At 36.6% G+C, this 1000993-nt stretch overlaps 3 protein-coding genes and 1 pseudogene across 8 annotated transcripts in view; 1 reads left to right on the top strand and 3 right to left on the bottom strand.

Moving 5' to 3' along the window:
• NPAS3 (neuronal PAS domain protein 3) overlaps positions 1-67942 on the bottom strand; it is an 846643-nt gene extending 778701 nt beyond the window's left edge. The window contains 1 exon segment of the mRNA XM_079127214.1: positions 67176-67942. Coding sequence (XP_078983340.1) covers positions 67176-67333 — 158 coding nt within the window. The 5' untranslated portion in view covers positions 67334-67942.
• Positions 67943-156859: 88917 nt separating this feature from the next.
• Positions 156860-638454, bottom strand: AKAP6 (A-kinase anchoring protein 6). 2 transcript variants are annotated; one of them, XM_079127203.1, is made up of 14 exons: positions 638248-638454; positions 530101-530458; positions 434324-434575; positions 426467-428233; positions 399833-399955; positions 381284-381380; positions 379996-380162; positions 308665-308813; positions 293226-293346; positions 256665-256811; positions 253395-253619; positions 214332-214547; positions 166124-169541; positions 156860-161063 (listed from the first exon to the last, which is right to left on the bottom strand). In XM_079127203.1, the coding sequence occupies exons 2-13, from the start codon at positions 530422-530424 to the stop codon at positions 166167-166169; spliced, it is 6963 nt and encodes a 2320-aa protein (XP_078983329.1). In that variant the 5' UTR covers positions 530425-530458; positions 638248-638454; the 3' UTR covers positions 156860-161063; positions 166124-166166. The 2 variants fall into 2 exon arrangements, with proteins under 2 accessions (XP_078983329.1, XP_078983330.1); XM_079127204.1 differs by having other exon boundaries at positions 379996-380159; positions 638248-638447.
• Positions 638455-793867: 155413 nt separating this feature from the next.
• ARHGAP5 (Rho GTPase activating protein 5) lies at positions 793868-868581 on the bottom strand. Of its 4 annotated transcripts, none has more exons than XM_079127212.1 (7): positions 868557-868581; positions 851968-855852; positions 827493-827640; positions 805698-805775; positions 802519-802650; positions 800702-800807; positions 793868-796803 (listed from the first exon to the last, which is right to left on the bottom strand). In XM_079127212.1, the coding sequence occupies exons 2-7, from the start codon at positions 855685-855687 to the stop codon at positions 796476-796478; spliced, it is 4512 nt and encodes a 1503-aa protein (XP_078983338.1). In that variant the 5' UTR covers positions 855688-855852; positions 868557-868581; the 3' UTR covers positions 793868-796475. The 4 variants fall into 4 exon arrangements, 3 of the variants coding, with proteins under 3 accessions (XP_078983338.1, XP_078983339.1, XP_078983337.1); XM_079127213.1 differs by lacking the exon at positions 868557-868581 and adding an exon at positions 868180-868343 and having other exon boundaries at positions 827493-827637; XM_079127211.1 differs by lacking the exon at positions 868557-868581 and adding an exon at positions 868180-868342.
• LOC306654025 (phosphatidylinositol N-acetylglucosaminyltransferase subunit P-like) lies at positions 846864-847464 on the top strand (annotated as a pseudogene). The gene has a single exon. The product of its transcript is annotated as a phosphatidylinositol N-acetylglucosaminyltransferase subunit P-like (transcript).
• Positions 868582-1000993: the final 132412 nt, after the last annotated feature.

Below are 1000993 nucleotides of genomic sequence, written 5' to 3' on the forward strand. Positions count from 1 at the left end.
TGATATAACAGCAAACAGTTTCATTAGTCATAAGAAGAAACCATCTAATCTGATCTGTGTGTGCTCATTAGGTATGGAAAATATGACTGAAAATACCATGCTTTTTCAGAATTCTCTTTACTGAATTAGTCTATCTTTTCAGTAAGGGAACAAATCTAGTGAAGTAGACTAGACCATTAGGATCTGTTATCCTACAAGGTTTTGAACATTTTGAGTCAGAGAACCCAACCATTCTGACTGTGTTCTCAGCCTTTAAGAACACTGAGACTGATAACCATCACTTATGCTACTAATCAACAAAGTTGGACTCTATGTTCTGTTTCATGCTTTGCCACTGTTTATATATAAACATGTTGACCAAAAGATATGACTTCAAGGCTTAAAATGTCATACATTTTTCCTGATAGTGTTTAGTTGGAAGTTCTCATAGGTCTAAATCAGAAAAGTGAAACTCTCAACTAAAGGAAAGATTTATATTATGTTTCAAGAAGCAGAGTTCATAGCATTTAGTGAGTTATTTGTTCTCATTTAACTTTAGCTATATTTTACTAATACGGCATTCAAGACTGAATAGAGTAGGTAGCAACTAAAGACTTTGTTTCATGCAAGAAGAGGTCTTAATTATCTTCAACTCTCCACCCCAACTGAAGTTACTACCTAGGAAAGGAAAAACATTAAAACCTATACCAGATGGGTCATAAAACTCACAGTGTCCCCATATCATTAATAAAATTATAACAGACAGGTCAACGCTCTATACAATTGTCTTCTATAAAGGCCTGAGTGTTGAATGGAGGACATGGGAGGAAAAAGAAAAACAAGCAGAATTAAACATCTGGACAACTGGGCACAGTGGCCCACACCCATAATCCCAGCAACTCTAGAAGCTGAGGCAGGAGGATCTCAAATTCAAGGCCAGCAAGTCCAACTTAGAAAGATCCCATCTCAAAATAAAAAATGACTGGTGATGTAGTGTAGGGGTAGAGCACCCCTGGGTTCAATCCTTAGGACCTCAGTAAGTAGATAGGTAGGTAAATAAATAAATAAGTAAATAAATAAATAAAAGTGAAGGCAGGCACAGCCTTTCAACCCAAGCAGTGCCTTTCCTATCTGTGGCATGGACAGGGATTCTGTGCAAGTGTTAATTGGGGGAAACCGGCCAATTCCTCAGGGAGAAAAAAGGAAAAAGAAAGAAAAGAAAAACGTTTGAGAAAAAAAAAAAACACATGACCCCAGCTTTCTGACCTAGGAACCTAAATTTTTGATTATCTGTACCACAAACGTGGAGTATTATTTCTCTCTGGAAGGCCACCTCAACTCCCCCAATCTGCAATTCATTACAGGTAACACACATACCAAAAATAAAGACCAAAAAAAAAAAAAAGGGGAAAAAAGAGCATGACTAGGTTATAATTATTTCCTAGGCATAAGGAGGACATACAGATTCAAGCTACTAGAAGAATAAATAGGAAAAGCAGGACTCTACTTTAGAAATGGCTGGTTTCTTATAAATTATTTATGGACACATCTTAACATAAATTGGTTCAAAGTTAATCTAACCAAGAATTGGCTGGCCCACTTCTCACTTGGACTCCTGAGACTTAGAGATATTGTTCCTTCTACAAAGCCACCGCCACTTAGCCAAATATAATATACATGCAGTTAAATCTCAACAAAGGTAATAAGGCTTCTCAGATCTACTCCCTGGTCATGAGCCACATCTTTAAAGCAGTTCTCCAATCTAAATCTAAGTAGAGAAGTCCATGCTCACCCTATGACATCACCATCATCCAGCAGAACCAGTGTAGAAACAATTAACTAAACTGGTTGTTTGATGACAAGTTAACAACATTTTACTTATGAAACTCTAACCATATGTTGTGTTCTTTTTGCCTGACATTCTCTCACTATCTCTCCTAATCCATACAACCCAGTTATTAACTCTAATTTCTGATGAAGTAACTGAATCACAGAATGAATGCAATGCACCTTAGATACTATGTTTCCAGCACCTTTGTTTTATGATAGAGGAAAATAAGTCAGGTGGTTATTTAATGTCAGAGCCAGCACTAGATTATAGTTTCCCACTGGGTGAGCCTAGCCTTTGGAGGTTTGGAATTTGGGGGTAGACAGCAGCATTTACATCTGGCTTCGGCACTCACCAGCTGAGTGTTCTTGGGCAAGTTATGTTACTTCTGTAAAGCTAGTTTGTTCTCTTTATATTAAGAAGAGTGATTCTATGGCCCTGGGCTTAGTGAGGATGGGAAAAAGATGAGTTGTGAAACAATTCCTTGCTGGCATAAAACCCTTGGTAAATAAATAAATAAATAAATAAATAAATAAATAAATAAATAGGAATAAATAAATAAATAAATAAATAAATAAATAAATAAATAACAACATGGCCCTGGTGTTCCTACTAATATTTACGCTGTCACTCATAGCTCATTACCAGCAGCAGCAGGTTAGTGTCAATAACCTGCTGCCATCATCACCAAGGTTACATCATTCTCCTCCTCAGGAGATATGGAAAGCTGCTCTGTCACTGCTGTTGCTCAAAGGCTCCCTTCCTTTTGAAACCAGCCTCTCCATCTCCCCTCTCAACTCAAACTGCACTGAGACACAACTCAAATCACAACTCTCTTACAGAGCTGTCCCTCACCTACCAGCATCTGTTCCTTCATCTGCTTTTTATATTACTAGATTTTCAAATTGGCCTCTGAAAATGTGATGTCTTAGGGTGTTATCTAATTTCTTCTTCCCCCATGAAGTGGGTTGCTCTTTCAGGAAGGGGGGCTGTCATTCACATTTCTTTGGTTATCACTTACTTTTTTAATATAGTGAGGGTTCCTAGTAGGTCTTCAACAAATACTTGCTAGATTGAAAACAAAGCCTCTTCTCAGCTATGTAAGAGTCTTTCAGTTTTGCAATCTATCCTAGGTCTGGATTCACATAGTACATTAGTTTATAATAGTCACATTTTAAAACAAAGTGACTCCTAAATTACAGTACACTGGCAACAGATTCTCACAGATTTCTTTCTTTAGAGAAGGTAGCATGCTGCAAAGAGTGTTTCTCTATGAAAGAGTGGCACTAGCACAGGTAAAAATTCCTAAGGCCAGACTGACCATAACATTGACATACAGCTCATAAATTGCCAAGCACTGTGGTTAGTCTACTACCTTTGCTAAGTTATTGAGTTTCTAAAATTTCATAAAGTCCAAAGAATTTCTGTAGATCCAAGGCCTATGTAATAAATAAATCATATGCCCATTCTATTGGAGGTAGAGTTCTTACCTAACATTCATTTCCTATAAACCCCTCAAAATTATAAAGACTATATTATAATTTCATGTGCTATAATTTTAAACTTAAAAATTACAAGTCCTCATTCTTTATACTTTTTTATAATATAAATGTCTAGCTTTTATTTTGCATGTTATTCCCTAATGAATTTTTTAAATTTGTGGTTTCATATCCTCTTTGACCTTTGACTAACACTCCTAAATCTAGTTGCTACCAAGAGATAATCACTTGTATGAGGTTGATGTGTGTTCCCCTAGAGCTTTTTCCTATAAATTCACAAACATATATTTATATCCACAGAGAATATGGATACTCTTTTGAGATTTGTTTGTTTAGTATGAATGCTGTCATGTTGTACATATCATCCTATAAGTTGCTTGTTTATCCTGTAAGAAATGGTGCTGGGGAGAAATTTACTTGCCAATTTTAAAAAATACATGTGACTCATTCTTTTTAGCTGGGTACATTTTCACAATTTGTTTAACTAGTTCTTTATCAATGAATATTTAGGCCATTGACAATTTTTTGCTACTACAAATTTTTTTGCTATTTTGCAGGGATAATCCTTGCTAATGTTTCTCTATTACTCTCAATGCCATTTTGTTAAGAATTATTTTTATAACGCATACACCCTAATTATATACAACCCCTCAATAAAAATATAGTGTATTTTTCTTTATTGTTTAACTAGAATAAATTTCAACTCTGGCTTTTATCTATACTAATATTAAATTTAGAGATTTATCTTCACACTAAAACAGGAGTGAGCAAACTACAGACCATGGGCCATTCCCATCCCTTTTTTTTATATATAAAGTTTTATTGAAATAGCCACAATCATTCTTTACATATTATGACTGCTTTTCTACTACAACAACAAAGTAGAATTGTTGGAAGAGAGACCCTATGGCCCCCAAAGTCACAAACATTTACCGTTTACCACAAATGTTTGTGGACCACTCAACTAGAACACAAAACATTATTCCTCAAAAATTTTTTTTCTATTTCTATAAAGTGCCAGTATCTTTACATTTAAAGTATAAGACATGTAGAAGCACTTATTTCTTTAAAAGGCAAACAAAAAATCCATATCTGCTGAATAAAACAATATATTTTTTGAGCTCCATAATCAAAACTACATAATATTAAGCCACATCTGCCCTGGATCCTTCATAATTTTTGAAGATATTGAATGAATTAATTAAATTAAGGATTCTCCTTTAAATAGCAGGTTATCCCTCAGCCTGACAGGAAATTTAGGTCACCATTTTGAAGAAAAATACAAGTTTTTAGAATGATTTACCTATTATGATTTACCTGAGTGGCATGTAGTAATATTTGAGATGAAATAAGATTACAGAATGAAGTAACTAGTAGAAGAAGCCAAGGGGCTCGTGCTTCTTGGCCTCCCTGCAACCTTTGGCATCTGGGGTGGTTGTATTAGACCCCACTAAAATCCTGGTTAGTTTTCACATTTGAAAGCACTTACAATTCGTGCGTAGAAGGAGATACTTCTAATAGGAATTTTATTTATTCAAAATACTTAAATCTATACAACATTCACAGCAAACTCTATTCTATGTTGCCACTGACTGCAAAATTTATGCTAAAGTTGGAAAACAGGTCTCAGTGGATAATAAAAATATATAATTTGAGCTTAATCTATGCTCATATACAATGAACTGACTCTTAAAGAGTTAATCACTAATAGTGTCTACAACTTAAAATGATATAAGGAGACTCAAAGCAGCACAGATGAATTTGTTGTCATTAGAAATCTAAATGTTTTGAACTCAATTTGCCAGATAGTGCTACACTTGTACTGAAAGGGAACAGGGCTTCCAGCCACTGTCCTATGTAAATTTTAAAATTCTTTCAGCATTCCTCATTATGAAATGTTATACACAGTATAAAGAAGGTCCAACAGTTGTACAAAGCACCAAATTCTCATTTTATTCTCCCCTATAGAAAGAATAGAGAAATGAGTTCACTGGTTTTGTTTGATAAAAAATAACAGTAATATTAATTACTTCGCAATTATTTGCTGATTTACAGTTGGCAGATTTCTTGTAAACCTCTCTGGTAAGCTGTCTGCTTAGTCTCTTAGGTGACTAGGCTATAGTAACCCACAGTTGCCCCTCTTCCTGAAAACTAGTTTTAAAAAATTAGTGCATTAGCAATTCCTATTAAAATCCCAATGACATTTTTCATAGAACTAGAAAAAACAATCATGAAATTCATTTGGAAAAATAAGAGACCCAGAATAGCCAAAACAATCCTTAGCAAGAAGAGTGAAGCAGGAGGCATCACAATACCAGACCTTAAACTATACTACAGAGCAACAGTAACAAAAACAGCATGGTATTGGCACCAAAATAGGCAGGTAGACAAATGGTACAGAATAGAAGACACAGAGACAAACCCACATAAATATAGTTAGCACATGCTAGCCAAAGGCGCCAAAAACATACATTGGAGAAAAGATAGCCTATTCAACAAATGGTGCTGGGAAACCAGAAATCCATATGTAGTAAAATGAAATTCAACCTCTATCCATCACCCTGCACAAAAGTCAACTCACAGTAGATCAAAGTCTCAGGCACTATAACAGAGACCCTGCACCTAACAGAAGAAAAAGTAGGCCCAAATCTTCATTTTGTAGGTTTAGAACTTCCTTAACAAGACTCCTAAAGCAGAAGAAGTAAAATCAAGAATCAATAAATGTGATGGATGCAAACTAAAAAGTTTCTTCTCAGCAAAGAAACAATTAATAACATAAAGAGAGAGCCTATAGAATGGGAGAAAATCTTTACCACACACACTTCAGATAGAGCACTAATCTCCAGGATATATAAAGAACTCAAAAAACTTAACACCAAAAAAACAAATAACCCAATCAATAAATGGGCTAAGAAACCAAACGGACACTTCACAGAAGAAAAAATACAATCCATCAATAAATATATGAAAAAAACGTTTACCATCTCTAGCAATTAGAGAAATGCAAATCAAAACTACACTGAGTTTCCATCTCACTCCAGTCAGAATGGCAATCATCAAGAATACAGGGGTTGAGGATTTAGCTCAGTGGCAAAGTGCTTACCTAAGGCATGCAAGGCCCTGAGTTTGGTCCTCAGCCCTGAAAAGAAAAAAAAAAAAAAAAAAAAAAAAAAAAATGCAAGCAACAATAAATGTTGGCGAGGATGTAGGGAAAAGAGTACACTCATTGCTGGAGGGGCTGCAAATTGGTGCAACCACCTATGGAAAGCAGTATGAAGATTCCTCAGAAAACTTGCAATGGAACCACAATTTGACCCAGTTATCCAACTCCTCCGTTAATACCCAAAGGGCTTAAAATCAGCATACTATAGTGACACAGCTAACATCAATGTTTACAGTGGCTCAATTCACAATAGATAAACTATGAACCAACCTAGATGCCCTTCAACAAATGAATGGATAAAGAAAATGTAGTACATATACACAATGAAATATTACTCAGTGCTAAAGAAGAATAAAATTACAGCATTTGTACGTAAATGGATGGAGCTGGAGAATATTGTGCTAAGTGAAATAAGCCAAACCCCACAAACCAAAGGCCAAATGTTTTCTCTGATAAGTGGATGTTGATACATAATGGGGGCAGAGGGTAAGGAAGAATGAAGGAACTTTGGATTCTGCAGAGGGGAGTGAGGGGAGAGGGGTGTAGAGATTGGAAGGACAGTGGAATGATACAGACATTATTACCCTATATACACGTATGACTAAACTACCAGTGTGATTCTGTACCAAGTGCAGCCAGAGGAATGAGAAGTTATGCTCCATTTGTGTACAGTGTCAAAATGCATTCTACTGTCATGTATAACAAATTAGAACAAATTAAAAAATTAAAAATACATTTAAAAATACATTTAGTACATTAATACATTTAGTGTATTAGTTTGTTGGTGCTGTAGATGTGTGGGAAAAGAAAAAAAACAAACAAACAAACAAAGAGGAGAGGTAAAGAAATAACTGATTTTCCCTACAAAAGTTTAGGTCCAGGTTGGACACAGGACCCAGTTTGCGCAGGATAACCAGGTATGTACCAGGTTGCTCTATTGTAATTATGAACATTCCTCACCACTTGACAAATGTCAGAAATTGAACTATAAATTCTGCACTCGATCTCACTAGGCTCAGCTCCCTTCATTTTTGCCTCCTCCAGTGTCTTCCCTCCATCTCTTCTTCGAGAGTTCTGATTAAGAAGGAAGATATTGAAAGAAGGGAAGCACTGGATTGGAAAAATCAACAGAATCAGAAATGAGAAGGGCTTCAGAGATCCAGAGAGCAAGAGATGAGGAAAGTAGTGGATGCTACGGAGTGGGGTGGGAAGTCTGGGGTCAATGACAGTTTCGCTTTGCCTTCTGGTTGGTCAATCGGGTCAGGGGAAGGGAGTTACATGCCTCCATGTGTGGCTGAGGGTGAGCGTTAGGGACAGAGTTTCTGTGCAAAGACTGTCATAGTCATAAAGACACTGATCAGTACCATTAGAACAGGTTAAGGAACAAACAAGAATATCCTTGTTCCAAGATCTAAAATGACAGAAGAGACTCTTTCAGTGCCATTGTGAAAGCTGATATTTGAAAGTCTGAATCCTGAAGACCCAACAGCCAAAAAGTGCGCAGGCAACCGCTGGTTTATCAACTTGAGGAAGAGTTCCATAGCCTACACAGCTAGACCAACTCCCCTTGAACTCTCGTCTGCCCCACCCTCTCCTCTAAACAAAGGTTCCCTCTATTTCCTGATCCAGATGATTTCAGAGTGAGTTTTCTCCTTAAGTATGCCCTGCCTAGGTGAAAAACATTATCTGGTTGGAGTTCCAAATTTCTCAGGAGCTAGGGATCCAGCTCTCAAACCTACTTCTCACGCTGTCATCAGTAGGGTACTGGGCAGCTGAAGGACTGTGATACTATGTGGCTTGTGCTCCCAAGTAACCATAACAGACACACTAAGTGATTACAGACAAACAATACTAAAAAGTATTATTATAGTGGTTTTATAGCTAACAGTTATTGTTCTGTCAGACTTTATTCTAAGTGCTTTACCATTAGTAATCCATATGATTTCACATAGTCCTAAGAATGATGGTATTATCCCCATTTTATACATTAGAAAACTGAGGTTAAGCAATCTGCCCTAAGTCACATGGTAATAGCATAACCAGGATTCAAATCAGGGTAATTAGGTTCCAGACATTATACACTCAACCACTTTACTCCAGTGATCCTCTCATACAAACTCTTTTGAAATCCCAAGGTAGGTGAGATCTTAAAACCAGTTTTCGATGCCTAACTTTTAGAAACCACTTTGTCACAATTGTTATAACCCAAAGTCATTCCAGCAAATCGTACACACTATTCACTATTCTTGAACTTTTCCTCTTGAAAACTAAAATGTAAGAGACACAATGCCTTGTAGTTTCCCAAATTCCTGTGAAAAATAATGATCTTAAATCTTTCCAACTGTTTCATTGCTTATACTATGAAAATCTTACTTGGATTTCTTCTAAACTGAAATAACCTGCCAAAATATTCAGGGAAGAAAGCTCATGATGGTGTTATATTCCTTTTTTGAAAGCTTCATTTAGACACCTACTAGAGATCCCTTCATGGACACAGAAAAATCTTAAACTGTCTCTATTTGATTGTGCTTGCCTTAGGCATTAAGTCCAATCCACCATGTCTCACCTCAGTAACTCGACACAGACTAGAAAATTCTTACAGTCAGCTTCCCCAAGGGATTTGTTAAGTTTCACATGCATTTAGTCGTGCAGTTGCCCTGCTCAAATTGATAAACTTGTAGCTAAATTCTTTCTGCAGCAATGGGCTGTTGGGCTTATGTTTTTTATCACCAAGAGAATAAATATTGCAAAAGAAGCTGTTACTATGTGTTAGTGTTACCCATTAGTTTTTAGCATAATTGAGCTTACATTCCAATTTCTCAGTAACTGATAAGTATTTATTTTGTGGATGTGGTTAAAAGGTGAAAGGAATTAAAAAGAGCTAATGCTGAAATATATTTGTAGCAAAAAAAAAAAAAGAAGGAAATTTGATGTCTTAAAGTGAGCAACCAAATGAAACAAAAATTGTGAATAAAACTATTATTTTTATGAAAACTCTCTAGTTGGTATGATACATGGCTATACAGGGGAATTTTTTTCAATGAATCCACCCCATAAAAATGATCTAGCCTAACTTGTTTACATTACACAGAGTTCCAAGGTCACAAACCCCAATGACAACAGAATCAGGACTAGATCATTGGTCTTCTGACTTTGCAAATCATATGATTCTGACCACTTTGGTAAACATATGCCTCTGAAAGTCCAGTTGCAATCAGAAACTGAAGGTATATTAAATCAACACATTATAGTCATTCAAATCATCATTCATTCTCAATCTGTTACTCACACTATTTTTCTACTATCAGAATTTATGGGGGCCACTTCTCTACTTTAGTCTCCTGGGTCAATAAGTGCTATCATTTATTTTATATACTATGTTCCTCAACTAGAAAGCCTTTCAGGAATTGTCCCAGGCTTCAGACCTCCACCTCTCCAATCCTATAGGACACAGAGCCACTGCATTATCTGCTTGAACAAGGAGGGCCTATTGCTTTAACTCCATCTCTTCAACTCTGTATTTGTCTGTTTACAATGTCTCAGGATCCTACACACAACTATAAGCATTTTCTTCCTGAGTAATTTTTGATTCCTGTTCTCAGAAGCCTTCAATGGCTCCCAATTGCCTCTTGAATCAAATGAAAACTCCCATCCAAATGATTATCTTCACACCTAAGTACCTTCATCTTCATTCAATACGTTTATTCAGCAAGTATTTGTTGAGTAATCACTTTGTGCCCAGTTAGATGCTAGGCTATGTAGGAAATTATAAGATAGATGATACAGTTCCTGCCCTTTTGGATCTTAACAATCAATCTGAAGAGACAAAACACGCTCACATTAAACATTTTTATAGCAGGAAAAGGCTGCCCCTGACCATGCACTCATAGAAGTGAGTGGAACACACAAGTCAAAGTTCACTGAGAGCCAGCGTATTTGTGTGAGGCTTCCTGAGCTACACATGAAGTGAGCGGGGCTTGTTTCAGGATATATGACAAAAGCACATTTTCCTGGGCCTCCAGGGTAGGAATAAGGATTCTCTAAATTCAGAGACTAAGTGACCAGTCTGCCTGAAGTGGAGCCTTCTTAGGCTTAGTAGTCAGAAATGAGGCTAGGAAGTAGTCAGAAACAGAATAACAGTGATTCTTTAAGTATATGTTGAATAATTTGGAATTCATCCTTGCACAAAAGGGAGGAAAAGGGATTACTGAGTGAGAATACAGCAAGAAGAAAGTGATTATTTTTCTAGTAGCAATATCCAGGGTGGAATTTTAGGTAGGAAATTATTAAGCCAATGCAATGTTAGGAGATAAGGTCACTAACAAGAGCATACATAGATGGAGGAAGAAAAAGAAGACAGACTGAAGAGACTTTCTGAAGGCACACTATTAATACATTTAAAAAAAAAAAAGGGCAGCCAGGCAGAGGGGCTCACTCCTATAATCCCAGCAACTCAGGAGGTTGAGGCAGGAGGATTTCAAGTTCAAGGTTAGCCTCGGCAATGTAGCAAGACTGTCTCAAAATAAAAATATAGAAAGGGCTGGTGATGTATCCCGGTGGTTAAGCACCTCTGGGAGGAGGAGGAGGAAGAAGGAAGAAGGAAGAAGGAAGAAGGAAGAAGGAAGAAGAAGGAGAAGGAGAAGGAGAAGGAGAAGGAGAAGAAGAAGAAGAAGAAACAGACAAACCCAGGGGATTGCAGTACGTGCTAAGGTAATATAAGAAGAAATTTTCAATAAAAAAATAACACGTAATAAAGCAAGGAAAGAAGGGAGTGGTGAGTCTGAAGTGTCAGCAGGGCAGATTGAAGAGACTAGCCTCAACTTCAGATAGGAAACAGGGATGTGATCTAGAGTCATAAGATACTAGCATAAAAGTGATAGCAGGAGACTGCTATGCATTTCCAAAAGCTCATGACTTTTTCCTGCTGAGCATTCACCTCCTTTACTTTTCTCAGGCTCTTGCCTGGAGTGACAGCCAAGTGGAATGTGGGCAGGGTTACTTTTAAGCTGGACCCAAATGTACTACCACATATTATCCTGTTGTCTGTCCCTTTCACCAGTTGAATGAAAATGGCTCTTTGAACCTACAGGAAGACTCTGAGAACCTAGGATTTGGCTGGACAAAATGTGAATTCTTTAAATAACTGTATAGAATAGAGACCCATACACATGGAGAATCCCACTAAATCTGATAGAAAAGATATAACCTTTGGTTGTATTAAGTTGCTGATATTTAGAATTGTTTGTTGCAGCAGACAGCCTACACTAATATGGTTGGCTTTCCAGAAGAAATCTATGTCCTACACAAACCCAACTGTTAAAGCAAACCCTATGGTCATCTGCACCTTATTCAATGCCCACTCCCTGTTTTGTTTTTTCACTTCATTCTACTTCCTAGAATGATTTCCACCACACTAGGCCTTGTCCTTCCTGGCCTTAATATTTTTGCATAAGTTTTACATCCTGTATTAAAGGAGCTTCTGATTTACCCCAGCTGACAATAGTCACTGCAATCATTTTCCCAACCCCACAGCACTTGTGCAAATATCTCCATCCATCTGTAACTGGTTATGACTATGTTTTTATGTTTATTTTATCTGTTATCATGTATCTCCATTTATATTTGTTCCATTAGATTATAAACTCAATATGAACAAAGATTGTTTCCTATTTCCTTTGTAATTTCCTACATGCCTCATATATTGCCCTACACTGTCAGTGCTTCATAAACTCAACTAATTGAAGTTCAAACTTCTACTCATATACTTGCACCAGATGCATAACCACTCACAAAATCTGTGCCTACAACATAAATACATGCACAGTTTTGCAGTAGCACCCTCGTTTATCCAGTGTCATCAGGGAACAAGCTGGCCCACAGAGTTAATCTTAGCAATCAAATATAATGCAGCAGGGAAGAACACAGTGGCTCAATGACACAGCACGCTTAGCTGGCATCCTTGCCTAAAAAGCTCTCTAGTAAATCGCACTTTGACAATAGTCATTAAAATAGATCTCTACTAGACATCTGGTAGCAAACAAGTTCAAACTGGTTAATATCAGTTTACACTTGTCGGACTTGGGCAACACTTGATAAAATATTTTACATCAAAGGCTTTTGACACTCCAGATATCATTAATCTTGCCCACAATTCCCTAAGACTTAACTCACTAACATGATACCCATGCCACCCAGGTCACCAGGAGAGGGAGGGGCTCCCTCCTTCTTTGTACTAGGTCATTTTGTATAAATGTCAATTACAGCATTCATCACGCTATGTGGTAATGATGAGCTTTTCTACCTACTTCACCCCAACCCACTACAAACATTTTGAAAACAAGGTCTGCAAATTCCCAGTGCCTGTGTAGCAGTGCAGCCTCCTAAGTTATATTATTTGTGATATACTTTTACTATAAGCAACAGAAATCCAAGGTAAATATGTGAAAGAAAAAGAAACCACATGACAGTAAGGATAACTGAAACTAGGAAAAAATAGATCCCCAGTAGATTTCCCTGCCCAAGTACATCATTTTGGAGCATCTTTACCAAAGGTAAAAAGTTTTAATTAAAATTGTTTCCCTCCCAAAATATAAAAGGAAATAACTAAAAAACTATACATAATTACTGGAAATAAAAATACTGGAAATATGCACTGGATAATCATTTAAAAAATGCAACTGTGCTAGACAAGAAGTATAACATTTATAATAAACCTCATCTAATTCTTCATGTATGCATTCTGAAAAGCAAGGTACAGCAAAGTTCAACTGGACTTTTTAAAAACCAGAGTCAATAATTATAATCAAAGAAGCAAAAATTACTGTCTAAAAAACAAAATTGCTATTTAAAAGTAATCTGTGTTTTCACTATGTTCCACATCATATGGACATGAGGAACACAATATGAATAGGATGTCGTCACCACCTTAAAAGAAGACAGTGCAATGAATGAAGAGGCAGGAGCACCAGTACCAGAGGAGTATGAGCCATGATCTGGTCAAGGAGAGCAAGAAAGTTGGAAGAATGCTACTGCCTGCCATATGGCAACAGTAGAGGCTATTTCACAGAAAAATTGGCACTTCTGTCCTTTGTTAAAGAATATAGTTGAGAGACAGGAGGAACAGCATAAACCAATGCAAAGAATGATACAATATAGCATATTTAGAGAAAAAAAAATTATCTCCCTATAGGTGGGGAAAGATTATAGGAGAAGTATTAGCAGGTCAGAAAAAAGGAAATGAGGTTGCAGCCTGTGAAGGGCCTCCTAGGAAGCTGGGGAACCTGGAGCTTCACTCTGTACACCAGGGGGAGCCAGTGCAAGCTTGTTGTTGGTTGTTCCCGCCCCCAATTGAGGGGAAATCCCCATAATATAAAATCAATCATTCTAATATGAATAATTCTGTGGCATTTCTGAATGAGGTATTCAACCACTGCCTCAATCTGGTTCCAAAATATTTCCATTGCTCCCCAAAATAAACCCTGCACTCACTTAAGTAGAAGCTCCCCATTCTCTGCTTCCCCCATCACCTGACAACAACCAACCTATCTTCTGTTTCCATAGATTTACTGATTCTGAATATTTCATATAAAGGGGACCATATATGTGTCATTTTGTATCTGGATCTTTTATTCAGCATAACATTTTCAAGGTTCATCCACATTGGCGTATGAGTACTTCATTCCTTCTCGTGACTGAATAATATTCTATGATATGCATGTAACACAATATCTTTATCCACTCATCTGATGGCATCTGAACACTCTTTTTTAACTTTTTGTATGTGTGTTGAATTGTGCTGTTATGAGTATGCAACTACTTTTTTTGTGTACCCATTTTCAAATCTTTCAGATATATAGCTAAAAGTAAAATTGCTGGGTCATACAAAAAAATTTATATTTAACTTTCTGATAAACTACAAAATTACTCTCCCCAGTGGCTGAATCCTTTTACATTCCTACCAGTACAAGTCTTTAAGCAGGCAGTGACACCCAAAGAATGAGGCAGTTAAATGGCCATTCTGATGGTGTAGATGAAAGATGGCGGTGCCTGAGCCAGGACTAGGTAGTGGAAAACATGGAAGAGCTGAATAAAGAGCACACAGAGGAAGGAATACCATGGAAGGAAGAATCAGATACGACTCCTAGGCTTTGATCTTTAGAAAGCGAATGGACAGTTAGTTCAACCATCAATGAGGTTACAGAACAAGAAGCAAAACCAAGAAGAGAAGGATTTGGGAGATTCCAGCTGCTCCCAATGACATTAAATGGGTCATTAGGAATTCTGGTCATGGGATGAGGTTGAGTTTCACTGTAAGTCTAACAGTGGTTAAGAAAGAGAGGGTAGTCTAGTCAAGGAGTTATGCAGAACAAACTGGAGATAGGTAGAACAAAGTCGTTCAGAGAGTGATTTAGAGAAGAGAACCAAAGAAAGCAGTTGGGAGGACACTCACAGTCAGTGCAACATGAACCAAGACCATGAGGGTAAGAGCAGAGGAATGGGGAAGTGGAGACTCAGAGTGCAAGAGTCAAAACTAAGATTTCAAAATTCTTTATGGTACTTCATTCAGAAAGACTGGATCCTAATTCATGGTTAGTTCTATATGGGATTATTTCCACTTCGCAAATGACAATCTGATGTTTGGAAAAATGCACTTTGCCAAAACACACAGCTAGTGTCAGCACTAGGATTTGAATCCAGGTTCCTTCTATGCACTGAGTTGCCCCAATTTCAGTCTCCCACTGAAACAGTCCTCTCTTCTTTAAAACATTTTCCAAGGTGTGTTTCTCCAATAAAACGATAATTGTTCCAAAGACAGAATCCTGTTTCAAGGAATTCAAAGTATTTAAATATTAAAAACATATACTAGAATGGCTATCCAGTTTTTTTTTAATTTAAAGTTCTAATAGCAAGCACTTATTGTGCAGACTTTCTCAAAGACTTCATGTAGCTTCTCATTATATGAAATAATTTTTGTTTATTTAATTTAACATTTTTAATGGAGAAAAAATATTTTGTGCTCTAATATGTAATTGACAAGGGTTTAATATAGTTTTGATGTATTATAGTTTGCATTTTGCTGAAAGATAAGTATAAGTAGTATTAACCTAGCTTATCTTTTGTTAACAGGTATTAATTTAATATACAGGAAGTTAGTCTGGAAGTATCTCTCCTAACAGAGAGAATGGTATAGTATGATGGAATGCCACAAGCATTTACATTCTTTCTTAATAGTGTTCATTAAATACAAATATAAGTACTCACATGTTTATAGTATTCATGGAATTCATAATACAGTATTTCAAACAAAATAATAAATAACTTCCTGCCCCAGTCCATTATACATACTTGCTTTGCCTTCCTTCCCCACAAAGTGCCAGGCTCTATCCCCTTTTAAAGGAGGATATCTGCAAACTTGCTGGTACCCCTTCCCTAGGGTAGAAGGTAATTAATTTGACTTAAAATCCTCCTCTTAAATTCCTTCTGGGGTATGATAAGCTAAGATCCTGTTTATGTAAACAAAAGTGCTTAATTAAACAGAGTATGGTGATAATGCCACAAAAAACTGGAAAGATTTTCAAGTCACCATTTTATTACTAAAAATTGACTATATCTAATGGAGCTTCCATGAACATATATCTGTTCTTTAAAAGGTAACAATATTTAATTTCCTAATACTTTAATTTCTTTTTTCAAAACTTACTTTGCTTCAAGTTAAAACTAAGTTCTATAAAAATTTATAATAGAATGATTAATTTCTGGTGGGAAATAAAGGCCACAGTCTATCAGTAAACCACAGTAAAGTGGAAAACAATGCTTAGTTGAACTAAGGCAAAATACAAAGAGGTTACAAAATGACCTTTTTATCTTCTATGACACTGTTATCAAATTCAATAGACATTTTGAGGTATAAAATCTTTTTACCTTGTGCATTTGCTTATAATTTTCTGTTAAATTTCTTACCACCTTAAATCTTCTGACCCTACACAAAGCAGGGAATTTGATTCTATTTTCCTCTAGAATTCCTCACCTCCTTGGGTCTCCCAACCCTGTTCTTCAGCTGCCTCCTTGAAAGTTCCAATTTTATTTTCTTCTTGGAGTCTATTATTTCTCCTACTTTCAAACCTCTAAGACTGGCCAATCAAACCTATACTCACTTCCCTGTGCTGTCACATAAGCTCCAACTTTTTAAGGGCCTATGGGCATTTTTAAACACATCAACATCAATTCAAATGCAAGAGAACCATCATTTTCCTTGCCAAACCAGCTCCATATCTCAATCTTCCAATTTTGATTATTAACAATACCATTGCTCTAGTTATGCAAAACTTTGAAGTCATCTTTAACTCATTTCTCTTTCATACTGAATTTAATCATTTCTTCCTTATAATTTTTTTTTCAATACAGATGTTTAGTGTCTTCACATGAAGGTATAAAATAGCTTGTGCTTTGATACTTGGCTCAGAAAACATGGTCACTATATCTCCTGGTTCCCTACTGTCTGCCATACAGTACTTCTAAAGCAACAATTAAGTATAGCAACTTACCTGCAGACAATCTCATGTCAGACTTAATGACAGATTCTGAGGCCAGAGATAAGCAAGGTCAGTCACTGCTGATCATCCCTGACTACTTCAGTTCTGGACACTCCCTGTACCTGAGAGCTGAACAGTGGCATTCTCCAAACACTTGGAAATTAAACCGACCTATGAAATTTCTGCCAAAATAATAATATATCAGAGCAGAAATAGGCAAAGTCATTTTAAAGAAACAATGGAGCTCCATGTGGTGGCCCATGCCTGGCACTTCTCAGGGAGGCTGAGGCAGGAGGATCACAAGTTTGAGGTTAGCCTGGCAACTTAGAGAGACCCTGTCTCAAAATAAAAATTAAATTTAAAAGTCTGGGGGTATAGCTCAGTGCTAGAGCATTCGTCTAGCATGCACGCAGTCCTGGGGGGTCAAAACAGAATGGTTTCTATGCCACCAAGATTTGAAAATTATTTGATCACCTAAAGAAGGAATATGATGCTCACAAAGGTTCTTTAACTACAAGTACCGCTTAGGAAATGAGAGCCACAGAGACAAATGCTGGGTGTGCCCTTTCACTCACTATCCCACAGATAAGACTTTAGAAGTCCTGGTGCTACTGAACAGTCCACGTGCAGCTGGCCACACTAAGCTGTTCTAGTTTGATTCATCCAAATTCCCTACTCTGGCTCCACACTCAGTGGGCCCCTTCTGAGTATGATCCAGTTCTCCACATTGGAAAAGAATGTTTGGGAACTAGTAAGACAAGTGTTCAATCTGTGACTGGGTTTGTCACTGTAAATGAATGACTTGGAATTCTGATTTTATTAGCCTCATGAATGTGCTTAATGTAAGTCCACCTAAGAGAGATGGATCTGCCCTCAGTGCTGACAACATTAGACTTATGCATTGGCTAAACTAAGTAACAGACACTGTGTTACAAACATAATCAAACTAAAAGGTGGTGAACATCTTACTATCAGGCACAAAGGGAGATGCAGCACAATTTTTTACCTGGTCCTGAATGATATTTGGAAGCACTGAAAGGAAAGGATAGCATTTACAATCCAAATTGCTTTGAACTAGTCATGGGTTATGATAGGAACAATGTAACTTGAGCAACGGAAAGTAACTGTCATTCAATTTTTTTGTCTTCCAGTCATTAAATGAATGATGTGAATTATTTTTTGAAGTTTTCCAGAGCCAGAGGAAAGAATTCTACCTATTTTTGGTCTCTACTGCCATTATAAGGATAAAAATAAGTGATCTCAAACACCAGTACCATGTATAGTTTCAAAGGAAGGTGCTGCTAGTGCTGCTGGGGAAACCAGGACAGATAGGCAGCCAAGCTAAAGACATCAGGGTATGTTTTACCAAAGGCTCCAACTGAGAATCTGCATGCTTCCAGAGCAAAGACCTCCAAGTAGTCTTGGAGGGGACATTACCCCTACTGTCTAGATTATATCTTACATGGAATTCGATTCAGCTAGACTTATAGCCCAATTAACATGCAGGCTTTCTGAGAAAGCATCAAGAGCATCAACTTTCATTATGAAATGGTCACAGATATTCCTCTACAGGGTCATATATAACCTTCCTGTACCCAGTTAATTGATTTCTGACCAGCCTTCATTAATAAACCTCACCAAGAACAAGTTTTGAATCCAAATGGATGATTCTCCAATTACCTTAATAAACTATACACTCTCTTATAGTTTTCAAGTCTTTTCTCAGTCACCATTCCTCTCGTTGCTGAATTTGTTCCCTGGAAGCTTTCCATTGTTCTTAGGACATTCCAAAAATAAGCAGTGAGGGGAAGTGGAAGGCGGTGGCACTCAGATTAATCAGCTCTAAGTACAATCATGTACAGCACATTAACTTGCTTGGAAAATTTTAAGCAACAAAAGCAATTGTTTCTGCTATTTATTCTTTTAATTTTATAATTGGAATGCTGGTTTTAATAATTAGAATATATGGTTTTAAAATCATTACAGCAAGTCAATAATAGCCATTTAAAATGTAATGAATTGATGGCTAATCTACACACTTATTCGATCATTCAACAAGCATTTGTTTACCACATACAATTATTTTCATATTTAGGATTAGTCTGCAAATGCTTAGGTTAATGCTATTTCACTTTTTTAATGGAAGACCTCCATCTCAAAACAGGCCTCAAATCTTCTCCCTTTTCTCTATTTGCTATTTCAGGGACCAGAAACACAATCCACTGGGTCAGAATCCTTTGCACATCATGGCTCCTTCCTTCTCCCTCGCCCCTCACATCCCGTAGTGAATTTGTGTAGATTTGTCTTTATTATTTATCAAGTGCATCCCCATGCACACTGCTTTTGAGCAGGGTACCACCTTCAGTCTGGAGGACCGAAGCAGCCTCACACTGGTATCTCCTCCCTTTGGTCCCACCTCTTTTCTCTCTCCACATCGCCAGCAGAGTTAGCTTTCTAAACTTAAAATCTAACTAGCTCAATCCCAAGCTGGGCTTCTTATAACTCTTCAGTTTAATTCACAAGCACTGCGATAGGATGAAGATACAAGAGGCAAAATTAATTGCATGAAATACAAGTTTTAATGACTTCATTAAATATAGTTTTCCAGTCTCATTTCCTGTCCTGTGACTATTTGCATCCAGTCACCACAGTCTATAAAGAATTCTCTATGATTTTTTCTGCCTCTGTGCCTAGAATGTCCTTCTCCATTTTATCCACCTCTCTAGTTCTTTCTCATCCTGTGAGACTTAAAGGGTCCCAAAGCCCTGAAGCCTGAGTTCAATCACTTCTGGGCCTCCACAATAAGTCTGATGCCCCAACCCTATGCCTCCAGAGTATCCAGTACCTACCTATTCCCCAGCATACATCATGCAAGTTGCGACTGTTGTTTGTCTTCCCTCCTGCCCCTCCTCACATTCGGACTGGGAGGTCCCAGTTGCACGGTGCCACATCTAGATCATTGGTGGTCTCTAGCACCCTGCTCAGTGACTGTTGTACAGCAGGCACTCAATCAGTGTGCTGAATCACTAGATGTTGGGAAAGATTCCTACAGGAGTTGTGCCATGGGTTCAAACTGGAAATATAGAAGAAATAAATGAAGAGGAAAATATAAATTGAAAAGTCTTCTTGAGGAAGAGATTTGGAGAGATTAAGTAAACCTCAGAAAAGTTTTGGAGAATAGGAATTAAGTGACATGACTGGTAGCGCAGTGAAGACAACAAAAGAAACTCATGTTCCACTGTGCTTGCTACTCTGGTTGGTGACACACAAGGTGACGCATACTATTGGTGGTATAAAACCAGATTCAACTTCCAGAGTCCTCATAAAAAAGGTATCAGATAAATACGAGATTTTCTCTTTCTTCTTATACATTAATAGACCAGTTGAAAGCTTATGTCTTAATCATGTTTATGGATTAGTCGGGTTCTTACTCAGGACAGTACTTAATCATTGTTAACAATAAGGGGTGTGTCTGTTTCTAAAGGACTGTCATAAACTAGAAGGAATTACTTTTTATAACTTTTTTCATTGTTAAGGAGAAGAGGAAAATTAAAGAAAATTGAGTCTTCTTTGACAAAGCTTTGCTGTGGACATGTAGCAAAGGCAGTCTTTCTGGAGTAAAAATAATCATCTTTTTAAGTACATGATCACCAGATTATGCCAAATGTTCAACTAGGAGGGCTTTATTCTATTGTTCCCAAAATATCTTAAATGCTAAAAATCACTATAAAATGCCCAAATGCTTTATAATGTAACTACAAAACTGTAAGCACATACTTTTAGGGAAATTAATTAATGGAAAAATCCATTAGAAGTCAAGTCAGAGGCAATGACCAGTAAGGACTAAATGTCTTCAATCCATAGTTCAGCTAGAAAACATATTCAGAAGCATATCAAAGTTATTTGCTTTATCTTCTGCATCTATAACCCTTTCCATTGTGTTTTAACGTTAAGTGGCTGTGTTCTTGTCTCCCTGGGTATGGGCCCAAGACATGCAGCACAAGGGAGAGATGAGTCCAGTCTCAATGTCCTTGTCATTTCTAATGTTCCTTTTCCAGGAAGCAAATATAAAAACCAGACAGAAGTTGCCTTTTGTTCCCCTCTATCAGTTCCAAGACTTCAGTTAGGTGAGCAAATTCTCTCTTCTCACCAACCTTCCTGCTCACGGACACAGCACACTGGCCTTCCCTGTGTACAGGCTACGTGACCCAGCCATCTCTCTTTTCTATTTTTCTTTCCCTCAGTGTTTAATGTTTTTCTTCCCATGCAGGCAGAAATCCTTTGATCCATTAATACTTTTCTTGATGTAAAGAGCTTTACCCTCTATTCCATAATGATTAATTTTCAAGCCATAATTTAATGGAGAACTGTAGTACACAGACATTATAATTCTTAAACATATAGGCAACACATTACCAAATCAATGACAGTGACTTCTTAAATATGATTTGAATATTTTTCATATTAGCATTTTGATATATTTTATTGAAACTATACTTGTTAAAATTTTTTCCCAGAACTCCCATTTTCTTCTATTGATGTAGAACTAACAGGAGAAATTAATAACAATAATTAACTTTATCTATAAGTGTTCTGATAATTTAAAAATAAAAAAAGAAGAATATTCCTCTCATATGTTGATGGACAAAATTTTTGATTACCATTTTAATTAATATGCATTTTATTCAAGAACAGAACATTTTGTGAAACTGTTCCAAATTAAGTCATGGTAAAGACTAAACACAGCAAATAGGAATTAAAAGTATTTTTGACATCATTCAATATGTCTTATAAATTCATAAAATTATAGTGTCTAAAAACAAAGATTTAGCATTGAAATTTACCATTTTAAGTCTGTGACTTTTTTTTTTTTACAAAATTTACAACTTTATACTGTCTTACTATAGTTACTGTCATAAATTACTATCACTTGTTTTATGAAGACAACAGCACATTTTCTGTTTGAGGAAAAATGCTGTATCATTAGTGTTCAAAATCTGATTACAGTTTTGGTTTGTCTCTAGTCACGGGAAATAACAAAAACTTCTGTAAAGGTCTAAACCCAACTCCCCACTCAGGGATCATCCTTAATTTTTAAATCTATCCTGAAAAATGTAACACTTTTTCAAGCAGCTGATGCTTTAAACATGCTGGACTGGGCTGAGCATTCCTTCGTCCTGATGTCATGCACCAGCATTTTGTCTCAGAAGACATCTTTTGTAGTTGCAACCAAAAGGCAAAGAAATCAGAGCTGTGAACAGGGAGAGGGGCAAAGGAGGAAAACTGCTTAGACCAAATCACTCAAAAGAATTCTGACACAAACCTGTATGTTTTTAGTCACTCAACATGCACACTTTAAAATAAAGCCTTCCGACTTTTATAAGGTATTGTGTGTATTTTCACACTATTGGTTTAAAAAATACTCTCTGCTTTATGGTAATGTGTCACAGGGAAGTTAGCTATAGTTTCATGAAAGACGTTTTCATCCCTGACTGGCATCTTCTCAATAGCTGGGGCCCAGGCACACCGCGCTCTTCCCGGCAAGCCCTCTGCACTGAAACAGTGCAGCATTCATACGTATTCTCAGCACCGCGGGGCAGCTCACAGAAAAGCTTCTCCAGCCTAATGGGTTACATCACTGAAAAGTCTTCCATTGGCCTAGGTGAAAAACATGAATGCATGCCTCATTCATTTCTCCACCTTAAAAAAAAATCAAGTAAAATCATATCCACCCTAAATCAAAAGACTTGCATTCCCACAGCCCAGCTCCATCAAATCTACAACTAAATCATGCAATGGTACGACTAACTTGCTTAACTACCACTCACCTTCAAAATGATTTTTACAACCTGTGCCACTATTAAAAATACTCAGTAAGGTACCAAAAATAACTTGAATTTTTAATGGAATAATCTTTGATTGGTGCTAGCATTGCCTTTAGATTTAGGTCGCATTTTAAAAATATACTTTACATGCAGTCATGGAACCAAAAAACTCACCCTTTCCACTGACAACAGCACCATAAACCTACGTGCACAGAGGTTTCCACTTCTTCTTTTTCCATACTTTTCCCAATGGTCAAAAGAAATCAGCTGCGTCCAATGCTTTTCAGAATGTGCCAAACATCTATGATTCTTTGGAAGGTAGACACCCACTAGTGTATCCAAAATATTTTAAATTGAAGAGGACACACACTTCCCTCATCAGAATACGCTTTTTAAGGCTAACCCATAGTTAATGGCATGAAAATATTTTGACCTTTTCCTCAAAAAATAGATTCAAATGTGAACACAAGTAATACTTGGGGGGGGGGACCCATTGCTCATATTCTGTACTCTAAATCATACAAATGAAGGAGCTGAAGCTGTCTGGCTGTGTTTTACAAAATGATGCCAAATGTCCAAAACTACAGTTGCACAGAGATGGTCTAAAAGGCATGTAGTGTTCTGTACTGAGAGCATGGAATCCTTACAGTGGTATCCATGTGGACTCACAGGGTTGCTGTGACAATGGCAGCAGCTCCATGTCCTTACTGCTGTCTGTCTAAATGACAAGGGGAAGCCATGTCAATTATGAAGAATCGTGAACTTTATGACTAACGACTCACTCAAAGCCATTTATATCCTTGATCGTGTAAATCCATCCTTGCTCACCAATCCATGACATGATAGAACTTTATAGCTTCTTCTAAGTCATTTCCGTGCATCATGGGGACTCAGGCTGCCATCACCCATGTTCAAAATCTGCCTAAACATCCTTGTGAAATGCTCACAGAAATCAACTCTGCACTCCTATGCAGCTAAGAACTTTTTTCTGCTTTCTTTTCCTTTCCATGGTATGTCCTTTCTTAGAAGTTGTTGATTTTTTGTTTTACAAACATAATCCCTAACTGGCAACATGAAAAAAAAATTCTTCCGCAGAAAGTCTACACTGAGAATTCCAAAAGAAGCTGAATTCTAAAAGAAACTGAATGCCTTTACTAAGCATAACATATATCTTTAGCATTAGATAAACTGTACAGAACACAAGTGTAAATATTAATTCCTAAAACAGTAGAAGTTCCAATTTGCATAGGAATGGCCTAACAACGAGGCAGACGTTTTTATTAACCGAAGTTCTCCTAGTTGTGTTATATGTGCAATGTAGATTTTTGTGTCCTGTAGATTTCTGACTTTGCAAAAACACTCTAAAATATGCAGCCTCTAGAATGTGTAGCCATATTCATGCAAGCCCTACCTAAAACAAGATACATAAAGGCCACAGTTACCAAGTCCATCAATAGATAATATTAAGTGCAGTATTTCTCTGCTCTCCATTTTCTTTATCAATATATAATAGTTGCTTATCTGACTATAAGTGTATCTTGTTCAGAGAGGATTCTTACATGTTGTACTATATATACCCCCATAATTTCTAGTAATTATCCTTACTATAGTTTAAACTCCCATTATGAAAGAATAGATATAATTTGGCCCTCGAATTCTTTACATACTTATACACATTATACCCGAGACTTCATAGTTTGCAAGATGGACATCAAGTCAGAAAATGCCCCTTGCTGCAAGCATCGTTAGCAATCTGAACTGTAGAATATAGAAATAGCTAAACTGAAGCTACAGATTTGGTGGCCATTCCTCAACAAACTCTTTTAGAAGACAGGAAAAATTCACAGAATATTCACATGACTAAGGATAATCAACGTCAACCATTTCCACCCTGCAAAAGAAAATGGAGCTTCTGTTAAGAATGAACAATAAGGACATTATTTTGGTTCCATTGTGTTTTTCTGAAGGAGTTCCCATCTCTAAAAAGTACACGCAAAAGCAACAGTATTCCAGCTATCCTGGCATTCTTCAATTCAATGATGATGCCGTTGTAAAGGTTTCTGTAAATACTAGAAGACAATTAAAAACTTCTTTAAATGTTATTTCTTTTCAAAACAGCACAAGAAAGGTTTATAGAGAATTGAAATAGAAATACTTAGGGAGTTATTCAACCGGGATGGTCACATTTCTAAAGATCAATGAAACAGAATATTGATAAAAAGAATATTAGGCCTGTTATAGTTGATCCCTTTTCCTTTTTTTACTTAATGCTTTTTGAACATTTTCATATCATAGAAGCCCTAAAAAATTGGATAAATATGACATTCTAATCCAAATTAAAGATACTTGAAGAGAGGTATGAGGAGGAATCCTCACTTCACTTAGAGCTTCATATAAAATATAACAGGGATTAAACCCAAACAAAAATAAGATTGAGCCATCATAATATAGGTTATGGATACATCTAAAAAGTATGTAACTCATTTCCAGAGCAAGAGACAAGATATAATATGCTATTGCTGAATCTAGTCAGTTAGACTGCATTTAAAAACCACATTATATTGAACAATTTCTCCTCTAAATGAGCTTTGCTGTACAACACTTAATAATTCTATTTCATGCAATAAGTTTTTATAAGTTATATAATTATAGCACTGCATCACTAATTTATAGCCACTTTAGAGAAGGAAACCCAGTACATATCATATAGTTTCAACCACATAAATTTATAGCATTTGACAAAGACTTTGGGAATGGATACTAGTGTGCATTATTTGTTTTTACTTTTTAAAGAAAAATTTTATAATTTTGGAAGAATGAAAATTTGAAATACCAGATAAAACTGTTCATCTCAAAAATTAATGATTCGATACAATTGACCTCCCCGGTCAAATATTGGGAATATAAGCAGACTTTAATATAATAAATTATCCCATCAATATAAAGCACACCTGCACACATACATGCAATTTAGTGAAGTAAGGAGTGAAATCATTTTTATAGTCTAAAGAAAACGTAAAATTTCACTTTCTTTTTGTTTTTTTGTCTTACAGTTAGCAGTAAAATTCCCCTTGACCTATTCATATAATGTACTGGATAGAAGCAAGGGATTGTGCAGACTACAAGTGTATAGAATTCAGGAACTAATTGGATTTAAGAAGGCAGGGGTTGTCTCAAATACTGCCAAATCTTTTTTTTTTTTTTCTTACTGGGGATTGAACCAGGGACAGTGAATGACTAAGTCACATCCCCAAGACTTTTTAATATTTTATTTAGAGACAGGGTCTCAAGGATTTGCTAAGTGCCTCACTAATCTGCTGAGGCTGGCTTTGAATTCTCAATCCTCCTGCCTCGGCCTCTGGAGTTGCTAAGATTACATGCATGCACCACCCAAGCCCAGCCCTGCCAAATCTTGAACATGTATAACAGAAGTAAGAGCAGGAAGGGAAAGGGGGTGGTGTTCTAAGGATAACAGATAGAGATTATTTTAAGTGGCATCTTGTTTTGGAATTTCAGATGTAGCGATTTGTCTTGAGAGAGGAAACCACCAGGCAGTTAGAGAGATAAAGCAGAAAGATACAGTAGAAACCAAGGCAATTGATGGGGAAAAGAGATGAAATGGAATAGGACATCAGCAGAGGCCTACTACTTGACACTTTAGGAAGAGCTATCTAGGGATAAAATGCACAGGGAAGAAAAAATGACCTGCACTTATTAGCACTTGTGCATTGAAGAACTGAGCCTGCAATGGCTCTGCCCATCAAGACAGTGTGCTGTGGAGATCCCACAGTTCTGCACCAGAAGGTGAAGAAAGACACCTGCCGCCATAAGAACATCTGACAAACATCTATGGGACACCTTAAGAAGATCCATTTGGTTTGACAAAATAACTCAACAGAGATTTGCTTTTCTTTTGTTTTGTTTTTGTGGTGCCAAAAGTCAAACCCAGATCCCTGCATGTTGGGCAAGCTCTCTCCCACTGAGCTATGTCCCCAGCCCAAGATTTACTTTTAAATAGTCAACTTTCTGAGTATTTTTCTAATCAATTATTTTTCAGTAAGAATAAAAATTAAGTGTAATGATTTTAATACAAAATGTAACTTATAAAGTTATTCGGCAAAACTTTTGCCAGAGACACACTGTGCTTAATATGTGCCCTGTTAAGAATAATTAAATGGCTGCCACATTTCACCCCAGAGGTGGATTCATTTCATTTCCATATTGGACTCAAAGATCACTTTTCATAAAGTAGTCTCAAGATGCATGCTCCGTTTACAAAAGCTCTTCAGATGAAAGATGTTTTTGCAAATGCAAAATATGAATTATTGTCATCATCATCATTTTTATTGTCCTAGGCATGTGAATGGATTTTGCATCTGGTGGCTCTAAGGTTTTACCACAGCAGGGTGGCTGGGTTAAAATCTAAATTCCTGAAGCAATACTGTAATACTTTGAACCATAGTGACATCCAAGAGGGATAATGACTTTCTGATGAAGTGAGCATGGTAAGAGGAGAAACACCAAACCTGGAACCTGGTGCAAACTCACTGCTAACTCCTGACAGAAAGTGGATAACAAATGGCTGCAGGCTTTCTTAGTTCTTCTGTGTGATCTCCTAACAGCAAGAACCACTGCAGGTCACAATGAAGAGCCCAGTGATTTGAAAGGGGTGTGTGTGTGTGTGTGTGTAGCTAAAATATTAAATTGAAATACTATTTTCTAAATACCTTCCACAACATAAGTGGCCTGTATCGTCTTTCAAGACAGAGGATCACAGTTTATTTCAAATTAGAGATACTGGCCTCGATTCAAATTCATGGCAGTTATAGAAACCAATGTTCCGTGCCTTGATTCAGGTGGCAAGCATTAAATCTTTTCCGGCTGGTCATGCAACAACAACTTTAATACAAATTAGCACTGCCAAACTCACTTTCCTGGGCTCAGAGGTCCTTGATGCTAGTCCGTGAATTTTATTCAGACTTGCACATTAACTGTGTGCTCTTTTGAATGAAATGGTAGCATATGAGAAGAAAATCTAAACAAAATACAATTTAATTACTCCCAATTCAGCAGCCTAATTTATAACTCACTTCAAAAAAATTATATATCCCCTTTTTGTTATTTTGATTAATGGGAAACTTACTCGTTATATCATATGTTAGAATTTTCTTATATGCAAATTCCATTTGTATAACTGAAATCCTCCTTTTAAGCAGTTAACATTGAATAGAAACCTGTCAATTAATACTAATTCAAATATAGTGCTTGTATTAGTATCTCTTGGTTCTGAGTCGAATCTTCCAATACTCACACCCTGGGAACAACAGACCAAAATAAAGAGAGCTGCCTCTTTCCTGGAAAGACAGGCCCAATTAACGTAACCTGACACTCCAAACAACTTGGGAAGAATTTCCAGCTAAGGAAGATCTGACAGAGAAACATTATTTCAACTAGGCTAGTATTCTTCTTGTATCTTAAATTGGTTTTTTTAATTAAGACACCCCAGGGGAAAATACAGTGATCTGATAGGGTAGTTTTAGCTTCCAGGTTTCTGGATATGTGACATGTTCAAATCATGATCCTCTGACAAAATTTTAACGCTAACAGAAACGTCAGTTAACTGATTGCAAATTGATATAATAGATCATTACTTTTATTTTTAAAAAAGTTTTTGACAAATCAATTGGCATACTCCTAAAAATAAACTGACCTCCTATCACAGGTGAGTAGCTGCTTTTACTTATTAACCACTTCAAAACATACAGAATGGGCAATGTAACACTAAAAGAACCTCATTACAAAAGTTGACCAAATTACTCTTTTTGTGATGTTAGAAATCCAGGACTCAATAGTTTTAATCTGAACATTATAATAAGAAAACAAAAACAGTCTGAAAATTTTAAGAGAGATCTTAGAAAATTTAATTCCTTCTAATGTTTATTCCACTATAATGCATTTACATCCCCAAATAGAGCAAATGAAGTCTATCCTAACTTGCAGCCCTCAAGGCTCAAAGAAAGAGATGTCACAATAATGGCCCCACACACGTGCATGGTCCTTCTAAATGGCCTTAGAGACTAAGTAAAGGAATATGGCATGAGATTACACACTGCCTATAACTACTTATGGTGACCTTAATCTGAGATCTTTACCCCATGAACCCTGCTCTTCTGAACTACTAAATGAGTACAATGGTACCTTACCCAAGGATGTTTGCAAGGATTCAATGAGATAACATACATAATTTGGTGACACATAAGATATACACTAATAAGTATTAGTTCTGAATCTTACTGAAATTTCACATTAATCAATGGTGTGGACAACAGTGTCTCTATTTTGCAGAATAAGACTCAGAGAGCTCAAGTAGTTTGAGGGCACACAGGTTTTAAGTGGGAAAGCCAGGAGTTATTTTTTAAGAGACAAATGGCAATAAACAGAATGATAATGTTATTAGTAGTATTGTGTGCTTACAATGTGGCAGGCACTTCACTAAACTCTTTGAAGATATCATCCAATTTAATCCCCATAAAGACTCTGAGATTCATACTATTTTTCCCATTTTATATATAAGGAAAACTGAGTCTAAGAATGGTTAAGCAACTTTAATTACTTAACAACTATTTTTTGAGTCTTTATGATGTCCCAAACATGGGGCATACAAAGACAGACAGGATTTCTCACCTCTCACCTAAATACAGTGATCTGATAGGTAGTTTTAGCTTCCAGGTTAAATCACACCTAAATACTCTTTAAAAACTGTGACCTTAGAGACTGAGGAAAACATCAGCCTAAAGCTCAATACAGTTATTACCTGACACTTTGAAGGGGGAGAAAAAACAACCAACCAGTTGAAAACATCTGGGTCACTAATCCATGCAATGTTTCTCCAGAACACAAAACAGTGTTTCTCTAGAACATAAAACTATCATTTCCATTGTAGAGAGGAGCAAACTGAGATTTAAAAAAATATAAATATATATATACACATATATATAAATAGAATATATATATAAAAATACATATATATATGTGTGTGTGTATATATATATATATATATATATATACATATATATATATATATATTATGCCAGGCATAGTGGCATATGCCTGTAATCCCTGCTTTTCAAGTTGTACACCTATGGTGCAGCTCCCTATTGTGACTTGGGGTTTCTCCTTGTGGGTAGAGTAGATTGAGTTTCTTATCCCGATGATGGTCAGTCTCCATCTCAATTCCCAGTGTGACAAAAGAGCCAGGCCCCAGTCACAGCATGAAGGCATATACTAAGAAGCAGAGCACATCCACAGCACCCAAGAACAGAGCCTCTGGCATCTGGACCAGCTTGTTCACTTACTATCTGAGTGTCTCTGAGCCAGTTTCATCACCTCCTCAAGTCTCCATTTCTTCATCTGTAAGATGGATAATAACAATAGCACCCACCTCTAAGGGTTAATATAAAGATTAAATGAGATAATAAAGTGACCAGCATAGTGCCTGGCACATGTGCACTCAATCAATATCACTAGTAGTTATATTTATTATCATTTTAACTCAAATTATGTTAATACTCTCTTATTTTCTCAGATCCATGCAGTAATAATACTGAGAAATATCAAGGGGGAAAATAACATTAAAATATGTCTTGACTGGGGAGGGGCTGGGAATTCAACCCAGGGCCTCAAGTATGCCAGGCACGCATTCTATCCTCTATCACAGAACAACATCTCACTCCCAAGAAATGAACTTTAAAAATGAGAAACAAAATTGGGCTTTAGAACTTCCTATACTGTATGGATTCCTAAAACACTGACAATAAATAGCTGAAGCTTTTCAAACCAGCAATTTTGGTTTTTTCTCCTTTGCTGGCAATTCAACTGAATAAATAATTGTGTGTGAGAGACAGAGAGAAAGAGAATGTGTCAGAGACAAAACTTAAAATAATAATGGCCCCAGGCCTAGAAACACTGACTAGAAGAAAATGGATAATCTTGGATATTACAGATCTATTTTAAAGAATTAAAATTATGAGGAAGCACAATTAATGGACTATATTCATAATCATGGTGAAATTATGGTAGTTTTAGTTGTAAATCCAAAAAAAATCTTTAAAAATATAAGTTATACAATGAAAAACAGTTTTCTTTTACCTTGAATAGAAATGCTTTATAGGAAAGTGTCCTCTGTGAACAGAAGAGAATGGGTTAAATCTAGGCTTTAACACAAAGGATGAGGAAAGTCTCCAGAAAACCCACATTTATTCATATCCACTGATAAGTGACACAAGTCACCAAGCCCTACTAGGAACTGTAGTGAGAGACAGACCTGAGAGAGCTAAGTTACCTTGATTCTTTTCTTCTGATGTCTCAGTAGGTTTTTTTTTTTTTTTTTTTTTTAATAACAGTATCTGATCAAAAAACTAACCTAATACACAGATATTCTTACCGACATAAACTGCAAAGTCCTGTCCTCTCAATCTTTTGCTATGCTCTGTGTGTATGCATATCTAATAAAAGAAGCCTTGAGTAATGTCGATATCTAAATGAAAAACAATTAAGAAACAACAAACTCTTGCACAGAGCTGGAAAGGGGTATGGATTTTGGCCTTGTTAATCGTTTTAAGTAGTGATCTCCAAACTTCTTTGATCACGCATCACTCTCATTAAAGCATTTTCTATTTTTATTTTTTTGGGGTGGGGTGCTAGGGAATCAAACCCAGGGCCTTGTGTTTACAAGGTGAGCACTCTACTGACTGAGCTATCTCCCCAGCCCCCTAAAGCATTTTCTAAAACAGACCTTTAATAGATATATATGCCACTCTATTTCTAAATTATAAATATGTGCAACAGTATTAAAATATCATGTACATTACAAAACACAAACATGAAATAAATTTTAAAAGGTCAAGTTTAAAACAAATGAATGTAATAAGAAGTTCCATTATTTTCTTCCTAAATCAAAGTAAGTCTTTCTGCAAATCATCTGAAATACACACATCCATTTTGGAAAACCCTGCTTTTGCTCTCAGGAGTATCCGAGATGCACAGAGACCTAGTGTGGGAGGCTTTACTACCCTTCCCACCTCACTTACTGTGTGCATGGGTTTCTTGAAGTGAACCCCAGGAGCTGCCTCCAACACAATTATCTGGATTACCTTTAAATTCCTAGTCCCCACTCTTACCTGACTTCATAAATCAGTAGGCCCCTAAGCCTTGGTGTCTATCAAGCTCCCCAAAGGATTTTTATGCACACTAATGTTTGAGGTATGCCAATCACAGGAGTTGATTGCCTTTGTTCCTTCTTGGTTGTGGTCCCCAAAGAGGCCAGAAAAAGAAGAAGTCTAAGGTTAAAGTAGTTCATGCAAAACACACATACACAGACAAAACCACGTATATGTACACACAGAGACACCACTACCACTACCACCACCAACAACAATAACAAAACACTGAAGAAGAAAATCACCTTTAGGAGGTAGAGATACTATAAAAACTGCAGAGCTGTTTGTTGTGTTTTTGTTTTATTAACTATAATAAGTACCAATCCTCCCATCATCTGTTGTATTTGTAGTCTTTCTTGCATACAAAGGACTTCACATTTTTCCACTAAAATTTTTTTAAATAAAATACCTGACATAATACTAATTTAATAAGAAATTGTAAGCACACTTTCCTCCACCACTCTGTTTTAATGATTTAAAGGTAACAAAGATGATTGATTCTTTGTAAATTTCTGTTGACAACATCAACAAAAATGACCATGATCATTTGAAAGAAACAACAGAAAAAGAAATTTAAAAAACCCATCCCTACTTCCCTAAACGAAGATGAGGAATTATCCAAATGATAATGCCAGTTGTCTAGGCTGATGGTATTAAAAGACTTGATCTGGAGGTGAATGGTTCTTTATTCTGATACCCTCATCCATTACGTCTTTAATCATTCCAGTGGCTTGTTGCAGACATTTATGTTAATTTTTTTGCTAGTGTGATACAGTGAGACAAACTTATTCTACCAATAGCATCCTCTCGTAAACACAATCTAAAGAACATGATTGATTACCTACTAAATTCTGACAGATTACTTTATTGATCGGATACTCTTTCTATATGTTATTCTCATTAGTAACACTAAAGAGAGCCTTGTTTAGTTTGTTCTTTTGTGTTCTGTTTTGATTTTGCCTGTGTTTGATTTTTTTTAACACATCTCTAATAGACTTTGGATGATACCATAATAATGACACCCACATGGCCCTGTTCTACCAGTGAAATGCAAGTAGAAGTCAGATCAGAGTTTTCTGGGAAAGTTTCTACTTTTCTGATAAAAATCTTGAAGTTTCTTCTTCTTTTTTGGTTTGTTTTTGGCTTTTTTTTTTTTTTCCCCCTCTACTTGCCCCATGCTTTTGCCTTGAGAGCTGACATGATGGACCTGGTTAACACTAAAAAAAGAAGACAAGAGAACCAGGGAAGACAGCTACTCTGTCTCTGACTGTTTTTTGTTGTTTGTTGGTTGGTTGGTTTTGTTTTGTTTTGTTTTGTTTTGTTTTGTTTTTATTTTAGTTGTAGATGGACACTTTGTTTTATTTATTTATTTTTATGTGGTGCTGAGGATTGAACCCAGTGCCTCAAGAGCTTGTGTGCTAGGCAAAGAGCTCTACCACTGAGCTACAACCCCAGCCTTTGATGGTTAACCAACATCAACGTTCATCTACCTTTATGCTTCTAACTATGTGGAGAAAAAAATAATTTTTTATGCCACACTGACCAATTTTTCTGATGTCTGGAAATGGAAGATGTCCCTTAGTAATATGAACAGTGTGCCCTCAGTATCTGTAGAGGATTAGTTCCAGAATTCCTTCAGATACCCAAATACATAAATGTTCAAGTTCACTACATAAAATGATATAACACAGGCATATAAACTAATGTACAATCCATGTGTATACTTTAAATCATGTCTAGATTACTTATAATGATCTAATTCAATATAAATGCTATGTAAATAGTTATATACTGTTCAGAGGGAATAATGACAAAGAAAAAGGTCTGCCATGTGTTCAGTACAGGCATCATTTTAAAAAAATATACTCTCAATCCAAGGTTGAATCCATGCAGAACCATAGATCTGGACCCCATGGTCCTCAGATATAGAGGGTTATTATATCATCTTTTTCTTATTGCATTTCCAAGTTCAAATTTCACCAACACCTGATTATTCTTATTCTTCTGCTCTACAAAAGCACTTCACGTGTATCTTAGTTGTAGCCCCATCATGTTCTCATATGTTATTAGCAACACCATTTTCCAGTGAAAAGTAAACTCCTGAGGGTAGAGTCCTAGTTCATTCACCTTGGCCCCACAGAGCCCTCAGTACAGTGCCTGGCAATCACAGGCATTCAATTAAATACTTATTGAGAGAATTAATGATTAAAAATAATCTCCTTTGTCACTCAGATGACTATAATAAAATTCACAAGTCTCCCCATGTATATGACCCCAGATAGATTTTTTTAATATATATTCTGTATGACAATTCCCTCACTTATTCCTCAATGTTAATTGATCACTTCATATGTGTGAAGAAATACACTATGTACCAAAGGAACAAAAATTCATTTGATGTAGTTGACTTCAAATAATTAATAGAAAACTAATTTTATATAGAAAATAAAGATAAATTCATTGAAGTTATATTCTGGGACTAAATTAGATGTCAGCACTTGAAATAGTTATTTAATCTAGGTGTACCTGCTATAGAAATGGCATTTGGAATTCATAGTATACTTCTAGAACTAAGAACTGATTTTCATTTACAAGCAATTTCAAATTTATGAACAAATGAAATTCTAAAAGTACATTTTTATATGAAACTTGGAACACTTTTTCAAACAAACAGCTTTTCCAATTGTGGTTAGTTGTCTGATCAGGCCCAGATGCATATTTAACCTTAATGTGACAAAATTATGGATCAAGTATTCCCAGCATGAGTAACAAATTCATGAAAAAGAAAGTTAAGATATTTGGATTTTAAAGAACATAAACCCCATTCTACTCCACTCCTTGTTTGGGTTTGGAGTTAAGGCAAAAACTTCAAACAGATGAATATGTCCTCAGAATGCTTGCTTTATTTAGAGTTTGCTCTTTCCTAGAAGATACTAAGCTGAAAGTGCCTTTATTCAAATCTTAATCACCCTTTCCCTATATCATAGAAGGATTCCTTAGCATCTTCACCTGCCCCACCCTAACACCCCAAGTAAAACTCACTTGAGAATAAGGAAGAAGGCAATGTGACCAAACTAATCTGCAAGAATGTCTTCCAGTAGTACCCTACTATTAAAGCAAGATGGGCAGTAACAGGCCAGTAACAGTAAAACAGGCCTGCAGCAGTTTTGTAGTCTGGGAGTGGGATGAGTAAATGGCCTGGACTGACACGTGAAGGTGCAGCCCTGTCCTAATCCTCCCATCACTTCCAAACAGCTTCCACTCCTGAACTCATGGTTCTCAAAAACCCTTCTAAAAACATTTTTTGTTCAACAAAGAAACATGAAGGATCAGTTCTGTGGCAAAGTGTTTCTTTTCTTCACCTTCCTTTGGCAGGTTCCACAGCAGACATAGTCAGGGTTTTAATAAGGGAGAGAGCGATGGGTGAGCAGGGGCAACCTGCTGGATTTATTATGGGTCATTTGAAATTTGGCAACCATCTGTATTTATAGGGTTGAAGATTTTAATTAAAACAAAAACATGATTACAAAGAATTTAAATGTTCTTTTACGCTACAGACTTTAGCAAAGGTTCTGTGTGTGTGTCTGTGTGTATGTATTTTTCATTGAGCAAATTTGGTCTTTAGGAATCTTCAAATATAATGACAGGTATAAATTATTTTAATTTTTTTAAACTAAGAAAAGTCTCATTGCTTAATAAAGCTTAACAGGGTAACTAAAACATTAAATTTCTTTGCTTTTAACCAGCATTATTCTGGCAGAGTTTTACTACAGGGATATGTCCAGCTGACTAAGAGTCCCATTGATAGAAAACAGCGAGACTTGAATAAACATTATATACAAGATTAAAATATTTCAAAATGGATTGAGAAGAAACATAGTAACTTGAGTCCTTTATGATGAAAAGTATAGAAACCATGATCATGGATTTTGCTGCAATATGAACAAACAGCAGAAATAAAGTACATTCCAAGATGTTTTTATGGATTTTAGTCCTCAATTGAGAAGGCAAAATATATTTTTAAAAAAAATTAATGTGATTCAAAATGGAGCTCAGAAAATCACATTGTCTATTTGGCCTGCTGAAAGTTACAAGTATTATCTTAGAGTTGTTTACCCTTTACTTGCAGATGTAGGCATTTTCAATAAATATTATCCCAGGGAATTGCAAATAAAATTATACAAGACATATAATTTCCAGTCCCACTTCTTAAAGCATACACATTTAATTAAAAGAATCTTAAAAGAAAGCTATCTTTATGTTAGAGATGATGCACAATTGGTAAGACTACAAAGAAAAACACACAGAAATCATTTTCACAAAAGTCCAGCATTGGCTACCACAGGGGGGGAAGAGAGCACACACTTAGAGGTGACCATTTCTGATATGATAATTATTTCTAATAATATCTGCCTTACTCTGTGTAGGTGCTAAAGGGGGAATTGTGTCCCCCCAAAAGATAAGCTGAAGTCCTAATCACCGATAATTCTGAAATTATAACACAAGGCCACAGAGATGAACCCTAATCCAATAAAGCCAGTATATTCATAAAAAGAAATTTGTGCATGGACACGCACATACACGTGCACAGGGAGAGACACACAAGTGCACAGGGAAAGTGCCATGTGAACACAAAGGCAGAGATCGCTGATGCATCAACAAGCACAGACTTGCCCAAAACTGTCAACCAACCTCCAGAAGCCAAGAAAACAGCATCAGATGGATTCTCCCTCAGCCTGAGAAGGAACCAAACCTGCTGATACTTGGATCTTGGACTCCTAGACTCTAGAATGATGAGACAATAAAGCTGTGTTGGTTAAGTCATCAGCTTTGGGGTATTTTGTTACAACAGCCCTAAGAAATGAATACAACGGAACTACTTTAAAATTGTACACAAATGTCATGTGAACTTTTCTGAATGTACATTTTCATTAACGGAACAAGGAAAAACTACTACTTCTGTAGAAGTAAGAAAACAATATGAAACGTCGTATAAATTTTTTTTAATGTTCATATTATGCTATGTCCCTGGGTTAGAAAATTAATCAAGTCACACAGAGCTTGAGGGTAACAGAAGCAACTGAAAGCAGCAACAAAACTGTGAGAACAAACATTTTGCCTTTCCCCCCAAACCGAGAATTTTCAGACATTAATTTAATCTATCTCTAACCTAGGATAAATTGATAAAAAGAATCAAGTTCAATTGCTTTACCACTAAAAACTTTTGATTCTTTTTAAACCTATTTTATAATTCCCTCTGGTTTTACAGTCTTTTTTTTTTTTTTTTTTTTTTTGGATGCTGGGGATTGAACCCACGGCCTTGTGCATGCGAGGCAAGCACTCTACCAGCTGAGCTATATCCCCAGCCCCTACATTCATTTTTATTAATATCCAAGTATCTCAATTTGCTTTAAATTTTTTTTCTCCCAACTATTGCAAATGCTTCCAATAAACAGTTTAATTTTTATTTCCTTATTCAACCTCTAAGTGGGTATCTCTTTTCTCAATTAGCCTCCATTATGGTTTAGATATGAGGTGACCCCCAAAAGTTCATGTGTGAGACAATTTAAGTATTTTCAGAGATAAAGTGATTATATTATGAGAAGTTTAAACAGGGAATTAATCTACTGATATAGATTAACAAGGTGGTAACTCTATGTAGATAGGGTCTCTCTCTCCTTCTTCCTCTCCCTCTTCCCCTCTCCTTCCTGATTGCCAAGTCCTGAGCTGATTTCCTCAGCATGTCCTCTGCCATGATGTTCTGCCTCACCTCTGGCCTGCAGCTATAGAGCTGGTGGACCATGGACTAAACCTCTCAAACCATGAGCCAAAATAAACTTTTCCTTCTCTATATTGTTCTCGTCAGGCCTTTTGGTCACAGCCATGAAAAAAGCTGACTAAAAGAGCCTCATTGTTTTCAGTTATTAGTAACACAGCTTTCTTTTCTACTAATTTGGTTAGCAGAAGCAATCCTACCTCACATTCTTGTCTGACTAATGGTAGAGCCCTAAGAATTGTGTCAATTGCATCTTTTTAAAAGAAATGTTTCTGAAGGTGAACATTTATTTGTGTACTCATCTACAAATTCCACTACCTACCTACCTTTCTTATAGATAAGAAAGCTGAAGTTCAGAAGTGGCACCATGGACATTTGAATTCAGTACCTATAATTCTTCCTCCATAAAAATTTACTTTTAGTCTGATATAACAAATTCCATCTAAACCTACAAAATCACTTCAAAAATATCACCAAATACTACTCATGTGTAAGGCAGGAAGAGAATTTGGCATAGACTTTTTTTTTTAATGATGTTTGTGGTATAAAAGGGGCAATATAGCCTCATAAAAACTTTGGGACTTGGGCTGGGGGGTAGCCAAAGGCAGAGTGTTTCCCTAGCAGGTACAAGGCCCTGGGTTCATCCATCAATGAAAAATACAAAAATAAAAATAAAAAAACACTTTGGGACTTCATCAACACAATTTTTTCCTAAAGAAATACTTGCAGGGATCAGTCCCCAGGATGGTTCCCAACAATCCCACCAGTTACCCTGGTTGTAGATCCCACCCCCACTAGACCAGGACTGGTATCTGACCAACAGAATATGGTATGGCAACTCTCCCCGCAACTCTCAGTCAATTGCCATTTTGAGGACACCCAGGTGGCCTATGGAGAGGTCTAGGAGGTGGTGAATTGTGGCAACTAGGCAAGAGCCACAAGGAACACCAGGATTGTTAGCAACCACATGAGTTGAGTCATCTTAGAAGTAGATATTCCAGCCTCAGCATTTGACTTCAACCTCATGAGAGACCCTGAGCCAGAACCAGTGAAGTGGCTCTCAAAATATCTCCCCTTCAGAAACCATGCTAGCTAATAAATGTTGTTGTTGTGAGACAGGGGCAAATGACAGGTAGCTGATTATCAAAGAAAAGGAATGGGTTGCTTATAGACTAGCTCTGGATGGCACTTTCCCCAGCTCAACCTTTGCTAATACCTCCAGTCCTGGGGTAGGGCTTTCTAACCCAAGCAATTACCCCCTGGGACTGCTCTTTCCTGCCTTTGTGCACATTCTCAGGAAAGAGAGGATGGGGGTCTATAAAAATCAAGACACATCCCCTCCCTCAAGCACCAGCTCTAGGTCCTAGCTTCTCTCTGGAGAAGTCTACCATCTCTGTTCTGTCTCCTAGATAAAACTTGCTTCCTATGCTTGTCTCAGTGTTTCTCTGGGTGTTGAATCTTAAACACTGGGGAAACGAGAACCTGATCTTGATTTCAAAACCTGTTATTTTGTATAAGAATTTTAGCTATGAAAAGTAATGTAGTTTAAAGTATGGAAATGTACCATGATTAAACCATATCACTAGATTTAGGAAACAAGTAACTCATAATTATATTCCAAGTATAATGATAAATTAATTGATATTATAGTTAAATACATATATGACACAATAGCTCGGACTGTTGAAATTTTAATACCAATAGTTCAAATAAAAATATTTTATATACTTATATTTTATAGCAGGTACACTAAGAGTTTTAAAAATAGTCTGTTTTGTTGGACTTTCAAAAATTGCTATTTATTTATGTTTCTCTACTTAAATGCTTTATAACATACAAACTTTCTCTGGCGGAATAAATAAGCTACCTGATTTATAACAGATGTGTTCATTAAATCTTCAGAATTTCCTCTGTTCATATGGAATCTTAAATATCTTCATTGAGGTATTTCATTCTCTAATACAACATATTATATGTACCTATCTAACTATTGGATATTTTGTTAAAAGAATGGTCAAAATAAGTGGGGGAGATGCTGAGTGCAATGGTGCACACCTATGGTCCCAGCCACACAGAAGGCTGAGGCAAGAAGACTGCTTGAGCCCAAGAATTCAAGGCCAGCCTGGGTAACATAGCAAGATCCTGACTCAAACAAACAAACAAACAAACAAAGGGGAGGGGGTGTGGAGAAGTTCAGTACATTTGACATAAAGAACATGGTGTACCAGACAAGAACCTGGGATCTGGAGTCCAGGACACCTGAGCTAGAATCCTGGCTACAACATTTGCTAGCTGTACATTATCCAATTCACTTAACCTGTCCTTACCCAACTTCCTCATTTATAAAGTGGCTATAATAAAATCTACCACGTAGGACTGAAGAAGAAATGAAGTATACATAAAACATTCTTCGCACAGTCTAAAGTAAACACTAAATCAATTAATGTGTATCATTTTTAGTGCAGTATAAAGTGGAACAAAGAGCTGAAGGAGATTTTCCATTGGAGACACTACTGTTTTGGATATTATTAGCCATTTCATCCATATTCTGACCATTGTTGTAACTATGATAACTTTGGAATTTGCATTTTAGTAAGGGCAACATTAATTTTTCTTTGAATACTATTAAGGTATATCAAGGAAGAACAGACAGTTAGAAAGAGTCTTCCATTAATTAATGGTGTTTCAGACCTCCCAAACCAAGCTCCTCCCCAGACTATTTTTCTCTTCCCTGTAACAATAACAAAAGTCATAATATTAAAGGTCAGGGTTATCTGTACCATGAACTTATCATATTACTTGGTATTTATAGAGAACTTAAGAATCTGTAAAGCACTTTCCCATGCATTATCTTACTAAATCATCTACTAAGTTCTAGTTGAATACTGAATATTAATTCCAAATGTAAAAATTAATTTAAACATAAAATGGAGAACTCAATGCTTCCTAACTTCAAAGTCACTCGTGCACTAATGACTGTTTGTTTCCTGGATTATTTGTCTGGATAAGAAGAGGACAGAATGGCCGGAAGATGTGGAGTACCAGGTCAGTAAGCATGTGGGGAGGCTACAGTCTGCCCTCCTGTGTCAACTAAGTCATGCCCACTCCACCCACTCCCCTCTCAGTCAGCACTTTGTGAGATAACAGAAGAACCTTCCTTTGAAAAAGATGAGAACCCAGTTTCAAAGTTTCACTTGTCTATTTTTCCCCACGAATTGCCTTGGAACAGCCTGACCATTATTTTATTTTTTTTTTTAGCAGCTCATTATTTCAATTTAATGTCCTTAAATGCTATCTTCCACTTGGCAAAACTCCTCTTATCAAACATTATTTTGTATTTAAAATCCGCAAAGTATGGGGCCTATTACAGCAAACACAGAAAACACCCTATTTTTCCATAGTGTATTTGCATTCTTCACTGCTTAAATTTCTTAAGCAATTTCTTTGGCCTCACAAATTATAGACTTTTATCATTAAATTCTATCTAGATCTAGGATCATCAGCTATCAACACTGGGAAAAGTCACTGGGTAGAACGAAGACCTTTCAAAAGAGAAGTAGATGAAGGGACCCTAAAATAGAAGGAAATAAGCATTTCTGTGGTATGAATTCCCAAATCCAGTATCTTCTTATATTTCATATAGTGTTAGTAACCTATCTCTTATTGATACCTACATTTTAAAAAGTGCCGTTTATAGGCATAATCTCTTATTAAGACAATATTTTGTTCATCATTTTTGAAAGGTTTGGTCAGTGGTTTGCCTAGCTCTGCCTTCAGGCATCTGATGGAACTATTTATACTTGCAGGTAGCTAGGAGTGCTTAATTGTTTCAAAATTCATTTTTAATAACAAATAATTTTAAAATCTCATCTTTTTTGTTTTTCAATTTAAACCAGTTTTAATCAACCAACTAATTTTTAGTATCCCCTCTACAGGTTGGAGGAAATTCTTCAAAATATCCCATTACTCTCATGTCCTCTACCTCCCTTTAAAACAGTAATGCCCTAAACTGGAATACAGATATAATTCCTCACCAATATCAAGAAGCAACACAGCACTGTACTGAAATGTCTTTTAATTCCTCTTCCTTTTTTTCTAATTGTTCCTTTCAACTCCATAACTGCAAAATTATTGGTGGGGTTTATATTTGTGCTTAATTATTTGCTTAGGAGAACTTTAACTTATGTAACAGCATATCGTGTATTATTGTTTTTTTGAACTTCTGAGCCACTCTTCCTTTTCCTAACTCTTATTTAGCACTAAAATATAGCTTTCTAAGAAGAATTTAAATAAAAGTGTGACTGAGAGCAGAGTTCTTATCCACCTAAATGACTCAGGTCCTCACCCATAGCATGGGGATATGAGAGTTTCCTCAGAAGTTACTGCAGGAATCTAATGAGGTGAAGTGTGTAAAACTCTCAGCACAGTTCCTGAGATAGAAGCTCACTGCATGTCCAATTCATGATGACCACGAAGGTGAGGAACAGGGAGGAGGACGAGGGTGTGACACTGCAAGATATCACACAGTACTCACACTCTCAATGACCAAGAGGCCTTCCCAACTGGAGATATGGAGCCATTTATCACAACACATTCTGCAGACTGTGTGTGAAAAAAAGCAGAACCAGTAAAAGATGGCAGCACTACAATGGTATGAATTCTCCTCCTTCAAAGAACTGTTATTAGGTTTCAAATAAGGTTCAAATTTTACTTTGAGTTTTAAATATTTGTTTTTGTAATGGGAATAGTCACAAAATATTTTTTTGTTTAAAAATGTTTATTTCAAGAACTGCCATGAAATTACGTGGGGAATTAAGCAGCACAAACATTTCTGTAAATACTTCCAGAGGTTAGTGAACATGTTTAAACACATATGCTGGAGTAAACAAAACAACCCAAACACACAGCCTGCTCTCAGAGTCCTGATGACTAAATGAAGCTATTCTAGTGCAACTTTTCATCTCCTTGTTTCTTAAATGACCACTACTAGGTTTTACATGAAATCTTTACTTTTTCCTAATTCCACAGTCAACTCATAAGTATATATGAAATATGAACAAAACTTAAGGAGAAGAAATTATTTCAATCTATAGTAAGAGACCCAAATAATGGTTAAAAAACAATAAATTTATGACTACATTTGACTAATCAGTAGTGAGAAAATTCCATTTTTATTATTTCCCAAGTAATAAAAAGCTATTATAATGTATAGAATAACAGTGCCCCCCTCCTTTAAAAAAGGGTCTGTGATTTGACCTTTCATGGTAGCATTCTCGGTGATCTGTCTACTGTGCTCCCTCAGCCAACATCCTTCAGGGCACAGAAATAAATGTGTCTCTGTAGTCTCTGTTTTCATTTGAACAGATTCTTTTTATATTAAAGCCTGATTTTGCTTTTATTCTTCTCCTGTTTCAACAAACATTCAAGGATATAAAGATATAATAAGTTATGGCTTCTCCATGGCTACTATAATAAATACTATCTTTCCTGCTTCCCTCCCAAACTTAGTACATGAATTTGGTACTGACTGTAAAGAATATTTACATCAATGAAAAACACTATGTATATACGAAGAAAACATGAAAGTTAAAAAAAAAAAAAAAAAACCCTCTTGGATTGAACTTCTTTCTAAGTTCTAGATGTCTGACTTACCATCTTATAAACAATACATTTCTCTGAATATTCAAGGTTCCCTGACCCCCCCCCCCCCCATACTTTCTTTAAAATCAATAAATAAATAAATAAATGGAAACTCGTGTAAAATCCTTAGATCATGGTGAAATCTCCTTACACAGTGTGTCACAAAATATTTATGATAGTCTATACCAGTACTCTGACCTCAGTCAAGCATCTCCCTTCCTTCTGGAGTATGCTTTAAGGAATACAGATATTTTCACTGACTACATAAATATGTAGTATTGGATAAAATTCAACAAACAATGGGCTTCCCCTGCAAACCCTCGGGAACCTCACTCAGAGCAGTGATGCTGTTACAGAGGAATAAGAATGTCCAACTAAACCCAGCAGGTGAGCATGTTCACAGAGCTCACACTGAAAGGCTCCACTTCTTTACCCTCACAGTTGCTAAGTACGTCTACATCCATCAGAACCTCAAACACAGTGCACACAAGCTAGAGAAGATTTCTTCAAAGAAAAGAAGTTTAGAAAGGGTAAAATGATAATCAAAGAGCATATGAAGTATTTACTCATGTAAATGTAAACATAGGTCTGAAGGGTAGCTATTTAAATGGTCTAATTTCAATATTTCCAGACACAAGGTCATGCCTCCTCTTTGGAATCTTCACTTGAGCATCAGTTAAGTGTGCATGTGCACATGTATACACCACACATACCACACACACCACATTAAATATCAGGTATTCCCTAGCAAAAGTCAGACCAGATCTAGGATTAAAGGTTGTTGTTTCTGGAACATAAGGAAAAAAGCAAAAGTTTAGGAACAAAACCTTGAGGCAGAAGTTAAAGAGTGCCAAGGTCATTCAAAATAAATAAGTACTGTGTCTAAAAACCAGTAGGTCAAAGAAAGATTGGAAAGATGGGACAGATTTCAGTGGTCAGGGAAGACCAAAGTTACACGTGTCGTAGTTTGGTCAGAGTGAGATCACAGTACGACTATCAATACTTTGGCATAAGCCTGTTCGGGGACTAGTTTGTTTTCTAGATTTTAGGGTATTTTCCTGCTCATGCATTTATTTATTTACTCACTCGTTCATTTGACATATAATATGCTGAGCACATACTATGTGCCAAGTACTGTACTCTTCAGTAGAGCCCATGTAAAGAGCTGTGGATGATACATAGCTGTATATATGGATTTAGAAACCAGGGGAGAGAGCTACTGGTTGAAAATGAGCAGCTACGGTGTTGTCAGCTCTTCGGGAAGCCCAGGAAATGACTGCCAGGGTCCTGAAGGGAGCACAGAATCAGATGAGAGAAAACAAAGACAGAACCACAGACATCAACAGAAAACTGAGGGGAACTCCAGAAAAGCATAGTAGCAGACCAGTCCAGGGAACAGAGTATCTCAAAAAGTATCAACAGTGTCAAATGCTGCTAAGAGATCATGGAAGATAAAGACTGAAACTGTCTTTTGGAAATGGGTATCCTCATGTTTGGAGATCTACAAGGAAGTTGCATGTAGCTTGCCAAGGAAAAGCTGAAGGCAGTCATGGGCTCGTGGACTAGGGGGAGAGTATTAAAATTTCTGGAAGAATTCAGTTTGGAGAAAAGAGGATTCATTGTAAAGATAAGGGGAAAAATCAAGGTAGAGAATAGAGTGTTGCAGACTTAAAATTAAAAAAAAAAAAAAAAACAAAAAAAAAAAAAAAACAAGACTTTAGGTGATAATTTAGAATGGAAGGGCCCAATTTAAAAGGGAACTTATTAAGTATTGAAGGAAATACTGAGTTGAGTCTGAGAGAGAGTATAGCAAAGAAAAGTGCTAACCTGGTATCCAAGAGCTAACCTGGAATTTTTCTGTACTAAGTTGGAGTGGGGCCAAGGGCAGTGAATGTAACTATAATGTTTCAACCGCTAGAGTTTCTACATGTGTGCTACAAAATGTCCCTTACCTATGAAACTGAGAAAATGGGAACTTCTGTAAGCCTATGAAGCTCACTGGGATTTTACCACCAAATTCAGGATTTAGAGATGCACAATCCCAAACTGAGAGACAGAGAGAATCCAAAGGATAAGAGAGTAACTCAGTTAAATGAAATGGAAAAAATAAAAAATCTCAGCATTCAAAGTTCTGAGAATAGGCAAAGCAAAATAAAAATCTGGACTAGAAAATAAATGCTTATAATGAGAAATATTTAAAGATAACAAAGATGAGTTACAAGTTAACAATTCAAGTGGTTAGAAAGTTTAAGATAATGTGGTAAAGAATTTATCACTGTCTGACACATAAGAGTATGATAAACAGTAATTATTAAAATATTATTATTAAAACAGGAAAACATGTTATTTGCCCAAATTTTCCATGAGGGGTTGCACAATACAGAAATGGTAAATGTTTTTTAGGAAAATAACAATCTTCCCATATATACTGGGAGTAGAAGTCCAGTTTCATCTGAAATTGGGAAACCAGAATGGATCTGCACAAATTAACTAAAAACATTGTCATGCTAAGTCACCTTGGCAAATAGTCATTCACAGTTATATTTGTTTCTGGAACTTGGTTGTCCCTTTGGGAAAATAGAAAGCTTTTCTCCATTAGAATGGACAAAATAATGTTTTAATATTAACACTAAATAGAATTTCGAATTGTGTTATTGGTTAGAGATCTGTTCGCATGGTGTATATGTTGGGGGACAAGCATGTTTTGGCTTTGCATTCAAACAGACTTAGGTACATATGTCAGGATGTTGGTTGTAATTTTAGTTTCACAAAATTGTCTCCTTGTCTGTATCTACCAATAAATTGGAAGTTAAAGTTTATTCCAAAAATTATTCAAGACACGTTAATATGTCTGAATAAAGCTAATATGCATTGAAGACAAAATTTAGTGTCTACAGATTATAAACTTTGGAGAAAGTAAGCACTGTTCAGAGTAAAGACAAAAAGGAATAAGTATATTTGAACTACTGATCCACTCTTTCCCTGGAGTTATTAATTATTTCATTTCTTCTTACACATTAAGTTCAGGCAAGTTTATCAAGTTTTAGCCCTCCACTAATTTATCTGATGAAAGTAACCATATTCACTACTACTAATCAATCAGGGTGAAAAGCTAAATTAGTCACAGTTATTCAGCTTACCCTTACAAGAGATTTTTTGTGCAAAGATTTTTCTTCTACATACTATGTACACAAGGACATGTGATGGCTGAACTGCACCACCAGAGGCAAGAGACCTGGAAAAATGTCAGCTCTCTTTGCAACCTGTTCTATTTTATGACTGGATTTTTCAATTTTGGTCTAATCGACTTAAATTATTATAGGTACAATTTGTGAAATATAAAATTAATGGAATTCAAATTTTATGGAATTATAATTGACTATAAAATGGGTTTAATATGATCCTAATTGGAAATATAGTAGTTCATTGTTCCAGAATTCATCTATTTGGTGGTATCATTTGGAGGTTTTAAAAAAAACTATCAAAGATATATTTGGTTCTAATTGATTTTTCTTGATTTCTTGCTTAATAGAGAGATACATCTTGAAACTAAAACTATTCTCTGTAGAGTTACAAAGTATAATGTCCAGGGAATCTACAAACAGACATGTAAATAATTCAGCTTTGAAACCTAGAAGGCACTTGAAACTACTCAGCATTAGTAAAAAACGTATAATTACAAAGTCACCCCCCAACACACACAGACACACACACACACACACACACACACACACACACTTCAGACCTGAGATCATGGGTTATGCTGAGGCTGCTTGTAGATCTGACTGAGGGGAATTCCTGGGATGAAACATAAATAGGAAATAGGCAAAGTAAAACTGGAATTCATTCACCAGTTTATTAACTGTTCTTAGAATGTATTTCAGCACTGGACATGCAAAATGGACACCAATATATTCCCTTTCAAAGAAGTAATGATTTATATAGAAAAACAAGTATAGAAGAAAACTATAATTTCTTGATTTGAGCTTGCAATCCTCCTGCCTCAGCCTCCCAAGACACTGGGATTATAGATGTATGCCACTGTGCCTGGCTATAATTTATTTCTTCACCATATATCATTTTGGTTAATGATCCTCTATGCTGATATGAATACTTATTAACAATAGATTTCAATGGTAAACTATGATTTTCTTCTCAACAGACAATTTGTACATTTCCTTGTCACCTCTTTATGAGTATCTTGCAGTTTGATATCTTAGCCTGGTCTCCACACATTTGACTGGCATGCAAGTAGTTCCACTGCAGAGAATAATTGTGTAGTGTATCCTAGAAATAATATTTGGGTTCAACCCATTAATAAATAATGGGTCTCATTATTTAATTATATTATGCTTTGATAATTAATTTGTATTAAATTATATTGATATACATGTTATTGTATCATATTAAGATAAAAATTGGGCCACAAGACTTGAAAGGGGAAAAACAGAACATCAAATCATTGACCATTTATTGGAAGTGAATACCTAATTTTATAATTGGATCTGAGTTGACCAAAAATCACCAGTTTTTTTAGCCAAGACTTTCATGTGAACTATATCAACAAATTATTATTTATAAAAAGTAATGTTATACAAAAAGTAGGCATATATTATGACAAAAAGAGTGATCATGCTACCAAAACTCATGAAATATATGTCTCTTCTCAGGTGAGTAGTCTATAAAAACTATGCAGGAAATAGAAATCACAGATTATAAATTGCCCACAAACACATTATAATTTCCTAATAACAATCTTTTAATGTAGTACCTTAGTATTATGCTAGGTGTGATCTCCAAACATTTGCTTGATCTATTTATGTTGTAATTACAATTGTTAGCTTGAGAGACGGTTATTACAAACTCAGAAGATAAGGAAGGTGATGATTTAGTATAATTTCAGGTTGCAAAATGACTATCCTACAAGTTCCTGAGTAGTACTGAAAAGCAACAAAGAAAAGCAGAGTCAGAGAATCTGCTGGCCCCATATTGGAGTAAAGAGGTACAAGAAAGAGAAAAATGGTATGATGCAGATAAGTAATGTGGGAAAGTAGAGAAGTCCCTGAAGAAGGAATGAAGAGAAAAAGAACTCTTAAAGAGTCAGAAGAAAGTTCATATGATAAAAAGGACGTCATCCTCATTAATGGAGACACTAGCTAGTTTAATCCTTACCAGATATTAACTTGTTGTAAAATAGGAAGATTAACAGACCCCACTTTTCTGAGTTATGGATAAATTTAAATGATGTGATACAAACACACAAGGTGAATTTTCAACAAGTTAAAGTTTATGGATAAATACAGCAAACCAGGAAGAGCAGGCTTACAAAACAGGACAAACATATATTATGATAAAATATGCCATGAAAACATGAATATATTAACAGTAGACTTCTCCACCATTGAATCAAATAAACTTACATGATCTTGATGTTCTGTATCATATGATTCATGCTTAAGCAATTTGGGCATGATTACATGTTTGGAACCTCTTGTCATTTTCTGTCTTAATCATTTACTTCACTTTTTTTTTTTTTTTTTTTTAGGTTCAAAGAAGCTCTAAACTATGGGACTACCAGATCCTCTCATCCCTCTATAATAATCTCCACATATAGTGACTTCAATTGTCAAGCAACAAGACTCCACTGGTCTCCCAAATTTCTGCATATCATGCAGGCAAAATACGAAACATCCTTGGTTATAGACTCTCCGTGTAAGGCTGCATGTATAGAGAAGAGTCTTGGATAATAGAGATAGTATCTCCCTCCAAAGCAAAAGGAAGACATCTCTACTGCCCATCCTAAAAGATTCAGGTTCTCTGAGCTCAGAGTTCCTCCTATAACCAACTCCTGCATATATGGATATCAGTTGGCCTTCTTCACATCACCCTGTGGGAACTGGGACTCAAAGAATTAGCTTAAATGCTAATACTCTGGCTACTACTAATGCTGTAATAAATTGCCCTTCATTTCTGACCCAGCATCCTTTAAAATGTAGCAAGTTAACCTGTTAACTTGAAAGTAGGATAAAAATCTCAGAGACTTCTACAGTTCTTGACACAGATTATAAGGGAAAATATAATATAAAAATAGTATCAAATAACAGATAAAACATTATCAATATGCCATTTCAGGAGACTTTCAGATCCCCTGAAGTCTATTTACTGATCACTGTAACACAAATGAACTGTAAGACAGGAGAAACTACACTCAATCAGAGCCTACTGAAAGTTTTTGTGACCATGCATGAACTTAATGCTGCTGACAAATGGATATAATGGATATAAAATATAACTAGATGTCTGTCTTTGGAATAAGACTTAAGAAATGAAAACAACTACAGAAGGAGGAAAGGGACTGAATCTCGTGAAATCTAAGTTTGTTTCCTCAACCCACTCTAAAACCTAGACTTCTTTTTACAAAGAACACTATAACCATCTATAAATGCCAAATATAAATTCTGTTTCAGAGTGAGCAGATATTTCCAACTTTGGGGTCAATACATATTACTCAATTCTATATTTCTTGACTTGGTGGTAGATTTTTGCCACATTTAGAAACCTTGAATTAGATAGGAAAATGGTTACCAATGAACATATACACAACACATGTATTTAAGCCAACTCATATAATTTACCCACTTTTATCCTCAATAATGTTACAAAATTAAAACATTTTTTTAAAAACAATGTCCCTCTAAGACACTGTTTTCAGAAGAGATGTGTCAAGGTACTGACTAATGCATCTATTGGGAAGGGATAGATGTGTATGGCAGAGTGAGAAAGAGCACATTACAGGTTCCCCAAGTTCTATTCATTTTAAAATGTACTGTTATAGTTCCTTTAGAAACTGAAGGTAAGGATAACTCCTAATCAGGAATTTTTCTAATCATTTAATCCCCCAACACATAGTCCAAATTAGCTTTGAAAAATAGGATTTTGATGACTGAAGAGAATGGGTGATTTTGATGAGTGAAAGGAGTTATGAAAGTATAGTCCACATGAAAACATTTTTAAAATTTTCCTAAGTACTCATCATTGAAAAGCAGATAATCACTTTTTGAGCAACTAAGTATTTTTTTAGGGAAAAATATTTCATAAGTGGTGTTCAATTATCATTGAAAAGGGCACAATATAGGTATCGGAACAAAACATTCTTAACTTACATAGAATACACAGAATATATGTATAAATAATCTACATATAGAGAGAAATTAGGCAAACAAGTTAATTACCTCATAGGAATATACTTGCATTTCCCATTAAGTATCATTAATTGGAAATTGCCAAGAAAATAACAAGTGATTGAATGATACATTTATTTAAAAAGTCATTAATCTACTCTAAGTAAAAAATCTTATCTCATCACAAATCTTTAGATCTGTCTACACTACAAACATTAAATCAATTCACCTTTACAAGTGAAAGAGTAGAATTAGAAGAAAGCTATTTTGAAAAACAAGGTTAAAAAGAAATAACCATTGTAGTTTAGATAAATATCTTACTACAAAAATGTATTCTTTTATAAATGTTTTAAAACACACAAAATTTTCAGATTAGTTATTCCCCTACACACTTGCCTATCAAATATCACATTGATAACATCTTCTTGAGTATATCATCTGATTTTCAAGTACTTCAAGTTCTACTGTCTCAGTTGAATTCAACAAACAAATGGATTTATCTCTAAATTCTTTTAACATTTTTTTTTAGTACTACATTGAGTCATATGCATACCATGTCACTTTAAAATATAACTCTAAAATATAATGTCTGCTATTGCCCCATTGCTTCCACACATTCCTCTGGACATTCCCCAACAAGTTTCCTTTCAAAGATGCTCTCAAGAAGAAAAGATTTAAACATCCAATATTTCATTGACAGAAATCTATATAACAAGCATCATAGTTGATCTGAAACTTTTAAGAGTTTCATAAATAAGGACCATTTGTAAATGTTAATGGCACTAGAAAAAAACACTGTACATGTCAACTCATTATTTTGTATTATATATTCAGGAAATCATGTAATCATAGATTTCTATAGTTGGGAATGTTAGAAGCTCAATATACAAATGAAGAAACTGAGGCTCTTAAAGGACTTGTGTATAGTTTCTTACAAAGATAAAGGAAGAGTGACATTGCTGCCCAGGATTGATGCCATTCCATGCTTCTGTATCAGGAGCAAGGAGCAAGTAGCCAATGGAAATTCATAACTTATTACCCTGACAATCTCAACATCCAGGGGCTCTGTCATTCATATCAGTTATCATTGAGTAATGGAACACTTCTTGCTTTTTTGCCTCCCAATTGTTGTACAAAAAGATTGACACACTTTGGTGCATCTTGACTTTGGGGGCTTTCTATTGACTCCTACCCTGAAGTATTTTACTGGCAGTTTAAATATCCTAATTCAGCAGTGTTATATAACATCCCTGTTATGGCCATCTTTTAAAATATACAAGCCACATTAGTTAGAGGATGATGCCCTATCATAAGAGGGTGCCACACATCAACACAGAATAGAATTGGGCCTCAGGACATTTTTAACATTCTGAAGAGAAATACAAAGATATGGAAAATTTTTTTCTAAGAATGTTCTAACTTGCTAGTAGTTGTATCAATTCTGAAATGAATTTTTAAAACACAGACATACTTAACTTTACAGTTAAAAGTTTCTCTACACTAATGGGAAATCATTCACTTTATTTTTTAAATGATATTAATTTTCCTGCCCTAAAAACTAAAACAACAAAAAAATACTGCATGAGACTAACTGTATGGATTGAAGCACATGCTAGAGCAGTACAGGTTGTGGGAAAATATGCCTTCATGATGTCTTCTGCTATCTGTGCTGCTAACTATAACTCTTGCATATATAATTCTATTATGCTTTTATAATTCAGGGTTTTGAAAATGCTTTTGAACCATTAATATATTTTCCTGGTTAAAATTCTTTGAGATGTTCTTAACAAGAGTCTTAGATAATGAATTTGGGCAAACTCTGGAACAGTCTTTACAGTATTATCATTCTCATTAATTTTCAGAACTACCCACTGTGTTGAGATGATTGTCATGGGCCTAAGACTTCAATTTGGCTAAATATTTTTGCATATATTTCAACATATAAGTAACTAACAGATGTTTAAATGTTAAGTTCATATGGAAGATATCATTAAATGTATTTAATCTTATGATTTCTTTGCCACACTAATTCTTATTATACTATTTATGTTTTACATAGTTTTCTCTATACTTTGGACTACAATGGACCAATAATTACAAAATCCCTTTAAAGATAACAATCCTTTAAAACACTCTGGAATTTAAGCCATTTATGCATGTATAACATTTAACATTTCTAGTATCACTACTTTTTAAAGAATACCTTAAATAGGAACTCTGACATTTGATTTCATACATAATATGATATAAAGTGTAAGACTATACTTTTCCTTTCCTTTTCTTCCTTCTTCCTTCCTTTTTTTAGTAGAAAGAGTAGTTGCCATTTTTATTCTTATTTGTCTTTAGCAACCTGATGTACAATACTGTCCTGACCTGCCAGGGGGGGAAAAAAAAAAAATATATATATATATATATATATTTTTATATATATATATATATATAAAAATATATATATATATATATATATATATTTTTATATATATATATATATATATGAGTAGGAAACAAAAGCCACTTTAAGAGAGTTAATGCAGTACACAGTTCCATACTTTTATCCAGTTTATTCTTTTCTTCTTTGCCTTTTTTGGTTATCTCTGAAGACTGCTTCTGTTTCTATTGTTTCATCCTTTAGCATTCACATATCAGAGCAATAAGTATTTCATTACTGGTTTATCTGTCCAGAGGCTTGAGAAGCGGTAACAATTAACCCTCCCTTCACAGTGATTGATACAGGCTTTGCTTTCAATTTGTTCCACTACACAGATCATGAAATTCTGAATGCAATCATCCTCATTGACCTACACTTTCAAACACACAGCTACAATGAGACGAAAGTAATTATTAAAAGGAACACAGGACCACTGAGATCTGAAACAAAGTCTTTTAAAAATCTGTTAGATGACCTTCTGGTAAAATTGGCAAATTTTGATGCTCAGGAAAATGATAGCTCTGTGTCCCTGTCTGGAAATTTTCGATGCAAGTTGATCAATGTATATTATGGTGATTGCACTGGGTACAGTATATACTTAGAAAATGTATCAAGCCATTCTAGAACTGCTACAAACAAATAAACTGTTAACATTGTAGCTTAAACTGCATAATTTTTTTCCCAGAATATTAAACTTCCTGATTTGTGTAAAAAAAAAGAAAAAAGCTTGACCACAGTAGAAAATCCAGGCTGGAAAAGCAACAGTCACTCTCGAGGAAGAGCTGCATACCTGAGATCCTCCACATTTTCTCTCTCCCCTCCCTTTAGATGAAGATTCATGGTAAGAAATGAATACATTTTTCACAAAGTCTGAAAAATAGCTTCAAATAAATATTAATCTACTGCAATCGATATATATGAGGAATGGTGAGGAGCTGGTAGAAGAGTGGTGACTACAGAACTATATTAAAACAAGGGTTGCAGTTAAAGAAAATCAGGGCGGAAAGCAAGGCAGCAGGCCTGAGGCTCTAATCACAGAACAGAGTGATGGAGATGAACCAATACTGCATGGATTAGCAATGAATTATTTTGAACTGTAATCATATGCCTGCATAGAAGAGAGGCAAAAACTAACCATTACTCATAAACTGATCTGCTGATTGAGAGACAGAGAGAGAAATTCATATGCTATACTAATTCAGAATAATGAAAACCTAAAGATGTGGTTACACTTCAAGTAACATTTTATTTTTAATGTCTGCCACTTACTACGTAATATAGAGTATTTTGAGTATAAACTGTAAAGTGCTTTGATTCAAACAGTATAAAGTCAATCATTTCTTCCAAGATCAGGATGTGATATAGCTAGTCCTCTCACCATTCTTTCTTGCCTACTAAAACCATTTCTGGATAACTTTGATACCCCCCAAATATGAAAATCTTTAAAGTATTTAGTTATAAAGGAGAAACAGCACTCAGGGAATTAACTCCCTTTGGAGAATCTGAAAATTCATATCAATGAAGATTCAATTGTTAGAACTAATTTTGTTAGGAGAAAAAAAAATCAAAACTGCTGGTTGCAAGAGATTCCTGAGATTCTTATGAACAGACTGTTTAAATGAAGAGCACTTTAATCAGTAGAGGAATCCTCACGTTTCTAATGTCTTGCTGTGCATTCTGCAGGTTATAGTAGCAGCTGGTAGAGGTCATATATCTTTTGTGAGCATCCCAAAAAGGCTCACTGCCAGACTGTTAAATTATGAATAAGCAATGAACAAAAGAATGCAGATACGGTGGTGACAAGATAATCCAAGCAAATTTATCTATGACAAATTTCACAGGATTAACAAATTACATTTACACAGAACAATAAAAATGTGCAAAAAAATGATGAGCCTACTTTTCCTTACAGCATTAGGAAAAACAAAAAAAAAAAAAAAAAAGTCACCAACCCAGTGTATATATTTAAATTTAACTCCATGTAAAGTAAGACATTTATAATCCATTCAAGATATCTTTGTTAACACTTTTACACCTTAGGTAGACACAGAAAAACATGGTATATCTGGTATATATTTTATATGTAATTTATGTGGTATACAATGTATATATGTATGTGTGTATGGCTTATAAACCATATATACTATGTATGAAAACCTTGTACAAAACAATCCCATTCATACATATGAATAAAATGCATATGTTTTCCAGAGTAGATTCTGAGGAATAAATGATTTTTATAGGGAAAAATGCTCCCTCAATCAGTGCAATACATGTAAGCTACTAAAATATCCTTATGCATTGATATCTCCATTTTCCAGGAACAGAGAGAGAGGTTCTGCAACCAGTTTCAATCACTCCACTTAGCCCCACCAAAATATTTCAATCTCTCAGAGTAATGTGCTTCTGAATAAAGTTTAAAACTAGCACCATTTTCTGCAGTATTACAGCAGAAAGGAAATTTCAGAGATTTGAGAAAGAGGATGTTAATTTCAGCTATATTCACATATAAGCGACCCTTTATTCAATATTCAACTTTTCTTTTATAATAAAATTTTTATAAATCTTTTTACAAATCTCACAAATGAAAAAGCTGTAGACTATCATATGTAATAAGATATTACTGAAATGACCTATGATTCTTCAAAGTGGTCTTAAAATGCAATGTGGCACTACATTTCAAAATATGTGATATAAGGATTTGTTAAGTTTCAATGTTTTATGCAAGCTACCCAAGTCAGAGCTCTTTAATTCTGCCATTAGTATGCTGATGATAATAAAATACTGTAATCAGACGTAATTTCTTTTAAGATGATCTAACTGCTATTTTAAATTTATACTTTTTCATTTATACTTCCTATTGACTTTTGTGTTTTTTTCTTTTAGTGAAATATCTCTGTAAATGAGTTATTACCAATTCATTTTTTTTCAATTTTTATTTAAACAAATTTGCTGACTGTGAAAGTGAATATCTAATTAAGATATACAAGCAAAATATTCAGTCTTTCAACCAAAAATACTCAAGCACTGCTTATCTAGTCCTTTGAAGTCCTGAAATTTCTACTACATTTTTTAAAGAAGCTATTTGGTTAACAGTATTACATCCAAAAACGTAAAGATAAACATGGCATGCTTGTCTACTACTGCAAATACAACTTACATTCTGCAATGAACAGCCTGGAGTCAGATGCTACAAAGTTTCCTAAAGAATAATTTTTGTCAAAGAACTGTTACATACCAGAGACCTTTGGTTCCTGGCATGGAGAAATAAAAATGTTACCAAAGACATTTTCTTCTTAAAGATGCCTGATGTATGTGTGTGTGTAAATTAAATAACAACCTACTATTTGTGTACTTATTGTGGTCCATTACTAGCATGTTATATTTTTAATTAAAGGAGTTAGCATATGTAAAGGCCTTAGACTATGAAAAGTCCTTAGAAGAATACCTGTGTATTAGCACATAGTGGTATATAAATGTTTGCTGTGTTATTATAATGCCTGATAATTTGGCCAGAAGCCAACTTGTACAATATATTTCAAAAGACAATACCCAGAAATAGAGGTAGGCACTAAAGTATGTTATTCAAAAATCCCTGTGAGGCTGTTTCTACCTACTCAGTGACAAAAAACACTACAAAATAAAAAAGCTCAACTGTAGTGCTCAAACAGAGGCACACTGTGAGGCAATGCTATGTGAGAAAGAGGGCCTTAAGTGCTGTGTGTTCTGTGACCAAAGGTACATGTCTGCAACAAACTGATTCTTCTGAAACCATTCAACCAAACACCTGCCCTAAAGTACATATCACTGAGGAGCTTCCCTCCATAACTACTGGAATGTTAAAGGAAGAAGAAGGCCTACTTTAAATAACTGATTCCTCCTATAACTTTATAAACTATATTTCTTAAGTTCTGCAAACATCAGATGAGGGACCAAAATAGAGGAAAGCTAGTTCATTATCCACAACTTAACCATTCTTGCTGCCATTGGAATTCTCTGTGACTGGTTCAGAAATTTCTGACTCTGGCAAGTCCAAAACTCCAACCCCCCCCCCCCCACTACTGTTAAGATGCATTTCTACAAAGATGACAGTGCCCAATTCCACATCAGCCATAAACCTGAACTCAATCTCTAACTCACTTTCCTTGGGAATAGTAAGCTTCTTATTTCCTTATCCATATGTAGAAACCAATAAGAAAACTGCTATGAAGTATAAATATAGGATCTGAAATATAGTGTCCAATCAATGCTTTTTATTATCCTACATAATCTCTTTTTAAATCCCATAAAAACATCTTTTCTAACATTTGCTACAATTTTGCTTATATTTAAATAGTATGTTTCCACTATCTTTCCTCCAACAACTTCTAATCACTTTATCATCATTAATCACCATATTTTACAAATTGGACACCTGTCCTCCCAGAACACTAAGTTAGTGGAAGCAAATAAAGATAGAGAGCCTTATAGTTTTAGTAATCTATGCTACTCACTCTTAGAAAAGTGTGTTTTCTGACAGTATCATGCTTTCCATGTCCAAAATAAAGGCCATTCAATAATCAAAACAACTGCTCTTACAGTGTACATTATTCACTACAATCCCAAGCACAAGTGACTATGGTCCATGGTAGAGATTCAATAAATAAAGCTGAATGGAAGAAACAATCAATAACTGCAGTCTAGGGCCAGAAGCACTGTGGGCCATAGAAACATGGTATTTTCATCTTGCTTCTCATGATTTTGTACACAAGATCACAAGTATTCCAACTAATTCACCAACATGTTTTACAAGTGTACACTGAGGACAACTTCACAAGCTCTTCAATCCTGCCTTTGCCCTCGTCATTTCAGATACAGTAGCAGTCACTTCATTCTTACTAAGTCACATCCTATTTATGCACTGTAGTATTACTAATATTTCTACAAATTATTCTGTGTAAGGTTCTATCAAACTTAATAGTGCAAACATCCTATTCACACTAATGAGGCCCAGCGTTGTAAAAATACCATTCAGTTACAGTTGGTTTATTACACTGTCCAGTGAGGGGAGGAAAAAAAGGCCACTCTTTACTGTGAAAATACTGACATCATTTAATACAGTTCAATAACTGAACTTTCCTATCAATTCTAGAAGTTTTAACCTAATCATAAGTTTAAATATTCCACCATATACAACCATTGTATGCATTCCATTATATGCAATGTAGAAAAAGCAGCCACGTAAACACAGCATGGAGAGGTTGGTTAGCTCTGTGGCTTTCATGTGTGCTTAGTTTTCTTTAAATTTAGCAGCATTATGCATAAGAAATGTTTACAAGAATTAAAAAATAAAACCAGACTAAGGTTTACATTGGAGTCATTATTAATAGTGAAATACACTTGAGGAAGTTTTTAAGGGAACATATTACTAGGAATGATTCAGAAGTTTTTGTAATATATTCCCATAAACATCCCAAAATAAGAGGATCTACACATTAAACAATAACTAAATTGAAGCTACTCTAAATCCTCACCCAAAGTGTTGCTTCACAGAAGCCTAAGTGTGCACACACACACCCACATGCACACACACAGAGAATTTTGTCATCGAGAATCTCACTACAAAACAGGACATCCTGGACAGCAGATCTTGCTTCAAACAGATGTGATTTTAACATGCCAGTGGGCCTCAGACTAAAATCTGGGGCAGGGAAAAAGAATTGAAGGGGTCATAGAAATTCTGGCATTCCTATAAAATAGCTCTGTTATAGGGGCAAACATTGTAGAGAACTGCAGGGGAAGATCAAAATTCATATTTCTACAACTATCAAATTGTTCTCACTTGTGGATTGTACTTAAAAGGCAATGTAATTCTCTCAATTCATTATTGAGAAAGATGTTCATTACACATAACTTTTAATCAAACATAAAAGTTCTATTTTTAAAATCATATATAGACACAGGGACCAAAACTTTACTCATAAAAACACTAAGTGCTATAAAGACCTTATGTAACTTTTTTTTAAAATCAAAAGTATCAAATAATGTTGAAATCCAGTTTGCTCACTGTATCAAATCAAATCTAGTGATTGGCATATTGCACATTTGGAGTAGCTATATATCCCTTCATTCATAAATCAGAAATTAGAAATCTGAAAGGATGCTATAATGTGGGAGGGTCCTACGTAATAAAGGTCATTATAAGTCCTGACTCTGGAGCTATACTATCTAATATCCTCTCTGGTGGAATCTATGATATGCCCATGCATTACAGTTCTTGTTGACAGTCTGTTGCCTTGGAAATATTTCATTATTTCAGTTTTTCCATTTGTAGACCCTTGGCCTTGTGATATGAAGGCCATCCTATTTCATATTTTCGATTATCATTTAAGCAATCTTGTGGAGCTATTTATATATATAAGCAAGTGTTAGACAATGCATATCATCATTTATCACTGTTTAAGCTTATACTGTAGAAAGAAATACCTCCAAAAAAGTCTCCACCACCACCTTTACACTTTCAGTCAAAACCATGTGCTAGTGGAATACGCTTTGCAAACCAGCATGGGCACATCACATGCTTGACACTTCTCTCTAATTTTCTTGGTTATATATCCACACAGTGGAACAACTCTGTGGCAGTGCTATATAATTTGCAGCCCACTGGAGTTTAAAGAAATTCAAACAAGTTTATACATACAAGGTTTTCAACTTGTTCTTTCAAGTTCTAAAGAAGCATTTTGTGTATGTACAATTCAGAGAAATTTAAGGAATACTAAATAGTATCCAAAGACATTATCAAGAGTAAGCTTCTTTACTTTGTAAACATTGTAAGGAAAATGATTTTTGGACTGTATTATCATATGCAGGCCACACACTTTGTAAATAAGACAATTCAAAAGTTACATTTTTTCTCTGTAAGTTTTGATTATGGGTATATTTGAAAAGTAGTAAATTATCAAGTGCCCATTAACACTTTTGTGAAATCAATGGTTTGGGAATCATTTTTTAAATAAATGAGAAGATACAATTTACATCCACAGAGTCATCTTTTATAAACATATCTGTGGTTCTACCATATTTACAAAGAATATTATTAACTAGCAAGTTCCAGGCACAAAGTGCAGATGAAGGTGGAATGACTTACTTAGTTGAAGCAAGTAACTATGAAAAACAAGCCCCTCCTGAACAAACCATCTGACTTCCCATTTCTCATTACAAAACCAAATCAACTTACATGTGTAATGTTTACACTTAAAGTGCTAAGAGCATTTAAAACCCTGATAACAAAGTAAACCCTTGGGGCATAAAACAACTGTTTGGATAATGGACCAAGTTTGTGGTTATTACTGTTTCTAACAGTTTAGAACTCCTTTCTTCCTTTCCTCTATAATGTTCCTTCTGTCCCCCACCCCCTTATTACTCCTCCCTCTCCCCATAGGTTAAACTTTTTCAGATCCAACCTTTAAAATGACAGCATCCAAGCTGAACAAGAAGATGCTATTAAAGGGCATTAAATTAAATACAGTATATCCTCCTACAACTTCAATCAGAATTTCAGACCAAGTGTTATTTAGTTCAGCTCTCAAGTGGAGCAGAATAACAAATCGCACACTTTGATTTACCTTCTTCGAATGCCAAATGGAGACAGGTGATAAAGAACGCACTCATGCACAGGCTATGAAGTTTCCCCAAGAAATTAATTCTATCTTCGAGATTCCTATCTCAGAGAAATTCCCAAAATGGCACACAAATAGGCCTCTGCTAGAGAGATTACTGGGGCCATCCCAGTAAATACATTTACTACCAACACAACTGGGAAAGGAGGAAGGAGGAAAAGAAGGAAGGGAGGGTAGGAGTTAGAAAGAGGGAAAAGCAGAAAGGAAATCAATTATACCTTCTAATTTCAAAAAGTATTCACCATGATGTTAAAGTAATTATCAAAAGCCTTGCAGGATGCACTTAGAAATAATTTTTCTCCCATAAGAATAAAGTATTTAGTATGTGAATTCCTCATGAAGCACTAATACTTAAGAAGGAAATGTTGGGTTTTAGCTATCACAAGAGTCAGACATGGGGAGTGATGGTTGATGTATATGCATAACATTTAACACCTTTAAAAAACTGGATTACGTATGATTAACTCTCTGATATATGATTTTTACAGAATTATCTAGAATTAGTCAATTACGTATCTTCTTAAAAATATTTCCTTAATCCTGATAATTCTGCTGTCCCTATTACATGAAGGAAACAAGCAATAGTACAAAAGAAGCTTTTTACAGCCTAAGTGTCTCCCTATTTTTTTCTTGATGTATGTTCTATCAAAAGCTACGTTGTATCAAAAATAAAATTGCCTGTGTTACAATTAAATTCTGCAATTAAGCACTTCCCTGGGCCTCTTTACAAGTTCTCCTAAGCCTGAGAGGGAAGTAAATGTCCATGCTTGGGGGCTGGGGGTGTATTTGTTTTCCTTATGAATCAATGGGTTACGTTTCATACTTCCTACTGAACCTTTCCTCTTCGGAAACAGAGATACTCACTTTGCTCAAGCCGATATGCTATATGCAATTAATGTCATTAACGCTGTCAATTAATAGCAAATAGGATTCCAAACAAAGTAGGCAAGGTGGACAGCAGGAGGGGAAACCACGTTGGGGGTGGGGGGCGGGGTGCTTAGTTACTCTAACAATGCTATTCACGTAGGACGATTAGGGATATTTTGAACACAAACTCCTTTTCCCTTTGGCCCTAGTAGTTTAACTAACTTCAAACAGACATGCTCGACTGAGCCCCTTGCCTAGATATGCAATTCTCCCCAGGAACTTTTTAAAACACAGATCCCCAAACAGTAACTAACGGGGCATAGATGCTCCAACTGCTGACACATTTTGGATCTCGCTGTTTCTTTGCTTATTTGGATTTAAGGGATTTCTTCTCATTTATATATTTATTTATTTATTTTTCTGGGAGGAGAGGGAGAGGAGGGAAGGATGAGAGCAGAGGGCAGAGCAAGAGACCCACAAGTTGCCAGGGCTGAGGGCACAGCCCGGGCGGCGGGGAGGCGGCGGCGCGCCTCGCTCCGCCCGGCCCGGCCTAGCTGCTCCGCGCGGAGACAGCCCCTCCGCGACACATTCCGGGCCTGGCGCGAGCTCCGCGCTCCCCGCCCCCGGCCTCCTCCTCCTCCTCTCCTCCTCCTCCCCTTTTCGCCTGCCTTCCCTCCCCCTCCCCAGCCTCATTCCCTTCCTAGAGAGCAGCTGCCAAGGGACCTGCGGCGGCCCCGGGGATCCCCCGGCCCCCCACCCTCACCGCTGCTTCCCGTCACACAGCAGCGCCTTCTCTTTTTTGTTTGTTTCTTTTTCTTTTGCCCATTTTCTTTTTTCTTTCTTTTTTCTTTTCTTTTTTCTTTTCTTTTTCTTTCTTTCTTTCTTTTTTTTTTTTTTGTCAGCGAGTCACTCTATTCGCCAAGCCGAGGAGGTGCGACTGCTCGGAGAGCCTGGCGCCGCTGCCGCCACCGCCAGAGCCCGCTCGCTGCCGCAGCCGCCGCCGGGCGGACAATGCGCGCGGGGACCGCGGGCGAGCGCTTAGCCGCAAGCCCCCAGACGAGGTCCCCGCGGGCTCGGGGCCCAGGAGGCGGGCTGCGGAGCGGGCCCCGCCACCTCGGCGGCGGCGGAGGCGGCGGCGGCGGCGGGAGCAGCAGCCCCGGCGGCAGGTTCAATAAACAGAAAAGTGTTACCGTTCTCGCCTGGAAGGATCCTGCTGAAAGCTGGGCTTGGTGGGCGCCATCTTCCTGCTATTTTTTTTCCTCTCTTACTTTTTGCCTCTCTCCCCCCTCCCGGGGTGGGGGGCGTGGGGAGGGCGGGGGGTGTGCGTGTGCGTGGGGTGGCGGGAGTGAGTGCGGGCGTGCGCGGCGCTCTGCTGCTGCCCGGCGGGCGGCGGCCGTGGCCGTGGCCGTGGCCGTGGCGGCGGCGGCGGCGGCGGCGGCCGTGCTGCTGAGGCAGGGAGGCTACGGAAAAGTAGTGGGGCCGGAGCCTCGCCGGCGGCCGGCCGTCCCCTCCCGCCACCGGTGCTCCCAGCCGCAGGTCGCCGCCTCCTCCGCCGCCTGCGCCTTCTCCTCCCCCTGCTCGCCGGGCGCCGCCGTCCATGCGCCGCAGAGCGCCCGCGGCCCGGGCCGCTCCGGCTCCCGAGACATGCCCAGCTCGGAGACAGGCGACCGGTGGAGGCGGCGGAGGAGGAGGGGGAGGTGGTGGCGGGGGGAGGCGGCCGCGCGGCCCCGCGGGCAGCCCGGCCCAGGGCCCCGCCGCCTCCGGGTTCTCACCCTAGTGCGCCGCCACACACACACACACACACACACACACATACACACACACACCACAGTCATCCCACTACCACCACCACCCAGAGCTGGCCGGGTGACAGGTGGGGCACACACTCTCCCGGCGGGGGGTGGCCGGGGCCTAGGCTGGGAGGGACAGGGAGGGGGAGGACACGCAGGGGGTTCCCAGCTTGACCGCTGTGAAAGTATTTCTGGGCATTTTCCAGCTGCTTTGCTCCAAAGCGCTCTCGCACGCAGACACACACACCCCTTCTCTCTCTCTCTCTCTCTCTCTCTCTCTCTCTCTCTCTCTCTCTCTCTCTCTCTCTCTCTCTCTCTCTCTCTCGTAAGGGGGACTGGAAAGCTCGGCTGCTGGCGCAACAACGCCACTCAGTTGCAGTTTCAAACACTTCCCTTCTCTGGAGTATCGCAGCCAGGAGGAAGGAAAGAAAGAGAGGGGAACTGGGAGGCCACCAGAGTGAGCTTGGACAGGACACGGTCCCGGGCGCACCTTCGGAAGCAGCGGAAATAAACGTGGGGCGGGCACAGGGGCTTTCGCTGGCCCAGGCCAGCGGCCCAGATAGTCCGGCGGGCCCACGCAGCTGCAACCCAGGCACCTAGTGGCTCTGGCGTTCTCAGCAGAGCCCCTAATGCCGGAGCATCTGCATTATTCAAGCACGTAGAAATATGCAGACCCCGGGGTTTACAGGTGAATCCCCAGCGGTTAAAACGCAATTATATACAAAGGCTTCTCCCAACTGAGGTCCTGTACCTGGGATCGGACTGCTTGCGTCTGGGGATCTAACCCAGCCGCTTCCCCATTTTACAGCTCAAGGCCTAGAGAAAGAGCGATTCCGAGCAGGTCCAGCGCTGGAGTCGTGTTACCTGGATAGACCCTGGTCAGTGCGTTTTCTCCGCTAAGCCACTCTGCAGTATGAGAGCAGTTTTCTACCTAGACTTGGGTCAGTCATATGTCAACCTGGCATGAAGAAAGAACTCCCAAAGCTTTTCCACTTTGAATAAATGAAAGAGACTGATGGAAAACATCAGTCCTATTCGAGATTTTGCCTTTTGCTTTAAACTTCAGGAAAAATAAATAAAAGACCTGAAAAGGAGTCCCCTGTGGTCCTACCATTCAGTGAAGTAGGGCTGGAACTTGGAAACTTCCATCTAAAGCATAAGGTTTTTTTCTCGGGGCAGAGGTGTTTAATTTTCATGATGATGTTTGAGTTCTCTTTGGAGTACACTCTACAGGTAGGAGAAAATGAGAATGATTGAGAAATGAACTAGAGTAGAGACTGTTGCCTACAAGATACAACCTGACTGGTAGAGAAGGGGGAAAGTTGCCAGTTGGAAGCTCTAGCTCCAGAACAGTCATCTAGGGCATTTCTGCCCCAAGATGACAAGTGAGAGAAGCTCGTGTTGTCCCAAGAAGCAGGCCTTCTGCTTAAAACTCCCCACTCTTATCACTCACTCTCTCATCAGACTCCCCAAAAGTACTTAAAATGTGTGTGTGTGTGTGTGTGTGTGTGTGTGTGTGTGTGTGTGTATGACATGCCGTGTTACTTTAGCACACATATCCAAGTCTTGAGGTAGAAGATAAGTCTGATCCTCAGAGTTCCTGAAGCCTGACAGTTGGTGGCCCACAATGCTGGCTCAGACCTTACCTCAAACACCTGCCAATAATCTTCTTGTCCTACATGACTCACTCTTCTGCCCCAAATTTAAAATTAAAGACAGTAACAGGTGTCATCATATCTGAGTAACACCACCAAAGAAGACAACATTTTTCACAGCATCTTCCCTTCTGTCAATATAAGAGAACATAAAAATCGAGGGAGGGAATAATACATCCCAAAGGCTAGAGTTCAGAGTTGATTACTTTTATCTTTATAACTATAGTGGGACTCAAATGTTTGACAAGAAACCCAAATTCAAAGACAGAAAGGTGTAAAGTTCCAGAGAAGCTTTCAGTATTGAGATGGCAGAGACCATGGAGAACTGCCCCTGGATGCTCCTAACTTGAGGAAAAATTACCCCCAAGATTATCTTTGCTGAAGGACAACACCAACACTCAGAGCAAACCTGAAGGCTAACAATTCATAACTGCCCCCAATGTATATCTTTTAGGTTAGCTCAAGTTCCCTGGAGGTCCCTGAAATCTTCCAAAGGTCATCTGACATTTCTGACCCTTGACTCCCTACTTCACAGACCACACTATTGTGACTGTTGCCTGCACTTCCCAGTTAAAGTGATCACTAAATTCTATTGTCATTTAAATGTTTTATAAATGACAAAAAAAAACCTGACCATAAAAAGGAAAAATCTAATTCTTTTCCAATCCTTCATGTTTGAAAGATTCCCAGATCTTTTGTATTAAAGGTTCTTGTCATCATTGAAGTAAAAGAAAACTAAAATAATTTAAGTAAAAAATCTCTTTGACAAGGAATAGCCCCCTTTTGAAATATTTTTAAGACTCCTTTAAAAACTTCTGACAATAAGCAGAGCATATAATGAAGTCTTCTTTAGAATATTTGCAATACTGTGCATGAACTTGAAAAACTGTGTTATGCAAAATCTGCTCTGGTCACTGGGCCCTTGGTTAGAAGGCACAAAATATGGCAATGATAGATTATCTTAACCTTTTCAGTTTAAATACTGTTGGTTCAAATCAAAGGTTCTCAAATCAATGAAGTTTCAAATACAAGGTAAAAATAGGAACTGTTATTTGAATAATGCATTGTGTATATTTTAAGTTAAATGCCATTGGCAAATCTCTCAGATGTTTAATCGTGGGCAATCTGGGAAACACAAATATTTAATTTCACACTTTCGTGTGCTCTTTTTTCTTCCATCTTCAGTCAAATTGAGCCTCACAAATGGAGAACTTACTTTTCTTATTACATTGTTAGTTTTTCTCAGCACATTTTTATGGATTACATTTTCGATAAAATCTTGGACCATCTAAAGCTGTCCTTATGGAAAAACCTCAGGGTTCCAGTGCTGGTGGCTGTGGTCATTTTTCCCTCTTTTTTTCCTAATTGAATCGAATAATGTTTACTATCTCAATGTCATGTCCATTTTTTAAAAATCTACCAATATATTAAACAGAAATGCACACAAGTATTACTTTAAAACTTCCACCTTACCACCTAGCTTACTTAACTTTGCAAAATTTGTTTCCTAACTTGTATCTTTGAATCTTATCCATTTGCATTATAATACGTTTAAGATGAATACTTAACAGCGCCGAAGAGACTCGGATTTCATGCTGTATTTCCCTGTAGTAACAGGTGACATGATAACACTATTATGTAGAAATCCAAGTCTACCGCTACACGTGAAAATCGTTTCTATTTTGTTTGGAAACAAATGATCAATCAGCCTCCGGTGATCAATTGCCCCCCTGGTTGTTGGTCAGCGCCGATTCGCACCCGGCAAAGGCATTGAGAAAATTCTGCTGGAAGGGGAACAAGGATCCCAAACTTTGCAAAAGCACCTTGTGCGGCGTCTCAGACTTCGCTGCAACTCCTTCGCTACTCGGGATTGGGGCTCTAGATTTGGGGCTAGGCAGAGGGCAAAGGATGATTTCACTTCGCCAGTGCACTGGAGTGCTTTTCAATTCGGACTGTGATTTTTTTTTTTTTTTTTTTTTTTTTTTTTTTTTCTTCCTCTTCTATAGAACGAGAGGAAGGCAAAGTGAGCCCTGGTGGTGTGCATGTGTGTTGTAAGGTACAAAACAGGAGCAAAGTGAGTCCCACCCTAGCACCCCGGGGCGGGGACACTATCCCAGCTCAGGCGGGACTACTCACCGCTGCTGGTAGGAGGTGATGCCCTGGACGTTCTGCGGGGTACCGTTGGCGGCGGCGCCGGCCCTCCCCATGCCCGCGCCGGCCGGCACCCCTGCGGCCGCCCCGCCGGCCGCCGCGGCCGTCACCTGCACGCTGAAATCCGGAAAGATTCGGATCATCGCCGCGACTTCGGCCCCCGGGTACTACGACTCTGAGCTGGGGCTGGCGGGGGCTCGGGTTCGGGCTCGGGCGGCGGCGGCAGCAGCAGCGCGAGCAGCGGCGGCGGCAGCAGCGGAGCCAGGCACCAGCCTGCAATCCCATTAGTGAGCCGCGGCCACTGTGCGCGGCGGAGAGGCGCTTTGATGTGCGCGCAGCGGGCCGGGGGGGCCTCGAGCGCGAGGAGGAGGTGCGGGGGGCGTGCGAGGGACTTGCAAACAGCAAAACGTGTCAGGGTGGGGCTTTTTTCCCTTTTGGGGGGCAGTGATGCTCCCCCCTCTTTCCAGGATGTTGCTCTCACTGGCTGCTCCGGCTGCGCCGCGCGAGCCCAGCTAAGGGAAGAAGGGGAGGGGGTAGTGGAGGAAGGATGCACCGGGAGGCTTGGCTAGGACTTGGCCGGTGCAAGGGAATGACGGGCAGTAGAGAGTGCATTTCTTTCCCGCCCCTCTACACACACACACACACACACACACACACACACACACACACACACACTCGCCGCGCACTTCCGACCCAAAGTGCTAGACTGAGGCGCGCTCCCTCCCCTCCTTTCTCTAGAGAAATAGCGACCATCCAGGCAGGCTCGCGCCTCCGGTGGCTTCCAGCAACCTGGACTCCAGCCCGCGTGTGCAGGAATGGGGGCGCAGAGCCTCCCCTCCTGCCCCGGACCGCTCTTTGCCAGTCTTCTGCACACTATGCAGCGCGAGCATTGCCAAGCGCAAGTTGGGCTTCTGGAGAACTTGATACTTATCAGGGAGAGATGGTGTGCGAAGGCTGGGGGGGGGGGGGGGGGAAGGAGTCGCTTTTGTGCAACGAAGAGTTTGTTCCCTTTATAAGAAAGGGCTCTTCCCGCTCCTAGTGGGCGGGCGGGTTGGTCCTGGGCAAACTCGTGAGGTGGGGACTGTAGGACCTGCCAGAGGGATCCGAGTGTACCCTGATGACCCACCTCCACAGGCCCCTTTCGACCAATGAAACGAATAAATTAACAGCCACAATTGTGAAGAACTCTGCAAATTCCAACCACCAGGGAAACAAAAAGAGAAAGCACGTGCATTTATTTCCTCGCGTCTCACAGTTACTTCTCCACATTGTTGCAATAGTCCTTATGAGATGAGGAGGGATTCTTTATGGTTTGCCTACGCCTTTTTAAGTGATAACTTGCACTCCTTTCACTCGGCTAAGCAATGGGACAGTGGGATTGATCATTTCTTCCACCCCCAGCCCTGGACCCCTGTTGCCCCACTTCCTCCTCTGTCTTCCGGCTAGTGAGCGGGAGCGAAGTTGCGAGCAGTGGGCGCAGCCCCTGAGGGAGCAGGGCTCAGGCTTCCCTCCCCTTGCGCTCCCACACTCGCTGCCTGGCTTTGCTGTTGCTGCTAGTGGTTCCCCTTCTACTGGTCTCCTTTCCACTCCTCCCACGCCAAACCCCCGGAATCACAGCCTGGGGAGGAGTGGTCGCCGCACCCTCAGCACAAACCCAAATTGGGCTCAGCGAAGCGTAGTGACCGCTGCCGCGCCGCCCGGGCCCTCGGCCAATAGCGCCTCGCCAAGCGAGGCACCTGCTTAACCCTTTGAGCCTGGGGCGCAGCCGGTCCGCCGGGGCCCAGAGGGACAGAATAGATTGGCCAGAAGTTGCCAAGACAGAGAGTAGCAGAGGCCGCTCAGCCCAGCGTCTCTGCACACGGTCAAGGGTCTAGGCGCCTGCCCTTACAGCAGACCCGGGCGTCCCCTCCCACCCTGATGACTCTGGAAAACAGCCAAGCAGCACAAAGGCGAGTCCTCGCCCCAGCGGCGTCCCGCGCCTGCCGGGGCAACCTCTGAGCTTCCCTAACCCAAGTCAGTTTCCGGAGGAGCCTCCCGCGCCCAGCAGCCGCAGCGAGACAGAGCGAGGGAGCCTCAGCTCTCGCTGGCCGGGCCCACGGCGCAGCTGCGTTTCCATTTTCCTCTCAAAGAAAATGCTTTGGACGGCAGATAATACCAGGAGATATGAAACTGCTTCGTCCCCCACGTGTTGCACGTAAAAAGAATCGTAATGAGCATCTGTGGCTTGTGCGGAGGATCCCACGAGTTAGTTGAAGACCTGAGCAAGGTCCTGACTCCCTCCTTCCGGGTTATTTTCTAGCTTAACGGGGATACTTGTTGAGAAGCCAAACGCGAGGTCCTTGGAGCCCGGGTTGAGACCGCGAGGGCGGGGCGGGATGGGTGGAAAGCCGCCCTGTAAGGATCACAAAAGTGGGTGGTGGTCCCACGCCGAGCACACAAGGACTAGGCGTCGCGGGATGACTTGAAGGTCTGCGCTCTCGCTCCAACGCCTCTCATCCTCAGGGCAGGATCCGCAGAGATTTCAAATAACACGCCTCGGCCCTGGGCAGGTTTTCCTGTTGAAAGAAATGGAGTTCATACCCATTGTAGACAGGTCAGGAAGGTTTTTAAGGGATGGGGAAAGGTTCCTTCTCTGCGTGAGTCAAGGCCGGCGGTATCATAGGCCAAAGGAAGCCTAGTAAATGCCTGATGGATGAGGCTAAAAACGAACTCGTATGCTAGCCGTGGCTTTCTATAAAATACCATTTGTCTGAATTATTAGCCCATTTGTGGGGTGGTGCTGAGCCTGCCACCGATGTCTACACCAACCACTTGCTTCCAGCAAGTGGCTCCTGCCTCCTTGTGACTACTGCCTTCGTGCACTATTTCAGGCCAGGTCCTGTTGATCCAGAGACTGCCCCAGTGTGCCAAGTGAGGGAAAAGGGAGAGAAAACTCTCCTTAGCCAAAAGAGCAGAATTTTTAGGACATTGGTTTCCCTTTCTGCAAATCAACAATAAGCTGTATTTATGAACAAAGAATATCACCTCTTTGTTTCAGTTCAACACTATGACTAGAAGTCATAGAAATTTTTATTTTCCTTATGTTTTACAGAATAGTTGGTCAGCAAGTGTATGATCTTGTTTCCCTTCCTTTTTGGAGGGTAATTTTTACTTGGAAAACCAAAGGGCAAAATTGTCCTGTTAGAAAGAATATGTGAGATATGCTGCCAGACGTTTAAAACTACATACAATGAAGTCTCTTCAATTATGCCTTACACTATTAAAATAGTTAAATGAGCACATTCAACTTCAAAGTTCTATGCTTTCAATTGCCCGTATTTAAAGGAATTAATATGACTCCTGCTCTCCACGATTTTATTTTTCTAAAACAGAGACACACAAAATAATTAAAGAAGACTTGCACAATAGGTTACCTTAGAATACATATGTAAGTCTGTTGCAGTATTTTATCCTTACATGTATGATTTCAGAAGGCTGGTTTGCATGCACAAGAGACAAATTCCTTACTGGATCTGCTTATCTCCATGTTCATTAAGGACCTTAAGCAAAATATAAGTTTATTCTCTCATTAGTAATTCAGATTCATTACTCTTTTCCTTCAGTTAAAATCTTTACATGCTGGCAGCTGTTTTGAAATATTTTGAAAGTTGCTTTGGCGTTCGCCCAACCAAAAGGGCTCCAGTTAACACTAAACTGTATGATTTCTCATTATATATCCTCCCCCACCCAAATCTACATATTAGTGCAGGTAGACATATAGATAAGAATTGTATGTTTTAACTCTGAATATATACATATGACATACTCAGCTATCACAATTACACATTTAAATCTTCAGTCTTTGTACAACTGTGCCTTTTACCCATATGAATAAAATATTTATTCTTGAGACATTTATTTCCACTTACATGGTTTGATTTGGGATTTTTACTATTTGCTGTCAGAAACTGGCAATGACAGGTTAGAAGAGAAGAGCTTGATTGTATCTAATTTTTATTTCACTTTGGACATATACTTAGAAAATATAAAATAATATACAGAGATTAGGGTAAGATAAGGCAAAACAGGAAATAAATAGCATAAAAATCCCATATGAAATGAATAAAGGTAAGAAATGCTTTGCTCAGAAATGTTGGATTTTTCTTATTGAAGTGATTGTGCTGCAATAAGGGATTTTTTTTCTATAAAGAAACTTACATGATAATATGCAACAATCTGGAGACTTCATTGTAGGAAGAGCCATGAGCTAGTATTACGGTCCCACCATACCACGTGAGGGAGATTTTACATTCTATAGAAGGGTTACATATTTGATTTCACCAATTTTCCATCTTCACTCCTCAATCCAAATTGAATTCAAGCTCTTACTGCTAAATTTTCCATGCTACTAATATGTTTTTTTAGACCATTTGAAAGAAAAACAATGCCAGGGGAGGGAAAAATAACAAACTTAGCAATAGAGCCTTTCTCAATGTTCTAGAAGGAAAACTAAGAAATTAAGAGAGAATAAGTCTTTATTTATATTATAGGTATGTTCACATACAAGAAGAGTTCTGAGGACGTTTTCATCTTAATTGTACATATGTCAAGCACTAAAATATAGTAAACTATTATGCTAAACTAAGTCTCAGAGGACGTTATAAATATATAGCTAGAAAGAGAAGAGGTTTAGTTAAAAGAAAAGCCTTTAGCTATATATATATATTTTTTTAAACTCAGCAGCAGGTATTAGGGGAGGAAGACTTGTTGAGAAAAAATAGTGTGATGGGAGAGAGTCTCAGAAATCCATATTTTTGTTAAATATTCACACATTATGGCACATATTATTCCAAAGCATGTACAAATCAATAGAATCTAAGATAAACTTAGACTTAAAAACAAAATGATGGAATATGCTCAACATATTTAATAGCTAAATTTGACTTTAAGCAACAATGTTTTGCTTTTGCTTAATTTCTAATGTACTGCATTTTATTTCGAATTTGAAAAAGTTCTATATTTTAAGGAAATAGTTTTAAATCTACTTGTGATTATAAAGGACTCCCAATTGCTGGTGCTAGTTTTGCTTCTTGTTATCATCAGCATAATTGGAATTTGCATGGAACCTCTACTTGCCCCATAGATCCAGCATCCCATGGTAGTTTTTTTTTTCAGTGAAAATTATACACAGTACTAACTTAAACTCTTGTTCCTGTTTGACTTAGTTCTTCCAGATAAGCATTCATATAACCAATAAACTCTGTCTTCACTGAATTTTTTTATTGATTGCAAAATTATTAATTCAGTACTTGATTGATTGAAGGAGTAGTTAATTGGTTTGGATTGAAATTTTCTTCCAAAATGAAAACAACCATACTAGATGAGTTTTTACATGAATTTTTCATTTTCAGAAGGATAGGATATTGTATAAACCTAATCACACAGCAAATCAAACGAGTAGTTTTATTAAGCTCCATGCTGAGTCAACTATTCTGTTTTTATTAAACTGTTATGTCCCTTCACCTAGAGGGATGGTTCTCAGACTTCAGTGTGTATCCGAATTACAAGAAGAGCTTATTAAAACACAAATTTCTGGGCCCTGATTCCATAGGACCTTAATCCATAAATCTGGGGTGAGGCAATCATTTTCATTTCTAACATATTCCTGGGTTATGTGATACAGTTAGTCCAGGCACCTTATTTGAGAACCACTGACCTAGTGTGTTTATGACAGAAGGTCCTGACTTTGCTACATACTGAGTGGTCAAGGACAAGTTATTTAAGCTTTCTTTGTTTCAGCAATCTGGTATTAATTTTGTCCAGGAAAACTGAATTTGTGCTATTGTTGGGAATTCAGACATAGTTCCTTTCTTTGGGGAGCCAAGAGTTTATAAGCAGAGGTAGATATGTAAGGAAACTAACAGCAATTATCCCAAGTGCAACAATCAATTTGTACAAAAAGCACAAAAGTGACATGGGGATATGGAAGCTAAAGCAAATGAGGAGTAAAACATGGCCAAGAACATGGGGTGAGAATCCTGTCCTGTAAATGGTTCTACCATTTACAAGCATTGTGACTTCCGTGTATTTACTTTCTCTAAGCCCCAGTTCCTTTATTTGTAAAATAGCAAGACAGTTCTCAAAGGATTGTTGTAGGAATTGCTATTAAGTGTGTAAAGTACTTACTAAGCGCTTGATCCTGTTAATTACTCAATCAATGGTGGTCATTCCCATCAGAACAATTTCTACGTTCTCTTGAGTTCTCTTGGGTAGACATGTAAAATGTTTTGATTACCCAGACAAGTTATGAAATATCTTTATGTTCTATTTGTGAATGTTGACAAGCCTAAACAGTCTTGTTTTTTTATTGTAAACAAACGGGGTACAACTTGTTTCTCTGTTTCTACATGAAGTAGAGGCATACCATTTGTGTAATCATACATTTACATAGGGTAATGGTGTTTGATTCACTGTTATTTTTTTCTTCCCCCCCACCTCTCCCACCCCTCTTTTCCCTCTATACAGTTCCTCCTTCCTCCATTCTTGCCTCCCTCCCACCCCCCCTATACAGTGTTTTATTCTAATCTATATAACTACATATCTGAAATCAAAGTCAAGAAAGACATCAGATAAAATTACTGTAAGTGCTCCGGAAAGTTGAGAGCACTTTTCTGGAGATTTCAAGTTCTGCTTTACACAAAGGGCAGTAAACTTCTGACATTGGTCATATATAGAAAGTACAGAGACATAAAATAAAAGAGCTTCACAAAATGTAAATACAGTTATGATAGCAGATCCTCTATTGATGATTATTGGAAACAAGGATGCTTGCATTTTATTGCTAATCTTTTAAATCAATGAGAGTAAGGATAACTGTGATTTTTCACTAGAAGATCATTTGATGCAGTGAATCACAAACATTTTTGTCTCCAAGTCACCTTTGTTAAACATTTTTCGAGCCACTAAAAGAAATTTGGGTTATTTATATCACATTTATAAATATTTACTCTATTCAAAGTTAAAACACATATGTAAGAACTCCTTATTAGTCCATTTAAAAATTACAAATGAAATTCATTACATAACATCAATAATATTTAATACAGATTAATTACTTTTATTCAAAACAAAAAATAGAAAAGCAATATTTTTTTGGCTCTCTTTAATATAGCTTAGAAGGCAAGCAGATTCCTATATCTCTTCTGCATTCAATCTGTTATGGAGTTAGGAAAGAGATAAAGTAAATTTTAATTACATTTTCAAATAATTATGAAGATTCTTCTTTGCTACTATACCAAAACTCAACAAGAGTAGTTTCTTAAAAGTTAGTAGTAAAATGGAATTTGAAATCATACTAAGAAACTTTTCATACTATGGTCATTAAAATTCATTCATTAAAATCATTGTGGCACTTGCCTGGCACGTGTGAGTCACTGGTTTCAATCCTCAGCACCACATCAAAATAAATAAATTAAATAAAGGTATTGTGTCCATCAACATCTAAGAATTTTTTTAAAATTCATTGATCTGTGGATATTTTTCATCCATGTGTGATTTTTATATTATCATGAGTTGATAATTTTCAAAACATTGATTAACTAGGTTATGCAAATCTTCTAAATATTCACACATTTTATTAGTAATATCAACAAATCAGATCTGTATCAATCTTATCAGTAAAGTCTTTAAGCATTGAGAATTGTCATGCTCACAGTGTCAGCTACAAGTTTCTTAAAATTCTAATTTTCACTTGAAAACTCAAGTATTATTATTATTATTGGCACCAAATATTGTCAGTTGTTAAGTGACAGACACATTTTATTCATTTTCAAGAAATTTGGGAGATGTCAAACACCCCAGATTGAATAACCATAGCTTTTCAGTTTTTCTTTCAAGGGTAAGTGTCACTCCATGAAAAAAAGTGGTTAATTCAGTTTGCAATGCCAACAATTGATTGTACAAGTGATCTTTTGGAGACACTTGTTGTAATTAGGTATGCAACAAAGTGCTTCATGTGTACTTCCCAGTTCATCACAAAGAACATTTTAAAGATGTGTGCTTGAGTGTCTAAATTTAATAAAATTAATATTTTTCCCTGCTTTATCAAGGACATAATAAAGTGAAACTGGCAACCTTTTACTGTGAGTGAGTGACGGGAGAATACCGTGACAACTAGGACAGTTTGGTCCCTCTACCTTGATTCCTGCTAATTCCCTAGCAGGATTTGTTGTTGTTGTTGTTGTTGTTGTTGTTTGGTACTGGGGATTGAACCCAGGGGCCCTCCATCACTGAGGTACATCCTCAGCCTTTTTAATATTTTATTTAGAGACAGGGTCTCACTGAGTTGCTTAGGGCCTCTAGTTGTAGAGGCTGGCTTTGAACTCATGATCCTCCTGCCTCAGCCTTCCGTGCCACTGGGATTACAGGCATGTGCCACCATGCCCAGCTTCCTAGCACTTTTACACACCATGATTTTTGTATCATCAGTGCAAATGTCCACAGTGATAAAGGCAAATAATGTCTTAATATTATTACAAAATAGTTTTGAACTCCTGGGTACAAAAAGTGTTCTAGCCCACACTTTTAGGACCAAGTTCTTATGATGCAATTCTCATGTTATTATGACAGCTAAATAAAACATCTAAACTCTCTTTCTTGCTAATTTTCAAAGAGTGAAAATATCATTTGCAGTTATGTGTTGCTTTACTATCAAATCACAAATGGGTTATCACCAATATTGTACTTAGGATTTCAGTTTTAAATAAAACTCGGTATAAGTGCTTTGTTTTCTTATAATATCACTTAGGAATTAGTACAGTTTTGAACAGAGCATTTAAAATAATATTGGGCTGGGGTTGTGGCTCAGTGGTATAGCGCCTGCCTAGCACATGTAAGTCACTGGGTTCGATCCTCAGCACCATATAAAAATAAATAAATACAGTAAATGTATTGTGTCCATCTACAATTAAAAAAAATTCTTTTAATTAAAAAAAATTATAATACTTAATGTTGAAGACCTGGGATCAACAACTTAATTTTTTTCTCAATACTCTGAGAAAGGGATGGGAATACAGGAATCAATATGATATTCCAGAAAAAGGAAAAGATGAAATATACAAGGAGCTAAATTTCCATGTTAGAAAGAAGCTTTCCATCAGTCAGTACTGAAGAGGACTTCTGAGGTGCTGGCCTCTCTTACTTAGAATATATTTTAGCAGAACAAGATGAAGACTTTCTAGGAATTTGGATGAGAAATTTTGGCACTGGGGGATCTGTTGGAGTCAATGTTCCCTAAATTTACAATTAGTATAGACATACTCTTTAATCATATCCTCTCTATGACATGAGCAAAGCATTACAACACTGTACTCAAAATGTGTGATCTTTCCAACATGGTCTTCACAGGCAGCCACAAGTGGTTTCCTTATTTTTTATCACTATTCTCAAGCAAGAGGACTTCAAAGTCTTGTTCAGAATAGGAAAACAAACTGAATTGCAATGTAAAGCATCTTTGCTTTCTCAAAATAAAATGGGGGAAATCTGTAATTTAAGTATTTACAATAATTAATTTTATTTAAGTACCCTGGACAGCTGCTCGAGATACCAACCAAATAGGCAGAGAGAAACAACCTTTGGAAGTTAGAGCGCTGCTTGTTATTAGTGATTCATAATCAAAAGGAAATCTCATCATATAAACCACTGAAGAATTAATCACCCAGTACATAAATTAGTGTAATCTTGTCCAGTAATTATATCCTGACTGTCAAATATATTCTTGATGAGTTCTAGAAGGAGCAGCTTTCTGGCCAATTTATTTCTAGACAACACTTTTCAGTGTTTGTTTCAAGAGAAAATAAGAAAGGTATATATGAGATAAATGGTATCTGTGTATCTTTGCACAAAACTGAACAAACTGTTTTAATTATACTTATTTTGACTGAGAAATAATTCCTCCTAAAAAGTGATTTGTGTGTTCATAGTCAATGAAAACTAGGCACTTGAGGAAGAATCAGTAAGAATTATAACATTATATATATGAAGGAAAACATCTAAATAAATTGTTCAAATTTAAAACTTTTGCCAAATTTGTTTTGTTTGATTTAGAAGAGTGATACAATGTATTTTCATTTGGAAATTTTCTTTAAGATTTTGGCTTATTAAGATTTCCTCGTATTTAACTTTTCTAAAAAAGAAATATTAAATAGCATAGAAGTAAAATGTACCATATGTCAAATCACTTTAGATTTGTATAACAGAAGCACAAGTTAGAAGTTGCTATGTAAGATAAAAGTTTATCTCTTCATCATGTAAATGTTTAGAAGGCGGATTACTCCATATTGAAGAACCTGAGTTCCACTGTGTCAGGGGCAGTGAAATAATCTCCACAGTCCAAGATGAACAGCTACCTCATCCAATTTTTAAGTAGTAGGATAGAAGTACATTGACTGAGGGACAGAAGGGCATATGTTTTCCCTTAAGAACATGCTTTAGAGGTGGCACATAGTTCATTCATGTGTCTTTGGGCAACACTTAGTCATCTGACCACACTGGCTACAAGATATGCTGGGATATGAAGTCTGTATTACAAAGAGTCACGTTGACTAGATAAAAATCAAGAGTGCTAGTATTGTAGAAGGGAACCATTCAATGTAAAAATTCACTTGAAACTAAAAGACAAGCAGAGATCCAATTAATCTGAAACTAAAATATTGGAAGTAACTTTTTATTGAAGCTAATGAAGATTAATTTCAACAGTATTTATTTGAAATCTAGTAATAACCAAATTCAGAGTGTTCATTCACCTATGGAGCAGATAAAGATGCCTTTATGATTTTTAGTGAAGCCAAGGGGAAGGAATATAAGAGTGAAATGTGGTGACATTTTTCCTTTTGTTAAAAGGAAGGAGGTGACAAATTTCTAAGAATTCTAGTATAATAAATTTTGTATTGTGAGGTATAATTTTCATTTGATTTATGACATGGAATTTAAATGAAGCAAATATACAAATATTATTTATTCCATTGTAATGCGGACATCTTTTTTATTTTTCTCATGTTCAGAATATGAAGGAGAGAGTTCAAGGATTAAAATTATCTCATCACCATGTCAATACTTTGTGGTCTTTAGAGGAAGGACTCCATGATGCTCAATCACACCTTGTTGTGGAAGAGGCTACAGGCCTTCAACAGATTAAAAATAAGAGAACTCCTGATGATGATCTCAGATGTCTACACTCACAGTCCAGTTCTGCAGGAAGATCCAATTCTGCCTACAGGAGACCCTGTTCCCCCTACTGTTCTCTAACAAAAGACACTCCTGTCTCAACTTGAGTACATTTAAAACTTTTATCTAAACTACAAGTTTCTTTTCAAACACATTTTGATATACCACTCACTGTTGTTATCATTTGAAAGTTACAAGGAATGTTATAAAAATGCCACAAACATTACTGGGTGCAGTGGTGCACACCGGTAACCCCAGGACTTTGGGAGTCTTGCAAGTTTGATCAGCCTCAGCAACTTACTGAGACCCTGCTTCAAAATAAAAGATAACAAGAGCTGGGGATGTAGCTCAGTGGTAAAGTATCCTTGGGTTTAGACCCCAGAGCCAAAACAAAACAAAAACCAGATATTTTTCTACACAGTATTTTGGGGTCATTAGGGGGAAACTTGGATCAGAGCACTTGGATTTCAATACTATCCAGGGACAGACATGAGATGAATTATCTAACCTCTAAAAGATGGTTTCCTTTCATTGATTCATGAATTCATCTGAAGGAACATACACTCCATGAGCAACTACCATAGGCCAAATATTATTTTAAGCAGCAGGGATATAGCAGGGTAAAAGAAAATAGGAAGCTCTCTCTATATGTAAGAAGAGACAGCAATGAACAAACACCTGTAAAAGCTCAGAAAAGACAACTTCATAGGGTGGCTATTCCAATGAAATAAGGTAAAAACAATATAAATTGTTTAGCATGGTGCCTTACATGCAAACATAATTCTAGTATGAGTTACTATTAATAGCATTACATGGATTTGGGAATAGTGTGAATCAAAAAATTTTGCGTAGTCATTATGGTGGTATGCAAATATTGTATCGGATGTTCATGAGATTGAGGCAGGAGGAACACATGAGCCCAGGAGTTTGAAGCCAGCCTGGGCAACCAGTGAGATCCTGTCTGGAATAGAAATAAAAAGAAAGAAAGCTTGATTTTAATTTTACAATAATAGTCCAAAATAGTGTGACTCATCTGTATTGAAAGTTTTGTTCCTTTGGTCTTATCTCTATTTCGTAAAAATAAAAAAATTAAAATCCCTAATTCCAATTCTTGCATTATCTAATGGAAAATAATCCCACATTTATCACAATTTGTATCTCCTCCTCTCCATTGCATTTGGCTTTGCATCATAAAAAATATTTTTAAAAAATATGGCCATAGGAAGTATAAAGGAGAGGGTTAGGGAGGGTAGGTAGTAGGGGGTGGATATGTTGGAAGTATGTTAAATGCATGCATGAATATGCCACAATGAAACCCATTATTCCATATAACTATTATGTGCTAATAAAAATATGCCCACAAACAACTAAAGATGTTAAAATGTGCAAAGACAAGAAAATGAAAAATGAATATCTCTTCATTATGTACTACTGGTTTGGTGTTATTAGGCATTCTAGACATATATTCTCTTTAAATCCTCATCACAACCTATATTAGACCCAGGTGGAAAAATTGCTATAGACGCCATCAATTGCTACAGACTCAAGTAAATATATGGGACGATTAAAGAGTTCTCAACATAGCTTTTCTTTTTCAGTTTCCAGTTACTGTTCTACAAATAATTGGTCACATACACTTTTTCTGTAAGAAACAAAGGAACACAACACTGTCAACCAAAATGAGAAGATAACTGACAGTTTTTATATCTTTAAAAAAAATGGTTTATCCTCAAATAAAGCAGGCTTTTTTCACTTTCTCTATTTCTGGGTTCATTTAGTTCTGATATAAAACAATCTTAGTACTCCAACTCAATTAGGAATGCTCATAGAAATTTCAGTCTTTTTGTTTGTTTGTTTGGTACCAGGGGTTGAACCTAGGGGCTCTTAACAACTAAGCCACATCCCCAGCCCTTTTTATTTATTTATTTATTTATTTTTTATTTTGAGACAGGGTCTCTCTGAGTTCCTTAGGGCATTGATAAGTTGCTGAGGCTGGCTTTGAACTTTTGAACTTGTGATTCTCCTGCCTCAGCCTCCCAAGTCACTGGGATTACAGGTGAGTACCCAGGACCCAACCTTCTCTTCCCTTCCCTTCCTTTCTCTTCTCTTCTCTTCTCTTCTCTTCTCTTCTCTTCTCTTCTCTTCTCTTCTCCTCTCCTCTCCTCCTCCTTTCCTTTCTTTCTTTCTTTCTTTCTTTCTTTCTTTCTTTCTTTCTTTCTTTCTTTCTTTCTTTCTTTCTTTCTTTCTTTCCTTTTTTTCTGTTGGATAATGATAGCAATGGCATGGATCAGTGGTTCTCAGAGTACAGTCCTCAGACTAGCACCACCATTTTCAACTGAATTATTAGAAATGGAAATTCTCAGCAGTCACCTATTGAATAGAAAATCCTGAGAATGGGTCCAGTCAATTTGTGTTTTGAAATACTCTCCGGGTGATTATGATATAATATAAAGTTTGAGGATTGTGAGTATGGATAATTACTGATACCCAACAAAGAGTGCTACAGATCATTACAATACTATTTTCTCTAAGGCAAGACCCTCCCTAGCCAAGAAAATTTATGTCATTGGTTTCTTCCCTATAAACAGAAAACAGTACTCCTTTAAAGATCCAACATTTCAGGAAATTTCTAAGTGTCACCAATTTGGGAGCTACACTGCTAGTAAAACGAAAGCAAACATTTCAAAGACAACCAATATCCAATTTTCTTTCCAAATTCTTCTGCTTGTAACAGGGTAGGGAATGTATTGCAAAGAGCCACGTACAAAAGAGCAACCCAAAAGACAGGGTGAATAGAAAGCGTCACAATCATGCTTTAGAGTCTCAGTTTCCTACCTGGAGGGTCTGAAAGAACGGTTCCTGTTCCATATGTAGAAGGCCAGGGAGCAGGATTGGTTTGTTAAGGCTGTCACTGAGATTAGAGCTTCCCGAAGCTCCTGTCCTAACATCAAGTCAATTTCTTGCTAAACTCATTCTCATTTTAAATGGGAAAAAGATTAGACTGTTGAGTGCTTGGGGAAAAATATAAAACTGGCTGGTAGGCAAGCTTTCCTTTTTAAAAGAAAAATTCTCTTAGCCTTCTGAACTCAAAGATAGCTTAATAAAAGCAACGGAAAAGACTAAAACCAGGGGGAAAAAATAAGAAGACAAGAAAAAAGGAAACCAGATCCCCTTTAAAATCAGTGTTCATTAAATGCCAGTGAAAGAAAATGCCTTCAAAGTTCTTACAGAGATACTGTTGGGACAGAGGAAGAGACTAACAAACACTTCAAAACAGCGTCTGGAGTTTTTCCACTTCAGAATATCACGGGAAATCTATCACCTAAGGAGGCAAAAATATGCTTAACCCTAAAAGTATCCATATTTCTCACATGTACAATGGCCCTTTTGTGGTGTGGATGCTGGCTTACCATCAAATCAGAAGCGCCTCTGATGGAGACCTGTTGCAAGATATGACTGGAAGAGGGCAAAAAAAAAAAAAAAAAAAATCTACATTTTACTTTCTTACAAAGGTAAAATGTAGAATTAGAAAGGGCTCCTGAAGGTGAATGTTTCACCCAGTCTATTCACCACAAAGCTATAGTTTGCACTATAGTTTTGAGAAATGAGACTAAGTGAAAGTTCCTGGAGTTGCTGATGTACCTGAATGAGGTCCTGGGGAATAATTGCCATGAATTAAGCTGAAGGAGAGTTCAAATATGTTTGAAGTATTTGGGCAAAGTAGGTTTTTAGCCCCAAACCTTCATTTCATCAAGTTATTTAGTTGGTTATCACAACTGGAATGGAATGCTAAGATGAAGATAATGCCAGAAGTTTTAGGGAGGATGAGGAAGCTAATAATACCTACAACAGAGAAAAGGAAAGGAAGCAAATTTTGGTGAAGATAGCCTCTAGAACAGGATGTAGATCTGAGACTTGTGGAAAGAAAGCAGGGAGGGAGCAGAACCAGACAGGGAAAGTGGCAGACTGTGGCACAGTTAGATTGTGTGTTTGGGGGATTCTGGGTTGAGTATAAGTGGCCAGCCTGGTTCTCCCACCATGCTCAGTCATTGCTTGAGGACCATCAGGGAAAAGCATGGCTTTAGTTCAATAGCTGTCACACACTTGGAAGGTTCTGCCACTGATAGACTGTCAGCTATCTGCACCCTTCACAGCTGAATGGGAAACCCATACAGTGTTACTCCATGGTGAACACAGGCCACCCTGTGCCACAGAATCTACTTCTCCTGGATTCCAGGAATCCCTGTACCAAAGATGAATGACAGTCTTTCTTGCAGTTGGAATTTTCCACTCTCCACTTTCCTTGGTTTTTCCAAAAGTATACAATTCTCAGACTACAGTTGTAGCTCAGTGGTAGAGCACTTTGCCTAGCATTGTGAGGCACTGGGTTCGATTCTCAGCATCACATATAAATAAATAAAATGAAGGTCCACTGACAACTAAAAAAAAAAAAAAATTTTTTTTTTTAAAGTATACAATTCTCTACTGCACAATTCTCTGGCTTAGACTTGTTTCAAAACCCTAAGGATCTACAATGGGATACTAACTGGTGTTTGCCACAAACTCCATTATCCCTTTTTCCACCAGCGACATCATAGAACAAAATCATAGGTTCTGCCTGGTCATTTGGTTCAAGCTGCAGCAGAGTTGTTTGCACATTCAATCTGGTCCTTTCCTCAGGTATTTGAACAGTAGTAGCCTTCCTAGGAATGAACCAAAAGAAACTTACCAGGGATCTCTTATGACTATACTATGACAGAGACAACAGAGCCCAAGGGTAAAGTGTCAATATAAATTGTTGTCCATGCCGTATAGATGTGGACTCTATCTGTTCCCCTTGCTTGCTTAGAAGAGAAAGTAACATGTTTGCTAAATCAAAGGTGCATATCATGTACCTGAATTTCTCACCAGATAAATCCTATATTCCAAAAGCGGGTACTTAAGTCTCTCTGCCTCTGGTCCTATGTTCTGGCCCTGTTTGTCAAGTACTCTAAAATTCCAATGCCAGGGGTACTTTCCTGGGTTCCACTAGTAGATTCTGATCAATTATTGTAACAACAGTTGTAGCTTTCTCTGGCATCAGGCCCAGCACAGGTGTGAGTTGCATGGCACCCACACTTGTGTTGGGTCTGATGCCATCGACATGGCAGCCAGAAGTGGTAGAGATAAATAAATCCTGAGGGGGAAGAAGTCCCCACAGTGTCCTTCCACATGGGGAGATTTCTAGCTCTCAATAGGGATGGGTGGGCTTCCTACACAGTCTGTGAAAGCTCAGAGGGGCCCAGATCTTTAGGTGTTCCCACACAGACTCTCAGGTCAGGTTTCCTGATTTTTTCCAACTAATGCTCTGACCATTAGCCCTGTGTCCACTGGGCATTCCATTCATCATCCAAAGCTCAGTGATTCTGAGTTCTGAGAATGGTTTTCGGCTTTCTCTCCTTTCCTACTGCAGAAGATAAAGACTGTTTTTTAAGCTGCCAAAGAGGCCCCTGGGCTTAACACTTAGTTTTCAGTTTGCTAACTGCCCTTAGCTTTTCATTATCCTTCTGCAGGTTTCCCAGTCAATCTAATAACAGCAAGCCAAATTCACTGTTCTTGTGAGCTTTGTTTCCCACCCACATCTGACTCAGCACTTTTCAAAGTCCTGAGTCACTGTAGCAATCAGGGTCATCTCCTCCACTGCAGCATTGAACTAGGCCACCTCCTCTGAAAGTTTTAACAATGGAGTCACTACCTTGTGCCAGAAACTACATCTGCTCTGTTTACCACCCACAATAGGATCCTCATTGCCAGATAAGTGCTGAATGACCCAAGGCTTGAAGCCCATCTTGCTGTCAGGTTAGGTCCTGGGAGGTAGATGCTGAGACAGAGTTAGGAATGTGTACAATTCAATGGGAGGTCTAGCATCTGTGAAAGATAAAGGGCAAGGAAGCAGGATTGGACAAGGAAAGCTTTCAGACTGAGATGGGGACCTGAAAGTCTGAATGGCAAGTAGGAGGAGGCAAATAAGGAGAGCCTGACTGCTCTGCAGACCCAGGAGAGTCTTGGCCAACCCAGTGGGAAGCTTCCAGTCCAAGATTGCCTGTAGAGGAGTTCAGCACTGGGCAGAAATGGCCAGGCCCTAGAATCCCACCACATCAATCATTGGGAAGTAGCTGTGCAGAAAGAGGGTGGCCTTGGTTCAAGTACTATAATCCTAAAGTCACTACAGCTGGAACCTGGCTATTAGCCACTTATGACTATTGCACTTTCATAGTGCCCTTCATGGTTTTTTTTCCATGAGCATATATTTATTTCTTCTCATTTCAAATAACGGTGATAGGTTTACTAGGAGACAAGAGATGAGTAAATACAGTTCTTGATTTTCAAGAAGCTGGAAGATAGTGATAAAAAACATTCATGTCACAAAGAAGTGACCCAAATTGCAAAGGTGCCAGAGCCATCTGTTGCTTTTGTCTGTTCAGCATCAATTTCCCTATAATGGAAACAGAAAGTCAGTTTTCTTTTGGGAATGGGCCCTTCCGAGTTCACATGTCTGGGGAGCTCTCCTGCCACATCCTGTGTAGATGAAGAAAAGTTTCTGTCGGATGATGGTGCCAACTATCAATTAATCACTGAGAAACTTATCAAATCAAATAAACACAAAAGCCAATAATCTTTTCAAATGGAAGGGGGTGTGACAGACTGGGCCATGCCAGATCTGGCCTCCAACAAGACAGAGAAGCCCACCTTCCCTTTATTTATACTTGCAGGTAAAGGGGACCAGGAGGGGCTTCTTCTGTGATAAACAGGATGGGGTGGAGTTAGGGAAGCCATTTGCTTAGAGAATTAGCATTTCCTCAGACGGTGAGCCAACTCTGTACAGGGTCACCTACCCCAGGCTGTCTGACTCAGTCTCTCATGACTGCCAGTTCCTGGGAGTCAGACCTCTGTATCCCGTGACTCAGCCAGGCCTGATTCTGCTAAACATGGATGGCTTCCCACACACATAGAAATGCCTCCCTGTGTTCCCTCACCCCCATCGGTTACTAGAGAGGGTGTAACTCAGACCTGGTCACTCAAGGCTTTGGTTGGAAATACTGTGTGCTCTTTTTCCCACTGGTGTTACTTGTTGTGAGGATGAGGTAAGCCTGAGTTACTAGAGAACACCATGTGAACAGAGCCTGCCGAGAGTGCAGCCAAGTCACAGGGAAGCGGTGCTGAGAAAAAGAACTTGAGAAACTGGATTTCCATGGGCCCTTGGAGCCCTCCAGACTTCAAAATCTAGGTCTATAACTTTCAGTTATGTGAGCAAATAAAGTGTCCTTTTGACTGTAGGCTATTTGGGATGGGTTTACTGTCAACTCTTGATACAAATTGGTAGAGGAAGGGCTGAGTCTAGAACAGTGGTATGTTTTAAGGCACACTCCTCTTTAACAGGAGCCCAAAGAAGAACCACTGAATACTGGAATTTGAAAAGATTGTACCCAGCCTTCAGTCCAGCCCTGTCGCTCTAAAAGAGTCTATGAAGGATGACTCTTCTGTCATTAGCTACTTGATAAAGCACATTTTTTGAATCTGTGGGTTTCAGGCCACAGTTGTTTTCACTGTGACACTGTGTGTCCCTTGAGAGCAAGATGAAGATTACATGCTGTTTAAATTCACAGAATTCACAGAAACTGAAAAAAAAAAATTAATTTATAAACAATGGCAGTCAGCTAATGCTAATTTAGTATTTAATGCCAGTAATCCTGGATAATGTGGCTATTGAAGAATAGTTACTAACGTGGGCTTCATACTATAATTTAGCATTACTTAAGTAAGAATAAGATCAAAATATGCACTTTTGAATGAAGTGTGGGAAAAGTCTAATCCTTATTAATTTTTCTTTTTTGTGACTTGCCTGAAAATGTTCCTTCCTTTTGTTTGGCAAATTTTAATTCTTTATACCTTATTCTGGAATGTTGTGAGTGGAAAATAATTTTGGAAAATTAAAATTAATTTTTCTAGTGCATTGTTATTTACTTCACTATTGCAAAGAACTTCAAGGAGACTTTTTGCCTTGAGACTTGTTTTTATAATGTATTATTATGGCAGCCTTTTTTTTTTTTTAATCAGCCTTTTTAGATTTTAAGGCTTAGTTAAAATAAAAGCCAAAATTTTGAATGATGACTCTGTCTACATAGCATATCTAAAGGAAGAGATGAAAGAGACAAAGATGTTTTACATTTATGTGTACTTTATTTTTTTAGTTTTTTTTTTTTTATTCTTTAGAAAAGTGCTTATAAACCATTTGGGACTTCATAGTTTAAGAGAGGATTTATTGGTAGGTTTTAATTTGTTTTACTTAGACATTACATTCTTGAAATTATTCCTAATTTTAAAATTGAATTTTTACCCATACCATATTTTTGGGGTATTTTCCAGACTTTTCTAAAAGTAACATTATGATCAATCACATGCTCACCATCACATAATTAGTTTAGTGCCTCAGTTTTACACACTGAAAAACAGAAACAGAAAAGACCAGACGAATTTGAAAAGAAGCAATGAGGAGAATTCATTCCTTCATCCACATATCATTTTGCAACTCTGGTCCTCTATTTTTTTTTTTTTTTTTTTTTTTTTTTTTTTTTTTTTTTTTTTGGTACTGGGGATTAAACCCAGGGTCACTTAGCCACTGAGGCACATCCCAAGCCCTTTTAAAAAAAATATTTTATTTGGAGACACAATCTCACTGAGTTGCTTAGGGCCTCACTAAGTTGCTGAGGTTGGCTTTGAACTCGTGATCCTCCTGCCTCAGCCTCCAATGCTGCTGGGATTACAGGTGTGCAAGATCATGCCCAGCTTGAGCTTCTACTTTTTAAGATAAATTTTATTTCAGGAAATGTGTTTATAATCTTTGATTCAAAATCTGTTGTTCATTCTCAGGATGAATGAGGCAAATCTTCATGGCATCATAATTGCAAAAGATGGTGTTTAACATGTATATAAAAGAACACTCATTGCAAAACCTAGTTAAAATATTAATGGCAAAGAAATAAAGAAACAAAATTTGAGCATATGAATAAGGCAGGAGAGTAGTAGCTTTGTATTTCACTACTAAGGAAAACCTGTTTTTGCCTCCTCAGAGTCAATAAATTCTTTTACACATTCAAGAAATATTCACTGAGCATCTATGTTCAGCATAGAGGAAATGGAGATGAAGGGATGAGATTCCAACCCTGAGGGGTGTGAAGAAGTGGGGAAGACAGACATATATACAAATGACTGAACGACTATGGGAGAAACAGTGCAGTAGAACTTTGTGATGACTGACATGAAAACAGAGATGAAAAGGTATTATTACCTGGGCAAATCAAAGGGAAGCCAAAAGAAGCCTTTGTAAAGGAGTTGTAGAAGAACAGGGCATTCAAGGCCAGCATTTTCCAGTAGGTGTGTGGGAGCAGGTGCATCTCCTGCAGAGAATGGAGTTTGGTTAGAGAGTAGACAGGTTTGTGGTGGGGCATGGAGGTAAAGAAGCAAAGCATAATGAGCCACAGGAAATTATATTCATGTTGGCAGGGTGGGCAGGTCAGATTTTAAAGACCTTAAATGCCAAGTCATGAAGTTTGGATTTTTCTAATTGTCCACAGACAGCCATCAAAGGTCTTTTCATTTTGTTCATTTTGTTTCATTTTGTTTTATTTTAGCAAGATTGTAATATGATCATCTTATGATATAGGAAGATAAAGTCTGCAAGATGTGGATAGATTTGTGAGAAAAGAGACTAGAACTCTGAACCTCTTTAGAAAACTGTTCTAGGAGAAAGTGGAATGGAGATGAGTACCTGAACAGGAGTGAAGGGGACAGAAATGACACTTGGACCAAAGTGTGGAGATTGGTGGTATTAACTGGGCAAACTGATGAGGAAGAGCTTGCTGGTAGATGGCAGCTGGAGAAGTGGACAGGAAGGACATGTTGGGTTTGGAACATGTCAAGTTGAGGTGCCTGTGGTTACTGGGAAGGAACTGTTCAGAATGTGAATCAAGAGCTGCTGAGGAGTGTCCAGCTACTGAACCTGGCTGTAGAGCAGCTTTAGCAGACAGAAGATGACTGAAGTTTATGTCAGTGATAAAAACAGAAAGTTGCATTTGCATCCTAATTGTCTCCTGGGTGGCTGGAAACGAATGAGAAAACATTTGTGAGCTCACATAGCTCTCATTTCACTATTGTAGAACAGGAGCCCAGAGAAAGCAAGTGACTTAACTCAGCCCCACAGCTGGCTGGTTGTAGTACCCAGAAGAGAATCCATACCTCCACGTATCAGACATTGTGTGGGACACCTCTCAATTTCTGCTGGCAGAGCTATAAATTGGTACAACATTTTGGAAAACTGATATTGTCCAATAAATCCAAACGTGTATACATTCCAATAGTCCAGTCTTTCCTCCATAATGAAATACACAATAGAAACACATATATCTATTAACAAAGAGTCATGCATGAGAACATTCATAGTAACACTATTCATACAACACCCCACAAGAGGAAATTTCCCCAAAACCCATCCTGATAAATAAATGAATTAAGGCGTATTTACCACAAAATAAGAATGAGCACAGCATCATGGTACATGCCTGTGATCCCAGTGGCTTGGGATGATGAGGCTGGAGGATCACAAGTTCAAGACCAGCCATAGAAACTTAGTGAAACCCTAAAAAACTTAGGGAGACCTTGTCTCAAAATAAAACATAAGGACTAGGACTATGGCTCAGTGGTAGAGCACTTGCCTAGCATGTGTGAGGCACTGGGTTCAGTTCCCAGCACTGCATATAAATAGATAAAGGTCCATTGACAACTACAATAATATTTAAAAAATAATAAAATATAAAAAAGGCTGGACATGGTTCAGTGATTAAGCAACCCTGGGTTCAATCCCTGGTACCAAAAAGGTATTTAAAAAATTTCCCAGTGTCTAACATATGTTTAGCATTGTCTCTGAGTAAAAGTTATTTCTGGATATTCCTACATATTTGCCTTCTAATCATCATCTATTCTCCATAATGGCATACCTTTCTGATTAGTCAGTCCTCTCTGTAACTTAAATGGTTTGTTGTAAAGTGAAAACACTCAGGTTGTTCCTCACTGGCCATGACTGGCAGTGTTTCCTAATGGACACTGAGGTCCTTGCACATGGAACTTGCTTGCAAAATACCAGCAAAGGGACAATGAAATATTTGTCCCTGAACATAAAATAATAATAATCATAATCAACTAGGTTCTTGAATGAATTGGCAAGTAAATAATTTTTTATAAAAGAGTTGATTTGAAAGTATTATATAAATACACCCATGCTTTGACCCTCTTGTATATTGTTTCATTTCCATCATAACTTATTATAGAAAAGTAATGTTGATTCTCTTTTAAATGGTGCTTCCTAATTATTATAACCTGATAGGAGTGTGTCCTATGTAATAGAGGACCGCCATGCTAAAAATAGCAGGCAGTTTTATTAATTAAAACATTGAGGCAGGAAAACCAGTACTTAAAATTGTATTGTCTTACAATGTACTATTGTCAGAGGTTTAAAGCCATGAAAACTAGGGGGGAGGAGTTGGAAAATTGTTTCATATAATGAATATTTGTGATGACATAAAAAAATCAAGTTTTTAATTTTTCTGTGATACTTAACATTCATTATTTCAACTTTAGTTTGTATAAAATTAAAGGACTAAGATTGGAAACTATTATTTCTTAAGCTTGAAAGAATATTTAACATTTGTTAAATGAATTGAATATAATAGTCCCCAAATCTTCTAATTCTCTAGTCCGTTTTCTTTGTCTAATTAAAAAAAAAAAAAAAATTATTCTAGGTCCGAAATCCCATAATTAACTTCCCATATGACTTTATATTTACAAACCATCTCCTTTTTTCTTCTTTTCTCTTGGGACAGCATCTTGCTTGTGTTGTCCAAGGCTGACCGTGAACCCCTGGATTCAAGGAATCCTCCTGTCTGAACCTCCTATGTCGATTTTACATTAACCTTTTTCTTCTCTTAAGTAGTGTTTGCTGTCTGTCTCACAATGGTAGGGGACTGGTGATGGGTGTAACTTATTTTTGGAATCCTACTTCAGTGATGCTGTTGTGAAAAAAAACTTGAAACAAAAACAAAACGAAAAACGCAAAATGCTCCTGAAGGCCTTGGACAGTGAGGTGAGTAAAGAGAATGGGAGATGACAGGAGGAGGTAGGGATGCCACTGCAATGTCCTTGCTAATCAGGAGCTGGCAGTCACTAGAAGCAGGCCAGTAACTGGGACTGCGGGTCCACCACCTCGCTAGCTACAAACTATCTATAGGTAAGGGAACCCTTCTCAAAAACATCACTTTACATTTCTTGCAGGACATAAATGATTTAATTACAACACATTCAAAGGACAGAAGACAATGGTGACAGAGGTATTTGAACAATAGCCACTGGCAGGAAAACAGGAGAAATGACATGTGAAGTTATTTGTTTTAAAGGAGGTTTTTTTTTTTTTTTCTTTCTTTTTTTTGAGGGGAGTGCTGCTGGGGTTTGAACCCAGGGGCATTTAACTGCTGAACCACATCCCCAGGTCTTTTTTATATTTTATTAGAGACAGGGTCTCACTGAATTGCTTAGGGCCTCACTAAATTGCTGAGGCTGGGCTTGAACTCCCAATCCTCTTTCCTCAGTCTCTCTAGTTGCTGGGATTACCACTGCGCCTGGTCCCTTCCTCTTAGCCACATGATTGCCTCTTGAGTGTTTATCATACGCGTGTTGCAGGACACATCCTGTTATTTAGTTTTCCTTAGTGGCCAACAGAATGCTCTGGGGAGGACATTTTCAGGGACCTGGATTTATATGTAACTGGGCATGGTTTTATATTTACCCGAAGAAACCTTTTGATCACTTGCTTCTAAGTGGCCTCCAGCTCCTGGTTAGTGAGGAGATTGCAGTGACATCCCTACCTCCTCTGGTCCTCTCCCCTCCTCTTCACTCACCTCACTACCCAGGCCTTCAGGAGGATTTTGTGTGTTTGTTTGTTTGGTTTGGTTTGATTTTTGTTGCAAGCCTTTATTTCACAACAGCATCACTGAAGTAGGATTCCCAAAATAAGTAACACCCCTACATTGTGTGACAGAAAACACCACTTAAAAGGTTAATGTAAAAATTACAGCTTTTACAAAACAACCACTAATTTTCAGTTTTAAAGGAAATGTGGAAGAGGAATGCAAGTCTTAGTAAATAGAAGATTGTAGTGTTAAAGAAGAAAGTGAATAGCAGTTTAAAATTGCAAGTCGAATCACCATCAGCACCAGAAAGTAATGGCAAAATAAAGGTTAAAAAAGAAGGTGACAGATGTGCTGAGTAGAAATGATCTTAAAAACAAGCTTCCCTTGAATGTGAAATGGAGAATCCAGAGTTGGGATTGCCAACTGTTTACAAAGAAAAGATTATTCAGAAGAACTACGTGACTTAAACAATAACAGCTTTCAGATTCTTCTGGGAAGATTGGTAGATAATATGAAATTTAAACTAACATTTGGACTTTGTCCATTTTGTGCACAGTGAAGACATTTTTGGCATGCTATTTAAAATATTTTCATATCAGTTTATCATTCCAAAATATAGTGAAAACACACTTCTACAGTTGCATTCTGTGGCATGGAAAAAAAACAATGTCAGAGGCAGAGGCCACATTACCTTATATAGAAATAAATAATTCCCTGTATCTAATTTACACTAATTTGCACCCTCTTATGCATGCAAGGTACAATTCCAAAACTTTCTTTGTCAGACCAAATCATATAAACTTGAGCAAATTACTGAATCTCCTTACTATACTTTAGTTCCCAGTCTAAAAAATGGAGTCAACAGTGGTAAACATTTCCTTCAGTTAATGTGAGAATTGAATGGACTGATACCTAAAAACCACTTAGGACAGTCAAAAATAAAGAGGAAAATACTCACATCCACATACGCACAAACATATGAGTGAGGCAATCCTTATTGTTTATAAAATGATTGTTATTAAAACATTTGTAACTGCTAGAAAAAAATGAATATGTGACGAAGACCATATGAGGCCTACAAAGTCTAAAATATTTACAATCTGGCCCTTTACAAAAGTATTCACCAAGGTCTGCTCTAAATGGTAATCTTGACTACAATAGGGATCTTTAGTCAGTGTAAGTGAATAATATAAATGGAATGCCAGCAATATTTAGATTTTCTCTGGGGCTACATAGCATTTACCAAGATTAAAAATTGATTATATAACTAAATTATGATTTCTTATATAAGTTCAAATGTTACCAAAATATTTATCAAAGGAAAGCATTCTAAAGTATCTCTGACATCTGATGCCAATGAACTGTTAGTCAGAGTTTTTGTGTTTTGTTTGGAAGCTGGACCGATGAACACAACCATCAGGAGCTTGCAGAGATGCATGGATACTTCAAGGGTCTTCTTGTCACATTAACCTCATTCGAGGCTGTAGTGATGCACAACTCCAGGGGGGCATCAATTACATCATGTTCATGGGAAGGAATTATGCCTTATGGTTACCTTTGGAGAAAAATACAATAGGAAAGAAGCCCTCTGAATTGTGCAAAAACAACAGTACTGACTTCAGCTCCTTTCTTAATTGGCATTAAATTGGCAAATAAGGAAAATAATTCAGATGATATATTTTTGTTTAAATAGGCTATTTGACAATCTCAGCCTTGATATCTTCTTGTCAAGGAAGAAAAATATAGCTTGGATATTAACACAATAATTTAAGTAGATTGAATAATTTTTTCCAAAGATTTTAAAGATTGTTGACTGATGGATGCCAACTGGTTGGAGAGACTGCCAACTGGATGCAGGAGTGGTGGCCTACACTTTGGTATTGGAAATTCAACTTAGTTTTAATCTATGATCTAAGGGAGCATATAGAAGCTATCCTTATCAAATTTGTATATGACATAAATTGGGAGGATAGAAGATAGTAGTTATAGTTTCAAAAAAAATTAACATGGAACCAAAACTAAACAAAACAACACAATAGAAATTTATCCTTTGCAAAAAGGAACTCTCTAAATCATGGCTTTTTCAATATTTGTAATTCATTGTTGAACCTAAATGTATTTTGGCTTCATAAAACTCAGGGAGTCTTAAAAAGATTGAATAAGTATGATTATCATGTAAGTATAGTTATCCTTAAATATTTGGCTCTTTTCTTTACTATATAATTTTAATGTATTGTTTCCCAAAGATAAAATTGTGAGACAGAATTAAACTCATGTTTAAAAACTGAAGGGCTACAAAACAGATATAATCCATGAATGTCTTTTATTTTACTGCCCTCTCCATTATGTTTCAGTGAACATTTGAATTAGTTGCCTATATTGAAAAGCCCCAAGATTTCATGCACACATCTGGATCTTTGGCTTCTCTGGGGTAACAGGAAGATCTACTGCACTGACCCTTCCTTGAACAGTGGCTACCACTCTCCTAAGGCCAGACCTGCACCTTCAGGCCACCACACTCCTCCCCATTCCCTATGGTGGCCCTACCTGGCCTGCTTACTTATTGTTCTACATGCCTGACCCCTATGCATTTGACTCGGTGTGACCCCTATAAAGTAAAATGATGGAGACATTTTGAAACTATGGAATCTTTCTTCAAATTTGTTGGGTTGCTTTGAGAGGTATGAAGCTTCCATCCCATCAAGGGCAGCATCCTTTAAAGCATAAGATATGGATGTTACTGGAAGGATTTCTGCAAGGAGTTGGAAGTTAGACTGGATCGATATTTCTCAAATTTCTTTTTAAAAGAACGACACAAGTAGTGTTGCTTGTTCAATTTTTACTCTGAATCTTAAACAGCCATGTGAGTTAAATTATTATGTTTTAGTTTTGATTTAAATGAACTCCAAACAAATATTTAAATTCCAAAATTATTGCTGTCAAACAGCTCTGTAAAAACTTTAAAATGTCTTTTCATATATTGAGTGTTTATGATGTGTAGACACAGGCTATATTTGTGATACTTCATCATCTATGTAGTTTGGATGAACATTTTGGCAACTGTGCTTAGTTGGAACTATAAATTTAGGGATGATTTCCATGGTCCAAAATTCCTATGAAGCTAGGTCATGCACAACCAACATTTAGAGAAGAAAAAGAAGATGATCCTGGTTATAACAATTCATTCCACTTGTGAATTCTAAAGTCCTGGTTATATTTGAGATGCAGATGCTCACATGTAGATTCCTTTTTCAAATGGGAAGCTCCGACTCACTGAAATTAAGTCAAAGGATATCTGTAGTAAGTATTTAATGAGTAGCCATCATTGCTGGGACAAAGAAAAGAGTATGTAATATTAAGTCCTTGCTCCTTAGGACTGCACTCTCTTGTTGAAGACAAGTCACAATCACAAGAAATAATTAAAGAATAATAAAAGTAGTACCTAGAGGCTGGAGTTGTGGCTCAGCGGTAGGACGCTTGCTTGTCATGTTTGAGGCTCTGGGCTCGATTCTCAGCACCACATAAAAATAAATAAATATAATAAAAGGTCCATTGACAACTAAAAAAATGTTTAATTTTTTTTAAAAGTGGTACCTAGTTAAATATGCCACAGACTACACATAGAGTAGACATTTGGAGAAGGGACAGAGGATCACAAACTGTGGTAATTGTAGAGAATGAATAGAATGTCATTTAAAGGATAATCCAAAGAAGAGGAAAAGATAGGCCAAGCAACAGTTACAGCATGTGCTAAGCAACATACTCCTCCTACATCAGGCAGAGGTGTGAAGCATATGTGGGCGTGGGAGAAGCCTGATCATGGAGGTACTGAATGTGTTTAAGGCTGGATCCTTGAGCATTCCTTTAATTATTGGTGAAAGGATAAAATGAGGCAATGAATGGGACAGCGTGCTGAAGGTCAGTAAAAAGGCTGGAGCTCTGGCTCAGGTGGAGTAGGAGGAGGACTCTGCCAAGAGGAGACAGAAAGGAAAATACAGTTTGTTTCTAATGGTGAGTGCTCTGCAGGCAGTCACAGGTCGGTGTAGCAAGATGGTGACAAATCAGAGAGAAGTGCCACTTCCATTGCGAGGGACTGTGAGCATGCTGGCGTGCTGATGGAGATAGCTGAATAACGAGCTCAGAGTAGAGCCTGTTGCATTTTGTTTGATATCGTGGCTTTAAAGAGTGGAATTAGCCTTACAAGGAAATGGTCCCATTTTTCTCAAAGATGGAGGCAACGTAAGAGCTTAGATAAGGCTACAAATAGTTAGGTGGACGTAAGAGAAGTGGAGGGGGGCTTGTTTTTTAATGTCTTAATTATTTTTTCAGTGAAGTAGGAGGCAAGGACATCTACTACTGAGAATGAATACATAAGACTAGGGAGAGAAGTGTAGGGAATGTGAAAAAGGCAAGCGAGGAATGCACTAGTCTGGGGATTCGAAAATCTATAAATAAAATAAGGTTGCTATTTAAGCAGAGATGAAAGAGCATGGATTTGTAGCTGAGCCTAGTATCATGGTTTTGAGAATTTTTCTCAGTAATCTTTGATAATAACCAAATTTTAAAATGAAATAAGAAAGTAGGCAGCAGGTCAAAGAGGCATGAGATTTTAGGGTGATAGGCATGAATGACACGGTCGTTCTTATCAAGGAGTCCAGCCTAGTTAAGGAAGTAAGGCAGGTCCACTTGCCAGGATAAGGGCCAGGAAGAAGGGGGGCATTGGCAGCACAGCAGAACAAGAAACGCAAAGGGGATGAGGAAGGGGACAGGTTGTGTACGAAGAGAAGAACAATAATAAATTCCTGCATTCAGGATTTACAAGTGTAGAAGCCCTGGGTGATTGTCACCACAGGTGTGGCTGTGCTGGGGATAACTGATGTTTAGCAAGGAGAGAGAAGATGAGACGTGAGGCCAGGGACCTAACTAAGTATACTGAAGCCATGAAAATGGAGGCAGAGCACGGGCTGTTAAGGAAGATGGAGGATTTACCGCCACCATCAGTGAGGAGGTTGGAACAGCATCTTGGTGACTGGAAACTGAGGTGAGGGTGAGAGCAGTTTAGGGAGTTGTCATAGATTCCAGAAGAGGACTGTTGACTGGGAAGGCTTAGGACAATAGTGGACCAAAGCAGCGATCTAGGAATGGGTTGCCCCAGTATACAACACTTTGGGTGCCTCTCTTCGAATCATCCTGCTTATTTCAGGAATTGTTGCAGCAATCAGCTTCACACAAGTGGAACCTGATTATATCTCAGTTTGACCACACAGCTCTTATCTTCTGCCCCAGGCTTTCCTGACAATGTAATGTGGCACTCCAAGCATGCAATCTAAACATGGAGGGGGCTAACCCTGATTGGGACAGCACTAGACTGACCAGCAATTAGCTGGGGAACCAGTGTTCCCACTTAGCTGGGGAAACAGTGTTTCCATCGGGCAAACAATTCTGAGGCGCTTTCTGAGGTTCTTTGGAGCACTCCAGACGTGTTGCTCTTGAGTTGTGCACAGCAGTGCTAAGAGTAGTAACAGCTTTGTGCTAGATTTGCCTCCTTCCTGGCTTCACTCCTCCCCATTCCCTACCCTATTCCCTGTGGTCACTTCTTAAAATACATGACCTGAATGCAAGGGCTAGTTGTAGACCAGATGTCTGGGAGGAACTTAGGTCCCTTATCTGTGAGTGAGGCTGCAGAGAAATTAGGAAGATCGCATGTTCAAGTGAAAGCCAGGTTTCAGTTCAGTTAAAGAAGAAGAAGCCTTGAAAAACAGGAGTTTCTGACAAAACACCAATTTCAAAAGAATCCTCCTGGATTGGGGACAGGTCAGAGCAAGAGCAGGGTTGATGGAGATGAAAACATGGGAGGAAAATGAGGAAGGTTAAATATGAATCATGTACATTAAATGAGCTCCTCTGTCCCAGAAAATAGATATACTAATAAGCATGAGCAGCACGTTTTAGACAGTTGTATTTATTGCTGGAACTTTGCATTTGCCTTCATCTTCATTTGTTCTGTCCCGGGCAGAACATCAGACAGTCTAGCCTTGCTGTGTATCTCCTTTTCCTGCCAACATGCTGAAGTCACCCTGTATCCAGCCCTTAACGTCACTTCAGTTCACATTCACATTCATGTCTTTTGTCTTTTTCCTTGGTGTCTAATTTACTATAGTTTCAATGAACTTCCTTTTCTCTGAGTAGGACACATGGCCAACTCATCTAAAATGTCAAGAAATCATAACGTGGAGTTATGTCCTTTGGAGAAAAAAAAATGAAATATACATTTACATATAATTAAATAAGTTAAATAAATACCTGTGGATTTTAAAAAGCACACAATTTCTGACAGAGTACAAGATACTTAGGGCAAATTTTTGTAATATCCCCACCGAATTTTGCTATATCCCTGAACTCTTAAAATTTGAACCAGAAAGTCATAAAAATACTTTGAGAATATTATTCTGTCCATTTTAGACATTTTGGTTTAAAATACTAGGTCATCAGAAGCTTCTGTAATAAGTCTTACCAGAGAAAAGGCCTCTGTCACTATTTCTTGTGAGTCACAAGCCACATGCACACACTGATCCCTTCAAACCTGTATCAGACAACAGGCCTGGGAGAAGAGACCACATGTTTGACATTGGACTGAACCTCGAACTGTTATTTTTTAGAAAGAACTTACATAGGAGACACATTCAGTTTGGAATCATAGAAAACAGAGACAAAAAAGAACACTCAAGTCATGGGTGCCCACTTCCTGTTGGTCATCCACACTACTGTTGCTCTTTACTTAGCCTAGACTTAATTCCCTTCACATATGGCCTTTTAAACAATTATTCCCAGTGTAATATTACTGATAAAACTATTACTGGTTACATTTGTAGTCTCTTGCCCAAAGCAAAACTAGGTCTGATATTTCCTGTGCGAAGTTTTGATTACTCCACTTCATCACCTTCTTCTCTTACCTGCCCACATTTATGCACATCAGAATCATCTTACCCTCACAGTCATATCTTAATTATACAGCTTTTAGAACTCATCTTCTATATCCAGGCTTTTTCATTATTTCTGCTATTTGTTTTTAAATTCCTTCTATTTTACCTCTCACCTCTCATTGATCAAGTTTCAGCAGATATTTTTTTCTTTAAATATAATTCATCATCAAATCATCATAGCCAGTGGTATCAGCCTATGGACTTAAGAGCACAATTCTACAAAATGTAATCTTAACCATCCAATAGACTCTAATCCATAGAAACAGTTTGGCTAGGCACCTTTCATTCTCTTTTGAACTCTCCAAAAGCTATCTGACCAAAGCAGAGCTAGTACTTAAGACTAAAATGTGTTTATGAAACACCTATTGGCAGATGCTTACTAAGCCCCATGTAAAACAAGCTAGTTTTAATGCTCTGTCACTGGGAGGCTGAAACCTAAGATTATCTATGTAGACAGCTAGTTGAAAGAAAAATGTATTTAAATAGCATTATTTATGTGAAAAGTATAATGTAGTAGACATGGACTTTTCTACGACCAACATATTGATTTTTTTGGGGGGGGGTGGAATCATTCCTACCTGACCTGGATGTACATCTCTCAACCCATACAAACTCATGCTGATATACACCCTTATGTACTCATTCATGTGGTGTTTGGCAGGGGAGCAGGGTAGACCTGACTCTGGCCTGGTCATTCAGAGTATTGTATCCACTGGCCATGGAAATTGGTTTGTGAATGGGAATATGATATAACTCAGTCCAATGAGGCTGTGTCACGGAATTTTTATAGAAGAGCATATAAACACAGAACCATTGATGACCATCTTGCCAACTGTTAGAATTCCTAAAGGAAATGACTTACTGGAAAACACTCCCAAAAAATGGAGAGAGAAATCAGATCCTGACAGCATCTTTGAAAGTTAGCAGATAGTCCTACTTTAAAGCCAGTTCTACCTCTGTACTTTTCAGTTCTATGAGTTGTTAAACACTTTAGCTCTTCTTGAAACCAGTTTGATTTAGGTTCCTGCCATGCAGCTAACAGTCTTTACTAATGTATGTAGTTTGCCAAATAACAAATTTGACCAATCCCTTTAGAGCGATCTTTTGCATTCCAGTGCTTCCCAAAGTGAGAGCTGCATACTGCTCATTTCAGAATCACCTGGGATGCTTGCAAAATGTAGATTTCCTGCAGTTCCCCAAACATCATCAGAATCTATAAAGGTGAGGCTCTCATGTTTGACAAGCTACCTCTGGTGATTTTATGCACATGAAATTCTGAAAAACACCACTGAAGTCATGACTTTAGATTAGATCAGCTCAGATCAAGCTGTTTCTTAAATCAAATTGACCCTTGGGTTCAGCCAAACAGCAATTCTTTTCAAATAATTGATCACCAGATTTTAAAATGTCAGCATTGATGTAACTAGAACACAGAGTAAACACTTCAGGGCGTATGTGAAGTAACTGTAATGAAAACTGTGATGTTTAAATGACTGCAGAGTTCCTTATCACCTCTTACCTGTAATCTAAGTGGCATTAAAAGACACAGCCTTCTACCAGAAACAAGGCTTGGCAACATTCACAGGTAAAGTAGAAAGAAGAAAGTAAGTTTACCTTGAAAAGGTGCAGAGTCAAGGGAGCTCATACTGGAGATATGTGGCTAGTGTGTGTCTTTGTTCTTTTAGCTGTTGAATGAACTTTACACCTCTCCAATATGGCATTAATTTCCCACACTTGAATAATTCCTCATTTCCCAAAGAGCATCAGTACAAGGAAAATCCTTCATTTGTGGGGACCCTATGGACCCTTTACTTCTTCGGACCTTTTAAAATACATTTAACTACAGATGTGTCTAATTAGCTAAATCTTTGGTCAAGACATCTTACAACTCAAGGAATTCACTTCCCAGTGTCACAGGAGATGGGATTTTTGGAGCAAAAACATGAATCTGTCAAATCTTCAGCAGATAAATACATTGTGGTATAAACTCAGTTAAAAAAAAAAAAAGGAAAGAAAGAGTAATATACTTAACCGGACTGATTAATCTATAAAACATTAGGCTAAGTGAAATAATTAAAACACAGTAGGGTACATACCACATGACTCCTGTATGAAATTCTAAAAAGGCAAATCCACAAGGGACAGTAGATCAGCAGCTACTTGGAGCAGTGAGACAGGAGAAAGCTTCTGCTACACAGAGGTACAGAGAGTTTTTTAGGTTGATGGAAAAATTCTATATCTTGATTGTGGGGAAGCTTACATGACTATATATAATCATCCAAGTTTATCAAATTGTCTATCTCAAGTGGGTGAATTGTATGTGAATCATACCTCAGTAAAACTATTACTGAACAGAGAAGTTTAGAGGCAGTGGGAACTGATTTTACCAGAGCAGGAAAATGAAGACATGAAAAACAGTTCTAGAGAGGAATGGGCTGAGGCCTATGGACAGTGTAGGGTCTGGGGATGCAGGCAGGTTCCAGCAAAGGCAGAACCCTGGCGGCCAAATGGGAAACTCTTGGGGTGGGAGCTTCCTCACTTGGTCCAGTCTGTTGTTGCTTAATCATTTCAGCACCAGAGTGCCTTCAGCTCCATGAGGCTCCAAGTTCTACCTGAAGGTGACTAGGCAAGAAAGCGGTCTTGGGAAATTGCTCACTGACAGGAACACAGAGAAATAGGCTGGAATAGAAGGGAGTGACACAGAGTGACTGACCCCCAGGGTGGGCCACTGTGGCACGCAGCTAAGAGATGTCCCAGGATGAAGAGCACACTTTCTAGTCTTAATAGATATTTATCTAGAAGCCAAAGACCTTGTGTGGTAGGTTAGTGCCCTTGGAATTATTCTAAAGATGTCAACAGGTTATTTACTCCAGAAACAAAGTTCCAAGCCACTCCCAGGTAACAAAGTGCAAGAGACTAGTAAACATCTATTGAGTTAGAAAGTTATTCTCTGGGGGAAAATATAGGAAAAACTATAAAATATAGGAAAAATTGCTTCTGAAAAATTGAGAGCATTTATCAAGCAAGCTTGATTACAGGGACTTTACCTTCCAGTGAGAATGGAAGTTTTTTTTTTTTTTTTTTTTTTTTTTTTTGAGTGCTTCCCCATAAATATCCTGTCCACATGCTGAGAGAACAAATGAGAATGGTAGAATTTGGCCCATTTTGTGAACCCCTTAAAAATAAGAGGATGCCCCCATCAGTAGTGTTTTATGAGCAAGAGGATGCATTTGCGCTGCCAAGTGGGATAAGGTTTTATTTAAACCCTAATTTTCTCTTTCACTCGTTTGCTGTCATAAACCAAATGAAATTTGGCTTTTAAAAAAAGTGGTAACTCATGTGAAGAAACAATTAGAGGGATTATTAAAAATCCATAAATTATATTAAATTTATAAAAAGCTCTTAGTGCCAATAAATAAGTCATGTCCTTATCTAGACACATTCAAACTGGGCATCCATAAAAAAAGCACAAGGAAATGAAAAGTTCAAATGGAAGAAGAATCACTAGATGAATTACTTCATCCTAAATGTTGCAATTGGCTTCTTTTACAGGAACAATTTTTTTTCCAGAGGTGATAAACGCAGAACCTCATCAATCTAGCTCTTTACCCTTGGCGGATACTTGTCTTTCTATATGCATATATTTTTTTTCCTCTTTGGCTCCAGACACAAAACAGAGTATCATTGTGATCCAGGATTTGTTTGAAGAGATTTCATCTGGAAAGAAGTCAAGCAGGGCACTAGCAGGGGAGCTTTTACAGATTATGACCTGTAATCTGGTTAATACTCTGAAACACAAAGATCCGAATGTGGGGATAAGGTTACTTCATATGTGGCCATGTGCCTCACCTCCCCCAGCCCCTAGGAAGTCATTCCAGAGGCTGAGAAGGACCTGGCTTGTGCATGCTGGCAGGTTAAAAGGGGAAGATAATGTAGCTATAATGCACATATTCCAAATCTAGCACAGAATAATCACCCAATAACAGTATTCACTTATTCTGCTATTATTGTCATAGGAATCAATTTCCTTTTTAGTTTGGGATTTATACCTGTGATCCTTGATTAAGAGAAGATGCTGGAGTTGAGTGTAAGTGAGACTTTATTTCTACTCTGATATTTAGGCTAATCCCTAAAATTTTACTTTTTTACTAAAAGGTTGTATAAAACCAATGTTTAACTTTACATTTTCATTTGGAGACCAGTAAATTTTAATTCACCCTCTTTTAGAAGCCATCTGCTGAAAGTAAATCTTCATAGCATCTAAGTTAAATTGTGAATATGCTTTCCTTTATCTAAACACAAAGAAGTTTCTGGAAGATATTAAATGATATAATTTTTTAAATCCAAAATGAAAGATTAAAGTTTACTTTCCAATTTGAATTTGAATTTTTTTAGATTGCATAGTTTATTTTAATGGCCATTTAAAGTCCCAAGACATTATTTCTGCTTGAAAAATAATAACCGCTTTTGTGCAGACCAGTTTTCCAAGACATTCACTTGCATACCCATGCCTGTGAACAGGAGGCTTAGGCATCTCAGTGGTGAGTCCCCAAGTAATAAATACTCAACTTAAGAACAATTTATATGCAGAACAAGTTATCAGAGGAAGCAAACCCCAAGCACCTAGTTCCTATGGGCATCATCTCTTTGTTCCCCAGTAATACATGGGGAGAAACACATTTAAAGGAATACTTCAGCTTGCAAACATAATAACAGAGATGCTGACCCTTGGTAATATCTATCCACCTGCTTTTTGAAGGAGTCATTGTCCTCTGAATCTGTTCCCTCTCATGCTGATCCATCAAGGCAGAGAGAAATGTGAGAAGTTGGTTGCTACTGTAAAAGCATTACAGTTCTTGATTTACTGTGGGTGAAGTGTTTGCAGACTAAGTAGGGTACGGAGTTGTATTTCTAATAATATTGCTCAAGAAAAAGTAAATTCCAAATTTCAGATAATATACTGATTAATTGATTAATATACTAACTGTTGGAACTAACCCACTCATAAATCAGGAGCTTCTGGGATGATTTTTGTGAGGTTGACTATTTGCCATATGAATTGAGAAACTGAGGTTAGGCTAAGTAACTTCTGCCAAAGTTTCAGAGAACAAAAATGATGAGAGTTACCCAGACATATGTACTATACAGATTATTCATCTCATTCATCCTACAGAGTAGTTCTGTGTTTTTTTTTTTTTTTTTTTTTTTTTTGGTTGTTGTTCATATGTAAAATTACTTGCCAAAAAATAAATGAGCCAATCTTTGTTTCAAGTGAAATTTTAAATATGAACATTCTTTTAAAAAAATCCTTTTGGGTAGAAAACCAGTAGATTTAACTCTCCATCCTTTCATGGCTCCGAGGAAAGGAAAATTTCTAATACTCCCTTCATACCCTATGGTGTTCAAATAAACCTCTTTTTTCAAACAGTTCTGCATGATTTGTACTTAAAAAGTGGAGAAGAAAAAGCAAATGGAAACAGGGTGTTTCAATCTGAAGATGAATGGGTGACTGGCACTCAGGAAGTTTCTTTGCCCTATTTTCTTCTATGGATCCTGCTTCTCAATGCATTTTTACATGGAAATTTTTTAAAATAGATTTATTTTAGGAGGGAAACAACAGAACAAAATTTAAGATACCATTAATATCGTTCTGGGACAGAGAAAAGTGTTAATGCAGAAGGAGCATACATTAGAGAACATGCGACCTTTCTCAGGATGAACTTCGCACATAAATCCTTTCCTTCCTCTGGAGGTGGCAAGACAAATACCTATGCTGTCAAACTCAGAAGGCTTTTGATATGGGGCCTGGGGCAAGTGATATGGTTTTTAATACCATTTTCCTCATTTGTAAAATGAGGTTACTGATACCTTCTTATTCCATAATACTATGAAAACTAAGAATTAAAAATTTAAAAGTAGTTCCAGTCTTACAGAGGTACACTGAAAAATCAGCCTTTAAATTTGAAGACCACTGGGCCATTTGGTGGTGACTTTTAAATGCCTAAACAGGGGAGAATTGATTCTTTTGAATATCCAAAGCTTTTAGTCCTTTAATCAACAAGCTTATTAAGTTTGTTATTTATAGTGTACTCAGAAGCCCACCATATACTTCCACATGCACTATTTCATTTGATGTCCACAGCAGGTCTATGAGGTAGAAGTGAATTTTTTTTTTTTTTTTTTTTTTCCCTGTGAGGAAACTAGAGGAGAGGCTAATATCTCACCTGAGCCTCATGACCTGGAAACAATAGAGGTCAGCCTTGAACCCAGGTCTGCTGGGTCAAACTGTCATGGGGCCTGGGCAGGCTCATGACAGGCACAGTCAACTCCTCCTCAGGGAGAAGGCCATGCTTTTCTTTATCCCTTTCAAACTCAGAGCGGCACTAACACCCATCAGAATAATGGGATGAATTCTCAGGAAGGGACACATATATGTGCACATCCCAAGTAGAATGCAGATTCAATACAGGCAGCTGCAGAGTTTCATATAGTTCAACTAAGATTTGTGAATCATTAGTCCTATACTTTATTTGTTCCAATTTTACCCCCTCACAATCAACTGGGGGATGGGATCAGGAGGGAATGAACAAGAGAGAAATGCCAGTAATCATGGTGAGTAGCAGTTGTAGGGGTAAAGTGACAGCTCAAGGCTTTATTGTTGTCATAAAAAAGTGGTGCAGTTTTAGAGCTTTAAGATGAGTAAATCTCTGGGGTCTATGTCCACTGTGGTTCTAATAGCATTAGAAAGGGCGAGTTGGTATAAACAATAACAAGATTTATGTTAGTGCAAACTGCTGACTATTGACTCTGATTTTGAAGAGAGGAGAAAAGAGAAAGTGAAACTAGACCAGATTCCTGTTATATCCCTATTTATGGGAAAGTGAGGAACTTGACCAGTTCTAGTAGACATTAACAATGGGAAGACAAGTCACTGATTCTACGCCTTAAGATTAGAGTCAATAGAAATAAAATGAAAAAGTGACAAACAAAAAAATCTGTGATGTGGCTCTTTTGAACTGAAGATTTCTAACAGCAAAGAGGAGCTGATCCAGTGGTCAGACTGGGATAACTGTATACACAGAAGAACAAAGATTTTGAAATCCTACTTTGTGAAACAGAACATCTAACCTGAAGTGTTTCACCTGTAGAAAAGAAAACTTAAAACACCCTTTCATTCATAACTTGTCTCTCGGTTGGAAGCAAAAGACCAAAATTTATCTCTACTAACTGGATGTGAATTTAATGCATATTAGTATATGAGGGAGGTCATCTACTGTCTTTTTCCCTTTAGTCAATAAAAAGGACCCGTGCCTGATTCTTCTCTTTTCAAAATTATTATCAGTGAGAAGAGATACTTTTTTACTCTGAGGAAACTTCCCACTGGCTTTGTGATTATTATCAGGCTACTGAAAACATTTTGGCTTCATCAGTTTATATTAACAACCTCATTAACTTAACTATGTTTTTTCAGAAACCAAAAAATGTTCCTTATTGTATTCTTTTATATGGGAAGTTCAGCTTCTTAAAAACCACTACATGATTACAAAAACATATAGTAAAGGAATCTTCAGCCACAGGAGGGAATTTAACCAAAGTACCATTGATCTTAATAAAAGAAAAATCAAGCTTAAAATAGAGAATTGAATACTTGAGCACAAGATCTGCTCCCATAATCTAGGAATTTTATGACCTCCCTAAAGGAAAGAGTATGTGGTCTGTTAAATCTGATCATAAAATATCTCCTTGAGGCCTTAAAATGTAATGTGTCGGATGTTCAATCCATCCAGTATGGGCCAATTGTGAAGCTAAGATATCAGCCACCAGTTCCCAAACAGTCCTTTTGATGTTATTGCCCGTCTACAGCCTTTGGGAAAAGGGTGGAAACTAAAAAGCTGAAAAAATAGTACAATTATTTGGATAGAAATATACTTTCATTATATATTTACTAAATGTACTTATATATCATATCTATATGCCTACTTTTCTATGATACCTGGGAGAACACAGATTAAACTCTTAGGTGGTTACTGACGAAGCATATATTAGTTAAGAAGCAGCATTTACTTTTTTGTTTTGCATATTAGTACATTGCATGAATTTTGTAATAAGAATTTATTAATGTAGCAAATAAAAATTAAGTCAACGTGATTTTTCTTAAAGAACACCTGGGGTGACAACTTTTTAAAAAATCTAGTAGTCTTAGACAAGTTCAATGCAGTTAAACCCAGCAATTTTGGGGTGATCTTGTGGCTAAAGCAGAAATCACAATGTTAGAGTGCTATTTTTATATTTATTAGTATGGTTCTGTAAATGAACTAATTCATCTTAATTTTTTATTGCCTTTGAGGTACATTAGAATCAAGTAGTTAGCAATTATTTCTCCTCAGAAGGAAAAATAATTACCCTAGGTAAGCCACTGATTCATCACTATGAGTTCATCCCCACCAAAGAACATTCTGGTAGACTAATTCTAGGGATGCATGTTGTAAAAAGATACACTCTTGGGGGTTAGGATTGGGAGCTCATGCTGAAGAAGTAGAATAACAGCAAGATTGTAGCTTTTGAGTAATAGTAAGCAATCCTATGCCACTTACAAAGCTGGGACGCTCTGGCAGAGAACCTCTGACGTGTGCAGTCTCACACTGAACAAAGCAGTGTTTAAATACATGAGTCCTGTGAGAACAGAGACCCATAACCGGAGGGCACTTTGGCTTATTTGTTTGCAAATATTTTTCTAAATACATAGTAGAAACCAGGGACCTAATGTTGAGGCCCTTACTACATGGAGGGACAGGATAGGGGTTAAAGGAGGTGGGTGTGCTTAGAATTTCATAAATTCACTTATAAAGGCATATGAAGTAGAAACCAAGTTCATGAAAACCCAGAAACTGATGATTTGCCGAAGAGACACACTCTAAAGCAATTGAACAAGGAGAAAAAGGGCAAGAAAGAGATACTTCATAAAGCCAGGTCTAAACTAATGCTTTTTGCCCTACACCTTCACATTTACACTTAACCTAAAAAGATTAAAATATCATAATAATTCTGAGATTTCTGGCTCTCAAGATTTCCATTATGACACATCAATAAAGCAAGGCAAGGTGACTGAGGAAGAACGGCCGGCTTTCATTTCCTGCTCATTTGAAGGTCACTTTTGGAGATAAAGATTATATTTTTGCAGAACCAGAGGATACACGAACATTTCTAGAAACTTGTAACATCAGATGTTCTGAACGAGCGAAGGAAAATGAATGATCCTATTAAGATACTTCTGACCATAAATCAGAGGTGTTAAGCTCTGACTGGCTAACTTCAGCTTCCCATTTGACTCATTTGAAAATGGAACTGATGTGAATATAGATTGAGAAAAGATGCTCAGTACCATTAGAGGTGGCTCATAAGCTACTGCTCACGAATCTCAGATTGAAATACAATGTGCCTAGCACCCAGGGACAAATATTTGCATCCTTTCATTGTTAAGTGACTTCATACGAATAGCAGAAAAATGGGTGTCATGCTTGTAATACAAAAGAACTGCTTGTGTTAAAACTCACAGGCTCTCAGGGAGGAGTAGTGAGCAATTTAATGACTGACACGTGGAAAGGGTGATCTTGTTTTCAAGCTCACCCCTCTTCTATTTGCAAAAGCATCTATTTCTCGACATGTGCTGGTGTTACAATCCTCCCTCACTAACACTTTTAGTAATATTTGCTTCAACCGTTTAATGGAGTAACCTTTCAGCAAGGAGGATATGGATCCTTTTTCTGCCATTTTTCCGAGTTCTTAGTTTCTAGGAACTTTCCCCAGGCAAAATGGTGAAGTTCTGCCACTCATGGGCAAGTGGTTTAACCCTCCTGAGTCTCTGCTTTCTCATTTGCAAAATGAAGCTAAAATAATTCTCATCCCACAGAATAACTCTGAGGCATAGAATTGGATTTGTTAAAGTATATAAAATATCTGGCACAAAATAGATGCCAAATGTCATCTACCACCTACTGAAAGGGTGCTATAGGTAAAGATGAACCTTGACAACCAAAACCTCCAAAATCAAGGGATGCAAATGAATATTTTTCATTGCTTAAAGCATTGAATGTATTTACCTTCTTTTTTCTAGGACTCCATACAGTGGTGCATACTAGGTAATTATATTTGCCTTGTAACTATGACTATAAATGGCCTCTATCATTGTGAATAAATCAGCTATTTCAATGCTGAAGGTGGAAAAACATCAAAATAGTTTAAGAAGTGCTGTCAGCAAGCATCTGAAATTGAGGCAAGAGTTAGGGAGATTGGTGAACACCTGAACTGCCTCTCTTTTGTAGTAGGTGGGGTCACCATGCCCTGCGTGCCACTTATCAATAATGACTCAGAGGAGAACATTACAAACAGCTGTTTAAGGATTGTGTAAATATCACTTTTAAATATGAACTAGTGACATATACACTTGTATCTGTAAATAACAGAGACATCCAAGCCATGATCTTTAAAAGAAGCAAAATTACCATCTTACATATTCTGATATAAATCACAGTTAATACAACAGGGAAACTACTCTTCACTAGGACTCCTAAAGCTCAAGAAATAATACCAAGAATTGATAAATGGGATGACATCAAATTAAAAAGCATCTGCACAACAAAAGAAACAAGAATGTAAAGAGGGAACCTATAGAATGGAGATAATTCTTGCTAGCTATTCTCTAACAAAGAATTAATATCCAGAATATATAAAGTACTCAACAAAATAACCTTCCAAAACCCTCAGATAACCCAATTCATAAGTGAGCAATGAACTAAACAAACATTTCTCTAAAGAAGAAATAAGAACTGGGCAACGAACATATGAAAAAGTGTTCAACATCTTTAGTAATTATGGAAATGCAAATCAAAACTACACTGAGATTTTTATCTCAATCCAGTTGGAATGGCAGCCATCAAGAATACAGTCAGATGCTGGAGGTGCAGCTCAGTAGTAGAGAGCTTGCCTCCCACGTGGCAGGCACTGGGTTCAATCCTCAGCACCACATAAAAATAAAAAGATATTGTGTCCCTCTACGTCTAAAAATTATTTTACAAAAGAATACAATCAATAAAAAATTCTGGAGAGGATGTGGGGGAAAAAGAACACTTTATACTGCTTCTGAAATTATAAATCAATCCAAACACTACAGAAATTAGTATGGAGATCCCTCAAAATACTAGGAATGGATTGACCATATGACCTAGCTATACCACTCCTCAGTATTTATCCTAAAGAATTAAAGTTATCATACTATAGTTCGATGCAACCCAATTCTCAATAGACAAACTATGAGAGGTATCCATCAACAGATAAATGGATAAAGAAAATGTGATTATAAATACAATTGATTTTATGCAGTCTTAAAGGATAAAATTACATCATTTCAGGAAAAAGATGGAACTTGGGAGCATTATGTTACATGAAATAAGTCAAACTCAAAGTTTTTTCTCATATGTGGTCGCTAAAGAGGAAAAAGTAAAATAAAGTGGTGTTGGGGGAAATCTCATGAAAATAGAAGGGAGACTAGTGAGAAAAGGAACCAAGGGGAGGGACGAGAGGAAGGGAAGGGGAAATACTGAGGGATGACATTGACCAAATTATATTGTCATATCATGTGCATGTATGAAAATATAACAATAAATTCCACTATTACATGTAATTGTGCACTGATAAAAATAAAAAAATATATAAAAATTTTAAAAAATGAAAAAAATCCAATTCTAGAATTCAAGTATAAAGGCAAATTTATGGCTAATTATATATTTTTTAAAACCCTAAGAAAGTCTCTGCTTCCTGGTACCATGTTCTGAGCTGCTCTCCTCTACCATGTCTTTCTGCCTTGATGTTCTGCCTCACCTCAAGCCCAGAGCAAGAGACTTGGTCATCTATGGACTAAGACCTCTGAAATGTGAGCACAAAATGAACTTTTTCCCCTTAAAAATTACTCTTGTCTGGTCTTTAAGTCATAATAGTAAAAAGACTGACACCTGACTAAAACAGAAATTGGGTAGAGAGGTGGGCCATTGCTACGCTGTGGTTCAGAAGCTTTGGGAGCTTTCTGGAATTTGAGAGAGGACTTTTAAAAGTTTACACGTGAGCTTTAGAATGATGTAAGTGGAGTTTAATGGGTGATTCTCCTAGGAGTTCAAAAGACCGGAATCCCAGCCCGGTATGGTGGTGTACACCTGTAATCCCAGCAATTCTGGAGGCTGAGACAGTAGGACCAAGAGTTCAAAGTCAGCCTCAGCAAAAGTAAGGCACTAAGCAACTCAGTGAGACCTTGTTTCTAAATAAATGCAAAATAAATACAAATAGGGTGTGGCTCAATGGTTGAGGGCCCCTGTGTTCAATCCCTGGTACTCCTCCCCCCACCAAAAAAAGCAAAACAGAATTCCACAGGACTATGGATAGTAAATACTGGGCTCATGAGGTTTCGGAGGAAGAAGACTCTGCAAAGTGGACTAGAGGCCATTCATGTTACATTCTGGCACAGAAGTATCTACATTTTCCCCATATCCTGAGACTTTGAGAGACTTAATTTGAAGGTGATATACTAATTAAGTTGGTGGAAGAAATTTTGAGGCAGCACACCATTCAGGTGGTAGCATGGATATTTCTGGCAGCTTTTAACCAAGTTTACTGTGATAACCAGGGGCAGAAAGCAAAGCAGAAAGATCTGAAAAACTTGGAGTTTGGTCAAAAAAGTGCTAATGAAACTGTGGTTACACAAAGTATGGTTGTTAAAGATATCATAGCCTTTAGATACTAAATACTTTGAAGAGAGACAATAGGAAAGATGGCTCAAGTTCATCTCAAGAATTGGCATGACGACACCCATTTAGAATCAAAGGTGTAAAAATAAGAATTCCTTTGAGAGGAGAGTGGGAGCACTCTGCTTGCACAGGAGGATCTAGGAAGTTGCTACATCATGCTTAACTGCCCAGGCACTCAGAGGCTCCCTAGAGGCTGGCTACTGCTTGAAATGGTGGCAGACTTTGGCATCAACCATGGAGTACTGGTTCTGTAGGAATGCAGGATGCTGGAGTTAGGGCGTCATGGATGTTTCTACTAGGATTTCAAAGGAAGGCCTGGGAGACCAGGCAAAGTGTAGCAGGGTCAGAGTTCCTGTGGGTTGCCCCTGAGAGAGCTAAATGTGAAGTGAGAAGGAAGCTGAAGCTCCAATGGAGACCCCTGAGGTTAAGTGATACCAGTACCATGGACATCTGCCAAGGAAACCTGCAGCAACTGAGCAGAAACAAGTCAAGAAGAAGCCACATGGGCCACAACCAGCAAGACCATCGGAGCAGAACTACTCAAACTCTTTGGAGAGAACATTACAATGCCATGTGCCCCGGGGAGCTATAGGACTTGTTGGCCCAGATGGCTTTCAGTCTTGATTTGATCCCATCCCTTCTTTCTGTGCCTCTATCTCTCTCTTGTGGAATGGAATGTTTGTTCTGTGCCTTAATATATTGAATACATATAACTTACTTTTGATTTTTATAGGAGAAAATATCTAAGGGTTTGTCTTGAATCTCAGAGGAACTTTGGTCTTAGACTTTTGGGTAATGCTGGAACTGTTAAGAGACTATGGGGACTCTTGAAAATTGATATATGTATTTTGCATTGTGAGATAGGCATGAGTTTTGGGGGGCCAGGGCCAGAATGTTATGGTTTAGATACAAGATGTCCCCATATGTGAGACAATGGCAGAAAGTTCAGGGGTGAAATGATTGGTTTAACCTAATCAGTGCATTGACCCACTGATAAAGATTAACTTGGTGGTAACTGAAGGCAGGTAGGGTGTGACTGAAAGAGGTGGATCACTGGGGGTATACCTTTGGGGTTTATTTTTTGTCCTGGTAAATGGAGTGCTCTCCTCCCCATCTCTCTCCTTCCTTGTTGCCATGTCCTGATCTGCTTTCCTCCATCGACTGTGATGTTCTGTCTTGTCTTGGGCCCAAAGTGATGGAGTCTGCTGACTATAGACTGAGACCTCTGAAAAAGTGAGCACCAAATAAACGTTTCCTCCAACAAAGTTCCCAAACCAAACACACACACACACACACACACACACACAAACAACTAAGAAAAAAGAGATTCAACCTATAATGAAGGCAGTTTCCTAAACTGCAAGTTGTTGAGAAATAAAACTAAATATTTTTCCATACTTAAATTTTGAATTATAAAGTATGGCCCTTTAATGCAAACACACATTAAAGAAAAAAGAAAGATACTGAAGTATAATTCTATAGTTTTTAATAATGAATTTTTGACAAGTCTATACAATTCTAAAAGAAACATTTCAGATTAAGCAGGACCTCACTGAAAACCCACAGTGAGTATGAACTGAGATTTTTTTTTTTTTTTAGTAAATAAATGATCAAAACGTCATGTTAGAGTGTCTAGAATCTCTATTTCTATCTCCCAAGAAATTCCTTGAGAGGATACTCTAATTGTGTCTTGACATGTTTTTTGGTGCTTGTAAGGATGACTTTTGCACTTCAGTACAAATATTGTAGTTTGTAAGGCTTTGAAAGTTATTTGTTTCTTTGTTCACGGGCATCCAAGATTTTCTTTCTCTCTTTTCACAAGACTAGGCTTTCTTCATTCAAGTTGGAAAATTAAATGAACATAATTATCAAATATTTCTCATAAATTCTGAAACATTCACTAATGTAACTTGGTGTCGGTGTTAAAAATCATAAAATATTTTAAAACTAGTCTTTCTAACTTACCATGTATGAAAGTGTTTTCAGGGTTTTCCAAAGTTTATTAAATAAATGGAAGAAGAGAATATCATTTTTTGTCTTTATCATGTAGTAGATCATTGATCACATACTCCAAGTGCAACATTTACAATTTCCCACGTTCATCCATTTGCTCATTTAAGTGTTCATTCCACAATATTCTCTACCCTCATGAGCTTTAGGAAAAAAGTCATACAAGAAAAATAATTATGAACCATTAAGTTTTCTTTAAAAAAATGGATTGGGAGCTATAAAAGCACAGAACGAGGCATCTGATCTAGTTTGATGGTTCAAGGAAGAGTTCCCCGAGGTGAAGATTGAACACTATTGGTCAGTCAGATGATGGAAAAGACTGAAACACAATGCTGCCTTATCAACTTAGTTTAAAGATTGTGAAGAATCATTCTATTTGAAGTGAGTGGAAAGAAGTCTAGTGTAGTTAGAGACTTTGGAGCAATATTTTCCAATCCTGGTGGAATTCGGGAAACTTTAAAAGAATCCAGGGGCCTGAGACCCATCCCCAGAGATTCAGATATACTCATTATTGGATGGTTCAAGAGTCTGGAATTTTTTGAAAGTTCCTTAGGTAATTGTAATGTGTAGCAAAAATTCAGAATTACTGTGGTAGAGTTAGGGTGATATGGCTGAAGAGTGTGGCAGAGGGAGGCAGCTCACATGATGATCAGGAAGCAGAGAAAGACTAACCTCAGGTAACCAAATACCCCAAAGGCACACCCCCATTGACCCCCTCTTCCAGCCACACTGGACCCACCTTCAGTTGACACTCAGTTAATCCCTATCAGGGGATTAATTCACTGATTGGGTTAAGGCTCTCATAACACATTTCACCTTTTAATCTCATTTCACCTCTGATTGGTCCTGCATTGTTTCACACGTGAGCTTTTGGGGGACACCTCACATCCAAACCATAACAGGGGTGCCTCAGGGGCTCACGTGCCCCCAGTCTTGGCTCCTAGCCAGTAACACTGTTGGGAAGTTGTGGCACTTTAAGAGGCGGAGACTATGGGAAGGTGTTTTTGTGATTGGGGCAGGTCCTTGACAGGGATGTTGGTATCCTCGCTCCTTCTTTCTCTGTGTCGTGTTCTGGCTGTGAAGTGAATGGTTTTACACATGCTACTGCCACGGTGTGCTGCCTTGCCATACATCCTTTCAGGTCTATGATTTTTTTGTTGTTCCTGTGTTTTAAGTTCCCTTATTAAACTACTCATGTTTATATTATTAAATATCCCCATTTATTACTGATAATATTCCTGTTCGGAAATCAAGTTCTTCAGTATCAAGAAATATTCCAAATTTCTTGTTTAGTTTTGTTCATATTATTTTTCTCTTTACTTTTTTTCTTTTTTTTCTTTATTTATTTTAATTAAAAATCATAAATTTACATAGGGCAATGTTGTTTGATTCATTCTGTTATTTTTTTCCCTTCCCCCCACCCCTCCCACCCCTCTTTTCCCTCTATACAGTCCTTCCTTCCTCCATTCTTACCACCCTCCTTATCCCTAACCCTAAAACTAACCCTAACCCTAATGCTAACCCCCCTACCCCCCCATATGTCCTCATCCACTTATCAGCGAGATCATTCGACCTTTAGTTTTTTGAGATTGGCTTATCTCACTCAGCATGATATTCTCCAATTTCATCCATTTGCCTGCAAATGCCATAATTTTATCATTCTTCATGGCAGAGTAATATTCCATTGTATATAAATGCCACAGTTTCTTTATCCGTTCATCAATTGAAGGACATCTAGGTTGGTTCCACAATCTGGCTATGGTGAATTGAGCAGCAATGAACATTGATGCGGCTGTATCTCTGTAGTATGACAATTTTAAGTTCTTTGGGTATAGGACAAGGAGTGGGATAGCTGGGTCAAATGGTGGTTCCATTCCAAGCTTTCTGAGGAATCTCCATACTGCTTTCCAGAGTGGCTGCACTAATTTGCAGCCCCACCAGCAATGTATGAGTGTACCTTTTTCCCCACATCCTCGCCAATTGTTGCTTGTGTTCTTGATAATCGCCATTCTAATTGGGGTGAGATGAAATCTTAGGGTAGTTTTCATTTGCATTTCTCTTATTACTAGAGATGTTGAACATTTTTTTCATATATCTGTTGATTGCTTGTACATCTTCTTCTGTGAAGTGTCTGTTCATTTCCTTAGCCCATTTGTTGATTGGATTATTTGTATTCTTGGTGTAGAGTTTCTTGAGTTCTTTATAGATTCTGGAAATTAGCGCTCTATCTGAAGAAGGAGTGGCAAAGATATTCTCCCACCCTGTAGGCTCTCTCTTTACATTACTGATAGTTTCCTTTGCTGAGAGAAAGCTTTTTAGTTTGAATCTATCCCAGTGGTTGATTCTAGCTTTTATTTCTTGTGCTATGGAAGTCCTGTTAAGGAAGCCTGATCCTAAGCCAACAAGTTGAAGGTTTGGAACTACATTTTCTTCTATGAGATGCAGGGTCTCTGGTCTGATTCCGAGGTCCTTGATCCATTTTGAGTTGAGTTTTGTGCAGGGTGAGAGATAGGGATTTAGTTTCATTCTGTTGCATATGGATTTCCAGTTTTCCCAGCACCATTTGTTGAAGAGGCTATCTTTTCTCCATTGCATATTTTTGGCACCTTTGTCTAGTATGAGAAAATTGTATTTATTTGGGTTTGTGTCCATGTCCTCTATTCTGTACCATTGATCTACCTGTCTATTTTGGTACCAATACCATGCCGTTTTTGTTACTATTGCTTTGTAATCGAGTTGAAGATATGGTATTGCGATACCCCCTGCTTCGCTCTTTTTACTGAGGATTGCTTTAGCTATTCTGGGTTTCTTATTCTTCCAGATGAATTTCATAATTGCTTGCTCTATTTCTGTATGGTATACCATTGGGATTTTAATAGGAATTGCATTGAATCTGTGTAGCACTTTTGGTAATATGGCCATTTTAACAATATTAATTCTGCCTATCCAAGAACATGGGAGATCTTTGCATTTTCTAAGGTTTTCTTTAATTTCTTTCTTTAGTGTTCTGTAGTTCTCATTGTAGAGGTCTTTCACCTCTTTTGTGAGATTGATTCCCAAGTATTTTATTTTTTTCGAGGCTATTGGAAATGGGGTAGTTTTCCTAATTTCTCTTTCTGAAGATTCATCACTTATGTATAAAAATGCATTGGATTTATGAGCATTGATCTTGTAACCTGCTACTTTACTGAAAGAGGGGGTATCTAAGAGTTTTCTGGTGGAATTTCCAGGTTCCTCTAAATATATAATCATGTCATCAGCGAACAGGGGTAGTTTGAGTTCCTCTTTTCCAATTTGTATCCCTTTAATTTCTTTGGTTTGTCTAATTGCTCTGGCTAGAGTCTCAAGAACGATATTGAATAGAAGTGGTGAAAGAGGGCATCCCTGCCTTGTTCCAGTTTTTAGGGGGAATGCTTTCAGTTTTTCACCATTTAGAATGATACTGGCCATGGGCTTAGCGTAGATGGCCTTTACAATGTTAAGGAATGTTCCCACTACCCCAATTTTCTCGAGTGTTTTGAGCATGAAGGGGTGCTGTATTTTATCAAATTCTTTTTCTGCATCTATTGAAATAATCATGTGATTCATAACTTTTAGTCTGTTGATATGGTGAATGACATTTATTGATTTCTGGATGTTGAACCAACCTTGCATCCCTGGGATAAAACCCACTTGATCGTGGTACACTATCTTTTTAATATATTTTTGTATGCGATTTGCTAAAATTTTGTTGAGAATTTTTGCATCGATGTTCATTAAGGATATTGGTCTGAAATTTTCTTTCCTTGATGTGTCTCTGTCTGGTTTAGGTATCAGGGTGATATTGGCTTCATAGAATGAGTTTGGGAGGGTTCCCTCCTCTTCTCTTTTATGGAATACTTTGAGAACTATTGGAATGAGCTCTTCTTTAAAGGTTTTGTAGAACTGGGCTGAGAACCCATCTGGTCCCGGACTTTTCTTTGTTGGTAGGCTTTTGATGACCTCTTCTATTTCATTGCTTGAAACTGATTTATTTAAGTTGTGTATATCCTCCTGGTTCAGTTTAGGTAATTCATATGTCTCTAGAAACTTGTTGATGCCTTTGAGGTTTTCTGTTTTGTTGGAGTATAGATTTTCAAAATAGCTTCTAATTATGTTTTGTATTTCACTCGTGTCTGTTGTGATATTTCCTTGTTCATCCTGAATTTTAGTGATTTGAGTTTTCTCCCTCTTTCTCTTTGTTAGTGTGGCTAAGGGTTTATCAATTTTGTTTATTTTTTCAAAGAACCAAATATTAATTTGTTAATTTTTCTGATTGTTTCTTTTGTTTCAATTTCATTGATTTTGGCTCTGATTTTAACTATTTCCTGTCTTCTACTACTTTTGGTGTTGGTCTGCTCTTCTTTTTCTAGGCCTTTTAGCTGTAGTGTTAAGTCGTTTATTTGTTGATTTCTACTTCTTTTGTTGAATGCACCCCATGAAATAAATCTTCCTCTAAGAACTGCTTTCATAGTGTCCCAGAGATTTTGATATGATGTCTTTGTTCTCATCTACTTCTAAAAATTTTTTTATTTCCCTCCTGATATCTTCTGTTATCCATTCATCATATAATAGTGTATTATTTAATCTCCAGGTATTGGAGAAGTTTCTGTTTTTTATTCTGTCATTTATTTCTAATTTCAATCCATTATGATCTGATAGAGTACAAGGTAGTATCTCTATCTTCTTGTATTTGCTAACAGTAGCTTTGTGGCATTAGACATGGTCTATTTTAGTGAAGGATCCATGTGCTGCTGAGAAGAAAGTGTATTCTTTCTTTGTTGGATGGTATATTCTATATAAGTCGGTTAAGTCTAAATTGTTGATTGTGTTATTGAGATCTATGGTTTCTTTATTCAATTTTTGTTTGGACGATCTACCAGCGGTGAGAGAGGTGTGTTAAAATCACCTAGCATTATTGTGTTGTGGTCTATTTGATTTCTGGAATTGAGTAGGATTTGTTTGACGTACATGGATGAGCCAATATTTGGGGCATAGATGTTTATGATTGTTAAGTCTTGCTGATTCATGCTTCCCTTAAGCAGTATGTAATGTCCTTCTTTATCCCTTCTGACTAGTTTTGGCTTGAAGTCCACATTATCTGAAATGAGGATGGATACTCCAGCTTTTTTGCTGTGTCCATGTGCATGCCATGTTTTTTCCCATCCTTTCACCTTTAGTCTATGGGTATCTCTTTCTATGAGATGAGTCTCTTGCAGGCAGCATATTGTTGAATCTTTCTTTTTAATCCAATCTGCCAGTCTATGTTTTTTGATTGATGAATTCAGGCCATTAACATTCAGGGTTATTATTGTGATATGATTTGTATTTCCAGTCATTTGACTCATTTTTGTTTTTTGACATGATTTGGTTTCCCCTTTATTTGGCTATTCCTTTAGGCTAGTTCCTCCCGTTGCTGATTTGCATCATTGTTTTTCATCTCTTCCTCATGGAATATTTTGCTGAGAATGTTCTGTAATGCTGGCTTTCTTTTTGTAAATTCCTTTAGCTTTTGTTTATCATGGAAGGATCTTATTTCATCGTCAAATCTGAAAGTAAGTTTTGCTGGGTATAAGATTCTTGGTTGGCATCCATTTTCTTTCAGGGCTTGGTAAATGTTGTTCCAGGCCCTTCTAGCTTTTAGGGTCTGGATTGAAAAATCTGCTGATATTCTTATTGGTTTCCCCCTGAATGTAATTTGATTCTTTTCTCTCGCGGCTTTTAAAATTCTGTCTTTATTTTGTATGTTAGTTATTTTCATTATAATGTGCCTTGGTGTCGGTCTGTTGTAATTTTGTATATTTGGAGTCCTATAAGCCTCTTGTACTTGGTTTTCCATTTCATTCTTCAGATTTAGGAAATTTTCTGATATTATTTCATTGAATAGATTGTTCATTCCTTTGGTTTGTTTCTCTAAGCCTTCCTCAATCCCAATAATTCTTAAATTTGGCCTTTTCATGATACCCCATAATTCTTGTAGATTCTGTTCATGATTTCTTACCATCTTTTCTGTTTGGTCAACTTTGTTTTCAAGATTAAATATTTTGTCTTCAATATCTGAGGTTCTGTCTTCCAGGTGTTCTATCCTATTGGTTATGCTTTCTATGGAGTTTTAACTTGGTTTATTGTTTCCTTCATTTCAAGGATTTCTGTTTGGTTTTTCTTCAATATCTCTAACTCTTTATTGAAATGATCTCTTGCTTCCCGTATTTGCTCCTTTAACTGTTGATTGGTGTGATCATTTAATGCCTGCATTTGCTCTTTCATCTCCTCATTTGCTTCCCTGATTGTTTTAATTATGTACATTCTGAACTCCCTGTTGGACATTTCTTCTGCTGTGCTGTCATTGGGTTTTATTGATATAGTATCTAGGTTTGTTTGGGACATTTTCTTCCCTTGTCTTCTCATATTGGTCAGATGTCAGTGGGACTTTGTGATATTGCAGAATTCTTCTATTGGCTTATATTGTCCCTGTAAATTTCCAGTGTATCACCTTCCTGCCTTCAGTAGCCTGAAATCTTGGAGTAACTTGATAATGCAGTGCTTCCAAGGAAAGCTGCCCCTAGTCCTCTACTGATTCCAGGACTTGGAGCTGGCTCTGTGTGGAAAGGCTCTCACTGGGGGGGTCTGCTCCGAGAAGCTAGCCAGGAAAGGCGCTTCCCGCCAGAGGGGGCTGGGCTGCGGGCTGCTTGGGGAAGTCCCTGGCTGCCCTGTCCTGGTCCCTGAAGCATCCTGTGGGCAGGAACTTGCCACCCCAGTTCAGGGAATTGAAGCTTGGTTCTGTGCAGAAAGGCTCTCACTGGGGGGGCCTGCTCCGAGGTGCTGGAGAATCTGGCACTGTGGGAGGAGCCCACCGCCAGAGTGCGCAGGGCCATCTAGGGAGGACTCTAGCTGCTCTGCCCTACTCTAATAAGCCACCCGAATCCGGGCCTGCCGCTCGGGCAGTGCTTCACCGGGTGGGGGAGAATCACCCCAAGGCTCTAGAGTCTCTCAATGCCTCCCCTTCTTGAATCCTGGATTCTGGAGTGACTGGAGATGCAGTCACCCTCTAGTCCGCCATCTTGGATGGCCCCGTGGAAAAAGCCTGTGGCCGGGGGGGGGGGGGGGGGGGGGGGGGGGGCGGAGGGCAGGTCCACCTGGAGAGGTCTCTGGCTGCCTTGCCCTGGTCCCAGAGGCTGCTTACGGGCCAGAGGTCACCGCTGGCTTGGGGACTTGTGGCTGGCTCTGTGTGGAAAGGCTCTCACTGGGTGGTCTGCTCCGAGAAGCTAGCCTGGAAAGGTGCTTCCCACCAGAGGGGGCCGGGCTGCGGGCTGCTTGGGGAAGTCCCTGGCTGCCCTGTCCTGGTCCCTGAAGCAACCTGCGGGCAGGAACTCGCCGCCCTGGTTCAGGGACTTGAAGCTTCTCCTCTTTACTTTTAATCTTTTCCTCAATATTTGAAGTGACTTTCTTATAGATTCCAGTTAGTTTAGTCTTGCTTTATCATCCAGTGTGAAAATTGATGCATTTTAATTTCTCATTTAGACCATTTACATTTAATGATTATTGGTATTGTGGTTTTAAATGTTCATCTTGCTACTTATTTTCTACTTGTCTCATCTCATCTCTTGGCATCTGTCTATCTTCTTGTAGGCCTTAGGCCTCTGAAAGCCTACAACAATAACTTTACTTTGTGATTTGTTTGTTTGTTTTTCTGTTTTTGGTCCATGAAGGTATTTATTTGCATATTGTAAGGTTGTATCAGTCAATGTGTTCTGCTATATTTAAATTTTTTATCTTTTAATATTTTATGTTTCATTGTTATATATTTGCAGCTTGTGATAAACTGCAAAGTGTTACATCAGAGTAGCATCTCAGCAGGAAGTACTCCAATTTTATTTGTGTGGAGGATTAGAAGGGAGAAAAGACAACTCAAGAGAAGGCAGAAGAGCAAAAAGAAGACAATTGCTATAGTCAAACTAAGAGGTGATAATGGCTTGGAGCAGGGAGGTGTTCTAGATATTTGTTATGGCTTAACAACTTTGTTATATGTAGTGAGAAAAAGAACCATTTTATTTTGTTCAAGTCAGAGCTTTGAACAGGGCAAAGTGTGCAGCACATTTCTGCTGCACAATGTCTAGGGCCTCATTCAAGAAGACTCACTCACTGGGTGGTGGAATGGCTGGGGGTGGAAGGAATTTGGAGCTCTCCCTCCTTCACATGTCCAATGCCTGACCTGAGGTGATTCAAAAGGCTGGCTCAGTTGGGGCTGTCCTCTGGACTGACACATAACTGCATGTGGCTTGGTGTCCTCACAGCACAACAGCCTCAGTAGCTTTGTGTTGTTCACATGGCCACTTGAGGCGCCAAGTACAAATGTTCTGTGACCAAGGCAGAGCTGCATTGGCTCTGATGACCCAGCTTCTGAGTTTTGTTTTCTGAAGCAGTTATAAGCCCCCTCAGATTCAGGGGAGGGGATAAACTCCCCTCAACAGGATAATACTATTTACAGTCGTGCATATGTAACTACATGACGTATTTGTGTTCCCAGTGGCTGAACTAAAATGTCTATTGACTGCCAAAATATTTTAGGTTGATGAATTGCTCTGTATTAAAAAGTAATATAATTTGAAATTTTGATGGGAAAGCAGATCCAGATATTCAAATTTGCAAGGAGAACAATTTCTCATTGAAATATATAAAGAAGTTTTTACAAAATTCCAAAATACAGTGTTTTTTTCTTGAACAGAGGTACCACAATAAAGCATATAAAACACACGTGGAAAATATACAACTTGTCTACTTTGTATTCATTAGAAAATGTGCTCTGTGCCTGGTCCAGAGTTGAGTTTGCACACTCGAGGTTTGCTGATATTAATTCCCACTCACAGGGATCTTGGAGACTGGTAGGGAAGATCAGCATGCAAAACATCAACATCCTGAAGGAGGGCTGCTCTAAGGAGATGCACGCTATGTGCTGTGCAGGTTAAGACGCTTACAGACTACAAAGGGACCCTCCATCATGTCTGACAGGATGAGCAGTTTGGCCCAGAAACCAGCAGGAGCCTTGGTGCTATAGTCATGGGAAGAGGTGTAGGTGCAAAAGGGAAAGGTTAGAAAGGTGTGTGAGAGAGAGGCACATCCGGAGAATTCCAGGGCATGCTTTCTGCATAAAGGCAGATTTAGACAGCTTTTCCAGTCTATTGAAGTAAGAGCAAATCATTCCTGACAGATTTTGGTATTCTTCTGGCACATTATTCTGAAGACATCAAGGAGGCAACTCTTACCCTCTTGTCCTAATAGTTAAAGATTGGAAGGAATCAAACCCTGCAAGTTACTTTGGCGAAGGGTTTAAAACCACCTTACAGAATATTTTTTTGGTACTAAATGTTGGAATTAACAAAAAAAAAAAAAAAAAAAAAAAAAAAAAAAAAAAACTTTCACGTGAGAGTATCAGATCTACATTTACTATTGTCTACCATGCTATTTACCAAAAGTAATTCTAGATAAAAGGCTGAACTTAGTAACAATCAAACATTGCTATAGCTCAGTCAAGTGACTACAAGCTTTAATCTTAAATTTTGAAGAAGAAACTAATATAAGTTGGGTTTCTTTAACACCTGCTACATATATGTTAGATTGCATGTAAGTCAAATTTACATATATTAATAACATATAAACAATGCTAGGAAAATTTCAAGAAACATGTATTCGAGGTCTCTTCTTTTAGGAATGACCAGAAAAGTAAATTGTGCTGGAGGTACACACTAAATAACTTGGTGCTTTCAGGAAATATTATTTTTTATTCATTAGAGGAGTGGCTATGAAGACCTTAGTCTCACAAATAATCCTAAATTCCAAAGGGAAACTTCCTTTTTACTCAGTGTCTTACCCCATTTGGGCTGCTGTTATGGTTTGGATGTGAGGTGTCCCCCAAAAGCTCACATGTAACACAATGTTAGAATGGTCAGAGGAGAAATGATTGGGTTTTGAGAGTCTTAACCTAATCAGTGAATTAATCTCTGGTGGAATTAACTGAGGTGTTAACTGGAGGAAGGTAGGGTGTGGCTGAAGGTGGGAATCAGGGCGTGGCTTTGGGGTATATATATTTCAAGTGGAGTCTCTTTCTCTCTCTGCTTCCTGATCACTATGATATAAGCTGCTTCCCTCCACCACCCTCTCCTACCATGATGTTCTGCCTCACCTTGAGCCCCAGGGAATGGAGCAGACCTTTTATGGACTAAGACCTCTGAAACCGTGAGTCCTCAAATAAACCTTTCCTCCTTTACAGTTGTGCTGTTCCGGTCATTTAGTCATAGCAGCGAAATAGCTGGCTAAACCAGTTGCTAAAATAAAATACCAGAAACTGAGACGGTTATAAACAATAAAAATATATTTCTCACAGTTCTGGAGGCTGGGCAATCCAGGCTCAAGGTACCAGTAGCCTCAGTGGCTGGCAAGTTTTCTGGCTCCCTGAAGGCTAAGTCCTGCTGAAGAACTCCCACAAGCCTCTTTCATAAAGAGCCCTTTTGGAGGCCTTTGCCTTCAGGACTTAATGACTTGGCAGAGGCCCCCCCCCCCCCCACTCCCCCCGTAATGCTATCGCTTTGGCAACTAGGATTTTAACATATAGATTTTGGGGGGAGACAAAAACGCAGACCACAGCACTTGGTGTTTTCTTCAAAAAAATAACTATGACAATTTGATCCAGATTTGATTAATACTTTTCTTCTCATCAGCGAAAAAAGAAAGATGATGATCTGAATTTTTCTGTAAGTCAGATTCCATTTTCTGAAGTTGGGGCTGCACGGCTTCCTGAGAGAAACATCCTTTTCCACACTGAACATTCATCACTGTCATGTTGCGCAGTCATCACTTTGAGTTTCAGTAAAGTTTCAGAAATCTCCCTTTTTTCTATCCAAGCAGCATAAATAACATGGATGGTGTTTCCACTGTGAAAATGACCTGATGGTAATGATGCTAATTTCCCCCTACAGGTCTGACTGCTTCTCAGGAAATGCCACCTGAAGATGTTCATGACAACATCCAGGAGCAGAAGAGACTGGAGGGAGGTTTCCAGTATCGCTTTGGTGGCCTGCTTGGCAGCTGAACGCAGCAAAGGTGGTGTTGGAACAGTGGAAGTTGAGGGATTTCTTCAGTGTCTATGCTAAACAATAGTTTCAAAGCATCCAAAATTTCCGAAATTCACCTCCAAGTTAGCATTTTGAGATGAGTGAGGCTTATATTCTCTGGAAGACTGTTTTTGAGCTTGTTGATGATGAGCTCTATCCTATATGGTAGTAGGTTCAGAGTTGATGCTACCGGGCACCATGCCTATAATTTGCTCTTTTAAGATCCTGTCACATTCCAGATGTAAGGGTGTTACAGTCATTGTGCACAACAGTAGCTATATTGTTATGAATCTAGCACCTGATCATTGTCTGGGTCAAGTCCCCTGTTCAGATGTTAGTTTTCCTCTAGAAACTCCAAATTATTTTTAATAAAATCTCTAGAAAGAAACAGAAAGATGAGGCCCAATCTCTCCTTTATTTGCTGTTTTAAGTTCTTAATGAAGAATGGGCATTTCCAGGAAAAGAATGCTACAAATTACAAATATGAGGCTCCCAGATTAAAATCTAAGAAGTGTGATCTTAGGTAGATGGTAAGCAGGGACAGGTGGGATTGCTGAGGGTAAAGTGAGCTCATTGGAGAGTGAAAATGAGAACTTAAAACAGAAAACAAGAAAACTGTGACACTTGCTTCAAAAGTTGTCAGGTGATTTGTTTCAGGTAGCAAGGGGACGCCTAAGGCTTGTGGATATATATAGGCTTTGAATCAGATTGATTTAGTCTGGTTTTATCACGAGGAGCTAATGTGAAAAGTTCATCAAGTGGTGCTAATTAATAGAACAATCAATCGTGGACTAGTTCAAGTTGATCCTTGAAGACTTTGGAAGGCAACCTCTAAGATGGCCCCCTACGATCCTGGCCTCCTGGGAGTCATGTCTTTGCAGTCTCCGTCCCCGTCTAATCACACCTGGTCTGTGACCAATGGCAGAGGTGACCGTGTGCAACTTCCTAGGCAAGGTCATAAAGGGCAATGACGTTTCCACCTTGTTCTTAGATCATTCTTTCTAGAATCAGCTGGGAGGGTGTCATGAAGACAGTGGAGCGCCTCTGTGGAGAGACCCATGTGAGGAGAAACTGGGGCCTCCCTCCAATAACCAGCACCCACTGTCAGCCACAGGAGTCAGCCCCCCTCAGAAGTGGGTCCTCCAGTCTCAGCAAAGTCTTCAGATGACGGCAACTCATTAGAAACCCTGAGGCACAATTACCAGGACAGCAAATGGATCCTGAATTCTCAATTCACCAAAACAATAAATAAGTGTTATGGTTGCTTTAAGACATTAAGGTTTATAGTACTTTATTACAGAACAGTAGTTGCTAGACTTCATTTCCCTACTTTCCATCGGATTTCTACGGGTTTCTAGATGCTTCAAAGACACCTAAACTTGGAAGCTAAGCCCCACTGAGGACATGTCTCTGTGTGGACAGTGAGTTGCTCAAGAAGTCTCTACCTTGACTCCCTTTTTAGCCTCCCCAGCAGGTAGGTGGGCCATCTGATTGCAATTCAGGCCAATGGAATGTAGAAGGTGGTGTGACTTCAAATGTGGTCCTTGAAACCTCTCAAATGTGCCCTCCCACATTCTTGTCATTTCTGCCTGAATGTAGCCTCTAAAGCTGTGTGTTGAAGATGACATTTCCACTGGGCCTGTGTCCCTGAAAGATGTGTGGAGCAATGGGAACTGTCATAGAAGCAAGAAATGAAGGTTCAGGAGTCACTAAGTTTTGGGGTTCATTTGTCAAATAAACCAAGCTAATTCTAATCTAGTCAGTGAAGCCCATATTCCAGATTCTTTCTGGAATCTTTGTAAAATCTTTTTCCCATAAAATTTTCCTTTCCTGGGTTGGAGTGTAGCTCAGTGGTGTAACTTGCCTAGCATGAAAAAAACCCTAGGTTCATTCCAGTACTAAAACAATAACAAAACAACCCCACCAAAAAACCTCTTTCCTAAATATATCTACTATTTCTTTGAAGATAAGTTTTTCCATAAGCCTAAGCAAATCTAATGTGCTCAGCAGGTGGGCTTGGATTAAGGTTTGAACCCTATAAAATAGTATATTGCAATTTAACAAGATCTGGTGGCAGATAGCCAATGCCAAAGAATTTCAGGCACTTCAGCAAGCCCCTGAGATAGATGTTAGGGGACACAGTGATTTTGAGTGACTAATCACAGCACCCTCTTGTAGGATGCTGGAACTGTGAGAAATAGAAAGTCTGGTGATCCATTTTCAGAATATAGTATTTGGTCTTAAATGTAAAATTTGAGTATAAGAAAGGCAGCTGGAGGCGAGAGCAGACTGGAAAGTTACAAGCAGTTAACACTGGGGTGTCAAAATTCACAGCCCCTTGCCAAACAGGTGGGAGGGAGATGAGAGGGTGGAGCCCAGACCAACTACATACTTGCCAAAAAGCACTCAATCCCAAGGGGCCTTCCTGCCACAACAGAACAAAGGGGTGGGAACAAATAAAGTTCTATTTCTTTAAATAACCATAGGAGAAAGTAAAACCTAGGCGGATGTTGGAGGAGATTGTGTAACTCAGTACTCAGTCAAAGAGGAACCACGGAGGAACCTTGCATCTAGGAGACAAAATGCTGACTGTAAACATTCGATGTGCGCTTGCTCCCCAGACATCCCATCTTGCAGGGCTGTCAGTAAACCTTTGCTTTTAGCTACGCCTGGTGTCTCTTAATCCACTCTTTGGGTTTGGACAGGTGAACATGTTTCTCACAGTACTTAATTGTAATCTGGCTGACCCCAGAAAGAAGAGATTTGGCTGTAAGCTTGATGTGACCCCACACCCTTGAGGTCCGCACCCTCAGAGCTGGCTCTTTAGTCTTGTTTCTCATTTACAGTTATTTATGACTGAGATTTGTATCCTCGAATGTTTTCCATGTCCCTTAGACACCAGCAAGAGGAGGCCAAGTATAGTGATCTGAGGCTTTGTCACATACTAAGATATTGAGGGAAGTCTCTGTAGTTCTTGAAGAATGGCATCTTAGATTTTGTGTGTTTGTGTTTAGTTGTTGCACACTAAATATACTATATGCATGTATATGCATGCATGTGTGTGTGTGTATATATATGTATGTGTATATATCTATATCTATATATATATTTTTTTAATGGATGGAAATAAAAGAGTAAGGCAGAAATAAAACTTGCACACAGTGTTGGCCACCCCTGAAAGGAGTGACTGGAGAGTATGTCACACTCTCGCTTATTAACTTCTGCAAGTGGCAATAGAGCAGAGTAAGACCATCTTTATGTAAATCATAATATGAAAATATTTCTCCTGTAATGGTGTCTTAGGATGCATCCCCCTGAGTAGGGCCTGGGGCAAAGATTCTATGTGCAATTCCTTTCTCAAGAAGTGCAGACCCTGGGAAGCAGAGACAAGGAACCATGGCAGAATAAAACAGAAGCAGGATAGAGGGGAGAGGCCTTGATCCAGGGGTTCCATCACCCATTGGTCAAAGATTTTCCCCACAAGGTGGTGTTAACGCCTTTGAATTCCCCGGTGGTGGGAGGGTAAGTGGGACAGGGCACTACAGACTCATTTGTGTTTTCCATAATGTATGTAAATGGAATCAAAATATATGTTTGTTTGTTTGTTTTTGTACTGGGAATTGAACCCCAGATTCCCTTTACCATTGAACTACATTCCCAGGCCTTTTAATTTTTAAAAATTTTGAAATTTGAGACAGGTTCCCTTTAAGGTGCTGAGACTGGTCTCCAATTTGTGATCCTCCTGCCTGGGCCTCCCAAGTCACAGAGATTACAGGAAAGCACCAAGACTCCCTTGTGGCAGTATATATTTCTTGTTTGCTTCTCCATCTGTCCCCCAACTAAGCATAATGATTTTAAGTGCCCTGTGTTGTTGTGTGATTCAGTATTGTCATGGAGACCATGGAGGTAGCTGCCAATAAGTCCTGCCCTTTTCTAAACCCCCCAGGATGGGTGGGACCTGTGACTTGCCTCTTGCCAATAGAATGTGGCAAAGGTGGTGGGGTGCCAGGCTGCTACTTATTTTATTTTTTGCCTTGCTATTGGATTCACCTAGAATTTATTTTGAATTATGATGTGAAATGAGGTTCTAAAATTTAAAATAGCTTGTAAGTAGTCCCAACAAATGTGATTTCATGTCCTTACATTTTGTGGTACCAGTTTTATCATATATATTAATTTCTTATATCTAGAACAGATTCTGGAAGAGTTAGGTCTAAAACTGAAGAACAATGAATGAAAAAAATCACAAAGCACATATTATGAGAAAAAGTAAAAGATAAAAAGAAATTAATGGTGAAGGTTTGGGGTCATGGAAATGGGGAAAAGTTTGATTTACTGATTATAAACTTCTTACAGTAGCCTGTGTAAAGAAATTTACAAAAGAAAAAAAAAAAAAGAGATTGAAGAAGACACAAATAAATGGAAAGATGCCTTGTGCTCATGGATTAGAATAGTTAAATTGCTAAAATGCAAATTATGGAAAGCAATCTGCAGATTCAATGCAATCTCTAAAAAATACTCTAATAGTATTCTTCACAGAAATAGCAAAAACAATCTAACATTCACATGGAACCACAAAAGACTCCAAGTAGCCAAAGAAAACTTGGGGGAAAAAGAAAAAGGCTGAAGTCGTCACACTATCCGATTTCAAAAAATACCTTAAAAAATACCTTGGGTAGTCGAAACAGCATGTATGGTTCTGGCATAAGGACAGACACACAGACCAGTGGAACAGAGTGGAGAGCGCAGAAATAAAGCCCACGTTCCTGGTTGACTGATCTTCAACAAATGCCAAGACAAACAATGGGGAAAGGACAGTCTCTTCAGTAAGTGTTGCTGGGAAATCTGGTTATGCAAACAAAGAAAAAAATTGGACTCATTCCTCACCACAGCTAACAATCAACTTAAAATGGATTAACACTTAAACATAAGACTGGAAACTGTAAAACTACTAGAAGAAAACATAGGGAGAAATCTTCTCGTATTGGTCTAAGCTATTATTTTTTGGATATGATCCCCAAAGTACGGGTGACTAAAGAAAAATGGACATGGGATTTTAGCACACTAAGGAGCATCTTCAAAGCAAAGGAAACAATCAACAGAGAGAAAAGACAACCTACAGGAGAGGAGAAAGTATTTTGAAGCCATACATTTGATAAGGAGCCAATATCCAAAATATATTTATTAAAAAAAATTCTTCAACTCATTAGCAAGAAAACAAATGACTTGATTTAAAAGTAGACAAAAGGTCTGTATAAACATTTCTTGAAAGAAGCTATACAAATGATCAACATATATGAAAAAACACTCAATGACAAATAGCAGATTTTGTCTGAATGTGAAGTCCCAAACTAAAATTTAATGTATCTCTCCCATTGCCTCCAGCAACAGAACCTTGCTTTATTACCACTAGTATCTTAATCAACACTGGCTTTCCCTTCTATTTAAAGGTTCCTGTGTTCTTTCTTTGGGATGCTTCTCCCTGAGGGTAAGGATCTTGTCTGTCTTGTTCAATAAACTGACCCCCAAACCCTGAAAAGTACCTGGCACATCATGAGTGTTCAATAAGCATTTGCTGAGTATATGGGCAGGCAGGTGGATGGATGGATGGATACTGCTGTGGCAAAGGCAGAAAATGATGGTGGTTTGAACTTTTGCCAAACAAATGGGAGAAAGTAAAATTTTTTTTTTTTTTTTTTTGCATATAGAATCACTAGGACTAGGACTTAGCAAAAGGACTGAATATGAGACATGAAGGAACATTATTAACCACATTGATTCCAAGAATTCTGGCTGGAGAAACCTGTGTATCTTCACAAGTATTTAGTTTTTAGCATCCAGCCTAACACATAGTGGGTGTCCCACCAATGGTTGTTAAATCAGTGATTAATCTGACCTTGAACTTTAATAGATTAAATTAGTAGCTATGAAACTGAGAAGTACCTCTACATATTCTGGCTGCCATTTTCCCAAATCTTCCCACACTCTTGACCCTTGATGCCCACATTCTTTTCTTGGTGGCTGAGCTATGAAGGCAGAGGCTGCCTACTGGCAACATTGTACCTTGCTGGCTTTGGAAGAGACACAGGAGTGTGATTACCATTGCTCACTGAACTGTGTTTTCAACCAGTTGCTATGAAGGTAAGTGGTTTGCAGTTTCTCACCCTCTTCCCTGGAGAACAATGAAGAGCGTTAATTTAGAAAAAAAATGTGGCAAATTTTCAGATTAATTATTGGAAGAGTATCTGAACCATGAAAAATTCAGTTTCCAAACGAGGATTTAAAAAGAGCATACGGCACTAATTGTCATAGAGTCCTTGCTACATTTTAGGTATTTTTCACTTTGTAAAAGCAGCAATTCATTTAAAAGAAAAATTTGAACAGCAATTTCAGAAAAAAAGTTAAATTAATACAGACATTAGCCTAGAATCTACACGTGCGATGCTGGCAGGTTACATGCAGCTCTTGTTCCCACAGACAGCGCCCAGAGCAAGGCAACCTCCAGATTTCCTTGCTCCTAAAGCCATTTGTTAGAATGTGAACTCTGATGTGTCCTTGCCCCTGAAATTCATTACGTGGGCTTCAAAGGCCTGCTGGCCCTCCAATTAGCCAAGTTTCCTTGCCTGATTTCTTAAGAAAGGGACAAAGATATTTGAATGCAGCAGTATCTTGCACAATATGGAGCCTTTATCATTTTTCCTCTCTCAATGATTTTACAAATAATGATGTGGAGAGTGGAGGGAAGAAAACCACTACAGCATGTAGCCACCAATCATCTCTTATTGTTTTCAAAGAATGGGCAAGTGTTATTCTACACTTCAGGTCAAAAGAAATTTTTAAAAACCCACTAGAGTCAAATGCACTCATATGTAGAAAAGTTTCATTTCAGAATTAACACAATCATGGTAGCTTTTCCTAACTGGCTGTTCTATCAAGTCTCCACTGCCTGTAATGATTTGGAAATGCCACAAGCCTGATATCCTTTCCCTGCCCCTCCATGCCCCCACACTCTTTGGTTCTACAAACTTCAGGTGGCCAGCAGGACAAGACAGGTAAGTGGGACAGTACTGGGCATTGGAAGAGATGGGCTTGACTTTTGAACATTGGTTCAGCCTCGTCATCACTGTTTGACAGGAAGATGATGTGTCTTCGTCTGCAGAATGGGTTTACTGCTAATTAATTCTCAAGGTCAGTGTTAGAGATGGTACCTATGTCAGAGACGGTACGTGTGAAGCTCCTGCGATGTCACGAGTGAGCCTAGTTGTCAGTGGCCTAAATATCCATAGCACCTGATTTGCTTATTTTTCAGTAGAACTACTTTCCCTTGAGTTCTGCATTGTGAAACTATCTCTTATGTTCCATTTATTAAACATTTCCTTGTCTTTTCTCATTTATAAGTTAATAAGTATAAGAAACACACTTATCTGTCCAAACCCCAAAAATGAACTAAGAGACACAAGGTACAGCTAAAAGTGAGGTTTCGATATAATGATGGTCTTGCAAGATTCAGTGCCTGGTGTTCAGGGACCCCCAGTTCAGGTACAACCAGTATTCTATGCCCTAGAGCACAAGATCCCTTCCCCAGTTCCTCACTGGCTGAGTTCTATGGGGTGCACAGTCTTCCAGAATATCACCTAGGTTTTACAATCTCCCATTGTGTTACTTTAAGAAATATTCCTTTACCTGTCCCTACCTCCCTTTGTTCTAACCTTGGACTGAGTGCCTTTTGGCACATACACAATTTATCTTTGTTGGTCAGGTCAGGCCCCTTCCTTCTCACCTCCTGTTTATCAAGGGGCTATGGATTTTTACACTCTGGTGTTAACTGCTTCTAACTTTTCATTAGGCTTTCCCTCCAGCTGCCTTTCCTACATCCCAGGTCATTTTATATCTCAAGCTAAATACTGCATTTTGAAAATGGACCACTGGACTTTGTATTTCTCATAACAAGTAAGAACTATAGTTTATGATGTGCAGATCAGACACCAATCAAACAGCTCTGGAAATCTCCGTGCCTCTTAGAAGACTATGTCAAATTGTCTTTTGGTGTAAAAAACATTCCAGGCATCCTTTATTTAAATATTTAAATGCATATTTTAGTATTGGCATCAATTTATTGAGTGCCAATATGGTGTTAGCATTAGAAGACCAAGATAAAAACCAGTAGGAATTTGTATTCTAATAGTTAATTCAGTAGTGGGCAAAGTATTTCAAACAAGTACTTTAACAAACTTTTTTACAATTTAAATCTGGTATATACAGCTTACTATCTCTATTGTGGGAGGCCATATAAGACCTGAGGAATCATAGAAAAAGAAAAGTGTATCTAGTATAACCTCCACTTTATGTAAGCTTGGAACTTCTTGGACAGTACAAAATATACCATTTTTATATAGGGCACCCAAAACAGTTGGCTCCTCAGTTATATCTAGAAATAAAAGTCCCATTTTTACCTGTGACTCAGTTTTCATGTTCTCTTAATCTCTGAACTTTAAAGTCATAAGTAATTTTTGTAATCACAAATATTCTGGGAAGACATTACAGCCTGTGCCTGGTTCTCTGGGGGAGTTCTGAGACACAGTATTGATGACCCGGACCTTCAAATAGTATCTCCACCAGTTTCCATCAAAAGTTCTAATGCTTTCTCCTGGTGAACTTTCAGCCAGAACTACTAACAATAGAATCAGAAAGAGAATGCTAGTTCAACACAAGGGCTGCAACAGGAAGGATTTAGGAATGCAGGAGAGGCTAGGAGGCTCTGCCACCCCGGAAGCAAGCAAGGCCATGGCCAGGAGCCTGCAGGGCCTGCTCTTCAAGCAGGCTACACAGCTACAGAGAGGAGCCAGAAATGTCTGCAAGGTCCACTCACAACCTTACAACGGGAAGAGTCCCAGTTTGTTCTGTGAGTGTCATTAACAGCCCACCCTGAGGAAGCTGAGCTACCCACTGTTCTGCATGCTTAGAAGACCACACCGAAAATTCCCAGAAACTGTTATCCATTTAGTAAAAATTAAGGGCCCACTGTGTGCAAAAGCTCTAACCATAATCTAACATTTTGCATGACCTTGATTCTATTTTTATTCTCCTCAAGAGATTCCACCAGAAAATCTTGTTGTTAGGAAGAGAAAAGTGCTCTGTTTGTCATTTCTGTACTGAAGAGCTTCCATCAACCTTGAATTACAGGAAAAGACTCCCGTACTCAGCTATTGTTGGCATCATCATCGTCATCATTATTCCAGGCTCCTGAAAGGGAGCTAAGAGTGCTTCTTTTAATGCCAACTGTGATTTGCATGTTCATAGAAGGTTTGAAGTTTCAGAAATTAAATGTCGGGGTGTAAAATTTTCTTGAAGGAAGAAAGTATGATTGCATCGAACTTTCAAAGTACAATCAAAGTCTAAAGGAAATATAATTATTATTGTCGGTTTATCACCTCAAACATGTTGTTGTAAATGTCATTATATCAGATGAGTTTGGTAACAGGTTTTCCATTTTGCACTTTATTTGACAAGGTGATTCATTGTTTAGTGCAGTTTAAGATGTCAGTCCTTCTGGAAGGAATTGAGCTGAGCTGATGTGCATAAGAACATTCTTCCATCAAAGTATATGATTAAAGAAGGGTTAGACTCCTGAAATATTGTTTCCAAACTTGCTTTGAATAAGAGTGGTTTCTTTGTGGAGATATAATTCATCACAGTTTGTTACATCTGGGAAAGTGTGCAAAATCTCTACATGCTGTCTGGGGTGTTTTGTGCAGCTCTATGCCTGGGTGAGAGAATCCTACGTTGGACAAATTTGTTTCTTTCATGGGAGCCTATCCAGTAATTGCAGATGTAATTTTTGTTTTGTTTCAAATAAAATATCTCACAATGAACCAAGATAGCAGAGAATACTGTTTTACCCCACATCGTTGCACACAGTATGTGGGATCACTGTGTGTTCTAGGTGTTGGTCATCCAATATGAAACACTTCACAAGAAAGCACCCAGCTTTTGAGTTCTGGAAGGGAACCAGGGCCTTCTTTTTGCCATGCTGATGATGTCACAACCATTTCCTTTTTCTCTTTTTTAATTTTTCATATCAAAATGTTAAATAAGAACATAGATCTTTGGAATAAAGACTGCTTTTTAAATATATGTACTTGCAAAAGGCCAGAAACCGGGATAATTGGTGTATTATCTCACGTGTTCAAAGCAATCTTCTAATTTATTTGCATCTGCACCCTAAAACTGAAGAAACTAAGGCTCTGAAACAGTGACTAATTTGCTTAAGACAAACTGACCACAATGGCGGAGCTGAAATTCCAAGGGAGACTCTGGGACTCCAATACCAGAGCCCTTTCCTTTCCCTTGGTTGATATGTGTCTCCACAACACATCAAACTTATCATCTTTTTTTTTAAGCAGCTTGGCCTATAGGTTTTAGTGCTATCCTAGGTGATGCCTGTGATTATAAATAGAATCTTTTAAAATTCTATTTGATATCTGACTTACTGTCTTATTTTAGGTGCTATGGCACATAACACATACAAGCTGTAAAAAGAAACATTCTTTTCTTCCTTCCCCCACAGTGAAATATATGCTGATTGCAACAAAGGTTAAAATGTCCTAGGCCTCTTACAGTGAAATTAGATGTAAAGGAACTCCCTAATGTCTTCCAAATGGCATTTTAAAAATTTGGCCAAGTAGAGGGTATCGCATGATAAAAATTCCTTGTTTAAATTGAACAGTCCTTTTTATGAAAGATGCAATGGCCGATATTTGAGAATATAAAATAATAGTCAAGTATTTATGCAGTTGCCATTAAAAAATGGCAAGTAATGTCTTCTTGTGATGAAGAAAAACGTAGACTTGACACTTAGCATGGGTTCGAGGCTGAGACATCGTCAAGCCCCCTCAGTCCCCTCAGTTTCTTTGAGGCTGAGAAGTCCAGGGTGATCTTCAGCACTCTGCAGCTTGAAGTAGGAGTCCACACAATAGACTTGGATATACCTAGAATCTCAGGTGTTCCAAACTAGGTGAAGAGTTTTGGTTACTTCCTGTTTCTGTTAGTGTACAAGAAGTTTGAAACTTGTGTGTCTGACCATAGGGTATTTTTACTTGTATTTCAATGAGTCAAACCATCTCTAGCTAAGAGGGCTTGTTTTCATTTCACTGAAAATTTTAAAATGTAAATCGGTATGCACATAGCATCTATCTACACATACTCATCAACAAATACACACCTTATGTTTGTAAATTTCTTAACAGAATTAAAATGGTCATGTACTGTCCATAAATAGCTCATCGCTCAGCCAGTAACATAGTGATTCTGATCCAGGTCTCTAGTGCCTAGGTTCAGAGCCCAGTTTTAACCCCACTGTTTCTTACCCCTTAGGCAAGTTTTTAAATATCTGTCCCTCAGTTTCCTCATTTTCAAGTTGTACTTAACTCATAGGCTTATATGAATTCATGTTTATAGAGCATTTAGACACATAGTGACCACTATGTAACTACTGGTTTAATAAAGGTTTTCCTAGAAGCAATACGATCAATTACGAAAAATATGTTTAGAAGCATATTTTGAGAAACATTAACTCTTTTTGTAATTTTAGTTGGTTCTTCTGAGGAGTTGATAATATTTGAAGATCAAAGTCCCTTTTAAAGTGAACTGTCATCTACAGTAGGGTAAGTACAGGAAAAACCAGTATTATATACACAGCACAAATAAATGTGACCATTATTATTCTGTTCTTGGAGATGGTAGGTGACCATGATCAGAGACTCAATCTGCTTGAATCTAAGACTGACCTTGGACAGGTTAGTAAATGTCTCTGAGCCTCAGAGTTCTCCTTTATAAAATGGGAATACTACTATATCTACCTATCAGGTTGTTATGAGACTCAAATGAGACAACATTTGTTAAACACTATTAACTCAATAACAGCTATGATTGACATTAATATTGACAATTTTGTTATTCAAGTCTCTACTCACATTATTTTTTCATCTCCTTGTTAGAATAAATGGAAGTGGTATCAATTGATTCCACTTACAATGGAAATATATATGAAAACAATGGTGAACGATGGTTAGAATTGAGGAAGCCCCTGTGTTCATAAACTGGGGTGGCCAGATTGCTATAGCACATTTTGTCAGGTTTTGATTTGCTGTATTCTAAAAATATGTGGAGAATCACAGTGAATATAGAAACCCAAAAAATGAAATATTGAAAAAATAGGAAATCACCCGTGAGAAAAAGGATTTGTATTATTTACATGAGAAGAGAACAACAAATGACTTGCTCAAAGCTTCTTCAAAAGATAGTTCTCATGAGAATATTGACTTTCATCTATGAGAAGATAAAGGAGCTGATTTTAGACAGTAGACGCAAGTTGGATGACATAAGGACTTCTACTCGTGAATGGGTTCCCACAGCAGGACAGTTTCTCAAGAGAGAGGGTACGATCACCACCTCTAGAAATATTTAAACAAAGGATAAACAATTACTGTCCTTGATGGTTAGCATAATTGAATCTTATTTTGGGGCATGAAAAGGACCTGATAACAACTTTTGACTCCAAGTTTCTATTTTTTACGCCATCAACCAATGTGTAAATCCTCATTGGGTTCTATGGTATACCAGAATACAGAGCTGAGGCTGGACTCAGCCCCCACCAAGAACTCCCGTGGTCCCCAAGAGCGACCTCCTCCATTTACTCCAGGATATGAGTGTGAACTGTGAAGTAAAAATCTAGAAAATTATTCACTTGGTTGTGTAATGTACTGAAAAAGAGATGGTATCTAAATTAAAAGAAAAAATGTTTTCAATCAACTAGAAAACATTTGGAGGCCCAGAACAACTCCTTGATACACATGTGTGAGCCAGATGGAATTGAGAAAATGAAGGAACTTAGAGCTTTCATTATTCAGTCTGGTGAGGTGTTCTTTGGGTTTTCCCTGCAAAAGAATACTACAGAAATCCAACAGGAACATTACAATGACTGGGTCAATGTAACAAGGTCTTTATCTACACAATAAGTGCTGATGGAGCCTGCCCATTCTCTAAATTCATACCTTGAAACTCAAGTTATATGATTCCAAATTTCCTTAATCAGAAAGTCTAAACAACCTTTCAAGTTAAAGAACACAGATCACATTCATCATGTTCTTTGAATTTTCATCTCTTTCTTCTGTGTCTCCAAATTATTTGCTTAGGAATTTTATATTTGATCACAACCAAAGAAGGAACTATTAAACTTCTTCAATCATCCAGCATTCGTTCTTTCAAATAGTAAGTATTTAGAAAATACATATGCTTAACAGAACTACTGCTTAAAGCTTTGGATGATCCAATAAAACAAAAAATTAATTCAACCTTTAAGACATATGGAAAAATAACTATAATGCAAGAGGATGTATAAGAAGATACATAAGAATAGATTCGGAAAATAAATTTTGGACAATTGGGAGATGAGAAATCAGCATGCAGCATATATTTCTGAAGATAAAATGTGGCCTCTCAGGAGCATTTTAAGAGGTTCCATGGAAAAGTCTTATTGATTTATCACTGGTCATTGAATCCATAAAGAGGAATAAGTGTATGATCTCAACATAGATTTAAGGTTTATATTTCTCTCTGGGAGCCATTACTGTTGGCCAACATGGTACAAATTAACATGGATAGGAAACCTTCTTCTTGACAGATGAAATGTCTATTTTAAATGGCACAAAACAGGACTGAATCCCAAGTGCACTTCTTTTAATTTTATAAATGAACAAATTGGTTGTCATCTGGTGACCTAGCCTCCGTAGGATAAGCACCTTTCATGTGTCGATGACATGCATTCTTATATGGTTGCAGAGTGACTTTGACAAGATAGTCAACCTCTTGGCCAACTTATGTCAGGAAAAGCTGTAAATGTTAGTTCTTCTAAAACCAAAATGATCCATTTTGGCAGGTATGCTTTGATTTCCAGAGATATTGAACTAGTCTGCTCAACTGATGGCCACATTTAGTTCCTAAGGGTCACAGTTTGTGATTTATGTGGTCATAAATCACATAAGGGGATGAAGTTGATCTCCAAATTAAACATTGTACAGGATTCCTGTTAAGGATCTTCTGTGGTCAACAGAGACCTCTGATATTTCTTATCCTCAAGGTCTTTTAGACAGGCTACATGTTCTGTGCCTTATGGTACAGAGGCCTGGTGTTTCCCAGCAACAATTTGTGAAGACATTGAATTGTTTTGGGAGAATTTCCATGGATCTTCATTTGGCTTCCTGTTTTACAGAGGGGAAGTGACTCTCCATTAAAACAAAAATATCAGATAAATCCTTTTATATTCACAAGGAAACATCTTTGTCATCTGTACATCAGATTTTTTTTTTAAATCAGCAATGTAGACCACCTTTAAGTACAACTGGATAGTAATCTCATTTTGAATATTCTTTTTCTGTCAAAAGCCTAGCCAAGATTGTATAGGAGCCACCAATCATTCATCTTCAAGATTCTCCCAAATAAAACCATATCATGTCCTCAGTTCTCATGTAAGCTTATTATAAGAAGTAGTTCTATGTGGACTTTTTGTTTAAAGATTTAAATTATTTTATGTTATGCCCTTCAATGGTCTGTAAATAAAGAACTATAAGACAGAAGTTACTTCCTTTATCAGAAAATATTCTTGTTCATCACATATTCTTTACCTAGATTGCTGAGTTCAGAGTGAATTTTTATACTTGGTTTCAGAATTTTTCCTTGGTCCAAATTTTCATATAGTTATTCCTTTTATCATTTTTGTTTCATGTGTCTCTTATTATACCAATAGTTTCCTATTTCATTGTGATATCTTTTTTGGTTGTAAGCTGTGTCACAGTATGCATTACTTTTGGAAGAAGGGAGTTAAAAAATACACATGAAAAATATAATCACTTCAACATGGTACCCGATCAGGCACTGCCTTGAGAAATGGCTCAGAAGGTATGGCCAGTGCAAAATAATAACCTGGGATCTGTGTTCCATAGATTCTTACCTTCTATTCCATATCTTTTGGATAAGAATCAAGGTGAATATGGTAGTCTTTATTTTCACTTTTTCCTCAAGTGAATCTTGTACAAATAATAGACCAAGAACCACTGACCTAACATCATTCTCTAGTTGATCCCTATGTGCGACTGTATCTCCCAAAGTTGGTAAGCTGCCTTGAGGAGAATGATAGACCTTTTGTTCCACCAGCATTATCTGCAGCTCCGTGGGGGCTTGAATTCAGATATTCATAAAGAACTCCATTGAAATGGCTAAGGCAAAGTGGTAAGCACTGTGAGTGACCCCAAAATGAATGAAGAGTCAGGAAACTATTGCTCTGAGCCATGGTTGAGTCATGGGAGTCCTAGCATCAAATGACAGTGGGAACAGAAGATATTTGATAGGACTTCATATTGTAGGGAAGTGTTATGGCTTAGATGTGGTATTCCCCAAAAGCTCACATGTGAGAGAATGCAAGGTTTGGAGGAGAAATGATTGAGTTATAGCCTTAACCTAATCGGTGAATTAATCTCTGATGGAATTAACTGAGTGGTAACTGGAGGCAGCTGGGGTGTGGATGGAGGAAATGGTTCATTGGGGGCGTGGCTATCAGTCTATATCTGATGAGTGGGGTCTCTCTGCTTCCTGATCACCACATAAGCTGCTTCTGTAGTGTTGTTCTGCCTCACCTAGAGCCCAAGGAATGGAGCTGGTTTCTATGGACTGAGACCTCTGAAACCCTAAGCCCTCAAATAAACTCTTCCTCCTCTCCAGGTGTTCTGGTTGGGTCTTTTAGTCACAGTGGTGAATAGCTGACTAAAACAGGAAGGGGATGGCCAGGGCCTTTTTCTTTTTTAACTAATTAATTTTTTTATTAAAATCTTTTTTATTTTTACAGACTGCATTTTGATTCATTGTACACAAATGGGGTACAACTTTTCATTTCTGTGGTTGTATACAATGTAGATTCACACCATTCATGTAATCATACATGTACATAGGGTAATACTGTCTGTTTCATTCTAATAGCTTTCTGTCCTCCACCCCTCCCACCCCATTTTACTCTACACCATCCAAAGTTCCTGCAATCACATTTGGAAGATGAGAGAAACAGAGGGAGAAATACCCCAAATTTGAATATGGAACAAATGGGAAATGTTAATGCCATTATCTGAGATAGGATATGGTATAAAAGATTGTGAAAAATTATACATTTGGCTTCAAAATATGAGGGCCTAGAGAAAGTGCCAGGTGGAAGGACAGTTGGATAAAGGACCTATACCAAGAATCACTGAGAAAAGTCAAACTTTAGAGACAAAGTGACAAAGAGACAAAGTGTTGGAAAATTACATACCTAGAGGTGAGTTGAAATTATGGGAGTAAAGAAGTAACTTGGGAACTGTAGAGAGAAAAGACAGGCAAGCTTTGAAGGAAACCTGAGAGAAGACTCGCTGTAGAGAGGGAAGGAAGAAGCCAGGTGTGTTTAGAAGTAGGATGGAGAGAAGGGAATTTCAGGCTTCAGAAATCAGAAGAAAAATGACTTTTAAGAAATATCATCACCCACTTATCGGGTGGAGTGAGACAGACATCATTCCCTTATGTGCATATATGATTACATGAATGGTATGAATCTACATCATGCACAACCATAGAAACTAAATGATGTACCCCATTAGTGTACAATGAATCAAAATGCAGTCTGTAAAAAGAAAAAAAAATTAAATTAAAAAAAGAAATATCAAGCATCAAAGCTTTTTTGCTACTCAGTAGGACCATAATATCCTGAAGAATTATAGTGGTTCTGTTTCAATAGAATAGAAGGGGTGGAAAAAAAGGCTACAGAGGAAGAATGAATGGGAGGGACCCAGCCACTGTAAAGTCTGTGAGAAGTCTGATGAGGAAAGATGGTGACAGGACAGGGAGGAGAATAAGGGCAGAGCTGCTACTAGACTTTGGTGCTATTTGGAAAATTAGGAAAATGTGTCCTCTTGCTCTGGGTATGCCTGTTCCCACGTGAGTGCTGATGTGACGTGGTCAGCAGGAGACCAGGTGGATTTCACCATGAATGACTTACCCAGCTGGGAGTTTTCGTGCATTGAGCAAAAGAGAAAGCTTTTATTATTTATATATTTATTCAGTAATTTTTCACTTTTTCTGTACCAGGCACTGAACTTAGGGGTACTGAGTTACATCCCAAGCCCTTTTTTCATCTTTTATTTTGATTCAGGAACTAAGTAAATTGCTAAGACTGACCCTGAACTTGTGATCCTCCTGCCTCGGCCTTGAGAGTCGCTTGGGATTACAGGTGTGCACCACTATCTCTGGTTGAGATAAAGTTTTTCATGACAGCAAATATTTAAGCACATTTCTAGACCTAGGAAAATTTGCTAGTTGTTGATATAGGTGAGGGGGCATAGTCTCTTGTATTTAAGAGTCAAGAGAATAAGGAAAATCAAAGAGAAGCATGAAAAGCTGGATTCAATACACAGTTGCCCCTAGACAATGAGCAGAGTAGATATGGCCATTTATGCCAACACCTTACCTGAAAATTTTCTCTCATGTCATTAATTCTTTTGCATAATACAGGCATGTAATGGAATCTAAATCTCCTTTTGTATTTTTTAAAGAACCTCAAAAAGTTATCAGTGTCTAGTGTCATATAGTTATCAGTTTCAGTGTCATATAGTTACAAAAACTGGAGAAAACCTCTATCAACTAATACGCAGTGATTTCCAGGGATATTAAATTTTAAAAAATCAAAGGCAAAAGATACACAAACTATGATAACTGTTGGGCCAGAAAGAAGGGAAGATAAGAAAATATCCATTTTCTTATTACAGAAAGAAACTTGGAGAATAAGCAGAAGACAATGGATTTGCATACTTCCAAGAGTCTGAAGGAAAAGGGATAGGAGGGATGGGGAAGTAAGGGAGCCATTATTTTGGGGGTATGCTTTTTTTTTTTTTAATATTTTTTAGTTGTAGACAGATGCAATGCCTTTATTTTACTTATTTATTTCTATGTGGTGCTGAGGATTGAACCCAGTGCCTCACATGTGCTAGGCAAGTGCTTCACCACTGAGCTACACCCCCAGCCCCTGGGGTATAATTTTGAATAGTCTCAACTATTCAAAATTATTCTACATGTTAGAAAAATAAAATTAGGCCAATACGAACTGAAGGGAAGAAAAATAGACTAAATGAAAGGAACTGAAATAAATGAACATAATTTTGAACGAACGAATGACATAACTATATTGAATGGAAGAAATACTGAAGGGAAGAGAGGAAGGGAGGGAGTACAAAACAAATCCATGAAAGGAAGCACTTGGAAACAGTTTAACCATGCACCTCAGTAATGAGCTGGGTGGAGATGTGGGAAAGGGAGGATGGGCTACAGAAAAATTACCAACACATCCTGAGCTCTATATGTCAGGTTGTTCATTGTGATGGTTTGGAAGCAATTCCAATACCATTTTAAATATATTATATTTTATTTAGCAAATGAGTAAATGTGTTGATGTTGCAGTACCCAGGGTTTTCATGGTGGAAGAAGAGAAATACAAATATGGAATTAGGGAAAGTTCAGAAAGAATCCTATGGGAATGGTTTGAAATCAGAGATACTGGAATGAAGTCCTGATTTCTAAAATAAGTTATGTGCATGTATATTCACATTGGTGTATGTGTGTGTGTGTGAATATGCCTTTGGAATATACACTTGTGTGTATGTGTATGTACGTATACATGTATGTGTACATACATTTCCTAGCTCTGTTGACTGAAAGGGTCCAAAAGCAAACATACTTCAGTAGCAATAGCACATCAAGGACTCAGATCTTGTTCTTTAATCCCCAAAGAATGAAGACGTCTCAGAGAAATGGCTGATTCAAGGGCTGGGATATGGAGCCTAGCAAATAAAGTGCTTGCCTTGCTTGTGAGGCCTTGTATTTGATCCCCAACAACACACACACACACACACACACACACACACACACACACACACACAATTTGTTTAAGGGCTAGAACCATGTAGGTATACTTTTTATACTAAAAAGTAAGGAGTTGCTTAAAAAAATGCACAAGAATACAAGAGCCAGATTGAAGAGGCTCCCACTGCCCCATCTGGGACAACTTAAGCAAATACAATTAATAAAGTCATAAACTACAAATAATTGGGGACAAAAGGAATTCATGAGTTCATGTTTATGACAAACAGTTAAACAGGTAGGGATAGAGGGAAGGATTTTATTTACTATGGGATAACACCAGTGGCCAACTAATTATGTGAAAAGAGGGTTAAAGTTAAAAAATAATAATTTTACCATCATCTTGGTAAGAATTAATTAGATAAGAATTATCAGTGGATAGCCAGGCACAATGGCACATGCTTATATTCCCAGTGTCTTGAGAGGCTGAGGCAGGAGGATCACAAGTTTAAAGCCACCCTCAGCAACTTAGTGAGGCACCAAGCAACTTAGTGAGACAGTGTCTCAAAATATAAAATGAGAGGGTTTCAAGATGGCGGCCTAGAGGGTGGCTGCATTTCATGTTGCTCCAGGACTCGGGATTCAAAAGAGGAGATATTGAGACACTTGGGACCAACTCAAAGCAGCCGGGTGACTCTCCCGTTGGGGAGGCGTCCCTGATGGGACGGTAGTCCCGGAACGCAGAGAACTTTGTGAAGTAGAGCTGCCGGCGAGACACCCCTCCCCCCGCTGGAGCAGTGAACTCGGACAACTGGGAGCTTCATAGAGGAGGCCGCTCAGCACAGCGCTGGGACTCGGAGCAACCACTGGGGCTCCGGAGGCTGCCCAGGGGAGGAGTGGCGAGGAGAGCTGTGTGGACTCAGAACACCGGGGCCTGCCCTGAGGAGGAGGAGGAGAAGGAGCGTGGCCGCTTGGATTCGGAGTGACTGCACCAGAGCTACAGGCGGTTGCCAGAGAAGCTGCGCGGCGAGCTGTTTGGACTCTAAGTGACCGCTTCTGAACACCGGGGCCTGCCCTGAGGACGAGGAGGAGAAAGAGGAGCGCGGCCGCTTGGATTCGGGGTGACTACACCAGAGCAACAGGCGGTTGCCAGAGGAGGGGCTGCGTGGCGAGCTGTTTGGACTCAGACCACTTCTGAACATCGGGGCCTGCCCGGAGGAGTAGGAGGAGGAGGAGGAGGAGCACGGCGGTCGTTTGGACTCGCAGTGACTGCATTAGTGCTCCAGGCGGCTGCTCAGAGGAGAAGGTGAGTGGTGAGTTGTTTGGACTTAAAGTGACAGCTCCTGAACACAGGGGGGCTTCCTGGAGGAGAAGTGCGGTGGGTCGCTTGGTCTCCAGTGGCTGCACCAGAGCTCCGGGCGGTTGCCCAGAGGACGTGTGCAGCAGGTCACGTGGATTCAGAGACACTCAGAGCGACCGCTCCTGAACACCCAGGGGGTTATCTGGAGAAGGAGGAGGAATGGGGAGGGTCACTTCGACTCAGAGTGATTGATTGCCCAGGGCTATGGGTGGTCGGTGGGAGGAGGAGGCACGCAGTGAGTTGCTTGGACTCCTAGTGACTGCACTGGAATACTGGGCGGCTGTCTGGAGTAAGAGGCGTGTGGCGGGTCTCTGGGACTCAGAGCGATTGTACGGGGCCCCAGGTGGCTGCTCAGAGGAGGGGCCGCATAGCCAGGCGATTAGGTGCAGAGCTGGGTCCCAGGATCTAGGAGGCGTCTGGGTGGAAGAGCCGCACAGAGACAGGCTTAGGGGCGGAGCGAAGGTTCCAGGCCTGCGGGCAGATTCTCTGAGGAGGGGCAGCCTAAGGAGATTCATCTGCGAAGGGTAAGGCTCCCAGGCCCAGGAGGTAGGGCCGGGCCCCTGGGAACTTTGCAGAGGAAGGCAGCCCAGCCAAGGCGGTAGCTGTAAATTGAGGGGAACCTCTAGGAGGGAACTGAACAGCGAGACCTCCCCACTGGGTGAGTCTTCCCTGCCAGGTGAGGTTTCCCCACAAGGACGGTAAAACCAGAGACTCAGGCCCAAACAGGCCTTGCCTCAGCCCGCAGCCTAGGTCCCCTTTGGATGACCATTGGTCAACAAGTGGAGGCACCTCTGCCCACTAGCAGGGAATATACCCCACCTGAAGGCCACCACTCCTAGAGAGGCAGCTTCCTTGTGGAGCACCGCATTATCAACTTCCTCCAAGACTTCAGCCTACTGAAGGCTAAGGGAGGATATATATAGAAATCTTCAGGGACATTGTAAGTCAATAGAGGAAATCTGCAATAACTCAGCGGTCCACTGATACCTGAACAATATGAGAAAACAAGGAAAGAAAATGCTGCAAACAAATCTAGATGTTACATCAATAAAACCCAATGACAGCATGGCAGAAGAAATGACAGAAAAGGAGTTCAGAATGTACATAATTAAAATGATCAGAGAAGCAAACGATGAGATGAAAGAGCAAATGCACGCACTGAATGATGAGATGAGAGAGCAAATGCAGGCATTGAATGATCGCACCAATTGACAATTAAAAGAGCAAATACAGGAAGCAAAAGATCATTTCAATAAAGAGTTAGAGATATTGAAAAAAAACCAAACAGAAATCCTTGACATGAAGGAAACAATAAACCAAATTAAGAACTCCATAGAAAGCATATCCAATAGGATAGAACACCTGGAAGACAGAACCTCAGACATTGGAGACAAAATATTTAACCTTGAAAACAAAGTTGAACAAACAGAGAAGATGGTAAGAAATCATGAACAGAATCTACAAGAACTATGGGATATCATGAAAAGGCCAAATTTAAGAATTATTGGGATTGAGGAAGGCCTAGAGAAACAAGCCAAAGGAATGAACAATTTATTCAATGAAATAATATCAGAAAATTTCCCAAATCTGAAGAATGAAATGGAAAATCAAGTTCAAGAGGCTTATAGGACTCCAAATACACAAAATTACAACAGACCCACACCAAAGCACATTATAATGAAAATACCTAACATACAAAATAAAGACAGAATTTTAAAGGCTGTGAGAGAAAAGAACCAAATTACATTCAGGGGGAAACCAATACGGATATCAGCAGATTTTTCAATCCAGACACTAAAAGCTAGAAGGACCTGGAACAACATTTTTCAAGCCCTGAAAGAAAATGGATGCCAACCAAGAATCTTATACCCAGCAAAACTTACCTTCAAATTTGACGATGAAATAAAATCCTTCCATGATAAACAAAAGCTAAAAGAATTTACAAAGAGAAAGCCAGCATTACAGAACATTCTCAACAAAATATTCCATGAGGAAAAGATGAAAAACAAAGAAGCAAATCAGCAAAGGGAGGAATTATCCTAAAGGAATTGTCAAATAAAGGAGGAGCCAAGTTGTGTCAAACAAATAAATAAATAAAATGTAAAAAATGAACTAAATGACCGGGAAACCAAATCATATCTCAATAATAACCCTGAATGTTAATGGCCTGAACTCATCAATCAAAAGACAGAGACTGGCAGATTGGATTAAAAAGAAAGATCCAACAATTCGCTGCCTGCAAGAGACTCACCTCATAGAAAAAGATACCCATAGACTAAAGGTGAAAGGATGGGGAAAAACATACCATGCACATGGACACAGCAAAAAAGCTGGAGTATCCATCCTCATTTCCGATAATGTGGACTTCAAGCCAAAGTTAGTCAGAAGGGATAAAGAAGGTCATTTCATACTGCTTAAGGGAAGCATAAATCAGCAAGATATAACAATCATAAATATCTATGCCCCAAACAGTGGCTCATCCATGTATGTCAAACAAATCCTTCTCAATTTCAGAAACCAAATAGACCATAACACAATAATACTGGTGATTTTAACACGCCTCTCTCACCACTGGACAGATCTTCCAGACAAAAATTGAACAAAGAAACCATAGATCTCAATAACACAATCAATAATTTAGACTTAACGGACATTTATAGAATATACCATCCAACCAAGAGCGAATACACTTTCTTCTCAGCAGCACATGGATCCTTCTCTAAAATAGACCATATATTATGCCACAAACCTAATGTTAGCAAATACAAGAAGATAGAGACACTAACATGTATTCTATCAGATCATAATGGATTGAAGTTAGAAATAAATGAAAGAGTAAAACACAGAAACTATTCCAACATCTGGAGGTTAAACAATATGCTATTATATGATGAATGGATAACAGAAGATATTAGGAAGGAAATTAAAAAATTCTTAGAGGTAAATGAGAACAAAGAAACATCATATCAAAATCTCTGGGACACTATGAAAGCAGTACTTAGAGGGAAATTTATTTCATGGAGCGCATTTAATAAAAGAAGTAAAACTCAACAAATAAACGATCTAACACTACAGCTCAAAGCCCTAGAAAAAGAAGAACAGAACAGCACCAAAAGTAGTAGAAGACAGGAAATAGTTAAACTCAGAGCTGAAAACAATGAAATTGAAACAAAAGAAACAATACAAAAAATTGACAAAATAAATAGTTGGTTCTTCGAAAAAATAAACAAAATTGATAAACCTTTAGCCACACTAACTAAGAGAAGACGAGAGAAAACCCAAATCACTAAAATTCGGAATGAACAAGGAAATATCACAACAGACAGGATTGAAATACAAAACATAATTAGAAGCTATTTTGAAAATCTATACTCCAACAAAATAGAAAATTTCGAAGATATCAACAGGTTTCTAGAGACATAGGAATTGCCTAAACTGAACGAGGAGGACATACACAATTTAAATAGACCAATTTCAAGTACTGAAATAGAAGAAGTCATCAAAAGCCTACCAACAAAGAAAAGTCCGGGACCAGATGGGTTCTCAGCCGAGTTCTACAAAACCTTTAAAGAAGAGCTCATTCCAATACTTCTCAAGGTATTCCATAAAATAGAAGAGGGAGGGAACCCTCCCAAACTCATTCTATGAAGCCAATATCACACTGATACCTAAACCAGACAGAGACTCATCAAGGAAAGAAAATTTCAGACCAATATCCTTAATGAACATCGACGCAAAAATTCTCAACAAAATTTTAGCAAATCGCATACAAAAACATATTAAAAAGATAGTGCACCATTAAAAAGATAGTGGGTTTTATCCCAGGGATGCAAGGTTGGTTCAACATCAGGAAATCAATAAACGTAATTCACCATATTAATAGACTTAAAGTCAAGAATCACATGATTATTTCAATAGATGCAGAAAAAAGCATTTGATAAAATACAGCACCCCTTCATGCTCAAAACTAGAAAAAATAAGGATAGTGGGAACATTCCTTAACATTGTAAAGGCCATTTATGCTAAACCCATGGCTAATATCATTCTAAATGGTGAAAAACTGAAAGCATTCCCCCTAAAAACTGGAACAAGGCAGGGATGCCCTCTTTCACCACTTCTATTCAACATCGTTCTTGAGACTCTGGCCAGAGCAATTAGACAAACCAAAGAAATTAAAGGGATACGAATTGGAAAAGAAGAACTCAAACTATCCCTGTTCGCTGATGACATGATTATATATTTAGAGGAACCTGGAAATTCCACCAGAAAACTCTTAGAACTCATAAGTGAATTCAGTAAAGTAGCAGGTTACAAGATCAATGCTCATAAATCCAATGCATTTTTATACATAAGTGATGAATCTTCAGAAAGAGAAATTAGAAAAACTACCCCATTCCCAATAGCCTCGAAAAAAATAAAATACTTGGGAATCAATCTCACAAAAGAGGTGAAAGACCTCTACAATGAGAACTACAGAACACTAAAGAAAGAAATTAAAGAACACCTTAGAAGATGGAAAGATCTTCCATGTTCTTGGATAGGAAGAATTAATATTGTCAAAATGGCCATACTACCTAAAGTGCTATACAAATTCAATGCAATTCCAATTAAAATCTCAATGATGTACCTTACAGAAATAGAGCAAGCAGTTATGAAATTCATCTGGAAGAATAAGAAACCCAGAATAGCTAAAGCAATCCTTAGCAGGAAGAGTGAAACAGGGGGTATTGCAATACCAGATCTTCAACTCTACTACAAAGCAATAGTAACAAAAACGGCATGGTATTGGTACCAAAATAGAAAGGTAGATCAATGGTACAGAATAGAGGACACAGACACAAACCCAAATAAATACAATTTTCTCATACTAGACAAAGGTGCCAAAAATATGTAATGGAGAAAAGATAGCCTCTTCAACAAATGGTGCTGGGAGAATTGGAAATCCATATGCAACAGAATGAAACTAAACCCATATCTCTCACCATGCACGAAACTAAACTCAAAATGGATTAAGGACCTTGGAATCAGATCAGAGACCCTGCAAATTATAGAAGAAAAAGTAGGTCCAGATCTTCAACATGTCGGCTTAGAACCAGATTTCCTTAACATGACTCCCATAGCACAAGAAATAAAAGCAAGAATCAATAACTGGGATAGATTCAAACTAAAAAGCTTTCTCTCAGCAAATGAAACTATCAGCAATGTGAAGAAAGAGCCTACAGAGTTGGAGAATATCTTTGCCAATCATACTTCAGATGGAGCACTAATCTCCAGAATCTACAAAGAACTCAAAAAACTCTACACCAAGAATGCAAATAATCCAATCGACAAATGAGCTAAGGAAATGAACAGACACTTCACAGAAGAAGATCTACAAGCAATCGACAAACTTATGGAAAAATGTTCAACATCTCTAGTAATAAGAGAAATGCAAATCAAAACCACCCTAAGATTCCATCTCACCCCAATTAGAATGGCGATTATCAAGAATACAAGCAACAACAGGTGTTGGCGAGGATGTGGGGAGAAAGGTACACTCATACATTGCTGGTGGGGCTGCAAATTAGTGCAGCCACTCTGGAAAGCAGTGTGTAGATTCCTTAGAAAACTTGGAATGGACCCGCCATTTGACCCAGCTATTCCACTCCTTGGCCTATACCCAAAGGACGTAAAATCAGCATACTACAGGGATACAGCCACATCAATGTTCACAGCTGCTCAATTCACAATAGCCAGACTGTGGAACCAACCTAGATGCCCTTCAATTGATGAGTGGATAAAGAAACTGTGGTATATATATATACAATGGAATATTACTCAGCCATAAAGAATGATAAAATTATGGCATTTGCAGGCAAATGGATGAAATTGGAGAATATCATGCTAAGTGAGATAAGCCAATCTCAAAAAGACAAGGGACGAATGATATCGCTAATAAGTGGAGGATGACACATAATGGGGGGGAGGGAAGGGTTAGTGTTAGGGTTAGAGTTAGGGTTAGGGAGCGGGGCAAGTATGGAGGAAGGAAGTACTGTATAGAGGGAAAAGAGGGGTGGGAGGGGTGGGGGGAAGGGAAAAAATAACAGAATGAATCAAACAACATTGTTCTATGTAAATTTATGATTACACAAATGGTATGCCTTTACGCCATGTACAAACAGAGAAACAACATGTATCCCATTTGTTTACAATAAAAAAAAAAAAAAGGAAAAAAAATATAAAATGAAACAGGCTGGGGGTGTAACTCAGTGGTTAAGCAACTCTGGGTTCAATCCCTGCTACAAAAAAAAATTTAAAAATTATCAATGAATGTTAAAAAGACTGTGAAGAGAGGCAGATATTTGCACACGATAAGACACCCTGAGAAAGGCAGAATACCAACTATGCAACTTTTTAGTTGAGAATGCATAATTTTAATCTAATCACAAGAAAAAATTGGACAAACACAAAATAAGGACCAATCTATTTAAAAAGGTGAGGCCTATTCCTCAAAATTATTAATGTCATAAGAAGACAAATAAGGGCTGGAGTTTGGCTCAGTGATAATGCACTCTCGCCTATCATGTGTGAAACACTGGTTGAATCCTCAGCACCACATAAAAATAAATATATAAAATAAAGGCGTTGTGTCTGTCTACAACTAAAAAACATTTTTTTAAAAAGACAAATAAAAAACTGGGGAAATGTTTCCAGATTAAGGGAGGCTAAAGAGACATGATACCTAAATTCAATCCATAAATCATATACTGAAGGATAAAAAAGTGCTACAAAATATAATAGGAAAACTGACAAAACTGGAAAGATAAATTAGATAAAGACATTGTATCTTTGTTTATGGATATTTATGAAGGTTATAGCTGTTTTAGGGTTATGTAAGAGAATGTAGCTATATCTCCATTAGAAAACATACAATGAAGTAATTTGGGATAAAAGACCATGATGTATGTAACTCACATTCAAATGGTTCAGAGAAATGAAAACCAAACAGAAAGAGAAAGAGAGAGAGAGAGAGAGAGAGAGAGAGAGAGAGAGAGAGAGAGAGAGAGAGAAGAACATATGGGATGAAATATTAAAAATAAGTGAATCTGGTTAAAGTGTACTACTTTTTATTTTTATATTATCCTACAAGTCTGAAATTATTTTTAAATAGGAAGTTAAAAAACTGTTGCCTCTTCTTACTTTAAATGTTTGTAGTTGCTGGGTTGCCAGTGGTAAAATCCAACAAACATAGTCTAGGAAATAGCTCTTGAATATAATGAAAACTTTTGAGGTAAATTTTTGTAAACTGAGACCTGACTATTTACTCTTAAATCTAGAATACCCTGGAGGAGACTAGGCCTATATGAAGAAAAATCACATAAATGAAGCTAGAAATCATAGAAAAACTCACATTTTATGTCATTAAATTGAAATTAATTGATATTTTATAAAATTGTCTTTCCCTACTACCTTTTTCAGAAATGAAATAAAATACATGGATGGGAAGTTACATATTTTAAAGCATTCCTCAAGCAAAATGTAATGATAAAAATGTATGTTCCCACTAGAACATTAATCTCGTCCTTCATAATTAACTATTGCGTTTTTCTTTCATCAGGCTCTGACCTTTAAGGTGTTCCTGTTGTGTGTGTTTTTAATGCCTAACTTTTCTGGAAAATGTGCAGAGGTCATAATGAGGCATAATTATATACAGTATATAATTTTCTTTGGCCTTTTTCAAGTGCTAATTTAGCTATCATTTCTTCCTATAGAATTTTTATAAAACTACTTTCTAAAATGAAAGTCCTTTTTCAGTTTTGGCATGAGTTATATATTCAATAAGTATTTAATACAGACAGGAAACTTAAAACATGTATATGGTTGTTAAGTGAACACTATACGATAAATTCTTATTTATTTGGATGGAAAATGAACTTTAAAATTAGCCTTTTCCCCCTCCTTGCACTCCATTTATGAAAAAGCACCAAATAACCAATCTACCTCTCTAGTCCTTCATTTCCTTATTATAAAATGGGTGTTATCCCAATCCTGAAAAAAATGGGAATTTTGTCAACTATAGAATATATTGAGGATTAATTACGAAAATTGCTTAGCCCATCACCTGGCATAGAGTAAGCACTCAGGTGATAACTATTTATTTTACTATTTTTCAGATTGATCAAAAATAATATCCAGAGTGTTTATTTAGACTGATCTCCTATGACTTACTCATCTCTGGTACTAAATAATTGTTAATCTATGAAAATGCTTGACCATCAAAGATTATATTTTGTTTTAAAATATATGAGTTGCCATTAAATCGTTTATGAATTAAATATTCCAACCCTTAGGTTGATAGGAATGGTCTGTTTTTAATCATTCTGAATCAATTAGAACTTGTATATTTTTTTAAAAAAATAAAGATTTTTCACTCTTACAGAAAATACTTCTATTTGTAAATGATTAATAATTTTACTTTTAAAAGATATTTAAAAAGATATTTTGCATGGAAAAACATCATTGGTATATTAGAAGAGAATATTTAGAAATTTATGATGCTGATTGAAGTATTTAGAAAAGTGGCAAATGGTGAACATGTAAAAATGGAATTGTTTCTTGAAAGTTAAGAAGTTTTCACTTTATGAAACCTTGCCATTAAGTATCATTAGTCATTGAGCTCAGCATGGATGAGAGCATAAATATGAAGACTGATTTGATTTTCACACCATTTTAATGACAAGATAAATTTCACTGACTTGGTTTTCTATCTTAAAAGATACTTTAAAATAAATGAAACATATTTGCTAGGAAGTAAACACACAGAGAAGAATTATTATTTGTTTTGAATTGCTGACTTAGTGTAAGTAACTTGATCAACTAATAGAACCAGACTAATTCTATAAACCTCTGAGTATATTTTATAAACCAGTGGTTAGGGAATATTAGGATTTAAAGAGGATCTTAAGCATTTTTATGTTCCTAATACCTTCAATCATTTTAAGTCCTTGAATAAATTTTGCTGAATAATACTTTATTTCTGTAATGTTCCATTTTTTTTTATAGGGTTTGGATGTTTTTGTTGTTTTTTAGTGGCAAGTTAAGAGTACATAAAGACAAAGATATGTTTTAGTAATTTCAGCATACTTATTACCTCTTGCATTTATAAGTTTGTATTAAATTGATAAAATTCACTATTATATGTCCTCATGGTAGAAGAAAATTCCAAATTTAACTCTGGAGATTCCAGCCGAACTCTCCCATATAAAATGAATGAAGAAAGCAAAACAACAATGGCAGTCTATAAAGTTCATAAGCATGACAGCTTAAATGGTAGAGACAAAAAAGGCTTTGTCTTCACCTGGAAAATGTTGATGTTTCATGTCTTCATAGTTTCATGACTCCATAGTTAACAAGGGCAAAGTTACCTGGGCCAGATCATTAGGACTGGCCAATTTTCTACCATAAATGAGGACAAGTTCTATGGCATTTTACATTTGCTTTTTGAATTCACTTTTTTTCTGAAGAACATACTCACCAGAAAGCTTGAGTTCTTTGTAGTTGGAGATCATTTAGGGCTGGCCATACCGAGCTGTATGGAGTTGAGCCCATTGTTCTTTAGGAGCCTTTTCACGTGTTTTAGGACACCTCATTTCAAGCAAGAAAGTGTAAACGTCAGATTCAGTGGTTCTTAAACTTAAAATTTAAGGTTTGTAACCAATAATAGAGTACCAAAGAGTAATTTTTTTGTTCAAGTATGAATTGGATGGGCTTCAAAGTTACCCTTACTACAATGTCATTGCAATCCTCTGCATTGACACCCTTTCTTGAGTGGGAGAGAAGGAAGCCAAAGATTCCCTGCACTGAAAATTGCATATTAACTTTTGCAAAAGACTGGAAAAATTGTCTCTCCTATGGTCTTAATATCTGTTATCTCCCTGAGATTCATGTTGAAACCTAATCCCCACTGGGGTAAAGATTTGGGAGTCTCTGGAGGGTGATGAAGTCATGAAGTGGAGCTCTCCTGAATGCTATTAGCACCCTTATAAAAGATGTCTGAGGGGGCTTGTTCATCAATGTTCTTCAACTATGTGAGCATATAGCAAGTTGGCATCAAGCAGAGAATATGCCCTCACCAGACACTGAATCTTCCGTTGCATTGATCTTGAACTTCTCGGCTTTCACAACTTTAAACTGCACATTTGTTTTGTTTATAAATTGCCTAAAGTATTTTGTTATAATAGCCCGAATAGCCTAACAGTCTCACACATGTGAGCACCTCCCAAGTTTTGTGTGCTGTGATGGAAAAGAACCTGAGTAAAGTTGCATTATGCAAACCCTGATTTGCTTTAATACACAAGGGCAAATAAGCTCTGCATAATTTCTGTTTTGGTTAGAGTCCATTAATTAAGGGTCAGAACAATCCCAAAGCATTGGCCAAGATGCCTTTGGTAAAGAAACCTATTGTGCACTTGACCAGCACAAATCACTTTATTATTTTACTCTGGACAGGCAAATATGTGGCAAGTCTCATATAAAAGTTTATTATTATACGAAAGGTATGTGGTTATTTTTAAAGAGGGGGCTAAAAGGCTTCCTATGGCTAGTTATGCAGCAGTGGGAAGGGAGCAGTGCTGTCACAACTGACCAAGAGAAAAACAAAAAAGGATCATTTCCATTGAAGATCTTCTATATCCAACAAGAGTGTTCACCTGTGGGCATAGCAGGGTCTGTGTTGAATACTTATGTCCTTGGTACATTCAGATTTTTATTTATGACCAGCAGTCAGGAAATAAAGGTGTATCGTATATAATATTTTGATCACAAATTTACTTTTATTTGGGTTGAAAAAACTTTAAAAGTTGACTGTGAAATGGCCCAGTTTCATTCCTTGGCCTGCTTCAGGAGAGTATTCAGAGAAAAGATTTCAATTTTTTGGTGTACTGACGTGAACTTAGGTTGTATCAATTTTTCTGATGGTTTTGATTGAACTAATTAGTATGTAATTGACTAACCCACCAAAACAATCAGTTATAGTTAGTGAACTAAATAGTTTAAATCCTTAAACTATGCACATGGAGTGATCTTTTAGTTTATGAAACAAGGCACACTTCATTTTTCTAAAGTAATATGAGCTAAGAATGCAATAAAATCTAGAAAGAAAAAAACTATTCCAGTTCTTCTATGTTACATTGACTTTGCAAATTGAAATCTATCTAACTCCAAGAAAATGGTGTTAGAAATTGAAATAATATGAACCAGGTCAGAAAACTTTCTTCAGTGAGCCGGACAGTAAATATCTTTGGCTTTGCAGACCATATAGCTTTTTGTTGCAAGTACATAATGCTGTAATTACAGTGCAAAAGTAACCCTATGTAAACTAATGTGTGAGCTTGTTCCAATAAAACTTTATTCTTAGACATCAAAATTTGTATTTCATTTTATTTTTGCATGCCATGAAATGCTCTTTTTGAGGTTTTTTTAACCACTAAAGAATGCAAGAATCATTCTTAGTTCACATGTCAAAGAAAAATAGGCAGGGGACTGGTTGTGGTGGCACATGCCTGTAATTCCAATGACTGAGGCAGGAAGATTGCAAGTTTTGAGAACAAGTTTTGAGGTCAGTCTTAGTAATTTAGCGAGACCCTGTTTCAAAGAAAAAATAAAAGGGGCTGGGGATGTAGCTCAGTGGCAGAGTGCCCCTGGGTTCAATAGAAACAAAAACAAAAACAAAATAAACAAACTAGTGAACTAGATTTGACCTTTGGGTCTATGTTTTCCAACCTTTGCTTGAGACTAACAGAGCATGAGCTGTTAAGAGTAAATTGTGAACTTTGAGACACATCAAGAATGTCAGTGTTTATTCACTCTTATTAAGGAGTTGAACACATCGCCACCTAGGTGGTACACTTGACATAGAAGTTCATCCTGAGTTTAATAATGAGAAAACAACTGGTTCCATGCAGATTGTGGATCATTCCATAAAACTGGTGTGGACTCTTCATAATGTCAATTTTATGAAAGATCAAAGAAAGAATAAAAATTTGAGACTAGACTAAGTTGTTTGAGATTAAGAAGACACAGAAACTTAAAAGTAATATGTGGTCTGTCTTTAGAACCTGGATTAAAATAATTGAATATGAATATTATTTGGGCATTTGGAAAAATTTTAATATGGCTATCAGATAGTATTATGGTATCAATGTATGTTTCTTGAATGTGAGATGGAATTGTAGACTTGTAGAAAACGCCCTTGTTCTCATATGATAAAAGATGAAGTCTTCACAGATTTGTGTGTGGGTCAGAGGTGGGGGATATGTAGACAAAGGAAGTAAATACTACCAAATAGTAACAATAAATGAACCTGAGTGCTGAGTGTGCAAATTCATTTTACTAGTCTTTCAATAGGTCTGAAATTATTCAAGATAAAAATTGGAAAAATTAAAATAGAAAGAGGAGATATAGTAGTAAATTTAGTTGGTTCAAATTATAATTGAAATATAAGAATCATGATACTTGAAAAATCAGTTTTTCTTTAAAATTCCAAAATAATTCCAATGTCATTTGGAAATTAAAGCAATTTTGCCTGTGAGAAATAGCTGGACCATTTCATTCTATATTGATATTTTCATCTAGTTTGTTCCAAGGAATTATAGAACAAGAAAAACCTAAACTAGATGAAACAAACAACAAAATCATTGAACTCAGTTTATACAAAGCCCTAAATTTAGATTGTTTTCTTGTTATATAAGATGCATATTTACTCAGGAACCAGAAATCTGAAAAACGCTTTCTTTTATGTAATTAAAACCACTGTACTTCTAGAAGTCAGATCTAAATTATTTTGTATACTACTTTGCACATAAGATCTTTGCAAATGTAGAGAAACTTGGTAAGAAACAAAGTAAATGGGATCATAATTTAGAGAAAAGTCATAATCATTCCACCCAAGGATATGAAAGGCACTTGCAAAAGAAAACTGTAAACCCTTTGGGGACGGAGACTGTGTGTCTGTTGCCTTTGTGTACCTGTTGCCAAACAGTGCCTTACACAAGGAGCCATGTGTTTGGTGTGCGTTGAATGACTGAATGACTAAATGGATGAATAAGCGAAAGGGGACCCTGTTTTACATGGATACAGGTTGTGTTTGAATTCAGTGTAAAGATTCAAGATGACTCCAGCACTGTACTGGGCCACTGAAGGAAATAGTGGATTCTTATTTATTTACTTATTTATTTATTTATTGAAATTTACAATAATAGAATAAACATATATCTTGAATATATTTTTAGAGAAAACTTAGCACTTAAATGGTCAGATAGTTTTCTACATGTATGATGATGAAGACAGTTCCTGGATTTCAAGGATTCTGTCTGTTAACATTCAGTCAGGTTGAAATAGATCTGAAAATCATGACATATGAAGGGCAGTTGGAGGAATAGTGGTTGGGAGAGAATGAGTAACTGGCCTCAATTATGTTCAAGGTTGCCATGAGAAATAGGGAGCAGATATTCGGAGCTGCTCCATAAGACAGAGCCTAGGCCCAGTAAGCAAAATTAAAGATGAGGCAGGGGGAATCTGCAGACGTTAGCAACCAAAGAAAGAGCATTCTAACAAAGAGGCACAGCCAGCCCTGAAACAGTTTGCCTTAACACATAACAAACCACTGTCCCTGGAAGGTGTACAGGCAGAATTTGTGTGGCTGTTTTTAAGAGTAACTGGGGAGACAGCATCTATACAGGATGTAAAATTGAGGCTCTTCCATCTCTTCCAACCAGAAAAGGCATTGTTCAATAAGCCTAAAAGTCAATCTAAAAATTCGGTGTTAACACTAAACAGATAATCAGTAAATACTTTCAAAACCTCAAAGTCTTTTATGAGCATGTAAAGAGAACATATGGGCAATTCATTCTTTGAAGGTTTTATCAATAGATGCAGATTTGACATCAGTTACTACCCAAGAAAAATTTAGGTTGTCTCAGTATATAAAATAATACCATATTCCAACAGAGGTCCAAAATACTCATAGGTCCTTCAAAGACTCTAGGATTTGTTCTTCCTCTATATCCCAGGCCACTATCCCTGTGCACTCTATTATGTCTCAAATCTAGCTTATTTACTATAGCTGCCTCCTAACTAGACAGTTGTCTCTAATCTCTTTCCTCTGTAATCCTTTTGAATATAGCAACGAGATGTCTGCCTAATACCCCTTTGGAACAAATGACTACCTATTCAAAAGCCTACAATGATTCACTCATTCAGAGTTATGTATGGAAAAGATCAAAAGTGGGCATAAAATACAAATAGTTATTAAAGTGGTGTAATTACAAATAAGTAGTGTTTAAATGTTCTTGGTGCAGTGCTAATAAAGTTCTGATTATAAATAAAATCAGGTGAAAACCAAAGAATCTACAAGGTTTCCTTATCCCCTAGCATACTTCACACAAAAGCTCTGATTTAACTTTTTACAAGACCTTTCATTAAGTCCTCCCAATAGGAGGCCTTTTCTTCTATTATCTTTGCACCAAACTCCACTATTTTCTTGTCTGATCTCTTCTTATCCTCTTTCTTCTTCCACATCCCTCCCTGCTGCATCTTCCTTTGTCCCTCTTTCACTCTTTGCTCTCTTCCTCACCTCCAGGACAACTACGGATGTTGTCTGGATGTTCACTTCATTCCTACCCTAGGTAAGCTTCCTGAGGGCAGGGCCTTAGTCTATTTGTTCATCGTTGCATTCCCTGAATCTAGAATAGCGCCTTGCAGATAAAAGATGTTAATGAATTATGCATTAAATGAATGATTGTCATTTCTGTGACTACACGAACCCATAACATTCTTTCCCTTTCTGAAATATGATATAAATTGATTATGTATTGTGTGTGATTTCATATTGCATTGTATCTTTTTCTAGCCATGTACATGTTTTAATGTAATTTTCTCAAAATGAAGAGATATGTCATTCATGTTTCCTAATTTGATACTCCAATTCAAGAAAATTTTTATTGAATACCTACTGTGTGTCAGGCACTTTAGTAGGAGTTACTATATAAATTAAAAAATGCATTTAACAAGCATTAGTAAGGACCAAATGGAATATTTCTCTGCTGATTTCCTTTACACAAAATAAATATACCTGAAATCTATAGTCTAAATAAAAATAATTGTCAAATTTTCTATACTTTTCTGCCATCTTTCTATCAAACCCATTTGAAAGAATTATTTAAAATAAATTAGATATATAGGATATTCTGAAATCCAACATTAAACCATTAATGATAGGTGGAAATAAAATTAGTATACATTTTTATTGGTTTAGGGGAACTGGCCTTTCATCATTTTCTATTTCAAGATCTTTACAGTGGCCAGGAAGATTTTGAAAATTGTGTAGGTTTCATGTCTAGTATGTAGTTCAAGTAATTTTATGCCTTTTATGCAATCTGGATACTTTGGAAGCTGCTACATGTTATATTTTCCAGAACCAGATGAAACAATTTGGTAAAGAACACAGGTAGAAGAGATCACTAATTTTCCTTTTCCCCCAATAAACTATTTTTATTACGCCAATTTTAATTACCATGCAATCTAATGGATTTAAGGCTTATATTTTCCACATCACTAGACATCACAAACATGAAAGCATTTTATACTGTCATTATACATCAATGTTTGTACTTGGTTATACATATATACAGAAATTATTCACACATCTTAACCTTGCTATTTCCTCCTTTCAAACTAACATAATTTTACCATGAAAGCAGCTTTTTAATAAATGGTATAAGAAATACAGCAAGGCACACTTTTTTAAAAAACTTTTTTTCTCATTACCACCTCAAGAAGCATAAAAACAAAAATGTTGTACATAATTGAATAGTAGAATATCACCAGTTTATAATATACAACACTGTTATAGCTGTGTCTTGAAGTGCTGCATAGATTATTATTAAAATGAAATAAATAGAATGGCGCTTTTAAAAATTGCTTAATTTTGAGAAAGAAGGACCAATGTTTCTTCTCTATGATACAATCAAATCAAATGTTAACATTTTAGGTAAACCTCTTTCATTAAACATAGGCATCATATCATTAAAAAAAACATCCAGATTGAAACATGAAATTGGTCAAGTACTGGCAGGGATGTCATTCCAGACAGATGAATTTAATGGACCATCAATTTGGTGAACTGCAGAACTTCAAAGAATGGATAAAGAGGAAAGGAGGCAAACAGAAAAGTCTCACTGGAGAGAGAGGGTTGGTAGAGGTAGCCTGGGACAGGAATCCATGGGAGAACAAGCAGCTTCGCTGAACTTCAAAGACGATCACCTAAAGAGAACCAGTGCACACATCCAGATCACAAGGCTCATGTGGACAAACCGCATTCAGAAGAAAGATTCATCTTGGGAAAGTCAATGTGACAAAGGCAGTGACGACATGATGGAACCAGAGATCAGCCCAAGGCGGGAGGATGAGGCCAGCCCTGAGTTGCAGCCAGACTATCTACAAGAAAGAAAAAAAAAGGCAAGAGAAGGTTTCAGAAATATCTTTTTCATTTGCAAAACAAAGCCTGTTGAGGAACCACTAAAGTTTGCCATTTGGGGACTACCTGACAATGCTCTGAAATAAAAGGATGCATAAAATAATTCTTTTAATAGCTCGAGGTTCCATTATTTACAGAAAACATTTTGGTAGAGATGTGAAAAATACATTTTTTTTAATGACATGGTTTTGAAGGAACAAAAACCTCAAGTTTGATCTTTTCTCTGGATCATACACTCTTTTGCGGGTGAACTCAGTTTTAAATACTCATGATAGCTCAAATCTGTATGAAAATGTGAGGCAGCTGTTACAAAGTGATTCAGCAAAGTATTACCAATGATTTGGAGACTGAGAACACAGGCTCTCAGGTTTACCTCTTCCTTCAGTGTCTTTATGTGTGATACTGAACAATTCCTATATTATACAGAGGTAAAATATTCATAACATTGTGATGATCCTAAATGTTTTAGCCTCTTTTATAGAAAAGGATATAATTAGGACTTCTAGCTCAAATACTAATGCACTTAATTTAAGGTACTAACAGCATTATAGAAATGAAACTGATTCAATTATTTTTGTACATCTGATGGCAGATGCAAATTTGTTTCAATCTGTTCTGCTTATTTCTAAATGGCTAAAAGCAACAGGTCAAATGTGGGGGAATATCTAAATTCCAGTTTTAGGCGATACAGGATACAGTTACTTTAGGTCCTCTAACCAGTTCTAAAATAAAGCAAATTTTTGCTTGTCTGGGTTTAAACTAAGTTCTAAAGTCTGATATTAGGTAAAACTAACATTCTCATTCTGTCTTGCTGTTGCCTTCTTTTTTCTACAATCTTGCAACTTTTATGAGAGCCAGAAAAACTTTTAACAAAAAGTGGTTTGGCTGGAGCCACAGGAAGTTGGGGAAAGACAAAAAGTTAACAGGAACAGGGGAAGACAAACAGACAGGAACAGATGGGACATGATTTGATGCAGTAACTCAAGAAAGCACGGTGCATTGTTCAAACGCTGAGGACATGACTCATCTGAAATCTGGCTACTGAGTAGGGAATCCTTAGGTGAGGCAAATCTGGTGTCACTAAAAGCTGGCATTTAAATTCTTTCTGGATAATCAATTATTTCAACTTGGCCTACTTGGAAACAGTCAGACCAAACTGGCTGAGGCACAAATCTGGGGTGTGTGTGAAAGAGAGAAAGATAGGGAAACGAGAGAGAGGGGGAGAGAGAGAGAGAGAGAGAGAGAGAGAGAGAGAGAGGGAGAGAGGGGGGGGGAGGAGGAGGAGGAGGAAGAAGGGAAAAAAGGCTATGTCAAATAAAATCTTTGTTATTTACCATGGCAGGGTTATTATTCAGAAGTTCTGGATAATTAAAGATCGTATCCAGCAGAAACTTGATTTAGTAAAGTGATTTTAAAAGTAAATTTGATAATATAATACCTGTGATGTTTAGTGAAAAATTAATACACAATCCCCAAAGATAGTTTCTTAAACAGATTGACCAGCTTTGGGGAATATCAAACACTTAGTGTTAACCTAACTAATAGAATGAGAATCTGTGCTGTGTACATGAGGAATGTTTGCTCTTACAGCTTTCTCAGTTTGTAAAACTGAGAAATAGCATTTTAAACTGTACATATGTATATATACAGTTGAGTATATAACTACAAATAATTGCCTAAAATCTAAAATCTGCAGGTTACTAACTATCACATTTACAGACCAGTAAAGCAGAAAATACAATGAAACTAAAAGTTCTAAAGGAATATAAACGCAGCTCCTTGCCCCATCCTCAAAACAAGTGCATGAAAGCACACAGGCACACACGGATGTACACATACAAAACCCCTAAACCACCAGAGCAAACCAAAAAGAAAAAAACAAAAAAGAGTACATACTGGCTGCATGTGATGAGTTAAATTTTTATACCACAGGATTTATCCAGCCTGAAGTTTAGGGTTAAACCATTCATCAAAGATCAGAGGCTTATGATGAGGATTATGAAGAAATAACTGTCAGAATACAGCAAAAAGATTAGTGCAAAGTACATCTCTTAGGCAGGTCCTAGGAGGCACTCCAGACATACATTATGTGCTTTCCTCCAAATTAGGCAGAAAGAGCTGGATCTATCCAGTTACCTTGCCTTTGATGTGATTTGCTGTAACTGACCTCTCTATTTTTATAGAAACATGACACATAAATGAAAATAGTGAAAAGCACAGCAGTGTGCCTGGAAATCAGTGCAAATGCACACTGTTAGATCACGTTAAAGCTTCTCAAGCAGTTTCAGTGGGTTTTTAATTAGAACACAGTAAATAAAAACCTTTTCAAAATTTTTTGAAAAAAAATTGTGTTTTTGTTGCAGACTCTATTCTAAATTATATTTCTTCTGGATGGATCATAGTCATTTATTTCTGATCATTTCATTAAATTAATTGTATTTACTTTAAATCAAATTTATTTCTAGGGAGAAAACCCCAGCAAATTGAATTTAGTTAATTTTAGAGTCTTAAGAGTACCCAAAATGGTGGTATTCAAATGGCTTTAATGAACCAAAATGCAATCTGTAAAAAAATTTTTTTTAATTTAAAAAGACAAAAAAAGCAGAGTTTTTTTCTTTTGCTTTTTTGAATCTTATAGAAAGAACAATGACAACAAATAAGCTCCTATAGGGATGAAACCTCATATTTACCAAATATCTTCATTGTGTATTCTTGACATTAAATTCTGAAAGCTGGTCAACATTTTCAGATTAAATAACTTGCCTGGGTTGACAGTACATTAATAATATGTGAGTATTGACACTCAGGTACCTAATGCTAATGATGGGAAAAATTTAGGCCTCTGGATGTTTAGTCCACATGAACTGAAAACAACACCACCTGAACAGGACCAGTAAACCGAGCTATTCAAATTGCTCCAGGCTGATAACAAGTCACTTGGGGGCGATGTAAGTTCTGCAGAACTAAAATTCAAGCTGCTTCTGCTTGTGCCCAAGATAGGACCATTGTGGGGGCTCGACAAAATATTGCTGACTGGCAGGCAGGCTGGCGGATATTTCATACTGTTCCCGTGTGTGGAACCTGAGGACTACACGGATCCATCAGCACACTCGCTTTCCTCAAGTCTAAAGATGGAGCAGCTCATCATTTATATTTCATTCCAACTCTAGGTCTATGTAAGGCGGAGAAGAAACTCCTAGAGGACTGAAAAGGGAGAGAGTGTCCCAGAGGCTTCTCCAGTGCTGGAGCTTCCCCTGCTCCGGATCTCAGTCTGACTGGTGACTTGAGGGTCACAGTCACATGATGTCATGCTCAGAGTGGTGTTGCTTTAGAGCCTTTATCCCCATTTAGAAAACAAAATCAGCCAGGCTCTACTGGCTCTTCAGCGAGGTTAGCAGAACCCCAGTACAATTGGTATTAATAGAACTTGTTTTGAAACAGTTTATAGAATTGCAGTTACTCTCCCTTAATGGTCAGTTTTACTGCATACTGATGGAGAATATGATTATAGGGTGGACACGACTCACAGAAAATACATTTCTCTCCCCTATTTTTGTTCTCACTTGCAGCCAATTGTAAATAGAGTCTGAAACACAGAAAATTAGTTGAGCTATATTAGTAAGTAGGATGCCTTTCTTCAATTTTGCATATTGAGTTTATTTTTAGGGTATATATATGGTATAGATTCCCCCCTCTCTCCCCATTTCTAGCAGCTCTACACAGAATCACACATTTTAATGAGCTTAGGGCACAGGTGTTGCAGGAAAAAAATAATGATGTTTGCCATTCATCTTTCAAATTAAATAATGTGTTTTTAAATAGTAACTTTTTTCATAATACATTATGGGAACAACATTTATCTGTCACATTTTAAAAGATGTATTTGTAATAAATGTAAATTACTTTTAGAAAATCAGTAATTAGGCTCATCAAAAAATAAACAATCTGCCACAAAAAAGATAATCTTTAGCATAGTTAAGTATAATAACTGTTATTTGAATAAGTTAACAAATTAGGGTAGATTGCTTCTGTAATTCATTTCCTATAGCACGAGTTTAGGTTACAGCATTAGGCTTCTGGAGTAGGGGGTGGAGATGGCATTAGGCACCTCATACTTTGGCGAAATATGACTCTCACATTTGAAAATTTTCTTCTTTAAACTTGATTGAGAAAGCATATTCATCACTGGGGCTTTGAAATGGGAAATAACAGAATCTTTGTGTCACTTTTAGAGATACATCATCATCTCAGAATTATCAATCAATAGCTGTCTTATTAAATATGAAGAGTGGAATGACTTTCTTAAAAATTTTGATGGAAATCAGCCTGTCACCTTCAGGCAAAATTCAAAAATTCTGTTTTTATCAAGACACCATTAACTTGTCATGTATTCTCTCTGCATTTGCTTTCTGTGCCTATTCTCAATCTGTGTGTGTGGATAAATAAGAGCCTCTTCTTTAACATCAACGTCCCCTCCTGTTTGAATTTGCAGACATGGCCATGATTAGAAGCTGTGACAGCACAGCCTTCCACTGGGGAAGCAAATTGATGACAACTCCATTGGAGGGAAGCATGAGGGAAACCCCAGCTGGGAGCTGCAGCCTTTAGCCTGCTCGCGCCCAGGTCCAGGCACCGAAAGGAAGCAGTGGCTACGCACAGGGAGCCAAGTGTGGAGGGTGCATTTTTATGATGGGGTATTACTGCAATTTGGATAAGCTTTTTCCTCCCTCAGTGGAAGAATTTGAGGTCCTAAATCGTTCAGCTACTTCCTCAAATTTTGTATTTTTCTTGCCAAAATGATGGAATAAAGATAATGTCACTGAAAATGTCGATTTTTTCACTATTATCCCCCCTTTTTCTTCAGTTACTTTCATTGTTGGAATTATTCCTTCTCCCTAACTGCCTTATTCAGATAAATATCTGCCATGATCGGTCACTCTGACTGACCTTTTCTTCTATCCTGATTTGTTGATGTCAACACATATTTTTAAACACAAATGGAACGAGGACTGATACATACCTTCCAATGAGATGATTTTCATGCTTGGGGAGGGTGCTACATTCTATCTATGCATATTTGTATGTCGTTCTTCATGAAAGTTTAGAAGATTTTCTCTGCAGGTTAGAGCCTTGGGGCTGGGATACACTGCAATCTTGTCTTTGGGCTGATTCGCCTTCAAGGACAGGTCTTGAACTTTAGATTTGGCTGAAGCAGCATCATATTCTGGCATTCCTGACTCACCTGGCTTTTCTGAACTCTCCTTTTCACTGCCTAGCCTTGAAGGACTAAACTCTGAGCTTTCTGCACAGCCAGTGGATGTCTGAGGGAAATCACATACTTCCTTTCCCGTGTCAGCTCCTTTCTGCGGGGGAAGACTTGAAAAAGCCACTGTGTCTGCATCATCAACTGAGGGAGAAACATCACTGGACTTAGAACAGCTTGCTGTTGTTTGTAGTGGCCCCACAGCCTCACTGGGAACTGCAGATTCGTTTGGAGAAGCACTAGGGAAACAGGGCTTCTCTCCTTCAGGGTCATCCTCAACACAGGCCTCAAAGAAGCACTCTATGTCCTCTTTGTCATCTAAGCCAGAATCGGTAGCATCTAGTGGCAATGGAGTGTTGCTCTTCTCTTCTATGTAATTGGTGACCTCCCCACAATCACTGTCATGAGATGAAAGAGACAAGTAGGAATAAAAGTCCCCTTTTCTCAGCTGGATGGGCCGGTGAGAATGCTCTAACACCTTCTCCTTGATTTGAGTTAATGAAGTGGGAGCAGCCTCCTCATTTTCAGGTTGAGATTTACTTTTTAGGGCAGTTGAAGCCATGTCAATGATTTCCTTAACAAAGTCATGTACTGAACAATCTTCAGCATCTTTTTGATGGAAAACATCTGGCTCACAGTGGCAACAGGAAGTGTTGTCGCTGATAGAGGCATTTTCCTCTGTTTCGTTTTGTTCAAGTGCTAAGCAGCAACTAGCAGATTTTCCAGCCTCACTTGGTGCATCATTAGATGAAGATTTCAGTATATCACAGTCTTGTCTGCTGTTAACTCTGGTTTCTGAAGCCAGTTCTGGGCAACACTTCTCAATGGGAGTGCAATCAGCAGCTTGATTTTCAAAATGGTGGTGATTTGGACATTTCTTTGGAAGATGTCTAATGTTTTGGGGAACGAATTCCTTTCTAGCAATATTTGAATCCTCTGAACCATCCATAAATGCTTTACACTCACAGTGCTCACTTTCTGAAGCCTTTTTCCCATCTGAACCAAGATTTTCTTGTGCCTTTGAAATCCCATTTGGTTTATCCTTTTGCCTTTCTGGAGTGCTTTCAATATTGCCATTCTCCATATCAGCCACATATGGATCTTTACTAACTTTGAAAATATTTTTCTTATTTTCACCCTTTGTCCCTAACTCACGTGTATGAGATGAATTTTTCGCATTTCCATTATTTTCAGAGAGACATTTTATGGAGCCATTTAGAAGGGCCTCAATGTTTAGGGTATCAGAGGGATTGGTCATTTCACCACTGCTTACATCTTGACTGCCCTTTATATCATCACTGAGATTGCACCGTTTCTTATCTTTTGTCAAGGAAAATTTTGGCCTAATCCAGGTCTGCAATTCATTCTTTATGTAGTCCAGCCCTGACATCAGGTTGCATTCTTCATAAATCTCATCATCGGTGGCAATACTGGAGTCATCGTCCTCATCTTTGATGCACAGTTCTTCTTCAGTCAAGGTGAGGGTAGAGCTGGAGAGGAGGTCACTGTCGTCTTCATCATCAGTGCAAGCAGAGGTACAAGAGACATTAACGATCATGCTGACATTCACATCGCTTTCATCAGCCACAGAATGATTCAGACGCTTCCTGAAGGATGCATTTGATTCTGGGATCTTGCTCTTGTGTAACACAATATCCTCTGAGCAAAGAGAGACTTCGTCACTGCTACTAAGTTCTGTAAGAGATGCTGCTGAGTCTTCATTGATAGAAGATGCTATGTCTAATGACATCGGGCCAGCAAAGGACATCTTTTGGGAACTGCTCTGGAGAGTGATATCAGAAACACTTCGTTTTATCTTTTGCTCTGAGGGACTCTGAATATTCTCCAAACGATTCAGGAGATCTAATGTCCTTTTACTCAGTTCACCAACTGAGCCACTACTCACACTTAAGTCCCCAGAGCTGTGACAGCTAAAAAGATCCTCATTGCTTTTATAGGATGTCAACCAACTTTCTAAAGAAGTGCTTCTCTGGAGGCAGTCACTGCCATTTTTAAAGATGCCCAATCCAAATAAATCACCCCCTGGAGAAAGGGACTCAATAGATGAACTACGAGACAAAAGGCAGCGTTGTTTGGCATTCTGAATGCCAGCGAATGTCTTCTCTATATTGCCACTTTTATATGAATTGCGATCCATTTCATGGGGAGCACTTGCCAAAATCCTTTCATGGGGAGGTGCATCTGGTTGTAACTCTGAAGCCTGATGTTTAGATTTGCAGGATTTTTTATCAAAATAAAAACCACGAAGAAGGGGATCCTCCACATGTGCCTTTTCACTTTGTGACTGTTTCATTATCATTGGTAATTTGAGTTTTGAGCCTTGGAGGTACGAGTAATCATAAAATGTAAACACATCATGTTTTCCTTGTAATTCTTCTCCCAAACAATCGGGGGTATATTTGGTAACACTGTTTAGGTCTCCAACTTTTCCATTTGCACAACTCACTGGTGAAACGGATGAGCGAGAGCTATTTGGAAGCTTACCGCATTCTTCCTCATCTTTAAATTTTTGCTTTAACATGTTAACTGCCTCTCCCACTTGTGCGTCCAGATGTTCAGTTTCAGGGTTACTTGGGGACCCATCTCCCACATTGAGCAAGTACATTTCAGAGCTGGTAGTCACTTCAGTGTCTCCTTCACTGACAATTCCACTCTCACTACCAGAATTCTGGCTCATGTCTCCACTGTGGCATGGGCAGGGCTTTACCAAGTTGGAACTACCTAGAAGATCTGGCAAAGATTTGGTAGATGAAAATGAAGAGTCTTTACTGAGACTCTTCGTTAAAACACTAGGCTGTGTCATGCCAGTAAACTTTGGATTGTTTTTCAGAAATGGTATGTGGCTGTCCTCATAGAGTTCAACATTGTGGAGGCTGTACACTTGGTAAATGTGTGGACTGGAGGGTGCAGTGATAGTTGAGGCATACTGAGATCCCCCATGGTCACCTGCCTCCTCCTCATAGCCAGGGTCCTCACTACTTGTCTCTTCAAGCTTCAATGAAGGCATGACAGGTTGGGGTTGTTGATCAAGGTCATTTGATTCTTCATTCAAACTAATTAACTTGTTGCTTATATCTGTTTCATCCCATTCCAGAGCATCCTCACTCATCCCGTTTAGGTCCATCAAGCCAGGATCAATCACATTCAGAGTCTCCTGGGTAGGAAGAGAGGGAGAAAAAAGAAGAATTAGGGACATAAACAGGAAAAGTTTGCCCATTTGAAATCTCTTGGAAGAGTTAAAAAACTGCCTGAAGCATGGATTTGAAAGATAGCAAAATTATCGCCTCTGCTTCTCTCTGGAATAACATCCCCAAATTACTGAAATAGGTTTTTCTATCAATAGTAATTTGTCACTGAAGGCAATAACATAGATTAAAATGCTAAGATTATTAGAGTCAAATTGTAATTTATGGAATTAATCATTTCCTATTGATTCTTCTACAGTTTAAATCTTGGATTAAGTGAAGATAAAACTGTCAGGTAAATGAAGGTAAAAAAAGCACAGTCTATGATATTTCTTCAGGTACATTCACCCTCATATTATTTAGTTCCCAAGCCCATTGTGGGATACTACCTGCAGCCACACATGGCAAGCTCCTTTTGCCTCTATTTCTGGGGTCTCCACTTGAAGTGACTTTTGCTTGCAGAGTTAATTATAGCCATCATAGAGAGTCATTTATGGGCCAGAGGCTTTTGACTGTCTCTCCCTTCCCCTCCTCCCCTTTCAGGGTTATGTCTCTTCACAACTTGGCCCAGCTCCCAACTGGACCCAAGATGAGCAACAATGACTGGTTTCCTCACCTACATGTTACTGGACCCCAGAGTGTTCTAGGAAGTGCCTTGATCACAGTTTTCTCTGCCCCTCTTTCCCTAGCCTGTCTCTATGACAGAGATTTCACTTCTGTCCTTGTTCTGATCTCACTATGGTCAGTCCTGCCCTCTATTTCTTACAGGCAAGACTCTCCCCTTCCTGACCATCTCCAGCCCCAAAATGATAACCCTCTGAAGACTTTCCTGACTCCCAAGGATGCAGAAACCCCGATCCCCTCACACTGCTCTCTGCTTGCCCATGTGGGATACGTTTTATTCTTCCCTTGGACTTCTTGGTTTTGCCCCTTCTTAGGTATTGATGCATTCTGGGATACAGTAGCTGGACAGGCTCCTGAATCTCGACTAGATTCCTTCACCATCCTTACTTGCTATCCAGCTGTCTGGATTCATGCTAGAACCAAGAAAGTATATATGTACTGCAGGCCCTGACAGGCTCAACCATAGACTGAAACATAAGCCAAACAGCATTTTAGTATGTGCTCATGCTGGATAGCCAGGCAGAGAGCTTGACTCTAGAACTAGCAGACTAGTTGAAGAGTGAATTTTGCTGCTTACCAGCAGCATGATCTTAGGCAAGTCACTTGACCTTTATCTCATCACCTATAAAAGGGAGATAGGACTATCATCTGTCAAGATTATTCTGAATATTAAATGAGCTAACAATTGTGAAGTGTTGAGAAGGCAGTCAACATGGGGTAGCTAAAATTCTTGATGTATAGAGAATGCAAAATTGCTCTAGAGTGGCCTTGAGTCAAGTCATGAAGGGTTCTCCCTGCTTTCCTCATTCTCTCCTTGCCATTCCTTCCAATTTGCTATTAAGACCACAAAGAATTCATGCATGATAGAGAGAGGTGTCATGCCTATAACAGGACAGCATTTTTGCATTACAAGTCAGAAATATTTTAACTGTTTAATTGAAAAATAGGCCATGATACTTTTATTCCTCAGTTAGTGGGAAGAAAGCTTCACCTACAGCACATTAGCAGAACTTTCCTAAAGCTCTCAATCCTTCCCAAAACTGTTAGAGGATACCACACAACAAATTAAGTATAAATACCCATTAGCACTTTATTATACTGGACATATAGGAGATTATCTGTATAGTATGCTTAAGTTTAAAGGAGTCCAGTTACAAAGTAAACATTAATTAAAGGGTATTTTAAAATTTCCAAACAGAAATCTTTCCTGCTGCCAGTGTTAGAGCAGTTAATCTAGTACACTGGCAGTCATCATAGTTGCTTACGTATGGAATACATTTACTGTGATGAATTTTTATTAGAATTCCTGTTTATTCTTTGCTTGATGATAAAGGGAAGCACTAATGACCAGTTTGTATGGTTAATGAATGTTAAAATCTTCAGTTGTAGGAACAATCAATCAGTCTAATCAAACAGTATATTAATTTCAAATACCTTAGCTGACACTGTACTCTGACAGAGCTAATAAATAATTGAACTAGACTTTCAAAGGAGCTCTCTTTGTAACTCTCAGTTGACTTTTAAAGTTTAGCAGCAAAGATCTTGCAGAAGGGTCCCAAATCTTAGGGCTCATGTATATATACAGGAATTGTGCCATCTGGATGTGCTGGGAGCAGAACCCAAGTGTTGCCTGCGACTCAGACTAGTCTTCCACGACACGTCATGTTCAAACACTGTCTTTATAGCCTTAGGAATCCAAGCCTAAGAAAGTACAAAGCTTACAGCAGCACCTGAAGGAACAAATCTTTTGCTTAATAAAATAGTTGGAGTGGAAAATTTGCATAGAATGTAATTTTTTCCCCTTAACTCTCTTGTCCTATACACCTCTTAATTTCTTATGATTTCTAACATTTTCTGGTATGTCAATTCCAAGGAATATCTGACAGGATCCATTAGGAAATGATTCACATTAGACTTTGAATTTTTTCCATATTAAAGAAGTGCTACTCACTCTGTTCTCTCTCACTCCCTTCTTGTTTTGTATTAAATTATGTCAGCATTTTTAGCAAAATCTCCATTTCCTCAGGATTTAATTTAAACCATAAAACATAGCCCTGGGGCAAGAAAGTGGGAAACATTTCCAAGAGGAAGGACATTGGGATATTTATATAGCTAAGAAAGTTGCCTTTAGGAAAAAATGCATATACATAAATGGAACTGATAGGAAATTATTTGGTCAAATGCTATCTTTGATGACAACCCAACACAGACAATAATGCTCAACTAAGTAAGCATCTGTTTTGCTGTTGTTTTCCTAGACAAAATGCTTGGAACCTTTTATTTTTCTCCCTTCTTCTTTTTTGTGGTACTAGGAATTTAACCCAGGGGCACTTACCACTGAGCTACATCCCCAACCCTTTTTATTTTATTTTTAGTTTTAGACAGAGTCTTGCTAAGTTGCTAAGGCTGGCCTCAAACTTGCAATCCTCCTGCCTCAGCCTTCTAAGACCTGGTAAAGAGTATCTAGCAGAAGAGGCCTGAGTCACCATGTCCAGCTCTTATTTGGTACTTTTTAAAAAAGGCACAAATGATCTTGTTGTTGATGAAGTGATGAGTCCAAACAGGGTTAGACAAAAATCTGAGTATCTGAATGAAATCAAAAGAAGGTGGGTAGTAAATGAGGTTCCAGTGGAGAACCTGATATTCCAGAAATAATTCTGAATTAAATTAATTCATGCAAGGATCTGTCATTCTGTCATTCACTAACTTGCTTCATGGATACAGAATTTTGTTCTAAACCAAGGTATTATATAAAAAAAATCTCTCTCTCTCTCTCTCTCTCTCTCTCTCTCTCCCTCTCTCTGTCTCTCTCACACACACACTTTTCTGCAGATCTGTTCAAGAAACAAATAAAATTGGTGCTATTTATTTTTTTAATCTTGAAAGCAGGTTATTTATAGAAACACAATATATACCAAGAAAGGAACTAAAAGTGGCTACAGAAATGATGATGAGGACGATGAGGATGATGATGATAATGATGAAGAAGAAGAAAGAACCAAGATTCCACCTAAAGCAAGCAATAATCTGAACCAGCATACTGAGTAGTTTACAGCTTTGAGTTGCCTCTTCCAGGACTGTGTTTTCAGGATTTCCTTAAAATTTTAGGTGAAAGGGTTGGTGTTTATAAGAAATAAGAAACATATAACCTACAGAGTAGAAATGAAGAAACCAGACATTCTGTAAAACAACAACCAACAGATCTGATACAGCAACCTCTGGATGTCTTTGATTTCCTTTAAAAAGTAGTGCCTCCTGAAAGATTTTTCCTAAAAAAAAAAAAAAAATCTCAAGAAGATTAGGCTGAACTGAATATTCTAGTCAAACTTCTGGTGCTGGGAATGGCAAAATCATTAGGAGGCCTTGTAATTTGCATTCTCCCTATTTATTCCAGATCCAGGATGATTTGGTCAACTTTTTCACTGCTGTGACCAAAAGACCTGACAAAAGCAACACAGATGAAGAAAAGTTTATCTGGGGCTCAGAGTGTCAGAGGTCTCAGTCCATAGATGGTTGAGTCCATCGCTGCAGGCCCGAGATGAGGCAGAACATCATGATAGACGGGCATGGCAAAGAGAAGCAGTTCAGGACATAATCATCAGAAAGCAAGGAGCTCCACTCACCAGGGACAAATTGTAACCCCCAAAGGCACACTCCCAGTGATCCACGGCTTCCAACCACTTCCCATCTGCCAAGGGTTATGATCCAGTTAATCCACATCAATGAATTGATGCACTGATTAGGTTATAGCTGTCATAATCCGCCAGCGCAGTGGTGCACCACTGTAATCCTGGCAGCTCGGGAGGCTGAGGTAGGAGGATCTCAAGTTCAAAGCCAGCCTCAGCAAAAGTGAGGCACTAGGCAACTCAGTGGGACTCTGTCTCTAAATAAAATACAAAATAGGGCTGGGAATGTGGATCAGTGGTTGAGTGCCCCTGAGTTCAGTCCCCAGTATCAAAAAAAAAAAAAAAAAAAATTGTCATAACCCAATCATTTTATCTCTAAATTTTCTTGCATTGTCTTACACATGAACTTTTGAGGAACACCTCATATCTAAGCCACAACACAGGACTTTAATGAGCAGTACCACATCAAAACCTGGGAGGAGATATTTATCTGTCGAAAAGAGGAATATGATTTTAAAATAAGCAAAATTAACTATAACTGAATAAAGATGTACTTGTTTACCCTATGGTGAAAAGCAGAACACATGGAGATTTGAGGGCACAATGAAGAAAATCATATGTAGATAAGATTGAGGAAATCAATCTAAATGAGAGAAATTCCAAAATTCATGCATTTACTCTTTTTTTTAAATTCTGCAATATTCTGTCTAGTTCCTCCCCCAAACCTATAACTGAAGTGTCTGAGCATTGAGCATGAATTAGTTTCTTAAATTAGATTTTACTAAAGAAACAAAAGCAACAACAATCACAAACAGCTAGTCTTCAGAAAACAGAAAGAGAGTTTTTAAAAAAATCCTGTGTGTCATATTCTGCATCTTATTGAGCTGAGAGAGAATGGATTCAGGGTTAGCAAGAAAAACATCGAGGAAAAATAAAAAAATGTTCACTGTTTATCAGCCACTTTTGTGTTGGGGGTAGAAACTAAAACAAATCTGGGTTTGAATCTGAATCCTCTTCCCCCATGTTAACTGTGGACAAGTTAGTGAACTTCAATAAACCTAATTTCAAACATTTGTATATCTGAGATAATTTTAGCACAGAGCATCTACCTTATAGACTGTTAGGAGCTTTAAAGAAGAAAATATAAAATCCCATAGGGTGGGCCTAGCGCACAATAGGGGCATAATGACTCACAGCTATCACAATATATTTCCCATTTTGAACTGAGAGGAAGATAGCATGGCTGAATGGTAAAGAGCATAAGTTTTTGTATGTGGTTTGGTTAACTAATCTCTTTAGTACAATCACACGCATGGGATTCAATAAAATAAATATTGATTAGGCCCATTCTTGCACCCACTGTGCTGTAAATGGGGATGGGGTCTGCTTTTGTCTTGTATGCCCTAATGGGTTTATCTTGCAGGAATAACCAAGTCAGAAAGACGCCTGTCTAGACCACAGCAAGGTCCATAGCTCAAGGACTTTCTATTTCCTGAAAATAATCTTTTTTTTTAAAAAAGGCAGGTCCATTGTCTGTGAAATTCTATCACAACTGACACATTAGAGCAATCAAATACTGCTCACTATCTATCAGATTGACAATAATGTTAAAGTAACTTGTCTCAGCTCAGAAAATGCTTTGAAAGTCTATCTCACACTAATGATCAAAAACTGTTCTAGTGAATGCTCTTTTTCAATAATAAAGCTGATCAGAAACTCAAAACAGACAAGTAAGATCCAAAGTCATCTCACAAATCTTACCAAAATGAGAACTGACATGGGGCTATTTCCTAGCCTTGACTACACAGGTAATTCTGAAATAGCTAAAAATGAAAAATCCATTAGATGTTGTTCTAAAATAAGTTTTATAATGGTAAAAATTGCCTTTCTTCTCAATAAGGACTAGGGAAAAGGGAGTTCAATGATGGAAAGCAGGGGTTTTTCCTTCCATAAATAAACTTCACAGGGGCAGGGACTTTTGTCTTTTCTTCCTTATAACCCCTAGCACTTAAAACAGTGCCTGGCATAAAGTAAGTTATCGACTTTTTTTTTTTTTTTAACTGAGTGAATTGAAGGAAGACTTGCCCATGGTCTCATGTACTACTGAAGGGAGCTAAGGAAAGGTCCTGAAGTTAAACTGTGCTGTGGCAAAACCACTTGGAGAATCTCTGACTTTTAAGCTGATGCCACCTCTCAATTATAAAACCTAATAGACTTGAAAACTTGCTCAATAAAATAAGCCATACACAGGTCATATATAGTCATTCCTCAGTGTCCATGGAATATTTGTTCCAGGATACCCACATCCCTAGGATACCAAAATCAGTGCATGTTCAAGTATCTTACATAAAATAGTATAGTATTTTTTAATAACTGATCATATTCTCCAGAATACTTTCTAAAAATTCAAATACTTTAAGTAATACCTAATATAATGTGAATATGATGTAAATAGCTATTACATTATATTGTTTAGGAAATAATTGCAAGGAAAAAATTCTGCCCATGTTCAGTACAGATATATATCCCCAATTCTTTTGTACTTTATTTAGAGACAGAGTCTCCCTGAGTTGCTTAAGTCCTTGCTAAGTTGCTGAGGCTGGCTTGAAACTTGCAATCCTCCTACCTCAGGTTCCTAAACCACTGGGATTACAGGTGTGTGCCACTACACCTGGATCTTTCAAATATTTTTGATCCGTAGTTGGTTGAATCTATAGTCATGGATCCTATGGATTGATATGGAAGGTCAACTGTATTGTCCACTTCCATTTTTAACCAGAACTGGTAAATATTCTGAAATAGGTAATTTCAGAAAATAACCAGGGACAGAATAAAGATAGGTGGTTGCCAGGGGTTCTCAGGAGGAATGGGAAGTGACTGCTTAAGAGGTATGTGATTTCTTTTTGGAATGATGACAACGTTTTGGAGGTGGTAGTGAGATGGGAGTCTGGAGATACAGAAAAAGAAAGACAGACAGCCTTGAAAAAGAAGCACCCATGAACTGTTGAAATGCAAAACAAACATTGCTGAGCAACCAGGCCTGCTTCCGTGACCCACGCCCTTGCCAGCAAAAAGTAACACGTGGGCAATGTGCAAGTGCTGGAGAAACTGGAGTGAGATTGTGTAACTGTCCTAATTCCGCTAGTCCAGCCCCTGGCCATTGTCCTTCTATAAACATTAACATCCCAGACTAAGGGGTTGCTGTTTCTCCATCTGGAGATGGTCTGCATTTTCCCGTGAATGTGTATTTTTTACTTCACCCCAAAAGATGTCTCTTCCTTGAGAGAACCTGCATTCTCCCTTGATGTATGTCTGCTTTCCTAAATAAATCTGTCTGTGTGTCTAACTAGCTCATGCTGAAATTCTTTTCCATCTCATATGCCAAGGATCCCACTTGTCCTGAGTTGTGGTCCCCCTCTCAGGGAACTCCTCTGGTAGTTGGTTCAAATGAATTACTTACTTTAAAGTTATTAATTTTGGGGGAATTAAAGAACTACTGAATTTAAAAAATCATTTGTAACCTTAGAGATGGCAGGTCCTAGAGGTTGGCACCCAAGGAAACAAGTATTGAAGTAGTAGAGAGCAGCCCGCAGGAGTCCAGGATCCGTGGCAAAACTGCAATTCAAATTGGCAGCATGTGCCTACCAAGGTCATTTACCACTTTCTCGTCCTCTAGTACCAGTCTTGGAAGAGAATGGAAATGGAGAAACCATGAAGGTCACAGAATGTATTGGAAACTCTTCAATTATTCTAACACCTCTTCCTTCAACACCAGACACAGTAGCCCCTTCCAACTATATTTATTTAACAATCAAAACCCTACAAAATGCTGTTTTTGTTTATTTCTGAAAAATAGGTTGCTGAGAAATTTAATGTTTAATAAAAAGAGGGATCCTCAGGCTGTAGGAAAGAACTCCACAGAAGAAAGCAGAATACACAAGATATAAACATTTTTTCTTCCCTTTCTATAATTTCAATTTCATTGAAGGGTCTGCTCTAGTGAAGTACTATTTTGATTAAGAAACTATGGTATAATAAGAAATATATTTGGACTTTGGTCTTTATTCAAGTTTTCTAGCACAGAGCCCTTAAAACCCTCAGAATTTGCTGATAGGAATGTCTTGTTAGTCACAAAAAGTCACTTTTGATTACACCTGAGTTTATGCTAATGAGGTAATTTAGGTTGGACCCCTAGGTAGTCTGACAGGCTGGGGCTGGTCACCAGAAAGACCAACTGATTAGAGGGCTGGAACTTTCAGCTCCACTTACAGGGTCTCTGGAGAGAAGGGTGGAGCTGGATATGAAAAACTTTGAAAAATTCTTGAAGAAATTTGATGAGCTTCCAGGTTGCTGAACTCCTAGCAATGTAGGAAGGGTGGTGCACCTGGAGAGGCTCAGAAGCTTTGCCCAGTCCCCTCATCCTGAGCACCTCTTCCATCTGGTGATTCCTGTGTTGTATCTCTTTATAATAATTTGGTAAATGTAAATGAAGTGTTGCCCTGAGTTCTGTGAGCCACTCTAGCAAATTATTGAGCCCACGGGGGAGGTGGTGGGGATTTGAAGTCCTGTCAGAAGTAGAGAGAATGGTAAGATTGGCATCTGAAGTGGGGGAGGTCTTGTGGGACTGAGCCCTTTACCTTGAGAGATCTGACACTGATTTTAGGTAGATAATGTGAGAACTGGATTAAATGTTAGGACACCTGGCTGGTATGCAGGAAGTAGAGTTACTTAGTATGGAAAAAACTTACACATTGCTGTCAGGAATGTTGTGTGTAGACAAACAGTGTTTTCATAAAGAAGCAATATACTGAGTAATATAATGAGTGCTAATAAGTTAATGTCCTTTAAATACTTCATAGTTTCTAAATATTTCTTAGAAATTTGGCATTGATGACAGTATTAAAGCTAAGTGACAACAGATGACCAAGTTGTGTTTCTCTTAAGTGAATTGTATAAATAATTTTATTTATCTCTGTTTATGTATGTATGTATGTATGTTTCTATCTATTTTGAGATGGGGTCTCACTGTGTTGCTATGTTGCCCACACTAGGCTCAAGGGATCCTCTTGCCTTAGTCTCCAGAGTAGCTGGGACTACAGGTACAGGCATGCAGCATGTACCTGAAAGAATGGACATTTTTTAGGCTGTCTGTTTTATCTCAACTCCCTAAGGTTTCCCTCCCAGTAATGGGAACAAAGCCCTTAAAGCTGTTCTTTGTTCCCAAACAGAGAGTAAAAGAGTAAATTGAGCCTGATAGCCAGATAGTGCTCAAACAGTAGGATTACCAGAAACTATTGACCAGAATCTACAGCCTGTTGTAAAACATTGTGAAACATGTTGTCAGCAAACCCAGACCCCCTTTGAAATTTTCTGGCAGCTTTGTTCCCCCTTTTCCCCCTTTCATGTGTGACCCCTCCCGATGTGTGGTTTCTGCCTTTATAAACCTACAAGATTTTCTGCTAGGGACTCGACTCCTCGAGTTGGGTCCCAGCGCGCTGGAATAAACACCTCTTGCGGTTTGCATCAAGTGACGCCTCCTGCGGTTGATTGGGGTTGCCGTCCATCCATGGGACAGAGTTGGGGTTTCCTTTTTGGGGGCCTTACATTTGGGGGCTCGCCCGGGATAAGATGGCCCCCCCTCATCCGCGGAGTCGACCTTGGAGGTAAGAAGGGGTACCCCGAAGTTGTCTGTCTTTGTCTTGTGTTTTGTTAGTTGGTCTGGTTCTGTGAGCGCGCTTTCGGTTTCGGTGGCAGCCATTCGGTGACTCGTGAGAGTGGCCGAACAGTGGCCGGCAGACGTGCGTGGGGGGCCACAGGTTGCAGCCCTGGGGGACGCCCTAAGGGTGGAAGGAGAGCCAGGGACGCCTGGTAGTCTCCGTCGGTAAGGGCGCTGATGGGGTTCAATTGGTGGATCAGAGATTGGCACCCGTCTGTATCTGGTTCTGTTGTGTGTTTGTGGCGGACAAGGTGGAGGAAGGGTTGGAACAACTGTGGGGTTCTCGGCCCGGGCTACTCTCGGGTGGACCCCAAAGGTTCCTTCTCTGGACTCCCCCTCCCGACAGCCCTGAAGGATAACTTAGCAAAGTAGCTTCAGTCTCAAAAGTAATGAAAAATAAGGTCTCATAATTTTAACATCCAACCTGTCCGGATGAGGTGGCTAAAATGCCTTAGACACAGAGTTTCTGTTAAAACCTGTTAGATCCTTCCAGATCTCAGTCAAGGCTTACATTGAAATATAAATAAAAGAAGCCTAAAGGCTTAGTAGGAGACCGGTCTCAAACCCAGGGAAAGAAAAGGTAAAAAGAGTCTTTAAAACTCCAGCAAAGTAAATGCTATATTTTTAATTATATGTTTTTTTTGAGCTCATGATTTTTTTTTTTTTGATCAGTTCTATTTTTTTTATTCAACTAGAGTTTTTGAACATCTGTTAAACTGCAATGGAGATTCACCTATAAAGTTACAAGGGCTTGATTTTGTGTTATTTGTATGTTGTGCTGTCTGATGTCATGTTTTGTCTGTATCAAAACTGAGCGCTCCTAAAATTAAAATTTAAAAATGGATCCAGATACTTTTAATTCACGTGATTTAAAAAGGTTCAAATTGGGTAAACTTAATAAAAGTAAAATGTCTTTGAAAATAACTTGCAAGTCTCTAGGTGGTCAAGCTAATAAAATATTGATGTTAATAAAATGTCTAATATCAATTGTTTCTAGGACTTTTCTTCAACAGGAAAGAGACAGCAAATACTGTACAGAACACTTGTCTGATATCTTGGTTTTTACAGAATAAGTGAATTAGAGTTAACATGTATGGGATTACTCTAATGTGTTTGTAGAGACATCTGATTAATTTACAAAGTTAAAATGCTAATTGTTAAATAACATCGAGTACTTTTAACTCCTTAAATTCCATGGGGTATCATACTTAAACATTATTGGTGTTTTCATAGGTTGGTAAATAAAAGGGTTTAAACTTGCTTTGTGTCATCACTAAACTAAAAACAAGGTTACTAAGAGTTATGTCCTAACAAGTGCAATTCTATATACAAAGGGTCCCAAAAAGTTTCAACTGTGTTTCAATTAGAGTACTATAAATAACAGAATATTTAATCTTATTAAAATAGAGTAATTTATCTAAATTCAGAAATTTCATAAGAGTTGTTTCAGAATGTGAACAAAAAGGGGACAATGAATAGGAAAGAGAAAATAAAAGGTTCTGGGTATGGAAATATATTTAGTAAAAGGAAAAAGGAAATGTTTCTGGGTAAGAAAGTGCTTGTGTGATGAAATACATGAGGGTCTAAGTAAGAGCTAAGAAAGTCTGTGTAAGTAAAGGGCAAGTTTCAACAAGTTTGTGTGTAACTAAGTTGGTTATATGTATGTGAGACAGCTGAAACTATTGAAGGTTTTTCCTAAGGTGAAATACTAACGTTCTGATATAAACCAAAGTTTAATCTATATGGTAGAATGACATGGTAAAATGACAAGAATTTGAAACACTAATTTACTCTTAACTTTGTGTCTATTAAGTTTATTCTTTAGAACAATTAGTCTTAAAAATTGGGGTGTATACAATTATGGTTAAACAACTATTATAGAGTATTGTACTTTGTTACAGAGTATACATTTCTCTTTAAAAACTCAATTTGGTAAGATAAAAGTGTCAAGGTATTTGTGAAATGGTCACTATTTGTATATTAAATGTGTTCATATTTTTCAGGACCACAAGTTTTTAAAGCAAGGAATTTATTAAGCTCTGCTATCCTCCAGATTAAACTTGTCTGTAATGGTAATCTTAAACTTATAAAGAGTAAATTTTATTGGGGATTTATTTCTATCATTTAATGTTCTATTATAGGACCTGCTATCAATAGGGTATGTGTAAAATTTGTTACTTTTTACACTGAGATAAAGAATTTCAAGTGTAAATGTATTTCTAAACATTAGAGTCTGATTTGTTTAAAGGTTAATATTGTGAAATATGAAAGAAACATGAAAACATTTTGCCATTTAATCACAAAAGGAAAGTTAAAAGCTCTCTCAGTGCAGGCCATTTAGCTCATGTCGTAGAGTTCCTGACTCTCAAGCGGGAGGACTGGGTTTGAGTCCCAGCACTCTCAGATTGTGGAAATAACAAAAGCTCTCTCAGCCTTTCTTTGATTCATGTTTTAGATACTATGTTAAATTGTGTTAATTATAAAGTTTATATAGACTCAGGAAACAGTATATGTAAACTACTTAATGGTATTTAAGGAAAAGAAGCAAAGATCAACATCAGAATTAGAACACTTAAGATCTGTAAAGAGCCCTGCCTTACCTGAGATAAGGCTCTGCCTCCCACCTTACTGCATGTTAGAGTGACTCCAAAATAAGCCAGACTTCAGCTTATTTAAAGTTATAGTCAAAATATTGGTTCTTGTTGTAAAAGTACTGTGATCTCAAATAGGGGATAGAATGTAGTTCTCAATCAAAATTCAAGATAGCTATTATACAAGCTGAATATATTTTTACTCTTGCTAATTTCATTTTGTAAAACTGTTACCTGTTAATGTTTTGCAGAAGTAGCTGCTCCAAGAACAAACAACCTAGGTAACTTGTGATAATAAGCCATCACCTATAGAATAGATAGTGGTAACTTCCAGTACTAATGCAGACTCCAGTTAGATAAAAGGGTAAATAACTGTAAAGTTATGGGCATTAAAGTTAAAGCCCATTACTCTTAATTTATGACTGGTGAGACTGGCTTGCTGGATAATTAAGATCCAACTTAGAAATTGGAGTTAAATACAGAGGTCAAGAAAAGTCCATATTTGGGTCTTGCCCTCAACGTTAGCCTGAACCCAGGGAATAAGAGAACTTCTCTAAGGAGCGTTGCAACTCTGGGTCACACAACCTCCTGATCAAGGAGATTGTTGAGACTAGAGGATGAAAAATTATCCAGTGCATCTGCTGCAGAGGAGGGTCATGGAAAAGGGGAAACATCCCTTGATGTTTCTAAAGGAAGTCACCTCATCAAGAGACCCTGCCTAATCAAAGTCACTGGTGGAGCTAAGGAGCCGCTCTTAAGTTCTGTACGAGTGACCCCTGTGGGAACTCAGCTGACTCTTTAACAAGACAGGAACCAGGTCAATTTGACCAGCTTGATCTTAGATACCCAGCAAAACAGTTAAAACCAAAATATAGCCATTCTTGGGCATTTAAAGGAAATAATGATTAAATGTAACTTAAGATGTACACTTGTATTAGCCCACTAGAATAAAGGCTGGAAGCTACAAATGAAAGAAAGATTCTTCAGCAAATGTGCCTGATAACTATCAAGAGAAACTGCCAGAGTCAGAAGTTTTTAGTCAGTTTAAGACCTTCCTAAGCTACACAGGTAGACTTAATCTATGTTTGCTAGTATGATTATCTATTCCTAAGTAACAGAAGTATAGAGATCTCTAGTAAACACAGGTTATACCAATAAAGGGATATTCTACAAAATCAGATGACATTAAGTAGCTTAACTATATTTTCTGGGGACATCTATGACAATGTTAAAGTCCCCAAATAAAGGCCTTGTTCTCTCCAGCCTTTGCTAGGCCTAGTTATGGGAACAATTTCTCAGTTCTTTCACCTCCTGGTGAGAGATTAACTTCTGTCATTTTCATGATACTCAGTGGCATGTTTCAGATGCTGCAACATTTACTTTGTGCTAATCTCATTTCAGTACTCATGTCTTTTTGTTCTTCTATCATAGAAGCAGCTGCCCCCAGATGACTTTACAACCTGCTCTTCCCCAACCAGGCTTCTTCCTGGGACCCCTTGATTGACCCGATTTTTAGAAAAGGAACTCCAAGCTGCTTGCCCCACGCCACCCACTTCCAGCTCGAAGAAGCTAGAGCGGTCATCGACCTCCTTCCCCAGCAGCATGGAGTTCCTGAGATTAGAGGGGGGAATGAAGCCAGAATTGGGAACAGGTAGTTAGTGTAGAAATAGGGGATCGGGTCAAATCGAGGAAATGGCCATAAAATCATCTGCCTCTGGAAGTTGGAGACTGCCCCTGGAAGAATGGAATGTCAAGGATCTCCGGAGCCCATTGATTACCAAATTTACCTGCCTTTATCAAGGACTGTTTATCAAGGACTGCAAACAAGGGGCTGCTAATTGGTGGCCCGCCCCCTGGGCTCTTGCCTGCCTGAAATCACCTAGTCACCTTCATCAGGGAAAGAGTAAGTGCTGTACAGGTACTAATGCTCAGGCAACAATACCAGTCCCTCCGCCAAGGAAATAGCTTTGGAGAAGAGTATATAGAGACAGAAGTTCCATGATTAGAACTTACCAGAAAAGAAAATGGGGAAATGAAAGAATGGACATTTTTTAGGCTGTCTGTTTTATCTCAACTCCCTAAGGTTTCCCTCCCAGTAATGGGAACAAAGCCCTTAAAGCTGTTCTCTGTTCCCAAACAGAGAGTAAAAGGGTAAATTGAGCCTGATAGCCAGATAGTGCTCAAACAGTAGGATTACCAGAAACTATTGACCAGAATCTACAGCCTGTTGTAAAACATTGTGAAACATGTTGTCAGCAAACCCAGACCCCCTTTGAAATTTTCTGGCAGCTTTGTTCCCCCTTTTCCCCCTTTCATGTGTGACCCCTCCCGATGTGTGGTTTCTGCCTTTATAAACCTACAAGATTTTCTGCTAGGGACTCGACTCCTCGAGTTGGGTCCCAGCGCGCTGGAATAAACACCTCTTGTGGTTTGCATCAAGTGACGCCTCCTGCGGTTGATTGGGGTTGCCATCCATCCATGGGACAGAGTTGGGGTTTCCTTTTTGGGGGCCTTACATACCCAGCCCATATTATTTGTATTTCTTTAACACACGCTGTAGGAAAAAGTTATTTTCCCACCCAACTCTCAAGGTTTTACTAGAAAAAGAATTTATTTCCACTAGCAAATAAATTATTTTATCTTGGCCGTTGCTTTATATGTAAACAACTGAAATCTTTAATTGTATTTAGAACAGCATGAATAGGAAAACCGTTGCTTCCTCCTCTGTCTCTCTTCTGTGTTTCCTTGGAATTTTCTTCCTGAATTTCAAGAAGTTCCTAAATTTTTAGTTATTTAAAAATAAATTTTTACCAAAATTTAGGAAGAGGTTTTTACACAAAAGGAAATTCTCTTTCTGATCTCTACAATACTATGCAGAACTGAAACAAATAAAAAGAAGTTCAAAAGAAAAATAATCTCAATGAAATTGTAAAAAGCCCACATGCAATAAAATGGTATTTTATTCTCTCCACCGCGTAGTAAATCTATCCGGGCAAAAATGACAGACCCACATGCCGGTTGCATAAATGATTTTCCCCTCGAATGCTAACATCTGGCCTCAGTTTTCTAGCATTGTTCTAACTCTTTGGTGTTTGCTTTCTGACTGTCAGGAGTTGAGATAACACTTGAGTTTTGTGCCTCTGGTTGTAGTTTTTGTACCTTTGCCTTAGGGAGAAGTATACTCTTCTTGCTTCTTTAAAAAGGATCTTACATTAATAAAAACCTACATTTTGCTCAATATTGGGGACTGAACCCAGGGCCCTGCAAATGCTAGGCAAGTACTCTACCACTAAGCTACACTCCCAACCATTTTTAAATTGTATTTTGAGACATGATCTCGCTAACTTGTCTAGGCTGACCTTAAACTTGTGATCCTCCTACCTCAGCTCCCTATGGGTAACTGGGATTACAGGCATATAATAGTGCACCTAGCAAAACACACAGTTTTTAAAACCTACAAAAATATTGGTAGTAAAGAGGAGGTGAAGAGTCATTTAAACAAGTGACATTTTCTAACACACCAGCTTTTCTGTGAGATAGAATTAAGCTCTCAACTTTCACACTGTTTTTTTAAGAACGTAAAATTCATGTTATGATTCTCAGGTAGCCTCGGGTACGAGGAGAATTTTGTCAACATGCCAAGGTCTGCCTAAAAAGGCACAAATCAAATAACAGAGCTTACCCATGTCCAGGATCCGTGCCCTTTACAAAGTACCCACTGGAGTGCCCCCTTAAACTTCAGTTTTGCTTTCTGTAGTTTCAGTTACTCAAGGTCAACTATGGTCTGAAACTATTAAATGGTAAATTCCAGAAAGACAATTCTTAGGACCTGAATTGCATACTTTTCTGAGTAGCAATGAAATCTTGCTCAACTCTGCCCCATGCTACCTGGGACATGACTCATCTGTTTGTCTAGTGTAGCCATTCTGCACACGCTTACCCTCCTGTTAATTACTTAGTAGACAACTTCATTATCAGATCTACTGCTGTGGTATAGCAGTGCTGTGTTCAAGTAATCCTTATTTTACTTAATAATGGCCCACAGCATAAGAATAGTGATGATGGCAATTTGGATTTACCAAAGAAAAGCCAAAGTACTTTACGTGAAAAGCTGAAAGTTTTCAATTTAACAAGGACAGAAAAAAAAAAGTGTATGCTGATATTGCTAAGATTCACAGTGAGAATGAATCTTCTAATGGTGAAATAGTAAAGAACTAAAAAGAAGTTTGTGCTTTCAAACTTCTTTCAAAGTTCTCGCTTTCAAACCTCAAACTTCATTGAGTGATAAATGCTTAGTAAAGATGGAAAAGACATTAAATTTGTGTGTATATAGGAAAAAAAAAAAAAAAAACAGTATACATAGGATCGGATATGCTGGGGGCCTCGGAACATATTCCCAGAAGATGAAAAAGGAAGGTCTACTCTATTCATTGAGAGAATTTTTTATCTATTCATTCTCAAGGAGGATATACATCAACAGCTAACATTGTATCATTATGGCTTTTAATTGCTAACTCCTCTCAGATAAACAAGGTGTGATTTTTGTTGTTTTTTTAATTTTAAGTCTATGATTATACCTCATCATTCACAGAAATTAAAAAGAATAAAACATTAACCAACTTGGATTAGGAAATTATGAATGATCCAAAATGGCATGTAATATATCAGTTTTTTTCTTTTTTCTTTCTTTTTTTTTTTTTTTTTAATTTTACCTATGCCAGTCACTATGCTTTTCTAACATTTATCATCTGATTGGCCCAATTTTATCTGATTAATGGGCAGGTTGGCTATGATTCATTTTCTTGAGATGGTTTAACCCTTGTTTTTACATTTGATTTTATTTCATTTGATTTATACCACTGTTTTAATAGACTCCCATAAAGATAACTGCTTTTAGACTCAGAAGGAACTAGAGTCTCAGAATTGCTAAGAAACCTCCCTTGAGCTATCACTGCTCCCATCACAAAAATGACGAGAGTTTACAAGCTACAACTGATGCTCAGAAGGTTGCCTGAAATTTCAGGATGAATCTTCCTAGGAGGGAATAAATATTTTTGAAGTAGGTTTCCACAAGATTTTATACTTCTGATTCCTATCCTGGAATCCTTAGATATATTAAAAATGTAGAACCCTGGGGGATTTTCTTTTTGAGATCTCATGAGAAAATACTAAATATTCTAAAATGCCATTAAATTAAAACTTAATTTTGACTGGAAACTCTGATTCTGGGGTCTCTTGGAGACTCTTGAGAGTTTTAAATGTCAGGACCTTAATTCAAACTGTAACCCAAATCACAGATTTCTAAATCAAAGAAATGCAAATCTCAACCTAAAGGAAAATGATGTCAAAATTTAAGTTTATTTTGTAAATTAAAAAAAAAAAAAAAGAAACATTAGGAGTTCAGGGTCATTTCAATCCCTTAAAATTCTTTTGCAATGTAAAAATTAGTCAAAAATAACAATGAGCCCTAAACTCTTTGGCTCTTTAAGTTGAGAACTAAGAGAATATGCTGATTTTATAGTGCAGAGAGGCAAGGCACTGAGTAGCCAGTGAAGCTGATTACCTGGGTCAAACCTTAATTTACTACTCTAGTCACTTGACAATGGTAGCATTTGTGACTGATATCTCTGCTTTGCTTGCATTCAGTGCAGGGTAGCATACTTTGCACTATGTATGACTTGGTTTTTTTCCTCTTAATAAATAGAAAGTAATCAGGGAAATAGACTGCTTAGATGACCTCTACTCTTACCAAACCAGCAATAGTTTTTAAAGGTCTCTCTGTAAGACATTCTCCTGGCAAACGTTTTTGCTGCTCTTAGGGAGCAAAAGGAATTTTTGGATAAATGTAGAGATCCCTATGTGTACCTACAGATAGGTTCCATATTAAGCTGACAAAGGCTTTATTTTTTCTTCAATATTAAAGACCCCACCACCACCAAATTAATCATTTTCTTTCATTATTTAGTAAAGTATTTGATGAGCTGTGACTCCATAAACTTTAGGAACTCATTTATTATGTTGCCTGATCAGACCTTGCATTTATTTACACATCGTACCCATAAAACCCAGCTTTCATTAGTGCTGGGGAGGAACAGTCCTGCTTCCTTTTCTGGGGAAGGTGAAGCTGGAGAAGATAATTAACCATGAAACAATAAGGAGGCTTGCTGGGTAAGCAGTAGTGTGAAAACAGTTACTCCTCACAAAAGAGGGGAAATTAGCTTGCTGGATAAAAAAGGAAGTGTCAGATTGAAGACTGAAAGGCCTGCCAACAGAAGTAGATAGCTCTATGCATCATTAATGAAATTTTTTAACACTTAAACACCACAGCTGTCCACATTTAAATGCATGTAAATGCCATGTGTTTCTAGAGATTAATATGCATGTTAAAATATTTCTTTCCTCCTTAAACTTCTAGATGTTGTCTCTGTCTGTTTCATTTCACCTACTTTCTTTCTAAGAATAAAAATGCACCAGTTTTCTCAGCATTGTGTCCTCATTTCCAGAGCCCATGTACATGACACATCCTGGAGATGGGCAGCATGCTCATTATAATTTAACAAACACATTATTTTACATTCATAATACTGATATTTTAGTAAACAGAAAGTTTGTTTTGATTTTGCTGCTTCACAGAGTGAAGACTTATGATGTGCATTTCCTTTCAAAACTTCCTCCTGGAGCATTAGTGTTCCCTGAAGCAGCCCCATTTTGGCAGAAATTCAGTTCTGTGCAGTGCCAAAAGAAATAGAATAAACAAACACTGCTCCATGCAGCTGGTGAGATAATTTACATATTACTGCACACCAAACATGAAGACCTGAATATGGATTAGAGCTACGGTGATGACACAAATGTCATATAGATAAAGAGAAACAAAATCCAACACATCGTTGTTTATTTTACCACTGCTACTGTATGAATGCTGCCCAGAAAAAAAAAAAAAAAAAAAGAAGAAGAAGAAGAAGGGAATTGCTTTTGAAAATTGGAATCCCTTCTGTATTTGAAGTGGAGTTCTTTCAGACTGTAACACAGGAAAGAAAGAAGCAAAAAGGCATAGGTTATTTTGGATTCCTGAATCTTCCCACTTTTGCCTTGTCAGTTAAAGCAATTTTCAAGTGCATAAATTGGGATGAGATGGCCAGTGATCACACAGGGATAACTTTTAAAATACAAAGATACCTGAATTCCTATCTAGCCCGTTCTCTACCCTTGATAATTTCAACTGAACATTGAGATCTTTGAGAATGAGGTTCTTGGTTAGGGTGTTGGAATAGGCAGTGTAGGTCCATTAAAGTTCCTTCAGGAGGTGCCATTCAGTGGGCAGGACTTGCCCAGAGTTCTCAGCTAACATGTCTTCTCTCCTCATTCCTTCACATGCAGGTTACTGCAAATCAGTTGACCCTTCCTGACCTCAGCTATATTTATGTACGGAAGAAGGGCCACCTCTCTGGATACTTACTTATGTGACTCTTTTTCTTTCCCCATCCTGGGGATGAAAAGAGCATATGAAGAGATAAGAAAGTTAACACAAATAATGATGGTGGTGATAGGGTGAAGAATAAAGAGAAAGTGAATAGTTTTAGCCCCCACCAAATTAAAAATCTTTTATCCCAGATTAGACAAGGTTGACTTTTTACATTCAAAACTGCTTTTGAAGTGGGATAGTTCTAACAGCCTTTAGCCCTTTAATATTTAGAAGTGATTGTCATGAGTACTTTTGATTAAGTATAAAAACAAAGGGAAGAAATTAAGGCCATGTGGGTGAATCTACTTAGTTGACTATCACTAAATTTTAATAATTAAGGAATGTTCTTTAAGATTTAAGGGAAAAAACATTTGAGAAGAGTTAAGACAATTGGTGCTATTTCACCAGGTGAAGAAGAGACTACTTTTTTCTATAGTATTTGAAAAGTTACTCTGATATGGACAATGAAAATGATCTCTGTTTCTACAACTCAAACCCAAGAAATGGAATTACAGTGCAGCAAGAAAAAGTAGGTGAGATACACAAGAAGGATTTCCTATTTAAAATGCAATTAAGCCTTCTCATTGATTCTCATGAAACATTTTGAAACCTTATCTTGAAACTTAAAAAAAAAAAAAAAAACAGAAGAAACAATAATGTGTTAAATATGATCCTACATATCATTTCCAAACCAGACTTCCTAAAATAAATTCATTCATCATATTACTTCCCTTGTTAAACCAAACCAAACTTCACCCCCCCACTCATATATACACAAAACTTCTGGTATATATCTTATCTTCTTAATTATCTGGACTGACTTTTAAGGCATTCCATAATTTGGACACATAAAATGACTGAAATTCAATTCATAGTGCTCCTGTGAAGCTAACCTACAGTATAGCAACTCCTATTCTCTTTGTCACTATGCCTTTGTTCACAGTAGGCATTCAATTAATATTTTTGAATGAATGAGTGTTGTTTCTAAAGGCCCTCACACAAATTTCTTAAAAGTATGTCATAAATTCCTCTTAAGATTTCTTGGTTACTCAGCCCTCAGAGGTCTTTGTCTCATTTGATTTGACAATGTGATAGAACCACATAATTTAGCACTTACATTTGTTTATTCATTCAGCAAATGTTCACTGAATACTTAGTACATGCCCAAGCACCGAATAAATGCAAAGATGACTCAAGTACAACTCATCTCTCAAAGATTTTGCAGTTTTGTATTAGTTTTGCAATGTATGCCATTGCTTTCATCCCAGATTTTTAGCAAACTTACTGTCTCATCTATGTTAGTATTATCTTACTATTATAGTTTGCAAATTCCTTGAGAATGAAGATCACATTCTGTACTATATCTCTCCAGGCAAATCCCAGAATAATACTGAGTATATAGCAGATACTCATGGGGTATATTTTGATCGTTTACTTATAGTTTCAGTTTCTTCTAATCATGACTCAATGGAATCATACTAAAAGTAATCCATGCAAATAGATCAAGAATTCAGAATCCAATACATACTTGCAGAATCATCAATGATATGTGGATGGTATTATGATCATAGGAAGAATATTTAATCTATGTTAAAATAGCTTTGGTTTTTCAGATCCTGGGCCTATGGACTTACCTGTACTATTTTATACTGCTACTTTCTTCTATGTAAAATTACCTTTACAATTTTGATATTTTAATTTAAGCCCCTGAATGACTAAAACAGTGTATTTTTTTGATATTCAGTAAATGCTATTATTTATATATTAAGGAATCATAAACACAATTCAAAGAAACTGACTGATCTAAATATCAGACCTGAATGTAAAAGAAAATCAGAGGTAAATCTGATCTTCCTGTAACAGGGTAAGAAAATTATTTGACCCCCGTGGCATTTACACTTAAATGTTTTCTCTTTAATCAAAATTTAAATGTGACTATTGCTTCATGATCAGCAGGTTGATACTGGGGTTTAATACCTATTATTTCTAGACGAGTGCTTCCCAACCTTTTTCAAGCCATGGCACATAGGAAATGCTAATAGACTTGCATGCTCAGAAGAAAGAAGGAGACAGTTCATTGCAGAAGGCCATGAGCCTGGACTCCTCCCAGTTCCCCTGTTTCACATAAGGGTGTCAATATCCTCGCCCATGTCTAACTAATTCAGGGGACACGACTGGGCAGTTCTGCACAAGATAACTATAATTAGAGATTAGAGGTTTCTTTGATTGGTAAAAGTCTGAATATATGAGAAGGTAGAGAGGTAGTTCAACAAAGACTAAATGGCAGACTGAGATAAAAAGAAAAATTAAGTCAGTAAAAGACCAAAGCAAGTTATTATGAACTTTTTTGACAAACTCATTCATTCAATAAATATGTATTCAGAAAATTTATGTATTCAACACATTTATTGAATATGAGGTACCAAGTAAAAACAGATAAGGCTGACTCTTAGGATCTACTGGATCAGAGTATAATCTGACATGATACTAAAGGTAGATCTGATTTATTCTAGGATGTCAGGAAGAGTTTACCTGGGAAGTGTCTTTTAATTTGAGTTCTGAAGGATAATAAGAATTTTCTGGGAAGGAACACAGGGTGTTGATGAATGGTGAAAGCAGAAAGAATGAGACTCTGAGGCAGGAAGAGGAATGCTGCATTTGAGGGTCTGACAGCAAGCAGAGGGTCTGGCCTGCAGAAAGACAGGGTATATGCCTGGAAATAAACCCCAGGGAAGCAGGTAAGGTGAGATAATCAGATTAGTGTTTTTGAAAGATTATACAGACCTCAGGGTAGAGACCAGACTGGACAGGAGCAAAAGTTGGTGCAAAGAAGGCAACTGCAATGGTACAGGTAAGAATATGCATAATAACATTTATTAAATACATTTTTTTATGCTCAGCAGTATCCTAAATACATATTACATAATTTATAAGAGACTCAGCTTGGACTAAGGTGGTGATAGTGCACTTTTGGAGAAAAATGAGTAGATAAGAGGTCTTCATAAAGTAAAATCAACCAGACCTAATGAAGAGCTGGATAGACTGATACTGAGTAAAGAGTCAAGGATGACCATGTGCTTTGGCTTAAAACAACTGAATAAATTTTAGTATATTTCCTTGAGATTCAGAATATTAGAGAAGGATCAGGTTGTCAGGAAAGATTAGGAGTTTTGTTTTGAACAAAATGAGTTTGAAATATCTTGGGGAGATCACAGGACAGCTGTTCTGCTGTACATTTGTGTGCCTAGAGTTTTTGAAGCTATGGGTGGGGCGAGAGCACCCAGAGAGAAAGAATGAGATGAAAAAAGCATCCAAACTGAAAAGCTAGGTAAAGGGTGATGAATAAAAGAAGACAAAAGATCACTGCGGACCAGAGTAGTCAGATAGACTGGGGAATAGGAGGTAATCTGAGATGAACTCTAAGAGTTAGGTGTGATCTTCACAACTATTTTTCCATAGGAATTTTTTAAACCTAGAAGCATATAAAGAAGATACTAAAAGTCATTCTTAACAATCCCTGGAAATATTTTATTTAATCCCTCATACATATGAATTTTACAAAATCATGACTATAATTATGCATATAATAGATGATCAGCAATGCATGCATGTCCTGTTCTTTTTTTAACTGTACATTGAATCTAATTTTTTAATTCATAAACTATTTCTGAGAACCATGGTATTAATGATTTTAAATCTTTTTCAAAGTTTTCTTATAATGTATATTGTTGAAAATTTATATTCTTTCTAATTTTTGTAAGGTTTTACGAATAAAATAAGGTAGGCATTTTCACATGAATAGCTCATAGTATTTGCTGAGGGAAAATTTAAGAAAGATAAGTATTAGGTCAAAGATTGGGAATACTTTTCAGGATACTGAAAAAGAGTTAAAGATTATACCAGTTTTTAACCCACTCTCCCATTTCTAACACTGAAATTTGTTGTTTCCCTCTTTTTGATGGATTAAAAAATAGCAACTACTACCTAAAGTGCTATACAAATTCAATGCAATTCCAATTAAAATCCCAATTGTGTACCTTACAGAAATAGAGCAAGCAATTATGAAATTCATCTGGAAGAATAAGAAACCCAGAATAGCTAAAGCAATCCTTAGCAGGAAGAGTGAAACAGGGGGTATTGCAATACCAGATCTTCAACTCTACTACAAAGCAATAGTAACAAAAACGGCATGGTATTGGTACCAAAATAGAAAGGTAGATCAATGGTACAGAATAGAGGACACGGACACAAACCCAAATAAATACAATTTTCTCATACTAGACAAAGGGGCCAAAAATATGCAATGGAGAAAAGATAGCCTCTTCAACAAATGGTGCTGGGAGAATTGGAAATCCATATGCAACAGAATGAAACTAAACCCATATCTCTCACCATGCACGAAACTAAACTCAAAATGGATTAAGGACCTCGGAATCAGACCAGAGACCCTGCAGATTATAGAAGAAAAAGTAGGTCCAAATCTTCACCTTGTTGGTCTAGGACCAGACTTCCTTAACAGGACTCCCATAGCACAAGAAATAAAAGCAAGAATCAACCACTGGGATAGATTCAAACTAAAAAGCTTTCTCTCAGCAAAGGAAACTATCAACAATGCGAAGAAAGAGCCTACAGAGTGGGAGAATATCTTTGCCAATCATACTTCAGATAGAGCACTAATCTCCAGAATCTATAAAGAACTCAAAAAACTCTACTCCAAGAATTCAAATAGTCCAGTCAACAAATGGGCTAAGGAAATGAATAGACACTTCACAGAAGAAGATCTACAAGCAATCAACAAACATATGGAAAAATGTTCAACATCTCTAGTAATAAGAGAAATGCAAATCAAAACCACCCTAAGATTCCATCTCACCCCAATTAGAATGGCGATTATCAAGAATACGAGCAACAACAGGTGTTGGCGAGGATGTGGGGAGAAAGGTACACTCATACACTGCTGGTGGGGCTGCAAATTAGTGCAGCCACTCTGGAAAGCAGTGTGGAGATTCCTTAGAAAACTTGGAATGGAACCACCATTTGACCCAGCTATCCCACTCCTTGGCCTATACCCAAAGGACTTAAAATCTGCATACTACAGAGATACAGCCACATCAATGTTCATAGCTGCTCAATTCACAATAGCCAGACTGTGGAACCAACCTAGATGCCCTTCAATTGATGAGTGGATAAAGAAACTGTGGTATATATATACAATGGAATATTACTCAGCCATAAAGAATGATAAAATTATGACATTTGCAGGCAAATGGATGAAATTGGAGAATATCATGCTAAGTGAGATAGGCCGATCTCAAAAAGCCAAAGGACGAATGATATCGCTGATAAGTGGAGGATGACACATAATGGGGGGGAGGGAAGGGTTAGAGTTAGGGTTAGGGAGGGGGGCAAGTATGGAGGAAGGAACTACTGTATAGAGGGTAAAGAGGGGTGGGAGGGGTGGGGGGAAGGGAAAAAATAACAGAATGAATCAAACAACATTGCTCTATGTAAATTTATGATTACACAAATGGTATGCCTTTACGCCATGTACAAACAGAGAATCAACATGTATCCCATTTGTTTACAATAAAAAAAAATAAAATAAAATAAAATAAAATAGCAACTGACAAACTGTTACTTTTTATTTCTTCAGTTACTAGTTAAATTATATATTTATTCATAGTAACCATTTATATTTGTTACTTTGTGCATCACTTCGTCATATCTTTTGCCCATTTTTCTTTCTATTTAGAATTAACTGGATAGACTACTGTTTTATGCAAAAACTTTATATTTCAGATAGCATCAGTCTATGGAGGTTTGACAGTTTATAAATTTGACTTACTAGCAAAACAGAACTATGACATATTCTTTGATGAGTAAGATACCATAATTATAATAGTGTTTCAGCCATTTAAGCCAAACAGTCATGTGCAGAATGGACTGGAAGAAGTACTTGGAGATAAATATACTAACAAGGAATTTAGTCCAGCCATCGGGTGATTCTGACAGAGGAAAAAAAAGACTAACTGTTGTGAATATCCAGAATACTCATCATATGTAAGGGCCACTCTTCAGTGAAAAAGCCTTTATAACACTTCTGTCCCACCCAGGGAAAAACATTTCTCTGATTCTTCCTGTCTTAACAAAGCAGGTGGCAAACTAAGACACTTTTGAAGGTGTCTTCCCCATTCCCTATCACCACATCAACAGGGCTGCAGTATAATAGTGTATAAAAGGCAAAAGAGATAAAAGATATTTGAGGAAAAGTTCTTTGGAAACCCTAAAGACAATAAGAGAGACAAAAACAAGAAAAAGGAATTTGAAGCTGAGCATAAAAGAATTACAGTTACAGCAAACACAAAATGCAGCTTGACTCATAGGCAGATTAACATAAAACTTATGAAAGGTCTATTTATCTCATTTTCTATTACCTGATATCTGTTACCTGTTCATCATTCCTAGTTTTCAACAACAAAATTCCTACATATGCTAAAAAGCAAGAAAAAAAATCTAAAGAGAAAAAGTAATCATCAGAACCAGATTCAATATGACACAGATTTTGAAATTATCAGAAAGTTTAAATAAATACGATTAATAAACTAAGGGCTCTAATAGGGAAAGTAGTGAATATTTTAAAATAGATGGGTAATGTAAGCAGAGGGATGGAACCTTTAAGAATAAATCAAAAAGGAAATGCTAGAAATAAAAAAATGCTGTAAAAGAGGCAAATAATGTCTCTGATGGGCTTATCAATGAACCTGAATAAAGGTCATTAAAAATGCAGAAAGAAACAAAGTGATAAAAATAAGTAAAACATCTAAGAAATGTGAGACAATTTCAGAAGGCATAAAATATGTGTAAATTGGAATACCAGAAAGAGAAGAAACAATGGAGCCAAAGAATTAATTGAAGTGAAATTGTCGAATAATTATGGAATTGTCAATATTCCATAATTAATGTCAGACATCAAATCACAGAGCCAGGAAGCAGGATAAATATCAAAAAATCCATACCTAGGCTTATGATATACAAATTGTAGAAAATCAAATCAGAGAAAGTTTTACAACTTTGAGCAAAAATTTAAAGGAAAAAAATGATACGAATTACAAGGAACTTATCAGAAAACATGCAAAGCAAGGAGAGATTAGAGTGAAATATTTTATTAGAAAAAAACCTGCTAACCTATAATTCTATATTCAACATTATACTTTAAAAGTGAAAAAGAAATTTAAAAAATTTCTCTAAACAAATGAAAACTAAGGGAATTCACAGCTAGCAGTACTTCCTAGAAAGAAATATTAAAAGTTGTTTAGGGAGAAGGAAATGATTTGTGTTAGAAACTTACATTCACATGAAGGGAAAGTGTTGAAGAAGGAACAAATGGAAGCAAAATAAAATATTTCATTTTTCATATTCTTAATTGACCTAAAGGATAATTTGTTTAAAGTAATAATAGTACCAATGTATTGGGTAGTTTTACTATATGGATAAATGAAATGAATGATAGCAATTTCATAAAGTCTAGGAGAGAGGAATTGAGAATATTCTGTTTTAAATAGCTTTCACTTAAAGTGTGAAGTAGTATAATAGCATTCAAAGGTAGACTTGGATTAGTTTAAAACACTCATTGCAAGTTCAAAGGCAACCTGTCATTTTTTAAAAATTTATAAAAGAGGAAACAAAAATGAAGTCATACATGCTCAGTTAAAATAAAAGAACGCAGAAAAAGGAGAAACAAAGAGCAAATGCAGTGAATAGAAAATAGGTACAAACATGACAGACATTAGTCCAACAAATTAATAAAATTTAAACTTAAAATATAAATTGTTTAAATATTCAATTAAAATATAAAGGTTGTGGACTGGGGAGATAGCTCAGTTGGTAGAGTGCTTGCCTCACAAGCACAAGGCCCTGGGTTCAATCTCTAGCACTACAAAAAAAAAAAAAAAAAAAATTCTAAAGGTTGTTAAGCAGATTAAAGAACAAGGTCCAACTATATGTTATTTATAGAAACTCACTTTGAAACAAAGATTTAGGTCAAGAAATTAAAGTGATAGAAAAAGATACAATGCTAACACTAATCTATAGAAAGCTGGGGTAGTTGTATTAATTTCAGAAAAATCAGATTAAAAAAAAGGGAAAATTACAATAAAATAGGAATTTACACAATATTAAAGAGGTAACTTTTAAGAAGACATACAACTCTGACATGTATACACCTAACAACAAAACATCCAAACCTGTGAGGCAACTATTGACAGAAAAACTGAAAAGGAAAATAGAGAAAACTCATTGTAGCTATCTATTTCAAAGTTCCTCTTTCAATAACTGATCAAGCAGGCCCCAAATTTGTAAGACTATAGTTGACCTGAAGAGCACTATCAATCAACATGATCTAATTGACACTTACAGAATACTTCATCCAACAACAGAATACACATTCTTCTCAAGCTTGTATCAAACAATAAAAACACATTACAACTGTACCCATAAAACACATCTTAACAAACTTAAAAGAATAGAAATTATACAGTGTATGTTCTTAGACCATAATGGAATTAAAACTAGAAATGACAGAAAAAAATAGTCAGGAAAATAACCAAATATCTAAATAACACATAACTTAAACAAAAGATTTCAGGATAAGTTTAAAGATGTTTTGAACTAAATAAAAAATTAAAATACAATTTATTAAGATTGGTGGGATTCAGCAAAGTGGTGCTTACAAGGAAATTAAAGCATTAATTTATAGAATTAAATGTAGACATTAGAAGAGAGATTTGAAATTTGGTAATCTGAGCTGCCATTTTAGGAAATTAAGAATAATTTAAGACTAACTCATCAAGCAATAAAAAAAAAAATAAAAATTAGAGCAGAAATCAGTGAAATGAAAAACAAAAGAGCAACAGAGAAAATCAACCACCAAGAGAGATGTGTCCAAGATTAATTCAACTGGTTTAGCTTAGCTCCCTTCCTTGCTGAAAAGGATAAAGATAAAGATGGACGGTCATGTCGACCACTGAACCCATCACTTAAGACAGAACTTCAACATTAGGTAACTTCTCAATCATTTCTTCGTGCATTTATTAAGCAAAAATATATTAAGTGCCTGCTAGGCCAGGTAATGCATTACATCGAGACAATTACAAAGATACTTAGGTCTTAGTTGCTACAGCATACAAAATAATAGCAACTAACATTTATTGACTATGTGATGGCGTCTATTCAAAGCACTTTTTACACAGTAATTAAATTAAACCTTACATAATATATGCCATAGGTAGTATTGTTATTTCTATCTTCCAAATGAAGAAACTGAGGCTAGAAAAGTTAAATAATTTGCCATGATCACACAGTCACAAAGTGGGAGAGGCTGACCAGCTTTTCATGACCATATTCTTTAGCAGTCGTCATGGAAATTCCCTTGAAAAACCTCTCTTTACTGGAAATCCCTCACATTAGGAATATCTTGAATTTGCTATCAAGCACTTCAACTGTAATTTAAACTCATTTCTTCCTTTTTTGGCTATGATAAGTAGAAGGAAGAAGGAGTTCTTGTAGATCTCCATATAACTTACTGTAACATATTTGAAGATCAGCAGTAAGGGATTTATAAGAGAAAAGCAAAAATATTGAACACTACTGTTAAAAGAGCTTTTTGGTATTTGAAGCTTGGCTAGAAATCCTCTAAAGAAGAGAGCTGTTTTTGACATGTATAAAGATTTTTTTTTAACAACCATCTCTCTTGTAAGTAATTAAGTACAAGTAATTACATAATTACTTGATTATGTAGCAGCACTAAAATTTTACAGGAGGTTTTTCACTTAAACTCTAGCCTTATAAAAATAATTGCCACAAGTCAAAATTATTTTCTAAATGCAGTAATTCTTTCTGCTTATAATTTTTTGAAGGGGGGTGGTGGTGGAATCTAGGTCTATTTTTGTTTAGCAAACCGAGCCAGAGAAGTGTATAATTTAATAATATGTCACTGTGTTCAGACAGTGGCTTAAAAACTTGGAATGAATCCTCAAGTTATGATGGGAAGAAACAACTAGAGGGAAAAGAAATTTATAAGCCAGTGTTACATTCTAGAGGATTTCTTCAGTCATAAAGTTCTAAAATCAACAGATTAGGATGAGAATTCTATTACCTTAGTCAAAAAATAACATTTAGAATATTTAGTTTTTCAAAATCTATCAGCAAGTAATAAGATTGAGAGACAGGAGAGGTATTAGATATAAAGAAAACTCACAAAACCTCACTTTGAGTAACTTCTGCTTATAAGCAAGAAGCTTGGGTAATATAATGTGTGGGGTTTCCCCCTCCTATTATTTCATTCTTTCTTTCTTTCCTTTTTTAAAGTGAGCTGTCTCATCATTGCAAATTTTCTCAAGTTCTTAGAACTCTAATTAAAATGTGGTAATTGGTTATGTTACCTCAATTACCATGATGCATGGACATTGATGCAAAGTGACACCAATTGAATCCCTTGGGTGTTTTACCCTGGGGCCATCCCATTTATCCTGGCCTTATTATTTTCAATTATGTGGCTAGATGGGTTGCATACTCTCAAGGCCAATAAATGTGTAAGGTTTTTCTGGACACAAGGTTCTGTTTTCAATGCAGACCTCTGGAGTGTCAGGCAAAAAGGAAAATAAATTGTGAAGAAAAAAATCCTAAAACCCTAAATTCGCTAAAGTTCAATTGCCAAAATAAAGGTATTCCAAAGTAATCCAGACTTTATCTGTTTAAAACATTTGTTTAAAAAGCAAGAGTGATTTCTTTGCTACTAACTACTCCTCTTAACAAAATAGTAATGGGGCCATTCAGAGTCCTCATGAGAGTTAAAGGGGTAAGGATACACATTCAAAAGTTAAAAGTTTTCTTTTAACTTTTAACATCAGATCTCTAACAGAGCTAAGTAGAGATGTGCAGAATACTTTTCAGATGTATGTTATCAGAAATCTGTCCTCAGCATTAACATAAAAGTAAGGTGCTATGGTTTGGATATAAATTGTATCTCAGTAAAATCATGTGAGAGACAATGCAGGAATGTTCAGAGATAAAATGATTAGATTAAGAGAGCTGTAATCTAATGGGTGACCATTTGATGGATTAATAATTTGAAGGCTTATTAGGTGGTAACTCTAGGTAGGTGGGGCAAGGCTGGAGGAAGTAGATCACTGGGAGCTTGCCTTTGGGATTTATATTTTATCCTTCGTGCTCCCTGCCTCCCACCTCCCCTTCCCCCACCCCTCAGTTTCCCAGGTGCCACAAACTAAGCAGCTTTCCTGGGTGACACTCTTCTGCCATGATGTTCTGCCTTATCTCCTATCCAGAGTAATGAAGTCAGCTGACTATGGACTGAACCTCTTGAAACTGTGAGCCCCAAATATACTTTTCCTGTCAGGTATTTTGTTCACAGCAATGGAAAGCTGACCGACACATAAAAGCACTCTGAAATGATTATTCAGTATTTGGAATAAGTTGTTTTCTGCTGGGGATACTATTGGCATTTGTGGGAAGTGTCTGTTTAAAGGATTGGTCCACTCATTTTTGTTATCTTCCCAGACTCACCCATTCAACGTCAGTGGTATCCTCAGTGGTTTTGAACAACCCCTGTACATTCTCCTCAAATAGCTGGGAAAAAAATAGGGCATTATCTGGGAACATCACCAATAAATATAAAGTGATACTTTCTCAAACCAGTTTAATTTTCTGAGAATGATCCTTGTGCCTTTACCAGCTTTTCTTAATTTTAGCTTTAGATTTTTGAAAACTAAAGAAAATTTCTGTCCTTTTTCTTATTAGTTTATGTCTTGATTTGGTTTGCCTATCTCCAAATAGGTAGAGCATTGAATTGGGAAAATTTGAAAGAAGGCATACTTACAGAGATCTTCTAAACCTGGCAGAGCTGGAATTATTTATGGCAGAACTGCAGGCTATTCCCAGTCAATACCCGAAGAGCCTTATGTTCCCAACAGTTTGGATGTACTTTTTCAACTGAGCCTCATCCATATTTTAACTGCCAGATAATTTTTTCCTGTATTTTTGTCTTTGTGTTTAAGACATTTTTACCTAGAATTCATTCTATTATTTTAAAAATACTTTTGAAGTAAAAAATATTGAATGATGATATATAAAGACCTTATCTAAAGCAGTTCATTCATAGAAAACATTTGAAAATCTAAACTTTACTAATAACTTATTGTATTTGAGTTTAAGTTTTTATTTCAATTATTCAAAGAAAAAACTTTCACTCAATAGCTTTACTTTTTTCATTCAGTGATTTCTCATTGTTTGGTTTGAAATTTTCCCAAATAATACCCAAACTGAATTCCATCCATGAATTTCTTCTGATGAATCCAATCATTTACATAAGAACTGATGGATGAATGTGGAGGGAAGTACTGGCCATATTTTCAAAAGGTGTTCCCTAACTGAATACAATCTAGCTGTAGTCTTCAGACAACATGCATGAATTCTTAGAACTGATCAACTAATAGAAAATAGCCTATTAACAGAAATTACTATGATGTCATTTCATTACATGATTCTTCTTGTATTCATTTCAAAAAGAAACCCACGCAGTTTCCAATAAAAAGAAAAAATAATAGAAGTCATTATTACAGAATATAGTAACCAACCAAAGAAGTCTTGGTTGGAAGAAAGTCAAGAAATGTTATCAATAAATCTTTAAGAGATAAAAGAGCTTGAAGTTCTAGAATAGATATACCTGAATCCAGATCTTCCATACTAGCAGTATGATCAGGGTATTTTATTTAATCTTTCATCAGCAGTTGTTATGAAAATTAAGTAAGAAAAGTGGTCATAGTGACTGGGATATGTTACATGCCTAATAATATTAACAACATAACAGCCCTATTCTCTTGGTGATGACACTTGGAATATACTACCTGACTCTTTAAAGGGATCTTTGCTAAAGTATTAAAATAACAAAATTAGTATAAAAATAGAAAAATATGGAGAAACATATTTTCTCACACTCTATGACACCCTCCTGTGTTAGCAATTTTGTGGGTTCCCCTGAGGGAATTAGTCTATACTAGACTGAACCTGTCCAGAGAGAGAGAGGTTTATTGAGATGACATTTGAAATAATAAACTTGATTTGTGGTATATACAAATCACTGCTGGAAAACTGGCCTTACTACAAATCCCATGAATGTCAGGAGTTTCTGTGAAGCATGTGTGAATTTAATAACTAAGAAGCCTCATGTAGTTAGAGGAAATGCTTAAATAAGTGTCAGTGAGCTCTCAGTGATCAACCAGCATACATGGCAGCCCAAATTCTCTCTTATTTTCTCTAGCACTTTGAAAGGGAAAATGTTGGCATAGTTCTCTTTCTTGACATTCTCACAAGAACTTACTGATTTTTCTAGAACATTTAGATACGGGTTAATTTTTGTTGGTTAAAAATTATTCATATATCAAATGGCAATAAAGGAATTTAATCCATAATTTCCTAAACTATATTGGAGATGTAGAATCACCTAATTTCCAAATCTTGTTGGCTTAATTTGTATTTATAAAAATTTTTATTCATTTATTTACAGGTAGTTGCTGGGTATCTTAATGGCAAAATACCTGCCTAGTTGTGAAAACCCTGGGGTCTGTCCCTAGCAAGGCAAAACAAAACAAAATAAAACCTGAAGATTTCATCTTAGAGAGGCAGCTTGGGATATTTATTCAAGACATGGACTTTGTAATCAGAATTCCTAGGTTCAAATCCCACATCAATTATAAACTAACAGATAACTTTGGACAAGTTGCTGAGTTGTTGTTTCGTTTTGTTGCCTCAATTTTTTTCTTGTGCGAAATTGAAAAGATAAAAATAGTGTATATTATATGGTTTTTAAGAATGTTAGGTGACTCTTAGTACATCAACTACTTAAAACAGTGCCTGATACATATCAAGTGCTATGTATTAGCTATTGTTACTATGTTTGGCTTTTCAGGAAAATTATTTCCATTTTCATTTACTTACTCTAGGGCAAGGATACCCACTGCCAGGTTTCAGGGTAGTCAATCAACCCCTTTGTAATTAACATTCTGAATATGCTTATGTAAAATTCTGAATATGTTCATGGGTTTTTAAAACAGTTTTATTGTGGTATAATCTGTGTAAAATAAGCTGCAAATATTTAAGATGTACAATTTTGTTCTGATATATGAACATACAAAATCATCACCTATAATCAAGATCATGACTACTATCACCCCCAAAATATTCCTCATTGCCTATTTTAATTCCTTTAGCAGTCACGAAAATTGTACCCTATGATTTCTTTCCAATTTTTTAAACATTTTACATTAAGGTCAAAGCTCACAATCTGAGCACATAGAAACTCAATTGTTCCAGGATCATTTATCATTTTCTCCATGAATTGCCTTTTTACCTTTGTAAAAAACCAATTGATCACCTATGCTTATTTTCTGGAATATCTGTTTTGTTCCATTGATTTATTTGTTCACTTTGGCACCAAGTTTGAAGACATAGTTTGATTATAAGTCTTGATATTAGGAGGTGCAAGGCCTCTAACTTTACTGATCTGTATCAAAATTGTTTTAGCTATTCTAGGTCCTTTGCATTTCCAGATGAATTTTATAATCAACTTACAAATTTCTGCCCCTCCAAATCATTGAAATTTTCATTGGCATTTCATTGACTATACAGATAAATTTGGTGAGAATTGATATCTTATTGATGCCTTTTGATCCATCAATACTTTTAGATTATTGTTAATTAGGTAATTTATTTCAGCAATATTTTGTTGCATTTTTGCACAAAGTTATTTGGTTAGATATATCTCTAAGCACTTCATAGGTTTGCAGCTATTGTAAATAGTATTATTTTCAATTTCAACTTCTGATTTTTCATCAAATAGTACGTAGAATAAAATTGATGCCCATATATCAGTGTGAAGTTGATGGAAATGAAAATGTACATCCTTGTTTTGTTCCTAAAAACTCAGTCTTTTAATTCTAAGGTTTCTTTTTTTTTTTTTTTTTTTTGACTTTTTTTTTTTTTTTATTGTAAACCAATGGGATACATGTTGTTTCTCTGTTTGTACATGGAGTCAAGGCATACCATTTGTGTAATCCTAAATTTACATAGAGCAATGTTGTTTGATTCATTCTGTTATTTTTTTTCCCTTCTCCCACCCCTCCCACCCCTCTTTACCCTCTATACAGTAGTTCCTTCCTCCATACTTGCCCCCCTCCCTAACCCTAACTCTAACCCTTCCCTCCCCCCCATTATGTGTCAACCTCCACTTATTAGCGATATCATTCGTCCTTTGGCTTTTTGAGATTGGCTTATCTCACTTAGCATGATATTCTCCAATTTCATCCATTTGCCTGCAAATGTCATAATTTTATCATTCTTTATGGCTGAGTAATATTCCATAGTATATATATACCACAGTTTCTTTATCCACTCATCAATTGAAGGGCATCTAGGTTGGTTCCACAGTCTGGCTATTGTGAATTGAGCAGCTATGAACATTGATGTGGCTGTGTTTCTGTAGTATGCAGATTTTAAGTCCTTTGGGTATAGGCCAAGGAGTGGGATAGCTGGGTCAAATGGTGGTTCCATTCCAAGTTTTCTAAGGAATCTCCACACTGCTTTCCATAGCGGCTGCACTAATTTGCAGCCCCACCAGCAGTGTATGAGTGTACCTTTCTCCCCACATCCTCGCCAACACCTGTTGTTGCTCGTATTCTTGATAATCGCCATTCTAATTGGGGTGAGATGGAACCTTAGGGTGGTTTTGATTTGCATTTCTCTTATTACTAGAGATGTTGAACATTTTTCCATATGTTTGTTGATTGCTTGTAGATCTTCTTCTGTGAAGTGTCTATTCATTTCCTTAGCCCATTTGTTGACTGGACTGTTTGAATTCTTGGAGTAGAGTTTTTTGAGTTCTTTATAGATTCTGGAGATTAGTGCTCTATCTGAAGTATGATTGGCAAAGATATTCTCCCACTCTGTAGGCTCTTTCTTCGCATTGCTGATAGTTTCCTTTGCTGAGAGAAAGCTTTTTAGTTTGAATCTATCCCAGTGGTTGATTCTAGCTTTTATTTCTTGTGCTATGGGAGTCCTGTTAAGGAAGTCTGGTCCTAGACCAACAAGATGAAGATTTGGACCTACTTTTTCTTCTATAATCTGCAGGGTCTCTGGTCTGATTCCGAGGTCCTTAATCCATTTTGAGTTTAGTTTCGTGCATGGTGAGAGATATGGGTTTAGTTTCATTCTGTTGCATATGGATTTCCAATTCTCCCAGCACCATTTGTTGAAGAGGCTATCTTTTCTCCATTGCATATTTTTGGCCCCTTTGTCTAGTATGAGAAAATTGTATTTATTTGGGTTTGTGTCCGTGTCCTCTATTCTGTACCATTGATCTACCTTTCTATTTTGGTACCAATACCATGCCGTTTTTGTTACTATTGCTTTGTAGTAGAGTTGAAGATCTGGTATTGCAATACCCCCTGTTTCACTCTTCCTGCTAAGGATTGCTTTAGCTATTCTGGGTTTCTTATTCTTCCAGATGAATTTCATAATTGCCTGCTCTATTTCTGTAAGGTACGTCATTGGGATTTTAATTGGAATTGCATTGAATTTGTATAGCACTTTAGGTAGTATGGCCATTTTGACAATATTAATTCTTCCTATCCAAGAACATGGAAGATCTTTCCATCTTCTAAGGTGTTCTTTAATTTCTTTCTTTAGTGTTGTATAGTTCTCATTGTAGAGGTCTTTCACCTCTTTTGTGAGATTGATTCCCAAGTATTTTATTTTTTTCGAGGCTATTGTGAATGGGGTAGTTTCCCTAATTTCTCTTTCTGAAGATTCATCACTTATGTATAAAAATGCGTTGGATTTATGGGCATTGATCTTGTAACCTGCTACTTTACTGAAATCACTTATGAGTTCTAAGAGTTTTCTGGTGGAATTTCCAGGTTCCTCTAAATATATAATCATGTCATCAGCGAACAGGGATAGTTTGAGTTCTTCTTTTCCAATTCGTATCCCTTTAATTTCTTTGGTTTGTCTAATTGCTCTGGCCAGAGTCTCAAGAACGATGTTGAATAGAAGTGGTGAAAGAGGGCATCCCTGCCTTGTTCCAGTTTTTAGGGGGAATGCTTTCAGTTTTTCACCATTTAGAATGATATTAGCCATGGGCTTAGCATAAATGGCCTTTACAATATTAAGGAATGTTCCCACTATCCCTATTTTTTCTAGTGTTTTGAGCATGAAGGGGTGCTGTATTTTATCAAATGCTTTTTCTGCTAATTCTAAGGTTTCTGAGAGACTTTATGAGGAAGGATATAGATTTTGTCAAGTGCTATTTCAGCACACATTAGGATAATCACGATTTTCCTAAGTCTATAAATACAGTGTTACATTTTTTTCCAAATGATTTTCCAAATAATTTGTATTTCTAGGAAAAACTCCACAATTATATATTGTTGATTTCATGTGATAAAATTTTAAGAATCTTTTTATCTATATTAATTAGGAATTTCAGTCAGTCTTTAGTATTCTTGATTGTCTTTGTCTGGTTTTGGTATATAGGTAATACTTGCCCAAAGAATAAGAATGGAAAATTTTACTTCTTTTCCAATTATCTGGAAGACTTTGCATAAAATTAGTATTTCTTCCCTTAAACATTTAATATAATCCATCTAAAGAGCCATCTGTTCTTGGAGTTTTCTTTAAGGGAAGGTTTTAAACTAATAGTTCAATATATTTGGTAGTTACAAAGTTATTCATAATATTCCCTTTACATTCTTTTAATATTCGTAGAAACTACAGTGATGTCTGTTTCTTATACCAGATATTGATTTGTCCCTTATCTCTTGTTTCCCCTAATCAGTCTGACTGGAGGATTATCAATTACATTAATCTTGTTTTTAAAATCCAACTTTTCACTTTGATTTTTTTTTTTTCTCTATTGGTTTTCTATTTTCTATTTCAGTGATTTCTGTTCTGATCTTTATTATTTCCTCTCTTCTACTTTGAGTTTAATTTGTTTTTCCTTTTCTAGTTTCGAAAGATAAAAGCTAAGATCAATGTTTTGATGGCATTCCACATCAAAATGTATGTGCCGTTTCTATTTCTATTCAGTTCAAAATATAGTTGGTCCTCCATAGCCATCAGTTTGGAATCAACTTCATATCAAACACACTGAAAAAAATTGCATTTTCAGACTTATTTTATTGTCATCATTCCCTAAACGATATAGTACAACAACTATTTATATGCATTTGCATTGTATTAAGTATTACAAGTAATCTAGAGCTGGTTTAAATATTCAGGAGAATGTGCATAAGTTATATGCAAATACTATGCTATTTTAAATATTTTTCTATTTCTTTTTAATTGACATAATATTGTACTACCATACTCTTTTATACAAGGATTTTGGCCATCTTCAGAGTTGTATATCTCTGGGGGTCCTGGAAATAATTCTCTACCCCACCCAGTGAGGACTGACTTTCTAATTTACCTTTCAAAATTTTCTTTTATCTCTGTATTGTATATAAGTGTGTTACTTATTTTCCATATATTTGAGGATTTTTCAAATGTATTTCTATTATTTATTTCTAAACTAATTGCATTATGATCAGAGAACATACTTCGAGGATATAAATTCTTTTAACTTTAAAAGACTTTTGTGACTTAGAAGTCAGTTTTGGTAGATGTTCTGTGTGCACTTAAAAAAGAATGTATATTTTGCTGTTGTTGGATGACATGTTTTATTAATTAACTTGTTTATTTTTATTTTATGTATTTAAGATGTGCAAAATGATGTTTTCTGTGTGTGTGGTGCTAAGGATTGAACCCAGGGCTTTGCGCATGTGAGGCAAGCACTCTATCAACTGAGCTATATCACCAGCCCCAAAATGATGTTTTGATATAAATAATGAAGTGATTACTACAACCAAGCAAATTTATATATCCATCATTTCACATAGTTACCTCTCTTTGTGAATGTGTATATAGAAAGTACCTAAAATCTACCCTTTTAATAAATTTCTAGTATATAATGCAATATCATTAACTACAGTCTTCATGTTGTATAATAAATCTCTAGATTATTCATTCTACCATAACTGAAACTTTGTATTTGACCTACAGCTTCCCATTTTCCCTGTTTCCCCACCCCAACTCCAGAAAACCAGCTTTCTATTCTGTTTCTACATTTTGTTTTAAGATCCCATGTGTAAGTGAAATCATGTAGTAATTTTCTTTCCATGTCCTCTAGGATTCTCCATGGTGTTGTAAATGGCAGAACCTCCTTTTCTAAGGCTTAATGTTACACTCACAATTTCTTTTTCCATTCATCCATCAATGGATACTTTCACTTTTTTCACTGTCTTGGCTGTGGCAAATAATGATGCAATGGACAGGGGAGTACAGATGTCTTAATGAGGTGGTGACTTAATTTCTTTTGTGTATAAATCCAGAAAAGGGATTGTTGGATCCTATAGTAATTGTATTTTCAATTACTTTAGGAACTTCCATACTGTTTCCCACCGTGGCTGCACCAATCTATTTTCCCACCATTGGTAAACAGGTTTCTTTTTTTCCATACCATCACCAACACTTGCTATCTATCTTTTGGATGAAAGACTTAGTTGAAGTGTTTCAAATGCCCATTAGGTCAAGTTGGTTTATAACATCATCCAAATCTTTTACATTTTTACTAACTTTCTGGCCTATTGATTATTGAGAAATGGTGTTGGAATCTCTGCCCTAACTTGTCTCTTTTTCTTGTCTCTGCACAGGTGTATTAGCTTTTGCATAGTACGTTTGTAAGGTCTGTTTTAGACATTTAATAATGTCATTTTCTCTTGATTAACAGGAACTTTTCACATTAAGAAATGTCCTTCTTTATACCTTATGATATGCTTTGCTCTGAAATCTGTTTATTCTTAATATAATAATATAATATTAATATTTAATATAATAGCCACTGACTCTATTTTGATTAGTGTAATCTTAGCATTTTTTTTTCATTCCTCTTCTTTTAACCTACTTTGTCTTTATATTTAAAGTGGATTTCTTGTGGACAACATATAGTTAAGTCTTAGGTTTTTTACCCAATCTAACAAATTACTTTCTTTTAATTGGAATTTTAAGTTCATTGTTCATTTCCATTTAATAGGATTATTGCTACAGCACTTAAATCTTTCATCTTGCGTGTGTGTGTGTGTGTGTGTGTGTGTGTGTATATATATATATATATATAGAGAGAGAGAGAGAGAGAGAGAGAGAGAGAGAGAGAGAGGGAGAGAGAGAGAGTGCTTGTTATATCTGTTTTGTTTTGTTTTTGGTATTGGGGATTGAACCCAGGGGTGCTTAACTGAGCCATATCCCCAGCCCCTTTATTAAGAAAATATTTTATTTAGAGATAGGGTCTCACTGAGTTGCTTAAGGCCTCACTAAGTTGCTGAGGCTACATTTGAACTTGTGATCTTCCTGCCTCAGCCTCCCAAGTCTCTGGGATTTCAGGCATGTGCCACTGCCTGGCATTACAACTGTTCTTAACTTTCTTTTTCTTCTTTTTCTGGATCGAGATTTTTTACAAAATGATTTACTTTATTTCTTTTGCGGGCCTACTTGTTACAGTTTTTTTTTTTTTTTTTTTTTTTTTTATTGTGGATTTAGAGGATCACAGTGTACTTTTATCTTATTACAGTCTATCTTTAAAGGATATTATACCACTTCACATAGAATAAAAGCCAATACCATTTCTTGCTTCCTGGCCTTTCTCGTATTGTTGTCATATATTTTACTCCTACATGGTATAAATCCTATAATTCACTGTTATTATCTTGATTTCAACAGCCTATTACCATTTAAAGAGGTCTAAACAATATAAAAAGTTTTATTCACTAATCCACATGCTTACCATTTCCACTGTTCTTTATCCCTTTGTGCATATCCAGGTTTCCATCTGGTATCATTTTTTATTTTTATTTATTTTTTTGCTCAAGGACTTCCTTTAAAAAGTCTTATAGCATGGATTTGCTGTGATGAGTACTTTCAGATTTTGATATTTAAAAAATCTTTATTTTTATTCCTTTTTGAATGATATTTTCTGTGTGTATAATCCTGGGTTAAGTTATTTTCTTCTAATATTTTAAAGGTGTTGCTCCTCTATCTTTTGCCCTTAACATAATTTCTGATAAGAAGTCTACTACTCTGCTTCTTCTTATTCTACAAATAATGTATTTTTTTTCTTTTAGATGCTTTTAAGATATTCTCTTATCTCTGGTTTTAATCAATTTGATTATAATGACCACTGGTGTATTTTCTGTTTATTTTATTTGAAGTTTGTTGAGGTTCTTGGATTTGTGAGTTTATAGTTTTCATCAAATTTAGAAATTCTGAGTATTTTTTCTTTTCTCTTTTTCTTTTGGGGGGTGGTGAAAGGGGTACCAGGGATTGAATTTAGGAGCACTTGACCACCAAGCCACATCCCCAGTCCTATTTTATATTTTATTTATAGACAGGGTCACTGAGTTGCTTAGCGACTTGCTGTTGCTGAGGCTGGCTTTGAACTTGTGATCCTCCTACCTCAGCCTCCTGAGCTGCTGGGATTATAGGCCTGCACCGTGATGCCTGGTTCTGGCCATTTTTTCTTCAAAACTTATTTGTCCCTTCCTCCTTTGTTTTAGTGATGCTAACTGTATGTATATTGAACTGACTAAATTTTTCTCACAGCTCACTGATGCTGTTTTTTGTTTCTTTTGGGGTAGTTTCTATTGCTATATTTTTAGGCTTATGAATTATTTCTTCTGTGATGTCCCATTGGCTTCTAATCCTATCCTGGGTGTGTGTTTGTTTATTTTGTACTGGAAATTGAACTGAGAGCCCTCTACCACTAAGCTACATCTCAAGCCTTTTTACTTTTTATTTTGAGACAGGGTCTTATTAAGGTGCCAAACTTAAATTCAAATTTGCAATCCCCTGCCTTAGCCTCTTTTTTCTTTAATATTTTTTTAGTTGTAGATGGGCACAATACCTGCATTTATCTATTTATTTATTTTTATGTGGTACTGAGGATTGAATCTAGTGCCTCACATGTGCTAGGCAAGCACTCTACCAGTGAGTTACCACCTTCCAGTAATTGTAGTTGTGTGCCTCTCCAAGGACTCCAGTGTATTTTTTAATGTAAGTAATTGTAGCTTTAATCTTTAGAAATTTTATTTCAGGTAGGTATCTTCAATGCTTTTAGCTATTATGCTCAATATTTTTTTAGCATCTTGAATATATGGAATGAAAGTATAACTTTTAATGTTCTTATCTACTAATTCTATCATTTATATTATTTCTTGATCCATTTATTTTGGTTGATATTTTTCTCCTCATTAGCTAAATTTTCCTGCTTTTGTTTGCATGCCTGGTAGCATTTGATCAGATGCCAGATTCTAAATTTTATGTTGTTGAATACTGGGTATTTATATTGCTATAAATATTCTTGAGCTTTATCCTGAATATAGCTAAGTTATTTTGAAAATGTTTGATCCTTTCTGGTCTTGCTTTTATATTTTTGAGAAAGACCAGAGCATTATTTAGTCAAATTTTACTCAGTTATTGAAGCAAAATCCTCCTTAACACTGTATCACATACTCTATCACATGTTCTGTGGCTTTCTTATGACTGAAAAGAAAGGGAACTATTCCTTCAAAGCTTGTAGAAGCTTTTTGTTTTTTAATATTTGTTAAGATTTTTATTTGTAGAAGCTTTGAAGAACAATTCATAGATTGTTCTTTCTTATCCTTTCTGGTGACTCCTTCTGCTGAAGACTCAAGAGGATCCATTCTGCAAATATTTATCAAACACCTAGTACGTGCAAGGATATCACAGGCCCTGAAGATACAGAAATAGAAGTTGGAATCAGTTCACTCTATTCTTCCATCCCTTCCTGAGAGTGACTTTCAACCATTTTTTTAAGCACAGAAGAACTTAATTTGCTATCTTCGTCATCCAAATAACCTATGTATTCAGCAATGGTGAGCCTTTGTCTGTAACTTGTATCTATCTCTACATAGTAACTTGAATCTCTAAAAAACAGTCCCCACTTCTCAAAGCTAAAACTTGCCTGTACCATAGAAGTAGGATAAAAATGCCTACATTTGGTCTGTAGAAATCTAGTCCAGTATCCCTTATCATATGATTTCAAACAAATCCTTAATGGAAACCAGTTTGTATCTTCTAAACCAGTTTGAATACTTCCAAATGTCAGAACTTTCCCTGCTGCAGCTGGATTTTGCCCAAGCTTATTATCACCAATATTGAACTTACAGGCTTCAAAGCTTAGAAAAAAATATTGATAACCTCTTGCCCTTCCATATACTCTCAAAAAAGGAAAAAAAAAAAAATAAAGAAAAAGAAAAACATGCCAGTTAAATAGCTTCAAAGCAAACAGGTCATTTTAAGAAAAGACATCCAATTATGTAGACTCTGATTACTGGTATAATTTAGAAGTCTTAAGAAATTCAACAACTTCAGCTCAAAACAATGAAACAGAAATGTTGAAGGGAAAATCACCCCTAAACTCAACATAGCTACAGATGCAAAGAACAAGAAGGTTTACTGATTCACTATTCCTTCTGTTCAGAGTCCCTAATGCCAAAGATCTGAAACTAAATATTAAAGCAAATACTGCTTTGTAAATTAGAATTCATAGGAGGAAGCTATTTTTCGATGACAAGATTTTTACATTTGATTTTTCAATTTTTTGAATCCTGAACTTTCCACAGACATAGAACTGAAAATATAATCCTATAAGGAAAACTTTCCATTCTATGTCATACATATTTTGTTTATGTAAGTCAAATATGAGAGCTGGCCCTTCAACCAATAGCCACTGATTTTGAGGTCATTTGGGGAATACGATCTTTTTATCAATAAATTATTTCTCATAAGAATAAGAAGACTTTCTGAACAATACATTTTGTACTATAATAAAACAACTTCTAGTCTTATTTCTTTCATCTAGCAACAGCTTGAAACTGTGCGCAATTTGGAAAATCCTAAAAGGAATGACTACCCCCATTGTGATCATGACATTAAAACTCTAAGAAGAAACTTGCCAGTTCTCAGCAATTTAACTCTGTTAGAAGGAGCTACAAGTAGAAACGATGGGGGATTCACATACAAATAGATGGTGTTAATCCATATCAAGTAAGGGAAAGGTAAGCAATATACATCAGGTCACCGCATTGTCTGCCAAACACATAGGTTGCTCAAGAAACTGAGAGTGTTAATTCACCTCCTACCAAAATACTCATGGGGCATTTTTTATGATTAATGAATATCTTCATTAATGAAGGAATGACTGAAAGAATTAAAGGCTTAGGTGGTAAGGTGAAGTGAAATCTCCACTTGATTTTTTAAAAAGAAAGACAATGAGGGGAACAGTTGGACCATTTGAAGTATCTGCACTCTGTATCCTATTAATAAACTAAAATAAAGGAATAAAAAGGGAAATGGGATATCCTAAAAGGCATCTCAGTAAGACAAGTAACTCTTGTGTTATCACAAATGGAGTTTCACTTAATGGGTGAAACTAATCTTTAGTTAGCAAAATCACTTAAAAGACAAATACATTTTCCAAGCTGTGAGAAAATTATTTTTTTCTAAAACATAATCCAAGAGACAATTACACTAAAAAAAAAAAAAAGCAATTCACTCACAGATTCCTTTCCCATCTTCTTTTGTAGTCGTGTTTGCCACTGGACAGCTTGCATGACTATGGCTTCCCACCTTCTTTCAAGATTCACAATGATCAGCTGCATGGGCTGGTGGTCTGCATTCAGATTGCAGGTCTCACGGTCATCCAGTAGATGCTGGCATAATCGCAAAATGGAAGCCACTCCTCGACGTCGCTGCTTTATTTCACGACAGAGGGACTGCAACACAGAGAAAGACCAATATCTGAAAGTTTACAGGGCAGAGTTCTCTAAAACATGAAATGCTCACTTCCACCATAATTTTGAATTTTAATGATAAGCTAGTTAGAAACACAGGACAAGAAGGGCCCTGGAGTCTCTATAGACAGCTAACTAATGCTGGAGAAATTAGCTTCATTCTTTTCCTCTTCCCTTTTTCACTTATTTCTTCCTCTAAAATGTAGGTTCCCACCTTGACACCTAGGTAATTAGCAATTTCTGACCTAATGAAGTAAATTATTTAGGGCATGTGAATGCCAAACAGATTGACATGCTTTCTCAAGGTCAAAGGAAATAAAAAAGATTGAAATATCCTCCACAATAAAATGGACTTTTTCCAAATTAATTTCTAAATTCTTTGAAAAGAACAAGTTCAGTTTTTTACTGGCTGAGAGTAAATTAAATAAGGGTGCAAATAATTTTTATATATAAAAGCTATTATCTGAAAAAGAAAAAAGATAAACGGTATTTGTCTTCCGAAGCTTGATTAACAAAGCAATAATGTTCTGAAAACAGAAATTAAGATACTGGATTATTACTGCACAATTTGTTGGTTGCTGTGTTTCTTTTAATAGACATCACACTATTTAAGAAGGATATGCACGCATCAAAATAGCATTTTGCCCCCAGAAGCATTTGTATTGCTGCAGTGACCCTAAGCTGAACAATTCAAGCAAAATAGTGGGTACACATGTCTAAAAATATTATATCCTTTCTTTGCCTAAGGATAGTGTGTAAGTGATATTCTAATTCAAAGCCTTCAGGAGAAATGATGATTATATCCACAAACATCACTGAATTACTAATCTCCCTCTACTGCCACAATTGGACTGTTCTAACAGTTAACAGATTGCTTATTAATCAACAAGGGTAAACAAGACAATGCAATTTCATTTAGTGTGAGAGTTTTAATGCCTGAAAGTATTTGTGCTTAAAATGTTAATCTAGATAAGGCTTCATTAGAAGAAGTCTTAAAATGATTAAGTGCAGTTCATTGAAATGTGCATGGAGTAGGGGTAGTAGATCAGCAGGTGGACATTTCATACAGATGTTCCACTTATTGATATAATGCATGCTATAGCCATTTAAATGACCGTAACTCAGTAATAGCTGGAATTCTATTATTTCTATAATGAGAGAACCCTGTACCTTTAATATTTCTGAATTTTAAATAAGGTGAATGACAAATTCCTAAACCTCTATTTATGGCAAAATATGACGAGGAATTTTATTATTCAATTTATACCACTGCAGTAGTTTCAGTTACGTTTCCTGGATTTACCCTTATTTATTTTCCTACATTTCATTACAATTTTCCTATATAACTCCTGATATAAACACCAGGTCTGACAAATTTCTTTAGTGATACTATTCATTAGTTCACTGCTAATTGAAGGGAAACTCCTAGACATTCAAAGATAAAATTTGAGAGCCCATTAAAGCAACAACATTGTTTCCATCTCCTCCTCCAATTTTGACAGCTGTCCCTTCTCAATCCACATGCATATTCTCTCTCTCTCTCTCTCTCTCTCTCTCTTTCTGATACACACACACACACACACACACACACACACCCTACACATCCTATACACTGTTACTCAACAACAGCTGTTGAGCATTCCAACCTACAAAGTCCACCTCATACTTGTCAATTTTTTGGCCCAATACTGAATACTTCAAGATAATATCACCAGTTGAAATTGGTTCATATGCTTCCTAAGGAAATGCATACTGAGAATTTTGCTTTTTGTTTTGTGGTTAATTTATTAAAAGTAAAGGGCAGGAAAAATCAAAAGAGATGTTTTGTGTCATGGTCCTGGATTTTTAAAATGACTCTTTGAAGTTAAATAGAACAGTTACTGCATTTTTCAATCCAACAAAAAATCCCAAAGTTCTTAGCCTAAGGAAAATTTACAATGAATTGCAGTAAAGGTGTATATGGAGTCAGCACAGGCCATACAAGGTAACATCTGCAAGTGCCCATATGGGCTTCATTCACCCTCACAGGCATTTTTGAAGTTCTGAAACAGGACACCTGAGGTTGCTAGGGGAAATTTTTATAGATATCATTGGCCATAATCTTTGTAAGTATCTAGAATATATCAAATATCTAAATATTCAGAAAACCCCCACCCCTCATCTTAATTTACATGAATTAAGATGAATATGGTGGTTTAAAAATGTAAAAGCAGTTACTATTGATATTCACTATCTGATTTTTGGATCTTCACAATTCTACACTTTTTTTAACTTTAAATATCTAAAGGGTTTAGTCTACATTCTGGATTAATAAGTTATTCTATATGTGTACTCTTCAAAAGGAGAGGAAAATTGAAAATTTTACATGGTCAAATATTTTCAGTACTTTTTTTTAATAGGAGTTATAACTGACAAAATAACATTCTTCTACACAAATGTGTTTCCATGACAACATTAAAATATACAAATTTATTTATAATCACAAACACATACAAATAAAATCAGTGGATTTGATGGTGATGTTTCTCAGAATCAGTAGTTTACATTACTTCCATGATAAACTATGCACAGAGAAATGATAAATATAACTACATAAGATTATTATGACTATTTTTGTCTTACATTTCAGAGAGATGTGCTTCTAAACAGAAAACCAACCTAAGCAATTTAAGTAAGGCACAGACATAAGACAAACTTGTCTTTATCTCCCTCTTCTCTGCTACTCTGACCTCCTCAAATATGTACTGCACCTGCAATTTGCAAAGTACTCTTTCAGGAATGAAGGTTTCAAAAATGAACAAGCTACTGCTCCTTTCCTCAAGGAGCTGAAAGTCTACTGGAGGTGAACTATACCAACAAGTATAACCATAAATTCAGTATAACACAGAGATGGAAGGGACTCTGTGCAGGTCAATATTGGAGGAACTAATGAAATCTTTAAGGAAATGGTAGAATCCAAAAGGTCCAAGATAAAAGATGGGTGATAGTAGTTGTAGGGATAGAAGACCCAGAGACATATGAAGGTGGAAAACAAGCTTTAACAACTAGCTTTGGGTGCTTCATATGTTGGGAAAAATAAGAGAACAAAGTGGATGGAAAAGGAGTTATAGCATAGAAAAGTTTGGAATGCCTTCTATTATTGGTAATTTTGAAGCATTCTCCTTAATATCTAATGAGGTCATACTGGTTCCTATGCATGGTCATATTGCCCTCCCAGAGAAGTATAAGACAAGAAGAGGGAAAGGAAATTCAAAAGAAAGAAAAGTATAACTAATATCAATATGTCAAAGAAAAGTTTTCCAAATATATAGCTATCTTTTGGTACCCTTTTGGCAATTTATTTCTGCAAGGCTACCTCTGTTAGTATAGAGGTCAATTATCTTAGCGTCATCTCAGAAACCCAATGGTTAGGGTGTAGTTTGGTGTGCTACTTTTAAATTTCTAATGCCCCTTTCTATTTACTTATGTTTCTATTCATTTTCCTCCTTTTTCTAAAAAAGGCAGATTTGCTATAAAAATGAGAAGCATAAAAAATAAAATAAAAATTCTTACGTCTATTTTTCCTTTACAAAGATCAGATCTACACACTCTAAACACATTTTTTCCCATGGGAAGGGCTCACATTATAAGAGAGTTGCTAACAGGAAGATTTTTGTTTTACATTTATAAGCTGTCGATCTGATTTCTAATTCACCAGTGGTGGTTTACAAGGGTGTTTTTTGGTTTATCTCCTGACATCCTTGGTCAATTTTTCAACTGTTTAAATCATTCATATACTGAATCAAACGTGACAAAATTATTACTGATACTGGATTCAGTATAATGTCATTGAAGGGACTTTCAGTGCCGCTATTTTATTCTTCATTATATCTCAATTGTATCACAAATGCTAATGTTTTACATAAAAATATTATATTTACTTGTAGGTACACGTACTTGACATTGAACAAATGTAATCTACTTCACATGAAGATGTAAATGAACTTACAATAAAAAGAACAACTACAATTAGTTCAAGAACTGTTAAAATAAATAAAAGAGAGAGATGAAGAGGAAAACAATGGTTCAAAAACACCAAAACTCAATATACATTAAAAACAGAAAAAATTCTGAGAAACTCCACAAAATTTGTCTCCAAAATCTCTTATGTAATTTTATTCAGCATACTAATTTAATATCATTAGGTAGGTCAATATAAAAAAAGTGATAGGACTTTAGGTAATATGAGATTTGAAATGGAAACTATGAAGCAGTTCCATTTATAAAGGCAAACATTACTTCTAGATTGATCACTTATTTACCAATACCTATTTTTTTAAAATTTGTTCTTTCTAGTTAAACATGACAGTAGAGTGTATTTTGACATATTATACATGCATAAGAATAAGCATAACTTGTTCCAATTAGGATTGTTGTTTATGTATATGATGTAGCATTATTTTGTTTTTAAATTTTCTTTTTAGTTGTAGATGGACATGATACCTTTATTTTTTATTTTTATGTGGTGCTGAGGATCAAACCCAGTGCCACACATATGCTAGGCAGGCGTTCTTCCACTGAGCTACAACCCCAGTCCTGATGTGGAGTTACTTTGGTCATGTATTCATATGTAAGGATAGGAAACATATGTCCGATTCATTCTACTGTCTTTTCTATTTCCATTCCTGCTCCCTTCCCTTCATTCCCCTGTTTTTATGAAATGGGCAGTTGCCTTCTCTTTGTCTGCCACCTGTGACCAAATTTTCTAGAGCAGAGGCCCTCAAAGTCTTATTCCCAGGTCAACGAGTATTAGCATCACCCAGGAATTGTTCGAACTGCAAATTCACTGGGGCCACACCATATCTTCTGAATCAGGAACTTTGGGGTGAGGCCCAGTGAGGTATGGTCAAACAAGCCATACAGGTGGTTCCCCTACATGCAAAAATCTGAGAAGATAAGTCCACAGGAATAGAGAAACTTAGTTTTCAGATAAAAGCATCATGTCAAATAGATACTTTTATTAGTATAAAAACAGAAGTTATAAATTCTGATTCCAAAATAAAACTGAGATAAAAGTCAAAGGACTATGATAATGAGTGATTAATCTTTTTCTTATTGTCATCAAATGAGAAAAATATAAATAAATGAATGAATCAATGCAATAGTTCAGATTTTGAATGTTCCCCAAAGACCCACATTTGGTTTGTTCTCTAGGGTGATACTCCTGGGAGGAGGTGGGGGCCTTTAGGAAGTGGGTCAAGTGGGAGGCCTTTACGTTATTTGGGGAATGCCCCTAAAGAGAATTGTAGGACTTTTCCTTGTTGTCTATTTGCTTCCTGGCTAGAAGGTTTGTGGTTTTGCTCCATCACTTGCTAACATCTAGTGTGCTGCCTTGTTACAGGTCCAAAGCAATGGGGCTAACCTGTCATGATCTGGAACTTCCAAAACTGAACCAAAACAAACCTCTTTTAAGTTGGCTATCTCAGGTATATAACTTTTTGTAACAGAAAGCTAACTAATGCAATCAGTGAATAGGTCTTTTCATCTAAACATATCTTTATATTATTAATATTTTCTTGATGATCTCCAAAATTTTCAATGTAATTATCACTGAACTTGTGTTATGTTGTTTTCATCCAATATTAGGGCTTTTACTTCAAATGTCATTTGCTAGTTAATACCTCCAACACATGTGACATTGTGCTAAATTAAATAGAAGCCCTGCTAACAGAAAGTTTACACAGTAAAACATAACAATGAAGATGTCCAGGAAGGTAAAAGGGATCATGTGCAGATAATGTTTATGCCTGCAGTCAATGGTCCAATCAGCATGTAGAGGAAGTGGGGAAAATGAGAGGCTTTACTGGCACTCTACACAATTTCAGAAGATGATTTTGATTGGTTAGTTCCAGATCATTATTTGGGGGGCAAGTTTAGCAACAGTCATATGAATGATATTTCTTATAGCAATAAACATAATTGAATATCAATTATGTGCCAAACACTGTACTTTTCATTACAGGATTAACATTGATGGATGAGAGGCATATAATAAGAAGAGTTACCTCTTCTTAAGATCTTATAATTTGGCTAGAAAGAGAAAATGCTGATTCTTCAAAGTGAGAGGAATAAATGCAAAGCAAAGGTTTTTGATAAGATTTAACTCATCAGGTTGTTATAGGTTTAAAATAAGGTAAGGGAGGTGAAAATGCTTTGTGAATATGATCCAGTGTAAGGTGCAATTGATATATATGCTATGTTATGGGAATTTACTTGGGGAATGAGGAAGTCCATTACTTGCTGCAGTATATAGATTAGGATGCACAAGTTAGAACTAAGCTGTGTACGATGCTGAAGATTACAAAGGAGGAGGGAAGCAACTATAGACGTCACTATGCACAGAAGAAAAGGTCAAGAAACCACAATTTTTGTAACATTTTATCATGGAAGTGCAAGTGGGTATTATGATAATCATTGTTAAACCATCCATTCATTCATCTCAATGTACTTATTGAGTGCCTTATACCATGCCAGGCATTGTTCTCAGTGGTAGGAATATAGTAGTGTACAAAGTCCACAAGATTTCTTATTCATAGAACTTACATTTTAATGTGTGCAGGTGTGGGAAGCTAGAAATAAAACATAAATAAATATTTTAAAATATCAAATAGTGACAAGAGCTATAAAATAAATTGGGGACAACAGAAAGTAGATGGGGAGTTACTTTAGATTGGATCTAAAGTAACACCATACAATAACAAGTTCAGATGTAGAAACAAAATGTGACTTAGTGTTGTGATGCTGCAATAGTTTAGATAAAATAATGTTTATAAAATCAAGGCTAACATATTTCATAAAAGTCTTATTTTATGATTAAATATGGGGTGTTAATGATTAAAATTGAATGCTTATCAATAAAATAAATGAAGTTTAAAGGTTATTGGTGCAATTAAGTTACGAAACAATAGTCTTTACAAGAAATGGTGCCGGGACAACTTATCCACATGTAAAAGAATGAATTGAACCCCAACTTTGTACCACATGTAGAACTAACTAAAGACGAATCATAGACCAAAATGTGAGAGCTAGAACTATAAAATCAGAAGAAAAGAGGAGTAGGTGTTCATTACCTTGAGTTAGTCAATGTTTTCCTAGAATGACGTGAAAAGTGGAAAAGATTTTTTGACTTCCTAGATGTACCACCAAAGTACAAGCAATTTTTGGATTTCTTAAAACTTTTGAATTTCAAATGACTCCATTGAAAAAGTGAAAAAGCTAGGTGCAGTGGTGCATGCCTGTAAGCCCAGCAGCTTGGGAGGCTGAGGCAGGAGGATCGCAAGTTCAAAGCCAGCCTCAGAAAAAGCAAGGTGCTAAGCAACTCAGTGAGACCCTGATTCTAAATAAAATACAAAATAGAGCTGGGGATGTGGCTCAGTGGTCGAGTGCCCCTGAGTTCAGTCTCCTGTACAAAAAAGCAATGACAACAACAACAAAAACAGTGAAAAGACAACTCACAAAATGGGAAGAGATATTTCAACATTATATACCTGATTAAGGATTTATATCCAAAATATATTTTAAAATTCTTACAATAAAGTTGTTTAAATGGGCAAAGTATTTGACTAGACATTTCTCTGAAGACATAAAATGGCCAATAAACACATAAAAAGAACTTCAACATCATTAGCCATCAGGAAAATGCAAATCTAAAACGTACCTAGATAGTATTTTGTCCCTACTAGGTTGTCTAAAATAAAAAAGACAGAAATAAAGAGTGTTGACAATACTAGAGAATTTGGAACCCTCATACATTGTCAATGGGATTGTAAAATGGTGCAGCTACTTTAGAAAACCGTATGACATTTTGTCCAAAATTTAAACACAGACTTACTTTAAGATCCAGCAACCCCACTTCTATGTATGTACTCATGAGAACTGAAAACGTATGACCACACAAAAGCCTGGGCACAGTATTTATAAGAGCACTATTCATAATAGCCCTAAAGTATAAACAACCCAAACATCTATCAATTGATGAGTGAATAAACAAAACATAGCATACTCATATGACAAAAAATTATTTGACAATAAAAAGGAATGAAATATTGACACATACTACAACATGGATGGACCTTGTGAACATTATGCTAAGTGAAAAAAGCTACACACAGAAGGTCATATATTACATGACTCCATTGATATGAAATAAATTACGTGACTCCGTTTATACCAGTCATTATGTTTCTGCTGCCATGGGTGGGTGCAAGGATTAATACACTTACAAATACAAACTTAGAGTTTCCCCCAACTTTTTTTTTCAACTCTCTTTCAGATCCAGTCTTCTTTGTATACTTTTGTGTTTGTTTTATGATAATTCTAGAAGTAGGACAGCTATATTAAAAATCGCACTTCATTATTATATAGCAGAATGCCTACTTCTCATGTTATTGAAGGAAAACACTGACTAACTCAAGGTAATGAACACTTACTCCTCTTTTCTTCTGATTTTAATAGTTCTAGCTCTCACATTTTGGTCTATGATTCATCTTTAGTTAGTTTTACATGTGGTACAAAGTTGGGATTCAATTCATTCCTTTACATGTGGATATCCAGTTGTCCCAGCACCATCTCTTGTAAAGAACATGCTTTTCTGACTTGAGATGGAATCTTAGGGTGGTTTTGATTTGCATTTCTCTTATTACTAGAGATGTTGAAAATTTTTCCATATGTTTGTCGATTGCTTGTAGATCTTCTTCTGTGAAGTGTCCATTTCCTTAGCTCATTTGTCGATTGGATTATTTGCATTCTTGGTGTAGAGTTTTTTGAGTTCTTTGTAGATTCTGGAGATTAGTGCTCCATCTGAAGTATGATTGGCAAAGATTTTCTCCCACTCTGTAGGCTCTTTCTTCGCATTGCTGATAGTTTCCTTTGTTGAGAGAAAGTTTTTCAGTTTGAATCTATCCCAGTTATTGATTCTTGCTTTTATTTCTTCTGCTATGGGAGTCCTGTTGAGGAAGTCTGGTCCTAAGCCAACATGTTGAAGATCTGGACCTACTTTTTCTTCTATAATTTGCAGGGTCTCTGGTCTGATTCCGAGGTCCTTAATCCATTTTGAGTTTAGTTTCGTGCATGGTGAGAGATATGGGTTTAGTTTCATTCTGTTGCATATGGATTTCCAATTCTCCCAGCACCATTTGTTGAAGAGGCTATCTTTTCTCCATTGCATATTTTTGGCCCCTTTGTCTAGTATGAGAAAATTGTATTTATTTGGGTTTGTGTCCGCGTCCTCTATTCTGTACCATTGATCTACCTTTCTATTTTGGTACCAATACCATGCCATTTTTGTTACTATTACTTTGTAGTAGAGTTGAAGATCTGGTATTGCGATACCCCCTGCTTCACTCTTTCTGCTAAGGATTGCTTTAGCTATTCTGGGTTTCTTATTCTTCCAGATGAATTTCATAATTGCTTGCTCTATTTCTGTAAGGTATGTCATTGGGATTTTAATTGGAATTGCATTGAATCTGTATAGCACTTTTGGTAGTATAGCCATTTTGACAATATTAATTCTTCCTATCCAAGAACATGGAAGATCTTTCCATCTTCTAAGGTTTTCTTTAATGTCTTTCTTTAGTGTTCTGTAGTTCTCATTGTAGAGGTCTTTCACCTCTTTTGTGAGATTGATTCCCAAGTATGATTGTATCTAGTATTGATTATAACAAACCTACAAATTTTGGGATAAAGTCATTACTACAAACCTATAGAGACATTCTGCTATATGATAATAAGGTAGTACAATTTTTAATATAGTTGTCCTATTTCTAGAAATATCATGAAACATAAACAGAAAAGATACACAAAAAAGACTGGGTCTGGAAGAGTAGTTGAAACAAATGTAGAAAATGAAGAATCTTAATTAAATCAAATTATTTCAGTGAAGAATTTCATACATGATTATTTACATCTTATAAAACTGTACTCTGTTGCATTATTGGTGTCAGTTCAAAAATGGGAGACCTGACACAATGGGTGTACTTCATGTAGTTTACCAAAGATCATTCCAAGTTGATTACATGTATCCAAACCAAAAGTAGATAAAAACAATGCTATCTTCAACTATTTCATCAAGACTTGCTTGAAAGCAAAAACCGACAATCATTGGAATTTATCAATTACTATAGCACTATTCTTAAAGAATTTTCTTAAGTTATTTTCACTCCCTGTACTAATGAATAATATTTTTTATGTGTAAGTGCCATGAATTTTTAGGTACTTTGTATGTATTGACTCATTTAATCGCCACAGCCACACACACACACACACGCACACACACACACACACACACACACACAATGTATGTGCATGTGCACACACACACATACACACAAACACACATACAGAGAGAGGGAAAAAGAGATTATCATCTAGTTTACAAATAAGGAATTGGAGATGAGGGGAAGTTAAATAACTGATCAGAAGTAATAAACAGCAAAGGCAGAATTTTAACCCAGGAAGCCTGAATTCAAAGCCAATTCATTAAAAAAAAAAAAAAAAACTATGATATATAATTTTTTCTCTTCATAAGAAATATGAAGAAGTTTTTAAGATGCCTACATTTTCAGACTAACTGGGTCCTGTCTTCTAAGTAGATGTGGCCACAGCCATAAAGTGGCCAACAACCTCTTCCTGTAAACATTTCAGAAACCCAATCTTTTAAAGACCCATTTCTAGGTCCTCAAATACACAAGAGCTAGTTATATGCACAATACTTAAACCCAGGTGACTATGAGAGCATGGGTAGAAAAAAAATCAAATCATTAGTTAAACAAGTATGTATGGCATACATATTATAATGGAAACTATTCCAAGTGCTTGAGAAACATCAGTGTACAAAACAGGCAAAACCTTCTTTTGAGGACCTCATATTCTAATAGGAAACATACTATCTCTCAAAAAAGGTATAAATTATACAAATAATAAAGAAGAGATTGAACAAAGGTAGAAAATGTTCATTAGGAAATGCATTTTCAGCAATGGGTAAACAGTTCTTTTGATACCAAGAATACCACTCTCAAAAAAATTATGTGCTTAACTATATGTAGATAATATAAAATAAGAATTTCCACCCTAGAATTGTGAAGAAGTAATTATTCAAAACAAACAAAAAGTTAAAGTACTTCAAATGAAGTATGAATGATGACTTGCATATTTTTTAAATATAGCAAATGACATCTGGGTATCTTAACTGATTCCAAACTTAAAAAACAACGTCAGCCAATATAGAGATCCAGTTCAGTTGCAAACTCTGGGACTTAATCTATACTGAAGCTAAATATTCTATAAGCATGCAGTGAAGTGCAAAAAATAGCAATTGAAAAATGACATGATTAAATGGCACGACATGCAATCATTTGCTCTCAATTATATCAATGTATCTTCTTCATTTCTAGGAGTCAGGCAGAAATATTGTTTTTTAAATGCCTCTATTAAATTGGTCACCAATAATAAAATAGATGAGAGTCCTAATAAGCTCATTTACATAACATACATCATACAGTACAAAACTATTCTCTCCAAACAGTTTTACTCATAGATTTGTCTCCTGGTTGTCATGAGTCTTTGCTACATTAGCAGTTTTTTAAAGCATAATACTGCCTTCAGGACCATTTGTAGAAAAATGTTTATGAAACTTTTCTAGTTAACCCTTGGCAGGATCCTTATTGCTAATTATGGAAAAGGTATTGATATAATATCTTGGCTGTCACATTCTATTATGGTGATGGTAGAAGCAGAATCTAGGTCTGACATTTTGGAAATATCATCTAATTGCAAGTCAGAAACAGAGAATGACAGTTTTAAGTAGATTATAACTTCTTTCAAAATAACAAACTGGTTTACTTAATATAAAAGCTAGATTTTAAAAATAGTATTAAAACCTCCTGAATTCATTCACCAAGCACATCTCTATCAGCTCATTGGAAAAGAGCAGGTTGAGTGTCAAAACAGTTTTGAAACTGTACATGACAGTATAAGTCCAGATTCAAACACTGAATTATTTCTTATAACCACTTGAAATCAAAATATTTCCTGGGAATATTTTCATTTTTAAGAAAAATCACCTCCCCTCTATTCATTCACCTTGTCAGCAGAAAAGAGAGGCCCAAAGACAGTAAGGTCACCTTCCAGGCCCTGAAAAGCCAGCCCTTTTGACCTAGAAAAAGATTCTACTTCTCTTGCAATCTAGTATACTCACCAATCAATCTGAATCACTAAAGGTCACCAGGAATATTAATTAATACTGTAAATTCTTGGAGACCCCTCGATAAGTGATGTTATTGAGGGAAAGATAATTATTGTTTTATAAATATTCATGTTTATGTTTAATAGTTTGTACTTTCATCTGATAGAAAAATATATAGTAAATTTTACTTATGAGGGAACATTGTTATACCTCTTAGCTTTATTTAGTTGTAAGATAAAATATAAATATATAATAAGCATTCTAAAAATGCAGATCCCGTGTTATTCTATGAAAGCTGTTGTTTTATCCCTATGTGGCACTCCTTAATTTCTTTGTTATTTTCTCTATACTAGGTTAAGTACTTTTAAATATGTTTGTTTTTAAGAATCAAGCTCAGTGGTTGTGTGCTTAGTTCATATTCACATGTAATTAGTAATATGTTATATACTTCCTTTTCCAAATTAAAAACACTATTAAAATTCCAGACATACAAAACAATATGAAGATTAAGTTACTCTAAAGAAAACTGTAATAGCTTACAGATTGCTTGTATCATTACTAAAATGCTGGTACCTATTATGGAGTCTCCCTGGAATAAAGAATGTACTTTTGGCAATAATCTTTTAAAAACATGTCCATTATGTTAAGATGCTAAACTAGTCTGCAATTACAGAAAGGTAACTTTTAGCAATAAGGGGAAAAGGGTGCTGGATATAAATGCAACTTAACCATTATACTACAAAATATCTTTTTTCAACTCCCACAATCATTCTTTTCATAAGCAGATAAAGCATTAATTGTCATTTATTTTTACCTATTATATTTACAATACCCACTGAGGTTTTCTCTCATTGATTTCACAGGACTCATTTCAAAGTAATTCTTGGGGATGGATAAAGGTGATTTTTTTTCTCTAGATTATCTATCTATTGGTCCCAGCTACCTAAAATCATCTTTGTTTTTAGTGGATCTAGAGAATTCACTGGCCAGATCAAAGGATATCCAGGACAGACTGGAGGAAAGGAAGGAAAGAATTCTGTATAACAACATACAGTGCAATACTGTATCCATTTTGTAAAATCTTTAAGAAAGGGCTTGTCATAAAGCCCATACCTGGAGAATGAAGTAGCATTAAGAAGGAAAGCTAGAAAACACAGGAGCAAGGGTGAACCAAGGGGAATTTCCAAGGATAATGTGAAACACACAGCCAACCTGACTCAAGGGGAAAAATAGACTATTCAACTAATTAATTTCATGAGTTGCTCAACCATACTGCATGGTATTTTTCTCACTCTCATCTGCATACAGTTGGCTATACTTCACCACTCTCCTCTTATCAAGCATGTTTCTCCAGACTTGCCTCTGGCTTTTTAAAATTTCCTGTGAAGACATTCCTGGGCTCATCACAAAGCTCAGTCTTACCTGAAGTACAAAAGTTAAGAACTAATATTTTAGGGAAGCATTCCTAGGATTCTAGAACCTTATAGATGGACAAAATGGGATTCAAGAACTCGAGGAGCATATGAACAATGAGGGAATAAAGTCAGATTTGGGTAATAAAATTTCTAAAGAGGAAGAAAATGACACTAGGGAGAAAAACTCAACATTAAAAAAGACCCCCTTTTTTAGTAGTCATTTAATATTCCTGATCTAGAAGTGCCAAAGGCATAGATGGCTTTATAAATTTTATATTTTTTATTTTATTTCCATAGCACCTAAAATACACAGGACAACTTCTTATGAGTTTGGACCACTCGGAATTTGCCTCTTAGCCCCTTGTTTTGCATTTGTGGTAGAAGCCAGGGCATCTTGACTTCTTTTCATAGGTTTTCAGTATTCCCAGATATGTAGTAATACTAACCACACTGTCAGGGTCATTTTAAAGTTCCACTAATCTATAACAGCAAATCACTCTTCCACTACTACGTTAGGTGGTAAAGAGACACTGACTACATAGTAGCCACCAGTAAATTGCTATGATGATTATTTAGCTTAAAGCAGCATTCCAAAAATTTGTGAAATGGAAATGAAAGAAATTCATTCTTTATCTCATAGCTAAAACAAACTGGAGGTCCAAGAACATTTTCTTAAATGAAGCCGGTTCTCCTTTTAAAGGAATATATTTTATTCTCTTCTGGGAAGAGATACCATATCTCCTGATTGTTGTTCTCTCATCCCCTCCAAAAAATTGAATACATGGGGGTAGTTCTCTTATTCATTCTATGTAATATTTTGTCAGCAAGACAGACTATTTAAGTCATCTAATCACAAAGGTGTTTTAGTTTATATTCAGTTTATATTTAGAAGCAACTTGGAATAAGGAAGAAACCAAAACTTAGGATCTCCACTAGTTTGGCAATAACTATTTGTGTGATAGCAAGTAAATCACAAAACTTCTTTGTGTCCTGAATATCCTCTTTTTAAAATTCAATGATCCTTTGGCCTCTAACATCTTCTGGCATTGGCATTAAATACTGTATAACTTGTACTGGGTCAGGAAAAATATCATATGGTGGTCTGTGAAGGACATTTGGGAGGGGTTACTGAGGATGGAACCCAGGGGCACTCTACCACTGAGCTACGTCTTCAGCCCCCTTTATATGTTATTTTGAGACAGGGTGATCCTGCTACCTCAACCTCCTAAGTAGTTGGGATTAAAGGTGTGTGCCACCACAACCACCCTGGAATGGACTTTTAAAAAAATTATAAAATAAAATTTTGAATGCCTCTACAATAAGTTACAAGGTGATTCTCATCTTTTCTAATGAACTTCTAGGGGGGGTGACAGAATATTAATTTCATTTTTATGCCTTTGTAATTTTCTTTTATTTTCCTTTTCGATGACTTTAACTGTGGTCAGCTGCTTTAACTGGATAGGTATGAGGTGCAGATAGCCGAATAAAATGACCTCTCAGATTCTACTCATGTCATGGTTATGTTCTAACATCTTCGAAGTCTAACCAAATAACTTTATAATAAGAATCACACACCTGAGCAAAGTACACACGACAGAAAATTTAACTTCCACTGTTGTGTTGGTAAAACGTTGAAGTCTGTTGTACCAGTATTTTATTGAGAATTAAGACAACATGGTTGACTGGGTACTCACTGGCCCTCTTGCTTGTGGTCCTGACTGACAAATAAAGGAATGAATGGATCTTCAACTATCCCTCCGATTCCTAAAAGTCATTTCTCCTGGTCATTTTTAGAAAAGGAGGATGGCAAAAAAGGAAAGAGGAACTTGAGTTACTGCCCTGCCTGTGCTTCTCAAAGGAGCTTTCAATATAGAACTGTCAGTCTCATTTTACATTTATCCTCATGACATTAAATTCAACAAAGAAAGAAAAATCTCCTTGGGGAAGAGAGTGTGGTATTCTAAATGTACAGTGTATAATTTAGGATTTAATCAACACTTTAGAGCATCAGTGAAATTAAGAGAGATAAGTTAGGCTATTTTTTTTTTTCCAGATGGGAATAATGATTTATGCCTCCACCCTATCTTACAGAGGTTTTGGGAGGATTAATGAGCTAATGTCTGTAAAGCTCTTTAAGCTCCTCATATGGAGGCGCAACATAAACACAAGGTGAAAAATGATAGCAAACTCTGTACGCAATTGAGCTCCCAAGGGTAAAGCCCCTGGAAATGAGAAGCTGTTGCAGGTCGAGATGGTAAATACATGAGTTCCAATGCCAGAGGAGTCTTGGTTTGTTGTCACATATATTTTTAAATCTGTTTAAAATAGTCCTTAGTACTAGTAATAAAGCATTTCAACATTTCCTACTTATCACAGTATCCCTCCTGATGATCATTTTTACTTATATTTGTCAAATGAGATGAGAGTGTTATCTGTATTTTACGGAGGAAAATTGGAATTTGGAAAGTGCAAAGGCATCAGTGACAATCCTGCACAAGAAATCACTGGCTTGGCAATATTGGATTGTGGCTTTGATTGGGATTGGGAAGATGCAGACTGCCATCTGGCTTTGCCTGTTTTGTCCTGGGTGAGTCATTTAATTTATCAGACATCTAGTTTCTTTCTCTCTCTAAGGAGGCTGAGCTAGCAAGATGATCTTAGGTTTTATCCAGGGATGAAATTCTACAACCTGCTCTGTACTTTAGTATCTATCTAGTGACTTCAAGGCATTGTCTATGATATTATGAACGACATGCAAAAGAAATAAAACTTCAAGATAGTTCCTACTATTAAAGCTTATATTAGTCTGTTGATAGGACACATAATGCACATTTATACATGCTTGAATGAAATAAATAAGCACACAAAACAATACTGGAACTTTTTTAATCATTTACCTCCAGGACTCCATACATGCACATAGTTTTCTTTTCTTTGCCCCAACTTTACTTCAGATCTGAATTTAGTCACTTACTCTAGGAATTTCCTCATCTCTCCCCATGAGAATATACATGTCCCTCCCCAAGAACGTCCTATGTATATATTTACTTCTATCAAATCACAAGCTGCATCCTGTTCTATTTTAAACTGTGTGTTTCTTGGAAGTCATCTCTGAATAGTTCACCACAGTATCCTTAGTGCCCATAATGATACTTGACAAACAAGTTTACTTTAAAACAAAAGGTGTCCAATAAGTGAAAAATATCTCTATCCACACGCCCAGGATAATCTTGAACTGGTTCTTCTTTCTAAACATCAAAATCCCTTCATCTTTATACACTTTCTATTATTTTTAATGCCTTTGTTGAAGATTTTCATTTCATTCACAGGGGAGTAGAGGGTGATACAGAGGCAATAGGTATCATTCCAGGGAGAGAGGGGTTCTTTGTAGGAGTGAGATCCAAGAAGTCCTCTTCCCTCTTCCACACCCATACCAGCAAACAGTTACCAAGTCCTGTCATCTCTAACCGTAATGCCTCTTTTATACCTAGCCCCAACAAAGGATGTCAGCAAGATGGTAAAACAGGAATTTCCAGTGCTTTTCTTCTTATAGACCTTCAAAGGAGTTACAAAAAAAACAGAGAGATTATAGCACTTAAGTGTTGCAAAGAAATAAGGAGAGAGACATTGTAGATGGGAGTGAGGTTTTGGTTTCACTTTTCCAGTATCACTCCCCTCTCCAAACCTAGGCAGGACATCACAGAGAGATGCTGTCTACTAAGGAGAAGAATGAAATAAGCCATTGACTTTATCTGAGATTCTAGTGTCAGGCCAGGCCCCACAGTGTCCCCACAGGTCCTACCAGACTAGCCCCTGCAGTTCCAGACTATAGTCTGGGTACTCATGGACCCAGATACCATACTGACTCCAGTCTCTAGGCCGTCACCTAAGTCCCAGTTGTATCTAGCCCTATGCCAGTCCCTGTGACCCCAGGATTCATGCCAGCACAATCCAGAAGATCAATGGTCCAAATCTATGTCAGTATACCCTAGGGCAACCTCATGGACTCAGTCTTCAGGCCCATTCTAGTACCAGGGTGGCTGGTGTGGCCCTAGACCAGACCTAGAGAACTAGCCTCCAGGCCACCCTCCCATGGACCAAGATTCTAGATCAGCAGACATAGCCGTAGGCCAGAATCTGCTGACCCACACTTCAGACAAGCCTCTGGACACAGACTCTAGGCTGATGCTAATGGCTTTAGGTTCTAGTGGACCCAGGTTCCGGATACATTCTAGCAGACTCAGGGTCCAGATCTGCCACTGGATACTCCATCATTACACTGGTTGTTACATACTCTGGCTGTAGGACTACCTCTATGAACTCAAGGTAGAGGCCAGCTCTGGGATCAAGTGCACCCCGTGGATTCAGATCTCAGACCTATCTCTATGTTCCCAGGTTCCAGGCCCATTCAAGTACTAGGAAAGCCCTCACACATAGTCGCAAAACATATGGAACACAGGATCACCTCAGTGGACCTAGTTTTAGGCCTGACCTTATCTCACATATCCATGGTCTAGGTCATCCTGCTCATGAATCCTACCAGATGTCCTACTCTAAGGACAGTATGCCTACTGATGAAGCCAGTCTGTAAAGATGAATACGTTCCTATCTCTTCAAATGTGTAGGCACCAATGCATGACTACAAGAATCAGAGATAATCAGGAAAACATTACACTACCAAATGAACAAACTAAAACACTGGCAACTGATCCTAAAGGGCTGGAGATTTGTGAATATAGCCTGGCAAAGAATTCAAAATGATTGTCTTAAAGAAATTTAGTGAACTATAAAAGGCCATGGAGAGGCATCTACACAAATCTGGAGAATATACAAATAAGGTAAGATCTCAAATATATATATATATATATATATATATATATATATATAGTAAATAGTAATAAAGAATTAAGTAGAAAAAAACTCAACTCAAAGTGGATCAAGGACTAGAACAGAGACCTTGCACCTAAAAGAAAAAAGTGGGTCCATATCTCCACCATATGGGCTTAGGAACTGACTTCCTTAACAAGACCCCTTAAAGTGCAAGAAGTAAAATCAAGAATTAAGAAATGGGATGGAATCAAGCTAAAAATCTTCTTCTTAGCAAAGAAAACAATCAATAACATGAAGAGAGAGCCTACAGAATGGGAGAAAATCTTTACCACATGCATCTCCGATAGAGCATTAATCTCCAGGGTATATAAAGAACTCAAAAAATGGGCAAAGGAACTGATCAGACACTTCACAGAAGAAATATAATCGATCAACAAATATATGAAAAAAATGTTCAACATCTCTAGCAATTAGAGAAATGCAAATCAAAACTACACTGAGATTCCAACTCACTCCAGTCAGAATGGAAATTATCAAGAATACAAGAGACAATAAATGTTGGTAAAGATGTGGGAAAAAAGGTACACTCATACATTGCTGGTGGGACTGCAAATTGGTGCAACCACTCTGGAAAGCAGTATGGAGATTCCTCAAAAAACTTGGAATGGAACCATAATTTGACCCAGTTATCCCACTCCTTGGTTTATACCCAAAGGCCTTAAAATTAGCATACTATAGTAACGCAGCCACATCAGTGTTTATAGCAGCTCAATTCACAAGAGCTAAACTATGAACCAACCTACATGCCCCTCAACAGATGAATGGATGAAGAAAATGTGGTAAATATACACAATAGAATATTACTCAGCCTTAAATAAGAATAAAACTATGGCATTTGCAGGTAAATGGATCGAGCTGGAGGATGCTAAGTGAAATAAGCAAATCCCAAAGAACCAAAGGCTGAATGCTTTCTCTGATATTCAGATGCTAATTCACCATAAGGGTGTGGGACTAGGGAAGAATAGAGGCACTTTGGATTAGACAGAGGGGAATGAAGGAAGGGGAAGGGGAAGAAGAGTAGGAAGGATAGTAGAATGAATGAGACATTATTACCCTATATGCATATATGATTACATGAGTGTGTAACTCTAAACCATGTACAACTAGAAGAATGAGAAGATACATTCCATTTATGAATAATGTGTCAAAATGCATTCTATTGTATGTATAATTAATTAGAACAAATTTTAAAAAAAAGAAAAAGAATCAAGCAGATATTATGGAGCTACAGAACACCTGAACTGTGCTTAAAATTTCTACAGAGTGCTTTGAGAGCAGATTTGATCAAGCAGATGAAAAAAATCAGTGAGCTCAAAGATAGATCATTTGAGATAACCCAATCAGAGACTTAAAGAGAAAAAAGAAAGGAAAAAATGAAGAAAATCTACAGAATTATGGGACATCATGAAGTGAACCAATATATACATATGAGTTTCAGAAGGAGCAGAGGAAGGGCAAAGAAGTTTATTTAAAGAAATGATTACATAAAACCCCCCAAATTTGGAGAGGGTCATAAATGTTGAAATCCACGAATCCCAAGAACCCCAAATTAATTAAATAACAGCATCCCCAAACACATAATCAAAGTCAAAAGTCAAAAGCAGAAAGAATTTTGAAAGCAGCAAGAAAAAACCACTCATCACATGCAATCGAACTATCAGTAGATTTCTCTTATAGAAGAAACTTTGCTGGACAGAAGAAAATGGAGAGATATATTAAAGTTTCAAAAGGGAAAAATAAAAATTAAAAAAAGAAAACTAAAATAGGACCAAAAAAGAACTTCCAATCAAAAATATTATATATGGCAAGTATTTCCTTCAAAAATAAAGGAAAGGTAAGGATTTTTCTAGAGCAACAAAAGCTATGTGAGTTTATCATCACTAGACCTGCCTTACATAAAATACTGAAGGAAATTCTTCAAGTAAAAATGAAAGAATGCTAATAAAGTGAAAACATATGAAAATATAAAATTCTTTGTAAAGTTAAGACTATAGTCAAATTCAGAATATTCTTCTACCATAGTGATGCAGAAATCACTTTTAACTAACATAAGAGTTAAAAGATAAAAGTGTTAGCAATACTATGGCTATAATAGTTTGATAATAGACAAATGATATTTAAAAGATGTGAGTTATGACATTGATAACATAAAATATAGAAGGAGAAGTTAAATGGTATCATTTTTTATGCAATCAAAGTTGTTATCAGCTTAAAAATAGACTGCTGTTTTATGTAAGGTTCATGGTAACCAGAAAGGAAAAAAACCTTCAGTAGACACATAAAGGAGAAAGCAAAAGTAATCACTACATACCACTACAAAAAGTAATCAAATCACAAAGGAAGACAGCAAGAGAGGAAGAAAGGATCAAAGGAACTACAAAATAGTAAAAAATAAAGAAAATTTGCTATAGTAAACCTTTACCTATCAATAGTTACTTTAAATGTAATGAATTAAATTATCCAAATAAAAGATGCAGAATAGCTGAATGAGTTAAGAAAAACAAATCTATTTGTTGTCCAAAGAGGACTTACTTTGTCTTTAAAGACTCACAAAAGCTGAGAAATAAGGAATGGAAAATATAGTCTATGACAAAATAAAGCAAGGGTGGCTATATTTATTTTAAACAAAATAGACTAAGTAAAAAACTGTCATGAGAGACAAAGATCATTGACAATGATAATAAATTCATCCAGGGCATGTAATAATTATAAGTACCTAAATATATAAAGAAAATATTAACAAAAATGAAGGATAAAATAGCAATACAATAGTAGTTGCAGACTTTAAAACCTCCACTTTCAACAATGGATTGATCATCCCAGACAGAAAAATCAATCCATGGACTTGAACATTATAGACCAAATGGATCTAATAGACATATACAGGAAATTCCATTCAAAAGCAACAGAATACACATTCTTTTTAAGCACACAGAAAAGTTCTCAAGTATAGATTATATGTTAGACCACAAAACACATATCAACAAATTCCAGAATACTGAATTTATATAAAATGTTTCTTTTTAACATAATTATATGAAAGTAGAGATCAATAACAGGAAGAAAAGTGGAAAACTCATAAATATGTGGAAATTAACACACTCCTGAACAACTAATAGGTCAAAGAAGAAATCAAATAGAAATTTAAAAATACATTTAAAAAAATGAAAGTGGAAATGCAATATACCATAACTTATGGAATGCAGCAAAACAGTTCTAAGAGGGATGTTTATAAACACTGGCAGTATGAAGAAAGATCACAAGTAAGCTATCTAATTTTGTACTTTAAGGAATAAGAAAAATAACTAAATCTAAGTCATTGAAAAGAAGGAATAATAAAAATCAGAGCAGAAATAAGTGAAACAGAGACTAGAAAAACAATAGAAAGGATCAATGACAGTAGGTTTTTCAAAAAGATTTTAAAAATTGACAAACCTTTAGCTGGAGTAAGAAAAGCACATTTCAAATAAGTAAGAATTGAAAAGGGGGATATTACAACTGTTACTGCAAAAAATACGAAGGATTATAAGAGAGTACTATGAATACTTATATGCCAAAAAATTGGATAACCTGGAAAAATGGATAAATTCCTAGAAATATACAATCTACCAATTCTGAATCATAAATACGAAATAGAAAATCTGAAAAGACTAATAATAAATATGGAGATAGAATCAATAATCAAAAGCCTCCCTCAAAAGAGAAGATTAGAATATTTTCATGCCTGTGTTATACTAAACATTCAGTGGATGAAATCCAATCACTTTGAAACCCTTATAAAAACCTGGAGAGGAGAAAACACTGCCAAACTTATTTATGAGATCAGCATTAGTCTCATGCCAAAGTCAGATAAGGGCTACAAGAAAAGAAAACTACAGGCCAATATCCCTGATAAATACACATATAAAAATCTGCAGCAAAATAATATAAGACAAAATTCTATAACAAATTAAAGGGATCATACACCATGATAAAATGGAATTAACCCCTGAGATATAAGAATAGCTCAATATATGCAAATCAGTAAATGTTACATACCACATTAACAGAATCAAGGATAAAAACCACAAGGTCATCTCAATTGATGCAGAAAAAGCATCTGACAAAATTGACCATTCTTTCATGGTAAGAAATCTAAATAATTATGTATATATGGACTGGTTCAAAAAATAATTAAGGCCATATATGATAAGCCCAGAGCTAACATCATATTCAATTTCCCTGAAAAAGCATGAACAAGTTAAGGATGCTCACTCACCACTTCTCCTTGACAAAGCAATTGGGCAGGAAAAAGAAATAAAAGGCATACCAACTGTAAAGGAAGAAATTAAAATATCTAAATTTGAGAATGACATAAGTCTTTCTATAAACCCCCCCAAAGACTTCATCAAAGAAATGTTAGAAATAATAAATGAATTCAGTAACGTGCAAGATACAAAAACCCAAGTAAAATCAATGACTTATTCAAAAGGGAAATTAAGAAAACAATTCCATATACAACAGCATTTAAAAAACTTAAAGAATAAATTTAACAGAAGTGAAAGATCTGAAACAGAGAATAGAAACAAAACATCGGTGAAAGAAACTGAAGACATACAAAAAAATGGGAAGGTACCCCAAGTTCATGGGTCAGAAGTAATATTATTAAGTGCCCATAGAACCTAAAAAAATCTACAGTTTCAATAAAATGCCTATAAAATTTCTAATGACTTTTTCACAGAAGTAGAAAAAAAATCTAAAAATTTGTATGAAACTTCAAAAGACTTCAATATAGCCAAAGAAATCTTGGACAAAAAGAACAAAGCTGGAGGTAACACCACCTGATTAAAAAATAAACACTTCATATCTAGGCTGGGTGTGGTAGCATATACCTATAATCCCAGAAAATTTGGAGGTTGAGGCAAGGGGATCACAAGTTGAGCACAGCCTGGGCAACCATCTAAAAATAAAAATGGAAAGGCCTGATTATGTAGCTCAGTGATGGAGTGCCCCAGGTCCGCAATTCATCAATCAATCAATTTAAAAAAAAGAAAGAAAGGTAGAAAAGAAAAAGAAAGAAAAGAAAAGAAAAAGAAAAACATTACAAAGCTACAGTAATTACAACATCATAGTACTGGCATAAATACATGCATATAGTCCAATGGAACAGTAAAATCAGAAATAAATGCACATATTGATGGTGAATTGGTTTTCGACAAGAGCGGCAAGAACACACCATGGGGAAAAATAGTTCTCCTCACTGATCTAAGAAAAACTGGATACCCATATGCAGAATGAAAATGAGCCCTTTTCTCACTCTACATGCAAAAATACCTCAAAATGGATTATGGACTTAAATGGAAGACCTGAAACTGAAGAACTACTAGAGGAAAACAGGGGACAAGCTTCTTGACATAGGTCTGGACAATAATTTTTTGCCTATCACTTCCAAAAGCTTAAGAAACAAAAACAAACAAAGAAGACAGATTACTTTAGATTAGGTAGAGGAGAATGAAGGGAAAGAGGGGGCATGGGGGTAGGAAGGATAGGAGAATGAATCAGACATTATTACCCCATGTACATATATAAGTATATGAGCAGTGGGATTCTACATCATGTATAACCAGAAGAATGAGAAATTATACTCCATTTATATGATGTATCAAAGTGCACTATACTGGAATGTATTACTAATTAAATCAAATAATAAATAATTTTTTTAAAAAGTATAAAATTCACAGGTGTCTATTAAATACCTGATCTGAAGTACAAAGTTTCAGAACAATGGAGTACTATACGTAAAAAGAAAAGATATATGAAAAAATTTTCAATATCACAAATCACCAGGAAAATGCAAATCAAAGCCACTATGAGGTATCATCTCCAACAAGTGTTGGCAAGGATGTGGAGAAAAGGGAACATTTATACATTACTGATGGAAATAGAAATGAGTATAGCCATTATGTAAAACAGTTTGAAAATTCCTCAAAAAATTAAGAAGAATTACTATATGATCCAGCAGTCCTACTTTAGGGTACCTATTCTAATAAAAAAAATCAGCATATCAAAGAGATATCTACATTCCCATGGTTAATGCAACACTATTTACAATAATCAGGATAGGCGATCAAGCTAATGGATAGATGGATGAATAGATAAAGAAAACATGGTAAATATATACATATAACACAACACTACTAAACCTTTAAAAAGAAGGAAATCTTGCCATTTGTAACAACACAGAGAAATCTGCAAGACATTAGACCAAGAAAAATAAGCTAGGCATAGAAAGAAAATAATTAGTAGGAGCTACTTACATGTAGAACCTAAAAAAGCCAAACTCAGAAGCAAAAAATAGAATGATGGTCACAAGGAGCTGGGAGAAGGGAGGAAAGATTGGTTAAAGAGTACAAAGTTTCAGTTATAAAGATGAAAAATGATACTATGTGAGGTAATGAATGTTAGTTTGACTTAATCACATTACAACACATACATATATTAAAATATCACATTGAACATTATAAATATATACGAGTCTTATTCTTCAGTTAAACTTTAATAAAACTGGGTTGGGGGGAGTAGTCCTGCCTCCTTCTTCCTAATAAAATTGCACTATTTCAAGTCTCCAGAATATAATATCACTTAAGTTATAAAATAGTAACTTCCTAATGGGTCTTTCCCCTTCAGGATTGGTACAGGCTCTCCAAGCCTACTCTCTTGTTCAGAAACACTGAAGACATCCCTGTAGGTTCCCTGTTCTGCCTTCACCCTCACCCAATACTGCAGTATTGGTCACCCATATGCATCAGTATCAATATACAAACTGTCACTCCATATATATGGTCTATACTTTATCATCCCTGAATTTCAAACTAAAGAAAATCTAAATCTTCCTTTTTTTTTTTTTGTCTTAGACTGAGATATTTGTACAGGGAGCAATTTATATACTCTCGAAGAGGACCTATTTTAATACTTAGTCCTAGATAACAAAAACTCTTAAGAATAAGTAGATATGGGTATATATTTAAAGGAAATGAAACCTTTATACCAAAAAGATACTTTCCACTCCCATATTTAGTAAGAAGCAGTACTCATGAAGCCAGAATTAAGGACAGGTAGTTAGTGTAGAAATAGGGGATCGGGCCAAATCGAGGAAATGAAGCCATGAAACCATCTGCCTCTGGAAGTTGGAGATTGTTCCTGGAAGAATGGAATGTCAAGGATCTCCAGAGCCCACTGATTACCAAATTTACCTGCCTTTATCAAGGACTGGAAGCATGGAGCTGCTAATTAATGCCCCCTGGGCCCTTATCTGCCTGAATCACCTTGGTCCTCTCCCTGCCCATGGCTTCTCACTTAATGCAAAACCAGGCCTTGTCACTTAGGCAGAAAGGAGAGATAAGGGGGGAGAGAACTGGAGAACAAAAGAGACTTTAACCTATAAAAGATGTAGGGTGTGCTCACTCCTTGGGACTTCAGAACATCAGCCATGGCTCACTTCTTCCTGCTGGGAGAAGTCTGTATTATTACCTTTAAATAAAACCTGCTTAATATGCTTGCCTTGGCGTGCTTCTCTAGTGTTCAAACTTCAACATTAGAAGGAGCAGAACTTTTTACCGGTGAACAGCGGTATCACTCACAATAGCTAAAATTGTAATCAATCTAGTTGCTCTTCAGTGGATCAATGGATAAGGAAAATGTGGTATATCCATATAATGGAATATTATTCAGTCATAAAAAAAGAATGAAATCTTGTCATTTGCAGTATCATGGATGGAACTGGATGTCATTATTACCTGAAACAATCCAGACACAGAAAGACAAATACTACATTCATTCACTCATTTGTGGATAGTAGGAGGTCAATCTTGTAGAAGAATGGAATGCAACAGCAGTCACTATAGACTGGGAAGGGGAGGGTGTGGGGAAATGGAAAGAAGTTCAATAAGGGGCACCAAAACACAAAGTATAGGACTTGTTTCTGTATCTTTGGCCCAGTAGGATAACTATTGGCTAAAAAAAATACATGCTATATTTTAAAATGACTAGAAAAGTATCAAATTCTCAGCACATAAAAATGAATAATGGTTGAAGTGATTACCCTGATTTATCACCCTAATTTAATTATTACAAATTGTATACATGTATTGAATTACCATAATATACCCCTAAAAGATGAATAATTATGTCTCAATAACTACTATATACTTGAAAGAAAAGGATAAGTAGGAAGAAAACAACAAATATATCAATAGATGCAGTTCAAAAGGGGACCCAATTTGAGGACTCAGAGCAATATATCACTTTTTAAATGAATGGATACAGAAAAAGAAAACCTTAGAAAAATTTTTTAAAAATTTAGTTGTAGATGCACATGATATCTTTATTTTATTTATTTATTTTTATGTGGTGCTAAGGATCAAACTCAGTGCTTCACACATGCTAGGCAAACATTCTACCACTGAGCTACACCCTAGAAAACCTTAGAAAACTTTACTTCATTTCTTGAAATTATGTGCAAGAACATCACATCCACAAAGGCACTTTTGTAGATGGAAAAAGTAACATCACCAAAGATTATACAAAGATAAAAAGAATTTATGTTGAATAAAAATTGCAAATGGGCTGGGGATATAGGTCAGTGGTAGAACTTTGCCTAACATGTGCAAGGCCCTGGGTTCAATCCCCAGTGTAGAAGAAAAAAGAAAAAAAAAAAAAGGAAAAAAAAGAGCGAGAGAAAGGAAAACAAAAACAATTTCAATAAAAACTGCAATAAAAATTTAAAAATCACAAAGTTAAGTATTGCAAAAACAAAAAAAGAAACTTAAGAATTCTAGAAATCCCTAAAGTAATGAAAATAAAAATAGTTTTTTTTTGTTTTGTTTTGTTTTGTTTTTAAGTGGAGGCAATGTGTACAGAGTAGGACTTTCAAAAGGGGCAAACATATGGAAAAGTTGTGCTAATCAAATAATGGATGATAATCTGAACTCACTCAGTTTTCAAAATGCATTAGGACTAGCTATGTTACTAGCAACAAACAAATAATAACCAATCCTAAACAAAATAAAAATAAAATTGAGTAATTGACTATAAATCTAAAAACAAAACAAAAAACAAAACAAACAAAAAAAAATACCCACAAGAAAACAATCATCAGGTTTTGTTTGTTTGATTTTGGTTTTGGTACCAAGTATTGAACTCCAGTGCCTTGACCACTAAGCCACACCCCCGGCCCTTTTTAATATTTTATTTAGAGACAGGGTTTCTATGAGTCGTTTAGGGCCTCTCTAAGTTTGCCGAGGCTATATTTTAACTCACAATTCTCCTGCCTCAGCCTCCTGAGCCACTGGGATTACAGGCATGTGACTGCAGCCGGCCCATTCTCAGTTTTGAAGACAAAAAATTTTGCTTCCTAGAGCAAAATTTTATATTCAGGCAGGCTATTTTATGTGCAGTAAAATAAAATACATTTTTAGATATGAAAGGGTTTGGAAAATATAGTAGGACAGTACTTAAGAATGTACTTTTCTGGGAAAATTATTAGATGATCTAGTAGCCAGTACTAAGGATACACACACACACACACACACACACACACACACACACACATTATTTTTTTGCAGTATAGGGGATTGAGCCCATGGGCCTCCAGCTTGCAATCCTCTTGCCCTTCTTCTGAGGAGATGGAATTACAGGTGTGAGGCACCATATGCAGCAGAATTAAAAAAAAAATTAATGGAAAATCATGGTATAAAAAAATTGAAATCAAGCAATGAAAATACTATTACAAAGAATTAACCCTGAATTACTTTTAATATTCTTATAAAACATAATGCAAGTGTTAAAAAATTCTTGAACAGAAAAAGGTTGTAGTTGTATTAGTAAAATGACAACAATAGTCAATAATTAAATTCAAAATTATATCAAAAAATGGAAAAAGAGGGTGAAGGATATAGAAGGAAAACCAAGTTCAATTTTTTATTTTAAAAGTGGGATCAATAAGTAGCTGACTCATTCTTGATGTATAAATAAAGCAAAAATTTTAACAAGATTTTCAATTCATTAGAGTGAAAATGAACAAAACAAAACTCCATATAGCAAAATATTTTTAAAAATAACAGGGTAATCTTGTGTTGCTAATAACCAAGCCCAGTGCTTGCTGCATGGTACATATCCAATAAATATTTATTAAATGAATAAATGAATGAATGTGACGAGATGAAAGAAGATCTGATAATCTTAATGAAGAAAAAAAGTATAAATGAGCTCAATCATTAAAATCTACAAACTGTTAGATTTGATTATAATGTAATTTATAAGAAAATCACCTAAGCTAATATGATGGTGAAAATCTACAATAAAAGGACAGGCAAGGATACATTGATTAATATTAGGAAATACTTCAAGTCACTAAGAAATGAGAAAGTAATAGTTTAGGCCTATGAGCGAAGGCTTTCTAGTTAGTTTTGTTAGATTTAAATCCTCTGACTCTTCAGCCTGGTCATTAATTTTAACCAAGAGTTTTCTGTCTCCCATTTTTAACAGATCTGTACAATTTCTTGTAATCATGGCAACTGGCAGTTTATCAGAGTATTTCTTTGTATTTAAAAAATGATTCATAATTGCTTGCTCTATTTCTGTAAGGTACGTCATTGGGATTTTAATTGGAATTGCATTGAATTTGTATAGCACTTTAGGTAGTATGGCCATTTTGACAATATTAATTCTTCCTATCCAAGAACATGGAAGATCTTTCCATCTTCTAAGGTGTTCTTTAATTTCTTTCTTTAGTGTTGTATAGTTCTCATTGTAGAGGTCTTTCACCTCTTTTGTGAGATTGATTCCCAAGTATTTTATTTTTTTCGAGGCTATTTTGAATGGGGTAGTTTTCCTAATTTCTCTTTCTGAAGATTCATCACTTATGTTTAAAAATGCGTTGGATTTATGGGCATTGATCTTGTAACCTGCTACTTTACTGAATTCACTTATGAGTTCTAAGAGTTTTCTGGTGGAATTTCCAGGTTCCTCTAAATATATAATCATGTCATCAGCGAACAGGGATAGTTTGAGTTCTTCTTTTCCAATTCGTATCCCTTTAATTTCTTTGGTTTGTCTAATTGCTCTGGCCAGAGTCTCAAGAACGATGTTGAATAGAAGTGGTGAAAGAGGGCATCCCTGCTTTGTTCCAGAGCAAGCAATTATGAAATTCATCTGGAAGAATAAGAAACCCAGAATAGAATAAAGCAATCCTTAGCAGGAAGAGTGAAACAGGGGGTATTGCAATACCAGATCTTCAACTCTACTACAAAGCAATAGTAACAAAAACGGCATGGTATTGGTACCAAAATAGAAAGGTAGATCAATGGTACAGAATAGAGGACACGGACACAAACCCAAATAAATACAATTTTCTCATACTAGACAAAGGGGCCAAAAATATGCAATGGAGAAAAGATAGCCTCTTCAACAAATGGTGCTGGGAGAATTGGAAATCCATATGCAACAGAATGAAACTAAACCCATATCTCTCACCATGCAAGAAACTAAACTCAAAATGGATTAAGGACCTCGGAATCAGACCAGAGACCCTGCAGATTATAGAAGAAAAAGTAGGTCCAAATCTTCACCTTGTTGGTCTAGGACCAGACTTCCTTAACAGGACTCCCATAGCACAAGAAATAAAAGCTAGAATCAACCACTGGGATAGATTCAAACTAAAAAGCTTTCTCTCAGCAAAGGAAACTATCAACAATGCGAAGAAAGAGCCTACAGAGTGGGAGAATATCTTTGCCAATCATACTTCAGATAGAGCACTAATCTCCAGAATCTATAAAGAACTCAAAAAACTCTACACCAAGAATTCAAATAATCCAGTCAACAAATGGGCTAAGGAAATGAATAGACACTTCACAGAAGAAGATCTACAAGCAATCAACAAACATATGGAAAAATGTTCAACATCTCTAGTAATAAGAGAAATGCAAATCAAAACCACCCTAAGATTCCATCTCACCCCAATTAGAATGGCGATTATCAAGAATACGAGCAACAACAGGTGTTGACGAGGATGTGGGGAGAAAGGTACACTCATACATTGCTGGTGGGGCTGCAAATTAGTGCAGCCACTCTGGAAAGCAGTGTGGAGATTCCTTAGAAAACTTGGAATGGACCCTCCATTTGACCCAGCTATCCCACTCCTTGGCCTATACCCAAAGGACGTAAAATCAGCATACTACAGGGATACAGCCACATCAATGCTCATAGCTGCTCAATTCACAATAGCCAGACTGTGGAACCAACCTAGATGCCCTTCAATTGATGAGTGGATAAAGAAACTGTGGTATATATATATATATATATATATATATATATATATATATATATATACAATGGAATATTACTCAGCCATAAAGAATGATAAAATTATGGCATTTGCAGGCAAATGGATGAAATTGGAGAATATCATGCTAAGTGAGATAAGCCAATCTCAAAAAGCCAAAGGACGAATGATATCGCTAATAAGTGGAGGATGACACATAATGGGGGGGAGGGAAGGGTTAGTGTTAGGGTTAGAGTTAGGGTTAGGGAGGGGGGCAAGTATGGAGGAAGGAACTACTGTATAGAGGGTAAAGAGGGGTGGGAGGGGTGGGGGGAAGGGAAAAAATAACAATGAATCAAACAACATTACTCTATGTAAATTTATGATTACACAAATGGTATGCCTTTACGCCATGTACAAACAGAGAAACAACATGTATCCCATTTGTTTACAATAAAAAAAAAAGAAAAAAAAATGATTCAAACGAACAAGTTCTTGTTGATTTATAAACAATTAAAAATATATTATGTTATCTGTGCTGCCATGCAGACTGGAATTCAGAACTAGGAAGACTTTCTTTTTCCATTTTAGGTCAGCATCTGTATTCAAATTATAAAGATATTATAATGTTGGAAAGGAAATTGGTACAAAAAGAAAGCTTGCTTCCACAGTGCCAAAGGCAATAACATTTCAACTTTGGTTTAAAAGATGCCTTTTGAAGCATCGTTTTCAATGAAGTAAACATGGATGCTGGGATACAGAATTGGCTGGATGCAGTAGAAGTTTGTGCCAAACCAAAAGTGTTGTTTAGAGGAATTAAATGGCATCTATAATTGAATAAATCTACCAATGGAAAAAGATGGCTATTACAGAAACATAGAATGTGAGAATCAGAGGGAATCCAGAAACCAAACCAAAAATAATGAATAAAAATTTACAAATAAAGAAGACCAGGCAAAGGTAAATTATTTGCCAGAGAGTACACATTTGAAAGTCCTAGATCATAATGTTATCAACTAACAGAACCCATTAAAAGTGCTCAATAAATACTATTAACCGATGAATTATAAAGACATGATGCTGTAGTAAAGTTACAGAAGATGATTGACAACTCAATATGAGCATTAAAAATTAGTCTTGTTTCTTTAAATGAAGATCAAATTTGTGTGTGTGTGTGTGTGAGAGAGAGAGAGAGAGAGGGAGATAGAGAGAACATAGTCTGTGTGTGTAGAGCATTAATCTTGGAGACATATGAAGATGTAAAAAGAGTTTACAAAAGGCAAGGGAGACAGAGGGGTAGGGAAGAAATGGGCTCCACCTTAAAATGGTTTGCCACCTTACTCAAAATCTGAAAAGTAGTAGAAATGTGGAGAATTGCCCTTTATTTGAGACTTAGTTTTCTGTACCCCAAAAAGAGCTGTCCTTTCCACCAATGTGAAAACTTGGGAAGTGTACTATCTTCTCTTTTCCTCTAGTCTTCAGAGGAGAAAACAATTCTCTTGTGGTTTTACCTAGAAAGTAATAGGCCAATGATCCAATTAATAGATAATTCAGTTCCTATAAATTATATAACTCACCTAATGTAATTGAAACGCCAAGGAATTGGCTGTATCTATTTACTACAACTCTTACATATTAAATATAAATGCCTAAAAACATGTACAAGTTCATGCTTTAGTAATTATAACGATGTCAGCTAAAATATATTTGAGCTCTCACTAGGTGGGACTATTTTAAAACATCTTCATATATATTATCACATTTAACACTTATAACTACTCTTTAAGATATTATTATTATTATTATTATGTGTTTTTAAGATGAAAAACCTGGGGCTTTAAGGAAGAAAAAGGCAGAGTCAGTATAACCCAAGCATTGTGAACCCACATGCTTAAGCCTCTACACTATGGTGAATCAGATTCACTGTTCCTGCCCTATACTTGCTGAAGTGGAGAGCATGGGAACACCTTTGCAATTCTGTTCTCCTAGTTTCATCCTTATCTAAGTTTATTAACAAAGAAAATTACCCTGAAGTCATGTTAAGAGATCACTTAAGAACCTAAGAATAGACACATTCATCACTCTAGTTTCAGAGCCAAATCAGTTATGTCTGATTTTCAAGACAATAAAGAAAGGGTGCATGAGTTCTCCCCTTCATTTTGCTAGACTAGAAGGCAATCTTTGACTTCCACTCCTATCTGGCTTCCCCAATAACAACAATACAAATGATGCATATGAAATGAGCACACACTTGTATCTTTGCATCCTCAAATTAGGGACAGAACTTCCCACTTCAAAGGAATATCATTCAGCATCTTTTTCTCATAAAAGGTGTGATCAGAAAGAATTTGGCCTTTATTCCATTTTCTTTTGTGTTAGAAAACTGCTCTGGAACTGCCTATAACAATTTCCTTTGGGTCTTTCTACCACCCTCAGGCAATAACATGAATAAGATTTATTTAAATCTAACATTGAATTTTAACCTTAACCCAGCCAATTTTTATTAGGCATCAGTTCTGGATTATATCCAATTACTCAAAATTATTTCTGGGAATATATTAGATGACAAATTTTTTTTTAGGAGGGGGAAAATCTGATAAGAGATTTTTTAATGAATACACACAGTTTTAATTAATATATATGATTAATATAATAGCTTCTTTAAAATTATTCTAAGACCTATAGAAAGGATTAAAATTATCCAATGTCTATTGATTTTGGGTGTTTTTCTTGCTTTGGGTATAACCAGATTACATTACTGTAAATTCTTTGTTTACAGCTTTGTTAATAGCATCATTACAAATTTTGTATTGTCTCAGGATAGAGTAGCAGAGATAATTCAGGCACCTGTATGAACCAAGTCTATTTTTCTCACATATCAAAATTGTCAAAGCATTCTCTTCTCCTGTCTTTCAATTTAATCTCCTTTAAAATGTAAATTTTGGTGCTATAGGAAGTGGAATTATTTATGATGCCAATGAGGTTGGTTACAGTAGACGTGGGAAATTTTCTCTAAATGTCATGATCACATTGACCTTATTTTTACTTTTGGAAATTACGCATTAAGATTTTAGGAGATATTCCTTAAAAGTATGAACTGTAGTTACATCTTTTATTCCTATGTTTTGTAAAATTATGTTAGTGGTATTTCTTTTTAGAGTAAATAATTGGTAGTGCTGTGCATTTCATAATCAATGTGAATCCTCTTCAAGGTTCTACTCTATGAATTTGAATGCCCAAGATTTAAAACATTGACTCAATGACTTCCTTTAGCCAGTTGAAAAGTATTCAAAAATGGGAAGGAACAATAGAATGTTACCAGCTGATGTATTTTTCTCTTTCCAGAAATAGATCTTTGACCAAGGGACTGTCATGTTTACAAGGTAGTGGTCAATTGTGGAATGATTTATAGGTCTGGATATTAGTTCTATCACTTACTAACTGTATAAGCTTGAGTAAGTTACTTCAATTTCCTTTCTTCAGTTTTTGCATCTGTAAGTAGGAGATAATAACACCACCTGCCTCAGGATGATGATGAAGAATAAGCAAACAAATGAAGGTAAAACATTTAGAAATTGTGCCTCATACCTCAAGAGCACTCGGTCAGTATTAGTTGTGGTCACAATTACTAAACGAGTGCTTCATCCTTCTAATGCAATTCTAGTGTAGTCTCCTTTTATTTTTTTAAAGGAGATTCAGATAGCAGCCATTTCCACATTTATAATAAATTTTGTAATCTAGATCAGGGTCAGAAAACTATAGTCTGGGTCAAACCTACCCAATGCCTGGTTTTAAAATAGTTTTATATTTAACTTCATTGAATATGGCTATATCTCTTCATGTGCATATTGTCTATAGCTGCTTTTGCACTATGATAGCAGAGTTGAGTAATTGCAAAGCAGATTATATTATCTGGTCTTTTACAGAAAATGTTTGTCAACTCCTGGTTTAGAATAAAACAAGTTTTAGCGTTTCTTTGAAAGGTCATCAAATGACAGTGGGAGATTATTTGAATTTATACCAAAATGCCATTGCTTTCACTCTGTTGCTAGTTGCCATGTGGATTCAAATCAAGTCACATTTACTTTCCACAATTCAAATTCTTCATTCATAAAAATATGTAAATACATATATAAGAAGGTGATTATAATTTTCAACTTATAGAATTATGGTACATGTTAAGTATAATAAGATGAATAAGAGTACATGGTTAAATTAAAATTTCTAAGCAAATCCAGGGCATTAGTAACTGATAGGGTTACCAGATCTATCCCATTCATTCACCTTCATCATGACAGAGTCTTCTAACATGTTTAAACTTGCCTTTCTCAGGCTGGTTTTGAGTCAGGCTAGCACTGCAGTCTTCTTCAGCTATAGTGATAGATAATTTTGCTCCAATTTAGAGTCTTTAGAATAATGAATTTGGTTTTGGGATCCAAGAACATATAATTAAGTAATTATATTCTTTTCTCTCTGAAGGGTCATCGTTAAAAAGCAGTGCTTTCTAGCCAATGGCATTGAAGCTGCTCTACAGTGCCCTTTGCCAGCTGGCCTCATTATGTCCTTGACATGCTCTCCAGCATTTTGTTGTCATCGTGTTCACTTTTGACAATTTTGCATTTCTGTCCCAGGTCTTCACACCTTTATGTTTCTCCTCCTTTGCTGGACTTCAACTCTTTCTTTATCATGTAGAATTTTCTCGTGTCTAATTCCACATTTACCATCCTTATTGCCTTAATGAAATTGCTTCTTCTTTTCCGAAAACTTAAGATCCTGATCTTTACTTCCATCCCAGACCAAGCTCTGAGTACGAAATGCAGTTGTCTACAGAGTGAAGCACTTTCCTTTTGATCTGAAGCACCCTCTCTCCTGCTCTCCTGGAGAGTGCACTGTGATTTGTCTATCATTGCTCTGGGTGTCACATAAAGGAATTCAGTTCTCTTAAAAGCCTAGGGTTTCAGAGAATGGAGAGTCACAAAGTTAAAGCCTATGGATAAAGTCTGCCCTCTTTGTGACCAATGACGGCAAGGGATGTGGGAACCCACAGGAAGAGGCAGAGCATGACAGTTTCCAAACATAAAGACTCTATACTAACTCTCACATTTGAGCTATTTTATCACTGAGAAAGGCAGAGGGTATCTGTTCTTTGGATTTACGGCAAATAAAACGTTTTCATTCTGTATATGCTTGTTACCAATTATGATTTTGACAGGTTATAAACATATATTTCATTGTTATTATTGTATTACAAACATTGGTTTTATTCTTTCAGTGAATGTGGTAAGACAAAGAACACTTGATTAATCATACACAAAGCAAAGTAACTTAGAAATATTTAAGATTCTGACTATGAAAGACATTTATTCTAACAGACATATAAATTTTTCTTTTAAAACAAGAAAGTGCTATGCTAGATCCCTTTAACTTATCTGAACAAATTCCTTAAGGTCAACTTTAGAAAGGAAGTAGAGCTTCTGGTCAAAAAGAAAAATTATCAGGGCTCCATCACCTCAAAAAGTTTGAAAAGTTTCAATTTAAAAAATGACCCAGCAAAGAAGTTTACATTGATATAGTACAAAAATTCAAGCCAAAACCTGTCTCTAAATACCTTCAATAGTTAAAGCTAATTTGCTACTCTGGCCAAACGGCTGAAGATGGTGACTGATAAATCTGCCACAAAGAAACAATGAAATCTAGTTCTGTCCCACTTTTCTCTCTGAGTCATCTGACATGGAAGAATACTCAGTGACTATCAATAAATACCCATTTTGCATAGTAGTTCAGAGAATGGGCATTATAGTCTTTGGCATTACTGGACTTAAATGCCAACTCTACCACACATTAAAGGTGACCTTGGATACAGAAGGTCACCTGTGCCTGAGTTGCATATGAAAAAAATCAGATCTAAATAGCAACCCTATGTTACTATTAGGATTAAATGAGATACATGTAAATCCTCAAAATGGAATATTATAATTTCCAAATAAGTTAACTATGATACTCAACAACATGAATAAATCTTGGCATTTTATTAGCTAATGAAAAAAGGCAATTCTGAAAGATAACTTATAATAAGAATTTTTTTGTAAATTAGAAAATAACTTAAATAAAAATACTCTTTCCTATAAAAGGGAAGCAAAAGAATAATCAATATGGGGTTCAGGACTGTGATAAATTTAGGAGAAGAAAACGGGGATGGAATATGGATGAGGGACCACATGATTAGGTGCACATTATTTTAAGGTCCTGCCTTTTTTAGGGTAGAAGATTCTCTGTGATAATTATGTTATTTTAAAGTAACTAAATAAAATGAGACATAAAAGTTTAATGAATAGTGACACTGAAAACAAGAATGTTTCAAGGTAAAAAAAATATATCTGTGAAGAAGAGAAACAGAATGTCAAAAGCATGTGGTGGTCTCTACTATAGTTTAGAAATAAAAATTCTGTGATTATTTTTAGGTACAAAAATGCACTTGGTAAATATTGAATTAGGTGTAGTGACTATTCACTTGGCGGCTAGAGAGTGATAGTGTAACGTTAGCAAAAGACTAGAATACCTCCCACCCCCACCTTTTTATCTCTCTCTTTGTTTCTGAAGTTCTTTTAAATTTTTACTGGAACCTAATTAAAAATGATGTTGTCACTATACAAAGCCAAAGTATAAAGCTAATGTCCTGTGGAAGCAACAACAATATCAATGTGGAACCATTCATGCTTCCATCTATACTATAGTAATAGCAAGTAACGTCAAATGGTCTATGTATAAAACATAAGTAGGTAGGTTGACAAATAATGGTAGTAACAAACTTCTTGTTATTTTCAATTGTTATATAACACTTTTGGGTGGGACAAGTAAAAATGAAATGGCAAACTGTGTGAGTACTATTAGCTTTTAGACTATAAAACCCACTTGCCTTGTCAAGATGTTTTCACTTAATTTTCAGTTTGCTCTTGTCAATTAAACAGCAGAAGAGGAGGCTTTTAATCAAAACAATGTATTGTGTAATGCAGACAATGCATTGGGAAATACTGTGGTCTTATCTTTGAGGGTGCCTCTTCTTGGGGTACGCCATGAAACAAGATGAGCCTGCCTAAATGGCAAAGGGAAGGTGAACCACATGGGACTAAATTCTCTAACAGATTGCTGGATGGGGTGAGATGAATAAAACCTGACCCTGGAAGATTTTGAGAAGAAATGGTTGCTTGGTCCAAGAAGTTCTTTGTTTCTTAGCTGTCCTGTTTCTCTTAATACCTTTCACACTGGTGTTAATATGCCACTAAATTCATATTCTTACAACTCCAAAGCCTCAGTCAGAACACAAACAATTATAACCTTTACAGGAGGGTTCAAGCAGTATGGGCTAGCTAGGGCTATAAGGGAAAACGTTCAAATGTTAAACTGCTTTTGAGTGGATACTGTGTAAAGAATAGAAACAAACCAGGGGAAATGCTTCTCCATGGACATGAACATGAAAACAGCTGTGTTGCTAAGGAAAGCATTATTCTACAATGGGATATGCTATTATGTAGGAACCTCTTTTACTTTATTCCCTCCATAGTTGACTCTTCCATATGTAAAAATTATGTTTCTTTCTGTCAGAATTAATGGTTTTCAATTAAATCATGTGCTTTTATCATATCAATTTATAGAAGTATTTTTAGCCAAGTTATTTACAGAACATTTAGGTCTATCTTTCAAAGTCCCCAAGTAATGATTGCTGATCTGCTTTTAATTTACCAAAGTCCTCCTTCAATAGGAAATGCATACAACATACAAGTAGCAGAGACTTCTATACAATGTGTATTTGATATGCTTGATGCTCATCTTTATATGCATATAGATGTTAGCATTTAAGAAATGTGGAGGGCATCTATAAATTCAAGGAAATATTTAAGCAAACAGTGATCCATAGATACATGGGCATAATACTTTATGTAGTTGATAAATATTTCATCTCTACCATAAAGAAACCTTTTTATCAACTTTGATTGTTTTTTTATTACCTTAAAGTATTGCAGTTGTTTCTCAGCATTCATTGTTCCTTCCTTTTCTTGTCTCAGGCAGGAATTGAAGATGAAAAGCTCTGTATCTCTTAGCCACCCTTTCAGTTCTTTGATCCTGACCTCCAGCTGCCTTACCAGGCTTCCGCTTTCAGGAGAAAGCAGGTCACGTGGACCTGACCCACTGTGCCCTGCCATTGTGTCCTGGATCTTCTCTCCTAGGGTTTTCTAATGTATCAGATTCAAAAACAAAAACAAAACAAAACAAACACCAACAACAGAAACAAAATCATGGATTAGCTTGGGTACCAAAAAACATCATAACAATAGCTACCTTGAAGTCCAGCAGTATCTTCCACCTTACTACTGATAATTAGTTTAGGTCAGCTTGCTATTCCATTTGGGATTCAAATTCTCAGACAGTGTGCATTTTCCTTAAAGCCAGTGGATACTTAAGAAAATCTCGTTCACTTATACTTTCCTTTTTAACAGAAAGGAGATTTAGTCCAAAACTTCACCGTGGTCATAGATAAAAATTCATTTGAATACTCAAGATAAGAATTTACAGTAAAAAGTTCTCTACATAACACATTCAAGAGATAGAAGTCAGAGTTTAATCACTGTATGAAAGAGGCCAAGAATAGATTGTGCAGAGAATGAAGTTCTTCTGTTTTGTGAAGTACAGTTTCCCAAACAATATGACAGAGGACATTTTTAAAAAGAAGTAGACTTCTTAGTGCTGATGTTGATTTTTACTTGACTGGGAAATTGTTCAATCCCACACTTCTTCTCATTTAGCTTTTGCATGTCAGATGCTCTACTTTATGTGTTAAAATAATGTCCAACTCACTGTGCTAGAAGCCTACTTAGATTAACAACTGTGGCGTGAAGGTGCCTTGGAACTGGTTTCCTTTCCTTATCCACACACCCCCCCTTTGGTGGAATGCACTCTCTTTGTAGAATCAATAGGATTTAGTCTATAATGATAAATTAAACCTACAAAAATAGCTTTAAAATACAAATAAAATTAAATCAACAAATATTCATCTGCTATGTAGTGTTCTGTAAATAGTATTTTTAGAGATTGTAACAGAAAAATAGCCTTTCTTGGCAACACCCTTGTATTTTCATGGTGCAAATATTGATAATTTGAAGACCCTCAGTGGAATCCAGATTTAGCTATTGTTTTTATGCTGTAACAAAAGTAGCAGCAGGAGGTGAAATCAATGCCCTTGGAGGGTAGGGTCACAAAAAAGAATTTATTGCCACTTTTTTGTTCTGGAACAGTTTGCAATCATAAATTCTTCATAAACAGAATACTTCAGAGAATGGTCCGTCTTCATAAATATACGACAGAGGACATCAATTTCATTTAATTCACAATTTGTGTCAGCACAGCAGATGCCAATGCCTGCCTTGATAGGGTTGTTTAATATGCAATTGAGACAGAGTAATATGCAGCACAGGGGACAAAATTTCACAGATTAAACTGTACGCACCACTGACATTTCATTCTAATGTATTTCCATTCCACACTGTTCACCTTAGATGAAAGTAATATTAAAACCCATATCCCTCTATTTTACTATTGTTAGAAGTTAAAATCCTTGTCTTTAATTTTTTTCATGCCAATTAAAATGTAATCAAGCCAATTAAAACAGTATGCCTGGGTGGTGTTAGTGTAGCACAGGTTTTTGTATTATAAAATCTTCCTCCATCCTACTCTCTCCCCAAATCACTGCAAAACTGTTTTGTATTTGAATATTTTTATCAAAATTACAAGCATTTTAAGGCATCTGATTCATAAATGATAAATAGTCTTTTTTTCTTCAATATAATGCTGATTTAAAATTTTCGTGGTGGAAGCAATATAAATGACATACTCTGAACAGGTTTATAAAAAATGTTAGTTATCAAATTAACAAAAGATATATTAAAATGCAATGTCAACAGATTATCAGTTTATTGATGAAGCAAATAAAGTTGCTGTTGTTATCTATTTAGTAAACAACCTTTTAAAATGTCATAGACTAACCACATTTCTCATGTCTGAGATCAGTGAATTCTATAAAATTTAGTAGGTTATGACTTACATCACCATAAAGTGAAAGACATTAATTACTATTAAAAGGTAATGTAACAATAGATTAGAGTAAGAACTTTACATTTTAAGTTACTTTGCACAACTGCAGAGTGTAGAGAATTTAGATGAGAACCAAGGACTTAAAGTTGCAGTTTTTTAATCACCTAGATTAAGCCTGACATAAACTGAACACTGGCATTTCTCCAAGTCATCAAGGTACATGGAATGCTTCTAATTCAAAATATTTTTGGAGTATTATTTCTTCAAAAATAATTTTAAAGAGGCAGAAAAACGGAAGGCATGAAAAATTAGGCTCCATAACTAACACCACCCATACTTAGATGTTCAAATTAATCATTTAGGTAATTGACAAATTTAGCTTACCCTTGATTTGAAGTGAAGGCAATTTAGGAGAGAAGCTGATGAAAAAATACAGGTAAACTTCTCTCTCTGCTGTCTTCTAACAAAAGGACAGCACTGTCTCCTGCACAGTGCCACCCTGGTCTCTGGGTAACAGAATCTCTAGATTGCCTTTTTGCCAGATTCTTGCATTTCAGTCTTTGGCTGAGACCCAGCCCATCATTGCGTGAAATGAATTACATGAAACTTTTTTTTTTTCTTTTCTTTTTTTTGCTTTTGTTAAAAGTGAGCTGGAAATTGAGGCACAAAACAGAGACTGATTTAATTCTGCATTTCAGAGTTAGGTCAAATTTGCATCTTTGTTTTGGTGCTTTAGTGTGACTGGAAAGCTGTAGTGACAACTCCACTTTTCATCTTAAGGGTACAGTAAATAGTTAAACAGTAGATGTCTCTAACATGTACCTTCAGAATAAATTCTATTAACATTCACTCAAGCATGACAGTCAGTGTATATCAGATATACTGTATTATAGTTGATTTGGTGCATGCCCATAATACATGGCATATTTTACTTACTTTTTTATGTATTAAAGAACCAAAATTATTAAAAATCTGAGAGGAGACAAGCTCAGAATTAAAAAAAAAAAAAATCAACAGAAGAGGAAAAGCAGTGTTTTCCCCATAATAGCATGAATAGCTTGTTTGAAATGTAGGTAGTGAATTGAAAGAGAGAGATATTTGTGCCTCAAATTAGAAATCAGACAGATAGAGTACTTCACTACACAAAAAATGTACACATAACCTACAAACAGTAATAAAAATGCAAATACCCCAAGCAGTTCCCATTTTTCATTAATTGAATCCACTTTTTCAAGGAGATCATTTGGTAGTAAAACGCCACCTTTCTTCAAAGCTTCAACCTTACTAAGCAGCTCCGTCTTTTTCAGGTGCCTGATGGACATTTCCACACTGTATCGCTAAAATGAAAAGAGAGAAAGAGATATCATTAGGAAGACAGGTGTTCTTAGAAAATCTTTGAACAGAGCATGTAATGCTAATGGGTGTGAAAGTTTTTATTTCCAATAAAATTTGTAAGGATAATGAACCTGAGTACCTTGAGTGGTTGAGAAATATTGCTGAAAACAATTAAAATATATATTACACACACATACATAAACATCTAATATATGAATTGAGTTGACAAAGATTTACGTCTTTTTAAATCAAGTTTACACATGCATTTGATCTTTAATTTAAAATATTCCAAACAAGATAATACCTGGTTTGGTAGGATTTAATATCACAGTTAATTTTGGTCAATATTTGATTCCAGAGTGCTGCCCATCTCATCCCTGTCCCCAAAAGAAGAGTCTCAGTGGTTTAAACAAAATTGTCCATAAGATTATGTGACTTCTTTCTTATAACTTGCCTGAGTTCTCAATTAACATTTTGTTTCCAATTTGCTTTTACTTAAAATCTCTGTGTGGGCTTAGGGAAGAGATTCATACAGAAAGGAAAAAGAAAGTCAATGCTTTGGGAACAGTTACAAGCTATACCTCTTTATTGATTATTGTAAAGTGTTTCCAAATATTACAGTGATTATAGAACCCTATTCCTCAATATACACTGTATTCCAACAAATTGCCAAATGAGTCTCTCCTAAAAGATGCTTTGCTGGAAATAATGTAAAAGCTATGTAATATGACAGTTACTATAGTGATTCTCTTGAAATAACTATGTTTGTATAACTTCATAGTTAGAAAGTCTTATGGACAGCTATAAACAACTACAATTGTATTTTTAAAACGCATATGTAAAAACACCTTTGATTAGAAAAATTATCTTCTCTTTAAAATATTAAACATATTTTACATTTTTTGAATATTTTAAAAATATAATGGTAACTCCAAAACTTCTTTCTTTGAAGTGCCAAAGTTAGGTCACTGAGTTCCATGGTAGCACTGCTCCTTTGCCCCAACTGAGCAAGAGTTCCCTAAGGTAAGCACCCTCATCAGATCTAATAAGAAACATTTTTGTGTGGGAAAAGTAGCATTAATCAGTGAATTCAAAACATACCCAAGCACTTGGGTAATTTTATTCACCTTGAAAACATGATATTATATAAAATCCAAAACTAAAATACAATTGGAAGCAGCTTAAAGGAAAAGAGGGTATGAAATTACTGTTTCAGTTAATAGATTTTCAGCATTTGCGTGCATATGTTTGCATACTTTTAGTTTCATATTTTAATCTTTCATTTACACTAAACATGCACATCATTTGTATTATGTAAACTTCTCCAAATGTTAGTCATTTGTGGATCACAGAACAAAATGTTTTAAATGAGGTGATTTAAAGCATTTCATATTATTAATGAATGTTGATCAGGATGTCAGAGTATCCAAAATTACATGAATATGCATAGTGAAGAAAATCAAGGGTTGCTTTAGAGCGCTTTCAGAATTTGGCCTGTGATACACGGGAAATTCTGATTGCATTTTCTAATGACAGGCAATTACCAGGACCACATTACTCTAATACAGAAAACACACTGTCCACTCGAGATTTGGGGGCTCAATACTCACAAGTATTCTAGAAATTTGGACAGCATTTTATTTGTCACAATGAGAACTGGAGAAGAGGCCAATATGCTTTATGTAATCAGATTCCCATGTAAAGATTTACATAACTAATTTGGTAAGACTTTGATATAATGTTGGGGGAACCAATATTTCAGGGAGGCAGAAGAGTCCTACTCAAACCTTTTACTTATGCCACATGTGCTAATTGATAGAGGGAGTCCTCTGGCTGTGACACCTGGCAGTGGCTTCTATCAGTTGTCATTTTTATTTGTGACAAGCTCATTTCTCTATAGCCCAACTTTGAAAACCTCCTACTTAGCAAATCTGTCAAGAAAGAGAACAGTTTAAATGTATCCCATAAAAATCACAGTTTTATAGTAATAAAAATATAAAAAGCAAGTAATTGCCAGGTACAGTGATGCATGCCTATAATCCCAGCTCCTTGGGAGGCTGAGGCAGGAGGATCACAAGTTTAAGGCCAGTTTGGGCAATTTAGAGAGGACTTGTCTCCAAATAAAAAAGGGCCAAGGATGTGTCTAAGTGGTAGAGTGCCCTGGTTCAATTCCCAGTACCAGAATAAAAAAAAAAAAAGTAATTAATTTGAAATGTGTTATAAGTAGTTACAGCAATAGCTACTAAAACAGTTATTTCTTAAAAAAAAAAAAAAACAACAAACTTGTCTTTATGTATGCTCTCTTTGTCCCTATGTAACCTTCTATATAAATAGCCTGATGAAAAATATGATTGATGGACAATGTCTTCAAACTGTAAAAGCTAAAAGAATCTAGTTAATGGTTAGATGTATTGGTATATGAATGAAAGCATGTCATGTAATTTAAGGTGAAAAATTTATATTTTAATTTTTGAAGTACTCCAAAAGCTAGATTTGGTAAGATTTAGGGCCTTAAGTTATATGTCTAATAATACCAGGAGGGTTATATTTTTGTTGATGATAGTATGTTTTTGTTCTTCTCTACCATCTTTTCAGAAGCATTAGAAGGGGAGCAATAACTGCCAGCTCTATCTATTCTCAGTCATGCTATCAAGTAGGGCTACTTTATCCTGTGGTGGAAAGATAATTTAATCTTCATATTCATTCCACCCACAGCAGTAAGTGAGCAGAGGCTGCCCTATTGTGTCCTGTAGTCTGGGGATGTTATGATATAGACTACTCCTCAATAGCCAAAAATGAGATTAGCAAAGTTAAAGTCAGATGGCTTTTCTTGAGTGCTAAAGTAAATAAGCATCCAGTATTTAATTTCCCCATAGCACCTGCTGTGGGCCTCTCTGTCTAGTCAAAAATAAAATATACTCTATTGAAAGGGCATATTTACATTATTAAGTGTATTTGCTTGACCAATTCAATTTTGACTAATGAATCCTCCTAATAGATTTGTGAATGATCTAAATTAAAGACACAGGCCACTACTGTCCTAAATCCTGATCCAGTTTATATAACTATAAAAAAACTTTTTAAAAAAGAGTTAAAAATAACCAGAAATAGTATTTCACTCTTCTAGCTAAGAATTAAAGAAGTTTTTAGGAAATTCTTACTGACTTTCCTTTTTATAAGCACAAATGATAAACTAATTATAAAACGAAGTCAGCAAAACCAGGGATTTCTGAAATAAATATACTTAGAAATACATGCAGACTTGATTGAGATAACTTTTTTGACAGTTATGCTAAAGGCTTTTTTTCCCTTCTAAAACCTTTTTTTTTTTTTTTTTTTTTGTTAAAAATCACACCGAAAATTCTGCCCAAATGGAGACTGGAACAATGCCTTGAAACAGTGTTAATTGTCACCATGGAAACCAGAAGAATAAGCCATTTTGAAACTGGTATAGAAGGCACACATTGAGCAACTCAAGCATTTTTCTGCCTCCCTCAATGTTAAAGAACAAGATGCCTTGTCACTGTGAGGTCAGAGAAAGAAAGCATCATGAAAGGGTTGTAGATGCTCACCGTCTAGTAAATAAAAAAATAAAAAATAAACTATGTACAGCTAATGTATAAGACTCTACCAGTGAATCTTTTTGAAATAGAAAGATCATCAAAAGATGGCCAGGATTGGGGGATGGCTCCCACCTAAGCAAAACTTCAGGGCTATATTATGTGAACCTTGCCCCCAAAGCTCCCTGGGAATTCTGCTGTTGTAATAAAACTTCAGAAGAGGAAAGAAAAAAGGCAGCATGATGGAATTCAAAATAATGCTCTAAAAGCACACAGAGAGATTAAGACATCCATTGTAAGACTTTTGTATGGTGCTTCTGTTGGTTATGCTGAAAAGAGACCAGACATTGCTGAGCAGAGAGTGAAGCTCTGGTTACAAGAAACATAAGAATTAAAGCAAATAATTTTCTCGATTATTAGAATAGGACTGTCAAATTCTGTGTCATCAGGGTTCGAGTATTTACATCATGCAACTTATTACTTTTAACTGGCTTCGTGTGACTTTATATTAGAAGAGTTAAAACAAGGAAACTGGTCTAGTTATAAAAGTATCAGATTTGAACATCTTTCCTTATGCAAATTAACACTTCAAACACCTGAATATTTGGTGGGATCACCTTTCCCATATACACGATAGGCAGATAGATGGAAAAAATATACTGAGAAAATAAAATATCTTAGTCTACTAACAAGACAGCACATGCACAGAACACATAAAATACAAAACTACTGGCAAAATCATATGTGAAAATATGCATTTTTGCACAAAAATGCAAGGACGTGTCTATGACTCTCACATTGTGTTCTCTGGCTAGTGTTTGCCCTTCTCATTGGAGGCTTCATGGTGGCCCCTCAGCAAGTCCATGCCTAATGCCATTCAGTGATGAACAAAGAGTCTTTTTATATGAAAGTCCAGGGTCCACAGCTCAGCTGTACTGCTAGAGGCCAGTGTTGCCTTTGCAGCGGTTCTTGTGCTGCCTCCTTTTTTTCTGAAGACCAATGTCCAGCATCTCGCAAAGCATGTGATACTTCACAAGGAGTCAGGATCACCAACACTTGGGGAAGATGTTCAAAATTGAAGAAGAGGGTTCAGCCCAAGACAAATAATAGTTGTCATTTCTTGCAAACGACTTGTATTTTACCATTAGCATTTATGGCGAATAATTGCACAGAGAAATTATAAAGACTCCTACAATTGTCCTTGTAAATTAATAATAGGCTTTCTTGATTGGGATAAATTTGCTGCTGAGCCTTTGGAAAAATTAAAAAGTGCAATGTCATTTAAAATTGCCAGAACTCGCACAGCAAATTACATCTGAGGTTAAGAATTGAGTTTCCCCCCTCTTCTAGCTTATTCCATTTGCATGATCTGGAAATCACATTACATTGGCCATGTATTGTTAATTGGACATAGATTGCATTATCTTTAATATAAATCAAACTACAAATATTAAAATGAATTGCAAATTCCCTAATAGAAGATCATAAAACAATCTTTTTAAAAGTATCTCCCATTAATAATTTAATTCCAATTATATCACTCAGGAAACTTAAGTAGGAGATCTAGCAACTTATTTCTCCCATCATTTCTTTTACATAACAAATATCTAAGCTTTTAAAAATAAATATAGCCAGAGAAGAATTTTTTATTATAAAATAAAAATAAAAACACAAGCCTGAAAACTTTTAGTGTCAATTTCATGTAAAGTACTGCATAAGAACAGCAAGCCTGCTGTCTCTTCCCTTCCCAACACTTGTCAAGGATGAGAAATAAACATATCCTATAGGAAAGATTCACAAAGATTAAGAAATATTGTGCATATACATTCTAAAATTACAAAACTGAAAATTATTACTCTATTTATTTTTAAAAAAGGTTCTCTAGCCCCTTAAGATATTTCTATAAATTTGATACCTTTTTGAAGCCTTTGCATGGCCTTTAATGAGTTTATATTAAATATTTAATACTGTTTAGGGCATATCCACTACTACCAAAAACAGTTATATTCCCAGCAGTCCCACTGTTTCAGGCAGAGGACTTGATTGATCCTCCTAGCCTGAATTGAGTAGAATGAAAAGAAGCAGTTGGAAAATAGCTGCAATCATTTAATGCAGATGACCTCTGACAGCCTCGCAGCTCTTCTATCTGAACAGAAATTTGCATGGGGTCTCTGTGCAGAGGAACAATGTAACCTAAATGGTAGACAATCTTTATTCTAATGAAGTGGGTGTCAAGGTCAATGTAAAACTGCAATGATAAATGGTGCACCACTAGGCAAGAGAAGTTGCATAGGCATTGTAGTGCTTTCACGTTAATTGAAGACTGAAATGCACTGCGTGAAAAGCACAAGCCTCTCTTTTCACCATAATGTGTTAACGTGCCAATGCTGAAATGATTTCTTCAAGATGTTTGCCTGTTGACATGTATCTTATTGCAAAAATAACACAAATGTAGAATTATGGCCAAAAATGGACATTTTTAGAATTTTGCATTTTCCTGGTACAGAATCACAAAAATTAAGTAAAGTGTCCCCAAACAACATCCTGACACCTAATGTAATTCCTTTGATCCCTTTTTCTTTTCTTTTTCTATTTAGACCTGTCTTTAATTAGTTTCAACCAAGCAACCTTTTATAGAACCTTCATTGGGTACTTTCGTGCTGAGCTGACTGTAAAAGAGGACAGAAGAGAATCATTTAAATATTATTTTTCTCCCTCACTTTTAAGTTTGCAGCTTAGTCTGCAGTCAAGATCTTCAGGTGTTATTTGTTCTAAATGAAAATATAATGAAAAGCCTGTAGTTTATAAAGGACAAAAACCATTTTCTACTGAGGAAACTAGAAAACCATAATCTGGTCACTTGACATTGCCAAAATGACTGTACAGCAATAATTACACCATTTCTTCAGTTGATCAATTTTGTGGCATTCAATATTATTTTTCAGCCCATAAAAATAAGGACAGTAAGCTGCTTTTTAAAAATCCTGATCTACTTAAGCCTGTAAAGGGGACACTGTTTGCTAATACACTCATTAGCAGCCAAGCACGTTAACTTCATCAATTAAACAGGAAATAGAGTTGCACCATTAGTTTCACAATTTGCTAAAATACTGATAAGAGCATATTACTAACCATTTGAGAAACATTTCCAGGCTCAACTCATAATAGGTTATAAACCAAATGCATTTTTATGGTTGACATTTTTTTGATTCCGGTAAACTCTGTGATATTCCAACAATAAGCTTCCTACTCCAAATAGATTTTAATAATAAAATTACAGTTTTACTAGTCAAGAATGGTCTGTAGTCTGTAGTCTTGGCAACTAGAAGGCTATTAGTATATGCTAGTGTAAAATAAATGATACTGCTAGTTTGCAACTCTGATGTAAAAACAGTCTCAAATAGAAATCAACAATTCTTGAAATGGTAATTCAGAGAAAAAAAAAAATCTTACCATGAAGGAGGATAGTGAAAAAGAAAAAAAAAAAGTTACTGATGAAACTGTTTAAAAAACTGTACAGCTTCATCTGTGTGTGATTTGTCAGGTCTGAAGCTTTGACGTGCCCAAGGGGCAGACCCCAGCGGGGAGTAGGCTGCCGAGCTAAATAGCTGTGAAAGAAGTCTTAATGTAGGATGGAATTCAAACTAACCTTGACATGACCTCGGGAAAAATATGCAAAAAGTAAAATGAATGCTCTCTGCAAGATACATCCTAATTTTGTGGTGGAGCTGGTTAGTTTTACAAACATAACTGAGACCTTAAAAGAAAACAGAAAGCTAGTAAAAGAAGAAAACTTTAGAATTCAGGCAAAAAAACGTAAGCAAGCATGATGTGTTACTGTGAAGGCATGTGAACCATTTGGAAGGAATCCAAATAAAAACCCACACTGAACAATATTGTTGTCAGCCTGTCTATTCAGAAAAATTGTTTTCTTTTTTTTTTCTTTTTTTTTTTTTTTTTTAGGTTGAATATAAATGACACAAAGCCAAGATTACATCACTGCATTACAAAGTCTGTTGTGGCTTTTAACTGAACAAGCCCAATGGATCTATTGGTTTAGGACAGTAATTCAGTAAGGAGGTTTTAATGTGTTATTTTTTCCCCCAGAGTCAATAAAAAGAGTAGAATTTAAGAAAGAAAGATCCCATGTGCTTTCTAGTCTATTTCTTGCTTTTGATCTGTATTCTATGAGCAAAACTCCAGTTTTCATTGATGCATTTAGTTCTGATTTGACTCTATTATAAATTTTGCCTGTTTTGAAGTGAGCAGCTTAGTAGGAAGGCATTTGCTCTAGTTCCCGGGACAAGAACTGGCTAACTCACTGGATATATGGAAATTTTAATTGAGTGTCAACTTGTGTAGAAATTCAATCCTATTACCGTCTCAATGCAATTTTGTAGCAATACCAGTTATTTACTACACTACTAACCAGATTTTAAACATAATTAAGTTGCTGAGAACATATACCCAAAATCTAATGACTTAAATCCCTACAGCAAGGATATGAATTCATGGATCAGGTGTATGAACTTCCATTAGATTTTCATAAGTATAAAGTGAGCAGAGGAATGAAATAGCTTAGAAGCACAAAAGTGCAGGAATTTTTGCTGAAAACCTGTTGAACAACATAAGTAAAGATCACTGCTTAATTATATGTTATGCTCTAACAGGTGTCTTCTTTGGTCCAGTCTTATTTAGTATCTTAGGTAAAGAAAACATGAATGTGCTATGTTGATCAAACTGACAGATTATACTAATCTCATTGATCGATAAAGAATAATAAATAATTAGCTCAGAGATCATAAACTCATAAAAATACTTATATGCTAATATAAACTGGTTCTCTGGAAGAAGAAAAAAGAAAAAAACAAAGCCCTAATTCTAGTGTTTGCCATTTTCCCTAGTATAAATAATCCCACCATGGCAGGTTCCAAGCCATCAGTGGTTAGTAATACTAGCAAAATCCAACACCCTATTACCTGGCAGGTAATGTAAAAGAGATGAGTGGGGTAAGCTGAATTCCTCTTCCCTCATCATATTCTCACTATCGCTACTATCATAGAAAAGGAAAACTACTTTCTCTATTGAGGGAAAAAACAGTGCGTGAATGTGATTACTGTTGACATTTGACATAATGATGAAATATGAGTGGAGAGTGTGATCTGTGGTGGATAGGAGAGCATATACCCCACCTAAAAGGGCAACTATGCCAACGTAGCTATGCCAATTATTCCCACATGAGATTATGGCTTTAACATGGCTTCGTATGACTAGGTGTGTTTTTTAAATGAAGGCAAAGTACACATTTTTATGTGAAATCTATAATGTTTATATTTTGCATTAAAACTTTTTAATACTGTACAAGCCAAACTATGCCTTTGACTTGGATGTGAATCCATAGGCAAATATTTCATATTTCAGATGATAATATGAGACTCTAAAGGGAACAAAAGATGACGGCATATTGAATTAAATCTAAGAAGGAGAAATGACAAATGTCAAGCCTTGCAGAATTAATAACCACCCTCATCCCATCCTACCCTTGACGAAAAGATAAATATGTAACAACTGTATAAAGGACAGAGGTGACTAGGTTTTAATTGCTTTTACGTTCAATATGAATCAACAAACAATGGAAAGTATATGTAAAAAAAAATTGGGGGCTGAATTGAGACAGAGAGTCAACACAATACATTAAATGTCCAAAGGAAGATCTGACACTTCTGCAATGGGAAAGCTATTGAAGAAGCTAGAACTATCCAGAAGACATGTTAGCTGGCTGAATATTTAGAGGCCTTTTGCATAAAAAATATTAATTTGTTCCATTTGGTCTTACAGGTTGGACTAGGGATCAAAGGTCAAAGCATGAATAAGAACACAGCATGGGAGAGACAGTGAGTTCCCATTTACCAGAGGTGTGCAGGCAGAGACCAGAAGTCTACTTAGCTGAGATATTTTATGGAATAATAAGGCACTGAATGAGAAGTGGCCTGGAAAAGAGAGTTTAAAGTTTCTCCCTGTTTTAGAAAGTTCAGCTTCTTTGAGTCCACATCTACCAGATCAACCATAATAATCACATTATTTGATACGGAAGAAATGTCAAGATCAAAACCCACCAAATAAAGATGCCACTTGTTGGAACAAGATTCAGATATAAGATTCTAATGCGGGAAAACCTGGGAGAAAACAATGGAGCAATGGACAGAACCACATAAAATGTAAACTATACAATTTAAGTCCGAGACGTAGAGAACCATAAGAAAGAGCAAGGTTAACTAAAAATTTTGAAACAATCTTCAATACATCCTACTTTAGTGAAGCATTTCATTGGATTTGAGATATTGAATGAAAATTTTTAAGTTCTTTTATTTGATAAATAAGTGCTAGGAGCTTTCTATTACAGAATTTAGGAAGTTTGATCCTTATTTCAGCAAGGTTCTTCCTGAGATATCTTTTAAAAACACATACACTTCCAAATGCCATTCTCAAAAATTTCTTTCCACCAATACAGACCTTTCTCCAAAAGATATCTAAGAAATGAAGTATAACCCTTGATACCACCAGCAAGAGCATAGTGGTACTCTCTTCCAGGCTATGAAACTTTGTGGTCGTGCAATACTACATTCCAAATCACCTCATCTCAATAAGTTTTCTGTGCATTCCAGTGCACTTCAGTGATGATGTGGATCATTGCCATAATACATCATGACTGTTCTAATTATGGTTTTATTATGATGTACCATATCAGAGCTGTTATAATGTCATGTCAGCACATAGTAAGAATTGTTATGTAATTATGTAATATCTGTTAGAGTATGCAACATAAGGTGGGGGGAAAAAAGACCTGGGGAGTAGAAATTAATGTAATAAAACTTAAGTTTTCTCCTTTTAAAAAGGTTCCAATTTAAAATAGCATCCTTCGTTTTCTATTCCCTGCTCTGAACGAATACCTCCAAACACATCTATTTTTGCTTAATTGGGAACTATATAATTTAATGAATTTCTTAAATCAAGCAAAAAAGAAGAATTAAAAAGGAAAATTCTAGATTTGAGCTGTTCTCCATATGTAGCAAAAGAATTTACTTAGTACATGCTATAAGACATCCAGTAAAAATTTAAATGTAGCAAATTAAAGTCCACTGAAGGTTTATCATTATCAAACTTCGACACTGCATTCTTATATTCACTGCATTGACGTCTTGTGTAGACACAGCACTTCTTGCTTCATTCCCTGAAATTTGACTGACCAGCCATATCCTATCAAATAAAGTATGATGATAAAATGAGATAAAGCACCGATAACCTTATTTACTTCCCTAAACTCTGACCATGAATATTCCCTCAACTTTAGTCTATCTGCCAAAAATCTACCCAATTATCTATAAAAACAAAAATCTTGTTATTTGTCTTATACATTTGAAGAATAAACTCTCAAAGTATGAGGGCTCTGTCTTCTTTGGCTGACCTTGGAGTATTCTGAATGTTTGAGGCTTTTGGAAAACACTAAGCCAATGCATACTTTCTCAAACTAAGTGATACATGAACTGCTATTTGTTGTTTTAACACACAATCACAGAAGAATTTATATATCAAAGCTAACCCATATCTTTATAGATGAATGATAGGCCTGTTCAATGCAAGTGTTTATAATGGAAATGCTGATGAAGCCTAAACTATGGATGGGTATGATGTGCAGCAGCAGCCATTTCAAATATAGATATATTTTTAGTATTAGGAGGCACCAAGTTTGTTTAAATCTGGATTTTTTTTTCTACAATTGCAAGTAATGTTAATAGCACACTGTAAATGTTAAGGCTAAGTGTGCAATGTCAAAATAGATTGGATCTCTCTGAAAATTGGAAATTCAGGCTTTTCAAACATAATCCAGATGTTTGGCTTTTATTCAGATTTCAAGAAAGAGAGAACTAATATGATATAAAATTCATACATGCATATTTCATTAGTGCCTTTTGTATCGCTGAATTAAACATTCTGAAACGTGCTTTTCCCAAATCATGCAGAGTTTTAAACCAAAGCAGTTGCCAAGATGTTGTGCACCTCAAAAAGAATGCCAAAAAGGCCAAATTAATTTCATAAGGAAGAGACTATATATTTCTTATGTTGACTTTGTTGATAATGTTTCCTCAGAGAGAATATCTTGTTTTCTCTGTAAGAAAAGGGAGAAAAACGAGAACACTGCACCCACTGTAGTTCATCAAAAATGTGTTGCTGCAGAATACAGTGACTTTCAAAATTTATGTGACCCAGTGGCCTAAATGAAGGCCAGAATCCCATATTTTTACCATCAAAAACTATATTTTCAAGTTTAGCACAAATGGGTATTCCCCAGGGACTAAGGACACCAGCAATGAGAAGCTGTACCCAGAATTTACCACATGAATGGCAGGTGTTAAGACACTGCTGATTAAAGCTTTTCCAGGGTTCCTGTTCCTAAAACACAATGGAAAAGTCATGGTAACCTTCACATTGTGACTGTGTGTCTGGTTTAACTTTTCAAAGGTTTTCACATCTATAATCCATTCCCCCAAACCCCTTTTTCCCTGGTGCTAGGGGTTGAAACTGAGGCGTCATACATGCTAGACCAAGTCTGTTGTCTACATCCCTAACCCTTCACATCTATAATCCTAATAGATCCAATATGTGGTTGGGTTTTAGTGGTCATTGCCCAGTCCCTGCATAAAATATTTGATGTTTTAGGCAACTTTTTGAGGGTATCTTAGTGCCTTCATTTAAGATGAGGACAAATGTGGCTCAGAATTAGATTATAAAATCCTGCAATAACAGAACACTATGAGGTCAAGAACCATGAATTATTTACCCCTTATCTACTCTATCTCTTAGCCTTATGGCGTAGATGTGTAAGATAGATGAAAAATATGTATTCATTTGAATTTATTCCCAAAGACAGGTCAGGTGGGTTTATATCAACTGTTGAAACATATATGCGAGGTATAGTGTCAGCATGCAGAAATGAGGAGAGTGTGATTGCCTTATTTTTGAACTACATTGTCTATGAAAACTTATTTGATAAAACATCTAATACACGAATATTCTGAATTTTCAGATACAAACTAAAAACAAACTTAATTGCTTCCCATAGCCAGGGAAGGTTAGCATGTACACAAAAAGCTTCCGTAAAATGCATGGAAGAAAAAAGGAAGGTGACAGCAGTTCACTTTAAATCTCTAAAGGTTTAAGGGCACCTGTTACCAGGTGGTGTTTCCTCACAGAAAGAACATTTATTAGGAATGCAAAAGGCTAATTTCCAGTTCTAACACCAGTTTGCTGTAGACTCTCAAACCTTCTGTTCTAGGTTCCCCTTTATGTTTCTTTTGGTGTCTGTTCATAGGAAGAGATTTTAAGAAAATAAATTTGAAAGACTTCAGGTTTTAAGCTTTAAATTCTATTGCTTCAGCCTCAGAAAGCTTGATTGTCATTTCAATAGATTTTTTTTTTCCTCTTAAGGGAAGCCTATGGTGAAAATCAGTAATCACTTCCATCTTAAGGTGAAAAATTGTACATAGACGCTAAGTGACTCATCCAAAGCTGGTTAAGATAGTGCTAAAACCCAGAAATACAATTTCAGGGGAAATTTCAGCTTAGTTTGTTAGGTCATATTATTTCTCTTGAAAGTGTATCTTCAGATATCAGTTCAGAATCTAAGGAAATTGGTGGATCATAGGAACATAATGTAAATAAGGTCAAGAATGTCATTCAAAGTGATTTTTGGAGTAACCAAAACACAGTTAAGAACCCCAACATTGTAGCTTCCATGGCCAGATTCATTTTGGCATAGGCTCAATCCTCCAGAACTTCATGAATTTTGAATAGCATGAGGCTGAGTCTAAAAGGGCAGAAAGAAGAGTTCTCACTGATAGTCATGCCTGTCACTCCGAAGACAAATGGTTCACAGTTTAAAGAAGTTATAGGGTACAGGTGGGAATTTATTGGTATATATCAAGACCCCAAACAACAAATGCTGGTTATAACCATGTTGAGCATGTTTCCAGCTATGTAAGGGAATTGACCATAAACATTCAAGAAAGTTTATTAGAACAGTTCTACCAAAGACAAAAAGAATGTGTGTATGTATGTGTGGGTCCAATCACAAGAGACAAGAGCAATAAAGTAAGGAGGAGGAAGAAGTGAAGATTTGGAGAACAAAATAAAGTAGATTCACAGACAATGAAGAGAAAGTAGCAAATGAGGAAAGTTAAAAATGTTTAGTCAGAGGAACAATTACTGGACTACAGAGAATAAATCATAAAAATAAATAGCATTGTAAATAAAAAGGAAGAAATCATGGCTAGAAAGAAGGTCTTCTTTCTAAAGAAGGCCTAAAATAATGAGATGAAAATATATAATGAACATACATAATAATATTAACTTATAAGGGCTGAAAAAATTCTTTAAAAGGAGACTGGAGCTGGGTGTAATGGTGCATGCCTATAGGAGGTTAAGGCAGGAAAATCACCAGTTGGAGGCCCGTGTGGGAAACATAGTGAGACTATATCTCAAAAATAAAATAAAAAGGGATGTGGATGTGGATCAGTGGTAGAATGCTTTGCCTAGCTTGTGAGAGGTCCTGAGTTCAATCTCTAGTACCTAGAGACAGAGAGACAGAAAGACACACACACACACACACACACACACACACACACACACGCACACACACAGAGAGAGAGAGAGAGAGAGAGAGAGAGAGAGAGAGAGAGAGAGAGAGAGAGAGAGACATAAAAGTATTTTGATTGAAACTAAAAGAAGCAGAAGAACAAGGATGTGGTCATTTAAAATAGCCTACAACCACAACAAAAGATAACTATTCAAGAAATAGGTACTAAAACTTGTGACATCAAGGATTTTCCCCAAGCACCATTGAGAGGAAACCCCTCCACCAAGTCCCATTCGTCCTGTACTGTTTGTCCTGCCTTTGTTCTGTCGGTGGCTTGCCACATAATCCAAGAGAAGTAATTTCATATTTCCCTGGTTATCCCATCTGCAAAACAGGAACAAAACTATACTTGCCATTTATCCACCACAGATATTTTAAGAATAGATAATGTTTTTAAGAATTTCAGATATCGATGTAAAGTGCACCAGTAAGAAAAAGTCTTTTTTTAATTAAAAAAAAAAAAGTCTTCTTACAAAAATACTTACGTAATAAGATTTGTTGGGCTTACTTATTTGCAAGTAAGACCGATTTCTCATTGGTTTTTGTTTTCTATCTTACAAATATTGTGTTGTAATTATTGTCTGGCCACATTAGAGAGTAAAATAAATCACATCTGAGCAGAGTCACTGGAAAGATATACATTATATAAATGTTCGATTCCTATCTTTAGAAATACATCAAGTTTTACTATTTTTCTCTACTCTTAATGAAGAAAGGAGAGAACATACTGATATCACCCAGTAATAGTACTTCTTAAAACCTACACAGAGATAACCATTTAATCACTCACTTCTAAAACTGTGATGGCAGAAAAGGACCATGCCCAACATTTTAATTTGTAAATTAATGATATTGACAATAAATAAATAAATACCTGGAATCATACTACACATGTTTAAATTTTGCTTGTCTTGCTTACCAGTTATGCCTTCCCAGTGCCTTAGTAGCTTACCTAGGGATATTATTAATACTTACTTCAGAAGGCTCCTATGAGGATTAATAAACTAATATGTGCAAAGATCTTAGAATGATGCCTGTTACATAATAAGCATCATATGCAGGGCTGGGGTTGTAGCTTAGTGGTAGAGTGTTTGCCTAGCACATGTAAAGCATGGGGTTCAATCCTTAGCATGACATAAAAATAAATAATATAAAGCTATTGTATCCATAAAATAACATAAGCGTTATATACAAGTGTCGGTTCAAACTTGATCCAAATGTTGCATGCTAAGAAAATATGACTTTGGCATAACTTTTATGGCACAAATTTGTATACTGGTGTATATAACTTCACTAAACGAAACAGTGAATTTAGGAACCAATATTCAATAGAATGCAAAAATATATTGAACACATAAGAAAGTTTGTCACTAGTTTTATTCTTTCTCTCTTGTGTCTTCCTGGTTTTGGTAAAGTCACAAGAGTATGTCAAACGAATTTCCAGATCTAAGGTTTTCTTCTGATATTGCACTCTTCTGCAAAGCACCTACCTCTATTTCACTTATTTATTTCACTTCTATTCAACAAGGTCCACTTCATGTCTCATTTCTTATGTAAAGGCTTTCTTAAGAAGACTAGCACTTAATTTTTGTACATGCAAATTTGTATCTTTACTATTAGTTCATGTTATTTGATTTTATTTTCTAAATGGATTATAATGTCACTTAAAATAAAGGATAATCTTTTTATTTGGTTTTCCATAGCATAATGCAATATCTAACAAATTTTTATTACTTCATCCTCATATAGTTACCAATATAATGTCATTTCCTTCTCTTTTAAAAAGAAATATTAAACCATAATTCCTAATATATGTATTAGGACATATAAACCTAGGAAAATTTTCAAAATATATTTGAAAAAATAAGGGCATGAAGTTAAATGTTTTTGTGCTTAGGCATACAAAAATTGATGCAAATTTCACAAATTACTTTTTGGATTTGATACCAATTAATGCAGTTTGCAAAGGAGAAAAACTTGCAATCAATTTTTTTCCCAAGCAAATAAGACCCTTCAATCATACAGCTCTCCAGAGAAGTAGCTCCAGTAGGGAATTGGGGATTAGAGTGACTGCCTGTCACTAGTCTCCCAGGGCAGACTTTTAATTCAAATGTGAACCTACTTTTTTTACAGCTTTATTGAAATAAAATTCAGATATCATAAAATTCCTCCATTTTAAATGTACAATATAATGGTTTTTAGTTCACAGAGTGGTGTAACCATCACCACAATCAATTTTAGAACATTTTCATCACCCCAAAAAAGAAATCCCATAATCATTGGAAGTCATTCCCAATTTATTTCCCCCTCAATCCCCAAACCCATCAATTACTTACCTTCTTTCTGTCTCTATATATTAGCCTATGGTGAACATTTAAAAATTCTTCCTAACTATAATTATATATAATCTACATGTATGTATGTATATATATCTCCTTTGACCAACATTAATCCATAGCACACTCCCCTGTAACAACTTAAGCCTCTCATAACCACCATTCTATTCTCTAGTTCTATGAGATCAACTGCTTGAGATTCTACAAATGAGTGAGATCATGTGTTATGTGTGTTTCTTTGTCTGGCTTATTCACTTCATATCATATTCTCCAGGTTCATTCATTCTATTGTAAATTATAAAATTTTGTTCTTTTATGACTCAATAGTATTCCACTACACTGGAATGCTACTGTATGCACTGAAAAAAAAAATACATATATCCCCATTTTTCTTTATCTATTCATCTGTTGATGGGCATTTAGAATAATTAGGCAAGACGAAGAAATAAAAAGCATCTCATTTGGAAAGGAGAAAGATAAATTGTTCCTATTTGCAAATAACATGATCTTACATATAGAAAATCCCTAAGATTCTACCAAAAGTAAAACTGTAGAATACAAAATCAACATGTAAAAATCAGTAGCATTTCTATACACTAATGGAAAACTATCTAAAAAAGAAGTAAAGAAAATAACCCCATTTATAATAGCTACAAAAAATAAAACACTTAGGAATACATTTAACCAAGGAGGTGAAAAATTTCTATACTGACAATGTTAACATCAGTGAAAGAAACAAAAACAAACACACAAACACACTCACATACACACACACACACACACACACACACACGAAAGATACCCCATACTCAGAGATTAGAAAAGTAAATATTGTTAAAATGTGTATAGTATCCCAAACAATATACACATTCAATGTGATTCCTATCAAAATACAAATGGTATTCTTCACAGAAAAAGAAAAAAAAATCCATAAATCTGTATGAAAACATAAAGGACCCCATGTGGCAAAAGCTATCTTAAGCAAAAAGAATGAAGATAGAGGTATCATATTACCTGTCTTTAAAATATACTATAAAGCTAGAGCAACCAAAACAGCACAGGATAGACATAAAAACAGAACTGCAGACTAATGGAACAGAATAGAGTCCAGAAATAAACTCACATGTTTACAGTCAACTGATTTTTTTGACAAACCATGGGGAAAGGACAGTCTCTTCTTCAGTAAGTGGTTCTGGAAAATTGAATATCCATGTGCAGAAAAATGAAATTAGAACCTTATATCTTACCATATTTAAAAGTAACTCAAAATGGATTAAAGACGGAAGACATAAAACTATGAAATTACCAGAAAACATAGGAGATGAGCTTTTCTTTGGGGAGTGGGGGTTTGCTGGGGATTGAATCCTGGTTCTTGTGCATGCTAGGCAGTTATTCTACCACTGAACTATGTCCCCAACCCCAGGAAAAGCATTTTTGACATTAGTCTGAGCAATGATTTTTAGATATGACCTTAAAAGCAAAGACAATAAAAGCACAAATACATAACTGGGATTACATCAAGCTACAAAAGCTTCTGCATAGCAAAGAAAAAAATCAACAGAGTGAAGAGACAATCTACAGAATGAGAGGAAAATTCACATGCTACACTTCTGACAAGAGGTTAATATAAAACATGTATAAGACATCCAAACAGCACCATAGCAAAAATATGAAAATCTTGATTAAAAAACAGGCAAGAATCCTGAATAGACATTTCTTAAAAGAAGATATAAAAGTGAACAAAAGGCATATGAAAACAAATGTTTAATATATCTATGCTTTAGAGAAATCCAAATCAAAACCACAATGAAATCACCTCACTCCAGTTAGAATGGCTATTATCAAAAAGACAAAAGATATGCATTGGCAAGAATACGGAGAACAGGGAATCCTCACACACTGTTGGTGGAAATGTGAGTAAATATAGTGATGGAAAAGAGTACAGAGGCTCTTCAAATAATTAAAAAGAGAATTGCCATATGATCCATCAATCCCACTACTGGGTATATCCAAAGGAAATGAAATCAGTATGTTGAGGAGATTATTTGCACTCCCATGTTTATTATAGCACTGTTCACCCTCATCACCTGCCAAAAATACAAACACTTAAGTAAGTCCTTTTTTTTGTTTACCAAAATGCTTTAAGAAGTATTCAGATCCTTTCCTCATAGACAGCTAAATGATTTTAGCTGTATTCACTATGACGTCTGATGTAACAAATACATCTGATGTATAAACTAGTGATGTACATACTGCAATAGAAGCAGAAGGTAAGAACAGTTAGCTTCTCTAATAGGTGAATCATCAGTAAAGAGAGACACCTAAACACCATTTCACTGAATGTCCCTTTTCTGCTCCCCCAAACCTAGCCAAGTGAAGGGAACAATGACAGCAAGCCTGGGCTGGAAAGTCCAGATACATATTATCTTGGAGGACACTTGTGCTTCTCTTATGCACACTGGGAACAAGGGTAGGGGTTATCTGTAGACAGCTACTTTCTTGGATGTGCACCAGGACAGTTGCTCCTTACCATGCTTGTCATACAAGCAAACAAAGCAAGCTAATGCTGATGATGTCACTGCTTCCACAGCCTAACCCCTTTCTGAGTGGGGACCATGGAACTGAGGGCACCGTGGAAAAAATACATGTCACTTGTCCAGTCAGCAGCCACAGTACAAAATACTGTGTGGGAGAAGAGGCACTGTTTGACAAAGCACTGTGAGTGATAGAGGTGTTATCTGCTCAACCTATAGCCATTGAACTCTTGGAGCAGTCGCAGATCTCTTGTAAGTTTCCCCTGATAAATCTTACGTCTCCATGCTGTTTCTAGACACTTTCATTTGTTTTCCTGCAACCAACCCCCCTGCCTTGGCACAATAAGGTTGTGGACGTGACAATATGAAGTGACCAATTTTCAGTGGAAATATAGATGAATATATTTCTTCTATTCTGTGAAAAAAATCAAATATTTGTTAAATGTCTATAGAAAAATGTAGGGAAATTTAAACGTGTGGAAAATCAAACGTCAAAGACAAAGCTGAATTTCTATGACACACATAGAAAAAGACACTGTACAGAATGCAATTGAATAGTTACCTACCATTGAATAAAAGTAAAATGTAAAGAAAAGGGTCTAAGATGCTTCAGGGGGAGAAAAAAAAAGGTAGGTATGATACTACCTGAATTGAACAACAAACACTGTGGCATTTAAAAATTATACTTCTTATGGTAGTCTAAAAAATATTATATTTATCCCTAAGTTTGTCGTCTTTGGAATTGTGCTCCTAAAATGCTGATTTTGCAGATTGCTAACAGGTGAATTGAAGCTATCTTTGATAGTTTCCAGCAAAGAGAGAATGCTGAAGTTGAAAGGGATCTTATAGCTACCCATTCCATCCTCCTGGTTTCACTGATGAAGAAAATGAGACCTGAAAAGATAAAGAGTCATTGTCCAAAGGGAATCTTGCATGCTTCTCCAGCGCTTTATCACATGGATTCTCTACACTGGTCTTTAGCAAACCTTAAAAATAAGCTTAAAGAAACCTCAAAAGGGGATCTATAGAATAAAATATAAACTGGGGCACTGAGATGAGGTCCATCTATTCCCTTTAAAGAATGATAACCAAGATTATTTTTAAAAAATTATCTTTGGCGTATGTGTGTGTATGCGTGAGTACGCATTTAAATATATTTTTATTTTTACTGTTTTAATGGTTTCTAACTCTGATATAGAATTCATTTTCTAAAAATTGTCAGTGTAAATTTACTTTTGTTTCAGGGCCAAATGCAGGGTTCGTATGGCGATTTCAGAACAGTTGAGCTACCAATGAAGAGTTATAATAGCATAGCAACAGCCAAACTTGCAAGAAATATATCAGATTCACTTCCTATTTTCTTTGGGTCCCACAAGCACAACAGAGTATAGGAGGCCACCTGGTGGTGAAATGAAACAATTAACCATTTACCGATACACTGAAAAGCAAGAAAACAAGAAGAGTTTTGAGTTGTTACAAAAGGAAAATTAGAACCCTGGGCAAAAGAATGATAATTAACAGGCATTGCTAAAATACAGCAGACAGAAAAGTAATTGGGGAATCACACAAGTCTGACGACTCATATATATTTCTAAAGTGTTGCCATAGTAGTTATTATTTTTACCAGGGATTAGCAAACTTTTTCTGTGAAGTTCCAGGTAGTAAATAATTTAGGTATGTTGGTCATATGATCATTGTTCAAACTAATCAATTCTGCCATTGTACTATAAAAACAGCCATAACTACATAAATGAATGTGTGTGAATGTGTTTCTAAATAAAACTTTATTTAAAAACTAGGGTGTGGGCTGGATTTGAACTGCAGGGCATAGTTTGTCAATGACTGATTCCATATTAAGTACTGAGCACATGCAATTTAACTGAATACCAGGTGAATCCCTTATATTAATTACCTCACTGAATATTTTTTTTTTGGCAGTGGTGAGGGTGGGTACCAGGGATTGAACTTGACCACTGAGTCACATCCCCAGCCCTGTTTTGTATTTTATTTAGGGACAGGGTCTCACTTAGTTACTTAGTGCCTCGCTTTTGATGAGACTGACTTTGAACTTGTCATCCTCCTGCCTCAGCCTCCCAAGCCACTGGGATTACAAGCATGCTGGCCACCTCACTGAATCTTAACAACAGTCTTTCAAGGTGAGTATCATCCAATTTTCTAGGTTTGAAAACTGAAGCCTAAATTTATTTTTTTAATTAGTGGAAAATGTACTAAGTTCCTTCTGACTTAGAAATGCTTCCTGTAGCTCCACGACCATTTTTATTATGAGATTGAACACACTTGTTCTGACCCTCCTTCCCATTTATCTTCTAGAGAGGCTGTTTTCAGTTTCCCTCGATGGTGACTTTGCTCCTGTATCTCCACCTCATGTTCCCTTGAAATTCTGTCTCTTACCATCCCTTTCTCCATCACTTCTTTCATGTTTAAAAACTTTATGTCAGTTTTCATAACAACAGATGTAAGCAAGCATGAGAAAGAGACAAAAGCAATGTATTAAAAATAGGTAGCCACATATATAACAATAAGCCAAAGAAACTGTCATACAATGTATGCTCCAAGTGGAAATGGAGCCAAAAACATGATACTCACTCTTACATAAATAATGTATTATGCATCTACTGGGAGAAGAAGCAGCTCTGTCCCTAAGTGAAAGAGGATTTGGGGGAGGTTCATTCTATGTCATTTTTGAAATCTTGTTTTTAAGTATACACGATAAGTCAAAGCATCTCAAGCCACATTCTTCTTCCAAACCATCCATGAACTCCATTATTAACTGCTAATATGAGAGAACTGAAAAATCTGAGAGAGAAATCCATGGAGCTTGTTAAAGTTCCTCAGATATATGGATTTACCAGCAGTCTCTCAATATTAGCATGTTCACCTACAAAAGAGGGTGAAAGCAGGTTCAGTTAGATGAGTATAGACAAAACTGAAATTATTCAAAGATTTTAACTTGAAAAGAACACTGCAAAATCTTGAGGAATGGGACTCCATGTAAAAAAAGAGAAGAGGGTTAATTACAGAGCATGAATTCTGGCTGATTTGACAATTAAACAACAGAGGGGATATACACTAGCTATAAGAAGACATTTAGGGCAGGGAGAGTTGTTAAACATTTTAATGGGAGGTTGTGGAATTCCCTCTGGAAAGATTTTTAATGGAGGACAAATTTTCTCCTATCTGGAATGGATTGGGGGAAAAAAAAAAAAAAAAAAAACAGTCCCTGAAAGAAAAGGAAATGAAATGAAGGTGCTTTGGAGGTCACTTACACTTCTGAAACTCCACTGACTTCTTACTTTCCATGGAACAAAGTAACTGTACAAAACCTCTAAGAACTTTAGAATATTCAGCAGAAAAGAGTTAATAAGCAGGTGATTCAATTCAGAAAGTATTTATTGAGTGCCAAATATTACCTGTCCCCTGGGGGTGTCCACCCCAGCAAGGCACAGGTCTGAACTGAACAGCAGTGGGGGAAATAGGGAACACAATTATTTCCCTCGGTTAAAAATTTAAAGCAAACAAACAAACAAACAAAAACTTTTGTTTTCCAAATCAGGTTTCTGGAACTACTTCCTGAAATTGGTGAGCTCAAAACTCCCACCAGAGCTGGCTGTCACATGAGATTTCTGGCATTACTCATGGTATCCCTGGATCTTTTTATAAACAGAAAAGGCTTCTGACAGTGTTTCCATACTTTATTTCTTTTTCTAGTCCAAACTTGGACGGATGGAGCCTTGTGAAACTATCATCAAGACATGGATTATAAAATGCTAGCCAAATTTGAATTCTTCTGCTATATTTTCATGTTGTAGAAAAAGATTTCAATTAACCTGAGAGATTCATTTATACTTCAACTTTAGTGAACACGAAGATTTTTTGCTTGTGGTCTATAAGACAATCAATATTTCACAAAATGGGTCTTTAGAACCACCAGGCAGATGACAGTGAGGGGAGAAAAACAAAATCATACAGACAGGAATGTTTTCCATGCATGTTTTCAAATCTCAGGGTGTCCTAGCTGAGGAAAGCTGAAGAGGAAGGACAAAGTTCAGTGGTAAGACAGTAAACCCCAAAGGATGTCAAGGTAGACACACACAGGGCCAAGGAATGAATTCATTACAAATCTTTATCAAATTTTCATTTTACATGGTGTATCTTTTAATCCTTTCTTAATTAAAATCATTAAAATTCAGAACTGTTAAGTAAAAAATTAAAATATCCATATATATAATTTTTTAAAATTATGAATAGTGTAAACATTTTGATAAATGAAAATGTAAAAGTTTAAAAAGCATGTTTCAGCCCTCTCTTGTCATTATAGCAGTGAAGTTTAATTTTTAAGTTTTCACATTCTGAATTAGCTAAGCTCTGGAAAGGTGAGTTACTCTTTTAAACTTTACACACACACACACACACACACACTCACACACCAATCATGATGAACTTGGATTAAAGAGTTAGTTCAAATTCCTTATTGTATTTCTCACCCTCTTTATGACTACATTTTTTGAAACACACTTACCTCAAATCAAGCCTAATTTTTTTTTCAAGGAGAAAGATTTTTGGTTTTATTTTATATATAATACAAATGGAATTTTATACTCAATTACCATAAAAAGAAAATAGAATTATTTTCTTGAAAATTAATGAAATTATAGTATAGTTCTGATTAACAGAGTTTAATTATTAGATAAACCTTCTTGGGAATATAATCTTCAAAATATACTTACTGAGTTTTTATTATGCCAAGCATTGGCTAGGGACTAGAAATATATCAATAAACCACAGACACAACCCTCCCAACCTTGGAAAGTGGAGTCTAACAAAAATTATAATCATTCATTCTCAAATATGGTCAACAAAGTCCAAATTTATCATCATTATTTAAAAATATGCATTTAATTAATAACAAAGTGCTCACAGCTTAATTATCCTCAAGGAGGGCTTTCTCAGAGAGGCACTTGTGAGTATTGAAAGGGATAGTATTATTGTAATGAAGGTAGCAAAATCTAATATGCCAAGATTTATAGCACAGAAATGCTCCAGACTGAAACTTGGCATACATGAAGTAATTTTGCATAGTTATTTATAAATGCATGATTTAAATGTCTTGGGACTACCAGCATATCTGATCCAAAGAATCTGGCTTCATCCAAATTCCATTATGATGAAAGATTTTGTAAAATTAAACACATACATGAATGGGTATGTGTACACATGTAAATATATGTGCAAAAACACATTCATGTGTGTAATTCCACAAATTTCTGTTTTTAATGGCTAAAATGACAAAGGAACTATCACAAATTTTATCACAAATTATTATCATAAATTTTTTTATACAAATGTCTACTAGCATATGGATTCAACTACTTAGAAAAATAACTGAAATAGTCATTTCAGATGGGTTTCAGGAGTGTATAGATATCCTTCTGGAGAAAAATCTCTAAGAAAGTTTAGAGGTAAAATTGAAATCAACCCCAAAATAATAAAGGTATTAGCCTGGTTGGCTCTTTCCTAACTTGGGAAAAAGAAATATGTATGTGTGCATGTGAGTTTTGTGTCTTATGTAAATGAATTAAGGTTCAGCAGGAATACTACTCCTTCCTTCTTAGCTTACCCCAGTGTGCCTCATTAGGGATAGAGTGTCACAGAAGTGCCTAGTTTAAGAATGTATGAGCTTGACAAATGCCCACATTATTAAAAATATGCTTGTTTCTGAGAACTGAAATTGCTTCCTTGACAGGAGTGGAAAATGGTTTTTCTACAAATGATATTCCTATTGAGTATCTCTCCATGGGGACTCTTCTTCAGTGACTTCCTTTGGCAATAACAGGATCCATGAGGTTGAATCCTCCTAGGGCAACGTTGCCTTTAATGCATCTCCAAAAAAGCATATATTTTTCTTTCTTAGCTTTCCTGAATCTGACAGAATATAGGAGGACCCTGTGAGGCTCAATATAGCAAGCCTCCTGAGGGTGCTGAGGTGCTTATGAAAGTTTGGTGGTTTTCGCAGAACAGCCTGATGATTGGCTAAAGAGCCAACCCAAGTCCATCATGTTTTCTTTGCAGATGTTCCATCTAAAATTTAAGAGCTTCTTCTATCTATCTTAGCACAAAAAAGCTCATGCAGAGGGAGAAAAAAAAAAGTTCTTTCAACAATTCTACCTGTTAGAGAAGAGGATATGAGGCAACAGTGAGTAGGTAAGCGGCATGTGAGAGAAAGACAATGGGCATTAGAGCTACCAAGACTGAATTCCAAGCTGGATTTATTCAGTTAGTTCTTGTGACAGTAACTGGTACAGTTCAACAAATATTTCTAGCTGTCAGCCTTTCAGGCACATGGCAGGGCTGCATTTCTTTACCCACTTTGAAGTTGGTTAAGACATGTGATTCATTCTGGTCAATGATGTTGGGTGTGTTGCAGTTTGGATCTGGAACATCCCCCAAAGGCTTACATGTTTAAGACTTTGTCCCCAGTGCAGCAATGTCCAGAGATGAGGCTTTGGGGAAGTTATTGAATCTAACCTCATCAGTGGAATAATCTGTCGATGGATTTATAATTTGATGACATTATTGAGAGGTACTGTGAACACGGTGCCAACTTGGAGGAAACAGCACTGGGGATGCACATGAGTATAGGACTGGGTGTAGGACATGGGGCCTACTTGGAGAATGGGCGTGTGCCCTGAAAGATTATATGTAGTCCCACTCCCTCGCCCACTGCCTGGCTCTCTCTTTCCTAGCTGCTATGAAGGTGAGCAGCTTTGCTCCTCCATGCCCCTCTACCGTGGTGCACTGCCTCACTTCGGGATCCAAGATCATCATGAGCATGGAAACAATGGAGTCAGATTACTATGAACTGAAGTCTCTGAAACCATTAACCAAAACAAATCTTTCCTTGAGTTATTTTTCTTAGATATTTTGTCACAGTGATGAAAAGCTGACCAACTTGAGTGGAAGGAACTTGGTTCTTCTCCAGGTAGAAGGTTTTATGATCAGAATGAGACTCTCCAGAAATCCTTTTATTCTTTGCCACAGTGAAGGAACATTTAAGTGAGGTGGCTGCTATGTAAGTCTGAGTCACGAAGTGAAAACAATGCCAAGAAGAGCCAATAGTCAACCTGTGATGAACATGTAGAAGGTATGAGAAATAAATCTTTGTGGTTTTAAGCCTCTGAGGTTGTTTTGTTTTGTTTAATCTCAAAATACCCTTGACCAGTATGACTAAAAAACTAATTCTGTGTCTTTTAGGCTAGTCACTTAACCTCTGTTTTTCAGGATCAGAGTCTATGAAATAGGGGAAATAATCTAGGATCATAGTGAGCATTAACTAAGACAATGTGAGTAGGCCATGGTACAGATAGTAAGATTTGACCAATGTGAATTTCTTTTCTTTTCATCCTACTCCCATCCCACAAATACATACACACAAACACATTTCCATTTTTATCAAATGGTGGAAAAGATATCTGTTCTTAGTTCTTTTCCTGGATTTCTCTCAGCCAACTGCCTTCCTTTCCCATGCTTTTCCATTTAAGCTAGATGTTAAGATAGGTATTTGATTCAATTATTGCTCTCCAACATCCCTCCATATACTATCAGCTTCTAGTAGAGTGTATTCTTTCCTACCCCAAAGAAATTACTCTTAAGGACAGAATTTAAGGTAGTACAGACATTAAGAAATGGAGATAGTTGGATTGAGGAATTCCTAACACTCCAAAGATGATGTCCCTTGGACATCACAACCTATAAATCTACTTCCCTCTATAGATATGGTTGTGAGGTAAGGACAGAAAAGATAAGGTTAATGAATTTATATGTGAAACCACTGTGGTTGAGCTTATCCTCTCAGTGTTCACCCCGATTCTGAACAGGTACCAGAACTTTTTCTGAAATAATGAAAACATTATCTAGGTAGCTTCTAGCCCCACCTTTCTTTCACTTCAGGATTGCATGCATGGAATTCTAATAAGTTGTAAAAACTAGAATAATAATAAAGACAAAAGATTTGAATTCAGAAGCATATATATTTAATACATTTCCTTGTGGTTATAGTTATGATAATCAATGTCTTCCTAAGGTAATTACATGGAACATTAATCCTAATAATTTATTCTTTTTATATCAATACGTCTTTGTCAATGAGGATACTTGGTTTTCATCTTTAAACTTTGGTACCATACTCTTTTTTAAAACAAAACAATAAAACCCAATCCATATCTTAGCTGTCTGTAAAGTTGAATCCCATCATACTTTTCCCAACTTCACACCAAATAAGTCTAAATATAAACATAATCCCTAAAGATAAGTAATTTCAAAGTAGGAAATACTAATAAGTAAGTGGGGGATATTCCATTAGGTTATTAACCAGAAATATATACACAGTATTGAGTAGTTCAAGATCCAAAGACAGGAGTGAACCAAAAGCCCTTTCTTATTGGGAGTTTAAATGTTCCTCTAATTTATCTTTTAGAAATCAGAAAGAAATCTACAAATATCTGGGGTTAAAGCTAAAGCTCTCATCTTAATGAAGGAAGGAGCACTGTATTATGCCCATTTAATTAAGTAAAATTTTTCAAAAAGTTAAAGGCTGATTTTTTTTGGTAATTTAAACCAAAATTTTATTAATGAATGCTAATGATTATTCCTGATTGCAATTAATAAAATCTCCCTAACAGGTCAACTCATTTAAGTGCAATCTGTAATCATTTGGACTTTAACATGATGGTTATTACTTATTACCCTGAAACCAAGCAGCACAATGAGATATTGATTACTTTTAACCTTTAGATCCAAGGATTCAAGAAAGGTCAGAGGAGGGGAACACTCTACTTCTCTCAGCTGGTAAATGGATAGCCTTCAGGAGAATTCAAATGATTTCCATTGGCCAGGTGGACCCAAGATTAGTTTATTCTCTGGGCTGACAGGAAAAGATGATACTTTTAAAATAACAGCACATATGTAGTAAAGTATTACATTTATATAACCAAGGGCCTCAAATGCACTTTACATCCCTGCAAGTTTCAGGCTGTGAGCCCTTTACCAAGTTTTGTTTGAGGAAACATCTTTGTTTGAATGAGATATTAAACATAGTACCTTTCATTAGAATAGACTCATTTCATCAGACTTAAGCTCTCTTGGTAGGTTCCCAAAGGTTGAATACAATTATTGGCCACTGTTGGTCACTTGCATTTCTTTTGGTTTCCTTTTTCCATGACAGCATTTAGAAATATTTTTCACTTTTGTGCTACTGAAAAGCAAGGAGTTCTAGGCAGGGTCCAGTAGAATCACCAGCAAGAGAAATATAACTGTTATGTGTTAGATTAATTTGCAGAACACTTGGCATTATTATTGCCAAGTCGTCAAATTGTTCCAAGTTGTTCCGGAAGGTTGTTATTAATAGTATGTTTTCTGAGGAAAGTTCTGTCTACTTTTGGAACTGCATTTCTGTTGCCAAGGAAACTCCTTTAAGCAGAGTTTTCTAGGAGCACACTACTGCTTTTGTTTGCCAGTGTCCTATTCATATTATCTAAGTAAGCATTTTACATGCACTAGCCTTTAGTCCCAAATGTTGAAGTTTTAGGGCATTTAAGTTGCTTTTTCAAATGCAGCTAAATGCCTGCTATGATTTCCCTCTCTCCCTTTCTCCCAGCTTCTCACTTTCCTCCCTTCATCCAAAACACCCTCTCTGTCCCCACCTTCTTCTCACTCTCCCTCCAATATGACCAACTCTTACTATTCAAGGTTTATTTTTTTTAAACAGTTGCATTAAAGCAGATAGTTTTCATATGTTTCATGAATTAGCTTTAATTTGAATAATAATTCCATAGGTGGTAGCATTAGTCCTTCAAGTGTTAATTATCTTTTCACTCTAAAATTAATGTAGTCATTTCTTACTGACTCCTCTACCCCATTTATTGAAGTGCTGAGGAAAACATGTCATTGAGTCCTGAGCCAGCCCTGTTGTTGTGATTAAGCTGGTCACATGGCCCATCTCTGCCAAAAGGAGGGCCCTGAGAAAAGGTGACAAAGACAGTGATTTCCTGTCAGCAAAGAGTACGACAGGGCTGTCTAGAAGTGATGCAAATGAGGGAACTTTCCCCACGGCTTGTTTGATCCACTCCAGGCCAGAGCCGGCCAGGCCAGGGAGAGAGGGAGCAGCACAATGCCGCAGAGGCCAGCTCAGAGAGCCAACGCACCTTCCGGACAGTAGCTCACCCACTAGAGACAAAAACTGCTGGCGGGGCTTCCCTTCCTTGCCCCTCCAAACACAGAGCCAACTATTTCTTGGCATCCTATTCTCCTAACATCTTTTTTCTCCCTTCTTTTTAAAAAAGTGATTCAAATAGGAATTATAGGCTCCAACATAAGCAGCATTTCATGTGACATTCAGAAACCACATTCATCTACCTATTATTTTCCTAAACAAACATTGCAGGATGTTTTGCCCTGTCTCACATTAAAAATAAAAGGAAAAGATACATATATTCAAGTATTCATACTACTGATTCATCAAAGCTCAAATTAACATAACAGTTAATCTAAGGACTTTTTGAACTTTAATAAAAATGGAACAACAAATTCATTTCTAGATAGTAGTGGAGAGAGCCTAGGTTTTTCCATTCTGATCACTTAAAAAATGACTAGATAATGTTATTTGAAATATTATAATGATTTTAAGCATATTCTTAATGGAGTTTTAATCTAACATACAATTAGGCTATACAATTAATCTACTGAGAAAGAGGTAAAAATTATCATTAAGTTCCCGCACTTGGTATATCTACTACATTTTTACCTTGACTACTTCAATAACTAATAATTTGTTTCATTTTGGACAATCAAGGTAGAGATATAAAACTTGCTGAAATTCCAATATAAGACCTAATTAGCAGAATTTAATTTTCAATGCATATTTCTATTCTATACACCAATATACATATACATATATATAAAAAAAACTAAAGTTAATGGATTTTCCCCCTATTTTAAGGCTAGCTACTATAACCTGGACTAAAAGCAGAAAATGTTATATTTTTAAAAGTTAAAGTTCAGTCACAAAGGTATCAAGACACATCTGAAATTATTTAGATCAATGCAGTCCAGAACAAAATGAAAGCAATCCAATCCAGAGGGTTGAAATTTGTGAATTTATAAAATATAGGCATAGTATGATTAATCTGTTTTCTATAATCAGTTCATAGCTATGACAACATCATTTTGGCATCGATAGTGATAAAATAACAAGTCAATGATATCCCATTTATCTTTTTACTCTACATTTCTTATTCTTCAAAACATCTAATTGTATTTCATACACATTTCTTTTAAAAATAATGATGTTTGCCTTTAACACATGCCCAAATTCTCTAGAGTAACATTTTTGTCTACTCCTTTAAAATTTATCCTTTCCTCTGGTAACTGTTTCTAAGCCAATTTTTCTTTCACTGCTTAGTTTTTAAAATTTATTTGTATTTTTTAGCATTGTCTTACCTATTCATCTCTCTACTTGCTATTTTAATTTGTTCCTGTGCTATTTTTTATTTGATTCACTTTGTATTAACTAATTTTAACTGTTTTCCTTTTTATCCAAATGCTTACAGATCCCTCTCACTTTTCTGATATTCTCTTCTTTTCCAACATATAATGTTGACATCCTCTCTTAATTAATCCCACCTGGCCAAACTATCATTGAAAGGAGCCAACTTTTGGTGAGAGTTCTACAAAGTTTCTGAATATTACCTGGCAACAGAGACAGAGAAAACTAATTGGTTCATGTGCTAGAAGTATTATGGTTACACATTTATTTGTAAGAACTATTTTGGTTCAAAATTTGCCTGCTCTCTTATTCTAAGCTATATAAAAATCCTAAAAATGTTTTCATATCATATGTTAAATATCAAAATAAAGTTAATTTTCTCAAAGGAAGTTATGCTTTTTCTCATGGAAAAGGTAAACTGTGCAACTGAGCACATTTCCCCCTTTGTTTTCACCACTAGGAAACTCAAAATAAAATTTTAAGATCATCTTTATTGGCCATATATGACCTTACAGTCTATGTATAGGTATATCAACTCTTCTCACAGAAGTAACCTTAATCTCTATATTTTCCCTAGCTCTGATTTGTTTGTTTGTTTGTTTGTTTTATAAACGGTCTTACTATGTTATTCAGGCTGGTCTCGAACTCCTGGGCTCAAGTGATCCTCCTTCCTCAGTTGAGACTACAGGCAATGCACCACAGATCCCAGTTATAGTCTTGAAATATTTTTATTATTTTCATGTGAATTCTTAAGCTCAAATTTATAGCAAGGTAAAAATGTAATTAATATGTTTAGTAGTCATTGTATTATGCAAAGTGAATGGTTCTTTTCCTTTTACACATAGGACATGTTTGGATACTACTTATATCTACGGAGGAAAATAGAGAAAACTTGCATTTTTCCCATAAAATGCAGAACCATATCAGTAACTAACCTTAAAATTAAATGTACCATTTTCAGTATAAGTCTCCTGCAATTATAAAGGTCTTAGTTGAAGTGGGTACTTACTTCATATTATTTTTAAGCTTTAACTTCTTAGAAATCACATTATCTAATATTTTATTGATGAGGAGCAGGTAAGGAATTCATTCAATGAAAAAATATATATATGTGGTGTTTAAATAAGCTTCATGCCTCCTCAAAACAATTCCTATTTTCACCAGAATGTAACTTCTGAATTTGGCCCCTGAAATTAACTGCTGGACTCTGGAATCCCACATCAACCCAGGATCACTAGGAGCTCTGCAATCGGTGCTTTGTAGGTAGCAGAGAACTGGAAGTACTACTTTGTGCATAGGTAAGGAGCCCCTGACAGGGTGCCCCCTTAAAGCATTACAAAGCCAGCTGTGATTGCTAGGGACCACATACATCAGTGATAGCAGTCAGAAGCAGCCTGAGCTACAATTCTCTGATCATTGATACTTCCAGGTCACTCAATCTATAAAATTTATAGGATGGGGGAGGAGGTGACTGAGCTTCCCAGAGCCCAAGAATAATGCAACCTTTGATCTGTAGAAATGAAAAAATGGAGTTTTTCCTTTGCAAGTGGGTTTTAAATATTTCTCCATTAATAGTTAATGCACACACAGATCAGCGGAGTGACAGCTCCCTGTGATTATGAATTCTGGCTTCGTAACTCTAGTCCAAACAGGAGCTGAACTTTCAAAATCACAGTGGTTACTTTTGACAAATTAAATTGTCCTACTTAGGAAGGTAGAAAGAATGACGAAAAAGAAAGTGAGAGAGTGGGAGCAAATTCTCCTTGGATTCGATTCTCAGATGGAGGAAGGAAAAAAACAGGAAAGGACAATTTTGTATTTTCTAGACTGATGATACTGCAAATGCTTATTAGAAAGTAGGTACAGAAGGTTACTATTCAGATATAGAGTAAGACAGAGAAGGGGGTAGGGAAGATGTTGGTAGTATAGTTCAATGTTTCAAAACAAGGAAGAAGGGATGGAGTTGTGGCTCAGTGGTAGAGCGCTTGCCTCCCATGTGTGGGGCACTGGGTTCAATCCTTGGCACCACATAAGTAAATAAAATAATGGTATTGTGTCCATGAACAACTAAAAAAATATTTTAAAAAAACAAGGAATAAAATATATTTAAGAGCATGGTTAATTTTCAATAAGAATTAGGTGGCTCTCAAAACCCTGTAGTTTGAAATTAATTAGGAAAAAAGTCTTAAACATCTAACAATCTGAAAATAACAAGAAATGGTTTAAAGAGAATATGCACCATATAACTCAATGTAGAATTAAGTTTTCTAAATATTCTTTTTTTTCTATGTGTGCCTGTGTATTTTGCAGGATTTGGATAAGCAACAAGTGCTTCACTCAGGAGGTCTGCTGAATGTATGGTCTACAGTCTGGGGTATTTATCTGTAGCTCCATATCTATGAGTTAAGGTCAGTTGATTTTCTAGCAGAAACCAGAATATAAAAATAAATAGAGTTAAGAAAGTAGTATCCAATGTCAAAAATAGTAAATAAGCTTTACTTTCTGTGACCAGTAGAAAATCTTATTAGATTTTTCTCTACCATGACATTTCTAATGTATACCTTGGGGATCAACTTGGGACTGTACACATACATAAACCTGGATCTAGACATAAGGATTGTGCCAGCGAAGTTGGGTGCTCAAATATAGTTACCCAGGAAGAGAACAAAAGTTTCCAATGCAGCAAGAGCAGAAATGATGATTCAGTCCTAGCTCATAGATTCCTGAGATTTTTCTATTGCATGCTCAATTGAAGATCTCCCTTAAAAGTTTTACCTTTTCATTCTTTCATTCATACCAGATGTCAGCAGCTTCTTTTCTATTGGTAAATTCTATTTTTCTTTTCGTGCTGGGGATTGAACGCAGGGGCTCACTCATGCCAGGCAAGTGTTCTACCATTTAGTTACATCTCTAGACTCTCAATTTTTTTTAAACTTAACAACTATTAGCTCAATATCAACTATGTATAGAATATACAGGTATAGAATACAAGTGCAAAACATGTCAAAATCATATTCACATAATTTACATCACAATTAATAGGAAATCATCGAACAAAAAAGTGCAGTCTTCTTTTTCTTGTGGTTTCCTTGTAAGTGCTTTGTCTTAAGTATTTTAAGAAATGAAGATGATATAAATAGGTTATGATGAACTGGAAATGCTGGGAAATGGGTTGGGGTCCTGTTGAATTGTGACAATGACTGGGAAACATGACTGGAAAATGTTCTGTAGTGCAAGGGATGGTACCACAAACTGATAAAAAGTTGCCTTAAGAAACAATGATACTTTAAAAAAAAAAAAAGGTTCTTTTTAAAAAAACTATTTTTAGTTGTAGACGGACATAATAGCCATATTTTTAATGTGGTGCAGAGAATGGAACCCGTACCTCACGTGTGCTAGGCAAACCCTCTACCACTGAGCCACAACCCCAGCCCCTCAATGCTGTTCTTAATAAGAAATGTTGATCAAGTATTTACATCTTTGGGGGGCCAATAAATATAATAATTAAAGTGATTAAGGCAGTCCCAAATGGTATTTAAAGTCTAGGAAGGGCTGGGGACCAATTGAGAAGCTTTACTCCTTCAGGGGTCTCTTTGATCAATAGGCTACAAAATCCCCTCCCCCAAGTCATCAGATTAGCCAATTCCTGGAAAAGCAGATTTAAACAGAGGAATGGGATATTAAAATGTTGACCTAACCTGGGAATCCTTGGGGATTCTTTGGGAAGAACTGAAATTAATTCTCCTCAATCAGTTTTTCTAATTTAGAAGGCACCCTACCTTCTAAATGAATCCTTAGTCAATATTCTCAGGATTGCTTTGGAGGTTTCCAAACCTCTGGAATAATTTTGGGCTCTCATAGAGAAAGATACTACAGACCTATAGTATCTGCCCTTGGTTTCTAGCTTAGTCTTTGATTTTGCTTATAACTCAAAGCAAATTTAGTGCTGGTCTATGTTGAACACCAAAAGCAGAATAATGGTGATGGGACATGAGTCACAAATGAAAAAACACAGTGTAGAAACTTTCTGGAAAAATACTACAACCCAGAAATACTGAGTGGGTGGAAGAATGACCTTCAATATGGCAGAATAGGAATTCTCAGGCAAAGCACTTACAAGGAAACCACAAGAAAAAGAAGACTGCACTTTTTGTTCAGTGATTTCCTATTAATTGTGATGTAAATTATGTGAATATGATTTTGACAAAGAATAGCACTGTTTCTGAAAAAATAGTGGCATATGTGCAAAATACAAAATGCATCAAGATGAAAAGAAATGTTATTTGGCATCATACATGCAATAATCTCTGAGATAATGGATTAGGAATAAAATATTTTCTATCACTAAATTACTATATATTTATAAGCATTTTATATGTAATTCCTGATCCTGACATGAAATGTGAAATCCCCTAGTTTTACTCTAACAATATGTTATGCCAGAAGATGCATTAGATAGCTTTGTTATTAATGTGGACAGTTATCCTTATAGGAAATAGCTAACAGTCAACAAACTTAATCAATGTTGGATAGAATTCTTTAGAGAGTTAAGTGTCCCCATGTGCTGAGTCCTTGGGGAGCTTATATTTTCTCTTAACTAAGATGATTCCCAAGGGACACTAATTAAAGTCAACCAGACTCTTGAAAAGCATAAATATCTCTATATAGAGGAGGAAAACATTAAAATAAGTTCTTAAGGAAAGGTAACTTAAAATACTAAAACTGGAGAAGAAAGAAGACAACTTTTATTTGACCTTGAATGTACTTCTTATTCTATAAGAAAATTTAAAAAGCTAGAGGGTAGTTGTTTCTTGTCATTATACTGTTGCTGATTCTGTGGTTAGTTATTAATTTTATTTTTTATGATTCACAATCTGCTCTTTGAAATATGCCATATGCTCAAAGCAATTCAAGGATGACAACTGTCAGAATTACTCCAATAAAAATTGCCTAAATGAGGAAGATTTACTGCAGCCTGATATTTCAGTGGAAAGTCCCTCTTCTCTCCCGACAGCTTTTTCAGGCCCTGTGAATCTTGCAACCATTTTTTCAGTCAAAATCACTGTGGTTGTTTTGTAAGAACTTCTAAGACTATTTAAATTGAATTGGTTAAACATACTAGGTCAAGGGTGAATTAGCAGACATAGAAAACAATACGGATAGTTATCAGATGGATTGCCTGCAATCAATATGAGGTTCTAAGCCAGTTTTCTTAAATCACACAAAAATGTATTGACTTAATATGACAATGTCTGTTCTATGTATCACTAATAAACATTAAATTGGATGAGCCCTGTACTATGTCAACAACAAGCCAAACTGAAGGCAAATTTCTTTTTTCTCAGGAAAGATCGGAGGGGTGGAAAGAATCCACCTGAGTGCTCCAATCAAAACACATTTTGTTAAATGTTACCATTCCATTTATCCTTTGTTTTGTTTTAGTCTATTTATTAATGCAGTTTCATTTATTGCTATTCATCTTGAAGATAAATCTTTGTCCTTCTATAGAATTACACCAAATAGAATGTGATAAAGGGAACTTTCTTGCAATTATGATGTCGGTGCAGCCTGTCAGCACACAAGGGATGGAAATGAGTTTGGGGACAGGGAAGGGAATTCTAATAGACACCATGATACATACAATAAACGCAAAGATATCCTGTGAGAGAGAGAGACTTGTCAGGCTAATCAGATCTTCCACAGCAAGGTAAAGTCAGGAAGGGTAGCTCTAACCTTGTAAAGATGCTGCTGCTGCTCCTCTGACATCATCAGGTCGTGGCTGTCCATCACGAGGGACTCCATGTCAATCAGCCAATCCCAGAGCTCCTGATATTCTGAATCAAAGTCCAGGAGCCTGAAGATAAGGCATAAAATGTATTATGCATAAATACAGTGTAGTTGTTAAAATCTCATATTAGAATAATATATTCTTGAAAAATCATGATGTTCCTAGGTGATATCTATAAAAAAGAGAGGAAAAAATTCTGTGTGGTTACACAATGGACAAATTAGGAACTCAAGGCTGCAACACTGACACCTCCTAGATTCTGAAAACAAAACATGTAATTCCAGTGCTCATACCTGAGACATGTCATGGCTACTTCCATTTACTGACCATTTCTGAAGATTTGTAGCACTTGAACAAAATGACCATGACCATGTCCTTGAAAAAGCATGTTGCCATTTAACAGATTGTGAAACGGAGGACCAGTGATTTGTTGAAGGTTTCATGGTCCAGAATTTTGAGTAAGAACAGCACTTTCAAAATTTAAAACACTTTCCCATCTACTAGATTTTCCATAGATGATGCATCTCAATAAATTTATGATTAAGAATATGAACTTATATTTCTACAGTGATAATATATTATCAGATCTCAAATGTTGATTTCACTGGAAAATGACTCAATCACTTATCTGTCCTTCTGCTGTCTATCTGCCTATCTCTGCAAATATATATCCTACATTTATTGTCATGGATGAGTAGCCAGCATTTCAGCTTAACACTCAGAGATAGGCTTGAGTGACTCTGGTAAGCCAGTGAGAACCAGTGGCAGATCCAGTATTAGACAGGTGTTCCCCACAGACATGTAGGAAACAAAGGTAAGGACAGGAAGTCAAAACAATGAATCTTTGAATAGCCAGTAATCATTAAAATTCAAAGGAGGATCACTATGGTTTTCAACAAAATAAATCATTAGAATAAGGAGCTTAAAAGGATTAATGTGATTCTCTATTGAAAGCCTGGTGAATAAGTAAAGCCCAGATTCTTCTAAAACACTGTGATCAGAAAATGAAAATTCAGGATGAAAAACTATGACTTTGTCCACCCCCACCCCAAATCACCCCCCTAAAAGAAGTACTACAGTCTTATCAAACAGTAACTGAGCAAAACACTATCAGTACTAATGCAGCAGCAGTCTCAGGTAGGAATCTGGATTTATCAGTTGAATATTGAATAACAACCTTGTTTCTATCTCTCTAAAAGTTAGACTACTTTATAAAAAATGACTATTCACTTCTAATAACTTTAGTCTTAATAAATCTGTCAAAAAATTAAGATATGCCTGGTGATAGGGAAACTGGATCTAGAACTGTCTATTTTATTTTAATTACTTTACCACAGTTTAAAGATTCTTGGTTAGGAACATAAGCACCCAAGGACAGGGTGGATAACATATGGAATTGATTAATAAGTATTTACTGAATGCCAATGCTGGGTATAGCTAATGTCATAAACTTCAGTAAGGTTATGGTGGCCTAGAGCAATGTTTTTCAAACTTAAATGTGTACATGGCACCACTGAGAATCTTATTGAAATGAAGGTACTGATTCAGTAGTTGGGGGTGGTAAAAGCTTGAGATTTTGTGTTTCTAACACGTGTTGGCAATGTTGTTGGCCCATGGATCAACCATACTTTGAGTAGCAAGGACTTCCAGTATCCATGTGAAATCTGACTAGTACTCTATTTCAAAATACTGGAACAACAACAAAACCAATTACTATAATGGGTCAAATAAATCACCAGTCTTTCTTTGTTAGCGCTGTGACTAATAAGGAATGACTAATAAGCATTTGCTGACATAACAGGAATAACCATTTAGAAATGCCTCCTGAATTATGGTCACCATTACTCTTGCCTTACACTTTCCCATATTTTAACTATCAAGACATGGGAAAAGTGAAATGACACCCACAAAATTAGAGAAGTACGATCCAGGGGAATATCAAAAGCAAAGGGAAAAGCTCACTTCACTTTAGTGGACTTGGAGAATAAGAAGGAAATAAAGGCAGGAGGAGCAGGGACTTTTAACATGTGTCTTCTTTTCTTTGCTGAAGACTTAGAGAGGAGGCACCTGAGACAGGATGAGGGGAAAGCCAAAAGCACAAAACTGTCAGCTCCACTTCCTGCTAAGAACTCTAGGGTGAGATTGCCCTACGGGATGTCCTTAAAATAAAGTGAAGCAGGAATGTTGTAGTCAGAGAAAGCAAGCACAAGCACTTTGGTAAGGACTACCTTTGCTACCATTCCGATTCCCCAAGGGAAGACTCCAAGATTCCTAAAAGTTCACCAGGTAAAACCGGCAGAAGCGTTGCCATGGCAACAAAAGCACAAAAACCCAAAGACAAACAGGTAGATCTCTGAAGCAAGACCTCAAGAGAGCTGGTAGGGCCAGTGAGGGTTAAGATGTAGGTTGGTCAGGAAAAGATTCCACTGGGGTCTAACCAAGCCAAGAGATAACAAAAACTAGACCAGCCACAACCCTCTACCATATGTGCCCTGGATACGACCCATTTCAACAAATCCAGTCAGACTGTATCCAAGCACAGTGTTAATTTAAGCTAGGGAGAACCCAAAGTACCCCAGAATCCCAAAGTCATATAAACACCAATTTGCTCAGATATTATCTTGGAGAAAAGAATGGGGAAGAATAGGAAATCTGAAAAACTGAGCATTGACTCCAAGAAATTATTCTATAGAGAGTTTATTATCTACAGATAATGTTCATTAACTAGAGAGGTAATCATGTGTTTAAGAGCCTGAACTCTGAACTTTTTTGTTGTTATTGTTTTGGTAGTAGGGAATTGAACCCAGGGCTGCTTTATCACTGAGCTACATTACCAACCCCTTTTATTATTATTATTATTTGTTTGAGACTGTGTCTTGCTAAGTTGCTTAAGGCCTCCCTAAGTTGCCGAAGCTGGCCTGGAATTTGAGATCCTCCTGCCACACCCATCCAAGATGCTAGGATTATAGGCATACACCACTATGCCCAGGCTGAATTCCAATCTTAAAGCAAGTTTTTGTTTTATCTTGTCTTCCCAGGAATATATGAGTATAAGGTTAAAATTATCAATCAGCAAGAGAACATCAAAGAAGCTTGTATTCTTTTTGTATGTTTATAGTAGAGAAAGAAACTTTGCTCATGATCAAGTAATTCAAAAGCAAGGGATAATGAAGGTATTATCTTTGCACCTGCAGTGTCCAGCATAGCACCTTGATAATGATGAATTAATGTAGATGATGAAATAAAAAACTTTCAGTAGAGCAAGGATGATTTCAGAAGAGCAGTGAATGATGGAGATAATAGTATCTCATCCCCCAAATCTAATGCCAAAGCAATCAGGGCAACATGGATAGACTCTTCCACTCATTGTGTAGGTGAGATTTTGTGTTCAGTATATGGTAATGGCACATATGCTGACTTAAAATAATTATATGTAGTGGATGCTCAATTAATTAGTTGTCTTCCATTCCTTTCACCTCTTCCTCTTTTCTACACTGAGAGTTAAAGGAGATTTATGAACAGATAATTACTAATGAATAAATTTCAAATAAATGAAAAATGTACGCAGGATAATAAAATGCTCTGAACCACGGAAATTTTTTCTACAGGCTCTTTACCATGCCTTTATATCTATTGAGCTGCTCCTTTCTATTTTTCTCCTTATCGAGGACCTGAGAACAAAAGACATTTCTTTCCGTTGAATGCACCAAGAGTTCTCAGACAGCCTACACCTGATACCTGCAAGTAGTGAATGAGCCTAATACAGATACTCACCATTTCTCTAGTATAGTCTATTCTGTTTTTATCCTAGCTAAAAATACTTAGGCTTGATATTTAATCTGCTAGATACAGTAAATGCTTTGGAATCATATTTTGATTTATTAATGAGGAATCAACACCAATATTCCAAATAACAAATGCTTACAAAGTTCTGATACAAGAAGACAAAAAAAAAAAAAATCTTAAAAATAAACAAACATTTGCTCCTGAAAATCTTGGCTATGTGTTAATTTGGAAAAGACCTGAGATTTTTTTTTTTCCAAATTCAATGAAATCAAATATATAACTTTGTGACAAATCAGAAGTAAATTACTAAATTTCTTTGTTGATTTTTGTGAAAGCTTCTGAAATGGCCACAATTTTATATGCACAGTATTTCAGAAAACTGCTCAGGTAAGGAAGTAGATAACTTTTCTATGTTCATATTTCTGCAAAGGTAATATGTTTTTCAAGTGATTTTATAAAATACAATGCCTTCTAGAAAAGTGCTAGCTACTATACAAGTAAATAGAAAAGATCATAGATGAGTGATTTTTTTATTTGTATTTTTAAAAAAATTTTGTACAGGGAATTGAACACAAAGGCACTTAACTACTGAGCCTTTTTTTAAAAGATTTTATTTAGAGACAGGGTCTCACTAAGTTGCTAGGGCCTTGCTAAGTTGCTGAGGCTAGCTTTGAACTCATGATCCTCCTGCCTCAACCTCCTGGGCCACTGGGATTGCAAGCATGCACCATTGTGCCCAGTCAAATGAGTACGCTTATCAAGGGTACTATGTAACTGGTTAGCAACTTGATATCACACCAAAGAATACACCTATTTTATCAGCTGAATTCAGAACCAGATTCTGTTCTTGAATTTCTAGTGACAAATGCTCTAGTCCCTCTTTTTAGAAGGAAGAGAGGCAATTGATATTGTGGCAAGTAACGGGGAGTCTTAGGGGATGTGAGTGTATAAACTACTCTTTTAGAATGGCTTTCCTCATAAAATATACTTTGTAGTTGCGTTTGGGTTTATTGCATGAACTCATACACTAACACGTGATCTCTGATTTTCAAAGGTCTAAAAGCATACCTTTTAGGTATTCTGCAAATATGTTACATTCTTTATAAAAGCATTTACAGCAAATTCAAATATACTATATGAAAGTGTATATGAAAGCAAACACACCACCAAACTTGTATTCTTTCTGATACATTGCCTGAAGTTTACCATATACTTGATCTTAAATAGGCTTACAGTAAAAGAGAAAGGTTTTATTTGTTTGTTTAGTTTTTGTGGTACTGGTGATTGAACCCAGGGCCTCATGCATGCTAGGTAAGTGTTCTGCCACTGACCTATATCTCCAGCCAAAAGTTAGACATTCAGTTGAAGGTATAATATTCTCATTTTAGAAACTTTAAAAGCTCAATCATAGGAAGAAAAAAGTCTTCTAACTCAAAGTCAGTTTTTGTTAGAAAAATAAAGAATTATGAATTTTTTATTTTATAGTCTTAGAATCTAATAGAGACAGAGATAAGAGACAAATCTATAGAGCAATAGATGTGCAATATTTTATTTAGTGTTTGGTGTAACTACTATGAATGATTGCCAGAAGTATTTCCTAGCATATTGCCCACCATTCTACCATGCTACTTTAAGGTTAAAAAAGATTCTAAGACTTTTCATCAAAGAAATAAAATAGTAAAAATATTATTTAATATCATTTTCTAAGATTGTATGGCAATATATTATTTGTGAGGCTGGCATAATTTAAGAAATAACTCTTCTTCTAAACCCTGGTGGGAGTTATGTTTGACTACCTAAGTATTTGAATACATAAATGCATTCAGCCTTTGGTATTTAAAGTGAGCATCATTAACTCAACATTTCAACTTAAACTTTGCTTAAACGATAAAGTTTCACCCAAGTGAAATCAATGGGAGGTGTGTGTGAATATATGAGGTTTCAGCTTGGCCCACTGAGGAATTTTGATTAAAACAGACAACCAAATTAAGAAATCATCAAAATAGAGCAATTATTGGTTGAAGAAAAGATAACACTAAAAAATCCTCACAGTTTTTCCACCTCAGGCTGAATACACACACACACACACACACACACACACACATATGCATTTAAATATCTATCTTTTGTATGCTTAACGGTTCATTTCATACTAACCCATCTAAAAACATCAGGCTGGTTCCTGAAATACCACCTTGCCTATACTGGGAGTTCTATTAAATGATCCAATTTTCCTAGCTTCTTTAGCATATTGATTCTTTCCCCAAATATTCACTAAGTATTCACTGTTCACATTATTTGAGCAAGGAAGTTTGCCTCTGGTTTTCAAAAAAGAAACTAATGGGAGTGGTAAAATCTTGCAAAAATGTAGTTTAAGTGTTTTCCTGAAGTAAAATACAAATAATAGATCAGAATTTCCCATCATCCTCTACTTCATGTGGGATGTAAGCAAGAAGGGAGATATATAACTGTGGCACCTAGCCCAATCATAATATCATTAAAGAATAAAATTTAGCTTTCCAGACATGGAATCTGATATGCACAGTTGCATGCAGAATCCCTTTCCACTCTAAACATATTAAAGTGTGGACACTAATTTACTATTTTGAATGAAAATTCATGAGCAACTTCCTCATGAGAAAAGCAGCCTGCCTTTGCCATTAATAAATAAAAAGGAATATGGAGTTCTTTCCAGCAGTAATTTTCTCAATTTTTATATATACCCATGTACATGTGAAAATGTTGAAGAAAAATAAAATCATGCCTACAAACTTGTTAATAACTGGCCCCACTTTCTCATAGACCATCTGTCCACAAACACCTATCATTGAAATAAAATGCATAAAGTACCAAAATAATCCATAAATTCTTACCAACAGGATTATTCATAAAATTAAAAATATATTTCTGGGTATATCTTGAGGATTCTGTTAGGCTGTCAGGAACTCAAACCCTTTTCCAAATTTTCAGATAATACACTGGACTAAGTTCTAATCCAAGGAACTAGGAAACATTCTGAAAATTTTTAGAATCAATACTTGAGCAAAGAATTGAGGGACCTGCACTACAGAAGACAAAGCAAGAATTAACTTTCAGAAAGAGAGAGAGAGAGAGAGAGAGAGAGAGAGAGAGAGAGAGAGAGAGAGAGAGAGAGAGAGAGAGAGAGAAGCTGTCCTACATCATCTTCTATCTATATGTTAAGTGGACACAAGATCCAGACTTGCTACTGGCACACTGGTATAGGTTCTGGTATAGGTTAGGCAACTCATCCTTTTAGAAAATAGGTCTTTCTGGGCTAAAGGAAACAAACAAAATCTCATCAGTATAAATGGGTCCAGTAGTACATTTAAACCCATTGGATCCATTTAAACCCATTGGATTCATCTATCTGGGCCCAATTTGTTTTCAAAGATTTAATAGGTGATAGAGAATATTTACTCTTTGTGTTACAGAAGAAATAAACTGAAACTAACTCTCTGTTGCCCAATCTCTAATAAAAGCCTAGTAGCAGAAGTCACCTGAAGAGTTCTCAACAGAATGTTCTCTCCTCCACTGAGACTGGCCCCACCCAGAGAGTGCTATGCTGAGACTGGAAGGCTTAGTTACTTACAAAACTGCTTTTACTGAATTATGCTTAGACATCACTTCTGCAGCCCCACATCAAAAAATTACTTTGGGGATTTGGTTCCTCTTACAGAGTATCACAGACACCCATCTTCTCCCTAAAGAATTAGAGAAATTCCTCCAGGTCTCAGTGGCATGAAATTTCTGTTTTACCTGATGTATATTATTTTTAATTTTAGTACTCTATAAGAATTTGATGATGAATGAGATTTTATTATTTTGTTTTGGGTGTGAAAAGCTTAATGCCAATCATAGCCCTTCTTGAGGGCATGCATAAAATATGCTTTTCAAATTTTTCTTTGAAATTTTTACTTTGGGGCTGGGTATGGAGCTCAGTGGTAGAGTGCTTTCCTCACATGCACAAGGCTCTGAGTTTGATCCCCAGCACCACACACACACACAAATTTACTTTTGCCTAAATTACTTCAGTCAAACATTTATTCTGTTTTATTGTCAATATTTTTGTAAGTTGACTCAAATCCTTTGTGGAAGGAGATAGGGGAACAAATAGGGGAATAAATGTTAAAGAAAGGAGCTAAACTCTGCACACTAAATTGTGGCAGATTAGATTTATCCTAGGTGTCTTCTCATTGTCTCATTGTCATTCTTTCCCTCTTCAAAGGGCCCCATCAACTCTCAGAATCAGTACAGAAACCCATCACTTTTATATACAGATTATATATATAGTTTATATATATAGTTATATATACACATATATTATATATATTAAATGTATTTGTTACACATACATTTGTAAAATAAACACACACACATACATATATTTGTTTTTGTTTTTAGGTGATACCACTGTTAACTGTGAGGTCACACTTCACCAGAAAGCAGTCTTCTGCCTCTCTGGTTTGCTCTTTGTTGGCTCCTGGCATTAGATCACTGAAGTGGAAGTCTATCTAGGTCTACAGTCAGTTTAATGAATTTGCCCATTAAAAGAGTATAGTATCATAACCCCAGATTAGTACATTTCTATTGGTCAGATTTTGTTTGTTTCTTTGAGTCCAGAAAAACCTGTTTTAATAATCACATAATAGTCAGAATGTCAGTTATTTAGGAAGTAAGTAGTCCTGTACTTTATGTTCTTCTTTTCTTTTTTCTTTCCTTCCTTCCTTTCTTTCTTTTTTGAGACAGAGGTCTCATTATGTTGTCCAGTCTAGTCTTGAACTCTGGGGCTCAAGTGATTCTTGAGCTTGCCTCAGTCTTCTAGGTAGCTGGGATTACAAGCACACACCACCACGTCTGCCTACCTTTTGCTCCTTTTGATTGTATGCTGCATTGTTATCTTGCTATTTAACAACACCAGAAATAGGAAAAAGGGCCTGAACTGAACACTGAACTTCTAGCTGTTCATTAGATTGAGACAGGGCAAGAGTCAGGAAAAGGAAGTAGAAATGCAGGATGTAAATGTTTATTTAGGCTATCTAGTGACTTAGACATCTCAACACTGACACATGCAGGAGATAGTACTTCTTTTATATGGCTGGTGTGTACCCCAAAGAAAACATTTTATGTAGCAATGCTCCAAAAATACCCATTGAGAGATATTTTAAATGTTCAGTACATGTGTGTTTGAGTGAGTGTGAGTGAGAGAGACGATGAGTGAGAATGAATGTTCATTCAGTTACCCAGAGATACTTGTGGCCTGTTGCTCAAATGAAAATCAGAACAATCACCCTGCAGCAGTGAAATCCACGGTGATTATATCCCTTCTCAGGTGGTTAAAGTCACTCGGCGTATCTTATAGCTCAATTAATTTAGAGAAACAAAGTTGGTCTTTAATCAAGCAATATTTTAAGTACTGATTTATTTATTTTCACTTGTCAATATCACTTCTCTTTGGGGATGTTTTATATACATTTGCATGTGTGTTTTCCCACCAACCCAGAAGTACATCTTTCCCTAAAGGAAAATGAACTCATCTAACCTGCCAAACATTAAGCCTTTTTGTCTATTTAAAGTTCCTTTGATTCAGTCTATTGTCCTAGGAAATAAACTATATATAATGTTTGGGTTTGGGAATTTATGCTAAAACCTTGCATGGTAAGTGGTGACTTACTCCCATATTCTTAGATATAAGACAAACCTCAACTGCATCTCACCAAATTCCTACAGACATTGCCGACTTCCTCCACTGTCAGAGAAAGCCTTGCATATGGCTGATGAGACTGAGGTATCTTATAGAATTTCACCAGATCTAAGAACCCCCTTGGGGATCCTTCCTGATCCCAGGATGCAGTCAGGTACTCTGCATGCCTCTACTTCAATAGCATCATTATTTGTAGAAATTTTTGACATACGACCTCTACATAGTTACTGTCTTATAGCTGAAATCCTCACCCTCCCTCTCCCTCTTTTAATGGCTAAAATTTAGGCATCTTTTAAGATAGCTTAAGTGTTCTCTCCTCCATGGCCCACTTCAGGCAGGCTGGATTACATAGTACTCCTCAGTACGCCGTAACACTCTATATCTTGAATTTTGTACATTGTTGTATAAGGCTATGTACACTCTATATCTTGAATTTTGTACATTGTTGTATAAGACTGTGTTGTGTGTGTGTGTGTGTGTGTGTGTGTGTGTGTGTGTGTTTGAGAGAGAGAGAGAAGGAGAGAGAATGAGACACTACACTGAGTATATGAAGACTGTGGAGATTAAGTCTTATGTATCTTTTTAATTCCTAGCATCTCTACTAATTCTCGAATTAAAACTCTCCAATGTTCCAAGCACTGTTTCTCAAACTTCAGCATCAGAATCACTTGGAAGTCTTGTTAAATAAGGAATGTTGGTTTCTACTCCCAGATTTTGTAATTCAGTATGTCTGGAGTGGAACCTAGAAATAGGATTTCTAATAAATTCCTAGGAGATACTAATGCTTCTGGTACAGAGATCATACATTGAAAATTACTAGAGCAGGTTCTCAACTGGTGATGAGCATTACACATAATCATTATCATCTACTCACACCTACTAAATTAGAATTTTCAGTAGGGTGGAACAGGCACACTTTTTCTTCCTCCCTTCTTTTCTCTTTCTCCCTCTTTCTCTGTACTCCTTCCAGTTTTTTTTTTTTTCTCTCTCCTTCTTCCCTCCCCTCTCCTTCCTTCCTGGCTTAAAACCTTCACAGGTGATCCTGGTTAAGAATCATAAGCTCAAAATTTAACTCCAGGATCTGGACTTTATCTTCTTCCAAAGCCTTATTTTTCACACCTCCTCCAACTTTCTACCCTGTTCTCTAATCCTATGAAACAGCAGGCAATTGAATGTTTCCAGACCTTTACTCCTTCTCTCTTGGCCCCACAGCAGTGTTAGTTATTAATTCATGCATACATTCATGAATCCAAGCACACTCTGAGCACCTAGCATGTGTCAAGCGCAGCACAGATGCGGGGGAGAATGTAGAAGTGAACATGATGGATGCAGCTGTGACTTGAAGAGTCCATCTCATTTGTTCTAAGCTCCAGGAGCACCCGCTGCTCCTTCTCTGTTACTATGCAGGTAAATACTGACAACGTTACACTCTCTTGTAGATTGTAAATTCCATGAAGGCAGGAACTATGTCTGTCTTTGTAAGTGAACAATAAATCTTTTAAATAAATTTTTAAATAAATAAATTGAAAAGCACTTTCTCTGATATAGTTCTTTTTCTAAGATCATTTCCAGAGCGTTCTCTCCCTGCTGTCTGGTCTGACCTGCTCCCCCTCAACACAGTTGGAATTGAGCCCTGCCTTAATGAGTCTGTGCCCTAACCCACAGACTCAATACTTAAATTTTTTTATTTTATTTTGTTTACAGATTTTGCTCCTCCTACCAAACTGAACTTCTCAAAGGTTGAAACCCTTTCACTTTTTGCCTTATTAATCTTTGCACTTTCATATAGATCCTAGCATAAAAAGGGAATTTAAGAATGTTTGCCAAACTAATGCATGCATGGGCTTCCTTCTGGGGGTTTTGTTTGTTTTGTTTGTTTCCTTTTTACTGGTGCATTATAATTACACATAACAGTGGGATTCATTGTTACATATTCATACATGCACACAAGATAACAATAGAGTTTGGTCAATTTCATTCCCCAGTAAGTTTGTTTGTTTGTTTGAGACAGGGTCTCACTGTGTTGCTCAGGATAGCCTTGAACTCCTAGGCTCAAGTCATCCTCCTGCCTCAGCCTCCTAAGAAGCTGGGACTAGATATGTGTGTCATGACAATGGCTCCAGATTGTCTTGACTTATACCTGCTTTGCAATGTTTTGTACAAAATTCCTTGTAGTTTTCATAAAATCTTCTTAAAATGCTTTCATTTGTCTATAGTAGGAAGATACCCCAATTCAAATTTCATCAGTTACAATATATACAACACAGGATTTAGAGTCAAAGGTTTGTCAAGGATGTAGTTGAAATCCTTAGAGAGAGGGCAAAGTGCAACTTTTTGGAATGGCTTTTGCATTCTTGACACAAAGTTCAATTGAGGTCTTAGCTCCATCTTAAGCCTTCTATCCTGGACAAGTGAGGCACCCAGTCATTTTGCCTTTTAGGACTCTAACTCATTAAACTGATAAGATATTATTCTTGGTCTTAGCCAAAAGGCTGAGAGGCAATAGGCATCTAACTCTGACATGGAACAAAAGACATGGTTTTTAATATATACTAAGTTTTGACAGAAAGTAAGAGGCTATTTAGTTAATTAACTAACACCTTTGAAATTCATTTATAAAATGAAATCAGACAACTTCTTGATAGGAAGAGGTGTCTGAAAAAGAGGTTGTTATGCTCTACAAAATACAAAGAATATCAATGTTCTTAACGAACTATGCTCAAAGCATCATGTCATGCACATAGTAGGCCCTCAATGAATATTTATCAGATGAAAGAAGCAAAACAATAAGTGCTTTCACCTCAACCTAAAAGCACAGACTTCTGTTACTGTTGAGAATCACCAAAGACTCACACATTCCAAATCCTTCCAGGAGCCATGGTTGCACTCCCTGACCCTGGAGCCAGTGCTAAGTGTCTCCACAGGTGAACATATTCTGCTACTAGAAGTCATGCAGCTTTACCTGTGTTCAGGGACATCATCCTGCCACACATATACATGACTGCTAACCATATAGTTCATAAATGGATATAAGCTGATATATCGCCTTTTTCATCAAGCTGGAAAAGTTATAAATTCATTTCTACATGATATTATGATTATAAAAATTTTGTAGAAATTTAAGATCACTACTATATACAGCAGTTGAGTCTTCCTTAAAGTAGTCTTAGATATTTTTCAACTACATTATAGTACATATAATCTTAGCATGCATGTAAGCACATATGAATTTTACTATCAACTTCATTTTCTTTGTAGTGTATTGGATATCTGTATGTAATGGAGACCCTGGAAAGCCCACACTATTCCCACAATTACTTATTGGAAACAATGCTCATTCTATGTAACAAAAGGAAGGGTTAATGAAATTTATGTATCATTGGAGCAGATAATTTTACAAAGCTATATTCTTAAGGCTTCAGAATGAAGGATTTGACTGTGGGAGCAGTGAGTCTTAGGGGCAGGATACACCAGATAACCTCACCCACATGCATTTCTCAAACAATGCTTTTCTGTATATAAACAGAAAATAGAAAGAAGTATATGGTTTTTGTCCTTATTATTAAGTATCTGGCTTTTCTTCAGTGCACTCTTAAATTTCTGCACAATGCACAGCCTTCAGCACCCCAAGGAGCACAAACAAAGGATATCAGGCAAGTTCACCTACTCCCACTTCACAGAACAATGCTTGTTGTTAACTAAGCAATTCCCAGGGCAGATTTATGATTCATGGAGCCCAGAGTAAGTACTCAGGTTGGGTCCATGGAATCTGGGGTCAGAAGCACGTGGTACCACTCAATCCCCAGGGCTTTTAAAAAACATGAAAATGTGACCTAAAGTTTATGCTTGCATGTATACCGGAGACTATTTAGGCATTTAGAGAAATTAAAGCACATAAAGACCTCAAAACAGTTTATTGTTCATGGTCCAAGATTTAACCTTTTTTTTCTTATTTGCTGCTATGGTTTTTCTCCAGTGAATAAATGTCTACTGAATAAATAAGAAGAAGCAATTATAAAATATATATATGTATATATATATATATAATCTTATAAAAATAGACTGATAAAAATAGGTAGTTAAACATGAAAATTTTTAAAATTCATCTTCATTTCATAAACAAAATTATGACTGTGATTCTTTTTCAGTATTCTTAGACCCTGAGTTTTTGTAAGACAGAATTTGTAATCTGTATACTTAATTTAACCCAAATTTTGCATGAGAACTGTAGTTCCAGTCAGAAGAGAAGTACATACAAAGGCTTATTTTATCCTGCCTTTTCAGGGAACCTTCTGGTTAGAGTTACATCCTATTTGGTTTGGATGTGATATGTCCCCCCAAAATTCATGTGTGAGATAATGCATGAACATTCAGAGGTGAAATGATTGAGTTATTAGAGCCTTAACCCAGAGAATTAATCCCCTGATGGGGAATTAACTAAGTGGTAACTGAAGGTGGGTAGGGTGTGGCTAGAGGAGGTGGACATTGTGGACACGCCTTTGGGGTATATATTTTGTATCTGGCAAGTGGAGTCTCTCTCTCTGTCTCTCCGTCTCTGCTTCCTGATCATCATGTGAGCTGTTTCCCTTCACCACACTCTTCTGCCATGATGTTCTGCCTCACCTCAAGTCCCAAGGAATGGAGTCAGCTGTCTGTGGACTAAGAACTCTGAAACTGAAACTGTGAGCCCCCAAATAAACTTTTCCTTCTTAACATTGTTCTTGTCAGGTCTTGTGGTCACAGCAACAAAAAAGCTGACTAAAACATACCCCATAGTTTTATATCATGCTACAAATATTTAAAGTGACTTTTTTTTTTTTTTTGGTACCAGGATGGTTAACCACTGAACCACATCCCCAGCCAGTGGGGTGTTTGTCTGTCTGTTTGTTTGTTTGTTTGTATTGAGACAGGGTCTTGTTAAGTTGCTTAGGGCCTCATTAAATTTCTGAGGCTGGGTTTGAATGTAAGATCCTCCTGCCTCAGTCTCCCAAGCTGCTGGGACTAACGTAGCTTGAGAGTCTATTTCCTATCTCTTGTTGTCTGGCTCAAGTATAAAAGAGAAATTGGGTACTGTTTCCATTTTTATGTGTATGATTTTATCAAGCCACTAAAACTATGAGATAATTAAATTCTATCACTACTTTTTTACTCTTTAATGATCACTTATTAAATATTAAAACTGAGCCAGAAAAGAGAATATAAGAATATGCATATAAAGTGTATAACAATGTTTTTATAACTTTAAAGAAATTTAGAAATGATTAAATACATGGCTTAATGGTTGAAAAGCATGAGGAGCTAGTACTATATAACACAGCCATGTGTCTCAGGCTAAATGAATTTCTTGATGGGTCAGTGAAGGTATTGGGACCTTTCACATACGATAGACAATTCAAGTGCTAGTGAGGGTAAGTGGTTATCCCATGGCCTCTAAATAATTATTATGTTTCTGAGGAAAATTATGTTCTACTAAGTTTCCAATTAAATTCTGGTGTTTAAAGTTTCTATAAGTAGACTTTAACATAAACCATGAAGCTTAAAAAGGGGGAAAATACAATGAAAAAAATTTATATAAAGAAGAGACTGATACTATTGACACAATGTATTCTCAAAACACTCATAAAGTCACCAGATTACTTTCGACAAAATAATAACAGTTAGGAAGTTTTGGATTAAATGACAAAATCTGACAAAAATCCACAGCCTTCAATTCTGACATGAATGGAAAAGAACATAAATGCCTGGTCTACTGAGCTTTTCCTTGTCTATTAGCTAGGGAAGAAATGCCTTCCCAACACCTACCAGCAGAAGGTCAATGAAAAAGTAGATTAGTGAGAATAAAACAACAACAACAACAACAAAAAACAGTCCCCTACCCATTGCTTCCTACTGAATGAACTTTTGACATATCAGCAAACTCTTCTTTTCTCTTGCTGCTGCTGGTATACTGTTCGCTGTATAGCTTGAGGGACATCTGCTCCACAGCATCTCTTTGTGCTTCCAGGTAGCATAGCTGAACCTCAGCCTGGAGAGAGAAACAAAGAGGAATGACTGCTTTAATCCAGAAGGAATGCATTTCAAGTGAGGTGTAACAACTCAAAAAATTGGAATTGTTCACATCATTATATACTCCTTTTTGGGTTGGATTTAATGGGATCAATTGGGCATATTACAGAATTATATATTAGATCTGAATCTTGTAAGTTCTTCCTTAAAATATGACCTGAATAAATGAACTCTCAGAAGACTCAGTAAATACCACAAAATACCCCTGATATCATAATACTGTATGATAAAACTTTACATAAAATTTGTGAAATTCTTTAATAATATTCTTGTTCACATTGTCACATGTGTGAATGGTTCTTTATTTTCTTCCCTAGAAATAGAGAGGATTTTTTAAAAATCCAGTATTAATTCTAGTACTTCTCCAGCAGTGAAAATAGACTTCCTTTATTACATTTTTTTCCTTTTGATTCTCTGTATTGTCTTAATAATTTTAAGTCAAAGGAATAGTAATTTTGCTTACATGCAGGTTTGAATTGTTAAATCTTTCATAGTTACTTGTGTTCCCTGTAAAGAAGAGGTAGTAAGTTCACTATGCTGTTTTCTATCCAACCAATGCATTCAAAAGAATGCTGAATAATATTTGGCATGGAAATGTATTAAATAGACGCTTTATTTATTGCAGCTGTTATAATCCCTCTGGCTTTAGGGTTCCCTAGAATGCCAGATGAGACTGAGAATGAAGTCTCCTTGGGGCAAACTTGTCCATAGTAAAGAGGAAGGGGCAATGCTGAGTTCATGTACACTGTGGATCAAAAGGAGCTTATTTTTCTTTTAGTGTGATTCACTAAACCCAAGTACATCCACTAACACTTCTAATAAACCTTAATACTTCTCTTTTACAATTTTTATTAATAGTCTCCTAAGAAAAACAGTTGTGGGTCAGCTGTTGAGTAGTCACCAAAATTCTATAAAATGTAAGAAAAGTCAAGTAAGACATGACCTCTTCTTAGTCTCCAGAGACAACCAAAACCTTTTACCTGGTCTCTAGTTTTATAGGATAGACTAAGGAGAAAAAGTGTTATAAAACATTGACTGCTTTATTAAAAGACTGAATTAGGATTCTGAAAAGAAAATGGCTATCTTATGAAAAATAAGGTCTCAAACTGTTCTAGAACTTCTATGTTATTGTTTTTTGCATCCAGCTAATTAGGAGTACTCTTCATTGCTGAGGAAGGACTTAGAGAAGCAATGTTAAAATATTATGGTTACATAGCTCAAGTTTCAGAAAGTAAAAACTAATCTGTATATTGGTTCATGGAACTTTTCTTGCTTAAACCAATTGACTTGAATAAGAATAGACACATCTGGATTAAGAATTATGTCTTAACAATATAAACAAAGGATAATGTTACATGGAGTATATTCAGTTGGGGATAGGAGGTGTGGCTGGTGAGAAGGACAAAGGAAATGCTAAATCCAGTGTTATTTTGCATCTTTATTAATGATGTGGAAGAGGAGTATGCAGAATGTTAATGGCATACATAGAAGAGTGCCAGCTAAGAGATTTGCAAACACCATGGGACCTGGAAGAATTATACCTACTGATCTAGGAATAAATTTTTTAAAGATAAAACAATATAAAGAGTCAATAATTAGAAAAACAATATATTTTTTAAAAAAGCATACAAAATTTTTATGTGACAAATAATAGAGATATTAAATAACAAATAGTTTTAAAACAGTATTCTTCCCATATGTTGTCCCCTCCCTTCCACTGCAAAGTTGTAGGCACAATGAGAAGGTCATCCTATACTAAGTATTCCACAGGAAACTCAGTTACAATAATGCATCTGTGCCATTAGAGGCATGTTTGGTATGTAGATGTCTCTGTTAGTTTTTAACCATCTTAAGTAACATGCTAGACCATGGTTTATTCAGGGTAATGATCTCACATATGTGTGCCACAGGTCACTAAAAGGATCAAAAAGAGAAGCAATGCCACTATGTAATTATAATCAGCGATCATTCCTTTGTGATCCTTGGTTATTTCTGTGAACAAAGTGAAACACCTTTCACATGTTGGGATATGTGAAACAGAGTTTAGAGAACAAAGCTGAGAACAACTCAAAAGATAGTTACTTAACAAAAATGACTGAAACGTTGTAATCTGAGACTTTATTGCAGAATATTCCACAGGCATTTGGCATAGAAACTTCAGTACACTAACAAGGAGATGAATTACATGGCCCAGGTCTTTCCTATCCATCTCTATTTCTATTCCTGCTCCCAGTGATTCATTCTTAAATGTGCTGATAAAAATAGAACCACAGTAGTTCCTTTTGCTAAGGTTGAATGACTTTTCCAGTCTAAAACTCTCTGCAGACTGTTTTAAATTTTTCTCATACCATATCTTAGTCTAAAGATGAATTTAGGAGAAATAGTTTTAAAAATACAGTTCTTAAAATACAACAACAATTTCCCTATTAAAAGAATTTTATTATCATCTATGATAATGGTGGACACTTTTACAATATATTTTACATATGGAAATAATCTGATTAATATTAATGACAATAATATTTGTCAACTTAATCATTAAAGAAATAAAAAAGAGAACAAGACTCTGTGACAGATCTACCTCATTTCTAGGCTGCTGAGAGGTGCCTTCAATTGGAGTAAGAACGTAAGAAGAGCAGAATGGGTAGATGGAATGAATGAGCTAGATTTGATTCTTTTAGTTTGAGGTACTTGGTGGGACAATTAGAGCAAGATGTTCAGCAAGTATGTAGAAATATTAGGATGAAAATACGAACCTAGAGACAGCAGATGAAATTAGATAAAATGAGAATATCATGGACAGAGTGTAGGATGAGAAGAGAAAAGGACCAGATCTCACATCACCCAACTTTAGGCCTGCTCACCTACTGCCTGACCCAATACAATAGACTCTCAATTGTTCTACTTCTCTCCTTCTCCATCACCCCCAAATTCATTTTATGTATTGTTCACTGATTGACTTTTTTGTATCACAGCTAAGTTTATTGGTTGTGTCAGAGCTTGATTCTGGAACTCTTTATATCCTCATTCATTGCTTGAACTGCCATCTATACAGTCATGCCTTCTAATTTTGTCCTCTGAGCTTCATATTAAAATATCCAACCAATCATCTGCCAACACGATTTGGATTCCTTTAGACCTTACTGTTCAAAACAGAACTCTTCATTCTCATCTTTACCACCCCCCAGAGCTTTTCATACTTAGGCCTTTCCATTTAAATAAATGGTATCATATATTGTTCAGATCAGAAACCTAAGAGTCATTCATGACTCTTTCTCTTCCTCTTCATTTCTCACAATAAATTATTCTCTAAGTTGTTGATTCATCTTCCAAAATGTCTCTCCAGTTTGTCTCTCTAATCTGCACTGCTGCCAGCCTAGTCCAAGCCTTTATCACCTCTCACCTGCAGTACAATTATCTTCTAACATGTATCTCCTCTCTTGATCACTCCTACCCCTCTGCTCTCACCCCAATTAATTTCCTAAAGGTTGGTGTGGGCAGTAAAGGCTTGATAGAAGTGGTATTTGAGCCAGAACTGAGATAATGGGTATGACTTTGTCAGGAGAAGAATCAGATAGTTTTTCCCTACCCCCAGACCTGGGGATTGAACCCCAGAGGCAACACTTAGCTACATTCCCAGCCCTTTTTATCTTTTATTTTAAGACAAGGACTCACTAAGTTGCCAAGGCTGCTCTCGAACTTGTAATCCTCCTGCCTCAGTCTCCTGAGTACCTGGGATTATAGGTGTAGACAGATATCTTTATAGGCAGAGTAACTCTTTTTTTTTTTTTAAGGGTCCAAAGTCATGAAAGGATGTAACATGCTTAGAAAATGGAGAACGGAGCTTTGAGGCATTTGAATGAAGAAAATAAAGCAGAAAAGGACAGACTGGAGAAAATCAGGTTAAGGAATTCAGATACTGGGGAAATGCCACCAAAGATGTCATTGTTACTGTGATAGCCTTAATCTTCCCCCATTCTCTTCTTCTGTCTTGACAAAATAGTCTTCTGATGGATTAAAACAAATATGCTTGCATAGCTCCTGCCACTTATACTATGAGAACATCACAGTGAGAAGGGATTGTCAGTTCCTATGAGGCTGGAAGCCCAGCCTTCCAAACAGTGGGAATGCCTAAAAGATTCCAGTAACTAATACCTCTAGTAAACCTTTAACATATGTACTGAATTATGTCCCCCTTACCTCCAAATTCATATGTTGAAGCCCACAGCCCCAACATAACCATATTTCAATATAGGATCTTGAGGTAATTAAAGCTAAATGAAGTCACTTGGGTAGGGCCCTAATCCAGTAGTACTGGTGTCCCCATAAAAAGAGAAGTCATGTTTGAGTCCAGATGATACTTTGAGAAGATGGCCATCTATAAGTTAAGGAAAGGGGCCTTACCAGAAAGAACACTTGCAGACACCATATCTTGGGCTTTCAACCTTCAGAACTGTGAGATACAAATTTATTTTATTTAACCATCTGGTCTGTTGTGTTTTTTTTGTGGCAACCCAATAAAGTTAGAAATGCTGACTTTCATCTAAGGTTTAATACAATTGCTTTGCTTCTTATCATTAGTAGCATGTTTCACCCCTTTATTTTGTATGCACCTAATGCCTAAATCACAAGAGATACCCCTCCTCGAATTTAGACTACAAATTAACAATTTAATCAGGGCACAAGACACAGTGTTCTAAAATATTTCGTTTAAATTTGGCTTGGTATGTGGTGATCTAAATTCAATGCTCTTCTTTGGGACCTGAATAATTACTCAACTATAAACTTCCCTCTGAAGTTTCCCTCTGACTAATAGCAAAAGAGCCCATGGTACATTTTGGGGGTAGAGAAATTTCAGTCAATTTAATAATCTTGAAGGATTATATACACAATCACCATTATAAACACATATAGTCATATGTCTTATGTTTGTCCTTAAAAAGCACTGATTTAGTTAAGAAACCTCAATGATTTCCTTATCATGCATGTTCCAGCATCCTTTGTTGTGTTATTATGTATCCTGGAAATATTAAAATTAATTTTACTCTTCTTAATTCATATCATTGCACAGCTTCCTGCTTACTACACTAAACTTTATAGGTTTCCACCAAATCATTCATTTATCAGCTACCTAGATCCAGGTCCTCTACTTTCCTTTCTGTTTCTGTGGAAGCTGTCCATTTGTCTATCTAAAGTCAATCACTCCATTTGCACCAGACCCCCTTCTATCTGCTCAAAAGTGATCAATCATGAAAATCATCTTTCTCTCCTGAATCAATTTTTTTTTACTTTTTTTTTTTTTATTTTTACAGGCTGCATTTTGATTCATTGTACCCAAATGGGGTACGACTTTTCCTTTCTATGGTTGTGCACGATGTAGATCCACACCATTCATGTAATCATCCATGTACATAGGGTAACGATGTCTGTCTCATTCTACCATCTTTCACACCCCCGCCCCCTCCCTGCTCTCATTTCCCTCTTTCCTGAATCAAATTTTTATCCTCTATTGTATTATTCATATTAGCACATCATCCATCCTACCCTCCCCCAAAACTGTTACTTTCACCATAGTTAAAAAAAAGGAAAAGTAATTCCTGAATAGCAATTGACACTGGTCGGCTCTCCCCATTTTCCTGTTCTCCACTGTGGCAAACCCCTTGCATTATCTGTACTTGCTGATTCCAGTTTCTCTCTTCTCTTCAACATCCTCCCATCAGGTTTTCGCTCATATTCCCCATGCACTGCTCTTTCCTCAGTCCTCTACCCATTACCACCTGCTCCAACAGGGCTTGTAGGCATATTCTTGAGGGCATTTGCTCTCATTTGCCTGACAGCTCAGTCTCTCACCTCCTCAGGTCTGCTGAAATGTCATCTTGTTATCCAGGTCTTCCCTGACCTACTATTAAAACTGTAACTTACTCACACCTCTAGCAATGCCTGTCTTCCTTTCTACAAATGTACCATATGTAGCCAGATACATTATTAATTTTATGTTGTCCATCCTGCTCCAGTGGATTGGAAGTTCCATGAGGGCAGACTATTCTGGTTACATGTTTACTTCTGTATCCCTAATACCCTTCATGACCCATGTATATGATAGATATTCTATACACATTGACTCAATAAATTTACTGAGTTTGAATATTTAAAATGGATTAAAACTTACAAAGAAATAAAATTTGAAGGTTGTAGCCTCAGCTTGACATTTTAAATTGTTAGCTTTGTTCTCCCTCAGAAAGGAGACTATTTTTTCTTTGGCAGAAAAGAAAATTATTGAAATATATAACTTGTTTACTATTCTCTAGAAAAAAAGAGAAAAGAGAAAAGAAAACCTTCTTTAATTCGTAAGTTGTGTGGGCATTTGGCGGTCATATTGACAATGTCATGTTTGTATTTGGAAGACTGTATATCAGCTTAGGAAAATCATGGGTATTCTTTAATATGATGGGGGATAAACTCTACTTTTTCTGGCAATAATGTTATTATTTGGGGATATTTTTCTACTTTTACTACTAGGTCTTTAACCCTCAGTGCAGTATAGCAAAGCAAATACCTTTTTCTTTACTTCTTTAACAAATATTTACTATGCCTCTCCTCTTTCCGCTCAGTAGTATTCCTCTTCTACAACTAACCCAGATTGCTTCCTTTTTCTGAAAACACCATCAGGTCTCAAGACCCCCACAGGACTTGCCAAGAACTTCTAGGGTTGATTAGAATCTGCACTTGGAAATCTTTACTCATTTCTTTGGCAGAGTTCTTTACACTCATTCCAGGATTTAAATTTCTCACCTTTGCAGCATTTTTCCCTAAGATGTGTTTAATTTTTTGTATTTTTGCTTTTCTTGTCATTATTGACAGTTCATAATTTCCTAAAATAACTCACCTTTGGGACTGAATTCAAAGTGCATTTCCTTTGTTCAGAAACAAGCTTTCTATGAAAATTAACTTGCATATCCATGATTAGCTATATTCTGGCTAAATACAAATAGCATTTGTCATCACAATGAATAAGAATCTCATGTCATGTCATTCTTTCAGCCTTAAATGCACAACTGAGTAGAATGTCAAAACTTCTTTCTGCATAGTAAGAACAGGGAAACTTAGTAAGTAACATTTTTTTTTTCTTTTTTGAGTAATTTGGTTAAGGGCCTTCATTTATTCATTCAACAAATACGTTTTAAGTGTCTTATGTGTAAGACACGGTACAAGATACAAATGTGGGTCAGACACAGTATCTACCCCCAGGGATAATATAATCTATAATCAAAGAAAACTTAATGGTATGTAAAATGAGCTCAAATATTCATTCAAAAATAAGACTAATATTAAAAAATTTTTGCCAAAAAAAAATAAACTTAAGTATTCTTTTTATTATTGGTTAAGAGAATTAGAAAAGTATTAAAAATATATTTCCCTTGTTAAAAATTAAATATATATATATACACACACATATATATATTTAACAAGGATTCTCTAAACTTTTTTTAATATTGTTAATCATCAAAGACTACTGCATATACTAATCTTTGTACATCAGTAAACAAAAATATGATCATATTGGTAACTTCAGAAAACCGCTTTAGGTTCTCAAGATTTATTATAGCTCTCATGTCTATATGTGAAAATAACTGATTTAAGTCAAAATATTATATTTATATCTATAAAAGATTTTAATTTTTATTGACTTGTTTGCAAACCATTAAAAACTTTCACTATAATATTTAGGAAATTAAATTTCAAAACTACATCCTTAATGATATTTATTAAATGGTAAGCATTTAAACAAAGTGGAGAGATTAACAGCAATACTATTTTCATTATCCCTTATGTATTTGTGTATAAAGAAAAATGTTCTCTCCCTCTATTTTAATGACAGATGTTTACTAAAAATACAACAACAAAAATACCTTCATCTGACAAACATAAAAAATAAACATATCACACAATTGCATTTGTGAATTGTGGAGGGTTTCATCCATCACTCCCTCTATTTTGATAATGCAAATAGTTAAACTCATTAAAAATTCAGCATTTTATGTCATGAGCTAGGGTGGAAAGGAAGTGTGATTACACTGTGTGGACTGGAGGGGATGATTAGAATTTTCAATGTCTCTCCATTACCGTTTCCTTGGCAAATCTCTGCACAATGACACAGGCATCAGACCTGTATGTATATTCTACGGCACTGTTCTTATTCCCATCTTCTAAATTCCACTAAGGAAAAAAATCCTTATTTACTTTCTGGCAGAAACTAAAAATTAAAAATGTATATTTTGAAGATACAATCATAGTTTCTTTTGCCCTGCAGGACAGGCATTTCCTTCCCAAGTACAATTATGCTGGCAAATGCTACTATTAACTCTATAACTATGACATGCACTCCAGTTTCTTTGAAATTCTATAAAATAGTTACCCTTAGATGGTGATGGAAAAAAGGAATGAAGCAGGAACAACAAGAATTATTTTACATACTAATAATAACAATTTAGTTATCAAAACAGAACTGAACAAGTGTGCCTTTATACTGTTCTTTTAAAAATTTAGCCTCCTAGGGTTCTAATAATCAGGGCCTATGGTTCAGGAATGCATGGTAGCACTCAGGCTCAGTGCCTATATCCTCATTTCAAAGAGAATCATTCAAACCGACATCCACCCTGTCAAGAATCTCCACTTTGAGCTGCTAATGTAGAATAAAAATCAATATAAATTTTGATCATTTGATGAATATTTACTTCTTTCTTTAGTGTTTGGGGATTTAGAATTGAAAAGTGCTGAATCAAGTCATTTTATTTTTTTGTGTTTGTGCCAACACCAATTTACTACCCTCCAGAAAGTTCCTGAACAAGATGTCTCAGGTGGCACGCATGTTGGTTTTTCCTGTCAATCATAACAGTATGTCACTAGGGAACCATAATCATTTCCCTTTCATATTCTTAGTGTTCCAAAGAGGAATATTTTGATTACTTCCCTGGAAAAGGTAAACTTTCTCATTTAGACACACTATTGTAAGGTTAGATGTCTGTTGTTTTTGGCATTCAGTTGTGCCTAACTTGATTCTATTAAAAGTCAAACACTTCATTTTAGGCTCTAAGGGTCATGCACAATAAATAGAATTTACAAATGGGTTTCTCTATAAGGAAAATTCAGTATCACTCCCAAGACAAAGAGCTTTTATAGAAGCTGCCATCTTTCTCTATGCATCTTCTAAAAGGTAACAATATTAACTGACTGCTCTAATCAGTAGAAAGGCTTCACAATAAAAGACTTTACATTTCTATTATACATGAAAGAAAATACACTGCAAATGGCATTAAGAAAGCTTCACAATTAAAATGTGATTCCTGTGTGAGGCTAGTTACTTAAGTAAAACAGCATGCCACCATTTTTACTATGGTACTTTGAGATGTACATATGTGTGTGTGTATAACAAAAAGCTTAAAAGCTTACTATTCTTACAGAATGTTTCCATAGTGATTTTTAAAATAATGGTGTATCCCAATCTGACAAAGACTAAATTAACTGCAAGCACCAAAGAGGTAATCTATTCTCATTTTTTAAAAAAATCTCATAATATATAGTGGCAGAAGACTCGATACTAAGAAGGCATTTTTGTTGGTTTCCTATAAATTAAATAAAAATGGCAGCAGCTGCCTTTCCCAAGGATGATATAGCCCTGGACAATCACTAGATATTATGTAGACAGATGTTTTAAATAAAATAAAGTATTTAGATTGCTAGATACCTTGCTCGATATGAAGGCAATTATAGAATGTCTTTGTTAAATTACATTTTTCATTTTTGTGAGGAGAAAAAAGAACTGTCCTGGAAACAGTACCAACAGGAAATGATCCTATATCTAAAACAGCTGGAGACTGTAACTAATATAAATTTACTTGAAAATAAAAATGCTGTGTGCCTCTGGAGACATGCAGTAACATGCCATAAAAACAGATGAGACTATAGAAGTATTTAAAAGAGAGAAAATGTATTTTATCTAGATATTAATCTGAGATGTGATCCATGATAAATGAGAAATATTTGATGAAGAAGAAAAGAAAGAAAATCAGAATTCATTTTAAAAACTATAACAAATATTTTATTTAAAGTTATATTTGTAGAAATTTTTTAATTCTTAGAAAAAATAGCTTTGGTTTTTATATAGTGGTTATCAATCAACTTACTAAAGTCATAATAATAATGCAAAGGCAGATACTGTATTTGATTGGGAATTCTAATGGAAGCAGAGAAGGTTTATTATGAGTAAATTAAGGACCCTAAATGTTGGCAAAAATATTACAGTAATTCTCAAAGCTATATATAATAGCCTTAAACACAAAGACTCCCCACTACCCTCGTCCAACCCCGGATTCTAACTCTTGTTAGCTGTTGAACTAGAAAGACATCTGATACAGTAATTCACAATACATAATCATAGACATTAACATCATAACATAGATTACTTCCAATTGCACAACTTTCAATATTTTTCACTTAAAAACTGAGATGTATTAATCTACATGATAATTTTAAGAAAAGTTGTGGGCAGAAAGCTACTTGTACCGTTGTGGTGGGGAGAACCTGGATAAGCACACCCAAGTTTAGGGTGTCCACTTTTCTCATCTCCTAAGACTCTTCTTGGTTCAGCCCTTCAGGGGTCTGGGCCTCCAACAGGAGGACACTATGTGAAACTGGAATTTTTCAGGGGGTCTCCATTTATATATACATATGTCAGCTGGAGAGGAGTATTCAATGAGGGTGGAGGGAAGAGAAAGAGGATAAAGGCAGAGTGGAAAACCAAGGGAAGAAAGCAGGCATGATGAATGTGATGAGCAGTTACCACAATAGTGCCCACAAACCCCAAAATGTAATGTTCTTAAACCAGATCTTGACTTAAAGTTCTTTTGTAAGTTGATGTTGCAATAATATCCTCAAAGATAAAACTCCAAAGCTTAAACTAAGACTACAACCAAATTCAATACTTCTTCCACTTTCTACAAGTTGTCAAATATTTTTTTCTTTTATCAGTTCCTTTTAGTTATGCATGAAAGTAGAATCCATTTTGACATAATTACACAAGCATGGAATATATCTTATTCTAATGCTGATTACAGTACTCTCTTTTCCCTTTCCTTTTTCCACCTTCTGTGTTTTACTCAGCTTTTTCCATGCTGTGACTTAAAGACCTAGCCAGAACAACTGCAGGGGAGGAAAAGTTTATTTGGGGGCTCATAGTTTCAGAGGTCTCAATCCATAGATAGCCAGCTCCATTCCTCAGGGCTCAAGGTGAGGCTGAACATCATGGAAAAGAGTGTGCCAGAGGAAAGTGGCTCATATGATGATCAGAAAGCAGAGGGAGAGCTATCCACTTGCCATCTATAAATACATACTCCAAAGCCATGCTCCCAATGCTCCACCTCCTCCAGTCACATCCCACCGGCCTTCAGTTACCACTCATTTAATCCTATCAGGTGATTCATTCACTAATTTTGTTAAGGTTCTCATAACCCAGATCACTTCTCTTCTGAACCCTCTTGCATTGTCTCACAAATGAGCTTTTGGTGATACCGCACATCCAAGCCATAACATTCTGTTCTCTTCCCTCTACTGATCTTTCTTCCATTTACCCATAGGTTTTTTTTTTTTTTTTTTTTAATTCATTTCTTGTGGATGTACATGACAGTGAAGATTCACTGTGCTGTATTCATATATGCACATAGGAAAGTTAGGTCAGATTCATTCCACTCTCTTTCCTTTTCCTATTCCCTCGCCCTTCCCTTCATTCCCCTTTGACTAATCCAATGAACTTCTATCCCTCCTCCCCACCATGTGGATTAGCTTTCACATACCAGAGAAAACATTCAATCTTTTGTTTTGGAGGATTGACTTATTTCACTTAGCAAAATAGTCTCCAGATCTATCCATTTACCAACAAATGTCATAAAGTCATTCATCTTTATGGCTGAGTAGTATACCATTGTAAATAAATGCCACATTTGCTTTACTCATTCACCTGTTGAAGGGCACCTAGGTTGGCTCTATAGCTTAGCTATTGTGAATTGCACTGCTATAAACATTGAAGTGACTGTACCACTGTAATATGCTGATTTTAAATCCTTTGAATATATGTCCAAGGAATGGGATAACTGGTCAAATAGTGGTTCCCTTCTTAGTTTTTTTGAGGAATTTCCATACTGCTTTCCAGAATAATGCGCCAGTTTGCAGTTCTAACAACAATGTATGAATGTACCCTTTTCCCCAACATCCTCACCAACATTTGTTGCTTGTATTCTTGATAATTGCCATTCTGACTGGAGTTAGATGAAATTTCAGTGTAGTTTTAATTTGCATTTCTCTAATTGCTAGAGATGTTGAACATTTTTTCATATATTTGTTGACCATTCATATTTCTTCTTTTGAGAAATATCTGTTTAGTTCCATAAATACAGTCATCTCATATTAGACAAAGGTGATAAATACTTACATTGGAGAAAAGATAACCTCTTCAACAAATGGTCGGGGAAAACACGAAATCATATGTAAATTTAACCCCTACCTCTCACCCTGCACAAAACTCAACTCGAAGTAAGTTAAAGACCTAGGAATTAGACCAAAAACCCTGCACCTCCTAGAAAAAAATGTAGGTCCAACATTCCAACATGTTGGCTTAGGAACAGACTTTCCTTAACAAGACACCTTAAGTACAAGAAGTAAAATCAAAAGTCAATAAATGGGATGGCATCAAACCAAAAAACTTCTTTATAGCAAAGGAAACAATCAAGAGCATGAAGAAAGAGCCTACAGAATAGGAGAAAATCTTTGTCACCTGCCCCTCAGATAGGGCATTCATTTTTAGGATATACAAAGAACTCAAAAACTTAACACCCCCAAAATCCAAATATCCCAGTCAATAAATGAGCAAAGGAACTGAACAGACACTTCTCAAAAGAAGAAATATGAATGGTCATCAAATATTAATAGGAACTAATGGGGTTATTTTTCTGGTAGGCTTGCAATGAGGCATGCATACACACACACACACACACACACACACACACACACACACACAAAACAAAAACAAAACAGTGATTTCCATGCAGTGTATCTTCTTTATAACTACACAGATTGATCATCACTGCTGCTTACTGTTTGTAAAGCGTGGTGTGTTGCCTTTTTTTTTTTTTTTCCTTGAATTTTCTTACTAGCTACATGCTATCCCATCTGGAGACTAAGAAAAAAATAAAAATTTTTCCTCCTTTTTGTTGGTTTAGTTCCTATCTTTCAGACATACTGATATACTAAGTAAGGAACAGATTAAATGAAATTTTATGTACTCCATATTTGGCATCTATCTTTACATTAGGGTCATACTGAAAAGATAAACTATTATAATCTCCTAAGCCAAAAGATTAGTTGTGAAAGGGTTCCTAAATATTGCTCCATCCAAAGAAGCCGAATTTCAATAAAAATTGCTATATGATTTTTTGCCCTTATGTAGTAAGACAATGCAATGATAGGTATTAGATGTCATGCTCAAAATCTATTTTAAGTGAAAGATTGGACCTCAATCTCAACAAGTGTGTTACCTACATATTGCTCCTTGGCACTGATCAGGGAACTGCCTTGTCCATCACTTCAGCCTCCTCCTGAGCTGCTCTCACCCTTGCCCACACACTCTGGCTATACTCAGCTTCTTTCAATTTCAGTTCCTCAAATGAAACTAACTCCTTCCGACCTGGTACATGCTATTTCCTTCTCTCTTTTTAACATGGCTAACACCTTCATATCTTTTTTTTTCTTTAGTTGTAAATGGTATACAATACCTTTATTTTGTTTATTTTTATGTGGTGCTGAGGATCAAACCCAGCACCTCACACATGCCAGGCAAGCGCTCTACCACTGAGTCACAACCCCGGCCTTTCATGTCTTTTAAGTCTCAGTTTAAATGTTACTTCCTTTCATGATTATCTTATCTAAGGTAGGTATTTTCTATTATTTTCTCTTTCTGATCTTTATTTTCTTCTTAATATTTATTACAACTAAAAATCACATTTATTTGAATGAGTAGTTTTTGTTTTATTTTATTTGTGTACTTGCTTCTTTTAAATCCATATCTCACTGAAATGGAGATTCTACAAGAACAGGGACCACATCTTTTTTGTTCATAATTGTATCCCCAATGCCTAGAAAATGGTGTGTTGAATGAATCAACAAGCTATCTTGATAGTTCTAGGTTAGAAGAGGTAATAACCTTGAAAAAAGCAGAGATCCGTGCTGGGCATGTAGCACATGCCTGTAATCCCAGTGGCTCAGGAGGCTGAGGTAGGAGGATGCCAAGTTCAAAGCCAGCCTCAGCAACTTGGTAAGGCCCTAAGCAACTTAATGAGATCCTGTGTCAAAATAAAAAATAATTTAAAAAAAGGACTGGAGATGTGCTCAGGGGGTAAGTGCCTCTGGCTTCAATCCTGGTACAAAGAAGAAGAAGAAGAAGAAGAAGAAGAAGAAGGAGGAGGAGGAGGAGGAGGAGGAGGAGGAGGAGGAGGAGGAGGAGGAGGAGGGGGAGGAGGAGGGGAAGGGGAAGAGGAAGAGGAAGAGAAAGAAGAGGAAGAAGAGGAAAAGAAGAAGAAGAAGAAAAACAACAACAACAACAATGAGGGGGAGGGGGGAAGGAAAGAGAAAGCAGATATCCTTGTCCAATACTGAAAACACCTTGGCTTCCCAATCTGAGAAATAAACTATGCATAATAGCATCCAAAAGAAAGGGTTGCTTTGACCAAAATCTCCTGAGATTCCTTCATTCTAAGCAATGAGTTGGGATTACCTAAAATTTGCAAATTAGAATCATAGGGTCTATTAATCCTCTATGTAACACATTTTAATTTAAAGTGATGATGTTTAATTTTAGTGGGTCTCTCTGAAACTTTAACTGTGAATATAAAAGAGCCAGCTGAACTAAGACATGGAGAAAATATATCACATTCCAGAGCATAGTAGGAAATAGAGTTCTCAAAGTCATAATAGAGAAAAATGGTTAAACAACACAAAACAGGGCAGAAAAGCTCAAATCACAAAGGAACCAAGGGAAAATGAAAATGCTTATTAAGTGGTCAAATTTCATAAGGTGTTTCTCAGAGACTCCAAAACATACCTAATTCGGCTATCAATTATCAAAGGGGACAGGATGCAGCAATTTATCTCTTGAAGTGCCAATATTTTTTCTTTGAATTTCACTTTCCATTTGGGATGTGAGTCTGAGATATTTCATATCCCTAAACAGAATTCGTTCTATGCATGACTGTTAAAGTACAAACATCGATTACAATGCAATTATACTTTCAAGTATTATTTGGGTTGCTTTTTGTTACCCAGAATTTCTTTAAACCCAATGATTTTCAAGTTCTAGTTTCTGATTTTAAAGTTTATACCCTCCATTACCTTCAAAATGGAACAGCTATTTCTTGCAATTCCTTATTTTTTTTCATTGGTGGGGGAGGGAGATGCTGGGAATTGAACCTTCGGGCACTTTACCACTGAGCTACACCCCAGGCCTTTTTATTTTTTATTTTGAGACAGAGTCTCGCTATGTTTCTGAGACTGGTCTTAAACTTGTGATCCTCCTGTCTTAGCCTCCCAAGTAGCTGGGATTATAGTCATGCACCACCATATCCTATTATTTCTTACAACTCTCAATGTGACAGATCTTATTAGCTTGTCCCACCTTACACATATGTTAAATTGATGTTAAATTAGAAACTAGGCAACTGAAGTTCTACTAAGTGTATGAAAACCAAGAGTAAGGAGCATCAAAATGACCATGAGAGCATGAGAAGTCTCTTTTCAGTGTGACCCCTAGGCTTTGATTTTCAGAAGCATTTTTATTGTTTAGGTCATTTTGCTCCTCTACTATAGCTCACAAAATTAAAATTTACCATGTAAGAGATCCATGGAGGTATAACTTTACCAAGATTTGGAGAAAGAACCAAGAATAAAGGTGTTTTATGCTTGGTAGACAGATATCTGGTAAGTATGGAATTTCTCATAGTTATGGGCAGTTGAATCAACCCTTATTTAAACTTTTTGTGACTTGCTGTAACACAAATAATAGGAGTGGCTAGTACCCTTGTAGTTGAGCCATTATACCCACCCACTACTGGCCAGCTTTTACAACATCCAACCGACCAGCTGTATGACCAAAATTCTCCTTACGATGGCCCGCATGAGGAAGGGCCTTTATATGAGGCTTCCCATGGCACATTTTCAGTCACAACATTGTTCTGATTTTAAAATAAAATAACAACAATCAAGAACAAAAGCCTTTTAGTGGTTACTATTTTCTTCAGAATAAAATTGAATATCATACCATATTATTTAAATGGATTTCATGATTGGATCCCAGTTCACTCCCATGTATTCTCCATGACTTCCTTTTCTGACAAATGGCAAAATCCACCTATACTCATGTTAACCTGCACTGTGTCCTCCTGTGTACACAATTTTTCCATCTCTGCTTTTCAAACTTTACTCCATTTCTGTAACTCCACATTCCACATACTCCTTTAGGACCAAGAATTTCCCCCTCTCACCTGAATTTCCTGGACATATGAGCTGTCTCTATAGTATAAAACATATCTCATTCTACTATTACATTTTCAGCTTTCCCGAGTGGGATATGAACCAGATTTATTTTGATGTCACCCACATGTTTCTGACACCTAGTAGACACATAATAAGTAGGAGCTAAATGACTGAATGAATGAGGCAAAGAGAGAAGCTGGTACAATTTGTTTCTATTTAAGAAGAGCTGAAGATACCATTTTAAAAAGTCTTTTAAAAATTTGGGGCAGAAAAAGTCCAAAATGAGCCTGGGATATCTTCTAACAAAGAACAAACAAGCAGATTATCTATCAAAAGCACACAGGTGCTAACATGAAGAGACTCTTTTTGTTTTTTGCAAATCTGTAAAATATATGCATCAAAATAAATTATTGTAACTAATTATTGCATAGTGAATAAAGATCAATTAGTCTATAATTACACTCTAAAGAGAGAAAAGAAAGAAAATATTTTAATTTGATTTAAAGTAAAGCAAAACATTCCATTTGCTTATTTGTTTTTTGTTTTTGTTTTTTTTTTTGGCACTGAGGATTAAATTCAGGGGCAATCTGAGCTATATCCCCAGCCCTATATATTTTTTTTTATTTTGAAACAGGGTCTTGTTAAGTTCCTGAGGCTGGCCTTGAACTTGGAATCCTTCTGCCTCAACCTCCGAGTCACAGAGACTATAGGTGTATGCCACCATACCTGGCTTCATTTGCTTTTTTAAAAAGGAACTGTAGCTCATCTGAAGTTGATATGAGAAAGTATTATAGGTTTAAAAATAATGCCAGCTAATAAAGTACAAAAAGTGATAGAATTAGGAAATCACCATTTTGTAACTCCCAAAGAAATAATGATTATAGCAAGAATGATCAATGGATTCTAAAATCTTAGGGTAAATCTTTAACAGGGAACTAAATATTCACATGATATCCAAATGCTGCCCCACAGGTTATCTGTTAATTACAAAGGAAATCTCATCTATATAAAGAAGGTATTGGACTGTCACCACTTTAGCATCACAAACAAGTCTGACACGAGGGGATGCCATTTGAAGTACATGTGTCAAAAATATTTAACCTGAATCCTAGCAAGCCTCCAGGCCAAATTTCTAGTTCATAGGAAATAGGAAATAGAGGCAAAAATTATGAGATACCATGAGGATATAGACAAATCTAGAACACGAAACATCCTGTACAATGATTCACTTGGCTTCTTCAAATTACTATTTTAAAGACTGTTGAAACCTCAGTTTGAGTGAGGTTCTGACACAGAAAAAAAGTATCAGATTAAAAAGACAGCAATGAGAAGTCCTTTTGTACTGACATTAAATACACTGCTGTCTTTAATCTGCTACTTCACAGATTTAGAACCAGCCCTAAGAGAGAACTGCATTGTCCAAAAAATGATAAACATCATACTACTGCTAGTCATATTTCCACACTTATAATGAACCTCTCTGCCATTTCACAGAACATTTAAAGAGAACTATAAACTTTTATATTTTACATAATTATTTATATTTTATAGTTCCATCACAAATAATCTATTATACTATGAAATAAGTATCCATTTGTGTTCTAAAACAGTATGCAAATTAACAGATTAATTGGATGTAAGTTCACTATCACCTAGAGCAGTTCATTATTGGGTATCTAGATACATGCTTAAATTTTGAGAGAAACATTTTGCTTGATCAGGAATCACTTGCTAATAAAGTACTGATACTTTTGATAAGACATTATACTTTTTTGGCTTATGATTTCATGTATATTATCTTATTTAATAATCATAGCAACTAGTAGATCAGATATTATTATCCCCATTGGATAGAGATCACATAAATTAGTTTTTCCAAAGTCATATAGCTAATGAGAAGAACAGCCAGGGGTTTCTGGCTCCAAGTCCAGGGCTAAGACTACTAACCATCCCAGGTATCTTCTATAGCCAGCAGTCCTGAAACAATGGTTTCCAATTCCCAGTCAATCCCTGAGGCTGCCAGCACAAAGACAATTAAAACAGCTGACAGCTATGATATGACATCAAGTCTACCGTATATGGTCCACAATTCAGTTACTTTTTGCAAGGCTCAATACACAATATCCTATGAATCTTGGAATCATTTGAATCTCCTTGCCTCTGTTGCCTTCAGAAATGACACTGATTCTGCACCTTTGGTGTCTGTGCACCACCACGGTGTGCTCCTTGTCTATCTACCCTGATTACCTTGCCCTGTTACAGATCACACCACTGTCCTTCTTTCCCTTCATATATCCAGAGAGTGGAAAGTAATGAAACCTAACTGTGGGGTTATTTTTCTGGTCATTTCTTAGTGCTGACTCCCAACCAGGCACATGATTTATTATCATTATCATGATTTAGAGATTCACAAAGGGGTTATGGTAACTTCAGAAATTTAGAGCTGAGGTTGCAGCACATGTTAAGCTTTCTCTCATTTTGCTTTCCTACTATTCCTTTCTGGAAACGCTATGCCCGTCCCCCTCTACCCTCCTTTCTGCTCATTTGCCAACACTTTTCAAAACTGCCTTTCCAGGGCTTTCATGCATGTGCCATTCTGACTGAATAAGTTCTCCTTCACCCACTTCCTCTCTAATCTCTGGCTCCTTACTCTTGTTCCCCTCCCCTTCTTCTGTAGTTGGATTTCACCTGGCCCTCTGATCAAAGCAACCTGCTTTTTCTAAACAGAACATCTGGACCCTAGTTGGTTGGAAACTGAGAAGGTGAGACCCTGCTTAATGGTAAACTCTTCTCTTTGTTTTCCTTTTATTTGTTTCTTTGAGCCTGGAGCCCAAAGAAAGGACAAATACTAAGACAAAAAAAAAAAAAAAAGTGAGGGTTGAAGGGATTTGTCTGGTAATCTGTGAGATAATCTACCTTAGTCATGTAATGGGTAGCAGTGCATTTTGTCTCCCCAAATTCTACATATTGGTTCCTTAAGGAATTCTGACTTCATGGTTCCTTTATTTTGTAGAAAATTAAAAGTTCCCAAAATAAAATTTCATTCTATAGTGAGCCTTAAAAGACAGAGAAGTTATGAAAAATTAAGTGATCCATGTGAGCAATGAGACATTGACAGTCAAGGACAAACTGCTGTAGTGAGGAAAAGGAGGAAGAGGAGGAGGAGGAGGAGGAGGAGGAGGAGGAGCAGGAAGAGGAGGAGGGGGAGGGGAGGGGGAGGGGGAGGGGGGAGAGGAGGGGGAAAAACAGCAATACAGAGCCAGATAGCCAAAAAGCCTTTTTTATATTTCATCCAGGTTCCAGAAAAGCCACAGGTAGTAAATTCAGAGTTGTTAAATAATCCACCTCCCTTAGCCCAGTTTAATTAGTTTTCCATATTCTCTATGAATTTGTAACTTTTCTATATGCCCTCAAAATCCCATGTTTTTATATATTATTCATAATTTGGTGTTGAAATAAGTATCTTCCCAAGGTAGATTACAGGTCCATATATACTTCACAGACTCCTTTAGAAAGTTCGCTCTTACTTAGAACTTGGGGGAAAGCAAATTAATGCTCTATAAGTTATTTGTCAGGCTCTAAAGTCACTTCTTTTCAGAATTCCCTCAAATCCCTGAACTAGAGCTTATTGCTCTGGTCAACTCCTTTCTCCCATCAACCAAAACATCAAAATTTCTTTCCAGGATTTCCAGTAATTGCCTCACAATTAGGCACAGCCCAGCATACCCATTAGGTTGTCACTTTCTACCAGATGTTTTCCAGCTGTTCTCAATGTCTTTCTGCTAATGCTCTGCCATCTGCCACCTTAATGGTGGTACAATGGGGAATGGATGCTTTGGTGACTTTGCTCTTTGAGTTGTAAAGACTTGGCCCATTGCCTCATCCTAGAAAAGTCTGATATGCACATTTGTCACATTTCTCCAACTAGTTATTACATTTATTCTACCAGCTAACTAACCAGTATCAAACCCATTGTGACATGAAATATATGGGCTCTCACTATCACATCTAAACCTGCATTGGTCTTCATTAATTAGTGCATTTATATTTCATTTTCTGGTTATCACATGTTCTGCCATAGGACAACAGTTTATATATACATACACATTTTTTTTAACCACCTTGGCAACAGCATATCAGGACAGTAAGTAGTTATGTACCTTTTGTATAAACTTGCCAGTTATGTTTTACATATGAAGATTTTATGCTTATTTTATATTTTCTAGGTCTGAATGATGGAGATTAATCTTGGCCCTCTGAGATCAATGGTCAGTTATCAAAGTCTGCTAAAGCATAACAGTTACTGATGCTTATTCCTAGGGACCAATATTCAACTGTAATCTATTTGTATATACTTATTGAGATTATTGCCCCCTTCAATTATTCAGAGTAATGGAAATTATTTTTCTGAAACCAAGATTACACTAGATGTCAAAAAGGTTAGCACCATTAGCTCATAATCCCTTCCAAAGATCCAATGGGAATGGTTATTATTGGAACTTGAGCAAAGGCAAGAGTAAATTCAGGAGAACTGATATGCATACTGATTGCAATGTACCTGTCTTCAATCATCTGTTTAACTATATATGTGTGTGTGTGTGTGTGTGTGTGTGTGTGTGTGTGTGTGTGTGTGTGTGGGGCTGAGGATCAAACCCCAGGTCCTCGTGCATGCTAGGCAAGCACTCTATCACTAAGCTATATTCCAGCCCATTTATACTTTTAATTTGGGTCCTCATCACATGACAACCCCATGTGTTACTTTCCAAAATAATATAAGCTTCTGTGGCCCTTAAGTGAGTATCTTATTTAAAGTATTTGTGTTTATGGTTACAAACCAGATTTCCAAATTTGCTTGTAGGTCAGATTATAAATATGGTCCTCAAAGAGAATGTTAACATTATTCCTACCAAAATAGGCACATGTTCTCTGGTCTCAAAACATAGACTTATCTTGAATAAAACATTCTTCCCTTTAAGGTCATATTTAACTGAAATTAACAAAAATATCAATCATATTGACAAGGTAATAAATATCAAAAAACAGCTTCATGCTTTACTTAAAGCAGTCATATATGTAGCATCAATGCAATAGGCATTTAAACATTCACTCTTTCTGCTCTAGTCAGTAAATGTATTTAGTTGTTTCACGAATATTTAAAGAATGTTTTCAACTTATAAAACCTGTTAGTATCTTATTGAATATGCTGGTCCTTGTAAGGAATGAAGACAAGGAGTTTTCAGTTAGCAAGGAACATAAATTCTAACAACTAACTATAATACAAAGCAGGATGGTATACAAGAAGTAAGAATGATATACTGAGGCATTAGTAATTAGTTACTGAAAAATGCTTCATGGAAGAGACAATGTTTTCACTGGATTTTGATGGATGAACAGAATTTTGACCAGTAGACATGAAATATATTTAAGTTAAAAAATAAGTCTTTAAAAGTGAACCTACCAAACTCCACCACACTTCATATAATCGCTGCTATTTTGCACCCCTAAGAGTGTTATTTAAGTTTTCAATGCAGTTAATTGAAACCCTACTAGATGCAAATCAAAAGTTTCAGCCTTAATTGAGATATTTTGAAAATTGAACCCATTGCTTCAGGCAGGTGCTACATGAGATTCCATTAATATAGGTAATTAACATTAGCCTCTGCTTTAATTAACATGCACACTTTAATTAGCAAAGCATTAACCAACATTAAAAAATCTGATCTTCATGCATCACAAAAAACTGCAAAGTTATGACTACTATGTTATTTTTCTCCAAGGTTGTAAATCACAAAACAGCAATCACTTTTGAAGTACACTCCAAATTTAAAATATTAAACAGGAAGATATATACAATATGAATAAAAACTCTATCAACATGAAAAATAACACTCTATAGAAAATATAGAGCCAATGACTTTCACATTTAAGCATGAATTACATTATAATCTTTCAATGATCATTTGGAAGCCAGACTTTACTTGAAATATCCTCACAGACTGTGACTTTCCTAGTGTATGTGTATATATATATATATATATATATATTAAACAAATGACTATGCTAGAGTAACATTATTGATGTGGTCATCTATCTTCTAACCTCTTCTCATAGATTTGTAAGCTGATTTATTGTTTTAAGTTGTTACTAACATTGGAACTATTTGTTTCCAGCGACTTCAAAGGGGTTTGGGCTTCTCTCTTGGTCCAACTGCTGGCCACTTGACCACAGCTACCACAGGGTCAGCATGAGTCAGCATCTTTACCCTTCACTTTCTGTTCTTCTTTTAAGCTGACAAATTGGAAAATGAATGCTTCCTGGATTTTCAAAGCCATCCTCCAGGCTGTTACAGGGAATTTCTTGGCTCTTTTCCCCATGGCAAATCAGAGCCTGGGCTCCCAAGAGACCATGCAGGAACCGGGTGTTCTTCCTGGATTGGCACTGAGGACTGTGCCCTGGAAACAGGTGCAAGGGCACCTCTCAATTTTGTTTAAGTGCACTCAAGGAGACTTTATCAAATTCTTCTCCTACTCTGTAGATTGTATTATGACAAAATATGTTGGATTGTCATAGATCAGTATTACCCATGCTCTGCTCATTAAATTCACTTGGGCTTTCACTCAAGAAAGGTACAAGCAGAATAGACAGAGAGAAGTATTTAAAAGAAGCACAGAATCCTGATTTATAAACGTGCATCAAACCCTCACAAACATCCCTCATTTTTAAGTTTCTGGGACTTTCATTAGAGAAGTTCATTCAACAGCATCGAACTCTGAGTCACTTGCTTAACTGCTTATAAATATTTTTAATTAATTAATTTCTTTTTTATTTTTACAGACTGCATTTTGATTCATTGTACACAAATGGGGTACAACTTTTCTTTTCTATGGTTGTGGATGATGTGGAGTTGCAAGTTGGTGCAGCCACTCTGGAAAGCAATATGGAGATTCCTCAGAAAACTTGGAATGAACACACCTTTTGACCCAGTTATCCCACTCCTCAGCTTATAAATGTTTAAAACAATTGCCAATGAGTGAGAATTCATTTCTCTACTACATTGATATCTTTCTTCGTCATTCTAGAGAAATATTCTTTCAGAAAGCAGTCCTCAGATCATGAGCTTCAGAATAGGCTGGTTTGATGAAATGCAGATACCCAGGCCTGGTTAGGATTGAATAATCTTAGTTTCTGAGGGTGGGTCTGTTTTACTCAGCACTTCCAAGTGATGATTATTCAGAAGAAATCTGTAGAACAACTGAGAGAGTGAAGCTACAGTCTCCTATTTACCATGTCATAGGAAATGCTATAAAAATGAGGAAACATTCCGTACCTAATCTTACAACTCCCTTATAGCTTAACATAAGAGAAGAAAATATGTCTTGTTGGCAGAAAGCATTTAGTCAACTTTGATAATGAACAAAATTTGATAGATAATAAAAATCACATAAAATATAAAGATTTATATTTACTTTTAATATACTTTTATTGTCTTCTCTGTTGTAAAGATTTCTTCATAAATGCATTTTAAGCACGGTTTTCAAACACATTTCTTAAAAAGTTCTGTTGGCAATCTGCTTTTAACACTCTTACTTTGCCAATAGGTGGCTAGATCTTTATCGTGTTTCATGTCAACTAACTCCTTATGATATTCACTGAAATATCTGAAAGAGAGGTGTTTATCTTGAGAGGAAACAGATTTATCTTAAGAGAGCAAGATTTAACATACAGTGACATTCTTTAGATTTCTGATTATATTCCACGTGACATGATCACCATAAATCTGGTACAATACAGTGAAATTCACCTACCTAAACAAAAAAATGTTAGGTTGGCCAAAATGACTTTCCCCAATCTGACCCCAATTTCCTTTTAAATCTTATCTTTCATTACTTTTCACACAGCCTCCTTCCCAAGCAATTTGTCTATTCATCACCATCTCCCAAATAATAGCACTTCCTACCCAAGTCCTTTTTTAAAAAAAAATTATTTATTTTTATTGGTACATCATGATTATACATAATAGTGGAATTCATTATGCCATGTTCATGCATACACATAAATTTGTACTGCATGAAATGCCACCTCTAATCTGCTCTCTTCAGTGAAACCAAAAAGTCCTTTAAGGACCAAAGCAAACACCTCTTTCATCTTCCCTAACTCTTCTGTTTCTATTCATCCCCTGTGAACCACTGACCACCTTGCTTTCATAGAGATCTGTTTGCTAAGTGTGTAAGTCATAACTTCCTAACTAAATCTTGAGTTCTTAGAATCAAGGCATCTCCTACAGTGATTAGGACCCTGCCTCAAACATCAGAGTTACTTGAAAACTCGATGTTAGTATTTTAAAAGATATACATAGATATTTTAATAATAAACTGTTCAAATATACCATAGGATTTAGGCCTTAGTATGGTTTACATTCTTCCCCTACAATCTATTGGAGAAATTAGATACAATTTCATGTAGATGTCAGGAGTCACCAAGGTAGAAGAAGAATAATAGAATGTTAATGACTAGGTATGTAGGGCCTTTGCATCTTAACTCAAAATCCATTTTTCTGATGATATAAAAATCTCCACCACAGTCATCTGTTTCTTAATCTGCTGCATATTCAATCTTTCCCTGATACTTAATATTTCTATTTCAGTAATTTTACCCATTTTATTTCCATTTGATGATTTTTCTGAATTTGATTCTCAGTTGAGATTTCCTCATCAAAATATTTTATCAACCCAAAATTATATGCTAAATAAGATTAAAGTTGCAAATACTACAGATTATTTTGTGAATTTATATAAATCCTTATAGCATGATTCTTTGTATCCTTTATATGTTGTATAAAAATAGTTCTTCATACTATTTCTAATTGTGTATAAGGTATCTTTTTAAAAGACTATTGGTGTGGCATAGCTTATTCCAATTAATCCACAAACTTTGCATTTTGTTTTTATTTAATTGGTGTGTTTCATTTGTGATTGAGTTCTCAACACACTTCCTCACAGAGAATAATATTCTCATTTTAGTCAGTGCCATTTCATTCTTTGATAGAACATCCCCTAGGGTATCCCTTAGGGTATGAGAAATAAGCTGTGGGTCTGTGTCAGAAAAACAGACCTAGAATGTCAGTGGTGCAGTCTTCAGAGTCCAACTCATGTGAAACTAGAGTTTGTAATGGCTTCGCAAAACTCCCCCAGCCAGTTATAAATGACATACCAATATTAAATTGAGCATGACATTTTTTGAAAGAGGAAATTATACAGCAGATATATAGCTGCTAAAAATTATGGGAATTTTATAGGGCAAAGTCTCATTTTTAATAAAGATCTGAAATAATGACTTTAAGTTTGAGCAATTAGTAAGAGTTTAAGGTACAATGGTTTCAAATTAGACTTGTGCACATGGCAGAAGAACCCAAATGGCCCAAGACGTGAGTCTTCTGATTTGTTACCGTGAGTCTACACAGGTTTTTTTATAGGCAGAAGCCTGGAAATTACTATTCATTCAACTTAAATGAATGTGAAATGATAGAATTCAATTATTCTGTTTTTCTGTTTTACATATAAATTCATGAGCATAAATTAAAATGAGGTAATATTTTGTTTGCTTTAGTTTTGTTATCACAAAAACCAGAAAAAGCAAATGAACAAATTCAAACTTATTACTTAATACTATCAATTTTATTATGCTCTTCAAGGTAAGTATTACTATTCCCATTTTATAGATAAGGATATTGATCCATAAATTTTCCTTATTGGTTAAAAGGGAAAGAAGGGAAAAAAATGACCAAATATGGTATCTAAACTTTTAATGGTAGGATACTTAAATTGAGGCCTAATATACGTCAATTAGCACAGCAATCTCCTCTGCTGTAAATATTATGACATGCAAAGTTGAGTGGGAGTAAATCAATGTTTAATTTAAAAGCTTTAGAGACATGTATTCAGAAAGGGGAAGTGGAGAAAAATATTAAGTGAGGACAAAAACAGAAGAACTAAGAGGATAACAGTAGAGTTTTTGCTTGAATAGAGAACAGTCTTCTTGACTGAAAATAAAAAATAATTTGGTGCGTGACTGGCAGTATCTTTAAAGGAAATCCAAAGCACCTTTGATTTTATCCAATAGGTATGGTTATAATGCCTGGAATTTCCTTTTAAGAAATTGAGCTTTATAAAGATCAGAAAGGCATATAAATGCTTCAAAATAATACAGTTCCCTGATTCTGGGTTTCTAAAAGAAGGAAGGAAAATCAGGCAAGAGGCAGGTGGAGTAATATAGACATAAACAGATAGAGGCCTAGTTTCCTATAACAGCTAGGGAAATAGAAAAATATGATCCCAAGAGACCATGGCAAGGAAGACTCAGCAGGACTTGAAGGTTGATGGTTTCCATTTTGGAAACAAAAGAGAGAACAGTGAAAATAACTTTTAGCCTCTATGGCTGAGGAGGCTGGTGCATACTGGCAGGTAATAAGAAAAACAGAAAAGGAAAAGGAGATAAAGTTCGTTATTATGGAAAGGTATTATGTCAAGAGCATGTAAAACTGGTAATATTCAGCCAGGCATGGTGATATACACCTGTAATCCCACCTCCTTAGGAGGCTGAGGTAGGAGAATCACAAGTTTGAGGCCAGGCTGGGCAACGTAGCGAGAACCTCTTTCAAAATAAAAAGGACTGGAAATGAAGCTCAATGGTAGAGTACCTCTGGATTCAATCCCTAGTACCGGGAAAATAAACAAATCAAACAAATAAACAAACAAAAAACTGGACCTCTGTAGGCAGATAGAACCTCTGTAGGCAGACAGAACCAGTCTGTGCAAAGTAGGCAGATAGAACCTCTGTAGGCAGATAGAACCAGTCTGTGCAAAGTGAACAGAGATTAAACTGAAGATGAAGATCTGGACATCATTGCTGATGATGGTGGTTAAAACTACCTCCAAATAAGACTTCTAAGGGAATAGATACATATGAAGAACAGATAATCTAGAATTCCTCATCAAAGGATGTCAAGAAAAGAAGCAGTCAATAAAAAATAAATTTAAGAAGTGAATGGTCCAAAAGAATATTACAGTGATTTGTTAATAATCTCTATAGGAAGTTAAATCTTCCACAATACACATTAGAAAAATGACCCCTGCTGTGGTTTCAATGGTCGTGTCTCTTCCCAAATTCATGTGGGAACTTAATCCCCAATGCAACAATATGAAGAGGAATGACCTTTGGGAGGTTATTATGTCATGAGCTCAGCCTGAGGTTGAAGGAAATCACTCTTGCTCTTCCATCCCTTCTGCCAGGTGAGGACCACATTCATCTCTCCAGAGGATGCAGCAACAAGTGCTATCTTGAAAGAGGAGGTTGAATCCTCACTACACACAAAACCTGCTGGTGCTTTGAACTTGGACTTCTCAGTTTCTAGAACTGTAAGAAATAAATGTCTGTTCTATATAAATGACCCAGTCTCAGGTACTTTGTTACAACCCTACCTACTATAGTCTATCTAAAACAATTAGACATTTCACAGCTATCATGATGACAAAGAGCCATTTAAAATTTTTTAGAAGGGAAGAAATCATTAAACCCAGGATCCTTGGCTGCTGTGACACATATAGTAATTGTGGGCACCTTGTTTAAAGATTAGAAAGTGGCTAGGAATGTGGAGGAGTGAGCAAAGCAGACACTGCATGGTTTGCAGGTATGGGCTACTAGATACTGAAGGAACCAGTAAAATGTATATTTAGGAGCAAAGAGGGACTACTGAACAAATCCCTATGACTGGTCAGTATGAAGAGCACCAAATAAATCATACAAATACTGAGACCCTTTATGTCCCTACTAAAGAGCATCCTTTAGTAGTTTTTCTAACCTAGTCAAAAGTGGAATAGTTAGGTATCATGGATAATTTTTTCCTTTGTATGTCTCACCTTATGGCATGAAACAAGAAACTTTCATAATCCTCTTAGGTTGAGTCACAGGATTATATTCATAAAAATATAAAACAGAGGAAAGAGTTCTTGGAACTATTTACCCAAACCAACCTTCCAAATAATTTTCTTATTTTCTCAAAGTATTAGAAATCTATGTATAGTGTAGGTGAATGTAAAACACCAATATTAATGCTATTTTTATTATGATTTCACATTTATGGGGAACCCTGGTCTATTGAAACAAGTTTGAGCTGGTAATTGATTTATTTTTCTTTTTTAAGGTTATCTGAGCTTTTGCAAATTAATGTGTTTAGCATTTAGAAGCTAAGATAAGTCAAACTACAAACTACTGTAAGGTATATTTAGCTTCTTGCACAGTACACAGCTAAGGTGACTTAGGATAAAGAACCACAGATCAAACTAGATATACTTATTTGCATTGCATACTACTTTAACATTAGGGAGCTTCGTTTTAAAAAGGAAGAACAAGACCCTTAAACAGGTTACGTTTTTTTTTTCTCTCTGAAATTTATAGCTATGAGACAAACTCAATTCTACAAAATTAAAATAAAATTCTAAACCCTAGATAATGATTTCAACATCTATGCTGGAGAAAGAAAAAGTAAGAGCCTTTCTCAGGCTCTATTTTTAAAAGTGCTCTATATAAAATATGAGCTGTGTGTTCTGCTTAGACAAACCCAGTGTCACTATCAAAGATAAGGAATGTGATAACATGTTCTTTGTGCCTTCTCTTCATTTGTTAAGCCAACTTAAAACCACTTACCAACTAATATGCAAACCCAGCTTAGTGACCAACCAGCTATTATTTTTATATGATTTTTATGAAATAAAGATCACTTCAAACAAGGGACTATGTAATATTACCCATAAATTATTAAAAGTAATTTGCTTACTATTGCATATTTCTTCCATTTTTGCATCCTAAAACATATATTTTATTGATTCATATTATAAAAATAAGTAATTCATGACATCTATAGTAAGAAAAAAGCACGTCTCTTTAAATTTATGAGATAAACACAAAAATAAAAATAAAAATAAAATTACATTGAAATCTACTGTAACCTTTCAGTTCATGCCTTAGAAACATAAAGAAATTTCCAGAAATTTAATGAAAACTTTGCAGCACAATTAAATGTAAAATAAGTTTTAACATGCATTTCTCCTGCCAATTGGCATACATAATAGAAAAATGGGAGAGAATAGGTTAAACAGTCTAAAAGGATTTTAACCTTAAATTTGACAGAAGTTAAATGGCTGTGACATTGGGTTCTTCTGCTTTATTCCAGCTAGTAATCCACCCTCAAAGTTCCTGTCAGGTAAATGACCTTGTATTTCATTAACTGATAATTAAATGGATTTATTCCACTAACGGTTTTAATTAAAATGCTAGAAATATTGATTACCCCTCTCATCCTTATTCCCCCAGATGAAAAAAAGGTTTTAGGAATGTTTATTTAGAGAAGACAGAGAATTAAATTAGATTGAATCTCTATGAGACCCGAAGACTGGTTCTTTCATTTCTGCTGCTCAAGCAGAAAAAGGTTTCAATTTTTTGATGTTTGATTAATTATTTTGAAATCCATTTATGCTTACCTTGGTGTTTAATTAAAAATGTCATTTTTAGCATAATTAAATTGGCTATCTGTGGAAGACTAACTTCAAACTTATATTTTAAAAATTCGATGGCTTTTTTTTGGTAAAAGAAACTTTTTAGTTATTTGCTTTTTCAGTAGAGGTGCTGCCTCATGAATGAAAAACTAAGGAGAGCAGGAGCTTAATTGGATTTCCTACATTTGAATATTAGGCCACATATGCTTATGACTAGTCTAAGTTTATTTGGCTGTACTCTTTAATCCATTAGTAATTCATTCATTCTAACAAACACAGAGTATGCTCTTCCAAATGTGTTGGATTTCATAGTGTTTACACTGACAAAATGTACTTAATAAAAACTGTCTCCAGCATGCCTGGATGCCTTTCTACAGCACTGATTCAAGAAGTTAAGATACAGTTTCTACTGTCAGTCCTGTCAAAGCACATCCAGGCAATTGGAAACCATTTTCACTAAACATCAGACCAGATAATGACATAGTGGGAAGTGTAATAAACAGAAAAGGAAGACCCAATCCTTCTTGCTCAAGGTGCTCTACCAAAGGAATGCCTTCATATAGGCTCACCAAAAGACAATTCTAAAAGTGATCACCATTATTACTTACAAAATAGTGCTAAAATACTAATTTCCACATAGGCAAAAAGTAAGTCATGTGAAATCCACAATCGGAGCGGTAACTAATGGCAATCAAATTTCACAAGAATAAATATTTTGATGTAATTTTAAAACCGAAACCAGTTCAAATCAACATTTTTTCTGAAATGTCTCTTTGGGAAATAATTCTTTCTAAATTCTCCTTTAGCTAAGTTTGGGCTTTAATGCATAGTTCTGACCTGCTAAAGTCACAAAGATAAAAACACATGTGATCCTCATGCTTATGTCTACTAAGGCCTTAAGAACTAATAATGGTTATTTGCATTATTTTAAATGGAAAGATAATAAAGGGAGAAATACTGATCCAAAGACTCTAGATAAATTCTTACTTTGGTGCAATTCCATATCTTATAATTTGTCTTCTTTATAGCTTAATGGCATATCTTTTTAGGGTACACCTACATACTATCTCTTGTGATACAGAAAGGCAGTATAATCACTCTGATAATATAATATTTTGAATTCTTCAGTGAAATTCATAAAGGATTCTGAAAATGTTTGTGCTCTGAATAGCAAGGCATATTTCATAGAGTTAGGCAGACTGGAAGCATGGTAGCCCAGTGCTCCATAAATATGAAGCCCTGAGTTTCAAGTGCTCAAGTTATATGTTGTCAAACATCTACTGGCTAGATTTTAGCAGTCTAACATCAATATTGTGGCTTTTTTTTTTTTTCAAAGACTGTTATAAATCATTGGTGCAATTTCATTCTGTCTTACTATCAGAAGAAAATCTTGTCCAAAGCTTTTGCCAGAGAGCTGCATTCAGAAACTGAGAATGCCATTTAAATTCTGCTCAATCTTCCTATTACAAGATAAGGAAAAAGAGCTAAACATTTTTGTTAGCAAAAACAGGACTATAAAATATGAAAGAAAGAAGATTCCATCATTCTTATCAGTAAAAGGAAACATATATGGTCATATACCTCGGTTTTCTCATCTACCAAATGGGAACAATACCTAAGGAGGGGATTGTTCTATTCTGAAAGCACTGGCATCTGCAGATGTGAAGACCAATGAACACCATTTGCAAAATAATTGTATCAGAAGTTTGAATTTGCATAGAAGAATAAAGACTCACAGATAAGGGATGTTGGCTTGAAATATATTATACCTGAAAAATGTCACATTTCATTTTCATAATAATAGAAGCAGGGTTTATCATAATGTCTACCATTTCTGGTATTTAAACAACAACATTTGTCAAGATTACTGATAGTTCTATCACATACGCTTATTTTCTTGACTATTGTTTTGAGAGATAACGACATGGTATTTCCTCAGATACATATGGAAATACTTTCAAGACACCAATAGAGTTTTAGTGTCTTTCCTATGAACTTTAAGAAACTAGCCAAGATGAATAACTTCAATTTTAACACTGATATATGACATATTTTAACCTGTCTACATACAAGAGTAGTGCTGTTAACAATTGCAACTTTCTTCAAGTATGCTATGAATCACTGTATTCCTTTTCCCCTTTTTCATGCACCATTGCCACTATCTTACCTTCAGCGATTTTGCTAGATTTCAATGAAGATGGAACTAGAGGGCACACATTAGAATTTTATATCAGTTCAAGAAGGGGAGAAAAGAAAGACATATGAAGCCAGAATGACATTCATTGAAGGTTCCCTAGGGAAGATAACACATGTTTTTGTCTCTCACCTGCTAGGCATGCTAAATCAGTGCAATGATAAGCTAATTTATAAAATATATTTCATCAAAACCCAGACATTTTTACTGTTGCTAGTTCAGCCATTAAAATTTTCTAAAATAATAGCAACCTAATTTTTAAAATGTAGAAGACTTGAATTGTCTGATATAATACTTGTAGTAGATCTTATATGCAGCTTAATATTTCTAACTAAAATAATTGCTACCAAGTGGTTGCTTGGTCAAAACTCAGAATCTTTATGCATGTCTCTCTGAAACTTGTCATATCAATGTTAAATACCATTATTTTCATTTCACTGTTAAAGTGATTGAGTTTTGGGGAATCTAAATATATATGAATATAGCTATTATATCATTATGTGTTATCAGAAGCACGATGGCCATTTAATTATTTAAATAATCTTTAACAATGCTTTACAACTCAAATGTCCAAATTTGACTTTTCACCTGCCTTTCTAATACCTAGTCTTTACCCAAATTTCTTCAAAATGACTTTAATAAGGCTATCGGGCAGTCACAACTAGAAGAGTAGCCCTACAGATGCTATAGATGACTCCAGAGGTATGTGCTTCCATGTTTCCAGGTGGGCACCGTTAAAATACAGGGCCAAGATGGTAGCCCTTGAAACCAATCCTGTTTCATTAGCAATAGAGCAGATAGTTTTTCATATAATCAATGGCTTCTCCAAGGAATGGCAAATTAAATGTGGATCAAATTAAAAGCATCTAAGCATAAAATTAGACTCAAAACAAGAATTTTCCATTAAAAAGTGCTATTCAGCCTTGTGTGATATTTTTCAAAGACTTTTCCTTGCCATGCTCTAATCTTCCTGCCAGGTTTCCAAGAATTACGCATGAACAGTATCTGACTCTTTTACTGTCTACCTCTTCCTCTTGCCAGACTTACTTGAATTCAACATAGACAGCCCCATTTGAGGCATGGAAACTCATCATCACAGGACTGAATTCCCTGCTACCCATCATAGACAGTGCCATCAAGAAACATGCAACATTGGAGGAGGCCAGTTATAAAAGAGAAACTGTCTGTTTACCCACACTTATATTGGCAATCAGCAATGATGGGAAAGGAAATGCAGCAAACATTACTGATAGCTTAATGGCATTTAAATAAAATATTCAAGTTAGAAAATTTCCTCAGTGCTACCTTGCTCTTTTAAGTGTTCTCTTTTTAGAATGAAATAGCTTTCCCTAATACTCTGTATACAAATAAATAATTTGTGTAAATAGGTTATTTATTTAAAAACCTAATTTTCCTATGCACAGAGCCAAATTTAAGTCTAACCCTTTGAATTAGGTTACTGTCAAAAGTACTCTTTTTATTTAGCTGGATAATAGCATTATGCTAAGATTTGTGCAGATGCATATTACAGCAAAGATGATAAAAGATGTAGGTTTGTTACAGAAATAAATCCATAATTGGTAGCTTACTGGTTTGTGACTTTTGTGTTTGATCAGTTGATTAAAATAAACATATCTGTTAGTCTGTGAATGACCAGAAGTACCATGGTAGTTTTTTAGAAAAGAGGAGCTCTCTGTTGAGAATTTTGGGTGTGAAACTGAGGCATTAAGTAAGAATAAATTATATATGTAGGGAAACATAGATGTTTCTGTATGTGAGAGTTGTTGAGGAGGGAGAATAAAGAAAAGGGAACTAAGGCAGAGAGAAACAGAGAGGCTAACATTGTGGTCCTCAAAATACAATAGAGAACTAAAGTGATCCAAGGACTTATTTATATAGACTTTGTGCCACTTTATAGCAAACTCAAAAAGACTATTGAGTACTTAAAAGCTTTTTCTTTTTCTTTTTTAACTTCCTAGGCCAATAGAACTCTTGGGAACATCCCAGAAACAAAACCCCTGGGCAGTATTTACAAGAGATCAAATGAATGTTCAAGAAACCAGCTTTATGTTAGAGTTTCTTTGCTCAAAGTTCACCAGATACAACCCAGCTAGGTTAGAAATTACTGACAGCTTTTCTTCCTAACATTATGTCTGGAAACACTTCACAGGAGGAAGAAATAACCTTCCTAGAAAGAAGGTTTCTCTGGACATTACTTGACAAACTTTGGAGTTGCAACTTCAAATCATCAGAGCAACCTCAGCTCCTCTGGATTTAAGATCTCAGCGGTCACTAGACTTATAATGCCTCTGCATCATTCTGTAGCAAATGAGGATCACTAGACTAAAGGGGACCATTTAAAATCAAATGACCTATCAGAAATGGTCTAAACCAGAAAACATTTCATCCTCAAGGGTGTACAAGTGAGTAGCTTTACCTAAGTCAAAATGATATGCTCTGTATATATGTGTACACCCATGAATGTCTTAGGATTCATCAATATTTCAGTGCATCAGGTGAATATTTCTATGAGAAAAGGGGAAAAGAGGCAAATAACTGCTGTCAGCATTATGAGTATGTTTAAGATATGGATTAAATCCTAACTGAAGATGAAGAACTATGCATTTTTAATTCCTATTTCAGATGGCTTTGCTCTGAGCAAAGAATCAAGACTAGAACCAAGTTTATTATAGTTCAAATGTCCATTTAGATAAAGGACATGTCTTTTATCTTTCTCCATGATGACGTGGCACACAGAAAAACCTGCAATCCCTCTTCAATAGCTCAAATGTCAAAAAAAAAAAAGGAAACATTCATGAATCAGTAGAAAGAAATAAGAAAAGAAAAGGAAAGGATAAGAAGGAGAAAAAAAGGAGAAAAAAGAATATAGGAAGAAAATGAAAGTGGAAAGCAAAGAGAGAGAAAAAGGAGAAAAAAGGAACAGGAAAGGAGGGGGAGGAAAGGAATAAGAAACACCTTTCTCAGCCTAATATCCATTCTGGTAGATGGGTTTCACCATTGTCTCCTACTTGACATTTTCAAGTCTAAAAAATTTCCAATATCTATTGGGAATGGCAAGAAAGTCCCTTTTAAGAGATTCAGAGCATTAATCTTCCTTATTACATTTGTTGCCTAAGAGTTATATTGACATCTACAGATTTCTTCTAGTTGTCCTAGTAAGTCTGGATTTATCCTCTTATACTGTCATGAAAACTTTATCCTAATGAAAAAATTCTAATACTATGTGGAACTTAGTTTGTAATTGTATTGCCAGTTTCCTCATATGGTATTCCCATGACACAGTATTAACACTGATATACTTTAACTGTGCTTCCTGTATAAATTTATAAATACAAAGGCATATGCATTTTTTAATGGGATTTACCTGAGTAATGCTAATGGGGAGCCACATGTAAATCCTTGTGCATCAAAATGAAAATATATCTCTGCATGTTCTCAAATAAGGTTTCTTGGGGGTTCATTTAATGTTTATAAGAAATTCATTTATATTTGTAACTAATTCTAAATCATCTGAAGGTCACAGCATGTACCTATTTCTAAAGTACATCCTCTGTGGTGAATAAATGGGATAGACTATGTTCAAATTTGCTGCTCTCCTCGGAGCCCATTTAAAAATTAGATGCCTAATTTTAAGGAGATTCCCCCCTACTTTAAAACAACTTTGTGAAAGAAACGAAGTATATACAACTGCCAAGTATATATAAGTTCAAAAGTTTTTCTATTGCCTGAAATAGAGATGCAAGAAATTACATTAAAGTTTTAAACAGAAACAGAAATTTTCAGCCAATGTAGATCAAAATCTATTAGAGATAAAATTGTTTTGACAAAAACTGTGTAAATACAATGCCACTGGCTGCAAGCCTATTATTGAATGCAAGTGGAAAATAAGAATAGCACTCCTGAAGGGGCATTGCTAAAGTGACACAAAATAAACACAACCATTTCAGTATAATTTTTCACATTAATTATGTTCTCTTATCGTAGATGTATAACTAGCCAAGTATAACAACAATAACAAGATAGCACTGAAGTTATTTTGCAAACAGGAAAAAGCAAATAAAATAATACTGATATGCTACTTATTAGATTACTAGCCTTTTATCTTGTGAAATAGCTTCCCTGAACAAAAAGACTATATTAATCATTTCTGTTCCTCCAAGTAAATGATATTGCATTTCTGGGAAAAAAAAAGTTAACAGTTTTTTCCCTTAAAGATACTTTCATTTATTTGCTGATTTGCCATTCCCAAATCTTTAGCTACTGAGGACATTTTCAAAGACAATACTTCTGGCAAGTAGTGTTCTACTATGAACATAGACTGACTCTCTCTTGCTCTCTCACTCTCCAGTTTAAAATTCAATTTCCTAAAAATATGTTTGCCATTTTTCTTAAATGGACACCTTATACTGGTAATTTATATTGTTTTAAATGGAGGAACTACCTACAAATTCCACCAGTTTTAGTCTCCTGAAGTAAGCTGTCTTCATGTTCTAATTGCAGCTCTTAATTACTTCTAACTGAGTGGCCTCCAGGGACCACACTGAATTCAAACAACCTCCATTGGTGTCTTCAGTATCTGTCCATTACTCTTAAAAGCAAGTCCAAAGCTGAAGGCTGGTAGATTTGGTAAACATAAGTCTTCCAGTTTTTACTTAGAAGACAATAAGATATTCTCTTTGTCTGGAAGGTCCTAGCTTTCTGATTTTCTTTTTGTTAAATTGTACATTATTGAACATTCTGCTTCCATATACATAATTTATTTTCTTCTTTTGCATTCAGATCTACCCTTCTGTACATGAAGGATGCCAGATTTAATCGACTACACACCTGATTACTCATTACTGTAACAGACAGTGTATTTTTCTTCACTAGTCCCAAAATATTATTTTCAGTGGAAAAAAATTCAAAAGAACTTTCCAGGGAGTAGAAGAGCAGTTATATGTTTTATTGCATTCCCATTAAAGATATTATCTGCTATGCACCTTGAAGAAATATAAGAATTCTTTGGGTAGTATATCCAATACCAGTGGTTTATGGAAACATGCCACCAAAAAAGTTAAGACAGGGAAGTGGTGGGTGTGGTGGCACACACCTGTAATTCCAGAGACTTGGGAAGCTAAGGCAGGAGGATTACAAGTTTGAGGCCAGCCTCAGCAACTTAATGAGGCCCTAAGCAACTTAGTGAGGTCCCAGGCAACTTAATGAGATCCTATGTCAAAATAAAAAAACAAAAAGAACTGGGGATATAGTTCACTGGTAAAGCACCTCTGGGTTAATTTCCCAGTACAAAATTAAAAAAAAAAAAAAAAAAAAAAAAAAGGAAATGGCAGCAGCTACTGATCCCTTCTTATTTCACATTACTTTTGTTGTACATTTTTGATTTGCATATTTCTGCAACAGAGTCCCACATCATTGCTATATAGATTCTAAAAAGTAGCATTTCTGTGTCATTTGTGAATCATATTCTTTGAAGTTTAGCATTCATAAGGTTTAGAATCTTGATCTCTTTGGGGAGTAATAGTATATTAGAATATACTACCAAATGTGAGATTGTCAATCGATTGAGGGTTACCTGTGAGGGCTAAGGTGAGCACAATAAGATTGCACTGGTCTCTACCATATGAGGCATATTGAATAACCAACTTATTGTGAAGATTGATGAGAACAGACACTTTGGTTTACATTTTAGTTTTGCAGATATTTATGAACTATTAGAAAGAAAATGGTTTCTTTTCATCATCTTAGATTAACTATGAGGAGAATAAAGAAGATATGTTGAGTGAAAATTAGAAGGTCACAGATCCTAAAAAGAAAGAAGAGAACTCAATCTTCTGTAGGGTCTAAATCAAAGCTCTGGAGTGATTTTAAAATGTTTTAAAAATGTTTTTTAAAAATGATTTAATATAGTGAGTTGAGATACATTACATTAGATATAATTAGACCTAGACAGGAAAGGTGGTTCTGAGAAGCTAATGAAATATCATTAAGGTTGAATATAAGATCGTTGATTAGGATAAAGCTAATCCTGATTAGGATAAACAAGATGGGAGCTACAGATCTTATTTTTCCTCTTATTTATTTTGTAAGTGAAGAAGTGTGCTATCTTGCTTTAAGTGGAAAGAAAACATAAAGAATATTATCACTTTTATATTCTGTTAAAATATTCTATCACGACAATGTTTTTCCCATTTTATTTTTTGGAAAAACATTTGCCTTGAGATGTATCTCTATTAAGGTAAAAGATATGAATAAAAATTGAATTTACCTGCTGTATATTTTGCCTTCAGAACAAAGCACTGCAAGACCCCAAGCAGTCTGGCTGCTCCCTCTCCCAGTCTTGCTCCACGCCATTGCACTTCTTGTACTCTCGATTTCCACATCACTGTCAATCTCTGGTTTTACAATCACCAATACTGCCTCAACCCAAAGATTTTCAGCCACACCCCACCCCCACCACACTTCCACCCTACCTATTTAAAGACTACTCATTGTTTTAGAGTTTCCTTCTATTTTGCTCCTTCGATAAACTCTTTCTAACTTCTCTAAGTCAAACCAACTAAAGGTTTTAATACTCTGGAATTCTCCTTCATGGTATTTTTCATAGGTACAATTTTATTTTTATTTGTGAAAACATTTGATTATGCTCCCTCTTCCTCAAGTCTCTTGTGCAGACAAGTTATGTCTAGTTTTGCTCACCATTGTTTCTCCCAAAGTGTGGTGTGGTTTCTAGAACATGGGAGGTACTCAATAAACATTTGATAACTGAATGAGTCAATGAACAAATAAACACATGTATGATTTTCAGTTTTTATTGGAATGATTCTGCTGTACAGACACAATTAATCATTAGTTCTAATCTGGAGATAATGATAGCTGCAGTATCTTCTCTATAAAAATTTGAAATATACTTGAAAACTTCTCTACTAGCAAATGTCTCTATACGTTAAGCACATACATCAATGATTAAACACAAGTTATAAATTCATGTTCATTCATAAAAAACCAACCTAGATACTTCTGTTATCAACTACAGTTCCTTTAGTAATCTTCAGGGCTTATTCCTTAAGTGTCAATAGAGCATAATATTAATGTGAACCATTCAGTAATGACAGTATTTAAATATATTATGGATTGCATGTATGTCAGTTATTCCTTTTGATGAAAGAAAACCAAAGTAAATCCTACATATATGAAATCACTTAGACTTTGAAATCTAGGGAGCATTGTTGCCATATCAGCACCAAAATTCCCACTAAGGCACAAAAATTTGTAATACATTTCATATTAGTTAATTGCTCTTCTACACTTCCATAAGATCAATTATTCTCTGATTTTAGTTCATGTTTTATGGTGGCATTATAATTATCTATACTATCAAGTTTATTTACCTTATCTATAACAACCTTAGGAACAGGAATCAAGTTCTATTCATTGTTTATCATCTCTGACACTCCACCAAGAACCAAGTAAAGTGCTTTGGTAGTTAAAACTTAATATATAAATGTGTCTTAAATAAAGGGAGGGGAAAAGTAAAGGAAGAGGAGAAAGGAGAATAGAAAAAAGGAAATATAGAAAGTCTTCCCATTTATGACAGCATTTTGATTGGACCAGGCCATTATATAATATCAACATTTTACAGCATTTCTTTCCCAAAAAAACATTTTTTAAAAGTTTCATCACAATATGCAGTCATTCACTAATTAGATCTTCATTTCTTTTCATTCTGTCTCTCTCTCAATTCTCTGGTTGAAATGCTAATAATACACAGTGAAATCAGCAAAATGTTGGATGTGATAGAGAAAAAGAAACAAATGGAGTTGAACATGTTGTCACATATCCATTAGGTCATAGGTTGCTGATACTTTCCAGTGCCTCTGCCTGTGCTAGACTGGAAGTTTGGGACAATTAATTTTACCATGCCTCTCATCCTTGTCATTTCTTAGCCACTACTCAAAAGAAAGACCCTTTTTTATTGTCTTTTTACTTATTCTCATCCCAATAATTTCCCAGAAAATCTTCCCCTTGACATTCCCACATGCCCTTTCCTTAGAAGGAGAGGTTGCTCATTCTTCCTCTCTCCACTCACCATAATGTACAAAAGAGCATCAGTCTTCACGTTCTTACAGTTTTTTCCTTTAACCTATTTTTAAAATAAGTTCCCTGAAATCCATCCTAAATCTCTCTGTGTAGCTTATTACTCCTGTTCCTCATCCCCACCCACCAACTTATTGGTTGAGAATTATGGCTCCTGGTTCAGGATCTTTGTCTCCTCCATTCTACACCCATTCCTGTTCTGCTTTGAACAAATCCAGTGTAGTGACTCTTTCCACATTCCAGTTACTTGACTTCCTCAATGCTAATGACCTAGACCATTCTGCAACCCACTCCCATATCCATATTCTTGCCATGACTAGAATGTGAACATAAACTCCCATGTTCCACTCTCTGACCACAAATTCTGACTCTCCCATGTGTGCATGCTCTCATTTTCTGATGTTCAGTGCATTAACTACACATACAGCCTAATCAGTTCTAATTTCTGCCCATGTATAAGTTCTTTTCTGCTCTCCTGTTTTTTCCAACTTAGACCTCAGGGCTCACTATACTAACCACTCCCTTGCTACTATTTTCTAACTTCTGACATAACTGAATCTAGGCTTACATTATAAACAAATTATACCCAAATTAAAAAAAAAAAGAAAGCCTGTATCAAATACCTCCCTTTAGCTATTATCTTGTCTTACTCTTTCCTTCACAGTCACATACCTTGTTAGTCTATCTTTTCTTCAATTCTTCACTCTGAACTTTATTTTTGAATTCCCTACAGTCTTGCTTCTGCCTTCTGAATCGATACATCCTCCACAATGATCTATCTCAGAATACACTATTTTCCCATTACCTCTTCTAAAGCCTATAGTTACCTATGTTCTTCTTCTCTTTCCATGAGTTACCAAGTTCTGCTGATTTATTATGACATATCATAAATCAATATTTGCTGAACTTGTGCTAAGTGCCAGACCCCATCTTAAGTGCTTTACATTTAATCCTCACAAAAACCCTATGGGGTATATAGTATTATTATTGTTACCTTTTACAGATAACGAAATTATAACTAGAGATGATAAGCCAAGTTAAGGTCCTCATACATCCTTAACATCCCTGGATCTATCTTCTCCTCTCTATTTCCACAGAGTGAGTTGAGTTTCCATCTCTCACTGCTTTCTCTGGTTCCATTTTGTGTCCCCCATAATCTTCCCCAATTCTAACAAAGTCCCCTCTAAATTGCACAACTGCTCACACACATTCCTGCTAAATACCTTCGGAAGTGCCCTCAGCTAACAGACTAAATTTCAATAGTTACACTTATTACACAAGTCTGTTTGTAGTCTGCTCGTTGCCTGCCTCCCAGTCTCATCTTAGGCCATTGCTTTCTTTCCCTACACTCAGAGAAATTAGTTATAGTTTCCTGGCAGTGTCACTAAGTGGCTAATGCCTGAAATACACCTTTAAATGACTAATTTTTACTCATTATTTAAAACTCAGTTCCAGTCCAGTCTGTCCAGAAAGTCATCGTGTTCCTTGGTGTAGACGCCCTTCTCCACCATTGTGAGTTACCACACTGTACATCCAGCACAGAGTTATGTGTCACTCCCTCACAGTCCACTAGAAATTTCTGTAAGAACTGTGACTTTCTCAACTTTCTCAACTTTGAATGGCCAGTTCCTGCACATTGGCAGGAATTCAAATATTTACTTCTCAATCTTTTTCCTAATTCAGCTGTCTTGATTTGATGTCATATACTGAGTATTTTTGAAAATCTATAATACTTCTAGAGAAATTTTAAAATTCATTTTCCAAGTACAACAAATGATGTTTTGATAAGCTAACACTCCTAATAAATTTAGTAAACAGATACCATTTGTTTGTTTTGAATGGCAAGTCATTTGCTTGCCAGCAATTACATTGTGTGTTTGTAGGTATTTCTGTACGTATACCATTTGCAGCATTTCAAAATCTGTTATTTTTCAAGTTATATAGGTTTTGTCTACTAGATATTGGGACACTTTTATTTTAAATAATTTTGAAAGTAAGTGCAAAACATTTCTGGGCACAATACAAAGTCCTTACAAATACTAGTCTATAAAACAACTCAGAGAGGAGACCACTATTTGCATGTAAATCAGTAAGCTTAATGGTGGATTTCAGGTCTCTTGAGAACTATCTAACATAAAGCAAGGAATAAATTGAATGGTGCCGCATTGCTTTCACAAAAGCTAATAAACATGGCTTTATAACACCCTATTCTTTGAAATAATCTCCTCTTCTAGCATTATTTGACTTAACATACATTCCTATAACTTTCACATATAAAATCATACTTTAAAAGTTAGGTATTATAATTAATCATCAATTTTCAACATTCTTCAGAATGTGCCAAGCAAAATATATCCATTGAACACAGTAATTTTCCCACAAAAATATTTGACATTCTTTTCCCCCACTATAATATACCTTGACATATACACTGACCATTTTTATCCGTGTTCTTCAATCAGTTTTTGTTATAGCCCATTCATTTAATCTAGCTACAATACTAGCTCCTAGCTCGTAGTAGGAAGACAGCTTCCTACTCACATCTAAATTAATAGGGTTCTCTGTTAAGGATAGTACTTTCTAAAATTACTTTCAATTTAATAATTATGAATGGATTAGTGATGTGATTGCATCATATGATCCTTTTTTAGTGAATGATACAAATTCAAATTAAAATGGACCATAAAATATCCATACAGAATCCCAGCTACTTATTATGTACATAATTCATATATACCTTTTCTCCTGAAGAAAGACTATTTAGTCTGATCATGACTTATATAGCAATTTCCCAAATTCCTTCTTTTTCACAATTGTATAGTATTGGCAAGCTGCTTTTCCATGCCCCCATTTCCTCACTAAAATAAATTGACTCCCAGAGTTTCCTGGAAAGGATATAACTTTATTTTCCAATTTGAAAACAATTAACTAAGTACTCAACAGTGAGTCTCAAATAATACAAGACAGCTTGGCCTTGGCAGAACATACTTCATTTAACTAGGAATAATCTTCCCTTTCAATACTCTCATAATTAAACTCAGTAATACTGTGGTCACTCTTGAGATTTACACTGAAAACTAAACTTACTATCTGGGTCTCTCTTCCTTTTTGCTTTGAATTTTTGACGTGTTTTTATCTTAACACCAAACCTCTTACTATAGGATTCTTTCAAGTTGGAGGTGCATTTGAGAAGAAAACTGAATGATGTGAGAGATTAACCATTTCCAGAGAGGTCTATAACAAATATTCTGCTAAAACTGAGCATTTCTATACTGATTATCCCTTCTCCTCTGGTCTCCCTCCTTCCCAGGCAAAAAAGAAAAAAAAAAAATAATAACTGCTCTCAAAATGAATAACATCAACAGGGAAGCTATCATCAATTAGATTGGACAGTCATGATGTCCTGAGAATATAGGAGGACACAGAATAGGTTTAACTCATAGTTTGAGTGTGTTCTAGAAGATTAGAACCAGAAAAAAGAGCCCAGTTTACTAAAATAATAATGAGCACTAAAAAAAAAAAAAACTATAATAGAAGACTTCATAGAGAAAGTGGGCTTTGAACTCACTCCCGAAGTTTGGTTATAACTTCAAGTTTGAAGACAACAGCATAGGGGCAGTTAATGTTGAGCATTTACTCTGTGACAGGTACCACATTAAGCATTTTACAGGATTAATATTACTTAATAGTACAAAAATTATCCCCATTTTTCTATGAGGAAATTGCTGTTTCAGTAGTTTAAGAAACTTGTTCAAGGTCAACTAGCTAGTCTGTGGTGAAACTAGAATCCAATCCGAGGCTGCCTGAATCCAGAAACCACTCTCAACTATTAGTCAGAATGACTAAAATGTATTTGTAGAGATTGTGGGACAGTAAGGGAGTTAGCCCAACTAGTGATAGAAGTTGTGTTTGACATATGAATGAAAGTAGGAGCTTTATTGGATATAGAAAATTTTCAAATTTAAAATAAAGAGTCATGAAAAATTTGTGAGAAAGAACAATGCTAGAGGAAGACTTATGATTGGGGAGACATGCAGAAGTGAAGAGTGTTTGATGAGTTTGGGGAAATACTTGGTATTTGGTATCAAGTTTTTGGTAATTGCATTGGTAAGCTCTGCTGCAGTAACACCACTCAAATGTCAGAGGCTTATGCAAACAAAGTGTTTGCTTCTCATTGACATTACATACCCATTAAGGATGGCTGTGAGTGAGCCATGGGTTTTCCCTATGTCTTCTTCATTTTTGGATTGAAGCTGAATGAGAAGCTGCTATTTGTACAGGCTATTCTTGTGGCAGAGGGAAAAGAGTCAGGTCACTGGAGAAGACATGCAATTAATCTTAAAGCATCTGCTTACTTACCATTATCTAAGGAAAATCACACAGCCAAACTCTATGTTGATGGTGCTTGGGTACATCCTCCTCCACGGAGGCCTGCAAGTCACATGGTAATAGCCAGAGTGTATAATCCTTTTACAGGAAAGGGAGTGAATCGTGGGAATAATAATGTAATCTACCAGATAAAGCCTGTGCTCTTTGCAGATGCTGTCACTATTCATTAAAGCAACAGACCGAAATGAGTAAACTTCATAGGAGGAGGTGAAATCTCTTGTTCTCCCTAGATAGAGGGTTCTGTCCTAAGGAGAACAACTGTTGTCCTATTTCCATGCTTTCTGATGTAAAAGCCTAATGCTGTATGATTTTATCACGCTGCAGTTAAAATCTGTTAAAGACTGAAATGTGAATCAAAGACAGTTTATATGAATTGATGGAGAGGATGTGAACCCTTTATACTGTTTCATTACAATTAAAATGAAATTAAATTAGAAAAAGTAAACATAGAAAGGACCCAGTTAACATGCCTTTTTCCTTTTCCTAAATGGCATTATGTTCAAGATGATTTTACTTGTTGCCTCTTTGTGACTACTGGCCTCATAAACAATTCCAATCCCATATATGTGATACAAATGAGGAATAGTTAAAAATGAACTAAGTATATTTTGGTGCTAACAAGTCACTCCCAAATATGCAAATGATTAAATCAAATAAAAAATCATGTAGTGGTATTAGACTAAGTCATTTCTAAGACTTTATTTGGAATATTATTGAACAAATAAAACTAAAGTCTGAATTTATCTTCACACTGTCTCTTTGGTTTTCTTTCTCAAGTCTCTGGCCCCTACTGGTCATTTCCAAAAGGTCTTTCCATAAGGTCACTCTTTATCTGGTCCAAAGACTGGCTTTCTCTTCTCCTTGCAGTCCCCATCAAACTCTCCTGTTTGAATTCTTAGACATACTACAGATGTAGCTCTTTGCAAATTTATCATTTCATCTGAGCATAACTTTTGCTGATACCAGTACATTTCCATTAAAGATCAATTTTGCCTGACATTCAGTTAGAAAATGGTTTGTCTCTTTCCTTTCTTGCAGTTATACCAAATTTTTATAAGGGAAGCCCAAGTTTTTCCAGATCCCAAATCTTCAAAGTCCAAGGAACACAATATATGGGATATGTGATAGATATTAAATATTTGTAGAATAAATGAATAGAAAAGTAAATAAATAAATCAACCATTCTAGCAGATAAGCCTCTCCTGTGTAGAAAAAAATAAACATTTATTTAAAGATATTTAAAGAGAATTTCATATATATTTTTTATATAACACATTCAATCAACATTATTTGTTTAACTAAGAAAGGAGGAAAAAGTTTGGTGGTTCATAGTAAAACAGATGTCCTAATCACGATATCACTCCCTACTCTCCATCAATTTCTCTTAAGGAATGTTTATAACCCTTTTATAATACTGAAAATCCTAACATTAGGAAGAGAAAGTTGTCTCACTCCCATCTTCTAAAATGTCTTTTTCTAAAAACTTAGAATCCTATTAGAATGTCATCAAGATCTAAAAAGGCTTATTTTGTGTTGTAATAATCTACTACACATAATTATGCTTATAAAAGAACACAGACAACTCAAAGCATAAGCATATCCACAGTATCTTGTATTTGCTTTTTAAAGACCATTAACTAAATTGACAATCAAAATGTTGCTGTAAATTTTTAAATAATTTTAAGCACGTCATTCATGTGCCAATTCAACAGCTTGGTCTAAGGCTACTTTTGACAGAGGACTCAAAGAGTCTTATGACTTCCATCTTACTGTGAAATGTGGAGTGCTGGGTTCAATCACAGCAACAAACTTTGAAGCAATGGAAGAATGTGAATAGACTCCCATTCCCTTATGCTGCAATCACTACTCTTAGGAGATCAGTAAATGTATTTCTCCTAGTTTTGTATGACTACACAACTATAGTATATACCAAGTCTGTTTTGCTACATTTGTAAAGTCTATTTAACATCTAACCAATCTCAATCTTTAACAAATCATAAACTATTCAATCATGAAATTATAAACTATCCAAGAAGGCATTCTGAAAAGTGGAAAACTGGTAAATATAAAACCTGTCATTATAACATTAGGAGTTTATTTGCATAAGCACAGAAGTGGTGCTAATCTCAATCTTATACACAAATAAAGGGTGCTCAAAGAATAACTTTCTAAAAATAAAGTGGTAAACAGTAGATGGAATGTTTCAACTACAATGTAAGATTTTAGTAAAATAAATACAGGAGCAGACCTTTCAAACAAAATAAATTTTTACGTGGAAAATGAGATAGGGAAAGCATAGTTCTTAATAGAAAATAAAAAGTGTAAAATATCTTGATATATTTCAAATCTTTCTATATAATTTGTAAATTTAAAAAACTGGGCCCAAAGTATTAGCAGTAGAAAAAAGACTAGAAGGAAATATACATCAGAATGTTACAGTCCTTGTCATTCAATGTTGACAGTTGTGACTTTTATTTTCTGTACTTCCCAATTTTCTTCAGTAATCATCTATTATCATTAATATCAGAAAGAAAAACATAATTTTACAGTATTAAAAGAACTAACCAACCCCTTAGTATCAGGAAAGGGTTACACTGACTTTAAACATGCAGTAAGGAAGGGCCTACTTTTTCCTTAGATTTTAATAAACACTAGAGGCTTACATATCAGGTAAAAATTTCATTTATATTAGAGTTATTACTTGTTTCTAAGTCCAAGCAAGTGACAGCTTTGATAGGAATATTTTCTCTCTGGTCCAAAAGTATCTTACCTTTTATCCCTGAACTATTGCAAAAATTATTACAAAAATGTCTGGGAAAAAAATCAATGCTGCTACTCAACTCCATTGCATTAACAGGTTTTTCATCAAATTCTACAAGAATGCATTATATTGCTTTCTTCCACAACAGCAACATGAGGTAATTTCCATTATACTGCTTTTATAGTTGAAAAAATATCTTTCATTTTCTAAATATTGAACAATATGCTAAGCTCTTATACTCTCATCTGGGACCTAATTTCTAATTTAAATTTAAAGATGGTTTGAAGTAAATTAAATGGACCTATGAAACAAGATCTTGTCAAAGCCCAAGTTGAAAATGAGATGAGATCTTTGATAAAAATTTTTCGCACATTAAATTGTAACAACTTTTGTAAACGGAGACAGGAAAAGGCAGTTGAGGGCTGCAGCCTCAGTTTGCATATTGGAATACAAATGTTCAACTTATTCAAATAATTCATTTCCAGGAATTACACAGAAATGATCATATGAACTTAGCTACTGGGAAGCAGTTACATCAAGGTAATTTCAAACTAATACTTTAGTTAGTCAATGAATTATTGGAGAATATTAGCATTGTTACAAAAGATACTATTTTAAGTCACACTCAAGTACTGAGTTATGTTCACAAAACTGGGTTCTAGTCCTTCTGGTTTCCTGTCAGATAAATGCTTATGTGCAACCAGCATCCCTGGAACATGTCATAATAATACATATATATAATTCTCTTATTAGAAATAAAGCTTGGAATTGTCTTCTCACATTTACAAAAGAGGTCCAATTTATAACTGGGCATCCAGAGATGTGGGACTAATTTAAGGATATATTTCTACAAATTATTCAGGTTAAAAAAAAAAAAGAAATCTGAATGGTTGTCTTTTTTCTTTCTTCTTTTTTTCCCTTTCCTTTTCTCTTCTTTCTCCTGAAACTAGCACTTTGGCAAATCACATTGTTGTGCTGTGTTATGATGCATGATGCTTTCTTAGTAATGCAACGTGTCTAAATGACAAAATGCTGGCTATCTCCCAAAAATGTAAAATAGTTAAAATCGTTTTTCAAAGGAAAAGAACCCATTATCAATTCTTTTAACAAGATTTTTTGCTGTAAATGGAAGCCAACCAACTTAACACCAAATCTTCATAGAGTTTATGATTACAAAGAAACAAAAGAGTTTTAGGTATGGGTGATTTTGTTTATGAAATTGTTCACTACCCATAACTCCTTCCTTCTTGGCTCAAAGAACCAAATTACGAACCTTGAAATTGTCTTCTGTCTCTTTTTTTAGAGATGTAGTAATAGAAAATTCCCTCCACAAATCACATGTCCTTTTCACTTCTTGATTTGAACTGCAGGTCGCTGGATGTTTTTATTTAGAAAACATTTAAAAATCTTGATATCAAAGTCCTGACATTAACTTTCATTTCTTATGGTTCAACTTAAATATTTTTAATGAAGTGCTTTGTTTCATTGTCTTCTCACAGATACTGATAACCCTGATAGAACAGGTAACACACAGATGTACTGAATTTCAAGAGAGATAAATTTCTTTAAAATTTCCTGAAAAAAAAAACAAACAAACTCCCCCCCTCCTTTTTTTTTTTTTCTTTTTGATTTTTTTCTAATTCCCATTTAATTGGAGAGGAAGGAAGAAAAGACAGGAGGAGAAACAGGAGATGTATATTGTATCTAAAAGTGTGGCAAATGCTTCTAAACCTTGCCATATAAATGAACCTCTCTGCCTTAAAACATTTAAAAATTAAAGCAAAAAGCACCCATCTTGGGGCTGGGGATTTAGTTCAGTTGATAAAGTACTTGCCTCATGTGCACAAGGTCCTGGGTTCAATTCCCAGCACCACAAAAATTAAAACAAAACTAAATCACCTTATTTTTGCTCTTTTCTTCTTTTTCTTTTTACCTTTCAGTGGTCCAAGTGAAAATATTTCTTGGAATCATTCACCCAGCCCTAATTCTAATAGAAGACTTCAGAGTTTGTGTCTAATAACAGCTCTGTGGAGGCCCTTGAAATTCTAATAAAGACCCATCAACCTATCAGAAGAACATGTAATTTTATGTTCATTACTTCCTGGTGCCTGACTACAGAATTTGGATGGTTGCACCTCAATTAAAAGTTGAATTGAAGTTAATATCATTTAAATAAAAACTTCAATAAAAAGTTAAAGTTCTTTTCTTAATAGCATTAATACCCTTTAATGACCGCTATGGTCATTACCACCAGATAACTGACCTCCTTGACCCTTTCCTCACTGAGAAATCTGGTAACACAGACAATTATATAACAGTAATGAGCACTCCATGGGAGATTACTGTGTACCCATGTACCTTAACTTACCATTCTGCTACCTCCATTATTTAACAAACGTTGCATTTTTCCATTATAGGTTTTTCTGTTTTTAAAAAGAAAACTGCTCAGGCTTCAAACTCACACCCTCCCTTCACCCTGCAAAAGTTCACCAAATAATTGGCAAAACCTTTAGATATAATTACAATGGTGTAAATTAGGTAAGTCTACTATTCTTGAGTAGTGACTGATGCCTGTTAAAGAACTTAATCTTTACCATTTGAGACCAATCTAAAGAAGATAAAAAGAAGGCTTATAAAGGAAGTTGAAGGTGACTTTCTAGGTCTCTAACTAGGCTCTGCATATGCTGTTAAACTTAGAAGTATAAGAGACAAAAAAAGAAAGGTCCAAACAGGTGATTTTTAACAGGAGAGACTTCACAAATTAATTCCTGTTTTCCTTTCCAGTAGAATAACACTAATAGGGGGTAGTGCCAAGAAGAAAGGGAAGAGACACTAGCCCAATTTTCGGCTAAAATAATGACTTAATAGGCTCAGTTGCTGAGAACTCTGAGAAATCTTATTCCATAATGTAAGTTAATAGGGGCACTGTTTAAGGAAAAACAATATGAACTTCTTGCTATGCTCTATAATTTTATATCTTAATGATCACATCAAGCTAGTAAAAATAATTCTAATTTTTACAGCAACTGCAATTCACAATCTAGAAAAGTGAAATAATACCAAATATTGATTTACAACTAATTCTTACTAGCCAAATTGGACTACAATTGAATTTAAGTAATGCTTTATATATTGAGGTACCCATAGTTCCAAGTTCACTTATTTTGGTTCTATGCTTTTCATATTGAGTTTTCACTTCAATAGGAGATTATTCAAAGAATGAAGGCAAGATAATATTTTATTCCTCTGAGGACAGATACAAGATGAACTGAGCATTTGATGGAACTTTCAGATGTAAGCAAAAGAATTTATTAAAAAGAATTTTGCACTAACATAATTTGTTGCTTTGAGGAGATTATATGATCTCTTTTTTCTATAAGTCTGTCAAATAAGTTTAGGTTTATATCCACATCCATAAAGTCTGAACAAAAGTGGGGAAACTGAGTTAATATCAGTCTAATAGTTCAATGTTTCCCAATTACTTCAAGCTTAAAAAAAAGAAATAACAAAACAAGAGAAATATTATTCATTCATTCACCAATAAAGCAGTACCTATTACATACTGTGAAATGCATTGGTAAGAAAATAATCAGACATAAAGAATAATAAAATTATGGCATTTGCAGGCAAATGGATGAAATTGGAGAATATCATGTTAAGTGAGATAAGCCAATCTCAAAAAACCAAAGGACAAATGATCTCACTGATAAGCGGATGATGATACATAATGGGGGATGGGAGGGATGCAAGAATGGAGGAAGGAGAGACTGTATAGAGAGAAAAGGGGGGTGGGAGGAGTGGGGGAAGGAAAAAAAACCAGAATGAATCAAACACCATTACCCTATGTAAATTTATGATTACACAAATGGTATGCCTCTACTTCATGTACAAACAGAAACAAGTTGTACCCCATTTGTTTATAATAGAAAAATAAATAAATAAATAAAAATGAAACTCATGCCCTCAAGGAGTTTATAATCTAGTGAACACCATTAGACCAAATGAAATATGTGATAAATCACACAGAAGCAACATGCTAAAGGAATGCAACCAATATGATTAATTTTGTCTAAGGGTGAGTTAGGAAGAACTAAATGGACTATGTGACATTTGAGCTGGATTTTGAAAAAAAATAGAGGTTGAACACACTGAAAGTGGAGCAGAGCACCCACTGTGAGGGAAAAGTACAAGTGCCAGCTAAGACCTGTAGCCAAATGTGAGGCACAGGAAGTGTTGTCTGTGGGCTGAGGTTTAATCCAGGCAATAGAACTAAGGGCCAATAAGCCTGAGGAGGTGATTTGATGATGTATCAAGAAATATTTTGAAAATCTTGTTAAGGAAATTTGGCAAAAAGCTTGGCAAGGTTTTTGAACTGGAGTTTGGTGTGATCCAACATGTATTTTAGGAATATGATCACAGAAATAGAGTGACTGGCATACAGAAATTGAAGCTAAGAGTCAATTAGCATACAAGCAAGATTACTGGGGTCAGGGTGGATGCTGCCAACATTATCATATTATAGTAAACATACCATTTGAAGTTCAACTGTGAAATAAAAATCATTTACAAAATCTGTGTGAAATTACATTTCTAAGTAAATCTGCAGCCCTTACCCAGAAACTGGAATGATGAGGTCTGGACCAAGTTTAACAATGGGTACAAAAAAAGTGATGAGACAAAAACTTAAGTGTGGCTCTATCAGGTGCTACTGTTTCCACTAATTTGTAAATAAAATCACTCTTGAATCAAGCTGGGGAAGCAAACCAAGTTAGTCACACAGTTAACTACTACAATGGGCTTCCCATTTAGTCCCTATTGGTCTCTGTATATATTAGACAAAAGCCAAGCCAAAGCAAAGTCATCAAGGTAGTACCAACAATGTCCCTGGAAGACTGAAACATCATCCCTTTGGTCAAAATGGTGCTTAATTCATATATTTTCAGCCGACGCCAAGAGCAAGAAGAGCAATGTTCTACATGTATCACCACATGAGACCTCAGGTATGACCACAGGTGAGATTTTCATAGATCAAAAAGAAAAACTGTCAAGCAAACAGTTTTACCATTCTGAAAGAAAATGGAGCAAGAAGGTTTTTTTTTTTTTTTTTTTTTTGTATAAAATATATTGTTCTTCCAGGCTGCAGTGAAATAGTTTCTATTTAATTGCACAGAAATCCTAAGAAGGTTACAGCAGTGAAACATTAAAATTCTAAGGGCAACTAATAACATTAAAACTTTATAGCCCCAGATAGAATAATTTAGACAAAAACAACATGAACATATGTTTTGTGTAATAATAACAAACATTTATAGCTGTCAAGAGAGAAAAACACAGGTTTATGCACACCTTAATGGTGTGCATGGGTGAGCATGAGTATATTTAAAACATAATATATTACAAAAATGACAGCAGGCATGGCTCTTCTGGGTACTATGTTAAATCAATGAATAAATTACCAAAAGTGAGCTGTGGCTGTTTGGATGTGTAATTGAGCTTAACGTATGTAGTGTTATTTCAAAAGAAACTGTTCAAGGAGTTTCGAGCCCAATCCACTCTGCATCTATCCTAGGCAGTTTACAAATAGCAATAAATGAAACCGTTTCACAGTAGGAAGGAAGTTTAGTTATACACATTACTTAAATTGAGGAAAAGTTAATTTTAATATGCTTTTCAGGAATTGAAAACAAACTTATAATAATTTGCTTATGTTCACCAAACTGGAAATTGAAATGTTAATATTTGAATTTAAATTTATTTTAATTATTCACTGTATGACTCACAAAATCACTAGAAATTATCTGTTTAACTTAAAAGAAATACATACACAAAACCTTCATAAATATGTTTATTATTCTACTTGTTTTAATTACACAATCTGAATGCCATACTTTTCAAAAAAATTATTAGGACTACAGAATATGAAATAAATTTTAAGCTTGCTTGTGCCAACAAGTTAATGGCAATTGGTAATAACTGTGCTGCAGACAAGACCATTAATGTGATATTTTAGAATAAAAATAACTTCTCATAATTTTCTTTCTAATTGTAAGGTTGTTTGTCTTACTTAGTATTCTACCAGTTTTATGAAACAAAGAAAGAGGTACATTTTCTTACTTGTCCCTGCCCATTTTTCCTGGACTTAATTATCTTGTATTTTTCTACTTTATACGGAAGGCTATGACCATTTTACATAGGAAATTTGAAATAAAATTTCATATAAACAAAGTCCTGAAGATTTTGAATCACACATCTTGCCAGGTAGCCAAAAAAACCACTCAACAAGTATAATTTCTTTTTAGGAGACGGCAACTTTAAGCAATTTAAAATGTTATGATGGGCTTAGGTAACAACCATGCTGACTCCTTATTTTTCATTTCTTTTCTGTTAATAGGGTCATTATATCATGGCAGATGCAGGAATGTCATATGTTGTATGAAAAGGAGACTATTTTTCTTGAACAGCATATTTTTATCTGTTCTATTAGTCCTGTGCTTTGTCATCATTTATGACCATCTAATACAACAAGTATCTTCCAATGCTGTCTGCAATCGTGTAGGGCCCTGAACTCATAAATCCAAAGACTTGCTTTTCATTCTGCACTAGACGAATAGCTTCTTACTAACACTGAAAGTAACAAAAATAAGTTTGTATTTATCAAGATCTTTTTACTCAAAATAATAATACAATTAGATGGAAGGTCATTCCTCAGCAATTTTAGCACCACTTTTATTCACATTGTCACTGTTGATTCACTTTTCCACTCTACTCTCTTCTCCCCAAATTTTGCATGAACCAACCAATTTACTGACTCTGCCAAACAGTAATCCCCCAGGGTTTCTCTGCTTTTATAAGTAGATGATGATTAACACAGTTGGAGCAGTCAGATGCAGACAGTGGAGCCCACTGACGGCTCAATGTTTCTTAGATCAAGATATGGAAATTCATAAGACAGGAAACACTGTTTTACACACTGGGAGTTTTAAGGCCTAGACATTATATGCTGAAATTGTAAAGTTACTTGGAAAAAGCTTTCTTCTGGCACCCTCTTTTTAGTACTCTGTCGGCAACATAGGTCACTGGTCTTAAGAATTGACCCCACAGAAGCATCACTGGTTGTTAAGCAACAAGCCTCAAATACTATGCAGAAAGAATTTACTGAAGCTTCTATGGACAAGGCCATCAGAACCAGAAACTTTCCCTCACTACACTTATTTTAAGTGACCTATTTCCTCTCCTGATTTAAACTGAGTCCTACAGAATTAATAGGCAAGAAGTAGGGGTGTGTGGGAAGTGTAAAGGGACCAGCCGCTAAGTCAATATTAAATCAACTAGCCAACTACCATGTTTTTGATGTTACCCTATGAATACCAAAGCTAACACAAGTAAATAATGAGCTCTTGCTCATAGAAGTTTATTGTAGAGCTCTAAACTCATGTTAACAAACTGTTAACATCAAGACCCTAGACAATCTATCACTATAATAATATCTAAGAACAATAAAAGCAAACATTCAAATCAGATTCTGTACCTTTTAAGTCTCCAGATCTCGCCACCTTAAGATATGATGCTGAGGCTTAAAAAATATGAAGATGTCATGTACTGAATCTGTGGACCAGTGTTTGTGCACTGAAGGAGTCCTAGGAGTCACAGGATGGTGTGCATAAGACACAGCCTGGGCTAGAAGTGATATTTCTGGCTCCCAAGCTACCCTCACTACTATTACCACTGCTGGTACCACCCGAGGTCCTGCCTTGAGGTATTTGGCTCTCAATGCAGGAGAACAGGGAGGCAGACTCCCACTCTGACAGTAACTATAGGAGTTTGGGAATGTTCCAAACATCTCTGATCACCTTAGCAATCATGTCTGAATTAGTCAACCAACTTTGATATTTTCATATATATCATCTAATATCTTCAACAATTCCATGAGGGAGGGTTATAGCATTAGCATTCCTCATTGTGGATGACGAGACAGGTGAACAGAAGGGATTCTCTGACTTGTTTATCCCTTGGGTCAGAACTTCAATTTCCTTATAACTTATGGATATACAGACTCTATGTAAGCTCTCAATTTTCTAGTTCTAAAATTATGATTATTTGTCTCTATCATTAGCTCTAGTCTCAAAGTCAGTTCCTCTCCAATGAAAACAACTGATAACGAGTCTTGAAGAAAACACACTAAATTTAAAACATTTTCACCTACAAAGCATGCCAGTCACAATATTTTACTACTATAGCATATATTTCTATTACAGTTCTGTGAAATATTAGCTTACCAAATCAACATACCTTTTCCTTATCAAAACTATTAAAGATAATAAAGACAGATATTAAAATTAGAAAGTACTAGATAACTCAAGTTAAATAGTAGAAACTAAATAGTTGTACGGTGGTAGGTTCTTTCCTTCATCAACTTTTGGTACTTTTGCAAAACTTGATACAACTCTCACACACATTCTATTAAGGAATGATCATCTTACAGGGATTATAGAAAACAAACATGATCACAAAAGGAGATATGCTTTATTGAAATTACATATTTTATTATTCTCATTGGGAACTCAATAACAAATAAACAATTAACAATTAAGTGAAAATTTGTGTTTAAAATTATAATAGTAGTAAACTGCTCACACTTACCATCAATTCATAACTAGTATGCCTAGGATGTCAGCAAGTTAATTAACTTATATATGACTCCATTTAAAATGTTTTAAAAAACCAAATTTCCAAGTATGGACACAGTAGGCTGCTTTGTTTTACTTTTTCTTTTTTAGCTGTGATGTGCAAAGTTATAGAATATTTTGCACCAAAAACACTTCACTTTAGTTTTATAGAACTAGACTGCATTCTACCATATCAATTAAATTTAATCAATTATATCATTTTAATTCCATATAACCTCAGATAATGGATCAGCTTATAAAACTCATACAAATATTAAAGGACTAAAAAAGGAAAACCACATAACTTAAGGGTTTTTATTTCTGTTGCAAACTTTTTGTTCACTCAACAAGTATATTTTAGAACAATTTTTGAGGGCTATAGTATGCTGAGCATTGCAGTGTACAGAACAATGAACAAGAAATAGCTTCCTATTCAGACAGCATGAAACCTGAGAAATATCTTTAATATAAAATTCAAAAGGAGAATGTGATATAGTTATAATCAAGGTCTAAATGCTAGAGGAATGTTGAAAATCCAGTCATTTTGACACAGATGGGTGCTGGGTGGGAGACAACTGGTGTATTCCATGGTAATGGAGATTAAATAAGTGTAGAAGGGCAAAGACAGAGGGAGCTGGATGAGAAGAACTTAGAAAAGAGGACAAACTTGGAAAACCAGGAGTGATCCCATGAGGCTACAGAAAAAGAAAACAAAGGAGATTTTAAAAACAAGGCTACAAAAGTAGGAATTTTAAACTGGAGTTTGGGGACAGAGGGTCAAAAAAGATCTAGGGAGTAGTGAGCAAGAGGCATAGCTCTCAGGTTCTGACTCAACTGACAAATTCTACTTTGGTTTGTTTTATATGTGGGACCTATGAGTAGGATTTGGTTTGAAAAAATGATAATGGATAATAATTATTTTAATTGAAAACTACCAACCAAGATCAAATATTTTATTTATAGATTAGGAAGAGAGACCATTTGATTTGATAACCAAGAAGCCGTGAGTGAACATTGATGAGGAGAATTATTTCAGTAGAATGTGGACAATAAGTCCATGTAGAAATAAGTTAGAAGAGGTTTAAAACAAAGTAATGGTTTAGCAGTGGCAAAAAAATACTAAAAAACTATTTTGAGATATAATAGGTAGAGAAGTATTCAAATTATATAATATTCAGTAGTCCATAATGTTTTATCAAGAGAGTGAATTTGCTGTTTATTGCATCCCCAATAACTAATAGAAAGTTAAAGGAAGAAGGAAATTATAAAAAATGTTGAAGTTAGGGTATCTTCAGAGTCGGTTAATTCAGTTATTCAATGACAGAAAAACTCATCATCCCCTCTACCATCATTGGCATATAAGTATGGGTTCATAAGCAAACTCCATACACACAGACAAAATGGCATGGCAGCTCAGCTTCCTGTCCTTTTAAAAATATCCAGAGTTTAAAAGGGAATCCTTTCTTATTGTTTGTCTCTTTCTATGAGAAATAAAATCTTCCCAAAGCCCCACAAAGACTTCTTTTCCTATCTCACTGGCCAGAAGTGCAATGACTGTGCCTAAACCAATCATTAATGTGGCAAAGGAACTCTTACGGTTGCCTGTGGACTAGTCATGATTCACACACTCTCTGGCTGAGGAGTAGGATCCATCACACCTGAACAACACCATATGAAAGAAGGTGGCTATGTAGACAAAATAAGGGGTTCTGTCAGAAAAAGGAAGAGAAAAATAGCTATTGAGTAGGCAGTCTACAATGCCTGCTATATTAAGTTTAATATACATTATTTGATGCTGCTGTTGATGGTTATATCATTAGGGCAACATCAGCAACCCATTTCCCTTTTATCAGGAGAAGTGTGCCTATACTTCCTAATATCCAATTTTACCATTTATAGGAAGAAAGAACTATTGATTGTCTTGGAAAAGTACATAAAACAAGAGCTTCTATTTTAAGGCATTCATTGACAGAAGACTGTTGTGAGAGAACAACTGCTTAAAATTCATAATTTCTAAAGAGATTGTATCTTCAAGCTCTTTTGCCTGATTTCCCTTTTGTGTATTAACCAATGGAGAATAGTTGTTAAGTTTTTCTGCACAACTGAGACTAAAAGAAGATACAGATAACAACAGAAGATACTATTTGTCAAAGGTCTAAAGTAGAAATACAACTGAAAACTACTACATAATTGGGTAAAATATAAAAGTACTTACAAAGGAAGAACTTAAATTTACCTTTATTCAGAGATATCTTTGTTCATATCTCTGTTCTCTTTGTCCTGTATCACACAATTAATAATTCCTAACTTTCAACCAAAAAAAGAGGGGGCAATTTCCAATTATAGATTAATAGTAATAGTTACAAAATTCTCACTTATTAGGAAACAACATGGTTTCATTTCCTTCTAAAATACTACAAAAATTAACAGTATCACTAGTCAATGACAATTATAAAAAATACATTTTTGTTCAGTAATATTAGTCTAATTGAGAGAAAAAAACATGACATAACTTCATTAATGAGAATGAGTAGTGGGACCCAGAAAGTTGCCCTTCTTAACAAGAAGGCACTTGTTAAGTGTACAACAGGCCAGGTTCTGGAACATCCAAAGTCTTGAGTACTGGGGAAAGTTCCACCACATGAAGCTGCTGGCATTACACAACAGTCATCATTAATGATGCTACTGGATCTGATTAGCATCAGAGTCATGAGTTTATATCATGCTATTGTTAGTTTACCTTCAAACAGAAAAGAAATGAATGCTTTGGGGATAACGGGCTGGACAGGTGAAAAGAGATGAGACAAAGAAGAGTTTTTAAAATTTCTTTGTAATTCAAAACACATGTCCCTCAAGTTATGGATGAATTTCAGAAGGTTCAGATAAATGCTGAAAGTTTAAACATGCTAATGAAACTTAACTCTTTTCTGATCTAGCAACTAGACAAAAAATTTCCCTTAGAAATGGATGGCTTTGCCAGTTTTAGCCAGATGGATCTATCCAGTGAAATTCAGTATTCTTCTCACCTATATAATGATAGCCTGAATACATACATGAGGTATTAAATCAAAGATAGCAGAGAAATAAGTTCAACCAAACTGGTTTGAAAAAAAATGCAAGAATGTTTGTTTTTTGTGTAGGTTTTATAGAGCCCATATTCCAGAGAAGCGATCCAGGTCATTTTACAGAGCAGAGCTCCCCAACATTATATTTCTTATAAAAGTCTGGAAGAATATAAACTATGTTATGTTAGCTAAACCTCATTCATCATTTACTAGAAGGATGTGTATGTACACAGATTATAGTGGACCAAATATAATATGTCAGAGATTAGACTTTGTTAGACATTTAAATAGTGGTATGATCTAGTTCTGCCCTTTGAATTTATGTCAATTTAGAGACCTTTACCTTCTCAGGTTCAATCTCACCTAATCTTGTTAGAGAGCTTTAAAGCAAAGACTACAAATCTCATCAACCAGTGAGCTAGCCAGCTAAGTCATATTAGATGCTTTTAGTTCTTTTTTTTTTTTTTTCAAAGAAATCACTCAGAAGTATATCCTCTCAGCAAGTCCCTTCAAAGACTTAAAAAACCCTGACAACCTATTAAAACAATCAACCAACTAGATTTGCGTCAAGGAAGTTTAATAATAATAACAACAATAATCAATTTTATAGTATATATTACTAGTTATTTGAAGAAAAATAGGTTAGATAGCTCTTTTAGAGGTTTTCAGTAAAAGATTATTTTATGTACAATAAAAAGCAAGAGTCAAAGGAAGTAAGCAAGAAGCATAGAAAGAAAGAATTAAGATAGGGTTGTATCATTATGTAGGTAAGATAAAGCATCATGAAAGATGAGAAGATGAAGTGAGGTTATATCTTTAGCTCTAAAATGAACAATATGTATTAACCAAATAAAATAAAATATATTTTAAGATGAAATAATGTGTAAAGTGAGTAAAATGAAGATGTTTAGAATGTAGTTGCTACCTCAAGGAGTTTGCAGTCATGAGGCGTATAATCACCTTAAAAGTTAACTACAAAGAGACACATGGAATTTCAAGTCAAAAAAAGAAATGGTATCACAAAATTGTGTGATTAATCACCAAATGCATGGTATTAACAATAAATATAAAGCAGTTTAGAATGGATCGATATTGTAGGAAATCACTTTTGAGAGGTAAAATGAATTCTACTCTACTCTCCAGTCCCTCCTCACCCTCTACCTTCCTCTATTCAAATAATATTTCCGTTGACTAATCACATTGACTTTGACTTCATTCTAATTCCTTTGACTTTCTTCATCTTTACTGAGTTTATCACCAACATCCCTTCTTTCTTTCACTCAAAAGTTATATTCTCTTCTAGAAACTCACAGTTCCACCTGATTCACTTCCTCTCTGTCATTTAAATCATTGTGCAGTGGCCTCCCTTATCCATGGTAGATATATTCCAAACCTCCAGTCAGTGGATGCCTAAAACCACAGATAGTACCAAATCCTACATATTACTCTTTTTCTAATACACATATACTTATGACAAAGTCTAATTTATAAATTAAGACAATAAGAGATTAACTAATAATAAGGGTTGAGGTGTAGTTCAGTGGTAGACCACTTGTCATCTGAGGCCCTGGGTTCAATCCCCAGTATTGTATCAAATAATACACACAGGATACCTATAACAATATACTATAATAAAATTCTGTGAATATTGTCTCTCTTTCAAAATATTTTATTATACTGTAGTCAACTTTCTTCCTGTGATGCTGTGAAATGATACTTAAACCACTTGACAGCTTCTCTTTGGCATGTCTGAATTTCCAGGATCGCTGCTCTTGTTCTTTAAGGCTATTATTAAGTAAAATAAGGGTTGCTTGAACATAAGCACTGTGATACCATGACAGTCAATCTGATAACAGAGATGGCTACTATATGACTAATGGGCCAGAACAGTATATGGCATGGATATGCTGGACAAAGGGGTGATTCATGTCCTGGCTGGGACAAAGAAGGACGGTTAGAGATTTCACCACACTACTTAGAGTGGTATACAATTAAAAACTTATGAATTATTTGTTTCTAGAATTTTTCATGTAAGAATTTTCAACCACTGTTGACTGTAGGTAACTGAAACCATGATATTATGGCTAAATAGTACTATTATTCATACTCTTTCTTGTTCTTCTTGAAACTGTCACCTTCAACTGACCTTATTTTACTACTCCTGTTCTTCAGCTTGACCTACGTTGCTACTGGCACCCAGCATTCTGGACTGCAAAAGCTTACAGTTTCAGTGTTGAGCATGTTGATTCTCACATCATCCCCAGTTTTAGCATGGCATCCCTACTCTCAGTAACCCTAGGTATTCCTCAAGATTCTATTGTACCTTTGTTTTATTTTCATACAATAGTCTCTTACTTGTCAATACCAACTGCCAAAGCTATAGACATTTATTTCAATTTGGATTGCCAAACCTATTTCCTTAGCCTTGATTACTCCAAGCTTCAGCCTTGTATTTTCAACTGTTATCCATGACCACATAAATGATATTTAGGGTTATCCTATTTCCAAATCATTGTTCTCAAAACTGCTTATACTTTGGAATCACATGGGGAGATAACATAAGTGTCTTCACCCAGGCTTTAGACCTAGATAGTTTTATTAATTGGGCATCAAGTTCACTGTACTAAAAGAGTTAATTATCTTTCTCTTCAAAACTGTTCTTTATCAAAAACATGTCCAACCTCAGTTAACACTGTTTTAACTGATCATGCTCAATCCCTGAAGTCACTGTTAACTCCTTTCATCTCTTTATCCCCTAAATGCCAAAGTCTATTAATTCTTCTTCTATGATATTGCTCTTAATTTTTTTCTTTATATTATTACAGCAACCATTTTAAATCAGCTGCCTTTAGTTGCTGTACTAGTTTCCTAATTCATTTTCATGATTTTTAATTCTTCCCCTTTCATCATACCCTTTCCATCTGTTTTCTGTGGCCAAATTGAATCATTAAAAACACTCATGGAACACTAATAAAAACAACTCTTCAACTTGGTATTCAAAGCTCTATGGAATATAGCTCAAAGTTTTTCAGGCTTTATCCTCATGAGGTCCTCTCTCCTTCCCATAAACACAAGGACACTCTATGCTCAAAAAGCCAAATTATTCACTTCTCACCATTCTCTAGATGTCTCTCATTTTTTTCTTTTCCACACTTTTTCTTGCTATATCTTCTGCCTGGAATGTTCTTCCTAGTACCAATTAAACTGAATACTGGAGACCTCTGCAAAATCCATCTTCTCATAGGGTGAAAGCCTTCTCAGAGACAATCAGTTGAAATAATGTTCCCTCCCCAAATTTCCCTATCTCGTCTATGCCTTATGATAGTACTTAACACACATTACATACATGTATGCAATTTAGGATTACAAACAACATGCATGTATGTAATTTAGGATTACATACATGTGTAAAAAATATCTCTACTACTAGGCAGTGTAAAAGAGAGAAATGGTGTGCTGTTCATGGTTATGTCATTACAGTGTAGGGACACATTCAATATTTATTAATTTTAAGGACATATTAGAATAGTATAGATAGAATGAAAAAAAAACATTAGTAAAATCAAAGAGAAAAGGGAAAACATATTTGGAAGATGGTAGATAAACTAGAAAATATATAAAATGAAACACTGATGTGAATGTCTACTAAGAAGTTAGAATCAAATGAGCTTAAGGGGTTTGGCCTTTATCCTGTCATGGATAGTTTCTAAGAAGACTGTCTCAATACACATGATTATGTCATACGTTTTGAATGTGTTTTGTTTTTTTTTCATCAGGAACATGATGAAATTTAAGAGATAGGACTGCTAGAATTCTTGGGACAAATGAATGAGACAAACTAGATAGAAGTCTTAACATGAAACTATACCACAGTAAGTCTGCTGTAAATGCTAACCCCACTAATAAAATATTATATAAACACACACACACACACACACACACACACACACACACACACACACACACACACACTGCTTATACAACAATATCTAAGACGTCAAAGAAAAGGAAGTTTTTCTGTTTTTGATTTCCAGAGCTTGAGAAAGAAATGAATAAGATGGAAGAGACCCGTGAAAACACTAATGTCCATGAAATTCCATGGGCAGCCTGTGAATTAAGACCTCTAAATGACAGGTGAGGCAATGGCTTTTAGTTTTTACTACATTTCACTAGATATATACTTTCTTCTCTTTTCTTTCTCCTCCTGTTCCTTCTCACTTCTCTTTTTCACTTTCATCGTTTTAGCCTCTTCTTTAGGCTTCTTTTTTCCTTCTCCCCTTCTCACTTAGTGAGGTCCCTGGATTTGCTTAGTCCTGCAGGGGCACTACTAATCAAGCATTGGCCTCTAGAACACAGCTAGGTATAAAGATGAGAAGCCACTGCCCCAACTCAAGGCAAAATGGCCTAGAAGCCATAGTGAGATCGGGCCTTGAGCTCTAGCCCAACAGGATCTCCAATCTATTTCCTGAGAAACATTAACCCTCATTTGGCCATAGTGGGAGATGTTCTGGACCTCATGGAAAAGAGCACTCCAGTACATTGGAAAAATATCTGTCTCTGGTAGTATCATAAATACATAAGTGGCCATCTTCTAAGTGAAATCTGAAGAGAAGGATAAAACAAAATGTGGATATCTCTATGTCTCTTGACTTCACTGGATGAAAGAGATACTTTGGGTGTGGAATACTTCAAAGAGTGTTTGGAGTATTCAAGGTGTTGACTGTAGGTGTGTGTATAGTTGCCATTTTAAAAGAAGTTCTAGGTGACTCAATAAGCACAAGAGCCAGAACAAAGTAATCCCTTTAGCAGACAATGATCTCCCTGGTTCAGCCTGGGGCCCCTGCCAGAAACAACACATTCCAGGAAAAAGTGAAAATCACACACCAACATAATTGTTTCATGCTTTCAAAGAATTAACTTATTAATTTTAAGGCATTTTTAGAAGCAATTCTACATCTTGACCTCTTTTTTGTGCTTAAATAGTTAATGGATTTTTTTAAAAAGTTGACCTCCACTATATATTAAAAAATCCCTCTAATGGATTTATTATGCTATCTTCAAAATAGAAAAGGTTGAATATAAAACATGAGTTCTGCTAATAAAAGATGGCTCTTTTGCAAAGATCTAAGTTTGTATCCAATATCATACTTTTTCATAATTCTATATATCATAGAGTCAGAGATTAGACATCCTTAGACAAAATAAGAAAAAAATGAAATAGCTATTCACCTCAATGACATTTCACCATGTTGATCAGAGACACCAAAGAATTTCACTTCCAGATTCTTGCTGAGTCAAATGTTCCCATCATCAAGGTCACCAGAAATGGAAGTACAGTGTAGAAAAGCAAGATAAATTATGGTCTTATGCACCATATAGACCATGATAGGGCTAACCACTAGCTATCCTTTGACCTTCTAAGTATTTTTAATTTTTATGGGTATATCTACCCATACATCTGATGATATACAAATTTAAGTGCCTCAAAGATATTAGAGAAAAATTTTTACTTGATTCTATCACAAATTTAGTAACCACACTGATCTTCAAAGAAGTAACTCATTTTGTTTCTGTCTTTCAAAAAACACTCTTTTGAAGAAATCTGCCCTTTTGATAACAACAACAAAAAGATTATCAAAAATTCCACAATGGAAGAAAGAGCTCTGCCTAGGTACTGCAAATCAGGACTGTGATTATATAGTTCAGCAGGAAAGGAACTGGATCAGATGCAGGCTTTTAGGAAGAATTCTGAACAGAAGAGGTGGAATTGGTAATGCATTTACTACTCATTTGCTTGCATCAAGAACTCCATTCCATTTCAATCTGCCAACATCCTAATTAAGATGATCTGAATCTTAGGTGATCTATTATTCTAGATCTAAGATAGCCCAAACTACGTTAGACAAGATGTTACACTGTGTGCTTACATTGAAACGATAAGGCCATTGAGCAGAAAAGCATGTCTTCTCTCATGTCTGGCTCAGCACTGGACAAAGTCCCTGTCAGCACTCAATGAATAACAGCAAGGCCTTTGCCTATTGTCTTTCTCTCTACTAGTTTAGGCATGATTTAATTTTATAAATTCATTTCTGATTCTTTTTGACAACATATACCTGTGTTCTTCTTTACATGGGTAGAAGAGAAAAGTGTATCAAGTATTTTTTATGCACGTGTACATCAGCATATGCAGAACTAACAACATATTAATGCATATTCTCATTCAATGCCATAATACTGTTTGCGAAGAGCCCATATTAAAGAATACGCCAACTATATAAGCTCATGAGCCAGCAGAGAAAAGAATGTAGAGACAATGCTTTGTTGTATCAAATCTCTGAAAAGACACTCAGGATCAAACTACTCTGTACAATAATGTCCAGTTGAACTATTACCCGTGAGGCACCATCTAATATAGAGAAAATGTCTTGCAAATGTACTCTCAAAATCAGTTCTTTTATAGCCCCAATTAAAAAAAAAGTTACTCATAAAATATTAGCATTATGTATTATGCTAACTGGGTTAAGACAGGCATCTGGTAAACAAACACACAAAAACATGTGTTAATACTGGACTCGCCTTCACTTGACATCTCAAGAAAGGTCAGGTTGTCAGTGATAAACCCAAGTCAAAGGCCATGCAGATGCCCATTCTCATCAATATCTAAAACAGTCCTTTGTAGGTGTGAGCAAACATATTTAAGAAATGTCTGTAAACTTACTCTCCTGCTATTGTTGAACAGATATCATTGATGACCTTCAGAGTCTGATATCCATTTCCAAAGGATGATGACTTCAATCTAAGAGCCTCAAAGAAGACAGATAAAATAAGCACAATCCTAGAGTTCAAAGCAGCAAACCCTCTGTCTCCTTTAACTAAGGAAATGAAGATGCTGGTTGGGACCCAGGCTAGGTCACCCTTATAGTAGCTGTAAAGTTTTCTGAATTTATAATAAAATCTTCAAATATTCCTTGTTCTGGAAACTTATCTGTTTCCTTAAAAAGGACAAAGGAACCATTGTTGCCTGCTTTCAGTGATGCAAAGTTTGATAAGTCATATGGGGAAATCCTGGCCTGGATTCTAAGACATCTGTAAAGATGCATGCTTTACAAGAGAAAAGTAGAGACGCAGGAAGAGAACATTTTAAAGGAGGCTATGTGAAAAAAATTTGTAAATGCTTGCTTTTTTCAGGATTTTTGTTTCATGCCTTAAAAGGTCAAAAAATAATATAGCCTTTGTAGGACACTGGATATTCACTGTGTTTTGAAATCCCTCCAGCAATATACACCATTAAAAGATTTAACATACTGAAAGCCTAGTTTAAGGAGATAAACTTTTACCAAACTAGCTAAAATGAAATACATAATTACAAGCATATTTTCAATTTTTGGATGTGAGTACCGAAGCTCTATTTCTACAACTGTTAAATTCTGTTCTGTATTTCCATATATAAAAGATTTCAGTCCTGGGAAAACACTTTTTTTTAAAAAATGAAATACAACAAATAAGGTATGCTGCCGAGTCCTGGGGGAGAAGTTTCCCAGAGTCTTTGAATTTCCTCCTATCCTCCTTCTTTACAAGATTTCTAAGACCAAGTCCTTTTCTGCAGTCTCTCAAACAAGGTAAAAAAGAAAAATACCCCCTAGATATATTCCTTAGATTTTCTATTATGCTTCTCAAGCTCCCAGTAGCTTCTGAAGTAAACCTAAGATGAATTCTGGAGTTATTTTTTATTATGTTTTAATTTCAGTTCCTCTTTTAGGTCTAAGATGAAATAGATGATCATAACTGCTGTGCTTAAAGATGCATTTCATGGCACAATTTGTACATGACCTGTGCAAGGTCACATCATGGAAAGGGGACTGACATGATGGATAAGGAGCCAAATACTGATTTTAGATCTATTATAATTATTTGCTTATTTTCTCCATCACTAGAATATGAAGTCTTGTACATTACATTTCCTTATTTAGGATTTTCTATAGGCCAGTATGTTAGGACTGTTAACTCTTTTCAATTCGCATGAAAACCTTTTGAGGTGAATATTATCATTACTTCTATTTTAAAAGTGAGGAACCTGAGATATAGAGAAGTAATTTCCCCAAGGACACCCAAATAGCAAATGCCAGTTATTGAACCCAGGCAGTTTGACTTCACAGACTGAGCCTCTCTATCACTCTATTTGCCCCAGGGACTAATGTTCATAAACATTAAACAAAAGAATGATCATTCTGATATCTCCATAGTTTCCTAAGCTTAAATTGAGAAATATATATATATATATATTTTTTTTTTTTTGGCCTTAAAGTGATTCTGTATTCACCCTTGAATACGTATGTGTTTATTTATCCAGAGAAAATTTAGTCCAGACTAGGGAAGAGGGAACTAGTTGGGAGTTGAAGGCCTAGAGTTCTGTGGGCTCATCCAAGTCAAAGTCTCAAAACTCTCTGTGCCTCCCTTAGGTTGCACATCCATAGACACCTACGAAAGCTTATTCTTATATCTGCTTTTTAGATGTACTACACTGTGCAGATAATGTGACATGAAAATGCTTTAGAATAGAACTACTATTAATAAGAAGAAAAGTATGTTATTCTTTGTAAACTGATATGACTCCTGGCATTTTCACTTTTGGAATGATTCAAATAAATTTTATATTGTTGTTGTTGTTTTAAAGAAGTGAGGCACCCAAATCATTAAAAACCAGATGTATTTATTTTCCCTCCTCATATCTGAATTCATATCTTAATAAGTCTCCTGAGTTCATTGTCACCTATTACACCCTTTGAAGCATTTAATACTTACATTTTACAAGTATACTTTATTTTCTGTTTATAATAATTCTTGCCCAGTGCGAAGACTGGAAAATTCAAAGATATTTAAAAATATATAATTGCATATTATAGGTCTCTTCCAATTTTTTTATTATATATTATTTTAATTTTTTTTTTTTTAAATTAAACCCAGGGACATTCAACCATTATCCTTTTCATTTTTTCATTTTTTTAATCTTTTTATTTTGGGGGGTACTGGGGATTAAACTCAGGGGCACTCAACTACCAAGCCATATCCCCAGTCCTGTTGTATTTTATTTAGAGACAGGGTCTCACTGAGTTGCCTAGTGACTCGCTGTTGCTGAGACTGGCTTTGAAATCGTGATCCTCCTGCCTTAGCCTCCCAAGCACTGGTATTACAGGCGTATGCCACCAACCTGGCACTCTCTTCCAATTTTTTAAAATTTTCTTCTAAAACATTCTTAATAACTATGTAAAACTTTCATTAGAATAAGATATAGTATGAATTAAACAGTCCCAGTTTTGAACATTTCAGCTGATACTAACAGTTCACTATTATAAGTAACACTTGCAACAAACATTCTTTCTCATTCATGTTGCGTGTGTAGTTCTGCAGGAAAATGGGCCTTCTTAGAGCCTATTACAGTGGTTTTCTGGGAGCCTGTTGAAATGCAAGTCATGCGCCCTTCCCATGGGTCTGATTTGGTCTGATGAGGGATATAGGCAGGTAGTCACTCTTTTTGAGAAATGCTGACACCACCTCTACTGTGAAAATACTTTTCTCTTCTTTGGGTTATATTCTTCATTCTCAATACCTCCCTACAAAGTGAACTAATTTGAAAGTGTCTATTTCAAACTGACACTGTTGATAGGGGTTCTTTATTGACAAAAAGTGCTTTTATGAATTTGGTTGATTTTGCCATTTCAGGAGCTCCAGGTTGGCACATCCTTCACCTCCCACTCCATTGATCACTATAGCCAGGAACAGGTTTTTACACACTGCAATGGGGTGTTATTTCCCTGCTTTCTTCAAACTCTCCCATTAGCTAATAACAAGACACCCAGTTTCCCTTAACTTCTCCCTCTTTAACCATACTCACCGGTCAGCTCAGAATGTCACCTCCTCAGAGAACTCTGATGCCCTGATATAAATCACTTCTCCCAGCTCAATCTCTTATCAAATCATGTATTCTGATATTAGAATCTGTCTCTCCGACTTCATGATAAGCTGCATGAGCCAGGCACTGAGTCTAATGGTTCATCCCTAATGCCGGGCGCCACAGTTGGCCCTGAGCAATACCAGTGAGAGGCAATGCTCTAGGTGCTAACAAATGTGGGCTCTAACATTAAAGGGTGCAGATTTAAATCCTAGTTTTGCCATTTAGTAGCTGTGTGCCCTTCAGCAAGTTGCTTAACCTCTTTGTGCCTCTATTTTCTCCCGGGGGCATTATAGTAGAACTGTGTTATAAATCTGTTGAGATGATGAAATGAGAGAATATAGAAGTGCTGTAGAATATTTTCTGGCATGCAGAATGCACCTAATACAGGATAGCCCTTAAAGAATAAGTACTCAGTATCCTCTTTGTTAAATAAATAAAACACAACTGAATTTTCAGTTGTGTCCTTTCTCATCTTCCTTCTCCCCATTCCCATCCCCACAAAGTCAAAGCTTTGCACAATTTTTCCCTGAAGTCTGCTCCTTAAAATAACTCCAAGTCTGCTGAATACACTCTCCATTCCGTGTTATTAGTTGCAGCTTTGATCCTTTCATCACATCATTTCCTAAAATATGTTCTCATGTGCCAAGCCACCTCTCTTCCTTCCTTCAAGTATTTCCTGAAATGTGACCTCCTCCATGGAACCTTCTTTAAGTAAAACTGAGCTCATCATTCCATCCTCTGTTTCCAACAAATAAGCTAAAGTTGTTGTTTGAGGTTCCAAAGCTGTAAATTGCCTGAGCTTTTCACTGGCTGCATGGGTCTCAGCATTGCAGTGCTGATTTTGGTTTCTCCTCTGTCTACATTTAAGAATTTGAGTCTAATAGAGGCAAAGTGTTTGTTTAACTTGCTCTGTATACATTTAGCACATTGCCAATCCACATGGATGCTGAAGAAATGTGATTTGATAACCTTTTACTTGCCTCGTCCATGTCAGGAACAGAAACCAGGAACTCTTAAATTTGTTTGCCCCATGTTATCATATGTTTCAATGCTAAGTCTTTTAGGAGACAACATATACAAAAGTAAGGCAAAACTGCAGAAAAATATCAAGTGAATAAAATTATTTTCCACATTATGAGTCCAAAGATACCTTTCATACAGTAGCACTTTGTATTGAAAGGTGTCTCATTTAAAGTTCAGTCGCATATGCTGCATGGGTTATTTTGTAAATCTAAAATGGATAACCAAAACATGTCAATACTCATTTTTAAAATACTTGTTGTATTCGGTGCATGCACCATTATGGAGAACTTACACTCAGAGCAAAAAGATTTGTAGCAAAGCATATGACCTTCTTCCCACTACAATGACCATCCCCTAATTAGGCAATGCATCTGATAGTCATTAACAGGAATGAGATAATGAATCACTTTCTCTCTTCTTTGTTAATTTGCTGTAACCAAGCGGCTAATGGATGTCAGAGCTGAGTGATTGCACTGATTATAGTGATTTATAGTTGCAACAAAACAATTTAAAACCATTCTGATTATTCATGTTAAAGATGCTTTATGTTTTGTTTACTAAATGTTTTATGTCCCCTTTTCTCCCACCCCTAAAGTACTTCCTCCTCCTAACCTGCCACTTTTTACAAAAAGACCTCTTCCTGTAAAACTTGAAAGTGGTAGGCTTTTTCCCCTCCTTTTTTCATTGTTTTAAACCAAGCCACTTCATTTTGTTTATATATAGAGAGATAGATATATAAAGTTTACCCACTAGACACAAAAAGCCTTAGGGGTGGAAGAAAACTTCAGTGGTGCATAGTTCAAAAAGAAGACAGGAATAAGAGGAAATAAGACAAACTTCAAGCCACTTACCTTGGGGCTTCCAGTCCCTTCCTCATCCTCTACAGACACATCAGTAGCCAGTATCTCGGCTTTGATGATATCCAGAGCTCTGAGAATCCAGCTGTGTTGCCGTTTGATTTGCCTCTGCAACTCCTTCCATTGACTTGCAATCATCTGCAGCATGTCCTTCAGTCCTTCTCCAAAAGGAGGGGAAAGCACAAGTTGGGGACCTGACTGAATCTTTACCCATTATTAAATTTTATGTAGTGATTTAGGTGGATATATCAAACACTCTACATGTTTTTAAATGACCTTGCCATCACCTTCCACATTAGTATTTGTCACTCAGAAAAGAGAGTGGCAATTTCTGAAACAATATATAAGGACAAAAAATAGAATAACCACATAGATGCCTGGTTTAGAAACAGACTTAAAATCAGTGTATTGACTGAAAAAAGGCATGTGAACAAAAATCAAAATGCATAAAGATTATTAACACTACAGTTTCACATTCAGGTGAAAGGCCCTGTGTTTATCTGTGTAGAGGCATTATAATGATCAGAAAGATGTACTGAAATAGGTAAAGTTAATTCAATGAGAAATACAGTAAATGGGCCGGAAGTAACACAGCAGTCTTCAACACATCCGATTAATGCTGTGCTTTTCCTATTTAGCTGTAGTAAGCTCAAAGAGCCAAACTGTAACTCATCCTTTATTATGGTCTTCTACTCTACCAGGAGAAGCATAACAAATGATGACAAAATGATTTTTTATTTGTAATCTGTTCCTCTTAAATACATTAATACTGGGCTAAGAATTGGTTGAAGGCCCAAAATCTGCTATTTGCAAAGACCAGCAAAGAACACAAAATGCTCATATGTGTGAATTGGCTGGGAAATAATCAGATACCTTTAGATTGCCTGCCTTATATCTGTAATGATATCTATAAGCACCCTAATGCATATGCATTGTAACTATATGTACAATTCTCATTCATTATCTTAATGTTATTTCCAGAGCACCTACATCAAAAAGCATGTCAATGTGAAGTTTTCAAGAATGTGATTTCAATTGAAACTCAGGCGAACAGCAAGCCCAAAATAAAATGAACAGACCATTTGGAGGCAGTATTTCATCTTATAAGTATCACAGCATTGTATGCAGTATATGAAACATTTATAAATCTTGAAGGTCAATCTGATAATGTAAATATTAATAATACATAAGGAAGTGAATATATGCAGTAATTTACAGCAATGCTTCTTCATTCTTAATAGTCTAGAGACATAAAGACTTGCAATATTTCAGGAGGATTTACCTGCTTTGTGAGATGCAATAAGCTCGAGAAGTTGGTGTCCTTCCTCCTCCACAGCTTCCTTGAGAGCACAATGACTGTCTACATTCAACTTGAAACTCTGCAAAGAAAAATATGAACATCAAACCCTGGAAAGGCAGTTGCACACAAAACATCCATACAAAATTACTTGCTTCTTTTTATCAAGAACCACACAGCCCAATTTACCCCCAATAGACAAACTAATTTGCAATACTAAAAGCTATTGATATTTGGGATCTGGGCTCAAAATGTTTCCATTAGATTAGCACAGTGCATCTGTTTGGAAACAGCTGACAAATCTGGAAATTCATTAAGCTTTTATGAAAAGTCACATCCCGTAGGCTATATCAAGAGTAGCAGTGTTCTATAAAATACACTGAATTTCTACCGGCACATATGAGCTCTTTTCTTCATTTTTTAGAAGTGCTGGTGATAGAACTATTTATGAAACCATAAAAATTGGCAGCAGAAAATATATTAGACTCATGTGTGCATATATAAATTCATTAATACAGTAGGGTTTGATTCAGCTGTCCCTCAGATATTCCAAAAGCACAGAACATGGAGGTGAATTTAGGTGCCATACTGAGGATTCAAATGCTTCTCAAATCTTTGCTTTTTAAAAGATTATTCTTTATAATATTACACTGCTGTACAAATAAATATATCAAGTACATCAGGGGTATTTTCCCTTCATGATAGTCATCTAAAAGACAAAAACTGCTCTCATGGCTGAAACCTAACTCAAGAGCAATTTCTTTCAGGAAGGCTTCCTTAATGCCTCTGCAGAGTTAATCACTCCTTTCTTTCTGCTCCTGATACCTGCTTCTATTGTAGAATTTATCATACTGTATGTGGCTTTATTTCTATCTTTGTCTACCAAATTATAAGTAACATGAAGAATTGCCACTTTCACATATCTCTTCAATTCCTGTCACATACAAGGTGTTCAATAATTGTTTGCAAGCATAGTAGACATCTGTTGAACTTGATCAATAATGCTCTCTAAAGGGAAGGTTTCCATTTAAATATTTTAAGGGCTGGAGATGTAGCTCAGTGGTACAGTGCTTGCCCAGCATGTGTGAGGCCCTGAGTTTGATCCCTAGCACTACAAAAAATAATAAATAAATATTTTAAGAAACACAGATGGTTTGCCAAATATTTCTCCACCTCTGGAATGTTATAAGAGATTCCAGCCACAGGAAGTTCAAGAGAGAGTAATCACAGTAACCAATCTGTTTAATCAATGATTACTCTTCAGGGTAAAAATTCATTCCTTGACTTAATTGGAACAAGCATAGATTTGAAATAACTATGTGCCAAATTTTGGCTTCTTCATGACAGGGCTTCAAAATAAACAACATGTTTTGCTCTCATGAAACATTCATTGAATAACAGTATATATACTGCATTGTACTTGGTATTAAGAATATTTGACAGAAGTTCAAAATGATCCAATCCAGGTTGGAATGAGTTTCAGATTGAAGAGGTAAACAACCATAAGTTGTAAAATTAGGTATTCATTCACTCACCACCTAGAAACCATGTACTGTGCCTGCTCTGTCACTAAGTCGGGCAACAGAGATTTGGACATTATAAAGCAAGGCCTCTGGCATCAAAGGGCCACTGCACGTGTTGCTAGGAGAACAAAGTACAGCCTGAGTCAATTTAGATGCTTAATGGCGAGTCTGGGCTCTCGTTTTCTCCATGGAGAAAAGGGGTCTTTTTAAAAAGTGCAGAATACAGAAAGAATTATCAAAAGAACCTAGAAATGAAGAAAATAGAGATAGACCTTGAAGTATAAAAATAATTTTTGACTAAAAAAATTCAAAAGCAAAGAATCAATTTGCATCTGATTTTCTGTTGTAAGATACAGTGATAACATCAGCCAAATATGACAGTAAGTAACAATATTAACTTTTCTGAAAGAGTATTCACCATTCCTCGTAATGTAGTTTTAGCTACCAGTATTTGGTTGAATAAAATAAAACAAATCAATATATAGGAAGCCTGGTGCTTCTGGTCAATCCAAATAATACTATATCTGTGAAAAATTAAATATTTATTTTATAGTCAAAACATGGGTGTGTTTACTTCTTACCACTGTCATGAAAATCCTCAATGCTGTAGCAATGCCATGCAGAATAAAATACATGTGTGTTTCGGGAAGAAGGAACAGGGAAAAGAGAAATATCTAAGATCAACTGAAGAGCATTAAAATTTAGGGGAAAATCGATTCTACAACTGTAAATTTGGCCTAAGGCTCTCTATGAATACTATTTACTTACAACAAATTTGGGTTGGATGATTGGTGATCATGAGCTTTTGCAAAGAGCATCAGGCCTATGTCATAGAGCAAAAGAGAACCTTAGGAGCTATAAGTAGGTTGGATATTTTGACATAATTGAAGCCAAAATATAGAATAGATACAGCTGGGTCTGGCTGTGCTTCAAGATGATGTGGAAGCATTTGATTAGGAAATTGGAAAAGATAAGATATTTATTATTAGGAAAAAGTCTGATAAGCTTAATGTTGTATAAAAGAACCATTTAACATAACTATTACCCAAATGGTACAATATTGCTTGATTTTCAGGTGCACCCATTAACTATGAATATAAACTAAGGAATTCACAACAGGCCTCTGAGAAGGCAGACAAGCAGGCATATTAACAAAATTGTCAATGAAATTTCTGGCTGCTAAAGGATTCTGTAATAAGCTCTCCCTATTTTGCCCCCACCTCTTCCCTAGAGAATGAAGCAGAGATAAAAAGGCTTTCTTTTCCTAAATTTGATATTTGGACACATTTCCATTCTTGAGCCATTAACACATTTCCTCAGAAATGACATATGGTGTATGTTCTTTCTGCAATATCTATACCACTCCCTGAAAATGTGGGTCATTCTCTGGAGACTTAATTTATGGTAAGAACATTGCCACAGGCAGGTACCAAGATCCGATGTCACTGATTATATGAAATTCCATAAATATGAGTAATCTGGGTCCTAGGGGACACCAAATCTTTTTTAGTGTCTTTAAAGCAGCATGTAACTGAATGACTAAAAGAGAAAAACTAGAAAGTAGAAAAAGTCAATGACTGAAACAAATACTGAATTATCCAAAAGATGATACATCAGAGGTTAACTAATGGGCACTTACATTACTATAATTTCTGGCATGACTTATATAGATCTTGGATATACTACTTCTTGGCAAGAGTCAATTCAGGTATGCCCATTGATCATACTGTGGTCATGATAAGACCCTACAAAGTAGAAAAAATAATACATCTAATCCTATTACATGCACATAATTTTTCTTTTTTGGTACTAGGTATTAAACTCAGGGGCACTGAACCACTGAGCCATATCCTCAGCCCTACTTTTGTATTTTATTTAGAGATAGCATCTCACTGAGTTGCTTAGAGTTCTCTAAGTTGCTGAGGCTGGCTTTGAACTCACAAGCGTCCTGCCTCAACCTCCAGAACTGCTGAGATTACAAGCATGTGCCATAGCACGGGACTTACATGCATATTTCTGAATGGCACTATTTGATGGTCACACAGACATGAAATAAAACCAAGCAAATATATACTTTAATGCAAATGAAACAATAATAAAACACAAAGAATGACTACGTATGAGGAATCATAAGAATAGACATGGATCTCCTGGAAGTGGGGGGAATAATCACAAAGGTTCAAATGTCTTAAGTGATCCCATCTTAGCAGATCATATCATGAACACAGACATTCCTCTATGGATTACTGTTCATATCTGCTAGATCCAAAGTTCTACAAGTCTTGTAATGACTGTGAACAGAGAGGATAGAGTTATTGAGTCTTTCCTGACCTAAATTTATATTTATAAGGTATACATTTATACAATAAATATTTATTGATCAACCTCTGTCAGGTCTACAGATATAAAAGTTAGCAATAATAAAGATAATAAAGTTAGTAATCCTGGTCTTCGGGCAGCTTACAGTCTAGTCTACTGAGGAATAGATAAGAACAAGTATCTTTATACAACCCAGTACAGAATAAATATGTAATTAGGATTTGGTGTATAATATAGAGTTGTGGAGCCTTAAGCAAACTGAACAACAATATGCCTTGTCCAATGAGATTTAAGTGTGTTTGTTTGATTTTAATTTAAAGATTATGCCAGCCAAGCAAAAATAAGACTGTGGGCTGCATTCCATGTGAGAGTGATAAGTGCTGAGTAGGTGCTGTAGGGGTCCATGTTGGGGTCCAAACTACTCTGTAGAGCCTGGTGTGGAACTTGTGAAGAATGAACTGATTTGTACATGGGTCTAGGGACACCCTTTAATGTAGCATGAAGTAGGGAAACAGAGAGGCAAGGGAGATAGCAGCTGTGGCTACAAAGGACTTGCCCTCAAGAACCATGGAAAAATATGCCAGTGACATGAGAGAATGACCAGTGCAGATCTATGATCCAGAAAGATCTTTCTGGCTGTTGCACTAGATTTTAAAAGGGCAAACTGGAGACAAAAAGGCCGTTTAAGAGGCTGCTGTGATAATATAGGCCAGATGTATCTGCATGCTCATTTTTTTAATTAACAAAAGATATGCTTTTTTTAAATGAATGGAAAAAATGAAAAATGAAGAAAATCTTCTGTCTTTTTAAGTTTTACTCAGTGCGTGAGAACAGTGTGTGCCAGAATTTAGTTCTTTGGCTGTTCTGATGATAAATACCAGAGGTTATTAGTCAGGAGTCTCCAAATGTGAAAGACATATTGAACTGATGAACTTTTACTCCCACTGTCATTTTAAAGCGATGGTATATATGCCGATGAATAAGACACTTGATGACACTTTTTCTTCACACAAAAGATTTTCGCTACCCTAAGAAAATGAAAACATGCCTTTTTGCAAGAGCAGGAGGAAGAATGTGTGTCCAGTCAGGTGAGGCTTGAAAAGCCACCTGTACGTGCCTCAGGACATCTCTGCCAAGCACAATTCTACATTTTCAGATGGGCTCCTGGTAGGGAAGGAGCTATCATCACCATGTGGAGGCCAACAGTTTTTCTTCTCCACGATGCCAGTCGTTGAGGATGGTCAGACGTACTGGTCCTCAAAACATAAAATACACCTTCAAAATGCCATGTGTACCAATAATTGGAAAATTTCTGTGGGTAAACATTCATTTAAGAACCTTCTGGAAACTCAATACCACGTTATATAGCCATTAAAATGAAGAACAGGCAATCATATGGCAAATATGTAGAACATGCTACAAGCAAAAAATGAAAATTCAAAACTGTATTACAGCTGGGTGCCATCGTGAATGCAATCCCAGAAACTCAGGAGGCCAAGACAAGAGGACTGCAAGTTCCAGGCCAACCTCAGCAACTTAGTGAGACCATGTCTCAAAATGAAAAATAAAAAGAGCTGGGGACATAGCTTAGAGATAAAGCATCCCCAGTTTCAATCTCCCCAGTACCAAAAAAAATTATCAACAATAAAATTCTAGCCATGTAAGTAGTCTCAGTACATGGGAAAAGATGACTATAAGGAAACACAGAATCTTGACATCATTTGTTCTAGAGCAAACTTAGAGTTATCATGATCTGATCTCACAGAGCCAGTTCTAAGTGCTTTACTTTTCTGAAACATAAAATGGAAACAATACTATCTAACTTCCAGTTATTGTGAGAATTAGAGATATTGAATGTGAAGCATTGAAACAGTGCATGCCAATGAATGAGGCTAAAAATTTCATATAAAATTTTAATTCATTTTCTCTGTTTTTCAAATGTTCTAGGTTGTAGTTGGTACTTTATGTCCCATATTGTGAGGCCCTCTAAGTGCCCAAGGACAATTACCAAGTCTCATTTGCTTTCTTTTCTTCAGTACAGGCCTACTCACAGGGACACCCCAAACATAAATGCTATTACCTGAAACATGAGAAAGCGCATGCCCAGGGCTGAGAAGCCATTGATCTGGGTCTTCCTTTCCATCAGTCTGTGCCCTTGGACAAGTCATTTAACCCTTCTGGGTTTCCTGTTCCCTTATCTGTAATCCAGGCATTTGGACCTCAATATTTTCCAGTCCTTGAATGTCTTGATTTTTATTTCCTTAAATCTAGGCAGTTTAAGATAGGTAACTTGGGAAAATTTTTATTTATTTTAAACCAGAGAATTTTCAAAGAGGGAAGAATCCCAAAGGCCATCTAACCCCTCATCTACCCCAGGGCAGCTCCATCCCTCAACCATCCTAGGCAGATGTGTCCCCTTCCATTTTTAACCATCTCCAGGTAAGTCCCTTCTAACGTTTCACCTTAAATCTACAGCACTTCTTCTCAGGAATTTAGGATCTCTGTGAAGAGTAGCATGAGTTTCCCTCTTCTTCAGACTCTATTGCTAAATCATCTTTCCAGTGTATGAACTAGAAATCAGAAGCACTGTGAGAATATGCCAATAAAATCTGCATGTCCAATCAATCACCCAAGCCCAGCCAATTTATTTCTCCATCCTAACCTCTCCATATTGACTAAAGTGCTTTAGACTTATCAACATTCCTTGTTCAGGTGACTATGAAGCCCCAATCATGGTCCCTTCAAAACTACACTTATCCCTTATTTGTTGTGTGCCTGTGGAGATCCAGGCACTGTGGGAAGCTTGAAGGATATGACTGAGGACAAGATGAACATGATCCCTGTGCTCACAGAGTCCACAGTCTAGTGAGTGAGTGGGGGAGGGGTCAAATAAATGGAATTGTAGTGAATTGTGTCAAGGGAGCTTCGACATGAGATGGAAGTGTACTAGTGACAAGTAAGGGCTCTAGAGCTAGACAGACTGGGTTCAAATCCTGACTTCTCCATCATCTTTCCATCCATGAAGTGAAAATGTTAGTGCCTTCTTCATGGGGTTGATGAAATGCATTGATACATGTAGAACAGAGTCTGGCACATGGTAGAAGCACAATAATTGTCCTTATTCACAAAATGATCTGTCTGCCAAACAACTCTGACAAAGACTCTTCTTAAGACTCTTCAGTGGTTTTCCAAGGCTATGGAATAAAGTCCAGGTCCCTAGCATGACTGAAGGACTCTTAAGATCCTTACCAGGTCAGTTCTGCAGACCAGACCTGCCTTGAAATGTTCCTGAACTGCTTCAAGTTTCCATCTCACACCAGCTGAGTTGTTCCTCCAAGATTTTGTTCACGCTTCACTCTGTCTGGCAAACCCTTCCCTGGCAAAGTCCTTCACATCTTTTAAAGCTCATCTCAGGTGTCACTCTCTCTAGGAAGCTTTCCCTGACAGTCTTCTACCCTACCAACTTGCCCTCCTATGACATCCATAGTACCTCTATAGAGCTCAAACCTCCACTTACTATGTTGTGTTAAAGTTATTAATAGATGTATTTACTTCCCATATTTGAGTTCCTTGAAAGTAGAACTGTGTTCACTCATTTTTGGTATCCGCAGTACCTAGAACAGTGCCTGACACATTGCATATATCTAACAAATGTGCAGGAGAGTGAATGCATGTAGATTTGTACCAAAAATGTTCCACATAATTTTCAAACAGCCTACACCATTTTGGGAGATATTGGTGCAATCATTCTTCACTTAGAAGTGGTTGATAAATGTCCCCAAATTTTACTCATTGAACACCATGTAAATGAGCTGTCATGTTCCTTCGCTTACAAAATTACTTGCCAATTACACTTAGATGATCCCAGCGTTAATTGCCATGTAAACTATACCCTGGCTGAGATAGCCCATATCATCAATTTAACTTTACCCTCTCATCATATGGTACTTACCATGTAATTAAATAAATGGTCAGCCACTGCCACAATTGTGTATTTCCCCAATGAAGTGAAGTGGCTACATTTGTCATTGACTTATCAGTTATGACAATCTATAACACACCTCCTTTTAATCTTAGAAGCTTAAAAAATTCAAAGAACACCGTACATTTGAAAAAGAAGTTCCAAATGTTTGATTAAAAAGATACACATTATAAAATCTTTGTTTTCCATTAAAACAAAGACACAAAGATATAAAAACAAAATTCCTCATTCTTTCTGGGAAAGAATTCTTCCTGAAATCTCAAATAACAAAAATTATTCCAAGTATTCAAAGGGCATTTAGCTCTTTGAGCAACTTATAATTTATTTCAAACAGTTGCTTTTTTGTGTGAAAAGTAGATGCATCTTACTGAGGTTGACATTCTTTTCTGATAGACTGGCTAATATCTTATGCAAGAATTAGATAGATGAGAGAGATCCTGAATGCTGATGGTGGCTCTGAGTGACGGAATTTTCATCTGCTTCTCTGGATGCCGCCTCCACACCTGACACAGGTAATCACATTGACTTCTCAGCATGGCCACATTAGGCCAAATGGATTCGCAAACAGAGGTTCTGTCTAAAGGGACCATTTGACTTCCAGAACATACTGCTCAGAGGCCTTGATTGAAAAGGAGGTCAATGGGGGCCCAAATATCTCTCTACCCCCTGAGGTGGAATAATTGATGTGCAGCAGCCCCTACAGATGTGGAGTCACCAGGGTGATGGATGGATATAAGTATATTATTCACATGTACATCTGCTAATATACAGGTCCCAGTGCAAACACCAGGACTTAAGAATATTATGTGGATTTAGGACAATCCCTGAAGGACTCTAGTTCTATTAAAATTTTGTTTGGCAGCCTGGGGCAGATCTATTCCAACTCCCACAAGCTTCATGTATTTGAGAGGGGGAACCAAACCACTTTAAAAATAAATTTAATAAATTTTGTAATGTCAAGTCATTAACATCCTGTCTAGTCATATAGTCTTCATATTTTGAAACATTAACCTGTAGAATTTTATTAACCCTTGTAATATCTGTATTAATGTTTTTATTTCTTTGTGTTCTTTTGCCAAAGAGGGTTAATTATATTCTAAAAACTGAAGGAAAAACTCCCATTTTTCCTCTATAGGTGTTTTTCTTTTTTTATTTACTTTATCCATGCATTATAATTATACATAATAGTGGTATTCATTATGCCATATTCATACATGCACATAATTTGATCAGTCTCAGTCCCTTCCTTCCCCCTTATTCACCTACTCTACTCACTGATCTCCCTTCTATTATTATTATTAGTAGTAGTAGTATATTATATGTATGATTCATGGTGGTATATTTATACATGGACTTAGCACAATATGACAGATTTTATTCCTCACTACTTTTTCGTGCCCTCCCCTCCTCCCTCCGTCTTGATCCCCTTTTATAGTTATTTTTCTTGTCACAAATATACCAGGCAGTACCCAGAAAGCCCAGTGATCAGACCACTTTGGTTTGTAAATGTTAGAGAAAATAACTCGCAGACATACTTGGTTATCATTTGATGGTTTATAACATTAGTGAGAATTTTCTGTTGTAGTAGTTATAATATTATTTTTACAAATGTTCATTCATTAATTTAAGCAGATTTTTTTCTTAGTATCTATCATGTATGAGCAAGTCTGGGAGTCAGAGGAAAACCAAAGAGACATAAGCTGTCCCTCAAATTGTGACAGCCACAAGAGAACAATTGAGGGGTGGGTGGGTAGGTGGGAAGAATTTCAACTTCTCTAAGAAGGCCTGGGCTTCTCATACCATATGTTCTCAGGAATTCAAGGAAGAGGGTACAACTCCTTAAAATGAAAAAAAAAAAAAAAAAGCATCCTCACATTCAACATGTTCATTTGATCTTCACAACAACCCTAAATAAGTATGACAGACATTTTTTCTGACTAATGTAAAGATCTAAGATTTCTACTTTATTTACCAAGTAAATTGTTTTAAGATTCTAAAATTCCAGGTAACCCAGTGGATAAGCAGGATCTGTGCATGGGGTACACAGGATGAAAGATAGAAGGTGACTATACCTAGCTCATGTGACTTTTTTGTCCAGACACAACATTCTCTGGCCTGTGTGTGAACCCATAGTACAAGGCCCATCTACAAACTTTTTCTTCATGGCTTAATATACCTTGCCCTAATTAGGAAATGTTTAATAAATATAGCATTTCCTGACATCTAGTTAAAAAGTCATTACCCCAGCAACACAGGAGGATGAGGCAAGAGGATTGCAAATTCAAGGCCAAACTCAACAATTCAGAGAGGACCTCAGCAACTTAGTGAGATCCTGTCTCGAAATAAAAAATAAAAAGATCTGAGGATGCAGCTCAGCAGTAAAATGTCCCTGGGTTCAATCCCCAGTACAAAACAAACAAAATAAAGTCATTAATTCCTTTAAAAAAATAAAACTATACATGAGTAAACTGGGCACCAATAATTTTCAAATAATTAAAACTGCTAAGTACTATGGCCCAAGAGTCCTTAAACTCAGGTAGAAAGTGTATTTCCTAGGTACTCTATGCAGTGCAAGGATCCTTTTTAAAAGAAAAAGGAAGACAATACTATTTGTCTCCTAGATATACAGAATTAATTATATGAGTGAAGGAATGTGGTCCAGGATTTTCACATGTCCAAAATGAGCCTCCTACCATACCTACTTCCCCACTTCCTCCCCACAAATCAACCTCAAAATGCCTGAATGCCATGAATTCCTGACAGACCCTTCTATCACTATCCACCAAAGCTAATAACTCAAGGCTGTGAGTTGAGTATTTCAAATTCCCGAAAGAAAAGTAATATTACTGTTTCCTGTGAAACCCTCACTCACCTTAAACTCATGGGAATCAAGGAAGACAAGCAAATGGAACTTCAAAGCTCCTGTGAGGCCACCAACCTGCTCATGGAGGCTGAGAGAGGCGGAAGGCAGGATGGCCACACAGCTCTGGCTTTTGAAGTTTGACTGACTGCCTCACATTAGCTGAGTAGCACTGCATGCATGGTTACTGCTGTTCTTGCGAAGCTCAACTTGCCCAGGCTGTGCTTGTCTATCATCTCAGCAGGGAAAGGGAGGTGGGAGAGGTGGGCACCAGGAAGTGGAAAAAAGAAAACTGTGTCATCTCTTAACTTCAAGCAATGAAACATGGAGCAAAGGTGGAGACAGAAGAATACACAAAAGAAAACAGCATCAAGTATTTTGGGAAGTTTTCTTGTATGGCTAAAAACTCTGAGAAGTATATTGGTTTTTCTTATGATACATATGAAAGTTATTTTATCAGAAATACAATACAAAGATCTAACTATGGATGACAAATGTGTGCAAATATCTTTACTAGGAATTTTGTTAGCCAGTTTTTTATAAATACTCAGGGTAATGACACAATAAGGAAAAGATGTCAAACTCTTCACAGGTACCAAGATAATGAATTTTTGTGCTGCTCTGTCACCTTGTGGCAACCGACTCAAATTGCAGGTATTAATCCTGAAATGAACAAAAAAGTTCAGAGAGGTGTGTTTTACAAGTCTACCCCTGTAAACATGGACCAAGCACATACACATATAAATGTGGATCCTACTCACTTTTCAGGACATGGAGTGACAGTTGTTCAGAGTGTGTGTTAAGAGTGTGACAGATTCTCATTACATGGAATTCCTGAGTTGCTGCAGTAGGCAGACACTAATAGGACCAAAAGCAGACTCTCAACTGATGTTAAAATTATGCATGTTCATGAAGTATTATTTGCAAAGTCATAAATAAGGAGGAAGCTTAAATTCCCATCATTGTAGGAAAGAATTAAACTGTGGCACATTCACACAATAAAATACTGAGGAGCTTCTAAAACATACAGATCTTCATATTTTTATGGAAGGATATTTGAGATATTTTTTAGGTTCAAAAAGCAAATTGTTGAACAGTACGTCTAATATGAATTTTAAAATTCTTGAATGTATGCTTTTACATAAAAAGGTTCAGAAAGACATAGAACAAACTGTTTGGTTACTTAAGGGAGGGTAAAGTGTTTTAATTTTATACTCTTTATATGTTTTGATTATTTTAGCGAGTAGAATGTAAGGCTTTTTAAAACTAGAGTCCGATAATTTCGGTAGTTGTGCGAAAGACAAAGTTTGCTCCACCTTCATCAATGCCCTCGTACTCAGAGCACTCTTAGGACATTTGCCCCTTCTTCTCCATGAAAATATTTTGTAATGTTCACATAACCTATTTTCACACACTCACTCCCTAGAACTGCTCTTGAACCTCAGTTCCCACTCCACTCCCACTGAAGCTTTCTGCAACTTCTATATTCTTAGCTACATTCACATTTTTCCCAGACTGTCAGATGCAGGGCAGTGGGACTTAGTAGCTTTGGGGGAGACAAAAGCAAATGGATAACATATTAGTCATGATATTTCATACCACACAAGAGTGAGCCTCAAAAAGGGAGCTGTTGACTTGTATGATTTGCCCCCCTTCTCTAATCTACCCCTTTCCCTATTCTTACCTCCCTCACCTAACACTGGCACTCTGAATTTCTTACTGCTTAATCATTCTTTAATTTACCATTCAACTACAGTCTCCCTGATCTTAAGCTTGTTCCTTCCACATGTAAGTAGAAAAACTCCCGAGGACACCCTGCTCTTTCCAGGACTGGAATCCAAGTGTGCTTTTGCCAAGGGTAGAAACCTATATATGCTATCAGATCTGGCTTTCCAGGTCTGTCTAACTCTGGATTCATCAAATTGTTAGTTATCTGTGGGTTTTTTGGAACATAACCACTGCAATATTTCTTTTAAAAATATTTCTATTCACATTATAGACAACTGATTAAGTAGTATTAATATTTTAAAACTCTTGTAATATGAAAACAAAAGGCCAAAGACCAAACGCAAGAAAAATAGGCTCAAGAAAATGAGCAGATAGTTTTCAAAAAGGAAACACATAGGACTAGTAAAAAATATGGAGAGATACTTACCTCTACTTAAAATATAAGAAATACACACCTAAAACACAATAAGATGCCATTTGTAACTAGTCCCAGTGACAAAGTTCAACCAATACTCTGATAGCAGGAATGTGCAGCAATAGATGTTTTCATGCATTGCTGAGTATAAACTAGCAAAGTCTCTTATCACAGAGTGTAGCAAAAACATGAAAATGTCAAATGTGCATAACTTTTCATTCCAGGAATTTCACATGCAAAAGTATATTTATTCTTTGCAAGATGATGAATTTCAAATCATATGCACTAAAGCATCATTTGTAATAGGAAAAAAGATTACAAACAACCTAAATATCCAGCATAAATGATTGCTGAAATAAGTTACGACATATTCATATATTCATAAAAGGGAATACTGTGCAGTCATTCAAAAGGATGTAGCTCTATGTTTACTGAGTTTGCACTACTGCTAATATTAACTGAGGGAACAAAGAACATATATGCATTTATTTTTAAATACTTGGAATAACTATGAAATTATATAGAGAAATAAGGAGTAGTGGTTGCTTCAAGGAAGACCTGGTACCTGAGGAAACATGAGGAAAGGGGAGACTTACTTTTGACCTTCACCATCTTACTGCCTTGCTCTATTTACTTTTTGAATTCTACTGTCATATCTATACAGTCAGTCAAAAAAAAATTTTAAAACCAAAAACTGTCTGCCTGTACTAGTACATCAAACAGTATACTCAAACCCATTTTCTATCATGCCCATAATTATTCTCCTCTAAGCCCAGTTAATTATGCCAGGCTGACCCTACCCTATAACATTTATGGTTCATTCATGTCACTCTCATGACATGAATTATTTTATTTCAAAATAAAACCAAACCTTCAGTGAGTCCCTATTGCCTCCAGAGAAAAACTTAATCTGTTAAAAAGTCATTCAATCTCCTTCACCATCAGCCCCACCTGCAAGACTCTAACCTAGTCTTCATCACACCAGATGGTTCAACATACCTACCTTACCTATCCAATAAAATTTCCTTCCATTTTCACTCCTCCTGTATCCACCTACCAAAATTATACATGTCCTTTGAGGCCTACATCAAATTACTCTTTAAACCTTCTCTATCCCCAGGAAGAACCAATAAATAAATTGTTCTCCATACTCCTAAGAGTGCTTCATTTATCTTACAGAAAGTTTCCTGAACATGAATATTATGTTAGCTATTAAAGGGTCTACAAAAGACTACATACAACCTATGATTTTTCTCCCTTCAATTGAAAATCCCTGAAAAAAAAAAAAAAAAGAAACTAAGTTCATTTATCTTGTATTCCTAACAACAAATAATTTCCTGGCAATCACAGTTGCTTGATACAGATGAACTTGAATTCATAGTCACCATTCCTTCCCACTGTTCCTATTCATCAAACTCCATTAATAATGTGGTTTCTCCAAGACTAATACTATATGGTTAGTTAATGTTTGCCCATCAAAACATGTGCCGCCTATGAAAGTTTAAGAGGGGCCCCTGTGGGTAGTCATTTTCCCTAAATCTTGGCACAGCTATCTGGTGTAAGTTTGACTTCACCTTCTCCCATCAGAAACTCAGGCTATAGGTAAGTGAATTTCTGGTTTGTTTTCCTAGGACTGACTGCATATACTGTGGTGGTCATTTGGTGAACAAAGCATGTGTGAAAAGAATTTGGGAGACCAAAGTTATCAATTCAGGAGCAAATGGATATGAAATAGAATCTCTAGAGGGGTAGTTGCTGGCCTGATCTGCTGCTTTACTCTTAAGCAGTCTAATTCTGAAGATCCTTTTAAATGGTAAACATTAATAAATTATCTTAAAGGAAAAAATCTAAGAGCTTGCCAAGAGCTATTTATGATGTATATTCACTATGCTTTTATTTATTATCATTCTGCTCAAACGTGACCAATCAAAAAGATTGTGGGGAAAAACAGTTTAAACATCCAACGGCATGTAAATGGATAAACTGTCCTATATCCATGTAATGGAATACTACTCAGCAATAAAAAGGAATGAAACTGACAAGAGTAACATGACATATCTCAAAATAAATATGTTGAATGAAAGAAGCCAGACCTAATCCCTCCAAAGAGAATGCATAGTGTTTGTTTCTAGAAAGTACAAAATAATCCAAGAATGCTATAATGCACATCAGTGATTGCTGAGGAATGGAAGAGAGGATGGAGAAGGGCAGGAGAGAGGAATTATAAAGTGTCATAAAGAATCTTTTGTGGGTGATGGAATATGTCCATTATCTTGATTATAGTAATTATTTTATGGGCATGTATATTTTGCAGATTTGTCCAAAACATAAAATTGTATACTTTAAAATATACCATTTGTCATATGACAATTTTACCTCTCAATAAAACAGTTTTTTAAAAAGTGGTAGAAAGACAGAGGTGAGGGAAGGAACAGAGAACTGATTCTATTCAAGAATATAATGCTACTTTAAAAGTGATTTTCAAAGGATTTTTCAATACCCCCCAAAATACACTTCCAAAGTGACATTTTCTTGAAATGTCATTTTCTAAAAAGATAGGAATTGTAGTTTTGAAAGGAGCAGCCAGGTTGCAAGCAGAAGATTAATTATCATGGAAAATCATTGATGTATCATTGCAATTTCACAGTATTTTTTACTGTTAAAATAAAGCTCCTTCATATCTCTAATAAAGGTATTGTAAAGCTTTAATTGATTTGCGTTGGTAAAAACCCTTGGTTACCATCATGGAAAATAATTGAATCAAGTATCAAAATATAAATGTACAACTTTTGTTATGATTTTTATATTTGCTTTTTTTTACAATTAACATTAGAGGGTGCCAGCTATTCTAACATATTGTATTAGGGGAGACTCTCACTCTATGGGCTTGCTCCTCTCTTCTTTTAATGTTAAGTTATAGAATCTATAAAGGCAATTAAATAAACTTGCGTAGCTATCTCTACTATTGGATAACTTGCAAATACCACTTACCCACCTGTTAGAAGCAAGTCATTTATGTAGGATGTAAGGAATATAAATCTCTAGGCTTACTCATATATTTGCTTTTAAGAGAAGGTAAACTTTCTTTGCCTTCTCTTTGAGAATAATAATATTAACTCAGCATGACAGCAAGGAAATGCAATAAAAATATAAATGACAATATTCAACATTGGTCAGAAGGACAATATAGACACACAGACAGAAAAAACTCAGAATCTATTTGAAGGATGTTTGAGCCATAGGCTGTGTCTAGAATAACAAACAATCATGAACAGTAACTATTAATGATTCTTTTTTTTTTTTTTTTTTCACAGTTCTGGGGATCAAACTGAGAGGCTGGTGTATGCTAGGCGGTGCTCTACCATTGAGTTACATCCTAGCCCACGACTGTCCTTAAGTATTACTTAGTAACAATTCACACACTCTAGGACTTTAACAACTGTCAAACATTTTTATTCATCATTTCAGAAGTGAAATTTGAGATTGTGACTTAATATCCAGTAATCACAGTCTCTTACTATTTGAAAAGCTAAGACAAAGAAGATATCCCTAAACTAACTCTATTCCCACCAACATAATCAGAAAAGATCATGAGAAAACTTGTCAAAGAAAGTGTTATATATCATTAGGCAGAAACAAGGCTATTCTGAAGAGAACTATCTTAAGAAGGACCCTCTTCTATGAATCTCCAGTGTAGAGATCCACAGCAAAGTAAATCCTGATTTTCATATTTTGGATGAGAATGTCATTATGAGACAGATACAGACGCCTATAATTCACCTTAAAACATGCTGCAATTTATAAGGATAGATAGAATACAGTAGTCACTAGGCACATGTGGCAATTTAAATTTAAATGTAGTTAATTAAAATTAAAAATTCATTTCCTCAGTTGCACTAGTCACATTTCAAGTGCACAGCAGACACCTGTAGTTAGAGGTACCTGTATAGGACAATGCAACATAAAATAATCCCTCATCACAGAAAATTCTAGTGGATGGCTTTGGGTTCGAATGAGATAGAGTCCAACATAAGGATGCCAAATAAGGATCTCTGGGATACTGGAGTTGAGAATGGGAGCACACTTTAGTTTAAAGGTGTGTAATGCTCAACTCCCAAGAGATCTTGGCTCAGACTCTCCTAGCCTGGCTTTCAATAAGTAACGGAGACTTAAAGTGCTTTTTATGCCCCCATGCCCTCTGGGACCTCAAAAACTAAATGTGTGTTTTCCATAAAATATTAAATCAAGAAAATTAAGACAGCACACTTAATGTGAAATAAAGTTCATATACTCCTGTTTAAACACAGATTAGAATTTCTGTCAGAACAATGCCAGTGAAAAGTTGACATTCTAATTAATATGATTTACATTATAAAGCACTGAATATCTTTATCTTGCTATTATGAAATGCCCTCTTTTTTAAAAAAATTGGAACTGTACTCAACAGGGAATTGAATACTAAGGGCACTATTTAAAAATACATGTACAAGAGAGGCAGTTAGGGTCACTGGCATTTTTACACACCATCAACTCAGGTCTCCAAAAAGGGAAGCAATATGCTCATCCTCTGCCACACACTTTGTCATTCTTTATCATCCATACAGCTATCTGCATGCAGCAAGAGGATTTTGAGGTTGTTTTTCTTGCAACAATATAAACATGCTGCAAAACACAAACACTTATAAATACTAAAATATTTTCTCTTTCTTGCTCTCCTCTCTTTTCTCCCTCTCACAGTCTCTCCCCCTTTTTCCTCCCCCCGCCCCCCTTCACTTAACATCACAGAGAACAGCTCTGGAACCCTGTGAACACACACCTACGTAGGACTCCCACCCAGTGTTCGCTCGATCCAAATTCTGAGTCTGTAGAAGGGGCAGAAAATCAACCCCACAGTTGGGTACCCAAGGATTCGTGTTCATTGCCTTTGTCAATTTTATGCTATCAGTGAGAGGAATGAAGATGAGACCCTTAAAGCTTGAATTTTCATTTCCTGTGACAACGTGCTTTTTCTTCATGCTTTATCACACTCCACTACTTGGTTTCCGCCCCTTCATAATTGATATCGGCCATTTGAAGCATTCAGTAAAAACCTCATGAGGTTCATCAAATGTCCCCCAGTCTATAATTCTTGCTTTTAACATACTCAGAAGCATATTCATCCAAGTGTGTTCCACTTCCCCTCCATGGTTTTCCCTGTGCACAGGGACGAGTATAATGACAGTTGTATTAATTATCCACTGAAAAATCCACATAGCAGCAAAAATGATGGAGATCATTGTTTTAAATATTTTATTAAAATAACCTAGTGTAGAACAGATAAAGTAGACCCTCTTGATAATGAGAGGCTCATTAATTTTACAAGAATTCTAGAAAGCTTAGAATGGTCAGCAAAATTGTCTTTCATTCATCTATTTTTTTTCAGAAGAGGAAAACCTTTGATTGTCACTTGAGAGAGCAAGACCCTAGCAAAATTTTCTAAGGTGTTTTAAAATAGTTATTTACCCTTCTGGAAAAAGCTTTGAAAAATCCTAGATTTCACAGTATTACTTGAAACACCTATAAATCTTCAGCTTTTATAGTTTACCCCATTAAAATTTGGTTTCATTAGCCTGTAATGACTGTTGATAACTAAAACTGATATTTTACATAGACAAACACATTAACATCCTTCAATTACTGATAATAAGAACAACACAATCTTGCCTACCAAGTGTGTTTCCAGGTATAGTTTGAGGCCATCCGTCTCTGCTTTAGGGGGAGTCCAATTCTCAGTGGTTTCCATGGCTTCATTTAACCAATGAATAAATTCATCCAGCTTGTTTACAAACCCCTTATGAGAGAAAAGAAAAAGGGAAAAATAAAAAGAAAGGCATATTAGTTTTTTTTTTTTTTTTTTAAGTCAAACTTAAAAATTCTAAACCTCACCGGTGGTGAAAGTCATACCACTTCACTCCCATCCTAGTGCCATTTCTCCTGTGATGAAATTCCCACTATTCTTGGTCATGAAATCTCTCCAAATAGGAAAACAAAAAAATTTTTTAAAAACCTATCCTTTGATTTTTTTCCCCCACTAGGAACACTTGCCCAAAGAATTTGGATTGGATTGTGGGGTATCAGTGCATAGGTGACCTTGAAACATCAAAACATTTTTGGTGTCTGTTGAGCATCCCCTTGCCAAAAAAAATTGGATGAGATGTACTAGGAAGAGCCTCTAACTTTGGGTGATGAAACCGTTCCTGTTCTTTACTCAGAGGCCTATGGAGTTGACTTACCTTTGCCGAACTAAAAATATATTCTAAAATCACGTAAGTGTTTAAAGGCACTTAGATGAGCTCTATCCACAGTCCAAAGGTCTGGCTGAACCTGAGTGCTAAGAAACATGGAAGGGAAGAATAGTGGGACTGATGAACAAACACAACCACCTGATTCAGGCTATGTCTGGACATAAATATTCTTGTCTAGCAAGCACAAATCACAATAATCTTGCAATTTTTCAAATAGTGGCTATAAAATTTTATTGACCATTTAAAAGAACACATCTGTAGAAACGAAAAATATTTTGAAAAAATGAAAGACCAGCTACAAACCTAAAGCAAAGGCTTGGTGCTGAGCGCCTACTTTCCATGTCTAAGTAAACAGCACCACCTGGAGGTCATAAGGAGCAAGGGCAGGCTGCCACATTTTTAACAGCTTGCATACTATTTCCCTATTAAACTTAACTCTTTCGGGTTTGCCTTTTTTATTAATTTTGACTGATATTTTTAATGCCTAACTGAGGCTATCCTGAGACCAAAGTGAGACTAGTGAAATTTCATTTTCTTTCTCATGCTTCTCAGAAGCTATGGTTTTGTTGTTAAAAAAGCAAAACATTCTACTAGATAATTCTTTAAGGTTCATAATCCTTTAATTTGAGCAATTGATTTGTCTCAAAAGAATTATTAGAAAAAGAAATATGGGATCAAGGAGAATGATAAGGAGAAAGGAGAAAAATAACAATCAGAAACACCTTCCTGTCTATTATAGGACAAAGCATAGATGTGGACACAGAGGCCCAAGGAATCAGATCAGATTATTCCCACCTTAGTTGCATGTTGTCAACTTGAGTGGAACTCAATATTTCACCACAAGGGGTAGTATATTGTATGTTTTCCCAGTCTATAAATGCTAGCAAAAGCTTTCTTTATTGGAATGTCCCTACTGTGTCAAGACTCAGAGGGGTCAGTCGACACATCATAACTAGATTTCACAAATGAAAGGGTTTTTAAGTGTTTTAAAAATCTATCCTAATCAGGTAGTTTTGGTAAAGCCAGTAAGAAATATCATCTTAGAAACAGTTTTAATCAGAAACTGTGACCTAGGCAATTGCAATTTGTATGACTTTGCATGAGGTAGTTCAATGCACAAATCCTAGCCTCCAAACCTAAACTCTTGATATTACTGAGGCTTCCCTTGGATTCACTCAGAAGAGTTTTCTCTAAATGAGGCAAAAGTGTACTACAGAGATGGTTTCATGAATTTCATACACCGCATTCCCTTACAAAATACGTTTGCTAATGGTCCACCCAGATCAACATTTTTTCTAGTTTATTCATATTACAAGTTATTATAAATGCTAGGGATCAATACAAAATCATTCATTTTGCCCTTTCTCATATATTTTAGGTATCAGTTTGTCTGCTTCTTCTCCTGTCCTGCATGTTCATAAATTTAAGAGTTATTCTGCTTTTCATTTCCTCCCTAATACTTGACGCTTAATGTAGAAGTTACCCATATCCACATGCAGTCTTCTCAATAGAGCCTTCCACCTGTTCAAAATGATATTCCCCAAATTCCTTTTTCTGATAGACTTCCTAGGTCTTAGAATATTTCATAAATTCATATCTGACTTGATGCTTACCATAGAGCCCTTCAGATGTTTACATTAAATTTGTGAGAAGTAAGGACAGAGTCTATTAAGACTCAAGTCCTAACTCTTGATACTCTTATAATGGAATTTTTGTGAAAAATTAAGAGACCCTTGCTGAACAGATAAACTTACCGAAATACTACCATCTACATAAGTCTATCAGCAAAGCAGAATCTAGATGGTTGATAATTGTGAGGTGAAAATAGTATTTTATAGTACTTACAGTATTAAATACTTTTTACTATTGAATTTGGACTTGAATTGTTATTTCTGGGTAAATAAATTGGTTTGGGGAAAAAATTAAGTCAGGAAGTCAACTATTTTGGAAACGATTGATTAAATCCAAGAAGACAAATAGCAAGATAGTCTGTGAAATATAAGCAGTAACAAATTATTTATTACCTTATTTCTCTCTGAAAAACAACTCAGTGAGCAAGTACCTAAATGGATAGGTGCCTCATCACAAAAGGTTATTCTTAGCCAAGGATTATTAAACAAGGTGTGTCATATTTCATAAAAGAACCATGATTATATAGTTAGCTGCAATTTGTGAGATGCATATTGGGTAAAATGCATGGGAACTGGTGAACTTTTATGGATGATCTTTCTATAGCCCAGCTTGACAGCAAAACAAGGCTGTCTGGTATCGAGGAAACAGGGGCCCTTTAAAAGCTCCTCTCTGGATTTCTTCTGAACAATAGTCTCATCTGCACCAATTTTCATTTGTTGCACATTTTCCTGTTTTTTTGCCCATACTGTTTTATCAATCACAATAGAAATCTGATAAATCCTAGTGCTCCTACCTTATAATAAAAAAACTAAGTAACTTCCCCTCTTAGGGAAATCTAAGTTTTCTACTTCCTCTCCTGCTTCTATATGTAAGCTTCAAGACTATACAAAAATCATGAAAGCAAGTGAAACTGGAGTCCATTCAGTTCTTGATATCTTTGTCAATTATTCTCCAACTCTCTCAGCCCCTTTATCTTTATACTACCACAGTGTTCTGTGTAGTGTCTGTGGACTATCCCTATATCACAGGATAGATCTTAGAAAGATCAAGGAAGAAGCACTTGATACACAGACCATGTGGGTATGAAAAGTATTCACATTTAAACACATAACAACAAATGTTTGATGCTCATCTTCATAAGTTCTGCTGAAATCTTTGTGGTATGAATGTAGGAAAAAAGAGTCTGACTTAAGTAGCAACATAGGAAAATAGACAAAAATATTAAAAAATTATTTTTGAACACAGATCATATTTTAGTACAATAAGCACTGATCATTCATTCATTCCATTAGCAAACATTTATAAAGTACCTACTACGTACAAAGCACACTGCTACAATATAAAGATAAATACCATTGTGGAAAATTTTTCAGCAGACTATAAAGTATGTCTAAACATTGACCTACTAAATTCAAGAAATTTTAATTATTAACAAAATAGCTTTACAATAAATAAGAACAGGGACACGCTCCTGGATCTTTTGAAACCTATTCCATCTATGTCATGGTTTAAATGGTAGTTGTCTCAAAAGTTCCTGTTAATGCAGAAATAGAGGTAAAATGACTGGATTCCAAAAGCTGTAATCTAATCAGCCCATTCTAGTTTGAATGGACTAGGTGGTAACTCTTGGCAGGTAGGCATGGCTGGAGGAGGTGAGTCAGTGGGTGTGTGCCCTGGAAGGGTGCATCTTCTTTGTGGCCCCTTCTCTCTTCCTCTCTGCTCTCTGACCCTGCCATGAACTGAGCAGCTTTCCTCCACTGGGCCCTTCCCTCATGGTGTGCTGCCTCACCTCAGGACCAGACCAACGGAGTCAGACCTGTGGACTGAGAGACCTCTGAAACGGTGAACCCCAAATAAACTTTTCCTCCTCTAGATTGCTCTTGTCAGGTATTTTGGTCACAGCAGTTAAAACCTGACTAAAACAGTCTATATCAGAATTCTGTCTGTATCCAAATTTGTTTCTATTGTTAATAGTGATCATCTGGGTGTTTTTCTCTAATACTCTGAGTTCATACTTACCTACCTGGAGAATCAAAGATGACTATAAAAATCAGATTTTCTTCATGATAACCCAATGCTGCCAACTGCACCACATAAAAAGCACATTTTATGCACATTCAACTCATTGCCGCAAGCTGAATCACAAACTTTTGAAAGGCGGAATTTCAGTCTTCATTGATCAAACTTCTACTAGTGTATCTATCTAGTCAGACTCTGTTCTATCAGTTTCTACCACTAAAGTCCTTTTTGTCCCTCTCTGCCTCTTCTTCCATTACCTTTCTCTGCTTTTCTGACAAACTATCCAGGGTCATATGGAAGGTGACAATCCACAAGCCCAGGTGCTCCCCCTCCCCCTCGTGGTGTAATTGCTTCCTTCTGGGTGGATCCCTCGCCACATTCATATCTGATACTGGCTCTGAGAGTTTGTAAACTCTTGTCTGGGGCCAAACAGGACTCAATCTCCAAAAGAAACCTCAGTCATTAATTTGGAAGAAAATGGAACTACAATAGGTTCTCACCAGTTGGCAGCATGACTCCTACTTTCAAATCATTTGTATTTTCAAAGTTCTGTCATGAGATTTTTTTTCAACTTACTTTTAAACTTTCTAAAGCATCAGTCTCTTTAAAGACTAAGAAGCAGAGTGAAAGTGCATGCAAAAATATATTTACAGGTTTGTAAAAAATAATTTATAGTCCTCAGCTAATATACATTTGAAGGTTATGTTCACAGGGGACATTTACAGTCAAGTCTTGTAAACAGTTACACACTTATAATAGGTTAAGAATACTCAAGGAAAAAAATAGTAAAACAAGAGTATTAAAATATCTCTCTTTTTAAAAAAAGAATATTCATTATGTCTTTTATTTTCCTCTTCCTCTTCTACAAGCTTTGTCTGGTTAAATATAAACTGTAGAGGTGATTTACCCTTGCCCTCTGGCAACACTGTTTTGCCTGGTCCAGATAAAAGGAGGGCCTTCCTTGCACCAGAGACATGGCCAGGAAACAGACAGTGAAAACAAGAAATTTTCCCTGCATTTGGAGTCAAAAGCCTAGGGTTTTTGTTTTGTTTTGTTTTTTGATTTTGGTTTTTGTTTGAGATTCCACGACTTTAGGCCAAAGTAAAATTGAAAACGCACTAAAAGGAGAAAAAGGAAGTATACAGCAGGAAGTGTATAGTCACAAAACTCAGTGAGGTGGTGCTGAGTAGAGTCATTTCACAGATGAGGAAACTAAGGGTCACAGAAGGCGAGTGACCTCCCCAGTGACAGAGGTAGGATTTGAACGTGGATCTTACTCCAAAGTCTGTTCCTCCCTTAGTACCACACTGCCAGCTAGAAACAGCCAGTCAGAGACACAGTTTCAAAGCCAGGTGAAGAACCTGCATTTCTTCCCAATCCAACAGTCTTGGCACTGAAGTACAATCCCCCTGGTTCTATGCCCTTCTTCCTTCACATTCACTTATTTATTTATTTATTTTGAAAAGGGATTTGTGAAGACGCTAAATGTCTAAAAAGATGCAAGCAAAGATCACTGTAAAGTTCATTTCCTGACTTGAAGAAAATTTAAATGAAAAATGTAAGGGAGTTATATTCTTGAATGAGCCCATTCTACCAGTTCTCAACTATAGCTGAATGTGACTCCATTTAATCACAGAAGAGATAGTTCTTGGTTATCAAGGGGCAGTTAAGCCACCCCCATAAACTGCTAGTTTCTTTTGCTGTTTGCATGTTTGTGTGTATGTGAACATGTGTGATTTCCTCTTCAGAAGGATTCACGTTTCTTGATGGACAGAGAAATCAGATATGATGTCTGACTCAGTTTAAATCAAATTAGCTGCCCTCAGTGAGGGACATGCTGATGAACATCAAAAAAGTAAACTAATTTCATTACTTGAAAAACCTGATCATCCTCTGCTGTTGAATATTTTAAACCACTAAAATGCATTTACATCTTTCTTAGTATTCCAAGATTAAAAGAATTCAGTGAATGCTCTCATCCAGATAATTCTAGCTGAAACAATACATAGCTCCCATATAGAATTCACTATGTGCCAAGACCTGTTGAAGTACTTTATATATAATAGATCATTGAAGTCTCATAATGACTATGTGAGTTAGATACTGTTGTCACTTCCATTTTACAGATGTGAAGACTGAAGCCCAAGAGGTAAGAACTGCCCACTGTCCTGCAGCTTGAAGGTAATGGACTCATAACTGAATCCAGAGAGTACCACTAGCACCACACAAAATAATGAAAGGTCAGCTGATCTATCAGCTTGTTTATATCCTAGCAGAAATTAGAAGATAAAAAAAATATTTAAATGAAGATTGTCAGAGGGCAGAAAAGGATATATTAAAAGAGTAAAAGAGAAAAACAGAAACAGCAATGCTCATCATGAACTAGTATGGATAATGTTAAGAGGGCAGTTGCTAAAGTCAGGCAAAACTCAATTTGATTTTAGGAGTAAACTAAATGAGCTATTTAATGTTTCCAGGCCTCAGTTTCTTCCTCTATAAGATATAATATTCACTTTACATGAAGACAATAAGAGAGAAAAATATTGAAGCCTGATGTAAAACAAGGACTTGATAAATGATGTTTAAAAATCATTCCTTATAAGTTCTAGTTTGATCTTCTATTACACTAAAAAAAAAAAAAAAAAAGTCTGGTTATTCACTAAGTCTACAGCACTGTGGTAGGTGCTGGAGAGAAGATGGATAAGAGAAGTCCCTATATGACTACAGCATAAAGGGTAGTAATAAGAACTCTGGGCATTCAGAAGTGTGTTAGTCCTTTCTGTTGCTGTGACAAAAATGCCTGAGAAAAGCAACTTAAAAGAAAAAAAGACTTATTTTGGTTCACAATTTCAGTCCATGGTTATGTGGCCCCATCACATCAGGCCTGTGGCAAGGCAGAATATCATGGGTAGGGGGGTGTTGGTGGAACAAAGCTGCTTACTTCCTGGTAGTCAGGATGTAGAAAGGGGGCAGGGGGCAGAGACAAACACAACCCCAGTGACCTACTTCCTCTAACTAGACTCATCTCCTAAAATTTCTACCACTTTCCAATAACACATTAAACTATGAATCCATGAATGAATTGATTATTCATGAGATCAGAGTCCTCATGATCCAATCACTTTCAAAGCTCTACCCCTGAATACCACTATGCTGGGGACCAGGACTTCAATGCATGAGCTTTTGGGAGACATTTAAGATTTAAATGATAACAGAGTGGGAGTAATGTCTTATGCCTCACATCAGTGAGGCAGTGAGAAGAGAATAGTGTCTGAACAGTGAGGATTTTACTTCCTCCCAATACCACCAGTGGATCTGGAGGTGATCATATTTCTTTCTTAATAGCCACAAGTTTAAGATAATCTGACAACTTTTCCAAACAGGCCATATTTTTTGGAGCAAGTCTTTAGATTAGCAATAGGGCTACCAATGAGTGTAGCTAAAGGACATTACAATCCATTTACCCACTGTAACACTTTATTTAAGTACTGAAAACTGGTAAATTAGAACTTCATTTAGAAGCAAAAGTATGTCTTGAGATTTGATATGTATATCTACCAATAGATAGATTTAATCTTACATTTTGCTTATAATTATTATACACAGAGTTCCTATAAAAAAGTCCAATTTAGATTTTCATACAACAGCACTCAAATGCATTTTGCCTTTTCCTAACCATCAATCTAAGTGCTTAATATGCTCCCAAGACCCAGAGGCTCAAAATGAAGTGCTAAGGAGTTAAAAGTAGTGCTTTAGACTCTTATCATCTCACTCATTTACCTATCTTCATGCCTACAAAATCCAACCCAAAAGAAAAGATGTCCTTTTAGAACAAAGACTGAAGAGAAAGGGGAGTAGTTTCAGGCAGTGTTAACTCTGATGTCACAAAAACTCAAATATTAAAATGCCTTATTAAATATTTATCTTCTTTTCTAAAGGTTGAATGGGATGACTTTAGAATATAAAAATATTCCTGGGGAAACTCTACCAGAAAAAAGGTAAAAGGCTATAAGCAGGAAATAGCAAAAAAGACAAAGTTCAAACTTTGGAACACCACATCATATTCTCTCTCTAACCAGACTCACATTCATGAGGTCCACAGAGAGAAAACAAAGGACAGTAACATCCCCTATTGTCTCCGCTTACGGGAGAACCCTGGACCCTGTCACACAACTCCATTCTTATCACAGTCCCGTTTTAGATCATTCCTTCTGTACTTTGTCCTCTCCCTTTTCTGTCCACCTTTCTTTTCTTTCTTTCTTGGCTTCTGATTCTCTTTTGCCTTTTTCTTCTCCCCTTCTCCTAGCCCTGCTTCCAGTTGTCCACTCCTCTCTTTTTCTCTCATCTCTCTTCCTGCTTTTTCTTCCTGCAGCTCAAAGTCTCCCCACACCTTTTGGGTCTAATCAAACATTTTCAATAAACATTTCCCAACATGTCCATGAAGTTTTAATGAAAAAGGTGGGCTCCTCAACACTGAAGTTCAGAGCCGAAAATGATGTTATAATCCTGTGTTTAGATTAGCTCTAACTACTTTCCTGATTGGTAAGACAAATCAAATATGTGGAATAGGAATGTACATGGCTAGATGGGAGTGTTTGTAGAATACTAAAGTTACTCAAATGATTATATGCGATTGTTGAGTTGCTATTTATCTAAATAGTCTAAATTTTTCTCTAGGAAGCATACCATTCTTTAGTAATAAAAAAGTTTCTTTTTTCATTGAAATTCCAAGTGCAGAGATTATCATACTGAATGAGTAAAAAGATTATACAGCCAACTTTTTCCCAGAAAAGACCAGGCAGCAAGTCAGCAAAAGGTAACAATTCTGCCAGTACACTATCATTAGAGCCAAGACAGAAAATAGGAAGGGAGAAAGGAGATGAATTGCCATCTTCAAAAGATCCTTAGACTCTGTCTAGTTCAAAGCCCCCCACCATTTTACAAGTGAGGAAAGTGAGGCCCATAAAGGTTACATGTTTGACTGATAACACATAACCAATAGGAAGCAGAGCCAGAAGAAGTTAGGTGTTGTGTCCTTAAATATCAAACTCTAATTTTTCATTTCAAAGTTTTCATAGTCATCTTTTAGACAAGATTAGAGTTCCAAAAAAAAAAAAAAAAAAAGGACAGAAGTAGTATTAAAGTAAAATTCTACAGCACTATTGGTTTAGTCAATTGTATACACTCTCAAGATCGTGTAGCTCTAAGTCAACTGAAGTAAGGATTAAATTGCCTTTTTTGTTCAAACTTCATATGTGTGCACACATATGAATTATGCACACATGTGAATTAGTTTCTTTGTTCAAAAAGCGTTTGATACTTTACTATGAATAAGAAATTGTATTAGAGCCTATGCCTCACTTATCAATGACCCAGATTCTTAAAGAGTTCAGTGCAGTGGTAGATATAAAATGTGATATGTACAACAATGTAGATCAGTGCTTCTCAGACTTTCAGTCTCGATACTCCTTTAATTTATTAAGAATTATTGAAGACTCAAAGAACTTTTGTTTTCTTTGTTATGTCTATCAATCTTCATTTTAGAAATTTTTAAAAATGCATTTATTTAAAAATGACAATAATCTATTACCTATTAAATAAAATAGTTATGAAAAATATGCTTTTAAAAAATAATGGAAAGAGTGGCATTTAGCTGTCTATAAATCCTGTGAATGTCTGGCTTAATAAAAGACAAGTGATTCCCATTGCTACTTCTGCATTTAATCTATTACAACATCACATATCATGCAGCCTCTGGAAAATTCCACTGTAAACAGAGTGAAAAGGCAAAAAACATTTTAGTATTAATATGAAAATAGCTTTAACCTTGTTACCCTTTAAAAGTGTCTTGGGAGTCCCTAGAGGTGCCTGGACCACACTCAGAACCTCTGATCTAGATAGTCCCAAGTGCTCAGGGACCATTGGAGGCATTAAACTCAGTATGGGAACATCCAGGGTTGCTTCGTGGAGGAAACTGAAGCTATGCTAATCCCTGGCAGATATGACTCAGTGATTCAGAAAAAGAACAAAGAGGACTGGGAAGAACAGAGAACATTCCTGGCAAATAAAGCCCAAGAGAGAACAGCTTAGCTTGAGCATGGCTAACACTCTGCAGGCAAACAGGAAAGCAATGAAAAATTAGGTTGGAGAAACTGGCCAAGAGCCAAGGCCACATTTGACATGTTCTGGAGTTTGGACTTTTTCCTGAGGACAGTGGGTGGTCGCTGAAGTTTAAAGCAAGGGAGTGGAAGAATTTGATTGCCATCTTAGAAGACTCACTCTGGTTGTAGTGTAGAGAACAGATTGCCAGTTGTGAAGCTGGGAGCAAAGAAACCAATTAAAAAGCTCTACAGTACTCTCTGAAGAACTTGATGAGGCTACAGTAGTGCAGCTTCAGTGGGTGTGGAGAGAATATGCCATGTCATAAGAGAGTGCTCCAGGGGACAATGGACAAGACCAGTTGGATATGATATATAAGAAAGATGTTAGAATCTGAAATGACTTTCAACATTCCCTGAAAGAAGGAATAAGTTCAGACGGAGCAATCATCTGAAGAAAGATCATGAACATATTAGATATCATAAATTTGGTTTTTAGATCCACTAAAAGCATCCAATGAGGTGGCTGGTAGTATAAGCCTGGAACTCAGGAGCAGGACTTAATCAGAGAAGGAAACATGCAGGGGTACTGGAGGCATGGTGAGATAACCTAGGAATAGTATATAAGAGGCAGACCCACTTGTGTCTTCTATGTTTTGCACCCAAAGAATGCAATGCACTCACCTTCCTTTACACCAGTCCCTCATTCTGTTGTCTGTCTCTGTTCTGGCTATACCCCAAAATAGGTTGTAAAACTTTTAAACATAAACTGAATTCAGAGAAAAAAAAAATCTCTTCAAAGACTCTCAGGGCTACAGAAGATAAAGAGACAACAGATGTGGTACCCTGGAATATTTTAGTGTTGATTTTGGGAGGGGAAAGTAGTTGTAGCTCCTTTGTGACAAGCTTGCAATATCTGGCAGACTGGGAGACAAGAAGTGCCCTGGACTGGAGAGACAAGTTTAAATTGTAAAATAAAGGCATTGAGCTGAGTGTTTTTTCATATCCTTCTGATTGTTAACATGTATGGTTCTTGCATACAAAACCTCCTTCAAAGCCAGAGACGTTCAGATAATTCAACTTCTCTCTTCTAGTTAGACAGGAACAGTTCTTTGAAGTCTTCCACATACCTTCCCAGAGTCTTCTAATCTGCTTGCCATATTAATCCTTTATGATCCACTCAGATGCTCCACTCCCACAAACCATCCCAATCTCTGCTACTTTTGAAATAATATTTTCTTAATCTCTCCATTTTTATCAGGCAGTAGTTTCAGACAGTTCTAAATCTATTAGAGTCCTTACCCTTTCCTTCACATAATATATTGTGACCCCCTCTCTGGTTAAAATATGTTTTGAGAATGATTATTTGTAAGCATGTAATTATAAATGAATATTTCAAATACGTATAAATACAATTATACATAAATACATGTTATTTATAAGGTTGTTGTGTGACAATATTGTAAACCAGAATGTTTGTATTTGTTTGGACATACATTTGCAGCATAAATTCCCCTACGTAAACTTCCTAATTTGTCATAGAAGTGCATCAACTAAAATTATTAAGCCAATTGGAGAAGAATTATCTCTAGTATAATACAAGAATCATCTGTCAAAGCAGGAGGCTGAGAGTTTCACAAAGAGAACCTCCTGAGGAGGCCATTACTGGCCCCAAGAAGCAGGGAAGGGTGACCTTGACCATTATGGATGGGAATTGTATAAAACGCTGAATTCACAATGATGGAGGTGGCTGAATGTGCGAGGAGAAAACAGGTGGGGTATTTTATCTCAAAATGCCCCAGTCATTTATATACAGGAGCTGCTAAAACGTGACCCCTCCTTTCCCACAGCCACAACCACCACCAGAAGACCTAACATTTATTAAACGGTTGTTAAATGCCAGGTACTAGTTTATAGTCTTTATACATTTTAATATGTTTAATCATCATAACTCTATGTGATAGATAATGCTTTTTATATTCTGTTTTGCAGAAGATGAAACCAGAACACAGAGAGGTCAAGTCACTTGCTCAAAATAACAAGATGGTAAGTGTAACAGAGGTGGATAAGCTAGGCCTTGGTTTAGGCAATATGACTCCAGAGCCCACATTCTTTGCCACCCTGCTTCACAATCATCTAGCACTAAAAAAGCTTCCTCGCCCATTAATATACATTGCTCTAGAATTCCCTTCTTAGGGAATTATTTTTTTTTCCTTTAGCAAAAAGTTCCATCTACTCCTTTTCTGAATATTTATCTTTGGTACCTTGAGCAAGGGTCTTCTTGTAGTCCTTGTAGTCCAGACATATTTCCCCAGTATAAAAGTGAGTCAGAGAAAGAAGTGGGCAAAATCCAACTCTTAATGGGTCCTGCATCCCATTAAGATCCTGTTCAATAATTTTAAATATAATGGCATACACAAAACAGCAGGAAACTTGAGATGTGGTAAGGATAAGATAAAATGGCTTTAGTGAAACTTTATTTGGGAAGCCACATAAAAGTCTTCTCTATTATAGGAAATAAAAAAAATTAAAAAAAACTATTTTTGTTGAACTTGTCATCTTTGTTTTTGGACTTAAGGAGAAAGAAAAAGAATACTAGATTACCAATCGTGGTATATGCCTAAGCCTCTGCCTCTCTCCCTCTCCCCCTACCCACCCCCTCTCTCTCTCTCACACACACACACACACAATGTAGTTCTAAAGTCTCCAAAAAAAAAAAAAAAAAAAACAAATAGAATTTCAGAGTACCACCTATAAGTGATACCTTTCTAGTGTGATTTTCTTAAGGTTTTAAAAAGAGAAATTACTAACAACTTCCTTTATTTCTAGATAAAGAATGAAGGCCAGTGGAAAAGCCACTAGCTTCCTAAGAAGAAAAATACTGAGCCTTATCAACCTGAAGAATGTAAGGCATGTGGGCCTGAGCTCACAGGCAGCACTTTTCCTGGATAAAGTTGTTTATTCACCATGCAAAAACCCAGGCCAGTGATCTTTAGATATTAAGATCAGCCTCAGACATGGTCTGACATCATGAATGCCCTTGACATAGAACCCACACTCTTGGAATGTGTTTCCCCATGCTGTCTGAATACAGGACAAACTGCAATGCTGATGGGTAATTTTATGACATCACGACGCCAAGTCCACCAACATGAATGTTTCCAATCTGCTTCATTTAGCTGAACTTACTTGCCATAAATTCAGACTAATCCATATCTAATTCTTATGGGGTTAGTCACTTGTTTACTGTCACCATTGGCCCTGGTCTCTTGGCATCTTATAAACTTTAGCCAGACCCCAAATTCCTCTAGCATGTCTGGTTCTTGTCATATTACAGTGCTAAGAATGCAGCATGAATAGTTTCATACCTCCAGGCTCGTTAATGTCTCAGCCTCACATTCACTTGCCATTAAGGATCTTCTAAGGGGAGTTCATGCAGAATTCCATGGAACATAAAGCTAGCCATGTTGAAATGATATATTCCAATGAATATTTTACAGAGAAATCACTGCTTTTATTTATTATTCCTCATAGTCAGTCTCACATAAAATTTCAGAACTAAGAAATATCAACTAATTTGATTCCTATATTGTTTATTTCTCAAAACTGAGGCTTGAAAGACTGTTCCAAGGCCACAATGCTACTTATGGGCAGAATTAAGGTTCTTATTCTAGTTCTTTTCAATATAATTGATGCCAGTTTCCTAGATTCATAGAAAAAGTCATAATGATGATAAGACTAATATTCATATAGCCTTTAGAGTCTACAATGAGCCTTTGATCTTTGTAATTTCACATAAGGGTACAATGACATGACAAACATTAATAACATTTTAAAGACTATAAGGCTTATACAGTAAACTTTAAGTGACTTATTCATGTTTTCATAATTACAAAGTTGGACTGTGAATTAAGCCCCAAATTCCTGTCTTCAAGTCCTATACTCTTGGGTAAATTAATAACTTTGTTCCTCATTGGTAAAATGAAAACAAATATGTCTGCATCAAGGAGAGGTTTTTCTGAAAAGTCAATGTGATGAAGTATTAAATGAATAAACTCCTTAGCATTTTGCCTGACACATTGAAAGTAGAAAATAAGTATCAAAGTTTCCTTTTGTTTTTTTAATTATTATATTTCTAACACATCCCACCAGGGATAAAAAGTTATTACCTTAGGCTTAAGGATAAAGAATATACACCAATGTCCTAAGAATGATTTTATTTTAATTTTAAAATGCAGGACTGAGTTTATTCCTTCTGGGGGTTTTTATCATTATAGAACTGTTTATTATCAAATGCAGTTAGGCACTGTTATCACCTTAACACGATATGATGTTATTGAGTCATAGCCCTTCCATACTAAGAAAATCACAAAACTTTGATATTTTCATTGTGATATTTAAAACTGCAAGCAAAGGAATAGACCATCTTGCCCATAAATTTGAGGTCAAAAACCAGATGCAGTGATCAGACACAGCCTCACGGTGGAGCTAAATCATCACTGATAAAGCCTTCCAGAGGCAGTGAAGGCTCTGCAGAAACAAAACTGACAGTGGCCTGAAAAGATGGCTTTGCTGTATTAACCAAGAAGGCATTTGTTTTGGATTCCTGTGGTTCTTTTCAACCAACCTTGAGCAATGACCTTGATATACTCAGAAAAATTCATTAGCAATGTTAATTCACAATCCCCCCCCACATCACAATAAATAAAAGATACACAAAAGATTTTTTTCATTGTTCTGAAAAATGATTTTATAACCTTATCTTTAAAAATATTATACTAACTTAGAATCCTCAACTTGGATTTGGCCCACAGTATTTGCATATAAGATAGCATTTACCTTTCCCCCAGTTAACTGTGTGTCTTCATTTCATGTGTCCCTTGAGACTTTTGTTAAAGTATTTCATCTCCCACGCCCCAAATTTCAGCTTGAAATCTCAATTCTTTAGACTTTGTTCTTCTTCCATTCTCTTAATTTAAAACAGGTACAAAATTTTATTAATGTATCTTTTATAACATCTCTTTCTTCAGTCTGCTTCCAGACGCACAGTTCAGACCCTTTTACCACACAGTCCAGGCTATTGCAATAACCTTCAAAATTAGCCTAGAGGACCACTGCATAGAGATGTATCCATCCTGCATACCATGGCCAGATTAACATTCTTAAACTATCAACTCTCTAAACCAAATCTTTTAAGTAGCTTCCCATTAAAGATTGCAAATTAGTGACTTAAAGGTGAAGTCTATTTCACAAATGTGTTTTGTTTGGCCTATTTAAAAATTGCCCAGACTCAACATTTAAAAATTGGGAGATGTCACACAAAACCAGATTTTCTAGTTCCTTTTAAAAGGTGCAAGATCTTGCCAGATAGGTTCATAATCCTGTGCAACTACCATCTGAAGCTGAGCAGTAGCTGCCCTTTAGGCAAGTCAAATTCAGTCTATCACTTCCCTCATACATCTGGTTATCTAATACATTTCTTATCATCTGCTTGGGCTTTTCGAGTCCTTTTAGTTTGTAATCCTGGCCTAGAAGATAAGCTTCTAACTCAATGCACATTCACTCACTCATTCACTTACATACTCACTCATGAATTCATTAGATAATTATTTTGTGACTTTGCTATTTAAATACTCGGAATTCAAAGGCCCTCATATTTTGGCCCTATTCTTTCTAGTTTTATATTCTCCTTCCTTTTAACAAGCTTTATTCTAATCAGAAGTTAGTTTAAGAGACATTTTCCTCCCTATTTTCATAGCCTAGTGGTTCATTTCCAAAATTCTTTTGCAGTTAGGTGATGCCATATGACAAAGCCTGGGTCAATAGGATGTCAGTAAAAGTGAAGTTGTATAAACTTCCAAGTCATATCCATAAAGAAGAAAGTTGGCTCCCCTTTGTTTCCAGGAATGCAGAATTGGTGAGCATCAGGGAAAAGAAATCTGGATCTTAGATGTCTTCTGTCTTTCTGGACCGTCTGCTTCTTGTTAAGTGAGAGAAAAAGAGACTTCTATCTTATTGAATTTTGGGGTCTTTTATTTATTTATTTATTTATTTATTTATTTATTTATTTATTTATTTATTTATTTATTTTAGTAGAAGCTTAGTTTTCTCTCTACGACACCCAGAATCTCTTTTTACTACTTCCCAAATATACCTTGTTTATTCTTGCCCTCAACCTTAGTCTATGTCAAAGGGTCTATCACTCATATTCTGTCTGTTCATCTCTGCTATATAAATTCTCATTATTCAAGGCCCAGCTCCAGTACTCCCTGTTCTGTGACGCTTGGTCTAGTTACACTTGTTTTCCTGCCTCTGTTCTCTCACATAAACTTCCCTTGGCATTTATCAAATATTGTCTTATGTAAGAACACAGAACCTTAATTACATTGCCATATCTACAAGTTCTAAGCCCAGAATCTAAAACAAAATTTCAGGTTATGCCCAGTAGAAATAAAAAGAGTATTCAGAGGCTTACAGTATTCTACTTTTGTATCTCCTGTTGAATGATCATTCATATTGTCAATTCACATTCAATCTGTGATCCTTCAGGAATTTTGAATCTTCTGATTATAAAGTTGAATCTGCTCAATATTTTAAGAATGTAGCTTTTTACCTGATATTTAAATTGAATTCTTGTTCCTTATGTTTTATCTAAGCAACTCCTTGACTTTCTGCATATTTATTTCTAAGATGAAGAAATTCACTAAAAAGATCAAGGGTTCAAGTTTGATTGGTATTGGAGAGTTGACTCCTATTGTTCTTATACTGGGAATCTAAGAATATCTAGGACCATAGCAGAGGATAAAGAAGAAGATACTCTCAAGGGTACCATGTTGTGAAAGAAACTAAAAGCTAGGCCCAGAAGAAGAATAAAGAAAAACAAATGGGAGAGAAGATGTAAAGATGTGAAGCTTCAAAATGCGTCCTATCCAATAGGGTCTCATAAGAGATCTTTATCTACACCTTAGAGAACTGCCACTCCACTCACACAAAGAAAACTAGTATGTAGTTGGTATAAAATAAATACTGAGCAAATGAAAATTGAATTTAATGCAAAACCTTAGCAGTCAATTACTCTCAGAGTGAATAAATAAAGATAAAATTATGTTTCAAATAGGACTTATTCAAATCTTAAGGCAACTAAATAATGTCCATATAGGACTTTTAAAAACAAGTGATCCTCAGTATTTTTTTTTTTTAGAGACAAAGCCCAGGAGATGACTTAGCTCTAACCTTGAGGCTGTGTCCTATCCTACAAGAAAGCCTGGGGTGAGTCCTCAAAGACAGAAGTAATCATAACCACACTGAGATAAAATAAAAGATAACACAAAAGCCTGAAACTATAAAACTCCTAGGAGAAAAATTTCATGCTGTTAAATTTGGCAGTGATTTCTTAGATATGGAAACAAAAGCAAAAATAAACAAATGGGACTACATTCAACTTAAAATCTTTTGTGTATCCAAGGACACAACCAATAGAGTAAAAGGAAACTTACAAAATGAAAGAAAAGATTTGCAACTCATGTATATGTATGTATATATATATATATATATATACATATATATACGATTTTTATAAAAATCCTAAAAATTTTATGATTTTATTTTCTCCTTTTTCTTTATTCTGTTTCTGGACTGAGTTTTCAGTTTATTTTACATACATATGCACACACACACACACACATACACACATATGACTAGCAAATCATATACATATAAACAAGGTGTTAATATTTAGACTATATAATGAACTCCTATAACTCAACAAAAAATCAAACAACTCCATTACAAATGGGCAAAAGATTAGGATAAGATGATATGCAAATCACTCCAAAAGATGTTATACAAATTACCAACAAGAATATGAAAAGATGATCAACATCCCTAATCAGAGAAATACAAATAAAAATCACAATGAAATATCACTTAATATCCATTAGGATGGCTAATATAAACAAAAATACCAAGCTGGGAGTGGAGGCACATGCTTGTAGTTCTAGCTACTCAGGAGACTGAGTAGCAGGCAGGAAGAGCGTTTGAGTCCAAGAGTCTGAGGACAGCCTGGGCAACATAGGGAGACTCTGTCTCAAAAAACAAAATAAAACCAAACAGATATTAAAGCCATAAAATAACAAGTAGCTAATGGATGTGAAGAAATCCCTGTATACCTTCTCCATCCCTTTTTGTATTCCATTTAGAGACAGTGTCTCACTAAGTTGCTTAGGGCCTTGCTAAGTTGCTGAGGCTGGCTTTGAACTTGCCATCCATCCGTCTCAGCCTCCTAAGCCACTGGGATGTCAGGCGTGTGCCATCATACCCAGCCCCTGTGTACTCTTAATGGAATTGTACAATGGTGCAACCATGATGTAAGACACATATTCCTCAAAAAAAAATTAACACTAAATTATCATATGATCCAGCAATTCTACTTCTGGGTACATAATCCAAAGGATAAAAAGGAGGGTCTCAAAGGGATATCCATGTACAAATGTTTGTAGCGGCCCTATTCACAGTGATGGGACAAGAGATAAAAGCAACCCAATATCTATCAATAGGCAAATGGATAAGCAATAAAAATGTGATAAATACATACGATGAAATATTATTCAGCTTTAAAAAAGAAGAAAACCCTCTTACATACCATACCCAATATGGATGAAACTTGAGGACATCAAGCTAAGTGAAATAAATCAGTCACAAAAAGACAAATACTATCTTGATTCCACTTATATAAGATATTTACAGCAATCAAAATCATACAGACAAAAGTAGAATGGTGATTACAAGGGATGAAGGAAGAAAGAGTGTTGTTTAAGGGAACAGAATTTCAGGCTTGCAGCATGAAAAAGTTATGAGGATCTATTTTACAACAATATGAATATACTTAACACTACTGAAATGTATAGTTAAGATGGTAAATTTTATGCTATGTGGGGTTTATTTTTACCACAATAAAGAAGAAAAAAGAAAGGAAAGGAAAGGAAACAAAACTCAGGACAGCTTGTTTTTATTATGACTGCCACCTTTAGGGTAGTGTCATTGTAAAACCAAAATGAAGGTGGCTAGATAGCATAGGTTCTGTCTAGACTCATTTTACTATAGGGAAAGAAATGTAAAACTGAGTGCCAGGTGAATCTCAGACAAAACCTCCTCTACATTCATATTACACTGGGCCCACCTCTTTCCAGCTTTATCTCTAGGCAGGAGCAATAGTGGCAACTTTAGTGCCACTACCACAAAATCAGAACCAGGCTTGATCACACAGTCCAGTTAGAGAGAGGAAACAATCAGCTAAGTGTTGGCTGCACTGAATCCAAAATAATTTATGTACCATGACATCCCCAGCTGGCAGCAAAGGAGTTTTTAGAATTGGGTTATAGATATTTCTAGGACAAAATGAAACAACAGCTGAGTTACTGAGCACTAGCTGAGATGCCATAATCTGGCATGTGAAGACATTTATATCTCTGTGGAGAAATGGGCTCAGCTATGGCAAACACCTATCAATGGTACCACCGACTCCAATCTAAGGGAGTCTTATTTCCAGGACAAATTTTGAGAAGTTAGTGTGAGCAGGAAGCCCATGATGCAAGAAGTAGATCTTGCACTGTCTCCCAAAGGACAGACCTGAAATGCTTTACTACGGTACACTTCCTGGCACTGCATTCTGCCAGCCCTCCAGGGAATCAAACAGCTATTAACCTAGCATCAATAATTTTTAACTTTGTCCAATGGCTACTTATCAGTAGTTCATTTCTATTCATGTCATGAAAAAGAATCCACACTGTTCCTTTACTCAATCTAGAGGCAGTCTGTGGGTTTTATAAATATATTTTATCTGCATTTATGATTATTGTCTAAGTTCCCTGGCATTTGAATTTATCTCAAAGAGAAAACCATATCACTTCTGCCATCTCAGTTGGAATCCCAACCCTCACATTTAACAGCTGTGTGACAAGTAATTAACATTCAAACCTCAGATTCTTCATCTGTAAAATGGAACCAATAACATATCTTCCATAGGGTTGTTATCTGTATTAAATGAAAGAATCTACTTCAGAACTCGTGCATAATAGATGCTGATCAGAAATTATTTCCTTTTCTTCTACCTTAATCAAGAGCAGCAGTCAGTGATTTTTCTCCAGTCTTTGCAGGCTACACAGATCTTGTCACAACGACCCAAGTCTGTCATTAGAGGGCAAAAGCATACAACTGTGTTCCAAAAAAACATTATTTTAGAAAGCAGGCAGTGTGCTAGATTTGGACAACAGTCCACATTTTGCTAACTCCTAGTAGTTATAACATGTATGTCCAGATATCACACTAAGTTAACTTTTCACCATTCTGTTAGATTTCCTCTGCTCCAGATATGTCTTGCCCTCTTTCTCCTCATTGCTTTTATCCTATCTCTTGACGGTATCAGAACAAATAAGTCTAGTTCAATAGCCTAACTCTTCCTTTTTCACTATTATGTATTGAGAAGCTCCCATTGGCACTCAAACCCAAGATGCTCAATTAAATTATCCACACCACAGGTTCTGAGTAAATCAGCCACCATTGAACAAAATCCCCTCAGTCCTTACAGAGAAAATGAACCATTCCTCGGAAACAATTTACAGAGGAGCTTTTATTTGTGCGGAAGAAAAGGTTGCAACTTATTTCCTGGTTTTAAATATTTTGATTCATAAATATGTTTGCATTTGCTTGTATGTGTGTAAACTTATAAAGGACATAAGATTAAAAGCTGCAATTAATACCTATCATGGGGTTAAAATTCAAGAAGGAGGATAGGGATGGGAAGTAGATTTACTGGGTACCTTTTAAGGCCTATGTTTTAAAATCAGGTGAATACATTTTCTATTCAAAATTTTAATTTCCTAATGAATAAAGGATACTTACTTAAATTTTTCATATTAAAGAAACCAACCAATGAAAGACACAAACATGGGATATAGGAGGTTAAAGGAAACTATTAGGTATCTAAGACACTAGTCACCAACCCCAGTTGTTATCCTAGGGAATTTTACCACTTTGTTAGTGGGCTTTCATGTTCCTTCTGCCTTCTGCTCTGTGACTCAGAGAAGAAGACAGGGTGGAACGCTTAGGGAGTGGCAAGAGGAAAACATGTACTACTCTCCATCTGATAGAGGTAGAATCAGAGGAAGGATATATTCTTCAGTATTTTTTTATGTCAGGCTGTAATCCTTCCCATAGGTTCCACAACCTTCCCTTCTAGTCTCAGTGTAGACCTATACACTTCAGCTATTTTGAACTATCTTGCCACTTCTTCCTTTAAGTAAGATTTAATTTTTTTAAAAAGAAACTTTCATTGGGTACTATCATCCTTTGTTTCACGCTGCTTTCATAACCAAATCCTTGAGGTACTAGGAATAAATTTTTCAAACATCTATAGTTCAGCTTCTACCTCTACTCCTCCATTAAGTCAATTTTTTCTCAGGTCCTCACTGACCCTTTCAAACAAATCTAAAGGCTGTTATGTTTTGCTCCCATAGTCCTTATGCTTTTTGATCTCCCTTTTGCAAGGAACAATGCTAATATCCATCTTATTAAACTTCTCATTCTCCTGTTTACTTAAACACTGGAGGATCTTCTCGGTCCCTTCCTGATCCCCACAATGGAACTTATTCCTTGTCCTGCCTCATACTTGGGCTACCACTTGAATCTGGGTCTTTCCCTTTTCTCTATTTATCCTCATTCTCTTATAGAATTCATCTATTCTCAAATATTTATCTAGTAGGGAGAGTAGAGCAGATGGGGGCCCAAAGCCTGCCTCTGTGATTTGTTAGCTGTGCTGCCTAAGAAAAGCAATTTTATTAGTCTGAACTCAGTTTCCTCCACTCTAAGTCGGAATTTCTTTCATTCAACAGTCTCCACTGAGTGCTTACTATGTACTAGACCCTAAATATATGAAATTCATTAGCAAAATAAACTGATAATATCCCTGCCATCACAGAGCACCCACTCTAACAGAGGAAGATGAACCAAATGCAATAAACATGCTATGTAAGAAATTATATAAAATAACAAAATATGATAAGAGATTTTTATAAAAACAAACAAGGTTATGTAACCTTTAAAAAATGGTTAGGGGCTAGGAATGTGGCTCCATGGTAGAGTCCTTGCCTCACATGTGTGAGGCCCTCGTTTTAATCCCCAATCCTCAGAATCACTAAATAAATAAACTAACTAGCTAAATAAATAAATAGAGGGAGGCAATGAGGGAGGGAAGGAAGGAAAGAAAGAAGGCTGGGTGGTCAGGGTAGGTTTCTCTGACAAAGTAATTTCTGAACAAAGATTCAGAAATCAACCCAGCTATCCCACACCTTGGCCTACACCCAAAGGACTTAAAATCAGCATACTATGGAGATACAGCCACAACAATGTTATAGCTGCTCAATTCACAATAGCCAGATTGTGGAACCAACCTAGATGCCCCTCAGTTGATGAATGGATAAAGAAACTGTGGTATATATATATACAATGGAATATTAGTCAACCATAAAAAATAATAAAATTATGGCATTTGCAGGCAAATAGATGAAATTGGAGAATATCATACTAAGTGAGATAAGCCAATCTCAAAAAAAGAAAGGACAAATGATCTCACTGATAAGCAGATGATGACACATATAGGGGATGGGAGGGGGGCAAGAATGGAAGAAGGAGGGACTGTATAGAAGGATAAGAGGGGTGGGAGGGGTGGGGGGGAAGAAAAAAAATAACAGAATGAAGCAAAAACTATTACCCTAGGTAAATGTATGATTACACAAATGGTATGCCTCTACTTCATGTACAAACAAGAGAAACAAGATGTATCCCATTTGTTTACAATAAAAATGAATTTTAAAAAAAGATTCAGAAAAGTTGGAGGAATCAGAAATGAGGGCATCTGATGGAGAGATTGTAGTCAAAGGAAACTGACAAAGGTCCTAAAATATAGGAGACTAACATTTTCTAGGAACGACAGAAGCCCGTGGAAATGGAGTGAAATGGTCATGGGGAAAAGCAGTTGGAAATAAAGGCAGAGAGGAAACTAGGAGACCACTCCATGTAGGACATCTAAATGCACTGGTAGAAGTTGCTATATTTTAAGCAGAGGGGTGACATTATCTGACTTATGATTTATGTTTTAAAAGGGTCATGCTGGCTGCCATGTTGGGATTCAATTGAAAGGGAAACAGAATAGAAACAAAGAAACCAGCTAAGAGGCTTCCAGGGCAATCCAGGCAGGAGGAGTAGTGATTACTAGGACCAAAGTGGAAATACCAGAGGGAGAGAGAAGTGGCCAGTTTAGGGCTTTTAAAAAACCTTGGGGACTAAATTAGAACAAGATATATTCCATGCTTTTACAATTATGTCAAAATGGATTCTACTGTCAAGTATAACTAAAAAGAACCACTAAAAAATAAAATGAAAACCTACTTTTCAGGATAGTAACAAGAATCCTATAATAAAATTATCATAGGTAATTCTATTATAGGACTGGTACAAAGGTGTTAAGTAATATTGTCTCTTAAATTCTGCAAGAAGAGTAAGTTCTCTAAATCACTATTTGGAAGAGACCAAACTAGGGTGTGATATCCAAGTTCAATTGACCAGGAGTTGGTAGCTGTCATTGCTACTTCACCAATGAATGAAGGGAGGTTAGGCAGAGGAAGGAACTTAATTTTATTACCTTCACCTCATATCTCAACCAGTATAGTATTTCCAATTGTATAAGACACTTCTTCTTAAAGGCTTTACCATATACTTACCTTATATACAGAGTTTAAAAAATTGTATCTATCCCATCTCTTCCTTAAACTAGCTACCCATCTAAATATTTCCATCCATTTGAAATATACCAGTCCCCAGATGCTGAAAACTTGGTTTCATTTTTGTACAATTTTACCATTGAAAATTGGTAGCATAGCCATCAGTTGGTTAAAATAACTCTTTTTATACAAGAAAAAATAAGGCTCAGAAAGGAGCATGACTAGCTGTGGGCCAGATTTTAATGACTGAACAAGGCCTGGAACCAGTTTTCTAGATCCTATTTACTTCCTTGACAATACCTCCTTATTCAGTCTACATCACATCAGTTCCTGAGTTTTTCTGCCTTGGGCTGACATCTCCACACTAGGCACCACCGCAGCTACCAGGCACTACCATTATTGCCAATTAAACTTTCCAGAAAGACGATTGGAGATCATGGCCTACACTGCTTTAGTGTGCTGGCTTTGGCTTCAAATACTGACTTTGCACCTAATAGTTGTGAGGCCTTGAGCAAGTTTCCTAACCATACGCTGCCTTAGTTTCTTCATATGAAAAATTCCTATATTTTAGAACTTAAGTAGAATGAGACATGTAAATAATTATCCCAAGCAAATACAAAGTAAAGGATAAAAAAGCATTATTTATTATGGCTTGTATTATCACTCTCATTCCCTTTCAGAGAAGTTGTTGATGCCTGGTAAACAAATTCTAATTGCTTTACTGTAGCTTTCAGGGTCTTGCTGCAACCATGTCCATTACAAATATGAAAACTTTTGTTCTCTGATCACAGGTCTTTCAACTGGGACAGCTCTCTTTGGACCCCCCACATCCATTCTTATTCCCATTCTGATTTCTGCATTTTAGTTTATGCTCCTCCTCCCTGAACTGCCCAATTTCCTTCTCCTTATCTAAATCTTGAACATCCTTCAGAGTCCCATACAAGGTGTAGCACTTCACAAGAACATCCCAGGCAAATTCTAGCTCCACTGGCATTACTTCTTCTCTTCCATACTACATTGTTTACATATAGTACACATTAACCTCTTCTTTATGGAGAGGCATGAGAGCATTTAATCAGTAGTATGGGATCTATAGACGATTTCCTCAGTCTTCTCATCTATAAAATGGAGTTAATATTAGGATTGTTGTGATGAGTAGATACATAAGTATGTCATTTAAATTAATAGCATGAAGTCATGATTATTGTATATTTATGTTAATTCTTCCTTCTTTCTTTTAAGAACCTGCATTTTCTCCTCCCAGGTACAATACTTTAATCCAGTGTCTAGCATAACACTGGTCTCAGAATGGTGTTCAAAACTGAATATATGTGAAAAACTGGGAGTAGTACCATAAAACCAACCATTGGGTTATATCAATCTTCTCTATTAAATGGGAATGCTCCTAAACATTGTTCTCCTCTAAAGATATAGTCCTAGTGCAGGAGATATTCTAACCTCTTTAGGGAGGCAACATGATGTAATAGAAGAAAACTGGTCTGAGAACCAGTAGACATGGTTTGTGTCTCAGTTCCCAAGCAAAGGGTTCATTCTGTCTGTCTAGGTATCTATCTGTCCAACTATTTTAGCTTGCGGTAAACAACCTGAGCTTACTATTTTCATCAGAATAAAGGGAAAATAATCTGGCATTACCTGCCTGTTTCATATAATGGCTGAGAAGATCAAGTAAAAAAATCCATCCGGAAGAGTTTACACACAGTAAAATGCTATACAAATGATATAAGGCATGCTTATTTATGTCACTGAACAAGAAACCATAAAAATGATCCAACTGAATGAATTTATTTCCAGTGGAGCTCTGGAGAAAGGGCTATCACCAGAGTAATCAGAGTGAATCCTTTTGGCTCAGGTGCCTCTTAAAAAATCAACTTATAACTTAAATCATGGAGCTTAGCCCCAAGAATTCTGATAAGCCTATCCTCAAAGATTTTGTCATAACTAACAATTCATTCAAAAAGTATAGATTTACCCAAAATAGCAGTTCCCCAGATGGCATGATCATAAAGCCAAAGGTTTCACCAAGGAAGGAGCATAAAGAAAAACCAAGATTCCTGATAAATTACAAATGCCTGGTCTATTTCAACAGGAAATTACTAGAGATGGGGAAGCTATTCTGGGGTCAAAACAAATCAGTCAAAAAGTACTGAAGATGACTGGAATATTCTATTCATATATTTCTGAAACACTTATATATGTATAGATATTGTTTTATTTTATTTTGTTATATCCAGGGAGTCCACCATTCATTAGGAATCCTGTTAAATTTGAGCAGTGCTAACAGAGAATTCTATGCCAGGCAGGAATTCTCAAGCCAACTCATTGACAGGGCAGTTCTATAAATAATACAAATAATGTCACAATGTAGTGTTCATTGTGCTTTTTTGTTTCTATCTTTGGGGAATTGGCTATCAAAAATAGTAATACACGATAATGAATTGGGGAGAAACTGATGTTTTCCCAGCATTACTTCCAAAAATCAGGTAAGAAATCAATCAGGTTAAGACCACCTTACCTCTATTTTTTCCCATATGGCTTCATAGTTGTCTTGGTGTTGAATATCTTGCATTAGCTTCTGAATTAAAGCTGATTTTGTGGTGGAATGGCTCTCATTTTTCTCAGAGGATGAAGCTCTCTCTGATTTCTCATCAATGAATTTTTTCATACCAGAAAGAGGCATACACAGCTCCTCATCAGAAAGAATGTCACTCAGTGGCCCAGATTCAATGCTCTCCCCCAGGGAAGAGGCTATGTCACTGGATGAGCTTGGAGACACTCTGCCCAGCCTTGTATGTTTTTTCTTGACATGGTATGTTGGGTAGATCTCAGAATCTGAATTCATTTCAGACAGTTCCCAGTCATCAATATTCTGAATGGTTTCAACTCTGGGTTTCTGAGGCAGAAGTTTTGTTAGGTTTTCTAGCTTCAAAGCTAACACTTCTGTCTGCTTAAGGTGAGAGGGCAGCGCTAGGTATTCATCAGAGCCATACCAGGCCTCCACAACCTGACCATTCCTGGTGACATGACTTGGGGAGGAGGAGCAACATTTTTTGCTTTCATGTTTTTTAAGAAGGGGTTCTGGAGACACAGTATTGTCTGAGCCAACAGAAGATTCACTGCTCTGAGTGAAAGGTGGTGAACTGGATGTCTCTGACTGCAGTGGCAATTTGGCACTCCGACTTCTCTGACTACTTGGCTCTACTGAGGATGTGGAAGCAGAATCTGTTTCTGGTCCCTTTATGGCCTTGGAAGTACAGGAAGGCATTCCGTTCGGCACTACTGAGCTCCTCATGTTTTCAGTTTGCTTGCCCGAACCAGTTACCTGTTTAGGTGTTCGGCATGGAGGCACCTCTTCTGAGGTCTTTCGTGGTTTTTTAAGTCGAAGTTTCTCCTTGTGGCAGTCATTAAGTCTTCCCAGACTGGAAGAGATTTCTCTAATGTGACTTCTGACTATGTTTTCAAGATTCCCAACCCCCACCTTGTACAGACACTCATAGGACTGGCTGGCAGCAGAAGGGCTGTTGGGGTAGGAAGACTGTAACACCAGGCAAAGCTTAGATCTGTCAGGAGGGTCCACCAGGGAAGGGGTGCTTCTGCTCATCTCAGGCTTCAGATCAACCATAACCTTCTTGCTGTCACTGCCTTTCAGATCATTCTTTAAAGTTTCTTCTTTAAGGAAAAGCCTTCTTTTTGGCAATGTGGGTTGTGTGGGAGAGTCCTCATTATAATTAAAGCAGTCTCTGATGGATCGCTTAGGAGTTGCATTCTCACAAGGAGGAGGCTGTTGGTTCTTCGAGCCAAGATGTGAGGAGGAACTGGATTCTTGCTTCACAGTCTCGGAAGATGGTTGAACAGCCTTTGTCAGAGCTTCCCCGGAAGATGGCATACCTGATGTTGAGACTGACTGCTCTCCAACTGCAGAACCACTGTTTTCCTCACGTCCACCTTTGTCTTCTGCTGAAAGAGATACCTGAGAAGTCCCCTCACTGACTGCTTCACTGCAGTTGGAAGGAACGGGGTCAGCAGCCACTGTTAGTAACCCAACACTTCGGATCAGCTCAGGGAACTCCTTTTCCATCTCACTATAGCTCCAAGAGTCAAAGGGTTTGGTTTTGACCTGGCTAGAGGTCATGTCACCCAGGCCACTGAGCAAATCCTCACTTGGACTGTAATCAGATAGTTCAAATGCAGTGATACCACAATCCAGAGACAAGTAATTTTGAGAACATTTGATAGTTAACTGTCCTGAGTCATCCACTTCTGTTAGAGAATCAAGCCGGCCCTGGAACAGAGAATGGTAATGGTTTCAGTAAATGCAACATGAATTATACTCAACTGCTGTTCAAATGAAATCTCAGCACAGGCTGCTGTTAAGCTCAGAAATGTATCAGTCTTGACAGCTTCTATTTTGGCATACAGAAAGGCATACTAATCAATTATCTCATTAAATCATAGGCAGTATCCTGTTCTTTAACATTTGAAGACTTTTATTGATCCATAAGAGAAATGGACAAGGTCAAGCCCAACTAAAGCCCAAAGTTAGTAGAGAATGAGAACTCAGACATCTCTATTGAATAAATGAATGAATTATGACATTTGGGGACATTTCTCTATGCCTTCCTATAACTTATTCCTCTGATTACATACTTCTAGTTGACTCCAATGATTAAAAGTCCAAGCTTTAGAGTCAAATTCTTGCCTAGCACTAATTAGCTATGCAACTAAAAGTCAGTAGTTTGGTTGCTTAGCTTTGTTTCCTTCATCTGTAAGAAGGAAATGATAAGCCATGTCACAGGGATGTTGAGAAGCTTAAAGGAAATAATATATGTAAGATATGGGTAAGTACTCAATGAATGTTCACTCTTACTGCTTTTATTATTATTTTTAGTAATAAAATATGTTGAGGAGGAAAGTTTCTTCAAAATGAGAGTTACCTCTAATGCCAAATTATACTACACAAAGAAATCAGTATTAGCTGCCAATCTCAACAAAAATTATCTAAATGGAATTGTGTGGCTTTTGAGGTTCATATCTGGCCTAGGCTCTTTAAATAACAAAGTCAGAAACACAAAATACCAAGGAATGAGGTAGCCAATAAATGTCACACTTTTGTACAATTTTTAAGAGAGTAATAGTGAGATTCCCAATTTAAAAGCAGGTTGTACTTTTTAAAATCTTTTATTTTGGTTGTTCACTACTCAGAAGTTGCTGTTTTATAGAAATAGTATTATAAGTGATGGTCAAGTCCAAAAATTATCCCATAAGACCTAGTCCAATTATCAGCTAGTTACAAAATAATTGCGAATTTATTTTTTGTCATTTCTATCATAGTTATTGTACTGCGGTACTTGCATGAAGTTAAAAAGGCACTAAAGAAAAGTGTTTCTATGATGAGTAGAGAAAAAGAAACTTTGAGAGTTCAGGTAACAATTAGATTGCTGAAAGTATCAGTCACCTGCCTTTGGACAAACAGGGAACATCATGGCCCTAGGAGTATATTTGGTTTCTATTTCGGTGGTCACAGCACCTTAAAACCAGGGATACTGTCTTGAATAAAAGGTGCTCAATAAATGATGTTAAATGAATATACGGAATATATATGTTAGATGAATATATGACTTTTTCTCAGAGAATAGGGTATGACTGCCCTTCTTAAATCTTCAGGGATCTCTGGTTTAGAAAAGAAAATATACTTGAAGGTACTCAATGCCTCAAAAGGTCCTGTCCAATTCTGTCCCCAGCAAGGCCAACTATCTCAACTAGTGAGATAGTTGAATCACTTGAGGATAATTATTTTTATTCATACTGTAATTTTTTAATGTGGAAAAAAATTTCATAGGGGAAGGGGGAGCAACCAAAAACAGCATTGTTGTTCATGGTATGGAGGCAATTTTAAGAAAAGAAAGTTCTTTATACTTTCTCACAACAAATGAACACTGAGTTTCATTATTTGAAATATTATTTAGTAGTACTAATACTTTTAGGCCTATTGCTTCCTTCCTGACCACCTTCCCAGATAGTTTTCTAATATGTATATGTAATAGTCTCAGGTAGGCATGAACTCGGGATGAGTGCATGTTGTTTTCCTGTCTTTTTTTAATTTCAAAAACATTATGCTTAATTATTAGTGCACAGACACCTATGTCAGAACTGCCTTGCAATGACTCCAATCAAATATACCTCCATTTAATATGTTATGAAGCAACTTTTCAGGAGGTGGTAATTTATTCACTTTATTACAGGCTTCAATCTTATCTCAGACATTAAGGAAGATCCCCCACCATTTTAAAAAATAATTTGAAGCAAGAAAATTTGCTTTGTTCCTTACCCATAATTAAGTTAACTGAAGTCTAGTTCCAAATACTTTTAGAGCTTTCTTTTTCAACTGTATTATGTATTATGTATGTATATTATACTGTGTGTATATGTATAATACTATATTTTGCCACCAAATGAACATGAAATTTAATATTCATAATTTAGAATATCTATTAAAATGCCCCAAGAGTACATCAGTCTCCATTGCTACTGAAGGTCATTCTTAAGCCCTTATTTAGTGTTCTCCCTGAAAAGAGAATCAGAAATGGAATTCTAACTTTTAAAGTATAGGTACAGTTAAAAAAAAAAAAAAAAAGCATATCACTCTGTCCCCTAACTCCTCTAATATAACTACATAGTATTTGTTGTTTTAATCCCTAAAACATAAATTCATGGACCTCTTATCAAAGTGCCACACATCCCCAGAGTCCTCAGACTCAATGGAGTAAATTCATGCAGATTCCTTTCTATTCTACTGTTAGGAGTCCACAGCTCTAGGTGCATTCCAGAGAGCAGCAGTGAGCTGAGAAGAGCAAGTATGACAGGGAAGTGTGAGGAAAAGTTCCATTTCTGATGGTCAAGGGAAAAATACACAAAAGCATTTCAATATTTTTATTTATGCTATATTAATGATTCTTAAGAATTTTCATTTTCTATAGGCTGAAATTATGAATTGAAGAATTGCTATGATTAATTCACAGTTCACCAACCTAAAGTGATACCTCCCTGGTCCACACCTAAAGTGGTGATTATCTCCATTATTTAATTCAATTTATCAAAAATTTATACACAGTGATGCAAACTACATTTTGTGGAAGACAGATGAATATAATCTGGAACTAATTCTCATACAGTTCGAAATCTAACACAAACTTTGTCTTGTTATAAGTTTACTCACAATAAGTGCTAGTGGAGGAATACACAAAATGTTATGTTGTGAGTACTTTGGAAGGACCAATGTATCCCCATGGAGAAGAAAATATCATTTAGATGAGGTGCTTATCACATCATTTGCACCTAGTCTTCATCAATGTTTGCTATTGTGTTAATCTTAATTATTATTATGATTTGGATATGTGGTTTCCCCACAAAAGCTCACAGGTTATCTAATATAGCATGTTCAGAAGTGGAATGATTAGATTATGAGCACTGTAACCTCTTTGGTGGATTAATCCATCAAGTGGAGGTATTCATTTGAGAGGACTACTATATGGGGTGGTAAACTGCAGGAAGGTGAGGTGTGGTTGGAGGAAGTCGGTCACTATGGGTATGCTCCTGAGGATCATATCTTGACCACCTGGCTTCCTGTTCCCTCTCAGCTTCCTGGCTGCCATGAGCTAAGCAGCTTTCCTCTGCCATGCTCTTCTACCATGACGTTCTGCCTCACCTCAGGGCAAGAGCAAAGGAGTTGGCCATCCACAGATTGAACCCTTGAAACCAGGAACCCAAAATAAACTTTTCCTCCTCTAAATTGTTCTTATCAGGTATTTTGGACACAATGACAAGAAGATAAATTAACAGAATCATTAAATTATCACTAGCTATGTGACATTAGCTTCTTTCATATGTAAGATGGATATAATGATAACACCTGTGAAATGAGAATAATAGCACCTGCCCTGCCTACCTTCCAGAACAGTGTGAGGAGCAAACAAAATTAGGAAGATGATTACTAATATGTTATTCATCTTTAATGCCTAATGCCTTATACATAGTAGGAAGTCAATAAAAATTTAGAAAAAAGTAGAAAAAAAAGAAGGAAGAAAAGGAGGAAAGAATTGCTATTAAAATAGAAATCAATTAAAAACTGGTTTGGTTTTATTTATTTTTGTGGGGCAGGGTACTAGGATGGAACTCAGGGGCACTCAACCACTGAGCCACATTCCCAGAAATATTTTGTATTTTATTTAGAGACAGGGTTTCTCTGAGTTGCTTAGCACCCTACTTTTGATAGGCTGGTTTTGAACTAGCCATCCTCCTGCTGGGCCTCCCAAGTGACTGGGATTACAGGAGTGCTGGTTTGATTTTATTTAATTATTCCTAGATTTTTAACCTTAAACATTTGCTTAACCTCTCTTAAATTCAGTTTCTCCATCTATAAAATGGAACAATTTTAATACCACTTACCTTCCTTACTAGATTAAACAAAATGATTATCACAGTGTCTAAAATATAAAAATTTCAGTGCAACACATTTTTTATACAATTTTGAGTTTTACTTTAAAGTAGTTTTTATTCATTTGATTGATTAGCTGTTTTATCTTAGGATAGCATTTGCCAATTTGTTTACTACATATGGTTAATTCCATATTTAGATAAAGAATAAAACATATATTTTGCTTTTTCAAGAAACAAAAGAGTTAGAACTTTCCACTTTCTAGAATTTCAAATTGTTTCTTTAATGTGACTCTGAAATTCAGCTAACTTCTAAAAATAGAAAAGTGAATCCTTCTTCACTGGAAAGACATCTACTATTCTCGTTTATCAGTGTTTTATTATGTTTTGATGTGTTTTGACATTTCTCTCTTTAATCTACAAATCTTTCACATCTGAATTTATTCTGATAAAGTTGAGAATTTTATCCAAATTCCCTTCCTGTTTTCCACAATCCCAGCATGGATTGATTCTCATAGAGTCACACAAGAAACACAAACAGAATAAAAATCCAGTTTCAGGAAGGATGGTCATGGAGGTATAATTTCAATTCATAGAAAATATTCACAAAGCAGATGATTGAAAATCTACTTTTCCTCTGCTCCTCAGACAATATATTCTTACATCTCTATAATACTAAAGACTGATCCCAAATAAAAACTAACCTGCTTCAAATCCAATCCACAAATAATTGTTGAGTTCACACTGTGAGAACCACTGCTTCGTTGTGAAAACAGTGGCCAGGGCCATTAGCCTGAAGGTTTTCATAGTTTTCATAGTGTGTGTGTGTGTGTGTGTCTGTGTGTGTGTGTATGTGTGTGTGTGTATAAGTTTTGAACCCAGGGCCTCACACGTGCTAGGCAAGTGTTCTACCACTGAGCTACATCCCCAACCCTTTTTATTTTTATTCCGAGTCTCACTAAGTTGCTGAGGCTGGCCTTGAACAGTCGATCCTCTTGCCTCCGTCTTCCAATTAATGGAGAATGGTAGAATTCACTTGGATTCAAATTTACAGCATCTTTAATGAAATAATTCATCAGTAATAACAAAAAAACTGTTTAAAAATAATAATAACAAAAAAACTGTTTAAAGTTCTATTAACATGAACAAGAAATATAAATTAGTTCTGTAATATTCTAATGTCCATTTGATTCACTACATTCAGAATAATTTTTCTAAAGCATGAATCTAATCATGGCAGTTCCCAGAATAAACACTTCCTTTGTCCTAATAAGGCCTAATTCTGCTAATATGTGTTAACAGCTTTTTATCTTTGTGATCTGACCTCTGCTTATCTTCTGGGCCAAATCCTGCATCCTGTTCCCTTGAGTTTTTTGCTCCTGTCTTATCTGTCTATAAGCCTGTCACTCTCTCTTACCAGATCTCGTCATTCCCTGTGTCTAGAAAGTATTCTACCCCAATCACCCATTTAATTCTGCCTCTTCAAGTTTCAGGTTAGATCCACTTCTTCTACTGAATCTTTTAAACTTATCACAGTTGGGCCTTAATGTTTATACACTTGTCTCCATTCTCTGCTACAAAGTTCCTTAAAGGTGAAGACTATATTTTAATCATTATTATATTCTTGACACCTAGCACTTGGACATAGTAATTTTTCAATAAGTAAGTATTAAATATTTGAAGGGGGACAGGAAGTCAGCTTTGTAGCAAAAACTGTGGATAGGCTCTGTGTAAACTACTAGATGTTAGTTAACTCTCATTTAAAGCCTCGTTCACATTAGAAGTACCCTAGCTTCTGTTCACTACACCTAGATTCAAAGCCCAGCTTAGGACCTGCTTATTTATCTGCAAAGAATTCCTACCTCACCTCTTTACACTGAAAACATTCTCAATGGTCATGCTTGACAAGGTATTACTTCTCTTCAGAGAAAACACTCACCTCCTTTGTCTCTTCAGAGAAAGCTTGCAGAATGTCTGTCTGCCTGGTGTAGTTGCCATTGGCATCCTGCAGTCCTTGCAGAATGCGCTCTCGTAGAACCAGCACCGACACTCGGAGCTGGTGCCAGAGGAGCTGCACTGCGTGGATGTCCACGATCACATTGACAGAGTAAGACAACAGCTTTAGGGAGAACTCTGTTTCAAGGAGGGCATGGATTTGTTCAACATGGTCAGAAATATCTTCACAAATGTCCTGTAGCAAAGAAAAGCAAAACATGTGAGAACAAGTTTCTCCCACCTTGGGGTGAAAGGGTTAAAAAAAAAAAAAGAGTCACTCTTATACCTGACACCAATTAACAGGTCCAATAGTAGCACATGAATATCTGATCTTTGCTGTAGTTCAGGTTCATAGTTATAGGTCATATTCTTGTGCACTGGGTCTTCATACTTACAGGTATGCTGATCTTTCTCTAAACTGAAAAAATCTTCCTATTCTTTCAGATGTCCAAATTGAAAGTTCAGCCAAGGTGAGGGGTTCGCCTCATCAATCCACTCTCTATTCTCTTTTATAAAGTTTGTTTGGGGTACTGGAAGGGAACCAACAGCTGTTCTATTTTCCAGTGGTAAGCTCTATAGAGCTCATAATATTTCAGGATGGAAACATCACTCAGACATCCAGAACAAAAAAAGGTGTGGCAGAATGTATGCTTCACAGGGATTCCCAGCCCTTCTCCGTACCTGCTTATTTACCTACAAAGAATTCCTCCCCTATATCTCTATACTGAAAGCACTCTTCAAAGGTCACATGTGACAAGGCAAGTTCTCAGAGAGCTCTGAGGTCTTCAGTGTAAGGGGCAATTGTCACTTTTCCCCAAGGACACCATTTAATATTTAAATTCACAATGAATATCTAAATTTCCAACCTATACTTTGCAAACAGAAATCCCTTTTAAGAAACAAAGCCAAACAAAATCCCAAGGATGAAAAAGGACAAAATACAGTTTTATTTTTAAGACCTAGACATTTTAAACAAAAACATGACTAAATCAAGTTTTCAATCTCCTTCACACATACTATTAGGTAGACAGATTCGGTATCTGACATGTCACTTGCTCTTACAAGTTCCCAAATTTCCATTGTGCTGTCAGAGGCCAGAAGCATGAAATGAGTGGCATCAACAGTAGCATTTACCTGGGCAATTTAAGAGACCATTAAGTATCAAAATGATGTAGGTGTCAGCTAAAAGTGCTCAGTTACACGTTTTTAGTTGTGCATCAGTGATTTTTAAAAATTAGGCTTTTAGTTATGATTTTTGTTAAGGCTAAAATCGTGTGATAACATTTGAGTTCTGGGCCCTACTATCAGTGTCAAAACTGTCTTTCTAAGCTAGAAACATAGCTTTCTGATTTTGTAAAATTCAGCAATTATTTTAGAGAAAAACTTTCAAAACTCCTCTGAATTCCACTGGAGAATGCATCTGGTTCACATTTTCCTCTCTCCATACTATGCATACCATTATTTTAGGTAATTTCAATATTCACACTGATGAATCAATGCCCTAGCACAGCATTGCCTTTACTTCAAAACTTCTAGGACCTTCATGCCTTGTCATTCACCAGGTAACAACATCAAAAGGTCTCCTATGTCTCTTCTTTGTCCAACTTTTTCACTCCTGACTCTTCTAGCTCACCCAGGCCACCAGCTCTCCACCCTTTTTTCCCATATGTGACCCCCTCCATCTATGGGGATCACTTTGGTCACTCTCTTGGTAGTGTGTTCAACTTCCTCACCCTCTTGATTTCATAACTCAGATTTGTTAGTCTCCATTTCCTGGGTCTCACTTTGATCCTACAGATGCAGGATACTTTATATACCTAGGAGAGAAAAAGGCTTGGGTGACCTTTATACCACCTGCTCAGAATAGCCACACAGGCATTTCTCACCTCCCCACTCACATCCCCCAATACAAAAGGTTATATATAGCTTTGGCACCATGAAAATTTCATGCCCAAACACTTGCCATCTGTCCCTCTTGATTTGGCTTCTTCATAATGGATGTATTAATGTGGTCAGAGCCTGGTTATGGGTCAAGATTGCCAGGCAACTATTCAGGGGAAACAATCTGTAAGACATCATCGTGCCGGTTAATTTAGGTTCCCACACCTGACTCCTTATAAAGGAAAGGTAAATTGACCCAGTTCCCACAGAAGTAGATGAAACCTTAGGGGAGAGAAACACTCTCCCCACAAAAATCAACCTCTCTCCCTCCACTGAGTATTTTGGCAGTGTGCCCATGCAGTCTCTATTGGGTCTTTGAAGCTAAATACTACACAGTATGGTGCAACTTTCTTCAGTCTATTAATTTATGTAATTATTTTTGTGTCATCTACTCTTCCACCAATTGTCTGGTTTGACAACAAGTACATGAACACACAAACTGTAGAATAACTACAGGTGTGTGTGCATGCTTGTGTATGTGTGTGTGTGTGTGTGTGTGTGTGTGTGTGAGAGAGAGAGAGAGAGAGAGAGAGACAGAGAGACAGAGAGAGAGACAGATGAACTTTGCTTTGAACTTTTAATGGGAGATTTGTTTAAAGAAGATAACTGAGCACTTCTGAACTGTATACTTTTTAATAACAGAAAATGAGCTTTCCCTGCCCCTCTATAAAATGTTGAATGACTATTTATAGAAAAATTGGTCTGAAGTATCTAATGTTTAGCCCTTTAACAATTGTCAATTTGTTGGACATTTATATGAAAGAAGCTGAAGATTATGGACTTTCTATTTATTTTTATTCAGTCAGATAACTTAGGTATTAGAGACTTTAAAAAACAATTTGCTGAATGGCTGCCTCTCAGCAGGAACTGTTTGGAAATAAAAGGCTCTAAGAGACCCAACCTGATGGAGGCCCTGCAGGCTCTCCATTATTAAGGTGAAGTGGAAGCATGAGGGTGGGGGGTGGGGGTGGACTAGCCTAACTGATGCATGTAAGGAATGACTGGTATTCAGACTCAACGGCACATGTGACTTGACCAATAGCAACCTGACTGGCTCAGTTCACATAGCTAAACTGCTCAGTGTATTACACATTTGCAAACACTGTAGTGCTACACACTGGAAAATAAATAGTAATTTCAGAACAGAGCTAGTTTCTTAGGAATATAGAAAGAAACAATCCCTTTATAACTAGAAATTTATCCACCTACCTATGTATCTATCTATCCATCTTAAAGACCTGTATACAAAATATTTCTTCCCATCTACTTACTGAGAGAATTAACAGGAAATAAAACCTTATATTCCGTAATTAGAAATTTTAAATCTTAAATAAGGCAATGACTGATGAAGTAAGTAAAATTCACAGTGAAGTGTAATCACCCAACAAATATGAATGTTTGATTTCAAATCCTTTCCTGTTTTGATAGAGAAAAGGGTGGTAGTACGCAGAAAATTGAGTCTACATAAAGGGAATACGGTCAAGAGAGGGATGAAGATGCTGAAGATTGTGTGTGATAGACATGGAACCCTATCCAGCTTTGATGGAAGAGATGTTTAGGTCTACCAGTACATCTTCTATAAGTCAGATTATTTTTGGATACTCACCTTTCATAGTCTGAAATTATCCCATATCTCTTGCTCACACATAATTTTTGCTTATATTCCTATCTGTTTCAGCCACTATAGCAAATGCCATCTCTACCAGACTGTTCTCTGATTTTTGGATTCCTCTTTTCATTCTCAAGTGTGCCTCACCTGGGACAATCACACCATGGAAAAAACCCGCCAGTTCAAGCCTTCTCACTCTCAAGACCCTAGATCCAGACTTTTACCCTTAGGGTAGCTCCTACCCCTTATAAGCAAGGTCCAGGAACAGAGAACTGAAGGACTTTGAGAATAAGAAGGTAGAAGAAAGGCAGAACCAGAAAGAGATGGCCAATGATATTGAGACAAACTGCATTAACCTTCAGAAACTTGCTTAGAGCTAGATCTGTTTTCTGGTACTGTTATAAGCAAATGAAAGCTACTATATCTAACTTCCTCTGAATATTATTAAACAACAGGATGCTCCTTCATATAATTTATAAAGATTTCATCATCGAAAGGAGGTAGCTTCATTCCCAGAGGATTTATTTATTTCTGTACATGATGAATCTTCTCTCCAGCTAGAAGGCTGGTTCCCTGGGTTCTCTACATAGTTATTGGCTACCTGTGAGTTGGTCACCGTTTTAGTCAGTTTTCCATTACCATGACAAAATACCTATTATAAACGACTTATAAGGAAGAAAGATTTACTTCGACTCATAGTTTCAGAGGTTTCCGTCCATGGCTCCTTGGTCCTGTTGTAACACGTACATTATGGCAACAATTACACACGATAAAGTAAGACTGTTCACCTCATGGCAGCTGGGAAGCAAAGAGAGAAGAAGGGGCAGGATCCCAATATCACCTTCTAGGGCACAGCCCCAATAACCTAACTTCCTTCCACAAGGCCCCACTCCTAAGGGTTCTACTACCTCTCAACAGTAAAGGCTAAAGGCTGATGAACAAGCCTTTAGCTTGTATGTAGGGAACATTTAAGATGTCAATCAGAACAGTTGCTCAAGAATTGTGATGATATTGATCTCCCTTTAACAGACTAGCAATTAACAAAAAAACAATTTTGATAGATAAAATTATTTAGGTTTCTTTTCTTTTTTCTTGACTTGTGCATTTTTTATTGTTTTGTTTTGTTTATTTGTTTGTTTTGTTTTTGTACTAGGGATCAAAAATAGAGGCCTGCTGCAAGGTAGGCAGGTGCTCTCCCACCAAGCCACATCCCCAGTCCTAGTTATATTTTTCAAAATCCCAATTATCAATTGCTTTAGTTACTTAAAGCCTCTCAAAATCCTACACTGATTTCATTCATTTCTCTATATATTTTCTTGAGAAAAAAGAATGGTAGTGCTGGAGACTGAACTCGGGGCTTTGTGCATGCGAGGCAAGCACTCTACCAACTGAGCTATATTCCCAGCCCCAACAAACTTTATTTTAAACTGAGAATAATCTTTAAATGTTCTTTAAATAACCACTTTTTAAAATAGGTATTCAAATTTTCCACAGCTCACCCTATACTTATTAAGGATAGAAGGACAATGTCACTAGAAATTAATTACCTCACTGAATATATTGAACATGTACTAATCAATGTGCTAGGGACACAAGATGAAATAATACCTAGATCTGCCATCTTGGAGTTCCCTGCTTGATAAGTTGGGGCATGTCAGCAGAAGGTACATACAGTCAAGAAGATAAATGTCCATGAAGAATACTTTTTAAAAAATTTCTTTCATAGCAAAGAAGTTTTAAAATTTGATAAAATTCAATTTTTATTTTACTTTGTGAATTCTGCGTTTAGTTCCATGTCCAAGAGATCACTGCCAATCCACAAGTTCATAGTTACAGAAACACTGCTCCTTGGAATAGAGAAAGAATTCTCAAAACTCAACAATAAGAAAACAATCAATCAGTAGTGCATGCCTGTAATCCCAGTGGCTCAGGAGGCAGGAGGATCACGAGTTCAAAGTCAGCTTCAGCAAAATGGAGGCACTAAGGAACTCAGTGAGACCCTGTCTCTAAATAAAATGCAAAATAGGACTGGAGATGTGGCTCAGTGGTTGAGCACCCGAGTTCAACACCTGCCCCCCAAAAAAACAAAGAGAAAGAAAGAAAACAACCAATCTAATTTGTAAAATTTAAAGGGCACAAGATTTGAACAAACATTTTACCAAAGTGGGTATAGTATAGTATTAAGCACGTGACTAAAATGTTTAGGCTCATTAGCTACTGGGGAAATGCAAATTAAAGCCACAACGAGATGCCAGTGTGCATTTTATTAAAATGCCTCAAATGAAAAATTACTGACAGTACCAAACCCTAAAGCATTCCAGAGCAACTGAACTCTCCTGCACTGCTAATGGGAATGCAAACTGATACAATCACTCTGGAAAAGAATTTTGCTATTTCTTAGAGTTAAACACACAATTACATATGACCCAGAAAGCCCACTCCTGAGTGCTTATTGTAAATAAATAAAAATTAGTATATACACAAAAATGAAAAAAGCTCCATTCATAATTGCCAAAACATAAATGTCCTTCAATAAGTAAATGGACCAACAAGTTATAATAAATCTATATACACAATATGCAGCCACAGAAAAAAAGAACAACTGACACATGTAACAATTTGGGTAAACCTCAAAGCATTACACTAACTGAAAGAAGCCAGTCTCAAAAGATTATACGTTATTGGTCCTGGGGTTGTGGCTCAGTGGTAGAGAACTTGCCTTGCATGTATGAGGTGCTGGGTTTGATCCTCGTACAACATAAGAATAAATAAATGAAATAAAGGTATTGTGTCCATCTACAACTAAAAAAATCTAAAAACCTATTATACATCATGTAATTCCATTTATATGGCATTTTCATAAAACAAAAGTATAGTGATAAAGAACAGATTAATTATTGCCAAGGATTTGTTATAGGAAGGATTTGGTAATAAACTGATAGCACAGAGAGTTTGGGGGAGCTGGAGTGATAAAATTGCTCTATATCTTGACTGTGGAAGTGATGATACAAATCTCCACATGGACTAAAATTTATAGAACTGTACACCAAAAAAGAAAGTCAGTTCTGCTATACGATAATACTAAAAGAGTTCATGGTCTCAATAAAAGGCACATAGAAATTCACTTGGGGTTATACATTCCCTTTAAATTCTTGGAAATGACAAAAAGCACAAATCTTAAAGTCATGGCACTGTGACCATCAGCATTAATTCTATATGGTGATTCTATACAGCTTCCATAGTCATTTCTGGCAAGTATAAGAGAAAATGAGGCTAATCTGGAGCCCATCTCCAAGTGAATTAAAGCAAAAACAGTTGTTAACAATGTATGTGCAAAGTTCCATATGATTTTTTTCCTCAGGTATTATTGTGCTAATGTGGGAAAGTGATACTCTCCACTATCTTATTTAAGTCACCTACTGCACAGTGGCCTCTGTGGCCTTTGGAATTACAGAATCAAATACATGGTCCCATCCAGATACGTTATGGTCTAAAACGACAAGAAAGATAGGAGGTTGCAACTCCTGACATAGAGAAATCTTTGGTTACTGAAGTAGTTGATGACAACATTTGTGTGACCTAAGATTGTTTACAAATAAACTAGCTGGTTGGTTGGTTGTTTTGGTTTTTGTTTTTATTATTTGGTTGTATGCTTATGTGAAAAGAGTGCTTTTCTTTTTCTTGTGAAACAGATTGTTGTATATTTAGTTATATCTTATTTCTTCTATATAAAGGGATATTAAAGTAATTATTATGTATTTAACCACTATGTCCAGTTATCACCAGGTTGGGACAGAAATGAGGGTACCCTTCTGTGCTTGCTCCAATTGCTTATTATAGTAATTCTGAGAGTGACTCCTTAATGCCTGTTAACTATCCCTGGGAGGGGATCTTTTCACTGTCTTATCATAATCCCCCCAACCCAGCCACCCCAGACCCATTCTCAACCATTCCAAAATATTTAGGTTTCCCTGTGAAATTACAAGTGCACATGGGTAAACATTCTGTCAAAGTGCCCCAAATTGCCAATTTCTAGGATTTTGTATACAAAAACTGCCCTCCCAGCAACTTCCTCACCCTGATACTGAAGCAACGGTTCACATTCATGTCCCCAAAATGCAGCCCTTTGCCTCTTGCTTCCCCACAGGCAATCCTGCAAGGCAGGAAACAAAGTGAAATTATGTCATCTGCAGGAAAATGGATGGAATTTGAGACTATTACATTAAGCAAAATAAGTCAAATCTAGAAGTTCTGGGGTTGTATGCTTTCTCTCATTTGTGGAAGACAGAGGAAAAAGGAAAAGAAAGGTGGAGGCAGATGTCATGAACATCAAAGGGAGATCAGTAGAGGAATGGAACCAGAGGGTGAAAGTGGAGGAGGATAGGGGGAAGTGCCAAGGAGTGATATTGGCCAAATTATGTTATTATATTGTGTGCATGTACAAATATATAATAAATCCCACCATTATGTACAATTATTGTGCACCAATAAAAAATATGGGGAAAAAGTGATTTTCCCCCTTTATCTCCAATCTTTCTCTCCACAGGAAAAAATGGCAGGCATTTCTCCATTCATATACAATCCCAAATAATGTTTCTCTATCTCTTCCCCTAAAAATAATTTCATTCATTCCTTCAAAACACTCTTGATTCACATTTGTGTAACTTTGGGGCCTATTCAGTTTTCCTAAAATGAAATTAAACTGAAGCCTACTATGTATTTATTTGGGCATTGAACCCAGGGGCACTTATCCACTGCCACACCCCCAGTCTCTCTCTTTTTTTTTTAATTTCAAGACAGGGCCTCACTAAGTTGCTGAGGCTGGCTTTGAACTCACAATTCTCCTGCCTCAACTTCCTGAGTTGCCAGGATTACAGGCATGTGCCACCACACCCAGCTGACGCCTACTTTTAAAGAATAGTTCTCCTGACTCCCACTTCTTTTTCTTGTCAGAGTTTCAAAAATCTTGGACACTCATCTTATCCAGAACATTCCATTCCACTTAGAATTGAAAATTTTCATGTTCTATAATCAGTAAGCAAGATAGAAGTAAATATAAAAAGAATTTTTTGTACATATTTTGGTCTTACTACAAAATGCCATATCATCATTTCTGCTTATGGTATTATCAATTGTAGAAATGAATGATAAAAAAGTATCTTTACCCATATGCTCACCATATGTGTGTGCACTCCTTAGAAAAATCTGAGAACAAATTTTTGCCTAATATATATATATATATTATATACTTTATATATATATATACTTTATATTTTAAAATACAGATCAAGAGAACACCACAGTTACTTACATAAAACTTTTTTCCCATGCTTTAATTGGTACAATGAAATTGTACCTAATAGTGGTATTTTTTGTTACATATCTGTACATTCACAAAATATAACAATATCATTTGGTCAATAAACTTTCAAGTAAATCATTTCAGCTAAAGCTTGCAACTTGAAAAAAAAAAAAAAAAAAAAACTTCCTTAGCTGGGCATGGTCGTACATGCATGCAACTCCAGTGACTGGGGAGGCTGAGACAGGAGGATCACTAGTTCAAAGACAGCCTCAGCAAAAGGGAGGGGCTAAGCAACTCAGTGAGACCATGTCTCTAAATAAAATACAAAATAGGACTGGGGATGTGGTTCAGTGGTTGAATGCCCCTGAGTTCAATACCGGTACCAAAAACCAAACAAAAAAACTTCCTTTTGTGGAGTATAACATCATTTTCAATTGACTATCAAAACTGTACTTTCTCTAAAAACAAATTAACAGATGTTCTATGACAAGGTATTTTTATTTTCCCCAAAGTAAATTACCCTTTCTCCATATAGTAGGAATAGAGGAGTGGATAAAGAATAACTATTAAAAAAAAAAAAAAAACCTATAGCTCGTGTGATGGGCTGACAGATCTGGCTCCATGAGAATGTTATAGGCCAGACTCTAAGGGAAATGACTAAACAGACTCTATTTTGCTCTGAGACTCCATGTTATGTAGGAAATAACTTCTCCCACGGGAACACCCCACCTCTGTACCCATCAGTTACTTAGCATGACAAGTGTAGCAAAACAAAATGACAATTCTTATATAATGAAAAATTGCTGTCTTTTGATTCCTATTGCTCCTAAACAATGTACCATGTGAACAGTGATTGTGTGGATGTTAGTAACTATTCTTTAATTTGTACCTAGGTAAGGGTCATTTTGACCCACTTTCCCCTCTGGTGAAGATCTCATGATGTTAATTTGTAATTTCAAATCATAGCAACAGACACTTATGATTGATGTGATTTTTTTGATATGATCTCCACAACCCTATGGTCGGGGCTGTTCTCCCAATAACCATTTTTGGGGCATTGTGTGAGACAATCAGCCGGCCGGCTTAATAAAAACTCTCAAATTTGGACTTCTCAGTAGTGATCAGTCTGTTCTTAAGTTGCACCCCATAACACTAGCCTCAGATTTAATAGTGAGAAAGTAGAAGCTTTCCCACTAAAATAAAAAATAAGGTAAGAATGTCCACTCTCAACAGTTTTTCTCAATATCATACTGGAAGTCCTACCTATTACTAAAAAAAAAAAAGAGGAAGAAGAAGAAGAAGAGGAAATAAAAGGTACAGATTGGGAAGAAAGAAATAAAATCATCTTGTACACAGATAACATGATCATCTATGTAGAAAATCTGGAATAACTGACAAAAAAAACCTCTTGGAACTAATAAGTATTTATAGCAAGGTTGTAGGATACAAAAGTTGATACATAAAAGTCAATTGCTTTCCTATGCACCAGCAATGAACAAGTGGAATTTGAAATAAAAAGCACAATTCCATTTACATTAGCACCCTCCAAAATGAAATACTTAGGTATTAATCTAATAAAAAAGTACAATATCTATATAAGAAAAACCACAAATCTCTGATGAAAGAAATCAAACACCTGATGTAAAGCTTCAACTCAATCAATAGCCCAGCAAGTTATTTCACAGACATCAACAAACTGATTCCAAAATGTAGACAGAGACAAAAATTCAAATAGCCAACATAATACTATATTGAAGAAGATTCTCTCACTTTGGTAGTAAGACTGACACAATTCAACTTCAAGACTTACCATACAGCTAAAGGCAATAAAGACAGTGTTGTATTGACTAAAGAATAGATAAATGAAATGGAACAGAGATCCCCAAAATAGATCCACATGAATAAAAATCAACAGGTCTTCAATAAGGGAACAAAGGCAATCTAATGAAGAAAAGATAGTTTTTCAATAAATGGTGCTGGAACAATTAGATATCTACACGAAGGGAAAAAAAAGAAAAAGAATCTAGACATAGATCTTTCTTCCTTCACAAAAATGAATCACAGATCTAAGTACAAAAACCTATGAAATCCTTGGAGATACTATAGGAGAAAATCTAGAAAACCTTGAATTTGGCAAATTATTTAGCTGTAATACCAAAAGCATAATATATAAAACAAAAAATCTGATACAATGAATTTCATTAAAATTAAAATTCTCTGTTCTGCTAAATATACCATCAAGAGAATGAAAAGATAAGCCACAGACTTGGAGAAAATATTTACAAAAGATTCAACTGATAAAAGATTGTTATCCAAAATATACAAGTACTCGTAAGCCTCAACATTAAGAGAACAACCAATTTAAAAATGAGTCAATAATAACAAAAGCAATCCCCATCAAAATATTGATGACATTATTCACAGAACTAGAAAAAAGTCCTAAACTCATATGAAGAATAAAAGACCAAGAGTAACCAAAGTAATTCAGGGGAAAAAGAGCAATGCTGGAGGCCTCACAATACTCAATTTCAAATTATACTTCAGAGCTATAGTAACAAAAACTGCAAGGTACTGCAATAAAAACAGACATGTAGACCAATTAAATAGTGTGTTAGTTCAACTTTTCATAGTTGTGACCAAAATACCTGATAAGAAAAACTTAGAGGAGAAAAGTTTATTCTGGGATCAAGGTTTCAGAGGTTCAGTCCATGGTCAGCCAACTCCATTGCTGTGGACCTGAGTGAGGCAGAACATCATGCAGAAGGGCCTGGCAGAGGAAAGCTATTCATTTCATGGCAGTCAGAAAGCAGGTAGCAAGGAACCAGGGACAAAATATAGTCCAAGGGTGTGCCCCCATTGACCTACTTCCTTCAGCCACACCTCACCTTCCTACATTTACCACCTAGCAATCCACTCAATTGATAAGGTTATACTCTCACAATATAATCATTATGACTCTAAACATTTCTGCATTGGCGATCATGCTTTCAAAAACTTGAGCTTTGTGGAGGACATTTCTAGATCCAAACCATAACAGATACATTACAAAGAGACAAACCCACACAGATACAGTAATCTGACCCTTGACAGAAGTGCCAAAAACATAAATTGGAGAAAAGGCAGCCTTTTTAACAAAGAGTTCTGGGAAAAGTGAATATCCATATGTAGAAGAATAAAACTAGATCCCTATCTCTCACCCTGCAGATAATTCAATTCAAAATAGATCAAAGACCTAGGAATTAGACCAAAAACTCTACAAGCAATAGAAGAAACAGGACAACAATCCAAAATGTAGGCACAGGCAACACTTCTTCAATGGGACTCCTAGAGTTCAGCAAGTAAAACCACGAATTAAAAATGGGATGATACCAAATTTAAAAGCTTCTGTAAAACAAAGAAAGAAATTTAGAGAGTGAAGCAAGAGTCCCCAAATGAGAGAAAATCCTTACCAGCTCTTCTGACAGAGGACAAATATCCAGAATATATAAAAAGCTAAAAAAATTGATAAACGGGCAAAAGAACTAAATAGACATTTCTCAAAAGAAGAAATAGAGTCAAAAATATGAAAAAAAATGTTCAACATCTTTAGTCATCAGGAAAATGCAAATGAAAACTACACTGAGGTTTCAACTTATTCCAATGACAATGGCAATCATCAAAAATACAAATAATAATATATGCTAGAGAAGATTCAGGGGGAAAAGGAACAGTTATACACTGTTGGTGGGACTGTAAATTAGTACAACACTGTAGAAATCAGTATGGAGTTTCCTCAAGGACTAGGAACAGAACCACCATGTGATCCAGCTCTCCCACTCCTTGCAAAAGAACTAAAGTCCACATAGTAAAGTAATACATTTATAGCCATGTCTATAGCAATACATTTATACCCATGCCTACAGCAGTGCAATTCATAATAGCAAAGTTGTGGAACAAGCCTAGATGTCTATCAACAGATGAATTAATAAAGAAATGTAGTATATGTACACAATGAAGTTTTACTCTACCATTAAAAAAGTGAAATCCTATCATTTGCAGGAAAATAGATGGACATGGACAGCATCATGTTAAATTAAATAAACCAGACTTTGAAATGCAAGGGTCACATGTTTTCTCTCATATGTTGGAGATAGGGGGGGAAGGGAATCTCATGAAAGTAGAGGGGAGACCAGTAGAGTAAAGGAAAGGGATCAGGGGAGGGAAGAGAAAAGGGAAGGGGAGGTACTAAGGAATGAAATTGATCTATTTATGTTATGCGCATGTACAAACATGTCACAATGAATCCCACTATTATTTATAATACACCAGTAGATTTTTTAAAAAAGAAAATTAAAATTAAAAACAATAAAAATGAACTTGCCAGGCTCAGTGGTGCACACCTGCAATCCCAGTGACTTGGGAGGCTGAGGCAGGAGGATTGCAAATTCAAGGTCAGCTTTGGCAACTTAGCAAGATGTGGTTTCAAAATAAAATTAAAAAAGGGTTGGGGATGTAGCTCAGTAGTAGAGTACTTGCCTAGCATGTGCAAGGCCCTGAATTCATTCCCCAGTAGTGTTAAAAAAAAAAAAAAAGCCAAAGACTTTAACAGATACCTCACTAAGGAAGGTATACAGATGACAAGTAAGCATATGAAAAGATGCTTCATATCTTATGTAATTAGGAAAATGCAAATTAAAACAATGATGAGATATCATTACACATCTTTTGAATGGCCAAAATCCAGAACAGTGATAACACCAGATGCTGGTAAGGAATAACAGGAATTCTCATTCATTCCTGGTGGGAATGCAAAATGGTAGAGCCACTTTGGAAGACGGTTTGGTGGTTTTCTTTCAAAGCTAAACATATATTCTTACCAAACAACCAAGCAATCATGCCCCTTGGTTTTTACCCAAAGAAGTTCAAAACTTATGTCTATGCAAAAACCAGCATGTAGATGTTTATAGCAGCTTTACTCATAATTGTAAAATGTGAAAGCAACAAAGATGTCCTTAAATAGATGAATTAATACATGAGTCACAGTACATGCAGATAATGGATATTATTCAGTGATAAAAAGAAAAGTACTATCACACCATGAAAACATAAATGCTTATTATTGAGTGAAAGAAGTCAATCTGAAAAGGATCTATACTATACGATTCCAACTTCATGACCTTATAGGAAAAGCAAAACTATTAGGGCAGTAAAAAGGGCAGTGTTTGCCAGAGGTTTGGGGGGAGGAAGGAAGGAAGGATGGAATAGGTAGACCAAAGAGGAGTTTTAGGTCAGTTAAACTATTTTGTAAACCATATTATGACATTACACTTTTTTCAAAATGCATAGGATGTATAAGACAAAGTGAACCTAATATTAACTATGAATTCTCAGTAATAATGATATGTCAGTGTAGGTTCATCAGTTGTAACAAATGTACCACTCTGGCGGCTTATGTTGATAATGGGCTATGCACGTGTTGGGGCAGGGAGTACACAGGATACCTCAGTACTTCTCTTCAAAGTTTGAAGAAATCTATAAAGAGTGGTAGTTATTTTTTACTGCTAAAATCAGGTGAATGGGATAATTGAAATGGGATAATTTATGCAGAAATTATTTTGTTGCTATAATTAGTTACACTCACCCATCTCCCTAACTAGACTATGCATTCCGACTGGTAGGAAATGTGTCCTGTCTTTGTATCTATAATGCCACACAACTAGGATACTGCCATGCATTGGGCAGTGTTCAAAGGATGTTTGCAGAATTGAATTTGGTTATACAAAATATTATATTTCGCAAATCAAGGGGAAAGCAAGTACTGTGGAGAACCATCCATAACTAGCAGAATCAGATTTGGTTGAGCCATGGGATACAGAGACCTGACTCCCAGGAACTGGCAGCCATGATAGACTGTTCCAGATAGCCTGGGAAGTAAGTGGCCCTGTTTGGGAGTGGCTTACTGTCTGATTGATATGGTAGTCCCTAAACAAATGGCTTCCCTAACTCCACCCCATCCTGTTCATCACAGAGGAAGCCCCTCCCAGAGGTAAAGCCTCTCCTTTACCTGTGTGACTATAAAATAAAGGAGAGGTAGGCTATTCCGTATTGTTAGAGGCTAGATTTGGTATGGCCCTCTCCATTACGCCACCTCCTGTTTGAAAAGCGTATTGACTCTTGTATGCTTGATTAGATAAGTTTATGGGTGATTAATTGTTTTATAGTCAGTATTGTCCTCCAGCAGTTAACCCTTCCCTCATCCACGCTGTACATGGCTGAAACCCCTGCAAAGTACTAGTTTTGTTTCCTCTTCAAATTATACCACACTTATCAGCACACAGTCAGTGAATGTAATTGACACTGAATCATCTCCTGATTTGATTAGGAGAGGTGTGAAAAAGCATGCAGATTTGGGAGAGTGGGGGAAGAGGTAGAAAGAGGAGAATGAAGATACTGAATACATTAGCGGCCTTCATACTTTCACCTTCATGCTTCAGAAAATCTCCTTTGCCTTCAACTGAGGAAAGACCAATTAGAAGCAAGAGCAGACCAGGGCTGGAGGTATGGCTCAGTAGTACAGAGCTTACCTAGTATTTACAAGGTCCTCTGTTTGATCTACAGCACCAATAAAAGGTAAGGACAAAAAAAAGTGATGGTAGGCCAAACTTGACCTTTATCCAAATGTGAACTGTATTGCTTTCCACAATTTGAAAAGGTTTGGCTTATTTATTAGTTGTTATTTAAAAAGCTTCAAAGGATTCATTGATTTAACTGTGACTTTAAATACCAAATTCCAAGTTTTGACTTATTTGTGGGGAAAAAAAAAAACCTGAGCAAAATCTTCAGAGGAAAATTGACCATCACTATGGTACACTGGAGAGATGGTTTTACTACTTAGTCACTCATTTACATTCAGTGTTCTATATGACTTAACTAAATACAGATTCAAACCTGAGTTTCAGCTAGGTGCAGTGGTATATGCCTATAATCCCAGATACTTGGTAGGCTAAGGCAGGAAGATTGCAACTTTGAGGCTAGCCTGAACAATGCAGCAAGACTCCAACACCAAAAATAAATAAATAAATAGAAATCTGAGTCCTTCACTAATAAAAGTCAGATATGGCCTTGACTTTTTTTTTTTATTATTGTAAACAAATAGGGTACAACTTGTTTCTCTGTTTGTACATGAAGTAGAGGCATACCATTTGTGTAATCATACATTTACATAGGGTAATGGTGCTTGATTCATTCTGGTTTTTTTCCTCCCCCAACCCCTACCGCTCCTGTTTTCCCTCTTTACAGTCCCTCCTTCCTCCATTTTTGCCTCCCTCCCACTCTGCATTATGTATCATCCACTTATCAGTGAGATCATTAAGCCTTTGGTTTTTTGGGATTGGCTTATCTCTCTTAGCATGATATTCTCCAATTTTATGCATTTTCCTGCAAATGCCATAATTTTTTTATTATTTATGGTTGAGTAATATTCCATTGTATATATATACCACAGTTTCTTTATCCATTCATCAACTGAAGGGCATCAAGGTTGGTTCCACAATCTGGCTATTGTGAATTGAGCAGCTATGAACATTGATGTGGCTGCATCACTGCAGTATGCTGATTTTAAGTCCTATGGATATAGACCAAGGCGTGGGATAGCTGGGTCAAATGGTGGTTCCAGTTCAAGTTTTCTAAGGAATCTCCACACTGCTTTCTAGAGTGGCTGCACTAGTTTGCAACCCCACCAGCAATGTATGAGTATACCTTTTCCCCCACATCCTCACCAACACCTATTGTTGCTTGTATTCTTCATAATTGCCATTCTAATTGTGGTGAGATGGAATCTTAGGGTAGTTTTGATTTGCATTTCTCTTATTACTAGAGATGTTGAACATTTTTTCATATATCTGTTGATTGCTTACAGATCTTCTGTGAAGTGTCTGTTCATTTCCTTAGCCCATTTGTTGATTAGGTTATTTGTATTCTTGGTGTACAGTTTTTTGAGTTCTTTATATGTTCTGGAAATTAGTGCTCTATCTGAAGTGTGAGTGACAAAAGTTTTCTCCCACTCTGTAGGCTCTCTCTTCACATTACTGATAGTTTCCTTTGCTGAGAGAAAGCTTTCTAGTTTGAATCTGTCCCAGTTATTGATTTTTGCTTTTATTTCTTGTGCTATGGGAGTCATGTTAAGGAAGTCTGATCCTAAGCTGAAATGTTCAACATTTGGACCTACTTTTTCTTCTATAAGATGCAGGGTCTCTGGTCTGATTCCAAGGTCCTTGATCCATTTTATACTTAAGCAATGAATCCTCAGAAAGAGAAGTTAGGAAAACTACCCCATTCACAATAGCCTCGAAAAAAATAAAATACTTGGGAATCAATCTAACAAAAGAGGTAAAAGACCTCTACAATGAGAACTACAGAACACTAAAGAAAGAAATCAAAGAAAACCTTAAAAGATGGAAAGATCTCCCATGTTCTTGGTTAGGCAGAATTAATATTGTCAAAATGGCCAAACTACCAAAACTGCTATACAGATTCAATGCAATTCCAATTAAAATCCCAATGACGTATCTCACAGAAATAGAGCAAGCAATCATGAAATTCATCTGGAAGAATAAGAATCCCAGAATAGCTAAAGCAATCCTTAGCAGGAAGAGTGAAGCAGGGGGTATTGCAATACCAGAACTTCAACTATACTACAAAGCAATAGTAACAAAAACGGCATGGTATTGGCACCAAAATAGACAGGTAGATCAATGGTACAGAATAGAGGACACAGACACAAACCCAAATAAATACAGTTTTCTCATACTAGACAAAGGTGCCAAAAATATGCAATGGAGAAAAGATAGCCTCTTCAATAAATGGTGCTGGGAAAACTGGAAATCATATGCAGCCAAATGAAACTAAACCCCTATCTCTCAACCTGGCCTTGACTTTCAATGGCTTATCTGAAAATTCTCAGATCTATACTTTTCCCAAGACATACTTATATAACAGACGCTTTAGTAGTATTTTAGGTAGAAATCAACAGAGAAGTCAATGGTGGTTTTTACACAGCTGCGTGCTCATTTATCATGCAAATTCCTGGGTCCTTCCTTTTGAAGGTAGCTGGGTCCAAACAAATAACCTACAATTTCTTAAGCATGTGGTGGTTTTCTATGCACAACACATTGAAAAACAGAGCCGGAAATGGATCATCTATCTAGGCTGACTGGCACAGAAACAGGGACTAGAACAAGCCTGCTTCTACTGAACTATAAAAACAAAGCCTCCTAGCAAGCTGAAAGATAACCCACTGCTAACATTATACAGATGTATCAAAGGTATAATTTCCATTCTTCATGCACCAGAAAACAATTTTCTACAAGTTTATTTATCCAATGCTGATAGTGTTACAATAATCTCTAGAGCAGAGTCAGGGTTGTGGGTTTTTCTAACATACCTCTTTTTTCCCTCACAGAATGAAACAGACACAGAATACCACAAAAAATATAGAAAGAGTCATACTCACTTAACAATGGTTGTACATTTTGAAAAACGTGTCATCAGATGAATTTGTCATTGTACAAATATCCCAGAGTGTACTTATATAAACTTAGGTGCCAATCACTAGATGTGGCTCTCGATGCAATGAAGAGATGTGATAAACACAAGTTGTATGAGGCTGCTGCTAGTGTAACATAGCATATTGTTTTACAGTGAACTTTTTTAATAAATAGGAATATACCCTAATAAGTAAAAGTGTAGTTCAGTAAATGCAGAAACCAGTAACATAATCATTTATTATCATTATCAAGTATAGTATACTATACATAATTATCTAGTATTAATACTTACTAATACATAATTGCCTAGTAATAAATATTTATTTGTATAATTGTCTGTGCTGTACCTTTACTGGCAGTGCAGAAGGTTTGTTTACACCAGCATGATCATAAAATGCGAGCAACGTGTTACACTATGATACTAGGACAGCTGCAGCATCACGAGGCAATAGGAATTTTTCAGCACCATTATATTTAATCTTACAAGACCACCATCTATATGCAGTCCATTGTTAACTGAAATGTCATTATGTTGCACCTAACTTTATCTATCTATTCCTATGTATATGACATAATAAATTATATATGGTAAACACTCTTGGAACAAACTACCCAACTCAAAATTTAGAACTTTGCTAGCCATCCTAGAAGTGCTTCAATGGGTCCTCTCCCCATCACAGACCCTCCATCCCATCAAAAGTGACCACTGTCCTGATTGCATAGAAATCACTCCCTTGCATCTATTTCTCGTCTTATCACTTAAGTATACACACCTGGATACAGTTTTTAATTTAATACATATTTTAAGTCTCTTTTAACCTTAAAGTTCCATCTGAATTCCTTTCTTTTTCATATAATTTATCTGCTGAAAAACCTAGCATGTTAGACCTGCAAAGTTTCCCACAGTTTGGATTTGTTGATTGAAATCACATGAAGAAGTCCATCGTATTGGTTCCTCTGTCCTTTTTATTTCCTACAAATTAACAGCTGAAGACTGAGGAACAATTAGTGTAAGTTCAATTTCTTTGACAAAACTGTATGTACTATTGTGTTTTCTCATCAATGCATTTAACGTTGATTTTTTGACTCTTTTTTGAAAGTTGATGAAATCAACTATTTTGGTAGTTGATGGTCAGTGCCTAGATCTGTTAATGCATTAGGGTTTGTAAGATGTTGATATTCAATCATTTTTTTATTTATTAGTTGGAATAACTTCATCAGAAAACACTTTCCTTTATAAACTATTTGAATACATTGGTACAATTCAATAAGGAAAATTGAAATAAATACCTACCCAAAAACTTCTACAAATCTCTGAAAATTCTTGTAAAATAACTACTATTTCCTTCCATTAATAGGTAAAACACTAGACTGGGAATCAGAAGACCTAAATTTCCAGACTTGGGGACACTGAAAGGTATCACTCTGACTCCTGCAGGTGACCCTGCCATGGGCTCTGAATGACAGAGCAGATCCATACCACAAGGCTGAGAGGAAAGAAAGATCTATGGTGCATTCAGAATTAGGACCAAGACCATCACTCCAGGGTTAATGTCCTAAACAGTCTTTTTGGTTATCTTTTCCTCAGTTACGCTGGTGGCTTCTCCACCCTCCAATTCTGCCCCAATCAGCAACACGAACACACATATTCCTTTGAGTCTCATTTTCATCTGCCTATGCCACCCACTACTCTTTCCTCATAATCATTTAAGAATTTACCTTCCAAAAAATTTATTATTATCTAGTAGCAACTTTGATTTATTATATCTGAGCTAGCAATTTTCTAACTCTTTTGAAAGGTTCTCTGGACCATTTCTAGGTTTAAAGGGCCTTATAGTTCATTTACAAATGCTTTCTATTATTCATAAATACTTTTCATATGAGGAGAAAGAAGTTAAGGAGATCAAGGTTCTATTTGAAATTTCATTGCTGATTCATGGTGTGACCTTGTTTAGGTCATCCTCTTTCTTAGATGTACTCTTTATATATTTAGATCACTAAGTCCATGGCATAGCATCTAAGGATGTGTTTCTATCTTCCTCCCCCGTATAAACATCCGCAGAATCTAGTTGGGCTGTTGATTTGTAGTTAAACACCTACAACATGCCTGTTGAGAGTTAATATTGTAGACACAAGTTTTTAAGTCTCATATCTGAGAGTCTGGAACAGGGAATGAAACTTCATGGAAGTAGAATCATATGAGGAGCTAATTTTAGAGGATATGGTTAGGACCTTGTAAGTGAGATAACAAGCAATTCAGATTCTGAAGTCAATGTCACCCTTTCATGTAGGAAAGATGGAAATGCAAGTCTCAACTGACCTTTTGGAAAGTTCCCATTGCCTCCCATTGACCCATTAATTTCATAGCTAAGAATTTCTCGTTAGGCAATAATGGATTTACTAACTGAAATGTTATCACAGTGTTTTTCATAATGGTGAAAAATTATAACAACCACAAGATCTAATGAGGAGATGGGTTTAACATGATGTGATATTCCATAAAATGAAAAAATACAGATGCTAAAAATGATGTGGCAAAACATATTTAATGTCATTAGAAGATGTTCAAGATATGTTTTCAATTGAGAAAAAGTTATAAGAATTCCATAAAAAAATCAAAATAAAGAGTTCTATAAAAAATGTAGCTATGTATGCTCAGAGAGAATTTTAAAGATGTCAAAGTTGTTCATAGGATTTTCTCTAGGTGGCAGCATTACAAATGATTTTTATTATACTATTTTAAAACATACTATTTGTATATTTTAAACTTTCACCACTGGAAATTTGTTTTTATTTGTGTGTGTGAGAAAGAAAATAAAAGTTAAACAACTAAGAAGTCAAGTCATTTTTCAAGGCAAAATAACAGTCAAAGAATGCAGGTTAAACTATGCATAATAATAATAACTACAATATCAAGGTAGCTGAAGAATACCAAATTCAAACCAACAGGATCCTTACAGTCCCAGCATTCTCTTTGTATAAGGAGAAACCTATTACTTCATTCATAATTATCCTGTCTTCATTCTCTTAAGGTTCTATGTCAGGTAGCCAGGTGCTATCAGTCAGGTATTAACAGAAAAATAATATTTCACTATTAAGACTTCTGTTGACTTTTATTGCTTCCCCCCCCCCCTTAAATTTAGCAAGCTTGAGATAGAGATAAAAGTACAGAAGCGAGAGTGGGAATGTAAATATTACCCATTCCCTTCTCCCTTTTAATTTGATCTATTGATTTGTCCTACAGCATGGCAGAATAGGTCACCAAACCTCTTCTACATTTTCATACAAGCCCACAAGGGAGGAAGACAGATTTTTAAATCGGTTTTTGAAGACAGATTTTACCACTTGACAAAGCAAGACCTTATCACTTCAGAATCTCCTACTTTCTGTCTTTGGATAATTACTAGGAGAGTGAAGACATCTAAGGATTTTGTGTTCCTTTGGAGGCATACTTTACATGACTAAAATTCCAATCTTTTACAATTTATTATGAATTATTGGAATATATAACTTTTATGGTTAATATATATAAATGTATGTTTATTTTCATTAACCCAAATAATTTGTACTGGCAGATTTTTGGCCCCCTCACCCATGAGAATCAATAAGAGCAAAATGAATACATCTAGAACATTTTCTGAAAATTTTAATGCTGAGCTTCAAAGCCTTGAATTAAAACATAGAATTCAGCTTATATCTTAGTTAAGAAAATCTATTTTGATATCCTACCTGCCCCATGCTCGACTGACCCTCCATATTAGAATTACTCTTAGGCAAGCCCTAGATACACAAAACAAGATGAAAGTTATTGAATTCCAATAATGTGGTTTTAGATCTACCCTCATTGCCCTTTTCCAGAGGCTCCTCTGGGAAATAAAAATGAATCAAAATAACATATCTGGCCAAGAAGTGCAGCAACCATCCATTATTAATACCCCAGTGACATACGAAAATGGAGAATGAAAGGTCCATTCAAATAATCCTATAGCACTGATTCCTTAAAAGCATTGTACTTTGCTTTTGAAATCAGCTACCAGCTAAGAAACAAATTCAATTCCAATATACTCTTTAAACCTTCAGATTAATTTTATCTATAGAGTCTATTTTAACTCATTGCTTATTGAGATTGACCATAAACTTAGGAAGAATTTTCTTCTCTCTGATTGATTACATATCCAGGATTTTATTCATATCAAACAATAAGTGGGGTTTCAGAAAGCATACAAAAGGAAAAGCAGGACCAATAAATGAGCTCTGAGCAAGCACAAATACCAAATGAACCTCAACTCATTCCTTTCAACATTTAATCCATAATTAACAAATTCCTCCTTCCCATCCCACACCTACTTAAATGCAGACAGAAATCATCCTATGAAATGCCTTTCGAAAATCCAGATGTGCACTAGTAATAAAGTACGTAATAAAATTAAAGAAACAAAATAAAAGGGACAACCAAGCTGGAAATACAGAAAACATGAGTAAGAAGAGACTATACAAGATTTATGAGGATGAGACAACTTACAGTATTTCTCTATGATTTAAGTTTTACCTAAATTCCAAAAAGAAGGCAGAGATTGCAGGTGACTTACAAACAGTAGAGTGTACTGTTCATGTTTATAAAAATAAAAAGGCAGGAGAGAAAAAATAAACAAGATACTTGTGTTAGCTTTTTTATGCCGTGACCAAAATACCTGACAGGAACAACTTAAGAGGAGGGAAAGTTTATTTTGGCTTCCAGTTTCAGAGATTTTGTCTTCCAGTTTTAGAGATTTTGTCCTTGGCCAGCCGACTGCATTGATCCGGGCCTAAGGTGAGGCAACACATCATGGCAGCAGGATGATGGAGTATGAAGGAGGTAAGTTGTTCAGGATATGGCAGCTGCGAAGCAGAGAGAGGGAGAAGGGAAGGGACAACAGAGAAGGTGCACCTTTCCAGGACATACACCCTCAGGAACCCACCTCCTCCAGTTATGATCCACCAGCCTACAGTTACTACCCAGCCTATCAAACTAGGATGGACTGATTGGGTTACAGCTCTCGCTATTTAATCATTTTACCACCTAACATTCCTGCACTGACACAGGAGTCTTGTGGGAACACTTCACAGTCACAACATAACAACATTTAAAATGAGATAGTTACTGCAAGTGAGCACTTAGTTTAGCTCTGTGAAAGAAGGAAGAAAAGGTGTGGCCAGAAGTAGATGGCTGAAGAAAGAGAACTTGCATGGGAAATTAGAGACACAAAGGGATTACTAATAGTTAAGGCAAGAGGGTAGCAGTGGATGATTTCTGTAACAGAGTGAAATAAAGGAAGATCTGGAACACCTAAACAGATATCTTGCTTCTTTAGAATTTCATGGCTTCTTTCTGACAATAATTTAGAGTTTGAGTGGGAGGCAAAGCCAAGATTTGACAGAGAAAGCTAGGTGTATGGAGGTCTACTTTGGAAAGGGCTGATCTAAATAATCAGAAAGAAAACACTGACAACATGGAAATTCTCACGGGAAATTTATCTCTGAAGCTAGCAAAAATGTGGACTCTGCAATTAAACTTTGTCTGTGCTGCTTGTCTACCTGCTCACACTCTATGGAAGATCTGTGCTCACACAAATGTCAAGATGGTTCTCACACTCCAAGCACAGGTAAAAGGTATGTGTAGAATGATTTTGTCCAAAGGCACTTCTTTTCCTCCTTTCTCCCTTGAGTTAGTACAAAGGTCAAGATCTATCAGTGACCCCAGGAGACCGCTGTACTCAACTATCCCTGGGGTTTCATCATAAAGCTCCAAAAAGTGAGAATTATGTTGGCTAGCTTGACTCTAGTGATTTCCCTAAGCTTGGAGTTGGAGCTGATATGGGAAATAAATGAAGCTTTCTTGAAATTGACATTCTGTCATTATATAAGGGTCAAGAGGCCATTTGATGTTTAAAATAAAAGTAGTAATTAAGTATTTCATTAGGATGGCATTGTTCTCTACAGAACAAATAGACCTATCCTACATGGAAAATACTGACACAGATGAGCTTAATATCTATAAATAGGCTATATAAGTGGTGAAACAAAAGCTGAGAACAACCATGTGAATAAAAAGCAAAAAAATGCACAAAGAAAATATATCAAAATATCTCTGGGGAATAGGACTCTAGGTAATTTTTTGCTTCTTATTTATCTGTTTGCTTACATATTATGATTTATTTTAAGGAATAAAAAATAATTTGGTGGGTTTTGTGGATTGCTTGTTTTTCAGCAATACACAAAGATTCAGCATTTTTAAAGACTGAGGTGATGATGAATGCATTAAAGCAGAAAGACACTATTAGTAGTCATAGGAGAGGAGATAGGAAGAGGGAGGGGAAAATGACACAAAGGTAAGAGTACTGGGATCTGGTGATTGCCCAAACCCCCTTGAATGAATTTGCCCACAAAACTTCTATCACCAAGTCTTTGCCCATGAACTCACCCCAAAACTTCCTTTAAATGTAGCCAGAATACATTTTGTTTTTCAAACTGTGGGAGGTCAGCTGCTTGAAGGGGCAGCAGCCAGGGTTTATGGAATGACAGAGATTTCCGGGAGAGGCAACTTCAACGGGAATAAAAAAGTGTCAAGTAACATACAGCAAATGTAAATAGACACCAGGGCTGGAATGACTGGCTCCTTAGAAGGTCTATAAACAGCCAACAGAGTCACAGTCTCATCAGCGAGACTCTATTTGCTTTGGAGTCAGAACTAATTGAGTTCTGACCACTCTGGCCAGCAAAGGACAGGCAGTGCCCTGACCTACCCCACATAGGAGGGTGGTGTCCTGGAGTCACTTGCATAAGGCCTGGACAAAACACAAGACAGGACAATGTCATTTTAATTGCATCCTGTATCCCACTTGTACAGTTAAGGATGACTAGGAACAAACTTACATACCACACCAATGGCTAACGGGAAGATTTTTAAAAACATGTAAAAAAAATTATCTTTCCACAGAAATAACATGAGTTCATTGCAAAAACAGGATAAGACCAAATATTACTCATGGATCATATCTATCTTCTTTTTTTTTTTTTTTTTTTTTTCTACCACTTATCCCTAGAGCCCCAAACAATGCCTGGCACACAGTGGACACTCAATAAACATTGACTGAATGAAGAGCACCTAGATAAATCACCAATAACTGTATTCTCCATACAAAATGATGCACAATTTTCTAGACTGTGGTTTATTATTTGTGTTATTTTTTTACTTGATGACATAATATGAATATTTTTCATGTCAATGTTTCATAATTCTTTATGACTAATATTCCATTTTATGAACATATGACATTTATGTAGCCACTTCTTTGTAGGTAGACATTGGATTGTGCCTTTCTCTTAAAGGTACAAACACCCTATTCATCAATAACCAAATTGCTTTTCCTTTTATTAGAATACAAGTTCTCCAGTATAGAGGCCTTTTTTCTTTTTTCTTTCTTTCTTTATTTTTTTGCTTATCACTGGATCCACAGAACCTAATATTGTTTTTAATCAATAAAGAATGAATAAACAATTATTCTAGTATCTGCTCCCTTCTTTTAATTTCTATTTCAATTTCCTGCTCCCATTTGAACAACTACTATAGCTTCCAAGCTGGTTTTCTTCCTCCAGTATGTTTAACCCTCTTTCTCAAGGCAATCATCCTTTCTGAATTTAATCACACAACTGCCTCTTTCATTATGTGATTCTCCTGTTCAAAACCAACTTAAAGGTTCCACAGCATTAGGATGAATTCAAAAGTCCTTATTCTAACTTATCAAGAACTATTATAAAAGAATCACAAAATACCTTTAAACAGGAAGCCACCTGAGAGATTTTTTTCAGTCTGAAAGCATCATTTTGCATTTCAGGTAACTGAAGCTTAGAATGCTCAATGACTTGCAAGGACACAAGGCTGGCTTATGACAGAACCCAGGTCTCTGGGCCTGCAGGCCGTGGCTTGTTCCTTCACACCACACTGGCTCCCTCCCAGTCTCCCTTGCTAGTTTCACTTCCTACCCAGATCCTCACATCAGAGGAGATGGGTTTCATGCTATCCCTGAAATAAGCCTGACTCATTCTGGCTCGCGTTTTTCTCATGGCATCACTATTGCTTGAACTGTCCTCCCATCCAACCTCTGTGCCTGAAAAAAATCTCTTCAATGCCTGGTTCAAACCTTGTTTCCTTAACAATGCCTGGCCCCAGCCACACTGAATTCTTTGTTCTCTGCTCCCCAACAGCACATGCCCCAGTCATTTCAGCACTTAATTATACCTTGCTTCTCAATGGTGAACACTTCACAGCTAAGTGAAATAGTGTGCTGTGGGTGTAGGATGGAAGAGAAGGGTAGGAATGGAAAAAACTCTGTCATAATGTGCTGGACCAGCCAGATACATTCTGATGCTGGAATACACCACTTCACAAGCATAGGCACCCAGGTGTTACATCTCCATGTTTCATCACCCTTGTTTATTTTAAATGTAAATCTTAATTTGAATCTAATATTTCTAATTTTCTTGTTATAAAGGTTTCCACCTTAAGAGCAAGATTTTTTTTTGCTCTTTGAGGTACTGGATGGATGGACTGGATGGTAGGTCTTTCAGAAGAAGGATCATTCCTTAATTATCTTAATATTTACAACAGTGCCTTATACAAATATTAGACTACAAATTTTGGAACAAATCTGATTACTTTTCTATAAGTAATTGTACAAATGCTCAAATTAAGGTTTGCTATGCTATGGTTCCCTAAATGACTATTATCATTGACAAATGATAAGCACTTATTGGACTGACAGATGATACCTACATAACTAAGCTAGAAAAAAGATAACCAAGTATTTTACATAATACCTGTGCTAACACAAACCCTCTAATATATTTAATTCACTTTATGCCATTTACCAGTGTCTCCTCTGTTATATAATTTGGGAATGTACTAGTTTTTAGGCATGCACCTAGAGATTTTTTTTCTTTTTCTTAAGATTTTCCTAAGAAGTGCTTGTGTGTACATGAGTGTGTATTATTACATGTGCACACACCAAAAAAGAGATGGGCAATTTCTTTACAATAAAAGAATTAAAGTAGTATGTGCATATAAAATACAGTTAATAAATTATAAATGTCATAAAACTGATATCTATTGTTGATATATTGGTACACAGGTTTGGGTTTAAATATACCTTTGTGTATTTCTGAATCAGAGCTGGATAACTAATAGATGTATATATATAAAACCAAGACCAGATTTTAGACCCATAGCATGACTTAAATTCTGAACTAAAGGAGCAATGGACAGATTATGTGGATATGGTAGGGGCTAAAATGTTTCCCACAGTTTCTGTGATTTCTGTTGTTTCCAATGATAGAAAAAATAGAACTATAACCTTTGTTTTATAATCTACAAAGCTAAGTCAGTGTTCTTAGAAGTCAGTGTTCTTAGTTCTATCAAGTATACGACAGTCCCTCTCCAACCTATCCATCAAGATTTTAGCACATTCATTCAAATCACTGACATGTCAGAGGAGCTACATTAATGTTATATGTCCAAAAATACTCATTCCAAAAGTTTTACTTCGAAGTTGTCATATCACAGAGCTATCTACCTTTTTCAACAAAATACAGTTAAAATAAAAATTCCTGGAATTATGCTTTAGGAACTGCTTTCAAAGCAAGTTCACAAGTCACATAATAAAATGAATATCTGTCTTCTAATTTATTTCTTGATTTTGACCAAAGATTAATACCCAGCTTCATAAGTCTTTACCCAACACTGGGTCCTAAATAAGTTTTACCTGTTTTTAAAAATCAAATCAGATGACAAAAAGGTTGAAAATTAGGCATCACAGAGGACTTTCAAAGTATTTAGAAATCATTATAGGATATATTCTAAAAAATGAATTCTCAAATTACTGCTGAGCATATTAACAAACTAGGATTGCAAAATGGACTACATTTATTTGCTAAAAATTCCTCATGACTGGTTAAATGGAATCATTTGTATTAATATATACCTTACAAGTAAGATATAAATGTGTTTTATGCATGTAATATGTAACATCTTATACAAAACACTCAATAAAAATACTTTTTAAATAATTGCTTATAAAGACAGGATCAGTACTACTGAGTCTCCCTTTTGCCTTAGGCTCTAAAATGGTTTGGTACAGCATTGTATATTGATCCTGTCTTTATTTAAAATTTTGATATTTTGTTCATCATGGATTTATCTACACTAATTTTCCAAAAAAAAAAAAAAAAAAAAAAAAAAATACAGGGGAATGACTAGGAAATGAAGTGGAACAAATTATATTTCTAAATAATGCTTGTATGGTTATGTCAAAATGAAACCCAGTATCATGTATAATACACTAATAAAATGCCAAAAAATTACCTTAAAAATAAAAAAATAAGAAGCATTAAAAATAAAAAAAATTAAAATGTCAAAAAAACCCATTTTGTTTGTTTGTCACCCTCTTAAATCATGTACCTATGGTAAATCCCTCACTTTCCTCACTCTAGTCCCAGTCCTGTCTTGGCCACTGGTTCAGGAAAATGAGACATGTAAAACAGGAACTCCCTTGCCTAGTCCACCCTACATTAGCCACCTCCAGCCAACCAGCAGACAAATGACCTAAATAAATGCTTACTGTAATATGCCACTAAATTGTGGATTTTCATACTGTAAGAGTCAATTGATAAATTACAATGACAATTATAGATAGGTACAAATTAAGTGTTTTGAGTAGGTAAACTCTGAGTTATGATTATATTATTCAAAGTTCACAGCTTATCTGGGAAAATTAATTAGAGGTTATAATAGATTTTATATTATTGATTTTTCATAGCCAGTGTTCCTTCCTGTGAAAAGATTATACCTACTCCTGCTATTGATACCACACTTAGCCACTTGAGTCCTTGCAGCCAAAGAAATGTGAGCTGAGATGAAGAGGTTGGAATTTTAAAAGTCATCAAATGACTCTGCCATGACTTCTTCCTTCTTGATTTCAGAAGACTAGCACATTCCTGATGGAGCCACTTCCTTAGTGTAGTTCCAGATGATAAGGACATGGAACAGATCACCCTGGGATAGGCATGTTACATGAATGACAAATACATCTTGTTGTTAGTCATAAAGATCTGGAGTCATTTGTTGTCACAAAATATCTTAATGAAAACCAGCAGAGCCAGAGTAGTACTATTGTTAAGGAGAAGGTAAGTCTACCACTATTCAAAGATTATATAATTATAGTATGATTGGGAAAAGTCAAGAACTGACTTAAAAATTCCAACAAAAACTGCAATCAGATAGTGAGGTAAGAAATAATATTTACTGGGTTGGGGTTGTAGCTCAGTGGTAGAGTACTTGCCTAGCATGTGAGAGGCATTGGGTTCGATTCTCAGCACCACATATAAATAAATAAAATAAAGGTCCATCAACAACTAAAAACAATTGTAAAAAATTATTTACAAACCAATAGTTATATATACAAATAAAAAGCTCTTAGAAACTGTAACTAAAGACTCCATTAATAATACAGTAACAACAAAGATTAAGTGACTTTAATAAACCTAAAATGCAAATATCCTACTTTAAAATACTACTTAAGAGAATTAAAATGAAATGGAAACACATGTTAGAAAAATTCCACATCATTAAAATAGCAGCCTTTCCTAAGTTATTTTATAAATGTAATGTGATTTCTGACTCAAATAACAATAGGTTTGCCTTTTTTGTGGGGTTAGGGGTTGTAAAATAGGAAAAGAGAACAGTTTGATTTTAACATTAAAATGGACCATCAAGAATAGCTAGAGAAAAAGGGTCAGTGAGGGAAGACTAGTCTAGCCATTATTAAAATATAAAGGTTTAACAATTAAAACTGTGTGATAGTAACAAATAAGGCAGACAAGATAATTGAAAAGAATAAGTCTAAAAGAAAATGCAAATATACATGGGTATTTGAATATATTTTAAAGGAGACATCTCAAATAAGAGGGGGAAACATAACAATGAGATAAATATGTGGGAAAAATTAAGGTGGATTCAATATACACATTAAAAAATCCCAAACAGACCAAAGATTCAAATTTTTAAAAATGTAAATATTATTAGAAAAAATATGTATAATCTTGAAGTGGGTAAGGCCTTATGCTGGAAACTAATGGCAAAGGTACAGAAAATAGACATTTTTTAAGCACTCCTGGTTGGAGAGTAAGTTAGTACAACAACTGCAGAAAGTAATTTGGACGTTTTTATCAAATCCCAAATGCATATGCACATTGAATATTGATCTATTTCTGAAAATTGATGTATCCAATATACTTACAATTTTTGTAAAGTTATTTATATGATAGCCTATTTATGGCAATACAGTTTGCAATATCCAAAAATTGGATATAGATTATCTCTCCATTAATATGATACTAAATAAAATAATACATCTATTCTGTAAAATACTGATGATGATGAAAAGGCTTCCTATATTCTGACATAGAAAGATCTTCATGATATTGTTGTTACAAAAACAAGATATGAAACAATGTATATAGGAGAAAATAAGAGAAAAACTAAGAATACATATTAATATGTGCTTATAAATACATATACAAATTCTATAAGGATATGCAAGAAGCATAAGAATAAGCACCTACCTGAATAAAGTAGATAAGGGAAAAACTGGTAGAAGAGCCAACACCCTGAACTGGAGGATGGAAGGGGAACCTTGAATGATACATATTTTTATATTTTAATGTTTTAGTCCTATAAATATATTTCATGTTCAAAAATATTAGATGACAAAAAAAACTCCAAGCCAGATTTTCTGTAGGTATTTTAAAGTTAAAGGGCACTTGTCTAATTACACTGTCTGCAATAAAACCTCCCCCTGATGGTCACTTGTGCTATGATCAGTAGTGATGGCCCACCATCACTCATTACCACTAGTCTGCTTTGAAGTATATTATCTCATTTCTCCAACTAAAATATCCCCTTCCATCCACAAAATAAAGCAGCTTATCCAAGCACTTAAATTCAATAATTTTGCCATTATGAGCTTTTCATTACTATTCTTCTGAGCACTTTTTAAAAGCTAAAAACTTCAATTGAACAGACTGCTCATTATAACATAAAATGCAATTTATACGTTGATTGAAATGACTTGATGAGGACCTTAACAATTCTTTGCTTTGAATGGGGAGTTTCAGTATGCCGAAGGATAAGGCCCACTCAAAATGATAATATGGTGCTCAGAGTAGGACCATTAGTTGAACCATCTAGTAATAAAGCATATTGCTTCATTATGCTGGGCTGCCTGTCATTTTCTAAAACAGCAGTAAGTAATAAGATACTGTCATTAAGTGAGAACTGATGAGATAAAATATTGATGACATCAGGTTTACTACTGCAAGCACTGCATCCTCATGCGGAGGCCAAGGGACAAATAAAGGAGAGAGGAGGCAGGGCAGTCTGATGGAAGACATATCACTCTAGGGAGTAAAGAGATGCGTTCTACTTATATTTTCCAATTAACTAACCCATCACTTAATGTGCTTTGGCACAGTTTTCTGATTAGTGAAATGTCCTAATAATAATATTATTATTATTATTATTATTATGTATTTGCTGTGGTAGAGACACTGCTACAAGTGCTCACCAAACCTATTTCCTTTCCCTTCTGGGATGAAGCTAATCTACATTTTCCAGGTGTCCCAGGCAAGTAGGTGAGGTCATGACTGACTACTGGTCAATGGAATGTGGATGGAAGTAATATGCTTTGGTACCTAATCCCTAAAACCTTTTTGGAGATCCTCCGTGCACTCACTCTTTTTCTTGTTTGGTGACTGGATTCACAGGATTCAGAGAATGTGAGTTCCTAGAAATATGGGCCTCTAAATCTGCATGGTCCAACATAGCAGCAACTTGAAATGCAGCTTAGTTCAAATTGAGATATACATAAATAGAAAATACACAATATATTTCAGAGACTGTATAAAAAATGAACTTAAATAGCTTATTAATAATTTCTATACTGATTACATGTTGAATTGGGTTAGAAAACATTATTAAAATTCACCTTACCTGTTTAGCTTTACTTAATATGGCTACTAGAAAATTGAAAATCACATATGCGATTCATATTCATGGCTCATTATTTTATTTTTTATTTGTTTTGGATAGCACTGCTAGGGATGGAAGAAGCCTCAGTTTCTGAATGAACACCTATCTTTGACACAGACCAAAATGCCCTTGCAAGAGAAAAGCTCAGGGCTCAATTTTTGTTCCTTCAGGAGTTCATTTTAAAGTTATCTGTATATGTATATGCCCCAGATAAGATAAAGGAAAAGGAATTTGTTCACCCTAAATCAGGGTAAAGGGGATGAAGAAAGAGTATGTCATGACATGATGGTGGCTACAATTATCATATGTTTAGACTATAGAAACATTTGCAAAACTGGCAAAGAAAAGGAAAAATGGTTGGGGGGTATTAAGTACAGCTGGGAATACTGAGCCTTCCTGATGGAGATTTTTCCCCCACATGTGGTAATTAAAACTCAAGTACAGAACTATTAAGGGAAGATTCATGCATACCTAAATCTTCACCATTCTAACTAGTACCTACACGGACAACTGCACTGGCAACACTATACCAATTCTGGGTATAGCCTGCTTGGATGCATGGATGCAATTTTAACCATTCACACCTGTGCATCCCTGATGGTACGTGTTCCATTCTACCAACCAAGGACTCAGGGAAAGAATGTTCAATGTCACAGTGATACAAGAATAAGAAATGGTAACTGACTTCAATATAAATATATCTCCCTCTACCCTTGTAATAAGAAAACTTCATTGTAATATGTGTTTTCACACAAGTGTCAATAATATTATCAAGTAAATACTTCATAACGATCTGTCAAATGAACAGGTCAGGGAATGTGTGTGGGTACCTACTTCTCCATAAAGTCATTCAAGTCTTTTGCCAGCAAGATCACTGCTAAGAATAATCTGTTTATATTTCCTGTTGAAAATTTCATGGATCAAGCTAATGAAGCATGTTAGCCAGTTTTCCTTCCCTCTTCTCATCTCCCTTTTCTTTAAAGTAAAAGATCTAGTGTAAGCTAAATTAAACATAAAGACACTGAAAAAAATCTGAGTCTCAAGTATTTTTGGACACATAAATTACAATTAAACTCTCATAGATAATAGCTAAATATAGATGCATTGTTTTAGTTCACACAAATATTAACTCTAACTCAAAAGCTCCTGTTTTTAAATCAGGTACATATGTACTTTTAACAATAGGTATTTGGTAGATTGAGTACTAATCATCTGCAATGTGACAATTCTAAAAGTTATAATGTATCATGAATATAGTGTCTAATCTCTCTCTTTAGGGATTAATGCTTGAAAAAATGAAACATGAAATGCATAATGCTTAAAGTAATATTTCTTTTAAAATGTGGAATAATAATATCAACTATGACTTAATTTAAACTTGACAACAAATGTTTTGTAATACCTCAAGCATCATATATTAATAATGATATCTATTTAACATTAATACTATGTCAAAAATATTATCCAAGTTGTTTTCAGACCATTCATAGCAATGTTTTTATTATTTGCCACATTCACCTTCTGAACAGGTCAGATTATAATTTCAAAGAACTATATAAGACTGCAATCAAATCAAGTCAAATATAAATTTAATCATTCAAAAAATGAAGTAGGGCTGGGGATATTGTTTATTGGTAGAGCATTTGCCTAGCTTGCATAAGCCCCGAGACTCTGGATTCAATCTCCAGCACCCAAAACAAACAAACTGAAGCATGAAATAACTTTCTTAATTTAAAAATGTCATCCCTAAAAGAGTGAATAAAAACTAAAATTCCTTCTCTCTTTTTTCATTATCGCAATAATTTTTATTTTCTCATGTGCTTTCAACCTTTGTTCTATATAATGTGGTTTGCATAAATAGAAGTTTATAAATCATAAACTTCATCACAATTATAAAGTGACGAACGAAATATGTAACCATCACTCTCCTAAAGAACTATATAGTGCTGATAGCATATCCTGCCATATGCCCTTTTGCCTATAAATGAGCAAGCCTATCACTTTATTTTTTATTTGTAAATCATTTTTCTCATAAATAATTGCATTCAGAATATACAAAGAACACTCAAAATCCAATAATAAGAAAATAACTAATCTAGTTTAAAAATTGGCAAAATATCTGAACACATATCTCACAAAGAAAATAAGCAGATGGCATATTCACATATGAAAAAAGTTCAGTATCATTTGTCAAAAGGAAATGCAAATTAAAACCCAGTGAAATATCACTACACTCTCCAAATGCGAGGAAAAAAGGACAATACCAATTTCTGGCAAGAATACACAGCAATAGTATCTGGTAGGAATGCAAAATGGTATAATCACTTTGGAAGACAGTTTAAGACTATCACTTTATGGTACTCACTTCCTGGTTTTTTTTTTTTTTTTTTTCTTTTTTTCCTTCTCTTCCCCACCCATTCTCAGAAATTTATAGCACTAAATGCCTATGTAAAAAAATGAAGGTAGGTCTCAAATCAATGACTCAAGTTCCATCATAGGACATGAGAAAAAATAAGAGTACTGAAATTACATATTTAGAAATCTTAAACTATGACATAAATTTGGTCAGGGCAAGCAATGAATCTTCTCAAATATACCCCAAGTTCTAATGAATTTCAACTCAGCCATTAAGGACGTATGTGCACAGATACTAGATCTGATAAACACTGGAGGCAGCATTTGGCAGAATAGTTAAGTTTTTTTTTTTTTTTTTTTTTTTTTTTTTTTAAGACCAAAGGGATTAAGAATCAAAAGAAGGATATAACATACACATAGGATCAAGTTACAGGAAACAACTCTTGATTCTATTTTTACCTAGATAGCTCTCATACTTTTAATTATGAGAATATCTGACCCTTGCCACTACTATTGTCAGGAGCTTAAGGCTAGCCTTTCATTAATACAAGTTAGTATTCATTAAACAATTAGTTTGAGTCATCCAAGATTGCCCAAACTGTTAAATATTGGCAACTTTATATCATTTGAGCTAATGATTCCAGAGACTTCAATAGTACAATATTTTATAAGAATAAAAATAGTACATCTTTTCAAGTTTATTAAATTGACATAATGTACATAATACATATTTTTCAACTTTTATTTTTTAACTTATTGAGTTCATTACCTTTGTCTCCAGAAAATCTTCCCTACCAAAAGTATAATTTAATATTTAATATAACTAATAGGTCAGTCCCAAATCCCAACCACACAGATGTCCTCCTAGGGCTCCCCAAAAGGCTTCATGTGATCACATGCATATGCATGTACAGATATATATATACGTATTTAAATGCACATATACCTATATATTACTTGATAATAAAAAGGCAATTTTCATTCCTGAGAAATTTACAGTTATACAATATCAGTAAATCTCAATTTAAGAATCTGATAAACAAAAAGTGTCATTAAAGCACAAATTAAGTTGTGGCTTCCTCCTGTTCTCTTTACAGATTCCATAAAAGAGATCAGCTCTTCAATCACTCCAATTGTATGTTTAAACATATATTTTAGGAATATGTCTATCACATTATATGAGGTATATGTATAAATTTGAATAACTGCTGGATCAAATAACTCAGATAGAAGCTCCAAAGTATCGTGTGCAGTATTTACATACTTATTTTACATGCCAGATATTTAGGAGTCAAAAGTAAATATAACACTTTATAAAGTAGGTCAACTTTGGAATAAGAACAACCAAACTTCAGCATTTTATGTTATTTACACTGATGTGGGCACAATCAGTAGTTTAAGTAAGGCTACTTGGAAAAGACTAGTGCTGATTTTCTTCTTAGTCTGGAAACAAAATTTAGACCCTATTAAGTAGTTTAAAATACATGAAAATTGTATGTTCTAAAATCTAAGAGGGTTAACATTTTCTTCCATTGTTTCTCACAAATATAAAAACCTGCCTTTGGGAAATAGAATCAGGGAAATAAAACAGAAAAGAGGAAGGTAAAACTTAAAGAGGCATTCTTATCACATGCTGGATAAATCACACTTTGTATGAAGTCCCTCAGTTTCCCTTATGCCTTAGAATTTGACTGCCCTTGAGTAACAATAATATAAAGATTTTCATTGGCATATTTCTAGTTAGGGAGTGAAACATAGTGCCCAGCAATATAGGCATGCTCTGTGCAGGAGAGACACTTGAGACTTGCATGCCCAACACTGCACCTGAACAGTTTAATGACCTTTGTCTATCTTATAAATAATTCCACATAAACAATAGCCTACCTGAACTGCACAACAAGAAGAAGTCCCAAATGCAGTGGGGTCCTACACAGGCTGCTGCAATTTCATGTCTCTCAGGCAAGTCATCCGCTTCTGTCAGTTACCCCACCACCACCACGCAACAGGTTGAAAGCAGGGCAGAGAAAGTCCAGCTCTTGTAACTCAAGTCGATTTGGTTTTTAACCAGTTGTTGTTGGTTAACCAGCTTTACAAAGAAAGAATCTAAAACGCAACACATGACTTTCTTTCCATACCTGATCACTTAAGAACCTTGGGCCTGTTTAGAAGCTTGTTATGAACTATAACTACAGTAAGGTTTCAAATGCTCTGTCACTCAGCTCCCAGACTGCTAACTGGAATTTCATTCCACATGTGCCCCTCACAATTAGCAGGGTTATTTTAGGCACTGACCTAAGTTCTCAGAGAATGTAAGCTGATGGCAAAGGAGTGTCTAATGTGTCGGTTACTTAGTTACAAAAGAAAGCTTATATGTGAAGCTTCAAATCTGAGTAGTGATTCTTCTATGCCCTACTGGATGAGTTTTTACTTTAACTGGGGAGAAACACTGAAATTATACATCTATTTTTAAGTACCCACATTAAATTCATCATGGATAAACACAGAACAGTTACAACTGTTAGTGCACATATTGTCAGTGCACCCAGAATTCAAGAGAGGCATGCAAGTGACTTGGACAGCTGTTTGATAAAACAATTTAAAATTCTTACTGGCAGTATCCAATCACATAGTACATTTTTCCACAGGAAGTCCTAGTAAAAGTAAACTAACTGCCCAGAATCTTATCATGATTATTCATTCTGTTCTAGGCTTTTATAAAGAAAGTTATAAATATAAAAATACTCTAAACATTTTTCATAATTAGGAAAGTTAGTTCCCCTCTACAGTTTGACACTTACCCAGTAGGGCATGCTATTTCCAATAAAGTACTCCACCTACTGGCTAAGATGACTGCCTTGTAGATAAATATCTTAGGAAAGAAATGACCAAAAGTGAAACAGTGGAAGGAAACTGCATCATGCCACCTTACCAGCAGGTCCACTCATGCCAGCTCTGAGCATTTTTACTCCCACAAGCAACCTGGATACACTCTCAAATCTTCCAACTGCCTCATTAACATCTTCCTCGTGGTTTCCACAAAACTCAGAACTCCGGGACAGATTGTGAATTCCCCCGAGGGGGCAGGCATAATAAAGTAGATATAAGGATGGATTTTCCTGGGTTGGAGATTTGTGAGAACTACTTATAGAAAGAATCAGTCATCCTCTTCCCAAAGACATTTAAATCAAAGTGTGAATAAATCTGTTGGGAATGATTAGCCACAGTATTCCAAAAGAGAGAGTACCAAAACATAAAATTTAAAAGTACCTTCTCTTTCCCTGACTGCTGTTCTATCAAACCTCTTGACAGTCAGCTCAGTGTTCACTTCCTCTGGAAGTATCAGGACTCCCCCGGTTGGCTTAATGCTTTTTTCCTTGGTACTTCCAGGCAACCTCTGCTTGATATCTTATTGGTCTTTTTACCTCCTTCCTCACTCTCCAAATAGACCAATCATCAACAGGCAATTGATATGTCAGGTTAATTTTTGCAAGGCTTGTTTTAAAACAGCACTGATCCTTAGCAGATGTAAATGAGTATTTGCTAAGTGAATAAATTATGGAATGTTACAGAATCACTGGAGCACATGCGGCCTGCTTCTGAGTTCATCAAGCTACTCCCACCCAACTCTCTGTTAGTTCAGGACACAATGGATGTTATGCAGATTTATTATAAAATAAAATTATGAAATTCAAGGAATATTTTTTGAAGGAGCAAACAAATGAACCAACCGCATGTCAAAGTTTGAGTAAGAGTGTGACTTGGAGCCCATTTCCCACTCTAATTTTACACCAGACCTGCTCTAGTCAGTCAGTCTTGATGATAAACAAGAATCTATCTTCCCCAAACCAAAAGACTTTTTCAGTCTGCTCTCTCACATGCAGCTATTTTCTTCTCTACCACACTAGCTCAAATTTTCTCCAAGCTGAAATTCTTCCATTTGTGATGATAATACAGAAAGAAAAGACACATCAGTAGTCAAAGCCCACCCACAATGTGGATTAATCGATGATTGTAATGGCCTCAACTGGAGGGACTTCAACAAACTTCAAATTCTATGAATATATTTCAAGAATTAAAAAAAAAACAACTTTATTTTCTATGAGTGGAGGTAAAAGTATTTGAACCACTAGAAATTCTCTTAGGAGCTATTTTTTAATCAGTTTTTTTCTTTGCTAGCATAGCTAGGGGCAATTTTTTCTTTTCTTTTCTTTTTTAACAGGGAGAGAAAGAGATGACCTCAGTCCTGTGGTCATGGTCACTTATATCCAGGAAAAAAAAGGAACATGTACTTCACAAGGTCCTATTTTTAATTCTCATTTAAATAGCTGTCAGCTCTTGCCAGCACAAAAGAAGAAAGATGACAAAAACAAGACAAGATTTTCTGACCAGAACCAAGTATTAAAATCAGTCTGGAAAGCTATGCATATTTGAAAAGTTACACATCGTTCAGAGAATTTAAGAAACATCCAAACATAATTTTTGTAAGTATACCACACACAAAAAGCTTATACACATTAAGTATCCTTTATCCAAAATGCTTGGGGCCAGAATTGTTTTGGATTTCAGATTCTTTTGGGTTTGGGAATATATATAATGTTTCTTGTACATCTTGCACATGTAGCCCAAAGGTAATTTTATTTATTTTTCATATATCTTTTATTTTAACTGCAACTAGTCACATGAAGTCAGATGTGTGATTTTCTACTTGTGGCATCATATTGGCACTCAAAAAGTTTCAGATTCTGGAGCATTCTAGATTTTGAATTTTAAAAATTAGGGTTGTATATGTGTGTGTATGTCCCCCAAAATAGACATTTGACAGAGTTAGCTATAAGAAGAATACTTTTATGATTCCTATAAGGAAAATCTATTTCTTTAATAGCTTTCATTGTGAAATATAGTCATTCATTTAAGTACAAATTAGTTTGTTCAATACCCATTATATATCAGCTCTCAAAATTTAAAACAATGAACGGACATTGTCCCAATTCTCAAGAAACTTAGATTCTAAAGAGACAGAAAGATAAATAAATAATTACAATGTAGTTTGAGAAGCACAGCACATCTGCAGAGGGTATCATGAAAATGAGAAGAAGAAGAGGGCCTCCCAACCCAGAATAAAACAGAGAAGCCAGTCAGAAAACAGGGCAGGGGGCAAACAGGAATTCCAAAAACTAAATAAGAGATGGGCTAGGTGGGCAAGCACTTAAGAAGAAAAAGTATCATATGAGAAGACCTGAAAGTAGCAGAGTAAGAGGCACTTTCATTGAGGGTGATGAAAATATTTGGAATTAGAGGAGGGAGCCTCACATGAGAGAATGGGAATGAGCTGAGAGGCAAGACGTGGAACTGATGAATAGAATAATCCCTCATACTTCAGGCTAGCCCAGAGGAAGGAATGTCAAGGATCATGGCCTACAGTGCATCTTAATCCTAAGGGACTTCTGCAGCCTTTTAGCTGTGGAATACTTCGATTAAGTCATGATTTAGTTTCCCATTAAAGTCATGAATCAACATAGATGAAAGAACTGATGTTGGATATTACTCTTTCTATAATATTTACAACCTAACGTTGGTGTTAGTATAAACATAAACTTCATTTTTAAAAGCATACCTAATATATTTTAAGGCAGTGATTCAGAATCATAAAGTCATTGGAGTGGGAAATCTGGTTCTACTTCCTCTTATTAAAAAGGAGGAAACCAATGTCTAGAAAGGTCATCATTTGCTCCAGTCATATGATAGAAAGGGACAACCCCTGTACAAGGGAGAGGTCTTTGAGTATCCTACAGCACAAACTGCCTGCCTTCAGGATCTGCTGCATGCACGCACACATTTTATATATATGATACAATATATATATATATATAATGTGTGTGTGTGTGTGTGTGTGTAATTTTATTCTATGGGTTACAGAAAGTTGTTATTGGATTTTAAGCACAGTACTGAAAACTTGTATTTTAGATGATTTGTATTTTAGAAGATTTTGTATTTTAGAAAGATTTGTATTTTAGAAGTTCTTTCCTTCTTTTAATAGAGGATTATTCTTTTCAATAATTTAGACAAAGACCTAAGCAAAGGCAGTAGGGATGGAAAGGAGTAAAAAAATTATAAAACCATTAGAGAGATAATAATAAATATAATGAGACTAACTGGACATAGTAGGTGAAGAAGCAGAGAAACAAGCACTTAAGAAGATGCCTATAAAGCATTTAGAGAGAAAGGAGACTCTTCCTAGCATTGAGATGAGCAGAAATAGCCTGTGATCAAAGGAATGGTGAATGCCACAGTCAGATCACCTTCACATTCTTGTGATATTGTATGGCTTTCTTGGTATTTAAGGTACCTTGTGCTACTTTTGTTTCTCCTAGAAGCACAGACATAAAATTATAATCAATGTTTCCTGACAATAACACATCACTTTAATGGTATCTTAACTTGTCATTGTATATCATTTCTTGATTTTCATTTCTGGTTACGGCAGACTGGCTTACGTAGGCCAACTATCTCACCAAGGACAAATAGACAAGCTGGACCAAAAAAAAAAAAAAAAAAAAAATCAGTTTGGCCAGGATGGTGACACACACCTATTATCCCAGTAACTAGAAAGGCTGAGGCACGAGGTTTGCAAGTTTAAGGCAAGCCTCAGCAATTTAGCAAGCAACTTGGTGGAATCCTGTCTCAAAATTAAAAAATAAAAAGTAGGAGGATATAGATTAGTAGTAAAGTGCCCCTGGGTTAAATCCTCAATACCAAAAAAAAAAAAAAAAAGAAAAAAATCAGTTTGAAGACATCTGGGAGTTTCCAAAGTATCAGGAACTTGAGTTTAAGATCTCACTAAGAACAGAAATACAGAGAGGTAAGATATTTGGCCATATTTTCACTCTCAAGTCCTTTACAAATTTGTAAGTGGAGCAAGAGCTTAAAAAGTTGTGCAGAACTTCTAACAGGCTTCAGTGCTGGAGAGCTGAAAACTTGAGCTCAGAATCCACCAAGATGGAGGAATCTGAATAAGAAAACAGGCTTTCAGAGAGGACCTCCTATCCCCAGGGGGATAGGAGTAAGTCAGAAATAGACCATTTCTCACAAAAGAATTCCAGCAATACATTAAAAAAAGAAACTAATCACAAACAAATTGGATTCATTCATATTGGGAAAGCAAGTTTGGTTTAATGTATAAAAATAATTTTTCAAAAAATCATGACAGTCTCAATACACTCAGGAAAAAAATTAATAAAAAGGCAACATTCAGGAATAAATCTCATAAACATTTTGAGAAAAGAAGCCAGGTACAAAAGAATATACCTTGCATGATTGTATTCATTTGAAGCACCCAAACAGGTCGATCATACTATTTATTTAGAGATACTTACATGGGCAGTAAACCTGTATATCAAAAAAAAAAAATGATCAGAAGGTTGGTTCCTTCTGAAGAGACAAAGGGGATGTGATCAGAAAGGCATATGCAAGGTGTTTCTGTGTTCCTAGAAAAGTTTAATTTTGTTTTTTACCTTTAGGTAGTTGCTTATAGTTTTCCAAGATAATGAATCCTTAAAATGGAATGAAAACTGAGACTACAGTGAGATCATTAGAAGGTGGAAGAAGAAGGTTGGAAACAGTAGGAGACAATTCTGCAAGGATTACTACTGTAACGGAAACAAAGAAATTGGGTAGCTAGAAGGGAATGTACAAGTCAAGGAAGAGTTCCTCCAGTTTCAGACTGGGAGATGTTACAGCTTGCTTATCTACTAAAACATTGGCTCCTTTTATTTGCTCTGGAAGGATACACATGAAGTCGTTAGTATGACTGCCTCTGGAGACGGGAATTGTGAGACAAGAGAACAAGGGTGGGGTGAGTTTTCAGTGTTTACCATTTACCATCTTTGGAATTTTGTTATCTTTGAATGTATTATCTAATCAATCAATTAATAAATAAAATCAAACAGAAAAGTAGATCTTTATATATTGATACAGAAAGAGACCCTAAAATATCACACAAGGTAAGAAAGTAGTTCACATAATAGTAATCAACATAATTTTTAAATTACATAAATATGAAACTAAGCACAGTGGCACACACCTGTAGTCCCAGCTACTCAGGAGGCTGAGGTGGGAGAATCATTTGAGACTAGAAGTTCAAGTCCAGCCTGGAAAAAATAGCAACACGCCCTGCCTCAGAAAAATTATATAAATATGAATGTAAATATGGACTGAAATCCTAAAAGAGTATATACCAAGTTGCCAACAGTTTTTCTACAGAACAGAAAAGAAAAAATTTCACTTATCTATTGCTTGATTTTTTACAACAATCTCATATATTGGGAAATATATACTATATATATATATATAAAAATACATATCTTAAAGCATCTTTACCATATCTAAATCTATAAATATGAATTAATTCTCTATGTGTTGAAGCAACTAGAATACCAACTAGATACTTTCCTGGGTCAGTAGTATCTTCAAACTTGGGCAGGCAGTGTTTGGGGCTGAGGGAGATAAGAAAAATCAGACCCAGGCTCATCAAGTGTATTGAATTCCAACTCCTGAGAGTATGTCTTATGTCAGTTTTATCTGTCAAAATTTGCCTATCTCAGTGACATCTAAATTCAAACAATGATAAATGAAAACAGATTTTTTTAAAAATCTGGAATTTACAAATCTTTTAGCTCCATTCCAGTTTATACTAAATCACAGAACTGTTTTCTTCCTTCAGACTAGCTGTTATGAGTCACTTAACATAAATGTCTACAAATCATGGAAAGAAATACAACATCAGAAAGCATGACTATGAGTGGGCTCCTTCAGTGTCACTAGGGCACAAACACTTAAGAAAAAAAAAGCTCTTTGCATTCTGTATCTAGTACTACTATTTCAATCTTAAGCCTTCAAGCCTTAAAATAGATCTTCACTAAAACATGATTTCACATAAGAGCATTTATTCTTCATATCAATTGTGATTTTTCTTTTCCTTTTCAGCTATGACCCAAACTGCTCTACTTGAAGCTATGATTTTTCACCCAATTCTGGAGAATAGCTCAACTGTTTCTTCTTTGTAATATCTGACATAGTACCCAATATTTCTCTCTCAGTCAAGAAGCTCCCTATCATTTGTTTGAATTAGGAAGCATTTAGTCAGACCCCAGAGTATAACTATTAAGAGACACAAACTCCAACTCCAAGGTCCAGTTCCCTTGCATTTAAGGAAGTATTGTTTTCTCCTCTCACAACCCAAGGCAACCTGCGAATCCAAAACAGGCCTCACAGGTCCTAAATCATCACTACACCAATATGACAAAGGTACAGAACTCTAAAACCTGCCTTAGTCTCTTTGGGTTGTTAAAACAAAATACCATAAATTGGGTAGCTTTGAAACAACAGAAATAAATTTCTTACAGCTCTGGAAACTGTTCAGATGGCTGATTAAAATCCCCATTGCTGCTGGGCACTGTGGTGCATGCCTATAATCCCAGCAGCTCAGGAGGCTGAGGCAGAAGGATGGAGAATTCAAAGCCAGGCTCAGCAACAATGAGGCGCTAAGCAACTCAGTGAGACACTGTCTGTAAATTAAATACAAAATAGGGCTGGGAATGTGACTGAATGGTTGAGTGCCTCTGAGTTCAATCCCCAGTACTCCCCGACCAAAAAAAAAAAAAAAAAATCCCCATTTCCTTGATGAATAGTACCTGGCCTCTGTTAAGATAGCTAATTCATACTAATCTCTTTATCAGTTACTTGGCCACACTCTTATTCTCTCCCAAATGGATTTTCTCAGTTTTCTAATATGGAGAGGCTGAGAATTTTTCAAAAATTTAAGTTCTGCTTTCCTTTTGATTAGAAATTCCATCTTTAAATCGTTTCTCTTTCTCTGCATTTTATTATAAGCAATCAAAATAAATTAGAAGCCAGGTATGATGGCACACCCTTGTAATCCCAGCTACTTAAGAGTCTAAGGCAGGAAGATCACAAGTTCAAGGTCAGTCTCAGCAACTTAGTGGCTCATAATTTAAAAGGGGAGTAGGGCTTGGGGTAGCTCAGTGGTACAGCACCCCTAGCTTCAATCCCCAGTACCTAAAAAAATAAATAAACAAAGAAAAGAAAAAGTTAAAGAAATCAGGAAGCTCCTTCAAGACTTGGCTTAGAATTTCCTCAATGGAGTATGTTATTTCATTACTCATATGTTCTACTTTCCACAAAACACTAGGACACAAACACAATTCAGCCAAGTTCTTTGCTACTTTCTAACAAGTCTTCCATTCATTATCCAATAACTTGTTTTTCATTTCTGTATTGAGACCTCTCAGGATGGCCTTTTCATTTACATAATTCTACCAGAATTCTGTGCGTAACTACTTAGGTGTTCTTTATCAAGACTGAGGCTTTCTCAGCTCTCTTGCTCTCCTGAGACCTAACTAGAATCACCTTTTATGGTCCATTTATGGAATGTATATACCTCAAAATTATTTCAGCCTGTACTCATTACCTGGTTCCAAAGTCACTTTTGCATTGTTAGCTGTTATAGCAGCATCCTACTTATTGGTACCAATTTTGTATAGTCCTTTGGAAGCTGTTTTTGTAAGCTGGTCATCTGTGTTCCGGAGACTAGGAAATTTAAGATGGAGAGGGTAGTGGGTATGGCATCTGGTGAGGGCCTTCTCACTTACAGATGGCACCTTCTTGCTGTGTCCTCACATGATAGAAGAGGCAGGGGATCTTTCTTGGGCACTAATTACATTTCATAAGGGGCCCATTCTCATGACTTAATTACCTCCCAAAGAACCCACCTCCTAACACCATCATCTTGGTATTTAGGCTGTCAACATATGAATTTGAAGGGCACACAAGCATTCAGACCATAGCAAAACCCCTTTGTAATTAGTTTGTTAGAGATTTTCTGAGCACGAGAATTGTGAGAAAAATAAATACAGGGGCCCATCTACATAACACAAGAAAAAAAGTTCAGGAAAGAATATTAAGTTAAAGAAACAATGTATAAAATTGTAATGAATTCTGAATTCAGTTTTTGTGTACATATAAATAAAAACTAGAAAAAAGGAAAATACATATTGGCAATATTCTCTCCAGGAGGCCATAGATAATGTTTGTTTTCTTATTATTTTATAAGTATATGTATTATTCATATAATCAGGGAAACAATAGAAAGTGATTTTCAAGGCAATTTATTCACTATTAACAATCAACTGAGGTGAGAATTTGCTATTTACTCGATATTAGCCACACGTTCCTAAGTCTAAACCCAGACAATCAGTGGAATCCTTCCTCAGTAAGTACTCTTACCATATGTCTAGGATTCTTTCACCATGTCAAATTTTCATGGAAATAAGAATAGGAAGATCTTCTTCCTGTCCTCCCAGTATATTTAACTCAATTCCCCCTGACTTGAGATTTGCTCCTTTCTCCTGCATTCTATTTTGTTCTGAGTCAAGAGGACAACGCAGTAGAAATTAGGACTTCTTGACCATTACACCAAGGAATTTTTTTCCATTTTCTGTTCAATCCAACTGTTCTCTTTGCCTCTATATGTAGCAAGCTTCTATCTATCCCCATCTTTTGCCTAAAAGAACTATAGTTATCTTTCTTTATATCTAATTATCATGATATAGTTTATATATTCAAGGACCTCCCCATAAAATCTGCCTGGATTTTATTCACCTTCTTTCTTAACTGGCATCTTGTATTTCAGGTTAAATCTAGTTATCTACATGCGATTATCTCTTTCTTGTATCAAATTACTTTTTTGTGTTTTCTGATAGCAGATGTCTCCTCTGATGGCTTTCCCTCCTGAGGACATTCAGTCCATTTTTTAATCTTTGTCACCTACAAGCTGTTTGCTTAACTGCTGCTGCTTCACATCTTGACTCCAATTGGAGTTTGGAATTTTCCTTCTCGCTATTCATTTACTTTATCATTCAATCATCTGTTTAACAAAAGGCAGGTTGTTTCCCTGACATCTATTCCATAGTTTCACAGATTTGAGCATGATGTCTTCCTGACACATTTGATGGCAATCACACATTGACTTGGCTTACAGGCATACACTTGTATGTGTATGTGACATTTACTGGCAACAACATTCACTGATGTTGCTCTTAGTCACTGAAAAAGAAAATTCAGGAAGCTGGGTGCAGTGATATACACCTATAGTTTCAACTACTCAGGAGGTTGAGGCAGGAGAATCACTTGAACCCAGGATTTAAGGATCAACCTGGGCAATATAGCAAGACCCCATCTCTTTAGAAAAAGAAGAAGAGAAAGGAAAGAAAAAGAAGATTAAAAACTCCATACATGGTAATGCTCAGCACATGACTTTACTCTGAGTCTTAGAGTTTGCTTTTGGCATTTAGGTTTGATACCCATGAGATCTGTCAAGCTGTATGGAAGATTTACCACAGAGGGTAATCCCCAGCCATGCCATGCCTATTTTCAGAGAATCTAAAACTATCATTAGACTAGCTACATTTATATAATGCTTTCTATGGCCAGGCATTGTTCTAAGCATTTCACAGATACTATATAATTTAATGCTCATTGCAGTCCTATGAGGTAGATACTATTATTATGACAGTCATTTTATAGTAGAGAAAAACGAAGCACAGTGATCTGCCTCATGCAGCTATGTAAGAAGTAGAGCTGATATTTGGATACAGACATTTGGGCTCCAAGAATCAACTCACTTAACCACCACTCTAAACTGCCTCTCAGTTATAGCAAGATCTCTACAAATAAAAATGTTTTGTTACTAAAAAGATGTGACTAAATCTGTTGGGGGACCAAAGTAATAAACATGACACAGGACATTTTTGAAAGTTTGTGATACAACACTAATCTTGGAATTGTGGCACTAAATTCATTTGCCAGGACAGACACTAACACACACATGGAAGTCAAGTTGCTTCAGAGCTGAGCTTCAACCCACTGGCCGGAGCCACTGCTTGGGAAAACTGTAAACCCCACCCTGAGCTTCTCTCTTTAGCTGCTTCTACTTATGGATTTTTTTTTTCTCTTTTTCCCTCTGTTATTTTTAACCCTGTAATACAGAAAGATCCTCAACTTGGGGCCTAGTGTACAAGGGTTTTAATCTTTATCTGACAGTAAAATAAAGCTAGCTAAAATTAATAAATGGGTAAAAAGGCTAAAATCCAATAGGAGACCTGGATTGCTATATAAATAACTTAATACAATACATTTCTGAGAATAAATCACAACTTAAACCTCCTCCAGTCCCCATTTTGTTGTTTGCCTGTCTCAGTATGATGACTTCAGAGGCTCCTGAATAACGTTCGTGTGCATTCCTCCCCAGGCCTCTCAGTCTTACCTAAGGAATTTCTCCTATAGGTCCATTCTTTTGCCTTAGCCTTCTGTTTTTAACTCTTAAAAACTAATTACTATGAGAATGTTAAGCACATGAGGTCAGAATTTTTGTCATTTTTCCTTTATCACTATGCTGAAAAAAGTATATGGAGATTTTGGAAGATCGCAGAATAGAGACATGGCTTCGCTGTTTTGTGGTGAAAAACCAAGAAAAGCAGACAGGCAACTTCTCAGAAAGAAGGGTGAATGAACAAAAATTAGGGGGCACTTTACTGGAATTTAATACTGAAAACTCAAAACAAATCAGGGACTCAGTAGAACAAATATAATTAAAAAGGGAAGAAATTCCCAGCACCACAGCCACACCAGCAGCCAGAGGTACAAGCCAGAACAGTCCCTCCACAAACACAGTAAGGCAATAAAGGAATTAAAGGAACCCACATTTTTGGGAGGACTGAAGCGTGTCTGGGTATGAAGAGTTTAGAAATAAAAGACACTGCCCAGCTAAACTGTAAGGTGCATTGCACAATATCTTTGTATGGGAAAGAAACTGCATCTCTCCTGGCGGTATGCAGAGGACAGAGGAAGGAACCACTTTGCAGCTATGGCACTGCGACAGAAAATCAAGGGAGCCAATTTCTGGCAGACCCAATTCTGGCCTGAAAAACAAGCCTGGCAAACCCACGCTGCCAGACAGGGAATGTGCCTAAGTGACCAGAGGAAAATCAAGCGTGGAGAGAGGTTTACACAGGGTAATACTGGTTGTGGAAACCCACCTGACTTCCCCTTCCTGCTCCAATCCAGCTACTCGCAGGACCAGCTGGAAGAGAACTGCCTGACTAGGAATTCAACATGGCCAAAGGGGAGAAATTTAGTATGAGAATGAACCCAAGACTAGGAATTGTGGGGTCTGCAGGCAACATAATTGGCTAAGAATTGACTCCTACACCACAAATGTGTAACCCAAAGGTGATCCCTAGGGACCAGTCCTTCAGAGTGGACTGGCAATTGCTGGGCCCTGGAGGTGTGCTGACTTAAAATCTCCAGACCAACTGGCATTCATTCAGTGAAGAGCCTAGAGCATACAGAAGCCTAAAGGAATTCCACCTCCAGGATTAACCCTCTACTAGCAACCCCACCCTGAGTGTGGAGCAAACTTCACACTCCAGACCTAACACTGCAGAGAAGGGAAGCAGAAAATCTTCAATCTCCAACAGAAACAATTCTTCAACTTTTTATTGAGATATTTTTTTCTTTTCTTTCAAATTTCTACCATTTTGAAGCCAATTATTTTTCATTGTTCAATTTATTGAGGACAAGGATGTCTGATTAGTATATTTCAGTTTTGTTTTGTACTCTTTTATTTTTGCTTTTATCAATTTTTAAAAATTGTTATTTTATATATAATTTTTCTCTCACTCATCTGTTTCACTTGATTCTCTTTTCTTCTGCTAACAGTCAACCTCTATTGCTCCTTCTTTCACTCTAATTTTTTACTTCTATCTTCTGTACTCCTTCCTCACAGTCATCATATCTTACACCACTTTTGTTCTTTCCTTGTCCATCATTTGAAATTGTAAACTCTTTTACAAAACTTACTGTTTTTATTGTAAGCACTAACTGAACATATATTTTCTGTTTATTGCAACAAAACTGTAGGCATTTTAGCAAGAGCTATTTGTCTTAAGGCTTTATATTATTTGCATTGGTTGCTTTTATTATTTGTCTTTTCCTTAACAGCAAGGTACTGGAAACCTTTAGGGACACTATAAGTCCACAGGGTAGAAATTCTACTGCCTCAGATTCATAGAGCTAGATGTATAGACACAAAAACACCATGAAAACACAAGGGAAAAAAATCACCCCAAACAAACCAAGATGCTCCAATAATAGAATCTATTGATACCACAGTGAAAGAAATATCAAAGAAGTTCAGAATGTACATAGTTAAACTGATTCACAAGGTAAAGGACAATGTAAGGAGTGAAATCAGAGAGAAAATACAGAAGGTGAAAGATCACTTCAATAAAGAGCTAGAGGTTCTGAAAAAATATCAAGCGGAAATCCTTGAAATGAAGGAATCAATAAACCAAATTAAAAATTCAATGGAAAGCATCATCAACAGACTAGACCACTTGGAAGACAGAGTTTCAGGCAACAAAGAAAAATATATATAATCTTGAAAATAAAGTTGACCATGGAGAAAATATGTTAAGAGACCATGAAGAGAACTTCCAAGAAATATGGGATAACATGAAAAGACTAAATTTAAGATCTATCAGGATAGACGAAGGCATAGCGATACAAACCAAAGGAATACATAATCTTTTCAATGAAATAATATCAGAAAATTTTTCAAATATAAAGAATGAAATGGAAAATCAAATACAGGAGGCTTACAGGACCCCAAATATATAAAATTAAAACAGATCCACACAAAGTCACATTATTATGAAAATGCCTAACATATAGAATAAGGATGAATTTTTAAAGGCAGCCAGAGGAAAAAATCAGATTACATTTAGAGGGAAACCAATCTGGATCTCAGTGGATTTTCTAACCCAACCACTCAAAGCTAGGAGGTCTTGGAATAATATATACTAATCTCTGAAAGAAAATGGATGTCAACCAAGAATACCATATGAGCAAAATTAAGCTTCAGATCGATCTGAGATGAAATAAAAAACTTCCATGATTAACAAAAGTTAAAAGAATTCACAACCAGAAAGTCTGTGCTATAGAATATTCTCAGCAAAATATTTCATGAGGTTGAAGTGAAAACCAGCAAAGGGAGGAACTACACTAAAGAAATAGTCAATCAAAGGGTAAACTAATTCAAATTAAAAAAACAAATATAAACCAAAATGACCAAATGATATCTCAATAATAACTTTGAACATCAGTGACCTAAACTCATCATTCAAAAGACATGGACTGTAGGAATGGATTAAAAAACAAGACCCAACAATATTCTGTCTCCACAAGATGTACCTCATAGGCAAAGATATCCACAGACTGAAGGTGAAAGAATGGGAAAAAACATATTACTTGCATGGATCTCATAAATAAGTAGAGGTTTCTATCCTCATATCAGATAAAGTAGACTTTAAGCCAAAGTTAGAAGGGATAAAGAAGGATATTTAATACTGCTTAAGGGGGTTATACATCAATAAGACATAACAATTATAAATATTTATGCCAAAACAATGGAGCATCTACGTACATCAAAGAAAAATTTCTCAATTTCAAGAATCAAATAGACCACAACACAACAATACTGGGTGACTTTAACACACCTCTCTCATCACTGGATAAATCCTCCAAACAAAAACTAAACAAAGAAATTATAGAATTAAGTAATAAAATCAATAATTTGGAATTAACAGACAGATTATTTCATCCATCAATAACTGAATACACTTTCTTCTCAGCAGCACATGGATTCTTCTCTAAAATAGACCATATCTTATGCCTCAAAGTAACTTTTAGCAAATACAAAAATAAAAGAGATAACACCTTGCATTCAAACAGATCATAGTGGAACGAAATGAGAAATCAACAATAAAATGAAAAAATAGAAGCTACTCTTACACCTGGAGACTAAATAAAACAGAATGACCAGGGCTGGGGATATAGCTCAGTTGGTAGAATGCTTGCCTTACAAGCATAAGGCCCTGGGTTCAATCCCCAGCACCGCAAAAAAAAAAAAAAAAAAAAAAAAAAAAAAAAACCAGAATGACCAATGGATAGCAGAAGAAATCAGGGATGAAATAAAAAAAACACTTAGAGGTAAAGGAGAATAGCAACACAATATATCAAAGTCTCTGAACACTATGAAGGAGGTACTAAGAGGAAAATTCATTGCATTGAGCTCATTCATTAAGATAATAGAAAACTGCCAAATAAGTAACTTAACATTACATCTCAAAGCCCTCGAAAAAGAATAACAAATCAGCACCAAAAGCAGAAGACAGGAAATAATTAAAATCAGAGCTGAAACAAAAGAAACAATTCAAAAAATTGACCAAAATGTTGGTTCTTTGAAAAATCAATAAAATTGATAAACCCCTAGTCACACTAACAAAGAAAAGAGAGAGAAAACCCTAATTGTTAAAATTTGTGATGATAAAGGAAATATCACAACAAACACTACTGAAGTACAGAAGATAGTTAGAATCCATTTTGAAAATTTATATTCCAATAAAGTGAAAACCTTGAAGACATCAACAAATTTAAAGAGACATATGACCTACCCAAACTGAATCAGGAGGACATACACAATTCAAACAAATCAATTTCAAGCAATAAAATAGAAGATGCTATCAAAAGCCTATCAACTAAGAAAAGACCAGGACTAGATGGATTCTCAGCTGAATTCTACAAGACCTTCAACGAAGAATTAAAACCAATACTCCTCAAATTATTCCATGGTACAGAAAAGGAGAGAACACTTTCAAACTCATTCTATGAAACTAGTATCACCCTGATACCTAAACCAGACAAAGACACATTAAGGAAGGAAAACTTCAGACCAATATCCCTGATGAACATAGGTGCAAAAATTCTCAATAAAATTCTGGCAAAACACATACACAAACATATTAAAAAGATAATGCAGCATGATCAAGTAGGGTACATCTCAGGGATGCAAGGTTGGTTCAGTATATGGAAATCAATAAACATAATTCATCACATCAATAGACTTAAAGACAAGAATCATATGATCATCTCAACAGATGCAGAAAAAGCATTTGACAAAATATAAAACCCCTTCATGTTCAAAACACTAGAAAAACTAGGGATGGTAGAAACATACCTCAACATTGTAAAAGCTATTTATGCTAAGCAAGGCCAACATCATTCTAAATGGAGAAAAGTTGAAAGCATTCCCTCTAAGAACTAGAACAGGAAAAGGATGCCCTCTTTCACCACTTTTATTTAACATTGTCCTTGAAACTCTAGCCAGAGCAATTAGGCAGAAAAAAGAAATTAAAGGGATATGAATAAGAACAGAAGAACTCAAACTCTCCCTGCTTGCCAACCATATGATTCTATATTTAGAGGACCCAGAAAATTTCTAGAAGTAATAAATGAATTCAGAAAAGTGGCAGGATATAAAATTAGCACCCATAAATAAGTTGCATTCCTACACATCAGATGAATCTACTGAAAGAAAAATTAGGAAAACTACCTGATTCGCACATAGCCTCAAAAAAAAAAAAGAAATTTGGGAATCGATCTAACAAAAGAGGTGAAAGACCTCTACAATGAAAAGTATGTAACACTAAAGAAAGAAATTAAAGATCTCAGAAGATGGAAAGATCTCCCATGCTCTTGGATAGGCAGAATTAGCATTATTAAAAATGACCATACTACCAAAAGTCCTATATATATTTAATGTAATTTCTATTAAAATCCTAATGGCATTCTTCACAGAAATAGAAAAAGCAGTTATGAAATGCATTTGGAAAAGTAAGAGACCCAGAATAGACAAAGTAATTGTTAACAAGAAAAGTGAAGCAGGAGGCACTTACAATACCAGTCCTTAAATCATACTACAGAGCTATAGTAACAAAAATGGCATGGTATTGATACCAAAACAGATACATAGACTAATGTTACAGAATAAAGACACAGAGACAAACCCACATAAATACAGTTATCACATATGAGACAAAGGTGCTAAAAACACATGGGAGAAAAGATAGCCTCTTCAACAATGAGTGCTGGGAAAACAGAAATTCATATGTAGCACAATGAAATTAAACTCCTATATCTCACCCTGCACAAAACTTAACTTGAAGTTGATCAAGGACCTAAGCATTAGACCAGAGACCCTTCACCAAATAGAAAAAAAAGCAGGCCCAAATCTACATTATGTCAGCTTAGGAACCAATTTCCTTAATAAAACTCCTAAAGCACAAGTAAAATCAGGAATCAATAGATGGGATTGTAGGAAACTAAAAAGCTTCTTCACAGCAAAGGAAACAATCAAGAACATGAAGAGAGAGTCTACAGAATGGGAGAAAATCTTTGCCACCTGTACCTCAGATACAGCATTAATCTTCAAGATATACAAAGAATTCAATAAAATGCCAAAAAAAATCAATAATGTGCAAAGGAACTGAACAGACACTTCACAGAAGAAATATGATCAGTCAACAAATATATGAAAAAATGTTCAACATCTCTAGCAGTTAGAGAAATGCAAATTAAAACTACATTGATATTTCATCCTACTCCAGTTAGAATGACAATTGGCAAGAATACAAGGAACGATGAATGTTGACAAGAATGTGGGGGAAAAGGTACACTAATATATTGCTGGTGGGACTGCAAATTGGTGCAACCACTCTGGAAGCAGTATGGAGATTCTTCAAAAAACTTGGAATGGAACCACCATTTGACCCAGTTATCCCACTCCTTGGTATATATCCAAAGGACTTTAAATCAGCATACTACAATGATGCAGCCACATCAATGTTAGTAACAGCACAATTCACAATAGCTAAACTATGGAACCAGCCTAGTGCCCTTCAACATCTGAATGTATGAAGAAAATGTAGTGTATATATATATATATATACACACACACACACAATGGAATATTGCTTAGCCCTAAAGAAGAATGAAATGATGGCATTGGCCAGTAAATGGATGGAACTGGAGAATATCATGCTAAGTGAAATAGGTCAATTCCAAAAAAACAAAAGCCAAATGTTCTCTCTGATATGTGGATGTTAATTCATAAGAAGGTGGTAGCGGGTTAGGGAAGAATAGAAGTATTAGGATTAGACAAAGGGGAATGAAGGGACGGGAGAAGGAATGAGAATAGGAAAGATAGTAAAATTCATCAGACATTACTTTCCTATATGCATATATGAATACACAGCAATATAATTCCATATCATGTACAATCAGAAGAGTGGGAAGTTATACTCTATATATGTATAATATGTCAAAATACATTCTACTGCCATGTACAACTCATAAGAACAAATAAAAAATTATTTTTAAAAGTATATTGAATATGGTAAGCACTCAGTATTTGTTTAATTTATTTGTTTAATTGTGTAAGATCCTAGAAAATCTAGCATGGAAATATAATTAAGAATAACATGTTAAACATTTATTTCTGCATGGAAGTAGGAAAATTTGAAGGTACTAAATAAATAATATGCAAGTACTGCTAGTTAAAAGCAGCTTAAAACAATCTTGTGTGTATTAAAAACAGATAAAAATGATTCATGTCTGCAGATTCTGAATTTCAGATGAAGATATAAGAGTGCAGGTGAACATACTGATTGCATAAAAATAGAAGGTTGTTTGCTTGCCCCTCCACATTAAGAAAATTCACAGATGCTTCTTTCCAAACTTTGCTCTTCATATAGCTGTCACTATGCACCTTTCATCAGTCCTTCAAAACACTGTGCTCAAATGTTCCCTTCAAAACTCACAACAAAAAGACACCAAATGGATTGGTGGGATGCCTGAAGCAGTTGCACTTGATGTTAAGGAGAATGGTATAGTTATTGAGAAAGCAGCCTTCAGAGACAGCCTGAAAGTCAATCTTAGCATTACTATTAACAACATGGGTCCTTGGGACAAAAACTTCACCTCTGTGCCTCGGTTCCCTCATTTTTTAAGGGATTTAGAATTAACAACCACATTACAGAGTGAGGATGAAAAAGTGATAGTGTATAAAACACCCATCATATAGTATTAAGATTCACTGTGATTATTATACATTTATAAGCTATGGAATTAAAGTAGGAAGTACTACACTGAGATGTCCATTCCTTTGTATAATCTCCATTAGGCTACAGCACTATGTGTTCATTTCCAGAGAGAAAAATTAAAGAAATATACTTACCATGTCTAAATGAAAATATAAAATTGAGAATGAATGTGTTTGCACTGTTGTTATGGTTTGGATGTGAGGTATTCCCCCAAAGCTCATGTGTGAGACAATGCAGGAATGTTCGGAGGTGAAATCATTCAATTATGAGAGCTATAACCTAATCAGTGAACTGATCCATTTGATTAATAACTTGAATGGATGACTGGATAGTAACTATAGAAAGGTAGGCATGGCTGGAGAAAGTAGGTCACTGGGGTCGTGCCTTTGGGGATTATATTATACCTGGCTCCTTGGACCCAAGCTCTCTCTGCTTCCTGGAAGTCATGAACTAAGCAGCTTTCCTCTGCCATGCCCTTTCACCATGATATTCTACCTCACCTCTGGGCCAAAGCAATGCAGTTGACTGGCCATGGACTGAAACCATGAATCAAAATAAACTTTTCCTCCTCTAAGTTGTTCTTCTCGGGTATTTTGGTCACAGCAAAACTGACTAATACAGCTATGGAAGTTATCAAATGTACACCTATTTCCTAGATTAATGGAAGGTTAAAGTTTTCATCTGTTTTGTCAAAAATTGGTATATTTCCTATTCTCCACAGCAGAGAGTATATAAATAAATTTACAGAAATTTAACACAGAAATCTGAATCAGAACAAGTTTTATAGAATGAGTGAAGTGGAAATATCAAACAGATTGTTAGAAGTACATACAAGGCCCAGTGAACTGGAAACATTCTGCAAAGGAAACTTAAATCCTCACCTTCCTCTGGAAGAAGTGGTCTGGGGTTTCCTTCAAGATGCAAGTCCTATCATTTTTATGTGAACTCTAAGTCAGCCTCACCTGGAATTTAGTTTGGTTACAAATAAGTTGTCAGTTTCAGCCTCATTTACTATAAATTAGATAAATGTAGTCTTGAGGGAGTTGGGGAAGCAAGAAGTGGATGGGTGAGAAGAGGTTTATTTCTAGTCAATGAAGTTTTACTTCACCTTCTCAAAGTTGTTGTGTCATAAAATCAAACACTTTTTGAAAAACTAGAAGTACTTCACATGGAAGGAATTAAATTCTCTTAGCATTGAAAACAAAGAGATAAGGATGATCACACTAATAGCAGCAGATCCATGATCCAACTGAACAAGAAGGTGTCAAAGAAGTCTAACCACGAACCAAGCTACCTACGTGGTGGATGAACAAGTTATCCTGAAAAACAAGACCAGGCAGTTATCTACCATGTAAAAGCACTAGACTCTCAGTCCCCTCCCCTGTAATTTACACCCCTTCAAATGAATCTTGTTCAGGCAGGTTTATTAAACAGTTGCAAAATGCTTGGATTATGAACCTACAGGAATGCAAAGAACAAGCAGCTCACCCCACTAATTAGACATTTTCAAGCTCTTCTTCCCCATCCATCTCTCTTCATTTCTCCTTTTCTGCTCTGAATTTTCATTATATATGACATTTGACTCATTCTTAGAGCACAAACTCAATTTTCTGACTTTTCTAATCTGAAAACCAGATGACCTCTTCATCAACCCCAGGGAAGAGGGAAAATAACTTGTTATCAATGATTTCACTTGGCTTCCACTTTTCATTTTCTAGTTTCCAAATGTGCAATTCCATTATTACCTATTGTTCATGCACCCTGGAAACACTATGAGCAGCCCAAGAAGCATGTTTCCAGCACATCATTGCCTTCAAGGATCATCCCTCATTTTGTCCCATCTTCACCCCTGGTCCCTGTCACCATTACTCACAAAAAGCAAAATAAAGTATAATTTTAAACTGTCATCCACTGAAATTATTGATTCAAACCTTGGGTTAAAAAATCGTAAGTCAATCTCAGAGAAAATAAATGCAGAACATAAAAACTATTTTCTACATTGCAGTTCCAACATTCCACAGGGATTTATATTTAGGCAAATACATGTGTTTGTGGGAGCTTGTGGACTCAACTTTAATCATTCTGAGAAATAGTCCAACCAGTTTAAACTGGACTTTTGCTCTTTGTAACCCATATGGCATTCCAAACATTTCTAAACATTAGGATTACATCATTTTCTCCCTTTAATACAGACAGCCATTATATTCCATTTTCATGACCTTTAAATTCCCAGTATCAAATTACCCAGCTGTTATTTCAATCTCTCTCAGTTGCTAAGAGATAGAGATGGTGGCAGACCAGACTAATTTTCTTGAACATCGAATTGCAAGTTGACATAAGAGAGATCTAAATTCAGCCAAAGCACAATGAGCCCAACAGTTGGCAGCCAAGCTATGTGTCTTTTCACAGCTGCAGGAGACAGTTGGTTCAGAGAACCTTGTTGCCATTTCCCTGCCAACATCACAGCCATGTTTTCATGCATTCTCCACAATGTCTCTCAGCAATGCCATTTGTAATGCCATTTGTATTACAGGGATCACTCTACTGTAATAATGCCTCTTTTAGAATTAACTTCCATAGCTAAAGACCATAATTTTTCCTGGGCAAAGCCCTTTTCTTATAATAATAATAATAACAATGCTTTTAGTGATTGTCGTAGGCGACACTTGCACTCTTCCTCCCAACTACCCAGCTTTCTGATCAAGGCACTTATTCTCCCAACTGCCAGGAGTGTTACCTGCTTACTCAGCTAAGACCCTTCCTGGGAAATGCTCTCAGCCCTCTGGTTCAAGGTCATACCCTTCATTAGGAGCTTTATACATCCAACACCTGCTCAATGGTGAGGGTATAAAAAAAAATGGTGAGGATATATAGCCTGGGAGAATGGGAGAGCCACTTCAGAGTTCCTGGTACAAGTGACTAGGGCCTGTACTATAGCTGCACTACACTGCAAGTTTTGTCTCCGATTGATTTGACTTTCCTCACTTGTCAGAGGTATTTTACCCAAGGGTTCACTCCAATAAACCTCTAGTATGCAGAGCTCAGAGCCTTGAAATGGGCTTCCTGAGGACCCAACCTATGACAAAAAGTAAATTCTTAAATCTCTCATTTCTGTTACTGAAAAATCTACTAGGTTTCCACATAGTGAAGAAATCCCATAAGGACTATTTTTCTTGATTTACTCATTTTTGTGCCAGTACAAGTCATAACCCAGAATTCTTGACTCACTGAAATATCTGTTTCCTACGCAGGGTCCACTAACACAGGACTCGGGGTATTATTCTTAGGAAAACTCCAGTCAGAGAGCAATGTCAGCAGAATTCCTATTAAGTGGAGGGCAATGAGACAGACAATAAAATAAACTACAAAAACAGTTTATACTCTAAATAAAGGTGAGGTTTCAATTAACACTAATTATGCAATGACGACATTAGCTGCGGCCCTAGTAGGGGGCACAGAATTCCATCTACCCAAACTGGGTGAGAAAATGTTAGAAGAGTTTACAATAAAAACTAAATAAAGGAAGAGTACACTAGGAGACCAAGGGATACACTGGGTCATGAAACTAAGCCCCAGCTAATAGCCTTGGATGTGGATTCCCCGACTGACAAGGAAGACTTAAACCTAAGGAAGGTTCATCATGGTAATCTAAGGTTTAGGAAGTGGCACTGAAGTCCTGTGCTCCTGTCCAATGTCTTTCTATACCTGTTCATAAATGGATCACAGTACTGATCATGGATCAAATATGACTTCAGCTTTCTTTAGTTATGTGTCTATTAAACGCTAGGACAAAGTAGAAATGTAGAGATGATGTAAGTCCAATGTGTGCACTAAATTTAGTAATAAGTTTTGATTGTGGAGATAATCTTTGTTTATTATTTAAATTTTTTGAAATGTTTTAAAGAATCTGAAATATTATTTTGCCTTGAAGTTTTAATTTGAAATATTTAATAGATATTAGCCATGAATTTAGCAAAGGTAAGAATTTGATTAAGTGTGTTATCTAAAACAACCTAGTTTATCATGGCTATAAATTTGACTTATTACAGTTTCAAAACTTGTCTACATTCATAGAAAGATTTGTCTTAACTGCTTCTAAGTCTATCCTACTATGCATCTACGATCTTTGAGATATTAGTTGATTAAATGCCTCAGGAAATTTAAATTTGGAATGATATTAATGTGTCAAGTTTATAAACTAAGTGAACATGAATCAAAAAAACATGGCTGGGACTGCTCTTATTCTCATAATAAACTTACTAAATTTGTAAGGATAAGAAAAAGGAGGTAAAATAAAATTAAGACTAAAATGAACCAAACTTTAAAATTTCCAACTTTAATAAGTTCTTTCATAAGATCTAAGTGTTTCTTTCTACTTCAATTGTCAGGAACCATTTAAGTTTCACCTCCTACTATCAGTTCAAACCATGATTCTATCACAGTAGACTTAAATAATTTTGCTAGTGTCTGCATGCCCTGAAATTTCACAGTTGGCAATTTCCCTCTCTGCTACCCTAAGTGATTCCCTGACTATATTTCCCCAGAGATGAAGCTGACAGATCTGGTAGGAAAGGACTGTGCCTCCTTTGTTCAGTTGGTGACGTAAGTCTCAACAACAGTGATAAGATTTTTATGGAATAAGCCATGAGTCAGAAGTAAAATTTTTCTCAGAATGAAGTATTGTAAATCCAAAATTCATTAATGAAAATCCTTAGTCGTGTTTTGACCAATGCTTAATTTTTTTTGGGGGGGGGGGTGGGGGGATGTTAAAAAAAATCTCTAAGGCTGTGTTTCTCAAAATTTACGTGCATCTGAATCACCTGGGGATTTTAAGTACAGGCTGATTCAGTAGAGGGGATGGGGGACAGAGACACTACATTCCTAAGAGCTCTCAGATGTTACCATGGACACACTTTGGGTACAAAAGCTCTAAATGTCAGTACCTAAGTTGATGCTTTGTGGCTTCTTTTAGTAGTGAAATTCTGTTGGAGGTGGCAGATAGTGAGTTATGTTATTTAAGCACCAACCCTAGACCTAATATGACATTTTTATATGACCAATTATATTCAGAGGAATTGATTATTTGCCATTTAAAGAGGTGTTTGTTGAAAAGCAACCAAAGTTAAAGCAAGTTGGTAATTTCCAACATTCACAGGTGATTTTATTGGGAAATAAACAGATGTTAGACTTGAAGAGTGATAAAATATGTCATATATGCATGTCGATATATGTCAGGTCTGATCATTAGTAATTTAAGGTGTTATTCTTTGTTTTGGAAATAGATATAATGCAATATATATTTCCTGACATACAAACATTTCCAAGCAACACCTCTGTGGTTGCCAGGCCAACGTGATAATATGCTTAGATACCGGTTTTTCTTAACCAGGAAGGCAAGCCAAGCTAGGAAAGCTGTAGAAAGCTAGTTTCTCTATGAACACTAGATGGTGCTACACTACAAATAAACAGTAAATGCACAGCCAATTCCTTCCCTTGCAGGATTCAATTAATGACTTAATCAAGCACCCAATCTTGACCATTTTCTTTCAGATAAAAAATCTAAACTATCTTGAGTTTATACAACAGATTACTGAACATGTTTTTAAAATTTATTACTACAGAAATCTGTTGATCTGATAATTTAATATGCCACATAACTTAATAGTTTTGTAAATGTATGAACATTTGTATGCATGTGCTTCTAATTCTTCTTAGATTGCCTGGAAAATATTAGTAATCACAAAGTTTATCATTCAGTGGCATACAAAGAAGTTTGTGAGCCGAATGTGGTAGCACACACCTGTAATCCCAGCGGTTCGAGAGGCTGAGACAGGAGGATTACAAGTTCAAAGTCAGACCGATAAGGCAATAAACAACTCAGAGAGACCCTGTCTCTAAATAAAATACCAAATAGGGCAGAGGATGTGGCTCAGTGGATGAGTGCCCCTGAATTCAATCCCCAGTACACATATCCCCCAACAAAAAGGAAGTTTGTGAAAATCTCCTCCCTTGGAGATTAAGAGCAACGTAAAACCCCTTCATTGCTTTCACAGGTCTACTTCAAAGCAACTTGATGAACTTTACTAGACATCCTTAGAAATTATTTCCTGGCATAAGATCTCATGGCAGGACACAAAGCACTTCCCCAAAGCTGCGCTAGTTCTCACAATAAACCCCATGAGTCAGGGAGGAGTTACAAAACAGGAGGAATCAGAAAAATATTATTAATACCTCTACCAGTAGCATCACCATAAAGTTCAGGACAATCTGATTTACACACTTGTACTAAGCAGAAAATACTTTGGACTAAACCTGCCTATTACTCGTGTATTATTAAGAATCACTTAAGACACATGCTCCAAGATCAGTAACCTAGAAATCATGATATTGATGAAGGTGAAAGAATTGTCAGAGCAAAGGGGAAAGTCCAATTAGAACACAGGACATTTGGGGATTGGCAAGTCTTTAGAGTTGTTGTATTAAGGAGGGACTTTCATCAGGAGAAAACAACAGAAGGGTATAGAGGGTATAGAATGGGAAGGCAACAAAATATACCAAAAATAAAAATCCTGCTTTGCAGTTTTGCCTTAAGTCATGGTATTACCGATGTGTGACTCAGAAGAGAACATTTACACACTGGATCTAAGGAAAAGATCCTACAACCGTAACATCCTACAACTATAGGGTGTGTAAGCACAGAGATCTAAACTTGAGTTAACAAGGTTCCTGCCCTAAAGGAGCTCCTAATCTAATGTAACTGTGCTTCGCTGACACCTGGGCTAACCTTCACTACATGAAAGGGCAAAGCATTGTTTTGAAGGGTTTAGATGTATTAACTTCCTGGATAGAAAGCAAGGTATACAGGGTTGAAAACCACAAACCTCAAAAGGTATAAGGTAAGGTGACATTTTTTGAGAAAAATAAAAACATAGCTCTTATGAATATTATTTTATTTTTTCATTGATATCATCAGAAAATATGAATAGAGTATCTACTGTGATCCAGGTACCAGTATTTCAATAATTTTTAAATAGAAAAAGCATGTGTCTTTTTAGATTCTGAGTGCTATTGTCTAGGTTACTATTCTAAGACTGCCTTGTGAGAGCTTCCTTTTCAGAATTTAACTCTTTGAAAGGTAGTGATTGATCATCATGGGAGGATGGGGGAATAACATTTATAGCATAGTCAAGAAGAGAAGGCCTGTAACCAGCAGTTGAAAAGTCACTTGAAGAATTGGGCAAGACTAGAGAGAAAGGGGAACAGAGATAAAGGGAGGAAAAGGTTTTAAAAAAAGAAGAAGAAAAATATAAACTAAAAGCAAATAAAACCTGGAAGTTTTAACATGTGATGATAAAAGAATAGAGAGGTGAACCCTGATGGTAAGCTGAGGAAGATTGGAGGTCTCATTAAAAAGTAAAAAGTGTGATTGACATTGCAGGAATCTCAGAGCAATTACTTTGGATTCTGACCTCTCCCACCAAAGATGAGAGCACTGGAAGAGTTATTCAAACAGCCAAGCAGGAGAAACCATTTCTGAATTTTCCTCAATTGTTCTATACACATTCACACATATTTATATATCTTATTTTTATACCTTATATTTTGAATCATGATCCAAGAAAGAGCCACATATTGATTGGTTAATAAGTATATTATTGTCTCTTTTAATCTTGTCTCTGATTGTCTCTTTTAATCTATAGATTTTCTTTTGAATTCATTCTCATTTCCGTCCTGAAATTTTATTAAGAAATAAGGTTGTTTACCCTATAGAGTCTGGGTTTCTGCTGAATGCAGCACCATTATATTATTTAACAGAGTTCCCTGTCTTCTGTTTCCTGGAAACTAACAAATCCAAATACTTTTCAGGTCTCCTTTTCCTTTTGATGGCAATACTAATTTATGTATGGTGTTGTGTGGTTTTGTCAAGAGTTGCACAGGATTGTCTTTCTTTTTTGTGATTTTATTAACCTATGATAATCACTGCTTATCAGCCCTTGTATGCATGTTTCTACCCTAATTCTGATCATATAACATACATTATCCAGAAGATTCCTCAATAACAATTCATGGCAACAATATACCCTGATTTCTTACAAGTTAGTCTGTGACCTTTATACTTGAAATTGTATTTGATTCTTTAGCTCCTATTTTCCTTTCTATTTATTTATCTTTTAATTTTTACAGACTGCATTTTGATTCATTGTACATAAATGGGGTGCATCATTTTGTTTCTATAGTTGTGCATGATGTAGGTTCATACCATTCGTGTAATCATACATGTATATAGGGTAATGATGTCTGTCTCATTCCACCATTTTCATACCCCCCCCCATTTCCCTCTACGTAATCTAAAGTTCTCCATTCTTCTCTCACCCCTACCCCCATTATATATCATCATCCACTTATCAGGGAAAACATTTGGCCTTTGGTTTTGGGGATTGGTTTATTTCACTTAACATGATATTCTCCAATTCCATCCATTTCTCTGCAAATGCCATAATATTATTATTCTTTAAGACTGAATAATATTCCATTGTGTGTATGTAACACAGTTTCTTTATCCATTTATCTGTTGAAGGTCATCTAGGTTGGTTCCACAATCTAGCTATTGTGAATTGAGCAGCTATAAACATTGATGTGACTGCATTACTGTAGTATGCTAATTTTAAGTCCTTTGGGTAGAAACCAAGGAGTGGGATAACTGGGTCAAAAGGTGGGTTCATTCCAAGTTTTCTGAGGATTCTCCACACTGCTTTCCAGAGTGGCTGCACCAATTTGCAACTCCACCAGCACTTCAGATAGAGCAGTAATCTCCAAAATTTATAAAGAACTTAACAAAACTTTATACCAAAAATACAAAGAACCCAATCAATAAATGGACCAAGGAACTGGACAGACACTTTACAGAAGAAGACATATAGGCAATTAATAAATATATGAAAAAGTGTTCAACATCTCTAGTAATTAGAGAAATGTAAATTAAAACAACTCTAAGATTTCATCTGACTCCAATTAGAATGGCTATTATCAAAAACACAATAATAGGTGTTGGCATGGATGTAGGGAAAAAGGCACACTTTTGCATTGCTGGTGGAGTTGTAAATTGGTGCAGTCACTCTGGAAGCAGTGTGAAGAATCCTATTTTCCTTTCTTGAGAATCTTAAATATATTACTCCATTGACTTCTGGCCCCAAAAAAAAAATCAGCTGACAAAAAGTTCTGGTGGCAATTTGATCATCTTTCCTTTATTTGAGACGAGGTTGTTTAGGTCGATGCCATAGAATTTTTTTCTTTTTTACTTACATTTTCCTTTCCAGTGGTTTTTAGTTTTCCAGGTAGAATTTTTTCCTCATAAGTGTAGTACTTTTCCAATGTGTAATTTTAAATGACTTAAAATTTATTTCTGTAAAATTTTCATAAAATCCAAATGTTAATATTGGTTCTACAATACTGTTTTAGTTTCCTTTTGGGGGATTCCTATTATGTACATGTTGAATCTTCTTGGCAATCTGCCTGTATTGATTTTCTTAAAAGTTTTTTATCTCTATAATTTTTTACTGAGGTGCAGTTCACATATAATAGAATTCACCCTTTAAAGCATGTGGTTTGGCAAAGATTGGCAAATGTAAGCAGTAGTATGACAAGATACAGACCATTTCCATCACTCCCAAATGTTCTCTTATGCCTCTTTGCAGTCAGTCGCCTCTCCTCACCCACACATGCATTTTTCCACTTCTAGCAATCACCTAGTGCCTATTGTCTCCATATTTTCTCATTTTTAGAATGTTGTTTAAATGAAATCACACAGCATGTAGTTTTTCTTGTGTCTGGTTTATTTTATGTAGCATTATGCACCTGAGATTTATTCATGTTGTTGCACATAAATAGTTCATTGTTTCTTCTGATAAGTAGTATTACTTTATGGATAATTTTCCTTTTATTATTATGATTATTAACACATATTAATTGTACAAATTAATTGGATTCACTCTGATATTTCCAAACATACATACATTATGCATTAATCTTCTCCATTCACCCTTCTTCGACTCTTCCCCGCTTCCCCAACCCTTCTCTTGGCACCCTTCCCAGTCTCCAGGAATCTCCTTCTATGTTAGGATTCTCATTTTTGTTATTGTTGTTGTTTAGTTTCCACATGAGAGGACATGTGACACTTGTCTTTCTGTGGCTGACTTATTCTCTTAACATGATGTCCTCTTGACTCAACCATTTTGTGCTAATGATAGGCTTTCATTTTTCTTTACTGTTGAATAACAGTCCACTGTGTATATATCCACCCATCTGTTGACAGGCACCTATGTTGATTCCATATCTTGGCTACTGTGAATATTGCTGCAATAAACACAGACATGCAGGTATCTCTTTTGTATGCTGGCTTCATTTCCTTTGGATATATACCCAGGAGTGGGATAGCTGGATCATATGGTAGTTCTATTTTTAGGTTTTCGAGAAAACTCTTTACCATTCAACATAATGGCTGTATTTCATTATAGTTTTGATTTGCATTTCCCAGACTGCTAATGAATTTGAACATTTTAAATTATTTATTGCCCATTTTTATTTCTTCTTTTGAGAAGTGTCTTTTCAGATCATTTGCCCATTTTTAACCATATTTTTTTGTTTTTGTTAAGTTTTCTGGATATTAACCCTCTGTCAGATGAATAGTTGGCAAATATTTTCTCCTATTCTATAGGTTGTCCCTTCACTCTGTTGATCATTCCCTTTGCTCTTCAGAAGCATTTTAGTTTTATTCTGTTTGTCAATTTTGGCTTTTGTTTCCCATGCTTATGGAGTTCTACCCAGAAAATTATTGCTTGTACCAATATTTTAAATGCTTTTCTTATATTTTCCTCTAGTAGTTTCAGAGTTTCAGGTCTTATATTAAGGTCTTTGATCACTTTGAGTTGACTTTTGGGCATGTGCTTTTTACATGTAGAATCATACCATCTGCAAACATCAATAATTTGATTTATTCCTTTCCTGTTTGTATACCTTTTATTTCTTTCTCTTATCTAAGTACTAAAAGTTTTCTAGTACTATATTAAATAGCAGTGAGAATGCACACCCTTGTCTTGTTTCTGATCTTAGAGAAAATGCTTTCAGTTTCCCTCTTCAGTATGATGTTGGCCATAAATTTGTTATATGTAGCCTTTACTGTTGAAGTAGGATCCTTCTTTACCTAATTTGCTCAGGAATTTATCACGAAAAGATACTGAATTTTAGGAAATGCATTTTTCTGCATCAGTTGAGATATGATTTTTATTCTTCATTTTAGTTATGTGATATATTATGCTTACTGATTTGCACATGTTGAACCAATCTTCCATCATTCCTGAAATGAAATCAACCATCATGGTGCATAATGTTTTCGATGTGCTGTCTGAATTTAATTTGCTAGTATTTTGATGAGGATTTCTGCACCCTACGTTCATCAGGGATATTGGTTTATAGGTTCCCTTGTTTTGTTGTGACTTTGTCAAGTTTTGGTAGCAGGGTAATTCTGGCCTCATAGAATGAGTCTGGAAGGGCTCTGACCCTTTCAATTCTATAGGATAGTTTGAGAAGTATTGGCATTAGTTCTTCTCTAAAAGTTTGGTAAAATTCAACACTAAAGTCATCTGATTCTGACTTTTTCTTTGTTGGGAAACTTTCTATTACCAGTTCAATCTCATTACTTGCTATTGGTCCTATTCAGGTTTTTTAGATCTTCTTGGTTAAATTTGGGCAAGTTTTATGTGTCCAAAAGCTTTTTAATTTTCTCTATATATTTCCAATCGGTTAGAATATAGTGTTTCAAAAATAATCCCTCATGATCCTTTAAATTTTCTGTAGCATCCATTGTAATGTCTCCATTTTCATCTCTAATTTTATTTATTGGGTCGTATCTATTTTTCTTAAACATTGGTCAATGCTGTTTACCTTTTCAAAGAAACAACTCTATGTTATGTTGATCTTTTGTATTGCTCTTTTGTGTGTGTATGTGTGTGTGTGTGTGTGTGTGTGTGTGGTGCTTTGTATATGCGAGGCAAGCACTCTATCAACTGAACTATATCCCCAGCCCTCTTTGTATTGTTCTTTTAGACTCTATTTCATTTATTTCTCCTCTGAGCTTTATTGTCTTTCCTATTAATTTGGTGTATCATATGCTCTTGCTTCACAAAGAACTTAAGATGCATTATTAGGTTATTTAAAAAATTTTTTTTTAATTCATTACTGTAAACTTCCTTTTTAGTACTGCTTTACTGTATCCTAGAGGTTTTGGTATGTTGTGTTTCCATTTTCATTTGTTTCAAGCAATTTTTTTTAGTTTCCTTTCTGACTTCCTCAATGACCCACTTCTCCTTCAAAAGGGTGTTCTTCAGTCTCTGTATAATTTCAAAAGTTTCTCTTATTGTTGACTTCTAGTTTCATTCAATTGTGATCACAAAATATGTGAGATATAGCCAGTTTACAATAGAGTTGGCATTTTAAATTGACTAATTAGCAAAATTCTATGACTAATCACTTGAAAATTTTAAAAAAGAATATGGTATATGATTTAACTTTTTAAAAATTTATTGACTTGTTTTGTGGCCTAATACATGGTCTATTCTAGAGAAAACTGCATGTATGGATGAAAACAATGTATACTCTGCAGTTATTTGATGGAATGTTCTATAAATGTCTATCAAGTCCATAAGACCTATAGCATAGTTTAATGTTTCTGTTTATAGGGGTGGGAGGTTTGGTCAATCAATCCTTTAGTGAGAGTGAGGTAGTGAAATCCCCCACTATAATTGTATTGAAGCCTATCTCTCCCTTTAGGTCTAATGGTGTTTGTTTATAAAATTGAGCTCTCCGTTATTGGGCACCAGGCACACCTGGATGGGATAAGGGCATTTCCACCCCTGCCTTTCAAAGTTGTGGTACCCTTCAGGGATCAAGCAGGAGTGGGTTGCTATTGAACCCAGGCAAAATTTTTCTCACTCCCTCATTTCTCAGGAGCAAGGAAAGGGGAGAGTGAAACTCTGCAGGTGCCAGACAAAAGTTTCTCTCCAGACATTCTCAGGCTGTGTGCCTTGGGGACTAGGCCTACAGATGGACTCCCTACAGCACTGCTCAAAACTGCCCCAACATATTGCTGTGGATGGTAGTTGTGGTATCTCAGACATCTTCTGCCTTGTTGGTAACAGGTGCTCCTGCCCAATACTATTAGAGAAGTACTAGGAATCATGGGGTCAACTGCCCACACCCAAGCAAATCACATGCAACTGGCCATGCCCCTAGTCCTAGAGGACAGGTTTCCCAATCTACTTGTTGTTTTCAGAGCTGTGGATAGTACCCTCCACACCCCTCTGCATCACCATGCCCATGCCCCACTGTGAAGCACTCTTGGGGTGGGGGTTATGTCAGATTCTTTCCACCAACCAAATCTAACTCTGGCTCAAGAGATAGTCAACTGCTGAACCAGAGCAGTGGAATATCTGTAGGGGGTCCCAGAAATGAGAATGTACAGGGGTTCTGACCCCTCGAGCAGTCCAAATTCAAACAATGATTCCCTTCTCAAGATGGCTCCTGGCTCTAGAATTCTGGGGGTTCACTGGAAGATTAAAAGATTCCTTTTCCAAAGCCAGACTCTTACGCAGGCTTCAGGCCTTTATCTATTTAAGCTGTAAGCCTACAAGGCCTGTGAAACTTTCTAATAGTTATGACTGAAGGTATCTGCACTGATAGTTTGCTAGGACTTTCTCTTCCAACTTTACCCTTGAGGAAGGGACTCTCCCTCCCTCTGCTGTGGAACCAAGGAGGCAGGTGCTGGGCTATTTTCTCTTGCCATATTTCTCATCCAGGTCTCAGGATTTTACAAATTTTACATTTTTCTACTGTTGAACTCCAGAGTTTTCCCATGGTCACTCACCTCAGTTATATACCTGTTGCTTTGCTTCCTCTTTGTGGAGGATCAGGTGAGTGCTAGGTCCCTCCATTCATCCATCTTGCCTGCCAGAAATTTTATCTTTTCACTGGCTGATGGATATTGGCGCTGTTTCCAGCTTGGGGCTATTATGAATAAGTCTTTCTTCTCATTGCTATTCTATTTTTCTTACGGTATTATCTGTTATATTTATGTGTCCTTGTGTTCCTTTCTTCTAGCATAGTCTTCTTTCCTGAATTTTTTTCCTTTTATTTTTAATTCTATCTTGAGATTTTTCACCTCTTTTTAAAAATCTCCCTTTTCATTAATGATCATATTTGTGTTTTTCTAATTCTGAATCATGTTATTTCATAGCTTTTATCATTTTCTTAATTGCTTTTGACTCAATTGGAAATATTAGATAACATTTTCATGTGTTTGAGGGTGTATCTTTCTGGCATGCTTTCATTTTCCTTTTTTTATTTATTTTTATTGTAAACAAATGGGATATATCTTGTTTCTCTGTTTGTACATGGAGTAAAGGCATACTGTTTGTATAATCATACATTTACATAGGGTAATGGTGTTTGATTCATTCTGTTATTTTTTCCTTTCCCCCACCCCTCTTTTCCCTCTATACAGTCCCTCCTTCCTCCATTCTTGCCCCCTCCCACCCCCATTATGTGTCATCATCCGCTTATCAGCAAGATCATTCATCACCATTTGACCCAGCTATCCCCCTCCTTGGCCTATACCCAAAGGACTTAAAATCAGCATACTACAGAGATGCAGCCACATCAATGTTCATAGCTCCTCAATTCACAATAGCCAGATTGTGAACCCAACCTAGATGTCCTTCAATTGATGAATAGATAAAGAAACAGTGGTATATATATATATATATACAATGAAATATGACTCAGCCATAAAGAATAATAAAATTTGGCATTTGTAGGCAAATGGATGAAATTGAAGAATATCATGCTAAGTGAGATAAGGCATGCTTTCATTTTCTATGATGTTATTCTGCTCTTCATTCTCTCTTTAAAAAAATGATGACTGTGTGTTGATCAACCTTTTTTGTCCCCCCCCCCCCTTTTTTTCACCATAATTGTGGCTAGTAATAATTCTTTTAAGGGCATTTGCAATTACAGATGATATACATAAACTTCCTTAGAAAAGAAAATACAAAATTAAGAATAGCATCAGCAACATACACAATTGTATATCTTCTGTCATCTATAGAAAGTAGGTAACATTATTACCTGAATATTATTACATGAATTTTATGAAGTCAGTATTTATCCTTACTTTACTGAGGAAGAAATTGATATACAAAAATATAAAATCTTACTTCTGAGTTTACTATAAGAACATTGCAATTCCATGTTCCTAATTATCAGAATTATATATTTAAAAGTACGTAATTGGAACAAAGATCATTATTCTAACCTGAAGAGCTATCTTTTCTGCTTTTGGTTCCTTTTTTAAAAAAATAAAAGCAAGTTTGGAATACTTATGACCACTAATACTGTTTTAAAGTGGTAAAAGATTTGCCATCCAGAACAAATTAATTTTCTTTTATATACTTACATGTGTTTTCTAAGGCTTTTCATTCAGACTAACTTGCTATGAAGTAGGCAATTGGAAAAAGATTTGATATTGGTCATCAGAGAATATCTATAACAAAACTAATGAAATCCCTAAATGGCAAAGTAAACTGTGTACTGCTGAAACGATGATCAAGTCAGCCTTGCAAAGTTGAGGACAGGAGGTCTAAGGCAATTGAAGAGAAAAGTTTAAAATTCTCTATTTTGGCACAATATGAGTTAAAATTATATAATTAAGGTTTATGGCCTATGAACAGAGACAAAAATGCCAACAGGAACCATTCAGAAAGTTCATTTTTTTGACGTACATGAAAAGCATGTGATCCAGAGACCAGTCCCTGTCTGCACAACTTTACTAGGCGCCTGAACTTTATCAGGATGTCAGCTCCAGCAGCACACAGGGAAGAATTTCCAGTGCATTCATCACACAAGTATCTTTCTGTTTGTTTTCACCTTGTCATCTAGCACTGTGTTGAAGTCCTGAAGTTGATCTGAGATTAACAAGAAGCTTGAGATTTTTTGAGTTCTGCCTGCTCCAACACACTGCTGAGTATGGTGGGGGAGGGAATGCTCTTGGCATACTTGCTGTATTGAGAACTCTCAGGCATCCACAGCAAGTTTATGATTCTGAGCTGCCTCTACTCCACACCAGAGCCATCTGAGAGCCAAACAGTGAGGCAGATAAAATATGAGTCAGAGCCACGCACATGCAATCCCAGCTACATGAGAAGCTGAGGCAGGAGAATCACAAGTTCAGGGTCAGCCTAGCAATTTAGGAGGTTGTTTCAAAATTAAATTTTTTTAAAAGGGCTAGGGATGTAGCTCAGTGGTAGAGCATTTTCCTAGAATCCACAAGACCCTGGGTTCAATCCCCATTGCCACTCACACATACAAGAATAGGGGTCAGAATCATCATGACCTTACCTGACACTGCTAAAAATACTATTGCCAGAAGAACTTCATGTCCTTCTACTCCCAAAATTTAATCAAAACCTACCCCTTCTATATCAGAATTCCTCAGGCTTTACTCAGTATATGTTAAGGCCCTATTTAGTAGATTAATTCAGTGGTTCTCAAACCTTGTCTTCACCAACAAACCTCTTTTGTTAGCTTCCCCATTAGATCCAATTCTTTCCCACAAAAAAACCCCATGCATGAAAAGATTGTGCCTGTTAGATAAACTGTATTTATTCAGAAATGATTAATTTATTTTTGTTTAATAAATGACAGATATAACTGCTGCCTAGAGTTCCCTGACCAGCATAAGAAGTGTTAGTTACCTCATGCACTTGATATAATTCCAGACAGAAGACAGAAAAAATATTAATCCATGAAGCCATATCATGGATAAACATAAAATTTCCAGTAAGCATTTTGAAGTTTCAAAAGCAATTTGAAGGCTATCATTCATTGGAGTTTCTGAGGTTGAAGATCTTTCATTTTTTTCATATTAAAATATTTCTAATAATATGGTATTACTTTTCTTAAGATAATTCTTTGATTAAAATGCATATAATTACTAGCACTAAAGAAGTAGCAAGTTTGTTAAGAGTTATATTTGAGGTCCTGGATGTGATTGAGTTCTCCGACTTGGTTATGACAGGCCCTGTCTGGCACCCACAAATATGTGACAACTTGGTACCTATTTTGAGACAGAGAGTTTCATCTAGTCATTGGAAAAACCATTATTGAATCACAATGTATAATTGATTGATTTAAATTTCACATTAAGCAAAATTATTTGTTCCAATTTGAGAGTATAATTCATTTTAAAATTTGTGCTATTGGTTACAGAGTTTGCACTTCATAATAAAACAAAAATATCTTACAAATTTAATTTCTGAAGATAGTCTGGTGATTTGTTTAAATAGTATCATAGCTCCTTTGTGTTTTGGTTTTGTAAAAAGAAAAAGAACAATTTTAATTTCTATTTTGTATTCTTTTTAAAGTTGAAATTGAAACTACATTTCTCTGTGGTATAAAGGTAATATTTCTAACTTTTTGTCATTTTGAAAAATTTGCCAAATTAAATATGCTGGCACTAAAGTCATTTGTAATTTTAATGCTCAGATTTAAAATTAAATCATGGTGAATGTTGCTTTTCATGTAAAGCACTATTATAATACAATATTTAGACAAATTTCCATGGATCATATCAACATAAGCATTATTATTATACTTGCTTTATAACCAAATATACTCCTGCATTTATCAAATATTAACTACATCTAATTTTTTGAAATATATATTTGCCCTTTTCTACATATATTCCTTTACCACTTAAAAAAATAAAAAGTGGAAACAAAAAACAAACACCTTCAGCTCTTTTAAAAAATATGCCAGATAAAGAATCTCTTCCTCAGGAAAACAAGGGGAGGAAGTTGGGGAGGAATAAGGGAAGTATTGGGGAATGAATTGGAGCAAATTATGTTATATGTATGTATGAGTCTGTCATAATGAATCCCAATATTATGTATAATCATAATGCCATAATAAGAATATAAAAAATCCCTTCCTCTGTTCCTTATTATAATCAAAGTAATCACTCCAGAGTCAATCACCTTCCACCACCAACCCATTTATTTTTAATCTAGACAGATGGACAGTCAGTAAATTGAATCATTTGTTTAGGATTTATACTTCATATACTTGTAAAGTAGACTTGAGGCAGGTTATAAGTGTTATATAATTTTAAAATAGGGCAGAAATGATAAAAACAGATCAGAGTACATCTAAAGGAGATGAAGGGGACAAGGACTATAGAATGTACCACATTCTTCCCCTATCATCAACATCACAAGATAAAAAAATTTATGATGTGAACCAATTTTGCTTAAAAAAAGAAAAATAGAGGGCTAGGGATGTGTTTCAGTGGTAGAGGACTTGGCTACCATGCACAAGGTCCTGGGTTTAAGCCCCAGCACTTCCAAAAATAAAAATATTTTTAAAAGGGAAAGAGGGCAAGTACATTTAATTTCAAATCAATTTTCAGGGAGAATTTTTTGGATTCTGAGTAAGCCAAAATGGGACATACACTAAGATAGTATTCCAATGAGTAATTCTCACATCTGTATCATCATGCCACCTAATTGTTGCGTGTACCATAAAAACACACAAACCAATTTTAAATGAACCTAAAAAATGATTTAACACAATGAAGCAGTTTTATTGGGGAAAAATAACTCTGTCCACTTCAAATCTATTATTATGTGCTTTTTAATCTACATAGGAAAAGAGAAATATGAAATAAAGAGTAACTTTTTAAATGCCTAAAAATTTATATCTGTAACTTTTTACCTCATGTAAAAAAAAAAAAAAAATCAAGCTTTCACTCTAATATATCTTCCTCTTGGTCTGTTACAGCAAACCCCATTAGTCCTTGCATTGTGTTACTTCTTTTTTTGTTGTTTTATAGTTGAAATGTTAACAAGTGTAAGACCAAGAGTGGCCATGCTTAGACATCAGATATGGCCATATGAGAAGCAGTGCTCTTTCCAGAAACCTTGCAAGCCCGTGGTTTCCTGTAGAAAGACAAGCATTTTCCCATGGTTGCATTGTGATAGGAAAAGATGTACCCTTTCTGAATTTAAGAGCTCTGCTGCTTCTTAGAAGACCTAAATACTAAATAAGTAAATAAATAAATAAATATATCAATCTTAATTTCTCTAACATATTTATTGCTAACAGCTCTAGGCTTTTTTTTTCCCTTGTCCAGAGAAGAGACAGGGGTAGATCGTGAGGGAGGTGAGTGGGCATAGACAGTCAGGGAATGAATTTTGTTGCATGCTCAGAGAGTGTTAAGAAGACTTAGTCATTCAGTTGGTTTCACAGGCTGATTGAAACCTCCTGCATAATTTGTGGCTGTCGACACTCATGATTTCTCACATCAAGTCATAAAGTGAATTAAAATTCACAGATAAACTGAAGACCAGAGACTCTCAGAGTCTTACCAGAAATTTGTTTCCAAAGAATGCTGGCTAAAATCAATACCATGCATGAAAAGCAGATTTAATTTGCAATTTGACCTAAAGAGTCAGTTTGAAAAATTGTGTTATAACTATAGGAATTCCAAGTAGTTAATAAATTTTGGCACCCTGACTTCCAAATAGCCCAATTAGACTTTACAAGCATTTATTTCAAGAATGAACTAGACAAATATTAGTTATCAAACTGGTTACAACACTGGCTTAACTTTCATCTGATAGTAAACTCCTGCCACCTCCTGACTGCATCTTTCATGGATGTGGGATGGATGTAAAGGAAAAGACAGAGGATAAGGGTCAGAAGGTTGCAGTTTAACTGATTCTACCACTTATTAGTAATGTGACCCTGAAAATTCATTTCAGTTTTCTGGGTTTCTGCTTTCTTATTTACAGAAAGAACAGCAGAGTTGAATAATCTCTCACCCCATTCTCCCCCATTCTAACATTAAAACAAAATTTTCCCACTTCTCTAAATGTGCTTGTATGAAATTCCTACCTCCCTCCACATTAGCCTTCATATACCTAAAATAATAAACAATGTTTCTGAGGCCAGGGCAGCAGACTCTGTCCCATGAGGAAGTCTTCAGAGGTCATGCGCTCACCACCATCACAGCTACCACTCCTCCTTTTGGGTTAAACTAGGTCACAGAATATTCAGGTTCCCTGACTTCCATCCTTACAACTACCAGGCAGTTTAAAATATGAATGCCACACCTGACCACACTTTCCTTTTACTTTTTTAAACATTCACATGTTATTTCATTTGTAGTTCATAAGGTACTGGTAAGTAAGGTGGTAGGTATTGTTATTTCTATTTTGAATAGAAAAATTCAAAGAAAAAGTCTTGACTTGATATAGTAATATGTATATAATCTCACAATAAACCAAGGGAATGTTTATTGATAGAGTCTCTGGGGGACAACTTAGCAGTATGTACCAAAATACATGAATTTGTACCAATTCCAATTTTTAAACATTTTAGACAAGTACAAAAAGATGAATACTCAAAGATAATAATCACAACTGCTTTTATAATAGGAAAAAATAGAAACAATCTATATGTTCATCAACATAAGTAAAATATTAGTGAAATTAAGGAATGCTCAAGCAGTAGAATGCTATGCATAATTAACAATCACAGGATAGAACTCTAATTAATAAAAATGAAAATATGCCATAAGTTGTCTTTAAGTTAGAGAAAAGGAGGGGGCAAGGAAGGTTAAAACAGCAACCAGTTCTTTCCAATAAAACTCTCTAAAATTATAAAAATGGTCTTCTGTATTGTTCAATACAGGTGTCATTAATTACACTTAAAATGTGATTATTATGACCACAGAAATGAAGTTTTAGGGCTGGGGATATAGCTCAGTTGGTAGTGTGCTTGCCTCTCAAGCACAAGGCCCTGGGTTCAATCCCCAGTACCGCAAAAAAAAAAAAAAAAAAAAAGAAGTTTTTAATCTTAATTTTTCAATTGATTTAAATTTAAATTGCTACAATTGGCCAATGGTTATCATATTAGAAGGTTCAGTAGATATAGTTATTTTATGTTTTACATTATAATCAGAAAAACCATGTAAAATCAAAGTAAACAACAACAAAGTTTACCAACCTGTGTCTTGAAGACAGCCAGGAGATAAAGGAAGAAATTAGTCAACAACTTTACTTAATAACTGCAATGCATGCAGTGTGAGGCCCCAGTACACATTTTATGCATGTGGTTTCCATACCTAGGCATGACTGTGCTAAAATGGAAAATTTCCTAGATACTACACTAGCAAATAAGTAGCTTTATGCCAAGAAAGCTATATCCTTTGTGCTATCTCTGCAGAAGAGACCAGAAATAAGAGGTAATAAATGGAATGAAGCAAAGAATAAAAACTAGAGTATTGAAAGCAGGACCATATTTTTTGGAAAGGATAATAAATTATTCAATTCATTGAATGTATTTATAGTAATTAGGAAACTCATGTTTTCTACTTTCGAGTTTTGATTATATCAAAATGTAATGAAGCAACAAAATATATTATTTTCTCATATTCCACCCAGTATAAAGTTGAGTCCTGAGGAATCATACAAACCAGCTAAAGGATGGTTTGACTTTTAGACCTGTGCAAAGCAGAAGGGATGTTTGTTTGTTCACAGGGGTTTCCAAACTCCAGTTTGACTGCAAATATAAAACAATATTTTCCCAAGTCAACCAATTTTTTCCACTATAAGATTATTAGTTAGATGAAACATAATAAAAAAACCACTTTCCCCATTTGTTTTTTCCTCAGAATTTGGCTATTAATCACAAGATATATATTACAACTGGGATATAGCTCCATGGTAGAGTGCTTACCTAGCATGTATGAGGCCTGAGTTCAATTTCTGCCGCCAAAAACAAAAAAACAAAACAAAACCAAAAGTGAGATACAGTATACATATCTATATGAAAGCCTTTTTTTCTATATTTAAGATTTAAAGAAGTTTTCAAAAAGAATGAATTGGCTCAAATTGTATCATTCTTAACAGTAAAACTATAATTAACCAAAGTCCTGAATTAATTAGATCCCCTCATTCTACTTTTTAGAGCAAACTTCAGTGTAAATCTCTTAATACATTGAAATCTATATTACTCTATTATGTGAAAATTATGTTCCAAGGGATAACTTTAAAAACAGCAATGTTGTTAATTCTGAAAAAAAATAGATATATTCAGTACTATGCACATGAAATTTGGGGGAGAATAATAACAAAAGAGAAAATTTTAAGCAAATTTATTTTTCATTTTATTTTGTTTACGAATTTTAAACAAAACATGCTGCTCTTTTTAAGTCTTAAGATTATTTTTATTGTTCTTTAATGGCTAAAAGCAAATTGTAAAAGACTGTATGTTGATTGGTAGTATATTTAGTTATCACAAATCTAACATCACACACACACACACACACACACATACACACCAGCTCACCTGAATATCACAGTCACAAAGGCAACAAGCAATGTTTGGCCTGTGAAATAATCAGAATTACTAACATCTATATAGCACCTGAGAGATTACATAGCTCTTCTAAAGAATGATTTACTTGATTTTTACAACAGCTTTTAGAGGTAGATATTGATAGCTAAGTAAATTGAAGCTCACAAAAATTACTGAATTGCTTAGTGTCTATTAATAAACAGCAGAGATAGGCTCAGAACCAGGTCTGCAATTTCTAAATCCTGGGGCTTTCCACTTGGTCTCACTTTTGGCACTGATTAGCAGGAAGGGAGACTTCAAGGATGATAATTGACACTGATTTGAAGAACTCTGTTTTCAGTATTAGAAGCTAATTGATAGTAAAGAGACAATTTTCTTTGCTCCAAATGTGCTTCTGAAATCCCTGAGGTAACTTGAACTAAATGAGCCACCATCCAAAAAGCAGGCTAGGATATTTCATTATGCCCTACAAACTCTAGAAAACAGACACTACCCAGTTTTAAAAATACCTTCAATTGTTTTAGCACTTACAACCTTATGCTTGGAATCTAGTTTCTTATATTTGAATTAGACTAGCAGTCCTCACACCACATGACCCACGCTAAAAATTGGCAGCTCCTTAGTGAAGTCTCTTTCAGAATCCTTTTCCATGCACCTTACCCTTTGCGAGACTCTTTCTTCCATCAAAAAGCTTTTCAAAGAAAGTATCTGGTGTTCATTCTTGATCTGAATGTAAGCCAATGTACTTATCCTAGTAGCATTTATTTGTAATGCTGTATCTCTAATTATAGAAAGAAAGATTTAGTAGAGGTTAAGGGAAATTCAAACACTAAAGAGCAGACTAAGAATTGAATATTTTAGGGTAAGAATCTCTCCTGCAAAACCTTCTCCCCACAGACCCTAATGTTCACGAAAGTGGCAAAACCTAATGCAAAGGATTCAGATGGCTATTTTCTACTAAATGTACAACTGTGAAATTAAGTATGCATTTTTAATCTTCCTTCCTCTACCCATTTTGAAATCAGTTGAAAGACACTATGATGTAGTATGTTATAGATGTTAACTTGGAGTACCCTCAAGAATGGATTTAAAAGGTTCTTTTGAAATACTACAAAAATATTATGGCCATGTGTGTGCATATGTTTTGAGAAGATAGTTTATAGTTTTTATCACATTCTCAAAGAAATTACTAAACTGAAAAGGATTACCACAGACTAAGATAGACCTGGTTTTTATTCCTAGCTCTATCACTTTCTAGCTGTGTGGCCTTAGGCAAGTCAATTAACCTCTCTGTGCCTCAAGTCCCTTACCAGAAAACTAGATATTACTACAAGGATTAACTGAGATTCTACGTGCAAAGCATTTTGAGGAACATAAGGCACAAATAAGGGCTGGGTAGCTAATTAGTATTATCACTAAAAGGGTAAAGGACTTGAGAAAATTTGAGAAGAAAGGGTCCTCACGGAATGCAGAAAGAGACTGGAGATCAAGACCACAATATTGGCAAAATCTACAGTTTGCTTAGGGTGTACCTAGTTATTTTCACAATACATTAGGTGCAGAAGATGCCCTGTATCTTCCTCATTTTACTAATGAGAAAACAGCTTCAGAAATGGGAAGCATTGCCACATCATAATTTGGTAACAGAACTTAGATGCCAGATTTTGGTGCTAATCCAGGCAGTTGAAAACGAAGAGAAGTTGCCACTGAGGTACGGCTGCCATCCAACTGCAAGTAAAACCCACTCACTTAACCTGATTCATACACGTTTTTCCTCCCTTGAAAGATGACCTTTGGTCCTGAGCATCATTAATCAAGATGTCAGTGGGTTTCACTTCTAGTTCTTCCCCCTTGCTATCCTTACTACAGAAAAAGCAGTGTACATGGTAGATTTATAACGGATTTTAAAATGTCAGTGAATCTGTTTTAACCTTTGAAACCAGGACTCCCACTGTAGGAGCTGTTAACAGAGAACGCCTATGAACATTGTCATACCATCTCTCAGAGAACGGATGTAAATTAATATTAAAGCTGCCAACTAGTCCAGGGTGGAGTTAGGTTCACAATTCCACTTCTTCTCAAATATGAACATGAGATATAGTGGAAATTTAGAAGAATTTAACTGACAGGACTCTCAGAGGGCTTTGAGAAGTAATTCGGTTTCTACCTTTGGGTTATATTAACTGGAATCCAGGGCTAGAGGTGTAGCTCAGTGGTAGAGCATTTTTCTAGCAAGTTTGAGGCCCTGGGTTTAATCCCCAGCATCACAAAAAAACTATAAAACAAAAATAAAGGAATACCTGGAGTTTGTTGTCTTTGATAAGATTTAATCAACACTAATTAATTATGTTAATGTCAAATTTGCTCTGAGTTAATACCAACAAAATTCTGCTAGTTTCTGCCAATCCCCAACCCTAACACTTCTGTGAATTTTAAAATGCTTATGAATAAATTTTACTGTTTCTCTAAAAAAACTATGGGAAGTTATGTTTCCCTGGTATACTAATCCTACTTAGAGCAGAAAGGAAATTTTAAAATGGTAATATGAGGACTCAGTCATTTGGTTGACCAAATAAGTATCTGTAGTTTTATAAAAATAAATAGAACTTGCCTTTAAAAACTTTTAGACTATTTGAGCAGATCAGAAAATAACATGTGAAAAAAACAAGAGTACAACATTGGTGCTAAATTATGAATCAAAAAAGTAGGTACTCTCTGAGCAGCGTGGATTGAGCATGCTGGCAGGATTTTCAGTAGAGAGAAGAGTTGTAAGCTAGGCCTTGAATCACCGGTTTGAAGTCAGAAGTGCACGAGAATACTTGTGAGTGTACAATTCATGCTGTGATGGTCAGCTGGAGTCATGATAGAAGGAAAGAAAAACAGTCATCTTAATTATTTTCCATTTGAAATAAAAATTTGGGGCTATCTTTAACTAATGCATCTACAAAATTATCAATAAAAGACCACAAACAAAAGTATTTAAGTTTGGTGAGGAATAAAATACCACATTGGCTTTTTAAAAATAAAAGCAAAACCATAAAATTCTATTAAATAAATACACAGTGTTTCTAAAGTCTTGTGCTTCAATGTAAGCATCAATAATTTTTTTTTTCTGGAAACTTGCAACACATTTATGCACTTGCATTTTAAAAGATGTATTGAATTTAGGATAAGCACATTACATGGTTGTGAAATGTTTATTCTTATTTATGATCTTGAGACAGACAAAAATAAAGTTGTGCGTAGATCTGTAGAAAATGCTAAGCCCAATGGTTTGAAAAACATAAAACAAACAACAATAACAAAATAGATGTCCAAAGTTCTGAGAAAAAAATTCACCATTTTAAACATATATATATATAACTCAATTGATGAAAGTTTAAAAAGAAAGATTATTTTTTAAAATATAGATGCCCCCAAGTTTATAAATACATAAGCATCAGAAAGGAAAACATAATCATATGTCACCCACACTGAGTTTAGATTCATTTTTATTTATTTAGCTTATTACTTCTTGACAAGACCACAGTCCAACAGATTTGTATATCTAATGGTGAACTTTCAGTATTAACACATTTATATAGAACCAAGGAAATCATAAAATCCATGTGGATGTTTAACAAATAGTTTTTGCCATGAAAATGAGGCACCCAGTTATACAAATCCTACATTTGTCAGTATGAAACATGGTACAGAAAAACTCAAATAAGCTATAACACCTCATCATCTTTGAATGTCTTCTTAGAGTAACCATTCTTCAATGTCAGCTAATTTACCTCTAAATGTTCACTGATGTAATATTTTTGAAATTGAATAACAGAACTTTTGAGGTGAGGACTCTCCACCTTGTATACCTGTTAGGTGTCATGTATAGTATCCATGATGTTCAGTCCTAGGATAAACAAAATGAAAATATGCCCAGCACAGTGGTGCATAACTGCAATCCTTGTGGCTTAGCAGGCTGAGGCAGGAGTATCACAAGTTCAAGGCCAACCTAGGCAGCTAATTATAAATAAAAAGAACTGGGGATGTGGCTCAGTGGTAAAGCACCTCTGAACTCAATCCCCTATACCCCTTTCCCCTTGCAAAAAAAGAAAAGAAAATATGCCCATTTTCAGATTCCCTATATGAGTGTGGAAACTAATGCTCTCTAAAGAAGATCTGTCAATTATTCACAAGTCTAAATATGCTGGTTTTCTTTCAATCAAAACATAATCCAAGAAAATGTGTTTTAAGATGATTGTTTTCTTCTGTCCTTATTTCAGTCTTACCAAGTACCTCCAGAGATACATAGTTATAGAATAGGAAAAAAAAACATATTCATAACAGTTTATGTAGAAATCTCTCAAATTGAATACTGTGTCCATGACTATGTCACAATAGATACCATAGGAGAATATGGGGAAAACCCACAGAAAAACTTAGCAGCTTAGCATGCAGGATGGTTTCACCGTCGTTTTCCCAGAAAGAGGAAACCATATTCTAAGGCATAAATATCTGAAAATAACTGAACTGTTGAAGGTACAGAAGAGAAATACCAAGAAAAGGAATAGTAGGTTAGCTAGATCTAGAGTTTGAAGGAACTCAGAGACCATGCCCAAGCATTTGGACTTCATGTGGGAGGGTAGCTGGAAGCTAAGGGAGATAAACATTGCAGTTAGAATATTTTTTAAAACAATACTTCACTCAGTTATTCCAGGATGGGGGCATAGATACATACACAAAGGAAGTTGTCTCCTATATGGTATTATTTGAAGGACTAGAGAGCAGTCTTTAGTGGAAGTTTCTCTCCCTATATGTCACTCATTAATGCCTGACTCTCACCATTACAAAGATGGATTCCTTTGGCCAGTGTGATATTCCCTTTGCAGAGGTAAGAGTTTGAGCTACAGCTTTTGTTGACACTATTGTTTGACTCAATGTATAATCTTTTGATAGAAATCAGGTTTCTAGATAGCGGGGAGAAAGCAAGAAGCATTGAAGACCTACATAATTTGTCTAAGGTCATTTTCCCTCTTTGTAAACTAATTCTCCTGTGGATCGTATACCATTCCTCCTTTCTTTGGAGAAGAGAAAATCACTTTTCATATTGTATTTCATATATTCCTTTTCCATTTAAGCATGCATTTAGCCAATCTACCTTATTCAAATAAGGAAAAAAATTAGTACATTAAAGTATTGCAGAATAATAGAAGTAGATTATATCAAAAAGCCCACTAATAACAACCACACTGCCAACATGTGAACAAAGGAGAGATTTCTATTCTATTTCTTCTTATTTTATTCACATTTATACAAAGAAAGATAAACCCTTAGGCCCTAACATGTGAAGCAACAGTAGAAATATCAGTTTGGTTTGAGTTTGAAGATGGAAAATTAAACCTTAGAAATCTAGTCACCTCTGACACTCTTGCTCACTCTCTACATTGCCATTAGTATCTGGTCTGATGGGCTTTTTCTTGCTTCCTACTTCTACCACCCAAGTGCAGTCACTCTGTCTGACTTACTGAATAGTCTCATAACACCCTCATCATATCTATTTCCTTTCCAGATTATCCTGGACAGTCCTATAAACTCATCCTGAGACACAGGTTTTGATCATATTTTATCTTTGTAGATATCTTTATGACCATTGACTCAAGTCCAGACTCCTCTGGGGCATTTTAAGTTTTTATGGCTCTTTCAAATGTGTTTCCACCAAGCACAGTAATATAGTCCTCCTATAATTCCTTAGCTGTAGACAGGGAAAAGCCCCTTGTGTCTTTCATATTCAGAGCGTTCTTTGCTCAGGCTATCTGCTCTGCCTATATAAAGTGCTGTGCAGGTAGTGACTATGTGACTTCAAAGGTACCATTCATATGTAACCTGCGCAATCACAGGTAGGCAGCTCTGTGCCTGGACCTCTCATAAGATAATTTCTACTACAATGAGTCATCAGAGAATTAAAGGAGCGAGGAACATTTTTAAAACTCTGGTTTGAGTTTTTCTTTTGTCTTCAACAAATTTAAGAGAATAACATAAGATAGTAGATCTAAAACATATAGGTTACTATCTGTAATGTACTTATGTCCCTTTATCCCTCTTTTGTTTATACTGATTTTGTGAAGTGACTTGAAAAACTGAAGAAATTCAAATGAGTAATGTAGGATATTTCACTCCTAAAAAAGCATCTTTTAAGCCTTGGCTGTCTTACTGGGAGAGGAAAGGAATGGAGCAATCAAGATGTTTCCTCTTTTCATAAACATCCTCAAGATTCCTCAAAAAACTAGGACTTGAACCACCAAACATCACTCCTTAGTATTTATCCAAAATAACTAAAATCAGCATACTACAGCAACATAGCCACATCAATGTTTGTAGCAGCACAATTTACAAGAACAAAATTATGGAACAAGCCCCGGTGCCTGTCAATAATTGAGTGGATTGAGAAAATGTAGGATATATACACTATGGAGTTTTACTTAGCCATAAAGAAGAATGAAATTATGGCATTTGTCTATAAATGGATGGAAATGGAGAACATTGTGCTAAGTGCAATAAGCCAGACTCAGAAAATCAAGGGTCAAATGTTTTCTCTCATGTGCAGAAGCTAGAGAAAAATAAAGGAATAAAATGAAGTGGGGAGTCTGATATAAAGATAATGGGGAAGATCGGTGAAGTAGAAGGAGATCTACAGGGAGGGAAAAGGAATGAGAAAGGGAAGGAAATGTGGAATAAATTTAATAAAATCAAGCTATGTGCATATATAAGTATGCCACAGGGAATTCCACCTTTATGTATATATAGAAAGCACCAATCAAAAATAAGTAAATAAATGAGCAAAAGGAAAACCAATAAAGTAGAGGAAGGGATGAGGTGAGGAAAAGAGGGGAAAAATAGGGACTGAAATGGAATAAATCAAATCCCATGCATGTATGATTTTGTCAAAATAAATCCAAAAGTACGAATAACCATAATGCTCTAATAAAAAAATGATCAAAAAAAAAAACTCTACGTGGGTGTTAGCTTTGACTATGCATTAGAATCACCTGGGATGGGGTGGGTTCCTATAAAAACTGATACTCAGGTCCAACCCAGAATCTGTTAGTCTAGAACATGGCCTGGATAAGGTGGTTGTTGTTGCTTTTAAGATTCCAAAGAGATTCTCCTGTGCAGTCAAGGATGAGAATCATGGTCTTTACACATACTCTATCTGGAAACCAATTGATTTGTTAATGTTTCTCATTAAACATGCTCATTTCATGTTCTACTAATTTCCCTGTTAGTATACTAGTAATTTACACCTTAGTAGCATTTTGATTAGATCAGATGTTTCTGTCTTTTGAGGTGTAAAATTTTGAAGGAGGAAAGGTAGCAGCAAACAACGAAAAAGGGAAATAAGCTATGATACTTATACTCAAAAGAACCCTAGGACTTCATTTATGTTCCCACTTCAGACTGCACATCTTCCTACTTTTGATGAATTAAAATACACAGAAAATGGATATTCTTCTTAATTTAAAAACAATGAGCCCCCTACCCTCACACCAATTCATCTTAACTGTCTAGTATAAGAAAACCCAACTATTATCTTTTTCTTTATAGGCACTTGAATTTCTCACACCTGTGAGTGTGAGGAGTGGGTGTGAGTCCATTACACTAAAGTAGAAAGAATATTAGTCTTGAAGCTCAAAAGGGTGTTTTGACTTCCAAAGTAACCGCTTACTAATCTTTTTTTTTAATTAATTTATTTTGATTCATTGTAAGCAAATGGGGTAAGACTTATTTCTCTGGTTGTACACGAAGTAGAGTCATACCATTTGTGTAATCACACAGGTACATAGGGTGATGTTTGTCTCAATCTGTTATTTTTCCCTTCCCCCTCCCCTCCCACCCCTTTTTCCTCTATACAATCCATCCTTCCTCCATTCTTGCCTTCCTACCACCCTCCATTATGTATCATCATCTGCTTATCAGAGAGATCATTCAGCCTTTGGTTTTTTGAGATTGGCTTATCTCACTTAGCATGATATTCTCCAACTTCATCCATTTGCCTGCAAATGCCATAATTTTATTATTCTTTATGGCTGAGTAATATTCCATTGTGTATATATACCACCATTTCTTTATCCATTCATCAATTGAAGGGCATCTAGGTTACTTCCACAATCTAGCTATTGTGAATTGAGCAGCTATGAACATTGATGTGGTTGCATCACTGTAGTATGCTGATTTTAAGTCCTTTGGGTATAGGCCAAGGAGTGGGATAGCTGGGTCAAATGGTGGTTCCATTCCAAGTTTTCTAAGGAATCTCCACACTGCTTTCCAGAGTGACTGCACTAATTTGCAACCCCACCAGCAATGTACCTTTTTCCCCACATCCTTACCAACACCTATTGTTGCTTGTATTCTTGATAATCACCATTCTAATTGGGGTGAGATGAAATCTTAGGGTAGTTTTGTATTTCTCTTATTACTAGAGATGTTGAACTATTTTTTCATATATCTGTTGACTGCTTGTAGATCTTCTTCTGTGAAGTGTCTGTTCATTTCCTTAGCCCATTTGTTGATTGGGTTATTTGTATTCTTGGTATAAAGCTTTTTGAGTTCTTTATAGATTCTGGAGATTAGTGCTCTATCTGAAGTATGAGTGGCAAAGATTTTCTCCCACTCTATAGACTCTCTCTTCACATTGCTGATAGTTTCCTTTGCTGAGAAAAAGCTTTTTCATTTGAATCTACCCAATTATTGATTCCTGCTTTTATTTCTTGTGCCTTGGGAGTCATGTTAAAGAAGTCTGATCCTAAGATGACACGATGAAGATTTGGACCTACTTTTTCTTCTACAAGGGGCAGGGTCTCTGGTCAAATTCCTAGATCCTTGATCCATTGTGAGTTAATTTTTGTGCAGGGTGAGAGATAGGGGTTTAGTTTCATTCTGCTGCATATGGATTTCCAGTTTTCCCAGCACCTTTTGTTGAACAGGCTATCTTTTCTCCATTGTATGTTTTTGGCACCTTTGCCTAGTATGAGAAAACTGTATTTATTGGGGTTTGACTCTGTGTCCTCTATTCTGTACCATTGATCTACCTGTCTATTTTGGTACCAATACCATGCCGTTTTTGTTACTATTGCTCTGTAGTATAGTTGGAGTTCTGGTATTGTGATATCCCCTGCTTCATTCTTCCTGCTGAGGATGGCTTTGGCTATTCTGGGTCTCTTATTTTTCCAAATGAATATCATGATTGCTTGCTCTATTTCTATGAGGTATATCATTGGGATTTTAATTGGAATTGCTTTGAATTTGTATAGCACTTTTGGTAGTATGGCAATTTTGACAATATTAATTCTGCCTATCCAAGAACATTGCAGATCTTTCCATCTTCTAAGGTTTTCTTTAATTTCTTTCTTTACTGTTCTGTAGTTCTCATTGTAGAGGTCTTTCACCTCTTTTGTTAGATTAATTCCCAAATATTTTATTTTATTTTTTGAGGTTATTGTGAATTTTCCTAAGTTCTCTTTCAGAGGATTCATCACTTATGAATAAAAATGCATAGATTTATAAGCATTGATTTTATATCCTGCTACTTTACTGAATTCATTTATGAGTTCTAGAAGTTTTCTGGTGGAATTTTCAGCTCCTCTAAATAAAGAATCATATCATCGGCAAATAGGGATAGTTTGAGTTCTTCTTTTCCTATTCTGATCCCTTTAATTTCTTTTGTCTGTCTAATTGCTCTGGCTAGAATTTCAAGGACGATATTGAATAGAAGTTGTGAAAGAGGACATCCCTGCCTTTTTCCAGTTTTTAGGGGGAATACTTTCAGTTTTTCTCCATTTAGAATGATATTGGCATAGGCTTATCATAAATAGCCTTTACAATGTTGAGGAATGTTCCTACTATCCCTGTTTTTTCCTAGAGTTTTGAGCATGAAAGGGTGCTATATTTTATCAAATACTTTTTCTGCATCTATTAAAATAATCATGTGATTCTTAACTTTAAGTCTGTTGATATGGTGAATTACATTTATTGATTTCCAGATGTACTGATCTTCTGACACTCAATTTCCTCATCTCTTAATAGTAGATTGTTGTGAAATTAAATAAGAGATTTTAAGCAAAATTCTTGATACATATTAGCCATTCTACAAATACTACTAAACCAAAATCTCTTTAGGAAAGTTTTAACTCATATCCTATCTCTAATGGTTGCCCCTACAAACAGCTCTCCTCTTGAGACCACAAAAACAGATGGCTATTGCTGCTCAGGGATAGTTCATGTTGATATTATTAAGCAAAGCATTATCTTTTTCTAAAATCTGTCTTATGGTTTCTTTCAAATTATGCAGTCTGTGATAATACTCATTTTCCATGCTACTTTTGCTAATTAAAAATTACACAGCTGTACAATCTGGTAGAAGTATTGAGCCACCTTGGCAATTAATGCTCCCATTCTGAACTCTACATTAGTGTATATGGATAAGGTTTACATATACCCAAAGATCTTCCATAAAATGTGTCCGAAACCACCAAAGTTAATTTTTCTGTGTTATCCTTCCCAAGTCTTAACAAAGAATGTTGATATGTAATGCAAAATAGATGCTAAGTCTAAGACTTAGCTCATCTCTCCAAATCATATGAAAATATATTAATCATTCAACAGTCAAAAAGTATTCATTTAGTACTTAACCTATTTTAAAGCACTGGATGTTTGAGGAGGGAGAGAGAATTAATAATTAACTAGGACAGATTTTTTTTCACAAAATTATGTCTTCCAAATATGTAAAATTATCCTTTTAAACATCAAACATCTTTATATTTCAACCATGTTTATTGGTCAATGATACCAAATATTATTATACAATATAGTCACTAATTATAGGGAAAACTTTTCCACTAATAAACATCTTAATTAAACCACATTCCCAAGACATTTAATAACCAGTATCCAGCGTCTGTAAGAAGATACCCCCTAAGGAAAACCACTGTCAGTCTGTTCAGGTTGCTATAACAATATACCTTATACTGAGTAATTTATAAATAATAAACATTCATTTCTCATAGTTCTAGAAGCTGGGAAGTCTAGGATCCAGGCACCAGCAGAATTGGTATCTGGTGAGGGTTGGCTCTCTGCTTGAAAGATGGCACCTTCTTGCTATGTCCTCACATGGCAAAAAGGGAGAATAGCTCCCTCACACCCTTTTTATAAAGTTGCTAACCCCATTCATGCAGGTGGTACCCTCATAACTTAATCACCTCTTAAAGGCTCTACGTCTTCATACCATCACTTTAGGGGTTAAGACTTCAACATATAAATTTTGGGGGCACACATTCAGACCAGAGCACACATCACCCAAAAATGATAGTATAGCCACAAATCTGAGCTACAATTAAAAATTTTAATCTTTGTACCAACCAACAGATAAATCAGCTTCATCTTTTAATTTCCTCAGGTTTGGGATACACCTTTAAGGTTGTCAATTTAAGGTCATTTCATGTAAGTTTTGATCCCATATAAGATCGCACTAAATAGCACCAGATTACATTCATTTCCATAATATTTTCCAGCTTTGGAGTATACATCAAAGTTACTGAGGAAAATTGAGAATGGTCTAAAACAGTAATTATCAAAAATTTCTCTGGCCTTGACTCAGAAAAGGATGTAAGTTTACATCATGACCAAGCATATACATGTATATAATTAAGACCAAAATTTACAAAGTAGTTCTTGCCTTACTTCATGTGATTCTGTTCTACTTCATTGTTTTAGCTCTTTAATTCACTAAATTGATTTTATGACCTGCTAAATGGGTGGAGACATACTTCTTGAAAAGTAGTAGTAGTCTAAGAAGCAGAAAGTAAGATATCTGTTCTTCTCAGAAAATAAATAAAATATCTGTTCTTCCTTTAATCTTATTTAAGATATAGTGTATTTGTTCAGAGATCCTATAACTGGAATGTTTCAGGCTTTAACATACGATCATGTTAATGTTAATATCAGAAACCTCCAAGCACCCAATATTGATGTCAGAAGTTTAGTTCTACTCAGAATTTCCTTTATCAAGAATTTCTAAGAATTCTAGAGTGTTTTCAATGTGTCCAAGAGTCAGCCCTGGCTGTTTCTCACTGTCATACCAGCAGACCCTGGACTCCACAGCTGTCACCTTTGTGCCACCACTGCCATGTCAGGCACAGCTCTCTTGTTATGCTTCAGCATAACAAGAATGCTCCTTCCCTCTGTTCCTGCCAAACAAAGAGCAAGAGCCTCAGCCACTGGGTCATGCCCATAGCTCCAGTCTGTATCATGCCCATAGCTCCTTCTCCTTGCTAATTATTCACACTACCAAGGTCTTCTCAGAATGGACTGCAGAGCTGGGAACACAGTGTATCACAAACCACCACTCCTTTTTCTCCCCCACACTGGAGCAGACACTTTGCCCCGTGGTGACAATGAATCCTCTCCCAGGAACAACACCATCCTTGGATTTCTATCATCTTTAGTCCATCTGGCACACCTGTCCATCAATCCATCAGGCACAAATCCCAGTGATGGAGAGGATTCAAGCCTTTTTCCCAGCAAGCCTGTTAGATCCCATGTGAGTCACCAGCTATTGGTATGACAGGCACATCTCAGTCTGGGTAAAGCCCAGTCAGAGTATTTTGTAAACACAGGCTCTAAACTTTGAAAATCAGGCCAAAATCAGAGTTACAGACATGAATCGTATATGGAGGTGGTATATCTTAAGTCAATTTGGGGTAAATGATTAGAGCTAAGTCACTTTCAGACTTCCGTTTGTTAGCCAGCTACATCATTTAATTTATGTCAGCCAGTCTAAGCTTCACCTCCTTATTATTATCATGTTTCCAGGAACACAAATAACATTCTCTCTAAGAAGACTACAAGTAGGCAGAGTTCCCTACTTGCCTGTTTAGACCCCAAATACATTCACACAGGTCCAAGGTCTTCATTAAAATCTGGTCTGGTTTTCGTGTATAGCACAGCTTCTGAACCCAGAGAGGAGAGTGAGGGTTTCTAAAAATGGTTCAGCTTCTTTCCCATACTTCTTACAAAAGAATATCTGGAAGCTATGAAGCAAATATGTGGACTGCATTTTCAGTTTTAAAAATAATGGGAAAAAGTTCTTAGTATACTTCATTGTTCCCATTTTTTAAAAAGTTAAGGCTAGATGATTTTGTTAACTCTCAATAACAATCCAATCACTCCCCTGTGGGAACTTTATAATAGTGTATGTTTGTAGTTCAACCTGGAGGTTATAGTAAAATGTCCCCTAAGAACCTGGAAATAAGGAAGATCCGAGAGATCTCTAAGGAATAAATTCTAAGATTAACACAATGACCTTAAGATAAATAGTAACATTTAAAGAAAAAGAGTGGTTCTCAATCTAGAAGACCCAAAAGTACATTTATTGACCAAAACCATTACCAAAGAGTCAAACAGAAATGGGGAATAAAGGGAGCCAGGCAGAGTCACCTACAGAGACAATAGACACTCCTGGGCAGATTTCCCAGGCAAGATCTCCAAGACTTCAGAACCACTCACAGGCCCTCCCTTATGAAAAAGTAATGCCCCAAACATACTTTGGCCTTGATTCATCCAATGTCTTTTTACTGATTCACTCTTCACTGATCAGCCTTCCTTCTGTGACTTGAAATGCAAGTCTGCCTATGGGGAGAACAGGCACTGACCATACTTAGACTCACCTATCCACCACAGGTAAGAATTGGGCTTGTACCAAATGCCTAATCCTGTCCTAGGGGACAGAGATACAGGAGAGAATTAGACATTTGAGGGGGGGAAACATAAACAAGTAAACAAATAAATGGGGTGGTTGCAGTCTATGAAAAGAACCATTAACAAAATAAATAAATAATGCTAAGTAATAGACTATACAAAGACTGTGAGTGGGTTGGGTGTTTTAAGAGTAGAGATAAAGAAATGCTTGAGAAAGTAACATTTTATTTAAGACCATTGGCAGAGTCTCCCCTGTGCATGTTCAACCAAGTTTTACTTTTAAAGTAATACATTGCATAATGGTAGAGAAGACCATGTTGAAAAGTCTTTAGAGCAAGCAATATGAAAAGCATTGTGAGGTATATAGACAAGGTAGACAAACATTGTGTGTATATGTGTGTATGTGCATGTGCATGCATGTGTGTGTGTGTGTGTGTGTGTGTGTGTGTGTGTCACCAAACATAGCACAGGTTCCACTTCCTCACTCCCAACTCTTTCCTGGTTCTCTTCCAGGCTTATGTCTACAGATGTTAGAACTTGACTGTGCCTCTTACTGATAGTTTGATGAGGATCCAAAATCTGCCATGCAGTAATGGGGGAAGAGTTTCTAGGAAGAAGAAATAGGAAAACTTGTGAGGCAAGAACTAGCCTAACACTTCTTTGGAACTTCCAAAGCATCTGGAGTTTTATAAACAAAGTGGAAGGTAAAAAGAGCCATGGTCAGAGAAGTAAGCAGTGCAGAGTCACAGGCAGAGATCTGAGTCTTATTGTAAATCCAATAGGAAGTAAGGGATTGACATGATCTGGCTTACATTTTTTTTTTAAATCCCATTGGTTTCTATGTAGAGCATAAAATGGATGGGTGGTAAAGGTGAAAGTGAGAGCAAGATTAGTTAGGAGGCTTTAAAAGTAATCCAAGGAAGCAATGATGTGGTTCGACCAGGCATTGGTAGTGCTAAGCAGAAGTAAATAAATTAGGGCATATTTGGTGGATGTATTCTCTTGTTGATTAACACACATGTGGGGTAGAAAGTCATGCTTTGGTTTGGTACAGAGAGGTGCCTTTTGCTGAAATAGGTAAGATTAAGGCTCTCTGATGGGCATATCCCATTTGAGATGTTCACCAAGACACAAATGAAGATGTCAATTGGGTAGTTGGAGCTCCTAAAATTGGGAAAATATTGGAATGGATATAAATTTAGAAATTATCTACACCTTGATGGCATTTGAAACCATAGGCATTTCCATTTCATGATGGTTATTTTTCACTGTAAATGAATAGACTAAGTGACTCATTAAATTAGTGGGAGCTAAGTGGGACATCACATAGCAGATGGTTGGCCTTGCCCAAGCTGGGCCTAGCCCTCTGCTTTGCCAAATGTCTGCATCTATTGAAAGCTACTGCTACAAGAATTCCACATATAAAACCCTGTGCCAAGCTCCCCTTTAGTCTTATGGATTAATATAAAAATCTGAAAAAGTGACATATATTTAAAAATTTTTTTGAAAAAATACATCAAAGTGCTTAATTTGATTAAATAAAGACATTTTACACAAATAAAGGGGAAATAAACTAAACATGTTAAGAGATAAAACCTAACTCTTTGTGTGGAACATTTTAGAGCCCATGTACACTGACCAGAACTTATTGACTCTGGGTTCAAAGTGGAGGGGCTCTATTATTATAAAATATTTGAAAACATTATAGAGACTGTTTAGTGTTTATAAAATAAGCACCCAAAAAAGTAATAATAGAAATCATAGGATGGAATGAAGGAAAGACATCTCAAGTCATCACCTTAACAGCCACTGCTGAACTACATATGATTATTATGTTGACTTCATGTCCTCCTGTAACTCCCTTCTCAAAAGAGGAGACAGACCATACCAAGGGATAGAGCTTACGGGGGCAGGTATGAGATATCTTTTGTCCAAGATGAAATGATGACAGGTAGTTACAATGAGAAAAAGACAAATCACCATAGGGGTGCATTACTCAAACACCAAATATAACCACACATTAACTATATAAAACTTTACATTTCTATCTATAATTTAAATCTAAATTTTTACTTTTATATTACTGACTTAATTAAATAAAGTTAATTGACAAATTGATATGTTTGAAACTCCTTAATGTTGTTTTTAGTTAAATCTTCTAAAAATATTTCCATTTTTTCCCAATCTCTTTTATCATTTACTACCTTTTCTGTGTAAATCTGAAGGACTCTGAAGATTAATAACTGCTTTCATTACAATCCCAAACTTCAATCTATTTATGAGAGCCATACATTAGTGGACAGGGCAAAGCAAAGTCTCCTAATTTCTATTTTATTCAAACCCCAAAGAGTTGGAGTGTTATTCCTCTGATTAAATTAACTGGAACCAAATCACATCACTACCTGCCACCACAGCATGAAGTTAGCTGGAGTTTGCATTCTCTGAGGCTGGTTCCTAGTCATCTCTCTGTTACCCTATTGTACATTCTTCCCAAGAACCTATAGAAAGAAGGAAACCCTAGGCCTGCCCAACCTGGGAGATGCCCAGCCAACTGCAACATTCTGGCTCCGCTGTTCTGTCTTTCCCCTTCCCCATCTCTCCCGTAGCATTTGTTGAATTAGCCTGAGAAGGCTGAGCCAGACCTGCTGTTAGCACTGGGCATGTCCTCTCTCTTAACTGCCCATTTTTCTTCTCTCATGGCTACATCCTATAAGTTATATAAATATTAAGACCCAAGAATCTGTTTAGCCTTCTGTTTCAGGTCATTTAGGATAAACCTGCGTAGGTGGAATTTTCCTTAGGATTCCATATAATTGACTAGACATTAACACAGGAGTTTAAAAACCTAATTGGTATAAATCTACTTTTTTTGCTGGTCATTGACCTAAGCATGCCTTTCCTACAATGACCTGAGAGAAAGGAGAGGGTACAGCAGGGGCAGAATTCACAGTACATGTTTTAGGGGCCTTAGGCCAAAAACTATTACTAGCCCTTTACTAGCACCTCCAATTCATTTCTGCTAAGAGTCTAGCTTTTTAAAAGGGCTCTAGAAGCCACAGACATTTTGAAGTTCTGAGCTTTAGATGAGTCGTTACAAAAGTACCTTTGTTCTGCAGGACTCATTGTACTAGGAGGAAAGGCTTTATTCTAAAAAGAGAACATTGTACTTCCCCACCATGCCAGAAACCATTGTTTGCCACAAAGATATCATCAGCTTCAACAGCAAATAATAATCACATGCTGTATGCTCACAATCAGATCAGCTTGATATTTAACCTATGAAAGTCTTTTATTATATCTTTTGTAATAGTTTAAAAAATACTTATATTCTTTATAACTGATTTCTATGGCAGTGCACAAATGTCGCTCCCTTTCCCCACTTCTCTGTTCTAGTCCCAAACACCAGTTTTATTCTAGATAACTGGCATACAAAGTAAAATCAGAAAAGAATTACTTCTGTCCACATCTCACTTCAAGAGCAATGGATTCAACCCCATTATTCTATTTTTCTTCCTGGACATTTCCTCATTGGAAATTACAGAACTCAAGATCCAGGTGCCACAGCCTTTTTCAGCCATCTGTCGGGAGATCAGCCTTACCTTTAGTTGAACTAGATGCACATCTACATGCTTGCTGTCTGAATCCTGCTGGACTGAATAGGTTAGGTCCCGGACTCTCTCTGAGGTCATCCGGAGCCAGGTCTCAATTTCAGGTAAATGGAGGACAATTTTCCAGTCAGCCCCTGTGTGTAGTGGGGGTGGCTTTTCATACTGCTGATCAGAATCTAGGTCCTTTGTGGTCTCTTCTCCCTCGCCCTGCTCCACAGTGGGTGTCATGTTGATGGCCATGGGTGAAGCATCAGTTGCCATAGGATCCAGGTCCTGTGACCTCAGGGGGGAAAGTGTCACGCTCATGGTTAACATGGAGAAGTCTAAACCTTACTTCTTTCCAAAACAGCTGAAAGGCAAGAGGAAAGAAGAAAGCAAGAGTCAGACGAGATTGCCAAATAAAGAAATGGTACTTCACAGAAGAAACAGGATTTCTAAATTAAGCCAGATTTCTAAATTAAGAAACCATTGCTCATAACAAAAACAGAAAGAAGTACTTTGATTTTCTGCATGGTAGCCCCAAGACCCAGAATGTAATAAGAACACAAAATCACAGTGATATGGTCTACCCAAACATCCATTCTCCCCTCATTCCTTAGTAACAAAACATTGATCTTTTAGCTGTGAATATTCCTACCTACAATTTAAAACGGCATTCCCTATTTCCTCTGCAGGTAGGTGTGTCTGTGTGGCTGTTCTGGCCAATGAGTAGTAAGTAGAATTACTATGTAGGAATTCTGGAACAGCTGCTTAAAGGGAGCTAAATCAATTAGGATGGTCCCCCTTTCTGCCCTTCTTCTTTTCCCTATGATTCCAGTGGGTACTGTGGACTTGATGGCTGGAGTTCCAGCTGCCAGCTCAGACCCAGAGATATTTCTGAGTACATCCAGTGGAGGAAGATGGAGCCCAGAAATAAGAACAAGGGTCCTACATGAAAATAAGAAGCTACTAGGTACTATACCAGTTCCAACTTCAGTCTTCGACTTCTTTTATGTAGGAGAGAAAAACAAACTTCTGTCTTGTTTAAGTCATGATTATTTGGGGCTTTCCTACCCGTAAGCATTCAAACTATTTTGATTATAACCAACATATTCAAGTATGGAGATAACTAGAGAGGGAATATGTTCTCATTAATAAACAATTGTGACTTCAAATATTGCTCATTTCTATGACCTGTTAGGTAAATAGATATCATGAGCAATTCTAAACTTCTACTTTTCTGAAAGGTATAAATGGTGGATTATATCAAATAGATTTAATTAACATTCAACCTAAATTACATTAATATTTGGTTATATTGAATTTTTAGAGGCTGCTGGAATTTCAAGAGTAATAAATTGTTCTAAAATGCATAACAGTAAAATATTAATCAAATAGGTGAAAATAGCAAATATAAGTGATAATAAAGTAAACTTGCTTTTTAAGATAATAAAGTTGACTAACTTATTAATAATCTAGCTATAAAATTCATCTTCTTCCTTGAATCAGCCTAGGATAAAATAACTTCTAGGCTTGTACAGTTTAAAATTCAAATTTTAAATAGATATTATTTTTAGTCTAGGAGCAGCCTCTTCCACTCAAGGAAATAGATTTGTCTTTTATAGGTTTTCTTCTGATTGTACACATTCATGTTACTTTATACCTTCATGCTTATAAAGATAAAAAGTGACTGACCAAAAGATCAGAGAGCTAATGTGATTGTCAGAAAATAGCTTATATTTTTTATATTCTTAATATTCACTTAGTAACAAAAGAAAATTTATTTATTTTTGCTTACAAAAATGGGGGGCAGGAATCAAGACAGCGCCTAATTTGACCAAGAACATACAACTTTCCACACAGAAATGGGCACAGGGAATAAAAAAACATGTGGAACTGACAAAGGTCTTAAGAATAAGTTGCTACTGTTACATATTATTTCAGAATCCTTCCAGCACTATAGTGTAATTCCTTCCCTAATTCCTTAAGCATCAAACTTTTGAATTATTTGATAAGGAGATTTACAGATGAAGTTTTGAAAACAAAATTATTTGTAAAAGCAAAATATAAGTCATAAAGTAGGTTTATCACTTTGGTGCCTGCCTTAGAGAAGGTTACCACTCAACAGCTTTCTCTCCCTGATTGCAAGAGGGAGAAATCCACACCTCAAATTTTTAACTATCTTGATATTCAGTTTTAAAAATAATAATAATGGTGATGATAGACCTAGATATTTTTAAAACTCATTTAGAAAGTTAAGAAATTGGACTGGGGAGATAGCTCAGTCAGTAGAGTGCTTGCCTTACAAGCACAAGACCCTGGGTTCGATCCCCAGCACCGCAAAAAAAAAAAAAAAAAAAAAAAAAAAAGTAACAAAATTTCACTGGGAGTGACAAAACTCAATGAAGAATAAGCTACCTTACCATTTCTTAATAAACCATACTTCAGCTTCAGACAGGCTCTGATTCTGATTTACTAAAACACATTTAAATTATTAATTGATTCACTGCCCTCTGGGGGATCAGTTTAGAATCACAATCCTAGAGAGGGAATCTGATACACAAAGGTTAATAAAGGTTTCTAGTTCAAGGACATAGAACTGGTTATAAATGAAGAACATATTAGTGTCACAGTGGTTCCCTCTTGTAAAAATTTAGATTCATTCAAGGAGACAACTAAATGCCAGGGTGGTATTCAATGAATTGTACCAGCTTGGCCCACATTCACCATTTGCCCTCACTGCTTGCTCAAGAGCTCTGCATAACTGTGTCATTGTATTTTCTCTAAAATTCCTAAATCAAGGCAGGGCCTTCCCTGGGATGCACATCATACTATAAACTAAAGAACATACCAAAGAATTAGTTCAATGTATGTCTCAACTTACAACATCTCTGTATCAGGCTATGTACCAAGTAAGCACGCACAACACAGTTTTATTTGATTTAGGGCAACATACTCCATATTTCTGGACCTCAGTTTCCTTGTCTATAAAATGAAAAAAAAATAAATAAACTAGATGAATGGTAAGATTTCATCTGGCCTAAGAATCTATGACTGCTTATGATTATTAATCCAGAGATTTCAAAGCTTTTGGAAGCTTCCTACCTAAACTGAGAGCTGTGTAGCTACTAAAGAATGATCCTCCATTTTACCAACACATACAAACAGCATCAACAGATTTGTTCTACTTAATAGAAAAAAAAAAAAAAAATCATGGTAAAATATTGCATACATTATTATCTATACATTATGTGTTGCTGATTCTTTCAAAAGGAATAAACATGGGAGATTCTCCCCCACAGGAACTTGTAACCTCAGACTAACAATATAGATGTGGTTATAGAGAGAGGACAAACAGAATAAAAATACTAAACAAAAACTTGATTAGAGAGGACAAGATGGTCAACACACACAAACATCACACATGAGAAAAAGGCAAGGAAACCTGAAAATCAAACTGCCAATGCAAAATTTTCCTGCATCTATAAAATTTCAATCTGGATGTGATATTTCCACAAAAAACTGCTCACACTCTTAAGAAGGGAATGTCTACAATCCTCAGAAATAAAGTGGTGTTTAACTCAAGCTTCATTTCAACTTTTGTCTTTTTACTTTCTTTCACATGTACTTTTGAGACTGAGAAAGAAATGCCATGTGTGTCAAAATAGCCTAGCAAGTCTGAGAAAGTAGCATAAAATGGATTAATTACCCATTTTCTTGGAAAGCATTTACTATAAATATTTGATTTTCAATTCTAACAGTTCACATTTAAATACAGCACCCACCCATGAATGATCATAGTGTACCTGATTTTCACAAAATCACATTTGATTTAAAATATAAACTTATAATTCAAGGAAAAATACTTCAAATTCTGGAGACTACAGTAACGATCTTTGTGTATATTTCCTGCCTCTATCATGTTTATTCAAGCTTGCTTTTTTTAAATTTTTTTTTTAGTTATCAATGGACCCTTATTTTATTTATTTATATGTGGTGCTGAGAATCTAATCCAGTGCCTTACACATGCTAGGTAAGTACTCTACCACTGAGCCACAACCCCAGCCCTCAAGTTTGCTTTTGAACCATCAAATTAATTATTCTATTTGAATGCAAATAGTAGGAAATTCAGTACAAGTCTATACTTCTAAATGCTGTTAAGTTTCATGCTTTTCTTCTGCAAGTTATAAAGGAAAAGTTTCCTCTCTAGTCACAGAGAAATTGAAAGAAAATAAAACCACTAGACAAAAACTTCCAATGATACAAATGAAAGCATTAGGCCCACTGCACAGAGGTACCCACCGAATTACAATTCTGACTCCAAGATGGTGGTAGAGCAGTGATCGACCAGGTTTTTGGAAACCATTGAGATCCTCATTCCCTCCCCCTTATCAAAGGCTTATCTGTGATCACCTTTCCAGCATTAGAGATAATACCACCTTTATCCCAGCTGCTGTTAAAAATAACCCATCAAATCCTTTCCTGCCACTAATCTAATGAAGAAGCAATATTTAAAGTGAAAAATCTGAAAGCAATAACAATTTTAAAGCTTTTTTACTTTTTAATTTGTGGTGGATATTTTCCCCTTACTGTATTTATCATCCTACAGCAAAGGAAGAAAATATACAATGAATTGATTATTAACAAAAACTTTTTCTGCTATCTTTTTGACAGTAGCCAAGTTGAGTTAAAGTCTGACATTAGCAGGATGCATTTGACTTCACTAAATAAATGTATTTAAATCAGGATAGTGTTCTTAAACCAAATCAGAAGGGAAAAATTCTAGCTACAAATAGGTCATCAAAACTACCCATCTCTTTCTCCTTGCTCCTGTTAATTTTCTCCCAAATGAAAGGGCAGAAAAGCCAATATCTGAAGTCTATACTCACTGTTAATGTTTTTGTCCCTAAGTTCCCTTCAGGATTAAGCATATGGCTACTCCTTTCTACCCTCTGGCTCTCTTCTTATGCCCAAACAAGATAAGGCTAATGTCAGGGCTGCTTCATGCTCACAGGCACCAGCTTCATATGCTCTCAGTGACCTAAATCTCTTGCTATGAGAGGGCTGTTACACAGATATTTGGAAGCTAATGTACAAGCTCCAGGACTGTGCAATTATAGGCAGACCTTTTGCAAACAAGTGGTGATGAGTGAGCTGAGAAAAAGGAGACAGTTGCCAAAACAAGAATAACTACAGAAAACAGTGTTTTGGTGGATTGAGCAAGTCCAGCCAGCTCAAAAGAACCAAGATTGTAATCTAAAAATAAATAAATAAAATAAAAGATTTCAAAAAAAAATTCTAGGACTGGGAATATAGCTCAGTTGGTAGAGTGCTCGCCTTGCACGCACAAGGCCCTGGGTTCAATCCCCAGCACGGGGAAAAAAAAAAAAAAATTCTGAAGCAGGATGAATAGTTAACATGACCAGCTGATAAAGCCAATGTGAACTAATTAGATTCAGGTTGTTTATTTTCTCAGCAATAAACTGTTTCTTCCAAGTAAGAACATCATCATGGGCACAGTGTAAGGAGCTGTCTTAACATCATGTAAATCAAACCCTAAGCCCAAATACTTAATATTGCTGTGTCTTGCTTACTCCTTAAAACACAAGTAACTAATGCATATTTTTAGCCAATTTAGATTGGCTTTACTACTTAGCACATATTAAGAAACAGAGGTAAAGGAAATTATGTTAGGTATCACTATGTATCCTTATCCCCCCTCCCTTCATTTCTTATTTTTTATATTCTTATAACCACTCTTCTTCATAGAATCAATTCATAGACATTTTAGAAGGAAAAAAAATTCCTCTAGACTGTTTCAGTTTGTGTCTCATGGTTTAATTGCACTGAGGAAATGTGAATTAACTCAAGAGATATACCCTATATTTGAGTCAGGGTACCAGAATTGGACTTTGTAAAGAAAACACAAAAACAAGTTTAATAGATTGCTTAATTAAATGTCCTTGCCTACCCAGATGAATGAGGCTGTAATTCATCACCCAGTCTTAAATCTTGCTGCCTGCCTATCTCCCTGACTTTTATAGGGTCAAGAAACTTTAAATGGCTTTAAGTTCTTAAATAGGAAAGTAGAATAGTTGTTGCCAAGCATAAAGTTAAAATTGTACTCAGGGAAGAAAGAGAGTGACTTTTGTAAAATGTTCCTAAGGAAATTTCCACAATAGCTGTCTGATGCCTCCTCCTTTGCCTTCTCTCTATTACAAATGCATGTCCTCCAGCACTCACCTAACACTGAATAACTTTAGTTTATCACTACAGTGAAATCACTACAGTAAGTCCTGATTAGTCTCACTTTCTAATCCTTCTCTAATAACAGGCCAGCCTGCCAGCAGATATCAGGAAGAAGGACTTCAAGCACGTGCAAGGGTTGAGGAAAGCATGTCAACGGGGGAGCCTGGTCAGATTTCTACAATTTCTTTCTCTCTCTGTCTCTCTGTCTCTCTCTCTTTCCCTCCCCCACCCTTCACTGTTTCCTTTGTGTACAGCTTCACCCCCAGGCAGATGGCTGATTACATTCTGCTAATCACTTAGAGACCATGCACCCTCTTCAGGTTCTCCCCTCAATCATCAGTTAATTCCCTTACCCAGAGCATGGAATCTTCTGTCAGCCATACCACACTTCATAAATCATTTTCCTTCCTTGACTCCTCCTCCCACCCCTTTCTCTGATTATTCAGATCATCTCCTGTGGCAGGAGTACCCAGATTGACTAGCCTAGTCTTCATGCTTCCCATGTTTTCTTTCCTCCATTACTGAAATCAGTTCCAGTCACACAAAGATGCATTTGGCTGCTTCAGGCAGTCAGCCACATGGATGCCTCTGGTAATCAACCATGTGGACATGAATGCAATGAACATTAATGAATGTTTATCTCTCTCACATCTCACCTTTAAGCATTAGGCAACCACTTTTTTATTGTTCAAGAACATGTCCTGGGAAAGACTGGATTTGTAAAGTACTAATATGTAATCTGTACAATTGTTGCTTTTATCAATGCTATTAATTCAAAGAAAATGAAATAACAAATATTTCAAATAAAAAGACATTACTGAGAATAAACTATATGCAAAGCATTATATATATATATATATATATATATATATATATATATATATACGATGTATCCTATTATCTCCCTTCCCCCTTCTCTCCCTCCCCTTCTCTTGGGTGTCAGCACACACACACACACACACACACACACACACAAACTCATTAATACCTACTGCACAGGCAGGCTGTATGGGAGGCAAAATTAAAACAAAGTGAGGCCCCTGTAATCATGGGTGGAGGAAAGATGTGGGAACATCTGCTAGAGAAAGGAAAATTTGAGATAGGTTTGTAAAAATGGGTCTGATTTAGATAGGCAGAGATAGAAGGAAAATGATAAAGGAATTCTAGGGGAAACTGCATGAACAAAGAAACCTCAACATCATGAAGTTGGGGAAATCAGCAAATGCTTGTGTTGAGAGCACTGGAAACTTGATGTTACCAAGAAACAGATAAGCCTGGAAGGTAAGTCACAGCCACATTATAAGAGAGCTTTGAATGAATGGTATGCTATGAAGTTTGGAATGAATTCCAGGGAAGCAGGAACTCTAAAATGATTGTTTAGAGAAAGAAATCAGATTACAGTTATATCCTAGAATGAAACAGAATAGTAGATAAATGTGTCTTATTTATCAAGAAAATAAAATAAGAAATCAGAATTGAGAGAATCAGTATTCTCTTTTCTAGACAAAGACTTCATTAACATGAAATGTTGCCTTAAAAATCCTTCTATTCCAGAAAGTGAGAAATTGAGAGAGACAGATTGAGAGAGGTCTTTTAGATCAGAGTGATTAAAGGAGTTCTGTGCTAAGTCCTACCTACTCCATTAAATATAAATAGAATTCTCCATTTTTAGTTTTCCATTAACCCTACTCACAATCTTAGCTTCATAATTTGAAGTGGAAAAATTTTAGGGATTATTTTACACAATGTTTTTTCTTATTCTAAAATGACATTTTATATTAATTTTAAATATATATTAATTCAAGCATTGTAAAAATAGATAACAGTGAAGATAAAAGATTCTTAACCCCATATTCTTAACCCCAGTCAACAAGTGATGAGGTTATTTTTTTTCCTTAGATTTTTTCCATATGTGTCATAGAAAGGAAATAAACTCTGAAAGAAAAGCCATCTTTAAAGATTCTGAAGCCTACATTAATTAGTTATCTCTATTAATTCAGCAATATTGAAGTATTTGCTAAAGCAGTATTATTGCCCAGGTATGGATAAGTATAATACAAAAAGCTGCTATAGAAAATAAATTGAGAGAGTGAAGGGCAATTTCTGGGTAGAGATAGTGAACTGAATACCACACATGTAGTTTTGCTTCCTCCAAAACCCCTCTAATACTACTTAAAAGGATTTTCTAGTAAGCATAAACACTCAAGCATAGGAGGAAAAACAGTATTTTAGAAGCTAGAAATTAGATCAACAAGTGATAAATGACTTAGCTAATCTGCAAAAAGTAAATCCTAAGGCAGTAATGTAGGGAACAAAGAACCAATCTGATTTTTACTTCAAAAATCCCTAAATTATTTTGGAATTGATGGAACCATATATATCTGGAAGTGGGAAGTATGAAAGAATTAACTTTCCCAAAAAGAAGTATGGTCTTTGTCTTACCTCCTGGGAGGTAACCTCTAAACCCTTAGAAATTTCTGACTGATAGGAAGATCTTTGCTATTTGTGGTGGGCTCCCCAGATCAAACCTGAAAGTTCATGCTACTGAGCTGACTTAGGATGAGGGCAAGCCAGACAGAAAGATCAACCATGTGATTAAAGTGCTGGAACTTTAGGAAACTGTGTAAACAATGGTCCATCAATTGTGCCTATGTAATGAAACCCCTCAACCCCTGAAAAACTATGGACACTGAAGCTCACTTGACAACACTCCAGGTGTTATGTCACATTTAATGACAGAGTATAATGCATCCCTGAAGGCCTGGAAGCTTAGTACCAGTCCCAGATTCTGGGAAATGGGTGTTGGGAGGGAGGTAGAAATATATACAAAGCATCACCAATTAGATTATATTGGATTTCTCAACAGCAACATTGGAAGTCAAAGACAATTGTTTTGCTTAAGAAGGAAAAGAACTCTAGCCTATATCTCTACAGATGTTTCTCAGAAGAAGTTACACAAAAGACCAAGTACATAACAAAATGCTCAATCTTACTACTCATAAGGGAAATGCAAATCAAAATCACAATGAGATATTTGTTCACTCTAATCATAGAAGCTATCATCAAAAGGACAAAAAATAACAAAAGCTGATGAGGATTTGGAAACAGGGGAACTCTCATACACTGCTTGTGGAAATGTAAATTAGTATAGTCATTATGGAAAATAGTGAAAATAAAAACTAAAAATAAAACTACCACATGATCCAGCAATTCCACTACTGGGTGTATACCCAAAGACAGTGAAATTGTTAAACCAAAAAGATACCTTCACTCCCATGTTTATTGCAGCACTCTTCACAAGAGCTAAAATATGGAGTCAACCCAGATGCCATTCAATGAATGAATGGATAAAGAAAATGTATATATTCCCTACACAATGGAATATTATTCTATCATAAAAAGAATGAGATCCTATCATTTGCAGCCACATGAATAATATAGGAGGTCATTATGTTAAGTGAAATAAGCCAGGCACAGAAAGACAAATACCACATTTCTACTCATTTGTGGAAACTAATAAATCAATCTCATGGAAGAATGGGATGGAATAGAGATCACTAGAGATTGGAAAGGGCAGAAAGAAATTTAATAAGGGGCACCAAAATAGTTAAAGGAATTACTTCTCATCTTTCTTTAGTACACTATGGTAACCATTGGTTGAAACAATCTATGATATATTTCAAAGTGACTAGAAGAGTACGAAATTCCTAACCCATAAAAGTGATTAGTGTTTGAAAAGACAGAAATCCTTACTGCCCTGATTTGATTACTACCCACTGTAAACATATTGAATTATCATAAAATAATCCATAAAGATGTACAAATATCATGTCTCAAAGTAAAAGACAGGCAGGAAGGCAAGAAAGCAAGAAAGAAAGACCAAGGCCCAAAAATAGAAAAAAAATCTAGACTAGAACAGCAAGAATAATGTAAATTAATAAATGATCAATGTGAAGGTAGAATAAATTTGGGGGTATTGGGGATCGAAACTTGGGGCACTTAATCACTGAACCACATCCGCCCACCCCCCCCCCTTTTTTTTTTTTTTTTTTGAGACATCTTACTAAGTTTCTTAGGGACTTGCTAAATTGCTGAGGCTGTCCTCAAACTTGCAATCCTCCTGCTGTAGCCTCCCACATTGTTGGAATTACAGGTATGTGCCATCCTACCTAGCTAGAATAAAGATATTTTTAACAACAACAACAAAAAAAGTAGGGATAGTAGGAACATACCTGAACATTGTAAAGGCTATTTATGCTAAGCCCATGGCCAACATCATTCTTAATGGAGAAAAACTGAAACCATTCCCTTTAAAAACAGGAACAAGACAGGGATGTCCTCTTTCACCACTTCTATTCAACATTGTCCTCGAAACTCTAGCCAGAGCAATTAGGCAGACTAAAGAAATTAAAGGGATACGAATAGGAAAAGAGGAACTTAAGCTGTCACTATTTGCGGATGACATGATTCTATATTTAGAGGATCCAAAAACCTCCTCTAGAAAACTTCTGACCTCATCAATGAATTCAGCAAAATAGCAAGCTATAAAATCAACACGCATAAATCTACAGCATTTTTATACGCAAGCGATGAAACAGCTGAAAGGGAAATGAGGAAAACAACTCAATAGCCTCAAAAAAAAAAAAAAATACTTGGGTATCAATTTAACTAAAGAGGTAAAAGATCTCTACAATGAAAACTACAAAACACTGAAGAAAGAAATTAAGGAAGACCTTAGAAGATGGAAAGATCTCCCATGTTCTTGGATAGGCAGAATTAATATTGTCAAAATGGCCAAACTACCAAAACTGCTATACAGATTCAATGCAATTCCAATTAAAATCCCAATTATATACCTTACAGAAATAGAGCAAGCAATCATGAAATTCATCTGGAAGAATAAGAATCCCAGTATAGCTAAAACGATCCTTAGCAGGAAGAATGAAGCAGAGGGTATCACAATACAAGAACTTCAGCTATACTACAAAGCAATAGTAACAAATACTGCATGGTATTGGCACCAAAATAGACAGGTAGGTCAATGGTGTAGAATAGAGGATATGGACACAAACCTAAATAAACACAATTTTCTCATACTAGACAAAGGTGCCAAAAATATGCAATGGAGAAAAGACAGCCTTTTCAATAATTGGTGCTGGGAAAACTGGAAATCCATATGCAACAGAATGAAACTAAACCCCTATCTCTCACCCTGCACAAAAATAAACTCACAATGGATCAAGGACCTTGAAATCAGACCAGAGACCCTGCATCTTATAGAAGAAAAAGTAGGTCCAAATCTTCACCTTGTTGGCTTAGGATCAGACTTCCTTAACAGGACTCCCATAGCACAAGAAATAAAAGCAAGAATCAATAACTGGGATAGATTCAAACTAAATAGCTTTCTCTCAGCAAAGGAAACTATCAGCAATGCGAAGAGAGAGCCTACAGAGTGGGAGAATATCTTTGCCTCTCATACTTCAGATAGAGCACTAATTTCCAGAATATATAAAGAACTCAAAAAACTCTACACCAAGAATACAAATAACCCAGTCAACAAATGGGCTAAGGAAATGAACAGACACTTCACAGAAGAAGATGTACAAGCAATCAACAGATATATGAAAAATGTTCAATATCTTTAGTAATAAGAGAAATGCAAATCAAAACTACCCTAAGATTCCATCTCACCCCAATTAGAATGGCGATTATCAAGAACACAAGCAACAATAAGTGTTAGAGAGGATGTGGGGAAAAAGGTACACTCATACATTGCTGGTGGGACTGCAAATTAGTGCAGCCACTCTGGAAAGCAGTGTGGAGATTCCTTAGAAAACTTGGAATGGAACCACCATTTGACCCAGCTATCCCACTCCTCAGCCTATACCCAAAGGAACTTAAAATCAGCACACTACAGAGATACAGCCACATCAATGTTCATAGCGGCTCAATTCACAATAGCCAGACTATGGAACCAACCTAGATGCCCTTCAATTGATGAATGGATAAAGAAAATGTGGTATATGTATACAATGGAATATTATTCAGCTATAAAGAATAATAAAATTATGGCATTTGCAGGCAAATGGATGAAATTGGAGAATATCATGTTAAGTGAGATAAGCCAATCTCAAAAATCCAAAAGAGGAATGATCTCACTGATAAGTGGATGATGACACTTAATGGGGGGTGGGAGTGGGACAAGAATGGAGGAAGGAGGGAAAAAAAAAAAAGATATTTTTAAGACACACACACACACAGAGACACACACACACACCAACTTCTGCCTACTTTTAAGAGACATCAGAAGCTACATTCTTTCAAAATAAAGGAGTAAACCAAGAAAAAGGAAATCCCAGGATTCAGAAAACAGGAATTTTCGCCCCTAAGCATGATGGGGAAGGAAAATTTCAGGATGGTAGCTATGCATCAGGGAAGCAGGGCTTCCTATCCAGACTGGATCAGATCAGAAGGCTCTTGGCAAGACTGCTTCAAACAGATAGCACTGAGAGAAAACCTGATATAAACAAATGTCCTAGAAAAAATTTATTGAACTGGTAGAAAATCAGGGGTCAAATCAGAGATGAATTCACAGAAAACTAAGTAAATAATAATAAACTATAGAAACAAAAGGTTGTACAAAAATAGAAAAATTGGTCCTTCTCAGTAGGCTCTACAAATCATCTGTTCATAATTTTTCAACTAATACATAATAATCATAGCTATTATATGACACAGTTATTGCTCTGTGTGTTTTAGCTATAAATTGCACTTACATATTCTTAATAATTTAAACACTAGATATTGTTAAATCCCGAATCACTACATAATTTTACAAGAATGAGATGGAAATTGTGTGTGTGTGTGTGTGTGTGTGTGTGTGTGCGCGCGCAAGCAAGTGTATATGTGCCCCTACGAGAGAATAACAAAGTCAGGCATGTCAAGTACCTGTAATCCCAGTTGCTCAGGAGGCTGAAGCAGGAGGATTGCAGTTTCAAGGCCAGCCTTGACAACTTAGCAAGACCCTGTCTCAAAATGAAAAGGGCTGGGAGTGTAGCTCAGTAGTAAAAGCACCCCTGGGTGCAGTTCCCAGTACCAGAAAAGAGAGGCAGAGGAGAAGGAAAGAAAGAGAGATGAGATAGGGTAAGAAACCAAATAAATTCTCATCTTTCATAGGGAAAAGTCAAAAGATTAAGGGAAAAAAAATTCTTGGGAAACAGTCATAACATTCTATTGTTTCAAGATGGAGGTACTTACCAAAAATATCAGCCAAAAGATGACACCAGATTGCCTCTGGAGCATGGGAAATGGAAAAGAAAAGGGATGCTGTTTGTCTTAAGGAACTGCAGAACTACTTGCCTCTTAACTATTTGTCTGCAAGCATAAAACTTAAAAGTGTCTAGATTAAATAATGAAAGCTTCTTTATCATAGAACACAACTTCAACATTCTTGAGCATCACTGAGTGTTTCTATATGGGACATAGAATATAGGGTACATTATTTCCCAAGCTTGTTTGACTCTGAAAATAATAATTATATATATATTTGCCTTTTGTTTTCTGATAGAAAATGTCACAAGACAGGGTCGGGTACAACTTAAGTGATGTTCAATTTAACATGCTAAGTTCAAAATTGTGCCTGTGTACTCCTAAAACACTTTTCTTTTTTTGGTACCAGGGATTGAACCTAGGGGATCTAAACCACTAAATATTGTCCCCAGTCCTTTGTATTTTTTATTTTGAGGCAGGGTCTCGCTAAGTTGTTTAGGGCCTTGCTAACTCGCTTAGGCTGGCCTTGAACTTGTGATCCACCTCCCAAGTCACTGGGATTACATCTATGCCTGATTAAAGCATCATATTTTAAAATGCAAAATGCTTACTGTGACTCAATATGGTTTCATTTGTTTCACTCAAATAATCCCTTTAAGAAAGAAATGTTTTCTACAAACTAAACTTGAGCTCATAAAGTTCTAAGTGACTAAGTGACTAAGTCAAAGTTTATTTCAGTATTTGTCCAAGTAGATACACTGTGGAATGACTAACTTATTTTTTAAGACACCTGGATCTGGCTACAATATCAAATAATGAATTAAGTCAAATCTTTCAACTAATATTATATTTGTCTTTTGCTATTCATGCTACAGTGTGAGAATAAATTAAATAACTATCTGTACTGTCATTCTTTCATAAATAGGAGGCATTTTACAGGTGATAAATTCTCATAAATATCAGGATTTTCAAAAGCATTATTCCTATTCATTATTATTTCCTACTTACTATAACTTCCCAAACATGCAAAAACAATCTTCTTTAGAAGAATCTGATGTCAAATTAAAAATATACTAATGGAAGATGCCAAGGGCTGTTAATCTCCAAAGATCTAATGGGATCAGAGATTCTTCCTCACAGTGTTCTTTATTACAAAAGAAAAATGAAAGTCTACTACTATATCTACCTTTCAAGAAAATATTTCACTAAGGTAAAACCTATTCATTTTAAATATTTTTAAATGATTTTGCTTAAAATATATCAAATTCATTAAATACTCAGGTATTCAGCTCAATTAGCAACCTAAATTGAAGTGGGTATCTGATTAAATATGACTTGCTCTAAAATGAATTGGTGTTTTGAGAAATTAATCCCTAGAACAAATAAGTTATATATCACAGACCTTCAAAGAAAAATCAAATACATATTTTCTAGTAAAAAGTAGATAATACAAGCTCATAAATAATTTTGCTCTATTTAATTTGGTAGACAATAAAAGTAAAAGCAGTGGTCTAGCTCAGCAAAAATTCACCTTCATTAAATTTTTGTTTCTTTCTTAATAAATTATTTATTCTCTTGCTTAATTAAAAAAAAACAGCAATAATAGGAACTACTGAGTAACAGCTAATGACTTTAAAGACTCTTTTTAAAAAAACCCAGAAAATCCTTTAATAACCCTAGAAAATTAGTTGTAGATTGAATTTTATCAGATACTTTGACAGCTCTTCCATTCATCGAAAGTAGAAAAAAGATTTTATATTTTAAATTTAGAAGCCTTTTTAAATCACAGATTACAGAGGGCAAATGCTTAATGCCAGAATGGGCTAACTCATATTGTCTCTCTCTGCTGTAAGAATGGAATGGCCTAAACTAAAAGCAAAAATCCTTCAGTTGTTTGATTTTATCACTTACCACTAACAAAAGTCTAGCTGCAATGAAGAAGAAAAAGAGCAGCAGTTTCCAAGTGAGTCATGATTTCTAAGTTTTTCACTTCTTTCCTTCCCTAGGTAGACTTCAATTTCCAAGCACATGAGCAGTTGGTTGCCATCCGAGAGAAATTCAGATGCTTGAAAGCTGACTGCCCTAAATTTTTTCTTCTAATTTTTCTTCTTTCTCTTGTTAGCAACAGTTTCTCATAATTGATGTGATACTCAGAAACAATTTGTCCTTCTCGATGGGCTCTAGATATCATCTATTTATAATTTTTCAACTAATGTACCACAGTCATAGCTATCATATGACACAGTTACTTTTAATCTTAGTCATTTGCAGCCAAATACAAAAGAATCTCAGACAAATTCTGCTTATCATAGCTTCTATTCATTTTGCTTTTTGTCTCAATACTATTATTGTCAATAGTTCTGTATGATTCAGACATGGATTTGAATACTTAAAGTCCTTTGATTGAGTTTACTCAAGAAGAAATGATATTTCATATGCCTGAAAATGAATAACCTAGAATATTTCATTAATATTCAGTTGACTGCATTTTTTAAATAAAAGCATTTTAGAGGACCTTTAATTAAGTTGAAATCCATAAGGTAAGAGTTTTGTTTTTTTAACATAATACAAATCAGAAACAGCTGGAAGACTAGTTTTTCTTTGCTTTCAGTGTGCAAAATGACATGAAAATTTTAAAGAAAACTAACCTAGGCAGATTTGTATGAAGGCAGAGGAATATATCAGCAGACAGTTATATGCACACTATAATTTAAGAGGGAAAATGGTGTTTAATGAGCATCTCACTTTATTTGGCACCTATCCCACATGCTCTGGCAAACAAGCAAGTCATCAATTGTTCATCCCTCACCCTCCAGGAAGAATTGGCAGCTTCTATGTCTATCATTTCTCAATGATCTGTAAAGGGAAATAGGTTGGAGAAAAACTGATCTTGAGTCTAAAGAGTCTCTGTACTGTTAAACCAAGCTTTTCTAATTTTTAAAAAAGTTACCTGCCATATCACTTAACAGGTTTATAACAACAAGTTTTATTTTTAACCTTGTTAAAATATGACAAGATTTTTGTATATTTAAATATAACAAGGTTTATTTTATAATAGGATCTCAATGTTCGGACAAGATTACAACAAAATTTAGAGCATCTTTGAGGGTAGAACATTTTAAGTTCAGACCATGAATCAATCACTTGCTTTTTATTATTCACAAAATAACCAGAAAAATAGACAATTTGACTTCATGAAAATGTTAAAATTTTGCACATCAAAGAACAATATCGGGCTGGGGATATGACTCAGTTGGTAGAGGGCCTGCCTCGCAAGCACAAGGCCCTGGATTCAATCCCCAGCTCCAAAAAAAAAAAAAAAAAAAAAGAACAATATCAATAGTAAAAAGGCAACCCACAGAACGAGAGAAAATATGTGCATATCATATATCTCATAAATAATATTTAGAATATATAAATAACTCCCAAAACACAATAACAACAAAACAAATAACACAATTCAAAAATGAGCAAAGGATTTGATAGATATTTTTCCAAAGAAGATATATAAATGGCTAGAAACACATGAGAAGAGGCTCAGCATCATTAATCATTAGGGAAATACTAATCAAAACTAGGACATAACACCTCATACCCAATTAACATTACCACTATATAAAACAAATAAAAACAAGTGTTGACAAGGATGTGGAAATATTAGAAATTTTGTGTACGCTTGGTAAAAGTATAAAATACAATAGCCCAATGGAAAACAATATGGCAGTTCCTCAAGAAATTTTAAAAATAGAATCACCAGCCAAAAAAGCAAACAAACAAAAAAATCCCAGAGGAAAAAAATCCACTTTTGGGTATATAACCAAAAGGATTGAAAATAGGGTCATGAAGAGAAATTTGTATATTCAGGTTCAATAGCAGCATTATTGATAATAGTTAAAACATGGAAGCAACCCAAGTATCCATCAATTGATAAATGGATAAGCAAAATATGGTATATACATACAATAGAATGTTAGTCAACCTTTAAAAAGAAGGAAATTCTGACATGCTATATCTGAGTGAACTAACTGAAATAAGCCAATCACAAAGAGACAAATAGTGTGTGATTACACTTAGATGAGTCACTTAGAATAGTCAAAACCCTGAGATAGACCACAGAATAGGGATTTTCAAGGCCCCAGCAGCAGGCAAAATTAAGAATTATTGTTTAATGGGTATAGAGATTCAGTTTTACAAGACGAAAGGAGTTGGTTGAGAAGAGCAAGGGGGCTTAAGACCCCGACAAGTCTCCTTATTTTTTAATTCTTTTCCAGTATGACCAGTGACATCTGTGTCCATGAACTACTTAAGAAGGAAAATTATCCAAATATCCAAAATTTCATTCTCATTGGATCTATTACCTCTATTCAAAACTCAACCTAAGGGAGTTGTGGGTGTAGTTCAGTGGTAGAGTGCTTGCCTAGCATGCACAAAACACTGGGATCAATCCCCAGCACCAAAAACAAACACAAAAAACCTGAATCTGGGAACTTAAAGTATATACGTGTGTGTGTGTGTGTGTGTGTGTGTGTGTAATTACTTGTATGTCAAATTAAACTTGAATCTAAATTTAGTTAACTGAATAAAGATATGTTTAACTCAGTGAGTACATTAACCTGATATGCTATTCAAGGTCATTCACTCCCTAGAACAAAACTAAATAGAAATCTAAACTTCCCAGTTTGGTCATTTTCTCCTTTTAACTTGGCTATAAAATGGAAGAGCTTCAGATTTTTCTCAATGCTTTGTGTTAATAAACATTGTCTAGATAATAAGGATAACATATATTAATATATATATATATTCAAGATGAAAATATCTACTTGGGGATATTCAACTCAGCCTTTTCCCTACAAAATGCAAATAGATCAATTCATTCAGATGGAAAATTTAATAAGGTGAGCTCTGACAACCAGCAAAATGAAATGTTCTAAACAAAAGATAGCAATTAGAATGTGAATACAGTTGTATTCAGAATATCATTTCCCAAAATAAGGTCCATGTAATACTGGTCCTGTTAGATAGGAGTTCAGGGATGCCAAGATGGCAGAGTCAGGGTAAAAGAAAAATGCTGTTAGAAGACAAGAAAGGGAGATTAGTTGCCATGTCCCTGTTTACCATAAATCCCATTACCATAACAACTCCTACCACAGGTTTGATGTTCTAAAATAACCAACGGGAAGAGTGTTCTAAAGTAACCAATGGGGAAAATTGAACAGTAGTTTAATTAGTATCATAAGGTAACCAGTGGGAGCAAATAGGGTAAGGTTTTCAATCAGGTCCAGGCAGAGAGAACACCTTTTAGTTCAGAATGTAAGATAAGAATTCCCAGATATTGTGGCCTTGAGCCTTTCTCTCTTGCTTGGTCCACTCTGCTCTACCTTATGGAGTGCTACTTTCGCCTTAACCTTCAATAAATCTGTTTTGCCTGTTACTTATGTGTGTCTTGCTCAATTCAAATTTCTTTGGGACACTAAGGACCTGGACCCCAACTGGATACCCCAACAACAACAGTCCTGTGCTGACTAAAAGAGAAACTAGTACCAAGAAGTAGTAAGGTCATTTATATGACTAACATGACCGTGTGGCAAAGAAGGTTTTGGAGCTTTTTGGAATACGTGGGAGGGATTAGAGATGCAAGTTAGGAAAGTTTTAGAATGTGATAGGCAGAGCTTAATGGGAGACGCTGGTGGGAACTCAAAAGACCAGAATGCTGATAGGACTATAGATAGCGAAGACTTGGCTCATGAGGTTTCAAAGGAGAAGGAGATCTCTATTGGAAATTGGACTAGAGGCCATTCATGTATCCTTAGTATTATTAATATCCTTATTAACCTTCATGTTATCCCTATTATCTAGATTGTGTTCATCAGGATAACACAAATTCAGGCCATTTTGCCTAAGAAGTTGTCTACATTTTGCAGATATCCTGAGATAGTCTATGAGGTTAAATTTAAAGGTGATGGACTTCTTAATCTGACAGAAGAAATTTTTAGGCAGCATAGCATTTTGGCAATGGCATGGCTATTGCTAGTGATAATCTGGAGCAAGTTTACTGTGATAATCTGGAGCAGAAAGAATTGAAAAACTTGCAACTAGGCCAGAAAACTGTAAGTAAAACTAGGGCTAAGGAAGGTGTAGTTGTTAAAGAAATTACAGCCACTAAAGAGATGTTACTAAGTACTTTACCCAGAAACAATAGGAAAGATGACTTGAGGATATCTCAGGAATTTGCAGGACCACATCCATCTCAGAATCAAGGGTGTAAAAGTAAAATTTCCACAGTGAGCACACTACTTGCACACGGGGGGGCCTAGGAAGTTATTTAACCATGTTCAGTCACACAGGCATTTAGAAGCCAGAATCCCAAGAGGCTTGGCTACTGCTCAATATGGCAGCAGACCTTGGCCTCAACCACATGGTACTGGTTCTTGCATGATTGTAGAATGCTGGAGTTAGGGGGTCATGGAGGCTTCCACTGAGATTTCACAGGATAACCTGGGAAGCCAGGCACAGCGTAGCAGGGCTGGAGTCCCTGCAGGCTGCCCCTGAGAGCACAATGCATGGAGAAGTACCAAGGAAGCCCAAGTTACAATGGAGACCCCAAGTTTAAGAGACACCAGTACCATGGAACATCTGCTAAGGAACATTGCAGAAAATGGGCAGAAGCAAGTCAAGAGAGAGGTCATGTGGGCTACAATCAGCAAGGCCATGGGGCAGAGCTACACAAGCTCTTTGGAGAGAAAATCAGGATGCCATGTGCCCCAGATGCTGGATGTAGAGACATAGAACTTGTTTGCCCAGCTGAGTTTTAGTCCCATTCCTTCTTTCAATGCCCTATTTATCCCCTGTGGAGTGGAAATGTTTTCTCTGTGCCTTTATATATTGTATATATATATAACTTGCTTTTGATTTCTACAGAGGCTCACACTGAGTTTGCCTTGAGTCTCAGAGGAGATTTTGGACTTGGACATTTGGGCAATGCTGAAACCATTAAGACTATAGGGACTCTTGAAAATGGTCTAAGTGTATTTTGCATTGTGAAATGAGAATGAGCTTTGGGAGACCAGGGACAGAATGTTAGGGTTTGGATATAAGGTATTTTCCAAAAAACTCCTGTGTGAGACAATGCAAAAAAGTTCAGAGGTGAAATGATTCGAATATGAGAGCTTTAACCTAATTAGTGCATTAAACCATTTGAATGGATTAACTGGATGGTAACCATAGGCAGATAGGATGTGGCTAGAAGAAGTGGATCACTGGGGGCGTGCCTCTGGGTTATATATTTTGTCCCTGGTGAACAGAGGTTAGTTTTTTTCTGCTTCTTGACTGTCAGGTCCTGAATTGATATCTTCTACCATGCCCTTCTGCCATGATATTCTACCTCACCCTGGGTCCACAGAATGGAGTCAATTATTCATGGGCTTAGACCTCTGAAACCATGAGCCAAACAAACATTTCCTCCTCTAAAATTGATCTTGTCAAGGTCTTTTGGTCACTGAAGTGAAAAAACTGATGAAAACAACTAGTAAGAAAATGTTTAGAACTTGTTACATCTGGGAAACACAACTTACAAACACACTCTACTGGAGAAACGAAGCTCACATTAGTTCCCAGGAGTCTTCAGAAAGAAACTTATTAATTTTGTATAATTCAGCATTATACAATATCTTTTGGTGATAAGGAAAGTAGATATCACAAAGAAAGAAACAATTTAAAACAGTACATCCACATATAAGTATCTCTAGACATTCTCCACAGTAGAAAGTTAGAATATACTATATAAAATGGCATTTCATGAGATAGTTGTGTTTACAATAAAACCTTCAAATTCTACATTGTCAAAAGAAAAATGTTAACACCTACTCTAGCCCACCCTACCTTTTTTAAAAACATTTTTAATTGTTGATGGACCTTTTATTAATTAATCAATTAATTTATTTATTTATATGTGGTGCTGATTCTTTAACCAAAGGCATTTGTTTTTGTTAAGGACTAGGTCACGGAGAGTTGGTGACACCATCATTCATGTCATGTGTCATTGAAGGTCTTCTGTGCATATGGGCATGTGATTCATTTTAAAGAGATTGTTTCCAGTGACTTGAGGAGTGTGACTCTTAGAAGTTCCTTCAGGGCATTCAGCAATGAATTTTTAGTTTCACTTCCGAAGTACTCAACAGAACCAAAGGAAGGTGAGCAGTAATTTTCTCTTGGCTATGATATCTGATTAAGTGAGGTTCCTCCATTTTCATCTCCCAGATATAGCCTTACCCCAAAAAAATGCCTTTCGTAGTTGATGCTACAGAAGAAAATGGTAATGTGTCAGTATTACATACAAAATTAGAAAGTATGTCACATTATCATGGAAACATCATCTAACTTAATTTAATTCCAAAAGATACAAAGATAATAAACTTCTTGAAGGTAAGGCTTTATCTGAGACACTGCATCTCACCCAGACCTTCCGCACAGCAGACATATTATAAACATGTACAGAATATGTGAATGAGTCAGTGGGTCCTTGAGTGTATGAGTGATTCAATCAGTGAAGAAATAAAAATTCAACAAATCCTATGTATGAGTAAGCCAAGAGCTAATTATATGCCACATATTAGAGAAGTGGGTATGAAACAGTTAAAGAGAAAAATAATCCAGAGAGGTTAAATTAACTACTGGGAAATGGTTTCATTTTTAGTAACAGAGAAAACTTTTGAGGTAGCACTAAATCTGGACCCTACCTCACCAAAAAACCCAAGATATTCAATAAATCCTTCTTACTTACATGTGGATGTGGGTGAATGTGGGTGGGTGTATATTTAAAGCCATTTCCTACATGTATTAACAGAACACATATTAGAGAAGAAAAATGATTTTATACTTCTGGTAAAGAAATAATGTCAAATGCTCTCATTAGCTTTTTTTCCCTCTAAACCCACTAAAAAATCACTAAAGGCATTTGTTAAAAACAAAAACAATAAGAAAGGCAATAACAGCAAGAAAATTTTAGAAAATAAGTTGGCAAGGAATAACTGATTAAAGCAATTCTGAGTAATCTAAATCCTAAACTGGCAGTGGGAAAAAATGAAAATCAACCTCATTTATAGGTAGAGCTCCCAAATGCCATAACTGAGGACATCTTGTTACCCTGGAAGTGGAATGAAGATGGGTCTAAAAATAGGAAAATCTCAAGGAAGCCAATTTAAAAAGAAGCTAAAACCCCAGATTGTCTCTTCAGTAAGTCTCTCCCTGGAAAGAGTAAAATGGAGGGCCTCTTGATTAGGACCCCAAAGTTGAAGGTGGGGGCACATTGTCCTCAACTGGAGAATTAGGTCAATACATGCTTATTAAATGTTTAGATCACATATTCTTCCTTCTATCATCTCTCAAAATGCTGTCATCATGGCCTTAACCTTCCAGGCAGGAGGCTGGAATGTGATCAGATCTAAAGGAAAGATCTAAAGATATTGATGGAGAAAGATATTCCATCAATAAACAGCACATATCACCCTGTAGCAGAATTTCTCAACCTTGATACTATTGACATTTTGGGCCAGATAATTCTTTGTTATGGGGAAATGTCTTGTGCATTATAGAATTTTTAGCAGCCTCTGTAGTCTCTACCCACTAGATACAAAAGCAGTACTCCCCACAGTTCTTGTTGTGATAGTTAGAAGTATCTCTAGATATTGCCAAGTGTTCCCAGGTAGGCAAAAATCCTCCTAGTTGAGAACTTCTTTATGTTGAGGCTCAATGTTGACAAGCCCCCGACCCCCACATATTCAGTTTCAATGTAGCTTCTTAGCTAATAATTGATACTAACTTTAGCAATGCATAGGTAAATATACTCTGGTAATTTATGCTCAAACTATTTAATCATTTAGGAAACATAATGTAGTTTGGTTCTTTTCAACTAAGATTATTTTATTCTTTTTAAGACCTAAATATTTTTTTAATTTCACAGAAAAAGACATCATTCTTAAGTTAAACTATTCCAAAAGAATTAGAAAGCAAAAACAGGACTATGGATATAGGTCAGAGACAGATCACTTGCTTAATTAGCCCAGTGAGACCCCCGAGTTCAATTCCTACTACAGGGGAAAAAAAGGTAGAAACAAATAAAAGTAACTGTTAACATGGTCAATTTATGGGGAATTAATTGGAGTTTACCGTAAAATTTTGAATAGTTTTCTCTTTCTCACTTAAGAAACATTTGTTGTCTTATTAAACAACCATGATCTTAAAAATATCTCATTATAAATTGGGCACAGTGGTACATGACTGTAATCACAGTTTCTTAGGAGGCTAAGACAGGTGGAGGAGGATCACAAGTTCAAGGTTAGGCTCAAAATTTTTCAGATTATGTTGTGTGTGTATGAATATATCATAATGATTCTCACCATTATGTTTAGTTATAGTTTACTAAAGAACCAATTAAGAAAAAGGGCTGGGAATGTAGCTCAGTGGTTATAGAACACCTGGGTTCAATCCCTAGCACCACCAAAAAAATTTTTTTTTCATCATGTATGAACAAGAAAACAAAGCCTACTGGGCTTTCCTGGGATGACTCTAAGATTCTAGTCTTTAAGAAATGATTATCTGACATCAGTTTGAAAATGTGGAATTCATTTTACCTTTTATACTGCTTACTAGTTTTAATGTCAATTTCAAATTCGAGAAGGAAAAAAACTTTGTCATTAATCTATATCAATATACAAAGTACATTTTGCACATAAGGAAAACATCTTTTCAGGAGAATTACTCAATTTCAGAATAGAGAGGTATCTCAGAAGACATCTCTCAACCTCCCACCCAAGGAAGGAATCTCTGATTTCTCAGCACATATTCATGGATATAGTAAAGCTAATTTTTTGAAGAAGATACGTCAGTTGTGTTCACCTAGAAAGGTACCTAAATCTGTAAGTTATAAAAATAACTTATGCATTGGTAGAATGGGGGTGGGGGTGGCTTTTCCTCTAACCCATCAGTTTCAATTCAATAATTTGGGACTTTGTTTTTACCCATGTAGTTTTATAGCCTCTAAGAAATTCACCTAAGCAACACCAGGAAATAAAAAACCAAAATGAACTTTCTGAGTCATCTGACACAGCATCCATGTCTCAAAAAAACCTTCCTATCTTTATGTATATCCTAGTTATCTAGGAAGGGCATCCCTCATATAAGATTGAGTACACGAAACTAATCCTGATTGGTAATAGCAAATAGTTATCCCACAGGCAACCTTTCACCATCATCTTCCTCTTCATGGATAAGAGAAAAAAACCCTACCCTCTCCAGAATCCATTCACCAAACTTCAATCTTCATTCCCACTCCAAGGCCATGAGAATAAAGGCACAAAGATCTCTTTCTCCCCTACACAGACATACTTAGAGATATTTTTAAACCATAGCAAAGTATAATTAATAGGCGATTACAATAACAAACTAAAATCAAGTCACACAGGTATAGAGCAAAAGCCTGCCTCCAAACCTAAAGCAGACTGAAGTACTCTTTCCCTGGTTCTCGCGATCACGCCTGAAAGATTTCATGCCTGCTCAGAGTAGCAGGCATGATTCTATTATAAAAAGGACAGGAAAAGGAAAAAGAGGACTCTCTCAAGGAAGAAAATGGGTCCTCTCAGGAGAAGGATGGTGTACCCCTCCTGCCCTCCAGTTTTATTGGGGGTCTCACGGATGTTTCCAGGGAATCTTTCTTGACTTCTGATTGACAGCAGAATTGCATCCAACTTTTAAGTCCCTACTTTGCAAGGTCAAAGGCATCTCTGGGTCACTTTGACCCATGCTGTCCAGTTCTAATTTGAACTTGTTCTTACAGATTTTATGCATGGGGGGGGGGGAATTATCCTTATTTCCCACAGTTTGGGTATCTGTTTCATGCGAGCATCATGAAAGTTCTCCCACCCCCAACCCTTCAGGATAAGTCATGTTCTCCTTATCTGCTGGGAGGAGACTTTCAGGACGGCATTTCTCCTACAGATAACAGGTTGCCTGTTGGGGAATGTAATATATCCTACTGACAACCTCGGCAGGACTGCAGGTAAATTGCTTTTTTAAAAGAAAGCATATGGGGCTGGGGAGATAGCTCAGTCAGTAGAGTGCTTGCTTTGTAAGCATAATGCCCTGGGTTCTATCCCCAGCACGCCCCGCCCCCCCCCCCCCCCCAAAAAAAAAAGCACATAGGGGTCAACATTGTAGGCCCAGTTTACAGAATTATCCCTTACTCTCATGTTCCCACTGCTCATATCTGTTTGTTATATATCGAAAAGCACTCAATTATTTGTATTCTTAGGAAAAACTCCATAGCAGATGACCTAGTTCTCATTAAGTTTAGAGAGACTCCTGATCCATCCAATGAAAATTAAATGAGCCGCCACAGTTAAAACAATCACCCAAAACTCTCCTGCCTTTTATTCTATAAACACTGAATTTTTTTAGCATAAATATTATTACTAGTCTAAGACCTATTCCTTGCTTTTTAATACTTTTAAGTCTCTAGCCCAATTCAAGTCAATCATTTCAAAGTTTAATTTGCAAATGATACAATGACTACTTTTACAAGATAATGTAACATTTGAAGACTCATTAAAATTTTTATTGTATTACTCAAAAGACCTTGGTTCTTCCCCCCCACTGCTTCCCTGTTCATTTTCACTTGCATAATCTGGCTCCCTGCCAGCCAGTCTTGGAGGAGATCCTGTTCAGTCACCTATTTCCCACCCCTAACCATGGTGTGCCAAACAATAATTTTTTCTCATGCTATGACAGCTCCTGTCTTAGAAGTTTTTCTGCTTTCTCTGCATTATAGTATTAGGTAGTTACAAGGTCAATAATTTGTGAAGGGAATAATAGAATTCTGACACCCCCCCCCCCCAGAAAGAGCCTAATCCTTCGTTACTTTTCTGCATATTATCCAACAGTAAATACTATCTGAAGTCCCTCAGGAGGTTATGGTGGGGCCTTGGGTGCTTCTGATGCCTCAGCTCCTACCTGGCATTAAAACTAAATGTTTTATCCAGATTAGCATATCTATCTTGTTTCCTCCAGGACATAGTATCTCCCAATGTAGAATCCTTAGGAATTTTATTTGAGTTTCTTTGTTTTTTGTTATGTTGTGTGTGTGTGTGTGTGTGTGTGTGTGTGTGTGTGTATGTGTGTGTGCATGCAGGCTGGCAATGAGAGAGAGATAAGCTTTACATGCCATTGCTCTGAGGTTACCCAGTACCATTTATTGCAGATTTCCTAAAGCCCACTAGAAACTAGAATGAGAATAAGAGAGAGATCAGAAAAGAGAATAAAGGAAAAAGCATAGAAACAGAATCTCAAACCACCTCACTGGCACGCATTATCAGTTTTAGAAGTCCCACAAACATATCAGCACCTCTATGCAAGTCAACCTGCCCAGGTGCCTTTTTAGGCCTGGCCAGGTAGACTCAGCCTCTGTCCTCATCTCACTGCTCTCTAGAGACTTAGGCTCCTTTCTGTGCCCATTGAGAATCTCCTCAGTCATAGCTAAGTTCCAAAACTGATGCTTCCCGGGTCTTTATAACAGTGGGGGCTAAGTGGTTTGTCTAATTCTCTGAACATAAACTTGGCAAGAGGTTCTTAAGTTACCAAGCAACTAAACATCTGACATGAAGCCTTTTAACAACTTTTCCATAGATTACTAAAAGTTCCCAGAACAAATTCATGTCTGGTCCAGTAAAGAAAAAAGAAGGAAACAGAGGTAGCCAAAAAAGGGGGCAGGGAGAAGGAAGCCAAGAATGTGAAAAGAACCATAATGTCCTTGTGACATGTGGAAGCAAGAAAAAGATGAGACACATAAATGGAGGCACTGGCAAGGGTGGAAGCACCCAGGGGAAGAGTATAAATAAAGGATGGAACAATGATTCCAGAAAGGCATTTGCTGTAAACGATCTTGCAGAAAAAAGAAAAAAAAAAATCTAAGGTTTTCATTTGTTATATAGAATTATGGATCCTTCTTCTACTTTACTACAATCATTCCCACTCAAGCAATCAACCTCAAGTATATGGCTACCACAAATCCTCTTAAGGATAAGAGGCTAACAGGCTTCTCATGAAGACAGACAAGGAGTGTCTCAGAAAGTTCTCCATTCATAACACAATACCCTGGGCAAGATACCTTGCTGCTGCCCTCCATTTTCACTCTACCTACTCTGTGACACTGGTGCAGACAATGAGGAGATTAATTATTTGTGGAGAACTTTTAAAACAATGGTAAATGAACCAAAAGTGAACCTTCTTTCTATTAACACTATGACTAAAAGTCTAAAACTGAGAATTGTTTCCATTTTACCAATATGTAGGCCTCAAGTTCTCTCTCTAAATTTGCTTTTTTAAAAAATCCTATTCAACATGAAAGTTGTTTCAGACAGCTTCTAGTTACAGTGGCTATCCTGACACACAAAAGACTCAGTGACAGGGAATCCTTTCCAGGATAAGTTTCTAGGCCCTAGAATCATTATAGCTTGCTGCAGGAGCACCTCCTGGAGAGTAGTGCATATTCTTTGTTTAAACAGTAGTTTAGAAACATCAACTACCATGAGGAAGAATCAAAACGGGAGTTCTGTCAATTATGTCATTCTGTGTGGCTACTAGAAATTTTATTTTATTTTTTATTTTTTGGTACTAGAGCTTGAACTCAGGGGTGCTTAACCACTGAGTCATCCCTGCCTCTTTTTATTTTTTATTTTGATAGGTTCTTGCTAAGATGCTTAGAGCCTTGCTTAGTTGCTGAGGCTGGCCTCAAATTTACAATTCCCCTGCCTCAGTCTCATAAGTGTTGTTGTGACTACAGGTGTGCACCACCCCACCTGGTCAGGAATTTTAAATTTTTGTTTGAAATTTAAAACAGTGAAACAGAGTGTAAAACATCAACTGTAATATTTTTGTTTGGCAAATGCAAATTTTTAGATCATATGTGAAATCACTGAATTTAAATAATTTCAATATTATAATTTAGTCTTCTAAATTTGTTAATTATATTTGTTGCAAACTTTAGAGATGAATCAAGGAAACAATTATTATGACTAATTATTCACATGGTTAGTACTGAAAATAATTTTATCCTATATGAACAGGGGGAGAAGGGTTTAAAAGTGATCTGCCCTGGGTATCAAAAACATGAGGTACAGCATTGCCTATATGGAGAACAAGAATAGCTTTCTCTGCAAAATGACTTCTTAATGGTATCATAAGGGCCCACTAGACAGAGATCAAGAAAAAAAGAGCAAAACTGTGGTATTTACCCTTCCCCTTTCTGCTGGCTTGCTCTGGTTTAGCAACATGCTTTGCCTTTGGCCAGAGCTCACAGCTCCTGTCAGAGTCTCTCTTTGTATAGCTGATAATCAGCATTCTCTCTCTCCTCCCTCTGTCTTCTGGATTATTGATTGTCCCTCTTGCCAGTTCCAACCCAGGGCTGCAAACACACTGTCTTTACTTATACTTACTAGTGTAGGATACTGTATTCCCCCTTATAATCTGCCCATGCCTATATAAATTTAGTTTAAATCTGAAAATTACTCGATTTATGTTTCAACTACTTTCTGCTGAAACCCTAATACATGTTATTCTTCTTAAGCCTAATTTCTATCACAACTCTTCATTATCATAGACCTCAAATGGAAAATTGTCTCCTCCTTATATTTGAACATTCTAAATCTATGAGCTCTTAGGATCATGGAACTGAAGCAGTTGAAATTAATTGCTTTATTACAGTTTTGCTGTTCAGGGAAGAATGGGGAACTGTCACAGGATGTACACTTGGTTAAGGAATCTACTGCAGCGCAGCCTCTAAAAACCACCACCCTTCTCAAATACTTGTCAGTCAACTCATAAAAATAAAACCTAACAAATTGCCTCATTGACACAATGCCTCCGCTAATCAAAACCTTTGATCATTTTTAAAAGTCTAATCTTAAAGATAACTGAAGTCCTGACTTTAGTCTGTCCAAAACCCCTGTATTTCACTTTTTCCAAGTTAACCATAACTTCAATGATGACTAACAGACAGACTAAAAAAAAAATTAGAATAAAAAATTTTGGGTTGTCAATATCTTAAAAATACTTTTTATGGTAAAAAAGTCACATTCATTGAAATTCAGAGAATCTTGACTCTCTGAATTTATATTTAAAATGACTTAAATACGTTCATAGTATGAGAACTTTACCTCAGAGTACCAAGCAAATACAAGTAAGAAAGCAATAGAATTATACTTAGAAAAGTGTAAAATCACATAAGTTCTGCAAAACCAGTTTATCAATCTGCCTGACCTCAATATGATTATACAAAAGAGAACTCAGTGATCAAAAGGGCTACAGAAATACACTGACCATGGCTAATCTCTACTGATGAAAATAAGAGCTAGAGTTGAACAACAAAAAAAGCAATAGCAATAAGAATAGCTAACACTTATATCATGGTTACTATGTGTACAAGACACTGACTAAATATTTTTCATGCATTGACTCATTTTATCCTCAGAACAATGCCAGAAGTTAGATCACTCTTACTATTCCCATTTTATAGATGACGAAACTGATACTGGGAGAGTGTAAGTAATTCGTCCAATTCACATGACTAGTAAGTGATGAAGCAAGGATAATAAGCACAGGTCATCTGGTCTGGGCCCATACATCTAACGCCTTGATATATCATCTCTATGGGAACACAGAACTTTAAATGGATGTGCAATTAAAAAAAAAAAAAAAAAAAACAATTGGCTTAATAGCTGCACATGAATTCCATTTAATCTTTTTTTCTCTTTTGGGAACAATTAAACACAAGAACCTGAAGTATCCCAAGAGAACTCTTATTGCCACAACATTTGCAAGGTCATGATAGCAGCACCAAGGCCTTGGGACCTCACACTGTCAGGAAAAAAAAGACAAACTTTATCAGTAATTCTTATCAGTTGTGATGAAATCAAGAGCCCATCTGTGATTCTGTTGCCAGTTATGGTCCATCTCCCCAGAAAATGTCTAGAGAAATTGGCTAGATTGAAGAGGAGGTAGGAAAAGACAGCTGATATTAGAAAATAACTCATTTTAACACCTGAATTTGTAGGATGAAAAATTTAATTTTACAAAACATGCTAAATTGGCTATAATTATTAAGACTCTTACCTTCCTGCCAGATGGTGTGCTTATGCCACACCAGTACCAACTTGTTCACCTCAGCACAGCCATCTGTAGGGGTATCACATAACTGGAAGCCCTTGGCCATGCCTCTCAGAAGCCAACTAGAATGTATGTTGTACTGTTAATCATGATAAGGAAACCTGGACCTGTCAATAGAAATTAAGTTGAGGCTCATAACTCATTTCCTCATAGCCAGGGGAGTCAACAGATAAAAATTTATTTTGATTCCAAGGTGGCTTTGTATCTCATTAGCAATCCCATGAGTTTCTAACCCTTTTCATTCAACTGTCAACAACAGTCCTTGTTGTTATGAATAAAGAATCCGTCCAAACTGGGATTATAAAAAGAACAGGGGGGAAAAATCAGTTCCCTTTCTCAGACTCCGTGTGGAAGAGCTGAGCTGGTTTAACTCCCTAGGGAGTACCCTTTTATTTTCTTTACAATCCTGGTCACGACTGGGATTCAGGCATTTGCATCATGCAGCCTTGATTGCTGCTGCAATTCTTTTCAGTGAAAATACAACACAAAAGAACAGGGCATATTTGAAATTCTAGTGAATCAATGTTAATTTGATTGAGGAAGACTAAAAACTAAAATTAAAATCTGAAGGGAGGCAGATTAAGTTACTAATTAACCAGGGTTGCCAGAGAACAACAATGTAGAAAAAGAATGAGGAAGAAGACATCCAGTAAAACTGTCATACATTCAACCAGAAATGGATCCTTCTATCTCACAGGTGCAAAAGAGATGCAAGTTTGCAGCAGTTGCCTCCTATCAAGGGATTCACAATCTTAAAGTGTACCGTTTCTTTTGGCATTAGGTTTTGCCAAATGATTCACACATGTTGGAAATACAGAGAGGAACCTGAAAGAGTGGCACTTCCCTTAGCCAGGAATGGATTGAGACAGAAACATTAAATTTGATGGGCATGGTTTGACACATTTCTGTGCTTTTCAGCCATCCATCCCATGTACTCAGGCCTCTTCCATGGTTTCAGGCTTTTATTGGGTCTAGCCAGTAGAAGGGTTGAGGCAATCTCTGAATAGGTAAATATATTATGATTATCAAACTGTAGGCCTTTATAGTAGTTTTCCTCCAACAGTAGAGTCAAATTTTGATTTGATGCAAATTGATAGTACTCTGAACACCACATCCCCCACCCCCCTTACAAGTTGTTTGAAATAAACGAAAGGAAATATTCCTTATTTATAAAGTTACAGCAGACTCAGCTAAGCATAATTTAGTATGGCACATTCTGAAATGTTGGACTTTGTTTATTTTGTTTTGCTAACTCTTAATTAAGGTGACACGTTTCCTTGGGTGTTTTGTGATTTGGAGTTATAAATTTTTGTTTCCGTGAGAATCCTGTGTGGCCTGAGTTGAGGATATGTCTTTACTAAAAGGCTTCCTATGTTCTTCAGCTAGAACCTCAGGGATGATATCTGGGAACCATGTTTATGTTAATTGCTCTGCTTGGGGTTTATCTGCTCTTGTAGGTAGTGTAAATCTTGTCACAATCCCATAAAAAGGCCCCTGGTTACATATTCTCAGGGGAATTTTTTTGTCCTCACTCGAAACTCAGACCATGATACAGAAAGTTCCTTGCTGCCTCCTTCTGTGAGTGGATTTTTATTCTAGTTCACTTGTTTTCAGAGGTATATCCTCAAGGATCCTGGCTCAACATAAAAATCTTGGAGCTATCATCCTACTTTATGGCTACCTGTGTTCATTTACACATAGAACCTTTGATCCTAAGATTGGCAATAGCCTCCAGATGAGAGTAATAGAAACTTCATTACCTGTTTTTTAAGATTTCTCTTTTCTTTTTGACTTTTTGGAGTTTAATTACCAGGAGTTTGGTTATGCATTGAAAAAGATTACTGGTTATATTCTATGTAGCATTTTCAGGTGTTTGGTAGCAAGAGTATTTCAGGATATGTAGTTCCCTTTTAGCAAAAACAACAACAAAAAGAAGAGGAGGAGGAGGAGGAGGATACGGAGATGAAAAGAAAGAAAGAAAGAAGAAAGAAGAAGAAAAAAGAAGGAAGTGCCAGGAATATTGGCTCATGCCTGTAATCCCAGTGGCTGGGAGGCTGAGGCAGGAGAATTATGAGTTCAAAGCCATCCTCAGCCAAAGAGAGGTGCTACGCAACTCAGTGAGATCCCCATCTCTAAATAAAATACAAAATAGGGTTGGGGATGTGATTGAGTGCCCCTGGTTTCAATCTGTGGTCACCCACAGATTGAAAAAAAAAAAAAAAAGTAGAAGGAAATATTAAAAAATGCTAGTTGAATGTGGTGACTTTGGTCATCTTAATGACTGGTCTCTCCTGATTGCTAATTCTTTGACTGGTAACCTGGCCATTGTGGTTGAGAACCTAACATCATTTCTGCTCTATTCTAAACCAGTGGTTCACAAACTTAAGTGCATCTAAATTGCTTGGAATTCTTGTTAAAATACAAATTGTTGTTCTTCAACTCTAGTGATCCTCATTCAGTAAGTTCGAAGTTGGTTCTAATATTTTGCATAATTCTCAGGTGCTAATGGTCTAGGGCTGGCTACATTTGACAATCAGTTATGACTATTCTTTCCTTCTCATTGGTGATTAGTGTACAAATGTGAGTGTAATCTAACTCTGCCAGAATAGTTATAAGAGAAAGTCTGCTGGGACTTTCAGGAATGGTTACTTCAATTCTGAGAAAGAAAAGCAGGAATAAGTAGTTTCCTCTGGACATTGTCAAGACATAACATGTGGTAAAAGCAGGCATCTTGCTTGCTTCAACTTGATAATGGAGTTGAGGGCAAAATTAAGAGAACCCCAGAACAACTGAGCTGGAATTCTGATAGCTACTCTTTGTCTAGGTTCTGCCCTACCTGATATGTGGGATACTATATAAATAGTAAATACTATATAAATAACCAGGGTTTTCTGGTTATCATATCACTATACCGAATCTTGTTCCCTGCCCCACCCCAGCTATAGAGTACCAAAGTCTTTGAGCTCATTTCAAATTTGTGCTTTCGTTTCTTTTCTGAAATTTCTAATTTCTGTGATACTTTCTTTCCCACTTTATACCTCACCCCAACCCCCAATCTCATGTCTACAGGAGTAAATACTGGAAGGCAAACTAACTTTGCCCAACCAGTAGAACACAAGATATTCACTGTATTCTGTGCTTAGTATGAAAAACAGAAAGTGACAGACAATGATAGATTTTCTGTTCAGAAGCCCAAGACTTCAAAGAGGAGAACTTGGTGGTTCCAATTTCCTTAAAGGAAAAGTTGTTGGAGTTTCTTAACAACTAAGTTAGTTCTTATTTATATAATTATCATCCTGGGCTAGTTTTAGCATTCCTGTATTGTACTTAGCCTTGCCTTAAAATATTCAACCACAAAAGTTTGGCAGAAAACATTTTGTTTCCAGTGAGTTAACCAAGTGTTACTGAATACATAGTGTGCTTAGGGCTATGTGTTAAATGCTATGGAGAACAAAGATATTCAAAGTTCTTCACCTCATGGAGCATACGGTTCATTTCAGAAGAAAATAAAAAGTATTTTGATAACTTGTTTCATCATGTGGTTTTACCTGCCCAATCTGCTTTGAAGAGCTTGACAGCTCCTCTAGTGAAGTTAGAACTCATTTTTGACACCATGGCTCTGTCCACCCCCTTGATTATCCTGGTATACAAAGCATCTTAGAATACTTGAAAGTTGAAGTTAGCGGTTCTCAGAGTGTGGACCCTAGATCCGCAGCATTTGCACCTCTGGGGAATAGTTATTAATCAAATTCCCAGGCTCCACCCAGAGCCACTGAATTGAAAACTCTGGAACTGAGCCCTAGGAATTTGTTTTAACAAGTTAGTTCTTTGGGGAATTCTAAAATTTTGAGAACCAGTGATCTAAGGAGTCAATTGTTTTACTCTCCTACCTGCCAAATTATCTTTCTCACTTCCTAGTTTCCCTTTTGTTTTGTTTTATTTATTTATTTTTAACAAGTTAGGACATTTTGTGCTGCAAGTCACAGCAGAAACATTTATCAAATAAGCTTAACAATGAGAACATATATTGGCTCATGTAATTGGAAAACTAGCATAAGGGGAGGTTCCATAATTGACCTAATCTACCACCTCTGGCTTGATTTCTCTGGGAATCTATTAATTCTGCCCTCTCCTGAAGGTTAGCCTTACCTTCAGGCTGCCAGAAAGCAGCATTAGAAGTTCAGTCTCACATCTACACATAAAAGTCTTTAGAGGAAAAGAGAGGTTTCAATTCTTGAAATGCTTCCCAAAAATGAGATATAAACTTTCCCAGAAATCCCTAGAACACCTTTCCTCTTTTGTTACTGGCCCAAATTGCAGCACATATTCATTTTTGTTTTGTTTGCCTTTATTGGTGTTTTAGAGTTATACAAAATTGTTGGGTTCATTTTGAAATAATAATACATGCATAGAGTTTAATTTACTCTATTTCAGTTCCCAGTGCACTCCTTTCCCTTCCCTCCTCCTTTTTCCTATTCCTCTTTCTCTATTATACTGATCTTCCTTTAACTCATTTATTTTTCAAATCGATGCTTATATATACTCACAAATATATAAGAAATATACATATATATATATATATATAAGCATCAATTTAAAAAAAAAGATATAATTCACTATGGTATACTTCTACCTGCACAGAGTATAATTTTGTCAGATTCATTCCCCATTTTCTCCCATTTCCTGTCCTTACTTTCTCTTTCCCAATCTCCCTCTACTCCATTGATCTTTGATATCCACCCCCTGCCCCTTTTTTTCCCTTACTTTGCTCTAACTTCCACATATGAGAGAAAACATTAGACCTTTAATTTTCTGAGTCTGGCTTATTTCACTTAGCATTATAGTCTCCAGTTCCACCATTACTGGCAAATACCATAGTTTCTTTCTTCTTTATGACTGAATAAAACTCCATTTCGTGTGTGTATGTGTATGTATGAGTTGTTTCTGGACAACCCTTAGAAGCCAATAGTATACAATACAAAAGAAAACATAGCATTGCATCTGCATAACAAATCAGGGGAACTGTCCCAGGGCAGGATGTGCCACTTACACATGTTCAATGGTTATATCTACCTCTTTTGAAATATGCTGAAAGTTATTTGCTAACTAATAAAATACCAGAAGATGCAAAAAATTTACCACTTAATAAATTAAGTAGGTTCAAAGTTATCACCATAATCCCGTTACTATCACTTGTAATCTCATGTGCTTTCAAAGGTGGAGGAGAAAGGGGATGGATTTATGCTGAGCCTGCTGGGAATTGAATATATCCATGGGTTTCCCAAGATTGTGTATAATGAATATGAACAAGATCTGTTTTCAGTGCTTGGAAGAAAAGCTTAGGAGGGCAAGTCTAGGATTAACATCATGTTACCACTTAATTCCTGAAGATAATTCCTAATTTATAATAATGAAAGCCCCTAGAAAACAAACCAAGGTGGCCATGACTTGCTCGAGGATCTACTCTATAACAAATGCTGCTATTTAGCAGACACAATTTTTTACACTCACAATTTACTATGCCCAATAATTTTTCAAATTATTGATCTTTTTCCTTCTTTTCCTTTAGTTTACAAGAATAAAAAATATAATCTTCAATATAAAAATAAATCCATATCTACAGGTTGGGAACTAGTTCTCCAAGTAAATGCTAGAACAAAAATTAAGATAAAAGTACATGTTTCAGTTGACTAGGAATAAAACCAAATGTCACCCAAGCAAAAACAGACACATGTCACAAATATGCCAAAGCTACATTCAAGGGTAATGTTGAGTGTGTCTATGTGTGTGTATCCAGGTACAGAGAAAATTTCAAAAGGAAAAACAACTATCATGTAATGTGAATATAAATTTTTCCCAAGATTGGGTGACCCGACTGTTCTTTGGTCTGTTTACCATGGTGCATCAGTGATCCCACATTTCCTAAGCTCCAACAATTTACTCTTCTTGAAACTCAACTCCACTGTTCCATCTAAATCTATAAAAGTACAAGACATATTCTATATAGTCATGCATTCCATGGTCCCAGTTTATCTCCCTAATGTTATAACATGTTTGCCATTCTTTTTTGGAACCCTGAATCTTTGGACATATAAAACATTTGCCTCAAACAAGCAGAGTATATCCCTTGCATGTTAACACTCAACATATCATGGATTATTTGAAAACTTTATTAATGATGATAGTAGAAAACAACCTTGAAAGAAGAGCATCAGAAAAACCTCTCCTGAAAGACCCCTACCAAATGGCTTTCAATTTTGTGTGCTATTTAAATCTTACCTCAATGAATGTTATAGTACCAGTTGTCAATTCATGCTTGAGAAAGCAGAATTTAGGCACTCTGTTAAGTACAATCATTTAATATGACTCTGTAGTTGAGAGTCTTTGTCAGTTATTCATTTTAAATATAAAGTAACTGAAGCCCAGGCAATCAGGTTAAAGGTAGACATTTTCTACAAGATTTCCTTTCTCTTCAAAAAAAAAAAAAAAGTTCTTTCCACTGGGTGTGATAGTGCAAGCCTGTCTCAGTGGCTGAGGCTGAGAGAGGAGAATGGAGAATTCAAAGCCAGCCTCAGCAAAAATGAGGCGCTAAGCCAATCAGTGAGGCCCTGTCTCCTAATAAAATAGGGCTGGGATGTGGCTCAGTGGTTCAGTGCCCCTGAGTTCAATCCCTGGTACTACCAAAAAAAAAAAAAAAAATGCTTTGCATTTAATCCACACCTCATCCTCTTATTTATTCACATACTCAACTTTGCCAGTTAGAGTTGAAATAAGTAAATACATGGTAAATATGAAGTATTTATGAATGCATCTATTTCTTTAGAGAAAGTATCTTCTTCTTTTTAAATCATTATTGTTCATGTCCAGAAATAATAATAGCCCATAAGAGGATTAGGACCTGTATTTGTCCTTAACTCTCTTCCTACTATATTTTTCCTCTTAATTTTTAAAAATTTTAACTTTCCATTTTAATTTAGAAAGGAACTTCAAAATAGCACAAGAAAGTTCAGAACACTTGTCACCTTGCTTCCTCAAATGTTAATGCCTTATAGTTATCAAAATGAGGAAACAAATATTGATATAATATTATGAACTAATCCATAAATCTTATTTAAATCTTTCCATTTGTCCATCTAATGTCCTTTTTCTGGTCTAGGGTTCATTTACATTCACTCAATGTACTTATTTTTCATGTCTCCTTAGGATTCTCAAACATAGGACAATACTCCAGTATTTTTATGACCTTTTATGACCATGATAACTTGGAAGAGTACTGGCTGGTTATTTTGTATAATAGCCCTCAGTTTGGGTTTATTTGATGTCTCTCATTATTAAATTCAAGTTATGACCATTTGACCCAGCTATCTCACTCCTTTGCCTATACCTAAAGGACTTAAAATCAGCATACTACAGTAACACAGCTACATCAATGTTTATAGCAGCTCAATTCACAATAGCTATATTGTGGAACCAACCTAGATGCCATTCAACAGATGAATGGATAAAGAAACTGTGGTATATATATACAATGGAATATTAATCAGCCATAAAGAAGAATAAAATATGGCATTTGTAGGTAAATGGATGGAGTTGGAAAATAGCATGCTAAGTGAAATAAGGCAATCCCAAAAAACCGAAGGCTGAATGATTTCTCTAATAAGTAGATGCTGATACATAAGGGGGAGGGGTAAGGCAAGAATGGAGGAAGGATGGATTGTATAGAGGAAAATGAGGGGTGGGGAGGGGGCGGGGGGAAAGGAAAGATAATAGAATGAGACAAACATCATTACCCTATGTACACATATGATTACATAAACGGTGTGGCTCTACTTTGTGTAGAACCAGAGAAATGAAAGTTGTATCCCATTTGTGTACAATGAATCAAAATAATAATAAAAAATATTTTGAACATAAAAAGTAAAATAAATTCAGGTTATGGACTTCTAACGAGAATATTATAAGAGTGATATTGTACTTTTCTCAGTGAATCATATCAAGATACATATGATGCCAATATGTCTTATTACTGATGATGCTAACTTGAATCACTTTGTTAAAAGATGTCTGCAAGGTTGTTTTACTATAAGGGTACTATTTTACATTTCAAAATTAGCATTTTGTGGAGAGATACTTTGAGACTATGCAAATACTTTTGTCTCCAGTTTTAGCATCCATTAATGATTCTGGTCTATAATTATCATAGTATTTGACAAATGGTGATTTTTTTTCCTATTTCCACCATTTTTTTCTGTATTTATTAATTAGAATTCTGCTGAGATTTTCTTTCTCCTCATTTATTTGTTAGTTTTAACAAATAAACTCAAGAATATTTATTTTTTGAACTCAAGACTATTTACTTTATTCTACAAACTATAATCCATTACTACCATTAGTCATTTAGTTGCTCAAACTGTTTTCAATTTGGCCAGAAGTAGCTTAGGCATTCTTGGTATGTCCCAATCATTTCTTTAGCACATCCTTATTTTCTGCTATAATAAGATGCTCTTAAGTTCATCTTACATTTTCTCTGCCTCAGTCCTAGAATCAGCATTTCTCTGAGGAGTAGGTTTTTTTAATTGGAAAGGTATTTTGAAACCAAGATCTGAGCTGGTAATGCTCACTGGGTTTTTACTGCTTCTATGCCATATCAATGGACAGAACTATGGAATATATATATTATTCTAAACCATGCATTTGTGAACATATATATCTATTTTTATATCCATGTGTGTCTATATTGAAAACCAAGTTTATATTGACATCTCTAGTTCCAGTCAATCAAAGGGGTCATCCTAGCCAACCTTCTCTCCTTCTTTGTATTTTCATTCTTTGTCAGATTTTCTATATCTATAATATATTCACTTATTTGCTCTAAAATATACATAAAATCATTTTAAAGTGGCTAAACCACCCCTGTGAAAAACAAGCTATTACCTAAAGAACAGTCCTTTTAGTCTTTTGCCTTACAATATATAATTAGTATGTAATCAATTCTAAAATTTCTAGGTTAATTCTTTCCTTCTTTGCCCTAATAAATTGCTTTGTTATTCATTATAATTGTTTCATTTATTACTACTTATATTCCATTTATTATTTCCCCACATCCTGGATTACTTTTTGAATTAGTGAAACGTTAGCATAGCTCTAAAAGTCAGACTACACAAAAAGGTATATTCAGAGTATCTCAATTACTCATCTCTTCTACTCCATTTCCATTCCCCTCTACTTTTTCCCTCCCACCTCCTATATGTAACCAGTCTTACTCACTCCTGGCATGTCTCTCCTGTATATTTTTTTTCACAAAGATATATTTTCTTATTTGCCTACCTTTCTTACATGCAAAGTATCATGCTATAGGTAGTCATTCACACATTGCTTTTTTCACCTAATAATACATGAGGACATTGCTCCATAACTGTTCATAGAGTTATAATTTATTTTTAAATCTTTTATTTGGAGGCTGTGCGAGTTTCTTCAGGAAGATGGAGGAAAAGGATATAATAACTTGTTCAAATTTTAGACTGTTTGAACTAATATTTTCCAGAAGAATTGTTTCTTAAAACACCAGTGGCACAAACAGGCATGCTTAATGTGACAGAATCCCTCCTTTTATTGTGCCAAATAGTTCCTCATTCATGTACAATAAAGCATCTCACCTAGAACAATAGCCCACATAGATTTTAAATGACTTTATCATTCCTGGTATCTTTCTTTTAAGCTATATTTTAACTTTGTAGTAATTTAGTAAATTCTTGATGAGTATTGACCACTTCCTAAACACTTGCAACTGTGGGCCAAGACACACTGCAGAAGAAAGTTAAGTGCCATGAAATAGAGTTAATGGTAAATCTATAAAGCCAGGCTAAATGCCAGGAAAGTCATATTAAAAATGCCCTAGAAATTCAGAGGGGAAGAGGCCTGCCCAATAAAATGGGTACAGATACCATTTGTTATGTTTTTATTGATATTGCTGAACCAATGATGTTTTGTTTTTCTTGTTTTACTAGTAAAGTATTATAGGTCTGAGAAATAAGCTAAAAGGAGAAAACACTCATCTGAGGTAGAATGTAAAGTAAGAGATGATTCCAAACTTCAAATTACTACAGCAACTTAATGGATCCTAATTCTGATCTTGCAAATATATAGTTTAATCATCACTGAAAAACTATAAAAAATATCCAGAAGAAATAGCAGGCTAGAAACAGTAACATGTTAGAAAGCAAAAGGAAAGATGTGAATGACAACTCAGCTTCCACAAAACTCTTTGTGATCTGATGATCATTAACATAGATAACATAGTTTTAGTTCATACTGTACTTCTATCTCTTCAAAGTTAGTTTTCTTGTTTCTAGACGAGTGCATTTTAACCACTTTTTTCATCACTGACACCCCCCAGGTGCTCTTTTAGACTTGTTTTGTAAACTCCCCTCATAAGATTTCAATATCTCTGTGTGTGTGTCTGTCTCTGTGTGTGTGTGTGTGTGTGTGTGTGTGTGTGTGCGCTGTGTGTATACCTGTGCTTTAGATACAAAAAGAGTCAAGTTTTCTTGGCCCTCCAAGAATCAATTTTCACTACTTGGGAGGAATCATGTCCCTGTTAAGAATGGAGGTTCTAGATACTCTTCATTTTGCCATTTTCTGTTTAAAAGTTTTCTATTTCCAAAAGGAAAATGAAAAGAAGTGAGAAAGAATCAAGTGAATATCAAACTACTAAGCAACAAATAAAAGAAAAATCAGAAGGAAAAAAAATAAGTAAATAAATGAAAAGAAGAAAGTTCAATTCAAGCATAAGTCAAGAAAACAGATTTGGTGTATTGATAACATTCCACAACAGCTGGAAATGGTTACGTGGTAAAGTTAGTTGTCTTCGTCAATGCTGCACCTCATATTTTGCTATTAAAGAAAATTTATTTTCACCATGCAAATTACAGCTATACTTTCCAAGGGCAGAAAATCACTTTGAATCAGATTTAGCTCTGTCACCTCATGGCCTTAAGAAAATGTCCATAAAAGAACCATTTTCTCAGACTGTAAAACCGGACCTAAAGAAAGTAATCTGATAATAACACTGTTGTCTGTTTGCATGTATACATTTTTGTATTCTGAATAAAGTCTATCAATGCTGAAAAAAAAGACAGTAATCTGAGAATAAATGACTCACTTTTCAAGAGAAGGCATGCTGGGTTTTTTTTAATCATTATAAAATGATAAAATTAGGAGATTCTCCTTGGCATTAACCTTGCTATATACAGAAGAAACTATGGGAAATTCAGGATAGTCATGTCCCAATAAAGTAGGGGAACAATATTGGGTCCTTCCCATTGGAATGATCCAATCTTCCCATAAACAAATTCTGGAGAAGAACTATAATAACAGTCTTCTGTGAAATTAAAATAACAGAATTGGAATAGTGGGAACCAATGTACTTTGCATGCCAAGCAATTTCATAGATTAATATGTTTATTTCTCAAAACCACACCATGCTGTGCTATTTCATGTCATTTTAAGAGATGATAAATATGCCCTGGAAAGGAATCTAATTTCTCTCAGGGTCACACAGCTACTACATGATGCAATGTGGATTTAGATCCAGGTCGAACTACAAAATTAATATCCTTGTCCCAACATGGGTCCAAAAATTTGCTATAGACACCTACTGCCCTTCCTTATTTTTTCATGCCACTTCTTCCTATGTTTTTCTCCAGAAGGTAATACTACTAAAACCTGCATATCTTCATTTTTCCTTAACCACCTACTTTTTCCTTCTTAGGTCAGTGCCTCACTGGCACTGGCTTGCTCCTGCACTTTAAAAGTTCATGGAATACTTGAAGGTGCAGGTCTTACTTGCAACTCTTCTGGAGGAGTGTTAGGAACACATACCTGCTGAATAACCTACTTCTCATAACCAGAACAGTAATCCTTTGCATTAAACAGCTAAGCATTTTCCTTGGTTCATTTCCCTTTTAGTCTCAATCCTCACAACCTAGTTTTGCACTTCCAAGTAAAACACTTGAAAAACATTCTTGCCTTGGGCTCTATCTTCTAGATAGATAAACTAAGTATACTCTTCTATGAAGCTTGATAATATTCAAGATTTTTATGAAGAGATTCACTGGATACTTAAAAAATTGAAATCTGTTACATAGACTTTGGTTTGGAGTAGTTTCATGTCCACTGAAAAATTCAGCAAATGGTACAGAGATTTCCCATATAATCCCTACGGTATCATATGCACAACCTGCCCTACTATCCAAATCCCATACTAGAGCAGTACATTTATTAAAATCAACACACTCATTATGTCACATCATTATACTCAAAGTCCGTATTTTACATGAGGGATTCACTCTTGGCGTTATATATTTTATGGGTTTTGGCAAATATATAATCGACATACATACTGCTAGATTACATAAAAGCATATTTGGCATGTAAGAATACTGCTCAAGTGTCTTCCAAAGTGGCTGTACAATTTTTCATTCCCACCAGCAATGAATGAGAGTTCTTGTTGCTCCATATCTTCCTCAGATTTGTTGTCAGTGTTTTGAGTTTTGGTGATTCTAATCAGTATGTTTTGCTATCTTACTATTATATAAGTCAAGTATCCCTTATTTGAAATGTTTGGAACTGAAGTGTTTTCCTACTTTGTATTATTTTTTAATTTTTGAATACTTGCATAAACATGATGAGATAGCTCAGTGATAGGACTCAAGTTTAAACAGGAAATTCATTTATGTTCCATACATTTTATGCACATAGCTAATACATATACAATCATTATATACTTGGAATTATACACTAAGGCAAATGGCACTGTGCTTTTAATTTCAAATTCCATTTATTCATTGCTGGTATATAAGAAAAGGGCTTACTTTTGTATATTTACCTGTATTCTGAAACTTTATTATACTTACTATTATTTCTAGTAGTTTTAGATTTATTACATAGATAATCATGCTATCTGCACACATAGATGGTTTTATTTTTTCCTTCCCAATCAGTATACTTTTACCTCCTTTTCTTTCCTGGGATTCTAGCACAATGTAGAAAAGCAATGGTAGAAGGGGACATTCTTGCCTTGTTTCAGATTTTAGCAGGAAACAAGGTATCGGTTATAGGTTTTTTGTAGTTGTTCTTTATGAAATTTAAAGAAAGCTACCTTCTGTTCCCAGATTGCAGACAACTTTAATCATGAATTGGTGTTGGATTCTGTCAACTGCTTTTTCTGAATCTATTGATATGACCATGTGATTTTTCTTTTTTGATGTTGAAATGAAATAATTAGTTGATTTTAGAATATTAAATCAGGCCTTGTATAACTGAAATAAATACCATTTGGTCATGGTGAATAATTCTCTTTATATTGGATTCTATTTGCTACTATTTTGTTGCTGTACTTAATTTTGGTATAAAAATATATTTTTTTACTCTTAAAGTAAATGTAGTAAACTACATTCAAGAATAATGAAGGAAGGCTGGGGTTAAGGCTGTGGTAGAGTGCTTGCCTAATACATGTGAGGCACTGGGTTCAATCCTCAGCATCTCATTAAAAATAAATAAATAAAATAAAGATATTGTGTCCATCTACAACTAAAAATATTTTTTAAAAATAATGAAGGAAATGGAAAAGAGAAATACCATCCAAGATCCTACCTTCCAAGAAAATCAATGATATTCTTTTCCTGTATATCCTTCTGGTACTTTTTGGTTTGTTAATTTCTAACAATAATTATGACAACAATGACAAAATGTCTACATTTGGTTCAGAAACTAAAATATACCACAAGAGTTACGGAGAGATCCAAGATGGTGGACTAGAGGAAGGCTGCATTCCTTGTTGCTCCATAAACTAGGATTCAAGCAGAAGAAATACTGTTTCTCTGTGATGTAGTCATGGCTGCCCACTGATCTCCTGCGTTTACCCCATTCATCCACCTACTGTGTGCCAGCATATCACCTGCCTTTTGAGTGCAGATCGCTCACTAACCACTGCCTATCATCTGACATTTCCCTGTTTGCCTGCCTCTTGCTTGCCCATCGCCCCCCTTTCCCCTCACATTGCCTACTGCTCAATGTCTACCAGTCAATTGTCCACCATTAGCCTGCAGACCACCCGTAGACTGCCAGCAGATTGCCTGCTGCTCCCTGTTTTCTGGAAGTCCATTGTCATAGTACTCACAGGTTTGGTAACATGTAACTGCCGCCATTTTGGGGCAACAGCCAGGACCTGCAGGTTTGCCACTGCCATCTCAGGGCATATCCACCTCAGTCTGGGGACTCAGGTCAGGGATTGGAGATACAATGTGGTACCTGCAGGTCTGGTTGCATCTGAGGTCTTTCTTCTCGGTATGATAGTGGCTGCCATCTGGCAGTCTCTTTGAAAGGTCACTCCTTTGTCCTTTGTGTGAGCGCATCCCTAGTGGTCTCTCTGCAAGTTGAAAGGGCTGCAGCAAGACAGGACCTGGGGAAGTTGAAACCCAGGTCCATCATATTGCAGTTGGGTTTGTGTGGGCCAGTCTTGGTCTGGCAAGCCTGAAGAAAGCCAGATACTAGGGGCAGTTCCCTGGGAGATCACAGGTTGAAGAAACTGGAGAAATCTGGGCTCTCTGCAGTTCAGGGAGTCCTGGAAGTGTACAGGGATGGAAGGGTCAGCTACAACAGGTGGGAAGACTGTAAGAGGGTGTGAAGGCATCTTGATATGGGCTCACCCAACCAGTCCAGCTGGAGCTAACATCAAACTTCAGACAACCCAACCTGTCCGTGGAGAAGGGAAGCTGAGAAATTTTTTGAAAGCCAAAAGAAACGATCATTCAATTTTTCATTGAGACTTTTCTCCCTTTTATTCTTTTTTCACCCTCTCTCACACCTCTACCATCTTTGAATCCAAATAGTTTTCATGTATCAATTTATTGAGGAATGGGATGTCTGAATAGTGACAGTTCTGTTGTGTATTCTTATATTTTTACTTTTTAAAAAAATCTGTACATATTTTTTTTCTCTCACCTACCTGTCTCTCTGGATTCCCTTTCTCACTTCTCTCATATTAACAACCAACCTCTATTAATTCCTCCCTCACTCTTTTACCTCTATCTTCAATTTTTACCTCTATCTTCTCTCCCTCTACCTCATAAATATCACATCTTACACTACTTCTGTACCCTCATTGTCCATCATTTGGAATGGTAAACCCTTTTAGCAAACTTACTATTTATATTGAAGACAATAATAGAACACTTCATTTCTGTCTATTGTGACAAAACTGCAAATGCCTTAATAGGAGCCATTTGGTTTAAGGTGGTATATCATTTGTATTGGGTGCTGTTAATATTGGTCTCCCCCTTAAAAGTGAGGTACAGGAAACTTTCAGGGACACTATAAGGCTATAGGGTAGAATCTGTTCTGCTTCAGATCCATACCACTAGATGAGAAGACACACAAACAACATGAAAAAAACAAGGGAACAAAGTTACTCAAACAAACCAAGATGTTCCAACAATAGAATCCATAGACAACACAGTAGAAGAAATGGCAGAGAAGTTTAGAAAATACTTAGTTAGTTAGATTGATCTTCCAAATAAAGGATGGTATTAGAGAGAAAATACAGGAAGTGAAAGATCCCTTGAATAAAGAGGCAGAGATAATAAAAAGGGATCAAGCAGAAATCCCCAAAATGAAGAAAAAAATAAACCAAATTGAAAATTCAATGGAAAGTATCACTAACAGACTAGACCACGTGGAAGACAGAACCTCAGACAATGAAGACAAAACATGTATTCTTGAAAATAAAGCTGACTATACAGAGAAGAGGGTAAGAAACCATGAACAGAACTTCCAAGAAATATGGGATAACATGAAAAGACCAAATTTAAGATTTATTGAAATAGATGAAGGCATAGAGATACAAACCAAAGGAATGCACAATCTTTTCAATGACATAATATCAGAAAACTTCCCAAATCTAAAGAATGAAATGGAAAATCAACTACAAGAGGCCTACAGGACCCCAAATGTACAAAATTACAACAGACCCACACCAAGGCATATTATAATGAGAATGACTAACATACAGAATATGGGTAGAATTTTAAAGACTGCAGGAGAAAAAATCAAATTACATATAGGGGGAAACCAATTCAGATCTCAGCTGATTTCTCAATTCAGACCCTCAATGCCAGGAGGTCCTAGAATAACTAATATATCAACCTCTGAAAGAAAATGGATGCCAACTGAGAATTTTAAATCCAGCAAAATTAAGTTTCAGATTTGAAAATGAAATAAAACTTCCATGATAAAAAAAAAAGTTAAAATAATTCACAACTAGAAAGCCTGTACTATAGAACATTCTCAGGAAATATTCCATGAGGAGGAAATGAAAAAAAAAAAAAAAACAATGAAAACAAGCAAAGGGAGAAACCACACTAAAGGAAAGGTTAATCAAAGGAGAAACTAAGTCAAGCTAAGAAACAAAAATAAACCAAAATGACCAGTAATACAAAGTAAATCTCAACAATAATGCTGAATGTTAATGGCCTAAACTCATCAATCAAAATACATAGACTGGCAGATTGGATTTTAAAAAAAGACCCAACAATATGCTGTCTTCAAGAGACTCACCTGCTAAGTAAAGACATCCACAGATTGAAGGTGAGAGATTGGGAAAAAACATATTACTCACATGGACTGTGTGATCAGGAGTTTCCATCCTCATATCAGATAAAGTGGACTTCAAGGCAGAGTTAATCAGAAGGGACAAAGAAGGACATTTCATACTGCTTAAGGGGGTTATACATCAATAAGACATAACAGTCAAAATATTTATGCCCCAAACAATGGAGCACCTATGTACATCAAACAAACTCTCCTCAATTTCAAGAATCAAATAGACTACAACACAATAATACTGGGTGACTTTAACACACCTCTCTCACCACTGGATAGATCTTCCAAACAAAAACTAAACAAAAGGACTATAGAATTAGATAATGTAATCAATGATTTAGATGTAATAGACATATATAAAATATTGCACCCATCATTGAGTGAACACACTTTCTTCTCAGCAGCACATGGATCCTTCTCTAAAATAGACCATGTGTTATGCCACAAACCAACTCTCAGCAAATAAAAAAAAAAAAAATAGAAATACTACCCTACATTCTATTAGATCATAACAGAATGAAACTAGAAATCAATGATAAAATAAAAAATAGAAGCTACTCCAACACCTGGAGACTAAATAGCATGCTATTGAATGACAAATGGATAAAAGAAGAAATCAAGGAGGAAATTTAAAAAAATACTTAGAGGTAAATGAGAACACCAATACAACATATCAAAATCTCTGGGACTCTATAATATTATATCTCAAAGCCCTAGAAAACAAAGAACAAAGCAACACCAAAAGCAGCAAGAGACAGGAAATAATTAAAATCAGAGCTGAAATCAATGAAATTGAAACAAAAGAAACAATTGAAAAAATTGACAAAAAGTTGGTTCTTCAAGAAAATAAAGAAAATTGATAAACCCTTAGTCACACTAACAAAGAGAGAGAAAACTCAAATTACTAAATTCATGATGAAAAAGGAAATATCGCAACAGATATTACTGAAATATATAAGATAATTAAAAACTATTTTGAAAATTTATACTCAAATAAAATAGAAAAACTTGAAGACATAGACAAATTTCTAGAGACATATGATCTACCTAAACTGATGCAGGAAGACATACATAATTTAAACAGATCAATTTCAAGCAATGAAATAGAAGCTGCCATCAAAAGCCTACCAACCAAGAAAAAGCCCAGGATCAGATGGATTCTCAGCCAAGTTCTATAGGACCATCAAAGAAGAATTAACACCAATACTCCTCAAGTTATTACAAGAAATAGAAAATGAGGGAACCCTTTCAAACTCATTCTCTGATTGTAAAAGCTATTCATGCTATATCTAAGGCCAACATCGTTCTAAATGGAGAAAAGTTGAAAGCATTCCCTCTAAGAACTTGAACAAGACAGGGATGCCCTCTTTCACCACTTCTATTCAACATTGTCCTTGAAACTCTAGCAGAGCAATCAAACAGACAAAAGAAATTAAAGGGATATGAATAGGAAAATAACTGAAAGTATCACCATATGATTCTATATTTAGAAGATCCAAAAGATTCCATGAGAAAACTTCTAGAACTCATAAGTGAATTTAGCAAAGTAGCAGGATATAAAATCAATACCCATAAATCAAAAGCATTTTTATACATAAGTGACATATCCATTGCAAGAGGAATTAGGAAAACTATCCCATTTACAATAGGCTCCAAAAAAATAATAAATAAAATTTTTGAATCAATCTAACAAAAGAAGTGAAAGATCTCTATGATGAAAACTACAGATAGAAGATAGAAAGATCTCCCATGCTCTTGTATAGGCAGAATTAATATTGTCAAAATGGCCATAGTACCAAAAGTGTTATATAGGTTCAATACAATTCCTATTAAAATCCCAATGGCAATCTTCAAAGAAATAGAAAAAGCAATCATGAAATTAATTTGGAAAATAAGAGACCCAGAATAGTCAAAGCAATTCTTAGCAAGAAGAGTGAAGCAGGAGGCATCACACCACCAGACCTTAAACTATACTACAGAGCAACAGTAACAAAAACAGCATGATATTGGCACCAAAACAGACATGTGGACCAATGTACAAGATAGAAGACACAGAGACAAACCACATAAATATGGTTATCTTATACTAGACAAAGGTGCCAAAAATATACATTGGAGAAAAGATAGCCTATTCAACAAATGGTGCTGGGAAAACTGGAAATCCATATGTAACAAAATAAAATTAAACCTCTATCTCTCACCCTGCTCAAAACTCAACTCAAAGTGGATTAAAAACTTAGGCATTAGAACAGAGACCCTGTGCCTAATAGAAGAATAAGTAGGCCCAAATCTTCATCATTTTGGCTTAGGACCTGACTTCCTTAACAAGATTCCTAAATCACAAGTAAAATTAAGAATCAATAAATGGGATGGATTCAAACTAGAAAGCTTCTTCTCAGCAAAGGAAATGATCAATAACCTGAAGAGAGAACTACAGAATGGGAAAAAATCTTTACCACATGCACCTCAGATGGAGTATTAATCTCCAGGATATATAAAGAACTCAAAAAACTTAACACTGAAAAAAAAAAAAAAAGATAACCCAGTCAATAAATGGGCTAAGCAACTGAACAGACACTTCATAGAAGAAGAAATACAATTGGTCACCAAACATATGAAAAAATGTTCATCATCTCTTGCAATTAGAGAAATGCAAATCAAAACTACTCTAATATTTCCAATCGCTTCTGTCAGAATGGCAATTATCAAGAATACAAGCATGGGTATGAATCTACATTGTGCACAACCATAGAAAGAAAAGGCTGTACCCCATTTGTGTACAATGAATCAAAACGCAGTCTGTAAAAATTTTTAAAAATTAATAATAATAAAATATAAAAAAAGAATACAAGCAATAATAAGTATGGGTGAGAATATGTGCGAAAAGGTACACTCATACATTGTTGGTGGGACTACAGATTGGTGAAACCACTTTGGGAAGCAGTATAGAGATTCCTCAGAAAACTTGGAATGGAATCACCATTTTACCCAGCTATCCCTCTCCTCAGTTTATACCCAAAGGACTTAAAATCAGCATACTATAGTGACACAACTGCATCAATGTTTATAGCAATTCAATTCACAGTAGCTAAACTATGGAACCAACCTAGATGCCCTTCAACAGATAAACAGATAAAGAAAATGTGGTACATATACACAATGGAATATTACTCAGCCTTACAGAAGAATGAAATTATGGCATTTGTAGGTAAATGGATGGAACTAGAGAATATCATGGTAAGTGAAATAAGCCAATCCCCAAAACACAAAGACCAAATGTTTTCTCTGATAAGTGGATACTGATCCATAGTTGGGGGTGGGTAGGGAAGAATGAAGAAATGTTGGATTATGCAAGGGAAGTGAGCGGAGGGGAAGAGTGGTGGGGATGGAAAGGATGGTAGACAAACATTATTACCATATATACATGTATAAAAATTTTTTAAATAAAAAAGAGCAAAAAGTAAATAAAAATAAAAGGGAAAAAAGAAGAGTTACAAATGATAGTTAAACAACAATAATATATAGGTAGTTAAAAGTGTTGTTAGAATACTATGCTTTTTCTGTACCTAGTTTATTGTTAAACCCAAAGAGAGTACAGTATATGTCAGTCAATTTTCCATTTATTATTTTTTATACACTAGGTATATTTTAGTATTGTGATTCAACTTTTATCTCTATTTAATTTTTTTACATAATAAAAGGAAACAATTGGGTTACATTCTAAAGATAGTAATTTTCATAGGTCTTATCAATCTCTTAAAACTATGATTCAGATTCATTGTTAAGGTTACCTCATGGTCTAGAATATTATGCCAAATGCTGCCAGTATAATTGTTCTTATTTCCAGGCCACTAATCTAGATTAACAAACAGATTCACATAAAAAAATCAAGAAGTGAACAGGAAAACCATCTGATATTCTTGTTTCTTAGTTAACACAGCCAATACAAAACATATTTCTAAATGAATATATTTTATGTATACTCACATATTTCATTTGCAGCAATGTATTAATGTCACATCTGAGAAAAGTATTCTTTTTAGGAAATTAGTCTTACTTTCCACAATTTATCAGGTTCATTAACATAATGGAACATGAGGCAATCATTTTAAAGGCTGGTGACAATCTAAATTCTCTAATATGAAAAGGCTATCCATGACATATTGTTGAGTGAAATATTCAGATAACAGGGAAACTCCACTTCAGACAATAAAGGATTAGTTAGGTCCAGAATTCTTCTGCCATTATAAACAACAAGAAAACTGGATAAAATACATAAACAACTGTTTTCAACAGGGCTGGAACTAGGATGAGATAAGAAAGGTTCTGGGGTATAAAAGTTAAGGGAGTATTCCTCTTCAATGCTGACCTTGCATTTGCATGACCTCAGGATGAATCCTTTCTTAAATCCTTTTGTACCCTTGATGCCTCTCCTCTCTTAGTCTCAGTTCTGGTTTTTACCTACCAGGCCACAGATAGCAGCATGACTGTGATTTCTGGGAAAGGGAAAATCAATTAGATCAATGGAGAAGGAAGGGGCAGGGGAGAAAGAGGAGGAAAGGAGAGGAGAGGACAGGGGAAGGGAGGGGAGGGAAAGGCAGGGGAGAGAAAGACACACATACTAGCTTTTTCCCTAGATGCAAAATCTAGATCATAGTTCAGGGAGGGGAAACCTACTCTAACTGAAGTGAGGAGACAGACTGGAGTCTGACATAGGTATATTTGAAATCCCATAAAAGAAAGGAATCAGAGAAAAAATTTGGAAAATTTTAGAAATATTTAGAAGATATTTCTATTTATTATGGAAAACATTCTCACAAATTCAAAATAACCAATGAAATCCAAACAGGATAAATAAGAATCATACAAAGGCACATAATCAAGTCACTGAAAACCCATGCTAAAGAATACATTTATAAGCAGTGCAGGGGGAAAAAAAGAACAAATAATACATGATCACAGGTTTCTTGTCAGACACTATGCAAGACAGAAGTTAGCGAAGTCACAATGTTAGTATGCCAAAAGAAAAATACTGAAAATTCCATATCCAGTGAAAATACCTTTCAAAACTAATTTTTTAGATAAAACAAAGCTAAGAAATTTATCACTGTATAAGAAATGTTAAAGGAAGTTCTTCAAGCAAAAGTTTAATAATACACAATAGAAATGTAATTCTATTGTAGCAAGAAGAGCATTAAAAATGGCAATTATGCAGATACATAGTTGTCCCTCAATATCTATGAGGGATTGGTTCCATAATACCCCCACCCCTGCAATACCAAATACCTTGGATGCTCAAGTCCCTTATATAAAATGGTGTAATATTTGCATAGAGATATATACATATCTTACTATATATTTTAAATAATCTCTAAATTACTTATATCTAATGCAATGCAAATATTATATAAAAAGTCATTATATTATTTACAGAATAGTGACAAGAAAAATTGTATGTATGTTTAGTATAGAAACAATTTATTCCCAAATATTTACAGTATGCAGTTGATTGAATCTATGGATACTGAACCCTCTGATACAGAAGGCATGTTTTTCCCACTAAAAAAGACTTTAAGATGCAAGAAGTAAAATCAAGAATCAATAAATGGAATTGTATCAAACTGAAAAGCTTCTTCACAGCAAAGAAAATAATCAAAACATGAAGAGAGAGAGCCTACAGAATGGGAGAAAATCTTTACCACCTGTACCTCAGATAGAGCATTAATATGCAGGATATATAAAGAACTCAAAAAAATTAATACCAAACAAAACAAAACACCAAATAACCAAATCAGCAAATGGGCAAAGGAACTGAACAGACACTTCCCAGAAGAAATATGATCAATCAACAAATTTACGAAAAAAATGTTTGACATCTCTAGCAGTTAGAGAAATGCAAGTTAAAACTACACTTATCTTTCATCTCACTTCAGTCAGTATGGCAATTATCAATAATATAAATAAGAATAAATGTTGGTGAGGATGTGGGGACAAAGGTACACTCATACATTGCTGGTGGGACTGCGAATTGGTGCAACCACTCTGGAAAGCAGAATGGAGATTCCTCAGAAAACTTGGAATGAAACCACCATTTGACACAGTTATCCCACTCTTCAGCATATACCCAAAGGACTTAAAATCAGCAGACAAGAGTGACATGGCCACATCAATGTTCATAGCAGCTCAATTCACAGTAGCTAAACTGTGGAACCAACCGAGATGCCCTTCAATAGATGAATGGATAAAGAAAATGTGGTACACATACACATTGGAATATTACTCAGTCATAAAGAATGAAATTATGGCATTTGCTGGTAAATGTATAGAACTGGAGGCTATCATGCTAAGTGAAATAAGCCAATCCCAAAAAAACAAAGATCAAATGTTCTCTCTGATATGCAGATGCTGACTCACAATAGGCAGAGGGGAGGGAGCAGTGGAGGTTCACCAGATTGGAGAGGGGAAGTGGGGGAAGGGAAAGATGTGAATGGAAAAGACAGTAGAATGAATTGAATATAACTTTCCTATGTTCATACATGAATACATGTGGAGTATAACTCCACATCATGTACAACCACAAGAATGGAAAGTTATACTCCAAGTATATATGATATGTCAAAATACATTCTATTGTCATGTATAACCAGAAAGAATATATTTTTTAAATGACTTTAAGAGAAAATTAACTATTTAAAGGAAAATGGTAACAATTTATTGTAGGATTAACAAAATATATGTAAATAAAATATATGACAACAATAGCACAAAGACCAGGAGGGAAGAAATTGAAGGTTGTTAAATTCTTGCATTATACATGAAGTGGTATGGTAATGTTTGAAGACAAACTCTGAGAAATTAAAGAAGCATTTTGTAAACCTTAGAGAAATAAAGTTGCACAGAAATATAGAAAGACAGATTATATAAAATAATACTCAACACTAACTTAATAGTACTAAAATATTTTATATTTTAAATACTTTTATATTTTTAAATACTTTTATATTTTAAATACTAAATACTCAAACCAAAAGAAATCAGGAAAAAAAGAGAAGAATAAACAGAGCAAACAGAAGACAAATGAAACAAATTTATTTATTTAAATTTAAATCCAACCATTTCAATAATTACATTAAACATACACCGGCTAAATATTCCAATTAAAAGGAGATTGTCAGGATTGGAAAACAAGACCCACTGCAGTCTATCTATTTAAAAAACCCACTTTCAATATAAAGCCACAGATTAAAAGTAAAAGAATGAAAATAAAGATATAACATAAGAAACCTATAGAATCTATACCCATTTCAAACAAATGGACTTCAGAACAAAGAATCATATCAACAGGCAAAAGGGATATGACAATGACAACAGAGTCAATTCGTCAGGCGGATATAATAATAACATAGAATTTCAAACTCTTAACAGATTTTCAAAAAATAAGAAGTGAAAATTGGTGGGACCAAATGCAAAAATATCTTCTTTTGTAAAGAATATTTCAAATCTTTTGCCCATTTTCAATGAGTTGTTTTCAGAATTGTAAGAGTTCTTTATATTTGTCAAAATTCATTGAAGTGTATATTTAAAATGAGTGTAATTTAGTAGTATAAATTATCCTTGAATTCAGTTGATTGATAAAAGTAAAGCTTAGAAAAGAAAGTAAAAGATTAATTTGTCACCTGCCTCTTAGATTTTTTGATTCAATTAAAGTGACAAATTTTAAATGAAGGAGACTACAAAACAAAATGTATAGTAATTGTATAAAAATATTGTTTGTGACAGACATCGTTACCCTATGTACATTATGATTACACAAATGGTGTGAATCTATATTGTGCACAATTGTAGAAATGAAAAGTTGTGTCCCATTTGTTCACAATGAATCAAAATGCAATCTGTAAAAATAAGATTAAAAAAATAAAAAGATATTGTTCATGTATATTTTCATAAATACACATAGACAGGAAGGAAGAAGTTCCAAAAATATTTATATGAGTTGGCTTCATGTCTGAAATGTGGGTAAATCTTTCTTTGTGTATCATACTTTTTTTGTTGTCAATGACAACATCTGTAAGTTCTTTGTGAGCTGATGCCCTACAAATAGACTTGAATACATTTTACTTATCTGCATACAGCTAGCAAGCAAAGGGCAAATAGTAAAAGTGGAGAGTCAACATGATAAATCTCAGACATCTCCAGTATTTTCTGTCTCTGTACTTCCTTCTCAAATACCCTCACCAAGATGCCTTATGCTCTCCAGGTCTCTTAATTCTACCGCTCAGACAAAAGGTATAAATGATATCAGCCATGTACACTTACCATACCTTTGATTAGAAGATATGGTATTCATCGTCTCTCCCAACACAAACTAAAGGTCAGTGATCTTCTCCCGGAAAAAGACAGTATCCTTTCTCACCAAATTCCTCTTGCAGGATTTAAACCCCAAGTTGTTCCATCACAGACTTTGTACTTCAGACACATCAGTCTCTTGTTCTTTAACTTCAAATTCAATTTTTTTTTTCTGGAGTCTCTCAGCTGTTGTCAGTTTTATGAGATTTAATGTATGCATGTGTCCAGGAAATAGTACAAAGCACATGAAATATAAGTCCAAAGAGTTGTATCTAATCCCTGCTTTGCCTCTGACTAACTGATAACCTCTAGCAAAGTCTCTTAACATCCCTGTACTTCAGTTTCTGCTTTTGGGAAAGGAAAAAACTAAACTGAGATGTTTTCTGGCTCTTAAGCTAGAACTTTAAAGATTTTCTGCTCTTTAATGATATTCTGAAAGATAGCCTAATTCCTCCTATGGTACATCTTAAAGTCTAGCATATATAATTTATCTTTAAAAATGTAGTTAAGGGGCTGGGGAGATAACTCAGTTGGTAAAGTGCTTGCCTTACAAGCACAGGGCCCTGGGTTCGATACCCAGCACTGCAAAAAAAAAAAAATGTAGTTGAGGGCTAGGGCTGGGGCTCAGCTGTGGAGTGAATGCTTGCCTTGCATGCCTGAGGCACTGGGTTCAATCCTCAAAACCACATAAAAATAAATAAATAAAATAAAGATATTTAAAAAAAGAGTGCTTCATAATATGGATAGTAATTTTAAAAATAAATAAATAAAATAAAATTTAGTTGAAATTTATTGTCTTCATTTTCAGGGATATTGTTGAATAACAGGGTCAATTCCTAGATCATAGATTAATCTAATCCAGTAGAATTGAAGTCTCCTTTTAAATCTGTTTCCTACTTTCAAACAGACATTCTTTCTTTACCCAACCTTCCATCTTCCTTGAGCTCTCCTATGCTCTTCCTCTCTCTCTCTGCTCCCCATTCCTCATCATGCCCTTGCCTCATGCTGCTTCTGCTTCTTTTGACCTCTCCTTTCTGCTCTCTCCTTCTCTCCTTACTCATTTTACAGATGGCATAAGTAAAGAGAACATCACACAATCAGAAAGCTAGTAAAACTACTGAGCTATATTGTGAATAAGACACATGAAAAAGTCATTTTTACACAAATTCTAATTTATTCTGATTTAGCTCACCCAAAAATGGGTTGAAAATCTATCCTCAACTCTTGGTGACTTCCATCAAATTCAAGTGAACACCTGCTGGTTTTAGCCCAGGGTATTATACATAGATTCAGTGACTTCTGTGAAGAAGAAGCGGCTGTAGGCCAGAGTCCACTGAGTAGTTGCTTTCTTCCCAACCAAAGTCCAAGTAGACCATACAGCTTCTCTCCCAACTGCCCAATGGTTGGGAAGGAGCTGGTTCCAATGTACATGCTTTGGAAGAAAGCATTACTGTCCTCTTAATTGGCTGGATATTCACATATTTGTGCAGAAATATGCAGATACAGAGATACTTAGAGAAAAGAGTATGTACTTTCAATTACTGCTGCTAAAGACACTAAGTTTTTCCTAGTTGGTAATAAAAGTCTGATAAAAGGCAAAACAATTCTTCAAGGCAGAAAAAGAAAAGCTGAAGACCAGGACATCAGAAAACAAGATCTAAATAAGACAAGAGTAGATATACATCAGCAAAGGAATTTGGTGACTTCCTTATCAGGAAGCACTAGAAACTGAATATGAGATGATGTATGCTATTTGCCTGTTGCTTTACTGTTAACATTTAGCAGTTGGAGGTCCTTCGCACTTAATCCCTCAGTTCTTTTAACAAAGTTCACAGTCAAGCACCTGGCCCTGTGTCACTTAGGAGAGGCATTTAGGTCCCCGCAAACAACCGTAGATCCTACAGGCATAGTACAGAGAAAAAGCTCCTTATATATAAGTGCCTAAACAAAATTAAGTCCCTCTAGGTGTAGCACATGCAATTTTAATAGCAAAAGGCTATCTTGTGGAAGTTGAAAGTTAGGATAGGGGTTATCAGAGTCTGGGACAGTAGGGAGGTAAAAGGGAAAGGAGAAAGGTTGATTAGGGGGGTACAAAATTATAGTTAAGTAAGTTCTGGTGTTTTATTGCATAGTAGGGTGACTATAGACAAGGATAATATATTTTATATTTTTAAAAGCCAAAAAAATTATAAATGTTTGCCATAAAGAAATGATAAATGTTTAATGAGATGTGTTTACTCTGATTTTAACATTATCCAATGTACACATGTATTGAAATAGCACATAGTACCTTGTAAATAGCTGTAAGTTTATAAGTCAATGAAAAAAATTACTTTTTAAAAAACATAGAGCCACTAGTTGCAAGTAAAAAGTAATAATCTTAATAAAATAAACTTTATTCAAACCAATGCCATCAAAAAATAAAGAAGAATACCTCTCTTTTTATGGTCATAGGATTTGAATTCTGGGACTTAAAAGCTTCAATGTAAGTAAATATTTAAATGAAGGCTTTTAACCTTACATAATGGCTGCTGTTTTTGCTCCTCAGAAAATGTTTCTTAGGCCCACGTATTCTTTCCAAAGTGTTATGAGTCTACAGGGATCTTACTGTAGGTCAAATCAAAGCAAGACCAGTGATAGCATCATGACAGGTAAATTACTGAGAAAGTCTAGAGCTATTTATCAAACTTGCTTCTTGCAGATCTCCCTAAGGTCAAACAAATCAAAGCATGGGATATTCATAAAACCCCCATAAATTCCATAAGCATTCATTACCATAAGTGGAATCAGTTTTTGCAACTGTGGGTTTCATTATGTGCATCATCCATACTCCTTTACCCACCCTAACTCACTGCATTCCAATCCTTCCTCTAGCAGTGTAAGCACAGAGTTTATGCTCATTTGGCACTTCACCAATAACAACTGTGGTTCCCTAAAACCAAAACAAAGTAACAATAATGTGGACTTTGTTTTCCCTTTTCAAGCAGCTTATTGAAGGGTGGAGCCTTATTATCACAAAACAGGCAAAACCAGTTCCTCAGACATTGTAAGAGCATAAGGAATACCAGCCTGGGGCCAGGAAACTGAGGTTCTGATCCTCCCTTCACCACATATTTTCACCTTAAATGATTTCACACATCTAAAGCAAATACAATTTAGGTCCCTTCTATTATCAAAATTCTATGGTTCTATGACTTCTTACAGGGAGCCATTATCAGGTAGCCTTTGCTTCTCTCTTCCCCATACCACTAAGCAACAGTAATAAAACATGAGGTGACAACTTTAGAACCTCCCAGCTTTTACTCCCTACTCCCCCATGAGAATTTTTCTAGTGAATTAAAAATATCCTGAATACAAATTAGGGCAATGGAAGACACAGAATCTGTACCCTAGAGATTCTTCCTATTACTCTGGTATGATGAGAATTAACCTAGTATAGAAAGCAAGCACTCTTCCCTTATTCTAGCAAGAAGAGAAAACAATGACTGGAGATTCATCTTGGGCTTACAGCCTGATTTCTTCATAAATTAAGGGATTTTGTTCCTTCACAGCATTCCCCAAACCTCAGCCTTTGGTTAGGAGGCATTAACTCCTAATCAAGTGCTTCTTATTTCAGCACTGAATACATTACTGGTGGCTGTTTCCTGATCATGAACCGGCCTTTCATTAGCCTGTCCCTGGTCACTTCTTTTGCCCAGTGGCAAAAGAAGAAAACATGGTCTGGGGGAGGGAGTATGGAATAGCAGATATAAAAGGTAAGTAATGGTGGAATAAGATGCTGCATTTCATTTTCTCAAGGTAAAAATTTCATTTTGAAAATCAGGCATGAAAATCCTTTGGGAAGTGCTTGGCCTCTCAATAACACTGTTTTCCTACATGGGTGAGAGATGATGATTCTTTCCTGATTAAGCAATAGAGGAGAGTTGGCTTGCACTCAGGACCATATTTAAACACTAGAATCACTTTCAACTCAAAGAGATGTCCCTGCAATGGGAGGCTCAAAAGAACTAAGATCAACTAAGATAAAGCAAAAGCATCCTCCTATCCACAGGAAGTTCTTGGGGCTGGTCTAGGCCTACTGTGTGAACTGGTACATGAAATTTAAACTTCTTTCCAAATGGTCCTTGTTGAGTTCATATATGTCAAATGTCACATGGTGTAATTCCACCATAATGTCAACAGACAAGTACACTGGATTTTCTGGGACTGGTCAAATGTCTCTGAGGCTGCTTCAGTCTCAGAGTATGTGGTAAATTATAGATTTCAGAAACTAAATCATTATAGAAAATAATACATTCCCTTGAATGATAATTTAATTACCCATTCAGACTAGAACAGGAAGTAGCACAGTACCTTTATGTACACACTTGTGTGCACACACAAAGAGCACTAATCTATTCCTGTAGCAATATGTGACAGGACGCTATTTTTGACAAATAGTTAAATAATAGGTATTCTTTTAAAGTTGCCTTAAGACCACTTTTTTTTTTTTTTTTATACCTAAATAACATTTTGCTGGTACTTGAAATAGTTTCATCTTTAGCCTCTCTCATCATTTTTCACGGAAAAACAAACAAAATAAACCCTGAAATCTATCCTCCTGAGTAGAATATCAAAATTCTACCTGTAATTCTAGAAGGAAGCATGACCTCTGTAAAAATGTTTGGGGTTTTTGTTGTTGTTGTTGCTGCTGTTGTTGTTCTTTTCAGAGGGGTTCTTTTTCAAGTGGGGGTGTAGGGTTCTGGTGCTCTCAGAATTTCAGTTGCTGTGGAAATAGTGAAGCCAGTGAAGATACCAAAAACGTGCAGGCGGTGGCAGCAGTACCCTTTGTCAGTCCACTCTCCTCCGCCAGCTACCACCACCTCTTTCCTGTTCCAGGCAACCACATCCAGATCATGGCATGGATCGCTCTTACCTGGGTCTCCTCCTGTTGGTATGGCTTCTCTCCCGTGAATAACAAAGCCCCCACACACTTCCACACCCCCCCTCTACCACAGGTAGTAAAACCCAGTAAGCATGTATCAAGGGCCTGTGCTGGACACATTATTATAACAGGCACTTGAATCCTACCAAACTTTCCTTCTGAGATGAGAAAATAAGGCTGGGGCATTGAGAACATTGTGTCATCAGTCACAAGACACTCAACAAATTTTCTACATTTAAGTATCTAATAAGAGCATTTATTGAGCACTTAGAATGTGCTGGATTCCATACTAAACTTTTCATGTGGTTCATTCAATCCTCATTCTAACCTATGAATTAGAAACAAATACTATTAGGAAACTATGCCACAAAGAGAGTATGCAACCTGCCCAAAGTTCACACAGCAACCACATGGTATGACCAAGATGTGATCCTGTGATGTCTGACTCTAAAGCTGGTATAGAGATGTCCTCATCTCAGACCCTTCCTCTGAAACCATACACTCAGATGCAGGGGCTGACTCCAGGCAGAATTCCAGAGGCAAATTCCTGGCAGATGGCTTAGTTGGCAAGAGGACTGAAGAGCACGAGTATCAGCAGAGAAGTCAAGGAATGGGAATAGCAGCAAAAAGCAAAGGAAGAAAGAAACCGTGATGCAACTCAGTGGTACAGTGCCTGACAAGTATAAACAACGCCCTGGGATCAATACTCAACACCAGGAGGTTAGGAGAGGACAGCCAGGGAAAGAAGGGGAAATGAATATTTGCTGAGAACCTGCTGAGTGACTCACAATTTTGAAGTATGTATTACTAATTCCCCTTTTCGTAGATAAGGGTACACACCAAAGGTAAGCCGAACTTACTGAGCGGGACATGAACAGATAGAAATTTTCATTCTTTTTAAAAATTATTTTTAGTTGTAGATGGACACAATATCTTTATTTTCAAATTTATTTTTATATGGTGCTGAGAAATAAAACCCAGTGCCTCACACGTGCTAAGCAAGTACTCCACCACTGAGCTACAACCCCAGCCCGAAATTTTCATTTTTTTAGGCAAAGGAAGAGAAGAGATCACACAGTAAGTGGGACCCTGGACCTGGGGCCAGCACAGAACAGCAAAAAGACTAATTCAAAACTGAAAGAAGAATCTGTGGGGGCTTAGGTAGACATGACATTGGAGGATGATTTGAGTCATATGAGGTGAAGTTAGAAGAAAAGGAAGGACAATGAAGCAAAGATCTACAACCAAAGGTTTATGAAACAACTAGGGAGTGACACAGAAGCAAAAGATACTGGCCTCTTATTTGGGGCTTGATATCACCTCCCAGCCTCTCCCATATTTGGGGGGTAGGGGGTACTGGGGATTGAACTCAGGGTACTCACCCACTGAGCCCCATCCCCAGACCTATTTTGTATTTTATTTAAAGACAGGGTCTCACTGAGTTGCTTAGCCCCTCATTCTTGCTGAGGCTGGCTTTGAACCCGTGATCCTCCTGCCTCAGGTTCCTGAGCTGCTGGGACTACAGGTATGCACCCCAGCACCCAGCTAGCCTTTTTCTTTAACACAAGCTTTACAATGCTTCTTCATTCCCTCACTACTCCGCCTCCAGATTATAGTCCCTCCCCACTCTAATGGCCCAAACAATTGAACCAGAGCATACTTTCCTTCTATGTATTTATTAAATGATGTCAGATGTTCCTATTAAATTTTTAAATTACCTATATAAATAATTTTCTCTCTCCACCACTTCCCAGAAACATTGCTAAAATTAGAAGCAAGTTTCTCTTCATAAGGAAGCTCTTATTGATATTTTCTATATTGCTTAAAAAGTTTTTTGCTCCTATCATAGATCAGGTACTCTGAATTCATGTTTCTCCCACTGGATGATCATTTTCTAAATTAAGACTTTTGGGGATTTTGTTTGTTTGATTTATAAGGCCTGATAAAAAGTCTTTTTAAAGAGGGTCTTAACTGAAATTTTTTCAGAAATTGTGAAAAGTGGCATCCCTGAAGTAGAAGACTGCTCTCTACACTTGACTTCAGTGGTTTTAATGAGAGGGAGTTGCTTTTCTTGTGTAACAAGGACTCTAACAGTAGATAATTTTGGAGGTGATAGGAGAGTTTCTGAACACTACTAAAGACCAGCACTTCCTTTCCTTCTGCTGAGTCACCCTTAGTATGCCAGAACTGTTTTTCCTTATGAAAGGCAAAAATTTAATATCTTTCATATCTATATACCTCTTGAAAGTAAAATCCATTAAAACATTTTATTAAAGTTTGAACCAGCTACTTTAATATAACACACAACTTAAATCCCAAATGTAAGCAAAAAAAGACCCCTCAAAATCTTCACTCATCCATTCATTCACCAAGTAAGTATTGATTTGTAACCAATCTGAGTTAAGTATTGGGATGGAAATCGAAACAGAAATGATTATAAAGTGCACTCTCCAGGAGCTTCCATTCTGGTGCAGGGAATTCATAAAAACAGGTCATTTCTGATCACCTGGCCAAGGGAGGAACCCAGAGAAGTGATAAATGACAACCTGAAGACGTAGGAAAGGGTTTCATAGAAGAGACAGTACCCCTAGTCTTGAAGAATACGCCAACATTTGCCAAGTATATTTCTAATAAGAGAATGAAAAATGAGTTAGAATGTCAGATCAAATTATAAAAGGTTTTAGATAATTGGTTGAGACTAACAGGGGGTTCTTAAATCTGAGAAAAACAGCTTTAAACTTTAGGAAGACAACAACAATGTGCAGACAAGTTTGCACTGAAAAACCAGAGAGGAGGCAGTTGTAGTCATTCCCAGGATGTGATAAGCAATTAGATGAAGCAGTGGCCAAGAAGAGTGGAGAAGATGGACAGATTGTGAATTTCTAAGGTAGATGTGACAGGGTTTAATATGTGATTAGAAGTGACAAGGAGGAGATATCAAGGGCAATTAACAGATTTTTCAGGTTAGATGGAAGCTAGAGGGAAGGTGATACCCCTCACAGACAATGAAAATAAAGTTCTTGACCAGAGCTCTGAGCACAGATTTAAAATGTTGAGTTTTAGATTCTGAGAGGCATCTGGATCAGGATCCAGAGATGTAGAGCTCAAGCCTGCCACTGAAGTTTCCATATCAAACACTGATGTAGGCATTCTCTGCTCTTCCAAGGGGATGACATCATGGGAGTACGTCAAAGGGGAAAGGAAAAGAAGCAGGAGGCCCAAGGAGAGGAGGGATGGGAAGTCAGGAACAGGACAAGATGAGGGCAAGAAAAAGGAAATGACAGAAGGGACAGTTTTTGTACCTTATACCAGAGGAAAGATATGTAGATCTTAGGCCTCCTGTATCATAGAGGACAACTGACAGCTGCAAATAGGAGGGGAAAATGAAAAATAATTAACTTCCTATTTTGTTCCAAATTAAAAAGATTTTTAAAAACAGCAGCATAGTCTGAAGTAATTTCATGCGGGTGAATTATTAGTTTCAGTTATCTGGAAAATTCACTTAAGTGAAACTATGTTTGTGAGCACGTCAAGATAATAATAATTGTTATAAACATGATTTTTTTTCCCAACCATTTAAAACAAATAAAAAAATACTATTCTAAAAATATGTTACTGGTTTTGGTCATTTTAAAAGCATTATTGCTACTAGGAAATAAATCAGACTGCTTTAAAAGTCACTTTGGTGTGGAGCCTAATAGATCAAGCACATGAGAGCAATCAATAAATATTATTTTCTGGTGATGATTAGGCCAGTCCCTCTCCCCCAGCAGGCACCCAATCCTCTGCCACTTCCCTCTCTTCCAGGCATGAGCTCCCACTGACTTCAAAGGAAACTTTAAAAATGGATTAAAGCAAAAATCATATATTGACTTCAAAGGAAGCACTGAACACACAGAAGATATTTCATGGGGGAGGGGACAGAAATAGAAATTTTGTTCCCTTGCTTCATGTTTAATGAATACCATCAGCATTCCCTGTGAATTCAGCCAAAAGTACATTTCTTCCCTTTGCAACACTTCCCATTATGATTACATCATAATAGTTGTTCATTCTAGAAAAAAAGTTAACACTTGCTCTATTATAATATTATATGTTATATATATTATAATATTTTACATTGATGCTAAATGCTAGTTTTTTTCCCTATATGATATGGTGTCCATGACAATAAAATTCTGTTAGATCATGCAAAATATTGCCATTTTAATTGCATGCCATAAAGTCACTTGGAAAATAATGAAAATTATTCTTGATAGCAAAATGTTCTTTTATTATACACATCCAGATCTAATTTTTGGGACTCTTTATACCAAAAGAAAATAATTTAATATAATGTATATAGAAATGTCTACCCTTCCTGTTACCTCTCTGCATGATAATTATCAATATAGCATCACTACCACTTCAACATATGCAAATTCAGACAATGTCATATTCTTCATAACATTGAAGACACTCTGAAAATAAGAAAGTATATTCCAAGCATGGTTGACCTTCATAAAAAAACTTCAGACTCACTCTAAAACAATAATTTTGATTAACCAGAGGCTCTTAAATAAGGATGTAAGCTAATAAGACTCCTATAGAACCCTCTAAATTCACAAGAATTCTGGTGTTCTGCTCCAGAGGTAGGGCATCCAGCTAACAAACAGACAGACTTGAACATGGGTAAGGTTGATGTCTGTGTATGAGGAAAGCAGCCATTTTTTATCTAAAAGCTCAAGCCTTCTCAGGATTTCCATGTTTCTGTGATTACCTGGGTTCATGGCTGGCCTAGGTTCATGGCTGGCCTATCTCTTAACACAACTCACCATCACTTCTTTTCTTCTCTCTCCCTGTCCACCTGTCCCCACCCCACCCTCCACACATTTCTGTATGACTTAACCACACATGGGAATTGTGAACCAAATGAGGCAGAAAACAGTATGGGAGGTAATCAGAGAAGACTTTCTTCTCTCCCCATGGGGAAAACAGAGGACGGCATAGTTGAATGTGTTATACAATTCAAAGGAGAGAAAGATCAGACACAATATCACATATGATTAAATTCCATATAGGAACTCACTAGTGAAATAATGAAATCAGTGGGGCTGCTGCCAATAAGCCAGAATAAGAAAAAAAAAATTGCATCAAATACCAGTAAGAAAGTTTCAAAGGGTATAGGCATAAATGAAATCCAAGTCTGACTTAAAGACCAGAACCACTTGAGAAAAGTGATGCTTCTAAGACCTAGTGGTATATGGAGTCAGGACAGAAATAACCAAAACATTGCCTTCCACAGTTTACTCGACAACTGAACTAAAAAGTAAACCGTTCAAATGAAAACAAAAACTAAAAATATATAGTTATTTTCTAATAACAACCTGGTATGTGTCTAAATTTACATCTACATTTTGAACACAGGAAATTTGTACTTTTTCTTTTAAATAAGTTCTTCATTGAATTTCCTGTGTTTTGTACATTTTATTCATTCATATGATAGACACACAACCAATTACTCTATGAAAGGCACTTCACAAGTTCCTGTGTAAGAAGCCAAAATGAAACAGACATGGATTCCATTTTCCTGAGACTGAGACCACAGGAGGAGTACAAAGCATAAAAAACAATACTGCAAAGGAGAATGTATTCCACCAGGAATAAGATGCAGATAAAACTTTTTGTATTCCACATAAATCCAACTGAGAAAAAATAAAGTCCAATTTCACTTGGAATGTTTTATAATACTAACTCTGAGAAAGGCTTATAGATTTTCTAGGAAGGGGTTTTCTAGAAAGAGGCAGTGGTTCCCAAGGTTGAATAAGTTCAAATAAGTTTGGGAAGCATTTGATGGACAAAGTTAGAATAGGGTCTTTATTGGAGGGTTCCCTACTTTTGATGAGCTAATGTAAATTACAAATTCTAAGAGAAAAATAGAATTAGCAGCATTTCTTGCACTCATTTGACCACAGACACTTATTATTCCATAGAGCATCTTGTGGAACTACCAAAACACTTTGGTAAGCTCTGATAAAGTTTGAGCTTATGCAGAAAAACAAAAAGCATTTAAAAGTGACCAGTCTTGAGTAAGTTTAAAAAAAAAAAAAAAAAAGATAAGAGTAGAAAGGTAGGTTAAAGTCAGTAATGGAGGAATGTTCTCTCCTGGAAACACCTTTCTTTCCTTGACCACCATCATGAGGAAAATCTGAAGAAAATGATTTTGGTTCAGAAACTGGCTTTGCCACTTACTAATTGCAAGACCTTCAGCAAATTACTGCTGTTTCCTCATTTCCTTGTTTATAAAATTGTTAGAAGGATTCACTGTCTATGAATATAAAACTACTTATAAGAACTGACAATATCTGTTCATTGATCACCTGGTTTTCCTTTCTAGACTTCTGAATATTCTTCTCTGCCTCCCTTTATGGCTCAGTATTTCTTCAGGTTCCTTAAAGATCGGCTTTCTTTAGAATCACTCTTTTAACTTCCTTTTCCTATTTACTCAAAACTCTCCTTGAGTAATAGTAATTCATTTTCCTGGTCTGATGTACTTTTTTATGATAAAAATATCAAAAATCCATTCTAGGTTTTAAAGATATATAGACTAGAAGGATGGTAGAATGAGATAGATGTTATTACCCTATATACATGTATGAAAAAAATTTAAATATAAATATTTATATATTTTATATATATATACATACAGTCTATTATCATTTATAGTCACTGTAAAGTGCAGCAGAACACTAGAACTTCTTTCTTCTGACTACAACTTATTAACCATTAATCAGCCTTTCCTTTTCCTCACTCCCTTCTACTTGCTCCAACTCTGGTAACCACCACTCTACTCTCAACTTCTGAGATTAACTGTTTTAGATTCCAACAACAGTAAGATCATGAGAAACTCATCTTTCTGTGATGGGCTTATTTCACTTAACTTAATGACCTCCAGTTTCATTCATGTTGTCAAAATGACAGGATTTCATCCTTTTTCTGACTAAAGAGTATTCTAATGTGTATATGTACCCCTTTACCCATTTATCAGTTGAGAGACACAGGTTATTTCTGTGTCTTGACTATTGTGAATAGTGCTATAATAAACACAGGAGTGTAGATGTCTCTTTGACAAACTGATTTTATTTCCTTTGGCCATATACCTAGTAGTAGGATTGCTGGATCATACAGTGGTCCTATTTTTAATTTTTTGAGGAATGTCCATACTGTTTTCCACATTGGTTGTACTAATTTACCTTCCTAACAACATTGTGCAAAGGTTTCCTTTTCTCCACACCTTGCCACACTTGTCTTTGTTTTTCTACAATATTTTTCATTTGCTTTATTTTTGATTAACATGTATTAATCACATGTATTAATTAAAATCAGTGTGGATATTTCAATACATACACACAATGATAAAAACCAGTCCCACTTTATCCACCTTTCTCTCATCCACTACTTTCTTTTGTTTTTTTGATAATAGTCATTCTAACTAGAGAAAAGTGATACTTATTGTGGTTTTTATTTGCAAAATAAATGATTAATCATGTTGAACATATTTTTTTCATATACATCTTATCCATGCATATGTCCTGCTTGAGAGATGCCTATTAGATTTAGATTTATAGTCCTTTTTTTTTTTAAGCTGGACAGAATGACTTTGTTTATTTTTTTAATGTGGTGCTAAGGATCAAACCCATTGCCTCACACATGCTAAGCAAGTGCTCTGCCACTGAGCTACAGCCCCAGCCCTAATAGCCCATTTGTGAAATCAAATTATTGTTTGTTTGTTTTTTTTCTATTGAGTTCCTGATATATTCTAGAAATCAACCCTTGGACAGATGTATTGTGTGCCATCCTGTAGGTTGTCTCTTAACTCTGTTTATTATTTCCTTTATAATGCAAAAGTTTTTTGGTTATTGTTATTGGGGTTTTTGTTGTTTGGTTTTTTGGTGGAATTTTTTTTTTTTTTTAATCCAGTGACACTTTAGCACTGAGTTACCATCCCCAGCCCTTTTATTTTTTATTTAGAGACAGAGTCTCACTGTGTTGCTAAAGATCTTGCTAAACTGCTGAGGCTGATCTCAAACTTGTGATCCTCCTGCCTTAACTCCTGAGTTGTTGGGATGACAGGTATGCAACACTGTGCCTCACTGTGAAAAAGTTTTAATTTGATACCATCCCAATTGTCTATTTTTGTTTTTGTTTCCTGTGCTGTAAAGGTCTTATCTCCCAAAACCTTGCCCATTCCAATGTTTTAAAGCTACGCTGTGATATTTCTTAAGCACAAAGTTGATTATCTTATTCTCATAATTCTATAAAGATTGTAGTTTTACATCAAGGACCTTAATCAATAAATTCTAGTTAATAATACTTATACTGAAGTACTTAGAAATGCACTGAAACCTGTCATTTGTTTTATAATATATAAATAATAAAGGCTCCATGAGTTATTAAAGGGATGAACAGATAGGTGATAAAACAAAGTTTAGAAAAATTTTAAAAGTTCAATCTATAAAGTAGTCATACTCAAGTTCATTGTATAATTCTTAATATTGGTTATGACTTGGATATGAGGAGTCCCCCCAAAAGCTCATGTATTAGGTAATGCAGAAACTAATCAGTAATGGTTGGATTATGAGAGTTGTTACCTAATCAATGGATTACTCCACTTGTTGGATTAATAATCTGAATAGGTTGCTGGGTGGTACCTAAGCAAGGGTGGTGGGGCTGGAGGAAGTAAGTCACTGGGGGCAGGCCCTCAAGGATTATATTCTGTCCTTGACTCTGCATGCCAACCTACGTGCCCTCCCTACCCCTGCCCCCCACCTTCCCAGCTATCATAAGATTAGCCATTTTCATCCATCATGATGTTCTGTCCCACTTGGGCCCAGAGCAATGAAGTCAGTCAACCATAGATTGAACCTCAGAAACCATAAGCTCAAAATAAACATTTCCTCCTCTAAAATGTTCTTTCTTGTCAGGTATAAAGCAGTATAGAGACAAAAAGCTGATTAACACAGAATTGATACCAGGAGTGGGGTCATTGCTGTGACTAACAAACTGTGTGGTTCAGAAGCCTTTGGAACTGGTTTGTGGGAAGAATTTGGAAAATTTTGGAGATATAAGCTAGAGAAACCTTAGAATATTATAAGCAGAAAATGGGTGATGCTGGTGGGCTCTCAGAAGACCAGAATACTGACAGGAATGTGGGCAATAAAGACTGTACTCATGAGGTTTCAGAAGGAAAGATGGTCTCTTTTGGGAATCAGATTAGAGGTAATTCATGTTACATTCTGGCAAAGAACTTCTCTATATTTTGTCCATATCCTGAGACTTTTTTTGAGGCTAAAATGTAGAGGTGATGGACTAATTAATCTAGCAGAGAAAATATCAAGGTAGAACAGTATTCAGGTAATTGCATGACTATTACTGGCAGCTTTTAGCCAAGTTTACTGTGATAATCAGGAGCAGAAAGCAAATCATAAAGATTTTTAAAACTTGGAGTTTGGCCAGAAAAGTGCATGTAAAATTGGAGCCAAGAAAGTCATGGTTGTTGAAGAAATTACTGGAGCTAAGTAGTGTGCACAGAGTCAACAGGAAAGATGTTCCAAGAGCATCTCAGAAATCAGCAAGGCCACACCAATGGAAGACTCAAGGGTTTAAAAGTGAAAACTCATTTCCAAGACTGTGGGAGAGGTCTCCTTACACATGTGTTATGGTTTGGATACAAGGTGTTCCCCAAAAGCTCACTTGTGAGACATTGCAAGAAGGTTCAGAGGAGAAATGGCTGGGGTATGACAGTCTTAACCTAATCAGTGAATTAATCCCTGATGGGATTAAGAGTGGTAACTGGAGGCAGGTGGGGTGTGGCTGGAGGAAGTGGTTAATTGGGGGCATGGTTATGGGGTATATATTTGTATCTGGCAAATGGAGTCTCTCTCTGCTTTCTGATCATGATGTGAACTGTTTCCCTCTGCCACACTCTCCCACCATGATGTTCAGTCTCGCCTCAAGCCCCAAGGAATAGAGCCAGCCTTCTATGAACTAAAACCTCTGAACCATGAGCTCTCAAATAAACTTTTCCTCCACTACAATTGTTCTGGTTAGATCCTTTAGTCAAAGCAGCAAAATAGATGACTAAAATAACATGGGTGCTACAAAGTTGTTTCCCAGGATCTGTTTTTAAAAATGCTCAACTTCCTAGATACTCAAAGGCCACTGCAGCCATGGTACAAGAAGGCCCAATTACTTCTTGAGCTTATGGGCCTTGATGTTGTCCACATGGTTCTGGTTTTGAAGGAATGCAGGACATGGAAGTTAGGGAATAAGTCTTCCATTAAGGTTATGAAGGAAGGCCTAGGAGACTAGGCAAAAATGTAGCAGAGTTAAAATCCCTACAGGAAGCTCATGAGAGGCAATGCATGAAGCTGTGAGAATGAAGTCAAAGCTGAAATGGAAACCCCAGTTAAGATCAAGAGATGCCAATAACATGGAACATCTGCTAAGGCAAGCTGTTGGCTATGGACACAGTCAGCTTAAGAGTGCTGCAGCCATCAAGGCCAGAGGGGCAGGGTTGCCCACAGTTTGCCACCTCAGATGTCAGACGTGGAGCTATAGAACGTGTTTGCCCAGATAGATTTTGGTTATGTTTTGATTCCATTCCTTCTTTATATACACCTATTCTCCTATTTTGGAATGGAAATATTTACTATGGAACACTATATATTGGATGCATATAACTTGCTTTTGATCTTTATAGGGGCTCAGAGCCAAGAGTTTACCTGGAGTCTCAAAGAAGATTGTGAACTTGGATTTTTGGCAATTATGGAACTTTTAAGACTAAAGGGATTCCTGGAGATGAACTAAATGCATTTGGCATTGAAAGATGAACACAAACGTTTTAGGGACCAGGTGCACAATGTTATAGTTTGGATATGAGGTGACCCCCAAAATCTTATGTGTTAGGCAATGCAAAAATGTTCAGAAATGAAAAGATTAGATCATGAGAATTGTAACCTAATCAGTGGATTGATTCATTTACTGGATTAATAATTTGAATGGATTACTAGGTAATTACTGTAGGCAGGTGGAGTACAGCTAGAGGAAGTAGGTCACTTGGAGTGTGCCTGTGGGGATTATATTTTTGTCTTGGCTTTCTTGTTCACACTTTGGTTCTTGGCTGCCATGAGCTGAGCAGCTTTGCTCCACCACAACCTTCTGCCATGATGTTCTGCCCACCGCAATGGAGTTGGCCAACCATGGACTAAACCTCTGAAACCATGAGCCAAAATAAACTTTTCTTCCTCTAAGGTGTTCATATAGGGCATAAAGCAGTACAGTGATGAAAAGTTAACATAGTTATATATTTCAAATCTGTTCATGGGCTGGGGATATAACTCAGTTGGTAGAGTGCTTGCCTCACAAGCACAAGGCCTGGGTTCAATCCCCAGCACCACCAAAAAAAAAAAAAAAAAAGAAAGAAAGAAAAAGAAAAACTGTTCAGAATAAAATATTGGGAAGAAGAGCAGCCTGTGAAGCCTCCCTGTCTTCAATGGGATAGCATCTTTAAACATCATGTGGGTCCTTTAAAAATTAGCTCCAGTCTACCACTATAGTCTGTCATTCTCCTGCAAGTCTGTACCCTATGTTCTGGCCAAATGAATGAATCAACATATCCTAATGCTTTCTAGACTCTTCCTTGGCCAAGGCTTTGTCATCTTTTTATCTTCTCCTGGAAGATTCCCATTATTTCTAACTGGCAAATGTCTAATCATTCTTGACAGCAGTAGCATCTTCTCTGGGATGATTTCCTGAATGATGTTAATTAAGATATATTCTCATTCTTTCCCACCCCTCTCTCTCTCTCCTGTGTCTCTCACAGCACTTATTGTGGCTGTGGATGGTGCTTATTGTATGGATTTCCTCTCACCTGTACTAGCTGCTCTTTGATGAACTATGTCTCCCAATTTTATATACAAAGTATCATGAATAATCCCTAACACATTTAGGCTTTTAATCCATGTTTCTTAGTTAAACTGAACATCAGACTAAGAAGTATGCTATTTCTTATGCAAAGTATTAAATTGCTCTCTCTGGACCTTTTTACTTCACTCAGTGGAAATCTGTTTTATGTTCCATATGTAAGGTGTTCTCACTATCCCTCATCTTTAAATAGGATAAGTATGATACCAGCATATAAAGTTGTTGTATTTTAATCTAAATGGGTTTCATATATTTCAAATCTGTTTTCTGTAATCAAGACTTTTCATGAACATATAAGTGAGGAGAAGCTTACTCACAAGTGAATGTTTACTCCATTTCTAAAAGTGCTAAAAATGATCTTATACCAAAAAAAAGTTCTGAAATGAAATTTTATATTATAAAGAACTAGAAATATCAGACTCTGAAACATTGAAAAGTGTCTCTGAATTTCTACCAGTTTGCTTCTAACTTCATCTTTCCCTAAAATTTAATAGCATCAACCTCTCAGTTCACTTCCACCAAATCATTCTCAGTGATCTCATAAAAAATAGCCTCCATAACTAGCCAAAATCCGTTGCAGGGATTGTCTCTGTTTTTGTCTGTCTGTCTCTCTGTATCTATCTTTCTCACTTTCTCTATCACTCTTAATCTCTCTCTCTCTCTCTCTTCCCCATATACTCATATACACAGAAGGAAATAAAAAGAGAGAGGGAAAGAAAGAGGAGCAAAGAGGAATGAAAAGAGGAATAATCTGTATACCTTGCAAATAAAGGACTTGCCCTTCAAATCAGGTTAGTGACATACATAAGGAACATTCACACAATACTCAAATTTAGGTCTCTGACCCAAAGCTGTGCTGTATCTATTCAGTGCATTTGCAGTATCCTTCTGCCTCTTTTTAAAAAAAATAATTTTTAAATTATGTTTTTATTTTTATAGACTGCTGATTTCTTATCAGCTCATCCTTCAATAATTCCACCTTTTTCATGAAGCTTTCCTTGCCTTTTAACCCACCATGATCTTTTCTTCTACTGAAGGTTAATGGCACCAATTTTTATATAATCACTTTAATATTTAAATAAACACAAATAGCAGTCTTCATATGTACATTTTATTTATCATTTTTCATAAATGATTTAAGGTGAATTTTTACATATGCAAAAATCCATATAAATTAATTAAAGATAGGGTTAATGGCTTATATGTCTTACTTATGGTAACTCATATCACAGAAAATAAAACAAAAACTATTTTTTAGGACTTAGTTAATATTCATGTTTCTGAAGTTCTCCTGTCATAGTTTAATATATATCCATCTAACTTTCAATATAACTGTTTAAACTATCAAATAGCATCCTTCAAAAGAAATAAAGCAGTGAATTTAAGCAATATGATTCATTGACTTAGTTTTGCATCTTCAGGAATCTATTGAAACTAAAACTAGGAGTCATCAAGAGTCACTCCTCCTCCTCCTACACATGGAAAGAAGATATACAAAGAACGAGGCAGTTTCTACCAGTACTAAAATCTTCCTAATTCTTTACATACCAGCAACCCTAGAAAATACAAACCCCAAACAAATCTCTAAGCACTTACTCATTTGTTTACAATTTGATAGCTTTATAAGAGTAATATGTTTTGGCCTTAAGAGAACTACCCACCCCTCCATTGTTTACAGTGAAGTCAAAAGATTTACTTTATGCAAGTCACTCAGTCCTTCCATTTCACCAGCATTAACAGAGTCCCTGGTTTCCTCCCTGATCAGTCAATAAGTTATTTATAGCTAAGCCTTCAGACTGTGCAATTAAAGAGACTGCAGATCTTTGCTAATGGTCACATGAGGGGAAAAACAGTCCTAGTTTACAAGGAATCAGACTCAGTCATTATTTGGGTTCACATCTAGTAATTAAGCATTTAATTATCACTTTGCATATCTAGCATCCAGCCTCCACTTTTATAAGCATTCCTCATAAGAACATAGAACATCAAACCAATACTATCTTTATAAGATGCAAATTGATGTTGACAAGGGATGGAAAACGTCTCTTCTGTGTGAAGGTGATGCCACTTCCTTGAGGACAAGCACCAAGTTGTCCTTCCTTTGGCCATTTATATTTCCCATCCCTCACTCCAGCCTCATCTCCCTAATTTCCTAATTCTAGAGTTCATCCTAAAAATCACTTCCTCTGTGAAGCTTTCCCTAACCTTTTGACTAGGAAATATCCTTCCACTGTGTACACTCCCACCACCCTGTGCTTTTCCTAGGCTAATTAATGCTTATTATACTTTACAGTTCATCATTTTTGGTAATGTCTCTTTCTCTTTGCTAGTCTATTTGCTCATATTCTCAGTACCCAGTCACCTAGAACAGTGTCTGTCACTGGAGAGGCACTAAGTAACTTCTGAACTGAAACTAAGCTAATGTGATCTTCTTCTTCTTTTTTTTTTTTTTTTTTTTTTTTTTTGGTGGTGGTGGTGCTGGGGATCAAACCCAGGGCCCTGTGCTTGCAAGGCAAGCACTTTACCAACTGAGCTATCTCCCCAGCCCAGCTAATGTGATCTTAAAAGTAGGATATAAAGATGAAATTGAATGACAGTCCTACCTTACTTTGTGATAGATTATGTTCAGTTCTGGGCACTTAAGTGTTAATGGTAACATAGCCAACATAGCCCCTGCTTGTGGGAGAAAAGTAATCATGGGATTAACTGACTGTAGAACAGAAAATAAGATAGTTCAGCCTAGGAAAGAGAAAGGAGAAGGGAGGGGGGGAAATAAAAGACATGAGAATTGCCTTCAATTTTCTAGAAAAAAATATTAAACATGATTTGTAGGGCCTTGGTAGAACTAATGGAAGGAAATTAGAAGGCAACTATTTGGGACTTTTTAGCAATTAAAGGTACCTGAAAATAAAAGTGTTGCCTGTGAGGTACTGAGTTTCCTATCTCCAGAAACATTCACAACAGGCCAAATTGCAACGTGGTAGGGATGTGAACTTGTACTTCACTATTTGGTAGTAAGCAGCAGAGAGAAAAAGTACTAAAAATTATAGTAGTTAAGTAGCTTGATCCGATTGGAAAGAAAATCCAAAAATGGTCCCAGTGCTGATCTCACTGAATTGGCTGTGTTCCTATCCCTGTCCCCATTCTGCATGTCTATGAAGGAAATGGGGTTGGATGAAGTAGAACAAAACAAGAGGCTTGATGAGCAGGATACTAAAGGTGATACAGTCACTGAGAATAAAATTTAAATTATAAATGAGATTAATGTCAATACATTTCTATTTTAAAATAATAAAAATTTAAAAATGTTGGAATCAGTAGTCAACTTTAAATAAAATCAAAGAAAAAGAAATATTTGTTCACTTTAATTCCAGGTAAAAAAAAAAGACCTGATTTTTTTTCAAACTAAATAATATCTGATAATATTTATAAAATTAATGTCTAATCAATTAATAATTTTAAAACAAACAAGCAAGGAGACAGAATTGAAAAACAATTCCATGAGAGTAAACACTTCTGACTGCTTCCTGTTCATAATCCACACTTCAAGTGACTAGTGTAGAAATACATGTCTTATTGGGCCTGTGATATGACTCCAGGTGACAAACTGATGACCCTGATCTATGATTTGTTGGCTCTGGTATTTTGTTGATTTAGTAGGACTGGAAAGAAATTCTTAGTGACCAAATCTGAAGAGGTGTTTGGGCCTCTCTCATTCAGTGAAGGCTTTCCCAGGGAAAAAGACCACTGTTCCCAGGAGGGCTTCCAAAAGACCTTCTGAATAATTCATGGTCTGAGTTGGAATAGACCGCTTGCAGGCAATTTTATAATGCCCTTATGCTTGACTACCATGCAGGCCCCTTTCAAGAACATATTCTGGAGCTTCCTGTAAAGAGAGGTTAAACTAGTTATAAAGCATCCTGGAGTATGTGCTGGAACTTCTTTCCCCTCAGTTTCCCCTAAGCTGTGCTACAACCTTGCATAAATATTTCTTCTGGAGAAAGAACCTGAGATTTGAAAATCCAAATTTTCATAATTAACATTTTGGCTAATCAGACTAAAGATAAATGAAAATGTTTTTTACAGTTTTGATAACCACAGCACCTTCGACAGTATACACATACACCATTTTCCAATTCAAATATAAAGAAAGAAAGGTTTCACTTTCTAGTTAGAAAAAGAGAACACATCAAGAGATAACATATGCAATATGCAATGGCAGTTAAAGTCAACATTCTAAAATTTAGAGGACTTAGTTTTAAGGACAGATTTTTTGCTTTCACAATGATTTTTCCTAAAAACATTGGACTGAAGTCAGAGAGTATTTGCCAAAGATCATAGGAAGATGTCAGGAGGCCTCCTGTGATCACCCATAGTCATTGTCAGCCACTGGGTGGTAAAGAAGTTAGGCTATCAGTGCACAGTCTGATAACTCATCTGAAGGAGACTCACCCCAGAAGGGTCTGTCACACAAAGAATTAACTCCTGGGAGACTGGGGATGTAGCTCAATGGTAGAGTGCTTGTCTAACATGCATGAGACTCTGGGTTCAAACACCAGCACCACACACACACACACACAAAAGGAAAAACACAAAACTCCTGGGGATGAACAGCATCACATCTAGTTGAAGTACCATATTCCAAGAGAAGGAAGACTCATTGCAGTAAAACAATGAAATCTGGCAATTAGGCATTAGGCTACTTCAAATGAACAGAAAAAGGCTGAGCAGAGGTAGTTGTTAATGCAGATGGTGTAAATAAGGAAGGGCAGGACAGACAGGAAATGGTGATCCAGGGAGACCAGGGTCAATGGATTGCTGTTTGATGTGTATGGTTTTGTTTATATGTTTGCTTATTTTAGTGAAAGGGATGCTGACAGTACTTACATGCTAAGGAGAAAAGCCAATGAAGAGAAAGAGAGGTTGGAAGATACAGGGAGTAGAAAAGGGTTTTACTAGTGAGCAAGGAACCCAGGAAGTGGGAGAGGAGTGAATTAACTGAAGACAGGGCAGGGACACCTCTTCCCAAGGGTGAGTACAAATGAGCATAAGCAAAACAGAGCAGGAAGTGAGGCATTCTTACCTAATGATCAAGTTTTTTGGTGAAATAGGGAGCACGGCCTTTCCCTGAGAAGTGGGGAAGTCAAATATTAGGGTAGCAGCTAAGGTAAAAGTTTGGACTGGTTATTTAGAGAACAGGGAAAAGGTTGACTAGTAGGACTGACTGGTGGCCCAGAAGCCTCCTGACAGTAGGTGTGGGTATAAGTACCCCAAAAGTAGCACTCACAGGAAATCACAAAAGAGACTGGGGGGCCAGGTCAGCTGGGAGAAGGTGCCCAGTGGTGAGAATGGATTGCAATTGGTAGCCAAGAGGGATAACTGACCATATAAGGCATATATTATACGGTCAGACCAAAAGGAAGTCAGGGGTCCTGGAGTTGTCCCTATATTAGGATAGCCTTGAAGACAGGTGACCTTGAAGTACTCTATGAAAGGAAAAATTCCAGCACTCAGCATAAAGAAGCAGTATGGAAATGCTTTCTGAGCTGCAGAAAATTCCTATCTAGAGAATCTCTTTCCATATTCTTTTATGACTTAATCATTAGATAAGTAACTTTATCATCCATAGATGACTTACTTGACCCAGCTACTACAACATTATATCTTACAAAATCAAGGGAGAGAAGAGCAACTCCAGAAGCAATTATGGACTGTCATGGCAGAGTCTATATCTGAAGCAGACCTATATATCAGGCCGTGAGGAAGTCCAGGTGAGACTAGGAGTGAACCTACCTTGGCCTAATATGCTAATGGGACATGGTATTCTCTTTGAGTGTCAGCTTCTTTGTATGTAAAAAGAATGTTCTATTATTCTTTATAATTCCATCATTAACTCTATTTATAAATTAAATACCTGATTCCAGAGCTCTGGTGATCTAAATCTACCAGTTTGCAACAAATAAAACCAAAACATTCTGATCAGGAACCCTGATTTTCTGTTTATGTTGTCAACAATCATCAGAAAAGTAGTCTTCATATCAGTTATGGAAAATGATTCAAAAATTCCCCTTCTCACTTTTTCTTTGGATTGAAAATTTTGTCTCCTTTCCCTTTTCTACTTCAGCACAAGAGGAGAGGAATTGGGAATAGAAAATGGGTAGTACTACCCATTTTGGGAATAGAAAATGAAGTAGAGAGGGATGATATGATCTAAATGAACAAACGGTTGGAAAACCCTTCCAGTATAAAATATTCAAATAAATTATAGCTACTTACCTTTAAACAAAAGGATAAGTAGTTACTTATTTACTTAATCCCACTCCCTCCTCACAGATGGGTGAGAGAGTTGTGAAGGGGCAATGCTGTTAGAGCTACACACCTACCAATAGTTGGATAGTCCATTCTGCCCTAGCTCAATCAAAGGCTCCAACACAGTCAGATTTTCCAAGGGCTCTGGTTGTGGTAAAATTTAAGTAGAGAATACAATAAAAATTGTATATCTATATCTAGAAAAATTCCAGAGAAAGTCCCAGACTGAACTGATATAAACTTTTTCCCCAAAATCTGGTACCTTCTTTCCCATACCTTCCTTTTCCTGCTCTACTGTTAAAAGGAACAATCTAGATTCGTTGTCTGTATGTCCCACCCCAGAGTAAAGCAGTTTCCCATCACACTCCTATCACTTGTTTTTTTCCCTAACACTCAGACTGGGAGTACAGTGCTGAGGAAGAACCCAGTCCCTGCCCTTCACTCTGCTTACAATCTAATGGAGGAAAACAGCCATTTTCTTTGCAATCCATCCTTTTTCTTGTCTGTGCATATGTTATTTCCTCTTTGTGAAATGCTCATAGCCCTCTTGTCTCCCTTACCTATTCACCTTTTTAGTGGAAGCTCAGATGATACCGCCTCTGTGAAACCCTTCCTCTACTATTTAAGTGGTAGACTTAAATGCTTGTTTTCCTCTGTTCCCTCAGCACTTAGTACACAATCAACCTGTTACTTGTGAGGGTTTTATTTGTTGGTTGGTTTGTTTTTGTGAATCTTCCTACTAAAGTAGTAAATTCTATGATAAAGGGAAATGTGGGTTTTGTTTTGTTTTGTTACCTCACAACTTCAGTGCCCAAAAGAGTATCATATAGCAAAGTAACTAATATGTGTTATCTGATCCATATCTCAGATAATACTCCATCCTTTCATCTTATCAAACTACAAACATCAGGGTCATCTTTGACTTGTTCTTTTCTCTTTTCCCCATTCCATCAAAGTCTTGACATATACCTTTGGGAAATATTGACTTTGTTTTCTGCTCTCCAACCTCACAGTCAGAGCCTCATACCGGCTCTTGTTTTTTCTCACTTGGGCTGTTTTAGCCAGCTTTTTTGCTGCTGTGATCAAAAGTCCTGACAAGAATGATTTTAGAGGAGGAAAAGTTTATTTGGTGCTCACAGTTTCAGAGGTCTCAGTTCACAGATAGTGTAATGGTTAATTTGAACTGTCAACTTGATTGGATTAAAATGTGCCTAAGATTAAGAAGTTTCTGGGTATCTCAATGAGAGTGTTTCTAGGAATGACTGGCATGTGGGAACTGAACTGAAGCACAGACCCTAAGCATGGGCAGCACTGTCCAATAAGTTGGAGGCTTGGCTGAAACAAAATTTGGAAGAACAAGTCAGCAGCAGCAGCTGCAGGCTGGGTTCTTTTTGCATGGGTTCTTGATTGCTGCTGTGATTGCCTGGGGACATCAGACCACAGCTCCTTCACTTTGAAGCAGACTCTGGTCAGTGACTCCAGAGTTTCCAAGCCATTGGTCCCAAACTGGACCTTCATCACTGATCCCTATTGTTCTGAGGTTTCAGCTTCTTGGACTGAGCAGTTACTGGTTCCTCCATCTCTCTAGCCCACAGATAGCAATTATGGGACTATCCCACAATTCTGGGACTATCCCACAATTCTGGTTGTGTAAATCAATCTAATAAATCCCCTTTGTACAATCATATCCTGTTGGTTCTATTCCTCTAGAGAACCCGAAATGAAAGAGATGGCCAACTCTATTGCTCTGTGTTCATGGTGAGGAAAAACACCATGGTGGAAGGGCCTGGCAGAGGAAAGCAGCTCAGAACATTGCACCTGGAAGAAAAGAGTTTGTTCCTCACCGGGAACAAATATAAACCCCGAAGGCACCCCCAGTGACCTATGACCATACCCTACCTGCCTTATCACCCAGTTAATCCCTATTAGGAGACTAATACACTGGATAGGTTAAATCTCTCACAATCCAATCATTTCATCTTTAAATTTTCTTTTATTTTCTCACATATGAGCTTTTGGTGGATACCTCATTTCTAAACCATAACAGTCTATAACAAGAACCTGATCAACATTTTCAGTTCTCTCACCATAGACTGATTTTTCAAGTTGCTGGAAAAGTGATTTTCTTAAAATACTGTCCTTCTGATTGTGTAATTTCCATATGCAATAGGATAAAAACTTAATTAACTACTTAGTGTGGCTCCAATTCACATCTCTAGTCCCATGTCCTACTTTCCCTCTATAATTTGCCTGCCCCCACCAGCCATTTATGCATTTTACATTGTTTTGGGTTTTTTTTTTTGTGTGTGTGTGTGTGTGAGTTGTGTGATTTTTTTCCATGTTTGTATTGGTGCATTTCAGTTGTACATAATGATGGAATGTGTTGTTACATATTCATACATGTGTACAATATAACAATATAATTTGGCCAATATTACTCCCCAACACTTCCTTCCCCCCACCCCTTTATCCCTTTCTGCTTTCCCTCTGATTTTCATTAGATTCCCTCATTACCACTTTTATTTTCCTTTTTCCTCTCTAGCTTCCATAGAGAAAACATACAACCTTTGACCTTCTGAGTTTTGCTTAACATAATGGTTTTAAGTTCCATCCACTTTCCTGCAAATTACATAATTTCTTTTTTCATTATGGCTCAGTAAAACTCCATTGTGCATATATAAAATATTTTCTTTATTCATCTATTAATGGACACCTAGGCTGGTTCAATAATTTGGCTATTGCAAATTGTGCTGCTATAAACATAGGTATTCATATATCACTGAAGTATGATGACTTTAATTCTTTAGAATAAATACCAGGGAGTGGTATAGGTGGGTCATATGGTAGTTCCATTCCTAGTCTTTTGAGGAACTTCCATACTGATTTCCATAGTGGTTGTATTAATTTACAATCCCACCAACAGTATTAAAATGTGCCCTTTTCTCTACAACCTCTCTAGCATTTCTTGTTTGTATTTTTGATGACTCCCATTCAGAATGGTGTGAAATGAAATCTCACTGTAGTTTTGATTTGCACTTCCCTAAATTGCTAATGATGTTGAATATTCTTTCATAGATTTGTTGGTCATTCGTATTTCTTCTTTTGAGAAGTGTCTATTTAATTCATTTGCCCATTTATTGAGTTATTTGGTTTTGGGGTGTAGTTTTTTGAGTTTCTTATAGTCTAGATATTAATCCTTTGTTAGAAGAGTAGCTAGCAAAAATTTTCTCCCATTCTGTACGTTCTCTCTTCACATTCTTAATTGTTTCCTTTGCCATATGCACTTCACATCTGAGTAGCATTAAATGGCATATGCCATATTTGTTCATTCTTCTAATGCCTTTACACATGCTATTCAACCTACCTCAAACACCACTACCACTAGTGTGTGCCCTCTTATCTCCAAACACACACACACACACACGCACAAGCACATGCAACATACCCTCACCTGAAAAATTCTTATTTAGGATAGAGGCCTAGCTCTACTTCTGAGGCTTTTCCTGAGTTGGGCAGAATTTGTTCATTTCTTTCACACTCTATCCATATTACTTTGTTTTAATGCACTGAATGTAAATGATGTCTACACACCTTTTTTCCTTACAATACTATAAACTCTTTGGTGCCCACAACATATCTTATCCATCTTTGTAATGCACTATGTCATATAGTACTGGCATAAAGGAGATTCTTACTGAGAGTTTTCATTACTGCTGAAGATGATTATGGAATCCGCATGCCAGAAATATTCAAATAAGAAAAGACATTTAACCCAAATGCTGGGGCACTTACTGGTCCACAGGCAAAGGAACAGACTAGATAATCCTTCAAGGTCTCTTTTAGTTCTAGAGAAATTCTCATAGCATTTATTGAGTACCCACAATAGACAAAGCAATGTGCTAGGTAATTTTTAAAAATCATTTTATTCATTTCTCACAATAACACTGTGAAATTGGCAAATTATTTCCATTTCAGTGCTGAGGGAAAGGAGGCTCACAGAAAAACACTTGCCCAAGTTCCGCACTGAGACAGCAAGCTCCCTACTCACAAGCAATTCAACAGCAAACCTGCACAACAGGAAAGGAACTTTCTTTAAGCACTGAAGCACAGCAACACTCCACTATCCCTCACAGAATGGGAAAGAGCAATCAGCTGATAATAAATGAATGTGTAGAAATCAAGTGATTTCTCCCTATAGCCTAAGTGAACTCTGTTCTTTGTTGAAATTAATTTATAGGCAATTTTAACAAAAAACCATAAGAATCTGATCCTTATCACAACTGTAGTTGGGAAAATATCCCCTTCAGGAAGGAGAAAGATTTCAGAGGCAATGAAGAAAATTCTAATTAGTTTCTCACATCACACTTTATTCAGCAGAATCCAAAACAAAATCTAGATGGCCTTCCTATCATGATCCAATGATTCATCTGTTACTGTGCTTTGAAATAGCTGCCAACTTGGCTGACTGCTGCCTCCTTTCCAGTGCTGGCCTCACTGACCTCCTAGCCTATGTTTGTCATGAGTATCCATCCCCACTGCCCTCATCCTCTGCCATTTATAACAGAGTTTAATCTCAATTCTCTGACTCCACTAGGCTCTTCCCCTGCCAGATCATAGCTCACACTGTGTTCTCAGCATATTATGATTTTACCCAGATTCTCAAAAATATACATTCAACAGTCAAAACTGGAACAATTTGAGCAATGTAATAAATAGATATAGTGTTGATTGATAGTAAAAAATAAATAAGCATGCATCTCAACTGCTATAAATAAATGATTGGATAAGTAAATAAAGCAGAAAAGGTGACAGATAAGCCTTATAGGAAAAAAAATCAATTAATAAATGTAGAGGAATGAGGAAAATTAAAAATTACCATTATAACACCACAGTAATAACTGCTACAGGCAAAATCCATTGGATTAATGCTGTAATCAGTGGATAAAATTTTTAAAAAAGAAGATGCATGCATAGACTCAAAATATCTCCCCCTTAAAAACAGCATAGGAATGTACTCTATTATTAGTTCATGTTAAATGAACTTTGGTAGTTTGTAACTTTCAGGAAATTTCATCTATATCATTAAATTTATTGGTATAAAATTTCAAAGAAGAATCTCTCCCCTACCTCCAGATTTAACAATGACTGTGGTACTCTTAATACATGCCCAAAGCGTCTTTGATAGACCTCCCTCCAAAAAATGGAACTCAATTTCTCTCCCATTGAGTATGGCGGAACTTGCTTCTAAGGAATATAGCATGGAAGGGGAAAAATTGTAACTTCACGGGCAAACACCACCTAAGCAGGTGATCAAGGTTAGGATCACCAGTAATCAGTTGTGTGGATGCTTTGAGCCTTCCAATATGATATGATAAAGGCACATCACTGCTATGCTATTCACCCCCAAATCTGTAACCTCCATGTATCAGAAGGAAACACCAGACTCAAATCTAGAAACATCATGCAAAATATCTGACTTCTTATCTTCAAAAGTATCAAAGGTCATAGAACACCAAAAAAACAAAGAAATAGTTATAAACTGGAGGAGACCAAGGACATATGACAACTAAAGGCAATGTAGAATCTTAGATTGTATATTGGAACAGAAAGAGGTCATTAATGGAGGACCTTGGAAAATCTGAAAAGGTCTATAGTTTAGTTAATAGTAATGTACCAATGTTAATTTCTCAGCTTTGAAAAATATACCATTGTTATGTCAGAGTTTAACATTAAAGAAAGTCAGGTGAAAATACACATGGGAAAATTCTTATCTTTGCAACTCTTGTAAATTCAAAACTTATTTCAAATAAAAAGTTTCTTAGAGTATACCTTTATTTTCCTGCTTTTTATGTGTATTTTTTATTTTTTTTTTTTTAAATGAGGACATTTCCTTGAAAAAATCAGGAACAAGCAGAAAAATATTCCTTTTAAAGACTAACTTCTTGGAAAAAGACTTCTCAGTAAGACATTGCTCTTTATACTGCACTCCTTCAAGATTTAGTTCATTCAGACACTCCACTGTAGCACTCAGTTTATCGTACTTTATTTTATATAAGGTATGTGTTTTGTTTTGTTTTTTTGCTGCTCTACAGAAGCAAGGGTCCTTTAATTCCCACCCAGCACTTAGAATTCAATGAGTGCCAGCTGAGTTATTGTTATGGAAGGAAGCCTGCATCCATCTAGGCCAGTCCCTGAGCCAAACCTAGCTTTGGGTTCAGCCTGCCAGCTGCTGTTTTTCTAGACTTCCTCTGCACCTGGGACCTCAGCTCAGAGAGTCTTATACCAGAGCATGAGGTCAAGCAGTCCCAGGATGATTCATTCAAATCTTTACCATCCTGGGTCACAGCAGAAAATATAGCTTGTATGATAATTGATCCTTAATGAACTTCTCATTCTGGTCCCACATCTTTTTTTTTAACTGTCCCACATCCCATAGTTTTCCTCCCTTTCCACTAACCCCAACAGAACCCTCCCTCAGAATGTTCCATCCACCTCCCAATTTTACTGGAATCTCCTGTAACGACAATCCTCTTGAGAGGTTAAAAACCAGAATATACTTGGAATAAATGCTCTGGCTCAATGCATACTACCCTCCAACCCCTCCACACATAGGTCAGAGAGTAAACACAGAAGGAAAAATAGGAAACAAATTCTTTTAGGTCAAAAATGTTGTTGTTTATGAGAAAATAAACAAAGGTTCATTTTTTACCAGGGAATAAAGAGTTTCTGGCATCCTCTATTGAGCATCAAGCCCCGGCTTTGTACAAGAACAGGGATTTCAAGTTCTGGATGAAGGAAGTGTAAAAAGTAGCAAAGATCATATTCTGGCCATAATGTTTGATGCTTTACTGTGGTCCTAAAATTTGTACTTGGAAATTTGTCCCAGAGTTTTAGAAGAGGAAGTAGAGAGCTGAAGATGTTCCTTTTGTGGTGCCATAACTAAGGCACTTGGTGTTTCAGAACCCTTGAGGCTTTACTTTTCAAGCCAGGTAAGCAAAAGCCTAGACAGTGCTCTTGGGTGCTGCTTCATTTCTATAGGAGACAATGGTCTAGATGTGGCTCCAGGGTTACTTGTATATGCTGTGAGTTAGCTTCTTCTCCCCATCAGTACAGTGCAGCTAATATTTTTTGTTTTTCATCTTCATCATCTTTTGAATAATAAATAACTGGTAGCAAAACCCCACACAAGGAGAGAATGCTAAATAGAATTCCCTCACTAAGGCTGCCATATATGCCACAATGCAGACTATGCATTATACAAGGTCATTACTTCCAAGGGGGTGGCCTTCAGGTCAAAGATACCATATATCTGCATATACATTAGTGTGGTTTTCCAAACAATGACAGGAATGCACCCTATTCTAATGAAACCAGTCTTCTATGACAATTTCCTAAAGATGAAGTAAAATGTTTTGAGGAAGGGATATCTTTTTCAATTTCCCATAAAAGTGCTCTATGGGCTAGTAGCAACCATGATTTAACTGGATGCTATGAGACTGTTTCCCATGCAGTCATTCTACCTCTAAACTCAAACATCAGTTCATAGTAAGGACCCACAAATATTCCTCAGTTTTGGAGGTTTTTTCTAAGAGTTTCCATTTACAGTAAATGTAACCTCAACTCAAACATTTATAGATATGTGAGAAAAGAACAATATCATACAAAATAATATCTAGCCAAAATAATATCTTAAAACAGATATGGTTGGCTGAGATTTTATATACAGAAACTTATACCAGTTTTTAAAAGTCTACAATTTCACAATTTCACTTTTTCTGCACTACAACAGTTACTTGACCTAGTTTCCCCACTAGAGAAGTCCAATTATATTAAACAGTGAGACAAAGATTTTGTCCTAAATTTTTAATGGAAGAGATTTATTAATTTGCTCTCATCCTCCCAAATAAATTTACTGTCTGTGTGAGCCACATAAGAGTGATTTCTTAATAAAAATAAATATATCAACAAATATTTCTTGAGTATAATGACTATATAGCAAGAACCTCTATTCTGCTAGGAGCTAGAAATACATTAAGAGAATAAAATAGAGTCCTTTTCATCAAGAGCAATATAACTTGGTAGAAAAGATAAATACATAAATACATAATGGTAATTCAGTGTATTATGAACTTCACTAGAGGCATATGTTAGGTTCAAGCATAAAAAGAAGGGAGGAAGAGGTTGGGGTGTGGCTCAGTGGTAGAGCACTTGCCTAGCACATGTGAGGCACTGGGTTCAATCCTCAGCACCACATACAAATAAATAAATAAAATAAAGGATAAAGGTCCATCCACAATTTTAAAAAAAATTTAAATAAAAACAAGAATGGAGGAGGAGTCAACTGTATGTGAGACACATGTGAGTTATCATAGAAGCTTTCCTAGGATAATGCACCTAGCCCAGTCTTGATAGAAAAGTAAGAATTGGCAGGTGGGCAAGGCTAGGGCACACAACAGACTGTGTGAAGAGGTTCTGGGCATAAAAAATCAAGGGATGTTCAGGAAGTTCCAAATATGTGTTTAAGGGTAAAGCAAGTTGTGCCAGCAAAAGTCAGAGGGAATAGAGGGTGGAGAGAGGAATATGGTAAGACATAGAAACCATGGCATCTCCTATGGAGGGCTTTTCATAACTTAAAGAACTTTGAATTTCAACCTGTTGGCAATGGGGAGTCATTGAAGGATCTTATCTAAGGAAATGATATGCTCAAATTTGGAGCATTCCAGCTTTTTAGATGATCACTCTGGCAGCAGTGTGGAGGGTGAATGGAAGAGAACAATACTGGAAGTTAATCACAGAAAAGGTGAGAGATGAGAAACCCCTGGGAGGGAGGAAAGGTGTAAAAGTTATTCAGGTATAGACATGTTGATGAGGAGCTGCCTATGGGTCATACAGCTGAAGATCTCTGGATATAGAAATGCTTGCTGAGAAGAAACCTTGAGTCCTCAGGATCTGGATAATAGCAGTAAGCATTGGCATAGAGGAGAACCCCTAGACAGGACTGAGGTAGGAATTCTTTAGCTGAGTCCTTGGACTCAGCTGCAGGTAGAATTCAGGGAGCATGAGGCTTAAGAGAAAATTACAACCTTGTTTTCACTAAGAAAAATTTCCCTCCATTACCTTCAATTGTAAATAAAGGCAACAAGTACCAGAAGTATTAGCGGTACCTGTAATAAAATCACAATACCTATAATCACCAATAGAAACTTCAGATAGTTTCAAATCTATTGCAGTTGTTAAAAGTTATCTTGAAATAGCACTTTACACTCATTACTGCTTCAAAATTATGGTGGTGATTAGACCCACCATTAGATATTATTAGTTAGTAAGGTTAACTTAAAACCCTCCTATTAATGTATCACAATATTTAGAAATATTTTGACAACTGCATTTTAATATAATTACTTTCCTTTATATTTCTGTGCATTTTATTCAATACATTTAGAAACATTATCCAGAGAAGGAATCAGTGGGTCTTCCTCTCCTGTCAGAGGGTCTGTGGCACAATTTAAGAACCACTGGGTTAGTATAAGAACAAAACCAAGGGAGGAAGCCTGGGAAATATTTTAAAGGAGTGGGGCTTGGGAAAGGGTGGGATTAAGAATTATCATGTAGAGATGTAATAGAAGAACCAGAACAGTCTATCACTGAAGGATTTACAAGACTAGAAAGTTGTAAGGACAAGATGATCAGCAGTATTAGGAAACATTATAAAAGGACTGAAATATTTCCCTTTAATTTACCAATTAAAGACCGTATCAGAGTTCTTTTACTGTAAGCAATAGAACTCTGTGACATAAGCAGAAAGAAATGTATTGAAGAAATATGAGATAAATCATATATTCCAAGGGGAAAAATCCTGAAAAAATAAGTCCCTAAGAAAAAGACAGGGAAACAGACTGTTCAGGGAGATTTGAGTAGCAAGAAGAAATGTTACCATCTTTCATCCCCCCAGCTTGCTGGCTTGGACTGACTTGGGGTCTTGTGTCTACTTCTGGGCTAGGAGAAAGCTGGACACCTGAACTGAAGTTACATCAAGATCCAGAGAGAATGGCAGCTCCCTGAGACGGTACACTGTCACCAGGAGAGAAGGATGCTAGGTATGTAAAGAACATGTCCACTTCAGGGGCATCTTACTGGCAACTTTGGTGAGAGCAGTTTCAGTGTAAACAGCACAGAATCTAGGTTTTTGTTGATGGTGTTGTTGTTTTTTCATTTTTGTGGTACTTGGGGATTGAAACCAGGGCACTTTATATTTGAGCTATATTCCCAGTCCCCCCCCCCCCCTTTTTTTTTTTTTTTTTTTTTTTTTTTTTTGGAGACAGGGCTCTTGTTAAGTTACTGAGGCTGGCATAAAATTGCGATCCTCCTCCCTCAACCTCCTGTGTCACTGGGATTACAGTCGTAAGCCAGGCTGGCTTCCAGGTTATTTCTCTCAAGGGGCTGACTAGAGTGAAGCAGAATATCCTCCTCTACAAAAAGAAGTTGACTGTGAGAAAAGAGAAATGGAGTAACAATAAGGAAGAAAGGCAGAATCAAGGGAGAAGTTTTGGTTCTGTTGTTTCTAACCTAGAAGATATTTCAGTATATTTATAGAGAGAGGAAGGATCCAAAGCAACAGGAGAAATTTAAGACCTAGATAAGCCATGGAAGATGCATTGCATCTGAGCAGAGAGAAGTTATTATTGCCACTTATCATGCCAGGCATTTATTGGGCCAGAAACCATACTAAACAGACTTCACCTGCATTATTTTTTAATACTAACAAGCATCAAAATAATTATAATTATCCCCCATTTCACAGAATAGAGAATTAAAAATAGCAAGTTTAAAGTAAATTGCCCAAGGTCACATATCTAACAAGGGACAAAGCAGAGAGGAGGCACATTTCTTTCTGACTCCAAATCATATACTAGAATATTTTACCTCTTTCCATAAAATCTAGAGAAAGGAGTCTCAGAGAGGTGTTCCAGTCTGTCAGTTTGTACCAGGAAGTAGGCCATAGAAGGGATTTCTGTCACTTAGCTTCACTATTTTCAGCAAGGAATTGCCAGCCATTGGTTGAAAAAATAGGAAGTTGGAAATGGCACAGAAAGGCTGACCAGTGAAGAATTGTTACAATCCAGGCAAAGAATGGGAGAGAACTGGCTATGGTAGGAAAAAAGATTTGAGGAGCATGCTGACATCCCTCTCCCCACACACACACACACACACACACACACACACACACACTCACTCACACACACACACACAGTCTTTCAAGATTGCACAGGAACCAATGTTCACAGCTGTATAACTCTTTACAGCTTCTAAAGCAAGGTTACCCACTCAGGGTGGGCAGACCTACACTCAAAACCCAGCTCTGTCTGTTACAAATAAAGGTGAATTTTTTTTGAAAGCATATAATTATTCCAATTAGTGATTTCTTTGGCTCTGAGTTCAGATAATCAGAATTTATAATTTTCATCACTACTGAGCCAGCAGTAAAGTAATGCCTCTAAAAAATTGTGTATGTGCATGTGTGTGTACTTCAGCTAGCATCCATCTACAAAGTTTAAATGTGGTTAACAATTTATTTTTTCCTACTTAAATATTTTCTAAATGAATAATAAATTTCTTGGTCTTCATTTTTTAAAATCCATAATTACCAAGCAGTACTTTTAGATCACATATTTTTGTAATATGATAAAAATTAAGAAATGCCTAAAAGATTTTTCAGACTAGAAGAAGAAAGAAAGGAAAAAATATTTAATATATGTAAGAAGAAATGCTAAAAGGCTTAAAGATTTAGATTTGTTTAATACCTTTATGGAAGTAATACTCTTTCAAACATTTTTAAAAATCACCTGGAAGACTGAGTTTGTGGCTCAGTGGTACAGTGCTTGCCTATCATGCATGAGGCCCTGGGTTCGATTCCCAGTACTGAAAAAAAAAAAAAAATCACCTGGAAAATCATTACAATCTATCTCAAGACCAATTCCATGATCTAGTGTTCAGTAGACAAAAATAAAAGTCACAGAACAAAAGAAAAAGAAAGACTCCAGTTATATTCTTTTAAAGCATGTACTGATAGAAAGAACACATAAGTTATCTGGGAAACTCCATGCCAAATTGTTGAACTATCTGCCTGTGGGACTGGAATGATGTGAATTTGGGAGTTCCTACTTAGGAAAGAAGGGAATTTTAAATTTCCTATGGTATTCTGCTTTTTTAAATATAAGCTTATATTGCTTTTTTAAACTCTAAACTACTATGTGTATGTCTGTATGTGTTTATGTTCATTCATTTATTTAATAAACTATTTTATTTTGGAATAATTTTAAATTTACAGAAAAGTTGCAGAGATAGTACAGAGAATTCCCATAATACTCTTCACTCTGTTTCATCTATTGTTAACACATCATCTTACCAAAGTACATGTGTAAAAACCACAAAACTGATCCTGGCACATTACTATTAATTAAACTCCAGACTTTATTTGTATTTCACCAGTTTTTCCATTAATGCTCTCTTTCTGTCCAGGACCAACATTTTCATGAGAGAAACCATGAAAATACATAATAAAACATTTTAAAATGGATATAGTTATCCTGTCTCCTTAGTCTCCTCAACAATAACTTCCTAGGCTTTCCTTGTTTTTCATGACCACAGAGATTTGAGGAATATAAGCTAGGTATCAGGTAGAAGAACATCCTTAAGCTGAATTTGCCGATTAGAATGTGGTTATGGATTTTGGGGAAGATGATATTCCCCATCTCATCACATCAAATAAGGGGTATAGGATATTCATTAACATCATTGGTGATATTAACCTTCACCACTTAATGATTAAGATCATGTCTGCCAGTTTCTCCATTATGAAGTTACTATTAATTCCTTTCTATATTCTGTTTTTTGAGAGCAAGTCACTAAGTCTAGCCTACCTTCTGGGAGAGATTAAGCTTTTCCTCCTAAAGACTGAAGTATTTACATACATAATTTGGAATTATTCTATAAAGATCTGGCTCTTCTCCCTGTTTATTTATTTATCTAATCACTTATTTTTAATAGTATGTACTCATGCACTATTTATTTAATACTTTAAGTTATAACTCAATACTATATTATTTATCAAATTTGGACAGTAAAAGCTTTTTCAACTTTGCTACTGTCCTCCATTGAAGTGCCTATTCTTTTTAATTTTAAACATTTCATTACTTTCTCAAATTATATGATGCTTTTGCTTGCTTTGAACTTTTCCCTGTCCTGGCCCTAGAATAAACCATTTTGCCAAGAAGCCTTGGTTCTTTTTATTGAAGAATGGTATGCAAAAACCAAGTTCTGGCTAGATTGTTCATCTACCTTTTAGAAAGTTTGTTGCAGATTTGAATTAGTGTGTATAAAGCACTTCTTAACATAGAGCCTAAGACACAGAAGCACTCGATAAATGGAAAAAGACATCATTGCTATTACAGGTGTTGGTCAACCTTCCATTGCTGTAACCAAAATACCTGACAAGAGCAACTTAAAGGAGGAAAGATTTTGGCTCATGGTTTCAGAGGATTCACTGCATGGCCAGCAGGCTCCAAGGTAGAAACATCATCGTGGAAGGGTATGGTGGGGGAAAGTTACTCTGCTCATGGCAGCCAGGAAACAGAATGAGGGCAAAGAGTTGGAGAGAAGATAGCCCTTGACCTATTTCCTCCAACTAGATCCCACTTCCCAGTAGTCCATCAAGTTATCAATGGACTGAATGATTGATGAACTAATGAGATCAGAGCTCTCATTATCCAATCAGTGCCTAAAAGTTCCACTCATTACCTTTGTTTCATTGGGAACTATATTTTCAACACATAAACTTTTGGGGGACATTCCAGATCCAAATTATAACATTGCTATTATTTTTATACACATTTAGTATAAATTTGGAACTTCTAATTCTAATCCAAAATTGTATCCCATTAGTCATTGCACCTATCCCTAACATGTCCGCAAATTTTTTCTGTGTCTCTGAGGCTCAGTTCCACATAAGGCTAAGAACCATATACTCCTTCATTCCTGGCCCAGGAGCCTGCATTCTTTAGCCATAAAACATGTTTCCTCCTTTCTGAGCATCTATGCAAAGTCATAAAATCAAAAGATTTCTATGACAAAGATCTCCTTTGGTTTTTAACTTTTTAAGTTTAAATGAAACATTTTAAGGGCTTTTTTTTTTTTTTTTTTTAAGCATTCCCACTTATAAGTCAAACCATTTGGATATATAAAGTGCAGTTCTGAATTCCTGTCCAAACAACCTGTTATTTGAAATATCATCTCTTTGTAAATGAGTATCGTCCTATAGATATGCAGAAAGTACCTTCAAATAATTCTTGTGTCAAAGACTCATGTCATCATTCTTATTGAATAATAGGTATTAAAGAGTCCTCTTATGAATTAGAAACCAATAGCAATGGTTCTAAAAGGGATGATTAAAGGGAAACTCTACCTCAAGCACTCTGGATGGTTAGAGTAGCCACCAGGAATTCCCTGGAACAAGAATCATAGGGGAGTCCTGGAGGATCTGTGAGGAGAACACTGGGACCAATGAGCAGACCTCAGGAAATAAGAATAGGAAAGAGTAAATTATATAGGGCCACCTGTACCTTTCAGGGAGTTATCTGGGCTCTGCAAAGTTGTTGAGTGAAGAGCGCTATGAAAAACTCACCCTGGTTTGGGTCATGGCTTCAGGGTTTATGGGGCTTCACATAAATATCCTCCAGACCTTGGAAAAGGTATCCCAATGTCTTTGAGGAAAAGAATTAAAAGAACCAAAGCAAACAAAGTCACCTTTGGGGAATTTAAGACTCATAATTCAGGTAGGGTGTATTAGTAAACTTTTCACCACTATGATAAAACGCTTGCAAAAAACAACTTAAAGCAGAAAAGATTTATTTTGGCTCATGGTTTCAAGAGCTTTCAAGTACACCATCTCTGTGGGACTGTGTGAGACAAAACATCATGGAAGAAGGGCATGGGAGAGCAAAGCTACTTACCTCATCACAGTCAGGAAGCAGAAAATGCTGATGTACAAACGGTGTGAAACCCTGGCTATTCACAGACTTCTTAGGAGTGGTTTGAGACCCTTTGGGAACCCTTTTCTTCTTCTTCTTAGGAATTCCTGAAACGCTTCTCTTCTTTGTAAGTATACATGAAAACTCTTTGGTCTTACTGGGTAAAACCAATGAAGGAAAATCATAATTAATTCCTATTTTTTGTTAACCTCTTCCTGAGTAATTTTTTTTTTTTTTTTTTCTTTTTAAATCACTCTTCCATCTGTAGCTTTTGGAGAAATGGCTGATTTTGATTGTACCATTTCATTGCTGGATATGATTGCTGATGAAATGGAACATTCCACTCTTTAAAAAGTTTTTCACATACTATTTCTGATGGCATAAAACAACATACCAAGAGTCTTTCACCAAAAAGATAAGTTGTTCATTGTTTCAGCAATTATCTTGGCAATATCCTCAGACTCAAACTCCACAAAGGCATAGCCTCTGCTATTTCCAGTCCTTTTACTTCTGGACACATTGAATCTTGTAAAAGTGCCAAACTGGGAAAAATATACTTTGATTTGGGTTTCATAAAATGCTGGATGCAGGTGCCCCACAAAGATTATTCCAGGAGTAAGTTCTTGCTTCCCTACACCCCCAGATTATGCACTGGTGAACCTACTCTACGTCCTTCTAAAACTGGATGTCTTCCTGCATTGCTGGACCAGTGAAAGCCTCCCTGTTGAAATCTCCCAAATCTGTATAAAATGTTTTATGCCTGTTTTGCTAATGAATGCTAATCTACTAACCATTTCTCTGTGTAGAAAATTTTGGTCTAAGACTTACATTCATTAAACTTGATATCAAGGTTATGGAAGAGTAATTATTACTACCTCAAACTTCTTGGGTAGCCACTGTTATTTTCAGAAAGAATCTGAAAATTGGGTGTGATCAAAATGGTTTAAGGAAATTTTCAATTTCTATCCTTCATATCCCTTGGCGTTATTGAGGAGTCACATTTGAAGTTCTCCATGTATGCTGTGCCCTGAGAGTGGATATATTGCCCCTGTGTCTGCTTATGTAATCAGTCTGTGTGAGAAAAACATGAAGCTAACAATATAGAGCATTTTAATACTTGAGTGTACAATAGACAATACACATTGTATCTGTGTTAGAGAAGTAGTGCACGTTTCAAAATGTGGGATTTCCTTTTACAATATGCGTTTTGTTTTTTATTAATTTTTTAGTGGTAGATGGACATAATACCTTATTTATTTATTTTATTTACTTACTTATTTACTTATTTAATGTGGTGCTGAAGATTGAATCCAATGTCTCACATGTGCCAGGCAAGTGTCCTACCACTGACCTATAACCCCAGCCCAAAATTATGAGTTTTAACTGTGATTTTTCTTATTCATTGGGTTCCCCAATTTTTTCTATGGAAACATTTTCCTCAAATTAGAAAGGATCCATGAGAAATATAAAATTTGATATATTCTTTTTACATAGCCATTTCATAAAAAGCTCTTCTGATTCCTGTCTAAGTTTTCCTGAGTGTCATTCCAAATACTTATTCTCTACACTATCAGTCTCCTTATATACATTCCTTCCTTCTTTTTTCTTTTCTTTTCTTTTTCTTTTTTTTTTTTTTTTTTTTTTTTTTGTGTGTGTGTGTGTGTGTGTGTGTGTGTGTGCTACTAGGAATTTAACCCAGGGACACTCTATCGCTGAATTACAACCATACTAGCCTGCCTTTATTTTCATTTTAAGACAGGATCTCTCTAAGTTGCCAGGGTTGGTCTTGAACTTGTGATACTCCTACCTCAACCCCCTGAATAGCATGATTGCAGTTGTGTGCTACTGTACCCAGCTTCCTTATGTCTATTCTTAGGATATGCTAGTTTAACATGGTGAGTTCTCATACTCAGGAATGCTCTGTATCTAACCAACTGGGACCTTAGTCATTCCTCCAGGTTCAGGTCAAATTTTACCTCCTGTTTAGACACTGAACCCTGACTGAATTAATTGAGCCCTTATTTACCATCCCACAGTACTTCGCACTTACTGGAATTAGATAATTAGATAGTTTTATAATTTCTCTGACTTCCCTACTATATTGATCAGCTATGTATATATATACCCTGCACAACTGTGGTCACTTTGTAGGTGTTCAATCAATGCATGCTGAATTTGATTGGTGTACATGCAGGACACAGCACAGAATCCCTCAGTCTTATAATTCCCCACTTGTATAGACAGCTCCCAAAACACTACAGCCAGAAAGACAATGACAGTGTATGGGCAAATCTTGGGCATTGCCTTTGAAGGCAGGTTTGATAACAGGCTCTGGGAACAGATTCCAGACATCCATGAGCAGTAGAAAGGACCCAGTAGAAAGAACACAGGGAAAGTAGGCAGTGTTTCTAATTACTTAGAGCAAATGTGATATTACATCAGAATATAAATGAGTAGTAAATCATGATGAAAATCATTATTACTTTAAGAATTCAAGGAAGCTTATAACCACAGAGAGCTGGAGGAATTAGCAAAAGTTTTAAAAAGATGGGGCTGGGACTGTAACTTAGTGACACAGCACTTGCCTAGCATGTGTGAGACACTGGGTTTGATCCTTAGCATCACATAAAAATAAACAAATAAAATAAAGGTATTCTGTCCATCTACAACTACAAAAAAAAAAAACTTTTATAAAAAGTTTTAAAAAGGATCTGAGGTTTGGATAGGATATGTAGCAAGGGCCAAGTGCATAGGTAAAACTACTGCTAGTCTTCCAAATTCTTTACCATGTAAAGTTGTTCCGTGATATGATTGTTCCTGTACAATTTAGGGAGAAGCAGGACAATTGGACTAGATGCTAGCACAGGACTTATTTGACCACTTATATACCACAGGTCTGAAAGCAGAATAGAAACTCTTCTAAAATGAGGGCCAGGCAAAGAGGTAAGCCGCTATCATAAATAACCCCCGGTCTCCACTGACCACTCCTGAGCATTTCCTGTATCCCAGGAATTATACTAGGTGCTTCACAGACATTGTTTCTGAGCCTCACAATACTTGACAAGGCAGGTACTAGAAAGCTTATCAGGAAAGCATTATCATTTCCATTTTACAAATGAGGACAATAAACTCAGCAAAGTTAACCAACTTGCCCAAGGGCACATTGTTAGTAGCAAAAAAGCAGAATTCAATCCTACATCTGTTTTTCTACCAAGGCCCTTGTATACTCTGTACTTCTTTACTTGCTATTTAGAAAATGGCTTTCATCAGTGAGCTATAAAAATAGTAAAGATTAATACTGGTATGACAATAAATAAATAATTTAGTTAAATGACATGAAATTGCTGCTATCTGGTCATCTTTGACCAAAAAATGTAAATTCCATTAAGGTTCAACCTAATAAAAGTACATTCAGCTATATTTTATATGAATATCTGGAGCAATGGTGTGAATTTCTAAAGAGATTCCACACCCAACAGAAGAGACTCAAATATTTCACCCAGTCCACTACTAAAAGGTACATAGTGTGCCTTTAAAATAAAAAGGGAAGAAAAATTAAATTAAAATGCATGAATTTGCAAGACAAAGAAACAAAAAAAAGTGCTGTGAAAGACAGTAATTTGAAAGTTTAAGTCAACCTTATGTATTGACTATAGATTGACCCCCAAGAACCCTATGAAAAAGAAGCTAATGAAACACACAAGTATGAAATAAAAATGATATAGAAACCCTATTGTCTAAATGTCTGTTCCCAAAATTCATATCTTGAAATCCTCACCCCCATGGTGATGGTACTAGGAAGTAGGCCCCTTTGGAGGTGATCAGGCCATGGGCATAACCCTCATGAATGGAATTAGTGCTCATATAAGGGAGGACCAAAAGAGATCCCTGTCCCTTCCACCATGTAAAGACAGAAGGTCTGATCTGTGAACCAAATTATAGACACTCAGCAGATACCAAATCTGCAGTACATTAATCTTGGACTTCTTATCCTCCAAAACTGAGAAATAAGTTTCTGTGGTTTATAAGCTACCCAGTTAGTAGTGTTTTCCATAGTGGCCTAAATGGACAAGGACAATAAATGTAGATGTTTTCATCTACATGAAGGCACTAAGCAAGTTTAAAATATTCTTTGGAAAATCTTTTTGAAAATCACAAGGTCACAAATATGTGAAAGATTTGGAGAACCCTGTAAATGAGGCATAAAATATTAGAGCTAATAGGAAACAAAAATCACTTAAATTTAACATTTATTTTACTGTGGAAGAAACCAGGATTTAGGAAGTTTAGGTCAATGGGTACCAAAGCTCAGGTTCCTTACTCCCCACTCAAGGCCTCTCTGAAATAAGACTATAATAACATGTTATTTTAACATAATAATGTCATTGTGTCTCGCTACTGGCCATGTTGTGTGTTGCAGATGTCAGAAAATTCTCATGAGGCATAATTTTTATCATGTAGCATGATGAGGTTGATAAAAGTAAATATATTAAACACATTTTAAGATCATAATAGTGTGTTTTAAAATTTAACAGCATTACATTTTCTTATTCAGTCTATTAAGGTATAACCAAAATATGCCTTCTCCTAGGATATTTTTCTAATTGCTTTTGGATCTTGTTTGTCTTCCTAAAGAGGAAGGCAACTTAAAAATAGCATGTTGTCAAAATAGTTGGAATTTCAAGAATAAAAATCTCACACCTGCTCCCTGAGAAAGAAATACTCAGTTCACAAGCATGACATTTTAAATGTCTTTGGTACAGAATTCAGCTGTAGACATATCCACTGCTGAAAGAGTTTGCTGGTAATTCAAAATAAATAGCAGAAATCAGCTATCTTAATTGTTTTCTTCATTTATAAGGCTGCATGTTCTGGTCAAACAACTGTTTCATTGTGTTCCTGTGCTTTGCTTTATTTCTCATTACAGCATTTTTAATAGTAATAGGGAAGGGCTGACTACCATGGTTTGTCATTTTCCTTATTGGGTGCTTTCAAAGAAATTTCTTTGAAAATCTACCAATCCATCAACCTACGACTTATAGCTTAGAATTTAAGGATTAAAAGAATAAATAACTCTTTTCCTAAAGGAGATTCAAATTCATTAATGAGAGAAAGAAAGAGACAACCACCAATAGAAGAATCAATATATCTTTAAAATGACCAGCAAACCCCCAGCTCCCTCATAAAAATTCTGCAGAAAAGAGAACATCAGTACTGTCCAGACAACATTCTTGACCTCAGTGGTAGAATTCAGAATAATCAGATGGAACATGATGCCCTCACCATCAGCCACAAGGGCTTCTTGACATACTATCTGGAATAGCAAGAATCACTCAAGGATGTTTAGCACCTTGAAAAGGACCATTGCAAAAGAGAATTAATTTCCTACATATTGAATACAATCATATTGCTTCTTTCTAGGGTTATGTGGATTCATTTACTCTCATAACAAATATTTATTGAGCACATATCATAAACCAGGCACTAGTCTAGGAGCTTAGAAGACATCAATGAACAAAACACACACAAAAAAAATCTGCCCTTGTACAATTTACATTATAGTAGGATGAAAGAAACAAATAATAAATAGTTAAATGTGTGATAAATAAATGGTGATAAATGTGATGGAGGAACATTAATCAGGAAAAGGAAATTAAATAAGATAATATATTTGCTTGGTATAGTACAAGCATTTATACTTTTAAATTTATACTTCATACATTTAAATATATATGTTTAAAATACACTAAAGCACTTTTCTTTCTGCTAATAAATGCTCTAAAAATTATTTCCTTGATTTCAGGATTGAGTTGAGGAGAAATTGCACTGGGTTGAGAAGAAATTTTATCCCACTACTTGTGAGTTGGTAAAATAATAACAATAATTTTCATTCATCAAATGCTCACTTTGAGTCAACAACTTCATTTCATTCTATACTTCTTTTCATCCTATGAAAAGATAGTCTCCCTATTTTATACTTAGAAAAAATAAGACTCCAAGAACTTAAGATCATAGATCTAATAATTTAAGAGCTAAGAAATCAGAGGTAAATACCCTTAGCTCCAAAATCCTTCTGCACTGTTTTCATTCAGCTTTTAGATACAAAGTGTGAGGAGAAACTTATTCAAGAAGGGAAACATAACTATTGCTTAAGAAGCACAGTCCATTCCCAGCCTACCTTCCCTACCACTAAATCTCCTGCCCAAAGAATAGCAGTCTATATACATATGTGTAATTGTTAGGTTTTAGGATTCCAAAACTCAAAAATGGACATGCTTCATTTGGCACAAGCTATTGAAAAAAAAAAAAAAAAAAAAAACTTTAGGTTTGGTAATGTGGCATGTTCATCTCCAGTTGAGGTTCTCTTTTATTTTTGAAAAGGAACACTTTTGTTTTCTCATCAAGTTTGTTGAGAGCACTCAATTTACTTCTTACTTAGATATTTTAACATATATGATATTTAGACAAGGATGGTATTAAGATCTAAGAACCAGAGAAAAACATCATGCCAAAGATCATAATTTCTATCGTACTTTTAAAGAATAATTTCAAAAAGTAAAGCAAAACATGCATTTATTCACCTTCATGACAAATAAATAACACTAACCAGAACAAAGAACAAAAGAGAAAACTCCCAAAGCAAAAAATAACAGGGTGAAATATGTCTTTTCTTAAGCTGATTATGTTAGCTTTTCCTTGGTCCTCTGCCTCTAAGCTATTCCTTTTCAGTTTAACTAGTCAAACTTCAAATGTTTAAAAATCATATTATTAATTATTTATCATTAAATTAGTATCTTAATTCACCAGCCTGATTCTCTATTAGTCCTCAGAGTAATGACATCTGTTTTTGTGATTATCTTTATTTTTACCTCTGTTTTCAGATTTGTCTCTTTATTCAAGCAGCTGCCATTCTGAGGCATGTGTTTCCCTATAGTATTCTAGAAACTGCATGCCACTCCCTGCCAATGCTGAGGAAATGTGCTTTACTCTGGCTTCTTGCTGTGCTGCTTACCTTCTCATTAGCGTCCCCCTTATTTTTATTTATTTTTAATTAAAAGTGAAGTGTAACAATAGCACTAGGGATTTTTTTCTTAAATTACACTTGCACACCTGTTTTTATTTTTGGATCAACCACACATGGCCCTGCTATTTCAGTTATTTCTAGTTGCTACCCATACAGACGTCCTAATATGAGTTTTAAAGGGTCATTCCCTTTGAATTCACCCAAACATGAAAACCAGACTGAATACAGAGCAGAATCTGAATTAACCATTAAAAGCTAAAAGCAAGTGGATTACTTCATATGGAGCATATCAGAGGAGATACAATGTCATTTGACTTTAGATGGGCTATTTTTATGCTAATGTAATGGGAATTAAGAGTAGCACAGAGATGAGAGCCTGAGAAGGGGGATCCTGGTGGGAGATTAGAACTGTCCCAAGAGGTAACAGTAGTAGGACAATAGGGGATGTAGAAACTACAAGTACTAAGGATTGGGAAAGCTGACAGTGGGCCAGCAAAGACAGTGAGTTGTCAGAAACATATTTAATTCAAAAAGTTTAATGAAGAGAACAGAGAGTTATAGGCAACCACAGGTATGCTTTAAGCTCCATCTCAGGGTATATCCAGAACAATGGAAGAACTAATCAAGATCATTTACAAGCAGAACCCAGACAACATAGTGTTAAATCTGTAACAGGCTCTCCAAGTAATGTACATGTGTGTCCCTAGGGCTGTCTTTATTTATAAAGTGTTTTTTTTTTTTTTTCCTTAGCATATGATCTTGCACAGGATAGAGGTTTGATGCTTTTGTTGATTGTTGACTACTGGTGAAATTACCTGAAACAGCTGGTTTTATGGCTTGTACGATGGTGAACATGGTGAGCATCAGGATTGTTAAGGGACAAAGAATAAGTGTTCTTGGGGCTTGTTCCTTGCAGAAAACTCCAGACTTAGGCTTTCAAGAAGTGACAAGTGCCCCTTATGGATTTGTCAGATTTCTGTTTATTTACATAGTCAAAAAAAGAAGAAAAAAAAAGATTACCTTTTACCCTTTTCTGGTACAACAAATATCATCATTCATATTAATTGTTTAACAACTCTCTGCAAATCTCCAGATTAATAGATTAATGCAGCCGCTTCTCACTGTGATATGATGGGTGAGAATTCTTCACTTACCACAAGGTCCAGGAGCCAGTCATTGGCATCTCATTATTATAAATGGTGGATCTGGAATTTAGAACATTAGCATGGCTGAAACTGCCTTGCTGGAGAAAGATTCATTACAAATATTGACTATAATTCCCTTTTTAATTAAAAAAAGCAAACTCTTCCTGTAATAATATAAGCTCAAATTATGGGCCCCCTGCCTCCTGGAGAGAGAGAATCAAATGGGGGAGAGGACAGTGCTAAAAAAAATACCCAGCATAAATATGTTGTATAATTTAAATGAGAGTTAAACAAAGAAGGTGATGATAAACGTAATCAAATAGTAAACAAAGGGCAGGAAAATTAATATAAACATTGAACTAATACTTGGTTAATTACCTTGCTTGGCAAAGAAGATTTGATTTCTCCCCTGAAAGTAATGGTGGTGACAAATAAGCCTGATCAATCAAATATCTTCAGGTATAATGTAATATGTCCCCCACTGGTTATAAAAGAAATGCCACTGAATTACTGTGTGCACACTGCTGAATTACCATGGGGCAGGGAGGCAGGTGGCACTTTGCTCTGGGTTGTTTTAACAATGATGGTTCCTTCAATTTTAAGTTCCATGATTTCCAGAATATTGAAATTTTCCAGAGCTGGGAGTTGAGGGAACCTCAAACTCAAAACACCTACAGGGCTCAGGCAATACCAATAGGGGACTCAAAAGGACCATACAGGATAAGCTACAAATAATTTACAGGGTCCCTTGTAATATGAAAATGTGGAGCCTCTTATTCAAAAAATTTTAAGAATTGCAAGATGGTAACAGCAAAGCATTAAACGAAGCATAGATGCTTGTAAGTACAGGGCCCTATGCAACTGCACAGGTAGCACATCCATGTAGCCTGCCTGCCCTGTACCCATACAAAACAAACTCTAGGCCTGGTTCACCTTATGCATTAGCCAGTTTGAGATCTTGTTCTAAAAGTTCCACACTCTCTCCCTTCTTCCCTTTGTGGCTCAAGCACATCGCTAGATGGCTGGGAAGAGTCTAAAAAATGCCTTATGGCTGAAGAGCAAAGAAAAACATGGCTGGTGGCTCACAAGGGAAACAAAGTCTCTCCTTTATCCTCGCCAAGTATTAAAATCAACTCAAGGATTCTGACACTAAAAGGTATGTGCTAATAGAGGAAAAAACCTTCTGCCTTATTAATTCAAAATGCCTGAAAGTCTGTTACTATGGACAAAGTCCTGCAAAAGTGCTATTCCTTTGAAAAGCCTTCTCACTCATGACCTGTCTACAGAGCTGGGTATTTACAATTACCATCAAAGACGGAGGAATAGTCAATCTGCAAGTAACTTTTTTTCTACATGGGATACCAAGTTAGACATACCCTATTCTCCTTAAAAAGTCATGAAAATACATCAGAGTTTTAAATACCTTCGTTAAAAGGATTGTTTGAAGAGTGCTTCCCATTTGAAGTGATGTCTATAAGGCATGCTAGGGTAATTGCACAAGGCTAGATGGAGCCTTGTGTGGCACACACTTTTTCTAGTATGCTAGCTGGAATGCTTGATTTAGAGGGCTCTCTGGAAAAGAAGCTTTTAAAGGTGAGAAATAGCTTTCATTAAAATTTTTAAAATTTCTCCTTAATTGGTCTGTAACACACATTTTATATCTCCACATGTCATTTTTGTCAAATGAGACAGACATACGCTTTTTGAAAGATTGCAATTGTATTTCTCAGAATAACTTAAACAAAAATAATCATTAATTACCATATTGGCTATATCTACACACAGCAAGCTTCTAAATCCAACCCAAGCAGGAATGAAATTTATTATTCAATGCAGTGGAAACCATATGAAACCATATAGGCATATGCACCTCTACATATTTGTGGAAATAATGGGTTTATCTACTAGCTCATGGAATAGAAGTGAATAGAAATAACATTGCAGTATCACAGGGGAAAATATTCAAATACAAATTTGTTTATTTTTGTCTCTACCTCCAGAATGTAGTTGGGTAAAGAATATGCATCTGTCATATGTATTGTTGTGTTCTTTAACAATGCCTGGACATAGAATACTTGTTGAATTGAATCACAGGATTAAAAGAAAAAATGCCTTTCACTGCTTCTAGGATTGAAAATAGAAGGGCATCAGAGACTTGCAGCTGGACCACCAACTTCGCTAAATTCCACTATTTTATTCCCTAATTGATATCTAATTCCTATAGTCACTGTGCCTAGAAAATCTGTTGCTTTCTGATCAGTCTCTTATTCTTATACCTCAGGCAGGCATGAGCTTTAGCCTCCTTGGAACAAGCTATGACAAAGGGTAACTTCTTCCCAGAACCTACAAGAAGCTAATAAACCCTGTGGAATAATATTTTTAATATTCGCTATCCTGGAATCAATATCAATGTGCTGTCAGTGTGTGCATTAACCCCACACTCAAACAAAGAATAACCCTTAGAGCCCAGTAATGACACTGGGCGTGGATAGCTGGGGATGGGCAAGATGATGCAGAGATGACTGTATCATCTCTTCTCAAACACAAGGCTTCCAGGATATTGCACAAGACTGTCATTCTTGTACTTGGATCAAGGACAGCTTTTGGTTTCAGCCACTAACACATTCAGAAAAAAAAAAAAAAAAAAAAAAACTCTCTTTTTATGGTCTTGACTCAAGACATAAGACATATAGATTCAGACCACACCTTCCATGCTGTGAGAGTAGTTTGTTTCTCTTTCTTGTCTGGTATTGCCAGGGAATGCAAATGTCAAAAAGTTAGCAGAGCTACTACATATGTAGCTGATAGAACAGGAACAACAAACTTGAATCATTAATGACTCAGATCTAAGACTTGCTTTTTAGTGACACTCCATCATGCCCACACTCATTTATGTAGCATTTTCCATATACAGATCCTGCTAAAAAGATATGTCAAGAAAGAGTGATAGCAAAAGGTCTGAGCATTGATTCTGCATTATTTAAATTTCTAGGATCAGGGTCAATATTCACATTTGACCAAGATTCACACTTATCCTTACAGTAAAATAGATCTTAGTGTAGTAAATGAGATTTTGTTCTACATGGGAAATCTGATTTTCCAATTAGAATGAGGAAGGGTGGGGTACATATAATACAGTGTTGATGACTGATCTGTATGGTATGTCCAGTTAAGATGTCATAAAACTGGGATGACTGGGTAGGCATGTGGGATTCACAACCAGACTACACTGGTTTGGAAACCTGGCCCAATCACTTATTAACTATGTGACCTTAGCCAAGTTTGTAACCTAAGAATTGGTTTCTGAAAAATGTGAATAACAGAGCCTAATCCTATAAAGTAAGATTGTTACTCTCTACCTCATAATGTCATTATAAGGACTAAAGAACATACATACAAAGCTTAGTCCAGTAACTGATACATATTAAGAACTGAATAAATTATAGCTATGGTTGTTAATATGATTATTTTTTTTATCATCCCTACCATGACCTGGCTATCAGCAAAGAATTAACTTCTTTGTAACTTTGTAATTCAGTATGAAAACCATAACTGAAAGTACAGGGTAAATTAGCTTCTTTTGAGGCATACATGATCTAAATAGTCTTGAAGCTCTTTCAGTCATTACTATGAAACAAAATTCTTTAAATTCTAGAAAATTTCAGTGAGACACCAATAAATGCAGCTAGAGAAAGCTCTCCCTTTACCCACATGTGCGCACGTACCCATGAGCGCGCGCGCGCGCGCACACACACACACACACACACACACACACACACACACACACACCCCATCAACCCCTTGGGGATATATTAAAACTACAGGAACTGAAATAGACTTAGCCAGTAATTAAGACACACAGCTAATCAGAGAACAGCACAAGCTGTAAGAAGAAACTGAAGACCTCGATGACAGCTCCCATTACCAGGGCTTTGTTCTCCTAGAGCAAAAGAACACATAAGCATAAAGTTGAAGAACTATAATTGCATTTTGAACACTTGTGGGGGTTAGGAGAATAGCGGGCTTGTCTAAACTGGGACGATATTCCACTAGATAACTGCATCAGCCCACACCCACCCTCAAAGCATGACTTCACTTTTTCTAACACTGCCCTTAAGAAATCTGGCCTCTGCGACTTCCAGTAATTGTACAAATCAATGATGAAGCAACTGAGAGCATTGTTAGACAAAAGAGACAAGAATTAAGCAAAAAGAAAATTCATTAAAATGCTGCCTTTAGTTATTTTTTTACTCCTAGCAATTCATGTTACCAAACAAGTCTTCATTGCTTTTCATTGGAAGTAATACTTCAGAAGAATTCTAATGGGCAAGGAGTGATTTTCTTCAGACTTCTAATCCAGCACTAGACATACTTTCCCTTCCCCCATCACCATCTAGCACTCCTCCCTGTCACCTTAGAGCTGCCGATTTAGCTGCATTCACACCCAGCAGTCCCAACAGAGCTTTCTGCTCACATTATGCGACATAAAACGGCAGGCAATGATCAGTTCATGCTCCTAAGTGCTTGCGATAAAGCCAGGCTGAGCTGACCTCTCCCATCCCATATAGCTGCATGTCAGCCATGTAAGCTTAAAAAACTGAGAGTAGCATGTGTGTGATGTGGTATAAACAAACTAATTAAAATCTGAGCTCTTTCACTTAGGCTAGTGCCTAATGGGACCAATATGCTCAACTCTGTGGAAAAAAAAAAAAAAAAAAAACCTTCCAAGCTGACTAGAGATATTGCTTTTCCTGCTTCCTGTGATATTTGTTTTAGACTCAATAAATAGGCTAAAAGAAAAGGAACTCAAGGGCTGCCATTCTTTCCTGTAAGACTTTTCAAATAAATACTGTCAACTCGGCAGCACTGAACCACAAGACCACTCCCTGATTCTAAGTGGACATATTGATCAATTGAACTGACATGTGCCTCCTCCTTTCTCTCCCCTAGTAGCAATCAGTTGCACCAGGGAAATCCATTTCTTTTCCCAAAACAAAAGGCAACACATTACTCCATATTGACAGTGTTAGGTTATATTTTTTTAGGGGAAAAAACATCATGATGATGATGATGATACCTAGAGACAGAGCTAAGAGTTGAGATGAAAATGATACCTGTTTAGAGTATCAGAATTGAGTCAGGGTTATTACTGAGTCCCGGGATCTATACACCCTGCAATCACTGAGGATTCTAATGTGTATTCAGCATACCAGATTTTAGTTAAAGTTAAGCAAGAGATGGCAACACCACTGTCACTTCCAGAGGCTCTCCTCAGGGTTACCCTTGACTGCAACTGCCGCAGAGAGGAGACTTGTTCCTTTCTCAGTTACAAGTCAGCCTGAAAACAACTCCAGCTATTTCAGAGAACAACTAGAGATGGAAAAATATTGTGGCACTCTTTCAACCAACTATGGAGGTCATGAATTGAAGAACCACCATATAAATCAAAAGATTTAAATAATTCCATTTTGTTTAAGTCTTTATGCTTTTCTTAAATTCTTTCCAGAATATGCAAGAGATCCCCTTTCATATCAGGGTTATATCAAATGCTTATTCAGCATTCGTTGCTTGCCATGAAGAAACTGAAACCCAACCGAGGTAAATACTGAATTCCATACTAAAAATCACTAACTATTTCATTAATCACAAGAACAAACAGGGGACCAATGAGCTCTGCACCATAAAAAAAAGAAATACATATCCTTACAATGTTTAAATACTGTAAACTACTCATTTTAGAGCTTATTTATGGCTTTTCAATAGAAAATTATCATATGTTAATAAAAAATTCCATAAGAACACTAAAAATAACAGACAGAGATGGAGCAAGAATAATTCTTCATATTTTGATTCCTGTATGACTCCTACAGGCCTTTGTCTTAACCCAGCAGCCTGAAAAACAGATTTAGGCAAAACAACCCTTCTTTCCCCAGTCCATTTTAAGCAGACAACATCCCCCAATCTCTGCCTTAGCAGACACCGACTAGCCAACAAAACAGCCGTGCAATTAAGGTCCAGACATTTAACACTCACCATCTCCTGCTCCCACCGTCTTCTTTTGATGTTTATGGCACATCTGTAGGATGCAATACTAGGAGATGCCTTGTTTGACCTGCTGCATGATGCTGTGACATCAGTTCAGATGATGCAGCTCATTATGGGAAAGACTGCTGTTGCTATGGCAACTGGGATGTGCTAGGAATCCTTGCTGCATTTCCAGTGGAGCCTCAGACAATACGGAAGCCCTGTAAGAAACAGACAATATGCAAAATTTAGACGAAAGGAAGAGGATTCCTCATTGGACTAAAATCCATAAGTTTAATAGGGATTTCCCTAAAAGCACTCTGGAAAAAATAAAAATTACCTCCCCATATAGAAAAAAGATGATAGGGAATATAGATTTAGAACACAGCAAATAAAAATTCAAATGCACAATGATTCCCTATAAAACAATTTGATCACTTTTTCCTCTCTGTATAGTAGCATTATGATACCTTTTTAACAATTACTAAAAAGACTTTTTGCTTCTGTCAAAGACCAAAAGAAAATAGCAGAGAGCAGAAAAATACTTTAAAACCAAATATAAATAGCTGGCCAAGTATTTCTAATTCTAAGGTAAACAGACTTTAATTCTCAAAACACAGGCAAACTCTTGGCCAACTACTACTACCTCATGGACACCAACCTACAGAACATTTTCATGTAGAGTTACACAGCTTTCACCTAAACCTAAACTCTGAACAGCAGGGCAAGGAGATTTGGATTTTAGGGGAGCACACCACAGCACCCTCAACTTCTAGGGGCTATTCCCTTGAACCTCAAAGAATTCCTCCTTCTCGTTGCCAAAATGCAAGAATCTTTTCTGAAACCAAATCTGTTGGTTGGGACAAGTGGCAGACCTGCTAGAAATGTCCTAAGTCATTAGCATTCCAAATATTGAAGTCTGTTTTCTTCTCTTTGGGGCAGTAAGACAGCCTACCACACAGATTACTCACACCCCTCCCCCACAGAAGTTGGAACTGTGTGAAAGCCACATTTCACTAAGACACAGTGCGTTATTTCTCCAGTTGGTAAAAGAAAAGCAAGTCTAAAGCAAACACGTCTTTCCAGTCCTGAGCAGAAATAAACATCATATGGCAACAACTGGGGGAAGGAGACTTGAACAGAGCAGACCATCTCTTGCATATTTAATACTTGCAGGCCATTGATAAAGACAGAATCAAGTTGACCTATATCCACTCTATCTGCACAACTCTGAGGAAAAACAACATTCTAAAATCCCAAAATATAATGAAACAATTATGCTGTAATACTTGAGATTTTAAACAGAACTGTAAATCAACAGCATGGGGGGGTGGGTGTTGGTAAAGTACAGAAAGAATTCAGACAGTGTCTCTGTAAATATGAGTTGTTAAAATACGTGAGAGGTGCCAAGATCCTAGCAGGGTGCACCATCAGCCTTGCTTAGAGTAACCATGCCCTGCATGGGAAGCCAGAATTGATCTTGCTTCACCTAATGAAGAACCAGGAGACCAAGAACAAGAAGTGAGCACCCTGCCCAGGTCACCTATGTTCTCGGCAGCAAGACAGAGCCTGGCTCCCTCCTTTTATCTCAGATCACATGCAACACACACCAAGAAAGGTTAACAGGAGCCACACCAGTTCAAAGAGCCCTGATCTGAGATTCAGTAAACCCCCAGATTCAGTGATGCTAGCTCCTCCTAGAGCATCTGTGTGACTTTGGGCCAATCATTTAACCTCTCTGGGCCTCAAGAGTTTCATCTACAGAGATGATAGATTTACCCTGAATAGTTTTCAGGGGTTCTATTAGCAGAACCTTTTCTTTTAATGATAACAGATCAAAGCTGAACTGCCATGGCTAAGGAGTGAGTGAAAAGGGCCAAGACTGGTGGGGCCTTCTCACTCCCACCCGCTAAGCTTGTCTGCTGTAAGCTGGCCCCTGCCAGTAACTATGAAGAACCCGTCAGCCTCTGGAGAAGTTGGAGTAAAAGTCGAAGATTTATAACAAGATTAGACTTTCCAGAACTGAAACCTCATGGTTCTATAGAAAGGAGAGGGCGGGTTGAGATCAGATGTTTCCATTTGAATATGGCTTCACAGGATGAGAAGAATCTTGTTAGTCCCCTATGCCAGCATCAAGTAATTTATTTGGTGGGAAAGAATGGATAGCTTATCAAATCTGAGACGAGGACAAACTTTTAACAATTTGAACTAGATGAAAAGCTGGCCCACAAATTGACCTGAATTGGCTTTAAAAAAAAAAAAGGCCCTTTTTAGCAGAAGCAAGTCATGAAGTGTTTCTACTTCCCAATGGCCTTTCTGCTAGTACAATCCCAGCACCTGGGGTTTTTTTAGGATTGCATTCAATAATGTATATAATAACATTTGATAAACCAGAAGCATCATAAAAATGACAGACCTTGCTAGCATCATCATTAACAGCACACTAACCTTATTAGCGAAGGCTCTTTAGCTCTCAGAATCTGGACTCTGGGATAAAAATAAGGAAATCACCTTCAAAGTCTGCACAGTTACAGAGGAGAGCCTATCATTCAACCCTCTCTTCATTTGAAGTCAGAAAAAGGTGACTGGTAGGGGATCCTCCCAGAGGACAATGCTAGAACCACAGGCATCACTGAACAGATGAGTTTCTCCTGGAGAACAGAATCAAGGCAAGATAGTGAATTGAAGCAGGGAGCTTCATACCTGAGTGACTAGAAGGATTTCAGAATTGCTGTGAGAAATCCTAAAACATAATTTGTGAAAAATAATTTTAAATGGAATATAGACAGCTACCAAATGACTCTAATTCTAATAAATAGGCTTTAAAACATGGACAAACCCAGGAGACATGTCTCCCACTTTACCCCAAGGGAGATGACTGCACCATCAAAAACTCCTAGACTTTAAGGTAAATGTAGAGACTAAATAGCACATTACCTAGCTCCTTTGGGATATATGTTCTTTGTAGGGGGAAAAGGAGCAAGGAGATGTTTGGAGGTCAGCAGGACAACTTATGGAAAGTTATGTACTAGGAGAGCTCACCAATCCCATGTTCTTCTGTTCCTTGGTACACTTAGAAGAAATTCTTACCAATGGAATGGGATTAGAATCTGAAGTCATTTTCGAAGACGGTCAAGAGCAAGTATGCCTTCTTATTTCCCTCTCCTACTAGTTATATACAAAGAAGCTAGTAGAAATCTGAAGCCCTTAAATGGACCCACAAATTGAATACAGCTTGGGTCCCTGAATGACTATATGGGGCTGAGTCGTTTTCTCCCAACTATCTACTAACCCACACTGAGCTACAAGTAGTGAGAAATAAACCTTTGCTATCTTAAGATACTGGGATTTGGGGGTAGTTTATTGTGGATAAATAGCCTGTTTATAGATAAAGTGACTAGAATTTAATGCAACATAAAAAATGAATAAAATATATAATAAAATTATAATGTTATATATTCATTATTAATTTTAAATTTATTAATATTGTACATTTATTAACTGATAATGTTAAAAACAGGTTTCTCTCAGGAGGCTAAGGCAAGAGGATTTTAAGTTTGAGGCCAGCCTTGGCAACTTAGCAAGACCCTGTTCCCAAAACAAAAATGAAAAGGGCTAGATATGTAGCTCAATAGTAGAGCACTCCTGTATTCAACCCCCGGCACTGAAAAAGGTGTATGAGGGGGGCTTTCTTTATTGCAGACTTTCTCAGAGCCTATAATCTTCTGATATGCACTGGGTTCCCAGGGAGAAATATTTAACCATAGAATCCTTTTTCACGAACTGAAGTTCCATAAGCCATCCAACCACAGAATAAGAAACATGATGGTGAATACAATGGGTTAGAAATCCCCTGAGTTCCCAATTTGGCCTGGGGTGGGGGGCTATAAAAAAGGAAAAAAATGAAACTTATCTCCATTACAATTCAGTTAGTCTCCAATATTTCTCTGTCACCCAGAACTGACAAGACACAATCTTTCTATTGTCATTATAGGTAGCAACATTTATACAAATGTTTCTTTCTAGCCATTTTCCCCAACTTATAAGTAGGAGTTGCATCACAAATTCTCATGATTTCAGAAGCATTTTTTCCCAAATCATTAGGTCATGATATAAACTATTTCTTGTATTTGTATTTTAGGATCTAAAAAAATCTTAAAGCCATTCCCCAAAATGCATCAGGTCTACATTTCTTAATAAATAATGAGAAAATTTATAGATCTGAGTAATGTGTCTATTATTTAGGAAAGTAATAAATGATTTCACAGGTAAACCCCCAAATTACCTTGACTAAATACAATAATTTCGAAATCTTAGCAGATGTTATTGATTATAGGTGACTATCTACATGATCATTTCAGGGACTCTATCTTGGGATTTAACCTTCTATTGCAGCCTTAGCATCTTTGGAATTAATTGAGCAATTAGGGAAAAAAAGATAAGAGATGGGACAGGGAAGAGTTTTATGGAAGTACCAATCACTGTACCCACTCTCCCCTGGTTAGAATTCAAGCAAATGGCCATGCCTACTGTAAGAGGCTGAGAAACAAAATCTTTGTGTCCCGGGAGAAAAGGAGACAAGCATAATGCATAGTTCTTTAGTCTCTGCTACATCACAAGATCAGGAATCTGATCCTTGTTTTAGGCTGCATTTTATATATGTGTCTGCAGTATATAAAATGGGTCTGAAGCTCAACTGAACATTTAGGAACACAGGACTATTATAGCCAACGGTGGGCAGCAGTCTACTCAGTTTGCCAGCAGAGCAGCATCAGTTATGCCTCTTATTCATCACTCTTGCAGCAATCTATGCAACAATTCAATGTCCAGGTGACAGTTGAAGAACAATGAGAAAAGAACACACTAGGCAAATTCAAGAGTGCCCAGCCTTAAAAGCCTCATTCCTCACAAAAGCCAATATCTTTGTAACAACTCCACAGGATCCTCACAAGAGACACACCCAGTTATAAGAGTCACTGCAATCAGAGAAGACCAACACTATGGCTTCCTCTTAGGATTCATAGTTATGTGAATCCAACTACTAAGGAAGACTTATACCTCATCACTTACTTCAGAGGTAGCAGGGAATTCAATGGATGGTCCAGTGCTATGCCAGAATAGACCTGCAGTCCCTCTTAAAGAGCAGAGTTAGAGCCAATCCAAGTAGGAATCCTCCTATTCAAGGTAGGCATTTTTACTAACCAAGGGTCATTTTTATCCTAGGCAATGCTGCCTAGCAACATAGTTGACATTTTACTATTTTCAGGTTTCCAGAAAAACAAAGCTACAGTTAACCAAAGGTCAAAGTCTCATGCAGAAGGAGAAAGGATTAAATGAATCCTCTACCAAAAACGCCCAATTCTTGCTTTAAAACTAACCTTCATTCACAAAATATACAAGTATTCAGACACTCTACCACAAACCTATATGGTCATAAGTCTAAGCTGACTGTGGATGCTGCTTCAGTCAATATATTTTTTGTGCTATCTGAGACTATCTAGAGGTTAAAAATATTTGGACAACAAACTACAGTGGATATTCATGTTTCTTATAATTTCAGAATGCTCTTCATCTCTCTGCTTTCCTTCAGTAACCATGTAAAAGCAGAAATTGTTGCCTAAAGATTATTAATCATTGACAATCAGAATAGAACCTAAAGCAATAATAATGGAATAAAACTCAGTTATCACTGTTATCTGATGCTTGGATTTATTATTTCCTCTTAGACATTACTTCTTTCACATTCTAATTTATATGTTTTAGGTGTGAATCCAACCAAAGTAATGGAGTATGTGACCCATCTTGGGTCAATCAGTTTGTTGCATTTCCTGACTCACAGAAATTAGTTCAAAGATGGGTATGGGATCCTAGTGAAGCCGTGAGATGAAATGAGGCATTTTATTAGATATCACTTTTGGCTAGTTTTAAATGTGAAAGAACATCAAATCTAAAACTGTGCAACTGTTTTGTACCCAGGAGAGCCTAAGAATAAAGCCACACATGAAGGAAAGAAGAACTGAATTAAAAAATAAGAAACAGTCTAGTGACACTACTTGAGCCAGAAATCAGCCTAGCCAAATGGCCCCCATTTCTGTTTAAGCCAGGATGGGTTGGGGTTTTAGTCATAGTAAACAGAAACCTAACTGATTCCAAAGTCATCGAGAAACTGCTTAATATATCCATGGGCATTATTAGCACATAGTTCCCTAGGGAAGGGAAAAGGAAAGCTCAGGACCCTAAGCAATTCACAAGCCTTGGAGATGAGACCCCTTCAAAGGGCTGGTGTTGGAACTCTTCCTAAGGGAGATGCAAGGCTTTATCCATCTTTTTCTCCTGGACATTCCTAGATTTGTAAAGTAAACACATGCCTCATTTAGCCTAAGCTGCATTTCTTTGTTCTCTTCCAGGTAAAATTTTCATCAGTAAAAGCCAAAAAGCCTCAACAAGTCCAGGGAGAGCAGATATATCCTGAATGAACACTAGATTTGGAGGCTGAGGAGACCCATGAGTGATTGTGCCCACAGAAACATGCTCTAACAGGTTCAGAGATTTCCCTGCCTTCCTTCTGAAATTGAAAGTTCTCTCTTACCTGACTTTATGGAGCCAGCGTTAACTGTTAACTTCATTTTGATTCAACTTCAAACATAAATATTTAACAGGGTGCCAAGTAGCTTACATGTTCTGATGGAAGCAAACAGCACTGCTTTCTATAGGGCAAGGAACTACACATGAAGCAACGGTTAGAGGCTATTTAAGCTCTGCACTGGTATTGCTGGACTTCCTGTTTTACCATTTGATTTTTTTCATGTCTTAATCTTGACTAGGGTATACAACTCTTTTTTTAATGTAACACTTTCCTGATGCTTTATTTTATTTATTTAATTTTATGTGGTGCTGAAGATTGAACCCAGTACCTCATGCATGCTAGGCAAGTGTTTTTTCACTGAGCTACAATTACAGCCCAGTATGCAACTTTTGATTTCTCCATAACCTTTAGCACACTTCTAGGCATAAGTAATTTTAAAATCAGTTCTTCTTAATTCTTAATTTCTTTCTTAAAGAAAAGTAGCATTATTTCTATTCTAGTCAAAGGCAAATTTACTAGCAGCTTTTTCTTTATCACTCCAGAGTTTGAAATGTTAAAACATTTTTTAAGGCTTACATGTGTAAATTTTTATCCCTTCCTTTGCTGCTTAAAATACTAAAAAAGTAATTTGCTACTGAAAAGATCTGACCTTAAATGACAGAGTAAATCAGCAAGAAAACATACTGTGTGTCATCAGAGTCTCCATTTGCAGGAGTTGGTAGGAATGGTGATCATGATGACTATTGTTGTAACACAGTATTTTCAGTTCTGGTGGTCTTTTAATCTAATTCTCCATCTCTTACCTGAGAAAAATTATTAATGAAATACTCCTTGTTTATAAATATTCTTCCAGCATGAATATAATACATTCGAGAAAAATGGGGATTTCCAAGATAACTTGGAAGAAGTTAAAGTTGTTCCTTCTTCTGCGGAAAAGAAATTATATCATACCATCATAGGTAAAATTTTTTCAGTTCATTAATACATTAAAGGGTTCACTGTAAGAAAGTCACAAGCAGCTCTCATAAGAGGCTTGTTTCAGGGCAGAAACATTTTCTTTGGTAAATAATCCAACTTAATAAGCGCACTATTAAAAATCAACTCTAAATAAAATGTAGCATTATATGCCATTGACAAAGATGTCTTTCCATTCACTAGGATACCATGAAACAAACTAGAGAGCTGAAATCCTGTGTCCCAGCTGAACCTCATGTTCTACTACCTGGGTGTATGTCTGTCATAAAAGCAACGTGAAGCTTCTCCAGGGAGAGAATTTTGTCTTCTAGAGCAAAATAGATGTGTAGCAAATAATTGTTGAGTACCATGCTTATTAGTAAATGCTTCTTTACCTGAGTTTGTCAAACTCAAGAGACTGAATCCTTCCCATTCTCCAACCCCTAGTCAGCTAAACACATATAATCAAAAACATCAAACACCAAACATGAATATATGTGCATATAAATACACAGAGAAAGTTTTTAAAGTGGGTGAGAATGAGATGTTCACATAACACTATCTTTCCCTCTTACTCTAGGAAATAATAACATTTTACTTTTAAATCACAAATTTACCAATAGGATTAACATTCTATCAATTACTTTCTATCAATTAAAAACACTTCACTATGGTACAAAATAATACTTCATGGAATTCTTTTGAAAAGGATTACACAGACACAAATCTAGAAGTAAACATTAACTATCATATGTATAAATGTCACAAAAAGAAGGCATACTTTGAAATACGGTAAAAAGAACAAAATCAAGTAATAAAACTGTTGTTTTTACCCAGTTCCATGATTATAGTGCTTATGCAGCTCTTATATGGAGTCTAGCCAAATAGAGAAATCTTTTTCCTAACCAAGATTAAAGGACACTCCAGAGCCTGTTTTATTGGCACACTGGCCCTGGGCTTAACATCTTAAAACACCCAAGAAGTGTGGCCTAACTTTAGAGTAACCACTGTGGTTGGTCAACACTATAATAATGTGTGGTTCAGGTTTTAAATTTTTAGTGGTATGCCGTACAATACCACTAATCTACTACAAGGATTAAAACAGAAGAAAAAAATGCCACCCAAAGGTGAAAATGAGCCAGTACCATTTTTATATGTAGGATTTCACGTGTTGATTTTAAAATAGGTTAATGTCAAAGCCTTTTCCAACCCAGGCAAGGGACAATCTGAGCTCCTGAGAGAAATGCTGCTTCTGACGCTATGCACTGATAGACTTGAGAGTCAGCTTTGGAGCCCTTTTTCTCAACAGAAGTCAGCCTTATGGGCAACTACCACCTAGATGGTGGGATTTAAGGAGAAGCCAAGTCCTTCCCCCTGCTGTTTCCCTCACAAATGTGATCTGATTCCTAAATTACCTTAGAATTCAATTCACTCAGTTGGAAGCTAATGAATATTTTGGAGGATAGGATGACTGCCAGCCATCCCCAACCACTGATAACTGCAAAGCAGTGCACAAGGTGGGAAAGGCACTAACTAGATGAGTAGGAAGACATTAGTTCCAACACTAACAGCCACAGGAAACTGGGCGAGTCATTCAGATTCTTCATTTGTAAAATGAGGAATAACTGTTCTGCTTACCCAACATTGCTATTATAGCCCAAGAAATACAATGCTGTATTTGAAATGCTTTAAGAGAAAGAGGGAATGGGCAAATAAGGAGGGAAGAGGAAAAGGGAGGAAGGAAAAATAATTTAAAAAAAGGAAAAGAGGGAGAAAGGTGAATTAAATTAATAGGGAGAAGAGGGAAAGAAAAAAGGCAAGAATGAAAGGAGGAAAGAAAAGGGCAAATGTGATAAAGTGGAAGGAGAGAAACAAAAAGAAAGGGAAAGAAGCAAAGGGGACAGTCAACAAAAGAGTAAAAGAACATAAACTTTGGAATCTGAATTCCTATTTAGGCTCTGCTTCCACCTTGGACAAAGGTATGCCCCTAGCAAAGCATTTATCTGAGCTTCACATATTTCCCCTGGGGAATGGGAGTAATTCATGCCTTGCAAGGTTATTATAAAGATTTTTAATCATTTATCTATTTGACAAATATTTATTGGGCATCCACTATATAACAGGTACTATTTGGGGTTCTTAGGATACGTCAGTGAACAAAACAGGATCCTTGTCCTTGAAGAACTCACATTCTAGCATAAATTTAAGTTCCCAGCATATAAGTGTCTGGCGTATGCCAGATGTGTAACAGATACTAATATTTTCATTGAATCTAATAAACTGTAAGATATTCTAAAATGTAAAATATTATTAGACCAAATTAATCAGATTACCCAGATTCCATTTCTTTGAATTAAAAAAAAACTTAGAAGAGGTAAATTTTAATGTGGAAGGGAATAAAGATCTGGTAATCCAGAGGGTACCTGGAAGAGAAACTGAGGAAAAACCCTTCTGCCCCCAGAAATGACATTTCTGCATCATCCATGGAAGAAAACTTTTCTACAACCAGAAACACCCATGGTAGACTGTTAAACGAAGATGAATAAACTATAATATTTGAGCTGTTAAATGTATTTTTGCAAGCCCTTCAGATCCTAATGATCAATTAAGCTTGAAAAAAATTGAGCTAAATAATTCAATGATGAACAACTGAGAACAATTTTGTTGCATTATGTGAAATAAAAGTATATAATCAATACACAGGAAGAATTATTATGAACTTCCTGTGGTTAGAGAATGAATTTTTAAGTTCTTCTACTAAGGATGACACATTTGTTGATCCACACTTTACTTGTTCACTTGACTTACAGAAGGCAAAGAAGAGTGTGAAAGTTGAGGTTTGATAGGGAGGCAAAAATGGAAAGACCTCAAATATGCTTCACAGAGGGCTTGGGCTACTCAGCATTAAATTAGGAAGAGGCATAATTTGAACACTGTTCCTCTAATGGAGCTTCAAAATGTTTCCTTCTCATCCGGGTTTCCTAGAAATGGGCTCTTCTGTTAATCTCTAAGTTGGTATATTTTCTTCTGTTAATCTCTAAGTTGGTATGAGGAAAATATAAAGGTAAAAATTTAAATTTTTTAATTTACCTTTAAGTTATCTTAAATATATACTCTAACTTAAATTACTAAAGAAGCATGTATACAGAATCAGTAGAAGAAGAAGGCATTCAAACACTTTAATCAAATGTGAGTTACTCTTTGAGAAATGAAGAAAATAAATGAGATAAAAATTATAATAATTATTTTAATAGTAACTACACAACAGGCACTTTTAGGGTATTAGTAACTCATTTAATCCTTATGTAATCCTGGGAGAGAACTATTGACTCATTTTGCAGATAAAAAACAGAGTTTCTAGGTTGCCAAGACCTTGCTGCTATTAAGTGACACAATCAGAATTTGAACCCAATCATGCACCCACAGAGCCTATTCTCTAAACCTCCAAGACAATGCCTAATTTCCAAAATTCATTTACTTCTGGAAGACAGATCCTTCCTTATTAACATAACTATCCAGTCCTTACTACCTTTGTTTCCCAGCAATGGTCCAGAATTCAGCCATCAATGAAAGAAGAAGCGGGGTTCACACTGATAATCCATAAAATATTAGCCGTGCACAGAGCATAGAAAGAAGACTGCCTTAAAGAACTTCCAGTGAACACTCACATTTTAGAGGCCACCAAATTGGGAAGAAAAAAAAATCTTGCCTAAGAAAACTTTGTTGGTACAATTTGACACTGGAGCATATATTAAGTTTTCAATAATTTTTTTTATTAAAAGCAATAGGCAGACCTCAAATATTAAGTCACTAGACCAATTCCCATTGGGTCTTTATTTCCCCATTCTAACACCAATGCTGCTTAAGGCTCAAAGATGCTGTAACGACAATGCTGCTTATCAAAGTGAACATGGTTACCCAAAGTACACAGCATGGTAAGTGGACAAAGAAGGCTCATCTCAATAAGTGCTATGACTGGTCACCCCAGTGTAATTTTCAGGCTATGGGCCTATGCAAGAAAGACCCAAATCACCAAGGCCCAAGTTGATCCCAGGTACCTTGGGGAAAATGACAGACAAGTTTGGGAGACTGACAAGAATACAGTCAAAAATATAAACTTAAAACACTGAATTTGCTGAGCAGATTTATAAAGATGAGCAGTTGTAAACAACTGTTGCTCCACAGGGGAACCGGAACACAGGGCTGGGAATTGGGAGCCTTGAGCCTCAGTCTCAGTAACTAGCACTGAGAAGTCATTCATATTCTCTCTTTGTGCTTCTGTTTTTTTCATGATACATGCCTGGCCATTTCTGGATACTGTTGTGGGTACTGACATAACAAAGGGGAATGCATTTTTCGAATTTAAAGACTACAATCCTGCCTAGTGAAAATGCTATAGGTTTTAGAGTCCGATAGACCTAGGTTTAAATTCTCTGCTATAAACTAGTTGTTCAATCAAAAGCAAGTTACTTGCCCTTTCTTGATCTAGTTTCCTCATTCATTGAAAAAGCACAGTAAGACTTGTCTCTTAGGATTGACAAGATAACTAAATGACTTAATTATGCATCTAACACATAGTGATGCTATATAACTGCTAATTATTGTGCCTGGTTGCTAGTCATTTCTCAGGTTAGTCTTATGTAGACTATAAACATCTTGAAGGCTTGGATAATTAATTTTTTTAAACCTTATAGCACCTAGCATAGAATGGAAATTATGAGTGGAGACTAGTAGCAATAGAAGGAGTAGTATTAGCTACATCAGAATCCACAGCAGCCTCAGCAATAATCATTGTTAGAGCAGCAGTTAACAAAAACCTAATAGCAGTAGCAATAGTAGTAGGGCAACAAGAATAATAGTAGCAATCACTGCAATACTATCATAGGCTGTTCTTTCCTATATGATGGATTATCTATCCCCACAATAAGAAGATAAAGTCTTCTAAAGGCAAACAGGTATTGACCTATAGATAGTGGATCAACAAGAAATCAAGCAAACCCTGCAAACTGAGCAAGTCCAAATGCTTATGGATGTTATAAATACTGATTTCTCCACACTAGTCCAGTAAGCTGTCATCCCCATGGTATCATACACAGCATCTCTATGTCATTATTAAATATAAAATATGCTAATGGAAGAAACCTGTAGATAGAATTATCATCAGAGTGGTGAAACTGATTTGCTCAATTCTTGAGGAAAAAACACTCATGGGCACTTGTGCTCTCAAACTTCAACCTAGGTCAGATCTTTCATTTGACTTTAAAAACCCTAAATCTTAAGAGGTTATTTTCTTCCAGGTTCAAAATCACTTTTCAGGTGTCAGAAAAAGAGCAGAAAGATGCAAATCACCAGTTGAAAGACAGGCCCAAGTTGATCCTGGATACCTTTGGGAAAATGACAGAGAGTGCAGCCAACAAAATAAACCTAAAATACTGGATGGATTCCTCCACCTGTCCTCAAAAGGAAATTTTCATGGGGAAGATTTTAATCACTGTTTGAGATAGTAACCAAAAGCATGCAATGCATGCACTGGAACACCCTTTTTTATGCATATCTTCTTCCCCTAGGGAAAATGAAGAAGAATGTTTACTTAATAATATATACATAGGTATGTGCTTAAAAAGAAAAAATTATTAAGAGTCAAACTTTGAAAATGAGCCATATATAAAAAAAAACTTCCTTCCAAAAAGAGCATTTCCAAAGGGGAAAATATATTTTCTGGTTAACAAATGTATGAAGAAAGATGCTAGTGTACTTGTCCAAATGCATGTATAGAAGATTCTGTACAAAGAAACATACCACATCAAAATGACAACACACTATGAAATAAACACCCTATTGGAATAACTCAAAGATTTAAAATATATCAGGAAGAGAACCACTTACCACTACTGTGTAGTATTTTTATTACCATGAGGATAAGGGACAGTAATCTGTCCTTTGAGAACAAACAAAACAGAAGCCCTCTTTTCTGAACAGACCTGATGAGCTCTCCATAACCCAGCATCTTCCTCCTTCCTCAGCAATAGGAAACCATAGGTCACAAAAAAGGTTCCATTTGGCTGAACCCCAAGAAGGGGAGCAGTTTTTCTTCACGCTCTTTAAACTCTGAGGAATAGAAAGCTTGAATTCTCTCCTGCTCTGCAGCAGACACACACAAGCTGTGATCCTTGTAGTAGTGCTGGAATTAAGTTTCAGAGAGCAAAATCTGTCATCTCTATCTCATCCTCAGGTCCCCAAGGTCAGTTAGGGCTCACAGGTCTTAAAACTTCCTGTGGCCCACCCAAGAACGGATTTCCTGATTCTAGTTTTCTAATCTTGCCAAATTTAGTATTTGTCAACAGTGGGCCTCTAATGAGTAATGGAAAAATACAAAATCTGGTGGTGTCGAATGTCTGAATACTGGTAACTACCCATCAACTGACTGACTGAGCTAGGATGAAGATATAAGTACAGTGATCTGGGGTAATAGTTTTGCAACATGATTATCTCAGATACTTCTTTTTTCACTGATGGTAAAGACTCCCTCATTTCTTTTTGATTCCAGAAGCAGGCAGCGACAGGGAAAAGAGAATGGAGTAATCTAGCAGAAACTAAGGCATACTGGGAGTGAGAAGGGGCAAAACTAGGCTCCAACCCCACTATAAACACATACTAATTATTTTAACAGTAAGATTTGGAGTTACTTACCAGCTTGGGCTGTAACAAAGTACTCTTCCCTTAAAATGGACCTAGTTGGCAACCCACCATTTCGTAAACTTGAAAGCACTATGTAAGTATTAACTATGTAAGTATTACTACTATTACCAAAAAGATAATATCCAGAGTCAACAATTTTGGAATTATATTTTACTCTTGTTCCTTGTTTATAAGCTGTTAGTGGTTTAGATTTCTTCATTAAACTTTGGAGCATTTATTAGTCATGTTAATATTCTCCAAAGAACTTTTAAGTCAATCAATCAATGGGGGGGCACTTTAAAATGTATCTTTCCCTTCAAGAGACATTATTTTCTATTCCTAAAGAGAACACGTACCACACAGCTTGAAGTATTATATTTGGATGGCTTTACTAATATTCAAACATACACAGTCAGTTCTTTTTAATTACAGTTATATGACCCAAAGGGCTTTCAAAACAGACTATGCTCCAAATATTATTCCTGTTTCTACCCATTATATACACAGAAAATATATTTCTAGCAGCTTTAGCATAGGAATTTTGTCCTTCATTTCAACCATGAGTGGTTTAGAGATACAGTGATCCAGCTTTGAAGGCTAAAATGCCATACTATATGATTCAGTATCAGTTCCAGGCACTGCAAAGCATGAGTTCAGTTCACTCCTAAAACTGTCTATACCTGATGGGTAAAATTTGAGGGGAGAGATGATAGAAGGCATCTAGCATTTAAGTACTGTAAACAACTCTCTTCTTGCAGATAGCAGACACAGGTAGGGTATGGAGTTCTCCTTGGGGTGAGCATAGTCTTTCTTTGGGGTAGGGGTGAGAGTGGACCTTTGGTGATATCTACCAATTTCTCTTGGAAAAAAATGTGAAATAACCTAAATGCAAGTGTTTCTAATTTAAAAATATAAGCATTCTGTTTAACAAAGAGAATTTTCACTTTGGCTTGATAAAGACTTTTTTTTTTTTTGTCCTTTTGTGTTAGAAGGGAACTATACATTGAGGATAAATTTTCCCTAAAAGGCAGATAGTCACAATCCTTGATGAGACAGAGACTCAGATAAAAAATAAAGACTCAGAAAGCCCATCTTAGACTGGAATAAAAAGAACTTTCTTCTCTTTCTGGGCCCTTGTAGCAGGTATACTTAGATTCTTATGAGCAGACATGCTCAGAGTACTCAAGGGTATCATCCACCGTCCACTGCCACATAAAAGCATGCAGAAAACAAAGTAGCTAAGTACTAGAAAAGTCTGTAAAGGTACCCAGAACTGTGTAGTCTGAAGATGATCACAATGTTATGGACTGAATTGTGCCCCTGCCATTTTAAAGCCGTAACCCACAATGTGACTACATTTGGAGATAGGGCTTAAGGGAATAAATTAAGGTTCAATGAGATTATAAGGGTAGGGGGTCCCAAACTGATAGAATTAATGTTTTTATAGAAAGAGACACCAGAGAGCTCCTAACTTGCTTTTTGCCATGTGAGGAAAACAGTGAGATAATCTGCAAGCCAGGAAGAGGACCCTCCCGAGATATTGAATAGGCTAGCACCAAGATCTTGGACTTCCCAGCCTATAGAACTGTGAAAAAATAAATTTTTGTTGTTTAAGCTATCCATTCTATGGTAGTTTATTGTAGCATCCTGAGAAGACTAAGACACATACCTAATAAATATTTCAAGGTATTTTTTGCATTTTATTTTTGTTTTATTATTCCTCTACCTTAAATAGTCTCATTAAACCTAATGGCATAGCAGATCTTTCAAGTATCTGAATGTCTAGTATGCTCCAGTTGTTACATTATGGAAGGCTAATAAATGATGAATAAGATAATCATGGTCTCTACCCTTACAAGAAGTCTAGAGTAAAAGACATTAAATAAATAAGTATACAAATAATTCATGGTAATTGTGACATTTGCTACCAGCGAGAGGTGTACCCTACACATAGGAAAGTATATGTTAGCCTCTGCCATGCTCTATAAAGTTAAAGGAAGATTCTCTCCCTTTGTAGCACAATAAAGAAGAGGATAAAGCCAATATGGTAGTGGGTGTACTCATGGCTCAAGGGGGATCAGAGATCCCACCACATGATGCAAAGATCATGTACCAGCACAGCAGGTTGATAAGGAGACTGGTACACTATACTACAGACCTTATAGGGTCAAAACTATCTTTTTTTTTTTTTTAACTGCTATATCCCCAGAACGTAGCATCCTTAGCACATTGTACACACTTAGTAAATATTTGCTTGATGAATGAATGGACCCAAATGACAGGATCATGGGAAAAATAAGTGAAAGATAATCTGAGGGGACTACAATCCTATACTTCATTAAATAAAAACACAAAGTTGCTATAAAAAAATGTTATATAAAGAGAAAGTAATACCTTATTAAAATTCCCAAGGACAGTCTAGTAACATTAGACTGAAGATTTGTTTGGGGAGCCTCTGAAGAAATGCTCTGTAATAAACACCTGTTATTTCTATGCAATAGTTACTTCCAAAATTTCTAAGGGATCCAAAGTTTACTTTGGGAAAGAGGATCCAAAATTTCATTTGGAAAATAACCCTCCACCACTCTCTAGTCATGTAGTTTCCATGGAACCAACTCCAACATTAGCTTATAGAGAGGTCCCTGGCTTAAAATAACAGTACATTCCATCCCTGTGGCTATGCTGATTAGTTCCAGAATAGCACATAACCAAGTCACAGCCAAGAAAACTTGTTTACTCTTTCTCTGGAATTGTTAGTGCAAGAATGAAACCACAAAGTGAGCTAGTAAGTCTTACAGTCAAATGAAGCAAATAGACAGATCCAAGTGATCATATTTGAGCACTGGTTCAAATGTTGATCCATTAGCTTGTATTTGAAGCTTAGCCTTCTTGTGGACTTTTAAATGAACCAGTAAATTTCTATCTTGCTTAAGGCCTTTTGAGCTAGTTTTTTCTAGCACTTGCAATCCAGAGAATCCTAGCATGCTAGGATTCCTAGGGCATGCTCTGCTTGCCCTATCCTTTCTTCCAGGTTGAAACAGGCTGGGTCACAGAGACAGTAGGTTCTCCACCTTAGACCTCTCAGCAAGGGCTACTGGGATTTATCTGGCACATCTCCACAGTCATCCTGCCAGCAATGAATATCTTAGGGAGGGCTTATCCCCTTAATAACTGATTTCAGTTATTTCCCTTTCTGTCTCCCCTGTTTTAGCATCACAGCTACCCAAACCAAGAAAGGGGAAACTTGGTGTCCCAGTAGAATTAGAGACAAGGAGCACAGTTCCTGAAGGTGAAGTGGCAGTTTTCAGTCTTTATACACTGCTTTGGATCCCAAGACCAAACATCCATAACCCTTTCCTTCAGTACTCCATCACAGTATTTAGCACATATCTTTATCCTTATGGTCACAGGATTCTATGGACTGAAGTGTGTCCTCTCAAAATTCATGTGTTGAAGCCCTAACCCCCAATGAAACCATACATGGAAATAGGACCAGTGAGGAGGTAATGAAGTTAAGTGCTGTCATAAGGGTGGGGCCCTGATCCAATTAGATTGGTATTCTTATAAATCAGGGAGAGACTCTAAGAAAGGCCATGTGAGGACAAGCCAGCGAGAGTCTTCAACAGAAACCAAATCAGTTAGAATCTTACTTGTGAACTATTAACCTTCATAACTGTGACAAAACAGATTTCTGTTGTTTAAACCACTTAGTCTATAGAATTTTTATTGGGCAGCATGAGTTAACTAATACACAAGAGGTTATAGTTACTTAAAGTCAATTAGAGAAAGCCACATGATAAGATTTCCAAAAAGCTAAATGCAATCTCAACCTGCATTGAGAAATAAATAAAGTATTATTTATGGACAATAATAGTCATGTTTTATTCCACCATATGTAAAAAGAGACAGTCAATGAGCCAACCAGAGTGATGAGTCACCATGGACAGAAACTGGAATTGCTGGCCTGGAAAAGAGAAGATAGTAGGCTGTCATGTTGAAGACAGAACTAAGGTTGTTTGGGGTACATCAAAAACTAGAAGATCAATGAATAAGGAAAAGTTAAAGTTGGCTTCAGCTTAACTCTATGTTATCACAAAGAGTTTTGCCCAAGAATTAAAAGGGTTGCCTCACTGAACCAATGAACACTTGTTGTTAAAGACAGACAAGCAGATGCTGTATAAGAAACTCTCAGAATATCAAGCAGCTCCCACTGTGGGGCTATAATGCTTCTATCTCTTCTTTAAACTTCATAATGCTATGAATCTATGACTAACAACATAGTAATTAAGAACTAGACTACTGGTTTCAAATTCCACCCTGTCACTTACAAACTATGTGACTGGGAGCAAGTTACTTAACATCTCTTTGTCTCAGTTTTCTTATCTGTAAAACTTAAGTACTTCAGAATATTTTCAACATATGGTAATTTAATGAGTTGATATAAATAAAAAAAACTTCTAGGAATAAGGCCCCTGGTTTATAATAAGCCATCAGAAAGTGTTAACTATTGTTATTAATAGATGAATGACAACTTTGTACTCAGTCACATTATAACTAAAGTAGAACATCAAAATATACATATGAACCTGGTCCTCAAGATTAATACATGAAAACAAGAGCAAACAATGATAGCTACCAATTTTTGAGTTCCCATTACAAATTGAACACTTTATATACATCATGTATAATCTTCCAGCAATTTGAAAAATAGGTATTACTATTCCCACTTAAGATGAAGGAACCAAAAATTTACAAAATTAAGTAATTTGAACTAGTTTTAAGGTGATGATAAGGATTCAAATCCACCTTTGTCAGGCTCTTTCCATTCTAGTACCCACTTCAAAACTCGGTTGTCCCTTTTTGTTACCTAATTTCATCCTTGCCACACAGTCTGAGATAAAATGTATTATGTTGAATATATAGGCTCTGGAGTCAGACAACTTAGGGTCAAATGGGAACTCTGACATTAGATAAGTTACTTAACTCACATCTCAGCTTCTTCACACTATGAAAAGGATGATAACTGGATCTTTATCAAAGGATTTCTAGAGGATTAAGGGAGCTAATACACAGAAAATACCTAGAACATGGTTAAGTCCAGAAGCCTAATGAGATGGTTAGCTATTACTGTCATCCCATTTATGGATAAAGAAACTAAGGAAAATCAGTGAAAGGACCTAGACCACAATTCAGGTTTCTTAGCCATTTTTCCACTAGGTCATATACAGTCATGCATCACTTCATCATGGGGGTATGTTCTGAGAAATGCCTCATCAGGTGATTTGATTGTGCAAATATCACAGAATATACTAACACAAACCTAGATGGCATAGCCTGCAAACTTAGGCTATGGCATGCATACAAATGTATATATCTCCGTCTTATCACTTCCAGGGCCATGATGAACAAAGCAACAGAAGTTCAAATTAAGCACAAGAGAAAATAATGGAATCAAGAAACACAGCCAACATAAGATACATGAGGTTGCCGCTAGGGTAGCATAGCATACTGTTTTACAGTAAACCTTTTTTTATAAGTAGAAGTGGTAAACTCTGAAGTACAAATTAAAAAGTATAGTACAGTAAACCCATAAGACAGTAACAGAATCATTTATAATCAAGTATCGTGTACTATGCTTAATTGTATGTGCTATACTTTCATATTACTGGAAGCATAGTAGGTTTGTTTGAACCAGCATCACCACAAACATGTGAGTAATGCATTGCACTAGGACATGGTAACTACAACTTCACTAAGCAATAGAAAATCTTCAGCTCCATTATAACTTATGGGACCACTATCATATGTGTGGTCCCTCACTGAACAAAATATTGTCATGCAGCATACTACTAGAATGGTACTCATAGGACATATCAGGGTTTCTCTTTCAAAATTAAAGACTAAATGCCATATTTCTACAAACCTGAATATTATAATGCTGGGCCCTTGGTCATAATGAGTTTATTTCTGCCACCTCCACAAAACTCACATATCCACTATAATATTAATGCTTTAATCTCTAACCATCACAAATTAGGTCTCTACCTCTCTTCTGCTCATCCATCTAGCATCATTCAATATAAAAAGGTGCTTTCTGGTCCTGTGGTTCAGTAGCAGCATCTACAGTGAGATATTTGTAGGCCTCAATCCCTTGCTTCCTGCTTACTATAAATCTGGGTATGTGGATGCAATGTAAAAGCTATTTGCCTCACATCTGGCTTCCATTTTCCTAACCAAATGATAATGCTTTCATTTTAGGACTCTTCCAGTGACCCCTGCTTGGACTTCTGAACAAACTATAGGCAAGCATTTCCTCCTAGTGAAATTCCTTGCCAATCCAACACTGATTATTGTGTTTTTTCCATATTATAGCCCCTGATGATAGGAAAGCAAAACTTATTCCACTCTGTTGTTGTGGCTTATGGACCAAAATAATAGTCCTTGAATTAAAAATTTTTAACAAGAAGCAACTGTGAATTAACAGTGATATTCCTTTCTTCCTTCCTCCCCTCTCCCCCTCTCTCCCTCTCTCAAATTAGACCTCTAACCCACAATTTCACATGAACAATGGAGTTTGTACCAGCCTAGGGATCCCAGTTCCATGCCAAATCTTGCTCCCCCATATGGCAGAAAGGGCTGCTGCCATGGGACAGATGCTGATCTGTGGCTCAATCCTGTATGAAACACTTGCTGCCCAGAGGGTGTCACCTCCAAGATGTTCAAGGCTTCATCTCTCCCTCTCTGCCTGCCTATTAGGCTTAGAAGCAGGCATGCAGCATAATCACCCTGCCTCTCCCAGATCCCTAAGGATAGCCCCCTCCTCAGGATGGAACGTCTGTCATATGGCTACCAGGCATCTGGTTTTAAGCAGATTTTTGCTGAAGGGTGAAATGGTGCCAGTATTGTACTGTTTTCCTTCCCTGTGGACATTCTTCAGAGTAAATGAGAGTAGATTAGCCCATTAAGGATCTGGGTCTCACTTGGCTAAAATGAATTATTTGGATCCAGAGTCTTAAACTTCATATATTAGAGATCCCTTTCAGTATTAAAGTGTTGGGAAACTTGAGTTGTATTTCAGACTTTATGTCCTTGTTCAATTACCCATTAGAAAGACAGACAAATTTTGCAACCTATAGATGGTTTCAATTTTTTCCTTATAATTTCTCCATACCCTTGCTAGTAATGTGAAAAACATTTTGTACTTCAAAACTCAGGTTAATGGATGTCAAGGCTTTGGGCTAAACTAGAAGAGATAGAACAATAATAACTAGGGTCAAAAAGGCCACCTTCTCCCTCAGCACCAGAAAAGACTGGAATTGGAGGACTGGAAAGGCAGACAGATTCTGGCTACCAGACACAAAAGCAGAAAAATGGATAAGAATGACATTATTCAATAGTATTGAGACAAGAAAGAAGGAAGGAATCAAGGGGAACCAAAAGAATGTTGATACAGAAAGGGGTAGGAAATAATGAACATCAATTAAGCATCTGCTCTGATTCAAAAATCTTATGATTCCATACATATATGGAATCATAAGATTTTATATATATATATATTATATATATATATATATATATATATATATATATATTCCTCATGAGAACCCTGTAGGAGAGACGGCACCCGATTTTTACAGAGAAGTAACTTGCCTGGCATTGTCTAATTGCTACTAAATATGATATGACATAAGTTCAATTTTTCTATAAAACCTTACTCTTTTAATATCTCTGTCTCTCTCAAATCTAAATGACTATATACATGTACATGCTCAGTTACTAAAATGTGAACTGGATACATAAATGTTAACATTAGAGAAAGCTGTGTGGAGGGCCTATGGAAACTCTGCATTATCTTTACAACTCTTCTATAAGTCTAAAATTATTTCAAAACAAAGTTTTAAAAATGAATGCAACTGCATTTCATAGGGCACACATAACTCAGACAAAGAATTGGCATAAATCTGTGGATTAAGAGTCTAGTGACTCAAGGATCAATAAACAGTCTTAATGTGATTTACTCACTGTCCTTTTAACCTCAGATGCTAATGGCCCCAAATATGACTTTTCACTAAAATGAAATAAATACTTCAAAAAAATTGCTGTCAATTTTAAGATGTTTCTCAACTAAACCTGCTATGTTGCTAACTTAGGCACAGTATTAAAAACTGCAATTATTCACAGTGCCACATGTATATAATGATTATTCCTTACTTCTTTGGAATATATGCACAGGAATTTCATTCATATTATAAACAAGTAAATACAGTAAAAAATGTTTAACTTTTCAGGTGATGCTATAGTTTGAAAGTGTATGTCCCTTAAAAAATTCTTATTTTGGAACCTAAGACCCAATGTAATAATATGAAGAGGTAAGGTCAAGGGACAAACAGATGGAAGGTGAATGCAGCTAAGTCATTCTGATAACAGTTTTTACTTTCTGTGATACTTTCTGTGAGTTCTTCCAACTGAGATCTTGTATATGCCATGGCCTCTGTATTTGTGAGGTCTTATTTTTTCGTTATTGGGTGAACTACACAATATTCAATAAACTTACCTTTTTTTTCCTTAATGAAATTTAGTCTATTTTGGTTACTGTCAAACTTAAGGGATAAAACATTCTATCTGGAAGGCATCTTAGAAATGATTTAATAACAATTTCTTTATCCCTGATTACTACATTAAAATTGAGCAGAGTTACTTAAATTTGTGTTTGGTCTTGCTACATGGAAAGTCAATTTTTTTGTCCTTGAGACTAATAGTACTCTAATATAGTTTCTAAGGGCTTACCCATAAATATTCCATGAGATATTGTTATTTCCAATAAAAAAGGAGGGACATATCTTCAAGGGTTATTGATGCCATGAACTAGCTCTCTCTCTAAATGGAGCCATAACAATATAGAATATTAATACTTCTGTAGTATTTTCCATTACTGAAATGATTTTAAGACTACAGAAAGCACCTCTGAATTACTATTGCAGTGATTCACTCAAATTTCATTGGCTTAGCACATTAAAGTTATGCCTTAGTCCAGTGAGGGTCATCCAAGTGACTTGCTTCACAAGTTATTCAGCACTTAGTTTCTTCCATCTGGTAACAGTGACCTTCTTTGTCTTTCAATTTCTCCATTCAAATGACAAATGAAGAGTAGAGCTTGTCCACGGGAAGTTTCTAAGGAAAAGTCTAGAAAGGGAGCACACCACTTCCACAACATTCTATAGATCATACTTCATTGTAAGTTCACACCTGGGAAGTAGAGTGCAAATAAAAAGTACAAGAGAGGCTGAGAAATTAGGTCTAGCTGTGTGCCCAAAAAGGAAAGAAATAGTTCTAGTGGGCTCTGACAGACACAAAAAAATTCTATGACTTATTAAAAGGGCTCCAGAGGGGTCTAAGAACAATTTCTATGGTGTAGTTTATCCCTACTGAAACAGAGATTGACCTACTGAATTAGCTGCACATAGATTTTTTTTTAAATACTTGGTTTCACAATATCACAGAAAAACACTAAAATTATCTATAATCCAGATATGTAAAATTTGTTTCTTATTAAATAATCAAAGCAAAAAACTTACCAGGATGCCAAGAAAGTTGATTAATTATGTGGAAAAAAGGGATATTTTCACAGAACCAATTTGGTCTTGCCTGCTGGGTCTCTCTTGATATCCATATAATCATTACCAATAAAAATGGGGGTAGAGAATAAGAATGGGAGCTAATGTAGTAGTCAGGAAATGACTAAAGTAAACTCCATGCTCCAAGTGATATAACATGGTTTAAGGGAGCACAGTTCTGGAGTTAGAAAGAAACCTTTGAGCAGAACTTCCTGTCTTCAGCTGAATGAACCCTGAATGTCCTTCTCCTGTTTCCATTGTCATGTGGGATGCCACCACATCAGAATCCAATCCAGGTGTTCCTTACATGATGAACTGCCCTGTGATTCATCTTGCTCTTTCACCTTTAAATTAATAAAACCCTTGTTCCTAGTCTTATGTCCTTCCTTGGGTTTCTCACACAGTGAGTAAAAGATCACTCCACAATGGAGTCCCAGGGTTCACAGGAAAAGATGCAAAGAGCAGTTTGCTTCTGGCAATCAAATCCAGGCCTTGAGAATGCTAGGCAAGTACTCTATCACTGAACATCATCCCCAGTCCTTTATTTTATTTTGAGACAGGATCAATTAAGTTGTCCAGACTGGCCTTGAATTTGTGACCCTTCTGAATGGAGTGATCCTTCAGAGTAGCTGAGATTACAGGCATGTGCCACCATATCAGCTAAGAGCAGTTCTCTTTTACAATCTCAACACCCAAGGATATAGAGTCCAGTTGCCAGAGGGGCACAATGTTTCTCACCCAAATAAGGCCTTTGGCTCTAGTCATTTCTAAGATCTCGGTCTGGGATTTTTCCCAGTAAGGCCCCACAGTCTTGAGTTCCTCCCTCCTGGCACACTCCACCCAGAATAATAAAGCCTCTAGTTTCTGGCGTTTCCTAATGATTATCTGAAGCACAATGGCTTGGGAAGAGAGGGAGGGGGAAACCACAGGAGCCTGGGCTGAGCCAGCAGGCATGCTTTGGAGGCAGCCAGCGGTCTGGGCTGGCAGCCCCTCAGAGCCTGCTGTTTTCCACCAGGGGTTTTCACTGACCAGATCAGAGTGACACTAGAGAAGGCAGCAGCTGCAGCTAGAGTCAACTCCCCCAACTCCTTAGCTAATGAACTGGAAGGATCCAGAGGGAGCCAGGGAAAAATGAGTCCCCTGGGGCATGGAGAGAGGCCTCTCTCTCCTTCCATGAATTTTCCATTTTAAATTAGACTTGATGGTTTGGTTAGGATAAAACTTTTTAGATAAAATATACTGAGCAGGGATGCCCAACACCTACTTCATCAGCTCTCTCGGAACCTTAGACCCTACACTACCCCTCACTTGAGTCTCACTTTGATGAAGCCAAGAAGAAAAGTACAGGATATTTTTAAAAGTGTGTGGTTTTTTTTTTTTTTCATTTAAAAAAATGATAATTATTAAAAATTGAAATAGTTCTGAAATATGTGTCAGAAAAATGTGGTCCAATAAATCTACCACCACAGGGGATAACAAATGTTTTATTTAGCGCTCTCTCTCTCTATATATATATACACACACACACACACACACACATACACACACACACACATATATACATACAAAGGTCCTTGTATGTGGTATTTGTATATATAGAGAGAGAGATGTTTAAGACAAAAATTTGATACTATCTACTCTTTTTCAACTTGCTCTTGTCCAGTTATTATAATTACTTATTGACCTATCTCATTCACTTTAACAGTGTTTCATTCTAAGTGTATGCCTTTATTTAGTCAATCTTAGAGTGACCAGTATCACTGCATATGTTTCAAAACATTTTAGAATAAACCGATGGAAGGAGTGCTAGAAAAAAGGATATATATTAGTGTGTACATATATATGGATTCTATTTTTTTTTTTTTGGTGCTGGGGATTGAACCCAGGGCCTTGTGCATGCAAGGCAAGCACCCTACCAACTGAGCTATATCCCCAGCCCTGGATTCTATTTTAATAGACATTGCTAAGTTGTAATATTTTAATTTTTTATTCACTATATTCTTCCAAAACAAATCTAGGCCAAGTTATTTTAGTGATTAGGCCATGAAATAGTTCCTGCCGAGATAACTGTGTTCAAAATCTACACATTGTGGCTATAGAAAGAGTTGGTATGATCATAAGCAGAGAATCTACTCAAAATGGACAAAGCCATAAATGTTTATGTGAATAGAAAATTATTTGCACAATTTTACATTCAATCTCTGATTCTGGAAATTATTCACAGCTGTGCAATGTTAACTCCTTCAAATATAAAAAACCTGCTTTCTTCATATTTCTACTAAAAACTCAGTTCTAGGTACTTTGAAAACTACAAATGGAACAGCAACTCTAAGATATATCTAGTGCTATAGTGCTCACAGTATGAAAAGTAGGGAGTAAGGAATGTCCACAGCCTCTTAAGCCTCTTAAGCCTCTCTCTCTCTCTCTCTCTCTCTCTCTCTCTCTCTCTCTCTCTCTCTCTCTCTGTCTCTGTCTCTCTCTCTGTCTCTCTCTCTGTCTCTCTCTCTCTCTCTCTCTCTCTCTCTCTCTCTCTCTCTCTCTCTCCCTCTCTCTCTCTCTCTCTCTCTCTCTCTCTCGGACACTAGGATTGGACCCAGGAGCAGTCTACCATGCCAAATCCTTTTTATTTTTATATTAAGAGAGGATCTCACTAAGTTGCCCAGGCTGACCTTGAGCTTGTAATCCTCCTGCCTCAGTTTTTCAAGAGATAAGATTACAGGTGTGTGCAACCAAACCAGCCTGACAAACCTTTCTCTTAAGCAGATGGAGAGATGATCCTGTTCTGGGCACCGGATAGGGGTATCAGCTGTATCTCAGTCTTTGCATTCTAACTGATAGAGAATGAAACCAAGGGAGCTGGCCCCAAATTGTTGCTTCTTGGGACATACTTCTGCAACTCACCCAAAATTTGACTCCTTTAGCCTCCTGTATCCTTACTTTCCATCTCCAGTATACACCAGTCTGGATCAAATCCGAAACTACTGTGTATGACTAGCAGAGGTTGGTGTGGCAGCTTCTGACTTCACAGGACCAAGTATTGCCACAGAAGATGAAATGGGTGTGTCCATTCTCATTTAAGCATGTTTCAAACTTCACAGACCATAAAAAGTAGTGGCCAGTGTTTGAGTGAGAGGGAAACAGAATTCAGGAATGAATACCTTTTATATGGATGTGTTTGAAAAACACACATATGAATTCATTTTGCCTCGCATATCTACTACTGCTATCCACAAATCAAAAAAAAAAAAATTTAGCTAAATTTTTAAAACATTATCGACAGTTGATTGCATGAAAGCTCTGAATAAATTGATAAAATAAAAAGTTAAAGAGGAAAAATCTTTGAAGACCAGATAGACTTTGATTTTGAATAAGATAATTTAAGAAGTCTGTAATTTTCATTTTTTTTTTTAGTTGTAGATGGACATAATGTCTTTATTTTATTTATTTATGTGTTGCTGAGGATCAAACCCAGTGCCCCATGCATTCAAGGCAAGCACTCTACCAGTGAGCCACAAACCCAGCCCTGCAAATTTTCATTTTTTTATTTGTTCTAATTAGTTACACATGACAGTAGAATTCATACTGACTCACCATACATAAATGGAGTATAACTTCTCATTCATCTGGTTATACATGATGTAGAGTTACATAGGTCATGTCAATATATGCACACAGGGTAATAATGTCCAATTCATTTTACTAACATTCCCCATTCTTTTTTTTTTTTTTTTTTTTTTGCCGTGCTGGGGATTGAACCCAGGGCCTTGTGCTTGCGAGGTGAGCACTCTACCCAACTGAGCTATCTCCCCAGCCCAAAACCTCTCTCTCCTCACTGCCCTCATTCTCATTGTGAATTAGCATCTGAATATCAGAGAAAACATTTGACCTTTGGTTCTTTGAGATTGAATTTTTTTGCTTAGCATGATAGCCTCCAGTTCCATCTATTTACCAGTAAATACCATAATTTCATTCTTCTTTAAGGCTGAGTAATGTTCCATTGTGTATATATAGCACACTTCTTTATCCATCCATCTGTTGAAGGCTACCTAGTTTAGCTATTGGTTCCACAGTTTAGCTATTGTGAATTGAGCTGCTATAAACATTGATGTGGCTGCATCACTGTAGTATGCTTATTTTAAAACCTTTGGGTATAAACCCAGGAGTGGGATGACTGGGTCAAATGGTGGTTCCATTCCAAGTTTTCTTAGAAATCTCCATACTGCTTTCCATAGTGGTTGCATCAATTTGCAGTCCCACCACCAATGCATGAGTGTACCTTTTCTCCACATCCTTTCCAACATTTATTGTTGCTTGTATTCTTGATAATTGCCATTCTGACTGGAGTAAGATGGAATCTCAGTGTAGTTTTAATTTGCATTTTTCTAATTGCTGGAGATGTTGAACATTTTTTCATATATTTGTTGATCGACTGTATTTCTTCTTCTGTAAAGTATCTGTTCAGTTGACCATTTATTGATTGGGTTATTTGGGGGTTTTTTTTGTGTTAAGTTTTTGAGTTCTTTACATATCCTGGAAATTAATGCTCTATCTGAGGTGCCTATGGTAAAGATTTCTCCCATTCTATAGAGGCTCTCTCTTCACATTATTGATTATTTCCTTTGCTGTGAAGAAGCTTTTTAGTTTGATTCCATCCCATTTATTGATTCTTGATTTTACTTCTTGTGCTTTAGGAGTCTTATTAAGGAAGTCAGTTCCTAAGCTGATATGATGGAGATTTGGACCTACTTTTCTTCTATTAGGTGCAGGGTCTCTGTTTTAGTGCCTAAGTCTTTGATCCACTTTGAGTTTTGTGCAGGGTGAGAAATAGGGGTTTAATTTCATTTTGCTACATATGGATTTCAGTTTTCCCAGCACTATATGTCGAAGAGGCTATCTTTTCTCCAATGTGTGTTTTTAGCACCTTTGTCTAATATGACATAACTGTATTTATAAAGTGGTTTGCCTCTGTGTCTTCTATTCTGTGCCATTGGTCTATGTATCTGTTTTGGTGCCAATACCATGCCATTTTTGTTACTATGGTTCTATAGTATAATTTAAGGTCTGGTGGTGTGATGCCTCCTGCTTCCCTCTTCTTGCTAAGGATTGCTCTGGCTATTCTGGGTCTCTATTTTTCTAAATGAATTTCATGACTGCCTTTTCTAGTTCTAGGAAGAATGTCACTGGTATTTTAATAGGAATTGCATTAAATCTGTATAACACTTTTGGTAGTGTGGCCATTTTGACAATTTTAATTCTGCCTATCCAAGAGCATGGGAGATCTTTCCAAATTCTAAGGTCTTCTTCAATTTCTCTCCTTAGTGTTCTGAACTTTTCATTGTAGAGGTCTTTCACCTGTTTTGTTAGATTGAGTCATAATTTTTTTTTTTTGAGGGTATTGTAAATGGGGTAGTTTTCCTAATTTCTCTTAAGTGGATTCATCACTGATGTTTAGGAACACATTTGTTTGATGGGTGTTAATTTTATATGCTGCTATTTTGCTGAATTCATTTATGAGTTATAGAACGTTCTGGGTGGAAGTTTTTGGATCTTCTAAATATAGAATCATATCATCAGCAAATAGTGATAGTTTGAGTTCTTCTTTTCCTACTTGTATCCTTTTATTTTCTTTCTTCTGTCTTATTGCTCTGGCTAGAGTTTCAAGGACTATATTGAATAAAAGTGGTTAAAGAGGGCATCCTTGTCTTGTTCAGTTCTTAGAAGGAATGTTTTCAATTTTTCTCCATTTGGAATGATGGTGGCATAAATAGCCTTTACAATGTTGAGGTATGTTCCTACTATCCCTAGTTTTTCTAGTGTTTTGAACATGAAGGGGTGTCACCGCCTGCAGCAACAAACCCGCAGTAATTTGTTACTGCCTGCAGCAATAATTGTGCAGGTATTTATCGGAGGTGGACTGGAAACTGAGGTACTTCTATTATCTTTCTCTTTAGTGCGCTGCTTTCTTGCTTGTTCCGTTGTTCCCTAGCTTATAGAGGAAGAAAGACTTTGAGAGGAGAGAGAGAGAGGCTTTGCTTAAAAGAGAGAGACTACACTTTCAGAGATTTATATCTTCTTAAAGTCCTGCATCCTGCAAACTAAAGGTGCGTGCTATCAGAGGAGCTTCTTCTGTGATCTGCCATCTGCCTTCTGCGATCTATCAGAGGTGCTGCTTCTCCGTGCTTATCCGGTTATCCCTCTCTACTGGCTGCTTATCCAGTTATTCGTGGTGCTTCCTATAGGTGTGTCTTATATACTTAAGGCAGCCAATCAGCTTAGGATTAAGTAGCACAGTTGGAGCATGCGCCACCTAACCAATCAAGAAAGAATGAGGAGTATCTGTTGACCACTAGCACAAAGGAGACATTAACTAATTAGGCAAAGGTAGATCACGCCGTGTTAACATTAATTATGCGCCACCTCTTAGCTCAACGCCAGCCGCCATCTTAGGGTTACCCAAAAATGTCTTCTGCAAAGGGGTACTGTTTTCTGTCAAATGCTCTCTCCGCATCTATTGAGATGATCATATGATTCTTGTTTTTAAAGCTATTGATGTGATGAACTACATTTATTGATTTCTGTATGTTGAACCAAACTTGCATGCCTGGGATGAACCCCACTTGATCATGGTACACTATCTTTTTAATATGTTTTTGTATGCAATTTGCCAGAATTTTAGAGAATTTTTCCATCTATGTTCATCAGGGATATTGGTCTTAGGTTTTCTTTCCTTGATGTGTCTTTGTCTGATTTTGGTATCAGGGTAATACTAGCTTCCTAGGGTGAGTTTGGAAGGGTTCTCTCCTTTTCTATATCATGGAATAATTTGAGGAGTATTAGTGTTAATTCTTCTTTGAAGGTCCTATAGAACTTTGCTGAGAATCCATCTGATCCTGGGCTTTTCTTAGTTGGTAGACTTTTGATGGCATCTTCTATTTCATTGCTTGAGATTGATCTGTTCAAATTGTATATGTCCTTCTGGTTCAGTCTCTAGAAATTTGTTAGTGTCTTCAAGATTTTCTATTTTATTGGAGTATAAATTTTCAAAAGTTTCTAATTATCTTCTGTATTTCAGTGGTGTCTATCGTGATATTTCCTTTTTCATCGTGAATTTTAGTAATTTGTTTTCTCTCTTTCTCTTCATTAGGATGGCTAAGGGGTTGTCAATTTTATTGATTTTGTTTTGTTTTGTTTTGTCAATTTTGTAATTGTTTCTTTTATTTCAATTTCATTGATTTCAGCTCTGATTTTAATTATTTCCTGTCTTGTACTGTTTTTGGTGTCGATTTGTTCTTCTTTTTCTAGAGATTTGAGATGTAATGTTAGGTCTTTTATTCATTGACTTTCTGTTCTTTTAAAGAATGAGCTCAATGTAATGAATGTTCCTCTTAACACTGCCTTCATGGTGCCCCAGAGATTTTGATATGTTGTATCACTATCCTTATTTACCTCTAAGTATTTATTTCATCCCTGACTATTCTGTTATCCATTCATCATTCAATAGTGTATTGTTTCATCTCCAGGTATTAGAGTAGCTTCTATTTTTTATTCTATTGTTGATTTCTAAGTTCATTTCATTATGATCTGATAGGATCCAGGGTATTATCTCTATTTTTTTGTATTTTCTAAGAGTTGCTTTATGGCATAAGATATGGTCTATTTTAGAGAAGGATCCATATGCTGCTGAGAAGAAAGTGTATTCGCTCATTGATGAATGAAATATTCTATATATGTCTGTTGAGTCTAAATTATTGATTGTATTATTTATTTCCATAGTTTATTTGGTTTTTGTTTGGAAGATCTATCCAATGCTGACAGAAGTGTGTAAAGTCACCCAGTATTATTGTGTTGTGCTCTGTTTGATTCTTGAAATTGAGAAGGGTTTGTTTGATGTATGTAGATGCTCCATTGTTTGAGGCATAAATATTTATGATTTTTATGTCTTATTGATGCATAACCCCCTTAAGCAGTATGAAATGTCCTTCTTTGTCCCTTCTGATTAACTCTGCCTTGAAGTTCACTTTATCTGATATGAGGATAGAAATGCCTGCTTGTTTATGCAATCCGTGTAAGTGGTATGTTTTTTCTCATTCTTTCACCTTCAGTCTGTGGATGACTTTGCATATGAGGTGAGTCTCTTGGAGACAGCATACTGTTGGGTCTTGCTTTTTAATCCAATCTGCCAGTCTATGTCTCTTGATTGATGAGTGTAGGCCATTTATGTTCAAGGTTATTATAGAGATACGATTTGTGTTCCTGGTCATTTTGGCTTATTTCTAGTTTTTAATTTGAATTAGTTTCTCCTTTGATTGACTATTCCTTTTGTGTAGTTCCTCCCTTTGCTGGTTTTCACTTTTTTTTTTTTTTTCCATTTCATCTTCAAGGAATATTTTGTTGAGAATATTCTGTAGTGCAGGCTTTCTGGTTGCACATTCTTTTAATTTTTATTTAGCATGGAAGGTTTTTATTTCATCTTCAAATCTAAAGCTTAATTTTCCTGGATATAGGATTTCTTGGTTGGCATCTATTTTCTTTCAGAGCTTAGTATATGTTATTCTAAGACCTCCTAGCTTTGAAAGTCTGGGTTGAGAAATCAGCTGAGATCTGTATTGATTTCCCCCTATATGTAATTTTTCTCACAGCCTTTAAAATTTTATCCTTATTCTGGATGCTAGGCATTTTCATTATAATGTGCCTTGATGTAGGTCTGTTGTAATTTTGCATATTTGAGGTCCTGTAAGACTCTTATATTTGATTTTACACTTCAAGCTTTAGATTTGGGAAATTTTCTGATATTGTTTCATTGAACAAGATTGTGCATTCCTTTGGTTTGTATCTTCATGCCTTTATCTATCCTGATAAGTCTTAAACTTGGTCTTTTCATGTTATCCCACAATTCTTGGAAACTCTGTTCATGGTTCTTAACATCTTCTTTAAGTGGTCCATTCTATTTTCAAGAGTATACATTTTATCTTCACACCTGAATTTCTGTCTTCCAAGTGATCTAGTCTATTGGTGATACTTTCTATTGAATTTTTAATTTGGTTTATTATTTTCTTCATTTCAAGAATTTTTTTTCAGAATCTCTTTATTGAAGTGATCTTTTGCAACCTGTATTTGCTTTCTTACATCATCCTTTACTTTGCAGATCAGTTTAAATAGGTACATTCTAAATTTCTTCTCTGACACTTCTTCCACTGTGGTGTCCATGGATTCTGTTATTGGGGTATCTTTGTTTGCTTGGGGTGACTTGTTCCCTTGCTTTTTCATGTTATTTGTGTGTCTACTCACCTAACTGTATGGATCTGAGGCAGAAGAGTTTCTACCCTGTGGGCTTACAGTGTCCCTGAAAGTTGCTAGTACCTCACTGTTTAGGAGGAGACAAATAATAACAACAACCAATGCAAACAATTTACAACATTAAAGCAAACAGTTCCTACTATGATGTCTACAATGTCAATTATCACAATAAACAGAAATGACCTGAACAATTATTGCCTATAATAAAAACAGCAAGTTTGTAGAAGTGTTTACATTTTCAAATGGTGGACAGAGAGAGAACAGAAGTGATATAGGTTGTGATGATTATGAGGAAGGAGGAGAGAAGACTAGTAAAAGATTAAAGAAGTGTTTTAGTCAGCTTTTTTGCTAGTGTGACTAAATGATCTGACCAGAACAACTTTAAAGAAGTTCATTTGAGGGCTCACGGTTTCAGAGGTCCCAATCTATAGACAGCCAGCTCCATTCCTGAGGGATCAAGGTGAAGCTGAACAACATGGTGGAACAGTGTGACAGAGGGAAGCAGCTCACATCATCAGGAAATGGAGATTCCACGCTCCAGATATAAAATATACACCCCATAGCCATGCCCCTAATTAATATACACCCTCCAGCCACACCCCACCTGCCTCCAATTACCACTCAATTAATACCATCAGGGATTAAATTACTGATTACATTAAGATTCTCACAACCCAATCATTTCTCCTCTGCACCTTTTTGCATTGTCTCACATGTGAGCTTTTGGGGGACACCTCATATCTAAACTGTAACAGGAAGAACAGAGAGAATTATAGATTGGCTATTTGCAGAAAAAGAGAGAATCAAGGGAAACAGGAGAAATATATGTGTATAAAGTAAAAATTTAAAAATTAAAAATTAAAATAAAAGAATACAGAACAAAACTAAAATATACTAATCAAACATCCTAGTTAACAAAAAAACTAATCCATGAAAAATAAGTGGCTTCAAAAATGCTAGAGATGAGAAGAAAAAAAATGGAGACTATAAATGTTCATGTAGAGCTATGGTCACAATTAAACAGTACAAAATAATTTTAAAAATAAATTTTGATGAAAAGTTAAAGAATTCTTTCCACTGGAGCTCAAAATATGATCACCTTCTCTTCTCAGCAGTTTTAGGCGGAGTCTTCTAGAGTGTGATCCTCCACCCTCTGGATTGCTGGAGTGAGAGAGGTAGTCCCATAGGTGGAGCTCCTGGAGGCAGGGTTTAGGCTTAGGTGGGCTCCAGGCTCTTTGATGAATGCTAATTGACCCGGAGATTTTAAATCAGCGTCCCCCGCAGCACCCAGTACTTGCTGGTCCACACTGGAAGTCTTTACCCCAGGAATCTCCCCTGGGTTCCACTGGTGTGGTGGGGAAGCCAATTCTTAGTCCCCTGTGTCACCTGCAGACCCCATGTTTCCTGGTCTTGGGTTCAGTCTCCAAACAATTTCTCCCACCCCTGCCCTTCTGAGTTCCCAGACTAAAGAAGAGTCTCCCCCACTGGTTCTGCAAGCATTCGGATTGGAGGGGAAGGGATAGAGCCCAGTGGGTTTCCATGACCAGTGGAAACCTCTCCATGTTTGATTTTCTTCTGGTCACTCTATGTCATGCACCATGTGTTTACTGGGCTTGTATTTGGGTTCAAACTTTGGTTTGCCAGGAATCGGCTTCCTCCATTGCCAGCATGGCATCTCGGCTGCAAAACAGTTCCTTCCTTTGTCCTCCACACACTGGGTGGAGAGATGGCAGCTTCTTTCCCCAAACATGTGCAGCATGTCCTTCAGGTTTGTTGGGTAATGTCCTTGGTCTCTAAACACTCTGTACCCAGACATGCCTTGGGCCTCCAAAAAATGTGGTTCCTTTACTTCCCTTATCCCTCCACTACGCTCATGAAGGGACTGTCTGGCTGGAGCTTCTGGCCCAGCTGTTCTGCTGAGAATTTTTTCTTTATTTTATTATATCCAACCTCCTTTGTCCCTAGTCTGCTTTGAATGTCCACTTTTAGGTTCCAGTAACCATCTTCCCATCCACTTTTTTTTGTTCACCCACCTATGGAGAAGCTACCTGTCTCTTTTCTTGGTTTCACACCGTGGAGCAGCCAGGAATATGACCTCCTTTATTCCACCATCTTTCTATAGCCTACAATTTTCCTTTTTAAATTAGAAATATGATGCAAAGAGTTAAATCACTTCTTGGAGTTAATATAAGAATTATATGAGAATACTGATAATCACAGTTTTTAATTAAGTTTAATATGGAGATTAATACAGAGAAGGATATTTTGAATGCCATCAACAGATACCAATACTAGCATAAAATGCTAATAGCTTATAAATATAAAAACACAGACTTTTCAAATAACTCCTTTAAAGAAAAAGTACTGCTTCACCACCTTGACTTCTTAATGTAGAATTATTACTTTTAATGCCAAGTGAGATTGGATAATCCCTCTCCCTAACGGGAATTTGTGAGTATATGAGTGTTTCTGTATATACATATAAACACACCCTGCTGTTTTACTTAATTTCAAATAGTGTATTCAAATAACGATCTTATAATATGCATGTAATAAACTTTATTAATCTAAGCTTAGTAGGATTGGTCCTAATTTTTAGATATTAGTAATAAAAAAATGGGCTTTGGAATCATAAAGAACTGTGTTCAAATCCCAGCTCCACCATTTTCTCTTCAGGAAACTTGGGACAAATGAGTGCCACTCTAAGGCATAGTACACCATTGTTATTTGGAGAGTTTTTCCCCATAGAGTTGTGGTGTAGTGAGATGAAGACATCTAGCATGTGCCAGACAAATTCAGGGCTTTCAATAAATTTGATTTTCTTCTCTTTAACTGAAATATGAATGATTTTTATAAAAAAGCTTCCTAAGCTATACATGGTACCATTATTAATAAAGAAATTACTATAGTTAACATTAATAAATATAATTTAAATTTTTTATTAATATTTGTCTTATGAAACCATTACTCTAAGTTAAATAGCCACTTTGCCTTAAACACAATACTGCATTGCATTGCAATGAAAAGAATTCTGAGAAGAATACATCCTAACTATAGTCTTTCAATCTAGTAACTAAATATCAATGCCAAACTTTAAATGGACTATAAGCAGGATTATTATTATATGTGGTTCCTGTTTAGTAAAGAGAAAGAAATAACTCTGGGTTATAAAACTTAGATAGTATAGTAAAGGAAAAAGAAACAATGGAGAGAGAGAGAGAGAGAGAGAGAGAGAGAGAGAGAGAGAGAGAGAGAGAGAGAGAGAGAAGGGTGGGAGAGCTTCTCTTAAGTAGTTGATTTTCGCAGGCAAACTACGATCCGTGGGACAAATTGCTGGTGAGGAAGTTTCACAGGCTAGGGATCAGGCCAATGGCTGCCCAAGCAGGCTGATGACCAGAACAATGGCTGTTAGAATGGTAGACTGACAAGCTGGGTTGTAAGATGGGAAGGGGAGGAATAGCTGCAGCAAAGGGGCGGGGGAGCATCCACAGCTGCACTATGGTTCACTGCCTCCAGTAACCACGAGGGGGTAGCCCCCAAGTTCCTGCGGCTCATCCCCCCTTGCCTTCCCCGGCTGGCATGCGGTGCGCTGGTCCTAGGCAGCCCCAGGCCCGAGGCAAGGGTCGGACTGCAGGGCAAACCTTGCGCCCGCCTGCTGCCTGCCACAGTGAGCCGACACCCAGCGGGTCCACGTGGACAGAGCACTTTGCCTTGGCAGCTATGGACTTGCTGTGCTGCTTCTACCCACTGGACGGCCAATTGAGTTAGCAGCCATTGCCTCTTTATATTATAATTCACAGGTTAGAGACCCACTTGCCTCATGAGAAAGTGAGTTTAGGGGATAGATTTCCCCTCCTCTTCCTTTTTTTATATTGTAATTGACAATCAGTAATTATACATATTTTTGGGCTATTATGTGACATTTTAATACATATATACAAGGTGAAATGCTATTGGCATATCTATCACCTCAGCCTTTTATCATTGTTGAGGACATTCAGGATCCTCTCTACAGTTATTGTGAATATTCCATTTATTTTTGTCAACCATAGTTGTCCTACGGTGCAAGAGGACATCAGAAGTTCTATCCAACTGCACCTTTCTACCTGTTAACCAGTCTCCCTCCTTCCCTGGAATCCTCCCCAGGCTCTGGTATCCACTATTCTATTATCTACTTCTTGGATATCAAGTTTTTAGCTTCCACATATAAGAAAGAATAAAGTATTTGCTTTTCTATACATGAATTTTTTAATTAATGTCCTCCAATTCAATCCATGTGCAGAAAATGATAAAATTTTATTCTTTTTTTGACCCAATAATATTTAACTACATATATATATATATATATATATATATATATATATATAAAACACATTTTCTTTACTCATTCATCTGTCAACAGACATCTAGGTTGATTCCATATCTTGACTATTGCAAATGATGCCATAATAAGTGTGCAAATGCAGAGGCATCTTTGACATGCTGATTTCAATTCCTTTGGCTACATATCCAGGAGTGAGATTGCTAGATCATATGGTAAAATACTATGTCTAATTTTTTGAAGAACTTTCATTTAGTTTACATAATGACTATACTAGTTTTATTACTGGGGACAGGTCTTAATTATCCCAAGTCAACCATATTTATTTATTTATTTGACAGTAATTGGGTTAGGAATGGGCATGTCACCTAATTCTGGCAAATAAAATAATGGTAATAGACCTTAAGGAAATATTTTCTTCTTTAAAGAGGACATGTAGAAAATATGGTCCCCTTTCTAGTCATTAGATGTTGTTGAGTAAGAAGATGGCATTTGGAGCCACTACAGTACTTAAATTAGACATTTGTCATCAACCTAATCCTCAAAGCCTATGAGCATGTTAGGTTACAGAGCAAAGGGAAATTAATTTGCCAATAGAATTAAAGTTGCTAATTATTTGACCTTAAAATAGGGAGACTATCCTGGTTAATCTAGGATTAATACCAACATCATCACAAGAGTTCTTTTTTTTTTTTTTTTTTTTGCCGGGCTGGGGATCGAACCCAGGGCCTTGTGCTTGCAAGCACTCTACCAACTGAGCTACCTCCCCGGCCCACAAGAGTTCTTAAAAATGAAAATGGGAAGCAAAGGAAGAGAGGGAGAGGGAGATGGACTATGGAAGAAAGGCACAGAGAGATGCAACATGACTGACTTTAAAGATGGTAAAAGGGAGCTAAGGATATAGCCCAGTTGGTAAAGTGCTTGCTTTCTAAGCATAAGGTCCTGAGTTCAATCCCTAGCACCACAAAAGAGGATGGAGAAAGGGATTATGAATAGAGAAACATGGTTAGTCATTTTATGTATTATGATTCTGTCCCCTGATACAACCAGGAATGAGCACAAAGTATAAGCTAGACCAAACAGTACATTTACCAATATTTAAAATGAAAGAGTGAAGAATTCAACGATGAGACAGATTGGCTTAGTGTTTTGAGAAGCCTCATTCGTTCAGTTACCACAAAAATAGTTTTGGGACCTTTAGGTTGACCATCTTCCACTTGTCATGTAGGTCAATGGGGCACAAAAAAGCAGGTCTATAGAAAGAATGAAGCAGCCATGCCAAGGGACACCAGTGAAAGCATCAGGATTACGTGCTATCTCTGATTCCAGGTTATCTGGAGGGCTGACTGTATTCTATCTCAGTTACTTCAGACACCCCCATATCTTGAAAATTACTTTTTCCTCAACTAATTTTAACTGGAATCTGTTACTTGCCACCAAAACAAAGCAAAACAAACATAAAAATCCACAGTAGTGCACATTTATGGTAGCTTCATAATGTGTCAATATGGCCATAATGAACTATTTCTCATAATTCCCTTTCCTATATAATTCTGAAGAGGGTTGGACACAGAATGATTCCTGTGGGAGAGTTAACAGAAGAAATGACACAGCAGCCAGTTTTTTGCTCACACAGGCTGCTGCTTATCTCCGCTGGCTCACTTCATTGGTATAAAGCAGCATCTGGGCCTACAACTTGCTCTACTTTCCCTTGGATATTTCTCCAGCTGTTCCAATTTCTGGGTCAGGTATATGTGTTTAGTTGGGAGATGAAGATTTACAAAAGTTACTTTTACCCATATATTATTTCATCCTATACATACTAAGTCCATCATCCCATCATATTGATTACCTGCCATTCTATACTTTAGTTCCTAAGCTTTGTTATAGCGTCAACCTGACCTCTGGTTATCTTCTTCCACACCCTTCTTAGTAATAATCCTGGGGACCTTTCATTTTCTTTAAGTCTACTAAAAGAACTGGGCAAGATCAGAATAAGAGCTAATATATTAATGTACTAGCCCTTCCTTATTCAAACTAGTGTTTCTGATAATGGCAGCAGCTCAAAGGAATTATTTTTGTAGACATGCAAATTTCAATTGCTAGTTCAGGCTTGAAGGCAAAAAGAGGCCCCAAGGTAAATGACTATCTATTCTGACAACTCTTGCAGTGAGCCTTGGTCACACCAGGAAATGGGAAGCTCCAGATTCTCCCTTTATTTCTTAGACATGGCAAACATTCTTTACTCTTTTCTTTTCCATTCTTACAAATGTAAAATCATGAAGTCAGGGAAAGTATCTGATTTGTTCCCAGACTCATCCCCCACATCTCCCATTTGCCTGGCACAAGTAGGTACTCAATAATATTTGTTGTTCTTTGCTGCATAAGCTTGTACAAAGGCCCACTTTGACTCAAGAAATCCCAGCCAACTCTGAAAAACTGCAGCATTAACATCATACACCAAGTCACAGCAGCAGACACATTTCTGCCACTGACTGATAACAAACAGGGAAGAAAGGAAAGATGATGATTATTCCTTATCAAATCCATAATTCCAATTTAAAACTACAGACTAGTCGAACATATTATTATTCTATTTAAATTAAAATGCACCACCTGAGAAAAGTTTATGTAGAATGTTGTTTGTCTAAGAAGAGAGGAGATATGAAATAGGTAGACAAATATATAAATAATATATTAAAAATAGAAAATGGCTATCTAAAGGAGGAAAGGAATAAAGTAGAGAGGACAAGCACAGAAGCTTGGATTGTTTGCAAATACTTTTTTTTTCATATGACTGAACTTCTATAAATATATTATTATGAAATAGAACTAATCCCTTTAGGCTGAGTCCATATTTAAAAAGCTATATGCTGCTGGACATACTGGTTTGTACCTGTAGTCCCAACTACTTGGGAGTGTGAAGCAGGAGGAATTTGCACCCATAAGCTTGAGATCAGCCTAGACAACATAGCAAAATCCTATCTCAAGAAAAAAAAAAAAAACTATACGCTATATGATTCTATATTGTAGGAAAAAAGCCAAACTATAGGGACAAAAAAACCCAAAACAAAACAACAAAAAAAAAAAAACCAGATTTATGGTTTCCAGGGACTGGAGGGTAAAGAGAAAGGTTGATTACAAAGTGGCTCAGGGCATTTTGGAGGGTGATGCATACTATATCATGATTTGGGTGGAAGTGATGTTTATGCATTGGCCAAAACTGGTAGAACTATAAAATAAAAATAATTCATTTTATAGCATGTAAATTATGTCCTAATTTTTTAAAGTATAAAATAATCCCCAAGTTAGGTGCAGTGGCACACACCTATAATCCCAGCAGCTCAGGAGGCTGAGGCAAGAGGATCACAAGTTCGAAGCCAGCCTCAGCCAAAGTAAGGTGCTAAACAACTCAGTGAGACTCCATCTCTGGGCTTGGGAATGTGGCTTAGTGGTCAAGTGCCCAGAGTTCAATCCCCAGTACCTAATAATAATAATAATAATAATAATAATAATAATAATAATAATTCCTAATAGTAACATGTTTGAAAGAAAATGAGTCTAAATGTGTATCCAGTTGGTGGCATAACCATCAGAAACAAGTCACTCTAGGTGACTTTAAAACACCATAATGTATCTGTTCATTCTTTTGGAATATTTATAAAAAGAACTGATAATAATTTTACACTTTTTAAACTAGTCATATTGCTATTAGTTGCATTAGCAATGTTATCCTCAAACTACTATAAGTCCAGCATAGAACAAGGAAAATGAGTAACTATATTGGTGGTAAGAACATATTTTGATGTAGATGAAAGGAAAGATGGATCAGTGAGATAAAGTAAAAAAAAAAAACTTGTGGGATTTTAACTAGAAGCACCAGTATGAATTCATAGTGCATTTTAGCTTTAAAAAAATTTTTCCTGTGCCAGGTGTGGTGATCCATGCCTGTAATCTCAGCTACTTGGGAGGCTAAGGCAGGAGGATTGCAAGTTCAAGGACAGCCTAGGCAATATAGAGACCAACTGTCTTTAAAAAAAAATTTTTTTTTAACTATTTATCTACTAAAAAAAACTAGAAATAATAGATATAAACAGAAGAAATAAGCACCCATAGCACCCAGGTAGTATTTTCTCTGAAATACTCCAGACATTCTTGGAAACATGGCAGGTTCACGTCTACAGCAAGAAAAGCAAACAATAAGCCTGTGAAGTCATCAAACACAACTAAAGATCTCATGTATTTAAATCTACAAATTCAGAATGATGCCAAAAAAAAAAAAAAAAATGGGTCATCACTATAGCATGCTAGGGAACTATTTTATATTTTTTTAGCTGGTCAATCAAGGAAACAAATGAAGCACCTCTCCTGCCTTTCCTTTATGAACTGTACCTCAGAGAACCCTAGTAAGAGTTGAGGGAAGGTTTTCCTTTAGATGAAAATATTTCAGCTAATAAATGAAGAATTAAACCACACAATTTTCCTCTTGGGAATATCTGAATTAATGGATCTAGAAAATAATCATTAGTGATTGCTAACATCCCCCAAAGAAAGGAAACCAGATACTACATACTTCCTGGTGACCCAGCAACCTATGAAGTATCTCAATCTAATCAACCACTAAATTTAACTACTAATTTGTAGGAAAATCAGGCCACAAAGGAACACATTCAGTAACACCATGAAAATACAATCAGCAAAATTAAAATTATGAGAAACTCTATAGGCCTGATATTTTCAATAACAACAATAAAAAAAGAAAGATGAAAGTGAAATCATAACTTCAAACAAATTCAAGAAATACAGTTGCAATGATCATTTAGATCCTGATTCTAACAAACTATTATATGCAATCAGTCAGGGACATGTGTAAGCACTGGTGTTATGGTTTGGATGTGCATTGTCCCACAAAGATACCTGTGTTGAAGGTTTGTTCCCAATGCAGCAATATTGCGGTGGGACTTCTGGGGAATGACTCATCATAAGAGCTCTAACCTCATCAGTGAATTAATCTATTTGATGGATTAATAAGCTAAGTGGATTACTGGGAAGTGGTGGAAACCAGAGGAGGTGACGCCCAGTGGTAACAGTAGGTCACTGGGACATGATCTGGAGGGCATATTTTGTCCCTGGCCCTTTTTTTGCTCTGTTTCCTGGCTACCATGAGCTGAGCGGCTTTTCTCTACCATGCACTTCTGCCATGATGTTCTGCCTCTTGTCAGGCCCAAAGAAACAGAACCAGTCAACCATAGACTGATAACTCTGTAACTGTGAGCCAAAATAAATCTCTCCTCTTCTAGATTGTTTTTCTTAGGTCTTTGTCACGGTGACAAAAGAGCTAACACAACTGGATATTAGATGGTATTAAATACTATTGCTAGTTTTGTTTAATTGTTATTATTAATCCTTCAGGTATAATAGTGGTTGTGTTTATTTAAAAAAGCTTATCTTTAATATGAAAATCTTCACAGATGAAATGAATATCTAAGATTTTCTTCAAAATAATTGTGAAAAGCAGGACAGAAAGTAAGTGGTAGGGTCTAGATGCAACAAGCCTATCCATAAGTTGATAATTATTGAAACTAGAGTATCTAGTGAGTCTTCACTAAACTGTGTTTACATATATTTGAAATATGTAATTAAAACTTAATTTGATTGTGTAATATAGAACTTGTACTATATAAACATAATATTTACTGTTTTTAAATGGTAAATTTTAAGTTATAAGTTAGAAAGAAAAATCAAAAATCTGAATTTATTTTTTAAATTAAAGGAAGCAGAACAGATTCAGGATAAGATGCAACTATTAGAGACATATGCCTGACTTCAGAGAGTAAGGGGGAAAAAATTGGAGGTCGAGAAGACACAAGAAATTCATAAGGAGATCCAAGACGGCAGACTAGAGGGAGGCTGCAATCCTGTCTCTTCATAACTCGTGTTTCAAGCAGAGGAAAGTTTATTTCTCTGTGAGGCAGTCTTTGCTGCTCATCGATCCCCTGCTGTTTACCCCATTTGTCCACCATGATCACCTGCCGTCTGCCAGCCTATCGACTACTTTTTCAGTGCAGATGACTCACTACTATTGCCTATCATCTGCCATTTGCCCATTCGACTATCTCTTGCCTGCCCATCACCTGACGTTCACCTACCCATCACCCACCGCCCGAGGTCCAACTGCCGATCATCCCCTAGTAGCCTGCTGACAGCTCGCAGACTGCCAATGGATCAACTGCTGCCCACTGTTGCCTGGAGATCCATTGTCACATACCCATAGTTTTGGTTATATGTGGCTGCTGCCATTTTGGGAGGATCTGCAGGACCCCTGACCTGCCCAACCACACCCCATCTCCAGGACACCCCCCAACCCAACCACACCCCATGAGGACTCAGCACCTGCATCCCATGCTGCAGCTCCCTATTTGCCAACAAGTTTGGAAGCCAGTGCAGCCATCTTGGATTATCCTGGAAGTGGAAGCTCTCATCTTTTGGTGGGGCAAATCCCATCCTGAGATGCCTGCTAGAGACTGGAAGCTCATTGTCAGGTACCTCTCATGCATCAGGCTACTGAAGACTGGGAGGTTTGAATAGTATATGTCTGTTATAGTGTAGATTTTTTTCTTTTTTCTCCCTTTTGAAAGTTTTTAAGTTTTTATTTATCTTTTTCACTCTATTTTCCTTTTGTTTACCTATTTCCTTAGAATCTCTTTCTCCCTTTTCTCATGCTAACGACAAACTTCTTTTGATTCTGCTTTCACTCTTCCTATGATCTAGTACTTCTATATACTCTTTTCTTATCCCATTAACAGTTACATCCTCACCATCCTCTTTGTCCACCATTAGAAACTGTAGACCTCATTGCAAATCTATTGGTTATATTGTAGATAATAATCAAACTCATCCTCTCTGTTTATTTTGACAATACTGTTAACATCTTCATAGGGACTATTTGGTTTAGGGCTGCATATTGTCTATACTGGGTGCTGCTAATATTGATCTCCTCTTTAAAAAGAGGTTTTGAAAAACTGCAAAGTCACTATAAGCCTATGAGGGGAAACTGCAATACCCCAGATTTCCACTGCTAGAGGGGAAGATACATGAACAACATGAAAAAACAAGGGAAGAAAGTTTTCCAAACAAACCAAGATTCTATATTAATAGAATCCAATGACAGCATGGTAGAAGAAATGTCAGCAAAGGAGTTTAGAATATAAATAATTAAAATGATTCATGAAGTAAAGGATGACAAGAGAGCAAATGCAGGCAATGAATGATTGCTCCAATAAACAGTTAAAAAAGCAAATGCAGGAAACAAAAGATCATTTCAACAAAGAGAGATTCTAAAAAAAAAAAAGAAAAAAAAAAAAAAGAAATCCTTGAAATGAAGGAGACAATAAACCAAATAAAAAACTCAATGGAAAGCATCACCAACAGACTAGATTACTTGGAAGACAGAACCTCAGACAATGAAGAAAAAATATTTAAGCTTGAAAATAAAGTTGACCAAACAGAGAAGATGGTAAGAAATCATGAACAAAACCTCCAGGAATTATGGGATAACATTAAAAGACCAGACTTAAGAATTATTGGGATTGAGGAAGGCACAGAGATACACACCAAAGGAAAGAACAACCTATTAAATGAAGTAATACCAGAAAATTTCCCAAACCTGAAGAATGAAATGGAAAATAAAATACAAGAGACTTACAGAACACCAAATGTACAAAATTACAACAGATCCACGCCAAGGCACATTATAATGAAAATGCCTAACATCCAAAATAAAGATAGAATTTTAAAGGCTGCAAGAGAAAAGCATCAGATTACATATGGGGGAAACCAATACAGATATCAGCAGATTTCTCAGCACAGACCCTAAAAGCTAGAAGGGCCTGAAACAACATTTTTCAAGCTCTGAAAGAACATGGTTGCCAACCAAGAATCTTATACCCAGCAAAACTAACCTTCAGATTTGAAGATGAAATAAAATTCTTCCATGATAAAAAAAAAGAAAGAAAGAATTTACAAATAGAAAGCCTGCACTACAGAACATTCTCAGCAAAATATTCCATGAGGAGGAAATGAAAAACAACAATGTAAGTCAGCAAAGGGAGGAACTACCCTAAAGGAAAAGCCAATCAAAGGAGAAACCAAGGAAGTTAACAACCAAAAATAAGTCAAAATGACTGAGAATATGAATCATATCTCAATAATAACCCTGAAAGTTAATGGCCTAAACTCATCAATCAAAAGACATAGACTTGCAGATTGGATTAAAAAGAAAGACCCAACAATATGCTGCCTGCAAGAGACTCATCTCATAGAAAAAGACATCCACAGACTAAAGGTGAAAGGATGGGAAAAAACATACCACACACAAGACTCCATAAAAAAGTGGGGGTTTCCATCCTTATATGAGATAAAGCAAATTTCAAGCCAAAGTTAGTCAGAAGGGATAAAGAAGGACATTTCATACTGCTAAGGGAATCATAAATCAGGAAGACATAACGATTGTAACTATTTATGCCCCAAACAATGGTGCATCCATGTACATCAAACAAATCCTTCTCAATTCCAGGAACCAAAGAGACTACAACACAATAATTCTGGGTGCCTTTAACATACTGCTGTCACCACTGGCTAGATGTTCCAACAAAACCTAAAAAAAGAAACCATAGAACTAATAACACAATCAATAACTTAGACTTAACAGACATAGAATATTCCATCCATTAATGAACAAACATGCTTTCTTTCGGCATACATAGATCCTTCTCTAAAATAGACCATATCTTATGCCACAAAGCAGCCCTTAGTACATTAAAAAAAAATAGAGATACTAACTTGTATTCTATCAGATCATAATGGAATGAAATTAGAAATCAATGATAAAATAAAAAACAGAAACTACTCCAACACCTGGACACTAAATAATATGCTATTGAATAAAGCATAGACAACAGAAACACCAGGGAAGAGATTAAAAAAACCTCTTAGAGGTAAATGAGAATGATGATACAGAGGAAAATTCATTTCCTGGAACACATTCAAGAAAAGAATAAAAAGTCAACACTAAATGACCTAACATTACATCTCAAAGCCCTGGAAAAAGAAGAACAGAACAATACCAAAAGCAGTAGAAGACAAGAAATAATTAAAATCAGAGCTGAAATCAATGAAACTGAAACAAAAGAAACAATTCAAAAAATTGACAAAACAAAAAGTTGGTTCTTTGAAAAAGTAAACAAAACAGATAAACCCTTAGCCACACTAACAAAGAGAAGGAAAGAGAAAACTCAAATTACTAAAATTCATGATGAAAAAGGAAATACCATGACAGACACCATTGAAATATATAACATAATTAAAAGTTATTTTGAAAATCTATACTCCAAAAAAATAGAAGATCTCAAAGACATCTTTCTAGAGACATATTTCTAGAGACATATGATCCTCCCAAACTGAATTAGGCAGATATACACAATTTAAACCGGTCAATTTCAAGCAATGAAATAGAAGAAGCCATCAAAAACCTACCAACCAAGAAAAGCCCAGGAACAGATGGATTCTCAGATGAGTTCTACAAGACCTTCACAGAAGAACTTATACCAATCCTCCTTAAAGTATTACATGAAATAGAAAAGAAAGGAACCCTTCCCAACTCATTCTATGAAACTAGTATCACTCTGATACTAAAACCAGACAAAGACACATTAAGGAAAGAAAACTTTAGACCAATATCTCTGATGAACATAGATGCAAAAATCCTTAACAAAATTCTGGCAAATTGCATTCAAAAAGATATTAAGAAGATAATGTACCACAATCAAGTGGGGTTCATCCTGGGGATGGTTCAACATACAGGAAATCAATAAATGTAATTCATCACATCAATAGACTTAAGGTAAAGAATCATATGATTATTTCTATAGATGCAGAACATGAAAAAGTGTTCATCATCTCTAGTAACTAGAGAAATGCAAATTAAAACCACCCTAAGATTCCATTTCACCCCAATTAGAATGGCGATTATCAAGAACACAAGCAACAATAGGTGTTGGTGAGGATGTGGGGAAAAAGGTACACTCATACATTGCTGGTGGGGCTGCAAATTAGTACAGTCACTCTGGAAAGCAGTGTGGAGATTCCTTAGAAAACTTGGAATGGACCCACCATTTGACCCAGCTATCCCACTCCTTGGTTTATACCCAAGGGACTTAAAATCAGCATACTACGGTGACGCAACCACATCAATGTTCATAGCTACTCAATTCACAATAGCTAGATTGTGGAACCAACTTAGATGCCCTTCAATAGATGAATGGATAAAGAAACTGTGGTATATATACACAATGGACTATTACTCAGCCATGAAGAAGAATAAAATTATGGCACTTGCTTGTAAATGGATCGAGTTGGAGAATATCCTGCTAAGTGAAATAAGCCCAGTCCAAACAACCATGTTTTCTCTCTGATAAGTGGATGATGATACATAATGAGGAAAGGGGAAGCAGGGGTGGGGGCAACAGAAGAATGGACTAATTTTAGATTGTGTGAGGAAAATGGGGTGGGAGGTGGTGGGGAAGGAAAGATAGTGAACTGAGACAGACATTATTACCCTATGTACATGTATGATTACATGAAGTATGAATCTACATTGTATACAACCATAGAAATGAAAAGTTGTACCCCATTTGTGTACAATAAATCAAAATGCAGTCTGTAAAAATAAAAAAATAAAATTAAAAAAAAGAAGTTCATAAGTAAGCATTTCATGATGAAGTATAATCAATCACTGGAAAATAAACCTGTTTTAAAAATGTTTTTAATTTTTATTTAAGTAACAGCTTCATTGACAGATAATCTACATACCATCAATAAATCCATTTAAATATACACATCCAATGGTTTTTAATATATTCACAGATATGTACAACCATCATCACAGTTTTAGAACATTTTCATCAACCACAAAAGAAGCCCTATTATCATTCATTACCATCAATTCTCTCACCAGCACTCCCAGCCCTATGCAACCACTAATCTACTTTCTGAATTCTGGAATTACCTATTTGAACATTTACTATATATAAACTCATACAATGTATGGATTTTTGTGTGTCTGGCTTCTTTCACTTGGTATAATGTTTTCAAAGTTAATCCATGTTATATTATTCATTTTTTATAACTGAATAATATTCCATTATATAGATATACCACATGTTATTTATCTATTCATCACTTGCTTGATATTTGGATTCTTTCTACCTTTTGGTTATTATTAATATTGCTGCTATTAATAAGTTTTTGTGTGTACATGTTTCCACTTATCAAGTACATACCTAACTAGATCATATGGTAACTCTGTTTCAACTTTTGAGGAACTACCAAAATGGTTTTCCAAGTGGTGGTACATTCCCATCACCAGTGTAGAGAGATCCAATTTCTCTACATCCTCACAAATACTTTCTGATTCTAGGCATTGCAGTGGATATGAAATAGTTCATTGCAGTCGTGCTTTTCTAAAAATGATTCTTTGGTGTGCAAAAACAATGTGGGGGGCTCTGCCATGACCGTGTGGATGAGGGCAAGAGTTTCTGTCAGAGGACAACGGTGCTGGCTATCAATTAATTACTAATAAACCTATCTAATTAATAAACACAAGAGCCAATATTCTTTTCAAATGGAAGGGAGTGTGGTGGACGGCCATGTCAGATCTGACCTCCAACAAGATGGAGGAGCCCACCTTCACCTTTATTTATAGTCACACAGGTAAAGGGGCCCAGACTGGGAGGGGCTTCTTCTGTGAGGAACAGGATGGGGTGGAGTTAGGGAAGCCTAACTGCTTAGAGAATTAGCATTTTCTCAGACGGTGAGCCACCTCTGGACAGGCCACCCACCCCAGGCTGTCTGACACAGTCTCCCATGACTGCCAGTTCCTGGGAGTCAGACCTCTGTATCCCATGGCTCAGCCAGGCCTGATTCTGCTAAACATGGATGGCTTCCTACAAACATTTTTCTTGAGCCTTTGTTGCTTAAATTGAGGAAAGAAGACTCTTTATAAATGAGTGCAAATTAGGTCGTGCTTGAAAAAAAAATTTTGGAGGTGGGATGAGCGGCCAGTCAAGCAGTTTTCAACAATCATAACCTATTTAAGAATAAATTCTGTAAAGAAAGGAAAGACAAAGAGCATGATAACATGGGCAGATAGGTCTTTGGTCATGTTTTTACTAATAATTAGTAGCATTATACTAAATGAAAACTTTGATCCCAAGAATTGGTTTTCAATAAAATAATATCAGAATGAGCAGACAACTCCTAAATCTAGCTTACAAAAAAGAGAAAGGAAAGGGTGAAGGTGAGTAGTCAGATCCGTATACTTAGGTAGAATTTGTGCTTTGAGACAATTCTTAATAAAGTTGAAGCTAAGGAGTCTGACACTACACTATTCTTTATGGAAAGGAGACACCACCAAAATCTTCAATTTGACTACAGAAGACATTCCAAAACCATCATTTAATGTCTTTGTATGCTAAAATGTTGGAAAAAGACTTGGGAAAGTTTTTAATTAAATATTTTGTTAAGTCTAAGAGATTAAGTTTAGCTGGAAGAAGATAACTTGTATGATTTAGATAAATTAATGGAACAAAAGCAAACAATCCAAGACCTCTAAATTCTGGTGTTTTGAACACAGTGCTTAACTAAGTGGGCCTCTGTAACATATCTATGGAATAAGTCAGCCATCTGTTATCCCCAAAAGAGGAGGCAAACTTTGGAAAATCATGGTCTTCAGAAGCAACTGATTATATACACTCAAACTAGAAAACAGATTTTAAAAAAATGAAACTACTAACAATTGAGAGAAGAGGAGATTTGAGGGCCATCTTCCCAGAATAAGAGGAGAAATCACTAACATTATGTCTTGAAATCGCTCTTCCAATAAACCAAGGATGAACCAAGGAGGTTTTGTATCTTCCATGATTAAAACAAAAAATGTGAGAAGAGAATATGGTGAAATTAAATAAAGAAACATCCAGAAATATGAAAGTAAGTTTCAAAACAAAAAATATAATTCTTATGAATATAATGTAGACTGAACAGTTCTTTAAAAGTCATTGAAAAAAATTTTAAATACAGAAAATCAATGAGACCAAAAATATTTCAAAAAGAGGTAGGTTAACTGTATTTCAGAGGAAAGGAAAAATAACTAAAATAGAATGATGTCTTTGAAGAGAAAACCAAAGAACAGGTGGGAAGAAAAGCAGGGGAATAGGGGAATAATCCAAAAATAAGTTGATTTACTCAAGAAAATGTAGAGTAGTTTTAGGTCTTTTTAAAAGTTAGTTAGAATATAGAAAATAAATGTAGAAGTATTACAAAATGATAAGGCAAGGAAATGCCTCAGGAAAAGGTTTTAAGAAATTATTATAGATGAAAGGGTGAAAACATCAATGAAAAGTACATTAAGGAAGAACTGAACTGATCTTTAGGGGGAAAGCAGAAATAAGTTAAATCAAAGAAACTAATACTTTAAAACAAGTAATAATTTTCAACTAGAGGTGGAAATATAGGTATTTTTCTCAAACCTCAAACTTAAGCAATGTCTATTCTTTTTGTCAATTATGTACAAAATTTTCCCCCCTTGTAGGCAAGAATTTTTAGTCAATTTATACTGCTGCTTGTTTCCTTTGCTGTGCAGAATCTTTCTAGTCTGTAGTCTCACTTGCAAAAGGACAAACACTACATGATTCCACTTATATGAGGTTTCTAAAATGGTCAAACTTACAGAAACAGAGAGTACCATGGTGGTTGCCAGGACATGGGGAGAGGGGATGGGGTTTGATTCTCAATAGGTATAAAATCTGTTACACAAGATGAGTCAGTTCTAAAAATCTGCTGTACAACATTAGGCTTACAATTAACAATATTATATTGTGCACTTAACATTTTGTTAAGAGGGTAGATCTTATGTTGTGTTCTTACCACAATAAAAAATAATAACAATAATGTTTAGCCAAAAGGAATATGAATTGTAAACTATTTTCCTCAAAGTCACTGTAATTAATACAAGGTAGACAGTGTCTTCTAATGTCTGCCCTGCTAAGGGGAGATCTGAGATCTGTGATCTCCAAAAAATGGACAAAATACTCATCTTTATAATCTGGATGAGTACATAGCGGGCATTCAACAAATGATGGATAAATAAGAAAATGAATAAATATAAAACCAGACATTCACCCAAAACACTACTTTTTCCTGGAGACCTCAGTTACAGCTTCTAAGTCACATAAAAGAATAGTAAGAATTTTTTTAATCAACTAAAAACAAATAATTCAATTAGACAAAACTGCAAAGCTTCCCAGATATGGATCCACTTTTTAAAATATTATCTCTTTTGACAGAATTAAAAGATTTCAGAATCAAAACTCTATTATTGAGTAGAACAACAAACACCATTTTCTTAAGACAATGAATAGATTTATTGCTGAAATTGTTTTTATTTTTCACTGCACTTACCAGCCTTAGTTGAATCCTGTTTAGAGGCTATTTCTGCATAATGCTTCCAGCAGCACTTTATATTTACATGTTTTTAAGAAATTGGCCTGGTGGTAATTAGAATTAGTCAGAAGCTTGCATAATGAGTATAATATTTCATTAATGGAAATCTCTGCATTTTAAAAATAGGTTAATCATTACATTCCAAATAATGACATCCTTTTCATATGAAATCTATATTTTTTGGTAAGAAACAAGGTAGGTGTGGGAAGATTTTAATTCTAAGTGTGATCTTTAAAATAGGCTTCAGCTTTGCCTCAAAGGAAGCCTGGTTGAACTTAATGAAGATAAATCTACCTGGCAATGTTATCAACCAAAGCACCCATTGCCTTACCCCTACCATATTAAAAAGGGAATTGACAAAAAGATAATCTATGGCACGCATTTTCCTGCCTCCAGTCACAAGACTTGGAGTCCTTGAAGAAGCAAAGCAAACATGTTGCCTCTTTGATCCTGTGCCTGACATAAGATGTTTTTTATTTAACTAAAGTAAATGACTTCTGGGTATGAGATTCAAACCAGATATTAAAATGTGAGGGATTTGTCATGCTACCAGGCTATGGGTTTAATATTCTACTCAGCTACCTAACTTGGAAAGCCATTTCTTCACCCACCAAACATTAAGCATCTTCTAGAACCAGGAATATGTCAGATAATAAAATAAAAATTCTTGACCCTATTGCCTACACTCTAGTGGAGGGAGACAGACCATAAAAAATAACAATTGATATCCCATATTATGTAATAAGTGCTATGAAAAACAGAACCAAAAATTTAACAAGTTAAAGGGAATCAGGTTACAGTGGAAAATGACTGATATTAAATAGAGTGGCCTGGGTATACATTCTTAAGAAGATAACATTTGTACTAAGACTTGGAAAAGTAACTGAATGATGGGGATGTGGTTCAGTGGTAAAGCACTTGTTTCACATGCATGAAGCCATGGGTTCAATCTCCAGCACCACCACCACCCCTTCCCCCTCCCAAAAAAAAAAAAAAAAAAAGTGAAGGAATGAGCTGCTTAGGCATTTGAGGGAAGGGTAGTGAGCAGAAACATTTTATAAATGTTCCTATGTCGGGGAGAGCCTAATCTGCTTGAAGACTAAAAGTAGGCAGATCAGGGTGGGCAAAAGGAAGAGCTGAGGTCAGAAAGGGGAGAACACATGAAATGAAGGCTTTTGTAAAGACTTTGGCTTTTACTCTAAAATAGAAATCTTGTGGGTAATTTTGAGCTGGGGAATGACATAATCTGACTTACATGAAGCAAAATTATTCTTCCTGCTCTGTTGGAAGAGGCTAAAGCAGAGATCAACAGGGAGGATCTTGTGGTAATCCAAATGAGAGATAATGTCTATACAAGTTTGTTAGGGCTGCTGTAAAAAAGTACCACAAACTGATGGCTTAAACAACAGAAATTTACTATCTCACAATTATGGAGGTCAGAAGTCTGAAATCAAGGTATTGTCAAAGCCATACTCCTCTGAAGGCACTAGGAAAATATCTGTTTGTAGCTTCTGGTGGCTTCAAGCATTGCTTGGTTTGCAGATGGCCGTCTTCTCCCTAAATCTCTTTATATCTGTGAGAATGGTAAAGGTATTTGAGAAGGGATTCCAGACAGGATTTGAAGGTTTGGCCACAGGTCTCCTTGCTGTAGGTCAAGTAGTTAGCTGGTAGTCTCCCAGGGATGTACCTCCAAGCTCTGAGGCAGTATTCACATCAAGGCCATGAACTCCCTGGACTACTCCCAGCCAATGACCTAGCACAGCAGGGGCCCTCAAGGAGCTTATTCCTATCAAGGCACAGTGTCTCTGAAGGCACTTTTTGCTCTGGTATCTGCCTGCTGAGATTTTCCCAGAGTTGTAATGAATCTGAGCTTCTTCCTACCCTTTCTTCCTTCTCTCTTTTCACAGGTGCCAATCAGTGCCATCCAAAGATTCTCCATTCTATGCCTTCTCTCTCTCCCTTTATCCTTTAAAGGAGATCCCCTCTATGGATTTACCCTTGCACTTCTAATAACATCTGGGCATCCATATCTGGAGAACAAACTTTCATAATTAGTAGCATTAGTAGTAGTCTAAGAAAGTAGGTAGTAAGGTGGGATTTTGGAACTGAATCACCACTACTTAACTGGCCAAGAGGACCATACCCAAGTGGTTTATAAGTCACAGATTGTCCCTGGCACAAGGTAGGGGTGCAGCTGCCAAAGATTTTATTCGTAGTGGTGTGGGAACACATCCCATTGAAGGGAATGAAAGTCTTTATCAATTAGATTCAGACTCTGAAAGCTAAAGGCAAAACAAGAGTGGAATTGGCTGGCTATTACTAAATTGTATTGTCCTATAGAGGAATAACTAACAACCCAAAAGCAGTTAGAACAGTTAAAGTTTAAGTACAACAATCCAAAAGCCTTTCTGATGGCTTATAAAGAGACTTATCTCCTACAATGGTGTTCAATAGTCCATGTGCTTGCTGCATAAGTATTTAAATGCTTAGCTGAGGCAGGTACATACAAAAGTCCTAGTTGGAAAAACCTGGAACCCAGGCATCGCATCTGGAGGTCAATGCCTCTGGTGATTATAACTCTACAGATTCCTCTGAATCCTCAGAGCCTGCAAAAGTGGCCCACCTCTTCTCATTAAAAGTTAGCTTATCCCCCGCCCCCCCACCCCATGCAGTAAGACCCTACAGAATCCTCTACACCACACAGCAATACATGCCACCTTCAGGAGCTGCCCCACCTTGTCCCCTGGCATAAACTCCAGCACAACTTGTAATGACATGTTAGGGATGATAAGGGAGGGAAAAGATTACACCCCAAAGGGACAGCAAGAATCAGTCAGCATGTTCCCACAGGATCCAGGGCAAGGCCTCTGTGGCTGGATTTTGAGGGTGCCTGTTAAAGGGCAAAGGAACATAAGACTATAAGCAAGTGTACACTGACTTCAGGACACTCTTTGAGGACATGGGCTTTAATGGTCTGGCGAGAACCCCAAGAAGAGAAAACCTTGCCACTAGTGTGGCTCACAGAAGCCTGGAGAAAGCTGTAACCTATGCTCAACAAAGTAGACATACTTGAGTACTGATGTGCAGGAGAGGAAGAGATAAAGAGGCTGAAGAAGTAGGCATACTGGAACGGATGCATTATATAATGCCAAATGACTCACTAAGGGATTCTATTTCATAGGAGGGCCAAGAGGATACTTCATTCACCAAGACCATGAAGAATTTTCTGGTAAGAGAGGAATCAGCACCACTTAAGAACTTCCGAGGTGACAGTACTTTGTGACTGCCTCTCCAGAGCCTAGGGCAGGAAAGGCAGTCACAAAGTTTGGCTTGTTTATAGCAATATGAGTGATGAAGCCCCAAAGCAATAGAAACCAGATGATAACACAGAAGCCAAGAGGCCAGAATCACTGCAATGACAGGTAAGGCCAGAGAGGTAACCAGCTGATCAGAGACCTGAAGGGAATAGCTATCAGAAGACTGGAAACAAAAAAAATATCCATCATGTAAATGGACAGATAGTTGTGAGCATGAGTGTGAGTGTTTTTGTGTCCCGTGTTCATTTGCACCAGAAATCATTCTTCATAGAATAGGCATTGGACAGTCAAAAGCAAAATGATGTGGTCAGCTGTCATGAATTAGTCTTTGTCATCAACACCCCCAGAACAAACAAGATAGAGACTTATTCCTGGGACCAGCACCATGAATTTCACATACCAAGCCCAATCTAGCAATTTCTACTTCTGAATTTCTATCCTCAGAAATTGTTGCTAGGCATAGTAAATGGCACTATTCCTTGAGGAGGTCCAGTACCCATCTGCATCCCTTCTGCTCTGTAAAGGCCAATGATTTATTCTCATAAGGGTAGACACCTGAGTTTTGTGTGGTGTTTGGAAAGAGGTTCGTCAAAAAAAAAAAAAAAAAAAAGAGGTTCGTCAATTTTGAACTTTGTTAATTTTTGGCTGACTTCGCTCAGAAGAGCTGTCAAAAAGGTCATAATACCACAGTTCAGAAGAAAAGAACAGACTTACCAAATGGAGAAAAATGCCTTCTTTTGAAGCTGATTTACCAGTGATACCGGTGGAAATACAAGATGTGGAAAGTATTAAGCATCATATAATAGAAGAGATTAAAGACCTATGCTCAGTGATGAAGAAAGTAATGTCAGAGCCCTTGGAAGGTTTCAGGGAGTTCAAGTTAACAAAAATGTGTAAGCCAGATTGGCCATCAAATGAGACTACTTAAGTAAATGCCAAAGAAGAGGATATAGAGAAAAAGGGAAATGAAATCAAGGTAAGAGGAGAAAAAGAGCATTAAAAAGGTGGTCCAGGAGATACTGTCTACCCATAATAGAAATACCTGAAACAAGATAGAGTAAATGAAGTTGAAATAATAAACTAACTAATTGAGGAAATTTTTCCAGAGTTTAAGAACAAACTAAGTCAGCAAATGGAAAAAGCTCACAGGGTATCTCTAAAATTCAATAAAAAGAAAGCAACACCTAGACATATTCTGGTGACTAAATTTTCAAGGACAAAGAAAAACTTACAGGTATCCAGACAGAGAAAGCAGGTTACCAATCAAGTGGCAAAATTCAGCCTGCCCTTAGATTTTTTCTTTTGCAATTCTAAATGCCAGAAGACGATGGAACAGTAGCTACAAAATTTTAAGGGTAAATCATTTTGAACCAAGAATTATATATCCTGCCAAGTTATTTTTTCTGTTTGCAGGCAATTGGAAGATAGATAAGCAGAGGTTAAGAAAATATATCAACCAAGAACTTTCTCTGAAAATCTTGTTGATGTACTGTAGCCAATAGAGAATGTGAATTAAAATAAGTAGGGAGGCAATTATATGAAAGAACTTATGGTAAGTATTAAAACTAATTATAGAGCATTGCATTTCAATTGTTACATGTGGGGTAATAAAAATAAATACAAAATTTTTTAAAAATTTAAAGAAAGAGTAGGCACCTATTCTGGATGTGGGTTTCTTTTTATTATTTGAAGATCCTTAACTAGCACCAATCTACAAAATCATAGTATGCCTGTTTTATATACAAAACATAGTATCTGACCAGGGAATCCACTTTGCAATAAAGGAAATGAGTAGTGGGTCCACATTGGTCATATCACATACTGCACCATCCAGAAGCCACTAGCCTGATAGAGAACTGGAATGTCTTGTTGCAGGTATAAAGGACCAGCTTTGAAGTAATCATCTGTAAGGATGATCTTCAAGATACAATACACAGATTGAATCCATGTGGTGCTGTGTTCCAAAAGGAAAAATTCACAAGACTGGGACCTAAGGGGTGAAAGCAGGAGTGACCTCACTTAACCATCACTTCCAATGACCCACTTGGGGTCCCGTCCTCATTACCATGAATTCCATAGGTTTAGAAACATATGCCAACAAATTTTTATCTTTAAACTTTTATATTAGGGTTAAAAGGAAACTGTGTACCTTTACAGTGTTACATAAACCTGGGTATGTCTATTCATTTACATTCACAGTGATATTTATGATTTCATGTGCTCTGTGCTACATGTTTTTATTTCAGTTTGAAGAACTCCATTAGCATTTCTTTAAGACATGTCTAGTGATGGTAGACTCCTTCAGTTTTTTGGGGTTTGGGGGTTTTTTGTTTTGTTTTGTTTACAGACTGCATGGGGTAGGTACATCATTTTCATTTCTATGGCTATACACGATGTAGACTCAGACCATTCATGTACATAGGGTAATGATTATTTTTCTGGAAAAGGCTTTAATCACTTCCTCTAAATGATAAGCTTGCCAAGTAATAATAGCATCCTAGAATTACAAGGTTTTTATTCTTAGTACTTTTGAATATATCATCCCACTCTCTCCTGGCATGCAAGGTTTCTGTTGAGAAATCTGCTGACATTAAGACTCTACAGGGAGTCCCTTAAATGTGATAAGTTGCTTATCTCTGGTGGCTTTTAAAATTCTTGGTCCTTGACTTTAAATGGTTTGATTATAATGTATCTTGGTGAAAATCTCCTGATGTTCAGCCTATTTGCAATTTAAGCATCATGGATCTGGATGTCCATTTCCCTCCCCTGTCTAGGCAGTTTCTCTATTTCTTTAAACTTTCTTCCCCTCTTTCTCTGCTCCTTCTGAAATTCCCATAATGCATATATCAGTTTGCTTATTGTTGTCCCATAAGTCAGGTAGGTTTTCTTCATTTATTTATCTTTTTGTTCCTATGGATAATTTCAAGTCATTTATCCTCAAGTTCATTGATTCTTTCTTCTGTTTGATAGAGTATGCTGTTGAAACTCTCTACTGAATGTTTCAGTTCACTCACCGCATTCTTCACTCTGTAATTTGTTTGGTTATTTATCTTGGTTTCTATCTTTTTGTTGAACTTCTCATTTTTTTTGTATATTGTGTTCCTAGTTTTGTTTAGTTGTCTGTGTTCTCTTGAAGCTCACTAAGCTCCTCTAAGATGATTATTATAAGCTTTTTGTTAGATAACTTATAGATTTACATTTCTTTGGGGTCAGTTCCTAGAAAGTTATTATGTTCCTTTGGTATTGTCAATTTTCCTTTATTTTTCATGTTTCGTATAGCCTTACTTTGATGCAAACACATTTAGGGAGAAATCACCTCTTCTATACTTTATGGACTGTTTTAAATGGGGATAGACCTTCACCTATGGGTTAGTACAGGGCATTAGCTCAGTGGGGTGTTATATTGCTATCATCTCTTGGAGCTCCATTAATTGCTATCAATATTAGCTAAGACTTTAAGTGTCTTCTACAGCAGCCCGAGTTCCTGGTGTCTTCCTTTTTTATCTCCTATGATGGGGTGGGAGAGTCATGGCCAAGAACATCCCTCTTAGCACTAGATCCAGGGTCTGGAGTGCAGGCATGAACAAGTGACTGTGGTTTTGGAATCCAGGTCACAGGTATGTCCACTGTAGTGGTAGCACTAGTATATGAAGCATAGAAACTTGTGAAAAATCATGGAGCCAGGGCTTAGAGCACATGTGTACCTGCTTAAGCTGTGCTGGTGTCAAGGACATGACACTCATGGAACAGTTGCAGAGTCAAGGTCTAGAGCACAAGTACATGCAAAGCAACATGACTCCAGGGTCCATGTGTGCACATGGACGCCCGAGACAGGGTGGTAGTTTCAGTCTGAGTGGTGCAATGTCTCCTTCTCCAGGAGGTTAATAGAAGTGGTAATGGCTACTCAGGTCCTTGGTGGTGAAAAATGCTGGAGACCTCTGCAGAGCAGGCCATGGGAGACCATAGTACCACTCAACGTGTGGCTGATTCTAATAGCCATTGCCCTTATTCTTTGTTCCTAACTATCTCCAGATTTCTCAGCTATGCAGATCTCAGTGATTTGGGTTGGATGGAACCAAAGAAGGTCCTTTGGACAGTGCCTTGAAAGACTGGGGAAGCTGGTTGTGCACCCTGCTTTCCTTTTATCCATGAAGGAAACTTGCAGGATAGGGGGTTCTCTTTTGGCACTGAACTGGGCTAATCTAGGGGAAGGGATGATTCAGGTAATGAAATTGTTATTCCTTCCATTTTTGTGCAGTTATTCTTTTCTTCTTCTTCTTTTTTTTTTTTTTTTTTTTTTTTTGGTACCAGGGATTGAACTCCTTTTTTTGCCCCACTGTGCTGCTGTATCTTCTTAATTGGACTCCTAGGTTCTCACAGAGGCATTTTCATTCATGAATAGCTTTAGTTTAAAAAGGAGATGTGAATGATTATTTTATCAAGAATATATAAGATGTATAGTAGACAATAGGCAAAGTTATCTTAACTTCCTCGGTATATCTCTTTACACTCTCTTGCCTCTGAGGGACTATTTTAAATAAATGTTCAGTGGAACTTGATTTTTCACACAATACTATCTTAAGTTCCATTCAATGGACTCTACCAAAGCCAACCCTAGAAACCTTTGATTTATCAAATCCCAATCTGTTTGGAAGGAGAGTTTACTGGGACACTTACACTTGACTACTGCCAGAAAGGCCCTTCTTGTCCTGCCTTTCCCTTTCTTTGTGAAGTTCTTCAAGACACCAGGTTAGTGACAGTGACAACAGCTGACCTTAGGAAGTCCTGAAGGTAGGTATGTATGTACATGTGTATGTGCAAGCCTAGTATATGCCTACTACTATTAGTATGTGTGTGTCTGCATTGATGCCTAGTTACAAAAGGTCCCACCATTCTCCACTATCTTACATCTGGGGGGTTCACTGATATGTCATCTGCATGGCCTATGAAGATAAAGTCACAACACTTCTTCAAGGAATAGCAAAGGGCAATAAGAAGAAACTATATAGATATAGATATAGATATATACATATATCTTTAATAAAAATCTCCATATATTTGATATCTGATTGTGACTTTCGTATAATTCTTGTGTAAACTACCTACTCCACAAAAGTATACATATATATGTACATGGCACAAATATTATCAGCCTTGATCCTCTTTCATCCTTCAAATGATGCATCCAACCTCTTATTCAGTTTCAACCTGATTTGTTCACTCCTAACAGTTTTCTTTGCCATTGTACCTGCTAAATGTAGTACCCCCTCCTCATTTCCCTTCTTCAATCTGGGATTCAAAACACACGAGATAATCATAAACCTCAATGACTCACAACTGGATGAGGTATGCAATGCAAAAATCATGTTTGTTGTCCCTTGTGCATCTGGTTCCAACACCAATATGTTTAGAGCATGAAAATATTATCCTCTGGTTTACATATATGCTGCTGAAAAAACTGCCAAGTTTCTTAAACTGCCTTCCTTAAGGGCTGTTTCCTGTAAAATTTCCAGTTTAGCAAGAGATCAAAAGAACCACCTGCTGCCAGAGGCCAGGGCTGAGTTGGTGATGATTCACAGCTTGTCTAACTCTTTTCCATTTGCCACATGTGAGTGACACTACCCTCTCTTTGGAAATTGAAAACACAGCACTATAATGAACATCTAAGACCAGACATTTAAAACAATGGTTTTTTGCTATAATGAATGGAATGATAAAAATCATGTCCTTAATATGCAGGAGCTAAAATGAAAGGTCAGCTTTTCTGTAATGAATTAGAAAGTGAGTAGATGCTTTTTGACTGTGATAGGGAGAAAGAAGGCAGCATTCTGACTACACCCTTCCCCCTCCTAAAATTTTTAAAGTATTTGTGATATTTTGTTTGGTAAGTAGCTGAGATATTTGAGTTTTTGAGACATGGGAGAAATCAAAAGATGTAAATCTCACTGGCTCACAGAACTAAGAAACAGGAAAGCTTAAATGTCTTTATACCTTCTAAAAATCAGACACTGAAGATACCTTCCCTTAAAGTGACCTTTGCACAAACAGGATCCATAAATATGTTCTACAAATTTATTCCTTCCAGAAAATTCATAATCAACCAAGTTATAATAGAAAGTTACTAAGATTCAAAAACAGCCAGTCTAAAAGCACCCCCTTTTTAGAATAAGCTTTATACCCAAATATAATTTATTTGTAGAGGTCTTTGGTCTCAAAGAGAAGGGATAGGTTCTAAAGATAAGTGAGTTGAAAGCTGGGCAGTCTGAATGGCATCTCAGGAGATGGCATCTGGTACATTCAGTTTTTTAGTCTGAAAGAGACAGCTGTTGGTTTTTAAGTCCTTCAATGGAGTTTCAATTTCCTGGAATGCTAAGGGAGGAGAGAGAGTTCAGGCCAACCCAGCCTGTCTTTTCTGAGAGACAGCCAAACTCCAGTGACGATCTGATTTGGGAAGCCAAAAGTTTTATTTTTGAACTTTTGTGAGAAAACTTTGAAACTCTGTCCAAGTCAACAGAGAAGGAAAGAGGTCAGGGTGGGAATAAGGCCTAAGAGATGACACCTGCCTCTACACTGGGCAGCCATGTCCATTTGGAGGCCTCCTGCTTGACTGCCCAGGCCTTCAACAATGGCCAAGCTGCTGTTCATTAAGACTTCAGGGAATATATTCATATACTATAACTCTGTTGTTATTTTAAAATCTCTTAGAGAGGGATCTTACCAGTGACAGACAACTCTGCGCTAGAGAGCAGGCCCTTGTGACCTTTCTAGAACCCTTCCCTGAGAGGTCTAAATTAATTTCTTGCTTCTCTCAATGCTATACATGGAAAGAGGGTAGCCAGGTTAGGATCTTAGTAACAGGCAGCTGAGTTCATCTGGCATATGGAAAACTGTTTTCTCTAGAGCATATTACTGGAAAAGATGTACAGCATAATGGTTTCAAATAGAGGTCATGAAATCAAAGTAGGTCAGTTCCCAGTCTTGCCACTTAATAGCAATGTAAATTCCAGCAGGTTTTTAAATCTCTGGAAGCTTCATCTGAAAACAAAACAACAAAAAAATTTTAATGTAATATATCTACTTCACATACACAATAATACAATACTACGTGTACAGTGTTTAGCGTATAGTAAGTTGTTGACATCTGTGGGGTCATTATTACCACTAGAATAATGGATTGCAGAAAAAGGAGACAGGAAAGTGATTCCTCATCTGTAACTGTTTCCCAAGTTTTAAAATAGAGGCATAATTACTCATTTAACTTACTAGGTATTTGAATAGCAGTAGTGAACACCATTGGGAAAGAAATACAAGACAGTATCAATAACAGAAAGCTATGACTTAAGGAAAGCAGGACATGGCCTTGATACATGTCTTCTTTCTTTTACTACATAGAATTCACATTTCTGTCACTGTTAAGTCACCCACAGAGATTTTTAGATAGAGTTATTGTTGAAATCTTGTAAGCTCTTTAGGGCAAGAAATTTTTTAAGAAAAAGAAAGTGGAAAATGAAGCTTCCATATGACAAGACTTTGCTGAGTTAACAGGCAAACTACAGCAAACTTCTATCTGGTTACCTTCAATGAAAGAGAATTAAATTGGCCCAATATTATCAAATACAAGAACTTTTTCCCCATCTGGAAAATAAAAACCTCATTTTCTTACAAAAGTTCTAATTCAAAAGTAAACAAACTCACAGTGTTTTGTTTTTGTAAAAAAAAAAAAAATCTTTCTACAGTTTATTGCCTTTCCTGAATAATAATATACACAAACTCCTAAATATTTACCAGATGATACAGATCTGCCAGTGTTTTTAGCCAAGTTTCAAAGTTTTATGAAATCACTTCTTGGACATATTTCTAAAAATCTGGCCCACTGAAATTATTGTGGAGGATTTTCCACCTTCTTCGCATGGCTTTAGGTCACAACCTCTGTGGGTGTCCATAAGAAACCCACATCCTGCAATCATGAATAGCCTTGCTGCTCAGAAGCTGTTGTTATTGATAGATAAATATACAAAAATATAATTCTTTGGGAACATCTATTTCCAATGAAGACACCATGTGCTCTGGCTTCAGTACAAACTTATTTTCCCAGCCTCCACCTACTCACAACTATCTGTTCACTTTAACTAAATATCTGCTCAAAAGTAAATTTCAATTCGGGTTTCCTACACTGACAATTTTCAATTCAGATTCTATAAAGCCAACCACCAAAACTGCCCCAATAAGGTTTTTTCTTTACTCTTTATAATTTTGTGTGAATTAAGGTTTTAAAACATTTGAAAAAAAAAAAAAAAAAAAACACTCTTCTATAATTATACCCCTTAATAAAGAAGTCAGTTTCATTACTCAATTACTAGAATTTTTTTGAACTAATCACAAATATTAAAATGTCATATACCCATTTTAAAATCTTTCAAAAGTATTTTATGTCTCTGAGAAATTTCAAGAAACAGGGAAGCTGGGCCTCCACATCCTATCCCAGTTGCCTTGAGGGTCTGGCTGCCAAAAATCTTAAGTCTGTCCCATGGGAGTTCCACATACCCATCCAGCCAGGAAGGTCACATTCCATCCAGAACTCCAGAGGAAGAAAATGACCCAAAGGGGTGTGAAACCAGGCCAAGCATTTACTACAGACCAAAAATTCAACTATATAGCAGCGACCCAGTTAGTTAGGAAACATTATCCTCATTCCACCACACTATTATTTTTGTGTTTCTATGTGGGTCACATCACAGTAAAATCCACAGAGAATTTTCCAGCAAAAATTATGGAAGTTACAACTGAGGATTGTTGACCCCACTTTTTGCTCAAGTTGTCACATGAAAGGAAAGGTGAGACCATGGGGAGTAGCAAACTGCATATGCTCAAATTTTAGGATTTCACAGATAGGAAAATATTTTAAAAGAATTAAAGAATTGATTACAGTTGCTAACTTTTTCTTTTGACAAGCAAATATATGTTTTTAATGACAACTCTTATCTATTAGCATCTTTTTGTAAAATGGAATTTTAACACTAAGAAATAGGAAGACTATCATGTCAGAAAGAAAAAGGACATTCCTTTCCTAAATAGGTCAGTTGGTCCTCTCATCCTGACATCACAATGAAGACTGTAACTTTGCTCCCTGCTTTAGACTTAGTATTTTTTTTGTTTGTTTGTTTTCACTTTAAACAAGTGAAAAGTAATTTAAGTCAATCCCAGTCAACATATTGGGTACCCAGAGAAATGGGGTCAAAGGATGATACAAGAGGCAGGTTCCCGAAGGAGCCTGGGACTGAGGTGGTTGACCAAAATCAGCAGGTTGGAAAAAAAAAAAAAAAATCCCTGCGGTATAACTCTAGCTGCCAGTTATGGAGAGCCAAAAGGAAACCAAGGGTATCAAAGCATTTTATGAACTTTGCTATGCTCTGCCCGGCCCTGGAAAAGAGATAGAGGGGCCAAGAACACATACCCTCCTCCACTTTGCCAGTCAGCTTTCCAAGCTTAGTGAGCCTTTTCCAGCAGGTGGCAGAACACACACATAAAAAACTCCAAAGCCACCCAAGGTTTTTATCTCTCAGTTTGTCCTTGTATTACTTCTTTAAAAGTCAGTGAGGGCTAGGGGTTATACTTTAGTAAATAGAGCATGTATTCAGCATGCGTATACATGGAAATACCCTGGGTTCAATTTCCAAAATTCAAGAAAAAAAAAAAAATCAGACATGTGTAGAAAGAAATTTTCAAATTAACAAAACAAACACCCACCCACATTCCATCCTGAAATCCTGTTTACACAATACTTTAGTCTTCACAGAGAGGCAGAAACTCTGCAAAAACTTTGCAAAGAGGACCACAAAGTTAAAAAATAAATAAAAATAAACTGCAAATACCAGGACCAACATCTTCTAGCTGTTAGAAAACTGGCAAATAACTCCTGCACTTAAAAAAAAAAAATCTAATCTAAACTTAATCGTTCTTCGCTAATCTTCTTCACATATACAATATAAAGATATAGACATGAATTGTCTTCTCTAAAGAAATCTATGGATTTTACATAGCCTCTTTCCAAGGAAACAAGTAATGCAGTATCCAAAGATACACAATAGGTGAAGAGAACAACCAAGAATACCATTCACATGTCCCTCTACTGGAGTTTGTATTCACAAAAGCAAATTCATATTTTAAACTGAAAAAGTATTTCCTAAAATATCCTCTAGTTGGATATTTCAGGTACAATAGTAAATAGGTCAGTCACTTTCGAGGATTTGAGAATATCAGCCTAGAGTGTCTGTTTCTGTCCTGAACAGGAAAGTTAAAGGGGAAATACTACGAACAAGGAAATCAATATCACGTGCCTCCTTAAGCAACCTTAACCTGACCTTGGGGGGGGTCAAATCTAAATTATGAGCTTTGCAGATAATTTTAAAAACTAATTTGACCCACAAAAGTGCTTCCCCCAAAATCTGCAACAACCATTATCCACATTACTACCCTCCCTTCCAGGCAATTTCTAGTCAGAAAGTGAATTCAGGAATAAATGTCCTAGTAACATCTTTTAAACAGCCTAAATTTGATTATCAAATCATGTTCCTCCTCTATGTTCATCTTCTTTTTTCTCGGTGTCCAATCTGGTCCTGTCTCTACCCCCAAACAATTATCCAGGATCCCAAGGGTACCCCATGCATAGCACCTTCTTGAATGGCATGTGCCACATGAAATAGAATGGTAGATATAAAAGGAACCCAATAGGAATGAATAAAGCTATTTCTAAAGATAAAAGAGACATGGCCCTGAAAAACAAACTCCCCCAAGGCCACAGCTTGCCAGTCCCAATGTTATAACTCCACCTGACAGTGTCCCCATCCCTCTAGGTCATGTCAGGCTTTTCATTTTCACCAGACAAAAAGTTTGAGGTCAAAATAACTGGCTTTATTATTACTTCTTTAATGAACAAGGAATTTAGGTTTAGAAATTTTAGGAAAGACTGGCAGGGGGAGCACAATTTTGAGCAATGGGTACTTTTCTTGTCCTCAAATCACACTGTTCCTATAAATAACTCATTTTTAAAATATAAACATCAAGGTCTGAACTGATCCTTAGCAATGATAACAAATGTGAGCTCCATGAGGGCAGTGACTCTTGTTTCATTCACACTTGCATTCCTCTTCCTTCCCTCTATCATCCATCTTTATGTCTATTTGTTCCATTACAGTTAATGTCTGTTTCCTTTAAACAAAATTCTGTTACCAGGTGAATATCTATCATTAACACTTTAGTAGCCTTTAAGCCTGGAATTTCAGTTTCACCTTAAACACACACACACACACACACACACACACACACACACACACACACACACACACACACCAAAAAAGGCATTGGCTCCCACCCTATTGCAGGCCTCCAGTCTCAGTCAGCAGTGAAAGGCCTTTGGGGTCAGGCCCTATCCATCCTCTTTTCTGTGCACATGCCCAAGCTTTGGATTCTTTGGAAAAAAGGCAAATTGGTCACAGCACAGCTTCCTCCCCCATGACCTCTGGATTCCCTTCTACTTAGCCCTCACATCTTTGTAAAGTAATCTAAAACCCTACCTTCCTGCTGTCTTTATCTTCCTTTCACAGCTGTCAAAACCTAGAAGACATGCTGCTATTGCATATTTAGACTTAACTATACTGTTTAATAAATGCCAAACTGCCTATTTCCCATACCCTGCACTCTGAGAAGCCAGAACACCTCTCCTTACTGATTTAATCAGGAGCCCATCCTCACTCTCTAACACACTAGGGGGTGCTGTTGCCATTTCCAGACACAATACACTTGTAAACAGAAAAGGGAAGCAAAAGTCTTCAGGATCCTGGGAGACATTTCTAGGTGGGACTCTCTCTCTTTGCACAAGCCCTCTGCACAGTTTCTCAGCATCAAAGAACACTACACTTTACCAAATCACACAATTTCAGGATGAAGCTCACAGTATAATAAAAAGAGATGTCTAAACATCACCATACTAATGGTTTTATTATAAGACTGATTTAGATACATAAGCATACACAATTATCATGGAGATAACTGCTGAATGTGAATAATTAATCCTTACTTGTCACCAGAGAAATTCTGTTTAGACAACCAACTGGCAAACACTATCTGGCAGAATTAGACATATCAAATGCAACAAGAACCTCCAGAAAGCACTTGAGCTTGTTCCTGCTTTTTACAATCATCTTTCTGGTATGTGATATCTAAGATTTAGGACATGAAAGCTTTATATACAAACAAATGAATATCAGCCTCTGTCAGCCTCTAGCTTACAAGCTGCCAGAGAAGCCTCCTGGCTTCATTTAACTCTTTGCTTGAATGACTGGTAAGCCAGCATGGCAGGGAAAGGTCTATTACACTACAAAAGGCCTTTTCAAATTTCAAAACAAGTCATCCATGACAAAGTAATTTTGCTCAGTTTATGAATTTTTTAAGATAACTTTTAAAACTTATTAAGATTAATAAAATTAAAATTAAGATAATTTTTTAAAAAGTTCACTGAATGAGACTTTACCTAACATTAAACTTTACAAAAAGAAGAATGGATCTGCACCAAGGGAAATAATTTTGGTGTTAATCCAAGAAAAACAATCCTGCTCATCCTCCAACCCCAAATTAGAGTTTCATATCCTTTGTTGGTATGATTTGGGTACTCCTCACAAATGCTAATGAGCAACAATTCACAAATGCTAATGATTAAACTCTCTGGGGCCAAAAGCAACCTAGTAGAACCAAAAACCTGAAGAATCCCAAAGTACTTCAAGGGGTATTCCACTGCAGGTGTATTCTAGAACAAATCTTACACAGAATGGTGCCCTTTTTGCTTTGAACTCCATCCCTAGGAAGGGCAGAATCCCAGCTGTAACTGTATCGTACTTTCAAATGAAACTTGAGAAGTTTCCAGTCCCAGCACTTTTTTACATCAACTACTAGATTGGCATTTCCTGGCAAAGCGTTAAAGAATGAATATACCATGCTTAACAGAACAGGTAATAGGAAAGTGGCTCTTAACATAATTTCTGCCCTCACATAACCAAAAGGTATATTCTATCAATTACCAAGTCTGACTTCTGTCGTTATGTAACAAGGACCCAGGGAGCAATCAGGAGGTGGGTATTGGGAAATGTACTGTGACATATAGTTTAGGAAAGGTTTCTGAAAAAAGGAACTCCGAATAGCCCCTTAGAAGCACTCTGCTCAATCAACCTCATGGGGAAACTCACTGAGATTAACTCACACCAAAGAAAGTACACAGATGGGTAACACCAATACCAATATATTCATGGCTTAAAGTCCTGATAAAAAGGAAGGTGAGCATTTCCAGTCCTAGAACCCTGAAGTTCTACTCTTTGAAATGAAACACAGAAAAACAAATCATTATAGCTATTTTTGTCCAGAAACCTTCATATGCAAAATGCTGATTCATCTGAAAAGGGTGGAAATCAAGTTTTAATTTAACATTATCAGTTACATTTTTAAAAATTTTACATATTCATGTGATTTCCTAATTCAAACAGCAAAAATGAAAAGAGCTGCATCTTTAGTACATTAAGCAGTAAGTCTTAACTAAGTTTGCCCCTCAAATTCACCTAGAAAGATTAAAATATCCTTTCCTGACACTACTCAATGGATTATCACCTTTATTGACTTGGGAGTGGGATCTGGAGTGAGATCAGTATTTTTTAAAAACTCCTCAGGTGTACAACCAGGTTGGGTACAATTTAATTGGTGTATCCACCACCTGAATATAACCACCTTCTTCAAACTTCCTCACATCTGAATTTTATTGTGCAAAATGAAGTTAATAATGGTCCTCTCTCTTGGGTAGTAAAGATAAGACTATGATGATAAAGAACTTTGAGGAGGGGTTTTCAAGATGGCGGCCTAGAGGGTGGCTGCATTTCGTGTTGCTCCAGGACTCAGGATTCAAGAGAGGAGATATTGGGACGCTTGGGACCAACTCAAAGTAGCCGGGTGACTCTCACCCCCTGGGGGGGCATCCCGGATGGGACGGGGGTCCCGGAACGCAGGAAACTTTGTGAAGTAGAACTGCCGGCGAGACGCCCCTCCCCCCGCTGGAGCAGTGAACTCGGATAGCTGGGAGCGCCGTAGAGGAGGCCGCTCGGCACAGCGCTGGGACTCGGAGCAGCCACTGGGGCTCTGGCGGCTGCCCGGGAGAGGAGTGGCGGGGAGAACTGTGTGGACTCAGGACACCGGGGCCTGCCCTGAGGAGGAGGAGAGGAGCGTGGCCACTTGGATTCGGAGAGACTGCACCAGAGCTGCAGGCGGTTGCCAGAGGAGAAGCTGCGCGGCGAGCTGTTTGGACTCAGAACGACGCTTCTGAACCCCGGGGCCTGCCCTGAGGACGAGGAGGAAGAGGAGCGGCCGCTTGGATTCGGGTGACTACACCGGAGCTACAGGCGGTTGCCAGAGAAGGGGCTGCGTGGCGAGCTGTTTGGACTCTGACCACTTCTGAACCCCGGGGCCTGCCCGGAGGAGTAGGAGAAGGAGGAGAAGGAGCGCGGCGGGTCCTTTGGACTCGCAGTGACTGCATTAGCGCTCCAGGCGGCTGCTCAGAGGAGAAGGCGAGTGGTGAGTTGTTTGGTCTTAAAGTGACAGCTCCTGAACACAGGGGGGCTGCCTGGAGGAGAAGCGTGGTGGGACGCTTGGTCTTGAGTGGCCGCACCAGAGCTCCGGGCGGTGCCCAGAGGACCCGTGCAGCGGGTCACGTGGATTCAGAGCCACTCAGAGGGACTGCTCCTGAACACCCGGGGGGTTATCTGGAGAAGGAGGAGGAACGGGGAGGGTCACTTCGACTCGGAGTGATTGATTGCCCCGGGCTACGGGTGGTTGGTGGGAGGAGGAGGCACGAAGTGAGTTTCTTGGACTCCTAGTGACCGCACCGGCATACTGGGCGGCTGTCTGGAGGAAGAGGCCTGTGGCGGGTCTCTGGGACTCAGAGCGATTGTTCGGGGCCACAGGTGGCTGCTCAGAGGAGGGGCCACGCAGCCAGGCGATTAGGTGCAGAGCAGGGTCCCAGGATCTAGGAGGCTTCTGGGTGGAAGAGCCGCACAGAGACAGGCTTAGGGCGGAGCGAAGGTTCCAGGCCTGTGGGCAAATTCTCTGAGGAGGGGCAGCCTAAGGAGATTCATCTGCGAAGGGTGAGGCTCCCAGGCCCAGGAGGTAGGGCCGGGCCCCTGGAAACTTTGCAGAGGAAGGCAGCCCAGCCCAGGCAGTAGCTGTAAATTGAGGGGAACCTCTAGGAGGAAACTGACCAGCGAGACCTCCCCACTGGGTGAGTCTTCCCTGCCTGGTGAGGTTTCCCCACAAGGACGGTAAAACCAGAGACACAGGCCCAAACAGGCCTTGCCTCAGCCCACAGCCTAGGTCCCCTTTGGATGACCATTGGTCAACAAGTGGAGGCACCTCTGCCCACTAGCAGGGAATATACCCCACCTGAAGGCCACCACTCCTAGAGAGGCAGCTTCCTTGTGGAGCACCGCATTATCAACTTCCTCCAAGACTTCAGCCTACTGAAGGCTAAGAGGGGACATATATAGAAATCTTCAGGGACATTGTAAATCAACAGAGGAAATCTGCAATATATCAATAAAGTCATAAAATTTTTGCGAGATTATATCACAAATATATAGCAAATCTGTAACTCTGAGGTAGAAATCTAATACATCTCGTTATCAAAACATTGATTGCATTGCAGAATTTAACATTAAGTTCAAACAAAGAAGCAGTAATAGTACAGAGAAAAGAAAAGAAGGGGTGTGAGAAGCTTGAAACATGAAAGGTCTAAATGCAGATCCAGATGATAGTGAAGGAGAGGTTCAAATCTCCAGTCTTGTGCAAACTCAGCAAAAAGTTCCACTGGGGAAGAAGCCATTAGAGCCAAGACTTGCAAGCCTTCCCCTGTTTTCTCTTATTTTCCCACACCTCCCTGCAAGATTGATGGGCCTAGTGGTTTCTAAGTCAAACCATCCTCTCAAATATCTCTGCCCTGAACAGTGGAAAGTAGTTAGTCCCTCACTGCTGACAGGCGTACAACATCACTCAGGGCCAAATCAGATCTTGGCAATGAGAATCAATAGTGGGAACCATAGAAATCAAGACTCTGAATCCCAATGCAGCTTCAGAAGAAGAGCAGTACAAATTGTGCTCTGGCAAATTTCACCTTCTCTGAAACCAAGATTCACAGACCCACTTAGCCAGCAGAGGATGGAGAATCTCCACTTAGCCACACCTGCAACATCACCAAGACAGTAATACAGTTGGCATACAAATGATAAGAAATACCTTACATAATGAGAGATGTGAAGAAAGGTGACATCCATGGACCTGTGTTCGAATTTCACACAGACAAAAGTACCTAGCTATTTTCAAATGTATTTTTAATGATCTAATTTTGTCAGGACTTTGGTGATAAGGTTAGCTACCAGCACAGGGTAAATGCTCCATCCCTTCCTGCAGTGTACTCAGAACCTCCAAGATTTGAGTCTTTTTTTCACCCCTTTCCAGTCAGAGTAAGTTGCAGGTTTTCAGTTTCCTAAGTGGGATCTGGGCTACCTCAATAATTCTTCATGCAGTCACCATCAAACTCTTACTCCTGGGACATTAAAGGAGGCTTTAGTAGCCATTAGTTACCAAGTATGTACAATGTTTGAGGCACTAATTTCAATTTCACCTTCACAATAATTTTTAAAGTAGGCATATTATCTCTATTTTACAGAGAAGGAAGCTGGAGCTACTTTCTGTCCAAGGTCACATGATAAAGCATGCAGTACAGCAGGCTTTGAACTCAGGTTTGTTTGATCTTAAGCCCAGTGCTCCTTAAAATAAGAATGGTGGGTTCTTATACAGCAGCACATGCTAGGCAGTGGTCTAAACACTCTTCAAATACTAACTTATTTACTCTTCACAGAAATCCTAGGAGAGAGGTACTATTTTCACCACTGCCATTATAAAAATGAAAAAAAAAAAAAAAATCTGAGAAACAGAGAGGTCCAGCAACTCTGTTAGAATTGCTGAGCTTTTAATGGACAGCACTAGGATTCAAACCCTGACTGGTTTAAGCATCTATTGAGGCTATAACCACTGCTTTTCTTACCCCTCTCCCCCACGTATCTGAGTTCTTCCTATATTCATTCATTCAAATATTGGTTAGGCCCCTACTTGTGCATCTAATATCATACCAGCTATTGCAGACAAATAACCAGTATTTGATGGGTCCCTGCCCTCAGAGACCAATAATATAAATGGGCAAAATCAGTAAAACAATATAATAAGGCAGTTTTGAGAATGTGAGGCCAGGTACTGCGTACCAGAATACCAGGAGGACTCAAGCACGGAGATAGATAGGAGGACCTCACTGAGTGCTAAATATGAGTTCCAAGTAGGGAATGATGTGCAAGCAAATGTAAGCAAAGGAAAGGACTACAGATGGTGGAAGGTAAACCACTCATAATGCCATAATCTGCACTGCTATTGTATATGTATTATCTCACTTAATCTTCCTACTGTCCTGTGAGGTATCTTCATTTAACAGATAAAGGAAATGAGATACACCAAGTCCAGCAACAACCAAATAATAGAGCTAGGTTTTTCAGGTTTGTCTACCTCTGATGTCCTTTCTCTAAATCTGAAGCCTTTTCACATAGGTAAACACAAACTAACTAGGTCAGGGTATCTAGCAAGCACTGGCAAGGCCAGACAGAATCAAATCATTCTCATTTCTAGACCCCTGGAACAACTAGGGTCCATGTCATCCTCCCATTCCAGAAGGATATGTGCAATTTCAATTTAGCAACCTCTTCCTATGAAGTTCCCACTGCAAACAAGATTCCTCTCTGCAGACTGACATATTGTGACTTGCCTCGTCCAGATATAGAGCCTCACTCAAGCCAGATGAGCTTACCAGGAAAGGTGCCAGTTTGTAGGGACACAGGCAGAAACAAGAATCTCCTAATTCAGACCCTTCGTCAAGGGAAAAACAGGCTCAAAGAGGGGAGTAAGTCAGCCAAGTTTATACATTCCTCCACCTCACACCCCAAAACTTCTGAGCTCCATAAAAGTATTTTGGTAAGCAGAGCTCTGAAATTTCTGCAACAGCTTGGAGAAGAGGTAACTAAGAATCTGCCTTCCTACAGAATCTGTCTTTAAATTTCCAGTGCTTGTAAGACTAAAAAGAGCAAATCTGTTTTCTCAGCAAGGTTCAAGCTTGACTCAAATTTTGTGTTGTTAGGAAAGAGGTGGGGGTGGTGGGGAATCTAAATGTGATTCATCAGCTCTTAATCAGCAACCTGGGGAGTGGGATGTTTTGGGAAAGTGCACCTTCTTGAGACCTTAGATTCACTCTCTTTCCACTTCAGGAAAAGCAGGCCCTGATGTTACAGCACCCACTTGCAGCCTCTTATAGCATGCCTTTTTCAGCACCCACTGCTTGTAACAGGGCTGAATATAGATGTCGTGATGTTTCTGGCACTACACCCTTAGGTAGCCCTCTAAACAAGCTTGAAATAGTTGACCTAATCACCCAAAGAAGAATCTGCTGGTAAAAAGTAAAAGCAGCCCCCATTACTTCATTGTCAGAATATTTGAAATGTATATCAAGGTTCCTACTTTCCCTCTGGGAACAGATAATAGTCCATTGCACTTGCTAAGGCCAAAAAACTATGTGCTACCTTCCATAATATTTCCTATCACTCTTCAATTCCATTTTCACCAATCATCCCACATTAGACCATAGCCAAAAAACATAACTTTTTTAAAAATGTGCTTACTTTATTGTACTCAGAATTTTCATAGGTCAATTTCCCTGCTGGCTACTATTAGTGTAGTTGTACAGTGCATAAAGAGGATTTCTTCTCTTTCTCTTTAGCAATAGGTAAAATCCTCAGAGGGAGCAGAACATAGATGTGTTTAAATAAAATAGAACAATGACCTTGGGCTATGTAATTCACATAGTACTTGTTGGACATGCTTTCTTATTCTTTTCTTTTCCCTATTCTAAAACTGATTGATCACAAGTAATCTGAAAAATTTAGGAACCTAGCAATTGGATAACTTAAAAGTGAGGAAGTTAGACCGTTCTCCCTTTCTTCAAATTCTCTCTTCCCCAAGCACATCTCTGTGTGTGCTTCCTACCTCTCTGATGATTCATGGTTAGGTTTCTTTATATGACACTCTCCCTCAGTCAATCCCTTAAGTGTTGGTATTCCCTTCAAAAAAAAAAAAAATTCACCTACTTCCATACCTACCTCATAAATACTCAAATCTGTATTTCATTTGAGAGCTCTCTTCAGAACTTCAGACCCATTCATTCAATTGCCAACTACACATTCCTAGGATGTCCCATAAGCTTCTCAAACTTAATGTGAGAACTGAACTCATCATCTCTATCACCTCCCGCACCCTTTTCTCTTTCTATATTTCCTGTCTTTTTGATGGCACCACTTTCCATCACTGCCTTCACTCTTTGCTTGTCTTTACCCAAGGTCCCTCACATCCAACCAACAAAGAGCTGTCAATTCCCTCTGAAACCCATCCACTTTTCTCCACTCTCATTGCCTAATATGGCCCCAAATCATCATTTCCCAAAAATGACAGTCTCCCAACTGATTCCTTTGTCCCTACTTGAGCTCTTTCAATCCATTCTTTATGTTGCTCCCAGTGATCTTTCTAATGTGTATATCTAAACCTAAACATATTACACTCACTAAAAACCCCTCTGTAGTTCTACTGTGTTTTACGATGAAGTACAAATGCTCTAAAGAAACCCTGTTTAACTTGGTCTCTATTTATAACTCTCCAACCTCATCTTTTACCAGAAGTCCTTCACATTCCATGCTTCAGCCACACTGAACCTCTTTTAGATTCTCCCATTTGCTGCTTCTTCTCTTGCCTCTTGGCCTTCTTAGGATCACAAAATTGTAAAGAAGGGGGCTAACTCTAAAAAATGGGGCCAAAAAATACCAGGGCAACTTTATTCTTACCTTCAGAAAACTCAATTAAATTGATTTTTTTTTCTTTTTTTTTTTGCGGTACCAGGGATCAAACTCAGGGCCTTGTGCTTGCGAGGCAAGCACTCTACCAGATGAGCTATCTCCCCAGCCCTAAATTAATTATTTATTGAGTGTTCACCATAAGTAAAACACAACTTTGGTAGCTGCAAAGAGATTTAAGGTGTAATACATAGTTCATGCAAGTTCCTAAAACAGTTCAAGTCACACTAAGAAACTTGTTCCTGACACCACTGGCTTGTGCCTACATACAGTTTTACTAGGTATTTCATGCCCTTCTCTACCAATCCATGACCTGTATTTCTCCTCCTAATATCTACTCTTCCAACATGCTTTCCACCATAGACCCACCAATTATGCCTGCTTTAGAAAACCTGAAGTTTCTGTTGACTTTCTTAGCTGTTGCTTCATGTACTACAATTAGAGCCAATGCCCAGGAACCAGAAACCCTGTATGAATTAGCTATGTTGTATCAATCAGGTCTGCATATAGTTTTTAAGTTTAAAATTATGGAGCCCAGGAAAGGAGGCAGAGAGAAGGGCTAAGCAGAAGAAATTTATTAGCCAGTATTTCTAGACTGCTCCTGGTCACACACACACAAACACACACACACACACACAGAAAATGAATGGAACTAGGCAAAGAGTAACTATCTGTAATCCAAAGACAATATTCAGTGACTCAGAAATGTCCTTGATAATGGAGACACAAATCTTGGTGGGATTTTTCCTACTTTTCCTCCTTCCTCCTAGTTCCTCCTTCTTGGTAGGTAGGTAGCCTTCTAAGAAGACTTAATGTTATTAGAATTTCAAAATGCATCCTCTCTGGGCCAACAAATGATAAACAGTCTCTCCTTCAAGATTCTGACCAGCTGATGGCATCAGAGGGCAGAAGCATCTATTTGGTGACTGGAGACAGGTTTAATCCAGGAACACTGTGTGCTCACACACAGCTGGCCTACATGACATCTTTTTGCCTACTAACTATGGCTTTCAGTACATAACTAGTAGATAATATCTGAAGTTTCTCACCACCAACCCCCTGAACGAGAGGGGTTCTACTTTCCAGAAAAGCCTAAAATACATTTTTATATCCTTCTCAACTTGGAAACTCATTTAAAGTTCCTTAATGCCTGAACTTTCTTTATCTGCACATTGTGGCCAATTCGCACACTACTATTCCCCCAACAGTAAAGTGTAAATTTGGATTATGCATCACAAACACAATCCATGGCAAACAGTTTTACTAAGAGGTAGTTATGAAGCATAATAATCCCTGAAAGACCAAAAGTCTGATAACTACTAATAGAAGCAACATGAAAGATTCAAGTAGGATAGAGAACATGGTGCAGCTGGGTTGAAATGCTAAATCATTCAAAATAGGATACAGATAAACAAGTGGCCATTTCATCTGTCTTAATCACTTTTGTTGTTTAGGCTTGACTGATTCTTGTCCAGTTCAAGATAGGAAACATACTAGATTAATTTGGTTAAGGAGCCAACTAAGGATTCTAGATACTCCTTTTAACGCAGGCCCCAGTTCCTATTTAGCTGAGTGTTTCTAGAACTAAGATACCTTTTTTTCCATCCACTTGCAAAGTGGGTATGTATGTTAAGTCACTATAGCAGTAAGCAGAAAAGTGAAAAGTCTCAATGTTTCATCAATTCTGTTTTGTCTGTATTCTATGTCTAGGGTAGCAAAATCTCTCTGTAGAACTACAGACAGGGTGATTGTTCTATTTTCTACACCCTTGGCATGGACTTATTACTCAAAGGACATTTGAGTAAAAATACTCAAGATGGTTATGCTACATTCTAACTAAGAACCTTTCAGTGAGTCTTTCAGTATAGAGCAAGCATCAAATAAGGGAACTATGGATTTATAGGCCAAAGATATTTACTGAGTCCAAAAACCATTACCAATTACCTTCTCTTTAGAAAATAATGGAATGAACACCAGGGTGAGGGATGGCTTAAAAAATGACAAAGACACAAAAACCCTCTCCAAAGAACCTTTAAAAGGTGGGAAACAGACACCAACATAAATAAATAAAACAAAAGAGGGAAAGAATCCAAGTATCTGGGATTATGAATGCTAAAAGAGAACCAAATTTAGAGCTTGCCACACCATCAATACCTTTTAAATGTTTTTCGTTCTTCCAGAATAAAACCTATCATACCTGCCAAAGAGAGAAACTACAATAAACAGAAATATGTATCTTGGGGAAGACTGTACTGACTCTTCTTCTATTTCCTAGACAGAAGCCCTGAGGCCTATTTTCAAATTGAATTGGTTTTGAAGTATAAGAATGATTTGGTTATTAAGACAATAAACTATCCAATAGATCAAAAGGATCAGAAAGGTCAACTGAGGCAAAATCATGATCAATTCACTGGTAGGATCATACGTGGATTCTATAAGAAGACTGGGAGGGAAATAGACCTACTGATTCAAAGGCATGCCATTATAACTGACAAGTTTCTATCAGTATTTTACACCCTGGGGAAAGAGTAGCTGTGGTCCTAGCAGGAAGGTCTGCAAAATCAACTGCAGACCTCCTGAGTATACTACATTAAGAAAAATAGGAGGCATGGGCTGAAGATATAGCTCAGTTGGTAGAGTGCTTGCCTTGCAAGCACAAGGTTTAATCCCCAGCACCACCACCAAAAAAAAAAAAAAAAAAAAAAAAAAAAAAAAAAAAAAGGAGGTTTTGCTATGAAAGAAGTGGATCATTTGAAAGTAACAAGAAACTGAAAATCCTCCGTCAGATCCACTTCAGTTTGATTGCAAATCTTGATTCCAGGCTTATTTCTGAAATACATCAAACACATAAAGAAAAATTAAGTCTGAGGAAAAATATCAAAAGAAATCATAGTTTATGCTACTTGGGGGTTAGTGAATGAGACATGTAACAAATGGAATGGGGAAGGGCAAAGAGCTCAATAAGATTTGCTACAGGATTAGGCATTCATTTGATTAAAAGCAATATATGCAGGAAAGAAGCAGAAGGAAATCACACTGCTATGACTCATCATGCTTCAGAATGTGCAGTCACCATTGTGCAGGCAGGATCAGGTAGAGTCATATACACATAAGCCCTTGTAAGAAGCATCACAATTGGTGAACTAGACTATGAAGGTTGTACCTTGATCTCCAGTGTTATTAAAGTCTAGGTAAGAAAGATAGTAGGATGAATCAGACATAACTTTCCTAAGTTAATATATGAATACACGACCAGTGTAACTCCACATCATGTACAACCACAAGAATGTGTATAGATAATATGTCAAAATATACTCTACTGTCATGTATATCTAAAAAGAACAAATAATTTTTTTTAAATAAATAAAGTCTAGGTCAAGGAAAAAACAGCTCATCTTGTACAAAAAGAGAAGGGGTCAGTTATGTATCCTCAGCATCTAATACAGTAACAGGCATATCAGTGCTTAATAACTGTGATTTGAATGAGTGAAGGTATAACCTCTTACTTATATCTAAGATGTCCAGAGAATATATAGGTTAAGTCCAGATTTGCCCAACAATCCCATAACTTTGTATCAACATAAGGCATAATGCCCTTTGCATTTGCAAATGGGTATCAGTATAGATAGTAAATTGAATTTTACTTTAGTTTTATCATCAAAATGAATGGTCTTCTATTGATTAGATGGAGAATTGTATTTTTCCCATCAATTTACTCCTCAGTCCTTATGGAGCCTATAAGGACTTATAGGCGAACTTTGGGAAGTCCTTTTCTCTCTGGTCTCCTTTAGTTTTTCCTCCCTCATATCTTCATTATTTCTTTTATTCCTGTCTCTCCTCCCAAGTGTCCTGGCACTATCCCTGGGGGACAGGAATACAAATCAACTTTGAAGTCCTTCAGAGTCTTAGAGGGATACCACCCATAACACTGCTTTTCCTGACTCTACTAATATTTGCCATCTTTCATAGTATGGCTTTAATACACTATTGTGCTGACACAGTCTCCATATTTTTTCTCCAACTTATCAAAAACCCCTTCCGAGAATGAGTGATAATGAAGAGAAGGAAGCAAGGGAGAAAGAAAACCCTATCATGCCTCAAATGAATAATGAACAAATAGCTTGAGGGAGGTTCTACATGTGGGCAAGAAGATAGACTTTCAGCCCTTTGGATTTTTTCTTACTTACCAGAAAGGAAGGATTAAATTATATGCTTGGTTTTTATATAAGAAGACTGATTTATTCCTCGGATTTTATCTATTTCCACTTATTTAGCTTATAGTTTACACCAGCTGGGTTCAAGAACAAACCTTATTTTGTTCAAGACAAATCATCACTCACTCCAGGAAGACCAAAGCCAACACAAAAATAAAGAGAAGTAAGAAGAGAAAGGAAAAGTAGTAAGAACTAAATCCATTATTTGTTTAGGATTTGGTATCTTTTATATTTTAATTTTTATGTAAAATTTTTTAACTCAGATAAGTGGGAGTTTATTATCTGAAGTGTAAACTTGTGAGCATTTGGTATCATTTTTGGCATCACTATTAATAAGGAAAGTACAAGTAGACCTAGGGTCTCTTCCTTGATAAAAGGAAGGAAGAGACTGATTTGGCCCTATTGATTGCAGGACTGAATTAAAGATCTTTGAAAAATAAAAATAAAAATTCAACTCCACATAGACATAAAGTTAGACTTTGAAGATATGAATTGGAATCCCACCCACTCTTACTGTTCCTATCCGTATTGATTTAGGCAAAACCCTTAGAGCTTCAGTTTCTTATTTGCACACTCAGGGGTTTGTTTGCTGTGGCTCTATCCATCACTAAATATTTGATCAAGGAGAATTTCTTTCTCCTATCAGCCTGACAGGGAAGATGGTCCACTCTCATCACCTATGGATCTTGATCCACTCTCACAGCCCCCATCTTTCCCCAGATCTGATTGCTTTGAATTACATAACTCCATTGAGTTGATTTCTGGTAACAAAAACTGTCTTTGCTCACCATGCTTAGCTATACCTTGAGTATGAGCTCTCAGCACAACCAAATACCTGAGATCAAAGGGTCCACTGTAAGCTAAAAAAAGAGTCTGAATAATCAAGTTTGCTACAATTTAACTGGCTCAGGTTTATCAGCATTCCATGATTCTCTTGAACCAGTATATATTCAATCGATTCAATCCCTCCTTCTCCTTGGCAAGAAATGTTACTTCATTATACCTGCCTAGAAAAGGTCAAGATTCCCTGATATGCTACTGACACTCATTGATTCAAACCTGATATATATTTTATATTTAAAAGATCCTAGGAAAAGCATGTGTTATTTATTTTCCATTAATGAGTAAAGGTCCTGCAGGATCTTCTACAGCAACACTCATCAACCTGGTTTAAAAATGGTAGTCACAATTTGTTAGAATCTTGTTCTTTTGAGATGGAAACACCCTTAACATAGTCAGGTCCAGGAACTGTGAACACTAGAAATTTCCTGAAAGAAACCTCATAATACTACCCCATGGAATGAAATAGATGATGCATGTGAAGTACACAAAACACAGCACATATAATAACTCTGTTTTTTCCCCAGTGGATGGAAAAGATGTCTCAAAGAAGGAAGATTGTAGAAGCTCTTTTGATGATGACAGAGGACTACTGAGATCAGGTGGTAAAATGGTAATAGTAGAAAAAGAAAGAATGCATCCCTAAGTACAAAATAGAAACAAACCAATATGGAATAAACCATGGGTACAATATGGGAAAGTTCTCCAGATCTGGCTTTTCAGTATCCCAAATGGCCATACTCATGAAAACCTTATTTACTGGTGGGTCTCATTCCACTCCCATTATAGCATCTGTAATCCACCTATAAACTTCTTCCTACTGCTTCCTATATGCAGCAGTCATAAGAAATATACCCTCTGCTCCCTAGTTCTTGTGTAATTCCAACATCTCTCCCACGGTACCAAATGGAATTCATATAACTACCTTTGATTTCTGTGATCTGAGTAGAAACAGGCATCTGATTCAGTTTTATAAATAATTTGGCAAATTATTATCTGGGTCCATGATCACCTTGTTCTCTAGGAAATTAATTTCATGCTATGCTATTGTATTCAAGGGTCCATAGTTGATATTTTCCTTATTGCAATCACGGAGGTCATATATAGACTTTCAAATCCTCTCAGTGATGAGTGAAAACAGTTTCCTACATGAGAACTATTCTGCTTGAAGGCTGCACCCACCCCCCCATCACTAGTAAACTCTATCTAGACTAACAAAATGCTTCCTCAAAGAGAAGTTTGTCAAAAGCTTCCACAATTCTAAATCTTAGGCTTGCTAGTCTAACTTGTCCCTTCCCCACACCAGCTATAAGACAAATTCTCATTGAATTTGTCATTGAATCCTATCTTCCAGTCCCTGAGAGCTGATCACAGTCATTCTTTTTTTTTTAATCGATTATAGTGCAATTTAATTTTTTATTGAGACATAATAGTTGTTAAGTCTTCACAAAGTACGTTATGGTAATTCAATACATGTATACAATGTATAATAACTAAATCAGGATAATAAGCATTTCCATCTCTTCAAACACGAACCATTTTGTTTGGAATTTCATATTCTTCTAGCCATTTTTGAAATACATCATAGACTTTTTTAACATATGTTTGTCCTATTGTGCTAAAGAATCACCTTCCATTTTGTTTGGTGCCTCTTACTGAATTTTTTTCCAACCCACTCCTCCTGCCTCTCCTAGTCTCTAACGAGCATGGTTCCATTATGTTCTACAAAATTGACTTCTTAGTTTCCACAAATGAGCTAGAAGACCACAGGCATTCTTGATCTTATCTTCCAACTCAGACCACAAGAAACCTTTGGATTGATTGAGATTGTTCCCTTTTCCTTCGTTTTCTTTCTCGAACTTTCTCTATCCTCCTAATTAGAAATAAGCCTCTCCTTCTGTCATCTATCCTAAATTTCCCTGAAGGAATTTCTGTCAAGTTCTGGCAATTAGAAAAAGTAGCAAGAATGCTAAAGATCAGTGCAAAAACAAAGCAAAAACAAAAATGCATTTGGTTCTGGAAACCACATGCTTTTATACTATTTTAATCACTAGTGCAGAAAGGTCCCTTGAGAATGAATCAGGCTATAATATTACTCAATACTGAGGTTTAACTAAGCACTGCGAGGTGATATTCACCATGACTTTACTTATACTAGAGCCTGGATTTCCAGCAATTTCTTCCCTGCGATCAATTTCTATTAGTTTTATGGCCAGCATTAGTTGCTGCACAACTGTTCAGAGAGAGAGGCAGGAATTAGATCCAAGTCCAAAGTATCATTGTCACTACACACAAAAAACTGGCTAATGTAGGGAATAAAGACTGGGAGCTTATTTGGCCACTTGGCAGTTTTAGGGTGTCATTAGCTGAAGAGAATTACTGAGTTATAATTAAGCTAAAAGAGGAAACTGGCACCTCACCTGCCAGTTCTATGTACACTGAAATAAAAAAGGAAGTCCAGCCTCTGATGCTTCTTATAGCAGCCAGTAGGTTGGCATGACAACTTGGTGCTAGTCTCTATCCCTGCCTTCACCATAACCCAGTGGGAAAGCATCCCCAGTATAGGATTCAATACCTGGAAAAAGATTGTAGGAATGTTCTTGTATGGCTTCCCCAGTCTAATTGATCTTTTTGTGTAAATTAGAGGGCCCTCACTCTGGATGGACACAGAACCATGGGTACAAGGGTTAGGTGGAACATAGGCTAGATTTCAGGCCCCACAGGTCCCTGTGCTTAGGAACTATGCATAACACACATCACACAGACTACCCTATTCCATAGCTCAGAAACAAAAAATAACAAGTTGAAAGCAGTGTGCTAGAAAAAACAGTAGGTGTCATGTTTGGGTAAGTCTGACCAAACACTTTTTTCTCATGCCTCTCTGTGCACTAGGGCACCAGGACAAGCCAGGAAAGCAGAAAACAGAGAGTGTTTGAAGGAATAGGGGTAGAGGGAATACAATGGCCCTGCCAGAACTCACACATACCAGCCATATCCTAATCACACTGTGGCACAGCTACTGAAACTCAACACACTCCCATTATCAGGCTCAATCACCATCATCTGTCTCTAAAGAAAATTATCAAGAACAACTCAGGCTTGCTTGCTCTGGTCATATATTGGGATCCAATAGTGATATGAGTTGTGAGTAACGGGCAGAGCAACATGGTTACCAATTAAGGAATCAATAAGAACAGAGAAAGCTCTCTTATCAGGATGGATTAGTTCTTGAAATAAGAGGAATGGGATCACACCCCTCCCAGCAAAGCACCAAACACAAATATAAAATATGTCAAAATATGTTTAAAATATAAGCTGAAAAGCAAGATAATAATCTCCTTGGACCCAGCAAATTTCAGCCTTCATGAATTCATGGGAATCCTACACATAGTGGGTACCCTGAGCCAGGTTCATTGTGGGAAATCAGGACTAGACCAGGGTCCCCCATCTATCCCACTATGGCAGAAGAGCTACTGCTGCTGCTGCCTGAGGCTGAGTCTCCTGTGAACTGCAAACCTAGGGAGACAGGAGGAAACTGATCTGACCAATCAAGATGTCCTGAGCAGAAGCCTGAGTAAGCTGCCCACAAATGCAAAATCTGGGCCTGTAACATATTCAGTTTTACAGATGACAAGAGTCCCTACAACCTATGTAATATTCAACTCTGATGTGTGGCTTCTGGGGGCTTGAAGTAGAGATGACCATTCAGAGAAGGATAAGTGAAGATAGAGAATCAAGGAAGAAAAGCGAGCAATAAATGTCAGTTGATATTACAAATGCAATAGAAATAGTAATCTAAAAAGGGTGTATGTATTTTCAGGATCCTCACAGAGGTACAGGAAGGAATAATATTCATTTTAAAAGTGAAACAAAAACAAGAACAAATGAAATCAGAGCAGGCAGATGCAAGATATAATAAAAGAAAAATACAAAAGCTAAAAACAATAATAGATAAGAGATCACCTCTAGTCACACTTTAAAAAAGATTAGGAAATTGAAAAATTATGCACATACTACTAGGAAGGAAAAAAATTATGAAAGTTCAGAGACACAAAGACTTTATTGAGAAGTTTCAAAATACAACTAAATCAGTCCCATAATAACAGAGAGAGAATGGAAGAGAAGCAATATTCAAAGGTTCTGTGCCTAATAATTTTCAAGATTTAAAGAAATGTGAGTACACAGTTTGCAAATGAATTCTGAAAGGCAAGATAAATCAATAAAAATAAATCCACAACACAGTGTGTTGTCAAACTACAGAACACTGTAAAAGCTACTGGAGAGAAAAGACAGATTCCTACAAAGGAATGGCAATTAGACTGACAAGAGATTTGTCATCAGCAACAATTAATTCCAAAAGAAATTAGAGTAGTATTAAGAGGAATTCAGGGGCATGGAGAGCACTGTGTCTCAAAAGGGAAATGCCCATGAACCCTTGAAAGGCAAAACAAACCACTTGCAAGCAAACCAGTCGCAGTCCTTGACTGTAGCTTGCTGACTAGTGATGAAAAAGCAAAAATATCTGCAAGATAACCACAAGGTATCTGGAGAACTAAGGAGAATTAAAACATAGGAAGGCACTGCTCAAGTGCAAGGAAACTATTGGTGACAGACTGTATAACTCTGTCCTGAGTCTACCTCTACTCTGGCCCCCAACTTCTCTATAAATATTAGAATCCTAGACTAAAATGGCAGAACCTCTCCCTCCTTTCCTCTCTCTCTCTCCTGCTCTGAGTTCCCCAGCACTCCCGTTCTTGAGTGTGTACCGTCCCTTTATAATAAATCTCTTGTTCTGTTACTCATACCTGACACATCCTTAAATTCTTTTTTTCTGCAATGTGTGTCCAAAAGCCAGGAAAGTCTGAGTAGAGCTCTCCTCCACTCTGGGAGATCTCCTTGGACCTCCATGTAGAGACAGTATCTTCCACATACCAGAGAAAACTAGTATCCACTCTGAATCATATACCCAGCTATTCAGGTATAAGAAGTAAAAAACATTTACCATGCATAGATTCTCAAGGGGAAAAAAAAAAAACCCTGAAGAATGTACTTTAGCAAGAAAGAATTCAGAGGACAATAAGCATAGAAATTAGAAAAAAATAATAGTAGCATATTTAATTCTTAACTATAAAAATAGCTGTTTGTGACTTTTTAAATAAAGGGTTGAAATAAAAACCCTAGACAGCAATAAGAAAATGTATAAAGCAGTGGTTTGGGGGGAAAAAGAAGAATTAAGAAATTCTTTTCTTACCTGCAGGAGAGAAATGCTGACTAAATATTGACTTTATAGAAATTTCAAAAATTAAAAGCAATCATGAAATTCATCTGGAAGAACAAAAGACCAAGAATGGCCAAAACAATCCTGGGCAGGAAGAGTGATGCAGGAGGTATCAAAGTACCAGAACTTTAAACTCTACTAGAGAGTAATAGTAACAAAAACAGCATGGTGTCGGCACCAAAACAGACAGGTAGACCAATGGTACAGGATAGAAGACGGAAACATACCCATATAAGTACAGTTATCTCATACTAGACAAAGGTGCCAAAAACATGATGGAGAAAAGATAGCATCTTCAATAAATGGTGCTGACAAAACTGGAGATCCATACACAGTAAAAAGAAATTAAACCCCTACCTCTCACCCTGTACAAAACTCAACTCAAAATGGATCAAGGATCTAGGAATTAGAACTGAGACCCTTCACCAAATAGAAGAAAAAGTAGGCCCGAATCTCCATCATGTTGACTTAGGACCAGACTTCCTTAATAAGACCCCCATAGTGCAAGAAATAAAAGCAAGAATCAATAAATGGGATATATTCAAACTAAAAAGTGTTTTCTCAGCACAGGAAACAATCAATAATGTGAAAAGATAGCCTACAGAGTGGGAGAAAATCTTTTCCACACACATTTCAGACAGAGCACTCCTCTCCAAAGTTTATAAAGAACTTAAAAAACTTTACACCCAAAATACAAAGAACCCAATCAATAAATGGGCTAAGGAAATGGGCAGACACTTCACAGAAGAAGACATACAGGTGATCAACGAATATATGAAAAAGTGCTCATCATCCCTAGTAATTAGAGAAGTGCAAATTAAAACCACCCTAAGAGTTTGTCTCACTCCAATTAGAATGGCTATTATCAAGAACACAAGTAATAATAAGTGTTGGCATGGATGTGGAGAAAAAAACTCATACATGGCTGGTGGAGTTGCAAATTGGTGCAGCCACTCTGGAAAGCAGTATGGAGATTCCTCAGAAAGCTTGGGATGGACCCACCATTTGACCCTACTATTCCGCTCCTCAGTTTATACTCAAAGGACTTAAAATCAGCATACTACAGTGATGCAGCCAATGTTCACAGCAGCTCAATTCACAATAGCTAGATTGTGGAACCAACCTAGATGCCCTTCAGTTGATGAATGGATAAAGAATCTGTGGTATATACATACAATGGAATATTACTCAGCCATAAAGAAGAATAAAATTATAGCATTTGCTGGTAAATGGATGAAGTTGGAAAATATCATGCTAAGTGAAATAGGCCAAGCCCTAAAAACCAAAGGCCAAATGTTTTCTCTGATAAGTGCATGACAATATATAACACAGGGGGTGATAGGGGGAAGAGAAGAATGAAGGAACTTTGGATGGTGTAGAGGAAAATGGGGTGGGAGGGGGTGGGAGATGGAAAGATAGTAGAATGAAACAGACAGTATTACCCTATGTATATATATGATGACATGAATGGTGTGAAGCTACATTGCTACAACCACAGAAATGAAAAGTTGTACTCCATTTGTGTATGATGAATCAAAATGCAGTCTGTAAAAATAAAAAAGATTTTAATAAAAAATTTAAGTTAGAAATGTAAGAACAACCTCTAAAACAAAAATAAAGTACATCATACATATTCCAAGTCAATAAAACAAATAAAACAAAATGGAGGGAAATAGTCAATCCCAGGAAAAACAAAGCAGGGCAAGGAAGAACAGCAAAAAATCGGGGTGGCTTTGAAAGAAGTATCCAGATGTCTGCCAAAGGTCTGTGTTATTCTTCCACAGTGAAAGACTGCTGTTAGGAAGTGAATGCCATACCCCAAACTACATTTCCCAGATCCCTCTTGCTTCTAGGTGGGATGGTATGTTAGTAGGGAGTGGCAGAGCCACTAGATGGAAGTAACTTGGGTTCCTGAATGGCTGCAGGGAGCAGATACCCCGCCCCCCCCCCCCCCCGTGCCACTGATGAATTTTATGTGATAAAATATACAATCATGCACTGCATAATGACATTTAAGTCAAGGACAGACCACATATTCAATGGTGGTCCCCATAATTATATCTTCCTAGTGACAATGAAGCTACCTTAGTTTGTGTGAGTATACTTGCACAATGACTAAATTGCCTAATGCATTTCTCACAACATGTCCCTGTCATTAAGTGATGCATGACTGTATACATCTCTGTGCTGAGCCATTGAGATCTCCAGAATCATTTGCAATCTCAGCCAGCACTGCCCTAAGTAATACAGATGGTAAGCAGAAAACACAAAATGAAATGCTAGAAAGAAGTCCAAACATATTGCCAATCACAAAAAGGTAAATGGATTAAGCCAGGGGTTAGCAAAGAATGGTTGGTAGGCCAAATATAGTCATGCCCATTCATCTATATATAGTCTATGGCTGCTTTTGAAAGTTGCAACAGAGACTGTATAATACACAAAAGCAAATGTATTTATTATCTGGCCCTTTCAGAAAAAGATCACCAACCCTGAGACTAAACACACATTAAAATACAGAAAGAGACTAGGTCAATTTTTAAGACCCAAATGATACTATTTATTAGAAACATAATTTCAAAAAGTCACACCAAATGTTTAAAAATAGAGATAAAAATATGCCAAGCACACTGGGAGCAGTGGCACACACCTGCAATCCCAGTGGCTCTGGAGACTGAGGCAGGAGGATCATGGGTTAAAGCCAGCCTCAGCAATTTAGCAAGGCTCTAAACAACTCAATGAGACCCTATCTCAAAATAAAATATAAAATGGTTGGGGATATGGCTCAGTGGTTAAGTGCCCCTGGGTTCAATCCTCAGCACCATATAAAAATAAATAAATGAAATAAAGATATTGTGTCTGTTTTAGTCAACTTTTTCGCTGTTGTGACTAAAGGACCCAACCAAAGCAACTGTAAAGGAGGAAAGATTTATTTGGGGGCTCACAGTTTTAGAGGTCTTAGTCCACAGAAGGTTGACTCCATTCCTCAGGGCTCAAGGTGAGGCTGCAGAAAAGTGTGGTAGAGGGAAGCAGAAAGAGAGGTCTCCACTTGCCAGATACTAATACATACCCAAAGCCACACCCAAATTTCCACCTTCTCCAACTATACCCTACCACTTCAGTTACCACTCAGTTAATCCCTATGAGGGGATTAATTCACTGATTGGATTAAGACACTCATAACCCAAACATTTCTCCTCTGAACCTTCTTGCCTTGTCTCACATGTGAGCTTCTGGAGGACACCTCACACCCAAACCATAACAATGTCCACCTACCAGAAGAAAAAAAAAAAAAAAAAAAAAGCAATTAGGAGACTTGAATGGGTGACGCCTTCAGAACCACATGAGCAAAATAATACACACACTGGCTACCTTATCCATAGGAGAAAAGGGAGAGAATCGTTAAGATCAACTAATTCAGTGTACCTCTGTCACTGTCAGGAAGAGTACAGTATTAAGGGTGTAATGCTATTGTCTATTTCATGCTTTTATAATAAAATATTTGAGACTAAGTAACTTATAAGGAACAAAAAATTATTATCTCACAGTTCTGGAGTCTGAAAAACACCTGACTATGGCACTGGTAGATTCAGTTGTTTGGTGAGTTTCTAGTCTCTGCTCCTACACTGCCACCTTGAATGCTGCATCCTCTGAGGGAGAGGAACTCTGTGTCCTCACATGACAAAAGGCATAAAGGCAAAAACAGAACATTAAACCCTTTCATAAAAACACTTAATCCCATTCATGAGCAGAGGAGCCCTCTTAACCTAATTATCTCTTAAACTTCTGACCTCTTAATATTATCACACTGATCATTAAATTTCAATATCTGAATTTTGGATAGTGCATGGTCACACTTAGGTAGCAGACAGACATGAGCAGTGGGAACATAAGGTTAAGGGTCTAATTCTATAGACTGGGACTTCTGTGCTGACCCCACATTTTTTTGAAAGCAATTTATCTGAGGCTACTCTGCCCTGTCCTGACTTACATCAACAGGATATACTACATTCCTCAGCAAACAACCTGTTATTTGCAGGAGAAATGCAGGCTCACAGACTCCTCCCTGCTGATAAAAAGAAAACAAGTTACCCTGAAGAAGCAACTTTTGTGACCTTTATATTGACCAAACTCCAGGACTCAGGGAGCCAAGATAATTAGAAGCATGGTTCCAATTAGAACCAGTCTGTGTGCACCAAGGTAACTGGGTTGCCTTGGATCTTTAGCATGTCATTATAATCGTAAAATTTTCCCTCCATGGAATAAAACAGTAGAGATCTGAAAGTGTGATGCAATCCTATCAATCAAAAGGTAGACCTGGGCAGGACTCTACAGAAACTTCCCTGGGACCCCCATAAAACTGGAGGGCAGGAGGGCTATACTGTCCTTATCTTTTCTGAGAAGACCTACTCTCTCCCTTTCTCCTTTGAGAATGTCCCTTTTTCCCTTTTCCTTTCTCTTCTAATAAACTCCTGCGGGCTACTATGTGCAATTTTCATGAAATTCTTCAGGCAATATTAGGAGAGCCGATGGTTGCAGACCATCCCACCAACCTCCTCAAATGGTCCCTTCAGTTCTGAGGAAAGATCATGCTTCTAAAAAAACCATAGCAACTATGGTGAAAAAAAGTTTGAAAACTGCAAGTCTTTCTTGAAATGATGGATAGCAGTCAACCTCAATGATAAGTGCTCTCTGAAAATAAATATATGCTAAGACATTGACATGTAACTACATATGTTGGTTTATCAGTTACTTAAACCAATTGTAACATGGGCTATTCCATGGCCACCAGAGATACTGAAGGACTAGAACAAGAGCAAAACATCTGTTTTAATAGTGATTGGCTATCTCTCCTGAATTTCTGGATAATTAATTCTAAATTTCAAGACTTGCCAAAGCTTTGTCTTTAGTGGTTTCAGTTTAACTAAATAATAAGTACTCAGGACAGGAAATATTTTTAAAGTTGTTCAAAATGATCTGTACATCAACTTAAAATTTTGGAAGTCCAACATTAGGGAAATTTTGCCAACAGACACAGTATTAAAAGGTACTCCATTCCCTTTAAAAGTTCAAGGTCAAAATCTACTGAGTAGGAGAAATTCAATTTAGCCTTAAAAAACAGTCAAGGAGAAGTTTAACTTTGATCAAATGGAAAAAATATAAAGTCCTCCTCCAATCAAGTCTATCTGATTTCCTCTCTAACCCTCACCTATGGAAATAATGTAGTCCATACAGCAAAAGTCACCCTTAACAAGTAAGTTCTATGTCATTAAAGTCTAAAACAAATATATTTTCAGACTCAAAGGTAAGATAAATAAATCATGTCTAAATAATGAATAGCAGGCAATAATTTGGAGCCATGAGGAACACAGCTAATAGAAAACAAAATTCTAACATGTGTGACCGAGAATTAGTGATGTTTTCTTCTAATGTGGTATACAGAGAATCACAACTATTTCTTGAGAAGGTAAACATTATGGGTTTGCACAAATAATAGTCAATTATGTGCAAAAGCTAGAATTTCTAGCTAGCTAGACTTTCTAGAGTCAAGGTCTAAGGTCATGACAGTGGGAGGAGCATTCAGAAGAGCAGGAAAATGAGATGTAAGGTACATGAAGACGAAGGTGAATGACCCAACTGGACTTAGTGAATAACTGGGTAAGAAAGAAAAAGAAGAGGGCAGGAGAAAGGCAGAAGAAGAAGACAATGATTGCATTTGTAAAACTTTGGTCTAGGTATTACAACAGGCAAGAGAAACCTGTATTTATTCATAAAAGGTTAATTTTAGGTGCCTTGAATGTGAGATGGGGAGAGGGTTAAAAAGAAGGCCAGCAGCTGGAGAACACAGTGATTCTCAAAAGGGAAGCCCACAGAACTCTGTATTGAAATCCTGTGGGTGCCTATTAAAATAGAGATCCTAGGGTTCTTTCCAGAATATCACAATCTCCAGGGGTAGAGAGTGAGGAATGGGAGTTCAGAGGAGGGAAGAACTAAGCAAAATGGAGTATATCACCTGCTTAACCAGAGATGCAGTTATGCACACTGTATAAACCAAATCCTGAGTGGCTAATCTTACGTACAGTTATTGAAAAGGAAGAAGGATCAAAACACTAAGGTTTGAGGGTCTCAACAGTTATGGGTCATGGACAAAGAGTAGCCAATGAAAGACACAGAAAAAAAGGAATTTACAAACTTAGCATGAAACAGAAAATTATACATTATCACAGGGATAGGAGTTTCTAGCAGAAAACACTACCAAATGCTTGGATATTATTTTGTTTCATTTCTCCCTCTAAAGTTCTGGATGATTACATTGATAGCCTGACAGCTGACCAAGAATACAAGTGTGACCAATCTTCCTCAAATTACTCCATCAAATTGAAAGGGAGAGAACACTTCCCAACACTATGAAGCCAGTATAACCCTGAAGCCAAAGTCAGACAAAGACACATCAAGGAAAAAAAAATTATAGACCATTATCCCTGATGAACACAGATGCAAAAATCCTTAATAAAATATTAGAAAACTACATTCAAGAAGATAGTATACCATGATCAAGTGTGTTTCATGCAGGGATGCAGGGTTGCAAATAAATAAACGTAATTCACCATATAAATAGAATTAAGGACAAGAATCATATGATTACTCCAACAGATGCAGCAGAAAAGACCTTTGATAAAATCCAGCACAAATTCATATTAGAAATGCTAGAGAAACTAGGGATAGAAGGAACTTACCTCAACATTATAAAGTCCATATGTGACAAGCTTACATAAATTCTCTATATGACAAACCCACATAATGTTGAACAGAGAAAAACTGAAATAATTTTCTCCAAACTCAGGAACAAGACAAGGATATCCACTCTCATCACTCCTATTCAATATAGTCCTTGAAACTTTAGCCAGAGCAATCAGGCAAGAGAAGGGAATTAAAAGGATACAAATGGGAATGGAAGAATTCAAATTACCTCTATTTGCTGATGACATCAACCCATATCTATACAAAAGATCCAAAAAACCAAAAAAACAAAAACAAAAAAAAAAAAAAAAGAAAAACCTCCACCAGAAGACTTCTAGAGCTCATAAATAAATTTATCAAAGTAGTAGGATACAGGATCAATATTCACAAATCAATAACTTTCCTATACTCTAATAGTGATTCTGCTGAGAAAGAAATCAGGAAAATTATCCCATTCACAATAACCTTCAAAAAAATTAAAATAGTTGGGAAGGAAGTGAAAGACCTCTACAATGAAAACACCAAAGAAAGAAATTGAAGAAGACCTTCAATCAGAAGATGGAAAGCCCTCCCATATTCTTGGATAGGCAGAATTAATATTGTCAAAATGGCCAGACTACCAAAAGTGTTATGCAGATTCAATGCGATTCCCATCAAAATACCAATACCATTATTCACAGAACTAGAAAAAAAAAATAGTCCTAAAATTTATTTGGAAAAAAAAAAAAAAGACACAAAATAGCCAAAGTAATCTTGAGCAAGAAGAGTAATGCTGGAAGCATCATAATACCTGATCTCAAATTATACTACAGAGCTATAGTAACACAAACAGTATGGTATTGGTATCAAAATAGACATGAAGACCAATGGAACAGACTAGAAGACACAGAGACAAACCCACACAGTTATCTGATACTTGACAAAGGTACCAAAAATATATGTTAGAGAAAGGATAGCCTTTTTAAACAAATGTTTCTGGGGAAATTGGATAGCCATATGTAGAAAAACAAAACTAGATCCCTGGCTCTCAATCTGTACAAAAGTCAAATCAAAGTGTATTAAAGACTTAGGAATTAGACCAGAAACTTTGCAACTTCTAGAAGAAACCATAAGTTCAATACTCCAACATATTGGTACAGGTACTTTTTAAGACCCTGAAAGTACAAGAAATAAAACCAAGAATCAGTAAGTGGGCCAGTATCAAATCAAAAAGCTTCCACCCAGCAAAGGAAGTGATAAAGAGCATAAAGAGAGAGCCTACGAAAAGAAGGAAAATCTGACTCCTCTGTCAGGGGATTGATATCCAGAATATATAAAGGACTCAAAAAGTTTAACACCAAAAACCAAATAACCCAATCAATAAATGGGCAAAAGATCTAAACAGACATTTCTCAAAAGAAACACAAATGGCCAATAAGCAAATGAAAAAGTATTCAACATCCCTAACAATCACGAAAAAGCAAAATCAAAACTACACTGAGATTTCATCTCATTTCAGTCAAAATGGCAATTATCAAAAATATAAATAAGAATAAATGCTGGTGAGAATGTAGGGGAAAAGGTATCCACACATTGTTGGTGGGACTGCAAATTAATACAACCACTCTGGAAAGTAGTGTAGCAATTCCTCAGAAAACCAGGAATGGAACCACATATGACCCAGTTATCCCACTCCTTATTATTTATTCAAAAGAATTAAACTCAGCATACTATAGTGATTCAGTCACATCAATGTTTATAGCAGTGAAACTCAACAATAGTTAAGCTATGGAACCAGCCCAGGTGCCCATCTATAGATAAACAGATTAAGAAAATATGGTATATACACACAATGAAGTTTTACTCAGCCATAAAGAAGAATGAAATTAGGGTATTTGTCAGTGAATGGATGGAACTGGAGAACATCAAGAAATAAGCCAGACTCAGAAAATCAAACGTTTCCTCTCATAAACAGAAGCTAGAGCAAAGTAAGGAGGAAAAAGGCATGGAGATTGTATATCATAAAAATCAACTGAGTAGAAGGAGATTAAGGAGGAGGAAGGAGGGACCAGAAAGGAGAGGAAATGCAGAATAAATTTGACAAAATTATGCTAAGTTCATGTATAAGTATAACACAGTGAATTTCAGCTTTATGTATATCTATAAAGCACCATTTAAAAATATCTAAATGAATGGAAGGTAGACCAGTAGAGTAGAACAAGGGAGAAAGGAAGAAGGAGGAGGGGAGGAAAAGGGGGGCATTAAGGACTAAAATGGAGTAAATTAAATTTCATGCATGATTATATAAAAATGAACCCAAGTATTATGTAAAACTATAATGCATCAATAAAAGAAAAAAAGAATACAGTCTGAGCCTGTTGATATTCACCCTAGACAATAACAAAGGCCAATAGGCCAACGAAAAGTACAAGTAATAAGGCATTTAAGTTTTTCTCCAAAGTGAGGGTAAATCTCTAATTTTCACCATGTACTTAACAAGGATGACCCAAATGTACATAACTTTTGGAGTTTTTAAAAAAATGATTAATAAACATATTTACACATTTAAACAGGTGCCTAACATTTGAAGTTTTGGAAGAAAAAAATGTGATTGGCCCCAAGTGAGCTCTCCTTAGTCACATTGTTTCCTTTCTAGCAATGGTGTTTTTAAGCAAATATAGTTTCCAAGGTAACAGCTAGCAGCTGTTGGCTTATATTTCTCCTCTTAAAAGAGTTGTAGGCATGTGCTCTTTGGGATATAGTAAAGGTCTCTGAAGCCAAAACCCAAAAGCTTTTCTTGAATTGAGTAAAAAAATTAAAATTAAAATAAAATCAATGCAAGCCATACAGATGAAAAAATTTCTCACTGCAACAACAGCAATTTATACACCTGCCATGCTTTACAATGCACAAGGCACTCTACCAAGCATTTCTCACAAATGTTCCCACAAATAATTATTATTATCCCTGTTTCATAAGAGGATATGAGTTTCCAAGGGCTGGAGCTGGGATTTGAACTTCCACCATCAGATCCAAATATCTTTCTATGACACCCTCTATTGTCCCTGAAGTAAAGGGGGATAGTAAAACACCATGTTCCTTAATATTCCCTTTCTTTTTCCAAAAACCTAAATCAAGTTAAGGGAACAAGGAGAGCAAGCCTGGGCTAGAAAATCCCAACACATTATCTTGAAGGACACTGGCTTTCTATTATGCACTCCAGGAACTGGAGCAAGTTAGTGTTAAAGTAGAAAGCTACTTGTCTTGCATGTGTGTCAGGACAGTTGCTACTTGGGATGCTGGTCATATGAGCAAATTAGTTATTTAGCAAGCTAATGCTAATGACATCACTCCTTTGCAGCCTAACATATAAAACCTCTCTCTGAGTGGGGACAGGCACAGAACAGAGGGCACTCTGAAAAGGATACATATCAGTTGTCTAGCTGGCTGCCACTGGACCAAACACTATGAGGAAGAGGAGGCACTGCTTGGCAAAGCACAATGAGGGACAGCGATGCTATCTGTCAGAATGTCACCACGGAACTCTTCTAGGAGCAGTCATGGACCTCTTTTAAGTGTTTCCCCAATAAACCATATGTCTCCCATGCTGCCTTTGGGCACTTTCTTTGTCCTGTCTGCAACCTATCCCAATGCCCTGGCACAACTGGGCTGTGGATGAAATACACTCAAAACATACAATTAATTAAAAAGGGATATTCTCTTTCTTTAGAAATAAATCAGAGAGGAAGTTTGTCTGATAAGTGTTTTATCTACAGTCAACATTATCAAATACTACAATGGGGGCAGCCTTAATTTTTCTGATAGACTTGAAGCTTAAAATTTCCTGGGAAATAAAAACTTTTGCAATGTAAACCAGGAAAATTGGTGAGAGAAGTGAAACCACAGGATAAAGAGATGTGAAATGTAAATGCTTTTTGCAGCTGGGGTCTTGGCATTAGAAACTAATTCCTACTTGTCTATGATCCAGGAATATACAGAGTCACTCCTAGAAGTAGTGAGACTGGAACATAGCAGTCATCTTATACCGGGATCTAAACAGTCTCCTAAGGAAAGAGAACCTGCAGACTCGTAATATGGGCCCAGGGTGAGAAATCAGTGTCTGAGTGTTTGTCACTCAGATGCACTATCATGGAATGATTCAGGAACAACGCTTAGCTGGTAGAGGTAGCTAAGATAAAAAAAGCAAATTAACATAATTATCTAACATCTTCCTGAGACCCTAAGAACCTAAGGCAACACTGTTTTCTGGTTTTATTAGAACAGATAGTAGGTAGACATGAGCAAAGGAAGATGGAGAAAGAAAATTCAGGCTCCACTCCTGAGTGGCACCCAACTGGCTAGGAACTACCTTTTCATATCCAGTTTTCCCCAGATTAGTTCCCTCCTAATCTGGGGAAACCTGGATACAGCCAGCCTGAGGACTGGAGCATGGACAGCAGCACTGAAGTACTGTCCTTGGGTGACCCCAGTTCACTGTAGTATCACTTACATTATGCTGTGTGTGCAGGGGATGGGGTTGGGGGCTGCTTCAGTTGTGGTGAAAAAGTTCCAACATAGAGAAATTGATGCAAGTGCACCAAACCTTGGCGAAAACAAATGTAACCACCCTAGATGAATAATTCAGGAAAACGGAAGATCTCAAACAGGCCATAAAAGCCCACAAAGCAGAAGACACCAGGCTGCCCCCTCTCTTGGGATGGCCAGTTCTACATTCTCTGGAGTGTACTTTCATTTCTATAAATAAAACCCTTTGTACTTACTTACTTTGTGTCCTCAACTGAAATCTTTCAGAAAGACCAGAACTCAGGAATCTTCACCTAGTAAAAGTACTGGTTGTGCTATAGAACAATATGAAAGCACACAGGGGTACAGAAGTTATTTCTGAAATGACCCACATGTGAGCACAATTCATCTTAAAGTAGAGTAAGTGAGGTAAAGTCATAGAAATATTATGTTGTATGAACTTACTATGCATTAATTCAATCAGAAAGTACCGAGGAGACTTTGTAACATCATTGTAGGTAGTTGAGATAAAAGCAGTGAACAACAAAGATGAAGCCTTGCTCCGTGGAGTTTTATTCTGATGGGAGAAGTTAGAAAATGAGCAAACAAGTACATATGTGATGTATGTAGCTCTGAAAAACAAAGTGAACAAAGTAAAGCAGAATAAAAAGAATGTAACTTTGCAAAAAAATAAGCTGTATTTCTGTTTCAGATCTAATTTTATAGATCATCAATATTCATTTGATTAATCTTAGTAGTTGGGATTGTTGAGAAATGTTTCATAATGCTAATGGATCAATTCATCAAGAAGACAGAGTAATCCTAAATATCAGAGATTCCAAATGCAGCAAAAATTGTCAGAACTAAAAGGTCACATCGAGAACTCCCAATTACAGTTGGGTATTTCAAAAGTCCTCTCTCAACAACAGAAAATCAGTAAGTGTATTCATGATTTGAACATTATCAGCTAACTTGACCTATGAACATGATCAAGTCAATCAACTGCATATTTTCTTCCTATGCATGTGGAACATTCACTAAGGCATAATATATTCTGGGCCATAAAACAAGTCACGATAAATTTAAAATAATTGAAATCATACCATAAGAGAATTAACTTGAAAATGTATATAAAAATAACTGAACAAATTCTTAAATATTTGAAACTAAAAACAAACATCTAAATAACCCATGTGACAAAGAAAAAAGAGAAGTAAATATTTTTAGCCAAATGAATATATTATAGCACGACACATTAAAATTTAAGAATAGCTAAAGAAATGCATAGAAGCAAAAGCATATAAATGTTATACTAGAAAAGGAGAAAAACCTAAAATTAACCATCTAAACTTCTACCATAAGAAACTAGAAACAAAGAGAAGAATGGAGGAACTCTGGATTGTGCAGAGAGAAATGAGGCAGGAGAGGATGGGGGAAGGAAAGATAGTGGACTGAGACAGACATTATTATTCTATGTACATGTATGATTACATGAATGGTAGGAATCTACATTGTGTACAATCACAGAAATAAAAAGTTGTATCCCATTTGTGTACTATGAATCAAAATGCAGTCTGTAAAAATAAAAATAAAAAAAGAAACAAGAAACAGAAGAGCAAATTAAATCTAAACAGAAGAAAGGAAAAAATAAAGAGCATAAATCAGTAACTGGAAAATGAACAATAAAAAGCTAGATTTTTAAAAATACAGTAAAATTGATCAAATTTCAGTCAGCTAGAACAAGAAACAAGAGAAAGTACAAATTACCAATATTTGGAATGAAAGAAGAGAGATCTCACTATAGATGCTAGAGAAATTTCTTTAAAAATAAAGTAATATGGGGCTAGGACTGTAAGCTAGCAGCAGAGCAATTGTCTAGCACGTGTGATGCACTGGTTTGATCCTTAGCACCACATAAAAATATACAAATAAAATAAAGGTATACTGTCCAAAATAAATAAATAAAGTGATATGAGCCTGGCAGGATCAGCAGCTCAGCAGGCTAAGGCAGGAAGATCATGAGCTCAAAGACAGCATCAGCAACTAATGGAGGACCTAAGCAACTTGAGGATACCCTATCTCAAAATAAAATATAAGAAGGGCTGGGGATGTGGCTCAGTGATTAAGTGCCCCTGGGTTCAATCCCTGGTACCTAAAAATAAAGTAATATGAAAACTTCATGCTGCTGTTTTAGAAAACTACTCTTTTCCCTGAAAAAACAGAAGTATATACACAATTATATTTCCCTGAAATGACTCTTTCTGAGTTAATCTTAACTATTTATAATAATTATAACTTTTGACCAAATTTCTCTTTTGCAGGTGGAAGGGGAGGAACTGTGAAGTGTCACTCACAGACTAGCAAAGCTTATCAATACACGACTTTCTATAGTCACTAAAACCCCTTATAAAATTTCTCAAAGTGCCAAAAAATGAGCATTTAAATGACTCAAAGATGGCCTATCTATAACATAAAAAAAACGAAAAGTAAAAATTATGCTTACTAATACATCAGTATTCTGTCTTACTTAGAAATGATCTAGGTATGCAGTGATTTTTCATTAATTAGTTCAATTTAAGGTCAATCCAAGATTTTAAGTTATCTATATCTTGGAAATTTATCTGCAATCAGACATACTACAGAATATAATTACTAGTGAGAAGAAGCTCCTCAGAATAAGAATTCAGTTTGGTCACACAAATTTATAATTTTCATAAGCAAGCATCAAGTTGAGAAGGAAGCCTAGCTTATTTGACCAGTAAACCTGTATTTGTTTAGAAAAAATACCCACAAACAATAAAAATGTATACTAGTATTATATGTACTGCTGATAAATCAGATATAGCTGTTTTTATTAAATCAAATTCTTAAAATAGTCTAGTTTGTCAAAGATTCACCTAAATTATGCAAATATGAATTCTTAAAATGTTTCTTAAGAACACTTAAAAATCTTAAATCTGGCACATTGAAATTTTTAGTAATTCCATTTCCTTATTTTCTGGGAATTATAAGAGTATTATATTTTATATATTTATACTTTATCTCATAAACCAATCAGAACAGGTCTCCTTTCATTTAGGAGATTTTATCATCTAAATTATTAATATACTCTGGACTCAGGAAAGCATTATCCATTCATACAAGAGATAAAGAACTTTCTGAATTATAAATATACAGACACAAAATTAATAGCTTCAATTCTAAAATTTCAGCCTGTGTTATTTCAAAATAAACAAAAAAGCCCCAAAATTTACCAACTCAGATATCAAAGAGCTGTTTCCCTTCTTGGTGGGCTCAATATTCTTAATTTATTTGAACTAAAAATAGATAAAAGTTATACAATCAAAACTAACAAATTAGTTTCACTGTAGTCTCTCCCCCAACAAAGATTCGCTCTCTACAGGTTAATATTCCATTCAGAGCATTTACTAAATGGTCAGATCATAACACCAAATTCCCAATTACTGCTACCAACAGTGGGCACTGATTTATTGGCTGTAAACAAAACAAAGACAGATCACAAAATCAATAGAGAAGAATATTTAAATTAAAAAACCAGTGGGGCTGGAGTTGTAGCTCAGTGGTAGAATGCTTGCCTAGCACGTGTAAGGCACTGAGTTTGATCCTCAGCACCACATAAAAATAAATAAAAGCATTATGTCCATATACAACTGAAAAATTATTTTTTTTAATTAGAAAAACAGAGAATCAGCAAAGTCATATTGTCATTTGGAAGCCAAGAACAATACGTCTGGGCTTTAAGCAGCTTATAGCTGTGTGTGCTTCTCTGATTAAAAGTATACCAGGTTGTGCTAGATGAATGCAATGGACAACTGAGTGGAAATCCTCCCAACTTTTATAATTAAAAAGGAAAAAGGAAAACCACACCTCATGTGGATTTTAAAAAGAATATGTACTAAAGGTTTGATTTTTTTTTAATACCATTATCTTATTTTCATGTGGTTTTAGGGATCAAACCCAGGGCCTCATGCATGCTAGACGACAGCACTACTACTGAGCCACAACCCCAGCCCAAGGGTATGATTTAATATATCAATCCTTGAGTATACAAATGGAAGCAAAACTAGCTTCTTGCATAATGGTAGAGAGAAATCAACTGAAATTCTACTGGTCAGGATAGAATTTGCATGTCTATAAACAAGAATTATTTTTGCATTACTATCACCTAGCTACCATTTACAAAGTTGTAAAATAGCTTTCATAGAATTGGGATCAGGTACTAAAGTCCAGATGATAAAGTTTTCCACCTGGGCACAAGTTTTTCCCATACAAGGGATACATCTTCTCTGAGACAAGAAGGGAACAGAGATGAGTATTTACATAGGTAAATTTGTAATGATTACAATAAATTAAGAAAGTTCATCCTGACAGTCTTTTTCCCACTTTCAGTGAAACATGAAGTTATGTGCTACAAATTAAGGGAACTGATTACAGTTAAAGGACTCCATGCACAAAAATATTTCACAACAGTGTCAGGTGAGTGATTTTGTTTCATTAAAAGTAGATGTGAGAACACAAATAGGTCATTTGAAAGACATTCTAGATCATCCTTTGAATAACTGAAAAGGGCCAGTGTTCTGGAAGTGGGGCCTGGGAATCTATCATTAGACATTTCATTTATTTATTTTATGGGGCTAGCTACTAGAGACCTGAAGAAATAAAACCCAGACTGATGAGTTTTTAAAGCTCTTTGTACTTATTTCCAGGTGGGACATTAAGGAGAGGTCCTGGGGAGCCACTGAATGCATCATGAGGGAGAGCCTATGGCTATAAAAGGAAGCAAGTAGTAAACCAAATGGCAGGGTACAGAATTCACTATTAGCTTTCCCCTGGTGCATAGTTTCTGAAGGAAAAGAGAGGTAAGAAAGGTTGATGACAAGCTCTAAGCAAATGGCTAAGAGTTTATAGGGGAAGGAGGGAGAAAGGCAGAAAAATGCACAAAGGGATCTTACAGACACCCAAGGCCCACTCAGAACAATTCCATCAGAATCTCTAAGGAAAGGTTCATGCCCCAGTACTTTGAAAAGTTCTTGTGGTGATCACAGTCTGAAGCCCAGATTGATCGCCTGTTTCAATTTCACACCAGGTGAAGCTAGTGACAGATAATGTGGTTCTAAGTAACTCAACTATTCCCTGCTAAAGAGAATGTGAGGATTGGATTGAGCTTCTTTTTAATTAGAGGAAAATTCCTAAAGAGGAAATGACTTATAATTTTTGACTTTCAATTGTATCACATCACAAAATGTTCCTTTCTGTGAATAAAAGGAAAAAGAACAAGACAGACTTTCTACTTATCAGTATGTGCCATCCTATTGCTGGCAGTCAAATGAGAACCCAAATGTGACTAAAATGTCAGGCAATAAAGTCTTTTTTCTTTTCTCTGTAATTATTGCAAACAATATAACTTAGTAACACCATGAATGATACAGTGGAAAAAGCAAGGAACTTGGCCTCTGAAGAGGGTAGAACCAGTGCCTGTATTGCCCAGGGATACCATTACACTTATCTCCGCCTCAGTTTTCTTCTCTGAAAACTCAAGACACATCTCTTTGGATCTAAAATGTCCTGATTATACATTATAATACTTTTATTATCCGCTCAGAAAAGGTAGTTGTTTTATTCTACTGTAAATGTAAATAGCTGGAATTGTTAGTATTAGACTCCAAGTGTTCCAGAATATAAAAATAAAGCTTTTTTATTAAAAAAGTGATAAACTGAGGAAAATCAGTGTCTCCCAAAACTAATTTAACAATCTATTCTTCTCAAATGAGGCAAATCTTAAAGATTATTTAACTAAAAAGTCACCTACCTCTATTTCCTTCCAAAAGATATGATAAAGAACACTATTTTCATCTAAGAAAGTAATTGGAAATTCATACATACTTAGCCAAGAGTGGTAAGAGCAAGAATTGGTTTTGTCAAAATGCAAATGTGAGCTCTATTTATAAATATTTCTGAGTAGTAGCAGAAACCAAAAGTGTTTTAATGTTGCAAATGTGTAGTGTGAAGACATGAGCATAATAATAAAGGCATAAGGTGTACTGGATGTTCACGTTTAGTTAGTGATGCATGAAATTTAATGGAGGAGGTGTGCCACAGGAAAGAAAAAACAGGATGAAAAGGCTGTAGGGGAGGACAAGGGTTTGAAAAAAGATAATTTTTTAACAGAATTGAGAGAACAGAGTAAGGAAATTCAAGATGTTTAAACTCGAATACCCTTGGCACACTGTCCTACTAAACGATGTATTCTATAAATGCAGAAAATATCCAAAAAAAAAAATCATCCTACATTCAAAAAGAGATGAGTGCAGATGAAAAGCAACGATATTTTTCTTTATCCACTTGATTCGACAGAAAGACAATATAACTAAAGTATAAAAGTGCAGGAGAGATATGACCTAAGCCCTCAGGATCAGCATTAAAAGGCTCCACAAGAGACCTTAGCAGTGAGGAGACAGACAACTTCAATCTAACCTAAGTTATAAATGGAATTTGTTAGCTCAAGAAATCACACTATGGAAAGCACCTTTTAATAGGATCCAATGATCCTGAGACTCAATATCAACAATCTATTTTCATTTCTTTTCCAGATCTTCTTCTCTCAAGCATCTTCCATGGGGTACAGAACTTCACCCCCAAAAGATCTTGTGGACATCCTTGTCATTCATGATCCCAGAATTCAACACAAACACTTTACGTGGCCAATGTTCATCACTGCATTCTAAAACCACTACGTGAAAGATTTCACGGAAACGTTGTAATGGAGGGATCAGGCTGTTGACATCATCCGAACTCACGGGTGAGGCGTGTGCATCACTAACACCATCACATGCTCCATGCTGAGGTGCAATAGGAAGTACACATCCTATCAATGTTCTGTACATACAAAAATAAATAACTGAGCGGGAATCTAAGAGTTCATACCTAACTCTGTATTTTCAAGAAATATCGCTAACAACATCCTTAAAAAATGAGCCAGATTCAAGACATTTCATAGGGCCAATATCCCGTTTTCTCAATAAATCAGTGGCATGAAAAGAAACAGAATGGGGACCGTTAGAAGACAAAAAGACCTAAGAGTCACGGCAACCAAATACCACGTGAAACCTTGTTTGAGTCCTTATGACAATTCAATCACAAAGGGGCATCTTTTGAAATAAATTAAGAAAATTTTAACATGGACTGAATATTAGCTAATACTAAGGAATTACCTTAACAATTCTAGGTGTGATGATGGTCAGGTGATAACTACTTTTTTTTTTTCTTTTAATGTTATCATTGGAGGAAGTTAAGTGGTGAAATGACCTGCTGTAAATGTGCGCTACCAACAAGTCACTCTCGGCGATGAAACTCCTGACTGAAGGGACATCTCCAACTCGTCAGGCCTTCTACCGCGCGGAGCGTGCTTTCCCGGCATGCCCCGCGGGCGCGACGGCCCGAAAACTCACTGCCCTGGGCCTGGGTGCCGCGAGGAGGTCCCTTACCCAAAGTGCCACGGGCGCTCATTTGCATGTCCCACCAGACAGGTAAACCCGGCAGGTCCCTCACCGCCAGGCGCGGCCTAGACATGCGAGCACGGAACGTACACATCTGGTGATGTGGTTCCGCTACATCAAAGTCTCCTACACGCCCCGAGGTGGACGGGATGGCGTGAGGGTGGGTCACCCTAAGTAGGAGAGGTGAGAGGCCGCCGTACTTTATATAGGCTGTGTACAGCTGTAGAAGCGTGCTCGCTTCGGCAGCACATATACTAAAATTGGAACGATACAGAGAAGATTAGCATGGCCCCTGCGCAAGGATGACACGCAAATTCGTGAAGCGTTCCATATTTTGTGCAGTTCATAAAGACCATCTGTCAACAGTCGGGTTTGAAGAAGTTGCTTAGATTTGTTCTGTATTGTGGCTGCGTCCTGGCCACAAGCCAGGCCGTCTGGTCCGCCAATTTAGTGTTGGGGCCCAAGTAGCCTATCATCAACAACACGCTATCCTACTCACGTTATTAAATTACCGAAAATAACCCTTGTATCTGCACCTGAATACTTTTTCCCATCCGGTTCTGCTTCTGGACTTAAGCAGTGAATTTTAATCAGATTTCCTATCACAGAATCCTCCCCATCTATGTAAACCGGCATTTCTGGAAGGTCCTTTTTACACAAAAAGACTAGTGAAAACAGATCTTAATGGACTTGCTGCTTTTAGCCCAAACTCTCTTAGTTATAGAGCTCTCGATTCAATCCAAGGCACCAGTCAACAGTGAGCTTATCAGACAATACCAGTTCTTGGTAATAACCTTTGCTTTTGTGCAGCTCACATACTAAGAGGATGGCACTCAAGAAATAAACATTAATGTTGCTTTCTTTTAACCTCATTAATTTAGCAATGATTCAGTAAGGCTCCATCCAGCAATTCGCATGTCAGGTGATCTTCTAAGTGAAAAACAAACAAAAAAAGCCAAACTATCTGGGCCAATGGAATTTGTGCTGTAAGGGGAGAGAGCACCATAAGTCAATTACTGAATTTTAAATTAAGTGAAGGGGAGAATTACTGACATGTTGTCATATCACCACTACATATTCACACACAGCATTTCAACTGTAACTGCGCTCTGTTGTCATTTTGTAGATTACACGAATATTTTCGTATGCAAGTTACATTTCAATACTGGACATTATCCGTTGCACCCTAAGTCTATTTTTGAGAGTACACAATTATGAGCCCTCTGACTACACAAAATATGGAACGCTTCACGAATTTGCGTGTCATCCTTGCGCAGGGGCCATGCTAATCTTCTCTGTATCGTTCCAATTTTAGTATATGTGCTGCCGAAGCGAGCACGCTTCTACAGCTGTACACAGCCTATATAAAGTACGGCGGCCTCTCACCTCTCCTACTTAGGGTGACCCACCCTCACGCCATCCCGTCCACCTCGGGGCGTGTAGGAGACTTTGATGTAGCGGAACCACATCACCAGATGTGTACGTTCCGTGCTCGCATGTCTAGGCCGCGCCTGGCGGTGAGGGACCTGCCGGGTTTACCTGTCTGGTGGGACATGCAAATGAGCGCCCGTGGCACTTTGGGTAAGGGACCTCCTCGCGGCACCCAGGCCCAGGGCAGTGAGTTTTCGGGGCCGTCGCGCTCCGCCCGCGGGGCATCCCGGGAAAGCACCCGCAGCGCCGGCTGTCCTCAGAAGTTTCTTTGGGAGCTTGGGAATCCTTGACCTGCCCGCCCCTGATTCGAGCAAGGGTCCTACCAGAAAAAATTGGAAACTGTCACGATATTTCACCGTGAACTCGGGGCCTTATCCTTTGAAGTTTGCCCAAAGCTCTTCCTCTTGGCCATCCCTCCCAACGACTCGACTACTCAGTTCTAGAACTGTCCACACCACACTCTAAGTTGCCCGGGACTCTGCATCAGCGTTAGTGTCTGGGACTCGTGTCCACTACACGCAGGCGCTGGTCGGACCCGGAACGGAAAAACTTGGACGGGTGGCCACGCCCCTCCTTTCCCGGTTTCCTCCCGCAGGTAACTCGAGGCTGAGTCCCAGCTGCGCCAGTGGACTCGGGAGCGGAGGATCCGGAACCGGGACCAGGACCGCTTCTCTTCACAGGTGTCTTTTCCCCGGCGTCACTTTCATACCAGGATGCCAAAGATCCGGACTACTGAAGGACAGGCTAAAACCTGTTCTTTGACCCGAGAGCTTGTTTTGAGTACTTAACACTGCCCACCTGCAGAATCATTCGTGTACTTCCTTAAACTACACTTTACCCCTGCCAAGATACAAACGTGCAAGGCAGATCTATATCAGGAAATATTCGGTTATTGTCAAATATTCTGATTTTTAAGTATAGCAACAATTGTGCTATTCGAGTCATATAGCCTTACGCATTGTGAAATGAAGCCCAAAGGTCAAAGCCTCTGCTATTGATGTGGTTACGCTAGTCCACACATTGAAGTAAGTAAAGGGCAAAGGTTTTCCTACCTAGAATTGAAATAGCATCATTAATAAGGAATATGGCATGTTTATATAATAACAAATTTTACTTTTTTCTCCTTCCTGTTATTCCCCCTCCCCCTCAACTGTAATAGTTTTTTTTTTTTTAAGTAAAAAACCTGCTGAATGTCAGTAATTTCGAGAAATTTTCTACTCGATACCCAATTTTCTGGTGTGCATAAAGAAAATAGTGTGAAATCTTGTAAGAATTTATCGTATTGCTAAGACAAAAACAGAAGGGATCAGAAAGCCCACAGGGATTATGCTAAACCTACCTTTCTTTTTGTTTATGATTATAATTATTTTCTCTCACAGCTTTTGAAAAGTAATAAAACATTATATTTATTCTCCCCTCAAAAAAATTAGGCAAAAATGATATGCCTGTTAAGTTTCCAAATTACAAATAAGCTATGCTTTGATATATTTCTTCTAATGGCCTTTCTTTCCAATAAGCTATTTCTGACTTCAAAGCTATTTAGAAATAGTAAATTAATGTTCAGTTTTATAGTTTGAAGAAACATATCAAAATCCTTTCATCTTACTTTCTTAAAGACTTAACAATTTATTGAATAATACATGGTTGGAAAGATGGTCAGAGTTAACATGGTCACCAACTTGATGTCTCTACAAGTTGTGAGTTCCTTCTGAGTCAGGCTGCACTCCCAGATGATTACTTATAAAACCTTTCATCTAAAAAAAAAAAAAAATGTTTACCAAATACATACAAAAAAAAAAAAAATGGAAGGTTAGCAGGAAAACAAATTTATTGGGGTGAAAATCTTTATAAATAGTTTTAAATTATCAAATGTGTACAGAAATAGCAAGAAAACTTAATTTTAGAGTCCTGACTCTACTGAACAATGTAATGTTAAAAAAACTAGAACTAGAATAGAATTTTCTCACAGGTGATTTTTATGAACTCCTTTAAAAACAAGAAGTTCTCCCTAGACTCCCAGTGTTATTTCAATGACTTATTTAAATAAATATAAACAGAACACTGGTCATAAACTCATTCTTTTAGCTGTTAGACAACTCTAAAACCAAAACCAGATTTACAAATTAAATACAAAACTAGAAATCAACAGATTCAAATTCACAACACTAATTTATTGCAGTAGAAGATGTGTTTGGCTGAAACTAAATCACCACTATTGGGTTTGCTAGTAGAAGGATATAGCCTCAGGACACAGCACACAATAATGGGATCTGAGAATCTATGAAAAAAGGTAATTTAAGAAAATCAGAGAAAATCAGGCCTCCTACTTAACACTGCCATGAATCGTTGAATGCCAATATATTACTTGATAACTCTTTAAAGTTCTATTATTTAATACAATGTGGAGTTAGAATAACAATATAATTGAAATCAGCATTAAATTATATCCAAATTTTACTGAAATTTGGAACAGTAAAGATTACCTGAAGTAAGTTTTAAATTATTAGAAACCTTTTTAATTTTTTTTTTTTTTTCCATTTCATAGACTGAGTTCATAGACTGTTGAAGACAAAGAAGAAAAAGGCTTCTCAATTTGGTCATTATTCCAACAACTGTTAGCAAGAGAGAAAAGGATTAACTGACAGAGTCTGTGTTCTCAGAAATTCCCTCTTTTCTCCCAAAACAAGGCAGTTTCCTAGAGTGAAACCAGTCTGACACAGGCATCACATACCTTGTGGATTTTCAGATGGGCTCAGCATCACATCTATGAATGAGGCTTCTGAATGCAGAAATTCACACAGGTGATTAGAACATACTGAAAACTACTCATTTGCAACATTTCAAAATTAATCATAAATATTATTATTACTGCCTACATTGTGTTTTCAATTTGGAATATTCAAATATTACATCTTTATTTGTACAGCATGTCCTGAAAGCATTCGGCTCTTGCTTGCTGCATACGAATTACTTATATTATTCAGTCTATCTCCGTTCATTTCTTGTTTGATCCTGCAAAGTTCTACATTACTCAGTTGCATGTCATTTTCATGATGCAAAATCATAGTACTGATTTATTAAAATGTAAGAAACTAAGGTCTTGTCATTGAAAATGTTATTCACCTGTATATTACACTAGGAAAAAGAAGGTTTGCTTCCATAGACAAATAATTCATCCTGAGCATAATGGTAGACACTGGACATTGCTGTCATTTAGATAGCAGCACTTGCCAAACCTGACAGCTACCAGTTAAAAACACTGTCACATTGGTGGTCTGTTAGCTCAGTATGATAATATAACAAATGTAAATGCAGATTCATACTGAAATTTCATAGCAATACTTAGTTATAAGTTGAATATCTAGATGTTTTACACTGCTTATTTTAATATTTTGAGATTATCCCAATAAAAACCATTTCTTAAAAATAACCTGTAGGATACTCTCTGACCCCTACAAATTCTAGATCCTAGTTTGAGAAACACTGTGTAAACTGATATAGACAAATCTAATTTCTGGTGTTTGTGTAACTTTATGTGTATTATTTCCTGGAAAGAATAACTCAAGAATTAGAAATGGAAAAAAGGGGGTAATATTTATTGAGCACCAACTGCTTAACAGGTATTTTACAAACAAGATAGTATTTAATATTTGCAGTAACTGTGCTGCGTCAGTATTGCTCATTCTATAGCTGAGGAAAGTGATGCTCTAAAGAATTATGTGCCTTGCTGGGTATGGTGGCACACGCCTGTCATCCCAGTGACTTGAGAGGCTGAGGCAGGAAATCGCAAATTTCAGCCCAGCCTGGGCAACCTAGCAAGACCCTATCTCAGAATAAAAAATAAAAGGGGTTCGGTTAGATCACCCATGGGTTCAATCCCAAGCAGTACAAAAGAATAATAAGAAAATAAAATAAAAGAATCATATGCCTTGCGTAAACTCATAGTGGTAATAAAAGCAGGTTGGAGAAAGAACATTTGAACTCCAAATCTTCAGAATCCAAATCCCATGCTTCTATAATTTTGTGATATAAATTCATTAGAGATATCCAAATATATACATTTAGCCAGAAAAATCTTTATGAACTATTTTGAAATTCCTAGGCAATCAATACATAGAACATAAAAATTTCAGTCAGGTCTTATTCTGTTTCTAGATTACGAAGGAAAAAAATTCAATCTCAAACTAGCTTCCTTCTATCTCTCAAAAATGCTTCAGGGTTACCTTGTTTATAATACTGATGTTTACACATGAAATGAAATGTAATATAATTGTCATAGGGGTAAAAAAAAAGGAAAAAATTTCAGCTATGAAAAACAGTATTGAAATGATCAAAGCAAGGTCATTTGTGCCTATGTTGTTATCCACTAATACAAGTGATTCAGGATTGCCTAGAATTCAGTTCAATTATTTGAATGCATGTTTTATCAAGCAAAGTCAGCTTTCTACTTTAGGCAATAAACTTTGGTTTTAATCAAATATTTTTCATTGTAGCATCCCAGTATAGTTACAGTGTCTTTGTATTTCTGAAAGCTCATGAAAAGTTTGGTAAAACTCAGTTGTCTTTTAAGTGCACAAAAATTGAGATATAGATTCTAAAAGAAAACATAGGAAAGAATTTTTGGTACCTTAAGGTTAACAAAGATTTTTAAGACAGGATCCAGAAAAGAGACATCATTAAAACTTTGATAAATTGCATTTCATCAAAACTTAAAACTCCACTCAACTGGAAATTCTTTTAAAAGTAATAGGCAGGACACATACTTTGAGGAAATAATCATAATCAAATATCAGAAACTTGTATAAAGAATAAATCAGGAGCCAGGCCCAGTGGCACATGCCTATAATCCCCAGCTGCTCAAGAGGCTGAGGCAGGATGATCATGATGAATTCAAAGCCAGCCTCAGCAATTTAGTGAGGCCCTAAGCAAATTAGTGGAACTCTGTCTCTAAATAAAATATTAAAAGGGCTGGGCATGTGGCTCAGTGGTAAAGTGCCCCTGGGTTTAATTCCTGGTATGAAAACAAAAACAAAAGAAGGAGAAGGAGAAGAAGAAGAAGAAGAAAAAGAAATCAGGAACTTTTACATCCTAACAATTAAAGAACAACTCAGAGAAAATATAGTCAAAAGTCTTGAAAAGACATTTCACAAGAACATAAAAATGTCTAGTAAGAAAATGAAAAGATGGTCAACATCACTGACCATCAGAAAATTTCAAGTTAAAACACAGTGAATACTATTTCACACTTACTAAAATGGTAAAATTAAAATGGCTAACAACACCAAACTAATTACATTAAGTAACTAGAACTCTCCCACATTGTTGGTAGGTGGTACATTTTTTGCAGACCCCATTGGTATTTTCTTATAAACATACACTTACATTGTGACCCAGCAATTTCACTCCTACATATTTTTCCAAGAGAAATTAAGACATGTGCATAAAGATAAATATAAGAAAATTTACAATAGTTTTATTTATAATTGCCCCAAACTGGAAACAATTCAAATGTGCATCAACAGGAGAATGGATAAATTGTGACGTATTACTATAATCCAAGCAACTCTGGAGGCTGAGACAGAAGGATAACAAGTTTAAGGCCAGCTTTAAAAACTTGGTGAGGCCCTAAGCAATTTATCAAGACTCTGTCTCCAAATAAAAAAAATTGAAAAAGGTCTGGGGACATAGCTTAGTGGTAAGTGCACCCCTCAGTTCTATCCCAGTACCAAACTACAACAATGGAATACTACTGAGCAATAAAAGAAATACACTACGGATGTGCACAATAACATGGATGAATTTCACAGACATATTGCACAAAAGAAGTAAACATGAAAGAGCACATGTAGTATGATTCCATTTATATAAATTCATGATAATAATCATGATAAATAATTTATATAATTCATGATAATAATAAAGATAATCTAATAGCACTAGAAATCAGAACAGCAATGAGGAGAACAGAAATGCAGGCTTGACTAGAAAATGGTAAGAGAGCTTTCTAGAATGATTTAAAGTTCTATGTCTTGGTTAGAGTGTATATTACATGTGGATGTATTCATTTGCCAAAACATATCAACTATGCCCTTGAGATCTGTGCATCACCATTATAAATTAGACGCAGTTAAAGAAATGCTTAAATGAAAAGCAGAAAGCATCTGAAACGAGAACTACTGCTTAAGTCTAATGCCAGTGAGTTTGCTGTTTATAGCAAGTGTGCCATGGTTTCTGGAACTTTGTACTATATTTATAACCCTTCACTAAATATGTTTTAATCCCATCTTATTACAAGACAGTAAAGCTGGAGGCTTCAGTCAGAAGAGGTGAGAAATATGTACATAAACTTCCAAAGTAGTTTGTTAAGTGTTTTTCAATTTATATTACTCTGCTCAACCAGACATTCTTTAAAAAGTAATAGGTATACTGGGAGGGAATAATCATAATCAACTGTCAGGAAATTGTATAAAGAATAAATCAGGATCTAGGCATGGTGGCGCACACCTGTAATCCCAGTGCCTTGGGAGACTGAGGCAGGAGGATAGTGAATTCAAAACCAGCCTCAGGTACTTAAATAATATGTATTTATTGAGCACCTATGATATGCCAGGCAATGTCCAGGATACCAGAGATACAGCAATGATCAAGACACTATACCCTTTGCCTCATAGAGTTTCACCTGAGTGCAGAAGAGACAGAGAAGGAAAAGGTATGCAGATAGAGTGGTGATGAATACAATAAAGAAAATTAAATATTTAGAAAACGAAATATTTGGCCACATTTTACTCATTTCTGAGAAAGTATGTGTGAATCACATATTTGCATGTCAAATTGCATTATATTTAGCTCCATTGTGGTTTTAAAGATCAATTCTCACTTTCATTCTCACTGTATGACAAAAATGTAGTCTCAAAACAGGAGAACATAAAGCTATATTTCATTAGGGCACATCTATGTACGTTTTATTCTTTCACACTCTCTTTTCAAAAGAACAGATTAACCACTTGCCAAATCATTACATGAAAATTAAAGCATGTGGACTGCGTTTAATCCTTTTGTCCCAGCATCCTATAGGTGTCCTGTATTATGGGAGGCTGCGACATAACGGGTTAGTCCTTTGTACCATCTCCTGTACACCACACAATTCACATGGAAGAGAAACCTGTGCAGATTGTTAGCTGAGTCTATATGTTCATTTGCCTTTTGAAATAATGATGACAATGGCGATGTTAGCTCTTCAGAAACCATGGAACAGGTATTCAATAAAGGCAAGCAGTTAAAAATGAGAAGGATAACTGGGGCCACACAGTCACCTGAACAAAAAAGGAAATTAAGAATCAAACCATCATTTATGCCAACACATAATAAGGGGGTGAGGAAGAATAGAAGTTCATTGGATTAGAAAAAGGGAAAAAGAAGGGAAGGGAGGGAGATGGGAATAGGAAAGACAGTAGAATAAATCAGATATAACTTTCCTATGCTCATATATGAATACACGCCCAGCATAATTCCAAATCATGTACAACTGCGAGAATGGGATCCTAATTAGAATATGTTATGCTCTATGTACATATAATATGTCAAAACACTCTACTGTCATGGATATGTAAAAAGAACAAAATAATGCTGGTTCTTAGGAAGATTTAATCTCACAGCCTGGAAGGAAAGGACTGGAGACAAAGAAACTAGATAGAATAACATTTTGATAATCCAAACTTGAGAATAGGAGAGCTTAGACCAAGAAAATAGAAAAGTCTGTCAGAGCAAAAAAGACTTGACAAGACATGTTGATTGATTCTAGAGGACAGAAGGAGAGAGAAATGGAAAGGTCTAGATGGTGGGGACAAACAACAACAAAGTGGAACTGTTGTCTATGGATGAAGGTAGAGAAAGCAAGAGGCACCCTATTTTTTTAAGGTTAAGTTATTCTGCCTTATTCATTATCTTGTGAATAAATTTTTTTAATTTATTAGAAAAATCACCATTTATATAAATAGCAGTAATAATGAGAATAAAAGTGGAGTCTTATGTTTATACAGTGAGACTGAGCTGAGTTTTCTTTTTTTAAAATGAAAATATATTAAGAGGGTCAGTATCCGTGTGAAAAATAAAACTCGATTACTTGTATCTTTTAAAGGCAGCGTTTGAAGTTGATGGCAGAGACAGGAAAATGCCATGTCTTCCAGCTGAAAAAAGTCTCACTCTAGAATAAGAAAATAATTCCCAATCACTATCACATGGTACACATGATGTTTTAAGTCATCATGAAATGTTTTCTCCTTATTATCAGTCTGAGATACAGGATCAATAAAGAACTCCTTTTCTGTAAATCACATGGCTCTTAATCTGTGGGATTTTTAGAAACACTTACTTTGGGGCAGGATATACCTGGATTTGAATCTCAACTGTGCCACTGACTAGGGTGATCCTGGGTTTGTCCTCTGTATTTGCTTACTGTTTTTTGAATTAATAAAACCTTCTTCATAACATTATCTGCATGAACATTTTGTATTTTTCTATTTACCTTACTCATACTTCCAGTCACTTCTCTACTCTTCTTGTTCTTCTGAATAGAAGTATGAGATCAGATGCCAAATGTTACTTGTCTTTTGGTTTCCTAAAGATCTTTTGCACACAGTAGGCATTTAATAAATGTTTACTGAAATGAAAAATGATATTTCTCCATTAGAATTCTTTATGGGAAGTATCAGGCAAAGACATCATCCACTCTGTACTCACCCTTCTCTGTACTCAATTTATAATGTCCTACATGAGATGAATATTCACCAGCTCTGAGTAGCCCACTACTGTTGCTCTAGAACACAACTATTTTTTAACAAGTTCCTCAATTTGGACATTTTTATTTCTGGGCTCTAAACTGTGAATGTAAGATCTCTGGGTATAATTTGTCCATGTACGGAAGTCAGAGGCAGCTATGAAATAATATTTTCATTACCAGCATATTAAATTCACATCCAAGTGCCCTATTAAGGAGTCAAAGTCTCTGTTTACTAGAATAAATATCCTTTAACCTTCATTTAAATGATTCTTTTAAGCTGGGCACAGTGGCGCACACCTGAAATCCCAGTGGCTTGTGAGACTGAGGCAGGATGATCTCAAGTTCAAGGCCAGTTTCAACCAGACAGATACGAGCACAGGAAGGATACTGCCTGCACCATCTGACAGCCCCTGGTGTCAGAGAACATTTGGTTTTAACTGACTGCCCACAAGAGGCAGGAGACAAAACTGGGGCTTGTGGAAGGTGGGAAGTCAAAATAAGACCTCAGCATCAAGGGGATGCTCAAGGAACAAGGGGAAAAACAATTTTATCAGGCAGATGTGACAAAACAAAATCAAAGTCAACATCCATAACTAAAATGAGAAACTTGAAGATTGGATTAAACATCAGAGTATCCATAATTAAATGGATTATTAGAGTATTATTAAAATGGAAGATGAATTAATCATGCAGAATATAGCATAAAGATATTAAAATATATATAAAAGAGAGGCTAAGAGATCAGAAACTAAAGTGAAGAGGTTCAAAACATACTTTTTCAGAAGAAAGGTGTACGAGTTGGCTAGGACTGTCATAACAAAATACCACCAGATGGGTGTTTTGTTTGTTTCGTTTGGTTTGGTGGATGGAACCCAGAGCCTTATGCATACTAGGCAAACACTTTACCACTGAGTTATTCCCCTAACCCTTTTCTAAATTTTATTTTGAAAATAGAGTCTCTCGGAGTTGCCCAGGGCTGGACTCAAAACTTTCAATCTTCCCGCCTAGGCCTCTCGTGTAGATAAGATTACAGGTATGTGCCACCACAACCTGGTTTAGATTGCTATCTTCACCACAGAAATTAGGTTTTCTCGTAGGTGTTGAAGCTTCAAGTTCAAGAGCAGGCGGTGTCAAAGTTGTTTCTAGTAAAGCCTACCTTTGTGACTGTACACAGTTGCCTTCCTGTTGTGCCTTCATATAGCCTTTTCTCTGTGCATGTGTAGGGTGCAGGGGAGAAAGACAGAACTTTGTTCTCTCTTCTTCTTCTTATGAGGATACCAGTTCTACTGGATGAGGCCTCATTCTTATGACCTATTTAACTTTACCTCCCCAAAGGCCCCATCACCAAAGATCACAGTGGGGTTAGAACTTCAACATACGAATTTTGGTGGGATACAATACTGTCCATAACAATAAGCAAGGCTAGGTAGAATAAGGAGACATTTAAAGACATAATATTTGAGAACTTTTATAACTGATGTTCAATAAACTTTAAAAATCCAAAGCAGTATAAAAGAAAAGAAATACATGCTTAAAAATGTTCCTTGGGCATACTGAAACAACAAAATCAAAGATAAAAGTAAGATTAAGGGGAGATAAAGAGATATTATCTACAGGAAAACCACTATTAGACTGTCAGCCAACTTCTTACCAGCTTCAAAGGAAGTAAAAGCTAATGGAATAATGTCTTCAAAACCAATTATGAACATAGCAATGCATAGCTAATGAAACTAATTTTCTACAATAATAAGTGAAAAATATATTTTCTGACAAATTAGAACTTAGAAATTTTTCTAAAAACGTCTATAGACTGGGATCCTAATTAGAATAAGATATATTCTATGTTTGTATAAGTACCTGTCATGTATAATTTAAAAGAAAAATTTTTTTAAATTTTAAAAAAGAAATTCTATAGAATATATTCCAGGAAGAATGACAGTGAACCCAAAAGTAAGGTCTGAGATGAAAGATGAAAGAAGGAATGGTGAGAAAAGGAAATAATAAATATGTAAATAAATAAAAACAATGTTTACTGTATAAAATGATGATAAATAGAAATTAGTTTATAAGATTATAAATTAAAACTAAAACACTGGAAAATGATAATATATAGGTGGGATAATCAGAGTTATAAAGCATTCTAAGCTCCTATAATGACCAAGAAAATGTTAAATGTATTGACTAACTTTATAATTTGTTAAGAAACCATATGAAAATTTCTAGAAAAACATGGAAAGATTAGCCATTAAGTGTAAATTTTTTCCAATTAAAAAAGAGACAAAATAATCCAAAAAATTCAAAGCCAAAAGAAGGCAAAGAAAAGGGGGATGGGGAGAAAGAGGTAGGGAAAGTGGAACAAATGGAAAGCACAAAATAAAATGATAAAAATTAATCCAAACATATAAATGAATATAAAAATATAAATCGTATCTTCCAATTGAAAGACAAAATTGTTGCCCTGGGCTTAAAAAAAGAAAACTTACCTCTATGCCATGTACATGAAAAACATCTGAAGTTTGTGGACACATGATGGTTGAAAGTGAAGCATAAAAAATGGCATACCCATCAAGTGTTAACCAGTGCAAAGTAGCAGAGCTATACTAACAATGAACAAAGTAGATGTTAAGGCAAAAAGCATAAACAAGGATAAAGAGAGACATTATAGGATGATAATATTATCATCAAGAGAGTTTAACAGTTATTAGTTTTTATGTACATAATACAAGAGCTTCAATAAAGCAAAATTGACATAACGTAGGAAGAAACAGGCAAATTTCACATCATATGAAATAATTCCACACACTTATGTTAGTAATTGATAGTGATGGGCCAGAAAGATTAAAGCGCCCCAATGGGATTGAAGGAGTTAAAATTTAAGTGCCCATAATTAAAGCACAGAATCTGTAGTCTAGCAAATGAACTTAGAAAAAGAAACAAAGAGGGACAGGCCTGAGGCCTGAACATACCTAAACAAGCCTAAAATAAGACTGCCAAATCATCAAAAACTAACTGGTCATGGAGGATAAACAATCTCCACAAGGCCGTGGACCATCTGGTGTCACCCACTTTCCCCCTTCTTCCCTTTTCTTTAAGGTTAACTTGACCCCTGCTAACCAAAATAAACTGCCCTACCACATTGCTGGAATGTCAATTTGCACGTACTACTTGCTGATGTAATCAATGTAGTCATGTGCCCGCTTATGTTTGAATCAGCCAATTATGTGTACCCGCGCCAAACTCCCTAACTTTTCTTATATAAACCCCTGATTTCTGAGCCTCGGGGTCAACTCCTCTATCTCCTGCGTGAGATATGTGTTGGCCCGGAGCTCCGTTATTAAAGTGCCTCATGCTTTTGCATCAAGCCGGTCTCTTGTGTTTCCTGGAGCGCGCCATCCTGAGACTCGAGTAAGGGTCTTCCTTTTGGGGGGTCCTACAGGATAAACTTAGCCTAGTGGGTATGTATAAAGCCTGGCACCCAGAAATTGGAGACGTCACATTCTTTATAAGAACCAATGGAAATTAAACTGACCACATACACTCCATAAGATATAGTGCAACTAATTTTAAAGAACTGATATTAGACAGTGATTTCTAAAAAATTCAAATTAAACATCACACAAATAGTACCAAAAAAACTAAAAACATTTCTAAATAAAAACTAGTATGTACTTTAAAATAAACAATAATTAAAAACACAATCACAACTTTGTGGAATACAGTTATTGTGTAACCCACAGGGAAACAATATTTTACTTTTTTTTGTTTTTGTTTTTGTTTTTTTAGATAGGGGTCTTAATATGTTGCCCAAACTGGTTTCAGACTCCTGGGCTCGAGATTCTCCCACATCAGTCTCCCCAGTAGCTGGGAAGGCATGTGCCACCACACCCAGGTTAAAACTTTCCACTTTTTGGTTAATGATTTGAGCAAACAACTTGAGGAATTAGAAATATAATAACCCCAAAGAAAGTAGAAGGAAGGAAATAACAAAGGTAAAAGCAGAAATGAATGAAAGAGAAAATAAAAACCAAATAGAAAGAGCCAACAAAGCGAAAGATAAAAACATTAACAAAATTGGCAAATACCTGGCAAAACTAATCAACACACAAAAAAGAATAGTTACAGGGCTGGGGTTGTAGCTCAGTGGTAAAATACTTGCCTAGCACATATGATAGGGTTTGATCATATGTGGGTTCGATTCTCAGCACCACATAAAAATAAATAAGTAAATAAAAATATTGTGTACATCTACACCTAAAAAATATTTTTTTAAAAAAAATGTAGAGGAGCTGGGCTCAGTGGCACATGCCTGTAATCCCAGCAGCTCCAGAAGCTGAGGCAGGAGGATCCTGAGTTCCAACCCAGCCTCAGGAGCTCAGTGAGATCCTGTCTCTAAATAAAATACAAAAAAGGGCTGGGGAATGTGGTTCAGTGGTTAAACACCCGTAGGTTTAATCCCTGGTACCAAAAAAGAAAGAATAATAAAAAAATGAAAAACCTTGTGTCAATTAATTGGAAAACTCAAACAAATTCACAGTAAAAATCACTAATCATGTCAGATTAATATGATTAGAGAATGGTATCATTAGAAATTCACTTAAGAATTTTCAGGCACACACCAGAGAAGAGATCCGTTTATGATCCTCCCAAGATTATTTGAATTATCTGACCAGAAAAGGAAGGACTGACTGAATTCTCAAGTATCATGCTAAGCCTCTATGGTAGACTGAAAGACAACTTAAATATTATCTGAGGTGGGAGTGAGTGAGAAAGGACAGGATGAAGCATTGGCACTCAGGTCAACCATGGGAAACCAAAAAAGTCATGGAATTACTGTAGAGAACTGAGAGAACACTCCCACTGCTCATTTTCTTTTCATTTTTTTGTGCAACCTGAGAAATTCAAAAATTTCGGTCTTGAATTTGGAGTTGGACTCTTCCTAATTTGATCAAAACTAGAATCATATCAACTTTGCAGGCTTCTCTGCCACTTCCTGGAGCAGTAAGGATTCACAGCGTTGTGGACTTCTTTTTCACGTAACTGAGTTTCTACCACCTCTGCCCAATCAACAACAACAAATAATTAAGAAGTGGATGAAATTAAGCAAGAACATGGGCTTTAAATTTAGAGGAACCAGGATTCAAATCTACCATATATTTTGCACCATGATATAAGATTTAATAATTAATAGAATTACTAAGCCAAGTACAGAAAGCCTGTAGGTGCTCTGTAATAAGTCTTGACCCAGCTCCTTCTCAGAGTTGGTGGAGATAACATGCTTCTAAATGGATGTAACTAATATTGATGAAAATGCTTCTCCTAGGGTCTGACTTGGTAAACTCTAAGTATCACATATTTAATAATCCCATTGTTTGAACAAAAAGGTTCAGATTAAAGAACTTTTTCATTTTTGGTTTACTGCATTTCTCAAGAAGCTTGAAAATGTTTTAATCTGTATTAGTATGAAAGAGAACATCCTTTTTAAGTGGCTGTGGAAGAAGACAATAGAAGGCATAGGCATCAGTCAAGTGGCTGACTGCCAGCCCCCAAGTAGCTGCCCTCCTGGTGTTCTATTCATGTGTTGATCTATTTGGAAAGATACTTCTATGGATTGGCCTGCCTTTAAAGACAAATTTCCCCAGTGGGAAATGTATTTTCAGGATAAGCAACTTCTAATAAATAGTTTATATCTGGTAAATTTATTTGAGTACATATTGATAGCTAACTATTTTTGGACTCTAGGATTTGTTAGTTCTCATAACTCTCAACATGGAAGTTTCCTTAAACAGTGGGACCTAACCTATTACTGAACTCTGATATCACCTGTGGGGGAGAACTGCAACTATCATTAGTTGATTAGGAACAATGCTAAAAATACATAGAGACAATATCAGAGAGCATCATATATAGTAAGGGGAGGTACTGTTTGGAAATTTTTTTAATTTTTAAATTTTATTTTTTCTAATTAGGAAAACTTTTGTGTCTATGTTATATGTGAGTGTGTACATGTGTGTACACACACAGGTATGGTGTCAAAGTACTCCCTACTCTGGGTCTTGATCAAAATGAGGATAAAAGCAGCTCCATGTTAGCTGAGAAAAATGTTTGTTTCCCAGTATAATGGATCAGGGGTCAAATTTTAACAGTTCTAAAATCTGAGACTCCACAATAAATGCCTTACATACATAGTGTAAGGGATTCCACAAAACCACGCTGGACACAGGAAATCACATAAGGGAGTTTATTAAGCAAACAGAGTGTTTCCCTGCAGGGTAAGAGAGAAAATGAGAGGAAAAGAAAGAGAATGAGAAAGGGTGCATTCTAGAGGGAGTGTGAAAGCCAGGAGGATAGAGAAAGTGAGGAGGAGAGACAGAAGGATGAGAAAAGATGGCAGGGTAGCTACAGTAAAGCAATTGAATTCTGCTGGGCTAACAGGGGACCAATATTGGAGAAGGATACTTGCAAGCTGACTGATGAACCAATAGCTAGCTAGGATATTCACAGATTGACAAGTGGTTGGGAGGTGGGGGAAATGGCTGCAACAGAAAGGGCGGGGGAGCAGCTCTGTACATTACATTCCCCCGTTTCTGTTTTTATAAGAAAATCTTTTGCTCTCCAGTTCTTTCCGAAGCCTTCTCTCTCCTTCCTGCCGAAGTGACTGGGGCTGGTTTTGCAGGTGAGATGTAAAAAGTCTGTTCTCCTTCCAGACTTCCAAAGGCAGATGGTTTTCATGGACTTCATTTCCTCGATTTGACTGATCCCCTATTTCTACACTAACTGCCTGTCCCCAATTCTGACTTCATTTACCCCTCTAATTTTAGGAACTCCTTCACTGCTGTAGGGAAAGGAGGTGACGACCGATCTGGCTCCTTCGAGCTGGAAGGGGGCAGCGTGGGGCAAGCAGTTTGGAGTTCCCTTTTTAGAAATTGGGTCAATTAAGGGGTCCAAGGGAGAAGTCCGGTTGGGGAAGAGCAGGTTGTAAAGGCATCTGGGGATGGGTGCTTCTATGAGAGAAGAACAAAAAGACATGAGTACTGAAATGAGATTGATACAATATAAATGTTGCAGAATCTGGAACATGCCAATGCATATCATAAAGATGACAGAAGTCAATAATTCCTCACCAGGGGGTGGAAGAACTGAGAAGTTTTCCCATAATAAGGCCTAGCAAAGGCTGGAGAGGACAAGGCCTTTATTTGGGAACTTTAACATTGTCCAGGTTATCAGGAATGTAAACACAACATTTAGTAGAGATCTCTATACTTCTGTTACTAGCAAACATGGATTAAGCCTACCAGTGTCTGTAGGCTTTAAACTGACTAAAACTTCTGACTCTGGCAGTTTCTCTTGATAGTTATCAGGCACATTTGCCTAAGAATCTCTTTTGTAGCTTTTAGTCTTTATTCTAGTGGGCTAACACAAGTGTACATCTTAAGTTACATTTAAGTATTATTTCTTTAAATGCCAAGAATGGCTATATTTTGGTTTTAAACTGTTTTGCTAGGTGTTTAAGATCAAGTTGGTCAAAGTGACCTGTTCCTGTCTGTTAAAGAGTCAGCTGAGTTCCCACAGGGGTCACTCATAGAGAACTTAAGAGCAGCTTCTTAGCTCCATTAGTGCCATTGGTTAGGCAGGGTCTCCTCAATGAGGTGGCTTCCCTTGAAAGCACCAGGGATGTCTCCCTTTTCCTTGACTCTCCTCTGCAGCAGGTTGCACTGAGTGGTTTTTCCTCTAGCGGCCTCATCAATCTCCTTGATCAGGAGGTTGTGTGACCCAGAGTTGCAAACCCTCCTTAGAGAAGTCCTCTTGTTCCCTGGGTTCAGGCTGACTTTGAGGGCAAGACCCAAATATGGACTTTTTCTTGACCTCTGTATTAATCTCAATCTCTAAATTTGATCTTAACCATCAAGCAAGCCAGTCTCACCAGTCATAAAGCAAGAGTACTGGGCTTAACTTCAATGTATATAACTTTACTGTTATTTACCCCCCTTTTGTCTAATTTGGGTCTACATTATCTGTCCTATAGGTGATGGCTTTTCAAGTTAATCTATGGTGTACTTCTGCAAAATATCAGGCAACAGTTAGAGTTACAAGGAAATAAAAAATGGAATCACGAACAGTAAAACATTCAGTTTATGCAATAGCTATCTTGAATTTTGGCTGAGTTATTCATTATATCCCCTGGTTGAGATCACAGTAATCTTTACAACAAACATCAAACTTTTGAACACAAGTTTAAAGATGAGTTAAAGTCTGGCTTACTTTGGAGCCATTCTAACATGCAGCAGGGTTGTGAGGCAGAGCCTTATCTCAGGTAAGGTGGGGCTTCCTCTTTTGCCATGACCAGCATGACCAAATTCTCAAGTTCAGTGAGGGACAAAGGAATATTAGAAAATAAAGGTTTATATCAAATTCTCAAGTTCAGTGAGGGACAAAGGAGTATTAGAAAATAAAGGTTTATAAACACAGATTTTGAAGATTAAGCTGAGATCAGATGGAACTCTTTCTCTGATGGAAATGCAGATCTAAAGAGTTATGTCAGCAATCTTATATATGTATGTAAGCATTATTATTTGTTTTCAGGAAAGTTACAGAGACTAGGGCGTTAACGTAACTTTTTCAGAGCTGCAAAGTGCAATGTAGGAGCTCTGTGTAGCTCTTAAGGAAGTCCACTGTTCAAAGTTACTGTAAAGTGGGCAGGAACCAGAGAAGGGAGCTGATGAAACACTGGTTATCTAGCAAAAGAATTCCTTCCTGCCCAAGAGCTGTGTGCCTGAGATCAATGTACTGCCACAGCAGTTAGGCATCTTGTGCCCCTGCACAGGAGTACCCCCAGGCACCAGGCATGCCACAGCCATGAGGTCATCAGAGACCCCAGTCTCAGTCACTGTTGTCCCATTTTTGCTACTGCACATTACACTCTTTCTTAAACGTCATTTTAAGCAGTTTACATATATTGACTCCTGAGTCTATATGAACATTAGTTAACACAATTTAAAATTATATCTAAAACATGAATTAAAGAAAGGCTGAGAGAGCTTTTAAGTTTCCTTTTGTGTGGCAAAGTGGCAAAATGCTTTCATGTTTAACCTTTAAATAAATCAGGCTTTCAATAACTTTTAGAAATACATTTAACAAATTTTACATATACCTTATTGATGACAGGTCCTATAATAGAACATTAAATGATAGGTTTACCATTACAGATAAGTTTAATTTGGAGAATAGCAGCTTGATAAATTTTCTGCTTTAAAGGCTTGTATACCTGGAAAATATGAACACATTTAATATACAAAGAATAATGTTTTTAAGTATATTACCCCATGGAATAACTTTGTAAATTAATTAGCTGTCTCTAACAAACACGTTTGAGTAATCCCATACATGTCAACTCTAATTCACTCATCTTATTGTTAAAAAAAAAAAAAAAACCAAGATATCAGAAAAGTGTAAAAAAAACAAGATGTCAGACAAGTGTAAACAGTATTTGCCATCTCTTTCCTGGTTGAAGAAAGTCCTAGAAAAACTGAGGTTAGACATTTTATAAACATCAACATTTATTAGTGTGACCCCTAGAGAATTGTGAGTTATTTTAAAGACATTTTACTTCTATTAGTTTACCCAATTTAAATTGAACCTCTTTAAATCATGTGGATTAAAAATATTTGGATCATTTTTAAAATTTTAATTTTTATGCCTGTTTATATTTAACACAAAAGTAAAGGCCTTGTAATATTTATCTCCATTGCAATGTGACAGATGTTCAAAATAACTCTAGAGTTGGATAAAAAGAACTGATCAAATTGTATGTAGGATCAAAATTGTGAGCTCAAAATATAGCATTTAAGAAAAACAGAAGTCCTAGAAGAAAATGATAATGGTCATTAATTAAAGCATGAGAAAATGAGGAGAGAAAAGGTGAAAGGGAGAAAAGTATTCTGAGTTGTAGCCCAGGAGAAATTTAAAATGGACACTTTTTTCCTTGGGTTTGAGACTGGTTTCCCCCTGAGTATACTGGTTTCCTCCATTTACATTTCAATGTAAGCCTTGACTGAGATCTGGATCTGAAAGGGGCTAAAATGTTCTAGCAGAAACTTGATGCTTAGGTCCTTTTTAACCCTTTTTCCTGGTTAATAATTAATTTAGGTTTGGACGCAGAAAATTGTCAAACAATTATCTCCCACTACTTGTGGGCAATGGGGCTGCTTATATTACATGGGGAGGCAGGGGAAGATGGAGAAGCAGGGTCGGAGGCGCTTGAGCCTGCAGGAAGAGCCAAAGAAGCAAGAAAGAAGAGACTTGAAGATAAGGAATCCCTTCCATCTTCCCGCTCGCTCACGGAAGCTGTGTGCCATTACACAGAACGGATTGTGATGGCTTTAAGTTGGGGTCGGGCTAAGGGTTCCCAGGGTTGAATCTGCCAGATTGGAGGACCCAGATCCCATGGTGGGACTGATACAGCTGAGTCTGTGTCCCAGCGGTCCCGAGGCCATAGAGTAGTCAACTGGAGATGAGAAAGGTGGCACATAGATGGTGTCCTCACACAAACATCAATGTGGGGCCAGGAAAATGCCAAGAAGAGTTGAGGACCTGATATCAGGGTTTTCGAGTGCGAATGCGCAAGTGTGAGATTGAGCCTCAACCCTGAGAGAATCTCCACCATAAAATCAGGAATCCACCCAGCAGATAAGACCCGACTATAGGGGCCAGCCGTAACTATAAAAGTTGTGGCTGGGGGTACCCTCACCCCCTCAGCCGCCTTGAGGGGTCCCGGATAAATCAGCCTAGGGGAAGCGACCTGAAGGACTCACCAACCTGAAGTCTGTGATGAATGCGGAACAGAGCGTCGGGGCAGAATGGAAGGTGGGGCTGTGTCCGGAGGCATGGGGCTCAGATGGGGTTCCACTCGCTTAAGAGACAGTGGAAGATCCCATCGAGTCACGGCACCAATGTAAGGGATCCCACGAAACCACGCTGGACACGGGAAATCACATAAGGGAGTTTATTAAGCAACAGAGTGTCTCCCTGCAGGGTAAGAGAGACGAATGAGAGGAAAAGAAACAGAATGAAGAGAAGGGTGTGTGCTAGAGAGGAGTGTAAAAGCCAGGAGGATAGAGAAAGTGAGGAGGACAGACAGAGAATGGGGAAAGATGGTCAGGGAAGCATAGTAAACAGTTGAATTCCGCCGGGCTAACAGGGACCAATAACAGAGAAGGATACCTTGCAAGCTGACTGATGAACCAATAGCTAGTTGGATGTTCACAGATTGACAAGTGGTTGGGAAGTGGGGAAAATGCTGCAACAGAAAGGGAGGGGAGCAGCTTTATACATTACACATAGTCCCCTTACACAGTAGGCAGTTGCCAGTGTTCAGATTTGTTTGTCAGTTTTGAGGGGTTCAGAGTATATCATATATAAAAGACATTAAGCCAGTCAAACTAAAGTCTTTGTTTTTTTGTGCTCATTTCTTTTATTTGTTCTTTTTTTAGTTATACATGACAGTTCAGTGTATTTTGACATATTATATGTAGAGTATAATGTATTCTAATTAGGATCCCATTCTTTTTTTTTAATTCATTTTTATTGTAAACAAATGGGATACATCTTGTTTCTCTGTACATGAATTAGAGGCATACCATTTGTGTAATCATACATTTACCTAGGATAATAGTTTTTGATTCATTCTGTTATTCTGTCCCCCCATGCCTCTTTTCCCTCTATACAGTTTCCTTCCTCCATTCTTGCCCCCTTCCCACCCCCTATATGTGTCATCTTCCGCTTATCAGTGAGATCATTTGTCCTTTGGTTTTTTGAGATTGGCTTATCTCACTTAGCATGATATTCTCCAAGTGCATCGATTTGCCTGCAAATGCCATAATTTTATTATTCTTATGGACTGAGTAATATTCCATTGTATATATATATACCACAGTTTCTTTATCCATTCATCAATTGAGGGGCATCTAGGTTGGTTCCACAATCTGGCTATGGTGAATTGAGCAGCTATGAACATTGTTGTGACTCTATCTCTGTAGTATGCTGATTTTAAGTCCATTAGGTATAGGCCAAGAGAGGGATAGCTGGGTCAAATGGTGGTTCCATTCCAAGTTTTCTAAGGAATCTCCACACTGCTTTCCAGAGTGGCTGCACTAATTTGCAGTCCCACCAGCAATGTATGAGTGTACCTTTTCCCCCACATCCTCTCCAACACCTATTGTTGTTTGTATTCTTGATAATCACCATTCTAATTGGGGTGAGATGGAATCTTAGGGTAGTTTTGATTTGCATTTCTCTTATTACTAAAGATGTTGAACATTTTTTCATGTTTGTTGATTGCTTGTAGATCTTCTTCTGTGAAGTGTCTGTTCATATCCTTAGCCCATTTGTCAATTGGGTTATTTGTATTCTTGGTGTAGAGTTTTTTGAGTTCTTTATAGATTCTGGAGATTAGTGCTCTATCTGAAGTATGATTGGCAAAGATTTTCTCCCACTCTGTAGGCTCTCTCTTCACATTGCTGATAGTTTCCTTTGCTGAGAGAAAGCTTTTTAGTTTGAATCTATCCCAGTTATTGATTCTTGCTTTTATTTCTTATGCTATGGGAGTCCTGTTAAGGAAGTCTGATCCTAAACCAATAAATTGAAGATTTGGACCTACTTTTTCTTCTGTAAGATGCACGTCTCTGGTCTGATTCCAAGATCCTTGATCCATTGTGAGTTGATTTTTGTGCAGGGTGAGAGATAGGGGTTATTTTCATTCTGTTGTATATGGATTTCCAATTTTCCCAGCACTATTTGTTGAAGAAGCTATCTTTTCTCCATTGCATATTTTTGGCCCCTTTGTCTAGTATGAGAAAATTGTATTTACTTGGGTTTGTGTCTGTGTCCTCTATTCTGTACCATTCTGTACCTTTCTATTTTGGTACAAATACCATGCCGTTTTTGTTACTATTGCTTTGTAGTAGAGTTGAAGATCTGGTATTGCGATACCCCCTGCTTCACTCTTCCTGCTAAGGATTGCTTTAGCTATTCTGGGTTTCTTATTCTTCCAGATGAATTTCATAATTGCTTGCTCTATTTCTGTAAGGTACATCATTGGGATTTTAATTGGAATTGCATTGAATCTGTATAGCACTTTAGGTAGTATGGCCATTTTGACAATATTAATTCTTCCTATCCAAGAACATGGAAGATCTTTCCATCTTCTAAGGTTTTCTTTAATTTCTTTCTTTAGTGTTCTGTAGTTCTCATTGTAGAGGTCTTTCACCTCTTTTGTGAGATTGATTCCCAAGTATTTTATTTTTTTGAAGCTATGGTGAATGGGGTAGTTTTCCTAACTTCTCTTTCTGAAGATTCATCACTTATGTATAAAAATGCATTAGGTTTATGTGCATTGATCTTATATCCCACTACATTACTGAATTCACTTATGAGTTCTAAAAGTTTTCTGGTGGAATTTCCTGGTTCCTCTAAATATATAATCATATCATCAGCAAATAGGGATAGTTTGAGTTCTTCTTTTCCTATTCATATCTCTTTAATTTCCTTGGTCTGTCTAATTGCTCTGGCTAGAGTTTCAAGGACAATATTGAATAGAAGTGGTAAAAGAGGGCATCCCTGCCTTGTTCCAGTTTTTAGGGGGAATGCTTTCAGTTTTTCACCATTTAGAATGATATTAGCCATGGACTTAGCATAGATGGCCTTTATAATGTTAAGGAATGTTCCCACTATCCCTAATTTTTCTAGTGTTTTGAGCATGAAGGGGTGCTGTATTTTATCAAATGCTTTTTCTGCATCTATTGAAATAATCATGTGATTCTTGACTTTTAGTCTATTGATAAGGCAAATTACATTTACTGATTTCCTGATGTTGAACCAACCTTGCATCCCTGGGATGAAACCCACTTGATCATGGTGCACTATCTTTTTAATATGTTTTTGTATGCGATTTGCTAAAATTTTGTTGAGAATTTTTGTGTCGATGTTCATTAAGGATATTGGTCTGAAATTTTCTTTCCTTGATGTGTCTCTGTCTGGTTTAGGTATCAGTGTGATATTGGCTTCATAGAATGAGTTTGGGAGAGTTCCCTCCTCTTCTATTTCATGGAATACTTTGCGGAGTATTGGAATGACCTCTTCTTTAAAGGTTTTGTAGAACTCCACTGAGAACCCATTTGGTCCCGGACTTTTCTTTGTTGGTAGGCTTTTGATGACTTCTTCTATTTCATTACTTGAAATTGATCTATTTAAATTGCGTATGTCCTCCTCGTTCAGTTTAGGCAATTCATATGTCTCTAGAAACCTGTTGATGTCTTCGAAATTTTCTATTTTGTTGGAGTATAGATTTTCAAAATAACTTCTAATTATGTTTTGTATTTCAATCATGTCTATTGTGATATTTCCTTGTTCATTCAGAATTTTAGTGATTTTTGTTTTCTCTCATCTCTCTTTGTTAGTGTGGCTAAGAGTTTATCAATTCTGTTTATTTTTTCAAAGAACCAACTATTTATTTTGTCAATTTTTTGTATTGTTTCTTTTGTTTCAATTTCGTTGATTTCAGCTCTGAGTTTAACTATTTCCTGTCTGCTACTACTTTTGGTGTTGTTCTGTTCTTCTTTTTCTAGGACTTTGAGCCGTAGTGTTAGGTCATTTATTTGTTGAGTTTTACTTCTTTTATTGAATGCGCTCCATGAAATAAAGTTTCCTCTAAGTACTGCTTTCATAGTGTCCCAGAGATTTTGATATGATGTTTCTTTGTTCTCATTTACCTCTAAGAATTTTTTAAATTTCCTTCCTAATATCTTCTGTTATCCATTCATCATATATTAGCCTCTTATTTAATCTCTAGGTGTTGGAGTAGTTTCTGTTTTTTACTCTGTCATTTATTTCTAATTTCAATCCATTATGATCTGATAGAATACAAGGTATTATCTCTATCTCTTTGTATTTGCTAACAATAGCTTTGTGGCATAAAATATGGTCTATTTTAGAGAAGAACCCATGTGCTGCTGAGAAGAAAGTGTATTCGCTCTTGGTTGGATGGTATATTCTATAAATGTCTGTTAATTCTAAATTATTGATTGTATTATTGAGATCTATGGTTTCTTTGTTCAATTTTTGTTTGGAGGATCTGTCCAGTGGTGACAGATGTGTGTTAAAATCACCTAGTATTATTGTGTTGTGGTCTATTTGATTTCTGGCATTTAGAAGGATTTGTTTGATGTATATGGATGAGCCACTGTTTGGGGCATAGATATTTATGATTGTTATGTCTTGCTGATTTGTGCTTCACTTAAGCAGTATGAAATGTCCTTCTTTATCCCTTCTGACTAACTTTGGCTTGAAGTCCACATTATCTGAAATCAGGATGGATACTCCAGCTTTTTTGCTGTGTCCATGTGCATGGTATGTTTTTCCCCATCCTTTCACCTTTAGTCTGTGGGTATCTCTTTCTGTGAGATGAGTCTCTTGCAGGCAGCGAATTGTTGGATCTTTCTTTTTAATCCAATCTGCCAGTCTCTGTCTTTTGATTGATGAGTTCAGGCCATTAACATTCAGGGTTATTATTGAGATATGATTTGTATTCCCGGTCATTTGGGTCTTTTTTTTTTTGACACGACTTGATTTCTCCTTTATTTGGTTGTTCCTTTAGGGAAGTTCCTCCCTTTGCTGATTTACATTGTTGTTTTTCATCTCTTCCTCATGGAATATTTTGCTGAGAATGTTCTGTAATGCTGGCTTTCTCTTTGTAAATTCTTTTAGCTTTTGTTTATCGTGGAAGGATTTTATTTCGTTGTCAAATCTGAAGGTAAGTTTTGCTGGGTATAAGATTCTTGGTTGGCATCTATTTTCTTTTAGAGCTTGAAAAATGTTGTTCCAGGCCCTTCTAGCTTTTAGGGTCTGGATTGAAATATCTGCTGATATCTGTATTGGTTTCCCCCTGAATTTAATTTGATTTTTTTCTCTCTCAACCTTTAAAATTCTGTCTTTATTTTGTATGTTAGATATTTTCATTATATTGTGCCTTGGTGTGGGTCTATTGTAATTTTGTGTATTTGGAGTCCTATAAGCCTCTTGTACTTCATTTTCCATTTCGTTCTTCATTTTGGGAAATTTTCTGATAATATTTCATTGAATGGATTGTTCATTCCTTTGGTTTCTCTAAGCCTTCCTCAATCCCAATAATTCTTAAATTTGGCCTTTTCATGATATCCCTTAGTTCTTGGAGATTCTGTTCATGATTTCTTACCATCTTCTCTGTTTGGTCAACTTTGTTTTCAAGATTAAATATTTTGTCTTCGATATCTGAGGTTCTGTCTTCCAGGTGTTCTATCTTATTGGTTATGCTTTCCATGGAGTTTTAAATTTGGTTTATTGTTTCCTTCATTTCAAGGATTTTTGTTTGTTTTTTTTTTTCAATATCTCTAACTCTTTTTTGAAATGATCTTTTGCTTCCTGTAGTTGCTCTTTTAACTGTCGATTGGTGCAATCACTCAGTGCCTGCATTTGCTCTTTCATCTCATCCTTCAATGCCTGCATTTACTCTTTCCTCTCCTTGTTTGCTTCCCTGATCATTTTGATTATGTACATTCTGAACTCCCTTTCTGACATTTCTTCTGCCATGCTGTTATTGGATTTTATGGCTATACCATCTAGGTTTGTTTGGGACATTTTCTTCCCTTGTTTTCTCATATTGCCAAGGTATATAACCCTCTAAATAGTGAAATATTGACTAATAGTGTCTCTGTAGATTTCCAATAACTCATCTCTTAGCCTTCAGTAGCCTGAAGTCTTGGAGGAACTTGATAATGCTGTGCTCCACTAGGAAGCTGGCCTTCTAAGGCTGGTGGCCTTCAGGTGGGGTATATTCCCCAATGGCTCTGAGTTGGTCCCAAGTCTCGCAATACCTCCTCCTCTTGGCTCCTAGGTCTTGTCAAAGGTCCTCTAGCCTCCTGTAGGTTTCTCAGGAAGGGAGTTGCCCTTCCAATGATGATGGCCACGCCCTCAGGAGTAATTCAAAATGCCTGCACCAGACTATAAAGAAGCCTCTGGCTAACTCCATGATGGCAACAAACCTCGGCATGGTGGTCGGGTGGGGTTGTTCAGTGATGGCGTCTGTCTTAGGCCTGGTGGTTGGGCGGGTTGGCTACCCGCCACCTAGCTCTGCAAGGCAGGTGGGTTGGGTGTCCTACTGTGATGCAAGTAGCCTGACTCACCCCCCAGCTCTCTCCGCAACTGGGACCAACCAGGGATGGCACCAACCTAGTTGCAGGGGTCAGGCAGGGTTGTTCAGTTATGATGTCTGTCCTTGACCTGCTGGCTGGGCAGGATAGCTGCCTGCAGCCTTCCTCTGCGATATAGGTGGCCTGACTCACCTGCCCGCTCGCTCCGCGACTGCGACCAACCCAGGATCCCATTCTTGCAGTTGTACATGATGTGAAATTACACTGGTTGTATATTCATATATGAACACAGGAAAGTTATGTCTGAATCATTCAACTGTCTTTCCCATTCCCATCCCCCCTCCATTTCTTTCCCCCTGTCCAATCCAATCCTCTTCTCCTCCATTCCCCAACCCCTGCCTATGGTGAGTCAGTGTCTGCATATCAGAGAGAACATTTGGCCTTTGGTTTTTGGGGATTGGCTTATTTCACTTAGCATGATAGCCTCCAGTTCCATCCATTTACCTGTAAATGCCACAGTTTCATTTTTCTTAATGGCTAATAGTCCGTAGTGTACATGTACCACATTTTCTTATCCATTCATCTAGGTTGTTAGTTCCATAGTTTAGCTATTGTGAATTGAGCTGCTATGAACATTGATGTGGCTATGTCACTGTAGTATGCTGATTTTAAGTCCTTTGGGTATCTGCTGAGGAGTGGGACACCTGGGTCAAATGGCGGTTCCATTCCAAGTTTTCTGAGGAATCTCCATATTGCTTTCCACAGTGGTTGCACCAATTTGCAGTCCCACCAATAATGTATGAATGTTCCTTTTTCTCCATAACCTCACCAACAATTATTGTTGCTTGTATTCTTGATAATTGCCATTCTGACTGAAATGAGATGAAATCTCAGTGTAGTCTTAATTTGCACTTCTGTAATTCCTAGAGATGAATATTTTTTCATATATTTGTTGACTGATCATATTTCTTCTGTGAAGTGTCTTTTCAGTTCCTTTGCCCATTTATTGTTTTGGTTATTTGGTTTTTTGGTGTTTTTTGAGCTTTTTATATATTCTGGAGATTAATGCTCTATTTGAGGTACAGGTAGCAAAGATTTTCTCCCATTCTCTTCATGCTCTTGATTGTTTCCTTTTCTGTGAAGAAGCTTTTTAGTTTGAGTCCATCCCACTTATTGATTTTACTTCTTGCACTTTAGGAGTCTTGTTGAGGAATTTGGTTCCTAAGGTGACATGATGGAGAGTTTGGCCTTGATTCATTTTGAGTTGAGTTTTGTGCATAGTGAGAGATAGGGGTTCAATTTCATTCTGTTACATATAGATTTCCACTTTTCCCACCACCGTTTGTTGAAGAGGGTATCTTTCTTCTAATGCATGTTTATGGTGCCCTTGTCAAATATGAGGTAACTGTATTTATGTGGGTTTGTTTCCATGTCTTCTGTTCTGTATCATTGATCGTCATGTCTGTTTTGGTGCCAATACCATGCCATTTTTGTTACTATAGCTTTGTAGCACAATTTAAGGTCTGGTACTGTGATGACTCTTGCTTTATTTTTCTTACTAAGGATTGCTTTGGTTATTCTGGGCCTCTTATTGTTCCAAATGAATTTCATGACTGCTTTTTCTGTTTTTGTGAAGAATGTTATTGTAGGGCTGGGGTTGTGGTTCAGTGCAGAAGCTTGCCTAGCATGTGTGGGGCACTGGGTTCGATTCTCAGCACCATATATAAACAAAGGAAATAAAGGTCCATCAATAACTTAAAAAAAAGTATATTAAAAAAAGAATGTTATTGTAATTTTAATAGGAATTGCATTAAATATGCATAGTGCTTTTGGTAGTAAGACCATTTTGATAATATTAATTCTGCCTATCCAAGAACATGGAAGATCTTTCCATCTTCTAAGACCTTCAATTTCTTTCCCACTAGAATCTCTTTAACCTCTCATGTACTCTCACAAAAGTACTAAACACCCCAAGAACCACACATAACAAATATAACATACGGACAATGCAATCATTTTCCATTTATAAAGTCAGAGGCTCACTAACCTGGTAATGGCTTTGGTTAAAGTAGTCACATCTCTGGACTCAGATGCTTAGGGAGTGAAATGAGGATGATCTTTAAGGTTTCTTCTTACTTCATACATGATGTTTCCAAAATCACCTTTTACTATCCAGTCTTTCTCCTCACAATGGAAAAGGGAGTTTGTGTAGAGGGGAAGAAATAGACTTATTGCATTAGCTATGAGCCACTTCCTACATCTACTCTCATTAATTAGTTCTCTTTACTCCTTGCTCTTCCAGAAAAATCCTGAGCTTTCTTATGACCAAGTTAAAATATATTTTTGGCTCAAGAAACCATTGCATAATATAGAGAATCATCAATTTAGTCATAATATTATAAAATACCTTTGGATGTTAATACTTTTAAATTTTACTTGTATTTGACTAGTTATTCTAGACTGATAAAATGAAATTAAAGTGCCAGGTGTCAAGATTTGAAATATTCTGTCAGCAAGGAATTGGTAAGGCTAAAAAGGAAGGATAAAATCAAAGATTAAGAAAAATCTGCCAAGTCTTCAGTCTGGCTGGTGTTTCCTGTTAGAAGCAGATGTTGTAGGGAGATAGCTTACCTTGTGGTTTATTTAAGATTGAGAATTCATTCTGCTTTGGCTATAGCCTCACTGTGATAGATAATGCATTTGGATTTTTGACATGAATTGAATTCCTTGTAAACTTGAGTCCTGGACTATAGAACTTATTACCTAAGACAGGGTCTCAGCTTCTTTTTTTTTTTTTTTTTTTTTTTTTTGAATAGGTGTTAGCTCTCAGGACACAGTGAAAACAAACTTCCATACCCATCATAGCAGTTACTAAAGCTAAACTGTATAACCAGGGTCACTTATCTTTCTCCTGCAGGCTCAGTATTGCTCCAAACTCAAGGACCAGTGAATTAAGAAATTCCATATTATAGTACACACACCTCTGAATCAGGCTAGTTTTGCAAATTGTCCTACCCCAAACTCACCGCACCTTCTAGAAATGAGGCCCATGTCTAGTTCATTGCCATTAAGTCACTAACTAAATTGCAGTTCCAGTATCTAAGTAACTTTATTCTGTCCTTTCCTTTATTCCTCCTCCACCATTTTGTGACTTGGGTCTTATCTTACCCTTGCTAATTCTACTCTGAGGTACTAGAATCTTGCCCTTTAACCCCATATCCATGGCTGCATCCTTTTTTGAGGTCTATGACCTGCTTGGTCAGACTCACTACATACGGTTCCCCTTAGTCTCTCCAAATGCATCTTTCCTGTGCTTACTGCAGGTACCACCTCAAAATGCCCACCCTACTCATCAGTCAGTCCAACATTTGAAGCCTAGCCTTCTCTGTTCTAGGTTTCCAATTTGCCTACTAGGATAACCAACTATCCTGGTTTGCTTCAATGCTAAAATCAAAAGTCCTGGGCAAACTAAGATGAGTTGGTTATCATATTTTCTACTAAGTTCTGATTTAAATTCATGTCTTCACTCAACCACTTTTTGTGTCTCATTCCTACAGGAGGTTGAAGACACAAACTAAAGATCTATTTCTACTTTAATATGTGTGCTGGAGGACAAGTTTCCTGGGAAGCAGACTTGGGCATAGACTAACATATAGGAAATTGATTGGGGAGTGCTCTTATGATCAATACTTGTTGGTAGTGACATGCTGATAAACATTTATTAGCCTGCTCTCTGGAAGGAAGGGAAGCCTTGATTTGTAGGGATTGCTGATACCTGTAGTGTAAATACTCTCATCATGACTGATTTTGAACTGGCAACCAGAATGAACAAGCTTGTAAAATCTCTACAGTTGTAACTATTGACTCCATAATCCAGTACAAACTAGCTCCAGGATACTATTGCCAGTGATGAAGAGAAGAAAGCAGGACCAAATAGAGGGAGAAGGTGGACTGTGACACAAACACAAGAGTCTCATGGCCCTTTGAAGTTATTACAAGTTGGGGTAAGGGTACTGGGCATTTATACCTACATAATAATCAGTAGTTGGATGAAGACAACCCTCAGGAAAGGTTCCAACATTAGCAAGAGGCTTTTTAAGGCAAGGGTGATTCTTGGAGAGGGCAGACAGCTGAAATTTGTCATCCAGCATCACTTTCAGAAGTTGGCACAGTGGTGTTTGCCTGTAGACCCAACTACTTGAGAAGCTGCAGCAGAAGGATCACAAGTTCAAGGCCAGCTTAGGCAACTTCATAGGACCTTGTTTCAAAATAAAAAAAATAAATAAGACTGGGATGTAACTCAGAAGTAGAACATTCTTGAGTTCAATCTCCAGTACAACCAAAAAAAAAAAAAAACACCAAAATGTTGGAGGACCAAATTTATCATTAGTCCAGGGGAATGTATGCAGAGTGGCGAGTGGCATAGCTTCCACTGTAGGCTATCCCTTTCACAGCTCAGAATCACAACTCCTTATTAGTTCAAAGAGCATCTCTGCCTTTTTAATGGACTTCTTTTTCTGAGGAAACCATAAATGATACTCATAGTCTTCCTCCTCTTCCTTCTATTCAAGCTTACTGTTCCCCCTGAGCTAGTATTTCTGCTCATCTAGATGCTTACCTGTTGCACTACTCAGACCTGTCACCCTGAACCCCTGCTCACCATACACTTCTCATGTCTTGGCTGTTACATTTCTGTATTTATAATCAAATTTAAGCAAAGGATTACTGAGAGACACCCAAGTAGATCACCTGAGTGCCAAAAATATTTCTTCCTGGATCTATGATGTAACAGCAGCTCTTCTACCTCCTGATGATTAATTAATCATCTGTCAAAATAGTATTTAGGGCTGGTGGTGTGGTACAGGGTTTGCCTAGCATGCATGAGGACCTGGGTTCAAGCCCCAGCCCCAAAACACAAAAAATGATTATTTTTCTGGCTTGCTGGATCCCTTGATATGGAAGCCTGAAGTAACTGAATGATAGTCATAAACTTCAATAGTAAGACTTCTCTCTTTTGAAAACATAACCTCTAAATTCACAGAGTTCAGAGTTATAGAATAAAAAGCACAAATTCCCCAAGATGACCACTGGAAATAACCATGTTTCCTGAGCTCATATACCTCTTGATGGTAGATCATTCTGTAGCACTCAGAGACTGAATCTATAGCCAGAAAATGTGTCTTCTCTGATCAAAATGAGCATTGCCCCTTCCAAAGTGAAGGGGGTGCAAATAACTAACATGCTACCAAGTGCCTGGTTGGTATCCTTGTGAGATGGGTCCTAAAAAGATGGTCTTCTTGAGAAATAATACTGGGGACTCACTGTAAATCTCTTGTTGGAATTTTGGGCAGGTTGATCATTTTGAAGGGCAGTAGTTAAATAAAACATAGTAATTGGGAGTTTCTTTATAAACCCATACATAATCCCCAGCTTTGCTACTATGACAATTTTGGGTGACCATTGAGCTAGCATTGAGTAAAGCCTGGCTGATGTTACCCAGCGAAATCATGCTAATTGGTTGTACAGTGCTTCTTGCATGTCATATGTACTATGATGGACATTGACACCCAATACAAAGATCTTCATATTTTTTGCCTAGTCCAGTAAGTCCATCCACATATCTATCCCAGACACCCTCATTCCTAATATCCCAATATTTCTTTTCAGGTCCCTGAGTCTGTATATATGCTAATCTTAAGCCACTTAAGTCATTCATAAAAATGAATGACTAAGTATACTACCAGAATCTTTGCTCAAGAGAATTTCCTTTCACTTCTATCAAGTTCACTCCTAAAATGAAGCTAAGGTAAAGATACAGTCCATTTTTAGTTTATTCCCACAACAGAAAGATGACTCAGTTATAAAAAGAGTTTAGATTTCTTTTTTTCCTTTTCCACCATCTTGTCATAAGGGACATTCCTGTGCAGTTCATGTTAGTTTGGGACCTCTGGGAAGCAGATGCCAAAATGGAGTTGGAAATAAAAGATATTTATTGGGAGAAACCCTGTGAAAGATAAAGAGGTAATAAAAGTAGGCAGGGAAAGTCTGTAAGGCCAGTAACTCCTGCATGGTGTGAAACATGACATAACCAGTAGATTCCCAAGGTCATGGGCCCACTTTGAATACCTCTTTTTTTTTTTTTTATGATTAGGACTTAGTTTTATAGTAAACCTGTGACATTGGACTATAAATTTCACAAATGCTTCTTGTTGTTTCTCAGTTTGTACATGCGTAAAGGCATACCATTTGTGTAATCATAAATTTACATAGGGTAATGTTGTTTGATTCATTCTGTTATTTTTTCTCATCCCCCAACCCCTCCCACCCCTCCCACCCCTCTTTTCCCTCTATACAGTCCTTCCTTCCTCCCTTCTTGCCCCCCTCCCTAACCCTAACTCTAACCCTAACACTAACCCCTCCCACCCCCCATTATGTGTCATCATCCACTTATTAGCTTATTAGTCCTTTGGTTGTTTGAGATTGGCTTACCTCACTTAGCATGATATTCTCCAATTTCATCCATTTGCCTGCAAATGCCATAATTTTATTATTCTTTATGGCTGAGTAATATTCCATTGTATATATATATACCACAGTTTCTTTATCCATTTATCAATTGAAGGGCATCTAGGTTGGTTCCATAGTCTGGCTATTGTGAATTGAGCCGCTATGAACATTGATGTGGCTGTATCTCTGTAGTATGCTGATTTTAAGTACTTTGGGTATAGGCCGAGGAGTGGGATTGCTGGGTCAAATGGTAGGTCCATTCCAAGTTTTCTAAGGAATCTCCACACTGCTTTCCAGAGTGGCTGCACTAATTTGCAGTCCCACCAGCAATGTATGAGTGTACCTTTTTTCCCACATCCTCTCCTACATCTATTGTTGCTTGTATTCTTGATAATCGACATTCTAATTGGGGTGAGATGGAATCTTAGGGTAGTTTTGATTTGCATTTCTCTTATTACTAAAGATGTTGAACATTTTTCCATATGTTTGTTGATTGCTTGTAGATCTTCTTCTGTGAAGTGTCTATTCATTTCCTTAGCCTATTTGTCGTTTGGATTATTTGCATTCTTGGTGTAGAGTTTTTTGAGTTCTTTATAGATTCTGGAGATTAGTGCTCTATCTGAAGTATGATTGGCAAAGATTTTCTCCCACTCTGTAGGCTCTTTCTTCGCATTGCTGATAGTTTCCTTTGCTGAGAGAAAGCTTTTTAGTTTGAATCTATCCCAGTTATTGATTCTTGCTTTTATTTCTTGTGCTATGGGAGTCCTGTTGAGGAAGTCTGGTCCTAAGCCAACATGTTGAAAATCTGGACCTACTTTTTCTTCTATAATCTGCAGGATCTCTGGTCTGATTCCGAGGTCCTTAATCCATTTTGACTTTAGTTTCGTGCATGGTGAGAGATATGGGTTTAGTTTCATTCTGTTGCATATGGATTTCCAATTCTCCTAGCACCATTTGCTGAAGAGGCTATCTTTTCTCCATTGCATATTTTTGGCCCCTTTGTCTAGTATGAGAAAATTGTGTTTATTTGAGTTTGTGTCCGTGTCCTCTATTCTGTACCATTGATCTATCTACCTTTCTATTTTGGTACCAATATCATGCCGTTTTTGTTACTATTACTTTGTAGTAGAGTTGAAGATCTGGTATTGCGATACCCCCTGCTTCACTCTTTCTGCTAAGGATTGCTTTAGCTATTCTGGGTTTCTTATTCTTCCAGATGAATTTCATAATTGCTCGCTCTATTTCTGTAAGGTACGTCATTGGAATTTTAATTGGAATTGCATTGAATCTGTATAGCACTTTAGGTAGTATGGCCATTTTGACAATATTAATTCTTCCTATCCAAGAACATGGGAGATCTTTCCATCTTCTAAGGTTTGCTTTAATTTCTTTCTTCAGTGTTCTGTAGTTCTCATTGTAGAGGTCTTTTACCTCTTTTGTGAGATTGATTCCCAAGTATTTTATTTTTTTCGAAGCTATGGTGAATGGGGTAGTTTTCCTAGTTATTCTTTCCAAAGATTCATCACTTATGTATAAAAATGCATTAGGTTTATGTGCATTGATCTTATATCCCACTACATTACTGAATTCACTTATGAGTTCTAAAAGTTTTCTGGTGGAATTTCCTGGATCCTCTAAGTATATAATCATATCATCAGCAAATAGGGATAGTTTGAGTTCTTCTTTTCCTATTCATATCCCTTTAATTTCTTTGGTCTAATTGCTCTGGCTAGAGTTTCAAGGACAATATTGAATAGAAGTGGTGAAAGAGGGCATCCCTGTCTTATTCCAGTTTTATGGGGAATGCTTTCAGTTTTTCACCATTTAGAATGATATTAGCCATGGACTTAGCATAGATGGCCTTTACAATGTTAAGGAATGTTCCCACTATCCCTATTTTTTTCTAATGTTTTGAGCATGAAGGGGTGTTGTATTTTATCAAATGCTTTTTCTGCATCTATTGAAATAATCATGTGATTCTTGACTTTTAGTCTATTGATATGGTGAATTACATTTATTGATTTCCTGATGTTGAACCAACCTTGCATCCCTGGGATGAAACCCACTTGATCATGGTGCACTATCTTTTTAATATGTTTTTGTATGCGATTTGCTAAAATTTTGTTGAGAATTTTTGTGTCGATGTTCATTAAGGATATTGGTCTGAAATTTTCTTTCCTTGATGTGTCTCTGTCTGGTTTAGGTATCAGGGTAATATTGGCTTCATAGAATGAGTTTGGGAGGGTTCCCTCCTCTTCTATTTTATGGAATACTTTAAGGAGTATTGGAATGACCTCTTTAAAGGTTTTGCAGAACTCGGCTGAGAACCCATCTGGTTCCGGACTTTTCTTTGTTGGTAGGCTTTTGATGACTTCTTCTATTTCATTACTTGAAATTGGTCTATTTAAATTGCGTATGTCCTCCTCGTTCAGTTTAGGCAATTCATATGTCTCTAGAAACCTGTTGAAGTCTTCGAAATTTTCTATTTTGTTGGAGTATAGATTTTCAAAATAGCTTCTAATTATGTTTTGTATTTCAATCGTGTCTGTTGTGATATTTCCTTGTTCATTCAGAATTTTAGTGATTTGTGTTTTCTCTCATCTCTCTTTGTTAGTGTGGCTAAAGGTTTATCAATTTTGTTTATTTTTACAAGGAACCAACTATTTATTTTGTCAATTTTTTGTATTGTTTCTTTTGTTTCAATTTTGTTGATTTCAGCTCTGAGTTTAACTCAGAGTACTGCTTTCATAGTGTCCCAGAGATTTTGATATGATGTTTCTTTGTTCTCATTTACCTCTAAGAATTTTTTAAGTTCCTTCCTAATATCTTCTGTTATCCATTCATCATATAATAGCATATTGTTTAATCTCCAGGTGTTGGAGTAGTTTGTTTTTTACTCTTTCATTTATTTCTAATTTCAATGCATTATGATCTGATAGAATACATGCTAGTGTCTCTATCTTCTTGTATTTGCTAACATTAGCTTTGTGGCATAATATATGGTCTATTTTAGAGAAGGACCCATGTGCTGCTGAGAAGAAAGTGTATTCTCTCTTGGTTAGATGGTATATTCTATAAATGTCTGTTAAGTCTAAAGTATTGATTGTGTTATTGAGATCTATGGTTTCTTTGTTCAATTTTTGTTTGGAAGATCTGTCCAGTGGTGAGAGAGGCGTGTTAAAATCACCTAGTATTATTGTGTTATGGTCTATTTGGTTTCTGAAATTGAGAAGGATTTTTTTGACATACATGGATGAGCCACTGTTTGGGGCATAGATGTTTATGATTGTTATGTCTTGCTGATTTATGCTTCCCTTAAGCAGTATGAAATGTCCCTCTTTATCCCTTCTGACTAACTTTGGCTTGAAGTCCACATTATCTGAAATGAATATGGATACTCCAGCTTTTTTGCTGAGTCCATGTGCATGGTATGTTTTTCCCCATCTTTTCACCTTTAGTCCATGGGTATCTTTTCCTATGAGGTGAGTCTCTTGCAGGCAACATATTGTTGGATCTTTCTTTTTAATCCAATCTGCCAGTCTCTGTCTTTTGATTGATGAATTCAGGCCATTAACATTCAGAGTTATTATTGAGATATCATTTGTATTCCCGGTCATTTGGCTCATTTTTAAAATTTTATTTATTTATTTATTTATTTTTTTGACATGACTTGGTTCCTCCTTTATTTGACAATTCCTTTAGGATAATTTCTCCCTTTGCTGATTTGCTTCTTTGTTTTTCATCTCTTCCTCATGGAATATTTTGCTGAGAATGTTCTGTAATGCTGGCTTTCTCTTTGTAAATTCTTTTAGCTTTTGTTTATCATGGAAGGATTTTATTTCATTGTCAAATTTGAAGGTAAGTTTTGCTGGGTATAAGATTCTTGGTTGGCATCTATTTTCTTTCAGAGCTTGAAAAATGTTGTTCCAGGCCCGTCTAGCTTTTAGGGTCTGGATTAAAAAATCTGCTGATATCCGTATTGGTTTCCCCCTGAATGTAATTTGGTTCTTTTCTCTCACAGCCTTTAAGATCTGTCTTTATTTTGTATGTTAGGTATTTTCATTATGTTGTGCCTTGGTGTGGGTCTGTTGTAATTTTGTGTATTTGGAGTCCTATAAGCCTCTTGAACTTGATTTTCCATTTCATTCTTCAGATTTGGGAAATTTTCTGATATTATTTCATTGAATAGATTGTTCATTCCTTTGGTTTGTTTCTCTAAGCCTTCCTCAATCCCGATAATTCTTAAATTTGGCCTTTTCATGATATCCCATAATTCTTGTAGATTCTGTTCATGATTTCTTACCATCTTCTCTGTTTGGTCAACTTTGTTTTCAAGATTAAATATTTTGTCTTCGATATCTGAGGTTCTGTCTTCCAGGTGTTCTATCCTATTGGTTATGCTTTCTATGGAGTTCTTAATTTGGTTTATTGTTTCCTTCATTTCAAGGATTTCTGTTTGGTTTTTTTTCAATATCTCTAACTCTTTATTGAAATGATCTTTTGCTTCCTGTATTTGCTCTTTTAACTGTCGATTGGTATGATCATTCAATGCCTGCATTTGCTCTTTCCTCTCCTTGTTTGCTTCCCTGATCATTTTAATTATGTACATTCTGAACTCCCTTTCTGTCATTTCTTCTGCCATGCTGTCATTGGATTTTATTGATGTAACATGTAGATTTGTTTGGGGCATTTTCTTCCCTTGTTTTCTCATATTGTTCAGGTATCAGTGGACCGCTAAGATATTGCAGATTTCCTCTATTGACTTATAATGTCCCTGAAGATTTCTAGTATATCCTCTCTTAGCCTTCAGTAGGCTGAAGTCTTGGAGGTAGTTGATAATGCGGTGCTCCACAAGGAAGCTGCCTCTCTAGGGGTGGTGGCCTTCAGATGGGGTATATTCCCTGCTAGTGGGCAGAGGTGCCTCCACTTGTTGACCAATGGTCATCCAAAGGGGATTAGGTTGCAGGTTGAGGCAAGGCCTGTTTAGGCCTGTGTCTCTGGTTTTACCGTCCTTGTGTGAAAACCTCACCCGGCAGGGAAGACTCACCCAGTGGGGAGGTCTCGCTGGTCAGTTCCCCTCCTAGAGGTTCCCCTCAATCTACACCTACCACCTTGGCTGGGCTGTCTTCCTCTACAATGTTCCCAAGGGTCTGGACCTACCTCCTGGGCCTGGGAGCCTCACCCTTCACAGAGAAGTCTCCTTAGGCTGCCCCTCCTCAGAGAATCTGCCCGCAGTCCTCGAACCTTCACTCCGCCCCGAAGCGTGTCTCTGTGGGGCTCTTCCACCAAAAAGCTTCCTAGGTCCTGGGACCCTGCTCTGCACCTAATTGCCTGGCTATGTGGCCCCTCCTCTGAGCAGCCACCTGGAGCCCCGAACAGTCACTCCGAGTCCCAGCGACCCGCCGCACGCCTCTTCCTCCAGACAGCCGCCCGGTGTTCTGGTGCGGTCACTTGGAGTCCAAGGAACTCACTGCATGCCTCCTACTCCCGCCAACTGCCCGTAGCCCTGGGCAGTCACTCCGAGTCCAAGTGACCTGCCCTGTTTCTCTTCCTCCTCCGGGCAGCCCCCCGGTGTTCAGGAGCGGTTGCTCTGAGTCCAAGCGACCCGCCGCACGCCTCCTCTGGGCAGCCGCCTGGAGCTCTGGTGAGGCCGCTCCGAGACCAAGCGACCCACCACGCTCCTCCTCCAGGCAGCCCCCCAGTGTTCAGGAGCAGTCGCTTTGAGTCCAAGCAACTCACCACTCGCCTCCTCCTCTGAGCAGCTGCCCGGAGCTCCGATGCAGGCACTCCGAGTCCAGGCAACCCGCTGCACTCCTCCTCCGGGCAGCCCCCCCAGTGTTCAGGAGCAGTCGCTCTGGGTCCAAACAGCTCCCCGCACAGCTCCTCCTCTGGCAACTGCCTGTAGCTCTGGTGCAGTCACTCCAAGTCCAAGCGACCCACCGTGCTCCTCCTCCTCCTCCTCCGGGCAGGTCCCGGTTTTCAGGGGCGGTCACTCTGAGTCCAAGCAACCCACCGTGCTCCTCCTCCTCCTCCTCCTCCGGGCAGCTCCGCGATGTTCAGGAGTGGTTGCTCTGAGTCCAAACAGCTCGCCGCACAGATTCTCCTCTGGGCAGCCGCCCGGAGCCCCAGTGGTTGCTCCAAGTGCTATGCTGAGCGGCCTCCTCTACGATGCTCCCAGTTGTCTAAGTTCACTGTTCCGGCTGGGGGAGGGTGTCTCGTTGGGCAACTCTACTTCACAAAGTTCCCTGCATTCCAGGACTATCGCCCCATCCAGGACGCCTCCCCATCAGAAGAGACTCACCTGGCGGTTTTGAGTTGGTCCCAAGTCTCTCAATATCTCCTCTTTTGAATCCTGGGTCCTGGAGCAACATGAAATGCAGCCACCCTCTAGTCTGCCATTTTGAAACCCCCTTGAATACCTCTTTTACTGAATGCTATATTATGTGGGAATTCATGCCTATTGACCAGGTACTTCCTAAGTCCCCAGTCAGTGGTGTTCCTGAAGTTCTGGGAATAGGAAAAGGGAAATTCATACCTGAAATTGATGTCCATTCTTCTGGGAATAAACTGCTTGTCTTTCCAGGACAGAGGAGGCCAAAACTAATCAAAATGTCAGCAAGTGTTTGGTCTCCACAAGGAACAGTACCATATTGGCAGCTCAGCTTTGGTCTCTCTTGCTGGCACACTGGAATTCAGAATAGCTGAACTAGCCTGAATCAGTATCCAGATCAGCCTTGTTAAGTGAAAGTTTATCTGTTCTGTAGTAACCACTCTACTCATGAGTTCACCATGCCACCAGTGTGCCTGATGACAAAGCCTGGCTAATGTCAACTGACTGAGTCATCTCATCTATTTGGTCAGTGCCTTGTCTGTGGTTGATACTTTTCTGGTGGGCATTATTAAATAAGTTAAAAAAATTCATGCTTTGTGCCCATTTGCATATGACCATATATATACCTCCACCAAAGAACTCCTTATCTCTGATTTTCTAGTCTTTTCTCTTCTAGGCCCTGACCGACCAGCCAGCCAGGCTATTCATCACAAATGATAAGTCCAAAAATGTTCACCTCAGGCTATTTTTCCTTCTACATAAAGTGTTGATCAGGACCACTACTCATAGTTCCATCTATTGGGAATTTTCTCCCTCACTACTGTCTTTTAAGACTAACCCAGAGTATCAGTTTTGTCTGCTACTTTTGACAGTAAAACCAGGTGCAGTCACAAAAGAAATAGCAGAGGCTCAGGAAGACAAAATTCATTATATTCACAAGTTCTAGAGACAGCAGACAGCATACACCACACAAGACACCAGGATGGCCAGGAGTTTGAAAACAGGAATGAGGGGAAAACATTAGACCAGAGCTTTTACTGGAATTTCTGCTATTTCCTGCTATTGACACCTCCAATGCCATAGGATCTGCAGTATTGCATGGTCCGAGAATCTAAGTAGCTTGTGCCAAAGGCTGGGCCTTCTGCAGAATTCTTTTCTGTTCTTAACTGCATGAAATCTGGCAGCTTTCCCAGTCACTTGTTATATAGGTCAAAGCGGAATTCCTAGGTGTAGAATAATAGTTCTAAACCAGGGATGATTTTGTTCTCTAGGGTACAATTGGCAGTTTGGAGACATTTTTTTTATTTTCATGACTGGAATAGAGAGAGTGCTATTGGCATTGACTTGGGTAGAGGCCAAGGATGCTGTTAAACATCCCATCCTTCAATGCACAAGATGGCTCCCTACACAAAGAATTATCTGGTTCCAAATAGTAATAGTGCAAAGGTTGGGAAACCTGCTGCAGAACGTGTTGCCTTCAAAGTCTGAAGCGGCCTACATATCAGGTGCTGTGTAGTAGGAGATAAAACATGCAGCAAATTTTAAATGATTTGTTCTTAGGTGCTTACAAACATAGGTAATTTAGAATTGCTATATTTCCTTCTGAATTGAACCCTTTATTATGATCAAATGTTCTCTTTCTCTACTGATGTTTTTGCCTTACATCTGTCTATGCCAGAGTATGGCAACACTGGCCATTAACATTTATGATTTTTAAGTACTTTTTGCTTACCTGACATAACCAATATTTGTTTATTCTGTGATTAACTTGTCAAAATTTTACAGACTTAATTTCCTCATACTTTGCTAAATACAAATGTTTAAAATGTTCGCATTTCTATTTGAGTTAGATTGCCTTACAATTATATGCTTGTTGAACTTTGTAATCAAGATTAAGCTAGTCTCATAAAATCAGTTAAAGTTTCCTTTTTTTGGAGAGGGGTGGAGAGTGCCAGGGATTAAACTCAGGGGCACTTGATCACTGAGCCACATTCCCAGTCCTATTTTGTGCTTTATTTAGAGACAGGGTCTCATTGAGTTGCTTAGCACCTTGCTTTTGCTGAGGTTGGCTTTGAACTCAAGATCCTCCTGTCTCAGCCTCCCCAGCCGCTGGGAGTACAGGCATACTCTGTGCCCAGAGAGTTTCCTCTTTTTTAGTTTGCTGAATACTTTATATAAGATCTCTATTATCCCTTCCTTAAAATTTAGTCAAATTCACCTGCACAGCCATGTGGACCTGTGTATAAACTTGGAAATTACAAATTCAATTTAACAGGTATCAGACTACTTGTATTTCTTATTCTTTTGATGTAAGTTTTGATAGGTTGTGCTTTGGGAGGAAAAAGGTTTGTTTTTTTTTTTCACTCAAACTTTCAAACATATTGACATTCAGTTATTTGTAATTCAGTTTATTTATATATAATACTTTTTTCCTTTTAATCTTCAGCCTTATGATTTTTGGTGTGGCCCTTATAAAAGTAGCTTTATTTTTTAAAAATTCAGTCTGACTTTGCATATCATTTAAAATTTTTAAAATTCAGTGCAATTAGCCATTGTTTGGGTTTAAATGTAATATGTACCATATTATATATATATTTTAATATATATATATTTTATTTGTCTCTGTTCTGTTTCCTTTTCTTTCTGACTAAATATTTTCTATTATTCCATTTTCCTCTTCCCATAGGCTTGGATATTACATTTTTTTTTTTTTTTACTATTATTTCAGTGGTTATACCAGAAAATACAGTATACATTCTTTTTCCTTTTAGTGCTGGGAATCAAACTTAGGGTCTCACATATGCTAGACAAGCATCTTTTTTTCTTTTTCCTGTGATACTGGGGATCAAGAGCCAGTGTCCTGCACGTATTAACCTAGCATCTATCACTGAGCTACGTCCTGAGCCCTTTTTATTTTTTGAGACATGATGTTGATAAGTTGCTCATGCTGGCCTGGAATTTATGGATACAACCAAGTGTAGCATTAATGGGTACTCCTCTCTTGGAAAAGCAGAATTTCCAATATAATCTCTATTTATATCTCTTCCAATGTAGATGCCTGATTTTAATTATATATTTAAATCCATAAGACTTGTTTTGTTTTCATACTCATATTAACTTAGATTTACCCAATTTTTTTTTTTTTTTTTTTTTTCCATTCTTACACATCAGGATTCCATCTGGAGAGTATCTTTTGCTTGAAAAACACTCTTCAGTATCCCTCTGCCCCCTCTGTTCTTTTTAGGAACATTTTATACTTTTTTTGAAAATGAGTTGTTTTATTCTTAGAGACAATTTTTGTTAGATATATTTCTAGGTAAAGATGTCATTTCACTATTATATTTTGACATATGGGTTTTGATTGAGAAAGCAACTTTTGGTTTAAGTGGCACTCACTTGACGACAATCTTTTTCTATGGTCACCTTAAAGTTTTTTTTTTTTTTTTTTTTTTTTTTAGGTGATAAGGAGATGGCATCCAGATGAGCTATGTCTACAGCCCTTTTTATTTATTCTTTTAATTTTGAGATAGAGTTCTGCTAAATTGCTCAGGCCAACCTTGAACTTGTAATCCTCCTGCCTCAGCTTCTTGAGTTGTTGGGATGGGATTACAGGTCTGTCACAACACCTGGCTTGTTTTCATTTTTATTTTGATATTCTTAGGTATGGATCATTTGTAAATCTTTCTGAATACATTGATTCCTGATAGCTGTAGAGATTAGCAATTATATATATACATCTTCCGCCTCTGCTTTTTTCTGAAGTGTTAAAACTTTATAAATCTTTCTCTTTTATTCTCTGTATTTTCTATTCTTTCAGTTCTTGCTGTTTTATTCTATTTTCTACCTTATTTTATTTTTTTGTGATGCTGAGGGTTGAACCCAAGGCACCTTGTAATGCTAAGCATGATTTTACCATTAAGCTAAACCTTCGGCCTTCATTCTATTTCCTTCTGATGGGTCTTTCAGTTCATGAATTCTATCTTCAGTTGTAACTAATCTGTTATAAACCCAACCATTGAGTTTCTTAATATAAATTCTTAAATTGAAAGGCAAATTCATAAAAAGTGTACATGTCTATGGGGTGCCATGTGATGTTTATATATATATATATATGTATATATATATATATATACACATTGTTCTGTTTAAAATATTTATAATTTTTAAAAACATCTAAAATCTTTTCTTCTAGTTTTTTGAAACAGTACAATATTGTTATCTATAAGTCACTCTACTGTGCCACAGTACACCAGAACTTTACTCCTATCCAACTGTAACTTAGTACCTATTGATCTACCACTTCCTATCCACCTCTCCTTTCAACTCTCTTCAGCCTCTGGTTAACAATTCTATTCTGAATTTCTATGTGATTAACAATTTTATATCCATCAGGTCATGCAATACTTCTATGTCTGGCTTATCTCACTTGACATAATGATCGCTAGTTCCATCCATGTTGTCCCAAATATCAGAATTTGCTTTTTATGGTTGAAGAATATTCCAATGTGCATATGTACCACTTTTCTCTATGCATTCATCAGTTGATAATTATTTTTCCATTTCTTGGCTATTGTGAATACTGCTTCAATAAACATAGAAGTGCAGACATCTTTGACAGACTTCATTTTTTAGGATATAAACCCAGTTAGTGGGTTTGCTGGATAATATGGTAGCTGTATTTTTAATTTTTTGAGGAAACTTCATACCATTTTCTGCAACAGCTGTATTAATTCACATTCTCACCAAGTGTGCAAAGGTTCTTATACATCCTCACCTGCACTTATGTCTTGATAATAGCCATTGTTACTGGTGTGAGGTGATACCTCATCGTGGTTTTGATTTGCATTTCCCTGATGACTGAACATTTTTTTCCTAGGGATGTTGGCCATTTGTATGTCCTTTTGAGAAATGTCTACTTAGGTAGACAGATTGCCCATTTGAAAAGTGTTGAGTTCCATGTATATTCTGAATATTATACAAGATAGTTTCCAAGTATTTTCTCTCATTCTGTAGCCTGTCTCTTCACTCAGTTTTCTTGGCTGTGCACCAAGTTCTTAGTTACTATGTATTTGTCTTAGTTACTATGTATTTGTTCTACGATTTCCAGTTGGTACTTTCTAGTTATCTGGTAAACTCTTCATCATGTCTCTTTGGGTTAGGTAAGTGTATTGAAAACCCTGTGGTTCTGTCAGTTGTATTTCTATTTGTTTTGCGTCCCCACATGCCTTGTTATTTTGTGGTAGAGATCTAATTTACAAAACTGTAGTAATACTTGGAAGGCCTTGAACTCCCAATTCCTGACCACCTGTATTTGCAGGAAGCCATCAGAAGTACCTAAGTATTGTCATCCTTTTGGATACTTCCTCCAGAAATCGCTAACAAAAACCCCAAAGAAGTTGCTCCTATAGACAAGTTAACCTGTTTTGTTTTGTTTTGTTTTGTTTTAAACTACAATTTGTCTATTAATACTGCACTACCTTGTTAGGTTTCTGATGTTCTTCGAATTGATTTTTTGAAACAATTTTGTCCACTTTCTAAAGGCCTTCAATTGGGAGGTTGGCTCAAATCGTCTTAACACATTTATATTGAAACTATGAGAATGCTTCTGTAAGACAAAGATATGAAAAGGGTATAGATATCTGGGAACATTTTGGGGGTTTAACAACAAAAAAGTAATCAAATTTGACTTTTAAAAACTTCACATAAAATGCTTGCAGTCACAGATACCAATCTTGGTACAATTAGTACATCATGTGCAGGAATGTAAATAACCAACTTGGATCACTGGAAGCCATCTTGGAAGAGAGCTATAGTTCTATAATCAAGTTTGGTGTGTGGTTAGCAGTCTTTCCACATTCTGTATATAAATTTTTCTTCCATATGAAATTCTGGTGTATGAATTCCTACTTCTGGGATAAGGCTTTTCCATGGTCACTGCATTTGTATGTTCAGTGTGCATTCTCTGATATCAATTCACGTTAAACACCTTCACAGCTCTCTCCAATATGAACATAATGGATATGAGGCAAATGATCCTTTGATGACCCTCTCCCTGTATTTAATGTATATTTCTGTTGATTGCAGATTTTGAGGTGTGGCTTCAATAATTTTCAATGATCACATTTTCTCCATTGTGCATTCTCTGACATCCAATAAAAACTACCTTCTGAATGAAGCCCTGCTCTCACAATTGTTTCTCTCCTATAAGATTCTCCATAAGAACTTGAATACTCTCTGGTCAGTGTATTCTAAACATTAGAGAAATCATCTATTAAGTGACTATCATGGTTTTTGGACTCATTATGGATATGGTTTTGATTTTTTAGGGTTAACTACATATCACTTCATTAATCTATGCTATAACTTATTGAAATCTTTACTTAGTAGGCATTAATGTATAGCATATGGAATTGCAATTACTAACCTCTAGTAGCAGTCCTTTAGAATAAAGCTGTGAAAACAATTCAGCACTGAAGTATACATCCATCAGTCCTCTTTCAGATGCCTTGTTTCAATAATTTAGTAAACTCTTTAAAAAACATTCCACATAGTTTTTTCTTTTCTTTTCTTTTTTAAACTTAGTACTTACACCTAAGATAATTTACTTTGGAAAAAAAGTGATAGGAAGAGAGGGTAACTATCATTCCTTGTAAAAATTTACTCCAATCTGTATTATTTTGAATTAATCTATCATTATTCCACAGACAAAAATTGGAGAGTTTAGCTTTACTAACAATCTATGCCAGGGATCATCAGTCAAGCATAGTTTGTGGGTCAAACTCAACTTTATTGGAACACAATCATGTTCATTAATTTCTGTACTGTATATGGCTAATGGCACACAACAGCAGAGCTAAGTAGTTCCATAATGATCGTATGACTTGCAAACCATAATGTACTTACTGCCTTTCCAGAACAAGTTTGCTAACTCCTGAGCTACACCATGAAAATAATACTTAAAATGGACTTTAGGGTAATCCAACATTTGTTTTGTAATTAAAGTACTGGCTGAAACAGATTTTAGCTTGTATTTTAAAGGTACATTGCTACTAATAGTTTCTCTCACTTCATATATTATAATACCAAAACATAGCAGCTATGCCTAATTGCCAACAAATGAAGAATCAAGAAATAAAATTTCCAAGAAGTAAATCTTGAGAAGATAACTGAAGACAATATTTTCTCAAATAATTAGTAACAAAGGTGCTGAGAAAACTGAATATCCATACGTAGAAGAATGAAACTAGACTCCTGCCTCTCACCCTACATAGAAGTTAAATTAGGCCAGAAACTGCAACTGTCAAAAAACATGGGGTCAAAACTCCATCACATTTATGCAGGAACTGACTTCCTTAACGAGACCCCTAAAGCTCAAGAAAGAAAACCAGGAATCAGTAATCAAATTAAAAAAAGTTTCTGCACAGCAAAAGAAATGATTAAGAGCATGAAGACAGTGTCTACTGAAATGGGAAAAAAATCTTTGCCAGCTACTCCTCTGACAGGACATTAATCCAGAATATATTAAGAACTCAAAAAGCTTACCACCCCCCAAAATAAATAATCCAATCAATAAAATGGGCAAAAGAACTAAACAGACATTTTTCAAAGAGACACAAATAGGCAACAAATATATGGAAAAATGTTCAACATCTCTGGCTATTAGGGAAATGCAGATCAAAATTATACTAAGATTTCATTTCACTCCAGACAGAAAGGAATTATCAGTACAAATAATAAAAACTGGCAAGAATATGGGGAAAGGAGTACATGTATACATTGTTGGTAGAATTGCAAATTAGTGTAACTGCTCTGGCAAGTAGTGTGGAGAGTCCTCATAAAACTGGAAATGGAAACCGGGATAGACCCAGCTATCCCATTCCTTGGTATTTATCCAAAAGAACTAAAATCAGTATACTACAGAGATAGTCACAATGTTTATAGTGGCACAATTCATAATAGCCAAATTACGAAACCAGCTCAGATGACCATCAATAATTGGATTTAAAAAAATGTATACACAAAATGGTAGTTTTAATCATAAAAAAGTAAATTAAGGCATTTGCTGATAAATAGATGGAACTAGAAAAACCATGCTAAGCGAAAAAAGAATAAAAAATCAAGGGTTGAATGTTTTTTCATATGTGGAAGCTAGAGCAAAATGAGAGGGGTGAGATCAGCTATTATAAAGATACATGGATGATCAGTGAAGGAGAGGGAGGGGAGATGGGAAAGAGGAGAAAATGAAGAACAAATTTAACAAAAAAATCATACTATATGCAGTATAAATATACCACAATGAATTCCCCCTTTATGTATAAGCACCAATCAAAAACAAACAAGTGAAAGGAAGAACAGCAGAGAAAGGATAGGAGGAGGGAGGAGGGGAGGAAAAAGGAGCAGAACTGGACTAAAATAGAGTAAATCAAATTCCATGCATATATGATTTTGTCAAAATGAACAACTGTTATGCATAACTATAATGCAGTAATAAATGAAAAAAATTCACCTACACACAAAAATAAGACTGTAAATTGTTTCTGATTTTACTTATTTTAGGGAAATAAGTATTATAACTCTGCTTCTTTTAACATATAAACTGAGAAAAATAAAATATGAAGAATCTGAAGTAAAAGCCACAAGTGCAAAGCTGATAAAGTATTTTAAGAACTTACAGTAAGAATACGGAAAATACTAAACAGGACAAAACAGTCACAATTCAAGGACACAAGAAAAAATTATCTGATGAAATACAGACCAAACTAATTTGGGTGAATAGTGAAGTAAAAAACAAAAGGTCAATGCTAAATCCACATCATTTATATTGTTATTAAAAATACAGAATGAGAATGTTTGAAAAAAGTTAAAATACTGAAAATTTAAACTATTAGGATTGGAGGGCCATTATTAAATGGCTCAAAATAACTTGTACCACTCTAGAATAAAATTGAGCAGGAAGTCTGTACTTTGGGAATAAACCAGTACTGTTCCTCATGTACAAATTCTGAAGCAGCTACTTAAACAGTGCATTCATTGCAGGTCTTAATACTCCTAAGAACAGGTAAATATGACTAAACCATACTGCCAGCTTCATGTTAATTTCAAGGATTATATATTTACTAACAATTTTATCAACTACTATTCACTTTTCTAAATCACTCCCATGCCTTCAAAATTTCTGTAGTCTATCTAACTCTGTAACTTTTAATTAAGATGTGAACAGTGTCAGATGTCATTATTCTTCCTATCTTCCTCCTCCAGAGATAAAAAGAGTGTTTATGTGTGAGTGAACTGGTTTATGCATGAAGGATGGTGATGAGGTTCAAATGAACAGCAAAGAGTCTCAAGTTCACTAGTTAGATTTGAACTACTTTAGACTAGTACTTGGATCATATCAAAAGACAGGATGTTGGAATATGGATATTAATGCTTATAGTCTTTTCAAGTACAGAATGATGCTACCATAAGAAAATGATTTTAAAAGTAGTTTCTTCCCTTATTCAAACTTAGAAAATTTTATTTTCAGATATATGATCACCTAAAAGGCTACGAATTTCAATTCAAATACAATAAAAAATTAAACATGCCCCAAATGTATTGAAACAAAAGAGAAGTTATGCAGCCTAAGAATTAAACTGCTTAATTAAGATGATTAAATCCAAGATAAATACAAAGAGTCAAGTCAAACAGACCTCACCAGATCCACAGAATTTGACAGCATACATATTCAAGTTTGGTTTATTACTTCCAAGCCATGAAAAGAAAACAAAAAATATTATTATCCTTTAATGTTAAAGTCTCTGCCATAACTAGGATACACTTCAAAATATTTCCAGTGGCTCAAGAATGTCTAGCCACAGCTCAAAATCCAAGTAACATTTGAATTTTAGAAATCTACATATAATCTCATTTCCCTGACCATTTTTAAAATTCAATTTTCATGGGCTGGGGTTGTGGCTCAGTGGTACAGTGCTTGCCTGGCATGCCTGACACACTGGTGCAATTCTCAGCACCACATATTTAAAAAAAAAAAAAAAAAAAAAAGATCCACTGACAACTAAAAAATTAAAAAACTTAAAAAAGATCCAATTTTCATCTATATACATCCATTATGAATTTTAGATCTCCTTTTTGGTACAGGGGAAGCACAATAATACATCTTCCTAATAAAAATTCCATCATATTAACATCAATTATTTTTCATATTTTTCTTGAAAAAAATCAGCTGATTTTTACCAACAAAATGGTAAAAATAGAGGCAACTATAACTTAGAATTACACGGCTTCTTTACGTTTTATTTATAGCACTCTTTGTACATCAGAAGCTTCACTGATACTTAATTTACTGCAGCATCCTCTGGGTGAAGCACAAAATTACATTAATTATAAACAAAGAAACAAACCACTTTGACTTTTTAAAATTATATATATATTTATATCCAGTTGACAAATAGCATCACAATTATTACTGTATAAAAAACTAAAATTCACCATGGAAGCTAAGGCCTAAGTTCTTATTCCGATCGATCCCTTTTATTTATATCTAAGAGATATTAGAAATTAGATTCCAGTACCTTAAAATGAACAACAAAAAAAAAAAACCCAAAAAAACAAAAAACAAACAAAAACAAAAGGTCTACATTATTTACACACAGTATGGAAAATAAAAGCTGCTTTTTGGCTAAGTTAGATTGCTGTTACCTACAGTATTTACATTGTAAATGTTAAGGGGGAAAAAGTACTACTAAATACCATTTCAAACAGAAGTATATTGTGCGCCTGGAATTTTGTTCTTAAATTACTGGTATATCCTAATAAGTATTTGTTGAATAGTATTTGACTTCTAAAAAATCTACTGAAAGTTTGAAATACAGTACCACTATGCTTCTTTATACTGCTAATCTAGATACTGTTAAATCCAATATTGTAGTAACGGTAAGCATTGAACTTTAAATGAAACAATGGCAACGTGTGTAGATGGAATTTTATTTAATATTTTAAAATATAATGCCTTGATATTTACCCATAATTATGAGACTATCTACTATTCTTTAAATCCTTTAGGAAGTCTCATATATGATACGTCCCTAAACAGTGAAATCTTCCAGTAACTTACCAGAAAAAAGGTTAATTTGTTATTTTGTTTTTAGAATCATTTTGCTAATATTTAAAAACATATCTAAATCCTTGGCAAAAACAAACACAATTCAGTGTAACAGACTGAGCTTTAAACCGTACTTTAATTTTCAAAAACTGTAACCTACTGGTTGATTGAACTAGAGTATTTAAAGTGACTCACTATGAAGTGAGTCAAATCAACAATTAGAAATGCATAGAAAAGCAGAGATAAGATTTGGGAAAGGTGTAAGGTTTCATATGGAAAATGGCAAATGCTAATTTTAATAATAAAAATGATACTAAATGCAGATGAATGTTAAATTAACACAGTATAAAAGAGAATAGCTTAAATAAACTGGAATTCACATATTACAATAGCAAAGTTATGACAGAATGAACCAGACACGAACAGTTCTGAAAATTCTTTTTCAGCCTACTTCCAATAGAAATAGTCAGGCTTTTTTCCTGTACATAGTTTGATGCTTTGTCTATACCATATATAGTAGAAAAATAAATTCTTTAGCAACCTAGAAACAGTTTATAAAACTCTTAAAGTTTAATTTTCTTTGCCAGACATGCCAATGTTAAACTGACAGCTATAAATTAAAGCTATATAGACAATAGGTATAAGTAATATAGAACAAGTTAAGAATACTACATTTACCGGATTTTTTTTTTCTTAAAAATTACTGTACTTTCTTAATTCCTGTGTGCTTTGCAATAGGAATAATAGGGACTTTGTTTTCTTAGAAAAGATAATAACATGTAAGAGTATAACACAAATAAGATAATTTATAATATACATGTACTTCAACAGCAGCCTGGTTCATGTCAACATCTTGGTTCTGAAGTTAAAATTGGAAGTACAATGCCTAGGACATAACAGTTAGGAAAGAATATTTATTTAGAAAAACTGGAGCAAATCAAACTCTTAGGAGCCTTGAATCTCAAAATCATCTATTTACTATTATACATGTAAGATAACCTTAAAATTGCAGTATGGATGAAGATTACAACATTGACCAAAGTTTATTCTTTACTACACAACATATGATCTAGCAATGGAATACAAACCATTTTCTTTTTTCGGGGAAAAAAAAAAATGGCCATGGTTTGATAATTAAAGAATTTTGAATAGAGTCTAACAAAATTTACCTGTGCCATCAATTCCAAAAATTTGAATCCATAATTTAGTGCTCTGGTTGTATCTTCACTAACAAAATATTTAACCCCAAAAGCAGCAGTGATTTATAGCAACTCTGGTACCAACATGAAAGGAAAAAATTGGTTTAAAAAATGGTGTAAAAGCCATTTTGGATTTTACTACAACACATCACAGAAAATAATATGAATACAGGTTTGTAATTTTATATATACACACTCCAAGGAGTCTGTCAGTACCCAAAGTATTTTTATTGCTATATTAGCAATGGGTTTTTTGGATATGTTTCTAAGGGCCACATAAAAATAGATTCAAGGAACAGATTAAATTGAAGTCCTAGATTAAAATGTTTGGTTTAAAGAATTTTCTACAACAAATTTCATGTTTATGAAAAGTTATATAACCTTATATGAAAATGTCATGAAGTATTTCTCTACACTATACTAAATGCATTCCCCAAGAGGGAAAAATTAAAATATCTAAAATATATTAGATTAAGATTACAAGACCATCATAGATCTTTTGAACATGCATCTGTTTACAGAATTAACCGTATACAAAATGTTTATTTCATTATGGACCATAAAGAAATGAGTTGGTGACAACTTTCCTTTGCACGACATTATCAACTCACTTTAGCCACAAGCATGTCCTTGGTATGTGCATAAAAGAAATAGGTTCATTTATCCCTCATCAAATCATTCACAGGTTTACTTAGAAGTAATAATGAAGGTGTAGAAATGTGAAATATGTTGTGTAATTTTTCTTTCTTTCAAACCACATCCCAAGCATGGCATTAAGTAGCCTGAAATTATGAAATACTTAACTGGGCTTTTAGTTATCTACACAGACTGCTAGAATGTAAATTAAGTTGCCCAAATTAGCACATCAAATAACAAAACCAGCCATAAAGCAGGCTGAAAAGCATTATATGTTTCATATATGTGAGTTTTTAAATCATTTAATTTCTATAGAAAAATTTTATTCACAATATAATGTGACAGAAATTGCCACAGGAATGATATACTGATTGCAATAAGGTTGCATGCAGCAGTAGCTTTGTATTTTATAGCTATTTTTGTTTATAAAAATTAAACCTCTCCAATCATGCTTACCACATGGTCTTAAGATTTGTAATGTAAGTGAATGAGGAATACCATACAGTTCAGAGAGAAAATGTCTCATCATTTTGAATGTGAATTATTGTACGAAACATGAAGTATTCTATTGAACCCTGAAACATGCATGTTTAGATTTGCTTTTTGTCCAATTTCAGGCTGTCTGCAATCACTTTCTATTTATATAATACCAAGAGGATCCGTCTGTAATTGTGGTTGTATCAGCTGAGGTTGCAATGGTGGTGGTAACTGAAGGGGTACCATTGATTCCACCAATTGTCCTGGGTTTGAAGGTGGTGGAGGAACCACAGTGTTCCCAGTATCTACAATTTCTCCATTGTAAAAGAAAAACTGACACTGCTGAATGAATGTTTCAACAACAGATTGATGGATCTTAGTGGTAGACAGAAACTCTCGATTTTCAAAATCAGGTCTCATCAAGGTTGGCCAAAAACAGATGGATAAGTTGTCTGCTGTCATTAGGTTGATTTTATTTTGTTGACTAACCCTGAAATTATGAAAGGAAAAAACAGAAATCAGAACTCATGACAATTACAGAATCCTAGAGCTAGATATTATCTCATATTAGTATTATCTTTTATCTTAACTTTGAATTTAAATATCTTTTTCTTATTCAACTACATTTTAAAAAGGAAATGGAAAAAAAATATTTATTTTTGAGAATACCAGACAGTCTTTTAACAAAGTTGTGCCGTAGGGTTTCAAAATTTACATTGGGAAGCCTGAATTTGTATATATACATGGGAAAACCCTAAATTCTTAAGACTATTATGAGACTAAAAACAAAACCCTACAGACTCTAAGACTATCATGAGATCAAAAAATAAACCAGGATATGCCATCTCTTTCAACCAGCTTTGGAAAACGTACTTTAAAATAACCCAAACAAGAATATTTTGAACTTTCAAAACACTTAAGTTTTTAGCATTCCATAAAACAACTTTTTTTGTGGGGCTGGTGGAGGGTGGGGAGGGGCACTGGGGATTGAACCCAGGAGTGCTCTACTATTGAATTACATCCCTAGTCCTTTAAAAAAGCTTTTTAGAGACAGAGTCTCTAAAAATTTGAGGCTGGTCTCAAATTTATAATTCTTTTGTGGAAATATTTATAAAGTTGAAAGACGTCATGAGTATGAATATCAGGTCAAAAAGTACAAAGGTATTAAATCATTTAGAAATGAGAGTGGTCAAGGAAAGCTTCTGTTAAGAGGTAATATCTGAATTAAGTTAAACATGATGAACATGGGAAGAATGGTGGGAAGGAAGGGAATTTCAGTTGAAACAGTGGTTGTTAGCTTTAGCGTGTATTGGAATCTCTTGGAAGTTTTATTAAAACATACTGCTGGGGAGTACCTGAAGTTTCTGATTCATTATGTCTGGGATGGGGCCTAGTTATGTGAATTCCTAACAAGTACCCAGGTGATGCTGATGCTACTGTTTTAGGGATCACATTTTAGGAACAAGTGAGGCAGTCAGGTCAAGATGTAATGAGAAACTAGTTACAAATTGATACTTTTGTATTAATTTAACTAATTGCTATTAGTTAAAATACAACAGAGCTTAATTAAGTGATGTCTATGGAAAAAGGAAAGGAGATACAACTGAAGAAGTCAGAACCACCCAGTGTTAAAAAGTGTAGATTTTATCCTAAGAAAATAAAAATGCTATTAAATCACAAGGGATTTTTACAGAAAGATGTTTTAGAAAAAAAGATCATTCTAGCATTGGAAATAAGGAAAAATTAGTAGAGAAACTTGGCAGGGAAAGAGCTCAACTACAACCACCCTAGAGGTCCCTACATAAGAAATGGTAACTAAGTAGTGGCAAGGGAAAGCAAATGGGGAAAAAAAAAAAAAAAAAGAAAAGAAAAATCTCATTTGACACTTAGTGGATGTGGACAAAGAGAATATAACCAAAGAATAATTCCATAGATTAATTTTGTAACTACAGCAACTTTTTAATCACCTCTGATTTATTTTCTCCTTTACTAGAAAGTAAGCTCCATGAAATATGTAGCTATTTTGTTTTGTTCACTAATATGTCCCTAGTACTTTGAGAGTACCTGGCACAAAGAGGGCCTTATCCAATTATAGTCTAGTCAAACATTCGTTTTAAAATTTAAGTCTGATTGTGTTATTTCTTTGCTGTACCCTCTGGTGGATCGCCACATCATTCATGTAAGAGAATGCAAATTCATGCAATACTGCTTTCATAAAGGAAGAGAGGCCTCATCTCTTAAAGAAAAAAAATCAGTTAAACTCAATATGGTAATTAGATATGTGTGATTTACATTCTGAAAAATTGCTAACTTGTCATTAAACATTTTGAGGACCAAAGTCAATGGGCTACATTCTGAATAGTACTGCCCTATATAACCCTGCACTATATATTCCTTGCTGAGCTCTCTCTTTGACCATCCTTACTCTGTTCTAATCATACAGTTCTAGGCTGGCTCCTTAATGTATGAAAGGTACTTTTTGGCTGTGTTAACCGTCATATCACCAGAGCCAAAACCACAGTTCTGGAACACAGTAAATATTTAAGTTAATTATGATGATGGGCTAGCACTGTTATTCTTTAACTATTTTTTGTCTTCTGCCCTCATTTTCTTCATCTTTTTTGTTTTTGTTTTAGGTAGTGCAACTGATTAAACGCAGGAGTGCTTTATTACTGAGCTACCTTCTCAGCCCTTTTTCTTTTATATTTTAAGCCAGGGTCTTGTTAAATTGCTGAAACTTGTGATCCTCCTACCTCAGCCTTCTGAGTTGCTGGGATTACAGGAGTGCATCACTGCACCCAGTATTCCCTAATGTTTTTAACAGAAGTTGTATTTTCATTTCATTAAAACAGTAGTATATTCATAAAATACTTCTATACTTCATGTGAGTTAGGTAAAGTCTGCTATAATATCTAAATACATTGTTATCATTCTACCAACCACTCCTTACAGTACTGTACTAGTCAAAACAAGAAACTGTTAAGTACACTACAATACTATACATGTTGGTATGAGAGATTTGTGAAGAAGGTTATAAGAAATGTTAATACAATTGTACACTACACACTAATAGCAATAATAAAACTTTAAACTTCTTTTAAGAAGTATAGAGTAAAATGCACTTTGCAGAGGCCTTGATATTATTTAGTTAAAAAAGTCCCCCAAACCCTGCAGTTATTGACTAATTGCAGCACTGGGGATCAAACCCAGAGCCTCACACACGCTAGGCAAGCACTCCACCATTGACCTACACCCCTAGTTCTGCAATTCATAAAAATACCAGTAGAAAACATTATGAAGAGTAAACAGAAAAAAATTAGTACAAAAACTAACAATCACATTTAGTTCTCAGAACAACTTTGTGAAGTGTCATTTTTCCCACTTTATAGTTCAGAAAATCAAGACTTAGCAAGAAAAAGTAATTTCCCCAAGGTCATACATAGAACAGACACATTTTATAATGACACCAGTTTGATTCTACAAGACTAAGCTTTTAACTATTAACACATTATTACCTTTCATTTAATGAATGTTTTTGGGAATATCATCTTTTCAGAAAAAAAGCAAAAACTTGAAACTATGATAAATGTTAACAAATTAGAGATATTACTATAAGGATAAGTGCCCAGCACTTGAGGTAACAGGTTAATTTTTTATAAAGTTTCACTGTATTGGTGGGTGCAGTGGTACATGTCTGTAAATCCCAGCAGCTCAGGAAGCTAAGGAAGGAGAACCTCAAGTTCCAAGCAGCCTTAGCAATTTAGTGAGGCTCTAAGCAACTCAGCAAGACCCTGTCACAAAATTTTAAAAAATATAACAAAAAGGGCTGAAGATGTGGCATAGTGATTAAGTGTCCCTAGGTTCAATCCCATGTACAAAAAAAAAAAAAGAAAGAAAGAAAAAAATACCATATGGAATACTTAAAATAAGAAAAATATATAACAGCAACATAGTATGATAGAAGAAACAAATCAAACCTTTTAAGAATTAGATTCTAGGCATAAAATTTGCCACTTATTAATAATATGATTTGGGGAATATAATTTCCCTCTTTAGGCCTCAATTCTTCCAACTACAAATAGGTTGATTTAGTTAATTATATGATGGTCACTTTATAAATAAAATCATGATTTATCAGAAATAGTAAGGAACAAGCAGGAGAAGAAAATATACTGATTGTACTCAGTATTCATGTAATTATTTCATGTACAAAAATAACCATATGGTTTTAGATATTAATAGGAAAATATAGACAACCATTATAGAAAAAACAATCATGTTTAGTTTGCATTCCTTTAATAAAATCTACAATTACCTAATTTACAAAGCTTACATTTTTGAAATGGATAGTGCATTTTATTTTACTTTCAAAAACAAAACAAAAATACCTGTTTAGATGTGTTATTACATATCTGAATACATCATAGTTTACAGGATGAAATTTCTTAACAATTTCTTTCAAGGCATGAAGACGTTCTGCTTTATCTGGGATTTCTGTAAAAGTAGTAAAAATTTTGTGTGAAACCCACATATTTAAAATACTTGCTTCCTGTGAACACTTAGTATTAAAAAACAATTAAGAATGTGTTTTACCTGTTTGGATAGGTAAATAAAAAAAAGTGCTTATGAACTTGCTTAATTATCTAAATTAAGAAATTACTTCAACTGACATTACCGATTCAAATAATCAACTATTGCTATAGCCTTTTTATAAGTAAAGCTATTCATCAAAGATCAAAGTGACTCAGCATTGATAAAATGGGAAATGGTATATTAGCAATTTATATAACTAGATACTGATTCAGAATTAACTAATTCCTTACAAATCTTCTAGTCTCTTAATATTAATGCTATATATCGTAAATATTTCAGGCTTTGTGGTACAACTATTCAACCCTCAAGATGAAGCACAAAAGCAGCAATAAATGATATAACAAATGAATATTGGCCATCTTCCAGTAAAACTTTTGCAATCTGAATTATGCATAACTTTAACAAGTAATGAGATTTTCTTTTTATTTTGTTGTAATATTCTGAAAATGGCCCTTGGGTCATAGTTGTCTATACACACTTACTCATAATCTACTTATTAAAAATGGTCATTTATAGGTAGCATAAGCATTTTAAGATAATTATTCTCGAAATTATGTAAATTATAAAACAGGGTAACTGAAATGTGGTCCTGTGAAAAATGGGAGATAAGAGATTGCTTTTTTATTATTGTTTTTTCATTTTGGAGACCAATACAAATACCATATTATCATGGTAATATAACTAAATACTAACAAATTCTCATGTATCTCATTTTGCTTCTGAACAATTCCTGAAAATGTCCTTAAGTAGGAAAGTTATGGTAAAAAAAATAAGATCTAAGCTATCAGCTGAACCCCTTTCTTCATTTACAAGCATCACATGATCACATATAAGGCAACTACACTCTGTGAGACTATACAAAAGTGATTTTTAATTCTTTTAAAAAGTGAAATCATTTTAATATAATCAAAACTATAATGAAATAGTCTCACTTAAAAGAACTTGAAACTACCAATAAAAAGGAAATATTAAAAAGAAACATTTAGAAAAGACAAATTTTACCTGTTAATGTAACTCAATTACTAGGTTACTTGATGCCCAAATGATGCCTCATTTTCCAGATAAAAGAGTACTGGCTTACTCGAAACATCTGAATGATTTGATATCAAAGTAGGAATTAAGTACCACATGTTCCTGCTTTACCTTTTCCAAAAATTACTTAAAATATGAAGACAAAGTTAATTTCCTTGATTTAAAAAAATGTTTTAAATGTGTGTACACTTTATGTGTGCAGACCATACACAGGCTAATATTTTACTGAAGTACATTCCATATCTATTCATTTGAAGTATTTAATATTGTTACAGTGCCTCTGAGTTTGAGTTAAAAACATAAACCACAGATTTTTAGTACATATAATGAACTTTGAGTAGCATTTAAGTAATCTGGGAGGCTAACTAAAACTAAATATTCCTAGGTGCCATCCCTGGGGATTCTGATTTTCAGTTTAGAAGAAAACACCTTTAAGAACCAGAGTTCTAGTAAGGTTGATTTTTATAGTTATGTATTTTAGTGTATGATTTGATTTTAAATAGCAATCAATGTCTGAAAACTGCCATCAGCATTTTTCTCAAAACAAAACAGGAAAAATGAAAAAGAAGTTTATACTTACTTGCTGCTTCCAATAGCTCTGGATGAAGGGAATATGGAATTAAAGGATCTGGAAGATCTGCAAAAAAAGCTTTAAGAGCTCCAGCTACAGCATTTACTGTTACTTCCATTGAGACTAAACTGATATTATGATCTATAAAAAAAAAATAAAAATTTTAACTGATTATTTCTCATTAGCCACTTTTCTTTAGATACTGACAAACTGTATAGATCAGGAAAAAGAGAACCAAGCAAGAAGCACTTTCTGTTGTTAATAAAAAATGCTGTTAGGTTTATTAATATATCAAAGAACTTTACATACTTAGAGGAATTATGTATATAAATTCTAATTTGAACCTTTTAACTTTATATTTGAGATTTTCATATGAAGTTTAAATTTAAGTAGTCATAAGTGAGGTTACAACTTAAAAAATAAGAGTGGAACATACTAAGGGTGTTTTCATAAGGTTAATTTTTTGTAACAAGTTACTTAAATGTAAAAATATGGATCAGCAAAAAGAAAATAATTATCTCCATCACCTAGAAACAATAACTGCTTATGTTTTACAGCCATGTTGCCTTTCAGCTCTTTTCTGTTCATTAAAAAATATATAACTGCCTAAACGTTTGTCCATTTTATATTAGATTACATTTTTAAAACATTATTAAAGATTATAAAAATTTCACAAGCAACTTTTAAAAACATTTTGCTTTTTCTGGGTAACATTTAATTGTATCATTGCAAATCTGCACAAGTTTTCAGAATAGTTCTAAGAAATCAAACATATTCTTAGCCCAGAATCTCCAACTGTTAACATCTTGCTTTACAAAAACAATTTTAATGCCTACAAAATATTCCCCAGATTGATCAACTTATGATATTTTATTACTGAGCATTTTGATTGATTTATTTCATTTAAAAGTATTAAAAAGATGCTCTGCTAAATACTTTCGTTCATGTATGGAAGCTTATTTCCTTAGGCTACATTCATTGGATAATAATAGCTACCCAATGAACATACCTAGCACAGAAAATTCTTCACACGCATTATCTCATTATTTTCATGCTCACTCTTGTCACCTCCACTATAGAGATGAGGAATTTGAAATTTAGAAAGATTAACTTTCATGGAACACAAAGATAGTAGGTGGTAAGATAGAAAACAAAACCATGAAACTGAATACAGGAGCCTTGGTATTAACTACTACTCTGCTTTCATTACTGGATATGAAATTTTAACAGTTTGATATTATAAATTCTAAACAATTTCTCTTAATATATTTTTATTAAAATGGACTATAGGCCTACACAATAGTCTTTGGCAAATCATGTATTTCTGTACACATACATGCCACTAAATGATGATATTTTGCTATTTTTAACAAACGTAAATTATTTTACATGGTTATTAAGTATTTTACACTTACAGATACACCAGTGGTTCTCCTGCTCTTTTTATAAGGCAGTACTGGGGACTGAAACCTAGTGCCTCACACATACTAGGCCAAGTGCTCTAACTGAGCTACATCCTAATCCTTCATAAAATTTTGAGATAAGGTCTCACTAAATTGCCCAGGCTGGCCTCAAACTGGCTATTCATCTGACTAATCCTTGGGAGAAGTTGGGATTACAGGCATGTATCACCATTCCTGGTCCCCTACCACTTTTTTTTTTTTTTTTCTTTTTAATTACAAAAAATACTTCAACAAATGCCCAGGCAGGCTTGTGAAAAGGCTTCTGTAACATCAACTGCTAAAAGCAGAATTTCTCTAGTAAAGCTACCTTGATTTTAATTGATATTCACAATCTGCCCTTAAAATGTACTCAAAAATACATATGATACTTGTCTGCCTACACTCTATCATACAATCTTCCACTCTGATAACGCAAACTTTCAATAATTTTCTTTTTTTTTATCATTGGTAGAAGCTAAACATATATTCAAGTATTTATTGGTGACTTTCTTCTGATATAAATGCTTAACCTAGCACTGGTATTCCAACACCATCACTAAGATACTTTGTGTTTGAGTTTCACATTTTTTGTTTTGCTTGTGGTACTGGGGATTGAAGAGTGCTGCTACCACTTCATTCATTACTTTGAGACAGTCTCCTTAAGTTGCCAAGGCTGGTCTCCAACTTGCAGTCCTCCTGCCTCAGGTGACAGTTGGGACTACAGGCATATTCCACTGTGCCCAGCTTAATGTTTTATCTGTATTCTCATACAGAATTTTTACATTTTAAGTAGTTCAGTCTACATTACTTTTGTTCACACTTTCTAGTTTTCAAATCAAGTTTAGGAACTTCCCTAATCCAATACCATTAAAAATATTCACTTGTGGTCCCCCTAGTACTTTGGGTTTTCATATTTTTTTTAACTTAATTTACTTATAAGGAGCTTTAATAATGGTAAATATCAATGACCCCCCCAGCAACATTTACATTGGATTATCTTTGATATATAAATATGCTTATGTCTCATAAGTCAATTTATTACTTTTCTAATTCTGGTGATGGATTTATGAACTTTGATCATACTCTTTTATTTGTGAGATAGCTTACTGAATTAAGAATATGAAATATGGAAAGAATATGAAATATTAGAAGAAACAGAGTAGGGTAGCTATAAAATATCTAATCTTGTCCCCCCCAATTTATTTTATACTATTCCCTACAATCTCGGAATATGACATACTTTCATTATTACTGGAACAAAATCTATAAATTTACTTATTCATTCCACTGGGCCTATGAAAGACTGTTTCAATACTGAAGACCTTCTTTTTCAGTATCTCCTTTCTCACAGCTCCTGTTCTGTCTTCCTATTTCCATTAAAAAAAATTATCACTGTATTTTCTTGACCTACTGCTTATTGTTTTCAATCTTTCTTCTCCTTTAAATGTATTTTAAAAATTTTTTATCTTCAACTGCCTAAGTCTCTACTAGTCAGCTCCTTAACAATAACAAAAGTTTCTAAAATAATAATTTTCTTGCTAGGGTAAAAACAACAGACTTTTGCCTGCTCTCCTGTACCTTTACTATGACATCTATTCTATTTAATACTTCTAGTCCCACTTTGAAACTCCCTCCACTAAATATGCATTTCCTTAAGAAGTTTTCAAATACAAATATTCCCACCATGATACTCCAATAAGGAAAATAATAAATAATGATTGTATTTGTACACAATTATCTTCCTACCTTGATCAAACTGCTTTTGAATGTTGTCTTGATCAGTTTTGTTTCCGCTAACACGGTAAAGTCCTTCAGTACATAACCCTAAAAGAACAAAGAAATATTCATGTTTTTAGAAACACATATACAACAAAGAATATACTTAATATTATGTACTTAGTGATTTACCAGAACACGATGATAAAATATTTTTAATAATAAAATATTTTGAGTATGTTATCTTTTAAGTTTTTAATGAACTGATTTCTATTTAAAATCATTCAGTATATCCATTTCTGAACAAAGTCAGTAGACAAAATTTTCTCTATTCTTCTAATTGCAGCTTAAAACCCTGAACACAATATGTTAAAAAAAAAAAAAAAAAAAGAAAAGAAAAAAAGCAAAGATTCTTGCTGGGCACAGAGGCACACACCATAATCCCAGCAACTCCAGAGGCTAAGGCAGAAGGATTCCAAGTTCAAAGCCAGTCTCAGGAACTTAGCAAGACCATAAATAACTTAGTGAGACCCTGTCTTGAAATTTAAAAAGGCTGGAGATATAGCTCAGTGATAAAGTACCTCCGAGTTCAATCCTCAATACCAAAAACAAACAAACAAACAAACCCTTCATAGTAGAGCAAAGGTGGACTGGCTTATGATCATAGACCTTTAAGAATGACAGTATAGGATGTTTCTGCATTTACTTTATGCCTCTTGTGTGTCTTGGACAGGGCAACGGAGAGGCCAGCAGCCCAGAAACACCAATGAGCGCCAATAACCCTTGACCCCAAACTAAACAACAATTAAAAACAAATAACAACAACAACAACAAAACACACCAACAAGAAAAGCTTGCTCTTTCTAGTTAAAAAAAAAAAAAAAAAAAAATCTGGAAAGGTACAGAAGAACAAGACAAAATCTTTTTGACATTAATGGTCCCATTCTGAAGCAAACATTATGAGATCATTCTCTTTACCCTTGTCAATCAGTGGAGGTCTACTGGGGAGACTACAGACTTTCACCCTTGATCATTCATAACAAGGAGTTCCTTATCTTCCTTCAGAGTCAGTAGAGGCTGAATGGAGAGCCTAAACTTACACCCAGAGGTCCTAGAGGCCCTATCTTCCCCATCATGGGTAAGGGATACAAAGTGGAGACCTGGAACTTTCAACACCTAACAGGTTTTTCCCCTGCTGAATTCAGTGTAGGGCCTGCTAAAATAGAAGATTTAAATAAGATCCAAAGTCTCATAATATCCAAAATGACCAAGATATAATAATAACACAAAAATTACTCATTATATGAAAACCCAAGAAAAATCTCTATTATTCTATTATTATATGACGTGGATTTTAGGGTAACCATCATAAAATACTTCAACGAATAATTGTGAACACACTGGAAACATGAAAAAAGAGTTTCAGTAAAGAAACAAGGTAAAAAGAAGAACTAAATGGCAAATTCAGAACAAAGACAGTAAAAGAAAAAAAAAAAACTCACTGGAATGGGCTTAAGAGCAGGACAGAGATGACAAAGAAAATAAATGAACTTGAAGATTCATCAACACAGATTACCAATCTAAATAACAGAAAAAAATCAGACTAAGAAAAATAAGACTTCAGGGACTTGTGGGACAATAAGTAACCTAGCATTTGTCAATGGCTAAAACAACTAATAAAAAAGGGGAAATGAGAATTAAAACGTACTTTGTGGTGTTTTATCAAAATTGGAGATATTAGCATAAACTCAGTTTTTAATATACATAAAAGATACAGATGTAAAGAATGCAAATACATATTCATTACTGTGGTTTTGTACAAGAGTATTCAGGAAAAAAACTTACACAGTGGAATAAAGAGCCTGATGTCTTAAACTTAATTCTCAAATAGATGGAATGTACACATATGTATATAGCAATGGGGCAAAATAAAAATATATGGGAACTTCTTATGTTAGCACTGCAACTTTCTATGAGCATGAAATTATAGAAAACAAGTTACAAAAAATGTTACTCAAGTTTTATACTCAGTTCTTATCTGAGAACTGCTAGAAATCCAAACAATTTAGTTTCAAACTGGGCAGTTCATTGATCCATTTATAAAATAAACTAAAATATGCTTATTTTTAACATACTTTGCTAATTATAGATAATATAATGCTTAGTTCTGTGTGTGAACTTTTCTAGGCATAATAGCCAGTTATTCAATCAAACATGAATTAGATTTTGCTATGAAGGTCTTTTGTTGTGATCAACATCTATAATCAGTTGAGATCATCACCGATAATATGGGTAGGCCTGATTTTATCAGTTAAAAAGCATTAAGAACAAAAGTAAGTTTCCCTCAGGAAGAACTCCAGCTGTGGATAAAAGTATTAGTTCTTTCCTTAAGAGTTGCCAGTCTGCATTTCCTGATCACTCACCTTCTGATTCTGGACTTACCTAAACAAAACTGCATAATCACTTAAGCCAATTTCTTATAAAAGTGTCTTATGTTATCTGCTAGTAGTTGTATCTCTAATAGTTAAAAAAAAAAAAAAAAAAAAAAAAAGGAAAAATGGCTAATATTTTATATTTTTCTGTTTCAGGCATTCTAATACCAGACAGGAAATATTTCTCTCAAGAACATAAAATCTCCCCAATGCCTACTGACTTAATGCCTAGTTCTTTTGAAGTCTAGTTTCAACGTACTGTTTTCCTTCTACTTCTTTCATTTATATTACCTATGTGCTACCCCCAAACAACCTATAACTTCGTTCTCTAGATAAAATTTGTCCTGCCTTTGTGAATAAATTCTTTCATGAAATTAATTCTCCTTATTCCAGGTCTTCGGAACCCAGCTAAAACACCTACCTCATTGACTTCTTTCCCAATGCCAATTAGAAGCTATTTTTCTTCCTTACATTCTGATAGCACTTTATCTATAATTCTTTACTACTTAATACTTTCTGGATTGTACTAAAATAGAACACATTCTTCTACTGAGCAGTGAAGTCTTAAAGAGAATAGCAGTGTCCTTCTCAGAGTCCTCTGGTTCATTCTTAGTTGTCTGCAGCTGGGTGACATATTACACCTCAGGAAATACTTGGTAACGCCTAGAGGTATTTTTGGTTGTCAAAACTGGAGGAGGGGAGCTACTATCATCTAGTAGGCAGGTACCAGGGATGTTGCCAAACATCCCAGAAGGCACAAGACAAACTCAAATGACAAAGACTTAAATGCCCCCAAACATCAATAATCTCAATTGGAAGAAATTCTTACATAGTGATAAAAGATTAGTGGTATTTGTTCAATGAATAGTATAAGGTATTTAATCTCCATGTTAAAATCTTGCCTTGTCCTCATTAATAAAACTGACTTGAAAAAACAAAAAAAATCAAATTATTTAGATATGAACTACTCAAATTTTAGTTGGACTTAAATCACCCAAAGTTTCTATCCTGAGCAGCTAATCAATAAGGGGATCAACACTGTATCCCAATATTCCAAAATTAAATATAAAAGTTTGAAAATTTATATTACCTTTAACCAAATATCATTTAAAAAATTCATTTGGAAAGGTCATTAACTAAGGTCATCAGCTCATGAGTACATCACAATATTATAGATAACTGAAGATTTAAAGTAATCTAAGTTCTATTTGAGTTGCTAACATACTCATTGCCTATTTCTGTGTATTTTCAGGTTGAAATACGAAGGATGGAGTAGAAACAAGACGTATAAATAATCTATATAGTACAATAATACCTTCTTGTGGAGTAACACCATCAGAAGTGATGAAGGGAATTCCTAAGCCCAGTCCTTTCACAAAAATTATTTGTGAGTGGCCAAAAGATTTACAATTATCTTCTGCAGAACTCTAGAATCTAGTTAAAATAACCCAACAACCACAGGAAGTCTTGGTGAAGAATGAAGCATGAAGCTTTAAATTACCCATTTATCATCTTTCATACCCCAGAATGGTAACAACCATGAGCCAAGTGTAGGCTGTAAGCGCCAGAGGAAGCAATAAGGATCTTATTCAGAAAGAACCTTGGTTGTGGATTTTAACCTGTCCAGTGGCCTCGAGAGTACACGGGCTTGCCTTTGTTTCAATCACAAGGCTTAGTATTTTCTTTCTTGTGGCTCCAGGCATTTAAAGAAACTATCAAAATGCTCAACTAATGGAAGAGATTTCAGTGGCAACAAATAATAAAGAATTCAGACTTTACAACAATAATCTTGAGAAGCTGCTAAACAAGCAAACATAACCAACAAGTAGCGAAAATCAGTGAGGGGGAAGAATCTGATTTCCAAAGTTGCCATATTATAAGGCTCAAAACAACTTATTTACACTCAAAATTAGGAGGCACGCAAAGTACTGTCCATTGCAAGGGAAAAAGAAGAAATTAATAAAAATGTTCATTTGGAAGTCCAACCACTGCACTTACCAAAGACTTTAAATCAACTGTTTTAAAAATTCACAAAAATGAAACCCAGAGATCATTCAATGAACAGAGAACACCAATAAAGTCACAAATTATTTTTTTTAAAGTCCCCAAAAAGAAATTCTGAAGATGAAAAGTACTATAAATGAAATGAAAAAATCACTACAGAGGTTCAACAGCATATCTGAGCAGGCAGAACAAAGAATCAAAGCTTGGTGAACTGAGATCATCCAGTCTAAGAAGCAAAAAGAAAAGAATGAATATACAAGAGAGAAAAGGCTGTCACATACAAGCAATCTTGAGCAACACTGCTATTCCTATTTATTTTTGGAAATGATGGAAGTCAGAAGGCAATGGGAGGATATATTTAAGGTGCTAAAAGAAAACAAAAAATACCTACCAAAAATTCTTCTACCTGGAAAAACTTCAAAACTGAAAGAGAAATTAAAACATTTTCAGAGAAAAAGAACTGAGAGAGTTCGTCACTAGTAGAAAGAAGTCCTCTAAACTACAATGAAGAGTTGTAATTTCAATCTTATACAAAATCCAAAAAAAAATTTAAAAAAAAGAGGTAAAGAAAGATAAGCATATAAGCCAGTAATATTAATTCATTTTTTGATTTATGATATTTTGTTGTGATATGACTTGAAAAATGAATGTAAAAAATGATAATTACAAATTTATGTTAACAGGTACATAATATATAAAGATGCAATTTGTGAAAATAACATTAAGGGGTCAGAGAGAGAGTTGCAAAGGAACAGGAGTTTTGTATACTTTTGTAACTAAACTGAGTTTAATTAAAACAATCATTAAAAAGTTAAAATATTAATTCTAATCCCCAGGGTTATGATTAAGAAACTAAACTCTGTCTTTACTAAGACGAGATTGGTAGAATGGACAAAGTACAAAAGTGATTCATATTTTTAGTTTACATGCAGTCTACAAGATACTCATTACAGAATCAAAGACACCAATATGTTAAATATAAAAGTTTGGAAGGCTCGGGATGGTGGCAAGTGCCTGCAGTCCCAGCTACTTGGAAGGCTGAAGCAGGAGGATTGCTTAGGCCAGCGTTTGAGGCCAGCCAGCCTGGACAATATACCAAACTACAAATAAGTGAATGGGTGGAAAATATATTCCATGCAAATAATAACAAAATGACAACAGTGGTGGCTATTCTAGTATCAGAAAAAGTAGACTTTAAGGGACTGGGGTTGTGGCTCAGTGGTAGAGTGCTTGCTTAGCACTCGCGAGGCTTTGGGTTCAATCCTCAGCACCACATAAAAATAAAATTAAGGTATTTTGTCTACCTACAACTAAAATATGTAAGAAAAAGTAGACTTTAAGACAAAAACTGATACAGAATGACATTATCCCTTAACAGGGAATCCAAGAAGATATTAATTATAAACATACATACTTAGTGTTCTATATTATGTGAAGCAAAAATGAAGAGATCCAAAGTTCAACTTAATAGTATACTGCGATAGTGAATAAAACAACTACACAAAGATCACCAAGGAAATGGAAAACTTGAGTAACACAAAAAACTGACTAGACCAAATACACTGAAAACTTCACCCAACAACAGCACAGTAGTGCTTGCTTCAGCAGCACATATACTAAAATTGGAACAATACAGAGAAGATTAGCATGGCTCCTGCACAAGGATGACATGCAAATTCGTGAAGTGTTCCATATTTTTGTAAAATGAAATTAAACCTCTCTCTCACCTGCACAAAACTCAACTCAAAATGGATCAATGACTTTAGGAATTAGACCAGAGACCCTGCACCTAATCGAAGAAAAAGTAGGCCTGAATCTTCATCATGTTGGCTTAGGATCAGACTTCCTCAACTAGACTCCTTAAGCACAAGAAATCAAAGCAAGAATCAATAAATGGGATGGACTAAAACTAAAAAGCTTTTTCTCAGCAAAGGATACAATCAAGAACATGAAGAGAGAGCCTACAAAGTGGGAGAAAATCTTTTCCACACATAATTCAGATAGAGCACTTATCTCCAAAATTTATAAAGAACTTACAAAACTGTACACCAAAAATACAAACTCAATCAATAAATGGGCTAAGGAACTGGACAGACACTTTACAGAAGACATACAGGCAAAAAAATATATGAAAAAGTGTTCAACATCTCTAATAATTAGAGAAATGCAAATTAAAACAACTCAAGATTTCATCTTACTTTAATTAGAATGGCTATTATCAAGAACACAAACAATAATTTGGCGTGGATGTGGGCAAAAAGGTACACATGCATACATTCCTGGTAGAGTTGCAAACTGGAGCAGCCGCTCTGGAAAGCAGTGTGGAGAATCTTCAGAAAACTTGGAATGGACCCACCTTTTAACCCAGTTATCCCACTCCTCGGTTTATACCCAAAGGACTTAAAATTAGCATACTACAGTAACACAGTCACATCAATGTTTACAGCAGCTCAGTTCACAATAGCTAGATTGTGGAACCAACCTATATACCCTTCAACAGATGAAGGGATAAAGAAACTGTGGTATATATATACAATGGAATATTATTCAGTCACAAAGAATAATATTATTATGGCATTTGCAAATAAATGGATGGGACTGGAGAATATCATGCTAAGTGAAATAAGCTGAGCACAAAAAACCAAAGACCGAATTTTTTCCCTGATAAGTGGAGAATGATATGTAATTCATATATATCATTCATATATATGAATTTCATATTTTTGTGATCAAAGAACATACTCTGTATTATTTCAGACCTTTTAAGTTTATTTAAACTTGATTTGTGATCTAATGTGACCTATCAATCCCAGCTCCTGGTTTTCCTATGCAGTTGTAGAGGCTGGACAGGATTGTTTGATATCTGAAGAATGCTTCTGCTCACATCTCATCAGATGGCACATGATACCTGATTGTCTTTTTTTGTTATGTTAAAGTTGGTCAGTAGATTCACCCAGATCAGGTCTTTGTGAACATTTGCTATCCATTATAGTTTTTTATTAGCTTTCTGCCAATGACTATAGGTCACTGAAGCTCATCGTTGAGTTTTTATGAAGAACGATCTTTCACCAACTGAATATGAAAATGCATCTGTATTACTTTTACTTATATAGCTTGTATACAAATTGCACATTAAATGTTTTTCCTTTGGTTACCAAAAAAAAAAAAAAAAAAAACACAACAACAGCGCAATATGCATTCTCTTCAAGTGCACAGGAAACATTCTCTAGGACAAACCACACATTAGATCACAAATCAAGTCTAAATAAACTTAAAAGGTCTGAAACAATACAGAGTATGTTCTTTGATCACAAAAATATGAAATTATAAATCAGTAATAAAAATTTCACAAACATGGAAGTTAACACTATCTTACAGAGCCAATGGATCAAAGAAGAGATTACAAATGAAATCAGAAAAAACTGTTGAAGCCACCCTTAGTTTTTAGGATTTTATACTACTAACAAAAGCTGCAGTGCCACGTAAACATACTTCAGAAACTAAAAAAATCAGCTATTCAACAAAGCCCCTCATCAAGCATTTTTTAGTCACATAATAAATACTGTTCAAATGAAAAAGAAACCAAGAAAAAAATACTCTTAAGATGAATAAAAAGGAAAACCTATGGAATCAGGCAATAGCAGTGTTGAGAGAAATTCTGTAGCTGTAAACATTTACATTAAAAAATATCTCAGGCTGGAGTTGTAGCTCAGTAGAATGCGTGCTTAGCATGTATGTTGCCCTGTGTTCAATCCCCAGCACAACACAGACTAACAAAAACTTGACTTTAACATTAAGTTAATTTTAAGGAACTAAAAAAAAGAGAGCAAGCTAAACCCAAAGCTAGCAAAATGAAGGTGTATAAATCAGAATAAACAAAATACGAAGCAGAAAAGCAACAGAATCAACATCTCCAAAAACTGGTTGAGGAAAAAGATAGGGTTGGTGGGGGGAGACTCCTATTTCTAAAATCAAATGAAAGCAGTGATATTACTACTGAAAACACAGAAATAAAAAGGTTAAAAAGAGTATTGTGAACCACTGTAAGTCAATAAATTAGATAAACTAAATAAAACGGGCAAATTTTTGGAAACATAAAAATTACCAAAACTGGTTCAAGAACAAATAAAAAGCCTCAACTAACCCACAAATAGAAATAATGAGGTTGATGCTGTGATTAAAAAACTGGAACAAAGCAAAGCTCAGAACCACTGGCTTCACTGATAAATTAGATCAAATCCTTAAAAGAACTATTAATAATTGATCTCAAATTGTTAAAAAGAAAACTTTCTAGCTCATGTTAAAAGGCCAACATTACCCTAATACCAAAGCCAGTTAAACCACCAGAGAAGAAAACTATAGCCCCATATACCCTACAAGTATTATGCAACTGTTCAACAGACTACTACTAAAACAAATCAAGCAGCATATTATGAAGATTAGACATCATGATCAAGTAGGATTTATCCAAGGAAGGCAAGTTCAACTTTTGGAAATCAATTAATGTAACAGACCACATTAACAGAATAAAGGGGGTGGGGGAGGAAACTACATGATCATTTCAATTAATAAGAGAAAAAGCATGTGATATAACTTAATACCCTTTTGTGATAAAAAAAAATATTTAGACTAGGAATTGAAGGGGTCTTTTTCAATATGATAAAAGCTGTTTATGAAAAATCCACAGCCAGTATCACATTCATGTCAGCTGTAATAAAATATGGTGATAGAATGAAAACTTCTAAGGTCAAGAACAGGACAAATATGTCTGTTCTGCTGTTTCCATGAAATTCTACCCTGGAGTTCTCACCTGAAGAAATGGACAGGAAAAGAAACCAAGGACATTTATCTCGTAAAGGAATAAAGTAAAAATGATTCCTATTTACATATAACATGACTTGCAAAAGGAAATTCTAAAGAATTCACAAAAATACTAGTACGTTTAATTCAAGAATTCAGCAAAGTTGCAGGATACAAGATCAATATAAAAATCAGTTGTACTCTTTTACATTATTAGTGGGCAGTCTGAAGATGAAATCAAGATAAATAACTCCAGATAAAGCATCCAAAAGAACAAAATACTGAGGAATAAATTTGACCAAGAAGATATAAAAGCATGTATACTTTAAACTACAAATTAGTATTGAAAGACAACTAAAGAAGATGTAAATAAAAGCCTTCCTGCATTTTGTGGCTTGGAAGATGAAATATTAAGTGGTAGTATAACCCAAACTAACACACAGATTCAATGCAATCTCTAAAAAAAAATCCAACTGTTTTTTCAGAAAAACAAAAGCAGATCATCAAATTCATTGAACTGTAGGGAACCCTTTAGCCAAAGGAATGTTGGTGGGTGGGGGCAAACTGGTGGATTCCACATTTTTATGATTTCAAAACTTACTATAGGTTGAACATTCCCAATCTGTATGCTAACACCTGGTGTTTTGAGGGCACTGACATGATGCTGCAAGTGGAAAATTTCACATCTGACCTCATGTGATGGGTTGTAGTTAAAATACAGGCACAAGAAAAACATTCTATATAAAATTGTCTTCAAATTATCTGTGTTAAGTTGTATATAAACAAACGAATTTTGTGTTTAGACTTAGAGTCCATCCCCAAGATATCTCATCCCGTATATGCAAAAATGCCAAAATATCAAAAATATGAAATCCAAAACACCTCTGGTCTTAAGAATTTTTGTAAGAGATACTCAACCGGTACTAGCAAAAACCTAACATATATAGATCAGTGGAAAACAACTGTGAGTCCACTCATCTATGGCCAATTATTTTTATTAACAGTGTCAAGACCACTTAATTAGGAAGGGATAATCTTTTTAACAAATGGTTCTTGGACAGCTGGATATCAACATGCAAAAGAATGAATTTAGATCCCTATCTCACTATATAAAGAATTAGTGTAAGTACTAACACCATAAAAACAGATAAAAGGTACACAGTGATAAATCTTAATGATTTTGAATTAGGCAACAGATTCTTATACATGATACCAATAGCATGATCAACAAAATTAAAAAAATAGATGAACTGGACTTCATTAACATTTAAAGTTTTTTAAAAAATATTTTTAGTATTACCCTAGTATGTGTATGATTGCATGAATGGTGTGACTCTGCATTGTGTACAACCAAAAAAATGAAAAGTTGTGCTTCATTTGTGTACAATGAGTCAAAATGCATAATTAATTAGAATAAAAATGTTTTTAGTGATCTAATGGAACTAATGGAATTTCACATCAAATTGAGTGAAGTGAGATTTTCACATGCTAAAAAAGCTGACAGGGATGAAGTAACATCAACAAAACAAGAACTTTTAGCACTAGCACTAGACATTTCAGGCACAAAGTCACTGCAGGAATAATAAAGACCAAAGGCAATATTTCCTCTTTTCAATTTACCAAAAATTGGCGCGGGGGAGTGGAAGAGATGCAAATTATTATAACCTTAGCTTACTGAACTAAAATATGTCACTACTTTCTAGTCACTAAATTTTATCATTGAGACATAACACAGCTTTCAAATACTTCACTGTTACTTTCATTACATATGATTAAAATTACAAAGTAAATATTATATGCATCATTTCATTCTGCCTTTGAAATAACAAGGACTTATTAAAGATAAGAAGGCAACCTTAAAAAGGTGAAGTGGCTTCCTTAAGGTTACAAGATAAACAAGCTGAGGTCATCAGTCTGTTCCATTTAATATATAACAAACTTTTGAAATGCCTCACATTTGTTTTATGTGCTAAATGTTTTCCTTTCTCTTCAAGGTTGCTATCCCTTGGGGCTAAGCCTAGAAATTTTGTTTAGGCATTTTTCCTGGAAAATAAAAATACAAATAAATATAGATAGATATACAAGGGTAACTGCCAAGAATATTTAATGTTTGGAGACGTGTGCCCAAAATTAGGAGGTTACTGAATAACTATAATTATCAATAGGTTATAATAAACAGTCATAAAAATAATTCCAAAGATTGATACCTAATCACATAGAACAAAATTATTTTTGTATTAAAAATATTACAAAACAGTAAGCTTATTTTTCCCTTTTAAAAAAAACCTATGTATATCGTTTAAACATGTATTCTATACTAAGTAAATCTGTAAGAAAAAACCTTTAAAAAAAAATCACAGGTGATTTTTTAGTTCTATTCTTTATGAACTCATCTGTTTTTCTACTGTGTTAAAATGAAACAGTAGTAGCTGCTTTTCTTAAAAACTTCTGATTATCAAAAGCCACCTTTAAGTGGTATATGGGCTTTCTGATTATCAAAAATCACTTCTAAGTGGTGTATGGGCTAGAATACAACTTGGTGACTCTGGATAAGTATGTAATTTCTCTGGGCCTCTGTTTCTTGCTCTATAAAATGGATATAAGTACACATATACCATATTTCACCACATAATTACTGCAGAATTTAAGCCAAGTGTTAAAAGTGGGGTGTAACCATTATGTGAAGTCTGATTAAAAAATTGTGCTGGCATTATTTTAAAATCATTTATTAGTGAACTGGCTTTGGTAAAAGATCAGGATGCATGTAATACTCATGAATATACTTTAAAATTGAAAAGTCCAAATTGACACACAACATTTCCTTGTGGTAGTCAAGAGAACATTTTTCTGTTCTGGAAAAAAAAAAAAAAAAAAAAACAACAACTCATTAGTTGTTACTGATTTTTGCATTACAGCTGAAGTATTTATTACCCTTCAGGAACTTTACTACAGTGTTGTGAAGTATGGACTTAGAAAATTTGTGTCTGAAGATTCTGTGCAGCTATCACTGGTTCATTATCTGAAAAGTCATCCTCGGTACCACTCCGACAAGATGTATTTATTGTTAGTACTACAGCATTTTACACAAAACATGCAAGTTGGCTTTCAGAAATATACTGACAATTGCATGTGTGCTGAGAATTTTAGGCTTACAGTTCAAGAGAAGACAAATGCACAACCATATGCCACTGGTACAAACGTTGCTGCTATCTTTACCGTTTATGCAGCATGATGAAGAGAATTATACCATGTGATAATTACATGATGGAAGGTTATAAACTAATTTTTGGACTGAAAAAGCAATGAAATGGTTATATGGTAGTGGTGATTGTATAGGGAAATACAGTATTCTGCCGAGGTATAACACTAAAGGTTAATATGTAAATAACAAACTCTCAGTAAAACTTGATTACTAATTATCAAAATAAGTATTCCAAATGGGGGAGTAAAGAGTAAAGACTAGTGCTTCTTGAGCCTTGCACTACATTTCTTTTCCTGTAGGAATTTCAACATTTAAAAAAAATGTGGTATACATGTACATCATCTGTCAACCACAAAAATGGCAATTTCAAATGGATCCATCTAACTTAAAGCAAAGCATTTGAAATAGCTTTCACCTAAAAATAGTCTTTTTTCCTTACAACCACTGAGCATCTTGAACTCGGTATAACCTTATCACCCACTGTTATCACACTACATAAAACCATTCAAAAACCCATGCTTTTATAACACTATAACTTAATGGTTAATCTAATTATTCCGATAACATAAAATTATTCAGTTAACATAAAATCATGAAAAGTCTCTGTAGCACAAATGCATCAGCCAGACTTTCATTACTATAATGAAACATTTGAGGTTCCTTAACTTTATAAAGAGATGTATTTAGATAATATTTTGGGAGGTTCAAAGGCATAGTGCCTGCATCAGTTCTTAGCTACATCCCATGAAGGCATGGGAAGAGGCATCATATCAAGTCACACAGAGCTGGGTCAAGTCAGTCTCAGGCATTTATAAGAATCCTCTCTGGTAAATTAAACAACAACTTTTTTTTTTTTTAATAAGTTTATTTGTTAATTTTTTTTTTTTTTTTAATGTGGTGCTGAGGATCAAACCCAGTGCCTCACACATGCTAGGCAAGTGCTCTGCCACTGAGCCACAACCCCAGCCTGAAAACTTCTTAATCCCTTCTGAGGGCATATATAGGCTGACATCTTAAAAGTTTCACACAACCTCTCGATATTGAAATACAAAAACCAAACTTCCATCGGGATTGGGGATGGTGGTGGTAAAGGGCAACACTTACAGCAACAAATGGTATCATTCTCTTAACTTTTCCAATGCATTCTTTGTATTTGCAGGAAAAGAAAAAACAATAATGGTAATTCTAGTTTGGAAAATATAGACAAAAATTATCAGTGTGTAATGTCACAAGGACACCCTGTTATTAAAATTTCTTTATTCATTTTAAAAAGACTTTATTAAGGACTAATTATATGCCAGACACTGTCTTAGGAGCTAAGGGTCTCTATACTCATGAAGATTAAATTCTAGTGGCTATGGGGTAAAACAAATAGCTTTAGGTTTTTGTTTTTTTCTTTTTTTTTTTTTGGTACCAGGGATTGCATCTGGGGGTGCTTAAACACTGAGCCACATTCCCATCCCTTTTTTATTTTGAAATAGTGTTCTACTAAGTTGCTTAGGCCCTCCCTAAGTTGCTGAGGCTGCCTTTGAACTTGTGATCCTTCTGCCTCAGTCTCCCAAATCACTGGGATTACCGGCATGTGCCACCATGCCCAGCAAGCTTTATCTTTTTGAACAGTTATAAGACCAGTTACTTCAAGATGACAAGTTCTTAATAACACATAAAAGTTAGTTTCAAAGTCAGAAACCACAAAAGGCAAAATTAATGCACCATAAAACCTTAAGGAATTTGTTGCTAGACACAGTCTTACTAAAAGAATCTTAAGAAATGCTTTAAGGTCTAATTTATAATTCCTTTGTGTTAGAACAAGTATAGATAAACAGGTCACACTTGAATTAACTTTGGATATAAATGACAACATCTTTCCCACTTATTTGACACTGGGTTAAGGTTATTAAAAGACTATAATTTCAAAATCAACTGGAAAAGTCTTTTAATAATTGATGTTATATGCCTCCTAATGTTATTTGTAGAGAAGGATATTTCACCCCTGTGTACGACCAGCCAAAAATGTCCAACTTGAATCTATACTAATCAGCTTCTCATCACTGTGTGAAGAACCTGAGAAAAACAACTTAAAGGAGGAAAGATTTTGGCTCATGATTTCCTATCATGGTCAGCAGGCTCCACTGCTATGGGCCCACAGTGACACAGGGAATCATGGCAAAAGGGAAGGCTTAAGGCTATTCACCTAATGGTAGACAGAAAATAGAGAAAAGGAGCTAGGGACAAGATATTGTCACCAAGGGGGGGTGGATAGAGATAGTCACCAAGGGCACACAGCCCCAAGTACCCACTTCCCTCCAACTAGGTTCCACCTCCTACAAATTCTATCACTTCCCAATAATTCATTCAGATTACAATTAATCCATTGATGAGGACTAATCCATTGATGAGGTTAGTACACTCAGGATCCACTTCCCAAAGCCCCATCTTTGAACACTGCTGCACTGGGGACTAAGCCTTTAACACATAGTCCTTTGGTGGAAAATTTCAGATCTAATCTATAATACTGACCATGAATTAGTCAAATAAAATTCAGGAACATTCTGCAAGAATCTGTTTAAGAATCTTCAAAGAATTTAAGTAACATGAAAATGTACATACAATGTTAGAAACTTCTAGATTATAGAGATGCTCAAACTATTCTTGCTTGTAGCATTTCTCAAGGTTCAAATTTTAAAATGATTTTTTTCAAAAAAAATAAGCAATCCTTTAAGGGAACAAAAGAACAAATTTACTGGGAAATACAGGGTGATTACTTGTGATGTGTGGTCATATATTTAAAGTGAAACACATGATTTGTTTTTCTATAGTCATGATCCACTATTGTGGCCCATACACAGGAAATGCAGTTTAACCAAAATCTAGGTTTTATCAAGTGAATAAAATGGTGGGAGCTGAACAGGCATGCAAAGAAGTGAACATAAAAGAGGATCAAAAAATACCCAAGACAAGGCAAGACAGAAGAAGCGAGTTATGTGTAGTGCAAAAGTATCAGACTGTTGAAAAAAAGTGGGAGTTCTTCCAAACAGCAAGTAGGAAAGCTGAAGTTTAAATAAAAAGGCTTTAAGAGTTATATTTACATTAGCAATAAAACAGATGCATTCATCTACTCAATTATTTCTTCCATCATTAGTGTACTGGAACAACAATTTTTAGACTGACATATAAATAACACCATTAGCATTTATACTACCAAGTCATTTTTATCAGAAATATGTTAAGCTTCAGAGACAGTCTGCATTTCTTTATAATTCATTTGTAATAATAGTGGATCATTCCAGATTAACTATATCCACACACAAATAAAAATTCTGGCGAATAGAGTAATAGCTCAACTTTCTGGAACTTGGTCATCCTGATTGTCCAGTCCATAACTGGAAAAAAAAAGGACTAACCATAACCAAAAGGATGTCAAAAAGACCTTCCACTAAAATATATTAATCCATTTATAAGAGAAATACCTCAGTTTTCCCACAAATTCTACTTAACCTAAAGAACAACTTAAGCTAACTCTACCATGTGTTTTCCTGATTCACAGCTGATTAGAAATTGCCAATTAGTAAAGCAAAATGAGGTAGCAGCAGCAGGAAGTACACGAACAACAAAGCAGGAGACTGAAAAACTATAAAATGCAGAAAAAAATTTAGTGAACATGTTTGTAGCATAGGAATACCTTAATAAATATTTTCTGAAGACAGCACACTTTTAAAAAACCAGAGAACACTGTTATTAAAATGTCATTCTAAAGGAAATGCACTCTAATTCATTCTACACTGTATTACTTTAATATTAAAGCACAAGAAACACAAATACACCAATATTGCTTATAACTATAAATGCAAAATCCCTCAAAAATATTAGCAAATTCCCCAGTACGCTTATGTTTCCCAGTATGCTTATGTTCAAGTGGGGTTTATCGAAGGAATGCACGTGTGGTTCAACTTAAAAAAAAAAAAAAAAAAATCAAGCAATGTAACAATAGGAAAAGAAATCACTAATTATCTCAATTGCCACAGAAAAATCATTTAACTAAACACTCTTTCATGATAAAAATAAGCCAAACAAGAAACAAACAAACAAAACAACTCAACAAACTAGGAATTAAAAGGTATTATGAGTTGAAGAGTCTCCCAAAAAGATACGTTCAAGTCTTAGTCTCCAATACCTCAATAGGGTGACTTTATTTGGAAATATAGATATAATTAGTCAAGATAAGATCACACTGTGGCACAGGGTGGATCCTTAACCCACTGTGTTGTGTCCATACAAAAACACAGACACACACAGAGAGAATACCAAAGGCAGAGATTGGAAAGACACACATTTCTAGCCTTCAGAATTGTGAGAATAATTTTCTTTTGTTCTAAGCTACCCAGTTTAGGGGACTTTGTTATGGGAGCCCCAGAAAACAAACACCGAACTGAACTTCCTCAACACAATAAGGAGCAGTTATGAAAAACCCACAACTAATATACTCAATGGTGAAAGAATGAAAGCTTTCCCCTAAGAAAAGGAATAAAAGATGCTTGGTTTCACAGCAGGTATTCACCACTGCACTGGAAATTCAAGCTAGAGCAACTGAAGCAAGACAAAGAAATAGAAGGCAGTCAAATGTGAAAGCAGTAAAGTTATCCCCTAAACCAGAGAACAAAAAAATACAAATATATGTATGTATATATAAATACACACAAACACACAAGAAATTCCAAAGAATGTACACACACCAAAATGCTTAATAGAGCTAATACAATAATTTAATAAAATTGCAGGATACAGGATCAACACACAATTCCACACACCAGCATACACACTCCTAGAATGAATTTAGAAGAACAATGCCATCCCCTAAAATATCCAAGAATAAATTTATTGAAGGCAAAACTTGTACACTGGAGACTATTAATAAGGTTAAATAAATTAAAGAAGGCATAAATAAATGGAGATACCAAGCATTCATGGATTGAAAAACTTAGTATCACTAAAATGACTACAACATTATCTAGAGATTAAATGCAATCTCTATCAAAATGGATAGGATGGCTTGAATTCTCTCTCCCATCACAAACAAACACAAATGAAACACAAATGTTAGGATGACGTAGAAAGATTCAAACCCTCATATATTGCTAGGGGACTATAAAATGGTGCATACACTGGAAAATAGTCTGACAGTTCCTCAGAAAGTTAAACACAGAATTACCATATGATACAGCATTCCACTCCTAAGGTGTACATCAAAAGAACTGAAAATAGGCACTTCATTGATGTATATGAATGTTTACAGCAGAACTATTCACAATAGCCAAAAGGTATAAACAACCTGATATCTACCAGATGATGAATGGACACAATATATATCCAAAGAGTGATACATGCTATAATACAGATTAATCTCAAAAAGAGTATGTTAAATGAAAAAAAAAAAGACAAAAAGCCGTGTGTTATATGACCTCCATTTATATGATATATCCAGAATATGTAAATTCATTGAAACATACAGCAGACTGGTAAATTGAAGAAAGAGGGTAATAAGAAGTAACTATGGGTTTAAAATTTTCTTTGATGATAACATTCTGGGACTAGAAGAGGTGGTGGTCACACAACATTGTAAATGTACTACAGGCCATAGAGCTGCACACTTTTAAAATAGTTCATTTTATACACATATAATTTCACCTCAATTAAAAGTAATGTAACAAAATCATTAAGTCATTTAATACTAACAACCATGCTTCTTTCTTATTAAATTTTTTCTCTCAAATTTTTAGATGTACCTTCTTTGGTGTAGTCTGGTAACACTTTGAACTTTCCTTCTCATTTTAAATATTGACCTTGAATCTTATGAACATAAACTTACATTAAGATCTATACACTCAAAATGACCAAAACAGTATCTAAAGACCAAAACCTTTTCCAGAGCTTCATAGTTGTTCAACTAAATTTTGGCCTTTTTACATAGGGCTATTACACAGGCACTTAAGATTTAACAAGTCCAAAATATGAATCTATCATGAACTATCAAATCTGCTTTTTGTATTTCAACTTCCATTTTCATTAACAGAATACCACCTAATATGGTAATCTGAGAGGCATTTTCAAGTCCTCTTCCAACCCCGTAACTATTGGTCTTATTTACTCAAAGAAGCCTATTGTTCCCTTTATTTTGTATTTCTTCCATAACCCCTTTTTGTCCTCTTTAAACTTACATACTTCAAGGCTCATTTCAATTGGAACTTAGTACAATTATCATAGAGTAGTACTATTATACAAACAGGGACACTGTTTCTACTATGAAGGGATTAACTGCTACACAAATTGCCCTTCCCACAGTAAAGAACTAAAATCTAAAAAACCAATTTTTCTAGCACAGAACAGGCAGCTTAATATGATTCATGAAGAAAAATGAGTCAAGCTATCAACCCCACAACTTCGTGCTGGAAAGTATTTAGGTGGTTGTGAAGGCAGGTGGAGAGTTGAGGAGATAGAGACACAGACTTCAGAAAGGCCAAGAAGGCTACAATTTGTAGGGCAGAGTACCAAATAAACGTAAAGATACACAGATCAAGAGCCTTGGTTAGGAGCTGATGTCCATGGTGTCTTTGGATACTGCACAGGTACAAGAGAAAAGTTTCTAAGGCCAGGACTGAAAATGATTCTCAAAATATCTTTTAATATATAGGGCACTGGGTCAAATCCTCCTTGCTTTTCTGTAGGCCTACTTCAGAACCAGAATGGAGGCTGCTTTGAATCCTTCACATTTAGCAAATTGAATCCAGAAATATATAAAAAGAATAAAACACTATGACGAAGTGGTATTTATCCCAGGAATGCACCAGTAATTTAACATTTGAAAATCAATTTATATAATTTACCATATAAATACAGTTTAAAAATCCCAAATATCATCTCAAAACACAGAAAAACCATGTGAATCGTTTGGGAGAAAAACTCTCGCAAACTAGGAACATTAAAATACTTTCTCGACCTAATAAAGAACATCTGAGAAAAGTTATAGGGTTGGGGTATGGTTCAGTGGTAGAGCACTTGCCTAGCCCCAGGACTGCAGAGCAGGGGGGAAAAGTTCAACAGTGAATTTGTTGTACTCAATCATTAAGGACTACATGCTTTTTAGGGTAACGAAAACTCCCTGTATCTTGATTGTGGTAGTGGTTACATTATTATATAGTTATCAAAACTCATACTATAAATTAAAATTGGTGAAATTTATTGTATGTTAATGTATCAATGAAACTGTGCATGTGTGTGTGTGTGTGTGTGTGTGTGTGTGTGTGTGTACTGGGGATTGAAACGAGGGATGCTTTGACACTGGGCTACATTCCCAGAGCTCTTTTTATCTTTTATTTTAAGAGAGGGTTTCACTAAGTTTCTGAGGCTGGCTTTGAACCTGTAATTCTTCCTGCTCAGTCTCCCAAGTTGCTGGGATTATAGACATGCGCATGGCAACAAAACTGATTTTTACAACTACCATTAAACTTTCTTAAAAGTTATTCAAAAAGTTTAATCTTTTAAACAAGAGAGATGATTACAACAGGAATACTGTTCATTTATGTTACTACATCTAAGAATCTATAAATAACAAAATATAATTTTAAAATAAGGGGGTAACTGCAATGTATTTCCATTACTGCATGTTGAACTTAAAAATAAGAAGACTGTGCAACAGTCCATTTCAAGAGGTATTAAACTGAACTCTTAAGCAACTAGAATTTAAAACCATTAATTAAAAATAAAAAAATCAAGCACTATACTAAAATAACAGCAATAGAACTAGCTTTAATCTTTTTTTTTTATTCTTATGGTCATATGGTACCTAACTATATTTTCACCAAAGTTTTAAACATATAAATTACTTGTTAGGTGACCTGAACTAATTGGAGTTGTGTTAAGAATTAGACTATCGGGTTGGGGATATAGCTTAGTGGCAGAGCACTTACCTAGCATGCCTGAGGCCCTGGGTTCAATTCTCAGTGCCATAAAAGAAAGAATTGGGCTGGAACTACATTCTACCCTGTGCTTAAAATTTATTCATTTTCTTCAAACCAAATCACTCTGCTACTATGAAATTATTCGAGAAATTAGATTTTTAAAAACTTACAAAAATAAATGCTAATCCGTCATTTTATTATCTTTCAACCATTAAAGTATTTTACAATTGCTCACTCACATCTGTAAGGCTTAATTACTAGAGAAAATGAGAACTGTTTAAATCTAAAGCAGGAATCTAATGTTGTAAGAATCTGCATTTCTTCTATATTAAAGATGAACAGAAATGTAGAAACACAATGCTTGAAACACAATTCTCGAGTGTTTGTTCACGGAACAAGTAAATGATTAAGGGCATATCCCATGTCAATTCTATAAACTAATCCTTCTTAATTGAAAGAAGACTATAGTACTAGCAGGTGACAGTTTATCACCCACATTTCGCACCCTTATTAAAACTTAAAAGTCACCATTCCTCAAGAGACAATTCAATATGTACAGAACTTAGGTGACAATCAGACTAAAGAGGTAAGATGTACGTTTGAACAAAATCAGCATGCTTTTTATATAAGATACTAGTATGCTAGCTTTTTTTAAAAAACTTCATATTTCAAAGGAGATGCTTAAGAACAAATAAAATTAAAACTAACTTAACTCATGTTTTCAAACCATTAAAATTTGTAGTCCATTCAATTACTAAGGTTTCATGGTTAAGGTTAAGGTTTCATTTAAAATATACTCTAAAACAACAATCTTCTGCTACCCTACCTCTGACCAGCCCAGCTCAATTTTTCTAGTTTACATTAGGTAAAATAAACATAAGAGCAAGATTATTTTTAAAATAGTAAAGATAACTATACATTTCTTAAAAATACAACTCAAACCATATAAATCACATCAAGCAAAACTGCTGAATAAACTGGAACATCACAATAAGCTACCTTTTATACATCTATAACTATGCCTGTTTTAAAAGAAAAAAGCCTGTGTATGAGATAGGTAACATAAATAGTATTAGATTTTAAAATATTGGAAACTTCCAAATTATTGATTCAAATAATAATGATGTGTTGATAGTGTAAGAACCAAGTTATTCTAAATTTCAAAGTAAGATAAAGTTTAATGCTTTAGCATCAACTTAGCCACTTACTAGGTTCAAGAGAAGTCCAACAAAAACATTACTGGTCAACAAAACTCCTTCCAAATATCAAATGGTTATCTTAAGAATTAATAATCAAGACAATCAATCCTAATAATGAGAACTATAAACCTCTTTCAAAATTTAGCTTAAACAAGTCATGAATATTTGACAAACTGCTGGGATAGCACAGGTGAAAATTTAAACCAAATCTTGTTTTGATACTTCTATCCTACCTGTATCTTCAATAAATTCCACACATTTTTCAACAAACAGTGGTATGGGCTTCTCAGCTGTAACCAGATCCTGGAGGGGCATCCCAAAGTAATTACTTTCCCAATTTCTACGCGTTGGTGGATTGAAGTTCTTAGTTTTCTTTTTCTGCTATAAAAAAACATATTTGAGTTAAAACTATTAAAAATTAATCTCCCTCAGAATATTAGCATCAAGCAATGTAAACACAGTTTGGATCAAAGGAAATATTTACAAGCCATATCCAATTGAAATGTCCATCATTACAGGACTCATTACATTCTACTGGGAGTAGCAACCTGATCAATGGAAGCAAAAAATTGAACAGGAAAAAACATTAGCTGACTAGAAGAAAATGTTCTCTTTGGAAAATAAGACTAGACAAGGAGAGATGAGAAAGATTAGATAATAAAAGAAAGGGAAGATCATTTTTCAATGCCAATATAAAGAACAAATGAAGAATAAGCAATGCCCAATTCAGTTTTTGTGTCATCTGTTCATTTTATTTTGGCTTTTGAGGTAGATCCAAGGGAGGTTTTTGTATAAACCTGTATTTCTAAGAATAATTTACCAATTACTGATTATACAATAACATGTTTTCCAATCTACTATGTCTTAAATATTAAGATAGTTTTCAGAAGAAATGTATATTTTCATAACAGCAAAAACCAACACAAATTATTTTTTTCAGAATTTAACTTTTATCTAACATTAGGGGGGGAAATGGATTATTAACCAAGGAATGTTCATCTCAGAAACCCAAGGAAGTACTGTCTGAAATCAATGTTGGGGAAATTCTGGTTCAGTCTTTCTTGAGTATGGTATACAAAGTATCTTCAAAGATGATTCTATTATGCACACAGAGTTGAAAATCTCTAAAGTATAGGAAGACAAAGTTTTCAGAAATTTGAAGAGCTTAAGAGTACTTTTACTGACAGCCCTGGTTTCTTTTTCAGTCTAAAAATTTTTATTTTCTCTGGTATAAATCAGTAATGTATTCATATTGATCATATATCACCACTGGCTTACAAATAGAACAAAAAAATAATTTCCTTCTATTTTAACCTGACCAGAATGGTCTTGCCTTAGGACTTTTGCATGGGCTGTTCCTTTTGTCTTCAATGACGCCTACACGGATCACCCTACTAAAAACTACAAACTGCAATCCTACTGCTTGTCTTCCCCACTACCTCTTCAGTACTTCTAATCCTTCTTATCCTACATTTTCTCTTCTCAACACTATATAATTTATTCATGCATCATCTTTGTTTCAGGGGTGGGAGGGAGACATCCTCTGCTACAATAGAAGCTCAACATATGGGCAGAGATTTTGATTTGCTCATCAACACAACCCAAAGATCAAGAATACTACCTATGAAAGAAAACAGTACATATGGTCCTAAAAAATATTTGAGGTCTCAAACTGAAGAACACTTTGGAAGCTGAAAAGATCTCCCATATTCTTGGATAGGAAGAATTAGTATTGTCAAAATGGCCACACTACTAAAAAGCATTACATGGATTTAATGCAATTCCTATTAAAATCCTAATGACATTTTTCATAGAAAAAGCAGTCATGAAATTCATTTGTAAAAATACTCTTATTTTTACAGAACAGCCACAGCAATCCTTAGCAAGAAAAGTGAAGCAGAAGGCATCACAATACCAGACCTTAAATTATACTAGAGCTGTAGTAACAAAAATGTCATGGTACTGGCACCAAAACAGACATGAAGACCAATGGTACAAAACAGAAGATACTATAGTGCTGTGGCCACATCAATGTTTATAGCAGCTCAATTCACAATAGTGAAGCTATGGAACCAACCTAGGTGCACTTCAACAGATGAATGGATAAAGAAAATATGGTATATATACATGATCGAATATTATTCAGCTATAAAGAAAGAAATTACACCTTTTGCCGGTAAATGGACAGAACTAGAGACTATCATAACAAATGAAATAAAGCCAATCCCAAAAAAAGAAAAGCCAAATGTTCTCTGTGATATGCAAATGTTAACACACTGGGTGGGGGAACAGAAGTTCACTGGATCAGACAAAGGGGAATGAAGGGAAGGGAGGAGGGATAGGAATAGGAAAGACAGTAGAATGAATTGGACCTAACTTTCCTATGTTTATATATGAATACATGACCAGTGTTTTAACTCCATATCATGTACAACCATAAGAATGGGAAGTTACACTTCATGTATGTATAATATGAATACATTCTACTGCCATGTATACCTAAAAAGAAGAAAAATAAATACCCGTCCCCAAATTTGAGGTCTCTTCTAAAATAGTGATCTCACCATGTACTAGGAAAGATAAACAAACGGAAGTAAACCATCAAATTAGAGGCATGTAGTGAGTGCTACACTCAGTAAATCTCAATGAATATTAAAGGATCCAAACAGATGAAAAAAACAAAAGTGGGAAAAAATTAACAGGACAGTTTCAAAGTTCTCAGGAAAATTGCAAATCACAGGATTCACCTACAGGAATGCTCATGAGAAAGATATGTTAGGTATTCTTTACCTAGTCAATGTATATGTCATTCAGGTGTACATAACCACCATCTGCAAAATTTTTTTAAATTTCTCAAATATGTAATAATCAAATTTAAATTATAGCATGCACAAACTCCTTGAAAAATCATAAACACACAAAGAATCAATGAATGAACACTACAATGAAACATAAAACTTATTCTAAATAACAGTAGTATGACTATTAAATAAAATATATAATTAATTTTCCAGGTGATACTACAAAACATAAAAATTATTTGATAACAGGTCAAAACTAAATGTCTCAATCTACCCTAAAAAAGGGGTGGGTGGGATATAAGAGAGAATGTAATTATGTTAGTGTATGACACGGTATCGGAATACACTGGTAGGTTAAGCAAGGATAGTAAGCTGAAATAGAGGCCTTAAGATGGGTGCAGTGGCACACACCTATAATCCCAGAGGCTCAGGGGACTGAGGCAGGAGGATCAAAGCCAGCCTCAGCAAAAGTGAGGCACTAAGCAACTCAGTGAGACCCTGTCTCTAAATAAAATATGAAACAGGGCTGCAGATGTGGCTCAGTGGTTGAGTACCCCTGAGTTCAATCCCTGGTCCCCCGCCACCAAAAAGAAAAAGAAAAAAAAATAGGGCCTTAATATTTAAAGATAAAAATAAGCAACCCATAAATTAATAGCCCCTTTGCTTTTCTTATCTTTTTTCCCTGATGGCAAAGAAAAAAAGATAGAAAACCAGGAAAAAGCAAAATGAAGTTTATAAAGAGTGTAAATAGAATAAGATCAGCTATACAAAGAAAATTCTAAGACTTGGTACAAAACTAAACCAACTAACCATATGCCATTTAAACAAAGAGACTTAAATAAGTTAAAAATGACAGGCAATTGAATAAATTATGAACAGAAGGACTAAAACTCAACATAATATAGTTTACAAATCATCAACCCACAGCCAGCATCATACTGAATGAGAAAAAGCTGAAAACCTTTACTCTAAGACCAGGAACAAAACAAGGTGTCCATTCTCACCATTCTTATTCAACATAGTACTATAAGTTTTAGCCAGAACAATTAGGAAAAAGAAAGAAAAAAGCATACAGATAGGAAGAAAATCAAATCATTCCTGTTTGTAGATGACATGATTCTCTTTATACAGAAAAACCTAAAGACTCCACCAAAATACTATTAGAACTGATAAAATTCAGTAAGGCAGCAGGATACACAAATCAGTTGCTTTTCTATACATCAATAACAAATATGCCGAGCAAGAAATTGAAAACACCCAGAAACCACTCCGGATGCAGGAACTCACTCGAGAAATTTTTATTACATGGACAGAGAGTCTGCCTGCCTGCAGGGTGAGAGAGAAAGAGTGAGAAAATGAGAGAGGGGGAGAGAGAGAAATAGAGCAAGAATGGCAGTGGAGCTATTCTTTAAGTAGTGGAATTTCACAGACTTGTAACAATGGGCCAATGGCTGTTGAGGAGGTTCCTGAGCTAACAAACTGAACCAATGACTTGACTAGGAAGTTCGCAGGCTAGCAATCTAGGTTGTAAAATGGTGTGGGGGAGGGAGAACAATGGCGGCAGCAAAATAGCAGATCTGATGCCAGTAGAAATCATCAAAGTCATCCCATGCACAAAAACTACAAAACAATAACAACCAAAAAACCTAGGGATAAACTTAACCAAATCTGTAAAAGACTTCTAACAATGAAAATTATCAAACACTGATGAAAAGAAACTAAAGAAGACACAAAACACTGGAAAGAAATCCCATATTCATGGATCAGAAGAAACAGAGTTCAAATGTCCATACTAACCAAAGGGATTTACAGAGTCAATGCAATCCCCATCAAAAAACCAATGACATTCTTCAGAAACAGAAGAAAACAATACTAAAATTCATACAAAAACACAAAGACCCTGAATAGCTGAAGCAACCTTGGGGAAAAGAAAGAAGTTGGAGGAACCACAATACCTGATTTCAAAACGGAACCAAAACAACATGATATTGGCATAAAAAAAGACAGATACAATGAAACTAAAGTGATATCAAAAATAAACCCAAAATGACTACAGATAACAGATTCTTGACAAAAGTGCCAAAAACAAATATTGGAAAAACATACATTGGACAGCCTCTTTAACAGTGCTGGGAAAACTAGATACACACATGCACAACTTGACCCCTACATTTGGCCCTGTACAAAAATCAACTCAAGATAGACCAAAGACCTAAATAAAAACCTGGAAACTCTGAAAGTAAAGAACAAACACTAAGACATTGATGTGGCAGTGATTTTCTGCCCAGGACCTTAAGAGCACAAGAAAAAAAGCAAAAAATGGCAAATGGAATTACATCAAACCAAAAGTCTTCTGCAGAGCAAAGGAGACAACAGAGTGAAAGGACAACTTACAGAATGGGAGAAAAATATCTGCCAACTAACTATCTCACAGAGGGTTAAAATTCAGAATATAAAGAAACCAACAACAATTGAATTAAAACATGAATAAATTGGCTGAATAGATACTTCTCAAAAGAAGAAATATAAACAGCCAATAAACATATGAAAACTGGCTCCAAATCATCAACCATCAGGGAACTCGCATATTAAAACTACAATGAGATACCAACTCACCCCAGTTAAAACAGCTATTATCCAACAAAACAAAAAATAAATGCTAGCAAGGATATGGAGAAAAAGGAACTCTTATACACTGTTGATGGGAATATTAGTACAATCATTATGGAGGGTCTTCATAAAACTGAAAATAGATATGATTTCAGCTATCCCACTTTTACATATATATACAAAAGAAATGAAAACAGCATACCAGATACCTGCACACCCACGTTATCCGTGGCACTATCCATGATAGCTAACATATGATATCAGCCGAGATGCCCACCAACAGAAGAATGGGTAACAACAATACTATGGAATTCTATTCAGAAATAAAGAAATCCTATCATTTACAGCAAAAGGGATGGGACTAGAGGGCTTTATGTGAAGTGAAATAAGCCAGATGAGAAAGTTAAGTACCACAAATTTTCTCTCATCCGTGAAAGCCAAAAATGTTAACCTGGCAGTAGAATAGTGACTACGGGTTAATTAAAAAAAAAAAAAAAAAAAAATTCAAAGTAAAAAATATAACAATCCAAGAGAGATGGAAGAAATGATTTGTAACTATAGTGTTAACACTGGAGTTGTCTTCAAGGCAAAAGGCTTTGAGTAATACAAAAAAGACTCACTTGATAACTATCCAGAATTCAATTCATCAAGTAGTAATAAGTTATGATAGAAATAAATATAAACAACTATGGAAACAAAAAACATAAAAAAAAAGATCTCCTTTAGTCCTCATCAGCTCAAGTATGTCTAAAGTAATGACAATAAAGGCTTAAATTAAGGTGGATGATTTTAATATATTTATATGTACTGACACACACTGAAGTTTAAGAATAGTATAAGCAGCACAATACCATCTCTAAAAATAAATCATTCATATCAATGTAAGTACAGTTGACTCTTCAACACTACCAGGGGTTAAGGGGTGCTGATCCCTAATAAAAAATCTGAGTATAATTTTAAAAAATTAATTAAGCTCTTTATGAACAGATACTTGTACTTTGTTGACTTTTTTGAAAAAATCAAGTTGTAAACATTTATTACAAATTAAAAAGTAGATTTAAAAATTTCAGATATAACCAGATTACAAAACAATTTAAAAACCCTTTAAAAATACACTGAGAAAAAATTAGAATTTAAGTAAAAAAAATGTTTTTACCAAAAAGATATGTCTTTAGGTAAAAACAATAAAAGCCTTTTGCATGCTACAAAGATAATTCAGACAGTCTATCTGGTCAACAAGTAAAAAGCAAGCACTGTTAAGGGCTTCATCTCCAACCTCTTATTCATTTCTTATTGCCAGAATTCTGTTGGATGTGTTCCATCACATTTCCCTGCACAGGAGAGTTGGAATACTGTGCTCAACATCCATAGCATTTCTGCACGTAGGAAAGTAAGAACCTTCATCTGAATTAGGGCAAGTGTTGCTAAGCCTGCTATTTGGGAGTATCTGTTGTTTTTCCCACTCTCACTATTCTGGTAATTCTGCTGGTAATTGTACAGAGGACCCATAGGACATGGAGAGCGTCTATAATGTTTACAGTCTGTTGCATATTTTCTGCCTTGAACTCTAGAACTTCACCAGGCCCTGCAACATTTGATGACTCCAAATGTACTCCTTCAACATCAAAACCTAGACTCTTCCTCCCATACACCTGGGAAGTACTTCCTAGGGCTATTCTTTATGGCAGTCTGATATACAACTACATCTTCCTTGGTGTTATTAATGGTGATAAAACCGTATCCAGTTTCTTACACTGAATGATTTTACTATTCCAAAAATCTTCACTGTACTAACTTTCCTGGTTCTGTCCACCAGCAGAGACTGCCAATGTGAGTCAGCCTTTTGTCCCCTTTCTGCACCACTGCTTTTGGTGCCTGGTTTGGTGTTGGCAGTGCTGTTTGGGGGTGGTAGCAGTTGTGGCAACTGCAGATCCTCTTAGGCTTGGTACCATGGGAACAGTAGAGCTGCTCAGAGCCCACTGGAGTCTCCTTTTGGCTCCTGACTGAAATCTGGGTGTAATTTTTACCCCAAATCTACTTACTGTTGACCAGAAACCTTAAACATAAGCAGTTAATTAACACTGGAGGTACTGGGGATGGAGCCCAGTGTTGCTCTACCACTGAGCTACATCCTCAACCTGTTTTATTTTTTATTTTGAGACAGGGACTCACTAAGATGCCCCAACTGGACTTGAACTTGTGATCTTTCTGCCTTTGCTACTAGAATTACCACTGTACCTGGCTACATATGGTGAAAAATAAGGTCTTTACCCGGAGTGGGGGGAGAATACACAGATAGTTATCTGCTCAATTGGTTGGAGATGAGCTCAGTCTAACAGGAGGTGGCTACAAAATTATTACAGTAAATCAGTTTTGTACTACAGTTAATTTAATGTAGTTATGAATTATATATTCCATCTTTACATGTGTTTACACTGCTCTTGACTGAATGGTGCCATTTACGATTTGCATGTGTTACGTTTTAGTATAGTTTAGCTTTTTATAAAAGATCTGTGTATATGTTCTGGTAGTAAATGATAACTCACCTACATGTATTTTATGCATTTGTGACATATTTAACTTTTTCAAAATGTTTTCAATATTTCCAGGCTATACCAAATCTCCAAATAAAAACTCCAAACCTTAAATGGACTTGTGCAGTTCAAACCTGTATTATTCAAGGGTTGACTATGTACAAAAATATAAACAAAGAAGGGGTTACATAGTATTACAATGTAAGTCATACATTTCCTTTTGTAAAGGAAAAAAATTTTGAAAGGAAAAGGATCACTTGTATAACTAGGAAAAAATATAAAATTTAAAAAATTATCTATAAATTCTCATTTCTCTTTCTAAAAGGAAAAAGATGGCTTACCATTTGAATTTTCTCTCTTCACTATATACTCTGGTCCCTCTGTCCTAAACTCAAGGGATTTTCGACATATCCTAGCATACAATTAAATCAAAGACACCAACTTAACTACAAGAACTACCTAACCTCTCTCTTCCTAATGCTCTCAAACCACATTTCATTATGTTACTGCCATGACCAACTTTCCTGTAATTCTACCCTGTTTCATATTTTCCCACTTGTAACAACCACAGTACAAATCCTCCTTTCTCTCTTCTTCTTTGGGGCTACTCCTATTCCTCATTTTTTTTTTTTTTTTCTTTATCATCAATTTGTCCATCTCCTGGGACATTCTTATGAACATACAAATACTCTCATCTTTCTGATCTTTAAAAACAAGTCCCAAAACCCTACTCTGATACCACATTGCTTTCTAATCACTGCCTAAATATTTGCTCCCTTCCACATGAAAAAAACTTGAATGTCATTTAAATCTTCATTTTTCACATCTCATTCACTCGTCAATCCACTTTCATCTAGCTTTTCATACCATCCCATTAAACCAACTGTGATGATCAGATACTTTCATACGATCAAATTTTTAAAAAAATTCTTTCTTCATCCTTAATTTTCTCCTCAAGTACCTGTTCTTTTGGCTTCCAGACCACTAACCTTTACTTGTTTCTCTCTTTTCAGTCTCATCTGCCAACAGCTCTTCCTTTTCTAGCCAAACTCAGTTCTTAGCTCTCCTTTCTTCTCTAGCTATAATCTGCCCTTGAATTAATTTATCTAATCACACAGCTTTTAATTCTGATAACTCCCTCTGAGTACCAGTCATATATTTAATTTTTAGACTATTTGACATTTCCACTTGGATATTTATATTTGAAATATAAAAAATACAAAATAGATGTCTTAACTCCCTCCTTTTCACCATTTCAGTACATCTACCTAGTTGTTCAAACCATAAATCTAGGAGTCTTACTTTCAAAATGGTATCTAGAATCTGGTTACTTTTTTCTTTCTTGGTACCTGAACCAGAAATAATATCTAGTACATGATAGATACTTTGTAAAGTAGACAAGAAGCAAACAAAACTGTGAACAAGAACCTGAGGAAAGTCTTTACCATGTAAAATTTCTATGCTGCTGCTTTATTTACCAGTTTACAGAAACCATTTCATTTTCCTAATTCTTCATTCTTATGAGAGGCACTAGACAGCTATGTCTAAGCTTACATATCCTAACTGAAACCAGATTTATACAAAAGAATGATTACTTGCTGTAAGTTATGGTAAGAACTGGCTAGCTCTATGTGAATTCATTTCGATATAAAGAAAGATGCTTTCAACAATGTATAAGCTGAGAAATACAACCTGCTAGGTTACTGTGAAGGATACAAAAATCAGGAGAATTTAATATACTCAAGAAACATACAATCTATTATGAAGAGTAAAATACCCCATTACCAGTCATTTAACAGCACATACAAAATGGTATGTTAAGCGACAAAATAACTAGATGGAAGGCTTAAACCCAGACTTCAAAAGGTAAACCTCATCATCCACTTATCAGAGAAAACATGAGGTCTTTGGTTTTTTGAGATTGGCTTATTACACTTAGCATGATATTTTCCAACTCCATCCATTTACCTCCAAGTGCCATAATTTTTATTACTCTTTATGACTGAATAATATTCTATTGTATATATATATATATATACCAGTTTTTTTTTTTTTTTTAAATCCATTCATCTACTGAAGGGCATCTAGCTATTGTGAACTGAGCTGCTATAAACATTGATGTGACTCCATCACTGCAGTACGCTGATTTTAAGTCCTCTGGGTATAAACCAAGGAGTAGGATAACTGGGTCAAATGGTGGTTCCATTCCAAGTTTTCTGAGGAATCTCCATACAGTTTTCCAGAGTGGCTGCACCAATTTGCAACTCCCCCAGCAATGCATGAGTGTGCCTTTTCCCCCACATCCACACCAATACTTATTATTGCCTGTGTTCTTGTTAATAGCCATTCTAATTGAAGTGAGATGAAATCTTGGGATGGTTTTGATTTGCATTTCTCTAATTACTAGAGATGATGAACACGTTTCCAAATATTTATTGATTGCCTGATACATAACGGGGGGGGGGGCAGGGGTAAGAGAAGAATGGGAGGAACTTTCGATTTATGTAGAGAGAATGGGGGCATCAGAGGAAAGAAAGAGTAGACTGAGACAGACATCGTTACCCTATGTACATGTATGATTACATGAATGGTGTGAATCTACATCATGTACAACCATAGAAATGAAAAGCTGTACCCCATTTGTGTACAATGAATAAAAATGCAGTTTGTTAAAAAAAAAAAAAAAAGATAAACCTTATGTAAGAAGAAATGAAGTTAGGGACATTTTAAGAATTTAGAAAGGAGTTTGTAAGTCTATAGATTCTATATATGATTTATTCACTTAAATATTTGGGTGCCTTTTAACTAGTACCTATTGTATTAGGAAAATAACTAGAAACTGCTGATTATATACTGCTCACCATATATCAATATATAGCCTAGTCTAGTTAAGGCTGTGTACCCAATCTTAATTTTCTTATCAGCTGAGACAACTACTATTTTACATTATTTGGATATCCCTAGAATTTAAAAGTATGCATAATAAGAGCAGAGAGGTAGACAAGGGCTACAATGCAATGGTTTTAGGTGAGGAGTCTGAAATTTATACAGAGGTTACAAATATATTTTGTAGGGTAAGTGATTAGGTACTACTGAGCACTATCCCTCACAAAAGTAACCTAAGGAGCCATTTGAATTAATGTTGAATGTAACACAGAAACTCAATTAAAAAGTTATCGCACACAAATACTGGCGAGAATGTGGAGAAACTAGATACATCATATATTGCTAGTAGGAATTTTATTTTTCTTTTTTTTTAAATATTTTTTTGCGGTGCTGGGGATCAAACCCAAGGCCTTGTGCTTGCAAGGCAAGCACTCTACCAACCGAGCTATCTCCCCAGCCCACTAGTAGGAATTTTAAATGGTACATCGTACTCTGGAAAAGAATCTCTCATGTGACTAAATATAAAATTACCACGAGACCTAGCAACTGCATTCTTGAGCATTTATCCCAGAGACATGAAAACTCTTGTTCATATAAAAACCTACTCTCAAATGTTCATATAATTTTATTGATGATTGTTAAAATCTTGAAATAACATGATATACTTCAACTGGTTAAAAAAACTGATATATTCACACTATGGAATGTTATTCAACAATAAAAAGGAATAGTTGATACATGCAATGACTTGACTGAATCTTAAGGGAATTATGCTGAATGAAAAAAAAAGTCAAGCCTAGAAAGTTACACACTATATGATCCCATTTATATAACATTCTTAAAAGGGCAAAATTATAAACCAGGTGTGGTGCTACACACCTATAATTCCAGCTACTTGGGATGCTGAGGCAATCTCAAATACCAGGCCAGACTGAGAAATTTAGAGACATGGTCACAAAACAAAAGGGAGTAGAGCGCTAGGGATGGAGCTCTGACAGAGTGTCTTTGGGCTTAATCTCCAGTACCAGGGCTGAGGTGGGGGTTGGGGCAGGGACAAGAAATATCAAAATTAAAGAAATGGAAAACAGCTTAGTTGCTGCCAGATTAGGTTAGGGGTGGGGGAATGAGTAAGGAGGAGGGTGTGGTTATAAAAGGATAACATAAGGGATCTTTTTGGTGATGAAGGCAGGACATACAAAAAGGAGTACAAGCAAAACTGGGGAACTTAAGATGTGGATCATAATAATGTCAATACTCTAGTTGTGAAATTGTACTAGTTTTCCAAAATGTTATACCATTGTGGGAAAGCAGGAAAATGGAACATGAAACCTCTGTATTATTTCTTACAATGGTATGTGACTCTACAATTATTTAAAATGTTTAATTAGGAAATAAAAAAGGTCATTGCAATTATCCAAATAAGTAATGACAACCTCAACTAAGACTGTGAAAATGAAGCAGAAGCTACACATTTTGCAGCTGAATAAAAGTAGCCAAGTATTGTAAATAGCCATAGCATGTATCCCTGGTTTCATAGTACTACTTTCCTAAAAGCACATTCTTACTTCTTACTCAGTCTTGGTAAGGACAGGGAAGTAAAAACTATGATCAATGAGAAAAAACCTGCTTTTCCTACTGAACAAGTACAATCATGTCATGAATGACTAACTTCTAGAAACTCACAGCAATTTCTTTAAGGACCACCTACTAAACCTTGGTTTCTCAACTTCAGCATTATTGACATTTTGGGCTGCATAATGTTCTGCTGTGGGAAGTGGCCTGTGAATCCTAGAACGTGTAGCAGCACCCCTGACTTTTACTGATTAGATGCCAGCAGTAACCCCCTAAACCCAGTATGTCAGCCAAAAATGTCTCCACACATTGCCATATGATCTCTAGGGCAATACTGACTCTGGTTGAGAACCACTGTTAGGCTAGTTAAAAACAAGGACCAAGGGCTGGGGTTGTGGCTCAGTGCCTAGCACATGTGAGGCACTGGGTTCAATTCTCAGCACCACATAAAAATAAATCAATGAAATCAAGGTATTGTGTCCATCTACAACTAAAAAAAAAAAATATATATATATATATAAAAAATGAAAGACAAGGACCAAGAACTCAAGATGGGAAAATGAATACAGAAATATTCCGAGGAAGTCTGAGAAACTTTAAAAAATAAAAAAAAAAGGTTCATACATGACTCAAGATTGGGAAATACCACTGTAGAGTATACAAAGATGAATGATAATAATTAATGTTTACAATGTAGGAAAAAATACACAAAAATTTGTATACTATACATAATGCAATTACTTTAGGTAGGGAAGAAGAAATACTACATTATAGAATAACATCAGTTTTAAGAAATTCAAGTGAATGGGTAGACTTCTACCCTGCTTCCCCAAATACATATTTTCAAGTATATTCAAAAGTATGTTACGTTTTATATGAGACCTCACATTCATTCTTAGAACCACTGTTGTTCCCTTTGCTTACTGTCTCATCATTAAGTACTCTTAGTTACTTTAATAGTTGCCAATCAGAGCATTAGCAAAGAAAGAAGAAAAATTTCATTGTGTCTTCCTTTCCCTCACATCTTATAATGGGGTCTTAAACTGGGGTTCACATGCCTTTAGGGAGTAAATGAAACCCTTAAAACTCCAGTAAAATTTTATGCATAAGCATTTTTCCAGTGAAAATACTCAAATCTTTCCTTGGATTTTCGAAGGGCTAAGAAGAAATTTCCAAAAGTTCACAACAAGGGCTGGGGCTGGGGCTCAGTGGTAGAATGAGGACCTAGAAAGAAAGAGGCACTGGGTTCCATCCTCAGCACCACATTTTAAAAAAAGCACAAAACAACAACAACAAAAAAAAACCAGTATTGTGTCCATTTAAAAATAAAAATTATATACAAAAAAATTCACAATTATTTTATACAGAGTATGCAAGGTATATCTTGTTTGGACAGTTAGATACAGACATAAAAGCCCCTTTGTTACACCCATACAGTTTGTTCTAAGGACTGGACAAATCAAAAATTACTACTTTTAAAAAGCAATCCTCCTTCCGATTGGGCTTTCTCTTCTTTAAAAGTCACAGACTAAACCTTGTTTACTTTAGTACTCCTTGACAACATCAGTGAGATGACAGGAAAACATTACAAAGATAGAAACGATAAAACTATGTCGACTAGGGAGGGCGGGGGGGGGGGGGGAACAACTCTTCTAGGATTGAGTGGTACAATTTGTAGTATACCAAAATTGAAGTTTATAGAATTGGCAATTCTATATATTTACCTATAGTCTTACAATAGTAATAAGCGTCCATCTACATTATAAGAACAGAAGATTATACGAGTTAAGTAGTTCTTTGACTCATATTAACTATATTCCTACCAATCAATAATCCACTGCAGAAATAAGTAACTTAATAAGTCTCATTAAAATATACAAATCTGAAATATACTTTTAAAATTAAACACCTAATTACATTTCAACTGCATTTGAAAAGCAACAAATCATGGTTAAATGGATAACAGAACAAATTCAAAGAGACAGTAAATAGCATACAGTAAAAATACAGGTAGAAATACCTAAATTTATATAATTCCATAAATTAGTGAGGCCAGCACCAGAAATGCTACTAAAGAAATCAATTTTTACTTTACACAAACATCATAGATCTAGTTAATGATCCAGAGATAGAGCAATTTAGCCAATTAGTAAGCAACAGAAATATTTACTAAAGTCTCAGTGAATGTTTTCCAGATAAGACAGAGATATGAGGAAAGAGGAGTTTTGATAAACCTTGTTGAAAATACAAAATATATTTAAATTTTTAAAAAACCAATTTTACTAGACTGAATTCCCTGAGAGCACAGACAATGACTAAGTTATCCCTCTATTAGCTTCTAACGATGTTCAGGCACAGCAGGTATTCAATAAAATACTTAAGTAAAATGACAATTTCCTCAAGTCAAAATAAATTACAATTATTAAACAGATTCTTTTATTACCAGTTCTCTTATTACACTACAAAAACAAGGCCACATGTATTTGTACTGACTTCAACTGATCACAGCACAACAAACTGTGCTAAGTTAGGTAGATGAACTATAAACAGTATATAAATTTTGTCCATAGTGGACATCATGATTTTCATCCTTTAGAAATTACTCCAATTTAGAGGAAAGCTAACTTCACGCAGAGCTCCTGGGATAAAGGCTCAGATCTATATTCAGTAGTGTAATTCTATTCCTCTGGTCAGAAAATATTGGCTAGGAGATAAAGGATCCAATTCAAGACAGACAGCAAAAATGCTAATTGAAGGACTTAGACTAAAAAAGATGCTAACTGAAAAGTCTGAGAAAGTTTTCTCATTCTTCTAAACATACTTCCCGATGGGAATGTGTATGCCTATAAATCCAGAGCTACCAAGAATACTGAGGCAGGAGGACTGCAAGTTTGAGGCCAGCCTGGGCAACTTAGCACAACCGTGTCTCAAAATGAAACACAATGTGTTGGGATGTAGCTCAGTGGTATCGCGTTTGCCTAGCATATCCAAGGCCCTGGGTTCAATTGCCAGTATTACAAAAAATTAAAATTAAAAAGTAAAAAAACAAACAAAAAGCACAACTCCAAAACTTCCTATAGAAAGATGACCCTCTCTTTTTAAATTTTTTTTTTAGTCCTAGACACAATACTTTCATTTACTTTTATTTATTTATTTAAATGCGGTGCTGACAATTGAACCAAGTGCCTCACATGAGCTAGGCAAGAGCTCTACCACTGAGCCACAACCCCCCACCTCTCACTCTTTTTTACTGGGTGTGTCTAAAAGGTAATATGTATATAATTGATATATTTTATCAACTGCCAATAAACCTAAGCAAGAAATTCCCAGAAAACAGATTTTTTAAAAATTTTGAAACTTTTAAGCATCAAGACTTTGTTAAAGAATCCTTGCTCGTAAAACAAAATGCAAGTCTAAACCATCAGACCTGTAAATATTTTTCTGTTTCTTGACAGCCAATTCACATTTAGACTTAATTAAATTTCCTTCAAAAACTCGATGTATTTCAGATGTGAACACTGACAATCAATCTAGTAATTGTCAAGAGGTTAAAGAATATACACAAAAATCCCAAACTATGCTTTTCCTACAATTTATGCATTTCCATAGCGTTCAATACAGACATGTTTTCATATATTTTATTACCTTTATATCTGGAATGAAGAAGTTAGAAATCACGTAAAAATGGTGGTCACCACTGTTTGGTTAGTGGTATTTATTTTTTAAAAAGCGTTTTACTTGATAAAGACTGTAAGGTTCCAGAAATCACAAGTTCTGAAGATTTACTACATTCTAAAGGATCTACTATATTAATGGCATGGCAAGTTGCTATTAGATGTTATTAAATTAACATCTTGTATCCCAATATACACATATTAATATCTATCTCTTCAAGGCTTTTCAAAATAAAACATTACCTATTTTCATTTTCCCTCCACCCCAAAAGGCTTTAAACCCTCCAAAACCTGGTTAAAGCACTAGCAATCTTGTAAGCCAGACAATATCTGATAGTGCATTTAAATAAGGGCACAGTAAAATGCTGAGAAAAGAACAAGGTCTGGAAAGAACATTTGGGAATAAAATAAGATTTGGTCAATGGTTAACATAAGGGGATGAAAAGAGCTAAGACCTGGAAGAGAGGAAAACAATTTAAAAAGAATTTACAAATGAAAAATCATTACAAGATTGATTTACATAAATGCACCATAAAAATCAACAAGTATTTTACCATTTACTCTTGCTAAACCAAACTGACAACAATGAAGTAGATACTGAAAAACACAAATCAGCATGAACACAGATACCTGTATACCTCCCCCCTTCAATGAATACTAAACATGAGTTAAAAACTGGCAATTTTATTAATGACTCAAATTTTCTCAGTCTCATTCTCTTAAAGCATTGCTTTTCAAATATTAGTTTATGAAATTAATTCAGATTACAGCTAGCACTTTTTTTTTTTTTCACTGTGATAGATCAGAAAATCAAAATATGGTACAGCGATCAAGCACAGTGGTGCAAATCTATAATCCTAGCGACTGGGGAGGCTGAGCCAGGGGGATCATAAGTTTGAGGTCAGCCTCAGCAACTTAGTGAGGTCCTATCTCAAAATAAAAAAATAAAAAGGGATGGAGATGTAGCTCAGTGGTAAAGTAGCCCTGGGTTCAATCACCAGTACAAAAAAAGGTATACAGTGAAACTAGGTATTTTATTGCCATTTCAATTATAGAGAAATATTTATGTACTACACCCTGATTTTAAACAAATTCTCACTGCTGGTTGTAATCAGGAATGTCTTCTTACAGGTTTTGTTCCCATAACACTAAACTAATTTGGAGTATTAAAAAGATAGCTAAGTATGAACCTTTCTCTGATTCTAAATGGATGGCCTCCCTAGATGCCATTAATGCCCAGAATTACAATTTTCCAGGTATCAAGGAATCTAAGTGAAGATTCCTACACTTTGGCTTCTATCTTAGAATTAAAGAATGAAGGTAAAGAGAATGATGATATCTCTGGTAGAAGAAAAACCAAAGTGCATAAGCTCAATTAAAAATTATAGGAGTATTTAATTATAAAATGAGTCAGAAAACTAATCCAGCAAATGGAACAAAGGATGTTCTGAAATATAGGCACAGTACTCTGGGATACTTTAGGCCTGATACCATTTTTGAGCAGTGTGATATGCCAAGCACTTGAAATACCTATTTCCAGTTCCTACCACAACACCAAGGAAAATCCTGTAAGTAATTCCTAATTTACAGGTAAGGAACCAACAACTACAGAATGGTCAGGGTTAGTAGTTTGTTTTTGTTGTCTTGTTTTTGTGAGGCTACAGAACCCAGGACCTCATCAAATGCTAGCTACTTAAGTGCTCTAATACTGAGTCATACCCACAGGGGTTTATTCTTACTGTCTGCTTAATTAAGGATCATCTTGGTTATTTGTTATTTGGTTATTCAGCACTGGCAGTTCCTCAAAGATCTTTGTTACGCAATCTTCTATATTCACTCCCAAGGAGATTTCATCTATTACCATTTCTATTTCATTGTCTCCTAAATATGTATCTCTAATTCAGACCTCTCCTGAGTGCTCTTAACTGCCTTCCCAACATCTCCACTGAACTCTATAACCAAAGTTATAATTCCCACTTCCCAACTCCAAACCTGGCAAATTTATACTGGTCTATTATTGGATTTCAAAAATTAAGTATCAGGGCTGGGTTTGTGGCTCAGTGGTACAGCACTTGCCTGGCATGTGTGGAGGCACTGGGTTCAATTCTCAGCACGGCATATAAATAAATAAATATAAAGGCCCATCAACCACTAAAAAAATATTTAAAAAATTAAGGATCAAAAAAATAAATTAAGGATTTATGAACCTTAACTATAAGGTGAGAATTTTATTTAAAATTTTTGTTCAGTCATGAGTAAAATAGACAGGTATTTTTCTTCTCTTATACCATCCTTGTCTGGTTATAAAATTAAGGATAAGCCAGGTGAGGTGGCACACACCTATAACCCCAGAGACTCCGTAGGCTGAGGCAAGAGTATCACAAATTTGAGGCCAGCCTCAACACCTTAGCCAGATCCTGTCTTTAAAAAATAAAAAAAGAAAAGAAAACCAAAGAAAAAACCAGAAAAGGGCAACGGATGAACCAGCTCAGTGGTAGAGCACCCCTGGGTTCAATCCCCAACATTGTTAAAAGAAAAAGTAATTAAGATAGATAAAATAGATGACTTATGAGAATGAACTGAAGAATGTATTCTTTTTTATCTAGTCTCTGGAATAATTGTTTTTAACAATGGCATGACCTGTTCCTCAAAAATCTTCTGTAAAAATTACCTGTGCCAGGTACTTCCTCAGTGGGAAAATTACTTCACATTTTTTTATTAAAAGCTTTCTTACTTAGGTAAATTGTGTTTTTTTAGGAGCTTATTTTGCTAACTTCCAAATGTGTTAGCATAAAATTATAGTACTCTATTCAATCTAATTTGATCTATCTCTAGTTACGAACCTTTTATTCTCAGTGTTTATGCATTCTCTTTTCTCATCAGTCTTATTAGGTTTGTCTACTTTTCTAGTCTTTTCAAAGAATCAACTTCTATCTTTGTTAATTTCTCAAGTGGTCTCTGAAACTCTATCACTTTATAATTCAATGGTTCACACCTATCTTTTAATATGACTATTTGATACAAAATCTTTTTCCTAATTATAACCTGCATTCCAACACGGCTTACCTTATGGCTCAGGCTCTGCTTAACTAATTTTAGCTCTGACCTAGTTTTTCAGTTTAGTAAAAACTCTTTTAAATGTAATGCTATTTCAGTATCCATGACTAGGACATCTTCCTTATTATACCTCACCTTGCTTAGTCAGTTTTATGCCTCCATACAGGTGATTTTCCCCACCTAAAATATCTTTGATCTTCTTAAAAGTCAATAAAAATATTAGAAACTGATAATTTACTGTTTTCATCAAGTTTTGTAAAACTACCATCACACACTATTGGTGGTCTCTTCCCATCCTATATTCCCATAAAATATTTATATTTGGATTATATTGTCATAAAATATACTTTTTTGGGAGTGGGGGCAGTACTATGGATTGAATTCAGGGTTCACACATGCTAGGCAAGAACTCTACAAGCCTTTTAAAAATTTATCTTGGCGGCCCCTGCGCTGGCTGGCTCCCTCCAGGGTGGGGGGCGCCGTCCCCAGCCTTTCCCTGGGACTAGCCAGAGCCACAGGGAAGATGGTGGAAAATTCACCGTCGCCACTGCCAGAAAGAGCGATTTATGGCTTTGTTCTTTTCTTAAGCTCCCAGTTTGGCTTCATACTTTATCTTATGTGGGCTTTTATTCCTGAATCTTGGCTAAACTCCTTAGGCTTAACCTATTAGCCTCAAAAATATTGGGCAGTCGCATTACCTGTCTACCTCCTTATTACTATAGAAATTGGTTATGTACTCTTATTTGGAATTAACATGATGAGTACTTCTCCCCTCAACTCGATTCATACGATCACAGATAACTATGCTACAAACCAACAAAAGAAGAAATACCAAGAAGAGGCCATCCCAGCATTAAGAGATATTCCTATTAGTGAAGTAAACCAAATGTTCTTTCTCACAACCAAAGAACTTTACACCAGAAAGTGAGTTGCATGTAAACATGCTACCATCAAGCATGATAAGTTTTTGACAGAATAATTTTGCCCATAATTATACTATTTTCTCTTATTGCTCAATATTGAAATGTAAAAAAAAGAAAGTCATTCTCTTAAGTAAATTTTGATTCATATTGTAATGTTTTCAAACATTCATTATTAATAGAATAAATAAAATACTTCATTACCTTAAAAAAAAAAAATTTATCTTGAGACCGATCTTGCTAAGTTGCCTGGGCTGGCTTCAAATTTACAATCCTCCTGCCTCAACCTCACATACAGTTGGAAATACAGGCATGTGCCACCACATTTGGCTACTGAAGTAATTTTTATTCAAGTTTACCATGTTCCAGGCACTATTTGAACTAAATATTAACTTATTTCTCATAGTAGCCCTAATAAGTATGATTATCTCCATTTTCCTAGACGGAGGTACATAGAAGTTGTATAGTTATGTAGCTAATAAGTTGCTGAACCTGGATTCAAATTCCTTAAGTCTGGTTCTAGACCATGTGTTCCTGACCATCACACTATGCTTCAACTGTTCTAGTAGTATTTTCCTAACCCCAGCCCAACCACAGGGTTTTACTGTCCCAGACTACCATTACAGCTCTTTAAGGGATACAAGTCTTTACATTTTTTTTTTTTTTTTTTTTGGGTGCTGGGGATCGAACCCAGGGCCTTGTGCTGACAAGGCAAGCACTCTACCGACTGAGCTATCTCCCCAGCCCAAGTCTTTACATTTTTGAGACAGAGGCAACTTTGACAATTCAAGTCTAATTTTTAATATAAAAACAATTTTTAGGCAAAACTAAGATGTACAGTAGTGCTCCAGTCATTCTCTAATGCTTAAAAGGAAAAATGCCATGGATAGCCCTAGAGAAACTCAAGATATTTCACTACGGATAAATATAAAGCCCAAAGATATAATTTTGGCACAAAACTTTATCTATGATGTTGCATTATAACCTATGTTTATCTTCTTGAGACCTTAAGTCCAGAAACCAAATGTTTATGATATCAGATTTAACATTACTTACAGACCTAGGTTTCCAGAATGTCATTTTATTATTTTTTAAGGAGATTTATATATATAAAAATAATATATATATATATCTCAAACCCAGGATCTCACACATGCCAGGCAAGCACTCTACAACTGAGCCACAACCCCAGGCCCCAGAAAGTCATCTTAGAGTTAAGAGTTCAAACAAATAAAAGATATGAATCTAACAATTAATGCAATGTTATAACAAAGTGTAAGGCAATTCTGAAAAACTTTACAAAACAGCTAAGACTGAGAATAATCAACTGAACACGGATCAAAAGTCTGAGTTAAAACCCAGTCACTGGTGACTTCAGTACAAGTGAGGAAAAGCCTGACACCAACTAAGGAGAGGTACTAAACAAATAATTACAAAATAATAAAAGATAAAATACTAGATTCAGTGAATGTAAGATGCTAGTGATTGTAAGCAGCACTATTATTTTATGTATCCCTAAAAAGAATGAAAATAAAATCTGCACCATTTAAATTGTGATATGCTATCAACTGTTGGACACATTAAGATTTCAGTGAAAAAAAAAAAAAACTGGATTTTTATAACCAATGAAATATAGTTTAAATCACTAAAATAGGACAAATCAGGTATGAGGAGACTGAATTCAATTCAAGGCATGCTAACATTCAATTCAAATAACATCATTAATTAAAGGAAATTAAGGACTGCACTAAACATTCCAGTACATAAATTTGGCTCATTAGTCCCCCCCTAAAGGTGCTCAGAGTTGAGAAATTAACACTCTTAAGAACTGTATTAATAATAAATATTCAATGTGAAATATTCAAGCCTTTTGAATGTAATGATTTAATTCTACTGCTGTACATTTATTCTAAAGAAACACACTTTTATGTAAACTGGCCAATGCAAAATAAATAAATAAATAAATAAGACTTGGAAACCCAACCAACCAGTTTTGATAAATCTGATAAATGGAAAACTATGTAAAGAGACTACAAGTATAATCTGAAAGACTAAACAGCATTAAGGGAAAATATGACTGTACTACTGCTATTAAAGAGAAGAGTTTTGTCTTAGGGGAATATACAATGAAGAATTATATGGCAATGAGCCCAGCATCCCCAACTTAATCTTAAAGGGCTCAGAACAAACAAAAATAAACAAACCAAATACATACTGCTCAAGCAAGTGGAGCTAAATGCAAACAACTGATAAACATGGGTAAAGGCTATAAAAAAAACTTTTTTACTATTCCTGCAACTACTACCCAAGTGGAAACTATATCAAAAAGTTACCAAAACTTTTAGATTTGTGAACAAAATGGAAAAATAACACACACATACAAAAAAGCAATTTAAAAATGGAAAGACTATAGATGCCTTATTTTTGTTAGTATTAAGTAGTTTTCATAATACAGGCTGTGTTCCTTGGGCCCAGGAATGTTTTGGCTTTCCAATTTTTTCCCATTTTGCAATATTTGCATAAACATAATGAAGTATCTTGGAAATAACACCCAAGTCTAAAGTCAAATTCACTTATTTCATATACACCTTACAAATTTGTCTTAAGGTAATTTTATATGATTTTAGTGAATTGCATTTTAAAATGTTATTGGTACATTATAAATAGTGGGATTCACTATACCATATCTGTACGTGTACATAATTTGATCAATCTCATTCCCCAGTGCCTTCTCTTCTCCCTTACCCCCGGACTTGTTTTGACTGATACCCATCACATGAGATCAGGTGTGGAATTTTTCACGTGTGGCATCATGTTGGGGCTCAAAAAGTTTCTGATTCTAGATCATTTATGATTTTGTATTTTTCAGATTACTCAATTTGTATAAGCATTAAGTAAAATATTGGGCTGGGGTTGTGGCCCAATGGTAGAGTGCTCACCTAGCATGCATGGGTCCCTGGGTTCAATCCTCAGCACCATATAAAAATAAAATAAATTGTATTGTGTTCATCTACAACTAAAAAAAAAAAATTAAAAAAAAAAATATTGAAGTATTTTGTAGGTGAAAAAATGTGTAGATGGGACTAGTGATAAAAAGATTGAGCATGAAAGCTGCCAGAGACATTTACTGATAGTAGCATGTATTATTAGTTAATAAGAGTATGTATTACAATAGTTAAGATATGGAACCAACCTAGGTGCCCTTCAACAGATAAATGGATAAAGAAAATGTGGTACATATATACAATGAAATGTTAGCCATAAAGAATGAAATTACGGCATTTGCCAGTAAATGGATGGAACTGGCTAAGTGGAAAAAGCCAATCCCAAAAAAACAAAGGTGAAATGTTCTTTCTGATATTCCAATGCTGACTCACAATAGGTGTGTGTGAGGGGGGGTAAGGGAGAAGGGGAGGTTCACAGGGAGAAACAGGAGGTTGAACAGGGAGAAAGGAACGGAGGGGGGATGGGAATGGGAAAGACAGAATGATTTGCATATAACTTTCCTATGTTTGCATTATGAATATATGACCAGTGTAATTCCACATTAAAAGTACAACCACAAAAATGGGAAGTTATATATACTCCATGTATATATGTCTATCAAAATAAATTCTACTGTCGGGCTGGGGTTGTAGCTCCATAGTAGAGCACTTGCCTTGTACATGTGATGCACTGGATTCAATCCTCAGCACCACATAAAAATAAATAAAGGCATTGTGCCTGTCTACAAAAAAAAAAAATGTACACACACACACACACATATTCTACTGTCATGTATAACTAAACAAAATAATTAAAAAAGTGTATGTGGCTACATGTCTAGATGAGTTTCATCTAAAGTTTGCATGCTTAGTGAAAAGAATAATGACAAAAGAAACACTGTAGCTTAAATTCAGAAAATAAAATGTCTACCCAACTATAATGGGGAGTTACTATATGTAGGAAAACTAAAGTAAGCTTTATCAAAATCTCCTTACCTCTAATCGACCCTGATAAATAGCAATCACGTGTAGTAAATATGCATTGATATAAGACTACGGACTTAAATGATGGAGAAATTTTCAATACACTGACATATAACTTTAACAAATTTATGTTTAGTTTCTCATGCTTCATAACATCAGATCAATTAATCACCTATTAAAAATGTAAAAGATGAAACTTGCTATTTGGTCCAAATTCTACAATTCAAATTTAAGAAACCTCCTGTGTGTTTTCAGGTAGTATAGCACTACAAAGAAATTGCCTGGAAAAGTTAATACATTTCCAAGACTACAAATTGTCACAGTTTAAACCTATTATTGATAACCCTGAGTAAAATAAGTGAATCAAGTTAATACTGCAAAACTGGTTATGTTAGAAAGTAAAAACACAAATAGGACTAGAGACAGGGGAAAAAAAAAACAAATATCACTCTGTAACTGGGTTTCTGTTGAAAGAAAAGTCACCAGAATTTTTATGCTGAAGGATATTAAGTCAAACTTCTAATTAAGCACACAAATTTACCCCACAAAAAGAAAACTAATATGCTATTTATTAAATTTACTGAATAACTCGATATCGATATAGAATTTATTATCTTAAAACATATATTCTTTAAAAGGCAAAAACAAGCATCTTTAGAAATATCACTAACCATACATTAACTTACCTTTTTATCTTCTTTTACTTTGTGGGTTTTCTTCTTCATCTTCTTTTCATCGACCTCCTGGTCAGAAGTGATTGCAGGATTATCAATACCACCTTTCCAAGTTTCAACAGGAGAAAGAAGTGGATCTTCTTCACTTCCACGATGTCTTCCTTTTCTTTTTGTTTTTGAAGTAGTGAAAGCCTCATCATCACTTGCATCTGAATGTGTTCTTCTATAGTATGACTTGGCTTTACTAAACAAGGTTTTAGATTTATATTTGTATTTAGAAGGCCTCCGTTCCCCATGACCTTTTGAGGTTCTATCGGAAAATCCATTTTCTTCATCTCCTTGAGTGTTATTTACAAATGAGTTTCGAATTTTAATAATCCGATTCTGACTATCATCTGGGACAACATAAATCTCATCAGAATAGCCCTTCTGTTTGAAAATTGTGTCAATGGGTTCTGCGTAGTTATCTGAAGAATCCATATCTTCAGGATGTGCCAAAGGCACCCGGGAAGTCTGTTTTCTTGGATTTTTACCAATACCAGCTTCAATTGTTTTTAAAAGGTTTGGATCCAATTTTTTCACATTTGTCTTAGGTACAACAGGTTTAGGTTTAATAGGTGGAGGCACTTTATGGTTGCGTTCATGATCATGACAGTTTGGAGTGCTATGAACAGGGTATTCATTTCCTTCTAAATCTAACCTGTATCTGGACCGGTCACTAGGTGTTGGAAGCAACTGTACATCATCCCCAATTGGACTATAAGGAGGTGGTGCTTCTGTATCATCATCTGAATCAGGGTAGTTGTTATAAGGAAAACAGTCTCTGGGAGATGGCAGAAAAACATCTTCACTTTGATGAGTTGATTCTCTTGTATTATCAGACAAGTAAGAATTTTCTATCATATTTTTTTTCTCTAGAACATCACTAAAAAACAGAGTAAAGACCTCGGTTTGCCGATGATACTGAGATAAAGAATACAAAGCTGTAAATTTAGCAGTGATCTCAGTTGCAATGTGTTCTCCTTCAGTCATTAACTCCTTAATAGCCTCATTTTCAAAAAAATCTGCTTGGCTGTCAGTAACTGCCACCAGTTGTACAGGAATGGTATCTTGAACTTCTGACAGAAATGCTCGAAGCATTCCCATTGATGCTTTCCGTTTAGCAGAGTAAACTAATATATATCCATGAACCAGTTCATCCTTCCTTACTCCAATTGAAGAGTGATATGATAATATTGTGATCTGTATTCGTCTCCTTTTTTCACCAATAATTTTGTCAAGCATTAAAGAATTACTTTGTCCAGCTTGAGCAGCACTGCAAGAATGAGAATCAAGGAAGGGTGACAGAATAAGATCCACACTAAATGGATCACCACACATGGCACACATGACAATTCTCAAGTCAGCTTCTGATACATCCTTATTGGTGGGAACTGGGCTCACCACATCTAAATTGTGTTTAACTGATTCCAGTACTCCCCTTAGAGCTTGCTTTATTTGGGTTTCATTAAATTTACGAGGATATGTACCTGCAGGCACATCCACAAAAGGACACTGTAATTTGTTTGCCAGTTGCTGCCCCTGGTGCCTGAGAATGGGTAGATTCTTACTAATGGAATCTCTCTGATTAGCCAGAATTAATGTAAATGGAAGATTAGCCATATATTTATCTTTTCTGATCTGGGAAGCTTCAGTTCTTATTTTTCCAATAAATTCCCCAATAAAACTCAGTGACTCAATGGAATTAAATACACAGAAGCACCCATGTGGTTTAAAGGCGGCAGTCCATAATTGACTCAAAATATAAGGCGATTTGGCATCAACTGGCCGAAGATCAAGTTCGTAAATTTTTCCATCTAAGGCATACTCATCATCAGTAGACTGTGTCCTTATCTCATTTGCTAATTCTTGGGCAAGGCCATCTTTCCCTAAAATGAAAAGGTTAACTTTGTCTATATTGGTACTATCATGATATAACCGTAAGCGGCCATGATCCAACTGCAAAAGACTACTGGCAAGTAACTGTTCCACTTTAATGTCTGTACAATTTTGGCCACTAAGGCATGTTTCTTTAGTGGGATGATAAACGAATCCGATATGTTTGAGTAGAAGAGATTCCCTATCAGGTGCAAGTTTCTGTAAAGCTTTATATCTAGGTTCTTCACTCAGAACTGTATGAATTTCACTCATTTTATCCGAACTTGGTGTTGCGTTAAGATCTAAATCATAAAAAAGTTCAGAATGCTCAAAAAGCATTTCCTGAAACTCTTCTTTGGCTTTTTCAACTATCTCTCGCTGATGCCTACCATATACCTCCTTACTATCAGCCTCAGTGATATATTTGAAGGCTTCATCCTCCATAACAAAGCACATAACTTCCTCCCATGGCTGCCCAGGTGAAATGAAATGAATTTTTTCCAAAGTCTTTTTGAATTTTTCCTTCATTTCTACTCTCCTTTTCTCTGATATGAGATGCTGTACATGGTTCTGATAGACTTTTTCAGCTTCTAAAGTGCTTAGGAGGTCAAATGGGATTCGTCTATCATTAATTTTGTCTATATGGTCAGTTTCATCCCAAGGTGTTTTTTCTAGCACCACAAAACATAACTGGAAATCTGCTCTCTTTTCCATTAACTTCAAAGCTTCTGACCAGTTCAAATGTTCAATCTCTTCTAGATTTGGCAAAAGAGTGTTAAAAGCTCTTGGTAAGGTACTTATATATTCTTCTCTTCTTTTTCTTATATGTTCCTGCTTAAGTTGTTCTATATGTTTTGAGAATGTATTTCTGGCCTTTCTTGTTCCCTCTAAGTTGATGTACTCTTCATAATCAGGATGATTTTTTAATTTATTACTAACAGTTTTCCAAGTTGCATGATAATCTCTCACAGTCTGCACAAGTTTTTCAAACTTATCTGTTGCTGTGACAACAAGTTGTCTCTGTGTTTTATAAGCATCCAGATAGGGAATAATTTTAGGCTTGCCACGAGTTTTATCCAACATTTGTACTAGTGCAGTGAAACATGTCTCAATGTTGACATTAAATCGTGCTGATGTTTCTACTACAAGAAGGTTCTTTTTGTTTGAAGCAAATGCCTGAACTTCTCTAAGATAATGATCCACGCATTCATCACATTTAGTTGCTGCTATTATTACAGGTTTTTTTGATTTTGACAGCTGGACAAAAAGGTTATTCACAAATTTAAGTTGATCATCAAACTTCCTATTGCATCCCTGACTTACATCGATACACAATAAAAATCCATCTACATTGAGCTTCCCTTCAGGCATCTGCTTCTGCTCAAAGTCTTGCTCCAAGCCTAGTTGATCAGTGCAAATGTACATTAGTTTTTCTGCTGACTGCAATTTAGAGGCAGCTGCACGTTTTATATATGGTTGCAAATTCGTACTCCGATGAGGCAAGAAAGTCTGGTCATCAATGAACTCTGTTTGTTCAATGACATGAATTTTGCATTCTACTCCATCTTCACCATTCTGTGTTATGTCACCCCAGTATAAAAAGTGATCATTGTTTACTACTCGTCCTCCAAAGTCAATGGTGCTAAGCACAGAAGTATGCTCTGGATAATATTCATCTGCTTTTGAGCGTACAAATCTATTGCACAAACAAGACTTTCCAACTCCACAGTTACCTTTGTCTTTTTCAGTTCCAGAGAGTCCAACTACACTGATAGTATAGGATGGGGGACGAGGCTCTTTGTTTTTTGCCATCATAACCCTTTTCTCATGTCTCTACATTCATAAAGGTAACCATGTATACTTCTCATTCTGAAAATAAAATCACTCAAAATACAGATCCCAAATTTCAGAATTGTATTTGGTTCTTTGTATTTCCCTCATTTCTGCGCAAAGGTCTTCAAAGTCATATGGATCATCTTCCTAGAAAGAGGGGGAAAAAGGACAAATCTTAATCATGAACTACAGTTAATTACCATAATAAAGATGTTCATAAAAGCACTACATAAGTTAATAATAATCCTAGTAATAAGGTTACATGTATTTTAAGAAACCGCCACATGGCAGTTGATACATTATGCAAAATGCTCTCAAATTTTAAGACAAACAGTTGCCCATGGACCTTTATTTTATTTATTTCTATGGGGTGTCCAGAATCGAGCCCCCTGCCCCCCAACAATCTACTTTCTATTACAGATTTCCTCAAAATTTATTCCAGGGCTGAGGTTGTAGCTCAGTGGTAGAGCACTTGCCTAGCATATGAGGCACTGGGTTCAATCCTTAGCACCACATAAAAAATAAAGATATTGTGTCATAAAAACTTATTCTCTAAAACAAAATTTCATATGAATTAACAGGACTTCAGAATCTAAAATTTTAGTAAGTTTCAACTACTATGGAATCTACTGAATTTTATGCCTCCAATTAAGAATATTCAAATACTTAGCAGGGTACCGTAGCACACACCTGTAATCCCAGTGGCTCAGGAGGCTGAGGCAGGAGGATTGCAAGTTCAAAGCTAGCCTCAACAACTTAGTGATGATCTACACAACTCAGTGAGACCCTGCCTCTAAATAAAATACAAAAAAGGGCTGGGGATGTGGCCCAGTGGACAACTGCCCCTGGGTTCAATGGTACCATTAAAAAAAAAAAAAAATTCAAATACTGAAAGAAGGGAATTGAAATAAATGGACAGGGGTGGAAGTACAGCTCAATAGTATGGATTTGATCACCAGCAAGAAAGAAAAAAAAAAAAAGAGGGAAGAAGCGAAGGAGGGAAAAAGAAACAGGGTCAGTAGGTTAATATAAATAATGATAGCAGTTAAGTACACTGGTGCTTTTCAAACTCTAAGATGGAAGAGATTTTTATTTTCTCATCTTTAAATCCAATTGTAAAGTAACCATAAAGTTATTGTCAAATTGTTTTTAAATGTTCTGATTTCTGGATTTTCTTTCAGAGTAATTAACAGCTTAAGTTTTGAGTAGCACCAAGCTAAATAATTTTAAGATTATATAGTTGTAGAATTTTTGACATTATCAGACACATTGAGTATGAGTACCTTTCCAAGAATTATGAGATCTAATTTGGGTTATATATTTAAAAGTAAGCAATGAATTACTCTTTTAAAAATTAAGTTTTATTTGGAGATTTTTCATTTTCACTTGAGGCTAAATTTAATGCAATACATCGCCAGGTGTGGTGGTGCATGCCTGTAATCCCAGTGGCTCAGGAGGCTCAGGCAGGCAGATAAGAGAGTTCAAAGCCAGCCTGCCTCACCAAAAGCGAGGTGCTAAAGCAACTCAGTGAGACCCAGTCTCTAAATAAAATACAAAATGGGGCTGAAGATGTGGCTTAGTGGTCAAGTCCTCAAGTTCAATCCCCAGTACCTGCCCCACAAAAAAAAAAAAAAAAAAGAAAAGAAAAGAAAAGCAATGCATCACTTCTACCACCTCAACATTTCACTAGATAGGAAAAAATGATTCAGTAGCATACATTAACATTAATGTATGTTAACAGACTCCCTCACACAAATATACATAGAACACACAAATATATAAAGAACACAAAAAATTTTAAGAAGAAACCATATTATCCCTCTCCCTCCAAATTTCTGGCTTCTTCCCTGGTATCAAACACAAGGTAACATTTATTTTGATTATAGTGCACATGTGCTGCACTAATGGTGAAACTGTTCTTGTAATTTAAAGCCTTGACTAATATTTCTGATAAAATTGTAATAATTTTTTAAAATAAAACTGAAGATTATTTTATGAGTTAATTCTATCAGCCTCAATTAAATTTTAACAAGTCATTTGATAGTGAAACAAAACGTGTACTAGGTTCACTTCTGAATAAATATTACTGTATGGCAGCAACACTTGAATTACATAATGAAATAAAACTTTTTATTAAACAAACATCTAAGAAATAATCCAAAGACTATATCTAAGAATAACCCAAAGATGTTTAAGACTGTCTTTTGCCTTCCAGTTTACGAGACAGGTTAACAGAAAAGTAACAATACTACGTAGTAAAGACTTGAATGTTAAAGAAAATTTTCAACTAAAACCTAATCTTTACCAAAACAGTAACATCTTTATTAATATTTCTTTTATATGATTACCTGAACACAATATATTCTGGATATTTTTATTCATTAAAAGTTAAGACTTGGGACTAGGGATGTAGTTCAGTTGCAGAGTGCCTGCCTAACCTGTGCAAGGCCCTGGGTTCCATACCCAACACCACCAAAAAATAACTCATTTCTGGTCCTCTGTAGCATATACCCAAATACTGAGATATACTTTACTGCTTTAGAAAAATAAGAGTAGAAATGAAAACAAAGTATCATAAAATGTATTATTAAAGTTTCTGAGTTTCAGAAAGAAAGGGTTTTTAAAATTATATGAGACATGAAGTCTTCACCCTGTTATTGGTCACTGAAAACTGGAACATGTTTTATCTAAGAGACAAACTCTTATAATATTGAGGATAAATTTTAATACTAAGGTTTCAACTTATCCTAATTAACCTGACAGTGGCAATTCATCAATCATGAATATTAACGTTCAAATTAAAAATAAGGTAGTTTTCTATGAGTTTTATGGTTTTCATACCATTTCACAACAATCTGTCAATTAGACACAGTGAAGAACACCCAAGTCCTTTTCTCTAACACTGTCAGGCAAGCTGCCTGCTGGTATTTTGAAGTCAGTCGCAGAGCTTATACACAAATTAACAGTGATTTTTTTTTTTTTTTTTTAACTGCGGTAAAAAAAAAATTCTTTCACCTATGTGTGGGAAGGAAGGATGTTAGGCAAATAGTTGTCCTTTCTTTTCAATTATGACTAGTGTCTTTGCCTAATTTACACATTAAACTCAGAAGATTTAGTTAGAAGTATTTCAAAATTAAAAAACAAAAAATTTGAGAAACCCCAGACTAGAAAAAAATTGTTAAATTATCTTCAAAAGGATTTTCCTATGTTTTTGGGTGACTATGGTAAATAATATAATAAACCACAAAGGATAAAGTCAGATCTCATGAAGCTGACCCTAAAAGGTTTATGATGGAATTTCATTTCAGACAATGGGACAGTTTGTATATGTTAGTTATCCACTGGCTTCTAACACTAAGATCAAAATTGTCCTCCATTAACTAACCAAGGTAGTTTTATTTTTAATTTCAGTGTTAAGAATTAAAAAATTCCCTTCTTTTATGTTCCCATTAATAAACTAATTACTACTATCTTCAACTGTATACAGGTTAAGATGAACATGTCTTTCAAATATGATTAATTGTAATATCCAATTATGTCAACGTGTGTATCTTCTCTATTTTTTATGTAATTTTGCTTTCATATATAGTACCTTGTTCTCATAACTTCCAGCATCATGTTTATGTTTACTGATAAAAAAACAAGTGAAAGTAGCAATGACCTACATGAGATTATAATGTTTTGTAGGATCAAAGCCTCTTCATGCCCAATCTTAGTACTGCTTTTAATAGTATACAGTCTCTCATGTTGCCTTTAAGATGCCCTTAGAAACTTGTTTTATTTCAAGGAAATATTTCAATAATAATCTTAACAAATTAATGATAATGCATGTAAAATGAAACTCTTCTACAATTATCTATCAAAATGAAGCTATTTCTACAACTAGGTTTTCTAAGGTAGTTTAATAGGCTATTCAAACATTACATACCCCCTTTAATGCAGTTTTACTGACGTGTAGTGGCTTTCTGCAAATTAAAAAAAGTTATACAAGAACTCTCAAGAAATGGAAAAATATTTTTAATAATTCAGGACTTAAACCAAAACATTTTCAGAGAACAGAAGAGTAGTTATCAGAGTTTTAGAAGGGTGTGAGAAGAGGGATGAAAAGGATAGTTAATGAGCATAGGGATACAGTCAGAAGAAATAACTTCTAATGTTCTATAGCATATGTATTAAGATAACTATGGTTGACAATAATTATTTCAAAATAGCTAGTAGAGAAGATTTTAAAAGTTCCTGACACAAAGAAATGATACATGCCCAAAGAGAGATAGATGCCAATTATCCTGATCTGGTCATTACACATTGATGCATATACTGAAATGCTATGCGATACCTCACAGATACAATCACCACATGTCAAATAAACTATGTAAAAGAAAAAAATTAATTTCAAAGCATTAAATAGCTAAAACTGTTTTGTACCTTTTCACAGAACTGTCACATTTCTTAATAAAAGGTGCGATTTTGCCAGGTGCGGTGGCACATGCCTGTACCCTGAGTCACTCAGGAGGCTGAGGCAGGAGGATTCATAAGTTCAAAGCCAGTCTCAACCAACTTAGCGAGGCACTTAGCAACTCAAAGAGAATCTGTCTCTAAGAAAACATTAAAAAAGGACTGGGGATGTGGTTCAGCACCCCTGGGTTCAATCCTAAGAACCAAAATAAAATAAAAGGCATATTTTTTTAAAAAATTATGCTTTTAAACTGCTATGCTGTGTCAGGAAATTCCCACTGGCCCTATCTTTAAAGTACATATTTCTGAAAGCCTTATTATTATAACCTCATCCTACTGTCATCCATCCTCTCTGGCCCAAGCTTACTTCCTATCTCCCCCTTCCCCTGCAATCTACTCGAATCAAAGCAGAGTGTTCCTTTTAAAACCTAAGTCAGAGTCTCCCATTATTCTGTTCAAAACTTTTCAGTGCTTATTAAAAAAAAAAAAAAAAAAAAAAGTAAAAGCCATGTCCTTTCAATGACCTGCTATAAGATCTGTCTTCTCCAACACTCTTACCTCTCTGGCCCATTCTTATTATTCTCCCCATTCTCACTCTGCTGTAGTCACATTGAGGACCACAAAATGACAAGGGTGATCCTACTTTTGCACTTACTTTTCCCAATACCTCCAAAGATATTATACAACTTATTTCTTTATTATTTGTTATTAACTCTATCCCTCTTCCTATCCCATTCCAGATTTAATAAAAGGGCTAGAAAGGCACAAATCTTTGTTTATTCCACTAGTATATCCCAGGACTAGCTAGAATAGTATTTCCCACACAAAGATTACTTAACACATGAGTCCTAACAAATACTAAAATAAAAGTTTTGTCAAAAAAGAAAACATCGAAATGAAGGTAAACTGTAATCTATAGTTATGCATTAAGCCAGAATAATCACCTGATTTTTATATGTAACATTTAGAAAAACCAATTTTATAACATGAAGGTGAATATAATCTCAAACACAACTGATTGAAAATATTGGCTGAAGTGTTTAAAATCACAAATATTATAATAAATTACATGTTCAAGATCTAATTACACAGAATAAGTTTTATAATTACCTATTCTATCTTAAGTCAAATTAATAAAATATCCCTTATATAAAAAAGTATTGGGAAAAGACCCAAACTCAAAGGTTATCATATATTCCACAATCTTAGGCAAACTTGTCCAAAACAGTTTAAGAATTAAAAATTAGAAAAAAAAAAAAAAAGGAAAACAACATACTAAGCAATGAGTAATGTAATATTGATGTACTTTTTTCATTGCTGCTAAAATTTCAGTATCAAATTTGCCAATGCTGGGATAAGCAAAAAGACATGACATTTTAGCATACATAAGATAATTAAGTAATTCAACAATACTTGTAGGAGTCAGTCATATTCCATATTTTATTTTACCACCGAATCAAGGTTTTTGTTACATAAACACACAACCTGTAGGTTTAGAGGAAACTTGAAGTCACAACTCCTATGAATTAGTCTTTAGACAAGACAATAATCAGGTTAACGAAGAGAGTCAATAAAAATTGTCAATAATTTATGTAATGACTAAATAACCTGGAAGTCTCAGAAAAAAAAATTTTTTTAAACCTTCTCACCAGCACATAGAACAGTGCCCTACATAGAGGTCTCAATAAATTTCATTAATAAAAAATGAATAACTATCCAGGCTCAGAACACTTAGCTCTAAAAACACTAGACAATTCTGAAGTCACACTTGCAGGCATAATTAACAAAAATCACACACTGCCATGTGCTGTTGTATACTCTAACATGGCAGAATATTCTAATATTAAAAAGTCCAAGGGGCTGAAGTTGTAGCTCAGTGGTAGAGCATTTGCCTAGCATGTGTGAGGCACTAGGTTCAATCATCAGTATCACATAAAAGTAAATAAAGGTATTGTGTCCATCTACAACTAAAAAAAAATATATAAATATACATAACCAGTTTTTACTAATTAAAAAAACCTGTAGTTTGATTATTAACACACATTAAACAGTGAGCCTCAAGATTTCAGTTAAGTTCTTCCAAGAAGATCAAAGCAGGTGGGACTCCGAGAGCTTCCTAAGCCCTACTCAGCAAATGTAATTCTTGTTTTACCCAGTTTTATCTTTTGACATTTCAAGTTATTGTTTGGAAAAATTTTCAAAGCCAAAAATATCTGAAAACTAACAAGCTATTCCCTAACAGGTTAACTGCCTACCCTATTATTTAATCTACATCCTCCTCTAGTGTTATTTCTAAAGTCATAGTATAAGTTACCCCTAACTCTTCCCAATCCACTTCCTTATTCTGTGGTGAAAAGAGAAGAATCAAAGGTCATTTCATTTATATCACCTAGGAAAACAATCTAAGTATTTACTGTGCTTAGACTATCTGCTTAGCCCTATGGCAAAGGTTTTGAAGGTTCAAAGGCATGTATACTGAAGTATACATTAAGCCAATCTAGGTCTGAGTCCTTTTAAACTTCCCACTTAAGAGAACAAAGTGATGTGGACAAAATTCAACCTTTAATATTGTAATGCTATACACAGAGTAAGTTTAAGCCACTTTTAAAAAGATGAGAAAAACCTGCTGATGGGAACATTCAGAGGTCAAATAATCACAGGAAAAGGGGTACGGAATTAAAAACATGGATTCAAAAAGGAAGTGGGGTAGAGAGTTGAAAAGCACTTTCCCCACTACATATTTTTAAGAATATTTGTAGTACCATGACTGAGGAGATAAAGGCATTGTGTTACACCACGAAGTTGATAAATAAATAGGAATTTAAGGAAATGAAAGGTAAGTTAAGTACAAGCTGGAATTGATCAGGATTTGGATTTTTTTACTTTTTCTGTGAAGAACCAGGCATACTATACAGTGTCAGTCACACGACTTGACTATGCAGGCATAGTGCAAAAGCAGTCAGAGAGTACTAAAATAAATGACTATTGTCACATTACAATAAAACTTTATTCAGGTACACAGAAATTTTAGATTCATGTAATGTTCACATAACAGAACAGTACTCTCATAATTTTTTCCACAACCATTCAAACATGTAAAAAGCCATTATATAAAAATAGGTAGCAGGGCAGATTAGCCAAAATACTACAGTTTACAAACCCTAAAATAGATTAAAAAGTTTCTGTGATGGGGCTGGCGTTGTATCTCAGGGGTGGAGCACTTGTTTCAAATGGTATCTATCCTCAGCACCACATAGAAATAAATAAATAAAAATAAAGGTATTGTATCCATCTACAATTAAAAATATTTTTTAAAAAGTTTCACAGAATAGAAAGGATCTGAGTGAATCTTGGAAAACAGACTGGATTTAGTTTAAAAACTAAAGTTATTCCAGGTGTGTGATTAGAAATGGAGTGACTGAGCCATACTGGAAAATAATTAGGTTGAAGATAAAATATGACTATCATCTTCAAGGGTTAACAGGACCTTGAAATAAGCATAGTCAAGAAGTGGAATACAAGATTGGATATGGTGAGACACAAAGCCCAAGAATATGGCTCGCTTGAAGTACCTGAACTATCATAATAGAACTGAAAAGAGCAATATAAGACAGAGCTTGGTGACTGGTCACGAAATAAAAGACAAATGAATTAGTAGTTCCTAATGAAAAACTATTCAGTTTTAGCAACAAATGGTGATATCACCCCAGGTTTCAGGTGTTATTTCCAAAGACAAATTAAGTTTTAGCAATGAAATGAGGTAAGGTCAAGATGAGTAACAAACTTTAAGACTGTAAACCACAGAAAACCATCCAAAAGAACATTTATTACTCTTAAAAAATCTGAACAGTTACATGGTTAAATAACAGAGAAGAGTAGAACATAGTAGAGAAGAGCTGAAATCTGAATTTTTCAATTCCCCAGACAATAGCAATATTAATTTTCTACATGTTATCTAGAGTCAACCACGACATCAAAAGTTATCATGGCTCTGGAAAGAGATGTAGAGAGAATTAGCATACAATTTTGATCAGTAAGAGGACATGATTAACAAGAAAATGGACAAAGCATACCATATTGGAAGACAGAGCATTTTTCTAAGACTATCTAACAGTGTCTAATACAGCAACTAGAATAAGCAGTTATATGTATTTTTTTTCTCCACCATCCCATTTATTACCCTTACATTATTAATACTTACCTAAATCTTTCAATTTGGTTTATCAGGTAAAACTAATACTCTTACATTTTTACCTTATATTTTCATCTCATTTGCCAATCTGTACTTAAACTTCATGTCAACTGTTATTAATGTACCTAAATGTTTCCCCTCCCCACTATCCCAAATCTTAAACTACACTTAAGTACTACCTCTTTTATCTAACTCCCTTTATACTCAATTTTAAATCAGTAATATACTGCCCTGCACATACAGAGTATCTATTCTATACCAAACTGGCATTTAAAATGTGCTCTCTTGCTCTCACCATCAAAACTGTAAGCTCTGATGGGAGTTTCTAAGGAAGCAATATTTTATTCTTTGTTGTATCACTCACAGTGCCTAGCTGCTCAATAAAGAATGGTCAGGGATTATAAAATAGATTAAATCTAATCTGACGCTAGAAAAATTAAAACTCACTTTTACTATTAACTCTTCATAATGAAAAACAAATCTAACCAAGTGACACATATTAGTCGTTTTAACTATAAAATTACAGTTATATGTAACTGTTATATATCCCCAATTAATAGCTGATTATAAGGAGTGAAGCCTACAGGTAGCATCAAAAATTAGCAATCTGTTCCACTTCACTGCATATTCTCAAGCATTATATTCCACAGCGAGCATCTAAAAGCAGTGGAAAATAAATAAAAAGACTATCTTAATTTGTCTCACAAACTCCCACGTGCAGTTAAAACAGTGAAATTAAAATGTCTGATTTCACTAAACAGGCCCTGATACAAATAGCTGTTCTTTTTGCACCTTTTAGTACTGTTTACTACTTTATAATTACTACCTCTTAAGCTCAAGCTTGAGCTACACTTTTATCTTTGTTTCCCAGGGTTAGGCACATAGTAAATGCTAAATAAAAGTAATCTGAATTAATGATAACAAATCAAGTTTTAACATTTTTTAACACGAATAAACTTTTTAAAAGGGTATTCTTATATCTAAGTACTAGATAAAAATAGAAGCTGCCTTGGTTTGGGAAGGTTGCTTGTAAGAGGATGTTTCAAGGCATCTAAGGAAAAAACCAAAGGGGTCCAAGGAACAGAATTTGAAAGTCATTTAAAGTTCACACTTAAAATTCTTAGCATTGAACTATTTTTTCTTAATTTCTAAACTTTTTCCTAGTTGAATAAAATAATCCACAAAAGCCTACACATAAACAGGTTAAGAGCTTCATTACTCAAATTACCAAAGGATGGATCACGTTAACAAATTTTCTCACAGTTCTTTTAGAAATCAAATTCTGCTGGTAAACTTTAAATGTATACTACAAACATACTTCAGGAACCTAGATACTACTAAAACCGAACAATGCTTCTGGAGTCAATTATCTGCATCCTTTCTTAATGTACAAAGAAAAAAAACCAATAGGATCTTCTTAATGGGATAGTTTTCAAACAGTACCTCTGCAAACTTCAGCTGTGATAAAACTTATTCTGTAGCTACTAAGAAAATCCCTATTATGCTATGATATTTAAGCTGTGAAAACCAAGGCAATACTTACATCAATGCTAAAGTTTAGTAGCGTCTTCATGAAAAATACTTTTTAATTAAAAAAAAAAACTATTACTCTCAGCTGCACCATAACTTCAAACCCAAAAAAGGAATGCAAATATTTAATTCACTAGAAAATTTTAACTTTCAAAGTCAAAACAATTCATTTTCTCCAAAAGAATAAGTGTACCAACCCTATCTTTCAAAGAAAATGAGGTAGAGGAGGAGAGATGGTTCTCAAAACATAAATACCTTTTGACAGAGTTAAGATATTAAATTTGTAATACATTTCTTGAATAGCTAAAGTAGTTTAAATGGGGTGGGATACTAACAAAAAACTGATAAAGATAACAATTCTCTAACTATTCCTATCAAAGTGTAATCAATCCCACTGCTCATATCTCTTAATAATTAATATACAAAGATTTGTAAAGTAAGATGCTGACCTGGTTTGAAAAATGTAGTGTATGCAAAATAATCGAATCAAGTTATCTATAATCTGTATTCTGATTCTGTTCTGAGTCAATCAGATAAATTGTGCTATTTCTTGAAAGTCAAAGTATTATGCATTCCAACCTTTCAATCCAATATTTTTAGTTATAAAGTGTTCCAATACCTTTGAAAGTCTTTGGTGACCCACACCACTCTCTTCCTCTGCTCTATTTACCAGATTCTAAATATGTGGGTCAATTACAAAAAAAAAGATGAAAGAGCAAAAAAAATGAGAAAGTAATTTTAAATGGAAGCAAAATTTGCTCGGGAAACCATCTAATAGGTTACCTATACCATTAGTATGTACATCTAAAAATAGTGAATAAGAATGCCATTTCATCATATTAAAGTACGGATAACTGGAATCTGCAGTAAAACATACCCAAACACATTTTACTAGTCTGTTTTAAACCAAAATATTTTTCGGAATAGCTGCCATCTAGATGATATTTTTGCTAGAAGTCATTTTAAATGTAGATTTAGAGAAATCTTCCAAGAAGTGAATGAGATTCTCAATACAAATAAACATTCCCTAAAATTCTGTTTAAATAGAACATTGGTTTGGGATTTAAGTGGAACCGGCAAACCTCCTCCCTCCCCCAACACCTGTAGAAGGCATCACACGCAATGGCTAGTAAATACAGAGAGATATTCCTGTTTTACATGTGAACATTTTTAAAATGTTGTCGCTGCTTCCTATCTATCTAAAATTAAAAAATAAATTATCGATGTTAACAAATTTTAAAATGCGCGCACGAACCCAGGTATACGGCTATTTTGATGTGGATTTAAAACATTTAAAATCCCATTTTCTAAGTATTGGCCCAAACTGGATTTCTATCATACAAACTGGACTTCTATCATATGGTAAAAGTATAAGCGTCTCCCCTGCAACTTTCTTGGAATTATATTAACCGTCCTAATAGTTTGCCCTTACTTGCTAACACCTTTCGGCCTCAGCTACACTCAGAGCCTCCACCTCACTTGCATTTCTAATAACACTGTAGAGGGAGGGTGTGAGTGTGTATTTATGTGTGGATAAGTGCACGCGCGCTCCCGCGCAGCTCCCCACCCCCACCCCGATACTTTTCTTTAGTGGAACCAGGGAGAATCTAGAGGTTATTCTACCGAAAACTCAATATCAAAGACCCAACCTTACGTAGTCAACCGACTGGACTCAGTGTTTCGGTTGCGCAGTGCAACTTCTCACACCCTACCCCAAGCTGAAGCAGCAGAAGGGAATTTGGAGAAGAGAACCCAGGGAGGAGTCGGGGAGATAAGGAAAAAGTGAAAGGGCCGATCCCCCTGAAAGGCGTTTAAGTTTGCAACCGAGATCTTGTTTCCGCGAATCTGCGCCCACCCCCCGCTCCCCGCTCCAGGTGGAACTCGTTAAGAGCGGCAGCCCAGCCAGCAGACACAGCCACCTTCCTTCCCCGCGTACCCTCCCAGACCAGGGCAAGTCTGGGCGGCCAGCGAGAGCGGACGCCTGGCGGGGCCGCCGCGATCCCGGGCCACCACCAGGCCTCCGCCGACCCCAGCCCCGTCACCTGTGGAGAAAGCGCCCCTCCCCGGCCTCTCTGCCCTTCAAGCCGACCGTATCCGCGCCGCAGCCGCCGACCCCCGTCCGGCCTGCGAGGACCGACCGCGGCGCCGGGCTCCCTCAGCGGCCGCGGGGCCCCAGCCCCCCGAACTGGTTACAACCGGCGGCTGCGACCCAGCGGGGCAGCAGGCGGCGGGAGGGTCCCTGTCGAGGAGAGGAGGGGGCGGGCAGGCCCGAGGAGCTGGGGGTCGCAAGGTCCTACCTAACAACGTCGGTCTCCTCCGGCTCCTCCTCAACGGCAGCGGCCCCGGCGGTGGCGGCGGCAGCGACATTCCTGGGGAGCGCTCCCGCCGCCGCCGCCTCCTCCTTCACTCTGCTCGCCTCTCGCCCCCGGCGCGCTCACCGAGCGCCGCGTCCCTTCAGCCACCTCCCCCCGCCCTCCCCAACACACACGCCCCGAAACCCTGAGCCCTACGGCTCCCGCAGCCTGGTAACCCACCCGCCCTCCCTCCCCGCCACCAGCGGCGGCCCCGTCCCTCCCCCCTGCCCCTGCGCCCGCCGCCGCGCCGGGCTCAGTAATGGCGGCCACACGGGCTCCCTCGCGCTGACGGATCTCTCTCCCTCTCTCCCGAACTTTACCTCAGCATCTCTCCCGGCGCGCACCGCCAGAACGCACGCGCGCGCGCACAGCCACACACCCGGCCGGGGGCGGAGCGGCGGCGCAGCCAGGATCGGAGGCGCGCGCGCCCGCGCCGCCCGCCCCACAATCCCCCACCTCCGCCGCCCTCACCCCTCGACGCCTCCCGCGCCGCGCGCCCGGCTCGGCCCCGCCCCTGCCCTCGTCTCCCGGGAGCCTGGGAAGGCGCGAGCGATGGAGCCGGAGGGAGGGGGAGCGAGCGCGCGGGGCGCGTCCTCGCTCGCGTCCCCGCTCCCCCATTGGCTTCTGCCCCTCCCCCCTCTTCCTCCGCCTCTCCCATCCATTGGTTCCCTCTCCTACTCCATTCCTTCTCACCTTTTCCCTTTTACCCATTGGCGTGAGTATTTTCCCTCAGCTTTCCTCTTTCTCCGTGTTCTGCTCCTCTTCGGTCCCATCCTCCACGCTTTAGAAGCTGCATGCCGTGCGCGGTCGTCTCCGAACCTCCTCAGCTTTCTCCCTTTCCTTCGTTCCGGTTTCTGGCCGTAACTCAGAGCAGACCGCAGTACTGAAAAGGAGCCTGATGTTGTTTTAGCCGTTGTAGAACATGGCACAGGCACCTGAATGCTTCTCGATAAACCCCTCTATGATCTCTGAGCATTAAAAAATGCACAGGAGGAAAATATACGTCCAAGCTCGTTCGCAGAGACATGTTCGCGTGTACGCTTCTGGGTGTGCTGCCAGTTTCCTGCCTGGGGAACCGCTCGCCTACTTACAGACATCACCCGCCCAGGACCTGGTGCCACACTCACCCCAGAAACCAGAACTCCGCGAAGGCGAGAAGAGTCCATTTGTCCTACACCGCACAGGAACGCAGGCCCTTGATCCAGTCCTTTTTTGTGGAAGTTGAAGAGCCAAGATTTGGAGTGGGTTAATTTAGGATGCAGAAGACCCCAGCTCACACCACCACCAGCTCAACTTTAAGAACTATCGGCCACCTGGCTTTTATTATACAGCTTTAAATATATTCAGTGTTTTTGAGACTTCTAGAAACATGCTTTGCTCTTACCAAGAAAGAAACTGAGTCCTGTGACTTTCCCAAGGTCATCAGAATCTGTTTTACACAGAGGTCTTAAAATAGTTGCCAGCAGATAAAAGAATGAGCAAAACCACTAATCTGCCCCAATTCATTGTTAAGTCTGAAAGAAAGAAGTAATTTGGAGAGAATTTCTCTTTGAAGAAAGATTTATATCCTGCATTGAAAATTGTTTATCATCAGTAAAGTTAACATATAAAGTCTAAAATTCAAGTTATTCTGTATTTCTTATGTTACATAAGGTACTGAAGTTAGCCAAGGTTGCTTTTTAGTGTTATAATGGTGCAGCTGCTGCCAACCAGAGTACATTTACGGTCTGTCAGTAAAGAAAACAAAAACTGCCTGTTGGTAAAAATCTGTTAGAAAATATTTGTCAGTAAATCTGTCACAATATTCCAGCAGAAGTTCTGTTCGTTTGTTCCTTCCCCCTGCCCCGCCACTCTCCATACTTCTCAAAGGTAAACTTATTAGCAGAAAAGGAATTTCAAATTTCTCTATGTGTCTCTTACTCCCTAAAATTCCTTATTCCAGCCACTCCCTTGCAACTGAATACTACCAACCAGATTTAAGACCAGGTTAAGGTCTATAGGTACTTCTTTGTTTCAGGTGCAAATGATAAGCAAGGAAAAATTCGCTGGGAAAAAAACTTGCAATGAAAATAAACACAGGAGGGAAAGGATAAAAAGAGAAGAGAATAAAATTGGGGAGAGGGAGGTGAAACCACCAAAATGTGCTACTAATCTCATTGGTACTTAATCACTTATATAGGTTGCAAAGTTAATACACTTAAATGTATCTTTTGTATTTTTGTACTAAAACCCCATAAATATACGTGTCAATTCAAAGTCATAACCTTATTTAATGTTAAATGCTATATAAGTGGCCACCCTAGAGACAATTTTTAACTTATTTCCTAAATAATCAGAAAATTTTTAACCATGGGCATATATTAACATAAACTGAAGCTAAATAAGTCAGGGTGTTTAAAGGGAACATTAAGACAAAAAAGATGTAATTTTTTAATTATAGGACATGGTAAAAATTTAAGATTTTGCTACTTATTAATAGTCTAAAACTACAAATAAGATACCACTTGTTTTTTGTGTTACTTGCTTTTTTTCAAAAAATAAAGTTAACTGTTTTCTGTACCAATAGAAATCTGAAAATGGGAATTGGGAGCCAGAAGTCTGTGATTGCTTCTGTATCTACAAATAAATAATGGGGAGGGGGTCAGTAAATGTCATCTTTTAAAGTGTATCAGGAGCCATACCTCACAGAAAAAAAGCCTTAAAACATTACCCTCCCCACTCAAAAGGGTATATTTTGGGAAAAATAAGGAATTAATTCTCTATACACATGCAAATGGAGGGAGAGATGGGATAAATACTACCAGGCCTTCTCAGATCAGCTACTCTTCTTATCTAGAATAAAAAATTTAAGCACTTGTTCTGCTGTACTGGATAATTAAAATCACCCGAAGCTTTGTTCTTCGTTTACTTTGAAAAAATTGGCAGAATAAGATTTCAGTCGGGCAGTTTAGGTTTTTAATTTAAATATTCTTCTCCATAAATTTCTGCTTCTTCAACATATCCTAATAAAGTATTAATATGCATGGTCTTTTTGAATCAAAAGAGATGACAGTCATAAAACAATGTTATAATTCCAGCCTTTACCATTAAATTTGAATATTTACCACTCCAATATTCAAATACATGAGTGTGATGTGGCTTCCAAAGAACTTACCCTATAGAAGTGGCTACACCCCCTGCTGGAAATCTTTGATTACAACAACTTTGGCTTCTGTAGCCTCAACCAAGAACACATGAAGTCAAATATAGGACCTTTTCACTCATGACAAAATCCATCAATATGTTTGCCTGTCTGCTACAAGACAGGCTTTTGGAGAACAAACTATCTCAGAATGTCACCTTGATTACAAACAAAATACACAAAAAGTTGGAGAATAAGGATGTAACTAAACACTCAAAGCAGTTTTAAGATTATTTATTAATTTCCAACTGTTTTTCTCATCTCATTTCCGTCCCCTGCCCTATCTCCACCTCCTGCCTAGAATTCTCTTTCTCCCTGTCTTGCACAGTTAGGACTACTCAGGTGGGGAGACACGATTAGATGAAGTGTTATTTTTGCAGGCAGGCAAACCATGGTGTACCCAGAACCACAGCAGTCATTTGCTGAGTTAAGGTACTTAAGGGCTTTCCCCAAATTTGTTTTATGGCTACCAATGATAGTTTCAACATGAAGAAAAGGTGCTAATTATATCTTGGCTGTTACCATAGAAAATATTTTGACTCAAGGTCATTATGAGTATGGGACTAGAAGAGGAGGAAAGTAAGTAATGCATTGACCTTCCTGGTACTTTGTTCCACAGAATCTTGTTTTCTTGATTTTTCCAGAATTGTATTTTGAGGTTGAAATCCCAAAGATGGTATCAGAGTCTAGTTTTAAAATGTCATGATCATGCCAATCTGGTTCTAGGACATAACTAAAATAGTGAAAGCAGCACTCCACTTTAAAATAATTAGTGTTTTATAAAGATTATTTGTAATGCAGACTCTTCTTAAAGGAATAACAATTCATTCAGGTCCCACCAGCACAAATACTTTAATTAGACAAAAATCTTCAAGTTATTTCCTCTCACAAAAGGAGGTATTGTTGGGCCATCTGGACCCTCCATTGAGTTTTTATGGAAGATCACAGCTTGAATTTAATCAACCCCAATAAGGTTAACCCTATAAAGCTATAAAAAAAAAATTGCAAGGGTTGCTAACTGAAGGATTTGAAGTCTCCCTTTGAGATTGTTACCACTGATATTTGTAAATCATTTCAGTGAGAAACAGGCACATGTATTGCCTGACTATTTAACCATATGAACATAATTTTGATTTTTGTTAATTTCTTTATTCTCACTCTGTTTAGAACAAATTTAGATTGTGAACCCCTCTAGATGGGAATCACAAATGAATATTAGGCTCTATACAATGCTTAGAAGATCATTAGTAGAAAGCTCAATAAATGTTTGATAATACTTTGAAACCCTCTAGGTTTTATAGATTTCTGTGAATTTATTGCTAACAGAAAGATTTAGATTATGTTATGAAGTACCAGCTGAGAAATCACTTTGGGGAAAAAAACACAAATCATTTAAAGAAATTGCTGAATTAGCCTGCGAAAGTTGAGTTAGAGATGTCCTTCCCCAAGTACTGCCCACGTTCTCTACATAACATCTGTCTAGTAGGTAAATATGAATTTCAACAAATAATTCTGGTTCTGAAATATTAGGGAACATTCTAAAAAACTGATGCAGTGTAAGAGCTTCTGCAATCAACAATAAAGGTGGTTAATCACTCTGCAATTAAACCTCTGTCAATTTTTCCCTATTATTATAGACTATTGTGGATGGTAAATATTTGCCTTACAAATCCATGTTTCTGCAATTCTTCAAAAAGTCAAAAATATCAGGACTATTTTTCTAGCTCAATAAATATATCCTTCTAAATCTTCTATCCTTTTCAAATCACATGTGAGTTTTCTGACAACACAGCTTCTTTCATATACTTCTATTAGGTAGTAAGGACTCATCTTTTCTCTCCAGCTAAACTTCCCACCTCTCCTCTGCATGACCCAGGACAGGGCTGTCACTACTTCATTTGTTTCTAGCTGTAGTTCCTATCGCAATGAACATTAAATAATTATTTTTTATTCTTTTCTACAAAAGTATTTACATTAGGGCTGGGGATATAGCTCAGTTGGTAGAGTGCCTGCCTCGCATGCACAAGGCCCTGGGTTCAATCCCCAGCACCATAAAAAAAAAAAAAAAAAAGTATTCGCATTAGAAATTCTGAGACTTTTATAAGCATAATATAAAAATTTATAAGGCTCAACATGTATCTTATAACACAAATCTTATAAAATTAAATTTAAAAGAATGCAAATACTTAAATAATATTTTTGGAAGTTTATATTTATTGAGGTAGAAACACAGCCATAATATCTTATGTAGAAAAAAAAATCAGGCTACAGAGCAATAAAGGCAGTATGGTTTTTGTAAAAAGAAAATGCTTGAAAATAAGATTTGAATTTTATTCTGGATTTTGTTTATTGTTGTGATCTTCAGAAGTCATTGAATGTCCCTGCACTTTAGTGTCCTCATTCATAAATGTTCCCTTTGCCACTCTAACATTTTCTTTTTGATTTTATTTCCTAACATTTTTTTTTTTACAATGAACATATTATTTCTTATTCAACAAAAATTTGAGTTTCAGTGGGGTTGAAAATTGAGGGCAGCAATGTACAGATCAACATAAGACAAATATCTTAAAGCAACTGAACTGCCTACCATGTATATATTTTTTATTTTTCTCTTTTAGTCTTCCCTTTCCCCCTCTTTTTCTCTCTTACTCTTCCTTTAGATGTTTCTTCCTTCCTTCTTTTTTTCCCCCTCTCTCTACTGATTCTGTATCTTTTCTTTCTCTCTTAAATGTCTCTTAGGCCTTTTTTTCTTTTTTCCTTCTGCTACTGGGGATTGAACCCAGGGTTGCTTTACTACTGAGCTACATCCCCAGCCCTTTTTATTTTTATTTTCAGACAGTGTCTCACTAAATTGCCCAGTCTGGCCTGGAACTTTGGCTCTTGCCTCAGCCTCTCAAGTAGCTGGGATTACAGGCATGAGCCCCTACCTTGGGCTCTATTGCACCTCTTACAGTCCACCTTGGGCATTGCCTAGTTCTGTTTGCAGCAACCTCTGATATAATGGAATGAAATAGTCTAAGAACTAAGATTTCCTATTGTGATCTTCAAAAGTCATTGAATCTCCCTGAGTTGGAGTTTCCTCAACCATAAAATGGTCCCTTTGCCATTGTAACATAATTTAGTTGAAGTTGTTTTGCAAGGTTAGTCCATACACCAGGCTTCACTTTTTCCTGGTTTACATAATTAACACTCAGCGCCACACCCAGGACAAAACTCCTAGTTTCCCTTTTGGTTTTGTCTGGGATCCTTACGCCATCCCTCCCACAAAGATTAAAGCAAACAAATAAGCCAACAAAACAACAGAACAAAAAACTTTCATCCTGATGAAACCAAGTAATTTGATGTTCATTCAAATTCCGCTCCCAAAATCTATTTCATTTCCAGACTTCCCAGAACAAACTTGTCCCTTTCGTGTTATAAGATCACTGGGTCTGTACCTTCTTTGTCCAAAGATTGGCTTGTATGTTCTAAATCTACAGTTCTTTAAACTCCCCCAATTTATTGATCACATTGTCCCCTGAGCAGTACAACCTAGATCACCCAGTAGCCCATCCTGAGTCTTAATAACTTTGTTCAGTTATCTATTCGGGCCATGTCTTTTCTCCCTACTGCCCATTTATGGTCAGTCCTGTTTCCCTCCTTAGCCCCAGATGACCACAAATCAACTCTCTTTCTTCAGAGATTTACCTATTCTGGACATTTCTTATCCATGGAATCGTATAATATGTGATCTTAGGATCTGGCTTCTTAGCCTAATACTTCTGATGTTCATGCATTTTTTAGCTTACTTCAGCACTTCGCTCCATTTCACTGCTGTATAGCATTTCATTGTATGAATATACATTTTTTAAAAATTTTGCTTTATCCAGTCATCAGTTAACTGACATTTAGATTGTTTCCATCTTTGGGCCATTATGGGTAATACTGCTACAAATAAACATGTACAAAAGTTTGTATAGACATAAGTTTTCTTCTCCTGGGTAGATACTTTTTGTATAGAATTGATACATCATATAGTAAATTTATGTTTGAACTTATTAGAAAATGTCAAATGTTTTCCAAAGTGGCTGTATCATTTTATATTCCCATCAGCAATTAATGTATGAGTTTTCTAGTTTTTCTACAAGTCTAGCCAACACTTACATTGATTGTCTGCTTTATTATATTCATTCTAATAGGAATGAAGTGGTATCTCATTATAATTTGAATTTACATTTCCCTATACAATAAATGGTGTTAGCTCATTTTTATGTGCTTGTTGACAACTGGTAGCTCTTCTTTGATAATATGTCTTTTCAAATCTTTTGCCCATTTTTAAAATGCATTGTTGTCTTATAATAGAGTTGAACCTCATTAGATCTTAAGTTCTTGGATTGAATTTTCTAAACAAATCCTTAAAACTTCTTAATGTATCGTTGACTTTATTTAATATTCTTCCCTGCAATAATTCCTAAGATTCATTTCCTTGCATTTTTGCACTACTTCTTTCCCCCAACTTGCATAAATTTTTAAAAGACTTGTGTCTTGAAGGAAAATACTCTCTTTTAGGATTTTTAATCCAGTCTACTTTAGTAATATGTAGTTGTTCAGACTTTCCTTACTTTTCCTTGTTCAAACAGAATAGCTGCATGCCAGTTATCGGTATCTTTTTTTTTTTTTTTTTTTTTTTTTTAAGAAATAGTATACTCATTTTATCCGAAAATCTGGGTGTGGACTATTAAACAGTGATCATTCTGTTACCTGATCCTCTCATTATTATAATCTCCATCTCAATAACATAAGCCTTGAGCAGGACTTGAGGCATATCAATCAAAAGTAAGAGACTACGACTAACCTTCTTCTTCTTGGTGTCGAACTCATTTTCAGTTAGTAATTGTCTTTGAAAGTAAGTTAACTCCTGTAATCCCAGCAGCTCAGGAGGCTGAGGCAGGAGAATTGAGAATTCTAAGCCAACCTCAGCAATTTAGCAAGGCCCTGTCTCTAAGTAAAATATAAAAAAAGGGCTGGGGATGTGGCTCAGAGGTTAGGCGCCCCTGGGTTCAATCCCTGGTACAAAAAAATAAATACACAAAAATAAAAAAAGTAAGTTAACTCTTTTAAGGAGTACAATTGTAGAGTAGCTCAAAGTGATCTTTTCATTAGCTACCTCAGAATACTGCCTTGCCTTTTAATATTTTGCTGTGTGAGGCAGCTTCTTGGCCTCCAAAGAAATCATGTGCCACAGTGATTTAGGGATTAGAAAGAAAAGAGGTTACTGCAGTTTGGATACTCACTTCTGATTTACTATGTGTTCATCCGCAGTGAGGCCTGCGGGTTCATGTTACTGTGGTACATATCCCAAGTGTCATCCTAATTCTGATAAAAGAGCTCTGGCTTTGACAGTGTTCTGTATGTTTGCCTTGTAATGGAACAGAATGCTGAAAATTCTTTGAATTCACCTGAGGGTAAAATTCTACCCTCCCCAATCATCTCATCAGTTTACTCATTATAATCCACTGCCACAGCCCATTGTTTGGATAAGCATTTTTAGCTAAATCACCACAATAATAGGTATTTGCAAAAGTATTTTTTGATCAGATACCACTATATAAAACCTGCAGCTTAGAATGCTCACCTATCAAACTCTCCTAAGACATAATGAAGTCTGTGTAAATTACTAAGAGGATGTGTCCTCATTCGAAAATGGATGGAGTCTTCATACAAAGCAGTGACATTTTAGAAATACTGACAACCTAGAAAGTCAGGAGCGCTCCTCACTCCCGATTAATTATAAGAAGTTGATCCATATCTTAGTTTTAGTTTTTAATTTTGTTAAGAACTCTTATTGTTTAAAAGTGATATGTATTACATATAAGCTGCTTTTGGGGTAATTATTTCTAGTTCATTCTGGATAATTTTATATATGTGCTCTACTTGAGATTGTATATATTCTGGAAATTCCATGTGATCCCAAAATTGTACAAGTACAAAAATATTGATAGCGTAATAGCCTGGAAGAAAATGTATCAAAATATTAACAATAGCTATCTCTTGAGAAACTTTCTAAATATAGAAATGTGTATATATTTATTTTGTATATATTATTATATAATATATTATTTATTAATATTTTAATTTTATCGTTATATAAATTCATATATTATATATTAGTTTTACTTTCTTATATATTTACGTTACATTCTCATATACACTTGTGTGTGCACATACTTTCTTAGAATTTAAAAAAGAAGGCATTTTTTAATCTTCACATGCTAATCATGTTTTTTCATTCAAAACATTCCCTAAAATTACACTGATTGGTAATATACAACACAAGCTTTGACTTTAAAGTAGACATTCTCTTTGGAGTACCACTTTGAGACATTTTCTCATTTAATAACTATCAATTTGCACTCACTTTGTGCCAAAGACTGTGCTCAAGTCAGATATAGAAAAATGAAAGGTATGATTGGTGTCTACAAGATCATTTTTACCCCCTAGGGTTGGATCTTAACTACAAAGTAGGCCTATGGATTACATTTTTTAGTGAAGAGTAAATAAGTCTTTCAATTTCTGTCACACTATAATAGCTTCATCACTTATAATCTCTCACTTTAAATATGACAAGCATGATAAGATAGTCTTTTAGAGAGTGACAAATTTGAATGGATAACAATTTCTCCTTTATCAAACTGACCAACTAACTTGCTCATACCACTTTTGTGATTAGAGTGTTTTCAAAGCCCACATTCTGAATGTCAGAGGTACTTTGCATCAACTGTGTTGTTTTTCTCTTTTATTGTCACATTTGTAGTCTAGTGGTTTTGGTTTTTTGTAGTCTTCAGGTTAGGGCCCTACCACCAGATGACACAGGCCATTCTGAGACTGAGTGAAGTCTTGTTTAACTGGCATACAACTGTTTTTGTTTGGGTTTCTGTGGAATTTAGAAGTCTGAAACTCATCCAAAATAAGGGCATTCCACAAATTCCATTTCAAAAAAGCCATCCCTCCTTCATATACTGTTTCCATTTCCTTCACTGTTACTAAACTTTTCACAGGACATTCCAAGGAAAGTGATAAAGGGAGGTGTTTTAAGACAAGGGAGACAAAATTCTTACACAGCAAGTTTTCTTGGTGGTATTAACAGAAGTAGCAGCAGAAGCAAGTAGTAATAGTGGTAAAGAAAATAAAAACCATAATACAGTTAAATGCTTAAATCATTGACCCTTTTAAATAAATTCAGAGATTCCAGAATTAAAAATGACATTTGTACATGCGTTAGATGATTCAATGCAAATAATATTTATAATTCTTTAGCAATATGTGTTAGTTCTAAAATTGTTGAAACAAGAACTAGATTTTTCTGTGTGGCCCAATTGTAAGCCTAAAAATAAATCTTACTTTTTCCTTCAAATACAAAAAGTTTTTTGAACCCCAAGTATTTTTAATGCAAAGAGAAACTGAGGGACAGATTCCAGAGAGGAGGTCTTAAAGAAGATCTGGGCTTTTCTCTGATATAATATTACTCCTATTGGCATCTTGTTTTCTGAGAAATACAGCTAGTGGCAGCTCTCCATATGTGGAGAGTCAGTCTATTTTGACAAGCTGGTAAAACTCATGAAAGCTAATGGGGACAACGGACATACATCAAGGTAAGTATGGAACCTACTGAATATAATAGCAGAGGAAACACTGAGAACAGTCTGACTGGATACCCAGCTGATGTGTTGAATGGTAATAAGGTTTGCATTCCAGTTCCCTTGTCAAGGTTTTGGAGGGAAAGCCTTGGCACATTCAAACCCTGCCTTTGTGCAGATGCATGGTGGAATGTTTTGATCTAGTGACGTGCTGCTGTCTCTTCATTCAGCACAATTTAGTACAAATACTTCTGAGTGCACTAATTTTGTGGGAAATACACATCCTAAGAGTTGAAGTAACCTGGATTCTTCTGCTTGAGAAAAGAAAAACTATTTTTACGCATATAAATGAGGCAATGAAGAATGAATAGAAGGAAATGAGATTACACTGCCGTAGTTAAAAAAGAAAAAGATGTCCTCACAGTGCTGATTTAAAAAATTCTGTAAGGTTTCGCAGGCTTCTGTAGGGGTGTTAAAAAATCAGAGAGATTAGTGATTTTGAACATTTTTTTTTTCATAAACCTATTGATTATTTATATGTCTTTTGAGAAATGTGTTATTAGGTCATTTGCCCATTTTTATTTTTTTAACATAAAATTTATTTAAAATAATAAAAATATTGATTATAATATACATATCACACAATTTTAGGAAAGTTAATACAAGACGATATATACATGCACACACACACATATATATATATCTTACTCAAGTGCCCAACACTTAAAACACACTAAATGTCTCCCGATATTGAGTAACAGTATTATTGAATAAAAACTTTATATCATTAATTTGGAGGCAATTATCTTGTAATGATTACATACCAATAAATTTTGTCTCATTAATCTTCTAATAATAAAATTTGTGAGAAAAGAGCCATTTTGGAATATTTTAGGTTCTGCCCTAATGCTTTATGGGAACCAGACTGCCCAGAAAGTGGCAGTTGCTTAGAGCGATGTGTTTAAAATTAAGAATCAGTATATGAAAACCCAGTAGACATAAGAGAGGTATCCTGGTTAACACAATGCCAAGTTCTGTTATTAAAGGACAAATATAACTGAATTTAAGTAAGATTATTTGGATTTTTTTTATCATTGAATTCTATATGTATTTTGGATATTAACCAGATATATAGTATGCGAATATCTTCCCCCATTCTGTAGGTTGTCTCTTCATACTATTGTTTCCTTTGTTGTGCAGAAGTTGTTTAGTTTGCAGTAATCCCATTTATGTACTTTTTCCCCCCTGCGCTTTAAAAAAATAAAAAGAAAAATCCTTGCTCATTCTAGCATCCTATAGCATTTGTCCTATGTTTTCTTCTGCTAGTTTCATAGTTTATGGTCTAATCTGTTTTGAGTTGATTCTTATATATATTGAAAGATAGGGGTCTAATTTTATCCTTTTGTATGCAAATAACCAAATTTCCCAACACTATTTATTGATGAGACTGTCATTTCCCCAATGCATGTTTTTAGCATCTCTACTGAAAATCAGTTGACTGTAGATTCATGGGTTTACTTCTAGGCTCTGTATTCTGTTCCATTGGTCTATGTGGTTTGCCATGCTGTTTTGATTACTATAGCTTTGTAATATATCTGAAGTAAGATAGTGTAACGTCTCCTGCTTTCTTCTTTTTGCTTAAGATTACTTTAGCTATTTGGGATTGTTATGTGATTCCATATGAATTTTAAGGTAATGCAAAGTAAAATCACATTGAGATTCCACCTTGTACCTGTTAGAAACACATTTATCAAAGACAAAAGATAGTACTGGAAACAGCATAGAGAAAGAGAACCCTTGTACATTGTTGGTGAAAATGTAAATTAGTACAGCCATAGGGAAAACAGTATTGAAGTTCTTTGAAAAATTGAAAAGAGAACTCATAAGATCCAGCAGTTCCACTATTGAGTATAAATACAAAGGAAATGAAATCAGTCTATGAAGGGACACCTACATTTCCATTGTAACTGCAGCACCATTCACAATAGCCAAGAAATGAAAACAATGTCTATGTAAGGGTGACTGGATAAAGAAAATGTGAAACACATGCACGAGCTCATGCATAAAGAATACTATACAGCTGTAAAGAATGCAATTCTATCATTTTAAAAATAATATAGATGTTAATGAGATCATTATGTCAAGTGAAATAAGCCAGTCCAAGAAAGACAAATACCTGTAATCTAAAAGAGTTGATCTCATAGAAATTGAGATAAAATAATAGTTACCAGACACTGGGGAAATTAAAGGAGAAGGAACAATGGGGAAAGATTAGTCAATGAATTCTAAGTTACAGTCAGATAGGAGGAATGATATTTCTATTGCATAGTTGTAGGATGACTATAGATGATAATATACTATATAATTCAAAAAAGCTGGACTTAATGTTTTCTCCACTAAGAAATGATATTTGATTAGAACATTATAAAATATACATACTTGTATCAAAACTTTACATGGTATCCCGATATGTACAACTTTCATGTGCCAATTAAGATAAAAAACAGTGTAAGGAATGTTGCTGGTTAAGTCAGGTTAAAAGACTAGAGGGGTGTCCCCATGATACCTCTCTTGCCAAGTGAAAAATGCCGATAAAATAAAATGTTTCATGTGTCGTAACATGCCTATGAACATGCTTTCACTTGGTAAGACCACATGTAAACAATGCTCCAGGGGCATGCTGTACACACCAGGGTCAGAGCACTTATCTATGATATTGTTTCATTGCATTACTTGTCTGAGTCCTTCATCTCAGACTCATCTTTGCATCAGCAATACTGGTCTTCTGTTCCCATAACTAGTAACAATATTAAAAAAAAAAAAAGAAGGATTAAATCATTATCCTCTTCGTATTTGTGACATCTTGAATTACTCTAAGTTTTAATAAATAGTAGAAGGGATATTGTACCATGGTTCCCAAAATTTTCATATTCACTTCAAAAAATTTCAGTGGTTTCCACGTAATATTTTGACAAATACAAAATAGCAACAACAATAAAATAGCACAAATTTCTTATTTTAGAATAAGCATATTTTGCTAATACCAATGGCATTTACTCGCATTTGAAAAAATAGTACCCAGGGGATGCTGTATGTTAAGTCTCTAGACAGTGCTTAGTATGTATATTTAAGGGTTCTAAGTAAAAGTCAGTCCTCTCAGGGTTCCACATCCACATGTTGGAATTAACAACTGGAGCTGATCTTTCCTGGATCTGTAGTAACTCCCTGAATACTTGAGAAAAACATCTCTTTTTTTTTAAACCTTAATTTTCTCATCTGCAAAATAAGGGAATTGGACTAGCTGCTCTTTCAGAATCCTTTGAGCTCTAAAACTTTGATTTTATCAGATCCTTTATTTAGCAACCATACAGCTGGATTTAAATGTCATTCTGTGGGTTAAATGGCAATGTGTAGCAATATTAATATGCTTTCTGTGTGCTAAAGAATTTGTTTTTATCAAAGATTTATCAGTATTCCTATGCATTTATGTTTAGTGAATCTATTATAAATGTTCAACATGTCTACTTTTAATGCTTTCTCTTACATTTTATTTAGTCAATGTCTTAGTCCATTTGGGTTGCTATGACAAAAATTCCATAATCTGGGTAATTTATAGACAGAAACAGATGGAAACATTAGAGTCTAACTGAAGAATCCCATAGCAAGTAAGTTAGTGACAGTTTAGAACAGAGATGATTTCTACAAAGCATACTCAAGGAATATGCTTATGCTGTCTTCATAGCATTAAGTAGGTTATTGAAATAATAACTGTAGATGATTTATTTTCCAAAATTATCAGTTTCCTAATTACTGATGCCATTAAGTCAGTATCTGTCTAGTTTATTATACTTGATTGTAACTGATTAAGATCATAATGCTGCTATATCAGGGTTTTTGTTTTTTTAAATGTTGAATGATTCTTTAAAATATTAATTTAATATTAATACTATTATTGCTGATATAAATAACATTTGCAGGAAAAAGTTAAGAGTAAATGAGTTAGTAAAATTCCAATAAGTGCTGTTCTTAGCAAATTTCAATAAATTATTATACTGTTTAATTTAAAACTACCCAGTCACATTTGATATTTGTAGACCTATTTGATATATTTACTTTTCTTCAGTAATATGATTCTAGGTTTATTGTTAGTATTTATTTTTCTCTTTGACCATGTTTTCCCTAAGATGAGTTTCTATACAAAACTAATGACTTTATACACAATTATACATATATAATATCAAAATGTCATGCACGCATCTCTTCCTTTTCCTCATTTTGAACACTCTGGATATTTCATATGACTATTGGAATAACTTATTTTTTACTCTACTATAATTGTAAGGCTTAATTATAGGAAACCATTTTTTTTTTTTGTTGTTTTCTAAAACACTGGGAGTCTAGAAATGAAGAGAGTTCTACCCCAAGGAAGAGGATACCCAATGTTTTAAGAGCAAGTGAGCACCCAATGTGCTGGGAAGAGTAGCTTTCAATTTGGAGCAATAGAGCTATTGTGCAGAATAAATCAGTACCAGTTTAACAAGGGTTTAGTATGTTTGTATTTCAACTACATATAAAAAATTATATTAAGAAACTAAGGAGTCTTTTCAGGATGAGAGGCATGATAAAGGCCCAAGGGGTTAGCAGTTAATAGAAAGGAGAGAAATGGGGCCCAAAATGTGAGAAACTCAAAGCAGAAAACATCCACAGAGCCAAGAGTATAGTATTGAGACTTCTGTCACCTCAGCCCTTCCTTCTTTTCATCAGTGTCATTCCTGAATGAAGTATGAGGACCAAACCACATTGTAGGCCTCTATGAGGGGTTAGCCCCCTTCAAAGTCACTCTGCTGTGTGGAGATTGATGCATTCACAGAAAACAACTCTCCAGTCCAGTGAGGCAGGCTTTGCATCCTGATTAAGCATTTGCAGATTCAAGGCTGTGAACAGTCTCTTCAAGAAGCATTCCCAGGATTGCTTGGCAGAGTCAGCAGAGGAGGAGCTTCCTAAAAATATACTGAGTAGGAAATGGTTCAGATATAAACTGGAAAGTGCTGCATGAGATAATTAGGGTCAGAAGTAACTAGTGAGAAACTCAGGGTATAAATAGGCTCTTGATTGGCCACTGCATGATGAAGAGGATACCAGATGGGATTCTAGACACAGACACAAATAAGAAGTTGAGAAACGCTACTAGTTTTCAAGGTTAAAAGAAAAAAAAGTTCAGAAATTAATTTCAGCAATGGGGATGCAGCTCAACGGTAGAGCGCTTGCATAGCATGTGTAAGACCCTGGGTTCAATTCCCAGTACTGCCAAAAAGTTTAGAAATTAATTTTTGCTTTACATAATCCTACAGAAAACAATTAAATGGAACAAAACAACCTACTCGTTGAGAAATTAATTTCTATGCTAATCTTGAACCCAAAATTTTTGCTAATCCTGTTTCAGTTTAATCACTTAGTTTTCCAAATACCACTGTTTAGCAGATTTCACAGCATGCTTAGTTCTAATATAGGCCTTATCATTCTTACATTCATCCTAACAAATAAGAAAGGGCAATCACACCTGAATACAATCACACATAAAATTTGGAATGTTTCTTGATACTAACACTGCCCCCCCAAATTAAAATTTTATACATCAATTTGACCCAGTCCAATTGATCAGAGGACCCTGCAACAAACCTCTGGAATTGTTTCCATGGGCTGAGTGAGAATCCAGCAGATTACTAAATGGTGGATGGACAATTGCTGTCGTGATGCCATTGTGTGATCAATAACCACTGAATCTTGTAATGGTCATTTTCCAAAATAATGGTTAACTCCTGTGTTAGTCAGCTTTCTGTTGATGGGACAAAATGCCTAAGAAAATCAGTTTATAAGGAGGAGATTCATTTTGGCCTATAGTTTTAGTCCATGGTTGCTTAGCCCCATTGCTTTGAACCTATGGTGGCACAGTACATCATGGCAGAGAATATGGGTGAAACAGTCTCTTCTGGCAGCTGGGAATCAGAGAGGGGGGGGGGGCTGGGATCCCAATATTTGCTTTGCTTCAAGGGCATACCCCCAATGAACTAACTTTCTTCCACTAGGCCCAACCTTCTAAAGTTTCCACCACCTCTCAATTGTGCCATAAGCTGGTAACTGAGCCTTTGGAGGAACATTTAAGATCCAAACAATAATACCACTTACACAGTCACTTTGAAAAGAACAAGTAAAGTGAGTATAACTTTAATATTGACCCAGAAAGCAAATAGGGACTTCTAAACCATCTTTCCTCCCCTAGATTAAAATTACTTTTGACACCTCAGAAAGGACTAATTGGCTTATTCTGTCAGTTGTTCACTGATCCATTCATTTAGCCAACGGTCACTGTGCTGGATGTTGTGCTTGGTGAGAGAGACATAAGGACATTGTTCAATGTAGGAGACAAAGGGAAGAACAATGCCAAGCTACAGTGATACTCATGAGAGATCAACATTGTCCCCCTGGAAGTAGAGGTATACTTAGGAAGGCTTCCTCAAGGGGTTGATGGCTACCCAGAGTCTGAAGGATCAGAACGGGTTGTCATGGTGAACAGAGCAGGTAAGGGCCAAGGAATGGGTACTGGGACAGGGGTGTGGGGAGAGGGGAGTTGATATAATTTCATCTGTTTTCATCATCCATCATTTTCTTCAAAATTAAAGAAAAAAGAAAAGGAAAAAATATCAATGGGAATCATTTGGAAAGACAGATGACTAATGGTTACACTAGATCTCAACCCATAGTTTTATTGCTTTAGGCCAGAGAAAAGAATCTGTGGTCTCCAAGAACACCATTTCCAATTTAAAATTTTTGAGTTTTGAAGCTATAATATAAGCTTACCTATACATATGATAAAGAAAGTCAACTTTCATTTGTGACCACAGCAGAAAGAATAGGTCTGGGGTGGTGGTGGAGTAAACAGAGAGAACACATGAAGGAGTACAAAGGACATGGCCCATAATTTAAGCCGTTGTCCAATAATTTTCCAAAATTCTACTACCCTAGGTTCTTAACCCCCTTTGAACATTATCTGTAATTTCCTATTTGAGAGGTTGTAATATATTCCCATTTTTTTAAATCTCCATGACCCTTTTAAAGACATAAATCAGATAGGTATGGTGGTATATGCCTATAGTCCCAATGACTCAGGAGGCTGAGACAGGAGGAGTACAATTTCGATGCTAGCCTGGCAATTTAGCAGACCATGTCTTAAAAATAAAATTAAAAGCATTAGGGATGTATCTCAGTGATAGAGGCCCCAGAGTTAAATTCCCAGTATGTAAAAAGTTTGTGTGTGTGTGTGTCTGTTTCAAAACATGATCCAAGTTGAGCATGATAGTGCATGCCTATAATCCCAGCAATTTGAGGCAGAAGAAGGAAAAGTCCAAGGCCAGCCTCAGCAACTTTGTGAGACCCTGTCTCAAAATAAAAAAATAAAAAGGACTAGGGATATAGCTTAGAGGTAAAGCATCCCTGGGTTCAATTCCTAGTACCAAAAAAACAAAACATGATCCATGGAATTGCATCCTAAATTTCTCATTTTCAACACTTAAAGATTCACTTAAAAATTTAGAATCCTCCCTTTATAGAACCACAAAGGAACTAATGGAATCATTTGTTCCCCCTCCAAAATCAAGCAAACAACAACAAAATACCATATTAAATTTAATATGGTAATAATACAAATTAAATTTAGGATCAATCATTTGGCAGGATTCAATAGAACTGGATTGTGAATGTCTAATCTACTAGGAAGGACTTCATTTCATTTTTGCCTGCCTTTTCAAATCCATGGCCTAGGATAATTTTTTAGAAAAATTTTTATTTGTTCTAATTAGTTATACCTGACAAAATGCATTTATGCATTTTGACAAATCATACATAAATGGAGTATAATTTCTCATTTTTCAAGTGAAGATTTCATTGAAATCAAACTTCTTGAATGTGGTATATGATAGAATACATATGAAACTTAAATTGAATTTCATTTCAAAACAAATCTTGTTATGAGGAAACCCCAAATATTAAGACATTATTAAACTTTGCGATTTAATTAACAAAATGGGCATGATCACTCCTTTGTTCCCCTCCTGTTTGAGAGGCTTTTAATCTTCACAATGACATCTCAATGTATTTGAAAAGATCTACAAGACAGTAAGTGAAAATCACGTTGATAAATAATATACATAGCTGGAGATTATATCTAGAAACATATGTGTACATATATTTATAAATTTAATGTACAGAAAAAGGTTTGGAAGGATGCAGAAGAAAGTGGGTGAATACAAAGAAATGGAGAAGGGGACAGCAAAAGTGAATTTGGTACTTCTTTTTGTATTATTTAAATTTTTATGATTAGTACTTCAAAATAACGCCCACACCCCCCGGATCCCCTACACAAAATCAGTATACATCAATTGTTAACCAAGAGAAAAGAATAAGAATAGCAACCAAAAGCCTAAAACAAAAAGAAAGTTAGGGTCCATAGTACACATTAAGGAAGGGGTACTTGAGAAGGCTGAAACTATCTTAGTACTAGCTGCTTCTTTTCCTGATATCAGATGAGGTATTTTCAAACAGGGAATTATGTAACCCCAAAGCGCAACATCTCTGATTGGTATGCATTGTAACTTTATACTATACAGATTGTATCATTTTGTACTATGTCTCAAGCATGTCACTAAAAAGACACAAAACACACACATTTTACTTGTGATAAATCTCCTTGACTAGGTCACAGAACAAGTGGATTGCATACTGCAAAGTTTTCTAAGTGCATATAAGAGAACTGAAACATGATGGCACTCCTCACATTTTGCAGACATAAATGACACATGCCATCAAAATCACAGTTCCATCTCACATTTGCTACATTTTTGACAAGCAATTTTCATTTGGTAATGCTTGCTCATGTATACTGGCATAAAACAAAAAGGGCATTTATCTGTTTTCATTCAAAACAATAAAGTAGTATTCGAATACGTTTTGTAATGCTGTACTTTCTTAGAATTATTAAGATAAAACAAATAATTAAAATAACTTGAATGATATAGGGTTTTTATCCATGATATTCAGCTTTTCCTAGTATTTAATACCCTCCATTCTTCTATCGCCTCCTTTCCTGTTCTCTTTCTACCCCCACCCTGCATGCCTGCCTGCCTTCCATAAATATGTATTAAATATCTATTATGTGTCAAGTAGTATGCTGGGTGCCAGGAATCCAAAACTAAGTATGGTATAATGCCTGCCTTGGATGAGCTTGCATGATAGTGGGGTAAACCCACATGTAAACAAGTGAATCTAAGTAAAACATGGTAGTCATAAACAAAATTCCAATGAGAAAGAAAATAAAATTTACTGGGCATCTATTATATACCAAACACTACATTACATATTTTGTGTACATTATTCACTTAACCTTCACATTTAAACTTTCAACAAAGGCTCAACAGAGGTATTTTTATTTTCCTTTTGCAAGATAAAAATTTAATATACAGGAAAAGGTTTGGAAGGATGCATGGCATGAATTACAGAAAAATTAAATAATTTAAACATTTTTTCAGATTGCTTAAATAATCAGAAGAGTTATTAGGATGGTAAATTATAAACTAGTTTAGATTAATTGACTTAATACCTGCTCCAGAGCTAGAACTCAAATATCTTGGTATCATTTACCAAAGCTCACTTTTGAATAGATGGGGAAAAAGGGGTTGATGTAGTTCATTACAATGAACACAGTGCTTATTTTTGATAATTGAGTTTTGAATTTAAAGTATAAGAAGACAACACCATTTTAGTAACAATTAACTCAGAATAGAAAAGAATTGATAATTGAATAACTGAATTTCCTTAAAACAAAAGCTTTGACACTACACACAGAAAGTAGAAGACTCTAGAAATGATACTGAATGACTTATCTGATCTCATTTTATCAGATTTCTTTAAATTCATAACATATGCATTCTTAAAATTGGACATAAGTTTTATTCCCTTTTTTGGTTTAATTTCTACAGTCAAGAAATATCTAGAGGCATGAAATTTTTGCATAGTATGTCTTATAATATTGGCAGGGGTTGTGGGTCACTGACATTTTATAGCTGGTAAAACTGAAGCTCTATAAGTATTAACTAAAGGGTGACAGAAAGAATCGTTAATGAACCTTCCTCATAAATACTGCATAGTTTAACATTTTCTCTTTGCTAATGAAGATGAAAGGTAGCTTGCCTGCTTCCTTCTTCTCTTTCAACAAACACATTAGATACCTATTGTATTCTGGGCTTTGGACTAGATAGAACAGATGCAAAACTGAAGTAGCTTGCAGCTTAACAAAGACCTATAAAGAGATTATTCTATTGTACTACAGATACTATTGAACAGTGCTTTTTTCAGGCACTATACTATGAGCTTTTTATGGATTATCTCATTTAATACTTAAAACAACTCCATCAGGTACATACTGATATTGCCTTCGTTTTCCAAATAAAGATAATAAGACTAACAGAGGTTAAGTATTTGTCCAGGATCACACATCTAGAAATTGGCATTGTTGGTGTGTTTGTATTTTAATTACTACATAATACTGTTATGATAGAGACATAAACAAAGAACTGTAGGAACCAGAAAGACATAAAGGGGTGTGACTGACTTGGCTTTAGGCAATCCAGAGAGATTTTATAGAAAAGATAACATTTCAGCTTTACTTTGAAAGAAAAAATAGTGGATATTCACTGTGCGGAAAAGAGAAGAAGGCCATTCTAGGCTGTCTACACACACACACACACACACACACACACACACACACAGGCACGGCAAGGTTAAAGAAACAGTTCAGGATCAGCAAGAAAGGAGTCACCAGACCCAAAGCTGGATGGGGAAGTTTTGCATCCTTCAACAAGGAACTTATACTTTATCCTGTAGGCTACAGAAAATTAAGAAGCAAATAGAGTAAATTGTGTGTGTGTGTAAGATAATGCTTATGGCAGTGTAGAGAACAGGCTGGTATACGAAGTCTACCTATAGCTACAACAGCCTAGGAGAGAAAGAAGAGGCAGCTTGAGACTCAAGTTCTGGAGATGTCTAGGTATCAGGCTGCCTCTACTGTGCAGGATGCTGAGGGGATAAGACAGACCATGCAACAGGGAAGTAATTATGTTCGTATCTTACATATGTGTAATTATGTACACATCTTGTATATGCATGCAAAGATATATTATCTCAGTTGACCCTCAAAACATCTCTATTTTGTAGCAGATAACTCTGACTGCTAAGTTATTCAAGGTCATGTGGGTCATCACTAGCAGAGCTGGAATTCAAACCACCCAAGTCTGTCTTCCTTCAAAGTCCATGGCCTTTCCACAGAGGACACACTCAAGGACGTTACAATTTATAGTTCCATTCATTCCATTGTGCCTTCACTGGGTTTAAATAAAGTACCTTCAAGAGCCAAATGTTAAAACAGCAAACAGACATGATAAAATAAGGGTCACATAGTAGATCTATAAAAATCAGAACTAGTTTTTAAAAAAATGCTCTATATTTCACCTTTTATGGCATACTGCCATTTTCCTAAAGGAGAAATTTCTGGAGATGCATATGGCCTTTGCATTTGTGGTTTTGGAAGGTTTCCAGAAAACTGATCTGAATAAAAAAGATGTAGTATTAAGGTAAAAATTACACTTAGCTTTACTTAGCAACTCAACTCCCTGAATCAAGGTTATTACCATAATGATTTGAGCAGTGTTTATGCATTTACATATATGCATTCACACACACAATCATATGCATGTACACACACACAATTTTTATTTAGAGAAAACAGGCAAGCCTGCTGCCTTTAGGACCTGCCTGCAAGATCACATTCCTTTGACTGAATGTCCTTGATACCATATTATGTCAAGCTTCCTAATGCCGTGGCAATGTGCCATTATACTTTTATTATCATTCATTAACTTTTACAAATGGATTAGAAAAGATAATCCACATGGTGCAAGTGCCACATAAATATTAGATGTTGCTGTTTCTGTTTTTATTATTCATCATCATTACTGTTATCATTATTTTCCAATACCATCAGTCATCAGTATTTGGAAGGTCTAGCAGTAGTAGGAACTTCATATGCCTTTGACCAAACAAATGAACAAACAAACAATCTTCTATCTAAAAAGGGAGTTTTCTTCAGATAATCAGATCTGATAAACCAAGTCAATCATCATCACGTGATTTCTCTCTTCCATTTTTCTTCTTTCTTCCTTCCTTCCTTTCTCTTTCAACAAACATCTTTTCACCCTAATGTCTAATTTATCTATTTATTCTACAAATATTTGTTAAACACCTTCTCTATGCCAGGCCCAGTACCAGATGCAGTGAATGAAAGGACCTGCCCTCAATGAACTGCCATTTGAGTGAATTGATCCTGCCATACACCTTAAGCAGTCAGTCCATCAGGATCTTGGTCTGACAAGAGGTGGAGTCAAGGAAAGAAAATACCAGCTAGTTGCCACCTCTGACCTGTACCCTCCTGTCAGAGTCTGACTCCACACCAAAAGAGTTAAGAAATATTTTCCTTCTTGCCACACTCACCTTTGTGTGATACTTTGGGTTGTTACTACCTCTGGAGACTTTCACTTCCTGCAGTTGCTTTTGTGGCTCTCCTTTCCAAGTACTGGGATACAAAGCTTTTCATAAGGAAAAATCCCAATCTGAAGGAACTGAGGGCATTTTACATGACCTCTGAGACTTCTGGTTATAGGCTCCACACAGACACCTTCTCCTTGAGTTTGAGCCCAAACTGAGGAGCTCTGCAGTCTAGGAATCCACCCACTCACAGTCCACCTCCACTGAGCTAGAAACTCACGTCAGCAGTGCCTGAAGGACATGACCAGGGAGACAGTTTGACCTACTTCATACTTGGGTTCTTTCTCCATAGGATCTTAATGAGTTTTCTTAAACTGAATCCTCTTCGTTTCCCTAAAAAGTAAGAAAAGAAACAGGATTCAAAATGAATCATTTAGAACTATCCTTTTTTCATACAATGTTGGTTAAAAACACTATTTTTAAATGAGGGCATTTCAAGTGGATGACTACTACTTATTCATTGCAAGAGCAGGAACAGAAACTACCTAAAAAAATAGGTATATTAAACTCTTAGAAAATTCAAAACTGTTATTTTGGCCTGCAATTCAGCCTCTTTCCCCCAAACCAAACCTTTTGCTGGAAGTAATAACATATGAGGAAAATGGATGTTTCAAGATGCATTTCTTATTTTCCCTTTCTCCTCCTGTTGGAGGTGACTAATGAACAGTGAAATGGCCAAGAAGTAGGAAGGAAACCACAGAGGATAAGAGGAGGAGTGAAGGACAGAAATAATCCACAAACGGTAGCTAGGTCTGGAACAATGTAGAATTCAGTGTATTCTCACTTTACAAGGTAGGGGGAGAGGCCCGGAAATAATAGTTATGTTAGCTTAGGTAATGACAGTAATTAATAGTTTTATGCCTTTCACTATGCCAGACCCAGTGCCTCCCAGGTATTTTATATTCAGTATCTCTCAGCAATCCTGCTAGGGTGGCCTTATGCTTATTTTAAAGAAGAAAAATTGGATGTTCAGAGAGTCCAGCCACTTGCCCAGGCCCACATTGCAAGATGGTGGCATTGGAATTGGAACTCAAAGCTCTTTGCCTTTCCCTCTCATCACAGGTCTCCTCTGAACAACTCCTCAGACTCCATTATAAAACATTACTTATTTCTTCAAATGGGAATATATTATGGTATTACACCAATTTAAAACATTTTAAATAATATTCCAATAAAACACACCAACCTATGAAATGCATACCTTAGTATACATAAAAATTACCTAGAGAGCTTATTTAAATTTTATATATATATATATATATATATATATATTTTTTTTTTTTTTTTTTTTTTTTTTTACATCAGTACTGGGTCTTGAACCCAGGGGCATTTTTAGCACTGAGCTACATCTCCAGACTTTTAAATTTTTTTATTTTGAGACAGGGTCTCTATAAATTGCTAAGACTGGCCTCAAACCTGTGATCCTCCTGAGTCGCTGGGATTACAAGTGTGCATCACCACAGTCAGCAAGTCTAGTTAAATTTCATATTCCTGGGTCCTGCCCCTGGAGATTAAGATTTAGTAGGTTTGAGGAATGGTCCAGAACTTTAATATTCTTAAAATATTTTTTTCAGTTCAGGGTTTGAACTCTGGGCAGAAATTTATCTTTTTAATAGGCATTGAAATGATTAATATAAGTGATCACATTTTGAGAAACAATATCATAGACCTTACCCCAAATTGTCATTTCTAAATTTACCATTCCCTTGCTTTTTCACTCTCTTTATTTTAAGATATATGGAGCTATATCAATGAGGTAGTCAGGTACAGATGAAAATATCACTTTGGGGAGAAATCTGGATTCTAGATAAAATTTTGTCACTAACAATTTTGGAAAACAAATAATTTCTTTTAATTTTCTGAACTTTATTTCTTCTCAAGTAAAATGGAGAATTTCTAAAATCACACATCTAGGATTTAATGAGCTGGAGAAAGCCACATTTTAAAATAATAATTTATAAAGCCTAAATATTTCAATGGTGAAATGTAACAAGTACAGTCTAATTTCTTTACTAATTCCTAATATTGACACAAGGTCTTGAAATGTCATGGGCTTGGGGGGAAGGAATGGGAATCTAAAGATGGAAGCAGTTAAGACTTTAGTTATATCAAGGCCATTCAGTTGGCTTAGCAACCAATTTCTTTAATCAGGTAGTTTAATCTGTAGCTAAGAATGCTTCAAGTATGTAGTATTTCAAATCTTAGAAATCACATTATTGTGAAGTCATTTATTCTAATTTTCAATAGCATACTGAGGTCCAAAGCTATTTTGAGGTTTTTTTTTTTTTTTAAAGAAGTAGACATCCCTGGATTTACATTAACATGCCCCTAGATATTAAAAACAGGTTAAGAATTGCTGATTTACATCTTGAATAAAAGTGCCCACAGGACGGCATATTGGATGATTAGTGTCCATGGAGACAAATTCAGTAAGGGAAATGAGTCATACAAATGAAGTCACGATTTACAAATGAAAAGGCAGACCCCTGGCATAAGAGTTTTGTGGTTCTAACTTGACAAGGAAAATCATAAAGTGAACTCGTTGCACCTTCAGAAGATTGTTTACTTCCTTGAAATATTTCTCTTTGCTCTGTGACTTAGCAACACCTTCCTAGGAGGCACTAATTTGCTTGCTCAAACATGCTAATCTAGCAACAGAATTTGGCAAAATAGACAATGAAAGATATATTATTATGTGAAAAATCTGAATCATCCAAAACAATTTACTCAATTATGAACTAAGTTCAAATACTACCAATTGCAATGTTGAGAGAGACATTAATTTCATATTTAGATAATGTGCAATATTTTCTCCAGCATCTTATAGTATAATTTAACAACTCTTATTTAAAAAGGAACTTTTCAACTCAATTGATGCTAGTTTTATCTCCAAATCTTTCAATTATACCACGTTCCCAAATGTATCATATCAAGTAAACTTGATGTATTCATAATCTTACATAACTTATGTAGCATAATAGAGTCACTTAGGGAAGTATACTGTGATTATTTTTGCATGTTTCATAAGAATAAATTTATGTTTTCTAAGTATTTACTAGCTATTTCCTTAGCAAGATCTTAGAGAGTTCATAAATTGATTTTGACTTCTTTAGTTTATGATTTTGTAGCATCTAAGAAAGATAAAATGTTTTATGCTGCAAAGAGTTTAATATTGCTGTAGTCTATTTACTTGCACTGTAAGGTAAATTCAGAAGATAAAATGAAAAAGGTTAGATCAATAATTCAATTTTTAAAATATTCTATACTAATCTTTAATAACTGTGAATTCTATGATCCCAAAAACTAAATAATTGGGGTTTTTTTCCTGGTTTTTTAAAAAAAAATCCAGTCAATAACCTGTAATCCACACACAACTCAAACCGTGAACTTCAGAATTGAACCACTGATGAGCTATCAAAAACCAGTGGGCACCAGGTCATGAAGGTTCCAAAGCTTCTTCTGCCTTCATGCTATCCTATATCTTCTAAAGTGAAAAAACAGTTCTAGGAACCTGAAAGGGCTGGTAGAACCAAGAGCTCTCTCTACCAAGACAAAAGAGAAGAATATGTCCCTCACAGATCAGGGACTTCTATAATCATGACTTCAGAAGTCACGACGTGGCCTGCAAAATTTTTTTAGTCAGTTATTTCGCTGCTGTGACTAAATGATCTGACCAGCACAGCTATAGAGGAGAAAAGGTTTATTTGAAGGCTCACAGTTTCAGAGGTCTTAGTCCACAGAAGGCCGGCTCCATTTCTCGGAGCTTGAGGGGAGGCTGAACATCCTGGTGGAAGAGTATGGCAGAGGGAAGAAGCTCACATCATCAGGAAGTAGAGAGAGAGACTCCACTCTCCAGATACAAAATATATACCCCAAAGTCATGCTGCAATTCCAATCTCCTCCAGTCATACCCTACCACTTCCATTAATCCCATCAGGGATTAATTCACTGATTGGGTTAAGACTCTTACAACCCAATCATTTCTCCTCTGAAACTTCCTGCATTGTCTCACATGTGAGCTTTTGGAGGACACCTCACATCCAAACCCTAACAATTTACATTTAATTACCTAACTTCTTAGAGGTTCTGGGCCCACTTAAGCAACTTTGGGTGTAATTATGATCTGAAGATATCATCTTATCAATGCGGAGAGGGAAGAAAGAGAAGAGAGGGAAAGAAAGAAATAGGTCTTTGTTGAAAATGTATCTATTTTGTAACTAAATGGTAAATGCATTTTCTAGAATTGTTCTTTAGATACTTAGAATTTTGGTAGGCTAAATAATTCTGAATAATCATAATTCTAAATAATTCTGGTATGTAAGAGGTGAGAAGAAGGAATATCAAGGTAGATGAAATGAATCATTAAAATGGCAGCTAAAATCTATCAAATGTTTGACATGAATGATTTCAGCTAATCTTCATGACAATCCTTTGAGGTAGGTATAATTATAAATTCTATCTTTTCACGTGAGGAAACTGAGGCTACAAACAATTAAGCAACTTGCCCAAGTATTGGTGGCTGGTAATGGCAGAATCAGAATTTAACCCAGGTCGATGGGTTCCAGATCTGTCATATTTAAACTGCATGATATGCCACTTCTCAGAAGTGAAAAATACAAAGGAAACTCCTCTTTTGTTGTGACAAGTCCAACTCCACAAAGGTAAGCTTATCTCTGTCTATCTGTCAGTAGTTGTCAAGGAAATGAGACATCCATATCTAAAGTAAGCAGCATAAAACATTCAAATAAGATTTGAATAAGCTTGTGTTTTTATTTATACTATATTGTGCTGCACTAAAGGCAATTTATTTCATGCAGTACTTTGGAAACCATACTATTTATTTTGGAATGTGATACCAGCATAGAAGACACACCTGACCTAATCTGTTATTTCTTTCAATAGAAGTTTCTCTAGCATTGAGGATACAAAGTCCAGGAACTTGGAATTATGACTCCTGTGAGCACATTCCAAGTCCTAGAGCTCCTTGCAAAGGGCTGAGGAAGATGGGACAACTCTCTATCTAGAATTTGTAGGAAGAGGCCTGAAGACAGACAGAATTCTCATTCATTTCTCTCTGGGAAGATGTCACTGTCCTGATGTGCCTGGAAGAAACTTGCTGCCAACTGTGACAGAGAGCTTGTGGGTTTTCCAGCAGAGCATCTCCCTTATAGCCTATCTCTCACTTTTAGGGACCAGTGTGTTTTTCAGCCTCAGTACAGATGCTAAGGAATCCCAGGCAGCCTGTGTGGTTCCTGAAATCTTATGGGAACAGTTAAATGGTACACACTAGTTTCTTCCCTAACCTTTCTATTCTGATTTGTGATGTTCTGTGCACTCACACAGATCTCAAGCCTTTGGAAAGTGACAACGACCAACTTCTCTTATAATCAATTAATTCAAAGCTTATGGTCAAAACAGACAAAGAAACAACTAGAAAAGACTGGAAAAGTTAAGAAAGTTTTAGTAAGTTATGTAATATATAAAATTGTCTAGAAGTACAAGTACCTTTTCAAAAGGCAGCATCCTCATTTGTAATCACATTCTTATTGTCTAGACACAAGTTCATACTGTATTTCATGAAACATTTTATTATTTCCTTATCTGGCAATGGTTATTCTTGAACCTGTGGTCAGATTAGAAGGTTAGGCAGATGGTACTTTCAATTTAAATGGATTTTATGCCATTAAAAGGAATGTTTGCTTTGCCTAAGAAGAGTATTGACTATAAAAGTCGCAGGCTCTGCACCATTTCCTGTGGGATTTTTCCACCATCCTTCCAATTAGTCAGTCAAAGTGATGTTTCTCTAAACATGGTCATTTATTTTTCTCTGGAGGGTTGCCTTCTATCCTACCCAAGAAAGATGATCCTGGAAAATAAAGAAAGCTTTCTATGCCCCCCTCCCAGTTCAATATTTATGATTAATTGCGGCCCCTCAGTGAACGACAAAAGACAAAAAAAGCATTCAGTTTCCTTGTTCTTCTCACATAAAAAAAGCATTTGTTGTAGTTTGAGTCCCAGCCAACTTCCATTGTTTAGGCAATAATTAGTCAAATTATACCAATCACTAGCAATCATAACAGAAATTATATAATTGTAATTTAGACCAATGACCCTGGACTTATGAAAATGGAATGTGGGGTATAACATGCACTACAATTCCATACCTATAAACTCGAGGTTTTTATATTAGTTGATTAATTTACAATGCCCTGGACCTAAACATTTCTGAAAGTGACAAAACTATGTTACATTGCACAAAATATCCAAGTAGCAGTTTATTTTTAAAAAGTTGATCCATTACTAAAATAAAATGAGGCTCTCTCATGTAAGTAATGACTTTAGATATTTCAGAAATGGGAATGAACTTTGCTGCAAATATTTCAATTGAACTGTTTTGGGGGTCTAATTTAAATTATTAAAGATTAAAACAAATCAACATCTTTTCTAATCAGAGAAATGCTGACTCTGTTCAATACCCACTGTCAGTTGAATTCACCTTAAGAAACAGAATGAGTTATGCATACAAAAACAAACCTCCAGTAGGATGCTTCACATCAACAGAACGATGAATAAAAGACTCTTCCAGCACAGTAGGCAAATTTCCCCTTTAATAAGCAGCCAGGAAAAAGCAATATTTCAATGTTTGCTTTCCTTCCTCTGAGGGAGAAGGTTTCACTATGACTTATTTTACTTCCTTTTTATTCTGGCCTATTTTCTTGGCTCTCAGAGTCAGCTCCAGTAGCAACATGACAATACCACTTTGCACTTGCCGAAAGCGCCTTTTCTCTAAAACTCTCAGCTGTGTCTATGCGAGGAGAGTATAAAACAGGGGAAATGATGCAAACATTGAAGTTCATCTTCTCATACAAACGTTTTGAGAGACCCAGAATTGTCTTAACTCAGGACTGGGAGTGAGGAACACCCCTAAAAAACAAAAACAACAACAAAACTCAAAAAATTCATGCTTAGTATCCTGGAGGCTTTTAGCAAAATTGACCATTATCTTGAGAGCTGCCTCACATATAAAAGAAAGCTGTGGCACTTTCCTTTATGAGGATGTGAAGAGCAACTGGACTACATTTTCTAAAATAAAACCTGGGGGGAAATCAGATTCTTGGAATTCTAAAAATAAGTCTGAAGTGGTACCTAGAAAGTATCCATCTGGAAAGCACGTTTCTGGGATAGGGAACGCTCATATTTCTAATTTAAAGAAAGTGAAAAAACTTGTTTGTCCAGGGAAGAAATATCTCAAAATAAAAAAATAAAATGTTTAAAAAAAAAATTTCAAAAGATTGTTGATACTCTCTCTACATACCTGAAACAAAATATGCACAGCTATCTATTCCTCTAACAAAAGAAAACTAGGGGGAAAAAATCTACTGAAGTAATCAGGAAAAACTCTCTTATAAATAAGTATTTCTTTTATATTAAGGAAAATATGAATTTTTAAAAATGATCACAATCTGTATATAATATCATCCTGCTTTTTTCATTTTTAAAAAATACACATATATGCAACTCAAATACAGCAACATACAGAAAGAATAATACATCATGGCTGAGTGGGATTTATCTTAGGAATGCAAGGCTGGTTTAACACTGGAAAATCAATGTGATTCCCTATATCACCAGACTGAAGAAGGAAAATTATGTGATCAACTCAATATTCATATCAAAGAATTAAAAAATTCTATAATCCATTCATGACACTCTCAGCCAAGAAAATAAATGGATATTTCTTAGCCTAATAAAGGGCATCTACAAAAACCTACAGCTAGTATCACATTAAATGGTGAAAGAATTAATGCCTTCTCCCTAAGAACAGGAATAAGGTGAGAGTGAATGGTCTCGTCACTCCTTGTTTTAGTCAGTTTTTTGTTTTTTGTTTTTTTGCTGCTGTGACCAAAAGACCTGACAAAAACAATTTTAGAGAAGGAAAAGTTGACTTGGGGCTTATGGTTTCAAAGGTCTCAGTCCACAGATGGCTGACTCCATTGCTCAGGGCAATCACGGTGAAAAGGTGTGGAGGAGGAAAGCAGCTCAGAACATGATAATCAGGAACCAGATATAGAGACTAAATTCAGTTTACCAGGAACAAAATACATACCCCAAAAGCATGCCTCCAGAAACTCACCTCTTCCAGTCACTGTCTATCTGCCTACAGTTATCACCCAGTTAATCTCTTCAAGTGAATTAAGGCACTTATTAGGTTAAGGCTCTTATGAACCAGTCATTTCATCTCTAAACTTGGTTGCATTGTCTCTCACATGATTTTTTTGGGGACACCTCATATCTAAACCATAACACTCCTATTCAATATGATACTGAAGGTCCTAGCAAACACAAACAAGTAGAAAACAGAAATAAATGCATACAAATTGGAAATAAATAGCATTTTCTCTATTTGGAGATAAATGGACACAGCTAAAGATGCCCAACAACATTAGTTATGATAAAAATTCAAATTAAAACTACCAGGATAAACAACTACATTCCTATTAGAGTGCCTTAAAAAAAAAAAAAACACAAAAAACAAAAAACTGATCATGCTAATGGCTGCTCAGGGTGTAGAACAATGGAACACTATTACTTGATGATGGGAATATGAAGTGGTATAGCCACTCTGGAAAACAGTTGGGCATTTTTGTTTTTAGTTGTAGATGGACATAATACCTCTATTTTATTTATTTATTTTTATGTGGTGCAGAAAATTGAACCGAGGGCCTCACATGTGCTAGGCAAGCCCTCTACCACTGAGCTACAATCACAACCCCTGTTAAGCTTTTTCTTATAAAGTTAAACCTGTACTTAACATATGATCCAGTATTCCCATTCCTAGGTATTTACTTAAGAGAAATGAAATCTTATTTCCATTCAAAACCTTTTTTGGATTGTTTTAGGACTTTATTCATCATTGCTAAAAACCAGAAACAACTCAAATGTCCTTCAACTGATAAATGGAAACAAATTATGATACATCTATGCAATGATATGTCACTCAGCCATAAAAAGAAATGAACTACTCATATCTATAACAATATGAATGAATCTCACATGACTTATGCAAAGTGAAAGAAGCCAGACTCATAGGCTATATGATTCTACTCACATGACCTCCCGGAAAAGGCAAAATCATAGGAACAGAAAACAGATCAAGGTCATCAGGAACTGGGAATAAAAGGAAGGGTTGACCACAAGGAATATTTTGAGGGCAATGGAGTAATTTTGTATCTTGACTGTGCTGGTGGTTACATGACTCTGTGTGTGGGGGGTGGGGTGGGGGGGTGGGGGTGTATATGTGTGTGTTAAAGGTCATAGAACAACACCCCAAAAGTGTGACTTATTGTAGGCAAATAACAGAAAACTTAAGAAGTTAATTAGGATGTACAAACATAAATGTAAAAACCTGGAAGGATATAAACCAAAATATTGACAGTGGTTATCTCTTGGATGTGAAATTTTTAAATGATGCCCAATCCATGTGTTTTACTTTGTTTCTAGGGAGAAAATAAGTTATATTCCTTCCATCTTTTGAATGTAACCCTCCTGAGCCAGTTAAGACTGTAATAGCCTCTTGGAAGCCTCCTCAATTCCAGTCTCCTTCCTCTTCTTCCCTTCTGCCCTTTATCCTTCATAATAGTTTCAACACAACAATTCTCAGTTCAAGAAGTACATTGGTTGATTAATGCCTATTCAAGCAGGCCCTAATTTCTTTGTTGCTTTTTGAGTCAAGTTCTGACATAATATAATTAGGCAAAGATTTATTGAGTCCTTATTTACCACACACTGCTAGGTATTCTACATGCAATACCTACCACAGCAACCTTAAATGATGTGCTTTTTCCATTCTCACTTTATAGATGCCCATGGCCACCAGAAAATAGAGACAAACTTGGAAAATTCCAGAGTATAAATTCTTAACAGTGCAGTAGGGTGAGATAGTTAAAGAATGTGGCACCTGAAAGAAAGCTATCTAGGTTCTAAAGCTCAGCTCACTACTTTCTTGCTGTGTGACCTTGGAGAAATTATGAAATTTTTCTGAGTCTGTTCCCTAAGAATGAAATAAGGATATAGTAGTAACTTCATCAGTTAGTTGCGAGGATTAAATTATATTATACATATGACGTAAGTGCCTGCTACATAATAATGTGTTCCCTGCAACTCCCAAAGTCCACTTCATGTACGTCTACTTTCTTTGGCTCTAGCAAGAACCTTCAATGCTCATTCAAGTGATCACCTAACTGTTCAGTAATAGTACCGGACTTTTCTTGCCTTTTGGTCATTGGCTTATTATTTTCTCAGCCTGAACATTCTCCCTTCTCTTTCCCACCTAATGTCTTACTCTAACCAACAAGGGTCAGTTCAAGCTCCCTGCATCCAAAACGACATTGCTTTGTATGGCCACTACTAATTCTATCTTCATTAATGTTGTCTTCAATTAAAATAGAAATGCAATAAAATAGTCACCTGCCTCATGTGGTAATATAAACTTAAACTGATTTATTTTAGACTCACCACATTAGAAGCGCTCAAGTGACTGATGTCAACTATATCGGACAGCACCCATGTAGAGATGTCCTTCACCATAGAAGGTTCTCTTGAACAGTGCTAGTCTAAAATGTAAACCCCTGCAGGGCAAGGACTAGAGTTGAACCCAGCATAATACAGGGATTACCTAGCAGGAGCACTACGGAGTACTTGGGTTGTGTTTTATTGATTCACATTTGATGAGAATACTAAGGTGGGCCTAATCCTTTGACCTACGTTACAAAGTCTTCATTGATTAAATTGATTTAACTTGAGTTTCAAAACACCAAATTTCTAAAGATCCAGCCAATCTTTACTTTTATTTTTAGAGAAACTAAAGAATCAATCTGCCAATGACTCCCTCAGTGAAGCTGATGTCCTCTATGACATGTGCAATTTATACAGAATCTTAGATGTTAGGCTGCCTATGTTAAAAACTCTTTTGCCAAACCTTACCTAAAATAATTCTCTAAGTGAAAAGCTTGATGAATACTGTCCTGATAACCTGCAGCATTTCAATAAAAGTGAAATGCATATATTCATCTTATTTTAAAGGTGAAGAATTAAGGTCAAGTGATTTACCCAAGGTCACATTTCAGTGCTACTGGATCCAGTTTGCTCAGACACCTGAGCCCCTATTTTCCCTTCACTGAATACCAGAATTTTAAATCATTCCTGTACCCTTAGGACATTTTATGTCCACTAATGATGCCACTTATTCTGAGTGCCTACAATTTGTAAGCTCCCTGCAAAAGCAGCAAAAGCTGAGACTGATGCACACCCCTACCCCCACTGTGTAAATATCTCAGCTCTACCCAGCTGAGTCACAGCCACAAAGTAAAGGACTCAAAAAATCAGACCAAGCTTTCACCATTCCACTAAAACTGCTGCAGAAAAGTAGGTCATTAAGAAATAAGATATAAAATTAGCAAAACTGCATTTTTTCCCCACTGTAAGCTAAGAGGTTTTGCCAAAAGACATACACACACACTCCATATATCAGACAGGAGAGTGAATTGAGAAAGTGGCTTCAGGGATGCGTTGATTGAGATACTCAAGCAAGATGAATTGCTTTTTGATAATTCGTTTTGGAGAAGTCTTTTTTTCTTTCTGTGACTCCATTGTTTTGTATCTTTATATATTGTAAAAGGACTTTCTCCATGTGATGCCTCTCTTTGTTTTTATATCCAAAATACCACAATGAAAAATAATTTTTTTTTTAACTATGGTATGGGGATTGAACCCAGGGGTGCCCTACTGCTGAGCTAAACCTCCAACTCTTTTTAAATTTTATTTTATTTTGAGAGAGGGTCTCACTAAGTTGCCTAGGCTAAACTAGAACTTGTGATCCTCTTGCCTCAATCTCCCAAGTCATTGGGATTATAGGTGTGTGCCATTGGCCTGGCCACAATAAGAACTCTTATAAAATTTCTTTTATAGGCTTATTTGCCAAATATTTTCAATATTAAAATGGTTCAGGTTTTCAACCAATCTATAATTAAGACTTCAAGAAGAAAGTTATTCCAGGGTATATCATCATTAACATTCAAAAAGAATAAAGGGGCATAGATGTGAGTTTCAACAGATGAAATTAGCAAAATGAACCTGATTTTATACTTTCAGTATTCTCCGATCATTCTTGGAATCATAGCATAAATAATTGGCCCCAATTATTAAAACTGAGAAATTTAACAAGGCACAAGATTAAAGTGCATGCACTGGGTTAACCTCACTCTCATTCATTAACAATTATTAAAAATGCTTTCAGCTAGGCTTGCACTTTGAATTCAAGAGGATTTCTTAGCTGACAGCAAATTTACAGTCTTTCCTTATTGCAGCAAATTTGCTTGGCTTTTTGGTCTTTATGCTGACATTTTGATAAACTAGTACTTCAGTTCCATTGAGAAATAGCATGATAATAATCTATAGCAAATACTTGCAAATTAAAAAAATAATAATAAAAAGGAATAGGGATACCTGGATATCATAGAACTCTCCAGCATCAGAAAATCAACAGTACCAATGAAAACTTATTGGCAGTCTCTCTGTTTGGTCCACATGGAAATCTAATCCTCCCGGCACTCCCTGCATCCACCATCTGGGAGGTACGCTGAATCTTTTCATTAAACAGTTTGGGATGGGGCGGGAGAATAAGTAGATTCAGAGGGACATAGATTGTGAAGAAGAGATACCAAGAGAAGAACACACACACACACACACACACACACACACACACACACACACACGGACAGTGGCGGGGGAGAGCAAGACAGATAACTTGGTGAGAGAGGCAGAGAAAGAAACAAAAACCTCTCATTTAGAGCTGTTGGTGTTATGTTGGGGGTTGAGTATAATAATCTTAGAAAGTCCAAGCAAGAGTGAAACAAAAATCAACAGACTCTGCTGCTGAAATTAACTGCTCACTGGCCCAGTCACCTTTTCCCTGACCTTTCCACTATGTTGTACTCAGTTCATGCTCCAGTCTCTCTTCCGACTTGGAGTTTTCACTCATAGTGTTCCAGTTTTGTCAGTCTCCAGAGAACGTAGAATACTAACTCATAATCTCCAGGGTATTTGGATCTGGAAGTTATTTTTCATTCGAAACTCATATGTTTGAGCCACTCGTCCCCTGATACGATTACATAGCACAGCTGCCCATGTTGCTCAGATCCTAACGTTTCATGAATTACACAAGATATCATTGCCTCTGACACTTGAATTAGTCAAAGCATCCTTTTCACCAGTGAAGTAAGAGGTAAAGATATTGTAAGATTGATTCTCGGGGACTGACAATGTGAGGCAAGTCTGTGATTTGCTCTACATTTGGTGACATTGGCCTAATGGTTAGACACAGAATACTGGTGAACTTCATTTTCAAATGCACGCCAATAACATGAACTATGCAGTAGTTCACAAGCTTTAGAATGCAACAGAATCACATGGACAGGAAGACTTGTTAGAATGCACATATTGAGACCTGACTGGAGAGTTTTCAACTCAGTCAGTTTGGGGATCTCCATGAGAACCACTGATCTTAGCAATCCCAGGTAATTTAAGAGGGGTAGGCTATAGGGGAAAACTGATAGGTTAATACATGCAAAGAGGGAAGAAGATGCCTCCTCTAGACCAGGGCTTTTGAAACTTGAATGTGCTTATGATTGCAGATTCTGATTGACAGGCCTGGGATGGGTCCTAAGATTGTACAACTCTAACAAACTCTCAGGTTATGCTGTTGATGCTCCTAACCCTAGAATCACAGTTTCAAGTCTCCATGTTAATCAGGGCAATGTTTCTTAAAGTATACCTTGAGAACCATCTATATTAAAATCCTAAAATTGTTTGTGCAAGGCAAGGGGATTGTCATTAGGGCAAATTCCTAGGTCCACTCCTAGATACACTGTATCAGAAACTCAGGAGGTGGACCCAGGGATCTCTTTGACAAACAAGAGTTTCTGAGATTCTTATACAGATTGAGAATAATGGACTAGGGATTGCAAGTGCCAACGAATTGGGTGTTCAGGGATCAGTATTTCTAGACACCAACGACTGGGGTCCCTAGTTATTTTCTTTTTCTTCTTCATTCTACCACCCATCTTTGTCAGCTGTTGATGACATTATCTGAAAAGGTAAAGAGGACCCTAAAAGAGGAGGTGAAACTTCTAATGATCTATTTTGTTCTATATTAGCAAAAATTCAGAGAAAGAAGTAGAAACATAGACCATATTTTTTAAAATATTTTTTAGTTGTTGATGGACCTTTATTTTTATTTATATATATGCAGTGCTGAGAATCAAACCCAATACCTCACACATGCTAGGCAAGTAGAGACCACTGAGCCACAATCCCAGTCCTATAGACCATATTTTAATTTTTTTCCATAAATTTAAATTATCCCTGTCTTACCCATTCTGTTCCAATAGACAAACACAATTTGTTGTCTAGATTTCTTTTGTTAGCAGTAAGTGAAAAATGGTTTTGTGATGATTACTTAATATGTTGCTAAATCCAGAAGACAGAAACTGTCTGCCAGCAAGTGCCATATTGAAGTTTCCTAAACACTACAAAAAATAGAAATTATTTACAGTTAGCACTCAACATTGGCAAACAAGTCATGCTATTAAAGATGTATTTGCATATGTTATATTAAGAGGCATGCAAATGTATGTGTACAACTAGGCATAATTAATCATTTCTATCAATAATGAATACCCCATTTCCTAGTCTTGCCATCCAATCTCCCCCAGCTTCCACCTTCCTTTTGAGCACAGATGTGTATTTCTAATCTCCTGGGATCCCAGCATTATGTATAATAGTTCTCCGTCACTCCCAGTTCTTGTGCTTATGTGTATATTTCTTTTTCTTTTCTTTTCTCTTCTTTTTTTGTCTTGGGCTACATCCCCAGCCCTTTTTTATATTTTATTTAGAGGCAGGGTCTTGCTAAGTTACTTAGGGTCTTGCTAAGAGGCTGGCTTTGAACCTGTGATCCTCCTGCCTCAGTCTTCTGAGCCACTGGGATTACAGGTATATGCCATTGTGCCCAGTTGCTTACATGTATATTTCAAGGACTGAACCACTGCAAAATGATTCCAAACTCTCAGACTATGAAAATAACCAGGAGTGGTGGCACATGCCTGTAATCCTAGTGGCTTGGAGGCTGAGGCAGGAGGATTACAAGTTCAAAGCCAGCCTCAGCATCTTAGTGAGACCCTCAGCAACTTAGCAAGACCCTGTCTCAAAATAAAAAATAAAAAGGGTAGAGATGTGGCTCAGTAATTCAGCACCCTTGAGTTCACTCTCCAAGTTAAAAAAAGTTACAAAAATAAGGTTTGATCATCAGTGAATATGAACAGTTGTTTCTAATCCTTGTTCATATTATCAGAGCCATCCAGGGGAGCTTTACACAAGTTCAGATTCCCCTACCACCTTAAGGTTCAGATTCAGTGGGTCTTGAGGAGCCAAGAAACTTATAACTTTCTAAAACACTTCAGGTGATTCAGATGATCTGAACACTACTGGCATACATAAATGAGCTTTGGACAGAATCAGGAAATTTCAATAATATTGTCATTATTTTTGCTGCTAATAATTGTATTTATTAACATTAATTGAATTCTTACATGTCAGACATTTTACTAAGCACTTTACATATATTATCACTGAATCATCACAATACCATCCATCCAATGGATGAAGAAGCTAAGGGGAAGAAGTTAAGTAATTTGCCTAAAGCCATAGAGATTGTGGCAAAGCAGGAATTTGATTTTATCACTGAGTAGTATGGAAGTCACTTAAGTCGTGTGAGTCATTTAAGTCACTGAATTTTCTTGTTTGAAGACAAGGGGTGTTGGACTACACACTAGATCACATCTCAGCTTCTTTCCAGTTTTAAAGTTTTTTGTGGATTGGAATTGAACTGGAGGACTGGGTTTTGGCTTTCTGAAGCTCACGTGCACCCTTAGACTTCCTTGCCTTCCATCTCATTTTAGGTTTAAACCCACCATTTTATCTATGGCTCAGGGCAGACCACTGACTCTTCAGCCTCACCACATTACTCTGTGTCTTTGCTCACAATGTTCTTTCTATCCAAATGCTCTTGTCCCTCTTGGTTACTTGACAGGTTAATCCAGTCAACCCATATATCAACTCCTTTGTGAGGACAACACCTTTTTCCTGTTCAGATTTTTTTTTTCTTTTTTAAGACATTGTTTTAATTTGTGTCACAGGTAGAGTGAACTTAAGTTCTAGCTCTCAGGAAACTTTAGTTTCAAATATTCTGTCAGTTCATCCACATAAGCATACCAAATACTTGGCAGTTCTGACTGAGACAACATGGCAACTGTATTTTGGCATATACCTGAAGAGGGGTGTCAGTTGTTTTCCTTTTGGTAAGTTCTAGAGGACAGCGGCATTGCTTTATCTGACTCTCCTTCCATCCATATTCATCCATTCAACCAACCACTCATCAACTTGCATGTATGTCAAGTTATTTATCCCAAATTTAAGTTGACTATACTCAGCACATAAGAAACTCTTAAATTTTTTTGAATTGATATTAACTGCTTTTAAATGAACTTCTGTTAGGTAAATCTTTTGAAACCAGCTTCTATTCTACCTCTGCCCCTGCTACCTTGGATAAAATGTTTCTTCTGGAGAAGTAACAAAGTCACAAAGGAATAGTAGCTATAGAAAATGAATAGAAGGACAAAAATATTAAATTTGATTAGTGCAGGCTACTGGCATAACAAAGAGACAAAGCTGACGATGTGTTTTTAAAAGACATTGATGAAGGCCAAGCTCTTCACCTGGACCTGTGCCCAGCACTGCTTTCTATGAAGCCAGGAAAAGGAGTCAGACAGCATGTAACCAATGTGACCTGTACGATTAAATGAAGATAAACAAGGGCCACCAACAGTCATCTAGCCTCACCATAGCATTCAGAGGGAAAATACATGGTAGGCTTCTAGAGGGTTTTCTATGCACTTGAATACCAAGAAAACAACAGGCATGAAGGAGAATTTAATCTGAATTCTCCCTGCACAAAGCATGGTTGCTTGGCAACTTGTGGCAACTTTCAGAGACTTCCTAAGGTCTTCTTAAGCACCTCTCCTCTGGTCTCCTAGACCTCCTTCCATTAACCATCATACTGTGGTTTCCTGTGATTGTAGACGAACTTGAAAATTCTCTCATGATAAAGTATAATTCACTTTGGTGTTTCTAAGGCCTAGTAGAGACTCAATATATGTTTGATGAATTAATGAAGGGGAAAATTAGCCATCTGTACCTATCACAAGCAGTTTCTTCTAATGATCAAAGATGACTTTTACAATGGGAGGTGTTCTGTTTGTCTCAACCTAATAAAAAAAGTAGTCTTCCTCTGACTAGAAGCAGGTTTTGAACCCTGGAGAAGTTTAAAGCTTGGCAGTAATTAGGCAGAAAGGATCAAAGCATTGGAGGCTTGTTTACACTAAATCTCCTTTAAACCACAGAACACCAGATCTTTACTCTCCTAGTCATTGCTAGAAGCAATTCTAAAACTTAATGCATTACATTAGGATAGGCAAATGTTTCTTTTGCTAGGGTTTCCCCACTTCTTTCTGACTGTGTGAGTATCCAAAGAATTCTTGCAGAGATAGCAAATGGTCTCCTTGTTCCAGATGAGAATTAAAACTTTAACATTTACCTCTTCTTAACCAGGGCCTAGAAATCTTGAAATCAATAATTTCAAAAACAAATGAGACGGTCCTGTGCTTTATAATGTGTTTTTTAAAAATCTCACTGTGCATACACCCTGCCATTTTCTTTTTGCAATCACCTGCACTTAGTTTTCCTGTTTATAATGGAGGATGCATTCCCTTGATCATCTACTTGAATGTTATATAATTACTTTATATTTGATGAAACCTAGATTATTGAAAAGTGTTTGGGCACAGATTACCATAGTTTCCTATAGGGAGTCTGGAAACTAATTTTTGAACCATGCATTAGGCAGGCAGTCTCAAAAATTAACACGTGCCAAAAATGTGGATCTCTCAACATTCTCCCAGTGACATCTCCACCACATGCTAAGTCACCTTCTCTGTCTCAGTCAGAAGTCAAAGAAATGTGATTCCTACTTTAGCTCTATTAAAGAAGATGACACATTAAAAAAAAAAAAAAAAAAAAAAAACAAGCCATACAAATGTATGGAAAAATGCTCAACATCACTAACCATTAGGGAAATACAAATCAAAACTACAATGAGTTACCACACACTCCAATAAGAATAGCTGTTATCAAAAAGATAACAAGTGTTGACAAGGATGTGGAACTCTTGCATATTGTTGGTAGCAATATAAATATAGCTACTATAGAAAAAATATAGAGATTCCTTAAAAAAAAAAATAGAACTACTGCTGATCCAGCTATTCCACTACTGAGTATATATCTGGAAGAAATGGTATCATTATATCAAAGAGATACCTTTACTCCCATCTAAATATAGCACTATCCCTAATAAACAAGTTATGAAATAAAACAAGGTTTCTATTGATGGATGAATGAATAAAGAAAATGTGGTATATATATACATAATGGACTATTATTCAGCCATAAAAAAGAATGAAATTCTGTCATTTGTGGCAACATGGATGGAACTGGAAGCTATCATGTTAAACTAAGCCAGGCATAGAAAGACAAATGCTAAATGTTCTCACTCATTTGCGGAAGCTAAAAAAAAAAAAATGATCTCATAAAGAAGAAACTGTAATAGTGGTCATAGAGACTGGGAAGAATAGGGGGAAAGGGAATATTGAGAGAGGTTAGATAATGAATACCAAAATACAGTTAGCTAGTAGGAATTAGTTCTAGTGTTCTGAAGCATAGTAGGGTAACTACAGTCTACAGCAATGATGTATTATGATATATTTCAAAATAACTAGAAAAAGGCAGAATTTTCCAGTGGATAGAAATGATACATGATCTAGGAGATGGAACAGCTAATTACCCTGATTTTATCATTAAACATTGTATATATGTATTGTGTCATCACACTGTACCCCACAAATACTATGTATCAACTACATATGTATGTGAAAGAAATAGGAAAATTGAATAGCAGAATTGTTAATGCAATTTAAAGTTTGCAAAAAATGAAAAAGATGTGAGTAAAGAGTATTGAAGAAAAATTTCAAAATTAAAAAAACATACACAATCTATGATGAATAGTCAATACTTTGACTCTCTTACTCCTTTGTCAAATCCCATTCCTTTCCCTGATGCATTCCTAAAGAATATGAATCAGCTTAAGGTCAATCAGTGGAGAGAAAGGAAAAATAATGGTGTGTGTGTGAGATGCTGTCAATCTTCTGTGTAGATTTTACATACATTATAACTCAAATTCTCTTTGGTTGGGCAGTTTTTTAAAGTCAGATTAGATCTATATTGAGTTTAAGAGGAGTCTTTCAATAGTTAAAAAAAACAGCAACAACATTTAAAACTTTATCTACATACACATAGTCCAGACCTTCAAAGGATATTTTGTTCTCTCTGACATTCAGCAATCCTGACCATTTCAATAGGCCATATGCAGAAAGTATAATTCTCCTTTCCTTACTTTATTATTTCTGATTGTGATATCACAGACCAAAGGACCATCAAAATTGGGCTCTGGATATTTTATTTTCTTCAAAGGACTTCAAGATAAAGGACGTACTTTTTAAAGCAGCTTTTCATTGACAAGTCCATCTTTTTTTTTTTTTTTTTTTTACAGAATTGGGGATGGAACGCAAGATGCTCTTCCACTGAGCTACGAACCAGCCCTTTTTTGATTTTTTATTTTGAGACAAATTCTCACTAAGTTGTCCAGGCTGGGTTGGAAATTGCAGTCCATTTGCCTTAGCCTCCATAGTTGCTAGGAATACAGTCCTTCACCAGGACGCTGGGCTGGACACTCTTTAGATTATTAAAGTTATAGGAACTTATACCAACATAATTTACTTTTTATAGGGAAAATTTTAATTACTATGGTAAGAGAATAAAAATGTAAGTCTACTCCGAATTGTTGAGAGGCATGATTTGCAAGACATTATGTAGTACTTTGCAAAATCATCACCTCTCAATCGTTCCAGCTTCCATTCTCCACTATGTATATGACTGAAATCTTTTGCTGCTGCTTGTCTCATTAGAGTCTGAAGAAAAATCTGCTGTATTGCTTCTCAAAGTGGTATTCTAAAGACTATTAACCTTCAGGGTGGTAGAAGAGTGGTTAAGACAATATTGGTTATGTGCACAAGCTTTACATGGATCAATGATAAATTATGTAATGGGCCCAGGGTACTGGCTAATCCAATTCTGTGCACTTGATCTCAAAAACATTTTTAAAGTAGACTTTAATGCAGATAAAGTCCATTTCTGGCATTTCTACTTCTATGATTTAAATAAGTTACCTTCTCTAATCCTTAGGCTCATTGTTTATAACATGGACAAGATAAAAATAGTCCCTGTCTCATTAGTTGGGAAAATAAGATGAGATGATGCACTCCAATTTTTTTGTTCATGTATCTGTTTACTTGTTTCTGACTATTTTCCCTCTACCCCAACCCATGGTAAAATCATGGACTTTCCCTTCCCATCCCCTTGCCAGGAACAATGTGGCACAAATAGCAGAACTCAACAATTATTTTAATAAATGAATAGATGAAAAAATGCATAAGAAGCTCTCAGCATGATGCCTTATCATGATGTGAAATAGTTAAGTGCTCAATAAAACCAAGCAGAAAAACAACCTAATTCTGCAAGAAGTTTCTTAAACAAAGGTTCTTGAGCAGTATATATTATAGACTTTTAGATATCCTTCAAGGAAGAAATGTGTATAACTTTTCAAAAATCTCTGTTTACAAATCTTAATTGTCCACAAACCCCCTTTTCCCAGCTATACCTGTTAATTAACATCTTGCTACATAAGTGTACCACCAAATACATTTTGGGAGATAATGAATTAGTCTAATATTTGCATTTTAGAGGTAAGGAAACTGAGGCACAGATATTAAATGGTTTGCCTGTCACATGACCTACAGGAGCAACTCCAGAACTAGAGGCAAATGTTCCACCTCTCAAGCTGCATCGTTTCCCCAGGTCAGGTGAGCAGTGGTGTGTGGGCAGTGGGTTGTACTTTGGCATTAGAAGGTACTGGATTTAAATCACATCTGTGTTTTCTAGCATTAAGGTCTGTTTCAGACTCAACTGGTGGCCCACCTCATATCCTCTCCTTCCTTAATGGAAGAAGGAAACATGATGCCGGAGCACAGGATACAACTGGAAAGGACCCTCATGCTGTGCAACCTGGAAGTGCAGGGGTCAGAACACCCCACAAGGCAATTCCCTGGTCAACAGGATGACAGCTAATGGGTAAACGCTTCCCCAACTCTGAGGCCCTTTCTGTCTCCTTTGAGGGTCCTGGTGGGATCAGTCCCAGCTGCCTATATCCACCACATAGTCTACAGCTGGGTAGCAGGAGAGGTAGACTCTCCACCCTCTGGGCTTTTCTCCTTTCCAGTCACTCTGCCTTTTCCCAGGTGTGTTACTCTTTTGCTTACTATTGAAAACATCTGTGTCATTTCTCGTGAGCCCATTAAACAGGTGCTGTGTTTCACACCAAAGGTGGCTACGATTCCACAGGCGGAGGTGTGAAATAGGAAATGACTTCTAAATATAAGTTAGGCAAGAATGGGAGCCTCTAACAGATGAAAGAGGTGCTACTAAGCTCAATGCTCTGCTGGGTTTTTTTCCTCCTGAGTAAGTCAAGAATTTGGGGAAGGCATTGTTTACAAACACACTCTGTGTTTTTGACACCTTCTGGTTTTTCTGTTATGTTGAATAAAAAGAGGAAGCTACTCTTGAAGTGGGAAAACAGTGCCATCTGAGATAGTTCCCACAGTCCTTTAGCAACTCATTAGGTAACCTATGGGAGCGTTGGGGGTTCTAGCTGTACACCTGCTGTAATGCTCCCAGCCCCTGAGGCATGAAAGGGAGGCTGTGCAGCTATATTAGAGTCTGGAGACAAATAGACCCCCAAATCTCAGCTTATTTCTTGTTCATGTAACAATATATACTGGTGCTCCTGTGCAGCAGTTTTCTTCCATGCTGTAATTCAAGAAACTGCTGTTCTGTGGTTCCCTGTGGCTTTGAGGTCATTGGCATTCAGCTAGCTGAAGAAAGCATGGAGAAGGCTCACAGGTGACCCGCAAAACCAAAGCTCTTACACTACTGACCAAAGCTAGTCACCTGGCTCCCTCTGGAAGCAAGGAGGGTTGGGAAATGTAGTGACCATCTGGGCAGTGATTTCCCAGGTACAACGGTCTCCTATGGAAGGTGGAGCAAAAATGGAGGGAGAAGCCAGTCATCTCTGCCACAAAGGTCAAGAAAAAAAGCATCAAGAATGCCATTCTAGGGCCCAATGAACCTAGATTCAGACCCTGGTTTGCCAATCACCAGCTGTTGAACTTGGACATGTTATTTCACCTTTCTGAGCCCTTTTCCTTGTTTTGAAAGAGGGATCATCTATCTCATAGGGTGGTCACAGGGTTTAATGAGATCATGTACATACAGCTCTTGTCACAGTGTCTGGCACATAATGAACATTTGGTAAATGGTGAGCATTTTTATTATTAAACTGAAATAATGCCATCCTCTCATTTGGTGAGATGTATTAGTTTTCTTTGGTTTGCAAGAAATGGTACACAGATTATCTCGGTTAATTAAACTAATTTACTTCTTAAAGATATAAGGAAATGTGAAAGAACAGGAAAACCATTTGAGCAGCATCTAATGCTCAGCATCTTTCTTTTTGGCTGCTTCTGGATGGCATCTCTGCTCTTCTCAGTAGCACCTGGTTTATTCTACAACCTTCTCTCCGTTTTATCTCGGCTACCATGTTTTCTATGAATCTCTATGTCTTGTACTCAGGTACCTTGACTGATAAGTAGATCTTATCCAATACAGAGCACACATCATTGGGCAGAGCCAGAGCCCATTCACCACAAATAGTGGTGAATATTTTCTGCCTGTCATGAATCCATGATTCAATCAACTGTGACCATGATGGTTGAAGTATATCACATAAACGTGGTGACCTGGTATGAGAGAATGCTTCACACTTCTTTATTCAGAAAGGAATAGTGGTTGGAGACAGCAATGAAAATATGAGGCATAGGGCCAATCATTAAAATATCACTGGTGAAAATCTTCAAATTTTTTATCTGCCTTCAATTTGCTAGGGATTCATATGGTTTTCTAAATTTCATTATGAATGGGTATTTAAAGTGAAATATGAAGGTCACTATTTCTTAGCTGGTATTCCTGGTTGAAGTTTGACTGCATCTAGCCATCTTCTATACTGCCATTAGAGTTCTTATCCTCATATAAATCTGATAGTTTTACTTTTTTGCTTCAAAATCTAAATTGGTTTCCTTCCACCTAAAAAGTCCCAACTTCTTAGCATGCTACCCCTGTTTCATTTTCTATTCTCTTCTCCGTCACTCTTTCACCAATGCCCCACTACACTGGATTTTCTCTATTCTCTTTTACACTTTTGTGACCATGCCTATGGGATTTTCTTGTTGGAATGCCGTTGTCTACATTACCACCTGGTAACTGCCCATTCATCCTTTAAGGCCTAACTCAATTGTCACCTTCTCTCAGAAGATTTCCCCAGATCTTCCAGTCTCTATCTCCCACAACTATTCCCCTATGCCTGGTTGAAATCACCTGCCCCTTTGCCAGTTCCCATAGCATGCAAACATACATCTTTTGTGGTATTTATTATTTTACATCAAAATCATTCCAGAGTCAGTCTCCCCAGGCACTGCTGTGAGCCTCAGAGACAAAGAACATGTCTTACTCATCTTTTGTAGTCCCAGGGGCCAAGAGAGAATCTGTCAAATTTAACATCCAATACCTATATATCGAAATTATGGGAATTCAAACCCCTGACACCAAATGTCTTATGCCTTCTCTCTTGATATCAGTGTCATCTTCTGGGGAACAATGATATTGCTAAGGTGCGTTAACTAGAGAGGTGGGCTGGAATGATGGAGGCCACTTTTTTCCATATATAACTATCTCTCTTCAAGATGAAAACTAACCTCTCATTACCAGGCCTCCTTTCTCCAAAGGGATGCATGCACTGTGAACTCTTTGAGAGAGGTTGATATTTGACAATGTGTATGTGTGGAATTTGTATGGTTGTTACAATGAGTAAGGAGGGCTTCTCAGGTTTAATGGGGTCCTAAATACTTTGTGATATATGGGACAGTCATGCAAACTGAATATCGTCCCATCCAACACAATAGCCTCCTAGTTGAGAACCATTGGGTTAAGGTATAGGCTTAAAGTGTTTGTTTTTCATTTTCTCTTCCTTTAGATGAGATGAATGCAAACAGGAATTCAAAAGGAAGCTCTTGCCTCCTTTTAAGAAACTTTGATTCACATAAATTAATGTTGTTTTTTTCTGTGCAAAATGTGGACTTATGGCAAATTTCATGGAAACAGGAGACTCTTAAAAGAATCATCAGAAGAGAGCAGTTACTATACCATCTTGCTACTAAATATAAGAAAATAGCAGAATAAATGATCCCTTCCTTTGAAATGCATTTAATTTAATAAAATACCAAATTAAAGGTAGGACAGTCTCATCCCTATTACCAAATAACCTGCAGAGTGAAAACTGAGACATGCACAATTTCATTAACTTTCCATTCATAAAGCATAATGTAGGGAGAATGCCATTTCAACATTCAAATGAATAAGGCTACTTCCATGCCTTGAGAGAGTTTCTCTTATTAACATTATCTGTCAGTATGGATACAGAAAACTGGAGGAAAAAAAAAAAAAATCCCAGTCACATAAAGCATTTATCCTTTTAATGGACCATCTTTTGAATGAAGATATTTTCCTTTTCTTAGAGTGTTTTATCTGCTTTGTTAAATATTCTTAGTAGCAAGCATATGGGAAAGCATGTCAGTTTGTGACTTAGTGATATTTATACATTTGGAGATTTTGTTAAATCCTGACTCAGGGTTTAACAAATGATAGAACTTTAGAACCTCAGAACTTCAAAGGGTCCAGAAAGCACAGGCTTTAGAGATCAGGGCATCCAGTTCCCTATTTTTCAGATGAAAAACTGAGGCTCAGGGAGATCAGGGACAGTGGAAGTGATGAACTCTCAGGACCGTCTAGTTACAGACTGTCTTCAGTGTACCTTTGATTATTTCCTAATAGATAGTGGCAATTCAAAAATCCTTTGGCACTCACCTCTTCCTTCCTCCCTCAGCATGTCATTTGCGAATGAATTGAACACCTAACATTTGCTTTGTGGAAGTGAATTTTAAAGCAGGGAACAACACTGTATATTTTGGTATGTTATAACAATAGGCTTCAAGCTTAATGAGCTTTGGATCTAATGTAGCAATTGGGAAGTCTCTTCAACCTTGTAAAAATGAGATTCTACCTGAGATTATAAGCAGGTGCAATAACACTTGGAATGTGACCATGTCTCCTATCTGTGAGGCTTTTTGGGGGATGCATGTAAAGCAAATTGCCTATGTAATACTCATGCTTCCTTTCCAGAGTTCTATTCTGTGACCAATGACACTGGAACAAAATGTCCCCATCTGACAGGTATTGTAGCAGTTCCGTAATTAACTTAAAATGCAGTTGATTTGTCCTCCTCCTGCTTTTCCGGAGGGGACAAGAATCTGAAAGCTTGTTTTAAATCCATTCAATAAGCAGGAAGAGCCACACCTGTTGCATCTGATTTCCTCCCCATTAAATCAGGATGAATAATTTAATATGAACTGCTTTATCCACAGACACTCCAGGACTGGTTGGAAGGTAAGGCTGTCAGGCTGCTGGCATTTTCACTATTTCTGGCTGTTTTTGAGCAAAAGCTTATTTTTATTTTATTTTTTTCCCTCAAAGGCAGTAAGCCACATAGCTCAGTGACCTTTGACTTTCACCTAAGCCTTTAGTGTGACAGGATCTTTTCCCTGTAACAAAGACCATTGTCTCTTTTGTAACTGTGGCAGACACTGTTGGCTGGTTAAACTGCCCTGCCCAGCCCCCGCATGCCTTAAGGTAGAAATAGGTAGGTAGGTGTATTCCCCCTGGCAGCCAGGGTGGTCTTGTGACCCCATTCTAAACCATGAAGCTTATGGTGAAGTCTGCCCAGGAGCTTCTGGGAAACCTCTGTTCCCCTATTGGGAGGTAGTTTGACACCACAGGGGCTGTGGAGCCTTTAAGTTCCAATTCTACCACTTATTGTTTAGGTAATCCTGAGAAAGTTAATTATGCTCTTTGTGCTATGGTTTTCTTTATCTGCTATAGAATTAAATGAATTGATATACAGAAGGAGTGTTTAGGATAGTAACTGACATATGGTAAGTCCTAAAAAAAGTTAGTTACCACTATAATTAATTAAGAAGGAAGATACATGATGAACATTTCTTCTTTCTACCTTTGAGGATGATTCTGTGAGGTCAAAATGCCTGGAGTTATGGCAACAGTTTTGTCACCATGAGGGGAAGTTCAGAGGCATTGCAAACACTTCGACTCACTGTCTTTGCATTGTGAAGATACTGGCCCAACCCTGGGACTGCCTAGCTCAGGATTTTCTTAAGCAAACAATAGATATTCTTACAGTGGATTTTCTGTTACTACCTGCTGAACAATTCCATCTAATATCATCACTATTAAACTAAGACTTAAGCCTTGCCATCTCTGCCTCCAGCTGCTTTGTTGGCTTTGCTCATCATGTATTGCTTCCTCCTCCGGTAAAGATGAGATACCCCCTCCTAACAGTCTGGGACTGATTTCCTTTAATCTTCTCTGGGAAAACTATTAAATAGACTGTGTGGGTCTGGTAATAGCTTCGTGTGTGTGGGAATCAGGGTTTAATGGAGGAGGAGTGTCCTTAACCCTTCTACTTTATCTGAACAGGATAGAACTACAAAAGAGCAGACGTTCCCACACTGCTGTAGGGCTGGCAGCAGTGTGCAAACATCTGGATGGGTTGCAGGGTCCTGATCTAGTAACCCAGAAACTATGTCTAAGGTGGTTGAGGTGGTGGGGGGAGGAGGGCACAGGGTCTCAACCTCCAGGTACCATAGCATCTAGATGCTGCTGGGAATCCAAGGCCACCATGTGTTTGGGTGTGGAGGGAGACAATGAGTAGCCCTCAAAGATCACATGTGCTTCTTTGACAAGATAATGGTGAAGCTGCCCACCTCTGTTCCCCACTACATTTATGTTTCTTGGGGTGAACTTTGTTCTCCATGTTTCTGTTTTCCACACCACTCCTGGGCAAACTGTTCAGGAACATGTTAAAGACAATGATCTTATAGAACAACAGAGGAAGAAAGAGTTACAAAATTAGAAACTCTGAAACTCACTCTTCTCCAGACAATTGGCTTCTTACTAGTTGTCTTACATTTCTGTTTCTGTATTCAACTTTGCTGATAAGCCTCTGAGGATTTCTTTCAGTTTGCTCTTCTCTAAAACCACTGTATGATTACAGTATAAACAAGGCTAGTGAAAAGAGGGTCACTTCATAGCCTACCTGGGTTTGGGAATAAACCCAGGTAAATGTCAGGAAGGAACCATGAGAACCAGGTGCTGTCACCTATTATCAGACCTGAATGAAATTGTTTTCAATAGTTCCAGCACACTTGAAGATGATTTTTCTATCACATAAAATTTAGAATGAGATGAAAATTTCTCTAGGGAAATGTAGAAGGAAAAAAAAAAAGCATATTCATCTGTTGCCTGAATTTGTTTCATTTTTGCGGGGGTGGGGTACCAGGGATTGAACTCAGGGGCACTCAACCACGGAGCCACATCCCCAGCCCTATTTTGTATTTTATTTAGAGACAGGGTCTCACTGAGTTGCTTAGTGCCTCGCTTTTACTGAGGCTGGCTTTGAACTAGCAATCCTCCTGCCTTAGCCTCATGAGCTGCTGGGATTACAGTGTGTGCCACTGCACCCCGGCAGTGTATTTTTAAATACATTAGTATACTTATTATTTAGCTAAACACCCACAAGGTGCCACTTGTAAGGATCAACACGATGCCATGGATTACATTCTCAGAAGAGACTAGACCCTTCTAGAAGAAGACAGAAAAGCTTTAGGTCATTAGGGTGCTGGTTAGTCAATTACCCCAATGCTTAACACTGTATATCTTGCTAATTCCTGAGAAATGCTTCCTTGAGGGAACAGTTTGATTCAGTGTGCATGACAGGTATACCTCCACACACATTGTTATAAGATGTCCCAGAGTTGGACAGGAACCTGGGTTTGTGGAATTGGCAGAACCAGAGCAATGGAAGAAGCTTCTTCATGGCTCCCCTCACACCCCGACACACACTCAGAGTAGCAGATAGGCCTAAGCCCCCTCTTTGGCTAAATGAGCCATTTTCCCCCAATGCTTTCTGAGTCCTTAATCCTTTTACTGAGAAGCCAGAAAAAGAGGTCAGTGCAACAGAATTGAAAAGAAAAACCCTGGGTCTCTTGTAACCCAGAAAAGCAGAGCATTTCTGAAATTTGGCTCTGACACAGAAAAACCCTGTCTCTAAGTCCCTGCTCATGACAATTGCCTGGGGACTTGCTGGGAAAGTCTTCTGGCTGATATTAACTACCATGATCACATACCCTGAGAGAAACACTTCAAAAGTACCCAGAGCCAGTTTGTGGGAAGAAAATAGGCCAAGTAATTGACGACACATTTAAGTCTAAATGAGAGGATATAGGTAAGAAGGCTTAAGATCGGTAAAATCTTAGGTGTGTCAACTCTCATAGTGTTTCAGGCCCCCAGCACTGAATGCAAATTATTCAGAAGACAGACACCCTATCCTCCAAGAAAGGCTCCAAGAGAAAGGTTCATTCTATGTAAAATAATCAAAGAATTAAGTTCTGGACTGAGTGGCAGTAAGAGGAGCTGTGCTAAATGGTCCTGAGATGGCACTGGGACTGAGGCAGTCAAGGGACACTTGGTGGTGAAGCTACAACCCCAGCGGTGCCCTGTCAGGGACATCATGTACTAGAAAAGATTGAGATGGAACGACTTTCTTTATTCACAAAGGGTATCAGTGAGGGTCAGGAATGCAATCAGACTACTTATGTTGGTCTGACTCAAACTTTGTACTTAGTTCAAAGTATGATTTATGACTTCAAACACTTTGGCCTACAAACGCTATGACACTGCAAAATGATTTGAGAATTTATAATAGACAGTAGCAGCTGGGCCTGGTGGTGCATGCCTATTCCAGGGACTCGGGAGACGGAGGCAGGGGGATTCCAAGTTTAAGACCAGTTTGGGCAACTTCGGGAGACCCTGTCTCAAAATAAAAACTATAAAAAACTGAGGATGTAGCTCAATGGTACAACTGTTCTAGGTACAATCCCTAGTACTGCAAAAAATAAAACAGTAGAGAACGGGTTTTACCATAGCATGTGGCTATGTGAGAACAAATGTTGGATGGCTCTTTCGGGAAACAAACATTCATAGTTCCAGTCACCTCCTTACTAGAGAAGTAATAAGAGGAAGGACTAAATTCATTCCATCCTTGTACATTGCTTGGCCTTGACTCCCAAAATAATGAATGAGCTTTAAAGCAGCAGTTGCTGAATTCTTCTTTGCTTTGTCCTGACATGCAGACTATTTAAGAGGAAAATCAAGTCAGGGAAGTATTTATAAGGAAGAGTGCTGATGCCTACAATTTGCTTTGAAATGGATAAAAAAAAGATGAATTATTGGGCAGGTGGAGGGATGGTTAGATATGTAGATACGTGACAAAGCAAGGAGAGTAAAATATTAATGAAAAAATCTAGATGGTAGGTACAGAATGTTCATGTAAAATTATTTTAACTTCTAATTTAATTATTAAAAAATGTTCATAATAATATGGTGGGAAAAAATCAAATCAGAGATTTTTTTGCCATGCCATTTCTTCTAATAGTTATCTGAAAGGACACAAGTAAAATAGCTTGGACTAAGTCCTAGATATAAGTGAAAAGTAATAATTGTGTGTGTGACTTTTTAAAAGAAACCCTCAAATATTTCTCTACTAGGCAACTACTGATGCCAGAAATTCCACTATTAAAAACATGGTCTTTAGAGTTAAGGGGTTACTGTATAAAAACCTCTTGAGATTCTTGGATGACTACCAGATTAAATTCCATTAGTCATTAATACTCAAGTGCAAATCAATTGAAGTGACCACTTCCAAATAATATGCAGTTAAAAGGGTTAGAATCCAGGAAAGGGAAGAGAAACCTAAGCACTGACCATCTGAGAGAGGCATGAGAAGTGATGGAAAACTACCTGGAGAGGCATGGAAGATCAGTTCTGTCTTCTTCACAAGGTTATCCTGGGCCAACAGCAATCCTGAAATTCATGTTTGCCATGTATGAATTCTATATAAAGATTTTTTGAAAATCTAATGGGGGTGTCCTATGGCGTTCTAAAAAGGCTTTCAAACTCTCCTATAACTCTTCTTCTTGATGGCAAGACTTAAGCCCAGATCTTATCCCCACAGGGAATCCTGGGTACCAGGGGTTGTGCATCTATGTTTAGGTTTAAAATTTGACTTATGCTCCTTGTATGGAGGGGAATATTTTCATTTTTGTACATTTTGCTATTTTTCTCTCTTCAAAGACATTCTTTTTCTCAGCCCAGTTTCTTCAGAAAGCAGGGCCTGAGGCAAGGTTTATGTATCATTCTTCTATTAGGGAATGTGAATAAGGACCAGAACAGAGGACAAGGAAAGTGAGACAGGAATAAAGATAAAATCAATACAAGGAAGGGTACTGGGCTGGCTACCACAAAGTATAACTGATATTTGATATCACAGGACCATCTTCCATAAAGCCATGTAAACAATGTCTCAGGAATGTCCCTCTAGGATAGAAAAAGGGAAGAATTTATTCCCTGCTCTCATGTTGCTTTGGTTAAAGGTACTTTCTATGATGTTTATTCTCCCGCACAGGCAGGTTGTACATGTATGAGCATTGATGTGAATTTCTGTCTTAGAAATTCACATGAATGAGAAATCCTAGAATAACCAAAAAACCAAAGACCAAATGTTCTCTCTGTTATGTGGATGCTAACACACAATAGGGGGCGGGGAGGGAAGAATCGAAGTTCAATGGATTAGACAAAGGTGACCGAAGGGAAGGGAAGGGGGATGGGAATGGGAAAGACAGTAGAATGAATCAGACATGACTTTCCTATGTTCATATATGAATACACGACCAGTGTAACTCCACATCATATACAACCACAAGAATGGGATCATTAGTAGAATAAGTTATATTCCATGTATGTATAATATGTCAAAATATACTCTACTATCATGTATATCTTTAAAAGAAAGAAAGAGAGAGAGAGGGAGGGAGGGAGAGAGAGAGAGAGAAAGAGAGAAAGGAAGGAAGAAAGAAAGAAAGAAATTAATTCCAGAGTAATGGGCAAGATGTGCATAGGATGAACATGAAGAAAAGTGGTGACTGGCTGTGCCTTTGGAGAGCTACTTACTATAGTGATAGATAGAATGAAAAACAAGTGGATCTGAGCCATCTGAGATGGTTGACAAAAACAGTCGAATAGGGTCCACCCCTTGACCATGCATCTGGCTTTTGCCCTTCAGTAACTGGCTCATGTGGCTATTCTGGAGCCTCTGTTTTTCTGAAAACAAGATGTTCCCATTTTTTTTTTTTTTTTTTTTTTCCCTAAAGGGGAGATATAAGTCTAATCAGTTAGGGTCTCCATCAAGATGGTGGCAACTGAACTTCCAAAAAGATCCAAGGCAAGAGGATTAATAAATAAGATGCAGCCCCAACAGCTCTATACATGGTCCTAAGGGTATAACTGATAATTATAATCCCCCCTCTCCTATTTCCCATTTTAGATTTCTATCATCCTTGACCAGCTCTTTGCCACTGATCTGAACTGCTTGTTGAGTAGTATGAACAAGACCTGTATCACAAAATGGTCTTTATCTTTATTTCCTTGCCCTGGGGCTGTGATTGCTACAATTAACCATTTCTACAGATATACCAAAACACATGCTTGCAAATCCTGTCGATTTCCAACATCCTCTTTCTTGCTCAGATTGTGCAGAGCAATGATGCTCCTTGTGGGAAAGTTACCAGGTGGCATTTGCAGCTTCGAGTTCCTTGGAAGGGCTTACAGTACAATTAAGAGGATAGACAGTATCGGGTTGCACCAGGTGAAGTCCATGGGTGCTCATGCAGAGCAGGTCACTACTGCAGCAGCTGGAATAAGAAAAGCCAGGCTGAGAATATCTGAAGTGAAACAAATGTTGGATACACTTCTTTTAAGCACATTTCCCAAGAAGTGTGATCCATCCTTCTCCAGAGTATAGGAATCAATAAGCATTCCCCCCTTTACAATGGACTTCTACTGACTTGTAGGAATCTATCTGCATTACTCCCTCTCCATACTTCTTTCTCTGTAAGTGTTCCTGGGAATGCCAAGTGATATCTCCGAGGCCTCTGCTCACTGTGACAATGCCTCTGTATGTATCTTATTCCCAACCAGGCCAGGAGGGACAGAGGCTGGTTTCAGCTCTGGAGGTAGAGCCTTGCCAATGCTTGGTCACTTAGCAAACTGCTACAGAGAAAGGAAATAGTGTTTCTCTTGTGTCATGTTCTGTTGGGAGAAAGGCCTAGTAGCTGGCAGTAGAGTTGCTTAGATTCTATAACTGGTGTTACAGAGTTTGGTGGCATTGTTTTTCCAGTTTTATTTATTCTTCTCTCTAGGGTCAGCGGACAACACCAAGATAATTGGGACAGGATGGGTTCAAATAATAGCCTCTGTGCTGAACCAAGGCTCATTACTCCTTTTGATCCTAAAGTCCTATTGCTAAGCCCAGTTTGCTGTGCCAGAATCTGTCTTCCCTTAAGAATAGATTTTCTTCCAGGGACTGCACAGCTCTTGCAGTTTTGTATTAGATATATCTTTCTCTCTCAAATCTCTTTCCTCCAGTTTGCTAGAAGACTCAGAGCAAATTCTTTGTCTGGGGGGTTCCTGAAGACTATGATAAACCAAAACTTGTGAGGACTGAGATTGCTGCTGCATTAATTCCTCCAAATAGACATATCTGACCATCAGCTCTGGTCCAGACCTTAGGGCTCCTAAATCCTTAGGACAGGAGAATTGAGAAAACATCTCTTAAACACACCACACACACACACACACACACACACACACACACACACACACACACACACACACACATATAGGTTGTGACTTTAAGGTTTAAGTTGGAAGGCATTAAACAACAACAGCAACAACAACAAAAAATAACCCTCCTGTTAAATGTTGACCAAGCTTGTACTGCACAGCCTCTTTTCCCATTGAACCAACTTTGGTGATCACATCCTCATTGGGTTTTGGTGCCCCTAAGTTTAAAACATTAGGGTTTTGGTAACACACAGAGACCAGGAGATGTGATAATATCCTCAAGGAAGTAGAAAAATGCTAAGGGGAAAATATACACTAGATATCCTTTATTCTCAGGGCTCCAATCATCACCCAGTATCATCACCTCTAGTACCTGGACCCCAATGGATGGTCCCAACACAGAGGGGATGCTATTGCCCTTGCAAAGTTATTATAGATCTCAGACTCTGTCTCTTCACACTTTGGGCAGAAACTTCCCCTTCTCATTTCCATTGTTTTCTAGAAAATGGAATATTATGTTAGCTATGAGTCAAGTTCGTCAATACAAACCTGACTGACCCAGCAGTAGAGAAAGCATTTTATATGATGCTTCAGGTAGCACAACCTGGCTTAGCTGCCTTCAGCTGAAATACTCATGTAAATGCTCGCTTCAAAATGCATGTGTAGGTCAGATCCTGGGATACAGTCCAAGAGTCTGCTAATGTTGTTTTATTGGGCTGTCATTTTTTGGTGGTTTCTTAATGCAGTAGTCTTGTTACCATCTTCCTTTGGACAGCATTGCACATGTAAGGTAGTATTGAACATGTTTATTAAATAACTGGATGAAAGAATTAATTGTAGAAATCATTATTTGAATTTCATGAGCTGGGGATCTGTCCATTTTTTTTTTTAAATGATAGAGCAATTTTAACTGTAGGAAACACTTTTTGAAAGAGAATTGATATAGAGCCCATTTGAATATTTGTCTAGACATTGACAAATGTGGACTAACACAGAGTCACAAATGCAGTGTGCAATGATAGGCAAAAAAGTATGGCTAGGATATAAGAACATAGTCTTATTTGATATTTCATTTGTACATATTTTTATGCTTTAATAAGTTAGAATATTAGAGCTGGAGGAAATCTGGCAGATATCAAAACTGAGATATGAAGAAATAAAATGACTTGCCCAAGGTCACACATTAGTTAGCAGATTCTGGACTAAACCTGGCTGTACAATGCCCATTAGTCATTTTCCCCTTCATTCCTTGCTCAGTAATGAGGCTTTCTACTTAGCTGTATTTTTGCTACCATGTCATATGAATGTCTCCCTATTTAATTTTGAAGTCCCACGTGCCAGAGGCGAGCTAGTCTCATTCCTTGAGAAAGACTGCTGAAGGCAGTATTTATATTACTAGGTTTTAGTCATTTTTCAAACTTAATGACATTTCTAATGAATTGGTGGAAACACTGATGTCTGAAAAAATTCCAAGTCAGTGGCCACCTCTTCATTTCCCTCGCTATGCTAATCAGAACAAGAGCAAATGACTGGCTAGAAATGCCATGGGTTCTTCTCTCCTCTCTGTCTTCACGCACAAATGTTCATGAATACATGTACACACACACACACACACAGAGTTTACTATCTGTATTCAAAAGAGTGAAAAGAAGTCTGAGAAGTTATCTAGTTTGTTCCCCTTAGATGTGACTACACCTGAATAGCCAAGATGTAAGCAAATTTGGCTGTTTGTATGGAGGAATCCTCTCATGGAGGTGACTTTAGTTTCTCATAATTATCCCTAGGAGCGTGCCTCACATAAGTACACATCACACACAAGCACAGTGTGGGCAAACATGAGAACCAGAGAACATCCATTGCCCCTGGAGGCCCAAAACAGGCAGTGCAGATGGGGAAGGGCAAAAGGTTAATCCACAGCTACATTATGCCAGGTTCTTTATCAGAGAGCTTTCCCTGGGAGTCATGCCCCAGTAGTCCCACCCTTCTGAATGAACACACCCAAGGTGTGGCTAGGAGCTTTTAATGGATGCAAGTCTCTGGATTGTCATACCATCTTCTTATCAAGAAATCCTATCTCAGTTGTAGAGTGCTTACCTAGCATGCACAAGGCCCTGGGTTCAATCCCTAGCACCACCACCAAAAAAAAAAAAAAAAGAAAGAAAGAAAGAAGGAAAGAAATCCTATATCCTATATCAACCCCTCATAGTAAAGGCCATTCCTATCTTTCCTCATTGACCATGGCAAAGATGTAGAAAAGTAGGTGACTACCTCTGTATATAGTGTGTCACTGTACCATCCTTGACCCTTAGTTTTCTCTAAGCTAAGTCATCGCAAATGCTTGATCTAGTAGCCACTGCTATGAAATCCCTTGAAGAGACTTTTATTGAGAGCATCCTATGGGTCAAACTCTTAGTAGCTAAAGATAAATACATGAACTCTGCACTTGAGGAACTTAAGATCAAGTGAGAAAGATGATATTATTGATGATGCCAATGATGACTAGTATAGCCCTTTACTAACTCATTTAATCCCCACATCAACTCTATTATTACTCATAAGAAACTGAGAGTTGGAGAGGTTAAGTGACTTTCCCAATGTCACATAGCTCATTAGTTACAAAGCCATACTGCCTTTGTCAACTGCCATGTCAACCACTGAGAAAGCAGACAATTTCTGCAGAAGGTGATGTGAACTATAAGGGGTATATAAAATACTTTGGAAGCTCAGTCTGAAGAATTAGAAAAGCCTTCCTGGAGGGGATGACTCTGTCCTCATGCCTCACATCAGGGGCAGAGCCTCTTATGCAGTCACAAAGGCTGGTCTCCACCTCCATCTCCCTGAACTCCTGTCAAGTCTCCTCCCACTTCTCCTTCCTCCATATCTTGGTTGCATATGACCTTCTAAAATTGCTGTTGGTCCTGATATCAGACTCCTATTCAGAGGGAAGTTTTCCTTATTCTTCTGCACCATAACCCCCAACTTGGTTGCTCAATTTCGACCATCTAAGCAAGTAAAAGAATTGGTTGCTGCCTTCCTTTCACCATTAAGTGAACCCAGATGGCAGGCGAGGAGAATCAATGCATTGAATCCGGATATATCTGGGATGGAGTGACTCCATTACAAACTCATTGTGTCATACTTGAACAATATAAGGATTCTTTCCTTCTCTCAGAGAGCCCACAGCTGCAATATTTCTATGCTGCTTTGCAGACTCTTATCATAGTTTTAATGAAGTGTAGTTGGTTTGAAGTCAAGTCTGTCGGTTCTCATGAAAAGATTTAAATTTCGTCTTGTGTTGCATATTCAGCTCTAAAATGGACTCTGGGCTCATTATTCAGAAAACAGTAATTTATTTTCATCCCCAAATATTAATTGTGCTGCAGTATTTTCACCTGATGGGACGATGAGCTCATTATCAAGAAGGGTTTGCCCATAGGAAATGATTGATTACAATTATCTAGAAACTGGTGCTCAGAATTTGAAAGGGCTAGACACTGCAATGCTGAAGGGCCCCTTGGCTGGAAAGAAGAAACTAATTATCATTCACAATTGGAGTGACATTCCCGGGCAAACCAGTATGGCTGTTAGGATGTCTGCAACATTTGTGAAAGTTTTCTGGCTGCACTTTATATTTTTATTTTGGGGGCAATAATCACAGATTTTGAACATAAAGGTGGGGAATAAAATAGTCTTTTAGCCCATTCCTAGTTTTCAATTAAGCTTATATGTCAGAAAGGCAAGACTCTGTCAGTCTCTCAGCTTATAGATTGCCCATAGTTTTAATTTCAGGGTCCTGGCACCTAAGTTGCTGCTTGATAAACACTTGTTGAAAGAATAAAGAAAGGTGAATACCTGCTCTGGTCTCCTGGCCCTCTCAGAAGTGATTTTTAACACTTCTATTACAGATTTCAAGACGCATTTTATTTGTCTAACCATGGCTCTGAAAGGAGCAGAGAAACATGACTTATGACGGAAGAGAGAAAGAGGAAGGGAGGGAGGAAAAAGAGGGAAGGAGGAAGGGAGGGAGAAAAAAAGGAAAGGAGGAAGGAAGGGAGAGCAATGGAGGAAGAAGAGAGAATATTAAGATATCAGGAGAAGACAGGAACAGGGGAAAGCAAAAGCGAGTGTGAAGACTCAGGAGGGACAGAGAAGAAGAGGAAAGAAGGGTAGTGGGGAAGCCAGGCTGTGGGCACAGGAGGGTGACTTGGGAGAGCAGGAGTCTAGTGAAGCTGTTAATGGTCTAATAGCAGCTTTAAATAGCTCTGGGTTAATCGAAAACAAGTGATATGACCCGGTCGTCTCAATAAACGGGAGGCAGAAATAGCCTCTTGGGAAAAATCTGTCTCTGGTGGTTTAACAGAGTAAATAAAAAGGTTTAAAAGCAGAAGGGTAGGAAAGAAAGGAAAAGAAGGAAAACCCTCTCAGCTTAAAAAAGAAAAAAAGTTGTCTTGGCTGGGTGCGGTGGTGCTCGCCTGTAATCCCAGTGGTTCCGGAGGCTGAGGTGGAGGATTGGGAGTTCAAAGCCAACCTCAGCAACTTAGTGAGGTGTTAAGCAACTCAGTGAGACTCTGTCTCTCAATAATATTAAAAGAATAGGACTGGGGATGTGGCTCAGTAGTTGAGTGTCACTGTGTTTAATCCCTAGTACCCCCCTCCAAAGAAAACAAAAACAAAAAACAAAACAACAATAACAAAAAAAACCCAACCCCTAGTCTTCCTAGAGCTGCCAGTGATTGCAGTTTCACTGTGATGTAAGGTTCTATTTTCCAGAAGTTTCTTTCTAGGGAGAGTCCCTCATAAAATTGCCATGCCCACAGATCAGGGTGTTGGTTGTAGGCTAGCAAAGCATGCTTCTGACAGAAAGCAGACCTGGCTTCTTCAGATAACGTGGCCTCTTTTCCTTGTGTGAAATGGCTTGCATCATTGCTTTCTGCACAAGCCAAAGCCAAGATGATGATTTTTGCCTACCCTGCTCATCATCTTAAAATGCTCATAATCACCAAGTCCTTCATTATGTCTTACCTTACTTTAATACAAGTTCCTTTATTCTTGTTCTTTCCAGACTCAACAGAGGAGATTAATTAGTGCCTTTCTTCTGCATAGTACATTCCTTCATACTCTTTACTCTTAGGTCATTCATTAGCCATCTCCCCGCAAGCAAGGATTTGAAAAATAACTAAACAGATAATGAGACCTATTCCCACTGCCTTTTCCTAACATGTCTTGGTACACAGCATCATAGATCTGCCATGGGGAAGAGAAGAACAATGAAACATTTTAGATTGGGAATTAACTGCATGTTTCTTCAAAAGTATTTTGCATAGATTATCACCCAAATATTTACCACAGAATCTTCCAAACATTTTTATAAGACATATAAGCAGGAACGATCACCTCCAGATGAGGGAAGAAAATAGTGCTCTTCCCCAGCAGGTTATCAGAACAGCCAGGAAAAACCTCCCATGTCTGGACTTGAACTTTCTTGCCCTGCCTATGGCCCAAAATATCCTTAAGAAAGAATTCTTTTTTAATAGAATCACATCAGAAGTCCTGAAAAATCTAAGCACCATATTCAGAAAGGGGAGCTTGTTTCTGGACTCTGGGCCACTCTAAGATATGAGTAGGGAAGAGGCCCTAGACTTCCTGAATCATCCTCCTGCAACACCACCTGAAATTCTTTGTCCATAAAAGACCCTACAGGAAATGCCAGTGCCAGTGAATTGGTTCATAATGACAAATTTCTCAAAAATTTCCATTAGGCATCAGCTGCTCTTTAAGTTAAACTGAAAAGAAAGGTCATCATCTTTCTCGTTGCTTCAATAAGAGCATGACTCAGAAGAACAAACAGGGAAGAGATGGCAGTAATCCCCACATTATTTTTTAATACCACACGTGGTACAGCAGGCCCCAGACAACAAGATCCAGGACTAAAGTAAGTCTATTTTCCTTAGGTAACTGTTTACCTTTGCACAGACTCCCTAATCTCCAGGCTATGCAGGTGCCTACAGAAAAGGCATTACACTCTTTTGCCCTCATACTAGATGGAAACTTGCCTGGCAAGACTGGCTTCCTCTGGGTTGGGGAAGCAGATGACCCACCCATGTCAGAACAGTAATTGTAGAGCTAGGGGTGTGGGAGTGTGGACAGAACTTGTCCTGGGCAGAGAACGTGGTGGGGACTGGGGGAGATGAAGAGGCCCTATCCCCAGTGAACATTTTCTCCCAGGCGCAATGGCATCTGGGAAATTCTATCAGTAAGAGATTCCTTATCTTCCATCTCCTAGGAGAAGACAACAATTCACATAGTGAATCATTAAAATACTAGTGGGAATTGGCTCATCAGATCACTCCCTCTGGAAGGGGGCTGGAGGCAGCAGATTCCCCTGGATGCTTGGGAGCTTCCAGTAGCTGGGTTGGAAGAATGGGAAGGCTTGCATTAACAAGACTCTTCCATTAGCAATGTTCCCCAAACCCCATCTTAAAAGGATGCAAAGAGAGCTATAGAAGGAGTGAGAGCAGGCATCCCAGTTTCCCTCCTTGGCTGAGGCAGTCAGTGGTTTTGAAGACTCCATGACTAATTTCTGCTCAGTGGCTATTGAGGGGGTACACCATTTACATGAACATGCATTAGAGTGTTGTTCTCAGATGGGAGCCTTCATGATTTTTATCTGCTGCCCTAGGTTTTAAGATATACAATGGTCAGAAGAATAACTGGCCAAAATATTTGAGAAACCTCCATTCTCAAAATGGAGTTTCCTTAGGTATAATGTCAAGTTAGGTCAACAGAATCTCAGCTTTGGTACCTTGGCAATTCTCTCTAAGGTTAAGTCTTGGCTTAAAATTTTTTTAAAAAGGGAAAAAGGAGAGCTGATACTTGCCTGGTTACCTATTGAGTGAGTAGGAACTATTTTCTATGTAAAGTGTTAAGAGGGCCCTACCCACTCTGTCCTGAGCAGGCTACATGGGCTGGGAATCTCTTTTATACCCAATATTCCTGATAATAACAGTGTCTTATTGGCAACTTCCAAACACAGGGTATGAACTCTTTTCTTGGGTTTGAGAATGGAATTGCAGAAGTGATTTCAAGTTTCATTGCTGAGTTTTCATTTTCTATGGTTTTGGCAAGTCAGCTGTCTCTGATAGCATTTTCTTCCACTGACCCCTGCCCTTGCTGGTGTGTATTTCAAACTGAGGTAAGCCTGTCCTGGGTCACGTGGTCTTTTGCTTCATTTAAAAGGGCAAGTCATCCAGAATTTGACCTATAGGCAAACCTCTGGGTTGGCAAGATTTTTCTTGAGTGGGATATCCCCCACTTGAAAATATATGCTCGACCCTGATGGACTGCCTCCCAGATTTTACTGGGTGGCTGAAGTGATGTCTCCAACTAGAGGAGAAGAGTAATGAAACAAGACACACATTTATAATTCTTTTGCTCTGCAAACAAGGATTTGGCCAATTATTCTTCTGGCCATGGCATATCTTAAACAGTTGTATTAACATTCTTCACTTGGACAAGCTCTCCCACTATCAATTGTTGTGGGAAACTGGGTACCTCTTGAGCCATTCAGGCAGAATCTCACTTGTGTCTGAATCATCTAGGTTAATTTACAAACAGGCTAGATTTTTATTTGGATTCTTATTTCCATGTTGTGTTTCACTATGAAGACATGGCTTTTTAGATATAACTGGAGTCTCACAAGTCTCTCTCACATGGATTTCTTAACCCAAAGTGATCATATTATAAAGTAGAAAAGGGGTTAGCTTTTTGATTATTTTACTGTGCTTTCTTCTCAGTTTCTATCCTATTCTTGGAAAGATGGAAACTACACATCTTCTTTTATGACCATTATTTCCATTCCAAAATAAAAAAGGAAGTTGATGACTGAAGGCTTTTGATCACCTCTGTCTCAGAATATTCCTTATGGTTCTATAGAGAGAGGACCAAAGCTGCATTCGTTCCGTGAAAGACTGAGACAAGTGGGTTTCAATGATGCTTAGCTTTTCAATCTATTAAGGAGGTGCTTTGTGGCTGTTTATCATACCAAAAATAACTGAGAATTGGCAGGAACTCACATTCAAATGATACCAACATTGCAGGCGCAGGATGGAAAGGAGGAGCTGTGGCCGTGGCAGCAACAAAGCAATGCCTCAGACAACTGCTCTCCCACCCTGTCACATGCAAGACGTTTCTGTTGGTGTCGCTACTCACTTCCATTATGCTCCTTTTCTCAAGCCAGAACACACACAGTGCCCCTCTGGGAATAAGTAGCCATGTGTCAGGTCCTGGCAGCCAAGGAATAAACAAGTCCATTTTCCTGCAATATGCATTTTTCCTTCAAGATTTGGGGGTCGGGATATATAAAGCAATGTAACTGGTGATATAAATATTTTTATATTTAAAAACAATGTATTATAGAGTAGGGTATATTACTCTAACATATTTTTAACAGAAAAGTGAGAGTTAAGAGTACAACCAAATTTTTTCAACCACAGTGAGTATTCTGCCAAGTGCCACACTTTCAGAAGGCTGCATTTCCTCTCTCCTGTGGGTGGGATGCAGAAACATCTGGGAAGCACATCCTGCTCTGTCTAATAAAGATTGCCTGTCACCTCGGTGTCCAGGTCAGGTACCACCTGAACTGGGTTGTATAGGCTGGATACGTCACGCCTGGGCCAAAAGGAGCTATTCCACTCCTCCTGCTCTAAATAAATCCCCACTGTCTGCCTGTGACCACTGCTTCTCACTTGACCGTGGTTATGAGGCCATTAGTAGAAACAAGAATCTGCTCTTTCCCCATCTGCATATTGGACAAGTCCCACTCTATTTAGCTTGTGAGTCTGATAAGAAGGCAGCACAATCTGCCCATTGACTGCCGGCCTTCTTTTCCAGTCCCAAGTACCAGAGTCTCCTGGCTTAGGCTCATTTTGCATGTCTCTAGCTGTCCCCAATTGAATGCTTTTCAGTTGCACCTGCATGGCACTTGTAAGAGAAGAGAAAGGGCTTCTTTTGAGCTCATTCAAACTCCTGGCCCTCACACTTGTTGCCCTCTTGTGTGTCTTGGGGATCTCTAATTTAAGGCATAAACATGTTTAAAGAATGCTGTTTTCATGTCTCCACAATGCACTGTTTATTTGACCCATACTCCTAGGAACATGGTGGGAACTTCCCTTGTGCCTTCCCCACCCCGCAAAAGGAGGAGGCTAGGCAGTGCTGACAGGGCTCTTTCTCTTCCTTGTTCTTCGTGACAACTCTGAGGTCAGCTCTGCCTATGTCCAGGCCTTTGGAGAAAGTTCAGAATAGTCTCCTCTGGACTTAGCATCTTAAATATCTTTTGTAGACCTGGATCTCCCTTTGTTGATTTTAAAGTACAGAAACTTACTTGGGACATGAGTAGATGACTAACATATTCCTATGGGGGTGTAACACATTTTAAAATGATGATGATGATGACAGAATATTGAATACCCTGATGAATTAGGAAGCTCAGATGCCAACTTATAATAAAGTGAAGATTAAAAAGAATCACTAAGATAACTGTTGCTACTGGAATTCCTTTTGTGTCAACATCTGCTATGCTCTGTGAGGATAGGGACTACATCTCTTTTACTCTGTTTTGAAAATACAATGCCTAGCTCAGCACCAAATGCACAATAGGTGTTCGATAAACATTTGTGAAAGAAAATGAATGCATCAGAAACACTTTGATGGGCCACTTGCATAGACCAAATATGGTATCTGGAAGGATAAGGTGGAACCAAGGACAAGCTGAACAGCTAATGCATAAGAAAATGGAAGAAATTGGCCCTTACGAGAGAAGAGAAGAGAAGGCTAACCAATATTCAGGAGCCAGAAGCAGAGATATTTAAGCTCAGGGTGTATTAAGTTCAGTTTTAAGTTGTTTATGTGTCAGGGGTGTAAAATCCCTCCATCTCCCCATATTTATGTAGAGTCTGTTATACACACAAAGGTCTCGAGTGAGGGCTTTTTGTTGCTTTACTTGTTTAGTGGGAAGCAGTGAAAGATGCCAAGTTACATGCGTGGGAAAGTACCAAATGAGCAAGGACTGCACACATGGATGGTGAGATGATCCATAAACTACTTCGCTTGAAGCAGGAACCAAGAGCCAGAGGTGCCACCTCTCCCTTCCCCCTCCCCCTAGTTCTAGAAAAGTTCAGTTTGCGTGACTTGTACCCTGCATGTCAGGGATGGGCTTCATCTGATCTCTGCTGACAATCTAATCATGACAAGAGACAACCTACTTCATGGGTGTCTGATATTATTTAAGACTTGTTTTTTCTTTTATCTCATCTGTTAACTTTCTATTCCATTCTTTATGATGTCTTGCATAATCTTCACTATCATGAAAAATGACAGAAAGGTTCTGCTAAGAAAAGCCACAAATCGAGAAATATTTTAATTATACCCATAACCTCTCAGAGATATTTAGGCCTTATTGTCTTTAAGATCCCATTGGTGTAGTTAGAATGGCTTATGAAAAGTGCTTGTTATCTTGAATCCAAAATAATAATTAATTGATATAAATAAATTTGATAAGAAATTATGATAAAATCTGAAACTCCAAATGAGTTTTGTTGAAGAAAAAATCTTTCAGGTCACTGAGGAAATTTGCTTTTTCCATCTCCAACCATCTCAAACCACCATGATGAATTACTGCAATTAAAACAATAACTTTTTCTCCATCACTGACTGTAATAATAGGTGTCCTTTATCATATCTCTTTATTTAAACTTTAAAAAATGAAATCAATTAAATTTAAACTTGTAGGAAACTTGGTCACAAGGGACAGTTTGAGGTTAATGTGCTTTGAAATTATTTCATTCTTTTCTTCAAATTCTTCAAAGATTTTTCCTAGTATAATATCCTGGGGTAAAAAATGGGGAGAGCAGACCCTTGGCATTTAAGGATTTAACACTGGCATATTTACAATCTGCAATTTCTGCTGTTTGTGAGTGACCTTGGAGTTCAATGAAGTAGAGGAATTTGTCATTTTGAACTTTATCTCAACATGGCTCTGTTGTTCTTTACTGCTCTGGGATTCAATAACTTTCCAGAAGAAATGAACTCTATTTCTTTATGAAGAAGAACCAATTAATTTATTGAAAAAATTTTTTAAAAGATGGCTAATTCATGGTGTGCAGAAAGGTCCAAGAAACAGACTTTTATTGGAAACATGGTTATAGAAAAATCTGGATTCCCCAAAGAAAGGAGAAGTAAGGTCTTCAAATATTGAGAAGTTGTTGAGCTGGGGTTGTGGCTCAGTGGTAGAGTCCTTGCCTAGCATGTGTTAGGCACTGGGTTTGATTCTCAGCACCACATATAAATAAATAAAATAAAGGTCTATCAACAACTAAAAAAAAAAATTTTTTTTTTTTTTAAAAGGAAGTTGTCAGTACCGAGTAAAAGAAATAAAGATTCAGGAAGAATTATTTTTACTCACAGTTTTTAGCTTACTTTAATGCAGAAGCACAGTATAGTTCAAGGGACATTTTGCTCATGTTCTGTTTCCTGCTTACCCACTAGCCAGCTGTATACATGGGGTAGTGACTTCACCTCTCTGCTCCCTGTTATCATGACCCGAATTTCTTGAGCCCTTTCTATTGTAGGCACTAGATAATTTCATTTAATGCTTATAACAACTAGATATGATAGGCACTATTATTATCCATAGAAGTAAATACTACCAGGTAATGACAGCTAGCATTTATTAAATGCTTATTGCTAGTTTGGATGTGGTTTGTACCCACCAAAACACATGTTGAAATTTGGCTGCCAACGTAGTGGTATGATGGAAGTGGGACCTTTATGCCTCTGTCAGGGAGTGAGTTCTCACTCTTGTTTGGCTGGGTTAGTTACTTTGAGAGTGTATTGCCATAAAGTGAGCCTCGAACACCTCCTGACCCCTATCTACACATGTGCTTCTCTTCTGCACTTGCCTGCTTACCTTTCTGCTTTTTCTCCACTGTGTCATAACTCTAGATGAGGCCCTCACCAGAAGTGGTGCCCAATCTTGAACTTTGCAGTTTTCAGAACCATGAATCAAAATAAATCTCTTTTCTTTATACATTATCCAGACTCAGATATTCTGTTAGAGCAACAGAAAATGAACTTATACACTTATCATAGGAGGGTAGTATGCCAAGTCCTTTATATGCATCATTTCATATAAGCCTCATAATAATGATTTGGGAAATGTTAAACCTCTGTTTAACAGATATGGGAAGTTTAGGCTTAGTTTGTCTAAAGTGACACAGCTACTATGAAGTAAAAGAGGATTTTGCATTAAAATTTCTGACTCTTGAGCTCAACATCTTAACCACTATGCTCCATTGAGAGTAAAAATAAACTAATCATACTGAAAAAATAGACATCTGTGCAGATATTGAGCCCCTTATATTTATATAAGCATCAAGTGTTGGCACTTTACCATCATTTAGTCATTACATCACACAGATAGTATTTCCCATCAGTGGGGCCAGCCCTTTGAGCTATTTCCTCCATAATCATTTTCATGGAGCCAAATTCACATCATGTGGCTTTCTATATGTGTCCAACAGCAAACACAGAGAGGACAGCTCATCAAGGTTCAGGTGTTAGAAATACTGATTATGAAGCCAATTTCATCACTGTGACATTAGGTGGCCCCATAATGGATTGAACCTGTGCTCTAGTAGAGTTAGCACTGTACTTTATCCAAAGAAACCAGTCACCTTTATCATATTCGGTGTATTAGCTGTAGAAATTTCATTTTTCTGTACTGTGGCAAATAGATGGCAAGAATCTGGATTTCTGATTGAGAAAAAATTTTTTTTTTTTTTTTTTTTTTTTTTGCCTTTGGCTCACAAGGACCAAGAAATAGACAATGGAAATTTACTAGGATGAGTAGAAGGCAGATTTCTTTCTTTCTTTCTTTCTTTTTCTTTCTTTCTTTCTCTCTCTCTCTCTCTCTCTCTCTCTCTTTCTCTCTCTCTCTCTTTCTTTTTTTAAGTGCTGGGGATCAAACCCAGAGCCCTGGGCATGTTAGCCAAGTGCTCTTACCATTGAGATATATGCCCACCCTGGAAGGCAGATTTCTAATTTAGAATCTTCAAAACACACACACACACACACACACACACACACACACACTCACATGCACACACTCACTCATCACATATACACATACATAAACATAGACATATGCACCTACAAAGACATGTGTATACATACACACACACAGAGCAACCAATAACAGAATAGCAGAGACAAGAGTGACCAGTGATTTGTATATCATAAAAACACAGTGGGAGATTTGATAAAAATTTCGTTTTCATGCATTTTCTTTAAGGGATCACAGGTCAATGCTAAGACTTCTCATAGAAGACAAAACCACAAATACAATCTGTTAGATCGATTGTAAATCAGAGGAGCAGTTATATCCAAATTATAGTAATTAATGTTATTTCTGTCTCTGGGGAAATGATAAATTACATTTGAGTCCATTACTTAGCAGAACTATTATGCATTTAGGAACTTAATTTGGGGACAGTTTTTATTTTCTTTGGATGAGAAAAGACAGACACATTCTTTGGCTGAAGCATGACTATTTTAGGTTCCAGTCAGAGATCATCTCCTGCGAGACTGGTCAAGTGTCACTCTTTTCCTCCATGGGTGGTGCAGATGAAAAGAGGAGCCATATGCAGGGAACGTGTTCTCGGCTTCATAATGATACTCTTCCTTTATCCAACATTCACTAAAAATAACATTTGAATGAAGGAATTGGGTCACCTGGTGACATTTTAGGTAGTAGCAGAAAATTAGAGGGAAAGGCCTTTATATTTTCACATAAAGTTGCACAAGTTCGTTGTGTTGGGTTTATACAGACATTTCCAAAGAAAACTACAGAAATTCCTCATTCAATTCTCTTCAAAGCCCAGAGGACAGTGCCACACTTCTGGGGCAACTTGGGAGCTCCCTCATCCAGGCAGGGGTGGAAGTAATGAAGACAACTTTGAAGTCTACTTTCAAGCCTGTGATTCTATATCTTTTCCCATGTGGTTTGTTGGTCCCAGGAAGTAATACAATCACTTCATTGCTTTATCTCTTCTAATGCATTTGTTTCATTTTCTGAGCCCAGAAAGCACAGGCTGCAGATTATTTTAATTTCATATGGCTGGAGTGAAATTTGGAGATAGATGACTCTTATATTCTCATTTATGATTCCAGGACCTTTGGGACACTTGGCACATAGTAGAGTTCAATAAAGACTACTGCATAAATAGTAATGATAACCTAAAATCTCTTACAGCTTCTCCAATGTGTCTTCTACCACTTTGAGTCTCACTCACTCATCCCAGCAACATGGGTCTCCTGACTGATTAACAGACACATGAAGCATGACAGTGAACTTGTGCAATTCTACATGAAAACTGCAGGGTCCCCTCAGCAGTGTTCTGCTACTACTTGCCTGGAAAGTGTCTCCCACGTATTTGTGAGATTGGATCCTCTACACCCCAGGCCTTTGCTAAAAGTTACTTTGTCCATGAAAACTTTTCTTCACCATCCCCCAGTGCTTCATTTTTTCCATTGTGCTTACCCACATCTGATACAGTGTACATTCATCTGTTTGTTTGCATCTTTGTTCCTCTGTTAGAATGTGAACCTCATAACTGTCTTATTTGTGTTGGGTCCTAGAGCTTAGAAACAAATATTGATAGAGTGAATAAGCAGATGGCTGCACGTAAGTTTTAGTATGGCTTCTCTGGTTGATAGGAATACTCACTCAAGAAAGTTCAAGTAAAAGGAATTTAACAGAAAGGAATCTTACAGAAAACCAAGAATAGGAATTTTGGCAGGTTCCGTGGTAAGGCAAGAACTGAGGGCGCCACCAGGACTTCAATGGCAAGGACTCCAGGACTCATCATTACCACACTCCATGACTTCTACTCTCCTTGATTCCTTGTTTCCTCCTAGCTTTGCTGTTCCATGGCACACAACAGCTCCAGCTCCACATTCAGAGCTTTACCATCTCATCGGCTCTCTCCAACTCAACCAGGAGAGGAATCCAGCAATCTCCAATCATCTTTACAAGTCTAGCCAATACTTCTTATATCTCCAACTGCTCCACCGATGAGCGGGTGCCCTCCCTGGGTCCACCCACCTGTGATATGGAGAAGGCTTCATGCCATCAGCTCTCCTTCAATCAAAGTCACTCACTCAAGGCACAACTTCTAGAGGGATCAGGCCATTGACCTCCCAAATACTACCCTCCTCCTTATCCAGGGATGCTCTTTCTTCTCCTGCATAGCCCCTCAAAGGCAGCAAGAGGTTTAGTGCACATTTTCATTTGATTTTTTAAATTTTTTTATTTTTTTAGTTGTAGATGGACAGCATGCCTTTTTTTTTTTTTTTTAATTTGTTCATTTTAATGTGGTGCTAAGGATTGAACCCAGTGCCTCACACATGCTAGGCAAGTGCTCTGCCACTGAGCTACAGTCCCAGCCCCTGTTTGATATTTTTAATCAATTAGTTTTACCCAAAAGAGGCTTCAAAATTATGTGTGTTAAAGATTTATAGTTAATGTGGAACCAAAAATCACATAAGCACTCTTGGGCATCATGACAGATTCTGGAAGGAGTCTGACAAGTTCAGCTGGTGTGGCAAGTCCCACACATTCCTGGCTGAGAAGCTCTCACAAACCCAACTGACCAGAAATGCTGTATGCAGGGGCCTTGCTCCCCTGTTTAGTTGCCAGGATTGCCTGGACTTGGCACAGGGACTATACTGAGACAGCTAGATTCAAAGCAGAGAGACCAGCAGGAGACAATTATTTTGTCCAGCCCAGATGCTAAGGCTCTTGAAAGATGCATAATTAATCCCTTCAATATCCTCTTTAAGTCTCTTCTTGAGCCAAGGATTTGTTTTCCTTTCTGGTCTTGAGAGATTTTTCAGTAGAAGACCCTCAGCTAAGCACCTCAAGGGCCAGCATGGACCCTGGTCATGTTCTAGGAGGCTGCTACCCTCAGCCTTCTACAGACAGCAAGCAGCAAGGAGAAAGAAGGAAATGACTCACCTGGAGGCCCACAAATATATCCAGCACACCTGGGCCAGTTGCTCTGGCTCCCAGCAAGTGATAGTCCCTGTGGACCTCAGTTTCCTCTTCTCTAAATCTCAGAGTTACAGAATCAAAATCTAATTGACATACTATGTGTAGAAAATGCCTGGGTTTTAAGTTTATCAGGAAAGAGATTTTACTTTTTTAGACCAGGGTCTACAACTATGGTCCATGGGCCAAACCTAGATCTGACTGTTTTTAAATGGTCTATCATGTTTGTACTTTGAAATGGTTGTAAATATGAAAATTATATGAAATTCAAATTTGTATCTGTAAATAAAGTTTTATTGGAACACAGCCATGCTCATTTGTGTATTGTCTGTACCAGTTTTAGCACTATAAAGACAGAGTAATTGTGACAGAGACTGTATGGTCCACAGAGCCAAAAACATTTTTTTCTTGCCATTTACAGAGAACAGTTGCCAATTCCTGTGTTAGAGTGTAGAGGGCAAGTCAGAGAAACCTAGGCTCAAATCATAGCCCACCTCCTACCAACTGTGTCATCTGGGAAAGCTACTGAATTTTTCTAAGTCCTAGTTTCCTCATCTGTAAAATAGAGTTAAAACAGTCCGTATCCCAGACTATTGGGAGGAACTGAACAAGATCGTCATGAGGCACTAAGCAGAGATCCTGGAACAGTAAATAAACCAAAGTACGATTCCAAGAGTTTCATCCTCAGCATCTGGCTCCCCAATGGTGCAAAATAAGCGCTACATATATGTTGGCAGGATAAGTGAATAAACTGTGAAGTACAAATGTACTTTTATTTTGATATATCGCCCTGAAGATATCTGGGACTGAGTGGTCAGCAAGAGAAATGGGAAGGAAAAGCCTGAGGTTCAGGGTGAGTCAGGACCAAGCAAAACCAAAGAGCTATGGAGTTGCCTCTGTTCTCACTGTAGCTGTCCCAGCTCTGTAGGGCAGCTGCCACTGGACACTGAGATTTTTTCTTCTGCTTAGGTTTATCACTTCTTTATGGAGCCAGAAGTCATTCCTTCACTCACTCACCCACACATCAAGAAAATATTTTGACTTTACCTTTAAAATATATTTAGGGAGCTCGGTATGGTGGCACACAACTATAATCATAGCTACTTGGGAGGTTGAGACAGGAGGATTGCAGGTTTGAGGCCAGCCTCAGTAATTTAGTGAGGCCCTAAGCAACTTAGCAAGATCATTTCTCAAAATTAAAAATAAAAAGGGCTTGGGATATTGCTTAGTGATAGAGCACCTCTGGGTTCAATCCCCAGTACACAAAAAAAAAAAAGAAAGAAAGAAAGAAAAAAAAGACCCCACCCCTTCCTCTCTTCTTACCCTCTGTCATTCCTACCTCTCTGGTCTGAGGCATTGTGTCTTCTTTCGCCTTTTTAAAATTACAACAGCCTCCTAACTGATCTCTCTGCTTCCACTCTCCTACTATAGCCTATTCATAGTACAGCAGCTAGAATTATTCTTTTAAAACATCAGACCATATCACAACTCTGCTCTAGCTCTGCTCTAACTCTGTCTAGCGGCTGCCCATCACATGCAGAGTAAAAGCCAAAAGTCCTTACGGTGGCCTGTCCATCACCTTTGACTCCCTCTCCTCTTACCCTACTTCTTACTCACTCTACTCTGGCTACAGACCCCTCTTCAATCCTTAAGGGCACCAGGAGGATCTTGACTAAGGGCCTTTGTCCAGTCTATCCCTCCCATCTGGATTTTTCTTCCTCCACAAATCCCTGTGGCTAACTCCCTTACCTCTTTCAACTCTCCTTAAATTTTACTGCTCAATGAAGTCTATCTTGGCCACCTGGTTAATTAATACTGTTTAAAATAAGAACTGCATACTTCTACCACTCTGATCTCCCTGACTTTATTTTTTTACTTGTTAAATTTTTATTGTTTGCTTCTGCTAGAATGTAAGCCCTGTATGGGCAAAAAATTTTGTCATTTTCACTCAGTGATATATCCCAGGCATCTAGAACAGTGCCTGGTAGATACTCAATAAAGTTTTTTGACTAACTCAGTTAATGATCTAATATTTTACAATCCAATAGTCTCTTCCAGTTCTAGATTCTGCTTCTTTATAGAGTCTGCCAGGAATCTAACCACCTCCTAGCAGCCTCTGTGCCAGTATCTTAGGTGCTATAAAGAAATCTGTGGGGGAAACTGCACTTAACCTCAGAAAAATCTGAGAAAGCCCAAACTACCTCTAACTTTCGCTATACCTTCAGACCCAGGAGTGGCTGAGGTTGGATGATCAGCGTTGGACTGCTCCGATTCTTTTCCTTGCTTTGTTTTTACACTAGTATTGTTGACAACATCATCTGAATAACTTGAGCAAAGCAGTGGGGGGAGACATAGCATTGATTTTTTCCATCTTGTATAAAGAATCTAGCAGGAAAGGCAGTGGGAAATGTTGGCATGAATTGGGGGCAGAGTCTGTGTATTGAGTTACCTCAGTTACCTTGGATAAGGTGAGATTGATTACCACCTCTAGGGAGGGACAAAGGGAAATGGGAGAAGGCTGAGGCAGCTCCTCAGGTTCTGGACCCTCCAAGCACTCCATGGGCATAGCTGTGCATCCATCCCAAGAAGGAGGCTGTCACTCACTCACCAGTATCCAGTTCCCAGGTGTCAGGTAGTGAGGAATCTTGTCAATGTTACCAGAAAATGTCCCCCAGGCTCTACCCCTCTGGCCTATGTTCCATGAGAGATGGCTGTGGTCAGAGTCATCATAAAGTATAAGTACATGAGTCATAAATAATGGTGAATAACCACATTATAAATTTTACAAGGCTTATTTTACTGAGATGAGATTTACACCTCAAGATACAGGCAATAAAGCCTCCCTCTACCCTTTAAGGCCTCAGAATACTTAGCAATAAACAAGAAAAGGAAATGGCGTGAACAATTTATTGAGCAAAGTCCTTTACAAGACACAGCCCAGAGTATCCCTTGTGCTTCTTTCCTAAGTGATGCATGGGCTCCTTTATCAGCCATGTGTGTGTGTCCTTTTTCTTCTCATGCTGGGATCTAAAGGAAAGGGGTGGAGGGCAGGAAAATTCTCAGGGAAGAGCTAGGTACAAGCTCCACTCTCCACTTCTGAGCTCTTCTCTAGAGCCTGCAGGTTTGAGGTGAGGCTTCAACTCTTCTCATGAATATGGAAATGCATACTCATGTCCAGTAGGCACTACTATTTTCTTCCACCTATCAATTTTCTGAAGGTCCTTTTTAGAAAAAGGAAGCCAATCTCTAGTTCCTTCTTGCTCCTATAGTCAGACTGTACAAAATTAAAGAAATGAAATCTTCACGGTTTACCATGACCCCACAGGGAGTGCCGCCTTCACCCTGGGCCAAGGAGTCTATTTACAAAGCTGATTTAAGATGAAAGTGAAATGGAGTGAACAAGCTGTACCCCTCTGCCCTGATGAATATTTTCTGAGTGAAGTTTGACCAGCTCTGAAATTCTTCTCAAATTCAAGAGGAAAGGCATTAGGCTTCTAAATGGCCTGGATCAGGTTTCCATAGTAGCTTGGTTAGACAACAGACCTTTTTCCAAGAGTTATGCAGATCTTGTCAATAATGCTGGTGCGAAAACAAGAAAGCCAACAATGGAGTCTTGTTCATTTTGAGCTGAGTCATGAAAATCGTGCACTAAAACCATCCTTGGAGAAAGACCTGATTGGTAAAACAACAGCCACTAAACTTGGAAGGAATATTTGAAAGGAAATGTTACCCTCTGAATTCTGAAAGGCCTTCAAAGCAATGAGAGATTTAAGAAAAATAATTGACACCATACTTCTCAACCTCATAAAACATTTAAAAAACTAACTCATTATCATAATTTATGGCAGGAACAACTCCCTTAAATCTCAATGGACAGTCTGTCTGACATCATGGTCCCATTTATTTGATTCATTTTTTTTTAAAAGGCGGTCTTGCCAGATCATTAAAAAGTAAAACAATTAATTATGCTTTTTATGATAGTTGGTTGCCTTCTGGTCCCTAGTTTTTCTTTTTGTGGAGAACATTATATCACTCATGCAGTCTTCCCTGATATTTCAGCCAACCCATGTTAGAATGCTTTCTGCATATAAACACAGACCATTCAAAACCTGCAAAATGAGGCCTTATTTCATTGGGCTTGGCAAACTTAATACTGTTCCTGTCTGGTGTTGCTTATAGCTTCTGCCTTCTCCTCCAGGATTCCTTCACAGCAAAGCAATTGTTCAAACTGACCTGGAGTACCATTACACCAAATGTCACCATTTACCAGCCCCACCCCCCACCCCGAATAGGAAAGCATTCATTAAGGACAGAGTTGTTTTTACTGGTGCTCTCTCAAAGGGGACAGTGAGAAGGTCGTGGTGATACAGAGTAAAAGATTAGAGAATCATTCCTTCTGAGATCCCTCTTATCTCCATCTACCTCCAAAGGAAAGTCAGATGCCATCTAAGTTGTAGCAAGGCTGGCTTTCATTTCTTCACCCCTCCTTCTTGCTTCTCAATATTCTTTATAGTTACAGAAAAAGTGGAAAATCACTTCTCTCTTTAGATTTCTTATTATAGCAACTATGGCTGGATGGATTTTTTATTCTCTGATATTTTTACCACAATGAAGAAATCAAATCCTTTTATGAATATGAGCTCATTAGTTCCCATAATAATATTCTGAGATGAAGTAAAGACTGAGACCTTCAATACTGATTCTTTACAGATAGGGGAAGTGAGGCAAGGTACAGGGAAACCACAGAGGAATTAGCCAGCCTGGAACTAAAGCCTCGTGTTTTCTCATTGAGTGTTGTTGTTACCCTAAATGAGTCTACATCTCAATGGCACAAAACAAGCCCCTGAGGACCAACCAGGATGACAAGAAAATAAAAAGAATTCCATGGAGTTTTAATATCATCTCTAAGTTTTGACTGCTGCTCACTGCCTGAAGTACAATATAGAGAGCCAAAAGAGAGTTAGACACAGCAGATTGGAACTTTGAAACTGCTCTAAGAACAAAATAGTTCACCTCTTTGCAAAGGAAGTAGAAGGAGGAGAAACCATCAATGACTAAGGGAATCATAATGCAAAGTTTAAGCTAGTGGTTTAAAGATTGTACAGTATGAACAGCTAAATGTGCTTTTGAGGTAATGTGAAGGCCACACACTCATTCAAACACTTTTTCCACTGAGATGAACTTTAAGTTTTCTTTCTTCCATGAAGCCTTCTGTACCCTGCAGTGGTTTCTGTCTTGCCTGGACTCTGACAGCACTTTCAGTTAAACCACGGCACTAGTTAAAGTGGATTTTGCTATACTGGGTATGGCTGGGGATGGGGTGAAGAACAGCCACTAAAACCATGTGAATTAAAAAGATAATTATTAAAATGATATTATAGATTATTACAGGGATTAATATTAAAAGCACAAAGGGGATTCAGTGGGAAAATTGTCAGGTTGGATTCTGTATTTTTCCCTATGCCTCTGGAATATCTCTGTTTCTCTGTGTTCATCTACTTTGAACTCTCTACAGATTGCTCACCCACGATTCTTGCTCCTCCATAGCCACAACTTAGCCATGACTATGGCTTTCCCCTGTGTCCACTCCCTTGCTCACTCTACATGATTTTACTAGCTAAACATCCACTATCATCTGACCAAAATCTCTGAGCCTCTGAATTCAAATTCTTAGAGGGAAATCTCACTGGCTAAGCCCTATACAGGGACTGGTTTGGGGTTAGGTGTCCAATCCTGGTCCACCACCTGGACTTGGGTGTGAGTAGGGGATCTGGTATGATGCAGATAGAAGGGGAAGTTAAGCCAGGTTGGTCTCAGCTATTCACTCCACTCAGTCTTAGCATATAATCACATTTTTAATTTGTTTTGTATATGTTACCTTTCTTTCCTAGTATAGCAAAAGTACCTTGACAAGGGTCAAATGTTTTCTCTCATATGCAGAAGCTAGAGCAAAGTAAGGGAAAGAAAGGGGAAAGGGTCAGGTCTCATGAGGAGATGGGGAAAATCAGTTGAAAAGAAGAAGGGGATTGAAGAGGAGGGAGGAGGGACAGGAAAAGGGAGAAAACATGGAATGAATTTGACAAAATTATACTATGTACATGTATAAATACACCACAGTGAATTCTACCTTTATGGTATCTGTAAACAACCAATTTAAAGAATAAGTAAATAAATAGAAGGCAGACCAGTAAAGTAGAAGAAAGGGAACAGGTGGAGGGAGGAGGGAAGGGAAAGAGGAGGCAAATCAAATGGAGAAAATTAAATTTCATGAATGTATGTTTATGTCAAAATGAACCCAACTATTATGTATAATTATAATGCACAAATAAAAGCATTTTTTAAAAAGTACCTTGACATTAGGGCTCTGCCTTATTTTCTTTATGCCTCCTTCAGAGCATTGTGTGTGGATCATTGAGAATTTTTTTGAACTGATTTTATCCTTTTGTACACACTAAGTGCAAAATAAAGCTACTTTGTAGCTATTAATGAATGAACTAATGTGTTACATTTCCAGTTGTGACATTCATTAAAGAAATAACCATAGTTTTACTAAATAAGTTTGGTTTTATTATCGCCAAGCATCAAAAACAAGCTTTTGTTCTTTACTATTTTTCAAAATAGTTTTCAGATGATATGTTTGGAGACTTCGCTTCCCACTACGACAGAATAACTGATACTTGACTTACCTTGAAGTAATCTATAGCCATGAGCAAAATATATGCGGCAACTATTTTCAGGACAGGAATAGCAGCATAGGACAACAATTGTGGAGAAAAAGGAAGCTTGAGGTGAGTCCACAGCTGCCCCAGCTTTCTGCTGGAGGCACGTTCCACACCATAGAATGGGGAGATGGAGCCAAAGCAGAGTGAACAGAAGAGGCAGAGATTACAGCTCCAGGCTGCTGAAACAGCTGGAATTTGTGACAGGAGCTAGAGGAGTATCTATGTAGAGGGCAAGTCCCTCAGTGAGGGTCTCCCATGGGTCCTTGGCAAGGGCTGAGCTGCACTTGCACAGGGCAAGTCTTTATAAAGCTTAGCAAAACATCTGTTGCTGCAGGGCTATGAAGTACATGCTAATACCAGAGGTTGTACGGTGCTGGACGTTATTGATGTTGTGGTCTAGAATCCAGGAAAACCTGTGCCTCGGGAATAAGTTCCTTAGTTTAGAAATAAGAACGTTTAAAGTAAGGACCACATGACATGGTAAATTCAAAACCAAAATAGACCTTCCTTACGAAAAAAAACAAAACTGAACCTGTCAGAATCAGAAAGAATTTAACTGCCCAAAACAAAACTTAGCACTCTGTTTAAATTCCACACTCATAATCCAGAACTCCTGTCATAAATCATGCAAAATATCTAGGTTACAACAAAATTTTACTAGACATGCAAAGAAATGTGACCCACAATAAGGAAATAGAGGAAAAAAAAAAATAGAAACAAAACCCAAGAGGACCTAGATGTTGGAATTATTAGGCAAGGACTTTTGAGTAGCTACTACAGATATATTCAAGGATGTAAAGAAAAAGATCATCAAAATGTCTGTGGGATGTGGAATCTCAATGGAAATATAGGAAAAAATTTTTAAAAAGGAACTAAATGGAAATTCTAAAAGTACAAATGCAATATTTAAAATGAAAATTTTACTGGATGGGTTTAACAGCAGATTAGAGACTTCAGATTACATGATAAATACACTTGAAGAAAAAGAAACAAATTTCAATCTGAAGGTAAAATAGATTTTTGAAAAAATAACAAAACCTCAGGGAACTATGGGACAATCACAAGTTCTCAGATGCTTATAAATGGAATTCCACATGGAATGGAGAGAAAGATTAGAACAGAAAAAAAAAAAAAAATCTGAAGAATCAGCAGCCCAAATTTCCCAAATTTGGTAAACAGCTTCATACTACAGATCCAAGAAACTCAGTAAACTTTAGGTAGGATGAATACAAAGAGAACTATGTCTTAGAACATCAAAGTCAAATTCTAAAAATCAAAGATAAGGAGACAATGAAAGCACACATACAAAGATACATTACTGTTATGGATTGAATGTCTGTGTCCCCTCCAAAATTTATGTTTAAATCTGATCCCCTATAAGATGGTGTGGGCAGGTGGGGTCTCTAGGAGGAAATTGGGTCATGAAGGTGGAGCCCTGATGAATGAGATTAACGCCTGTATAAGAAGCAAGGGAGCTAGCTCTCTTCTCACCATGTGAGGATACAATGAGAAGCCTCCACTTGCAACTAGGAAGCCGGCTCTCACCAGATACCAGGTCTGTCAGGGTCTTTTGATCCCTGACTTCCCAGTCTCCAAAACTGTTGTGTAAGTCACCTGTCTATGGTAATTTGTTTTAGCAGCTCATACTGACTTTGATAATTACATGTAGGGAAATAATTATACATATGATTGCTAACTTCTTCCTAGAGATATCAGATGCCAGTAGACTATGGAATGACATCTTTAAAAAACTGGATAAAGGAAGCACTGTCAACTCAGAATTCTATATCAATGACTAGGGATGTAACTCAGTGGTAGAAAGGTTGCCTAGCATGCATGAGACCCTGGGTTTAATGTCCAAACCTCTGTTCCCAAAAGGAATCATATATATTAAGCAAAAATATCTTTAATATATTTTATAAGTAAAAATTGAGAGAACCAGATACCAGCAGACTTGCACTAATAAGAAAGACTAAACCAAGGTTTAAGGATAGAGAGAAATGACACTGGATGGAAATCCAAGTCTATGGGGGGGCGGGGGGGATGAAGAATACAGGTAACTATAAATATGTGGGTAAATTTTGAAATACCATCTTTTAGCTTCTTCCCTTAATTTATTTGAAAAGCTAAAGAATGTTTAAAGCAAAAAATATGTAATTGTCAAAGGGTAGATGGAAAATTATATGGAAAGAATGGCATGAAGGATGGGGGATGATGGGGAATGAAAAATGGAGTTTTATTGTGGTAAGATTTTCATATTTCACATGAAGTGATACAAATTGCTCCAAAGAGATTGTGATGAATTAAGGATTCATATCACTGCTAAGTTACTCTGGAAACAAAACAACACATATACAAATATACATAGAAATGAAAACTTGTACCCCATTTGTGTACAATGAATCAAAATGCAGTCTGTAAAAATAAAATTAAAAACATTAAAAATTTAAAAAATGCACATATACATATAGCAAAAATGTCAATAGAAGAATTAAAATGGAATACTGTAAAGTATTCCCATAACTTAAAAGAGGCCAGGAAAGGAGAAACAGAGGAACAAAAACAGATGTAGCAACTAGGAAAAAGAAAATCAATGAGATGGTTAAGACTAATAATTATGTTACATGTGATTAAGCTAAATATTCCCATAAAAGGAGAAAGATTAAAAAGTAAGATTCAAATAAATGCAATTCATAAGAGAGCCACTTAAAATATAAAGAGAGAGAGGCAGAAAGAGAAAGGATGGAGAAAGATAACATGTAAACAGAAAGTATAAGGAAATCACTATGGTGCATTAATATCAGAGAAGGTAAGGTAATCAAATAAGGACATTTCTCAAGGAAAAAAGTACCAATTTGATCGGGAAGACATAAAAATTATAAATTTGTATTTACCTAATTACAGAGCTTCCCAATACATGAAGCCCTAACTGACAGAACTAAACAGAGGAGGAGTTTCAAGATGGTGGAATAGAGAAAGTTGCTTTCATGGTTTCTCTGTGGTGTGAAATCAAGAAAACAGATAGGCAGCCTCTCAGTAAGGTAGGTGAAAAAAAAAAAAAAAGGTCGGGGGAGCCTTTACTGGGATTTAATACTGGACATTTGAAGCAGATTGAGGACTCAGGAAGTTGGATATAATTTAAAAAAAAAAGGAAGAAATCCCCAGCACCACCACTGCTGCCACTGCCAGAGGCACCAGCCAGAGTGGACCCCTGTGTGAAAAGTGGAGGGATAAGGGAATTAAAGGAACCCACATTTTTAGGAGGCCTGAGGCATGTCTGGTACAGAGAGATCAGAGTCCGAAGACACTGCCCAACTAAACTGAAATATTTGTTGCACAATATCCTTGTGTGGGAAAGAAGCCACATCTCTCCTGCTGCTTGTGGAGGACAGAGGAAAGAACCATTTTGCAGCCATGACATGGGGACCAGCAACTGGGGGAGTTGTTTCCCTGGCAAATTTGAGTTTGTTCAAAAATATAAGCCTGGTAAACCCACAGTGAATAATGTAGTGTGTGCCTAAGTGACTGGGAGAAAATCAAATGTTACACAGGGGAATAATAGTTGTAGAAACCCAGCTGGCTCCCTCACCTGCTGCCAATCGCACTGCTTACAGGACTGATTGGGAGAGATGTGCCTGGTTGGGAATTTGAAAGAGGCAGGGCAGGACAGATTGAGTTTGGAGACTGAAACGAAGAGACCAGGAAATATGGGGTTCACAGATGATGGAGGGGATTAAGAATCGAATCCTCCACTGCACAAGTGGAACCCAGAAAATATCCCCACAAGTAGTCTTTCATGGTAGTTCTCTTTCACTCTTTAAATTTTACATCTATTTTCTCTTCTCCTCCCTCATAATCACATCCTACATAACTTCTGTTTACTCCATGCCCACCATTAGAAATTTTAAACACTTTTTCAACTTACTGTTTTTACTGTGGGCAATAAGTGGTCACATCATTTCTGTTTATTGTGTCAATTAACACTGTAGATGTCATAGCAGGAACTATTTGGGTTAATGCTGTATATTGTTTGCATTTGTTGTTGTTATTTGTCTCCCCCTGAACAGCTAGGCACTGGAAACTTTCAGAGACACTCTTAAGTCCACAGGGTTGAAACTCTACTGCCTCAGATCCATACTGTTAGGTGGGCAGACACACAAACAACATGAAAAACCAAGGAAACAAATTGCCCCAAACAAACCAAGATACTTCAATAATAGAATTCATTGATACCATGGTGGAAGAAATATCAGAGAAGGAACTTAGAATGTACATAGTTAAACTGATCTGCAAGATAAATAATGATGTAAGGAATAAAATCAGAGAAAATTCAAGAAGTAAAAGATCACTTCAATAAAGAGGTAGAGATTCTGAAAGAAAAAAAGCAGAAATCTCGAAAGTAAGGAATCAATAAACCAAATTAAAAATTCAATGGAAAGCATCACAAACTAGACAACTTGGAAGATAGAGTTTCAGGCAATGAAGACAGAATATATAAACTTGAAAATAAAATTGACCATGGAGAAAAGATGTTACAAAACCATGAACAGAACTTCCAAGAAATATGGATGGGATAATGTGAAAAGAACAAATATAAGATTTAGTGGGATAAATGAAGGACCAGAGCTACAAACTAAAGGAAAGCACAATCTTTTCAATGAAATAATATCAGAAAATTTCCCAAACTTTAAGAATGAAATGGAAAATCAAATACAGGAGACTTACAGGACCCCAAATATACAAAATTATAACAGACCCACACCAAAGCACATTATGATGAAAATGTCTAACATACAGAATAAGGATAGAATTTTAAAGGCTGCCAGAGAAAAGCAATAAGTCACATTCAGAGGAAAACCAGTCTAGACCTCAACTGATTTCTCAACCCAGACCCTCAAAGCTGGCTGGTCTTGGAATAATACAAAGCTCTGAAAGAAAATGGATGCATGTCCAGAATACTATACCCAGAAAATTAAGCTTCATAATTGATGATGAAGTAAAACCTTCCATGATAAAGAAAAGTTAAAAGAATTCACAACTAGAAAGCCTACACTACAAAAGTACTAATACAATATTTCATGAAGAAGAAATGAAAAAACAAAAGTGAAAACCAGTAAAGGGATAAAATATATTAGGAGAAACTAAGTCAAATTCAAATTTAGAGATAAACAAAAATGACTTGGAATAAGAATCATTTCTCAATAATAGCATTAAATGTAAGTGGACTAAACTTATCAATCAAAAGACACAGAGTGACAGATTGTATTTAAAAACAAGACCCAAAAATATGCTATCTTCAAAAGACTCACCTCATAGGCAAAGACATTCACAGATTAAAGGTAAAAGGAAGGGAAAAAACTTATCATTCACAGGGATCTTGTAAACAAACAGGGGTTTCTATCCTCATATCAGATAAAGTGGACTTCAAGCCAAAGTTAATCAGAAAGGACAAAGAAGGTTATTTCATACTGCTTAAGGGAATTATACAACAACAAGACATAACAATCATAAATATTTATGCCCCCCAAAATAGACCATCTATGTACATCAAACAAACCCTTCTCAATTTCAAGAATCAAATAGACCACAACACAATAATACTGGGAGACTTTAACACAACTCTCTCACCACTGGATAGATTCTCCAAACAAAAACTAAACAAAGAAACTATAGAACTAAATAATATAATCAATAATTCAGACTTAACAAACAGAGTATTTCATCCATCATCAAGTGAATACACTTTCTTCTCAGCAGCACATGAATCCTTCTCTAAAACAGACCATATATCATAGGCCACAAAGCAACTCTTAGCCAATACAAAAAATAGAGATAAAACCTTGCATTCTATCAGATCATAATGGAATGAAATTAGAAATCAGTGATACAATAAAAAATAGAGGTTACTCTAAAAACTGGAGACTAAATAATATGCTGTTGAATGACCAATGGATAGTTGAATAAATCAGATGAAATAAAAACTACTTAGAGCTAAATGAGGATAGTGGCACAACATATCAAAATTTCTGGGACACTATGGAGGCAGTTCTAAGAGGAAAGTTGATTGCATTGAGCTCATTCATTAAAAAGATAGTCACCAAATTAATAACCTAACTTTACATCTCAAAGCCCTAGGGAAAAAAAAGAACAAATCAACACCAAAAACAGAAGGCAGGAAATAATTAAAATCAGAGGTTAAATTGAAAAAAAAATTCAAAAAATCAATAAAACAAAAAGTTTTAAAAAAATAAAATTGATAAACCCTTAGCCAAGTGAATGAAGAGAAAGAGAAAAAACTCAAATTACTAAAATTCATGATGAAAAAGGAAATATTAAGACAGACACTACTGAAATACTGAAGATATCAGAAATTATTTTGAAAATTTGTACTCCAATAAAATAGAAAATCTTGAAGACATCTACAAATTTCTAGAGACATATAACCTACCCAAATTGAATCAGGAGGACATAGAAAATTTAAACTGTTCAATTTTATGCATTGAAATTGAAGACACCATCCAGAGCCTACCAACATAGAAAAGTCCAGCACCAGATGGATTTCTCAGCCAAGTTCTACCAGACCTTCAAACAAGAACTAACACCAGAATGAATCAGACGTAACTTTAATATGTTCATGTATGAATAAACAACTAATGTAACTCTACATCATGTTCAACCTCAAGAATGGAATTCTAATTAGAATGAGTTATATTCCATGTATGTATAATATGTCAAAATGCATTCTACTGTCACATTTATCTTTAAAGAACAATTTTTTTAAAAAAAGAACTAATACCAATCCTCTTTATGTTATTCCATGAAATAGAAAAAGAGGAAACCCTTCCAAACTCTTCTATGAAGCTAGTATCACTCTGATATCAAAACCAGACAGACACCTCAAGGAAAGAAAATTTCAGACCATTAGCCCTGATGAACACAGATGGAAAATTCTTAATAAAATACTGGCAAATTGCATGCAAAATCATACTTAAAACATAGTGCACCATGATCAAGTGGGTTTCATTCCAGGGATTCAAGTTGGTTCAACATACAGAAACCAATAAATGTAATACATAACATGAATAGACTTTAAAGACAAGAATCATGATTATCTCAATAGATGTAGAAAAAGCACTTGACAAAATGCAGCATCCATTCATGTTCAAAACACTAGAAAAACTAGGGATAGTAGGAACATACCTCAACATTGTAAAAGCTATATGTGTTAAACCCAAGGCCAACATCATTCTAAAGGGAGAAAAATTGAAAGCATTCTCTCTAAAAACTGAAATAAGGCAAGGATGCCCTCTTTCACCACTTCTATTCAACATTGTCCTTGAAACTCTAGCCAGTGAAATTAGCCAAAAGAAAGAAATTAAAGGAAATTAATAGGAAAACAAGAGTGTAAACTATCCCTATTTGGTGACAACAAAATTCTATATTTAGAAGACCCAAAAAAACTCTACCAGAAAACACTGGAACTCAAAATGAATTCAGCAAAGTAGCAAGATATAAAATTAACACCCATAAATAAATTGAGTTCCTGTACACAAGAATGAATCAACTGAAAGAGAAATTAGGAAAACTACCCCATTCACAATAGTCCCCCAAAATAAAATACTTGGAACTCAGTCTAACAAAAGAAGTGAAAGACCTCTACAGTGAAAAGTACAGAACACAAAAGAAACTGAAGAAGACCTTAGAAGATTCAACAAGACTCCTAAAGAACTAAAATCAAGAATAAATGGGATTGATTGATAAATGGGAAGTCTTCACAGCAAAGGAAATAATCAAGAACATGAGAAGAAAGCCTACAGAATGGGAGAAAATCTTTACCACCTGCACCTCAAATGGAGCATTAATCTCCAGGATATATAAAGAACTCAAAAACTTAACACTAAAAAGCACAAGTAACCCAATCAATAAATAGGCAAGAGAACTGAGCAGACACTTCACAGAAGAAATATTACTGGTCAACAAATATATGAAAAATGTTCAACATCTCTAGCAATTACAGAAATGCAAATTAAGTTTGCATTTACACTGAGATTCCATCTCTCTCCCGTCAAAACAGCAATTACCTAGAATACAAGTAACAGTAACTGTTGGCGAGGATGTGGGGAAAAAGGTACGCTCGTACATTGCTGATGGGACTGCAAATTGGTACAATCACTTTGGAAAGCCATATGGAGATTCCTCAGAAAACTTGAAACTTGGAATGGAATCACCATTTGACTCAGTTATCCCACTCCTTGGTTCACACCCAAAGGACTTAAAATCAGCAAACTACAGTGACACAGACACATAAATGCTTATAGCAGCTCAACACGATAACTAAGCTATGGAACCAACCTAGGTGTCCTTCAACAGATAAATGGATTAAGACAATGTGGTATATATACACAATGGAACATTACTCAGTCATAAAGAAGAATGAAATTATGGCATTTGCTGGTAAATGGTTGGACCTATTATGCTAAGTGAAATACGCCAGTGTCAAAAAACCAAAGCGCCAATGTTCTCTCTGATATTTGGATGCTAACATTCATTAGTGGGGGGAGGAAAGAATAGAAGTTCATTGGATTAGACAAAGGGGAATGAAGGGAGGGGAGGGAGATGGGAATAGAAAAGACAGCAGAATGAACCAGACATAACTTTCCTACATTCATATATGAATATATAGCCATTGTAACTCCATATCATATATAACCACAAGAATGGAATCTTAGAGTAAGATATACACTGTGTATGTATAATATGTCAAAATATACTCTACTTTCATGTATATCTAAAAAGAACAAATAAAAATGTAAGAACTAAAGGGAGAAATAATCAGAGATTTCAACACTCTTCTCTCAGTAATTGATAGAACAATTAGACAAAGAAATCAAAAAAAGAATAAAGAAAGTAACAGAACTACTAACTAACTCGACCCAACTGCCTTTGATAAAACCCTATACCAAGAACTGAAGATAAATATTCTTTTTTAGGAGCACAAGGGATGTTCACCAAGAAAGACCTTATGATGGGCCATAAAATAAGAATCAATAAATTCAAACAACTGGACTCTTACAGAGCGTAGTCTGGAAATACAATGGAATTATATTTGAAACTTATAAAACTTATATATGTAAAATGCCCAAATATTTTTAAATGAAACAACATACTTTGAAGCAAGCCATGGGTCAAAGAAGTCATAAGGAAAATTATAAAATATTCTAAACTGAATGATAATGATATAAAATGCAGAATTCATATGATGCAACTAAAGCACTGCTGAGAAGAAAATCATAGCCTTAAATGTGGTCTATACTACGTTTAAGAATGATTTAAATTCAAAGATCTGTTTTCACCTTATAAAGCTAAAAAGAGAGCAAATTAAATCCCATGTAAGTTGAAACAAAGAAAACAGAAAGAACAAAAATCAATAAAACAGAAAACAAAGCACCAAAAGAGAAAATTTAAATAATTCACATTAAAAATGAAAGAGGATGGTCCTACAGATCTGACAGGCATTAAAATATATTAAGGCAGTATTCTAAAATTTTCACACTAATAAATCTGGCAATTTAGAAATCTTGGAAAAGTTCTTTGGAAAAATTCAAATGACCAAAACAAAAAGGAGAAATAAAATCTGACTGGCTTTATGTCTATTAAGAAAATTTAATTTATAATTTAAAAAAAAACCCTTTTCCACAACAGAAACTCTATACCCAGATTTTTTTTTTTTTTTAAACAGTGAATTCTTTTAAATTCCTAAGGAAGAAATGTTACCACCACCATGGACTTTTAAGACGCAGAGGTGGTGGTTCCCAACACATCCCCACTCAACTGGCCTACCAGCCTACGCAGAAATCAGGTGGACACTTAACCAGAGGTGACTCCACTTGGCAGCAGCTGTTCCAGATAGTTTCAATTGCTTGAGCAAATTAACATACCCACGGTAACTGGAATGCAGTTATTGAGCTGGAAAATGCCATCTTCTCCATTCCTGTCAATGAGGACCATCAGAAGCAGTTTGCTTCTAGTTGGTAAGGCCAGCAATGCACCTTCACTGTCTTACCTCAAGTTATGTCAATTTTACAGCCCTGTATCATAATTTAGTCCCTAGATAATTTGATTACCTTTCCCTTCTAGAAAACGTCACACTGGTTCATTACATTGATGATATTGTGCTGAGTGGGTCTAGTGAGCAGTGAGCAGCAACTACTCTGGACTTAATGGTAAGACATTTGGGTGCTAGAAGGTGGGAAATATATCTGGCAAAAATTCAGGTACCTCAGTGAAATTTCTAGGGGTGGGGTTTTGAAATACCGCTTCTTAGGTGAAGGATGAATTGTTACACTCAGCAGCAGCTGCATCCAATTGGCGCTGGTGAGTGGAAGTCCGTGTTGCTGATCCCATGCATACCTCCTTCCCTGCTGCTGTGGCCCCTTGTTCATGGGCTCTTTGGGCAATGGTAGGAATGGCTGGGGGAAAAGACTGACCTGCATCCACAGAAAGGGTCATCTGGTCCATTTGTTAAAATTCTCTGCTGAAGTCACCCTTTAGTGAGCATTCACGTGGGACACACATAACTTCACTTTCTTTGCCCATTCAGAAAAGACTATCCATATACCTCTTTCTCAGACTCCCTTGTCACCAATTTTCCATTCATGCTACTTCCCAGTCCCTGCCCATCAGGCCAAACCATTGGCATAGTCCTTAACGGTATGGACTCACCTCTTGCCATTTCTCCTTCCAAGCAAAATAAACACTGAGAGGAATTCTCTTCACGGCTGTTCTTCAGAGGGACTATCACGCTGCAGCTGCCCACTCTAAGGTGGTCCCTGCCTACAGTGCAGGACAATCTGTAAACAGGCATTTTTTTCTTCTTCAGTCAACTAATTGTAAGGAACTCCCCATGAAGTCATAGAAGTGGCATGGCAGAGAGAAAGGAGAGTCACGGGGATCGAGGTCAGAGGTATTTGGGTCATGCCCTCAAATAACTTCTTTGTGCCTTCAGAGTCTGCTAAATCCCAGTCTCATAAGTACTCCTTCCATTTGATGACATCATTCTTTGGGGTGATCAGCCAGGTACTTGGTGCTCGTTGATTACTTGAACAACTTACACCACAGGAGCAATGCTTTGTTCTTATTGGAATAAATCCCTAGTCTAGATATGGGTTTACTTTCCTTGTGTGCAATGCTTCTACCAAAACTACCGTCCAAGGAGACTTACCAAATGCCTTATTCACTATCATAATATTCCCAACAGTATTGCTTCTGATCAAGAAACTCATTTCACAGCAAATGTCACAGACTGTGGTTATGTAATTCATTGGTCTATGTTCCCTATCATCCTGAAGAATGGTGGAATGGCCTTATAAAAATTCAGTCACAGCACAAGCTAAGTGGCAATATCTTGCAGAATGTAGCAGGATCCTCCATGAGCCTGTATATGCTTTCACCTGGCATGTACTCTTTCTCCCACAGTAAGGATTCATGTGCTCAGGAATCAACGGGTGGAAATGGAAATAGCCTGACTCACTATTACCTCTAGAGATCCATGAGTAAAACATTGACTTCCCATTCTTGTGACATTACACTCTGATGGTCTAGAGATCTTGGTTCTGAAGGCAGAAATGCTTCTACTAAGAGATGAAAAAATGATTCCATTTAACTAGAAATATGACTAGCATCTGGTCAATTTGGGTTCCTCACGCTCTGTATCAATAGGCAAAGAAGAAAATGAGGATGCTGGCTGGGATCATTGGATCTATTATCAAGGGAAAATTGGACTGGTACCACAATGGAGGTAAGGTAGAGTATGTCTGAAATATAGGAGATCAATTAGAGTGTCTCTTAGAACTATCACTAAAAACCAAATGTTTGGTGCTGGGCATGGTGGTCCCAGTGATTCAGGAGGCTGAAGCAGGAGGATTGCAAATTTAAGGTCAGTCTCAGCAACTTATAGAGACCCTGTATCAAAATTTAAAAATAAAATAATAAAAAGGTCTGGGGGATGTAGGTTGGTGGTAAAGCACCCCTGGGTTCAATCCCTGGTTTTAAAAAACAAAAAGTTTGTGCCCCCCCTGAAGTTCATATAATGAAGCCTTACTCTCTAATGTGATGGCATTTGGAAGTGGGGCCTTTTGAAGGTAATTAGTTTATCAGGGTAGAACCCTGATAGGATTAGTGACCTTATAAGAAAAGACACAAGAGAGATGAACTCATGCTGGAACATATGAGGATATAGCAGAAGGAATCCCACTGAGGAAGAAAATCCTCAACAGGAACCAGATTGGCTGGCACCTGGATCCTGGATTTCCTAGACTCCAGAACTGGGAGAAATAAATTTCTGTTGTTTAAGGCACCGAGCAACCCAAGCTAAGATAACTACCATTCTGAGATTGAAGCCAGTGGAAAACCACAATTTAATCCGAGCAGTGTTGCTAATATCCCCATTCCTTCAGGAGTAAACTCTGGGTCAAAACACAGGCAAGAGACCATGACCAGCTGTCATGCTTGCTGCAGGCAAAGGGAATATGGAAATGGTAGTGGAAGGAGGAAGTTATAAATACCAGTGGTAGCTATGTGTTAAGTTGTAGAAACAAGAACTGTCAAGTGTTAAAAGTAGTTCTTCCTTATTTTGTTATAAACACATCATATATATAATAAATATATTATATATACATATATAACTCGATATGTATCAAATATTTTTGTTTTCTTCCCTATCTTATCTCCAAATCATCTAATGTAAGATGTATTAATAATAAGTAGTTAACTTTTATCAAAACATTTAAGTTATAAGATACCAAGGAGAAGAGTGAAAATCACCCAAGGTCTTTGCATCCTCTTCTGGAGAAAAAAAGGTCTGCATGTTTTTTGTGTCATGTTAGACAGAAGTATAGCATTGTTACTGTTTTACTTTGGAGATTAAGTATGGTTTAAGGAGATGGATATGGGTGCAAGTTGACAAGGAGTAGAAGGGACTGGTCAGTTTTATGTGTCAACTCTATTCAATCAAACACTAATCTAGGTGTTATTCTGAAGGTGTGAGCAACATCTACAACCAGTTGACTCTAAATAGATTATCCTCCATAATCTGGGTGGGTCTGACCCAATCAGTTGAAAGATACCAAGAGTAACTAGATTTCTCTGAGGAGGGAAAAATTCTACCTTAGTCTAAAGTTTCAGCTTCTGCTCAACAATTTCTGCCTGCCCTTCCTGATGCCCTTCTCTACAAAATTTGGGTTTGCCAAGCCAGTCGCCATGATTGTATAAGCCAGTTCTTAGCAATCTACCTATGTATCCATCTATCTAAACAAACACACACACACACACACACACACACACACACACACACACACACAACTTGAAGGATTCTTTATCTCTCAGAACGCTTTTTTATAAGATCAAAAAACCCTGAAACCAACACTTGACAAACCCAAAGGGAATAAAAATTATAGACCAATGTTCTTTGTGTATATAAACACAGAAATTTATAATATAATTTTAGCAAATCAAATATAGCAGTAGAAAAATAATAATATATCATGACCAAGTGGGGTTTATTCCACAATGAAATTTGGTGAAATATTTGAAAACTGATCACTGAAATTCATTACTTTAACAAAATAAAAGAGAAAATCCATATCATCTCAATGGAAGAGCAGAAGCATTTGACAAAGTCGATAAGAATGGTAAGAATTCTTGGTAAGTGAGAACTCAAGGGGAACTTTACTGAGTATGATAAAGAACATCTATAAAAACCTATGGTAGCCAGGTGAGGGGCACACACCTATAATCTCAGCAACTCAGAAGGCTGAGGCATGAGGATCACAAGTTCAGTGGCAGCCTGGGCAATTTAGCAAGGCCCTAAGCAACTTAGTAAGACCCTGTTTCAAAATTTAAAACAAATAAACAAAAAGGACTGGAGATGTAGTTCAGTGGTAAAGCAACCTGAATTCAATCCCCAATACCCAAACAAACAGCCTATGGTAAACATCATACTTAATACTGAAATACTGGTGACTTTCTCCTATAAGAATGAGAACAAGGCAAGGTGTCCACCCTTATTATATCCTTGAGCACAGGGGTTGTAACCAGTGCAATAAAGCAAGAAAAGAAATAAATAGCATAAAAATCTGAAAGAAATGCTGGGCGTGGTGGCATATGCCTATAATTTCAGCAACTAGGAAAGCTGAGGTAGGAGGATAACAAATTCAAGGTCAGCCTTGGCAATTTAACAAGACCCTATCTCAAAATATAAAAGGACTGGGGATATTAACTTAGTGGTCAAGCACCCCTGGGTTCAATCCCCAATATCAAAAAAATAAAAAACAAAAGCTCAAGTAAAATCGTATTTATATATGGTAAGATTGCTTATGTTGAATCATGATTCTATTTAATAATTTTATGGTTTGGGGCTAACATTTAATATAACAAGTCTTACTGTCCTTAACTATAAATGGTGATACAAAGTTAAGAGCATGGGATGAAATAATACTCATATGTGCTTAACTCCGCATCAGCTCATGAAATCTTAGTGTTGGCAATGATGATAGAAATTTAAACAATTTAAAATTTAAAATTGTAGAAATTTAAACAATCCAAGACTTTCTCTAGAATTTTAACCTTTCTATGCCTCTATTTCTTCATCTGTTAGACAGTGATACTATTTCTTACCTTATAGGACTTTATTAGAATTATAAGCAAAAGCATATACAGTGCTTAGAATATTGCCTGATATAAAATGTGTTAATAAGTGCTACATTATCTAATTATATGTTTTCATATTTTTTAATTGTTTTCTGATAGGCCACCCTAATAGAAAGGACTTTAGGTTCAATCTTCTTGGTGAGATATATGGTGGAATTTCTCTAGACCCCTAAAGTAATTTGGGTAAATTTTTTAAAATTTCATTTGATTCAATAACATTTATTTGATCCTGCTAACTACCAATCACAGCTCTCTCTCTCTCTCTCTCTCTCTATATATATATATATACACACACACACACATATATAAAATATATATATATATGTTTTAATCTTCTTTAATCCTTAAATCAGCTTGTGTTGTGAGCTCTCTCCTCTGGTTCATTTTTATTGGAAGCAGACACAGAAAGGGTAAATAATTTGCTTTAGGTCCCATTGCTAGTAATTGGCTGAGTTAAAATATCATTTCCAGGCCTCCAAGTGCAAGCATTTCCACTGCTTCTTAATCATGTATAATATGAATAGCTCCCAACTAACCTTACCAGACTGTGTTTATTCTTTGTGTACAGATAAAATTAGTCAGTCAAGAGCATTTTTTCTTAATGTCCAAATTAACACTGCAAGTGTGTGTCAAATGAATTCAAACTGTTGCTGGGGGTGGGGAAGGAGAGGGTTTCTCTCCACTCCAAATGATTTGGATCAACACCAGCGTTGGTACCCCAGCTTTCAAAACTCTATGCTGTGCAAAAGAGAAATCAGGCCTATAGTAAATGGAGTCTCACCAAACTCTAGGCCCAGTTTTTGCCAGGAAGAAAAAAGAAGCAGCAGCAGCTAAAAATGTACCCCGTGTTGGAGCCTGCACAAAGTCAGCCCGCATTGCTTACTGCTACATGTTGGTCTAGAAGAAATGTTTCATTAACTACACTCTTGCTGTAGATTTTATCTAGTTACCATAGAAACTTTGGAGGAAAAGCTTGTTTTTAACCCTTGGACTAGGTTTGCTACCCAGCTTTATAGCTCTATTTAAAGAGCCCCCTTGTTATTTTAAACCCTTCCCCTTCTGTTTGCCTGTTTTCCCCTCCTGTTAGACAGCTGGACACAACCTGTTCATGACCTTCAAACTGCCACTTACTGTGATTTTCAAGGCACGATTCCTGCGGGTAGATGGCTACAGCCAACAGTGCTCATCTGTGTGTATCTGTGAGATAGACTGGTTGCAACAGTTATTTTCTTTTTCTTTTTTTAAGTTGAAGTTTCACTTCATCAAAAATAAAAATGAACTGCCTTGTTTCTATTGCTTCTGCCAAACGAGCTTCCCACCCAGCCCAAGTCTTTATAGTAGGCATCACAAGCTCCCACCCAACTGCCCAGACAGCTTTCAAATTGGAAGTGTCTGGTTTCTAGATGCCCTAAGTCCTCCTGTCCTCCCATTAGCCCCAGCCCTCTCCTCCCAGAGTTTCTAAATACACCACGAGGGCTGTGCTTGCCTGGACAGCTTTCCCTTCCCTGGGGAACATATACATGAATTTCAGAGCAGTTTACAGCCAGTGGGCCCCAGAATGCGGACTCCTGCCTATCTCCCTACCGGGTGACATTATTCCAACACTGTCCCTCTGTTCTACCTGGGACATATTTGGCACATATGGAAATTCTCATCTGGTTGCAATTGATTTTGTTCTACAGGAGAGAGGTGGGTGTTGGACAATGGGGTTGTATTTAGTGAGGTCTGGTGACCTTACCCTGGGTTGAAGGGTATTTTGAGGACCAGATGTTGAACATTTTTGGAAGCTACAAAATGTAACCTGTAAGGAGTAGGAGGATTACTTCCAATTTTTTAAAAAAATTTTGGTCATAGATGGAGATGTGATCAGGTGCAGAGAACATTTTCACATAAAGAACATGCAGCTCCTGCACAGGCACATTTAGTCTCCCAGACAGGAAGTTGAGGTAGGGCCTCACTATGTCCAGGTCATGAATGCTACTCCAGTGGGTTTAACACCCTCCAGGGGAGGATGAAATTTAGGTCAGATAACTTACCAAGGAGCATGAAACTGCCAGGTGATTGCATGTCTCAGGTGTGCTTCCACTTGGGGCAGCACCTATTTTAGAACTCTCACTGCCCAACCTCTGCAGCCTGATGACTCCCACAAGCGTTGGGGAGGGCAGAGATCCACAGCAGCCTGTTCTGTTCCTGCAGTTACTAACCAACAGCTGAGATAAGCCAGCTCATCAGGGAGACTAAGTGGAGATGAAAGAGCTTCCTGGTTGCCAAGAAAGGCAGTGTCTCCTGGCCAGGCAGTCCAAAGGTGACCACTGTAGCCCAGTGAGTGTCTACACCTGGCTGCAGGCTTACAAAATTCCAAGTAAGCCCTAGCTATGGGAAAGGAAGAGTTTTGATGCATTTCAGAATTATTTGGAACTACGATCTCTTTGTATGTCTCATTTCTAAATGCCTCTCATGCCTCAGAAAAAAACCAGTGCATAGTAGATGCTAAACAAGTGTTGGTTAATTGGGAATTAGTTTTTTTTTTCTTGCTATAGATTGTAGATTTTCTTTTTTTAAACTAAGATTTATTAAGATATAGATGTTACCATGAAATTCACTTTTTTTTTTTAATCTTTTTAGTTCTGTGGATTGAACCCAGGGGTGCTCTACCACCGAGCTACACCCCCAATTCCTTTTTTTAATTTTTAAATTTTAAGATAGGGTCTCACTAAGTTGCCCAGGCTGTCCTGGAACTTGCAATCCTCTCACCTCAGGCTCCTGAGTTGCTGGGATTACAGATGTGCACCACTGCACTCAGCTCACCTCTTAAATTCAGAATGTACCTCAGTGATAGAGCATTTGCCTAGCATGCCCAAGGCCCTGGGTATCGATCCCTAGCACTGAAAAAAAAAAAAAAAAAGTATACAATTCAGTGGTTTTCAACAGTCACAGAGTTGTGCGATTTACATTGCTAATTTTAGAAAATTTTCATTATCTCCTTAATAAACACTCTATGACCATTCTCCTTTCTCTCTAGTTCCTAGCTACTGCTAACCTGCTTTCTGACCACTGCATTCACAGTTTTATAGATTTCTACATAAGCACACAAAGCAAAATTTCTACCAGGGTCATGCTCTTCAGAAAGCATTCCTGTGTTTTCCTGGTTCTAGCTAATCCAGTCTCGTCCTTTCTATCACTTAAAAGAACAGATGGCTTAAGCCTTCTCCAGGCCAAGGCTATGTCTCTGTATTGCCAAACATGTTGATGAGCACTGAAATTCAGCCCAGAATCACAATGAAAGCAAATGTGAAATACCTGGACATGGCCAAAGTAATTCAGGCACTACCCCAAGCTCCAGCACCATTTAGCAACCACATGGGCGATCATTCTGGTGCAATGACTCTTAGTGAACAGAACCTGGGCATGCCAGGTCAGTCACAGGAGGTCAGGCTTGGCCTGAGAAGGCAGCATTGAGGGTGGTGCTAGCCATGGAATTCACCAAGTACTGTTTTAGGATAAAGCCCCAAATCTGAAGCTTTAGCGGGTGAGGTTGTACTGAGAGTAGAGAGCTGAGTCCAAAGGTCTCAAGGGCAGAGAAGAGCTGGTTCAGGAGCCAGAGTGGGCAGCCAGGAACCTGTGGAAGCTGCACAGGTGAACAGTATGGTTCTGAGAACTACTGCCCACTCAGTCAGAAATAGTAGCCCAGTTCAGAAGCTTTTGCCTGAGAGCATTTTAAAGGCACCCTGGGATCCTTGATACCGGGAACTGAAACTCACTGGTAGATAACAACCTGGAGGAGGTAGTTCTTCCTTCAACACCTTAGCCTGTTCAGAAAATGAAAGCTGGTAGAAGCATTGTTCAGAAAATGAAAGCTGGTAGAAGCATGCTCCAATTCCAAGCACATCATGGACGACTCCCTTAGAGGGAAGACTCCCTGATGTGTATGTAATAATTGCCAACGTGATTTTTCTGGGCTAAAATGTGAGCTTCTTGCAAGAAAAGTCCATGTTGTTTTCATTTTTGGATCCCTAGTACTGAGGAATGTCTGACAAAAATAACCATTCAATAAAGTCTTCTTTCCTGAGTGAATAAATTTCTAGAACCTGTTTCCAAGATTTTCCACAGAATTCAACAGCAAAGCAAGTACCCCTTTTCCAAATCACTGTATTTAGGAGGGCAATTCTAATGAAATGTAAAGTATATTTTAAAATATGCTACTCTTATCAGAGGAAAAATGGACTATATATCCAAGGGGGAAATGTGTGAGCTGAATAAAGATCTTTGAAAAACCACTTGATGTAAAGCCATGGAAGCAAGCTCTTAATGCAGGTGCAGAGATGGCAAACGCTGGGCATGCGTGTTGGCTCTCCCTCCTGTGCCTATGAGGATACTGCTAATTAAGTTACCAAACCCAGGCTTAACTTCAGACTCCTTGTCAACATGATGTTCCTTGTGGTTGTCACTGGGTGATGGGTGTTGATACCTACAATTTAACTTATTAGCCACCAATGAGCTAGAATAGAAGAATGGCAGGACTGTGAAAGAATGTGAGGTTATCTAAGAAAGATGAGAAGGGGATCTGGGAGGAGCCTAGTGGACTGGCTGAGATCAGCAAGTTGAGGGTGTGTGCAGAGCAGCTTTAGCTAACGCAAGAAATGACCTTGGGGCTGGATCTGGGGCCCAGTCAGGAAAAGATCCTATTTTTCTAGAACTGGAAGGATCTTAGGCAGCCAGAGCCTAGAAGTCAGATGACCTAGCAAAATCAGTTATCCAAAGCCTGAGTCTGGAGGAGCATCCAGTTAACTGGAAGAGGAAGGAAATAGCATTCATTTCTCACCTGGTTGCTGAATAATGGGTCTGCCCAGGAGACTTGCCTCAGCTATAAGCTGCCTGGACCCCAAGATCCTCTACCCATGCAGAAAATACTGGTGTAATATAATCTGATAGTGCAAACTACACCTGCCCCTGTGTTGGGATGGTAGGCGGCCTTGTTTCAGGGGTGAAGGTCCTGCTCTGAGTTCCAGGAAAGTTGGTTTACAGGAGGACATCTGCTTTCTGTCTTCCTAGAAGCAGACAATAGAAAGTTATAGTCATGCACCACATAACAACATTCCAGTCAATGACAGACAGAATACACGATGGTGATCTCATATTTTACCATCTAAGAACATCGTAGCCATCTTAGTCTGTATAAGAACACTTTATGATGTTTTCACAATGACACAAATATCCTAATGTACTTCTCAGAATGTGTCATTAAATGACACTTGACTGTACTCCAAGTAGTCTTTTATTTGCACTTTTGTGTGAATCTGAAATGCTGGCACCTGTCTTCAAAGCATAGTTCTGCAGGACATGGGGTTCCAGTTTCTCTTTAGGTGGAGGAACTGAAAGCCAGACAGGCTACAGGTTGAGTTCTCCACACACACACAGTGAGATGGCCAGACCAGAAGGTAGACTCTCCTTGTTCAAGACTACCTTCCCACTGAGCAGTGCTGGCCTGTCTTGACCCCTGAGTCCTCTGAAGACTGGTCCCAACAGTGACCTCAAAGAGTAGTCAGCACAGCCCTGAAGAGAAGCGGGAAGGAACCAGTCTGTACCTAATTTGAGTTTTCCATGGCATTTTCCCTCTAAGTAGCTAGAAGTATTTTTAGCCTTTCAAGGGACTCAATAAATAAAACTTTCAGTGTCAATAACATGTTATGGTTTAGATGTGATGTCCCCCAAAAGCTCACATGTGAGACAATGCAACAAGGTTCAGAGGAGAAATGATTGGGTTGTAAGAGACTTAATCCAGGGCTGGGATTGTGGCTCCATGGTAGAGCACTCGCCTAGCATGTGTGAGGCATGGGGTTTGATTCCTGGCCCTGCATACGAATAAATAAACAAAGGTTCATCAACAACTAATAAAAATATTTTTTAAAAGAAGAGTCTTAACCCAATCAGTGATTTAATCCCCCAATAGAGATTAGCTGAGTGGTAACTGAAGTGCTAGAGTGTGGTTGGCGGAGGTGGGAATTGAGGTGTGGCATTAGGTATATATTTGTATATGGCAAGTTGACTCTCTCTGCTTCCTGATGATATGAGCTGATTCCCTCTGCCACATTCTTCCGCCATGATGTTTACCTCGCCTTGAACCCGGAGGAATGGAGCTGGCCTTCTATGAACCTCTGAAACTGTGAGCCCTTCAATAAACTTTCCTCTTCCACAGTTGTTCTGATCAGGTCCTTTAGTCACATCAGTGAAAAAGCTGACTAAAACAACATCCTTCTAATATGTACTCTAAACATGCAGCAGAAGAGCAATGCATGGTGACTCTGTTCTTCCTCAAAGGTGGTATGGTAAAGGGGGGAAAATCCTGGGCTTGAAATTAAGAAGATCTCAGTTTCAGCTTCAGCACTTACAAGCTGTGAAGCCTTGGGTCATTATTCTCACTCTCTGAGCAACTGTAAATTGGGGAGACTACTACTTACTTCTAAAGGATTGTCCTGAGGATTAACAGTATATGCAAGTAGCTTAATACATAAAACATAATCCGTCATGGTAAATCCATCCTTCCTAGGCAAGGATGGAAACTGGTGGCTTTGCTCTTAAAAAATAGGCAACTCAGAAGTCAGTGTAGAGAATCCAGGACTTCTAGGTTTCCATGTGGCCAGGCCAAAGCCCGCCCTTCTTCGTGATCTCTCTGCTGTCTCAGAATGGAGGTAGGGATGAAGGTGGAAAAAGCACTCAGAATGTGGGGTGGCCTTCTGACCTCTAAGGTCCTGGCTCCTAAATGGAGGCAGTTGGTGGTGCCATACCTTCAGGAATGCTTTGGAGTTCACTTTAAATGAGGCACAATTTGGAGAGAACAATGGTCATGTTGAGAGGTGACAAAAGCATGAAAGTCCGAGGGGCAGTGGGAATTAAGGAGGGACAAAGAGGGAGCTATCCCACAATAGCAAAGCCCCTGGGGAATGCTTCCAGAGAGCACCTAAGCTGAGTGCTCATGAATTCCCTTTCCAGCTTAGAAAGTACAGCATATCTCAGAGTCCCTGCCTAACCTCCTCCCCTTCCTCATGAGCTCTGGGCATCCTCCCTGCCCCCTCCCCTCTGCCCCCAGCTGGCTCAGCTTCTGGCAGCTTCCTCAGCCAAGCCTTACAACTCGCCAGGAGGTCAGCTCCAAAACCCAAATGCAACAGCAACAGTGAAGGCTGAGCAAATAGTCCCAAAATGATGATGAAAAACTGAAGCAAGGAAGCAGGCAGGCTGTCCAGGAATGCCACCAGAATAATAATAAATCATGACAATGAGGCCCTAAGTTCTGCAGACCAGGAGCTTAACTGGGAGAGGTAGTGCCAGAGAAGTGGTTACTCACCCCTCCTAGCCCCTGGCATATTTTTAAAAAGCACCACCTTTCATATCAACATGAAGGATGCTAAGACCAAGAAGAAGAGCCATTGGAAGGAGCAGGAAGGTAGGACCACAAGGCCTTAGAGGAAACAGTCAAAGGCTCTGCATTAAAAATAGTAATAATAATAAATAAATAAAAAATTCTTCCTCAGTAACCACCTGAGGAAGTGGTGGTTCTCTTCCTCAGTCCTGCTTCCCCTGTCACACGCCTGGCCCTCAGTACAGCCTGCAGCACAGCCTAGGTCCTTACTGCTGGAGGGACTCAAAGCTTTGCAAAGCAGCAAGAGGTCACCCTTAGGCCACGTACCTGGAATATAAAACTGGTGCTGGGAGAAAGCGGAGGTTATTTCTGTGCTGGAGAAGTCTACTCTTGGGGAGCACCAAGGTTGGCAGAAACACATCCCTGGGGAAGGCAAGGGGAGTGCGGACAGCATGCACACTTCCCACGCCTCTCCTCCCTCCTTACCAGCCATCAGAGCCTCTGGCTCCCAGGCAGCAGTCACTTGCAAATTCAGCGAAGTCTGCCTCCCAGGCTCTTTTGTTTGTTTGTTTTGTTTTGTTTTTTGTTTTTAGGTTGTAGGTGGACACAATACCTTTATTTTATTTTTATGTGGTGCTGAGGATGGAACCCAGGGCCTCACCATGCTAGGCGAGCACACTACCGCTGAGCCACTGCCCCAGGCTTTTCAAGCATGTCTCTAGTGGAGGCCAGACTGCCACTTACTTGTTCAAAAGTGCTCCTGCTTCACCTTTCCTTCTCTTCATTCACTCCCTACCTGGCCCAGGTCATGGCGTCTCAATCTTGGATAACTGCAACACCTGCTAAGTGGCACTCACAGCGCAGACAGCTCCCTTTCCAGTCTGTCCCACCACAACCATAAGGCTTTCTTCCTAAATTGCTTTTTTTTTTTTAAATAACATAAAAATCCCTTATATCAATGTCCTATTACGCAGTATTTGAAGCCCAGACCTCTCTGCCTGGCTTTCCAAATCTCCAGCTCCTCCTGGTTCCTTTCTACTCATGTCAGACTTTCCCCACTTTCATTTCTCATCCCTCCTTCCTGCATTTCCCTCCTCATTCTCTCTGCCTTATCAGATTCTCCTTCTCCTTCAAGACCACCTGTGGTCTTATTCACTCCTTGAAGTCTTACCAGACTTCTTAGGCTTCCAGTTTTTGTCACTCCTCAGCTGAATTTGGCACCTCGACATGGCTCTTGATAAATTTCTGATTGTTGTGTTTGAGTAAGGAGCCTGCAAGGGATTTGAAAGCAGGGTCACCCCTCATGTCCTTCCATGGCCTCCACAGAAACAGGATAGAGCATAGTTTTTACACATAGGAGGGTCACAATTCGTACTTTGGTTTTATGAAGTCCAGGGTGACCTTGAATTATAGTGAGGTTTTGCATTCATCTGACAAATGTCTGTTCAGTACCTGCTGTGCACAATAGTCTGTTCTGGTGATTAAAACGTGAAGAAGAAAGTCAAGGACCTTGACCTTAGGGAGCTTACAGATAGTGGAAAAGAGCTGGACAGTTTAGCAAACAGCTCCAGTCGGGGGTGGCCTGAGAGGGAAGGGACAGTGTGCCATGGGAGAACATACTGAGAGCACCTAACAGTCTTGGGAGATAATGGAAGGCTTCCCTGAGTTAGTACTACTTTAAGACCTTGATTTAGTTGGTTAGAGGAGTTAGGGAGAATGAGAGAAGAGTACCTTAAAATAACTGAAGTTTACCGTAGCTTGATTGCGTGACAGAAATGTCACCTTGGTTTTTCTCCATTTACTTCAAATAGCTTTAGGGCATAAATAATTATTAAGTGATAATGTAACTATCTGTCTATACCTATTAATCTATCTACCCATCCATCTGTATATTCTCCACCTTGTTCCATAAGGGATATACAATGACTCCAAGATGTCTGTTGCTTAACTGGAAGTCAGTAGAGAAAATGAGTCAAACGGAACAAGAGTAGGAGTGTGGAACGGAGCATTAGTCAAGTGGATGCCAAATAGTCCTGGTGTTCGCCAGCCATGGCCTGGGGAAGAGCGTGAGACCTCCCTAGCTTTTCATTCCTAGCTGCCTGAGATGTTTGGGATAGCGTTGCTACAAGTGGAGGGGGTGGGGAGGGGCAGGGGACAGGAGCAGATTGGCAGTTAGCTGGCGGAACCCTCCTCCTGTCTGTGGGTTTCACAAGCTCCATTGCTATTCACAGCAATTCCTTTTCAACTGAAATGTGGGAATAATCTGACTGCCAAGCTATTATGGACAAAATGAAGAGGCTGCCTACGTACAAATCTGTATTCCCTTCCTATTACAGAGAGCCAAAGGGCTGAGGCCCATCCCAGCTGGGTTTTCACACGTGCAGATTAGCAGGGCAGTTTGTTCCCTGAATAGAAAGAAGGCAGGATTTCTACACCCATTTTTCTGAACTCAGAGTCACAGCCTGGATGTACTGGTGTTTTATTATGCTGCTTCGGGATTATTTATTTAATACTGTTTCATTAAATTTTAAAGAACACAAGCAGTTTTACAAATAAAACATGAAATGCCAAAGTACAAAAATGGATGGTTAAATTCAACAAATATTTTTAAGTTTCTGAAGGAACTGAAGTATGGTGTCTGTGTGTTTATGCAGGAGAATAGATAATCTTTTGTGACTAAAGATCCTTCTAGTCACGTTGAGACCTGTGAATCCAGAGGCATGGTGCTGCCTAGCAAACTGAGCTCTTCTCTCATTTGTCAAAGTACCACAACCTTCCATTCCCGTGCAGAGCAAGTGGCTAGACTTCGGCATCTCATGCTAAGTATTCAGGGCACAGACATCAAACTCCTCTTTGTTTTCCATGGGGATGGCAAAAGGCTGTGAAATACACTCAAGTCCCCACAACTCTATTGACGGGTTTGGAAACAGGAAGGCCCTGGCTGCGATATTCAACCACATTAAATGACCAGCATTATCTAGAGCCCTGCAACATGAGTTAATTGTGCTTGCTGGGCTTTGAGGCTGAGAACAGTAGAGAAAGGCTGTGCGTAATTAGGAGCTGGCCTCATGAAAAGGGCTTGGTTCACACCACATGCCCAGTTTTTGTCCTCAGTAGAGGGTGCCAATCTGAGAAAGGGTGAGCCCTGAGGGAGATACATTTATACAGAATTTTAAGGATTCGTGGTTATCTCGTTACCTTCACTCTGGAGTGGGAAGGAGATTCCCAGTCAAAATTGAGGCCAGGACATTGGCCAATGATAGAATCTTACAGAACTCTGTTGTTCTATTGTGCACAGCGAGCTGCAGGCCCCTACTTTGGGGGACTGAGACATGTTTCTCAAATTCTTCCTGACCCAATGTGTGATTTGTTTCCAGGTACTTAAATGACTCAAGGACTTAATATTTCATTCTAAGCCATGCTGTGCCCAGGAAACAAGGGTGACATGATAAGGATTTTCAGACTTGATCTGTGTCTCACCCAGGTTGGTTTCAAACCCTGAGGTAGCATTGTGCAGATATTTCTTATAAATGTTAACAAATAACTCACTTTGTTCTTTAGAAAAGCAGAATCAGGTCTTTTCAAAGGAAGGCTGGAAATAAGGAGGGTATGGAGGTTTCTAGCACAATTCAGCCATAAATTCAATCCCTCTGAATGGAGGGCCTCCCACCCATATTGCCTGCTTTTGTTTGCTGAACCACAAGGCTTCCTTAATTCCTGGACCCTTTATCTTGTAATTTTTTGAATAGCCAATAATCTGACCAAGTTAAAAAGCTCCCTTTCCTCTTCCTTCAACATTAGTGTAGTTGTGATTTCCAATAGAGCTCACTCTACTACCCATCTCAGCAGTTCAGTTCTGCCCCAGTCCCACTCTGAACAGGCCTGGTTATGATTTAACCAGGACCTCAGCATTCAAAAGGAACCTGAAATTTGGTCCATGTGGTTCAGCATTCTTCCCCAACAGTAATCCTGTCCCTATTTGAAATCCTTACTGCTTGTTTTGAGTCTATGCAACAGTTGGCCATGACCAACCGCCATGAAGCTCCCCCGCCCCCACCCCAGTGGTTCTCCTCCTGCCATTCTACATCCCAAATGCGGGTGCAGCCCCCTCCATAAGGATTGTATCTAGTTGTTCATATGCCTTTTTCTCTGCTGAATTCTTGAAGGCAGGAGCCCTGTCTTATTCATCTTTGTATCTCCATTGTCCCTGACAAGAACTGAAAAGAAATAGGCAATCCTTCTAACTTGCCACTTCAGCACCAATTCATCTTACTCCACCAGTCAACCAAATCAGTCTACTTAACTATTCTATAATTCAATCCACATTTCTCCAACTTGTCTACAAAAATGATCATGGAAGAGTCTATTACAGTCTTCTAAACCCCAAATGTATTCCACCGAACTTTGGGCTTAATATTTCAATAAAAAATGGAAATGAACTTAATTGGGGATGCTTTCTTTTTAGTGACTGCTTGTTAGAACCTAGTAGATTTGAACATAGTAGAATCTCTTTACATTTTAACAAGTTATTTGTTTGGAAACCCATTCTGGAAATATGCTGGTGGCTAATGCAGATTACTAGCCTGTAGTTTCCACAATCCACTTTTGAAACTTAGGGTAACAACCCCCCCCCCAATCTATGGATATTCATTCCTTAATAACTTGTTCAAATATTGTTAAATGTAATTCCTCAATCATATCTTTAAACGATGTTGGTTCTCTGGGGTGTAAGTTATCTGATCTTGGGGACTTGAATGCATTTCAAATGACTAGCTGGTCTCAATATCCTCAACTGGGGCTTCACCCCAGCTCTTCACTGTATGTCCCCCTTGAAAAGAGTAATAGAATCAGTGAACTCTGCTCAGGGGACAGTGGGAATCTGGGATGTGGTATGTAGTGACAGGCTGGAGGAGAGCTGATAGAGCATGCTGTTAGGTATTGACAGAGATGGATTTATCATGATGATCATGAAACTAATCTTCAGATTCCTTCATTAATTTTGTATTCTTTTCCTTTAAATTGATCCAATCTGGGTCTGAACTCTATCTTACGTAAACTTGGATATTATGTCTCTACTGGAAGTGTTCTCACAGGCATTGCAATGACCAGCCTATCAAAGCAAAATATGAAAATCTAGAGGTGTTTTATGGGCCAACCAGGAGGCTTTAACTACCCAGTCCTGACACCAACACTTCATCAGATATTAGGTTTAGATATGAGGTGTCACCCAAAAGCTCATGTGTAAGACAATGCAAGAAAGTTTAGAGGTGAAATGATTAGGCGATAAGAGCCTTAACCTGATCAGTGCATTAATCTACTTGAATCAATTAACTGGATGGTAACCGTAGGCAGGTAGGTATGGCTAGAGGAGATAGGTCCCTAGGAACATGCCTTTAGAGTATCTATTTTGTCCTTCATGAGCTCTCTGCTTTCTGTTTGCCTTGTCCTGAGCTGCTTTCCCCATCTGTCTTATCTTAGGTGCAGAGAGAGCAATGGAGCCCACCAGTATGGACTGAAACCTTTGATACAGTGAGCACCAAATAAACTTTTCCTCCTCTAAAACTGTTCTTTTCAGGGACAGGTATTTTGATCACAGTGGGGAAAAAAAAAAAAAAAAAAAAACTGACTAAAACACCAGGACTAAGAAATTCACTTAACCTCATTATTCTTTTGTTTTCTTACCCATAACATGGGGATAATCATCCTTATTTTAGTCTTGACATCATTCAATGTTGACCTGTTTGATGTAACCTTCAATAAAGATAAATGTGTGTGTGTGTGTGTGTGTGTGTGTGTGTGTGTGTGTGTGTGTAGACAGAGAGAGAAAGAGAGAGAAGGAGAGAGAGAGAGAGAGAAATTCATCTGGCAGGAAAGGCATTTACTCCATGAAGGAATTAATTGAATTAACTAGTCCAGAATAAAGGAAATAAGTTTGCAGTCAGAACTACTTTCTGAACACACGCCAGGGAGCAGCAGAAGGTTGAGCACATCTCTAATACCTTTGAGTCTTAGTTTCCTCATCTGGAAAACAGAGATTAGAATCCCTTCTCACAAAGATGATGTGAAAATTGAGATCCTATATACTAAGCTTTGTAAATTTTGGAAGAGACTTATAGATGTATGATGTTGTTATTACCCTTAAATCATTAAAATTATGATTGACTTACAAAAGCTTAACTTACGCAAAATTTTCTAAAGCAGACTGTACATACTGTTGTCAGTTATACAGAGCATGAGTCAAAAATTCGTGAATGACAATGCAAATATCAAATGCTATGAAGATAAGTATCAATTTAAAAAATCAACACAAATTTCCAGTCTCAAAAGCAAACCCCTCCAATTCACACCATCGTTTTTACATTCTGCACAGTAGAGACACTAGCAATGTTGGGGGTTATACTGGGAATCAGGCTCATTGTATTTGTGATCTGACCTTGTCATAATATAAATATTCTTTCAGAGCCTTCTTTAATATGCCCCAAAGTTTGGGATATTTTATTGATCGTGTTCCCCCAGCTTAAACATCTCTCTAAATTTCTAAAGTGCTGACATCTGAGGCTCTGACTGCTTTTGCCCCATAACATCACAAGTTTCCAACTTGAGGATATCCCTCTATTCAGAGAAACAACCTTGCAAAGTGTCACAAGGTGCCCTTGAGATGCTTAAACTCCTCTAGGGCAGGAGGAATTTTGCACCTCTTTGCATTCAGAGGTTGCCAGAAGACTCCAGAATCTTTCAAGACTCTTACAGATTTCCAAGCACCCACCTTGCAGGATTTATCTGTGGAATTGGAAGACTATTGCTTGACTTCTCTTAGCTCTGTTTAGTAGCAATTTAAACAGTGATTCCTTTCCTTACAATCTGCTGTTCTACAAGGAAGGCCCCATTTCACGAAGTTCCATGCATAGTGGAGCTTCTAGGCTCAATAGAGACAAGTGCATTCATTATCACCAGCCCTGGCTTTCAATTCAGAAAGGAATCCTGTGTCAGTTCATTATCTCCCTGAGTTCTGGCTTCATCAGTCTTCATTATGAAGTAACTTGCCTTTCTGCCAAGAGGCACTGAAGGTGAGTAGCCCAGTTCCCCTGCCATAGGTACCTGCAACCCACAGCCTCCTCCTGGCAGAATGCTTCCCACTCCAAGCCCAGAAACCCATCCTCCCCATTCTGGATGATGCATGCACTCCTGAAATCACCCTCTGACACTCCAAGCACAGATGGCACACTCTTTCTGTACCTCCCCTCTCCCTTTCATTCATGCACATAATTTTGTTCTTGGAGAGTTAGCTTACCAAATCTGTTCTCACCCCAAATAGAACCTTAATTCTCCAAATGGTGCAGACTGGGTGTTCAACCCACCTTGCTCAGCCCCTTTGCCCTATTATCAGCACATCACTTTGAAAGAAAAGAAGGGAAATCAAGAAATCAAGAATAACTGTAGACAGAAGAGGAAAGAATGGGGAAGAAAAAGAAATCTGTAGGGCACAAGTCTTAGGACGTGGTGGGGTTGGGGGGCAGGGAGTACTGGACATGAATCAGGAACTTTCCGAGGACAGCAGACTTCAAGCCTGTGGGACTGAGACATGTATTCAATTGTCATGAAAAAATTAGTCCCATCAATCCTTAATTTCACGTAAAAATCAAGAAGGTAGAACTAAAATATATTCATGTTTGGGGTCTGATAGGTGTTTTCTTTCTATTTTTACTCATCATTTCTTTTCCTTCTCTGCGTTTGCTAAAAACAAAACAAAACAGACCTTGTTCAACACAAAACACATTGAAACTTTGCAAGGAGAAATAGTGTGTGCATGAGAGAGTAGAAAGGCATGTTTGTTTGTAGACTCTCCACTGAAGGACCTTTCCCTCAGCCCCACACAAGAGAAATTCTACTCCACCCCCACAGGCCAGAGTCAGGAACCTTCAGGATTGGTCACACACCTGATGGAGCAGGCCGCCCGCTCTCTGTACTCCAGCCTCACCAGCCTGAGTTGTATCTCCATGCCCAGCAGCCAGCCCCTGTTCTGTTGAAGGACCACCTCAGGCCTGCTGAAGTGACAGGAAATATCCCCACTGGGGAGAGAAGGGGAAGGCCTTTAACAATCAACAACAATCAACTGACTGTTGGTTCCAGGGGTGTAAAGTACTCCAGCTCCTCACCCGCCCCCTCCTCAGTGATGACTCTCAGGTATGGCCTCCTCCAGCTCTAAGAGCACCTCTGTAGGCTTTGCTTACTACCTCTCTATGCTCCTCTTCCCAATTCCACTCCCTCCCCAGTTCTTTCCTGGAAATGCTTCTTAACAGTTACTTTCTCATGAGTTCTTATCTCAGAGGCAACCTCTGGAGAATCCAATTTAAGACATCCTAGAATGGAGCTAAAGGCTGTGAGGAAGGGACCAAACAGAGAGGGCCTGATGTGGGAACTGAAAGGAGACTTGATGGGGAAAGTAGAGAAGCATTCCATATCACCTTCCAGATCCCATGTCTTCTCAATAATAAGGGGTGTGCGCGTGCGCGTGCACTCACACGTGGGTGTATGTTTTTCCTTTACTCTTTTGAGCAAAGGATTCACTACATGCCCTTCAGTTATTATAGACATAACTAAAGAGTTGCCTGTTATTTTATCCTAAAATGTATTTTCTTTATGCTTTCCTAACTTTGGTAACAATAAAATAGCTTTGACAGGAAATAAAATAAATGAAAACACAGTTTAAAGAAAATGGCATTTTACAAGCCTCTAGCAAAGTACCAGTAGGATATAAGACAGGATGAGGAGGCAGGAGTGGAGAAACACCTCCTTTCTGGGCTCACATTCCCTTCTCCCACTCCTGAGCTGCAACGGGCCCACCCAGGTCCTGTGGAGGGTTTAGGGGTGCAAAGTGCTTTATCATTTATCCATGCAATAACCCTTTGAGTAAATATTATTGCTGCCTTCATTTTACAGATGAAGAAATTGAGGTACAAAGAGAATATAACAACAATCTGCTTTTGCTACTTCACATAGTTGTAACATAGTGAATGTGTAAACGTGTGGACACACACATGCAGTGTTTTCATTACAGTGTAATTATTATTGCCATGTTAACAGCTGCTTTCAGGGCAATGGACCTATCCTTAGTATCTGTGAACTTTCCCTAGAGGTCATACAAAAAGGATGCATCCTGGGCCAGGGATGCCATGTGAAATGTGATCACCTGGAGTTTATAAGGTTCCTTTTGTCTGGGGTGGAAATCTCAAACTGAACTTGGCATTTCTCTCTCCTGTAGTAAGAAGCCATGTCTGGAGGACTGGCAAGGGGGCTCACCAGGAGCTCAGGAGGAGGCCCAAGAAAGGAAATAGAGTGATGTCTGTTGACTCTGCTCTTAGCTGCTCTTATGGATTAAACTGATTTCTCCAAAACACAGTGAAGTCCTCATCCCTAGTAGCAGCAAAAGTGACCTTATTTGGAAATAGTGTCTTTGCAGATGATCAGGTTTAGATGAGGTTATTAGTGTGAGCCCTAATCCAATATGACTGGTATCCTTTTAAAAAGTTGACATTTCAACATAGAGATAGACATGCACAGAAGGAAGACAATGTGAAGACACAGAGAAAAAGTCATCTATGCACCAAGGAATGCCTGAGGTTAAAAGAAGTTAGGAGAATGGTATGGAACAAATTCTCCCTTACAGTCCTCAGAAAGAAATAATCCTGCCAACACCCTGATTATGGATTTTTATCCTCTAGGACTGAGACAATAAATTTCTATTGTTTAAGCCACATAGTATGTGGTATTTTGTTACATCAGCCCTAGCAAACTAATACCGCCTCCCACTGATAAGATGCCTCCACTCCCAGAACCCCCACCCCCCCATAGGGAGCAGGATATTCTTGTAACCTTCCCTCTGGGTCAAAGCCAGCGGGGAGGAGAGTGAGAATGAGTTCTGAGCCAAGAACACCACTCCATAGGCTGGCCAGAAACCAGGGCTGGTGCAGCCTGGCTCAGAAAGATGACTCAGGACCATCACAGCCTCCCTCAAACAACAGAAAGTTGTAGTGGGTGGTGGGTGATTTGGAAATTAATGTAGACCCTGGCACCTGGCTGCCATTTTGGACTGTATACAAAATGAATACAGAGGAAGCTGGTCAAGAGAATGCAAATAGAATGGAGAGAGGCAAAAATGGAGAGAGAGAGAGAGAGAGAGAGGGAGAGAGAGAGAGGGAGAAAAAAGAGAGAGAAAAAACACAGCAGTTGGGGTCAGGGTTGTCTTATTTCTGCCCTTCATGACAGATTTCTCTGGTTTCCCACACATGCATATCCTTTAATAAATATCTCACCTTCTTTCCTCTGGTAATTTGTAATTTGACTATCCTTTTTATTACATCTAAAGTGGTTTAAATATGACAGTTTAGAAAGCAAACTCTAGGGACTGGGGTTATGGCTCAACGGTAGAGCGTGTGCTGCACTGGGTTTGATCCTCAGCACCAAATACAAATAAATAAATAAATATAAATAAATAAAGGTGTCCATCTACAACTAAAAAAATATTAAAAATAAAAAAAAAAGGAAACTCTAGTTCCTAGAGGCTGATGACCAGCAAATCAGTGACAGCATTAACTTGGTCTAGCTTCCCATTTTTTCCTCTCTTACTTTGAGAAATAGCAGTTAGGTGAGTTAAAATTGTAAACACTGCTTTTCTAAAAGCTCTAACATATTAGGTACAGCCCTGTGACAAAGTAAAACCCCAAAGAGGGAGAAAGGTGGGAAGAGGGATAAGCGAATGGACTGGGGGCTAAAGTTGGGAAAAGCAGGTCCCGAAGGCCCTTGTAGAGCAGTCTAAACAGTCTGACTTTTTCTGGGAGAAGGGGAATGACCCAAAGGGATATGCATTTTAGAAAGAGTAAGATCTCAGCAGGGCATGGAATGAGCTAGAAGGGAACAACAAGGGAGAGTAAGATTAAGAGGCTGTTGAAGGAAGCCAGCCATGGGCTGATGGCGGCCTTAGATGAAGAGTGGACCCTGGAGGAGAGAGGAGGGGAAAGAGTGAAGGCACCCTGCATGGGAACACTGAGCAGGGCTCCCAAGTGAGGGAGAGAGGAATGGAGGAGGCCATGCTGAGGTGACTGGTCTGCAGAGACAAGCCCCTGGGGCTGGGACCAAGGCAGCCACATTCCTAACCCTTATCACTCCAAGAACCAGTTCCTGACATTTAAGATGCAGGCTCCCCAGGGTGGCCCCATCCCTAGGGCGACAGTGTAGCCATCCCTGCCCCCCACTAGCAGGAAATCTCTTCAGGTTGCTGCCTGCTTGGAGCCTCACACTGGAGCTCTGTGTTTACACATTCAAGAGAATCGAATCTCACATAATCATATATGTGACAAAGGCCTCAGCTATAAGCAACATTAATGAAGACAAATGAATCAGCCAAATGCTGCAGCCTGCACCCGGCTCCCAGGGTCCTGCCTTGCGCACAAGGGGGCTGCTTGGTGGGGGAACTCACGTCTGCCTGCAGCTCTTCCTGGCCTGATGGAGATGTATGTGACACCCCCAAGGAGGGGTGCCTCAGCCACAGCCTCGACAGCCCTGCCAGGGGCAGGCAGTCACAGGGGCTTTGAGAGAATTTAAAGAGGATTCTAAGAGCATGCTTACACAGTTTTATGAAAGCTATCTTAAGGGAGATATGCATGCAGAGATTAGTTGCCTACATAGAGGCCTGATCGCATTAAATAAACAAGCTCTCTGCATCCTGGTAGTTGCTGATTGGGAAAGCAGCTATTGGAATTTTAATTCCACCCAGTGAGTAACCACGCCCTATGAGCATCTTGGCTCTGAGCTGACTAGCCTTCTCCCCTTTAAGGGTGGTTGTATCATTCTTCCCATCTTTGTGACAGATGGGAAAATACTGAACTTTGGGACTGTTACTCCAATCTCTCCTGAGGGGATCAGAGCCAGTAAAAAACAGGCAGGCATTTATAAATCAAGCTGCATGAGACTGAAGCTGGTGAAGGCGCTGTGGTTGCGCCCCGCCCAGGCCCTGCGTGACAAGGACGCACATCTACCAGGCCCCGCCCCGACATGCTGTTTTGAAGCTTTGAACCAGTTCAGACCACCCCCAGAAGTGGAATGACCGCAGTCCCAAGTGTTCCTGGTGAGAAGACATAAAAACTGCCCTGTGAACAGGCAGATCTGCTTGTTGTGAAAGCATCCAGACCTGGCAGCCGGAAGAGTCCCACCATCATTTTGGCCTTTGCTCCATGTAATTCAAGAGACCGCAGGAGGGACAATTTCTCTCTCCCAAGAGACGTCTCCAGAAGAGCAGTGGGGAAAAAAGTCCCTTATCAGAGTCTAAAATGAAACATTCTCAGAAATTTCCCGACACGAATTCAACAAGGCAATATTATTAGGTCAATACGAAGGGGTTTGAACTAATTAATTAGTGCAGAGATGGGATCAGCAGATGACAGTGAGACAATGGAATGAAAACTTGGCAAGTCAGTAAAAGCCCTGGGTTCAGACGGTGAAATAACACCGGGCCTCATCCCCTGTGGAAGAAATTTCTAGTGCACAGAAAAAGAAAGTAAGTTGGGTGACAAATCCACCGTTGCCAGCAATCTTCTTCAGGGAGTTTTCTCTTAGTGACACTCAGATTGATTTTCCATTCCTGGAAGGAAGAGGAAGTGATCAGAAAACATAAATATCTTTTAATAAAGCCAAGCAGGCTGCTGGAAGGACACATGTATACAGGAGAAATAAGCAATAAAAATAAAGCACTTGGGAAAACAAGTTTCCAGCATCAACACAGTGACTAGGAGGCAATAAAATTGGGAGGAAAACAATGGGGACATCCTCTTGTTACTTAGCAAGCAGCCTTGCCCTCTCAAAGGAGGCAGGGGGAAACTCCTACCTACCACCAGCTCATCTCTCAGCCTCCAGTTTCCTCCTCACCTAAGACAAAGGGCTGGGCCAGATGAACTCTGTGGTCTCTTCTGGCCTACAGATGCTAATGGTCATTATTATTCCAGCTCCCCCAAGAGGTGGCCAGGTCAGCATTATCCATGAGCTGGCAAGAACTATGTTGCAGGAGGATACAGAATAGGGGCTCCTGAATCAGGGTTAGATCTGTCCTCTCTCATTCTTGTCACTTCATCCATCAGAATCCTAGTGTTCGGAATGCAGTTTCAGTTTGGGAAGAGGAAACAAGTTTTGGAGTTAGACAGTGGGCCTTGTTTCACAACATTGAACTGTGCACTTAAAAATGGTTAAAGTGTTTTGTGTATGTTTCACCACATTTAAAAAAGTAAATGGAACATGAGGCCCCAGGGTCTGTCCCCAGCACAGCAAAACAGAAACAAAAATAAAACTAAATGGCAGAACAGGACAGCAGTTCTCAAATGGTGGTCACCAGAACAGCAGCAGCACATCACCTGGGAGCTTGTTAGAAATACAGATTATCAACTGTCACCCAGAAACTGAATCAGAAACTGTGGGTGGGGCCTAGCATCCTGTTTTAACAAGCCTGTCCACATTATTCTGATGAATTTTAATGTTTCAGAATCTCTATCTCAGGGCACTATTTCTGAAACATTGCAGCATATTAAAAGTTACCTGGGGAGTTTTTAAAAATCCCAGTGACAGGCCACACCCCAAGTAAATCATAATCTCTAGGGGTGGAACCTAGGTATTCGTTCTTGGGAAAACTTTCCACTTGCAGCCTTTGTTGAGCCCCATAATAAGGGTAAAGGACTTGAGAATACCAGCGTCATTTTGCCCAGACCTACAGTCTGGGTAGGGGACAACTTCTTGCGACCTACCAAGAGGGAGGCAGGAGGAGGCAAACAGGCTACCTGGAGGTCAAAAGAGAACTGGGATGCTGGTAATCCCTGAGGCTTCAGGTATGTTAAAATGAACTGTTCAAATAGGATTTCAAACCCTTTGATATATTTCAGAAATTTACATTTAATAAACTAAAGTTTTTAACACACGTGCAAAACTGTAAACATATACATCAAGGCAACACGATATTCCTATTTCTCACGATAAGAGCAGGATTAATTTTTTAAATTCACAGACCTGCTACCAAAGTCAGGGATAAGTTTAAAGCTAATGACCATTTCCTTCTTTAAGTCCTATTAGTGCATCTTGGGAGATAAATTTTAAAATATGAAGTGAGATCTGTGAGTGAGATCCCTGGATGCCCTCCTTTGCCATGCCTCTGGGACAGACAGATCTGAGGACCCCTGGAAAGAGATCCTAATCCTGGTCCCCAGAGCAGCTGTGCATGGTTAGGTCATGAAGGCAGCATCTGGGTGCCTTGCAGCAGCCTGCCCAAGTGGGCACCAGGCACATGGGAGGGAAGCCAAAGTGCTGTAGGTGTTCCCAAGCAGTGCCAACCTCCCCCACACACGCTGTCAGTACCCGTGATGCTGCTGGCCACACTCCTGGCCTCTGGCTCTCCTCTGTCCTCAGACAGGCTTGGCAGCTGGCAACAAGAAGTGAAGCAATGACAGCCACAAGACACCTTCTTTCACCTATTCAAGCAATTCCTCTAGTTTGACACATAGGTGTCAGGAGGAGAAGGAATTGGGGAGAAACTTCCCCTGTGCAGCAACTACAGTATTGTGGCCTTATAAAAGCCCCAACTCTTCTGCCTCAGAGACTGAGTTGTCAGGGCTGAGGATTCCATTTATATTAGGCTTTAGGAAGAGAAAGCAATCCCAGGTCAGACAACAATAACTGCCCCAGTAGCAGGTGCACCAGTGAGGAGCTGCAGTTGGTCCCAGCAGAACATGCTTCTCCTCTGGAGGTGGACGCAGAGAGATGCAGATAAAGGGACCACCCGCTGCAAGCCTCAGAGGTCTCTTAGAAGGCCCAGGCAAGGTCTGTGGTGTACAACCAAGGCAGGCAGCCTGGGCAGCACAGGACAAAGGGTAGGGGTGGGAGTGGGACAGGGAAGAAACAGCACGGAGAAAAGCAGCTGCCTTGCTCTCATTGGCTCTGTCTGAGTCAATGGCTACCCACAGCATTTCTATTTCCAGGAGATACAACCCCAAGCATCAGACCACCCTCTCCCCAGAGGAGCAAGGAAGGCTTCCAGGGAATCAGAGCTCCACCCAGGCAGAGGTGGATGAGACTGGAGTTTAAAGTCCAGGGCCAGCCTTACATCATCACAGATATCATCATCCACTGTACCTATGGTGTCCCCGGCCAGGGCAAGGGCTGATTCCTCTGTTTCATATGCCTCCTTGTTGGGTCAGGATGTCCTGAGTCTCTCCAGCCTATGGAAAATAGGAGGAGGAGGGGCCAAGTCTGGGGGGTGAGGAGGGAAGAGGAAGGGCAAAGGGAGCACATGGGTTGCCCAGCCCACAGCCCCATGGCACCAGGGTGGTAAACACTTGGAGGGACTCCAGCCGTCTGGCGCCTCGAGTCTTCCCCATCTCCCCAGCCAAGATTCAGACCTGTACATTCTGGGCTGTTTCTGCCCCATTTCACCCAGGCTTTAAATTACCCAGGCTTGCATCTGGGTTATTCTGTTCCAAACCTTCCTGTGAAATCTAGACTGCAATGTGAGGTATACATTTATTCTCAGAATCGGATTTCTGAGAACCCCATGCCAGACAGCGTGGACTTAGCAGTCTGGCTGTGTACTGTTTCAGTCAGCCCATCAGTTGAATACACAACAATGTGCTCATCCCTCCAGCAGTGCACAGGAGACAGCGGTAGTCCAGGTAAATTAGAGAGAACCAGCTGGAGCCAGCTAGTCAAGGCAATTTAGGCAAAATAAGGGTGCATCGAGGGTCTGAGATGGCTTGGGGAATCCAGCCGGAGGTTGCCAAATTGCGCCTTCATTGGTTGTACAGCCACTGGTTCCAAAATCCACCTCTCAATTATGTAAGATGGAAGACCATTGGGGAAAGATAATGTGAGCCAAATCCCAGAGTCTTGGAACAAACCAGTGACAACAGCGGTGGCAACAATCATGATGCTTAACACTGCTCACGTGCTGTGTGCTGGACACAGTTCTCATGCTTTGCATGGATTTACCTGGGGAATTTATCTCTGGATGGAGATGAGGACCACCCTGGAGAACAGTCCCTTTCCCTCTGACACCCATTTTCACTCTTCAACTTTCTAACTTGAGTCTTGGCTAGCCATGGACCTGGTCTCACTTCTGCTCATCACAAGGACAAAAACAGGCCTAAAAAGAGTAGGGAGCTCTTGACAGCTGCCATTAAGTGAGCCAGACTTCGGAGAAACACTGAAAGGTGTGGCCAGATAAGTCTCCAGGAGGCAAGGGCTGGCAGTTTCTTGCTATTGTTCCCCAAGGAGCACTATGATAGGGGTGAGGCAGGAGGGTCTCTCAGTCTGTGAAAACAGTATCCATAAAACACTTAACTGAAAATAAGTCTGAAATTATTATTATCTTTACGAAACAACCTACCCTGGATACTTTTTTGTAAAATATGATTGCAAAATTAGATTTAATGGAAGCTCATCAAGCACACATGCATTGTATGCTACACATCTGTATAAGTGCTCTTAAAATGCTTGTTAGCATGAGCCTTATTTTTCCTAGAGGAATGTGTCCTGTGGGGAGGGAGGAAAGAGGGAGTAAAAATAGCACCGTATAGCTGCTGACTGCGTTGGCCACCGAGCCAACCGAGCACAGGGTGCCTGGGGAGCTTCAGGAGCACCCTCACGGGTCATCCTCCCAGGAGACCATTGGGGGGCCACATCATCCCAATTCACAGGTGAGGAAACCGAGACTCAGGAGGTCAGCTTATGTCCTCATTATCACACAGCTATTTAGAGAAGAGCTTGATAGAGGCCAGGCTTGCCTGACTCCAAAAACGAGAACCACAAACAAGGTGCAAAGCAAGGTGAGGTCAACATAGTCTCCAATGTGATACCCCAAGACCTCTAATTACAGCTGTAATGGCAGCATCCCACCATTTCCTTTCTTTTTGTTCTTGTTTTCTCAGTCCAGTCAGGATGAATTTTAGATGTGTCCCATACGGAGTCTGCCTTCAGCTGCAACTGCAGACTCAGACACTTGGTGCTAGCCCAGCTGGTGGGGCTGTGAGTAGGTGTCACTTCTGGAACCATTCTCTAGCAAGCACATCTTGACTAGAAAGACTCAGACGCCTGTACTGGTCCAAATGGGCCATCACCCAATGCTGCTGAGTCTGACCCACAGCCATCCTGGCCATGGAACCAGTCACATCACTGTCAGCTCTCACACAGAGTCTGCAAGGAACATAATAGGAGGTTCTCCAGAAGATTCCTGAAGTTCCAGTGAGTCGATCTCCTGGACCCAGCAGTCTAATGAACCAATGCCAATTCTAGGTCTGGCATGTCAAACAAATGTAGCACTCAACCCAAGACGCTCAAATTGTTACCTCATGTTACAAAGGACCTGAAGCTGCAAGCAATTAGCACTGCATCTGTGAGACTAGGGAAAGACAACCAAAAGACAGGGGCTTAAAATGACTATTTTGGTCCATATGGAAAATTGGTATGTTGTGTGCATGGTAAAATCCTTTCAGATATGTTTTTAAACCTTACATTTTTTAAATTAGGGTTTTAAATATTATTCCAGGAAAAACAGCATGGTTCCTTTAACATCAGAAAGAGAGCTGTAAGTAAACTAAAAAGCTGTTGGAACCTTCAGTAAGGGAATTAACATCGTGAATGAACTCAGGCATTAGTGCAAATGAATCAAACTGCATAAATTACAACTTTAATCAGTCAGAGAATCTCAATACTTGAAGGGACCTTGGAAATCATCTGTCCCAAGAGCAAGAATTATGGAAAATAAATGGGCAGGCGGGCAGAGGAAAACCTTCTGACTAGAGAAATGAACAAAGAAACAAAGAGTCAGAGGCAGCATGCACAGTGACTGAGAGCTCAGGGGTCTGCACAGATGGCCTGGGTTTGCATCTTCGCTCTGCTTTTTTGATGGCAGGGTGAACCAGGCTGAGTTGCTTGACTCTCCTAAGTGGCAGAGTATACCTCTGTAACATAGGTAGGGCACCCTGAGGTTAGTCAAGTCTTAAGAAAGGGCTAATTATGGTGCCTGGGACATTAGAACCCAGTAAATAAAAGCGGCAGAGAAGAGGAAATGGCACAAGTAGAATCTAAGTGAGTTGGACTAACACATTATCACTGTGATTGTTCCCTTTTATATATCCATGAGAGGAAAAAAATGCAGTATGCCTAAGCCCTCAGATTTCTGACCTCGAGAACAAGGTATAGTACCTGTAGTCTTCTCTGGAATGGAAAATGATCTTCATGGAAGGGAGTCATGGTCCAGCTATAAATGAAGCCAGACTTGATAGGTGAGACCTAACAAGGGGACTTGTGGAGATGGTGAGTCTCCTCTTACCACTAGTAAGGGTAAGTAAGGGCTGCCGCTAACGGGTCTTGATGCAAAGCTGTTCAGGGTTTAGAACTCTGGACAAATTCCTGGTCCAAAGGGGTCAAAAAATGAGTGTCCACTGTTTCTATTTTAGCCTGGAGGTAGAATCAGTATTGTACTAACAGTGACTGGGAAAAGTTAAGGTTAATAAATCAGACACAGCTCTATTTTTTGTGTGCTTGTTTACATCTTAATATAAGCTTAGCTTCACCTTATAATAACACTTACTAATTATGCTCAAGGAAGGAATGTGGAATAGTGGAAGAATTGCAGGCTCTGGAATAGAACATATTCTAGAACCATCCATTGCTCTTGGACAATAGATGTAATTTCTTTGTCCTTCAGTTTTCTCATACATAAGATGCTGTGAAGGGCCAGCACAGAACCTGCCACACAATTGGTACCTAAGAAGCATTCATTTCTTCTTCCCATTGTGTCCACATTTGTCATATTAATAAGCAGTTCTATTTTTTAGTGGAAAAGGGTGGTTATTCTTGCTTGACTCGGTATCTAACACTGATAGAAAGTTGAGCTGCTCAGACCAAAAGCAAGAAATTGACAGCTATATCCATTCAGCAGTGACACACCAGAATTACAGACACAGTGTCTGCTAGGAAATTACCTCTGGAACTCTAATTTCCCAAAACAGAACCTACAGTAACAGAAGAGACGGTTGTGAGCAAGAGGCAAGGGCCTCATCCCATTTCTGCAACAAGCTAGTGTTTTTTGCCTGAGGCAAGTCACTTCGCACTTAACCTGTCTTTGCTTCCAAATATTTAAAAGGAGGACTTTGATTGGACAACATCCAAAGTCTCTTATGGTTCTCAAAATTTCATGTTTTTATAGTTTGATTCATGCTGTTTCTTAAAATGTGTGACTATGTTCTGCTCCAGAGTCACAGGTCCCTACTCCATGTCTTCCACCTTGGTTCAAGCCATGATTTGTTCCTTGCATTGGTGACTCCATATAAACAGCAATTACACAAACAGAACGTAAGTGAGCCAGGCTGCCAGCTGTCACTGCTGTGCCTTCTGCTCACTCTGGAGATCAGCTGAGGCCGCGTGAGCTGGGAATAAACGGATCTGCCATGAAGACAGGATTTTACTGTGAAAATACGTTTTCTGATTAGACTAAAGCAGCAAAAACACTCTGAAGACTGTTTCACACCTAAATGATGCCACATGAATTAAAAAAACAAAACACAAACTTCGATACCTTTCAAGTTTTAGAATCTTGTGGCTGATAAAAATTTCACTAAATTCCCCAATGAAACCCTCCCCCGCTGGAAACATGTTTGGTCAGAATGCAAAATAAATGGGGGCATGTGCTCATTGTAACACCTACTAAAACCAATGAGGCCAGGGCCTTAGTTTTATAGAAAGTTAGTATCACACAGGACTAAGCATTTGATTCATCACCGTAAACACATAGCAGACTGGAAAGCTCATGGAAGACAAAGATGAAACCTAGCATGGTTCCTGGTGTACTATAGGTGCTTGCTAGGACTTTGATAACCAAATATAACAGACTGAGTGGCTTAAACAGAAATCCATCTTATTGCAGAAAAAGAGTTTGGAGGCTTTAAGTCTGAGATCAAGATGGCAGCAGGACTGATTTCTTCTGAGTTCCCTTTCCTTGACTTGTAGATGGTCATCTTCTGTCTTCACATGATTTCCCCTCTACATGTATGTGTCCAAACCTCTTCTTCTTATGAGGATACCAGTCATACACAGAATTAGGGTCCATCCTAACCCTAATGTGGCCTTATGAGACATTTAAAATTTTTATTTAAAAATCATTTTTCACCAATTATTACTCACCAGCTTCTATCAGTTGACAAAAAACAGCCACACCTAGATTAACCAATGCCATTTCCCCTGCCTTAATCATTCCCATCTTTAATGACTTCCTGTAGCTGAGTGGAGGTATTTGCCTACAACAAATAACTATTACCTCTCCCATGAACACCTATACACTTAGAACCCCCACATTAAGAAAACAGAAAGAGAATAGTTTTAGTTAGATCTCTTGACTGATACTGTTTGTTTGCTTTTAACTGAACCTGGTCAGTACTTAGGTTCTAGGTTGTCTTTGCACTTTGATTCCATGCCACAAACTATAGAAATAAAATTGTAGAGAAGAGGGAAAGTACCCACCAGGGACCTCAGTGGGTCACCCTTCTGATTCACCTGGTCACTTTGGGTGCTTATTGCATCTTTAATAACAATGAAAATCACAAGCTAGCTCTCTGTTATCAATGTTCCTTCTCTATTTTTCTACATAGCTACAGAATGAACTTGGTCATGCATAAAACTTCCAAGCTGGTGTGCTCAGAGAAGTGCCTGTGCTCCTTTGTCCTGCCCCACAGTGTCCTGAGTCATGCTGCTGGCTGTGAGTCTGACTCAGAACTCCCCTAGGGCCAGCCCATGTCACAATAGGAAGAGCTGCTCCAGATCCTGCCCAGTTCTAATGAATGAACTGTCTGTGGCACTGCTAGTGTGAGACTGATTTGTTAGTGTCAGGGACCATGAGGGCACTCATTCATTCATTCCTCACTATCCATTCCCTTCTGGAAATATGATATAACAGATAAGCCAGAGCAGAAGTGTCCCTTGAAGCAAGTGTGAAAAATTTTTAAAGTTCCATTTATGATTTATACTATTTCTGTACTTAAAAATAATAGCAGAGAGATAAATGGATAGTGTGAGTTCTATTTGTACAATAGGTGAATTAGATATTAATATTTAAAGACAATTTTATTGTGGTCCCTTGTCAATGACAATGATTAATTACCCTGACTTTGACCTTTGGACAGACTGGCTACTGTAAACTTAGAATCAACCCCTGTGATTGTCCCTCTGCTGCCTTCCCCTGAGGCTCCCTGAGATGAGATGACATAAGTATTTCCATGGACATCACTAGGAAAGATATTGTTTGATTTAGAAACTGTGTAAAATGGGCCTGTGAATTCCAGGTCCTGCCCATCTGCAAAGTTCTTTCCCCATTCCCATTCACCTAGACATTTGTGCTAGGAATTGATCAAGTACATTCATGTGCTATAAAACTTCTTGTCAGGGATTCAAACCAAGTGATTTCTGACCTCTGTCTGCTTCTCTTTTTAAAATGTGTTTTAACTGTCCTGCTTTTTAGACATATTTTATTGTGAACCACCCCACATTCTTTTTGTGAGTAGGTGGCATGTAAATCAGAGTTGAAAAAAAAAAAAAAAAAAAAACCCTTCAAACCAGCACAATATTCCCAGAGCATGAAAAGCCCATTGAGGAAGAGGCGAAGGGGAGGCTGACTCCCCTCAGGCCAGCCACTTCAGGAGCACCTGTCATTCCCACCTTCAGGCCCTGTTCTCTGCAGGCTGGGATGATTGAAGAACCATCCAGGGTTAGCAGCCCCCATCTGTCAGAAGCAGAGCATCTAATTCACTCTGCTGACAACTTCAGATCACAGAAGGACAAGGATGTAGTGAAGAGAGCTGCTGCTTGAACTCATTTTTGGCCAATGAGAGAGAATTTGAAGGATGACAGAGAGGAAGTGACTGGCCCAAGGAGTGAAATACAGACCTTGTCATCATATGATTTGTAAGGGCTAGGAAGGGAATATGAGCAGTTCATGTTCCTGAAGCTGTAGGAAAGCAGAACTTCACAAGTGCAAAGAAAATAAGGCGATGCTGTGAACTACGTCTCAGACATACTGTGGAGGTTAAAGTCCACTCTCCGGAAGGTAGGCAGACCTGAGCCAGGCTCTTGACTCTGACCTTATAGGTGCAAATATCACCTCCCTGAACTTCAATTTCTTCATCTGCAATCATGAATAAGAACTACCTTTTATATAGGTTGTAAGAATTAAATGAGATAATGCATAACAAGCCCCTGTTGCAATGCTTGAATCATAGTAAATACTCAAAAAAAGGTAACTGTTATTGTTAACTTTTTTCATCACTGCAGGATTCCTACATGCAAGGCACAAGGTTAATGCTCTTTGATTGCAAGATCAGAGACTTTAATCATGTGGAATTTTATTCTAGAAGAACTGGAGGGCCCACATAATTTAATTTTGACCATCCATTCATACAAAATTCTACAGAGGAAGAAGAAAGGGAACTATTCAAAGAAATCTCTGTCTCCAATGAATTTATATTTTAGCAGGACACCTAGGAAGGAAGGAAGGAAGGAAGGAAGGAAGGAAGGAAGGAAGGAAGGAAGGAAGGAAGGAAGGAAGGAAGGACGGAAGAATTTGCAGCCAAGAGCAGCTAAAAAGGAGAGGCATAAAAAGAAAAAAATCAAGCCTGGGACGAGGAAGATTGGGGCTTGGAATAATGCACATATAGAACAACAAGAGCCATCAGGGTATGTTCAAAACAAGGAAAAGGACAAGAGAAGCTCTAGCCTCTTGCTTGGGGCAGATAACACAGTTAAAACAAAATTACTCAACTCCTAGTTTGCTTTCATCTTCTCTATCAAGAATGAAGTTGGAGCCAGAAAGAAGAGCAAAAACAGGGCCAATAGGAAATTACAGTCCGAGATAGTGCAGAGATAAGAGGGGAGCACCTGGCTGGTGCATGTGAGTCTCTAGGCTCAGATGGTGACATCTCAGCACGTCTGTACCTGGACCCAAATACTCACTGCAACAGAAATGGTAAAATACAGCAAAACAAAATAAAAAGCCAGCTCTAGTATGCTAAAAACAAGAATTCATGAGTATAATATCTGATGCTACATGGAAAAAATGGCAATATGATAATATATGAAAGTTTATGAAGCATGGTGGAATTTCCAGAAACTTGCAGAGGAACAAATGTCTCAATTTTATCAGTAGAGACTTCCAGTCAAATTCTAGCACAGATGAAATACCCTATGTTGACCTAAAAAGATGAATACTGGTCTGATAAACATCTCCTCTCTGATGGGATTCCTCAGATGGTAACTTTATTCAACAGACATGGTCTAGTTAGAAAATGGTAACAAATAAAGCTTCATCATCCCTTGGTGCAGAGAGAAAAACACGAGTACATGGAAGTACCATTAGGGGCACTCAGAGTGGCTCAGCTCTAATGTTCAAAGAGGATTGGAGAACAGGTTAATAGTAGTCTGGCAGAGGGATTTTAATCGCACATGACTTAGTCTTTAATATCTCACTATACAAGGGCAGTTGCGACTTATAGGACAAAAGAAGTTTGCTGACATCTGCTGGGAGAAAAGATCAGGAAGCAGCTGGGGAGGTGGCAGAGGGACTGAGACCCCAGGCTGCAGAGGCAGCCTTAATGAATCTTAGCTCTATCACTCACTAGTTGTGATGTTGAAGAAGCTGCTTAATCTCTCTGACTCAATTTTTCCACCAAGAAAATGGGGATGATAATCTACTTAGTGAGGTAGATCAAATTAGTATGCATAAGACATTAAGGATCTGATGACAAAAGTTATTTTAAGTAGGATCCCAGCCACCTCCACACCACTGAAATGATAGTCTCATAAAATGAATACTGTAAAGGTATTTATTATAACTCATATTACCTGAAAGGAATACAACTTAAAATTCTGGTAAACAGGGGATGGAATATTATAATTACTAAAATTATGTAACAAAGGCAAATATAAATAAGTGGGACTACATCAAACTCAAAGACTTCTGCATAGCAGAGGAAACAATCACCAAAACAAAGAAACCACCTACAAATTGGAAGAAAATATTTACAAACCAATATTCTATAGGAGGTTAATATACAAAATAAAAGGAATCCATACAATTTGATAGCAAAACAAAATGAAGTAAAACAGCAACAAAACAACCCAATTGAAAAAGGGGGGAAGGAGCTAAAGAAGATATAAAAGTAGTCAATAGATATTGGTGTTCAACAATCAGGGATCTGCAAATCAAAGCCACCATGAGATATCACCTGGTAGGATGGCTACTATGTAAAAAAATAAAATAAAATAACAAGTGCTGATGAGGGGTGGAGGAAAGAGAACATTTGTGCATCCTGCATTGATGGAAGTAGAGACTGGGACAGTTTTGGGGAAACCAGTGGGTTCCTAAAGAAGTGAAAAATAGAACTAACCATGACCCATGAATCCCTCTTTTAGGTATACACCCAGAGGAAATGAAGTCCCTACCTCATAAAGATTTCTATTCTCAAATTCATTGCAGCATTAGTCACTAACCCAAATACAGAAACAACTGAAGTGTCCATCAATGGATGAGTGGAAGAAGAAGTCGTGGTGTGTATAAGCGCAAGGTGATATTCTTCAGCCTTTAAAAAAAAAGATCTCTGGCATTTGTGACAAAATGGATTAGGACATTATAAGTGAAATAAACCAGACACTGAAAAATACTATGTGACCTCACTTATATGTGGAATCTTAAACAAAAAAATTAGAATACATAGAAACGGAGTTGAATAGTGCTTTCTAGGGGGTTAGGGGAGGAAGGAATGGGAAGATAAAGTTCAAAGCATACAAATGAAAATAAATAAATCAGAATAAAATCATGTTCCTGAAGACTATTTAATGTAATGAAGAAAATGAATCAGAGTAAGGGAAAGGAGAAAATGGAAGCAGAAGTACTGTTTGGGGAAGGTATTCTCTGAGGAAGTGGTTATTTAATCAGACTGAAATGAGGGACTGGGCTTTGAAGTGCTGGGAAGAGCAAAGGCCCACGAGGAGGCTGGAGCAGGTAAGCCTGAGGAGGTGGTGCCGGGCCCTGCAGGCCAGGGTAAGCTCTTACTGGGGTTTGATTTTATGTGACATGAAAAGTCATGGAGGACTTGGAGCAGGAAAGATCACACTGGCCAATTTTTTGAAGAATAGACTGTACAGAGTAAGTCTGGAAGCAGAGAAATTTTAGGGAATAGTAGTTTAGTAGCTTTGTGATAGTCTAAGAAAGAAAAGGTTGTGACTTAGGCTGGGAGAAAATGGCAAGAAAGAAAAAGCAGCAGACTCAATATCTTTTGAATAGGACAATCTTAATTTTATTAAAAAATGGAATATATAAGCATATTAGAAAAATAAGATGAATAATAGTAGTTATCTCTAGATCATGCTATTCATGGTGGCTTTAATTTCCTTTTTTGCACTCTTCTGCATTTTTCAAAATTTTCACAACGAACACGAAGTTGTTAAGAAGTCAAAGGAAAAAAAGGATTGTTTTTTTCAGAAAAGAATAAATTAAGGGCAGGCCAAGGAGGTGTGAACCAGCAACAGCCTAAGTAAAGAGAAGTCAAAGATTAGACTAATAGCAATTTCAACCTCTGTTGACACTGTAAATAAATAACTAAAAAGTAATGCCTCCTAAGACTGCAGGTAATAGGACATAGTGCCCTGTGCGAGGGAGGTGACTGTCCCCTTCACTGTTCTTTAACCTGAGCCCACCCGGTGGAGCATGCGCCATTCTGGGTGTCCTATATTAAGATCTAACTGAGCTGGAGGAGAACAGATTGGGAGGAGGCTTCAAACCATATATTGCAATCATAGGAATAGTCACCTTTTGCTGATTCTGTGCCAGGTACTTTAAAAACATGGAGTGGTTAAGATCCAAGATGCTCATTTGAATGGAGTGGGAAAGGTGAAGAATGACCATTTTTCTGAGCACTCACAGAACCAGCGATCATCGCTTTTTCATACTTTATTGCAACTAGTCCTTACCCCGGCTTTTAGGTAAGCATCATCTCTGCTGTATAAAATCAAGTTAGGGAAGCAGCATTGCATCAGTGTCATGGAGCCAGAGAGCCTACGTTCAAATCCTAGCTGCTATATGACTTGGGACATGCTCCTAAGCCTTCCCTACAAGAGATATGGTCATTTAAAAATTAAATTAGCTAATGCATTAGAGCTTCTAGAACAGTGCTAGATATGTGGTAAGCTCAATGAGCATTGGCTATTATTGTTAAAAATGTGACTAAGATCACACAATGAGTAAGTGGAGGAGCCAGTGAAGAAGAAAAGAATCCAGGGCCCCAGGGCAGTTACTTGTCTTAGGGAAGAAGGAGGAGTCTCCTACTGAGCTCAAGAAGTAGAACCTGACCCAGTGAACATTAAGTGTAAGGAGTGTCTGATAAGATGCACCCTGAAATTAGCTGGGTAATGTCAGTTACTTTTCTGCCCATAGGGATACAGATCTCTTTATTCAGGAAAGTTATTAAGTGGCCACTCTTACTTATGATGCCGTAAGGTGTCTGTACCCTGTTGCCTGGAGGGGAGAGCACCCCAGAACCCGATGTGTCTTGACAAAACCTGGCCCTCCAGTACAAGGGAGGTGTTATGCAAAACTGGTCACTGGTGAGAAAGATTCCAATCTCCCTGATGGATTAGGACAGACCCCACAAGAAGTCCTGTGAAGAAAAAGACACCAGGTATTCCCAAGGGGAAATTCACCAAAAGAAAAGGGGTAGTCTTGGCTACTGATCTTGGGTAACTAGTGGTGGTGGTGGTGGTGAGGGTGACTGGTTAAAACACAGCCCATGGCTGAGACAGGAAATCCTTTTGGATATGGGAGTGATTTGAGAACAATGATTGAGCATTAGGAACTGAAATCTCGTCCAAGAGCTGTAATCTTGGAGCCTAAGCACTCAGTACCACGAAGAGGACCCAGGTCAATATGAGAATCCCTGGTAAGTAGGGAAAGGCTGGCTGGTCTGAGAAGAGCTATTTTCAGTATTATCCCAGAGTGAGAAGTGGCAATACTGGCAGACCACACTGACTCCTCTGTCCTTTTCTCTGTTTGCACTTGGTACTAGGACTGGCCCTTCTGGAAAAAAGAAAGACCGGGTTTTGGCAATCTCCTCTGTTTAGAAGTGGTGAGAGGCAGTGGGGGCTTTAAGAGTATTTCACTTAGGTATTTCCCGTCCTACTAATGTGAGTAGGGCAATGTTCTGGCAACTGATAGGAGAAAAAAGATTCATCTATTATTTGCCCCTTCCCCCAAAGTGTGGTTAAATGGTTCCACTTATGTGAGGTACACAGAGTAGGCAAAATAAGAGACAGAAAGTAGAATGGTGGTTGCCAGGGGCTGGGTGGAGGTAGGAATGAGGAGTTAGTGTTAAACGAGTATAGAGTTTCAGTTTTGCAAGATAAAGAGTTGTGGAGACGGATGCTGATAATGGCTGCACAATATTATGAATGCATTTAATATCACGAACTGTACACTTAAAATCGATTAAGATGATAAATTTTATGTCATATGTTTTACAACAATTTTTTAAAAATTGGGGAGAAAAAGTCCTTCTGAGGTAGGGACTATTTTTATCACCATTTTACAAGTCGGAAAATTGAGGCTGAGAGAAGCCTAAGTATCTTGTTCAAGGTTGCACATTAGCTATCCATGGAACAAGAACTGGATGATATGGCTGCCTGGCCACAGAGCGTATTCTTTCAACCTCTGCATACCTTTGCCTCCCTGTAAAGATGAAAAGGGAGATGCAATACCGCTTGGGGATGCAGTCATGATGGGATTAGTGTAGACAGGCTGTTGAACTGGAACACCTAGAAAGTCTTTCCATGCTGCCACACTGAAATTGTATACTTCCTTCCAACCTGAAGAAATTTTGTGCTTCAGTTAGTTGTGCAGAATTGCTGTCAAAATGAACTATTTATCATGAGTGGAAAGCAGGTTTAGCAACTATTAGTAATGTAAAGATAAACCACATATTGAGAGGCATTCTAAGTCTGCAGGTCAAATCTTATGACAACCTTTAAAGGAGTAATATTTGCTCATTCAACAAATAATTATTGTATGGCTTTTATATGTGTGCATTGTTCTAGGTGCTAGGTATACAGTAGTGCACTAAATGGACAAACATCCCTCTACCTTACCTCCCTCTCTCTCGGAAGGGGGGAATGAAAATAAATGGTAACCCTAATACCTAAATAAATGATGTGCAGTACATCAGAAGGCAATAAGTACTTGATCGCAGGTGTGATTTTAAATTAGGTCAGCAGGGGCTACTTCATGGAGAAGGTGATATCTGAAAGAAGTGAGGAAGGCAGCCATATCTGGAGGAAGAATAAGTCAGGCAGAGGAACCAGCCAGTGTGAAGGCCTGCGTCAAGAGCTGGCCTGGGGGTTGTTGCTGCAGGTAGGTGGGTGTACCTGGGGCAGGGTGAGGGTGGATGTGAGGAATAGGAAGTGAGGTCTAAGAAGTGAGGGAAGGGCCACTAGTTTTTCAGGCCACTGCAAAGACTTTGGTTTTAAATGAAGTGAGATGGAAACCCAGAGCAGTATTTTCAAGCAGAGAAGTAACACTATCTAAATTACATTGGATAAATTAAAATGCACTGTATATAATATTGTTGTGACTTGAAAATCTGCTTTCTCACTGAGATCATTGCTCATCAGGAGCTTCGGCTTATCCCTAAGTGAACATCCGCACGTTGTGCAGAGAGCCCCACAGGTCTTGTGATTGGAGTGGAAGGAGGCATTGGGGGAGTCGAATAAAAATAGTTGTGTCATTTAGTTCAAAGAGCCTCTGGGAGGAATAACTAATAACAATAGCTGTAAAGGTCACTGCAAATATTAAGTGCTATCAAATGCTAACTACTACTTAAAAATAAAAAGCCTGCCATTATTCTTTGGCCCAGGAGTCAGGACCTCTGGCAGCCTGCATGCCTCAGCCAGCCCAGCAAAGCTTCTTCGGTGCCTTTAAAAGGCTCTTCTGTGAGCCTGTGTTATCTGATGGCTGTATCTCCCATCTACAGCTCTGGTGGAAGGAACTGTTTACCATGTGTACTCCGCAGCAAAACACAAACCTGAGGGTAGGGGTTGATGAGCATTTGTTTTCTGTTTTGTTTTGTTTTTTAATCATTAATATTAAGTCGTGTTTATAAGAGTCTCCAAAAAGCACTGAGTGTTTGAATGAATGACATGGAGATACATGTAAAAAGCTCTTACAATGAGTTGTTTACACCAAACCTTCAGGTCATGGAAATTTTGCTCAAGATTTGTTTGTGTGGGAATAGCACTGGAATACTGGCTTGCCGGTGCCAGCTTTGAAACTGACACAATGAATAGCTATTGTTCTGACAGAGTATCCGGCAGCTCGGTTCTACATACACTGAAGACGACCTTCCTCTTTAGAAATAACTTCCAGTCATTTATATATAATTTTAATTGTTATTGGTGTACCCAGTGTTCTCGGTGGCTGGGAAGGAGGGGAGCTGTATAAAGATATTTCAGTTCCTCTCCAAAAAGGATTCTACAGCTTTTCTATTTTGGTAAGTCAGGTCATCAATATTACCGCATTCCTAGCATGAGATATGGTCAAAGAGATACAAAATAAAGGGAGGAGAAGGTAAAAGGTGTTATTAAACACCCACTGAGTACTAGATTCTATGTTTTGATATCATTTCACTTCACCATCTCAACCTAGTAAAGGTAGATACCATTTACTATTTTGCAGATGAGGAACTAAGATTTAGATATTCAGTCATTTATGTTACTTAATAAATATTGGAGCAGGGATTTGAACCTCTGTTGATTCTAAATCCATGCTTTCCCACCACACAGACCTGCCATGGAGAAGATTATCATCTACTAGGTCTCAAGACTCAGAGAAATCAATTGGAGAAAAACACAAGCAGCACATAATCTAATCAAATCCTTAATTCATGGGATCAAGACTCCTGAGTACAATTCTACAAACAAGCACAATGCCCACAAAGAGCAAGGCTCTCAGCAAAGTACTCGCAGGGATATTAATGGATTAGAAATAACTAGAGGAAGTAAGAGTTTTCTATTGATTGCATACATGCCTTGGATGAACTAAGATGACAAAGAGGATAGGCACAAGGTGGTGAGTCCAGGGTGGCACTGCCCACCCTTTGGCATGCCTGGACCCAATCCTGTCATTTCCTCTGAAGTTCTATAGTCTGAATGATAATGGACTTGGGGTGGGGGTTGTCAAAAAGTCCCAAGCAACAAGTTCTAAGACATTAAATAAAATGAGAATCAGAGGTCACAAAAACAGCTGTAGCACCCACAGATAACTATGAAAATAAATCTAAAAGATGATTTGTTACCTGCTAATGGAATGTTCAGCTTCTGGGATGTGGCCCCACTTCTTCTTGTCCACTGATATCCACCCTGGGAATGGCAATTGTGCTACCTACTAAGCTATAATCTCTTAACTCTCAAATTCTATGCTCTGGCATGTGGTTCTGAGCTGGACTCTGGCCCACCAGCTCCCTAGCAGCCTCTGCCAAGGAGTGCTAGACAGAGGAGGCAAGGCTGAAGAAGGAAGAAGGGACCTCCTTTTTCCTGTTTGCTTTATAGTTGCTTCCTACTTGTCAGCACCTTCTGAATCTCACTTCTTCATCATGGAAGTGGAGTTCATTCCAGCAGTAGCAGTTGATTCTACTTTGCAGTTTTTCTAATACAGAACCAACCTCACAGTCTATAGCCACCACCCCCGAAAGCTTTTAAGTTTTAATAATTCTGACCTCTTCTCATGTTCTTATATCTTCAGGACTGGTAGCTGTTTTCCTCAGTTACTACCACGACACTTAAATGTACTCTTTGTCTTTTCAGTTCTTCAACGTCACCTTAACAACTGCTTATATTAAGTTCTCTCCTTTGAAATAACTGATGTAACTTCTAATAATAATTTCATTGTTAATTTAAATTAAAACAAATGAGAAAGCTATTTAGTAAATGCTGAGGCCCCATAAAAATGTCTGGAATAAGAATATTTAATTCATTCTCCCAAACCCACATGAGACTGATGGCCCTAAAATGTCTAACTATGTCCCTGACTGGTTTGAGACCCTACAATGT

The sequence above is a fragment of the Sciurus vulgaris genome, assembly GCF_902686455.1.
Source record: "Sciurus vulgaris genome assembly, chromosome: 2".
In the NCBI taxonomy this organism is placed as follows: domain Eukaryota; kingdom Metazoa; phylum Chordata; class Mammalia; order Rodentia; family Sciuridae; genus Sciurus; species Sciurus vulgaris.

Excerpts from the sequence above, each read along its gene's own strand:
- AKAP6 (XM_079127203.1), bottom strand. The coding sequence starts at position 530,424 with ATGTTAACCATGAGCGTGACACTTTCCCCCCTGAGGTCACAGGACCTG. Across the intron at positions 253,620-256,664 it reads AAAAATGGGAACTGCTTGGG|AAAACCCTAGGAGAGAAGAT; the intron begins GTATTTGCATTT and ends CTGATACATTAG. Across the intron at positions 169,542-214,331 it reads AGAAGATGGGAAAGGAATCT|GAGACTCTGAATGTGATTGA; the intron begins GTGAGTGAATTG and ends CTTCCTACCCAG.
- ARHGAP5 (XM_079127212.1), bottom strand. The coding sequence starts at position 855,687 with ATGATGGCAAAAAACAAAGAGCCTCGTCCCCCATCCTATACTATCAGT. Across the intron at positions 800,808-802,518 it reads AGAGCTATTGGAAGCAGCAA|AAATCCCAGATAAAGCAGAA; the intron begins GTAAGTATAAAC and ends CTACTTTTACAG. Across the intron at positions 796,804-800,701 it reads GTAATAACACATCTAAACAG|GGTTAGTCAACAAAATAAAA; the intron begins GTATTTTTGTTT and ends TCATAATTTCAG.